Genomic DNA, 967,090 nt, shown 5'->3' with positions numbered 1-967,090 from the left:
GAATTGACTATTAACTGGTCAATAATGCAGATTGTTAACCAGTTAATAATGTGGATTTTGTAATAAAAAAAAGCATGATAATTTCAAGATAAACATCAAAAGTGCTTTATTCAAAGTAATGTCCATCGACAGCTTCACATTTCCCCCATCTTTCAAGTAATTTGTGGATACCATTCCAAAAACTTTTCTTGTTTTGAGGCAGACCATTCAGAGACCCAATTTTCTATTTCTTCATACATTTTGAAGTGCTGCTCAGAAAGTGTGTGTGTCATTGATTGGAACAAGTGGTAATCTGAAGGAGCAAGGTCTGGTCAATAAGATATTTTAACATGTCTTTAACTGGTTTTGAAGTGTGTCACCATGAAGCAAAACTTCTTTGCCGTTTCTTCTGGCCCATTCTGGTCATTTTATGATCAAAGCGTGATTCAAATTGATTATTTGTTGTCGGTAGCAATCATTATTAACAGTTTCACCTGGTTTTAGAAGCTCATAATACACCACACCTTCCTTATCCCACCAAAGGCAGAGCATTGTCTTCTTTCTGAAACAATTTGGCCTTGCAGTCTATATTGATGGTTGACCTGGAATTTAACCATGATTTTCTGCATTTGGAATTCTCAAAATAAATCCACTTTTTATCACCAGTCACAATTCAATGTAAATGCCATTGAAGCATCATTTTACTTAGGGGTGTCGAACTCAATCAGAGAAGGGGCCAAAATCTAAAATCCAGCCTAAATCGCGGGCCGAATGGTTTACTGAACAGTCATAAACTGACAATGTCATAAACTGACAGCGGAGTGCAGTGATGACAGCGCGGTGCGGGCCACATTGCAAGGCCTGGCGGGCTGGATTTGGCCCGCGGGCCTTGTGTTTGACACATGTGATAAAATTTTTCAGTTTTCCATTTGTCTTTCATTAAGTTGATGTGGCACCCATTTTCCTTCCTTTAAAATCTTTCGCATTGCTTGTAAACATTCAGAAATTGTTTGCTGAGCAAGCTGTTTTTGAGTTTGACACTCATCTTCATCCAATAATGCTTGTAATTGTTGGTCTTCCAACTTTTTCGGTTGACCTGAATGTTCTTTGTCTTTCACATAGAAATAATCACTTTTAAAGTATTTAAACCAGTGTTCAAAAGTATCTTGAGACAGAGCATGTTCATAAGCTTCCTGAAATATATGATAACTTTCAGCAGCACTTTTCTTTAAACTAAAGTAATGAATTAAAACTTCCCGCAAATACTCTTTTTTTGGCACAAAATTTGAAATTTTAAAAAAAATATAATTTTATTGATTTTTACAGAGAGGAAGGTAGAGAGATAGAGAGTTAGAAACATTGATGAGAGAGAGACATTGATCAGCTGCCTCCTGCACACCCCCTACTGGGGATGTGCCCACAACCAGGGTACATGCCCTTGACCAGAATCAAACCTGGGACCTTTCAGTCCAAAGGCCAATGCTCTATCCACTGAGCCAAACCGGTTTTGGCAAAATTTGACATTTTTAAGCTTAAAAATATCTATGATGTTGACACCTTCAGAAAATTTGACATATAAAGTTTTGAAGCTAGTTGTCAATACAACAAAATAGCATACATATCAAATTGCATATATATGTCAACATATGTGTAACTCCATCTATTGAAATAAATATGCATTATTTTTAAAATATATATTTTATTGATTTTTTACAGAGAGAAAAAGAGAGGGATGGAGAATTAGAAACATCGATGAGAGAGAATCATCAATCAGCTGCCTCTTGCACACCCCCTACTGGGGATGTGCCTGCAACCAAGGTACATGCCCTGGACTGAAATCAAACCTGGGACCTATCAGTCCGCAGGCTGACACTCTATCCACTGAGCCAAACCAGCTTTGGCTAAATATGCATTATTAATCAGTACACTTAGTATACATAAAACCCTAATATGCAAATAGACTGAATGATGGAACAACCCAACCCAACAAACAGTCACTATAACATGTGCTGTCCACCAGGGGGGGGTGTGCAGGTGATGGAGCAGGTGAGTTGGGACACCATACAAAGGCAGGTCACCAGTTGCTGTCATTGTTGTGAGCCTCTGGTAGTTATTGAAAATTCTTTGCTTTGTCACAGTCCCACCAGGTGCGCACACCTCCTGCTGGTGCCAGCCCTGCTTGCACCTGCTGCCAGTGCTTGAGCTACCACTTGCACCTGCTGCTGGTGCCCAGCACCGACCACAATTGCTTGGCACCATCAGTGGATGCAAGCAAAGACTGCTGGCCCCAATCACCCCACAAGGCTTCTCCAGCTCTCCCTGCTCCTGAGGGGCAATTGGGGCTGGCAGCCATCTCTCACACCTGCTGATGGCGACAGCCTTGCTTGCACTTGCAGGCTGGTCTGGGGCCACTGCTCACACCCACTGACAGCACTGGCACCACTCGCACTTGCTGCTGGTGCAGGCCCTAATTACTCCGCGCCATCAGCTGGTGCAAGCGGGAGCAGCGCCTGGGAGCAGCAATGGCGGAAGGGGCACCAGGGGCCAAGGTGGGATGGGCCAGGTGGGGGTAAGGAAGATGGGCAAAGAACTGTCCCTGTGCCAATTGCTGCCTCATGGGACACAGTTCTTTCAAGGTGCATGAATTTGTGCACTGGGCCCCTAGTAATGATATAGTGATACCTGGATACAGTCACATCAAAAAGCAATTTAGAAAAATAAAATGTTCCACATGTCATACTGATGATTATATTTAAATATTAAGGAATTACAAACCTAGCATCAGTCACCAGGCTGCATCCAGTTGGATGGGCAGTTACAAATTTCAAAGCACAGTGGACCATGAGCCCAACCAGTAATGTACAAAGGATGTGTGTGTGTGTGTGTGTGTGTGTGTGTGTGTGTGTGTGTGTGTGAAAGGTGTGTGCATTGGACAGTAGAACTTCTGGATGACTCACTTTGAGGAAATAAGAATTTATTTTGTGCTCTGCCAGATATTCAATTCAGGACTCTGGAAAGCAAGCAAGCAGCAAGAGTAATCATGGATTGCTATAGGCACTTAGCCAGCTATATTTACCAACATATAAAAAGAATTTTAAACACAGGTAAGTTTGGAAAGCCCTGTAAGAACAAAACAGAGTGAGAGCACTCAGCATCTGCAGAATATACACCAAGTTCTTCCGGTCATTATTTATGTGAGATGATGATGAACAGGACCTGCAATTGCCTTCTGGTTACAGCATTTGCTACTAGGCTCTATCCAGTTGGAAGGGCAGGTACACTGGCTAGTTGAGGCCCCACAGACAACTGTTACTAATGATGGGGTACAGCAGGCAGCCTAGGCTATGGAGGTAGGCTGGACAAGCTGCATACATACAAAGAAAAAGCACCCTCCCTCTGTCTTAAGATTGAGCACAGGCTGCTCCAGCACTTGACATTTCAAAAATACCCTTGTCTGTATCAGTCACTGTTTTTGAAACCTACAAATATGAGGCTCCCTAGAGATAGAGAATTAGAAACATCGATGTTTCTAATAAAGAGACTGCCTTGAATCCAACTTTTTTTCATCCCCCCCCAATGGAATCTTAATTTTCTCACTTTTCTTTAAATGTTATACAGTTAGCTACAATATTTAATATTAACAATTATCATCTTTTTTATGAATATGTTGTGTTTTTATCAACTTTACTGATTATTTAGTCCTCAATTACTAATTATATATGTTACCTTGGATAAGTTACTCAATTCTTCCTAGATTCAGTTTCCTCATTTGTAAAATAGGAAAAACCCAACTTCATTATTCAATTGTTCTGAGGATTTGATGAGTGAATTGGTAGAAACCATATTGTATGGTGAACACAGAATAGGCACTCCATCATTTAGATCACATAAGTGTTGGATGATGTATTATCACTGCACAGCATATGCCTACATTTACAATTTGGTGTTATGTAGCACAGATTGCATTGTATATTATTATATAGATACTAGAAGCCAGTTGCAGGAAGAGATTTGTGCAATAGGCCTCCCTTCTCTTGGTTTCCAGCACCGGTTTTCCTCCAGCACCAAGAACCCAGGCCTTTGCTCCAACCAGAGCCTGCCATCTTAGTCTTCACTGCTTTGCTGCAGACTCTTGCTGGAGTCTGACATCTTAGTCTTTGCTACAGACTCTGGCTGGAGTCTGCCATCTTCATCTTTGCTGTAGCACTGAGCTCCTGTAGATCCCTTCGGCCCCCACCCTCCCTCTTATAGCAGGCACCCTGCCCTGCCTGGCCACTTCGCACCTGGAGCAGCTGGGAGGCCACCATCTTTGGCCTAATTTGCATACTCACTCTGATTGGCTGTAGGCATAGTGGAGGTAGAGTCAATTTACATGTTTGTCTATTATTAGGTAAGATTACATATTATATATTACCAGTTGAATCCCTTCCTTTTAGTTATAGAAACTAAGAGCTATAGATATTTATTCACTTTATTAAGGCAGTTCTGTTATCCTACATGATAAAAGTCTAATATACAAATAGATCAAATAGCGGAGCAACAGGAACAACTGGTCACTATGATGTGTGCTGACCACCAGGGGGTGAGTACAGAACATGGTGGGCTTTGGCTGTGGCCGGATGGTGGAGCAGGTGAGAGGGAGCTCTAGACCCTCTTATTCCAGTTATTCCAAAATAACTAGACCAAGGTGGGGTGCTGGTCACTGTCACTGGGGCAAGCCTCTGGTGGTTACTGAAAATTCTTTGCTCCTGTGTACCACGGTCCCACCAGGCACTCGCACCCGCTGCTGGTGCCTGGCACTGGTCCCAATCATTCAGCACCATCAGCAGGTGTGAGCAGCAGCTACCGGCCCTGATTGCCCCTGAGGGCTTCTCTACCTCTCCCTGCTCCTGAGGGGCAATTGGGACAGCAGCCGCCACTCATACCCGCTGATGGTGCTGGCACCACTTGCACCCGCTACTGGTCTTGGCTACAATCACTCTGTGCCGTCAGCGGGTGGGAGCAGCAGTAGTGGAGGGGCTGGGTGTGGTCCTGGAGGATGGTACTAGACCTGCCCCTGTGCCTAATGCAGCCTCTTGGCCCACAGTTCTTCTCAAGGTGCACAAATTTGTGCACTGGGCCCTTAGTATTACTGTATACATTGAGGTGAGTACAGAAATACATATATCTAAAGTCTTGAGATAAAGCTAAAGAATCATAAAACATCATTATTGTCTGATGTTGTCTTCTAATCTTCTGAAAAAACTTCTTTTGAAAAGTGCTTTCAGAAATGGGATAGATACCAAATAAGTTTGACACTGATCTCATCTTAAAGGACCTGACAATTCAACCCACCTAGGCTACTGAATATTTTTTGGCATCATAAGCTGCACTTTTTATTTCTTTTTTTAAAAAATTTAATGGATTATTTCTATGAAACTTTAATCCCAAATTTCTTTACTAAATTGTTAAGAATGTTCTTTAATTGACTCTAGTATATCTTTAATGAGCATCCTTTGTATATCAAGAGCCAGAGAATGAAAAAACACAGGACAGCTTTAATCATGTACAAACAGACACTTAAAATACACCATTATTGGAAAGAAGGGATTTAGATTTTCTTTTTTGTTGTTGTTGTTAGTTTCTGTACACTGAAAAAATAAAAATCCCTAAAGAACTTTAATAGGCAATAAAAATGGAAAGAGAAAAAAAAATGTATTCGTGGGAAGAGTAATAGACAATGGCACCACGTTTTAAAAGCACAGGGTGCTTGGAGGAATGACTAAAGCATGTGGGATATGTGTGAACGTAAGTCAAAATGATGTTGGGAACAGAGAGATGATGGCCTTTAGTACCCAAACTTTATGGAATTCTGACTTCATCATGGAGAGCATTAGTAGATTTATAAGATGATAACAGGATTAACTTCATTTTTAAATATTTAACTAAGACATTATAGAAGATGAAAGAATATAGGAAAGAGCACCTCTTGGGCTTTCTTCAATGGCTATTTATAAAACACACACACACACACACACACACACACACACACACAAAGAAAAAGATAGCTAATTTGCTTGAAAACAGGAAGACAAATGTCCTGAAGGCCAGGTCCACACAACTCCTCAACTTAAAGCCTCTATTTCACTGCAGCAAGACCCCCTTCTGTTTCCACAGGCGCTGGGGAAATGAATTTATTGGCAATGACCTCAACCATATCCCTATTTAAAAACTGAATTTGCACAATAGCTCTATGAGAGGCCTGTCACCACTTCCCTGTTGCCTCTCGATGGCACTGCTCTGTGGGAACTGACATTTGCTGATGCTTCATCAGGCGGGACTGCCTGCTGAGAACCAGATTGGTAAGGGGCAAGCATCTCACTGCTGGAAAGGATGGGAGATGTATTATTTAAATACATTTTATCTTACAGCAACTTTAAAAATCACATCTAGGGTTGCTTTAGAGAGGTTAGAAGCATATGCTTGCATCTCACCTTTTCATGTTGGGCAATGCTTAAGACCTTTAGTAGTAATTGTTCTTCTAATAGTTTTTTATTTGTTTGTTTTATTTTACTTTGTTTTATATGTACTCGTTTTTTTCTGCCTTAGATAATTGCCTTGTTTATTACAACAGTGTGCCTTAAAGAAAATGCCAGCCCTGGTTTGTGGTAGGTGTGCTACAGGTAGCTGAAGCACAGTTTATAGCTTTAAGGTAGTGGTCGGCAAACTGTGGCTCGCGAGCCACATGCGGCTCTTTGGCCCCTTGAGTGTGGCCTCCCACAAAATACCACATGCAGGCGCACACGTACAGGGCAATTGAACCTTTGTGGCCGATGCACAGAAGTCAGTTTTTGACCTATGCAAGTCTATTTTGAAAAAGTGGCTTTAGAACACTCAAGGGGCTCACGAGCAGCTGTTTGCCAACCACTGGTTTAAGGAAACACATGGTTCTCCTTGATTTGAGTCAATACTCCAACTATATGAACTCTAGAGAAAAAAAGTGAGAAGACTGTCTATAATAAAGCAATCTGACACTTAAAAAAAATCTTGAAGCAGTTGAGCTAAACAATTAATTTTTGTTTTAAAATATAATAGCTGAAACCGGTTTGGCTCAGTGGATAGAGAGTCGGCCTGCGGACTGAGGGGTCCTGGGTTTGATTCTGGTGAAGGGCATATACCTTGGTTGCGGGCACATCCCCATTGGATGTGTGCAAGAGGCAGTTGATCGATGTTTCTCTCTCATCGATGTTTCTAACTCTCTATCCCTCTCTCTTCCTCTCTGTAAAAAGTCAATAAAATATATTAAAAAAAATAAAATAAAAATACAATAGACTAAATTAATAGCAAAATTTTTGTTGGTTGGAACTATTTATTTCTTGGTTAACTTAAACTCAACCCATAAGGTCAAATTCATGATCTGTTTAGAAACAGCTAAGTAAAATGGACACCTAAAAAGTAATTATTTCTAAGTATCAAAAGAGAAAGTGAAATTAAGAAATCTGAATGCAACATTTGCCAGCCAGTGCAGTATTCGCGAGCTGTTAGTACCAACTCCAGAAAGCCAATTGTTAAAAGTCAGGAACTTTTGTGAACCAGTTGACATCACATGGGTTACTTGAAATCATTGTGGTGGGAGTATTGCATGGTGGTGATTGGTAAATGTTACTAAAGAGGGTTTTGCTATTTCAGAGACCCAGTTGTTTAACATTTACTAGCTTACCTCTACAGAAAGTTTACACCTGCGTTCAGTGTGATTTTGATATTTGATGACAGTTGATCATCATCATTTTATTGTTATTCATCATTTCATGATGTTTGATCACATGATGTTGACAGCTTGAACTGAATTTGAAATTAGTATCTCCCTTCTAGTGTCTTCTCTCCCATCTCTCTCACTTCCTTTCCTCAGTAGTGGAGGGGAGTATTTTGTAAATGCTCATAAAAATATGACAGAATTGAAAGGAGTGATAACAAAATGACGGAAGAATAGAAAATGGAACTTCTGAAGAGAGGGAAATGAGGTGTTCAGAGAAAGCATTACAGGCACACCTCATTTTATTGCTCTTCGCTTTATGTTGCTTTGCAGATAATGTCTTATTTTACAAACTCAAGGTTTGTGGCAATCCTACATCAAGTAAGTCAATGGGCACTATTTTCCAGCAGGCTCTGCTGATGCTTAGCATTCGTTAGCAATAAAATATGCACATTTTTAAAACATAATGCTATTGCACACTTAATAGACTAGTATGGTTTAAACATAACTTCTATATACACTGGGAAACCAAAAAATTGTGTCTTGCTTTATTAAGAAATTTGCTTTATTGTGGTGGTCTGCAACTGAACCTGCAATATCACTAAGTTATACCTGTACTATGTTCTATTTTTTAATTTTTTTATTTTAGTAGTGCTGCCAAGTTCAATATTCACCTCATGTAAACAGAAGAAAACCAACTTAAATGTGAAGAGCAACAAGTTCAATTAGACTGAAGGAAAACTTTTTCCCTAGTTGGGAACAGTTAAGCCTACCAGACAATCTTTTAAGAACAGACGATTATCTTAGTTGGATAGTTAGTCAATGATTGCTCCAAAGATGATTAATTTACCCATCCCCAGATGGTTAAAGGGGAAAATGTAAAGTAGTGAATATGGGGAAGACAAAAGTGTACAAAGAAGAAAAATATTCACCCATAGTCCAACCCTCTAGAGATGGCCAGTGTTAACAGTTGTCCTTTCTGCTACAATTTTCCATATATACTCATGGGTACATGTTTTACAAATATGGATCATTCTTTATATACATCGCTTAATGTCAATTCTCCTGACATTACACAATCTTCCAGAACATAAATCTCAATGGCCTCAGAATAATCTACTGATGTGTTATAGAATTTGTTTAACCATTCTCCTTCTGGTGGATATTCAGATTGCCATTATTTTTTATTTTATCATTAAAATTATTCTGGGATAAAGAAAAAGCTGGGACCATTTTCAAATTACTTGGTAAAATGCCCGATATATAGAGTGAAACTGCTCTTGTCTGAGATGGTACTTTCTTCTCCAGGGAATGAAAATGACTCTGAAGCCACAGCTGCCTCCTTCCTCAATACTGATCAGGGAGTGGGGAAAAAATACAACTTATCATAATACAGAATGTTTCCTGACAAAGTGAAATAAAACCTTTTTTTAAAAAGAATTATTTTCCCCAAGTAATTGTATTTATACATTTTAAAAATTAGAATTTATATAAAGCTAATATCTTTAGAAATAGCTTTTTGATCCTTCCTGCCTCTAAAACTTATTACCTTGTATAGTTTATAAGCAGTTTTGCACATCATTATGTTGAATAACTGGGTTTTAAAATTCTGTGAGCACCAAAACAGGATATTTAGAGAAATGTATGCTTTTTTTTAATAACACAATCCCCTTTTTAAATGCCATGCATTCTTTTGGGGAGTATGTACGAAGCATTTTTAATAAGTTCTATCCTTTGGTTCCTTTTCTATTTACTAAATATATTAGTATAATGATTATATAATTTGTCTTTTGTGTTTATGTATGTAAAATCAGATAACAGCACATAACACAAAAATGGAACTGGACTAGGAGGAGGGGAATATTTTTGTCTATTCAATTCAATACATTATCTCATATTAGGTTGCCAACAAAATTAAGACACTACTACTTGTTATAAAAAATCTCTCAGCATATCATGGTATATTCTGCTGGGGTTTAAAAATCCTAGAATGTAAGAGAATTGTAACATAATTATTACATTAATATTTTAAAGAATGAACAGTTTATCTCTTCACTAGTTTTTAAATAGTCTATTTATATCACCTTGACAATTGGAGCAGTATAAACTTTGTCACTATCTGCTTAATAATTATTCCATTAAAGTTGAGTTAGACAGAAAATGTCACTTCACTGTGGAAATAGCAGGTAACTACCTTTTGAATATGTAAATTCTTACCTTTAAGCTTTTTTTTTTTTTTTTTTTAAAGCAAACAAGTAGGTTAGGGCTAGCCAACTGCTGCAGTTGAACTGCTGCAGTTGGAAATGCTTGTCAACAGAGCCAGGATAACAGTCCTAAGTAAAAACCACCTAGTTACATCCAGAAAAGTCTTTGGGCCTGGACATTGTCCTTAGGGATAACAATGCATTCCCCAAATGGTCAGATGATGAACTAAGTGCTAAATACCATCCTGGTATTACCTTTTATATTGACATTTAGACTAGTACTGGTTTTACTTGCTTGCTGGTTTATAGAAAGTCCTAAGCACTGAAAGTTAATTGAAATCAATAGTTTCACCTCATAAAATCAAAGATCATCACAAAAAACAGACATATTCTAACCTTTATTAGACATATTTGAACAGCAATGTAAAAATAATATTGTAATAACTACATGTGGTGTCCGATGGGTACCAGACTTATAGGGGTGTTCACTTTGTAAGTTAAATTTGTACATCTGAAGCTAATGTAATATTGTATGTCAATTGTGACTGAAAAAAAATTGCAAAAGAAAATACCAATATTAGCATCCAGTCCACAGCTTTCCAGAAGCTCTCAGGAAAGAGAGCTTTGTCCTACCGTGGATGAAGTAGAGAAGGTAGGACAGGCAGGGTTATCAGAGGTAATGTAAGAATCATAAGCAGAATAGAAGCAGCAAAGTAGTAGTTCTACTGGCTCTTTGAAACAGATTCATTTTAACTAATTACTTTTTATCAGTCTATAATTTGTTTCCATTCTGACAATAATTATAAATACAGACAAACAGATTCTTTTATATATATATTAGAGGCCCAGTGTACAAATTCATGCATGGATAGAGTCTGGCCAGCTCTGCTCCTGAATGGGATGGGGGGGACCTATCAGGGGCCAATGGCCTGGGGGAGGGGCCATAGGTGGTTGGCTGTCCGGCCCTGCCCCTGATCAGGGGTGAGGCTGACTGGGGGGAGGGGCTACAGAGTTGGCCGGTTGGCCCCACCCACAGATATGGCTATAGTGGGCATCATAGCAACTGGTCATTCAGTCATTCAAGTGTTCCAGTTGCTGGCTTTATATAGATATAAATATAGATATAGATATAGATATAGATATAGATATAGATATAGATATAGATATAGATATAGATATATAGATATAGATATAGATATAGATATAGATATATAGATATATAGGTATATAGGTATAGGTATAGATATAGATATAGATATAGATATAAATATAAGTATATGTATAGATATAGGTATAGGTATAGGTATAGGTATAGGTATAGATATAGATATAGATATAGATATAGATATAGATATAGATATAGATACTAGAGGCCTGGTGCACAAAATTCATGCACTCAGTGGGCAGGGGATATCTCATCCCAACCTGCACCCTCTCACAGTCAGGGAGCCCTGGGGGATATCTGACTGATGGCTTAGACCTGCTCTAGAGAGCAGGTCTAAGCCATCAGTTAGGCATCCTTAGAGTTGCCACAGAGGCAGGAGAGTCTCCTGCCACCACCACTGTGCTCACCAGCCATTGTGGGAGTACACCTGTATTCAGCACCTGCCCCCTGGTGTCATAGCAACCAGTCATTCCACCATTCGGTCAATTTGCATATTAGCCTTTTATTGTATAAGGTGATAGATAGATAGATAGATAGATAGATAGATAGATAGATAGATAGATACAATAGATAGATAGATTTCAGAGAGAAAGGGATAGGGAATTAGAGAGAATCATTTATTAGCTGCCTTCTGCATGTCCCTTACAGAGAAATCGAGCCTGCAATTTGGGCATGTGCCCTTGAGTGGAATTGAACCTGGGACCCTTTAGTCTGAAGGCCAACACTCTATCCACTGAGCCAAACCAGGTAGGGCTAACCAATTCTTTAGAGTGACTCTCATCTCAGTACAACTTTAAATACCGTGATAAATTGGTTGCAAAGATGGCACAACCCTATCTCCCAACTAGCAGATCTTCAGCAATGTGATTTTATTACTCCTCTATTCAGAGGTAGAATCTGGCCTTATGATTTGTTTTAACCAAAAAAATGTGGTAGAAGTGATGATGTATGGCTTCTGAAGCTAAACTTCTGACACATTATGGTGCACGCTTTCACACTTTGGGGGCACTTCTTGAATTCTTGTTTTGAGATTCCCATGCTCTGAGGAAGCCTAAGCTAACCTTATGGAAATGCTATATATGGGAAAGGCTCGGTCCCCTCTCTGAGAAGGCCCCTCAATCCTATTTCCCAGACAATTAACCAAATAGAAGCAGCCACCAGCAACTCCAAGTAAGACTGGCAGGAGAAGCATCTCATTAACCCACAGGATCAAAAGAAATAAATCATCATTTTCAGCCACAAAATATTTGAATGGTTATACAATCATAGATAATTGCAAGATGTACCCTATCATAACACCTCATAGATCAGTTAGAAAAAAGAATTTATAAAGCTAACAACTTTATTGATTTGTTGGTTATCTTTTCTAGATTAACGACTTACGTGTGGTGCAATCTTTTCCTGTGTAACCAGGAGGACAGTCACAGGTTCCAGTTTTTTTGTTGCATTGACCTCCATTCTCACAGGGTCCACAGGAGACCTGGCACTCTGGTCCCCAGGGGCCATCAGGGCAAGCTTGTAAAGTAAAAAAGACAGAAAGAAAGGAGCTAAGCCTTGTAATAAATCAAGATGGTCCCAGGTAAGCGAGTTGGAAAAGTGTTGCGTGTGTGCGTGCGTGTGTATGTGTGTGAGTGAGTGCATGTGTGTATCCCTGGGCTGCAAACAAAGAAACATTTGAGTAACCTCCAAGGATTTATAGCACTTCTAAAAATATTCCCCGAAGAAAACCAACATGATGCTGTAGCTTGTCACGTTGGAAACACAGATACAGAGGTTGTGTTTTTGCTGAAAATGAGGCTTTTCAGACAGTAACAATGGAAGCGATTTTGATACATGTCTTTGGAGGCAGTTGCACACACAGAACAAAACCTGAAAATGAGATGTAATTTATAAAGGAAGTTTTGGAGGAGCGATGCCTAGGAAGCTTAGGAGGAGCGATGCTTAGGAAGCTGTCCTCAAATGGTCGCCTGAATCCTTCCTCCTAGTGTTTGCTTCTATTGTAAGCCAAAAGAATCAATCCGGAGGCTTCTAATTTGTGTATTTTATAGGAGCAAACAATGTAGAAAGAGGAGAAAGTGCAGCTTTGTTGAATGCCCTTGAGCTGGAATAGACTGCTGATGCTACTGGGACCTCTGAGGGCTAGGATAGAGGCTTCAGCATGTACCCTACCACCAAAACCACTGGAATTAGAAACCTGGTGGAAAGCATTCTTTTAATATGGAGATAATGGTGAAACTTTTCCAAACACCACAATTGTGGGAAGTTACACCAGATCAAGCTGGCCTGTGAAGTATCTTCTTTCCTGGGTAGTGTTTCACTGAATAACAGAATTATTAAATTTCCTGGGATGTGTATACCATTTCTGCCTATTATCTCTTGATCACTTACTCTGTGCTGTGCACTTTACATATAGTAGCTCCCATTTGCATAAAAATTACTGTATGACATAAGCAATGTTAGCTTCATTTTAAATAGGAAACTGAGGCTGGGAGAGGTTAAGTGACTTACTCTGGGCCAAACCAGCTCAGAAGGAGCAAAGTCAGAATCGAACCCAGATCTTCTGGCTCTCAGCAAACTTAGGCTGCAATACTAGTTACTCAGCACCTGTCAAGTCAATTAACCGAGAGATACCAGAGTTCAAATTTGAAGTTCATTCAATGTGGAGCAACTGTAACATAATTCCGTCCTTATTATAATGATATAAGGATGGAATGAGCCTCCTTAGATGGATTCCAGGGCTGGCTGGGCCAGAGCCCTCCACATTCAGAGGTCTGCCGGGGTCTCTTTGATTAGTATGTAGCTGGGGTCCAAATTGCCCGGGGCTACATACTAATCAAAACAAAAACATTGGCTGGATTTTATTTCCCCTCTCTCATTTTTGGTCTTTCACAGATTCCTGTAGATACTAGCTCTTCTGCTCTTAAAAGTCATGACTGATGGGCTGAGTAAGTCCTGGTGCTGATTGTGGAGAGCGCTGCTCATTAGTGCCATTGAAACAATTTGCAGCCTTTAATTAACTATTCATCTGCAATCGAGACACAGGAATGGAGTCAAGATTTTTTAAAGACATGTCTGGTTCTAGGAGCACTTGAAAAGGAGACAGAAAAACAGGCCTGATTTTCATCATGCCCATGACTTGGAGAGCTCTTTTTGCCTTGATTTCAGCTGCCAATCATGGCGATCCCATTCACCCACTCCAGTCTGATTCATAATTTCATTTTGTGGTTAGACACAAATATCAGAATTGGACAAAGTTATCTGATTGAAAAATAATATGTTTTTGAGAGATTATGGTGACCTCTCTATTTTGCTGATTTACATATACTTTCAACTCATTTTTCTTCACAGTGGGAATCTCAGAAGCAGGTCCCAATATAGTATACTCAACAGCTGCTTTAAAAGAATGCTGTCAGAATAAATTAAATTTACCCAGGTATGTGTGTATGGTATTGTCTCCTCATGCACTGCCTTCTAGGCCATGGCTTCTCTCTGTGGGGAAGTGAATAAGGGGCCGACTCTACCCTTAAAAGTCAGTTGAAGCAGAAGGAGGTTGAGAGGTTGGCATGGGACCCACACTTACACCATGGAAAACACATTTATGTATTATCAGGCTTCTGGCCCAAGTACTTTTCCCCATTGTTTAAAAAAGTCACAGTCCAGCTCCCTAAATAGCCCACGCTCCATGAAATCTAAATGGACATTGCTGCTTACACACTCCAGTTCCATAGCCACAGGGTGACCTGGGAGACCTAGAGCACCTTCTCCCTTTCAGTCACATCCACAGGCCCTGCAGCTCTCAGGAGATGATCAAGCAAAGAGCACTTGTGATACACAAGGGCCAAAGGCAACTCCACAACCAGGACTGCCTCTGAATGGACCATAAGGTGTGATGGAGGCAGAAATATTATAGAATATTGGGGATCAGCTATAATTGTAAGAAATATTAATCATGCTCTGTTAACTGTGATTGTGTTGTTCTGATTAAAGAAGGCACATTCTAACCCGGCTGGGGGTTGTGTGCAGGACCTGGGGGCTCACCTGGAAAGGCAGCCCATCCTCCTCCTCTGGGAGCTGTCTATTATTATGGAAAGATTAACCCTTGTTGTAGAAACCAGAGCAGCCAGCCCTTTGCATATATACATCAGCTGGCCTTTACAAATATCCAGCTCACATTACCTGTAAACTACCCATTTTCCATGCCCTTTTGCCTACTTCCCCATATAATCGTCACCTTTCTACCCAAATAGGTGGGGGACAGAGAAGATTTTTGTGGATGACCTGTTCCTCTCCCATACTGCCAGCATTATTGATTGAACCCTGTCTCTTGCTGAATTGGCTCAAGTAGTGACAGGCAGCTCAGACCCATTGATTGCTTGGTTATAAAACCACCAAATGTCCTCCTGATTTAAAAACAAAAAACAAAACATTGCTCTTTACCCAACCAGCGTGGCTCAGTAGCTGAGCATCAACTTATGAGCCAGGAGGTCACTGCTGCATTCCCAGTCTAGGGCATGCCCCTGGGTTGTGGGTCCGATCCCCAGTAGGGGGCATGCAGGAGGCAGTTGATGGATGATTTGCTCTCATTATTGATATTTCTATCTCTCTCTCCCCTCTTCTCTGAAATCAATAAAAACATATTAAAGGGGGAAGAAAAAAAGATTGTTCTTTGGATCATGTCAAAGGCAAAAAGTTCACCTTGCTGTTAGTTATGATCATTTCATTTGTTATATGTTCCATTTTGCTGTGATAATTTCTCCTGCATAAAGCAGTACCAATGCAAAATATATGATACCATGAGAAAAATCTATAAAAAACAAAATTAAAGATTCTTTTTATGTATTTAGTTCAGAGCTCACTTATTGAGCAAGTCCTAGAAGTCAGGATTGTTCTAGGAGTTTGGGGACACTTTTTAAAAAATATATAGTTTAATGATGTTTTTACAGAGAGGATGGGAGAGGGATAGAGAGTCAGAAACACTGATCAGCTGCTTCCTGCACACTCCCTACTGGGTATGTGCCTGCAACCAAGGTATATGCCGTTGATGGGAATCAAACCTGGGACCCTTGAGTCCACAGGCTGATGCTCTATCCACTGAGCCAAACTGGTTAGGGCTTGGGGACACTTTGTTGAACAAAAGTAACAGCTACCCATCTCCTTTAGGGATTAGCTTCTAGCAGGTAAGACAGGCAATACATATTAGACATAATTATACTTACAGGATATGTTATGGCTAAAGATGAAGAGCACTTGGGAAAAATAATAAGAATTTAAAGAGACATACAAGTTGCAATTTTAAGGAGGGTGGTACTGATGATGTTCAGTGAAAAGGTGGCCTAAGACTTGGTGATAAAGTGGAAGAACCTGCAGATACCCAGAGAGAAGATGTCCATGAGAACACAGTAGAGACAGCCACTTCTAAAACATGGAATAACCTTTTCCAAATTTTCTATGCACCCACACACTTATATCAACATATGTTACTTATAATTGGAATTAGGATGTACATAAACTTTTATATTTCTAGATTTATATATATAAAAAAACAAAAACCCATGTAATGCCCTGGTTGGTTTCGCTCGGTGGATAGAGCATCGGCCTGCAGACTGAAGAATCCCAGGTTCAATTCTGGTCAAGGGCACGTACCTTGGTTGTGGGAACATCCCCAGTGAGGAGTGTGCAGGAGGCAGCTGGTTGATGTTTCTCTCTCATCGATGTTTATCCCTCTCCCTTCCTCTCTGTAAAACTATCCTCTCCCTTCCTCTCTGTAAAAAAAACAAAACAAAAAAAACAACAACTATGTAATTCTTAGAAATATGCAAAAGGCCCACATTGATAACTAGATTTAAATTTTCCAAATGTTTCTATGGTTAAAATTTTTTGAGTTGTATTTGTTTGAATGATCTGTCTTTAGGTATAAAGAAAATTGTGTTTTTAACTCCAAAAGCTAGCAGTGCCCTTGGTTGATTTGTTCACCTCAAACAAGTGACGGACCAGCTTCTTACGACAAGGTTCTCTGCAATGTGATCTTTCTTCCCTTCCTTGCCCAAGCTCCTAAGGGGACAGCTAAAGCAGAGGCTGAGAAGACAAGGTTAAATAACTTTATTGCCCCGTGTCTCAGTTTCCTCACCTGCAAATAGGGGATTAATAAAGCTTACCCATCTCCTGAGAGCACTGGTGGATTAAATAATCAATGATCAGATGGTGCTGAACAAAGGCTGAGCATTGTTATTAGAGAAGAAAGAAAATTTAGCATCAGATTGTACCTTTCTGGCATCTGTTGCCGTGGTAACCAGATTTGCAGGTGCAACTGCCATTTTTGGCGCTGCATTCCAGGGTGTTCTCCTCCACACACTGACATTCTGAAGAGCAGCCAGCCCCATAGGCCCCCTTGGGACAGTCTGAAAGCAAATGGAGGCAAACTATCACTTGAAAAGCCACACCTTGGTGTTTTTCCCACATTGTTCCTGCACAGGCATGTAGCTCTGCAAGGCCTAATTATGGGGGAAACAAGGAGATCATCCCAACTGCCAAAAAAACAAAAACCAGGGGAACAAATGTCTTTCAAATCAGGCAATTCATTTGCTTTTTGGCAAGTGGAGGTGAACAGGGAAGCCTGCACTACTTCAAAGGCTTAGGGGCTTCTGGTAGAAATCGCTTCTCAATGTGCTCCATTGGGGCCCGTAGTTAAAATTCTCCAAGGACTGCAAAGGCCTGCCAGGCCCCATATTCATCCCACCACAGCATGGAGATGATGGACAAGCACTGATGTGAAGCTCACCATTGTTCCCCTTCCCTTTCATTATATGGTAATCAGAAACACTTACGTTCTGTAAATAACGCAAAACTTTCATCCTGACAGTAGCATTATCTTGGCTACATCTTTGACAAATGGTGCTTGCCTTTCCTTCACTATTTTCCCCAAGCAATCAGGTTTTATAAGTGGAATGATAGCATAGGACTTATCAATTGAAAGTCCTACTTTTGCATTCAGGAAAGCCTACCCTTAAGTCTCTCTTTGAGGAGTTACTTATAGCAATTCAATCCTCTTTCCAAAATACACCTCTGACCATTTTTTCTTTCCCTTACAGATGTCCAAGGGACTTATCAAATAAATGGTCCTTCACGTGCCCTCCAGGCTCAAGTAATTATATTGTATGCCTATATAGGCTTTTAAAGAAGAAAATAAGCCAATTGATTTTTTGGTGAATGGAAATGAATATCTTCTCTGATTAGCAGAGATAATTGAGAGGGGTGGTAACAGTGCCATCATGTAGGGTGAATCTTGTCCCTGCCAGGGATGGACAGGGTTACCTCTGAAGCAGAACAGAATTATTAACAGGGTTCCTTTTTCAGTGTTCACATTATCTCATTTGGGTGATAAATTATACTAATTCTTGTTCATCTTTCCTGTGGCTTCCAAGTATTGAGTTCTTCCCCCACCCCAAGGTCTCTCAGTGAGATTGTCTTCCTTGGTGCAGGCCTCTCCTTGTTCATCACAGAACTCTTTTCCGCACTGATTTCCATGCCCTTCCTCTTTCTGGTTCAGCATCCAGAACAGTGGTTCGGTGGACAGCTCAACTGACAGGTGGGTATAACAAGGGCATGTAACTAGACATGTGACTAGAAAAAAAAAAAAAAAGGATGGGTGGAAGAAGTAACTTCTTTAGTCAATCCAGTGTCTACTCAGTGTTATACGTTGAAATATGTCCTCCAAAAATTCATATGTTGAAGTCCTTAGCCCCAGTACTTCAGTAACCTTATTTGTAATGCACATCATCAGAGATGTAATCAATTAAAATGCGGTCATACTGAAGGATGGGCCTCTAATCTGATAAGGCTGGTGTGCTTATACTTAGAGGACATTTGGACACAGAGATACTCTGTGGGGAGGATGCCCATGTGAAGACTGGAGTTATGCTTTCACAAGCAAAGGAAGCTAGGATAGAGGTCTGGAACTAATCCTGGTGCCTTCAGAGGAAGCACGGCCTGCTAACACCCTCATCCCGGATTTCTAACCTCCAGAACTATGAGGCAACAGATCCCTGTTAGTTAAGGCACTCAGTTTGTGGCACTTTAGAAAACTAATATAGGCTTTCCAACTGAAGCTTCTCAGGTCCAGGAAAGTGGCATTAATAAATAAAGCCTCACGTCTAAGCAAACAGTATTGAAAAATTGAAATGTGCATATTTTTTCGAAAGATAGTCACATTCAAAATGCTAACTACTATTACCACCACCATTTTCTCTTCAAATATTTGACCAGATGAGTTATGATTTTAATGTGTTTTTTGTCAAAATACCTAGTATTGCCTTATAAAATATTTAAAAAGTTTTAGTCTCTTCTCTTTTCTAGTTATTGCTACAAAATGGGATGTACCCTGTTATCCCAGAGTAGTGATTTTGAACTGGGGTGCTGCCAGAATTTTTAAGACTTGTAATACCTGACTATTTAGTCAGGGAACTGACCTCTTTTCCCTTAGATTGTCAAATAAAAAAATGACAACAGCCAACACAACAACAGCTGTCTGGTATGAATGCCCAGTCTTGAACTTTAAATGTACAGGTACTAGAATAGAGTTGCATCTTATTGGTCATGTCACAAATAAGGTTGCATCTGATTGGTTAATTCTTGGTACCATAAATCCTTGTATATAAGTATAGACACCTAATTTTTTAAAAACTCACTTTGGAGCAAAAGAATAGATAATTACCATTATTATTTTCTTGTAAATCAATAAAAATTATACCTATTTTTGTTACATCAGCAAAAAATATATATTTGTTGGTGTCCTGCAGAATTTTAGTAATTAGTTTATGTATGCCATTAGATACAAAGGTTGATAATTGCTGCCCTGGATGAACAATGATAGAAATGATGTTATCTTTGTTTCTAGGTTTGTTTTCTTCTCTTGGCATGTTTTAGGAGGTACAATGTTCTGGAATATGCCCTCTGCACATGCATTTCCAACATTTACCCCTGCCATCTCCCCTTCTCTTCTACATTGCTAACCTAAGCCAGACAGTTCATTACCCAGGTTCAGCTTTCCATGATGCCTTCCTGGCTCTCTATCTGGAGTTACAATTTACTCTCTGTTTTCTCGGGAAATACCTTTATAAAATAGACAAAATCTGTGGACAGTCAACTAAAAATGCATTATACAACTCTAAAAGGTCTCCGTTATTAAGAAATGGGTGATGGTATTTCTGAGGTCCACTTGGCAGGACTTTCAGAGGAGGGCGCACAGAACAGGTAGAGGAACAGGTAGAGGGCACACAGAACAGGGTGGAGAATGTCTCAGGCTCATTGGTGCCTGCACACGGCTACAAGATGGGATGGTGGGCACCCAGAGATGTCCCATTAGGAGAAATCCTATAAGCTGCTGACGAGACTGAATTACCTACTGGTGATTGTGTGTTCTCACATCTATTGCCAAATGTGAGTGATGGCCAAAATGCAAAATATATAACCTGTTGCAGAAATTTCAGAGAATGATAATGTTATGCACTAGAACCCAGAAATAATGGAGACTTTTTCTGTTCATTTTAGTAGGCAACTCCCACACAGTGCCAAGCCTCCTTCTGAGTGAGCTAGTAACCATCCTTTCTCAATAATTAAGGTAAACACTAAAGAGAAAAGCAAGTAAAGAATTCAGAAATGGTTTTCTTTCATTCATCAAAATCTAGAGTCTCTACTAAACAGAGACTAGAACATAAATTGTCACATATACATACATATCTGTGTGTGTGTGTGTGTGTGTGTGTGTATGTGTGTGTGTGTGTAAATTATGGTTTTAGTCTCTTCCTTTTTCTAGTTTTTGGTACTTTTCCGAGCCTCCTGGAGAGCAAATGCAGTGCCTGTGACTTACTCAGGTGACAAAACCTCCCGTAGCGCCCTGGCTCACACACACAGGCACCGTGCACCCTGTGGCAATGGCCATTGTTGGCGCAGTTACACTTCCTTTTGCAGTTCTTCCCGAAGAGTCCTTTAGGGCATCCTAGAAGTGGGAGGACAGACAAAGCAAATATTAACCCCTACGCAAAACTTGCCAGAGCTGTTGTTACATGAAATAAGGAGCTTGCAAAAGGTTTCCAATCTGGATGGACTGAGGCTAATGAGATCTTTTAAAAATCACAAATATGGTGTTATACCCTCTGCCTAAATTCCATAACAATTGGACACACCTGTCAAGTTAAAACTCCAAATTTTATGACTACGAGCCCCTACTTAGACTGCCTCATGCAGCACGAATACTTTCTAACAGACTTTTGCTCCACCAGCTGACCTCGTTCCTCTAAGGCAACTCTCTCCTACCCATTTCAGAATCTGGAAATGCTCTTTCCTCACACTTTCCCTGTCTCATGCCCCTCATTTTGCAGGCTTCTGTTGCAGTGCACCTTCTCTAGAAGTTGCTGTGGCTCACGCTGATTGCATTCTCCTCATGTTCTGATCCCAAGGCACACATTACCATATCATAGTGTGTGGCACAGTGCCTTGCAAAGACTTTATATAATTTGAATGAATGAATGCATATTATCCAGGGGGATGAATATTTGGGATACCCGTAGGAGCCTTCCCGTAACTCTCAAAGAGTGAAGTTAACGTGGTTTCCATCTCCCCAGTTTCATGATTTGTGGGACCCTGATAAACTCCTCATTATTTCTGGCAATCCCTAAAGACATAGCTTCACTGACTCTCTGTCTTCAGCTCTTGGGCCTGGAAAAGCATTTTTTTTTTCTTTATCAGCCTATTTAGAAAATGTGGCCTTTTCCCTGGTCTCCATGAGAAATCCACACACAGCCTCCATGACATTTTGTAAGTTTTCATTCATAATTTCTTCTCTTTCCTTCTTCTCCTTTCCCCCTCTGATTTCCTCCTTTTAATTATGAAGAGCAGATCAATAAGTCTCAAGATTTTAGAGTTATCTTATGTGACCAGCACATGACAGTCCTACCATGTTCACAGGTTTTCCCATGCACCCCTTGGGGGCACTGGCACTGCCCAGTTAGAGGATCGCAGGTGCCTCCATTCTGACAATCACATGCGCTTCCACATTCTTCCCCACTGGTCTCGGGGGAACAAGCTATGAAGGAAATGGAGAAGTTGAGCAATCACAGTATAACATACTCATTGTGATACAAATGAAAAAACACACACAGCAATCTTGTCTTCCTATTAGAACTGGATACCAAGTAATCAAAACCTCAGTAATTTGCTGGCCTGAGAAGTATCTCTGGTGTGCCTCCAGGTTAAGTGGCATAGTGATTCCTGGTGATTCCTGATGCAGCTACTTAAAATGACGACTGAGGGTCTGCTAAGAAAGTGTACATACAAAATGTACCTTGTTCCTTAAACTCTAACCATCACATTTTCAGTTTAGATACCCTTGCTGTATAATTCCAAAAACTTTAATGAGAAACACATTGCACCTTTTATTTTAGAAAATGGGGGAAAAAATGTAGAAAAAGAATGGTATGTCTTTTTCACCGGGAATGAATGCAACTAAGACTGTCTTGAGGGTCCCAAGGTAATTTGCATTCTTCGTCAAAGAATGATGAAGTCAAGCAAACAACAGTTTTGTTGTTTTGGGGGAAAGTGTTCAGTAGCCCAATAAAAATAATAAATTGGAAAAATGTCTGTAGCTTTATTTTAATTTTAACTTGGATAAATACAGCTGTTTAGAAAATGTCAGTAACCATTTTAATTGACATTTTGTCATAATAGGCTACATATTACAAAACTACATTTATATCACCTCCTCTATTCACCCACCCACACCTACCCATCCCAGATGCTTATATGGAAACTTGGCTTCTTATGCACTTTTTTTTTCTTTGCTTTCAAGCCCTAGGTTACTATGAAAAGGAAAGAAGAAAACAAAAGGAGTAAGAGAGAAAATCTGTCAACAAACATTGGTTTAGGTGTACATTGTTAATTTACATGTAGTAAGTCTGAATTCTTACAGTGAAAATAGATGGGATGAGCAGAAAAATCCACCTGAAAAAGAAAGCTAAAGAAGTTTACATGACTTGCACAGTATCTAGATTACAGCAAGTCATCAATTCAACATCTGCAAACCATGTTATTATCTGTCACTACTCCACACAGTAAAATATGATACCACATAGTGTACAGATATGCTAAGTAATTAATTAGCATCAGACAGAGCAATTGGCCTGGAGGAACAAATTTTAAAACAAACACACTCCAGACCACAGCTGGAAGATTTAGGAGTCATGAATCCTCCCCTCCATATATAACCCATTCATTTGTCATATGAAAATAACCTTCCCAGTCAATTGGATAGAGTATCATAATAACAAATAAAATATTCAATATGAAATCTCTTCAAAAGAAATGGAGTCCTGAAAGGTGCTATTAAAATTAATGTGATAATGTTTAAATTGTTTCTTTCTAATGACATGGAAAATTCCCAACACTTCAAAGCAGATATCTTCATCATAGACCAATAAATGGATTAGACTAGAAGATCTACTCAATGGGAAAACTAACTCTCCAGATATCTTTAGTATGCTCTTTCTGAAAATTTCCCTTGCAGCATTTGAACAGCTGGGACTTTTAAAAATATGGATGATGAATGATTGGTCACATCCATTTATTGCAGTTTATTGGGATTTTTAAAAAAAGTTCTCAGTTCCCATTTTTGTTAAAGAATCAGTGTGAACATTTCCCCCCCTCCAAGTTAGAATATTTCATTTTTATCTTTGTAAAGAATTTTTAAGAAATGCAGAGAAAAATGGAAAAAAATATATAATCTTCTGCTTTCAGGGACAGACTTCTATACAGGAAGAACCATGTGAAAACTTAAAAGATCCTCAAAGTTTTCTAAAGTCAAAGAAGGGGGCATCTTCATTTTATCAGCAAGTTCATTTTAAATATCTCTATATTAGTTTTATATTAGACATGCTATATTCTGATGTATTTGAGATAGATTTTTAGTTTTATTTCTCATGCTGCCATGCGTCAACCTGCGGACTGAGAGGTCCCAGGTTTGATTTCAGTCAAGAGCATGTACCTTCATTGTGGGTACATCCCCAATGGAGGGTGTGCAAGAGGCAACTGATCATTGTTTATCTCTCATTGATGTTTCTATCTCTCTCTCTTACTCTCTGTAAAAAAAATCAATAAAATATATTTTGAAAAAAGGCTTCATACAATAAGTGGGAATGGAGAAAAATGGTGGTTTAGCAAAAGGCACAAAAGTGTAAAGTGTAAAGCAATAAGTACAGAGTGGTTTAGTTTGTTGGAAATTATAAGCTGGTCAAAGGGTTGTGATTAGGATCAAAAGCAAAAAAATTGAGAAGGGCCTGATTTTAGAGTGTCTCAATGAGTATATCAGAAACATATGCTTTATGTATCAGGAAATGAGTCACTCTTATTAAAGTTTATATATATATATATATATATATATATATAAACTTTAATAAGATATAAACTTTAATATATATCAGAAGAGATACATAAGCAGAGGGATGCTTAAGGAAGGTCCTCAAGACCCTAGCTCGTAATCTTGGTTAAGCCACTTCATAGGTTGTGACTCAAGATCCTATCTATCTCCTAATAGAAATAATATTTGTGCTCTTTCTTCCTGTATGCTGGGGATTCACATAAAAAACCTGCTCATATCATCTTCTAACCCAGTGGTTGGCAAACTGTGGCTTGCGAGCCACTTGCGGCTCTTGAGCTGCTGTTTGCTGCTCTGTTGACAAATGAGTTTACCAACCACTGACCTAGACTCTCCATTCCAATAATTATGTTGGAATTAAGTTGATGTTCCTTGTGATTAAGCCCCTATCCCAGTGGTCAGCAAACAGCAGCTCAGCAGTTTGCCAACCAGTTTTCTAAGCTAATCACAAAGCCTAAGAAAACCTTTCTCTTAAAAATGTTGTAAGGTAAATTTAAAAAGAGAAAGAAGAAACAAAGATAGTTAATAAATTTCTAAGCAGGCTGCTCAGGCATTTGTTGAGATATTCTCTAAAATCTTTTTTTTTAAATTTTATTGATTTTTACAGAGAGGAAGAGAGAGGGATAGAGATTTAGAAACATTGATCAGCTATCTCTTACACACCCCCTACTGGGGATGTGCCTGCAACCAAGGTACATGCCCTTGACTGGAATGGAACCTGGGACCTTTCAGTCTGCAGGCTGATGCTCTATCCACTGAGCCAAATCAGTTTTGGCCACATGTTCACTTTAAAACCTCAGTGCTCCACAGGCATTCTCTTTGCACAACAAATAAATTGGTTTCTCACCCATATCAACTGCTTACCTTGCTAAAACATTTTAGGGAGAACACAGGTCTAGGATAACTCATCACCAGTGGTCTAGCAACAGGAAAGGAGAAGAGAGCACCCTCTTACCAATCCTTCAGGGCATCACTCACTTTCATTACAAAGAATGCCACCCCAGCCAGCTGGACAGGAGCACCCAGGCTTTCCCTCCTGGCACCGGCCTCCATTCATGCAGTCCTCACAGCTCAAACTGCAATCATGTCCAAAGGTGTGATCTACACAGACTGGAATATGGTATGTTTTCAGTTATTTCAAACTGTCTCAATCACTGTCACTGAAAATGGAGATGAAACACTTAATTTCACACACACACACACACACACACACACACACGCACGCGCACACACATCCTTCAATTCTTGAAGATATTTCTTAAAGTACCAGAAAAAGATAACGGTAAAGAAATACCTTTTAAAGTAGATATTATTTCGTATTTTCCAGTGACACTATTGAAATATAGTCCCAAAAGAATATTTAGAATATTTAAGAATGTTTAAAAAGTATGAAGAGAAATTATCATTGACTCCAGAACACCCAAATAATCAATATTCCTGCCACTTGGTGCTTTTTCTCTTCTTGGACTTTAGATAAACTGAATTGTAAAGTATGTGCTGGTGGTGTCACTCTTCATTCATTCAATGTAATGTTTGTGAGACTCACCCATAATGCACTTACACTAGTGTTTTTTTTTTTTTTTTTAAGTCTGTATTATATTTTAGTGTATAAGTGTACCACGAAGTGTTTTTCCATTCTCTTTTTGAGGGAAATTACCTTAATATGAATAAGGATGGAGAGATTTGATTTCCATTGTTTTAAGGATTGTTTCATTTCAAGTTTTGCCGCTGTTTCTAGTGGGGTCTCTCAGGCTTCCCAATTGAATGGCTGTTATGTTGAGCAAGCCCTCTCTCCTTTGGCAGACCCTGGGCTGCTGATTCTACTTCCCAATCGCTATGATACTGCTGGTAACTGAGCTCAGCCTCTTGCCCTCTTAGCAGCTGCCTTTTCGATTCCCTGGCTTCTCTGCCTGCAGAGCCCACACATTAGCAAATGGCTCAAGAAGCAAAGCAGCAGAATTAGTCCATTCCACCTGTCTGGATCTTTCTCCTCTCCAGATCTTGGCCATTCAAGTTCTGGTTGCCTTAGTAGCCCTGAACTCATTCTGCTCAGTCTTTCAGTCATTGAAGTATCAGAAGATTAATGAAGAAACAGTAAAGCATTCCTATTTTTAAGCAGATGCATTTACGAATATTATTATTGTGAGTCACCAAAGCATGAAAATACTTCTGCCATTTTACTGAATGCATCCTGGAGCTATCATCAAGCTCTGTTAAACTACTGCAAATAGAGGGAAAACAAAAAGAGCAACTCTGTTTGACAAAGAAAAGAAAAGGAAGCAGCAGACTGGCTGCAAACTGTTACTTTTGAAAGAGGAAATGCTAATTTATTTTGATCAGGAGTGATTTGATGCTTGAGTTCTGTTGTGTGGATATATGCATCTAAGAAAAACTGTTCGCGATTTTAAGATACTGTCTTGGTCCACTTGAATATATTAAACAGTTAGCTCTCATTGTTTTAAAAACTGGGAAGGATCTAGATTTCAAGGCAATTTAAACTAAGTTTTTAACTATATAAAAGCGACTTCTAATGGAATCTTAATAGTCAGAGCTAAAAGGTCCCAGTCCTCCCCATTATGTTAATTTAAAGATACTTTTCAGCTCCATTTCACTGTAATGAACTTGAACATCTCCCAACACCATGCACCCACACCACTACACATACCAACATAGCAACCCTATTGTGAAAGGAAAGGTTTGCTAGGAAGCTCAGAGGCGATTTTGGCTCCCCTTTTTTTGCTAACACCCCGTTAAAATGTTAAAATATGTGGTGGCCTTACGTATGGATAATGAAATTGTTTATAAAATAATTTACATGAATTCTCTAATAATAAAGTAAAGAGGTGACTGCAATGAGATAAATTCTTTTTACTCACCAACTTTGGGCAATAGAGCTAGTTCTCCTCGAATATCTTTTCCCACTTTGTCCTCACCTTCTTCATCTTGGTAGGTGGGAGGCAGAGAGGGAGCAATATAATGAAGCAGTCTAGGCGGGCTCTTGAACAGAAGGCCTGCGAACCTCACGACTTCTAATTCCTCTTCTCCTTCCTCTAGCTCATCATCATCTAAAGCTAAGACCACACAGAAAATGGCTGGATTCAACATGCTGGTTAAAAGAAGGAAAAAACGAGCAAGGGCGGATGAGAGAAACAAGAGAGTTTGAACTAGACAGCCAAGGCAGGGGGCCACTGAAAGGGAGAACTCTTTGAGGCCATTTCAAAAAGTCTCTTGTAAATGAGGGTGGGAAGCAGCTATCACAAAGCTGACACTGCAGCAGAGAGAACAAAAGGAAAAGATCTCAGTCTGTGAGGAAAGGGGAGGACAGGTTGAGTGAAGGAAGAATTTGTGGCCTCCATTGTTCCTGAAGAAGAAAATGGGGGTGGAAGTAGATTAGAAGAGACACATGAGATTCTTCACAGTGACTTACAGATGCAAGTTTTTCCATCACTTCCAATTCTGTAGCCTTCCTCACATGCACAGTGGTATGTTCCCACAGAGTTAATACATATTTGATCACAGACTATGCTGGTATCCAGACACTCGTCCACATCTAGAAACATTTAAACAATGTCTGCTTTTAGTCACTGAGAGATAAAATAGACATGGTGATGTCCTGGGCATATTTGTATTCCTGTTATCACCTTGATTAATTCCTGACAATGTACTCTCTTTTAGAAAACTTAGCCTTGGACACTTTCTTGAGTATAGCCCATTTTTTTTTTCTTTCACTCAAGTTTACTGTAGTTCATCTACAGAGACAAGGTCTTTTTGAGACCTTGGTGTGAGGTTTTGATGAGGAATTTTTTTTTAATTAAAATAAATTTTATTGATTTTACACAGAGAGGAATTGAGAGGGATAGAGAGTTAGAAACGTCGATGAGAGAGAAACATTGACCAGCTGCCTCCTGCACACCCTCCACTGGGGATGTGCCCGCAACCAAGGCACATGCCCCTGACAGGAATCGAACCCGGGACCCTTCAGTCCGCAGGCCGATGCTCTATCCACTGAGCCAAACCGGTTTCAGCATTGATGAGGAATTTAAAACAAAATAAATTCAATGGTCTCAGGCTGTACACCATTTTGTATAATTTTCATTCTTTCTTGAAATATCCAGTATCTGCAATGAAGCATTTCTTCCATGCATAATTCTGTATAAGGATTATGGAGAATTTTAGAGATGGAAGAATGCTAAGCTTTAATTTCATGTGACTGTCCATATCTGAGCCTAGACTTTGGTCAATGTGTTCACAATAGTAAAAGTTTACTGATGAAGCTGGGTTTCTAGGCTTTGCCTCAGATTATGATACCTTTTCAATTTGGATGCATGTACCCAAGTATGTATATTCACACCATACAATCATCTTTTGGCTGACTTTGCTTAAGAGCAGATGGTTGATGAAATTCAAATTTCTTGGCTCCTGTTAATTGGATTAAATGTGGTAAATGGTAATATATTGTACTGTGTTTTCAGATATAGATATCATATCTGTGTTTTCTTTGCTGTTACCTACATTTGCAAGACTGAAGAGCTTGGCATCTATATGAAAAAAAACAAAACACACCTATCATTCTCAACATAGTTCAGGAATTTGTTTAAGCAAAGAAACACTATTTTTTTCTGAGGCATAATATTCTTATATACGTTGACTTATTAAAAAAGATCATCTTATGTTTGCTTTGACTTAAAGAAAAATGTGGTTCGAAATAATGGTAATGATCATAAAATGAAAATGTAAAGATTCCATGTTTTAAAAATAAACTTAAAAAAATAAATGGTAGCAATGGCTCAAATGAGCTGTTCTAAATGTAATGGTGTAAAAAAAGTGAATTGACTCTACTCACTAAATTCATACTCTCCTGTGAAAATAACTACATAATCTAGAAATTATTTGAAAGGTAAGTGAACCAATTTTAACAAGAAACTTAGAAAATTGTAAAATTGCATCTTAAAACTTGCATTAGTTAAATTAATGTCATATATAAAAGATTCTGATACAGATTTGGACCACGGCAATGAATTGGCAATCCTCGTTACTATTCTCTAATTAAAATGATTTTCAACACCAACTTTCTAATTCTGGGCAAGATTGTCATGAGTGATTCATATGGCAGTGTGCTATGACTTGCCAGAACCTTTCACTTGCCTATATAGATTAGGTAGATTAGGTTAGGTAAAGGAATTATGGACCAATACATTATTATAAAATAGTTGCCTTTAGATGAGTGACTTCTCTCTCTCAATCACTGTATTAGGCACTTCCCATTTATTATTTTCTTTAATGTACAAGCTAATGCAATTATTGTCTACACTTTATTGGTGCGGATCTGCAGCTCAGAGCAGTTCATTGCCCAAGCTCATAGGATAGTAAATGGTAGAGCCAGGGAGACATCAAAGTCTCTATAGGCAAGGTCTTCCCTTTCCCCCCTTAACCCCCCTCCTTACAGGTTCCTCCTTCACTGACTGCCTCATCGCACCAGTGATTTCATGTTAGATCTCAGGAACTTACCATCACACCCACAACCATCTGAACTGATCTGAAAGCCTTCCTCACAGCTGCATTCATAGCCTCCCAAATAGTTGATGCAGAGCTGGGCACAGCAGGCTTCTCCATTCTCACATTCATCGAGGTCTGAAGGGGAATAGGACATTTCTGTTGTTTCAAATACAGGAATTGCACTGGCCTATAGAATTAAATTCAAGCCTCACTTATAAATTAAGATTGTTTGACTACTCAATTTCTATTTCTCAGGCTACATTGTACAGACATCAAAGCAACTCTAACACGAAAAGAATGAGGCTCACATTCGCATTCATGTTTCTTGCATGTTTTTCCTATGCCTGTCAGTTATTTTTAAAAGTATGTAAATAATCTCCAAATGCATTTATAAGCTCAGGAAAAGAGATTTCTGCTATTTTTCCAGTGTGAACAGCAATTTGACTGAATAAACAGAGAACTTGAAGAACAACAACAGCATCAAAACAGCTTGAGAAGAAGAGTCAAGAATTCCACTCAGTGAACATTTGAGCAACGAGGAGGCAGTCTTGCACTTGTTCTAGAGCTTCAGATGACAGAACCTTGCAAGCAAATGGAATTCACAAAACTGGGAAGAGAAGTGGCAGCTGCAATTTGGAGAGAGGGCAGACAATCTTTTTAAATATCGTGTTTTGAATGATAGAATATTTCAGAGGATTTGCTTGAACTTTGCCATGATGCTTTGGTTCGGATGAGCGGGGTCAGGGCTTTTCATTTTACTGTTGGTGACATTACCCTGGCATGTCCTACCAGATAAACAGCTTTCTAAGTGATGCTCTTTAAGTGTTCTTCAGCATTGTTATCCCAGAATTCTATAATCCTGAATATCGTGTGCACATACATCACTGCTCTGGGGAAAAGAAAAACATACCACAATTAAATCAAATTGAAACCCTTTAGCCAAAGAATAATCCATTTGGCTTGAGTTTTGAGGTAACCATTCCTCACATAATTGTCCAAGGAGTAGCAACAGACTCTTCACCCACTGTTTACCTTGGGAGAGATGCCTGGGAATTGGGTGGTCTGGGCTTTTGGCTATAGGCTTTTGGGTCAATTCAACCTTGTGTTTGTTGAGCTGGTATGTTGGGTGGCCTGTCAGTGCTGAGTTTACAGTCTCATTGCTCCCTAGCTACATGAGCAGCCACAGATATAAAAGGTCAATATCTCAATTAACCTTGGAAAGGGTACCAGTGTAAGGAAATGTAGACAAGAGGAAAGGGAGGAAAGAAAATGCAGTCAATTATCTAAGGTGAGGGATCACCATAAAACTTCCAAAGGAAGGTCATTTGGACACAAAACATTCTATCTCCTGCAAAATGTCAGAAGCAGTGCAACTCACAAAATTCTACGTGGTATTTTTTTCCCCTCTTTCATTAAACCATCCTTTGTTCTTTGGATTAAATAGCAGGAATACAGAGGGTAAAATTGCTTTTAATAATTCAGTTTTATTTAATTTAAAACATTATCCTTAATGTGTTTTTTTTTTTTAATATTTTAAAGTCTTCTCAAATACAATACTAACAGAGCCTCCAAACACATATTTCTCAGGGTTCCTTGTTCTCAGGTACTAGGAGCACAACTGTATCACAATTGGAAAATGAGCTCCACATTCTATCATTTTATAATCCATTTAGATTCTTCTTCCATCATCATTCCTCTGGGGTGATTTCTAGCTTGTCTCATATAAACCATCCTAGTCTGAAACTCAGCTGAAACCCTGCTCTTCTTACATCACAAGCCTTTCTTAAAATGCTGTGTCCCTTCAACACTTACATCACCTGTTTCCTAAATTCCTTGACTTATTTTCAGATCTTACTTGGTAAGATCTTTGCTTGCTAATTTTCCCCTTTTTATTACCCTCCTCTCTGATAATCATGTTTTTCTTACATTGGTCAGTATTGCCAATTGCAAAGAAATGCACTTATTCATAAAAATTTAGCTCTCATCAAAAATAGAGCTTCAGTTGAAGCCAGGCAAAGCAATAAAAAATTTCAGTTTCAACTTTAGAAAAGAGGGAAAATTAAAGCTTGGAAAAAATGACCTTTTGTATGTGACCCCCATATATAGCTGTTGAACAAACTCAAAGGGTTAGAAAAAAAAACAATTGTTACTAATATCTAATGATTGCTAAATGCAGAGATATTACTGCTGATCAGACACTTGGATTTTCTATAGCTGTCTTTCAAATTGTGTTAACACATCTCTAGGTTTTAGCCCTAATACATTTTTGGAGTTGGGAAAGACAGGTTGACAATTTGCAGACTGGACAACTTATTTTCTCATTTATTTGTACATTCTCAAATATAAAAAATGTTGATCTTAAAATAAGCTAAAAAGAATTTTTTAAAAAAATTCCTCGAGATATGAATATTTTTATAAATCATCCATGGCCTTAATCTGTTCTCAGGTAAATAAGCAAAACTTGTATGTGCCCTCTAAACAATTCAATGCCTTACTATAATGAATATTTGGTCTTTAGGAATGAGCATTACTTATTTTTGGGAAATGACATAAACTTAAGCCATAAACAATATAATGTCATGCTGAAATCTCATAAATATGCAATTTTCTATATTTTGACCCTGGCAGATGCTACTTTTTTTCTAGTTATAAATAAGAATTTTACTGAATTGTGCTTTTCAAAGAATAAGGAAAGACATGAAATTGTAAGTCACAAATAAAAGGTTTAGTGAAAAGACAAGTAGAGAGCAAGGAAGGGAAGGAGGAAGAAAAAAAGGAACCCCTTATTTTTTCCAGAGATATAGGTATTAGCAAGGTAGAAAAATATAGTAATCAAGTTTTTCAGTACATAAGAAAAAGAAATGAAAGCAATGGGTTTCATTAAGATAGCAACTGTAGCCTCAAAAAAAGAATGCAGGAGGCAATGTTGGATCAAGATATACAAGTGATGACATTGTTTTGGTTAAATAATTTATGAAACCAGAAAACTTCAAAATCCCTTGAAATGCATACTGTCACATAAGAAAAGAAATCCCAAATACTTACACCTTTGAAATTCAACTCTTTTATGATACTCTAGTTTGTCTCTAACCATACTGAATAGTATAAAATGTTGTTTTAGTACTCATAATTTTTAAGAAAGGTTATATAAAGCAACACCCCAAAATCAAGCAAATATGATACTTAATTCCAGAATAATGGCAAATTGCTTTAGAGGGGCTTGTAGGTGCTCTCAGATACAGAGCATATTAATGATACAGTTTGATGCTCACTCTCCCTGTTTTTTAGTAGATATTCCTTTTTCTCAGAAGCTCTAGATCCCACATTCATTATGAAGCAAGGTTGAAATAAAATTTATTTTTCTCATCGTCTCTAATGATATGAGTTCTAGTCATAAAAGTTATTTATTAAAAATGCATCTGAGCTGGGATTTTCAAAGAATTTAAAATTTTTCTTTTGGAACGCAGGTGCCTATCATACCACAGTTGAACATACATCCAAGCCATCACCAAGTTGAAAGGAAATGCAGTCTGGCTGGCGTCACTCAGGAGTTAAGCATCCACCTATGAACCAGGAGGTCATGGTTCAATTCTAATTCCTGACCAGGACACATGTCCAGATTGTGGGCTCAATCCCCAATGTGGGACTTGCAGGAGGCAGCCAATCAAAGATCCTCTCTCATCATTGATGTTTCTATCTCTCTTCTCCCCATCTCTGAAATCAATAAAAATATATTTTTTAAAAATAAAAGGAAATACATATGATAGAGCTTCTGCATGGGGTAGAAAGAAGTAGGTTATGTGATAGCAAGAATTTCATTCAGTGGTTAGATAGGTCTTGGAGTATTTTTCTGAAGTAAAACTAAGTCCATATGTTTTGTTAAATGTTTTAAAGTTCCTTTCACTTTAGAGTAAATATCCAAAGATAATGATGTCTCCTGCCAAGTAATATTTCTTTTACATTTATCTAGTAGCCAGAGACTGTTTGATTTATTTCTCCATGCAGTTTGAGAGATGTAGCTCAGATTACAGCAGTAAGTATTAGAGAGGAAAGGACTAAATGAATCCAGGACAGGTCTAAGGGAAGATGACATTTACCATACATTACCTATGCATGTTTTCTCATCTGAATCAAGCTGGTGTCCATGGTTACAGGAACAATGGGGCCCTCCAAGTTCATGTTCACAGTGATGTGAACAACCACCATTGTTCTTTTCACAGCTATTGACAATTTCCAATTCAATCCCTTTCCAAACAAGCAGAAGAGGGTTATTAGCATAACAGCAGAGAAACCTGAATATATGTCAACAAGAGGAATAGTCTGTTGGGAGGACAATGCACTTTATTGGAAATGTATTGATCCTCTACACATATAAAAATAAAAGTCTGAGGGGCTATTCAGGATTGCAAATATCTATACAATATTAAGACACTAATAAATCTATAAGTAATATCAAATTAACAAAGTGGTGTAGAAAGGGAAATAGTTCACCACTGGCTATTAAACACTTATCTTAAATGGCATTTACCTTTGGGGATTCTCAGTACTTTCAGAACATAAAAAAAAAAATGTATTGAATTAGTAATCAGAAAGCACAGAGGTTGTCTGCCAGCTGACATTTCTTCTGTTCTCAAGCTAATAGTATGTTATTATCTGTCCTTTCTAGAGGCTATGAGTACTTGAAAATACTGTTAAAAATAGCCTTGAAACAGAAGTATGAACACAAAACCAATGAATTAGCTGATCATATTTAAATAATAATGCGTTAATGTGCTAATTAGCATTGAGGTATATTGAAGTCACTTATTATACAAACATACTATTACTCTGAAAACCAATTTGCTGATCCCAGTACATGTTAATTTGGGATCATTTTGGGTGACATCAACTTCATCATATGGATGCTATTGTACTGAGCACACAGGCATTATAATCAATCATTTTCTAAGTGAGGAAATGAGAAATTTAAAAATGCTTTGAATCACTGTTAAAAGTATGGGATGTAGGTACTCTGCTATGTTTATCATTGTTCTCTATTGTTGTTCATTTGTATTATTTAGGCATAAATTCTTATTATCGTATTTTCCAGCGTATAAGATGACCCCCTAATTTTACAGTTAAAACATAGGTTTAGGCTTATATTCGCTGTATAAGACTACCCCCCCACTTCCAAGGCAACACCAGTTCTTTTTTTAATAGACCGCCTCTCTGACTCTGGCCAATCTGAGCAGGCTTTTTACTAGAACACAGTGTCGTCTTATACGCCAGAAAATATGGTACTTGTTATATAAAGGACACATAATTCATTGTTAAAGATTAGCATGCTCTCAAAACATTTACTCCACCTACAGATTTTGAAAAAACTCAAAATACTAGTCTTTATCAAGAAAGTTCTATATGTAAGTTAGTAAATATTGAGGTTTGGTGAGAGCTGCACAAAGAATTTGGCTAGCTAAATATTCACTTAAGAACAATAAATGTAAAACCACACTTCAACCAAATGTATTCAACTGTAGAGTAAATTTGCTTTCCCAAGTAAATTCTATAGAAAGCCTTTAACTCATAATTTATTAATACTGGCCCCTCTTTCATGATAACTGAGAATGCACAAGTCATATTATGAGAGATTTTATTTCAGACTAGAGGCCCAGTACACAAATTTGTGCACAGGTGGGGTCCATCTGGCTCGGCCCCAATAGCCAGATTGGTGCCAGTCCTGTCAGGAGGAGAAGAGGGCAGGAGGTTGGCCAGAGACAAGGTAAGAATAAAGGCAAAAGGAGGGGTGATATAAAGATTTAGGAGAGAAAAAAAATATTCAACATTGGTTTTGATGGTGAGGAGAGTGGACATGTTCCATAGCATAGTTTTGTCCAGCCATGTTCCTGACTCATTTAAGATTTATGAATTTCAAATAAAGCCAATTAACATGGTGTGTTTTAAACCTAGCAAAACTCTTTTGCTAAGGTATAGGTGTGAAGTGGAGAAGGAAGGGAAGAAGTCGCTGAGGAAAAGGTAGAGGCTGAAGATGAGGAAGAATAAGAAATTGTTGATATACCATGATCATATGAGAGGCAGAGATAAGGAAAGCATACAAAGAAACAAAAAAGCATATTATTCTGTAATTTTAAGAAGAAGGGGGGAAGAAAAGAGTGGGTGAGGGTGGGAAATATTGAGACAGAAAAGATGAAATATGAAGAAATCTGTATCAGATGGTTTTAAAGGTAGTTAAGTAGAAAGTGTGTTCCTCTATAGATTAATCAGCAGACCAGTGGGGAAGACATGTGAGAAGGAAATAGCTGCAAGAGCTATTAAGAGCAGCTAATAATTCACCTCATTAACATTTTAATGTATTTGTAGTAAGGGATTCATTACATTATATGACTGAGCCTAGGTGAGAAAGAAGTAAAGGTTAGATGACATGGATCATAGGAGCAAGGGATGAGTCAGTGAAAGAGGATGCAAAAGTGGAAGGAGATGCTTAAAGAGATATGAGAGAAAGAATAAAAAATGGGGAATAAGAAGGCAAGGCACTACAGCATCCCATGTGTCTGATATTTTGCTACAAACTAGGGCTGCTCCTTGTACTGCTGGTTCCTTCCCTCATACTAGTTCCTTTTCCTTGACCTTTACATTGGTATTACTAGAGTCCGATAAATACTGCATGGCAGAAGGGATGAAAGAAGGCAGACTCTTCATAGGGAGAGCCATGGGTCTAAGGGAGCTCCATGTCAGAGGACTTGAGACTTAGACCTTGCTGGCTACACTGGGTGTAGTATGTTGACCATTTTCTTTTCTTTTTAAAAATTTATCTTTATTATTGAAAGTATTATAGATACCTCCTTTTTCCCCCACATTGACCCCTTTTAGCCCACACCTGCCCCTGCCTCAGGCCTTCACCACACTATTGACTGTATCCAAGGGTTATACATATCCTATATAATAAAAGGGTAATATGCAAATTGACCCTAATGGCAGAACGACTGGTTGTTATGATACATACTGACCACCAGGGGGAAGACACTTAACGCAGGAGCTGCTCCCCGATGGTCAGTGCACTAGCACAGAGTGAGCTCTGTTCAGCCACAAGCTGGACTGATGCCTGCAAGCGCAGTGACAATGGTGGGAGCCTCTCCCACCTCTTGGCAGTGCTAAAGATGTCTATCTGTGGCTAAGCCATCAATTGGACATCCCCCAAAGGCTCCCAGGCTGCCAGAGAGATTTCTGACTGCCAGCTTAGGCCCAATCCCCCTGTGAGGGGGCCTAAGCCAGCAGGCGAACATCCTCTGAGGGGTCCCGGACTGAGAGAGGGTATAGGCCGGGTTGAGGGACACCCCCCACCAAGTGCATGAATTTTCATGAACTGGGCCTCTCGTGTGTATATCAGTTCATAGATTGGCCACTTCCCACCCACCCCATGCCTTCCCTTTGCCATTCAACAGTCTGTTCCATATTGCTATGTCTTTGGATCTATTTTCTTCATCCATTTATTTTGTTTTTTAGATTCCACATATTTTCTATTGATTCCAGGCCTGTTTCTTTAAAATAAATAAAGGGTTTGAACTTTTAAGCTCTCATCCCTACTGCATCCCAGTGGCAAACATTCTCAGGAGCTTTGCATTGGCAAGATATTCAGTGTTGTTCTTTCATTACTCTTGTTTAATACTTGTCAAATGTCACACATTCCCAGGGCTGTGATTGCTGCCACTTACTGTAACACCGTTTTCCATCAGCTCCCAGCTCAGAGCCAGGGTGACAGGCACAAGTGAAAGATCCCACTGAGTTCACACAGCGATGGCCACAGTGAGCAAGCCCTTCTGCACACTCATTTATGTCTGCAGAGAGAGAGAGACACACACACACAGTGGCTGTCTTTGGAGGTTGGATACTGATTTATGTGTAAACTACAAAAATGAACTAAATCATTCCTTCCCCTTCTGCCCCCATGTCCAGTGTAACAGTGAAATATATCAACGGCTCCATATTTACAAATAAACTAACTGCTAATAACATTAATTCTAGTGTAGGCTTATGCTCTCAAACACTTACTTCTATTATAACCCACTAGTATTTATTAATTGATAAAAGAGAAAAGAACACAAGTAAAAAATATATAGACATTATCTATCCCCTAATAATATAGGTAGCAGTCATTACAATTTGTCTTTGGAATATATACCATATTCATAACCAAATATGGTATTTCCCTGATTTAAGGTAGTCAATACATGTGGCCATAGATAAGGCAGGTTTTAGGCCTTCATATGTAGCAATCTACAATCTAGGTTATACTCATGACTGTCCCTAGGCCTTGCTATTTAAACAGTGGTGCCGCCGAAGCCGGTTTGGCTCAGTGATAGAGCGTCGGTCTGTGGACTGAAAGGTCACAGGTTCGATTCTGGTCAAGGGCATGTACCTTGGTTGTGGGTACATTCCCCAATAGGGGGTATGCAAGAGGCAGCTGGTCGATGTTTCTCTCTCATCGATGTTTCTAGCTCTCTATCTCTCTACCTTTCTCTCTGTAAAAAATCAATGAAATATAAAAAATAAAATAAAATAAAATAAATAAATAGTGGTGCCCTCTCTCCTGACACCAAAAGCCAAGTGTATCAGTGTTACTTAATTTTGTGGCCCAGGTAGTCCTTGCTCCTTCCCTTTAGATGAATAGACCTCCCCATCATTTTTCCCCACTAGAAGGTCCTCCATGTCATCTGGATCAGGGCGCTTAAGAGAAATGCCCATTAAAACCCTAAGTACGCAGTAATTATGGGGATAGACTTTCTAAGAAGAATGGTTTTAAATAAAAACTTCCAAAGAGATTATATATATATATATATATATATAGATATAGATATATGCACATATCTATATATGTATATATTTGTCAGTTTCCCATAAATATTTAACAGATCCTATTTTGTACCAGGTGCTAAGTGAAGCAGGTGCTATGTAAGCAGAGGACCAAAGTAGAAACATTTTCTGTCGGAAAAGTGTGTTTACACAGTCCACAGAAAATTCTCTTAGTTTTGGCTTAAAGAAAAAAAACACACACACACACACCTACCACCACACTTTAATACTTTTTCATTTTATCAAAGTATTTATCAGTCCCATAAGTCAGGAAACGTTTTGATATTTTTATAATTAATCCAAATATACCATTTCTTATGTCATGAAAATGTTATGATAAAATGAAGGATTCTGCGATTTCTCAGAAGTTATTAAAACAAAAGCTCTCCCATAGGAATAACGTCATCTATAAGTTCTGGTCATCAAATATTTATCACTTCATCTTTTTATTGAATTATGGCTGTTTTATTATTTCTAGGAAACAGAAATATGTAACCTTGGATTTATAGTCTTCCTTCCTTCCTTCCTTCCTTCCTTCCTTCCTTCCTTCCTTCCTTCCTTCCTTCCTTCCTTCCTTCCTTCCTTCTTTCCTTCCTTCCTTCCTTTTCTTCCTTCCCTTTTTTCCTTTTTTGTTTTAATTATCCCTACTTCTAAGAACTCTCTTTTGGACATACTTGGTTTTCAAAGGTTATCCATACCTTCTGTAGCCTAAAATAAAATGAAAAACTTCCCGGTGTGCTTATGGAAGGTTTTGAGATATTAATTCTTGAACTCACTTCAGAATGAGAAACAGAAACCAAAACACATTAATTCTAAAGCTACCCCAGACCTTTTCTTTGCAATTAAAAATGTCTCTGAGTTTTTATAGTATCATAAAATACTTTTCAGAATGATCAAATAAGAGTATAAAGGTTCCCTTTTAAGCATAAATGAAAATACCTTTCTCCTAGCTGCTCTAACTATTCAAACTGCATTACCACAAAATTTCAAACAATTACATAATTAAGCTATCAGATTCATTTTCCTACCTCTGCAGGCCTTTTTGTCTTCAGACAGCTGGTAGCCTGGGTGACAGGCACACCTGGCCACTCCATTCTCACTCTGACAGATGTGGGCACATCCATTCGCACCTGTGCAGGGGTCCATCTCTAAAAGCAATTAAGCGGTGATAGTTTGCAATTAATTAACTTGAGAAAGTTATATAGGGTGCAAGGGTGGAGAAAGGCAAAGAGGGACCTGGGGCCATTGGGTTTCTCACATAAAGATGGTGAGGACACTTGAAAATTCTTTCCCACTTCAGATGCAACTAACTCATCAAAACGTTTCCCACTGTGTGATCTGAACTCCAAAGTCTGAACAAATCGAAACATGGATCAAGGCCAAAGAAGAAGCGCTTAATTTCACTCTTTCTGAAAGTATGCCTGCTGCCCAAAGTTAAATACAATCAGCAGAAATCCTCCAGATACCTTTGCTCTTCCCCTACCTTCTCTCCACATCATTTCTACAACTTTGAGCAGCAGAATCCTTCTTAAACAAACCTTTAATATATATATATATATATTATTGATTTTCCACAGAAGAGGAAGGGAGAGGGCTAGAGAGTTAGAAATGTTGATGAGAGAGAAACATCAACCAGCTGCCTCCTGCACACCCACTACTGGGGATGTGCCCGCAACCAATGTACATGCCCTTGACTGGAATCAAACCTGGGACCTTTCAGTTCTCAGACCGACAGTCTATCCACTAAGCCAAACCGGTTTCAGCTAAACAAACATTTTTACCACCTCCAGACATTCTCTGCTTCACTGTGTGAAACAAGGCCAACTGGAGAGACAGGGACAAGTCTCAGCTACAGCTGCCATGGAAATGAAAGAAAGAAGTTCAGATCCTTCTGGAATTAGTCAGCTGGCCTCCTTCTCTGCCTCACTTGCTCCTTAGTATTAGTTTTAGTCTCTGAAAACTAATGTGAGGCCATACATCCTATCAGGAACATCTCCACACAGAGCTTACCGAATTTATGGGTAAAGTGATTCTGGTCTGAATTTGGGAATCCAGCCTTGTCTACATTAAAGGCTGTCGGGTGGAACTGCAGAATTCCTACTCCTGCCCTCTACCATATGTAAAAAATATGATGCACAATACAAAAAGCAAAACAATGTATAAAGTTACCTTATCTCCACGTTCTCCCCTTTTAATCAATCACTACCATAGATAAATGCTTTCATGCATTTCTTGTAAATCCTTCCAGACTCTGAAAATATAAGTAATGCAAAATATCTATCTATCTATCTATTATCTATCTATCTATCTATCTATCTATCTATCTATCTATCATCTCAGATGCAGTAGACATTGTTTTTCTCATTGCTTTTACTTAAGGAGAGGTTGAGTCGAATATGCAGACTAATTAGGAGGAGTATTTCTATTTATTTTAGGTCTCTAAGTTCAACAATGTTTTACAGTTTTCAGTATATAATTTTTGCATGGTTTTGTTAAATTTGTTCTTACTAATTTTATTCTTTTTGATGCTATTATAAATAGAACTGTTTTTTAATTTTACTTTCAGATTGTTCGTTGCTAAAGCATAGAAATCTACTTGATTTTTATATGTTGACCCTATTTCCTGCAACTTTGATTACTTTTTTATTAGTTTTAATATTGTATAAGTGGATTCCTTAATATTTTCTACATGCTAGATGATTTCATGCCCAAATAGAGTTATTTTAACTCCTCCTTTTTAATTGGGGTGATTTTTATTTTATTTTCTTGTCCTTTTTGCTCTGGCTAGAACTTCCAGGACAGTGTTGAAAGAAGTGGCATGAATGGGTTCTTGTCTTCCTTTATCTTGGGTAGAAAATTTCCCTAATCTACACTAATAAGAGAGTAAGATGCAAATTGACTGTAATTTCATGACACCTACCAGCCAATCAGGAGTGGGTATGCAAATTAACCCACCAAGAGTGGCCACAGGTGGGATAGGATGCTTATGTCGTTGCCATGGTGATGATGCAGGCGTTCTGCAAACCCCTGTCCACTCAGGGCCTCTGAGCAGTGTGGGAAGGTGGAATGGTGGCTCCAGCCCAGAGCTAAAAGCTGGCTCTGACCAGAGCAAAGGCAGCCTGCAGCTCAGGGAAGGAAGGCCCATTCTTGCATGAATCTTCCTGCAATCGGGTCTCTAGTTAAGTATAATGTTCACTGTGTGTTTTTATAGGTTTCATCTATCAGGTTAAAGAAGTTCTCTTATATTTCCAATTCATTAAGTTATCTTTACCACAAAAGGGTATTTGATTTTGTAGTGTGTTCCCCCTCCCCCACATCTATTGAGATGATAATGTGTGTTTGTCCTTTATTCTATTGATATGGTATATGATATCAGTTGATTTTCAGATGTTGAACTGACCTTGTTTTCCTGAGATACATCCTGTGTTTACCAGCCTTGATCCTGGCTTCCGATTGAGCAGCACTCCCCCTGGGGTATGCACTGACCACCAGGGGCAGCTCCTGTGTTGAGCATCTGCCCCCTGGTAGTCAGTGAGCTTCAAAGCAATCAGTTATTTTGCTGTTCAGTCAATTTGCATATTAGCTTTTTATTATATAGGATTTATGTTCATATTCATATTTATATTGGTCTGCAGTGTCCTTTTTTGTTAAATCCTTGTCTGGTTTTTATATCAAGGTAATAATACTGATCCTATAGAATGAGCTGGGAAGTGTCTCTCCTTTTATATGTTTTGAAATAATTTGTGAAGAGCTTACATTAATTCTTCTTTAAATGCTTGGATAATTCACCATTGAAACTATCTGGGTTTTAGCTTTTCTTAATGGGAAGTTTTAAAAATTACCAATTCTATCTCTCTACTTATATGTCTAACCAGATTTTCTATTTTTTGGAAGTCTCTTTCAGTAGTTCTTGTCATTCTAAGAACTTGCTCATTTCATCTAAGTCATCCAATTTGTTGTGATACAGCTCAGTGTTACCCTATTCTCTGTTTTATTTTCTGAGGGTCAGTAGTGATGTTCCCTCTTTCATTCATGTTTTAAATAATTTCAGTCATCTCTTTTTTTTCCTTTGTTACTTTAGCTAAAGGTTTGTCAGTTTTATTTATTTTTTTCAAAGAACCAATTTTGGGTTATATTAATTTTCTTTCTTATTTTTCTATTCTCTATTCCATGAATTTCTATACTAATATTTATATTTGCTTTCCTTTATTCTTACCTTTCTCTGTCTTTTTCCAACTTGTGTTGCTTCTGCTAATATCAGCTCTTTATGAAACTTAAATTTAAGTCTACAGATTCAATCTGCCCCCCCACTTTGACCCTCTCCTATATCTTTGCAGGACCTTTTTGGTTTTGTTTGTTTCCTTCATTGCATCCGTATGTTTTGTCACAGGGTGAGAAGAAGATGGTGACCTATACAGCTATATTTATATTAGAAACTTGATATTTTTAATCTATATCTTCTATCACCAGCTCTCAAGAAGGTAATGTCACCGGGACGGGTTTGGCTCAATGGATAGAGCGTCGGTTTGGAGACTGAAAGGTCCCGGGTTCGATTCCGGTCAAGGGCATGTACCTTGGTTGCGGGCATATCCCCAGTAGGGGGTGTGCAAGAGGCAGCTGATTGATGACTCTCTCTCATCAATGTTTCTAACTCTCTCTCTCTCTCCCTTCTTCTCTGTACAAAATCAATAAAATATATTAAAAAAAAAAGAAGGTAATGTCTCCTCTTACCCTTGAAAAATGAGGGATTGATTCTACCAGAAGCAAGATTTATAAAGTAGATTTTAATTATTATTTTTAAATATATTTTATTTATTTTTTACAGAGAGGAAGAGAGAGAGATAGAGAGCTAGAAACGTCGATGAGAGAGAAACATCTACCAGCTGCCTCTTGCACATCACCTACTGGGGATGTGCCCGCAACCAAGGTACATGCCCTTGACCAGAATCAAACCCGGGACCCTTCAGTCTGCAGACCGACGCTCTGCCACTGAGCCAAACCGGTTTCGACAGATTTTAATTATCTTTGATATGCTTTTCTCATCAACCACTACAGCTGGGAACCTTTTCTCTAAACTTACTTTAATTTCCTATTGTCATTAATGCCTAAGGTCTTTAACTATAAGGTGTTGTTACCCTTCCAGAAAAGGGCTAAATATAACTTCCCTACAGCAAATCTCAGTACTGTCAAAAGCAATTTAATGAAGAAAGATAACCTTTTTAACAAATGTATAGGCAACCAAATAAATCTTGACCTACATTTCATATCTTACAAAAACTTAACAAAAATAGATTAAAAACATAAATGTAAAAAATTTACTAAAAACAAACTTTTAGAAAAAAATCAGCCTTATTAATACCACTAAAACTGATATCAATCCAGATTAAAATGTATAAATAAACTGGCATATCCATACCATGCAATACTATAAAGTACTGCTATAAGCAATAACTTGGATGAATCTCCAGAGAATTATGCTGAGTGGAAAAAAGCTAATCCATAAGAGTTACATACTGTGTAATTCTATTTATGTAACGTTCTTTAAATGACAAATTATAGAAATGGATAACATAGTATTTGTCAGGGCTTAGGGAGGGAACAGGCATGAAAGGAAAGTGATAATGGCTGTTAAATGGCAACATGAGGGATCCTTGTGGTAGTAAAAAAAGGTCTAAAAATCTTGACAGTGTCAATATCAATATCCTGGTGGTGATACTGTATTATAATTTTGCAAGATGTCACCATTGGGAGAAACTGGAAAATGTACATGAGCTCTCTCTATGATATCTGATAATACTGCAGATGAACCTAAAATTATCTCCAAAAAAAGTTTAATGAAAAAAGCAAAGCAATATGAAAACAAAATACACAGAATTTCAGTGACCAGTGGGGAAAAGCATATAATATAATTAGACTCTCAGAAGGAGAGAACTAGAAAAAGAAAAGAAAAAGAAAAAACCTTTGAAAGAAAATAACCAATTTTCCAAATTTGAAGAAAATTAAACCCACATACTCTAGAGTTTCAATAAACCCAAGCAGAATAAAAACAGAGAAAACTGAACCATGATACTTCATGAACAAATGGATGGAAATGAGTAATAAAAAGAAAATCTTAATAGAATCCAAAGGACAAAGAAAAGCTCATACATAAAGGAGAAGAAAAGATAAAAATGACTGCCTGTGTCTTTTTGAAATTTATTTTACTAGTAAGTTCCATAGTAAAGCAATGAAGATTTTAAGTGGATAAGTGATAGGGTCAAAAGTAAAAATTCCAGATCTCCTAAATTTTGATGTAATAATCTCTTTATTGAAGATTATAAAAATATGTGTATTTTATTAAGAAAGTGCTTCATTTCAAAACAGTCACCCTGAATGCACGAGGGATAAAATCTTTCACTGACTTTGCAATCTTAAATCCCTCAGTATCTTACATGCTTATACACACTTAAGATGTTTTAAATTAAAAAGAAATTGCTGTTTCTTTTTCACTTCCTCTGGAACTTGGAGAACATAAATTACCTTGTATGGAAAAACTAACATATTTAGTTTAACAGAAGTTTAAAATAATATATAGCAATTTATCATGAACAGCTCAAATTCTGGAAATTATTTAAAAAAAACGATTATTAGTCACAATTTTGGAGAATGTTTGAGCAAAAAATATATTTTACGTATTCTCAATATGACTTCAAACCTTATTTGGGTTTTTAAAAACTATGAGATAAAAATAAGATTTAACAATTCAAAAATTGGCTCTAATTATAATATTTATCTCAAATGTATCTTTTCCATATAATTCTACTATTCAATGTATAGAAAGTACAGTTAGAGAGATAGTTTTGAGTTATTTATAAAATTAAACATGTATCTATCTTGCAAACTGTATGTCCAATTTACACTTCTCAATTTCAAAGGAAGTAAACTTTTAGAATTTGTGCAAATGTACATTAAAGCAGCTAAACATTATTTTATTATAATCAGTTTCACAAATTTCAAACAGCCCAGAATTTTTCCAGGAGCCAGAATTCTGGCAGTTAAGAACAGGATTAAGATGTCATGAGGAGGAATCACTTTCTAAGAAATATATATTGGTAACCTCTATGCACATTCCTATAGGCCTAAGAGCATTTGTTAAAGGCACTTACTAGTTAGAGTCCCTGATTTCATCTCTCTTTCAAACATGATTCAGAGTCAATGATTCTACTCCTAGGGTTTGTTTAACAAAGTACCTGGCTAAACAATGCACGTCTTTATACATGAAAATAAAATGGCATTTTATCAGGAAACTTGTTCTGGCCCAATAAATATTTTGCTGAGAGAAATTACTTAAGCACACGGTAATAAAAATTTGCACTCTAAAATTCTGATAGGTTCTGTAATTGTTGATATTGAAATATAATGGGCTCTCCACTTGTGCAGTGATTATACGATGTAGAGTATAATGGGACCTTAGCACTTCTCTTCTTTGAATCAATTCCTACTCTTCTTTCAAAAGTTAGGTGTTATTGCCTTGTAAAAGCCCTCTCCACACCTTTGGGATGGCTTAGGTGCTATTCAAGTGGGTTCCCCTAACATTTTACACACCCCTTTACTACTGTGCTGCTATGCGTGCACACTTATCTCCCTTGCCAGACCAGGAAGAAGCTTCTTCTTTTTTTTAATATATTTATATATTTTATTGTGTTGTGTGTTTTGTTTTGTTTTTTACAGAGAGGAAGGGAGAGGGATAGAGAGCTAGAAACATCAATGAGAGAGAAACATCGACCAGCTGCCTCCTGCACACCCCTACCGGGGATATGCCCGCAACCAATGTACATGCCCCTTGACCAGAATCGAACCTGGGGCCTTTCAGTCTGCAGACCGACGCTCTATCCACTGAGCCAAACCGGTTTTGGCAGGAAGGAGCTTCTTAAGGGCAGGGACCTCTGACTTTCCTATCCAAGAACTCATTTCCAATCCCACGGCTTGCCACATATTAGGAATGTGAAAATGTCCTTTGCATGAAGGAAATAGATGACAACTCAATAAATGAAAAGGATGGTGAGAAAGGTAAGTAAATTTTCTCTCTGGTAAAATACCAAATTGGTATTTCGAGCCTGAAATAAATAAATCCTCAAAGCAAAAATGAGATGAAACAATATTTGGTACATGCTCCTTAGAAAGAGACAGAAAATCTCCCAAACCTTTAGATTGCCCTTTTAAGTTTTGCTCTAACTAATATTCATTTCATACATTCACTGTATCTGTTCAAATCCCTCAGCGAGTCAAATCTTATTTCTAGCTCAGCATTATGGATCCCTTTCATCTGGTCCTAGATAAAATGCAAGAAATCTATTTAGTGCATGGAGAGAAGCGTGGCTGCCTTTGGCACTTCTATATGCTTAATGAACTACATTTTCCCTTTTAAGACTAATCCAAACCAACCAGAGTTAGGGTCATTTTGAGGCTTACAAGGGCGATCAGACAGGAAATGCTCACTAAGAATCTGAGATTCCTCATCAACAGCATCTCAGTTTATGGGACAGTACGATTGTATTCATCAAAGTACAATGTAAGACTTTGTATTGACTGCACGGGAGAAACCAGCCACATCTTCCTATGCTGCTATAGTTTAGTCTAGCTGTCAATTTGGCAGTTCCTGGGTTGCAAATTGTGGATACTATTGCTTAACATTCATGTCTGGTTCACATCCCAGCAGTGGCAGTTCACCATCTACAATCATGTTTCCTAACTGCAGCCCAGCCCAGCTGGAGAGCCAATTTCTAACACAATTGCAGTTAGCTCTGACAAGAGGTCTGGTAGTCAAATGCCACATTCTCAGAGGTACTTGGAGAGGCTTTGTGAAGCATTAATAGATGCAATGGGGAAATCAATGGACAGGAGCTAAACATTCTTTTGAAAGTTAAATATATAATTTGAAACTTTCTATTCCTCAGAATTGCCATAATAATTATTGCCTAGAATATTCATGTTGACATTTAACATGCTAAACTTTCAAAATGGCATAGAGAAAAGATCAAAGGGACATCAACGCATAGCCTGACTCTGCCCAAGCCACTAGCTCTGTGACCTTGAGATAGTCACTTGACTTATGGAAGACTTAAGTCCCTTATCTGTAAAACAAGCATAATACTAATTATGGGATTGTTATGAATGTTAAGTGAAACAACCTATGCAAAGAAACTAATACTGTAACAGAATATTATAGGGACTCAAGTGTCAGGCATTCTTAGTATAAATATAAATAAAGAGAGAAATTTAAATAGACAAAAAATAACAAGCTAGTATCAGAAAGAGAGATTTTAGAATTTAAGATATTTGAAGTAAAACCACTATGAGTGATATGAAAATCTAGAGTTTATACCTAAACCTGACTGGAGTTAGGGAAATAAAGAATTCTTATGTAGAGAGTTAAGAGACTCAAGACAAATACTAAAGTCAGAAAAGATTGACTAAATTCTTTTTTTTTAAATATATTTTATTGATTTTTTACAGAGAGGAAGGAAGAGGGATAGAGAGCTAGAAACGTCGATCAGCTGCTTCCTACACACCCCCTACTGGGGATGTGCCTGCAACCAAGGTACATGCCCTTGACCGGAATCGAACCTGGAACCCTTCAGTCCACAGGCTGATGCTCTATCCACTGAGCCAAACCAGTTTCGGCAAGATTTACTAAATTCTTACCATGTGTAAGGTACTAAGAGAAAAAGATAAACGAAGTTTCCCATTGCCCTCCAGGAGTTTATAGTGTATGCTGAAATGAACAAGTAAGTACAAAAGGGAAAAGTGTAGGACAAGATCAAGTACTAAGGAAAAGAACTGGGATCAGGAAAGATTAAGTCCTCAAAATCTGAAGGAAGAAACTTTCAAGAAGAAAGTCAAGAGCAAACAACTGAGGGGTGGAGAGTCAACAAAAAAGGGCTAGAATTTATGAGAGTTTCCCTTGTGCTGAGTATAGTTATAGGCACTTCTTACATATTTGTTCAATACATCACTCAAGTAAGATGAGGACAGATATTTACTGGGTGGTAGCAGGGAGCAAGATGAATTTGGAAGAGATAATAGCTCTGAGCTACATTTGGAAATCTTAAATAGTAGTGATTATTATAATAATTATAGGTACTTACTAAAATTATGGATAATGTTTATATAGGGCTTAATATGTTCTATGTACTGTTTTAAGGAAGGGCTTTACATATATTCATTAATTTAATCTTCATAACAAGTCAGTGTAGTAGGTACAATTTAATCTCCACTTTATAGATAAAGAAATTGAAGCAGAAACCATATTCAAAGTCTCAAAGTTAAAAAGTGACAGACTTGGGATTTGTGAATAAAAAAAAAAAAAAAAAAAAGAGGGCTGCCCAAACCGGTTTGGCTCAGTGGATAGAGACTCAGCCTGTGGACTGAAGGGTCCTGGTTCGATTCCGGTCAAGGGCATGTACCTTAGTTGCAGGCACATCCCCAATGGGGGGTGTGCAGGAGGCAGCTGGTCGATGTTTCTCTCTCATCGATGTTTCTAACTTTCTATCCATCTCCCTTCTTCTCTGTGAAAAATCAATAAAATATATTTAAAAAAAAAAAGAGGGCTTTAAAACCATGTAGCTGAATTCAGAACCTATTTCTAACTCTTACATTATATTGGAGGGAGAGACCTTGGGTGCTCTCTCTCATGATAGCTTTATAGGTGGGCTGCTAGCAAATATCCTATATAATAAGAGAGGAATATATTAATTATCAGTTACGCCATGTGGTGTAATGACCAACCACTTAATGACCAGATCACTGGTCTGCTGGAGGGTGGGGCAGTGAACTACAAGCGGGCAGTGGAGAGCTACAGGAGGGGACAGAGCAGCAAACTATGAGGGCAGGGGTAGCTACAAGAGGGCAGGACAATGGGCAGAGACTACATGAGGGCAGCAGAGAGCTACTGGCACACAGATTTGTGTGCACGGCTACTAGTATCTTTTAAAGGGCAATGTACCCAGCTGATGAGGGCTTCAGAAAATAATTGGGAAAGAGATAGGATTAAATTTAGCCAACAACTACCAATAAAAGGGACAGAAAAGCTAAAAAGAAAGTGGGGCTTTTCTTCTTGGGGAAAATGGGATGAAGGAAAAGTTTGAGCATGTATAGGAACTGATTGATAAATATCAGTAAGCAAGCAATGAGAGCCTGCAAGGCGAGGCCTTTGGAAGGATGACCAGGCAGAGGATTTGGCATAGGATTTGGTGTCATCAGTAAGACTAAATTCCAGTCCTGACTCTGTCAAGAAACAGTTCTGTGACCCTGCAGCTGACATGTACTCTTTTTTTAAATATAATATATTTTATTGATTTTTACAGAGAGGAAGAGAGAGGGATAGAGAGTTAGAAACATCGATGAGAGTGAATCATCAATCAGCTGCCTCTTGCACACCCCCTACTGGGGATGTGCCTGCAACCAAGGTACATGCCCTTGACTGGAATAAAACCCGGGACTTTTCAGTACATAGGCCGATGCTCTATCCACTGAGCCAAACTGGTTTCGGCTGACATGTACTCTTTCTGCTTTAGCTTTCTAGCCATTTCTTGTGAGTCTGGCAACTTACTAAGCTATTTATATGCGTTCTCCTATTTAATCTTCATCCACAAGCTTATGATATATTGGAGGCCTGATGCACTAAGATTTGTGCAAGAATGGGCCTTCCTTCCCCTGGTTGCCAGCACCACCTTCACTCAGGACCAGAGCTGCCTTTCCACCTTCCCCTGCTGCCCTTAGGCCCAGAGCAACTGGGACAGTGCAGAATGTTGCTTCCTGCCCCACCCCCAGCCACTTGGCACCTGTGTATGCAAATTAACCCACCATATTTATTGGGTTAATTTGCATACTCACTCCTGATTGGCTGGTGGGTATTGCAAAAGAACGGTCAATTTGCATCTTCATCTTTTATTAGTGTAGATGTTTGAGTATTATGCCCAAACCAGAGATGAGGAATTGCTAAAGATTTAGATAAATGCTTATCATCCCAGTGAGTGAGGGAGCTGGGATTCCAATCCAGACCTATCTGACCCTACAGTCGTGTAGACCAAGCATGTCAAACTCACACACATGATGCAGGTGGCCCACCAGCTGCAAGTTTGAAATGCTTGCTGTAGACCATTATCTTGTATAGCTTGTCTCATAACACAAGGTGGTCAATGGAAAAAACTACACTTGAGAATTTTGAACCCAACCCATAATTATGATGCATAAACATAGGAAGGCAGGAGGTTGAGAACAATGGCAACAGTGGGATACTAGACTCCTCAGGAACATATATATATTTGCTATGTCCTTTAATTTTTGGCTTGAAAAATGTTAAAGTATAAAAAAGTTGAAATATTTCCAAAGTGTTACTGCAGTTTACTCTCTGCTATCAATTATTTCCATTTAAAAAGGCATTTTAAGACATACCAATATTGAAAACAGGCACAGCTGGAAATCCTACTGACGCAATGGTAGATATAATGTCCTGATGTATTTGCAAAAAGCACAATAGGTCAGTGAAAACCATTTGACCTTAATCCTGAAATATGTCATTTACTCAGCTTCAGATGATCCCTGTAATTATCAAAGGATTCAGAGGAACATCTCCTTAGGTCAAATATCATAAAAAATAGGAAACAAGGGACATTTTTCAGATCTGGACTAATCAGTCCTCACAGCCTTACTAAGAAAGCTCATTATACAGGCCTGGCACCTGCACCTTAAAGATTTTATCAAATTTGAATTCATACAAATGACCTTTTAGTCTTCTAAATTATTTTATAGCTCTAAGGGCAGACCAGGATTATTAGCTTGTTTCCCACAAGATACGTAGTGGTGATGTGATTTTTGAGAAATATAGAAAGGATTTGAATTTAGTGTTCTATTGCTTCCACCTTTCAGTCTGTCTATTAGGCTGGGCTGCCTGAAGATTTATGTTACCATAAAAATTAGGATGTCATAAATTGTGCAAATAACCCTTGGATCCTAACAGATTTAAACAGAGTTTATTGTGAATAAATTATCATGCATGGGAGGCAAAGATTGATCTATAAAAATATTTTTGTAATTTTTAAAAATAAATTAAAATTTGCAAATTTAAATATCCACCATCAGGAAATTGGAATAGTGTAATTATGAAAACAATAGTATATGTATTATGCATTATAGAGTCAGCATGAAAAATGTTGTGTTTCAGAGTTTTAGTACCTGAGTTTAACTCCTGGCTCTGCCACTTCCATGCTATGAAATCTTGGGCCAATTACCCAACCTCTACAGTGTCTCATCTTCTCTTTTCTAAGATGGCCATGGTAATAGTGCCTGCTTCATACAATGTCTGTGAATTTAAATTAGATAATGCATATAAATTTAATTTTCAGTGGTGACTGACACAAAGGTAATTCTAGGTAAATATGAGCTATTATTATAGTGTAGTCATTAAAATATAGCAGAAAATTAGATTATGGTATTGAATAATTATAAAATATTTTAATAAATAAATTATAAAATAGAAGATAGAGTATATTGTATTTCATAGAAGAATGTTTATTTCTGTAAATAGAAGTCTTAGGATACACCAATATATTAAAAATGTTACTTACAAATAATAGTTTTAGAGATAGTTTAAATGGTGATTATGGTAGTTTCTATTATTTTTCTTTTGTGTTATTTTGTTGTCTCTTTATGCTAAATCTCCTTCAATAGAAAGTGTAAAGCCATAAAAATAAAATATGTTGCATGCACACATTGATGCAGGATAAAGTTAAAAGGACCTCAGTAGATATTGCTGCTATCAGAATGTCAATAGTTCCTGAGGCAAGAGATGCTATGACACCAAAAAGACCACGAGGAGAGGAGAGCTGTGGGGAGAGACTCGGTATATTCAATACAAATTTGAAGTTGATGATAGTAGAACCAAAAGTCAATGTCTGCTGAAAACAGGAAAGGTACAATTTCAAAATTAAGATCACTACCACTGAAGAAGGAAATAATTATTTTTAATAATCTGGAAATAGTCATTTTCTTTGAGTTAAATATGTAAGGCCCTGATTAAATTCTTAAACTTTGTAATGCTTTCTTTGAGGTTATTTTTATTTCTTACTCAGGTTTAGATGTCATTTCATGGTCTGAGCAAGTCTATTCCCATGGTGAGAGGCAGTGGGACACAATACTGGAAGGATGTCTAAGCTAAGATCCAAGGCTGACATCTTATTTTGTATTTATAAACCCATCTGCATGGCGGGTTTGATCTTCCCTTTGACTGTTTACTCTTATTTGCTCCCTACTTCTAATCCCTATCTCAGTCTGTGGCCCAAAGCAGGCACACAGTAAAAAGTCACTGTATAAATGAACAAATAGATGAATTTTTAAAAGTCATTTAGTCTCTTCAAGACTCAATTTTACCTATTTGTAATTTACTAGTTTTCAAATCTTCTAAGACCACTATAAACCTTTTTAAATAAAATCTTACAGAAAAGCTTATTATACTACGTGGTTAAAAGTAGAGTTTCTCTGGGCATCCTATATAATAAAAGGGCAATATGCAAATTGACCCTAACAGGGGAACTACAGGGAACGACTGGTCTCTATTACACCCACTGACCACCAGGGGGCACATGCTCAATGCAAGAACTGTCCCCTGGTGGTCAGTGTGCTCCCACAGGGGGAGCTCCACTTAGCCACAAGCCTGACTGATGGCTGTAAATGCAGTGGCTGTGGAGGAAACCTCTCCCGCCTCCTCGGCAGCTCTAAGGCTGTCCCACCGTGGCTTAAGCTTTTAGTTGGACATCTCCGAAAGGCTCCAGGGCTGTCAGAGGGATGTCTGACTGCCAGATTAAACCCGATACCCCAGGGAGTGGGACTAAGCTGGAAGGGGGACATCCCCCAAGGGGTCCTGGTCTGTGAGAAGGCACAGGCCGGGCATAGGGACTCCCCGAGTGCATGAATTTTTGTGCACCGAGCCTCTAGTATAGTAAATAAAAAACCTGGAGCAGTTCTACACCCATATTCCCCTCTTCTTTCACACATACTCATACATACAAATGCACACTCACACATGCAAGTGCACACACATACACTGTCTTTGTATGACCTTCTTCAAAATCTTAAATCTCCTATAAGTATTTAATTTGGAAACTATTAAACAAGAAAAATCTCTAAGATTCTTTATTTGATTCTGGGCCTCAACAAAGGTTGCTCAGCTGTTCTTTTCTATTCTCCAACCACTCAGTTAAATAGCAAATTACAATGCATTTTTTGAAAAATTCAGCCCATTATACCTTGGTTTGCAATTCCAAAAGTACAAGCATGATATTTATTGATGTTCTCTCAGGCACATCATGGAGATAATTCTGCACCCTCTCTTCTGCCCTGCTTGCCTCTTCCCTATTTAACTTGCAATAGGCCCTTCAAGTGAATATTCCCTCTATCTCCCTATTCCTTCATCATCTTAAATTCAGGAGTCTAATCGCCTTCTCCTTTTCACTTCCCTGTCATTATAGTGATATTACTATCATTCCCAACTCCCAAGTAGGAAACACTGAAATATTCTTCTCTTTATGTCTTTTATCTCTCATCACATCTTCAATGCAGTTATAACTCTTCTTTGCTGAACTTTATTTAATCATACCTGCATCATTGTAACAGATTAGTCATTAATCAAAGTGGTTTTACTAAAACAACACTTTATTATATCACTTCTAAGTTAAGAATAGATACAGATTTCCCTATCTTTTTCTAAATCAAGTCTAAACTCAACCTGACTTCCAAAGCTTACAAAAATTCAATTCCTCTACTCACCTTATAAAACCTTTTACATTTACAAATTACAATTTAATAAAATTATTTTTGTCTATACACATGCAAGATAAACAACAATGACAATATCCTGTGTTGGTAGATATGAAAAAATTATTCCTCTTATACACTGCTGGAAATATAAACTGGTTCCCTTGCTTTAAAACAGATTAGTTAAATGCTTCAAAAAAAATTTTACATTCAATTATTCTACATTTAGAAATTTATTCTAAGGAAATAATATATGATATTTTAAAATGTCCCAATATTATACAACAGTTAACTGAAGTTTCTATCTATCAGGGTCTGGTCAAATAAACTATGGCAATTGTGATATAATAAAAATATATATTTGGTCTTCATTCTCTGGCTCCTACTCTCAAGAAATCCTAAAATCCTTAGAATTTCCTGAGTGACAGGAATGAGAGAAGCATCTTTTGTTATTTATAACAAGCTCCTACTAATGATATGATCCTTGGTAGGTTCCTAGCTAGCTTCAGGATAGAATTGGTTGCCAGGGGAACCAAACACATGATTAGAGGGTTACAAATTTCAGTCCCCTCCCAACCCCCTCAAACACTATACTCCAGGAACAGGTAGAAGCTGAGGGGCTGGAGATTAAGTTACTCACCAATGGCCAAGGATTTAATCAATCATGCCTACGTAATGGAGCCTCCATAAAAACACACAAACAATGGGGTTTGAAGATATTTGGCTGGTAAACACATTAGGGTGCCTGGGAGGGTGGCACAGATAGGAAAGGCATGGAAACTCTATGCTCCCTATTTGTAATGCCTTTCTCTATGCATCGCTTTCTTTTGGTTGTTCCTGAGTTGTACTTTTTAGTAGTAAAATAAACTACTAATAATAAGCAAAGTGCCTTTCTCAATTGTGTGAGCAATTCTAGCAAAATTATTGAAACGGAAGAGAAGGGTTATAGGAACCCTCAGTTTATAGCCAGTCAGAGTATAGGAGACTTAGACTTTTGATTGGAATCTGAATTAGGGCAGTCTTGTGAGACTGCATTCCTAAATCTGTGGGATCTGTGCTAACTCCAGGTAGTTAATGTCAGAACTGAATGGATTTGTGGCACACCCAGTTGCTGTCTGCAGAGAATTAGAGAATTCCTTGGTGTAGAAAATCCATGGATTTGGTGTCAGAAGTGCTGTGAGTAAAAACAGTTCATAGGAACCCATACAACGGAATGCTAAATATTAAGAGAAAACTATACTTTTATTATTCAGTAGTAGGTTTCACATATTTGAAATTTACTATTAATGCTTTCACAATTTCAACTTCATATTTTGGTCAATATGAAATATTTCAGCATAATATTCCTAATATCAGGAGGAAAAACATGAAGGCAAAATGTGTGACACAAAAGAAAATACTAGGAAATGGCAATAAAAACTTTCATAAACTATGTAAAATAATTAAATAACAAACAAGGAGTCTGTGGGTTTGCATGTTTGTGTCTGGGGGAAGCTAAAGTATGAACTGGGTCCTAAAAGATCATGTAGCAGACACCAGTAATTGCTATCTTCCTTTCTATTGTGTTCTGGAACCCACGTCTCAGCCCTAGGAGAATGCAAATCAATCATGCTAATCCTATTTTCTTCTCTGTGTCATCCTTCTGATCCCCTTCCCTATCTCTTCTAGCCCATCTTTCTTTCTGCCTGGCAATCTGAGTTTCTTGTTTTCAGTTAAGGGAGAGAATTTTAGGACAAGTGGACAAGGAGAAACTGAGGCACAACAAAGGATTACATCAGGAATAATACAGAAAACATCTGAGATCTAGACAACAGAAAAACCCTCTTCTGCTTTCCTTCTGGCCCTTTATACCAAACCTCCAAGAATGAGCAGATAAAAGGCCTACTTCACAAAAAGTTGAATTATTTTGCTAGTAGGGCAGTTAATCCTTATATACAGTCCTGTGAAGCCAGTGTATCTGTGTGTGGATTGGAGGCCTGTTGGTGTGCCTGTTACTCCCAAGTTTTAACTCTGAAACTAGATGGTGGCTGCACACCTTTTGTATTAGCTTTCCTTGTATATCTTTAACCTTCATTTTTTTTATTTTTTATTTTTGCAACCATTTCATGATGCCAAAATGTTTGGTAAAATCACCACTGGTCTCTAAGACATCATAGTTTTTAAAATCACAGCATTCTTGCTTTCTCTCCATTGCCTTGAACAGTGATACATTATCAGCAAACTCACAGCTCTGTTGTTGAGCACTGCAAATGTTGTTTCAGCTGACCCATGACTTTTGTGGTGGGTTTTGGATAAAATTTAGGTGAACCATGAATCATCCCACAGGAAGATTAATATTTTCTAAAGTCAACTCCTTTAACACAATTGTATGATTTTGGACTTCTGTTGAAAACTAGTGGCCCAGTGCACAGAATCATGCACATTGAAAGAAAATTAATTAGAAGAAAGCATCTAAACTTTCTAAATCTTCATTTTCTGGCTAATGAAAAGAAAATAGGATTCTACCCAGTCTCTCTCTACCAGGTCCAGAACTTCTCTGAAGATCAAATGAGATAAAGCATGGGAAAACACTTCACAAACATTTAGTTAAATTGTAAAATGTTTGCAACTGGCTTTAAAGCAAGTTGGTTTCCTGAGCAGAAAGAACTCCAAGGAAGCTAGTAGCTAGGGAGAAGAAGCTGGGCATGCTATGTGACGTCATTACCTGGCACCCACAGCAACCGTTTCTGGGCTGGGCTGTGGGCCGCATTTTGTGCCCCGGGGTCTTGGCAGCATTGGCTACAATTTGGTGGGGTGTTGCTCTGGGGGGTGGCAAGGCCTGTGTCTCATTTGGGGGAAGCTCAGTGTTGGTTTGCTGGTGCCAGGTCTCTGGTGCCATTTATTTTTAAATGGCCAGTGCGCTTCATGGCAGCTCCTGCATTGAGTGCCTGTCCCCTGGTGGTCAGTGTGTATCATGACTACTGCTCACAGCGTCTGCCCCCTAGAGGTCATTGTGCATCATAGGTACTGGTTGGAGGGAAGGACCAACACTTAGCCTTGTACTATATATAGAGAAGATAGTGTTATTGGTAGGGTGTCCTCCATGTCTCCAGATAGCCACTGGAATTGGACTTTCTTGAGTGCTGCTGGAAAAAGAGTTTCTGAGGCCCCATAGGAAGATGAGGTGTCATAAAAAGTTTTAATTCTTTAGAATTAAACTCCTGAGTTCTCAAGGTCACATATCTCTCTGTCCTATCATGGAAAAAGTCCCTAGCAGAGCTAGGAATCAAGCCACTGCCCAGAGCTTCTGTTTCACATTGGAACAGTCCAGTCCAGCATCTGGCTAGGTTAACTTGTTTTTCCAGCTGCAGTCCATTGTCTGTAAGGTCCATGTGGCCATGGGCCATGTGGCTTTTAGGGCTACATGGCTATGCAGGGAACATGGGCGAGTACAAGGAAGCAGGAGCAAAGCCAGAGGAACAAGTGAGAACTCTTTTGTCTCAGGATTATGTATTCCCAAATTTCTTCAGGCATGCAGTGGCTCCACTCCTCTGTCCAATTATCTTTGTTCTCAGGTTAGACTGACAGGCAAGTACCTTCTTTATGTCACCGACTCACTGGGCATGTGTCCATCTTCTCCTTTATCCAGTCTGTGCCCCAAGTGATCTTCAAGGATGGACTGGTAGTATCCAGGGGAGTGTGAAACTGCAGCTTCCTAGTGAAGCTGCCCAGATGACCATGCTTATGTCTGGCCTTGTCCTCGCCTTTTCCTATTAATAACTAGCTGATTTCAATGATAACCATAGGACAGATCAATGTGATTAAGTCAATAAAATCTCAACCATCTGACCTCATAACTGGAAACATAGGTGAATATAATCTAAATAATCCAAATATCTTTTGATATGTGCAACAGCAAAGTCCCAAATATTAACTTGAAATAAATGAAACCATGCTAAGAGTCTAAGTCAGGGGTTGTAAAATGGCCCCACTTTCCAGATCCCACTTCCCTTATTCAGTATTCTGGGATCCACTTCTAGGAAAAGAGGTGCTGCCACTAACATTCAGTTTACAGCTGGACTAGATTGTCAAGTAATTTTTTAAAATATATTTTATTGATTTTTTATAAAGAGAAAGGGAGAGGATAGAGAGTCAATCGATGAGAGAGAAACATCATCGTTCAGCCACCTCCTGCACACCCCCACTGAGGATGTGCCCGCAATCAAGATACATGCCCTTGACTGGAATCAAACCTGGGACCCTTCAGTCCACAGGATGACACTCTATCCACTGAGCCAAATCAGTCAGGGGTGTTAAGTAAATTTATAATGAATACCTTCATAGGGGCAAAAAATCACCATCATGCCTACTGCCAAACAAAAAGAGGAGATCCATAAATGTTTGCTGAACAAATGAAGAAAAGTCCATCCTTTGCTGCATTAGGATTAGATGACTGTACACAGAGAATCTGTTTATGTCAACACTAAACTTAATCGAGCAGAGTAATTGCTAATATCAATAGTTGCTGGAAAGTAGCTTTTCTTTGGGACTATCTTCCTACTAAGTGTACTAGGATACCAGAGGAAAACAACTCTATGTTCCCAGTTTCATCCCAAGTGTAGCAAATTGATAGTTTTGGAAGTTCATGTTCACTGTATAATACATCAAGTCTTAGTTCACCCACATACTTCTACAAGCAAGAAACCTTCATAGGTTAATATTTTCCCACTTGTTTCCAAAATTGCTAGTTGTTATTTATTCGTTGCTGGCAAACTGTGAACGTTAAAGGCGATAAACTAGCCATCACAAGACCATGAACTTGCACTAGTAAATTCACACTCACCTCCCCTGATGCTAATCAAAATGGCCTCTGTCCCTTTCTACTGGCTCTCCCGAATGACTGCCACAGAATAATCCACAACTCAAAACATGCAGTGTGTTCAGATAAAACTTGCATAATTTTAGTTGCAAAGGATCTGTTCTTTGTTAACTGTGTTAAAAGAACTGGAGTGTGTGTATTTTCAGGATATAACAGGGTCTTAGCCTTGCTCTATCACCTCTCAGTGTTATACTTAATCCCAATTGCTCTCTCTAATATTTTGCTCAGGGACATAAATCTAGGCCGCATGAAAAGCTTTCATTCTTTTGCATAACTTTAAGTGGCCTAAGAAAGATTCCTAACCAAGGAAGTGTGAAGGGAGTTCATATCTTTGATACCAAGACGCTTGAAGACAGGGACACAGAAGCAGCAGTATAGTACTAAAATCCCAGGGGAGAGTAGCTAGTAAGGATAGCTTTGCTGCCAGGATGAAGATATGTTGACTAGGAAACTAGAGGAGGAGAAAATAAGGGGTAGTTAAGAAACACACACACACACACACACACACACACACATACCCAAATGACCTAATTTGGAGGGGAAAGCTGTAACCATCTTGAGAATGAGCAGTGGTGTTTCCAGAATTCCTCCACCCCAGGATCTCAGGAAAAGCATTCTGTTTGGAAGAGAATGCAGTCTTGGAGCTACATTTCAGAGAAGCAAGCACACTTGTAATATTTAGATTGTATGCTGAAGACTAATAAGAATATTAAATTTTTAAGGATTGCTGTATTTACATTTTACTTAGGACTGAGAAAAATGTATTGTCCATATTAAAGTAGCCACCTACATTTGGGGGGTACACTTGGGGAACTGATGAAAATTATAGGAGGAAGGCTCACTCCTCTCTTGATAGCCCTACTGAATGATTTGAGGTGAGCATGGCAAGGGTTTTCAGAGAATTTTAATTCAATAAATAAAAACAGAAAGAGATGTCATTTTTCTCAAAAACACTCTCATGAATATATACAATTCTTTTCTATTGACTAGGCAGACCATTTCCTCCTGATGCAAAGTAACAAAAAGCACAGTGGAGAATAAAAGTCCTCACCTATCCTGCTAAGTTTGAGCATATAAGCGCTTGTTTGGGATTTCTTAGGAACTCAATGGGATACTTAACATCACTTTAAATTCCTGATGCTGTCACAGCTCATCGCCCTGAATCATATTGCTATAGCTGGCTGCCCTTTCCTAAACACGAGTGAATATGAACCTAGAGCCGAAAATGGTTTCAGAGACAAAAAAAGCTAACAGCTGTTTATGGAAAGCAATGTGTGAAGTGATTGTAGGGGGGGAAATGATTGTTATAAACACACAATCTTGCAAAATGGTACATGATGCTTGAAAAAGTTTTATTGCTCTCAACATGCTGTTCCTTTGTGGCAGGTAATATGTGCTCACTGCGACTTCCTCTCACAGGGTTGCCTTCTCATTTTAGCTAGTGGTGTGGAAGGCATCGGGGCCTGCAGTGTTCATCAGTGATCTGAATGCACTCCAGCTCAGAGCCCCCAATGTTAACAGGGCAAGAGCTGACAGCTTGAATGCTGGAAGAGGCAAGAAACAAAATAAAGCAGATGTCAAAAAAATCCTTTGTTTTTTGGGGGGCACAACTAGGATGCTAAAGAATCAATTGATAAAGGAAGTCTATTTCTGTCTACTTCCTACCTACTTTTGAGAGTCTTTGGCTAATATATTTTGACATGTTCCCTCTCCCGCAAAGGAGAAGATCATGTATATATTAGTCCCAAATTTAAGACCAACCACACTATTATACTCTACACCATTCTCTAATAAAATGCTTCTCACAAGTGGAGGACAATGTCCTTTCAGGGAGTCAGAGTAATGAGAAGAAAATTTCCAGCTGCTGCTACAATTCATAACACATACATGCCCACTATAGAAATGGAGAGAAAAATGTCTATAAAAGTTCTTTATACTACTTTATTGGGAATGATTTTTTTAAATGATAAAACAAGCTTCTAATTTTATTTTTTTCCACCTAGCTCACAGTAGGGGTCTTGCACACAGTGATCATTCAACAAATGCTGATAAATCACCACTTGAGTACATGAAGTTGAAAAAGTATGTTGGGGACTGGGAATGAATGTGAAATAATCAAATTTCTAAAACCACTTCTGAATAGAGATGACAGTAGGGAACTGCTCAAGGAGATAAATTGGCACTTTTCTGCTTCCGTCTACATTGAAACTGTGAGTCCCACAAAGGCAGTAACCATCTCCGTTTCCTCCTCATTGTAACACCACCACCCAGCACAAAATATGGACTGTGTTCATTCAAAAGCCAGCTTTGTGGGTGCTCAACTCTTACAGTTACAAAAGGGCCCCACATTTGACTAAATGCTCGGCCATCACCATGTTGAAATTCTTGCTACTTTTTGAACAAAGTGCCCCACCTTCCCATTTTTGTATCTGTTCCTGAAAATTAGGTAGCCAGGACTTCACTCAATACATGTGTAAATGAATAAACACAAGTAAACAAAATCAATGACTATTAGCTTTTTAATTCTAAGAGTTCCAAAATTTTCAACTGTGTTTAACACTTCTTCATATTTTCCTATCACATTGTGAAGTATTCCAGACATGACTTGTAATGTAAAAAAACCAAAAGCCAAGGAGTTGACACAGAAAGGAAATACTGCTCTTTTCTTTCAATACTCAATAAATATTTATTTGTGCTGTATAAGGTGCTCAGGCCTAAAATATAAAATATAGAAAAATTTAAGACAGGTACCATATGATTTCACTCATTTGTGGAATTTAATGAACAAACTGAACTACCAAGCAAAAACAGACTTATAGATAGAGGGCAGGCAGGCAGCTCTGGTGTGTGTGTGTGTGTGTGTGTGTGTGTGTGTGTGTGTGTGATGGGGTCCTTGGGGAGAAGGGGATTGAGGGGGGGGAAAGATAACTCAAGGACATGGACAACAGTATGGTGATTGCATGGAGGGAATTGAGAGGGGGGTGGAGATATAAGAGGGCATAGAGTGGATGAATAGTGACGAAAAAATAATAATGAAAGAGAAAAAAGTATAAAGCTAAAGTATTGTTTATAAAAACTGACTGTAAAAAACAAAAAGGCTAAGGAGAAGAAGACAGTATGAGACTTTCAAATTGCATTTAAAATTTGCCAAATGAAAAAATGCATAAACTGATGATCAAAAGTGAAGAAATACAGATTTATCCATATGAACAAAACAGCTGTAAAATTTTAGGTATCTGAAATAACCATAATCATCTCCTCCTGTATCAATAACCTGTTCACTCTGGTGGGTTAGCTCAACTGAGTAGTAAGACATACAAGTAAAACTATAATAACTTAGGCAATGTTTGACATAAATAATGTTGATTGATGAAAAGAATATTGTAGAGATAGAAACTGGCATGTAAAGAATTAAATATATTTAATATACTATAAAGAACTCATAAAATCATTGAAGGTGAGAAGGATCACTTAATAAGGTGCCAGGAGATCACTGTTTGATTCCTGGCAAGGGCACAATCTGGGTTTGATCCCCAGTAGGGGGCATGCAGGAGGCAGCAATCAATGATTCTCTCTCATCATTGATGCTTCTATCTCTCCCTCTCCCTTACTCTCTGAAATCAATAAAATATATTTTAAAAATTTTAAAGAAAAGATCTGGAAAGCTATTCTAACTTTGAAGTTTCCACAGAATTAGCTGAGGCCAGTTGTAACTGCATCTCAGTTCAAGTTATCCATCTACCCAGGTCTGCTTCCCTCACTTCTCACATGCATTGTTCCCAGTAGCAGTCTTCAACAAACATCCTATGCACATCTCAGAGTCTGTTTCTCAAAGAGCCCCACTTAGAACAGTTGGTAATGGAAGTAGTGTGACAGAATCTAGAGCTGCAATGAGATTAAAGATGTTGAGTATTGGTTTTGGTCTCAAGACCAGCTGCAGTAGTAATGACTATAGGTCATTTCATTAACATTACTCTTGCAAATTTTCCTGGACAAGAAAACAAGCAGAATCTCAGAAGAGCTGTTTTCACTAATTATTATGTAAAAAGGTATATCTGAGTGGTACAAGGCAAAAACACTCAATTTTTTTTTTCTTCCTTCAGAACCACACTCATCCCTCACTGCTGGCCATGTTGGCAGTACATGGCCCATGGCCAAAGCCTGCTGCTCCAGGAGTTACCCTCAGCTGAAGGGAACTTCCGCATCTTAGGTCATGCCCCTACCAGGGTGCACGAAGTTTGTAATAAGGAGATCCTGTTTCAGTTCCACATCTCAAGACTGGGCTGTTTTGAAGGCATATCCCAGCTCTCCAGTTCTCTGTAAAGAACTGTAGAGCACTTGTTGGAATCTCACTGCACTTCAATATAGAAGGTCAGAGTGTTGCTCTGTTTGAACAGTTGGTTGGCCCTTCTACAAAGAATTGTTTCTGCACTAGCTCTGGGTCCCTGAGGAGAATCCCACTGCCAGGCACCAGACCCGGTGAAGTGTGACATTGTTAGAATAAGAGAATATAGAGCACTGGACCCTTTGGTTGCTCATTCCCCTTGAGTCCCCTACTTTCCACCTGTTACAATGAAAAGAATGGAGGAATAGCCATACCTGCTGAGAAAGGATGGCAAAAGCTCTTAAAACCAATTATTGATAGATGATTGATTGATAATGGATAGATAGGTAGACAGATAGCAAAAGTAATAAAAGTACATTGATCACTGTTAGATTTGTATTTAATTCTTGCCCAAAGATTTGTCCAGTCATCATTACCTAAATATCCACCTAGTACAATCAAAATACCAACACTGCTTAACTCTGGTGTTGTTGATTTTTTGTTTTTTTCATTTTTATCTTCTAAATTGTTATAAACACATATTGCTTTTATACTCAGAAAAAATTACAAAAACATATTTGCAACAAGGATGATGAAATGTTATGCTTGATATATATATATATATATATATATATATATATATAATATATATTATATATATTACATATATATATTATATATATATATATATATATATATATATATATATATATATATATAATGAAATACATGGTTTCACTTGTCAAATTAGTAAAGACTGAAGAGGATAATAAAATTTTATGCCAGTGAAATAAAGCAGAAATTTTCATATACTAATACTGGATCAAGAAATTGCATTAAAATTTGTAAAATATTTTGACAATAGATATGTTTTTATAACTTTTTTTTACTTTAATCATCCTGCTTGAAATTTTGCCTAGAACACAATTAACATTTATGCAAATAAATATTAATATCAGCATTATATAGAAGAGAAAAAGGATCATGGTATATGTGTTTATATAAACACATATCAAAAGGTATTTGCCACCACTTAAAGTAAGTTTTGCAAATAATTTTAGCTTAATATATATTGAGATATGAGAGAGAGAAAGAGAGGTGTTGTTACCTAAATATAACAAAAGTAGTATGGCTTCAATTAAGAAGTGGAAAAAATGTAAACAGAAGACTGGAAGAAAATAAGCTCAAACGTTAACAACAGTTGTTTCTGAGTGGTGGGGCTATGGTTACTTTATTTTCTCCTTATTTATACTTAACTTGCACATTTTTTTGACCCTAAGGATGTAATTGTTAGGAAATAAAAATAAATTAGTGAAAGAACAAACAACAATAAAAAAAATCTAAGCTTTCCACAGAACCTTTCATTAAGTGTGTATTATTAAACTAAAGAAGATATTATATGGTAATTAGCTCCATAAAATATAATTCAACATATCTGTATTTCAATCTCACTCTGACAGTTTCTAGCAGCATGGTTTAGTCTTGCCTATTTGCTATTGTTTGATAACAGCAGATTTATTTAATTCTTCTGAGCTCCAATTTTTACATCTTTCAAAAGATTATAATGAGTGTTTCACAGGATTGTTGGAGGGATTAAATAACTTTAACAGGGAAAGCACCAAGCCATGCGCCTGACACCCTGTAGGTGTCCTATCAATGTTTGTTGAAGGTAAATCAGCTGGGTGGTTCCACCATTGAAAGTCACATTTTTTTAAAGTGCAGAAACAGTCTTATTTCACAGTTCTGAGTCACAATCTCCGACTCAGACAAAAGAATATCCTAAAAATAGCTTAGCCTCTGGATGGTAAGGAACTCAACACAGCAATTGCAGTGGTGACATTAGTCCTAGCTTCAAATTACTTTTCTCCTTTTTATTTATTCTTCTTTACTTCCTTGTAACCTTTTTTTTTTTTTATTGTTGTTGGCTTGCTTGATTTGGGGGATTATTCAACCTGAAGGATCTCCCCAGGATTGATCTTATTCTTTATGTGTGAATTAATGGTGAGCTTTCATTAATTCACATTGGAAGCATCATCATTCTAGCATTTTATTCCTATAAGAAATATGTTTTCTTCAAAAAGAAGGAACAAGGAAATAAAAAAGGAGGGATATCTGTATTCACTTCTGGACATTTTAGACATGGTAGTTCCAAAGGACTGCAGAGCAGAAATTAATCCCACTGCCTGTGGAGTTCTGAGGCTGAGCGGGCAGCAGATCACATTTAGAATCCTCCTTTGCCATCTATTAAAGGAGTGAGCATGGCTGAGCTGGCCATGGGGGAGGCTTTTTGATTCTCAATTCCTCTGAACATTGTCAGTGTTTAATCAATAGCTAGTCCAGGCATCATTAAACATGTGCTCTCGGTTCAAGGTCCTCTAATGGGGATGGTTGATGGAAATGCTCAGTTTTTGCTGTAAAAGTACAAAAAAAGGGTGCCTACATTCAGGTTAGCCTACTTAAAAGAGATATGATTTTGAACTGTATTGCATAAAATGAGACCTGTTTTAATGGATCACATGGAATATCAATTATTCTTGATCTCATAATTTCTGCTTCTAATGCAGTATGTATCCCACTGAATCTGAGATTCTGCACTTTCTGCAAGTAGAAGGGTAAGCAAACATGTAAGTCACTGGAATGAAGAAAGCCCATTCTTCCACATCTTAAATGTTATAGTTCAATAATTCCACACAAGTTTAATTTGTAGCGTGGACTTAATCAACTGCTTAAAAGCAGAACAGTTTGCTTCAACTTTCAGAGAGGGGCAATAGAGGTCTAATACACAATTTTTTTTCTGGTTTTAATCCATTGTTCTAATATGGGTGTGATATGATACTTAGCAAAACTGTCTCTTGTCTTCTGGAAAGACTAAGAGATGAAGTAGCGTAGTGCTTACACCACAGGGCCTTGTAAAATTTATAATGAGAAATAAGAAAGATTATTAAATCATTTTCTTTTGGACCTAAAGCCAGGGTGACATTAGACTGTTTTCAAACGTAAAGAATTTGTTTAAAATGTGAGTTGTAAGAATCAGGGCATTCTCCCCAGACAAAAGAGAACTAATTAATTGGCATGGTAGAAATATAAAATTGCAGTCTTTTCACTAGAATCGGGAGAAATGTTGACATCTTGAATATTTTTACCAACATACAATATAGAAAATGTTAGAGGCAGAAAATCAATAAAGCCATTCCATTGCAATTACTAAAAGTTTGAGTCACATACTTTATTCATTCTAAAGTAAAGTAAATGAATGTGGGAACAGAGATTATAGCAAAGTAGAATGGGCAAAGGCTCTCTTCTTGCTATTGGTTTATAATATATGAATCTCATTTGGTAAAAACCTGCATGACAAAGGCTTCTAGCAAATGCAAAACCACACAATATAAAACCTTCAAATCAAATTTTAAACAATGTCAAACAACAATAAATCTTGGAACCCCTTTCTTTTTATTTTATTACAAATCCTTGAGTTGTTATTAAATAATACAACACAACTTTAGAATATGATGCAAATTCCCAGCACTTAGAATACATATTCAAATGATTATATTGACTTTGATAAAACTAATTTTAAAACTGTGAAAAATCCAACTATGATATTTTATGTTCTACTAGAGGCCTGGTGCAGAAAATATGTGCACTTGGGGGGGGAGGGGGTGTCCCTCAGCCCAGCCTGCACTCTTTTGAAATCTGGGACCCTTCAGGGGATATTGATGGAGGGAAACTGGCAGTCAGACATCCCTTTTGCAATTTGGGACCACTGGCCTCTAATTGCTTGCCTGGCTACCTGATAGCCCCTAACCACTCTGCTGGATTCCCTGATGGCCCCTAATCACTCTGCCTGCCTCCCTGATTGCCCTTAACTGCTCGTCTATCTGCCTAATCATCCCTAACTGCTCTCTGGGGAGCAGCTGGATAGGGTGAGGGGCCATGGCCATTCTGGTCTCTGGTGGATATACCATTTTGGTCACTGGGCTTTTATTATACTACTAGAGGTCCAATGCATAAAGATTCATGGAAGAATGGGTCTTCCTTCCCCTGGTTGCCAGCAACTCCTTCTCTGTAGGCCAGAGCTGCCTTTCCACCTTTCCACTTTCCCACACTGCCATGGAGAAAACTGAAGTGTCTGACCCCACCCCTGGCAACTCAGTGCCTGCATATGCAAATTAAACACCATCTTTGCTGGGTTAATTTGCATGCCCACTCCTGATTGGTTGGCGGGCGTTGCATATTATTCTTTTATTAGTGTAGATAGCATTATAATATGAGTTTTTATAAAATAAGATTGATAGGGCTGAATATACATAGGAAAGACTACAGGGAAAAACCAAGATGGTGGCATAGGTAAACACTTATACTGTTGCCTCAAACAACAATTTCAAAACTGCAACTGGAAGACAGAGCAGACATCATCCAGAACCACCGGAAAACTAGCTGGGTGGAAATTCTACAACTAGCAGAAACGAGAAAAGGACACTGAGACTTAGGGGAGCTGTGGAGGACAGAGGAGTAAAGACCTGCACAAGCAGAAAGGGCGGGCAGCTGAATCCCAGGCTGGCTTACTTGTAGTGTGCAGAGAAGGCGGGCAGCAAGCATGTGGCTAGCTTTCTTGTTTGTGAGGGAAACAATCACCTCCCAACTGCAATGAAATCCAGTTTCAGGTAGTGACACTTTGGGTACCTAGACTCATTCAGGGAGAAACTGGACTGTCTGGCAGCGGTAGAAACTCGAGAGCAGCCTTTTCTCAGAGGTGCGTGCAGCCATTTCGATGGGACATGGAGACACAGGGGCCTCTTAAGGCAAGCTGACAGGAAACCAAGGCTGTCTGCTTCATCCTGAGACTCCGCCCCAACCAATATAAGCACAGAAGCTCTCCCAGCTGAGACACAGCTGATCCTAACAGCCAATTAGCCTGGAGGTCAACTCCCTCCAGTGATACTAACAACAGTCTAGGCTTAACTAAAACAAGACTGCACACATAGCCCACAAAGAAGCACACCAAGAGTGTCCACCTCAGGTAACTGGGGAGGCTGAGCCACTGGGCCCTGCTAAGACACTTAGCACACAAAGCCAATCCATCAACTCAGGGAAGCAACTAAAATGCAGAGACAAAGAGACAGGTCACAAATGAAGGAAGTGGAGGAAAGCAAAAGACTGAATATAGAGTTTAAAACCACGATTATGAGGTTTTTTTCAACAATTTCCTAGAAAAGGCTGATAAATTTAATGAGACCCTCAAGGATATGAAAAAGGACCAACTAGAAATTAAGCATATTCTGATTGAAATAAAAAATATTATACAGACACCTAAAAGCAGACTAGAGGATCTTAATAATCAAGTCAAAGATTTGGAATACAGAGAAGCAAAAAACACTCCTTTGGAGAAGCAAAAATAATCCAAAAATATGAAAATAATGTAAGGAGCCTCTGGGTCAACTTCAAGCATACCAACATCAGAATTATGGGGGTGCCAGAAGAAGAGAGAGAGCAAGATACTGACAACCTATTTGAAGAAATAGTGACAGAAAACTTCTCCCACCTGATGAAAAAAATAAACTTATAAGTCCAGGAATGGCACAGAACCCCAAACAAAAGGAATCCAAAGAGGACCACACCAAGACATCATAATTAAAATGCCAAGAGTGAAAAACAAAGAGAGAATATTAAAAGCAGCAAGAGAAAAACAGTTTTCTACAAGGGAACACCCATACAATTGTCAGCTGATTTCTCAACAGAAACTATGCAGGCCAGATGGCAATGGCAAGAAATATTTAAAGTGATGAATAGCAAGAAATTACAACCAAGATTACCCAGCAAAGCTTTTATTCAGAATTGAAGGTCAGATAAAGAGCTTCACAGATAAGAAAAAGCTAAAGGAGTTCATCACCACCAAACCAGAATTATATAAAATGCTGAAATGTATTCTTTAAGAAGAGGAAGAAGAAGAAAAAGGTAAAGATAAAAATTATGAACAACAAATACCTATCTATCAACAAGTGAATCTAAAAACCAAGAGAATAAAAAATCTGATGATCAGAATAAACTGGTGAATATAGTATAATCAGGAGTATAGAAAGGGAAAGGACTGACAATTCTCAGAGGAAAAGGGGAGTGGGGTGTACGGGAAGAGACTGGACAAAAAGCGTACACCTATGAATAAGGACAGTGGGAAGGAGGTAACAGCAGATGGTGGGGTAGGCACTTGGTGGAGGGGAACTATGGGAGGATAAAAGAGGAACAATTGTAATAATCTAAACAATAAAGATTTATGAAATAAAAAAAAAATAAAAAAGGAAAAACTACAGCTTCCTGGTATTTAGTCTCTTGACTGCTACCATAGTCTAAGTGTCAGAATCTCTCACAGGTCCAGCCTTAAAGCAATCATATCTTCCCTAGTTCTCTCTGATTCCATAAATACCAAACCCACTTTCCACACAACACTGTAATGGGAGATCTTTTAATTTTAAATAGCGTATTTTCTTCTTTAAAAACAAAGATCTAACTTTTGTGTAGACATTTTTGTTTGTTTGTTGTTTGAATAGAGTTGAATTCAATGGATCAGCTATACCCAAAAGGCATATATCTTGGATCTTCTACTTACATGCTGAGTGACATTCCTCAAGTTGCTGAAACTTTCTGTCTCATTTTTACACATTGCTAACACAGTGATATCAGTAGGACCCAACTGACAAGGTTTTATGAGGTTTAAATGAAACACTGAATATAAAGTGCTCAACACTGTGCCCTATAGATAACAAGAACTCCATAAATATTAGCTATTGTTATCATTTAACAACATGACCATGTTCACACAGCCAGTAGGTGCAAAGCTGAGTTGCTAACTTCAAGCTTTTTGGTGCCAAAGCTTATGATCTCTCTGCTATGCACTCTGCATTTCAGATGCCTTAAGGGAGATTTGGATGAATCTTGGCTCCCATTCAGGTCACAGTCAAACCCTCTAACAAAAGCCTGTAGTGCTGAATTTCTAGATTGTCAATTAAAGTGAGAGCCATTAGATTTAGACATAAGACACTAGGGACACAAGGTTGACAATTCTGTTGTGAATGCTTAAGACTTTGACTTGTATTTCTGCCCAGACAGAAGGCCAACTCACCACTGTCCAGACCAATCAGTTGGGTGTCTACATAATGAGCCAAATTTTTATTTCCTGAGAGGGAACATAGCAAATTTTCCCAAGCTCTCAAATTTGGGATGAAATATGGCTATAAATTATCAGATAGTCTTGAAAGTGTAGCAAAGGTGACATGGCAGTTCTACTCAACTCTCTACCTGTCTCCTTCTTCTCCTTCAAAAACTGTAAAGTATACCCCATGATGCTTACTAATGTCAGAGCATTAATCTACAGAACTGTAAATCTGAATCTGTGATTCCAGAGGTGTAATATTGACTGCTGCAAACCCAAGTTTCAGTACCTTTAAAATGAGAATCTACACTAATAAAAGAGAAATATGCAATTTGACCATACCTCTGTGATGCCCACCAATCAGGAGTGTGTATGAAAATTAACCCAACAAAGATGGCAGGGTAATTTGCATACACAGGCAAGGAGTGAAGACTGAAGGCTCTGGCCCAAGCAAAGACTGAAAACAACTGAAGACTAAAGAGTCTTGGCTTCTCCACTGCGCCAGAGGAGATGTTCTCTACAAAATTTTAAATGTCAGAGCTCAAGTTCTTTTTCCACCCCTCTCCTTATCTTTGACTCAAATGTTAATCTTAACTTGGGCCCATACTTACAGATGCCACCTACCCTTCGAATTCAGAACTTCAACTCTCATAATAGTATGTATTGCCTTATGATTTGGAATTCAGCCTGAACTTCTGAACAGTGACTGCAGCCCTTTTTCAGGATTTCTGTCTTACTCCACGTGCTATTCTCTGATTGAAAATGACACCTTGGGTTCTCACCACAGCTTTGCCCTTGACCCCCATTCATCACCTATGAATATCCTGCCTTTATGAAGTGGCTGCTTGGCATCAGGCTCCTGGCTCTGAGGAGCTCTAGGCAGTCTACCCCCTCCTGTGGTGTTGAGGCCACTCTTTGTTCTCCTGTCAGGCTATGCTTCCCTCCTGCCTTGGCACTGGCAGTGAGACCTGGGATTTCAAAGAACCAATATGTAAACCATCCAACTGCCACATATTGCTGCCACATATGGGATTTGAGATATTGTCTATGATGTTTTTGGAAGGAGCCAGGTGATAAATATAGGTTTGAATATAGTTAGTTTTATTATGCTTATATTTCATCTACTTCCAAAAATAATTTTAGGCAGTGGACACTCTAAAACATATCTATAATAACACACACCACTGAACCTAAGTTATAAAAAAAAAGATGAAAAGTAACCATTGAAGGAAAATGAGAACCATGTTATAAAGTGGGGTAGAAATAGCTAACAGAAATTTAGGTTAACCCTGCAATTAAGACTTCAATTTAGAGCTGGGTTTCTAAGGAGCCAATGTCATGAATTATATAATTCATATTTAATAAAAAGAAGCAGATCACAATAGAGATAATAATGTTCCTTTTTCTAAACAAAGCATAATTTATTGCAAGGATCTTTACATTTTAAACACTGGATAAAGTAATTTCATAAAATTAAACACTTTATTTCAGTCACATGCTAGGTACTAAGGACACACAAAAGATTAAAGTCTAATGGGAGATGCAGACAAGAAGAGAAATCTTTACAATCCACTGTGAGAGGTTCTATGTTACAGATGTGCCCTTGGCTCTGTGTGTGGTTGTATTATATAATATTTCACAGGGCTGTCTTGACCCAGTTTTGAAGTCTTGGCTCAAAACTCTGTTTCCCTTCATAGACAGTTTGCTAAGGTCCCATCCAAACTTACATCCCTTATCAGGCTCTTACATTTCTGAGATACAATATCCATATCCATATTCTTTGAGCGTGCAGAACTATTAAAAATACCCAATCCCTTGCTGAAACCAGTTTGGCTCAGTGGATAGAGCGTCAGCCTGAGGACTGAAAGGTCCCAGATTTAATACCAGTCAAGGGCATGTGCCTTGGTTGCGGGCACATCTCCAGTGGAGGTTGTGCAGGAGGCAGCTAATCGATATTTCTCTCATCGATGTTTCTAACTTTATCTCTCTCCCTCTCTGTAAAAACTCAATAAAATATATTTTTAAAAAAATAGCATTGTGGAAAAAATAAAACCTAATCCCAAGGTGACAGTGAACTAAGCCTAGTTCCACCCTGCTTGCCATATATAAGCTGCACACTATTGTAGCTTGCTGTTACACTGTCATGGGTAACTCTGAGTGGCATCTTTCTTTGGTTTGGAACTATAAGCAATAGGAAGTCTTGTCCTACTCTGAATCTCTTTATATTATGTCCATATTTACATCTTACAAAATAGGTGGCAAATTTGGTGGATAAATATGGGAGTAGATCTGGGACATTTTCTCAAAGGAGGTAATTCCAAAGCGAGTCCTGAAAGACAAGCAGACATTAGGTAAAGAGAGGTGGGAAAGGGGAAACTAGAGGAGGAAAGGGAATGTGTTGGCTTTCAAACCAAAGGGCAAGCAGGTGCAAAAGCAGGCGTGTTTGACAGATGAAAGGTATAGGGATACTTAACTTTGTTGTTCATTTAGGGAACTGCACATTTTTAGGTGAGAATATCCAAAAGTCAGACTCTGAAGCATTTTTTAAGCCACAATAAGGGTTTGAGGTTTACTCTGAAAGCTGTGTAGAGACAATAAAGAGTTTTAAGCTTTCTAAAGTAGTTTTCAAAAGATGTTCCTGGAAGTATTGTACTATAGATAATGGGTTGAAGGGGGCAAATATGGAAGATGGTCCAATTTAAGAGGTAATTGCAATGAACCTTTCTGTAAGAGACTATGAGGGCCTGAATGAAGCAGTCCTAGTGGGGGCAGCTCTTTAGAGAATACTGTGGAGGTAGAGCCCATCAGTCCTACTGGGAAATTAGATGTACGGAGTTAGAGAAAGGAGGAGTAATGAGGAACTTTAGCTGTACTAGATTAGCTTGGTGAACGGGTGGTCTGAGCTGTCACCACTCACTAAAATCCTATATAATAATAGGCTAATATGCAAATTGACTGAACAGCAGAATGACTGGTCACTATGATGTGCACTGACCACCAGGAGGCAGATGCTCAACACAGGAGCTGTCCCCTGGTGGTCAGTGTGCTCCCACAAAGGGAGTGCCACTCAGCCAGAAGCCAGGCTCACAGCTGGTGAACGCAGTGGTGGTGGCGGGAGCCTCTCCCGCCTCTGTGGCAGCGCTAATGATGTCTGGCTGATGGCTTAGGCCCACTCCCTGGGGGGACAGGGCTTAAGCTTTCAGTCCAACATCCTCCAAGGGCTCCCACACTGTGAGAGGGAACAGTCCAGGCTGAGGGACACCCCACCTCCTGAGTGCACAAATTTCATGCAATGGGCCTCTAGTGGAGGAATAAAAGAGGAGGAAAGTTGAGGATGAAGAGGGAAGAAAGATATAGTTAGTTTTAAGACCACTAAGTTTCCAGTGCTGGAGGATATTCTCCATATGGGTGGGGGGGCTCAAGCTGGATCTATTGGTCAATAGAATAAGAAAAGTGATCTAATTTAGTGATACTGATATGGGCATAATTCACTTTTAACTAATTGTAGTAGGTAAACCTTTAAAAACTGGAAATATTAACCATGAGAGAGTAGAGAATAGGCCAATATCATAACTCTACAGATCATAAAAATTTGGAGGTGGGCAGAGGACAAATACTAGCATGAAAGAGGTTAAGGACTTGTCATAGAGATGGAAGAAAGCCAAGAAAAAGTTGTGTTCTACAACATAAGGAGGAGAGAATGTCAAGTGGAAATAGAGGTAATTACTTTCAAGATATTAAGTAATATGACCAAAAATTGCTCTGTGTAATTAACAGACATTAGTTTATGGATAACCCTGGAAAAACTAATTTTATGGAGGAGTTTTGTTTTAAGATAGAGAGAGGTTGATGATAGAGGGCAAAGGAAGATATAAAATTAGGAGCAAGGTTCTAAGGGGAGGGCAGAATGGAATTAACCTGATATGACACCAAAGCACTTTTTCTTCGAGTGAGAAGTAAAGCAAACAGAGCTGAGCATGAACACTGAAGTTTCTGGCTAGAGTAAAAGTGGGGAGGCCTTTTAGCTGAGGATTTCTGTTTTCTCTAAAACATGACACATATATTCAGTAAGAGGTTACAAAATCACTCAATTCTGAATTAAATTTTTCTCTATGATTATTGTTAGAAACTGCAAACTTTGAAACCATGTGACTCTTTTCTGATGAGTATCCAGAAATCTACACTGGGATTTAAGTTGTGTGCTCACATTAAGTGTAAGCACTTAATCTTTCTGCTTCCTTTAGATACAGGCGATGCCAGTTTATGTTTACTATCTATTTGCACTTTGTACCCTGTGAAAATACATAAGCTACCTGACTTCTGCTGTGTCCAGTACTTTTGGAAAGAGGAAGATACATTTTCAACCTAGTGATAAATGAGAATGGGAATATTTTACCATACGGTGAAAATGTAGTTGTGAATATTGCTATAAAATCTAAAAAGCACTAAAAAAAAAAAAAAAAAAAAAAAAGCAAAGCAGGGAGCTGTTAAAAGAACCAATGAATGTATGTTCGTTAAAAACCTTGCCACAAAAAGCCATATCTGGTCACTAAAGCAAGTTGATACCTATAGCGTCAACTTTACTTAGATCCATGACTACAGCTAACTGCAGGTATATAATTAATATCAATAATATTAGCTAACACTTATTGAGTGCTTTCTCTGTTTCAGGCACTGCACTAAGGCTTTCATCTGTTCTGTAAATTTTCCTCACTACCCCCTCTATATGGAAAACTAGTTATCACAGATAAGTGACTAACTTAAAATCACACAGCTTATTTATGGAACAGGTATGGTAAAGTTAATATTATTAATATTGTTTTCCAAACATCCTATTCTCAGATTTGCATTACTTTCCTCACAATCTTAAACCCCATGCCATATTAAAAAAAAATCAGTAACTTAAAGCTAAACTCTTGTAGTTCTGGCTGCACACAATTCAGAATCTCCCATTCTCTGTATCTCTGAGTATTGACTGGGTGCTCTAATCATGGGGAAATAATATAAGGAGATATATATATATATATATATATATATATATATATATATATATATATATAACATAAATTATTGATTTAAGCCACCATTTATTGAGCATCCACTATGTGTCAGATACCATTTTAATCTCTTCATATTTAAGTTTATCTTACACAATGGGTATTCTATATTACACTGTGAAATTAGTTAGAAACATTGAACTTATTTATTAATTATTATTAGGGTTTTATTGATACAATATATAATGTAAAAATCTTACTTTTAAAAATATTTTATAAATGATATTAGAAAATATATCCTAAATATTATTCTTAAGAAACACCTGTCAAGATATTTCATATAGAGATAAAGAAGAAAAGAAAAGGTAATGGCCACTGTACCAATGCTTCATCATTTTGGTTTAACTTCAGATACAAAAGGAAGAGCTCATTACACTGTTCAGTTCAACCAAACTTCCTATCACTCCCCAGTCCTTGGAAAGACCACTCTTGTTTTCATTTTAGCTCCAGAATTTACTCTCAATCACCAGTTCTCCATAGGCAACCATTCTAGCTCATATTCCTCTTTATAAGGCATGTTCCATCATATGATGTGGATATATTAGGTATATATGCAGATGGAAAGACAGGGGAAGAGATGATAGGGACTCTGAAGATCAGAGAGACTAAGAAACTGGGCCAAGGCCACACACCCTTCTTTGTTGCAATAGAATTCAATACCCTGTTTCCCCGAAAATAAGACAGTGTCTTATACTAATTTTTTCTCCCAAAGTTGCGCTAGGTCTTATTTTCAGGGGCTGTCTTATCTTTCCATGTGCTAGGTCTTATTTTCAGAGGATGTCTTATTTTCGGGGATACAAGGTATCAGTCCCATCTTCCCAACTCTGAAAACTGTAGAAAAAAGGAAGCGTTCTAAATTCATTCCTGATAACCAGGTAGTTGAAAAAGTTTTTGAAGGGGGCTAATAATATTCTAGATAAAAACTTGATAAATTTATTTTTGAAAGACCCCAGATTGGTAATGAGGAGGGCAGAGGGGAAAGTGTTCCTTAAGTTTAACTTTGGGGAATGAAATGTACTATCTAATAGTGCAAGGGTGATAAATGTGATAATGACTGAGAGATGCCATCAGACTGACAAACTAAACAATTTTTTAACCTGACATAGCCCTATTCAAGACATCAGCTGTCATCTGTAGTGAATTCTCTTTCTAATTTGTCTTCATAAATAATGCAACTAATTGAAAGGTAGTTACAGTGAAAGTCTTTAACCTCTTTCATCTCTAGTTTGAGGGCAATCTCTTTGCATTCCCTGGAAAGAATCTTCTGTTCCTTTTATCAAATAGAATGTAGACATCACTAATCAGAACACTGAGATCAAAGACAAAAGAATCCATTGTGAGAAGACCATCACATCTAATGGTTTTTCTCAAATTTTTCTTTAAGTTTGGCACTATCTTAAAATGTGAAACTCATAAAAATCTGATGTAAGAAAGGTATTCAAGCTCAAAGTTTTACTAAGAATATCTTCATTTAACAAAGCTTCCAGACTGTAGTTCTGCCTTCATCTCACGACCTAATTTCTGCTTATTTGGAATTAAAATATGACCTCTGACTCTACTATGTTGAACATTTAATCACACAGAAAAATCTTTGGTTGTCAGTTCCAGATAGCCATTCTTTCCCCTCCCCTCCTCATTTGTGAGAATAAAAAAGGAGCCATTGAATAAAAAACAGACCCTGACCATTCTCAGAAACTATAAATGAAGAATTCTTATATCACAGACTAAAATAATTAAAATGTTGTTTATCTGAGGCTTCTCTGGACAGACACCAGTGATTTCATTTGTTTACCAGTATTTGTGAGTGCATATGTTAATAAAATTATGTGCTGAAGGCATGAAAGAGAAATAAGAGAACTATGCAAGCATTACAACTTTCAATCATTTAATTAATTCACCCCTCTGGGAAGGCCGATTTCAAAAAATACATCAGAAGAAGGACATGATTGTTAATGGAGATTTGAGCTGAGCATGTTGCATGAGGTTGTTATTAAAACTGGAAATTCGAGAAAGGTTTTGTGAAGTATATCAAATTATATCTAACATCATACAAGGTATTTAAAATGCAAATTACATAGCTAAATTGAAAAAAAAAAGGAGGTTAATATAAATTATTTTGGTATATAGTTCCAGGCTGTTAAAATATCCACTGGTTAAAGGAATACAATCTACATTATCATTATTTATATTAAAGTCTGCCTCTCACAAATGACAAAATCACCAATTAAAAACTATAAAAAGATAGTATATTCTGTAATAGAAAATACTGGCAAAGGTCCAAAAGCTAGAAATACTGCAACAAGTTCAATTATTTCCCCAACAAGCAAAGTAAAGTTCTTAGATCTTTTTATATATTCTACTGGTGGCCCAGTGCACAAAATTCATGCGTGGGGGTAGGGGTTCTTTCAACCCAGCCTGCACCGTCTCCAATCAGGGAGCCTTTGGGAGATGTTTGTTTAGGCCCGATCCCTGTGACTGCTGGCTCTTAACCACTCACCTGCCTGCCTGCCTGATTCCCCTTAACCCCTCTGCCTGCCTGCCTGATTGCCCCTAATTCCTCTCCCCTGCCCTGATTGTCCCTAACTGCCTCTGCCAGCCTGATCTCACCCCCCCCCCCTACCTGCCCTCTCCTGCCAGCCTGGTCACCACTAACTACCTCTTCCTGCCTGATTGCCCCTAACTGCCCTCACCTGCCAGCCTGGTCACCTTCAACTGCCTTTCCCTGCTGGCCGATTTCACCCTCAATACCCCGCCCCTGCTGGCCTGATCTTACCCCTAATTGTCCTCTCCTGCAGGCCTGATTACCCCTAACTGCCTCTGCCTCAGCCCCCAACACCATGAAAAAATCGAACCGCTTTCTTACACTTACATGAAATAGCTGTTGCCCTTAAAACCCCTCTTCGCCCCCACCTTAGGTTCTGCCTTCACAGTTCACCCAGATTTGGTTCTGATTTGTTGCTTTCTATGCCAGTCAGTGACTCCAGGCCTATCTCTGGGCCTGATCAGAGATGCAGGGCTGATCAGCAGCCTCCTCAGGCTACTGGTGAGCAGGCTGAACTACTGACCTTTTGGAGAGAGAGAGAGAGAGAGAGAGAGAGAGAGAGAGAGAGAGAGAGAGAGAGAGAGCTGCACAGCTGCTGGTTAGGCCAGGAGAGAGAGAGAGGCAAGGGTTGATTAGCAGCTGCCACAGTGGCTGAAATGACCCTGTTTCTCTCTCCAGACCTTGCCAGCAGCTGTGCCTCTCTCTCTAGCCTCACCAGCAGCCTGGGGCTGCTCCTGATCATCTTTCTTTCATTAGCACACTCGACAGCCCCCTACCACCCAAGGCAACCTAGTATTCAGGCATCCCTTTGGTCATTTGAGACATTACAGACACTGGTTCTTTATATACAGAGATTATAATACTTATAATTTTTAAGTTAACAATTAATACTTAGCAGATACTGATATTTTATATGTATTGACCTATATAGAAGGATAAAAGTAAAATGGAGACAGGCTACGGAAAAGGTGAATAAAGGAAGTAGATGAGTATATTAGCCTTTCCAGGCTGCCACAACAAAATACCATGGATTGGGTGGCTTAGGCAATAGGAATTTATTTTTTCTCATTTCTGGAGGCTGGAAATTCTAAGACTAAGATTTCAGCAGAGTTGGTTTCTGGTGAGAGCTCTTTTCCCGGCTTCAGCCAGCACCTTCCTCACATGGTAGAGAAGAGGGAACAAACTCTCTAGTATCTCTCCCATTTGACAGTAATCCCATGAGAGGGTCCCACCCTCAAGAGCACCCTCAAGAGTTTATGTAAACCTAATTATCTACTAATGGCCCCATCTACAAATACTCTTAGGATTTCAACATGTGAATTTGGGCTGGGGACACAATTCAGTCCACAGCAAGGAAACAGATGAGCAAAAGTCAGAATCCTGGTACAGAGAGGCAGCAGCCAGTTAAAGGTGGAAATTGTGCTGTCAGAAGATAAGATGAAGATGTATATGAATGAGTGATTAGCAGTGTCAGAAGCCATCATTTGGTCCTAATTCCAATTACACACATCTATATGCTATAATGTATTATTAAGACAACACAAGATTATAAGAGAGAAAGAGAGAGAGAGAGAGAGAGAGAGAGAGAGAGAGAGAGAGAGAGAGAGAGAGAGAATGAATGAGAGAGAATGAGAGAGAATGAGAGAGAATGAGAATGCCTAGGGTAACCAGAGAAGGTTTAACAGGCCAATTGACATTCAACATGGAACACAGTAAATAGAGTTCTGACAGGCAAATATGGGAGTGAGAGATCATCTATGTTAAGGGTAAAAGTAAAGTATTAAAGTGGAAAGGGCATGGCTTACTTGGAAAATTGAGAGTAGCCAGGATTGTTGGAGCATATCATAGAAATCATAGAAATGTAGGAGAGAAATGGTAAATTTGTGCTTACAGGCTAGTAATACAAGGTGGGTTTCTTTCATCAGTAGTTATTAAAATGCATTCATTTAACCCTCAGCACTATGTCAAAAATAGAATGTAAGAATGTCATTTCACATGATACAGTGTACCAATGATGGGTCGTGGAATTGTGCACCTAAAAACTATATAATTTTGTTAACTGGTGTCACCCCAAAAATTGAATAGAAAGGAAGAAAATACACACTATTAAAAATAAATGTAAAAAGCAATATCATTTCACAGTAACTTTATGATTTTTCTTAGTCTTAAAATACCTATCAGACATTATTTTAAAGCCTTTGGTCAGGATTGAAATTAGTCAGATTTTCCTGAAAATTGCTTTTTTCTTTTTTAAAGTAAAAGTTACTTAATCTCTTTAGCTTTCAGACTTCTTAACTCTGAGGTAGGAGATTTCACAAGATTATTCCTTGAATTTCTCCCAGATATATCTTTTAGCATAGAAACCGGTATTTTTACAAAAGCATCAGAGCATCAATAAAAACATTTAAGTTACACACTCATTTTTATTAAACTCGATGTAAGATTCTTGCACTATTTTTATGAGTGGATTTTCTAAATTCTAAGATCTTTAAACATTTTTAAAAATAATTATTACACATAATCCAATGGGACTTAAAAATACAGGTTAGCAGATAACTTATTAAAAAGTAGTAATTATGGAAACTCAATAAAATCATTACACTGCAGAGACACAATAACTTCACAGTCACTTTGCCCAAATTCTACAATTTACACAAGGGGCATCTGGAATGTGGACAGATTAAGTGATTTAGGAGCTTAAGCTGAAGGCCACATGCCAATTTGGATTTCATGGTGCTATTGTCCCTAGTCCACAAGGACAAGATTTAATGGTGAACTAACAACATAAACATCTGTCTTTTGTGATTGCTAAAATCTAGTTTCCATTTCTTAAGTTGTTGGTTACCAAAGACAGGACAATTTAAACGTATATGAATTGGTTGGTAAAATCTTTGTTCATGGAGACCAAATCAGAAAATCAAATCTGGCAAGTGTTCCATAATTTGCTGTGCTGGTTTGGTGCCTTGCCACCAGCCAGGTCAGGGCTTTCACTTGCTGTGATCCTCCTCACCCATGGGATATACTCAGACTGGCTTTCCTGATGCCACCTCTCCGTGGGCCAGATACTGTCATGCTTCCGGCCACAACAGCCAACTACTCTGGACCCTTTCTCTGACACCTCTTTGTGGGACTTTATCATTCTGGCACAGGCTGATTGGTAACTGCTGGCCATGTATCACCACAAGTGCACAGCCCTTAGAGAGGGGACTTGTTTTTGAAGAGAAATCATCTGGAACTCTGAGGTTGGGGGCAAAGAGAGTTCACTTTCCTGTAGTCATGATTAAAAAGACAGTGGGAAAAGCGCTGGGGGCTCTAATTCAAAAAGTCACACTAGTGTAGGCCTATGACTGATGGGCAGAATGGAGCAAAGGAAATAAAAGAAGGGAGCAGGAAGAAAGCAACGGAGGCAATTAATTTCAAGAACTCCAAAGTAGTAGAATCATAAAATTCCATAACTCCATCTTCTCCTTTGTGACTCTGCCACGGGCCAGGATGAATTTCTGTCTACTACAATTCTCAGTTTCCTGCCAGGTAAACATTCCCACAAGGAAAGTGAACTAACTTAATTTCTTGTTTTAAAAACATATATATCTGGCACTTCTACACTATCACTCAAACTCTAGACTAATGTGAAACCCAGTTCTCCAAGTAAACCCTTTCAAAACAAATAAGCAAACAAGCAAATCTTGTCCTCACACTTATTATTAATCCTTAAATAGAAGGGCTAAAATTCTTCTAATTGCATTAAATGAGATTTAAAAAGAATATGTATTTTATTGATTTTTTACAGAGAGGAAGAGAGAGGAATAGAGAGTTAGAAACATTGAGGAGAGAGAATCATTGATCAGCTGCCTCTTGCACACCCCCCACTGGGGATGTGCCCGCAACCAAGGTACATGCCCTTGACTTGAATATAACCTGGGACCTTTCAGTCTGCAGGCTGATGCTCAATCCACTGAGCCAAACCGGTTTCGGCTAAATGAGATTCTTATGACCATTCTTGGAAACCAAAACTTCAGTCTATGCTTATGAGAAAGGCATCAAAACTTCCATGAAGGGCAAGTGCTGGGTTCTCAGTCCAATACTTTCTGCAGAATGTCATTTGATGGGTTAAATGCTTTAAAATGATGGGATTTTTTTCATAAGCTTAATTTTACACTATGTTGAAATTCTGCATAAGGAAAAGATCACCCACCATATGGAACTGCAAATAAGCCATTATCATATTGTCAATGTTTTTGTACAATAGGAATTGTGATTTAAGGATAGAAATAGAAAAGATAAACCATAATATCTTTACCTAACTCCACTTTTGACCTGATGTCATTAAAAAGAAAATTGGAAAATTCAAGGGTTGTGGTGGTGAGAAATAAGGAAAGAGCGTAATGATTTTACTAAGAAATAGCTAATAACTACTAGGGTTTATCTAATTAATTTTATCGGTAAATATAATTTTGTTGGCTACTATTTATTTTGCCTTATCACAAAGACCAGACATTATAGATTTATACACACAATTACTTTGTAAATACTTTTATATCTGACACAATAATTCACCAGCTCAACCTTTACTGTAAGTAATGCAATGGCATGTCTTCATAATTCTGCTGCTTCTCTACATAACTGAGGAAAGTGATGGTGGCAGTTTAAGGATGTTACCAGCCGGACACATTACAGGTTGGGATGGGGATGGGAAAGAGGTTCCTATTGCTAAGACTAGCAATCCTGCATGTAACTATGCATGTCCCACCAACACTTGTGCCTGCTGCAGATACAATCATTCCAAATATTGAGTTCCCTGGATTTTAGGGCATGACATATATTCGTATCTTTACTCAACCTTGGAAAAGTCATTTTCTGCCACTGGGAACCTCTATTTGCTCTTATAAAAAGTCAGACTTGCCAAAACCGGTTTGGCTCAGTGGTAGAGCTTCGGTCTGTGGACTGAAAGGTCCCAGGTTCGATTCCGGTCAAGGGCATGTACATTGGTTGCGGGCACATCCCCGGTAGGGGGTGTGCAAGAGGTAGCTTGTCAATGTTTCTCTCTCATTGGCCTTTCTAACTCTCTATCTCTCTCCCTTCCTTTCTGTAAAAAATCAATAAAATATGTTAAGAAAAAAAAAAAAAAGTCAGACTTATGACTAGGACATCTTTGGTTATTTCCCTTGGCCTTCTCATTTTTCCTGCAAGATGTTCACAAAAAGAAAGGGGTGTGTGTTATGAAACTAGGTTAAATTAGCTTGTTTCTACTCTAAGTTTCATAATTGTAGAATACTTATAAAATATTAGTAATTTTGAGTAAATGGACTAGTTAACAAGCCATAAATAAATCAAACCAGCAATTAAATTGTGCTGTTCAAGGCATTACTCTTTTACTATAATAAATATTTTTTAAAAGGACCTGCTGATAAAATTAGAATGTGTCCTGATGTCATTTGAGGGTATCATTCAATGAAAATAAAAAACACTTAACAACTTTTATGTAAACTACTCCAGTGAAAACAAAATCAGAGTAGTAATAAATAATACAGGAAGCACAGTATTTTAAAAATGTATTCTAGTGGGCAGTTTTCTGTGTATTAAAGCACATATTTTTAAAAAACTTATAAAATTGAAAAAACATCCAAATAAGACTTAAAATAATAATCCCCCTCAAAAATATCTAAGTACATTTTGATGTACAAGAAATACATAGTGACTTGTTTAGTGTGTATAGTTTTAACTCTTCTTGAGCAACTCTAAAATTGGCATATAGTCTGTTTATAACTTTTGCTTTTATACTCATGAGTACAGTTCTGAGTCTGGGTCTGAGATGAGTGAACTTGTAGGTAGTGACTGTACAGTCTGATAACCCCCTTTCGTTGGGGCTCCTTGTGTATATACAACAAGTAACAAATTTTTACTTTACTGCATATGGCAGAATGATTTGCTATGGAAATATTCACCCACATGGGGATTCAAATTTGGCTTGTGAATATTAATTTCTATATTCCCTTCCCCATCTTTTTTTTTTGTCTTTTAGCTTATTAGTAGTAAAAAAAAACAACCAATCACAAACAAACAAACAAAAACAAAAAAAACCCACCTCTTTTTTATTATTCTAACAGATAGAATTGTGCTTGAAAACTGTCAACTTCTACAGATATTTTTTCCACTAGAAAAACCTTTCTCTCCTATCCCTAAATAGGCAGGTTGATTTTTCACTGAAAATGGCTTCAAGCTGCTCCTAATATTTACTCACTTATGCAGGTGCGTTCATCAGCATGGAGTCTGTATCCCGTATCACATTCACAGTGGAAGGTGCCCAGAGTGTTAATACAGCGCTGCTGGCAGCCTCCATTCACCACCGTACATTCATCGATATCTAGAGGAGGAAGACAGATGGCCAGGATTACAATGTCATTCCAATGTCAGCTTTGGAGAAGTGGCCCAATATTTCTTTGATTCACAGTATGTGTTATATTGTACAAAGGCAGCGACTCTGTGACCACAAATCTTTGCTTGTTTGATCCATTTTGCTCCACAGTATAAACAAGAAAATGTAGATAGAAACTTTATTGAGCTTTTCAAAGCCCAGCAACAATGAGCATAGGATTGCCTCACAATTTTCTATTCTTCACTTACTGGTTAATTAGACAGATCTGAGATACAGGTATTTTCCTTGGGGCAGGGGAACTGGAGGCGAGAATTACAATGAGCTACTCTATCTGGAGCAACACACATTTGTAGATAAACACCTATTATTGGTCTGATACTGCTGAATGAAGCCAGTAATAAAGAACTTGGATCTCCTTCTCATGTGGTATGGTGGACATCAGGGAATACACAGACACATTCAAATAAAACCATGGTTTGGAGTTCTTAAAAAATACACCAGTCCACTTGCTTCATTGATTCAGTCTGTTCCTTGTCAGTCAGGGTTCCATTTTCTAAAATACTTAATGTGAGAGGTTACTTTCAATTTAGGAAAAAAGAACACATTTGAAAAGAGGTTGAGACTCATAGTCACCTGCACCTTATGATCAGTCAAGGTCATAATAAATGAACATAATATTCATTTTCCTTTAGAAAAGGAAAGTCAGTGTATCTCTTATAACCACTAGAGGCCCAGTGCATGAATTCATACACAGGTGGGGTCCCCAGGCCTGGCAGGTTATCAGGGCTGAGCCAATCAAGGCTGGGCTGATCAAGGCCTGCCGGGTGGGAGAAGGGACAAGGAGGTGGGCCAAGTGCGGGAGGTTGGCTGTGAGAGCACAATGACTAGCAGGGGGCAGCTCCTGCATCGAGCATCTGCCCTCTGGTGGTCAGTAAGCATCACGGCGACTGGTCTAGAGGAGTTCTGGTCATTCTGCTTGTTCAGACATAAAGGTGGCTTAAGCTTTTATAGATAGATTAGATAGATAGATAGATAGATAGATAGATAGATAGATAGATAGAGAGAGAGAGAGAGAGATAGATGATAGAGAGATACTTCTTTGTACCCTATATAACCAGTACTTAATGTATCTGAAATCACACACACACACAAAATGATATTCACTAATGTTGGAAAAGCTTTTCAGGTAATCAGTATATTAAGGGCTTCTAAATTTTCTTCCTAGAATTTTTTCCCCCTCGAAACCTGTCTTTTCACACAAGTCAAGGTATGGGAAGGCAAGTGTCTCATGAAGAGAATGTCCCCAACTTCCTATGCCCCAATCCCTGATAGTCAGGCAAAGAATGCTAGGTGTGAGCAATTTTCACTAAGATATGTTATAATAATAGAAAAGTAGCTTTACAATCAGTGAGATTAACGCCACAGGGCAAAATGCTTACTTGAGAAGACAGCCACATTGGGAAGGAATGCTATTGTAATGCCTTATCACAGGAATTTTTCATGCTAAAATGATCTGGTCTGTAACAGATATTTTGTACCATAATAATAACTAGAGTAATTGATGTGAGGAAGGCAAAATGATTTTCTTTTACTTGGCATTGCTTTAATATGAAAAAGAAAAACATATATAAAGAACATACTAACTCACAAAATAAGTCCCACATTTTACAATTACTAGTCCACTATATTATACACAGTTTACTCAAACTAGGATTTTCTTTTTAAAATTGTATATGCTGGGATAATTTCAGATATACTTAATAGAGTCCTATTTTAGAGATAATAAATACTGACTTTTCAAAACATCAGAAGTTTTATTAAATTTTGGACCAGTGATAAACAAACCTCTAAGTCTTTTTCATATAAACTAATGTCAAACCAGAATTCTCCATTTCTTACTTGCACTTTGATATTTATGCTACCGAAAGTTTTATCTTTCTAGCTTTAGTGTATTACTCCACAGGGTTGAGATATAACTTTGAATCCTAATTCTGACAACTCCCGAATTAGATATCCTCCTCAAGTATTTCACATTAGACATACAAATAAAACTACCAAGAGTACTTTGTTTCGGATGACAATACACCAAAAATTGACATCATAAAAAAATTATCATGATATACTGTACATTTGTATTTAAATACATTTAAAATGTCTTAAAGGATGCATACAGATACAAATGATTATTTCTTAAGAGGAATAAAGATACAGAGAATGAGTAAATTGCAGGATGTGGGCATGCGGTGTTGGACAAGAGCTTTAAGCCATATTTGTAATGTTTTACTTTTTTTATAAGAAAACTTTATCAGGTATTATTTATGTAATAAAAAAGTAATTTTATAAAAATAAACATACTATGATGACTTTCCCTTGCTTCAATACTTTTCTTTCAAAAGAAACCAAATTAGTGCAAACAAACAAAAAAAATCTTACCTAATACTACGCAAACATGAAAATTGATGATATCTCTGCTATGCCACCAGCCAATCAGGAGTGATTTGTAAATTAACCCAACAAAGATGGCATTAGTTTGCATACACAGGCGCCCAGTGACTGGGACTGGATGCATGAATCATTGCCATAGTGACAGCACAGGCATTCTGCTCCACCCCCAGTCTCTCAGACCTCTGGGCAGTGTGGGAAGGTGGGGCTGGAGCAGAAAGAGGTGGCTCTGGAGCCTGAGCGGAAAGGGGCTGGGCCTGAGTGGAAAGGTGGTTTCAACAGCCAGGGAAAGGAAAGCCCATTCTAGCTCGAGTCTTTGTGTATTGGGTTCCTAGTTAACTCATAAGAGTGGACACTGATTTTAAGAAGAATCTTCTTTCAATATGTGTTAGTGTGTTCATATTCTTAATCTGCCCTAGAATTATAATTAAAGTAGTATATTAGAGTCCTAGCCATTTGGCTCAGTGGATAGTGTGAACCTGTGAACATAAAAGTCCCCTAAGGATATCTCGGTTGCAGGCTCCTGCCAGGCCAGGGCCCTATTCTGGACTCATGCAGGAGGCAATCAATCGATGTGTTTTCTCTCACATCAATATTTCTCTCTGTCTTGGCCTCTCTCTTTCACTCTCTCTAAAAATCAATGGAAAAATATCCTAGGGTGAGGATTAAAAAAATAAAATAAAGTACTACATTGGAAACACACACAGAATGAAAGCAAACTAAACTTTCTCCATACTTTGAATCAAACAGTCTTGAGAAAAACATCTTAGTGTTGAAAAGTATTAGCCTATCATCTTGCCTTTCTGAAACTCAGCCTTCTCATCTATAAAATTGAATTATAATGACAAACATAAGTACTATGTTATAAGTTTTTTTTCCCCTTTTCTAGTCCTACATGACAATTTGGAATAGATTGATGATGCTTGAGATTACATGTATTAATAGAAATTAAAAAAACAACAACAGGTAATTTCACTTCACTAAGTGGAGCTAACAAAATAAGACCATAGAGTGAGAGTGTATGATAAAAACAGCTGCAATATCTGAATTCAGAGAAGAGAAAATCAAGTGGGCTGGAGTGATAAGGGAATGTTTGGGGTAAAATGTGAGAATGAGAAAAGGGAGGGCAACTCAAAGGTGTAGTGGTTTGAATGCTCAGTGTCTGAGATTCAGCAGTTAGACCTGTCAGGTTGGAAAATAAGGTTGGCAAATGGAAATAAAGTTGAAAAACAAATCTAAAATCTACTTTTAATTAAATTGGAAAGCAAAGTGTTCCTGGTCTTCATTTAAAATACAATACACTATTAGGCAGGTCAAGACATAATAAGCTGTGTTCACACAGTAGCTAAGCAAACATATTAATAGTTAAGAAAATCAATCATTTATAGAGTGGTACCAAATATCAAGTAATTGGTTTGACTTATTTTTTCCCTTTTCTCCCCTTTCAGAACATGCTGAATTTACTGATGGTTTGGGTATTGTGTAACCCATAGTTCTCATACTTGGAAGCATATTAAAATCATGATGAGCATGAAAAATACTCATTTCTTGGTCCAAAGTTAAAAACCTAAAAGAGTTTAATTTTATTGGTTTTGGGAAAGGCCTGAGAATCTCTTTAAACACATCCTAAGTGATGCTAAGGTGTAGTCAGGGTTGTTATCCATCCCCTGACTGAGTTAATGTTTTAATAAGCTAAGAATCTTGGTAAAATGCATATACTGATTCAGCAGACCTGGAGCTGGGGAACAAGACTCTGCATTCCTAATAGATCCAATGCCATTCTAATGTTACTGGCCTGGGATCATACTCTTAGTAGCAAGAGTGTACATAGTCCTTTGTTCAACTATCAATGTCACAAGCATCACAAAGGTCATGATTTGGTTAAACTTCTCAGTCATTTGCCCAAATAGCTCATTTAAGTCCAGATGGATAACCAATACTTTGAGCAAAATACTATGTATATGTAATAAATACATATATTAATTATTTACTAAAAACTTGTAAAAATTAAAACACCAATAATTTCTACAAAATTCAATCCATAATGGTTACTAATTTCAAGACAATTTTAGCATCATTTGTTATTAGAAATGACTTGCTTCTGTAAAAAATGAAGGGCACATTAGTTCTTTTCTGATGGAATATCTCTGATATGGGATAAAACCAGGTTAAATTGCCCAGATATTAGACACTCATGCTGAAGCTGTCACAAGTGATTTTCTTTTCCATCAAGATGCTGCCCAACAAAGTTAAAAACCAGAAATGTCAATATTACATTAAAATGTTATTATCAAGTATACTTCATGTGAAGAAACGATTTCTCCAAAAATCCTCGGAGTTTCATCTTTATGTTAACTGTTTACAGAAAGCCCTGCCCTAAGAATTGGAGCTTCAGAACACTGCTGGGGATAATGATAAAGTGATTAGATTGATTTTTTTTTGTTTGTTTAGCATTGTCACTGTGATAAGGACAAAGGATTTAATCATCTATAATAATTAAAGTAAAATATGCTAATTAGACTGGACAGCTGAATGGGGATGTTAGACTGTCAGATTAGGGGTCGGCCTAAACCATCAGTCAGACATCCCCTGGGGAGTCCCAGATTGTGATATGGTTCAGACCAGGCTGAGAGACATGCACAAATTTCATCCACCGGGCCTCTAGTTTTTATACTATAAAAGAATAAGGAAGAAAATCAACTATGTCTGCTAGTTTTCCTTTTTAATGTCCTTTCTCTAAATATTTCTACTATATTTATCTTCCAAAATATCTCTCCAGATGGTCACAGAAATAGCTAAAATACTTCACTTTATTATCAAATGTATTTTGCACATAAGAGCTCCCTTTTGTCTGTAAACAAGAATATTTTCGTATTATTTTTCTCAGACTGTGCAACCACAGTAAGAGAAGTTATTCTTACATTTGCCTTTTATCATTGTTTTCAGAAACTTGCTGATTGAAAATAAGTGTTCCAGGGTTGCTGTATGTTGGAGATGGCATGGTAGAAGTGTTAGTTTTGAAAGAAATATTGAAAAGTGTGATGGTGATTGCACTAGATCATCTGTGTAGTTTTATTTTCACTCTTCTATGATACTACTTTCACTCTGCTCTACTACAGTATATCAAAACTGCTGACTTTTTTGCTTGTAATTCTGTAGCCCCTGATTGAATGAACTCCTTAAGGTCAAAGATCCTGTTGTATTAAGCATTTTCTGGCATGAAGTCGATAGTCCATAAATGTCCGATGAGCGAATAAATGAATGTGTGGTTTGAAAGTCATCCATGGCATTCAGTCTTCTTATCCACCCATATTTATCAATGGGATTTCTAGGAACTGGGGCTCTGGCAACACTTGCCTTCTCTTTACCTTTGCAGTAAATTATTGATGTTAGTTTTTTGACATTTACAAGTAGCTTTAAAAGTCTGTAATGCAAAATAATTTATAAGTTTGACAATGAACACACTTGGACCGCATCTGTAGTGACTATGTATGTCTATTTGGGACTCACACATGTTTTTCACACATACTTAATAACTCCAAGGGTTTCCTTAGAGGAATTTTCTCTCCTTTATTTTAATGAAGTTTCTATGAAATTGATGAATACCATTCTTCTCCCAAATCAGAGGTAGATGGTACTTGGTATAAACTTAGTTCCACAGTGATTAGGCCAGATCATCTCATCATTAGCAAAATTTCTCAGGAATGATTGGATTAGTTCAGATGTGAGTTAGTGAGTATGATGCTCCACAGTAGGGTTAGGGATCCTGGGACATAGATGCCCTCTTCTCTGAAAGCTGTAATTGTGGATGTGGGACATTTTGTAGTAGCCATTTTGCTCCATGAGTGAAAGCTACACTAAAGATAAAGCCACAAACAGAACAAAACTGAGGTATTCTAGAGAACAGGAGCTGGAACCCTGATTGAACTGTGCCTGAAGTCCTCCTACCTCTGGGCTTCTCAGTTAAGTGATCCAATAACATCCTGCTATTGTTTAGGCATTCTGAGTTGCATGATTCTATTACTTGTAAGGGACATCATCCTAGCCGATACATGTGTGCTGTATAGCCAGTGTGCAGGAGGAAGCCACCAAATGCAGTTCATACTCAACATACACTGTTCAAAAATATGTATTGCCCTCTAATCAGTAAAATGGTTTAATCTATAATTCATTAAGGGCCAGGAAAAGTAATTTAGTTCTCTTCGTAGCATTCATTGGAGCAATTGTAGTCCATCAAAATTCTAACAGAATTGGCCGAGACCAGTTTGGCTCAATGGATAGAGCGTCGGCTTGGGGACTGAAGGGTCCCGGGTTCGATTCCGGTCAAGGGCATGTACCTTGGTTGCGGGCATATCCCCAGTAGGGGGTGTGCAAGAGGCAGCTGATTGATGACTCTCTCTCATCGATGTTTCTAACTCTCTGTCTCTCTCCCTTCCTCTCTGTACAAAATCAATAAAATATATTTTAAAAAAAAAATTCTAACAGAATTGGAAATATGTCACTATTTTTGTTCTTTTTTTTCATACAAACATTAAGGGTTTATCAAACGGCCTGTGAAAATTTGTGGTACAGTGCCAGAGAGGTTAAAGTGCTTTCTTGAATGCTTGCTTCGTAACCCTCCTGTGAGGGATCCATCTCTAGCTTTCCCCTCAAACCTTGGCCTCCTATTTCTCCTTTCATTCCTTTCTTGGTAGCTAAAATCTGAGGTAGTTTGGTACTCAGTACAAAATAAATGCGTGCTCCTAACTCTGAAGATTCTATTGTTTTTATATATTTGGCCCTTGTAAAAAAATGTTTTAAATGTTACCAGTTTTCTAACTCAGTAATAAAAGTGGCATTTTTTCAGCATAATGCATCTAGCTCATAAAAAGGAAAATAGGACAATGAGGTGTATTTTGAAATAATTAACATTACTAGGAAGAAATAGAGCTCAAAAGTCTTGTTCTGAGGATAAGAGAGTATATTATTTCATTCAAAATAGAAAGCTTTTGGAAAATGCTAGATATGTAGCTATATCTGATCATGGAGAATATTTTCTGTCATACTGTCTTCTAAGAAAACATGGCTTTACTTTATAGCCAGTGGGCATCAGCAGGGCAAAGAACAGATTAGAGAAGTGGAAGACTGATGGCAGAGAATCCAAGTAATAACCATGGCTGAACTCCAGGTGAAAGATGATGAGGAAGCTAGCGGCAGTGTAAATAGAGAGATGTGGGCATATATAAAAGGTGTTAAAATATAAAATCAATATAACTTGGTTATTAACTGGATGTGATGGAAAAGAGGTAAGGTTGACCACCTTGAGCAATTTTATTGATGGTGTGGCATTCACCAAAATGGCACAGGAGGATGAACATTTGAAACTGGAAAAATAGTTCAGTTTTGGACATAAATAATTTGATGAACAAGTGAGAAGGAACTTGGGGATGTCCAGTAGGAAATTGAGTATGCGGATTAAAATCAGGGGAAAAAAATATTTGTCTACCTGCACAAGCACAAAAATTAGGAGTCATCCTTACATTTTCCTCTCCTTCACCCATATTGGATCAAATGCCAAATGTTACTGTATATAACTTATCTCCTAAAACATAAAAATCTGTACACTTCTCACCTACACTGGTACCACTCAAATCCAACTGCGTGAATGGTTACTGTAGCCACTAAAGCTTCTTCTACATCAGTGGTTCTCAACCTTTCTAATGCCGTGACCCTTCAATATAGTTCCTCATGTTGTGGTGACCCCCAACCATAAAATTATTTTCCTTGCTACTTCATAACTGTAATTGTGCTATTGCTATGAATCATAATGTAAATATTTGTGTTTTCTGATGGAACCTTAGGTGACCCTGCTATTAGTTCTCAACCTGTGGATTCCATCAGAAAAAAAACAGATATTTACATTTTGATTCATTAACAGTAGCAAAATTACAGTTATAAAGTAGCAAGGAAAATAATTTTATGGTTGGGAGTCACCACAACATGAGAAACCGCATTAAAGAATTGCAGCATTAGAAAGGTTGAGACAACTGCACATCCTTCAATAGGTCCTTCATTATTTTCCAACTGCACCACAGTGATGTTTTCAAAACAAAAATTCATTCATTTCACCCATTCCCTGATTCCTGTCACTGTTTTAGGGTCCTCAATCACTTCCCTTTACTTGCAGGATTAGACTGAACACCAACATGATCTTCAGATCTCTCTGGGGTCTGGTTTTTGCTTCCTTTTCTAATGCTAATTTGCTATTCTTTCACCCATGCTATGTTTTAGCAACAGTAATCTTCTTCAAGTTCCTTGAAGGCTCTTTACTCCCTATTATTTCCACTTTCCTTCCTTTACCTAGTGAATATCTATGCTTCTTGCAGATGTCCACTCAGGCACCACTACCTCAGGGAGGCCTGTATATCTCCTTCAATCTATGTAAAATTTGTGTGTCATACTTTTCTAGGGCTATCTTATTTTTCTTTGGAGTAATTGGGTCATCTATATGTTGTAGATTTGTATGTATAATTATTTGTTTGATATCTGTGTTCCCCATTGTTAACTAAATATCATGAGAGCACAACCCATTTAGTTTTTGCTCAGAACAGCAATCCCAGTGTCTGGCACATAGAAGATTCATCATAAATACCTGCTTTAAAAAAAAAAAAAGTAAATGAATGAGGTACAGAGAGTATTGGGCCTCATCATAAACTAGTAGATTGTAATTCAAGTCACAAGAGTGGGTGATTTCCCTAAGCAAAGATCTGTAGAAAAAGCATGAGTCTAATAAAGAACCCTGATAAATAGTCACACTTAAGCCAGACTGAGATAGGATGCACAAAGCTTACCAAAAAGGCAATACCGAGAAGTCGGGGGAAACCAAAGGGTCTGGTATTATGGAAACTGAAGGAGGTAGGGTATGAAGAAGGAAAACATGGTTAACACAGGGATGTCAGGAAGAACTGGAATTTAGCAACAAGATTTAGCATTAGATTTAGCATCAACAATCTCAGTGAGGACACTGATGATGATACGGAATGTTAATGATAATCATGCACCTACTGATTATTGAACACTTACTATGTACTATGCTCTGCTCTACACTCTTTACATACTTATTCAATACTCAAGAAAGCCTTGCAAAATAGGTACTAATATTATTCCTACCCACAGAGGAGGAAGCAGATATATAGAAAGCTGATTCAATGGAGCGGCAAACGTTGACCCCAGATTGCAGTGGATTGGGAGACATGGGAGAAAGAGAGTTAAGATATGTATTGCATTACGTTTGACTATTAAATTTTAAATTCTAATGAGAAGTACCAAAAAGAGATGGTTGATATAAAAATTTAATAGAAAAATAAAAGTCTCAAGTTATTGAGAATTTAAGACCACACCACAGTATTCTAAGAAGGTACATGTTGGGAGAAATAATCCACCATCGGCCCTGAGCATCCCCACACATCTTTGTCGGGTACACCAAGAGTTCAGAGAGTTCTAATCACTCTTTATCCAAGCCATTTTCAGGTCTGTTGGCCCAGAGGGATCAGTTAACATCTTCCTTGAGGGAAGAGCAGGCTTCTTTCCATTAATTTCAAAAGTGGTGGATTCCCCAGTTCAGGGTTTCTCTTGTATAATGGAACCAGTTGCATGTGCAGGCATCCAGAATGAGCCCTTTGTGTCATTGGTGTGGAATTTGGGGAACATGGGGAATGGACAAAAACAAATGAAACTCTGGCTACTGCTTTTACCATGAATAACAATGCTCTTTGTTCTGACCTGGGAGTCTCATGTTTTCTGTCAGCATCCATGAAACAGTAACAGATTAACATGTTAGCATAAAAGTAGGGTAAAATCCCAGATTCTGCCCCGTTTTTGATAGTACATATGCAGAACAGAAATCACACACATAACTGTCTGTTACTCTAGGTTAGAGAGAGAGAATGCCCCATTGCAGAGTGGAAGGATCTTAGAAGCCAGAGGATAGTCCTGTCTCCTCCCTGTTATACTTATTAATTGCTTGTAGCCTTAGAATTATTAGCACAGTGATACTGAGTAGATGTTTCATCTGCCTGACTCTGATTTGACAATCTGATCCTGAGTGTTCTCATAAGGTAGGAAGGAAAAGATGTCATGCTAGTGTGTGTTCCTATGATTTGAATGAACAGTGAGAACACAAATACCCAATCCAAGGAACCAATAATTTTGCTCTACTGCTAGCTTCTTGAGGACAGAGATGGTATGTGTTTTGCTTATCACCATGTTTGCAATACCTAAGAGACTGTCTGTCCCATGGTATGTGCATAATAACATTTGTTGGAAATTTGAAAAGAAAGAACAAATAAATAATGGACAGCTGAATTTGAAGGGAAAGAGAATCCAGCAAAAGAGACTGAGAATGGGGAGTGGGAGAAAGTAGAAAGCGGTGGAAAGGAGCAGGTGAGTGTAGAAACCTGGCACACAAGGAGAAGAGTCTTTTTTAAAGGGAGTGAATATATTATCAATGCTGAAGAAAATAAAATAAAATGGGGTCGAGAAAAATCTGATAGATATGGAAATGTTAAGGTCTTTCTGCTGAAGTGCAGAATGAGGATAGCAAGTTAGTCTTTAGGGATGCTTATTTCTTTAAAAATTTTCTAAAGCCTGAATACTCTATTGTTTTTTCGTTATTGAAAACAGTACTGCCAAGGTCATGCTTTCATGAGTCTATTATATGGCCGTCTCATCTATAACATGACAACAATCTGGTATATTATGATACAACATTGTCATATAGCCTCTCTGTGTGAAAGAGCAGTGACCAATGAAAATAAAGCAGTGCTTAGTAATAATCAGAGAGCTAGTACATAATCTTAAATACACAAAGCTTCTACAAACATTAATTTGACATATACTTAATGACATGCAAAATTATTTTTGTACTTCATAGGATTAGGCACCACTGGCAAAGGGAGGTAGGTAATTCAGTAAAACTACGCTTGAGCAGAAATTCCTATGGTTGTTTTGCTTAGCTATTTTTTTCTACATCTATTTCAGCACATAGTCTAAATACATTGATTCTCTTCCAGCTTTTAAGGAAGGACCAAACCCTCTGTGGGCTGGCAGCTAACGATGTCATTTCTAGTGATAAACATTGAGTTACAGAAACAGAAACCTTGAACCAAACTCCCAGTTCACTCCCTAGGAGAATGAATGATACGATCTTCTGAGAGATTTTAATCTTTGGGACAGTGGTTGTTTCTGATTCTTTTCTTTCCCTCCGCGTCAAACATAACTCTAGCATTTATATTTATCATAACTCTAGCATTTAGGTTGTGCTTAGTGTTTCCTAAATAAATAGTGAATGGAGACACATCTGAAGGAGAAGAGGAGCTGGAGGAGAGGGGAGAACCAGCACAGGGCTTGGAAATTGGAGGCAGGTAGTGAATAATGATTGTCTGGCTGACTGCCCATTTGACTGAGATATCTAAGTTTATTTAAAAATTATTCAAGGAGACTCCTGAAGAATTTAGAATGCCTAACTCTAAGGATCTCAAATGAAGGGTGGGAGGATACCTGTAGCTCTGAATACTCTAGACAACACCATTTGGCAGGTACATATTTTCTCAGGTCTTAGAATACAGAAAAAAATACTCATTGGAGTTCTATTAGATAGATATATGATGGATATATATATATATATATATATATATATATATATATATATTTATATATGATAGATGATAGATAGATAGATAGATAGATAGATATTGATAGATAGATAGCCGCCAGACCCAAACTTCTTTCTCATTGATTATATGAGCCAATAGAAAAATCTTGAGGAGTGAATATGAGGCTAGCATTTTCATTTCATCTAATTTTGATTAGACTTATCCACACATATCAGACTCATGAAGAGAATATCTCCTATGGATATGAGAGAGGGTGACAAACGGGCAGCAGCTGGCAGAGAAACTATGTATGCATGGCTGATATGCAGCCTTGGACAGCTTTAGGTCACTGGGCAGCTGAGGGAGCAGAATGAAAACCCAAAAACTGGGAATTAAGACAGAAAGACCAGCCCTAACCGGTTTGGCTCTGTGGATAGAATATTGGCCTGTGGACTCAAGGGTCCCAGGTTTGATTTCGGTCAAGGGCCTGGACCCAGTGTGGGGTGTGAAGGAAGCAGCTGATGGATGTTTCTCTCTCATCGATGTTTCTAACTCTCCCTCTTCCTTCCTCTCTGTAAAAAATCAATAAAATATATTTTTTAAAAAGACAGAAAGACCATAAAAACCAGCCTCCCTTTTTTTTTCCAAACATCTGATTAACCTACCTCCTCTTAGTTCACTTCTGCTCCACATCCCAAACTGAACATGCTCAAAATGGCTAAAACAAACTGGCTCTCTAAAAACATCCAAAACCTCAATAACTATGTATAAGAATATGATAGAAACTGTGATAATGATGAATTGATATTATGACTTTGGAAGGCTGTAGTAATGATTTTATCTGCATAGAACTTTCTTCCTTTTATTTTTCTTGGTTATAGAGTTCCTCTCCTGTAGGTTGGGATAGAGTGAGGACTATTCCTACCCCCCTGCCACCATCGAACTACAGGTAGACACAAGACCCTGGCTGAGACAACCTGAGAATCCCAACTCCCTGTCATGGTGATTGGGAAGGGCATTTGGCCCAAGTCAAAAGAAACAATCTTACCAAGGACATGTGCTCAAGCTATTAGGAGAGAATGAGGCACCTTCTTTTCTGTAGGCTGCTTCAAAGTTGCTTTTTATTTCTATTACAAAAGCTTGAGTTTCCTTTATATTTTTGTGAAGATGGTTAAATTATATGTCACTTCTAATGCCACTTTTATTTCTTTTCTAATAAACATTTTTATTGATATGCTCCAGAGAACTGATTTATACAATTGTAGAACTTGAAAGGACCATAAAAGACAAACTAGTCTAAACTCCTACACACTGTAGGAGTGAGTTTCTTCTTCAAGAATCTTGACAAACAGCTATTCAGATTCTTACTAAACACCTCCAACTGTAGAAAGCTCACTACTTCTTACTTTCTATGCCTTCTGCTGCCTACCATTCTTTGTCTCCTCTCCCTTGTCTTATATTTATGTAACATAATCATATTACAAAACATTGAAAGGAAAAAAAATGATGTATTTTTTCATTCACTGAAAGCTGTTTTAAAATAAGAAAAATATCAAACAAAATAGCACAGATATAGAACATTTTGCTAGTGCACTTATTTGGTAAAATTAGTACCTTTCTTTAATTTGTACTTTATTACTTTCAAGAATAACATTTTATGTTTCAATTATACTTCTCTTTTGGCAAAATAACTATTTATGTTTTCTTGCCCATTATTAAATTATATCCTCATGTTCTTTCTCTGTACTTTTCCTTGTCTGCTGTTTATCCAAACAGGTACCACTTATCATAAAATATCAGACAACGGCTCTTTGCCAACAGCTTTTAACCAAACTTCCAAAAAGATCAATTTAATTTAAAGTGCACCTCTACATTATCCAGGATTTAAACATTTAATTCAAAATCCATTAAAATAATTGTGTTCCATTTTAATGCAGTCACTTAACCTGTAGTTAAATGTGACTTCTATTATTAAAAAATAGCACATGTGTAATCTGATGTTATATTGCTTAAAATTATTTCAGAAACATTAGCATTTATAATATAATTTAAGTATAAGTGTGCTGAATTCAAACCTTGAAGTTACTATTTACAAAAATTGGTGCACTGTTTATATTTAAAAGCCCCAACTGGAACAAAACTATATGCTCTGTCTCATTTCTTTTGGAAAGCGCAGTTAAAATGAAACTGGGAGAATCTAATTTACGTATTATTCCTTCATAAAATTTAAAAATCATCTAAAAGCTTTTCCTCCTCAAAATATGGAATTACTTATTCATGGCTTCATATAGTGTATATCTAAAAAAGCAAATAAATAAAATTAAACATAAAAAAAAAAATTTGACCCAGTACTGGCCTTTACCTATAAACCATAGCATTGAACCTATTTTTCTTTTTTTAATGTTTCAACAAAATAAGACTTAGACTATTTTTTAATATCACTCCAAATTTTGTTAGTTACCCCATTCCTCTTGAGTACCATCATATCAACAATTCCTCATTCCTTCAACACTTCCCTACCTCTCTCAACCCAGCCAGGACCTCAGGCTGTTCTCATTGGTCCCCAGAATCCTTCCCCTGATGCTACCCCATATCCACTGTGCTGGTTTTGAATGACACCTCCTATCCACCAGGGACAAGTTATCCATTAGGCAGAGTGCCTGAGGCCCACAGTACTTTCTGAGGCCTACATAAATATTTTGATTCTTAACCTTTTAGATTGAAGAACATATTTTAATATGTAATCATTTATATATTCATCATTGTATCATTGCAATCATAAAATATGCATTTTTTTTTTGGAGTAAGGCAAAAATTCCCAGGGCCCATCAAAACCATAATGTGGCCGGGCCATCTACTTACACAAAGACAACAACCAAGATGAGCTTCACTGAAGAAAGTCTCACAACCCTCTCAGCTCATGTCTATTCCCCATTGAATCCTATAGTGACTATTCTAAGCTTTTTATGACACAAACACATACATACCACACACACACACACACACACACACACACACACACACACACACACACACACTGAGGGGCATGAGAGCAGTACAATAGCAAAGGGCCCTAGGCTCAGAAGGGCCCTGTGCTTAGGGTTCACCATTTTGAAATAGCTAATACTTTTATGGAAGCACTTGTGTTTTGTAAGTGGAGTAGGTGGGAAAATGGAGCATGAACCAGGGACTTTAAGATTCAGCTCATACATGTTTCCATCTCCTGCCACCTTTGCTTTTCCTTTGGGATGATTCTTCCAGGCTTCCCAGTATCCCCCACCCCATCTGTACCCAGTGAGCACTGCTGCTTTCTGCTGCCCATGCCCATCTCTGGGGGCCTGAGCACAGCTTGGGAGAGGGTCAGTGTTGGAAAAACAGTATCTCTAGCATCTTGGCAGGTTATAGCAGTAGCTGCCCCTCCGGTCTGGCAGCACATCAACAGGGCATCTGGAGAATGACCTTGTAAGGGTGAGCCAGCTCTGATCTAGTGCCAAGTGAATCTGAGCATGAAGAACCCTTGGGGTTTATATATCCATTGTGGGTAGGGGTGTGAGCTGGTAGGAAGGAGGGGTTGATATTCCCACCTCTGCAGCCAGGGCACTGTGTCCATGCTCAGGCACACATATTTTGAGTTGCAAGATGGGACTAACCAGCACCTCTAAGCATCTGTTCTTCCCCAAGCGTCCCCATGGCATAAAAATGTAATAAAAAACAACATGACCTGATGAAAGAGAGATGCCATGAAAGAAAATGAAGAGTTTTACATGTTATCACTAGTCACAATACTTCCCACTGCTGCTTGAACAGAGGCCACACATTTTCATATTGCACTGGGTGTCAGGAATTATGTATCCACCTATAAATACAAGCCAGTCCCCTTCCATCTCATTGTGAACCTTACATTAGCTGATGAGGACTTCCCTCTTTCTATCATAAAATGTCTCCTATTTCCCAATCCCTCGCCTCCTCTTCCTATGGGTTCTAAGTCCTCTACATCATGTCCTTGATTTACTTCCATTTCCAACCTTCATATTTTATAACATTATTTATTCCCTTCAGCTTAACTCATCCACTTTCACTTGATATTGGCTTTTCCCCTGTGTCTTCCATTTTCCACCTCCTCTCCAACCACTGTGGTACCCAACCAACTTCAAAAATCAGTGGTACAACAGTTAGCATCTCTGCTTCATTCTCCTGCCTTCCTCTCACAGATTAGCTGCCTCACTCATCATTCGGCTAAAACTGCCTGGTCAGAGGTTTCCTGAGACAGCCTACTAGCCAAAGAAAAGAGCATGTCACAGTCCTAGTACTTTGGACATTTCTGTAGATGTCGATAATATTGACAGCATTCCCTCTTTTAGTTCTCTCTTCTACATTTGATTCATTGTCTTGGCACTTGAACGATTCTCCCTCACTTCCTGTCTGCTTTTTTGCAGTGTAGGCATTTTCTATTTTCCATCCTAGCAGTCACCAAACAGAAGTTTAACAGATATCCAACAAAGATTTTAATATATCTAAAGTTGGAACATTACATTTTCTGGGCCCACAATTAGTACGTGCATTTAAGAATAGTGACTGGAATTTTCCATTCAGATAAATGTGCCCTTTTTTCCCTAAAAGAGGTACACTCTTATTTAAGAAGTCCAGGAATCTTAAAATCAGTGAGATAATTCAAATGAAGATGCATTATTTTCTTATTTATACACTAGAGGTCCAATGCATGAAATGTGTGCAAGAGTGGATCTTCCTTTCCCTGGCTGCAGGCACTGGCTTCCCTCTGGCCCCCTGGGATCTGCGCTTCCCTCTCAGCCCCTGCTTCATCTGGAAGGTCATTTGGAATGATGACCAGACTAATTAGCATATTGTGATTTTATTATTTTAGATATATTTATGGAATGTATTGGGGTGACATCTACACCAATAAAAGAGAAATATGCAAATTGGCCATACTGTTGTGATACTCACCAGCCAATTAGGAGTGAGTATGTAAATTGACCCAACAAAGCTGGTGGGTTAATTTGCATATCTAGAGCAGCCAGGATGGGGCGAGATGCAGGCATACTGCACCGCCCCAGCTGCTCATGGCCTCTGGGCAACATGGGAAGGTGGCGCCAGAGCAGAAAGAGGCGGCTCTGGGCCGGATCAGAAAGGTGGTGCTGGTAGCCAGGGAAAGGAAGGCCAATTCTTGCACAAATCTTCGTGCATCGGGCTTCTAGTTGGTTAATAAAATTATATAGCTTTCAGGAGTTTTATATTTACTATTCTAAAACACATAAACTGTATATTGTACTGTGTTTACCAAGTCAAGTCTCCTTCCATCACCATTCATGCTCTCTTCTACTCCCTTTACCCCTTCCTTCCTCCCCCATTTCCCCTTTCCCTCTGGCAATCACCATGCTCTTGTCTGTGTGTATGAGATTGTGTTCTTGTATGTGGGGTTTTGTTTTGGTGTGTGTGTGTGTGTGTGTGTGTGTGTGCACATTTTCCTCAATCCCTTCATCTTTTTTCATTTTAGATTGAGACGTAAAATGTTGAGTTTAGGATGTAAATGAGATGTATTGGCAGAATTGTATTTCCATCAAAACAAGTATTTATGTCAGAGAGTTTTATAAATTGATGCTAAAAGTTATTGAATATTTACTGAAAATTATTAGTTTTTCCAAATTTTTCAGTATGTCCCTGACGCCTATAGGATAGAGTGTGAACTCCCCACATCTGACTCAAAGTCTGCTCTCCTCCAGCTATCACCCTGCTTTCTAAAGGACATTCATCTCCCTTATGTACACAAGGTCCTAACCAGACTTTCATTCAGTATTGCAGAGGCTTGTTGCTAACTTCACGTTCTGGCTCATTTCAATCCTCGTGGCAGGAGTGATCGCTTCAAATTCGACAGGCTTTCACCTTTCAGGTCCCAGCTGCGATTCCTCACCTTCCATAAAGACTTCCTTTGTTCTCCTACTAGACATGATTTCCTTCCCAGGGAAATTCCTGTAGTGTTTTTCTAATTTATTTTCTGTCCTTCTCCCTCACGAATATTGAGCCTTTCCTTATAGTTATTTGTAAAAATGTTTTATATTTTCTGACATTAAAATGTAAGTTCATTAAGGGTAGAAAACACAGGCAATAATTTTTATAGTTATAATTTTTATTAATCAATTATAAATCAATTTAGTATCATCTAATTCCTGTGAAGTCAATGAAAAGTCTATTATCAGCCTTACTTGAGATCTGTATAAAAACTGAAGCTGAACAAAGTAATTTGGCCAAGATCTGACAGCATCTAAATGGAAAAGCCAGAATTTAAACCTATATTTATTGTTACTAAATCTAGTGTTCTTTCTCTTTCATACTATGCTGCCTACAACCATTATTATGTGGTCTAACAGTCCCTGGCACTTAACATAATATGTTGGGCATAGTAGGTAGCCAAGAGATTTAGTAATGAAATAGATAATGATACACAAATGATAAACAAATGTACACTGAAACAAGATAATTTGTTTGCCATAAAAAAAGATCTAATAAAACAATTCAATTATCAAGAGATATATCTTTGATCTAAGAGTCAGTGGTGCTAGGAATACAGTTGATCAATGTTAGAAATAGCCCAACAAATGTCACAGAATGTACTTAGACTTAAGTCATTCATTCATTTTAGAGAAAGGATCAGATTTAAAACGACAACACTGTCTTGGCTCCTGATATGATAGAGTAAGGAAAACACATCTCCAGGTTTGTCATTTAAGAGTTTCTGACTGCAGGCAAATATGACATAGATAAAGTTCTCAGTGTGAAGTGAACAAGGAAGAGGAATTTTTAGAGGCTGAAGTGCTTTCATAAAGGAAACAAGCGTTCGGGCTCCTATGCTCTTTCTTCCACTGGCGTTCTGAACATGATTTTGTGGATTCACAAAGGCAGCACAAATGAAAGAGATGGAAAAGTACAGGCTAGTCACAGTCAAAGGGAAGCAAAAGCTGTCTGGATTCAGGCTGATAACGCTGAATTTGTCCAGGGACAGATTCCCTTGAAATTCGCACTTGATGCTCAAGAGGCTGTACCAAGAATTATCAGCTTTAAGGAGGCACTCTAATTTAGCTTATGAAGCAGTTAGTGCTCTGGTTGAATGGACAATGATTAGAAATTGGAAGAATGTGCTGTATTAGGTCGGGTTCTTATAATGCATGTCTCAAAAATGGGAAGTTTAAGTGAAAATACAAACTTTATTCAGAGGTAGATTTTCATTTATAGGATTGCACTTATTTATGAAGAACCTGGCATTTGCAATTTACTTATTACATAATGTTATAGAGGAATTTAAATTCTCAGAAAAGAGAAAGGGTTGGAAGAGGCGGCTTCAGAGAAAAGGAACATATAGAAGGAAAGGATTTAAAGGTTTTTAAATATATATATAAAAGCTTTATTTTACAATTAATATCCTACATTTAAGAAATATCTAAATAAAATGTGATCTTTAAAGTTTTACAAATTGTAAGCATCAAAAATAAAATATATATATATATATATATATATATATATATATATATATTTGATCTTAGAAATGAATGGCTAACATTAATACAAATTTATGCACCTACTTAATAGAACTGCAACAAATCAACTAAAGATATCTTCAAAGAACACGTTTACTTGCTTTGAACTGTTTTAGTAAAAATGGCAAATCCACCATATAAAAGTTGATAGCTTGGTTTTAAAATAATAACTTCTATATAAAGATGCTGGTACGAATATATGTTTATATCATAACTGAGAAAGAGAGAGTTATTCAATAATATATATCACATATCTATGTAATAAAAGCCAAGCAATCAGAACGACAGTCGCTATGACCTACTGTGGCGGCCAACCACCCGTAGCCCTTCACCCAGCCAGGAAGCCCCAGATTATCTCCCCCAAAGATTGGGGATGGAGCTGGCCAGCCATCTGCTGGCAGTCCCTTCCCCAGCCATCCCTGCCCCCAATTGGCCTCCCCACCCCAATCACCTCCCCAACCCTGATCAGGGACAGGGCCAGCTGGCCAACCTCTTGTGGCTCCTCCCCATGGCCGGCCGGCACCAATAGAGTCCCAATTGGAGGTGGGGCTGGCCAGCCAATCTCCCATGGCCCCTCCCCTCCACTGGCCTGGCCCAATTGGCCCCCATCCAGGCAGACTGGCCAGAACCCACCCGTGCACAAATTCGTGCACCAGGCCTCTATTATGAGATAATATGGGTGTGGGTGTTATATGCATATGCAGGAGAGGGCAGTTGGGGTGGGGGGGGGGCAGGCCTGCAGGAGAGGACAGTTAGAGGTGATCAGACTGGAAGGGGAGGCAGTTAGGAATGACCAGGCTGGCAAGAGAGGGCAGATAGGGGCAATTGGGCCAGCAGGGGACCAATTAGTTGTCAAACAGGCTGGCAGTAGAGTGGTTAGGTGGTGATAAGGCTGGCAGGCAGAAGCATTTAGAGGCAATCAGGCAGAGGCAGGTGAGCGGTTGGGTGCCAGCAGTCCTGGATTATGAGAGGGATATCCGACTGTCTGTTTAGGCCTGATTCCACCAGGATCGGGCCTAAATTGACAGTCGAACATCCCTCAAAGGGTCTCATATTGGAGAGGGTGCAGGCTGGGCTGAGGGACACCCCTCCCCATGCATGAATTTCATTTACTGGGTCTCTAGTGAATATATACATTTTCACTGAAATATATATATATATTTTGTAAATGCTTAGAAGACCACTAAGGATGCATACACAACTGACATTAGTGGTTTAGTCTAAGGTAAAGGAAAGGATAAATTCAGTAAATAGAAAAATTTTGCTTTCACTTCCATATACATATTTAAATTATAATTAGTGACTTCTATATTTTTAAAATTACATATATTATGTCTCCAAAACAGATAACTGAAATTGTTAATGGCATCTGGCTGCTAATCTCTATCATACAGTTAAATATCTACACTAATAAAAGAGAAATATGCAAATTGACCATACCTCTGCAACTCCCACAAGCCAATCAGAAGTGATTATGCAAATTAACCCAGCAAAATGGAGGGTTAATTCCCATATGTAGGCATGGAGCGAAGATTGAAGTCTTCGCCCAATCAAAAACTGAAAACTGAAGACTGAAGGCTCTGCTGTGAGTGGAGCCAAACCTGAAAGCTGAAGGCTTGGCTCCACTATGGTGCAGGTTCTGGGTGCCAGAGGAAAACTGGTGCTGGCAGCCAAGGGAAGGAAGGCCTATTGCACATACCTTCGTGCAACAGGCATCTATCTAGTCTATATATATAAAAGGCTAAGTGACTAACCACATAACTATATGGTCTTTTTGACCATCCAGCCAGCTGGTACATATGATGCACACTGGCAATTTAAAAATAAACATTGACTTGTGTGTGCACAATACATGTCAAGGTCTCGCTGGCACCAATCGCACACATGCATTTTGATCTGTCATTGTCCATTGTGAATTTGGTTGTTTGTATTGACATTCCAAAACTGAAAGAAAGTGGAGATTTCCACACCTATCTGACTGATGATTCCATCGATTCAATGGATAATGTGGAAAAGGAAAATTTTCTCATCAAATTTCGTAATATTATTACTCCTTTGGGAATGCCGTGTCATAAATTAAAATTTAAAGTAGTTGCAATCACCATGCTACTGAGAAATGTTAATAGTAAATGGGGTCTTTGTAATGGTACTAGATTTATTATCACAAGATTGCAACCTAATGTAATCAAAGCTGAAATATTAAGATCTACAGAAGGAGAGGTTGTTCTGCTTCCAAGAATTGATTTGTCCCCCTCTGACACTGGGCTCCCATTTAAATTAATTTGAAGACAGTTTCTCGTGATGCCAGAATTTGCAATGACTACTAATAAACCAAAAGGACAAACTCTAGATAGAGTAGGGATATTAATACCTGAACCCGTTTTCGGACATGGTCCGTTACATGTTGCTTTCTCTCGAGTTGGAAGAGTGTGTGACGTTCAAGTTAAAGTTGTAAATACTCCATCACAGGGAAATTAGTCAAGCACTCTGAAAGTGTCTTTACTCTTAATGTGGTATACAGGGATATTAGAGTAAGTTTAATCAATTTATCAGTTTTTAATTTTATCAAAATTAAAACTAATTAAATTAAAATTAATATATATTTAATTTTTTAAATATATATTTTATTGATTTTTTTACAGAGAGGAAGAGAGAGGGATGGAGAGTTAAAACCATCGATGAGAGAGAAACATCGATCAGCTACCTCCTACACACCCCGCACTGGGGATGTGCCCGCAACCAAGGCATCTTGACCAGATTCGAATCTGGGACCTTTCAGTCTACAGGCTGACACTCTATTCACTGAGCCAAACTGGTTTCAGCTCAATGTTGTTTTTATATCATGTTTTTGTAGTTTTTATATCATGTCTTTGTTGTTATATCAGGTTATTATTTATTTATTAATCAATTTATATATTATTTTCCTATATATTTTACTAATTTTTTCATCTCTGATACTTCTATTATAGAAAAAGGTCAAATAGTGATATTAAAATATTTCTTCTAATTAATTTACTCTCAGTGTGCATGAATCCATGCACCAGGCCACTAGTATTCTATATATTATTTCATAGCTATAATCATGTCTTTACTAGGGTTTCCTATAACTTCCTCAGTAATTTAAGATGGACTACAGGCAAAGTCTATTCCCACATTTCAAAATCTGAATTTAAGGGAGAGTGTCAATGTTTACCATACATAAGATTTCTCAAAATTTTTATATAATCAGAGAACAAATGCTATTTTTTTAAGGTTTGATGTATTTGTATTTCCAAATAATTGCTACAAATATGTGATAAAATAAGTTACATCTGACCACTATAAAATATGTGAGCTTTGGGGGGAGTGACTCTTTGCTACTTTTTTATTAAAGCTTTACCCACAAATTCTATAGAGATTAAAAGAGCCAGAAAAGAATCATTATGTGTAATTCAAAGCTGATTACAGTTCCTTCAGTTTGTCTTTTCCATCTGAATCTCAATGGATAGTTGGCTAGCTTAACATTCTTTTAGCTATTCCACAGACAATAATTATCCTTCCTTCTATTCTAAACCTTTTATGCAAACCATATGGCACATTTAGAAATTTTGCAGGCTCTAATTAAAAGTGTCCATTTAAATTAATCAAGGTCAAAGGAGAAACTATATTAAGATCTACCAAATATTTTTAGGGGAACAACACATCGAGAACAGTGTAACAAAAGCATTGTCAGTTCAATCTACCCACAATCTTCCTGTTGGTTTGTAATACACAAAAGCTCAGAAAACAAAGCACATCACTGGTTGGTCTACTAAATATGCAAAGAAAGCTAAAATGTCAGGGAAGCAAAGAGGTAGAAAAAGAAAGCAGCATCTGCTCAATTATGTTGTGTGCCAGGGCTGGGAATGTTCTTCAGCTCAAAACAACTTGATATAGAATCCCCGAACACATCCAATTCTGCTGGTGGGAGTCTGGTGTTGCGGATGCTAAGATGTGCCACCCAGTCCCCCTTTAGGGATAAAGGATTCTACCCCAGCTGCCAGGATGCTGCTCTTCTACAGCCTTTAGCTGCCCTCTCTCTTTGGATACTGCCTCTGCTGAACATAGTCTCCTTATCCAAGGCTGTGTCACTTCTTAGGGTAACCCAAATTCAAAGACTGGTGTCTGCACTGGTATAGTAGCCCAACCTCTGACCCCATGTCAGCAGCACTCTAAAGTGTCATCTCAGCTCCGAACTTCCCCCTGAGACCCACTGAAGTTTCTGTGGCACTGTCAGGCCTCCCTTTTCTCCTTCTTCCCGTATTTCTGTACCTTTCCCCTCCCTTCCTTTTTAATTTTATTATTATTTTTTTTAAATATATTTTATTGATTTTTCTTACAGAGAGGAAGGGAGAGAGATAGAGAGCTAGAAACGTTGATGAGAGAGAAACATCGACCAGCTGCCTCCTGCACACCCCCTACCGGGGATGTGCCCTCAACCAATGCACATGCCCTTGACCAGAATCGAACCTGGGACCCTTCAGTCCACAGACGGACACTCTACCGCTGAGCCAAACCGGTTTCAGCTCCCTTCCTTTTTATAGCGGTCGATCCTAACGCACCTCTGAATAAAATTCTTGCACATTAAACTTCATCTTAGAGTCTGCTCCCTGGGAAAGCATTAGGAGAAACTATTAAATTTCCTCTTTGGGTAAGGCTCTCATGAGATGTAAATAAAAACTGTTCATACTAGAGATAATAAAAGGGTGATAAACAAAATAGCTAGATTTTTTTCAGGTGCAAATAAAATTCACTACATTTGAAAATAAGTACTAGTTCGTTCAGGAACCTGGACAAAGCCCCAAAAGCACTGTAACTAGAAAAGACAAAACACAGGGAAGAAATATCTAAGTAAGAGAAGGGGAGCAGAGGAGGCCACCCCAAATTGTGCCGCTTTTGCATGTGGCGTATTTTGAGCTGAGATCCAACAAATGAAGGAAAAACTTTCACCTTTCCCTTAACTACCTAAAAGAATGTAGATAAGGGGCCTGCCTCAGAGAGAGAGAGAGAGAGAGAGAGAGAGAGAGAGAGAGAGAGAGAGAGAGAGGAGTAATTACCAGAGGTAAGTTTTATCTAAATGACCTATCTGTATGGCAGAGCAAATATCTAATAAGCAAACATCTGCTCTTCTTATTATCCTGTGAATTACTCTCCTCCCCTTGGAATCCCAGGCCCATCTCCTGTCCCTTAGCTCAGGAGAGCATATAAAGCTTAACCTTCTGATTTGCCTATGGTTTCATCCTACCCTGTTTCCCTGAAAATAAGACAGTGTCTTATATTAATTTTTGCTCCCAAAGATGCACTAGGTCTTATTTTCAGGGGATGTCTTATTTTTCCATGAAGAAGAATACGGTACCCATTTATTGTTAAATGAAAATAAAGGAAATTTATTAGCTGTATATGGTACGGTAATACAGTAGTTGTCAATACAAACCAGACAAACTGTGAATCCTACAGTATCAAAAATTTACTCATTTATTCAATGACAATCATGTCATCATCTTCTGGAACATTATCATAACAATCCAATTCCTGAATTTCCTGGTGAATTTCTTGTGACTCCATTTCTTTCAGAATCAGTGGACCAAATCTCTCATGTTTAGCAATAGCATTCTGAGACCAAGCCTAGGGGGGGCCTTATTTTTGGGGGATGCCTTATATTTCACTCAGAAGGAAACCTGTAAGTAGGTCTTATTTAATAAAAGAGTAAAATGCAAATTAACCATCATCTGCTAAACCCATAAGCCAATCAAATGAGAGTATGCAAATTAACCCAACCAAGATGCCTGTGGCTATGGAGCCAGAAGGAGGCTTGGGTTTCCCCAGAAATGGAGGAAGTTAAGCTTTCTGCACACCCTGGCAGGCCCAAGCCTCCAATCAAGGCTACAAAGTTTCAATTATAAAGGATAAATAAATCCCAAGAAAAATGGCTGTGGCCACAGAGAAAGCAGGAGGCTTGGCTTTAATCAAGGCTATAAAGTTTCAATTATAGAAGATAAATAAATCCTAGATATCATGGCCTCCGCTTGGGTCACAAGGGTGTGTGATTGGCCTGCAAACACCATAGGCCCCTCGCCCAGGCAGCCCCATACCTCAAGAGAAACCCCACCCTGATCCTGGGCACCTTTCAGGGAAAACCAGCTGGCCCTCACCCGTGCACCAGGCCTCTATCCTATCTAATAAAAGAGCAATATGCAAATTGACCATCACTCCAACACACAGATGGCTGTCCCCATGTGGTCAAAGATCCTGCCCCCATGTGGATACAAGATAGCCATCACAAGATTGCCAGCAGGGGAGGGAAGTTGGGGGCGGGAGAACCAGGCCTGCAGAGAAGGGAAGTTGGGGATGACTGGGGCTGCAGGGGAGGGCAGTTGGGTGGACCAGGTATGATGGGGAGGACAGTCAGGGGTGAACAGGACTTCAGGGAGGGCAGTTAAGGGCAAGGAGACTGGCAGGGGAGCAGTTAGGCATCAATCAGGCTGGCAGGGAAGTGGTTAGGTGGTGATTAGGCTGGCAGGCAGAAGTGGTCAGGGGCAATGAGGAAGGCAGGCAGGCGAGCAGTTGGGAGCCAGCAGTCCTCAATTGTGAGAGGGATGTCCGACTGCCCATTTAGGTTGATCCAGGTAGGGTCGGGCCTAAGTGGGCAGTTGGACATCCCTCAAGGGATCCCATGTTGGAGAGGGTGCAGGCTGGGCTGAGGGACACACCCCTGTGCACGAATTTCATGCCCCAGGCCTGTAGTATTTTTATAATACTCCCATACATACAAAATTAAAATTTTATTTTTGTCCTGTTAATCTGTCTTATGTCAATTTATTTATTAAGCCAAAGAACCTGAATGGAGAGAAGGAATCTTTTTTTAATCTCCCCAACAAAAGCAAACTAACAAAATTTTAATCAAGAGATACATAAAATAATATATAAAATTATTTTTAATAACCATAGTTAAGACACTTTCCAAATAATCTGCAGATTACTTCGTATCTTTAATAAAAATAATGATGATGGCAGATAAACTTCTGGTTAACTGAATCAATACTATTTCAATTATAATTGTAATAAACTCTGAACACAATAGATCCAAAAAATGAGTTGAAATAAGAGTAATAAAATTTGGTATAAGTACAATAATTATAGAATAAGAATACTAAAGATTTGTTTTAAAATATATTATTTAAAAGTAAATGTCAACATCCAGAGCCATTTTCATTTTTTTATTAAAAATCTAGTGAAAGGACTTAACTAATTTAATTGTTCATATATATATTTTGATCCTATGGGAATACTTTAGATCTTTAAAAATGTATACACACTTTGAATAATTAGAAAGTTAGTATTTGTACTTCAACTGCATTTTCAAACTTTCTATGTAGCATGTTAGTATAAATTACCTTTGTTCAAAGCTTAGTCTGGCTGAAAAAACAGAAATATCAATTGAGTTGTCAGCTGTTAAAATGTGTATGCATGTTTTGGGGACAACCTGATATGCCTAACATTCTCATGAATATTTTCTCAGAAATTAATACACATCTTTCCAACCCAAATCACACATTATCAAAATGACATCTCAAAAGCAATATGCTGATTCTATTATAAAATTTTGAAAACTTTCCTTTTGTTTAGGAGCAACTGGGATATTAAAAAGTTATTGCTCATTTCCTCGTACCAAAATCACAAAGTTCAAGACCTTAAACTTAATTTTATTTCAATTGTTATGGGGGAAAAGGAAATAATGTAGTAACTAGTCTTAAAAACATTTGCAAACATAGAAAGGGGGGGAAAATCCATTTGCGATACAGTGAATACAGTTTAGGTTGAGCATGTTCATTAACATCTTCATAAACCTTTTAGAATATCTTATTAAAAACCCAGTCAACTTCCCAAAGAGATGGAGATAACAAGTCTTATGTAATCATTTCCTGAAATGTTTAGAACAGCAGAAAGGGTTACTTCACTTTCCCCTCCTCTTCTATTCCCGCCTCCCCTACAAAATAAAAGACATAGGGTACTCCAGCTCCTACATTTTTTGGGTGATTTTTTAAAATATATATTGTTGATAATACTCATTCCAAAATTCACTTATTTTTTTTCCCAAATGTGTTAGTCAATAGGCTCAATGAGTGAACAGAGAAGTTAGGAAGACCAGGATTAGAGGTTGAATTCCAGGATAAAATAAAAAAGGAATTACTCTTGCAAAATGATTGTTTTGAGGCCATTTACTCTACTGTATCCTTAAGCAGCCCCTAATAAACATGAGTTTTTGAAAAAAAAATTCACACACACACACACACACACACACACACATGAATAACCTGGTGCTGCCCATAAATAAAAAGCCAAATATCTATTTAAAATTTATTTTAGCATATGCCTTTATGTGTCAGCCAGCACTAATCCTATATAATAAAATGGCTAATATGCAAATAGACCAAACAGCAGAACAATCAAACAACCGATAGCTATAATATGCACTGAACAATAGGTGGCAGAGCACAGAACACTGCGTGTGGCGGCAGTGGCAGGATGGTGGAGCAGGTGAGTGGGGGAGCCAGACAAAGGTGGGGTGATGGTCGCTGTCATCCGGGTGAGTTTCTGGCGATTAAATTCCGTGCACCATGGGTCCTGCCTGATGCTTGCACCCACTGCCTACACCCACTGCTAGCCTGGATCACTCAGAGCTGTCAGTGGGTGCAAGTGGAGGCTGCTGTCCCAGATCACCCCTGAGGGCTTCTCCATCTCACCCTGCTCCTGAGGGGCATGTGGGCAGCAGCCGCCACTTGCACCCACTAAGAGTGCTGGCCCCACTCATACCTGCTGCTGTAATGGCCCCAATTGCTCCACACCATCAGCGGATACAATGGGGTCTGCACCATCAGCACGTGGGAGTGGCGGTGGCAAGAGCAGGAATGGGGCTGCTAGCAGATAGGAAACCAGGGACTGTGGCAGAATGGACAGGGCAGGGGCACAGAGGATGGGCCAAGACCCGCTCCTGTGCCCACCTCAGCCAAGTGGCCGCAGTTTCCTGAAGGTGCACAAACTGGTGCACTGAGCCTCTAGCACCCCTATAAAAGGCAACATAACACCTTCCCTTCAAAAGAAATATTGAACCCTGGCCAGTTTTTACTCAGTGGTTAGAGCATCAGCACACACACACCCACACACACACACACACACAACAAAGGGTCTTGGGTTTGATTTCTGGTCAAGGGAATGTACCTGATTGCAGGCTCCATCCCCAGCCTGTAGGGTTGCCAAATCAATGTGTCTCTCTTACACATTTGATGCATCTATTTCCCTCCTCCACACCCCTCCCCTAAATCTATCTTAAAGGAATGGGAAAATATCCTTCAGAGAGGATTTAAAAAAGAAACAATGAAATCAAAATGTTAAAAATAAATCTTACACAGTCATGAAGCATGGGACAGACTGATGTATTTCAGAAAGAAGGTGTGGAAACGGGAGTGGGAAGAAATGAACCAATGAATTTATATGCATATTTATGTCCATAGCCCATGGACAGATAATAGTGCAAGAAAGCCTAGGGAGGGGACAGGAGTGGGATAAAGGAGGGTTACTGGAGGGGAGGGGGACATCTATAATACTTTTAATGATAAAAATAAATTTTAGAAAGAAAATAAAACAATAATCCTACCTAATAAAAGAATAATATGCAAATTAACCATCACTCAGCGCCCATAAGCCACATCCACCAGCCATACCCACCAGCCAATCAGAGTGAGTATGCAAATAAACCCAACCAACATTGCTATAGCCACAGTGAGCAGCAGGTAGGTTTGGGTTTCCCGGGCAACAGAAAAAGCCAAGCTTTGCGCCTGCCTTAGCCAGCCTAAGCCTCCATTCAAGGCTACAAAGTTTCAATTATAGAAGGTAAACAAATCCAAACAGAAATGGCTGCTGGCTACGGAGCAAGCAGGAGGCTTGGCTCCATTCCAGGCTACAAAGATTCAATTGTAGAAGGAAAATAAATTCCAGATACCAGGGCCTCCACTTAGGTTGCTAGGGGGAGTGGTTGGACTACAAATCACCACAGGCCCCTCATTCAGGCCACCCCACACTCCAAAGGAACCCCCACTCTGATCGGGGTCACCCTTCAGGACAAACTAGTTTGCCCCCACCCATGCACCAGGCCTCTATCCTTTCTAATAAAAGAGTAATATACAGATTGACCATCATTCTAACACACAATAGCTGCCCCCATGTGGTCAAAGATGGCTGCTCCCATGTGGACACAAGATGGCCACCACAAGATGGCCAGCAGGGGAGAGCAGTTGAGAGGGACCAGGCCTGCAGGAAAGGGCAGTTGGGGGCAATCAACCCTGCAGGGGAGGGCAGTTAGGAGTGACCAGGTTGGCAAAGGAGGGAAGTTGGGGGCAAACAGGCTGGCAGGGAAGCAGTTAGACATCAATGAGGCTGGCATGGGAGTGGTTAGGGGATGATCAGGCTGGTAAGCAGAAGTGGTTACAGGCAATCCAGAAGGCAGACAGGTGAACAGTTGGGAGCCAACAGTCCTGGATTGTGAGAGGGACATCCCTTGAGGGGTCCCAGATTGGAGAGGGTGCAGGCTGGGCTGAAGGACATCCCCATTCCCCATGCATGAATTTCATGCACCCACCAAGCCTTTAGTTAATAAATAAGAATACAAGAATATAAAAAGTAGGACATTACTCTGTGCTAACTCAAGTTTATCTCATACAAAAACATTTAAGAATATTCTTATGATTATAAAAGTAATAAATAACCATTGTTTACAAGGTGGATACCACAGGGGAAAATTAAGAGGAAATTAAGTATCCTATAAAACCACTATTGGGAAAGAATCTATGCTAACATTTTGATGTATTTATTTCTAGTCTCAAATATCTGATATGCATTTGTATTTCTAATTAAGGGTTCAGAACAGGTCTCCTCAAGATGTGCCACACTGGCATGAAGATAAATTTGAGCTAAAGCCACATGAGACCCTGTGCGCTTTTACCTGTCCCCTAAGGAATTTAAATTGGGGGCTTTGCCAATAAGAAGAATAATCACCAGAAACCAGTTTTTATTACCTATCTGACTATCTGCTTTTTTTATCATCTGAGAATTACCCTCCTGCCCTCTGAATCTCCAAGCCCCTATCACATTACTTGGCTCAGGATGGCATATACACCTTATTTTACCATTTTGTTCTCAAATTTCTCATATATGTGGGGTCCCCATACTATGAAATTCAATTTGTTTTTCTCCTGTTAATCGGTCTCATGTCAATTTGATTATCAGACCAGCCAAAACAATTGGTGGTGGTGTGAGGACACTATCCCCTGCCTCAAACACACACTGAATGTGGGCGCTCACAATTCGTTAGGGTGCCTACCTGCAGGTGAGGGAGAGCAAGTGAGAAGGAATGGGTGGAGAAGCCCTTTCCTGACTACTGAGTTCATGGCAACAAGGAATGCATTACTGTCATTACTGGTGCAATATAATATTTTTACTTCACATAATTTTTAAAAGTTCCAAAGTAAAAATATTTTGTAAATAAACACTAAATAAAAAATATCTCTAGAAGACCTGATTATTCTAAATGACTAATTCCTGAAAATATCAAGATTATCTTGTGTCATTGTAAAATTTTTATAAACTGGGGTAGATTAATTGCTTTATACAAATATACATTCCAATCACTCAGAATAGAATTCAAAGACCATAAATAGTTCACTTGACCAATAATTTTCCTTAAGTCACTCAGCATTTTACCATTTACAAGATGTCAAATACTTACTGAAAAATTAATAGAAGACTAAATTACACTGATTATTTTGGTGATGTTGGGCTTTTCTTTATAAACTAGACAAAATCATGCTGATAAAACTAGCCTATTTTTGTACCATGGTTCACAATATTTTCAAATACAACCTGTTTTATTTAATAGTGTTTCTGGAATGAGAATTATAGGACAAGACACTGGTAAATAAGAGAAATAGGTCAATTTAATACATTGGTTCAGATTTGAATTTTTTTCTAACATATTAGTGTTTTGTTCTACCAGCTAAAATATACTGCACAACTGAAATATAAAAAGTCTCAAGGATTATGGTACTATTGGAGGCTTGATGTATAAAATTTGTGCAAGGGGCGTGGCCCTTGCAGCCCCAGCTTTGTCCAGGTTATTCGGCTGTCCAGACTAATTAGTATATTACACTATCTAATAAAGAAGAAACATACAAGTTGACTGTCACACTGTCACAAAGATGGCGGCACCCACAGCGGAGGCAGGGTATCTGTAACACAAAATGATGGTGCCCACAATGGAGGCTGAGTTCCCATGATGAGCCTTAACAAGCAATTAGAAGGGACCTGAGGCTACATGGTGCTGGACCAGAGCAGGGACCTGAGGCTGCACATCCTGTTCAGTGGGGCTTGACAAGAAACCTGAAGCCATACCCCTGCCCAGCACCAGGCTGGGAGGCCACAGATAGTGACCCCTGCCCTGACACCAGACCAGGGGACTTCAGGCCACACCCCCTGCCCAGCAGGGCTTGACAGGAGACCTGAGGCCGTGCCCCTCACCCTGGCGCCAGACCGGGGAACCTGAGAGTGTGACCCTACCCTGGCGCCAGGCCAGGGGACCTCAGACCATAGACCCTGCCCAATGGGACTTGACAGGGGACCTCAGGCCACAATGACTGCCCCACAGGGCTTGGTAGGGGACCTCAGGCTGTGCCCCCAGCCCAGGTGCAGAACCAGGGGACCCTAGCCATGCTTCTGCCTGGTGGGGCCTGATGGGGGCCTCAAGGCACACCCCCCACCCTGGTGCTATGCTGAGGAACCAGGCCACTCTGCCCACCTCAGGGCAAGGGACCTGAGGGTGCACTGGGAGACCTGAGGCTGTGCTCCCTGCCTGGCATGCACCAGGGGACCTGAGACTGTACCCCCTGTTCTGAGGGCCTTGACAGAGGACCGGAGGTTGTGCCCCCAACCCGTGGGGCTTGATGGGGGCCCTAAGGCTATGCCCTCCACTCAGAGGGGCTTGAGGTTGCACCCCCCACCCAGTGCTTGGCCAGGGGACTTGAGGTTGCACCCCCCATCTGGTGGGGCTTGACAAGGGTAGGGCCGGCAGGGTCTGGATCTCGTGCAATTTTGAGGTGCTGCAGGTGGGCAGGGACTTGACTCTAAGTCCCATGGCATATCCCAGACTCTGACAGGAGGAAGATTTTCATCTCTTTGACACTTCTGTTATAGAGAAAGGGCAAACAACAATATTAAAATATTTCCTTTAATTAATTCGCTTTTGATGTGCATGAGTTTCGTGCACCAGGCCACAAGTTATAGATAAGCTATACCCACTCAAGCCATATTCTTCCTCTAAACTAGGGGTGTCGAACTCAATCAGAGAAGGGGCCAAAATCTAAAATCCAGCCTAAATCGCGGGCCGAATGGTTTACTGAACAGTCATAAACTGACAATGTCATAAACTGACAGCGGATTGCAGTGATGACAGCGCGGTGCGGGCCACATTGCAAGGCCTGGCGGGCTGGATTTGGCCCGCGGGCCTTGTGTTTGACACATGTGCTCTAAACTAAGATGGCCATATGCTTGCTCTTGAAAGCACATATCTATGCTTTGGCCTTGATGTTCTTTGGCCTATCCACATAATTAAGAAGCTTTGAGCATTCCTTATTCTCCTTTTAGCAAGCTGCTTTCTCTCTGTGTGTCTTTTTCTATTTTTAAAGTAAAGTCCTATATTAACTATATAATTAATTTTTTAAAAAATAAATTTAATTTGTCTTTTGAACTGCAGCAGTATTTTAACTGGTATGCTTGTTTCAGATAGAGCTAAGTTTATAAAGTTGCATTTATTTTTAGTGTTGTGCCCTTCTTATTTTTAAAGCTATATTATTTTTAAGGCTGTGATTTGAATTTTTAAGAAAAACATGTTATAGTAAAAACACCTGAACATTTTAAAAAATTTTCTTAATAAACTGAGGTAGGGAGCTCTTTTTACAGAGGAAGAAGCAGAGGCTCAGGGAACTTAAATGATTCACTGACCCTCAGGTGGCACATAGATGGCAGATGGATGACTGGACTCCTGTTCTAGTGCTCTGGATACAATGCCACACATCTTTACTAACTGTCTGCATAACTTACTTTATTAATTATGACCTACTTTATAATGTGGCTTCTCTTGTTGCTTTAAATTAATACTTCACACTTGGATGCTTATGTTTTACTTGTTCATGAACTGTCTGCAGGGCAACTTATTTGCAACTCCCTAACTACCTAGAAGAGAGCAGAAGCCTTCTGTTCTCCAAACCCTAGCCCTACTCTGCCCAAATACAAGCCCAATGCATCAGTGTACTGCTCAGGCCTAGAAGTCCTAAGGAGAATGCTCCAATTCCCAAGGGAAACCCTGCAACAGTGCACACAGGTCCTGGTGTCTCAGTAGCCTGATATTTGCTGGAAAGAAATTATAGATCTCCCTACCCAAATACACACTTCATTACAGTAAATTATTGGATCATCTCATCACCTTCAGTAGGTGAATCCCTACATATCCATCCACAACTATGCAGTGTGCATTTAGTGAACACCTCCTGGGACTCAGACACATTTTGAAGCATTGGAACACAGAAACACACATGACACCACCCTCTAAGTTCCCCTTCCCCCCAAGGGCCTCTCACACAAAGCAAAATCAACCCTTTGGAAAGTTCCACTGCAGAGGCATAGTTTAGGGCCCTGGTCGGCAAACTGTGGCTCCATGAGCCACATGCGGCTCTTTGGCCCCTTGAGTGTGGCTCTTTCACAAAATACCACGGCTTGGGTGAGTCTATTTTGAAAAAGTGGTGTTAAAAGAAGTTGAAATTTAAAATATATTTTTATTGATTTTGTACAGAGAGAAAGGGAGAGAGATAGAGAGTTAGAAACATCGATGAGAGAGAGTCATCGATCAGCTGCCTCTTGCACACCCCCTACTGGGGATATGCCTGCAACCAAGGTACATGCCCTTGACTGGAATCGAACCCGGGACCCTTCAGTCCCCAAGCTGACACTCTATCCATTGAGCCAAACCGGTCTCGGCAAAGAAGTTGAAATTTAAAAAAATTTGGCTCTCAAAAGAAATTTCAGTCATTGTACTGTTGATAGTTGGCTCTGTTGACTAATGAGTTTGCTGACCATTAGTTTAAGGTCATGGTTCTCAAAGGTTGTGACCTCCAGTTTATCTGGAGGATTCATTAAAACACATTGCTGGGCCCCATCTTCAGCGTTTCTTGCTCTGCATGTCTGGGGTGGGGCCTGAGAATTTGCATTTCTGACATCCTAGGTGGCCCTGAGGCTGCTGGTTACCTAAGCTGACTAAACACTTATAATCTGTAAAAACAAAGCCTCATAATAGTGCCTAACTCATAAGAGTATCTGGAGAATTAAAATAATTGAAGCATAGAGCCTGATACAGTGAGAAGTGACTAAATGTGAGCTTCGATTATTAGTTTTATTATTGTCATTATTATGAAGGGGTTTTATGGGGATTCTTCCAAAGTCTTTCACTCTCCTACTTCAGAATTTCTGAAATCCTTTAAAGCAAAGATACAGCTGTAAAAAAAATTAAATATAAAGCTCTCTGGGACAGTTTACTGCTAGTAATGCAAATAATTGAACCAGCAATATCACATCATTCCGTGACTCTGCTTTTGATAAAGTGGAGACCACTGGGAATCTAACAGGTGTTGATAAAGGTGAGAAAACATTATCCTGAGAGGAACATGGAAGCAACAACAACTAAAAAGCTTGAAGTAACAAAAAGATCTTAAAAATTCTCCTGCGGTCTGCCTTATCCACACTTAACACACAAAATTTCCATCCGGCAAATAGAGTTTTATCTCCTCTCCACTTGTCTCTGTAAAGCCCATTATTATTATAATAGCAAAATCATTAAAAAAGAAAATGTTAGACTCCTGTTTTTTTTCAGTTGAAGGTCTGTTCTTTCGAAACTCAAGCTGTGTCCAGTCCTTTTATGTGGCAGACCCCCCTGAACATTCTCTCAGCAGGACATGACACTTGTTGAAAATAAGATTACTGAATAAAAAATACAGAAAATAATGACTGATCTCCCATGGAAAACAGCTGCTTCTAGTTAACAGTTAAACAAGAGTCCTTACTCTAGTTTTCCCAGAAGGCTTAGTTCTGTATGAAAGTAGAAAAATGACAGCAAAAGCATATACAATTCAAAAGGAACACAGCAGCCCAACATGGTTTGGCTCAATGAGTAGAGTGTCAGTATGTGGACTGAAGGGTCCCAGGTTCAATTCTGGTCAAGGACACTTGCCCAGGTTGCCTGCTCAATTCCCAGTAGGGGGCATGCAGGAGGCAGCCAATCAATCATTTTCTCTCATCATTGATGTTTTTATTTCTCTCTCCCTCTCCCTTCCTCTCTGAAATTAATAAAAACATAACTTTTTAAATAAAGGAACATGGAAAATGCTTTTTATTAAGATAATTTCTTTTAAACCTGAAGTACATAAAAATCTCTAAACAAGTAATACCCAAGAAAGGTGATGTCTGCCCTAGTTCAGTGGGAAAATGAGATGCTTCATACAGAGAAGCTTTTCATTACACATAGGACAATGTGGGAGCGGGGGGGGGGGGGGGGTCTAATTCTAAAAGTATTTAAACACTAGAGGCCTGATGCACAAAATTCATGCAAGGGGCTTGGGCCTAGAAGCCACAGCTTTGTCCAGAGGTTGTTCAGCTGTCCAGTCTAATTAGCACATTACACTTTGATTATTATAGACTAGTGGGGGGTTCCCTCACCCCAGCCTGCACCCTCTCCAATTGGGGACCCCTTGAGGGATGTCTGACTGTTGGCAGCCGGACATCCCTCTTGCAATCTGGGACTGCTGGCTCCTAACCACTCACCTGCCTGCCTGCCTGATTGGCTCCTCAAAGTTCACCAAGATTTGGCTCTGATTGGTCAGTTTCTATGCCACTCAGTGTCTCCGGGCCTATTTCAGGGCCTAATCAGAGAGGTGGGACTAATAAGCAGCCCCCAGGGAGGCCCAGAGGGTAAAAGAGGTACAGCTGCTGGTGAAGCTTGAGAGAGAGAGGCAAGGGCTGATAAACAGCAGCCAAGGAGGAGGCTGAAGATCAGACCCTGCCTCTCTATCTCCGCCTCTCTCTAGGACTGATCTGCAGTGCCTTTGGCAGTCAGTGCTGGGTTGCCATGCTGCAGGAGTAGAAGTTCAGGACTGATTTCCAGTGCTCAGTCAAGCCTTTGGTTGTTATGGATTATATATTTTTTATATATTAGAATTAGGTTATAGATTAGAATTTATATATTAGAATTAGGTTAATACAAACAGGCTAATATAGTGTTTATGTGATAAGTTATTTATTTATTTGTTTGTTTATTTGGTTTCTTACTGAAAATGTGATTTCCTAATGAATATAAGAAGAATATAGTTTCTTTGGATTTTAATTCTTAGATGAGGTTTAATTTAGCTAAGAAGGAAAATAGAGTTAGGTTTCTGTGAGTCTGGTCATAACATTTCATCAACCAATCAATCCATGATGTTATTTTATGTGAGTTTCTGTTTAAAGATGCCATACTTCATATATTTTGGGACCCTTTTAAACAGCAAAATCACTGCCAAAAAGAACACATATATTTAAAAAGTGGCACTAAAGAGACTGCAAAAAGAACAGCATGAAAGCTAAAACAAGAAGGCTGAAGGTTGCCTTGCAGGCATTAGGTGGGAACAGGTGCATGGGGTCACTCAAATTATACGCAGCTCTGTCCACATCCAACAGATGACTATGAAAGCACCATGGGTATTGATTTGGGAGTTACAAAGGAATTGTAGTGAGTAGGTGAACTGACAAATATGTAATTCACAAATAATGAGGATGGACTGTATATTCCTTACCATTTGGAAGATTTGCCTCCTATTTTTTCCCTTAGGTTCTATGATGACAAAGCATCTGTCATTTTAGATAATCTGCCTTTTCCATCCTATTGTTTTTAGAATTATCTCTTCATTCTTGATGTTCTGAAATTTCACTATAATGTATGAAAGTCTAAATTTAATATAATTATCTCTGCAACAGTTAGTGTTCATATCCAATCTGAAAATATGTCTTTCTCTAATTCAGAAAATATATTTTTCAGCCATTATTTCTTCAAATGTTACATCTCTTCAATTTATCTCCTATTTGGGGGACTACTAATATATACACATACTTCAACTTCTCAATATAACATTTATATGTCAACTCTTTTTTTTCTCAAATTTTAACTTCTTCATATCATTTGACTATGTATATGCTAAATGAAATCTTCAACATTATCTTTCAATTCTTAGCTATATGGATACTGATATCCACAATTTCTAAAATTTTACTTTATGACCCTCTTTTTTGGATTCAAATCTGTCAATTTGTGTTTCACTATTTTTTGTTAGTATTTCTTCTTTTTCTATTTGAGGATCTTGAAAATTTATTTAAAAGCCACTTATGACTGGTATAATATATTATGGATATATTATATCCATTGGTGGGACAATAGTCGTCTTCTAACTACTTAAGCTTTATAGTCCTTTCATTGAGATTGATTTTTTCCATGTGCTTCAGAATTTTAGTTGAAACTTAAATTTGCATGAAAGCATTCCACTTTCCTTGTTATTTCTCTGAGCTCATTTCTCTGCATGCATCAGTTTTGTTGTCACCTGCATCTAGACTGTTCAGGACAGGTATTACATAAGATTAGGGAAGATGCACTCCTACAATTGGGCCAACATAGACACAGTCTCTGAAAAAAGCAGGTTGCTTGACCTATTTCTGACTCCTGGCCACCATCTGAGGCATGCAAATTAGAACAATTTCTGACTCCTTGTCACCATCTGAGGCATGCCAATTAGAACAAAGAGTTTGAGTCAAGTTCTTTTCAAAGGCGGGGAAATTGTGTCCTTGAGTCTGGCCTTGATACCCTGTTGTTATGGGTTGAATTGTGTCCTCCCAGAATGTGATCTTATTGGAAATAGGGTCACTGCAGATATAATTAGTCAAGATGAGGTCAGACTAGAATAGAGCGAGCCTGGAAGTCAATATGGCTAGCATCTTCACAAAAAGAATGCCAGGCGAAGAGGACACTCACATAGGGAGATATGATGATAAAGGCAGAAAAGTGGCACAATGCTTCTACAAGCCAACGAACACTGTTGATTACCAGTAAGTACAATTAATTAGCTAGGAGAGAAGCCTGGACCAGATCCTTCCCTAAGCACCTGCAGAGGGGCATGGCCCTCCTGCTGACCCTTTAATCTCAGACTGCTGGCCATCAGAACTGTGACAATCAATGACTCTTGTTTAATCCACCCAATATGCAGTACTTTATTATGGCAGCCCAACAAACTAATAAATTTGACAATAAATATATCTTGTTTAAACCACCCGGTTTGTGGTACTTTGCTATGGCACACTAATAAACTCGCCATTGGATTATGTCAATCTGTTACAAATCCATGTTCTATTTCCAGACTTGGAGCTCAAAAAGTAGCAGCTCCATTCCGATTCACTTACAACTCATACCCTCTTTTCTTTTCTTTTGTTTCTTTCTTGTTTTAAGTGCATATTTATCCCTTTTTATCAGTATTTTCTTTTCTTTTTAGCTTGGCTATTTTTACCTGATTTTAAAAATATTGTTTTTAATTACCACAGTCATATCTCTCAAGAAGACAGAGTTTAATATGGGAACTCACCCTACCATATGTTCTTCTGGACAACTCTAATTTATAATAGTTCTATAATAAATACATATTCCTTTTTAATAAGAAAGAGAATTTTTTTTAAAAAAGAAATGAGATATAACAAAGTGTATTTTAATCTATGGTCTTAAGAATATGTTACAAAGGAAAACGAAAAACTTTGAAGGAAACAAAGTGGAAAAGTAAAAAACAAACAAACAAACAAAAAACCATAAAAACAAAACATAAAAGAAAGAAGGTTTTATAGGTATTATTCCTTCCCAGAGCATGAGTTAAGATTCCTCTATAAACAGATTCAAAGGAGCAGTTAAAAGGGAAATAAAACAAAACAAACAAAAAATAATGATCAAAATCTATCAATATTTCTGTTGGTCTTATATTAATATTCTTCTGATCCGCTGCTCTAGATCCAATGTTTCCCATAATTCTCCCAGGGCTAGCTTTCACCCCTATGTCTCATTGGAGAAAAAATATACAACTTTCAATCAGGTCTCTATGGAACGGGTGTGGGCAGTGCCAAACCTCAAGGACTTCTGGGAAGCTGGGCATGATGACACACTTTGCTACAGACACTGTCATCCATATGCATTTGTGCTATTTTGACTGATGAACAGCTTGAGGAAGATTAATAAAACCTTTCAATGACTCCCAATTCAGAGTGTCTGCAAACATCAGCCATGACCCAGAAACAAACCAAAGCAGCCTGGAAATTTTTAAACAGACTAACTCAGTGCTTTCATATATATCCAGTAAACCTTGGATCTAGGTCATACCATAAAAATCAGACAATAAATATATAAAGTATATGCAATGGGGAGGCTCCTCACCCAACTCTTATCACAATTATTTATTAAAGAAAGCATTTCTTAGATATTAGCTAACACGTTGTCAATTCAAATCCTTCATTTGAGTGATTATAAATATCTTTATACAATACATATATGAAGACAGGTAGTGTTGTGGAAAGAGTGTCAGATTTGGAGTAAAAAAAAAAAATAAAAATGCTGGTTTCACCCTTTACTCATCAGGAGCAAATCCTTTAATCTTTCTAAGCCCCATTTTCCTCACAACTGGAAATAGGAATAATAATACCTTCGACATACATAGTAGATTAGGCAAGTTATAAAGAATATTAAACAGTACACGTTTATTGACAGTGTAGAATTTTAGGTGGAAAACAACTGAAAACAAAAATCATTTGGGGGCAGAGACTAATGATCTCTTTGCAGAGTAAAAACACATTAGGACGTTGTTATTTCTACTCGGGAAAAGCTTCCAGCGTGCCTGGTCAGCATGTGCGGGAGACACAGGTGAGTAGACTGGGTTCAGAGAGCCTGGCCCTGATCTTTGTTTCATGTTCTGACTCTCAGCATGGCGGACTCAGAGGTTTGCATGGAGGGCCTGAGAGATCAAGGTCGCCTCGGTTCAAACGAATTCCTATTTATGGATATGTTAGTCACTTAAAAACCTGGACTATTCTCCACAGAGCACCACGTGCCTGGGGAGTAGATCTCCTCGGGACACCAAATTACAGATGAGATGCTGGCCTTGTCAGTCCGAACAAAGGAAGTCACATGCCTTGAACAGTTAGTTAGTGCCCTCAAGCTCAACAAACCCAGTGAACTGCCGTCCTCCACTGCACATTATTCCTCCTCTTTAAAGCATGCTCCTCCTCGGGCAGTGTCAGAAACATTCAATTAGCCAACATTTGCTTTCTGTGATCCAGCAGCGTGTTGGGACCTGGGTAGATATAAAGATGTATGAAAAGGGGCTGTGCTCAAAATTGAGTCTAATAAGACAAATGTGTGAACTACTAACTATCATAAAGATAAAGTGAAGTGATTCTTCTGCAAATTTTGTGGGAGTGTGAGGTGGCTGGTTAAAAAAAAAAAGGTGAAGAAAGCTAATGTTCTTTGGGTACTTAGATCGGCAGGATGGTAGGCATTTCCTGCATATTATCCCATATTCAATGTAGTGCTCCCCACAATTCCATGTCATCGAGATGTTACACACACATCAGCTACGGTCACCTGTTTTCTAAAATTCTAGAGAAGGTTGGCTGCAATAGTCCTTTTGGGGTAGCATCAGTGGACAGGGTGGGTGGATAAAGAACCTAGAAAATTATAGGCTTTTCATGGGAGGCAGGGAAGTCTTGTTGTAGGACTTAGAATACTTTGAACATCCTTGCTACTCTGGCGCTTTATTTATTTTTATTCATTTGTTCCAAATCACAAATATTTACTTTATTGCATGGAATGCTTTTTAGGTTTGAATACTTTTAACTATAAAATGTCAGTTATTTAAATAGTTCCTCCACCCTTGATTCTCCAAACAGTCCTAATTTGGGCAATACATATATATAATGATTATCTTACTCTGACCCCAATTTTCACCAAGCCCAGTGTTAGTGGGCTGCCGGCTGCTGTCTACAGGGGCACTGTACTTGAAGTCTCACCCTACCATGGGGCCCAGAATGTTCTCTGTTGATAGTTAAGGGGAATACACAATTGCCAACTAGTAGTACAACGAAGTCAGCCAGGACCAGAACAGATCTGGATGCTCCACCCAGCCAAGAAACTTCCAGTGGCTACTTGGGAAGGCTTACCCCATCATCTCATTAACCTCACTGTAGAAAGATAGGATTTTATGTCATTAAATTTCCAAAATTATTTTATTATAATTACATTTTATATTGCATACATGTCAAAGAGAAAGAAAATATTGGATTACAGTATCTTCACCAAATTTTGGTACATTTTATGAAAAGATGTTCTACATTTAAATTTATTTATATAATCTTATTAAAAACATATTTGCTAATGTCCTTAATAATTATAACTTCATTAATGTTAATTTTCTTTGAAAATTTGAGAAAATCCTTAATTTATGTAAAAAAAAATTAATGTGTGAAAAAATTAATGCCTGGAGGAAGTGGTTTCAAATTATAAATCATTTGATGGATCCACCTAAAGGATCCTAAATTTGTCTTCTCTAGCATTAGAAGAATAACAACCTTGATATAAAAATAAATCCCCAAATCATCTTGAAAATGTGTCATTCACCTGAAAGGGAGTGTTTCTGAATCCATTAATACTGAAAAATAGAAAACTAAAATTAGTATTAACTGAGCAACAAAATTAAACTAAAATATATTACAGATTTGGTCACAGCAAATGCCATGAACATAACAGGTGGGAATGAATCATGTACAAAGTATAACTTCAAAAGTCCAAGTGCCGCTTGGCATATAGAGATATCCTATGGTTGGTGTTTGAAATATAACAGTTATAAGAATAACTCAGAAGCAAGAAGCAAAAAATACAGGTCGTGTAATTATTACCTTTCATAGTGAGCAGGGAGCACAACTCTTTTTATGGGTAAAATAAGTAATTCTTCCAAAGAAACTAAATTGTTTCTGCAGGGCAGGGAAAACTGTCATTTACTGAATTGTGCCCAGGAGCCCAGGATGTTAATTGATCTCATTTTATCCTCTTTGTCTCCTTATGGATGAAGCAATGAGAACAGCCAATGAAAGCCAGAGGAGAAATTATTTCAAAAATACGACGTGTTTGTGACTTTGCCCTACATCTGGCCTAATGGTCTGTGAGAACTTAAAATAATTTTGGCTAAAAGGTCAGATGAAATAAATAGAATCAAGATTTAGGCATAAGTGATTTGGAAACTAACAGAAAATGAACAAGAATACACTATTAATGCCATTCTAATTCCGTAATTCTAAATCTTCCTTTTAGACTGCCCTCACTTATCCTCCCAGACTCTGAAGCCAAACTCTTAAAAATTTACTGTAAAGTCATCCAAATATTGTCAAATACCAGTTCCAATTCACACACTTGTGCACATACATGCAAGAATTTATACAGTGCAGATGATTTTTCATTGCAACAAAGGTAACTGCCTCCTTCTTTCTGATGATTATCTCATGTTTCAATTTGATATTATCTTTTATTAAGGCAAAAAAAAAAAAAGGTGAGGTAAGTAAATACTTTAGTAAACAGTTTTGAGGCCCAGAGAATACCTTCCCAGATGGGGGGGGGGCATTAAAAAAGACAATGATATTTAAGAGACATCCTATATAATAAACCCTAATATGCAAAACGACAAAATGGGGGAACAACTGGTTGCTATGATGCTCAATGACTACCAGGGGCAGATGCTCAACATAGGAGCTGCCCCCTGGTGGTCAGTGCTGCTCAGCCAGAAGCCTGGCTCATTCATGTCTGAGGAACAGCAGTGATGACAGGAGCCTATCCCGCCCCCAAGGCAGCACTGAGGACCCCTGGGGGCAGCGCTAAGGACCTCTGAGGGCAGTGGTCTACAAACTCATTAGTCAACAGAGCCAAATATCAACAGGACAATGACTGAAATTTATTTTGAGAGTCAAATTTTTTAAACTTAAAATTCTTCAAAATAGACTTGCCCAGGCCATGGTATTTTGTGGAAGAGCCACACTCAAGGGGTCAAAGAGCCGCATGTGGCTTGCCAGCCACAGTTTGCTGACCGCTGTCAGCAACCCCCTAAGCCAGCAGTTGGACATCCCCCGAGGGGTCCCAGACTGTGAGAGGGCACAGGCTGGGCTTAGGGATATCACCCCTTTCCCCCAGTGCACAAATGTCATGCAGACCAGGCCTCTAGTGTTTGTATAACAAAGAATTTGCTCATTGTCCTTTCTGTGAACATTAGGTGGGGCAGAGACTCTGGCTCTTTTGTTTTATAAAGCATAATATACAATACTAAACAAACTTTGCATGAGCATGGTATTATTCCTAATACATTTGTGTTTTACCATGCTTAGGGTTTTTAATTGTTTTTCTTTTTTTGATAGAGTTTTTTTTTTAATTTTAATCAACTAGTGCTTCTCATTTAGAAATGTTGGCATTTCCAGTAAACTACATATTTGTGGAAATGAATACAAGTCTGTATTTTGAAAATAGGGACATAATGCAAATTTGTTTGTCAGATTACTCTCCATAGCAATCTAACTGGATTTTTGAATAAGTGAGCATCTTGTCCCTTCAGTTAGTCTTTTAATATTAAACAACTTCACTAACATGTTACAGATAATCACGCCTAAAGTAATGCTTCAAATTGGGCTATTATTGAGAGCAATGGCAGATCTGAGCTTCTTGAAAAATCTATTGTAAGTTGTTTTAAAACTTTATTAAGGGTATATCAGATGGGTCCATAAAGTACAGGGATGTTTCAATACAGAATGTGACTTTTATTGGTCCTCTCATGAAAAACGACATCAGTTTGAATCGAGATGGGAATAAAAAATATATAGCCTGTTCTAGGAAACTCTATTTTCCAGATCTTGAGATTTGTGATTAGTAGGCAAAGAATTTATATCACATAGCAGGCAAGGTAATGGACAAAGTAAGATTTACCTTACCAAACATTTTCATTGAAAGTCAGATCTGTACAGGCTGGCAAATACTGTATTCCTCCTAATATTTCTTGTGAGCACATTCAAGGATTATATATACTCTTTTTGCATGCTTAAAATTAAAAATAGGGTGACCCATTTACAGGTAGTTTATATTTAAGTTTTCACAAAAATACCAGAAAATGTTTGAGAGTTCAAAACCATCTTTAAGACATCGGGGGGAAAAAGTTAATGCTAGGTTATAATTTAGAATATTTTCAACCTAAAGAGGCTTATTGATGAAATCAGAAGAGTAATTATATTTTTACCTACCTTTATCTTTAATGCCTATCCCAGTATCTGTGTTTCTTTCTGTTGTAGGATATAATTTAAAGATCACTTTTCTGATTAAGATGTCAACATACAACCAATCATTTCATAGTATCAAAATTTTCACATAGCAAACACCTTTACTATTTATGTATCTTTTTCACATTTCACTTGAGCCTCAAAACAAAAAAATCCATATGAGTTTGATAGGGAAGGTGTTATTATCCTCATTTCAGAGATGAGAAAACTGAGAATTTGCAAGTACAGTGGCAGCAATTAGACTAGACCTTGTAGCTTTTTTCTATTGCCTCATAATGCTTTTATTCACCTGCCCAAATTAAATTAGGTTTACAACTATCATCATCACAGAAGCAGGGTTAGAAAACCCTAGCCAGTATTTTTAAATATATATATAGGAATGTAATACTCAAGGGAACGTATTAGAAGTATTTAATGTTTCTTAGTTATGCACATGTTTCACATGCATGCTAATGTTTGACCAATGCTTTAAAGCACATGTGTCAAACACAAGGCCCGCGGGCCAAATCCAGCCCGCCAGGCCTTGCAATGTGGCCCGCACCGCACTGTCATCACTGCACTCCGCTGTCAGTTTATGACATTGTCAGTTTATGACTGTTCAGTAAACCATTTGGCCCGCGATTTAGGCTGGATTTTAGATTTTGGCCCCTTCTCTGATTGAGTTCGACACCCCTACTTCAGTCACACCATCAGAGCATGTAAATTCTTATTTCTAATTTTCTAACATTTTTATTGACTAACAGCATGCTTTTTTAGCTGAATAAAGGCTGAAAATCTAGTCTCAGATGGTTATTATGGATATGAATATGTGTGTGCATGTGTGTGTGTGTGTGTGTGTGTGTGTGTGTGTGTGTTGAGGGGTGCTTTCATATTACCAAATACAATAATGATTATAATAGCAAAGTACTAGAAGATGAATGACTAGTATAGCCGTGAGTTCGAAAGTGATTCTCTCCTAATAAATCAATAAGGGAAGAGAAAATCTACTTGAGTAGCAAGTTGTCAGAGTACAGTGACAGCTCAAAAAGAATAGATTCTACAGTGTTTATATTAAAAAAAAAAAACACACAGAAAGTTGTATAGAAGTTTAACAAGAACAGAGAGTTATCCAAATATAAATCACAACCCAGGATCCTAACTGATTTGGGGACAGTTGATTAAAACAAGGTAAAATGAAGTAAATGATAATCTTGACAGCTAATTATGAAAACTGGCCAAGAGAAGTGTGATAGCATTGTAGAGGGGGTGTTCTGATTAAAGAAACAGATGACCACAACATTTCCATCTCCAACCTTCTACTGGGGTCAAGGCAAACACCAGCTAGCTGCCTCTTGAGACTTCTCTTGGGATTAAATTGCTGGAATAAATTTTCTTCAAGCCAAGGACAGGACTTGTCTTTCCATTCTATCTAAGTGCAGGTAAGTATGTAAACTCATTAAATAACATAATGGTTTACACAACCATTGGTTTATGCAGCGAGATCATAATTAGCGAAGTAAAAGCCAGTTATTTGTCAAGCATGGAAACAGCATTAGTCAGCTTTTGTTATAAAAGGCAAGCAAAAACCTTAGGGATGTGTAACTATCAATACCTTTTCTTCTAGCGGTTTATAGTTTGGCTGTGATTCTATGTAGCTCTGTACCTCATTCTGGGACCCAGCTGAGAGTCTGGGACTTGCTTTCTTCATGGAAGAGGGCAAAGATATGGAAGGCGATGCTGAACTGCACACTCACATTTATTTTATTTACTTATTTATTTTTAAAATTTCTTTATTGATTAAGGTGTTACATATATCCTTATTCCCCCATTACTCCTCCACCACTGCCCCTTACTCATGCCCTCACCCCCCTGTGGTCTGTGTTCATTGGTTAGGCTTATATGCATGCATACAAGTCTTTTGGTTGATCTCTCCCCCTTAACCTCACTCCCCCCTACCTTCCCTCTGAGGTTTGATGGTCTGATAGAGGTTTCTCTATTTCTGGATAGGTTCCTGCTCAGAATTGATGCTGTCTCACTTCCACTTAAATGCTATTGTCTCAAGCATGTCACATGAGCAAGTTGGCAATGGCTTGGGAGAAATCACTTTGGTTTCCTTGAGTACCCAGGTCTGCATGACATAGGGCATGGGTTGAGGATCATCTTGTGGGGTGGGGTGAGATAGCTGGTAATTGTTGACTTATCAGCTCCAAATTGACTTTTTGCCCTCTCTGTGAAAATGGATCTGGGTCCTTTAAATAATTTTCCTGCCAAAACCGGTTTGGCTCAGTGGATAGAGTGTCGGCCTGCAGACTGAAAGGTCCCAGGTTTGATTCAGGTCAAGGGCATGTACGTTGGTTGCGGGCTCATCCCCAGTAGGGGGTGTGCAAGAGGCAGCTGATCGATGTCTCTCTCTCATCGATGTTTCTAACTCTCTATCCCTCTACTTTCCTCTCTGTAAAAAAATCAATAATAATATATTAATAAATAAATAAAAAAAATAATTTTCCTTTCTCTGTGGGCATGATGCTAAGCCATGCCAGTAGAGGGCACTGGAGAGACACTGCAGACTAACAGGTTTTCCTTCCTGGCTCCAGCATGCTCTCTAAGCAGGATCCTGAGGCAGCCTCTCCAGCACCTGGTTCCCTTAACACAAAAGTCTTCACCAGCATCTGGCTCTCACAGTGCATGTGTTTCCTCCTCCCCGTCATGGGTAATGTGGGCTGTTTGCCCAGCATTCCACCTCAGCAGCCCGGGCAACTCCTCCAGCATTAGGTTGTTGCAGTTGTGCACAGCTGCTCCAATGCCGGCTCCTACAGAGCAGGCTGTCCTTCTTCAGTTCATAGCTTCTGGCTCCTGGCTCCTGCAAGGACTGGCAGCTTCCCCTGACACACCCTTCAGGCAATGTTGTAGTGGAGAGACACCTCTCCATGAACTATTTTCTACAACACCCTAGACTAGATTTCTGGCAAGTTTCAGAGGTCATATTTCCAGCACATTCTGCTGGAGTGGTAGCACACTGGCCTCTGCCATTCGGTGAACTATGACCCCCCTCTCTCCAACAAAGTCTGGAGCCTCTTAATGCTCCCGTTCAGCCTGGGGGTAGTAGCCGTAATCCTATCTTCTTTAGAGCTTCCTGTATTTCTTACTTGCCAATTCCCTTTTACTTCAACCTCCCATTACAGTTAACAATTCTTGGTATTAAATTTCTCATGTTCAAATTACTGTGTGGTTTCTGTCTCTCCTAATTGGACCCAGGCGGGTACAGTTCATACTACAATCTAATATAGAGATCTAACAAATGGAATTAGATAAAACATATTGTTCAATAGGATAAATTAAACCATTTATTGGCACGTAGGACTGGGATTCTTGAAGTTTGAGGGCTTAAGGCTTCCTTTCTCCTGGGCATGCTTGGCTGGGCTCTCTTCTTGCTACATCTCTTTGTCTAACTGACCTTGCTTGCCAAAACCATTCTCAGACTTTGGGAATAACTTAAGGTTGTGGTGTACTCCTCTACTTTCTCTGAGAACAGAGTTAACTCTGTTTATTTTCACTTTAATTGATTTTGTGTTGACTTTTATCAGACATCTAATTTTCTTTACCTCTTCAAATTGTTGATATTGGTCTCACTGGAACCCTCAATTATGCCAATATCATCTACACATTAGAGATGACTCATGAAGAGTGATTTATTTTTAAAAAGGAATCTTGTCCCTTTAAAACTATAATTGCTGCCTTTCACTTCTGATACATTCTTTAATCTCTAACTATTAACTGAATTATGTGAATTTCTATAAAGTACAATATATCTAGAAAACAGAGGATACATTTTTTATCAATACTTGTGTTAAAATGGGAATTATATATCCCTTTATAATTTAAACTAAAGGCCCGGTGCACGAAATTTGTGCATGTGGGGGAGAGGGTTGCCTCAGCCTGGACTGTACCCTCTCTAATTCGGGACCCCTCAGTGTACATCCCTCTTGCAATCCAGGAACTCTGGCTCCTAATTGATCACTTGCCTGCCTGCCTGGTTGTCCCAACCCTTCTGCCTGCCTGCCTGCCCGATCTCCCTAACCCCTCTGTCTGCATGCATGACTGCCCCTAACTGCCTTTGTCTGCCTGACTGCCTGCCTGATCACCCCTAACCATGCTCCCCTGCTGGCCTAATTGCTCCTAGCTGCTCTGCCTGCCTGCCTGATCACCCATAACAGCCTCTGCCTTGGCCCTGCCACTTGGCTTTGTCTGGAAGGGCATCTGGAAGACATCAGGCCTATCTGGTCTAATTAGCATATTACTCTTTTATTAGTATACATTTTCTTTCTTGAGAATCAGCACAAAAAAAGTAAACCACTTTTTGGGGGGTGAAGGAAACTTAACTTATTATTTTTTATTAATACATAGCTTTTATAGCAATGTTTATTGGGACTGTAGTTATTCCTCTCAATTTAAGACTGAGTAATTCAAAGACTTATTTGAGGGAATATAAAGTTTGATTTCTCTCTCAAATTTTCTCCAGATTGACTATTGATGTGAATAATTGATGACAGTAAGTTTAGCATAAATATGCTGAGTATAAGATAGGTGTGCTGGAGCTGTGGCCTACAAGTTGAGAGAGAGAGAGAGAGAGAGAGAGAGAGAGAGAGAGAGAGAGAGAGAGAGAGAGAGAGAGAGAGAGAGAAACTAACTTATATGGAGGAAAAGTTATCTTAAAGCTTTGCCTAAAAGACAGGTGGGATCCATCAATGGCTTCTTTAATACCTGATGAAGTTTATTGTTGCTTACATTTGTGTGTGTGTGTGTGTGTGTGTGTGTGTGTGTGTGAGTGTTTCATCCTTTAATTTGATATGCTCTTATATTTTACTAGATATCTTAGGCTCTGAAGCTGTAGGGATCAGGGAAGAAGTTACATTTAAAGTTGTATGTGTGTGCTTTGTGAATTATGGAATTTACAAGCTGGAAGAAACTTTGAGATTTCTCATTCCCAAACTCTCATTTTACAGATGAAAAAATTGAGGCCAAAGGAAGAGAAGTGGTATATTCTGAGATCCCAGTGAGTGGATCTGACATGGTTATTAGAGTGGTCTCTTGAAGTCTATGGTAGTGAACTTCATACTGTTGGAGCTCATATGAACAACAGGGAAAATCTTTACTGATATTAGAGAGCATCGCTTGTGAAAATGAATGCAGACTAATGATAGTTGAAGAAAGAATGCTGGCAAGCAGGCTGTCTGCATGTTCCGTGTGTTAACAGAGGCAATGTGTGTCTCATAGAGACCAATGGTTCTCCTTTACTTAAGAACTATCACCTATATTTGTCATAATCCTCCTGATATAAACAAGAGCACATAATTAATCTGAGATTTTGAGTGTGTCTGTGTGTTGTTGTTTTTTAAAAAATATATTTTATTGATTTTTTACAGAGAGGAAGAGAGAAGAATAGAGAGTTAGAAACATCAATGAGAGAGAATTATCGATCAGCTGCTGCCTCTTGCACACCCCTGCTAGGGATGTTCCCGCAACCAAGGTACATGCCCTTGACCAGAATCAAACCCAGGACCTTTCAGTCCACAGACTGACGCTCTATCACTGAGCCAAACCAGTTTCCACGTGTCTGTGTGTTTTAAGTAAAGGTTTTCATTTTTTTTAAGTGAACATTCTTTTCTTGTTAGTTAGCTTGTTTGTATATAACAATGTCACTTCTCACTTCTATTTGCAAACCATCTGGCAATTCCATTGCCAATGGCATCCAACAAAACAACAGCAGTAAATATAGTAACAGGAAGAAAAGTAAAGACAGGTCATCTCATCAAAGACAGTCCTTATTTACAATCAGGTTTGAGGTGTGCCCCAACAACATAATTAATAATAACATTCAAAGAAAGTTTTCATATTTAATGATATTTCTCATTAACTTGAAATTGACTTAGGATTTGATGGAGAGAAATAGGAATTAGCAAGAGCCCAGGTCCACAATGAAGGTAATAGGGCTTTGCTAGATGACAATATCAAAACCTATGACAGGGACACACACAGACATCAAACACTAATTTTCAAATGAGAAATGATTTTAAAAATAAAGAAGATGGGATTTTTTTATAAATGATATACATTTTTATATATTCTAATAAATTTGGTTGGAATGTGACATCTCTATTCACTAACTTTTCTATCATATTTCACTACTAGCAATAATTTTTCCATGTTATTTATCATCTTATTTACAAAGACTTTGACGTTATTGGTTCTTATACATCTCATGGATGTCACTAGCTGGATGATTTCAATGGTCTCCCGGCCATTTCCACATCTTCTTGTTTTTCCATATCACCCTATAGATCATGATCAGAACAGCATGCAGAAATCACATTTCCATCCTACTCTTGCTCTACTCGAATATCTCCCACTGAAAACCACCCCTGCTTATGGACACAGAATTTATTCAGAGCTTCAGTCATCTCTGTCTACTCAAACAAGTCATACATAAGTTCCCTGAATATACTTTCTACCTCATCCAGTAGGCCGTCTATCTTCAAAACATGCAGTTAAATCATTTCTCAAAATGCATTTACAAAATATTAAATCTTTGAGTTAGTCTCACTTTCAAATATTTCCAAATATGTTAGGGAAACCGGTGTTAAAATTAAATGCTTCCTCTCTCGCCTGGCTTTAGAGAATTTTGGTATGCAGTTTTCCTCACAACCCTCTGACCATGGAGCCCTTCCATGAAGACGGTTGTGTGATGCCTATCTATCCATATACATACCCATATAGACATCAATATTTCTTTAAATTAAAAGCTCCAGAAAGATTAAGCATAGAGTATCTATACTAATAAAAGGGTAATATGCTAATTAGACTGGATGTCTTTCAGACATCCTTCCTGACAAAGTCAGGGACATGGCTGGCCTACAAACTACTGAGGCCTCTCACCCAGGCGAGCCCCACTCCCAATGGGGACCCCCCCACCCCGATCTGGGGCCACTTCAGGGTAGGTCAGCCAGTCCCCACCTGTGCAATGACCAGAATGACCACTGGCACACTTTGAGGTGCCACCTCTTGGTTCCTTTCCCCAGCAGGCAGGCTCAGATTGATCACCTGATGGCCAACTGTGGTGGGGTGGGGCCAGTAAGTGGGTGGGAACAGCTGGAACAGCCGACCTCTCGGTTCCTTGCCCCACCATCAGGCACTGATCACCCTATGGCCCAGGGGTGGGTGGCGGGTGTGGGGGCAGCTACAGGCAGCTAGGGAAGATGGCCCTGATTGAAGGTCAGGCTTGGGGACTATACCCGCGGGATTCTAGTGTTAAACATAACCCAGCAATCCCACTCCTAGGTATATACCCAAGAGAAATAAAAACGTTTATACAAAACTAGCACAGAATATTTATAGCAGCACCATTCATAATAACTGAAAGGTGAAGACAACCCAAGTTTCCCGCACCTGAAAAATTGATAAACAAAATGGGGTTTACCCATGAAATGAAATATTATTCAACCTTAAAAATGAAGAAAAGGCTGACACATGCTATAATACAAATGAACCTTAATAATATTATGGTAAGTGAAAATTGCCAATTACAAAGAAACACATGTGGTATGTTTCCATTTCATACAAAATCCAGGATAGAGATATTTTTAGAGACAAAGAGAATTGTGGTTCTCTTTGAAATGGGATGCGGTGATACTCATCGGTATAGCTTTTCTTTTTGAGGTGATAAAAATGTTCTAAAATCAAGTGTGGCATGCTGATTTGTGAATATATTAAAACCCTGTGAATATATTAAAAACATTGAATTTTTTATTTAAAAAGAATTATATGGTAAGTAAAACTTTTTTAAACGGTTTTATAAAACTCTACAATAGAAAATCATATTATACCATTTTGTAATCCCTCATTATGCCTGTATTTTAATTAGTAAGCGTTTAATGATTATATGAAGAAGAGGCTAGCATAAGCCTTTGTATTCACTGTGGTCTCAGGACAATCGCATCGTATCCTGAGAGCCTGTTAGAAATGCAGGTTCTCAGATGGACTCCACACCTGCTGAGACAGAACCTGCATTGTAACAAGATCCTATGCACATTCAAGTCTGAAAAACACTGGACTGTAATATCTTCTAATTGTTGAGAACACTCAGCTTTTACAAAGCTATTTTGCTTTCTTGTGCCTTAGGGCTTTTAATATAAAGAGATTAAATCAATTCACTTTTAATAAGGACAGCATCTAATGAATTACAATTAACCTAATTTTCTCACCTGCACTTTAAATGTTTCCAAGTCCTCAGTCAAGTCTCCAAACTGATGATTTTTTAAAATATAAGAAATTATATAAAAATAAATAACTCTTTCAGGTCTTTTAGTTCCTTGAATTGTACAGACACGCTACCTTTTCTAATCATTGATTCAAATGCAAAAGCTTACAGTACATTTGTCAAAGATACATAACAAATTATTTTAAACCAACTTAGTTTCTCATGAATAAAAAGAAGTTTATAACCACTGTTGTTTCCCTTAGTATTATAAAAAAATTGATGAATTAGCAGAGGTCATTTTAGTCATGCTTAAAGAATATTAAATATACTACATGAATCAGAGTACTTTTTTTTTCTCAGAACTCCACTGGTTTGTGCTACTGCTGGAAATGCTGTAATATTTGAAGCCCAGTACTTCTATAATTTTGTCAGAATAAGAGAAATTTATAATTGAGAAACATTTATTTAATTACAGCACAAAATATCCTATCTAATAAAAGAGAAACATGCAAATTGACGCACTTTCGCTACACCCACAAGCCCCGCCCACCAGCCAATCAGGGCAAGTATGCAAATTTACCCAACCAAGATGGTGGTTAATTTGTATATCCAGGCCAAAGAGAAGACTGAAGACAGCATAGAAAGAAGCCAAGCGCTGCAGAAGGGAGCGAAGCTGTGGAAAAGTAAGCAAGCGGGCAGCAAAGAAGGGAAGAAAGCAGGTGGGCTGGGGGAGAAGGAAGGGAAGCAGGCTGGGGCAGAGACTGCAGCAGGAAGCCCTATTGCAGGAATCTTCCTGCAACAGGCCTCTAGTACACATATAAAATGCATTCCTTTCAAGGGTTATTCTTGCTCTCTCATGCCCACACAGAGAAACCTAAGGCAGGGGTCTTCAAACTACGGCCCGCGGGCCACATGCAGCCCCCAGGGGAGTCTGATCCTGCCCGCCAGGTTTTTTGGGCAGTGAGCGCAGCCAAGGTGTTACAGTAGGGATTAGTAGTTCATATAGTCCTGCCCTCCAGCTCTCTGAGGGACCGTGATCTGGCCCCCACTTTAAAAAGTTTGAGGACCCCTGACCTAAGGTATCTTGGTTCTGATCTTCTCTATCCCAACCCTGAAATAGGGGTCAATAGGGAAACTCAGACAGGCTTGGCCTACCTCCTCTCCCCATCATAAGTGTGCTCTGGGGAAGTGAAGGCCTCTTGCAATGAGAAGGGCCACTCAGGATTGTCAGATGATCTATTTATTATTAAAGGGCTAACAAGGGTGTTAGAAAAACCCAACAGTTTTTCTCCGTCTGCAAGACAGACTATAAACAACATATGATCAATTACCCTGAATATTTTGATAAACAATCGCAGAATCCCATGATTTTATACAATTCCAGAGGCCTACCAACCCCTTGACAAAGAGAGAATACTGTTTAGAAATATTCTCCAGATATGATTCTCTAAATATGTCTTTCCTATTTATGAGGATTGTTGCAATATATGAACATTTTTGTTGTAATAGCACCAAGCACTTTACCTCTTTCCAGGATATATTCTTAGGGAGATACTATTTCCAATTAGACACTTGTATAGAAGATATAAAGTAAAAATACAAAAATAGGCATATTCTGTGTGTTTGGTTTTACTGGCAACTCATGTTAAATGTACCCATCAAATGTATCTGAACCAAATACAATGAGCGATATTCCTTTTATGTTGATATCAGTCATATTCAAGGAAGTGCAGAATTGGCTTGTTAGGAAAAACTGGAATGAATAATAAAAATTGAAATTTAATCTGAACTTATGAAGTGAGGTATACAATTATTTCAGAAATGAGTAGCTTTCATTCTTTATTTGAGATCCTATAGTGAGGAGTTACTGGTTTCAGGTCATTAAAAATAAAGGCACACAAAAGCCAATAGTACAATAACAAGTCAATTTTAACTAGCTTATTTTCTGATTAAAAATTATACATATATTCAAAGTCCCTTTTAATGAGTACTTATTGAGAGAAAAATGTTTACATTATTTAGAAATTAATGAAGGAATTTCTTATAGCAAAAAATATTAAACAATCAGTTACCCATTACTATTTTTTGGATAGTAATAGAAAATAATATGGGTCTTGCAAGGGCAGGAACCAAGCCTCCACATATTAGATCTTGGAAAAACACAAATCTGAGGTACTCGGCAGGGTACAACAGTTGGAGAATTTTCCTTGGGAAAAAAAACTTTAAACATATAGCAATATAATTTTTTCAGAAAATTCAACTCATTTTTAAGAGGACTGAATAGAGAAAACTGAAAGTAATTGTAAATGCTAGTAAAACTAAAATGGTTTGTTCTTAATTATATTAAACTGATGTTCTGCTTCCTGACATATGGAAAAATTCAAGAACCATGTTCCAAATTTTTATTTTTATTTTTTAATATACTTTATTTATTTATTTATTTATTTATTTATTTATTTATTTATTTATTTTTTACAGAGAGAAAGGGAAAGGGATAGAGAGCTAGAAACATCAATCAGCTGCCTCCTGCACACACCCTACTGGGGATGTCCCTGCAACCAAGATAGATGCCCTTGACCGGAATCCAACCTGTGATCCCTCAGTCTGCAGGCTAATGCTCTATCCACTGAGCCAAATTGGTTAGGGCCATGTTCTAAATTTTTAAAGAAGATTCCTTGCTGCTGGCCATTCACAGACACACCCACACAGCCATTAGTCCAGATTGACTCTTTCTGTGTCATTGTTTTACAAGTGGCCAGGCCTACTGAGGCAGTAGGTTTGCCTGTGGCAAATTTTGTCCTGGATTATTCCCAACAAGGGGCCTCCCCATGAGAAATGTCTTGCAGCCACGGTCTTCCGGGACTTCTTTTTTCTAGTCTCCTTCTCTTGCCATAAATCTGTATGTCCCTAATAAAATCTGGAAAGTGAGCCGGCTCATCTTGGAGAATTTATATCAGTAAGAGTCTCTTCCAGCTCCCCTGGCTTCCAAATACACTTCTGACTATAATAAGTGTTAGCTGAAAGCTGAGGTGTTGAAATGATTACTCTGAATTATTGGGAGAAAATGATGGGCTTTATTTAAAAGATTAACTTAAAAAGAGATAAAGTGGATTTCCACTTTGGTAGCAGAGTTTCCGGTTTGAATTGTATGTTTTCTCTCTAGTGGAAAAGGCACAACAGATACTTGAGAAAAACAGAGCTTCTACACAGTGTGAGAGTGGGCATGACAGGTGCCTTCCATGCCAAAGAGAAGGGGAAGCAGGGCAAGTGCTAGGAGGCAGCGTTCCAATAGGGAATTTGGGGGAAAATTAAGGAAATGGAGGGAAGATGGTCAGGTCCCAGGACTGAACAATTAGTATCTGTCTCTGTTCCCTGCAGTCCATTTTCATTCAACAGTGTGTTCCTTTTCTCTGGTTAATTCCCATAGCACTGGGCTGCGTTTGTCTCCTATTTACTTATGCCTGCCATCTTATACTAAAGCTATTTTGAGACCATCTTATCTTCTTTATTATCTTTATTATTGAACAAGAACCTCTCTGGAGACAGAAAGATTATCTTACACGCGCACGCACACACACACACGCGCGCACACACACACACATATATATATATATTTATTATTATTATTATTTTTTAAATATATTTTATTGATTTTTTTTTTTACAGAAAGGAAGAGAGAAGGATAGAGAGTTAGAAACATCGATGAGAGAGAAACATCGATCAGCTGCCTCCTGCACACCGCCTACTAGGGATGTACCCACAACCAAGGTACATGCCCTTGACCTGAATTGAACCCTGGACCTTTCAGTCCACAGGCTGATACTCTATCTACTGAGCCAAACTGGTTTCGGCACCTTACACATATTTTTATCTTCAACAACATATCATATTGAAGAAAAATTTTTAAAAAATGGAAGAAAAGAAGAAGGAACACTTCCTGAATGCATATTATGCATTAGTTAGTAGATGGGATGTTACAATAACAAATGCGTGCTCCCTGCCTGATTTTTGAATTAGTTCAGAGTTAATCCAAAATAGGCAGATATAGGGAAAATATTGGCTTTATTTTTGTTAGAACTAAAGGAAGGGACTTGGCGCTATAGTAATAAGAAGCTTCCTCAAATTGTATGCAGACTTAGGCAAACCTGGCCACAGGGGTGGCTGTGGGGGACCTCAGTCTCCTCCATGTGGAGTCCTGCCCTGGTTGAACATATATGACAGCGGAGCAGAGCAGACTAGGATGAACACTTTCTGCAGCATTTATGGTCCCAACCAGGAGATGGGAAGGTGAGCTGAACTCCATATTTCCTTCCCCAAATTTGCCCGTGATGTAATTTACTCCAACTTCCCTGGGAAGGAGTGAATGAGTGAGGGGGCAGAGAGAGGTCAGGATCCTTACACTAATGAATATCTCTCTTCCTGTGACTATGAAGTCACATAGATATTAAGGAACTTGCCCTAAGCTCCACAAGTAGTAAATGCCAAAGATCACATTAAAATCCAAAGTGTGTATGACCTTTGTTCAACCTGGTCCATGGTGTCTGAGGTCTGAAACATGTCTGGTGAATGGATGGGTGGGTGGGTGAGAAGAATCCTTTGTATACATTTGTGTGTCAACTGGGATAAGTCCCAAGAATTTTAAGTGGTTCAAGCTCTTCAGACAAAATGAATTTCATATTATAAATATCTTCATAAATGTAAAAAGGACATCCTTTTCTTTAGTATACAAAGATAACAATATGGAATTTTTTTCAAATTATTTCCCATATGTATACCACCCAATGCACTATTAGATTCTGGAGGCCAGGAAATTTACTACTATCTTTCCATGCCCCCAACACCACTGGAGGTTCAGGAGGCCATTTATAAATGAATACCAAGAGAAGTAGAAAAACCCTTAAAAACTACTTCTTTAAATGAATTTCATGAACTCAAACCTGAATGTATGCAGATAGATGAATACCTAACTATATAGATAGATTTTTTTTTTATTTTTTTTTTGCCAACGACTCCAGTATTTGGCACAATGTTTTTCTTAAGCTAAGGAGGGACATAGTAGTGTGTTGTAAGTGTGGGAAGAATTACTGTAAAGGAGGATTCTTATTCAGTAAGTATTTCTGAACTGAGAAGAAAATAAAATAAAATAAAATAAAATAAAATAAAATAAAATAAAATAAAATAAAATAAAATAAAATAATAAAATAAAATAAAATAAAATAAGGCTTAAACTTCAGCAAGAGCAATATAGACACCACGTAAGGAAGGCTTTTCTGCTAGCTCGGGTTATTAAACAGACTGTAGGAAGGAATCATAGAATCCTCCCTTGGAGATCTGTAATACCAGGATAAATAACCCGCTGGTTTAGAACCACTGCTGTTTGGAGGCAAGAAGCTGGCCTGGGTGAGTTCTCAAAGCATCAAATATAATCACTTGTACTTGCATTTAAAATAACACACCATAATTTCATATCCAGGATGCTTAATGCCCGTGAAATCTAATGGCGAAAGAAGCCATGACTTGTACCAGAGTTGAGGATCTATTGGCCCCTGTAGCTCTGTGACTGCATCATTCTGATTAACCTGCATTATATCCAGTTCATGCTGCCTATCAATCTCACGGAGGGGAAATAAGAAAGCCTGGCTTCTATTGTCACTTTGCTCATCAATCAGCATTTTCAACTTGTTTAATTTCCCTTGGATTCCATCTATAGAAGCTTTTTTTAGCCAAAAATTCCATAATTCCATGATAATGAAATACAGAGTTATATTCTCTCTTATTCACATTATAATTTCTAATGTGTTTCAGAAAAATATTTGGCAGAAAATATTAACAATATTACTGTTAAATATTTTAAAGGTTAACTCACTAAGCAATATGCCTTTTTGTTAATTTATCTCTCCCAACTGGAAGACTTGATGTGAAATGCTCAATCAATGTTTATGATCTTTGTTCACTTAATAAAATACAATATTATTAGTTGCCACTTGATTTAGAAAAATCCCTTGACTCCATAGGACTACCATTCTCCAAAAGTCACACTAGTTATGCTGTTGAACCAATAATTTAGACAAGTCACAAGCAGACATTTTAAAAGTATAAACTAAGATTTTAAAAAAAAAATACCCCCTATGATATGACCTTTTGAAGGAAAAAGTGTGATTTATCTTTTCAAATAAAACAGACTTGCTACCAGAAAATATTAACACAAAGACCTACTGATAACCACTGTCTTCGCTGGTCAGATTTGAAATAATAAATGCAATACTGTTAGAATCTGTAAATAAGGAAATGAATAAAAGGTGTATGAAATGGTATGCTAATATGCTTTGTATTTGAACTGATGGGTATTTTTCCATCTGTTCATTCATTTATTTGGTATTTATAGAATTCTGGTAGGTATTAGACACCTATGTGTTGGGGATAACAAAGTGATGACATAAACATTTCCCAGGAGATATTCCCAACCTAATAGACAGTACAAATGTGTAAATAAGCACAGTGCTCTGTGAGATGTTATATACTGGAGGTATACACAACAGGAAAGGAAGGAAACTATAGTATCTAATGGTCTAGAAATAAGAAATACCAGATTTAGACTTCCCCACGAGGACCACAGATTCTGGAATCAGATGAGGACTATAGAATAACTATGTATAAAATAAAATGATACAATTATCAAAATGAGCATACAACAGAAAAAAACTACATACAGATCTGGAAAAAAAATGAGATTTCTAAAAATCTAAAGTTAAATCATTACTATTTGAAACTCAATAGACTGGTTGAGCATACGTAGTAAAGAAAACAAAAAGCAAAATTGACTATATAAAAGCCCCATGTGATATAGATAATGTATAAAAAGCTCCATGTGATGTAGGTGATGTAGAATGAGATGTTGGAGATGATGATGCAGAAGAGGATGTTTAGCATCCCCTACCCACTAAGTACCCCTTTCTCTCAGTTGTGGAAATCAGGGTCTTCAGACACTGCCAAACGTTCCTGGAGGACAAAATCACCCCAGCTGAGAACAGTTGCCATAAAAATCATGTAAGAGGTAAATTACTGGCTCATTTCACTCATGTTTACAGATGTAAAAATCCTAAACAAAATAACAGGAAATTGAATTAAATAGCAAATGAAATGATAAAATCTAGTTGATTTTTTTCTGAAATGCAAAGATGATTGCATATTTTAAATATTATAACGCACAGTAATAAACTAAAGAATAACCTAATGCACCTAGTACATATATACACATAAATACATATACTATATACAATATAGGATGCATCTACCCACACTGTCCAGTGGTAGGCAGTTCTATTCCCTCTTTATTTTCCCCTTTAATCTATACCCTATAATCATCTATCAGCAATGAATTGAACCTGTTGATTTTGGTTCAGTGTTATGCCTGACAGAAGAGGATGCTCATGTAAATTTAGCTAATCAAGAACTCTTCTCCTTACCCTAACCAGCTTGGCTCAGTGGATAGAACGTCAGCCTGCAGACTGAAGGATCCCAGGTTTGATTAGGGCCAAGGGCACATGCCTGGGTTGCGGGCTTGATCCCCAGTGGGGGCTGTGCAGGAGGCAGCCGATCAATGATTCTCTCTCATCATTGATATTTCTATTTCTCCTTCTCTCTTCCTCTCTGAAATCAATAAAGAAACACATATTTTTTTTTTTTAAAAAAGAAGCCTTCTTCTCTTTTATAGCTCTTTAGAGAAAAGGTTAAAAAAATAAGATTAGCTAACAATACCATTTACAAATGTTTCAGTTTCATTGAAAGGTAGTCTAGATTTATTTTAATGGTACAACAAATATCTCCTAAAATGTTGGTCTGTATTTTAAAAACCAATTCAAGCAGGTTAAATTCTATATATACTAAAGCAAAGCAAAGTCTGTTCAAATGACTGTTTAATTCTATATCTGTAGCATTCAACACAATGGTCTTTGAAACTAACTGACCTTTACCATGAACATCCAATAAATAAATATGAATGGCTCATTAGTGCACCCACATGAACTGAAATGCTCATTTTCAGTCGCTTTAGAACGCACTCAAATTCAAAACGACTTCTATTATTTTTTTATTTAATTACCTATTTAAACAAATCTGAGAACATTGCATATTCAACAGTTGTGCACTCTATATCTCTAGCATCGTCCTGTGTGCCAAATAGTAATTTAAAGATATGAAAAGAAAAGGATGCTAAGCATAAGACTGATAGATGTGGTTCTGTACTGGTAGTTGCTCCACTCCATAGTGCCATCCTCAGTCCTGCGTCTTGGTCACTAGAATGTCAATGTTAACTCAGCATTGAACTCTTTTTAAAAAAAAAAAAAAAAAATATATATATATATATATATATATATATATATATATATATATATATATTATTGGTTTTTTACAGAGAGGAAGGGAGAGGGATAAAAAGCCAGAAACATCAATGAGAGAGAAAAATCGGTCACCTGCCTCCTGTACACCTCCTACTGGGAATGTGCCTGCAACCAAGGTACATGTCCTTGACCTGAATCAAACCTTGGACCTTTCAGTCCACAGGCTGACACTCTATCCACTGAGCCAAACCGGTTATGGTAGCATAAAACTCTTAATTCTTACAAATACTGACCTTACCCCTATTCATTTTGTATAAATAAACATCAGTTAAATAAAGCTATGGAAATCACTTGTCTAAAAGTTTTACATTTATATGAAGAGTTACTGACTTCAATCAAATGATATAATTGCATGTAAATGAATTAGTAGGTATAAAGTTTGCCATTTCTTATCAACATAATAGCTATTTAAAAAAGTAATAGCAACTGTCATGCCTAACAGTGGCTAATTGCTGTGCCGGGCTCTTCAAATAATATAATGATAATGATACTCAGTCAAAAAGAAATGAAGGGAATGTCAGGGAAGGGAGGGGTCATGATGACAAAGAATATTCTCAGTATGTAGACCATGCTTCAGTGATCATTGTCCCACCTTTCATTTGAACACCTTGGGGGCCTTAACTACTCTCCTTCTCTTATACTGAATCAGTACTGGGAACACCATTGTTAAACAATCTCATCATAAATAAAAATTATCTTAGAAAAGAAATGGGGAAAAATAGCTATAGAGATAAAGAATCATTGGACAAACTGTCAAACGATGGCAGGAAGGCAGGGAAGGTTGTGCATGTGTATGTGGGGGGAGGGGGTTGTAAGAGATCAACTGAAGGACTTGTATGCATGCATATGGACATAAACAATGGATACAAGACACTGGGTTGGGGGAGGTGGGGCAGGTGAAGGCATATGCTGGGGGATAGGGGAGGCTGTGTGGAGGTCAAGGGGGGGAAAAGGAGACATAATGTACTACTATTTGCAATGCTTCAAACAATAAAAAAATTAAATTAAATTAGAAAAAAGATCATCTTACTTTCAAGGAAAAGAGCCCGGGTGAATTTAGAGCCTGCCTTTATACATGTACTAGGGGCCCAGTACATGAATTCATGCACCTTGAAAGGACCTGTGGACTGCGAGGCTGTGGTGGGCACAGTGGTGGGTCTCAGTCCATCCTCTGCATCCCCTCCCAACCCCTCCTGCTGAGGCCCAAATAGTCCCCTGTCTGCCTTCATCACCGCTCCCACTCCCACATGCTGACAGCACCAGCCCCATTTGCACCCACTGACAGTGTGGAATAATTGGGGCTGGCACCAGCAGTGGATGCAAGTGGCAGCTCTGGTGCCAGCAGGGCATGGAAGCAGGGCTGGCATCTGGGAGCAAAGAATTTTTAGTAACCACCAGAGGCTCAGCCCAATGACAGAGACTGGTGCCCTGCCTTGGACTGGTGCCCCCGCTCACCTGCTCCACCATCCCGCTGCTGCCAATGCCTGCCAAGTTCCCTGCACACTCCCTGGTGGTTAGCACACGTCATAGAGACAGGTTATTCAGTTGTTTGGTTGTTCTGCTGTTCAGTCTATTTGCATATTAGGGTTTTATATATATAGATACTGTTCTTGGCAGAGGGCCTTGCTTTGGGTGAAACCTGTTTCAGAAAGGCCCAGATACAGCTGCACTTGAACATCTGGCTGCCTTCCTAGAACCCTCTTGTGGATGTCTGCCAGGAGGACTGAAGCACATACCTTCCTGAGATTCTGAAAAAATCCTCCAGCCCAGTGGTTGCCAATTAGTGGTCTAGCCTACTAATATCTACAGCTTGTCTGGTCCAGCAGTCCCAATCCAGCCAACAGCCAGTCCCAACCACTTTCAGCTGAATACCTTCTGTTGTTTTCTCCTATGAGCTTAGTCATTTATGATTCATCAGGAATATATGTTATCAGGAAAAAAAATGAATATAAGTGTGTAAGATCAATAGGAAACCACAGTTAGAATAAATAAATTTCTAAGGGACCAAACAAAATATTCAGGCATTTTGATAGTATGGATAGGAGGGAAAAAAAAAGTTGGAAAAGTCCAGGAATCCTTTTCAGTGTCCACATCTCCCCTTTTTGAGAACAAGAAAGGAAGCAGTCTTTTGCTCCTATTAGATTCCCAACATGGGCAACAATGGAGCTCAAAATGAGAGTACGATTCATAGTTATCACCTGAATGCTTCCATATGCCACTACTATGCTAAGTGCTTTAAATGCATTATCTTATTTAATTCCCACGGCAACTTTTGGGGTTTTAGGAACTACCATTATCCTAAATTTTACAAATAAGAAAAGAGCAAGATTAAACAATGTGCCCAAGGTTACATAAATTGTAAGTGGCAGAGCTGAGACTCAAACCCAGGCCCCCTTGAATCCAGTGGATTTATCCCCATGCGATAATGCCTTAAAACAGCCTTCTGTAAGGCTTTGGCTTATGTAGCAATCTTTGCTGCTGCTAATCAGTGAACTCCTTCAGGGCAGAATTTATTTCTCATTAATTTTTATATCCCAAAGCATGGAATAATGCCTGATACAGAGCAGAAACTGAATGACTGTCAAATGAACAAAATGATGAATTAATAAATAAAGGAAGGAATGACTTCATTTCAAAAGGAGACAGAAAATTGAAGTCTTGTGTGGAAAAAAAAAAAAAAAAAAAGCTAAGACGACCCCAAGAATACAATTTCTGTGGTTAGCTTTGTCCCCCACCATTTCTATTGTAGCAACATATGAGTATTTTATGATAAGCACCATTTTGAGTATAGAATTAAATGAAATATTTTCAGAAATATGTACTTTTCAGGGATTTAAATGAATGATTGAAATTTCATATTCAGAACATGACACAACCAAACCAGCGTATAATCATATGTTTCCTATAATAAGCTACTTGAAGTGTTCTTAGGGTTACAATTTTGTAATCTAGACATGAGAGGAAGATCCCTGCTCTTGACAACATTCAACACAGGCCCTTCAGCTGCCTCTGGATAAAAGACAAACCCTCTCCTTTGCATTCCATAGATTTTCTCTCTTCCCTTATCAGTAAGCAGACAGTCCTAACCATTACCTTCACATCCTCTGCCATCTTCCTCCAGCTTCTGGCCAGCCAGACACTTGCAGTAATAACTGCCAATTGTATTGCAGCATTGGTTCTGACAGCCACCATTGTCAATGGCACATTCATTTATATCTGCAATTAAATATTTAAACAGAATTAGCCTCCTATAAATAGACACAAGAAGATTTTAGGGGTTCTCCTAAAATGTACCAGTCCAGAATGATATCAAATTTGACCTCAGATGAAATGAAGTACAACTACATCTTATTCTAATGAGAGATAATGTACTCTAATTAAAGGATATAACTGACTTTGAATCCTGGCTGTACAGCTGTGGAGATTGCTTTGGTTTATTTTTAGTTAACTTTTCACTGAAGTGTGTCACATACACTGAAGAATATACAAATATTAAGTACACAGTTCAAAGAGTTTTCAGATTTAGCAATACAACCATAATAAAATACAATACAACCACATAAAACCACAATAAAATACAATAAAGCCACATTATTAGAACCCAAGGAGTACCCTGACTGGCTGATGGTAACCACTATCTTGATTGCTAACCTCTTCAAGTTAGTTTTATTTTTCAATTATATATATATATATATATATATATATATATATATATATTACCTTAATTGGTGTTTGTTTGTGTGTGACTTTTTCATTTGGCATTCTATTATGAGCTACACCAGTGTTGTTGCATATACTTGTAGTTTTTTCATTCTTATTCCTATACACATGGTGGGGTAAAAGTAGATCTACAGATGTATGTATGTGAAACAGAATTTATTCTTGTATTACTATAATATTTATTAATAATTGTATTATATTCCATATGTACAAGTATAAACCTACTTTTGTCCATCCTATATTATTCAAGTCTATATATATGCCACCATTTTAATGCATATATTTCACAAATTTATGGGAATTTGAATATTAGTTAATTTTTGGTTATTATAAAAAGTATTGCTATGAACATTCTCATATATGACTTCAATAAACTCACATATGCATTTCTACAGGGTAATATCAAGGACTGAAATTGCTGGGACAAGATATGATATGCCCTACTTTATTATTTATAGATAATTAATCTTAGAAAGTGACTATTCTTTTCTTTTTATATATTTTTTATTGATTTCAGAGAGGAAGGGAGAGGGAGATAGAAACATCAATGATGAGAGATAATCATTGATCAGCTACTTCCTGTATGCCCCCCACTGAGTATTGACCCCCCCACAACTCTTGCATGTGCCCTTGACCAAAATCAAACTGAGACCATTCAGTCTACAGAGGGATGACACTCTATCCACTGAGCCAAACCAGCTAGGGCAGAGGTTATTCTAATTTACACAACCACCAGTGTGTATTAGAGATCAGAGGCTACTCGTCTTTGCCAACATTTGGGATATTCTGTTTTATATTGTTTCATTTTAATTCTTCTGAAGAGTGTATAATAGTATTATATTGTCATTTCAATTTTCATTTTCCTGATGATAAATTAGGTTAAACACATTGTCATGTTATTGGTTGTTGGGATAACATCTTATTGAAGTGCTTGCTCAAATACTTTGTCCATTTGTCCAATTCTTAAAATACTGGCTCTTTAACTTAGTGGGTCAAGTAGAATGGCCCATAGAAGTGGTGGCAATGATCATCCTTGTCTTGCTTCTGAACTCAGAAGGACCGTTTTCAACATTTCATTGTAGGTATGATGTGTACCGTAGGGTTGTTGTTTTTTTAAAACTAGTTTCACCAGAATAAGAAAGTTCCTTTCTACTCCAAGTTTCTTAGTATTTTATCATGAATAGTTGTGACACTTTACTTACTGATTTTTCTGAATCTATAAAAATAATTATATAGCTTTTCTTGTTAATTCTGTTAATGTGATGACTTACATTGTTTTTGTTTTTTCATCCCTGAAAGAAACCTGGTCATGACACACTATCCTTTTTATATATTCCTGGATTTTGGTAGCTAATATTTTTTTTTTAGGATTTTTGTGACTATATTCAGAAGAGAGGTTTGTCTGAACTTTTTCTTTCTTATAATATTCATGATAATTTTTGGTATCCAGATTATACTGTATACATAAAACAAGTGGGGAAGTTTTTGCTCCTATGTTTTCTGAAAGAATCTGTGAGTTTATTATAATTTCTTAAATGTTTGGAAGAGTTCATTTGTGGTGCCATCTGGGTCTGAGATCTTGTATGTGCCTGCATAGAAACTCCATAAATAGTAGCTATTTTTGTTATTATTAGCTAAACATTAGCTACTATACTTGAGAATTCAAACCTGGTACATAGTAGATATTCAATTGCTTTCTTGTTTTGTTTGTATTGAACATAAATTCAGTTTTCTGGGTGGAATTATACATTTACTAGAGGCCCAGTGCACAAATTTGTGTACCAGAGAGGTCCCTAGGCCTGGCCTGCAGGATTGGGCCAAAACTTGCTCTTCAACATCCCCTGAGGGGTCCTGGATTGCAAGAATGTGCAGGTAATGCCAAGGGACCCCACCAGTGCATGATCAGGGCTGTGGAGGGACGCGGAGGTTGACCAGCTAGGGAGGGACTGTGGGAAGACTCCAGGGCATATCAGGCCCATCTCACTCAGTCCAATCAGCCAGACCCTAACAGCAAGCTAACCTACCAGTTGGAGTGTCTTCCTCATGATGGTCATTAAATGTTATAGCAAGTACAATAGTTAACCGGTCAACTCTCTGCCCCCTGGTGATCATTGCACATCATAGCGAGTGGTTGAGCAGCCTTAGCATATCATTGGCATATTAAATTTTGATTAGTTGAACAGTTGACTGGACAACCGAACACTTAGCATATTAAGCTTTTATTATATAGAATAGTAACATATACCGCATTTCTTGTTCTGTAACAGAAAATTCAGAAACAATTTTGCTTCTCATTTGATAGGACTACATTTATTCAACTGTACTGATCTGAAATTAAAAAAAAAAATTATCTGAACAAGCCAAGCAAAGAATAGATTCATTACTAGTTCTTGTCAGTTACATATTGATACGAATACATAAAAATATATGCATGTATTTCCACTACTGTTGGTTTCTACTTTTTTTATACAAGAAAGCATGGCAGATGTTTGGTGACCTGATGTACTCAATAAATAAATAAATAAATAAATAAATAAATAAATAAATAAATAAAGTTCTTGTTATCCATTGAAAATCAGTGTTCATAAATAAAAAATTTGAAAGTCATTGGCTTTGAAGGTAGTTCTGAAAACCAAGTCAATACTTAGGATTTTAAATTGCAGTTTTATAAGATACTGCATGATAGATGTTTCATGTGTCCAATGTCATTCAAGGTTGCAAATAAATTTGGCCTTTCAAAAGCAAGATGAATGACAAAAATTCTCTGACACATAGCAAGTCTTCCAGGTTTGGTATGACAAAAGTTCAATGATATCATCCAGGCTATCAATCCATCTGTAATGACAGACTGCAGTCTCTTCAAGAATTACACATGATATTTTCAAAAACAGTGTTGCATTTCTGGTTGTAGGACAAATGCAGCAGAACTGCAAACACATTAAAGGCCTGTTCAATTCACTGACAAATAAGCTATAAACTTCTATCTTTAAAAAAAAAGTGTGAATTTGAGCTCTTATAGTTGTTTGCTTTCATAAGCATGCTTCCATTCTAAAATCATGTAATACATTTAGTCTGTGTTTATACAGTTTTAGTAATAGCTTATACTGCTTTTTAATAACATAGCAAATGCTGAACAGAGCGGCCACAATGCAGAGTAAAAATGCAAAATGAAAAGTGCTTTAATTTTACATTTTTCTCTAAACCAAATGTATTTGGTCCAATTTAGCATGTATATTTTTGTTTTAAAAGGTTTGGGTGTTTACTTTGTGAAAATTACCCCCAAAGTGCACACACCTTTTATGTGTTATAGTTATGTTCAAATCAATAGGCTTCATAAAGTGATGACCTAAGATTGTTACTGCAATTAGCTTTTGTAACAAATCAGTCGATTTTTCTTTAGGTACCAGGTTTAATGTAATTCTCTATAGGTTAAAGTAAGATATGGCATTAATCAACATGCCCAAAATACAACTAGAAAATGTACTTAAATGAAGTTCTGAGTCTTTATGACATCATTTTGGGATTATAGACTTATACATGAAGTATACCAGCAATAGACATATTCTGAAGGATTAGATAATGCAAACAGAATAACTTCTATAGATGGTTTTAAATTCTAGAATTTTCCTTAAATGCTGTACACATGGTTTCATTCTAAGACTAGAGCAAGTCGGTCTATTCCTGGTCACTAGGAAACAAACTGAGAACCTCAAAACAAAAATCTTGATTTTCATGAATTTCCTGAGATACAATCAAGTTCCTACTTATACTATTATTGGTGGTGGAGAAAAAGGAAGAAGAAATGTATTAAAATACCTACTGAAGAAAGAATCCAGTGACTTCTTTACTTACATGGCCACTGTACAAAAAGGAAGAAACAATCACAGCTATAAGGCAATGGATTATTGAACTTCAGGCTCTGAGGATCTAGGTTTGAATCTTAGTTCCACCACTTATGTGAGATACCATGTCATTCCCTTCACATTTGCAAGCCTCTTCTAATTCATTCAAAAGAGGGTATGATGATACATGATACATGACAGAAATGTTGATAAGTATAGCAATGATAATACCTGTGAAATGCCTTGTAAATTTTGAAACCCAATTATAAATGCGTTCTCAAGGACTAGATATAAATGCTTTATTTTTTCTTTTGTATTTCCACTAAGTGACTTTTATAAAAGATTCAGCAGAAATTCATCTAACAAAGGGAATTGTGGGGGAAAGCTACATTTTGATAGGAAATACTTACATTACACAATAACTATTTTAAATAAGTAAAACCAGAGACATTGAAAAATGAGCTATTATATTATAGCACATTCTTTTAATGCAGCCTATATTTCTAGAGATATATTTATTTTTAAGAATTTTTCAAAAGGGAACAAAAATATTAAAACTAAAGTTATGCTGACTTTAAGCATATGTGAGCATAAGCTCACTAAATTTGCAATAAATCATTGAAATTAAATAACAATTTAAAAATTATCTCTCTCTTGCAATTGTGCTATCTGTTAATAGGGATATTCAAAAAAAATATAAAGCTTCTTTTAACTAAAATTTTTAATTTAAACTAATACTTATAATACTTATTTGTTTAAATTGAACATAATTATATAGTCAAAACTATGGTGTTTGTATTCTATGTGAACACTGGATATTCTTCCTTGTTGGGTAATTCACTTATCCTCTCTATTCTTTAGTTTAGCATCTATAAAATGAGGGTAGTATCCATAGTACCTTGTCCTTCAATTTGTTGTGAAAATTAAATTATTGCATATAGAATGAATAGAACCATTTAGTCATATAATAAGAGTGATCAATTATTTCTATTATCATTATTTCTTAAATGTTAGTTGACAGGCAGCAGAGGACATTTGGCTCAGGTGGACTAGAAAGTCCTGAACAAGAAAGTGGCCCCAGCCTCATTTCATGGAAAAGCCAACCGTCACCCTATCCAGCACAACAGGAGACAGCTGCATGGAGAGCTAGACAGCAGGCTAACAATAGCAGTGGCCACTTACAGCCCACAGCCTCAACAGCCAGCACTAATGGGTTTGAAGGACAATGAACTCCATCTAATCAGACTAGAACACTTACATCCTCCAGTCTCCTCCCCTCCTGGTCTTTGCGCATAAACTCTAACCCCAGGGACAGTAGAAACTGAGTCCTAACTGCCCCCCCCCCCTTGTGACTCCATCCCCATTCCTTCTAATATACCCCCCTCTTGGTTGCTGTATCCGCCTATATCCTTGAACAACTTCAACCTTACATTAGTTATAAATTAAATTGTTCTCTTTCAATTTCCCCCCTTTTTGTCCAATTCATAGCAAGATAACCGTCCAAGCACAATTTCTATAATATTGCTACGGAGTACCTACAAAAAAATAGGTCTACTGTGTGATACGGTGGAAGGTTTCAAGTTCCTAGAAGACACAGTCATACTGCATTATCAGCTCTTGTCCATGAAGGTATCAGGTCACAGACAAGTTTACAACATAACTAGCAAAAAATGATTCGTTCTTTTGCTCTTTATTTCCTTTGATTTGTCAATAAGACAAATTAGTCATGATTAATAATTATAATTAGTAATTACATATTGATTTACATAATTAACATTTGCATCATGTTCTTACATTCAGAGTTACATTGGAACATCACAAAGCAGGTTGGCATAGCAGATATTATTATTAATAATGGTAGAACTGAACTTTCTGAATTGAGGTAGACAGGGTTGAGGAAAGTCTATCTCAGAAGAGTATTAAGAAATCACAAGAGCCTTTGTAGCCTGAAGTAAAACGACAATCCTACACCTTTAATCTGGATTCTCAAATCCTCTTTTTTAATGAATTATTACAGGACTTTTGTAGGAACATGTCAGTGCTAACAGTACTTCTTTTATACATAACATTGATATAGCCTACAACCTATCAAGAATATACATTTTAAAAGCAGCTATTCATTTTTTTTAATGAAGTGCAGGTCCTTTCATGACCTAGGAAATGCCCTGGTCTAAGTAAGACAAGTGCTGATAATTTACCAAATGCAAATTTAACTGTTGGTCTATATCCTATATAATAAAAGCCCAGTGACCGAATGGTGGAATGACCAGAACGACCAGTCGACCAGTCAGTATGACATGCCCTGACCACTCAGCTGATTGGGATGAGAAGCTCTCCCACAGTGGAAGCAGCCGCTCAGTGGGTGGGTTCACAGCCACTTGGCTGACCGGATGAGCTTTGCTACCACAGCAGGCTGATACCCACAGGCCACACACCCCACCAGTGCACAAACCCCGTGCACTGGGCCTCTGTCTTCAAAATAAGAAAACTGAGATTCTAAGAGTTTTATTTATTCCTTTATAAAATAACTTTACTGATATATTTTTGACACATAAAATTGTGCATATTTAAATCATACAACTTGATGTCATACATGTATACATTGTATAAAGATCACCACAATAAAGGTAGATATGTTATCCAGTACCTCATAGTTACCACTGTGTGTGTGTGCTTGTGTGTGTATTGAGAGATTTAATATATAAGGCACAGTTACAAGTCAACCAGCAAAAACCAAAATAACAATTTAAAAATGGGCAAAGGATCTAAATAGACATTTCCCATAAGAAGACACACAAATACTCATCAGCTATATGAAAAGTTGCTCAGCATCACAAATCAGATAGGAAATGCAAATCAAAACCACAATGAGATATCACTTCAAATATTTTAGAATGGCAATTATCAAAAAGACAATATAATAGGTATTAGTAAGGATGTGGAGAGAACTGAACCCTTTTAGGAGGAATGTAAATTGGTACAGTCATTAGAGAAAATAATATGAGGGTCCTAGAAAAATTAAAAGTAGAACAAACATATGATCCATAAATCCCACTTTTGGGTATATTTCCAAAGGGAATTCAATCTGGATCTCAAAGACATAACTGTACTCCCACGTTCATTACAGTTTATTTACAATATGCAAAACTCAGAAGCAGCCCAAATGTTCATTCATGGACAGATGGTTTCAAAAATGTGATTTATATAATATACACACTAGAATACTATTCAACCTTAAAAAGGAAGGAAATTCTGCCATTTGCAACAACATGGGTGAACATGTAGGACATTATTCGAAGTGAAATAAGCCAGACTTACTTCATAATCTTATTTTTATGTGGAATCTTAATAAAACCCATAGAAGTAGAATGGTGTTTGGTTGCCAGAACAAAGGAGATATTGGTCAAAGAGTACAATGTTTTGATTAAGTTGAATGGATTCTGAAAATCATTTGTACAACATGGTGATGATAGCAATACCTGTATTGTACTGTACTAAAGGAATATCCATTCCTTTACTTAGTACATATTTATTGAATGCCTTTTTTACAGTGCCCAGAGAATGCAGGGATCATACCCATTCTTTATTATTTTTTTTAAAAGACAAGCCCTTGTTCTCATGGTAAGTAAGCTTACTAGCCAATGTGGGAGACACAATTCAACAAGTTGCTATAAATTAATTAAAAGCAAGATTAAAGTTCAAGCTCACTGAAATCCAAGCTTTCTGGGTTCCAACGTAGTTTCAGTCTTCCACATTCAAGCTGGGAATTCAGAAGTTATTGCCTTTTAAATATTTCACTCTTTCTCCCGATCTAAATGGACAAGTCATTTTAATAGGGTTGGGAGTCATTACTCAGATGGTGCAACATATATCTACTCAATCATTGGGCAGTCAGTTTTTACAATTATGACAATGTGTATGATCCCATTAAACATTCTCTTATTCTTCCTTCATTTAATTTCCAACCACAAAAGAAACAGCACACTATGCAAAAACATCTCCTGCCCCTAAGAATATTGATTTGAAGGAGAGGAGAGATTTTTGCAACACAATCAGGTGACATGAAGGTTTTACTTAAACCCAAAGGAATGTCTACGAATCTTCTCAAGCTTTGTTTTCAGGTATAGGAGTAAGAGTGGCCCTATTACAGCCCAGCTGTGTGACTGGGTTGCTTTGTAACGAATCATTCCCGAAATCTTGTCTGGTAGCTTAAAAACAATCATTTTGTCATCTCACAGTTACAGAGGAACAGAAATTTGAGACAAGCTTTGCTAGGCAGGCTCCATATGTCATGCAGTTGCAATGAGATAGTATGGCTGGACTAGAAGGGCAGAAGGGGACTGGAGCTGCTGGGGGCTGGCCAGGTACACCTTTATTCCTCCCTTTCTTTCTCTACTGGTAATCTGTAACCCCTCTCTCTTTCTCTACTGGTAACCTGTAACCTCAAGCTTCACGAGGTGGCCTCTCATTCCCACTTACCACGGGCTTCCTCAAAGCCTAATGTCCTCAGGCCAGTGGGACTGGCAGCTGGCCACTCAGGTTTCCAACCCAAGTGATCAATGTGACTGTTGTAGCTTTTTTTTTTTTTTTTTTTTTTTACCTAGCCTTGGAAGTCACTCAGTGTTACTTCTGACACATTCTGTTGCTTTTCATGCCTGTTCCAACCCCATCCACATCCAAACAGATGAGATAGACTTCCCCTCTTAACATGGGAAGGGCAAAATTTGAGAAGAGCGTGTGGAAAGGGAGATATTGCTATGGCCTTCTTTGGAATATCAAGTCAGCCAAGTTTTCTGTGCTTCAGTTTCCTTACCTATAACATGGGTATAATACCTGGCACTTCTTAGGGTTCTTGAGGTTTAAATGACTTAAAACCATTTAAGTTCTTACAAAAGTTCTTGGCACAGAAAACATCATTCCATAAATTTTATTTTTTAATTGAACTGAAATTTTATTAATATCTTCACGTTTTAGCACAAATATCTCTTCTTTGGAGCCTTTCCTATTATTCTCACTGGTTTTTATTCTCTCTTCAGTTAGCCTGGCTTTGCTCTTGCCTCTTCTAACTCACCCTTTCAGATTTTATTGTAATTACTAGAGGCCCAATGCACGAAATTCATGCAAGGGGCTCAGTCCCTGAGGCCTCTGCCTCAGCCCCTGCTTGCCATGAAGGTCACCTCGGCCCTTGCAGCCCCAACTTCATTCAGAAGGTCGTCAGGAAGAATGTTCAGTCTAATTAGCATATTATGTTTTTATTATTATAGATATGTTCATGGGCCTAGATCCTCCATGTACTATGAACTTCTCAGGAGCAGGAGACAAAATGGTTGCTCATTAACACAGGTTTGTTTATTACAGAGTAGCTTAGTCCAACCTACAAGCACAAAAGCAGCAGTGAAAATGTAGATGAAGGAAGATATTGTAAACAAGGTAGGAACAACATAGTTTACCCTTCTTTCAAAGCTTGAAAGGTTATAATTGCCTTAATAAGGGGTTGCAGCATATGGTGGGATATCCAGGTGAGAAAACAGAGCCTTGAGTTGAAAGCTTTGGCCTCAAATTAACTTCTAGAAAGTAGATTAAATGTGTTGTAACAGACTACCTGAAATTTGACTAGCTTTTCTACTATTGTAATTAAAATTTACAGTGTCCATAATTAAAAGCAGTTGCGGGGGGGGGGGGGGGGGGAAACTGCATTTGAGAAAAAACTTAAGCCTTGAAACTGCAAATGATATAAATCTGCAACATTCTATTCCTTTTAGAAATTAACATTAATCTCAGTCCAATGAAGCAAAAATATCTGTCCTCAGGTATCATATTGAAATCCACACCATCTTTAGGAAAAAGAATGACTGTCAGTTCCTTGTACCAACAGCAATGTACCTGTACATTCATAGGAAAATCCTACAAAATCATAAACAGGACTTTGTCTCCTGAACCAAGAAGATATCTAAATTCATAAAAGGAAATCATAGTATGTCAAAATTTCAAAAGCCATTTGAAAATGAGACAGCCCTTGAATTTTCTCATTTGTTCCCCCTCCAGAGCCCAGAGATGTTTAAAAATGAATTTTGCAGTTGAACTCTAGGAATGCCAGATCTCAGAAACAACAGACGAAGAAGCTCTAATTAGCTATGAGGAACGTTGATTATAGAGCATGGATAACAATGATTACAAAAGAAAAAAAATGAGGTGATGCGTCAGTCCCACATATCGAGTGTGGTTGTGTAATTAGAGAAATTTAATCACAGCAGGCAAATGTGATGCATTTGTACTTGGACTATTTTGTGGATTTGCAGGCAGAACTGTCTTCAGAAAATACAAAAGGAATAAAAACATTCCTATTGTATATGCTTTATCTCTAAACCATTTAATTCATGAAGGTCTTTCTTTTTTGTTCTATTTCTACCCACTTTCTACATCCCACAGATCATCCATTTCTTTTTCAGCAAAATACTCAGTACCATTACCTTATTAGAGTAATATTTTCAGGACATCCCTAGCTCAGTAGGATTAATAGAAGATACACAATATGCGAAGAAGGGAAAACAGGCCCAGTTTTATTGGAAATATTTTAAGATATGGTTCCTCATTAAGCCTTGGAAGGGAACAGAATATAACAGTTTAACCCAAGATGAAGTCATGAGAGATACTCTCAGCTTCTCTGATATCAGATAGAGCTTTGTGGGTTTATGAATAAATCCCAAAATATAAGAAGCAACTTGGTCGGCTGAACTCCTACGTAGATTCTAAGAAGTCATATAATTTATCTCAAACAAGCCTGTCTTGCAGCTTGCTGTCTTTTGATTTTATGATGAAGTGATGGATAAAAAGAAGAGGTCACCTAGGCAGTACAGAAAAAAATAAATAAATAAAAGAAAGAAAAGAAAAGAAAAAAAAAAGAAAAAGAAGAAGAAAGAAAAGAAAAACCATACTCACAGAAAACGTGGCTAGCCTACATTATTCCCAGCAAGAGACCTGTGCTTTGCACTGATTACTCATAAAGCCTTTTCCTCAAGCAAATCTTTTCTTTTTCTTTTTTTGCTAATGTTGTTCTATAATTAGGCATTTCTACTGGAATTAGGAGCAAACATGAAAAAGCTGCCCTTGCAATACATTTGTAAAAGGTATCGGAGTTGAGTTATCATGGGCGAAGTTGAATTAAACTACATAATTTATCATTATGACAGTGTATCTGTATTTTCCCTGGTAACTCTACTTAAGTATAATAAAATAAAGAAATAGTACCAATCATTAGATTACACATAGAAACACAAACACATACATCTTATACATTCATACTTATATCATTTCTTTAACATTTATATATAACTAGAGGCCCTAGTACACAGATTAGTACACATTAAAAGGAAATTAATTAGAAGATGGCCAATGGGTCAGGACTGGGTGAGATGGGCCAGACATGTCCTGGAGCCAACCTCACATGCTGCCTCACCTGGGGCAGTGCTGGGGCTTCAAAGGACATCTGTGAAGTGAGCAGGGTCCCTCAGGTAGGTGGGATTCCTAGGCCTGGCCTATGCAGATTGGGCTGAAACTGGCAATCCATCACCCCCCAAGGGGTCCTGGAGTTTGAGAGGGCATTCTGCAAAGTTGCTGTCCCTCTGCAGCTCCTGCATTGAGCGTCTGCCCCCTGGTGGTCAGTGTGCATCATACCTACCAGCTTATCCTTTTATATATAGATAACTTTTCTAGACTCAAGCTGGATGCAATACAAATATATTCACCCATATGATAATCTTGCTTAAAATATTCAGGAATCCATCATCCTATGATTTAAACTGTAGGAAAATTTCTCTTTGATGGAGAATAAATTTTAGTGCAAACATTTTGTAAAAAATGGGGAGAATACATCTACTAAAGATATCTCTATCAAAATGGATTTCCAAATTCCTTTTTGTGAGATATTCATCAAAGAAATTAGATGTCATACTTCCTTCCCTAAACACACACAAAAAAATGCATCCAGGTGTTCAAATGGCAATTGGGACAAGGGAATTGTCCTAATATGTGAGTGAGAAACAGCAGTGGCTGCAAATGACCTAATTACACTGAGTAAGTGGAGGCAGAGCTAAGATTCTTGACAAAAAGAAAGCAAGCTTGAGTGTCAGATCTTCTGCTATGTTAAAAAAAAGCTATACATTTCTCTTTATAAATGTTTTTATTGATTTTAGACAGAGAGGGAGAGAAAGAGAAACATCGATGTGAGAAACATTGATCTGTTGCCACCTGTTTGCACCCCCACCAGGGCCAAACCTGCACCTTGGACCTCTGTCTTGACCAGTAATTGAACCACTGACCCTTGGTACCTGGGATGACATTCAACCAACAGCCCTACCCTGGCTGGGATGAGAAGCTATAAATTTCATATGAAACATCTGTCTTTGACCATTGGCACAATGTATGTGTACCAAGCACAGCATTCTTTCAGCAGATTTGACCCTCCAGCTGCCAGTTTACAACTCTGTGCTGTGGCTGCTGGAAGCACTATGGAGTGGAGGCTGAACCCCAGTGACAGGCTGTGGCGAGAGGATGACGAAGCTGAAACAGACATATCAGAGCCCTACCCTCAGTGGCATCCAGGAAAACCTGCCTGGGATGTGGGGCACTTAAGCCAAATCAATACCTTGAAGATCACTGGATGGCCAAACAGTAGAGAGATTGCAGTGAAAAGGGAATTATGGAGAAGGAGGCAGCCATAAAAGCTGGTGGTTATAGGAGACATTGGTCAGCTGAGGGGCCCAGAGAAAATTGGTTTACTAAAGATAATCAGATATTGAGTATTTTTTTACAGAGGGAGAAACAACCATATCCCAGGGATAGTACTAAGAATGAATATACTCTGACAATGCTCATGCCAGAGTAAAAACCTTTAAACCATCTGTGTTGGCTTCTTAAAATTAAAGGTTCCAGGATGGGCCCCAGGAATGATCTGTTGGAACCTAAAGCTTGGCGGGAAAAAATGTAACTGTTGTAGCCCATGTCTATTTTGTTTAGCTGATAAATCAACATGGGGGAAATAAGGTTTGTAATTTGAGAGTTGACATAAATTATTGTGCGGTAACATGGCAATTGAAATGTGTAGGAGTCTTCTCTAGTGTTCCGCAACTACCCACTTTACTGGTATCCCCTGAATGTTTAAATATGAGAACAAAAATTAAAATCCTCATCTTCATCTCCATGTCTTTCATCACTCTCACCTTTCGCTATAAGAATATGGCATACAGGAATGAGAAATGGCACAAAACCTTCCACGCCACCTGTTGAGCCAATCCGCTAAACGTGAAGAACATCCTAACTTGAGAGCTTGTCATGATCCAAAGTGTCACTGCCTCAACAATCAGAGAAAACTGATGAGGACTGCTTGACGGGAAGGAATGCCCCAAAGCAGGTTGAATGTGAGGTCACCAAGAGGATGGATCGGCAGTCACTGCATTTGATTTAGAAGACAAGCTTCAGCAAAAATAGCACTGTAGCTATCTCCAAGGTGAGAGAAAATGAGACTCTATGTTTGGAAGGAAAAAAAAAATCCAGCTATTTAGAGAGTAAAGAAGTAAGTACTTGGATTAGGAAGCAAGGTCAAGCTAATAAAAGCAGTAAGTAGAATTTGTCACTCTGCCTAAAAAATAGATTTCAAACTAAATAAAGGCTAAATTCTAGTGCTGCCTTATAAAGCCTGAACTGTAAAGGAAGAAAGAAAAAATAAGCAGATTCCCCATGGCTCTTGTCTAGCTAGCTTTCATTTTCTCCCACAGTTCCAAATAATGTGGTTTTAAAAATAAATGGTATTCAAAGCACTGTTTGCATAAGGATTCACATTTTATTTTTTTTTTACCATAATTCTGGCAGGCTGGGATGATCTAGAATATTCCAAAGGGGAAGCTGATGCTCATGACATTGAGTTACACACCCACGGTCACCTACCTGGGCAAGTAGAAAAGCTAAAATGAAACTCCATTGGGAGGTGTCCTTTGCAAGTATCTTCTCCTATTCAGTTGCTTGCCTTTGTGTTTTGTTAATGTTTTCTTTGGTTGTGCAGCTTTATTTTAATAAATATATTTCATTGATTTTTTACAGAGAGGAAGAGAGAATGATAGAGAGTTAGAAATATCCATGAGAGAGAATCATTGATCAGGTGCCTCTTTCACAGCCCCCAATGGGGATGTGCCCGCAAACAAGGTACATGCCCCTGACCGGAATCCAGCCCGGGACCCTTTAGTCCACAGGCTGAAGCTCTATCCACTGAGCCAAACCAGTTTCGGCTGTTGTGCAGCTTTTTAGTTGGCAGGTGGGAGGTGGTAAAGGATAAAGAGGTTCAAGCCGAAACCGGTTTGGCTCAGTGGATGGAGAGTCGGCCTGTGGACTGAAAGGTCCCAGGTTCGATTCCGGTCAAGGGTATGTACCTTGGTTGCAGGCACATCCCCAGTAGGGAGTGTGCAAGAGGCAACTGATCGATGTCTCTCTCTCTTCGGTGTTTCTGACTCTCTATCCCTCTCTCTCTTCCTCTCTGTGAAAAATCAATAAAATATATTTTTTAAAAAAAAGAATGATAGAGATTTAAAAAAAGGGAGGGTCAAATATAAGGAAATTTGACTTTGGGTTATAAACACAATACAATATACAGATGATATATTATAGAATTGTATGCTTAAAACCTATATAATTTTGTTAACCAATGTCATCCCAATAAATCTAATTTAAAATAATGCAATATCCTTAATCATCAAATGAAATCCAATAGGTCTTCAGTCACAGTATATAACACATAACACATAACACACACACACACACACACACACACACACACACACACACATTCTTTCAATGTTATCCCAACTGCTTATTATGTGATTTAGACTGTTAAACTTCAGCAGGAAGGCAGGGGAGAGTTGGGGTGTTGGTAGTAAGAGATCAACCAAAGGACTTATATGCATGCATCCTATCTAATAAAAGAGTGATATGCAGATTGACTATCACTGCAACACACAAGATGGCTGCCCCCATGTGGACACAAGATGGCCACCACAAGATGGCCTGTAGGGGAGGGCAGTTGGAAGGGTCCCAGGCCTGCAGGTAAGAGCAGTTGGGAGCAAACAGGCTGGCAGGGGAGCAGTTAGGGGATAATCAGGCTGGAAGGTGGAAGCAGTTAGGCACAATCAGGAAGGCAGGCAGGTGAGCAGTTGGGAGCTAGCAGTCCTGGATTATGAGAGGGATTCCAACTGCCCATTTAGGCCCGATCCTGGTCAGACAACCTTTGAGGGGTCCCAGATTGGAGAAGGTGCAGGTTGGGCTGAGGGACACCTCCCATGCACGAATTTCGTGAACCGGGTCTCTAGTAAAAGAATAACCAATGGACATAGACACTAGGGGGTGAGGGCATGAACTGAGGTGGGGAGTAGGGAGGGGAAGATGAGGGGAGGTCAATGGGGAAAACGGAGACATATGTACTACTCTTTTTAATACTTTAAACATTAAAAAAAGATTTTTTATTGGTTTTTGTTTATTTATTTTAAAACATATATGTGTAAATATGTAATTTTAGAGAGGAATGAAGAAGGAGAAAGACATAGAAACGTCAATGAGAGAGGAGAGAATCATTGATTGGCTGCCTCCTGAGCCCACAACCCCAGCATATGCCCTGACCAGGAATCCAACCATGACCTCCTGATTCATAGGTCAACACTCAACCATAGTGCCACACCTGCCTGGACTTTTATTGGTTTTTAGAGAGAAAGGAAGGGAGAGGGAGAGAGAAACATCTATCGACTGCCTCCTGCACACTCCATACTGAGGACTGAGCCCAAAACCCATGCATGTACCCTGACAGGAATTGAACTGGCAACCTTTCAGTTCATGGGACAATGTCCAACCAACTGAGCCACACCAGCCAGTGTGCTTCTCTAATATCCATCCAATCCTGTCTGAGTCCTCTGGTTGTGTTGTATTGAGTAATTGTCCCTGACTCAGTCTAAGGCACTTAATGTATCACTATTCACTGGTGCTGTTGTTGAGGGCATGGCTATAATAGACTTAAGAAATTTGGTGTCTAGTTCATACAAAAGTATAAGGCAGAGGCAAAAATTATAGCAAAACAACAAGGAAAACAATTCTCAAAAATGAGGAAAGCCAAAACCAGTTTGGCTCAGTGGATAGAGGGTCAGCCTGAGGACTGAAGGGTCCCAGGTTCGATTCCAGTCAAGGGCATATAACTTAGTTGTGGGCACATCCCCAGTTGGGGGTGTGCAAGAGACAGCTGATCAATGTTTCTCTCTCACCGATGTTTCTAACTCTCTATCCCTTTCTCTTCCTCTCTGTAAAACATCAATAAAATATATTTAAAAAATGAGGAAAAGAAAATGTCGTACTGCAACAGCAATAGGTATAGAGAAAAGTTTAGGTAGAGATGAGAGTTTAAGACCAGAGCTGAAGCCTAGAGCTGAAGACCAGAAAAAAATCAAAGCTGGAATGTTCAAATTTAAAAGAAACCAGTGAATTTCAGAGAAAGGGAGAAAAACTTACATATAATAAGAATTAATTTCCATTTACTGTACTCATATATCTCTGAAGGAGCAATTTGACAAATGTGTCATTTGTTTAAATTTCAGTTATGATTTGTGATAGATACTTGTTCGTGAAATATTATATTTTCCATAGCTAGAAAAGATTGAAAAAATAACTCTCTAAACTGCTTATGAACTACTTTCTATTTTGACTTGTAAAACAGAGAATTTAAATAAAAGTAAAGGCCTGCAATAAAAGGGAAAATAGGCACTGTGCTTAATTTGTTTTCTTTAAAGACCAGACTCTCAAAAACATAATCAACTAGGATTTTTTTTTATCTTACAATAGTTCCAAATATAAAGGATCTTTAATTAAAGGAACAAAATCTGGAATAAACAACACACACACACACACACACACACACACACACACACACACACACACACCACTAGTGTAGCCAGCTAAAGACTGGAGAATAGACTTGTGTTTCTGAAGTTTGGGAAGTAAGAAGTGCCTCTCACCTTTCACCTGCAGCCTCATCTCCCATATGACAGAGCTGCTATTATTCATGATCCACTGTCTGACTCCTGAATACTAAAATCCAAGTGGTTTCTGCTGGTCATTGAAAAGTTATTTGGGGGGAAGGGAGGGAGCTAGATTGAGATTATATGTACAGTTCCTTATCACAGCTGATCATCCTGTATGTCTTTGAAACTAGTGTTTAAAGCATTTACATTTCAAAGAAACTCTTGATATAAAAACCATCTACTGGTCTATAGGCGAATTAGTTCACTTTTGTATACACACTTCAAGTATCTTTACCTTCAGTTTCCTTCCACTCCCTCTCCCCAATGTCCAACAGTTGCTCATGCTATAAATTTCCTATTTGTTGGGGAAAGCTTTGGCCATACAACTTAATTCAAGAAACTATTAATGAATGTTCTATTTTCCCTTCATGCTTTTCTTTCAGTTTCTTTGTGCAACAAAGAACTGGTTCCCACCTGCTTTTAGAAAGGGAAAACAAAGGATTTCTCAGTTTACCTCCGTTATCTCCCTTGTAAAACATGTAATTTGGAAAAAGTGGACTCATTCACAAACTTTATCATCAGGAAATAGAAATATTCGCTGAATCCAAAAATATAAAATATACCTACACATTTAATAGTAAGCTCCCCAGGTTTGTATATTTCTATTTAATATACATCAAAAGCAAAAATTCAAAAAGTTGATCATTTAGCTTATAAACATTGGGGGCTACTTGGTTGAGGAATTGACTTTTTAGACTCTTTATTCTCAGTAATTTTTACTCCTCCTCAAAGCCACCAATTTCCTTGATGACACACGGGCTCATTGTCTGTTACTCTTTCTATTGTAGTGAACTGCTCGTGGCCTTTAAAACGTTTGAAATAACTGTGACTCATGTGACTCAGTTGGGTGTCATCCCATGCACCTAAAGGTTGCTGGTTCAATTCCCAGTCAGGACATATGCTGCCTCCTACACATGTGGCTGATTCCCCAGTAGGGGGTGTGTAGGAGGGAGGAAATGAATGTTCCACTTTCACATCAATGATTTTTTTTTTTCTCTCTCTCTCCCTCTCTCCCTTCATCTCTCTCTAAAAACAAAAGCAAAACATAAATAATATTGCTTCTTTCTCTGGCTACTTGTTTCTTTTTTTCATTTTCTGTCTTAGCTCTCTCATTCCTTCTACCCATTACATTCGTTATATCCTCAGAAATTTCCTCTTCAAATTCTCTTTATACTGGCAGCTGTGCCCATAATTTTCTGAAAAATAGGTTCTTAAAGGCACCAAGAGTCTCCTTACTGTGAGCCCAACAGCCTTTTCTCCCCTGTAATTTGCCTTGAGCCATATACACCAAGTAAAGAAAAGGACGTTTCTGAGGTGATGCCAGGTTCTCCATATGATACAAACGCTGTCTCTTTGTCTCCATCCTTTCAATCTGTCATGCCCATTTTACTCTTGGATTCCAGACCAATTGTCCTTAAAATATATTTGCATATTACCATTCTCTTGCTCCAATACTGTCAATAGCTCCACCTCTAATACTGCACCAGACCTACTAATCTCCTCTGCTTGCCTCACATAACCCTCCAGCAGTTTGTGCACAGAAGTTATTTGCTGAGAACCAAATTCAATCAAGATTGACCTGGCAGCTTTTATGCTGCAGCCATTCCCTGTGAGGGATGAGAATAGGTAGAATATAAGAAAGAAAGTAAAATTCCTTATTTGCTTTCAGTTGTAATCACATTTAATCTCAAATTTCAGGTTATAACACATTAGGACATTAGTTCTTATAAAAGAAATAAATTGCTTGGAGGGGAAAAAAAAAGACGTGATAGCAGAGGGATTCATAATCTCATACTGATGAAGTGATTTGCTATAGTTTTCCCTAATCGCCTTATTTTTAGGAATGCGTTGATGGCTAGGAGTGATCAGATGCAAAGCTCCAAAGCACTTATACATAAGTCTATGGTTATCACATATAACACAGGGAAATGGTTACTGTTATGAATTCAATTTATTTGTTAATATTTCATTAGTTTCATGTTAATGCTTCTTTCTTGAAGCCTAACCCACAGAGAATTTCATTACCACTATCATTCAGGTGTCAAATCTCTTTCTAAAACAAAACAAAAGAAAATATTTCATAAAAGTGGAACTTTAGTTTTGTAGACAAAAGAAACTGGGGAGGGGGGAGATTAAATCTTTATCAGTTTAACACAAAGCAAATGCATAGGGAGATAACATTATTCACCATTTAAATTGCCTAATTAGTCTTGGGAGTTTTGTGTGTTTTTTTTAATTTGTCCAAGGTAAAAAAAAAATTTTATATCCAGTCATAATAATGATAAATTTATAAATAGTAGAGTTAAGTAAACCCTCCATTGAAAGAAATAAATCTTTCTGTGCCGAGGAAGATCTATTAAGGTACTATCTGAACAATCTATCGATTTAAAAAATGATAAACATCAGGGAAAATATCTGTCATGTTTTATGGTGAATATATCCATCCAAATGTTCAAGAGCTGTCTGATTTATTCTCAAATAACAACCTTGACTTTTTAAACATTGCTTATGATGGTCATGAGAACATTCACAGAGCTTCAATACAAGCTCTCTGCTAGTAGGTTTCCTTTTGAAAGTAAGACATTCTTAAAGCATCATTTACTTTCACAAACAGCATATGCTCACCATGTGGCACCATTCTTGTTAACACCAAAATAGCAATTTGAGCTTAACAGCTTGGGAGCTCTGTTTATAATAAAAATAGTATGTGATATCAAGTCCTCTGAGTCTCGGATGTCAAAGGTGATCATGAACATAAATGCAAATTCTCCACATCTGCTCTTCTGGGAAAATGATTCTTGCCAAGGCCAAAGAATCCAGTAGAAATATAAATGTTTGATTTCCAGCTTCTAATAAGCCCAGGAATTGTCCTTCCAATTTCACTGCATCACCTTCATCTGATTCTAATATATATGCATGCCTAGTGAATCAGTTCCCCTTGGGGGAAAATTTTGTTGTCTCAAGAGCTTGAGGTTTTTCAATGAAGTGCCAATGATCTGATACAAATTGTTGAAAGTTTTAAATTACACTGTTCTCTTCCTTTTATATGAACCGAACTGTTTACTTTTTGAGCACCTTCAAACCTTCTAGCATTGCAGAATAATGTTTAAAACATGGCATTATTAAGAAAGTTTAAGATTACAGCTGTAAAAACAGAACTATGTCATTATAATCAGTAAGAAAGTCCCTTGACTGGGATTTCAGAATAAAAAAGGAGCCCATGCAGAGAACTGGCAGGGTAAGAACCAAAGAGAGAAAGAAAGAGGGGAGAGGGGGAGGACCTATCAAGCAAAGAGAGAGGGTGTTTCCATTCTTGACAGCCCATTTGAAAAATTAAAAGTAGTTCAGTATTTGAATACAAGACTTCTTTTATGGGAGAGGGAGGTGTAGCTCCTTACTGCATTGGCTTGCATAATCACTTTATATATTACATCTATTAAAGCACTTATTCTTTTCTATTTTAAGTGATTATTTAGCTACCTGTTTTTCCTACAGACTGAGTTCTTCAAGTGGCAGACCCATGTTGTATGTTTCCTTACAAACTAGAACCTAATGCATTGCAGATATTCAATATTTATGGCTACATAGATAAAAGAGACTAAAATCAATATAGTTAACAACCTTTTGGGTCAGACTTAGATTCTGAGGTAGAACAGTATCTGGGGGAAAATTATTATTATTCCCTATTAGCATTGTATTAATGAAAAGAAATGTCCAATAGACATTAACATGTAATGGTAAGATGACCACAAATAAGCAAATTATGCAAGATTCATTTGGGGAAAACTCATCTCTCAGGATAGACTGTAGTCCAACAGTGTGTGTGTGTGTTTTTTTTTTCTTTCCAGCATTGCAGGAATAAAGAAGGGAGAGAGAGAGAGAGTAGTATATTATTCATGTGATTTGATTTTGGAGAATTGTGTCCTGATAAGTGTGAATAATGTGACATTCTAAAGTCTTTCTGAAAGAGTAGTTCATAAAAATCCAAATTGGGTAAGAGAGGAGATTCCAAAAAAAAAGGGGCTTTAAGGACTGATGGACTGGAGAAAGTATAATAGTATCCTATTTCAGCTAGGCCCCAGGCACTCCCTGCCTCTAAAGACAGGCATTTCCTGTCATGTCTTGTCAGACTGCTTAGCCCTCTTAGTAACAATAAGGAACCATCTTCTCTCTGATCAAGGTCCATAAGCAAGATCTTCTTCCTTCTCTTCATCCTGAGAAATAACCCCCTTTAGTCCATTCCCACAAAAAATTATTTATCTCCACTTCCACACCAACCTTTCACTTCTCTACTCATTCCAGCTCAATCACTCTGCAGATACCACTCTCACTACAGTCATGGATGGCCTTCTAATTGTCTAATCTATGGACACTTTTGCCCTGATTGTACTTAACATTGCATTTGATATTGTTGATCTCTCCTTCAAGCATTGTACAAAAGAACTGGCAGTAATAGGCTAGCTATGAGGATATATTGAAGTTAAGTACGTAGCACAGCTTTTTGCACGTAGCATGGACTCTAACAATGTTTGCAGGTGTCCCTCACGCCGTGTTCCCATCACACACTCTTGTTGGGTAATTTTATCAGTCTTTTAATTTCAATAACTATTGTGTTATGACTCTCACATTTATATTTCTAGTCCAATGCCCTACTGAATCTTTAGATGTATATATCTAATTTCCTGAGGAAGATCCCCATCTCGATTGGCAATATGCCCTGATGTATTTTCTGGGGTGATTGTAAAAGTCCCAAACGTGGGCACAATATCTTATTTCTTCTTATGTCCCTCAGACATGGCACAGAGCCTCTCACACACTGATGTTACAAATGCAACTCCACAATTATCAATTTAGAAGGTTTCACGTTAAAGGGAGATCATATTTATACCCTTACACCACATAGCCCCTGTACAGACTGGTGCATTTAATTCTGATTTCTTTTAAAAGAAAGCATCTGGAACAATTCAATACTGAGAAAAGTACATGTTAAGTGGATGGTGACTGAAATTTTCAGATAACAGCATATTTTTAAATTTAGAAATCCAATGAAATTTTACTTCAGAAAAGATTTGAATAATACACTCTATTAAAAGAATGATTTGCTGATTATTTTTAAGATAACAAAAGAAAACAGGAACTTTTAAACATTTCATAGCAGCCTAAGTCTAAGACTTGAAGAAAATAATAAAGTACTGGGCTGCTGTATCTAAAGCCATTACTTCTATGGCTCCATGTCAATATATAATGGTAAATGTGCCACAGAAACAAATTTGTCATGAAGTTTTCACAGCAATAAATATCACAGTCTGGTGGCAGTAGATGGTGTTATGGATCACACCCTCACAAGTCTTAGGCCTAGATTCAGGATGTGACATGTGTAAAGCACATTAGCTGAGACCTTCAAATCTTTTCATGCTTCACAAACCAGACCAGATTGGTTGAATTGCATAATATAATTGCTAAAGCACAATAAGTTGTCCCCTTACACCAAACCCCGCTGATTATGAAAGACAGATTAGCTGAAAATGATCTTCAAACCAATGCGATACAATGGGGATGAAAATTAATCGTTTTTTTTTTTAATGAATTTTCTTTTTTAATATATTTTTATTTATTTCAGCAAGAAAGGGGTAGGGAGAGAGAGATAAAAACATCAATGATGAGAGAGAATCATTGATTGGCTACCTCTTGTATTCCCCCTAATGAGGATCTAGCCCACAACCCAGGCATGTGCCCTGACTGGGAATTGAACTGTGATCACCTGGTTCACAGGTGAATACTCAACCATTGAAAAACACCAGCTGGGCAGGATCAACCTTAAAATCATTTTGATCTAAAAATTATAATTTTCTCCATTGCTTGAAGGCATGAAACTATTTAAATGGAATATAATTTACTAAGAATATCAGAAATTATCAGCTAAAGTATTAGAACCTTTAGGATGCAAAAGTGGGATATCTTTGGCCTCTAACTTAAAAGTTTTATAATTGTGGTTCTTATTTTCATCTCTCTTGTGCTTCCTTCTCTTGCCTCATTCTTCCTCAAAGCACCATCCCCTCCTCCAAAAAAATAAGCAGAAACCCTCATAGTCTTGCCTTCTTCCTCTTATAAACTTTCTTTTTCTTTTGACTTCTTCACAAATGTATATATTTGAGACTATAGGTTAGGGGTGTCGAACTCAATCAGAGAAGGGGCCAAAATCTAAAATCCAGCCTAAATAGCGGGCCGAATGGTTTACTGAACAGTCATAAACTGACAATGTCATAAACTGACAGCGGAGTGCAGTGATGACAGCGCGGTGCGGGCCACATTGCAAGGCCTGGCAGGCTGGATTTGGCCTTCGGGCCTTGTGTTTGACATATGTGCTATAGGTCATATGCCTCAGGGGAATCCTAAAAGTGTAAATAATAGCTTTGCCTTAATGGAATCAATAATCTATTATTAGAAAATACAAGTGCTCAATGATCATAAAACCAAGTAGAATATGAAATCACCATAAAAGGGGAAAATTAAGTGTCATTAAGGTTTTCAGAGTAAAGTGATATCATATCTGATAGGAAGACCAGGATTTTTAAATAGAGAGGTATCATGAATGGGTGAAATATTACAAGTAGAAACTGAGTTGGAGATATGTTCAGGAAGAATAATACCAAGTCAACCATATTTTTTAAAACTTTTATGAAAATATAAAACACAGTGTTTGACTCAGGATAGGCATTCAACAAACATAATTTTCTCTGCCCCATAGAAATATTATTGGCTAAACTGTGTGTCTCAAACTTATACTTTCAAGTCTTAATAGCCAATACCTCAGGATGTGACTATATTGGAGATAGGGCCTTTACAGAGGTAAAATGAGGTCATATGAATGGGGTCCTAATGCATAGAAGAGGAGATCAGGACACACAAAAACAAAGAAGTGTGTGAAGGCACAGGGATAACATGATCATCTACTAGCCTAGGAGAGAGGCCCTTGGAGGAAACTGACCCTCCCACTGGCTTGTCTTGAACTACTGGCCTTCAGAGCTGTGAGGAATTAAATTTCTGTTGTTTAAACCATCCTGTCTGTTACTTTGCTACAGTAACCATAACAACTCATAGAAGAGGCCAGTCACTGTAGGACTAAGAAGGTACCTTGGATCTGAATTGTGAAGGAGGTCAAGTTCAGGGTCTTGATTTGTTAGTCAGTAGGAAGTCAAACAAGGTTTGTAAACTGAAAATGTCCTGAGGAACTGAGTTTATATGAAAAGGTTTAGGTTTTATGTTTGGATTGTAAAGGTGGGGAGAGAAAATTAGAAAATCAGATTGAAGAGTACTGGGCCATTGGATTGGCCCAAGTGGAAAATAATCAAGGCCTGAACTGGCTCATTAATAGTAAGAATGTGGCCTCATAGGCATGGCTCAGTGGTTGAATGTCAACCTATGAATCAGGAGATCATGGTTTGATTCATCAAGGCCCATGACTGGGTTTTGGGCTGGACCCTAAGTAGGGGGTGTGCAAGGGACAGCTGATCAATGATTCTCTCTCATCATTAATGTCTCTCTCTCTCTCTCTCTCTCCTTCCCTCTTCCCCCTCTTCCTCTCTGAAATCAATAAAATATATTTAAAAAATTAGTGGGAATGTGAATGGAAGTAAATGTATCTAACTTAGCAATAGATTATATAACAGAGATTCAGAAATTGAGAAAGCTCAATGGTACCAAGTGATTAGCATGATGAAGATATTAATAAGAATTTTAGTATAACTTTTAAAAAGTTAAAAACATGACTAAATATAGAATGAATATGAACAGTAATACACACACACACACACACACACACACACACACCATACATGGGCAATCAGTAATGATGAAATAAATTTGCTAATAAATGCTGCTAAAAAGTGTTACAGAGAAAACCAGAGGTCCAAAAAGCCAGTCAGAGAAAGACAAGTATCACACGATCTCACTCATTTGTGAAATATAATGAACAACATAAACTGATGAACAAAAATAGATCCAGAGACATAGATGCACTGAATAGACCATCCAGCCTCAGAGGGAAGGCAGGTGGTAGGGGGTGGGTGGGGATGGTTTTGAAGAGATCAATCAAAGGACATGTACACATGCATACAAGCATAACCCAAGGACAGAGACAGTAGGGGCGGGGGTGAAGGAATGTGCTGGGGGGTGGGAACGGCCAGAGAGAGGTCAATGGGGGAAAAGGAGACATATGTAATATTTTAAACAATAAAGAATTTTTTTAAAGGTTAATCTGAAAACAAAACAAACAAAATGGTGTCATTGGTGCAAAAGCCCATGATACCAAACATAGATTTAATACCTGACCTAATTGCAATTACAATTTCTCCCAGAAATGTAATCTTAATGAATCAGTCTGAAATTATCTGGTCAAGCACAAGTAAGGGTATCTGTCACATGGGTCTTCTCTCTTCCCTATATAAAAAGGAGGAAATTTGCCTGATAAAAACCCACCCATTTTGTTTCCCCAATAAAAAGATGCCCCTGAAAATGTCCCAATCATGATTTGCTTAATAAAGCCAATTAGATCTTCCCATTTACTAGGTTGAATTTTATTTTTTGACAATGCCAAAGAGGTTAATGTTATAAAGGACAACATAATTAGTTGGGTCATCTTTCCAGTAAAAACAGTGATCAAATATCTATCACCCAGACAAAACACTTTTGTATTGCCCTGGCGAAGAATCGCTATCAGTTTTCTACAACTCAACTTCTATGATGCCTTCTGAGTTATAAAATAGCCTGGTCCATAAAAGACAATTAAAGGTCCACACTTCTATAGAATTAGATAATCCCAGAGACCCCTGGGCAATGCCCAGCACTCGACTGAAAGGACAGATACAGTATTTTCCTGCGTATAAGACAACCCCCTAATTTTACAGTTAAAACATAGGTTTAGGCCTATATTCGCTGTATAAGACTACCCTCCACTTTCGAGGCAACACCAGTTCTTTTTTTAATAGACTGCTGGCCAGAGTCAGAGAGGCGGTCTATTAAAAAAAGAACTGGTGTTGCCTCGGAAGTGGGGGGTAGTCTTATACAGCGAATATAGGCCTAAACCTATGTTTTAACTAAAATTAGGGGGTTGTCTTATACGCTGGAAAATATGGTACCTTGTAATCTACTTTGTGCATTTCCAATTCTTGCACTATTTTTATCGACAATAAAAACAGGAGAAGCTATTTTTCATTTTTGATATGTTAAATATTCAGTGCCAAGAAAATGCTCAGGAGAGAAAGTCCAGCATGCAATCAGAAGCAGGAGACTGCACATCAGCTGAGGAACAGGTTTGAATAAATTTGTCAGCTCTGCTTGATCTTCCCACATACCTCATCAGCGAACTTATTGAATTGAGATGCAATCATAGGCTGGAACTGGAGACAACTGCTCAGCTTTTCTTCCCTCCCTTCCCCTTTTTGCTAATAACCTACTTTACTGTGATCCCTGTGTCTAACAGGCTTAAACATCTTGGTTCTGTGTTCTTTACCTGGCTACTCTTTTTTGGCCTTTTGATCCCTATTGTGTATGTTTCCTTCAGGTATCTGGACCTTAGCTTTTCTCTTCTGCTGGCTGGTCCCTCAGAGCCAGATTTCAGCTGATACTTCTGGTAGGAAATGCTTTTTACAGTCTAGACTAGGGGTGTCGAACTCAATCAGAGAAGGGGCCAAAATCTAAAATCCAGCCTAAATCGCGGGCCGAATGGTTTACTGAACAGTCATAAACTGACAATGTCATAAACTGACAGCGGAGTGCAGTGATGACAGCGCAGTGCGGGCCACATTGCAAGGCCTGGCGGGCTGGATTTGGCCCGCGGGCCTTGTGTTTGACACATGTGGTATAGACCTATCAAAAGGACCCAATTCTCATCATATTTGCTTCCTTGGTACTTGAGTTAGCACTGTTTCAAAAAAGAGGGGGCAGAGAAGTAGAGATGAGTCACCTGAACAGGCATTACTTTTTTCATATAAATGTCAATATTTCCAGTTTTCTCTCTGGCCTTTAACAACTTCGGCAGCTCACTGACAGTGTCTCCTTTGCCTTTCCATGTGTTGGGTATTTGCTAAATAGTTTGTAAATAGCTCTTGTAATCTCTAAGTAAAACAAAGTGTTCATTCATTCACTCATCCATTCTTTCACTCATTCGACAAAAATTACTAATTGCCTCCTATGTGCTAAGCACTATATTAGGTGCCTGATGCGACATAGATAAATAAATTATATCCATGCCCTCTGAAAATTAACCATGAAGGGCTGCAAAGCAATGAATTTTTGACCCTTTCAAGTTTCTTCCAGGTCTGCACAAACTCACACAGAGGCCCTGCATATAAAGGAGCCATGTGTCAAAACAGACCAGGCAGCAAACCCTGAATGGGAATCAGCTGATCATCAAGGAGTTCTCCTCAAGTCAAATCCAACTGTCACCCTAAGGATTTTCACAAAGTCACAATGGAACTTCTTTCTAGTCATAAATAGTATCCTCCTAACTTTCCTCAAAGATCTCAATTTCGACAAACAAATAAAGGTGTTGGATTAACTGATTAATTTTTTTAAGTTAGTTAAATGTTATTTTCAAAGACACATGTTAATAGCTTTAGTTCTCAGAAATTTGAATTACTTATCATCTAAAATGCCCATATAAATCTCTTATTTATCTATTAATTTCAAAGACTTTATAAGAATACATTTATCCTAATTTTATAGAAGTTTGGTCAAAGAAGTTAAACAATATCACTAAACTAACCAGGATCTTCGTACAAGATCACAAGAAGCACAGACAATTCCTCATATTTGATAGGTATAAATATAAATGTCTTTTCAATGGAAATAATCGATGTTGCTTCAATTAATATGAAGAAGTGAAAGCCAGAATCCCTTCATGGAAAAATGGGATTCTGTGGCCAGCAAAGCTGCTTATAATTTAAATTCTGTATTCAATAGATATTAATATCTAATATATAATAATAGGTAACAATACTTTTCTAAGCCCTCAAGGAGACTGGAGATACCCAAAAAGCTCCTTCCTGGTAGACATTTATTTCTCCCAGAATTTCTTCTAGTTCAAATATCCTGACCAAATGGGCCTCCAGACAATGCTTCATTAGAGGCTGCTACAGTAATGGCAGGATACGGGGCCTGGTATGTTCCCCTTCCAGCCCACTACCTCTCACCCCCAAAGAATCCTACAAATAAGGTAAATAAATAGATATATATAGATAGATATCTCCCATGTATGTGTGTATATATATCTCCAAGTAATGTTGGTACATGTATGTCATTCTAGCCTTTAGTCTGCACAAATAACTAGCAGGTAACTTTGAAAAGGGTATAATCATATAAAAGGGGATCCATTTTCAAAATTTACCAAGGTCATTAGTGCACCACGTGTAAAGTCTCCCATTTATTAAATGCCCTGAGGAAATCAGGAGGTAATTGAAATGATAGATGAAGAGATGAAACTCTAGGGCTAATGGGCTCTATATTAATGAATCAATGTCACATTTATGAAAAGTTTGGAAAAAGATTTCTATTCTTTGCTTATTTCTAAAGTTTTAAACCTTAGGAAGGTAAGTTGTGGGAGGATGATAATCTGAATTAAAAGGAGACCCCATTGATCAATCAAAAACATTTCACTGTGCTTTTTCTCATGATAATTTGCATTCCTCTCTACTGATTTCAGTAGAATTTATCATCATCTCCACTTCTGTATTTGCATGGCCTCTCTTTTTCTTTTTGTGAAATCATCAGTTCATAAATTATCTCACCTAGACATCAATTATCCTACTTCTACCTGACAAAGTTAGAGACTTTATATAAAGTGGGGGGAAAAGATTATCATTCTGACAAAAAGATTGAAAAAGAAAAGATTCTTTCAGTTTTATTAAAAATAAAGAATACTTTATTGACAAAAAGAAAAGTCATGATAATGAATTTAGGGTGTGTGGCTTAAACCTCCCAAAGAGAAAGTTTGTATTCTAGAGCAAGTTACCTAAGGTTAAATCAGATGTAGATCTGTGGAAAACAAATAGTGCCCAGAAACAACCTTCCTCTGCTCCCAAAATCAAGAGAATTGAGATGGTAATCCAAACACTGGATAGGGGGAGTCACCTATAATATAAAAGCATAATATGCTAATTAACCAGACCTTCTGGAATAAGCTGAGGCAGAGGCAGCGGCCATGGAAGTAGGGAGTCGAGCCCCTTGCTAGGATTTTGTGCATCAGGCCTTTACTGGTAAAATAGAAATGCAAAATCAAATCAGTAATGACTTTAAATAATGACCAAGGAAGGGGTCTTCCCAGAGCAAGTGGGTTTCTGTCAATAGAACAAATGTGTTTTTGACACTTCTCATTGATAATTTGAAAGGTGCCTGTGATGAGTCATGTTTCCTCAAAGTCAGACCCGGATGTTGGGGCTCAAGTGGCTATCAGAGCTGATGGGTGAGTTAAAGAGAAGCAGGGACAGGTGGCTGTGGACACAGGGGATCAGCCTCAGGGGGCAGCTTCAGGGGAGGAGATCTCCTCCAGTTCTAGGCATTGCCAGTACCTTGACAGATGTTTCCATCAGAAGCCACACAGCAAATGATCCTGCTGATGGATTCATCAAGCCAATGATAATTACCCCTCTTAGGGTTTGAGCTTGGAGACATGGCCCATCAAGGTCAGCCAAGAGGAGAGGGTCTTGGGACTCATAGGGAAGGGATGACAGAAAATGCCTAGAAGAAATTTTTGAAAATTGAAAATGTTTGAATTCTAAGCTCTGAATAATACTTCAGAATCTGAAATCCTGGACACAAACTCCCCAAATAAATACCATGAAAGAATGTTAGTTGCTGATATGCACACTGGTTGTGAAAATACTGTTGTATTTCCACTCTGGTTAGAAAGCAGTCTTGGTCCTGAGGTCTACCAGTGATTTCCCAGCCACTAGGCTGCCCTGCCCCTGATCCCAAGACAGGATAAATAGAAATTATTAAAGCCTAGAAGCAGGGGACTTCAAGGACCCTGGCAGCTCTGGCATCTGCTCTTAATTTGTGGATTTTCTGTGCCGTACAGTAAGTACCTTTTAGTATTACCTTTGCATCCAGCACTTAAAAGCACCATGAATTTTATTGGTTTTCTCATTCCATCTTCCCCACAACTGCCCTTCCTTTCATACCAGTCTTCCATATACTTCACAGAAACTATGGAGGGGCTCTTTCCCCACCATCACTGTTATCTATAATGTTAACAAAAGTAATATTAATGTCACTAATTGGTACTGAATTTAAAGCTTCAATTATCGTTTACAATTTCAGTGGCCCTTTCTGAGTTCAACACAGGATGAAATAAAGGAAATATGAGATGTGACTATAAAGTCATGAAACTGATGTTCCCATGTGGCTTGTGGGATTTCCTTGATTAAGTTTTAGTCAGGTCTTATTTAGCTGGTAGGTAAAAATAGATTTCTTAGCATAAAGATTTCCTACATGGCCCAAATAAAATACATATGCATTCTCCTCCTCAAGTTCATGAGTGTTCTTTACATAGAAAAATACAGTATTTATAGAGAATCACAGATCCCTTTTAGTCTTTTGTTTACTGTTAATCAGCTTTTTTTGAAATATTTTCTCTAAGAGGAGGACACAAAATTTTATCAATGTCCCTCATGGTGAGCCAAGCAATTAATGAGCAAACTAGCAAAACCATACTCATTGCACAGCTTTTATGAGGAAAAAATTTTCAAAGGAGGCCAAATAAATTAAACCTAGTGGCTTGATCTTGTCACCACCAAGTGCTCGCATAAGCCCTCAGACAGTGGCCAAGAAGTATGTGAGAATGAGGCAAAAGTGGCACAGAAAGAATTTTGGAAGGATACTTCAAGATAGCAATTTGCCTTGAGGTTTTATTTTTGAGATAAGGCTTTTCTTTTTCTTCTGCAGAGTTTAGAAATTAGTGGCCTGATGTTTGTGGGTTTATTTGACAGGATGCTGAGTGCTTTTCGAAATGTTATCACTAAACTTCACTAATGGCATAGCCAAAGAAAGACAAAGACCATAACTCTTGGTATAAGACTTTCACTTTCCTTTCTGAACAAAACCCAGCATCCTATGAAAGTGAAATCCACCATGTCTATACTGTTATGTAAAAAACTCCTCGAAGTAATTTTACCTATTACCAATTGTCTATTTATAGTAAAACAAAACAAAACAAACAAAAAATAAGAGAATCAAGGAAAGAACCAGTGTAGATAGCTGCTTAATCCCAGTATATGTATGTAAACTTGGAATATATCTAAATGGTGACAAGGTAATCATCATACTAGTAAATGTCATTTTTTATATATTTCAAATATTTTTACTTCTACTTTATAGAGCAAAGAATATATGAGTATATATTATATGCTTGTTGTTTTAGCACTAGGGGATCACACTGTACATTCTTTAATAAACTTTCATTTTATTAATTTAATAATGTCCTATAAATATTTCCAGGTTATGATTGTTCTGTAATATTTTAATAATTGTGAGGAAGTGCCATGATTTATATAAAGAACTTCCTATTAATGGAGTTTAGTTTATTTCTATTTTTTTACTATTATGACTAATACTCCTATTGACAATTTATAGCTATGTATTTGTGCATATTAACATCCTTAGTGTTGCTGAAAACAATCAGACACAACTGAGGCTAACCTGTCATTTATATGCTGATCTAAACATTCAGTTTGCAAGGAAAATATTGCCAGCATCTGCATCTGATACTATAATAATGATTTCAGTGTTCTCTCCTCAGAGAATTTTAAAGTGTCAGCTATGTGTACCAGGCATTAGAAATAAATATCACAAGTTTTGCATTTTTAGAAAAGTGTTTTGCTTTTAAAATTTAAACTTAAAGTACTTCTTTAGACCAAAGTAATTATATTCTCTGTAAAGTGTGAATTGGACATAGATAATCACACATCAAAAGAGAAAGCAAAATTATTCAATAATGTGTGTTTAAATAAATGATAAGCAATCGTGGGGGAAATCCAATTAGAGCTTCATCTCACACAATTTACCAAGACAGATTTGTAAAATATTTTACAAAATAGGATTAAACTAAAATATTTTTGAAAACCTAGTTACTCATCAAATCCCTGAAGAGGGAAATAGTTTTATAATCAGAAGTTAGAAAAATCACAAAGAAATTATCAATAAATTAGTCTACAAAATGTTAAAAAAAAAAAAAAAAACTTTTGCACACTATAAAAAACATAAAGATCAAATGAAGAACAAAATGCAATGTTTGAAAATACACACAACAGAATAACATATCACATCCTCACTAAAGAGAACACATTTATTAACAAGAAAATCACTAAATAGATTAATACAGAAATCCTATAGAGGCAATTCACAAAAATTGGCAAATCCCAACTTTTAATGGACATTTTAAGAATACTATCCTCGTTAGAAACTAAACAAGACAAATTAATTATATAATGATATAGCATATTTTAATCTGTAAAATATGACATTTTAAGATATAAGATAAAGTGCAATTAAGGTGCATTTGCTTTTTTTATATTTCTGGTTAAAGTACATATGGTTATCTATACTTTTGGAAATAAATATGTCAATATGAATAAAATTATATAAGAAATACATATAGCCAAAACCTGTTTGGTTAAGTGGATAGAGCGTTGGCCTGGGGACTGAAGGGTCTCAGGTTCAATTCTGGTCAAGGGCATTTACATTGGTTGCGGGCACATCCCCGGCAGGGGGTGTGCAGGAGGCAGCTGGTCGATGTTTCTCTCTCATTGACATTTCTAGCTTTCAATCCCTCTTCCTTCCTCTCTGTGAAAAATCAATAAAATATATTTTAAAAAATACATATACCTTTATTTACTAAAAAACTAATAATAACTACATAAATAGCTAAAAAATATTGTGTACATTTGCATACAGTTATGTTGAATGAAGTTTCAAAAACTATGAAGCCACATAAATGCAAGTATATATATTAAATCACATTAAGTAAAAATAATTATTATTCCCATAATTGGCTTTGGACAGTGTTTAACTATCATGTAAATTAATGCAATAAATATTTGTTAATGGGTGAAATACAAATCTATTTTAGCAAATAATAGAAAATAAGAATCTAGAAAATAATGAGAAAATGTGCCAAAATGTATATTAGTATGATAGAATTTGCAGATGATTCATGTTTCTAATGTCCTTTTATTACCTTTTATTTTTACTTATTTTTTTTAAAAAAACTATTATTCAATAAACATATATGTTAGATTCTGTCCTGCTATTTAGACATCTGCAAGGTTTGCTATTTAACCCTGTGGTTTGTTCTTATCCTGAGAACGCGCCTTATAGAAGCAGCCTAGGAAAGTTTGTTTTACAGCTTATTTCTTCTACTTCAGTAAGTGAATCCCGTACCTTACTTTGGAGGTTCAGGGATAAAAGGATCTGTGGAAAGAGCTATGGAAAAGGAAATGCTTGAAAGACAGTTAACATTTCTAAGTATCCACACTATTCTGTGTTAGTTTTACTATATGCAATTACACTTAAGAACAGCCACATCCAAGCCCAGAGATGCAACTAGATCAATGTTCTGAAATCAATGACAGGTTTGCCAGAGTTTATCGTTTGTGCAGAGTACTTGGTGGAAATCCAGATTGAATTTGACAGCACATGCAAAGCCACTGGAAGTGTGTGAGCAGGGGAACTGGAGGAGCTCAAACAGACACATTTGATAGTGCCCTCACCTCCTTTCCCAGATTGCCTTCATGTTGCTTCTTAGAAGTCTTTCTTCCATCCTCAGCCCTTCCCTCCCAATGCCTTTAAAATATAATTGATTTCTACTTGTGTTTCCTTGGTATTATTCTCTTTGCCATATCACAACTGGTTACTCTGAACTAATGTATCAATAAGTCTCCCCTTTCAGGTAACAATCACATTTTCACAAAGACGTTCTGGGCATAATATCTCAAGATGAACAAAGGAATCGTTATGTGTCAGCTCCAATAGATTGAATGTGGCTTCCTAAACATAGTGTTAAGACAGAATGTGATACCATTTCTTATGTCAGCAGTAAAAATGACCTTGGGTTGTAAGTTTATCATTGGCTTAAGACAGTGTAATAATAGTATGTATGTTTTTTTTAGTATGTATGTATGTATAATTTTTTAGTATGTATGTATAGTAGTATGCATGTATAATTATTTCAAAAAATGGAAGGAAAAGCATGTGCTATATACAACTCACTGCATGCATGTGACAGACAGTGGGCTAGTAACACAGAGCAGTCATTAAATCACAAAAAAATATGAGCTGCAAATACTCTTGTAGAAGATGAAAAACACAAGCAAATCCCAGATATTCAAAATCCTTCAAAGTGGGTCCCTAAACATTCATCCTTTGACTGGTGCTGATACATGATCAAGTTTTGAGCTCATTTGCACCAAAGTGGAAAAAAAAAAGAGAGAGAGAAAAGTATGTGTGTATTTTTCATAAAGTTTAACTCTTTCTCACTGTATCTAGTTTTTTCAGTTCTAAGATGTGTTGTTCCTTTTTTAGATGCTAAAGTGATCTAAATGAAATGATGGCAATCACAGGTAGGACACAGCCCCCCTCTAATGTTCTCACTATGGTAAGTTCTCACTAAAAAAAAGTAGATGCTTACAAAATCTAAAAGTCTTGGGTACTTTCCTAGTTCATAACATATTTTAGATTGTCTATCAGGTTTTCTTCTTAATGCTACATTTTCAACTATAAACACATAAAAGATAAATCTTCTATCTCCTCATGAGAAAAAAAAACACAACTCAACAATTTCTCTTTTCTTGAGAAGTCAAAAGCTGTTGTCACAAAAAGGAACAACTTATGTCTATTTTAAATCAACTCAGGCTACTCCATGCCTTGAATACTCCTATAGGATTTTTCTTCTAATATTTCTTTATCCTATAGGGTTGGCTTACCAACTCTGAGTGTTTCCTATCTGAGCTCACAGTAATTCATTTGGTCTGATTGCCTCCTCTTCCAGCAACAATTCTGGTAAGAACCAGGGTACACAGTTGACAGATAAGAGCAAAGTTAATGACTTTTAGTGTTTGACCTTTGAAACATCTAATTTGGCTTGGGGAAAAAATGTTTGCAATGATTTTATGGATCTAAATTGTATGCTAAAGAGATATGTAGCAGTTACTAGAAACAAGGTCACTCAATACCTACTCCTAACCTCTTGTCTTTTTTATTTTTTCCCATATGAAGAGGACTGAGAACATTCCTACACTGCTGGCCACGTGACATAGTCACAGCCTAAGGAATGTAAACAGAAATCTGCACAAGATACCTGAGAACTTTTCCTAACACAGGCGATAATCCATCCTACTTCTTGAGCCATATTTTGGATTAGAATATAGATGAGACACCTGCAGGTGCAAAAGCCATCTTAATTCCATGGATTAAAAGGGTGAAATGAAAGTGAATATTCTACAGATGTTGAAGTGATAAAGTAAAAGGAGCCTGGGTACTTGGAGCCATTCTTGGGCTACTTTACCAGTCCTGCATCCCTTGTAATGGGAGATAAACTACTAATTGTTTAAGCTTCTCCTAGCTATTTTCAGTTGAAAATATTCTACACCATACCTCAGTATCACATACCTGATCTCTCTAGAGGTATAAAACATTTGTTTGTTTTATCCATAAATATTCACCAAGGAGATTTCAGAATTACAAAATATAGTTAAAACCCCTAAAAGTTTTCTGAAGAGAGTTTAATAATGAGCATATTGAAAAATGTATGCTCAAAATACAGTTACTAATTTATACTTCAATTTTCCTTTGAAGAGTGAAAAGGATCTATATAAGCAAATATTCTCAAACCCAAGAGAATCAAGAATTATATATATAAAAATTCTATCCTGTAATTTTATTGTTTCAGAATTCAAATTAATAAAGACAATTTTCTGATATTAAATTAAATGTAGACATATTTTGAAAAGTTTTCTGGCGCATCTTTAAATGACAAATCATATACTATGAAAAAAAAAGTTATCAAAAAAAATATCAGAAAACTCAGTCAGAGACTTGTATGCAGCAGTTAAAAGTAGGAGGAATTTGCCTTAATTGGTTTGGCTCAGTGGATAGAGCATCCGCCTGTGGACTGAAGGGTCCCAGGTTCGATTCCTGTCAAGGGCATGTACCTTGGTTGTGGGCAGATGGCAGCTGATCAATGTTCCTCTCTCATTGATGTTTCTAACTCTCTATTCCTCACCTTTCTCTCCATAAAAAATCAAATATATATATATATATATATATATATATATATATATATATATATATATTAAAGTGTGAGGAATTTAAGCAAGTTGCAGAGAGCTCCAAAATGTATTGTATAACTAATCATTTGGTGCAAATTGAAATCAAGTGTGTTCCATCTTTATCATTGACTTTACCCCCTTTCAAAAACTATGCTATCGAAACTTCTGAGTGAAAGACCTTTAGACACTGAAGGCTCATTTAGGAAATTAATAAAAAGCTCTTTTGAGGAAACACCATACTGTTCTCCACAGTGGATGCACCACTCTGCATTCCCACCAGCAGTGAAGGAAGGTTCCTTTTTCTCCGCGTCCTCACCACCACTTGTACTTTGTTGATTTGTTGTTGATAGCCATTCTGACAGGTGTGAGATGGTACCACACTGTTATTTTGATTTGCATCTCTGATAGTTAGTGACTTTTAGCATGTTTCCATATGTGTCTTGGCCTTCCTTATGCCCTCTTTTGAAAAGTGTTTATTTAGGTCTGTTGCCCATTTTTTGATTGGATTGTTTATCTTCCTTTTATTAAATTGTATGAATTTCCTGTAAATGTGGGAAATTAAACCCTTGTTGGTGATAACATTGGCAAATATGTTCTCTCATGCAGTGGGCTTTCTTATTGTTTTGTTGATGGTTTCTTTTGCTGTTCAAAAGCTTTTTATTTTGATGTAGTCCCATTTATTTGTTCTTTAGTTTCCATTTCCCTATGAGCTGGATTGGTGAAGATATTGCTTTGGTATATGTCTGAGATTTGGCTGCCTGTGGATTCCTCCAATATTTTTATGGTTTTATGACTTATTGTAAGTTATTTATCCATTGTGAGTTTATTTTTGTATCTCAAAAAACTAAATATAGAACTTTCATTTTACCCAGTGATCCCACTTCTAGGAATATAGCCCAAGGAACTAGAAACACCAATCAGAAAAGATATCTGTACCCCTATGTTCATAGCAGCACAATTTATAGTAGCTAAGATTTGGAAACAGCCTAAGTGCCATCAGCAGATGAGTGGATTATAAATCTGTAGTATATCTACACTATGGAATACTACATTGTGGTAAAAAAAAAAAAAAAAAAAAGAAGGAATTCTTACCAATTACAAGAGCATGGATGGAACTGGAGAGCATTATGCTAAGTGAAATAAGCCAGTCAGAGAAAGATAAACATCACATGATCTCACTGATTTGTGGAATATAATAAACAACATAAACTGATGAACAAAAACAGACCCAGAGACAGAGAAGCATCGATCAGACGGTCAAACCTCAGAGGGAATGTTAGGGAAGAAGAGAGTAAGGGGGAGAGATCAACCAAAGGACCTGCATGCATGCATATAAACCTAAGCAAAGGACACAGACAACCGGGGGGTGAGGGCATGAGGGGGAAAGGGGGAGAGTGCAATGGGGAGATGACACATATGTAATATCTTAATCAATAAAGAAAAAAATAGCTCATATAATGAAATGACACAGAAATGTTGGCATCAGCTTCTCTTCCCTTTGCATACTATTACCTGATCACTTCTGAAGAGCACAGAAAGCAGAATACTGAGGGCCATGCATGTAGACTGAACAACTATTTACATTTTTATGCTAAAACCTCCCCATTGAATTAGTTAAGGCATGAGCAGCTGAAGGAATCCCCCTCACTCCTCAGTGGTAGGCTGCCTGCATTGGGTAAAAAGGACAGGCCTAATCAGTGAAATTAGCAAATCTCACTCCTTCAGAAGTCAAAGTTGAAAGCAAAAAGAAGTTAACTGCCTCAACTTACTTTTTATTTAGCAAAATTCTCTTAAAGTACTATCATAAATACAAAATGCCAACATTGTTATTTTATTTCATTGTTAATTAACTGAACTTATTGGGCTGACATCGGTCAATAAGATCTTATGGGATTCAGTGCACAATTCCATGACATATGATCTGTACCCATATTGTTTCAAAGATTAAGCAATAAAAGAAAATAAGTATAAACCTACCAGCTTCAAAAATAATAACTATTAGCATTTTTCTACTTTCTTTGAGTAAAATTTCCTTTGCTTCATTTGTCATTTATAAAATCATTCTGTATATATAATTTCCTATCTTATTTTTATTGCTATCTCCTAAGGGTTTTCATATTGATGCAGTCTTTATAATCATTTTAATAACTGTATTATAATTTATATTAAATATAGTATTATTTTCTTATCTTTGGTCATTTATTTAAAGTACCTTAATGTTTTGTTTAAAAATGCCAAATATCATATATCATATTATCTATTTTAGATTCTTTCTTTAGGATATATTTTCCAAAGTGGAAAGACAGGGTCAAAAGTTATGAACACTATAATGGCTCTTATACACACTGCCAACTTGTTTTCTAAAATGCTTGTAACAAATACACTGCATCAGAAATATGTGGAAAATATTTATTAAGGATTGATGCTAGCAGAGGGAATATGCCATTTTGTACCCAAGTAGGTTGGGATTAACCAAATGTTTATTTCTACAGTAGAATTCTTTCCTATTAACCCTAGAAATGCTCATCTCCACTGTTGCTTTCTGAAACAGGTTTTGGTGGAAAAATATTAGGAAAGTACATTCTCACTAACTTGTCTCTTAGAGATTCCTTTTACACAGTAGTATACTCAAGTCCTGTGATATCCTGTCAGAAAGACCAACTGTTTAACTTTGTTTAACCACCTCTTACTAAGGATTTCTACCTTTAGTAATAGCACCTGTTCATATTTCAACTTATAAACAAGCTCAAACAAATATGCCTTAAGAAAAGATGAAGCACAGCCGAAACCGGTTTGGCTCAGTAGATAGAGCGTCCACCTGTGGACTGAAGGGTCCTGGGTTCGATTCCCGGAGAAGGACATGTACCTTGGTTGCGAGCACATCCCCAATAGGGGGTGTGCAAGAGGCAGCGGATCGATGTTTTTCTCTCATTGATGTTTCTAACTCTCTATCCCTCTCTGTAAAAAAATCAATAAAATATACAGAATCCATCCCCTTCCCCACCCTAAAATTTGAATCTATTCTGGAAAATTCCTCCTGCAAAATGATGACAAGAATAGTCTAAGGCAGCTTTAAAAATGCCTAGACATTAGCAGAACTGCATTAGCCCAAAACTTGTCTGTGTAACTCCAAGAGTTCAGGTTCATTTGGGAATTTGGGGAGGGTTAGAAAATGTATTTGTTTGTGGTCAGCTCACACACAAAATCATTTCCCCCTCTTTCTCCCTTTTATCTTTGGTTAAAGCACTCCCTATTTATCTGATTCTTCTTTTCAGTGAAGTTGCTGCTGTGTCACAAATAAGAACATTTCTTGGAGAAAGAAAAGCCCTAGGTTAACAGCAACTTGGACAGAATATTCCACATGAACCACCTGGGACATGTTGGGACCACATAACAGTGAATGGTAACACTTGTTATTAACAGTAATATCTACAATTGTTCCAGGTTAATTAAGGTTCAAAATTTTTCTCTAAAAGGTACACTGGGGGTTTCTTTAAATTTTCTTTCCATTCGATATTGCCCCATTAATAACAAATAAGTAGTAATTTTAAATCACTAACAACATGAAATGACACAGATTATTAAGTTTGGCAACTGAATGAACTACAAGAAACAGATCAAGCCCTAGGCCATTAAGAGCAAAATACAGAAAATATCAAGAGGGGCAGAACTAAAGCAACAAAACAGAGCAAAAGCAGAAGAATAAAATAGAGTGCAAATTGAATACATTAAACAAATAACAACATGAGGTTGATAGCCTGTATGTGAGAATCTGGATCTCTGATGTGTGAAACAGCATTCAAATTTGAAAATATTATTTGGACTATCAGAGAGACACCCTCAAAAATATTTTTCAATGCAGACTGAAAAACACGTCATTTACATTTTTAAACTTATCATGTCTAATAAATAAAATGATTGACAAAGGAATAATAAACACAATCCCAATAGTTTAATATCAATATTAGTAGTCTGTTTAAAAATGTACTCTCTGCTCTGGCCGATGGTGCTTTGTGGTTAGAATGTTGGCCTGCACAGGAAAGGGTCGCTGGTTAGATTCCCAGTCAGTCAAGGGCACAGCAGGTACCTGGGGTGGAATTAGAACCCCAGCTGGTCAGGGTGCATGCAAGAGGTAACCAATGTGTCTCTCTCATACAGATATTTCTCTCCCCTTCCCTTCCTTCCTTCTGCTCTCTGAAATAATCAATGAAAAAAATATCCTTGGGTGAGGATTTTAAAAAAAAAGTGCTTTCTAAAGCTAAAAAGGCCTGGATTCCCACCATTTCTAAACTTTCAGACTTCAAGGAAGATGCTTGTTTTCTCAAGAAATCAGTTTCTTCGTATATAAAATATTACTTCCCTAAAAGGACTGTAGGATAAAATGAGATCATGCCTAGCACATAGTATTAGTAAATACTAATAAAAATTAATTATTTTTGAAAAATTATGTGTTTTATTTGTGGGCACAAACGACAAAATACAGGACTAATTTTGGGTTGAGCCCCAGGTTAAAGAAATAGCTATGGGAAAGAACTGCTGAGCTCCATTTGGGGCTGAGGCCCAGAGAGACAGCATGGCTTTCTGAAGTGGTAGAAACCAAGAATTTAAATTCCTAACCTGGAGTCTCTTGACATGACTCAGCACTCCTATTCCTCTAGGAGTGACAACTGTGTCAGACCTGACTTCTAATGACAGGAACAATTTCATCAATGTCATCGCTGAGCCACACTTAAGACAGCAAGGCAGGATCGCCAATATATAATACGATCTTTAATTAAATCAGTCCTTCAGGATTAAAGTGTTATTTCCCAATTTTCTCTCCAGACTTACATTGAAAAGGGACTACCACACATCAAAGGAAAGTTGGTATAATGAGCTAACAGGGGAAGTATCCAAAGAAATGGCTTACTGAAAAGACTTCTTAAAGTTTCCTTTTGTATTACCAAGACTTGGCAGATAGAATACCAAAGCTAAAGCAGATTTCAGTTTGAATTAGATATTCTTCCTCATGGGTATTTCCACTCTTGTTTATAAAAAAAAATAAAGGAAGGTTGGAACCAAAGCTATGTGTGTGTGTTTTTCCTTTTGTTTTTTAAGTTCTGAATCATTTAACATAGTTTTGCACAGATGATACAGTACCTGGTCTCCTTCCTGCACATGAGTCTTGGGATAATGAAAGTAAATCAGGGATACAACCACCTATTCCAAGTGTAAAAGTTCCAGGAAGAGAAACCAGAGAAAAGCTGGCTTGGCCTCAAACCAACACAGTTTTGGACTGAGCATTATAAAAAGTCAGTGTCCAGTTCTGAGATGCTCTTGCTGATGTTACATTTCTACCATTAATATGATGATCTGTGGCTCCGGCCTACTGTCTGTCCCATCTCTCCTAGATGCAAATGATCAATGGAAAGAGCTGAGCAGTAACATAGGAGGAGCCATTTACATCAGAGCGAACCCCATCCATCCCATCCATCCATGGTACTCACATACGTGAGAGGAGACCAGGAATACAGAAATGGGGAGCCAATGATTGGAACCTCCCTAATCTTATTCTATTGGCACATAAATGCAATAAATAGATATACAATAATTTAAAAACACCTTCTATTCAAGCATGTCTAATGGAGTTAAAACATATGTGTGGGCATGGAAAATGTAATAGACTGTAATCTTTGAAATTACCTACATAAATCATTCTGCATCACTTGTTCTTAATGGGAATTCCCAAGATGTCATTAAAAATGAGTCTCACAGATGAGGCTCGAAGGTGGAGAGCGATAAATCAGACATGTGGTACCTAAACAAGGGATGTTATTATTGAGCAAGAGCCGCAGGGAATGGAACACTGAGAGGCTCTCTAAAGTTAAAAGACTAGAGTCTGTAGCCTTGTCTTCATATTAATGGCTCTGTGTATCTGTGACAAGTTGCCATAAGGCTTCTCCTGTTCCCTGGAATTGGTGGCTAGTGCCTAAACTAAGATCAAGTAGACATTGAATGCCCTGTGTTCTAAAAAGAACTGCCAACACTTGGGGTTTCCTAAGAGGTTGTCACATTAACTTTGCTACGAGTTTTCCCCAATCTTGATAAGCAAAAGGTTGAGGGTGGGTGGAGTAGCTGGCATTTCCTCCACTTTGCACAGAAATGACATGACTGTTGAGAGACCTCTTAAAAAAATAGCATCAGGCAATCTGGCCTGTGCCTTCCCAGGAATGTGGCCTGCCTGTTGAGGAGACCCCAGCTATGAGGTTCAGCAGTTAACAAGAAGCAGGAAAGCAGGAAATTGTCAAATATGTCAAACAGGAGCCAGGATCTACATCAAGTGACTATGCTTTGGGAATTCCCATAGCAACATCCCCTAGACCACATGTATTTGCCCAGGAGAAAGCCAGGTGAGGGCTCCGGCCATAACAGTTCCTGCTTTTCTTCTTACTACCTACCATGCCGTTCCCCTCTATGTGGCAGGAGCCCAAGTCTGACTTTGCCACGGGAAGGGAATTATTGACTATTTCCCCTGAATCTAAATGTTTGTCTCAATACTAAAGATTTAGAACCTAAAAGAAGACTAAAATATATTGCCTTCTTTCAAAGAGTTCCCTGAAATCTAGGGTTAACCCTAAATATAGGGAAGAAAGAATATAAGATTAGACATTTTAAAAATATTGGATTGATATTTCAATCGATGGACGTGACTAGGAGAATATGGAATTTGACCAACATAATCCTGTAATCACATGCATTGAGTGCTCATTGTGAACTAGACACTTAGATTTAAATAAAGTAATTCAATGTATCCTCACAACAGTCCCATGAAGTACTACGATCACTCCCATTTTATAGATGTGGAAACAGATGCACTAAAAGTTAAGTAACTTTCCTTAAGTCACACATGTAGTACATGCTGGAACCCAGGCAATTCTGGTCCTCACTATTTTTTTTAAATATATTTTATTTATTTTTCACAGAGAGGAAAGGAGAGGGATAGAGAGCTAGAAACATCAATGAGAGAGAAACATTGACCAGCTGCCTCCTGGACACCCCGCACTGGGAATGTGCCTGTAACCAATGTGCATGCCCTTGACCCAATCGAATCTGGGACCTTTCAGTCCACAGATCGATGCTCTATCCACTGAGCCAAACCGGTTTCAGTGGATTCTCACTGTTAATTACCAAATTCTTCTACCTCTCCTAATGAAGAAAGCTATAAAGGGAGACACAAAAGTGTGCTTGAAGGATACAATTGGAAAAACAAAATCACTTGATATTACTATTCTAATAAGTTTAGCTGTTCAATAAACTGGTTAAATATCCACCTGAGAGGATTAATAAATACTTGATGAAATTTTTTTAATTCTGAAGGAACTAGGGGCAATTTATCCATTATACTATGTTTTAGATATTCCTGAATTTCTAAATATGAAACATTATCATTAGGCTTATCCTCTGCATTATATTAATGGGAAAATAATATAAAGAAAATATAAACACATACATTTCTTATGCAGTCTAAAGCTCAGTAATTTTGTAGAAAAAATTGTTAGTTCACCTAATTTTCTAATGATAAGCCCACATTAATTACTAATTAAGACATGAATGTTTGATGAGGGACCAAATGGTCAAGTTCCTTCCTTGGAGTGAAAAGAAATTTGATTAAAGGTACATATTCCCAGCACCTCCTACATTTAAAATCAGGTGCAATAATTTCATTTCCACCTATTTGATAATATTGAATGAGCTCTCTCAAAAGGCTTCCAAAACTCTGAATTGTGGAATTTCGCCCACGTCCTAATGACTCAGTAAAAACAACAACAGGAACAGTCTTCAGAAAGAATATTCTTGTCAATCTCACCAATTACTACAGGTAATCTATTGCCTTTATATAAAATGAATAAACTTTTAATTGTTTGGTATTTCCTTTAATGACTACTGCTGAGCCTCCATTTGTGGGTTGTTTTCTGAGTCTCGTATTGCAGCTGCTTTCTTTCTTGGTCCTTGTCTAAACATCAATAGCTATAAAACCTAAGCCTTCCCTGTGCTGGGTTATTTGTTTCCCCACCTTATTAACTGGGGAGCCTGTACTTCTCTTCGCCTCGCGCTTGTTTCAAATGTGTTATGAAAGGCTTGTTCCTTCTCCTTGGTGACCTGCTCTAATTGGAACTCATTTTGTGTCCTGGCCTCTCTGACTGCCTACAGGCTTCAGATGTTCCCCGACTCTCGTCCTTGCTGATCTGCCCTTGTTCTATTCAGCAGATAATTACTTTTTGCATTTCTGATCTTAAAAACAGACTATGCTTCATAGATGGCAGCCACCTATGGCTTTCTTATTCTTCTTTTCATCATCACGGATATCTCTATGCTTTGCCTTTAACACTGTTGTAGATTTTACTTTTAACGAAATTCCCACCACTTTTCCTCTGAGAGTCACACTATGCACAAGGAGAGTCCCCTCAAATATGCGAAGCTCAGGCATAGGTTTTTTTCCTCCCTCTCTCAATTCTGTTCCTTCCCATTCCTTAGTGTTCTGCCATTTTTTTTATCACAAGTAACTGAAAAGGCAATTCGGAATGATAATGACTCTCCTTGCCATGAATTGAATTACGGGTGTGCTTCTAGCCCTGTAAAGGCAAATCATTGTTGAAGTTTAAGCAAATATTATTCCCATTGTGATGGGTCTAAGAAAAGAAAACTAGATCTGTAAACTCCAGAATATTCTTTCCCAATGGTTGCACCTTCTAAAATCTGGTTATTTCTTCTCCCTTTTATAAGGAGACTCTTTTCTGTATTTTAGTTCAGCTAATCATTTCATTTTTACTTACATATTTATAAGGAGCTTTAGGCACACACAGCACTTTCAAAGCAGTCAAGACAACCAAAATTAAAACATAGTATTTGCCCCAAGAGCTTGCAATCTATTTTCACATTTCCAGTATTTCCTTTAGAGCTGCCCTACATTAGTATTTTATGAGAAAGCTTCAGTATACAATAGTAATTGCAGTATCTGCAGAACCCAGACAACTTAGAAATAAATTTATTTTATCCTATCAGGGCTGTGAATATGAAAATAGGTTCCAGCCTTTCACACCTGAGTGGAAGGATTATATCCTGCAGAAACCTGCTTGGTTTTGGGAGATTTAATTAAGACAGAAATGCAAAGGTTTTTCTTGGGACAAACAGGTTTACAGCATTTCATAGACAATATTGAAAAAAAAATTTATGAACATGTCACAGTTACCAAACTTAACATGAGTTGGTTGGCTTTTCTTGTACTTCTGGGTGACTTTTGAATACAGTACTGAGCGGGGAAAAAATCAATCAAGACAGTGATGAAATACTTTGGCAGAGGAGATGGTACTGCACAAGTTAGGAATCTTAGAACAAGCAGGCAGTTGGAGACCTAGGACACATACCCTGTGTTTGCTACCAGAAACTTCACTGAAGCCGCTCAGAGCTAAAACTATCATCAAAGCCGATTGCCTATAAGACATGCATTCAAACTAAGGAAAATAAGAATGGCTAGCTGCCTGAGGGCAGAGAGCATTTCCAGTTTCAATGTGGACTGTGTTTTCCTCACTGTTTGGCACCTTAGCCTCTCACCCTGCATGTGGTTCTCATGTAATTTGTGACTTACAGGCTGCCCCGCTTGCCTATGCTATGTGCTTCCGCTTCCAGATCCCGATTCCCCAGCGTAACATGCCTGCTGCCCTTGGCTGCTGCAATCACAGCTCTGTCTTTATCACAAGACTATGGATTCTTTGATGGCGTCTTTGATCCCCGTTTCCCCAGGGCTTGGCACAGAGCTTGACACAAAATAGGTTTTTCAATAAATGATGGTTGATTGAATAAGTGAATTAAGGGATGGATAGATAGATGGAATTAATTGAACTGAACTAATCATAAATGGTAATTTTATGTTCTAAGCTTAATCACTGTTCACACTAACTCTCTCAGGAAATCTGTTCATGCTCCTCATTTCTTTTCTCCTAAATATACAAGCATCAATGGAATGACTTTAAAGCTTGCTCTGCTGATTAGAAATCCTACTTTTGCTCCCAAAATAGCAATTTTCAAAGTCTTTCTGTCTGCATCACCAAATATTTTACTGCAAAGTGTGAGTCGCTGCTGTGTCACTCAAGATTAAAAGTAAAAACAAAAAAAATGGGCAAGTTTGCTGTTTGGTTTTACAGTAATTATCCAGTAGCTTTAATATCTTTTTTTAAAAATTTGAACATATCTTCCATAAAGAGAATCATCTTTCAAAACACTCTGGAATCACAAAGTATTCTAGAGATTAAACCGAATCATTTAATTCTACTTTGCATTTAGAGAATGGTACTTCTGTTTGTATTAATGGTAAGTTTATTAATATCATTTTTCCAGCCCCATAGCAGGTATTGTGCCAGGTGAATGAGTTATTAGAGAACAAGAACAAAGAAAGGGCTCATCTCTAACTTTATAGATCTCACAATCTAGTTGAACCTGAATGGCCAGGTGAGGTTTTCCAGTCATGGGCACAACTTGTATCCATCCCTTTCTTCCTTGTGCCTCCCTGATCACTAGTGTCTGGTGCACTGGTTTGACACCCCTAATTGTCTGTGGTAGCCACCATCTCCAATTCACCGCCTTCTGCCACACATCAGGTCTATACATCAGGGAAAATTAAGATCTTATTTAACAAATAATGATCAAGTAACTGTTAAGGTAAAATGCAGAGTGCTAGAGGCATGAGGTAATTTTTTTAACAGCCTTTTCATTCTTCCTGTCAAGATACAGGATGAAAAATGGGGCTAGAAAACAGGAAATAAAGACTTGTCAGGAAGAACACAAAGTCAGGAAACAGAATCAACTATTAAAAATAATTAGGTCAGAATTGTTTCTATTACAAGGGAAATCATTCATGCTTTTGCCTTCCTTTAGAATAATCACAATGAAAAGAAACTTATGATAGAGATAGATGATTTAAAAAATACATGCTTTCCATTTTTTCACTTGGAGGGATACATGAGAATTTAGCTGTACATCACTGGTGTCAAGAAAGAAGCAAGCAGTCACCAGTTCAATTCCTGGTTAGGGAACATGTCTGGGTTATAGGATTAATCCCAAGTAGGGGGCATGCAGGAAACAGCCAATCAATAATGTTCCTCCCCCACCGATATTTTTATCTCTCTATCACTCTCCTTCCTTTCTCTCTAGAAATCAATAAAAGCATATTTAAAGTCCTAACCGGTTTGGCACAGTGGACAGAACATCAACCTGTGGACTGAAGGGTCCCAGGTTCAATTCTGGTCAAGGGGATGTACCTTGCTTGGCACATCCCCATTAGGGGGTGTGCAGGAGGCAGCTGATTGAAGTTTCTCTCTCATCAATGTTTCTAATTCTCTATCCCTTTCCCTTCATCTCTGAAAAAAATAAAATATATGTTAAAAAATCATATTTAAAAATAAAGGAAAGGAATAGTGAGTTTTATTTATAAGATTACAGTTTGCAAATGGAATCCATTATAGTTAACACAAATGCAATGTTCAGCTAATCTTCTAGATAACTGGGTCATAGTTTAATTTCAAAAACATATGTCTATTTTGTCACCAGCCATAACTCTCTTCTCCTTAAACATAGGATGCTCTGTTTTTTTGGTCATTAAAGAAGTAAAATGTACGGATGTGCTCTTGGTATTTTGCAAAATGCTATTCACCAAAAGACTTGAAGAAATAAAGCAGTGATCTGTGGTAAAGTGTCACATTTTAACACAAGACCCAGTTGCCATAAGAGGGTAAAATTATCTAGCCTTAAACCATAGATTATCATGAATTCATTCTCATCAAATGACAGCCACAACTCTCCTCAGCCCTCCTATGGGAAATTCAGCTGAAATGAAATCAGTCACTGACTTCCCTTTATTCAATTGCTAAAACTTCAAGAAAAGGTCAAATTCTGAGGGTCTGCTTTCAAAGTGTATGTGAAGTTGTAAAAGAAAGAGCTTTATTTGAAACTTCCAAACTGGAGGATAAGGAACTTCACAAAGTTAGTAATAGTATAGCAGCTTCCCCTAAGGTTGCTAATTTGAATTCTGCCTATGTCAGAAGTTATCAGAATTGCTACCAAGCAGTGAATCCATGCAAACATCTAAGGAAAATAATCACTTCTCACGTTGCTAAATTATTGACACAAGGGGAAACCTAACTGGCAAATAGAGAATCGACATGGGCCCAAAGGATGATTAATCTCTCAAAACTTGTTTTTCCTGTACAACATGTAGTGTTGGTGGAATAGTAATAGTACCAGGATGCTGCCCATCCATAATGATTAGTTAAGTGTAATACTTCTGTCTCTAGACCTGAATTGAAGACTTAAGTTCAATCAACCTCTCAGTAGGATTGCCCACCTGAAGGGTAAGTTAACTTAAGAGGAAAAACATGGAGAGAAGAGGAAGTCAAATTCAGAGAAGACTTTTGCACAGAGGCTTGAAAAGGGAGCAGAGCCTTATGAAAGCAGTGGGTAAGAGGTATCTATTCCCACAGTTACATGATGTCTTACTTTTTTTTTTACAGAGAATAATGCTGAGGCTCCTAGAATGAGCAACCTTGTTAAGATTTAAAGGGAATTAGCCAAAATCATTTTGGCTCAGTGGATAGAGCGTCACCCTGCGGACTGAAGGGTCCCATGTTAGATTCTGGTCAAGGGCATGTACCTTGGTTGTGGGCACATCCCCAGAAGGGGGTGTGCAGGAGGCAGCTGATCAATGTTTCTAACTCTCTATCCTTCTCCCTTCCTCTCTATAAAACATCAATAACATATATTTTTTTTTAAAAAAGATTTAAAGGGGATCAGAATACACCACCCTAAAATATACCACTTTGGCAGAGGGTTAGTTTGAACTGAAGGAATATGAGAAGCAGCAGACTCACAAAAAGCTGTTTGCTTTGCTCTCCCCCTCTGTGCCTACACTGGAGAGGACTATAGACTCTTATCAACTGAGCAATGGCATGAAGGAGTATCTTCATAACAGAGCTTATCAGACATCTCTTACCTCCTGTTAGTTTCCCCAGATATTTACCTCCCCACAGTCTGCCTCCCCTAACTTTGTTAAAATGGCATATAAACCACAGGTTCTAGCTACTTCTTTGGGTCTTCACTATTTTTTCTAGGAAGGCCTCCAAATGCATATGTCATAAACCATCTATCCTTCTAATATTCCCTTTGTCAGTTTAATGTACAGTGCCCCAGATACTGAACTTAAGGAGGTAGAAGGAAGTTTTCCCCCTGCCCTACAAGGTCATACAGTGGGTAAGCGCCAGCATACAAGCACTTAAATTAAACTGATTTCAAACCCAAGATCATTTCTATAGCAAAAGTCTTCCATTTGAACAGGCAAGAAAGTATGTGGTGTGTGTTGTATGCTGTGGCTGGAGCATGGGTTAAAAAGGAGAGTAGGAATATGATTAAGAAGGGGTCAATAGCAGAGGGTAAGTATACCTCGGTAGAAATAAAAGAAGTATAAATGATAAGTGAACTAACTAATCTTCAACCAACATCCTTGGAAAGAAAGAGAATTAGGTCCCAAAATCAGCAATAGGAAAAGGTGTACAAAATGGTGATTTAAGTCACTTAATGGAGATTATAGTGACATATGAGCCTTTTGGGTTCCTGTTTCAACGATGTGACTAACTATTCTCTGGCATGCCATCCTAGGCTCTGCTTTTGCTGGTAGTCAGATGACACAAACTGCCTCCACAGCTCTGGCACCCTTCAGTGATCCCACAATGACCTATCTTAGACCTGATTTTCTGGTATAAAACAGGAGGATCACACCTGCCCAATGTTGAAACAGTAAGTACAATAGATGAAATAATGCCTAAATGAAGCTTTTCTTCTCTCTGAAGTAACCGGAAGTAAACAGGTGGGGGTGGATGAATGACCTGAACAAGAGAAAACTCAAGTGATGCATTACTGCAACTCTCTGAAGCACTTTGTAAAAGACAAAAAAAAACAAACATGCCTGTAATGTCTTTCTCTAATATTTATAGGGAATTATAAAAGTTGTATCTTAGGAATCAGAATAGCTTTTTCAGTAATGCAAACGCATTTCCATCTCAGCAAGTGTCATCCAAGAATGAGAAAAGAGGAATGCATTTAAACATGTTTTAATTTTATTTTTTCTGTTTTTACATGGCATCTTCAAGCTCAGCTCTTATAAGTTACTAACTTAACTTTGCTATGGCAAAGGTTCAATGTGCCTTTTATTCAAGCTGAAAATTCAGAGCTTAAAAAGAGACCTAAGCAAAACATTTTATAGACTATTCCTGAGAGAGCTTGGAATTAGATTGTTAAATGTTCTACTTTAATGAAATTTTGTATAATCAGCAGGGAAGTAGCTGTTGGCCATTTATCAATTTTTCTAGTTGCATTTTGAATGCATGGAAAGCATAATTAGAAGCCTCTACAGGTGGAAAATCTTATGTAATAATAGCACATTTTATCAGAATGGTGCTCTTTAATTTGCAAATTTTAGACCTTTTCACAGTAATGATCTGTTAACAATAATAACTGTCACATCTTTAAATATTTTAATACAAAGCCATACTTAGAAGAGAAAGCACTTACAAAAATTCACTAGGCTGAGGTAGGGAACTTTGATCCCAATTACTTCTAAATATGTGCAAATAGGTCAACAGGTAGATCCAAGGATGGAAAAATGTACACAATAAAGTGACTGGAATAAGTGAAGCTACTTTAAATTTTCAAAGTGATTTTTAGTTTTACAAAAACATTTACATGCTTTCCACCATTTAATTATCTTTATTGCTCTCTATCTGTGTCAGAAACAAAGCAAATCAGGCCAGAGCAAAACAGTTTTGCTTGAGGTCTTCTATCTGGTGTCTGTCACTCATAATAAGGTTCACACTCTTTTGAGTCTAGGGACTGCCCTCTTCATGCCATGGCTACCCGAAGGAATCACTGGGTAAAAGAGCACATCGTCTTTGGTTTCCAAATCAGTTTCCTAATCTGCCAAAGGAGGCAGTGATTTCTGATAGCTAATTCACCTTCTTCCATAGCTGTGAAAACTCTACAGAGTTTAAATTTGACCCTAATCAGGAGGAAAAGAGCCTACATTGCAATGTAAGCAAAATGTGTGCTTTGTCAGAGAAAAGAATTATGACTTCTATAAAAAGTCACATCACTTTATAGAATGCTGAAGGCCCTGAAGACAGATGGCTGATGATCTTCCTTCTCCTCTTCCTCCTCCCACCCTTCCCCTCTCTTTCTCCCTGGTTAGCATTTTATTCCCCAAACAGAGAAACTTGTCTTTGTCTGGTTGTGCTTAGGGGTGTTCGCTTTTTACATTGGGGTGGTATTATTTAAACTGAAACATGACCTCCTTATGGAATAAGAAAATAATTTAGGGAGATCTACCAGGTTTTAAAAAATGAAATGGAACATAACAAGAAAAAAAAAATCAGAGCGCATCCTATTAGGAAAATTTAACCAAATTTGGAAGAAATTAGTAAAAACCATTGGACACCACCCTGGCTGGTTTGGCTCAGTGCCACCATGCACCTGTGTACTGAAGGGTACGGGTTCAATTCTGGACAAGGGCACATGCCCAAGTTTCAGGTTTGATCCCTAGTAGGGGGCGTGCAGGATGTGACCGACCAATGATTCTTTCTCATTTTTGATGTTTCTATCTGTCTCTCCCTCTCTCTTCCTCTCTGAAATCAATGAAAACACACACACACACACACACACACACACACACACACACACACACAATTGGACACCAAGTCTTTCCACATCATATACAGATATTATTTAAGAGGCCCAAACAAGAATTGTCTAGAAAAGAAAACTTTGACTCTAGTATTGATAAAGGGTTCCAAATATGGTGAAAGTACATGTTAACTTGCATATTTTTATATATCAATAGTAGATACAAAAATAATTTCTGTACAATATAAAAGACAACTCTAAAGGTTATGACTGATTTTACTGTAGCAGATTAACCAGTTTGTCTAACCTACCAATCTTAACACCTCTTTATTAAATTTCATATAAATAACCAGCTCCTCAGATGATCTTGTAACCAATCATAATATCGTATTGTTCCACTCATTAATTAAAAGTTGAATAAAATTTTTGACGTTTATATTATTTCTTATGAAAAGCATATTTTTAACTTTAAAAATTTATACTTTGACAATCCTATGTCATAAAGATAAGAAATGTTTTACAAAACTTTGGTTTCAATTATGGCATATAGATTTTAATTACATTGTAAATGGTGTTCCTCATTGTGGATGCTGTTCAAAAGAGTTCAGAAGTGTCTAAATTAGGACATTTATCCCAGGACCTCCAATTCAAATGATCCTGCTTTATTGCTTCAACTTATTTTTAAACTTAAGCTTCAAACAACCAATATTTTTTTTTCATGTTCCTCCAAGAATTACCTGCAAGGAGTCTAAATCCTAGGAGTAATTTTTAAAATAAGCAAAGTGTCAGCCAGCTGATAGCAAATCTCTTCCCAGGGCAGACAGTCCCCCTGGGTGTGAATCTGTGGTTAGGCCTGTAGTAGCAGACTGTCAATTACTGAAAGGAAGCTCTCTGCTCCACGGCCAGCTGATTTGCAGGGAGAGACTTTGAAAATGTCAGGAAAAGGGTAAAGCACAGAGATTACAGACCCAAAGTAAATACAGATATTGAGGCATTTATTGACTTAGTGCAAAATATCATGTGGCATTTTACAATAACAGCAAGATAACTACATGGGAATTCAGTTCATAAATAACTGGAACCTGGGCAATAAAGACAGCGAAATCAGGGCACAATGTGGCTACATTAAAGCATTCAAGCCACAGCAAGAGGCCTGGCTCAGAATTTTCTCATTCAGACTTGGGTTCCATCTGCCTGTTGGCAGCATTTTAACTTGGGCCTCCACATAAAGCCTTCCTTGTAGCCTCTCCACTGGGAACACAATTTCTCTTCTCTGATTTGCAACCAAAACATGGGGGATGCAAAAGGTTGGTGCAATTTTGATTGGAAACTGTGTGGCTTTTTCAACTGTTATTTATTTTGAGAATCTGCAGTGGTGGAAATTACATTGTTCTCCTACGGGAGAAAAAAAAAATCAGTGTAAGGGAATTTCAATTGGCAATATGGTAGATGCTTTAGAATTTGCTCTGGAGAATAGCATGTTAATCATTTAATATTTATTTTTTAAATATATTTTTATTGATTTCAGAGGGACAGAAAATGGGAGAGACAGATAGAAACATCAATGATGAGAGAGAATCATTGAATCATTAATCAATTGTCTCCTGTACACCCCCCCATTGGGGATTAAGCCTGCAACCTGGGCATGTGCCCTGACCGGGAATAGAATCAGGACTTTCTGGTTCATAGGTCAACGCTCAACCACTGAGTCATGCCAGCCAGGCAGTCATCTAATATTTCAATTGAAATGTATTGTTGTTGCTCTTGTGCAAGAAGTCCTCATTCACATTTTTTCTTATAGTCACACAGAATGCCTGTACCTACAACAGGGCAGATCCCACACCTGAAAACCTGGTGGAGGCTTCCTAAGAAACGTTATTTGCAAAACTTTTCAGTGACATGATTCAGTCATGTTATCAGAAAGCAATAAATAGCTGCAATTGTTAAGAAAGGAAGATTGATGCATTCCACACAATACCACTCTGATAGTAGAAACTATATAGTACTTCCCATGTATTATAATGAAAACACTGAACTATATCAGTGCTCTTAGCCTTTGTTTTGCCCCTTAACTAGCTATAAGACTTTTCCTTGGTCAAGTCCACCTCCTCATTTCAATCTTCTCAATTTGCACATGAGACAAATAGTACAATTTGCAAAATGAGACAAAAATAATGAAAAATAAGTGAAATAATAATGAGTTATACAGTTATAATATACTGAAAAGCATGAAGCATATTAACATTGCATATTCAAAATCTATGTGCATATTCAATGTTTGAATTAATCTATTCATGATTTATAACATTAAACTTTAAGATGATAAGTGATATCCATCAAAAAGTCATTAACATGACTGAATAAAATTTAAGCTAAAGCCCTGATCTCTAATAATTCATTAAAAATTAGGCTTCTATCTAGGAGTTAAAGGTCTCAAGGGCAGATAATAAAATGCACATCTAAGCAAGTACCCTATATACTATTCCCCGAAGTCCAACATTCTTAAGAGAAGAAAACTAATAAACTTACTAGCAAAATGGAGTCTCTCTCCTGAAACCAGGAGTTTTTTCAGTTTTCACAGGGCAGAAATCATGAGATTACACAGAATAGGACAAAAGTAAGTTTATAATTGTTCACATGGAAAGTAATACAATACTTAATAGATAATAATACAAGAATAAACTGTTTTGTTTACACACAACTGTAAACCTACTTTTGCCACATACCTGTATGATATCACTGAAAAACATTTGAGAGTGTGGAATTTAACACACCCTTCATTATCATAAAAACCATGAGAAATTACACATTACATCCAATTTATTATCTAATGACTTGGAGGGGTGACACGGACAGTTAGCAGTCTGACAGGCCATTCCTTAACTATGAAAACAACCCATATAATGGGATTAATGCATTCAGGTGGCAAGCAATGGCTCGGAACTTTATAACCTACAGAAACAACCAATTTTCTACTTTTCTGAGGACAGAGCTTTCATGAGGTCAACAGTGCATGACTTCTACAGATGCCCGGTAAGCACTCTGATCAGATGGTGTGTGCCACATACTGATTTAGGTACTGCAGAATGCTGTAATAGAAACAAGGAATTCCATAGTGCTTAGAAAACACGGAGTTTGGCAGAGTAGCTCAGTTCCTGATCCTAGGTTTGCCCTAGATTTGTGGCAGTGTTTAGAATAGTAACCTTACTCTACCAAGCTTTAAAATGAGCAACACTGACCTGGGACTGTATTTCAAAAGCAAATAAAACATATATATATTAATATCTCTGCAGATAATAATTTGGTTAATTATCTGCAGATATATTAATATATATGGGTTGAAGTGCTAAGAAAAAAAAGATTTATATCAAATACTTTAAGAAATTAATCTTACAAATCATTTTCAAACATTTAAAAATCTTTATTGTTGAAACTATTATATATGTTCCCCCTTTTCCATGCCACTCCTCTGCCTCAAGCATGTGTCCATGGGTTATGCAAATATGCATACAAGTTCTTTGGTTAATCTCTTCCCATCCATCTACCCACCCCTGCCTTCCCTCTGAGATTTGTCAGCCTGTTCCATGCTTCTGTGTCTCTGGATCTGTTTTGTTCATCATTTTATCTTTTATTAAATATATTTTTATTTATTTCAGAGAGGAATGAAGAGGGAGAGAGAGATAGAAACATCAATTATTTTTCAGCTTATCAATGAGAGAGAATTATTGATAAGCTGCCTCCTGCATGCCCCCTACTGGGGATTGAGCCCACAACCCGGGCATGTGCCCTGACCAGAAATCAAACCCAGGACCATTCACTCTACAGGCCAACGGTCAATCTACTGAGCCAAACTAGCTAGGGCCATCAGTTTATCTTGTTCATTAGATTCCACATATGAGTGAGGTCATGGAATACTATATATATATTTCTTGTTTGTTGTATTAAGACGTGTCCAAAGTACATTTCTTTAAATATATCTCATAATCTATATATATATGAAGCTAAGTGACCAGTCAACTGGCCAACTGCCTACTGGCCAGTAGGTACAACAGGCATTGACCATCAGGGTGCAGATGCTCAATGCAGGAGTTGCTGAGTGACAGCAACTTTGCAGAGTGTATTCTTGCACTCCAGGGCCCCCTCAGGGATGTCGGATAGCCAGTTTCAGCCCAATCCCGTAGGCCAGGCCAAGGAACCCCGCTTGCTGGAGGAACCCTGTTCATTCTGCAGACACCCTTTGAGCCCCAGTGTGGCTAGCTGGGGAGGAATTACAGGAGGTTGGCTCCAGGGTTGTCTGAACTGTCTCCCCAGTCCAGCCCTGCCGGCTACCTTCCAATTAATTTCCTTTCAATGTGCATGAATACATGCACCAGGTCTCTAGTAATTAATAATATTGACATGACTCCAGATAAACCTCACAAGAAACACCTCTGAAGTAGGTACTACAGTCATATCTATTTAATATACATCAAAAGTAAAAATTCAAGAAGTTGAGACAGACTTCTTTATGATCATTTAGCTTATAAACATTGGAAGGGGCATTCCAGTTCAAATTCCATTCAAAAGCAAATCAGCTTTCATTTAAGGAGGATTTTTGTGTATATTAATCTAAATGACTGTTGCTGAACCATATTTAATTGGGATAACATATTAGATAAAGGAATGTATACACTTCCTTATTTTCAAATGTTTTCGCTCTACCTCAAAGGCATATGTTTATTTCCCTGGCAGAAATATTTGAAAACAATTAACCACCTGATGGTTAATCTCTATGAGGCAAAGGGTTTGTACAATTATATAAGAATGTGTCAGTGGCCAGGTGTGTCCTAAAGAAAACCTTAACTTAATGAAAATCCATTTTCTTCCAGCTTCTGAAGGTATGAGAAAGGTCCTTCTTGTTTCATTGTTCCCCTTCTACAATAAGTGGAAAGGATATCAATTATTTTTGCTGGACAGGCTGTCACTGCCCCTGGTAAGTAAATATGTTTTAGAAGGTTTCATCTAAAAGGAAGTAAAATATATGTCACTCTCCTAATCAGCTGTCAGGCATCTTTTATTCCAACATGATTTCAGAGAGGAAGATAGAATTGCTATTTTAGAAAAGTGGTGGAAACTTTGGGTATTTTCTGAGAAAATTATTCAAGAAAAGATGGTCTTCAAACATACGGTTAATGAGACAAAGAATTATTTTCTCTCCCCAAAATAAGAATAAAGAAAATTAAAGGACTGAAAGGGAATGTCTAATTTTACTCTAAGATTTAACAGAAATAGTAAATGGTGAATCATGAAGCATCTGTGATTTGGTGAAATAAGAAAGGATCAAGAAATCTTAATAAAAGACTCCCACATAATAAAAAAAATTGCATAGGCAATCACTATAAATGTATGGTTCTGGATCTGAGTAAAGTTTCATTCAGAAAAAAGGTGGGCTTGAGCCAGACATTTAAGGCTATTTTATGCTCTGCTAACTTGACGAATAAACAGACAGATACAAACAAGCAGTTCACTTCATGTCTTTGACCAGTCTCTAAATTTTGTGCTATATTTAGATTTTTAAGAATGAAGCATAAACGCGTTCCTAAGAGAATATAGAAACCCAGAGACCACCCAAGGAAGCAAAATAAACACAGAAACTCAATGAATTGTTCCTTTTGATCAATCTTACTGAGAGAAAATGAGAGCTGTCAAGAAAAAATATTGTTAATAGTGTTTTGTGTACCTACCACATTTGGTGGTTCATATATTCAACAACAGCAACACACACACAAAAAAAAACCCCACACAGAATATTTGGCTCATTCTTGTCAATTTAACACACCAAACAAAAAGCAAAAATAAAGAACAAAGACAAGGAGGAGAATGGTATGAAATTATAAGCAATTTCACCATTATGGTTCCCATTCATACATTAAAAAACAAAACTCAGCCTGGCTAGCATGGCCCAGTGGTTGAGTATCGACCAATGAATCAGAAGGTTCAGGTTTGATTCCTGGTGACCACACATGCCCGATTTTCGGGCTCAAGCCTCAAGGTGGTGTGTGCAGGAGGCAGCCAATCAATGATTCTCTCTCATCATTGATGTTTCTATCTGTCTCTCCCTCTCCTTTCCTCTCTAAAATCAATAAAAATATATTTAAAAAACAAAACTCAAAGTTTGTTATGATTCTCAGTTCTAATTTTGCTGTAACTCCATCTATAATAATAAACTCATAAAATGCAAATCAACCTTCCAAATGAAGCCTGGGCTGAGAGGGCTGATCCCCTTGCATGAATTTAGTGCATAGGGCCTCTAGTTTTAAATAGAAGAGTGGATTTTTATACTAATCAATGACATGATTATGCTTGTAAAACTGCCGAGTGTTTTTTCTCTGATCTGACTCCTTCCATGACACTGTAGTGCTGAGAAGCTCTCAGGAAAGTGGGCTAAGGACAAATGCAATTATTTTAGTTTGACATTTATTTCTAAAACTAGAAATATGATTTCTTCTTTGTGCTGTCAGGTTGGTTTTCCTGGATTTACCCAGTTTTAATCATTGATTTCGTTCTATTCTGGACTGTCACTGATGTCAAAAATACTCTTAAAATTGTCAATCTTTAGTCAAGATGAAAATCTTCAGACTAATGAAAAAAGCTCAACTATATTTTTTTAAATGGAAGGAGGAAATCGTGACTATTCTGGGGTCACATTGTCAATATATTTAAAGGACATTATAATTTTAGTGGAATCCAATGAAAGGATAATACCAAAATACCTAATAACTAGGTTAAAGCCTTTTTTTTTTTTTTTTTAAGAAAAACTTAACTTCTTCAAAGAGCTAATACTATACAGACAGGCTCATTAACATGTATCCCCTAGCGCATTAACTTAACATATTAAAAGAAAAACTAGAGTAAAATACTTTGATGAATAAAACTTCTAGTAACATTAATGAGAATTTTTTAAAAACTAAAGACTTTGTCTTTATTGACAATTTACCCAGTTTGCCTTGGTAACTGACTACAGAAATCAAATTGGGTTTAGAGAAAAGGGACTGACAATTCTCTTGCAGATTTTAAAATGATATTGCTATTTTTAGGAAGCCAGTGACAATGGTTAATTGTCCAGCTTAGCATACTGGTCCATGGCGCAGCTTGCAACTGCCACATAAGTCATCAGTGGTGCTATGATTTTATGTTTCCAATTATGTTAAGATGCTGACAGTTCTGGGGACTTCCAATTGCATGGTTCTTCTGAACACAACACATAATAAGCAGAGAGAGTGAAAATAACACCACAATAGATTCTGCCACTAGCCCCACACATTCAAAGTGAACAAACACCTTTTCATTTTTGTCAGCATGATGGTTGGGAAAGCTACTTTGGAGTCTCATTTCAGTTTCCCAAGCCTACAGCAAGTGACACTAACGGCAAATTGATGATTCTGTGTAATGAAGACTGCCTCTGATTATTTTGTAATCAGTAAATAACATTTAACAGCATTTTCTAACCCGATAAAAGATCTTTGGTTGGTGGAGGAAGTCTTCTCCGACAAGCTCGCTGAAAGAGAGCACTTAGCAACAGCAAATCAAATGCAGCCCTTCAATGAAGTTGTTAGACACACACCATCAGCCACTGCTGCCATATGAGGGCTTGTTAAAAATCGATTCATTCTCGTCATCAAAGCTGAAAAATCGTTCCGCAGCCTGCTTCGTATCAATAGACAATTCTGTGCAGTACATCGCACACACAAAAATAAAGTCTAGTAGCAGTGGAGAGCCTCAGAAATCTGAATTCCAAACAATATTTAAAATGGATTTCTGTCAGATGATGAAGGATGAGCTTAAATAGAACACAATGTCAAATGGAAAGGTTGAGTCTTTTAACATAAAAACAATCAATGACATTTCTTTGGTAGTTTCAATATGCAAAATAAAGGGGTAGGGTCCTGATTTTTTCATTAAGGGCTGTGGCATAGACCTTGATAAGGCTTTTTAAAGATTTTCTCACCACAGGATACTTTGCTTCTGCTCTCTGGGCATGTTTATGTATGTGACTGTGTATATGTATATGTGGATATGAACACACGCACATGGATAAAATGATAAAATGAAGTGCTGACATTAAGAAACAACTTATGGTTGACATGTTTCTTGCTTTTTAAAAAATGGAGCAAAGTTCAATTTGTTGGAGCTGCCTAGACATAGTCACAGAATAAACAAATTATTTCCCACAATGCAGTAAGAAGACATACATCAGGTATTCAAGTCTGCTATCTTGATGCAATAAGTCAGAAATAGGTATCGTATATTTTTATGTGGAAAAGATTCCCTAGTTATTACTGTAAAAGCTTCAGCTAAAATTAAATCACTCCATGGCTAGTCCAAGAAGAATTGAGCAATCAGTCATAATTACAGCCCAAATAAATGAATTGGAAAATAGCTGATTTAAAGAGGTCATACATAGTCTGAGTTTTAATTTTAAATTAATAACAGCATGACTTGTGCTTGGTAACAATCCCTTATGAAAAATGCATGAAGGCAGTGCCTGGAAGTAAGTGGTTCCTACTTCATGGCTTCATTCTCCTGATCATTGTCAGGGGTTCGAGGAGGATGGGAGGCATGGTTGGGGCCCCTCCCATTATTGGACAAGGGGATTTGGAGGAGTAGATCATGGAGTGGTAAGAGATAGAGAAATCCCAAGGTCAGTAAGTTTGGTATGCTTTATTCAGCTATCTGTAACTCCCAGGAGATCTTATCTACTGATAGGCACATTCATAGTCTTCATTATCTCAAAGCCTGGATATACATAGTTATAATATCTTTGGGAATATTCCAGGGGTGTCTAACTCTGGAAAACATGATTCACCCCTAAACCAAGGAGCCCCTGAGCCCCCTGGCCCCTGCAAGGCATTATCTCCTCATAAAGACCTATTTATGCCTTGAACTATTACAATTGGCACAAAGTAACGTGTCACTGCCTTTTCTCTATTGTATTTTCCAAAATAGGATAGAATCCCAATCGTAAGTCAACTCTCCCTTCTAAAGCTCCACATCTTATTCATTTTGTGATTAGTTACTCAAAACAGGATGTGCCACAGAAAACACTCTTTAGTAAGTATTTTTCTAACACCTGATTTGTTTAATAATGATTATCATCCACTCTGTAAAAACATTAACCAGAATATGTGTTCTAGGATTTTCCCTTTCAGTTTGGGCAATTGGTTACTTCTAAAGCAGGATACCTTTTCTTTAACACTTACTCACTGTGTGGTATTTCCATTCGGTTTCTTTGTTTAAGCCTCTGACTCTGCCTCAATATCAGGAGCAAATGGAAGATAGAAGTAGTAGGTATTGGTCTTCATATCATCGGCACAGAAGGTAGTGACAGCCTACACATATGGGCGTCTAGGGGCATCTCCTGAGACATATTTCTTTTGGAAAATTCCAGTGCTATTATTTGCCTTTCAGCCCAATTCATATTGATATTCTCCACTCCCCACTTACTTTCCCAAGGCTGCCCCTATGCGCATTTACTCCTTTATGTCCAGAAACAACACCGAAATCATCAGAAATATATAATAGTGATGATATAATGTACCACCACCACCACCACCCAGCCACCCTCCTCTCACACACAGATGGGGAAGAGGCCATCTCTGAATGAAAGCTCTCATCACAATTCTGGATGCGCTTCTGATGAGATGGGGAAAATGTAAAGGAGTGGACATCATAACTTAGATGGTCACTGAAGGGGAAAAAAGGCCAGAAAGGAGCCAAGTGGCCAAAAACCTGAAAAGATTTGGAACTTGTAGAATCAGATTAGAGTGCTGATTGAGGTGAGGTATGAGGTTAATAAACAGGATTAATTGAAAGGTTGCCAACAGAACTGGAGACACACCCATCCCCCATTTCCATCCCACAAGCAGAGAAGCAAAGATTAAAAAAAAAAATGCCGAAACCGGTTTGGCTCAGTGGTAGAGCGTTGGTCTGTGGACTGAAGGGTCCCGGGTTCGATTCCGGTCAAGGGCATGTACTTGGTTGCGGGTACATCCCCGGTGGGGGGTGCGCAAGAGGCAGCTGGTCAATGTTTCTCTCTCATCGACGTTTCTAGCTCTCTGTCTCTCTCCCTTACTCCTCTCTGTAAAATATCAATAAAAAATAAATAAAAAAAAATAGAGCCGAAACCGGTTTGGCTCATTGGATAGAGTGTTGGCCTGCAGACTGAAAGACCCCAGGTTTGATTCCAGTCAAGGGCATGTACCTTGGTTGCGAGCACATCCCCAGTAGGGGGTGTGCAGGAGGCAGCTGATTGATGTTTCTCTATGTTTCTCTCTCATCTATGTTTTTAACTATTTCTCTCCCTTCCTCTCTGTAAAAAAATCAGTAAAAATGTATTTTTTTTTTAATTAGAGGGAGAGGTTAAAAACAAAGTGTGAGATTTTGGGGATCATCTGGCACCTCTCTGCACTGGTCTCACTGGCCTTCTGGAAGTTAGCTCACTCACACAGCAAGTTAGCACTTGCTGGGACCAGAGCGTGGAACTCCAACCTCCACTCCGCTGTGCTTCCCACTGCACCACGGGGCTTCTGGTTCAAGAGGCCACCCAGTCCTCAAACCCTGACATTTTTCTGAAGAATGATGAAAAGAAGATTTTGACAGTCTCCTTGCTATAGGAACAATTCATGTGAGATGAAAAACTTATTTTCTACTTTCCTGCAGAGCTTTTTAAATAGCCACGATCCACAAAGCCTTTCTCAAAAGGTCCTTCTAGAAATTTAGAGAAGGAAAAATACGGCTACTTTCAGGTTTAAGTACCATTTTTAAATAAATACATCAGTTTTACAGGCATTGGCATAATATACTGGAAAGTATACTAGCTGGGTTATGCGGGGTGATGTAGTAGGTTCCCTGAGTTGCAATTCCTCAAATAAACTGAGAAAGCTTCTACCTACCCAAGAGCATAATTGAGGATTAATAGTGAAAACCCACATAAAATATTTAAAGATGTCCTTAATACATAGCGTGCTCTTAAAATGTTAGTTTTTCTGCTTCCAAATAAATGTGTATTATTTTATAGTGCTCTGAGGTTCCTTATAGAGGGAGCTGGTTTTGATAGATTAAGAGTCACTTTAGTATTATATTTCTTTTTCTTAAAGAGACCTCGGATCTTTATCTCAATTTTGTTAGCTTGAGATCTTGGACAAAAGCAAAACATGTTATCTTAAAGAAACATTTTGCATTATCCAGTACAACTCTCTTCCCTGATATACAGAAATCTTCCCCAAGTGGTAAAGTAACTTATCTAATGTCATTCGATCTTTAAGGGGCAAAAATAGGGTTTGAATCTAATCCAAGTTCAAGGGCAGATCTTGACATTGCCTCAGTTATATTGACTAAGACTCAGTTTCTTTATTAAAACAGACAAACACACAAATAACTTGGGTTACACCCAAGCTCCTTCCACTATAAAAATCCTAGGATTCGGACAGAAGAAAAGGAACAAACATTTTCTGAGCATCTATCAAACAGCAGATACTTAGCTAGATAAGTTGAAAGATAATTTTACTTTTGTATGTGAATGCTAGCCCTCTTGCTAAGACTTATATAATTATGTAAGCATAAGTTATACCATATTTTCTATAGGAAACGTTGGCTGTTTTGAAATCCATCTACATCACACCATTAAAGAGATAATCAGGAAGAGAATATGGCAACATAACAGTGATGATAACTTAATATTAAGGGAAAGACTAGTACATAAAAGTGCATATTTTCTATAATTACAACTTTTGGGTACTGATCTAAAGAGTTCCTTTAGTGCAGAAGCAAGTCTTTATCCTCACCTGTGTGTGCGTATGCCCAGTCCAGAGGCATTTGTTGAATTAAATTAACTCTAGATTAAAAAGAAAAAAAAATAACTATGGGTTTGAACCTAGTAAAAGCTTGAACTGATACACAAAAATGATAGTTTGTGCTGCTGGGTTATCATGGTACATTATGAATAAATTTTCCTTCTGTTTTTAGCTTTTCACTAAATGACTGGTCTAAGAGAAGACTGCCCTTGATTTCTGATCTCAGTTCAACCACATAGTGTTTAAAAGATTAAAGTGTGTTGCTATCAAATCCATATTTCCTTAGGGAAAATATGCCAGTTTTTCATATTGTAGTGGCAATCTAATTGGAACAAGCTTGGAAAATCTATGCTTTGCTAATATGTTCTCTCCTATCCTGCCTACTGTGCATCAGCCTCAATTTCATTTTCAAGAATCATGTCAATCAGGAAAAGACACAGTTAGCTGAGAAAAATAGTATCCTTTGCAAAAGGAATGAGACATTCATTAAAACAGTCATAGTCACAGGTTATGCATGTTTTAACATGTTTTCACCATGTAGTTACATATTAAAAAAACAAAAACTCCATTGTAAGAAAGCAACCGCAGAATTAAAGAATGGGACAAGGAAAGTGAAAGCAAAGCAGAGCACTAGGCTAGTTGGCAGCCTCACAATGTCTACTTCTTCTAAGTATATTCAGAAAACGTATCAAGAGCATATAATCATAAAACACACACACACACACACACACACACACACACACACACACACCCTCATATTGCATGGAAACTCTCCTTGCATTATTCAGAAAAATTATCCAAACTCTGAAATAAGGCAAAAGAATGACTATGGAGATTTTCAATGTTATATTAGAGCACTACCAGGCCCTGCAAAGGTTATTTCATTTTCTGGATCAGTTTCCCCACTGGAACACCATTGAGATTGGAGCTGGGTGACCCTTCCTTGAAGGTGAGAGGAGGCAGGGAGGACTGTCCTGTGCATTGTAGGATGCTTAGTGTCTTCTCTGGACTTTACCCACAAGATGCCAGTAGCACCCTAGAGATAATCAAGACCAAGAACATCTACAGACTTTGCCAAATATCTGCCAAGAAACAAAATACCCTAATTTCCAAGAAATACTGCTTTTGGGAACTGTATCGTTGTTTGATTTACTATTGATAAGTACCCAGAATCAGCTAATTAAACTTGTAATTATTTGTTAGGTGAGATACAAATGATTTACCTCTGTTAGAACAGATACACTCAAAGGCTATTTTTTAATTTTATTTTATTATTATTTATTTTAATATATTTTAATTGATTTCAGAGAGGAAGGAAGAGGGAGAGGTAGAAATATCCATGATAAGAGAGAATCATGGATAGGCTGCCTGCTGCAAGTTCCCCACTGGGGATCGAGCCCACAACCTGGGCAAGTGCCCTCAACTGGAATCAAACCTAGAACCTTTCAGTTCTCAGGCCTATGCTCTATCCACTGAACCAAACTGGCTAGGGCTCAAAGGCTATTTATTGCCCTGTTGAACATTTTGTTCCATTACACTTTTCCCAACTAACTATATAATCTCTCTTCCTCAAATGCTCTACTTTTTTTTTTAAAGCAAACCTTTCTGTTTTGTTTTGTTTTGAAACAGGTTTTAATAAATTTCCAATTGATATGAGAGCGATACATCAATCAGTTGCCTCCTAGAAAACCACAACCTTGGTATGTGCCCTGACCGGGAACCGAGCCTTTGAACTTCTGGTGCAGGGGAGTCCACACCATACAACTGAGCCACAGAGGATCTTTACATCAGCTTTACCGTCTTGAGAGTTTTCTCATTTATGAGTTAAGTAAACATGATGTACTCTTACTTAATATTTGTGAGGGAGCCATGTTTCTAATAATTTTTAGACTATACCTTGATAGCCCTTTCTACCTTTAAAGAAATAGGCATGTCATTTTCCTCCTAATAAACTATTTCCATAAGCCACAGAATTACTTATGGACTCTTCACTGCTCCATCATCAACCATAAAAGATTTTTCACTTAATTAATGTTAAGATTGTGTGTTTGTACATGGAAAATATCATCTATCTATATTCCATTTAATTAACATTAAATAAATACTATTATTTAATTATTCAGTTACTTTCCCTATAAAGGATAACAATAGCAAAACAACAACCTATAAATCCTAAGATCTTTGTATCAAATAGGAAAATAAATCAGAAAAATTACACAATTATGATGTACTAAATAACCACCTAGAACCTCAGAAATGACAAACACAGACACACAAGACACACAAATCCATGCAGACACAACTTGGTGCAGAACTAATGGTCTTTGGCTGATTCCTTCCTGAGGTAGTCATAATACAGCCATAGTGGGGCCAGTGAGAAGTATTACATTCAGGAGTGAGGTCGCATAAATCCCAGTTATAAAAACTGGAAGTGAAAGAAATGCTTTCTCTTTATAGTAATGTGTGTCGATTGCATCTAACACTTTACAACACTCACTAATCTCCTCTATAAGAAAGTGAACAGGCCTCTGGCTTAAGCCAAGTGTCTGGCTGGGAATTTAGAGCATAGTATAGCTTTTAACTTTAGGTATTTACTTCCCAGTTACTTCTGCTTCTGATAAATGATATTGGACTTTTCATTTTCCTTATAATAAATTTAAATTTAAAAGAAGATAAATTTATAAATAATAGTACAAGTAGTAGAAGGATATGGTAAAAATTAGGAATGCTCTAAGTAAACAACTAAAGTTTGGGGATGCTCTGCTAGAAAAAAAGTGATATTTAGGATAAAACTGATCTATAATTGCTGGATCTCAATTATATTGTTTTTTTAATTGTTTGAAAATCAATTGTTTGGTTTTTTTAATCAGTTGTTAAGAAAAATCTCTGTCAGGAGGCAGCCTTAAAGACATACTAGTGAGGAAAGGCCAATAGATTGATGGTCAGGAGAACCTTCATTCATGCTGGTGAAATCTCGAATGGGTAAGTGCACTGAATTATAATTTCATAACATTAAAATTCAAAAAAATTATTCCTAAAGATCCTTTAGACTTTAAAGTGTGGAGATTGGCTCCTATAGTCATACTGATCTCACCATCTTCTATACTCCTATTTTGCATGATAGAGTTTAGTTAACACTGATTGATTTTTAATTATTTCATACCTAATAGTTTATTCTTTTTTTAAAATATATTTTATTGATTTTACACAGAGAGGAATTGAGAGGGACAGAGAGTTAGAAACGTCGATGAAAGAGAAACATCGACCAGCTGCCTCTTGCACACCCCCTACTGGGGATGTGCCCGCAATCAAGGTACATGCCTTTGACCGGAATCGAACCCGGGACCTTTCAGTCCGCAGGTCGACGCTCTATCCACTGAGCCAAACCGGTCCCAGCCTAATAATTTATTCTTTCCAGCAAGACTATAAGATTGTTGAGGAGAGGAATCACAGTGATTACTTATGAAGGAGTATTTTGTGCAGTGCTGGCCATACTAACACTCAATCACCATGTGGTCATTGCTTGATAATTGGTCAGCTTTTAGCTTCCAGCAGAAATCAGAATATAGGAGAAATACAGAATACGTCTTTGCTGGATATTTTTATTTCCAAGTAAGTCTACCAAAACCCACCAGCAGGAAGTATGTAATATGTACTTGGCAGAACTTGCCTTTCTGGCTTAATTTTTTAAAAATTTCCCAAGAATCCAGCATTACAGTTGAGAAAATAAAAATTTTAAATGGTTTCTCTGGCCTAAGAGATGATAACACATATCATGACCACCATGTCCCTTTCACCAAAATTAAAAAGCATAGGACAAATAAAAATTAATAAATACCAGCTCAACCAGCAAATTCTAGAAATAAAATATCAGAAAACATACAGCATATGCAACTAAGTAGTTAATTATATATATCTTATTTAACTCAGTTTCTTTACTTCTCTTCATCCTACCAGATGGGTTATTTGAAATAACTCCAATCTCCTGTAAAGGAAAGGGAGATTCTGGCAGAATGCTAACTAAAGATTTTTGGCCCTATAGGCAAGCAGCTATGAATGGAGATTGGTGTGTGGGGGGGAAAATGTGGTTAGTAAGGATGGGTAGATGCCAAAGCATAAATGAGGGCCCAACAAAATCCATAATGTTGTCCTTGCATCTCTGTCCATCTGTGTTAACTACAGAGGAGCTAGCCCAGGACCATGGGGTGGTAAGGGAAACAGATATACCCTTGAGGAAGAAAAGGCATCATTTCTGTACAATGTTTTCACAATCAATAACAGATGGGTGGAATCATTATCTGCCAACCTGGTTCCTATCATTTAGTAAGTTCTAAAAAAAATTTCATTGGGCCAGATATATAAATTGGTCATAAATTTTAAGTTTGTTTCCATCCCTAACAAAACAAAGCTTCCTGAAGTTTTCATTCCCTGGAAGGCCCATATGAACATAAATGGTCTTCTCTCAAAATCGTGGGTATTCTCGCAGCCTCTGAAACCAAGTATGGGTCGCCTTCCTGTTCTGCACCAGGTCTCACCCATGCTTGATTTCATGGGCCAGGAGAGCATGTCTGGAAGATCTTACAGAAGTCTGAAGCCAGGAGAATCAGCAGACGAAGGTAAGTGAATAAAGCAAGAGAACACAGTAAGATCATCAGAAAAATAACATTTTACAAAAGAGCCCGTAAAAGTGGCTCAGGGAAACACATTTCTAGTACAATTTTCCATTCAGATTATCTGTACTATATCCAAGATAATTTGTAGTGACAGGTAAATATCCAACAACTCTTGAAGTGCATTTTGTATATATCTCTTTACCGCCTATTTTCTGTCATTTGGGAAATTCAACTACACAGTCTTATCCAATGTACTTTATACCAATCATTTCAGATCTAAGTGTTTAACTTTCTCCATCATCAAATTGTATTTACAAAGCATCCACTTCTGTATAGTCCTCTTAATGTTGGCTTACACTTGAATGAGCTACCAGAAGAAAAACACAATATACTGTCAATACACAAACCCACTGCATTTCTGCATAATGCCTAAAGCTTCATCTGACAAATTTGACTTTAGAAAATGTAAATCTTTTTTTTTAAAAAAAAGCATGCTATATTATTTTAAGAAATGCTATGGACTTTACCAATTTCTCCTAATTTAGAGTATTATAAATGTACTTGACAATCTTTCAAAGTTAAAAGGAAAACAGAAACTAAGCAACAGAAAAAAATAACATGCCAATATGACATTTCTAAATTAGCAAAATGCTATTATGGTCCACATAAAATTATCAGATTAAAATTTAGGTATCGTAGCATAGAATTCAAAAACGCCTTAGAAACAAGCCCCTCGTCCAATCCAAATCATGTAGAGGTGGCCAAACAGGCATTATTGGCCTTCATTTTAATCTGAGTTTGGAAATGAGACACTAGAGTTTGCTGAAATCAGGGACCTGTGCCAATCCAGCCTACCAGGCTCCCTGCTTCCATGTGTGCTCCAAAAAGAATAATAAATAAGCAAAGGGCTTTCTAAACTGTTCAACAGTGGCCCAGAAACCTCCCTGCTACATTCCTCCCCTGCTCCTGTTCAGTGCCCCGTCTACCTGGCTCCCCTCTGCACAGCTTCATCTTATTGTCATAAACCCTTGCACTGACTGTTAAATCTAGTGTTTGCATTTTATTTCTTAGCTTTGATCCTCAGTGCTCAATGATTCTAACTTGTATCAGCTTCTTTGACTTTTTCCTTTCTTGCTTCCCAAGACAGAAAGAACCATCTCTTCTGGGTCCATTTCCCCTATAACCACCATGACCACCATCTCTCAACACCACACATACATCACACATGAGTTCCAGCCCTGGTATAGATAGTATGTATCTCAAGTGTTCAAGCCTGGAGAGAAGGCATCTAGTCCTTCATATGATCATTAGACTTAACTTCTCCAAGTACTATTTTTTATTCCTAAGTCACATTTTAGCAACATTAACTTATTTGTAGAAAATTTCATGTCAAGGTAGCATTTATTTAAAGGACACAGACACATAATAGGGATATTCTACGGGATCAAGACTAACACATGATGTGGGTGAAACTAGTGATACAAAAGATGAAAAGGGACTTATCAAGTGGACAATTAAAATAGAAAAGGCCTTCTAAAAACAAGGAGAAGGGTAGACAGAGACAAGGGGTATGAAAGAGTCAGGAGCTCCTAGAAAGTTATTATCACTCCAGAAAGAGTAAGAGAGAGAGTTTGGACACAAATGCAGAAAACTTATAAAAGATAAGCTTGCAAGGACCACACTATGAAAGGCCATTAATTCAATAACAGAGAATTTTTATATTTTACCAGGAAGTGGTGAGATATTAGGGACTAGAGTTAAAAAAGTTGTTGCAATATTCTGATGAAAAATGAGGAGGGCCTAAATTTGGATTTGTGGGAGAAAAAGTAAAACAACAATAATAACGTTGAACATCAATAGAGCTTAAAGACTGGATGTTGTGATATAGGGAGAATGTATGATGATGATTATCTGAACCAGGGGCTGATGATGCCATTTATTGAGAGCAAAATATTAAGTTAAAAATAACAGATTTAAGGATCTTGTCTTTGAAAAGTAAAAGAATAATCAAGACAACATTAGACCAGCATACAGAGACAGAATAATGACTGGGAGACAGAAAAACAGGTACCTCAAATTTAAGGAGAAAGTAATGAGAAACAAAATCAAGAGAAAAAAACATACCAACTTTTGCATAGGCCATAGGAAGTAATATTATCTTATTAGAAATATTTTAACACTGACCAAAGTTTTTGTATATTCTTTTATTAAGTCTCAGTTTTTACTATATTTGATATTAACAAAAAAGATATTTACCATTTTATTTTGAAAGCAAACTTCAGCTTAGTTATACTAAGAGTTCAATAATTTTTCACCATTTCATAAGTGAAATGAATACTGCAGTATGGTAAAACATTGATTTCTATGTATTATAATTAATTTGAGGACCTCTAGTAATCATTTATTTTACTTTACACTAAGGCTTAGTGTAAAATTGCTTTTCCCACTCAATAAGATTCCTCTGTGAAATCAATTAGGCAAATAAAATAAATTTGTAAAGCTCATTCATGCATACACATCACAGAAATAGAAGCGTCTTCCATGATATCATTTATTCATCATCTTTACTTCAGGATACAACACTGTCCAAAATCAGAATTGGGTTCCAGTATAATTCTCCATAAATATAACAACTGAGCAAATAGCTTACCTTGCCTGGGGCTCCATTCTCCTCACTTCATTGCTATTCACTATACTGCATCGTATACATGCAGGCCAGTCTCATCAGTTTCTGAACTACACTTTGGACCCCTAATGTTACCTCCAAGAAAGTTTGATACAACCTTTTTAGAGAACAGGTGGCTACCATACAGAAAAAGAGCTTTAATATAAACCACCTCTCTCTCCCAAACACACATGAAAGACACCACAGGGAGCTGTCAGGATGTGAAAAGTAATCAGTCTCATAATCTTTATTAAACACAGCACACACCTCACCTCAAAGGACTGGGAATCCTTAAACAAAAAAGGCCCTTTGCTACAGATTACTTTAGATTTATCTTCAAGATCAAAGGGGTAATTTTATTTTATTTTAAATCCTCAGTTCTGACATAAGACTGTTTTCCTTAGATGGAATTCTTCAGCTCAGTGCTGATTTTTCTATCCCAGAGACTTAAGTTGAAGCAAACAGTCTCAACAGCCTGAGATGTGGAGATGGCTTCATTGAGCTGTTTTTCTGTATCTACTGGGATAAATCGACTTTTATAACTCTAACTCCAAAGATACCACATCATCTTAAATCTCTGAATGCCTGAATGTATTCTTTCTTCCACATATAATTACTTTTTAAGGGAAAAATATTTCCTACTTGATGGTTTCACCCAGTCGGAGATATTAATCTCTTACTTTGGGTGCAGTATTAGATTACTCACCCCAATATATATATATATATATATATATATATATATATATATATATATACACACACACACACACACACACACATATATATATATATATATATATATATATATATATATATATATATAAACTTTTTTTCAGAGAGAAAGAGAGAGGCAGAGAGAGATAGAAACATCAATGGTGAGAGAATATTGGATTGGCTGCCTCCTGCACACCCCACCCTGAGGATCAGGCACACAACCCAGGCATGTGCCCTGACCAGGAATTGAACTGTGACCTCCTGGTTCATAGGTCGATGCTCAACCACTGGGCCAAATTGACCAGGCCAAGTCTTGATTTGGCAAGAAAGTATTGTGCCATCAAGGCACTTATTTAAATCAGCCACTTCTAAAGGTCAACAAATAAATAATCCAATTATTTCAGTCCTTGGTGAGAAGCTCAGGTACACACACTCATTCTGTTCATGTGGAAAATATTAGTGAGAAACAAGTTTTGCTCTTAACAAGCAAAATTGCAGTGGCATCAATATACAATCTACATTTTTATCCATTCCATATTACTCCAGAGTCTTGTAAATTCCCCAACTACAATGGGTAACTGTTCTCTCCTACACAAAACAACAAATGGACAAATGTTTTCATAGCATTTACAGGTGTTTTTTTTCCATTTCCTGGCAGTAATATATTTAAGAATGATTTTTTTTAAGTAGCATAGTCCCTTGCTCCTATGAAAAGCCTCACTAATTTTTAAACAGTATACTTTCAATTCTAGCTATATATGAGTTAAAAATAATCAAATTGGGGAATTATAAATTATAAATCAAATTATAAATTTCTAGCTATAAATTTTATTCTTTCAAACTGAGAACATAAAAATGCATTGCTTATATGAAAATCCTATTATCATTATTTTATCTCATTCCACCATCACAGTTTTGATTACATAGGTTAGTTCAAAATAATATATTGTCGCTGATTTTTATTTTGCCCTCTGCAAATATATTCAAAAATTAGGAGTCCCATAAAAAAATTCAGGCACTTGCTCTCATATTCAATCAAAAAAGAAGGTTAATAATTTTTCTACCTTAAGGCACAGCCAATTTATCAGCTCTGGCTGGAGGCCTCTGCCCAAACACAACCTCTCTAAACTATATCCCCAAACCTCATTATTCCAACCCATTTCTCCAAAACTCTCACCCGTAAAGCAGTGAGTGATCAGCAATGCTGGCTGTACATTAGGCACTCTTGGGAAGCTTTTACAAAATATGGATATCTAGAAATACTGATGTAATTGGGCTGGGATAGGACTTGAGCATCAACATTTTTATAAGTTCCCAGGTGGTCTACAGTGTAGGTAGGCTGAGAATCACTGCCTAAAGCAATCTACCAGTAGTCTTATCATCCATTTCTACTCCTATTTCCCCAAACTGTACATCTAACACTTTTCTCTTCACAAACACATAGAACTAGAGATCAAAGCACTGTGGCTTTCAATACATTTCTACCAAGTTATTGAACCATCTCACTGCATGTTCTATATATGTATATAATAGTACTTCTATATTTTCTATATTCGAACACATAGGTCAAATAAAGTGGTGAGAGAACAAAAACAATAGCAAGAAGAAAGAAATGTTCTTTATATATGCCCTTAAATATTGAAGTAATTTGCTTTTCCCAACCAAATTTCCACAATCCTTCTTCTCAGGCCTATTGCTTCTCACTATTAGTCATCATTAAAATAAAAATAAAAAGACCTACTTTGTCTGGGTAAAGATAAGAAAGTGGAGATCATCTGCTTTAGAGACATGTAGTAGATGATTATAGATTCCCTATATCCACCTCCTTTATATGTGACTTTACACTCTCGCCATTGAGAGGTGTACTCTCTTTCTCCAACCCATGTAGATTTGCTTTTACCAAGAGAATGTGATGGGAGTATCATGGTGTGACTTCTCAAGCTAAGCCTTAAGAAAATGGTGGCTTCTGTTTTTGCCCTCTTAGACCATTTCCATCATCATTTGAAGAAACCTAATCTAGCCTATTAAAAAATGAGAGGCAAGCCATCACCAGTTTGTCTTAGTGGATAGAGTGTCGGGCTGCAGAATGTAGTGTCCAGGTTTGATTCTGGTCAAGGGCATGTACCTTGGTTGCAGGATCATCCCCAGTGGTGGGAGTGGGAGTGGATGGGGGAGGGGTATAGGATGGGTGGGGAAGGGCAGGCGTGCAAGAGGCAGCTGAACAATGTGTCTCTCTCACTGATGTTTCTCACTCTCTATCCCTCTCCATTCTCTCTGTAAAATCAGTAAAATATATTATTTTTTAAAAAGAAGATGAGAGACAGTGTAGAGGAGAACCAGGGTGCCACAGCCAATAGCCAGCATCAACTGTTAGGCATGCAAGTGAGATCCTTTCGGACAACTTGGCCTCAGCTGAGTTGGCAAATTCCTACAGCTGCATGAGTGAGCCCAGGCAGGATCCTTGGCAGGACTGGGACAACACCCACCAGCTGAGCCTGGCCCAAATTGCAGAATCATGAGCAAATAAATCGTTGCAATTTAGGATGACAAGTTTTGGGAGGGTTGATATGTAGCAAGAGACAATAATATAGATGTTTAGGTAATATTGAAAAGAATTAATGATTACTATGCTTGACTTCATATACGCAGATTGTGAGTAATTTATAAGTAACAATTTTCTACGTTTTTTTTTTAAAGTTGATTTTGAGAGAGAGAGAGAGAGAGAGAGAGAGAGAGAGAGAGAGAGAGAGAGAGAGATCTATGTGAGAACCAAACATTCATTGGCTGCCTCCTGCATGCCCCCTACTGGGGATTGAGCTTGCAACTCAGGCATGTGCCCTGACCCATATTAAACCAGCAACATTTAAAAATATATATCTTTTATTGATTTCTTACAGAGAGAAAGGGAAAGAGAGAGTTAGAAACATTGATGAGAGAGAAACATTGATCAGCTGCCTTCTGCACACCCCTTACTGGGGATGTGCCCGCAACCAAGGTACCTGCCCTTGACCTGAATCAAACCCGGGACATTTCAGTCCACAGGCTGAGGCTCTATCCACTGAGCCAAACCAGTTTCGGCATCCAGCAACATTTTTTTGAGCAGGGTGACACATAACCAACTGAGTGACACCGACTAGGGGATAAGTAACAAGTTTTTAAAGTCACATCTTCATAAATTATTTTACAGTACAACCTCTCCCCATTAAATTTCATTAAAATCATAAATTTGCTTCTCATTTTCTTCCATCAGGGGAAGAAAAAAAAAAAAACCTGCATAGCCATCTCTAAAAAGACAGGAAACAAATTAGCCTGAAGTTCTTCTATAATTACTAAGTTATATAAGTCACTTCATTCCCCCAGAGAACAAGGACTAAAAAGGAAAATTCTAGGAGAGATTAAAACAAAATTGTTCTGTTGTGGGACCTAATAATACTTCCAAGTTTGGCTATCTCTGAGAACTTTTACAAACCATTTCACTGAATATCCCACCTAATGTTTAACCACTGCAAGAAATCTTTCTACAAAAATAGTGGTAGCCGGAACATTTTGCAAATATTTCATCAGAATCTTTCTTCTGCATGAGTCTAGGTTTCGGGTGAAGGGAAATGTGGCTTTGTGGCTTTCTTTCCTATTTTGGGTTTTGTATTGTAAGTGGATTGGGGGATAACTAGAAGTCTCAGTTTCCTATTGCTGCTATAACAAATTAGACTTAACACAAATTTAGTCTCTTGTAGTTCTGGAAACCAGAAGTCTGAAATCAGATTTAGTGAGCTAAATTCAAGGTATTATAAGGGTCATGTTCCCTCTGGAACTTATATGGTAATTCTTCTCCTCACCCTTTCCAGTTTCTAGATCTACACTCCTTACATTCCTCAGTTAATGTCTTCAAAGCCAGGAGCACAGTATCTTCAACCTCTCTATGCTTTTATCATCACATTATTATCTCCTCTTCTGCAGTCTCATCTCCTTCAGCTTCCCTCTCCTAAGAACACTTCTGATTATGTGATTGGGCTTATGAGGGGATAATATTCCCATCCTTAGAGCATTAATTTAATTATATCTGCAAAGTCCCTTTTGCCAGAAAAAGTAACATGTTCACAGAGTTGATTAGGATGTCGACTTAGAGACATTCTAGCTTACCACCTGCCTGAGGTTCTATACTGTTTGCTACGACTCATCCTACACAGAATAAACTAAACTTCCTGCTTAAACCAAGTGACAATTATGTAATCAATTAAGCTCAGGTAAAGCCAAAATTGGACCAGTTAAAAGTAGCAAAATTGGTGATTGAGGTAGAGCTATTCATCTTTCCAGCAATTTCTTTTACTTAAGAACATGGTTGTCATTTGTTTGCCAAGTTCAATAAAAACTTCATCTGGCATGGTTGCTTCAGGAAATGTTGGGTAAATATTGCTTTTTGTTTCAATTTTAACACAAAACACAATTCAGTGGCTTCCTATGCAACTTTCATGATCATTTTTTAATGTATTCTTACCTAATACCGTTTCATTTTATTAGCACTATAAAAACAAACTTACATCATAATTTTTCCACTGACAACGTAGCCTATTCGAAGGCATCATAAACTTATAAGCACAGATTTATAATTCATACATTATTTAAAAAGAAGAAACCCTTAATATATTTTATCTGCACGAGAAAGTAATACATTTCAATTGAAAATTATGATAGTAGAGAAAACAATTCAAGCATGTATGCAAAAGTGTTCTGACCATATAACTGGATTATAATATTTACATGTATAAAATCTCATTGACTCAGAAAATAAATAATAAACCACATCTAATCTCTGCTAAAGGGAATTTTCATATGGTAAATCAGATTAAAAAAACAAAGCATTAAATGCAAATACTTGTGAGAGTGACAAGGAATCAGATGTGCTTTGAACCTCTTATTATAGAATAGATAAGATACACTTAAGAACATAATATAAATTTCATTCAAATGCAATGGTGTGCAAATTAACTGTTTTCATTTTATTACAGCTCTTCAATTCCTTAATCTTCAGGTTATAAAAATAAATGATAAATTGTTCTTGTGATCTTAAGTGTGTGAGATTTAGGAAAATTTGTATTTATTAGTAAACTCAAAATAGCCCAGCTGGAATAGCTCAGTGGTTGAGCATTGGTCTATTAACCAAGAAGTCACAGTTCAATTCCTGGTCAAGGCACATGTCAGGGTTGAGAGCTCAATCAGTAGTGTGGGGCTTGCAGGAGGCAGCTGATCAATGACTCACTCTCATCATTGATGTTTCTATCTCTCTCCCTTTCCATTTCTCTCTGAAATCAATAAAGAAATATATTTTAAAAGAAGAAGCAGTGGAGACAGATAGGAAGTAAGAAGGCTCAAAATTCTCATTTTCTGTAATAGGAAGACAGACCACAACTAGAACAGAAATATCAAAAAACAACAATATGATCATGCTATTTAGAAACACATATGAGAAGAAACAGCTATAAAAGAGGTGAAAATAGGTCCTGTGTAGGGAACAGAGATTGAGGAATAGAATTATTGGGTCAGAAGAAAGTTTTTTTTGTGTGTGTGTGATTTTAAATAATAAGCCTTGTATAATTCTTTGACTTTTAAAGCTGTGAACAGGCACAACTTCCATAAAATACGAATGCATTTTTATTGAAAGCAAATATCTAGTAAAAATCCTATAATCCTCTAATGGCAGCTCTTTTCCGTGGTCGTGTTCAAAAGAGTAATCCAAACATGTTTTGGCACTGCACACCAAATGTCACTCCACTTGCTTGATTTCTAGCATTTGTATGACTGCAATGAAAATTTGCAGTGGCTTCAGGATGGCTCTAAGGTAATTCCAAAGCTTTCAAAGTAAATTGGTCCTCTTAAATTCTGTGCATAAAATTTCCCAGGCTCAAGCTGACCAAGTGGCAATCAAAATGAAACACAAATAGATGTTAATGCTGCCTTATTGCTCTGAGAGCATATGAGAAAACAAAGGAAAGTACAACCACCACTTATAACTTTAGAGGGGAAGAGTTTCCTATTGGGATGATTATGTGTTGTCAAAATGTATGCATTCAGATGAAGAAACAAATACTTATATCTATTATATGCCAGGCACTATGCTAGGTAAACAGCAAATGTAAAAATATATAAGACATAGTAACTTCATTTAAGGAGTTTATAATCAAGGAAATTAAACACTAGAAGCTCTCTTAACTGACCTCCTTTTTATATGACTTGTTAGACTAAGCCTCACTAGCCATTTCCTCCTTTAAACACAATGACTAATACCAGTCCACAGCACGTAGCACTCTCAAGTTCATGTGACTATTCTTTCATCATTAGCTTCTTCACCCACCAGCTGAGTTGTATTCCTAGGTAGGGCAGTAAAAAAATAAAAATAAAAATAAAAATTCCTCTACCCTCACAGGTTTAGTATCTCAGCTTGTGAAATAAGCTGGGGGGGGGGTGTGTGGAGACAATTTAAAAAGAGAAAAAACAAAGGGTGTATTAATACATTGTGTGTATACATGGGAGAACTAAGCGATAAGTGACTCAAAGGGGTGGTTACAACTCGATACTCATATAGCATCTTAACATATTTCTTCACTTTATGCAACCAACTGTGCAAAAAAATGGCTCTATTTTTGGGATTTCACATAAGATTTTATCATTTTGATGATTATCTTTTAAAGCACTGAGTTAACTATTAACATAGCAAAAAGTAATTTCTATTCAGAAAAAAAAAAATGTTGCAGACCTTAAGAAAAAGGAACAAGAAATAGAATAGAATATGAGACTGTGAGAGAAGGATCTCAGATAACATATAGCCTATCCAATTAAGTAAGAATAGAAATAATACCATAAAGCAAAGTGGAAAGTATAAACATAGTTCTAATTGCCCATGGTAATAGTGATTAATTTTTTATAGCAATTGAATATAAAGTCACCTCAAAACCTTACCTACCAGGTCAAAGGTTTTAGTTTAAGCCATCATAGGATAGTTTTTCAATCAATAGTATGTTCCATGTGACAACTTGGTTTTCTTTGAAATTATTTTAAAAATGAAAATTAAAACATATACTATGGCAGATAACTTATACTTTACTTTTAGTCTTATTTAATCACTAGAGGCCCAGTACACGAAATGCATGCATGGAAGGCAGGGGGTGAGGGTCCTTCAGCCCGACCTGCACCCTCTCCAATCTGGGACCTCTCTGGGAATGTCTGACTGACTGCCTGTTTAGGACATTCCTCTCGCAATCCGGGACCGCTGGCTCCTAACCACCTGCTTGCATGCCTGGCTGCCTAATCGCCCCTAATCATCTCTGCCTGCTGGCCTGATTGCACCAAACCGCCTCTGCCTGCAGACCTGATCACCCCTAACTGTCTTCCAGTCTGATTGCCCCCTAACTGCTCCCCTGCAGGCCTGATTGCTCCCTAACTGTTCTCCCCTGCTGACCTGATCACACCCTAACTGTTCTTCCATGCCAGCCTGATTGTCCCCTAACTGCTCTCCTCTGTGGACCTGATCACCCCTAACCACCTCTGTCTCAGTCCCTCAGTCCCCCATGGCTTTGTCCAGAAGGACATCCAGAAGATGTGCAGTCTAATTAGCATATTACCCTTTTATTAGTATAGATGTTTAATTAAATTAGGATATTACTAAGTATATTTAAGAAATGTTACAATCCAGTCCTTTGACATATTACAAGGATCCTTCAAACTTATACAATGGGGTGGGGGGAAACTGAGTTTACAGTTATGAGTATGTGAAACAGAATTCATTCTTATTACTTAACAACAATTATCCATAGAAACAACTATGAACCTATTTTTGCCCCATCAGGTATATCTCAGAAAACTTGCTAATTCTCATTCTCTATTAATATTAATTATAAAGTCAAAGACATAGTCCCATTATTATAATGGTCAATATGTATAATTAATTGGTGTCATGAGAGTGAGGAAACTAACCTAACAATTTACCTCACTTTATAAATATCGTTTTACAAGCATCTGGAAATTCATCTCTCTTATCAGTCATTCTTCTGGGAAATCCAATCTTCTCCCAACACCCATTCTACAATTCTGGATTTTGTTCAATACATTTTCCCCCTAAGAGATGTCTAATAGAACAAACCCACAATACCCCCTTTTGGGGTCACATTAAATAATGTCTAAAAACTTTTTAATTTGAGATGATGAGTTATGTACAATGTTCAATTCTATACATTTTTAATTCTGCATATTAAATTAGAATGAAGGTGACACAACTTTATTCTTTTCAAATAGATAAATTTATATTTATATTTATATCCTGTAGCCTAGGTTAGCTTGTCTAGTGTTTTATAAATTTACACTCTTATAATAAAAATGGAAAGTATAGAAATAAAGAAACAAAATAATACAATCTCAGGTTGTAAGAAAATTTAAAAATCATATAGTCCTATCTCTTATGTTTAAACACCCTTTACAGTTTTCTCATCAAGAAATTATTCATTGATATCAAAACTGCCCCCAAATAAGGAATTCAACCTTCTGATACAGCCCCATTCTGTGTTCAGAAAAAACTGTGACAGAGTAATCTGTCTCCCATTCTTTTTATTGCTATCCAGAGACCACATGTGTTTTAAACCAAGGCTCAGAAATACAAAGCCAGCCATTTCTTTCCCATCCCATCTTCTCTTTCATTGCCCAGCCATATTTTGAAAGAGGCAATGAGACCTGAAGCCACGAAGCCATGAACCCAAAAACTTCAATTTTCTGCCTATATCTTTTAAAATGCCAAATATGTTTTCTTAGAATTTTCATATGTTATTAGTGATATTAGTCCCGCTATACAAATTTGTATTTAAGCAAATTCTGCCTTGTAATGTTACCTATTTTCTTGTGCATGTATTATCATGAGCCATTTTTATCCCATGTAAAGCTGAATCTATGATTTTCACTCAAAAGAGTATCTCCAATTACAACAAGCTGGTACTAGTTTTGAGAAGGAACAAGATATCATTTTGAGTCCTAAACCAAACCACTAATAATTTAGATGATTTTTTTTCATTACAAGATGTAAAGGCAAACAAATAAGCAAATCTGATGTTCTTTACATTGCAACTAATATAGATGGTTACCAGGGTAAGTGGTTACTAATAAAGTTAGGTCTACTAATAGAACACAGTCTAACAAACTGAAATAGATGATAGTAAGGAGCAACAATTAATTTGTTTTGAATAGATAGAATTTCTCATCTTCATCAACATAATTTTCTCATTAAACATTGTCAAAGTTTCCATGTCAATAATTAAGCCCAAAATATTATGATCGTATAAAAAATAAGCATTGCATATTAGCGGAATCATCTTCATTTACAAAAGAAACAACAAATTTTTTCCAGGAAAGATAAAATTCTTCACTTTTTGAAATTAAAATAATACTAGAGGCCCAGTGCATGAAATTCAAGCACTTGGAGGGGAGGGGAAATCCTTTAGCCTTGCCTGTACCCTCTCACAGTCCCCTCAGGGATCCCTCAGGGGATGTCTGACAGGGGGCCCTAAACTGGCAGTTGGACATCCTTAGCACTGCTGTGAAGGCGGGAGAGGCTTCCACCACCATCACTGAGCTGACCAGCTGTGAGCCCAGCTTCTGGCTGAGCGGTGCTCCCCCTGTGGGAGAGTATTGACCACCAGGGGGCGGTTCCTGAATTGAGTGTCTGCCTCAGGTGGGTCAGTGCTTGCATTGAGGCCTATCTTTCCACTGTTTGGTCCATTTGCATATTAGCCTTTTATTATATAGAACTTAAGTAAATGTTCTCTTTGAATTATAACATATATATGACAATCTATTCAATCATCACTATTAATTTCTCTCAAAATCAATCTCTCCTTACGTTTGACTTTCTTTTACATGTAGCCATCAGTTTGCATTTGAATCTTCCATCCCAGTAAAATTCAAAATGAATTGGTTTATTGAAAGTTCAAGGTGCAGCAATCTGTTCTTCAGGTTTTATATAGGTTTTGTCATGAGCAATTTGCTTCAGGCTTTTTGTTTTGCTGATTTGGATTCAGTTTCTAACTCCTGCTTCTTGAGAATGCACTCTGTTCTGTCCTTTGTGGATCGATCTACAGAAGCAGGCAGCACAGCCACTACTCAGATTTTCCACCTGCCATCACACAAGGTGCTGAAGCAAAACATGTACATGTTGGAAATTTGATGGAAAAAAATCTTATATTTTTCCTTCTCTCATTCATAAAATAAGAGAAGTATTCAGATACAAGCATGCCAATTATATCAATTAGAGGCACAAAAATATCCCTTCGTATAAAGAAAGTTATGCAGTCTTTTTGATGGAGTTAAGCATCAACTGTGTGCTGAAATGTCAGTGGGCTAGCTGGAGAGGCAATATGGAGAATCATAGTCATGAAGAGAGCCTAGAACTCATTCCAAATACAAACTCGGAATAATTTATCAATAAAGTTGGCTATTCCTTAGAATATATTCCCTATAGTCTTCTACTTGGACTTTTCATCCAGTGATATGGAATATTATACCATAATGGCATTTGCTAATTGGAGTTGACCATAAAAGCCAAACATAAGAAACTTCACGTTTTTGAGAGTTGTTACTGCCTAAAATTGTTTCCATCTCTTTGAATTATTTATGAAAAGTATGTCTTTACCTGAGTGGATATGACATTTTCAGCTTTACTGTTAAGAGCACATAATACAATTCAACAGTCCCTTTTATGAGGCTTTCAGAAAAATCAATATGCAGAAGTGGTTCTGCTCTTATGTAAGATGTAGGGAGTATAACCTACTTCAAATATGCTTATACTGGTAGAACACAGAGAAAAGTAATACAGTAACCAATCAGCATGTGGACCAAGCACCTGGAAATAAGTTATGGATTTGTACTACAGAAGCAGACAGTATGGCTTAGTGTCCAAAGATGGGCTCTGGGATCATATAGACCTGAGTTAGAATCCCATTTCTGCCTCATGCTATATGGTGAATATAGACCATATATATTGTGAACAACAATGCACACTTCATCAAGTTATTAGAAGACTAAATGACATCACATTTTTCATTATACTTTCATTCAACTAATGCATATTATGACTCACGTCAGGCAGTATTCGATCCAGTAGGGGCAAGCATGTCAAACTTGTGGCCTTCGGTCCACATGCGGCCTTCAATAAGTATTTTTGCAGTCCAGCCAATATAATGATATCTAAGAAATGTCTTAATAAAAATTCTATAACTTATTTTTTTACAATATCCTGATATCCTGTTAACATAAGCTATATATATATATATATATATATATATAGAGAGAGAGAGAGAGAGAGAGAGAGAGAGAGAGAGAGAGAGAGAAAGAGAGAGGCAACTGGATCACAGGACAACCAGCCAGTTGCCATGACACACACTGACCACCAGGGGCAGTGTTCCATGCAGAAGCTGCCCCCAGGTGGTCAGTGCGCTGCCACACAGGAGTGCCACTTAGCTGATAGAGGGGCACCGCACACTGGGCTCAAGGCTGGCAAGGACAGCTGCCGCGGAACAAGCCTCTCCTATGGACACTCCCCTTACACACTCAAAGGGTGTGTCAGCAGGCTCAGTGGGGTCGGAATGAGCATTAGTGAGAGTGGGGCAGCAACCAACCTGGGCTGGGGCTCCTCCCCAGCCGCCTCCTGCTTTGCGCACTGCTTCATGCCCTGTGAGATTGAAGCGGTCAGCAGGCTGGAGACCGAGGAGCTGGGAAGTAAGGCAGAGCCGCGGCGGCACAGAGGTCCAACGATCCCCTCAAGCCAGGCCGAGGGACCCTACTGGTTATTAATAATGAACTACAATGTTCACTAATGACTCATTACTATAATTGTGTTGCATTTGTTTCCCTTACTCGCCTTACATGCAGGTGCAGCATTCTTCTCCACTAATACTAGCAGTGAATATTTTAGCAGCCGATTGCCACTGACTTGTTTAGTGTGTGCAGCAGGAAATATTTTGCTTTCGGAGAACAAAAAAAAAAAAAAAGTTTATTTGCTTAAGCTTATTAACTTTACAGTTATTCAGTGTCTAGTAGGTTAATGTTTAAGAAAGAATATTAAATTTTTATTAAAATGTCTTATTTTATGTTAACGATTACTCATTTATTTCAGCACTTTGTATTCAGCATGTCTCTATCAAAATAAATGTATGTTTCTATGAAAATTGAAGCTTTTGGTTTTTTTTGCGCCTCAGATAAATTTAAACCTTGTTTATTTGGCCCATGTTAGCCTTTCAGTTTGACATGCTGGCATTTGGGATACAGCCATGAATAAAGAACATAGAACACTGGGGACTTTACAATGAAGGATAAAAAGGAACCATCCAAGCAAAGAGCTTTCTAGAGTAGGAAACCAGCAGGTGCAAAGGCCTAGTTTTAGAGGAAATTTAGCAAGATGGAGTAGAAAGGAGACCATTGTGACTTACAGACAATGGGGAGTGAGAAAGACACAGGGTGAATCCTATAGGACCTTGTTGCTCACTCGGTCATTGTTTATTAGGACCTGTGAGTTTTCTGAGACACTAAGTCTAATAATATTCAGGCATGAAAGCTAATAATATTTATAAAATCAGAGCTATCTATTTTATTCAGCTTCCTCATCTTTTCTCTCCCCGGATCAGGGCTAAGGCTCCTGGACCCGTAGCATCAATTCAACCCAAATCTGTAGGATCAATCTTAAAATTGAATAAGGAGTAAGAAAAAGCGACTGAACACAGAAAATCGAGAAGGGTGACACTTTGCTGGACTATTGATTGCAATTGTAAGTATGAGCATTCCTCCCAAATGTCCAGATGCGACCAGTCTACCTCACAGTTGCCAGTGCTGGGAGTAGACCAGACCGGCCACACTCGTGCTAATATGCTATGTCCCCACCACAAGAGAAAAAGTCACACATGCCCAGCTGGAGAGGAGCAGGGTCGGGATGGAGAATATCTAAAAGATGGAACGTTTTCCTAAAAGGTACCAAGTCATCCAAAAGTGGTCAATGAAACTAAAAGCATCAGTGATGCTCCAAACTGAGTAATCCAGAGTCTGTTCCCAGCTCAAGCCGGGGTTCAGAGTATGCCACCTCCAAATTTACTACTCTGGCATAAGGATTATTTTGAGTTGAAGGCAAGTTAGAAAAAGCAAACACAACAGGAGGTCTCTTCCAGCCACCACTACACCTTCCCCTCCTTCCACTTGTGTCTGAGAGCAGGGCATCTATATATATAAAAGTCCAGCAACTGTTAGGGCAGAATGACCAGAAAAACCATTTCAATCTGTGGCTATTACATGCACTGCAGCATTCAACCAGCCTGATCTGGGCCCCTATCGCCTACCCTCCCACCCCTACCGCCCCCCCCCCCACCTCACCCCTTGGCTGGTTAAGCCCCATGATCACCCTCTCCCCCAGCAAGCCTGTGCCCCAATCGGCCTCCAACACCAGATCAGGGGCAGGGCTGACCACCAAACGCCCATGGCCCAACCCCTCCCCATATACCCCACCCTCGATTGGTCCCTAACACCCTTAAATCACTGCCTGGCTCCCTGGTGCATGTATGCTTAGTGAAAGCACAAGAAAATAATTATCAGTCCCTATGGTCCTCGACCAGAGTCTCCAGAGGGCTCTGCTAATACTGCAGCCAAGGTGTGGAATTCTCCCTCCAAGACCCACAGCCCCAGGATGCCTTCCAAGTTAGCCAAAAAGGTGACCTGAGCATTAACAGGATGGCAGCCCTTTGCTGAGGAATGTAGAGAGGCTGGGTGGGGATTTTGTGAAATTGTGATGCCTTGCAGATTAGGTGAGCTTTCAATCTTCCTTTAAAAGGGGCAGCAAAGAGGACCTGCAGGCTGCCAGGAGCAACAGGGAAGGGTAGGCATATTCAAAAACAGAAAAACTTTTAAACACACAGACATGAAGATCACAATGGGAAACTGAGGGCAGAGCCCCAGGGAGAATGCAAAAATCATTAAAGGGCCATCAAGAATGGAAGCTCATGAATTCTTGAAAGTAAAATCAGAAAGATAATTCTATTTATAAGTTTGTTAATAATTTCTCTCTAATACAGACATAAGTTTTCATGTCATTTGAAATTATGTATATTATATCATATAGTAAAATGTGTGCCTAGGCAGAATTCTAAGTTGGGAATCCAAAAACAGAAAAGGCAGAGCATATTAACAAGGTACTGCAAGCAGATGATTTGCATAAAGGATTTTCAATCGAATTTCATGTCAGCTGCTTATTTGCATTGAGAACACCTCAAAAGTCACTTAGGTTTAAAAATAAAAAGAACTGATGCTTTCATTGTAACTGTTTCAGACATGTAAATTTATGTAAAAATGGAGTAAAATATTTCTTAAAGAATAAAATATTTATTTCAGTTGATTTCTCTCACCAATCCAATACATCATTTCCTCTCTCGTTTATAACATGGATATTAAAATTGTTTCATTTTCATTTACTTTTCTTAACTTATTTCCTATGAAGCAATTTTTTTCTGGGAGAGAAAAGATAACCTAATAGATTTTTCTATCTTTAATTTCCTGCATTTTGTGAATTTTTAATGCTAATGCTTTAAAGAATTCCCCTTATTTAAATAAGATATTTGATAAAAAGTATTCCAGATAATCTTTCCACTAAATCTTTAACAGCAAAGCTTTAAAAAAAAGTTATTACCATATGCTTTTTAAAGCCTAAAGCAAAGATCTAGTATAGAATTGAGAATCATAATGAGGTCAATCTCAATTCCATCAATGTTATGTTCCATTAAAATCAAATCCAATCACATTCCTCATTTCAACCCAGCATGGCTTGGCTCTGAGGTATGTTCAGAAATGCACTTAAATTAGAAGAGAAACATTAACATTTTATCATATGAATACCACTAATGACTCAGAAGATTAGCAATAACACATTTCAGGAGACTTCCTCTACTGAAAATGTACTTTTAATAATATTCCCACAGACTGAACTGTAACTGTGGGAGGTGTGGTTTCAACTAACAAAGTTCAGGAGCTCTTGTTAAAAAAAAAAAGAAAAGAAAGAAAAGAAGTCACTATCAGGAAAAACCCCTTAATGAAAAATCCATTTGATATTTCGCCAGAAAATAATTCTTCATTTAGATCATCCCCAATTAAGTAAAATAAAGTAGTGCAATGCTTAAGGGAGTAATCAGTCACCCTAGACAGATTATTTATGAGTTATAACTAAATTTGTTATTTTTGAGGGGTGGAGGGGTAGGTCGGAGGGGGGGGGGGGCTTAGGTTTAACTACTGCTTAGTAAGAAATGGTAACAAATCATCATGATGCCATTACTCTTCTCTATCTTTTTTCTGTATAGACGTATAGCACACAAGGCTCCGAACATCCAGTTATGACGATCTTTCAGTACGAAGTGTGCAGCAGTCTGGACTCACCACAAACAGCTTTAGAGTTAACCCCATGCTGCACACCATTAGCACATCCATGCAAACAAGGAATAAGAGATCATCCTTAACTGATGGCAGGGATGTACTCCTTAATACTTTATTTCCTTTCACTAAATTCAATGTCTTGAGTGCCTAAAGTATAACCAGCGCCATGCTAGATATGTCAGAGACTGAAGCCATGGCCTTGTGGAGATTGTAACATATACCTAATGATCAGAAATGCATGGAATTAAATACCCTTAAGCTATAAATTCCCTCCAAGGTCATGAAGGAGTCATTTTACATGTGTAAGAACTAAATAAATCCCAGAGTTTAAGTGCCTTTGCACAAGCCACAAAGCTAGTTAGTAGTTTGCTGGGACTAGGATCTGGAAGTCTGACTCTCAGCCATGGCTCCTCCTGAATATGAACAAAGAGAGCAGAGCAGCAGGGAGATGCTACTGTGTGTGTAGGCACCGATGCTACCAACACTCGGAGTATGGAAAATACTCAAGGAAGGGCCATCTTTTCGCTCCAAATTTTAATTATTGCTGCATTCACCTGTTCCTAGGTACTCTAGGAACAGGTGAATGCAGCAGTTATAAAACCCTAAGAGACCATTATGGCAGAATGACCGGTCGCTATGATGTGCACTGACCACCAGGGTGCAGACATTCAATACAGGAGCTTCTTCTGGTGGTCAGTATGATCCTTCAGGAGGAGCGACGCTCAGCCAGAAATTGGGCTTACAGTTGGCAAGCACAGCTGCAATGGTGGGAGTCTCTCCTGCTTCTGTAGCAGTGCTAAGCAGCAGAAAGCTGAGGGGTGAGGAGTGAGGGCTCCTGGACTACAAGAGGGTGCAGGCTGGGCTGAGGGAAACCCCACCCCATCCCCACCCACTGCCAGTGCACAAATTTAGTGCTCCAGGCCTCTAGTTAATCCATTAAAATCTAATAAAGAGCAGATGTCCATCAATCCAAAATAGGTTGAAATATGGGTTTCCACTCATGTACTCAAAATATGTTATTCCAAAATATGCATCTTTGACATAGAAATTATTTTGAACTGAAGGCCATGAAGTAGCAAACTCAGGACAAGCTCTCTCCACCCTCCCCCTGTTCTGCCTGAAGGCAGGATATAACTTCTCCTTTTACTAGAAGACAAACTTTTCAGCCCCAAGATGGCACCAGAGGAATCTATAAACAAACCTCACTCCATAGTTCCCTCACATATAGTTACCTTCCCACAGTGTGCCATCCTTGGAAGCCTACACCCACTTTCCTTTGTCTTGTCATTTCTCCCCAAATGGATTATTCTTTGTTGAAGAGGCTATATCAATCAGAGTTCCAAGTCACCATTTTGAGTTACTCTTAAAAGTTTCTCCTGCATGAAGGGTACTGCATACACTAATTATTTTTCTCTTGTTAATTTTTTTGCTTAAGAGTCCCAGCTGAATATCTAAGAAGAAAAGAGGTAAAATTTGCCTCCCCTACACACATAAATTCCTTCACAAGCTTGAGAAGGCTCTTAAGGATGGTTTCTTAGAACTGTAAGCTAAAACGTGAGGCACCACACTGGGAACGTGTTATGCCACAGATTCAGCTGAAGCTGGGGCTCTGTGAGCGTCAATTCAGAGTTAAGAATGTCTCCTCAGAGAAGTCATGCAACTGGTGGTCACCTTCGCCATGAGGCTTCTCTATGTTTAAGTTTTGTTCTCTGACTTCCCACACACCTATTATAAAAGCTTGGAAATATATATACTTCCCAGAGAAACAGAGACAGCGACAGAGGATTAGAGAGAGGGAAGGAGGAAAGGAAGGAGGGAGGGAGGAGAGAGAGAGAGAGAGAGAGAGAGAGAGAGAGAGAGAGAGAGAGAGAGAGAGAGAGAATATAGCCTTTGCCAGGGACAAAGGCTCAGTAACTGAGTAGTTCAATCAGAACCCATTAAATGTTGGGAAGGTGACTAGCAAAGCCATAACTGCATTACCAAAACAAAGCACACCACATTTGAAAGTATTTTCTTAAGACAGTGGATGAAGACATTAAAACATTTAATGTGAGAAAAGGATAGATGGAAATTCTTAAACATAGTAAACCTTTTTACTAATTTTAATGCCTATAAATTGCATTATGATGTATATTTTAATGCACTGCCTTAATTACTTTATTTTAAAGTTCATAAAATATTTATAAAAGAGCATTTAGTGGATGCTATTCCACAATTTTATGTTTTTCTCATTAGATAGCAAATAACTTCAACTCTAATTTGGCTACTTGAGATTTTTTTCAGAAATCCTTTTCATTATGACAAATGTATCTCACATGATTTCTGCTTTGTAATTTATCATTATTGCCTTTGTTAATTTTTTTTCTGAAATGCAACATTTCTATTAAATTTTTTTTGATATATTAAAAATTATTACTTTCCCACCTCAATTAAGAAACTTCCATGACTCACTCTTTATTTGCCACTATCTGAACAATACTCACTTGTTTTATTCTTACATTTTATAAATTGTGTTACCATTTCCACAATTTCATAGATATTTTTGAAAGACCTTCATATTGTTTGTCTAGTTGAAGGTAGGTATGTTTGTTAACCTAATCATATTGAGAATGTCCAGGTTAATGACATACAGCCTATGGTGTACTTAATAGCACATAGATTATGCCAATTAATAGTTTTCTATCCATTAATGTGACAAGGGTATAAATTCAGTGCTCTGTATTATTTTCCTCCTATTCTGTTTTTGTTTTGTTTTATTTAACACCATCTCTATATACATATAACCTTAATATGCAAAACAACCAGTCGCTATGACATGGGCTGATCACCAGGGGTGTGTGTGGAACATGGCAGGCGTTGTCCACAGTGAGATGGTGGAGCAGGTGAGCAGGGTGCCAGACCAAGGTGGGGTGCTGGTCGTTGTCATCTGGGTGAGCCTCTGGTGGTTACTGAAAATTCTTTGCTCCCATGTGCCATAGTCCCACCTGGTGCTCGCATCTGCTGCAGGCACTTGCCCCGCTCGTACCCATTGCCAGTGCCCAGTGCTGGCCCCAGGCATTCAGCACCGTCAGTGGGTGCCAGCAGAACCTGATGGCCCAGATCAGCCCTCAGGGCTTCTCCACCTTCCCCTGCTCTAGAGGGGTGATTGGGCTGTCAGCTGCCTTTGCATTGGCTGGCTGCCGGTACTAGAGTCACCTCTCCACACAAAGGCTGACACCAGTCTCACTCGCACCCGCTTCTGGTGCCAGCCCCAATTCCTCCATGCTGTCAGCAGGTGCAAGCAAGGCCGGGGCCATCAGGGCATGGAAGCAGCTGCAGCAGGAGTGGGACTGCCAGCAGACAGGAAACCAGGGGCCACGGCAGGATGGGCCAGGTGGGGTTGCAGAGGATGGGCCAAGACTCTCCCCTGTATGCACTGCAGCCTCGTAGCCCAAAGTTCCTTTCAAAGTGCACAAATTAGTGCCCTAGGCCCCTAGTCTATTATAATAACATCCTACAAAATCCTGTAGAACCAAGAGTGAAATAACTTGTTAAAGGTTTCAATGCTTCTGAAGGTCATGCCTTGCCATTACCCATATTCTCTAGACTAGACTTCCACAACCTAAGGTGTTTACAGGACAAAATCAAGGAAACATATAACCTTTAATAGTAAATTTTTAACAAAGTATACATAAAATGGATCATTTAATATTGATTTTAAAAAAATATGCTCAATTGCCAAAAGCTAAAGGTTTACTCGAGAACAAGTGAGAAACTGATAGACATCCTATATAATAAAAGCCTAATAAGCAAATTGACTGAATGGTAGAATGACCACTGAAACAACCAGTTGCTATGATGTGCACTGACCACCAGGGGGCAGACACTCAATGCAGGAGCTGCCCCAGCCCACAGGGCCAAGGCCTGGGGCCCCCAATTGCCTCACCAGTCACCTCCCTCTGTGGGAGGCAACCAGTGGCAGCAGCAGAGGGAAGGGAGGAAGGCTGGTGAGTGGGCAGTACCAGACTGGCCAGGGCAGGTGCCAGCAGGGCCCCCCAATTGCCCTGTGGGTCACCCCACAGATTGGCCCTGATCGCCAGTCAGGCCTAGGGACCCTACCTGTGCATGAATTTCATGCACCAAGCTTCTAGTCAAAATATAATTGAAAGAAAAGGAACGTAAAAGAAAAGATAATCCCCACATGTTTTCTAAATCATAAATAACTGCATGCTCTACACACACACAAAAAAAACAACAAACAAACAAACAAAAAAACCACTTATGTACTCACCCAACATTACACACCTCTATGTCCTTTCCATATTACTTAAATGCCCCTTGAATTAATGTTATGATATAGTATGGTTGGGATGGAAGATGGAATGGAACCCTTCAATACAGCAAGCCACTCTTTGCTGGGATATAAGTAACACCTAAGTCTTCAGAGAGCCACAAAGCTTTGCAAATTTCATTGATCTCTTTGATTGATGCAAATCACAAGTGACTCTGGATTGTGGCAGGCAACTTTCAAAAGGTTCCAGCTGACTCTGCACTGAGCTACCACACGGTCAAAAGCACTGTAAGGAACATATCTCATCTTCACCGTCAAGCAATAGAGCTCAGTTTGCCTTGTTTTAAATTAAACACCCCCTAAGTAATTGTACTCAAGATTTGAAAAGTTTTGGCTTCCTTAAGCAGCACGAGCATGCACTAATAGCTTTCCCTTTTATAACTTCGAGAATAATAACCATTTGGCGGACCTGAGAAGAAAGGTAGCCTTCAAGGTGTAGACCTCAAAGCAAGGAATGAAAACATAAAAGCTGTTATGGGATGCTTTAGACATCTTAGAATAGAGAATAATGGTCTCAGCTCCTGTCCTCATTCCTCCTGTGATCAGAGCTACATTTGCTGTTAATGGCAACTCCTTCTATAGGAGGCCTTTTAGAGGATGTGTGGATTCTGAACAGAATCACAGAACTGAAAAGTGTCATTGAATGTAGCCTCTGGACGGTTCACCACTTGCAGTTCACAGACAAAGGAGAAAAGAGAAGTGATACAATCAGCAGGCATTCCAAGAAGCGAGCGGGCCTAAAATGGTAGCTAAGTGGCACAACACAACTCACAGAGATGCAATCCACATGCCATAAGGCTCAAATCAAAGCAACCTTGCTTACTAGCTATAGAAATTGAGTTTTATAGTCTCTCTGAAGCTGACTTTTTTTTCATACCAGAAAGAAGATAATATAATTCCCACACTGCATCTCTATTGTGGTAATTATGTGAGATCAGGTCTGTGAGCCACGTAGGGCAGTGCTAGGGACCTAGAAAGTGCTCAATAAGTGGTTACTATAAGATGACAATGGCAGTGATGATGATGAAGAGGATGCTGCTGTGTGATGATCACTATTGTTAAGACCACAGTCCGGAGTGTAATGTTCTTTCTTGTCTTGGAATTTTTCTACAACCCATTCATTCCTCTCTTGTCTGATTGTCTTTTCTTTTCACCAACATGCCATCATTCTGAAAAAGTTATCCAAAGAATTAATGCCTCCAGGGAGACTGCCCCGAATCTATATGATTTGGATGTCCCCTTTCTACTCTTCATGTCAACCAGAACAAAGTGTAGATGGCTCATTGAGAGCAACCTGAAGAATCTGAGTTCTAAAACAGGATTTAAAGATGCTTGGGCCAAAACCGGTTTGGCTCAGTGGATAGAGAGTCAGCCTGCAGACTGAAAGGTCCCAGGTTCAAGGGCATGTACCTTGGTTGCAGGCACATCACCAGTAGGGGATGTGCAAGAGACAGCTGATTGAAGATTCTCTCTCATCGATATTTCTAACTCTCTGTCCTTCTCTCTTCCTCTCTGTAAAAAATCAATAAAATATATTATAAAAAAGATGCTCGGGTTTCTACATATTCCAGACACTGTGCTGAAGGATGAGAATAGATGAACAAATGAGACATGGTTATAGGCCATAGAAATTCTCCCTGTCTAGACTTTGAGCTACACCAACATTGTGACAAGAGCCATAGCAGAAGTATGTGTAAACTTCTGTGAGAACACAGGAGGGAGAAATTAATTAAATCAAAGCAAGACAGAAGGAGAAGTCTCATGGAACATTTCAGTTATAAAATAACATCTGAGCTGGACCTTAAAGGGTGAATACAGAAAAGTTTCCTAAAACGATCTTACCACAACAACTTGTCCTCAGATGTATACAGGCACACCATCTCTGAGGAGTACTAGAGGCACAGCTCCCACTGAAGCAGCAATAGATTATTCCATTTATGAGCAAATAAAAGACAAAGGAGTAGAATGGAGTAGCTTATATTTAGCCTTTCAATTGTTCCAGGGGTGATTTTTAATCAAAGCAAAGCTCTACGATGTGAGCACAGAGGTAATTTGGGAGCCAGTACCAGCTCAGGTGGTGGTCAGGTTACATTTGCTTCTCAGTGATGGCATCGCTGGGTGCTTAAATGAATTGATTATTGCAAATTGCTTTGAAAATACACAGTGCTGGAGAAACGCCACGAATTACTGTTGTTCAGTGTACTCAGGAGGCAAACTCGTCTCCAAACAGAAGGTCTCAGAAAGATGGACGATGTTTAAAGACATTTAAGAGCTTTCTTTTCCACAACAAAGACAACATTTTTGGCTAGATTTGTTCTAATGCCATCGTAATGTCTAAAGATCATCTTTTACAAATGACATTATAACTGAATAAATCTGAAATTGCGCATTACTTTGAACAGATGTCAACGGGATACAAAAGTGTTATAAATTCACATTTTTAAATCATGCATAAAAGTATTTTTCCTGTGTTAATAGCATTGTATCAGAACTAGTAACTTGGTATTGTTATTCATTCCCATTACCTGCATCGAAATCCGGCGATGCCGCCGAGATATAAATGCTTACAGTAAACCTGTAACTGAAGAAAAGCCATGGGATGATCTATACATAAATGAGTGGTGGAGTAGTAGTGATGACATGCCAGTGTGCTTGGGTGAGAAATGTAAAAAACAACACCAGTGGGATGAAATAAAGGACACTCCGCGGCTGGCAGTGCTCTTGCTGCGCCTTTAGGTACACGGAGTCTGAAGTAGCACACAGAGAGACGGCTTTAGAAGCAGGGCTTTAACAACTCTTTTATCCACTCATGATTTGAGCAGCACGGGTCCAAAGCACACCCTTCCTTGTTCAAAAGCTGCCCCGTAACCAGAGCTCAGTTCAGAAACGGAATCTTGAGCCAAACAACACAAAGACCACAGAATCTGCCCATCAGTAACGGGACGTGGAACTCCAGGGCTACCCTGGGTCCTGATGTTTCTAATGCAAAGGCTTTCCATTGGTCCTTCAGTTTTGGGGGACAACCCCGCATAACCTTTCAACAAGTCCCAGCAGCATTCTCCCTTCCCCTTAAGTACGTTAGAAGTGGTTTCTGATGGTTGAGATCTATGAACCCTGGCTAACGCAGGTTTTGTATAAAAAAAAAAAAAAAAAAAAAAAAAAAAGGAGACGGTCACAGTACTGACATGTTTGGTTAAGGGCCAATGCAATTTTTCAAGTACTTGACAAGAACCTCAGTTGTGTAAAATATCCAAAACGTGTATGAAAACCTCTCCATCCCCGCCAGAAAGCTCTGAATAAAGCCAGGGAAACAGAAATCACATATGGAAAACAATTACAGAACTAAGAATAACTGAGCTACTAAAAAGAAATCTATTTTCTTCTGTGAAATTGCAGTCAGGAAAGGGAGAGAATGAAATAGAACTAAATCTCCAATACTTTCTGAAAGAAAGATCAACCCTGAATACAAACTAGAATCTAAATAAATGGCCCCAGTGATTGGGATTATAAATAAATGAATGTTGATGGAAATAAAGTACCTAGTGCATACACTTAAATGAGACTAATAAAATCCCTACTGTCGGTGGGGGGAAAAAATAAGAGGGTGGAGAAACATCTGTAATACTTTCAACAACAAAGACAATAAAAAAGAAAAATTAAAAAAAAAATCTTTGGAGGAGAACACTGAAAAAGTCAGGGTCTCTACTGAAAAAAAAATGCACATTAGAAATGCAGTTGGAAATGTTCTGGTTTGCTAAAAAATGCACACATAAACAATCCTACCTCCCTTCATCGCCAGACACATCTTGTCCACACGTCTCCACCCAGTCTCCAGAAAGTGGATGAGCCAGAGGCCAGCTTAGAAAGGAAACAGGACTGATCCACAGTGGGGAGAAGGTGGAAAAGAAGACCTACAAGAGAAGAGTGCGAGTAATGTCAGGAAGGAGTTAAATATCAGAAGGAAAAGTTACAGGAGATAAAACAACAGCTTAGCTAGTGATTATTTCAAAGATTTCAGAAGTGATTGATTTGCCATTGATGCAGAATACAAAGTAAGAAATGACAAATGAAAACAACGTGTATGCACACCATTAGATCCTGGTTTTGGAAAGTAAGGCAAACCCTTTAATTTGCAAAGATGCTTTTTGTTTATTTGTTGTAGGGGTCCCACCAGACCTAAATCTCTATGACTCAGAGATGTTATGAATGGCTTGATGGAGGGATGGGCCACTCCCAGGGGATCTGTCTACAAAGGTTAAGATCAGCTCGGAAAATCTAGGGAGACTGAGAAAACTTTATTTACCGGATTTCATTTCCTATGTGAGCAGAAGATTTTTAAAATTTAATTAAATATTTTCCAACACCATTTATTCTCCCTATTTTCCAACACCATTCATTTTCCCTATATCTTTGGGGGGGGGGGGGTAGGTGACGGGAGAAGAAGACTCTTCTACCATCACCTACCCCCTTCTCCCCCAAAGATATACACTGATAATGAGTGTGACTATATCATGTGTTATCCAACCTGGGGCCTTTTTAAGAGTTATATGGGGGTTATTAATAAGTGGGTAAGGTCAAGGCAGAGACCACATAGATACACAGTCACCTTATTGATAAGTCTCCTGGAGGGAAGGGGAGTAAAGCTCCCAGAAAGCATTTTCCCAAGAGTAACAGCAGTTTGGGCAGGTATTTTTTTTTATCTGAGGATTTCAGAGGTCTGGGGACTGAGTGACTGCTCTGACAACTGCCAAAGAGGAAAAGCCCTTCTCTTGTAGCCCCCAAACCCTGCCTCAGTTCAACCTGTCAAATGTGCTGAACACATATTCAAGAGTGCTGACTGGAAAGGGCACTAAAAATTATTAGTCTGAATTTGCAACATTAAAAACTATAGCGAACAGTAAGAAGGGATTCTGGAAATGCAAGACTCTGTTTTCTCTAATTGACCATCTTTCTCAGCCTTCTTCCTAATCACAAAGATTTCTCTTTGAAACTTAAAATATATATATATATATATATATATATATATATATATATATATATATATAGAGAGAGAGAGAGAGAGAGAGAGAGAGAGAGAGAGAGAGAGAGAGGGGAAGGGATAAGGATAGAGAGCTAATAACATCAATGAGAGAGAACCATAGATCAGCTGCCTCTTGCACACCCCCTACTGGGGATGTGTCCACAACCAATGTACATGCCCTTGACCGGAATCGAACCTGGGACCTTTCAGTCCGCAGGCTGACACTATCCACTGAGCCAAACTGGTTTCAGCCTCTTTGAGACTCTTGCCCAATTCTGTTCTCCTTGAGACTTTGTCACACTTGCCGTGTCTTCATTTTGTCATGGCTCCTAAATCCTAAATTCCTGACAAAAAAAAACCCTTATACGTTCAGAGCTGCCCCAAGCAACACAGAGCCCCCTGAATCCTGTCTTATATTAAACAAAGAAAACATCTGATGTGTGTCTGATTCAGGCATCCGGTGAGCTGGAGTAGATATGGAGTGGGTTACAGTTAGCCAATGATGCCGGGTCATTTCCAAGCCATGATTGGAGTTGATCTTTCTATAATGATTCAGAGACAAAGAGATTGAGCATGGAGACATATAATTCGCCCCGTACACAGAGGCCTGAATGGTCAAAATGACAGCAAAGAAATCTCTGAGGGGAAGACTTAAAACTCTGCTTGGCTCTAAAGCAAGGAAGCCATCCCCTTGCATTAAAAAATCAAGATGTGGTGAGACTTCCTCTCATCTCTCCCCTGTGAACAGAAGGGCAAATGAGTAATAATCGGTGTGGGGGAGGCTGATGATGGGGCTGGTATCGCCTGAGCATAAGCAAATCGGGACTTGCTCCTGAGCCAGGAGAAAGCGCCTGGCAGGGAGACCTCAGGTACCGGAGGGCCTTCGATTTCACTAACAGTTCTGCAGAAAATCCAAGTCAGGAAAGGCAGAGGTCGGATTGCTGGCTGGTGCCCTCCCTCGGCGACAACTCCAGGCAATTTCACCATCCAGCTGTTCTGTTTTTCAAAACTAAAGTAATTGGAATTGAACTGCAGAGCTTTGCTAAGACCCTAGCAATTAGCAGTGCGATTTCCAAAACCACACTGTGATGGGAAAGTGTCCATCAATCAACCCAGTGAAATAACACATTTTCTCACCAGATGTGAGATCTAATATCTTCATAACTCTCTGGATTTACCACTGATGAATTGTCAGCCCTCCCTCGGGCTCTAAGAATTAATGGACCTCCTCCCTGCTAGGCAAGGATGGTTTCTAGTTGTAAAATATCCCCACCTTCATTGTAGATATATTTACCAGAAATGTTCTTTAAGATGTAAGGAGACAACATGCTAGGTGGGAAATTTTTATTTCTATTTATATACTGTATGTTATCATTGCCTAGATAACCTTGCATTAAAAGATCAAGATGTGATGAGATTTCCCGTGTCTGAGACTCAGTTCCCAGAGTTTCAGCACTGCACACTCTTGTATCAAGAATAACCAGTTTTTCACTGGAGGTAAACAATAAATCACAGTGAGAAGGCACCAGGGCTTTAAGTTTCAAACTTCAGGATATCCTTTATGGTTTTCTGGATAAAGTCTGAAATGTGGTAAGTTTCTCATTATACTTGTATGCGCAGATCCTGCTGCTCATCCTGGACTAAGAGAGAATTTAAAAACTCCACATATGCTCCTCTTGTCATCACAGTTAGCAGGTACTTCAGTTCTCAGCTCAGCTTTCACTCTAATCTCAAACCATTTGAGCTGTGGCCAGGATAAATTTGTCTCTTGAAAGCAACTCAAGTAGATTCCTGTGAGGCCTGAACCTCAAACTTAACAGGTGTGGATACTTACTCTTTTTTTAAAAAAATATCTATCTATCTATCTATCTATCTATCTATCTATCTATCTGTTATCTATCTACCTATCTACCTACCTACCTACCTACCTACCTATCTATCTCTATTTCAGAGAGGAAGGGAGAGGAAGAGAAACATCAGTGATAAGAGAGAATGAGCCATTGGCTGCCTCCTGCATGCCCCCTACTGGGGATCGAGCCCACAACCTGGGCATGTGCCCTGACTGGGAATGGAAAAGTGACCTGCTTCTTCACAGGCCAACACTCAACCACTGAGCCATTCCAGCATGGAGGAAACTTATTCTTACCTCCAACACATAGGTGTTATACTGTCACAATGAAGATCATTCCACAGGCTTTGCTGGAACTGAATTCACTTAATAAATTACTCTTCTTCTACTGTGTCATTCCAGGGCCTGTGCAGTGATACGAACAGGGTGTCAGGCAGAGAGGAGGAGCCAGGAGAGCCTGCAAGGGATCTGGCTGTGGGGTCTTGTGGTGGCATTTGGGGAAGGTCCCCCAGACAAGATAGTATCTGAGATTGCCTTCGCATCTCAGAGGAATTATGTTGTTAGACATTGGGGCCATCTAATCATAGTTTTTTCAGGAAAATAAAGAAACAGTTACAGAACTTCAGCATTTTTTTTTTCCTTTACTGATTAAGGTATTACAAATGTGTCCTTATTCCCCCATTGTCCCCCTGACCACCAGTCCTGCCCTCACCCTCACCCCTGGTGTCTGTCCATCGCTTATGCTTATATGCATGCATACAAGGCCTTTAGTTAATCTCTGCCCCTTACCCCTCCCCTCCCCTACTTTCCCCCTGAGGTTTGAGCATCTGATCCACGCTTCTCTGCCTCTATTAGAACTTCAGCATTTTAAGGAAAGTTGGAGACCATCTACTTCATTTCCTAATTTCAGAGACTCGAAAAATGATTCAATGAAAACTGTCAATCACACCGTTACATCAGCTGACACAACTCACAGGCATAATGTGTTATCCTAAATAATGTGTCATTTATTCCCAACTGATAACATTTCATTCTTTTTGAACATATTAGTTGGTTTTAGAAGTTAATGCACTTTTTTTTTTCCTGGCAAAAGGAAACATTAGAGGACATGAAAAAAAAATCACCTTGTCTAAGAAATAAAGAAATTTGATATATCTGTATAATTTATTCTATCAGAGATTAAAATCACAAAGCAATAATTACATATTAAAGAACCATCCAAAACCCATAAAGACAGAGTGATAAAATACATTGAGAATGACAAAAGAAATTCAAATGATTATAAGAATCACCAACAATAGAGAAATAAATTACTATTTAATAAATAGTATTGAGGCAGTGTGTTATCAGTATAGAGTTATTAATCACAGCACACACTATATTAATCCAAGATGAGTCAGAATTAAACTTTTACTTAAATCTAGAGGATATACAACAGTTCCTCTTCAGCTACAGAGAAGAGATAAATTCCTGGTGCTGTATGGTTAAAGGCATAGACTTTGAAACAAGACACGAATGGCTTTAAATTCTACCTCCACATCCAAACCACTCAACCTTTCTGGTTCTCAGCCATCTTCTCTGTTAACAAGGAGGATAATGATTTTGATCATTCAGAATATTGACAGTCGCAAATGAGCTAGTAAATATAAAGTGCTTAGTTTATTGTCAGGCCCATAACAAGTTATTATAGCAGTAGCTATTGTTTTTATTAAAATCATTCAAGCTTTAGTTTTGTTTTTCTTATGAGCATTCTGATATCAACCTTACTTTTCTCTTCTTAGAACCCTTCTGGATTGTCCTGCCTTCTTCTTTCAAAGTGTGACTTGTGCTAGATGGTGACAAACCTCTACAATATTAGCTTCCAACAGAGTGTCGGTATCCTAAAGAGTGAGGCGAGGACTCCACAATAATAGCTGTTATGATCAAGGCATGGCAGATTTTACCATAATCTTCAGGAATCTCCCCTATAGAAACAGTAAACTACTCTGGAGTGTACCAGAGGAAAGCCTAGACACTGGAAACTATAGTAAGAGTTTCTCAGTAGAGGAACATTATCACCCCATTTATAAATCAAATAAGCTTTAATTTTGCCCACATATACTCCTTACCTTCTAAGGCTTTTGAAAGAAAATTGTAACTATGAAAAATAATCTGATATAAGTGCTAAAGATATAAGCATTGAATGGTCAATTAAATTCCCTTTATTTACTTACCACTCAAAGCCTATTTTTAGTGGGACTGATAAATTAACATGTTTTTCTCTAATCTATACTAATAAAAGGGTAATACGCAAATTAGACTGCATCAACCAGCTATCTTCCAGACATCTGACTTCCTTCCAGACAAAGCCATGGTGGTGGGGGTCAAGGCAGAGGCAGTTAGGGGTGAGATCAAACTGGCAATGGGTTGGGGGCAATCAGGCCCACAGGGGAGGGCAGTTGGGGGCGAGATAAGACCAGCAGGGGAGGGCAGTTTGGGGCAAACTGGACTGAAGGGGAAGGTTGTTGGGGGCGAGGCAGGCAGGCAGGTGAGTGGTTAGAAACCAGTGGTCCTGGATTGTGAGAGGGATGTCTGCCCAGGGATCAGACCTAAACTGGCAGCTGGACATCCCCTGAGGAGTCCCAGATTGGAGAGAGTGCAGGCTGGCCTGAGGGACACCACGGTATAATGCAAGAATTTCATACACTGGGCCTCTAGTGTTTTAATAAGTAGCATATTTCTTTGCATCTGATCTTAAAACTTATTTAACTACCTAGCTTTTTTCTATTTTAAGAACAATTAAATGATTTACAGACTCCAATTGATGTTAGCTTAAGGTGACAAGAATGTCGTTGTGATATTTCACATCACTGGAAAGTTAAAAAAAAAAACAAAAAACAAGGCTCTTTAGAGGTAAATAAGCTTCTGGCTCATGTCCAAATGGAAATACCAGAGAGGTTTGTTTGTGTTTTGTAAATGGAAAAATAAATCTATTTAAAGTTTAAAATAATAAAGATTAAAAAAAGGGGGGGGGGCATTCTGATTCCTTTTACTCTTCAGTTGTGTTTTTAATAGTTTATACTCCATTGACACTTCAGTAGAAAATTTTTAAAGATTAATATAAACCCATCACACTTGGGAGAAGTGGGGGAAGTATCCTCCTGACTTAACAGTGTTTACACATCCAAGCAGAGTCTTAGATGTAAAGTCACACTCCTTACTACCAAGAATAAGAAAGACAATGGAATCTTTAAAAAAAAAAAAACTTGAAACAAGCTACATTTGATACATAAACCAAAAATATGTTTGCTCTATGACCTTGAGGAGAAAAAAGTGATACATTTATTTTTTGTTAATTGAAAAAAAAAAAAAAAAAAAAGCAAGAAAAGAAGGGAGAATGAGTGCCATCTTGTGGCAAGACCTACACCTACCACAACCAAGTCATCTGTGCCCCAAGCTTCTCTTTCTTTGATCTTTTGCATGTAAAGCCTCTGAAAGACTTCCTTTTGCCTTCATCCATCTTGCTCTATGCTCAGATAAATGGAAAGGGCATTGTGGGATGGAATATTCTTGGAAATATCAGTACTGTTGTCTAGACAACAACATTAAGAAAAAAAGTCCTGGCTGGAATGCAGGAATGTTCATTTTACAGTCTTGTAAACAATTGCTAAAAAAAAAAAAGCAATATTCATTCAAAAGAAGCAGATCCCAAAGGTGTGAAGAAAACTCATGGCAGTGACAATCTATATTCCTCTAGAATCTCATCTGTTCTCTCATACTTGAGAAATTAAGTCAGCTTACTATATTCGGCATTTCCAAATTTTACTATCATGGTTTATTATATCAATGCATTGGAAGCCCCATTCATTTCTTTTATATTGGATATATTTAACCTGATAACATCATTAGAAAGAAGTTAGTTTTCAATATATATTTAAAGAATTGACTGCTGCCGAAACCGGTTTGGCTCAATGGATAGAGCATCGGTCTGCGGACTGAAAGATCCTGGGTTCGATTCCGGTCAAGGGCATGTACATTGGTTGCGGGCACATCCCCAGTGGGAGATGTGCAGGAGGCAGCTGGTCGATGTTTCTGTCTCATCAATGTTTCTGACTCTCTATCCCTTTCTCTTACTCTCTGTAAAAAAAACCAATAAAATATATTTGAAAAAAAATAAAGGATTGACTGCTGAATAATATATAAATAACAATAATCTCTATTTGCATTGTACTGGTAACAATCCTAGTGATAATAATAATAGCAGCTATGATTAATTGAAGATAGCATGACAGATACTTTATATATGCTATATAGAACCTTCTTACCACCCTACAAGGTAAGAGAGTACACATGCTTTTAGAATTAAGGAAGTTGTATCTCAGGTAAGTTAAGTGAACTGTTCAAGATTTCAAAGCTAGTAGTAACAGAGTTGGGATTTGAATCAAAGCTCACAACTGTCCTTGATACCAAATTTATTTTCATACCTGAAATTTTTAAGACTTCAGAAGTAACTGCAGTCACAAACAAAACAATCTGAAAAAATAAAAACCTTCTAAAATATATCCTTAAATCTCATTTTAATTATTCTGGCTATGTTCCATTTTCCCAACATCCCAGCCAGGATTAGATTTATGAAAATCATGGTATGCTCCACTGAAAAAGAGTTTCATCCACACAGAATGCAATCTAGCTGTTCACAGTGGGGGACAAAAATTACCCTCAGTTATAACAGCGTGTTAAATAGAGATCGCTTTTTCTTGACTATCTCTCTTCAACTATAGGTAAATGCTAATTCTATCTAATAAAATAATAGTATGCAAATTGGCCATCACCCCAATACACAAGATGGCTGCCCCCATGTGTACACAAGATGGCCACCACAAAATGACCAGCAGGGGAGGGCAGTTGGGAGGGACAGGCCTGCAAGGGAGGGCAATTGGGGGCAATCAAGCCTGCAGGGAGGGCAATTAGGGGAGATCGAGCTAGTAGAGGAAGGTGGTTAGGGGTGACCAGGCCAGCAGAGGAGGGAAGTTGGGAGCAATAGGGCCTGCAGGGAAGGGCAGTTGGGGAGAACCAAGGCCTGCAGGGGAGGCAGTTGGGAGGGACTAGGCCTACAAGGGAGGGCACTTAGAGGTGACCAGGCCTGCAGGGGAGGGTAGGTAGGGGCAATCAGGCTGGAAGAAGAGCACTTAGGCATCAATCAGGCTGGAATGGGAGTGGTTAGAGGGTGATCACTGGCAGGCAGAATCAGTTAGGGCCAATCAGGAAGGCAGGTCTGCGAGTTGTTGGGAGCTAGCAATCCTGGATTGTGAGAGGGATGTCCAACTGCTTATTTAGGCATGATCCCGGAATCGGGCCTAAACAAGCAGTCGGACATCCATCAAGGGGTCCCAGATTGGAGAGGGTGCAGGCTGGGCTGAGGGATATACAACCCCATCCACGAATTTCATGCACTGGGCTTCTAGTTAACTATAAACCATGAAATGATTCAATGTTAACCTCTACCCCAAAGCAGAATTTTCCAGGTTGAAAGGTCTGTATCTGAACTTGAAACATTTTATTTTTTTCAATATGGAAACATTTCCTCCTTAAATTAAAAAAAAAAAAAAAAAAAAACCTAAAATTTTAATAACTTAAATCAAAAATGTACTTTATAATTCTAATTATTTACCTTTTGCTGGAGATACACGTAAAAACTTGTTTCTATTGTTATTGTCATTCTGTCTTTTCTTGGTTCCAATTATCTAGTAATTGTTTTCAATCCTTACCTGAGGATATGCTTTTATTGATTTTTAAAAGGAGAGGAGAGAAGAGGGAGGGAGAGAAGGAAGGAGAGAAAAAGAGAGAGAAAGAGAGGGGCTCTCTCTAAGCAACTGAGCCACCTGGCCAGGGCTCTCATTATTTTTAATAATAGATTATGTATTTCAGTAATTAGCACAGGACATTATTAAAATGATAAATATTATTTACAGATATAGGATATTTTCTGATCTAATGAGAAAAATAAAATCTGTAGAATCTAGGAAAATGTTCATCTAAGACAAAAGTATAAATACCCTTCCTTTCGAGCTTTTTCACTTATCTCAAGGTATAACTATCTATATAAAGGCAAAATAGATAATACATTTTTCTTTATTCACACTCCTACAGTTTTTATTGTTAAGTTTCTAACTATTCAAAAGATTAATTCAAGGATCCCTTTGGCTTTATTTTTTTCATCTGATTGAAATAGTAATCTTTAAAAAATTTGAGCAGCCAAAACCAGTTTGGCTCGTGGATAGAGTGTCAGCCTGTAATCTGAAAGTTCCCAGGTTTGATTCTGGTCAAGGGCATGTATCCTGGTTGTGGGCACATCCTCAGTCAGGGGTGTGCAGGAGGCAGCTGATTGATGTTTCTCTCTCATTGATGTTTCTAACTATCTTTCTCCCTTCCTCTTTGTAAAAAAATCAATAAAATATATATATTTTTAAATTTCAGCAATGTTTTTTATTCTATGAATTACAGAGTGCTATAGATAATAGAATGATTGCAAAGCATCTGAATTCTTATGTGTAAATATGTTTTTCAGATTGGATATATGAGAGATCATATACTCTCATACCGATATGTAGATAAATACATTAAGAATATATTGCTTTTGATTAACAGGATAGAAATTCATTTTATAGTTTATTGGCCTCTTCATTATCAACATTCTGTATATTGTGAGTTAACCAAGGGTAAACCTACAACTCTCATAGCTGGGGTCAGGTTGGAAAACATTGTCCAGAGATGACAGGGTTTCTTTTTCCCTGATGGCCATTTTCTCAATCATCACTCAGAACAAAGAAATGCATGGAGCTGTCCATGGCACTCCAGAGAATGAACATGTTTCAACAGGAGGTAGTGGCTCTTGCCTGCTACACGACTGCCCTTCTTTTCTACTTCTTCTTCTAAGATGACTGAAGACCCATCAAGTGTCCCAATTCTAGTAACGGAATGTGTCAGTCCTATGGGTCAGAATGCGCAAGTACTGAGCAGCCCAATGTTGTTCCTGCTGTTTTCACACAAACTAACCTTTGGAAAAAATCTCCTAAAGAAGAAAAGAATAACTTGTCTATTACCCTCAGCCTCCTCCTCTCTCACCTTCTTCAGCACAGAGGGGCAGGCACCATTGAGCTTCCTGCCACCATGCGCGAGTTCACAAAGAATAATTTCAACATAAGAGTTCAGTTGGTGGCTCTACAGTGAAATAAATTATTTCAGCTGCTACGTTTTTGAAGTTACTCTATCAGAATTTTAAATCCTTTTCCATACTTCCCCTAAGGGCATGTGAGCTGAACCAAGCCTCCTTTTTGTTTTATGATTTCTAGGCTGACGGGAGTTCACAGCAAAAAGAACTTCCGAACATCAATCAAGCCCTGCCCGTCTGCTCTTTTATTTGACACGCTTCCTTTTCATTGTGATAACTCTATTTTTTAAAGTGTGGCATTCAATATAAATCACTTGTTAAGAACTTCATATGAAATGCAAACCTTATCAAATGTAGAAAAATTAATAGAAGGCATGGAGGGGAAAAAAATGAAAGGTTATAATACAGATTCAGTGGAATTATCTTTTATAGTATTTAAAAGGAACATAATACAATTCCAGGATGTATTTGAGTGGGTTTTTTTTTTTGTGTGCTCTTATTTTGAACAAAAGTATGTGGAGTGCCTTATGCCAGTGCTGAGGGATGAGGGATATATACTGAGTGGCCAGATTATTATGACCTCTGAACACATAATAATCTGGCCTCTCAGTGCATGAATTCGTGCATGGGTGGAGTCCGGCCAGCCTGGCCAGGGGGAGGGAACATGGGCAGTTGGTCAGCCTGCCTGCTGGTCGAACTCCTGGTCGAGGGGATAATTTGCATATTAGCCTTTTATTATATAGGATATACACTGAGGGGCCAGATTATTATGCGTTCAGAGATCAAAAAAATCTGGCCACTCAGTGTATTGCCAGATAATGACCTGGCATAAGAAGAGAAAATACTAAAAAAGTTAATAAATCTTAAGATTTTTCTAGGTGTTTCAAACAATATCATGGTCTTACTCTGGAAGGAAATCAGAAGTGAAGTGTTTACGTTTGAAATGAAGTGCTTATCTAACTGCATATTGCAACATTTTAGTGGGTTGTGAAACTAATTTAGTAACTTTGGTAACATGGGTTTATGAAACAGAATAGAACAGATAAGAAAACTTCAGAGGACACTGCATGTGGCTAGGGTAGAGCTTTTGTGTTTTTCTTGTCAAGAATGTTTATATGCCAGCTAGAAATACAAAATGGATTACTTACCAGAGCTAAACTTTTGAAAATCACACTAGTACATTTTACATCACTTTAACAGTAGTTAGCAAAGCAGATTCTAGTGACAAAATAATATCTACAGCATCTTTCCCCAAGCTCAAAAGGTCATGGTTCTTCTATAGAAACATAATTACAAATCCTGTATAATGTATACTACTTAAATAAAAGTGCACAACCCAGCAGGGTATTTTGGGAAACATGTTAGTCAAGAATCATGACTCTTCAGTTTTATTTTAGGTAATATCTCTGGTTATTAAAACTAAAAATCAATAATGCCAACAGATTTAATTAAGATGTTTGATATGAAAAGAACAAAATGGAATCATTTGAGAGCCACAAGCTCTCTTCCAATCTCTATAAATTCTGAATGTTGGTTAGGGGTTTATGTTCTATCTAAGAGTCTTTTTAATATCCTATATAATAAGCCAAAACCGGTTTGGCTCAATGGTAGAGCGTCGGTCTGGGGACTGAAAGGTCCCAGATTCGATTCCGGTCAAGGGCATGTACCTGGGTTGCAGGCACATCCCCAGTAGGGGGTGTGCAAGAGGCAGCTGGTCGATGTTTCTCTCTCATCGACATTTCTAACTCTCTATCTCTCTCCCTTCCTCTCTGTAAAAAATCAATAAAGTATGTTTAAAAAAAAAAATATCCTATATAATAAGAGGCTAACATGCAAATCGACTGAATTGCAGAATGACCAGTCGCTATGATGTGCACTGACCACCAGGGACAGATGTTTAATGCAGGAGCTGCCCCCTGGTGGTCAGTGCGCTCCCATAGGGGCAGCACCACTCAGCCAGAAGCTGGGCTCACTGCTGGCTAGCACAGCGGTTGTGGCAGGAGCCTCTCCCACCTCTGCAGCAGCTCCAAGGAGGTCCAACTGCAAGCTTAGGCCTGCTCCCCTCAGCCATCAGTGGGACATTCTCTGAGGGCTCCCAGACTGTGAGAGGGCACAGGCCTGGCTGAGGGAACTCCCTCTAACCCCAGGTGAGTGCATGCATTTCATGTACCAGACCTCTAGAGTGTGTGTGTATGTGTTTTGTGTGTGTGTGTGTGTGTGTGTGTGTGTGTGTGTGTGTGTGTGTGTTTCTTATTTCAGAGAGAAAGGGAGAGGGAGAGAGATAGAAACATCAGTGATGAGAAAGAATCATTAATTGGCTGCTTCCTGCTAATATGGATCAAGCCTGGAACCCCAGCATGTGCCCTGACAAGGAATCAAACTGTGAGCTCCTGGTTCATAGGTTGATGCTCAACCATTGACACACACCAGCCAGGCAAAACGTCTTAAACTATCTGTAGAGCGGGCCAGTTAACAATCAACAGGAGACCCAATGTTTTTCATCATGTATGGATTTTTTAGCACTTAAATTTTTGCCAAGAATTTGGTTTAATGATATTGATGATGATAAAGTTATATATGATACAACAAAATTAATAATGGCTTCCATTTGTTGGATGGCCCACTACATGACTAAGCCCTATAAAAATATGTCATTTAATTTTTAGAATAATCCCATGAAGTTGATTTTATGGCTTCCGTTTTATGAGAAAAACAAAGCTGAGGAAGATTAAATAATTAGTAAAATGTCTCAGGATTTACACTCAAAAGACAATGTTCTTCTCAATGCATCTCAAGATAATGAGATATCAGAAAAGCTATTACTCTTTTATATATTAATATTTCAGATTTCTTAATACGTCAGGAAGAAGGGAAGGAGGGTGGGAAAGAGGGAAGAAGGGAAGGAAGGAAGAGCATGGCAGGGCAGGAGAGGATACACAGATATATTTTTAGTCCTGCTCCCTCTACAGAATAAAGCATAAATGTTGCTTCATTTATTCAATTACCTGAAAGCAATGAAAGAGTACATTTTCAGTACAGAAAGAACAAATTGGATACCACAGATAAATAAGAACTGACGGAACACGTTACACTGTTCCACTAACAGCCAAGGAGAATCTGAGATATTTCTAATGATTTCTTTTGATTTATGTATTAGAGTTGAATGTGGACCCCCAATCGGAAGGCAAGGATGACAAAATTTAGGAATAGTTGGAATATCTAAATCTACACCTCATCCCTCAAAAAAAACTGTGCACTGTTTGTTTGGGGTTTTTTTGACAGTTTATTGGAATCACACAAGAGAAGAGTCACCAGGGTACTACATTTTTTAAAAGGGCAGAGAGCCTCAAATGCTTAGCTGGCTTCTGAATCGAATCTGCCATTCAAACGAGGCATGAACTGCGCTATTTATGGGTCCGCTCTAAATATTTGAAGAGTTGACCATTACCTTGAATTCACTGAGTCATCTTAAATGCACTCTTCTAAGCTCTTTATTTTTAGCTTCTCCAAACAGCTGGCACAGCTGGCCAAATTAAATCAACCGCCCAGAAGCAAACCTGGCCACTCCATATATATACACCTCAGTGATGAGTGGCAGCCTGGGAAGTTTGGAAGGACGTTTGTAGCAAACTAACTACCACTTTTAGGTCTTTTCTCAGACCTTCTGATAAAAATTAATATTTCCTGAAAGTCATGCTACTCAGTGACCTTCAATCTGGTCTCATTTTCTTATCTCCCTAGTAAAAATAACCATAATACTTTATCCAGAATCAGAAAAGTCCTATTTCACACCATCTTCTGCTCTCCAGAAAGCTGGATTATTGTGGTAGTGTTCATTCATGTTTCTGAGAGAAATTTCCATCTCAAATGTATTATAGAAACTATTCTCTTTATTCATAAATGCTCTTTTGAAAGATTCACTGTTCTTTTCTTCCAGAATTTGGGGTTTATCTCTCTATTAAAGGAGCATGTTTTTCAGTATGATCCTCCTCAAAGAAGAAAAAAAGAAAACCTCATCACCTAAATTATTCTGTTATTTCAAAGGCTGACAGTTCAATTCTCTGCAGAGAGATGTAGGGTCAAGCTGCACAAGCAGAAGTAGCGGAATTCGACCCAGCGTCATTTGGTGAGGACAGAGGGGCAGGGAGCAGCACATCATTCCAGCAGCCTCCGTGGGGCAGGCCTGTCTGCTGATGCTCTGAACTGTGCTTTTTTTCAAGGAGATACATGTCCCATGGATGAGGGCATCATTTTACATTCAAAGCAAAAATTGGTAAGCAGAAATTAGGGAATCTAAGAGAAGGGAGCCCCAAATTAGGAAGATTTCATGGTGACCAAAGTTAGGAAAGGTATGGAAGAAATATATAGAATCATATATTTTAAACCCTAGTGAAGGCAGCATTGGGAAAACAAAAGGACAGAGCATACTGGATGGTGGGTTGTCAGGGTAGGACTATAAATATTTTAATCATTTTTACTCTTTGGAACAGAAATATATTCTCAGGATTTTTTTCAGGCAGGATTGTCAAAAGTACAAAACTTTATAGATATATTTTTAAGATGATTTCCAAATGTTACTTACAGCAGATGAATGGGTATTTGTTTTTTACTAAATCATCACCCTCTGTTTAAATGACTGATTAATCCAGACAACAAATATTAATCCAGACAACAAATATTCCTGTCATTTCAGTCAGAAGCTTTGTCATTGAGCAACAAGGAAATCAGAGCTAGCCCTTGAAATATGAAGTGATTTGCCAACTGCAATTAACTGATTTCTATCAACTTTTCTTCTCATATGTAATTAAAATTACTCCGTGTTTTTAATTCTTTTGTGTAGTTTGTTATCTTCTTTAACCTTCCCTTAACCTTCTCTTTGATTTAAATGGTTTTCAATATCTGGGGAGCCACTAAATGTCGCAGACAGGATCTGATGGTCTATGCCTATGGAGAATGTGGCTGAGTTTTCAGGAAATGGCTTTCTGAGTTTTGCTGAGTCCTTCTGAAATGTGCTGAGTTATTTCATTTGTGAACAAATGTTTTCATCTACCTTGAAAGTCCTAATTGACAGAGTTGCAGCATTAGCTCAGTTAAAAAAAAAAAATAGGACTATTTTTGCAAAATGTCCCTTTGTAGGTTTTTCTGTTTATCACCAGGTGACAAAATTAGGCACTTACTAGGGAAGTAGATTAAATATGGTGCCAGCTGAGGCATATGACTGCCTTGGGCAGTTAGAAATGTTTCTACTGATGCCTCAGAGAGAGAGAGAAAATCATCACTCAATCTACCCATAAAAGCTACATAGAGACAAAAATCAATCACTCTAAAAGAGGAAGGAAAAATATCATGTATCATAAATACACAATGGCAGCTGTACATTAATAAGAGGTATGTATTTATATCTTTGATTTATAAAGCATTATGTTTCCAAAGAATATGCATATATAAGTGCTAACCAATCACAAATAATTACTAAGCGAAATATATAGAATCATATATTTTAAACCCTTTTGTAAATGAGAATAACAAACTTGGAAGCAAACAAAGTTGGTGCTTAAATGCTTAAAATCACAGCACACTGTGTGTGAGTCTGCATTTTAATAAGATCACCAAAGACTCAAATGGTTTGCACATCGGCTCCAGCTCACAAATCTTTAAAATGCATGGCAATGTTCACTTTACTCTATGTATCCAGGTCCCGTTTCATCTTCTTAGGTGTTTGCCTCTGCTTTTCTTCAGAGGACAAAGACTTCAGATTTCTGCAGAGTTAGACTGGCATAAGGCTAGACTTCCACTACTATCACCTTATAAATCATAACTAAGCACTCAAAAGTATTTTAAAACTTAAATAAAAGGTACTGTTAGTCTACATCTGTGCTTCCTTAGCATCTAATTTCAATGACACCCCTCCCCTACTTTCTTTTTGGCATTGGATAAAGTGGTTTGTTAAATCCTCAGGTTACTTTCTGTAATTTGAGAATGTTAAAAATGCAAATAAACAAAATCACTAAATGCTCATAACCTTGACAAAGGCGATCACAATGCATAGCAAAAAGTCAACCTGGGAAGACTGGCATCAATGAGGAAGGGAAATACACCCGTGCATACATACAGGTATGCATACATATACATACTTGTTCATGTTAGGGGTTTTTAGCAGGTAATTCCCCCCCCCCTCTGTCACAAAACCTAGGCTTACTTTTCTGTCTGTGAGTTATTAAATCAGCAACAAGAATAAAAACAGAACAGATCATTATTTTTCAGCCAAAGCTGACCTTCCTTCTTACTTCTCAGAATTATCCAGAAAGGTGCCCAAGAACCTCTAATTTAAGAATCTTTTCTTATTATTATAATTTATTTGTCATTCTGTTTAAAAAAATAAAAGACAGAAAACTGCTCTCAAAAGCATCCCTATGGCAGGTTGTGTCCTGCTTGTGATTTTTACACAAACCTGAAGAGGAAAATGAGTTAAGGATGCAGAGGTAAAAGACCATTCTAGATGAGTTTTATTACTCTAAAAATAGATTCTTCATAAGCCATTCTACATGGGCTCTGAAATGGGGTGATAACCTTTTATTATTCTTATTATTTATAAGGTAAATTAAGAACCCTCCTCCTTAAAGAAGAAATATTTTTTGTTTGTTTATTTCAATCAGGTCACTGTAAATCTAATAGCAAAAATATCCCCACTAAATGTAGACACCATTCTTAAAAGAAAGTCATACTAAACTGAAGTGAATGTGTCCATACTTTTTAACCATTAGAAATAGTTACTTCTGAGGAGCAATGGAAATGCATAGAGTCAGACTTGAGGAAACTACACTATGATGGTTAGTTAGCACTGTTTAGTCTTTCTGACCAGCATTGGACACTCTTATAGGTTGCTATCTTTGCATATTTCCTTTTCTATTAAACATGGATACTTGGTGATAACCTGCTGCTCTCAGTGCCTTATAGTTCATGGGGTGGGAGTGGGGTGGCATGAATGCAACAGAGTAGAAACATTTCACCTTTTCATCACTAAACATGCGCGTTTCTCTCCCTCTCTCCCCACATCCTTTGCCGCCCTTTTCTGGAAGACACACCCTGTCCCTGCTCAGATGGAAATCCATGTCCTTCACTGGGGCCCCAGTTCTTCCCCCAAATCACTTCCCGGGGACACTACTCCATCAGTTATCCCTAGCTCCATCCTGCATTTTCACTTTTTCTCTTTCAGCTGGAATAGTTCCACTAGCATACTAACTGCTGCAAGGTCTCTTCTTTAGAAAACCTACTTTTAGTCTTTCCTAATGACCACTGCCCTCTTCTGTTCCATTTTCTCAGTAAAACCTGTCAAAACAGTGGTCTCCTGGCATTTGCATTACCTCCTGTAGCCTCTCCAATCACGTTCAGTTCCCTCTGAATCAGTGACTTTCATTATTATCAGTCCTCACAGCCTTTGACCTTCTTCTCTTTATTAAAACATATTCTTGGTCTCTATTACAATGCACTCTGGCTTTCCACCTGGCTCACTGCCTAATAAAAAGTCATATTTAGACACACTTATATCATGGGAGTAGAAAATGCATACCAGTATGATCTTTGGTAGACCCCCCTCTTCTACCAGACCTCTAGAAGGTAGGCTGCCCCTGGTCTTTCTCCTTTTACTTATTGTAATGCCATCTGGTCCCATATTATTAATCAATATATGTCCACTGAAGACTCCTAGATTTATAACTTCAACTCAAACTTCTTTCCTTCACCTCCAGACAAAGCCTAGTAACACTGTTGACACCTCAACAAAAGAACATTTGATTTCCTTTTGCAAAACCATTCTTTCCATGCTTTGATTTCTTATTGCACTTCCATTTCTTATTCAACAACATCCCCTCCATTGTTCAAGCTGAAAACTGGGGAGTTACATTTTCCATCACTTCCAGATCCAAGCCATGAACAACACTCGGTGGTTTTACCTCCAACATATACTTCACACGGTTCTAATCTCCATCTCTACTACCACCACTTTAGTCCAAGTCACAATCATGTTGTTTTTGCAGTAACAATTCGAACCCAAGTAGAATTGTTACAAAGTCAGGATCCACTATACAAAGTAATCAGCTTACAAACAATGGTATGACGATTACCAGAGGGAAAAAAGGGGTGGAGAGAGGTAGAAGAGGGTAAGGGGTTGGGGCAGGCAAATGGTTGATGGAGACTCAACTTGGGGCAGTACACAAACAATACAATATACAGATGATGTATTATACAATTGTACACCTGAAACCATATATAATTTTATTTACCAATGTCACCCCTATATATTTAATTAAAAATAAATGTGAATAAAATTAAATGATAGTGATTTTAAAAATGTATTTGCTTCCTATTTTCATAAATCAAGCAAATGTCTTAGTTAGTGCAAGACTTAATGTTACATACGATATTGTCCCCCAAATTAGGAACATATTTAATTTTTTTATAAAACTAATTTCTTCAAAATTTCAGCTGCCAATACACAGGTGATTTTTTTCCCCTTAAACTTCATAAAATAGACCATATGGACCTAAATAGAAAGAAAATAGTTCCATTTATGTGTCTTAAAAAGATAGAAGGAAATGAAAACAAAGAATCTAGCACTCACTAAAAATTCAAGCAAAGATGCTCAGTATATGCTCTTTAAGATTTCGGGCACAAAGGTACTATTCTTGCTGAGCAAGGTGATTTTACTCCTGACCTTCATCCAAGCTTTAAATCAAGCCTAAAGCTACTGATGAATCACATTTCAAAAGTTTTTCAAGGTAATTATTATGAAGAGTCCTTTTTAGGAGTCATCTTAGAGACCAATATCATACTGGGATAACAACTTGATTTTTCCCTTCTCCAGAGAATTGCACAGAGAAAGGTCATTGGGTCCACTTTTTATAATTATTATACCATCAATAGAACTGTGAATAGCCTCTTCTTTCTATTTAAGCATCTCAAATGCCTTATCCTCATTAAGTTTAATTAATCAAAATTTTAGTCTTTGACTCTGAACTTGAAATATGCTCCCTATATGTGAAAGTGAATACATGCTTGAATGTTTGTGTGTTCGTGTGTAACAGAGTTGAGTAGATTGTAAGTTACACATATCTTGAAAAATAAAATGGAGATTGAGAATTTTAAGTTGTAGTAAATTCTACATAATGATGACAATTTAAGCAACCAGAATACAAAATCTTAAAAAATTAGAAAAGACCACCACTTTATATAGAACTATTCCAAATAAAAATAAATAAATAAATAAAACTAAAAATATTAGAATAAAAAAGGACCAACATAATTTATCGCTTAACAAAACCCACTATATAAAGCAATAATTAGCTTCCATTTTTTTAATTTAAAAACAGTACAATTCAAAGACTCTTGGGCAAATTAGCACTTTCAATTTGGAAGTATTCCCAAATGGGTGACAAAAACAACTATTTAAAACTCAGTTTTCACAAAATCTTGCTAATCACTTGTTCATGAAAAAATAATTATTAGAACTTCCTAACATTAAAAAAAGATGTAAAAAAAAAAGTTAAATAAATTTCTGAATCATTTCATTTAACACAGTATTCATGTCTAATATTTTACTGCTGAAAGTGTATATTAATAAAATATTTATAATGTTTATATTCATGGAAAACACAAAGAGGGAAACATGTACCACCTCTGCCCATATGTACCTTAAACCAATGGATCCAAAATGCTTCATGAGTGTGGCCCAGAGACACATAAGTTCCTTCAGTATATTTTAGATCTATTGTGGTTCATGATTTTTAAGGATCATAATATTTCTATCCTAACTACAGAGAAATAAATCTGGAAGAATATATGATAAAATGTTAACAGTGATTGTTTCCAGAGATTTGAACTTGCTACTAAATCTCTGAGTATTTCTATTTTTTACCTTAGACAAGCATTACTTTTGCAAGCAGGAACATTAATAAAGGAAAAGTTTTATTTCTGGAAATGGATAACTGAAACTATTCAGATAATCTCTGGGCAAGCAATCTGAGGAAATTTATCTGTTAGTATCTGTTGTAAAGTAAAAATTCCTCTTCTTTTTTTTTTTTTTTAATAGCATATGTGTGTGATGTTGCAGTGTCTGAGTGAAGGTTTTATTAAGATCTCATCTAAAAAAAAAAACAAAAAACCTGCCAACCAAAGGAAAATCCTTAAATCACAAGATAACACTGCCAAAGCCAAGGAGCATGTGTGAAGTCTATCTTCTGTAGCCAAGCTGAAACTGATCCAGCCTGGGCTCCTTCATGGTCCTGTCACAGCAGACAAACTTGAGATGTAAAGATGTTCTCCCTCTTCCTGTTTCTTCTGGAATGAAATCAGAGCTGCCTTGCCAAACCTTTTCATATCAGTACAGGTAGCAACAAAACAAAATTTTTACATTTTAAAGGTGACTATTACCATCTTTAAAAGAATCAGCATTTTATAAATATTGTAGGGCTCTAATCTCAGAAGCATGAGCATTTCCCTTAAAGGCATAATTTGGTTAGTTGAGACCATAAATATTTACAACTTTTGGGGACATATATTTTGCATGATGCAATGTATATACTTATATATCACCTTTACTTACATTAAAAATTAAAAAAAAAAACATATTTCTATTCAGTTTTCCTTTCATCTTATCTGTTAGGAAGTTATAATAAAAGTCTCCATCACCAGCAGTAGATTTGTGGTCCTGGATACAATAGTTAGAAAACATGTCCAATATTTATGTATGTATTCACTCACTCATTTCACAAATGTTAACTGGATATTCTGCATATCCTTGGCATTAACATGGGCAATAGTTAGATTAAAAAAAAGAAAAACTCCCATCATTTCAGATGTACAGATACAAACTTTATAGAAAGATTCTCTTCAAGATTCAATGACAATTTATCAAGGGGGGAAACATGGTACTATAGCAGTTCACCATGTCCAAAGGCGAGGAATCATGAAACAACAGCCCTTATACAAGGAAAAGCAAGTATTTTGGTTGAACCACAGAAAATTGCTCAAGTTTATGTAGCTCAAAAGTATTAGAATACCTGCAACTGTAAAAGGCTCACCTTCCCTGTTGGAAAAGACTCCATGGAGTGTGCACATGACTAGAAAGGGCAGAAGGAGGAGGTAGAAACACTGGTCATAACTAAAAGGTTGAGTGCGTTTGACATGCTGTGAAGTATTTGGATTTAACACTCTCTATCTGTACTTCTCGGACTGTAAGTGCAGACCGATTACTGGGGCATGTTGCTAAAATGCAGTCAAGGCTTCAGTAGGTGTGGGATGGGGCCTGAGATTCTGTTACCTAACAAGCCCCCCAGGGCTGCTGGTCCTAGGACTACGCTTAAAGGAGCAAGGGTATAGGGCAGCGAGTCTGAAAATTGCTTGTGTATAAGAATCACCACCGGGGAAACTTCTTGCAATGCAGATTTGTGGGCATTCACTCATTCCAGAGATCTGGAGTGAATACAGGAACTTACATGTTGTGTGAGTACTCCCAGTGGTACTGAAGGAGGTGTACTCCATTCAGGGACACACTGAAAAGTAAAGAGTAGGGAGGCATTCATTCTTTTATTTTAAAAAAGAAAGGATAGCCAAAACCGGTTTGGCTCAGTGGATAGAGCATCACCCTGCGGACTAAAAGGTCCCAGGTTGGATTCCAGTCAAGGGCAGGTACCTTGGTTGAGGGCACATCCCCAGTAGGGGGTATGCAAGAGGCAGCTGGTCGATGATTCTCTCTCATCAATGTTTCTAACTCTCTATCCCTCTCTCTTACTCTCTGTAAAAAATCAATAAAATATATTTTTTTTAAAAAGAAAGAAAGAAAGAAGGACATCCAGATGAAGGAAGAGTGAAAAGTATTGATTGTTTCCTTTTTAAAAAAATCTTTATTGTTGAAAGTATTACATATGTCCCCTTGTTCCACCCCCCACCCCCTGCCATTGACCTCTTCTAGCCCACCCCCATCCCTTACCCCAGGTCTTCATCACCCTATTGTCTGTGTCCATGGGTTATGCATTTATTTTTAAAAAGGACCATGTGGAAGTGCACTGGGGGCCCTCAATGAGAAAAATAATAAGTGCTCAATATGATGAGACTGGACCTTTGAACTGTAACAGCAAGAATGCTTGTAGTGCCAATAGTTTCATGATTCTCTCCTAGGGCTGAATCTCAACTCATGAAATGAATGTAGCATCTTATACTTTAAGACTGGCCTAGTGATCTATTTCAAGGATTCTGCCACTGATTATAGCTCATAGTTCTTAGGAGGAAAAGATGACATAAATGTAGATTTACCTAGGATAAAACGAATGCACAGATGTTTCTGTAGCCTGCATTTATCACTGTTTAGTGTGCTCTTACCAAAGATGAGTGCTCCTTAGAGTCGCATAAAATATCGATATATTATGTGCGCTGCACCCTTGGTACAGGTTGCCTAAACAGGTTTAGATTGCACAATATATATTATAAATATGCTGAATGAGAAAACTTTATGTTACTGTTGTATAATTTTGGTGAAGTGTTCATAACTCAAAACAATACATTGTACTTCGACAAACTGCACCTAAATGTCTTTTTTCCATAAAGTTCCAGATATTACCATACCCAGGAAAGACCTGATGCCAGGCAGGTGTGGATGAACACCTGTTACCATATGCACTGGTGGCTTGGTTGAATCAATTTGGACAAAAGATTAATGAGTATCTTAATTCGCATGGTAGATACAAAGGTAGATGAGTATTTTAATTCACATGGTAGATACAAAGAGGAAGTGCCACTGTAATGTTTGATACTGTTTAGGAAGCTCAGTAGACTGTTTTGGTTTTTTTTTTTTCTCTTCTGTTTAATATACAGGTATAAAATTAGAGCATTGAATTGATTAACCTTCCAAGTTTTATATTTTATACATTTATTGAAATAGGGCTCAAAAGGAAATACAAGAGCATAAATGGATTTTGTCACTTAATTTATCATTGATTTCATTTTTAAAACAATACAACAGTGTGCTTTTATCATCACGAATATTTTTTAAATGAATAGAATGTCTACACAATCAAAGTTATGAGCCACAGATTGGTAACTCTTAAAAGCTTAGTTTATGGGTTGGAAAACAAACCACACCTTCAGCTATTTTCTCGATTTTTTAAATGGTGCAGTTCTGCTTAAAATTACTTTTAAGATTCCACAACCTCTGCGGCAGATTGTATTTCCAGAGATAATGGCAACAGTATTTTACATCCTACCTGCTTTTTGCAAATGTGATCTGACATTCCACCAGCAACAGGTGGAGTCTAATTCCTCTTCCCTTGCATCTGGAGTGGTCTTGGTGACTCGCTTGACAAATAGAATGTGACAGAAGTGATGCTGTGAGGTTTCTGAGGCGAGGTCACAGGAAGTCTTGCAACTTCCACCTGGGCCTCCTCGCATTTGCTCTGAAAGACCCCCTCTCTCATCTCAGCTGGCAGGCTCCGAGAAGGCCAGGCCCACTGGAGAGGATATGAGAAGGGGATGTGGCTGACAGCCCCAGCCCACAACTAGCACTCACTCCTTCCCACACTCCTTTTTCACTCTCCAAGCTTTTGAAAAGCAATAGTAACCAAGCTCTCACCTCCCAGTCAACTCAATCAGAATCTCTGAGTGAAGGACATAAGCAACAGTGTTTGTAAAATGATTTCCAGGTGATTACAATCTGCAGCCAGGATTGAAAACCACTGACTGACTAACAACACAGTACAACCCTCAGATAAAAAGGACCAAATTTCTTATTCTCTTTTCTGGTCCTTTAAACCTGAAAACTGATATAATACTCGAGCAGATATTTTATTTTTATTTTTTAATATATATTTATTGATTCCTTACAGAGAGGAAAAGAGAGGGATAGAAAGCTAGAAACATCAATGAGAAAGAAACATCAACCAGCTGCCTCCTGCACACTCCCTACTGGGGATGTTCCCGAAACCAATGTACATGCCTTTGACCAGGATTGAACCTGGGACCCTTCAGTCCGCAGACCAACGCTCTATCCACTGAGCCAAACCGGTTTCGGCTCAAGCAGATATTTTAAAGGTGATATACATAAACATCCCATTCTTCAATTAAATAAACTAGAAGATAGGTCTTAAGTAATAGTCCTTGAATCTTGTTTTTTTGTTTGTTTGTTTTATGATTAATAAACTTTTATGTGCAGTATTGTAGCTCTAAATATAATAGAATTCCAAGGAGAATACCACTTTTCCCACAAGGCTGCTCATTATTGCATGACCTAGTGGGGACAAATGTTTGGGAATAAATATTTGAAACATTAAGCAAAAAAGGAAAAAATATAATGACTGAACTAAGTAGTTCACAACAGGCGTGGTTATCTTTCAGGGAAGATTTCAAGGGCATTATCTACTGCAGTTGCAAATAGCAGCTCCGCGGCTGCCATATTGAAATTCTTAAACATTTGATCTTTGAGCTTGTGTTTTGTAGGTGAAGTCTAATGAGCCAATGGAGCATGAACCAGAAGCTTAGAGCCATAGCTCACAGTGTTCTCTGGACAGGTTCTCACCTCTTCCTCCCACCCCTGCCCAACACCCCTCCCCCCAAAAAAACCAGGATGTTGCTGCTCTCTGCCTGGGGAAGGGACTACTGGATTGGTCCCTTCCAACTAGTAAAGAGCCTGGGTGTGGGCACAGGGAAGCAAGTCAGGCATGTGCCAGTGCTCACGTGGGCTGCCAACCCCATGGTGCACTCACTGTCCACCTGCAAGAAACCTTTTGCTACCCCCTCAATGTGCCAGGTATCTAGTGCCAGAGGATGCAATCCCTTGTGAGTCACCTGTTCATCCACTCAGCTGACTATGGGAAAAGGATATTTACTTCCTCATCTCAAATGGAAGGGCTTTCTTTCTTCCTATCTTCTTTCTTTCCTTCCTTCCTTCCTTCCTTCCTTCCTTCCTTCCTTCCTTCCTTCCTTCCTTTCTTCCTTCCTTCCTTTTTTTTCCTTCTTAGTTTGATAAATTATGTAGCTGGCCCTAGTTATTTTTGTTTCAGAAGAAGTAATGCTTACATGAAATCTTTGTGAGAAATTACAGAAGCATGAACCCAGGAAGGTCGACTGCAACATTTTGTTTCAATTACGTACCTGTAATGTGTTAGATAATAGCATAAAATTAGACTAATCACTCATTCACATTTCTCCAAAGAGGTGACAAAACAGAACTGATGTGCATTAATTGGATGGTAGGCAAGTGATGAGAAAATACAAGTCAGGCAGTAAGAAGATAAATCAAGAAATAATTTCTCCTGTTTGGAAACTCCTAAACTTTATTCAAGTGGGAATCTGACCTTTCTCTTTCTACAGGATTGATAAAAAAAATAATCCCCAAGCAAGAAACAGGTGGTAAGATTCGGGTAATGGTTTAAAGGGTCTAAAATAAACTGCAAGTCATAAAATTAAAATAAATAAATAAAATAAAATCTTGTGACTATAAAAGCCATTATTAGAGTATTGAAATTCAGCATCTAATTTCTGGTTTTAAGAATATCCATCTTTCTCTGGCTGGTGTTGCTCAGTGATTAGAGAGTCAATATGTACACCAAAAGGTCTCAGGCTCAATTCCCAGTCAAGGGCACATACCTGGGTTGCATGTTCTCTCCCAGATTCTGGTTGGAGTAAGTTCCGGAGGCAACCAATCAATGTGTGTCTCTCACATCGATGTTTCTCTCTCTCCCTCTCTCTTTCTCTCCTTCCCTCCCCACCTCCCTCCTTCCTACTCTGAAAAAGCAATAAAAAATATGCCCAGTTGAGGACTAAAAAAATAAAAATAAAAAAGTATATCCATCTTGTGACAAATGATCTAGTTAGAAGAAGATTCCCTAGAATAGCATTTCCCTTTATCAAAGGTCAATAAGAAGATTGACGTGACAACTAAAGTAAGATTGAACTTTGATAAGAAATGGTGTTAAATATTTGCAATTCTTTATATGATTTAAACCAAGATAAAATTTAGTATTACAGAACTCTGATTAACTTTGAAAACATATCAACAGTTTTTGTGACTTGAAGACACTCAGTGCAAGACAGTTTCACTTACCAGGCCAGTGTGAAATTGAGGTGTCAGCATATCAAAATATTTCATTAACATCATATCACAGAAGCCTGAATTGGATAATTTTTTTTCCAGTTCTCTTGACAAGTTCCCACTTTTTACATGGTTGCCATTTGTGGGATTAATTTGGAAAGGAAAATAGAGCGGAAAAAGAAGTTGAGAAACATAAGTTGCATGTTTCTCAGTATCACAGCCAATAAACTGTCTCTAAAACAGACTGTCAGGCATGCTGAAGTGCGACTAAAACAGGAGGCAGGGGACATGAGAAGCCACACAAGGAATGCTGAAACACTTAGAAGAGGAGAAACCGTTTATTGCTTTTCTCACTCTCTCACTCTTCCATGTGAACAGCAAGTAAAGAAAGAGAAATGCCTTCTGGGACACATTTCCTAATGTGCAACAGAGAACTACCAGTCCCTGGGCAAAGAGATGGCTGCCCTTGTCTTTGATTAATTAGGTTATGAATCCTGGGAGGATAACCCGTATACTCAAGGACTGCTCAGGGCTGCGGAAGAGAAGGGGGGGAAAGTACAGAGAAGAGAAGATTCTAAAAACAGAGGCTCAAAGGTCCTCTCTTTATCCTGATGTCAACTGTCAAAATCAGAAAGGGAAACCGAAAGGAGTTTCCAAGGTGTCACAGAGATGGCCTCCTCTCACCTGCATAATAGCTCTCCCTGCACACTGGGGCCAGGAGAATAAAGGTCTTTAGAACTCCCTTCTCAATGTCAACTCTTGCAGTGGAAAGAATGCTACAACTTCAAAGAGAACAGACCACATCTAATCGGTCAGGGTGCCTCTCGCTCCTTCCCAGCCTACTCTCTGTGGATGGGAAGGATGGAGAACACAGCATGTGCCTTCCAGTCCCAGCTGCCTCTTATTATCTGGATGTCTTTGGGCAAGGGTGCCATCTTTTGTAAAATTTAATTACCATTGAATGGAAGATATGCTAGTATATATTTTATGTATCACTCAGAAAAAGAAAACACAACTGACAGTTGTCTTCCTAAAATACATCAGTAGGAAAACAGCACAATGTTGGAGATGCTAACATGTGAAAAATGACTGCTATGGTCTGAATGCTTGTGTTCCTCCAAAATTCATATGTTGAACACCTAGAGCCCAAGGTGATGATGTTGGAAAGTGATTAGATCTGAGGGCAGAGTCCTCGGGAATGGGATTAGTGCCTTTGTAAAAGAGCCCTAATCTCTATGGTGGGAGGGGGGAGGGGGGAAATCTCTGGAGCCCCTCCCCACTATGTGAGGACCCAACTAGAGGGCAGCAGCACGGAACCTGGAAGAGGGCCTAGGCCAGAACCTGACTGCTGGCACTCTATTTGGATTTCCAAGAACTGTTAGCAGTATCTGCTGTTTATAAGCCACCTAGTCTGTGGCATATTTTAGCAATCTGAGTGGACCAAGACAATGTGCATATCAAAACTGATGCAATCCGATCCTTAATGTTTCTAAGCCACAGCTTCCTCACCGACAGTATGTGGCCAGAAGCTACTTTATGTTATTGAGAATTTAATGCAATGAAGCAGATTTCACAGCAGCTGGCATTTCATAACATTTCAATCAGATTTAACTATTATTGGTTGTTTTTTGTATGTATTTTTTTTTTTTGTGTGTGTGTGTGTGTGTTTGTGTGTTTTAATTGAATCTACTTTGACCGAATGTCTAAAGAATCTGTGCAATAGATGAGGTGGGGTCAATATGCACTGACCATAGTAGGCTAGTCACAATCTTGTGAGAGTTTCTGTTAGAAACCCCGTGAGCATTCATAACTTTCTTGAGAAAGGCAGAGATGCAGAATTGTCACAATACAGTGCCAGGAGCAGTCACCAGAAGTGCTTCTGACCGCCACCTGACTCTCCCACAGGGACATCTATGTAAAAAAATGCAGCCAGCTGGGCCCCGCGCAGATAGCATATCTGAGATGATCACTCCTTTAGGTATGACTTCAGGTCGTGATTAATATTGATCCTTTCTTTTGTGTGTGATACTGTGAATGTTATATAAAACTCCTCTTTTCACTTGTATACTATGGGGTGAAAAGGGAATGTGGGGACAGGCTAAAAAAAATGCATGTACTTTTATAAAAGTTCTTAAAATTTCTGACTAGCAGTAAAATTAAGTCAGCTAAAAGAATCTATACTACAGGTACAAAGGAGAGATTCAGTGTTATTTTCCTGAGAGCAAAACACTAGAGGCTGAATGCCTTTGAAATGCACTTGTAAGAAGCGTGATTGGCATCAGCTGTGAGGACAGAGTGACCAATACAGAAATAATGAGAATGAGGGCCTGCAGGCAGAAACACCATGAAGAGTATGATGAGTATGTGCATGACTGAAGATCAATATGTTCAGAAGCAATGGAATGGGTTTCAATGAAGGGGAAACATTGATTCAGATAGCCTGCGTGTGTGAGGAAGACCCAGGGCTGAAACTCTGACGCCTGCCCACACTGACATGAATGACCTGGTGGGAGAGAAGAGGGCTTCTCCCCTTTGCATTGGTTGCCTTTCAGTACAAGGTGTGGGCATGAATGCACACATGTGGTCTTATTGTTAGAATCAAGGACTTTGCATCTTCAAAACTGTTTTCAAACACGTAAGTTCGTTCTAATAGGATGGCTCATTCTGTATCATGAATCCAAAATAATCTATCCTAGGGCATAACGGTTAAGCTTACCATCTATTTTCACTGTTTAAAAATCCAAAATAATCTGTGCTGGACATGAACCATGTTCATGGTAACATCACTATATCTCTTGCTTCTTTATAATTAGAGGTCTCTGGACTTAGTCTGAAGATCCCTTTACTTTAAGATTGTCAGAGGGGTGAGCATCACTTACTGCAGTAATGGGCTTTCAACCTGCTTGGAAAGGTTTCTTGATCCAAAGTTTGAAAGATCTGGAAATGACTAGTGTAGACTAGCTGAGTGCCCAACTCATTTTATGAGTCAGCTCTATTTTCTCCTTTGATTTTATTAACATATTTCCACTAACTGCACATTGTAATCCTTAACAAAATTTCTGCTAAAACAAAACACAAATAATCTGGAACCTTCTGTCTCTTCCCTTCCCTTTTTCTCCATATTTGGATTTATAAGATCTAGGACCACGTCCCCCACCCTTCCCCCACAATTGTCACATAACATTTTCTGACTGCTTTTTGAAGTAATTGTTATTAATAGTTAATGAAATCAACAATTTTCCAAAGTAAATCTCTGAATGAGTTATTTTAAACACTTCATATTTGTTATAACAAATAAAACAAAACACAATCTTTAGTACTCATAATGCTGCATGGATCAATTCTAAAATGTCTACTTTTTGTTTTGTTTTTTAATTGTCTAAAGTTTTACATATGTCTTATTTTTCCCCAATTGACTCACCAGCCCCCAGCCATTCCCACCCAGGGGAAGCCCCCCCTGGCCCAGTGTCTGTGTCCATTGGTTATGCTAATATGCATGCATACAAGTCCTTTGGTTGCTCTCTAATACCCACCCACTACCATTTGTCTCTGGATCTATTCTTGTTCATCAAATTATGCTGATCATTATTATGATAGAACAATGCTATCAAGCGGGGGATAGGAAGAACAGGGTGTACCTTGAGACACTAAGAAGCTGGTCTCAATGAGTGAGATCACGTGATATTTATATTTCTCCAACTGGTTTATTTCACTTAGCATAATGCTCTCCAGTTCCATCCATGCTGTTGTGAATGGTAAAAGTTCCTTCTTTTTTGTACCAGCATAATACTAGTATTCCATTGTGTAGATGTACCACAGTTTTTTAATCCACTCATCTGCTGATGGGCCCTTAGGCTGTTTCCAAGTCATGGCTATTGTAAATTGTGCTGCTATGAACATAGGGGTGCATATATCCTTTCTGATTGTTGTTTCTGGTTTCTTGGGATATAAAATTCTATTCGCAAGAGTTTCTGGGAAGAGCTGTTTCAATTGTGTGAAGCTTTAAAACACTGTGCAAAATGGACAAGTATTAGCCGCCACTGGGATCATATGAACTCGTCTTTCAACAAATACAGATGGTCCCTGGCTCCATAGAGCTTCAAGTCTACTAGTAAAGGCTGCTAAAGACAAGTATACCCACAATTTAAATATTGTATAATAAATGCTATACTGAGGGCCATTCTTTCAGGAGGAAATACTAAATGAGCAATGTACAGTAGTTGTTTAAGGAAGAATTCTTAGAAGTATCTTCTAAATCAAGCATGTCAAACTCACGGCCCATAGGCCACATGCCTCATTTATTTGGCCCATGTTAGCCTTTGAGTTTGACATGCTTGCTGAAGTTAGAACTAATCAGAAGGTAAAAACTATGAGGTTTACAAAGTATCTCTATTGTTTTTCTAGTTTTCCACATCTCTCATTATTCTAATGCTTTCCACTTCCCTGTCACTGGAGAAAGAAGTAATAGTGTTCTAGATTTAACTTTCCTGATGTTTTATTCATGGCTCTTACAATTAAAAGCAACAGAATTGAAATTTTAAAAAAAGCAACATAATCACTTCAACCTAGTTTAAGCAAAACAAACAAACAAACAAACTCAACAACAAAAAACACAGGAATGTCTGGGGAAAAATAATGGGATAATCAAAAACTAGGGGAAGAGAGAAAACTTCACAAAGAGCTCCAACCAGGATCAGGAAAGCCAGTAGACATGGCCTCAGTGTCTGCCTCTGACTTACTCCTCCTTACTAGATCTCTCTTACTTTCTCTCTTTTCCTTATCTTGACTGACTCTCACTGCTGCAATGAACATGCACATAATTTAAATAGCACATTCAGAACCTGAATTTGCCTGTTCTTATTTCATGTCATCCACAGAAATAAATGACACATTTCTCAAGCTCAATGGCAAATTTCTAGAAAAGAGATTCTGATTGGCCTCACTTGAGTCAAATGCCCAAATAACCTGATAAACCAGTATTCTATTCACCTATTTCTCTGGCCCAAGAAGCCAAACAGCAAATATTGCATCTCAAAACAAAGCAACACTCTAAAAAAAAAAAAAATCCCTGAAGCTGTGTATTAACTGAGTGTGGTACTTCCTACTCCAGCAAGACCAGCTTCTTGGTGTCTCAATGTACACCTTGTTCTTCCTACCCCCAATTCTGATAGCATTGTTCTACCTAATCACACTATCTTTAAAATTCCCTTTTGCCAATCCAGATCCATCATATGTTTTTCAAGACCTATCTTGCTTCCCCCTACAAAGGTAATTCCTTATGCCTCTACATAGTGTTCCTTTTACCGTGTTGTTCACATAATGCTTTACACTGTTTTGTTTTGTTTTTTTAAATATTTGCCTCATCAATTGAAAAGCCCTGAGTAAAAGATACATGATGTTTTGCATACCAACAGGCATGCAAGAGACCACTGCTTGTAAATAGGCAACCTGTAGGCCAAATGGACTTATGAAGATGCTACGTAATTCATAAAGCTAAAAAAATTATATTTACTTTCAAACATTTAAATATCTAGATAGTTCATCTAAAATACAGGTTTCCAGCTATTTTAAAAATGGAAACACATTGTGGAATAATTGCCCCTCCATGCCCTAATCCCTAGGACTTATTAATATTATATATTACTAGAGGCCCAGTGCACAAAATTCATGCATGGGGGAGGTTACCTTCAGCCTGGCCTGTACCCAGTCCAATAAACCGGCAGTCAGATATCCCTCTTGCAATCTGGGACTGCTGGCTCCTAACCACTTGCCTGCCTGCTGGCCTGATCACTGCCTAACCTATCCCCTGCCGACCTGCTGGCCCCCAACTCTCCTACCCAGCCAGCCAGATAACCTCTAATTGTCCTCCCCTGCTGACCTGATCACCCACAATTGCCCTGCCCAGCTGGCATAATTGCCCCTAACCACCTCTGCCTTGGCCCCATCACCATGGCTTTATCCAGAAGGAAGTCAGACATCCAGAAGATGTACAGCCACCTGGTCTAATTAGCATATTACCCTTTTATTAGTATAGACTAGAGGCCAAGTGCACAAAATTCATGCACAGGGGGAGAGGGGTCACCTCAGCCCAGCCTGCACCCTCTCCAATCTGGGACCCCTCCAGGGATGTCCGACTGATGGTTTTGGCCTGAACCGTCAGTCAGACATCCCTCTCACAATCCGGTACTGCTGGTTCCTAACTGCTTACCTGCCTGCCTGCATGATCACCCTAACTGCCACCCTTGCCAGCCTGATCACCCCTAACTGCCTCTCACCTGCCAGCCTGATCACCCCTAACTGCCCCAACCCCCCACCACCAGCCTGGTCACTCCCAACTGCCCCCCTCTGCCAACCTGGTTGCCCCCAACTTCTCCCTCCTGCTGGCTGGTTGCCCCTCACTGCTGCCCTCTGTCAGCCTGGTAGATCCCAACTTCCCCCCCCTCCCCCCGCCAGCATGGTCACCCTTCACTGCCCCCCTCTGCCAGCTTGGTTGCTACAAGCAGTCTGCTAGTCAATCGTTTGGTCATCCCTTGCTAACCCCCTGCCAGCCTGGTCACCCGACACAGCCTGCTGTTTGGTTGTTATTGTGAGGGTGTCGTGACCAATTTGCATATTATCCTTTTATTAGTATAGATATGGCAAGCAGGAATTAAGATTGTAGGTAGCATTAAGATTGCTAATAAAGTGATGTGAAAATATATTATCCTGGATTACCCAGGAAGGCCCAAGATAATCACAAGAAGCCACACTTTCCAGTTCACCACAATATCACCTCTTCCTACGGTAGACATTATAAGCATTTCACTTCATGACACCTAAAATAGCCATTCAATGATTACCTGACCAAAAGAGTTATTAATATTATTAGACCTAACATTAAAGACTACATTGAGTGTGTGTGTATGTGTGTGTGTGTGTGTGTTTTACATAAAAGATAATGAGGAAACGTGTTGATAGTAGAATAAGAATTGTATAATATTATGTCTTCAAAATATAGCCCATAAAATGGTAGTTTAAGGTATAGCTGTGGTGCTATGTGATAATATTATTGCTGAGTAGAAACATTTTGATGGAGTATAGCAGGATTTCAGTAGAGCTGGATAATTTTATTAAAGCACAATGTGTAAGCATTATATACTCTAGTGAATTTCAGAGAGAATTTTCTAGGCATCATAAACTTGAAATTGAAAGAAAAGTTGAGCATCACCACAGTTATCCACAGACAATTGAGCTAATTAAGCATGTGTTCATCCTGTTATTTAAGAACATCTGACAGCAAGTGTTCTGCAAAATGAACAACTCCATATGTCCAATACTATCCATTTCTATGTGCTTTACAAGTCTGAAAAAATATTACACAGGGCTCTTTTCCCAGACCAAATTCAGATCTTTAAAGCTTTTCATCACAGAATTACTTTGTTTCGTCCAGTAGCCTGAAAACCTTAGAGCACAAATTTGCTGTGCTTGGTGAAATGATTATTTCAGAATTATTGAGACTTGAAAACAGGTAAAAGAAAATTTAGGCTGCAATGATTTCAAAGCCAAATGAACTCAAAAAAGTAAAATTAAAAGCCATGCCCAGGCAGTGTGGCTCAGTGGTTGAGTATCAACCAATGAACCAGCAGGCCATGGTTCGATTCCTGGCCAGGGTACATGCCCGAGGTTGTGGACTCCCTCCCCAGTGTGGGGCATGCAGGAGGCAGATGATCAATAATTCTCTCATTACTGATGTTTTGTTTTGTTTTTTTCCCTCTCTATCCCTCTATCTTCTTTTCTGAAATCCATTAAAATGTGTGTTTTTTTTAAAAAGTCAGTAAGTTTCTGCTTTAATAAGCTGAATTAAACTGTTGGGTCACTGTGGCTCCAGAAGTCCTCACTTCCGTGTCTTGGCTGAGCAGATACACAACCAGAGAGAGATAGGGCCCTATCACTGAACTTTTTGGTTAAAGACACAGATAACCATCACTATTCAGACTCTTCTGAACTGTTTATGTAATTTCATAAAACTGTTTTAGCATTTCCTTTCCCTTACAACAAGTATTCTTTTGAAAAGAGAGGTACAGTTTCCCTCCTCCCCCAAGTAAAATTATGGAAGTAAAATAGATGTCATGATGATAAAATTCTAACCTAATTTCCTTATTCATTAGTTCGGTCTTTAATTGCCACAGACTTGTTAATCTATGTCTGAATCTCTTTCGTAGAATGGCTGTGAATCAAGTTAACCTACTAAATATGAATTTTCTAGCATGAAAATTCAACTTGTTCTGCAGCTGAAAGAACCTCGGCACCCATGAACTTATCAACGTCAAATTTGAATCCAAACAAATGATAGAAATTTGAAAACTCACTGCTCCACGTCTGTTTGGTACTAAATTGAATAAATTAGCCCAAAGACCTGTTCACGGGATTCTGTGAAAGAATAACTGCTTGAGTTTTCCTCCCTGCTGTGAAGCCACTCTCTAAAATGGCTACTTTAGAAGCCATTAGCCTTTTCAATAATTAAATTTGAATCACCAAGGGAGACTTCAAATTCAAGTACAGAGCTAATATTCATAGAATCATTGCCAGCTGGCAAGCATTTTCCTAGTCACTTTAAAGATACTTTTTATTAAAAAAAAAAAAAAAACTTTTATGGATATTTATTATTAGTTTCTCAAATTTTCAGATTAGAAAAGCAAGGTCCAAAGAGGTCACACAACCCAATGAAGTGAATAGAAAGCCATTGGGACTCCCTCTTCTTTCCATTACCCACCCACTGCCACCACCTACTATAAAATAGACAGTGTCATGAAAACCCCCAGCTTGTTCATCCACAAACTAAGGATATCTTTGTTTGCACAATTTTCTGTAAATTCATGAAATATTTTATATTATAAACATGTTGTATTACAAATATTTTAAAACATGGTTTTACACACACACAGTACACTCTCATTTATTACCTCTAGATCATTACTATCTGGTTTCATTTTCAGGATAAGAAGCAATGTGGATTCAAGCAATCATTTTTTAAGGCTATATACAGTGATAAGGTTTCTGCATTGTTTTCAGAGCTACATGTTCTTGGTCTTTCTATGTTTCTCCCTTAAGATGGTTTTCTTTGCAAGGAAGCTTCTGGAAGGCTTAATTCTTGAGAACAATGTAGTATAGCTGGGTAATTAATCAGAAGTGTACTGGTATAAGCGTCTCCTGCTTTCTCATTTCTTGTGTTTAAAAGTATGTCTACTTCTACACAAACATATTATTTTAAAGGTTATTTATGTATCATTTTCCTAACACTATGATTGCTTATAGTTTATATTTATTAAAGATAATGAAGAGAGTGAATAGAAAGAAGTGTTTATATTACATCATAAAAAATGTATCCTTAATATAATATGCATATTCTAGTAGTTTCTTTGCATTCACATAGAAACATATTCCCAGGAATAGATGGTTCACAAGTGGCAAGATAGCACCCAACACTGTCTCCTTGATTCTGCTATAAAAATCTGGTTATTATTGATCAGGAAAGGAGTAAAAGGAGAAAAGCAGATTAATACAAGGAATGCCATTTATACACCTTTGCCAAAAAGCTGCATTTAACACTCCAAGTCTATTTCCAGCTGATTGGTGGGGAAGGGGCTAGACAAAAACAATGTAGGTGCTTATCCAGTAAAGTCTAAGTGACATGAAAAATAATTGACTGTTGTGGACCACAGGGGCCACATGCTAACCTGACAAGCTCAGGGGAGGCCTGCATGGTGGTCTTGCAAACTCAGAAACCTAAATTAACCACAGAGGATGATCTGAAATTAAACTTTAACTAAAAGCATTTATGGGGGTAGTTACATCCTAGACCGGTATTTTCACTGACAAGGTCAACCTTTACCTTAACTAAGCCTATCTGTCTTTTGTCATCTATAATAGCATACCCTTGAAATGTCTGGGTAACTTGTAATTTCCCTTTTTCTGGACCATTTGGGGCACAGCCTAATCATGCAGGGGTCCTCAAACTTTTTAAAGTGGGGGCCAGATCACGGTCCCTCAGAGAGCTGGAGGGCCGGACTATATGAACTACTAATTCCTACTGTAACACCTTGGCTGCGCTCACTGCCCAAAAAACCTGGCGGGCAGGATCAGACTCCCCTGGGGGCTGCATGTGGCCCGTGGGCCGTAGTTTGAAGACCCCTGGATGTGTCTGGGACCAGGACAGATACCACAAATTCCTTCATTGTTATCATGTTAATTGTTCCTGCACCCACCTCAGTATGTATCTATCATTTTACCTTTTATCCAATCCCAGGGGTCCCCTCCCTGCCCCTCACCCCCAACCCATACCCCCTACCTTTGTTTCCTCCTGACTCTCTAGTCTATCACCAATTAATTTCATGTAACCCACCTATGTCCCTTCCTTTGATTACAATGTATAAATATAGATATAACCCGCCATTCTCTAGAGTAGGGGTGTTGAACTCAATCAGAGAAGGGGCCAAAATCTAAAATCCAGCCTAAATCGCGGGCCGAATGGTTTACTGAACAGTCATAAACTGACAATGTCATAAACTGACAGCGGAGTGCAGTGATGACAGCGCGGTGCGGGCCACATTGCAAGGCCTGGCGGGCTGGATTTGGCCCTCGGGCCTTGTGTTTGACACATGTGCTCTAGAGCATTATCTCAATTTATTGAGGTTCTGCTTCCGAGCATATATCGACAGTTGGCTCCAATAAACTCACAAAAAATATTTACAGGTTTATAAGTTTTTATGTTAACACTGTCAATCATACCTGCAAACAGGTAATTGGCTAGGGTAGGAGTGGCCACTGAAAGTATATGACTAAATTAAAAAAAAAAAAAAAAGGAGTTCCCCCCCCCTCTCTCTCTGTTTCTCACACACACACACCAGCCACACACACACACACACACACACACACACACACACACACACACACCATCCCTCTTAGGACTCCTGCTCCCTTGTGCCCGCATGGTGTGTGGCCATGTTGGACTCCACACATGGACTGATGGAATTTAATCTGTCCTAAATGCTGAACCACAGTGGGCTGCAACATAGAATAAAAACTAGGGACACTGGTCATGTTTCTGACTTTGCTGAACTCCCAGTGGCACCTTATCAAGATTGGCATAAGGGACACAGAACTTTGGAACACAAGAAATATAACCTTATGCAAATAAAGCCTTCTTCTACAGTTCATCCTCCACAGGTACTTCTGAAAATGCTTCTTTCAGCTGCACCGCAAAAATTTCACTCCCCCAAATGACAGCGGAGTTTCATCCACCAGCAACATCTTGACTCAAAAATCAAGTATCAAATCCATTAGAAATAAAAATCCAATCCAAAAGAGTAGTATATTTTTTTAGTTTCAAAACACTTAAACCCACCTTAAAGGTAATTGCTTTTCTAAAATCTTTTCATTTTCTATATTCTTTCTTAGCAGCCAACTAAAATATTTATTTTAACATTACCTCAAGATGCAAGAAGAATCTTACCTATATTGGGTGATATTTTAAAAAATTGTATTGACTGCAGAGAGAAAGGGAGAGGGAGAGATAGAAATATCAATTTCTAGGGAGAGAGTGAATCATCAATTTACTGCCTCCTGTATGCCTCTCATTGGAGATCGAGTCCACAACCTGGGCCTGTGCCCTTGACCAGAATCGAACCTGGGACCCATCAGTTCACAGTCCTACGTTCTATCCGCTGAGCCAAACCAGCTAGGCTTGGTGATATTTCAGATACTACTGAGAAGGTAAGTCCATCAGCAACATATATGCAACTTCACCCTTTAGGTGGCAATATATCTGCAGATGCAAATCTAATACATTTTGAATGGATTCTTACTAACTTTATTTTTATCAGGTGACAATTTTTAACCCATTCTATAAATTCTTTGGTCCTATCTACAGTGCTCAAACATCCTGAAATTTCCAAGGAAGCTCTGATTGCAAAATTTCTCCTCTTCAGTCTTTTACCCTATTTTATATTGGGAAACACAATATTTAAAATAATACTAACAAAAAGCAAAATGCTTATATAGGATTTTTTGTTTCCTTCCTGTTCATGAAGTTGCAAAAATCAGAAAATGACAGTGTGGGAAATAAAAATCCACTCTCTACACTAGACCAAAATACCTCTATGGCACTCAGTCAACAATGAATGGACTGCAGAACTGTACAAATAGCAATAGTATAAATTAATCAGTACACACAATTCACTCTTTCAAAGTTTGTCACAAATTTAATAGAAGCTAAAATGAGTTTCTGGGCTAGTTCTATTTTATTCAGTTTGATAATTCATTGATTGCCAGACAAGACAAAGATTCCAAGCAATTTTATTTAGGACATTTTACCAGCATACATTAGATTTCTTGGATTCTGGTGAATAGGACATATTAGAAGCTCTTCATCTTTTAAAATGAAAGATTTCCTTTCAGAAGAACATCTTGATAAAGCATAGAATTTTGGTTATAATTATTATTACTAAGAACATCTCTTAGTGGTCTGGGGAAACATCTCCCCTATGAAACTATAGGACAGGATTCATCTATTATATCTCACCATCTGAGTCTCTGAACTCAGTAAAAGGAACATAGGAAACTTTCAAATCATATTACAAAAAAAATGGTTATGGGTAAGGTTTGCAATAATAAATTTTGATATTAAAGTCCAAAGCAAAAACTCTGCAAAATAAGAAAATATATGCATATTTTCTAAAGAACTCAATGTCTACAATAGCGTCTTAAAAACTAATTCAAATATCTCTTAAATTTTACTTAAGTCTTTCAGGATGCATTCAAGGTGTCCACCTTTGTAAGTATATACAAAACTTATAGTCTCGAAATACATAATTTTTATACTTTGATATCCATCATGTTTACTGGCAACCTCAGCAACTGCTTTTCAAACAGGACTCCAGGTTGAGGCACAGCATTCTTCAAATTGGGTTTCCCATCTCCCACTTCTGACTTTTAAAAAGTTGCTCAGTCATGATTTCTTCCCTAACGGTTCAGAGGATATCATCTGGGGTCTAGAAATTCTCCACTTAGGGTCCTTTAATTTTGAGTTAAAAGTTTGTATATAAATATAGGGTATCCCCAAAACTATAGATACACTTTAACAACTGATAGTTCAATTTTGAAAATGAAGTGTCCTATCTGATAAAATAGTAATATGCAAATTGACCATCATTCCAAGACACAAGTTGACTGCCCCGTGTGGTCAAAGATGGCTGGCCCCATGTAGACACAAGATGGCTGCCACAAGATGTCTGGCAGGGGAGGGCAGTTGTGGGAAGTTAGGGTTGACAATGCAGCAGAGGAGGACAGTTGGGGGTGACTAGGCCAGCAGGGGAGGGCAGTTGGAAGACCAGGTCTGTAGGAGAGGGCAGTTGGGGGGCGGGGGGGAACCAGGCCAGCAGGGAAGGGCAGTTGTGGGCAATCAGGCCAGCAGCAAAGGCAGTTAGGGGTGACCAGGCCAGCAAAGAAGGGAAGTTGGAGGCCAGTAGGGGAGCAGTTAGGTTTTAATCAGCTTGGCAGGGGAGTGGTTAGGGGGTGACCAGGCTGGCAGGCAGAAGCAGTTAGAGGCAATCAGACAGGCAGGCAGGCAAGCAGTTGGGAGCCAGCAGTCCTGGATTATGAGAGGGATGTCCGACTGCCCATTTAGATCCAATCCCAGTGGCATCAGGTCTAAATGGGCAGTAGGACATTCCTCTAAGGGTCCCACATGGAGAGGGTGCAGGCTGAGCCAAGGGACACACCACCCCCCACCATGCATGAATTTTATGTACTGGGCCTCCAGCCTCTAGTGTGTGTGTGTGTGTGTGTGTGTGTGTGTGTGTGTGTGTGTATTTTTCTCTTGAATTAGTTCAAACATCTTACTGGTTTCCTCTTTAAATAATGAGTCAAATAAAATCTCTGATATGTTAATTTTATATCTGTATGAGAGCTCTGATTTTACCTTTTTATACAAAATTATTTTTTAACAATACACTTCTAATTTTTTTTCTAGCCAGATCAAGTGTTGCCATAAACTAAATAGGTCATCTTAGAAACTTTATTTACTTTTTCAGGAAATAGTGAACATATTTTCTGTCCTGAGCTTTTTAAATTATATCAGAGTTTAATAGTTTTATATAGGGTGTCCCAAAAAAATTATACACACACTTTGAATAATTATAAAGACAGTGTTTATTAAAACACATTTCATTTTCAAAACTTAGTTATTAACTGCTAAAGTGTGTATACATTTTTGGGAGCACTAAGAAAGCAAATTTATAAAATAATGAAATAAAGTATATTTAAAAATTTATCTTTGAAGGTAAAAATGAGAGCCTAGGTAGCAGTGTGATTAAATCAGAACACCAAAAACAGAGAAAATGATTCTACTCCTATCCGTGCTTATTGGAGGGACTTTTCCCAGATTCATCTCTCCTAATCTACCCAGACACTAACCAATTGAGGCAATTGTTTACTTCTTAATTGCCTCCTCTAAATTAAGAATAGATTTTTAAATTGTTTTATAAATTGATCTTAGTGAATAAAACCAGGATTCTTAATGTCCACAATTGATGATTTATCTGCAAAAATCTGTATATTGTCTATATTGAGAAAGAACCTGCATAAGGGACAAATCTATTTTTTAGAGATCTCCTCTATGAAAAAACGTTAATTCTAAGACTCCCAAACCATTTTCCATACAATTATATTGATCATTTTACTCCAACAAATTTCCAGAAGAAATTAATACTCTTCTCTCTGTTGTTTGAAGGATACTCTCTTTGGAACAGTTAACATGGTCTATTGGAAGTGGTAGAGCTGATATATGTGTAAGATACTCATGTACTTATCCTCTCAGGCCCAGTTTTGCCATACTGGAAATAAATTCATCATTGGAAATTGTTTAAAATTGAAACATACTTGCAACTTATTAAAGCAACCAAAGCACAGAAGAGGTGCAGCTCAAACTTTTTCCAACCTGATTTATTAAGCCAATAAACCAGAATGGTTCTTCAGGAGATATCAAACTATATTGGATATAGCCAATAAAATGGAAGAAAACAGGTGTTTACAAGTGTGCATAAAGCACCAGAATATTTCCACTCTGAAAATTCCTATAAAAGTTCAAATTTACATAAAGATTCTAACACAGACACATAAATATTGAACCAGAGAATTGGCTGTCTCTATATTTTTTATTGCTTATTTCATCCAAAGAAATTTTTGAAGGTCTTTTTATCTAATCCCTAGACAATTAAATTACCACAATCAGTCTTTACACTAATAACCTATTTTAATGTATATTGTGAATGGCCTACGGAACCATAATTAAAAGAATAAATTTGATGAATTATTAATACTTTTCAGAAGCTAGTCATTAGAGTCAATGGTAGTGTTACCTGCTTCATTGTTTAACAAGACATATTAGATAAAACCATGAAAAACTGTAATCTTGTAGGAGAAATGATGAGTCATAACATATAATGTATAATTTCTTTTCCACATAACGCTTCTAAGAAAAAAAAATAGGATGCTCTCTTTCTAGGATGTGGGAAAGGATTCTCATGTGATCTGTTTTAGATGGACAACCTCTCTGAGTAGCTAAGAGACATGAGGCATTTCAAAGAGGCAGATGACTTCATTATCCAAAATTTTGAGGAGGTGATAATGACTCAAAAGATGAATGTACGGGGCTTCATTTTCTAGAATTATCAACTTTAATTAACTGAAATTTTCCAACAAAATAGATAGCTATCTAATGTATCTAGGGGGGAAAAATTGAAGACAATGAATTCACTTCTCTTGCTATCTACCTATGAATAGATAATTATAAAATGAAGACAGGGATTATAGTTTTTGGACAAATACATTTATTCTGGAAGGAATGAACTTGTCCTCTGCTAACTAAAATAGGCAAATTCAATGTTGTATTACAAACTTTATGTGAACTTCAATGGAAACAATTTCAATTTGATCCATTTGCTAATTTCTTGAAAGAAAAAAAATACACATATGTAGTTAAATTAACTGTTCAAGATTAAAAGGAAAAGTCTGTTCTTAGTTTAAAAGATGGTCTTTCCCTGAGTTCAGAAGCTATGTTTACTTCCCTGTACCCCCACTTGAGGTAGGCTTTCTTTCTGGTCAATAAGGAGTGGCATCAAAGAGAATGGAGGATGTAGAGACATAAAAAGAGACAGATTTAACTATTCCTTCCTTGATCTCATAGTTTCCTGATAATTAACAAGTAAGAGAGCTCTTTTACTTTATTCTTATAACAAAGAAAATTATTTATAAAGATCAGTAATAAAATGGATAAGTTCCATATTGAAAAAGAAAGAACAAGAACGGAAACCGGTTTGGCTCAGTGGCTAGAGCATTGGTCTGCGAACTGAAAGGTCCCAGGTTCGATTCCAGTCAAGGGCATGTACCTTGGTTTCGGGCACATCCCCAGTAGGGGGTGTGCAGGAGGCAGCTGATCAATGAATCTCTCTCATTGATGTTTCTAACATTCTATCCCTCTCTCTTCCTCTCTGTAAAAAAATCAATAAAATAATTTTAAAAAAGAAAAACATGAAATAAAGAAATGATTTAAAAGTAGTAAGGGAGGTAGTAAGAGTCCAAGGAAAACAGTGTTATGTGAGTTGCTGTAAAATACATCAAATGAATCAGAAGATCAAGCTGTTTCAGGTGTTACATTACCATTGTTTTTAGGGCACTGATAAAATAGTATTTCCTTGTAGACAGAGGAAACACATTTGAATTGAAGCTTAGTATTCAAAACTACATGGTTTATATATATTTCACAACATGAACCAAAGAACATTGCATTGGTAAAACTACAGGATGGTGGAAACAAATATAAACTCTCCAGAGTATTATTTTGGTTAAGAATGGTAATCGCTTCCCAATCAATTCTATATTGCTAAATAGTGGTTTAAAAATATAGAGTGGTGTCTGATAAATCTCAGCAGATTATCTACTCCATAGTAATTTAAAAGAATGGTAACTAAATCAACAAATATTTTTTAAGTCCTACAGTGAATATTTATTGCATTACTTGGAGATGTTTTAATTTACAGAAATCCTATAACACTAGTTAACTGATCTGGCATTTCAAAGCAGAAGATTGCATTCAAAAGTTCAATTCATTTGCCAAAACCGGTTTAGCTCATTGGTAGAGCATCGGTCTGCAGACTGAAAGGTCCCAGGTTCGATTCCAGTCAGGGGCATGTACGTTGGTTGCGGACACATCCCCGGTAGAGGGTGTGCAAGAGGCAGCTGGTCGATGTTTCTCTCATCAACATTTCTGGCTCTCTATCTCTCTCCCTTCCTATCTGTAAAAAATCAGTCGATAAAATATATATTTTTAAAAAAGTTCAATTCATTTAATTATTTTTCACTTAAAAATGAATTAAAGTTTCTTGCCTATTTATTTTTTTAATTTCATTAATTAAGGTATTACATGTGTCCTTATTCCCCCATAACTCCCTCAACCTTATCCCCATTCGTGCCTTACCCCCCTGTTTTCTGTGTCCATTTTTTAGGCTTATATGCATGCAAACAAGTCCTTTGGCTGATCTTTCCCTCTTATCCCTCCTGCCCCTACCTTCCCTGAAGTTTGACATTCTGATCGATGTTTCTCTGTCTCTGGATCTGTTTTTGTTCATCAATTTATGCTGTTCATTATTTTCCATAAATGAGTGAGATCATGTGATATTTATCTTTCTCTGCCTGGCTTATTTCACATAGCCTGTTTCTACTACAATCAAGGGAATTGAGTGTGTAATAAACCTAACTTAAATCTATTTGCATATATGATCAATTGGCTCAGAAGTTAGAGATGAAATGGCTACTTAAATTAAAGATATAATTAGCACAAATAATAACATCCACTCTAATAAAGACAGAATATGCAAATTGACTGTAACTCCACAACAAAGGTGGTGGCGCCCACACCAATAAGGAGGGGATATGCAAATTGACGTGACAAGGCAAGAGGCAGAAGGCTGCTCCAGGCTGGAGTGAAGGCGGTGTCAGCAGCTGGGGAAAGGGAGGCCCATTCTTGCACAGTGAGTCTGTCTGGAAATTCCTGTTTCTGGAAGTTGAGCTAGAACATGGAGAACTTCTGATAAGACTAAATATGCACTTACATTTTGGTTATAAGCGTTATGAGCCACCACCGACTCGATCAAATCTGTGTTCTATTTTTATTACTCTTGTGCCTTAAGTAAAGTCTAGAATAATTGTGCTGCGGGGCATTAGGGAGAGAAGAATCCCCAGGTGAAGACTGGACCAGCAGTGCTGGCCACAAGCATCATCAGTTGGTAGCTGGTGTCTGAGAAGGATCTTTCACAAGGTCCACCAGCAACAAGGTCAAGACATGAAGGCCAGAACAAAGCGAGAGAAGCACCTGTTACAAAGCTTGGATGACCCGCTTGTGAGAAACTCTCAGAGATTACTGAGAGGACCTTAAGGGAAGGTTGACTGATATATAGAAATAACATATCACATATTAGAGATCCAGGCTGGTGAGCCTGATGGCATATGGGAATACATATGTAAATGTGTATCACATCTACTTCCAGTTTTGCATTCTAATTTTGCTTTGAGTTTAGTCCTATAACCTGAGCATCTGTATATGTAACTGAATTGTCATTTAATATACACTTTTATTGGTTGTATACTATTCCTCTATCTGAATAGAATTTAAATATCCCCCTTTATTGAGGATTTAGTTTATTTTTCCTGTTCAATAATTTGGCTGTGCATGTTTCTATACATACTTTCCACCTCTGTAACAATTTTTAACTGAATCAGAAATTATGACCCTGTCTAAGAAAATAGTCCAAGTCCACAGCTAAGACAGCAAATACTGATATCCAAAGAGAAGAAATAAAAATGTGGCAGTCCATACAAAGTCTGAATGGGAAACTCGGGCATCAAGGCAACTTTGAAATCTCTCATAGCTTAGTGTGTTATCTTAATTCTGTTCCTCATTTCCAGTCAGTTTCATTGTCCTGAATTTCTCTGCACAGCCACTTTATTGGCTAACTGGTGATTCTTGCTCCCTACAAACTCAGTTTTTCCCCAATTCCATCCTCCTTACACTAATTCAACTTTCCTATTAGGACCAATTTTCTTATCCCTAAACATAACTAGAATAATTTTTATATTTTTTATTCAAAGCACACACTTAAATATTCAATTGGTACAATAAGCACATTACAGGTTTTATATGAGTTCATCACCAGTCCAATCATTGCTGGACAGAGAAGGGTGTGGTCTTGTACTTAATAAGACCTCAGTATGGTTCTGCAAAAAGGCAAAATTGGGTATTACTGAAATTAGATATAATGTTTATAATATTCTGGTTTTGGATATAAAGACATGGTATTTCTCCAGTTTGGGGGTCTATGAAAAAAATCTACAAATATTTGATGGAAGATATATACTCATATTGCATTCATATTGCTATTCCTAGATTTATTTTCTTGTAATTTAGAATAGCTTTAAATCTTCTATAGTTGATTATTAATTAATATTAGTATATAGGATAATACTATGATTGTTTTTCATTCTATCATTTCTTTAAAACTTTTTATTCTAATTATAAGATTTTTTGTTGATTATATTAGACTTTCTGGGTGAAGAATCGTATTATCTCCATGTAATGATAATCTCTTTTCCAATAGCTTTGTTTCCATTCTTACTTCTGACCTGAGCTTCAGAATTGGATAAATAACTGGCCACATGAATTTCAACTTAATGTTTATTAAGCATACTGATCTTCAATTGCTGTTCCACATCCCTGCTCCCCAAAAGCATTTATTTATCATTTAATGATAAAGAATCAATCTCATTGCTTAGGAAAACAAACAAACAAACAAACAAACAAAAAACAAGTGTTACCTTTGGCTCTTCCATAATTATGCATACCTTACTACAAATCTGTTAGTTAGCCTCCCAAATATATATCCCAATTGAACCATTCTCACCTCCTCTACCCTGATCATCCTATCCCAACCCACTGTTTATTGCTCACCTGAACTACTGTAATAATCTTCTAATTGACTTCCCTCTCTTTCCAACCTCCTTTCCCTACATCAAACAGAGCAGCCATGGCATTCCTTCTAAAATGTATGCCAGATCAAGACACACTCCTTCTTAATGTGATCAAAAATCAACTCACTAAAATCAGAACTTCCCACAAAAAAAAAAAAAAGCTTAAGAAAGAAATCCAATACCCACTGAATGGCAAAGCTATGAGTTGTCCCACTCGAGCTGTTCTGTGTAGGAAACTTTCTTTAAGAGAAGAGATCTCTCAGTCAAGAGAGGAAAGAGGGTATCACAAGAGAATTACGGTATAACTTCAGTGTCCTCATCTTCAATGTTCCTGATGCCAAATGGGCCTCTTCCTTTACATCATTTGATTATGTAAGCGAATACAATCTTCATTTCTGCACAAGCTATGCTGAGTTAGGTTTCTCTTGCTTGCATGGAATCTCAACTGCTCCAATCAATGTGTACTGTTCTGGGATGAATTCTAAAAACAAACAAACAGAACCACCAACTTATCTCTTCTTGGGCAAAATCTAACAACTATTGGTTTCTCACTAAGGCATAATGAAACCTATTTGGGATAATAGGTGTAGGTAAAGTATCTAGAGAGTGTCTTTATTTCTAGTTCTGGTTCTTTTCCTAGGATCAGCCCTGGCACTGTTCATGCTCCTGGCACATACCAAAGGGGTAGAATAAGTGTAGTAGCAGCAATAAAAATAGCTGAGGCATGAGAGAGCATTGGTTATAGGTTCTCTAGGTCTAGCAGCAGGTCAGCTAACAGTGTGATCACAATAATGACAGAAGTTGGTGGTAGTATCTAAAACTGAGCATAAGAAGAGCAAAACCAGGCAAACAACAATAAATAAAACCCAAACCAGAGAGCTCAGGAATTAATCAGTAAAAACAGGTCTAGATTGGACACTCAATTTTAACCACAGTACACAGAAAGGGTAACAATCTGTCCATTATTAAGAAATATCCTTAATATGGTTTTAGAGAAGTTAACAGTTATACAGAGGCACATCCAGTAGATTCTATCTTTACAAATATTAAGTAGAGTATTAAATCCTAAAAATGTAATTATTATTAATAAGAATCCTAGTTCTAGACTTTAAAATTAGGATGGCTTGACTAATGCAAAACAGCCTGGATTGTAATTATTGTGTCCTTTGATGTTGCCTTCATAGATTAATGCTGCGAGGCTGTTCATCTGATTCTTGGGCTTCGATGACAACAAAAAGAATTTAGGCTAATGATGAAAAAACTCTTTTGACAGTTCAAGTTATTAAATACTGACATAATATATAAAAGTGATAACTGAATCATTTTCTCTCAAAGCCTAAAAGAAAGCATAGATTCCCATCTTAGTGGGATGGCTTAATAATAGTAGCATATATTGGAAGCAAATGGAGGACTGAATAACTGCCAAATTCCTTCAAATTTGATGATTCGAATTGTGTGACAAAGTTCCTCTTACGCACCAGAAGTCTACATCTGAAAGCTACTCCAGTGTGCTGGTGTGCATCATTGTGTATTTTCATTTCTAATTCAAAACTGTATTTGTGGTGGGAAGAAAAAAGAAAGGAGAAGCAAGGAAGGAAGAAGAAGTACGGTAACATTTGTTACCTTTTCTTTATTTACTTCCTTGGAACTATATAGAACCAGAATCAGAAGTAGTATTTATGAATACAAATTACAAATAGAATATAGGCTTCTAGAATCCTGGCAATGGTTGTTTATCACTTTATTCTTCTACATAAAACACTTTCATTGTAGTATAATTTTATTTTGAATTAAATAATAAGCAATAATTTTGTCATTTGGGGAGGCAGAGAAGAACTCCCTAAGTAATGCTAAAAATAATCAAATACTGTATCTCAATCTGATACCAAAACACAGATATTTCATGGTTTTAGGTTCCAATGCTAGAAACCTGATGAGTAAAATCACCTAAGACTATACAAAAGCATTTTTAAGGTATTTTAATAAATGGCTGCTGTAAATATTTACTTAAAACATTTGTAAGAAAACTATGTGTTCCTCTAAAATGGAAGTTGAATTATTTTATGTTCGTGGAAAATATTAGATTCTTCTAGCAACCATTATTTTTTTTCTCTCAGACATTTTTTTTAAATAAACTAAGTGCTTATAAAATGTATTCTTAAAGAAATCTCACATCTATAACTGAGCTTTCAATCTCATAACTTTAGTGATTGGATGTGGGAAAAGATAAAATCTAAGTTTAATAATACCAATGAAGAGAAAGCTTGAAACCTGGGAATTGCTTTGAGACACATATTAAGTTGGGCCGGGAGACAATATAAATGCAAAGACAAAAACTGGAAGAAAAGGCATTTCTGAGAAAAATGAGTTCAGGTTTTCAGGGAAGTTACACAAAGAATTACAAAAGATATATTGCTTCTAGAAGAAAAATAAAAGGAGGGAAGAGAGGAAAGAAAGGAGGAAAGACAGAAGAGACTAAGCTAACAAAGAAGGTCCTGATGCATCTTAAATCACTGAAGTTTTAGGCAAACCAATAAAATGTGTTTAGCATCATTAATATACATGTCGTCACAGATGATTTCTCGGAAGCAAACAAATGACTTGTAAATCTTAAGTACACCAAACGGCCTATGATCATGCAATTGTAGTGAGAATATATGAAGCGCCACAGAGTAAATGGTGTATCACTCTGATTCAGTGCTTGCTGTCATTTTCACAAAGATGCATACACAACCAAAGGCAATGTATGAGTGACTCTGGAGGGATATTGAAGAGACATTGAGCATATATACACAGCTATATAAATCGACTCTCGTCCGTAGATAATTTAGAGACAGAAATAAACCATGTTATTATAACACAATGTAGCTTCTCTTGGTACCATCAAGACAATAAACATAAAAAAAGACACTTTGAATGGTTCTATAAAGTCATAATGAAAATGACTTTCATATGGAAAATGCTCATGCACTGTTTTCAAAGATTAATTCACTTGAAATTGATTTGTTTAAAATCATTTCCAACTCCTGCATCCTGACATGCTTGATTCTTGGTCATTAAGCAATGAACCCTTTTGATGTTAGACCACATAATCACATTAGTGAAGCTGAAATGTACAGCAAAGAATTGTATTTAAAAAGTATAACTGCCAAAAGAAAAAGAAAATTAAAAGCATTTCTACCCAATCACTGAAAATTGTATTCTCAGTAATTTTTTGGATTAAAGTGACTGCAACTATAATGTGTCTGTAACAGTGTTTAAAATGAAGCAAACAGCATTCTATTACTACTAGCTGCTAATACACACAGGAGTTTATCAAGTAATAGAAATCAGTTTTTATAAAGTTGGTTCAGCTCTGTGGAATATTATCTCAAAATTATAGGAGTGGCCAAGAATGGAACTCCAAGTCAGGCCAATGTAGGTGTCTTTGTTTCCTTCACAGTGTGACTTTTTTGGGAAAGTTACATAAAGCTTTGTAAGCCTCAGTTTCCTCATCATAAAAATGGGAGATAACATGCTGTTTTAAGGATACAAATTTGGAACTATACTTAAGTAAGTTCTAGGGATCTGATGTATAGAATAGTGACCATAGACAACAATACTGGATTGTAAACTTCTAAATGGTAAGAAAATAGATCTGAGTTGTGGCTACCACCAACAGGAAATCATCATTATGGGACACAACAAAGGAGTTAGCTAACACCATGGTGGTGAACATACGGCAATTGGTACCAAATCAACAGGTTGGGCATCTTAAGTTCACACAGTGTTATATGTCAATTATATTTAAATTGAAATATAGTAAAAGAAAAAATGTAGGATATCATCATGCCTCCAATATAGGTTTGTTATGGGAATTAAATACAATAATGTTGTATAGAATGCTGATGGCAGAAAGCCCCCAAGAAAATTTTTTAATGCTACTATTATTATGAATTAATTTTTTTCTATCAAATAGGAACAGTAACTGGGTTTCATTGGTCTCATTGGTCTTTTCATATATTAAATAGATAAGAACTAAAATGTAAAATTCCATAGAGAACTTTATAGTTTCTTTCTTCACAAGTTTTGCAATAACCTAGGGGCAAAATTACCTTAGAGAAAGTGGGGAGAGGTGAGGAGGGAAAAAAGACAAGACCTAGGTTAGTCCTATATTAGTCAAGTCCAGAATAATTGTGCTGTGGGATATTAGGGAGAAAAGAAATATTTACCAAGAATCTCGCAGCCCCCTTGTCAGGCCCTCCTACATTGCCTCCTTTGATTCTTGGACCAATCTGGTGGGATATTCATGTCATCCATAAGGAGTCTCAAAGAAGGTCCAATATATTTAACCCAATTCCCTTTTTCTATCCCCTTTTCTCTGCTTTCAGGAAAGAAACTATAAATTTGTAATACTAAAAGAAACAATAAGGACTATATCAAAGACATTTCTGAAGTTTACAAGTTTTACATTTACTATCAGGAATCAATCCATCCCCTAAAATATCCATAATTCTAATCAACATTAGGGGCATCCTCTAAATAATTAACTTTTGGATAAGATTGTAAAGAGAAATCCAATGTGCAGAAACATTGCATTCCAGCAAAAGAGGAAGTTTAACAACAATAACAAAAGGAGGGCTTATAGTAGGACAATATTGTTTACACAAAGTGTGGTCCACAGATCACATGATAAAGACTTGGGGTGCCTGCTGGGGTAGATTGCTAAAGGTTAGTCAAATTTAAGCTTCTGGGATACCTGCTGTGACATCTTACCTAATTTTATACTTGTAAGATTTTGTTATTTTCCTTCAAAGGAACCCTCCCAAAATTATATCCGGTCCTATAAGACTTGAATTTCCTCCCTCTTTCTGCCTATCCAACTGCAAAGTCCTAGGTTCCATGCCAGACTTAATAAATCTCTGAGAGTAGAGCATAAAATGTTTAATTTTTTAAATACATTTTTATTGATTTCAGAGAGGAAGTGAGAAATAGAACCATCAATGATGAGTGTGAATCATTGACCAGCCATCTCCTGCACACCTCCTACTGGGGATCGAACCTGCAACCCAGGCATGTGCCCTTGACCAGAATCAAACCCAGGAACCTTCAGTCCACAGTCTGATGCTCTATCTACTGATCTTAACCAGCTAGGTCAAGCATAAAATGTTTTATTTTTTAATAGGATACCCCTGGTGATTTTATGTAACAATTGCATTTGGAGAATCAATGTCCCAGAGACATAATATAAATTATAAAACACTATACATTATGTTTGCTCATCTCAATACAAATTCTCTATTATTGGCATTACAGCAATGGAAATAAGCCCTCAAACTTACTTTATTTATGTCACTGAAAATATGTGTTGGTACATATATTTGAATATGAACTTGTCTATTACATGGGTTTATTTTCGCCTCCCCAGAAATTAACCCATTTTTTTCTAATCCATGATGCTTTCAGAAAAGAAACTGTTGTACCAGTTATAGAACCTGTGATTGTGACCTTATTTGGGAAAAGAATCTTTACAGATGCAATTAAGTTAAGGATTTTGAAATGACATCACCCTAGAGGGCCCTAAATACAATGACAAGTGTCCTTATAAGAGACAAGAGAGAAGACATGAGTGGAGAAGAGGAAAATCCACATGAAGATGACACAGTAAGAGATTGGAATGAGGCAGCTACAAGGAATGCTGAGAGCCACCAGAAGCTGGAAGATTCTCCCCTAAGACTCCAGAGGAAGTGTGGACCTACTAACACCTTCAAATTATACTTCAGACCCTAGAACTATGATACATTTTCTGCAGCAAAACCTTAGAGAAGTTGGGGAAAGGGGAGAGGGTGGAACCTGAATAAAGATATGTTTACCAAGAATCTGTGCAGCCCCTGTGTCAGGCACTCATATATAATTACCTCATTTAATCCTATGAATAATCTGCTCACATATTGATTTCTGCATAAGGAATCTCAAAGAAGGATAGCCAAGGTTTTTAACCCATATCCCTTTTTCTGTCCCAGAAGAGGATAAATTTGTTTTCTCAGCTCACAGAATTTATGGTAATTTGTTATGACAGGCATCTGTGCATTCAATATTTTGCATAGCACAGTCACATATGAAAAGCTTTCTTTTTGAATCATTTTCTGTTTAGTTTGGTTGACACTCTTTTCCCCCAAAGAGTGTCTGCCTCCTACAAAACAGATCTTCCCCATTAGTAAGGGCAGTCTGGAAACAGTCTGCTCTTTGATGTACCTCTAGAAAGAACTTAACTCCTGGGCTAACCACATGAGCACCAAATCCTTGACTATACCTCTGGTGTTACCCTCCCAGATTACTGGTCCTTCTAACTGCCTTTTCTTTTAGGATCTTGGTACTTGTTAACTCAGTCATACTCTTGATGGACGAAAAAACAGCCAATGGAAGTCATTGCCAGAGGTCATGTGAGAAATAAAGAGATCCTGAACATAGGTAGTAGAAGATGGAGAAGTGTAGAATAAAAAGGGCTTGGTTACTAAGTCTGTTTTTAAAGAAACCAAGAAAACAAGAATTACCCTGAGCAGATCGCTTAATTAATTCCTGCCTCAATTTCTCATATATAAAATGGAAATAATAATAGTAGTTATCTCATAGTGTTATGGGAGGATTAAATTAATAATGACTACCAATTATTAAGTTATCAACATGTGCTAGAATAGAGCTGGTATACAAATTATCTTGTTGATATTAATGCCCAAGATAAAAACTATATTAGAGAAGAGCCCTAACTGGTTTGGCTCAGTGGATAGAGCATCGGCCTACAGACTGAAAGGTCCTGGATTCGATTCCAGTCAAGGGCAGGTACCTTGGTTGTGGGCACATTGTTGGTGGGGAGTGAGCAAGAGGCAGCTGATTGATGTTTCTCTCTCACCGATGTTTCTAACTCTCTATCCCTCTTCCTTCTTCTCTGTAAAAAATCAATAAAATATGTATGTAAAATAAAAATTTAAAAAAAAGCTATTAGAGAAGTAAATTTATAGGGTAAAAAAAAGAAGACAAGTACACTTTCAGACATAGTGAAACTGAGGAGACTGGAAACCCTACATATGGAATAATACACAGACCAGAAACTCAGCAGTAATATCTGGCTTCAGATACAGATCTATGAGATTAAGACATAAAATGTACAGAATAAGAAGAAAAGATGGCTAAGGCTAAACACTATAGACAGCTATCCTAAAAGGCTAGCAAGAAATGGTGAGCCCTAATCAGTTTGGCTCAGTGGACAGAGTGTCAGCCTGAGGACTGAAGGGTCCCAGATTCGATTCCGGTCTAGGGCATGTACCTTGGTTGTGGGCACATCCCCAGTAGTGTGCGTGCAGGAGGCAGCTGATGGATGTTTCTAACTATCCTTCTCCCTTCCTCTCTATAAAAAAAATCAATAAAATATATTATAAAAAAAGAAATGGTGAGAAAAGTAGGAGGAATGCCAAGAGAGAAGCAATTGGGAGTTTCAAATAGAAGAGCGTGTCCACAGTGTAAATCCCAGAGACAGATCAAGTCCAGTGAGATCTGGTGATTAGGAGTGAAGGCATATGTAGATGTTGAGAGCAAATAGCAGGTGGGAAAATAAAGACAGAAGTTGTCAATGAATCTTATAAAAACAATATCTTGGAGGGAAAGAGTGGGATATTTTAGATCATATCTAAAGTAAGTCATAGGGTTGAGGAACAGTTTTGTAAAATTGAAAAGACTTGAGCTTGTTACAAATAGTAAGGAATAAGCCAGCAGGGCAATGTAGTCCTTTCCACTTGTTTGTTCTGAATCCTTAAATAGGTTATAGGAGGCTTATTTTCTTCAGCTATAAAATAAAGATAACAATATCGACCTTACACCTTGTTGTGCCAGTTACTATCAATACAAGGAGAGTATCTAGACTAATACATGGTGGTCATACAATAAATAAATGTTGCTAAATATTACTATTATTACAACAAACATATAAGCTAAGAATACATGGGGAACTGAGGCAGCAAGAGCTGAAATGAACTTCCCAGGGTCATTCAGCTGTTAAGCGGGACCCAGAAATCACATCCAGCAGGCCAGTGCCAGGGTTCACTCTGTTGATCATGACAAGAGCTCCTTCCTTGAGCAAACTTTAGTCGGGCTCATCTGAGCCCTTTTTCCAAGTAGGTCTCAACCTGGCCCTTGTCCTGTTGAATCCAATTTCCTTTGTTTTGTTTTGTTGTGTGTGTTTTTATTGATTTTTAGAGATGGGGGAAGGATGTGAGAGGGAAACATCAACTGGCTGCCTCCTGTATGCTCCCTACCAGGGATAGAGCCAGCAACCCTGCCAGGTGCCCTGACTAGGAATCGAACTCCAACCCTTCAGTGCATGGGACAACGCCCAACCAAATAGTCATTCCAGCCAGCCAGTTTATAAAGAATTCTCCTACCCTTAACATTTAAGTTCTTGGCTTATCTTTTGCAAGATTCTCTTAAGCTAGTTTAACAAGAATCCCCTACCCTTGATATCTAATCAAAATCCTCTTAGTAATTTTTCATCCATTGACTTCCTGACTCTGCTCATTGGCTGTAAAACCCCAGCTGTCTTTGCTGTATTCAGAGTTCAATCTCTCTAACCTATTGCAATCGTTTTGAATACAATCTTCCTTGCTATTTTTAGCAAGTGTCTGGAACAATTCTTTTCTTTTACAATCACTGTGCTGTATTACCTATAAAACAGGATGAAACAGCAATTTAGTTGTAATGCCATTAAAACTCAGTCAGAAATGCAGAATAACAATCGTTAAGGGCAAGGCCAGACTTTCTCTGTGGGGTTGGATGAGGCTCTGCTACCTCCTGCATCCGTGATTTTAGGAAAGTTGCCTATATTCTCTACTTTGCTAGTCTCATCTATAAAAAAGGATATAACAACAAGAGAATTTACTTTAAAAAAAATTTTTTTGGTGTTTTTTGTTTCTTGTTTTTTGTTTGGTTTTGTGTGTGTGTGTGTGTGTGTGTGTGTGTGTGTGTGAAAGTTCCATGTAAGCAGAACATAGTAATGTATTTAATATGGCTATCTACTTTAAAGCTTTTATTGAGTAAGAAATTCATTGTTATATATAAAGTAGAGTAAACCCTAATTACCCTATTTATTCTGCAAAATACCCTCTACTCTCAGTACCTCCAAGTCCCCATTATTCTGCTATGTATTTTTTTTCTGTAGCATTTATCACCTAGCATACTATATAATTTACTCATGCATTAGGTTTATTGGTTTGTTTGTTTGCCTCTTTTACTAATTTCCAAGAGGAAGAATTTATTGCCCCTGGCCCATGGGAAGTACTCAAACAATATTTATTGATTGGATTAATAAAATATTAGCTCTGAAGAAAAAGCTGGTAAGGAAAAAGACAGAGGAAGTTAGTGGAGTGCCAGAAAAATATTTGGTGGTTTCAGGGTCAAAGCAGGTTCCTTCATATGCCTAATTTTCTTTCAAATTATTTCTTTCTACTCCCCAGACTGAGAAATGTCAGATATAGGGCTATTTTCTTACTGGAAAGTAGAATGAAGAGTGGACCAAAGAAGGAAGAGAAAGAAGGAGGTAGGGAGGTTTATCTCAGAAAGAATAAGAGAAATTCTGAACCAGAATCTGCATTGTAACAAGATGCTAGGAGCTTTGGATTGACGCTTGAGAATCCTGGTTAAAAATGCATTTCTCCAAGGCTGGATTGCCTTCAGCAGAATCACCCTACCGGGACACTTAATAAACATTCAGATGTGTGGTACCACTTTGACCTGACCTAATAAGAATCTCTGAATATGAAGCCAGGAATCACCATTAACCAATAGCCCAGGTGATGTTCATACACAATAAAATAACATTTGAGAACCACCATTCAATATAATTAAGCATCTGAGACTTAGGTCTTGGTGAGTTAGATGGAGCAAAAGAGAAAAAAGACTGCAGGTTTGTTTGTTTTCATCCTTACTCAAGGATATGCCCATTGATTTTATTGATGTTAGAGAGAAGGGAAGAGTTGGGAAGGAAGGAGGAAGGGAGGGAGGGAGGGAAAGAGAGAGAGAAAGAGAGAGAGGGAGAGAGAGAGAGAGGAGAGAGAGAGAGAGAGAGAGAGAGAGAGAGAGAGAGAGAGAGAGAGAGCAAGCAAATCTATTGGCTGCCTTCCACGCAGGAACTCAAAACCCAGGTATGTGTCCTGAGCAGAACCCCAACCCACAACTTTTCAGTATATGGGATGAAGCTCCAACCAACTGAGCCACACTGGCCAGGGCTGGCTATGAATTTTAAAACACAACACTGAATATTGGAATATTGCTTTCAAAGTTCTAGAGAGCTGGGCCAAATTAGAGCTAATTATCAAAAGCAGGCAATTAAGCAGAAGGTAGCTTTAGGGAAAGATGGTTCACTGGATCCCTCAGAATCAGTTTTCCCCAGTAGTTGACAAAAAGGACTCCCAGGGGAGCTATACAAGACAGTTTTTTAAACAGACGACCAGGGAGATAGGGCCACTGAAGGAAAGCTTCCTGTGACCAGAGTTATATTTATCTTCCTGCCTTAGGCACTCGCCAATTATAAGCACTTTAGATGGGAGTTGGCCTCCCTGTTGGAAAAAAAAGGCACAAGAGTAGGGGAATGCCTCCCTATGTCTTGGTTTATTATAAAGGAACAGACCTTAGAAAAATCTGTGAGCAACAACCCACAAACAACATAAAAAAGAAAAAGATTCTAAGCCGGTGGCATGACATTTAAACTGGCATCAACGTTTTAAAAGTGGAAGAATATAACAATGAGAAAAAATAAAGAAAAAATTATTCCCTGGCTGGTGTGGCTCAGGTGATTGGGTGTCGTCCCATGCACCTATAGATTGTTGGTTTGATTCCAGGTCAGGGCACATGTCCCCAGGATCAGGCTCGATCCCTAGTAAGAGGAGGGGCATGCAGGAGGAAGCCAATCAGTGTTTCGCTCTCACATTGATGAATCTCTCTCTCTTCCCCTCTCTTTAAAAATCAATTAAATATTTTAAATAACATAAAAGAAAGAAAAATAAAGAGAAATTCTACACGCTGTTACTCACAGCGTGGTCCATGAGCTAGCAGCATCAGCTTCCTCTGGGAGCTTGTTAGGAATGAAAACTCTTAGGTTCCGACTTAAATACCCCTCAGAAGGAATCTACATCCTAATAAGATCCCCAGGTGATCTGTGGTCACACTAATATTCCAAAGCACTGAGCCACATCAGTAGTTCTCAAAGTTGGCCCATACATTAAAATCACATGAGAAGCTTTTAAACTTGGGATGTCCAAAATGTTATCTCCAGACCCTCTTTAACAAGAATTCCCAGGCATTCGAATTTTTAAAGCTCTCTATGTATAGTCAAGGTTGAGGACCACTGCTGTATATCCTTATAGTTCTAAAGTTATAGAACAGGTATAAGACTTTGGCCTTTTTGAAAGAAGTGGTCACTGACTTTTTTTTTTTTAAATAAGCTATTGCATTCTATATACCACAAAACTTAAGGTACCAGCAGATGAACATAAATCTGGATGATGATTTGGTGAATCATTGCTAAATACAGGGAAAGCACCATATATAGATACGTAGTTAATGGCTAATAGAGAGGTGTACTCTCCTCTTGCCCAAAGCATGGAACCCATCAGATGCTCATCAATTCAGGTAATCCTCTGAGAATAAATGGAAAAGCCTGAAGAAATCTAAAATGTTACTCTAATGGCTTTAAGTATTTGTGAAGACAAGTGGATTTTTGCATCTCTTCTTCCAGGTAAAGGTCATGACATTATAAGAGAACTGAGGATTTGAGATATGAATGTGTTTTAATAATCAGATAACCTGGGTCTAAGGTAAAAGGTCTTTGTTCAGATCCACAATACATGTTTTAACTACTTGTGCAATTACATACACTGGCACTTTTACATGCTGGAAAGCATGACTTAAATATGTGAATTCTTCATAAACTGTACACTAGGCTGTATATCTGAGACCAATAGAAAATAATATTGCATGTGAACTGTAATTGAAAAACAAAAATAGAAAAATATATTTATTTGAATTCTTATGGTAATTCTAGTGTGTTCTTATTGTAAAAGCGATTTAAAATTCAAAGAAATGAGGTCACAAAGTAGATATAGTAGGATCTTTTAAACTGAAAGGTAGAAGGCTGATACAATGCTGAAGTAAAACTATACAATTAGATGTTATGAAAGGCAGTACACATACCAGTAACAAAACAAAAAACAAAAAAAACAAAAAAAGAAAAGAAAAGAAAAGAAAGAAAGAAAGAAAAAGAAGAAGAAAAAAGAGCAACTTGGGGGAGGAACTCCATTTTGGAACTCCATTTTAAAATCTTTAAAACTAAAAAAAAAAAAACTAAAAAAAAAGACAATGAAAATTTACAGAATTAACAGTGAAATTAAGTTAAAACTCAATACCATTAGTAAACAAACTGACACTGGTTTCCCTCACACTTCAGAGAGGACTCGCTATTCAATACAGTAATAAGAAAAGGCACTTTTTATAAAATGCTATGACATGCATAACACAGACAGTGAAATCTGCAAACCTGAGAGGATGGCATGGAGGAAGCACATGAATAAGAATAAGCAGAGGAAAAAAAAGAGATCTGGTACATAAAAGTTTTGGATATAATCCATCATTTATTGAGTTATTCAACAAAAATGTACAGAGCAGCTATGTCTCAGACACTGTACTACACAAGGCTACAGGCAGTTGAAGGATGGTGAACCAGGAGTTCGTGTCAATGTTGTTTTCCCAACAGGGAAGAGAAAAATGAACTCAGACATGATGCCAACTAGAGAGAGACCTCAAATAGCTAAATGTTTTCATCCAGTTAAGAGTAGAGAAGCTGATAAAGGCTTTACTTGCCTAGCTGACAAATCCAGAATTTAAACACACACACACACACACACACACACACACACACACACACACACACACTAAATAAATAAATAAATAAATAAATAAATATAAAATAAAATAAAAAATAAGATATAAACCTCTCACAACATCATTGTGACCCAATGGTTGATAAAGGAAATGAATGAGAGAAAAATGATAATGAGGCAGGATAGTAAAAAGCTAGAAAAATTTCTTCCCAAGTGAAATGGAAACTGAGACTGATAGCCAGATAGATAGCCAAGCAATTTACAGCCAGATCAAAAACATCAAGGTTTTATCTTCCCTAACCAAGGACACTTATGAGCAAATGGTTTACACATCCCAGACCTTGCAGGGACAAACCTGCCTCGGGTCCCTATGCCTTTTTGGTAGCATTCTTTGAAGGTGAAACTGACCAGAAAATGAGCCTGATTCCTCTATATGTTCATTTTGATAAATTGGCATATTAAAAGGCACACCTGGGAAGCTGATGGATATTCTATTAAGATCCTCCCTTTAGACTTCCCTTATAATTCCCACCTTCAGAAAACATAAGAAAATGACTCAGTGTACTCTCTCAGGAGCATGCCCATGCCCTCGGGTGTATCTTTGCTTTATTTCTCTAAAGCTCTAAAGGTTCCTAGCAGAGTTGCAAGCAGGGGAACATCATGTAGTGGCAGACTGTCCCAGGCTAACCCCCAACCTGTCTCCACTGGCCCTCTTTTGCCTCTGCAACTTGTTTCCTGGGTCCATGCAGCCCAGCTGGCTGACCTCTGCCTCTGTGATTTTCTTTCTAAAGGGCAAAGGCAGCTCTGATCTTGCCTCTTTTATCTTAAGATAAAAACACTTCCTTGTTTCACTGTCCTCAACATTAATAAACACGCACTCAAAATTACCTGGACTTGCCCATACAACCATACCTGAGTTTATCCTAATAAGGTGACTATTGGTGGATAGAGACTGGTTGCCAGAGAAACCAAGCATTGATTAGAGAATTGGAACTTAATTCTTTTATTATTTTTAAGTATGTTTTATTGATTTTAGAAAGAGAGAAATGGAGAGGGATAGAGAGATAGAGACATCGACTAGAGAGAATCATCTATAGGCTGCCTCCTGCATGCCCCTACTTGGAATGGGGCCCACATAATGGGCATATGCCCTGAATAGGAATGGAACCGATGACCTCTTGACTCATAGGTTGACACTCAACCACTGAGCCATATTGGCTGGGCAGAAGGTTGTGACTTTTAGCCCCACCACCCAATATCAGAGATGAAGAGAAGAATTAGAAATTAAGTTCAATCACCAATAGCCAATGAGTTAATCAAGCATGCCTACATAATAAGACCTCCATTAAAAAAAATAACAAAAGGGTTCAGAGAGCTTCCAAGTTGGTAAACACATGGATGTACTGGGAGTTTGGCACAGCCTAAATGGTCATGAAAGCTCTACACTGCTTCCCACCTAGCTTGCCCTGTATTTCTCTTCCATGTGGCTGCTCCGGAACTGTGTCCTTTACAACAAATGGATAATAGTAAGTAAAGCATTTTCCTGAATCTGTGAGCTGTTCAATTAAGTTATCCATCTCAAGGTAGGGTAAGGGCATCCCCAATTTATAACTGGTTGGTCAGAAATACAGGTAACAGCCTCTGACTTGAGGTTTAAAGGGAGGAACAGCCTTGTGAGAGTAGTCCTTAAACTGGAGATTTTGCACTATCTCTGAGTAGAATTAAATTGTAGGATGTCCAGTTGGTGTTCAAAAAGTCAGTTAATTGTCTGGTCTGTGGAAAACCTCCACGTATTTGGTATCAGCAGAGTTGTGAGTATAAAAAGAGGTGTGTTTTGTTTTGTTTCAGTAATGTACATAATAAAAATTCCTAATTACTCACTATCGTGTTTCCCCGAAAATAAGACATCCTCTGAAAATAAGACCTACTTACATGTTTCCTTCTGAGTGAAATATAAGGCATCCCCCTGAAAATAAGCCCCCCCCCCTAGGCTAAACATGAGAGATTTGGTCCACTGATTCTGAAAGAAATGGAGTCACAAGAAATTCACCAGGAAATTTAGGAATTGGATTGTTATAATGATGTTCCAGAAGATGATGACATGATTGTTACTGAATAAATGAGTAAATTCTTGATACTGTAGGATTCACAGTTTGTCTGGTTTGTGTTGACAACTACCGTACTACCGTACCATATACAGGTAATAAATTTCCTTTATTTTCATTTAACAATAAATGTGTACCGTATTCTTCTTCATGGAAAAATAAGACATCCCCTGAAAATAAGACCTAGTGCATCTTTGGGAGCAAAAATTAATATAAGTCACTGTCTTATTTTCAGGGAAACAGGGTATCTCCAAACCTCTCCTTCTCCAGAAAGACACATATTTCTCTGAATTTGCTGATTTCTGCTCTACTCTTAGAAAAAGATAAATAAGAGCCTAATACACTTATTTATAAGATGTACCTTTATCCAAAATGTTAATAAAATTAAGAAAATTATTTTTAATTATCTGTATTTTGATTAACCTGACAAGACCCAAGCTACCATAAGTTGTTATTGCTGCTACTATTGTTTTAGTGTGTTTTTTCTCCCGATAGACTTTATCTACATTAGAAAATATTTGGGGAAATGGTTAAAATGAAGTTACTATAAAAGATGGATATAACTTGGCATTTTAAATTTAGGTTAAACTAAAATACAAAATATGGATTGAATTTATATTAACTTCTAAAGGGAGACTAGGCAGAGTAAGTTTCTCTAGCTTTCATTTAAAAGGAATCATACATTGTCATTCATCAAAATTATTTTCTCAGCTAGCCATTCAATTGATTTGTCAATACACATTGAGCCATCTCAATTTTAATATGCTTTAAAATGTGACATTTTATATTCAGAGTAAAATGCTAATAATAGTAAAATATTTTGAAAAATTTTCTCTGAAATATGTAAATATATTTTACATAAGCAATAAGTAAAATATCAATTTTCAGATTATTTGAACCAGTTCCAGAAATGCAGATCATTTGGAATTGATCACTTTCTGATATGAAGTGATAAATAATATCCTATTATGGTTTGACTTCAGAAATGTCTATTGCCATTTGGAATATTGTTCAATCTTACTTTGAACCATCTATTCAAAAATTCCCAAAATGATTAATCTAAACTTCAAGTTGACCAATTTTTTTTGAATAAAATTCACATTGAGTTTATTTGAATTAATAATTGTGTTATCTGCTAAGTAAATATCAACCAATTTAAACTATTTCCATGTTACTGTCAAGATGAAAGTGTATTAAATGTAAATAAATTTTTCTGAAGAAAATAATATCCTCAAAAACATCTAAAATGGGGAGAGGGGCATGACATCACACATGTAAACTTTATTTTAGAATCCACAATGGCTGTTGTTCTGAACTGTTGTAACCTCATATTTACAGCAAATCATGAATATTGAAAAATAAATTTTGCAAACCCAACCACCAATTTAAACTTTTTTTTCTTTATTAAGGTATAAGGTGACCTTATCCCCACATTGCCCTCTCATCCCCACCCCCCTCTTGTGCCCTCACATCCTCTCCCTTCCCCCCCCCCCCCAGTGTCTGTGTCCATTGGTTAGGCTTATATGCATTCATACAAGTCCTCTTTCCCCCAACCCTCCCTTGCCTTCCCTCTGAGGTTTGATGGTCTGATTGACACTTCTCTGTCTCTGGATCTGTTTTTGTTCATCAGTTTATGTTGTTCATTATATTCCACAAATGAGTGAGATCATGTGATATTTATATTTCTCTGACTGACTGACTTATTATGCATAGCGTAATGCTCTCCAGGTCCATCCATGTTGTTGCAAATGATAGGGGTTCCTTCCTTTTTACAGCAGTGCAATATTCCATTGTGTAGATGTACCAGTTTTCTAATCCACTCACCTGCTGATGGGCACTTAGGCTGTTTCCAAATCTTAGCTATAGTAAGTAAATTGTGTGGCTATGAACATAGGAGTTCATATATCCTTTCTGATTGATGTTTCTAGTTTCTTAGGATATAATTGTAGAAGTGGAATTACTGGGTCAAATGGGAGTTCTACTTTTAGTTTTTTTGAGGAAATTCCATACTGTTTCCCACAGTGGCTGCCCCAGTCTGCATTCCCACCAGCAGTGCACAGGGGTTCTTTTTTCTCCGCATCCTTGCCAGCACTTGTCATTTGTTGATGATAGGCCATTCTGACAGGTGTGAGATGGTACCGCATTGTTGTTTTGATTTGCACCTCTTGGATGATTAGTGACTTTGAGCAAGTTTTCATGTCTCTTGGCCTTCATATGTTTTAAGAAAATATAATAATGAATCCTCATGTATCCCATCCTTAGGTTTATTCAGACTGATGATGGATAATTCAACTGTCTTCAAGTGACAAATCAAATACACTTTGACAACAAACTTTGTCTTCCTGATTAAACAACATTAATATTTAACAACAGCTCACAACCACTATTCCTTTCTTTATCCTTCCTCCTTAAACACTTTATAAGAAAAAGAGCATTGCAAGAACAATAGGCATGGTATAGGCACTGGTTTCAGGAGATTAGGGGACTTGGTTAGTGAGACACCTGCTATTCAGCTCTTCCCAAGTTTCCTAGCAGCACTTTGGGAACAAAATTGTCAAATCCTCTGATTAAAAAAAAAAAAAAAAATCCCAGTTTCTATGTGGATTCTTCTGAAATGTAAATGTTTGCAAATGTAGGTCCTGGGCTCCCTGCCTTCTGGTCACATAGTGAGCACTGCACTGCCTGGTCCTCCTGTGGCCAGCTGGGGCCATGGGACTAGTTCTGTTCCATGACTTGTAAGCCAGATTTTCACTGTGCAGATATGACCTTCCAAAGCTCTTCCCTCTCTGCTCTTTCCTCTGCAACTATTAATATTCCAGATAGTGTTGCTTTATGGAGGCAGGTCCGGAGCAAAGACACTTCAATGCTATTCTCCTCCCATGGTGCGTGTGCTACATGAGTGAGAGTTAAAATGTTGTTATTGTAAACTCGTGAGGTATGTGAGCACTATTAAAAGCTTTTCCTGGCTGAGAGATTCATTAACACAAATCCATACACCAATGTGGGCCAGAATTTACCCATGGACCATCACTTTGTTGTACAAATCACATAGTTTGCTTAGTATGAGAGTGTACGTGCTTTCACTTCAGTCAACAAAAGAATCTTAGATTGCTACATAGAATGTGAGATCCTGGCATTAATTACCAGTGAAGAATGATGTGAAAAGAGGAGAAAAAAAGAGGTAAGGAAGAGAGACCAGAGAAACAGGCAAACACAGAATAAAATGAAATGATCACAGTAAAAAAACAACTAATAGGGTACCCAGACCTGATTAATATTCTAAGCACTTGTTGGTACCCATCTTACTTTCCATGATTCCCTTTCCTGTATATACTTACAGCTTTTCTGAAGACTTCTCATTGCACCCAGCTGCCTGGGTTCAAATCTTTATGACCCACCTTCCCTTTACTAAATGTCGGGGTCTTCTGGCCTCTGAGAAACTCATTTACACTGGAGTTTAGGACTTACGTGTGTATGACTAATAATACATTCTTCTTCTTTACACTACAGCGTTTTTACCTTTAAAATATGGTCTATAAGCATAAATAGGTAGCTTGAAGAATTAGAAGTTTTAGCTTAGTTGCAGAAGGTATAGATTCTGAGTGCACAGGCTTATAGTGTGTGGCCTTGAGAAAGTAACATTTTGCTACTTTGCCTCCATTTTCTCATCTACAAATTAGGAATAACAAGAGTATCTCTTCCATCAGGTTCTCCTATGAACTTAGTGCCTGGCATTTGGTAAGTGCCACGTGAAGGTTTGTTAAATAAATGTGCAAACACATAAGTAAATGGATACGTGTTAGGAATATTGAGCTTCAAACTGCTGTGAAATATTGGCCCAGAAAAGAGGGACTAGAATGACTTTTAACATCCTTCAAGTTCCACTTTCATGCCTGGTATTCAACTTACTATTTTTAACAATAAAAGTCAGAATTTCATCAATGTGAATACTGCATCAAGCTTACACCTTTGGTGGCAGGAACCGAATGACAGAGAGCCTTTTCCATTTACAACAGATGGAAAGATTATTTAACAGGAACGCATGAGAAGAGAGAGAAAACCTACTCAGAAGCTAAACAAAAATCTGTCCCTTGCAATCATCAGGCAGTATACTTAAAACGCTTTAACCCAACTCTACAAAAGCCTTGTTTTGATGCTTATACTCCAAAGGGAAAAAAATGTGTCATGTCAATAAGTCTTTGCTCTTAACTTGGAAAGTGAGTTGGTCTTTCAGTTTATCTCTTTTTATATAGTCACGCATAAAGTTTAAGGGATGCCTTCCATCAAAGATGCTTCCTCATAAAACATATTTCCCACTGTGTTCTGTATGCACATGTTATGCCATAAAAGTGAAGTACATGTTCACTCTTTCTACACCCTCAGTTGCATTTACAGTCTTCCATCGAAAATCACCAACAAAATACCAGAAGCTTCTTTGCCCCTCCCCCTCCTCAACCCCCTTGGATTTTTGCTGTGCTTGTTATTTTTCTTCTATGACTGTGGTAACCGATAAAGCTTGCTTCACACGCCTAAGCAATAAATCTGTGCTTCTTAACCATAATGTCTCCTGTATCCAGCAGGGAATAGAGATGTATACACACAAAACTTAGAGAAATGTTTGACATTCCCAACAGATATATAAAACAGATTCTATAATATTTGACTTTTCTAAATTTCAATCTATGGGGAGTGGGGACCGGGGGGGGGGGGGGGGGGAAGGGGGTGTTAAATTCAAGAAACATATTTACAGGTAACGCAGGCAACAATTTTGAGACAACCTGTAGAAATTTCAGAATTGAGAATTACTTCAGATTTTCAAAAAGGAAACCCCCAAAGCAAACTGCTAACGAATACTCGAATCCTTGGCATATTACATTCAATGCAGATGTCTTCTGTATCAGTCTGTCTGTGGTTCTCACTTATCTCCTGCAATCAGCAGTTTCATTATGTAAGTTACTGCTTTATATTTTTGCCTTTATTTCCTCCAGACTTGACCTTATTTGGTAAGGTCTGAGAGAATTGGTAGGCCTGAAAGCCTATTCATTTTTCATCAAAACACTGTATTTATAACTGAAAGCAATTCTGCGGGGTAACTACTTCCAGTCCTTATGATGCCACGGTTCCTTCTCTTTGCTTTATGAAACACATTTCCATTTGTTGTCTGAAATCTTTACAAATGTCTTTCATATACAAACTCTCCAGGGATAAAAAGCATGGGAAATGCAGCTTTTTGTTGATAAAAACCAAACAACATAATCACCAATGTAGTTGTTTATTATGTCCATTCAAAACACCGTAGGAAATACAAAAAAGCTAAACATTTTAAGTTATTTTCTATACTCACGCTAATCAATATCAAAATATAGGGAACTTTAAAGCTACCAAACAAAACTGAAATGACCTCCCACGGAAAGAAAAACACATTAAAATATTTTTGTTAGATTGATTAGCAGAGTAGTGATAATTGGAACTAGATGTCTCTCAGATATATAGGATAGACAATATTTCACATTTTGCATGTACACAAATAAAAGCCTCTTCTGCCTTAAACATACTCACTTATCCATTCCACATTTTCATGGGATGGCCTGACCCTACTAATTCTTCCTCCTGACTGTAAATACATTCATTTTAATGGGAGGAATTGGAAACTCCATGGGAGATACTGAAATAATAGCAATTTTCCTTATAACAGAAGATGTTGAAAGAAGTGATTTTAGAGATATGCAGTGTTTGATTTCCTATATCACTATGCTCCCTTTCCTTTTTAAAAGTCTAACTAGTAAATGTGACTGTTTAAAAGGAGAGTCAGAAAAAAAAAACTAATAGAATGCTTATAAAACAGTTTGGACTTTTCTTTGGCCATTAAGCAACAGCTATTACAGAGGCAAATGTTTCACATCCCATTATATCTGTTTGCAAAGCAAAGCACCTGCAGGGCTCCATAGCATAATAAAGTGGCAGCTTGACTCTGAGGCACACTCAGAGCCCTCATAAGCTACAGAGTGAGTTCAAGTCTCTTGGCCTTTGGAGATCAGTCCAAGCAGCCATCCTTGCCAATTCTGAGGCAAAACAGCAAGAATAACCCTAAGAAGCAGAAAGAAAATCAACTAGCAACTGTTAAGAAAGCAAATGTAAGGGGGAAAAGCCACCAGTATTGCACATCAAGTTCTTAATGCTGCCACAAATTCTAAGCACGGAATAAGCAGGGTCCAATGAAACACAGGCAGGGAATCTGAAACATAGAAGACCTGAGGGTTCTTGGAATATCTGTAGTAAGTAGAATTCATGCATTTGTTCAACATTTTATTCAGTACCTGCTATTGTACAGAGCACTGAGATGACAAGATAAAAGAGATGTGGCCTTAAATCTCAAAGAACTAACAGTGAACTGAGAAAGCCTAGTAAAGGGACACTTAAAATATAGCCCAATAACACCTATGATGAAAGAAAGTACAAAATGCTTTAGGAACCAAACCAATTCAAACTGTGATGACAGAAAACTCTTCCCAAGGGCTCAAGATGTCGTGAAGAAGAAAATATATTATTTTTATAATACATGTTTATTTGTTTGCCACACAGAGCTTGTAGAATTTAGTCAGACCCATACCATTGTGAGTAGCTAGTTATCCTTACTGATAAAAGCCTACGTAGGCATCACACCATGATGCCTTCACACTATCACAAGATGGCTGTGCGCACAGCGGGCGCGGGCAGGTGGGCAGGGCTGGGCTTGATGCTGCATGCAGGGCACAGAGCCTGCCTGGGAGTCCTGCCTCCTCTCAGCTCCACGAGGCGAGGCCTGCCTGGGGGTTCTGGGGTCCCACCTCCCGGCTTCGCACAGTGCAGAGGCAGGACCCCCAGCTCCGGCCTATATATTTGGGACAATCCATGGAGGATCCCCAGATGGGTGGGCAGGGCCTACCTCTTTGGTTTAATTGATCATGGGGCTCCTGCACTGTGACAGGACACAGGCCAGCCTGGGGGACCTAGTACATGAATTTTGTGCACTGATCCTCTAGTTAATACTAGAAAGGAGCAAAGGGGAGGCCAGACATCATAAGCATGGTCATTTGGGCAGCTTCACCAGGAAGCTGCAACTTTATACTCCCCAGAGAGCCACCGATCCATTCCCTGCAGATTACTGGGGGAAAGCAGTGAACAAAGGGGTGGATGGGCACATGTGCAGTCAAGTCAGGGTGACCTAAGGAAGATGCCTGTCAGTCAAATCTGAAAACAGAAATCACTATCAGCCAAAAAATAATTTGGGGATACACAAGATGAAGAGTGGAAAACCTTTCTTCTGACGAGGGCCATTTAGATATTTATAACTTCATTTGCAGGCCAAACAAAATGTTCAACTTAAAAATTAGCCTGCTATATTTGGTCAAATGTTTAATTAACTCACCCCTAATGCCTTGGCAGGGCTAGACCAAATGATTTTGGGGGCCTTATACGGACCACTCCTACTCCACACAAAGGAGTTAGCTCTCTTGATTCTTGGCTCCCTTAGCTCTTGGTGTCTTGTTTTGTTCCTGCCCGTGTTTCCTCTATAGCCATGGCCCTATGAACCCCACTTCCAATGGGCTGATGAACTGCAGCAGAGACAAAGTAAGCTAGCCTGATGCTAGACTGGACTCAGCTGCAACATGGAAAGGAAACTCTGGACACTGACTTGCATCTTTGTCTTGCTGAAAATGAAACGGGACTTTTTTTTTTTCTTCTTGGGAGGAAACTCAGGATTTAATGCTACAGAAATAAAGCTTTCTACAATACCTCAACCTCCCATGGGGGCCTGCAGAAATTCTTATTCCAACAGCACCCCAACTATCCTACTCCTAATAGCAAAGGATGGGGACAAGGACCTTTCCCCACCTATAACAAGACCACATGGGGCTGAGAGACAAGGCAGTCCAGGTAAAGGAACCTGAGACATGAAGGTGAAAATTCCCACAATTCATCGGGAACCTCTACAGATTTTGGTGTGTCTGGACACAGGATGGAAATAATCAAAAAAGAAGCTTGAGAGATTATGAGGGCTAGGTTACACAAAGTTTGATACACTAAACCTGGTAGTTTGCATTTTATTCTACAGACTATGGGGAAACATTGACAGAGTTTAGGCAGTGGTGTGATATGATTAGATTTGTGTTTAAGAGCAACTCTCCTGGCAGCCTGAGGAAGAGCAGATGGAGGGAGGAGGGGATGATGTACAGAGTGATAAGTTAACAGGCTACTGCATGGAGAAGACTTGACAGTTCAGACCAAAGCATTGACAGCAATAGTAGAATGAGGGGACAGATTCATGACGTTTAGAAGACTGCATCAATAGAGTTTAGTGATGGATGATATAGGGGAAAGAATGAGCCTTGTATGGCTATTGGATTTCCTATTAGGATGTGTCATTCACCCACTTAGAATATCCAGGAGGAGGAGCATGTGGGAAGGAGGAGAACAAATGATTGATTTAGAAGTCCCTGTGGAGTATTCAAAAAATCTACTATTGACCATTTAGATAGAGAGATTAGAGCCCAGAGAAGCAGTGTGGGTTATATGTCCCTAAACACTGGATTTGTGTAAAGACAGAAAAAATAATAGGAAAACCAGAAAAGCACAGGGCCTTCAATGAAGCCTAGGAAAACAAGAGCATTTTCTGGCAGATACTTGCACCTAGCTTGACTGGATATAGCTCCATTATCAAACCAGTTCCAGATTCAACATCACTGAAGGGGTTAGACATAGAATTACCATATGATCCGACAATTCCTAAAATATTCTTTAAAAAAAGAAAAAGAAAAATAAAGAAAAACATGCTCACACAAAAATTGCATATGAATATTCACAGCATCAATATTCATAAAAGCCAAAAAAGTTAAAATAATCCAATGTCCATGAACTGACCAAAGGTGAAGAAAATATACTGTTTCATATAATAAAATACAAAATAGATAAACTTGAAAACATTATGCTAAGTGAAAACAGCCACTTATTATGTGAATCCATTTATAGTAAATGTTCAGAATAGGCAAATCTATGGAAATAAAGTATTTATCTATTTTCAAAGGCTGGGGAGATGGAGAGTAAGGGGTGGTGATAAAGGGTTTAGGGTTTCTTTATAGGGTGATAAAGTGTTCTAAAGTCGATTGTGGTGACTGCAGGATTCTATGAGTGCACTAAATGCCATTGAATTGTACAGTTTAAATGAGTGAATTGGAGGGTATGTGAATTGTATTTCAATAAAGCTGTTAAAAAATGGTATGAAAGCACACTTGAAAGCATAGATAAGATAAACGCAAGCACAAAGGCTTGAAAGTTATTACAATCTCTCTGAAAGTTTATCTAAAGAAAAGTAATCTTCTATGCATTGCAACAGACACTGGAAGATAGGTGATAGGTAAATATTGGGGAAGAGAACAAAGGAGTCTATTCAGTATAATATAGATCTTCCATCTGCTCGGTGAAAGCAAAATTCAAAGGGTTGGCAGGAGGCTACTTGGAAATGCATATAAGGAGTCCAGCAACATTTTCAAACAATTTAGGTAATTTCACATGTAGAGATTAAATATTTCAGAGGAAGGCCTTTGTTTTTTTGTACATGCTAATTTATGTGGAAAAATCCCACACTGAGCTACTATTAATTGTTAAAGCTCCACACTTCCTTCGCTACTATGAAGGCTTCTCTAAGAAATGGAGAAAACAGGCATTAAATTCCAAATAGGCCTAATTTACAAATTCACTTCTTAGGATTTCAGTAAGAAAAATAATAAAATACTTAACAGAGTAGCCACTAAAAAAAAAAAAAAAAAAAAAAAAAAAAAGTGATGTGGGTTGTTTTTGTTTGTTTTTGTTTTTTGTTTGTTTATTTGTTTCCTTTTTTATTCCAGTAAGGCAGTATCATGGACTTTGTCTGATTGTTTCTCCCAAAAGGGCCTTGCTCTTCATATCTCCTAACTTGGTTCAAGATCATCACCTGTCCACCTGCCCTCTCTCCCTCTCTGCACTCTACACTTCTTAAGGAGTCAATGACAGCATCAATACCATCTCATTTTGGGGCCCGCAACATCTCCTCTACCAGACACCTACCACACACCCAGGTGGAACTTCACAACTTGGTGATCTCTAACATGTGTGTGTTTTATGTTGGTAGCCAGTACCTAACTGGCTCCATGACAGTCAAGGTGCTTCTTACTGTCCATGATGCCCAGCATATTGATGCAGAAGTCACAGATTCTTATAAATACCAAAGCATGGCATAAGACCAAGTAATTTCAAATAAGTATTAATGTCCCAAAATTATTTCCTGTATAAGTTTAAAAATAATTTACATATGTATCAAAATGTAGTCTTGCTCTTGTCTTAATTAAAAAGTTGTTGACCACTTACTGTTTCCAGAGGTTTTATTAAGTTCTGTGACTACATTATCTAATTTTAGCTTCTGAATAGCTGGCTATTCTTACTGTCTTCATTTTGCAGATTAAAATAAAACAACACAGAAGTGTGGTGTGTTTAAGTGATTTTTCCAAGTTCACAAGTATTTCCTCTCATTAAATACAGTACATTTGCTTGAACATTTGTTCTTTTACCTTCTAATATTGGCCAAAATATTTTTTTAATAAAATACTGCAAGATACTGCTCAGAGTCTGGAAGACCTGTGTTTAAAGCTTTTGCTCTCAGAATCTCAATTTACTCGAACATACAATGAGACCAATAATACCTGATTCACAGAGGAATGAGAAATTAATACAATCAAAGGCTCCCCAGACAGAGTAAGAAAATGATACTATTTCATTCTCAATATACTTGAATTGTTAATATTTCCAGAAGCTTACCATTATTTTTAGAAGGAAACATATCAGCAATTCCAGAGGGATAAATCATTTTAAGGATATTTGTGCAAATATATATTTGCTACAGTCTTAACATGTTAAGCTTCTCTTTAAAGAGACAGTAAGGGCATTCTGATCATGCCATCCTGTTCTTATTAAAGGCCAAGTTGAGGATTCTATCAGTCATATTACATATCACTCTGGATTTTGAGTGATATGAAGAGTGCTTCTCAATTTCTTCAGCAGTAACTGCAAAATGGAAACTTGAAAAATGACAAGGGAAGGTACAGTATGCAAAATTTTGTGTGAGTGTTGCCCCTGGCCAGGCAGTTGAGTTGTTTAGAGTGTGGTCCTGATATATGAAGATTACAGGTATGATTTCCAGTCAGAGCACATGCGAGAATCAAGAGATAAATGCATGAATGAATAGAACAACAGGTTTTTTTTTCCTCTCTCTCTCTTTCTTCCTTCCATTCTCTCTCTAAATTCAACCAATTAAAAAATATTAATACAAATATGTTGTGAGAGTGTAAGTGCCTGCACATGGGTGCGTGCTCAGTAGTGATAAAAGAGGCTTAGTATCCTGACGGCTATTAAAATGTAAGTAAGCTACCTGAAAAGTCATCATCTGGAAATGCATTAATGTACAGTATTGAAAGGATTCATTTAGCAGCTGACCACAAGCTTGTATGAGGGTGTTGAGAATGTGTGATGTGTACACAGGCACATGCCCAGAGCATTGTGGGAGAAAGTGATATTAAAAAAGAAAAAGAAACAAGGTCTGGGATGAGAAATACTATCTGAGAGGATTGTTTTTAGGAACAGGTTAAAAATACCAAAAACCTGGAAAGAGGGGGTACTAATAGTATCTTAAGAGACATCTGAAGTATCAAATCCAATTTCTGATCCCTTCATAACTTTACTCCCTATGGCTATCACATTAAGTGATACAACCCTGCATGGGAGAAGTAAAAGAAAATTCCTGAGATTAAGCAGATTCTGTGACTGCACATCTGGGCTCATATTACCTGATAGGCATGATTAGCTCAGAGTGTGGCTGGCTTCTTCCAGAAGCCTCGGGATTCCCCATGCACCATCAATGGAGTTGACTGCTATCTGAACAAAGCCCATTGTCTACCATCAAGTCCTTGGCCCTGCTAAGGGCCTTAGACACTCAGACGCTTAAATCTTGAGACCAAGTACTCCTGCCATACATCACTCCCAGCTCTTTACTACCTATTGCTGTAATACCATCTAGCCTCTCTTAAATACTTAGAATGTATCTGCTATACCCCTATATGCCAGGGGCATGGATATTCTTTATAATACAGATTCCTGAGCCACCTTATTTCTTCTATTTTTGAAACAGTAAAACTGGGTAGAACCAAGTATCATAGTCAGCTCAGGCTGCTATATCAAAATACAATACAGACTGGATGATTTAAACAACCAAAATTTTATTTTCTAAAGTTTTAGAGGCTGGGAAATCCACAATCAAGGTGCCAAATGATTTGGGTCCTGGTGAGCACTCACCTTCTGGTTTCCAGAAGGACCCCTTCTCACTGCTATCACATTAAGAACTCACAGTTACAACCTTACTTAATCACCTCCTAAAATTTGTCATCAAATAAAGTCACATTGAGAATTAGGGCTTCAATATATGAAATAGGGAAACAGGTGGGGGGATTTTATATATATATATATATATATATATATATATATATATATATATATATATATATATATATATATAATGTAATATGCTAAGTGTCCCTCCCACTGTCTGACCGGTTGCTATAATGCACACTGACCATCAGGGGGCAGACGCTCAATGGAGGAGCTGACTTTACAGAGAAATGGCAGTGTGGACCTGGTGCCAACAAAGCAACACTCAGCTTCCCCCAAGTGGGACACAGGGCCACCACCACCACAGAGTAACAGCCCACCAGTTTGCTGCTGAGACCCCATGGCACAAAATCCCCTTGGCACAAAATGTGGTTCACAGCCCAGCCCAGCCCAGGAACAGTCACTGTAGACTCCAGGTAATGATGTCACATAACACCCAGCTTCCTCTCCCTAGCAACTAAACTCCTTGCAGTTTCTTCAGCCCAAGAACACAGGTGGGAACATTTTACACTTTAACCAAATGTCTGAAGTGTTTTCCCATGCCTCATCTCATTTGATCCTCACAGAAGTCCTGGAGTAGGTAGATAGGAGACTTGGTGGAATCCTGTTCACTTTCCATTAGCAGGAAAATAAATATTTAGAAAGCTTAGAAACTTGACCCAACTGAAAAGAAGTAAGAAATGGTGGACCTTGAAAATGACTTCAGGATTTCTCACTGCACGGAATGTAGTCAAACACTACTGCAGTTAAACATTTTACCCTTTGTTCTCCCTGTGTGATCTACAATAATGATCTGTTTCATGTTGATATTTACTGCTATGTTGCTGACAATTACCTGAAAGAGAAGTTGGGGTGCTTCACTGGCCTGGAAAAGTTTAGTTAAATCAGAAAATAGGTCTAATTAAGCAAGTTTAATATATATATATATATATATATATATATATATATATATATATATATATGGCTAAGTTGATTCATGCATGTGTAATACATATAAACATATAAAGCTCTTGCTGGAGCCAATTGCACACATGTGTTTCCATCTGTCATTGTCGATTGTGAACTTGGTTGACACTTCTATTATAAAGAAGGGGCAAATGGCAGTATTAAAATATATCTTCTAATTAATATCCTTTCAATGTGGATAAATTTGTGCACTGGGCCATTAGTTTAGTTCATAACACCAAAGAAATCTGCATTTTTAGCCAGAATCCTAGGTGAATCCAAGAACCTTACTTTGAGAGGCCCTGCTTTCAATATTCCCAACATTTGTGTTCCTTCCTAAAAGGAACATGAAGCAAATTATAATTGTCATTCTAAAATATAAAAGCAAACACCAAGTATGTAACTGAAATATGTACCAGTACTGATAAGAATATGGCACATCACCTACTGCAAGCCCCCAGATAGATGAGAAAACTGAAGCCTTAGGACACTGAGTGATTGAAAAATGTTTTCTTTGAGGAGTATATTTAGACAACCTTTGAGAGGCATTCAGGTGTGGCAACATCATTAAGAAGTTACTTTAAAAAGACAAACACACTTCCAAACATTTACTTTAAAAAAACACATTACAGTAGCAGAAACCATTGCTAATTAAATGCAAATAGTTAATGTGCAGTGCAATTATCTCTTACTCAAAGAATTGCATATGGAATATTGCATGCATCATTTCCTTCTTGAAGGAAAACAAGTTCTCTAAAATCCACCATCAAATTATCCAACACAAATGTTGCAAACCATTTGCCAATGGGCTGAAAGCCAGCTGACATACTTCCACCCACACCACACAACCATCTACCTTAGTTATTCTGCACAATGTGCTTGAGCATGCTCACAAATGTCTGTGCCATCCAATTAACAATATCATCATATGTTTTCTTTTTCGCTCAGAATGTATTATCAATCAAACAATTTAACACATGAATTTTTGTTCTGTTTTTTTTTTGTGGGATTTTCTTTTTCAGAAAAGACTGAATGATGTGTGTCTTGGTAGCCTTCAAAACTATAAAGCATTGCAGGTTGGAATACTGTGCAATTGAACAGCTCAGCAGTGATTGAGCACAATGAGTAATGTCCATTTCTAGACATGCTCCATAATGTGCAATCCAAAAACTTTTAGGAAGAAGTACCTTTCTATGTAAAGAAAATGTGTATTAATATCTATTTTTTTAAATGTTCCTCTAGGACCTGGCCAGATAGCTTGGTTGGTTAGAACAGTGGTCAGCAAACCGCAGCTCATGAGCCACATGTGGCTCTTTGGCCCTTTGAGTGTGGTTCTTCCACAAAATACCACGGCATGGGCAAGTCTATTTTGCAGAAGTGGTACTAGAAGTTTAAGTTTAAAAAATTGGGCTCTCAAAAGAAATTTCAGTCGCTGTACTGTTGATATTTGGCTCTGTTGACTTATGAGTTTGCTGACCACTGGGTTAGAGAGTCATCCCTATATACCAAGGTTTGAGTGTTGATCCTCAGTCAAGGCACATATAAAAATCAACCAATGAATATATCAGTAAGTGGAACAGCAAATCTCTCTTTCTCTCTATCTCTCTTCTTCCTTCTCCCACCCCTGCCTCCTTATTTCCCGCGCTCCTCTTTTCTCTAAAAAGTGTCCAGCTAGTTTAAACTGGGCCACTTGTCACTAAAGAGACAGACTTTCCATAAGGATGAAATCTTTCTGATTCTGAGAACTCTTGAATATGAAGAGAAATGTTTACCCAAAGAGCACTAAGAATGGAAATAAGATCATCTAAATAAAACAACAATCATGAGAACAATTTTCTCTAAATGTAATACTTGTGCCATCTTTATTAGAAATGCTTTTTTAAAAATACAGATTCCAGGCCCACACCTCTTTACTGAACTCCAAAATCTCTGGGATCAGAGATCAGACACAAATGCCTGGACTAAGCATTTTCTAACCAGCCCTGCACAATTGATTCTTATGCAGAGGAGGAAAATGAAAAAAAAAAAAAAAAAAAAAAAAAAAAAAAAAAAAAGACATATTATCAAATTCCTCCATTAGGTCATCCATGATTCCCACAGCCCAGGAGAACTTGAGACAAAACAATGAATTTCAACAAACGTAAAAATAATACTAAACTTAGATCCTTCATCCACCATACCATTTAGATTCTATGTCTTTTTTCTCACTAGCCCCAGATGGCTCTAAGGCACCATGGTGATCTTTTAAACCACCAAATAATTCTCTAAGTCAGATCCTTGTCTACTGTTAAACTCTCCAAATAGGTTGAAAGTCAACCCAGGAAGCTTGTCCTCAAAGGAGAAGACAGTCTATTTCTCTGGTCTCTTTTTCTTTCTCCTCTCTTATTTATAGAGAGAATGGAGCACCGTTCTATGGATTTTCATTTTTCTATGTGACCTAGTTCCATTCAACATTCAATACCTGGTGACATTATAAAGCTCTTACTTATTGCACTACAAACACACATCATATTTCCTCTATTTTAAAATGCACACTTTTTTTCACATTTCAATATCTCTGAAATCAGAATGCATCTTACAAATGTTTAGCCTTTCAAGCAATTGTAAATTGCTCTATCACTACTTACCCAGTCCTCCTGCCCACTGTGACATTTGAGCAGTTCCTTTTTTCCACCCTTCTTTTTCCAAACCAATCCTGAGAGCCCCTAAATTGCCAACTTGGGAGTTTCATGACAAGCAAACATGCTGCAGATCCAGGTAAATTTCTTTGCACCGTTGCTTGGCTCTGATATCTGCCAACTGAGTTAGTACAGTCATTATAGACTCTTCTTTGTTTGAAAATGGTAAGACAGAGTCAGGAAACTCACCTAGCACTAGCTCTTTAAAGAGCTCTGTTATTACATGCTATATAATAAAAGGCTAATATGCAAATTTTCTCCTCAACCAGTTTTACCAGCAGGCAGGATGGCCAACCACCCATGTTCTCTTCCCCTGGCTAGGCTGGCCAGACTCCACTGGTACACGAATCCATGCACCAGGCCTCTCATACACAAGCACACACACATACACACTGAGTGACCAGATTATTATGTGTTCAAAGATCATAAAAATATGGTCACTCAATGTATATATAAAAGGTTAAGCAACCATCACATCCAAAACAACCAAATGATGACCAAACAGGCTGTGTGAGATGACCAGGCTGGCAGGGGAGTTAGTGAAGGACAACCAAACGACTGAGCAGCAGACTTCATGGAGCTACCAGGTCCATGAGGGGGGTGGGCAATTTGGAGCGACCAGACTGGGGGCGGGGGGCGGCAGTGAGGGGTGACCAGGTTGGTGGGGGAGCAATTGGGGACAACCAGGCCAGCAGGAGATACAGTAAAGAGTGACCAGGCTGGTGAAGAGGACACTAAGGGGCAACCAGGCCAGTGGCAGGGGGACAGTTGGGGGTGACTATGCCTACAGGAGGGGGGGCAATTGGGGGTGACCAGGCAGCAGTGGGGGGGGAGAATTAAGGTGGGATTAGGCAGGGCAGGAAGGTGAGCAGTTAGGAGACAGTGGTCCCAGATTGTGAGTCGGACATCCTCCAAAGGGTCCCGGATTAGAGAGGGTGCAGGCTGGACTGAGGGGACCCCATCCTGTGCACAAATTTCATGCACCAGCCTCTAGTATAAAGAGATAACAAAGCCTTGGTTACTCAGTATATTTTTCTGTCTTAGTGATACCTAAAATGATGGCATGCCCCACATTTTAGTGGCATGTTAATTCTGATAAAACATAGGAGGTCGTGACAAACTTTTTAAAAATGTTTAATTACAGTTTATACTATTATTCTGTATTAGTTTCAGATGTACGACATAGAGGTTCCACAATTATGTACTTTACAGAGTGGTCCTCTCAATATTTCAAGTACCCACCTAGACCCATACATAGTTATTCCAATATTATTGACTATCCTTTCACTAAGCTGTAATTTACGTCTCTGTGACTATTTTGTAACTACCAATTTTTACTTCTTAATCCCTTGGAAAACTATATTAATGGAAAGTTGAATAAGAGATTTGGGATAAGAAAAAAAATCTTTCAGCCCTCTTCAATGGGCTATCATGCAAAAAACATTTTTGAGATCATTACACATATATTTTGCCTTTTATTTCTGCTGGCATCATACCAGAGGGCTCTCACAGAAGCTATTTCCACTTCTTGCCTAAAGGCTGGGTGGGCTTGATCTCATTTCTGGGTGTTGTGTCTATAGCCACCAATCCAATCCTGCCACTTCCATTTTCATCAAGGCAGCTCCTGCTGCAAAGAGAACCTTCTCTTTCTCCCCAGGAAGCAGTTCTTTCCTTAGGTTTCCAAAGGCTGCCATCACCAATGCTGTCTTTCTTTCAGTCATCTCTCCTAATAGAACTGGACACTCTGCTTCAGAGTTCGGTGTAGAGTACATTTTAAGGGGCATCATCCAGAGTCACATCAAAACACTGTCGACTATGAAAACTGACATGCTTTTTATTTTTTAATTGAGGTAACAGCGGTTTATAACATCCTATAAGTTTCAGGTGTGTAATACTAGAATTAAACGTATGAATATACTACATAATGCTCAAGAGTACGGTTTCAATCTGTCATCATGCAATCAACCCCTTTACTTGTTTCAGCCTCCCCACACACCCTCTTCCCCTCTGGTAAGCACCAATTCGTTGTCTGCCTCTATGAGTTTGTTTTTTGTTTGTTTTTATTGTTTGTTCATTCATTTTGATTTTTTTTTATATTTCACATGAGTGAAATCATACTGTTTTATCTTTTTCTGTCTGACATGTTTTTGAAGATAAAGGTCAGGCATCTATTTTATCCCAGGAGGAGTTCCTTGCCAATTTTGAAAACTCCCATAAAAAAGAATCCCACAGCCAGAGAGTCAGACACTAAATCTTTTTCATTTGTCTTTCTATAAGACCCCTGAGGTCCTCAGCCTGAGATACCTCCTTAAACAAGTGCCCTAGAGGTAGACAAGCAGATGGGTTTTACCCGGTATTTGCCACACTGTATTACACTTAGTTATTTACCTGTCTGTCTTCTCCTCTAGGCTGTAAGCTCTTAAAAATAGAGTTTGTTGCTACTCGTTTATAATCTTCTTAATTGATACCAGGACAGTAGGTGGAAACATTAAAGTCCTAGCACTCAGGTGACTAGAAATTTTGTCAACAAAATATATTAATGAATGATTACAGTTAATGCCCATAAAAACATAGAATATTAGAACTGAACATGATATTAGAGATTATTTAGAACAAAAATCTTATGGAATAGATCAGGGGATATATTCTAGAAGTTGGACAACTCCGATGTTCAAATAGATAAGTGACAGGACCATGAAGACTATGATTAGGCCTACCGATGACAGTTATTCAGATCTTTCCACTATAAAACACTGTGACCTGCTACACTGTCATTCCCCATTTCAATACAACACGCCTATAAATGAGGGCATTAAATCAATACATCTATTAATCATCCTGCAGTAATGATTGACAAGGAGCTAAAAGACCCTATATTTTTTTCTCCCTCAAACGATTAGAAGCAAATAATAAGGTTAACATTTTATTTTTATATCTTTACTATAACAAAGAAGATATATCCTTTTTTGAAAAATGTATCTGCTCTTTCTCATGTCTCTTAATTAGAGGTTGATAGTTCCTAAGGCCAACATGTCTACCAGAGTAAAGCTGACAAAGAATGTGATAACAATACCCAGGTACCATCATCCTTACAGATCCACGTCAGCTTTTCAGAGGGAGGTGGTGGCAGCAATTCTGGAATGCTGAGGCTAAGTACCAACTCTTGCAATAAATGTTTAGAGATCATCAATACCAACTTCTAAATAGCATTGCCATCGCCTTATTATCGTTGCAAATAGTAAAACTGCAAGTAGTGATAGTCGCAATGTTCAATCATTGTACAATTTAGAGAGAGAACTCTTCCATACATGCAAGAACATTTCCTCCCTGAGGTTCCACAGGGCACAGAATTAAAATAAAACTGCTGACGGTTACCTGTTCTATAACTGGCTGCTGTTCACATAGTGGGAAGCCTTCAAAATGTAACTCGGCTGTCTCTGCCCTACATTCACAGGATTCCTCCTCAAGGCACTTATCTGACAGTGAGTCTTGATTTGGGGAGGGAAGGGTTGTAAAGCAGAAAATTATGGAGCTATCACGAGGTCCTAGCCTCGCCAACGGCAGAGGACACTGACTTCTTTGCAAAATGAAATGTGCAAAGGCATAGCAGGATCATTCATCCCAGCTGCATTCCTGGTCATCGATTACACTGCCCTGAGGAAATCCGTCCATTTTGCTTGTCAAAGCCAGACTGGACAGAGGTCACTGTTCAGATCTCTCTCCCATAATGAAATAATCATCCAAAGAATTGGCACTTAATGAAAAGCATGATCAAGGAAGCCTGTTTATCCTCTTTCTTTTGAACTTTCCAACGGTACAGAGATCCGAGCTTCAGATCATTTTCTCTGCTAATCCTGGCGAAACAAAACTTGGTTTTCACCTTCATCCTGAATTTTCCTCCAAAGATTGATCATAAAACTGTCGATCTCACTCTCTTCAATACAACAGATGCCGCACCAAACATTACAAGTGTCCACCCCCTCAGAACTGTTCTAAGAGAACCTCACTCTAATTGGCCTGCATGCCTTGCAAAGAAAACACGAGCTCCCATACAAACAGACTGACAGTTTGTCTAGTTCCACTGTGACTCTTACAAGTCCCTGTGTTGGGTAAGTTTCCTGAATGTCCTCAGGCAATGCTCATTAGCAAAACACAGCTGATGCCTCTCAGAAGGTAATTGGTTGGGGGTAGGGTGAGCTGAAAAGGGTACCAGTATGTCTTTTCTCTCCCTGGGCCCAAAAGTTCAAGGACTATAAAAATGCTATATATACCTCAAGAGCAAGATACCCAGAATCACTTAAAAAAGAAAGAAACTTGGCTCTAAGAGAGGTTTGCCAATTCAGTTCGTCCCCCTTCAGCTAAAGTTTCAGATCCCATTCCCTGCCTTGATCCATGTGAAAGATAAGAGCTAACACATATTGGCACTATCCCAGGCACTGACTACCAATATTAACCCTTCATCAGGGATGACCTCTTCTGTCAGATTTTAATATACTGACTTCTTACAGACTCCATATACTATTACCCTATCCCTGAAGAGGTTGTGATTCATTTAGTTACAACCAATTTAGCATGAATCCAGTATATACTGCGATATATTCCAAAGTGACTTATGGCACCAGGGAGTGTATAATTATTCCCTCCCAGCCATTCAGTTTTGCTGACAACAGATCATACTTGGGTAGGCCTACACCCTTCATGACCCTAGGGAGTCTTTCAAAGCAACATCTTTTGAAAAGAAAAATTTAATGAAAAGTTTTGTGAAAATGACAGCAGCCACAGTCAAGAGCAGAAGACTTAAACAGCAATTTGGGTTTTGTCAGATGGGATGTGGGAACGGAATAGAAAAAAAAAAAAGAGGAATATATATATTTTCATATAATGTTGCCTATCATAATTCTCTGAATTTTTATGTTAATTTCTAAAATTTTTACTTCCTTTAGTAGGAATACATTAAAGATTAAAAAAAAAATTCATCTAGAAGGAGAGAGAGATGTTATTATTAGACTGTATTTATCCACCTCACGTCTTTCCCCTTCTCTCTCCCACACTGTGACTTCCAAGGTTACAAACAAGTCCACAGAAATGGCAGGAAACATGCTGGTAACTGGTACCACAAGTCCCTAGAGAGAGGCGGCGGACTCATCACTCACTGCTGTGATGTCTTACTCCGACTTTCCTTGCTGGAAAGCTTTGCTAAACACTTAACTCTCGTGTGACCCAGTTTCATATTTTGGAAATAAGTTTCCCCCCTTTCACTTTATCAAAAATCATAATTGATTTCAAAAATAACCTCAGCTGTGACATACACATCAGTAGGATGAGCCATCTAAGCACACTGTCAGCAGAGGGGGTTCCCCGGCCATCTAGAACAGCGATTGCCAACCTTTCAGGCCTCACTGACCACCAGGGGTCCACGGACCACAGGTTGGCAACCGCTGCTCTGGAAGATGTGGTATGAGGAAAAGAGAAGGGAGAGATAGGTTTCTTCTACAAATGAAAAGCAATCCGAAAGGACTAATAAAGAGGCATAAAATCTGGCACCGATAAGATGAATTGGGCCTATAAATTTCCTGTGCAATCAGACATTTAATGTGGACAAGATTCAAATTCCTCTATGATCAGTCACATACATCTTTATACACAGTGGTGCCGCAAGCACTCTCCACTCGGTTTGTGCCTTGGAAAGTACTGCTTTAGCACCACCTCTTCCTTCTCTGATACCAGCTGAGAACACTGTAAGCCATTGGGGGAGAAGGGCATCTTGTGGAATATTTTTTACGTGTTAGATAAAAGTCAAGTTGGCATCATCCTGACAATCTCTGGCCCAGATAAAAGTTACCACAAATTTCCATTATTTTCTCTGGACTCAGCAGTGTCTCTATAACTAGTTTCTCTTTTTATTACATGGCTATTGTTATGTTACCATTATTTTTATATTTCTGTGCTTAGGTATCTGTTGGAATTAGGCAAAGCATAAAATAAAATGGAGTAATTTAAGTCATCAGCTTGAGTTAAGGAATCTCATAAACATAACATAAATAGGTGAGTATCTAACCAACTCACCCTAGGTTTACTTCCAGCAAAATGAGTACAACATACTGCTTATGCCTCTTAATGGGCAATGCTAAGCATAAAATATGACAGACTAGTCACCATGCAATGTGTCATAATCTATGACTACCATTTCATTAGGGAAAACAAACTTTATCCAGCATATTTTAAGACAAATGTATCATGTGGATCTTCATATAAGGATGACCAAAAAATGGGCAAGGTCTTCTCCTAGGCCAGTGGTCCAACTGCAGCTCGCGAGCCACATGCAGCTCTTTGGCCCCTTGAGTGTGGCTCTTCCACAAAATACCACAGCCTGGGCAAGTCTATTTTGAAGAAGTGGCATTAGAAGAAGTTTAAGTTTAAAAAATTTGGCTCTCAAAAGAAATTTCAATCCTTCTACTGCTGATATTTGGCTCTGTTGACTAATGAGTTTGCTGACCACTGTCCTAGGCTATTAATAAATGCTGCAGAAACTTTTTTCATAAAAACATTTAACCTAGCCTAAACCGGTTTGGCTCAGTGGATAGAGTGTCAGCGTGTGGATTGAAAGGTCCCAGGTTCGATTCCGGTCAAGGGCATGTACCTTGGTTGCGGGAACATCCCCAGTAGGAGATGTGCAAGAGGCAGCTGATCAATGATTCCCTCTTATGGATGTTTCTAACTCTCTATCCCTCTCTCTTCCTCTCTGTTAAAAATCAATAAAATATATTAAAAAAACAAACAAAAAAACATTTAACCTAATTCTCAGTGAGCTCAAAAGCATAATGTTAAAACCATTTCTGTGAGGACCAAACACATGGTGACTTGGGGGCCTGACTCTATCTAGGATTTAGAGTCTAGAAGAATGATATTGGGCATTCATATCTAGGAACAATCCAGATATGGCACAGACTGCCCACAAGGAAGTCGGTATGGGAGAAATGTTTTCTTCAAAGAAAAATTTATATAAGAGAAAGCCACCAGGCCTTCTACATGTAAGGATAAGGTTGCCAGTACTTCTCACCAGGGAGGCCAGAAGGATAGACAGAACTGACAAGGTTAAGAAACAACCAACTGGGAAGGATCCAGGCAAGCAAGAGTTGAAAACGAAGCAAATGCATCAGCGTAAAAATAAGAAAACAAAGATTCCAGAGAGAGCACACAAATGATGCTCAAATCCCTGAGGAAGTTCATTTTATTTGGGCTTTGTAGCATTTCCCTGGAATGACAAACATAGCAAAATGACATCTAGACTTTTTTTAAAATCTGGATTGCAGACAATTTGATTCTAAAGTCATCAGAAGTGAATGCTTGGAACATGAAGTTTTTCTGAACGGAAATAACACACCACTTTTTATAGAGACCAGATAGGCAAGTGGTGAAGATGATGTTTTCTTTAGAAAGTTAAAAAGTGCAATTTGCATTCTTACCCAGAATGTGAGAGACTAACCAGAAGGCATTCAGAACATTGTGGTTGTGTTCAACATTAGAGTCACACAACCTGTGCACCAAATTCCTAATATGGCCGCTTGGTGGTTGTTCGAGAGCCAAGAACTGCGGTCCCCACAATGGCCTGGTAGAGGGGAAGAATGGGACCCACTCATGGGTCTCTGTTTCAGGACCACATGTGGCCTGAAGATGAAACACCTTTTTCTAATTCTTACAAATGCTCTGTATGGGCCAGCAGAGTTCTGGGGGCTAGAAAGAAGGAACTGATCCAAGAGTCCAAGCACAGACAGGTATTTGGCAGGAAGAGAGCAAATGTCCATTAGGATGGATAAGATGTAGGAGATAAATTCCCAGAAGAGACAGCAGTGGCTACAGAGATGCAATATTCGTGGTTTGGGAAGAAGCTGTATTGGTGGGTACCATAATTTGCCATGTTCTTATATGAAACCAAAACTATAAGCAAGGAGGAGCTATATTGCAAGCCACTCGAGACTAAACTGTCAGAATGAGTGCTGTATAGGAATACTGAAATTTCAATTGTGATTGTTAATATTGCATGAGATCATGATTAGTAGCAAATTATACAAGCTGCTTAACAATACCTTTTTTACTTGTAGCCTACAATAGCAATTGTTAACAGCAATTTTGATAACAATATGCTAAGAATTGAGAATACTGAAATCTGGAAGAGACAAAGAAATGAAAAATAGTTTGTAGAGTGTCTGAAAGCCTGAATAGGCACAGGTGTGATAACTGCAAGCCAACTCTGAGGAAAAAATGGTTGATAAATTCTGGGGATGTCAAGAATATTTTTGAAATGTATACAACATCCCTAAAAAGCTCTACTCATAAATATATTCCATCATTACTCAGAACCTGCTGGATGCCAGACTGATGAAAGTAGCAATCAGGAAAGAAATTATTTAGAATGAGATATTGACATAAAATATGAAAAAAAGCCCATTAGCCTTCGAAGCCTGCATGTAGAAACATTTAGAAGAAGGGCATTTGAGTAATCAGATCTTAGCACAAATCCTGCCTTTGCTCTTTAGTAGTATGTTGCTTTGGGCAAGTCATTTAACAGTTGATAATGATAATAGTAAGTTAAAAGAAGCTGTGGTGCCTGTCTGGAATGGCTCATCGACCTATGAATCATGAGGTCATGGTTCATTTCCGGGTCAGGACACATGCCCAGATTGAAGGCTCGGTCCCCAGTGTGGGGTGTGCAAGAGGCAGCAGATCAATGATTCTCTCTCATTATTGGTGTTTCTCTCTCTCTCTCTCTCTCTCTCTCTCCCTCTCTCTCTCTCTCTCTTTCTCTGAAATCAATAAAAACATATTTAAAAAATAAGTTATGAAAATACTGATTACTCCGTTATGCATTTAATGATTATTAAAGAACTCAGAGTTTCTTTCTGTTAGTTATATCTATCAGTATTCACCATATTAGAAAAACTGAGTCTTTAAAAAGTACTTACTATTATTTAAATGTAACAATAATAAACCCATTGCATACTGTAACATGTTTTTAATTAAAAGTAACTACATCATCCAAAAATAGTGACAATAATGTCATGTTTTATATTTTTGTAAATATCTTGAGCATTCTGACTTAGAAGATAATAGGATTATTTTATCTGCTTCTTTATTCAATAGGCTGTTTTGGTTGAAGTTTACAATGAACTCCATCTGCCTATAGATATGTTAAGAAAGGGAGGGTTAGCCAAAACCAGTTTGGCTCAGTGGTAGAGCCTCTGTCTGTGGACTGAGAGGTCCCGGGTTCAATTCCAGTCAAAGGCATGTACGTTGGTTGCGGGCACATCCCTGGTGGGGGGTGTGCAGGAGGCGGCTGGTCGGTTTTTAATTCCAGTCAAGGGCATGTACTTTGGTTGCGGGCACATCCCCGGTGGGGGGTGTGCAGAAGGTGGCTGGTCGGTTTTTCTCTCTCATTGACATTCCTGGCTCTCTATCTCTCTCCCTTCCTCTCTGTAAAAATCAATAAAATATATTTAAAAAATAATAATAATTAAGTAAATTTTAAAAAGAAGAAAGGGAGGAATATTTTAATGGCCTTTTTCATATAACTATGGATGCTGTTCTTTGGTATTATATCAAAAGTTAACAAGTGGTAGTTTCTTAAATTTTAGCAGCAATGTGCAATCTACTTTGTACTGTCTGTTACATTAAAGTCCTTTGGTATACCTTGCACTTGAAATGGATCTTTTACCAATGCTGCATTAATGCTTTTTGCAAACATCCCATTTTATCACATAGAATATTAAGAAGTCATGTATTCAAGAGTTATTGTTTCATATTGTTATTAAGTTTTACACTATTATTAAAGACACTATTAGGTGAAACCGGCAATCTTTGTTTAATCATGAATGTGTGATGGCAATGAAGAACACAATGACTATGGATAGCAATCGATGCTACTCTTGTCCTTTGTGTTAAAGCCCCATTTTTTCCCATTGCTTTGTACAATCAGTGCCATGGTCACCACAGTGAAAAAAAACACCTTACTATCATTATAAAAATAATTTGTTTTTGCAGAATTCCAGAAACTGCTTTGGGACACCCATGGGTCCACAGACCATACTCTGAGAACTGTTGCCTCTTACTTCAGAAAAAACAAATTTGTAACAGATGTAGGGACAAACACAATAAAAACAGCTCAGGTTCCTTTGAAAAGACAGACAAGATAGTTTTGAATTAAAGAAAAAGAAATTTTTGGAACTGGAAGAAAGGGTGCCATCATACTCCATAGAAGTGAGGAATTCCTGAAACATAAAAATCAGATGTAATCTGATTACAGAAAGAATACACAGCAGAGAAACCACAGTGTGGAACACCAGTGCTTAGCATGATTCTTCACAAGGGAGCTGTGTAGAAGCTACAAGTTCAAAGTCAGTGAGAACAATGATAGAAAGAAGCCAGGACACATATGAGCGTATTAATTAAAGCACTGTTTAGAATGTCTGGACCATATCTTTCTTTGCAGAGAGAGGTTTCGTGGCTTTTCTCTCAAGAGTAAGCCCAGAGACTGTTCCTACTAAGAAAATGGATCTTCTCCCAGAAGAGAGTTCCGTATGTGGTGTGGAAGCCTGAGAGAAAGAAGAACCTGGTTTACAGAAATATAATATTGGGTCGGCAGCTAAGTAATTGCGGATTTTTTAAAGAAAATCAAAGACAATTTTTTCATGGAACTAAATAACTTTATTCTGTAATGTATTGCCCATTTTGATCAATGACCTTTTGCCATCTTTCAGGCAGCATCATAATCCCACGTTCAAAAAACTTCTGGTTTTTATTAGCAAAAAACTGAATCAAGTACGATTTGACATCATCATCATTATTGAAATTTTTACCATTCAAGGAGTTTTGTAAAGATCGAAACAAAAAGTAATCAGATGGTGCAAGGTCAGGACTATATGGTGGATGTGGCAAAACATCCCAACCAAGCTCCATTAATTTTTGCCAAGTGACCAAAGATGTGTGTGGCCTTGCATTGTCATGATGGAATACAACACCTTTTCGATTTGTCAATTCGGGCCGCTTTTCTTCAACTGCATTGTTTAATTTCGTTAGTTGTTCAATGTAGACATCAGAATTGATCGTTCGGTTGGGTGGTAAGAGTTCAAAGTAGACAATTCCTTTGTAATCCCACCAAACTGATAACAAAACCTTCTTTTGATGAATATCAGCTTTTGATGTTGTTTGAGTTGGTTCACCTGGCCTGCTCCACGATCTTTTCCGCTTGATATTGTTGTAAACAACCCATTTTTCATCGCCAGTTATCAGTCATTTTAAAAATGGATCATTTTCATTACGTTTCTTTAGCAAATCGCAGCTGCTAATGTGTTGCGTTAACTGTGATTCTTTAATTTCGTGAGGAACCCATGTATTGAGTTTTAAAACATAGCCAAGTTGTTTTAAGTGATTTTCAATGCATGTATGTGATACATGAAGCTTCTCTGCAATCTCACGTGTTGTACTGTGACAGTCTGAATTGATTATTGCTTTGATTAGGGCGTCATCAACTTCAACTGGACGACCAGAGCGTTTTTCATCTTTGAGTGAAAAATCACCAGAACGAAATTTGGCAAACCAATTTTGACACTGCCGTTCTTTTAAGGCTTCGTCACCATAAACAGCACATAACTTTTTATGAGCTTGCGATGCGTTTTTCCCTTTGAGGAAATAAAAAAGCAAAATATGACGAAAATGTTCCTTTTGATTTTCCATTTTTTAACGAACGCCAAACGAAAACTAGAAAACAGATCAAAAAACTTTTTTTACTGATTAACAGCTGAATAGCCAACTATCAAATAACAAAATGTGTTTTACATTTGTACTACGTCTGCAAACCTAAAAATTCAACTGAAGCCATATATGTGTGAAACCCGCAATTACTTAGTTGCCGACCCAATATATGGCAAGAAAGAAAAACTTACTTAAAAATGAAATTCACTGGAGTTTCCCACCCCAAAGACAAGTCCTTACTTGGCATGGAGAACTTCGTAGGGCAGTATGCTTTGCACAGGAAGGCCACTTGAAGTGCCTCCTGTCAACAAACTGTGCCTTTTAGAATTTGATTGTCAAAGTTTTGTGATGAAGGTATAATTTTCTCTAACCTCATTTCAAAAGTTAACTCAAACACTTGGTTAGTAGTTGAAACTCAATGTCCTCTTGTCTGATAGAGCCTGAGCTTGCTGGTTTCCAGAGACTATTTAATATATTGGGTCGGCAGCTAAGTAATTGCGGATTTTTTAAAGACAATCAAAGACAATTTTTTCATGGAACTAAATAACTTTATTCTGTAATGTATTGCCCATTTTGATCAATGACCTTTTGCCATCTTTCAGGCAGCATCATAATCCCACGTTCAAAAAACTTCTGGTTTTTATTAGCAAAAAACTGAATCAGGTACGATTTGACATCATCATCATTATTGAAATTTTTACCATTCAAGGAGTTTCGTAAAGATCGAAACAAAAAGTAATCAGATGGTGCAAGGTCAGGACTATATGGTGGATGTGGCAAAACATCCCAACCAAGCTCCATTAATTTTTGCCGAGTGACCAAAGTTGTGTGTGGCCTTGCATTGTCATGATAGAATGCAACACCTTTTCGATTTGTCAATTCGGGCCACTTTTCTTCAACTGCATTGTTTAATTTCGTTAGTTGTTCAATGTAGACATCAGAATTGATCGTTCGGTTGGGTGGTAAGAGTTCAAAGTAGACAATTCCTTTGTAATCCCACCAAACTGATAACAAAACCTTCTTTTGATGAATATCAGCTTTTGATGTTGTTTGAGTTGGTTCACCTGGCCTGCTCCACGATCTTTTCCGCTTGATATTGTTGTAAACAACCCATTTTTCATCGCCAGTTATCAGTCGTTTTAAAAATGGATCATTTTCATTACATTTCTTTAGCAAATCGCAGCTGCTAATGCGTTGCGTTAACTGTGATTCTTTCAGTTCGTGAGGAACCCATGTATCGAGTTTTTAAACATAGCCAAGTTGTTTTAAGTGATTTTCAATGCATGTATGTGATACATGAAGCTTCTCTGCAATCTCACGTGTTGTACTGTGACAGTCCGAATTGATTATTGCTTTGATTAGGGCGTCATCAACTTCAACTGGACTACCAGAGCGTTTTTCATCTTTGAGTGAAAAATCACCAGAACGAAATTTGGCAAACCAATTTTGACACTGCCGTTCTTTTAAGGCTTCGTCACCATAAACAGCACATAACTTTTTATGAGCTTGCGATGCGTTTTTCCCTTTGAGGAAATAAAAAAGCAAAATATGACGAAAATGTTCCTTTTGATTTTCCATTTTTTAACGAACGCCAAACGAAAACTAGAAAACAGATCAAAAAACTTTTTTTACTGATTAACAGCTGAATAGCCAACTATCAAATAACAAAATGTGTTTTACATTTGTACTACGTCTGCAAACCTAAAAATTCAACTGAAGCCATATATGTGTGAAACCCGCAATTACTTAGCTGCCGACCCAATATTTTCCTAAGCAGTGTGGATAATGAGATAAGATATTCAGGGGAATTAAAATGTTAATTATGTGTACAGCTTGGTAAATAGGCTCAGTGATTTGAATTGATTCATTACATGAGCTAAAATTATTATTGCAACAGTGAATGTCAACCATTTATGATACATACCTTCATCACAAAATTTTGACAATCAAATTCAACCATGTATTCTCAAAAAATTAACAATTAGAAAATTATTATTAATGATCTTAAATAATTTCAAAAGATTTCTTCTTCCATTGTAAACATTGCCTAAAATATGTGTATCCAGTTTTTCTTTTATCAAAAGAAATCAAAGAAAAATTTAAGTAATATAACATTTGAACTTAGTGACTAAGTATTTTCCCATGGTCATACAGCTAGTAAGTGGCAAAGATAAAACTTCCAAACCAATGTACGTACCTGATACCAAAGCCTATTTTCTTTCTGTTACTATTTTAACTACCTCCTATATAACAATAAATAACAATAGCTACCAAGTACTGAATATATATTTTATACCTCCTATAAAACAATAAATAGCAATAGCTACAAGTAGTAAATATACACTCTACATTATCCAATACAATTCTATGTACTTCTCACAGCAACCCTCCAAAATACATTTATTTTTCCTACTTTGCAGAGAGGAAATGGAGACTCAGAAAATTCTAAATGTCTTTTATATTAGCAACTCTTGAGAGAACAAAAAAAATGTATATCACTTCAAATCACTACTTGCCCATACAGTAAGCATGAAATCTCTCTTAAAATACCTTTAAAGTATAGCTCTATTGTTTGGAGAATTTGGGACATAAAACACTAAGTCAGAATTCTTATTTCAGAAAGAAAAAAAAGGAAAAAGAACTCTGCTGGTCAAGGACCCAGACAGGATGGAATGAACACGGTGGGTGCTTCTGTGGATTATTCCCGTGTGGCTCTGTCCTTTGGCAAGAATGGGAGCCAGCACCATGTCAGCACTTCCCACTTATAGACACTGCAAATCACTCTTTTCTGGATGGCTATCTTCTCAGCTACACTCAGCATTTCGGGAAGCAGAGGGTCCCCAAGAGCCAGTTACTGTTTTGCTCAGGGCCAAAGACATGCTCTTTATAGCCCTGTCTGCTTGTCCAAAGCCTGTGATATGCACCAACCTGTTCATGTGAAACACAAATAACTCCCATGATTCAATTAAAGAGCAGCCCCTAAAATAGAGGACACAATTAAATTCCTACCATCATGGGGAAATGGCACAGTGAGAAATGATTATAACTTTACTGGCTAATAGGGATAATAATAATGATAACCCTAAAAGATAGTTCCAAGTTATGGCTTTGTAGTTTCCTTTGAAATGCAAATGTGGAATAACAATTGTTTAACTTGTACATATATCAACTTTTGAATCACATAATTCCTATGTTTCTGATTAATTATATATGAAGTAAGCCTTGCCCACACATCTATCTGTTCACATCTTGATTGACAAATTTTATTTCAGTTGACCTAATTGGATTGAAGAGAATCCTCTTCCATTTTCACTAGTTGCACTAGGATATCGTTATTCTGTCAAAGATTCTACTCTACACAGTTATTAATTTTATGTTATATTCAGTCTCAGTCTTTAATAGGTCACGATCTCCAACACTGAGACCTCACTTAAACACTACCACATAATTGATGACATTGCCATCTACTCTACGCTGACAGAGCTGTACATAGTGCAATGAGCATCACCTCTATCTTAAAGCCTTCTAATGATGCTGGTACTTTAAGAGAACAAGCAATTAATTGCATATCAAACATATGGATTTATTAACTGTCATCTAAACTTCCTAGTTTTGCATTGGGTCAGCATATTGACCTTTCAATTTCTAGATAGCAATGGGGAAAAAAAAGAAATAAACCCGTTCTTGCCTACCCCACAGAGTTATGCTGATCCAAAAAGGCCGTGTGAAGCACACCTAAAGATGTGAGCAGAACATTATTTATAGCTTAAAACTTTAAACCAACAATAAAATATTCAGTATAAGGTTAATGGTTTATTAAATATTAATACATTTATATGATGGAATGTTTATTGAGACCTTCATTGACTTGAATAAATGTTATACAATATTTTTAAAGAATATAATGTTACTTAAGTGAAAAAAATATATATTTTTAAAATTTTGAAATACACCACAATGTTAACAATAACTGTCAGTGAATAATAAGGTAATAGTTGGGTTAAAAAAATAATAATTTTCGAATAAAATTTGAAAAATAAAATAAAAAATCACATGCAATAGAAAAAAACAAGAATTTTCTTTATTTTACTCTAAAATAAATACAGTAGATCCTCAAGATCCATCAGAGATCCATTCCTATGGCATGACATAATGCAATTTTCATGGTAAGTCGGAACCCACCTACAAAAGCACCTACATCGCTCACATGGAGCACATACGCAGTAATAATGAAGTGAACCAGTAAAAAAAATTTAAAAGAAAGATAACAATTCATGTCTTTTTACTTGTGGTAAATAAGTAATAAAAAATAAAGCACATATGTACATACATCAAAATTACAGAACCTTTATTTTTATATAAATACTGTAAATGGGAGATGGCGACGTAAACACAAGACAACATACATCGAGTCTGACATAACCCAAGAACTGTCTGTACATATTTTATAATTATAAAGGTATCTAAAATATGTGCAAATACTTTGTACACCATAATATGCTACCTAAATATATGCTCATTAATACTGTCCTATATAATAGAAGTAATATGCAAATTGGCCATCACTCCAACACACAAGATAGCCACCCTCCTCATATTAAAGATGGCTGCCCCCATGTGGACATAATATGGCCACCACAAGATTGCCAGCAGAAGAGGGCAGCTGTGGGCAATCAGGCCTGCAGGGGAGGGCAGTTGGGAGGGACCCAGGCCTGTAGGGAAGGGCAGTTGAGGGCGACCAGGCCAGTAGGGGAGGGCAATCGGGCCAGCAGGGGTGCAGTTAGGCATCAATCAGGCTGGCTGGGGAGTGGTTAGGGGGTGATCAGACTGCTGGGCAGAGGCAATTAAAGACAATCAGGCAGGCAGGAAGGCAAAAAGTTGGGAGCCAGCAGTCTTGGATTATGAGAGGGATGTCCAACTGCCTGTTTAGGGATCTGGCCTAAACTGGTAGTCAGATATCTCCCAAGGGGTCCCAGATTGGAGAGGGTGCAGGCTGGGCTGAGGGACACACCCTCCCCATGCATGAATTTCATATTCAGGGCCTCTACTTATTTGAATACAGATAAATAAGAAAGTATATTTTCTACATTTGTTACAATTCCAAATATAAGTTCAAATTTCTTAACAATCTATGATGAATCAATATTATTCTAATATTGTAATTTCAGATATTAAAGCATTAATACATATCAAGCATAAAGCAAGTATAATACTGATCTAGTTCATTTAATTATCTTAAATGTTAGTATGCAATTCTGCTCATAAAAGACCAGAGTTCAAAATAAAAGCTTTTTAAATATGAATTTGTTTATGTAAGTGTAATGATCATAATTATTCAGTTGGTACTATTAGAGTTTTATTTTTCTTTATGAAAATATTAAACACTACAAAGAAATCTTTATTAGTTATTAATTCATATTAAAAATTTTAAGTAAGACTATCAAAATTAGTAAAAAATTAGTAGAAAATTATGATTATGTAACTATTCAAATAATTTAAAATATTGAGTAACAAGACATTATATCGGTAGAAGATGTGTATCAAATATCATGGTTTAACAAATGAATAATTTAAAAATTAATTAAAGTTAAAAGAACATTCTGACAATTTATTTCCAAAATTTTTCAATGATCTATTACTTGGGAATCAGAAGAATCAAAGTTGTAAGAGGTAATAATTTACCTCATTAAAAATTTTGATTGTACTACTCATATAATTATAGTCTAATTTTTCTAGAATAAATATTTAAAATGTCACAGTTACATTTTGAAACTCTTAATTTATATTCAAGTAAGGCACCAAAATATTTTTGTATATGTGTGCATGCATATATTTGATTTATTTTTTATTATAAATTTAAAAAAAAACATGTTTCAAAATCCTATTCCAATTCAGGATTGAAAATTTAGGATTAAGAGGCAGTTTGAATTACCCTGCATACATTTCTCATTCTTCTTCACCAGTGAGGAATGTGAGCCTTGTCCAAGTTCATCAACACCATAATTGCCAGTCTGTCTGCAAAGTTAACTCTCTTACTATTACTTCACACAACTGTTTAAAATACTGCAAAAAATATAAAATAATCACTTTCAGCATTTCCCCCAAAAAGGACATTCCCTGAGGAGTGGGGGAATGAATGAATTAGTAATGGAAAACTACCATATCAGCAATTCTAATAGATTCTTTGTATTTTACATAACTAAGGTTGAGATGTATATTAAAATTGATGAAGTGTTTAGCAATCAAAGTCATCTTATGACTACTTCTCAAATCAGCTGTGGTGAATCACTGTTCATTTGTTTATCCCTGATTCTTTTACAGTTCTACCCTATTCATTGAGTCCACTATTCATGCATGTGAATATCTGATAAAAGCAAGTAAGTATTGCAAATGTTAGGTTTCATTCTTCTTTACGATCAAATAGTATTCCATTGTGTATATGTATCACAGCTTCTTTATCTACTTGTCTATTGATAGGTGCTTGGGTCTTTGCTATGTAAAATAAAAGCATATTATACTAATTAGACTGGACATCCTTCCAGAGGAAGTTTGGGGCTGTGGGGGGCTAGCCTCTTGCACAAATTTCATTCATTGGGCCTCTAGCTATAAATAATGCTGCAATGAACATGGGGGTACATATATTCTTTTGAATTAGTGCTGAGCATGGATGGTTCTAGAAGGTATTATGCTAAGTGAAATAAGTCAGTCAAATAAAGACAAATACCATATGATTTTAATTATATGTGGAATCTAGAGAACAAAATAGAAACATAGACTCATAAATATAGAAAACACTTAAGGGTTGACAGAGGGGTGAAAATTCCAGAGGTGTGTGAAAAGGGTGAATGGATTGGTACATATGGGTAGTTAGAGAACAGTCTCAGAGATGTAAATTACAATGTAAGGAATATAATCAATAATACGGGGCCAGGTAGGTACTTGAAATATCTAGGGGAGCTCTCTGTAAAGTATATGACTGTCTAACCACTATGCTTTACACTGAAACTAATACAGAATAATAATCAATGTAAACTGTGAGAGATAAATACCACATGATTGCACTCATTTGTGGAATATATAGATCACCATAAACTGATGAACAAAAATAGGTACAGAGACAAAAACGCATTGACTAGACTGTGAAACTTCAACTGAAAGGCAGGGGAGGTTTGGAGGGGTGAAAGAGATCAACCAAAGTACTTGTACACATACATAAAGCATCACCAGTGGACACAGACACTGGGGGTGTGAGGACATGTGCCAGGGATTGGGAGAGGCTGGGGGAGAGATCAATGGGGGGGAAAGGAGACATATATACTATGTCTATAAATATTAAATATTTATAATGTTTTAAAGAATAAAAAAGAAAATCTTCTCTCTTGTTAAAGAAACTTCCTTCTGGGATTTTTATTAAATTACCTTCAATTCTGAAATAAAAAGAAAAAGAATAAAGCAAATTGCTATTAACACTTCTAAATGCTTCTCTTAAACTCTCAATGCATGTTGTAACCACAGTTTCAGTGAAATGTTTCAGTGAAATGTTACAATAACCTGTTTATTGCATGTAATTTGAAACCCTCATAATCAATATTTTATTATGTATAATTTTGAATCATGATTAATTGATAAATTTTCTTAAATTAGGACAAGTAGTAAAATTAACTATTTCACTTTCTTTGCCTGAAATAAATTAAATGGCTGAGGGCAGAGATCAAGAAGAAGGAGAATATTGGATAATCCACAAATTTGAAATAATCGAGAAATAGCTGTGTCAGTCAACTTACATATTTGTTGCTTTCAAGTATAGTAATTTAGCATCTCCTGCTCTTCTGGGTTCCTTTCTTTCTTGACTTATTTTGCCACTGTTGGAACTCTTGCTTTTCTTCTGGAGTAAAATTTGTGTGTAAAAAATTATTTGGTCACTCACTGATAATAAACTGTAATTGATGTTTCCTTCTTAATGGTAAAGTTGAATAACTTATGGCATAAAAAAACAAAAGATGCCCCATCTCCCTCTGTGCTCAACAACCCCCTAATAAAAGAGCCTGCAAGTAAAAAGTAAAATATGACAAATAAGGTGGGAAATGTATTTAAAATTGAGTGGGAAGTGGGTTAATGCTATAGGCATAGGTAAAAGCCAAACTTAGCTCATCTATCCTATATAATAAAAGCCTAATAGGCAAATTGGAAAGACCAGTCACTACAATGCTCACTGATCACTGGGGGCAGATGCTAAACACAGGAGCTTCCCCAGCCCGCAGGCCCCAGGCCAGCAAAGGTGGATGTTATCAGACCTCTCCCCCCCCCCCCCCAACCAGTTGTCAGCAAAGGGAGGCAACCAGAGGAAGTGGTGGGATGGTCAGGGGGCAGGGCCAACCAATGAGCTGCCAGTCCCACCCCCCCATCACCCTGCCAGTCGCCTCCAAGGTAGGTGCCAACGGGGGCCCCCTGATTGCCCGGCCTAGTCACCCCACACATCAGCCCTGATCACTGGTGCAGCCTAGGGACACTACCTGTGAACAAACTTTGTACACTGGGCCTCTAGTGTGTGTGTGTGTGTGTGTGTGTGTGTGTGTGTGTGTATATATATATATATATATATATATATATATATATATATATATATAGCTAATATGCCAAGTGTCCTAATATGCCAAGTGTCCCTCCAACCATCTAACCAGTCGCTATGATGTACATTGACTACCAGGGGACAGACACTCAATGCTCAATGCAGGAGCTGCTGTGAAATGCACCAGCCATTTAGAGAGAAATGGCACCACAAACCTGGCACCAACAAATCAACACTCAGCTTCCCTCAAGTGGAATACAGGCCCTGCCACCAACCCAGAGCAACACCCCACCAAATCTCAGCCAATGCCGCTGAGACCTCATGGCACAAAATACAACCCACAGACCAATCAAGCCCAGAAACAGTTGCTGTGGGCTCTGAGTAATGATGTCATGTAGTAACACCCAGCTTCCTCTCCCTAGCAACTAGTCTCCTTGGAGTTTCTTTCAGCCCAGGAACACGACTTGCTTCATAGCCAGGTGCAAACATTTTACATTTTAACCAAATGTCGGTGAAGCTTTTCCCATGCCTCATCTCATTTGATCCTCACAGAAGTCCTGGAGTAGGAAGATAGGAGATTCAGGAGAATCCTATCTTCTTCTCATTGGCCAGAAAATGGAGATTTAGAAACTTTCCCCAACTGAAAAGAAGTAAGAAATGGTGGACCTTGAAGATGACTTCAGATTTTCTCACTGTGCAGAGTATAGTCAAACACTGCTGCAGTTAAATATTTTACCTTTTGTTCTCCCTGCGTGATCTACAATAATAATCTGCTTCATGTTGATATTTAATACAGTGTTGCTAACAATTACCTGAAAGAGAAGTTGGGATGCTTCACTGGGCTGGAAAAAGTTCAGCTATATCAGAAAGCAAGTCTAATTAATCAAGTTTATCTATCTATATCTATATCTATATCTATATCTATTTCTATATCTATATCTATATGGTGTGTGTTTCGATCTATCATTGTCGATCGTGAATTTGGTTGACATTTCTATTATAGAGAAAGGGCAGATAGCCATACTAAAATATTTCTTCCAATTACTTGCCTTTCAATTGTGCACCAGGCCTCTAATCAATTATAAGATCTTTTAGTTTAAATTATTATTCCTCTATTGTGCGTTTTTTGAATTTCTCACTGTTTTTAAAATTCTTTTGTATGAGTTGACTGAAAATATTGTACAGGAGTCTTTATTGAAATAGTTCAAGAATGAGATACTGATATAAATAAAGATTTAACTGTTGTCTCATAGCAACAGTCTTGTTTTCTGTTGCATGCTTCCCCACTCAATTCTGTAGTGTGTAGATGCTCAACCCACATTCTCCTTGACTTCTGAATGAATGACAAAGAGATACCTTCAAGAAAAGAAAAAAATATTCTAAATGCCCCAACTGCCCCATTTCTATACAAGTTCAGCTTGCACCAATCAAAATAAAAGAAGAATACATCCCTTCCAATCTAAGAGTGCTCAACAGAAAACAGCAAATGAAAACTCAATCCTAGCAACTTGGTCAAAACAAGGCAGAAGAATAAACTTCTATTTTTTAGAAAAGACATACATCGATTGGTCTGACTGGCTAATGGGAATCCCAGTTATGTCTACAACACAGTATAACTCACAGCTAGAGATGTGCTCTGGAGGCTCATTATTTAATTAAGAGCAGGAATTACAAGAGTACTAAATGCAATGAAGCAGCACAATTTGCAAAAGCTCCAAATTTATGGTTTTCATTAATTAACATAAAGTAGTGTGGGCAAGTGAAATCAAGTGATCTGCTCAGCTATTAGAGTTTTGAGAGTTAATTAATATAATAGTACAGATCATTGAGCTTAGAAATTATGAGAAACATATAGAATTTTAAAGAGTATCATCATGATGTATAATTACATGACTAGAAGCCCAGTGTGTGAATTCATGCACTGGTGGGGTCCGTCAGCCTGGCCTGCACACTCTCGAAATCCGGGATCCCTTGGGGATGGTGGAGGTCTGGTGCATGGATTCAGCCAGATCCCCAAAGGCCAAGCCAAGGGCTCACATCAACCAGGCCTCTAGTATACATATAAGATTTATAGTTAATCTCTTCCCACCCTCCCCTTTCCTCCCTTTTCTCAGATATTCATCAGTATGTTCCATGTTTCAATGTCTGTGTGTTGAGTGTCTGGCCCCTGGTGGTCAGTGAGTGCCGTAACCACTAGTCAAATGGTTGCTTAAGCTTTTCTAGCTATACATACTCTGCCCCTTTAAACTGTGTTCTTTTGACTTGGATCCTTAACTCAATTCAAGACCAGCTATAGCTAACTCATATGAAAGGAAAACAATTAAAGAATGTGTGAATTCATTCTACAATGCTTCCAATACAAGATTTGCTTATTTACTTAATCAGCTGAGATAATTACAGACCACTAGTGGCCATTTAATAAATAAATAAAACTATTTACATTTCACAAATGTATTTGAATTTCAGACTTCTCAAATTTCTCACCAGGGAAAGAAACAAAACAACTGTTCCTATGACCACAGCTTAAAATGCAGTGGAGCAAGTTCTCATTTCTCCTCTAGAATTGAGTACACATGAGGAGTATTAGAGCTGTACAATTCCCACCATTGTCACTGTATACATTCCACATATCCTTGTTCCTTCTTATTTGGCTTCTTAATTTAAGAGCTCTAGAGCACTGAGAGCTATTGTTCCTCTTCATCTGAGTGAAGAGTTTATCAAAGTCAGGCCTTGCCATTTCCATCAAATTTAACTTGTGAAAAATAGGCACACATTGTAAACTGAATTGCATTTTTATGATGTTTTCATATCTTAGTCAATTTTAAATCACAGGGGCAAAAATTGTTTACTTAGAGTCAGGACAACAATGATTCTCTATATAAGCACAGATTTATGGATCTATTTCACAGATACAATAATTATCATCTACTGAGTACCTAAAATGTGCCAGATGACACATTATATTTATTTTATAAATAAATCTGCCATGAGTTAATATAAAAAATCTTTGTATGGACATATGCTTTCATTTCTCTTGGGTAAATGTCCAGGAGAATGGCTGGGTGACATAACAGGTGTGTTCTTAGATTTTTAAGAAACTGCCAAACTGCTTGCAAAGGGATTGTATCTTTTAACATTCCATCAGCAGAATATGAAAGCCCCAGGTCCTCCACATTCTTGTCACCACTGTGTCTTTTTATTTGTAGATACATTGATTGGAGAGTAGTGATACTTCCTTATAGATTTAATTTGCATTTCTCAAATAACTTATACTGTTGATAATCTTTCCATGTGCTTATTTGCCATCTGTGGGTCTTCATTCATGGTGTGTCTGTTTAAATCTTTTGCCAATTTTTAGAATTGGTTTTCTTATTGTTAATTTTTGAGAACCCCTTAAGTATCAAGGACACATATTCTTTATCAAATGTATGCTTTGTAAAGATATCCTCGCAATTTGTGACTTATCTTTTACAGGAGACCCAGTGTACAACATCTGTCCACTTGGAGAAGAGGGTCCTTCAGCCCAGTCTGCACCCTCTAGCAGTCTGGGAGCCCTCTGAGAATGTCCTACTGAAGGCTTAGCCCTGCAGCCCCTTCAGTTGGACCTCCTTTAGTGGCAGGAGAGGCTCCTGCCACCGCTGCTGTACTCGGCAGCTTTGAGCCCAAAACAGGGATTCTCCCTGAGTGGCACTCCCGCTGTGGGATAGCACTGACCACCAGAGGGCAGCTCCTGCATTAAGCATCTGCCCCTGGTGGTCAGTGCATGTCAGAGCAACCAATCGTTCAGATGTTCAGTCAATTTGCATATTACCCTTTTATTATATAGTATTCTCTTAACAGTGTCTGACAGCCAGTTTTTATCAAATATAATGTATCCCCCCCCCCGCTTTTTTTTAAGCATTGTGCACTGGTTAGTGTCATCTCTAAGAAATCTTTGCCTAACTGAATATCACAAAAAATTTTTCTTCTGTGAATTTTATTTCTAATTTCTCTATATTATTGAAAGTATTATAGATGTCTCATTTTTACCTTCCATTGACCCCTACTCCCCAATCCTGCCCACTTCCCAGGACTTCACTACACTATTTTCTGTGTCCATGTGTTATGCATATATCCCTATCAATTCTTTGGTTAATGTATTTCCGTGCAACCCTTTCCTCTGATCTTCATCAGTCTGTTGCATGCTTCCATGTCTCTGGATCTATTTTGTTTATCAGTTTATTTTGTTCATTATATTCCACATATTATGATAGCATGTAGTATTTATCTTTCGCTGACTGGTTTATTTCACTTAGCACAATACTTTCCAATTCCCTGGAAATGCTGTCTCAAAGATTAAGATATTCCTGCAGGCCTGGTCCCACGCAAAGTGTTCTCCCCTGAATGCTTGATTGCCCCCAACTGCCCTCCCTTGCAGCCCTGGTCCCTTCCAACTGCCCTCCCTAGCTGACCTGATCATCCACAACTGCCCTCCCTTGCAACCTGGTCCCTCCCAACTGCCCTCCCCTGCTGGCCGTCTTGTGATGGCCATTTTGTGTCCACATGGGGGCAGGATCTTTGACCATATGGCAGCAGCCATCTTGTGTGCTGGTCAATTTCCATATTACTCTTTTATTAGATAGGATAGAGGCCTGATGCACGGGTGGGGCCAGCTGGTTTGCCCTGAAGTGTGTCCTGGATCACAGTGGAGGTTCCTGGGTGAGGGGCCTGTGCTGGTTTGCAAGCCAGCCATGAACCCTGGTAATGCAAGCAGAGGCCCTGGGATCTGGAATTATTTATCTTATATAATTAAAACTTTGTAGCCTTAATCAGAGGCCAAGGCAGGCCAGGGCTGTGGAAACTTGCTTCCTCCATTGCTGGGGGCAATTCAATCCTCCTGCCACCATTTTTGTTGGGATTTATTTATCTTCTATAATTGAAACTTTGTAGTTTGAATGGAGGGCTGGGCTGGCCAGGATGTGGGGAAAGCTTGACTTCTTCCATTGCCAGGCAAACCCAAGCCTCCTGCTCTCTCCATGCCACAGTCATCTTGGTTGGGTTATTTTGGATACTTGCTCCTGATTGGCTGATGGTTGTGGATTGTGGGTGTAGCAGAGTGGTTAATTTGCATATTACTTTTATTAGATAGGATTGAGATGTGTTTTCTTCTTTAGTTTGTCAGTATATGGTGAACCATTTTACATTATGTCTTGGGATAAACCACACTTGGTAATTATGTATACTGTTGGATTACATTTTTTTGAAACTTTTACTTAGAATGTTTGTATCAATGTTCATAAAGATTATTACTGCTTCATGCTTGGGATATCTTTTCGGGTTTTGATATCAGGGCAATGTATTCCAAAGAATGACTTGAAATGTATGGCAAGTCATATGTTTGAAGAGTTAGTGCAAAACTAACATCATTTCCTCCTTAAATGTTTGGCAGCATTCACCAGTAGAGGCCTAAAATGTTCTTTATTGGAGGTTTTTTACCACAAATGCAATTTCTTTGTATATAAAGGGCCTCTTCAGGTTATTTTTTTGTCTTGAGTGAGCTTTGGTAATTTATGTCTTTAGTAATTTATGCCCATTACATCTAAGTTGTTTAATTTAATGGTATAAAGTTGTTCATAATATTCCCTCACTCTACATTTAATGGGTGTGGAATTTGCAGCGATGTTGTCTCTCTCATTTCTGATATTAGTCATTACATATGTTCTCTTTCTCCTTCCCATTCTGGCTATGAGTTTATCAATTTCATTAATTTTATTCAAGGACCAGTTTTTGGTTTCAATGACTTTTCTCTATTGTTTTTCTGTTTTCTCCTTCACTAATTTCCTCTCTGGTTTTGTTGTTTCCTTTTTTCTGCTTACTTTGGATTTACTAACTTGTACTTCTTTTCTAGTTTCTTAAGTTGGAAGGTAAGGTCATTGATTAGATACTTTTTTTATTTCCAATATTGGCACTTAGTGCTAAAACTTTCTCCCTAAGTATCTCTTTCACTGCATTCCATAAATTCTGATTATGTGGTGTACTCAGTTGTAGTCAATTCAAACTACTTATTTCCAATTTTTATTTCTACTTTGATCTATGTATTATTTTAGAAGTGCATTCTAATTGATTTTCTAAATATTTTGGTGCATTTTCGAAATACATTGCTATTACAGATTTTACATTAAATTCCATTGTTGCCAGAGTACATATTTGTATGAATTGAATCATCCTCTCATATTTACTGAGATTTGTTTAATAGCCTGAATATGGGCTCTCTTGTGTATTGTTCTAAGTCACTTGAAACAATCAGTTACTTGGTGAGAGTCTGATTTGTTCAGCTCTTAGATGGATTCAAGGCACTGTTTCTTCTAGAGTTAATTATCTCCCACTGTTATTTTACACAATGATCTATTAATTATGATTTCTTTTTGTCAGCCTGGTTGGTAGACAGAGGCATTTTACTCTTTCAGCACCAGGCACTGTTCCTTTATATCATTTCAGATTATTCTTTTCCCAGTGACTCTGATGGTCAGTATCCTGACTTGAGTGGCAGGTGTGGTCTTCAGAAGGTCTCTGGCACTCTCAAACTGTGCAATTGTCTCCCCTTTCTTGCCCTCTGTCCTGAGAACTGGATTGCTGAGTTTCCATGTATTTCCAAAGTCTCATTTCTGTCTTTTCAATCCAGGGTATCTGATGGATGCTAACGAGGTTCCTTCTCCAAGTGCAGTGGCCTGGAAACTGCCTTCAGGGCTGAAAACTGGAACAGTCAGAAGCAACACTTCATTTGTGTTGTCTCTCAGATTACTGACCCGATGTCCTGTGCCTTGGAACCCATTGTTTCCTATATTTCATCTATTTTTGTGGGGTTGTTTCAGATAGGACCCTAAATCCAGTTTCAACTATTATATCTTGACCAAGAGTAGAAGTAACTCAAATTAAAATTTTTAAATGATTTAAAATACATTTACCCCAGAGGGGAGTTATTCATAATATAGTGTTACTGATTGTACGGACAGCCTTTTCATTTAGAACGGACAATATCAACTAAGATGGTTTTGAGCATGAGGCATTGCCCTGTTAGAGGAAGCACTAATTTGAGATGAAATCAGTGCTAGCTTTTACTACTATGTAAAACCTTAATAACAATTTAAGGTCAGTCTGCCAGTGGAAAACTTAAGGTTACCTTTAATCTGTTTATCATTAAATTAAAGAACATTACATATCTGGGAAGATCAGGAATGGGATAATGGGCTAAACAATGATGGGCATGATACAAATAAGGACTATAGAAATCTGAAAGATGGAAGAGGAGGTACAAAGTGGGGAAGAGAAGAAAATGAAGGGCACTGAGGATACATAATTATACCTGCTGCCTCTGGACATTATTAATCTCCATGCTGCTTTTGCCACAGTTACAGGCTGTCAGAATTATTACAGGGCATCAGTAATAGTCTGTTTGAAAACATCACCACCTTCCAGAGCTGTCCACTTTCCCTGGCACCTCTAATCTACGCTTCATTACTGAACCCCTTCCTCTTCAGTTCTCCATGATGTTATATCTTTAGTCACAGAGAAAAAAAAAATGAAAGGATTCTTTTAAAGAAAGGTATAAGCCTATAAGTTTATATAGAAAAAAGAGGGCTTTGCTGGGACCGATTTGGCTCAGTGGATAGAGCGTCAGCCTGCGGACTGAAAGGTCCCGGGTTTGATTCTGGTCAAGGGCATGTACCTTGGTTGCGGACACATCCCCGGTGGGGGGTGTGCAGGAGGCAGCTGATCGATGATTCTCTCTCATCAATGTTTCTGACTCTCTATCCCTCTCTCTTCCTCTCTGTGAAAAATCAATAAAATAAAAAAAGAAAAGAAAAGAAATTAAAAAAAAAGAAAAAAGAGGGCTTAACAGGTTGATCATTTGTCATACATTTATTTTATCCTTTTTACTATTTGTAAGTACAATACAATGCAATATTTGTAGAAATTCTCTCTAAAAACAACCTTTATTTCTTTTTTCTGACATGTTTGTGGGTTATCAAAAGTTGATATGTACAGATGAGTAAAAGTAGATTTACAGTTGTACCTATAAAAGCAATATAGTAATTCACAAATAATAATAGAAGAATAAACCATTTCATGCATTCACAAATGTAAACCTACTTTTGCCAACCCCTGTATTTTTAAAAAATGTGTAACATTTGTACACCTATTGAAAAAAAAAATCATTGTTTAGGATACCATCCATACTTTGTAATATCCCTTCCATCTAAAAAAAAAAAAAAATCACTTTGTAATATAAAACAAGGGAAAAAAATCAGTCTTTCTTACAAATGTGTGTATGTCTTTTTTATTAGATAATGCACATAATCTACTAAATTGAATGCTTTCCCTTTCCTGCTGGGAGCTCAGAGCCAGTACAGGACTGCATAGAGGACAGCAAAAGGTACCCCAGCTGCTCCTTGTCCAGTTACTGCTAATCAAGCATGGCAGGCTTTCCCAGCTGAACCCACTTGAACTCAAAGCTCTCCCAATATTATATTCTGGGCAGCCATGAGCAACTGAGGAGAACTGATACCAGATATGAAAAGGCTTCAACCACCCTCGATGATATCTATATTTGCTATTCCTCCTGCATATGATTTTTTAAAGTATTCCTGTGGCACATGTCTTTTAGCATAAGGACAATCAAATTCTTTCAGGAAATTGAGGGCACCCTAAGCTCTCATACTGATAATGGGGTTTTAGTACACCTGTAAAGGTACATGGAGAAATCCCTGAGGACAATTAGTACTTTAAAAAAAAATAATAATTGGCAGTAAATTCAAATAAAAAGAGGTTCAAAATGTTCATACTTTTTTATACTAAAAATTGTGAAAATATATGTACATCTGTACACCTATGTACATACATATATACAAGGTGTCCCCAAAATGCATAAACCATGTTTCCCCCAAAATAAAACATCCTCCAAAAATAAGACCTACTCACAGGTTTCCTTCTGAGTGAAATATAAGGCATCCCCCCGAAAATAAGGCCCCACAAGGCTCTGTCTCAGAATGAAAATTAATTTACTGTAAACTGATTGCTAGGGCCGCCCCGACTGGCATCTAGCAACCAGTGATGTTACGTGGAGTCCGGAGTCCTGATGTCACTGATGTGTGGAGGTGGAGTGGAGTCAGAGAGAGAGGTGAGCGCGGGGCTGGAGAGAGGAGAAAACTTTCACAGATGCATGTAGAACAGGAGAATTAGAGCTGACAGGACACGGCGAAGGTGGTGAGTGCTGGTCTGTCTCTGGTGACGGCCGCCCTCATGATGACTGAAGGTTCTCAGTCAGTGGCAGACCCTGCTCCAGCCCAGATCCAGGCCCCAGCAAGCCCAGTGACAGTCCCCAGGCAGGCCCCAGGGGGTAAATGTCTGATAAAGGGGTTGGGGGGATGTCTGGTGAAGGTGTTCAGTGGCAAAGGGGTGAGGGGAGGGGAATCACTTAAAATGACACAGGAGGATCAAAAGGGGTTACTAAAATGCTAATCCCCCCTCTGATTCTCCTGTGCCATTTTGATTCCTCCCTCTGATTCCCCCTGTGTCATTTTAAGTGATCCCACTCCCCCCACCTTGATACCCCAATTCCTTTTTTTTACCACTAGAAATGAGTGCAAAAAGAAAAAGCTACTCCTTGGAGTACAAGAAAGGAATAATGGAAGACTCTTGGGGCCAAAATCTTACTGCTTGCTGCAAAGAGAAGATGTTGAGTATCCCATTGGTCTGAAAATGGCAAGCAGAGTATGGTAACCTCATTGAACAAGTGGACAAGGGAAATGCTAAAAAGTGCAAGTGTGGATCAGGTCGGCAACCATTATTTTCTGAGCTGGAAGACCTGATCTGTGAATGGGTTGTTGACAGGAGAGCAGAGGCTTTGGTTGTGAATAGGGCTCAGATTTAAGAATTTGCCCTTGCAATGGAACCACAGTTTGACATAGCCCCCAAAGACTTCAAAGCATCACAACACTGGCTGGATAATTTCCTTCAGCAAAGTGAACTTTTTTTAATATCTACAACATTGTTTAGGTTAGAAGATACTCAAGTTATTAAGAGAGCACTTGCATTCAAGTCCTTTATTGATGATGCTGACTTCTCTAAATACAATCTTTACAACATGATTGTTATGGATGAAACTGCTGTGTTTATGGGCCAATCATCTCAAACAACAATTGAACATCTGGGTGCCTCCTTACTGTATATTCCTCCACTACTTAAGAAAGTGCACATGTTTCCTGTATTTCGGCAATTTGCACTAAAATTCCACCTTTAATCATTTCTAAGGGCAAGAAGGAAAAGATTGAACGTGTTTGGGGCATTTTTATTATTGAAACTGAAAAAGCCTGGGCCACACAAGCAGTTATAAGGAAGTGGGTCAATTTAATGCTGCCGCTTGTTATGCGAGGGAGCCAAAGAGGTCTGCTAGTCTGGAATGCAGCCAGCACTCACCGCGCTAAAGACATGAAGACATTTCTTCACGAAAGAAAAATAGATCAGATAATGATTCCCACAGGAATGACGGCCTATCTCCACACTCTTGATATTGCAATAAACAAGCCATTCAAAGACAATTTGCGCATGGAAATTAATGACTACATTGAAAATAGAATGGAGAGAAATCAGCGTGGAAACTTTGTGAAACCTAAACGCAAGAAGTTGTGACTTGGATGAAGAATTCATGGGAGAAAATCACTGACAGTTGCATTGCAAATGCACTGTGAGCAGGTTACCTTGACAAGAAGTACTCATTTAAAGACAGTGCTATTGCTAAACATGAGAGATTTGATCCACTGATTCTGAAAGAAATGGAGTCACAAGAAATTCACCAGGAAATTCAGGAATTGGATTGTTATCATGATGTTCCAGAAGATGATGGCATGATTGTCATTGAATAAATGAGTAAATTCTTGATACTGTAGGATTCACAGTTTGTCTGGTTTGTGTTGACAACTACTGTATTGCCGTACCCTATGCAGGTAATAAATTTCCTTTATTTTCATTTAACAATAAATGTGTACCGTATTCTTCTTCATGGAAAAATAAGACATCCCCTGAAAATAAGACCTAGCGCATCTTTGGGAGCAAAAATTAATATAAGACCCTGTCTTATTTTCGGGGAAACAGGGTACTTTAATAGGTTATAGCTCAATTTTGAAAATGAAATGTAATTTAATAATCACTGCTTTTACAATTATTCAAAGTGCATTTGTTGGGGATATCTTATAGTTGTACATGCAACTGTGCACTAGTTCTAAAAGCAAAGGACAACTAGATCAAGCATGTTATTTTTGCCAATAAAATTGATTGTTAAAACTATACAAGCTAATCCAGGGTATCAGTCCACAGACTATTTATTTCCTGGCCTACAACAGGATATGTACAGTATTCAGAGTAGGTATTAGGAAATTTTCCAGAAATTGTCATGATGTTTTTATTGCATTTCACAAAAGCACTAGTCTATATTATTTGAGAGAGGAAAAAAGAAAGACTACCCTGGCCAGTTTATTTAGAAATAATTTGTACTTTAGTGCTCAATATAGCCACCTGTCACACTATGGGATACACTGATGAGAAGAGATATGAACAGGATGGGAAGACATCAGAACAGACATCTGCAAGAAGGAATGCCTGAGTGGGGGTGAGTTTTTACATGCTGGTTCATTAAGGGATGGTTCACATTATGATCCCTGTTCTTCTCTGTTATGTAGTAGAGTTCTATAAAAAGCACACTCTTCTTATCAGCTACATGATTATCCTGAGGTATAGTTTGCCTAAGAACAAAATGACAAAATCTTGATTCTACTCTTTTAGTGGCTAGTTTTCCAAATTCTACTTAACAATGACATTTTCAAACATGCGGGAGGTAGAGCGGCTTATATCTTGGGTTTCTGACTTCATCTAGTGTCCTGTCACATAAAACGTTTTATGAAGAGAACTATTTCATTGCGGTGGCAATTAAAGGCCAGAACACAAATAATAAATTTAAAATTGATAGTAACACTAATCAGCCTCAGCAGGTCCTTCTCACTAGAGTTCTAAGGAAAAGAACACAGACATACTCTCAGCTCACATTTTATAAAAGCCACAGTGACTCTTTTGCTGACATCAGATCATTTTTCTCTAAACAGGAAGTGAAGGGGTCTAATTTATCCTATGGTTCCTATGACATATGCCTCCAAAAAAAGGAATTTCCCTTTAAGAGAAACTACTGTTGGTCTATTTCAAAATACTTTTATGAGAGCTGGTATATGAGCCTGAGAGGCAACAACTTAACAGTCAACATTATCTTAAAAGCATGATGTAAAAATATGTTAGATCAAGTCATTTTTCGGCACACGTCTCTCCAGTAACTTCCCATCCACTCAGCGTAAAAGCTAAAATACTTACAAAGACCAGGCCTTATGCCATGTACACCACCATGTCTCTGAGCTGACTCCTCCTGTCCCCTCTGCTCTGTGCACAACAGCCTGTGCTGGTGCTGACATCAGACACCCCCTGCCTCTGGGCCGCGCATTGGTTTGTTCCTTTTTCTAGAATGTTCTCTCCCACATAGCCCCATGCTTGCTCTCTTGTTTTCTTTAGATTTTTTTTTTAATCAAATGTGACCTTCTCAGTGATACTATCTCTGACCACTATCTTCCAAATGGCAAACTTTCACCTACCCTCACCTGTATTCCTATACCCCTGACCTCGTTTGTCTTTCTCCATAACATGTATTACCAATTAACATGCTAGAAACATTAACAACTTCTTGTTTATGTTTGGTCTCCCACACAAGGATGTATGCTCCTGTAGGATCCTGTATCACCAGCACCTAGAACACCGCCTGGCACAGCGAAGATCTTCAATCACACTGCATACATGAATTGTTTCAAACCCTCACAAAGGTGGCTACAACACTACTTTGGAAGCCTGTTAGGTTTCCGAGTAAAAATAACTAAATGTAAGTCATGAAAATGGTCAAGGGGACATAAATGTTGAAGGAAGGATATTTGGATTGGGATGGTAAAGATACAATGCAATAGATGATGATGGCCAGAAGAATTATACCCCTGAAACCTATATAACTTATTAACCAATATTACCCAAATTTACTTTAAGAATAATTATAGAATAAAAAAGACATGATTCCACAAAATTAAGAATTGGCACTACTCAAAGGAGTCTCAAAAGAAAGGCATCATGAAAAATGAGATGTAGTAAATATACAGAGATTTTAAAAAATAGTTCAACTGTAATACTCATTGTCTGTCTTTGATTTTATACATCCTTATTTGCAAACAGAGATTTGTTTAATTTATCTTAGTCCCTGGATTTGGGCAGAAAAATAAATGTGAAAAATAAAAACAAATAACAAGCAAACACCTAAGTAAAGGGTATTTTACATGTTTTTTTTTTAATTATTATTATTATCTAAAGTTTTACATACATCTCCTTTTTCCCTGATTGACTCCCCATCCCTGCCACCAGCCATTTCCACCCAGGGCAAGCCCCCAATGCCCCAGTGTCTGAGTCCATTGGTTATGCTAACATGCATGCATCAAGTTCTTTGGTGGCTCTCTAACCCCACACTCCACCTCCCATGACATTTATCTCTGGATCTATTTTTGTTCATCAAATTATGTTGATCATTACATCCAACATATGAGTGAGATTATGTGATATTTATTTCTCCAACTGGCTTATTTAGCTTAGCATAATGATCTCCAGTTCCATTCATGCCATTGAGAATGGTAAAAGCTCCTTCTTTTGTATAGCAGCATAGTACTAGTACTTCATTGTGTAGATGTACCACAGTTTTTTAATCCCCTCATCTGCTGATGGGCACTTAGGCTGTTTCCAAACTTAGCTATTATAAATTGTGCTGCTAAGGACATAGGGGTGCTCATATCCTTTCTGATTGGTGCTTCTGGTTTCTTCAGATATATTTCTAGAAGTGGGATCACTGAATCAAAAGGGAGTTCCATGCTGAGACCCGTTTGGCTCAGTGGATAGAGCGTTGGCCTGCGGACTGAAAGGTCCCGGGTTTGATTCCGGTCAAGGGCATGTACCTTGGTTGTGGGCACATCCCCGGTAGGGGGTGTGCAAGAGGCAGCTGGTCGATGATTCTATCTCATCGATGTTTCTAACTCTCTATCCCTCTCTCTTCCTCTCTGTAAAATATCAATAAAATATATTTTTTTTAAAAGGGGGAGTTCCATTTTTAACTTTTTGAGAAAACCCCATAATGTTTTCCACAATTGCTGCAGCAGTCTGCATCCCCACCAGCAGTGCACCAGGGTTCCTTTCACTCCACATCCTGGCCAGCACTTGTATGTTGATTTGTTGATGATAGCCATTCTGACAGGTGTGAGTTGGTATCTCACTGCTGATTTGCATCTCTTGGATAATTAGTGACTTTGAGCATGTTTTCAAATGTCTCTCAGCCTTCTGTATGGCCACTTTCAAAAAGTATCTATTTAGGTCATTTGCCCATTTCTTTATTGGGTTATCTTCCTTTTGTTAAGTTGTATAGAGATCTCTGTAAATTTTAGAAATTAAACCCTTATAAGAAATAGCATTGGCAAATATGTTCTCCCATGCAGTGGGCTTTCTTATTGTTTTGTTGGTGGTTTCTTTTGCTATGCAGAAGCTTTTTATTTTGATGTAGTCCCAATATGTTTATTTTCTCCTTAGTCTCCATTGCCCTAGGAGCTGTGTCAGTAAAGATATTGCTACGACATATGTCTGCTATTTTGCTGCCGGAATCTTGTAGGATTTTTATGGTTTCCCATCTTACATTTAAATCCTTTACCCATTTTGAATTTGTTTTTGTAGTAAAACGTAATTTAGGAAGACTAATCAATGTTAAGAACAAATTAGAACAGCTACTCATATCCCTGACAACCCCCAAGTTCTGGTCAGTTGTCATACTCAAGACAAAGGCACATAGCTTAAGGCCCACAAAGAATGCCTTGGCTCTGAGCTTAGTTAGGAAACAGGTGTTTCTCTAAGACAGTTTTCTTTAAGTGATTTCGGTAGACTCATGAGTGATAGAAGACATGAAAAACAGTCTTCCAGTCTCAAGTACTAGAAGAGTTTTTTTTACTTTTGTACTTCTTGGAGTCTTTAATATATACGTTACTATAATATATATAGTAATAATATAATATATATAGTAAGAGAATAGAATTTGCCAAAGCAGGTACATAGTAGGCAGCATTCCCAAACCACTATTTTTGTTATCCTCACCTGAGGAAATTTTTCCATTGGTTTTAGATAAAATGGGGGTGGGGGTTGAGAAGGAAGAAGAGAGAAACATCAAGGCTAGAAAGACATATCCATTGGTTGCCTCTCACACGTGCCCCTACCAAGCCAGGGAGCCAGCCTGCAGCAAAGGTACATGCTCCTGACTGGGATTCAAACCAACAACCACTCAGTGCATGGACTGATGCTGTAACTACTGAGAAATAAAATGGCCAGGGCTCAAACCACTTTTGACCATAGATATTATAATCACCGCCACCATCATCATCACCCACCATTTTTTTCCAGAGCATCTATAGCTAAATACTCTTTAAGAAATGGAGGATTCTTAGACCTGAGCCCATAGATTCAGAATTGTGTGTAAAAATTAAGAACTGATTTAACAAACAGGTCACTTTTCTTTTCTCCTGGAAACCTCTGATTCTTCAAAGGTTTGATGGCCATTTACACACAGAGAGGAAGAAAATGGAAACGGTGCATAGAAATATAAGAACTTGTGGAACAAAGATAAAATGGACAACAAGGGCATCAAAGTTGCTTCATTTGCTTTTTTCAGGAGCAAAGTAATTCCTGAAAACTTCAATGGCCCCTTGGAACTTTATGGTGTTAAAACAAAGCTCAAATTATTTATATCATAGATCAGGGGTGGGGACCTGGCCCAGGAACCACTAAGGCCTGGTGGCCATATAAGGCCAAAGGCATCAAGGGTGACTTTATTAAATGTTTGACCAAGTGTAGAAGGCCACTTTTTCCATTGATAGTTTTATATATCCTACAAATGATGTTATAAATATCCAAATGGTTCTTGGCAGAAAAAGGGTCCCCCACCCCTACCACAGATATAGGTTGCATTATGGTCATAGTCTCTGTCTCTCTCTCTCTGTGTCTGTCTGTCTCTCTCTCTCTCTGTCTCTCTGACTCTCTGTCTCTGTCTCTCTGTCTCTCTCTCTGTCTCTCTCTCTGTCTCTCTCTCTCTCTCTGTCTCTCTGTCTCTCTGTCTCTCTCTCTCTCTCTCTGTCTCTCTCTCTCTCTCTCTCTCTCTCTCTGTCTCTCTCTCTCTCTCTCTCTCTCTCTCTCTCTCTCTCTCTCTCTCTCTATATATATATATATATATATATATATATATATATATATATATGAAACATGGCAGTTAACCAGGACACCATAATGGGTCTACTGGATAGGAGGACGTTGCACGCACACTGTGGCAGGTTTAGACCAGCAACTCAAGGGTAGGCGTTGCCGCGCAATATCAGTTTTATGGCAAAACTGCCAAAAACTGGGTTGCATGGAACAGAAATTAGTCCTCCTACAGTACTAAAGCTAGAAGTTCAAAACCAATGTCTTAGCAGAGCAGATTCCAACTGCTGGTTCCATAACTCTATCCTGGCTTCTAGTGATTGCTGGCAACTCTTGGCATTCCTTGCCTTGTCGATGCCTCACTACAACCTCTGTCTTCATCTTCACATGGCATTCTCCTTTCTCCATATCCATGTCCAAATTTCCCTCTTCTTTTTTTTTTTTTTTTTAATATATTTTATTGATTTTTTACAGAGAGGAAGAGAGAGGGATAGAGAGTTAGAAACATCGATGAGAGAAAATCATCGATCAGCTGCCTCTTGCACACCCCCTACTGGGGATGTGCCTGCATCCAACGTACATGCCTTTGACCAGAATCAAACCTGGGACCCTTCAGTCCGCAGACTGAAGCTCTATCCACTGAGCCAAACCGGTTTCGGCAAAATTTCTCTCTTCTTAAAAGGACATCTATATTACCTCACGATAGTAGCCCATGATACTGTCTAGTAGGACCTCAGATTAATTACATCTGCAAAGATCCCATTCCCAAGTAGTCACTTTCACAGGCTCTAGGTGGACATGAATTTTGGAAGGTCCCTATTCAATGCAGTATGGAAGGTAACACATATGCCACGCATTTTATTTTATTTTATTTTATTTTTAATATATTTTATTGATTTTACACAGAGAGGAATTGAGAGTGACAGAGAGTTAGAAACATCGATGAGAGAGAGGACAGAGAGTTAGAAACATCGACCAGCTGCCTCTTGCACACCCCCCACTGGGGATGTGCCCTCAACCAAGGTACCTGCCCTTGACCGGAATCGAACCCAGGACCCTTCAGTCCGCAGGCTGACGCTCTATCCACTGAGCCAAACCGGTCCCGGCATATGCCATGCATTTTAGAACTACTTCCACTAAAATGATTATCTTTTGTAAAGTAAAATATTTTGGTTAGAGATGGAGTGAACTTCAAAGCAAGTAAATGCACTGGGGAAGCTTATTTTTAAGTATTTTAATAAAGGAAAGGCTTCTATAATAATGTGGAAATTATCCCTGAAATCATCTTAAATGTTTTGATTCCCTATAATAATATGCTCAAAGGAGACGTGTGATAGCAAACACTTAACAAAAGAAGATTGAAAGAAAACCTAATCTTGAAAGTAACACATTGTTCCATCTCTATGGGTGTTCCTTTGGAAAATGCTGCATTTTATATCCCGTGCAATCTCAGAGATCTGTCACGTAAAGGCTCAGCAACACAGAACAGAAGCCTGATTTTTCTTCTCACTCAGAATCCCACAGAAAATGAATGCAGCATCACCTCTTCACTAAGCTGCCACCGACATTTTAGTAAGTGATTTTACTCTGGATGTTCACACATCTCTTTAATTTTTCCCTTCCGTTATTATAATTAATACTGAATGAAGGGTAAAAAGAAACACGAATATGGGAAGACTGAAAAGCTGAGGTAATCCACACTGGTCTGCTTCAACAAAAGAAAACTGAGTGGCAAGTGCACGTGAGGATTCTGATTAGGCTGCTCTGATGGCCTTTATGATTCAATAAATTGTCCCAACCCTCACCAAAACACCCTTTTATTTCTCAGAAAATCTTTTGAAAAATCACATGAAACCACCGAGGAGGAACTAAATCAAAATGAAATATCTATAGTTTGTCATAAGAAAAGGATCACCATGTGATGAGTCGTAGGTTTAATCTCACTTAAACAATTTGACTTCTTATTAGGATGGAATTGTGACTCCAGGTGTACATACATACTCTCTCTGCTTCAAGCCCTTAGGAATGAGAGAGACATACACATGTCCATGTATAATTTTTGGTTACATACTATACAAATTATTTTAAAAGATAGAACTGGACTGGGAAAAGATAACATCTTGGAACAGAAACACAAACAGTAATAGGAACTTACTAGTTCCCTGGTGGAAACAAGGAATTTCATGGTGGAGAGAGAAATAACAGGAGCCCAATGTGCTCATCTGCCAGGGGACCAGAGCTAGGCAAGCTATGGAACCACACATTCGGTTTAGTTACCTGATATTTGAGCCTTGACCAAATAGTGACCACTGCTCAGGCCTGAGTCGCTATCAAACTGCAGTCCGGGCAGTGAGTGGGAGCCAAACTCCCTTTCACCTCTGACCCTGGGTCCAGCTGTTCTCTGATTCAGAAACCAGGTTTGCAACACACCCATACCTCTGCGACTGGACCACCAACACACCGAAATGTGGCCTGGTTCTGAAGAGAGCTCCAGGGAGCTAGACACAGGCCATAGCAAAAAGTGGAAGGCAAGGTGTACGAGCTCAGAGAAAAGGAATAAAAGGATCATAACAGCAACAATAACAACACTTTTACTCAAAATGAGTCAGCAAAAATAAATGTCATATCATATCACCAAAAATGTCATATTATATCACCACAAATGACAGCTGGCATTCTAAACAACTGAGAAATGCAAAACATAAAACTACTATGTGAACGTTATTTACAAAGAGGTCCTTTCAAAACACTCATATGTGTAACAAAAATAATATATATAATTCAAGTACAAGAGATTATAATTAATTGTGATAAACCAAGAGCAGATGGCTATGCTGAAAAAAGAGTGGTGAATGCTGGGGGCGGGGAAAAGCACAGTCACTAAAATAAAAACTAAAAACGGACAAATCCTGAACGGAACACAGTTCAAGAAAAAATTATTCAACTGAAAGATTACATTGAAGAAAGAAAGAAAACTATGAGATTTTAGAATGCATGCAGAATAGATTGAGGGGCTCACTATTTTATTTATGCAGAATAGATTATGGGGTTAGGGCAGGCTACACTGCAGTAACAAATATCCCCAAAATCTCAGTGGCTTAATAAAAGTATATTTTCACACATTCAATGTCCTCTTCCATAACTTCTAAAGCAGAAGAAAAGAGACTGGAGAGTTGCACTTGGCTTGGAAATAACACTCATCACGTCTGCTTAGCACATTCTGTGTTACTCTGCTTGGCCAAGATAAGTTTCATGGTAATTTGCCTAAGTGTACGATGCCAGTGGTACAGTCACCCATATGCCCTTAAGGAATAGATGTTTGGATACTGGAGAGCACTAGTAATCATACTCTGTTCCCACATATTGCTAATAGGAGTTCCAGACATCAGAAGTAGTAAGTCAAAGGGAATGATGAAGAAGCAATATTAAAAAAAAAAAAAAAGCAGAATAATGCTCAATAATGTTCAAAAATTGAAGAAAACTGGGAGAAAGCAGGATAACCAAAAAAATAATTGCATATTCAAATTCATCATAATAAAACTAGAACAGATTTAAGATAAAAAAAGAAAGCTTTAAGGGCCTCCTAAAACAATAGATGAATTATCTATAGAAAACTGACAATTAGACTTACCTGCATGTCTCAACAGTTACAATAATAACAGACAGATTTTTTTTTTCCTCAAAATACTGAAAGTAAGTAACTATCAGGCTAAAATTACACATGTAGCAAAACTAACAAAGAATCTTCCAGACCAATAAGGACTGGGAAATTTTATCACCAACAGATACTCCCTGTGAGAATTAATAAAGGCCAGACCTCAGGAAGAAAGGCATAGAAAGAAGGAACCGAATGTATAAAACAGTGATAACATAATTATAAGACACAGTGGTATTCTAATTAAACACTGAGTATAAAAAATTGATTTAGACAAATTTAAAAATATAAGTGAAATTAAAATTCAGAAATTAGAAGAAGAGTAGGAAAAGATGGGTAGAACTATATCAGGGACAGAGTTTCTTCTCTCTAGAGGAAGACAAATACACAAAATTAATTTAGATTCTGCCATAAAAGGATATGAAGTATGTATACGGAATTAAAAAGCTTCTCTGTATTAATACCCCCTCCAAATCTTATTTTTGAGTTTTTATAACCAGGAAACAAAAGTTGCCTTTGTGTTTAACCAATTAGATGTATCTAAGGAGTGGTTTTACTAAGTGAAAAAAAAATGTGTTCAATTCTAAGTCCTGAAAATATAAAGAAGTAAGTAGGACTCTACTGTGGATAACAATATTTTTAAAATTAATGTTACAAAATGGTCCACAGAGAAACAATATAGTACATGGTGTTCAAAGGAAGGAAACATAGCATTTAGTCATGGGCATCAAATAATACAGATTGTCTCCAATTGAGACTGGAAGGGCAGTGGAGGGCAGTAGGGAGAGAGGAAGGGGAGTCAGCTCAGAGGGAAAAAGGCATGAAGCAGTGGCATTCATGGGTGAGGCAGAAACAGCCCACTCTGAGCACAGGTAGTTAGGTAGAAGATTACCTATAGATACTCTAACCTGACTAAATGTTGGTCAAGTTTTTATGATCACCATGCAACTACAATTTAAAAACTATTAGCGACAAAAAAATACACTGAAAAATATATTCTTGGTCTAATTTCTAAATAATTGCAGTTATTGTTGAGCTTCAATAATCTACACTAATAAAAGAGTACGATGCAAATTGACTGTACCTTTGCAATGCCCACCAGCCAATCAGGAGAGGGTATGCAAATTAACCCAAAGATGGTGAGTTAATTTGTATATGCAGGCACCAAGCAGCCAAGGGCAAGGCGGGACACTTGCATCATTGCCATGGTGATGACGCAGGTATTCCGCACCACCCCAGCCACTCCCGGCCTTTGGGTAGCATGGGCAGGCAGAAAGGTGGCTTGGGTCAGAGCAAAGGTGGTGCCAGCAGTGAAGGGAAGGAAGGCCTATTCTTGCACAAATGCATTTGAATTTAGATATGCAAATTGACCATCACTCCAACACACAAGATGGCTGCCCCCATGTGGTCAAAGATAACTACCCCCATGTGGACACAAGGTGGCCAGCAGGGGAGGGCAGTTGGGAGGGACTAGGCCTGCATAGAAGGGCAGTTGTGGGCAATCTAGCCTACAGGGGAGGGCAGTTGCAGGAGGTGGGAGGGGGGGATACCCAGGCCTGTACGGGAGAGCAGTTGGAGACCAGGCTTTCAGGGGAGGGCAGTTAAGAGCAAACAGGCTGGCAGGGGAGCAGTTAGGCATCAATCAGGCTGGCAGGGGAGTGGTTAGGGGGTGATCAGGCTGGCAGACAAAAGCGGTTATGGGCAATCAGGAAGGCAGGCAGGCAAGCGGTTGGAAGCTAGCAGTACTGGATTGTGAGGGGATATCCAACTGGGATCGGGCCTAAATGGCAGTCAGACATCTCTCAAGGAATCACAGATTGGAAAGGGTGCAGGCTGGGCCGAGGGACACCTCCCTGCCCCCGTGCACGAAAAATATATATATATTCAAAATCACATACTTGTATTATTTATCCTTTCATTAACATTGTATTCCACATAGAAGTTTGGAAATCTTATATTACACAACTAACTTCCCCTTATACAACTAATCTCTAATACATATGGACTAAACTATGCACACTCATTTAAATTGTAATTTTATAATAGTTCAGAATAGTTGGAGCTTCCTTCAGGTGCAGGTTATGTCTCCAACATATGAGATAATATATGGTTCCACATTTCAGCAGTAGATTCAAAATAAGCAATACAAGAACTATAAGGTGTAATATTTTCAGTTGCTAATTGCAAATTTTATTCCACATGTGGACTACTTTACAATATTTGCATTAAAATGTAAAGTTAAAAAGTATTTCCATTTAAGTTTTTAAATGAAAGAGCAAATCAAGAAAATTACATTACTGATTATTACTAAAACAATCTAGTCATCAAGAGGAGGTGTTAAAAATACCAACTGCTGTGCAGAATACGCTGGGTTTGCAAGCTATGAAGGCAGGAAGCCATCATGGTGTATAGTACTGCCAGTTATACTTTCCTAAAATAGTTTTAAAGCCAGGGCTTTATAAATCAAAATTCTGTTTCATGATTTATCTATGGAAAATAAAAACAAAATACCTGTAATCTAAATAAATGGAAAGTGCCACATTTACTCCTGCTGGAATCTTAATAAATGTATAAAGAACCATAGTTTCTCAAAACATGGAGCATACAGAGTTACAATGAAAATTCTCTAATGAGGTCCCTCAGGATGTCTCTGCAATGGTCATCAAATATGATTTTTTGAAGTTATGTCAAGTCAGTAGCACCTGGTCCTCCCTGGGAAACAGTCACAGTTGGAATCCTCTCCAATCTTCCCCTTTTCTCACTTCACCTCTTCATCTTAGATCAAGCCTGTATTGCACTTTTGAAATAACTTACTATCTGGTCTCTTTTCTTCCATCTCTGCCCCTCCCCAACCCATCCAGAATGTATGTTTTCTTTTGTTTTTCCCTCTCTTTTCTTTTAAAATATATTTTTTGATATTTTACAGAGAAGAAGGGAGAGGGATAGAGGTAGAAACATTGATGAGAGAGATCGATCAGCTGCCTTCTGCACACCCCCCACTTGGGGATGTGCCCGCAAACAAGATACATGCCTTTGACTGGTATTGAACCTGGGACCCTTGAGTCTGCAGGCCGATGCTGTATCCACTGAGCCAAAACCAGTTAGGGCCAGAATGTGTGTTTTATAACACACACTTATTATGTAACACCAAGAAAAGGCACTCCTTCCTACAATTTACAGAACCAGGATCTCATGATGTGATCACAGAGAATTTTATGAGAAGCAAAAACTACAATGGCCTGGGACCTAGTCTCCACCCACAGTGGGTGGCTGGCCATGGACCTTGAGAGCCTTGCTTTCTCCCACATGTGAGTTTTTGGCTCCCACTGCTTGTCCAACCAACAGGGCCTTTCACCTTCCTTTCTTGTGCTTAAATCTCACTTGCTCCTCAAGTCCTAATTCATAAATTTATTTAATAAAGTCTTCCCAATGTATCTAGTCATGATTCAGTGCTCCTCTTCCTCATTCCCAAGGTCTGTTGCTTGCTAGTTAAATGTGTTTGTGACAATTAGGCTCTTTGAGCCTCAGATTTGTAGCCTGTAAAATAGACATAATAATGATACCATCTTGCCGGGACCAGTTTGGCTCAGTGGATAGAGCGTCGGCCTGCGGACTGAAAGGTCCCGGGTTTGATTCTGGGCAAGGGCATGTACCTTGGTTGCGGGCACATCCCCAGTGGGGGGGGGGGGGTGCAAGAGGCAGCTGAGCGATGATTCTCTCTCATTGATGTTTCTAACTCTCTATCCCTCTCTTCCTCTCTGTGAAAAATCAATAAAAAAAATTTAAAAAATAAAAATAATACCATCTCATAGAGTCACAAGGGTAAAATGGAATGTGGCAGTGCTTTTAAAACTTTACAAACTTAATATTCCACTTCTACCTTGTGGTGGCACCTTGATCTTAGACTCCCCAGCCTCTGAAACTGTGAGGAATAAATATTTGTTGTCTAAGTTGTCTAAGTCGCCTAGTTGATGGGTTTGTTTTCTTTTTGTTTGTTTTTTGGGGTTTTTTTTGTTTGTTTGTTTGTTTGTTGTCTGTTTTATAGCAGTCCAAAGGACTAAGGCATCCTCTTAATTCTGACTTGCAGAAAAGTCAATGTCTGTGTCCTCAAAGCATGGGTATACCCCCGTTTAGTCCCCCCTTCCTCCCCCAGCCCTTTCCTCAGCCCCAGTACTATCTGTGACCCTGGGGAGAAAATCGACTTTCTAATGATAACTAAAATGTGATTCCTTTGACTACCAGGTTTCTCCCAATCAAATTACCAATATTGCCCTGACACATTTAAAACAACTATTCTCAAATTCAAAGCTTTTTATCTCAACAACTCTCTCTTTTTCTCTCTACTATAAGCTTTAGAAGCACAAAGGCCAAAACTAGTAAGTACCTCCCTAATAAAAAAATAAGATGAGGCTGCCAATCAAAATATTCCCCAATTTACCCGTTTGACTTGTCTGTGAAATACTACTAACACTTTGGCTTTTCTGAACTTTAAGGGTAAAACCAATATTGCTGCGTTATAGTGGACTCCGTCTGAGTCCTGTAAATTCTGAGTACAGATTGAGAGCAAAATATGTTAGCAATAACAACCATTCGTTATGTGAGAACAGAAAGTTAAGCCCCGAAAGAGAACTGCCTGTCCCCAAAATGAAAATGAAGCCCAGAGTCTGAAATGAACAACTTGTCTTCCTGTGCAACTGGGATGGTACATGGAAGCAGGAGGCAGTTGCTCCTCCTTTAAGCAGACAAACATTCAAATTCACGCATCACCAACTTGCTAGTTGACCTTGAACAAGCTGCTTAATGTCTTCAAGTCCCAATTCCTTCTTAGCAAACTTGAGATAATAAGCCCCTCGAAAATTGGTGCAATCATTAAATCAGTAATGTAATTCCAACCCTTGAAGCTATGTCTAACACAAGAGACGTGCTCAATAAATGATTATCGTTATTGGTAATAATTCTGAACCATCATGAAAAATAATTCTCTTGCTTTATGGTCTCATAAGGCTTTTAAAAGAATAACTGTGATTTTACCTTAGAAGATCATTCTTTTTTTAACTTTTTTCAGTTGAGTAATGATGTTCAAACAGAAAAGTACACAAAATAATATCAATATATAGCTTGATAAATGTTAGCACATCATGTAACCATTAACAAGATGAAGAGGACATTACTAACCCCTCAGAATCCCCTACTTTGCCTCACTTCCAGCTACCACCCCTACGGTAACCACTAACCTAATTTATTAGATCATATTCTAGTTTTGCCTGTATTTGAATTTTATATAAATGGAATCACACTGGACCTACTTATGCATATGGTTCTTTGATTCAACATTGTTCCTGACAGTCATCAGATTGTTCTTGTATAAATGGACAAGTTTTATAATGTGGCATTCTCAATTATGGAGTTATGAAACTTAAATGCTTCAAACCATAGTTCTCTGGAAACACCATTATAACTCTATATTACATACTCTTATCTATTTGGTCAATAAGCAATAAATATGGTCCAATCACATATTAGATATATACTGGCATTCTTTGGCTTCCATATAAAGTAATTAAAAAAAAACCTCATTTGTGATACCATCTCCTGTGGATTACAATATTTACCGAGTACACTGTGACACACCTAGGGGATGGTGGAAACTCGTGAAACAGGAGACTACCACCAGGAAGCCCATCTGAGCAGTGACTGCTGTTCAAGTACATCCGATCTGTCAGGAACAATAAAGCCTTTGGGTTTGGTTTTGCCAACCATAACAAGTACCTCCAATGTTGCCAGCTCCAAATTTGACTCTGACATGGGACAGAGGAGACTGGTGACAGATGGGCAGAAGTTAGCATTCAGCTTGGACGGTCTTTGCAATGGAAGTCTTGTTATCTCGAACTCGCTGCCAAGTCCTGCATGTTGCTTTGTAACAGACACCACTGAGACACTCTTTAGCCTCAGCCAAAAACACAGGCTTGAAAGAACCAGATTCCTCAATGTCAGTATTTGTTACATCTCACCCACACCAGGCTCTGCTGCAATGATGACACAGTCACCAGTATGAATGGAAATGGGGGGGGAGGGGGAAGCATTTTGACACACCAGATTAAATTATTTTTTTTTAAACTTAGGACAGTGGTCATTAGACCTGAAATTTGACATTCCTAAACTAATTCTTCTATAGTCTACTGAAGTATGTCCAATTCATTAGTCTTTTTATCAAACATTGTCCCAAATATCTTATTAGAATTGGCTTTAAAGAACAGCATAGACACAAGGTTGAATACAGTCCTCCCTGCGTATCTGCATGGGACCCCTACGGATACCAAAATCTGCTCAAATCCCTTATTTTCATATGACCTGTGCACATCCTCCTATATGCTTTAAATTACCTCTAAATTACTTATAACACCTAATACAATGTAAATGCTATATAAATAGATGTCATATTATATTGTTTATGGAATAATGACAAGAGAAAATCAATCTGTACATGTTCAGTACAGACACAACCATTATAGGCCTAACTACATTGTATATGTCAGCAACAACTTAATGTCCTATTTTTCTAATATTTTTGATCCTCAGTTGGTTGAATCTGTGGGTGCAGACCCACAATGCTGAGGGCCACTTGTAATTAAAACATTTTCTCTATTTGTTTTTTGCTGACCCACATGTCTCTGTCCATTACAGTAATTATGACACTACCTTTGGCAGAGAAGTGCCACCACTTGGCCCCCGCCACCTCAGGATCCAGTTACTCCCATTGCATTTAGGTCTACCCTTCAAAGAACAGGGGATCTCGGAGTTCTTTAAAGATGCTAGGGCTCTCCTCACAAATTTATTTCTCTAAGTTTGGGTGAAAGGCATGTCTTCTGGACCCTTCCAGGCTGGGTGAGCAGGTCTTAAATAACAAATTAACTCTAACATTCCAGTCTCCCTTAGACTCTGAATCCCTACCTCTACATTAAACCAAGGGAGGTTGGGTATTTCCAACTTGTTCAGAGTGGGCCATGTTTTCTGGTCCATGTGTCAGTCAACCAATCAACCAAAGAAACTCCTAGAGCCTTTTAAAACCCCGCTGAGTGCAACAGTAAATGCAGAATTTCTTGCTTAGTAAGTTCTTATCAATAAATTCAGCCTGATTCAACTTTATGCCCTTTCTACCATTAGCCTATATTCCTAGTAGCCATTCCCACGCAGGTTCCCTGGATTTCTGTTTGCGAATTATTAGAAAACACAAGTAGATAGTTGTTGTGGAGCACACCTCCTCACAGGTCATTTTTTTCATCACACTTTTAGGTGCCTGATGGGATGTGAATCTAGGTATAAACTGAGAAGCAAAGACAGGCAGAGGTGTTGGTCCTGAAAAGAATCAGCATTGTCTTGCATGGCAACTGCCTCAGGGTAGACCATTATAGTTTCCTCATACAAGGCAGTGTTAATCCTTTCAGTCAGATGTAGGAGGTCTTTACCCCTGAGAGTGGGTAAGCAGCTTCCACTAGGGTTTTGGTGATCACTTCCACTGGCAAAGAAAGCTCATTAGAATTCTAGGGCTCAATGTCCCCAGCTTAATCTGGGTCTTCCCACACTTCCTCAACCCAATTTACAGGATCCCATTCCTTCCAATCAATGTCTTAAATTTAATAGTAGACTCCATAACACAGGATGAGGTTCTAAGGTGGATTTTCATCAAATTCAGCCCTACAGTTATAGGATGCATAGTTCTCCTCTCTCAAGGCACACACAGAAGCTCTTAACCAGCATTTGAGCTGAGAATTTGAATTGCTGAATTCATCCTTTTCTTTCAACACTTTGTTCAGAGACATTAAGAGCAACCAACCAATGTCATAATAGTTCTTAGTTTAAAAAAAATATTCAAAAGTATCATACAGAATCACTTGACTCTCTGCTTCATGTAAGTGGTATGTTAGGAATATCCAATTGGTGTTTTACATAGCCCTATAAATAGTTCACACCATGAAGTATCCCGTTCTCTTCACTACTTGAGATAGAATCATTAGTGTATTTAAATGTAATCAGATTAGAGAGCCAGTTCCAGAAGCAAGAGAATCAATTCAGTAAACTCAGCCTTAACTTTCTGCTTCTCTGGAACATCTCAGTACCTGAGTATGCTTTAGTCAAGGTTCTCCAGAGAAACAAAACCAGTAATGGGCAGGGGGGCTGGGAGGCAGGGAAAAGGGGGAGGGAGGTAGTTGAGTGAGAGACAGTGTGTAACAGAGAGAGATTATAGAAATTGACTCATGCAATTATGGAGGCCCAAAAGTCCCACTCATCTGCCATCTACAAGCTGGAGAACCAGCAACCAGTGGTATAATTCAGCCCAAGTCCAAAGGCCCAAGAACCAGAAGAAATGCTTAAGAATAGGAATTGGGGAAGGAGAGTCTCATTCCAAACTCAAAAGCCCAAGAATAGGGAATGAGGAAGGGGAGAGGTACCCATAGTTAAATTAAGTCCCAGTGCAAGCATGAAGGCCCAAGAACCAGGTCTGCCAGTGTACTCTAAAGGTTGTCCCAGCTTAATCATAAAAAAAAAGACAAAATTCACCCTTCCTTTGCCTTTTTTTTTTTTAAATTTAGGTCCTCAATACATCACATATTGCCCACCTGCACGGGTAAAGGAAATTATTTTTAGTTTAATGATGTAAATATTGATCTCTTCTGGAAACATTCTGACAGACACACCTAGAAATGGTGTTTTGCCAAGTATCCCTTAGCCCAGTAAAATTGACACATAAAATTAACCACCATACATAATATCAACCATGTTTCAACACTGACATTTTATGTATAGTTCTCTATGTCAGACCAGTCTTTTATGAATCTTTTTATGAATATATACTAATACTGTATAAAGAGCTCCCTATATGTCACATCCGTATTTTATCAACAGTTCAGGTTTCAGATGACCCTACAATCACCTCCACCATCCCAGGTTCTCACTGAATCCCTAGAGTCCACTCTGACAGATAATGAATTTTTAAAATGTTTCTTGAGTCTGCTGAACTCCTGCTCCACACCCTGAAGTTAACTCAGAGTTCAGTGGCAACCAGCCAGTGAAAGCTGTCATGTGATACTGGTAGCTCCTTGAATCCTCTGGAGATGACTGGATTGACGTTAATCCATTACCTGCTAGAATAATCTAATTATGCCTGAAGGTTTCCACTGAAAAGGCCCTGCTCCAGGTCCCTGTCACTTTTCCTGTGGGTGAAAGTCAGCTATCCAGTGACTTTCCCTCTCTGCAGGTGGCTTTGTAACACATGAAGAAGTTCCTAAAATGTCAGTCCTAAGGGACGAGTGTTCATGTCAGCAAAGCAATACATCATAACCTCTGCCCTTTCTGGATCTTTCAGACAAAAGCCAAGAGTTATGAATGCCACGGTGAAATTATTCTTGCTACCCAAGAGCTGATATTTCCAAAGAGAAATATATGTATGTCAGGAGAGTTATGGGGATGAATTTGCACTACAGTAGCTTTTGCAAAGCCTGTCCTAGGAATAAAAAGCCTTCAGTTTCTAAAGCCTGGAAATCTGGTAACATTCAGAGCATATGGATATTCATTTAAATAGAAAAAAAATGTTAAAATGTGACATTTCCTTTAACCCACCATTTTACAGCTGGAAGAAATCTTTCCCACTCTTAGATGGCATAATGTGACAATCCAAGCAACCAAGCTTAAGGTCTGTAAATTCACCACTTTTCTTTTACTACTGAATTCCAAGATGTATTAAACATCTTCCCTCACACTATTCTAGACTTTATGAGCAAACCAGATTTGACCTTTAAAATGGTAGAAGCATCTGGATTATTTCAACTGATTTTTCCTACTGGCAGTTTCTTTAGTTCCTTATTATATTTTTAGTTTCGACCGAACTCCTCACACAAAACTGGGGGTGTTCTCAAAGATGTGTGCATTTCTTATCTTTAATATTTAATAAATGTTTAATTAAAAACATCTGGCCCACAAATATTGGTGAAGCAGCGTATTGCCATAATAATCTATTGCCACGGATTTCAAAATGCTACTTTACACACAGCTGCTGAATTGCTTTCTCTAATCCTGATTTCATTTCATATTTCTCAATCTCTATCTCTCTCACACACACATACACAAAAAAAAAATGCTTTCATATCCTAGCAGCTGTTCTAAGACATAACTCCATTTGGGCCCAAAGTTAGATTATTAAGATCAAAGATATAGAAAAGAAAGCATGACTTTATTAACCCAGTGTTACAACTATTAATGATGTGTATTCAGGAGCTTTTATCTCACGCTCTCAAAGAGAATCTTCTTAATGGGGTTCCATAATTACAACAGGTCTCGGAATGCAAAAGAGAGTCAGGGTACTGTGGGAAGAACCAGCTCTGAGTTATAGGCCCTCGTTGACTGAATCAATGGGATACCATGATAACTTTGGGGGAGAAGCACCTCTCTCTGGAACAGTCACATCTACTGGATACTAAAAATTGGTCTCAAATCCAAGGTCATCTATTTTCTCCCAATCCCACACTTTCTGAAAATAAAATAGGAAAAGGAATGCTTACTGTTCCACTTAGTACTTGGTATTCTTGCGTTGGGTAAGTAAAAAAAAAAAAAAATGTGATTATATCACGTTTTCTGAAATCACTATAATGTAACATGCCCATGCACGTGTGTCATTTTAAAACAAAAACAGATTATAAAATTATGGAAAATACCAATGTAGGCAAATCTGGAATCTGGCCCCTACTCAACCATTTACTAGTGTTGCTTGGAATAAGACATTTTGTTCCTAGTATATAAAGGACACATGATTTGGTGGAATTTTTTTCATTCACTCATTCAGCCAGTCATTTGTTCATCCACTCAGCAAACATGTGGTAGGACTTTTGTGTTTAGTGTGGTGCCGATCATTGAGGGTGCCACATATAAGATAGTTCTGTATCATAATCCTCTGCCACCAAAGAATCTCCAAATGCTGTTCTTGACAAAAGTATGATCAGAAAAGACAGAAAATACATTTGATTTAGTCCTCATCACCAAGTTCACTAGCTTCTTTCATAAAATGAGGACAAACATTTTCTCTAACTTGAAAATATCCTATATAACAAAAGGCTAATATTCAAATCAACCAAACAATGGAATGACCAGTTGCTATGACTTGCACTGACCCCCAGGGGGCAGACACTCAATGTAGTAGCTGCCCTCTGGTAGACAGTGGGATCCCACAGGGATTGTGCCACTCAGCCAGAAGCTGGGCTCCAGCAGCGGTGGCAGAAGCCGCAGGCGGACATTCCCCACCCCCACTCCCCAGAGGTCTGAACTGCCAGAGGGTGCAAGCCAGGCTGAGGGATGCCGCCCCCCTCATGCACTAGGCCTCTAGTTTAGGAGTAATATTCCAGATAAGTAAATTACCTAGTTTTATACTGCCTGAATTATAATGACTAATACTTATTTTAAGCTTATTATATTCAAAACACATCTGTTTAAGCACCTCATGTAAGTTAATCTTTTTTGTTTGTTTTTGATTGTTTGTTTAAATATTATTTTTTATAGTTTTTTAATTTTTTCAAGAAAAATTATTTTAAATATAATTATATTACATGCAATAGACATTAATATTTCAAAAAGATTTAAAAATAATAATATTACCATACTGTACTAACATAGTATAATACCACGAAAGTTGTAGGAAGTATTAAAAATCTGCAAATAACAAGATTATTACTATTATATTCTAAAATATTTTGTTTTCTCTATTTTGGTTCATCGGTTTATGTTGTTCATTATATTCCACAAATGAGTGAGATAATATAAGATATATTTATCTTTCTCCAACTGGCTTATTTTGCTTAGCATAATGTTCTCCAGGTCTATCCATGCTGTTGCATATGTTAAAAGTTCCTTCTTTTTTAAAGCAGCATAGTATTCCATTGTATAGATGTTACACAGTGTTTTAATCCACTTATTTGCTGATGGGAACTTAGGCTGTTTCCATATTTGGTATGGTACATTGTGCTGCTGTGAACACATGGGTGCATATATCCTTTCTGATTGGTGTTTCTAGTTTCTTGGGATATATTCTTAGAAGTGGATTACTAGATCAAACAGGAGTTCCATTTTTAATTTTTTGAGGAAACTCCATACTGTTCTCCATACTGGCTGCACCAGTCTGCATTCCCACCAGCTTGATAACACTTTTAAGAGTAAAGAGTTTTTATATCCCCATTTTATGGATTGCTCCACAGAGATAAACTCTGACTTGGTAGCTTACCCAAGTGGTAAAGGTCTGTACCTAGGCCTGCCTGCCTCTAAAGCCTAGTTTATTCAATTTGGACACAACATAATATCAAACTTTCTGTATTTCTCAGCAAAGCCTCCTTCAGTGTCTGTACATATCCATTTAAAGCATAGATTTAGAAGGCATAGAATTGCAGAAATGGAAAAGATTTCAGAAACCATCCAGTCCACCTATTTTTTTTTAATCAAGAAATGCCAGGTTTTGAAGTGAGGCATAAAAATACTTCCCGAATAAAAAACTGAAGAAGGAACAGCTGAATAGGGGAAAGGAGGTGAGGAATCATGAATTATCCATCTCTGTATTCCTAGCACTTAACACAGTCCTTTAGTAATTTAGTGAAAACTCAATGTATACTTGGCCAAATGGGCTACATTTTATAGATTTTCTAAACTAGAGTCTTCCAAAAGTCAAGAAAAGCATGGGATATTTTTATTCATTTAAGGCAAACAATATATTTAAAATAAAAATATACATAGTGAATATTTTAGATGTTCAGTCCTATCAGGTGATCTCTGTAATTATTCCTCTAACTTCATTTGGATATCAGGCCTAAAGTATGGGTTATGTAAGCCTTACAACAACCCTAATGTCTTGATAAATCATTACTCCAATTAGAAAGCAACAAGAAGTTTAAACAACTCTTACCATGTTTACACTTTTGAAGATGTTGTAATAATTTTACATCCTATCCTTTCATAAGCACAAAAGATTATTATTTAAGTTTTTTTTTAATTAGGAAACACTAAAACATACTGGTTTCAGAGGCATTAAATTGCCATTATGGTAAACCAATGAACTTTGAAGTAAAAGTTTTAAAAAAAAAAATGTTCTTTGCCTTGTGGAGTTCTGAGTGTAAAAACATTGTAAGGATTATCCTTCTAAAATATACTTAATAGAAACAGTACTCAACTCTATGGATGCTTACAGAGTTCTCATGAGTTGATTATCCAGATGCATGTTAGATTTTGCAGGAATTAGATTTGATTTTATCTCCTTATTATGCAAAACCATGAAAAACATTTAATTAAAAGTTAATTAAAATCTCCATGATGCTTCAACCCCATGGAGTCCATTTTTCAACAGCAAACAACAAAAAAAGCCTTCAGATTGTTTGAAAAATGGTGTAGATAAACTCACTTTTCTCAGTACCTATAACTTTCTACCAGAACTTTTATCTTCACAAATTTTTTTTCCATTTGCATCAGTCTATAGAGTGACAGACAGATTTATACTAAAGTGGGTGATCATTAATTATAAGTAAATATATAGTTTTTAGATCAGTTACTGATGCTTCATTTCTTCTAGAGTTCTGCATATAATTTCAAAACATATGAGAAACTACATATAGTATCATGTCTGCCATATGGTGACATAATACTTAGTATTAATTCATGAAATGAATAAATATTATATATGTGTCAATTAAAAACTCTAAGACTCTTATACAATTTATTTTCTAAAATATCTGTGGCAAAATATGTGAAGTCTTAGTTGTCACTATGATTGAATAATTTTGTTTATATGGAAATCTTTCTGTAAAAGAATATGCTATAGAAAGAACCAATCTACATGGAGGAGAAAATATTAAAATGTGGCCTTATTCTATAACCTCTAAGAAGACAGTCCATTCTTCCCACATCGATTTAGCTTATATCATAAATACTAAAAACCTATAAAAGAGCAAATAACAATAGCAATCATACCTGGCATTACAAAACTGAAGTGTCAATATATGCAACATCATGGATGAACCTCAGAAAACACTATGCTGAGAGAAGGAAATTAGGCACAGAGAAAGTGTACAGTATGATGCCATTTATATGATGTTCTGGAACAAGCGTAACTAAGCTATAGTGAAAGAAATTGGAACAGTGGTTGCCTGGGTTGTGGTGGGAACTCAATTCAGGGAGGATGGAAAGGAACAGGAAGAACCCTATGGTGATTGGGGCTGTTCTATATTTTGAAAAGGGCATGGGTTATATAGGTGAACGCAATTTTTGAAACTCATTGGCCTATATACTTATAACATGTGCCTCTTACTATGTGTACATTACAATTAAAGTTTTAAAAAGTAAATTAGTATATGTAGTAGACATAATTGATGTAATGGAGATGAGTTCTCCCAATATGATGTTGCTGTAGCTCAGAGATCTTAGAATTCCTCTTTTGGAATTGCACCCAGAAACTACAGCACATTGCTTTCATATCAATGGCAGCGGATCTCCTAAGGGTGAAATTAACTTTCGGAAACGTCCGGCATCACTTGGGATCAGGTCTGTTCATATGAGGCGATTAAACTGGAAAAGAACATTTTTGCGTGTCATGCTGGAGTAGTGACTAATTTAATGAGCCTGGTGTTTCTTACAAACGAATTATTCATGCATAAGCACAAACAGACAGTTACTCACAACTGACTGATATGGCAAATTCAATTTAAGTATTCCAAATACCGTTCAGTTAAATGTGGAGTCCCTGAATAAGGACCCAAAGCCCCCCTAAGTCTCTACATTAAAGGAAGCACCTGTAATCACATTCCAAAGGGGTGGCGGAGTATAATTGCTCCAATAAGTTCATTGTCCCTATTATGTAATGCACTACATTAGAAAAAAATACCTCATTCAGTATATAATGTCTGAAAGACATAGATATTTTCAGATGAGATTTAAATTTGCTGCTACATTTAAATTCAATTCCTACTAAGAAGAGGTCTTCTCTCTTTATTAAATTTTATTTACTGTCTAATAGGCATAACACAGTAATCACATTTCCCCTCTCTTACTCCTTCCCACCAAGACTGTAACAGAATAGAATGCATCTTTAACTCACCACATGAGGTAGTAGTATCTTCTATCACTCAATTATTTTATTCCGTTATGTAGATGGATAGCATAGGTGTTCATGATATACAATGTTGAGAAATTAAAGAAGCAACTGCCAAAATGACAACAGCCCAGCCCCGGAAAAGAACCAGGTTTAAACTTAAGCAGGTTATATACAATGACACACTCTTTGGCTAAGTAGAACTGTGAAACCTGAGTTTATTCTCGTATTATCACTATCTTTTCAGTCAAAGAGGCATCCCAAATTGAAAAAGATAATTTTGGAGACCAAGCAATATATTTGAAATTCTATTTCTTTATTGGGTCCAGGGAAAGTATCATAAAATCAAAGGTTTAAACAAGAGGTCCTTCACAGTCCTTGCCATTGCTGTATTCGTCTCTGAATCTATTTGATACAAGTGAGATAATAACCAGAAACCAATTAAAGTTACTGGAGTTATGGTCTTAAGTTGGTGACACACCACGTGACCAAGTAAGTAAATGAAACTTAGATGCATAATCTTGATTTCCCCTTTCAGAAAAATCAGTTTTCTACACAGGTAATTTCACAGAATGGGTAAATGTATCCTGGGGATTTCAAAAGAACTTAAGGATAATTCTGTTAAGTGAGGTATTATATCTGTTATTTTAAATTTATGTAGCATTTCACAATCATTAAATATATACCAATAGTTTTATTAGATGTTAATCAACTGTGTTTCTTGGAACACTGGGCATTTCAGAGTTAGTAAAATGGTTTTTGAAAATGTTTGCCTAAGAATACCAAAGCACCGAGTACTGATACAATCAGTCCTGAGTTGTTGGCCTGTGTCTTGTCTGTTCATCCCCATAGCAGTTTTGATCCAAAGAGATGTCTACATTCCAAGTTGTTCATCTCCCAGTACCTACAGATTATCCTGTTCATATTTCTACAGAAAGCCATCTCAGAAAGATGAAAATTTATACTATTTTTACAACCTTTCAGGGAGAGTCTGCAAACTGCTTTAATAATTCATTCTAAAATGTAACCACTGTCATTGTCAGGAAATTATCTTTTATGTCAAATGTAAATTATGTCACCCAACAGCCTCCTGCAGTTAAACAATCCCAGACCGCTTTTCCTCTGAGTCTTCTTCTCTAATACCTCCTGCATTCGCATTCTATTTTCATCTTTCTGACTACTCTTCAAGATTTTTAAGTCCCACTTAAGACCAGATTCCATATTATAATGAGTACCTAGCCCAGGGGTTGGCATACTGCAACCCACACACCAAATCTGCCTGTTTTTGTAAAGTGTAATTGAAACATAGCCTTGATCATTCATGTACTTATGTGTTACTTAAGGTGGCTTATGTGTTTGCAACAGAAACTGTATGACGTGCAAAAAAAAAAAAAAAGTATTAAGTCCCTGGCCCTTTGCAGAAAAATTTGCAGACCTCTGATCTAGTCAATGAAGTTATTTAAAATGGATAATTACTCAGGTGTCATCTTACTTTTAAACCAACATGGTCTGAGCAGTTTTATCATGTTTTCCAACTTTTTCAGACTCCCTCTCTACTCTAATTGGGGATTTATAAAGCCTGATGAAATGTAACATCCTAAAGTACTGGTGGGTGCCAAATGCTTAAGCATGTCATAGGAGATGTGCAGTACAATTTGGAGATCAGTTTCCAGCCTTTACTCCAGCTGGGGAAGGCTTTTTAGAGTAAAGTGTTTAACCTTCCTTCATAGTCAACATAGAGAACTTCAGTATTCTCTCAGTATAAGTACACATTCCTAACATGGTGTCACCTCCCTGTTTGTGCCTGTCCCAAAAAGAGTATATGGTTATTGTCTGAGGACAATATATCAAATTCTTTCAAGTGCAGGAAAACCATATAAATGAGTGAAACAGACTGGGGTGAGACTCTAGAACATAGAAGAGACCATGGAGCACAGATCTGTCCCAGTGTGTTAGCACTGATTTGCTCCAAATGATTGTGTGCCATAATGTGAGTCCAGAGCAGACAGATGTTTGGATTTTTCAAGAGAAACTAAAAGTCAAGATTCAAATTTCTAAATACACTGTGAGGGCCAATGCTGTAATGGTCAAACACCTTCATCTCTGTCCACCATGGTTGTAAAAAAAAAAAATCTTTAAAATCTACAGTACTTGTCAATTGAGATATGCTTAAGGAGGAAACTTGATTATAGTTAAAACCATAATGTTAGAAAAGAAAAAAACTGAGGCTTAGGAAGTTTAATTTATTGATCTAAGATTTCAATGAGAATAGCTAGTTTAGGGCTCTAATAATAGGCTAGAGCTAGTTTTAACTGACCACTTCTTTATTTAGAGGGATTCAGAGGACCCCTTGAGAATCGGATAAAAGCTATGAGCTCTAGGAGAGAAAAATACACATCAGCATAAACTCACAAAAAATTGGCTTATAATTTAAAGGAATTTTATACACTCATAAAGCTTATCTTTGCACATTCCCTCCTCAGGGAGCCATGGATACCAGGTTTATAATATTTTTAATTCAATACAAATAATCCATAATCCTCCAATTATCTGCACTAATAAAAGGAAAAGATGCAAATTGACTGTACCTTCGCAACATCCACAAGCCAATCAGGAGCAAATGTGCAAATTAACCCAACAAAGATGGCGGGTTTATTTGCATGCACAGCCTCTGAGCAATGTTGTCATCGCCATGATGACAATGCAGGTGTTCTGCATCACTCTAGCCACTCCAGACCTCTGGGCAGCATGGGAAGGCATAAAGGCGGTTCCGGCCAGAGCGAAGGAGGTGCCGGCAGCCAGGGGAAGGAAGGCCTATTATTGTAGGAATCTTTGTGCATTGGGCCTCTAGTTCAATATAGGCTAATAAAAGGCTAATATGTAATTTTTCCCCTTAACTTGGAGCTCGACCAGGGGACAGGTCCAATAGACCAACTGCCGACGGTCCCTCGCCCCAGCCACCTCCACCCCTGATCACCCCCCACCCCAATCGAGGTGAGGCCAACAGGCCAACATCCTACATCTCCTCCCCGCTAACTCAGCAGCCCAGCCCAATTGGCACCGACTGGGGCATGCCAGCTGGACCCCACCTATGCATGAATTTGTGCACAGGGCCTCTAGTTTTCTATAAAACAATCAAAAGCCCTTATAACATTCCATATAGGTTTAATGAATTATTTCCATCTATTTACCTGATAATTACATCACCTCAATATACAAGAGTATATTTTGCAGACAGAATAAGTTCACAAACTCATATCATTCCTTATGATGACTTAGAATGATAAGAACTTTTGTTCAAATAAATTATAGTCTCTTTTAGAATTAAAATTATCACCAGACATCAACCATTCTAAGGGACATGAAGAAAAATATCTCCCTTCTTGGGTAAGTGGAGTTGCATTTATTTTCAAAAGCATCTCTCTAGCCAGCTCCCTCTGGGTAAAATGAGCACCTCTCTCTTCCTCTCAGAACAGCCTCACCACTTCCCTTATTGCCTGTATTGAGATGTCTTCACTTATGTGTCTATACCATGAGCCTTTGAAGATGGACTGTAACTTATTAAGGCCGGGCACAATGTCTGCCATATAATAAGAACCTTTTAAAAATGAATGGGTTTACAATGCCTTCCCATGAGATTTTACCAGGTTTGAATTAAGTTGAGATTTTCTTTGAAAATATCACATCAATATACAGTCAAGATAAGAGCATTATTTGGGCACTTACTATTTTGTCTTTTATGACTTTTTACTTTTTATAAAGGCAGTAAAAGGTGAATGATGAAAATATTTGCTATGGAAGGGGAACAGGGAGAAGGTTATAAACCATTAGGGGTGTCAGTCAGGACAAAAATTAATCCTGGAAGAATATGTGTATTGTCATTAATCTGGCCCAGAGTTTCCCAACTTCCCTTAGAATGGCAAATAGCCAGGAAACACACAAATCACTTAGTCTGAAAGTTATTTCAGAAGAGGGACCCACTCGTGTATTTACTCCAAATATTATAAATTGTCTTACACTAAGTAAAATAAATTATACATATAATTATTAAAAGGGAGAAAATCAAAATAAAGTTAGGAAAATACAAATGTTATTCAATCCATGGTATCCTCAGTATGAGAAAAAAAAATTTTTTGTATGTTTTTCTGACTTGACTTCTTAGAAAAGTTTATGTTATGGGCAATTTTACAAAAGGTTAAGGCTGAGATTTTAGAGGAAACTATGCATGAAAATTGGCTAATTGAATATAGACATTAAGCATCTGTTATACAAAGTTCTGTGCTGTGAGAAATATAAACATAGCGGCTTTCTTCCTAGGAGAGGCAGAGAAGTACCAAAACTTATGGGAACCACCTTAAAAGGGTCAAAACTGAACAAATCTTAGATAATTTGAGCATCAAAATAATTTACAAATGAGGGTAAAGAATTATAACATATTCAGCCGAAACCGGTTTGGCTCAGTGGTAGAGCGTCAGTCTGCGGACTGAAAGGTCCCAGGTTCGATTCCGGTCAGGGGCATGTACATTGGTTGTGAGCACATCACCGGTACCGGGTGTGCAAGAGGCAGCTGGTCGATGTTTCTCTCTCATCGACATTTCTAGCTCTCTATCTCTCTCCCTTCCTCTCTGTAAAAAATCAATAAAATATATTTTAAAAAAAAAGAAATATAGCATATTCAATAAGAATCCAGTAGTCCATCTGATACAAATAAATGAACAAGCAAACAAACCAACAACAACAAAAAAAAGTTCTTCCATACCATGCAAATCCAAATAATGAAAGCAGAAAGAATAAATAAATAGGAAAAATCAGTATTTGGCAAGAATTATCAATAGATGCTAAAATCAGCGGCGACACATACCAGACACCACCTTAAGCATGATCAAAGTTAACATCACCGGGAATAAGAATTGAGTTCATGTGCCTCCTGAGGTGATGCATTGAGAATACATCATTTTTGTTATCCTCCTGCCAACAGCATATAACCTAAATCTATCCGTAAGGAAAATCTATCAGCCAAACCCAAAATATGGGATGTTCTACAGAGTGATGGCCTATATTATTCAAAAATATCAGTACCTTAAAATATAATAAAATTTTTTTCTTTTCAATAAAAGAATATTTCATGTTCTAAAGACCAAACAGACATGACAACAGAATGTGACACAGGATCTGAATTTTTTTTTTTTTCTGTAAAGGAAACTTGGCCAATTGGTGAAATTGGAGTGAGGTCTAAAGATTATAGTATTGTGTCCATGCTAATTTTCTGATTTTGATAATTATCCTGTGGTTATATAAAGATTTTATTTATTCTTAAGAAATACCCACTGAATGATTTAGGGACAATAGGCCTGCAACATACATATATGTGTACTAGAGGCCCGATGCACGAAATTCATGTAAGAGTAGCCCTTCTTTCCCCTGGCTGCTGGCACCGGCTTCCCTCTGGAACCCGGGACCCGGGCTCCCCTTGCAGTCCCAGGTTCGTCCAGAAGGTCATCCAGGAGGACATCCTGTTTAATTAGCATATTATGCTTTTATTATTATTATAGATTATTATAAATATGCTTAACCTGCCTAAATTTTAATCACTGGTTCCCTTTGATCCTAGCCTGATTCAAAGTAAGAAAAACATACACCAGCTTATTTGTCTACCTTGCCTCCTATTTGTTAGTCATTTCGGAACACTGGTCGAGGACAAAGCAGAGCATTTTAAGTAAAACGCAAACCAATGGTTTCACAGTACTAGAGACAATCCTCCCTTACTGTAAGAAGAAAGTAAAACAGTCCATATTAGATCTTCTTTATTTTTTTAAATATATTTTATTGATTTTCTTTTTTCATGGAGGAAGGGAAGAGGGATAGAGAGTTAGAAACATCAATGAGAGAGAAACATTGATCAGCTGCCTCCTGCACACATCCTATTGGGGGTGTGCCCACAACCAAGGCACATGCCCTTGACCAGAATTGAACCTGGGACCTTTCAGTCTGCAGGCCGACACTCTATCCACTGAGCCAAACCGGTTAGGGCTATACCTTCTTTATTTTTCATTATAACCCACAAATTCTGTTCCACAGGGATAAAAAATGACCATATGGATGGATATAAATCTATGGATATTTGAAACCAATTTTTAACAAAGGGAAGAATCCTTAGCCCTTCATTGTACCTTCTACTCAGTTCAAAGAAAGCAGAGAAACGAACAATGTAATACCCAAAGTAGCATACATCAATGATTGGCTATCATCCAACCTCCTTTTCCTTGACCCAGTTCCTATGAACACTTTGGTCCCTCTTTGAGCGATAGTCTCCATTTGGCACATTCCCTTATCCTGTGGACTCCCACTGAGGAACAGGAGAGGACAGGTTTTCATCACCCTCTACCTGGCAGCCTACCAGCAGCTTGCTTCGGACAGCTCAGAGTCACAAAATGCCTTCTGGAGGCCAGCTATCTTGCCAGGCACAAACCAGACTTCTCCTGCCCTGTGACCTTCTTCTCCTGTCCTAGCTTTCCAGGGAGGTCCTTTGGGGCTTAAAATAACCAGCCAGTTTCTGTTGATTGGAATGAAGAATCCTAACTGACAAAAAGTTATTCGAATTTCTAAAATCTCAACTTTTAAAAAAGTGACTGTTACCTCTCCTAATAGGAATCCATAGGGGTCTGTTTGCATGGGAGCAAATCTCTCAGGGGTAATGGCAAGTGTTGCAAGAAGACTGGCATCCCATCTGGGCATGGCCTCTCTGGCTACTTAGAGATAGGCTTCCATACAGATTAATTCCTAGAAGAGGCAATTAAAGCTCAAATTATTTTTGATGTGCTGGAAGTCGAGATAAAGATGAAAACCTACAAGACTCTCACTAAATTTTCCAAAATAGTTTAATTGAACATGTGGCTGTTTCCAGAGATTGTCCACCTGGTAGATAGAGGCTCTCTTTACCTGGAAAAGTGCAATCACTGTGGGCAATCCACGTAGTGCTCTCTCTAAAATACCCCCCTCCAACACTTCTGCCAAAAAATAAAATCTTTCCCCTGGGGGCTATTTTCTGCCACTAAGAAAAGTCTGTTTTCACAAAGCAAGTGGAATAGTCACACTTAAAACATTTAGTCAGTTTTTCTTTATAAATGTAGCATAAAAAGTAACTGAAAATGCCCCTCATCAAAAAGGAAGCTTTCATTTGCCCTTTTGCTGCAAATAATATCAAAGCACGTTCAATAACAAAGTGCAGTAATAACTAGCCTGTCGTGATGATGAAGCAGGAACGTCACATCAGTGGGACAATATTCCTAACACTGTGCTCTGGTCCAAAGGCCTTCATTTCACATAGATCACACAAGCTCTCATTTGTGCTCAGATGTGCAAATGTGGCCGTATCTGTAACTTTGATCCACATTTATTCATGTTGCAAACCTTTCATGATAATTATGTTGTGAGAAAAATCATACTCCATACCCATGTATATACATTTGAGGAGTTCACAATTTTTAGAAGAATTTATACTGCAGGGATTTTTATTTTTTTTTTTACAAAATGCTAATCTGAGCAAGTCAATCTCTGGTTAATCTTTTAATGATTGACCACTGCCCACAGAACACATTTGAGCACTTTGGTATGATATTCAAATATTTAGATAACTTGTTTGCTGTTAACTTTTGAATGTTCTCCCACTATATCCTTTCCTATATTCTCATAGCCCTTCACCTCCAAATCTTCCCACTCCACTCTGCTCTCCCACTTCTCGGTGCTTTTGCAAACTCTCTGACTGCTCCCTGAATGCCTGTTGTTTCTCTCTGTCAAGATCTACTTATGAGTGAAGACCTAACTCTTGCATCAAATAGTCCCTCCTGGGAGCACAGAAGAGAATCAAGTTAAATGATGGAAGAAAACATGTATTGCAGTAGGCAGGACATAAATGAGCAGTTATTATTTAACAAGTGCTATGTGCCAAGCACTGCTCTAGGTTGGAAATGTGACTTTGAACAAAACCAACAAAAATCCCTGACTCTGGTCCTAACTGGTTTGGCTCAGTGGATAGAGCATCGGCCTGTGGACTGAAAGGTCCTAGGTTTGATTCCGGTCAAGGGAATGTACCTTGGTTGTGGGCACATCCCTAGTAGGAAGTGTACAGGAGGCAGCTGATCGATGTTTCTCTCTCTTCAATGTTTCTAACTCTCTATCCTTTTCCCTTCCTTTCTGTAAAAAATCAATAATATATGTATATTAATATAATATACAATATATATAATAATATACATATATTATACATATAATATATATACAAAAATTAATATAATATAAAATAAATTTATATATATATATATATATATATATATATATATATATATATATATATAAAATCCCTGACTCCATAGAATTTGCATTCTAGTAATTATGACAAAAAATATAAAGTAAGTAAATGGTGTAGTCTGATAGTCAGTGGTAAGTACCAGAGAGGGCACAATTTTTAAAGCAGGGTAAGGAGGATGGAGTATGCCAAGGAAACAGTTGTGATTTTAAAGACAGTCAAGACACCATCATGGGGAGGAGTCATAGATGGAAAAGCCCTTCACATAGAAATTTAGGATAAGAGTAGAGAAGTGTCAGGGCAAGAGCCAGTGCTCAGCCTAAGGCAGGAATATGCCAGGCATATGTCAGGAACAGCATGGATGCCAGTGTGGTTGGAAAGGGAACAGGAAAGACCAGAAGTCAGAAGAGATGGGTTCAGAGGTCACAGGGTGATGGAGTAGATCACATAGATTCTTACCCACAATGTGGCAGTGTGGAGCTATTGCAGCCTTTATCAAGGAAGTAGCATGTCATGGCTGTGCTACTGCCAGGATCAACCTGATTACTTTGTAGAAAGAGAAAGGACAGCAAATGCGGAAGCAATCAGCCAGGCAGGAGGCCACTACACTACAATAATCCAAGCAAAAGATGTTGGTGGTTAGAATGAAGGCAGCAGTGGAGGTGGTGAAACTGATACGTGCTGGGCATAACTGAACATGAAATAAAAAAGATCTCTTTGAAAGATTGGGCGTGGAATGTAAAGGAAATAGAGATGTCAAGGATGACATCCAGATGTTTGGCCAGAGCAACTGGAAGCTGTACCATCAAGGAGAAAGGGAAGTCTTTGGGAATAGTCAATTCAGGAGGAAGATGCGTAGCTTAGTTTGGGTCAGTCCTCTTTTAAAATAATCAGGGATAGGCCTGTCCATTATGGCTCAGTGGTTGAGCACTGACCCATGAACTAGAATCAGAAGGTCACCATTCACTTCTTGGTCAGAGCACATGCCTGGGTTGCTGACTTGATCTCCAGTAAGCCAGTAAGGGGCATGCAGAAAGCAGCTGATCAATGAAACTCTTCCATTACTTCCATTACTGATCTCTCTCTCTCTCTCTCTCTCTCTCTCTCTCTCTCTCTCTCTCTCTCTTTCTCTTTCTCTTCCTTACTATCTCTGAAATCAGTAAAAGCATAGAAGAAAATTTTAAAAATCAGGGGTATAAGAAATGGTCATTGAAAACTATTTCAATTTCTGGGGCTTACAAAAATGCTAAAACCACATATATTCCCTATCTTCAAAGAGCTTGTTACATGTGTATCATCTTCTCACACTAATAACAGGAGACAGACTTTAGTAGAATGATTCAAGAATAAAAATTAAGGGGTAGCCGAAACCGGTTTGGCTCAGTGGTAGAGCGTCAGTCTGCGGACTGAAAGGTCCCAGGTTTGATTCCGGTCAAGGGCATGTACCTAGGTTGCGGGCACATCCCCAGTAGGGGGTGTGCAAGAGGCAGCTGGTCGATGCTTCTCTCTCATCGATGTTTCTAGCTCTCTATCTCTCTCCCTTCCTCTCTGTAAAAAATCAATAAAATATATTTTAAAAAATTAAGGGGCAGTACTAAATAAAGCACTAGTTAATATCAAAAATATATCAAAACAATTTTAAGAGATATCTGGGAAGTAAAGATATCACTAACTTTTGTCTCATGATACAAACCTTTTTGGTTAGCTTTCCTACTAATACACATGAAAAGTGGAATCTCATACTTAAAAAAAATGACAACAACAAGCTTTCACTAGAAAATGTGATCCAAATCTTCTCACAAAACCCTTTTTGGACAACTCTAATATAAGACCATAGAGTAATAGATGCTCGTGGGTCAAATGGAGGAGCTCAGACACAGAACCCTTTTCTAGAATACACTGTAATGTAGGTGAGGAATGTGTGTGGGAGCTGAGGTACAAATACCTCTCCTACACATTCTATACTTACTTTCTGCCCCTCATCCCCCCAGGTGATTTACACCTGAATTCAAGATGGACTTCTTGGGAGACCTCAGCTTACTTGGCTGTGGATTAATGAGTAGTCCTTGCCTGTAAAGACAGACCTTACAATTACTTATTTGAAAAGCCCTCTGTCACATCTCAAAATGGCAACTGATCATAAATATGATAGTTTCTGCTTTTTTTTTCAGACCTCTAAGTTTTCAGGTGTTTTTTTTCCCCAAAGTATATTTTATTCTTAAACATTTAAATTTGAAAATACAGGAATATTTTAGGGCGTATAAATTAAAACTGCATGTCCTCCCCTGCACAATGCCCTGGCTTTTAAATTCTGTCAGTGCAGACAATCTTAGAAAAGGTGGAAACTAGTTTATATCAGGCACCACCATTTGTTACTAAAGTTTGATCTTATCAAGTCTCAAATTTCAATGGGTTTTATTATACTGATCAAATCCTAGACATATTGTCTCTTCCTTTATTACTCACCTCTTCCTAAACCATTGACCCTCAAATTTCAGAGTTGAGATCTATCAGGAAGAAGAAAGAAAAAAAAAACATGGCTAAGTGAATAAAAATATTCAGATTTGTATACACTTTAAATAGGGACTCCAATGTGCTTCTTCATTTGAAATAAACTGTTGCAACATCTCACTTATCAACCATCCCCTTTCACTCCCTTACACAAAGAAGCATAACACCTCTCAGCAGGTTGAATGGATCAGAAGCATATGGGAAGGGCTTCCTATGCATCTGCTAAAACTCTACAACCTATAAAAAATTAAAATATGTATCCCCAGGACTGATAAACAGGATTAAGGGTAGGGAAAAACATCATTATTAATGCAAGGAGTAAAGCAAAAAGCCAGTATGAATTGGGTCCTTTTTTAATACAATGTGACATTTCCTATAACCTCTGGACTATGATTCCATGGGCTCCTCCCAGTCCCAAGCCATGGTCTGGGCTCGTGCAGGGAGCAGCCAATTGATGTGTTTCTCTCACATCGATATTTATCTCTCTCTGTCTTTCCCTCTCTCTTCCAATCTCTCTAAAAATCAGTGGACCGTGATCCTGTATGTCTGACATAGGTGACATAGATAATTTCTTCAGAAATTTAGGACACCAACTTCTTGAGGAATAGCAGTAAATTGCAGTCAAAATGTTTTTCTCTAAATCAGTTCTGCAATTTCTGATGATATTTTCATGCACTGCCCCATAGTTGGGTATTAATAGGATTTTTGGACAATTACGTATAAAGGATGCAAAAGCAGCACCCATAGTCTAACTAATGAATATTATCTTTCTTTTTAAACTCTATCAGCTTTCTAAGTTTGGAAACAGCACAAGATTACTGTGAAGGAAAACAGATTCAGGTCGGCAACCCTGAATATAAAAGCTCCACTTGTAATATATTTGTAATAGTGAGAAAAGCAACTGTCCATGAATTCTTGGTGAGCCAATAGCAATTAGATATATATAAAAAAAAAGGAAACTGTTAGATATGAGTTTTCAATTAAAAATAAAAAACAGACAAACACTATTCCCATTACTGAAATACATCAAGACTGATAGTGTTGCATCAGAATATTCCAAACTTGTTAAAAAGAAATGGCATAATTTATATTCAGGGTGACTGAGAAATAAAGTTGGTGTTTTCAGACTTGAGGCTTGTGGGAACGCATTTAGGAGATGAATTCAAAGTTTCTCAGACAAGATAGGGTTTAAATCTCTCAACAAAATGGAATCAAATACTGTTCCTTTAATGCAAGCTGGGAAATATAGTGTGAGTAACAGTTTAATCAACCCCCAACAGCTAATGGTTAAATGAGAGCAGACAGGAGAAGCAGAGTTGCCTGGCACAGAGAAGAGCAGGGAGGAAAAAACCTGAGTAACATCTTATGATAGCTAGAGTGTTTTTCTTTAAGGTTTGCAAAAATACTTCAAATCACTTCTCTAATTAATTCCCAGAACATTCTATGGAGGGTTAGCTGGGGCAAGGTGAGAGAGGTTATTTCTTATCTATACTAATAAAAGGGTAATATGCTAATTAGACCTGACATCTTCTGGACGACCTTCTGGACTCCTTCCAGACAAAGCCATGGTGGCTGGGCCAAGGCAGAAGTGGTTAGGTGTGATCAGGCCAGCAGGGGAGAGCAGTTAGCAGTAATCAGGCAGGTGAGTGGTTAGGAACCAACAGTCCTGGATTGTGAGAGGGATATCCCAGATTGGAGAGGATGCAGGCCAGGCTGAGGGAGCACTCCACCTCTGTGCATGAATTTCATGCACTGGACCTCTAGTCTATAATAATAAAAGTGTAATATGCAAATCAACTGAATAGCTGAACAGCAGATCAACTGTCTGGAAGACCACACTATGACACACACTGGCACTAGGCCAGCCAAGGCCGGTGCAATGTGATAAATCAGGGGGTGGAGCACTATTGCCCTATGATTGCAGAGGGAGGCCCAGGCCATTGACTGGTGGGCTGCAGTGGGTGGGTGGTGCTTCCCTTTGTGGGGCAATCAATCACAGAGCCCCACGATCTACCCTGTTTCCCCAAAAATAAGACAGTGTCTTATATTAATTTTTTCTCCCAAAGTTGTGCTAGGTCTTATTTTCAGGGGATGTCTTATCTTTCTATGCAGTAGGTCTTATTTTCGGAGGAAGTCTTATTTTCAGGGAAACACGGTATCACTCCAAAGAGGGAGATGCAGGCTACCAAGACTCCTCCCCACCCCAAAGTGCATGAGTTTCAAGCACCGGGCCTCTAGTTGTATATAAGAAAACAGGAAGAGTCAATCCCAGTCTGTTCAAGGTCTCATGGATGAGAAACCCAGAAGAGAACTCAGATTTTTGGGTTCTTTCTCCCACCTCCTGCATTCAAACTCTGTGAGTTCCCATGTTCCTTAGGTAGGAGCTGTATGATGAGGATGAATATATATAACCAAAAACAAATTCATCCACATGGGCTTAAGGGGGCTTTTTTCCCTTTAGAATACTTTTCAAAACAAGTGAGTCTTTCTATTTTCATTATTCTCTTGATGTATTAGTCAACACAATGCAAGGCAAATTCTCTCAAGATATTTAAACTTCAAGCTGGTAACTAAGCCACATGCAAAGGGAGCAGTGATTCTGTCAGCTAATGTTATTACACTTTAAAAAATATATTTATTGAATCACACCAAGAAATTAAGAAAATGATTACCAATTATCTTGGCAAGGATCCCTTAATTAATTGCCAGCACTAATACCATGTTATCTTCCCCATTATTAAAACAATGTGACTCCTATTAAAAACTGTTCATTAAAGATTCATTTGTTCCTTATTGCATCCTGCTGTTTCATATCTTATGTAGCTAAAGGGCTGCTTCCTAGAGTAGGAGGCACTGCTGTGTGGAGAAGCAGCACCAACTACAGGATCTATGTGGAGAGATGTTGTGCTTCTGAGTGCTTTGTCTGGAGCACCATGAGGATAATGCTTATGAAAGTAAACAGGCTAATGCTTATGAAAGTAAACAGGCAAGGCTCAGCAGTTCCAGGGGCTGAGCCTTGCCCTATGAACTGGAAGATCACGGTTCGAGCCCGGGTTGTAGGCTCGAGCCCCAGGGGGAGCATGCAGGAGGCAGCCTCTCATCTTTGATGTTTCTATCCCTCCCTCTCCCTCTCCCTTTCTCTCTGAAATCAATTCTTTAAAAAAATATTTTTTTTTTAAACTCTAAGAAGTTAGTGTTTCCTATAAGTACCCCATTCTCTTGGGAAATACTAAACACAAAAAAACACCCTTCTTATGCAAGAGTAAGCTGACAACACCAAGTGCTTGAAAGAATGAAAACATTCTTATACCTTCCCAACTTGCCTGTATTCCTCTCACAGATTTATAGCAGTGGTTCTCCAGGAGGGTTGATTTTTGCTCCCTAGAGCACTTTTGATAATATTTGAAGACTTTTTTTTTTTTTTGTGATCACCATGGGGGAGAGAACGACTGGCATTCAATGCATAGGAACCAGAGATGCTGTTAAGAATCCTAGCCCAAACCGGTTTGGCTCAGTAGATAAAGAGTCAGCCTGCGGACTGAAAGGTCCCAGGTTCAATTCTGGTCAAGAGCATGTACCTTGGTTGCGAGCACATCTCCAGTAGGGGGTGTGCAAGAGACAGCTGATCAATGATTTTCTCTCATTGATGTTTCTAACTCTCTATCCCTCTCTTCCTCTCTGAAATCAATAAAAATATATTGTATTTAAAAAAAAAGAGTACTATAAAGCACAGGACAGCCCCCCCAAAAATTACCTGGCCCCAAAATGTTAATAAAACTGCCATTGAGAAACCCTGACTTGGAGGGAAAATATTGGGTTTCTGTTTACCAGTAGCCACTACTGCTCTTAGCCAGCTCGGTCATAGCTATGACAGAATTTAGGTTGGTACTTAGATAATGCCACGAAGATAATTAGAATCCAACGATTGTTTTCTACAGTTCTCCCCATGAATAAGCCAAATAAAGAATGGAATAATTGGCTAACTAAGGATTTTCATAATTGCCACTTAATGCCCCCTCCCTCATCCTCTCCCCCAACATACCCTTAATGCTAAGAATGACTTACATTTTAATAAGTTAGAAAAAAATAAAATCCTGTGTCTCTGACATACTTGAATTGAAGCCAAGGAGATGGAACCAAGCCTCAGTGTGCAACCTCCCTTGGGAAATCTTTGTTCATTTTAATACTTGTTCAGTCAGCTGTCTGCCTGAATGACAAGGTTTTTATCTCTAATGTGACTGGCTTTGAAGGCTACTTGCATTATCCATTCCTCAGCAATTGCTGCTGAAACCACAACGTTGCAAACTGATAATTAAATTTAGCCGCCTCTACTATAAATTCAATCATATCAACATTAGCAGCAATCTTAGTGGTTGTTGGCAAGTTTCTCTTTCCATTTCAGGACAATATAATTAACTTCATTAGCCTTCTTGGATCAAACAAAACTCAGAGCTGAAGGATACTATGAATTAAACTGTTATACATATTATTCATGTAAAGGAATGCATTTAGGTCATTATGATACCAGTGTATTGCTTACTTATCTACCCATTTGACCTAAAACACATTAGCATTCTGTTCAACCTATACGTATAGTTTTGTATTTCACTTGCAAGTTAACTGACAAGTTAGCTCATGAAAAATTAACTCCGGGACATGTAAACCTGATTTAGTCACAATGCAAAAAAAAGCCAACTTGACAAACACTGAAATGTTTGACAAAACACTCAAATGTTTGACTAAATGCTTTCATATCATTTGAACTAACAATGCAAAAGAAATATGTTCTAATTGACTATGGAATAATCGGTCTCAGTTCAAATATTTCAAAACTGTGTGATATTTAAATTGTGATGGCACCATAGGAGTACTTAGCCCAAAATGCACATTACTGTAAGCCAATTAGTTAGTATTTGACATTATTAGCATGAAAGGAAATTTTCTGTACTAAGCAACATATTTACTTGCACAGGTGCAACATTCTTTTATTTTTACAGACTAAAAGCTCTAAACTAAATAAAAAGGCACGTATCACTACAACCTGTTAATTTCAATAGTGACAGCATTAATTTCCTATTACTGTTGAAACAAACTATTACAAACTTAGTGGTTTAATACAACTCAAATTTATCTTAGAGTTCTGCAGGTCAGAGATCATCCTCCGGTCCCACTGGGCTAAGTGACATTGTGAGCAGGGCAGGATTCCTTCTGGAGGTTCTAAGAGGAGAATTGGCTCCTTTGCTTTTTCCCAACTATTCATCAAAACAGGCTGAGAAAGGTTAAGTCATTTTCCTGAGGTTACACATGATAAGCATAAAGAGAGGAGCTCTGGCAAACTCTGAGACCCCCTCCCCAGCAGGCTATATCTGAGTTTGATGGTTGCCTTGATCTCCCATCCTCCACCCCTGACTTGCCACTACCAACAGAATTATCCCAGTACTTACTTGGTCAAATAGCTTTAGGATAAATTATGCCCTCCTATTCTCCAGGTTATTTTTTTTCTAACTGATAATCTACACTACTTTACATTTTGGATGTTAAAATGGTAGTATATAAAGATAAAAAGTAAAATGGGTATTATTTGGAAGTCTTTGAGAATTAAACATTTTAAATTAAAGAAAAAGATTTCTAAATAGCTAAACACTAAGCTTTCATACTCTGAATGAAATTTTTAAATAGGAATACTTCTAAGCATACCATAAAGTTTGCCCCTTATGTATAAGACCCTGAGAGGACATAAGTAATATCATCTTCATGGGGTCATTATTATTTGTTATGCTCAGTATGTTCTTATAAATATAGATACACATATAGTTTGTCCTATGAAGTGTACCAGGTCTAGAAAAAATCCACTCAGGTTGACTCTATAGTTAGCAAATGAAGAATGTACCTGGCTGTCAGATATTTCAGTATAGCTAATTATTGATGATGGCAATTAAGATGACAATGATAGCAATGATAATGACCATAACAATGATGATGACTATGATTATGATAATGATGATGATGATGACATTTATTGGGTGTTTGCTACATGTCAGGAAGAGAATCAAGTAATTTAAATATATTTTTATCATTTAATCATTGCAATGATCCTATCAGGTAAGAACTGTTTCTCTTTTTCCATGTTACAGAAGAAAATAAGGTACAGAAAGAGTCAATAACTCTTCCCAAGTCACCAACTGGAAATCTACAGAATTCACTCAAAACTCAGCTGTTTCCAGGATACTGCTTTAACCACTGCACTCTACAGGCTCAAATTAAAGGAGGAGGGAGGAGGCAGTCTTTATAGGGGATGCTCACTTTTCAGAAAGTATAGCTTCTGTTCACCACCATTCAGAGCAGCAAAGAACATTAGCTACTGTTGATTAGCTAATGAAGCTAATCTAACACAAACCTCTGGGGCTTGTACTCCCCTGAAAGAGAGAGAGTGTGGTGGTGAAGAGCTTCCACCTTGGAGCCAAGTTGCATTTGAACCCAGGCTTTTCTCCTTACTGGCTGTGTGATCCTGGGAAAGTACACAACTACTCTGTGCTTCAGTTTTAGGAAGTGATACTGAGTGTTTATTTCATAGACACATCGCAAGAATTAAATATGCAGTTTACATGCAAAGTGCTTTCAACAGAGCCTGGCAAATATTAAAGCTCAATAAATGAGTTAATAGTTTCATCTGTACAAATAAGGAAGAAAAGACTGTCATCTAAAAAGCTCATGCAATAAATATTGTGGGGATATGTTTTCTTTTTTTAAATATATATATTTTTTTTATTGATTTCAGAGAGGAAGAGTGATGGGGAGATAGAAACATCAATGATAAGAATCATGGATCAGTTGCCTCCCACACACCCCTTACTGGGGATCTAGCCCAAACCCAAGCAGGTGCCCTGACCAGGAATCGAACCTGGGACCCTTCAGTCTGCAGGCCAACGCTCTATCCACTGAGCCAAACCAGCTAGGGCATGAGATAGGTTTTCCATCAAACTCAGGAACTGGAAAATTCTGGCAGAACAGAGGGAAATCACAGCACACCTTCCCTGGCATTTTAGGGAAGTTCAGGCGTGGAGTTAAACAACCTGAGATTGCATCTCAGCTCTGTTACTATCCCGAATCATACAGGAACTTGCATTAAGTTGGTTTTCTCTGGATTTGCCCTTTGCCTTAGGGCATGTGTGCATATCCGGAAACTAGTAAATGACCTGCAGCATTCCACAAATCAGCACTTGTCTCTATTGATCAATCTATTCTCAGCATTCTGCAATACTATGACACTTGTTCAGAATAGTTAATGAAATATATATTCTAGATCATTTCATTTTGTTGCTAAAAATTTTATTTGATCTGTTTATAAAACTTTTACCAAAATTGGTCACATCATTTTGTTACACAAAATACAAAGATACAGTCCCAAATAAACCATGAACTCTTCGTGTCAAGTATATACTGTGATGAAAGCAAGGAAATGTAAGACATGATCTCAGGCTTAAAGAGTTTATGTCTAGTTGGAAGGACAAGACACAGACCACAAATAAGCTGCTGACCACAGAAGGGAGGAAGTGCCAAGTAACGGACAGCCATTGAAATGCTATAGAATTTGAGAGGACAGAAAAATAATTGTGGGTGGGTGAAATCAGAAAAAAAAAACACAACAAAACAAACAAAACAAACAAACAAACAAAAAAAAACCCTGGCACTAAAACCTTAAAAGCTCACAACTTGTAAACTTGAACTCATTCTCTAATTCTCAACTGCAATTTCCTTTCAATGTGCTGATTCCTGTTGGCTTATAGAATTCTGTGTTCAGAAGGATCCTGAAGCCAACTATGGACTCAGTGAGAAAGAATTCTATAATTGATATTAACATCTGCTGAAGGGGGTGGGGGGAGCAGAAATGAAAGAGAGTCCAATTATAACCCTTTTTGACCAACTCTGCTTCCTTCCGATACTTTTGAACCCAACTCCTATTCGTCCTCTGGGCCACTATCAACTGACTTTTTTTCTTTCCTCTATTCTTCCTCTTTTCTCAGCTTCTCTTATTCTTCTGAGTTTAACAAGTCAGCAAAGCTATCATGTTTTCTCTTATTTTTTTGTTTTGTTGTTATTTTTTTGGTTATTGAACCAACTAAACACTATGTCCCATTGAACTCTGAAGCTTCAGATATTCTTTGCTATCCTTGTTTTTAATCTTCACCTGAGGATGTGTTTATTAATTTTAAAGAGAGAAGGGGAAAAAGAGATAGAGAGAGAGAAACATTGATGTGAGAGAGAAACATCAATTGGTTGCTTCCCATATGTATCCTAACCAGGTATCAAGCCTGCAACCTACGTATATTAGACAAGAAATCAAAACCATAACCTTTTGGTGTTCAGAATGACGCTCCAACCAACTGAGCCATGTAGCCAGAGCTTCTTGGTTGTCTTTAACAACCAGTTTGTCCTCACCCCTGGTTATATAATTTGAGAGCCCAAATGTTTGTCATCCTGATCACCAGCAAGTCAACTAGTTTGGTTTACTTAGGATGGGTTCTTAGCAAAATATGAGGAGTGTGACAGTTGCTACTTTTGGCACAGTGAACTGCCTGCACTAATGCCTGCCTCTCAAATCCTTAGAATCCATAGAATGTGAAATCACGAAGTGACCTTAGATATCAAGTTTAATTTCTTCCTTGTTGGAAGGATGATATTGCCCAGGAAATCAAGTCATTTCCCAAGGGAAATGCAAATATGTTATAACAAACAGGGCTTGAGCTTAGATATTTAAAAACCCATAGTCTTTTGAATGCATTGATCTAATTGACTACCCACCCACCCACCAAAAATTGTCTGCAAAAAGATATGTCTCTTTCCTGGCCTACACAGTCTGCATTTTTTTGGTGTCCCTTTCACTCACTCTGCTAAACAACTTCTACCCTGTTTCCCCAAAAATAAGACAATGTCTTATATTAATTTTTGCTCCCAAAGATGCGCTAGGTCTTATTTTCAGGGGATGTCTTATTTTTCCATGAAGAAGAATACGGTACACATTTATTGTTAAATGAAAATAAAGGAAATTTATTACCTGTATACAGTACGGTAGTACTGTAGTTGTCAACACAAACCAGACAAACTGCGAATCCTACAGTATCAAGAATTACTTATTTATTCAATGACAATCATGCCATCATCTTCTGGAACATCATCATAACAATCCAATCCCTGAATTTCCTGGTGAATTTCTTGTGACTCCATTTCCTTCAGAATCAGTGGACCAAATCTCTTATGTTTAGCCTAGGGTGTGGGGGGGCTTATTTTCGGAGGGATGCCTTATATTTCACTCAGAAGGAAACCTGTAAGTAGGTCTTATTTTCGGAGGATGTCTTATTTTCGGGGAAACACTAGTAGTTACTGAAATACATTTGCATATTCATTGGAGGTCATCTCCAAATGCTTCCTACATTTCTAACACATTTTTATCCAATCATTACTTGTTATTGAATGTGTCTATTGCTCAGCACTTTAACACCTAATATGAACCAGGTTATACTAATGGTGAAGGTATTCTTCCCAGAAGCCTGTACTATCTGCTACCACGCAGTTAGGGCATGTCAAATGTCTGAGGTCCACAAAACCAAGGTATTAATGTTCCATATATAATAGTGGTTAGTGTTTTTATTAATTCATATCGCTATTTCAAAGTCATGTTCATTGCACCTACTTAATACTGATACCTGTTGCAGATTCCTGAAAATTATAATAACAGGCATCTTTATTGGGTACTAACTGCCTGCCAGGCCTGGGTGCTGCACATACATTACCTTATTTTATCAACAACCTGAACAGTAGGCCTCGCAGCCTCATTTCCACAGACAGGAAAAAGGCAGAAGCAATTCAAGAAGGGTGCAGTCCCTTGGAGTAAATGTGTGAGTGAAATAACCGATTTCCTAAACTCATTCAAAGGAAATCACATGATAAGGATATTCTGCCTTGTTTAATTCATGTGCTCAGTTGCACAAGTTAAAAAAAAAAATAGCAGCTCTCTCCCTTCCAAAGTGTGTATGTTATTAAGTTTTACCCATTGAGTTACAAAGGACTTACCTGCCATCCAGTGCAGGTGGATTTCCTGGGAGAGGGGTTTGAATTTTATGTACTCCATCCTCATGTGAACAAAGAAGTCAAACAGATCACGGGCAGCCTAGGAGAAGCTCCTGGGCCACGCTAGAGGCTGCTCTTTGGCTGAAATTCACTGGATCAGGCCATGTTTGAACCTGTGACCTATTGCTCCATTGGTCCTGGCTTCTAACTGTCCCTGACAAATTTACATAATTACATGGCTGCTGAATATATACTTGAAAAGCCTTCAAAGGAAACCATTTACTCTCTATAAACATCAGTGTTTACACCTCAAAACCATTTCCTAGACCCTTTATTCCAAATAAAACTTGCTTGAAAATGTGTCTGGGACCCTTAAGTGGTTCTTGTTGAGGCTTGCAATGGGGTGTTTATGTCTATTTATAAACTTCTGCCATCGGAAATCGCGGTGCTACTCTGCTATCTCAGTCTGTTCCTTCAATTTTGATTAGGAGAAAAATGCAAACTACTCTCTTCTCTGTTCCACTTTTACAAGGTTAGCTAGCACTTTGAGTCAGTCAAAATTGAAAGCTAGCAGCTAGAAAATAATGTGCTTCCAGTTTTACTCTTCCGAGCCAATACAATCTGAACACATTTTTGCACCACAGACATTAAAGGAGAATTCCTGCTCAAGTGGTTACTCTTGAATTCATTTACTTTTGACGCACACAATGAAATCCCAATTGTCCTGCAGGCTGCAGTGCCTTTGTTTGCTATTTCTTGCACTATCTCACCGCATCTTCGAATGAATAGCCGAAAAAGTTTCTGAAACTTGTGAATGCTTCTTCGAGATGGACTACTTATCACCACTGGAACTTAGCCAGCTGGCAATTTTTCCACCATTTTGCTGCTTCCTTTTTGGAAACAGTGAAAAGTAACAGTAGATCCTTACTTTTAAATAGGCATCAGAATCTGAGGCAAGTACATTTTCAAGTAATAAAACAGCTTCTGATAAAGGACACTAGGATTAATTTATAATGTGATAAAAACCTGAAGCAACTCTTCAAATCCATAGAAGATATTCCTGTTGGAAAGAAATCACTTGAACAGCCAGAGGCAAGAGAAATGCTTCCTTCGATAAAGGACTGGATAAAGAAGATGTGGTACATATTTACCATGGAATACTATTCAGCCATTAGAAAAGATGAAATACTGCCATTTGCCACAACATAGATAGACTTTGAGAATATTATGCTAAGCGAAATAAATCAGGAAAAGCTAAGAACCATAAGATTTCACTCAAATGTGGGATATAAACTGAAACTTACAGATACAGACAACAGTGTGGTGGTTAGCAGAAGAAAGGGGGAGTAAAAAAGGGCAAAGGGGGCTAAACATATGGTGACAGAAGATGATTTGACATTGAATGGTGAGCACACAGTGCACTATACAGGTCATATATCATAGAAACCTACACTTGAAACCTATATAATCTTATTAACCAACTAGAGGCCCGATGCATGAAGATTCGTGCAAGAATGGGCCTTCCTTCCACTGCCTATGCTCTGGCCCGGAGCCGCCTTTTCACCGAATTTCTGCCTTCCCATGCTGCCCAGAGGCCCAGATCTGCTGGGGCAGTGCAGAACTCCTGCGTCATCACCACAGTGATGACACAAGCATCCAGCCCCACTCCCTGCTGATGGGTGCCTGTGTACGCAAATTAACCCAGCATCTTTGTTGGGTTAATTTGCATACCCACTCCTGATTGGCTGGTGAGCATTGCAAAAGTATGGTCAATTTGCATCTTACTTTTATTAGTGCAGATGTCATCCCATTTTTTATATGTAGTTTAAAATAAATAAATAAATAAATAAGTAAGTAAGTAAAATGCTTCTTTCATAGAGCCACTATGAAGGTACATGTGTTAATATCTCACTTGGTCTGGCTTTTCCATTTTGATTAGAAGAAAAATAGAAACTAATTTCTTCTAAAACTCTTATACTATTGCATGGCACATAATGGATGCTAAATATATGTTAACATTAATATGGGTATGAAATTGGAAGGCACCTAGAGGTTTAAATTAAAATGAATGATAGTCATGGACTGATCCTATTTTGTAGAATCCTTTACTATGGCCAGTATCCATCCATTTCAGTACAGAAAATATAAAGCCACTCAGCGTGATTAACCAAACCTCTTGCACCTGCTACCAGCCAGAAGAAATTCCCCTGAAGAATGACAAATACAACTGGCAGACATTTTCCCCCTCATAACTTAAACTTTTCTAAGTTAATATTTCTCAGTTTCTCCTTTCCATTCAAAGTGTTTAACCTTCAAAATATATGTGTCCTTATTATTCTCCAATATAAAATGATGTTCCCAGCATTGGCAAACTCATGTTTAATGATCAAGCATAGTGCAAGGCTAGAAAATTTCTGCCACTTAAACTGGTATCATAATGCCTTAGAGAATTAGAATAATTATAACCTCAGATTTTCAGCATTCACATTTTAAGCTGAAAAATGGCAGCAAATACAACAATAATGTCATTATGTCACAGTAATTGAAAAAAATGTTTTAATTACAGAAATTTGGTGTGCATTTAAATTGCTGACAGAAACTAGCAAATGCTTTGTAGTTATGCCTCTTTGATGAGAGGCCTCCTAAAGGGACAGAACTGAAGATAAAGAATGCCACTAGGGCTGCCTCGGCAGAGATGCTTTCCAAAGGTTTATGCCCGCAGATACAGACATGCACATCCAATATATGCAGGCGTTTGTGAGCCACTATCAAACAGGGGCATCTGGTAGACCAATCCCTCTCCCTGCCCCACCCCCCTGCCCTCAACCCCTAGTCAAGCCAGCACAGCAAATGAAAATGTCTCCCCAAACACCGATGTGCCAGAGCATAATGAGAAAGATGCACATTTAGACTATGAAACCACAACATCAAAGGCAAATTTCTACTAAGAAGATTAGATAGGCAGATTTGCATCCACTCGTTTCCGTCTGAAATAAGCCAATGTGGAAAAAAAGATTTCATTTTCAAATGTCCATTACAATTTCATCTAAGCACCAAGATCACCTCTAGAGAAATGCAAAGGAAGCATAAGCCATAAATGTTTGAACAACAGTTTCACTCTAAAATAAGTAAAGAAAAAGAAGGTACCAGAGGTTCTTATTCTCATTTACTTAAAAGATATATATTGCGCTCCTACAATGGAAGGGGAATCATTTAGAATTATTATTTAGTGATCCATAAAGTCCATACTTTAAACTTAATTATATTCTGCTTAAATATTTATAGGCACAAGGGAGATCAGATATAATCTTTTAAAAAAAAAATCTGGCTTAAAACTGCCCATTACAACTGCTGTAAATCTGCAAGAGTTGGAAAAACGGATCCTTAATTCGATGGATAGTGACTTCACAACTGGCTAGAAAGGGTTAGGAATTAAGCAAGAGAAACGGGCCAAGGGGAGTGAAAATGCTAACATAGGGAACTCCCAGGAAAGACAACCCGCGGGCTGCTCCTGTAATCCTCCTCCAAGTTACTAAAGCCAAGCACATGGTGTCAAAAAAGGCTGCTGCTCCTTTTGAGGGGGAAAAAAAAAAGTTGCAGAGTAGACAAAGAAATGAGAACGAAACTGGAAGCCCTCCAATGGCAAATTATTAATGCCTTCTCTTTGAGAAACTGCAAGCAGGCAGAAAAAAAGGTCTAACCTGAAGAGAAGGATCAAAGGACGAAATAAAAGCTTTGATGCCCAAGTTGCTCTGTAGCCCCAAAGCACGGCGGAGCCACGACCGCAGCTGGGAAGATTGTTAACTCCAAAAAAATTGGGGGATGAATTGCTTCCTTAATCCCTGGGAGGACACGGGAGTGGGATTAGGCAGAGATTAGCTGCTCCTGGAATTTAGTGATGGCATTTCATTCGAAGCTAGATATTTATATTTCTTTTTTAGAATGTGCTCTAAAGGTTGAACATCTTTAAAAACGTGTCTATGTTTAGTGATTGACGGATATAGATGTTTTATTTGAGTAAAAAGTTTATTTCTCAAAAGATAACATTATTGATCAGGTCATGTGGTATATAAAGGGGGACTAAACTACCACTTCTGGAAGAATCCCAGCTGGGCTGACTGGACAGCCACCACCTTGCCATGCTGTTTGTTCATCCTGAGACAAGGACCTGAAATGGTGACATCATAACTTAAAAAAATAAATAAATAAATAAAATAAACTGCCTTTGAAGTCTAACTTTGCAGCCTCAAACTTAAAGCTACACAATAAATAAAATTCTGACCAACCCATTAGCTCACTCATTCAACAAGCTCATTTCAATTTGTGTCAGGCCCCTTGCTGGGGGCCAGATACAAAGATGACAGTGTTTAGTTTTGGCCTCAAAATCACCATCTAGAGATCATAAAATCTTAGACACTGAAATAGTGTTCAAGGTCATTTCTTTTCTCTCCTACTTCGTCTAACTTGGTGATGTCCTTTGTGCCAATCCAATCATGTGGTCATTCATGCATAAACTAGGTGTACCTCTTCCATAAGAGGAAATTTCCCCGGGAAGAAAGTTTACTTATGTTAAAAAAAAAAAAAAAAAGTGGGTTTAATGTCCTGTTCAAAAGTAAACTGAAGAAGTAGTCACTTTAATTAAACCTCTGAAATTGGATTTCAAGCATTTTCTTTTTGCTTAGCAAAACTGTTTGTGCAACTTGGTAAAATGACTCACACACATTCTCATTGATAAGGATCAGGTGTCAAAGACTGTCTTTAAGGTAAAAAACTGATTAGAATCACAAAATGGAGTCTCACTTATCAATCCCCAGCTGGTTCCCACAGGCAACATTTCACAACTGAGATTAAGGTGGATCCAGAAGGACCCTGTTGTAGTTCAAAGCCACAAAGAAATTTCCTGGAAGCCTGTTCTTAGTCCAGCCAGATTACTTTGCCCAGGACTCAACAGCTCCAGCACAGTATATACTGTATTTCTATACAAGGAAGGGAATTCAGACAATATATTTTCTTTTCTTTTTTTAAATATATTTTGTTGATTTTTTACAGAGAGGAAGGGAGAGAGATAGACAGCTAGAAATGTCGATGAGAGAGAAACATCGACCAGCTGCCTCTTGCACACCCCTTACAGGGAATGTGCCTGCAACCAAGGTAAATGCCCTTGACCGGAATCGAACCTGGGAGCTTTCAGTCCGCAGACCAACGCTCTACCACTGAGCCAAACCGATTTCGGCCAGACAATATATTTTCAAACAGAGGGAGTAGATTTGGAGTATAGTAGACCTTTGGTATGAGAGAGACCCCTTTCTTGACTTTTGAAAAGTAGTTTGAATATTGTTATTATTTTTATTTTTATGGAACTCCCTCTTTACTCTTCCATTATATAAAAGACAACTGACCCATATATTCTCAGAAATATATGACTAACTTAAGGTCACATACTGGTACATTTTTGAAGTATTTCAAATTATTTAAAAGTCAATGAAATACTTATTATTAACTTATACTTGAAGGCACTTAACCATTTTTCCTAACCAACAAGAAAATTTCTTCACCATAAAGAGGATTTTACTTCTGTGGTCAAAAGATCAAGTTAAGTGTCTGGCACAATGATTTGTTGAATGAATAAATGAATGAATGAATGACATCACTAATAAAGTAGCAGAGCTACCATTTAAGTATCATGTCAGTGACTTCATTAAAGACGTCTTCATTCTTTTTCAGTACATATGAATCACATAAAATTCATCTATTATTTTCTGTTTATTAAATACTAGTGACTCGGTGCACAAAATTGGTGCATGGGGAGGGGGGGTGTCCTTCAGCCTGGCCTGCACCCTTTCCAACTTGGGAAACCTTGAAGGATGTCCTACTGCCAGTTTACAGGAATGAGGCCTACACCAGCAGTAGGACATCCCTCTCACAATCCAGGACTGCTGGCTCCGAACCGCTTATCTGCCTGCCTGCCTGATTTCCCCAAACTACTCTGCCTGCTGGCCTGCTTGCCCCCAACTGGCCCCCATCGCCAGCCTGCTCTCCACCAAATTCCCACCCCCTGCCAACCTCATTACCCCCAACTGCTGACTGTGCCAACGTGCTCGCCCCCAACTGCCACCCTACTGTCCTGCTCACTTCTAACTGCCCCCCCTGCTGTCCTGATAACCCCCAACTGACCCCTACTGTCAGCCTGCTGGCCCCAAACTGGCCTTCCTGCTGGTCTGATAACTACCCCCCTCCTCGCCACCAGCCTGATCAATCCCAATGGCCCCACCCCACCAGCCTGATCACTCACAACTGCCATTCCATCCTGGCCTAATCAACCACAACTGCTGCCCCTCTTGGCCTCTAATCGCCTCTACCTCAACCCTACCACCATGGCTCTGTCCAGAAGAACTTTGGGAAGGTCTCCTGGAAGGTATTCCAGTCTAATTAACATGTTATCCTTTTATTAGTATAGGTGGTGGCCTGGTGCATGGGTAGGGACCACGCCTCTCAGCTGGGATTCTTACTCCATGGGGGCATGGCCAACCTCGTTAAGGGGCTAAGGGCCATTTTCAGGCTGGCCAAGCCCCCAGCAGGGACTAGTACTTCATGGGGGCATGGTCAGCCTGGGTTTCCCCCAATGTCCCAGGCCCTCAGTCACTCTTTGAGCAGTGGCCAGAGCAGGTAGGAAGCTTGGCTTCCTCCATTGCCAGGGGAAAACGAAACCTCCTGCTCCCTTCAACTCCGTGGCCGCTGCTATCTTTTTTGGGTTAATTTGCATACCTGCTTCTGATTGGCTGCTATGTAGCAGACGGCTGGTCAATTTGCATGTTTCTCTTTTATTAGTGTAGATTGGTTTCGTCCAACTCTACTTTTCTTACTATCTAACTTTTCTTATTTATCAATCCCATCTAATAAGAATAATATGCAAATTAACCATCACTCCACGCCAAAATGCAGCACCCACAGCCACAAGATGGCAGCACCCAGTCCTCTCAGACCCATTGGAGTCCCCCAGTCCCAGGGAGGGCTGCCGCCGACAACCTGCAGTGTAAGTGACCTGGCATAATGCTGCCTAGAGACCCTCCTGACCCTTTATAAAAAAAAAAAAAAAAAAAAAAAAATCACTCCCCACAGAGTAATCCCACACACACACACCTGCAGTCTCGGGTCTTAGCCTGGGAGGTGCCTGAACCCCCATGGAGTGATCCCCTCCCAGTGACAGCCTGGGTGTCAATCTTGAAAGTGCCTATGCTCCCATGGAGTGATCACACACACATGGGTCTCAGCCTCAGAAGCGCCTGCGACCTGGCAAGTGATCCTGCCCCACTGGCAATGTAGGGGAGCCCGCCTTGGAATTTCCTTTGTCCCCAGCCAAGTGATTGGAGATGGGGGATTGGTATCTGGGTGATGTTGCCTAGCAAACCTCTCCCATTTGATAGAAACTTCTGATCAGGTTAGGGAGGTAAATGGGTTTTGTTTAAAATCCTTACAAACTGCAAAGGAAATGTCTGTGGTAGGGTTTCACATCAGAAGTAACTTATAACTAATCTGTGAAGGCAAACAGCGACATTGCAGTTACATTACTGGAGAATACCCCGTGGTCCGGAGGTTGGCTCTGCAACGGCGGTGGCAGGTGCTCCCCACCCTGGTTCCTCAGCAGCTTGGGCAGGGCTTGAGCCCACCCAGGAAGCCCTTTCCCCCTGCAGTTTTCACCAAGGCAGGAAGGTTTCATAGACATGAATAAGAAGTGCCCACACACAAGTCCTAAAGATGCAGGGACAGAGTTCAGGATGTCCAATATGTTAAAGAAAAAACCCTATCTAATAAAGAGAGAATATGCAGGGAAGGGCATTTGAGGGTGACTTGGCTATCAAGGGCGGGGGGGGGGGGGGCGGCAGTCGGGGACGATCGGGCCGGCAGAGGAGCAGTTAGGAGTCGATCAGGCTGGCAGGAGAATGGTCAGGGGGTGATCAGGCTGGCAGGCAGAAACAGTTGTGGGCAATCAGGCAGGCAGGCGAGCAATTGGGAGCCAGCAGTCCAGGATTATGAAAGGGATGTCAGACTGAGGGGTCCCAGATTGGAGAGGGTGCAGGTTGGGCTGAGGGACACCCCCCAGTGCATGAATTTTGTGCACTGGGCCTCTAGTTATCTATGAAAAGCCTTCTTAACCCTAATGTATAGGTTTTACCCTAAATTATTTATAAAATTTTAATAACTGCTTGTCATAAAATAATTGTTTCAAGGGACACTTATAGCAAAAGCATTTTTCCTCCTCAATTAAGCCAGTCATAAAGTCTAAATAAAAAATTAAAAAGTAAACAGACTTTGAATCACATTTTAAGATATGTCCACTATGTTAACTTCTATTTCTTACATTTAGCACATTAGTTTTAATTTCCATCATCTTCAGTGAAATTCCTCTGTTTGACTTGCTTTCTTCCTTTTTATTTTTTTAATATTTTTTATTGATTTTTTAGAGAGAGGAAAGGAGTAAGATAGAGAGCTAAAAACATTTATGAGAGAGAAACATTGACCAGTTGCCTCCTGCATACACCCTACTAGGGATGTGCCCGCAATCAAGGTACATGCCCTTGACTGGAATCAAACCTGGGACCTTTCAGTCTGCAGGCTGACGCTCTATCCACTGAGCCAAACTGATTTTGGCTTGACTTGCTTCATTTCAATTTTAATTTTCATCTTGCTCGCTGTTCTTCATGAATCTTATTGCAATATGGCTCCATCTCTAGCTGCCATCAGAATTATTCAAAATTCTCTAAGTCAACAATGACGTTACCATTGAGGTCACCTGACATCAGATCTTCTCTAGCCCATTGCCAACCATACATTTAAAAGTTAAGGCATTAAAAATTTTCATTATGTGTTTTTGTTTCTGGATAAACGGAGATTATCACAGTTTATCTGAGTATTTCCTCCTTCATATAGATGGGCCATTAACCAGGTGCTTTCTTTATCCTATTCGAATGCTATGTCCATAGTTGATATTTACTCACATTAAGACTAACATTAAATACAGTATTTCTCTACTTATCTCAAATAAGATTTAAAAAAAAAAAAAAAAAGGAGCCACATCCAGGTATACCCGGGCTGTACGGAGAACTAGCTTTTATTTTCTCTTTGGGTCTTCCTGACAAGCTCTTCAGCCATCTGTAATATATTCATGCTTAATTCACAGATTTATTTTGGCCCTTCTCCAAAGGTTAGGTGTAATATAAGCATCTCAACATTGCAGCAACTGTAGTATCCTGGAGAAGATAATTTGTGATAAATGAAAGCTAGGCAGGTGTCACTAGAGCTCACAATAGGACAAAACCTATCATCTCTTCTGTCAAAATGGGAAAATAGCCTTTATCTAAATTATATAACCAAATCTCCAGTTTTTAAACATTCTTTAGCATATAGTATTTAAAACTCTTTTTAAACTATTACAATGATTTTCAACAAATGCGTATTCAAAATACAGGCAGGCTCTTAAAACTTCAGGTTTATCTACTTTACTCTCCTAACTCCCCCACATCCCCATCTCCAGCATTGTTCAGAACTAAGAGATTATAAAACTGTTATTTTTGCACTTTCCTTCTGTGGTTTGCCATCTGATTCACTAAATGAGTGGGTTAAGCCATTACTTTCAAACCACTTAGGCAGTCTAGACACTATTGCTCTTCATCAATGGCAAGGAAAGCCATTCTGGTACCATCCTACACAACTGAGCAGCCACAGAGTGCTACTTAGGTTTCCTGTGCCCCACACTCACTAGGAAGCAGAACAGAGACCAAAGCACTGCATTCATGAAGGAGAACAAGAGGAGAGACCTCCCTTGTGAGAGAGTTTTGGCCAGTGGAGACATTAGAGGAAAAATTCTGCACGAAAGACCACCCTAACTTCTGATATCAAACTGCAAGCTTGGGAGGTTCCCCAAACCACCCTCATATTTGATAATTTGTTAGAAAGACTCACAGATGCCAAAACTGGTTTGGCTCAGTGGATAGAGCATCGGCCTGCGGACTGGAAGGTCCCAGGTTCAATTCCGGTCAAGGGCATGTACATTGGTTGCGGGCACATCCCAGTAGGGGGTGTGCAAGAGGCAACTGATCGATGATTCTATCTCATCGATGTTTCTAACTCTCTAACCCTCTCTCTTCCTCTCTTAAAAAATAAATAAAATATATATTTTTTTTAAAAAGACTCACAGAAATCACTACAAGTTATTGTATTAAAATCAGCAAGGAAGTTAGTCCATGGGACAGGGGAGGGAAGTGCTGGAAGACGACCTTCCATTGCCCTGCTCCTTGTGGAACCAGAACATGTTACTTTCCTGGCGTCAGTGTGTGTGGTGATACACATGGACTGCTGCCAGCAGGGGGAGGTCAGGCGAGCCTTTCGCTCAGTTTTTATGGAGACGACACTATACAAGCATGACTGATTCAGTGATTAATTGCCCACTTGGTTGATTTCAGTCTTTGGCCTCCAGCACCCACCCTAAATCATATTGTTAGACTATCCAGTGACCCAAGGTCCCTGGCAAATGAGGATTTCCTATCAAATATGCTATTGCAAAGGCTTAGAGATTACCTCCCTGAAGCAGAGGCTAAAGGGTAGAACACTTTTTGCATAAGGTTAAATTCTTTCTCACACACCTTCATTTTCTAATAAGCCTTTGATTTGGGGCACTGACCTCATACTTATTATGGATGTAACTATGCCCTTAGGCATGTTGAAGGTCAATGAAATAGAGATTAATAAAACTAGTGTCGTAGAACATGCATGGAGACAAGGTAAGGGAGGGTGGCTGGTACCATAAAACTTGTGTACTGGTAGTAAAATGCTTGGTCAGAAACCCAGACCTTGGCATTATGGGCTTGAAACAAATACAGCAGGAGTACTTCTGCTCAATGGAGCAGACTGCCACCAACATTTATACTTCCCTGAGAGGAGAAGAGAATAAACAGTATTCTGCTCGGGACATAGAGAGGGATGTCTCAAAGCTCCCCTACTCAACAAGATCGCCCTACTGCTGACTGCCAGTACTCAATCACCATTTAGATACGCTTTGTGTTTCCACTGTTAAATACAAATATGTAAACCAGTAGAATCCATGGATACTTTAGTTTGATGTTGTTTACTGGGATAGCAATGGGAGTAAATTCTGAAGGATGAAAGGGAAGAAAAAAAATTATGAATTATGAAAACTCCTTGAGGGCCTGAATGGAGAAAGATAAGGAAAAAAAATTCCCTACTCCCACTTTGTTCCATCCATATCATAGCCCAGAAACTGCCCAGGGCAAGCCCTGCTTATCCCCAGGTAGCTGTGGGACAATACCATCAAACACTAGAGTGAAAGATCTGCGTTGAAGTCTTCTTGGCTCAGCTACTAACCAGCTGTGACTTGGGAAAATCAATTAAGCTTTCTAACTCTCTGTCACCTCAATTCTAATTTGGGAATAATATGAACTCCCTCGCAGAGTGGGTGTGAGGCTTAAATGAGATAACATATGGGAAAGCACCTTGTTAAATGTGTTTGTTTAACTACTACATAAATATGTTGTTATTAGTTGAGCAGATTGGATAAAGCTATATTATATCTAATTTTGAGAATATATATATATAATATATATATATATATATATATATTCTCACACACATATATATATTTAAATTTGAGAGTTCAAATGTAATCTATACTAATAAAAAGGTAATATGCTAATTAGGGCAGACATCTTCCAGACATCCTTCCAATTGAAGCAGCAGCAGCTGCAAAGGTCTGAGGCACGCTACGAAGGCCCACACTCAGACAACTGAGGGCAGCTGCAAAGGGCTGAGGCATAGCTGAAAGGGCCCAAGCTCAGGCTGGCAGTGGCAGCAGCAGCAGCAGCGGAATGGGAGTGGTGCCTTCCCCTGATCCCTGATCTCCCTCCCACAGAGGGAGGCCAGATTGCAGCTCAGGTCAGCAGGGGAGAAAGTTAGAGGTGATCAGGCCAGCAGGGGGGCAATTTAGGGTCAATTAGGCTGGCAGGGGGGCAAGGTAGGGGTGATCAGGCCAACAGGGGGGCAAGGTAGGGGCAATCAGGCTGGCAAGCAGAGGCAGTTAGGTGCAATCAGGCAGGTAGGCAGAGGGGTTAGGGCTGATCAGGCAGGCAGGCAGGGGAATGATTAGGAGCCTGTGGTCCCAGATTGTGAGAGGGATATCCGACTGCTGATTTAGGCCCAGTACCTGTGGGGTCCCAGAGGGGTCCCAGATTGGAGAGGGTGCAGGCCAGGCTGAGGGAACCCACCCAATGCATGCATTTCATGCACCAGGCCTCTAATATATATATTTTTTTTCTTTCCCCAGAGTAACTGGGTTCTGCAAAATAAGAATACTTCAAGAATATCATAACAAATACATAATACTTTGGGAAGATATCCTATTACAGGGGATAGGATATGGTTGGCAATGGGATGTGAGAGAGCTTTGGCCAGCTGAGAAATTAGAGGAAACAGTCTACACAAAAGATCACCCTTACTTCTCTTTGATCTATGTATATATGAAGAGCCAGGGTACGTAATGTCCAAAATGCCGAAGGCTCGACCGAACACTGAAAGTCAGTCCTGCAGTCAGTGCTGGGTTACCATGGTGACCCAGCACTGACTGCTGAGGGGACTGTGATCAGGCCTGGTCAGAGGCCCAGAGAGAAAAACAGGGTCTGATCACAATCCCTGTGGCAGTCAGTGCTCAGTAGGCATGGTGGAAGTCAGTCCTGCAGTCAGTGAACATAGGGTCAATAAATATTAAATGAACATAGGGTCAATTAATATCTCTTTGAGAGGAGGTGAGAATATAAAGTACAGTGTAGAGCAATTACTCATATTATTTCACATAAAACTCTTTCAGCTAAGATATTTCCTTTATTTAAAATGTATCTTTATTGTTGAAACTATTACATTTGTTTTATTTTATTTTTTCCCCCTGCATTGATCTCCTCCACCCTGCACTCTCATGGGCTATCCCTATCTAATACATAAAAATCTAGAAAGATGTAGAGAAAATAAAATAAAAGATATGCCAGATAAATATTGAACAGAAGAACTAAAGTTGCTGCATGAATACTGGATACAGGCTTGCAGCCAAAACACAACTCATGAGATAAAGTTAGTCATTGTAACATAACAAAAAGTTCCTTTCACTAAAGAGATAGGATGGTTCCCAATACATATACACATAATAGAACAGTGTGGGGGTTCAGAATGAGCCTCACCAAGAGCCTCACCAAGATGTGTCTCAGTGGTGTGCAGATTTTTGAGCTAAGGGCAATTTAGCTTCGGGTTCAAGTGAAAATTCTGCCCCTCCTTTTAACTACCTAAAAAAAAAAAAAAAAATTAAACTGAAACCGGTTTGGCTCAGTGGATAGACCATCGGTCTGCAGACTGAAGGGTCCCAGGTTCAATTCTGGTCAAGGGCATGTACATTGGTTGCGGGCACATCCCCAGTAGGGGGTGTGCAGGAGGCAGCTGGTAGATGTTGCTCTCTCATCAATGTTTCTAACTCTCTGTCCCTCTCCCTTCCTCTCTGTAAAAAATAATAAAATATATATATTTTTAAAAATTGAATTAGAGGCCTTGCCCACAATAAGACATTATCCTATATAATAAAAGGTTAATATGCAAATTGACCAAACAGCAGAATGACCGGTCACTATGATACACACTGACCACCAGAGGACAGATGCTCAATGCAGGAGCTGTTCCCTGGTGGTCAGTGTGCTCCCACAGGGGGAGCACCGCTCAGCCAGAAGCCAGGCTCATAGCTGGCTAGCACAGCAATGGTAGTGGGAGCCTCTCCTGCCACTGCAGCAGTGCTAAGGATGTCTGACTGATGGCTTAGGTCTACCTGCACATCCCCTGAGGGCTCCCGGACTGCGAGAGGGTGCAGTCCAGGCTGAGGGGACACCCCCCCCCCCAACAATGAGTGCACGGATTTTGTGCACTGGGCCTCTAGTATTTAATAATGGATTAAGATTATGGTCACATGGGTTTGGAATACATAGGAATCTAGGTACTCTTGTGAGGGAATTGCCTTTACATTAGCCCAGTGAAGGCTCTGGAAAGCCCTATAAGAATAAATACAATGCAAAGCTACTTGACATAGAATTTCCCAAATTTATTTGAACACAGAGACTTCATTTTCTTTAACACTACTTAAAATCCAATGGGAACAGCAATCCAGAGAATACATCTTAAGAAATACAGTAAAGCAAATTATTCACGTTTTAAAAATATAAGGCTAAGGAATCATCCAGCTTCTTACGGTACATGACCAGTGCAGAGGGCACCATGCACCAATGCTCCTGCTGAGAAAAGAGTCCAAATCTGTGCAGGTAAGTCTATGCTTTCAACATCACCTCCTATCTCAATTTTCTTGACTCTCACCAGTCTCCTTCCTTGTGTCTTACCTAAATTTGACTTTTGGCTTTGTCTTTCAGTAAATGCACTCTTAAATTATCTTCTGAAAGCCCATGACTCTCCTGTGACAGGTCCACCAGGTGTTTCCCCCTCTTACCCCCACCAATGAAGTCTTGTTCTATCTGCTGAGGGAGCAGAGAAAACTGGAGAGAAGATTCATTTGTCTTTACCCAACATAAAACACACTAATCACTTAGGGAATTTCAGTGATTGATTTTACCAGCCTAAACTCTAATAGACAAGAATGGAATGCTCCATTCCATCTATAACCATTTATGGTAGGTTTTTACAGCAGGATAAGAAAATTATAGCTTCAAAAATAACTAAGAAATGAAGATGCCCAAACCGAGAGATACATCCCAATGGCCTCCGTTGGCAGAAATGTTAGTGTAGTTCATGATACTCAGATATAAATAAGCTTGAGTAAGATCCCACCGCACACAGCATACTTCACATACTTCAAATTTATATGGCAAGCAGAAAGTCAGCTAAACCATTCCAAAAAAAAAAACTTGGAGAGTATTGATATCTGCAGTAGACGATACCTTTTTCAATCCAGGATTTCTTCTTTCAAAGTATATTTATCAAGTTCCTTAACAGAAAACAGACTTAAACTTGTAATCAAAGGCAAACAAACAAACAAAAAGGCATTTTTTAAGTATTACTTTGTACCTGACAGAATGAGAGGTCTGATATTAAAAAAAGAACTTTTGTCAGCTAGCAATAAAAAAAGAAAAAATGACTACATGCAAAATTTGCCCTTTTTGAGGACATGACATTTTCTATTCCTTTGGTTTTTCAACCTCCTTACATTTGATTGTAACTATCTTTAAAACACTTTTACAAATAAAACGCCCATTTGTCATCCTCAGTGGAAAATCATAGCCAACGAGTTGAGATCAAACTATTTATATTGGCAGTACTGAGTGGCATGGTATTAATATGCAGTCTTATTTGCCACAACTCCCCAAGTCTAGCTCCCCACCATAACCCGGTTCCTGTGCCCCCTTTAATGTACTTATGAGAACACTGTTCATCACATTATAATGATTTGTTTTCCTGTCTCTGTAACCAGAATGTAGACTTTTCAATAGCAGAGCTCTGTATTTTTTACACAGGTCCTAAACAGCCACTCAATATGTGTATGTATAATGAGCAAAACTTTAAATGAAGAGAATCATTTAGCTCATATGTTTTGTAGGAAGACTGTTTTTTTAGCATAGTGACCAGGTTTAAGCACTAAAAATAAAGCATAAATACCTTATGTCCCTTTCAGGGAAATACTATCAACTATATTTTCATAAACAGAAACGTTCTTATGATTTAAAGAAACAGAAATCACATAGTGGTTAAAGGATGAACTCAGAAGCCTGAGTCTACACCCTGGCTCTATCATTTACTACATGAATGATCTCAAGTAAGTTACTTAACCTTGCCTTATGTCAAGTGTGCCATCTGCAAAAGGGGACTATAAATGACTTATCTTATAGGATTACTAGAGGCCCAGTGCATAAAATTCATAGGGATTGGGCATAAATGGCCAGTCAGACATTTCTCTCACAATCTGGGACCACTGGCTCCTAACTGCTCACCTGCCTGCCTGCCTGCCTGATTGCCCAAAACTGTTTGTGCCTTCCAGCCTGATTGCCTTCTAACTGCTCCACTGCCAGCCTGATCGCCTCCACTTCCCTCCTCTGCCTTGACCTGCCTCGTCTTCATCACCAATTATACTCTGTAGAATAAAAGAATTCTAGATGGTTCTGGGTCATTCTACTTTAAGTTCTCAAATTTGCAGCATCAGGCAATTCTTATGCAGTCTTTCTATGGTTGCTAACACTATAGCCATGCAAACCATCCATGAAGGGTATGCTAGGAAAAGCACATCTAAAGCTTATGTTTTAAAACCAGTTTCAGGTCATTTATCTTCTGAATGGATTCCAAATAATATGCCCCTTTATAGGCACATAGGGAGTGAGTGTTGCTGGAATGCTTTCTGGTGACATGGATAACCTTCAGCATAGTTATTGATTAATTTCCTCATAAACAGTCTATCTGTGCCTTTATCATATTTGGCCCAATCTTTGCCAATATTGTCACATCCTTCTGTCAACTTATGCAAAGCAGAATGCAGTTGCCATAACACAAACTTGTTGGAAACCCGCTGAGGGTTTTAGGTTCTAAAGCAATGAATCTTCACATGATGAACAAAATAACACTAAATTTCACACTGATTTTCAAGCTAAGAACGTATAACCATTTATCTCCATAATATAACTTGAATTTCATTTATACTATCTTCTAGAAATGCTCATTTAGGATTGCAGATTGATAAGCATGCTCAATTAATGATTTTGCAGTTTTTTTCCCAAATTAAATCTTTTTCCCACACTAATTTTATAATTCAATTAAAATAATCCATCAAGTTTTCTTTGCATGATTTGCTCTTTATAAACCCCTGCTGACTTTTTCCCATTTTCATTGTCTGAGTAGACCTACTGCTGAAATGAAGCTGTGGGTAAGCATCAATTCATTGCCTCTGGATTCTACAAGCTAGAAATTTGAGATCAAAGTGTCAGCAGGGTGGCTTCCATTTAAATACTGCAAGGAAAATCTGTTTGGTATTCTTCCTCCAGTTTCTGGTGGTTTACTGGCAATCCTTGGCATTGCTTGGCTTGTAGATACAGCCCTGATCTCTGCCTTAATGCTCCCATTCTCCCTGTGTGCATGCCTCAGTGTCCAAATTTCCCCTTTTTATATGGACACCAGTCATATTGGATTAGGGGGTCCACCCTATGTCAGTATGACCTCATCTTAACTAGTTATACCTTCAACAACCACATTTCCAAATAAAGTCAATACTGAGCTACTGAGGGTTAGGATTTCAATGTATGAATTGGAAAATGGGGGCGGGCACACAACTCAACCTATACCACTTCCTAAATTCAAAATTCTCTTGGGAACATAACATGTTCTATAGGGTCCAACCTCCTATCCACATAGAACAGGTATATCATGCAGAGTGTTTAATGAACTTCTTTTTTAATATTTTATTAATTTATTACAGAGAAGGGAGAGGGATAGAGAGTTAGAAACATCGATGAGAAAGATCAGATGCCTCCTGCAAACCTCCTACTGGGGATGTGCCCACAACCAAGATACATGCCCTTGACCAGAATCATATCTGAGACCTTCCAGTCCAAAAGCCAATGCTCTATCCACTGAGCCAAACTGGTTAGGGCATGAACTTCTTGATTGTAACCTATTGATTGGCTCAAAATCATACCTGTGACCCAACACTTCAGGTTTGCTTATATTTCCCACAGGATGAGGAGCAAAACAACAACAGAAGCCTTTCCCCCTTCACTTTGTGCATTCCCCTAAAGATTCACAGAGAATTTACAGTCAACATAAAGAGTAATGCTTGGTTAATGCTTTCTAACTTACAGATCACATGCATTATCCATATGTCTCTCACAAATAACAATCTTGCAAACAGATAATTATGCCAAAATCTAAAGGGCTTGAAGGTTAAACTTACAGACCCTGGATCCAGAACACACTGACATGGACCCCAGATACCTGTTTCCTACTTATTTGAACTTGGATAAGTTTGTATGCTTCAATCGGGTTCAAAAACAGGGCAAATAAGAGTATTCACTTCATAGACTGATTATAGGAATTAAAAATCTAATCCATATAAGTTGTTTAGAATAATTTGAGGTAGACAAAAGATGCTGAGAAACATTCAAACTATTATTTTACAAAAGATGGCATTGAGGCTCAAATAATGACAATGACAACATCGACTTCTGCAAGATAATACAAGTGGTCATTGGCGACACTCAACCAGAGCCCTAAAATTGCTTAAGATTATCCATGTCACCAGAAAGCATTCCAGCAAACTCAATCTTTAATGTGCATAAGCATCACACTTTGAAGTAATGGAGATGTTTGAGAAGTCTTGCTCACGAAACTCCAACTGCTGGACTGTCTGCTCAGGGACAGCATAATCCTTGCTGAATCAGTTAACTACCTCTACATAAGGTCTGGAGTTGCTGGTTTGGCCAGACCATGAAAAGTTAAGGAACTACTGCCCTGGGCATAAACAAAGCTACATTTTTTTTTTTTTGCCTTGTCCTATGTGCTTCTCTTACTGTAACCAAGAGAACTACTTGTGTTATTATTATTCCTTGAACTTGCTATGCTTCTTTCTCATCTCTCTGTAAAATATTTTATTTCATACGATCCATTTTATATTATTGTTCTGTTTGCCTTTAAGAATAAGTGGTAATTAGTATTTTCAAATCTCCTGAGATAACTTTTCCTTATCTCCTAACATGACACAGGTAACCATTTTCTTTTCAGATGGAAACTCCCTCCATCAAAGCACGTATGAACTACATTATAATCACAGGATCCCCGGTCTCTATTTACCATTGCACTAAGGATACCATATTTGCTTTTTAGTTTGGGTATGTGCGTACTTACCATACAGCCTGGTGTGCAAATATTTACTGACTAACTTGAAGACTGACTAGAAGAAAGGGAAAGGAGAGGAAAATAAGATGTTAATAATAATAATAAAGAACCCTGACTGGTTTGGCTCAGTGGGTAGAGAGTCAGCCTGCAGACTCTGGGGTCTTGGGTTTGATTCTGGTCAAGGGCATGTACCTTGATTGCAGGCACATCCCCAGTAGGAGGCAGCTGTTTGATGTTTCTCTCTCATCAATGTTTCTAACTCTCTCTCCCTCCCCCTTCTCTGTAAAAAAAAAATCAATAAAATATATATTTTTAAAATAATAATAATAATAATAATAATAATAAGAAAGAAAGAAAACCTCAGTCTTAGCACCCAATTATTAGGCACATTATTTAACTTGACTTATAATTTAACTGCCCAGAGAAAGGAAAGATGGAATAAGTGATGAACAACAAAGGTATGATTTGTGTGTGATATTAATCAGTTAATAAAGCTCCAAGTTGTTCTGCCTGGATCCATAAAATTAAAAAGGAGAGAAAATTTCACCACCAGCTGTCTTGCCTGATTTGCATGTGTTCACATCTTCAAAGTATTCCTTTTGATTCCTTTAATCAATAGCTATTTCGAAAAGTTCTTCATTACTTCCTAATTGTCAAAATTCATTTCATTCATTTTTCCTTATTAGAAGGAGATTTTTCAAATGAGTTAAGTAGATCAGCAATTTTAGAATCATTATTAACTTCAAGCTTTTCTCTCAGTTATTAGCATGTCCCTTCTCTTTCTAGGACAAGATTCTTTTTCTTCATTTTTCAAAGGCCATCTGTTTCATTTTACAGACTTCTTTTTTCCCCATGTCTCAAATAAAGTCAACTTTACCTTATACTAAGAGTAATCCATATTTACAATGACTAATCCTCAGCACTTTAATTTCTCAGATCTCTGGTTTTGGATGAAGATGCAAGTGATTCTCTATTATGCTAGCATGCCAAAAAAAAAATAATAATAATAATTAGCATCCATCCAGATTTTTATCTGACCCCACCGAATAAACTGGTAAAGCCATTACCATGGCCCACAAAACATTTTACAAATAATTTAAATGAAAATTGAACATATATTCACTGATAACCCCAACAATCTCACTGCTAGGACTCTGCATCACAGACATAGAAGCACCGCATTATTGTACCAGGATTGTTGTACCATTGAATTGGAAACAAAATGCCCACCAATAAATGGGTGGTTAAAAATGTATGGTGCAACAAATGCCATGGAATATGATGCAGCTGTACGTAGGATTCCATGAGCCCTGTAAAATGCAAGAGTATTTGTCAGGTTGTTAAAAGGTAGGGGAGGGAAGAGAGGAAGAGGACAGAAGAAAAATGAGGGTAAGTAATGAAGTGAGGTATTCATGCCAAAACAGTGTCTAGAAGGTAATCTTATGTAAGATTGCATATGTGTGTATGAATATAAATATACATATACAAATGCAAGCCACATGGTTGTAAGAGGGCAGGGCGGGGCGAGGATGGGCTCCTGACTCCACTGTGGGGCAGGGCGGAGTTATCCTCCATTCTGTAAGTGAACCCTAGCCCTCACCCAACCAATCAGGGTTAGTCGAGGCAGTGACATCACCACTGACCGGAGTAAAACCCCTGGACTGGGCGAAATTATCTCTCTCTTCCGCCATGCTGCTGGAGTGAGTGGGACGGAGCCCATGCTAGCATGGAAAAGGCTCTTTTGTTTATTGCATCGGACTCGGCTCCCTGGTGGTCCTTGGGGATCACGAAGTCTGGGAGTAACAGTTACTGAGAAATAAGACTGTGCATTTTTATTTCTTATACTCATTACTATTAATTTTTTATATTTGAATTTTTATTTGAATTATTTTCTATTACTTGAATTATTTATACAATGTGAAAAGACAACATTGGATAACAGACATTATAGGTAGCATCTCCAGACTACAATCAATCTGCTTGATAGAGTATGTGTCCTATCAATTATATTCTTTTTAAAAACAACCTCTGCTGATTTCCATTTTTAGTGCACATTCATGACTCAACTAATGTTATTCCTTCTTAATTGGGTTTTCCAATTGCTTCCTCACATATTTGATTTTCTAGGAAGTCTCCAAAATGCTTCCATTACAGACTTAGTGATATCTCATTTTGCTGGATGAAATGTGATACCTTGTAGGAGATGCCTGAATTCCTCCTTCAGGAAGTATATCCAGTAGGACTCATCCATTTTTCTTTTTAAATTCAACAGGAGATCCATCGTGACAATAAAAAACCAGCAAAGTCTACAGACAAACATACTTGGACAACAATACTAAAAATTCCCTGCCTACTCCTGAGAGGTATTTTGTATAGCTGGTCTCTCATGACTCCTAGGACTTTGGAGAGTACAAACAAACTTGTGGAAAAGACATGCTGATTCTGCCTATGTTTGAAATAATCCAGTATTTTTAAAACAGGAATTTTAAGAGTAAAATAGGACAAGTTTAGGAAATTTTGGAAATTAAGGGGACCATGGAGGAAGCACAGGGCTGCAGAACAGCAGAAGGTATATTTCTATAGAATAGGGGAGCTGAAAAGCTGCAATAGGTCCTTTTTCATAGAATGAGGGAGCTGAGAACAGCAAAAGGTCTGTATTAACAAAATAAAGAGAAGGAAGCCCTTCATCCAGAAGAAGAAAGCCCAAAGGGAATAGGAAAACAATAAGGAAGGAGGGGAGAGAACCTAACATGTCCCATGTGAGGTTCAACCTCTGAGCCCAGGAGTTACTATAGTAACCAGTCTAAGGGAACAGTGACCAATCAGAGGGGATATCAAGGCACCAGGCTCTTTAGCCTTTATAAGACACAGGGAAAAGAAACTCAGTGGGACCCTTTCTCTCTCCCCACGTGGGAGTCTGTACTTGTTCTTCAATAAATCTCCACCTTTGCTATAACACTCTCTGTCTGCAGATTCATTCTTGGATTCTGGCAAAGAATCCAGGTTCCAGTCCAAAAATTCCATCTCATTTTCACCAACCCAAAATTGAAGCATATGAAGTTTAGCTACCTCAATTTCAGAAAGTACTTTAATGACTCTGATAGATAAAAGTTCTGAAGAAATTTGAATAATCAACATAGTCAAATACTGATACAGAAAAAATAAAGAATAAATTAGTCTAGGTATAATTTCTAGGCTATTATCATTACCATGTGTTACTTTAATTAGCTTTCCCCTTGGGAACTTGATGTTTTGAAAGATGTGCTCTACCAAAACCAATGAATTACTAAAGTAATAATTAATTTTTTTTAAAAGTCTAATGAATCAATGGCATGTGTAATTGCTCATCACAGCTACTGATCAAGATGAGGAAACCAGTGCTGCACGTGTAGTTGACACAATTTATTTAAAAGCAAATACCAGTCATTTGTTGTCCTGGACCACTGTATTATTTCTGTCAGCTTCTTAAAAATAATGGTAACAGTTGAAGACACACCCTAGAGCTCAATGTGTCTACTGACCTTTGTTTCAGGATTGGAATTTCACAATCACAGAATAAATTGGGGTTAAAAATCAGCTATATCTTAATTCACAAATGTGTGGAATGTTGTTGTTTTTTGTTGTTGTTTTAAGCAAAGGATTAATTTACAAAAAGAATATCTGTGAGATGACCCATCAAAATGTTGAGCCTTAACCTAATGCTACAGACAGAGAAGATAGATGGAGAGGGGTGATGAGCTTTCAGCAACCTTTCAATTTCACTTACAAAGGCTCAGGTAATGAAGGCAAACCTCTCAACAAAGGATAATGAATACAATATTTCCTTAGGTCTTTAGACCTATTTCTTTAACTTCTCTGTATGATCAGTTTTGTTTTGTTTGTCCTTTCCTAAAAATATAAATGCAGATACATTCAGATTCTCTGGAGACTAGAATGAGACAACGAAGGCAAAACAAATCCTTTTGGAAGCACTGGCTTTCATGGCAGATGCAGGAAAGGATAAAGTCATTGACCATCACGAACCCTTCCTGAACAAGAAAAATGCACATGTCCAACATTGACAGTTGACGAAGTTCCAACCTTGTAGATTTGGTTATCAAGTTTTGAAAGAGTCATGCAAGTGCCGTTCTTTTTTAAAATAAAGGGAACAAAAGTAGTAAATATCACATCACACGGAATTTGCATTAACCCCACACTGTTCATTCACAAACCACAGAGATCTTACAGAAAAGTACTGTCCCAGCACTTTCAAACCATGGCTCCATTAAAGATTTAACATCTGAGGTTACAATGAGGTTTTCTTATTAAGCTGCCATTTCCTTCATAAAATAGACTATTTTGTACTTTCTGCAACCTTTTGTACTCTTACAGTGAATAATTAAACCTAGACTGCAAAGCAAAATTTATGATGCTGAATATCCTGTAGGTTGTAGGTTTTTGCTTAGTGACTCATTTTAAATGCTCCCCAATCAATGCCCAGAGGGACAATCCGGCCATTCGTCTGAATCGACAAAATTGGCTGGTGGACCCTGCAAGCAAAGCAGACAACTTCCTGAACATAATACAGAATGTCTTCAACTTAGGGATGGCTGGACTGCAAAATGTTTCTACTTCACAAAGGTGCAAAAAGCAATACCCGTTCAGCAGAAACCGAACTTAGAATTTTGAATTTTTGTCTTTTCTTGGGCGACATGTGGCATGCATGATACTCTCACACAATGTTGGGCAGCAGCAGGAAGCCATGTGCACTCACCAGGGTAGACAACCCATACTTACAGTGTAGTCCTGAGTGCATTTTCCAGGTAGGAGGGTTTGTTGGGACATATCTCCATCATAAACCAAGGAGCATCTGTAAAATGGTCTTTTTGGTGACTCACCATATTGGCAACGGGGTCCCTGAAAACCCTGGGAACACTGGCAGGGCTGGCCCTCGCTGTCTGAGCATCTCCTTCCATGGAAACATGTTGCCACTGCAGAGACAGCTAAAAGAAAGGTAAATGGAGACAGATGAAGAATGGGGTTTCCAGAAAGAAAGGAAATCCTCAATGTGAGCATCAAGTTGCTAATATAAATATAATAGAGGGCAGGGGTGAAGGGTGGGTGGGAATGATTAACTGGGAACTTACATGCATATATGCATAGTCCTCTGACAAAAACAATAGAGTGGCAAAGGCCTGGGAGGGGCAGGTGCTGGGCAGAGGGAGACAATGGGGGGGGGGGGGAGGAGGACATCTGTAATACTTTCAACAATAAAGATAGATTTAAAATAAATAAATACAATTTAGAAATTTCCATGGGCACCAGCACAGCAAGGTAAACCAGTGTTTATTGCAAGTTAAGGCCTGCTCCCTACAGCCTGAAGCACTCTGTATGCAGCCTCACCTCGAAGCTTATAGAAATGCAGAATCTCAGGCTTCACCCCAGACCTACTGAACCAGAATCCACATTTTAAAAAGTTACAAGGTGATGTCTGCCCTAGCTGGTATGGCTCAGTGGATTAAGCATCAGCCTGTGAACTGAGGGGTCCCAGGTTCAATTCTGATCATGGGCGTGCAGGAGGCAGCTGATCAGTGGTTCTCTCTCATCACTGATGTTTCTATCTTTCTCTCTCCCTTTCTCTTCCTCTCTGAAATCAATTTTTAAAAAATTAAATAAATAAAAATAAAAAGATACAAGGTCATGTGAATTCAAGTTTGAGTATTACTAATGTAAAGAAACTATGAATAAGATTAAAAAAGCAGTCTAAGGAAGGGTATTTCTTAGATCACATGATCTCACACATCTAGAGGAAATGATGAACAACATGGACTGTTGAACAAAAACAGACTCAGAGAAAGAGAAGCACCGAAAAGACTTTCAAACCTCAGAGGGAAAGTAGGGGAGGGTGGGGATAAAGGGGAAGAGATCAACCAAAGGACTTGTGTGCATGCATATGGGCCTGGCCAGTGGCCATGGACAAGGGGGGGGGGGGGGGGGGGGAGGAGTTTGAGGGCATATGTAGGGAGGGGTTTGGGATGGGATTGGCGGGATGAGGACAATTATGTGATACCATAATCAATAAAAAAATGGAAAAAATAAATTAAAAGATTAATATTAAAATTAAAAAAAAAAACAGTCTAAAAATAAAGCAAAGAATACCAATACTTCCTGAGGCAAAGGACTGTGATAGGTGTCATAGAACAGTTTAAAAAGTTCATCTCACAGTCATTAATTTCCAGGAGTTTATAAAAGAGTTGGAGTGACATCTTGGGCAGATGCTAGCTGCAGTGGCCTAACACTGCATGCAAATACAGGGACCGCTCACACAGAGCCTGCTTAGCATGGGAACCCTGAGGCCCCTCGCTAAGATATTTTGAGAGCAGAAAGCACAATGAGGAAGGAAGCAGGATGCTGACAACCTCCCTCAGGTACAGGGTAGCAGGAGAGATCAATTATTGTGCTGTGGTGCTGTATTGATTGCAACATGCTGAAGCATTTTAAGTGACTTGCAATAACCATAAACAGATAGGTAAATGGAGCCATTTCTCCTGGCAAGATTGGAAGACATAATGCCACTAGTTCTGCTGCCTGCGTGCTGTCAAACACACTGGAAGGTTCTGGGATACTTTCCCCACACGTTCGTGCAAGGACTGCATAGCTCATCTTAAAAAGTAAACTGCCTGCAGAGTTCTGCAATTAATCATGACATGTACAGGTTGAGAAATCCCATTTAGATTTAGTACGGTGATTTCCCTCCGGACTTCTGAATCCACTGTGGATTACAAATTTGATGATATGGGAAAGGGGCAAATGGAAAAGGGTGATGGAAGTCAAGGTGTAACTGGCTGGCTTTAAATAAACTGTCTTTTAAATAAAGAGACAGAATGTAAAGCGGCAGTTCTGCGGGATTTGAGTTCTGACCTATCATTAGAAACGCTTAACAGAAAAGCTTTTTGTGCATTTTTGCGTGTGTCACGTGTGCATTTTCAGTCCAAAGAGATGCTCCAAATCTGTGGTGATTCTAAAAATGCCTAACCCTTGACAGGCATGATATGATTGAAGCCCCAAGCAGAGTGAAAACATTACTTCAGGTGACAGAGAGTGAGACAGGAGGAATTATAACTTACAGCGTAGGCAGCCAGGTTCATTGTCCTGGCGGTGCCAACCAGGGCAGCACCTGTAGACGGTCTGCTGCTCCACGCTGTATGCCTGTCTGTACACGGTGTAGTACCGGGTCCTATGGAACACAGGGATCTAGGTTATACGTCCTCTTACAGCAAAGCTGTCATCTTAAGCCTACTAAAAACTCTCCCTCCAACCCAAATTCTGTCATCTATACACACAAAATACATGTATATTATTTGCACATGTGTGTGTGTGCACAAGAGAATGCCCCAGGGTGTAAACTCTTCTAAGGGTCATTCAAGCTATCAAGAAGGAAACACAAAATTATGAAATGCATAATGAAACTGTGATGGATAAAAGGTACCTACTTTTTCAACTTGACAATGAAGGCCCCTCATAGACTAGTACCCCTAGAGCATACATTCTTAACACTAGTGATATCAGGAAGGAGACAATTGATTCTTGGGTGGGAAGGGTGGGGAAAAAAACTTAGCTAATACACAAGTCCTACAAAGGACCATAGTAAACAAACAAAGTACACCTGTGCCATTAAAACTTCACGGGAAAGGGGGATGGTTATGAATTTTTTTTTAAATTACAAAGGCTCCTTAGGGGAACAATAATGTACAAATGTTGAAAACACTAAACTATTGTACAATATAACTATTCATGCTGACCTCTTTTTTTATTATTAAATTTATTGGGGTGACATTGGTCAATATGAACATAAATTTTCAGGTGTGGGTTTCCATGTTCTAAGATCTGGGGTCCTAATACATGGTGGCAGGTGAGCACAACCTGCTGACCTCTTAATACACTATAATACCAAATCCTTCAAAGCTGGCTAATTTCTTTTCTATCAAATCCATATCATATTTATTCCTTATGTCAAAAAGTATTAACATATTATCTCCCCTTTATTAACCTACTAGAGGCCTGATGCACTAAGATTGGTGCAAGAATAGGCCTTCCTTCCCCTGGCTGCTGGCACCACCTCCACTCTGTGGCTGTGTATGCAAATTAACCTGCCATCTTTGTTGGGTGAATTTGCATACTCACTCCTGATTGGCTGGTGGGCATTGCAATGGTATGGTCACTTTGCATCTTTCTCTTTTATTAGTGTAGATCTCTAAGTCCCCTTCATTATTTAAAGCCAATTTCAAGGTACACTTCCTTTAACTTCTCTTTCCCCACCTTTCTAAGTGCATATTGCTCTCTCAAAAATAGGACGAATTGGCTATAACTACTTTTTGTGACAATTACTTACCATCTTAAAGTATAACCTAATATTTTGTATGTGAATCTCTCTAATAGGGATATAAGTATAGTTTTGCATACTTGTATACAAAAAAAAGGGAGAAATTAATTGGCAGAGACACCAAAACATCATTGAACACTGCCTCAACTCCAAAGCCAATGTCATAAATATTTACCGAATAGAGAAATGTATAAAATAGGTATCAAGCATCATGACACATGTGTTAAATATACCATACCATGCCTGGTATTATTTTTTTCTAACTTTACACACTGATGCACACAGAAATATAGGAACTTTGCCTAGGCCCATACAGCTGATAAGAGCCAGGGGAAGTTTTCCAATTTAAATTTCATTTAAAGTTCCTAAGCATAGAGCTAAAAAAGACAACACATATGAAAGTTAAACACCCACACACAGAGACATGAGTGTGTACATATAATGTATATATAAATATCCATAATAATAAAATATTTAGCCTTTAATATTTTATTTAGTCTTATATTATCAGTATCTGATATTTCTACACAACATAAAATCCAGTTATGTATAAATGTCAACTTTCCTTTGACATAGTAATAATATTAATAAATTTATTAATCTAAAGCCATACTTTTTTAAAACCTTGAATTCTGACTCAGTTGTTTCATTTCCCAAAACACCCCATTAACAACTATTTGTATTAAGAGGTACCTAGATGTTTTGTAAAACTATCTTTTTTTTAACATATATTTTATTAATATTTTACAGAGAGGAAGGGAGTGGGAGAGAGTTAGAGACATCGATGAGAGAGAAACATTGACCAGCTGCCTCCTGCACAACTCCCACCAGAGATGTGCCCGCAACCCAAGTACATGCCCTTGACCAGAATCGATCCTAAGACCCCTCAGTCCACAGGCTGACGCTCTATCCACTGAGCCAAACCAGTTAGGGCTGTAAAACTATCTTAAAAATTTTTTTTCAAGAGTCTATAGGAAGCCTTGATGCATAGAAAATACCAGGTATTTGCTTTTTCTCTCCTCTCCCAACCTGCCTAGTTAATCCTAATTCAAAGGCCATACTCAAGTCAAAGGAGCTCTAGGTTTCAAAGTGTGAGAAGAGAACCCAGGGCAGATCAGTCTTTCACAACTGTGGCACCCAGATCCAAGCCTTGCTAAATGTAGCAAACCCACACAATATTCCTTGTTTCCGTCTGTCTTCTGATGTTCAGCTTTCAATAGTCTGTCATGTCATGTGGTAAAATTCGTAGCATTGAATCCAAAGGACCTCCTACGTAAATGAGGCCAAAAGTAGAATAATAATAGATCCTATCTTTGAAGGAAAATATAGAACTCTGCAAGTTCGGGCTCCTATCTTGTGTTTGCTTACTTCAGTTTATAGTATAATGATTTTCTAAAATGTATTGGGGGAAATCTTCAGATGTAGTTGAGGCTTTTGGTTTTGATTTTTAGTGTCCAAAGGAATAGCAGAAGCACCCTTACCTTCTTTCATAACCCACACACCATCTCGGGCCGGCACAGCCCTGCTTCCAGAGCTTGACAGTGTGTGTGAATGCTCGCACACAGGGGCGTGGAAGTCCCACCACGGTCAGCTGCTGCTCTTCACACACATTAGGCCTTGAAAAAAACAGTGGTAATGAGATAAAAGTAGATTGTTTCTCAATGTTTTATACATGAATCATTCATTCCTCCAAAGTGTGTGGTGACTTACATCAGTACATAAAGTAAGAGAGAAAAATACAGGCGATATATTAAAAAAAAAAAAAAAAAAGCAGGCTGAGGAAAAAGAAAAATCAGAATAGATTTTTAAAATAAAGAGAAACTCATAAGATAAATATATAAGCCATAAGTTTCCATGTGCTTAAAAAAAAAAAAACTGAGCTGCAAATTAATTCTGAGCTGTTCAGTAGACAAAAGTAAAAAACAACCAGAATTACATGCTACCCATGATTGCATCTACAATGTCCATGAAAAAAAGACAGGCCAATTCATCAAGAGAGGTTAAATTTTTCCTTCTGAACAGTAATTGCCACCGTATTTAGTTAGTTCAGCTTCACACACAATGCCTGTTTCAACACAAATATTCTGCAAAAAGCACCATTATATTTGTATTTCCTTACAGGAAGTGTATGCAAATTTACAGGCTTAGACACATGATCTTTAACTTTTAAATGTATAGGGCTAGATACGCTGATCACCTGAAGTATTATAAAAGCAAGGTGGCCTGGCCACTCATATTCTCCATGATTCACAGCTACCTGTATGCCAGGCACTGACCTCACTGGAGCCAGACTTTGATGGTTTATCTTGCTATCAAGAAACACACTTAGGTCAGTCTCCATACTCATGATCTGCTTAAAATTAAAATTCTTATTAAAGAGTTCAAGTTGGTTCCCAAATAACTCTGTGAACTTATCCAATAACAGAATAATCATAATGATGAAACTTTTAATAGCAATCTTCTCACTGAAATCAGTTATTCTATGTCACCTAGATCTTAGATCAACTTTCTGTGATCTCTTCTTTCTGTGGCTCTGACTAAATCTCACTAGCTGATTTTCTTTAGCCCAATTCTCACTTTCATATATATAAAAGGTGACTGTTAATGTCACCTAAATGGGGGGAAAAAAAGAATGCATGTTGAACTTTAAGAGTTTGCACAGTGCACTTTATTTAAGTAAATACTGTAATTCTATATAATAAAAGGCTAATATGCAAATCAACCAAACTGCAGAACAACTGATCACTATAACATGCACTGACCACCAGGGGGCAGATGCTCAACACATGACCTTCCCCCTGCCACCACCACTTAGCAAAGCTGTGTTCATAGCTGGTGAGTGCAGCAATGGTGGTGGCGGGAGCTTAGCTGTCAGTCAGACATTCTCTAAGGGCTTCTGGACTGTGAGAGGGTGCAGGCCAGGCTGAAGGACCCTCTCTCCCCACTCTACCCCACCCCCTAGTCCATGAGTTTCATGCACTAGGCCTCTAGTAAAATAATAAATGTAAAAACTGCACATCAGTCATGCATCCATAAAATCTTCAAGAATTGGGACTAAAGAAAATATTAGCTATTAAAAATTCTATATTAGATCATCTGCCTATACCTATACCTTTAGTGGGCTTAAATACTTTTTTGTGAGCCAACTAGCTCCAGTTAGAATGAGTTTACAGCACCTTTGCTTTTTCAGTCAATAGTTCCAAAACTTACACTGATCCAGCCTTGAGCTCCATTTTGTAATCTATTCTTCACTTATTATTCCATCCACCCATCCACCCACCCATCTATCCATGAACTCATAAATTTTCAACTACACAAGACAGAAGCAGCACAACTCCCTCTCCCCGCAAGGATTTGAATGTAAGCCATTTATTTGGAAGTGATGAAATCAGACTGGGAAGTAAAATTACCCAACAATAAAAGATGTATTATTGAGCCAAAACCGGTTTGGCTCAGTGGTAGAGCATTGGTCTGCGGACTGAAAGGTCCCAGGTTCGATTCTGGTCAAGGGCATGTACATGGGTTGCGGGCACATCCCCGGTAGGGGGTGTGCAAGAGGCAGCTGGTCGATGTTTCTCTCTCATCGACATTTCTAGCTCTCTATCCCTCTCTCCTCTCTCCTCTGTAAAAAAATCAATAAAAAATATGTATTTTTTAAAAAGATGTATTATTGAGCTACCAACCTTTTAGCTGACTAGGACAGAATGCATGAGGGAGCCTGGGCATTTACATGCTAACTCCAGTCATTAATTTTTTGAGGGCTACCTTTTTTTTTTTTTTTTTTTTTTTTTTTCTAGCATTTGAGGCTGAAGCACGGGTAGGCAGTGCTAGCCTCCAGAAGACAAAGTCTTCAGGCTAAGAAAGGCAAATGTGGGCAGCTCTAAGCCTGGAAGGCATGCAGACGGAAAGGACAGGGACATGGGTGTTGCTGGACAGTTCCCATAAGAAAATCCGTATTCGCTTAGCATTGGCAACCTAAAGACAAGAGAGAGAGAACGTGAAGGCACCTGAATGCATACAAAATGCTAAGAAGAAGCCATCAGGAGGCCCGAATGGAGAAAGGGGAGGCTTACTAAGATTCAGTGATTAGGAAAGGCCTCACTGAAGAGGTGACACTGTGACCTGAAAGGGTCAAGAGAAGCCACCCACAGAAAAGCCAGGCGATGCCATTCAGGTGGAAGAAAGAGAATGAGGCTCTGAAGCGGGGGAAAGGCTTGGCCTCCAGAGAGTCTGAAAGGCCACACTGGCTCAAATGATGAGATGCTTGGTAGGGCAGGAAGGGCTTCTCAGGCGAGGAGTGTTGATTTTATTCTCAGGGCATGGGAAACCACAGAGGTTTTTTAGAACTCTGATTTTTGGCCTCATTTCCTACAGCCAGGACCTAGAGATGGCCTTGTGAAACTCTCTCTCTCTCTGACACCAACTTGAAATGACGTAGGTTAAATCTGCTCCTGGAATAACCCAGCCTAGTCCAGCCTGGCTTCCAAGTCCCCAAAGTCATCCATATTCCCCTTGGGTTTTCCTGATTCCTACAAAGAAAGAAGTCTTCAAGGGAAATCTGTACCTTCAGAGAAACCTGAAGCCAATAACACCAATGGACATGGAAAGGCACAGCACCAATTTTAGGCATTACTAGAGGATTGTACTAGACTATCTCTTTTAGAAAAGAATCTATAATCCAGATCATCATCATGTAATTTCTCTGATAATATCATAAGAAATGTTAATGTGACTTCAGAACGACACATATTATCTTTACTCTTCATAGTTAATGAGCAACATAGTTTAGATTGAAGTTAAGTTTTCATTTTAGGTTAACTCATCCTAGGGAATGTTTAAGCACATTTGGATAAATAAAGGCAGTCACTTGATTATTCTGAAGGTGTCCTAATATATTTTATAAGAAATCAATCTTTTTTCTTAATTATGAAAACTATAAATGCCAGTAGGAAAAAAAAAAAGCCTGAAAAAAGGATAAATACAGAAAATCAAGGATGGCCCAAAATGCTCTGAGATATAACCACTGCTAATAATAGCTTAATGTATTCAGATCCAATATTTGGGGGGCACAGGAATATATTTTTGCATAAATAAAATCTTACTCTACTTACTATAGTTTAAATTATGAGACAAGTCTTTTCTTAAATTTAGGTAAAATTGGAATATAGCATTCCATAGGTATACAACATTATTTTTGTATTGTTTGTTTGTTCACTTATTTTGTTGTTGTTTTTTAGATTCCACATAAGAGTGAAATCATACAGTATTTGTTTCCTCCATTTGACTTATTTCACTTAGCATGATACCTTCAAGGTCCATCCATGTTGTGACAGGTGACAAAATACCCTTCTTCTCTATGGTTGAACTAGTGGCCTGGTGCATGAAATTTGTGCCTGGGGAGGGGGAGTTCCCTCAGCCCAGCCTGCACCCTCTCCAAATGGGGACCCCTTGGGATCAGGTCTATACCAGCAGTCAGACATCCCTCTCACAATCTGGGACCACTGACTCCTAACCACTCACCTGCCTGCCAGCCTGATCTTGCCCCCAACAGCCCTCCTCTGCCAGCCTGATCTTGCCCCCAACTGCCCTCCTCTCCCAGGCTGTTGTCCCCAACTACCCTCCCCTGTGGGCCTAATCTTGTCCCCAACTGCTCTCTCCTGCTGGCCTGATCTCACCCCTAACTGCTCTTCCCTGCCAACCTAATTGCCCCTAACTGCCTCTGCCTGCCTGATTGCCCCTAACTGCCTTCCCCTGCTTACCTGATCTCACCCCCAATGGCTCTCCCCTGCCAGCCTGATCTTGCCCCTAACTGCCCTCACTGCCTAGGCTCCCACCATCATAGCTTTGTCCGGAAGGAAATCAGACGTCCAGAAGATGGCCAGTAGACCCAGTCTAATTAGCATATTACCCTTTTATTAGTATAGATAGATTATATAGGATAGGATTGCTTAAATGGGGAGGTGGGGATAAAGCCTTTTTGTCTGCCAAGAGGAGATGCTCTTGGCAAACAAAAATACATAATCCCTATATCTGGTCTGATAGCCAGCCATATGCACTGTATTGCCAAACTATTCATTAAAAAATTGAACTGCTTTTTTACACTTTACACCAAACAGCTGTTGCCCTTAAAACCCCTCCTCAGTCTCCACCTTAGGTTCTGCTTTTGCAGTTCACCCAGATTTGATTCTGATTGGTCAGTTTCTATGCCAGTCAGCATCAAAACTCCACCTCCTAGGCAGCCATTGGCTCCTCACAGTTCACCCAGATTTGGTTCTGATTGGTCAGTTTCTATGCCAGTCAGTGTCTCTGGGCCTATCTCCAAGCCTAATCAGAAAGGTGGGGCTGATCAGCAGCCTCCACAGAGGCCTGGAGAGAAAGAGAGGCATGGCTGCCTGGAGAGAAAGAGAAAGGCAAGGGCTGATCAACTGCTGTCACAGAGGCTACGGATCAGACCCTGCTTTTCTATCCAGGCCTGGTCCACAACCCCCTGGACAGTCAGTTCTGGGTCACCCCACCTGCAGCAACAGCAGTGGTGTCAGTGCTGGGTTGCCATGGCAACCAGCACTGGCTGCAGGACTGACTTCCAGTCTGCCAAGCCTTTGGTTGTTATGGACCCTGGGTTTTTATATATTAGGATAGTTTTCAATTGCATATGTGCATATCCCACATCTTCTTTATTCATTTATCCATTTATAGACAGACACTTAGGCTGTTTTTATATCTTGACTATCACAAATAATATTGCAAGGAACATAGGGATGGACATATCTTTCTTAATTAGTGTTTTGGCATTCTTCAGATAAATACCAAGAAGTCAATGTCTGGATCATACAGTAGTTCTGTTCTTAATCTGTTTAGTAAGCTCCATACTGTTTTCCATAGTGGCTGCACCATTTATACAACCACCAACAGTAGATGAAGGTTCCTTTCTGTCCATATCCTTGCTGACATTGTAACAAGTATTTGTTTGTTTTTTACAATATACAAAATATATAAATCTAGTGTGTTTTTAACTTAGAAAACAACATGGTATGAATATTTTCCATTTTGAAAATACTTAGAATTACATTAACTCTTTTGTTTTCTTTTCGTATTATGGAGTTATCAAAATATTTTAACAAATTAATATTTTAACAAATTAGTCAAGTTCCTACTGATAGGCGTTTCATTTTTTCTAATAATTTGTGACTATAGACTCTGATGTCAGCCCTCCTATATAAATAACAGAATTACAGAATATTTTCATCTAAGATTTTCTTATGACTTATTTATTTCCTCTGACTCTTTTTAGCTCAGGGTATTTGTTTGTTTGCTTGCTTGTTTGTTTGTTTTTAGCCTCTCTCATATATGTTTTAGGCTTTCTCAAGAATCAGGTTATCATTGTCTGTTTATACTTAAGCAGGAGGCACTAGAAGCTGATTGAAAACTATGTGTGATAGAAAGAGTTTATAATTGGTGGGCTCGCTGTCAGGTGATTGAGAGGTTTTGTTTTGTTTTTTCTTTATTGAGAAGCTCCTCCATGTCAGTGTACAGAAATCTGATTTCTAGGGCCATTCAGGTGTCTGGGGAAGCAGACACCTTATGGCTAGTGCTTGGAGACCAGGTGCAGGAAAGGGAGCCCTGCTGTTTTCAGCCCATATGCTCCCCACCTCCCGCCCCCAGGCAGTGCCAGTCTGCACCCTTTCTGAAGCTGCTCTGCTTCTTGTTCTCCAGAAGAAAAAAACAGTTATCTCTCTATGCCCCCCCCCCTCCCTCCCTGCATGCTTCTCAGAGTGCAGCAGGGCTATTTCTTTGTCCAGCTCTGCAGTTTGGAGGAAGAGATTCAGAGATTGCAACAACTTCACGTGCTTTCTTTCAAACAACTCTGTCTCCTCTCCCACCCCCCTCATACATTCCTCGCCTCCACTCTAAATGATAAATGTTGCACCTCCTCAGTGTTCCCTGTGCCGGGACCAGCAACCTGCCAGAATAGTATACAGATTACATCAAAGTGAAAGCCTCTGAGCTCAGGATGCAGAAAGAAATCTTATCGGAACTTCCCCTATCTGACTAAAGCAGAGGTTTGCTAAAGTCACCTGCCACAACCACCCCCTCCCATCACCCCACCACCACCACTCCAGGAAAGTCTCCTCAGGGAGGCAACTGACCTTGGGTACATTTCAAAGCAAATTTATATAAACCAGTCTCATCACAACCTCCATCCTTTAAAGTCCTAGCCACCACCCTTATTAAATAGGATTATGAACACTTCCCCTAGATGTCCAGCAAGGTAATCTCTATGTACTCATGTGTGTGTGTGTGTGTGTGTGTGTGTGTGTGTGTGTGTGTGAGAGATACATTTTTATCCTATTAATTTGTCTGTTGTCAATTAACTTGCAGCCCTGCAAACATTCAAATCTAAGTTGGTACAGAAAAAGACTTTCTCCCTCCCCCCAGTGTCAGCAACAAGGATAGGATGGTCAGAAATCCTCACTCATTCTGGAGACTGCAGCTGAGCTCTTGGATCTCTGACCAAGCTGGCTTAAGCTTTCTTGCTGGTCAGACTCCCAAATCTCTGCTAGGGATCAAGTTCAGCAAAGACGGTAAGAGCTTCTCACATTTTCGAAAAGAAAATTCCAAAATTTAGATGTACGGAAGAACAATTTTTGTTAGAACTAGTCTTTTTGGAATTGTGATTCTGGTTTGGATCTCCCAGGGACAGCCATGGTGTTTTCTCTGTCACTGTGTTTTGTACTGCTGTTTTGTGTTTCACTGTCTATAAGTGTTGTGGGGTTGGGGGAATTGGGGAAAGAGATTAACCTGAGAACTTATATGCATATAGGCATAGCCCATGGACATAGAATATAGTGTGGTAATGGCCTGGGAAGGGCAGGTGGGAGGTAGAGGGGGTCAATGGGGGGGGGGGGGAAACAAGGGACATCTGTAATACTTTAAAAAATAAAGGTAAATTAAAAAATAAAAATAAAAAAGTGGTACTTGCCCTAACCAGTTTGGCTCAGTTGATAGAGCATAGGCCTGCGGACTGAAAGGTCCAAGGTTCAATGCCAGTCAAGGGCACACGCCTGGGTTTATGGGCTCAGTCCCCAGTTGGGAGCATGCAGGAGACAGCCAATCAATGATTCTCTCTCATCACTGATATTCCTGTCTCTCTAACCCTCTCCTCTCTAAAATCAATAAAAATATTTTTTAAACAAGCGTTGCTCGTCATAAGAAGGAGAATCACAGGATGGAACATAAGCTTGGTTCCCACAAGCCTAATGTTTGAGCCAGCCTCACAGACTGGGAGTTTTTGGTTTCATGGCACTTGTGCCTGCTTGGACAAATTTGCTATGAATCGCCAATAAAACCAGATGAGTTTCTCCTTCTGTCTCATGTTGTGTCCTGAGAGATGGACTTTGAACCCAAGAGAGCACTCTCTTTCTCTGGTCTTCTGCTTGCCAGGAGGCACGGATCATCGGGTTTGTGCTCATAGATGGCCACCATTAGGTGAGAGGCCTGAGACAGAAGGGGCATGAGCAAAACTTTCTGTCAACGGTTGTCAAATCTCAAGGAGGTCCTCTAAGTCTGTATCCTAAAGGGTCTCAACCTACATGACTCTTTTCATCTCTTTTCTGAGACTTCCCATGCCAGTATCACCCACATGGTACCACAGATTAGCAGTTCTGGGCTGGGAGGGCCATCACTTTGTGGGAGTACTGCAACTAAGCATTCTCACTGCCTATGGAAAACTTGGTTTTCATCTTTCCAGCTATAGGTTGGAATGATCTTTGGATTATGAGAGATGCACCCTCTTAATAAGTGCCTACTGAGTTCATGATAAGTCGTAAGAAGTTTATTGGTTTGAGTCCCACTGGGAATAGGTATGTGGATCCTAATTGTCAATGGCATGATGATGGATTCTTTGATTTTGAAATTAAAGGATTTTGTAAAAAAAAAATGTCCTATTGGTACCTATAGGAAGAACAAACTGAAAGAACATAAAAAGTATGGTGGGTAGCCTAAAACACTGCCGTAACAAAATTACAAAGCAAACAGAGGTCACTCAAACTTCAGTCCCCTTGCCCCCACCAAGGGCTCTCCAGGGACTCAGGAACCACCGAAAGCAACCATCTGAGGCTGAAAAGGGACTACTGGAGCAGACTGGGTATTTTATCCACTCACAATAATTTGAAGACACTCAGATGGCTACTTGATGTCTCTTCAACCTCTGACACAAATTTTAGTCTACAGCCTCCATAAGACTGCATATCAGGGCAAAAGAAAACCTTAACAATATTCTCTGTAAATATTGGTAAAAAGCTTTTGCTCTCCTATTGAGGAGATAACAACTTGTTCTACCAGCCAGAAACATCCATTGGAATAAAAATATAAAGCAGGGCAAAGACAAGAACCAACTCTTACATAAACCACTGAATTTTGCATTACTATGCTATGCCTAACACAGGGCTGAAATTTTAGAATGAAAGCCATAAGTTTTCTATTTGCATCTCTCTGTATGTTTATATTTGTTCTAGGTTATGATATCTGGCATTTTCCTATCTCTGCATTGTATTACCAAATTAATATATAGCATTCCTTAAAGGAACTCTATTCTAATTGGCTTAGAGTAAAAAAACTCATATGAAAATTAAATATTCTTAAACTTCCTAGAACCATAGAAATCAATCCAAATGTTTTTCAAATCTATATGATTTGGATAAATCTTTGGCAAATAAGACTGACGTAATATTATTTTTGTTCTGATAAAAATAGGTATATCTTCATTAAAAGTAATACAAGCATACGTTTTATTTTACCTGGGTTTACTAGTCAAATTAGCAAGTATGTAGTAGATATTTAAAAGTATTGGGTCGGCAACTACGTAATTGCGGGTTTTACACATATATGGCTTCAGTTGAATTTTTAGGTTTGCAGACGTAGTACAAATGTAAAACACATTTTGTATTTGATAGTTGGCTATTCAGCTGTTAATCAGTAAAAAAAGTTTTTTGATCTGTTTTGTAGTTTTTGTTTGGCGTTCGTTGAAAAATGGAAAATCAAAAGGAACATTTTCGTCATATTTTGCTTTTTTATTTCCGCAAGGGAAAAACGCATCACAAGCTCATAAAAAGTTATGTGCTGTTTATGGTGACGAAGCCTTAAAAGAACGGCAGTGTCAAAATTGGTTTGCCAAATTTCGTTCTGGTGATTTTTCACTCAAAGATGAAAGACACTCTGGTCGTCCAGTTGAAGTTGATGACGCCCTAATCAAAGCAATAATCAATTCGGACTGTCACAGTACAACACGTGAGATTGCAGAGAAGCTTCATGTATCACATACATGCATTGAAAATCACTTAAAACAACTTGGCTATGTTCAAAAACTCGATACATGGGTTCCTCACGAACTGAAAGAATCACAGTTAACGCAACGCATTAGCAGCTGCGATTTGCTAAAGAAACGTAATGAAAATGATCCATTTTTAAAATGACTGATAACTGGCGATGAAAAATGGGTTGTTTACAACAATATCAAGCGGAAAAGATCGTGGAGCAGGCCAGGTGAACCAACTCAAACAACATCAAAAGCTGATATTCATCAAAAGAAGGTTTTGTTATCAGTTTAGTGGGATTACAAAGGAATTGTCTACTTTGAACTCTTACCACCCAACCGAACGATCAATTCTGATGTCTACATTGAACAACTAACGAAATTAAACAATGCAGTTGAAGAAAAGTGGCCCGAATTGACAAATCGAAAAGGTGTTGTATTCCATCATGACAATGCAAGGCCACACACATCTTTGGTCACTCGGCAAAAATTAATGGAGCTTGGTTGGGATGTTTTGCCACATCCACCATATAGTCCTGACCTTGCACCATCTGATTACTTTTTGTTTCGATCTTTACAATACTCCTCGAATGGTAAAAATTTCAATAATGATGATGATGTCAAATCGTACCTGATTCAGTTTTTTGCTAATAAAAAACAGAAGTTTTTTGAACGTGGGAGTATGATGCTGCCTGAAAGATGGCAAAAGGTCATTGATCAAAATGGGCAATACATTAAAGAATAAAGTTATTTAGTTCCATGAAAAAATTGTCTTTGATTTTCTTTAAAAAATCCGCAATTACTTAGCTGCCGACCCAAGATAAAAGTAATGGATTTTATTTGAATCAAATTGTCATTATTTTGAAAACTTCATTTTAATAATAATATTTGGTAATGTATCTACCTAAAAAAAATTGTTTCTAAGATCTTTTTTAGAACCTGTGGCCCTAAAGTGAGGTTAAATTAAATAATAGCAATTCATTAAATAGCTAAATCATTTATAAATAAGAGCAAGTGTTGATATTTACATTATTAAGTATAAGTTAGAGTATATATATTTTTGGCTCCTTATTTTTATATGGTACAGAGAGGCTAAAACTATGAGCCTGTAAAGAAACATAGTCTTTTTACCACAATAAGAAACTTTACTATAATGAAGCATATATCTTTAAAATTCATCAGTTTTGCTAATCTGATACAAAATGCTGGCATATGACAGATAATTTACAACTGTCCACTTCCTAGTTTTCTCTGTGAAAGTCTTCTGTATTAATCAGCTCAAGCTGTCATAACAGGATACCACAGACATTTATTTTCTCACAGTTCTAGAGACAATCCAAGATCAAGGTGACATCTGCTTGATTGAGGCCTCTCTTCTGCCTTTTAGACAGCTGCCTTCTCACAGTGTCCTCACATAACCTTTCCTCTGTGAGCACGTGCACACACACACACAAACACACACACACACAAATAAGTCTCTTGTATCCCTTCCTCTTCCTATAAGGACACAGTTTTGTCAGATTTGGGCCTCACCCTTCAAACCTCATTTAACCTAAGTAACCTCCTTAAAGACTCTACCTCCAAATATACACACATTGGAAGTGAGGACTTCAACATAATAATGGGAGGGGGGAGGGCAGAAAGCATAATAGTTACATTCATTCCTTAACAGTTACTAATGATGAAAAAAAAACTATAATAATAAAAATGTAATATGCAAAGCAACCAAAGGACCACACAGCAGAACAACTGTCTGAACGACCATGCTATGACACACACTGGCACCAGGCCAGCCAAGGCAGGTGTGATGCCATTGATCAGGGGGCCCCACCATCGCCCCAGGATAGCCCCACTGAGGGAAGCCCAGGCCACCAGCTGGCATGGTGATCAATCAGGGGGCTCCATGATCAATTGTCCCAAAGATGGAGGCCCGGGCTACCTGGCTGGTGGCACTGAGGCCAGGCCTTCCTCTGTGGGGCAATTGATGGCGGAGCTCCCAGACTGCAAGAGGGTGCAGGCCAGGCTGAGGGACAACGCCACCTCCTGAGTGCATGAATTTTCATGCACCAGGCCTCTAGTAAATTCAATAAAAAAAAATAATAAAATTAAAATCAAAACTTAAATTCAAAAAAAGAAAAAGAAAGTTGTAGAGGTTTGCAGAAAAGGAATGTTACTAGTATACTGAATGGTCAAAGCTAAGGTTGGATGGATTTATTTATAGGTTTTATTTTTTATAATATTTTTAATTATTTCAGAGTGAAAGAGAGAGGGAGAAAGAGATAGAAACCTCAATGATGACAGAGAATCATTCATTGACAGCCTCCTGCATGCCTCATACCAGGGAACAAGCTGGAAACCTGGGCATACGCCCTGACCAGGAATAGAACCATGGTAACCTGGTTCATAAGTTGACACTCAGTCAATGAGCCATGCCACAGGCTGGTTTATGGGTTCTATTTTTTTTTAGTGAGCTTTAGTATTAACAGTTCCTTAATGCAAAACTAGAGTTTGGTTTTCTCTATTAAAATGACAAAGATTTCATGGGCTATTGGTTTGCTCTTAATAAGGGATTGTAATCTGCCTAATAAAGAAAGATTCTGTGTCTCATGAGAGTAATTTTCTTTGTTGCCTTCAAGTTCTGGACTACTTAGGAGAACACAGTGAGAGATTTGAAAGTAGTGGCATAAGTAAACACCTGTACTCACCAGCTCCCCCAACCACATCAAAATTACAACTAAAATACAGAACAACCATCATCCAGAACAACTGGAAAGCTGGCTGAATGGAAGGCCTACAACTAGAAATATAAAGAAGAAAGCACACCGAGACTGGTAGGAGGTGCGGAGGCACTGAATGGGCTGGTCCAGCACCAATGTGGGCCACTTTTTTCATTGGGAGGGAGATCATTTCATCATGAGTAGCAAGGGATCCCAGCCCCATACCAGACCCCCAGCCCAGGATGCCAAACAAGAGGAACCCAAAGAGGACCACACCAAGACACATCATAATTAAAATGCAAAGGGTTAAAGACAAAGAGGGAATCTTAAAAGTAGCAAGAGAAAAGCAATTAGTTGTCTACAAGGAAATGCCCATATGACTGTTAGCTGATTTCTCAACAGAAACTAGGCAGGCCAGAATGGAGTGGCAAGAAATATTCAAAATGATAAATAGCAAGGACCTACAACCAAAATTACTCTACAGAGAAAAGCTATCATTTAGAATTGAAGGTCAGATAAAGAACTTCACAGACAAGAAAACACAAAACAAGTTCATCACCACCAAACCAGTATTATATGAAATGTTGAAGGGTATTCTTTAAGAGGAGAAAGAAAAAAAGAAAAAGATAAAAAAGATGAACAACAAAATGGCAACAAATACATTCCTATCAACATATTAAATCTAAAAATAAAAATAAATGAATAAGAAATCTAATGAACAGAATAAACTGATGAATAAAATAGATTCAGGAGCATGGAAATAGAATAGACTGACAATTCTCAGAGGGAAGCGAGTGTGGGGGAGGAAGAGATTAAGGAAGAGATTAAACAAAGATCTTATATGTATAAATGCATTACCTACGGACACAGATAATAGGGGGTAAAGGCCTGGGACAGGGCAGGAACCAGGTGCAAGGAAATTATGGGGGAAGGGGGGAAAAGAGGGACATGTAATAATCTTAACAATAAATATTTAGGAGAGAGAGAAAGAGAACTCAGTCTTCTCTATATTGAAAAAGCTAAGTTTTCTTTAAATACATGTTAATTTCTATTATTATTTTTACAACCATTTATTGTCACTTTGTTGAATAGATAACTAAGTATTGTTTCATAATTACATGGGACCCTATTTAATCAAGTATGCAAACATTTTGACATTCTGTTATCTTCGATATTTTGCCTTCTAAAAATCAAACCCTAAATAAAATCTTGATCTTGAACTGACTTTGAAATTTCCTTTACAAAGGAAATTACTCTCATGTAAAATATTAAAGGACCTGTCCTTTACCTTATAAAAAGAGAATGTTAAAAATTAACCAGGTATGTTGAATCGCATGAAAAGCATTATCAAAAAAGGAGAGAGGCTTATGTGAGTGTGGGTAAATATTGTTCACATACGTATTCAGAAATGGTTTGAAGTTCCTAGAGATCTGTGAATGCCCTCGCTGTCTATGATATGACCTCATACTATTTTGCCTGATATTAGGAAACAATAATAAGTGCTACTGTATTTTCCGGTGTATAAGACGACCCCCTAATTTTACAGTTAAAACATAGGTTTAGGCCTATACTTGCTGTATAAAACTACCCCCCACTTTAAAGAAAAGACTTACTTGCTGTCAAGATCTGCAGGTAATTTTTGTGCAATTTTCGTCTTTTGCCCCCGATTTTCGGTTGACCTTTTTTCATTTCAAAAGTCGTCTTATACGCCGGAAAATACGGTACTAGTTTTATCTCCAGTTTTCCTTTCAAAATATTGTCACAGAAGCAACCAAATGATTTTTCAATTGCATTGCTTTTATGATGAACCACAGCTGCTTGAAGTCTTTTGTCAGCCACAGATCCTGTTTTACTGATGCTTTCCCAAAAACTTTTTCAATCAGCTATAGGCCACAAAGTTTTATGTTCAACAAAAAGGAACTTTCTCAACGTCCCATGAGAAAGGACTATGCCAGGCACTCTAGGCAACAGGTTTGTAATTGCATTGCTCGAATAACTTTAGATCATACCTCTGAAATAAGTTAGGATTTCCAGAATTCAAGTGGGGAAGCTGATAGGTTCATGAAACAACCAACCTGAGATCAAGCAGAACGAGAATTACATGGGACTGAATGAACTGAGAAAAAATGATAATGGCTTTGGTTTGGAATATTTCTGCTGAACTTAAAAACACCCTTTTTCTTTTCTCTCAAGCTATCTATAAAGTACATAAATTAACTATAATTTATGGTGTTAAACAGAAAGGAAACACTTAAGCATGTATATTTTTCTCCCTGTCTAATCCCTTCGGAATTCAGAAACTCTCATTAGGCATTCTTATTTCCCATGACAATCTAGTTATTTGCATAAATATGATAAGAATCTGACCTCCTTGTAACAGGACATAATTGGAAACATTGGTTGTATAACCGAGGCTTTGACTGGAATGTCATATTTTAAAATGACATTTAAATGACATATCAGACAGTTCCAAGGAACTACAGCTGAGTTCATGGAGCCAATGCTTACAAAGCCCTCTTGGGAAAACTGGGCTGGTAACTGGCATATAGGGTTCCAGCCTTACAGGTGCGCTTCCGGCAGGCTAGGAATGGGGATATTTTAAAAACCTTGAGAACAAAGAAATTCACTAAATTCTAGACTACAGGTGAAGCCTAGTGACAAGTTTTTGGTGAGGCTTCTTAGCCTTGGGAGGTTTTTGTCCAATCTGAGATTCTTTATAGAAGTTCCAGCAGCAAGTATTAAAAACACCTATATGGTCACCCTAGCTGGTTGGCCCAGTGGATAGAGCTTCAGCCTGTGGACTGAAGGGTCCCAGGTTCAATTCCAGTCCAGGGAACATGCCCAGGTTGCAGGCTCAATCCCCAGTAGGGGGCGTGCAGAAGGCAAAGGATCAATGATTCTCTCTCATCATTGATGGTTTCTATATCTCTCTCCTCCCTTCATCTCTAAAATCAATAAAAATATATTTTTTTTAAAAACCACAACTATATGGTCAATTATCAGTCTTGTAGCACTTATGTAAATAATCAGGCCAAATAGAATGAACCAGGTCTGTTTTGTAAACAAGCCTAGCCTTTTTTTCTTTTCTTTTTTTTTTTTTTTTTGTAAGAAAGATTAATCTTACTTTACTTCTTTTAATTAAAATAGGAAGGATTGCACAGAAAAATTTGAAGTTTTATGTGAAAATTATAACCCACCCTTGTGGGTTATCAGGTCCTAGTCTTGATAGGATATTTGAGGTTTTTGTTTTTTTGTTTAAAGTATTACAAAGAGTAGTACATATGTCTCCTTTTTCCCTCCATTGACCTTTCCCTGGCCTCCCAGACCCCCCAGCACATGCCCTCATTCCCACCCCCCAGTGTTTTGTGTCCATTAGTTATGCTTTTCTGCATATATATATAAGTCCTTTAGTTGATCTCTTACTTCCCTCTACCCCAACCCTCCCAGCCTTCCTGCTGTAATTTGACAGTCTGTTCAATGCTTATTTGCCTCTATATATTTTTGTTCATCAGTTTATTATGTTCTTTATATTTTACAAATGAGTGAGATGATGTGGTATTCTTATTTCACTGACTGACTTATTTCACTTAGCATAATGCTCTCTATTTCCATCCATGTTGTTAGAAATGGTAAGAATACCTTCTTTTTTAAAGCAGCATAGTATTCCATTGTGTAGATGTACCACAGTTTTCTAATCCACTTCTATACTGATGGGCATTTAGGCTGTTTCCAAATCTTAGCTATTGTAAATTGTGCTGCTATTAACATAGGGGTGTATGCGTTGTTTCTGATTGGTATTTCTGTTTTCTTGGGATATATTCCTACAAATTACTGGGTCAAATGGCAGTTCCATTTTTAATTTTTTTTAATTTTATTTATTCATTAAATAAATCTTTATTGTTCATAGTATTACAAATGTTCCTCATTTTTTTCCCTCCGTTGCTCCCCTACATCAGGTTCCCACCCCATCCTCTGCCCTTTCCCAATCCCCCATTGTCCTCACCCACAGGTGCACAGTTTATGTTCAGTCTCTTCCTGCACCCCCCATTCCCCTTTTCACTGAGAATTGTCAGTTCACTCCATACTGTCTTCTACAGTGGTTGCACCAGTCTGCATTCCCACCAGCAGTGCATCAGGGTTCCTTTTTCTCTGCATCATCTCCAGCACTTGTCATTTGTTGATTTGTTGATGATAGCCATTCTGACAGGTGTGAGATGGTATCTCTCATTGTTGTTTTGATTTGCATATTTCAGATGATTAGTGACTTTGAGCACGTTTTCATATGTCTCGGCTTTCTGAATGTTCTTTATCAAAAAGTGACTAGTTAGGTCCTTTGCACATTTTTTGATTGGATTGTTTATATTCCTCTTGTTAAGTTGCATGAGTTCACTGTAAAGGTTGGAGATTAAACCCTTATTGGAGTTAACATTGGCAAATATGTTCTCCTATGCATTGGGTTTTCTTGTTGTTTTGTTGATGGTTTCTTTTGTTGTGCAGCTTTTTATTTTAATCCCATTTATTTATTTCCTCTTTAGTTTCCATTGCCCTAGGAGCAGTATCAATGAAGAAATTGCTTTGGCATATGTCTGAAGTTTCACTGCCAGTGGATTCCTCTAGTATTTTTATGGTTTCCCGTCTTATGTTTAAGTCCTTTATCCATTTTGAGATTATTATTGTGTATGGTATAAGTCAGTGGTCTAGTTTCATTTTTTTGCATGTATCTGTCTAATTTTCCCAACACCATTTATTGAAGAGACTGTCTTGACTCCATTGTATGCTCTTGCCTTCTTTGTTAAATATTAATTGAGCATAATGGATTGTGTTGATTTCTGACTTCTCTGTTCTGTTCCACTGGTCTATATGTCTATACTTGTGCCAGTACCAGACAGTTTGAGACAGTGGCTTTGAAGTATAGCTTAATATCTGGTATTGTGATCCGCCAACATTTTTTCTTTCTCAAGATTGCTGCATCTATTCCGGGTCTTTTTTATTCTAGGTGAATTTTTGGAGAGTTTGTTCTAGGTCTTTGAAGTATGCTGTTGGTATTTTAATGGGGATTGCATTACATTTATAGATTGTTTGGGGAAGTATGGACATTTTAATGATGTAGATTCTACCAATCCATGAACATAGTATATTCTTCCATTTGTTCATGTCTTCTTATATCTCTTTTTTCAGCAATCTGAAATTTTTTAGTTTCTCCTTCTGTATAGTTCATTATTGGTATACAGAAAAGCCATAGACTTCTGAGTGTTAATTTTGTATCCTGCTACTTTGCTGAATTCATTTGTTAAGTCTAGTAGTTTTGTGTGTTTTTTAATAGTCTTTGGGGTTTTCAATGTACAATATCATGTCATTTGTGAATAAAGACAGTTTTACTTATTTTCCAATTTGGATGCCTTTTATTTCTTTTTCTTGTCTTATTGCAATGGCGACTACATCCAGTACTATGTAGAACAGGAGTGGTGAGAGTGGGCTCTGTCTTGTTCCTGTTCTTAGGGGAAATGGTTTTAGTTTTTGCCCATTGAGTATGATGTTGACTGTAGGTTTATCATATATGTCTTTTATTATATTGAGTTCTGATCATTATATTTCCACCTTGCTGAGAGTTTTTATCAAGAAAGGGTGTTTAATTTTGTTAAATGCTTTTTCTGCATCAATGGATATGATTATATGGTTTTTATCTCTCAATTTGTTTATGTGGTATATCACTTTTATTGATTTTCAGATATTGTACCATCCTTGCATCCCCAGAATAAATCCCATTTGGCCATGGTGTATGATCTTTCTAATGTAATGCTGGATTCAAATTGCTAGAATTTTGTTGAGGATTTTGGCATCTATATTCATGAGGGAAATTGGCCAATAATTATTTCTTTGTATTGTATTTATCCGATTTTGAGATTAGGGTAAGACTGACTTCATAAAAAGACCTTGGAAGTGTTCCTTTCTCTTAATTTTTTTTAAATAGCCTTAGAAAGATAGGTTTTATTTCTTGTTTGAATGTTTGATAAAACTCCACTGTGAAACCATTTGGTCCAGAAATTTTATTTGTTGAAAGTTTTTTTGATTACTGCTTCAAATTCCTCCTTAGATATTGGCCTATTCAGATTTTTTTATTCTTCCTGGTTGAGTTTTGGAAGATAGTATTTTTTTTTTTTTTTAGAAATATGTCCATTTCTTCTAGGTTGACCAGTTTGTTGGAATATATTATAGTTGTTCAAAGTATTTTTATTTTATTTTATTGATTTTGTACAGAGAGGAAGGGAGAGAGATAGAGAGTTAGAAACATCGATGAGAGAGAGTCATCAATCAGCTGCCTCTTTGCACACCCCCTACTGAGGATATGCCCGCAACCAAGGTACATGCCCTTGACCAGAATCGAACCCGGGACCCTTCAGTCCCCAAGCCGCTGCTCTATCCATTGAGCCAAACCGGTTTCGGCCAAAATATTTTTTTTTTACAATTCTTCATATTTCTGTGGGGTCTATTGTTATTTCACCTCTTTCATTTCTGATTTTGTTTGTTTGGTCTTCTCTCTTTGCTTCTTGGTGAGCCTGGCTAGAGGTTCAACCATCTTGTTTATCCTTTTAAAGAGCCAGTTCTTGGTTTCATTGATATTTTTGTTTGTTTTTGTGTGTGTTTTTTGGTATCCATGTCATTTATTTCCACTCTGATCTTTATCATTTTCTTCCTTCTGCTCACTCTGGGATTTTCTTGTTACTCTCTTTCTAATTCTTAAAGCTGCAAATTTAGATTATTTATTACCAGTTTTTCTTATTTTTTAAAGTAGGCCTGTAATGCTATGAACTTCCCTCTCAGGACTGCTTTCATTGTATTCCAAAGACTTTGGATTGTTGTGTTTTTAAGATTTTTTTATTTATTCTTTGATCTCTTTGGTAACCCATTCATTGTTTAATAGTATGCTATTCAGCCTCCACGTGTTTGAATTTTTGTGATTGTTTTTATTGTATTTGATTTGTAATTTTATGCTGTCTTCCAGGTTTTGCTATCTATCTATCTATATATTGAAGTAGATCTTGCCACCTCACACATTTTGTCAGTCCTTACCAAATTCTCCATTATTCTAATTTATTATCTGGCTACATCCCTCAAATGACCATTTCCAACTTATCTCCCATCCTCCTGAGTGGAGCACTAAAACCTGACTAGCCTGGGGACAAATCTAGGTTGTCTTGTAGCTGCCCTTTTCACCCAGGAAGAAGTCCTGGGATTGAAACTCAATGACTTGATATAAACTTCAAAGGGCTCATCACTCTGTGCCTGGAGTTGATGCTCCAAGGAATACTCAGAAAGTTCACCAGAATTCGTTTTACTCTAGAAAATAACCACAACTATGGCATTGATATCTGTGCCATCACCAAGAACATTCAAAATTAAAATTAGAAAATCTAACAGATGCCACTAGCATCCACACTCCACCATGGAAAAAGACTTCAACAACAATGTTGAAAATATTGACTGGCTTCACTGTAGACTCAGAAATTGGGTTTATAGTCCATTCCAACAATCAATATTCCCCTCCTCTTTCTAATCTGTGCTCTGCTCTCCTTTTTCAGATATCTTACCTTACATTTTCTAACCTGAGTCTTCTCTCCAGAGCAAGCAACTCAGCTTCTTCCCAAGAAGTTCCACATGGGGGAAATTAAGCCACCAACAGCCCACGAGAATGGTTTAAAGATTACTTTAAAGTAAAAACATAGGTGTTACAGATGAAAAAAAAATCTTATATAAACTTTCCCTGACTGAGGAAAAAATTTATAGGAGTCATTCACCACAAACCCACCCCTTCTACTCCAAAGAGGTTTCCAGTCAAGAATGCAACTGACCTTGGATACCAAGACATTCAAAAATATTGTGTAAACAAACATTATCAGAACCTCTCATCCTTTGAAGCTTTCAGTAATCCCACTCCCTTATTAAGCTGGTATATAAGCCTTAACCCCCAGGCTTCATAGTGGTGCTCCCTATGGAGCAATCCTGCATGCAGGAATAATGAACTTTTCTCCTGTTAATCTGTCCTTAATTAATCTGCAGGCTCTCAACAACCAAACTACTAGTAAGTTGGTAGAGGTCAAATTTTTTGCCCCAACATGTGTAAGAATGGAGAATTATTGATTTCTAATTATACAGTTGTCAACGATGATTATAATTCTTTAAAATTTATGGCTTTAAAATATTTATCATTTAGTATATGGAAAATTTTTGTATATTTTTGTTTAAAAGTTTTTTGTATTGTGTGCATTCAGTAATATGTGTTTTTCATTAATAGGAACATGGATATGTGCCCATGTATGCACATATTTAAGCTTGTTTTTTGTTTGTTTCTTTGTTTTTTGGGTGTTTTTTTTTTTTTTTTTTTTTTGCTGATCAAGTGTTTATACTTACTAAATGTTTTGCTTGGTTTTGGATAATAAAATATGTATACTGAAATCCTCCATTAGTTAGACATTACTCTTTGCAAATTTGATAGTTTGGTTCTTTATGTATTTTGAGGCTGTGTTATAAGTTGATGATTTTGATGATTATTGTATCTATCAGAAGTATTTATTGCTCTTTTATCATTATGTATTGAATCGACTATCCTGTGATAATGTGTTTTGTATTGTTTTGCTTTAAAATCTACTTGTTCATAAAAATCAAATTTTCTGATGTTAACATTTTTATACCAATTTTCATTTGCTTAGCATTTTCTTATTAGTCATATCTTATTCTGATATTTTAACTTTTGCTGTATGTACATTACTTTATGTCTATGGCTGCATTTTTAAAAATCTAATTTATTAGTTTACTTTTTTTAATTGGTAAGGTATATATAGCACATACATTTTCATTACCAGTCTAACCATACTTATTCTAACCATTTTATTTTGTAACATCTGTGTACCAACAGTTTGTATTACTCTTTTCCTCTCTCTTCCTTGTAGCTATTGGACAAAATATATATATATATATATTTTCTATATTGTCTGCTCTCTACAAACTGTTTGCTAGTCCTAAATTATATTTCTAATATTTTACATTAGTAGGTGCATTCTTGGAAGCACTTAGCATGAGCTCCCTAAGGATGTTTTGGAGTTTTATCTAAATGAGTGCCTACTCTGGTCCTTGAATGTGTGAACCAAAGTTAGGAGACCCTAGGGGAAGAGCTCATAAAGGAAGGCTTGCAGAGACTGAGGTGCAGTAAGCCCACCTCATCTCAGTGCTCCCCCAGACTCAGCCAAGTTACTTGGCTTTATGCAAAGCAGCACAGAGATGAGAAGAAGGGGCTCCATGTGGCTACTGGATCAAGTAATCACACATCCAACCAAAGAAGCAGTTGGGAATATGGACCATTAACAGGAGCAAAGAGAAGGCGTGCATCTTTGGTCTGCAAGGATCCTCAGAGACAGAATGAGTTAAAGGTATTTCCCCCTATGTAGGGCACACCACCTAAAATAGAGGGCACCAATTCCAGACAGAACTAAGCCAAATTCAAGTAACAGAAGGGTTTATGAATAGCAGGAAGTCAGCCCCACTTTCCCCTTTTCCTTACCCTTCCCAATCTAAGAAGACCTACTGTTGTTAGCGGAAAGGAGAGAAAAAGATACCTCTGAGCCATACCACAGCCAGCTCCTGCCCTTGCCTTTAAGCTACCAGAGCTACAGCTGTAACCTATGGTGGCAGAAAGGAATCTTTGAAGATTACAGTTGTAATCTGAGCTAGATTAAATTAGTAAAAGAAAGTGACTATAAATCACATAGTGGTTTGCATAGGAATGAAAAAGAAATTAGGAAGCACCCTAATATAAATTGAAAGTAATGATTTAAAAAAATAATAATAATAAAAATAAAAACAGCCCCATGTTATACCAACACACTGAGATTTCTTCCGAATCCGTAGCACTGGCTAAAATATAGTTCCTGCCACCTGTCTTCTGAACACTCTTTCCAGATCCAGATGTCTTACCTTCTTAGCTCAGTTACTGCCCTATGACATGATTGGGGCTCCTACAGACCCATAAACCCATGCAGCTGGTGCCTGGCTCAGGGCCTGGACATGGGCTGATTCCATGCTCCTGGTGCTAAATGCACAGCTTCGGGGAATCAATGCCCCGGGCAGCAGTCGTGGGGAAGTGGGGAGGGAGAGAAAGGGACAGTGCCCTGTCTGGCTTTAGGGAGATTTATTCCCTGTTAGCCCCTCATGCTTCTAAGATACCTCTGTCTGTTTCCAGGCCCAGAGCCCAGCAAGTCCACCCTGTACTTCAGCTCACAACTGCTTGGCATTTCTGTATTCTCTCTGGTCCATCTAAAAGGTCTAATTTTAAATTTGCACATAATGATGTGTGTTTTTTTATGTTTTAAAACTATTTTATCTAGCTTTGATAGATTTCTGAGCAGATGGGGCCTCAAAATATGAACTTACACTACCACACTGACCAGAAATCTTATTTTTTTTAACTTATTTTTTGTAAACTCTTAACTGTGATCTTTTACCTCCACTTTACTGTAAAACAGTGGTTTTTTCCAACCTAGGTGAGTGGCTGGCACAGAGACGGTGCTCAGCAGGAAGCTTCTGGATGAGTGAACACATAATTTTGAGGGGAAATGGCTCCAGTAATCAAGATAACACAATTGAGTTAGCAAATATACAGCATTTACAATATGTCTGAGGCATGGTATATGCTTAGAAAATATTAGCTATATATTTTTTTATAAAGCCAGAGCGTTTATTGCTCAAAGAAAACTTATGTTTTCGCTGCCAATGTATAGTGCAGTGGAACAAACGGAAGTAGGTAACGTTTTGTGTTTTTAAATCAGAACCTAATCTGACACTTCCTAATGAAACCAGTAATGAAAATTAATCAAAGGCATCATACTGCTACTGCTGTTGTCTGACCCCTTAGCTGCCTAGGCATGGATAAGCCTGCCTTCTCGTACGTTATGACATGATGTCAGAACAGGCATCAACTTTCCTGTTTCTTAAGCTATGAGTAAAATGTTCTGGAGTCCACAAACGGAAGTGTGGTGACCAGAAAGGTACCGTCAGGTGTCAGGAAAGTACAGAGAAATCAAAACGAGGGCTTAAAAATGAACCTATCCTTATGTTCCAAGTGTTTATTTCTATATGCCACTTCCCTCTTTGTTTTAATGTGCCAGATCCCACCACAGCTGCAAATTAATTTTCTCTGCTCCCTAAATGAATTACACATAACTGTTTCTATAAATGACTACAGACATGGAAGTCATTTTCACTTAATAACTAACTATTAATCTCATATTTCTTGGTGTCACTTTAGGATGAAATGCAAACGAAAATTATGCTAAATATTGCAAATTTATGGCAAATACCAGCCCTTGATTTATATGATTATAGATGGTTTATCACCAGAAGCAATCTAAACAAAACTCCATCAGATAGATGTTACAATTTGTATTTATTTCTCCCTGCACTAAATGGTTCTTCAATTTCAGAACTATCATTAATTTCTTATAAATGCAAATCTTTATTTCTTGTTTTAATCTACAATAATTTCTCTACATCTTCAGAAGATTAGCTTTTATATGAAACATTCAAATAGCCATTATAAATGATACTTTGTTTTCCCTGGGCAATCTCTTAGCTATTATGCATAAACTATTTAAAAGGAAGGGGTGGTCTATATTGATCAGGGATATAATGAGCTAATAACGTGGTCCTCCTTTTTCTTTCTTTCTTTCTTCCTTTCTTTCTTCCTTTCTTTCTTTAAGTAATGTCCTCATGACAACAAATCAAATAAAAACTTTTTTCATGTTTATGACTGCCTTTAAATTTTTTGGCCTACTTCCTTAATCCTCTATTTTTATATTTTTTTTCCATAATTTCTAGTAGGACCTAAGTCACCACATTGACCTTAAGCAAGAGGAAGCTAAAACTACTTCTCCTTCACTTATTTTTTGCTGCCATCCCAAAGCAGAAACACTGGTGCATCTTCACCTGACCAAACACACTCACAGCTCTGACTACACTCCAGGGTCAGCACATGCTCTCTGTTGTTCAAACCTGACCTCCCACAGCCTGTGTCCTGCCGTAGCCAAAGCTCAGCTAAAATTGTCCTGATCTGAGTGCAAATTCTCCATCATTCAAAAGCTCCCAGTCTCATCTACTCTAAAAATCAGAATATAGAACAGTTAGGATCTTCTGAAATACCACCTCACCAGCCTTGCATTCTATTTGTCAGATCTATCTAGCTAATGTCCTCCTTGGCCTAAGCCATTCATGACTGTTTTGTCATCACTGGCCATCTAGTTACCTGATGATAGGAGTCCCCTTATGAATATGTTATTGATTCTACATTAAAAAAAAACAACAACAGTGGTTGATTTAGATCCTATGTTTTATTTCTAAAAATAAATTCTTAGTACTAATATATGTTCAACATCAAGTCATGGATAGTGACAGCAATGACTCAAAAATAATGGAATCCATATTGCTTCGAAGATACTGTGATAAAGAATTCATAAATTCACTCTACAAAATCTCCTTGAGTATCTACAATGTATCAGAAATTGTGTCAGGGGCCTGTAATAGAGTCAGAAGTGAATGGCCTTGGAAACTAATGAAACCTAAACTTCAGGGCTCCTAACATGGGCCACTTTCAACCCTGAAAATAGTCAAACCATATTTGCACATCTACACTAATGAAAGAGAAAAGATGCAAATTGACAGTACCTTTGTAACACCATCAGCCAATCAGGAGTGGGTATGCAAATTAACCCAACAAAGATGGCAGGTTAATTTGCATACACAGGCGTCCAATGGCTAGGGACAGGATGCTTGTGTCATTACCAAGGCAACGACACAGGCAACCACCCCAGCCACTCAGGGCCTCTGGGCAGCATGGGAAGGCAGAAAGACGGCTCTGGGCCAGAGCAAAGGCTGTGCCAGCAGCCAGGGTAAGGAAGGCCCATTCTGCACGAATCTTCATGCATTGGGCATCTAGTTATTATACATTTCTGTAAAATTTTTAAATATCAGATATACTTGTACTCTTTAAGAGAGCTTCCTAGATCTTATAAGTGTCGGGCTCCATAAAAACTGGAATTTACCCTTGATGTCCAAGGAAAAGTTGCACAAATATTCCATAGGAAAAGTATTACATGGGGCATTCATTTACTAATAGGAAAATACAAATGGCACCACAATGTACCCAATAAATATCTGACATAAAGACTTACTCGCTGAAACCGGTTTGGCTCAGTGGATAGAGTGTTGGCCTGCGGACTGAAAGGTCCCAGGTTCGATTCTGGTCAAGGGCATGTACCTTGGTTGCAGGCACATCCCCAGTAGGGGTGTGCAAGAGGCAGCTGATCGGTGTTTCTCTCTCATCGATGTTTCTAGCTCTCTATCCCTCTCTCTTCCTCTCTGTAAAAAGTCAATAAAATATATTTTTTTTAAAAAAAAAAAGACTTACTCAACAGAGGCATGCTAAATTAATATCACTTCTGCTTATTATGTCTGGGTCAGATAAACTTCCTCCCATAATTTGGGAGTCGGGAGTCTTTTGTGAAATATTTCTTGTATAGGTTAAAAGAGTTCAGCCTTCTCTCATCAAAGATAATTGAACTTACTATTCAACATGCTTTTGTTTATCAAAATTAAATTAAGGTCAGTACTAAGACATAGAAATAATCTATTACTTAGAGTGGCGATACGGGGTGGAAGGAAATAGAGAATACTGATAACGTCTTCAATTTCCACACAATGCCACCTTTCCAAAGTCAGAAAGTCTAAGACAAAGATAAACTAAGTTGCAGGTGCAGGCTTTACAATAGATTCGTATTCCATTGAACATCTATTTGAATAAGTTATAAGAAAAGTTATTGTCTTCCTCCATGAAAACACTTAAACACAGAGATTTCCTAGACTTCCCCAGAATCGCTATTCCAATGATAATCCAATTTCTAGTAGTTTTTTTTTAAAATATATTTTATTGATTTTGTACAGAGAGGAAGGAAGAGAGATAGAGAGCTAGAAACATTGATGAGAGAGAGTCATCGATCAGCTGCCTCTTGCACACCCCCTACTGGGGATGTACCCACAACCAAGGTACATGCCCTTGACCGGAATCGAACCCGGGACCTTTCAGTCCCCAAGACGACGCTCTATCCATTGAGCCAAACCGGTTTCGGCTCTAGTAGTTTTTTTGTTTGTTCTTTTCAAATCTAGATTTTTAAAAACTAATACTAGTTTTACAGAGTAAGGGAATCTGCTAGATCAATGGATCTCAAAGTGTGGTCTTTGGACCAGCAGCATCAGCATTATCTGGGAACATGCTAGAAATGCAAATTCTGAAACCCACTAAGACAAGCTGAATCAGAAACTCCGGAGGTGCAGTCCAGCCATCGGTGTTTTAACCAGCCCTGCAGGTGATTCTTAAGCATGCTACAATTTAAGAATTGCCACCCTAGATAGAGATCTACTGAAGATCCATCTGGCCAGTAATACACACACTGTCTCCCAGTAGCCATAGGAGAACTAGCTGACTTCTATCCAGTTAAAATGTTTATTTTACTCTAAAATTGCCAAAAGCCAGAACCAGTTTTGCCTACAGTGGTAAATCACATTGTTGTGCAATTTGCAATCATGACATAGACATTTTATTGACACATGTCCAGAAACAACCTGCAGTTATAGCTTAAAGTCCCCATTGATTCTCCAACAGTGACAAGAATCTCATTATTTTGGGAGCCTGACAAATACCCATGGTGGAGAAGCATTGCTCACTTAGTCTATCCATGTCAGAGCCCCAGGAACCTGGCTCTAAAGATCATTAGAGGAATAATGAAACTTGTAACTTCTCACATCAAGTTCCTGGTTTACAGGACTATAAAGGAGATTAAATGTTGGGTTAAGGAGAAAGCAGTGTGTCAAAAAGACTTTTCCAAAGAAACCACGTTGTAAAAAACAATACAAGCAAACAAACAAGACAGTGATGTATTCACTCAGGTTTCAAAACACAAGTAATAGCAGGAGAAGCTCTGCACAACTGAAGTTATATGCAAAATTCAGTTTTTGATAAAAGGCTGTATTAAGTAGAGAAACATAATATGTAAGCATCCAACAATCATTCATGAGGCCGCATTCAGTTCTTATACTAGACAATCAGCATGACCCCACCACTGCCTTCAATACTTATATTAATCTCTGTATAAATCTACTTCTGCATATTTTGTTACCTGGAGACAAGGACCATTTCAATTAGTCTTTATATCCACGGAATTCAGCAGAGTCTATGACTCATTGTTAGTGCTTAATAAACTTACTGAATCAAAGAGCATTTGCTATCAGTCAGCCAACATAGGATGACATAGAATTCATGGACCACCATGAACTCAGGCACATAGCATGGCATCCGTAGTAAGTTCAGGTGATAAAAGACCTTTCCTCAAACAGGGCCCCACTGGTTTTCCTGAACTTGTGGTGGTTCCTTGACTTCAAAGAAATAAACAGTAAGGATACCAAAAGGTGGCTGCGAGAGGGAGGCATTATCAGCCCCCACTCCCATAATTTCCACCAGATGCCCCCAAACTATGCAAATAAATACATATAATCAAACCAAAGCAGTCAGTTCTAAGATAAACACATTGTCTCGCTTCACAGATATGCTACCATCCTAAACCTTCGGGCCAACACAGTCTGATAGTGGAAGCATTCTGTCTGTCTTAAGATGCTCCTGAGATGTTTTCTCTCCTGCTTCTGTTTCTGGCCACTTTCAGGTCACATCAAGTACCAACCAGACCTTCTATTATACTATGGCACAGATCTCAGGACATGTGCCAATACACTCAACTGTTTTCTGTTTCTGCTCCTGTCTGGTCAGCCCTCCAAGAACCTCTGAACCAGCCAGCTGCCAGGGTGGATTTCCTGATACCCAATGGCCCCTACAGTCTGCCTTGCTAGGCTCAGAGCAGAGGTTCCTGCCCGGCCTTCCACGCTTTGGGGGATAAGAGCGGAGGAGAGAGAAGCCTTGGCACAGAGTTCAAGCAGGTTCAAACACAGGCCTCTTCTCTATGGCCACCTCAGGACTGCCATGAAAGGGAGTACAGATCATAAACTAGGTCACACTAAACATCTGTCCAACCAAATTCAAAACCAAATATAAGTAACAACTATGTTGTAAATAAGCATTTATAGACTAGAAACAGTTAAAACCAAATGCTAGCAATAGTTTTCTCTGTCTTGTAGAATGACAACTCTTTTTGTTTGTTTGCTTATTCTTTATTTTACAGATTTTCTATGGTAAGAGTGTATACTTACATAATTTGAAAACTTATTATGTTTTTAAAAAGTGCATGAAATGAGCCAAGTCTTGAGTTCAATCTTTAATTAAATAAGTATGAGTTAAACTGACTTTGGAAGAATTGTATCTGTTCTAAAAGGATTAAACAAAACAAAAAATGAAATAAGTTGATATAACAGAAATATCTTTTTTCGAAAATCTCCATATTACTTAACAGTAAATGTTGTTTGCCCTACATGCACATGCATTTTTTAATCTACTTACACTGTTATCTTCACTCTAAGAGGTTCAGAGTTGCTCAATAATAATTGACCCAGTGGCTGTAATATTGAGACACTGGCCTGGATCAGTAAAGGCTTATTGTGGAAAAGATAGGAGAAAAGAGAAGAGGAGAGAATTGATGCTTACTGAGCATCTAGTATGTGCTAGCACTGTGCTAGGTGCTGAAGATACCTGATCACAGAACTGCTAGAAGGATCCAGAACACAGGTTTAATGTCTCTTAATGGGAAAATCTCTACACAGCTATTGCCTTTATACTTCCATTCTCCTGTTCTTTAGAGTATAAAAACATTTTTAATCAAGTATGCCTGATTCTATGCCCAATGTCTTAGAAATACTAGCAAAAAGGAAGGAAGGGAAGGAGAGCAAGGGAGTGAGGGAAGGAGGAAAGAGAAAGGTGACGTATGTGATGCTTGATTTATATGTGTATACCAATTAAGTACACACACACACATTTATATGTGTATATATATATATATATATATATATATATATATATATATATATATATGTGTGTGTGTGTGTGTGTGTATCAGTTAAATGAATCAGCTATAGATGGACTTGTTATTCTGTTCATTTTTAAAATAAGGGTCAGAGAATCAAGAGCAAGTCCACTTAAAGACCAATTTCAAAATAGGATTCCTGGCCACCTCTCTCTCATAGAGCAACTGCTATGCAAAAAATATATAGTGGTATTATCATTTACTTCCTTCTGAAACCTTCCTGTACAATTCTTACCTGCAGTGATCACTTCCTGTTCTGACTTCCTATTTCTTTTAGGGCCTCACTTTCATTACCTAGCAGTCAATTATGAACTACTTCTATTTTTTCTTGGACTGTATTATTTTCCATATTTTAATGTTCTCTCTTCTACAACAATGCATAGTCTCTGAGGACAACGGCCACATCTTAGTATCTTCCTTCATGCTCAACTCTTAGACATCTGCCTAGGTACCCAGTCAATTGTTTCATGAGCCCTCCTTGCCTTATAACTGCCCTCTCCTAATGCCCCATGGTGCACTGCTTCTCCCACTGTCACCACATGTGTAGCACTGGGCTTGGTGTGCCAGCAATGGGCATTAGTTTGTCTGTTCACGACATTGTAAACACCTCAAGGGCAGAGAAAGTGCTTTTTCCATCTCTGCAGCCTCCCCTGGGTTTCACAGTGTAACCGGTGCATTATAGGTACTCGATATATATTGATTGGCTTAAATAGATTTAGGATGGACTTTTGATGTGTCCCAAGTCAGCTATGAATCAGCAGAGTTTACCAAGGACCAAAGGGAGTCAGAAGAGTCACCATCCTCTTTCATGGGATTTTTTAAACATTAATCACACATTTTAAAAGGCCACCCAGTTTAGTAGAAAAAGCACAAACGTTGAAGTCAGTTCTAGTTGAAATCGGAGCTGCCACCACTTTCTTCTCTGATGTTTCTATTTTCAAATGTTCATTTTAGCAGTGAAAGTCCTTTCTTGATCTTGAAGTTTGTAATTATCCAAGCAACACATGAATTACAGATTTAAACAACATAAGAGATTACTGAAAACAAACTTGAAAATATTGTCCTACTTGTCTTTTCCCTGCTCAGCTACATCAAATAACCCCTGTCAGCCATGTAGTGTGCTCAGCCCTGGTTCTCTTTATCTGTGTGTGTGTGTGTGTGCATGAGTGTGTGTGTGTGTGTGTGTGTGTGCGCTCACATACATGGGAGGCACACCTTTTTTTTCATATTTATTACATAAATAGGCCCATATTCTATACTTATTGTCTTGTGATATTTTTTCACTTCATTTTTATTTCATTCAATATTCAACATCATTTTGTAGGGTTTATCTGGCATTTTGTAGGGTTTGTAGTTTAGCAGCACTGACATTATGTAGTTATGTGCCTTTAAGAATGACAGCAAATGCTCTGGGCCTCTATTTCCGCATCAGTAAACTAGAAATAGTATCTACTCCAAAGAGGTAGACCTAATGTTGGAACAACCGAACCGGTTGCTATGACATGTGCTGACCACCAATGGGTGCACTCATAACATGGCAGGCATTGGTAGCAAGCAGCAGGGCATGGAACATCATGGAAAGTGTCAGCTGTGGTGGGATGGTGGAGCAGGTGAGTAGGGTGCCAGACCAAGGTGGGGCTCTGGTCACTGTCATCGGGGCTAGCCTCTGGTGGTTACTGAAACTTCTTTGCTTCCACATGCCATGGTCCCACCGGGTGCTCGCACCTTCTGCCAGCACCAGCCCCACTTGCACCCACTGCCAATGTCAGAGTAGCTACTTGCACCTGCTGCCACCTCCCAGCACTGGACCCAATCACTAGGTGTAATCAGCAAGTGTGAGTGGCAGCTGCCAACCCCTATCATTTCTCAGTGATTCTCCACCTCCTCCTGCTCCTAAGGGGCAATCAGGGCCGGCAGCCACCTCTCCGACCCACTGCCAGTGATGGCCCCACTCACACCTGCAGCCAGAGCCAGAGCCAGCAGTCATACCCACAGCCAGCACCCTGCACTAGTCCCAATCATGCCATCAATGGGTATGAACAGTGGTTGTTGGCCCTGATCGTCCCTGAGAGCTTCTCCACCTCCCCTTGCTCCTGAGGGACAATCAGGGCAGCATTAGCTGCTCACACCCACTGCTGACACCAGCCCCAATTGCTCCGCGCCATCAGTGGGTGCAAGTGGAGCTGGTGCTCTCAGCACGTGGGAGTGGGAGTGGCAGATAACAGAAAAAACATCCCGGGGCGGTGCTTCCTATGGCTGACCTCCGGAGTAAGGGCCTACGGCCCAGAGCTGGGCGGGTGAGGGAGATTGCAGGCACCTCGGCTCCATCCTGCTGTCAGCCTGGCAACTGGGGCCCTCTGCTTCCAGCACCTCCCGAGCTTCAGTGCTTTCTAACAAGGTCCTGAGGTTGCGCTCCCAATCCCATTGCCCTCTCCTAGCCGGGTGCTGGAGCCTGGAGCAGTGGTGTGGGGCTCAGGCATCCCATTTGCATTGAAATGTTCAACCCCTGCCCGTGTCTGCAGGCAGCCCGGGGGCAGACAGTGATCCCAGAGGTGCCTCCCACCCCCGCCAGAGCTCAGACACATGGTCTAGGGTGAGACAGCCCCACCAGGCCCCATGGCTGCAACTTGGACCCACTTCCTTAACCAAGGACCTGGCACTGAGTGGGCTATAGCAGCACTTCCTCCCCAGCCCGTGCTGGAGTGGGACCCTGCAGTTTCAGAAGGGAACTCCAAGGACCTCTCCAGTTGGCAGCAGCCCTGAGCCCGCTGTCTCTCCCTTGGTCCCACCAAGGCTTATTTCTCACACTTGCTGAAAACCTTCTCAGTCCACTTGCCACAGGAATCAGTTTGGGCTAAAAGGGCTGGGGGTCTCCGGCGGGGGTTAGGGGACTGGGTCCCGCCATCTTGTGGCTATGGGCGCCGCCATATTTGTGATGGTGTGACAGTCAATTTGCATATCCCATCTTTATTAGATAGGACTGATGTTGAGGCATAGAAATTAGACTGGGAAATTTCTAGCTTCCTCTCAGGGCTGACCCTTCCTGGGACTTTAAGAAAGCAACAACAGTAAGCCAGGGGCTCCAGTACCCTCCATGTTGCAGTCACTGTTTTTAGGAGGACTTCCTTCCTTCACTAAGGAAATACAGTCACTGGAGTCCCTGGGAACTTGGACTTGTCAGGGTACCTCTGTTCCCTTAGGGTTACAGGTGTGAAAGGGTGAGGAATACTATCTCCCACCTCATTATTTTCCAGGGAATCAGCTGTATGAGTTAACCGGAGCTAAATCTACAAAGACATGCTCACAGCAGTAGCTGCCTGACATTAAATTGTGACAAAAACAATAGCCACCAGCAGTTCCAATCCACAGCTGTTCTTCCTGCCACATCTGCTTTCCTGCTCCAAGAAGTTGTGCACTGCATGCCTATCAACTGTGTATTTAAGACGGCATCTCAATGCATACACTTTAAATCAGGCTCGAACTGCAGATCAAAACTGTTTGAAGTTTTCCAGGCGCAAGGACATTTATCTGCAGCACTTCTAAAAATAAGGGGGAGAGAAGCCCAGACCCTGTCAAAGTTAATTAGAGTCATACAGAAAGCCTAACAGTCCAAGGCAATGTTTTTACTCTATTAGATATAAATGTACAATAATTCTGTGAACACTGGGTTTAATTGCTCATAATATTTTAATTAAGGTTATGCTTTGTATAAATATCAACTCATCATTTACCGTGACTACAGTCCCATTTAAACGATGAAGTCAATTTGACAGCACATTCATGAAAACGAGAGCCTTTGAAGAGTGTTGCTCTTATGCGGTCCGGAATACTAATGGAGGTTAATTGTCAAAACAAGCCCAGTGCAGACTTCAAAACGATCTTCACACTTTAGTGATCGAACAATGTAACCACATTTTTATGTGACCTGCTGACCTAATGCCATGAATAACATGATGGCTCTTCTAAGTCGCCCGTGTCTGCTTCCTGAAAACCAGGGCTCCTTTTTAATATTTATATTATGCCGCTGCCCTTTAAACAGACACCCTTTAACTACTGTATTTGCGATTCAGATGATCAGATAATTAGATGTAAGATTAGATGCGCCAGAAGACATGGCTGCCTCAATTAATCTTACAGTCTGCGCCTCTGCAGATCACTACTCGGTGTGCAACAGAAAATATCAAATTAAGTTTTCAGCGGCAGGGAAATTTCAAGTCGGCAGTCATTTTAAATCCATCTGAGGCAAGGATATAATTTATGACTGTATTCGGAATTCATGTCCTCTTTTTCCAAAACACCAGTTTTAATTAGAGTACAGAAACCCAAAAGAGTAGGAATAGGAAGAAGAAGAAAAGGCTTTCTAGTGTTCCACAGGGAACACTGTCTGCTCCTTCTACAGACAATACCTGCTGTAAAGTCCGTGGCCACCGAGTAAATATTAAAAGATTAGGTACAACCAGCCTTTCCCTGTGAAGTTGCCCTCATCAGCCTTGGAAGGAACAGTGACTTCTCCTATAGGGCAAATACCCAGGGTGCTTTTCTTCCCTTTGCTATTGGGTTTCATAGTCAAATTTCGCAAATCACTTTGTCTTCCAAAGTGATCGTCGCTTGTCTCATCAAACAGAAGATTCAAAGAATCTCCTACTGCCAACTCTATGTACTTTTTACAACTAGAATAGAATTTTGAACAGAATAGAGACAAGACATAAAAATAGACCTCAACACTAGAAGACAGATGGCAACAAAAGATATCAGTGTTTATCCATGTTATTAAGAGGGAAGTGCAAGATAATCAGCCCAGTAGATTCTTTTTAAGAGTTTTTGAATAAATGCTTCGAGCTTCTCCTGAAGTGACAGGGCCTTTCAGGCGAGGGGATGTGTGGGTGGTGTAGTTCACAGCTCCCAGATGCGAAACCGACGCTTGAATCCTATGTTAAGACTTCACCGAGACAAGTCCAAACCTAAAATCATTTGAAGGCTTCACCTCACCTGGGAAGGCTGTATTTGAAAACCGGAGTTAATTAATTTAAAAAACTACTCCATTCACTCAACAAATATTTATAAAATACAGGAACGCTTTCAAAGAGAAGCAGCTGCAAAATAATTCACAGGGGAAAGAAATCTCCATAAATAACAAGAGGGCAGGAACCGCTTGTCATAAACGTATTTAATATTCCTCTGATCTTTGAATCTGGGGGTGACAACACGTGGAGATGTGCTAATGTCTTTAAGGATGCCTGAGAGAGAAACCTGTTAATAGCAACCTGGAACCAGCACTGATGAGTTTGACCCTGCTTATTGCTTGATGCACAACTGAAATAGAGTGCATGTTGCAAATCTGCTTCAAGGTTTAGCTTCTGAGGGACAGAGACCACAGCCCACCGTTTTTCTCTTTTGCATGCACACAGTAGGTACATTATCTTTAAGCAGGTGCTAATTATTTCACACACGGAAGGATTCTGTTCCCCAAATAAGATGGTGAGCATTTAAAGGGCAAAGAGGTGTCTTTTGCACGTTTCCATTTCCTTTCATTACTTTGGTTTGTGCAGAGGCTGCTCCCAATGGATGGGGGGGAAGGCTGGAAGTAAGGAAAGCAGCCAAGAGCAAGCTTAGCTTCCCAGGACTTGCTTATCAGTAGCTTTTCCTTCTCTCTGGTATTTGCCAATGGCCTCAAGATTCTACCAATCATCCTGCTGTCTTTGGTTCTCTCTGAACGCTCCCTCTTCTTCACAATTTTTTCCTTGTAACCCCATCACTTTCATTTCCTCAGTCTCTTGGCTAGGATAAGCAGTGTTGTAGCTGCTAACCTGGCCTCCTCTGTCTTATCTCTCTCTCCTCCCCCCCCCCCCCCCCCCGTTTCCCCGCCTCTGCCCCCAGGTCATCTCCTAAAGCTTTATTGGTACGCTTTCCTCTTCAAAAGTCTTTCTCGGCTTTCAGAAAACACCACACATTGCACATAAGCTTCTCTGTACCACCACTTAGTGTTCTCTGTGCCTGGGGTGGCCCCCTACCTCTGATTACACATCGCCATCAGTCAAAAACTCCATCGCCCCTTCAAGGCCCAGCCCAGATGCCATTCCTCCAGGAAAGCTTTGTGTGTTCTCATGTAGCCCAAAACTCAGGTCTACCAGCTCTCTGCTTTGGTAAAAACGTCTGTGTATCACCCAGCCGGCCCTCGCCATTTCTGTTGCCATCAAATTTCCCTGAGGATATTGTAATCTCCTTTTTAAAAACACATCATACTGTGTTAAACAACATAACCCATGCCTTTTTCCTGCAGTAGTTGCTCAGTAAGGACCTGTTTAATGATACCATATGCACTCAGAACCCCATCACACACACTCCACAACAACAATCTCAACAATGAACATGGAGTCATAATTTAAGAATTAATTCTAGGAGTTCACCGATTTTATTCTTCTTCCTGAAAGCACATAAATATCTCAGTCAATTAAAAGTTTATCATTATTTAATATCCTTCTAACATGGTCATTCAAAACGTTTTAAATTAAAAATGCATACATTTATATTTTAAACATATTTCTCAGTCACCAATCAAAAATATTTCTACAAGCACATCACTTTTTCTTTGGCTTCTAGATACTTCCTTCTGTTCCTTTTTTATATTTTGATGTGCATTGGCACCTCCTCTCCTCCACTGTCTTTGAGATGACTTTCTTTTTTTGGCCAGGAATGATTCTCTGCTGTTCCAACAAGGCCCTCAAATTCTCTGTAGCCATGGTGGTGGCTTATCACATAGCCTTTGCTGGCAGCTCTCTAAAGACTTTTATGGTAATGCATTCAAAGGCCAGATGAGCCTACACCACCTCCTGCACTGTTTCAGGCCTGCACTGTCTTTCATGTTACCCATTCCAATGCTTAACGATCCTACCTGAATAATATTCCTTATACCCACCCTAAGTTTCTAGCACTGCAGTTAGGGACCTTTCCTCTCCTTTCTAACTTTGGTGGATGTGGAACATAGTAATTTTCCTAATTAATTAGGGAAAAAAGCCTTCAAGGTATAACCCCAAAAACCCGTTGGATATTATTTTGTTTTTATCTTGGACAATATAGCTTTTTATACTTTTTTTACCTACTAGAAAGAGAATGTCAAATTTTATCTCTGTCAATGGCATCCTATTTCTTTGATCCTGTCTGCACAATTATCTTATTTGAGCTAATGGTTCCTGTTTTAAAGATTGAAAGGATTGAAAGGTTCAGCTTTAAGCTTGGTGAACTGTGGTTGCTAATCCAACCTCCACACAATGTGCTAGTGTAGCCAATTCCCCTCAAGATATGCAGGATCTTAATGAAGGAATGGAGAAACCCAAGAGTTGATTAGCTTACAGGATTTACATATATCAGCAGCACACTTGAAGTGTAAGATTCATATTGTGTTCTCATATAAGAAGCCCTAATAAAATATTCCATTACCTGAGTCTAGAGGTTCTGCCCAAGACAACCCTAGAGATGGTAGTTCATGAAATATACACAGAAGAGGGGGGAAATGTTAGAGAGGACTCACTCAAAGAAAGTATGGGGAAGGGTCTGTAGGTAGGTCTGGAGTCCTTCTTACCTTTTGTGCCACAAACGTGGCATGGTTACACAAGGACCAATTTAGGACAGTGGACTGCTCAAATCACTCCCCTCTATTTGAGAAGCAAGAAAAAGTTAGCTAGAACTGGAATTTTTCTCTTTTTTTTAATATATTTTATTAATTTTTTACAGAGAGGAATAGAGAGTTAGAAACATCAATGAGAAAGAATCATCCATCAGCTGCCTCCTGCACACCCCCTACTGGGAATGTGCCCACAAACAAGGTACATGCCCTTGACCGGAATCAAACCTGAGACCCTTCAGTCTGCAGGCCGACACTTTATCCACTGAGCCAAACTGGTTTTGGCTGGAATTTTTCTTAATACATTATTTAAAATAGAGTGATAAGAAACTTTGCGGATAGTAATATAAATTAAATATCAAACAGCCCTAGCTCTAGCCAGTGTTTCTCAGTAATTAGAGTGTCAGCCCAAGTACTGAATGGTCCAAGTTCCTTTTCTGGTCAAGGGCATGTACCCGAGTTCACCTTCAGCCCTGTCCAGTTCAGGACACATGTGGAAAGCAACCTATCAATGCATCCCTCTCAGATTGATTTTTCTCTTTCTCTCTCTCTCCTCTTTCCTTCCTTCCACTTTCTCTAGAAATCAATGGAAAAAATATCCTCCAGTGAAGATTAATAACAACAAAAATAAAACAAATAAACAAATCAAAAGTTTATCATTATTTACTGGACAGCTTAAGATCTGCTTAGGTCATTAGAATTGAGTACATGCCTTATGTACTTGTGTCTTGATCGCAGTAGCCCTTAAAAGTGAGATCCTATAATCCTTCATCCATCTTCTCAATAAAGAACAATGCCAGTTTGATAGACTTAAGCTCATGAAAAATAACCTGACTTATCTGATTTATCTTCTGTAACTAAGCAAAGAGATCACTCCCCATCTTAACATTGCCCTCCCATATTAAAATGCCCCCTCACTCCAACTGAAATGTCCATTCAAGTTAGAAACCCTGATGTTCACATAAGAACCTCATATATTTCACCTGATTGGCACTTAAATCAAATGTACTAACTGGACACTTACTTAGAAACCCAATTCCCTTTCATTTTAAATCTGCTCAGACATGTAAGAAACTGCTGTACATTTTTGCATCTTCATAACAAACCCAAGACAAACTGCTTGTCATTTAGTAAAAACACAGAGATTAGAAGATTCAAAGATATCTCTGAAGTTAATAAAGAAAAGGGTATCTCAATGAGTGGATTATTTTTTACTTACTTCTACATGGCACTTTAAGAATTAGGGCTTCTCATATGAGATATGTCTGGGGAAACTACACACACATACACACACATTTTATTTTCATTTAGGTACTGGTGTTACAGATATCTATATATATAAAGAGCCAGGGTCCATAATATCCAAGTGACTGAAGGCTCAACTGAACACCAGGCTCCGCATGCAGCAGGCTCGGGTGGGTGGGGACTGGAGAGCAGGCTGAACTGCTGACCTCTTGGTCCCCTCCCCCCAGGCTCCCATGGATCAGTGATGGTGAACAGGGGGAATCGGGGTGGGTGATAGGGAAAAATTAATAAATTACAGTAACGATACACATATAAAATATTTTGCAGCCCTAAAAGCACATATTTAAATAATATTTGATATGGAGGAAGGCTTAGAATTAAAATTAAGTAAAAGCATGGTTTTTACTTAGGCTCTACAGCAGCAGTTCTCAACCTGTGGGTCGCAACAGACCATCGGAATACACAAATATTTACATTATGATTCATAACGGTAGCAAAATTACAGTTATAAAGTAGCAACAAAAATAGTTTTATAGTTGGGGGTCACCACAACATCAGGAACTGTATTAAAGGGTTGTGGCATCAAAAAGGTTGAGAACCACTGCTCTAAGGACAGGAACCAGCTGTGACATAAACTGAATTATATAATATGAACATCCAGTTATTGATACTTATACTAGTACAAAACTTGATTTTCTACATGTTGGAAGAATAAGACTTATCAAAGCAAAATAAAAAATCTCTATTGGTGTGGAACATGGCTGTATTCTAGTATCATAAGTCTGTTCATAAATAATTGGGTGAATTCAAGATGCATTATCCATTTCCACAGAAATTAGAAAATTAATTATCCTATTGTATGCTGGTATATGGTTTTATTTTCATTATCCTAGGTTGGTCTAGAAATATATAGTTTCCAGCCAAAGTAAATAATAATAGATTATAGGTTAACATTTATTACTCTAAAATTAAAATAAGTATCTTAGGAAGCTAAGTTTTTATTCAAAAGGCAATTGCAATTTACTTGTTTGTTTGGCAATTTTCACACCCCTTTCAAGAAGTACACTGTGCAACAAATTCATTGACTAGATCTTCAGAAAAAGGTCTTTTTAAAAATAAGGCAGTCCATAAGAATTTAATGTGATCTTTTTTTATTTTCATGATGAGTAGCAAGCCGAAATTTCTATGGCCATGCAATATGATAGTAGTTTTCTAATATTTTTAAGCAGAATAATTTATTTTACTGTTTGTGACACAGTCTTGTGCATAATCCAAAAATATAAAAATAAGTGAAGCTTAATCTTACCCCTCAAGCCTTTTTCTTCTCCTAACTCTTTATCCCACAAAGGCACTCTAATGAACTCAAAGAGTTTCAAGAAAAATAGTGTAAGAAAGCATTATGATTTCCCTGCACAGAAAGGCTGACTTTACTGGCTTTCCAGCTGATTTCCCACGCTGTGTCCTGCTAAAACTCCCAACCAAAATATTTCTGATCCTGTCCTTTTTTTAAAAAACTAGAACATGTTATCCAGCTTCTCTCAAATTCTGGCTGAGAGAAATGACTTTAAAAAACACTGTTGAAGGACATGGAGTCAATCTGTAAATGACTTTGGATCAAGGTAGACCACATAAAGTTTACATACACAGACCACATCAGCTTAACCCTTCACAAGCATGCCTGTGATGAATACACACAATGATACCCGTTAGACTTTTCTCCTAAGTTTGCTTTTAAAGGGGGCATTTGTTCTCTAATCCCCCCTTCCCCTGACATTTGTCTCTGGATCTATTCTTGTTCATCAAATTATGTTGATCATTATATCCCACATATGAATGAGATCATGTGATATTTATCTTCCTCTGACTGGCTTATTTTGCTTAGCATAATGCTCTCCAGTTCCATCAATGCTGTTGCAAATGGTTAAAGTTCCTTCTTTTTTTTACTGTGGCATAGAGAGCAACCAAAGGACTTCTATTCATGCATATTAGCATAACCAATGGATACAGACACTGGGGCAGTAGGGGCTTGCCGGAGGTGGAGGTAGGACTAGCTGGAGGGTGGGAGAGAATCAGGGGTGGGGGAAGGAGACATATGTAAAACTTTTAGACAAAAATAAATAAATAAATAAATAAATAAATAAATAAAGCTTTGTCCTGAGATTAAAAAAAAAAAAAAAAAAAAAAAAAAAAAAGAGCATTTGTTTTAAAACATATTGATGAAGAAATTGCCTGTTAAATCAGTGGTCACTATTTACGGTCTCATGTGATAAATATCTTCTAAAAATCAGTAGTAGAACCCAGCCAGCATGGTTCAGTGATTGAGCATCAACCTATGAATCAGGAGGTCAATATATGATTCCCAATCAGGGCACAAGCCTGGGTTGCAGGATCCATCCTCAGTGTGGGGCATGCAGGAGGCAGCCGATCAATGATTCCCTCTCATCACTGATGTTTCTATCTCTCTCTCCCTCTCCCTCTCCCTTCCTCTCTGAAATCAATAAAAATCTGTATTTAAAAATCAGTAGTAGGGAAACTTCATGCCTGCGGAGCCTATTTACTTTAATCTTTTGGGTAATAACAATAATACATCTCCTTTGTCTTTTTGGCTGCAAGAAACTCTGAGCTAAATTTGAAGGTCAGTGATACCATGTATATCAGACCTTAGGTCTCATACTTCAGTTCTGCTGCATAATGGAGCCAATTTTCACTTTTATTTACATTTCATTCCTTTTACTGCGGGTATTCTAATTGTAAACTCCTTTGAATTCCTGATGAAACAAAAATTTTAAATCATTCATGCCCCATTAGTTAACACTGTAATTGTATTAGTACAAATCTGTAGTAAATCCAGCTAACAATATTATAACCAAGTCAATGCTTCTCTATCCTGTCCACTACATTATCATTAGGTTTTGTTAGATGCCTTTTGAAAATATCATTTATTTCTTGGTTGACTTCAGAAACATCTCCAAGCTTCCAGGAAGATTACCAAAAATGTTGTCATAACATGCACACATCATCTCACTAATCTAAAATATAAATAGTCTAGGATTAAAAAAACTCAATTTGAAGCTTTCTTATCAGCTTCTGGCATTTTTAGACTCAATGCTTCTCAAGGATTCTTTTACTCTTTCCAGTCTGAATATCACTTTCCCCTTTTGAAGGTAAACCTAATCTCATAGCAATCCCCATAACACTATTCTATCTTATAGGTGATACATCACTAAATTCTCACAACTAGGATAACCCAATTTTAGAGTTTAGAAGTTAAGATACTTAACTTCACAGCCAAGTGAAGTTAAGTATCTTACCCAGAGTCACACAGCAGTAAGTGGCCAAAAAAGTCATTATTTGCACTCCTGTGGCCTAGTGCCATAGTTCATGCTCATAACAACTATTTTACATTGCTTCTCTTGAATAGGATATAAAATAACAAGCTTGAATTATATTAATAAGAAAGTTCTAACAGCATGTTTTATTTTATATTTTGGAAGGAGGATACAAGAAAAAATTTGAAAACTATTCTAATGGCTTCCAAAATGAGGCAGCATTTCATTTTCTTGAGCTGTCTTTTGTGTGAGGACTGCCTGAAGATAAGAGTGGGGAAGACATTCTAAAGGTTCCTTCTTGCTCTGTCATTCCAATTTTTACACTTTGGGATGAAAGGAGTTTTATGCAAATAATGGGCAATTCATAAGCCTCTGCCTTTTCAACTCTTGTTCTCTATAATTTTTGTAAATAAGTTGGTTACTATAGCAGATTATGAAGTATTATTATTATTCAGATGCCATTTTTGTGCAGGGGTGGGGGCAACAATAAAAGGCAATAAAATGGAGGAAGGATATTCTCAAGAGATAAAATTCTTTTGATCACATTTTCTGCAACTAGGGAAAGTGTACTGACACCCAAAGGAATATGGGAAACTTTACACTGTATTTAAGCGCAAGCACATTTTCTTCTTCATTAAAAAAAAAAAAAAAAAAAAAAAAAAAAGGAACGGGTGGCATTAAAATGCACATACAAATAAACAGGCCATTTATTTACTTCTACTAATTAACATCTCTTGAGATCTCCAAGGTCTCTTAACATCTCTAGGGCCCCTCTCAAAGGATGTTCTCATGGCAGGCGAACCAGCGATTCAAAAACTTGCTGAGTCCAGAGGGAGAAATGTCAGAAGAAAAGTCACCCTAAAAACAAATATGTTAATTAAAAACATGAGATAAACACCAACATCTTCTACCTCTACCCACTCCCCCTGGGAGGCCAGGGAAAATAGTCTTTCTAGTTAACACTTTTAAAAGGCCAAATTATGAATGCTCCAGAAAACAGTTAACATTTGCTCCGCACAGTCATTACTTCCAAGAAAGGCAACGCATAAAACAAGAGCTGAGAAGCAGTAATTGAAATCTCTAATTGCCCAGATTTAAAATATATGAGCCTCAGTGAGTTTAACCTCAAACAGGGTCTCAAAATTCCCTTGGCTGTTTCCACTGGCACCAACAGGAATGAACTATTACAGGTGGAAGCATCCAAGAGGTTGGGAGAAGACAAGCCAGGAATAAGAGGAGAGACTAGGTGTGGCAATATTTGATTGTTTGCCAAAACACAGGTTTAGTGAAAACATGATTCTTGCTGATTGAAAATTAAAAATGACGCTGCCAAAACCAGTTTGGCTCAGTGGATAGAGTGTTGGCCTGCGGACTGAAAGGTCTCAGACTCGATTCCGGTCAAGGGCATGTATCTTGATTGCCGGCACATCCCAGGTGGGGGATGTGCAGGAGGCAGCTGTTCGATGTTTCTCTCTCATCGATGTTTCTAACTCTATGCCTTTCTCTTCCTCTCTGTAAAAAATCAATAAAATATATATATATATTTTAAATGTGATGGCCTGGTTCAGTATACATTACCCCAAAATATGGCACCTCAATATTTTCACATACTGACAGACTTTGAGAAAACAGCAGAAGCAGGAAGATCATGCTAACCTTACCCTCATCTCTTCTTCCCTGAAGCAAATCATAAGACCTCAAGTGAGAGCTGCCCTTCCCACTTAGTGAAAAGGGATATATTTATCTCCAAGACTGAAGGATATGTTCAAAAGAACATGAAATAACAGGCCTTGTTCAGTATCCCCCAGTTTACTTATCTTGGACTCTCTGTCCTATCGTATCTTTTCACTATTCAGCAAAGCTAGCATAAAAGCACTCAGGTTTAACCATTTTGGGGGATCTTCATTTCCTTAAGAAGGCTCCCACGTCATATAAAACTGATGTTAAATAAATTTACATGATTTTCTCTTGTTAATCTTTGTCAGTCTAATTTTTAGACCCAAGCAAGGACCCTAAGAGAGTCTAGTCAAACTTTTTCCTCTCCTGTCAAAGAGTATGGAGAAAGAGAAAAGAAGAAAAGAAAGGAAAAAGAAAGGGTAAGGGAAGGACTAATGATCAAGTATAGGAGGAAAATGGAGGTGGAAAAGAAAATTAAAGTTGAGTAAATGAAGTCAAAGAAAAAAAATTTTATGGTCCCATTCTGGATTTCTTCTTACTTTTTCATATGTAAGTATGAATCACGATTATAACTTTAATATAATGTGAAGGCATGATCTTAGGAGGCAGACAACCCTGGGATAAGATCCAGCCTCTGTCACTGAGTAGCTGTGTGAACTTGACAAGTTTCTTAGCTACACTGATCTGTAACATGTTGATGATAAGAGTAATCAAATGATTACCATTTTGCCATAAATCTATTTTCATATACATTTTTATAATAGAAATAAAATACTAAGTCATCTACCATTTTACCTGCACAAAATAATTTTTCACCTTGAATTATATAAAAGCAATTTCCATGTTGCTAAGACTTCATAAATATTCCTTTCAATGCTTCCAGTGAATTAATAACATCCTACAGGGCTGCCTTCATTTCCCCCATTTTATAAACAAAGTAGTTATGAACACCTTCATGCTGATGGTGTTTCTCCATAGTTTGGAATACTTACTCCTTCAGATGAGAAGAGCTTCCCAGGAAAGGAGTCCTGACTCAACAAAGGGCATGAACAAGAAAAGGAATTCGAATTTTTTTTTTATGGTTTTGCCCTTACTAATCAAGAGAGTCTGATTATACTGATATTACTAATTACCATGATCTCAAACCAGTGTTTCAGTTCATGTTCATGCCATTTTGTCATCTTTTCACTGACTCCAAAGCTCTTCAAATTTGATTTTGAGTGAATTCCAGATTCCAGGTCAATAGCTAACTCATGAACCTTCCCAACACTTTCACCCTTGCTTCACAGATAAACATGCTTGCACATGCACAGTACAGATGGAGTTTCTCGAGAGAGCTAATTTCCACCACTTTCTCCACTCAATATGAAGTGAAAAACTGCAGCCCAATGTATTCAGCCAAAATTTAACTATTAGATGTTTGTTCCAGACAACCTGTATATTATTTAATTGAGATCTTAAAGACAACTTTTTTCCATTGTGGTTTGTGATAAATGCAATCAATCAGCAAATGTACACAGATCAATCGTTTAACAACTTTGAATTGTCTGGAACTTGGTGAAAATGCAAAGAAAAATACGAGCTACAATCAATCTCATAGGTAATGCTGGAGAGAAATCGGACTTGGGATGTTTAAAGCATGTAGGTGTGAGACATGATTCCCTATCTATTATTTACTGTCTCTGCAGTCTTGGAATATTAACTTTAAGTAAAAAGTTCACTTGATATTTTTAAGGAAGTTGTGTTTCATACTAATATCTGCTACTTCATCTTACTAGTATTTATCTGCAAAGATTAAATCTACTTCCTGTCATATATAGATTTCATAATAATAGCTACCTGGGCAAATAACATTGGGAGTGCATTACTCTTCATTTTACCACAAACCTTTGAAAGGTCATGATTTGCAAGACAGAACTCACACACACAAGAAAGAACATAAAACCATTTCTAAACTATAAAATAGTTGTACCCCATCTAGATTTTACAAGGTATTATCTATTCTAAAGCAGTTGAAGTTACTTAGAGGTATAATCCCATTTAATAGATTAAATAAGAATAAAATATAAAGTGTGATTTAATTTGCACTTGAGTCTTATTAAATGATAAACCAAAGCATTTTGGAATGGAAAAAATAATTTGAAACAGAAAATATAAAACTCCTTTTTGCAGAAACCATTAATGAAGAATATGAATCAGAGTCCTACATATTTTTAATGACACAAAACTCCAGCCTTCTGGAAAAAACATGGTATAGTGTGAAATGTCCAGGATTGAGAATAAAAAAATTATGGGTGGCCCTGGCCAGTTTTGTTCAGTGGATAGAACATCAGCCTGCAGAATAAAGGGTCCCAGGTTCAATTCTGGTCAAAGGCACGTATCTTGGTTGCAGGCTCCTCCCCAGCCTGGGCCTTGGTCAGGGCTCATGCAATAAGCATCATATTGATGTGTTTCTCTCACATCAATGTTCCTTTCTGTAATTCTATCTCTCTTCTACTCTCCATGAAAATCGAAAGAAAAATATCCTCTGATAAGGATTAAGAAAAACCAACAAAAATGTGTCTGTGAACTCCCTTATTTAACTCTGTGGCTTGGTCAAGGTAACAGTTACCCTGTCTCTCTGAAGATTCTTTATCTGTAAAATGGAATTACAAGTATAGCTCCATCTCACTGAATTTTGTGATAATTAATAATATTATGAAAGCACTTCATCAATTATAAAATAATCCATAGATTCTAATTATGAATCATGTTTCTTTGACTTTCTCCAAATGTCATTGGCATTTCCACTTTAGAAACCAATTTTTTTTACATCTTGTCACTGTCCAACTCTACATGGATGGTCAAATATCACACGATTTCCCTTTGCTCCCAACTCCTGTGATATGACATGGAGATAATCAGAGACCAATTTTGGTTTTTTTATTAAATGTTTTAGATGGCATTGGTTAATAAAATTAGATAGATTTTAAGTGTACAATGCTATGATACATCATCTGTATGTTGCATTGTGTGCTCATCACCCCAAGTCAAATCATCTTCCCATGGATTTATGGGTTGAATATTGTATTCCTTCCATGGATTTGTTTCCTCAAACATTTTCAGAGGTACTGGGCATCCTATCTAATAAAAAGAGAATATGCTAATTGACCAATACTCCATCACAAAGATGGCTGCACCCACAGCTGTGGCCAGGTTTCTATAAGGAGCCTTAACAAGAAATCAGCAGGGACATGAGGCTATGCCCTCCGCTGCCCCTGTGGGGCTTGACAGGGGACCTCAAGCCATGGGGGACCTGGTGGGACTTGATGGGGTCCTCAATATGTGCTTCCCATCCTGGTGCTGGGCTAGGGGACCTCAGGCTGCTCCCCCACCCCAGTGCCAGGCCAGGGGACCTCAGGCCATGCCCTCCACCCAACAGGGCTTGACAAGGGTGGGACTGGCTGGGTCTGGATCTAGCCCAATGGGGAGGGGTCAGACAGGACTGGGCCTCACACGATTTTGAGGTGCAGGTGGATAGGTGGGGACTTGACTCTGGGTCTCATGGTGAGCACCAAATTCTGATAGGAGGAAGGTTTTCATATACATTTTACTAATTTTCTTTCATCTCTGACACTTCTATTATAGAGAAAGGGCAAATAGCAATATTAAATTATTTCCTCTAATTAAGCCCAATTAGAATTTCTGTGCACCAGGTCAATAGCAGAGAGATAAAACAAAAACTCTATCTTCAAGGTAATTCCCCCATCTTATGAAGAAGATATCTAAATAAACACACATTTATCCAAATCTCTCATCATCTTTAAATATGCAAATAAGTACTATGAGTTCACAGAATACAAAGCATTTAAACTGTGCTTAGAGGTCACAGAGGCTTCACAAACAAGAGGGTCCTTGAAGAATGAGTCCCTAATGTCCCATGCATCCTGTTACACTATTTCAGAATGTTTAACAATTTACACACTCTCTTTCCTCTTAAAGGCCTTTATGTTTAAGTCCCCTAAAAGCACACATTGTCACCTGCATCTAGGACTACCAGGAAAGAAGCAAATAGGCATCTGTACAATAAGGCAAAGTGACGTCTGCTATGAAGCTTTGGCTTTAAATAGTCTTACTATTCTAACCTGCAGGTTGTACCTCGCTGGTCAGTTTGTTTCAGTTACCTCGATGGAGCTGAGTTTCCTCATCAGTAAGACCAGAGAGTGATGAGGGTCTAGCAAGGTAGCAGGTATGCCATAAATTCTGGATAAACATGGGCACCTGTCCCAGAAAGCTACCTGAGCTCACCTCTAGCAAAGCACTTACCACCATGTCCTATACCTGCCTGACTCCTTCTTGGCTGTGAGCAACCTGTGGACCACCGCCTGCCTCTTATTCATCTTTGTGCCTGGTGTTAGGAGGGATGCTTCACTATTTAGCGATTAATACAAGTATCTCATCAATATTTGAATAGAAATGAGACAGCTATTTCCAAAAGTAATTGATATTATTGTGGAAAACATGCAAAGCAAGATAGCAATATAATTGGTGTTACTATGAAAACATTCAATTTATTTCTTTATTCAACAAGTATTTATTAGCAGCTACTATATGCTAGGTATTTTTCCAAATGCTGGGGAAACAGCAGTAAAAATGGACAAAAAGTCCTGCCCTCACGGAGTTTACATTAAATGCACAATGAATACATAATATAAGCAAAGATATAGTATATGAGATCAATTGCTATTAAAAAAAACAAAAACAAACAAACATGGGATAAGGAAGGGGGAAAGGAAGGGTCAAGATCTTGGGGAGTTGGAAGTGTTACTGAGAAAGTGACATCTGAGCAAGAACCTACACAAGGTCAGACAGTAATATATGTATATATCTGTTTGTTCATTTGTTTGTTTATCTAGGGGAAATGCATTCTAAGAGGAAAAAACAGCAAGTTCCAAAGCCCTGAGGCAGAATTCCCTGCATGGAGCCCAGAATGACTAGAGTAAGTGAACACGGAAGAAATGAGCTCAGAGAGATAAGCTGCAAGGAGCCAGTGGGTGCCTAATCACATGTGCTCTTCTGAACTACAGTGAAGACACTGGCTTTTACTCTCAGTGAGGTGGGAACCAAATGCAGAACGGACATGAACTGACAGAATCACTCCACTGAGAGTGGAGAAAAGGTGCAAGGACATAAACAAGGACGCCAGTTGACGGGTTGTAACAGCAACCCAGCTGGGCTATGATGATGGCTTGGCCCAGGGTGAGTACAGCGAAGGTACAGTGGTCCAAGTAGGAATACACTTTGAAGGTAAAGCTTTCATGTTTGGATAAGGGGTACATAATAGACAGGAGTTAAGCACTAATGGGTAAGATTTTGAGTGACAACTAGTTTAATGAAACTAGTTATTGTATTTCAGGTTCTGAAAATTAAAAGGGAAGTGCCAACTTTGGAAGAATAAAGGTTGACTAATGGCTAGGATCTAAATGAGCAAAACACAGCAATCACTGCAAAGAAATAACCCTTTGACCACAACCTATAAAGCACAAAAGATGTAAAGTGGAGCACGCACAGTATTCAATGAAGTTGATGCCACACCTCCCTGAGAGAGGATGTAAGAAGATGTTCATGCTCTGATGAGGACTAGTATCAAGAGTGGTAGGAGGGGCAATAAGAAGAGTTGGGGTGTGAAGGGGACAACTGGGAGAAATACTCCTAACAACCAATGAAATGGAAGGCCAGCCCCTGGGGTTGCTGGACACATTGTCACTTGGTATTCAGGGCAGACAGAACCAAGAAGGAATTCAAAATGTCCTCATCCCTGGCAAAGTGACCAGAGACTCTGAGCTTTGGAAGCACAAAGGTTTTGCACTGTTTTTAGGAAAATCTCAGGGAACCTGGTATCCAAACCAACTCCGAACTCCATATAACAGCATACAAGGTTCCAGAGGGGGAAAGTATAATTGAATATAACTAAACATCGGGAATCCCCAGAAAGTGGGAGATTGAGAGAAAAAAAGACAGAGAAGCCCTAAAATACAGGGTAACCATGGGAAAAACGTAATTTTTCATTAAAATAAGGGAGAAAGGAAACTGAAAAGAGCTGTAATCACATCAGAGTATCCTGCCCCCTTCTCTGATTTTTAGTTACTTTTTGCCTATGGGAATGAAATAGTGCAGACACACAATAGGTGTGCATGAATACGTGACTCAAACGTTACATCGCACATGCCACAAGATCACTCAGCAAAGGTGTGTATTTCACTTTAATATCAATAGATAAAAAAGATTATATTTCTTCTTTTCCCAAATGAAAAACACATGTGTGTGCGCTCGCGCTCTCTCTTTCTCTCTCTCTCTCTCTCTTTCTCTCTCTCTCTCTCTCTCTCTCTCTCTCACACACACACACACACACACACACACGGACCTAAAATATATATACTAATTTTCAAATTTTTATAATACAGTTCCCATGGCAACCATAACTCAGTCTTTTGAAGGACACACAGGAAGGATATTCTGGCTGGAAATAACATTCTTTGGCCACAGAGTAAAAATAAAAGCAAAGACAAATCACAGTAACCCAAGAAGGCATTGTTTTAAAGGCCCCAAGTTTCTTCTCATTGACAATATCAATGCAAAAGTAGGCAGGGCATCTGCATGCTAAGCAAATCCAAGTGAATTCCAAGGAGAGCTCCAGCACAGAGGGGGCTGCCTAGCCAGCCACAGGGAGCCTCCTGCTGTGCCTGTGATTGCCTATTGATCCCTTGCAGAGCAGGCCCCCTGTCCACACCAGATAGGTCAGCAGTGAATTTGTATCAAGCATTGGCTATGCTCTTTTGGGCAATCCTATTTCCTAACAGACGCAGCGCAGTGCATTTTCACAGCATCTTTCATCTCTTTCAGAATTCAAACACACTTCAATAGAGCTAAATCTTCACACACTCCACTTCAAATTAGTGCTAGAAAACCTTCACATAAGAATTGAATCTGCCCTGATTTCTCAGGAATGACTCAGCTAAGGAATGTGACGGTCTCCCTCTATGATGTCCCAGGCTGAATATTAGTAACTCTATACATTTTTTAGCATTCACAAACTGGCTATAAAAATGACATAGACTACCTCAGCTCTAAAGTTGCTAGAAGAACAGCATCTATCACTTAGCAGACAGATCTGCTTTGGCCAGTCTCAGATATCACTTTGGACTTGTTTATGAAGCCAAGAATTTACCCAATTAACTGGACTGAAAAAGAGCATTTATTGAAGGAAAGTTAGAATTCAATGAAACTGGTTGAAAACACTCCCTTCTAGAATTCCTTGACCCAAATTCATTGAGCTCTCTCTCTGGTGCTGTGTTTTTTGTGTCTCTTCATTGGCTTTCCAACTCCTGTCCCTTGCTCTGTCCTCTACAATCTCTTCCCTTGGAAATTCAATTTGTTTTTTAACATTTCATGGCGATCCTTCTCAAATGATCCACCTTCCAGGAATTTTAAAGTCATTGTTCAGCCCAGCATCTCCTTCTCTTGAGTAAACTAGTTTCTTCTTCCAGCCCACTGCTTCCTCCATTCACGTTATCAGTGCAGTGGTCTCATCCACAGGCAACTGCCTTATAGACTTCCCAGATTCTAGTTTTGTTCTTTACTTCCCTGCATCCTACTCCATCCTACTTCTGATCCTCCATCAGTGTTTTCATTTTTGCATTATTTGAACAGGAACCTACAGGAGCATCCTTTGGCCCACTGCTGGCCTTAAAGGGGATATGGAAGCTCAGGGCCAATGTTAACTACTCAGAGGAGCAGCACTTCTATATGCCAGTCTAACCAAACTTCCTTCAGGTCCTGGAAAGTACCAGACTCTTTCATAACTCCAAGGCTTCCACATAAGCTATCTTCTACTTAGGAAACTCCTCCTCTATTCTCTTCACCTGGCTAATCCCAACCTTTCTTCCAGCTCAGTCTTACCATCACTTCACTCTTTTTGGCAGACACTAGATGTCTCATGTCTACATTGTATTTCCAGCCCATAGCATATTGCCTGGTATTTAGTAGGTGCTCAGAGGATACTTCTGAAAGAAGGAAGGAAGGGAGGGAAGAAGAGAGGAAAGGAGAAAGGCAGGAAGGCAGGCAGGAAGGAAGGAAAGAAGGAAGGAAGTTAGTTTTTTTTTGCTATCTAGCTTCATGTTCTTTCCAATATACTCTTCTGCCTTGGAAAAAGAAAGTATTTAAATCAAAGTTGATCAATGGTCTCATAGAGAATAGCTTGGTCAGCATGACTGCAGAGTAACCAAACTTGCAGGGGGTTTTCCTCACTCAGGAGGGTCCCTAACTGTGATCTGACCTGCTGAAGAAGCTGCTGAGCTGACTTCATATACTTCAGGTCAACACCATGCTTTTGCCACCAACCCAGGGGGTCCTACCATCCCAAATCCAGATCAATATTCTCCTGAGTCTGTCTCAGCCACAAGAAGGCAGGGTCCCTCCTCCCATGCTGTACTTCCTGATCATCCAGAACACAAGAATGAAAGAGTTATGGCCATCCCCTTCAGCCACAGCCTTGAACTGTAGTTCCCAGCATTTACTCAACTCATGGCCAAGTACCAGATATAGGATATACTGAGAGAAATGTGATCAATAAATTCTGGGCTCTTTTAACTCAATGCCTAGTTCTCTCCCTGTGTTGGCTCTTTCTTTACTAATATAAAATGCTTCTGATTCACCTATACCTTACAGTGACCACAAACATTCACCCAACCCATGTCTCTCTCCTACCACTGTCCCAACTTTTTGACTTAACTCATGACTCTTGACAAGGTGGCCTTCACTTGCATGCTCCAGTCTCTCTTCTATTCATTCCTCCAACCACTGATCAAGGCCTAGTCCCCCTCCCACCAATGCTACCAGCAAACTCTAATAACAATCTATAAAAGACACTTTCTAGCTCTTACATGGCTTATCCTGCCTGAAGCACTTTCTACAATTCACTTCCCCTCCTGAAATTCTGGCCCACCTTAATCTTTATGACTCCCTTCATAGATGTTTGCCTCCATCCTTTTGCCAATACCTATTCAGTACAGGCAGTCCTCCAGTTACGTTGGACTTGACATTCATCCTTTCATGGTTATGTTTCCATCTCCCATGTATTTATTAAAAAAAAAAAAAAAAAAAAAAAAAAAAAAGTTCCAAAGTTCCGTCATTTTGATGTATGTACATATGTGCTTTATGGTTTGTTTGTTTTTTTTTTAATTTATTTACCACAAGTAAATGTCAGAAATTATTATCTTTCTTTTAAATGTTTTTACTGTTTCACTTCATTACTGTTGTGATATATTTTTGGCGTGATGCAGAATTTTAGTAATGAATATGTGCCATGAGATGAAAAAAGGTTGAAAAATCATGGAAGTACTTCAGCAGAGAGTTTTAAATAATTGCAAGTACCCAATAAATGTTAGCTGTTGTCATTTATGTTATTATTATGTTTTACTTCTTGATTTTTGATTATTTGCAAAGAATATAGGCTGCCAGATAGCTGAATTCTAGGTAAGCAAAATATTTCTATATGTAATCAACTATTGACAGAACCAAGAGTCATCATAAAAGCTATGTCTGGTTGATCCTACCCTTAAGAGTAGAAAAAAAGGTGATAAGTTTGTGGAAGTATTTAGCAAGTTACAGCACATCTAACATCCAATAAATTAAAACACAACACTGTAGCTCAGAATCACTAATTATAAGTCCAAAGAAACCATGTCTATGGCCTACTTATTCCTGAATGTGCTTATTCCAGTTCACCTGGAGCCAGGTTATAAGCCTGGACTTCCTGTGGTATAGTTCGCGCTTCCCCCCGCTGCTCTGGGTGCCGCAGGAACCCTTAAACAGAGGAAACTGCCTTATCTTTTTGTTGTTGCTGTTGGATATCACTGGAATAAATAATGGCAATGCAGACAGAGAGTACATTATGACACATTTTACTGAAAACAAATGAACTGTAAAGAACATTATCAGAAATAAGGTTTGAAGACACCGGTGGCCTCAAGAGTGGTCATACAAAGTCTTCTTCAAACATTCTGGTCAGTAACATATTACAAACCCAAAAACTGTTTCACAAGCAAATAGAAATTTTAGGAGTTTTTGTTTGTTTGTTTGTTTTTGTTTTTAAGAAAAAGTAATAGATGTTTATTATAGAAAGGTTGGCAAAAACTGAGAACTATAGACTGGAGTATAAAAATTACCCATAATTCACCACCAAGAGATAAAAACTATTAAAACATTATGATGCATTTCCCTCCTTTTGTGCTTAATGCCTTTATATTTATGCATTTATATATAAAATCATGCTGTTATAGGCATTTGTATCCTGCTTATTTCTTTACTTATTATAATGTAAGCATTATATGGAGCATTAAAATTCTCTGTAAACATATTTTTAATAGCTGCATAAATGTTCCATTGTAAGAATATACCATAATTTACCTAACTGCTTATTCATTGTTGGATATTTAGACTGTTTCCAATTTTTTTTTTCTAACACGCAGAAATTTTAAAGATGGTTTTCAAGAGAAAACAAGTTTTATTTCTTAGGCAAATGAAGTACACAATGAAACAGACAGTGATAATATGTTAGTGTAATAGATTCACTGCTAGCCTCAGGTTCAATCAGAATAGGCATTTATCTTTCCTTCAAGCAATAATTCATTTTAATTCAGACCTGCCTTTCCTTGCTGCTTCCTCGCAAATATGTTTTCCGTCTCACACAATTGCAAAGACTCAGCCACAAAGCTCACTTTTTTGACAGGTGGCATTTAATTTGTCTGTGGGTCAAAAGCCCTACTATCTCTAGTTGCCACACTGAACAGAGAGGCAGAAAGCCTCCCTTGCAATTCTGCCCATGTGCAGCCCTCCCCCTTGGGAGAATGTTTACCTCTTCTCCAAGTTCAATTCCTGCCCAGACTGTCAAATGCCAAAGTACCTTCTGTGGGCTCCCGGTTTCCTTTAGAATTAACGTTTGTTCTCAGGTCCTTGGGATCTCTTAACATGACGATTTTCATGGGGACCAGACTCCACACCAAGGGACTCTTCCCCCATCTGAATAGGACTCCCATTTCCTTCAGAATAGACCTCTTTCCTGCTACATGCCAGAAACATAAAGGCCCCACCCATGCCATTAGATGCAGAGCTTAAATTCTGAGATAATTACAGTAGTCACAGCAAGAAGCAAAGCCTTGGGGAGGCCATTAATAATGCAACATGTGGCCATGTAGATTCCACATACGAGAGAGAATATGAAAGCATATTTAATATGAAATGCGCTAAATACAGCAAAATGAGTTAGGAATTTCAGTTGACTTCTCCTTGGAAACTAATCGCTTACCCGTTGCAACAGCTCTAGGTCCATAACAAATGCAATCTGGAAAATATAACAGCTTGTGGGATCCAAATAGGGGCTTCCCCAAACAAAATGAAACTTGGGGGGGGGGCAATCACATAGGAGAGTTTGTGAGACAGAGGAGAGCAAATGTACTTCAAAGTCTACTTCTATTCATATTTAATCTGGTACCAGGGGATCCAGCAGATGATCCTAATCAGACCACCTTAGCCTGCAAACCACAAGCACACTCTCTGGAATTGGACATCATAAAAAGTAACCATGAGTAGGATCATTACAAGTTTTATCGTACTTCACAAAGAATAAAATTGTAATGAATAAAATGCCTTCATTGCAGAAATGGATTTTTCCTCTGATCACTGTTCCTATGTAATGGCTTTTCAACATTTGAGGCATAGTATCATTGGACGGTGCTTGCTGTTCAGGTGGAATAAATAACAGAAAGCTCTTGCCATGTTGCCGAGCATGGAGAGCCTGTTCAATGAATATCAAATATCAACTGATTTTGTTTCTTCTGTACAGAAGCATAACTCGTTTCCATGCATTACCCTTAGTGGATCATCTAAGCTCTATTCTCTGATTATGATGAAAACTTTTAAAATAATAAAACCTGATTTTTTAAAAATTTTTTTACTTTTGACAAGATAGGTTGTAAAGTGTTGGGATTTCAAATTTTTAAAATCCAGTAATATTATGGTAAAGCTCTTGTGTTATTTTTTGAAAGTACAGAAAGCTGAACTTTTCTTGCTTTAAACTAACCAACATCCAAAATTTAAACAAACAAAAATAACGTGGTACTTTTCCTTAAAGGCGATTCTTCATCTTATAAAAGAATTCTGCTTAAACTACCACTTGGCAATTAGTATATTTTTCTACTATAATATTTATAAAAACAGTTTAGAAGAATCTAAATTCCCTGGGGCCAGAATGTTTGGAAATTTGAAACGTTTCAGATTTAAGAAAGGCAATGTGGCACATACATCCCCAGAAGTGTCTAAAAAGTTACATACTAATCAAACACATTAATATTCTTCAGGAAAACTTAAGCCTTTTCATACTGAATCAAATAAATAAAGTCTATATTTAGACTCCTGTCAGCTGGGTGTAGATTTTGCCACTAAATTAGTTTGTGACAAATAACAACAAGGAAAGGTACCTGCCAGTGTTTAGAACTTTTCTAATTTCAGACTGATGGATAAAGGATTATTACTTTTTTTTTTCATTTGTACACACACTGTCAAGTAAACTAGTCTGCTGTGTAAATTTAAGAAGTGAAAATAATTCAAGAAATAAAAAAGATAGCTTATATGCTGATATCATATAGACAAGACACTACTGAAAATGAAAAAATAACTTTAATGAAAATCACAAAACAAATAAGAGTTGGTAAAATTAATGTATGTATCTCTTAAAACTGAAGGATTTCAAGTCTCTTATATCGATTTGGTCTGTAAAAGTGCCATCTTGGCATAAGACACCTTAACATCTACACTAAATGGCTATTTACTACCACTAACCAAAATCCTCTGGCTGTAAGTCCAAAACCACATTTTTTAAAGGCAGAATTCTTGAAAACTGAATGCACAGCATGAACAAAGCCCATAGGAGGCACTTACAGAAACTCACAACCACATAAACATAGGTTACCTCCTTCTTCGGGTTTACAAATGCACAGAAATTACATGCTAAAAAGGATAAGTGAACACATGTTCCCAGTTATTACTGTTTTTGTGAAATCTGGGTCCTATTATCATGCCAAATCCCAGCATTAAGAACAGATCCCTAACACCCCAAATAACAATTTATACTAAGACTAGAGGCCTGGTGCACGGGATTCATGCACTGGAGGGTGGTGTAGCCTGCGGGGATCAGCCAGCTGTGTAATTGCTCCTCATTCTAGTCAGCCAGTCCAGCAGTGCTCTCACTGTAGGAGCACACTGACCACCAGGGGGCAGCTCCTGCATTGAGCATCTGGCCCCTGGTGGTCAGTGTGCATCATAGTGACTGATCTACCGGTTGTTCTGGTGGCTCCACTGTTCCGTTACTGGGCTTTTATTTTATAGGATGATCTTGGGTCTTCCTGGTTTATAATCCACATTAATGGTGAAATGCCTTTGATCATTTTGATGTTAGTCTACCTCTCTCAAGCTATTTTCCAATTGAAAACCAAATCTCCTCCCTATAAGCAAATGAAAGGGTTTCATTATTATCTACCAGTTATTTAGAGATAAAAGATCCTTAACTAAATCTTATCAGGGCAGACTTAACCTCGGCTTGAACCAACCAGAAAATCAGTTGGCAGATTTCCCCCTACATTTAAGTACTCAATGTTAAATAATTGTATATAACAAGTCACATTAGGAATATATTTTAAGTCTGGTTAATTCTTCAAGCACTTGTACTTCCTGAATCATACCAAGGTTTGTACAGACAAATGAGGAACTAGAGACCAGAGAGGTTACAGTGTCACACGGCACATTGGTGGCACAGCTTGAATAGGAGTTTCTATTCAAGTTTGAAGCACATTATTTTATCTAAGGGAGAAAATACAGAGAGTGCAGAGATATGGGTTAAAGTGCAATTATCAGTGACTAGTTTTTTGTTTTTTTTTTAAATATATTTTATTGATTTTGTACAGAGAGGAAGAGAGAGGGATAGAGAGTTAGAAACATCGATGAGAGAGTCGTCGATCAGCTGCCTCTTGCACACCCCCTACTGAGGATATGCCCGCAACCAAGGTACATGCCCTTGACCGGAATCGAACCCAGGACCCTTCAGTCCCCAAGTTGACGCTCTATCCATTGAGCCAAACCGGTTTTGGCTAGTTTTAATTCAACGATTATTTGGCTCACACTTTAACCTCAATGAAATTAAAACTTAGCTGTAAAAGTAATGTGGGTAACTAAAAAGTTGGTAGAAAATGCTCCTCAGGACTTTAGAAGACTCTAGAATTAGATGAGGAAGCAGAGGGAGCTCTCTGGTGGGACTGAAATGGGTGATGCAACAACTTACCTGGGAGCATATTTTGCCACTATAAAGAATCCTTCAGTTGTTCAGTGAGCCAAAAATATATTTAGAACCTTTACAACCTTCACTAGGTCATTAGAGTAGACCGTGAACTCCCTGGTCCCTTAAATTTTAATGAACCTGAGCCCTTTAACAGTGGCACAGAGAGCAACTTTAGCAGTGAAACAATTAAAATGTTAATGGGGTTTCTACTGTAAATAGATTTATGAAAAAAGGAGAATGCTGACTGAGTTGTTTCTTGGCCCCAACTTGTTACTGTCAGTTGAATTCAAGCAAAATGCACCTTACAAAAGATGTAAGGCATTCCTTTCCATGGCTGCTGCCTATGTGATTGCTATTTCAAAATTCATTTCAATATTGCATACAACATGCCGAAAGCCCAATACAAATACAATTATGTTATGACAGAATTAGCCAGTGTGTATTGCTGTGTCTTGAGTTTTTCCTTGTTTTATTTTACATGTGGTATGCTAGTATACATTAAAAGGAAAGCCATGTTCATTTTTGTTCATCCTGATACAGGGAGAGTTCAAAAGATAAGAAGTGGTTCTCAGTGTGAGTAGAGCATGCAGCGCATTGGAAAATAAATTTTTGATGTCAAGATGCATCCTCAGAGTATTCATGCTGAGGACAGTTTCTTATCTTTTGACATTTGTAAGCTGGGATAGCCAAATTTTGTGTAAACTCCACAATAAATAAAGAAACAATACAATTTGACTATTATTTTATTAGCATATGCCTTTGTCTATGAACCAGACTCTCTCTTCATACTCAAAGCACTGTAACTGAATATTAGTGCTTTGGGCTCCAGAAAAAAAAAGAAAGAAAGAAAGAAAGAAAGAAAGAAAGAAAGAAAGAAAGAAAGAAAGAAAGAAAGAAAGAAAGAAAGAAACAAAGAAAGAAAGAAAGAAAGAAAGAAAAGAAAAAAAAACAACATTCATAATTAGGTTGTCTTTCTCCAAGTCAGAATCCACCACACTAATCATGAAGAGAGTTTTCTTAATAATTCAGAAAAACCAAACTTGCATCTTCTGGGATCACCTCTTTCCTCAAGAGCAAAATCCACTAAAGCTCCAAATCACTGTCAATTCTTAATCAACCATGTCAGTGAGGAGGAACATTAAACACCACTGAAGACTCTCACCTGAAGAGTGACAGAAAACATTTTCTAGATCATAAGTTGACAAGCTACATAATTTACAGCCAAGGAGCTGATGTCTCAGAGTCAGCAGGAAATGCTTTTACTGATTCCAAACATGCCCTCATCACTATCACATAGTTATGAAGCAGATTTCTCTAAAGAAACTAGAGATCTCCAAATATCATCTCGTATAAAAATGCCATTTGATTGCGTACACAGACAGACATGCAATCAATCCTATAGGAGGGACATGGAAGTATTCATGAAACAGGTGACTTTTGTGTTGTGTCTCAGAGATTGGCCTAGAAGAGATGGATAAAGGAGGAAGTTCACCAAGGGCAAAGGCCCCTCAGCAGGTAAGTGTTGACTCCCTTTGGGAACTCTCGTGTATTCTGGTAAGAGCGGAGCTTTAAGTGCATGGAGACAATAATGGCAATAACGTTAGTATATCATTCCCAGAAGATACTGTGCTGCCAAAGCCTTGCCATGCTCTTGCCCTCTTCCTGTAATGAATGCTCTTCTGCTCCCAACCCTCCCTCACCTTCAAATGCCACCGCTCCCATGAAGCTTTTCATGATTTCCTCTCATGAACTTGGTTTGTCATAGCTTTTAAGTTACAGTAATACTTTGGTCTAATAGGGACTTAACTGCCCTACAACAAAAAGCACAGTATTTAATTAAAAGTTCCTGGGGAATGAAGACTTCATCTGAACCATCTTTACAATCTCCACAGAACCAAGAAAAATGTCTTGATTATTATGAGTTGATTGTAAGTTCTGCCCCATTTATAGTTAATCCTGCTGTACTAGTACAGCAGGCAGCCCTTTCTCCTGTCATTTCTGGTGATAGGAATAATGAGGCTGAAAATGATGGCAGATACATAGTAAATGTTTAGTCACGCAAGAATGCAGACCACCAGCACAAGCAGCCTCTATACAGGAGTTTCCACTTCCTGTCAACATGACCAAAAGTGAGGGCTTCTAGAGTTGAGTTCTCAACTAGAACAAGGTTCTTCCAGTGGGTTTTTTTTAGAGAACTCAAAGTCAATTATTTTTACAGTAGCGATATTGTCCACTTTCTACATTCCTCTTGCATATTATAGTCCTGAGGTTTCCACAGCAATTGCCACTCCATTCTTCCTTCTTCCCAGCTAGTTTCCTAATATCTTTAAGTCCTTTTTCATCTGCCCTCCTCTCATATATTAAAATTTCCCAGGTCTTCTTCTTAAATAATTTTTCCTCCTCACTTTTATATACATTTGTCTTCTGCCACTTCAACATCCAAATGTAGCTCTAGTCTAGACCAATCTCCAGGCCTCAGACCCTTATGTGGAGTTTCTCTAGAAGGATTCCACCAAGTCCCGCAGCTGCCTTAGTGCCCTGTGGTCACTGACGAGCTCACCTTCTCCTTTCTCAAAGCTCCTCCTTCTCCATTACCCAGGAGACACATCAAATATTTTCTCTCCCTGGCTTTCACACAGTTATCAACTCCTCTTAATATCAAAATTCCAAATCTGTTCCTTCCTTTAATTTCAGCACGCTTTCTTTATTTTTTACATTCAAACCACTTCTCCCTCGCTTACTAAAAGAACCTTCTAATTGAATTCTTTACTCTGGTTTCTTCACTCTCCAGCCCATTCTTCATTCAAAACAAAAATCTGATTTAGTCATTCCCATTTTCAGTCATTCACTTCCTCCTGTCTCCTCATTAGTCCCCTGCAAAATCCAAAGTTCTAGGACCCTTCCTGAGACATTCCCTCTCAGCTGCCCTACTATGGCCCCTTTCATATACTTCCTTCCAAACATACCATTAAGAAAATGCTTAGATAAAAGATGACAGGGGCAGGACAGCAGTGAGAAAGAGAACGTGAGTGAGGAAGTGAAAGGGAGTGTGTGGAAATGTGGGTGTGTGTGTGTGTGTGTGTGTGTGTGTGTGTGACAGTTTATATTCCACAAGATTTTGGGGGCTGGTGGACCAGGCTCTCTTAGATGGGGAGCCCCTGATACTGCTGCAAGTACTCCTTGGCAGCTGGTGTTGGTACAGAAACCATACCATCTTGAAAGGCAGAGCTACTGTGACTAGGAGCCCAGGCTCATCACTACCCAGACTGGCCTCAGAAACCACCTAGTACCCTACAGCCACTCCAGCCAAAGACCTGCTACCTCAGCTACAGACACATGGACACTGGGACTCCAGCCTCCACCCCACTTGCCACAGGCTCCTATGAGTCTCAGAGTGTGTGACACTCACCCACCCCCGCAGACCTGCCACTGCAGCTACAGGCATCATGTGCTTGGTGCCTAGGCTCCCCAATGATAGCAAAAATGGGAAGTCAAAGAAACAACCCCCAAAGAAAAGAAAAGGAGGAATCACAAGAAAAGAATCTAAATGAAACAGAGGCATGAAATATGTCAGAAAAAGAATTCAGAGTAAGGGTCACATAGTTCATAAACTGAGGGGATGAGAAAATCAACTTAAATGTGAATCAAGAGGAAATAAAAAAATGATAGAGGTATATTAAAAAATTTGATGTAAGGTTTCAACAGTAGACTAGAAGAAGTGGAGAACCAAATTAGTGTGATAAAAGACAGGGCAGGAAAATACACCCAACCTCAACAGGAATTGGGGGGAAAAATTAGAAAGCATGAGGAAAGCCTAAGGGAGCTTTGGAATAACATTAAAGGAAGAACCATATGTATAATAAGGGTACCAGAAGGGCAAGAAGAGGATCAAGGATTAGAAAATTTATTTGAAGAAATAATGACAGGAAACTTTCTTGATTTAGGGAAGAAAAACTCACACAAGCACCGAGTCCCAAACAAGATAGAACCCAAAGACCTACACCAAGGCACATCATAATTACAATGGCATACATTCATGACAAAGAGAATAAGGTTGCAAGAGAGAAACTACAAAGGATTTCAAATTAAATTATCAAATGATTTCTCAACAGAAGCACATAATGCCAGAAGGGAATGGAATGAAGTATAGAAAAGTGATGTAAAAAAAGGGACTGAGTACCAAGAATACTCTAACAAGCAAAGTTATCATTCAAAATTGAAGGGGATATGTGGATCTTCACAGACAAATAAAGTATAAGGAAGTTTATCACTACTAAGCCAGCAATGTAAGAAATGCTAAAGGGACTGTTATAAAAAGAAGAAATAGAAATGGAAAAAGAAACATAGTCATAAAGGACAAAAATGCCTACAAACAAGTACCTATCCTATATAATAAAGGCTAATATGCAAATCAACCAAACAGCAGAATAACCAGTCACTATGACACGCACTGACCACCAGGGGACAGATGATCAATGAAGGAGCTGACCCCTGGTGGTCAGTGCACTCCCACAAGGGGAGCACTGCTCAGCCAGAAGCTGGGCTCATGGCTGGTGAGCATAGCGGCGGTAGCGGGATCCTCTCCCACCTCTGCAGCAGTGCCAAGGATGTCTTACTGACAGCTTAAGCCCTCAGTCAGCAGTCAGACATCCCCAAGAGTTCCCAGACTACACGAGGGCACAGGCTGGGCTGAGTGACCCTCACCCAAGTGCACAAATTTCATGCACTGAGCCTTTAGTCAATAATAACCTTAAACTTAAATGGACTAAATGCTCCAATCAATACATAGAGTGGCTGAATGGAAAAAAAAAACATTATATATATATATATATATATATATATATATATATATATATATATATATATATATATATTCTGTCTATAAGAGACCCTCCCTAGAACAAGGGACTCGCATAGACTAAAAATGAAGGGATGAAAATATATTTTTCAGGCAAATGGAAATGAAAAAAAAAAAAAAAAAGAGCTGGAGTAGCAATACTTTTATCTAACACAATAGACCTCAAAGTGAAGGCCATAATAAGATAAGGAAGGCCACTTCATAATACTAGAGGGATCCATACAACAAGAGAATATAACTGATAAATATATATGCACACAATGCAGGAGCACCCAAATACATAAAACATTTCTGGAAGATATCAAGGGAGAGATCAATAGCAATACAATCATAGTAGGGGTCTTTAATACCCCTGACAACACTGGATAAATCCTCTAGTTAAAATTCAGCAAAAAAAAAAATAGCAATCCTAAATGACTCACTAAATCAGATGGACTTAATTGATATATTCAGAACATTTCACCCCAAAGCTACAGAATATACATTCTTCTCAAATGCACATGAGACATTTTCAAAAATAGACCACATATTGGGTCACAGACAAAGTCTCTTCAAATTCAAGAAGACTGAAATCATATCAAGCACTTTTTTAGATCACAATGGCATAATAATAGAAATGAACTACAAAAATTATCACAAAAATCCAAACACTTGGAGGCTAAATAGCATGTTAATAAACAACTAGCAACCCGATGCATGAAAATCTGTTCAAGAATAGTGCATTCTTCCCCGGCTGCCAGCACTGACTTCCTTCTGGCACCCGGGACCTGGGCTGTCCTCTAGCCCCTCCAACAGGCACCCGGAATCTGTGCAATGTTTTTCTGGCCCCACTGGCAGGCACCCAGAACCCAGGACCCAGGCAGCTTTACTCTGGCCCTAGAATGACTCTTGGAAGGACGTCCAGTCTAATTAACAAATTATCTTTTTATTATTATAGATTATTATGTTACCAAAGACATCAATAAATAAATAAGTAAATAAATAACCATCCTGGAAACAAATGACAGTTAAAGCACAACAATCCAAAATCTATAGGATACAGTAAAAGCAATCCTGAGAGGGAACTGTATAGCATTACCGCCTACCTCAAAAAAAAACAAGAAAAGATGGTAATAAATTATCTAACTCTACATCTTAAAGAATTAGAAAGAGAGCAACAAGAAAAGCCCAAACTTCACAGAAGGAAGGAAATAATAAAGATAAAAAGGAAATAAATGATATAGAGACCCCCCAAAATATATAAATAAACACATACAAAAGTTCAATAAAACCAAGCTAGTTCTTTGAAAGGATAAACAAGATTGATGAACCTCTAGCTAGGCTCACCAAGAAGCAAAAAAAGAGGACCTGAATTTAAAAAATGAGAAATGAAAGAGCCAAAATAACAACAGACCTCACAAAAATACAAAGGATTGTAAAAATTACTACGAACAACTCTATTCCAACAAACTGGTCAACCTAGAATAAATGGACATGTTCCTAAAAAAATACAACCTTTCAATAAGGAAGAATAAAAAAATCTGAATAGGATGATAACTATGGAGGAAATTGAAGCAGTAATCAAAAAACTTCCAGCAAACAAAAGCCTTGGGCCAGATGGCTTCACAGGGAAGTTTTATCAAACATTCAACGAAGAACTAAAACCTATCCCCCTCAAACTATTCCAAAAAGTCCAAGAGGAAGGAATACTTACAAGCTCTTTCTATGAAGCCAGGATTACCCTAATCAAAGAAACATGAAGATACTTCAAAGGAAGAGAATTGTAGGGCAATATGTCTGTTGAACATAGATGTTAAAATCCTTTACAAAATTTTAGCAAATTCTATCCAGCATTATATTAGAAAGATCATACTCCATGACCAAGTGGGATTATTCCTAAGATACAAGGATGATACATCTGCAAATCAATAAATGTGACACATCACATAAATAAATTGATAGATTAAAAAAATCACATAATCATATCAATTAATGCAAAAAAAGCATTTGACAAAATTCAAAAACACATTCTTGATAAAGACTCTCATCAAAGTAGGAATAAAGGGATCAGAACTCAACATAATAAAAGCCTTAATATGATAAACCTACAGCCAATGGGCAAATGCACACTCAATGGGCAAAAACTAAAACATTTTTCCCTAAAAACATGAACAAGACAGCGATGCCAACCCTCACCACTCCTGTTTGACATAGTACTTGAAATACTAGCCATAGTGATTAGACAAGAAGAAATAAAAGGCATCCAAATTGGAAAATAATAAGTAAAATTGTCATTGTTTGCAGATGACATGTTATAGTACATAGAAAACTCTAAAGACACCATCAAAAAACTACTAGATTTAATAAATGAACTCAACAATGTAGCAGAATACAAAATTAACACCCAGAAATCTATGGCTTTTTATACACCAATAATGAACTCAAAGAAAGAGAAACAAACAAACAAACAAAAATCCCATTTACCATTCCAATGAAAAAATTAAGTTACCTAGAAATAAACTTAACTAAGGATATAAAAGACCTGTTCTCAGAAAACTACAGGACATTGAAAAAAAGAGATAAGGAAAACATCAACAAATGGAAGAATATACTGTGTTCATGGATTGGTAGAATCAACACCATTAAAATGTCCATACTACCCAAAGCAATCTACAGATTTAATATTATTCCCCATTAAAATACAAAAGGCATATTTCATAAACCTAGGACAAACTCTCCAGAAATTCATATAGAATAACAAAAGACCCCGAATAGCCACAGCAATCTTAAGAAGAACAAAGTTGGAAGGATCACAATACCAGATATAAAACTATATTCTAAAGCCACTGTTCTCAGAACTAACTAGGACTAGCACAAGAACGTACATATAGACCAATGGAACAGAACAGAGAACCCAGAAGTCATCACAAGCCATTATGCTCAATTAATATTTGAGAAAGGAGGCAAGAGCATACAATGTAGCTAAACAGTCTCTTTAATAAATAGCGTTGGGAAAATTGGACAGATACAGGCAAAAAGAAAAGAAAAGAAAAGGAAAGAAAGGAACTAGATCATCACCTTACACTATACACAAAAATAAACTCTAAATGGATAAAGGACTTAAAAGTTAGATGGGAAACCATAAAAATCTTAGAAGAATCCATAGGCAGCAAAATATCAAACATATTTCCTTAACAATATCTTTACCAATACAGCTCCTAGGACAATGGAAACTAAGGAGAAAATAAATGAGACTACATCAAAATAAAAAGCTTCTCCACAGCAAAAGTAACCATCAATATAACAACAAGAGAGTCTTCTGCATGGGAGAACATAATTGCAAATGTTATATCCAATAAGAGCCTAATCTCCAAAATTTATATTAAAGGAATATAAATAATCCAATCAAAAATTATCAAAGGACTTTAATAGACATTTTGGAAAGTGGACATACAGAAGGCTAAGAGACATGAAACCATGACCAAAGTCACTAATCATCCGAGAGATTTAAATCAAAATGACAATGAGATACCATCTCACACCTGTCAGAATGACTAACAGCAGCAAATCAACAAATGACAAGTGCTGACAAGGATGTGGAAAAAAAGGAACCCTCATGCACTGCTTGTTGGTGGGAATGCAAACTGGTGCAGTCAGTGTTGAAAACAATATGGAGCTTCCTCAAAAAAATTAAAAATGGGACTCCCATTTGACTCAGTAATTCCACTTCTAGGAATATATCCCAAGAAATCAGAAACAGTAATCAGAAAGAATATATGCACTACTATGTTTATAGCAGCACAATCTTCAATAGCTAAGATTTATAAACAGCCTAAATGCTCATCAGCAGATGAATGGATTAAAAAACTGTGGTACATCTATACAATGGAATACTATGCTGCCCTAAAGAAAAAAGAACTCTTACCATTCATGATAGCATGGATGGACATGGATAGTATTATGCTAAGCAAAATAAACCAGTCAGAGTAAGATAAATACCACATGATCTCACTCATTTGTGTAATATAATGAACAATATAAACTTATTAACTAAAATAGATCCAGAGACTGAAAAGAATCAAATAGACCGTCAAACCTCAGAGAAAAGGCAGGGAAAGGTGGCAATGGGGGAAGTGAGAGATCAACCAAAGCCCACATATGCATGCATATAAGCATAACCAATGGACACAGACACTAGGGCATTGAGGGCATGTGCTGGGGAGTAGGGTTGGCCAGGGAGAGGTCAACTGGGGAAAAAGGAGACATATGTAATACTATATGTAATTCTTTAAACAATATTTTTTTTAAGTAAAGAAAATGATTTATGGGCCCAGCCAGCAGGGATCAGTGGTTAAATGTCAACCTATAAACCAAGAGGTCACGGTTCGATTCCCATCCAGGGCATATGCCCAGGTTGCGGGCTCAAACTCCAGGATGGGGTGTGCAGGAGGCAGCCAATCAATGATTCTCTTTCATCACTGATGTTTCTCTCTCTCTCCCCTCCTCTCTGAAATCAATAAAAATGTATTTTAAAAAATATTTATGGTATTACTAAAGGGCAGATCTTGCCTTTTCTGTTTGCACATGCTCTTCTCACCCACTGGAAACACAACCACAACCATCATCATTTTTACCACCCATCTAATCTCTACTGAAAAAATTAATTTAAAAACAAAGTCTTGAGAACTTATACTGAGGCCCTGAATTCATTCTCCCCCCCTGCTAGGTTACACATTCTATCTTGACCAACTCTTTTTGACAGGCTCTGGTCTGTTAATTGGTCTTCCTTCTCCTCCATCCCCCAGATCTATGAGTTAGCTAAAAGATAGAGGATTACCTTATCCTCTCTGTATCCTTGAAGACTAACAAAGTACTTGTCACTGAATAAATATTTGTTTAATGGAAGTTACAAGACAAAAATCAGGCACATCTTACCTAATAAGAGAGAAACATGTAAATTGACCATACCTCTGCTACACCCACAAAAAGAGTGAGTATGCAAATTAACCTAACAAAGATGGTGGTTAATTTGCATACATACCTGGGTCTCAGAAACCTCCTTGGCATCCTGGTCACTCCCAGCTGGCCATCAGTTGAAGGTTTTAGGCATGGGAAGGGGCCAAGCCTGGGATCAAAGGGAAGGGGGAAAATCAATGGAAACATATCCTCAAGTGAGGATAAAAGAAAAATAAAGAAATGTCATATCCTATGAAAAACAGATTTTGAAAATGCTTAAAGAAAGTTGTCATTTTTTCATGGTGAAGGGACTAGAGTCCGTGGTGATAAAAAATACCTTGACAGCTGTGGTGACTAACAGTGGCTGCATCAGTGGGGTGATGGGGCTGGTGCCTTCCCCTGATCAGCCTGGTCATCTTCTGTAAAGGTAGGTCATCAGTAGGATATCCCCTGAGGGCTCCCAGTATGTGACAGGGGGTAGGCTGGGCTGAAGGACCCCTCCCCAGTGCATGAATTTTGTACATCAGGCCCCTAGTATTAAATAACTAACCTGTTACTTAATAGGTAGTCAAAAATCTTTGACACTGTATAGTTCTTGATAAGGAGAAGGGAACTAAAGGAAACATTTTAAAAAGTGCTTGCCCTGGCTTGGTGGCTCAGTAGTTTGGAGCATCATCCCATATACCTGAAAGGCTGAGTGTTCGATTTCAGGTCAGGGCACATGTCTAGATTGTGGCTCCAATTCCCGGTTGGGGTGTGTAAGGAAGGCAACCAAGAGATGATCGATGATTATGTCTCTCTCTGCCCCCCCCCCCCATCTTTTTTCACTCCCTTTCAAATAAATTTTAAAAAATTCTCAGTGAGGACTAAAAAGAAGAAAGATAAAACAAAGTGCTCAATAAATATTTACAAAATTGAATAACGCAGAGAGATAAAATCTTGAATACAGTATAGCATTTAAGAGCATAGATTCTGGAGCCAAACAGCCTGGGTTCATGTTCCAGCTTTTACAATTATTAACTATGGAAACTCTCCTGAGTTTCATACTCTTATATCAATTATTCCAGAAAACGTTAACATCCCTGAATCTCAATTTCCACATCATGAAATATAGACACTAATATTAAACTGTCTAATGGGTTGTTGTTAGGATTCAATCATTTAAAATATAAAAAGGACTTAAATTGTTCCTGGTACATAATAAGTTCTAATTAAGAATAAAATTCTGATGTTTTAAATTATTCCATAGATAATCAATGTTTTTAAGAAAATTATGTTAGTAGGTCTTCGCTTTGATGAAAACTAAATTACATATATATATTCTGTATATATGTATATATTCTGTATATAAATAGAAGACTGAGAGAACATGAAAGAGAAATCCAGCCAGGAGATGAATGTAATAGTCTAGGAGTAAAAATAGCATGGCTGGCCTTAAGTGTTGGCAACAAGAAAGAGAAATAATTTAGGAGGCATTTCATTGCTGATGATTTGGCAAGTGAAAGGAATATAAATCATAATGTATAGTTATTCAATTGTCATATACAAACAGTTTTTCACAATCATCTTACCTAATGACAAAGTAAACTGGGAGAAAAGTAACAGCTATATAAGATTTCAAAAAGGAAGAAAGGGAAAGATGAGCAAAGTACCTAAGAAGGAAAAAAATATAGAGACATAATGATAACAATAGATGGTCTATAGCAGTGGTCGGCAAACTACGGTTTGCCGCTACGTTGACTAATGAGTTTGCCAACCACTGAATTAGACTCTCGATTCCAATAATTACAGACTGTTGTTGTTGTTTGTGATTAAGCCCCTATCCCAGTGGTTGGCAAACCGTTGCTCATGAGCTGCATGTGGCTCGAAAGCCACAGTTTGCCGACCACTGGTATGGGCATTTTGAGTCTGAAACCCCTACAGATGATAAACCTATAATTGAAAATACAAGTCTGTAACTCTGAAGAGATTGGCTTAAGTGTACAGATCTGGGTCTCATTAGAATAGAGCATGTGATGGGAGCCAAAGAAAAGACAGAAAAACCAAGTGAAGTGTAAAGGATGGGAAGAGGAATAGAGGCCACTAGAGAATGAGAACTTTAGATGATGCTGAGTGTACAAAGAAAAAGCACAGTGAGAAAAGTAAAAAATAGAAATGGGCACTGATATTGCATGCTACAGGAAAATGAGAGTAAGGTAGGTTCTAGAAAAAAAACAGCCTCTGAGAAGGAATTGTAGCAGAGGTGGTATACTGCAAAAGATTAAATGATTGGTGATAAGAAAGAAAACAACATCAATGAGCTGTTCTTGAAAAACAGGGTGAAGGAAAAAAGAAGTTAGGTCAAGCCAGATTTGAATATAGACACAGACATACTAAAACATGGAAGAGTGAGAGATGTAAAAAGAGAGATGTGAATACACTAGGGATCTATACTAATAAAAGGGTAATATGCTAATTAGACTGGACATCCTTACAGACAAAGCCAAAATGGTAGGGGCTGCAGCAGAGGTGGTTCGGGATGATCAGGCCAGCAAGGGAGAGCAGTTAAGGGGTGATCAGCCCGACATGCAGGTGAGCAGTTAGGAGTCAGTGGTCCTGGATTGCAAGAGGGTGCAGGACAGGCTGAGGGACCCTCCCATGCATGAATTTTGTACACTGGGCCTCTAGTAAAAGAAATAAAACAGTAGAAAGAAATGGTTGGTAATAAAAATTTTAAAAAAGACTGATAGAGAAAAATTTTAAAGATAGAATCCAGAAAAAAACAAACAAACAAACAAAAAACCAAGATGGTGGATTAGGTAAGCACCTAAACTGCCACCTCACACAACAATCTCAAAACAACAACTCAAACACAGAACGGACATCATCCAAAACCACAGGAAAGCTGTCTGAGTGGTAAATCTACAACCAGAAAGAAGGAGAGAAGCTCACGGATCAGGGGAGCCCCAAAGCGCTGAAGTAGGGAGACGCGCGTGCAGAGAGAAAGGGCTGCCAAGTGCCCGGCTGGTGGGAGGGGAAAGGAAGCCTCCAATTGCACTGAACCCCAGCACTGGCCGAAACCCCATGGACCCAGGCTCATATGAGTGGAGTCTGGACTGTAAAGAAAGGCACCTGGAAACTCAGAGATTGAGAGACTCCAGGTGCAAGCTGAGGTGGGCAAGGTCTAGAGTTGCACGAGTAAGTGTGCACAGAGAGGTCTGACCTTGGAGGTCACCACAGCCTCTCCATAATGGAAGGAGTTGGAAGCTTCTAACTGCACTGAATCCCAGTTCTGACTGCACTAAGCACTGAAACCCAGTTCTGGGCGAGCCCCTGGGGCACCCATACTCTTACAAGGGGAATCTGGACTGTCAGGCAGAAACTCAGGGGATCCGTAAAAGGCAGAGGTCTGAGGCTCGTGCACAAGGGCAGGACTGACAGGAAGCCAAAACTGTTGACTCAGCCCTGAGACTCCGCACCATCCAAGCTGAGCTCAGAGGCTTTTGCAATTTTACAAGTCTGATACTATAAGACTGTTTCCAATACAGAAGGTATCCTGGCGTAGACACAGCTGATACTCACATCCAATTGACCTGGAGGTCAATTCCTGCCAGTGATACTAACAACAATCAAGACTTAACTACAACAAGGCTGTACACGCAATCCACAAAAGGGAGCACCAAGAGTGCCTACCTCAGGTAACTGGGAGGCTGACCCATTGAACCATATAGGACATCCAGCACACAAAGCTACCCTGCCAACTCAGGGAAGCAGCGAAAATTCTGAGACAAGGAAACAGATCTCAAATGAAAGAAATGGAGGAGAACAAAAGACTGGATATAGAGTTCAAAACCACAGTTATAAGGTTTTTCAAAAATTTCCTAGAAAAGGCTGATAAATTTAATGAGACTCTCGAGAATATGAAAAAAGACTAACTAGAAATTAAAAATACACTGACTGAAATAAAAAATATTATGCAAAGACCCAACAGCAGACTAGAGGAACGCAAGAATCAAATCAAAGATTTGGAATATAAAGAGGCAAAGAACACTCCTTTGGAGAAGCAAGAAGAGAAGAGAATCCAGAAAGTTGAAGATAATGTAAGGAGCCTCTGGGACAACTTCAAATGTACCAACATCAGAATTATGAGGGTGCCAGAAAAGAGAGAGAGCAAGACATTGAAAGCCTATTTGAAGAAATAATGTCAGAAAACTTCCCCCACCTGGTGAAAGAAATAGACTTACAAGTCCAGGAAGCACACAGAACCCCAAACAAAAGGAATCCAAAGAGGACCACACCAAGACACATCATAATTAAAATGCCAAGGGCAAAAAACAAAGAAAGAATCTTACAAGCAGCAAGAGAAAAGCAGTTGGTTACCTATAAGGGAGCACCCATATGATTATCAGCTGATTTTTCAACAGAAACTATGCAGGCCAGATGGGAGTGGCAAGAAATATTCAAAGCGATGAATAGCAAGAACCTACAGCCAAGATTACTCTACCCAGCAAAGTTATCATTCAGAATTGAAGGGCAGATAAAGAGCTTCACAGAGAAGAAAAAGCTAAAGGAGTTCATCACCACCAAACCAGTATTATATGAAATGCTGAAAGGTATTCTTTAAGAAGAGGAAGAAGAAGAAAAAAGTAAAGATAAAAATTATGATCAACAAATACATTTATATCAACAAGTGAATCTAAAAATCTAATTAATTAAAAATCTGAGGAACAGAATAAACTGGTGAATATAATAGAATCAGGGGCAAAGAAAGGGAGTGGATTGATAATTATCAGGGGGAAAGGGATGTGGGGGGTGCAGGAAGAGATTGGACTAAAATCGTACGCTTACGGATGAGGACAATGGAGGGTGGGGGTAAGAACAGAGGGTAAGGTGGGAACCAGGTGGAAGGGAGCTATGGGGAGGGGAGGAGAAACAATTGTAATAATTTGAGCAATAAAGATTTATTAAATTTAAAAAAAGATTGAATCTAGAACATACAAGGAAGGGATTACCTTAAAAAAATAGTGGCACATTTATTTCAATGAGATACAGAAGGAAGAAGTAAAGACACAGAAAAAATACTGAAGCCAAGGACATGGAGCCTGAAAAGTTCATATAATACAATGTCAAGTTCATCAATAAAGTATGGATTAATGTTGACTGCAGAGGTGAGGATTAGGGCAACAGGAGAGTGTCAACTATTGCTGAATATAAGTAAAAAGACTCAGACTGAGAGAAAAACCAGGATTCTGGTAATTTCAACATCTAGGAAGAAGAAGTAAAGGACAGAGAGACACCACAGATAATAGTGATTAGAAACAGGGCTCTGGAATTGGATCAGTGGTTCCCAACATGGGGCATACAACCCACAGGGAGGCAATTTAATAATAAATTATTAACAGTTAATTTTTTGCATTTCTTATTGTTTTAGGGGCCTCATATATTATATATTATGTATTATGTATTATGTATTATGTATCATGTATCATGTATCATGTATCATGTATCATGTATCATTATCATGTATCATGTACCATGAATCATGTATTATATATTATATATATATACTGAGTGGCTAGATTATTATGATCTCTGTACAGATACTAATCTGGCCACTCAGTGTATATCCTATCTAATCCTATATAATAAAAGGCTAATATGCAAACTGTCCCCTCGACCAGGAGTTCAACCAGCAGGCAGGCCAGCCAACCGCCCATGTCGCCTCCCCCTGGCCAGGCTGGCCTGACCCCAACCATGCACAAATTTATGCACTGGGTCTCTAATATATATACACACTGAGTGGCCGGATTAGTGTGTGTGTGTGTGTGTGTGTGTGTGTGTGTGTGTGTGTGTGTGTACATATATATAATCATGACATAGTTATGCATTTCTGTTCTCTAATATTATGTTTTAAAACTTCATTTGCTATTTTTTTCATATCACGTCATATTATTATTATTTTTTAAACAATTTCTTAGTGATTTCTTCCTCAGTACTTCAATTGTCCTTTTGTGTGTATTTTTTTTCCCCTCTTTCTTCATGGATGCCATGACCTTTGGAAGCTCGTTTAGACCAAGTTAATAGCCTTTTAGGCTTCCTCCACACAAATAGGAGTTCACTTTTTTACTAATAAAAATTATATGTCACGGTGGGGAGACGGGGTGGAGGAGGGCATCAGGATTTTAGAGATGCTTAGGTGGGGCATGTCCACAAAAAGGTTAGGAACCACTGAGTTAGATAGAATGGGTCCCAAGCCCACTCCATCAGTTCTCAGCTATGAAGCTTCTTCAAGGCAAGTTACTTAGCCTCTCTCTGTCCCAGTGTCCTCTTCTGAAAACTAGAGACTATAATTATGACTGTTGTTATGATTAAAGGTATTAATAAACACAAACTGCTGCAAATAATGCCTTGCCCATAGAGAATGTACACCGCCTTCTCTAATTCACTTTAAGCTCATTTAATGTGGCTGATCTCACAGGAAAGAAAAATACTTTTGAACTAATTAACACCCATGAGTAAGTGACAGATCACAGGCCATGCTTAAATTATTTGTAATTTTAAAGTGTACTAATATTAGCCAGACATCTCTACCTGGCTTAATTCCAGGCTTTATGATAAGCAAAGTTTAAAAAATTTTAAATCCCAACATGGTGTGTGGTGCAAGAAACAACTTTCTCAATTCCCTTTTATAATTTTGGTTTATTATAGCTTCTTGCCTTTCTCTGCTTCTCAGTTTATCAATTCTTCAAAAACAAAATGCCCACCATCTTGACCATAAGTTTCTGTATCAGCTACAGAAGGCTAAGGATGAACAGTCTCCTTAGAGCTATCTTATATGTCAAACTTCCTGTATTAGGGAATGGATATGAGATGTCCTAATCAGCATAGGAAACTGCTGAGTCACAAAGTGGCTACATCTTTTTAAAATTTCCCCAATGATCAGAGAAATCCAAATGTCTCAAGTCATAGAAACTTAAGCTACTGCCTCTGCATTTATGCACGTCAGCCTGTGCAACACTTCCATGTTGACTACTTTCTATCACGTGTATGCAATAATTATGCAAGTGTTTGCAAGAGAGTATTATAAAGGATACATTTTTAATGGAGTGTGTTGCAGCCAGTCATTTTCCCTTTCCATTTTCAAAGATATGGAGGAGAGTTTATTTCCTTCTATTTAATCCTTTAGAAAACATTTGCAGAGTACCATTAACATAAGTAAACTCTTTCAATATCCCTTTATCAAAATGCCATTACCAGTTACAACACTCCGATGCATAATGCCAATGTTATCTTTCCCCAGTCCACAATTCTCAGTTTAAGCCTAGCTCATCCTTTTTATACTTAAACACCTATAGCTAGGAGAGAGCTGAGTAATTTCTTAGGAAGAGTCTCTCTGAGGAAGAGATAAAGCAGATAATTCTTAGGAGGAACCATCTTCCCACTGCAGGGCAACTGGCATCCCAACTCCTTCCATACCCAGCACCAAATGCCAACAGAATCCTGTAGTTTTTACAACATTAAAAAAAAATCCATAGATTTCTTCATACGTAGCAGGTACCAGCCCTTGAAAACCTCTGTCAGTAATTTTTTAAAACCCCAGGTGTTCTGAAATGGACCATATTTGTTAAGAACTCCTGCACTGAAATTCAAACTACCTGGACCCAAGTCACAAGACTTCCTGGAGTGTGAGCTTAACCTTACTATGTCTCTTTAGTCATCGTACATGGAGATGATAATAGAGTCTACATCTACTTCGCAGGGCTTTTTACAAGATAAAATTAAATAATACATGTAAAGGGACTAGACATTTGCCTTGCATCTAAGTATGAATTCAAACGGATTAAGAATTAACTATGATTTCCAATGCCAACTTACATACCCTGTTTCCCTGAAAATAAGACAGTGTCATATTAATTTTTGCTCCCAAAGATGTGCTAGGTCTTATTTTCAGGGGATGTCTTATTTTTCCATTGTTAAATGAAAATAAAGGAAATTTATTACCTGTATATGGTACGGTAGTACAGTAGTTGTCAACACAAACCAGACAAACTGTGAATCCTACAGTCTCAAGAATTTACTCATTTATTCAATGACAATCATGTCATCATCTTCTGGAACATCATCATAACAATCCAATTCCTGAATTTCCTGGTGAATTTCTTGTGACTCCATTTCTTTCAGAATCAGTGGACCAAATCTCTCATGTTTAGCCAGGGGGGGTGGGGGAGGGGGCTTATTTTTGGGGGATGCCTTATATTTCACTCAGAAGGAAACATGTAAGTAGGTCTTATTTTTGGGAAAACAAGGTAGTAGGTCCTTAGGCACTCTTTGAGGAATGGTGATTTTATAAGTCTGCCTAACCTTAGTTCCACAAGGTTTCCTCTATGTAATAAGACAAGGTCATCAGACAGATCAATTATCATTCGAGCTGGAGCATCCATTAATAAAAGTTCCTTTAAAAATGAGCTTGCTCTGGAGGAATGTACCATAAATACAACGCATTCCATTTAGGCTGACCTTGATTTAGCTACACAGTCATCTCTTCTTTTCATTTGTCACCCTGGCATCAAAAATCTGTTCAAGTATAAGATTGGCTACAGAGAACTTTTATCTGTGTTAATGACTTGTAAGTGCCAGTCTATACCGTAAGCTGATGCATTCCTATTCATGGTCCTCATCTTATTAGAAGCCTGCTCTCACTGATAATGGACCTCAGAGGTACATAAAAATCTCAGGAAAAATTCTAATTTAATAGACAGGCAGTGTGTAGAAGCCAAGTGCTATCCATGGTTGTATTCCACATGCCTGAAATAATTGCAAAGGCATCTGCAGAAACCCAACATGGTCCCTGCTGAGGAAACTATTAATTCTAATGCCAGGGAGGACTAACTACAAATTTGATTGGATTCCTTCCCATCCAGATTTCAAAAAGCACTAAGAGTCATCAGAGTCATCTCAATAACTCCCGCATTAAGAGCATCTCTATTAAACACCCAAGAATTTATATTGGTTTTAATATCCAATCTCATCTCACCTGATAAATAAATGAGCTGTCAGTAGCTGTGTCCTTTAAAAAAAAAAAGCAATGTCATCCTCCCAGCCTTTTCAACGGAAGTATCAATATTGAAACCTGAGATAAAACAGGTCAGCAGTGCAAAAAAGTGATGTGATATTTCTGTGATTTTCCAGGGCCTTCCGAAGGGATAATTTGGTCCCATGTGCAGGGGTGAATCTGTGGCTCATAAGCCAACCCAGAGTCCACTTTAATAGCGATACTTGTAAAGGTAAGAGCGAGGCTAGCCAACAAGCTTGTTAAGAAGCAGTTTCTAAGAAATGAAGGCTTATGCAAGCACAAGCTATCCAACATAAATGTGTTTTCTGAGATAAACTGGAGAGGAAAAGTCTAAATCAACCTTCTCGTCAAAAATAAACAAGACACATCTTATCAATGCAAGAGAAATCACCTACCCAGGAATTCTTTGCATTTCTGCCAAACATGTATTTACAAACTATGTAGGCAAGAAGTTCTGTGATGCCACCAACACCCTGGCCGTGTCTCCACATTTATAGTTAGTGCCATTTGAAGTCACCAGGCAGCAAATTGAAGGTGAAGGATGAAATATGAAAATTTACTATTTTTCTTACAAGAAAAAAAAAAAGTTCTGGGAACATCGCAGATGGCTTTGTGTACTTATCTAAACCATTTTTCTGTTATAAAAATGTTAGCATTTCAGAAAATGAAAGATGAAGCAACAAAATAGCAAGGTAACAAAGATGTTAAATGTTCCAAATCCTCTGGTGTCTATCCATGACTGCTCAGAGGAGAAAGGAAAAGCAGAACCAGCTCTGGCTTCTCTCGGACAACTGAAGAATGATCCCCCGGATACTACAGAACTCAGTGCAAACTTCAGCCAGCCAAGGCGACCAGGCAATCGGGAAAGACTTAGACTTCCCCTGAGCTTCAGACTACGCTTGCTACTGTGACCAAGAATTAGTATGTCCTTGCCTTCGCTTGTAATCTGGAAATGAAAGTATGCCCCATCATCAGAGAATACCTTTCTGCCATCTTCCCACTCCTCCCTTCTCTCCTAAGGAGGCCAGGCACTCATCCTTGACATACTCCTCCCCCAGCTCCTCACTTCAGCAGATGAGCCTGGCTCACTTCTCATCAAACCTGTGGAACAATCCACTCCTTCGGACTCAAAGATACTTGTCTAAATAAATAAAGATAGAAACCCTTTAGACTCAAAGATACTTCTCTAAACAAACAAACAAATAAAATTAAGAGAAAGAAGGAAGGAAGGAAGGAAGGAAGGAAGGAAGGAAGGAAGGAAGGAAGGAAGGAAGGAAGGGAAGGAAGGAGGGGAAGGAAGGAAGAAAGAAAGGAAAGGAAGGAAGGAAGGAAGGAAGGAAGGAAGGAAGGAAGGAAGGAAGGAAGGAAGGAAGGAAGGAAGGAAGGAAGGAAGGAAGGAAGGAAAGAGAGAAAAAGAAAGAAAGAAAGAAAGAAAGAAAGAAAGAAAGAAAGAAAGAAAGAAAGAAAGAAAGAAAGAAAGAAAGAGGAAGAGAGAGCGAAAGAAAGAGAGAGAAAGGAAAGACACATGTACTCCAAAGTCCTGGACTCTAGAAAGAACATGTTAAGAAACCTCACTGTTCGACATGATTTCATGCAAAACCCTTTCAGAAAGTGGGACTTGTTAGTCAATTACTCTTCCAAATAGCAAATTCACTGAAAAGCACACACACACCCATCCTCGCAGGCACTGGCACAATGTGCACACACCCACACTCCCAAACCTGGGGGGCTGGAGATGGGAATCATTCAGGCGCTGAGAAAGTATTATATTAATCAGATGGAAAGCACCCAGCCTCCCCCGCCTCCAAACCCCACTATCCAAGCGCTGGGGACCCCGCTTCTGCGCGCTCTGCCCAGGGTCGCCCACAGCCCCCCAAGGGATGCCTTCTGCCATTTCCCACCCCTCCGGGAGGGAAAGGATCCGGCCCTACTGTCCACAGGGGTCCGGGGTGGGGCAGAGGCACCTCGGGGGACCCCCGCTCTCCCCAAGAGTCCCGGAGCGATCGCGCAGGATCCGCTTACTTACATGTCTGGCCGGAGCTGCAGAGCGCTGCCCGGAGGCCAGCCAGCAGCCACCCAGGTGCACCAGCAGCACCAGAGCCACAGCCGCGGGGTCAGCATCCCCGCGGGGCGGAGCTGCTCCCGGCACCCAGCGGAGCGCGGGGAGCCACTCCGGCTCCGCCGGTCCGAGCCCGCAGCAGAAGTTGGGCTCGCGGGACAGAAGTTGGTGCGCGGGGCTCCGGAGCCAGGCTGGCGAGGCGGGTCTCCTGGCGGAGGGCTGGGCAGCAGCGGGGCCCCTCCAGGCATCCCGGGCTCCGGGGAGCGCGGGAGGAGTGGTGGCCAGGGTGCCGCCGAGGCGCTGCTTAGGCCAGTGGGATGCACGCCCCTGCTCCTCCGCGAGTGACTGGAACCCTGCGGACCCCGGCGACCCCGCAGCCCCTGCGGCCTCGGTGCCATGGAAACGCGTTCGCAGCCCTCTGGCCCCGGCTCCTCGGAGCGTTTAAAGAGACAGCCCCGCTGCCAGCCGGGGCCGGGCTGCACGAGCTGCTGCTGGGCGTCCCCACCCGCTCCTCCTCTCCGCCCGCCCCCCCGGGAGCTGGAGGGGGATGGATGCTGGGAGCTGGAGATGCTGCGGAGACGCAACATGAGGAGCTTTGCTCACTGGTCCCGCCTCCCCCTGCTCCCCCTCATCCTCCCCACCCACCACCCCACGCACTCGCCCAGACCCGCCAAAGAGGTGCTGGAGCAATGGCTTTCCACCCTCCTACACCACCAACCTGCTCCCAACCAAAGCAGCTGTGCGGCAGCCACCTCGGAGACCCAAAGGAGGCGGACTTTTCATTCTCTCTGGTTCTGTGCGCCCCCCAGTCCCGAGAGAGAGTCCATCAGAACACAGGCTGGGGTTGGGGAGGCGGGTGTCTGAAGTGGGAACCAAAAGGCAGTTGATTGAGTCAAGTCTCCGGCCAAAAACAAAAACAAAAACAAAAACAAAAAAAAACAAACAAACAAAAAAAAAAAACCTACAGTTGCAGGACACATCCCGGGCTCATTCAAAAACCCTCCTTACTCAAAATGGGATGGATAATCTTCCTTCATTTTAGTTGGCCACCACCTCATCCCCTTCAGGCACCAGAGATTTAAGGGAGATCTAAGGGTTCACAAACCTACTCCCTCCTTTCCTTCCCTTCAAACCAGCTTCTCTTCCCCCAGGGAGCCAGGGAGCAGCCAGTTGGGAGACCCGGTAGCCTTTCCAGAAGGGAGCAGCATCTGCTCTGGGTGGGAAGCTCTGGCTGCGGTGCTGGCCCCGACTGGCTGCCTGGGACGCACAGCCAACACCAGCCTCCTGGCCAGCAGCTTGGGCCCAAGGCTGTGCCTCTACCCAGAGCCAGCTGCTGTCTGGAAGGCGACACACCTCTGGAGTCTGCCCGTGAAAATAAAAATCTATGGTTCCTCGTGTCCTCCAACAAGGACAGCACAGGCTCCGAAGCCATAACCTTCCGTTTAGCCCTGCGGAAAATGGATAGATCTGCGGTGGGAAAACTTTTTGCTTTGGTTCCCAAACTTACCAAAAGTGGCTCTCCAATGACTCCTTCACAGTGAGATAGCACTTAAAGGGATACCACCTGATTTTCTCAGTCCTGGGAGCCCTGAAATAATCTCCCCCAAATGGTCTTCTGGGCTCCCTTTCGCCCTTCACAGTTGAATTAACCATCTGGCTCTTAGTTTCATTCTTCTGAGCTTTTGTCCTCCCTTATTTTCTTTCTGCTTTCCCTGCTACTAAAGAAGCAACGGGGCACTTACAGGAGAGAATGAGGAGCAAAGAAAAAGATGAGGGTGGGATAGAACACTCCAGAATTCTTAAGCGTCTGTGACTTTGCCCTCCTTGATTTGTGGAGTTGGAATTCATGCCACACTGTAGCGTCTTCTCTTTTCTTTGGCATACCATGTCTTTTACCTCTTTATTGAAGTGTAACTTTAGGGTGAAAATCATAAATATACAACTCGATGATATCTCTGTCTCTTGAGAAATGTCTTTAAGAAAAGAATTTTAGAGCAGGTTGCACAATTCCAATTATTCTTTGAACCTCCTTATTTCATAAAAGAGGGGTTCATTGTCCCTTATTTTCCTAAACCCCAGTTATTCAAGACCCGGACCTCCGATTTCAGAGAGAATGGACTTAGGGGCAGTGCTGACACTGTCACAGAGATGCAGTCGCTTGGCTATCGCTTAATTACTTATGATGAGGGGCCCAGCATGGGTCAAACACATTGATCGTTTTAAAATTTATTTTTAACTCTTAGTTTTAACGTCTCCTAAACCTCTTTACTATGTTTGTTCTTATTCGTCCTCCTCTTTCTCTTCTGCTAAGATGCTAATGACCAAAAAGGCAGGCAGGGCACTGTAGGTAAGGAAAGAAAGAAAGGGGAACTGGATAATTCACAATAATGGTGGCTCCTGAATGGAGGCAGGGCTGTTTTTTCCCCCTTCTGGGTATAAGCAAATGTAGGTGAAAAGATTAATCCTCTGTATTGATTCAATTTCTAGTTTATCTCTTGGATGAAACCTAAAGACTCCAGGTTATTTCAATACAGTTGCATCTTAATTGTTTAATGAAAATTTATAGCAGACCCAAAGATGACAGTATAGATTAACTGTACCCTGAAATTCCCTGTGATTCACTAAGCCTTCCTTTGCTTCTGGACTAGTTTTAACTCCGCAGGGCTCTATCTTCACCTAATCTCATTCCCTCCTGGAGTGTAAAAAGTTTCTAATCATTTCCTTTCTTTATAGTACAGAAAGCCTTGCATAAATTATAGACCCCCTTCATGACAAGGCTAAATTTTGTGTAAGCTATAGCTGTAAGACAGAACGGTCTTGAGAGCTAAAGAATAATGACAAAATGAAGGAATGCATGCAAATTACCCGACTGCATGATTGTTGAGTAAAGGACACCTTGTTTAGGTACAGGGGAAGTGAACCAGTAAATTAAAAGCACAAATTAGAAACATTTCCTTCTATATATGTACATTGATTTTAAAGCGATGTTCATTCTCAATGAACATTTAAAGTATTTTGGATGTGACGGGTTAAATATGATAAGTGAGAACTTCATAAATGGAGGCTGATTTCAAATTATTCTAGCATGGATAATAATATGAACACAATGCCATGTAAGCAATTATCATGAAATAAAACATACTTTTCTAATGTAAGGATTTAAAAATTTGCAATGTACTGGGAAACCTGAATTTGAATTCAGTTCTCCTTTTGCTGTCTATTCAGATAATTTTAAAATAATTGGAGGTTTGGTTTGACTGTTTGGTTATGCTATACTCTAGAACAGGGGAGCATTCTGAAACCTGTTACTCACAGTCTTACATATTAAAAGAGCAATGCAGTTTGGTCATTTGGGGATGCTACGAACACACAAGATGAAGCTAGATACAGACAAAACATTTCATTCAGCATGGATTGCCTAAAGTGAACAACATTTTAAAATGAACAGTTCAAGAGAATGAGCCTCATACACAAAGAACCAATTTTAAAAATTAAGAGAGAGGGAAGTTCTGTGTTGATGGCATCTCTTGCTCAGACACACATTTCATGAGGGAAAATTAAACATCATGAATTGATTATTTACTTATTTGTTTTTGAATGATCTTTCACACTGCCAACCTGGACAGGCTCTTAAAAATGGATTTGATATAGCGGACAAATGTTCCCTCTGAGAGGAGTCCCCAAAGGATTTGGTGGGGCCTCTGGTGGGAATGCCACATGCCACCCCACTCTCTCCAGACCTGCATCAAAGGAGCCATAAATCTAACCAGCTTCCCCCTTGTTAGGAGGAGGCTGGGTAAGCCAATTTCACGCTTTCTGTATGCTGGCTGTAAAAAGGAATACTTACCTACAAAGAAATAGATCAACCAGATGTTCTCAAAATCTCCCTCAGCTGCAGCTTGAAGCTTTGCACTCCCCACATACTTTATCTTCCTGTCTATCTTCCTCTAATTGAGAATGTGTTGATCATGCAGTTGGACAGGCAGTCTGCAGAACCCTTCCTGCCAGAGCTCTTCAGCCCTGCTCGCCTTCTGTACACAAAAACTTCCAGCATCTGTGTGGGAACTGGCCACTTCACTCGGCAGGTGTTGTGGGTTGAAAGAGGAGGAGGTCAGGAAGCAATTCTTCAAAGGACAGCTTCTGTCACTTGAACATGTAATAAATTGCCATTATAGAAATGTCTACAAGCACTAATGAGCCATGTACATTGAAATCTAGATGTCAGGCAAACACAGAATGAAATTTGCCCAGACCCCAACTGGAATTGTCACACCAAGATGTGAATAATCATTCTCACTTTGGTTTCACCTGCCATTAAGTTTTGCCCCCTACAATCCAATAGCTCTCTCTGTGTAAAGGAAAATAATGAATTCAGTATAAACTCCTAAGATAAGTCTCATGATTTATACATCCATCTATACATTTATCCATATTTGTACATTTATCTGTATAATTAATTGCTCAGTAATACACTACTCATTGTCCATAAAGACTTGATCAATCAAATGTGAGTTACAACAGAACTACAATTCCAGAATTACATATGTTTATTAGAGCATAATTAGAAGACTAGCCTAGTTACATATTCTTTATTTGAAACTATATTTTGCACAGCTAATTTGTGTGTGTGTAAAAGAAAAACATAATCTTAAATTTAATATCTTAAGAAATTGTAAGCATAGAGTTCAGTAGTGTTGAGTATATTCATGGTGCTGTGCAATAGATCTTTAGAACTTTCTCATCTTGAAAAACTGAAGCATTATTCTCAATAAACACTAGCCTTGGCAAATACTTCTCCTAATTTCTTTTTAAAAAAAATATATTTTATTGATTTTTTACAGAGAGGCTGGGAGAGGGATAGAGAGCTAGAAACATCGATGACAGAGAAATATCGACCAGCTGCCTCCTGCACATTCCCCACCGGGGATGTGCCCGCAACCAATGTACATGCCCCTGACTGAAATCGAACCTGGGACCTTTCAGTCCACAGACCAATGCTCTATCCACTGATAGAGAGGTTTCAGCTACTTCTCCTAATTTCTGATTCTATGATTTCGACTAGTTCAGTGAGTAGAGTAATACATTATTTGTTCTTTTGTGACTGACTTACTTCACTTATGATAATGTCCTAAGGGTTCATTCATGTGTGTAGCATGTGACAAGATTTTCTTCTTTTTAAAGGCTGCATTATATGCCATTGCAAGTATGCATTGAATTTTGTTTATCCATTCATCTGTCAATAGACATTTGGTTTGCTGCCATCTCTTGGTTATTGTGCATATTGCTGCAATTAATATGAGTGTGCAAATATCTCTTCAAGATCCTGCTTTTGAAAAAAAATATATATATATATATATATATATATATATATATATATATATATATATTCAGAAATAGTACCCTGGCCAGGTAGTTCAGTTGGTTGGAGAATCAACCTGATAAGCCAAGGTTGTAGGTTCAATCCCTGGTCAGGGCACATAAAATTATATGCATAGCCCATGAATATGGGTGATAGGGAGGTGAAGACATAGAGGGGTGAGTAGAGGCTGGGAATAGGTAGGGAAAGGGGGGATTGGAAATATCTGTAATACGATAAACAATAAAAAATTTTTAAAAATCACCTATGAGTGCATAAATAAGTGGAACAATAAATTGATGTCTCTCTCTCTCTCTCTCTCTCTCTCTCTCTCTCTCTCTCTCTCTCCTGAATCAATAAATTATCACTTGCTATTACTTTTGCTTAAATATTGGTTCCCCCAAATTTGGCATGGTCTTTTTAAGGTTGACATCTTAATGAGTGTGTGATGATATCTCATTGTGATTTTAATTATATTTCTCTTATGATTAGTGATGTTGAACATATTTTCCTATATATTTGGTGTCTATTTGTATATCTTCTTAAATAATTCTCTATTGAATCCTATGCCTATGTTTTTTATTATCATTTGTTTTTTATTGTTGAAATTTCTTATATATTTCTGGGCATTAACCCCTTATCAGATATATGATTTGCAAATATTTTCTCTTATTCCATAGATTCCCTTTCACTCTGTTGATTGTTTTCTTTGATACACAAAAGTTCTTAAGTTTGATTTAGTTCCACTTGTCTATTTTTTGTTGTTGTTACCTGTGCTTTTGGCCAAAAATAAACTTTTAGCCAAAAATAAACTTAGTGTGCTCTAGAAAGTCAGGAAGACCAGTAGTCATGGAGCAAAGTCAGCAACAGGGGGACATTAGAAGTGACAAAACCAAATAGGAAAAAAAAAAACAATTGAGTGTAAGAACTGTGCTACATATAAGATATACCATGATACAAAGAAAAATAAAGCAATACTATATGTATTTATTTTATTTCATGGATTTGTTCTGTCTTGCATTCTTCTGTCTTACCTTCTCCACCACTTCTCTACCATCAAGCATTAACACAGCCCTGTATTGTAGTAAACACATAGAAGAAAGCTTTTTTGGCTAATATATCTGCATCGTTTTCATGTCTTGGAATTAGTCTATTACCACATAAATCATTCCCCTCCATTTTCTATCTACTCCACTCCATTTTTCATTTTTTGATGTAATATTTATTATCCCAGTGTCCTAGTTAGTCACATTTAAAATAGCAGTAACCTATAAGATTTCACACTTTCTGAAAATGCAAGACTTTTGTATAGAAATTATAATTAAGCTGGCTGGGCAATGTTCTATTATTAGTAAAAATTGTGATTTTTAGAGTTGTGGGTTAATTGCTAATAACTGTATGCAGTGTTTTCCCTAAAGATGTTTTCTATTATAGTAATTAACTGAGCAGCTGGGAGAGCTGACATTAACCATTTGTCTTCACAGTAGCCCTCACTGGGGACTTTCCCAAAACCTTTGCACATGTCTTTATTTGCTAGTTGATGGGTAATGTAAGAGGGAAGCATAAAAGACATAGGATGTTCACAAATTGAATATTCAATTTACAATGATTTTTTCTTCTTGTTAAAAGGATTCTTTCTTAAACATATGATAATAAATTATGAGAAACATAGAATGTCTTTTGATATATGGAGTTATTTGGCTTGTTTTTATGTTCATGTTTTCCTTAGTGTCCTCACAGAATGAAATTTTGTCACAGTGATTGTGTCAGAAGCCTGAGCTACCCTGAAGACACCACTGGTTTATCTGTTTATAAATTAGATTGGACCACTAAAAGCTGGCTAATACCGAAGAAACCTGTTCGGTAAAGCTTTAGGGGCCATCTTGCCAGATAGCCGTATTATTTTTCATGATGCATGAATTCCCATATGATTATTAACTCAGCTCTACCCCTTGATTTTGTCTCCCAGATCTCCCTCTGGGACTCTTGGTGCTTCCTAGTGTGAACTCCTACCTACTGTCTGATGTGGTCCCAATCTCAAGACTATATACGAAATCCAATGTTTGACCTAGGTTCTCCCGACCAAGTCAGCTGTTGCCTGGTCTCCATCTCTGTCAAGTTGTATTCTACAGCATATTTTTGTTTTAAACATTTAACATATATTTTTTAATTTTGAAAATATATTTTTATTGATTTCAGAGGGGAAGGGAGAGGAAGAGAGAGATAGAAACATAAATAATGAGAGAAAATCATTGATTGGTTGCCTCCTGCATGCCCCCTACTGGGGATTAGGCTGCAACCAGAGCATGTGCCCTGACTGGGAATCAAACTGTGACCTCCTGGTTAATAGGTCGATGTTCAACCACTGAGCCATGCCAACTGGGCATCATTTAACATATATTTAAATGAGATGTCCCAAACCAAAGTAGAAACTAAAAAATATCAAAATAATTAAAAAATAAAACTAAACTTTTAGGTACATAAGAATTCTTTATCTTTCCTCTGGTTGCATAAAATAATAAATTCACTACTGTTCAGATCCCATTGCTTTTTTTTTACCCTATTTTTCCACCAGAGGCAAGAATTTTCTTTCTTCTTAAGATTACTCCTTTTTCTTTAAATCCAGAAAAGCTCTGGGTTTATACTGTCTGGAGGTGTTGTTTGTAGGAGCCTCCATAGAATGAATGCTGTCTAATTTACACTAATTTCACAGAATCCACACAGATAAGAGCATGCTAGGCCTCTGGCAAATAGTTAGGCCCCAGCTTTCCTTTCCCTCTGAAAAGATACAGGACCCTGACCTTCTATGCATGACTCCTTGGAGCCACTAGCTTAGAGGCTTCATCCATTCAAGACTATGCTCTGAGTCTAAATTTTGCAAGTCTCAATGTTTTACCTCATACTTTAGAAACTGATATGTATCAGGTTTTGAAAGCAAATGAAGCTGTGGTATAATATGAAGGAAACTTTCCACACAAAAATATTTCTACTGGAAATCCCAAAGAGAGCCTGGGCCATTAGCTGGAACACCCATAGATATAGGTTGACAAGACAGACTCAGGTAGGATCTAGAATCTGGTGTAGATACCTTTAGGAGAGCAAGTTTCAGTGCAGTTATAAGTAAGAGATCAGGCTTATAAGTGAAAAACTGTGGTTCTCAGGAAGAGCTTCAAACAAAGGCAAAGCAATGACCTGGTTGCCCTTATGAGAGAGATGTTGCTCTGACCATTTGGATGTGGACAAGGGAGCTCTGAGGTAGCCTGCCTCTTCCTCAACTTTGACTCCATGGGCTCACTTTCCCTTTACAGCATCCAGACCTAAGTGATGCTATCTGCTTAATTTTTTATATACAGTGCCTTGCAGGGAAATGTTTTAATGAAACCTTTTTGATTTACTGGTCGGTTGAACCAATTTTGGGAAAGCCCTGAAAAACATGAATTAAAATATAAATTGAATTTTTTAAAAATGTCAGTTTGCATATTCCAAAGAAAGATAAGCTCTTCTTAACTTGCCCTGACAATTTTTCCTCATGGCAGACCTCTTCCCAATATACTCCTAGCAACAACTAATATTGGAAAGCTAAACAAACCAAAAATCTGCAACATTTTCTGTCCACCTAAAATTATTTCAAATGATAAAATCTGAGTGGATTGTTTCAAATTCATATCCATGTGTTTTAATTTTATTGTCCACTTCCTCCATCCAATTTTATTTTGAGTTTCTTAATATGGGAAACATGTCTTATACTCATTTATACCATTAAATGTGGCAGGCTTGGTAAGCTCATGTTGAATGATAAAATCAGTTTAATTAAAACTCAAGTTTTCTTAAGACCAACCTAGAAAACTATGTAACAAAAGAGCTGACTTGTACTGTCATCATTACCTTGGTTAACAGGGGGAAGGGGGGGGGGGGGAGGGCACACAGATAATAGCTATGTCTCTTTTGGCTAAAACACAAACACCTCCCCCACTTAGGAAATGAGAACCAAGGACAACAGTCTTGGCATTTGGTGAGTCTTTCATAAGCAAGGAAACACAGGAGGTTTTGCTATAATTCAAGAGCCATTCTTGTCACTGCATTAAAGAGGGTAGAAATTAAGCTATATTAAAGCCTGTCTTGGCCCAATTATAGAATGAAAGTGAGGCATCTATGGAGGGGTTCCAGAATAGGTTTCAAATCAGTTTGAATCCAGCTATTTGTTCCTCATTAGGACTTCAGGGGACAGTCAAGAATTACATCTAATTCATTATCTTGTTCTGAAAGCACTACAGTGGCGGCTACACAAATTGAAAGCAGCATTTACACAGGCTAATACCTATGGTATCTTTCTAATTTATCTTCTGGGCATTATCACCTCCCAGTGTACCTCCTTGAAAGTTTGACATGTGGCATGAATTCTTATTTTTCAGGATGTTAGCTATTCGCCCCGAAGAGAACATTGAAGAAAATGGCCCCACATTAAAGTGCTAAGCATGCTACTTGAAATACATTTTAAAAGATTTGAAAATAGCGAGTCTTGTGGCAGAAATCCGGTTATATATAAACTTGCCTTCTGGGCAGTCCATTCTTTCTGGATTGAAGCTGCAGCATTATTTGCTGAATTCACTGCTGTTTGACTCAGTCACAATGAAACCATTGCCCCCCTTTGTGAAACATTCAAGACCACTGATTTTTTTATTTTTCCTTTCCTAAAAAGATAGAGAATTTAAGCAATATGTTTGTCTTTGAGATGAGGAAGTAAATATAACCTGTTGAAATTCAAGATAGGAAAATGTTCCTTTAGGAAACTAGGGAGGATAATACAGAGAGAAATGCTGCCCACATACAGAGTGATTTCTAATAGTTCATTGGTCTCATTGTCTACTGTTCCCTGTTAGATTCTGCATTCACAAAAACCCTGTCTGGGCAGTAAATTGACAGTATAATTTCAGAATATTTTATGTGACTAGACATTAGAAATAGAGTATACTTTATTGACTTCCCAGATCTCGGGCAATGGCACTCCAAGCAACTTGTTTTAATGCTTTTTATTGATATAAAATATTTCTTCCAAAAAGTACAAAGCACTAGCTTAAAATTATTTTATTGGGTTTTATTACCGCTTTAGCAACACAATATACCTGAGACCTTCATGTCGAGCTGAGATAATACCTTAAGTTTCCTGATTTCTAATCTAGTATTTCAAACATTTCATGGTTAGCTATCCTTTCAGTTTTCAAAAATGCCCCAAATTATCCACTCTATACAAGACTTGAAAAAGGTTATATTTCAGAGAAGATTCTTTTAGAGTATAAGCCATTAAATAAAAATTGAAAAAATCAACTGTATGGGAACTCAAGTGATTTTTTTTATATAGATAATGATTTGTCTGTATATTATTCCATCCCAAAGAAGAATAACATGAGGTTAAGAAAAGGTCAGCAAAATAGATGTTTTCCAGTAATTACACAGAATTCCAAAGTTAAGCACACTCTTTACTAATTCAAAATGCTTGACTAATCTTTTAATAACATACAAATTTTACCAGATATTTAAATAGCTAAGGATTAGTCACACTAGGAAATATTTGGGATTATTTTGATACAGATATCAAATGGAAGCAAAGTTCTTTCTTTTGAAAGGCAATTATGCCTTTCTTTCTTATAATATTACTTCTAGTCTCTAACTTAACAACATACATGCTTAAATTTAAAAATCTGCCATCAAACTGACTGGTGTGGGCTCAGTGGTTGAGTGTCAATGTATGAACAAGAAAGTCATGGTTTGATGCACATGTCCAGGTTGTAGTCTCCATCCCCAGTTGGGAGTGTTTAGGAAACAGCTAACCAATGATTCTCTTTCATCATAGATGTCTCTCTTTCCCTCTCCCTTCTGCTCTGAAATTAATTTTAAAAAAATATTAAAAAAAAAACTACCACCAGATACAATGAAAGTGTCTCAAAGTGAACTGAAAGATCAGACTTTATTCAGGTGCAAGGCAAAGGGAGTCTTGGTGGTCCAAAATCAAAGTATGCAAGTTAAGCCTCAACCACTAACTTGCTCCATAGGTTGTTGAGTTTAATATGATGAGCTATCCCTTAAACCAATGTATTCCCCTTCTATGTTTATTTTATTTTATTGTTAATCCTTACTGGAGGACATTTTTTCCATTGATTTTTTTTTTTAAGAGAAAGAGTGGAAAGGATGGAGGGAGGAGGGAGGGAGGGAGGGAGGGAGGGAGGGAGAGAGAGAGAGAGAGAGAGAGAGAGAGAGAGAGAGAGAGAGAGAGAGAGAGAAACATCAATGTCTCTTTGTACACACAGGAATCAAACCTGCAACCCAGGTACATGCCCTTGACTGGGAATCAAACCCACCACCCTTTAGTGTGCAGGCTGACATTCTAACCAATGAGCCCACTGGCCTGGGCTCTGTTCTTTTTAAAGACATATCTTCCCTTATCTCTTCTTAATCACTAGGTATTTTGAATATATTTATAACAATGGAGAGGAAAAATCCTTTCCTAAAGGTAGCAGCTGACAGTCAGCAGCTCATTGAAATTTCACAAGGAGCATCTAGCGTGTTCTTTTCTTTTGGTTTTGGTAAGATACATGATACCTTTACCAACACCTGCTGCTGCAATATTGTTTGCTGTTGGAAACAATTAAAAGCTAGAAAAGGAGAACAACATCTCCATTCCATTTAGGTTTAAAGTGCCTCACACCAGCAAAATCATGTGCCATCTCTGCCTTTTCTATGTTCCATACACTCTCTCATGCATTTGGAGCAGCAGTGTGTTTGTTAATAACCTTACTGTTTTCTTCTGTGAAGGGAACCGAAGTGCCATTAACACATATTAAAGTACCATTGGTTCCATTAGTGCCAACAAGCACTAAATTCCAATTTCTTTTTAAATAAGCATTAAAACAAATGCAGATGTCCTTTATTAACAAGCAACATGCTGAGCCACCCTTATTGCAATAGTTTAATATATGAGAGGTGTCTTAAAAACCAGTTAGAGTCTTAAGGAGCTGAAACACTGGAACTTGGAGGACAAGTGGAGGAACAAATATGAATTTTCTACATGCACAAGAAGCTTATCCGAAGTGTCATTGTTAGCTCTCAGATTAAAATCATGATCACATTTCACCTCCATCTATTACTGTATTAATGTATTAAAACACATATAGTACCACAGTAGTGAAGAGACACAAGCTATAGAGTTAAAATAAACCAATTTATGAATGGGGAGCTAAGCCCAGGAAATGGGTGTGGCTTAAATGGGCTCTTCCTCTGTGGCTTCTGCATGTGGTGTACAGGATTAGATAGATATTCCTGCAGGATAGAAAAGCATTTGCAATTGTGAAGCAGACTCACAGGGAAGATAATTATGTACCAGGGCACTGACCATCCTAGGGAGCTTTTTCATACCAGGAAAACTTGGAAGACTTTAGCAAAAACCTTAGAGCCAAATTTGTGCAAAAAACAAATATGTTTTATCTTTTTGTATTAGTCACATTCCTAAGCACTATTTTTATTTCTTTACCCATTTCTTTCTTGTTTTTTATCTTTTTAAAAAAAACAAAACTTATTTCTGGTATAAATTTTGCCATTTATATGTATTCCTTGAAACCTATTTTTAAATTTTTTAAACAAAGATGAAGACAAAAATATGTATGGGAGATATTAGCTTATTTTGTTTGCTGCTGCATTTGCAGGACCTATAACAGTGTCTGATATATAGGAGGCACTCAATACATATCTGTTGAATAAATTTTTTTTAAAAAAAGGTAGATAACAGATAGGTAGATGTAGATGGGTAGATGATAGGTAGGTAGATAGATAGATAGGTAGGTAGGTAGATAGATAGATAGATAGATAGATAGATAGATAGATAGATAGATAGATGATAGATAGGTGATAGATAGATAGATAGATAGATAGATAGATAGATAGATGATAGATAGATAAGTAGATGCTGGAAGAAAGAAGGAAGGAAAGATGGAAGGGAGGGAGGAGGCCTGTACATTTAGGCAGATGTGCAGGCCCACAACTGGAGATTTTTCCCTACTTTAAGTTTGATGGAACAGAGAACTAGAAGCAGTAGAACACTAGCTGAAATAACTATACAAGCTAATAAGTAGCCTTCTACAGTCCCATGGATTCTAACATAAGACACAAGATTGTCTGAGACAAAGAACTTTATTCCTCACAGCAAAAGCAGTAACAGAAGTAGCAACATATTTGTGCTGGATCCTTAAGCTTCACATACCACAGAGCTACACAGAGAGCCAGACAGAACCTGAACACAGAGTGGAGTGTGCCACAGGAGAGGAGCCACAAGCTTAGGGAATCTGCTGCTTTTATACCCAGCACTATCATATGGTCTAGAAGAAGAACAGAGGTGTTGTAGGATCTGTGATTCATTACCTATATTTCTATGATTACCACTTTAAGGATTTCCCTTCCAGGAAGATGACTAAAAAGGGCAAAAATCATAATGAAGGATACATCTGCTTTAGCAGGTAGTTTCAGAGATGAAACTGTATTGAACTATGATTAAGCGATAAACTGTGATTGGGAGCTAAAAGGTAAATGGAGAGGTGATTGGCCAAATGAAAATATAATATGAAGTTAGTGGCACATTCATCACACAGAATAGCTTCAGACGACTTGGAATATACAGCAATGCCCCCTCCCCCAAAAGTGTCTATTACAGATGGAATAGAATGTTATATAAGCATTCTGACAAGAGGTATCATTGGCCTGAAAGGCACAGAGGGTGGAAGACTGGGAATAGAACTGATAGGTTGCTAGCACTTCATTGGAAAACACTGGAGCTAAAATTGTGTTCACTTTGTGGTTTTTCAAAGGAACGTTTCCATTACAAAAGGATGGGGGAGCAGGAGTAAAGGCTTGGCATCTGCGTCCACCATGAAATGTGCTTTAAGCAAACCTCTCCGGTAGATCAAATGGGCTTCCTGCAGGGGGTTCCCTGTTAAATCCATCTCTGGGCTCTCACTCTGAGAATGTCAAGGTTCACACCACAGCTTTCCCCTTAAAGGAACTTTGAAAACACTGAGTATATTCTATTTAGGGGGGGGGGGGGGAGGGAAGAATTGATCATTATATTTGATATTTATTTATTTATTTTATTGATTTCAGAGAGGAAGGGAGAAGGAGAGAGAGATAGAAACATCCATGCTGAGAGAGAATCATTGATTGGCCGCCTCCTGGCACCCCTCACTGGGGATTGAACCCACAACCTGAGCATGTGCCCTGACTGGGAATCGAACCTTGACCTCCTTGTTTATAGGTTAATGCTCAACCACTGGGCCACACCAGCTGGGCCTATTTGGTTTTTACAGGGAGCTACTTTTTGAAGGATTTTGTTTTTGGATAGCAGGGACATTGGAAACAGAGGGGCACTAAAGAAATTTTAAAAGATCTCTTTAGCAGCTTTGGTTACTTGTGTACCTCCTAAAATTGTAACCTCTTTTGTTTGATATAAAAATCTTAATTTCAATTCACTGCAATATGAGATCATGAAAGCAAAACAGAAATCATACTCTTTCTTCAGCTGAGCAACAAGCAATAGAAAAAATGAGCTCCTCTATATACTTCCTTGATGTTGTAGTAGCCTATAATTAATTTTTAATTTTTTTTTAATTTTTATTTTATTTCATTTTTTATTTCATTTTTTTTCTTTTTAAAAAGCCAGAAAGTATAGCTTCATACAGAAATTTAAGTGGAATAACAAACAAACAAATAATTGCTAAAATATCTCAGATTTGGTTTTTGCACAGTCACTTCCAAGATATTTCTGTCAGTGCATTTCTCACTTCCATGAAGCTACATGTGTCATCCATCACTATAGGTATGGGAGACATTCTAAATGAGTTATAAGGGTTTCCTCTGAACTGTGCTTTCTCCCATTCATTGCTGCCACAAGCTTATTAGAATTGCATAAACTAAGCTGTTATTTTGGTTTGAATTTTAAGATTAAAATGACAAATAATGGTATCCAAGACATTCCACAGACACAATTTCATAAACATGTCCATATTTGTTTATAACTTGCTAGATGACTTTGCTCATTTAGCTATAAATAAATAAATCTAATAGTAGAAATTCATAAAAAAGAAGCCAGCACAAGGACAAACATCAGAAATATGAAATTAGGTTTTTTACTTCACGCATAAGGATGCTTTTCTTTTGAATTGCACTGAAAAAAAAAGCCTTGAATGTGTAGACATGGGCCCCAATTCTAATGATAATTCTATCTTGCATGTTTTACTACTTAGCTAAGAGCTACAGGTCTTGAATTATCTTCTTAGTCAACTTCTTTCAAGCTGTCCTCCAACTAACACATCCAAAGTAGAATGTTCTGTACAATTGGCAAGCACCTTCCAAAAAAAATCCATAACATAGCAAAAGGCTGAGCATAGCAAACATTTCTCAGTTATATGCTTTCCTCATTAATTGTTGCTAAATAACAAGTTCAGATGATAACTATAATAAACGATCTAAAAGTTTGCTCCATACTTACTTAAGACCAAAATAATATTTTATAATGAGGAAAAAAGGAAAAGAGAACACATCTAATTCTCATAGTAGTCAGAATGGCAAAAAATTGAAGAGGAAAATTTTTCATTTCTTTGCATAAGACAAGGAGTAGACAAGCTTGCCTAGATGTGACATAGAAAAGTTGATCTCTAGTGACTTAGAGGGCCATTTTTCCTTGCAAGATTATGGAAATAATGCTTATGTATTAGAAAAAGTGGCTGTGATGTAACTCATTTTATTAATTTCACATGTTTGAGGAGATTGTTGACATTTATGATTAAGTTTCATCTACAGGATTTATCACTTCTGTTTGCTAGAAACATATTTGCAATGACAGTGACTTCTAATGACATGCCTGGGATAGTTTTCTACCTCCTTAGTTTAAGATAATTTCAACTAGCTGGCATGGCTCTGTGGTTGAATGTTGACCTATGAATCAGGAGGTCATAGTTCCATTCCTGGTCAGGGTACATGCCTGGGTTGTGGGCTCCATCCCCAGTGTGAGGTATGCAGGGGGCAGTAGATCAATGATTCACTCTCATCATTGATGTTTCCAACTTTCTCTTCCTCTCCCTTCCTCTCTGATATCAATAAAAAAATTGTTTTTTTAAAAAAAGATAATTTCAAGGTTTCCCCTATTTTACAAATTGTCAATATTATTAGAAGAGATCCAAGTATTTGATAAGAGTAATATTTGGAAAGAGGAGAGATTCTTACTTTGGACTCATAATATTGGCTTAAAAGATCTCATCCAATGGGAATCAGCATTGCATTTAGCACATATGAGTTTCTATAAAGTATCTCATATGTACCTGATAAAATAAAATTATAAGTTTTGTCAAAATAAATTAGAATGAGGGCTTTCTTATTCTCACTTGACTTCAGACAGAGTTGAGACAGCATGGAGGGAACTGGAGAGCATTATGCTAAACAAAATAAGCCAACTAGAGAAAAATAAGCATCACATGATCTCACTCATATGTGGAATCTAATGAACAATAATGAACATTGAACAAAATAGATCCAGAGACACAGAAGCATGGGACAGACTATGGAATCTCAGAGGGAAGACGGGGGTGGGTGGGTAAGTAGGAAGAGATATGCATACATGCACAACCCATGGACACAGACAATAATGCAGTGGAGGCCTGGGGCAGGGGGCAGGAGCAGACTATTGTCACCACACATAGTTATTACATTATTGACTATATTCCCTAGGCTACACTTTACATCTCCATGACTGCTTTGTAACTATCAATCTGTGCTTCTCAATCCCTTCACTTTTTTACCTAACCTCCCAAATCCCCAACCCTTTGGCAGCCATCAGTTCTACGTATCTACAAGTCTATCTCTGTTTTGTTTGTCCATTTACATTGTTCTTCAGATTCCACATATAAGTGAAAGCATATGGTATTTGTCTTTCTCTGACTAACTTAGTATGATACCCTCTAGGTCTATCCGTGCTGTCACAAAAGTTAAGATTTTGTTATTTTTATGGCTGAGTAATATTCCACTGTATAGATCACATATGTCAAACACAAGGCCCGCGGGCCAAATCCAGCCCGCCAGGCCTTGCAATGTGGCCCGCACCGCGCTGTCATCACTGCACTCCGCTGTCAGTTTATGACTGTTCAGTAAACCATTCGGCCCACGATTTAGGCTGGATTTTAGATTTTGGCCCCTTCTCTGATTGAGTTCGACACCACTAGTAGATGTACCACAGCTTTTTTATCCACTTATCTATGGGTGGGCACTTGAGTCTTAACTATGTTCCCCACTTGATAGCCTCAGAGCAAACCCAATGACTCTCAATTTTCTGCTTCCCTGTGGGGGACAAGAGAATGTCTGCATGTTTTCCATGTCACAAGGAACTTTGCATAATTATGTTCTGCTTCTACTTTTGCTCTACCCCAGTTTCAGTGGGTGGCCAGGGTACAGCTCTGCTTTCAGATTCCCTCAGAAAATGATTGCCAATCTCCCAGATGTCCTCTTGGGTTTTCAACCCAGAAAAAGGAGGGCATACAACCATGTCCGACCAATTGCTTCCTCTAATTTCTTAGTTTTTCCTCCTTCCCACGCTCACACAGGGACAGGCTTTACACTTTCTCAGGTTTGTCAAGGGTGTTCCCTCTTATCACATCCCTGACTCTGACCTGTTGTTGGGACTATAGGGTGGATTGGGTGGAAAGATAAAAGCTACTTTTTGATAATATTGTTCATCGAGCATTCTAGAACTCTTCCTCCCATTTCATTACAAATGCCATCACACTGACCATGTGAAATTGTTTTGAGAATAAAATGAGATTGCATAAAAGGTGTTGATAAAATGCAAAGGACCATAAAAAATGTAAGATAAAATAGTATTATGGTAACTCACAAAAGGAACAATCCATTCAACCCCATTGTCCAATTCCAACATATTTCAATTGAAAACAAATTAATGTATTAAAAGATGTCATACAGTTACAATATATAGAGAGAGAAAAAAACAACCAAAAGATTATATCCGTCAGTTCTCATCAAATAACATTTGAGAATGAAAGTCTTACAGATTCTCAATCAGTAGTTCTCAGCCCTGGCTGTACAATAGGATCACTTGGGGAGAATTGAAGTAATACAGATGGCCAGTCCCTATCTTCAAATAAATTAAATTAGAAGGAAATGTTCCTTCTTGAGAAAATGACATTATATAAAAGAAATGAAAGGAGCTACGAGATATTAATTTAAAAAATTAAAATTTTAAAGTTACAGCATCTTTGGAAAATCAGGACTTCCACACAGGTCAGTAAACTAAAGTAAAAAACAAACAAACAAACAAAAAATCTTAGATCACTTAGGCAGTCTACAATCTTAGCTTCAGGGCTGGAGTAATAAGTGATTTTATCTAGATACTGTATCATTTTTAGAGAGAGACACATGAAGACTTTGCCAGACTTGTCCAACAATTTCCTCCGTAGCCCACATTCCACCAAGCCTCTCCAAGACAGGGATGACATTTCCCCAGAATTCGCAGCCTTCTGACGCTTACGTGTCTGCCTCAGTACACACTTCTCTGCCCCTCGCCCAAAGGAAAGCATGACTTCAGAGACATGTGAAGTAGTCCCACTTCTCCCTCACACTTAGATTGGCCTAAAACATTGGCTGATCAGAAACACAGATGCCTGAGATAGAAATAGTCCTGTCTCCCAGGGCTGGGAGATAAGTGGGGTGGAGGCCAGAGCAGCGAAGGAGGTGCTGTTGAAGCCAGTGACCCAGCAGCAAAGTGAATCGTCGCTGCCATTGAAAATGCGTCCAAAAGAGACGTGAGCTCAGGGGGGAGAAGAAGTTGCGTTTCATCCTGTGACTGTGTGGAGCTGGTGGTGACGGCAGCTGTGCTTCCTCCCCTCAGAAAGTCATTTTAGCGTTAGATTTTTCCCCAGGGAGGGAGCAGATGGAGAGATGCTTGACTTGCACATATGGGGCTGCTGCTGGCATTCTTGCTGCTGCTCCTGACCCTGGATTATATGGAGAAATATAGCTTTGGAGCAGACGAGGAATGATTATTCAAGAAACTCTTTTCAGGCCTACTGACCGATAGCCCCAAAGGTGCCTTAACATTTGGGGTTAACTGTATACTCTTTAAAATTCTTCTGAAGATGGTGTCAATGGATTATTGTTTTGTGTAAAATTATGGTACCTTCTTATCCCTTGGTAAATATGAAAAGCATGACAGGTGTAACAGGCAAGGTAGCTACAAAGATGAATGATGCACAGAGTTTCTGGCCATTGAGGGGTTTGGTCACGTCTTCTGGTATCACAATAAATTGAATTTTAGGCTATGTTTTGTCATAATAACCAATCTTTTTTTTTTTCAGACAGAGCACTCCTCACCTTCTCATCATCCTACAGAGAAGATCCTGCTCTGTGTTGGGCATACTACTCAGGATAGCAACATAATTGGGTGAAACAGCAAAGAAGAAAAAAGGAGTCTTCCTTCTTCACAACTTTGCTTCCAGTGATCTAAGCCTTGAGGACATAGTGCACTCCTATAAAGAATGAAACATTGCTTGAAAGATAACGATTCTCTTTTTATGAGCAGGGAGGAGAGATAAAAGGGGTGAAGATGAGGAGAGCAGAGAGGTAAATGAGAAACAGAAGAAAAAGCCAACTCTATTAAAGCCATGCAAACTGAAAAATATTTTCAGCAAAGGGCAACCATGACAAGGAGAAGGCATCCTGGAGATGAAGGGAAGTAGAATTTTCATCCTCAGACCACCAGGCCTACAAAACATCGCATGCTCCCAAGATAACGGTAGCAGTTCCCGCCACTGACAACTGGGTCTATTGAGAATTTCCCTTCCTGAGCAGCCAGCACTTTGTCAAGTGGACACCCAACAGTTGACCTCTGTCCCAACCCCGAGAATTTGCTTTCTCTCTATGTGTACCTCACATAGACTTGCCTTTGCTATGTTCCAAAGAATGAGACTGGGCACTAGTACCTAGCAGTGCAATAATGGATCATAGGAAGCCTTCACCCATATTGTTTGGAAATCATTGGGAGAATAAAACAAAAACTGGTCACAATTCTCCCTGAGCAAGGAGACTGGTAAACATATCCCAGTACAGGTGATACACAGGAATAGATACCACATAGGTAGTGTAGAATGGTAAAGAGTAAGCAGGGACCATCCATGTTTCTGCAACAAGAAAAACAATCATTTCCTTGGGAAGTGACATTGGTCCCCAGTCTAGAAAGGTTAAGTAGGTAGAGGTTTTCCAGGTAGAGAGTCCAGCAAGAACAGCATAGCACTTAGGGAAACATAAGAACCATGAAGTTGTGAAACATAAAACCCAAAGGGGAGAGAATATAGAAGTAGTGGTCCATCACTTCAAAAGCATCAGAAAATCCTAAGAATCTAAAGGACATTAAAAAAGTGTCTGTTTTTTTAGCCATTGAATTTAGCTATCAGCCATTAGATTTAGCCAGAGGAGAGCACTGGTGACCGTGGTCAGAGCAATGACAGCGGATGGTGAGGTTGGAAGATAGATCGTGCTGTCCTGAAGAATGAGCTGTAGGAAAGGAAGAGAGTGGGCACATGAAGAGCAGGAGTTCTCAAAGTATGACTTCTAGTCCAGCAGTACCAGTATCACCTAGAAACTTGTTAGAAATACAAATTCTCATACACACACACACACACACACACACACACACGTCATCAAACCCTCCAAATGACTGATGTTTGCTGGAGTTTGAGAACTACTTGAGATGATGAACTTGAGGTATTTACTTAATAATAATGAGGAGAAATTTTACTTAAGCAAATTAGGGAGAAATTTATATTAAAGAGTATCTTGGTAACTAGTGAGATATTTCTTAATGATTTCTATTAGTGATTAAAGAATTTCACCTATTAAATGAGATAAACCCAGGAAATTCTTAAGAACGGGTGACTAAGGAGTTAAGAAACCCACTGCAAATCAAGACAAGGTGATTCAGGGAATTTCAATATTGCAGAGTAAAATCTGTTTGATTAAATGCAATCAATTTTTATTTTTTCTGGAAACAAAAATTTGACAGTGTATATCAAGTCTTTTAGGCAAAGTGGAGGAGCAAGGAAAGTGTGGGAGGGTGAGAATTGCTGGCAGAGAAGTAGAAGAGAGGCAGTGGTCAAAATGGGGGAGTGGCCATAAGTGGTGATAAAGCCAAACTAGAAGAAACTAAATGAAGCAAGAACAGATCAGTTAGAGGGCCCTAAACTGTGTCAGGAGGGGGTCCCTTATTCTGATCTATATCAAGGTCACAACCTTAAGGCACTGGAGCCAACTGAAGTCTACTCTGGACAGCTGGGCTGGCTGTAACTTCATATTGTGAATTCTCTGGCCTCTAGAGTTTCCTGTTCAAATGTCTCTAAGTTTGCTTTAAGAATCTATATTGGCTCTTTCCTGGGTCCCACAGATGTGTGGCCGATGGGTGGCTGTTTGCTGGTGGAATGGATTGAACTTGTGGAGGCTGAAGTGTTCACAACATGGATGTGAGACCCTTGGTAGGGCAGGGAAGAACGAGGATGAAAAGAGAAGAAGCAGGAGCTGGCAAAACCGGTTTGGCTCAGTGGTAGAGCGTCGGTCTGCGGACTGAAAGGTCCCAGGTTCGATTCTGGTCAGGGCCATGTACGTTGGTTGCGGGCACATCCCCGGTAGGCGGTGTGCAGGAGGCAGCTGGTCGATGTTTCTCTCTCATCGACGTTTCTAGCTCTCTCTCTCCCTTCCTCTCTGTAAAAAAATCAATAAAATACACTAATAATAAAAAAAAAAAGAAGCAGGAGCTGAAGAGCAGAGGTATGGAGGTTGGGAAGCTCAGAAGGAAAGAGGAGAATTCTAATTCTAACCTGGCATCTAGGTTATGGCAAAAGCATGGTTGTCAAGGTAGGGTGTTAGAATATATTTTAATCAACAATATGTTAATTTCTTGTTTATAAAGACTTAGATGATATGCAAGCCTAGAGTTGTAGTCTTGTCCCAGATCCCACACAAGTTAGGGGTGGGCCTGCTAATATTAGGGACATTTAGTGATACATCTTTTGGTTATATCTTTATTACAAAATAGCATGTTGGCCTTATTATTTAAAAATTAACCTCTGGTTGGTTTCCTGGTTTTAAATCACTTCCTCAACATCTAATGAATGGAGTTTTCTTGAGAACTTGAGAACTTGCTCCATACCATAGGACCATATGAAGACAATGGCATCCCTAAGCTTTGCCTAAGTGCTGGCATCTTGGATGACTTTGTCTATAAGAAGGATAAGAAAGACCAGAAAAGAGAGACAACCTAAAGGATAAATGAAGCCAGATATAAAGAACTCTTCTTTCTAATTCCTAAAAAAGAAAAATGCCAGCCATTACTCAGTCTCCAAAAAACCCTCAAAAGTTTTGATGCATCAATTTTGAAAAGGCTTTTATCAAGTACTTCATCCCTTACATAAAATTATGGAAAACTAGAACAGAAAGTCAATATATTGCACAATAGAAAATTATATAGGAAGCATACAAGGAATGCAATGGAATCTACTGAAGGCCTAAAACTTAGGAATATCATACTGAGCCCATTTATTTACTGTTTAACAAAGGTTACTTAAAGTGACCAAAGCTGACAATGCATGTGGGAACTGTGGCACTGTTAAGGCCATCTGCATGTGTAATCCCCACCCCCACCCCACCTCCTGCCTGTGGCAGGTGGTGAAGATCCATGAAGAACCCACTGTCAGAGGCACATTCTCTGAACTCTTTGCCTCTGGGGACTCTCTGAGGCTGTTTTCCATGGGAATTGTTTATTACAAAGGTAGACAATTTTAATACTTTTCAAAGCCAAAAGGAAGTGCTTAGAATGTGTAGCATGTCAGAATAGTATGTTGATCTCTGGCACATACAGTTTGAAAACACAAATTTTCCATTTAAGCCAAGAATCACAAGGAATTTTTAGGCCATGGCTCAGTTTCTTCTAGATAAATATTTGAGCCCTAGTGGCTGCAGATTGAAGAAATATCATCCATAATTGTTGACTGTGATTTTTAGAAACATCCCAAATATTGTCTACTCCACCCTGTGTCAGTTTCACCTGAGGGAGAAAAGAGAAAGTAGGAAAGAAAAGAAGCAACAAATAGGAAAGGGGAGAAAGTACTGGCAGTATAGAAACACTAATAATATCTGTCACATGGATATAACACTTCCTTCCTTAAAGGATTTTTACATTATGTGCTTGTTACTATTATCCTGGGAAGTTGATTTCGCTACATTCATTTTATTGAAGAAAAAAAATCTGGGCACTTGGTTACATGACTTGTCCAAGATCACACAGAGCAGGTGTTTGAGGTTTGGGCCAGGATCAATGAAATAATTCCCAGTTTTTCATCATAAGGTCAATGATTATGATTCCCAGTTTTTCATCATAAGGTCGATTATATTGATGCTGCTACTGGTGATATTTAACATATTTTCATGGTTTGTTATGCTTGGGGATTATAAACATTTAATCTCGTAAATAAATAACATAGGAATAGTCATTTTCTCAATTTCACAGGCATGGGAAGAGAGGCTAAGTAACTTGATTGAAACCTCAGGCAACAAAGAGTCAAGAAGCCAGAACTGACCAGTTCTTCGCCTTTTGCTCTTGCTTATTACAACCCCTTATAAAATTCACCTGCTAGACTCAAACTGGTTTGGTTCAGTGGATAGAGCATCAGTCTGCAGACTGAAGGGTTTCAGGTTCGATTCTGGTCAAGGGCACATGCTCTGGCTGAGGGCTTGATCCCCAGTAGGGGGCATGCAGGAGGCAGCTGATCAATGATTCTCATCATTAATTTTTCAATCTCTCTCTACCTTTCTCACTGAAATCAATAAAAATATATTTTAAAAAAGAATAAAGTACTTCTAAACTAAGTTACTTAAAACAACTATTTCATTTTTAAAAATTTACCTGCCTGTCTTTAGTTTTCAAATATTATGAGAGAAAAAAAAAAGTTATGGCTAACTTTTTCTATTATTTCACTTCAGTTTTCTTTTCTGGTCCTTTTTATTCCACACAAATCAACCTCAAATCCTCTTAAAATAAAAATAAAAAATAGTTTTTGGGGGTGGATTTGTTCCAAACATCAACCTCTTTACATTCCTTACTTAAATGTCAACCATCCTTCAATCGGTCTACATTAATCCTCCAAAATATTTTCTTTAAGCATTTAAATATTTCATTTTTTTAATATATTTTATTTTTTATTTCATTCTATGTACATACACTCTGAGATATTCATGGAAGTTTGAGTCTGCCAAAATCTATTTAATCTCCTTCCATACACACAGAACCCTGGTTTTGTGGTCAGCTAAAATCTGCATTTTTTTTTTTTTTTTTTTTTTTTTTTTTTTTTTTTTTTTTTTTTAGCATTCTCAGGCTGGCATGGCCATCAGGCACAGTTCTGGCTAACAGGAAGTAAGCATAAGGTGATTGGGAATATCTAGGAGAGTGTTGTTTTCCTGATAAGGATACCACTCTTTCTCCCTGTGGCTTTCTTTTTCTTCTACTTGTGAAGACTAGAGAGCAAACATCTGGGATCTATGGGGAGACCATCTGGGGAAAAGGCTCATGCCGAAAACAGAGGAGCAGGAAGAGAAAAAGTCTAGACTCTGATGTCACCATGAGCCACTGTCACAGTCTTGGATGGCTGATCCCTAGTCTATTTTCTGAGAGCAAAATAAACTCTTATTTGGATAATTGACTATGATCTGTTCTATGCAGTTGAAAACAATCTTATCTGACACAGTGTGTTAATGCTGAGATAATAGTGTAAGCATCCTGATACCACCACAACAAGAACAAATCCAATAGCAACAAGATCAACAGCAATTATATCGGAAGAGTACACAGTGAGGTTTCAGGGGTGTGAGTTTATACTCCAAAAAATGAGAAATCAATGTTCATTCCTATGGGCTTATAGAAAAAAATGAGAGATTTATTAACAAGAGATATAACAAATAGAAAAAAAAACAGTCATTAAATAAAAACACAAGTGCAAAGCACAATGCAAAATGCACAAAATGTCTATTTTACTCATGTGCAATTTTTCTATGTATATTTAACTCTACATAGTACTAAAGCAAATAGCAATGTGTTAAATTCTCTGGGCAGAACTCTACTTAAAGGCAAAACTGTGAACTTCAGAAATGCCTTCAATGGTGCCCCTAATTTCTTTTTTTTTTTTAATATATTTTATTGATTTTTACACAGAGAGGAATTGAGAGAGATAGAGAGTTAGAAACGTCGATGAGAGAGATACATCGACCAGCTGCCTCTTGCACACTCCCCACTGGGGATGTGCCCACAACCAAGGTACATGCCCTTGACCGGAATCGAACCCAGGAGCTTTAAGTCCGCAGGCCGACGCTTTATCCACTGAGCCAAACCGGTTTCGGCTGGTGCCCCTAATTTCTTGCTAACCTCCTCTGATATCAAGTTATCCTTAGCACCCCTCAAACCCTCATGACTACTGATGCACTGCATCATATGTGTGTTTTCTGGTTCAACCAAGGACAACTCTGAAAACCCATTTGCCCTGTTTTGCAAACCTTCAGAACCCTGCACTTGGCTGGGAAGGACGTGGGTGTGCTAAAGCACCCTACTAAGTTCATTGGAAAATATGCCTTCTGCTCATAAAACATATCCATGGACACTTAAGATATGTTAGAAGCCAATGACTCTGCAGTGCCAACCTTGTCACCAGGGGACGAAGTCATCACACAGGTGACAATGTGATAAAGCAGTAGTCCACACTGAGCCTGTCCTGTAGAGGGACTTCTTCCGGACACAGTTTCCCTCTTCTGGACTTTTCCTCTTGGGCTCTTCCTGGTTTTCTGGAGCCCACTGTTAATGCCCAAACTCTCTTACTTCGGTTTCTGGCATCGGATCCCACGCTTAGAATCCCAGCAATCTGTAAAGTGCAATGCACCATTTTCCACCACCTTCCTCCTGTTATTGCACTTGTTTCTGGAGTCCCTTAGGATACATGGATTTAAAGGCTATTAGAGGACCTTTCATTTCTATTTAATTGAGAGTTACTGGTCAGAGAAGTGTTCTCTGTAATTTTTCACCTGGGAGATTAAAAGAAAATCCATACTGTATTTTGCCAGACCTAAGCAGATCTCTGTAATTTCCTTTAACTTTGAGATGTACTTTTTTTTCAAACAAACCCCAAACTAAAGGACATCACTGGTCTGGTTTAAATCTCTAACTGGGAAAAGAGTATTTGTTCTTTTGTGACTCCAGCCTTTATTTTTTCCCCCAATTGATGAGTTGAAGAGAAATTTGAAATTAAAGTCTCTATGATGGATGGTTTAAAAAAAATCAAATAATTCTAATTTCACATGGTTGTGTTTAATGGCTTTTTATAACTGCAGCTATTTTATCCATTGTTCCCACTTGCTCCTCACGTTAGAGAATGAAATCCAGCATTTGCTAAAATGAGTACCCAATGAACAATTACACTTAATGTGTATTTTCTCTTTCTCTGTGTCATAGTGTATTGGAGTTATGGATTCAGACAGAATCTCTTTGCAAATGTGGACAGCAGAACCGCACTCTGTCTTTTCATGCTGTCATATTCCTTTGTTGATATCTCTGTTTTAAGATGAGCTTGCCCCATGCATCTCCAATTGCCTTTTGTTTTCACGCTGCAGGGAAGACCGGGCTAATCCATATGCCACTATGAAACTTCAGGCCTCTCTGTTTGACAGGTAGCAAGCCTGACAGCAATCTATTGAAAATGCATTTTCGACAGCAATCTATTGAAAATGCATTTTGGACTATCATTTTTCCAGTCTAATTTACTCTTAATAAAATGACTTTGAAGACAAGGGGTCCCCTCTGTGTTGGTTTGCTTCTTTCAGATAATTGCATTTTGAGAAAGACACATTGACAGTTTTCACAAATACGGAACAATGACATTCCCTTGGGAATGGAATAAGATAGCTTCACAATAAATAGCATCTTTTAGCCTAAGTGATCCTGAAGTGCTTTTGGAATTGTGGACCTTCAGATGGCTCCCAGGCTGAGGAAGCAGCCAGACATGCATCCATCAAGACGGTCTATTCACACCCCCCCCACACACACCTTTGTAAAACAACAAGATTGATGTACTTTGAGTATATGTATGTTACAATTGCAGGCAAAAGTTTTAAAAAGTACATACACACACAATATTACAAAGGTATGTACATGAAATTAAGATTTACCATCAAATTATTTCTTAACATGACTTAAAATATTTTTATTTTTTAATATTATTATTGATTTCAGAGAAAGGAGGGGAGATAGAGAGATAGAAACATCAATGATGAGAGAGAATCATCAATCGGCTAACTCCTGCATACCCCCAACTGAAGATGGAGCCTGCAACCCAAGCATGTGCCCTGACCGGGAATCAGACTGTGACCTCCGGGTTCATAGGTCAATGCTCAACCATTGAGCCACACTAGTTGGGCAATGACTTAATATTTTTAAATTCACTATATGCTGTGCATTTACCCATAGAATATCTCTTCCCTATCCAAAGAGAAATAATAATAGTTAATGTCTACTGTTCATTTATCCATTTTCTTTCATCCTAGAAAATTCATCAATCACGTACACCTAGATCCTCAAATTTGAAAAAACAACCTCTTACAGATTTTTCCTCACTTGATATGTTGACTAAATTTTGCCCAGTATGGACTTGATCATCCAGTAAAAACTGTTAATTTATAAGGTGTGTGGTATTTTTTGAGCCATTAAAATATTACTAAATGAAACCTCAAAGTTTCTTAAATTGTAATGGCTAATTATGTTAATTTAAGAAAAACTGTCTATTCTGAAATTAGAACATAATAGCAAAAAGATATATTTCATTTCATTAACTGTTTTAAATATTTAAATGGTCACCCATAGTGTTTTTGCTATAGCAATGATAATTAAATTTTGAAACTGAAGAAAAATAATGACATTGTAAAATTAAAGAATAGTTCATTTTACTCTTCTATTTAGCTAGAATGCTGGATGCATAGATTTGTTTTCAGTTCTCTTTATTATTTTGATAGAATGAAGCTTTCACATTTCTATTCTTTTTTAAAATATATTTTATTAATTTTAGAGAGGAAGGCAGAGGGAGAGAGAGATAAAAACATCAATGATGAGAGAGAATCATTGATTGCCTGCCTCTTACAGGCCTCCTACTAGGGATAGAGCCTGGAACTCAGGTATGTGCCCGTGGCCCAAATGGAACCTGGGACCCTTTAGTCCGCAGACTGACGCTCTATCCACTGAACCAAACCAGCTAGGGCTGCATTTTTATTCTTGATGACATGAGGCTCTGTAGCAAGCAGAGCTTCAGAGCCGAGAAAAAGAGAGTTAAGCAAACACTGAGTGAAAATGACAGGATCCCTGGGAATATTCATATTCTTCATTTTGTAATGTCCATCACAGCCTCTTGTCTAAAATCTAAAGAGGAAAAAATAAAAAATGAAGATCTTATTCTGAGGAAGTGCTCTCTCTCTCTCTCTCTCTCTCTCTCTCTCTCTCTCTCTCTCTCTCAATATAATCCTATACCAATTATTCTGGAGACTTGGATGAGAATTTTATTTTCTGTCTGAGTTGCACCTGGGACTGTACATTATCATCATCATCATCATCATCATCATCTCAAAGTAGGGTAAAGTTAGGGTTCTCTTCCCTGAAGGTGTAGTGAGGGCTTGGAATATAATGTTTTGGTGCCATCTGGTGGATCATTAGCAAGTTAGCAATTTCACTTAAGGACCTAAACTTGTCTGAAAAGGACAGAGAAGCAAGGGCCAGAAGAAGGAAGAGAGAAATTATTAATCTCCACAAGTCATAAATAACGTGGAGTCTGCCATAAGACATATTGGGAGTTACTGATAAGGAGGTGGGGGGAGGCAGCTGTCAAAATAGGGGTCAGGTGCTGATGGTGGAAGAAGCCATTGGTGATGAAATGCTGAAGCAAGGACAGAGCAGCCGGACAGTCCTGATCTCTTCAGGAAGGGTCCCACACTGTGGTCTGAATCACAAGCCAAAAGCATCTGAGCCCACTGAAGCTGCTCTGGCCATCTGGGCTGGTTCTGCGATTCATGGGAGGGAGAGATAAAATCTGAGGGGCTGAAGGGCATGCCCAGGGAATGAAACTAGGAAGCAGCACTTAATTGTCAGTCTGTGAAGAGCAAGATTTCCCACAGGATAAGAACTAAACCATGAACGGGGAAGTTAGAGCTAGAGTGTGGCAGGAAGTAGGTTGTAAAGTCAAAGCTAAAACTCCATCACCAACAAGGTTTGAGGTCTCAAAGTTTCCTAACTCAAAATGCATGGTCTGCCGAAACCGGTTTGGCTCAGTGGATAGAGAACGTCAGCCTGTGGACTGAAAGGTCCCAGGTTTGATTCCGGTCAAGGGCATGTACCTTGGTTGCGGGCACATCCCCAGTAGAGGGTGTGCAGGAGGCAGCTGGTCGATAATTCTCTCTCATCAATGTTTCTAGCTCTCTATCCCTCTCTCTTCCTATCTGTAAAAAAATCAATAAAATATATATTTTTAAAAGTGGATGGTCTTCCCTACCACTCTCAACTCAATTCCTAAAACAAATAAATAAATCCAAAATTACCACACACCCCCCCCCCAAATCTATTCCTACCTTTCCTTTTTAATGATGGCATACCATCCAATTTCCAAGTTAGAAACATAGAGTCACCTTTTTTTTTTCTCACACACACACCCCTTTTAAAGTCAATCTTTAACTCCTATTTAATCCATCCCCTAAATATCTCATGATTTTTCACATTTCTTGTTATTACTCCACGTTACTTCCTAACTCTTCCCTTTCCTTCTACTTCTCTCATTTCCAGCTCTGTATAGTGCAGCTGTGGCTGTATATTCAAAACAGTTTGATCAGGCACCACTGTGCTTAAAATGCTTCTATCAGGAACCCTTTCATTTAGGATAAAGATAAAACTCACCTGTGATGCCAGGCTCCTGTCTTTCCAGTCTTCCTCTGCGTCCTGCCCACAGCTGGTGTGCTCAGCTCTAACCACTCAGGCTTTCTCTACAGCCCATGCTTCTTCTGACCACAGGGCTTTTGCATCTGCTGCTCCTGCTGCCTGGAAACTCCTTCCTTCCTTCTTCATCTTGTTAAATTGTATTCATCTTTCAGAACTTAGTGCTTGGTTATTGATCCCCCTGGCCTTTTAAATGCAAGCCCCTCATCTTAAACTGTAATGGCTTCAGATTCCTTTCATTTGGGTAAAAGTCACACTTGCAAAATTTACTGAAGTTACTTGAATATCCGTCTACCTATTCGACTAAAATGTAAGTCCCATGAGGACAGCGACCACAGGCATTCTGGTTCACCATTGTATATCCAGGGACTAATACAGTCCTTCCATTAATAAGTATTTGATAAAGGAAGAAAAAAACATTTGGGTTGGAGGAATCAAGGAAAGCAGAAATGTAAAAAAAAAAAAAAAAAAGGTATAAAAGTAATAATAGTAAAAACTAAAAGTGTTTCCAAGATATAAATATACAATTAAAATTTTTCTTGAGCCCATCCTGAATTTTCTTTATGATCCAAAGATACCGTGAATGCCAATCCTAGAATCCTTAGCAGCTAAGGGCCGTGTGGGACATAGCAGGGACCCTCCAGGTCTAACCCCAACTCCTATGCTGACGATCTCAATTTCCTTAAGCACTTAAGCACAAGAAGGGATAATAACACCGGCCTCACAGAGTTGAGAAGAATAAATCAAGTAGCCCAAATGAAGCACTCTGTAAACCCTCAATTACTACTAGCTTTCAGGATCTCCCATAATTGAACTCTGCATTGGTCACCCCTGAATGTCTGCTCCAGATGCATTTCGTTTGCCCCTGCATCCCACTTCTTCCCCCTCCCTGCTGTCTGGGCCAACCATCCAAAACCCTCCTCACCTGCCCAGGTCTGATTCAGATGCTGCCTGCTACAGCTAGTGTTCCATGCCCCTTTCATAAAGATCTATGTATATTTAGTTAACATATCCTATGTTGGCTCATGCACTCCTTGTGAACCCTATTGTAGGGCACTTACAATAGGTACATGGAACACTCATGGAATTGTCATTTTTTTATTTTAAAAAACACACCTTTAAATGTATCTATAGTACCAGGTGTTTAATTTGGAACTAGATAAACACACCTATTTTGTATAATCTCCTCTCAAATGTGTTATTTCCAATTATAGTAATAATAATGGCATATATACAACATTTGCTAGGTGCCAGCATGAAGTGTTTTAAAACCTACGCTTTGCCTCACTGGCATGGCTCAGTGGTTAGATTCCTGGTCAGGTCGCATGCTCAGGTTTTAGGCTCCATCCTCAGTGTGGGGTGTGCAGGAGGCAACCGATCAATGATTCTCTCTTATCATTGATGTTTCCATCTCTCTCTACCTCTCCTTTACTCTCTGAAATCAATAAAAAATATCTTAAATATGGGAGTGGGGTAGGGAAGGGCAATGGTAAGATGTGTACACATATAATACCTTAATAAAAAATAAATTAAAAAAAGAAGAAAAACAAAATACAATGGGAGTCAAAGCTCAACTAGAGACAAGTGCAAGAGAGGCTGCCAAGTAGGATGGGATACCCGTCATTCACTCTCACTTCTAGTGCTGCTTACTCTCTGAAATCAATAAAAATATAGTTTAAAAAAAAAATAATAACCTACCCCAGAGGACTGTCTGGGAAGCCATAGAGGTGGCCACAGGAGGACAGGGCACCACTTGCCTGATTGCAGAGCCCCAGTGGGGGCCCTGGAAGCAAATACAAAAGTGGCCAAGGAAGAGAGGTCTAACCACTGCCAGGCCCAGTGGGCACAGCGCCTCTTACAGCGGAATCAGACCTTGAGTGCTTTCTTCCTCCCTCCTCCCCCTGTCTTCCTGATGGGAGAGAGGTCTAACTTTAAGTCAAATTGGGAGTTTTTACTGTTACATGTTGTGATCACACCATTTTCAGAATTGAGGTAGTGTTTGCAACCTTGAATACTGGAAAAACGTCTTCATACCCAAATGAAGCAGAAAATGAATCCATCTGCCTGCGTTTTCAACCAGGAGCAGAGGAAGGGCTTGTTTAAAAAGACAGCGAGAGATTAATGTAAAGATGTTTTTGTTGGTATCTTATGAGTCCTGCTGATTGGACATACCAGGACACCCTGATAACTTTTTTTTTCTTTTCATAATTCTGTGAGATAATTGGCTTAGCACTACTCAGCACTATTCCTATTTTGAGGAAAACTGATGCATTGGGAGTTTAAATAAGTTTCTTCAAGATGCACAGCAAGTACATTTGAGATTCGGGATTTGAAATCAGGTTTTGTTCTACCACTCTGCTATAGGTGCCTCAATATAATATTATTTTACACGAGGAGATTAAATATTTTAAATGTATGTTCTATATCCTTAGTTTCTTCTCTTCCTTTGAAATGAGATTCTACACCAAAGCTTATTTTATTGGCTCCCTGAAGATTGCAGTGCCTGGATCCCTGCGCCTCAGCGCGGCACGAAGCCACGCCTCCCCTCTCTGCCTACAGAGGGGCTGCCAAAGACTGTATGTGAAGATCCCACCTTCTCTTTGCTGCCCACGAAACTATCTTACTTTCTGGACCCAGGAAAATGCCTCTTTTTAGTGGAGAGAAACTTATTTTATTCTCTTCTCCTAAATAGGCTGGGTCCAGGAGTGCTTTGTATTAAAACGTTGGATTTCCAGATGCCCTTTTAAAAAAATAAGTGTGGGGGGGGTGGGGAGCGGGGGCGGGGAAGGCTGGTGCCTCTGAGCTCACATCCCAAAGAACAAAAACTGAGGCCTGTAGCAGCCGCCTTCTTTACCCAAACCACATGCTCACCAGCTCATCCAGCACACTCCTCCTAGAGTTTGGATTTGTTAACCTTGGCTTAAGCTTTTGAAACAACATCCAGGAAAGTTTGCTGTGATTTATTCATAATCCTCCCTGGAAGGGATGAAGCTGAACAAGCTACATGAGTTTCTGGGTGACAGGGGAGGGAAAATTCAGAGGGAGAGGAGGGAAAAAAACAACACAACCTCAAATGTAATTCGTTACTCCTTTCTAGGAAAGTTTTCTTCCCTTCTCATACACCTGAATTGGTTGTTTTAAATAAGGGGGGGGGAGGGGGGGAGGGTAAAGGAGAGAGAGAGAGATAGAGAGAGAGAGAGGAGAGAGGGGTGGAGAGGGAGGGAAAGAAAAGAAAGAAAGAAAGAAAGAAAGAAAGAAAGAAAGAAAGAAAGAAAGAAAGAAAGGAAGGAAGGAAGGAAGGAAGGAAGGAAGGAAGGAAGGAAGGAAGGAAGGAAGGAAGGAAGGAAGGAAGGAAGGAAGGAAGGAAGGAAGAAAAAGAAAGAAAGAGGAAGGGAAGGGAAGGGAAGGGAAGGAAAGAAAAGAAAGGAGAGTGAAAGAAAGGAGAGAGAAAGAGAGGAAGGAAGGAGGGAGGGAGGGAGGGAAGGAAGGGAGGGAGGGAGGGAGGGAGGAAGGAAGGAAGGAAGGAAGGAAGGAAGGAAGGAAGGAAGGAAGCCCACTGAAATGTAGTGGCTGGCTATATTGAACGTTCTGCAGTGCTCCATGTGGGCATCCTATATAATCCTGTCTAATAAGAGAGTAATATGCAAATTGACCATCACTCAGGGGAAGGAAGGCCAATCTTGCACAAATTTCATGCATTGGGCCTCTATCAGGCCACTAGTTCAGAAATATTTACCTAACCAAGTTATTCTACTGTTTTCAAGTAGGTTAGTACAGAAGTATTCATGATCAGCATCCATGCTAAACACAGTTTGTTCTAGCAATTTTAATTTTACCCAGACTCAATCTCACTAACAAGTTTGCCAGCTCCCATACTTTGGAACTGCTAAGTACACAAGTGTGAAAGACACCTCTGATTGATGGCTAAAAAATTAGAGCTCTGGACCCAGAACATTATTAAAAAGGGAGTCTTTAGAAAACTGTCACTTTACCCCAGGGTGCACCTATACACATCAAATTCACACAAAGTAACAAAAGATTTTGAAGAGAAAATTACCTAAAATGCCGAAGGGACTTACTTGTCAGCCCCTATATTTAGCATTCTGAAATAGGCCTTTGACCAACATTCTCTCTCCAAAAGAGATCCTAGTACCTGCAGTGTATTCTATGGTGAGTATTTTTAAATAATTGGAAGTTTGCTTAGCTTTTTATATCAGAGGGAAACAGTTCTAAGTGGTATTTTACTGACATCAATTTGTAATTTTATTTACTTAATTATGCTTCTCATATATTAGTGCAACCTGGAAAACGGAGCATTTCTAGAGAAGAATAAATTTTTACCCTACTTTCTTACCCAAAAAAAACATTTTTCTAAGCCTCTTTTCAAAAAGACTGTTTTGGGTTTGTGTGTAAAACCCGAGTGGTTTCCCTGAGTAGGTCTTGGATAGGACACACTTTGCCAGGCTGACAAGGCTATTATAGCCTATACTTAAGACTTGAATGTTTACGTATCACAGTTTATTTATTGAAGTAGATGAAATATTTTTAAACTCTCCGTCTCTCTTTATAGAGGAAACAGTTTCCCTTGGAGAGATAAGAGTATTATTAGCCTGAAAATTAAAAGGTGTGATGACCAAAATAGCATAGTGGTGGAAAGAGAGAGTTCAGGGTCATACTGCCTGGGTCTGAATCAGGCTCTGCATGTGCTAGCTGTGTGACTTTAGGAACGTTTCTTTTCTTTTTCTTTTTTTTAATTTAAATTTTTTTACTACCCATGTTTCCCCGAAAATAAGACATCCTCCGAAAATAAGACCTAGCGCATAGAAAGATAAGACATCCCCTGAAAATAAGACCTAGCACAACTTTGGGAGAAAAAATTAATATAAGACACTGTCTTATTTTGGGGAAAACAGGATATTTAAAGTATTACATAAGTCTCCTTTTCCCCCCATTGACTTCTCCCTGCCATTCCCACCTCCTAGCACATTCCTTCAACCCTCTACCGTCTGTGTCCATGGGTTACGCTCATATGCATGCATACAAGTCCTTTGGTTTATTTCTTATCCCCCTTCCCTTCCCTCTGAAGTTTGACAGTCTATTCAATGCGTCTATGACTCTGGCTCTATTTTTGTTCATCAGTTTATGTTGTTCATTATATTCCACAAATGAGTGAGATTATGTGGTATTTATCTTTCTCTGCTGGTTTATTTCACTTAGCATAATGCTCTCCATGTCTATTCATGCTGTTGTAAATGGTATAAATGGTAAGAGTTCCTTCTTTTTATAGCAGTGTAATATCCCATTGTGTAGATATATCACCGTTTTTTAATCCACTCATCTACTGATGGCACTTAGGCCGTTTCCAAATCTTAACTATTGTAAATTGTGTTGCTATGAACATAGAGGTGCATATAGCCTTTCTGATTGGTATTTCTGATTTCTTGGGATATATTCCTAGAAGTGGGATTAATGGGTCAAATGGAAGTTCTATTTTTAATTTTTTGAGGAAACTTCATACTGTTTTCCACAGTGGCTGCACCAGTCTTCATTACCACCAGCACTGCACGAGGGTTCCTTTTTCTCCACATTCTCGCCAGCACTTGTCACTTGTTGATTTGTTGATTTGTCATTTTAATTTACATCTCTCGGATGATTAGTGACTTTGAGCATGTTTTCACATGTCTCTTGACCTTCTGTATGTCTTCTTTCAAAAAGTGTCCCAGAAAGAGAAACCAAGACAAAACAAAACAAAAAAGCCATTTATCATTGCAACAAAAAAATTAAGATACCTAGGAATAAACTTAACTACAGAGGTAAAATACCTGTACTAGGAAAACTACACGCCATTCAAAAGATAGAGGAAGCTAAAAACAAGTGGAAGAATATACCATGTTCATGGATTGGTAGAATCAATATCATTAAAATGTCCATACTACTCAGAGCAAATTATAAATTCAATGCAATCCCCATTACAATACCAATGGCATATTTCACAGACATAAAAAAAAAAAAACTCTCCAAAAATTCATATGGAATTAAAAAAAAAGAAGACTCCAAATAGCTACACCAATCCTGAGAAAGAAGAACAAAGTTGGAGGAATCACAATACCACATATCAAGTTATACTACAAAGTCACTGTTCTCAAAACTGCATGAAACTGGCATAAGAAGAAACATATAGACCAATGGAACAGAACAGAGAACCCAGAAGTAGACCCAAGTCATTATGTTCAATTAATATTTGACAAAGCAGACAAGAGCATACAATGGGGTCTCTTCAATAAATGGTGTTGGGAAAATTGGACAGACACATTAAAAAAAGAAAGAGCTGGACCAGTTTGGCTCAGTGGATAGAGCATCGGCTTGGGGACTGAAAGGTCCTGGGTAGATTCCGGTCAAGGGCATGTACCTTGGTTGTGGGCACATCCCCAGTAGGGGGTGTGCAAGAGGCAGCTGGTCTATGTTTCTCTCTCATCGACGTTTCTAACTCTCTGTCCCTCTCAATTCCTCTCTGTGTAAAATCAATAAAAAATATATTAAAAAAATAAAGAAAGAAAGAAAGAAAGAAAGAAAGAAAGAAAGAAAGAAAGAAAGAAAGAAGAAAGAAAGAAAGAAAGAAAGAAAGAAAGAAAGAAAGAAAGAAAGAAAGAAAGAAAGAAGGAAAATTGACCACCAACTTACACCATACCCAAGAATAAACTCAAAATGGATAAAGGACTTAAACATAAGATGGGAAACCATAAACATCTTAGAAGAATCCATAGGTAGCAAAATATCAGATATAGGTTGTAGCAATATTTTTACCACTATTGCTCTTAGGACAATGGGAACTAAGGAGAAAATAAATAAAAGGAAAATTTCTTAAGTATTATTGGCCTCAGATCTCTCATCTTCTCCCCACCACACACACACACATCGACCACTTTTCCCCTGTATCTGCCCCTCCCAAACCTTTGCCACATTCTCATCTCTCTTTTTTTTTTTTTTATGTATTTTTAGATAGAAAGGAAGGGAAAAGGAGAGAAACACTGGTTGCAGATCAGCCTGGCAACCAAATAGGAATCAAACAGACAACCTTTTGGTATTCAAAAGGATGCCCAATCAATTAAGCCACACCAGCCAGGACTCAAGTGTATCACCTTGTTTCCTACACATACAAACTCTTGCAGATTTTATCCCTAAACTGAATGACTTAAGATAAAGTATACTATGCCGGGACCGGTTTGGCTCAATGGATAGAGCGTCGGCTTGGGGACTGAAAGGTCCCGGGTTCGGTTCCGGTCAAGGGCATGTACCTTGGTTGCGGGCATATCCCCAGTGGGGGATGTGCAGGAGGCGGCTGATCGATGACTCTCTCTCATCGATGTTTCTGACTCTCTATCTCTCTCCCTTCCTCTCTGTACAAAATCAATAAAATATATTTAAAAAAAAAAAAAGATAAAGTATACCAAGGGTAATCATGAGATCCAGTAGAATTTATATATGTGCATGAACTCTTTGTACAATCAATTTGACATAACATTTTCCTTCTTTAGTAAGAAGGAAGTAGCTTATTCACCTTCATTCAATGTAGGTTTTTAAGTTAGTGTCTAATGCTATTCTTAGAATAATTTCTTTGAGGAGTGAAGCCAAAGTTATTACCTTGAAGTAGCATGTTTTAATGTGCCTGTGTGTTTAAATAGATACTAGTTATTATTACAAGTGAGTTGACAAGGTTCTTTTTTTCCTGTTGGTTTTAAGAAGATCCATACTCAATGAATTGTGAGTATCTGTACACTGTGTACTGTGTACTCTGTATTATCTGGGATTTATGTTTTACATTTCACAGGTGATCTTTCCTTCAAGATGATAGCAGTTTAGTCCAGAGGTAAGTAAATTCCTGCACAGGGACAAAAGGAAGCTCACTGCCTGTTTTTATATAGCTTATAATCTAAAAATGTTTCTTTTTCTCAATGCCTATGTTTTGCTTATTAGCACTTTATTTATATAGTTTATTTGTTTGTTTATATATATTTTTTCTTTTACCCATATCTTCCTGCCTTTTAGCAATCACCAACTTATTCTCTGTATCTATGGATCTGTTTCTATTTTGTTTTATTTTTTCCTTCGTTTTATTTTTTTTAGATTCCACATATAAGTGGAATCATGTGGTATTTGTGCTTCTCTATCTGATTTATTTTTCTTAGCATACCCTCGAGGTGACCCACAGGTTGAGAGCCGCTGCTGTAGAGCTTAATACAGTCGGAAAACACAGATATTTACATTACGATTTATTAACAGTATCAAAATTATAGTTATAAAATAGCAATAAAAATAATTTATGGTTGGGGGGTCACCACAACATGAGGAACTGTATTAAAGGGTCACGGCATTAGAAAGGTTGGGAACCACTGCTCTAGGCCCATCCAAAAAATGACAAGGTTTTACTCTTTTTTATTGCTGAGTAATATTTCTTTGTATATATACTAGCTCTATTCACCTATCAATAGACACCTAGGTTGCTTCCATATCTTGTCTCAGAGCCATGGGGGCTCCCTGGGAGCTGAATGAATTTTTCAGGATCAAAATACCATTGAATGCCACTGTTTACATTGACCTCTGCCTTGATAGTGCAGGTAGGAGCACTAACCAGTTGCTCTGATCTACCTGCAAGGCCATGGCAGCTCGTTTCCGGCCATATTGCCTGGAACCTATTTCATCTTCAAAGAAGGGAGTGAGCAGGATCAGCAAGGCACTGCTACACATGATTGGCCTCCACATTCAGAGGCTCTCAGTCCTGCAGGCTGGTGCCTTAGACTCCAAAGGCACCTGCTTGACTCCAACCCACCTGCCAAAACCATATGACACACATAGTCTACACAGAGGATGTTATTACATAAGACCACTTTTACAAGACTTGAAAAAATATCTATTTTGTCTAATTTATGGCAAACATAGGAAGTCAAATAAAATGAAGGAACACAAAAAATCCCCAGGAGAAAAGCTCTAATGAAATGAAGATAAGTAATTTTCCTGATAAATAATGCAAAATAACTATGCATAAGAATGCTCATCAAACTTGAGAATAGAATAGAAGAAACTGGGAGAACTTCACCAAGGAGTTAGAAAGTATAGAATCGAGTATAGCTGAAGGTACAATAAAAAAATGAAAAATACCCTAGAACAGGGGCAGGGAATCTCTAGCCCAGCAGTCGCCAACCTTTCACGGACCACCAGGGGCCTGCGGACCCCGGGTTGGCAACCGCTACTCCAAAGGTTTCTTTACACCAGCAGTCGCCAACCATCAGGATCACCAGTTGGCGACTGTTCTTCCAGCCCATAGGCTGTATAAAACCTGAAAAGTTCATTTGGTCTGGCCCTGCCAAGGCATTAGCAGTGAGTTAGTTAAATATTTTACCAAATATAGAAGGCTAATTTTTAGGTTGATAATTTTGTATGTCCCGCCAATGATATTATAAATATCTAAATGGCCCTTCCCAGAAAAAAGGTTCCTCACCCCTGCTCAACATCAAATTAACTAATACATAAGTATAGATAAGCTACCCCGGGAAGATAGATGAGTGAAAAAACACCAGTTAGAATAGCAAGGAAGCAAAAAGAATTTTAAAAATGAAGATAGTTTAAGGGACTTCTGGGGTAGCATCAAACACGTAAACATTTTTTGTTGTTTTTGCTGTTAATCCTCACCTGAGGTTATTTTTGCTGTTAATCCTCACCTGAGGTTATTTTTTAGAGAGAGTAGAAGGGCGGGGGAGACTTAGAGAAAAACATCAATGTTTGCCTTCTCTTGTTGGAGGCAACCAAACACATCAGTTGGTTGCCTCTCACATGCACCCCAGCCCCTTGACCTGAATAGACTTTTCAGTCTGTGGCTGATGCTCTAATCACTGAGAAAAATGGGCTAGAGCAATGTAGCCAACAGAACCAAATATCAATAGCATAACAATTAAAATTTCTTTTGAGAGCCAAATTTTTTAAACTTAAACTTCTTCTAACGCCACTTCTTCGAAATAGACTCGCCCAGGCGTGGTATTTTGTGGAAGAGCCATACTCAAGGGGCCAAAGAGCCACAGTTTGCTGACCATCGGGCAAGGGCAAACACACAAGCATTTTTACTATAGAGATAGAATAAGGAGACAGAGAAAGAGGAGGAGAAGGAGAAGGAGGAGGAGAAGGAGGAAGAGGAGGAGAAGTATGAGGAGGAGGAGGAGGAGGAGGAGGAGGAGGAGGAGGAGGAGGAGGAGGAGGGGGAGGAGAAAGGTCAAAATATTTATTTGAAGAAACAATGGCTTGAAACTTTTCTGACCTTGAAAAGGAGACAGAAGCACAGAGAGTTTCAAGTAAGATGAACCCAAAGAGACCCACACCAAGACATATTGTAATTAAAATGGCTAAATTAAAATTAAAGAGACAATCTTCAAGGCAGCACAAAGAAAAAAAAGTTACATATAAGGTAAATCCCAAAAGGTTAACAGCTAATTTTTTTTTTTTTAACAACAGCTTTAAAGGCTAGCAGGGACTGGTAGGATGTCTTTAAAGTGCTAAAAGAAAGGAATCCATAAACTAAAATAACTTACCTGGTAAGATTATCATTCAGAATTGAAGGAGAAAGAGTTTTTCATACAAGCAAAACCTAAAAAGAGATCATCACCATTATACTAATCTTTACAGGAAATGTTAAAGGGTCTTCTTTAAGCAGAATAAAGGCCATGACCAGAAATAAAATATAACATAGATATGGAAAAATCTCACAGATAAAAGCAAATCTATAATAAGAATAGCATAATATGCTAATTAGACTGGATGTCATTCCGGGCATGGTTCTGGACATCCTTTTGGACGAAGTCGGGACTGAAGGGAAGTCTGGGTCCCAGGTGCCAGATGGAAGCTGGTGCCGGCAGCCAGGGGAAGGAAGGCCTCTTGCATGAATTTCATGCATCGGACCTCTAGTATTTAATAAACAGCAAATCAGACAATTAAAAAGCTACTATGAAGGTAAAAGAGAAAAGTACCAAGCTTAACTCAAAATACAATAAGTAGTTAGGAGATCCACAAAACAAAGATATCTTAAATATGACATCAAAAATATAAAGCATTGCCAAAACTGGTTTGGCTCAGTGGATAGAGTGTCAGCCTGTGGACTGAAGGGTCCCAAGTTTGATTCCAGCCAAGGGCATGTACCTTGGTTTCGGGCACATCCCCAGTGCGGGTGTGCACGAGGCAGCTGATGGATGTTTCTCTCTCATTGATGTTTATAACTCTCTATCTCTCTCCCTTCCTCTCTGTAAAAAAAAAATCAATAAAATATAATAATTATATATATAGTAGAGTGGGGAATAAAAATGTAATTCTTTTAGAATATATTTGAACTTAAATGACTATCAGCTTAAAACACATTATTATAGATACAGAATGATATACATAAGCCTCACAGTAACCACAAACCCAAAACCTACAAAAGATACAAAGGCATAAAGAGGAATGGAAACCAAACAAAATACTAAAGCAAACCACAAGAAAAGAGATTAAAAAAAAAAAGAGGAAAGGAACAGAGAAGAATGGTTTTGATTAAATGTGTAGAAAAAAAACATAAAGAATAATATTTTTATTATTTAATAACACATAAAAATTGTATTAAATTGAAATTTAAGTATCCATTTTTTTAATATATATTTTATTGATTTTTATACAGAGAGGAAGGGAGAGAGATAGAGAGTTAGAAACATTGATGAGAGAGAGTCATTGACCAGCTGCCTCTTGCACACCTCCTACCGGGGATATGCCCGCAACCAAGGTACATGCCCTTGACCGGAATCGAACCCGGGACCCTTCAGTCCCCAAGCCAAACTGGTCCCGGCAAGTATCCATTTTTAAAAAGTGTTATTAGAATACAGCCATGCTCATTCCTTTTCATATTGTCTGTTGTCGTGGCTGCTTTTGTGCTACAACAGCAGAGTTGAGTAGTTGGGCAAAAAATTATACAGCCTACAATATTTTGTATCTGGCCCTTTAAAAAAATCTGGCTCATCCCCTTCTCCCCCAGCCCTGTCTAGCCTTAAGCTATCCCAGAAAGAAAGGAACACTGGCATGCTAACAGGATCATAGCCAAGATTCAACTAAGCAGAGGATAAGCTGGGATTTATCTGATGTCAGTAGAATAATCTCCTACTTCAAGACAAGAGAGAAGAAAAAAGACCAGTTAGTTCTTTACCAACTAAGAAACTGCACTCAAGGAATTCTCATCATAAGATTTTTCCCCCCCAACTGTCTTATAGTTTGATCCTAATTATACTAAGTGGAGACTTATTTTAATTATTCCATTATAGTATTATAAAGGCCACAGGTCAGAAATTCAGGCCTTTGAGACCAAACCCAAGCCCACCCCATATCCCAGGCAGTTGATGACTTGTTAGTTTGCCAGGTTCCCACCTCTTCTGAGAAACTGGTGTGGAGAACTCCTCCCTCAGGAGGAACTGCCATGTAGGGTGTCATTTGGTAACATTCATCAACTCACCTCCCACTCTCTTCCAGACATTGCTCTCAGTTCTGAGGAGACAGGGATCAGCAGGGAGCCAATGTCCTTGGTTTTGTGAAAATTAAAAGGCAATGGAGGAGAAAAGCAATCGACAAATGAATAGGTAAGGAAATGCTGAAAAGTGCTACAAAAACATAAGAAATCAAATACTGTATGATGCCACTTAAACAGGGTATATAGAGTAGTCAAATTCATAGAGAGAAAAAAAAAGCCGAAACCGGTTTGGCTCAGTGGATAGAGCATCGGCCTGCAGACTGAAGGGTCCCAGGTTTGATTCCGGTCAAGGGCATGTACCTTGGTTGTGGGCACATCCCCAGTAGGGGGTGTGCAAGAGGCAGCTGATCGATGATTCTCTCTCATCGATGTTTCTAACTCTCTATCCCTCTCTCTTCCTCTCTGTAAAAAGTCAGTAAAATACATTTTTTTTAAAAAAGAAAAGAAAAAAAAGAATGGTGGACCAAGAGGGGCAGAGAAGGGACAGTGGACACATAGAGTTTTAGTTTTGCAAAATTAAAAGAATTCTGGAGGTGGGTGGTGGTAATGGTTGCACAACAATATGAATGTATATAATATGATAATAAATCATATGCCATTTGTATTTTACCAGAATTTTTAAAATTGGAGATGGGGGAGACCAGTAGAGATAAAGAGATGATCCTATAAATTTCCATAGATGGATGGAAGAAAAAAAAAAAAAAAAAAGACAGGTCATCTACAATTAACAACAAAGGAGCATTCAATTTCTTATCAGGAACACTAAATTTTATGAGAAAAAAAAAAATGTATTCAAAATTCTGTGCTGACATTATTTTCAACTTAAATTCCTATGCTCAAATACATTTTTATCTAACCATGAAGGTGAAGAAAAGTCATTTTCAGACCAATATACATATACACACTCACACACAAAGCATAGTGAGGTGATTGGCTAAGTGACTGCTATTAATGTATTTTCTTTTTCATATTTTATTGATTTTTTACAGAGAGGAAGGGAGAGAGATAGAAGAGTTAGAAACATGGATGAGAGAGAAACATTGATCAGCTGCCTCCTGCACAGTCCCTACTGGGGATGTGCCCACAACCAAGGTACATGCCCCTGACAGGAATCAAACCTGGGACCTTTCAGTCCGCAGGCTGATGCTCTATCCACTGAGCCTAACCTGTTTCAGCAATGTATTTTCATTTTTAAAATATATATTTTGAGGAGGTAATTAATTCACGTGGTTTAAAATCAGACTAAATAAAAACATAAATGGTAAAGCTTCCTCTCCAATGCTCATGTCCATATTCTCAGATTGGTCTCACTGTTCCTTATCAGAAGTAACTGTTACTGGATTCTCACATAACTTCCAGAGTATAACTAGGCATATATAAGTGAATTTGAACATAGATTCTATTTTTCTCTTCCCTTCCTTTAAATGGTTGGTTTAAATGGGCTGGTTAGGTAAGGTCTGAGCAGCAGGAAGATTGAGCCATGTGAAGATTTAGGAGAACAGTCCATGGAGAAGAAAGAGATACCAGAGAATCCATGGCAGAAACTGATGCCATGCATTTAAGGATCAGAAGGAAGGTCAAAGTGATGGATAAAGAGTGAATGAAGAAGCGTATGACAGGAGAAAAAGCAGAAAGGGAGAAAGAGGCCAGTGACTCCACCTAGAATAAGAGCTGTCCAACCTTGTCTTCATTGATAAACTGCCTAGTATGATAGCCACCCCTGCCCACCCCCCATACAGACCATTATCTTAATTTAACCTTAAAGAAAGGGTCCCTTGGACACTAGCTTGTTCCAGGAAATGTAAGCTTCCTCCACCACTAACACCCATACTTATTCCTCTTTGAAATGTCCTCAAACAGCTCACTTGCCCCCACCTCCCACCCCCACCCCCGAAGCCAACCAAGGAATGTGGCTGAAATCCAAACAGAAAGGCTCTTCCGCCCTGACTGGTTTGGCTCAGTGGATAGAGCATCGGCCTGCGGACTGAGAGGTCCCAGGTTCGATTCCGGTCAATGGCATGTACCTCGGTTGTGGGCACATCCCCAGTAGTTGGTGTGCAGGAGGCAGCTAATCGATATTTTTAACTCTCTACCCCTCTCCCATCCTCTCTGTAAAAAATTAATAAAATATATTTTAAAGAAGAAAAAGAAAGAAAGGCTCTTCCACTTCCAAGACTCCACCTTACTAGAATACTTGCCAGTCAGAAACTTTTACTCTCTAAACTTATTCTCCTTCTCACCACCTTGGAATTCCTGCTGAAGTTAAGGTGATGGCCAATGGGTGCTCTTGCTCAGTATCTGAATAAATAGCCTTTGCTCATTTTGTCTCTAACACAGTTTTGCCTTTGACATTGTAACACTGCTACACCTTTGGCCTAAGTGCAGGGCCCTACCTTACCCCATCTCCTAAGATGGAGAGGGAATAGGGGAGAGAAAAATCAGAGATGCTTATTTTATTTTATTTTAGTATTATTCATACTTCTCAGATTCTATCTGCTAATACTGCTTCCAAATACTTATTTTAGCTCCAAGTTTGGCATTTAGAGGAGTGAGTTCTTATTGTTGTTCCATACTGAAGACCTCTATTTAGTGCAATATATGCATAAACATAAACTCACGAAACTCTCCAAGCTTTGTATAAATAGTTCTCTAATGTGGTTTCCATAAAGCAATATTATGACTCAGTGTGCATAGTTAGAGAAATTATGATTTCTTTTTAAATTTTAATTATAGTTTAAATGACCTAATTGCCATTCAAAATCAGGCACAATATACACTCAGTTCAGTATATTTCTTTCAATGATTGCCAAGGATTAAAATAAATTCTAATGTATAGTGCATAATTTCACCTTAATTAAGTATTTCTGTGATTTGTTTCCAGATTTACTATTTCTCTTTATAAATTATCTTCCTTCTTCCCAGTATTTTTGGCTTGATGGAGGGATAATGCTGAAAAGAAGAGTCTTTAATTTTTTTACATGCTTTTATTATACTAGAGGCCATAGCTAGAAGTATGCTTAAGAGGAAGGGTCTGGCATAGATGTTCTCTAGGAAGGCAAGGCATTGTGCCAGGTCACCATTGATTCATAAATCCAGTCAAGGATACAGAATCCTGTAGGGAGAGCTTTTTAGAATCATGGTTTAGATCAGCAAGCCACATCGAATGTGTTAGAAGGTCCTAGGAAGTAGATAATAGAGAAAAGTTCTCTAAAATTGACAATCAAGTAGACTCCAGACTTTAAAAACATGGAGGATTCAAAGGGCATGGAGGATTCTAAACTAGATCATAGGGATGATGTTTGGAATTCGACTTGGAGCACAGCTTTGCTTGGATGCTTCATGTTTTAGCTTCAGTTTTTCCACCAATACAATGAGAATAATTACCCATTCTGTCAGATTGTTGTTAGAATTATAAATACTGCATATAAAATATCTGGCACAAAATAAAAGTCAAGTATGAAGTATCGTAATAATGAGACTGGTATCGACAAACAGAGTTTAAACCACAAATCTTGGGATAGATGTTTGCTCTCTGGACTGCTGGCTGCAGATGGAAGATCAGACACAAGTAAGGTAGACCCTCTAACGGTTTAGTAGGTCCTCATTATAAGATAGAGATGTATCTTACAAAAGTTTATGAAGCAGCTTCTCCACTAGGTTAGGGAAACAGTCCTGGGCTTTTAAAATAAATCTAAAATGATTTTATTCATTGGAAAGGATGACAGATGGACAGTGTGACACCTTGTAATTCCTTTTAGTTGTGGAAATAACAGTCTGTGGAAAGCCTGTTGATGTTACACTGCCAACTGGATAGATTTCAAATGTACAAGGACAACGTGTGTGTCTGACGAAGTAGTTCAAATTTTTATGCTTTTTTCCCCTAAAGTCCTCTCTGCCAAATGGAGGGTAAAGAATCAAGGGCACATTTTGGTTTGAAAAAGACTTAGATTTAACTTTAAAAAATGTTTTAGTAATTATCTCACCTTTTAAGAGCAAAAGAGAATTAAATAAATACCTCCATAATTTAAAAAATTGGTTGATTTAAAACTAATTTTATATAATAAAGAAAGAAATTTAAAATACAACATGAAATATTAACCATTAATCTTACAGAATGCCAATATTTTGAAATCAATTGTGCTCCATATAATGTGAAAATGAAGGATAGGACCATCTTTTACTCCTTAAAATCCTATTTTTATTAGATTTGTGTTTATTAAATGATAAAAGTCTAACATTCTTTCCAGAAATTGTGTCTTTCTATTTAAGTAACTCACTTGTGTTAGTGAAAAGGGAAAAAGTCTGATTTTTAGAACTCAATGTACCAAAAAAAGGAAAATAAAGTCTGAACCTATCATTTTCCTCTTGTAAAATGAAATGCACAATCTTGGCATATAAAATCCTTTCTTTCGGTGTTTACTGGCTCTCGATTTGGGTGGAAGTAGGTATGAGTTAACAAGATGGATATGACATCTACAAGACAGATTGGGACTTAGTAATTTTATCTATAAGATTTCTTGAGGCCAGGATCTAACCTTAAGTTCTATTTTGAGACACAAGCAACAAAATAGAATTTCTAAAAGGTGATTGAGGGCATTGACATAAAGGAAAGATATGATGAATACAGTGATGTGCAACCTACAGGCTGTGTGTTCCATGCTGGAGATGGACTGCAAAGTTGAATATGAGCTTCCTAAAAGCCAACACAGATATAAAGTAACTAGAGGCCCAGTGCACAACTGGAATTGAGAGAGGAGGCACCCTGAGGGCTACAGCAGGTGCCTGGGACCGGAGCCTGACTTCTGCCCTAGGCCCTCCCTGCCCCCCTGCTTGTCCTCTCTTGGACAGACCCCCCTGTCTCTGTCTCCATCTCCACTCTGGGCCTCACCTGTGCATGCAACCTCCTCCTGTCCAGTCATCCCATTATAGCGTCCCAACCTAATTTGCATATTACCTCTTTATATATTAAGATTAGTCACCGCGGTGGCAAACTATGGCCCTTGGGCCAAATTTAATATGCCACCTGGTTTGTAAATAAAGTTTCACTGGAATATAGCCATGTTCATTTGTTTCTATATCGTCTGTGGCTTTCTTTTTTTTTTAAATGTTCTTTATAGACATCCCCTTTTCTCCCTTATTGATTCCTTCTAGCCTGCATCTGCCTCCTGCCCCAGGCCTTCATCACACTCTTGTCTGTGTACATAGGTTATGCATATATGTATACAAGTTCTTTGGTTAAACTCTTCCTACTGCCTCCCCACCCCCCGTAAGATTCATCAGTCTGTTCCATGCTTCTATGTCTCTGGATCTATTTTGTTCTGTTCATCAATTTATTTTGTTCTTTAGATTCCGCACATGAGTGAGATCATGTGATAGTTGTCTTTCACTTACTAGTTTATTTCACGAGCATAACACTCTCCAGGTCTCTCCATGCTATCTCACAGGGTAAGAGACCCTTCCTTTTTACTGATGCTTAGTATTCCATGGTGTAAATATACCACAGCTATTTCATCCACTCATCTACTGATGGGCACTTGGTTTCTTCAATACAACGGGAGAACTGAGTAGTTACAACAGGGACCCTGTGGCCTGCAAAGATGAAAATATTTGCTCTCTGTCCCTTTACAGAAAGAGTTTGCCAAACCCTTGTGTTACGATATTACAGGATCCAAAAGACTTTTAAAAATCCACTAACTCAGTGAATTTTAAAGAACACAACTTTTTAAAGCAGATAACTTTTTTTTTAGTTTAAAAGTTATGATTTAAAAAAAAAATCCTCATCTAAGTATATGTTTATTGATTTGAGAGAGAAAAGAAAAGCTAAATAGAGAGAAACATTGTTGTGAGAAATATTGATCAGTTGCCTCCTATAGACACTCTAACCTGGGATCGAACCTGCAACATTTTGGTGTATAGGAGGATGTTCCAATCAGCTGTGCCATCAGCCAGGGCTAAAACTTATTGATTTTGATTTAAATGTTTATCAATATTGATAGGATATTTTTGCTTTCAAGTTTATGTTTATAATTCTATACTCACCGATTAGCAGAGTAAATTACATTGTAAAGTTCAGTTAGTCAAAGCTGATCTCTTGTACAAATAAAATAGTATATATTCAATACCTACTTAAAATATAAATCTAAAAAGAGACTGCCTCTGTAAATCCAGATCTAAAACAGGTCCATTATGGGACAGCTATTCTTTATACAGGATTTTTAGATATAGTCTTCTGCCTTTTAAGGTGCATCACATTATCATTGATTTCAGAGGAAAAACAATCTCTTAATAAAAGACATTTCCTTCTGCTCAGTCTTAAGTACAGGTCAACAGCAACTGTCATATAATGGATTTAGAGCAATTCACTGAAAGAAAAAGGTTAGAATGACATGAAACTTCTTTAAAAATCTCTCTAGCCCTAACCGGTTTGGTTCAGTGGATAGTGTCAGCCTGCGGACTGAAATTCCCAGGTTCAATTCTGGTCAAGGGCATGTATCTTGGTCGTGGGCACATCCCCAGTAGAGGGTGTGCAGGAGACAGCTGATTGATGTTTCTCTCATTAATGTTTCTCACTGTCTATCCCTCTCCCTTCTTCTCTGTAAAAAATCAATAAAATATATATATTTTTAAAATCTCTCTATTGCTTGGCCTTCAGAGAAGGGAGGGAAAGAAAGGAAATGAAGGGAGGCAGACCTAACCATGAATAAGTGAAGTGTCTCTTCCTAGTGTTCACTTCTAGCAGCTTAAATTTGAAACCCACTTTACTACCTGGCCATACCTGTTTGACCCACGAGTGGATCTGATACAAGTTGGAAAATTAGATTCTCTCTCCAGAGAAATAGGAAAGAGCTGGGTGTGGGCACTGAGGCCCATGAACGGTGGCATCCGGAGAAAGAAGCCTCGAACTGCCTCGATTTCTGCCTCACTAAGGCCTGATTGTCCAGATCTCCCTAAGATCCTGTGACATTCTCCATCTTTTCTTAATTTCTATTACTTGTATCCAAAAAACCTTTAATTTATCCAGATGGAATTTTTTCAGATACTTAATGATAGTTGAAATATCTCTCCAAACTTCCCTCTGCACATGAAACGTATTTTATTAATTCTTTCCTCAAAATAATTTTATTGTGGGAGAAAATCCCAATAATCTAAACAAACAACATTTTAAAAACAGACTTTAATCCTAAACCCAGAGGCTGGCTTCCTTAAAATCCTATGCTGAGAATTGAATACAATGATTCAGATAGTATGATCAGTATAGCATAAGATAAGACTATCACCTCCCTCATTCTGAACACTCTACAAGAAGGATGGCCCAGATTGTAGAGGGTGCAGGCTGGGCTGAGGGACACACACCCCTATGCACAAGTTTCATGCACCAGGCCACTAGTATAGTATATAATAACTATACTTTCCTATGTTTTATTAATCTATAAAGCTAATTACTATTTGTTACACATAAATATATATGTAATACAGTATATATGTACATATATATTTCTGAATTCAAGTAATTCGAGTATATTCCATATAACATATTCAAGTTCTTATCTATATTCAAGAAATTTCAAGTATTTCTGAAATATATATTCTTTTGTATTATCCAGTCCCCTCAAAGTTGTTCCTAAGTATTTCTGAAAGTATTCTGGCAGTGCCCATGACTACGTTATTTTAGACACCACTATGTAGTCCCTTGCCATGTTTTCTTTGCCTCTGACCTTCTGAATATTACAATCTTCAGCCAGGAAGTGCCACCATTATCTTTCATCTGATACTATTCTCAAGTGAATAAATAATGCTAAAAAAAGAGAGAGCCTTTATAACTTCTGACTTCCCTAAAATGTTCTAGATGCCTGTTTTTATGTATTATTTTCATGACGGTTTGTTGATTGTTTGGAACCTATAGTTCAAACTCTTGAAAGGCTTAGCAAGTCACTATATCCCAAAAATGTTTTGAACTCTCACACACTTGATATAGGCCATGCCAGCCAGATTAGGACCTATATTTTCTCAGGATTTGTACTTACCGCCTGTTTGGACATCGAGCATTTCACATATTTTACGGCACAGTCAAGGAACAATGTTAAGGTTATGTCACCAAGACATTTACTCACATGCCTGCAAGTTATTGCTAATAGAATTATATCCTCTATTTAAACTTCTTTTTCCCAGTAATTCACACAACACTAATCATCTTATCTATGAACCAGTGGAAAGTAACAGAAGCCATTAAGCTTTTTTAAGGAATCTTTTACATTTTGGTAGAGTCCCTGAGGCATGATGAATGCCATCTTGTCCTTTTCTTTCTTTGCTGTAGAGATAGGAAATACTATTCCACTGGCTACCTTGTAAGTCAAGTGTAAGTTGTACACTTCTTGACAGAAGAGAGCAATATTCAGAAGGAGTGCCATTTACATCCTATTCACTATAGATTTTTTTAAAAAATAAAATGTTTAATAATAAATGAATAAATAAATAAATGATAGAAGTTATTATACATTGTTTTAGGAAGTAGAACATCTCATGTAAGGGAGTGCCTTAGCCTAATTTTCAAAATGGCATTGTGTTGAGTTTCAGCAGTCTTAGGACTGATCATGGTCGGTTTTAAGTCCAACTTTGAATGGCCCTAGCCATTACTTAGGTAACTAACAGAGACTGGGTTGATGTTGAATGATGCCACTAACCGAGACAGAAAAGGAAGGAAAGGCTAAATTGCACTTGAGAGTTGGAACTCAATAGAAAAGTAAGGGTTGAAATTCTAGAGCATTGAATTCATAAAAGTGAAGGAGACTGCCCAAATATATGGTGTACATGTGAGGCAAGAATATACTCAGGGATAAGAAAATTTATAACCTAGGCCTGGAGAGGCAGAAAGGGAAAGAGGGTAGTCAGAAACACAAATAGAAAATGGTCAAAGTATTAAAAGAACTAGAAGAAATATCATAAATTTAAAATGAAACTCTTAAAGAGAAATAGGCAATCCATACTGTTAAGAATAAAAACAAGTCAAGAAGAATAAAGATTGAAAAGAGGTCATTGATAAATAGAAACCTTGGTACCTTCAGCAAGAAGTAGATTCTGAAGAGGGACTGGTGTGGAAATTAGATTGCAATGAATTGAGGAGAGAATGGAAAGTAAGTAGTGGTAATAAATATAGACTAGATTCAAATAAATCTGGTTTTCAATGAAGAGACTATTATTTGATATGCAATTTTTCTTAGAAAAAACAATGCTACATTAGAGGTTAATATCCTAGGTCAGTATAAAACACTTAATCTAATGAATTACAGAAAGTGAAGATTTATGATTAAAAATAAAGGAGAAAAATGTTGTTGCAACACTTGTAATAAAACAAAGCCAGAATAATTACATTTTAATAATAAATTGTTTTTATGTCTAAATTGCTGATAGTTGGGGGAGATAGGTTTTATTAAAGTATTCTGAGTTGGCAGATAGTGTTTATATAAAGATTTTGGTGTAAACATCCAGAAATTTTTAAGGTTTTCATTTTATTTCTTTGTGCATAATTTCACTTTTAAACAAATACTGTATTATATTTGAGTCATCTCTGTCACTGGCACTATTTTCATAGTTTCTAGCTGTATGTAGAGTTGTTTGGATATTTAAAACATAGGAGAGGAAGATTTAAAAAATGAAAAATGTATGAAGAAGCCACACTCAAGATTAGTGTGGAGAAAGGAAGTCTTAGTGATTTAAAGGCATTCATTTTTTTAAAGTACATTCATATCCAAGGTGATCAAATTTTAAAACAGAACTATGTCCGTTTATTTTTGGCTTAAAATGAAAAAGGCAGAATAAACAAAATAGTGAGGGAAAAAAATGTAAAAGTTACAACAGGTCAACAGTGGAGGAAAGAAGTAAGAAGGAAATTTGGCAGCATTTAGCTGACCAAGAAAGTAAATTAATTTTCCAGAATAGATGAGTCTCATAAGTTCTTACTATGCTGCTGCAATAAAATACTGGACTACCTGTATTCTCTTCTCAATTTTTCTGTGAATCTAAGACTTCTACAAAATAAACCTTAAAAAATTAATTCCAATGTTTCCATGTTCATCATTAGATATGTAACTGACTTGTTCATCTTGTATCCTATGATTTTGCTCATCTCACTTACCAGTTCTAGGCAATCAGATTATCTGCAAATAGAAATAGTTTAATTTCTTCCTTTCCAATCTGTTTGCCTTTTATTTCTTCTTTTTGTCTTCTTTCAGTGACTAGAACTTTAGTAATATGTTGAATAAGAGTGACAAAATAATTAATATAGATATTAATTACATTATAGAAAAATAGTTAGAATTGTTGTGTTGTAGGCAGTTAGACATGAGAACAAGGACTATGGGCCAGGTACAGAGGGTCACCAGGTGCCTAGCAACTGGACAATCAATTATAGGGTAGGTCGGACTTTGCCCCCAGCGTGATTTTTCCTCCACAGCACATTGATAGTCACTAGGTTTGGACTCCCTGATCTTTCCTCCCTAGAGATAACATCTATGGCTCAGTAGCATTTCAGCTCCAGGCCCAGATAAGCAACAAAGGGTTGATAAGCAACTCAGGCTCTGCTAGTTGTGTTGAAAAATGAACCACTGCCCTGGCACAGACCAGTCAATCAGGGGAAACCACCACCCTGAAAGGACACACCTGGAAAACCGCTAAATATTCCATTGAGATCTTCCCTTGGGACCTCCCCTAAAACTCCACCCTTAAAAGCCTTAGGACAGAGGAGAACAGTGTCCTCTGGCTCTCAGGAGCATACAGTGCCTTTCCCTTCTCCCTTCCCCTCCCTGCCCCAGGCACATTACCATTAGCTTCCTCACTCCCAAGCTCCCAGCGCCCTTCCTTTGCCTCCATAACTTGTTTCCTACGCCCATTTCTTCTAGGAATTACTTTTTTACCTCTGCAATTTAACAAATAAGTGTTCTCTTATAGTTTGGGTCTTGGCTCTGAATTCTTTCTTAGCCAGAACCCAAGTACCAAGGTTGCTGAACCCAGGTTTGGTCTGACCCCACATCTCCCGCCTTCTCACCACACTCCACCCCAAAACCCTCTCCCACTCCTACCTACAACACTTGGAGATCTGGGTTTATGGATTCAATTATAAATTATTAATAAATAATGCTTAGAATGTATTAATGTGCCAGGCACATAGCAGGTTCTCAGTTAAAGTTTATGGAAAGAATGACTAAAACGGGTGATATTTTTAACCATCTCTAAATTCTGAAATCCTGTCGTCATCCATTCAAAAATCCTCCAGCTTCCCACTAGATGGCGACCATTATCTGGAGTTCTTTACTTCTGGCTTGCTGCAGGATTTGTCTCCCCAGTGACCCAGGGTTTCTTGTTTGCATTTGGCAGAGGTCTTTTCAGACTATTTCACCAGACTGCTACATGCTTTCTTCTTATGCAAAACTACTGGGACTTGCCCCGCTAATCTTTCCCAGGCTATCTCTGCAACAGCTGAGAAAAAAGACTGAAGAATCTACTTCAGTTTACTTAAATTCCAGAGCAGCCACAGCAGTAAACACATTCATTTTACTTAATAAAAAGGTTCTTTGGACATGGACTTTGTCGTACTTTTCTTCTTCATTGATTTCTCAGGCCTGTCTCACTTTATGCTCCCCAATCCTATTTTTCCATAAGGAGTAATGTTCTATTTTAACTGAAATATTTTCTAAAGTTTTCTGTTTAGAATTGTTTGAATTTTGTACTAGAGTATAAAAAAAACAGCTATGAAAAATTCCAAAGTAACTAGGAAAAAACCTAAAAAAAACAAGCTTCTCAAAATGCAATTTTAAAAATTTGAACATGATCCTACTTTTACTCTCTGTAAAAACAAAACTGAAAAAAAGTCTCAGTTGCTTGGAGGTGAATAAGTGAGAGGCTAAACAGATTAGTGAAAAATCCTGGAAAGAAGAGAATGAAAAATAAATGCTTAAATATGTTTAATTTTTCTGGCCTGAACCCTGGGATAACATGCAGATGAAAGCACAGAATGGTTGCCAATGAGCTTTCTGGAATCGTGTTGTTTCTGTGGGGTGTTGTCCTCATTGCAACCCGCACAGTCTACTGAGTCATTGTCCCAGGCGGTTGTTGTTACCCACAGATTCCAGTACCTGAAGGCTGTTTCCTATTGACTCCCCAGCCATATCTATAGCCCAGAACATACTCACCAGATACAGACATACAGACAACCTATTGTACCTACATCTATCTCTACCTGGATGTCTCCCAAGGAATTAAAATTCAATAGGTCCAAAGTTTGACTCTACCACCACTGCCATCACCCCCCTTTAGTCTTTATTTGAACATTGACATCACCATCCACCCAAGACAGAAACCTGAGAATTTCCTTCAAATCTTCCTCTCCCTTACCTCACACCCATCTAATCACCCAGTCTTACCCACTTTACATCTCTCTGTGTGTTTTTTTCTGTTCCTAATATCTTTCCCTTGGTTTAAGCCCTCATCAACTCTCACTAGAACTAATATTGTAAGCTCTGTCCATTCTCCAACACATCATCTACTGCTCCAGATTGTTCTTTCCAAACCACAAGTGTGATCATGCAACCAACTCTTCTGTTTAAAATCCTGTTCTGTCTCTGGAATAAAAGTCCAAACTCAGGAAGGCCCTGAGTCAGTCCCTGCATCCTGTGATGTCATCCACCACAGTTCCTGGCCCCAGCTTTGCATCCAGTCTTCAAAACTACTTACATGTCCCAAGCTCTTGTTAGTAATCATATTACATCCTTTCTCTGGAATGTCCTCTTTTTCCCCTCTCCCATATTCATCTGGGAAATTCTTGATCATTCTTCAAGACTCAAATCACCCTCCAAATGGGTCATTTCATCCTCTGTTCTGTCCTCGTATCTTGTATATAAATCTTCCAGAGTGTCATCATATTTTAATGCCACAAGACTTTGAGTTTCCTGATAGTAGGGACTGCCTTCTGTTTTTGTGTTCTTGAGCAACAAGCACTATCTATGCCTGCCTGGTCATACCAGTTCTTAGAATAGCTCAGTGAATGAATGAAGAGGCGGGATATGAATTATCTAAATTTACTGACTGCTTAATGAGACAAATACTGTGCTAAAACTTTATAAACATTTATCTCATCTAACTCAACAGCCCAATGAGGTAAGTTCTATAATTATTCTATTTTTAAGATGTTAAGTTTCAGGAAGTTGAGGAATAAATGCAGTGTCAATATATGCAAACAAGGGGCTCATTTTGCAATATATGCAAATAAGGGGCTCAGATTCTTAGCTTATTTTGCCTGACCAGAGCTCAATCTCAACCTAAAATCTATGCTACTTCCCCAAAGACTAGATACAAAGTAATACTATTCTAACTTACAAAAAAAAAAAAAAAATTTTTTTTTTTAAGGAACCCCATGGATTCTGCAAACTAACCCCCTGAGAATTTGATGCTGATTCCAGGAAGAAAATAAGAGTGACTCTCAAGCATGACTCTTGTGAGCACTTAGTGAGGGGCATCTTACTAATATCCTTAGACATTCCCAGGAGGCAAGATGATTTATCTAAGATCAAGCAATTTTAAACCCACTTTCTTCCCTTCTGGGAAACAGTATTACTTGACAGAAAAAAAAAGAAAAAAAAAAAAAGAAAAGAAAATCCAGGAAACTAGGGTAGGTGTTTGTGGGTGTGTGACTCCCCCACATCCTCAGTGACCCTGCCCCACTGGGTGGCATCCATGCCATTTTGGGTGTCAATGCCCTCAGGGGTGACTGCTATTAGGTCTCAACCAGTGTTTCTCCAAGCACAGGTATGTTGGATTACCACCTGCAATGCTTGATAAAAATTAATTTCTCCTTTCCATTCCCAGCCCAGGAATCTGAGATGGTTGGCCAGAGCCATACTTCAGAAACATTTGTCCAAGCCCATCATGAGTGCCTATCCCTTCGCCAGAACCTAGTAACAGTTACTGGTCTAGATGTAACCACAAAGGAAGCTGACTGAGAGCCCCACGTGGCAGAAGGAGAGCATGTTGCAAACAGCAGAACAGAGTCACAACCCCTGATCGTGCCCTGCTGGGATTCCTTCCTACTTCTGAGCAGTAAAAAAAAATGTCCTTATTGTATATTCCAGGATGATATAGAGTTCTACCTCGTCTGCAAAAAACATGCTAACAAATGCAGTTTGGCAAATCAGGATGTTAGGAAGAAATATGACAAAGTCCCTTTCAGACAAAATAAAGATGTGAACTGGAAAACAGGACATTTGGCTGAACCTGTCATGTTTGAGTGTGCATAAGGAATTCCTCTGGGTCTTATTGCAAGTCATGGGGGAAAGGGTGTGAAAATCTGAATCAATATGTAAAATATTCTTCGAAAGCTGGCATAATGGCCTAACTCTAGCAAGATGAAATTTAATAGCCCATAAATGCAAAGCTCTACTCTCAGGCCCCAAACAGCAATTAATTTCACAAGTACAAGATGGGAGAAAACATGGCTTAAGAGCAGTGCGTGTGAAAGATTTAGGGATTTTGGTTGACTGTAAGCTCAATATACCAGTAAGCCAAAGGTGTGATGTGGTTGCCAAAAATGCTAATGCAATTGTAGGCTGCCTTACTAGGAATGTAACAAAGATTTCCCTCAGGCCACACCAGTCACAATAACCTTTTACAAAAACAGAGTTTCTCTGCCTCTACAACCACCTGTGTTCTGTTCAGCCCGTGAGAATTTCAGATACCCTCCCCCCATCAACTCTTTCTGGAAATCCTTTGGAATCTTACTATGAGCTTCTTCCTCTCTTCTTTCTTTTTGGAAATCCTCTCAACCATGGATTAAGCAAGCTAGCTGTCTGCTTTTCTCATTCTTATATTCAAACTACTAAAAACAGAAGGAAATCAAATAAATAATAGCACTACAAACTCATATCACTATTCCAGTGAGGTCATCCACACAATTCAGCAATCTTTCATTATCCCACGACAGGGCTCTATCCTCTTTCCCTTTGATTTTCACATTTTTCCTTAAGACCCACGCCTCATTTCTCCCTGTGGATGACCTTACCTCTTTCTTCAGGAAAATGTAATCTAAATTAGCTTTTGCCTCTATATATATATATATATATATATATATATATATATATATATATATTTTTTTTTTTTTTTTTTTTTTTTACAGAGAGGAAGAGAGAGGGATAGAGAGTTAGAAACATCAATGAGAGAATCATCGGCCTCTGGCACACCTCTTACTGGGGATGTGCCCGCAACCAAGGTACATGCCCTTGACCAGAATCGAACCTGGGACCTTTCAATCCACAAGCTGACGCTCTATTCACTGAGCCAAACCGGTTTTGGCAGCCCTTGCCTTTATCTGCTCTCTCAAGAGCTCAGACCCATGATTTTCTAAACACCACCAAAAAGGTCCACCCCAAATTGATATCTCAGACCTGTGGAGGCCAACAGGCATCTCCAGCTGGACATCCTCTGAGGACTTTCATGTTCTTCATGTGTCCCTTTGGTCCCAAGGCCTCTGCCATTGCAGTGCAAGCAACCAAATCAGGTGGAGCTGTGTTTCAATAATGCTGTTACCTAGTGCCTACTGGTGCCTCCATATCTTAAGAAAAACAGCTCCTTCAGCCTTTGCTGATGGCTTCCTTTTAGAGAGGTTGGAAGCTTGGTTGTCCTGAGCAACCAAAACATTCTTTATCATTTCACCAAATAATAAAGCTGTCTGGGAAACCAAATCATATAACTGCTCCACAGGGTCTGTTTCTCCAATTTTCCCATCATGCCTCAGCCTAGCCATGAACACAACCCAGGCCCAAGATGAGTTTTCTCCACCTTGGAAACTAGAGGCCAATGGAATTTCCGACTTAGCACATCTGAACCCCACTTCCAGCTCTTCCAACTACTCAGATGGCTCTCTCCCTCCACTTCATCACTGCTCTGTATCTGATTCCTCTCACCCCTTCACAGCTTGTTTCTGTCCATAAACTCTCTTTGGGGGCTTTTTCTTTTCTTTTCTTTTTTTACATACATACATAATCAAGTCTTGCCAGATCCTCTAAGAAATAAAACTTAAAAAACAAAACAAAACAAAAAAACTCTTGACCCTGTGGCATAAACTAATAAAAACATGCCTCAGAGGAGAAATGAATGCAAAGCCTTCTCCATAAATGAGCTCAAGTCTTTCTTTTTCTTTTGAGTATTATAAGTGGAATTGGCTAAGTAGCAAGTCTTTGTGGGGAATTGGGGGAGGGGAATGTCGATCTGAGGAGAATAGTGAAGTGTATAGAGTTAGATGTCAAGTGTTTAGTTTCCTCCATCTCCACCTCCTTCTAATAAAGAAGTATTGTGGTTGAATTACTAAAGAAGAGAAAGTAGGGCCCAGTTTTTGAGCACAGGGTGGGCTCTAAGCCACCAAGGATGGATAGCCCCTTCTGTCTATTCTTGTGGTGGTTCAGTATTGACACATCTTTGTTCTCTTTAGTTCTAGATCCTGGGCCTCATCACAGCAAGCCCCCTGATTCCCAGCCTCTTTGCCATCAGCTTAGTTTTACCATTGTCACCACATTGTATTCCTCATTAGCTTTTTTCCAGCTTCCCAATGACCCCATCCCTTCTCTCCTCAACCAATTTTATATTCCACCCTTTATCCTGATCTCACTGAGGTCCCCAGTGTTCCACCCTATTGCTAATTCAATTAGCATTTTTCAAGCTCTTTATTACTGGAATTCCCCACAATATTCTTTGTTGGTTTTTACCTATCTTTTCTTGAAAGTTTTCTTCCTTGGCTCACAGGAAATCATTTGCTTTGAACCTTCTACTTTCCAGAGCATTTAATCTTAGTCTCCTTAGTTGCCATATCTTATTTACTTAAAAATAGTGTTTTCTAAGATTCTGGTCTTTCTTCCTCTGGTCACTTTGCTCCTCCCTTGAATGGTTGTACCCACTCCCACAGTCTCAACTATCACTTACAGACTGCCAACTCCCAAAACTACATTAACACCTATCTTTCTTCTGAGTACCTAACCCATTTCCCCTCTAAATATATATTAAATATCCAACAAAAGACTTTAAGGTCAACATGCTCAAAATTTACCCCCAGTCCTGCCTGCATGGCTTCATGGTTGAGCATTGACCTATGATGCAGGAGGTCCTGGTTCAATTCTGGTCAGGGCACATGCCTGGATTGTAGGCTTGGATTTTTTGTGTGGGGAATGCAGGAGGCAGATTACTATCGGTGATTTTCTCTCATCACTGATATTTATATCTTCCTCTCCATCTCGTTCCTCTCTCTGAAATCAATAAAAATATACTTTTAAAACTTTAACCCCAAATCACATTCCTCTACCCCAAATTTAGGCCTTCTCCTCAATGTTACTATGTTCACAGACCTGGGCACTGTCTGGAATTTCTCCCTTCTCACTACTCTTCCATGTCTTTGTAGCTTAAAACCTCATATATTCTCTAGAGGCCCAACTTGCACTGACTTACTTTAGGCCTTCATCATTGTCTATATGATGGCCCTCCTCAAAGGTCTCCTTACCTCTGTCTAATGCCCTATTCACTTCCTACTATGTGTCTATTCTCAAAGACTTCAAAATAAATGCCCAGTCCCTTACCATGAACAGTAGACTATTATTAGCAGCTCTTTATCAGCACTCTCAAGCTTAGGCTTCACACTACAGCGACAGAGATGATCAATCTCAGAATATTCTAGTACCACAAAATAATACATTAAATTATTATTATTTGAAATAAAAGGAGATAGCAAAGTGTTCCTTTCCTTAAAAAAATAAGTTTCACTCCAAACCTCATGGTGTTTCTCCCAAGAGGGGTACCTATATGTATCTCCCAGCATGAGGTTGTGTGATTCCTGAAGGCAGTAGTGAATCTTATTTTTTATATTTTATCTCTAATGCTTAGAGTATAGTGCTTGGACTGCTATATTGTTCAATAAATAAATGTAAGCAAAAAACTTGAAAGAAATGAAAAATGAATGAGAAATAGAAAAGAACAAGAGAAAGAAAGAAAAGAAAAAAGATAATAAAGAGAGTCAGAAAGAAAAAGGAAAGAGGGAGGAAAGGCTGTTCTTAATGACCCTGTTTTATAGTCTCTTTCAAGTCATATTCTATTGGCCAGTCTCTGTCTTACAAACACAGGCAGCCCCTAAAGCTTACCATATAATTTTTTAATCAAGCAACCTAATAAAAATAATTTTATTTTAGATACAGAGAGAATATTTACCCTAAAGCATCTAAGAATCCTGCTGGAGAGCGGGGATCTAAGCATCTGCAGACAGCTGGGGGGTTTTTTGAAGAAAAGGCGAAAAGTTAGGAATTGAGAAGAATTATTAACTTTGTGTCTCATTAATATTTAACCCTAGGTATATCTTTAGCAAACAAGAGAGAGAATATTAAAGTTTCCCTGTCTTATTGAATATTCTAAATATTCTAGACTCCCAAGTTAGACAAAATCAGAAGCCTGGAGTAACACAGCTGCAAGATTAAACATTAGATTTCTTTCTTCTTGTTTCCTTACCTACATTTCACACCATCTTTGTCTCAATTGCTTCCCCTTTCTCCCAGCTGTTACAGAATGTTCTGGGAAATGGCCCCATTAGGTGAAACTGGACATCAGGGTGGGATTTGAGTGCTCAGATGTCCAGGAAAATTCCCCAGGGCTAAAAAAAAACAGTCATAAGATGACATCAGTTCATACAAAGATCAGAGGGAATTCTTAAGACAAATTTCATGGGCTAAGGTAAAAAGCTGTGAAATCAAGACAATGTGTACTCTCTCCCAAACAGCAGTCATATAATTTTGGAGTTTATGAGCTGATGTTGAAGGAGAAAATATTACATATTTAACCTTAAAGGCTTTGTCCAGAAATGTATACTTTCAGGATGTTTGATTCACTGCCTTGTTTATCTCTGGTCTGTGAAGAATAAGTAGAAATGAAAGTTCATGAATGGCTCAATAAATTCCAATCAATGTAGTGGAACATGGCTGACACTGCATGTAAGTCAAGGAGAGGAAATGTTGACAGGAACCAGAGTATCTTCACTGGGATAGTGAGAATTTTGGACCTGACTCCATAGGCAGTGAGAACCCTTTAATGGAAAAATTTTAATCTCAAATCAGATCTGGTTTTGGAAGGGGGTTTCTGGCAGCAGGTAGAAGAGAGATAATGGATATGAGGAGATATTTTAGGAGGTTTGGGCAAGAATCCAGACTATATATGACAGAGTCCAAATTTAGGCAGCAGAAATAAAGAGTGGTGGTGAAAAGATCAATGAGTGGAAGGGAGAAACTAAGCAAGAGAAAAGGGAATGGTTTAGGAGCCCTTATCCCCTTGCTCACCTGACTTCAGTCAGGTCATCTGATTTTAATATTTTTTAAAAATATTTTTTATTGATTTTTCACAGAGAGGAAGAGAGAGGGATAGAGAGATAGAAACATCAATGAGAGAGAATCATCGATCAGCTGCCTCTTGCACACTCCCCACTGGGGATGTGCCCGCAACCAAGGTACATGCCCCTGCCCAGAATCGAACCCAGGACCCTTTAGTCCACAGGCCCACGCTCTATCCACTGAGCCAAACCGGTCCCGGCAGGTCATCTGATTTTAGTAGCCGCTCCCTAACCTGACGATCATACAGGGTAGGACATCATTGTTGTTATCTTCTCTACAAATCCGAGCATTTAAAGCAGAACCCCTCAGCAGAATTGCCCATTGCAGCACTTAGTCTTTTAACATTAATGTTTTCTAGACATGGCGCCACACCCGACTTGCTGTAAATTCTGTTGGGTACCCTTGGTCAACAAAATCATTGCTGTAAAGTCTCATCAATATGTACATGCTAGACGTTTAAAACACAAACATTCCTTAACTCTTCAGAGGCCTCACCACACTATGCATTTTTAACTTGTTCCAACACAAAAGTAAGCAACATAATTGTCTATTTGAATATTTGAAATGTAGTGCTTGTTTTATGCTTATTTACAGTGTTCTATCAGTTGCTTGTGACACTTTCTTTTGGATATAATTGAAATAAGAATCAGTGAAAAATAATGAAAATCATAAAATTGAAGATTGATAAAGTAATTTGTGATAAATAATATATATTTTTAGTCATTTTTTCACTTGATGGCATAAGAGTTATATCTGGGCCAAAACCGGTTTTGCTCAGTGGATAGATCCTCAGCCTGCAGACTGAAGGGTCCCAGGTTCGATTCTGGTCAAGGGCATGTACCTTGGTTGTAGGCACATCCCCAGTACGGGGTGTGCAGGAGGCAACTGATTGATGTTTCTCTCTCATCGATGTTTCTAACTCTCTATCTCGCTCCCTTCCTCTCTGTAAAAAATCAATAATATATATATATTAAAAATTATATCTGGTGAGTGTTAAACATTCATCTTCTAGGATCTGTCTCTTGGAATTCTCATGCAGTACATTTAGAGGAGCCAGAAACAGGACTGTGTTTAGCTCCAGGTAACTGTAATATGATGTGGGTGGCCCATGGCCTATGCTTTGGGAAACATGCACTCTCTCTTTTGTACTAGGTTCATAGCATATCAGTAAAACCTGTTCAACATTTTCCTCATCCACAAAGACTCCTTCACTGAATCCAGGTGCCACAACTAGTTTGGGAATTCAGATAATCAACTTGTAAAGAAAAATCATTAGACATTTTACTTACTTTGGGTGAGAAAATTCCTCTTTTACTGTGGGTAGGGCATAGACCAGTTACAGTATAGATCAGGGGAGCCTGCTCTCAGGCTGCTTGAAAGCTAATCTCTCCCTGTAGGCTGGCTCTGGCCTCAGCTTGCAGGGATTTAAAGGAAAAGCTCTCTATGTTCTAACCGGGTTACAAGAGTTCAGCATTTATTGTTGGATTTAGTTCAGGACACAAGAGGTAACAAGTTGTGATTCTTGACCAGAGTGGCTCTCAGGTCTATGAAAGAAAGTTGGGTCAGGAACCAGATGAAATGATCAGATAATACAATCATCTAAAACAGTGTTTCCCAAACTTCTCTCATGATGAGAATCACCTGGTGGAGTTGTTAAACCACAGATTCCTGAATCCCAACTAAGAAGTGCTAAACTAGAATTTTTGGGAACATATAGGTAAAATTGCATACCTAACTTAGTGCTCTGTATATAACATCTGTCTTAGAGCACTAGTTAAGTATACAATTTTACCTATATGTTCCCAAAAATTCTAGTTTAGCACTTCTTAGTTGGGATTCAGGAATCTGTGGTTTAACAACTCCACCAGGTGATTCTCATCATGAGAGAAGTTTGGGAAACACTGATCTAAAAGAAGAACCAAGCACAAGAGAGATATAAGAGCCATGAGAGGACATGAGGATCACCTGCAGAGTGTAAACAAGAACAACAAAACCCAATTTCTTGCTCTCATCCCAGATGAACTAAATCAGTAACTCTGGCGGTGGACCCAAGCATAGGTATTCTAAAATCTCTTCAGGTGATTCTATGTGAAGCCAAAGTTGAGATCCACTCCTCTAAATGCCACCTTTCTCTGAGGAGTCATGACTGATGTTCACTGGCACATTTGCAAGTGAAAAAGCTCAAATTCTAGTATCTTTGGTCAATGACTATTGCTCTTTTATGTCCAACTTTATGACTGGAAGGATGTCTTTCCTGATCCATATCCCAATCTCTTTCTTTCTGGTGCTCTATTGCAGTGTTTTTCAACCTTTTTTGGGCAAAGGCACACTTGTTTCATGAAAAAAATCACGAGGCATACCACCATTAGAAAATGTTAAAAAATTTAACTCTGTGCCTATATTGACTATATATAAAGTAATTCTCTTGAATAGGAATCAAATAAACACAAAGAAAGTATTTTATAATTACTTTATTATGAAATATTAAGTAAACAAAATAGTGAAAAATTATAAAATTCTTGTCTTGTCTGCACCTACGGCACACCAGGCAACATCTCACGGCAGACTAGTGTGCTGCGGAACAGCGGTTGAAAAACGCTGCTCTATTGCACACTATGTATATAAGGTTTTGTCATAGCACATGTAAATTTCATGCGCTTATTTGTCTTTTCCACTGGGCTTCAGAGAGCATGATTTATGTCTTAAAGCCCCATCCCTCTTGACATATAGTCTGGCAAGTGACAGATACTCAAGAAATGTCTATTGAATCTTTAAGAATTTCATAAATATTTGCCTTTTCTTAAATACATATTTAACTACCATATAACTTGTTTTTAACATTTATTCAAGGAAGCAATTGAACTATATTGTCTCTAAATCTTAATCTCTTTGAGAGCTACAACTCTGTGATTTTTTTCTCCTTGTATAACCCCCCATAAAGTATATTTATGTCCTGGAAACCATGCTTTAGGCCTGTGCTTCCCAAACTTTTATATGCAAGCTGCTTACCTGGGGAATCTTATTCAAAGGCAAATTGTACTTTGGTAGGTCTGAGGTGAGGCCTGAAATTCTATGTTTTTAATAAGCTCCCAGGTTATGTTGGTGTATTTGGTCAAGGACAACCAACTATGCTTGGAGAAGTACAATTTTAGGAGGTGGAGACTGATCCTAGCCCTCACTGAGTTCACATCAAACATTAAAACAAGGAACTCCTTAACACCACACTGCCGGCGTTTAGGCTCTGGCCTTTGACACACCTGAGACACAAGAAGTGATCTTCACATATTTGTTAGGCAAGCCACTTAACACACACACACACACACACACACACACACACACACACACACGTTCCTCAACTTCCCCATCTGTAACAGAGGCATAACAACAAGGTTTTTGTAAAATAAACAAGTTAATTCATGTGTAATTCTTCTGTGAATTGTGGTTTGCATATAACAAGGACAGTAATTGTAAACTCTCCTGTTTCACTCCTTTTTAGTCAGCTTGCTTCAGCAGTGATCAGTTTTATATATTTAAGAGCCCTGATTTTTTTTAATCTTGAAATTAGCATGGGGAAGATATTTTTCCTGTCTTATATTAAGAAAGCAAATACTGGGTACCTAGACCAAGAAAGGATCAGAAGAGAGAAAAAAAATTCACTTGTCTTTCTCCAGTATTATCATTCCTCTGACATTGCATCTCACCACTGTCCCCATTGCAATGTTGAAAATACCTTTCCAGAAAAGGTAAAATGAAGGGATTGAAATCCGTAATAAAAGGAAACTCTGACCAGAGTATACAAATTGACACTCAGTATAGCATACATATCAGTACAAAAAACACAATTTCCCTTTCATAATAAAATGCAAGGTTCAGCTCCTGACACAAAGATACCAGTTCTTTAGCAAGCCAATTGCTCTGTTGTTGTTGTTCTATCTATTTATGCATTTGTTGCTTTATTCTTGCATGTGCCCTTGTTACCATTGTAATTACTTGTAGCTAGTTAATTAATATTAATGATAGAAAGAGAGTAAAAGGGAGGTCAGGCATTGTAAGCATGGTCACCTGGGAAGCTTCCTCAGGAAGCTACAGCTTCACAAGGCATCTGTCCTCCAAGGGGGTTAACACCCCTGCTTCCCCCACCTGGTACTGGATTGTTGGGGGGAAAGGAGGGTCTTTGCATGTATGCCCAGTGAAGTCGGGAAGGTGCTTGCCTTTCAGTCTATCCTTGGAAACAATGAATTCGCTAGGGGGTGGACCCCATCAGAAGCGCATGACATCTTGGAGAGTTAATTGGTTAGTGTGAAAACACTCCTGGTTAAAATCCCCAAAGAGTACCCTTGCTCTCATTTGCTCTCATTCTCTGTTGCTCTGTGAACTACATTTGCCCCATGCACTCACCTGTTCTCTCTCCATAGCCATGTGGCCTTAAGCAGCCGCATGGCCCATGACTGTGAGGACTCCACATGGAGGATGCTGGACTGGACTGGACTGGAATTTAATATGGAGCAGAAATTCTGGGCAGTGGTCTTAATTCTGACCCTGCTGAAGACAAGATGAACAGAAATAGTACCTTGAAGGGCAATCTCCTTAATTTTCATCAACATAAAGCTTCCCACAAAACCCCATTCTCCTGTGCAGGTCTCAGGAAATTATTTTCTTCATGGGCCCCCCAAAATTCCACTACCACCGATAACACCCTGACTAGGGATCAAATCTATGACTCTGATGTATGGGACTATGCTCTAACCCAGTGGTCGGCAAACTCATTAGTCAACAGAGCCAAATATCAACAGTACAACGATTGAAATTTCTTTTGAGAGCCAATTTTTTTAAACTTAAACTTCTTCTAATGCCACGTCTTCAAAATAGACTCGCCCAGGCCGTGGTATTTTGTGGAAGAGCCACACTCAAGGGGCCAAAGAGCTGCATGTGGCTTGTGAGCCGCAGTTTGCTTACCACTGCTCTAACCAATCGAGCAACCTAGGCAGGGCAAGCCAATTGCTTTTTAATGAGAAATATCTAACTCTCAGGAAGTTGTCAAAATGCAAGAAGGATGCAAAATGCTCCAACCTAAAATACGTAAACAGCAAGCATAGGACTCAGTTGCAGACAAGGAGGAAAAGATTGGAATCCTATCTAATAGAAGAGTGATATGCAAATTGACCACGCACCTCCACTATGTCCATAAGCCACATCCACCAGCCAATCAGGAGAAAGTATGCAAATTAATCCAACCAAGATGGCTGCGGCCATGAAATGAGTAGGAGGCTTGTGTTTCCTGGTAATGGAGGAAGTCAAGCTTTCTGCCTGCCCTGGCCTGCACTCAAGGCTAGAAAGTTTCAATTATAGAAGATAAATAAATCCCAACAAAAGTGGCTGTAGTCACAGAATGAGCAGGAGGCTTGGGTTTTCCCAGCAATGGAGGAAGCCAAACTTCCTGACCTGCCCTGGCCTGCGCTAAAGGCTACAAAGTTTCAATTATAGAAGATAAATAAATCCCAGATACCAGGACCTACTCTTGGGTTGCCGGGGGCCGTGGCCGGACTGCAAACCACCACAGGCCCCTCACTAGGCTGCCCCCACCCCAAGGGAACTCCCACCTTGATCTGGGACACACATCAGTACAAACCAGATGGTCCCTACTTATGCATCAGGCCTCTATCTTATCTAATTCTATCTAATAAAAGAATAATATGCAAATTGACTGTCACTCCAATATACAAGATGGCTTCCCCCATGTGGTCAAAGATGGCTGCCCCCATGTGGACACAAGATGGCTACCACAAGATGGCCTGCAGGGGAGGAGAGTTGGGAGGAACCAGGCCTGCAAGGGAGAGCAGGTGTGGGCAATGAGGCCAGTAGGAAGGGTAGTTGGGGGTGACCAGGCCTGCAAGGGAGGGCAGTTAGGGGTAACCAGGCCAGCAGGTAAGGCAGTTAGGGGTAACCAGGCCAGCAGAGAAGGGCAGTTAGGGGCAAAAAGCTGGCAAAGGAGAAGTTAGGCATCAATCAGGCTGGCAGGCAAAAGCAGTTAGGGGCAATCAGGGAGGCAGGCAGGTGAACATTTGGGAGCCAGCAATCATGGATTGTGAGAGGATGTTCGACTGCCCATTCAGGAGTGATTCTACTGGGATTGGGACTAAATGGGGAGTTGGACATCCATCAAGGGGTCCCAGATTGGAGAGGGTGCAGGCTGGGCTGAGGGACACACACCCCTGTGCACAAAATTTGCCTCTAGTCAAATAATAAAAAATAAACAACAACAGAAAAATCTAAAATTATTAGGAACCTTGTATTACCTTAAGAAGGAAAAGAAGGGGGGAAAAAAGGCTCAGAACAATTATTGAGTCCTTACTATGTGCCAAGTGCTTCAAATATATTCGAGTTTTAATCATCCAATAACACTCTCTGGGGACAGCATTATGAACCTCATTTTATAGGTGAGGAACCTGAGAGTAGGAGGGTTGGTCTAGTTGCAAGACCTAGATTAGACAGAGTTGGGATTGGAATCTACAATTAGAGACTTGATGACTCTATTCAATACCATCCTATCTAATAAAAGCATAATATGCAAATCAACCAAACAGCAGAATGATCAGTCAGCGGGGACTGGAGCTGGTGCTGGTGAGCAGGTGGCACCATGCCAGACAAGGCATGTGCCAGCGGGCAGAGGAAGGGGACAGCAATGGGGTGGGGTGGTGGCAACCAGTGGCAGTGAAGGAGCAATGGGGGGGATGGGGCTGGAAGCTCCCAGCTGGTGCCATCCCTGATCAGCCTACTGGTCACCTCACACAAAGAGAGACCACATTGCAGCTTAGTCCCACTCCTCAGTGGGAGCAGGCTTAAGCCATCAGTCAGACATCCCCTGAGGGATCCTGGACTGTGAGAGGGTGCAGGCTGGGCTGAGGGACCCCCCCAAACACCCCCCACCAGTGCACAAACTTTCATGCACCAGGCCTCTAGTCTCCTATAACAAACTTTGAAAGAACTTCCAGATCTGAGCTTTCTCAAATTTAAATCAGCTTTAGGGTCATATAACAAATAACAAGCCAGGAAAAAATAAAATAGAAATTAATACATAAAACAGCTGAAACTGTGCCAAAGTCACATTCCAACTTTTAATAGTTTTCATTGAATGAGTAAATTCTGGGACTCAAACAAGTTAGTCGAGCTTGTTACCAGTCCCTATGTGGTTTACATTTCCCCTGGATTCCTGCCAGGTGCAACATGGTGTGTACTGGCTGGCCCAGAGTTTTTGCTGTAAGGTATATTGGAAGAAGAAGGTCTGGCCTGCTGGGTGGTGCAAAGTGCAAAACACTCACCAGTAGCTTGAATGCTGCCTCTGGCTTCTTGTGTTGAAAGAAGGCTGCTTGTGTTGCCAGCCCTGCTTTGATTAGTGTAAATCCCATTGGGCCTCTGAGCCCTTATTAAGGGGAGGAGACTAACCCCACGGGAAAAATGAATCAAGAGGCTTGAAAGATGGTTGGTTTAATACCCAGAATGTAGTTTATCCAAAGGTTGACCTATTTACTTACTCATTTCTAAGCAAGACACATAGCCAACCTGACCTATTGATTTAATATATATCTCATAATGCTGCAAGATTCTTTCCAAGAGGAGACCCTGGGCAGTGCTGCCAATGCCCCAGTGAAGAGGCTGAGGTCATCACTGGATTTGAAATATTTAAAGCGGATATAAAACTGTTTCAGCTAGGCAGGCAAGTAAGTGCGTCGTTGTGGGCAACAGTGCTGCTGGTAAAACGTGTTATCCTACACAACAAACAAATTTCTGATATCCTACACAACAAACACATTTCCATTTGAATACGTACTGACTGTGACAACTATGCAGTCACAGTTATGATTGGGGAGAGCCATATGCTCTTGGATTTTTTGATACTGCAGGGTAAGAGGATTATGACAGATTACGACCATTGAGTTATCCACAAACAGATGTATTTCTAAACGGTTTTTCTTTAAAAATATATTTTATTGATTTTTTACAGAAAGGAAGAGAGAGGGATAGAGAGTCAGAAACATCAATGAGAGAGAAACATCGATCAGCTGCCTCTTGCACACCCCCTACTGGGGATGTGCCCACAACCAAGGTACATGCCCTTGACTGGAATTGAACCTGGGACCTTTCAGTCTGCAGGGCAACGCTCTATCCACTAAGCCAAACCAGTTTCGACTAGTCTTTTTTTCAATGATCTCTCCATCCTCATTTGAAAATGTGAAAGAAAAGTGGTTGTCTGAGATAACTCACCACTGTCCAAAGACTGCTTTCTTGCTTGTTGGGAGCCAAATAGATCTCATAGATGACCCCTCTCCAACTGAGAAACTTGCCAAGAACAAACTAAAACATATCACTCCAGAGACTAGTGAAAAGCTGGCCATGGCCTGCTTAAAAGCTGTCAAGTATGTGGAGTGTTCTGCACTCACACAGAAAGGCCTAAAGAATGTATTATATTTGACGAAGCAATATTGGCTGCCCTGGAGCCTCCAGAACCGAAGAAGAGCTGCAGGTGTGTGCTGCTATGACCATCTCTCCAGAGCCCTTTCTGCACAGCTGGTTTCGTCATCATAATAAAAGCAATGTTTAAATCAAACTAAAGATTAAAATTTAAAATCCGTTTTCGCAGTAATGGCAAATGCTCTGCACCTACCCATATGCACTGTGTGAAACAAGGCCCATAGATATGGTCCCTTTCCCCCTCTCAATACTAGTTAATTTTGAGTAATTGTATGTTGTCAGAAAAGTGATCAGTACAAGTTGTTTTTGTTTTTTGTTTTGTTTAAAATCAAGGAATGCTTGTGCTGACTCTGAAACAGACTAACCGGGTTGTTGAGTTGCTCCTGAGTTCCACTCTGGAGAGTGATCTGAGACATCTAGTATTTTTTTTATGTGTGTGTGGAGTTTGTTTTTATTTAGTCATTTTTAAAAAATTCCTTAACCAATGGACAGCCCTTTAGGTGAGGAAGATGGAGTGATTCCACATTCCACTTCCTAGGTCTAGTTTAGAAAACATGTTTCCCACCGTTGCTCTTAGAAAGTTTTTCACAATAACAAATAATATTTTGGAAAATATATCCTCTTTGTATTTTCATTTAAAGCATATTATTAAAAATAACCATGTTAGTGCTCATGAACCTCGCACCCTATAGCTAATCAAAATGCAGTTGCATGTGACTTCTTGCTCCCTGCATGCTGTCATCACAAAAGTGGGATTTGGCATGACAACCATACTCCACAGTGAAATCCTCTGTGACCTTAAGTGCAAAACAAGTTAAAAGCCACATTTCAAATACACAAAAGCAAATCTAAGAGTTTCAATGTTTTCTCATAATTTTCAATGTTTTTAAGCAGAGGAAACCCCCCATTCAACTTTGAATGTTTAAGGAATTAACCAACGTTTCTATATAAAGTGGAAACTAAAATACAGAGCTAGTTTTAAGACTATTTGAAGTCATTATGAGTCTTGAGAGAAATGTGCTTTTGCAATAATAAAAAGGAACCTTGACTTTCTAATGTGAGAGAATTTGGAGGATTTATCTGGTAAGTAATATTGATATATTGACTACACAGCACAGGTATTTTGTAATGGATAGCACTCATGCAATCGGTAGCCATCATTGGATGCATTAAACACTCACCAAACCTTAAAATAGAAATATTGACTAGACCGTGTGCATCCATTATGTTTACAAAAAAGCAGAGATATTTTTAACATTTGAGTCATAGAGAGATTTCTGAAATGTTAAATTCCTTTGTAATAAACAGTAACTTGATGGGAAGCTGACTTGGAGAATAATATGGACATTCTGCATATCACATGGGTCAAAGGAAAAATTCTGAGAAGCTAGAGCTTCTTAATAATAGAACAATGATGACAAAAATCAGAACTGGCATAGAATCATGGAAGAACTTCCTGAAACCAGTTATCTGAGAAGTAGTTCTATAACTGAGCTGTCAGCAAGGTCTTATATGTACGCTAATTATGATTCATCACTCCATTGCCATATAAGCACATTATTTTTATCTTGGTTTCCTGAAGCCCACCTTTAAAATACATCATTTATAAAGCATGTTTATAATTTCAAAAATAATCTTCTAAGAGTATAATGATGTTTATCAATTTGAAAAGATGCATTAGTTAATCAAAAGTTAAAAATAAAATATATTAATATGACCATTTTCCTTATTTCCTGCTTATAGTTTTATTTTTGAACTAGAGGCCTGGTGCATGGATCCATGCACTGGAGGGGTCCCTCGGCCTGGCCTGCAGGGATTGGGCTGAAACAGCTCTCTGACATCCCCCAAGGGGCCCTGGATTATTAGAGCATGCAGGCCAGGCAGAGGGACCTCACCAGTGCATGATCGGGGACAGGGAGGGACCGCAAGAGGGCTCCAGGGCAGGTCTGGCCTGTCTCACCCAGTCCTGATCAGCTAGACCCCAGCAGCAAGCTAACCTATAGGTTGGAGCATCTGCCCCCCTGGTGGTCAGTGCACGTCATAGCGACTGGTCCAATGGTCGAACTAAGAGTTGGGCATTTAGCATATTAGGCTTTTATTATATATGATAGGTAATTCATTCACTTAGTACAAAATTTGGAAGCTAATAATAATTTTTAAAAACTTCTATATATGTTATTGAGAGATATGATTATGCCCCCAAGAAAGTCCTAAAAAGAGAAAACTATTAATATCATGTCTAGCTTCTCTTCCATGTCCTGTTACAAGATTTTAGTCCTTTCATTTTAACTCTGTATATGCATCTTCATTACTATGAGGCATTGCTTTACAACATACAGAATTTCACTATGACATGCTTTATAAACTGTGTAGCACTTACATTTATACTTATTGTCTCATGCCATCTCTGCATTCTAATGTGTTACCCTTCTAGGCACCAAAATGACTATTACTGTAAAATAAGTTACTTCTGCAACTCATATAAGGAATGTGAATAAGGAATGCAATAAAAAATACTGCAGTAGGTTCATTTTAAAAAATGTGATAATATTAAGAAACATGTCCAGATATAAAATTCTTATAACAAAAGAGTTTGCCTTTAAAATTTTATAAACAACAACAACAACAAAAAATCATACCCTGAAGAAACAAATTAAAAACAAATTTACAAAACACTAAATCCAGCATGTAGTCCAAACCCACCTTGTGATAAATGAGAGGATTTAGGCCCAGAGAAATTAAGCAGGTTGCTTAAGTTAATGTAGCTAATTAATTACAAATCTGAGATTAAAACCAAATCTCTGGACCCCCAATCCTGCTCTCATTTTTCTGTCAAACTTATTCTCTTTAATGCACATTGCCTTTGAATGTCCTTCAAAGGTGGTATATATTCAAGTTATGAATAAGGGGTTCTTTCAGATCTTTGTGAGGAAAGGTAAGCAAATAAGATTATGAAAGAATTAGATAAATTCATGGGTGATATACTTACAGTAACTGAAGGGAAGGCAATTAGGTATCTTTGCAGATTATCTTCAAAATTTCCCCCTAGATATGTCTGCTCCATGTTGTTGAAAATGAACTCTTGAGTGATGGCCACATCTTAGTGTTCGCCTCAGGGTTGACTGTTATTCAAAGCTCCAGGCCTTAACTTCTTCGACATTACCTTGGCTTGACCGTCTTTGTGATTTTCTTTCTAGCCTCACTCCCTCTCTGTTTCTGTCATTATTGCCCTTCCTTAAGGCCTGCTACTCGCTTAAACTTCTCTTTCACTGTTATCCATTAATTTTACTATATTTTTCTCTGTAGATGCTTTCCAGATCTCTATCTCCAGTTCTGTTGACCTTCATCCTGGGACACATTTCCAACTGCCCATGGAAATATCTCCATTTGAATATCCTGCTTGCACCTCAAATTCAAGGGAAAAGCCAGTGCCAGAGGGTTTGAGTACAACAATAGATACTCAGTTCTGGGGCACAAACAATCTGATGGAAAACAAGCTGCCTGCTCAGAGGTTATGATAATACATTGTGTAAGGGTTAAAGGAGAAATGAAAGCACAGTACAGGGGTGGCTCCAGTTCTCAAACCCTCTCCTCAAACTTGCCCTCGGGTTTATATATCTCTCAACCCTGCCCCATTAAGTCGAGCCCAAGGAAGAAAATGAGGTACTAGCCAAATAACTTAAACATTATTAAAAATGATAAATAGGATAAGCAAAAGAGAAGAGTATTAGGGTGCTCATAATTATTATATTATAGAAAGAGAAAAAAAAAAAGCTCATCTAGAGTGCCAATTACATTTGAAGTGAGACCTGAAGGGAATGTAGGACAAAAGGAAACAGGGAAGAGAAGAAAGATCTAGATACATAATGAAGAGCCTGTGCGAGGCCCTCAGGCAGGAAGACATCAAGAAAAGGTCCTGCCGAAACCGGTTTGGCTCAGTGGATAGAGCTTCTGTCTGTGGACTGAAAGGTCCCAGGTTCGATTCTGGTCAAGGGAATGTACATTGTTTGCCGGCACATCCCTGGTAGGGGGTGTGCAGGAGACAGCTGGTCGATGTATCTCTCACATCGATGTTTCTAGCTCTCTATGAAAAATAAATAAAATATATTAAAGAAAAGAAAAGGTCCTGACCTCTCAGGAGCCTGAGGCTGAGGGAGTCCCCAGCCCAATGTGATGGGGAGGGGGGGAAACGGGGAGGGGGGACTCCAGTTAGAACCCCAAGGAAGTAAAAGTGAACCTGTGCCCATGGGGAATTCCTATCAGGCCACAGAGGCAGGGACTGAGGTTTGACAAAACTTCTGTTCCGTCTTAATGTGTTTTCAGGAGTTTTTATCTTCTTTCCAATATCATAATCTTCAGGAGATATGACAGAGCTAAAAGCTTCTCTTTCTCTCCCTAAAAATAGGGTTTTATGAGCTGACATCTGAGGGAAAGTGAGATCAGTCCACTTGATTCATGCTTGAGAAGTCCGAGGTGCTAGGGAATTGTGTTTAATCATGAGCAGTTTCTTGATTAATTGCCTTGATATTAAGATTAAACACACACACACACACACCAACAATAACAACACACAACTGAAGGAGAGTTAGTCCTCTCTCTCAGATCCACCAGGAAACCTACGGATAGAGTGAAAGACAAATCAATAAATGGTCCCAACTTGTAATTAATTAAATGTGACAGAAAAAGTCGTGGCAATGATGCTGCAGTTACTATTTACTTTTTAATTTGTGTCTCCTGCACTCACAGAATCAATGGGAAAGTCTATCACGGCTGCACTGCTGTGATCACAGCAAAAGGCGGTTCCTATTTTTGAGTTCCTGCTTCCCAGCGTTCAGACACACTTTGGGATTTTCTTTCCTCCACAATTGAAATGTTGGCGCTGCCCTGTTACTTAGTCAACACTGCCCGATTTTAATTGAGTGTGGCTATCTCTAGGAGGGAAAGGGCACCGACTTTGTAAGGCAAACATCCGACGAGTCTGGCTCAAGCCTCGCTGTTTGTTTTTCTGGCTGAATTAAGATTTCTACAGATGTTGGAAACGGAATCATTATGGAATCAGAGTCTCCATTAAAATGCTCTATTTGTCATGCTGAATCAATAGAATGCACTCAGTTAATACCGGTTTCTCAACGCAACTAGTCAATGGAATATTTTAAAGTTATATATTTAATTCCCTGCTCAGTTGTATTGTGGGTTTGTCCAACGATTGCATAACCCCTCAATTAATCTACTATTCTGGGTCCAGAGCTCCTGGGACGCTCTCCAACACTGTTTTCTTCCCCATCAAGATAGTTTATTACTAAGAGATTATATAACCTAGTAGCTTGAGTAATAATGGAAACAAATTTCTTCTCTATGGAATTTAAAATCTAGCAGTATTTAAATTTTAAATTACTAATTTTTCTCTAAAGACTGTAAAGCGACGCTAGGCATAACTCCAATATAGTGAACAGTAAAATAGTAACAAACAAACAGATAGGTGTCCCGAGAAAAATGTATACACACACTTTGAATAATTATAAATGCAATGCTGATTAAAATACATTGCATGCTCAAAATTGAGCTATCAGCTGTTAAAGCATGAATACATTTTTAGTACACGCTGTATACTGTGCACAATTCCAGACCCTGCTATTTAAAAGCCTTTCTTTCTCTTATTCTTCTTTGCCAAAAGCAACCTTGTGTGGGCGGGGCTTGACAATGAGCCTAAAAGTACACACCTTGTCAGACTCCCTTGCATTTGGGGAAACTGTGTGACCCAATTCTAGGCAGTTAAATATAGGCTGACATTCTTGGGGTGGTTTCTAGGAAAGCTAATATTTTCCTGAGGGGTGGGGGAGAGAGAGAGAAGATAGGAAGAGGGGGGGGGGGGGGAGAGAGGAGAGAGAGAGAGAGAGCAGGAGAAGCGAGGGAGGAAAAAGGAAAAAGTTTCCCTTCTTGCCTGGAGCTCAGAAGTGGTGCTGGCTTGGCTGTGAAGCAGCCATTCTGCAATGGCAAGATGAAAACCTCCTATTACAGAGGTAGAGCAGAAAACAAGATGATCTGTATTCTTTTTTAAAAATATATTTTTTATTGATCTTTACAGAGAGGAAGAGAGAGGGTCAGAGAGTCAGAAACAAGAGAAACATTGATAAGCAGCCTCCTGCACTCCCCCCTTCTCCCCCCCGGGGATGTATCTGCAACCAAGGTACTTGCCCTTGACCAGAATCGAATCGAACCCGGGACCTTTCTTTCAGTATACAGGCCTACGCTCTATCCAGTGAGCCAAACCAGTTAGGGCACCATCTGTATTCTTGATGATTCTTTTTGAGCAGCTGTGCATCCGTTCTGGACTGTTTACTCTCAGATTTCTTATAATATGAGAAACAAGAAACCCCTTTGTGTTCAAAAAAGAGTGCTCAGGATTATGGCACAGAGTGCTCAGGAGGGAGACATGTGACTGCAAGAGATCCTAACTGATCAAAAACCCCCTCCATGCCTCCAGTGCATTTGCGTTACACACATAGAGGGAGCATCCGTTACCTGTGTCCTGCACAACCATGAGACCTGGAGCTTTGCGATGCTAATGGAGTTCCAGGAGCTCAAAAATGAGTGAAATGCCCAGCTGGTGTAGTTCAATGGTTGAGCGTTGATCCATGAACTAAGAAGTCACTGTTAGATTCCCAGGCAGGGCACATGCCCAGGTTGCAGGCTCAATCCCGGGTAGGGGCGTGCAGGAGGCAGCTGGCCAGTGATTCTGATCATTGCTGTTTCAATCTCTCCACTCCTCTTTCTTCATCTCTCTAAAATCAATAAAAACATTTTTAAAAGTTTTTTTTTAATGAGTAAACTATGGATTCTGCCTTTTAAGAACTTACAACCTAATGAGAAATTAGTAAACAAATAGTTACAATGTAATTTACACCTATGAAGTTCAGGGTTTCACAGTGTGTGTTCTCTGGGATAGCACTCTGCCACCATACATTTGGGAAGCTTACTTATTACAACCTCACGATGCACTTTGGCACATTCAAGCCTTGTAGGGATCCTGTAACAACAAAAAAAGGCTATTTAACTTTGAAACAATTATTTGTCTTTAAAAATGTTATTAATTTAATACTTTATTTTGTATCCTAGCACTTCTGTACAGTTCACAATGCACAATGCTGATGTTTGAATTCAAATAACAGTTAAAATCTGAACCCTTATCCTCTGTCCCTAAGTTGGACATAGCAACTGGTATAAGATGTTATTGGGAAAAGGTACTTTTGTGGTAATTTTAAATTCTTAATGAATTTTTAAAAACATGACTGACTTAACAGTTGCCTGTTCAATGTTTAAAATCATTGGGCATTGGAGTAACAGGAGCCAGGCTACCCCTCAATTCAACAGAGATAACTTAGAATTTATTCTGTAGAAGCTGTCTTGTCCAGCTTTCTTTCTTTCCCTTAAGAGACAACTTGACATTAGAAATCATAAAAGATAAGTTTTTAAAACCAGGAAATATAATATATATATATATATATATATATATATATATATATATATATATATATATATATATATTATGTCTAATTTTCTTTAACCTACTATTTCATAAAACTATACTAATAAAAGGGTAATATGCTAATTAATGTAGACCTCAAAATAAGGTATTATTATCATCAGGATCAGATGGATTCATAGGAGCCAATGTCTCTGTTACCTCTGGCTAACCTGGTAATTATTAGGTTAAAAACAATTGTTGGTGGGGTTTCAGAAGACGGATAGGGTGACCTGTTGAAGGATCATTAGAGGGAATAGAAAGCTATGAGCTGTTTGTAAATGTATTCACAAATGTTCAGCAAAGTAAACTTGGTCATGCTCCCCACAAAGGCCATGCAGCATGTATTCAGCAGGGGTCTTCAAACTACGGCCCGCGGGCCACATGCAGCCCCCAGGGGAGTCTGATCCTGCCCGCCAGGTTTTTTGGGCCGTGAGCGCAGCCAAGGTGTTACAGTAGGAATTAGTAGTTCATATAGTCCGGCCCTCCAGCTCTCTGAGGGACCATGATCTGGCCCCCACTTTAAAAAGTTTGAGGACCCCTGATGTATTGTGATTGGCTAAACTATGTTTATCATTGTTCTTTTTTCTCTCCAAACGGAGATAAAATGGATGTTTCTGTTGACTCATTAAATGATACATAAAGGGCTGAAACTGGTTTAGCTCAGTGGATAAAGCGTCAGCTTGTGGACTGAAGGGTCCCGGGTTCGATTCTGGTCAAGGTCAAGGGCATGTACCTTGGTTGCAGGCGTGTCCCCAGTGGGGGGTATGCAGGAGGCAGCTGGTCAATGTTTCTAACTCTCTATCCCTCTTCTTTCCTGTCAATAAAGAATCAATTCAATATATTTTTAAAAAATGATACATAAAGAAAATGTCAGAATATCAATAACAGGAAGACAAAGTAGCTATTGGTGTTATATTGACAAAATATGTACTAAAACAGAAGAGAATGCATTATTTTACATTAAATATCTCTGAAGTCATGCAGATGTCATAGCTTGAAAGTTTAAGACACTGGTACCTGCATGATGAAGGAGCAAAAAAATCCTCAATAAATTTGCCAGGGGGGGTCATTGTAGAGGGCCACGTGGGAAGGCACATGGGCAATTTTCCTTAATTATCATCAGCTGAACTCAAGGCGTAGGCAGAGCCATGCCCTGGGAACATGTTTCCCCAAGATGGTAGACATGTTGTCAGCTTGGCCTTCATATCAGCCCAGGTGTTGGCAGGGGCGGGACTAGATATGTAAATCCAGGCATGCTAGGGCCTACTTAGGAATGCAAATAAGTTGGTGTTACTTCCTGGTATTGGGGGTATAAAATAAATGCACTAGGAGAGGTTGTCCTCTTCTTCCTGCCTCTCCAGCAGACAGGATGGCGGCCCACCCAGCTCCCAGCTTAAAATCTATCTGTGTGTCTTCTCTCTTTATTTCTAATATTTCTCAATCCCTGGCCACCTCCACTTAGAACTGGTTCGTTCATCTCTCTTTCTGTGTGGGACACGGAAAAGGGAGATCCCCGCCATGTCTGGCCCTCGCCGCATCAGGCCCCCACAGGTCATCATCTGATTTCGATGGAAACCACGTAGCCTTTGGAAAGACCCTCCTTTCCTCAGCATTCAGAAGACAACTTTTTCTCTCCCATAAAGTAAGCAGCCGCAAATTTTTCTTGCAAGGAACAGTACTGTCCTATTAAAATTTTATGAAGTGACATAGAGTCCTCTTCTTTCAGAGACCAATCATGCAGCCACATTAAAATCCCAACACAGAGGTTCATCCTCTACATGAAGACTACTGGATTTCAGAAAGAGTCAGAGAGAGGGAGATCTGGAGTCAAGGAGCAGTCGATCTTCAGCCCAACTCTTCTACTTTCTGGTTTCATGGGTTCATAACTTTCCTCCTCACTTTTTCCTCCCAAAGTAAAAGCAATTGGCATGAAAATAAATACTGAAGTAATGATAATGTGTGTTTGTGTAAATAAATACACAAAAGCATATATGTCTGCCTATTACAAAAATGTCTGGGGGCTACTTTAAAAAATATTGTTTATAATCAAAAACAGACATTCTGCTATTACAGGGTTTATATCAAGTCCTATAATATATTGCATGTTTTATTAAGTATATTACATTTTTAATATCATACATTAAGGTTTTAATGTCACAACTAATGTTTATTCATGGTAGGAATTTATTTTTATAAAACCAACCCAGACTGGATTTCTTTCATCTATTCAAGATTCAAAGAATTATTGCCCCAGTCTTTGCCAGCAGTAGTTTCCAAATAAACTACCTAATCAGCAAGAGGAGATTTGCTTCATGAGCTCCAAGGTAATTCTGGCCAATAAACCTCACATTTAATGAGCATAAAAAATTGTAAGGAAAATATAGTGGCATAAATAGTAGTTGAGTTATAATTATACCTACCTAGAACCATCTCAATTATATTCATTAATTATAAAATCACCCACATTTTTAAAGCTTTCCTGCTATCATATCCTGATCTTTAAATTCCTTTGTGGCTCCATGGCAGTTCTCACAGGGTTGATTTGTCCAGCTAAAACTGGAGTGGGTCCATGTGATTTGAATATGATTGCGCAATAAGACACAATTTGAGGGCAATAGTTTACTCAGAGACAAATATATATGGACATTGAGAGAAACCATAAAGAATCACAACAAGATCTAGGAGAAACCAGACACATATGCAAATTCACATGCACACACATATGTCCATGCACGTAAGAAGAGATGTAAATATCACATCAAATTATTTGTTCCAAACACCTAAGTTCAATTATAAAATGTTAGTGTTGAAAAGGCATCCATCTCATTTTTCTTATTCTATAGTCATTTTAGTAATTTCTGGCTGACTTGATAAAATGACCATAACATTGGGTAGTTGTCTAAAAAACCCACTTTTCTTACAGTCATGGCAGCTGGAAGTCCAAGATCAAGGTGCTGGCAGATTTAGTTCTGGTGAAAGTGTGTTCATTTGGTTTGCAGTCTGCATCCTCACTGTGTCCTCACGTGGCAGAGTGGGAAGGCTCTCGGGTCTCTATCTGTCCTTATAAGGGCACTAACATGATTTGATTAGGGCCTCACCCTTCTGAAATGATTTAATCTCCACAAAGCACTATCTCCAGATATAGTTTCAAGGGGGGCTAGGACCTCACTATATGGACTTATGGGGACACAAACATTCGCTCCATAATAACAGGTGTAAAACCAAAGGCAGGAAAGGCAAATTTGCTTATTCAAGGTCATAAGGTATGCATAGTCGGTTGGAGATGGGCAAGCCAGCACCTGAAGAAAACATGGAAAGAATCCTGGATGGGGGTGAGCTTGCAGAGGAGGAGCCTGGCCTGGGAAGATTATGCTCCTGGAGAAAACCCTCCCCCTTTTCTCTTCTTTCTGGGCTCCAGGTCCTCATCAGCCTGTACATCGCCCATCACCCAGAGGCACCTCACAGTGCTCTCACTGACTGTCAAAGGGTTCACATTTGCTTCTTTTTATTGGAAACCAGTAAATCAACAAACAGGAATTCCCAGCAATTCTTCACTCATTGGTGTACCTCCCACAGTTGTGAAGACATGCTTATTTTACTTGTTTGATTGTATGATGAGAATGTAGAGGTGTTTTTTTTTCATTATTTTGATTACTTTTTTCTCTTATGCCTTAAAATGCTGCATTCTTCAAGGGGAAATGTAATTGAAAATGTATATAAAAAAACTAAAGTTTGCCGAAACCAGTTTGGCTCAGTGGTAGAGCTTCAGTCTGTGGACTGAAAGGTCCCAGGTTCGATTCCGGTCAGGGGTATGTATGTTGGTTGCGGGCACATCGCTGGTGGGGGGTGTGCAAGAGGCAGCTGGTCGATGTTTCTTTCTCATCGACGTTTCTAGCTCTCTATCTCTTTCCCTTCATCTCTGTAAAAAATCAATAAAATATATTTGAAAATAAAATAAAATAAAATAAAAAGTTTTACTTTAAGTGCCACCAGGAAGGATTTTTTTCTATCCTCTACCCAGCATCATTTTCTGTGTTGTTGTTGTTTTTAACTCAGTATCAATATAATAAAATAAAGGCAGAGGGCTGGTGAGTTTGGGGGCCCTTTGGCCTGAAAGGTGTCTTGTCTCACTACTTTTCCTCCTGAAGCCTGGGCTTTGCAGAGAACAAAGTAGATCTGGAGTTTCTTTCCTTCCCCAGAGTCATTATTATCCAAAGAGCAAAGAAAATCAAGCAGAGTATTGCTTCGCCACAGCACTTCTCAATCTTTCATGCTTGTTTCATCTTGTGGCAGAGGTGGCATCTTTCCAGGCTGTGGGGAAAATAGGCTCTTACCTGGAGCGCATAAGTAAAGAATAACTTATGGATACCAACACAGATGAGTGCATAGGAACCAAAAATAAATAACTAAATACCTGAAACTAAATAAATCCTATATAATAAAAGGCTAATATGCAAATCAACTGATCGGCAGAATGACCAGTCACTACGACATGCACTAACCATCAGGGGGCAGACACTCAATTCAGGAGGTGGTGGTCAGTGTGCTTCCATAGGGGCGGGGTATTGCTCAGCCAAAAGCTGGATTCACGGATGACAAGAGCAGTGGCAGTGGCAGGATCGGGCCTAAGCTATCTTTCGGACATCCCCTGAGGGCTCCTGGACTGACAGCAGGTACAGGCTGGGCTGAGGGACCCTTCCCTGCCCCAAGTGCATGAATTATGTGCACTGAGCCTCTAGTAAATAAATAAACAAACTAACTAAAGGGAAAAGTCCTTTAGGTGTGCTTCCAACAATAGAGTTATTATTCCTTTCAAGGCCACCCTAAGAAACATCTCTCTCAAGTGCTTGTCTCTCAAATCCCACGTCTTCTACTGCTACTTCCCCCAGCCCCAGGTTACTCCTCCACAAAGCAGCCTGTCTCTCTGGTCAGCCACCACAGAAGATTAGAATCAGAAGCCTAGAAAATGTGTTATTTCATGAACTCACATCAGACATAATTGCTCTCTGAAGATGATCAAATTTGAGGCTGGTTTAGCTTCAGGCTGGCCATACAAAGTCAATATAAAAATGCCTGTCTGGTGACTTGTTTCCGGTCAGTCATAAGGGAAAAGAATGAGCCCAGCTATTTTATTTTTTCTCAGATGCCAGACAGTTACCGTTTTCATGTTTTTGTTTTTTGTTTTGTTTTTTTAATTTTTGAATACATTTTAAGTGGAAATCTTTCTAGAGTGCCTAACAAGGTTTCATGACTCTACCGACAGGGCACACAAAGCATAATTTAATTTATTACTGATGTCAGGATATCAAAGTAGGGCCTGGTCTTTCTGAAGAAGACTTTTTAAATTTTTTTTTGTCAAAGAGCAACATGGCTTCCCCTCAGTAAACTGTGGCAACCCAGGCAGTTCCTAGGTGGAAAGGGCTCCTCTCAATCTGGGCCAGTAGTCATCAGAGACACCTGGCACCAGAATCTTCAGCTCAGGTCCTGACATGACTGTTCTCAGAAGTTCTGGGAAAGAGTTCTGTGTAACTGCTGCAGAGTGAAGACTTGGCATGCACCGCCGCTCCACCCAGCATTACAGATGGGGCTGTCTGGTGATTGCGGAGGAAGTCTGCTTCTTTCCTGGGCTTGTGCTGCGCAGTGTGTCATTTTCTGCTCACAACTCGATGAAAGAGAACCCCTTGGAGCTCCTCTCTGAGCAGGTGCGTGCCATCTAAAGGCCAGGCTTCTCGGTGCCAAGTATAACTGGATGAAAGGACAGAGAATAAGGTGATCCTTTTTTCTAAGTATATTTTGAGTAAGACAATCCAAAGACTGCATTCTGCCTCCAGGCCTATAGCTATTTCAAGTAGATGTAATCATCACTATCCTTGAATAAAATGGATAATTATAGGTTATAAACGTATTTTAATATACTAAAGACTAATTCCAACTCAGTCATAGTACTGACTGTTCTATGATTGGTGCAAAGGGTTAACATTTGAAGAATACAGATGCCATAAACTATGAAAAAACTAAGAAAATTAGCAATTAAAACCCCTTCACATACCCCTTCATATAATTGGCTAGAAATACATTTTGCTGACAGATGCTGATAATGATATTGGAGGAAACATTATGAACAAGAGATTTGCCAAGGTATCTGCACTATATACTAGCTTCAATTTTCTTTTCTAAATACTAGGAGTATTTTACAATACTTTGATCCTCTTCAAAATCCTGTTATGGCTCCCTTTCCCTAATGAACACTGTATGCATTATATTAGTATTTTTAAATTTATCCACTCTTCAGCCTTAATTTGTCTTTTGAATTTTGTTTCTAATCCTCAATATACAAAAATCAATACTCTCATATTATTAGACAGAAATACTCTCATATTATTAGACAGCTCATCATTCCTTGAGAAAGCCTTGCACTGTCCTTGAGCCATTTCTAATGTCCCTTCTCCATGAAACCTCTGAAAGCCCTCCAAACAAAAGAGATGGGCCCTTAATCTGAACGTCTGCAATCCTTTGGGCTTCCCGTGTGGCATTCATCATATACAGTATTGTCAATTGCATACATCTTACCTCTCTTACTAGACTTTCATGTAAGTCAGGGGAAGACTGTGTCATCTGCCCATATGGGCATCACCTACAAAACCTAACACAGTGACTTGCTTACTAATATACAAAATATAAGATAACTAAATGATATTACATATATATGATTCATGTCTCTTTCAGGAGCAAAATAACAGAAACCCAGTTCAAACTAGCTTAGCCACTAAAAGGGAAATGTATGGACTCATATAACTGGTCTAATCAGGGATGCAGCTTACCTCACGTGTAAAAGGATTGAGGAACTCAAAGAATGTTATTAGAGTTCTCTCTCTTCATCTCTCTGCTCTTTCTACACCGTTTTGCCTTCATTTCTCAGGAAGATATTTCTCCCATAGTGGTCAAGAAAGGCACCAGCAGCCTCAGGCCATATGTTCAGGGGAAGATAACCATTGGTTCTGCTTAGAGTTCATAAAATCACACCAGATACAGAATGAAAACATAGTTTCCTAATGAAACTCAAAAGCAAACTAGAAGAGTGCTTTAAACACAACTACAAAATTATATTATGAATTATAAATTAACTTAAGAATCTTACATATTAATATAAGGGTTAGCTTTATCATTTTCAAATTTTAGTGAAAATACCAAATCAAAAAACATTTATTATACTAGTGGCCTGGTGCACGAAATTTGTGCATTGGGGGGTATCCCTCAGCCCAGTCTGCATCCTCTCCAATCTGGGACACCTTGGGGAATATCAGACTGCCAGTTTTGGCCTGATCCCTGTGACAGTGGGACATCTCTCTCACAATCTGGGACCACTGGCTCCTAACCGCTCACCTACCTGCCTGCCTGATCACCCCTAACCACTCTGCCTGCCAGCCTACTCATCCCCAAATACCCCTGCCCACCGGCCTTCTTGCCCTCAACTGCCTCCCATTGCTTGCCTGCTCACCCCAACTTACCCCCCCTCCCCCCACCGGCCTGATCACCCCCGACCCCCCCCCCTCCCCGCACTGGCCTGATTACCCCCAACTGCCCTCCTCTCCTGGCCTGATTGCCCCTAACTGCCCCTGATTGCCTCGGCCCTGCCACCATGGCTTTGTCCAGAAGGACATCCAGAAGGTCACCTCGAAGTTCTCCCAGTCTAATTAGCATATTACCTTTTTATTAGTATAGATGACTGTGTATTGCTCAAGTAATACAAATGATATAAATAGAGCCAAAGTATCAATCACTGAGGAATCATAGTCTAATTGGTGGTTGATTAAAATTTGAAACATGGCAAATGAATGAATATAAGACATGATATTAACCAAGAGTTAAATGTTGCTGCATAGATTATAACCTTAGTAATAACTCAGGACAGAATGGATAATTGTGAAGTAAAAGAATCATTGAAGATTTTTTGGAGTTGCTGACACTGTTTTGTTTCATGACTGATGAATAGGTTTTGAATTGCTGGAAGATAGTACAAAGGAATGAAGGTGAAAGAAAAAAAGAACAAAATGGTGCAGAGGTCAACATTTTATTTATAGAGACATAATTGTAGACAGTAGCTCACAAGCAGCAATCAGAGCGGTCTGACTCACACAGACCTATGGCATGGGCTGCTTGAAAAAGATAAGAAGTCTACTCAAATCTTACACACTTTGTACCAGCAGGAAATGTGTGGGTCAAGTGGTCAAAATCCTAACCTGAAACATATAAACAGAGTCATGGCCTTTCAACCAATTCCCAAACTTGAATCAGTTTTCGGGTATATAGAAAACTGATGGGAAGCACAAAGGATTGCACAAGTTCAGAGTAAGGGCCCATTTCTTTTGTTTGAGCATAGAGCCCTGAATACTGCCAAGAACTATACTGTTAACATTTGTTCAAGCCTTTGCCAAAAGATCAAAAACATTTTTCCAGCATAAGGAGACTCAAACTGTCACTTTGGTCCACCAGTCAGGGAAGGGGCTTATGCAAGACAGGGAGTCTGGAAATTTTAGCTCAGGTCCCTCTCACAGTGAGGCCAGAGGTTCCTTGAATACATCTGTGATTACTAGTATTTTTTCCAGTTCTTGGAACGCGTTATTGCAGTTGATGTAATCAACAGGAAGCAGAATATACACATTGGCTCCTTATCCTTTGGAATGAGCACTATTACAGGAAAGGCCAGGTGGAAGGCACAATAGCTGCCTTAACTAGGAAAGCAGTAAACCAAAAGCAATACCATATTCCTGGAGGGATTGCAGACATTAGCACTGCCATCAAGGACTTGGAAGATGCAGGAGTGGTGAGTCCCTACCACATGCCCATCCAATTCACCTATTTGTTCAGGAGACAGATAGATCTTGGAGAATAGAAGGATTTTTTTTTTTTTTTTTTTTTTTTTTTTTTTTTTAGCTTAAGTAGGTGGTGACCCTAGCTGTGACTTTTGTACCAGATGTGGTTGAGCACATTAACACATGCCCTGGTATCTGGTATGCAGCTATTTACCTGGCAAATGAGTTTTCTTGATACTCACTTAATGAAGACCACTGGAACCGGTTTTCTCTGCTGGAAAGGCCAGCAATACACCTTCACTGTCCTTCATCAGGGATGTATCAACTCTCCAGCCCTATGTCCTGACTTAGTTTGTAGGAACTTGACATCTTCCCCTTCCCCAATATATCTTACTGGTCCCTTACATTGATAACAATATGCTGATTGGACCTAGGAACCAAAGGTAGCAAGTACTCCAGACTTATTGGTGAAACATTTGTCTATCAGGGGATTGAAAACAAATCTGAGAAAAAGTCAGAAGCTTCTATCTCAGTGAAATGTCTGAAAGTCCAGGGGCACCAAAAGGTGAGCATTCTACGATGAAGACTAAGTTGCTGTGTCTGGCCTCTCTTACAAACAAAAAAGAGGCACAGTGTCTAGTGGGTCACTGGATTTTGAGGCCACATAGTCCTCATTTGGGTGTGTTATTCTGGCTCATTAGCTGAGCAACCCTCAAAGCTTCTAGCTTTAAGTGGAGCCCAGAACAAGAGAAGGCTCTGCAACAGGTCCAGGCCACTGCACAAGCTGATCTGCCCCTGGGGCCATATGACCCAGCAGACCCAATGGTGCTTGAAGTGTTACCAGCAGAGAGGGATGCTGTTCGGAGCTTTCAAAACATCCCTATAGGAGAATCCTGGTGTAGACCCTTAGGATTTTGGAGTAAAGCTCTGCCGTCCTCTGCCAGTAACTACTCTCCTTTTGAGAAAAGCTCTTAGCCTGCTACTGGGCCTTAGTAAGAAATGAATGGTTAACCGCGGACCACCGTTTCCATGCAACCTGAGCTGTTCATCCTGAACTGGATGTTATCTGACCTATCAAGCCATAAACTTGCCATGCACAGCAGCACTGCCTCATCAAATAGACATAATAATATATGTAGTATGACTTACATTTATTGACTCATTTATATCTCAGAATACGGTCCGTCTTGGTAAATGGTTTATGTGTAATTTTAAAAAAAAGTGATTCTATTGTTAGGTGGAACCTAACGTTCTAAAAATATCAATTATGTAATGCTGTTTGATAGTGCTGCTCATGTCTTTCATATCCTTACAGATTTTCTGGCTACTTGTCTTATCAGATTCTGAGAGGAGAGTATTGAAGGCTCCCGCTGTAATTGTGGATTTGTCTACTTCTCCTTGTTCAATTGGTTTTTGCTTCATGCATTTAGAAGAGCTGCTGTTAGGTGCGTGAACACTTAGGATTATTATGTTTCTGATAAATTGACCCTTTAATCATTATGAAATGTCCCTCTCTATTCCAGATAGTGTTCTTTTTCTAAAATATACTTTGATGCTAATATAGCCATTCCATCCTTCTTTTGATTAGTGCTCTCATGATTTTTTTTTTTTTTTTTTTTTTTTTTGTGTGTGTGTGTGTGTGTGTGTTGGCTATTTTAACCTATTTATTTGGAGGTAATTTTAGACTTACAGAAAAGTTGCAAAAATAGTTCTTGTATACCCTTCATTCTGTTTCCCCTAATGCAACTGTCTGTCCAGCCTGGCAGTGTTGTCCCCTCCATTACAGTGATGCTCACTCCACCTGAAGTCCTCCCCTGTACTGCAGCCTTCTCTCCGCAGTAGCTAGAGCAATCATTAACTTTACCTCTTTGGTTTCCTCCCTTTCTAGGATTACTTTTGCCTGATGTATTAAGTCTGAACCATTGCTTCAAATATTCTGTAGAGGTTTTTTAGATATTCCAGGCTATCCTGTAAATCTGGTCCTCATACATTATTTTGAACCTTGTTTTCGGTATTTTTCTCACTTAGCATTCATCATATCATGAAGTACTCTTTGAGAACACCAGTTTGGCAGATATGACAGTGGTCCACCCATATTTGCTTGGATCCCTTTACCATTTCCTCCCCACAGGCTTGCACTGGGCCTGCATTCTCACAGCAGGTGGACCTACTGAGGCCACAAAGGGCAGGGGAATTTCTGGGAATTTACTGGCCTCACCCTAGCCCTTAATTAATGACTTCATGAAGCAGAAATAGAAATATCCAGCTCCCTCACTCCTGATGGGAACTCTGAGGTATGCCCTACCAGCTCTTAGAGAGACTGCGCAGAAGTTACTATTTATGGGACTGATTGTTTGCCCTTCTTTTGCTGCTATTCTGATTTTCCACAAGAATGCTTCCTAAATATCTCTTTAACACAAATCCTTTTTTTTTTTTTTTTAAGGATCCCTTTCTGAGGATCACAAGCTAGAACAACCAGTTGTAATGACCTTTAAAATATTCTACTTTAGCCACTTATCTCAGCTTATTTAAAGGTTCCCAGTAGTTCAGCTTTACATTTTTAGTTGTTTGTATATATTTTTACAATAGCAAGCTTTGTAATGATTATCTTTGGATGCAGAATGTTTTCTTGAGTTCTAGATTACTTTCTATGTATAGGTTCCTAGAAGAGAAATTACTAAATCAAAAGGGATGGATATTTATGGTGCTCATTCTGTAACGCCAATTTGCTTTTTAGAAATATGCATCAATCCCTAGTTCCCTTTGTAGCGAATTAAACAAAAATTTGTATCACATAAGCCAATTTTAATGAAAACTGCAAAAACCCTGCTAATGTTATTAGTTATGAGATTATTAGTATTGTTTTCATTTATTTAATTACTGAGCTTGAATGCTTTCTCACATATATGCTGGTTGTTTATCTTTTGAGAATTATGTTTATGAAATTTGCAACTTTTATAAATTATGTTTTTCTAAAAATTTACATAAACTATAAAACTTAAAGTTGTTCAATCTATGTAATTTATGCAATGTAATCTATACAAATATTCTCTGTGTATGCTTGCTTTTAAATTTTCTAGTAGTTTTAAAAATGATTTTAAAGGAATTCAGTCTAATTATTTGTTTTCTTTTGTGATTTCTTCTAATGCTTCCCTACTTAGAAAGTTGTACTACATTTAAAATCAGATAAATTTTATCTTAGATTTTATCTTACATTTTCCTCTAGAATTTTTTCTTACTTTTCTCTCTCTTTAACATTTATCTTGTAAATCCCCTTGTTATTTACTTTGATATGGCATAGATCAAAATCAGATTTCATCTGTGTGCCAAGTTTATTCTCTCACTCAATAAAAATGTATTTGGTGTTTACTATGTACCAGGCACAGTACTAGACAGGATTGGAGAAGCAAATGTTGAAAGGATTCAGGAGTCACATATGACTTCAGAATGCACTCAATTGATTTCCAACGAGATGGTGGAGGAAGAGGGGAGGAGGAGATGTGTGGAATGGCAGCCCAATGTTGGGGATGTTGCCCTCCTTTGTTATAATGTGATATCAACTCACTTCTTATAGAAAAACAGGTCTTATGGTAAGAGATATATTCAACAATATTAAAAACTGCAAATGTACATAAAGCACCATTATTATAAAGAAAAAAAAACAGATTTGCGTGAGTTATTTAAAATATCTTTTTTCCTTTTCATCTAATTAAAGTAATAAGCTATATTTTTTTCTATAAGTATTTAACATGATTGTAATCATATTGTCTTATGATTTTACATTCTACTTTTTCCACTTAACATTCTAAAACCCTTGCATGTCATAAACCCGTAAACATCTTACTAATAATTACATAGACAAGGTTTTAAATGCACCAATTACTCTTTTCAAAGCACAGTTAGTTTTTATTCTTAAATAGATATTGTTTTTTGACTCATTATAATACAATCATGCCCATTTTTCTAGTGTACACATTTAATCAAAGTGAATTATTACAATACCTTAGGCCCTCAAACAAATGTATTTATCAATTAGCCTGGCATACTTTCCAATTTTTTCCTCTTTAGTAACTCTTAAGATCATTCACTCAATAATTTATTGATTCTCAGAAAATAAACTGTAACAGGGCACTGTCTTAAAATATAATGTTCCATACATTCTAATGACTGAGGCAGACTGTCAAAGCACAGCCAGAGCACTGCTTCTCTGTGTCCGCATTTTCTTCTGAATTCTGCTTGAATTCAGGGCAGGTTCCTTCTTGAACCCTGCTTGCTATACTAACTGTTGGGTCTGAGCCCCTCTGCCAGGGTCTGGACCTTCTTAGACGCAAGGTCTTAGACGAAGAAGCCATGAGAATTTGTGGGTGTATAAGAATGAATCTTTAGCTGAAACTGGTTTGGTTCAGTGGATAGAGTGTCGGTCTGCGGACTGAAAGGTCCCGGGTTCGATTCCGGTCAAGGGCACGTACCTTGGCTGCAGGGACATCCCCCATAGGGGGTGTGCAAGAGGCAGCTGGTCGATGTATCTCTCTCATCGATGTTTCTAACTCTCTATCCCTCTCCCTTCCTCTATGTGTAAAATCAATAAAATATATTACAAAATTAAAAAAAAAGAATAAATCTTTATTGTAGATAAAACGGCCATATAGTCATCAGATAAAACAGTTCTTCACAGCAAAGTCCTCTATTGGCAGCTGCAACTGGCTAGTTAACAACTACACCTAACAACCACAAAGCAGCAGTAGCCTCTGTACCTACAGCTATTACTGAGCAGCTGCACACTGCCTCTGAACTCACAGCCTCACATAGCAGCACATGAGCTCTCTGCTCTCGCCTCTGGCCTCTCCCCTTTCTCCAGCCTTTTCCTGCACACACAGCAGCTACATCCTCTGAGCCTGCCTTTTCTCCCCAGCTTCTCTAGCTGGTCAGTACCACGTATTATACATTTAGACAAAATATATTCTACATTTTGGCTACAGAAAAGCATGCATGTGCAGTATAGCATGAGATTGTTATCCTTGCACCTCCTGTGGTATCTTAGCCTTGAACATTCTAATTAAGTTCTAGATTACTTTCTATGTTCAGAGTGGCCTTGGCTGTCCAGTGTACTATCAACAAGGCCTTTCACACTCTGAGTTACCTTGGTTCTCTGGTGACTCTGATATGGTTACCACACAGACCCTACTTTGTTCCTTAGAATCTCTATTTAAATAGAGCACTTTATTTTTTTTATTTTTTATTTTAAAATATATTTTATTGATTTTTGTACAGAGAGGAAGGGAGAGAGATAGAGAGTTAGAAACGTCGATGAGAGAGAGTCATTGATCCGCTGCCTCCTGCACACCCCCTACTGGGGATATGCCCGCAACCAAGATACATGCCCTTGAAGGGAATCGAACCCGGGACCCTTCAGTCCCCAAGCCAACACTCTATCCATTGAGCCAAACCGGTTTTGGCTAAATAGAGCACTTTTTATCTATAACTTATCCCTCTCAACTAGCTCCTTTCCAAAAATTCTTAAGTCGATGCTAGCTAACCTAAAGACAGAAACTAAAACAAAATCCTAAAACCAAACTTTTTCTCAATCTAGAGTCTTCCTCAAGCTACACTCAATCTATTGTATTTATCAGCCAAATATATTAAAAGCAGAGTCCATCTTTCTCCTCCTCTTCCCTTATTTGCCTGTTATTTATTTATTCCCCAGTCTACTGCATGCTTCCACCTTACTCCTTCCTAATCAGTTAATTCTTCAGTCTTGTTTTAGGCTTTATTTTTGCTTGCCATCTCTGTAGTTCTATCAATAATACTCGCCTCTCTATTCAAAGCACTCTCTTTCCCTTACCTTTGATTTCCCTGTTACTTCTTTCACACACATTTTATTGATCACATACTTTTCCTTTACCTCTCTATTAGTTTGAATGTATGGTAGAAAACCTTAACTCCAGTTAACCAACTTAGTTGAGTTAGTTAGGGCAGCTGTTCCTCTCTCTGTAAATCTGTCTCTCCCACCACACTCAGTGTGAAAACTCTTGGCACATAAATGAACCTCTAATTGACCTGGGCATGCCTATTGACCTCTATGCTTTCGTAGAGATGGGCGATTTGTTCTAAAAATTATTTTTGCAATTGCACTTGATTTTTTAATTATGTAATTTTAAAATCAAATAGTGTATAAATTGATGAACTCTGAAGGTGAAAAAAAAAAGTTGTTTCCATAAAAATTCAGATAAGTACTATGAAAAGGCTCCATATTGCCTGGGAGTCTTAAAAAATAATAGCAGTCAAGTTAGGTGAACAACAAGGCCAGGAAAAAAATGTTCCTCAAATCTAGGCCTAGTTTTACATTGAATTATCTTGCTATGCAAGTGTCTTTAAGTTCTTGCACCATTCAACCAAGCTGAAATGGGAATCTGATTGATGCTCCTGGTGCAAAAAATAAATAAATAAAAAGCTGAGCTCCAACGAGGAACAGATCCACACACAAAGCAAAGACCTTGTCCTGACATCAAAAGAAAATTCAAGAAAAGCACGTTTGTATGTTTTTTAAAAAGTATATTTCTTTATTGATTTCAGAGAGGAAGGAAGAAAGAAGAGAGAAATATAAACATCAATGATGAGAGAGAATCATTAGTTGGCTGCCTCCTGCATGCCCTCTACTTGGGATCAAACCTGCAACCCAGGCATGTGCCCTTGGCTGGAATCGAACCTGGTACCCTTCAGTCAGCAGGCTAATGGTCTATCCACTGAGCCAAGACAACTAGGGTATATTTATATGTTTTAAGGTGTCTATGCATTGTAGCCTTAACTGATGCCACAAATGATCCAGTCCCAATTGCCTTGTCTATAAAGCCTCCTTCTCTATAAATATTTTGATGATATCATAGAGCTTCTTTCCTTGCTCTGCTCTCTCTTTGAGAAACTTTATTTCCAACCAGAGCTTTACTTTAGTAAGCAAATAAGGATCAATCTTCAAGCTCTTTGCAGAGAGGGTCATGGTTCATTCATTACCACCTCCCCCACTTCCACTTTCCTCCTTGCATTGTGTCTTGCACACAAATAACTACTTAAAAAAAAAAAACCTGTTGAAATTTAAAGCATAATAAAAACTTTAGTCCATAAATTACAACTCAAGACTCAGGAATCTGGCTTGAGCAAGTACATTACAAGAAAATTCCTTTGTTTTGAAGTCGTAATTTACCCCTTCCCAACAACTAAAGGAAAAACGCTCCATTAAAATTTATGGTTGGAAAGTTACCGTTTTAAATTGGGTAGCTGAAGCAAGTTTAAAAACCACAACTGTAGTTTTCCAGAAGCGTACAGACAGGTTTAGGTGGACAACAAGAAGCACGTTTGGTTTTGTCTACATGAAGTCTGAAGTTTTGCTTCTCTCTCAGATCCTGAGGGCTTGTTTTCTTTGGCTAGGCAGGACAGATGTGATTCTCTCTTCCATATACAGGTGAGAGAACCAATGGTGCTAATAGTTGCGGACTTACTTTGGAATTTAGAGTTTATGATGTCAGTGGGTACTAGGTATCTTGTGTCACCTTTTAAATGTTCCTAAGCCCCTTTACTATCATGCAAGAGTAGAAGGTCAGATGCCCCTGCCCACAATTATCACTCACCTGTTCACTAGGTTGTCTAGGATTATGCTATCAGAGTTCAGTTTGATTTAACACATTTTGCCACAACATTCTTAGGAAGAGTAATGTTGATAACGCATTCTTTAATATCTTCCTATTAATTAATATATCTACAGAATTTGCTTTTCTTTGATTAAGTGGTTACTTGAAGAGAAGGGCAGAAATTGGTGTTTTGAGGTAGGATTACTTATATTATCTTACTTTGTCGTCAAGAAGAAAAGCCCAATGTGTATGCTTGCAGGTGGCTGATGGACAGTGGGGGGCAGGATCATAGACGAGGATTCTGGAAAACTAATGAGAATTACTAGGATATTGGATGCCAGGAGTTGAAGAGTTGGACAATACAAATACAATGAGAAGGAGCAGAGTAACCCCAAACAAATGTTTCTACGTAACAATTTTAATTTGAGATGAATGTAATGGTGAGGTAACTTGATTCTTCTTATTTTTTTATTTGAAAGTTTCCTCCAGTTTATTTCTAAGTAGAAATATTGATAGTCCCTTTGTTTTACCTCGAAACATTCCTAAAACCAGAGTATAAAGAATGTTTATGAAGCAGATTATGAGATCCCCTAGGAATAGTTCTGAAATTGAATACTGAATTTCTGACCCAGGAGTTAACATTTGTTACATCATAAATATGACCAGTCATGCCTCATGACAATTAAGTCATTATTATAAGTACCTATCATATAACCTATTAAAGTTATAATACCAATCCTATAAAATGGTTATGGATAAACCAAGCACATCTTTTATATAAAGGAATGCAATAAACTCTACATTTGGCGGGGGAGGAGGGGAGGCAGGGGCGGGAACCATTAAAAATGTCATGTCTCATTGGCTGCTGATCTTTTCCATGGTCTCCCTGAAGGAGCAAGGAGCAAGTAAAAAACTGCCTGAATGGGCCAACAGAAGATGTGGGAAGCTTGTTTCACTTCTGAGTTTCACATACGGTCCTTTTCCATTCATTCTAAAATTCTAGGAAACTATTTTCTAAAACTAATATGCTAGCTATTTTCTTTCTTTTTAAAAAATATATTTTATTGATTTTTTTACAGAGAGGAAGAGAGAGGGATAGAGAGTTAGAAACACTGATGAGAGAGAATCATCGATCAGTTGCCTCTTGCACCACCCCTACTGGGGATGTGCCCACAACCAAGGTACATGCCCTTGAACGGAATTGAACCTGGGACCTTTCAGTTCTCAGGCTGACGCTCTATCCACTGAGCCAAACTGGTCTTGGCTATGCTAGCTATTTCATTACATGCTAGCATAATAAAGTTTAAGCAACAAATTCAAAATAATTTCTTGTGCCACCTTACAATTTAGAAGCGTTTCAGAATGTGCTAGATGGGCCTGTTTTAGAAGGTTGTTAAAGAAGTTTAACAAATGATAGATCCCATGTCTTTTGTCTAGCTGGACATCTTATAAGTGTGGCCTTCTAAATTTCCCCATTACCAAAGTAATTAGCATTCAAAAGGTATTTATTAATGATGTCGAAGGTAAGGTTTTTCTTTTTTCTTTAAAAAAAAATACTTTTATTGATTTCCTACAGAGATGAAGGGAGAGAGAGAGTTAGAAACATCAAATGAGAGAGAAACACTAATCAGCTGTCTCCTGCACACCCCCCACCGGGGATGTCCCCACAACCAAGATACATGCCCTTGACCGGGATCGAACCTGGTACCCTTCAGTCCGCAGGCCGATGCTCTATCCACTGAGCTAAACCGGCTTTGGCAAAGGTTTTTCTTATTGAAAAGCATTTTACAAATAAGGGCTAAACATCATCTTTCCCTTTTATTCTCTAACTCCTTAATAGTTCAGTTACACAGATGACAGTTCACAGACGGACCAAAGTAAGATACCAAGACACATAGAAAGGGGTTCAATTACTTGTTCATTTAGCCAAAGGCCTACTTTTTACTTTGTCAATCTGCTAACAATTACCACCAGAGCATTAGCAAAATCTGTGAAAAAGGAGTTTCAAAGCACCTTACCCGGAATCCTCAAAAAGAGACTACTTTAATGTAGCTTCCTTTTGTGAGGGAAATGCTCACCTGTCCGAATTCAAATTCCGGACTTGGAGACAGAAGCATGGCCAAAATGAGACTTTTAATACGTTCTCAAAATTGGTGTCTGTCGGGTTGTACAGGCACATCTGGAGCAGCAAAGGAACACAGCCTATGCAGCCAGTCTCTCCCTCTGTTCCTCATTGGCTGAGTACAATGGGGTCGCTTGTTTCCTCATATGTGGATTAGGTCTTGCTGTCTCCAATTGGATCATTTAAAAAATTGGACTGAGCCCTTTTTCTTTTTAAAAAAAATATATATATATATATTTTTTTGATTTTTTACAGAGAGGAAGGGAGAGGGATTGAGAGAAACATCAATGAGAGAGAAACATCGATCAGCTGCCTCTTGCACACCCCCTACTGGGGATGTTCCAGCAACCAAGGTACATGCCCTTGACCAGAATCGAACCTGGGACCTTTCAGTCCGCAGGCTGACGCTCTATCCACTGAGCCAAACCGGTTTTGGCATGAGGCCCTTTCTAATTGCCTCCACATCCCACGTCTAGCTGAGGCAGGTGCCTCTGGGTTTTCACCATGATGCTGGCCCACTTGCACAGTTCCTTGCTCTTCCCTCCTCTTCTCTCCTCCCTACATTCTGTTTGCTCTGGGGAAATCAGCAACCGTTTCCATCAGAAGCCAACCTAGCTGGAGATGGATCACAGAGGCCCACTTCCCACACTTTACCAATCAACACCGGTCAGGCAAACGTGGCAAGGAGAAGCTTGTGTGTTCACAAATGATAGTCAAGGGAAAAGTGGCAAAAAGGCAGAGATACGAGTGAAGTTTCCTGAAGAGAAAAGGGAAGTTGGTTTTGGCACTTTTCACATGAAAAGGTTAAAACTGCTTTATTAATACTGAAACACTATTTAAAATTTTATTGACTTATTTTTAATTGAGATATAATCAACATGTAAGGTTATATTAGTTTCAGGTGTACAACATAATGATGTGATATATATAATCATTTATTGCAAAATGATCACCAGAATAAATCTACTTAACATTCATGACCAGATATAATTACAAATTTTATAAAAAAATTTAATATTCATCACCTTTCTCTTACAAATTAAAAAAAAATTGAATTTAATTTGTAGTAAAGTGTTAATTGAGAAATTTCAGAAAATGCCAACCAGCTCTGAAATAGCATGGCTGACATATACACATAAGGAACTTGGGACTCAAAAGAACTGTTGCCCAGAAAGGAACTCACTACAGACTGATTCATTTGCTTCTCAGCATAACCATTATGGCTTGTCTCAGTTTCAGTTCTTACAAGGGTATTTCTTGGATCACATGATCTCACATATCTAGAGGAAATAATGAACAACATAAACTGATGAACAAAAACAGACCCAGAGAAAGAGAAGCAGCGATCAGACTCTCAAACCTCAGAGGGAAAGTAGGGGAGGGTGGGGGTAAGAGGGAGAGATCAACCAAAGGACTTGTGTGCATGCATATGGGCCTAGCCAGTGGCCATGGACAACAGGGGGGTGGGGGCATAAATGGGGAGGGGTTTGGGATGGGAATAGGGGGATGAGGACAATTATGTGATACCATAATCAATAAAATTAAAAAATATATATCATTTTTGAAAAAAAAAATATTTACTCCAGGATCCTGAATATTATTAATTTAAAATCACTCATTTTTACAAATTAGGTACTGGCTATATCCCTTAGTCATATTTTTCTTGCTTTCCCCTCTTTTGAAAATAAACAAATTTTACCAGAATGACAAATTTACTGAAACTGAAGAGAATGCTGAGGTTCCCTAATTTACCTTTGCCTTTCTCAAATGTAAGACCTTGAATCTCTTTCATTCCTGCCTACCTTAGAAAAAAAACATCAAATTGGTGATATTTTTCAGGACTTACAAATTTTAGATTATATATATATATATATATATATAATTTAAACATATGGCAAATAGAAATAGAATTACATGATACTATTATTAAAATAATAAAGAAACAAAAATAAAATAAAACTAACAATGGATGTGGCAATACTAGTATAACTAGCCCATTTATTACAAACTCTACCCAAAAGCAATCTTATGTAAATTCAATTTATAGGCCCTGCATACCTTCTCCCATGTTGGTTTCCCAAAAGCTCTCTATTGGTATTTTCAAGAAACTAGCAGCATATTTCACCTTGGAAAAGTAATATAAAGACACTGCCATTAGTGATTTTATGTATTTCTACATATCCTTCTTGAATTTGAAATAATGGATAAGTTCAGGTAATAATTTTTGTTCTCTTTCAAATTTCATGACTAAATATTGAGTTATGTTTTATGGCCCACATTTATTATTTTCTGTACAGCCAGCCAGCCAGCAGCTTTAGGCAAAGAATACCTATGGAGTCTGGAATAAGATGCGAAGAAATCAGAGGTTTAAAATGAGTTATCACGTATTCTGGAAGCATAAGGATTGTCCAAAAGTTCTGAAGTACAACTGAATACTGCAAACTGTATAATATATAAAAATTAATTTCTCAACCCTCTGTACAATTTCTTATTCTTTTATGACTAGGGTAATTTTCTATTTAAGTATGGCCTAGGATTGTAACTATAAAACTTTATTTTCTCCAGAGTAGTTTTGGGAGTTTTTTTTTTTTTTTTTTTCCAAGGGAAGAGTTTAGCAAATTATACTCTGGCAATGGTGAGGAAATTTCAGTTATGAGGAATTTAACAAGATCACAGGAAGGATCCAGACTTGGTTTCTAAGAGTCAAACTAAAAAAAAGAAATTTAAAGCAGTAAATTCAATAACAAGTAAGGCTGGTACTGTAGTCATTAAATACTAATATTAATAGCTAGAGGCCCAGTGCATGAAAATTCTTGCACTGGACGGTGGATCCCTCAGCCCAGCCTGCCCCCTCTCACAGTCTGGGAGCCCTCAGGGCCAGGAGGTGACCCTGTCCCCATCACACCTCTGCTGCTGTCACTGCCAGTAGCACAAGCCTCAAGCCGGCCCTGGTTACCAGAGCCTCAGGCGGCCCTGGGCGCTGGGCAGCCACCCTCCATCATGAGGCAAGCCAACATTCGAGGCTTACCTGTGCCTCAGGCTGGCCCTAGGCGGCTGGGAGGCTGAGGGGACTGGGGGGACTCTGGAGGCAGTGCCCAGTCTCCTGGTGGGCCTGAGGAGACTGGGCACTGCTATCTTGTGGCTGTGGATGCCACCATCTTGGAAAGTCTGACAGTCAATTAGCATATTCCCTTCTCATTGGCTGTGGGTGCTCCCATGTTTGTGAGGGCGTGATGGTCAATTAGCACATTCCCTTTTTATTAGATAGAATAGGTAGGAAACAAAGGGAAGGCCAGACATTAGAAGCATGGTTATCTGGGCAGCTTCACCTGGAAACAGCCTTTTCACACTCCCCAGAGAACCACTTGTCCATTCCAATCACTGTGTGTGTGTGTGTGTGTGTGTGTGTGTGTGAGTGTGTGTGTGTGTGTGTCAGGGGGTGGGTGGGCAGGTGTGAGGGAAGTCAACAAGGAGGAAAATGAGCACATGGGCAGTGAAGTCAGGGTGATGCAGGGAGGAGGCTTGCTTGTCAGTGTAACCTGGGGACAAAGATCATTGGCTAGGAGGGTGGACCCAATAGAAGCTTGAGAAAACTTAGGAATACACATTCCAAAGACAAGGGCATGCTCTCTCTCTTGTTCCTTTTGCTCTGCTCTTGCTTCCTTGCACTCCCCTGTTCCATGGTCCATGCTAGCCTGCCATGAGGCCCTAGGAGCCACATGGCCCAGGACCATGCTGACCCCACACACAATGGACTGCAGCTGGGGACATAAGCTCACCTAGATGCTAGGCTGGACTGGACTGTGCATGCCCAGAACAGAAGCTTGGGGCAATGGCTTTGACCTAAGCCCTGCTGAAGACAGAAGGGGACATTTTCCATGGTGGAACAGAGGGAGATGGGACTTTGGAAACCCAGGGGCTTAATTCCAAAGAATACAGCTTTCCATGAGACCTCATCCTTCCATGGGGGTCTCGGGAAAAATCTTATTTCTGTGGCAGCCCAAGAAGTTACTTCCACCAGCAATAGGGGGAACACAGAGAACACCCCATTAATAACAAGGCTATATTTTAGTTATGTGACAGAACAAAACTCTTCTAAGAACTTTTTCTTTTTAATTTTGGTTCTCCTTTTAAGGGTCCAGATACAAGTTGTTAATACAACTTGCTTAAAACAAATGATAACCTGGCTTCTATAGGAGAAAGAAAGGGGAAAGGCAGGATTCTGACCTGGGTTCGAATCCTATGAGTTCCTAATTCTCTGCATGACCTAGAAGGTGCTAGAACTATCACAGTCACTTTGATAAACTTTGGCTTCTTTACTTACCAGAACATGAACCTTAATACATATGGTCCTTGACTTACAATAGCCTTTGACTTACAAAGTTTTTCAACTTAAAATTGTTTGACTTAGACGTATGGGTTTTTGACTTGATGATGCTGTGAAAACCATATGCATAAATTACATGAGATATTTATACTATTACAAAATAGATGTGGTGTTAGATAATTCTGCCCAATTTATCTGAGCTCTTTGGGCTAATGTAAGTGCTGTAAGCACATTTAAGTTAGTCTAAGCTATGCTAGTCTGTAGGGGAGGTGCATTAAATGCATTTTCAACTTAAGATCATTTCAATTTATGATAGGTTTATCAGGACATAATCCCAACGTAAGATGAGGAACATCTGCACTTAATGTGTTTGTGACAAGTGAGATAATGTATGTGTACATGAAAGCATTGCGAACAATATACTGTACGTTATTTATTAGGGAAGAGCACATGCCACGTACACTTAGTTTTCATGGTAGTTTAAATTTATGTCACAGTCTAGTTAGGTTGTAAATTCAGTTTCTCTTTATGGTTTTTAGCATCCTCTAACTTTAGAGTCAACCTAAAAATTCTGCACCAGGGACTGCCTTTATGTTGTATTTGGCTAAACAGATCTACTTTTTTTTTTTTTTTTTTAGCACTCACTGGCCATTACTAAATTACTAATGACTAAAATCTGGTTAGAATATCATTACAATTATGCAGTAGGTAATACATTCTACGACACCACTGAGGCGTTTGAGAAATAATTTGCTTTCTTAGAATTCAGGTCAAGAGCTGAAACAAAATTATTTATGCATAACCTCAATTTCCCCCCTCTCCAGTACACAGAAAGAACAAATGCACTATGGATTTTCTTTGGAGACGTTTGTGTTTATTATGTTTGCTTTACTTGTTTTTTACATAGGGAACCTTTGTTGGCCTTTAAAATGTAATTTAGCAGTGTAACTGATGGGGTCGGTTTCTTTCTTTCTCTCTCTCTTTTTTTTTTTTTTGCCACCAATAAAACAAATACATATGACAAAATGAATCTGTGCTCATTTCAGCCTGTAAGATTTGTTTTTAAATTATTCTAGTTGCAGTCATGGAGGGGGGGGGGGGGGGGAATGAGATCATTTCTTTCCCGTCCGCCAAAGACAAGCTGTTTTCCCCAGCCCACGTGGACAGCGGAGCCGTCAGTCTAGCGCGCTAGAATGCCAGTCTACCCACTAGCCATCTGCGGGCACCAGTGCATTCACACTCGTGACACTGGATGGGGCGAGAGAGACTCAGAGTGGCATCGCCTGCCCCACCAAGAAGACTGTGCTGACCAAGCAGCTACTACCCCTTGTGTCTGTCCCATCTGCTCACTGGGGAAAAGAAAGATGGGGAAAGAAAGAAAGGGCACTCCAGGGAGGGTAGCTGCTCTCATCCACTTTCTCCATTTGTATACTTTGGGCACCGGATCACACACGCACTCGCATGCACACTCACACACGTGCGCACCCAGCCTCACCCAGTTTCAGGCCGGGACACGTCCACGGCGCACCCCACCCATCCAGCCCCGGGCCCCGCCGCCTCCCCGCACCCTCCGCACTCCACGTGGGCGCAACCGGGCGCCAGGCGGCCCCGCTGCCCGCGCTGCCCCGTGGCGGGAGGGGAGGGGAGGCGCGGCCCGGGGTCGGACGGACAACGCGGGCGTCCAATCCCGCCCGGCACTGCCCTCCCGGAGGGAGGGAGGCGCGGCTCGGACGGGCCCAATGAGCGGGGAGCCCGAGTGGGACTTCCTCCGGGAATCCCGGTGGCGGGGCTGTGGGTGACACGTAAGTTGGGTGGGAGGAGGCAGCGGCTGCCAAGGCTCCGCAGCCCCGTCGAGTGACAGCGGCCCGCCATCCTCCACACCCGGGCGAGCCCCGGGCCCCCCCTGGTCCGCCCGATCCCGGGGGCCGCCTCCTGGAGCCCGGGAGCTTTTGTGGGGCGCGCACCCCCTCTGGGTGGCCGCCGAGCCGCGCGCAGCGGGACCCGCCGCGAGGGGGCGGGGAGCGGCCGGGGCGGGACTGCGAGTGCCGCCGGGGGGCAGTCGGGCCAAAAAAGTGGGGAGCAGGAAACCGATCGGCCGGGACCCCCCGCTCCGAAGTATGCGGAGGGCGCCCCCGCGGGCCCCGGCACCCGCGGAGAGGGAGAGCCAGCCTCCTCGCCAAAGTTTGGCGGCGCCCGCGTCCATGGCTGCGCGCCCCTCGGCGCGCGGGGGCTGAGCGGGCGCCACTTCCCCGTCGGCCCCGCTTTTGCTTTTGTGTCTCGGTCTCCTCCCCGCCCCATGCGGCGCCCCGGCCCCTCCTGCAGCGGCCGCTGCTGAGCGCTCGCTGCCCGGGCGGCGGGAGGAAGGGCCGGCGGCGGCGGGCACGGCCCCGGCGCGCGGTCCGGTCCGGCGGGGACGATGGGCAACGGGATGTGCTCCCGCAAGCAGAAGCGGATCTTCCAGACGCTGCTGCTGCTCACCGTGGTCTTCGGCTTCCTCTACGGCGCGATGCTCTACTACGAGCTGCAGGCGCAGCTGCGGAAAGCCGAGGCGGTGGCGCAGAAGTACCAGCAGCACCAGGAGTCCCTCTCCGCCCAGCTGCAAGGTACGGTGAGCGGGGCGCGCCGGCCGGCGGGCAACTCTGCCCCGAGCCTCCCCCCTGGCTGGGAAAGTGGCTTTGGTGAGCAATTTGGCATTGCGGGGGCCACCTCTGACCTTCCGGGACACCGGAGGCGAGCCCTGCAGGGTCGCTGAGCCCCGAGTGTCACGGGGAGAGGACATCCCCGACGTCCGGGTTCCAAAGGCGGTTCCCTTTGGAATGGGGAGCACCAGCCCCTGGACCCGCTGGGCATCGGATGGGCACACGGACTCCTGTCTTCCAGCTCTTCCCGAAGGCCCGGTACAGTCCAGGCAGGCTAGCCAGCAGCCCTCGCGCCCCTTCTGCCAGCCCATCCCAGCGGGGCATGGTTCCCTGCTTCTAGCCACTGGCTTTTCATTTGAAGTTGTCAGTAACCCCAGGAAATGGGGAGTTTGGCAGAGATTTCTCAAACTGTGCTATTTTTTTTCTCTCTCTCTCCAAGGGAAACTAAGCCCTATCCCAGCAGCCCAAAACGAATGGCCCAGTGCTACCTTTTACCTCTTTGCACACAATGTGCCACAATTGCCTAATCCGCACAGCTTCCAGCTACACGGTAACATTTAGTCTGTCCCGTGAAGGCTGGTTTCTGTTAACTTAGTAGGGTGGACTCTAGAGGTACTGGAAAAGTCCATACTACCACTGTTTGCCATCCTGCAGGTGTGTTTTTGTGGTGGGGAAAAGTGTTTGTTTTCCCGAGTAACATTTAGTTTATCACAGGGGTAGGTATGTGTGTGTGTGTGTGTGTGTGTGGAGATATATATATATATCTATATATCTATATATATATCTCCACACATATATATATACACACACACATATATATATGTATATATATATGTATTTTTTTAATTGATTTTTTTGCAGAGAGGAAGGGAGAGGGACAGAGAGCTAGAAACATTGATGAGAGAGAAACATCGACCAGCTGCTTCATGCACACCCCCTACCAGGGATCTGCCTGCAACCAATGCACATGCCCTTGACCAGAATGGAACCTGGGACCCTTTAGTCTGCAGAACGACGCTCTATCCACTGAGCCAAACCGGTTTCAGCTGTTTGTGTGTGTTTTAAGTTAGCTTTAAGAAGTCCAAGAAGAGAAATACAGTGTTTTCACTTTATCAGACATAGCGAACACAACTTGAGCAAAACCTGCAGAAAGACTGAAAGTTCCATCCTTCTCTTTTGAAATCTCACTTAATGTAAATGTCAGAAACATAAGTAATGCATGACTGTGCAGTAACCACCAAGTTGTCTTCGTAAGAGCATAATCATCCTGTACGTGTATTTTGAAAGCTTTTACTTGTATTTGGGTTAGTTTTCAACACTAACGTAGCCTTCTCTTCAACCAAAATAATAACGAAAAGCTGTGCATAGTGAAATGTTGACAGTCTTTGCTGATAAGGCACCTATAGCTTATTTCATAGTTCTGTGAGGATGCAGGCCGGATGGATGTATCTGTCAGTGTGTCTGTATACAAATATAAAGCAGATGCCTTTCCATTGCTTCAGCTATTTTGAGTGTTTTCTAGTAAAAAAAAAAAATTAAGATGAGTGGAAATGATACACGGCCCATTGCTTGGTCTTTTTTGCTCTTCCCAACTTAGCAGAAAGGAAAGTATTTTTAGCTTCCTGAAGCGACACAGTCACAGACAGTGAAAATATGTGAGCTGGGCTTACTTCAAAAGGAAAAACCTATTTTGGTACAGTCTTAACTTAAAAATTTTTTTAGCTTGTGGACATTTATCCACCAATAATATAGTTGGTATTCAGAGTATGGATATGTATTTATTTACTTGTTCATTTAGATGACACCAGCGGCTTCCCTGTGAAGTTCAGTGCAGTTAGACCGAGGGAACATTTTTCTGTCTGATAGTACAAAGGCAGGGCTGGGTTTTTACACTCGTGGCTGGAAGGGGCTTGTGTGGTGAACTCTGGGAAATTGTCGCCTTGGCCTCTTGCTTTAGGAGACCCGTGAGAGCAGGTGCTGTCATGTTCCTCAGTACGTGCTCAGCACTGCACAGTGCCTGACACTCAGGAGCGGATCAGTATATATTCATTCAGTCAGCCAGTAAAATTATCCAAAGCCGTGGTGAGAACCTTAACCCCAAGCACGTTAGTCTGCTTTCTCGGGCTTCCCTTCCCAGTCTCTGCTTCCGAAAAAAAAACCCCAAAAAACACCAAACACGTAACGGCAACAAAATACTTTGTGCAGGTAGTGCATTTGCCTCAACTGCCAATGTTGAAACTCATTGACCAAGCCCCTGCTTTCTGAGACGTGGCCTTTATTTGTAGCATTCCATTTTGAAAATCAATTTCAATGTCTTTTCTTCTTTTATATGCCTTCTTTCGGTGGTAGTGGGGGTGGGGGTAACACAAGACAGTTAAACTGCCAGCATTGGCTTTGCTGCAGAAGAAAAGATATAGCTGTAGTTAGTTTGCATGGCTTGCCTGATAGTCCATTTCTTAATTTTACTCTTTTGCCATTTCCTCCTAAGCTGTGGTGCTGCAACTATTGTAACATGATTAAGCATGAGGAATTGTTTCCCAAGCAAGCTGCAGTGTATTCTTTTTTATTTTTTTATTTTATTTTATTTTTATTTTTTTAAATATATTTTTTATTGATTTTTTACAGAGAGGAAGCGAGAGAGATAGAGAGCCAGAAATGTCGATGAGAGAGAGAGACATCGACCAGTTGCCTCCTGCACACCCCCTACCGGGGATGTGCCCATAACCAAGATACATGCCCTTGACCGGAATCGAACCCAGGACCTTTCAGTCCGCAGACTGACGCTCTATCCACTGAGCCAAACCGGTTTTGGCTCTTTTTTAAAAATGGATTCCCAGTTGACTTCTGTAGCATTTATTTTGGATTTCACATCTGCAGGCCCCAGAATGAAGCTTTTCTGACGGTATGCAGGTTTGCGTCCCTTTTCCAGTGACAAATGACACTTGACTCAGCGGTGTTGTGTACCACCTGCATTTGTTCTTAGGGCGTTAACCTCTCTATTCTTAAGACTTGTTTAGTTCCCTGAGATCTCTTAATCTGTCTTGGATTAAGATCAGCGTTAATTATGAGTGGCCTTTCGATATAAAAAGCATGACTCTTGAGTCCACCTGGAATGGCTCAGTGGTTGAGTGTCGACCTATGAATCAAGCACATGTCTGGATTTCGGGCTCGATCCCCTGGTTGGGGCGTGCAGGATGTAGCCAATCAATTCTCTCTCTGCAATATAGCAGGTGCTCAATAAATGGATATTTCTATCTCTCTCTACCGTCCTCTCTGAAATGAATGAAAACACATTAAAAAATATATGACTCTTGAAATGTTTCTGTAGTTTGGCCCTATAATCTGAAGGTACACGTTTGTTAAGTGAGCATATTTAGGATATCTTCCCTTTAAGAATGGGCTGTTCTCCAGAGTTTACTTTGAAAGGCGGTTGGTTACCTCTAACACCGAGTGTGTTTTATAATAGAACAGTTCCATCAGGAGGAGATGGTAGGGCGACACGGAGGAAGTGCCAAGCCTAGGCAACCCTATCCCCTCTAAATAGAAATATATCTACGTACTGATCTGCCTGCCGTCCATACTGCGCCTTAATGGTGCCAAGGAGTGGGGCAGAGGTTGCATATTGTTGGCAGAGGCCGTGCTAACAACTTGTGACCAGCCAGCCAGTGTTTCCTTAATCTTTCAAACATGTTTAAGCTCCTTTCAAGTGGGCCGTGCACCCTTTTCTCTGTCCACACACAGTGGTTCTCTCGGCTTTGACTGGCCCTTGGCATTACTTGGGCAGCTCGCAGACCAATCAGATCGCCATCACTGGGGCTGGGGCCCCCTGGCAGTCTCCCCAGATTATTACAACGGCCTGCCAAGTGGAGAGCCACAGCTCCATAATCTTAACACTGAGCCACCTCACACAGGTACTGTACCTGCTTGGCCGCAGACACTTAAGGCTTTTTTTTCTTTTCTTGAGCATGCAATTCGAATTCTAGTCCAGCCACTTTTTATGCGGACGTGGGCCTCATTTTTCTTATCTACTGGAGATTAGAATGACATATTTCATAGGGGTATTGTGAGGGTTAAAATACTTAATCCCTATTAAACTGGTAGCACACCCAGCACATAGTAGGTACTGCTCATTGAAGACAGGTTGTTACTATAGTCACTGTCCCTGTTAGACGTAAGGTATTTTATCTCTTTCTCTTCCCAGGTTTGTCATGGGTAAAATTTTTTTTTTTTTTTTGAAATTCACAAAATTTGTGTTCATAGTGAGCCACCTCCTTTTATTGTATGTAAATGAATGAACATCGAAGGAAACGGGAACTGCCATAAATCTGAGTATTTGACTCTGGAAAAGGGGAGATTTTAAACTTGGAATATGGTTACTGATTAACTCTCCTCTGTGTCATTTCAGATTGGGAGAGGGCGTAACGGCTAGAGGTAGGCAATAACCTTGTGCAATAAGATCTGGGAGTGAGATTTAAGTTCACATGTTTTAAAAGTAGGAGCAGCCCTGGTCTATGTGGCTCCGTTGGTTGGAGTGTTGTCCCATACACCCCAAAGTGGCAGGCTCCATTCCTAATCAGGGCGCATACCCAGTTTTCAGATTCTATCCCTGGTTGGGGTGTGTATGGAAGGCAACTGATTGATGTTTCTCACTCTCACATGATGCTTCTCTCTCCCCCTCTCTGTCTCCCTCCCTTCCTCTCTCTCAAAATCAACAACGAAAAAGTAGGAGCAAGGTGTCCTTCATTCCTAAAATGCTGAATGACATTATTGTAGTGCTTGGTCTTCCCAGTGATGACCTGAAACCAACAAGGAAAGGTTTAGATAGTTTTTTTTTTTTAAAAAATATATATTTTATTGATTTTTATAGAGAGGAAGGGAGAGGGACCGAGAGCTAGAAACGTCAATGAGAGAGAAACATCGACCAGCTGCCTCCTGCACACCCCCCACCGGGGACGTGCCCGCAACCAATGCACATGCCCCTGACCGGATTCGAACCCGGGACCCTTCAGTCTACAGACCGACGCTCTACCACTGAGCCAAACCGGTTTTGGCTAGATAGTTTTCTATGCTCCTGTTCCAGAGAAGTCCAGGGAAGTGTATGGCAACAGTTTAAAATAAAAAAAAACCTTTAGAGTTTCTATGGTTATATTGTTTCTTTTTTTCAGTTAGTTGTCCTTTGCATTGTGTTCTCCTAACAGGCAGGATGGTTTGCTAGCCAGAGCCTGAACACATTTTATTGTAACTGGTTACTTGGTTTTCACCCTACCCTGAATCTGTTTAAAAAAGGAAAAGAGAGCCGAAACTGGTTTGGCTCAAGTGGATAAAGCGCCTGCTTGCGGACTGGAAGTTCCCAGGTTCGATTCCGGTCAAGGGCATGTACTTTGGTTGCGGGCACATCCCTAGTTGGGGGTGTGCAGGAGGCAGATAATCGATGATTCTCTCTCATTGATGTTTCTAACTCTCTATCCCTCTCTCTTCCTCTCTGTGAAAAATCAATAAAATATTTTTTTAAAAATTAAAAAAAAAAAAAAGAAAAGAGAAAAAAAATTAAAAGGAAAGAAAAAGTCTCCTTCAGCTCAGAGCCAGGCTATTTTTTTTTTTTATCCTTCCATCTCCAGTGCCTGGTGCTTGACAATATAGCAGGTGCTCAATAAATAGTAGGTCTGTGACCTTGTGGTATTTTCTCTCTACCAATGAATGGGCTTTATATATGGTGGGCAATTCAGCGTAGTGGATAAGAGCTGAGGAGTCAGCGACTGAATGTGATTTCTTGCTCCCACCCCCAATAGCTGTGTGATCGATCATCTGCAAGTTACTTAACTTCTCTATGACTCGTTTTCATTGGATGTAGTGATCAGGGTAATAGTGCTTATAATAGGTTATCGCAAGGATCAGTAGTGTTAATCAGTATAAAATTCTTAGAAGGCTGTAGTCTGTACTTCGGACTATTGGGGAACCTCATGTACCTTAGAATAGTTCACAGACCTCAGTAATGTAAATCCACAGGGGTGGGCAGAGTGTTGAAGGTTTTACTCATTTTCAAGTGCAAAGTTAGATAGTATCTAGTAAGAAAACATTTTCACTGAAGTACATCTTGCAGTTACAAGGAGTTGCTTATCAAGCTGTTTTTGTTTAATTCTGTTGTGTTTTAAAAAATAGAACAGATACTCTCTCTCTCTTCCATTTTATGGGAGGAGGCAAACTAATTTTTGAAGGCCTTGCTTTTCGGCAAGGCTGAAAAAAAAAAAAAAAAAAAAAAGAACAGAAATACTTTCTGGGCTCAGTAGTTTTTATTTGTATGCAAAACTCTGCCTTAAAATCCATTTCCTGAATAAAAGAGAAAAAACTTCTAGACACTTTTTGAAAAATGTCCTCAAATATGCATTCTGTTGAATATATGTATGTAACTTGCAGAAATATTTGATTCCACACATTGCATCTGCCTTAAGTCATCCCCGTAAATGGGAACAGGGCACTATTGGTTGACATGTAAGATAATGTAAGAAAATCGCTCATTATCCGTGAGCCTTTAGCTTAAGTACCAGGAGGGCTGAAAACCTTACCTTGAAATTATATTTTAAAAAAAATTCTCCTGCTTTTCCAAATGCAGTTTCTTATAGAACTGAGGCACAAAGGCATGGGTTTCAGTGACTTTAGGAATGAGTGAACTGGAATTGAGGAAGTGACGACGGAAGCTTCCGGGGACCAAAATACCAAGGATTTGAGAGAAATCTGAAGTGGGGAGAGAGAAAAGGGGACTAACACCAGTGCATGATTTACCAGCATTGAGACATTCTTGCTCACATCACTCTGCCCTGAAAGGAAACGGGGATCAATGGAAGGAGAGTGGGTTTGGCATCAGACACAGTGTGAATGCACTTCTGGTGTTTGCCGGTAGAATGACCTTGACCTCTCTGAACTTCAGTTTCTTCATATTTAATTGGGGATGACAATGACTGTCTTGCACACTTGTATGGGTTAGAAATAATACACTTAAAAGTGCACAACATGAATGCTGGAGCGAATAACAGCAGCAATTATTGGGTGACCAGGTCTGCTGTTGCTGGATTACTATCTGTGGTTAATTGGCTATCGTTTGCTATAACTAGTACAGCTATTTTCAACCTTTTTCATCTCATGGCACATGCAACTGATCGCTGAAATTCTGCCCCAAACCAAAAAATAATTATGTTTTTTGTCATTCTGCCAAAAAATAGGTATAATTTTGATTTTCACACTGGGAGGCTATTATTGTGTTGGCTGCTGTCAGGTGTTTTTTTTTTTTTTTTTCTTTCTTTTTTCTTTCTTTCTTTCTTTTTTTTTTTTTATGACAATCTAAGGGAAAAGAGGTCTGTGCCCCTGACTAAACCATAGTGAGGTATTGTATGTTTATTTGTAAATCTTAGTATTACTTTTCAGAGAGGGAGGAAGGGAAAGAGAAACTTTGGTTGGTTGCCTCCTGCAAGGTCCCTACCAGGGACTGAGCTCACATCTGGGGCATGTGCCCTCCCCTGGGATCGAACTGGCAACCTTTTGGTGCAAGGGACATGCCCAACCAACTAAGCCACAAGTATTGGGTGTTTTAAAAATCCCTGCGGCACACGGGTTGAAAATCATTCTGTCCTTTCCATTGTTTTGACCCTTTGGGGGAGAAAGAAAAAGATCTGAAAGCGCTTTACATAGTTGCAAGTAAGAGTTGCTGTTTTCATTTTGACCACTGAATGTTGTTATTTTACCATTCAGAACAAAGTGTTTTTACTCCTTTTGCCAGTCAGCAGTTTGTGGGTTTTTGGCTTTGTTAGGAGTGAAAGTTTTATATGTAATGTAACTTTATTTTTATTTTTTTTAAAAAACATATTTTATTGATTTTTACAGAGAGAAGGGGAGAAGGATAGAGAGTTAGAAACATCAATCAGCTGCTTCCTGCACACACCCCACTGGGGATGTGCCTGCAACCAAGGTACATGTCCTTGACCGGAATCGACCCCGGGACCCTTCAGTCCGCAGGCTGATGCTCTATCCACTGAGCCAAACCAGTTAGGGCTGTAATGTAACTTTATTATAAAATGGCAAACTATATTGTCCTCCTAAGCTGCTGTTACTTGAAGTGGCTCTATTAAGATAAAATTTTAAAATTTATTTGAAGGAATTAAATGATTTTAAGTACATAGCGTTTATTGATTGTCTACTGTGGTCAGGTACAGGCTTTTTCTCATTTAATAGTGACACAGGCACTTTAATGAGAATGAGCAATCCGAGGCTCAGAGAGGTTAACCTGCCAGTATCAAGGTCAAATCCAACGAAACAGTTTAGAACCATAATGTGACTTCCTAGCTCATGTTCTTTCCTCAGTACTTACTCCATTGACCTAAAAAATTAACTTAGTGTCTCATGACAGTATTGCTGGTTTTGAGAAAGTAGGTTAGGTGAGTCATATGAGGATTCAAGATAAAATTTAGATCAGAAGTAACAGGTGGGATTATTTGATTTCCAGAGTGTAGGACTTTTGCTTCTGTTATGAAAGATGATTTTGGATGATACTGAGTCGGTTTCAGGCGGCATACGGATCATACAATTAAAAACCGACCTTTTGAATTCCCTTTTTGAGTGTTCTTGACAAATTAAGTAGAAACTCTCAATTTGATTCTAGAACCCCTCCCCTAGATAGAGCTGCTCATTTTTGTTGTTGTTGTTGTTTTTTTTTTTTTTTTTTTCAAAGAGAACAGATTTCAGGGAGCCAACACCTGATGACTAGAATTTAATAATTGTTTTATTGCACGTAGCTTTTACAGTTACCATCCACGAATGCCATGTAAGTCAAATTTTTCATTTATAATATACTAGCGTAAAGTTTCCTTTTTTAGAAGTTTATTGTAGGGGGAGGTGGGAAATGCAGGTTTTGTGGGCCTGAAGTAAGAACTCATGTTGGGAGTACCTGCGTGAACAGCATTAGCTGTTCAGGTCTGATATGAACACGGCATCTTACAGTTAAGAAAACAGTCCTAAAGCTGAAGAGTCACTTACCATGTGTCTCAGGCACCCTGACTTCCAGTACAACATGGCACTCCGCTTGGTGCTCTGCTCTCTCTGGACAGACAGGCAGCACCCAGGCATCCAGGACAGAAGTGGGAGGTGCTATTTTTAACAATGCTGTGTCTCTCTGAATGGCATATTTGTGCTCTTTGCTTTTATTGGCCTGGGAGTGCTTATCCAGAGGACATGTCAGTCATTGCCCTTCACTAATAAGCCTCGCTAAATAGGCTCATAGCCTGGAGGGACGTGGGCAGGAAATAAATTGCTTTTTATAACAGTGTGACATTTAAAAATATATATCTATATTGCTTTAACAACTTTTCGTATATAAAATGTCACAATATGATAGTGAATAAAAAAGGAACAGATACACTGTCATTCTGCAGAGTAAGGCATAATGGAACATTTGAATGGCACCATTTCTTTTCCTTTGAGAGCAAGCGAATTTAAGAAAAATCTATAATTATTTTAAGAGAGATAAACATTGCTTTTTCCCATTTTGCATCCCACTTAAGCCCCTTTATGAAGAGTTTTTGTTACAAACAAACAAAAATCTACAAATTAAAGTATTTCAGAGAGCTTTGGCATTGCTTGGATGCTCTGGACAACAGCTTGAGACTATAATATCAATATTCTAAACACATTAAAATTGAGTAGCTGATAATTACTTGATTATCTAGTTTGGTTAGTATAAGACAGTTTATCAAGTTTTACATTATTAGGATTTAATAATATGAATCTATAATTTCTATTATATCAATCTCCAGTGGTCAGCAAACTGTGGCTTGAGAGCCACATGCGGCTCTTTGGCTCCTTGAGTGTGATTCTTCCACAAAATCCCATATGCAGACTTGTAGGTACAGTGTGATTGAAACTTGCCCAGAAGTCAATTTTAGGCTTTCAAAAGAAATTTCAATCGTTGTACTGTTGGTATTTGGCTCTGTTGACATTAATGAGTTTGCCGACCACTGTCTTAACCTATGAACAAACATTTCAAGGGGATTTTTAAAAGGACTTTATATCCATTTTAAAGGTTTGAAGCTATTAAAACATGTTAAATTGTACTGATGTCACACATCACTTTTATTAGAAGATGAAAAATAAATTCTCTTTGCTATATAGGTGAGCATCAGCTCAAAATCCAGAACTCATCTAAGTTTGATCTGGGTGTGGTTGAAGCTCCTTGGGCTTAATTTCTCCAGCATAGTTCCTCTTCATCTGCAGGCCTGTGAAACTAAGGTGTCCAGTATTCTGACCTTGAAACAACCAACATACAACGGGGTGGGGGGAGAGGAGTGGGGGACAGGCGTAAGATGCCGCCATATTCTTGTTCATCAAAGCAGAAAGTCCAAGATATGTAGGACTCACTGGTTCATCGCACTTCCAAAATCCAGCTGGGCAAATACATGGTCCTTGCGTAGATTTTCAGGCCTGGGACTACTTTTCCATGAATTTTTATTCCTCTGTTTGGCTATCGGTTCCACTCTCTGAATCATCCTTCCTTTTTTCATTGGAAGGTGTCATGTGCCTGTTTCTGAGTTTTCTCAGCCTGCTTCCTGCCAGCAGAACTTTCGGGATCTATAGCCCTTTTGCACCCAGTGCTATCTCTGTCCCTCTCAGGCCAAATTGGCAGTTTCTGCTGATAAAATGCTCTCAAAACTTTTGTGGGTCTTCTGTGAAACTCGGTGCTTACTGTGCTAGACAAAAACCACACCCACATATTTGTTGAAGGTAAATTCTTCTCTACCTTAGGCTTCTGCTGAGACTAAGGAGAGACCTCATCCTTTATCTTTCCAAAGGCCTATTGAAGGGACCTGCTAGTCACAGCCTTAAACTTTTCCTGTGGTCTGGCTGAATCATTCTGAGACATCGCATTTCCAAGCTCTTCACAAGGATTTCAAAAGCCACACTCACCATCTCCATCATGTTCTTTTTTTTTTCTTTTTCTTTTCTGACAGTTCCCTGGATTTGATCTTTGCTTGGAAGCTATTTCTTAATTTTAGCCTTGTTTGTAGTCCAGGGAGGTTGAGAAAGCTCAAAACCATCACGTCCTGCCTCCTTTCTGTTTAGTAACCCTTCCTTCTCACAGTTTACTGTAAGGAACAAGAAGAAACTAGGTTGCATCTTCAACATTTTGCTGGGAAATCTTAGGTAAACCACCCCGTTCATTTTTTACTTCTCATAGGTACTGCTGGTCATGCCCCTATATGGAAGTGTGGGTATTGGGAAGCCTTCTGCCACTACATAATTTCCAGCTTCCAGTAAAATTTTCTTCACTTTCATTTGCGCCTTTACTAGCAATCCTTTCAGAGCCAGAATTCTGTGGACACTGTGCTCAGGGCACCTTATCCTCTACTTGCAGCCCTCGTAAGGCCCGCTACACAGTCTCAGTGCTGCTCCCATCTCTGAGATATTGGTTACGGCAGCACTTCACTTCCAAAATCTGTATTGGCTACCCTGTTGCACAGCAACAGAAAAAAAGGAAGCTCTTTTCTGTCGAAACTGTCCAAGGAGACAGCAAATCATCTCCAAACTAAATTTTCTTAAAACAACAAACGTTATCTTACAATCTCTCTGGGAAAGGAAATTGGGCTTTGCTGGGTGATTCTCCCAAGATCTGTCATGAATGTCACATGAGGAAGCTGCTGATTAGCTTTGAAATCTTCTCAAAACTCAACTGGTATTGAAGAATCTTTCAGAATTCACAACGTGATTGGCAGGCCTCAGAAGGTCTGCTTTCAATCCTGCCCATCTGGGCCTTTTTTTAGGACTTTCTGTGTCACCAACATGGAATTTATAACGTGAGAACCCAAGATGAAAGGGAAAGTATTTTAATAACCTGATCATCTTGAAAGTGATAAAGCATCACCGTTTTATCATTACCAAAGTCCTCACAAGCTCACATTTATTGGACACTTTCTATGTACCAGGCAACTGTTCTAAGTCGTCTTGGATTATGTAACCTAATGCTTTTGAAAAAAATGTTTTGCTACATATTAAAATGGGATTTACCATTTAATTTGAAGTAGGAAGTGGCATTTGAAATCATGGCCTCCAGAAGGAAATTGTCTGGTGTCTAAAGCATCTTATCTGGAGGAATTAAGATTCAAAGAGAGGTCTAGGTAACTCTCTGAAGTACAACCCCAACTTGTAGGCTATCAAGAGAAATCCCAAAGTGGAAGGTGTCATGTCCTTGGGGAGTTTCAAAATCTATTTACAAAATATGAAAATGTCCCACTGCTACAAAGGCCTGTATTTCATTGGCAAGTAGGAATGCAGTGCAGTGTGTTAGTTCATACAGTATTTTCACATGCTTCTGGATGTTCTTTCTGACTTTATAGACTGCGGTCCTTGATGAAGACCTTGCTATCGAATAGTCAGAAGATAATTTTTTATAGAGTTTTACTGGTCTTGGATAACAAAATCTTTTATTTAAAGAAAATGTAAGTGGAATGACAACTTCAACTTGTTCATTCATCTACTTTGAATGTCAAGTTTAAAATGACTACCTTGAAAGTCAAGTTTAAAATATTGCATTATATGAGAATTCTTTTGTGATATTGATAAAATAAAAATAGACATAAAAGCATATTATAAAAAAGTCATTACATGTTTTCTGAACAATTGTAATTTCAAATTCATGGTATGATCTCATTCTTCTAAACATATTTTAGTAATTAGAAATACATGAAATAAATATTTCTATTTCCTTTTTAACTGGACTGAACATAGTTACAATGTGAGAAGACTGATGCAAGAATGGGCCTTCCTTCCCCTGGCTGTTGGCTGCCTTTGCTCTGGCCTGAGCTGCCTTTTTGCTCCAGCCCAGCTGCCTTTCCACCTGCCCAAGCTGCCCAGAGACTGAACCCACCCCCGGCCACTTGGGCCTGCATATGCAAATTAACCTGCCATCTTTGTTGGGTTAATTTGCATACTCACTCCTGATTGGCTGGTGGATCTCACAAAGTATGGTCAGTTAGCATGTTACTCTTTTATTAGTGTAAATAAGAAATTGGGAATTGGATAGAGAATATTTTTTCAAAATGTTTGAGGCCATATTCCATTCAACAATTAAGGAAAGTTCTGTTCTTGTCAGTGAGAAGTGACTGTTGAATTTCTCTTGAATCAGTGATTGTCTCTCTACCCCATGCCTATTTATATGGGTGCCAGGTAACTGCCATGATATTCATGGTAACTTTATGTTACTGTGGACTTCTCTTGGTGATGATCATGTGTATATCATAAATCTCCTGTGACGTATGGTCTCTGCTCTCCATCCCCAAAACCAATTCCCTCCATGTTCCACGCTGTAGTACTAATGTGCATTGTGATTCTTAGGGAGATTTACAGGTTAAAATTTTGTTTTTGAATATGTCTTTTATTCCCTGGATTGATTAGGGTCCAAATGGACTGAGCTAAAGGAAGCTCTTTTCTGTTGAAACTGTCCAAGGAAGCAGAAACTAGGAGTTAGCTAGAATGATGGTGTTTGTGAGTCCAACCTAAGAAATCCTCATCTGTGGTCCCACAGTAGCTACACTTTGAGTATAGGTTGCACCTTTAAAGAAAGGCTGCTTTGTTGTATTTCTGGCCTCCAGCTGTTCTTACAACTCATTCCTAAGACCACATTGTGGATCTTGTCTCTGACCTTCTCTTCCTTCAGGGTGGCATTTCTATGTGGCATCCATGGGGGTCCATGAACTTCCTGAAACTATGTCACTTTTGTATATGTGCCATCTTCTAAGACAGAAGCCATAGCTTTTATCAGATTCTCAAAGCCTCAGTGACCTGAAAAAGGTTAAGAACCACTGCTTTAGGGCAAGTTTCTCTGAGGTATTTTTAAGTCCACCTTGGAATTTGACCTCCTCTGGTCCTATCCCATGAACCTTTTAGAAAGTAGTTGGGTTTGTAATGCGGTAGCAATAGTCACTACTATTCCCTTAAAGCTCTAACCCACACCATCCCCTCAAATTTAAGAAGAATCCTAATTAGGGACCTAAATGGCATTTAATAGTTGCATTTCTTAGAATCCATTTGTAATTGCTTCATAAGTACTAAAAAGGAGTCTTGCAATTACATGAGAAATTTATACTTTTCAAATTGCTTTATATTCATGATATCATCCCCCCCCCCCTCAAAAAAAAGAAGAAAAGAAAAGAACCAACAACACTGTGTTATAGAATAAAACAAAAAATGCCATATTGTGACCAGTTTAAATTTGGGGAAACGGAAGTCCCACAGCCAGCCAGTGCCATAGTTGGTATTGATGCTCACATTGCTTGAATCCTAACTTTGGGCCCTGACTAATCCTCAGTTTCCATGGCTCCCTTGCCTGGAACTCACTATAGTGAGGTTTTAACAGTAATCACAAAACAATTTCTTTCTGACTTTGTCTCTTGGAGAGAACTCAGTCCTTTAAGGATCTGTCAAACAGTCAATATTCCCAGATGGTGCCTCACCTGGATTAGAGAACTGGTCTCCTGGGAGTCTACCTGCCAGCCCTCACCCCTTCCCATCTCTATGACTAAGGAAGGTGCTAGTGGCTGCTCAAGCTACTCCTTCCTGCTTCACTTCTACAGCTTTTTACATCAGTATCATGTTTTCCTTGTTCCATATTGGATTGCACAGGCCCTGGAGGATCCTGGGAGGCTCCATGGAGATTGGTTCCAATGAATTAAGACCAGTAGTCACTGTGGTGAGCTTGGCTTTCCTACCCTTTCTCTCTGGCCCATTGTTCTTGATGCAAAAATAGGGGCTTGGGTGGTTCTTTACCTTGGGGTGATTTTTTTTTTTTTTTTTTTTTTGGACTCCTATGCATGCTGGGATGTAGACAGGGCTTAAGCTCCTGCTACTTTCACCACAGGATGTCACCTCCTGATAGCAACTGTGGCTTCATCCTGACTCCAGAGTGGACTTTGAAGCTTACCACTCAACTGATTGTCCAGCTGTGATTTTCAGTTTCCAGATGTAGAAGTCACATCACTCCTAAATAAATCATAGATCGGTGAAGTGGGAGAGAATGTTTGTAGAACCCAGGTTGCAAAGAGCAGCATATGGTTATGTTTTGGTTTGGCCTACACAGCACTCTGAAAAATTTCACAGTAGTTGTCTACAAGGAAAACGATATTTTATGTAAACATCCGATTCCAGACTTTGAAGTCCTCAGATCCCTGGACACTGAGCTGCATTCCTGCATCGTGAATGGCTCGCATTTTGAACGGAACATGTGGGCTTCAGTTGGCAAAGATTCTAATGGGATTCTTTATCTGGATTAGCTTCTTTGGTTTATCAATGAAGAGAGCGAGCCTCAGAAAGACAGAGTGACTTGACATCTGTGCTTCCCAGTGTAGCCGTGGCCATGTGTGGCAAAAGCACTTACAATGCAGCTAGTGTGCCTGAGGAACTGAATGTTACATTTTAATTCATTAAATTTAGAAATTAAAGCGGAAGTATTGTAAAATATTTTTCTGTCCAACACAACTTTATTGTTTTGGTGACACTACATTTCCGTTAACGGTTGTCTTGCAATAGATATAATTGGTGGATTACACTGTACAGATACTTCCTACTTTTTAAAAAGTTGCGACTGCTAGACATTTAAAATTACACATGTGATTCGCGGTGTGCTTCTGTTGTATAGTGCTGACCTGGCAGAGCCCACCGGTGGCTGGTGGCCGGTGTGATGTGTGTCGGCAGATACCCACAGTTATAACCATATTTTTTCTCCGTGACTAAAGTGTTACCCAGCTATCCTTCTAATCCTCAACACATTTTCATTATAATATACAATCTCACAAACTCCTGTAGCAATTTAGTTTTCCTCATTTTTATGTGGCATCTGATACAGAAGTGATTTGATGTAAAAGAAAATTCAGCTTTGTGTATTATCAAGTACTATATAATACAGGTGATTTTAAAAAAATATATATTCTATTGATTTTGTACAGAGAGGAAGGGAGAGAGATAGAGAGTTAGGAACATTGATGAGAGAGAGTCATCGATCAGCTGCCTCTTTCACACCCCCTCTGGGGATATGCCCGCAACCAAGGTACATGCCCTTGACCGGAATCGAACCTGGGACCTTTCAGTCCCCAAGCCAACGCTCTATCCATTGAGCCAAACCGGTTTCGGCAATACAGGTGATTTTAAAAATAATATTAATATTCATGACACATATGACTACTTTTAATTTTTAATACCATTAAAATAACATTGTACTTGATTTTGGCACAGATGTATAAGATACGTAGTCTAAAATTAATTACACATTGTAGCTTTAAAACTAGACAAAATTACTTTTACACCTAATATATTGTGTTCTTATATTTGACAAGATAAGAAGGAAGCAAAAACTTCACAAATAAAACACTGGGTATGAGAATAGCCCAGTCAACTCTAACATTTCCTATTTTGACATTTTAGTTATTGAACTATGAATTGTAACATATATACATAAAAGTGCACAAATTGTAACCATGGAGCCTGATGATTTTTTAGAACATTTGTGCACCAGCAACCTGATCAAAACGCATAACAATACCAGCACTTGAAGTTCCCTTGAACCACTTCAGTCACTGCCCCCACCTCCTAAAAACAATCACCATTGACTAATTTTGCCTGTTTTTTCACCTTACATAAAGGAACTCAAATAATGTACACTCTTATGTCTGGGTTCTTTTGCTTAACATTGTTTGTTAGATCCACCCGAGGTGTTATATGCATAGATTGTTTGCTTCTATTAGTATGCCATTGTGTAAGTCAATCACAATTCATCCATTCTACTATTGACGGACATTTGGGTAAGGTCAATGCCTGTTGTTTTGTTCTGGTGTGTGTGTGTGTGTGTGTGTGTTTCAAGGATTAGCAGTTTCTTAATGAACTTGATGACTATTTTGAGTAAGATTGTACAATTGAAGGACTGTTTTGAGAGCATTTGCAAAATTGTTATCTTATTATTACTCCTCTCCTAGGACTAATTTAATATCCTTATCCTGTCTGTATGTGTATTATTAGTATAAATTTAGAAATGTGATCCAAAATAAAAATAACTCAAACTTTGTGTTCAAAACACGGGCACTGGTATTGTTCAGCCAATGATAAGCTGCCCTACAGCCTGCCCGGATACGAGCTGACTTTTCTCTCCGCCATCATTTGTGCTGGTTTGATACATTCTTTTTCCATTCGTATTGTTTACAGCGGTAATTTTTAAAGTAATCAACTTATCTATTTTAAAAGAAATTAGAACAGGTTCAGTTACTGCCTTTTGTTAAATTTATTTCCTGAAACATGTTCGCAATCTCCCTCGTTTGGGCACACAGCCTGTCCCTGGAAAGGTCTGGAGTATAACTGAGTACTCGGCAGGAAGATTATGGAGTGAATGCAGCACCTGGTGGTGCTTAAGCTAGCCTTGAGAGCTCTTCTAAGTTACAATTTGGAGAGTTTAAATTCTGAGCTGCTAGCTTACATGAACAATAATGAAAATAAGAATTACCTGTAGTGACTCATGCTCAGCAGTTTGTTGATACACAGTAAATTTTACAGCATCGTTTTTGCTTTATTGTATATAAGCAGCAAAAAGGGCAAAGTGTTCTTAGGATTGATCCATAAACAGCTCCTAAGTATCGCCTTCATAACCTGTGAGAACTGAACTTGTGTTAGGCTATGGTTTGTCTTCATACAAATTATGCTAGAAAACACCAACTAATAAAATACTTGTGTAAGTGAAAACCTATCCCTTTTTAAATGAACAGATTTCTAAATATTTGGGAACATAAGAAGGAAAGATAGCCTCCTAGCCAAAGAATTAATGGATGATTCTTATCTGTAGATTCAGGCAGGCCCTAAAAGCATTAGTGCTCAAAAGCAACACAGAAAACAGACTGACAGCTGTCAGAGGGAAAGGGGGCTGTGGGAATGGGTAAAAAGGTGAAAGAATGAAGCCGGAAAAAGAAAGGAAGAAAGAAAGGAAGAAAGGAAGAAAGGAAGAAAGGAAGAAAGGAAGGAAGGAAAGGAAGGAAGGAAGGAAGGAAGGAAGGAAGGAAGGAAGGAAGGAAGGAAAGAAAGAAAGAAAGAAAGAAAGAAAGAAAGAAAGAAAGAAAGAAAGACAGACAATCTCACAGAATAGATAATACCATGGTGATTACCAAAGGGAAAGCAGGGCTTGGCAGCAAGGGTTGGTGGAGGTAGAAAAGTGCCTAAGGGGATAAATAGTGATGGAAGGAAACTTGACTTGGAGAGGTGAACACTCTATCATCTATCTATCTATCTATCTATCTATCTATCTATCTATCTATCTATCATCTATCTATCTATCATCTTTCTAGAGAGGTATCATAATATGCAAATTAGGCCGAACTCCATAACAGCTCATGACCAGACAGGAGGAGGTTGCGTGTGCAGGTGAGGCCTGGAGCAGACACGGAGACAGAGGCACGGGGGCCTGTCCGAGCCAGTGGGGCAGCTCGGGCGGCCAGGAGCAGACACAGGCAGGGGGTCAGGTCCTCTAGTATAATATACAGAGGATGTATTACAGAATTGTATGCCTGAAACCCATGTCATTTTATTACTAGTGTCACTCCAATAAATCAATTAAAATTATACTTACTGAACTCTTCCTTAATTCAAGAAGTTTACTAATTCATACTGGCTCCCCCTCCCAGCATTAATTAGTTCATACCTGTGAAGTTTTGAAGGGAAGCTATTTAGAAACTGCTCAAAAAACCAGACAGGTGGCTTTGCATTTATATCAGATATTTAAGGAGATTCTTTACTTTTAGTTCACTTAGAGGACAGGTAGGTAAATTGTAGAAACATCTGAGGTTACAAAATTATAACTGGGGTTTCTTTAAATATGGCTTATTCAATATTATAGTTTATTTCTGGAGATTAGACTTTAGTTATAGTTGTTGTTGTTTTTTCTGTGACTTTTCTTAAAAAAACACCTTTATTGAAAAGATTTCTGATTCAGTTTTCTAAAATAGAAGGTAGCTAAGAAAATTACTATTAGTTTAGGATAGGTAAATCCTATCCTAAAAAGAAGATGTAGTTTGATGCAGTTAATGTTACATGAGTTGCCTTATAAAGGTATGAAGCATCAACATATTAGTTATTGCTTTGTAACAATTTTCAAAATTTCAGTGGCTTACAGTCATAAACATAGTCATGTTCACAGTCTGCAGTTGGCTGTGTCTTGGCCATGATGGACTGGGCTAGTCTGGGCTTAACTTGTCTGGACCGAGGTATAGACAACAGGTTTGCAGTCTCAGGCAGACTTCAAATGACTCCTTTCTATGACCAGTGCCAAAAGGATTTCGTCTCTCTGATGGTGCCCTTCTCAGAGTCCTTTTAAGAGGTATCCTGTGCTACCTCGTAAAGCTTTGCCTTGGAACTGGCTCACTGTCATTTTTGTCTACATCCTGATGACCTAGCAGTCTTGCGGTTAATCCCAACATTAATGGATTGGGATGCAGAAGGATACTCTGCCCACAACAGGAAATGCAATAGCAAGAGTGACAGGGTGTGGGTATGTGAGGCGTGAAGAATTTGAAAGTTTAAATCCCATCTATCTTAGTTACTTTCAAAATTAGTACAGTATGAGATAAAAAAAGAAAGCTAATTTTACTTGAAGAATCATTTTGCAGTGATTTGATATAGATTTTAAAGAAGATTGATATGTTAGCTATATTTGTATTTTCTTGGCAAAGAGTATGAGTTTATAATAAACAAGCACTTAGCATAAATGGTAAACAAAGGGCAATAAGTAAACATGTCCTTGTATTCAACAGACTTTTCCTGAGCACCTACTGTGCAGAGACTTTGTAGGGCTATAAACTTTATTGTATAGGTGCTGGAATCAAGAGAGAGAATTATGACTCTGCTCTCTCAGTAACAGAATAAGTAGAACTTCACTATCAAAGTATTTCAACGTTCATGGTGCTGATGTTAGCAGCAAAAGTAGATGTGACAAAATATAGGATTTATTTTTATATAATAACTTAAGTGGGTAAAATTAAAAAACAAAACCAAAACTAAAACAACTTAGAACATGGACCCATGGATGGATTTAGGCATTTAAAATTTTGGGTAGACTTCTTGTGGATATATGTAATACTTTGCTTTAAAAAAAAACAAAAAACTGTTGTGCCGAAACCAGTTTGGCTCAGTGGATAGAGCATCGGCCTGCGGACTAAAGGTCCAGGTTCAATTCCGGTCAAAGGCATGTACCTTGGTTGCGGGCACATCCCCAGTAGGGGATGTGCAGGAGGCAGCTGATCGATGTAAAAAATCAAATAATATATATATATATTTAAAAATATATATATATATTTTATTGATTTTTTTGCAGAGAGGAAAGAAGAGAGATAGAGAGTTAGTAACATTGATGAGAGTCATCTATCAGCTGCCTCTTGCACGCCCCCTGTTGGGGATGTGCCCGCAACCAAGGTACATGCCCTTGACCAGAATCAAACCTGGGACCTTTGAGTCTGCAGACCGATGCTCTATCCACTGAGCCAAACCGGTTTCGGCAAATAAAATATAATTTAAAAAAATAAAAATAAAAAACAAAAAAAACCTGTTGTATAGTCACTGAGATTATTTTGTAAAAAATTAAAGGAACAAAATTTTGCCATTAGTATTTATTTGAAAGCTATAGTACCTACTATGGCAACTATATATGTTTATACACAAAGCCAGGGGGAGGGGAGGAGGGGCTGGAAAATTGGTAGAGGCAGATATCCTGCCTATCTTTTTACCAGTCTGTTGTGTTTTTTTAAAACTTAACTGATTTTAGGCATTTCTTTAAAACTCCCTTACTTTTCAAGTTGTACATTTATTAATTCCTTCCTTTTAATGTGAGATTGTGTGTTTGTGTGTGTGTGTGTGTGTATTTGTGTGTGTGTGTGTGTGGCTTCTTTAGTAAGATAGTAAGTTATTATGAACCTTCTCTAGTAAGAGAATCCTAATAGTAATTTGCTTATGTTTTCACCTTTTAAAGTATCGATATGATGCTTCATGGCTTAACTTGAGAATATCAGACATTTCTACTAAACATGGGAAACTGAAGGTGGGTCCCTTAGGTATACAGTCTGGCTTTGATTCAGAACCGGATCTTTCCTGTGAGTTGTCCCGGCCTGCTTTTGGTGCATAGAATTAGAAGAAGCAGTAGGAAGAGGTAGTTTCGTTTTTTGCTTTTCTCTGCCAAGTTCATTTCTGTACTTTTTGTGAACAATGCCTGCTCAGAAAATTTTCGGAGTGGGAACATGTAGATTCTTGTTAAGGCCTCATAGGTGAAACCAGTGAAGTCAGCCAGCTACCGGTGTACTTGTTTGCTCTCTGACTTAAGTAAATAGTTCTTCTCATTAGCTTGTTCCTTTGGAAATATGTTGATGTGGGAAGAAAATCTGGCTTTGGTTTCCTTGTCTCTGTTTTATTTCTTATTTGCTGAATTTATTTATTTTACTTTGCTAGTTCATTACTTAAACACTTCAAAAAAAAAAACACAACAGTATGGTTGGCACCAATCAGAACAGACACCAAGTAGAGTATTTCAAGAAAAGAGCCTTTTTTTCCTAGCGCACCTCCCCCCCCCAGCACTTAACTATAAGAGGTTATGATTTGTAGCTACCACACCTAAAATTATTTTTTGAATTCTGAGTTATGTCTCAGTAGATCATATCTAATTTCCCCTCTTTCTTGGCCTATTCTGATGTTATTCTGGTCACTCAAAAACCGGAACCTACTGGCATGCTGTAGGCTACACAGCTCTTTTTTCATATACTAATAGTTGTGTTGGCTCTGCTTTCAAGATGTATATCCTGAATCTTAACCAATCAACACATATTTCTATTTCTAGCATCCTAGCCTGATGTACCAAAATATCTTGACCAATGGCAGTAGGTTTCCATCTGGTTTTCCTGCTTCCCCCCTTACTTCCCAAGCACTTTACAAAGATGATTCTTTGTAGAGTATTAATTGGGTAATGTGATTTCCCATCCTCTTTGGAGGAAATTTTAACTCACTTGTTTTAATTCACCAAGAAGATTCCAGCTGTGTGGGCCTGTTAGCTGTCTCCATGCCCACCCCAAGCTCACTCCTGTCTCAGAGTCTTTATACCTGCTGTGCTCTCTCTCTTCTCTGTCAGGAAAGTTCTTCCCTGAGATTTCATCACTGCCTCCCTTTTATTCCTGCCTCAGCTCAGATTTCAACTCCTAGAAAGGCAGCTGCATAACAAATGACCCCAAAACTTAGCACTTTCAAGCAGCTAGCCTATAAACATTAACTCCTAGAGGCCCAGTGCACACATTTGTGCTCCGGTGGGGTCCATCTGACCTGGCCAGATCAGGACCGATCAGGCTGGGCCAGCTGGGAGGAGGGGCCGCAGGTAGCCCTGCCTGCCTAGTCCCCTTTTCAAACTCCCGGTTGAACTCCCAGTCCAGGGGACAATTTGCATATTATTGTTTTTAATGACTCTTCTATTATATAGGATTTTTCACAGTTTTCTGAGGGTGATGAATCCAGGAGCAGCGTAGCTGGATAGTTCTGGCTCAGGGTCTCTCATGAGGCTGTAACCAAGTAACCAAGTGATAGGTTGGGCTGCTGTGTGGAAGAATGGAGTGTCTGGGGGAGATGCTTTGGGGGAAGGAATCACTTCTGAGCTCAACTCATTCTCCGTGGTTGTTGGCTGGCTCTGGCTTCAGTTCCTGACTGTTGGCCCAGTACCTCAGTTTCTCACTATAGAACTCCCCTCCACAGATTGCCCGAGTGTCCTTATGACATGGCGCCCAGCTCCCCACAGGAAGAGCCCAACACAGAAGACACAATCTTTTATAATCTAACCTTGGGAGTGGATCGGATCAGTTGTGCTGGATGCTATTAGTCTCAAAGACCAGCCCTGGTGCACTGTAGGAGTATGAATACCCCAAGGTGGGGATTATAGGGAACAGTCTGGAAAGCTGTCCTCTGGATGTCTTAGGATCAGTGCAGTTATTTTGTGCTGTAATATCCTTGTAGCATGTTCAGAATGTAAGAAGGTAAGACACCATATTTTGAACAACAACAACAAAAATCAGAAAACCATGTCTCTGTAAGCAGAAATGGCAAATTACTTAGTTATCTATTTTTAAAGATCATGTTGCTAAAATATATATGAAATTGTGTTTCATTATATGTGGTCGGTGTATTTAGAGGAGTTTGCCCGCACACTAACTAGCCCTCAATCAGTGAATCTTTGAAATTAGTTCTCTGAATAGTGATTATTTTTTTCAAAGCATTCTTCACTGTTATCAGCTTCTTGCTAAAGCCATTCTGTCTCCCTCTTATTAAAGCTGTCTCATCTAGTTTTTCTGTGGACTTGAAAGCCCAGTAACCAAGCTTTATAGAACTACGTGCAATAAAAATAAACGTTATTCTGTACAAAGTTTTCTTTTTAGAGTAATTAAGTTTTAAGAGGGGCTTTCTTTTTAGTTTAGCTCTTAGTGGCCCATTTGTGCCTCTTTCTGGTACTCACCTATGTCTTAACCACTCTTAATAGACAGGATGTTAGGTTTTTCTATTGAACTTTTGTCTCTGTTGAGTATGTCATGGTTGGCTTTGAAGTCAGTCTGACTCACACGTCTGCCAGATTTTCAGTTTATGTCTTGAAACAAGTTGTTGAGTCTTTCTGAGCCTGATTTTTTTTTTTTTTTAAACCTTCCTTACAGAGTTGGTGTAAAGAATAAATTAATATGTTAAGGGCCTAGAATGTTACCTAGCATTTTCTTTCCTACTTTCCTCCATCTCTAGTTGTTTCCAGCAGGTGAAATGGACTTCACACTCTATCATTTAGTGCCTAGTGACAAATGCCATGGACGCTTATCTCCAGTGACGTAGGGTGAGCTGGGATGACCAGGCCTACCTACCAAGCTTGGGTTTCACTGCAGACTGGTACCAGTATCTTAGCCTTCTGGAAAACCCAGAGTCCAAAACTACCCATAAAAATACACCTACTTTCTAGGTATCCTTCAGAGATTTGACGCCCACAAGCAGGTTTAACTGCTGTGTGGTATCTCACTCCCTGCCTGGGGTTGGCAACAGTGGGACTCAGTCAGAGGCACCTTGGAAAAGAGAATTAGGTTGTGGGGGTTTGGTGGGGTGGGGGTGGGGGAGGATATTTCAGTCACTGTAGATACTCTAACAAAACAGTCAGAGCAAGGAATTTTTTAATTAGAGTAAGGTCTACAACATCCATGTCATTACATTTTTCCACGCCCTCACATTCTTTTTTTTTTCTCAGCCTACCCACCCCTGTGACTCATTCAGTAGCAAAACCAGCGAAATCGGCATTCTCTTGTCACCAAGTAAAAATGGGTCATCCCCTGCTCTCCTGGCTTCTCTGGTATGCTACCCCTGCAAAACTCATTTCAGTTCGTACACTTCCTGCTGCCCTGTGCCCTTGTTTTCCCCGTGGTCTGGTTTCTCCTGACCATTGGGAACCTCTCACCGTGGCCAGTTCCTTTCACAGACTCAGGCTGCTTTCTTTGGAATGTTGCGTTTCTTGTATTCAGTCATCATCCATGCCTCGAGAGTAATAAGATTCTGTCTGTTTCTTGCTTTAAGTTCAAGTGAAATTCACCCATAATCTATTATGTGCCCTACATTGAAGTAGGCCCTGATACTTACATTATGGGTTAGAAGAATGCAGCTCAAAAAAATTGTGTCCAGAATGACAAACATATGTCCAGAAGGACAAACATATTAAACTAGAGACCTGGTGCATGAAATTCGTGCAATAGTAGGCCTTCCTTCCCCCGGCAATGGCTTCCTTCCCGCACCCGGGACCTGGCCTTCCCTCACAGCCCCAGCGTCGTCCAGAAGGTTGTCCCGAAGGACATCCGGTCTAATTAGCATATTGTGCTTTTATTATTACAGATGATAGAAGGAATTTAATCCAAATCTGCCAACTCCAAATTTAGCTGTTTTTCCAATTTATCACAACTCCCCTTTCCTCCAGGTATGCCAAGACATTGAGAAATATTAGTGACGTCAGCTGGAAGGCTTCATTGGTTCATGCTTGAGTCTGTGCCTCTGGCCATCACCCCTATTCCAGCTAGGGGGGCTGCTGAAAGCAATGTGTGAGAATGTGCTCCAGGTACCAGTTTCTGGCTCCACTTTGAGTCTATAATGCCCCTGGCTTGTAGGATGGAGAGAAAGCTGTCATCTTCAACACTGATAAAAAAGATTAGAAAAAAGGATTGGTCTTAAAAGTTGATTTAGCAAGTTAGAGTAGGAAACCTACACTCACTAAGAAGACTGAACTTATTATTAAATATAACAAAGTGTGGGGAACTGCCCGACTTCATTAATTTAGAATATGGATTTAATACTAAATCAGAAATGTGTTACATTAGAGGAGCTTTCCCTTTGACATGATAAAGCCTTATGCTTCTGTCTAGAAAGGTCACATGTTTTCTTTTTTTGAAAACTTTTTCAATAACCTTCATGAAAATGAAGGAAGTTTCCATTAGTTGAAAAACTGGCATTTATTGATTGATTACATTACTGGAAAAGAATATTAAAAATAATTCATCTTGGGTTTCATAATGTGTTTTGAGAGTTTACCTTTGAAATTATATTTCTTGAGGCTGAAGATTACTTTGGAGACTTTAACGAAGCCATAGTGTGACTACCCAAGGCAGGAAGATGAAGAAACGATGCACTTCCCTAAAATATGAAATGACTGCAGACCTGGGTTTAAATATGGTCTCCAGACCCATGCTGGTAGCTCAGTTGGTTAGAGCATTGTCTTATACTTGGTTTCTGGATTTATGAGTTTAATGAGAATATCTATACTTGTGTCTAGTACCTGGTAGACATTTTTAAAAAGCCAACCATACTTACCTACCACTTTCATTAGTTAATAAGTTTTAACTTCTAGAAAAAGAAAGTATTTATCATACTCATGGTGAGTTAGTAACTTCATCTTTCTGTACAAAAGCGTTGTAGTTGTGAACTAGCTACATTACATAATTGTCTTACATAACCCTAACTTGGAAAATAAAAATAGAGATGACATAATAATGATACCCTTTTAAGATCTCCATTAAGGGAAGTTTAGCATATTATAAGACATGTTTTTAATAGGCACTTTTTTATTCCTCTCATGAAGTATATTTTAGAATGATCTTTGAGAGGCTGCTGTTTGAACTGTTAATTCATTTTGCTTTTAAAGACTGAACATCAAAGCAGCAAACTCAATTAAGTGAAATAGTCAGGAAATGGAATATTCTCATGAATTTAGTTGTTAGTATTAAATAGAAGACTTATTACCTTCTCCAACCATATGGTTTCTGGTCTCTACTTAAGTCATTCCATTGAGTTTGAGTTTGTATGGAAAGTTCTTTGCCAAGTGTTTTTCTAGAAAATGGGAGGGAAATAAAAACATACTTAAAATTCTTTTTGCTTCAAGTTATATTACTGAAAAGCACTCCAAACTGTATTAATTGCTTTAGCTCATTGGTTATATATCATTGAGAACGTCAATTTTTCTTCCAGTTCTGAAAATGGAGATTAGATCTGAAGAAGATTCAAGGAGAAGTGTATATAGGGTGGGGCAAGAGTGGGGTTTATAGCTGTGAGTATATGAGTTTATTTTTGTATTATTGTTTATTAATTATTGTATTATTTTCCATACAAACAACTGGAAATCTACTTTTGCCACACCCTGTATACAATTCTATTTTTAACCTCTTTAAAATTTTCTAAACCTGTTTAAGTTGGTATTTTGCATTGTATGCTTATTCCATGTTGAGTTTTGGACAAATTCTATAAAAAAGTGGATTAAAAAAAAACAGAAAGGAAGTTTTCTTTTTGGGTTTTAAAAATCTGTTCCTTATTTAATCAGCATTGCAGTATCTTATTGTATATACAGAAAACCTAACAGAACTTTTTAAAACTTTTTCACTCTACAAAGATTTCATATGTAAATAGTAAATTACATACCTGTTTTCAAAATTCAGGAAAAAATGCTCTGAAAAAATAGAACCATTCAAAAGCCAATTTTTAAGTTTTCTTTCCTGTTTATTTTCTTACTCAGTGTTGAACAGTTTGAATCACAGTAATTTTTTTGTTGGTTTGCTTTCAGTTTTTTTTCATCACAGTCAGGAATGCAAGCTTAAAAGGAAAATGCTTTCATGGATAACCAATATTTGTTTTATCTTACGCAAATTCCTGATCACTGACTTTGTAAGGAACATCTTGTGAAAGTTATTGAACTCTATACAGAAATATCAGATATATATTTTCATCACATATAGATCATATATACAACTGCATTTTAAAATACTGTGCGATAAGCAAATGGCTAAAGAAAGGTTGCTAGACTTTCTAAAATTACATTTCACAACCTGCACCTTCACAAATGTAGTGCCCAGTACCTCAAAGCAGAGGGTATTCCTGCTTAGAGTTACATGGGTTCTTCTGAACAGACCATCAGGAAAGTATTCATTTTCTATAGGAAATAAGAGGAAAGGAAAGAACACTATACTCTTGCAGCAAAGAAGAGCTACAAGAGCATAGTGTCCAAAAAAGTACAAAGAGGATGTAGGATATCGCTAAGAATGCCGATTAAACTGGTGAAGGAGGTTTTAGACATCAGAGTTGACTTTGTCCCCGCAGTCTGTCATCTTTTTCACATCGCTCAGTGGTAACTGTAAGGAGGTAAGCTGTTTGGGGGCTGAAAGACCGAAAATGTCAGGGGAGTAAGCAGTGGTGGTGGAGGCTCGGCTGGGATTTAGGTCTTAGACCCGTAAATGATGGTGAAATAGACCTTCCCAGCAGTAACCTTCCAGCCGCCAGCCACTTGGGTATTGCTTAGATTACTCTCTACTCTTCTCTGCTATGCATACATCTCTATCACACTTTAAACATGCCCCACACGAGAGGCATAACGGGCTCCTCACCCCATCCTCCTTGGTCCTGTGTCTACCTTTCACACAGCAGCCTACGCCAGAAAAATCTGCACCATCCTTGGACCCACTTTCATAGTGCGCATGGGACCAGTCACTCAGGCCTTTTAAATTTATTTCCTTAAATATATTTGCTTCTGCCAAAACTGGTTTGGCTCAGTGGAGAGAGCGTTGGCCTGTGGACGGAAAGGTCCCAGGTTCGATTCCAGTCAAGGGCATGTAGATACCTTGGTTGCGGGCACATCCCCAGTAGGGGATGTGCAAGAGGCAGCTGATTGATGATTCTCTCTCATCGATGTTTTTAACTCTCTATCCCTTTCTCTTCCTCTATAAAAACTCAATAATATATATATATATATATATATATATATATATATATATATATATATTTGCTTTTGTGCATTTCTCTCCCTCTGTCAATGATGACTGCATGTGCTTAAATATTATAGGGCAAGGTTCTCTTCATGCTGCACAGCCCACCCCCCCCAGAACAGAGGAGGCCTCGTTGTGTTGGAGTCGGTACAAAGCCTGTGCTATTACTGGGTGCTTTCCCAACCGCTTCATTTTAAACAGCAGAGCCCTGTGTGAGGAGGACACACGAGCCCAACATGACCTCACTTCATGTGCTTAGATATTTATGGAGGCCTCCTGACAAAATCCTTTTATTTTTAAACGGTGCAGTCCCATTTAAAATGGCATGGGCATTTTGTCCCTGGAATGTGTCCTCACAATTGCAAATGCAAAATGACTATTAAAAAATATTTTTACAAAAAAACAAACAAAACCCCACAAAACAAAAACACATCAGCCATTAGGGCTATCGGAAGCATCAATGTGCACCTACAAGTGAAAAGTAAGCCATCGTAACTTTTAGCAAATATTTGTAGTTCAGGACGTTTGCAGGGATGGTAGCAGTGAAGATGAGCATGCCACGGGCATCTGTCAGAGGAGGGACTGAACACGCCACCTGAGGTGACCTGCACAAGGAGGTCGGATACACAGGGGAAGCATTTGAATCAAATTGTTTGGGGAGGTGTGGATGGAGAAAACATGCATCTAAATATGTTTTATGTTCTATTTTACTTATGCAACTGGAAATCACAAATATCATGACCACGTGACACAGTTGTACATTCAGAAAAGTGCATGCATCATCCGTATATGGCTCAGTGAACTTGCACAAGCAGACTGTGTAGACCGAGAATCAGAACATCACCAGCACCCAAACTGCTCCCTCGTGCTCTCTTCCAGTCCTCGCCCGCCTGCCTGCCACTGCCACGTGCTCTGGGAACCATGCCCTGTCTCCTAGCACTGCCCTGTAGTTCTACTTGTGTTGAACTTTTGCAAGTGGAACCATTCAGTAATTACCATGTGGCTGCCTGGCTCCTCTCCTCATCATTATGTTGGTGAAACTCACCGATGTTGTTACATCTAGTTTGTTCACATTGCTGAGTGGTGCTTTATTTTTTGAACAGCCACTACTTACCCATTCTGCTATGGTAGATGCCCGTCTTTCCAACTGGGGACTGTTATGGATAATGCTGTTCTTAAGATTCTCCTGTGTGACTGTAGGTGACTAAGTGTTAGGCGTTTGGTTGGTACATACCTAGGCCACAAGGCATTTCTTCCTCAGCTCTGGCGGATACTGTCAGACAGTTTTTTAATGTGATTTTACTAATTTACACGCCCATCAGCAAAGAGGAGAGTTCTCCCCTACATTCTCGTCGACTCTTGGTATTTTCTGTCTTTTTAAATTTTAGCTATTTTGATGGACGCTTAGGTACTAAATTGTGTTTTAATTTGATTTTCTGATGACTAATTTTGATGACCACTTTTTCATATATTTAATTTCCATTAGGATATCTTTAAGTGCCTACTTATACTTTTATACACATATATATATATATTTTTTTTTTTAACTTTTATTGATTTTTTTTAACAGAGAAGAAGGTAGAGGGATAAAGAGCTAGAAACATAGATGAGAGAAACATTGATCAGCTGCCTCCTGAACATCCCCCACTGGGAATGTGCCCACAACAGAGGTACATGCCCTTGACCGGAATCAAACCTGGGACCCTTCAGTCCACAGGCCGATGCTCTGTCTACTGAGCCAAACCGGTTAGGACACTACTCATACTTTTTTTCACCTCCTACTCTTTTTCACTTTCCTAAATTTTGTATATTCTAATCAGAAAAAAATAACTTTTTTTTTATTGGATTGTCTTATTGGCAAATTAATATTTTCTTATATGCTAGTCAATATTGAAATTTAACTTTCATGTTATTTTATTTTAGGTTATTCCAGTGACCTCCTGGCTAATTCATCAACTTCTACTCACTCTCAGACTCTCTACACTGTCTTCTATTTGACCCATAAGTTATTTTTTTATAGCCATGTAGATCTGATCAAGTCAATTGCAGTCCTGTCATTCTCTCCTGACCCTCATTTCTCACATTCCTATCAATCCAGGCTAAACGTAGTGTTTCCAAAACTTTCACGGGAGTGAGTACGGCACACTTGCTAAATATTCAGATGATCAAGTCTCTTCCCTGGAAATTCTGGCTGAGTAGATTCAGGTTGGACCACAGGATTCTGACCTTCCATGGTGCAGTGGAGCACTTTTTTGAGTCCAAGTGTTCTTGCCACCTGGGACCCGTGTTCTGGGGCTCACAGCTGCTGCGGCTGTAGATATTCAGGCCTCTGGCAAGATCCACTTTTCCTTTAAAGATGGTGAGATTTCCCCGTCCAAGCCCGTAGGTAGCTCCGGGAGGGGACCTAGCTGCCGTGGCTTAGCTCCAGGAGGGGACCCAGCCCCGCTGTGGGTGCTTCCCTGTCAGGGGAACCCCAACCAGCAGTCCTCCGCCTTCTCCTGGAGTTCGCCTGTCCCTTAGCTTTCTAACAAACACTCCCAGTGCGACCCTCAGCTGCTCTTTCTTTCTGCTTCGGGACAAGGCTCAGAACCTGTCCGTCTATTCTTCCGCCATTTTCCTCCTCCTGCATCCTGCCTTGACCACACTATTTAAAAATGAATTCTGACCCATCCTTCCCACACCTTCAATTTCTTATACCATGCTCTTCCCCCTCCCACCATGACCCTCACTGGTTTCTAACATACTATTAAGTGTATTATCAATTATATCTGTCTGCCAGAATATGAGCTCTTCAGAGAAGATATATTTCTTACTGTTGTGCTCATGATGTGTAAAGTGAGTGATGAATATTTATTTTATTCATTGAATAAAATATTCAGGATGTGATAGGTAAGAGAGCTTACATAGTATCTTTTTACAAGCCAGATTTCTGTAGAACCTTTTATAAGATACTAGAGGTCTGGTGCATGAAAATTCATGCACTGGAGGAGGCATCCCCCAGCCCAGCCTGCCCCCTCTCACAGTCTGGGAACCCTCAGGGGCAGAAGGCGACCTCAGGGGAAGGTGACGCCCCATCACACCTCTGCTGCTGCCACTGCCGGCAGCACAAGCCTCAGTGGCCCTGGTTACCTGAGTCTTGGGAGACCCTGAGCGGCTGGGCAGCCGCTATCCAAGGCTTGCCTGCATCTCGGGCTGGCCCTGGGCGACTGGGAGGTCTGAGGGGACTGGGGGACTCTGGAGGCAGGCGTGTGGAGTGGCCAGGCCTGCTGGGAGGTGGACCTGGCCTTGCCATGCACCTGCCACCATGGCGGGGCTTAGGAGACTGGGTGCCACCATCTTGTGGCTGGGAGGTGCCACCATCTTTGAGGTCGGAGCAGTCAATTAGCATATTCCCTCCTTATTGGCTGTGGGTGCCTCCATCTTTGTGACAGCATGAGGGTCAATAGCATAGTCCCTCTTTATTAGATAGGATGTTGCCTGTTTTCATATTTTGAAAAAAAAAAAAAAGTTGTCTTTGGGAGTTTGGATGAAGCAGGGATTGCTGAGTGGTTTTGAAGGAGTAGCCAGTGGTAGTTCAGCTCCCTCTGTCCCGGTCATGGGTGTTCTCTGGGTTCAGGTTTATTAAATCTAAAAACCTCTTTGGGATTGCTACTGAAGTACTAGATTTTAGGTTGTTTCGTCTTTGCCGGCATTCCTAGATAACTTAGGAAAATTAAATATCTTTTATGTTTGCTTCAAGCACATACATTATGAAAAGTATGTGCGTAAATTCATAGTCCCGTTATAAAACTGTGTGCTTTTGCATAGTTTAGCCCTTCTCAAGGGCATTCTTGTACATCCTTGCATTAATTCTGGGTGACCAGAAACCTAACCCTCTTTCTCTCTCATGAAATACTGTGATGCTGTCCAGCTGAAATTTGACTACTAGATAAGAAGAATACTGTACGGGGTCTATTTATATACATCCGATTTTAGAATAATTTTTTACTATTACTGTGAGTCCTTAAGTTTCTAATATATACATACATATAATTTTATATGTATTTTTTGCTTTATGGAGTGCAGCATTTTTATGGGACCAGAGGGTATTTTTCTTCTCAGCTTACAAAGAGATTATGTTTAAAAATCTGTTGACTCAGCAGCATGTCATTATGCCACCTCAAGTTCCCTTAACCTTTGGTGATCTCTAATTGTCTTCTTACTGTTTTACCTGTTTTAGCCTCTTCTACAACCTGAATTTATTGATTATAAGCTTTTGCTAAGAGTAAACCCTACACTCCAGTGTCTCCCAAGGTGCCTGGAACACTACTGGGTGGCAATCTGGGCTGTAATATAATAGCTCTGAGCAGCTAAGAGAAGAATCCTTTCATGAGGAGTGAATAGATTTCATCTCCTAATAATGATTATTAGTGGCTCACCACTTGAAAGCATGCCAGAAAGGAGCTATATGAAGCTACCTGGAGAAATATAGCTTAAGTCATTTAATATAATACTTGTTTCAAAAAGCCAAATCTCAATTAGATTGTGTCACGAGGGAAAGCCTGGGTATAGTTTTATCCAAAATAGAAAAGACAGTTAAGCACCAATTTAAGTCATAGTTAAAATTTACATTTAAATGACTTTGTCAACTGTATGCCCAGCAAACTTAAAAATAACACTGGCGTGAACTATTATAGGAACTTTATTGTACAATAAAAAAATACTTCAATTGCCACCTCATGGAAAAATACCTATCAGATCGTTCTTTGGCGTCTCGGCATTCTGAGAGCTATATTTCAGGACTACTCTTTAACTACGGCTAATCTTATGAGCCTATACATCAACAGATCAACTTATGTTTAATCTCTATTCTTTATCTGTTTATTCTCTGGGATATGTGATACTAATTAGTTAGCAAGTGTGCAAATTCAGTTGAAAAATGATGGGACATAAAGGATGGCAGGCAAATGAGGAAAAGTATGAAGTATTTTCTTTCTTTAAAAGAAAAATCTTTATTGTTGAAAGCATTACATAAGTCTCCCTTTCCCCCCATTTACTCCTTCTAGCCCACTCTTACCCCCTGCCCCAGACCTTCACCACCCTATTGTCTGTGTCCATGGGTTATGCATATATGCACACAAGTCCTTTGGTTGATCTCTTCCCACCCAGCCCCCCTCACCCTGCCTTCTCTGAGATTCCACAGTCTGTTCCATGCTTCTATGTCTCTGGATCTATTTTGTTCATCAGTTTGTTTTGTTTATTAGATTCCACATATAAGTGAGATCATGCGATGCTTGTTTTTCTCTGACTGGCTTACTTTGCTTAGCATAATACTCTCCAGGTCCCTCCATGCTGTCTCAAAAGGCAAGAGATCCTTCTTTTTTATTGCTGCGTAGTATTCCGGGGGGGTGTATATATCCCACAGCTTTTTTTATCCACTCACCTACTGATGGGCACTTGGGTTATTTCCAATCTTAGCTATTATAAATTGTGCTTCTATGAACACAGGGGTATTTCTGGTTTCTTAGGCCATAGTCCTAGAAGTGGGATCAGTGGGTCAAATGGCAGTTCCGTATTTAATTTTTTGAGGAAACACCTTACTGTTTTCCACAATGGCTGCTCCACGCTGAAATATTTTCTAAATGCCCTCATTCATTTAACACGATTTTTGAATACTACTGGGGAATTAGGAACTGGGGGATTGGGACTGAAGTGGTAGTGAGGTTTTGGGATATAGAAGAAAAGGAAAAAAGTGATAACCAATCCCATCCTTCAAGGCATATATAATGTTCGTTCATTCATACATTCATTCATTCATCCATCCATCCATCCATCCATTATCTATTGAATGTTTACAATTTGCTGGGGATACAGGGGTGAAATAAAACAAACCAGAAGTTCTTGCCCTCACTGAGCTTATAGTGGGATAGAAGGACAATAAGTAAGACAGACCAGCAAAGAAATATTATAGTGTTAAGTGCTAAGGAGATAATAAACCAGGAAGGGAGATTGGACGTGTCGAGGGTGGGAAGCAGGTTGCAGTTTTAGGTAGGCTTTCCAGGAGGGACTTGGTGAGAAGGACAAGACCTGAAGGAGGCGAGGAGGCCAGTCTCACAGGCATCTGGAGCAGGAGCAGAGGCAGTCCGAGGTGGGGAGGCGAGAGCGGGCCTGCTTCTGGGAGGACTAGGGAGGCTGCTGGGGCTGGAGCAGGAGGGACACTTGGGTGAGGCCCTGAGAGGGCTAGGTCACTGGTAATGAGAGCCATTGGAAGGTTCTGCCCCCGGGCTTGGAACATGCCCATGTAATTTAGCAAAGGGAGTGAACCGTAAAAAGCCTTAATTAATAATTAAATTCAGCTATAAATTGTCCAGCAGACTGGAAAGGTTGCATTGTTCTGAAAGATGTAGAGCTGGGACTGAGTGAGAAGTAAAAGCTGAATGTAAGGGTCTGGGAGTTGAGTGTGAGGGGTTACGGAGACGGCTGCAGTTTATGTGAGATGATAGGAAGAGGGACGCAGAAGAGTCCGGTGGGAGACGCTGAAGACAGCCTCAGGGGAGCCCTGGCCAATCACAGGGCTGGAGGCAGGACCCAGGGAGGTCCTCAAAATGGTATTAGTTGTCTCCCTTCTTTTGTCCTTTACTTATTTTATGTCGGTTGTTTTCTAAGGAGATCTGTATTCCTTCTTAGATGTCTTATGAGGCAAATATGAAAGAAAGAAGAAAGGATAATTGGAAAACTCTGTGATGTTTTCTTCATGCTAATGACCAACTCATTCTAGAGGGAAGGGGGGGTGGATAGGTGGCCGGCCTTCCCCTCACTTCCGGAAGTTAGAACACAGCCGAAAGCTGGTTTAGGACTATAATGAATAGCTACGATTTTAGGCCTACAGAACAAGACCTCAAAGTACTATAATATATTGATTTCAGTTTAGTTTCCTTTTTTTCATCTCTTTTGCTGTCCTCCTTAAAAGTCTCACCCACAGTGATCAAAAGCACAAACTTGTTCATTATGATTTTTATTATATGTCAAATGATAATGTTACTTGCAACTTTTAATATTTTCACAAGTTGAATTGTGTGACTTTTTTAAAAAAAATATATTTTATTGATTTTTTACAGAGAGGAAGGGAGAGAGATAGAGAGCTAGAAACGTTGATGAGAGAGAAACATCAACCAGCTGCCTCTTGCACACCCCCTACCGGGGTTGTACCCGCAACCAATGTATATGCCCTTGACTGGAATCAAACCTGGGACCTTTCAGTCCACAGACCGATGCTCTACCACTGAGCCAAACTGGTTTCGGCGAATTGTGTGACTTCCATATCAAGCCTAAGTTGTCGTTTTTTAAAATAAAGGTAAAACCTTATGTTATTATCAGGACTGAAAGCAAAATTCCATGGGCTGTTGCTTCTACCAAAGAAACATTGCTCTTTCTCTGGCTTAAGTTGTTAAAACATTTTAGCAGTGTTTTCTGTCTAATTTTAGTGTTGCTTTCTAATTCCGATTGGGAGCAGTTTACCCCAAATGTCATGGATGTGTATTTTACCCATAAATGGATGTATACAGCTCATTTCTCTGTGACTTTCAGAGGGAAGTCAAAGTTAAAATGGGAAATTGCTGTAGGAAGCTGATATGTTTTCACCCTCTTGAAGGCTTTACAATGGAATAAAACCTCTTTCCATTCTCAGCTGCATGGAAAATATTAACCTCCTTTTCAGTAAGCAGCTGATGAGTAGTATGGACTTTTCTCTTTTTCCCTCGAGTTCTCGTGATTCAAATCCTGTCCCTGTTACAGTGTTATTCGGCCTAAGGTCTTCAGTGCCCAGATTGAACTCTGGTGTTTTTATACTTAGTTTTCCTTAAACTTGTTTGGTGCTGTGAGAATATTCACCATGTACCATTTTTGTTACAAAGGTGCTAGCAGTATTAGTTCATCTTGACTGATGCCCTTGACTTCAGAGTATAAATAGAAAAATAGAGATAGGTGACAAGGATTGATTAGCGATCCTCCTTCTAAGCGAAACTATAAACTTGTCTGGATAAATCACTAGCTCGAAAGCCTGGAGAATGCATTTTAAAAGAAATAAGGGTAGTGTGTGTGTGTGTGTGTGTGTGTGTGTGCGCGCGCGCGTGTTTAATTGATAGGGAGATTTTCTAGAAGAGCTGCAAGGCACAAGAATTCTGTCTGGTTTTACTGTCCTTTAATTTTTATTTAAAATATTGGTTTGTGCCCTAACCAGTTTGGCTCAGTGGATAGAGCATTGGCTTGCAGATTCAAGAGTCCCAGGTTCGATTCCCGTCAAGGGCATGTACCTTGGTTGCAGGCACATCCCCAGTAGGAGGTGTGCAGGAGGCAACTGATAGATGTTTCCCTCTCATCAATATTTCTAGCTCTCTATCTCTCTCCCTTCCTCTCTCTCTCTACAAAATTAATAAAATATATTTTAATGAAAATAAATAAATAAATAAATAATTGGTTTGTGAGCTTTCCTAAGCTATTAGAATGATTACTTACTTTATATATATTTTTTTAAGTGGAATTAAAAAATTGTTTAAGAAAACTAAAATCAAGATCTTTTCAAATGTGTGTGGGGTGTGTGTGTGTAATTTTACTTTGTTTTTATTAGACTAATTTTAGGGTTGAGAGGACCCATTTGATTTCCTCTCAGGCACTTTTAAGCCATCACAGCAGATAAAGTGAAAAAATATTTTAGTGTTTTTTGGTATTTACCCGATGCTGGGCAGTGTTCTAAGCACTTGACATATATTAACTCATTTAACCCTGCCATTCATCCAAAGAGACAGATACTGTTATTACCACCACACACCATATAAAGAGACTGAAGTTCAAAGCTCAGTAACTTGCCCCTTAAGGAATGGATCTGGGATCTCAAATCAGACACTAGAGTCTGTGCTCTCAACCATTATATTACCGCCTGCCTCTTTCCCTCTCCCCTTCTTTCTAGGATTTCCAATTTCAAGGATTGGTTTTCACTCTCACTATCTTTTACCTCATGTGCATTCCTCGGCTCCCAATTTGGAGTTCCTTTTAGGCCTGTTTTTTTCTTTCTCTGGCCTGATGAAGAACTGCGCTTCCACTTCCCACCAGCCACTTCTGCTTTCTCACCTTCTTCCTTGGGGATTGTCTCCAACTCTCAAACCATTTTTGCACTCTTAAGTCGTATTACATCAGGGCTAGAAGCTGGTGCTGCAATAATGGCTTTACCAGTTCTGAGTAAGATAATATTAATTAATAGTGAATTACTGCATGGCTTCTACATGTATCCTCTGTTCCTTTTTTTCTACTACATTTACAAAAACACATTCTCTTGCTTTAGTTCTTGTTGTGATGCCACTTATTATTATTTTTGTGTATTTATAAATATGTCTTAGATGTCCCAAGACCTTTGTCTTTGGACTGAAATCCACAAACATGGTCTCCTCTTTGTGGACACCCTACAGCATCTCTTCAGGTGATTTATGAAAGTTGATAACTGTGTATCCTAGGATCTTCTGGCTCTTGAGACACATGGCTGTTCATATGTTGAGTGTATAAATTCCCATTGAGCGTAAAGCTGTCAGAGACAGTTGTGTGATTCAGGATGACAAATGGGTACTGTGGATCAGCTCTTGGCACGTTATCTTCCTGGCTGCATTGCAGGGAAGAGGATAAAGAAAAGAATGGAGCACCATCTCCCTCCGCCCCACACCCAGTGCCCTCACCCCACCCCCCACACTCCCTCTCTGTTTAATGTAATCTACTCCTCACTTATTGAAGATGAAATCACACCCATGAGTTTTCTGCTTCCCAAGGCAAAGATAATGATTACTGAGTCCCACACAACATTGAGTTTGCAATAGTGAGTTTATCGTAATCGCTGCTGTATATTAAACAAAGAAAAATTTCACAGGATTGAAATTTATGAATGCGGCTTCCCCCCTCTGTCCTTTCTCTTCCATGATATTTACTATATAGAGTCTGAAGTGGCTGGGGATGGGTGGTTAGCAATCCCCTTATATATGTGTTCTTGACAATACTGCAGACTTGTGTGTTTTTTTAAAATACATTTTATTGATTTTTTACAGAGAGGAAGGGAGAGGGATAGAGAGTTAGAAACAGCGATGAGAGAGAAACATCTATCAGCTGCCTCTTGCACACCCCCCACTGGGGATGTGCCCGCAACCAAGGTACATGCCCTGACCGGAATCGAACCTGGGACCTTTCAGTCCACAGGCCAACGCTCTATCCACTGAGCCAAACCAGTTTCGGCTTGTTTTGTTTTTTAATTATGGGTGTTTCTAAGCTGAAATTGTTAGCCCCTAATGGACCTAACATCCTCAGGAGCCCCTGGGCCCAGGATCCCCTGCTGCCCCTTCAGTTCCATTGGAGCAAGATATTGACTACTTTGCCTGTTTCTTTCTTTGAATGGAGTGCACATGCTCGCTGAAATCATCTGTAATATGTCCAATTAGTGCACCAGAATTCCCTTTTCACCGGCCCCTTTATGTTCTTGTGACTGTCTACCCAGAGGGAACTTCGGCCAGTGGACTGGAGTGGAGGGTGTGTTTTCCTCCTAGCTGGGGAGCTGAGGTATTCCTGTGGCATCTCATCCTTGCCTCTGTCATGTTATATCATGACAACACTGTAATCCGTCTGTTTCCCCGACCTGACTGAAATAGTCTCCAAGACTATGAGCCTGCAGTTCAGGCTCGGCTTTAGTTGTTGTTATAAAATAGCAGTGGTCTTTGTTCTCCCTGCTTCATCCCAAACGTCATGCAAGATGGTACTGATGGTAACAAGGAAACTCTTGTTAATAGGATCCTAGCAATCGATGAGAGATTTAAATACAGATATGTCTGAACAAACGTGGTTTCTCAACAATGGACTTGCAGCCAAGCCTTTTGGACTGCAACTACCTTTAGTCTAATTTCATACTTCTGTGCCTTTCTCTCTGTGGTGTCTTCGGAAGTGCCTTTGACCTGGGCTGCTTCATCTCTCTCTTCACTCTCAAAGCAGCCAAGAGTTCACATCACCCTTCACCCCTTTCCCATCCAGAGCTCACCCCTGTCTTTCTCTGGGTTTAAATTTACTTTTATTATGCCACATGTATTTAGCTCTAATTATTTACAAATTACCGAACCCATTTCCCAAGTTAGACTGCACATCTTGGGGCCAAGGCCCATGTCTATTCATTTTGCATTTCTACTGATATGTGGTTCCAGGTACATAGTAGGGGCTAAAGTAAATGCAGAGTTGTGTTAGATTCCTTTATAATAGCACAGGGGTGGGGTGGTGAATCAAATAGGAACTCAGATGGAGAAAGGATTGGTGTAGCGGTTATTGTAATGACCAGTGGAGGGCTGAGGGTGAGGAGAAAGACGAGATTGGGGCAGGCATGCTATCAGAGATGACACCATACAAGTTTGGGTGGCGTGGACAGAGGTGCTAGCAGAGTAGAAGTAGGGGCTATGTAGTTGGACCCCTGGGAATTGGAGGTTAATATGAGATGACAAGATGGGATGTGCAGTAAGGGGAGAAGGTGGAGGACCCAGGAGTTGATGGCCATGTTGGAGGTTGGACAGCAGTAGCCGGTAACGGGCAGCTGTGACAATGGGGAAAGGGTGGGAAGAGAGACAGGAAATTCCTTCAGCGGCAAGAGATTGTAGCAGGTGTGTGTGTGGGCGTGCTGTGACCCTGACGACTTAGGACGGCCAGTTGTGTTGGACAGGTGTATAAGCTGTTCATGGTCGGTCAGGGTTAATGCTTAAACTGTATCTTAGGTATTTGTGGGGAGCTGGGGACTGGTAAAAGAACCAACGGACAGGCTTGGCTTAGCTTGCCAGCGGATGAGATCATATGTGACCAAAATGCTGAACAAACAGGAATCAAATGGTACATCCGAAATTTCATTTATCCTCTCCTTCCTGTCATTGCCTGTTCAAACCACTGCGTGGGGTTGCATTTCAGTCCCCAGAGGAAATCTCTGCCTGACTTAGCTTCTTCTTAGCTTCTCTCAGATTAATATATATTTCTTGTGTTATAATTATGTAGTGTAATAAGTATTGCTACATCAGGAATCACATTACAATCTTTAAATGTATCACTGCTGTCTACCTAGAACTTAACCAGTGTGAGACAGCACATTTATTCATTAAAAATAAGCTTTCAGTAACTTTTATCCACAGACACAGTCTCGGCTCAGTGAGTATCTGGTCTAGTCCCGGTGGACACCGTATGTCCTTCATGAGTAAACCCTCTCCCTCTCCGGCAGCTCCTTTTTGCTGAGTGTGAAGCCCGTGTCCGGGAAGAGAGTTCTGATAGACGTCTTCTCCCCGTTGTCCTCTAACACCTCTGCTCTTCCTCTCTTACTCACCAGCAAACCCTGGTGTAGGCAGGGATGAGAGAGGGTGGGAAGGTCACAGCATGGCATCCCTCTGCCATTCATTTCTTCCGACCAAAGCAGCTGTGAGCCTGACTTGTTCTTCTGTGGGCAGTTCTGTAGGTTCTTTGGACTGTCCTTCCCTCTTCCATTTCTGTGGCTCTTTCACCTGTTTTCCTGGATGTACAGGGGGCATACACCTTCTTTCTCATCCCACGGGTGTACTGCTGAGATTTTATCACCTGCATGGCAACCTTAATTCGAATTCAGATCACGGTGGCTTGGCAGTGCTAATGGGATATCTAGGGGAAACGCCCTATTAGGAAATACTCAAGTGCTTAAGAGAGAGGCAGGAGTTAGAAGTGCACGTGTGCGGTGAATGCTATGCCGATGGTGGTTGAAGACATGAGAGTGGACAATGGTTGCCCAGGAAGAGGCATGGAACTTCACAGAGATGCTCATTTTTAGAAGCAGGACAAGGAAAAGGAGCTGGCAGAGATGGCCACAGCCCCTTCCGGAGTACTGGTTCTATAACGGGCACACTATACAGGGGTCAGCCCAGAATTATGTTGACGATTGCATCTATTTTTACCCAAAATGTGGAAATTATACATCCATACATTTTTATTTTCATGTTTACAGCTATCTTAAAAAATGATAATTAATTTCACTTTAGAATTCTTTTTCTTTGAAAATAAAATTTAACTCTTTTCCCCCCCCAGTTGTGTATGAACACAGATCAAGATTAGAAAAATCCTTGCAAAAGGAAAGACTTGAACATAAGAAAGCAAAGGAAGGTAAGTAATGAAACAACATGTATTTGCTTTACTATTTTTTTTTTTTTTTTTTGCTAAGAAATTGATATTAACTCAAAGTCAGTTTTATAGGTAGACAGAGATGTCAAGCAATTTGCTGTGTCTTGTGTATTAAAATAATTTCTGCTCAAGGCTGGATTTAGGATCTTTCAGCTTGTGCCACCTTGAGGTTATATATACCATTTCAGAAATAAACAGCTTTCCATTTGAATATTATACACATACGTTACTAATGCCTGGAACTTTTATCTACAGACATCCAGAAAATACAATAACAGTATGCATTGTCCAGAATATGAAAAATTTTATATACACATAGGCATGTGCATTATACATATATATACAAATTTATAACATAATAAATTGATCACATTGTACATCTTTTCAGTTATGGACCTGTTTTTATCTTGTGAGGGCTTTTATTGGACAGCTGATGGGTTCATTTAGAAAAAAATAACATTTAGCACCGATATTAGTCAAATGCTATGATTTTTATCAGAATTTTGGTATAAAGCATAGGCTTTACACAGCTTGTGATTTAAAGTTACCTGCTTTTTTACATTTGTGCGCATTTTGTGATAAATCTTGAGGTTGACATTAGGTGTTGTGTATAATTAACTCGGTGGGTCGAAGGAGGGAGAACATAGGAGGGCAGTATTGATTAGGATGTTTTGGTCATCCTCGGATTAAGCCTGTGTGAAGAACAGGAGTGTAACAGCATCAGATGCTTTGATCGGATTTGGATTTTTCTTGTCTTCAAATGCAGCGTGATTTTACAGGGCCATCTAGTGGAGAACATGCTTTAGGAGCATGACAGATGGTATTCTCTTCAGGGCCTGAGTGATTTCAGTGCCATCTAGTGGGCAGCAGTAAATCACCTCTGTCTTTAGGTGTGCAGCTTATTTTTTCCCACTTTAATTTAAAGGCTGGTTAATTGCAGAGTGTGCATTCTAAATGCACTTTTAATCACTTGGTTATAATGCAGATGTTGTTGGTGCTAGATTTACAGCTTTAAGGTGAAGAGGAAAAATATGTAATAGTTTTTGAACTTTTTTCTAAAGTACAGAGAGGCAAAATAAAGTATATATAACTCACCAAGTAGATTGTTTTAAACCTAGAACATTTTTTTGGAAGTCTGAATAAAGTTTGCCTTTATTCTTTTAGATGTTTGAAAATTTCACAAAGAATGGACTTACTCTCTATTTCTCCCATTTTGTATTTTCTAGACTTTCTTGTTTATAAGTTAGAAGCACAAGAAACACTAAATAAAGGAAGGGTAAGTTGTCTTTTCAGTTTTTATTTCCTGAAATTTAGGAGAGGAGATTGTTGCAAAAGCTTTTTCTCTGTTGATCTTTAGTATTGTAGGGCTGAAATACTTTTTTTTTTTTTTTGCCACCAAACATATTTAAGAGGGAGACTTTAATAATTGTTTTTTAAAGCCCATATTTGCTTAACCCAATACTTATTATAGCAATGCATTGGGAATAGCTTAATCTTCAATAATAAAAAAAAATATTTTTATGCATTTATTTGTTCATTTGTTTCGAATCTTTCCCATAGAATGTAATATTGATTTTGGTTTGTGTTTGCACAGACATTACTGAGTAATGTCTAACACAGTACTGTGGTGTGCCTGTGTACCCATGTGCTCCTCACTCTCAAAGCTAACCCGGAGATCACCACCTCCGAGAAGTCTTCCCTCGCCTCTCTCCCAGCCAGAGCTCATCCAAACACATTTGTCGAATTCATAAATGAATAAAAATGATATTGGCCTTAAAAACTTCCCAAGTCCAAATTAACTAGAGGAAAAACTAGTCTTTCTCTTACTCTAAAAAAAAAAAAAAGTAAGCTTTAGTTGAGTAAAACATTCGTGTTTTGAGGTCTTGAAACTGAGAAGAGTCAGTTCGTTGGGTAGCTGGGAGGCTATTTCTTGCTTTAAAAACTCAGACCCAAACTCTGTGCCTTCTGTTGTGCCTTTTATACTGTAATTTCACTGTCACCTAAAGTGGTAAAGCAGTGAAATAAAATGAGAAAGCAAAAATGCAGTTTATTTTAGAAGCTGTACAAACTACGACCTGGGAAAAGATTGAGAGCATGTCCTTGTGCTGGCCATGCCGTAAGCCAGGAGTGTGGTGTGTGAGGTACGACACAGCATGGGAGAGAAAACCCTCAGATGTCTTGCGTCCTGGCTGGTCGTGGCTCCCAGGACGGTGGACGTGTGTGAGACCCGCCTGTGAAGGTGGGATCCAGTGATCTGCTCCTGGAACATGGAACCGCCGTAGGCTCAGGCTCAAGTTTCAGTCCTTGCTCTGCTCCTGAAGGAAAACTTGGTCCTTGGTCTGCTCCTCATCCTTTCTAATTCTCACCCTGTGCAATGGAGTCTCGCTGGGATAAAGCAGTGGCTGGAGAACTTCTTGCCCACTGAAGCTCAGGGAAGGAAAGCAGCTTGTCTCTCCCCTCCCGTGAGCCAAGCTGAGCTTGTGAGACCTGGTCCCTGTGGGTTCAGCCCCACCTGCCCTTGGAGGCCTGTCACAGCGTATGATTATCTGTCTTGCGACAAGCTCCTCTGTACACCTGGGCCCGAGCGCTCCTGGATGAGAGAGTGGAAGTCTTCTCCAAACTGCTATTTTATGATTCCATGCCCTCTTTGTCATTACTAAAACCTAGCAAACTTGTGGAATGTTAAAACGTTATTTCTGCTGTTATATAAGGAGATGGTCTCAGAGACAGCCTGGTTCAAGGGTAAATCCATTTTAGCATACGCAAGCGAAATAAATGAAATTCTTCCATGAAGACTTTTAAGCTGTGTTTAGGAAAAGAGCCAGATTTTTAAAATCTTTGTGTTAACTATCTTCTTTTCAATTTACAGCAAGATTCCAATAGTAGATACAGTGCGCTGAATGTGCAGCATCAGATGTTGAAAGTGAGTAATTTAATGTTGTTCTTTGGGAATGAGTTGAAAGGATTAATTAAGTAGCTTAAGTGATTAAGGACAGTTACAGAAAGTTAATTTTTATATAATATGGTATATTAAAGTTATATTTGGCTCAAAGATGATATGTAAGTATAATGCCCCATCATATTTTTACCTTTTTACAAAGAACATATTTAATTTATTATACATTTTCTTATAAATCAGACCCTCTGGTCATCTACTATTTTTGTTTTTCTCTTTATTCTTCAAGGCTTTTTGTTTGCTTAATTTTTCATGGTGGTTTCTCTTAGATACTTTCTTTATTTAGACACACTGCAAGCAGTAAACTATTCAAATGCCTCATTTGTGCCACTAATATTTAAGTCTTTTTACCAACCTCTTTGAGAGAGAGAGAAACATTAATAGATTGCCACCCATATGCACTCAGACCACGGATAGAGCTGCAAACTAGGTATGTCCTAACCGGGAGTTGAACCCACAGCCTTTTTGGTGTATGGGACTTTGTTCCAACCTACTGAGCCACCCAGTCAGGGCAGTAGGGCAAGTACTTTTTATTGAAACCAGAATCATTTCTATTATCAAGAAAGCAGTTCCTGAATTACAGCAGATAACCTTTCACATGAAGCATTTGGAGACCGTAGAATTTATGTAGATTGTCATCATAGCTTAGTATTATAATGAGGGGTAAGATAAATAAGAATAACTCAGTGTACAATCAATTAATCTTCCCCAAAAGGGAAAAATCTTTTTTTCTCCCCTCTTTACACTGGCTAACCAGGAAGGCTGGAAATCCAAGAAGGGAAATAAAAAATGGTTTTAGGAAAACAACCGATTGAAAGAGGAAGTCTCGAATATCCACAGAGGGTTAGTTTTTCCATTAGCTTTACCTTGTTTCCTGAGTAATTTGAGTGCCTGGGAATTTTCCCATATCCCTCCCTTCTCCATCTCTCAGGCTAACATCTACATTCTTATTGTTTCCATTGATGTTAAAAATTAGGAAGAATATTGTTTCTGGCCATGATCCCAAACTCATTATTTGAAACGTAAGGGAAATCGGAGGTGAGCTGCCCCAATGAAAAGCAGCCTGAGGAACACGAAACCTCCTCCTCCATTTGTTCTTACTTTCTTGCAAGAGAAAGACTAGGCTTCTGGGAAATAGACTCTTTTTATACTTTAGGTAATCCGCATTTTTATTCAGAGTCTCACTTTTGCAGAGTCAGCACGAGGAGCTGAAGAAACAGCACACTGACTTGGAGGAGGAGCACCGCAAGCAGGGAGAAGACTTCAGCAGGACGTTCAATGACCATAAGCAGAGGTACCTGCAGCTGCAGCAGGAGAAAGAGCAGGAACTTTCTAAGCTGAAAGGTATTTGGAAATCTGCCTCACCAGTTCGTATGGAGATAAGTGCTCATAGTGATGTTTCAGTAGAACAACAGACTTTTTTTTTAATTTAATCTATTTTACTGATTTTTTACAGAGAGGAATTGAGAGGGACAGAGAGTTAGAAACATGGATGAGAGAGAAACACAGATCAGATGCCTCCTGCACACCCCCCACTGGGAATGTGCCCGCAACCAAGGCATGTACCATTGACCGGAATCGAACCCGGGGCCCTTGAGTCCGCAGGCCGACGCTCTGTCCACTGAGCCAAATCGGTTTCGGCAACAACAGACTTTTGATTTATTTCTTGTTGGCATGGTGGTTGGTTTATCTGTATTAAATGGTCCTTTCCTAGCCACTTAGTTCTTTACAACATTCCACATTTGTCCTTATCTCTTCAGTTTGTTGAGGGAAGCCGAGAATAGTTAGTGTTTTCCATTGGGCCCATTGGCCAAATTGCGTAAGACAGTTCTTGGGTGTATGTGTTGCAAGACATTTGGCATCTCTGACCTCAGCCCACAAACTGCCATCCATCCGTGCTCCCCAGTCCTTGCGATGATCAAAAGTTGTGATGGTGAAGCATTTCTTAAAATCTCCCAGGGGAGGAAAAACTTCTGAGTGGTGGCTCATAGTAGCCTGCCATAACTCAGGCTCTCAGAGTCGGCCTGCCCCGGTGATCCTTGGCCTCTGCAGTCACTGGCTGTGTGACCACGGGCCAGCTGTGAAATCACCACCAGCGTCATTGTCTTCATCTGTAAAACCGGGATGTTCATACACAGTACCAGCCTCCTAGGGTTGATGTGAGGATTAAATAATTTATGAAAAGCTTCTAGAACAGCTATTGGTCTGTGGTAAACCTTTAGTACAAATAATTGCCATCAACATAAGCATCAGGTATTTTCGTAGTAATGTGGACAAAATGTGTCACTTCTCCGAGTACTTGTGAGTTTTGGAAATGAGAAGTAGCACATTAGTGATTAATAAAAATTAAATAATATTCAATTTAAGTAAACTATTTAAGTTCAAAGTGCGAACAATGGTTTAAAAAATACATGGTATCTCCAAAAACAGTGGTGAAATCTGAGTAAGGTGTATAGTCTAGTTCAGTGGTCAGCAAACTCTTTAGTCAACAGACCCAAATATCTACAGTACAATGATTGAAATTTCTTTTGAGAGCCAAATTTTTAAAACGTAAACTTCTTCTACCACCACTTCTTCAAAATAGACTCGTCCAAGCCATGGTATTTTGTCAAAGAGCCACACTCAAGGGGCCAAAGAGCCTCATGTGGCTCGCGAGCCGCAGTTTGCCTATCACTGGTTTAGTTAATTGTACTTGTGCCAAACAATTTCCTGGTTTGGAGTAGTACATTACGTTTATATACAGTGTGATCATTGAGAGAGGTGGGTGATCGATACCTTGGAACTCTGTGTTTTTTTTCTTTTAATATTTTTTATTGATTTCAGAGAGGAAGGGAGATGGCAAGAGAGAGATAGAAACATCAATGGTCAGAGAGAATCATTGATTGATTGATTGATTGACTGACTGCCTTTTGCACGCCCCACACTGGGGATCAAACCTACAACCCAAGCATGTGCCCTGACTAGGAATCGAACCATGACCTCCTGGTTCATAGGTCAATGCTCAACCATTGAGCCATGCCAACTGAGCAAACCTCCCTGTGTTGTTATATATATATTGTTGATTTCTTACAGAGAGGAAGGGAAAGAGATAGAGAGCCAGAAACGTCGATGAGAGAACATCAATCAGTTGCCTCCTGCACACCTCTCATTGGGGCTGTGCCCGCAACCAAGATACATGCCTTTGACCGGAATCGAACCCAGGACCCTTCAGTCCACAAGCGAATGCTCTGTCCACTGAGCCAAACCGGCCTCAGCCTCCCTGTGTATTTTTATGCAACCTTTTGTTTATAAATATTTCAAAATAATGTTTCAAAAAAAGGCTCATAGGAGGAATTAAGTAGCCACTGAGGCAAATTACAAAGGGTGAAGGTGGTCTTATAGTTGGGCTGGGTGTCAGCAGATGATTCCCTCGAGGTGTAGACATGTAGGAGCTTTGGCTTGATGGGGATGCAGCTGGTGGTGAGGGGTCATTAAGATAACAAAACAGCAATGCATCTATTTGACAGACCTGGAGCAGTTACAATCTGTTGCTACGGTTACAGTGTTGATGCAAGAAAAAAAGGTCCTCGCGCTTTCTGTCTGTCTCATTGTGGTAGCCAAGATTGAATGGGTGAATACAAAATAATAATGATGATAATAATAATCCTATATAATAAAAGCCTAACATGCAAATCGACTGAACGGTGGAATGACCGGCAGAACAACCAGTCACTATGATGCACATTGACCACCAAGGGCAGATGCTCAATGCAAGAGCTGCCCCCTGGTGGTCATTGTTCTCCCACAGGGGGAGCACCACTCAGCCAGAAGCCGGGCTCACTGCTGGTGAGCACAGCAGCAGTGGCAGAAGCCTCTCCCGCTTCCATGGCAGTGCTAAAGAGCAGCGAGCCAGGCAGTAAGGAGCTTCAAGCAGGCAGGTAGTAAAGAGCGAGTGGTCCTGATCTGAAAGAAAGTGCATGCAAAGTGTCCCCACTGGAGTTCGACCGGGAGTCTGGGAGTTCTATCAGTTGCTAAGATGTGTGCTCACCACCAGAGTGTGGTGCAGAATGAAGGAAGGCTCTGGCCGGCAATTGGCATCCCAGGAAGGGAGGCCCCGGCCAGCAGCCAGCAGCAGGGGAGGGGAAGCCCCAACCAGAGAGCAGGAATGCCCCAATCAGGCCTGGGGACCCTACCGGTGCACCAGGCCTCTAGTAATCTTATATAATAAAGAGGTAATGTGCAAATTAACCTTCACACCCTCACAAGATGGCTGCCTTCGACCAGGCTATCAGGGGGGTTAGTGAGGGATGACCAAACTACTGAACAAGCAGGCTGTGTGGGGCAGCCAGGCCATCAGGGGGGGCATGTGGGGCAACCAGGATGGCAGAGGGGAGCAGTTGGGGGTGACCTGGCCAGCAACGGGGGCAGTTAAGGGCCACCAGGCCAGCTTGGGGGGGATAGTTATGGGAGATCGGCCGGCACACAGAGGCAGTGAGGGGCAATCAGGCCAGCTTGGGGACATTTAGGGGTGACGATGCAGGCAGGCAGGCGAGTGGTTAGGAGCCAGCAGTCCAGGATTGTGAGAGGGATGTCTGACTGCCGGTTTAGGCCTAATCCCCGGGATCGGGCCTAAACCCGCAGTCGGACATCCCCTGAGGGTGCAGGAGAGGGTACAGGCTGGGCTGAGGGGACTCCCTTCCTGTGCACAAATTTCATGCCTGGGCCTCTAGTAATAATAATCACCAACCAAATGAAGGAAGAAAGATTGAGTACAAAAGCCCTCATAGAAATAGTGTAAAGCAAGCATGTCAAACTCAAAGGCTAACAGGGCCAGATAAACAAGGTTTAAGTTTATGTGGGCCACAAAAAACAAAAGCTTCAATTTTCATAGAAACATAGGTTTATTTCAATAGAGACATGCTGAATACAAAGGGCTGAAATCAATGAATGATCATTAAATTAAAATAATAGAGCATTTTAATGAAAATTGATAATTTTTCTTGAACATTAACTTATCAGACACTGAATAACTGCACAAATTAATAAATGTAACACAAATAAACCTATTTTTCTTGTTTTCCAAAAGTGAAATGTTTTCTGTTGCGTGTACCAAACAAGTCAGTCCAAGACTAATGACGTGGCAATCGGCTGCTAAAATATTGGCTGCAGGTATTAGTGAAGAGATATGGTGCGCTTACACGTAAGGCACATAAAGGAAATGAATGCAACATGATTATAGTAATCAGTCATTACCAAACATTGTAGTTCGTTATTAATAATTATGAATAACAGGATATTGTAAAAATTAAGTTACAGAATTTTTATTAAAACGTTTCTTACATACCATTACATTGGCTGGACACAAAAATATTTGTTGTGGGCCACATGTGGCCTGTGGGTCTCGGGTTTGACATCCTCGTCCAGTAAAGGAAGAGAGAACCAGAGGACTCTCAGTCAGAAAGCACTTGCCCCGCCCTGGGAAGCCACACCTTTCAGTGTTGAGGGAAGAGACTTTGGCATAGTGGATACACTGAATGAAGCTGAGTAAAAAATTAAATTATGCTGATAATAAATAAATAGATTCTTTAAGGAAAAAGAAATACATTTCATAGGTGCCTGACCTGTGTGTGGCACACTTTACATAACTAGATCATATATATTTTAGCAGTATCCCTAAGGGCAGGTTTTTTTTTTTTTTTATGTGTACCCTGTAGTCACCCCTTTCTTTGAAACAAAATCCATGTGTAGTACAGTTTTAACAAATTACATGTAGAAGTAAGAAATAAGAACCATGGAAAATAGGTGGACATGTATGTGAGTTCTGCATACTAAGATAATTGAAGCCTGAATTTCCTGGCACCCAGGACAATAGGGGAGATACGGAAAGTTATAGAGGCTCCTGTTATTAGAAAGAGAGAATATCCTGATACCTTATGGGGGTTGGGAGCAACAGAGACAAAGTGAGAGCAGGAGAGAGAGAGAGAGAGAGAGAGAGAGATACATACAGAGAGAGAGATACATACAGAGAGAGAGATACATAGAGATATACAAAGATACAAAGAGAGAGAACACTCTGCTACCAATTAATTTTTGGGGAAAATTTCTCAGAGACCTTAACCAACAGAGTGTGACCACATCCTGATGACACTGTTGTAACTAATTGTCACACCAGCAGTTTTATTTGATTATGTTCTTTGATAAAGCTTGGGATAATAAGTTAAAGGGATAGACGCAGCTCAGTAGTGGCAAACTAAGGTTTGCAGTCCAAGTGGTCTTTGTCATCTACAGGAGAGAATTTGGAATTCCTGGGGAGATGAGCTGATAGCATTTAAGCTTAGATAATTATTCTTTTCATTTGCATCATCATAATAGCTGTCACTCAACAGATGTTTACCATGTGCCGGAACTAGGTGAGACTCTTCATGCAATGAACTTATTTAATTCTCATAACAGCCTGTGAGGCAGGTGTCCTGTTCAGCCTCATTTAACAAATGAAGAAGTTGAGGCTGGCTAATACGGCAGAAGCATGGGAGTCCCTGCCATTGAGTTTGTCTTCTGTAAGTGCTTTAAAAGCTAGCACAGTGTGGTACTTCAAGTGTGTGTGTGTTCCTGTGTGTGTAGACTGAGGTCCCATCCAGCCTTGGATATGTTTATAGTCCCCTTGGATCACCAGTAGGTCCTGTTTTAACCTTGAGAAAATCCATTATCCCATGTAGACGGATAAACAAATCATTGGCCACATTTCCCACTTTGTTGATCTCTCCCCCAAACCCAGTCACAAATCCAATGCCCAGGAGACGGCAGGGATGCCTAAGGAGTGAAGATGGACAGAAAAGATGTTGAATGCTGGCGACTGGCACTTTCCTTCAGTGCCAAGTGCCACATGGGAGAGTCAGGGCTTGTCTGCAGGGGGGTGGCTGCCACTGAGGGGCAGTTTGCTCAGCATAGTCCAGTTGGCATCTGCTAACCCAGTAGCTCTTCTTGGAACATGGATTGCACTGAGTGGCCAGATTATTATGATCTCTGAATGCATAATAATCTGGCCACTCAGTGTATATCCTATAAAATAAAAGGCTAATAGGCAAATTGTCCCCTCAACTAGGAGTTCGATCAGCAGGCAGGCCGGCAAACTGCCCATGTCCACTCCCCCTCGTCAGGCTGGCTGGACCCCACCCATGCATGAATTCATGCACTGGGCCTCTAATATATATATTATACACACACACACACACACACACACACATTGAGTGGCCAGATTATTATGTGTTCAGAGATTAGTGTATATGATCAGCCTGCCACTGCCCAGCTTTTACTGAGCATTTGCACATGAGAATCGGCCTAGTGTTGCCAGAGTCTTGATTTTGTAAATAGTGATGACTATTCAAATGTGGGAGATATATAAGCCAACATTGCAGCGGCAAAAAAAATAATAGTCATTGTGGCTGCCAATTTATAACATCTAATGTCCAGATAGAGACATTAGATTGTGTGAGAATTGCCGAGGAGGTAAGAGCAGTAGGTCCTGACTCTGCAAGTTGCTAAGGCTGTATCCTGACTAGTATGGCATAAGATTGGGAATGGTTTAGGACTTCACCATGATTGCTATTGTCTCATCCTGGAAAAACTCCCCTAGAACAGAGAATTTGGATCAGTCAAGTACTCAATGGTAGGAGAACAAAAGTGTATTTAGAATTTTCAACAGGTAAGTGAGATTTCTCTCTGTCTCTTATTTCTTGAGTTGCCTTTATGTTGAAATACCTTCTGGGGAGGTAGAAAAGATTCATGCTCTGAGAAATAGGGTTTGTGCTTTTTGATAACTGTGGCCTATATTTCTAAAGAGACTCACGTCTTAGACCACCCCTGCCCATCACAGTTTATTCCCAAGGGCTTGCTTATTAACAGAAATATTTCATTTTTAACTCAGAGTAATTAAACATTCTTTACTTCTACAGTGTATAACCTGTTTACATGTATTTAAACTACTGAACCAGATTGTATTGGGATATCCAACTGAATCCATGCCCTAACAGTATAATTTCTGTTGAGTCTGAATATTATATTGTTAAAGTTCAAAATAAATCTTAAAACAAGTTGTGTGAAGCTTCAGATATGAAAATATTAGAATCAAAAGACTAAAAATTCTCAGGCTTTATGCATGATTTTTCTTTTTTTACAATAGAGACCGTGTACAATTTGAGAGAAGAGAATAGACAACTAAGGAAAGCACACCAAGACATACATACACAGCTTCAAGATGTCAAGGTAAAAATCTAACCATGCATTTGACAGTGTAATGTCTGCCTGATTTACTTGTGGAATGATTTAAAAGTCATTCCACGATTGACCTGCTCTACAAACCCACACTGTTTAATTAGGACTTTGCATGAACTGGAGTGCTCCCAATACGTTCACCACTACCGCATCGTAAGCTGAAAAAAAAATGGTCTGAAAATCCAAACCTTTTCATCAGTACTGAAATTATTCTTTTGCGAGATGGTTGCATTTTCATACGCTTTTTTTTTAATCAACAAAGGTTTTTTAATATTAAAAGATTTGTTCCTTCGGTTTTGATTTCCTTGTAAGTGGTTATGATATTTGGGTAGCACATTCTAGATTTTTGGAATACTGCTTTAATCATAGTCGTCTCTCCACAGCGATTTTGAAACTTAACAAATACTACGACAACAAACAGAGAAATAAACAAATAGGCAAGCAAGCAGTGTTTGGGTGGTCATACCACTGTCAGCCAAAAAAGAATTTGCCTTAGAATGTTAAAACTCAACGTGTAAAATTCTTTTTTGTGTAGCAACAGCATAAGAATTTACTCACCGAGCATGAACATCTTGTAGTGACTTTGGAAGACCACAAGAGTGCACTAGCAGCTGCACAGGTTAGAAGAGTAGCAGCCTCTTTCGGTTCTTTTTTCCAAGTCTGCTTCACATTTCCGAATTCCTCTGTGCATGTAGCCTCCTAAAAGCCAATCTTCAGCGAGTTCCTGAGGGCCAAGCTATCCTAACCCTGAAGATCATGCATGCTTTGAAAATTCTATCAAGAGCGTATTAAATAAACGTTTGACTATTTTTTTGCAATGATTGTGTAGCTCACATGACTGTGTCTACCCTGCGCCAGCCCTTTCACACAGCATTCTCGTTGTTTAAATCATAGAAGTTATTCTCTACAATGGTCTCTTGCCACTGCCTAACCTGTGTTGACTCCTGCTTTAGAATTTATAGGATTTTTAGAATGTGATCTACCTAAATGAATGATGATCAGGCTATTTCATTCCTTCCTTCCTTGCTGCCAGCATATCAGCTTACACACACACACTCATTTGGGACTAGGCTGACGTGTTGTTGGTGAAATGACAGAAATAAGAGATCTCATGTCAATACAGAAGGAAAAACAAGAGTTGTAAGTGGCATTTATTCAGAGCCAAGAGCAGACCCCGGCACACGGCAGCCCCTCACAGATGTTGCTCAGTGAACAGACAGACAAGCACTGGTGTTGGACAGCTTATTAAGGCAATGCCATACAGAGCGGTTCATATAGCAGAAGTGAAGAATGGGGTTGGTTGGCTCAGTCAATATGGCTTTTCAGTCATTGGGTCTTCCCTTTTCTTCTCCTGGAAGAATTAAGAGGAAAGGGCAAAGGAAAACCAACCCTGTCCCACTTATTAGGAGACCGTATATCATCTTTTCTCTTTATAAAATGATTACAAGTGTAGTATGGTGTGTCCTGGAGCCTGCACTTTTAACCTGACCCTCCCATGAGCCCTAATGCATGTTAATGTTTGAGAACCACAGCATTCGTGCCATCAAAAATTACATATTTAGGAGGAAGAGAAAGAAGAAAGGCTAGAAGGAAGGTTTGTGTATTCCTCTATATTTACCTTAAAATATTAAATGTATCTCTACAAGGAGGCCACTTGTTTTTCTCTTTGACCTCCAAAGTTGGTTGGCGAGTGTTGTGATAGATTTCTGGCCTAAGGGCCACTGTTAGCCGAATGGCACATCTTTGTACAAATTATAAAGACACACTCTGGTGAGAGGCTTAGGAGGCATACTTCTTCACCTTTTTTATTTTATTTTATTTTATTTTATTTTATTTTATTTTATTTTATTATTTTAAATTAAATTAAATTATATAATTTTATTTTATTTTATTATTTATTTATTTTATTTTATTTTATTTTTTTAAATTAAATTAAATTAAATTTATTTATTTTATTTTATTTTATTATTTTATTTTATTTTTTAAAATTAAATTAAATTTATTTTATTTCATTTTATTTTATTTATTTTATTTTTTATTTTTTTAATTTAATTTAATTTATTTTATTTTTTTATTTCATTTTATTTTATTTATTTTATTTTATTTTATTTATATTCCCCCATCACCATTTGCCCCTCTGTGCCCCCGGCCCCCCTCTTTGTGTGAATTAGAGAGAGGCAGAGAGGCCCTCCTCCCTGGGTGGGAAGCGCCATGAAAATGCTTTGCCAACAGGAGGACCAGCAGGTTCTGGTCTCCAGCGCCCGCTCTGCTGTGCACCCCGAGCGAGGCGGCCCGCCCAGGAGGCTTGTTCAGAAAAAGATGTTTGTGTTTGTGTGTCTGTAAGTGTTTGTACACACAGCCTTTCTGTTTTAGGGTAACAGTGTGTTGGTGCATGGGATGAGCTGAGTGTAAATAGTGTGTATTTGTTTTCTTAGTTAAGTTGTGGGTTTTTTCTACCTTTTTAACTCCTTATATTGAAAATAATTGTGCACACATACCCAACCACATACATACACAAATAGATACTCTTTTTTTCTACCTACATTAGTGCATATACCACTTTATTTAAAAGAAAAGTACATTCAGAATTGAGGAATAAAAATTCAGCCTCACTTTGTGTTTGTGCTGTTTCTTTCCAAAAACCACAGAGCACAATACACAATACTGAAAGTGTTTTGGGGAGTAAGGAACCCTATTTGAGCAAAAAGAGGGTAGCTTAAGTGATTATATATCTCTATCTCTATCTCTATCTATATCTATATCTATATCTATATCCATATCTATCTATCTATCTATCTATCTATCTATATATATATATATATATTCAGTTACTTATCTTAAACTTACTCCTTTCCACTGAAAAATGTTACTTGGAAAATATATCTGCACCTGTATTTATAATTATGTGAATTTTTAATAGATTTTCAGATGCTATAAAACCGATTGCAGTCTTCTAATAATGATATTTATACTAGGAAATTATTTATAAAAATTCTGACTTTGCTTAATGTAGCATGGGAAACTAACATCTATCTTTGATATTTTTTCCTCTGTTCCCTGTAACTCTAATTCTAATTTGCATGTGCTTTAAAAAGGTTAAGCATGTCCAAGTAAGAATAGCTAATGCATGGAAACAACCTTCATATTTTCTCCAACTTGTATTTAGGTGTACTGTTTTTGGCGAGTCTTCCAGTGAACCCTAATGCCCATCCACGAGTGATATCTTTTTTCTCTCTTCCAATTGTGCAATTGCTATGCAGACTCAAGTTGCAGAATATAAACAGCTGAAGGATACTCTGAATAGGATTCCCAGCTTTCGAAGAGCAGAACCGGCAGAGCAGCCAACTGTTACTCAGGTGGCACATTCCCCGCAAGGCGACACCATAGCAGGGGAGAATGCAGCCCGGGAGCAGCAGGAGGTAAGGCTGATTACCTGAGGTCAGGCCCCTGTCCCCGTGAGGCTGTCACCAGGTGAACTGAGCTTCCTGCACAGCAGTGGTTTCCAGATCGCAGTATATGTCAGAGCCCCCAGCAGGGCTGTTAATACAGGTGGCAGGGCGCAGCCCAGGGTTCAGATTCAGATAATTGAGTGAGGCCTGAGGATTTGCGTTTCTTCTTCTCCTCCTTCCTCTCCTCCTCCTCCTTTTTTTTTCTTCTTTCCTTTTTTGGATTGATTTCAGAGAGGAAGGGAGAGGGAGAAATAGATAGAAACATCAATGATGAGAGAGAATCATTGATTGGCTGCCCACTGCATGCCCCACACTGGGGATCTAGCCCGCAACCTGGGCATGTGCCCTGACCAGGAATGAGTCGTGACCTCCTGGTTCATAGCTGGATGCTCAACCACTGAGCCACGCTGAGGATTTGCGTTTCTGATTCAGCTGGGCTGGGAGCAAACTTTGAGAATGACTGCAGTGCTTTCTGGGAAAGACACAGTGGCCCTGCCACTGTGTTTATTTTCAAACAAATAAACCCCCTTCACGTGGGTTTATTTGTTTGAAAAGAGTTGCCATGGCCTGAGATTTGAAGGTTTCTTATTTTGGGGAATGACCATGGGTATGAGTCCTAGTGTTAGGATTGACTTCTTTGTCTTCTGGTTCCTCATGAAAACAGCCTTGCTTAAAACGATCTTCCAGGCAGGACTTCACAAGTAGTGGCACCCTGATCATTAAATCTTACAGGTTGACTTTGCAGTCACAGGTGTGACAAGAAGGGACAGGGTGGTGACCTTTTCCCCCGACCAAGCTGCTAACAGTGAGTGTTTGAGAAGGCTCGCCCGCGTTCCCATCGTAGAGGGGTAATGAGTGATGGGTCTGCAGTCCCTGTGTCCTCCTGGACCCTTGTTCTCTGTCTGCGTCTCAGGCTACTACTAATTTATGAGAACATGACCCGATCCCTGGCCTGGGAATCAGTTTTATTCTCGACCCTTGTTTGGCTCACAGTCTGTTAGATGAATCTTTTAACGACTCAGAGTTTTCATGTTCCCACCTGTTGACTGAAGATAGCTGTTTTCTGCTCAAACCTTCCTCACAGGGGTCGTGCGGAGGTAGATGACTAAGTGTTTGAGGGCACTTAGTGTTCTTTAGAGAAATAAAACTGGGGCAGTAGTACATCACCATTGTCAGATGTGTTGGTAAAATGTACATCTCCAAATGTTGTCCTCAGGTGTCCAAGAAAGGACTTTTCTCTCAAATTTGTTTTTATTTATTTATTTATACAACCCAGTTTTCCACTTACATTCCTGCTACTTTATGAAGAGGCCTTCACATTTATTTCAATCATGGGAGAGCAATCTCACGAGAGAAGTTATTTTTTCTGGTAAAGGAGGAGGTGGGAGAGGAGTGACAGATACTCCTATGGATGTGACATCATCTCTGTTTTGCCCTCTGCTCTAAGTAATGAAGATCGTATAGGAATTTCTGAAACTTGCAGGGAAAACAGATTTAAGTAAATTCCTTTCAGAAGAGGGGTACTATTTAAACTTATTGTTGTTGTTATGCAGGGTGTTCTGTTTTAACAGTGCAAACTACAAAAGCCTTCCTCTGGTTTACAAGGAAACACCACTTAATACATGAAGAAGGGTTATGTTGTTTCTGGTGTCATGGGCACTGATTTTAGCCGGCATGGATGCCCATGAGTAAAGGCATTCTCTGTTTTTATCAGCTAATCCCAAATAAACCCAGCTCATCCTCTGCTTGATCTTATCCTTTCTCTTGAAATCCTTACTTAAGACAAAATTTACATGGAAAAGAAGTACATCAACATTTCATCCCTTGAAGGTATTATTTTTAAATATATGTTTTTATTTTTATTTTTTTTACAGGGAGGAAAGGAGAGGGATAGTTAGAAACATTGATGATAGAGAAACATCTATCAGTTGCCTCCTGCACACACACACACACACACACACACACACACACACACACACCCCACTGGGGATGTGCTTGCAATCAAGGTACATGCTCTTGACCTGAATCGAACCTGGGACCCTTTCTCATTGTGGAAAAGACAAAGGGACCCTTCAGTCCGCAGGCCAACACTCTATTCACTGAGCCAAACCTGTTAGGGCTGAAGGTGTTTTTTGTTTGTTTTTTTTTCTTTCTCCGCCCCCCCCCCCCCCCCCCCATTATTTTAAGGGAAAGCGGAAGCTAGATTGCCACTGAGATGCGGTCACTGACAGATTGTGCTTTCAGGTTATCTGCTCTGTTCTTCCCCAGAGGAAGTTTGCTTTTGCTCTATTTTATAGGGGAGCTTACACAGTGAGAAGAGTTCACTGCACCCATACTTTTGAGTCAGGATTCTATACGTCTGGACTTCAGGATTGTGCCCATGCTGTAACCCCATAGACATGTTTTTATTTATTTATTTATTTGTTTATTTATTTATAATAAATCTTTATTGTTCAGATTATTACCCCCCCCCCCATAGCTCCCCTCCACCTGGAAATAGATGACTCCACCCTCTGCCCTTACCTTCCCCCTCTCCTCGCTGTCCTCATCCACAGGTATATGATTTTTGTCCAATCTAGACATGGTTTTGAAGACAGGGTTGTCCTTGGCCTAGGTGTCACGAAACAGTGAAGTGTGGCAGAATCACGGAGCTGCGGCTGGAAGAACAGAGGAAACAAAACACGACCCTCCCGCTCAGAAGGAGGCCGAACTTCAGGCGGCAGAGCTCAACCCACCGCAGGCGGAATCCAGAGAGCCCGAGGGGCACCAGGTGGAAGAGGAGCAAAGGAAGGCCCTGGAGGAGGAGGCGATGGAGCAGGTGGGGCAGGCGGAACGTCTGGAGGAGGAACACGACCCATCGCCAGAGGAGCAGGACCGGGAGTGGAAGGAGCAGCGGGAACGGAGAGAGGATGGCGGGGAAGGGCACGCTCATGCTCACGCTGAGGTAGGAGCTTCTCCACTGCAGGGGGGCTCTTTCCCTGCCTGGGATGGGGGCGTGGCTCTGATTTTAAAGAAAAAAAATCTTCCATATTTGGCAGTCTCTAAAATAAAAATGTGACTGTACCCAGTGTCACATGCACATACTTCACTTTTCCTTTGTAATGTTAGAGCAAAGCTACTTACACACCCAAGGAAACTCTTTGGAGAGAAGAGATAGAGCGGCTGGTCTGTGTCTGTGCTGTGTGTCCACAGTACAGGAGACGTGTGCTCACGTCCCTTTTCCAGAGGGGACCTTCTGGAAAAAAGGTGTCCCTTTTCCTGCCTGGGCACCTTCCCAGGATGTGCTCAGGCCCTGTGGTCACCTTGGTTTTCTATGATCAAAGGTCTCTTCTCCCTGCTCACCTACTCCCAGGGGTATGCTGGCTTTAGCCCATTCACCTTAAGCTAGCAAATTGCTGGTCACTGAAGGATACTCCACCAGGTAGCATCTTTCAGCTCAGACTCGCACTCCCCTCTCCCATAAGTGAGATTTAGACACATCATTTATTATTTGTATCAATAGTACTTTAAAAGAACTTTAAAGCAACACTGAATGCAGCTAGGTACCTTTTTTCCGCTGGCTCAGCCGATCCTCAGCAATAGGCTGCCTGGTGTTCTCATAGACACCGGCCACCTTTTATTTCTAACTGAAGTGGGCTTGGCCTTGAACTTTCCAACAGTTCAGGCTGCTGGAGGCGTTGGGCTGGGCACTGGTGATGCTGCCAACTTAGCTACAAGAACCCTCCCAGTTTTGTGTCCTCCGTGGCTTGCTTCCAAAGCAGTTCTGCTCTGTGCATCGTATCCTTGGGGACAGAGGAGAGAGGTGGAGCCTTCAGTGGGAGTAGAGTTTAAGGATCCCTGCCTCCCTTGTTCCTTTGATCAGAAGGATCTGTCTTCTCACCCATTCTTTGTTTCTTGGAATAAAATTGGTTCTCTGCTCTTGCAACCCTAATCTGAAATTTCACTTTTGTGGCGGCTGCAAAGCCTGCGATTGGTGTAGACATTGCTCCAGTTAATTAGCATCCCTAGGTCTTTAGCCTCAAGCTCACAAATTGCCCCAATTAGCGTGCGGTCGCCAAGTTTCCGCTTATAACAGAGCCTTTGAACATAAGTTTAATTAAGGTTCAACGCTGATTTTTCCTGGTTGTCCTCTCCCGTTTGAGAGGGAGCACGCTGAAATTGGCCTTCCTGTCAGTAAGTCGGGCGGAGCCGTGGCCGAGAAGCCAAGGGTGACTCACAGGGAGCTGGGAAATGGGAGTCCTAGCGCTGGGTGACCTTGGGTGTCACGTGGAGTCACTGCTCACCTGACAGAGAGGTTTGAATGCACCCACCCTGCCTCCTGAGTTTGTCCTGAGAAACAAAGGAAGGGAGAATTCAGAGGACCCGACGGCTTTTGCTCAACTCCAACTCGTCTTCCCCAGGTGCATCCTTCAGCAGAGCCCGTGACCAAGTTCCGATCTCCGTACGAGGAGCAGCTGGAACAGCAGAGGCTGGCGGTGAGGCGTGCAGAGGAGGCCCAGCAGCTCAGGCAGCACCAGGAGGCCCTGCACCAGCAGAGGCTACAAGGACACTTGCTGAGGCAGCAGCAGCAGCAGCACCAGCAGCACCAGCAGCTTCTGGCCCAAGAGATGGCCCGGCAGAGGCAGGCCCGGGAGGAGGAGGGGCGGCCGCAGCGCCCAGAGCAGCTAAGGTAGCTTCTGATGGCTGTGGATAAGCCCTCTTCTAGTTTTCAGAAGCTGATTATAAACAGCTTCCTGCATTTGTTATCCATGCACTCAAGAGGCTCATTGCTCCTGTAGCTGAGGCAGAATTAAATTCCAAATATTTAGTTTTAAAAGTAACTAACATTTTGTTTTTCTGCTTAAAGATGACAGTTTGGGTCTCAGAATAATCTGGCAGGTTTTGTGCCAGATTTATTTTATCATTTGAAAAGTAGTTTCTCTTTTTTAAGTTATCCTTTGAAAGTATATCTGGCATCTTTATGAAACCCAATGGCATCAGCTTTTTAAAGAAATGTGTATGGCTTCTTTAAAAAGGTTGAAAAATTAGTTTATCGCGGTGCTTAAAGACAAATGGCTTAAGTCAAACTGTGCTACTTAATTTGTGTTGCTGAGTTCATAATGTTTGTGCCCTTGCAGGCAGCAAGCTCATTATGATGCTATGGATAACGATATTGTTCAGGGAGCAGAGGACCAGGGCATCCAAGGAGAAGAAGGAGGTGGTAAGACTTCTTAGATGATGAATGTTTTAATAAAAGCGCTTGGTAGTACATAACCAACTCAGAGTTATATGCATCTCTGAGTACATGCAAAGGAGACTTGTGTTCCATGTATCTTTTAAAAAAAATTTTTTCTGTATTTTTCCTAATCCTTCCTGAGGTTTTCTTAATCCTTCCAAACAGTGCACATTAGTAGCCAAAATTGCCCAAGATAACGCTTCCTCTGCAACATGTTAGAGTGGGAAATAAATAGTAGTTTGAGCTTTTGTATACCAAATAGTTATTTCTGACACTTTATCATAAGACCATTATGCTCTGGGAAACGACTTCATTTTCTCCTTACCTTGGAGGCTTTTGGATCATGGCTTGAAAAGTTTTGAAACATTAAGTCAATAGTAGCTTTCCTTTATAGTGTGCCCCTAGTATGTAATTTATCCAATATTGCTCTCCCCGACAATAGAACTGGGAAGTAACTCTCTCTGACAACACTAACACTTAGATATGTATTCTTTCTAAAGTCTAAAGGAAGGTGATTACCCAAACTCCCTCTATAGCCTGTTCTCGTGGTTTATAGCCCTTATAGTCAGGAAATTGTTTTCCTTATGTCAGCACTTTAAGCTTTTTTTGTTCCATTATCAGTAAGACAAAAGAATGGTTTGTTCGCTTCTTTATTTAATGAGTCCTTGGGTGCACTTGACACCTGATGGTAAGTTATCCTGCATTTTTATTTTCTATAGGTCAAATATTCTTCATATTTTTAACCTTTCCTCTAATAGCTTACTTAACAAGTTACTTCTGCCCTAGCTGGTTTGGCTCAGTGGACAGAGCATCAGCCTGCGGACTGAAGGGTCCTGGATTCTATTCCAGTCAAGGGAACATGCTTGGATTGCAGGCTCAATCCCTAGTAGGGGGTGTGAGGAGGCAGCCAGTCAGTGATTCTCTCTCATCATTGATGTTTCTATCTTTCTCCCTCTCCTTCCTCTCTGAAATCAATTTTAAAAAATACTATCTAATAAAGAGGGAGTATGCTAATTGACCTTCACACCTTTAAAGATGGCAGTGCCCACGGCCAATAAGAAGGTAATATGCCAATTGACTGTCACTCCCTCAAAGATGGTGGCGCACACAGCCACACTATGGCGGCACTTCCTCCCCTCAGCCCAGCCTGGCTCTGGAGTCCCCCCAATTCCCCCAGTCCCCCAGCCACTCAGGGCCACCCAAGGCTCAGGTAACGAGGGCTGGCTGAGGCTAGCACTGCCAGCAATTGCAGCAGCAGAGGTGTAATGGGGCATCACCTTCCCCGGATTGCCAGGTTGCCTCCCATCCCTGAGGGCTCCCGGACTGTAAAGAGGGAGCAGGCTAGACTGAGGGGACTCCCCCTCCCCCCATCCAGTGCATGAATTTTCATTAACTGGACCTCAAATAAATAAATAAATAACTTATTTGTTCTCTTTGTGCCCTTATCTCAATTCTCTTTATGAAAACATTTTCTTCCAAAAGCAGCAACAAGTACATGTCTGTGAGAGGATAATACGGAAGTCTGTGTCATAGCGTGGTGTCAGAAAGTACAGTATAGGGAGTGTTCATTTTTTCGTTCCACGCATGGGTTGTGTTTTCCTTTACTTCAAGAAACTGTCAGTTTCTCCTTTTGGGACCTTGACATTTCCCCTGATATTAACCAAAAATTAGTTGGTAATTTTAGCAAAGTCCGGTTGACCGGGCTTTCTTTGAGAGAGTTTTGATTCTTGACTTGTTCTACAAAATGGAGTGGGAATGAGGATGAGAAATTGCAGTTTCCGTTATAAACATTTGTTTCAGAGACTTAGCATGGTGATCTGCTTAGACACACGGTTTGGGAAAAGGACATGGCATTATTCAGAAAATCTGGGAAGTAAGTTTTACTTTGTATTTTTTTAAAATATATTTTTATTGATTTCAGAGAGGAAGGGAGAGAGAGAAAGAGATAGAAACATCAGTGATGAGAGAGAATCATTGATCTCCGGCATGCCCCACACTGGGGATTGAACCCATAACCTGGGCATGTGCCCTGATTGAGAATCGAAGCATCATAGGTTCATGGGTCAATGTTCAACTACTGAGCCAGACCAGCGAGAAGTACCCCTTACTTGGAATTAAACTCACAGGAGGAAGAGGTTGGGTGAAATGGTCTCTGGAAAAGCCTCCTGGTGGCTTTTGTTTAGTGAAAGGTAAGCATCCTGTCTGATTCGTCTTGGCTCATCTCAGTTCCTTTGATTTGCTAGCCTATGAGAGAGACAACCAGCACCAAGATGAGGCAGAGGAAGACCCAGAGAACGGCCAGGAGCCTCGAGGACAGGGGCTCCGGGAAGCGGACCCAGACTCTGAGGCAGACGTAAGTGTCCTCTCTTCTGGGCGTGACCCTGGAAACTCCCAGGCAGAAAGGGAGCTGGCAGGTTTGCCGCACCCACGGCCTCAGGCTCCAGATACACCTGTCATGCCATCAGCACGGGAGGAGGGCAGCTTGCACCATACCATAGAGCAGTGTTTCCCAAACTTTTGACATATGTGTACCCCTTCTATAATTTTTGTAACGCTGAGTACCCCTCGTACTCATGAGAACATAGAATTAGGCGCAGCTAAGCACGGTGCAGTGCATATCCCCACCAAACTCCGATGCAACACGTAACCCCACCAAACTCTTCCCGTACCCCTGGGGGTACGCGTACCACACTTTGGGAAACACTGCCACAGAGCAAAGTTGCTAACTGTACACCATGGAGAGGCTGTGTGATGAGAATGGGTTAAAGTTTGCTCTGGGAAAACACCAAAGAATTCTTTCCCTGATGAATAAATGAAAATTTTATATATATATATATATATATATATATATATATATATATATATATATATGTGTGTGTGTGTGTGTGTGTGTGTGTATCACAAAAGCAAAATTGAAAGGCATTGAAAGATGTAGTAATCTGGAAAGATGGGAGAAAAAGTCACATGTGGGAGTTGGAGAGGGACCAGAGAAAGGGAATGAGCTATCATTGGGCCTGGGGAGCATCTGCTAGGGTGGTATGTATGTCAGTGAGCATTTTCATAAATACATGGATAAGCAGGTGTGATTCGAGAAGTGAAAAACGTTGTGCAAGTACCATGGTGCTACACTGCGTTTACCAAAAGAAGACCGAGACTCCCAGCTCAGCTGGGCTGTTGTCAGGGTCCTTGGCCTTCCTGTGAGTACAGAGAACAAATGCTGGAGGCACGTGTTCTTGTGCTGATGTGTCCGTGCTATAGGCAACTTACCGTAGCTCTCCTGTCCTCTTTGGCTAGGAAACCAACCACCATGTTTATAAAATATAGTCTGTGCTGTCCCGTGGGCCTTGTTTACATTGAGCCTGTGGACTGAAAAAAGGCTCCCCCTGCTTCCTTGATTATCGTCAAAAAAAAGTCCTCCTCCTGATGGCTGCCTACAGCCACCGTGATGGATATGGCTTTCACACTCGACTTACACGGGGAGGTGGTGAAACACATTTGCCTACCAGCCCTGGAATTAGCATTTTGAAAGAATGCCCCAGGAAACCCTAGCCCTGAAATATTTTCAGGAAAGAGCAAGAGCTGGAGAGAGCAGAGAGTCTGAGAGAGCTGGAGTGTGAAAGAGCAAGGGAGGGAAGTGTGCAAAAGCCGAGAGTGTGCCTGAGAGGGATGAGGGGGAAGGGAGCAGGGGAGTATCCAGTCAGTGGAGGATGTTGAGTGCTTTGGTGACTTAGAGTCTTTTGCTCTGTTGTCATCAGTTTGTTGGATCTGGAGAACACACAGGACACATTGGCCTCTCTTCTCCACCATGCCTTCTTTGAATTAGAAATTGTTAGCTTGTTTGTATCTCTCTTTGTCTTATCTCTTTCCTTTACTTTTTTCTTTAATGCTTTTTAAAAATTACATTTGACACACAATATTATATTAGTTTCAGGTGTACAACATAGTGATTGGACATTTACATAACTCATGAAGTGGTCACCCTGATAAATCCAATATCCATCTGACACCATGCATAGTTATTGCAATATTAGTGACTATATTCTTTACTTTACATCCCCACTACTGTTCTGTAATTACCAATTTGTACTTCTTAATTCCTTCGCCTTTTTCCATCTTCAGGGAGGTGTAATTGACCGACTAGTTATTTTATTAGGATCCTAAAGGCCCAATTCATGAAATTCATGCAAGAATAGGCCTCCCTTCCCCCGGCTGCTGGCACCTGCTTCCCTCTGGCACCCGGGACCCAGGCTTCCCTCTCAGCCCGGCTTTGTCTGGAAGGTCATCCAGAAGGACATCTGGTCTAATTAGCATATTAGACTTTTACTATTATAGATAACAACCAGGCCTGATGAACCTTACTCATTACTTGAGCAGAGTTGGAGCTAGTGTGTATATTTTTTTTTATTAACTTTTGCAAAAGGTTTGCTATTTTTTTCTGAAGAGAATGTGTGACTTTTTTTCTTCTTTTTTCTGTTTCCACATGAATTATTGATCATGTACAACAAGAAACCCATATGACAAGAGACAGTGGAGTACCTGGGGTTTTGTGTGCAGGCGGTGGGTGACCTCTCGGTCTCTCTCTTCCCAAGAAGAGTCATTTGCACTTGAACGGAGTGTGTAGCTGGGATGTACCGATGACAGTGCAGCGGGGACTGCCGTGAGCTCTCCAGCCTGCCCAGGGCTCTGGAGTGGGTTGAAGTAGAGTCTGTCTGGAGAAGCCACTAGAGAGGAAATCCCACTGCGAGGCTCCTCCATCTCCAGAGCATTTGCTGCTTCAGTCAAGTGTCCTGTTGATGACACTGAAGGCCATGCGCCGCCTTTCTGCCCAGCTCAGGCTCTGAAATCAGAACCTTTATGAGGCTGTGTTTTGTTTTGAGAGGCGCCTTGGGAACTTAAGTGGAAAACCGAGATCATGTTAAAGTTGGTAATAGGAAGGGAATTTGTTGAACACAGGAACTAAGAATCACTTGGGAGGTACGATGGGCTGGGAGATATTTTTCAAAACATGTTGCCAATGGTGGGTTAACTCGGTTCTCCTTATCCTGTCCCTGGCCAGTGCAACGTCTCTCAGGGTTCCTTGTAAAGAAATGTCATCTGTACTGGATTCTGATCATTGACTTTGTGTGTGTGTGTGTGTGTGTATATATATATATATATATATATATATATACACACACACACACACACACACACATATATATAAAGATATATATATATATATATATATATATATATATATATATATATATATCTTTATTGTTGAAAGTATCACAGATCTGCCCCTTTTTTTCCTCATTGACCTCTTCCAGCCTACCCCTACCCCAACCCCAGGCCTTTACCACCCTATTTTCTGTGTCCATGGGTTATGCATGTATGCATACACGTTCATTGATTGATCTCTTTGATTATAAGAGGCGTGATCATTTACTTTTGAACTAGCCCCCTTCCTGCCTTCTATGTAGCCTCTTCTTGGGTCCTTTCTGGTGTGGGCCTTCTTTCTCTTCAACTGCTTTTACACCCACTTACTTGGAAAAAGTTGCTTTGAAGGAAAGCCTGTCTGTATAAAAATCAGCTCGCCAGTGAATGGAATTACCATTTGCCCATCTAAACCTTACCTGTTAATTATTTCTCCTACTTGGTCTTTGGTTTTTATAGACTGTTTTTCCAGTGTCTATTTTGTGATGCTCCCATTGCTTGTGACAGCAAAGTGTGGAGGACCCATTTGGAATCCCTTAGAGAAGAGAAGCGCCCAACCTATTTCATTCTGATTCCTCAGCCTCTGACAGACAACACAGGAGTTTTATCTTCTGACGGCGGGGTGTGTGCTCGTGTATCTTGGCAGGGTTAGATCTGAGCAGTCCTCTGAAGGACCATTTCATTTTCTGCCCGCGTGTGGCCTCTCAGATGAAATTAAACTTGATCCCGGGTTTTGAAGTGGTGGTTGCTTTTCATTAAAATTTTACAGAGGGCAGCTGTGGAGGACATCAACCCCGCGGATGACCCTAACAATCAAGGCGAAGACGAATTTGAGGAGGCCGAGCAAGCGAGAGAAGAAAACCTACCAGATGAAAACGAGGAGCAAAAGCAAAGGCGGCAAAAGCAAGGGAACGCGGAAATGGAGGAGCATTTGGTGGTAAGCAGAGGCCATTCTGGGGGGTGGAGGTGGCTCCTGGGCATTTGAATAAATGCCTCGTTTATGCAGCCGATGAGTCATGACCTGTGTTGACAGAAGGTTCGCCTCTTTGGCTGGTTTTCAGGCCGCTGTATGGAATGATGTGTCTGCACTCCGGGAGAGGGAGTGACGGATGGCCTGGGCTTTGTGTTGGGAACGGTTACTCATTATTTCCTGGCCACTGATGCAGGGAACAAGCAGTGGGCTTGTTCTTTGTCCCAGAGTATAGTAGAGCACCTCCCTGACTTTCAGTGACCGAGCCTCCCCTTTGTGTCACAGATGGCGGGAAACCCAGACCAGCAGGAGGATAATGTGGACGAGCAGTACCAGGAGGAGGGCGAGGAGGAGGTAGGAAGGCGGGAGGGATGCAGGGGACTGACTGCACGCACCCTCACCAAACCTCCGCAGCATCGGTTTGAAAGTGTCTTTTTTCCAGAAATGTTTATGGAAAGACTTGGGCAGGATAAGAAAGGGGGTTTCAAGAGGAAATGGCCCATGGCAGTGGACACACTGGTGAGAAGGTAACCATAGCAGGAGAATAGAATTCCTTCTCCCTGGCTCTCAAGAAGACATCTGGCCGTCCAGGAATAGTGGACTGGGGTACAGATGGTCTCTGTTAGGATTTTTCCTGCTGTATCTGTCCCTCATGAAAGAGAGAAGAGCAGCGTCCTGCACGCTGAGGGAGCCTGCACGAACCTCACAGCTTTCTGTGTAGACACGGCCCAGTGCCTGCCCCCCCGGTGTCCCACAGGGCCTATCAGAACAGGCTCCACACCCTGCAGGTATTTCAGTAAATATGTGGGCTCTGGCTCTCCTTTTAGCTTTTTCCCTCCCAAGAATCCGGTATCTTCATTACATTTAACAGGAAAGAAAAGGAAAATTATGTAAGGAACTCAGTTGAGTAAAATGCATTTGGGTAGAAATTTTTCACCTTTCATTCCCATTTGCTTTCTTTATTGTACATTTCCGGCATATTCGTGTCAGGTTTAGAGCATCGTGGGGCCACATTTGTGTACCTGACTGCTGAGTGCTGCTGGTGGTGGCCGCTTTGCCGCAGCACGTCACTGCCTGGACACCTGACGCTCTGTACTTGGGGACGTGGCATGGAGGAGGCCAATGCCCTGTGTCCAGTCTCTCTCTGGACCAGTGAAGGTGTCTCTCAGTTAGGCACCCAGCTACTGTGTGGCTTTGGCCAAAAGGGGATAAGAGGATGGACAAGTAGCAACCTGAACAACCCATCCCCCCCCAACCCCGCCCATGGACCGGCTGAGAACATTTGTGCTGCTGCCCTCACTGCACAGATACCCCCAGACCCTGCTCAGAACATCTGTCCTGCTGCCCTCACTGCACAGTTATTACCCCTGACCCTGCTCAGAACATCTGTCCTGCTGCCCTCACTGCACAGTTATTACCCCTGACCCTGCTCAGAACATCTGTCCTTCTGCCCTCACTGCACAGTTATTACCCCTGAGACCCTGCTCAGAACATCTGTGCTGCTGCCCTCACTGCACAGTTATTACCCCTGAAACCCTTCTCAGAACACCTGTGCTGCTGCCCTCACTGCACAGTTATTACCCCCGAGACCCTGCTCAGAACATCTGTCCTGCTGCCCTCACTGCACAGTTATTACCCCCGAGACACTGCTCAGAACATCTGTCCTGCTGCCCTCACTGCACAGTTATTACCCCCAAGACCCTGCTCAGAACATCTGTCCTTCTGCCCTCAGTCACAGTTATTACCCCCAACACCCTGCTCAGAACATCTGTCCTTCTGCCCTCAGTGCAGTTATTACCCCTGAGACCCTGCTCAGAACATCTGTCCTTCTGCCCTCACTGCACAGTTATTACCCCAGAGACCCTGCTCAGAACATCTGTCCTTCTGCCCTCACTGCACAGTTATTACCCCAGACCCTGCTCAGAACATCTGTCCTGCTGCCCTCACTGCACAGTTATTACCCCCGAGACCCTGCTAAGAACATCTGTCCTGCTGCCCTCAGTGCACAGTTATTACCCCTGACCCTGCTCAGAACATCTGTCCTGCTGCCCTCACTGCACAGTTATTACCCCCGACACCCTGCTCAGAACATCTGTCCTTCTGCCCTCAGTGCACAGTTATTACCCCTGAGACCCTGCTCAGAACATCTGTCCTTCTGCCCTCACTGCACACTTACCACTTAAACCGGCTCAGAACATCTGTCCTGCTGCCCTCAGTGCACAGTTATTACCCCTGACCCTGCTCAGAACATCTGTCCTGCTGCCCTCACTGCACAGTTATTACCCCTGAGACCCTGCTCAGAACACCTGTGCTGCTGCCCTCACACACGCAGTTCCGTGACTAAGTCTGCTTTCTCGTGTTTGTTCCGTGTTTGTTCCGTTTGTCAGCTTTTAGAGCTAATGCTAAAACTTGGGCTTGTGCCAGGCACACAAAAGGATGTCACTCTTTAAAGCTGTCAGCAACCTATGTCTCTAGTCACATGCACTCGAACTGGCTTGATCTTTTCATTTTCTCTTTTCTCACCCTGCTGTTCCCCCTGATGTGCCTTATCAGAAAAGAGCATTAAAGAAACTCGTCGCCTTGAATATTAAGGCATTTGGCAAGCTAGATCCTGTCTGGGCTTCTCTTGTAACAGGATGTCTAGACTAATATTACTTCATTTCATTATGGCAGATTCCAGGAATCTTTGAGGGATTAAAAGAGGAACGATTCACCTTGGTTTCTTTTTAAAAATTCAGAGGGGAAACATAAAATTTTAATCAGTATTTTTACTTCTGTTTTATGTCAGTTAAGGTGGAGAGAGAATCCTGTGATCCACGAAGGATCAAGGTTAGAAAGAGAAGACTGACAGATACAAGGAAGTGTTGGGGGAGAGGGGGAGGGAAGGGAAGGATGGGGACCAGGCGGAGGTCAGTGCCTCACCCTCGGCAGCCCCTCCCTCAGGCCCAGACCCTTTCCTCTGTGTGCAGAGCTGCCAGCGCCCTTTTCCCCGCTGCACCGAGCCAGGTCCTGCTTCTCATTGGCCAGTTCCTTGCCCAGAGCTCCTATGTTTGGCATCTGCACCCCCACTTTCTAACCCCCTCTTGCATAGGCTCCAGGTTGCCATACCCTCTCCTTTAGAGTGTTGCCTCATGAACTCTGAGGAAGCCCAGTGTGCCTTTCTTCTTCTCTGGCTAACTTTCCTCCTTGCCCCTGAACGTCCCTTGTCCAGGCTGTGTGGTCTTTTTCTTGTGGTTCCTAGCTGATGATTATTAGATCTTCCACCTCCTTGCATGGTTCCCAGTTCTTCCCTTGAGGGGGGCCAGAGAACAGTGGTTCCCAAATACCTTTCAAGGACGAGTAACAGTCAGCGACAAAGATCTCAGCAGGCTGGAGCAAAGTGAGAAAAGTAAAGAAGATTGTAGAGTGAGAGAATGCATATTGTGTTGCTTATAGGGACTGTGTATGTGACACTGCTTGTGGGGCACAAAGGAAACCAGAGGATGCTGGGAAGTGTACTTTACTGTTGTCACCATCTAGCCTCAGGGTCTCCTAGCTGCCCCACCGGCCCCTGGGATGTGTGGCTCACTGTTCTGGTGGGATTCCTCCTTCCGGAGGAAGTGTATCTTGCTAGGGCAATACCTGTTCAGAGGTGCAGTCTATCAGATTTGTGCCTTGACCTCTGAAAGTAGAGAACCCCAAACCAGTGTGATTTTAGGAAATGTGCACAGTCCCTGCCTTCTTTTGTCTGAATGCAGCGGTGTCAGTCACCCTTCAGAGACAGAAAAATGATGGTTATTGACAGAATTCATTGTTTATTGTTTGGGATTTTTTTAAGTGAAAGACATTTATATGGTGATCCCATGCTCTTGTTGCTTACTTCCCAGATTTTTTTAATCTATTTATGAGAAACGACAAATTATGGCATTACCCAAAAACATACTCTGGGTGCTTTAAAATTACTTAAGGACTCAAAAAGAAAAAGAAAAAAAAGTAGATAGAATGACGGCTTGACTACTCTGAGTGCTCAGTTTCCTCGGTGTAACTGGGGATGGATTGATCTGAACACTCACAAGAGGGTAAGCACAAGGTTATGTGGCTCCGTTAGCGGTGGGCTGTGAGCCATCACACCAAGAAGCTGCCCGTCCGGCAGAAATGCTTCTGCTGAGTATACTCAGCAAGCAGTGGTGCCCATCACTATGGCTGCCATTGCTGAAGGCCTCTCCTCAGTCACATCCCCTCCACCTATTTGGGTCCTAGCATTCCTGACTACTTACAGTTCAGCCTTCTGATTCCTTGCTCATTCCACAACATCTTTGATGTGTCAAAGAAAGGTGTTAATACAACCAGGGACAGGGTCAGCGTAGCTAACCAAAACCCAGTTCAGACTCTGTAGACTTGCTTTTTTAAAAAGTTAATTTTTTTTTAAAGTTTTATAAAATGGATTTTTAGAGAGGGAGAGAGAGAGAAACATTGATCAGCTGACTCTTGCATGCCCCCTATCAGGGATCAAGGCCTCCACCCGGGAATGGAACCAGCAACCTTTTGGTGCATAGAACAATATCCAACCAGCTGAGCCCCACCGGCCAGTTGTTTGTTTCTGCTATTGATTAAACTTGGCCACATCACTTAGGGACCATTTCTAAAATGCTTAAAACACCAGAGTCCCGTGAACAAAAATGAGGAATGAGGAGCAACGTTGGGAAATCTCTAACAAAATGTTTGCATCAGCTTTAACAGGATGCTAAAGAGGGCTGAATGTGGCAGACATAATTGGTGTGTCTGCATGTAAAAAGGTACTAACATTTGGCTTCTGAACTAGATTCATTGATTTAGACTAATGGTTATTAGTCTAAGCATATTTTGTAATTAGAAACTCTATATCATTTTGTTTCTTTTTCAGTAATGCCTCTAAGATGAATTAGAATTACTTATGCCCCAAACATGAAGAATATATTACTAGGATAATAGGATATATCTATAAATCTGGAAAATTAGAAAATTTTTATTTGTGGGCTCCCTAAATTAAAGACTAATTTCATTTTGTACTTCCCTCCTCGTATTATATTGACATATAGTAAACAGCCTACATTTCTACAACATCTCAAGAGAAGAGCAGAAAGAACTCATTTAAAGGGTGTTTATCATTCTAGCCAGAGACATGCTAGGCAGTATTCATGTCACTTGAGCGAGTGGCTCTTAGTCTTTGCTGTGGCTGAGAATCACTTTGGAGAGTGTGTGAAAAATACAATTACTGGTCAGACCTTACCCTTGGAGATTTTGATCTTATCTATGGTACACCCTAGAAGGCAGAGTTGTACACAAACTCCCGGCTGATGTTGATTCACCCTATTTATAATCACAGTCCTAGGACAGATGGTTGCAGGTAGACTGTGGGAAGTCAGAACGACCTGAAACTCCAGTGCAATATGATGTGTATCTATGCCCATTTGCTAACGAATTTCTTTAAAAAAAAATAATATATATTTTATTGATTTTTTTTTTTTTTTTTTTTTTTTTTTTTTTTTTTTTTACAGTGAGGAAGGGAGAGCGATAGAGAGTTAGAAATATAGATCAGCTTCCTCCTGCACACTCCCTACTGGGGATGTGTCTGCAACCAAGGTACACACCCTTGACCAGAGTCGAACTTAGGACCCTTGAGTCTGCAGGTCGAATCTCTATCCACTGAGCCAAACCAGTTAGGTCATGCTAACGACTTTCTTACCAAAGTCTTAAAAGGATCCATGATTTACCTCCTCCCCCCCCCCCAAAAAAAAAAAATGACAAAGATTTTATCCAACCTTTTTATTTTACAGATAAGAAATTTGAGGTGCAGAGAGGGTAGCTAATATATTGAAGGTCACACAATTTGTTATTGTTAGAACCATGATTAGAACACACTGAGGTCTGCTTTTAAAGGCTTCCATAATTAGGTATATACAGCATGCAATTATGCAGGTAACTAAAATTGATATAGTCAAGTTCTTCTTTATAGAATTCAGTGAACACAGAATGAATGATAGAATTATAAAAAAACCATTTCTGTAAGCCCTAATTAAAACAATTGATTTAATACCAATCATCAATGGTTGACATCACTAGATGAATGAAAGTCCTGGAATTTTACCATGAAGGGATCAGGCTGTCACCATCAGGCTCACTGAACAATCTCAGCCTAACTGAGAATGGGACAAACATCATGTACCTCCTGATATGATGCAAATAGGAATTCTGAAAAACCCTTGCTTTGCAAATTGAATCTGAATTCATCCAAGCCTTAAGCTAACTTGCTTTCATAAGAAATGTCAGGGCTAAAGGAATTAACTATTGCCTTAAAGAAGCAAATAAGTCCAGAACATGGGTCTTTCTATAGAACAACGAACCAGTAACATTGATTCATTGATTGAGGAAAAAAGAGAGGAATAGCATCTAAGTGACCTGTGGCCTTTGTTTGGATGATGACTAGAACAAACCAACTATTAATAGACATTTTTGTAAGACAATCAGGAAGATGTAGTAAGGACTAGACACTAGATGATACCATACAATAATTTATGGGGGGGATTGGTTGTTTATCACGTGAGGATATTTTTCCATTCATTTTTAGAGTGGAAAAGAGGGGGAGAAATACAGAGATAGATTGATGTAAGAGAGATACATCTTGACTGGAATCAAACCCGGGACTCTTGAGTCCGCAAGCCGTCACTCTATCCACTGAGCCAAAGGGGCTAGCAGGTGCTTTAAAGGCATTATGGTTATAAAAGAAAAGCCCATAGTTTTTAGAGATATATACTGAAATGTGTAGGGGTGAAATTATATGATATCTAAAAATGTTGAAGAATAAGTCATCACACAAAAAAAGAGAAGCAATAGGTGATGCAGGTGGCAATATTGTGATGCCTTTTGAACCTTGCTTATGACTGTTAAGAATTCATGACATTTTCTTTGCGTGTGCTTGAAAAAATTTATAATAAAAACAAATGGCCTCATTGTTTATACAGCCAGGAGAGTTTTGGAAACAAGGTTTTTGTCCAGGTTTGTCTGACTCCACAGTCTGTGTTAGTGGTTGGCAAACTACTGGCTCCAGCCTGTTTTGTAAATGAGGTCTTAGGGGAACACAGTCATGATGTTTTATTTGCTTCTTGTCAGAAGCAACCTCTGCACTACAGCGGCAGAGCTGGGTAGTTGCTACACGTTGTGGCCGAGAAAGCTGAATATTTACTATCTGGACCTTTACAGAAAAAGTGTGCCAACCCTGATTTACATATTCTGTCCACCACAGTGTAGTTTCCTCTCGATCCCAACCAAGCCATGTTATTTTTCACAAGTATATTTTCATTATTATGGCGATAGCAGACGTATATCTAATCACTGAAATTGACCAGGGCATTTTAGCAATTTAACGATGTTTCAATTAGTGAGACCTTAATGTAATCTGAAATGAGTGCTTCATCGTTTTCATGCCATTGTCCCGGGGACTGTTGTTAATGAGGTTCTGTGGCTGAGGGCAAAGCAAAGTCAGGGACCACAGCTAGAGCCTGCTGGTGCAACGTGCATGTAGCTCACCCCACTGAGCCATGTGCCTATGGAAGAGGGTCAATGCCTCTGTCCCCATAATGAATTTATTTCATGCCAGTGTGAATCCAGATGGTGTTAGGCTGGTAAGCAAGGTCCATGACGGCTGACCACTGTCTAGGGCATCCTTGAAGGGTCATCTCTGTAGGCTCTGAACAGACCAGGTTCACTCCAAACCTTGTCTGGTAGGTTGGGGTTTATTACAGTTGTACCTGGGCCTAAGCACCATGGGACAGCCCTCCCTTTCTTTCTTTCTTTCTTCTTTTTTTTTTTAATATATATTTTATTCATTTTTTTTTTTTACAGAGAAAAGAGAGAGGGATAGAGAGTTAGAAACATCGATGAGAAACATCGATCAGCTGCCTCTTGCACACCCCCTACTGGGGATGTGCCCACAACCAAGGTACATGCCCTTGACTGGAATCGAGCCTGGGACCTTTCAGTCCGAAGGCCGAAGCTCTATCCATTGAGCCAAACTGGTTTCAGCAGCCCTTACTTTCTTGCTCCTTAATTAGAACACCTGCCTACTTCCTTCCCTTGCCCATTTCTGGGATTTTTAACACATCCCCCCTCTGCACCAAAAGAAATATTTTTTAAAAATCAGGTCATTTCATGTGTTATTCTGGAAGACTCACTCTATAACACTGTCATTGGAGAGAATGGGTTTTCTTTTTGTACCAGGACAGAACATGATGTTTAATGGATGGTCAGCAGTTTTTTGAAATGTATTCAAATGGTTCAAACCTTTTGGCATACATATGGTTTTCCAAACAGTTAAGTAAGAAAATATTTTCTAAGATATTTCCAATTCCTATATAATGTGATCACTAAATAAATATTACTTAGCAAAAATATTTGGATGATTTCTTTGATGTGCATTTTGAAAAAAAAATAATTGGGATCAATGACATGACATAGTGGTGATAGAATAGATAATAGAAAACTATTTAAAACATGTCATGTTAGGACACTGAATAGATATAGGGATTTGAGACAGTTGAATTGATATTTTATGAAGAAATTGAAATTATTGTGTTCTGAGTTCTAGATATTTTAGACAGAAAGGTTTGTTCTTAATTATAGAAATTTTTCTCCTATTTCATATATATACGTCATAAGGTCTGTTTTCTTTGCCTTTGCAGAGCAGATATTTTTGCATTGAATCATTTATTCATTCATTCAATAGCATTTATTAAGCAGTAAATGTGCCAGGTATGCACATAGGTACAGAAGACAGTTGAGTAAGATATTTTTATAGTAGCTGCATTATCCACTTCTTCATAGGTAATAGACAAATCAAATATTGGACTTACCTTTTTTCAAATTTAGTTTTAGTTTAATTTTGTTGCTGCTCTTTAAATGAACTCTTTAGAAATTATAATGTGTTGTTTCAAGTGCTTAAATGATAAAAAGCATCACCCAGTATCTTTGATTTGTTTTAGGTTCAGGAAGATTTGACTGAAGAGAAAAAAAGGGAATTGGAACATAATGCTGAAGAGACCTATGGCGAAAACGATGAAAACGTACGTTTAGTATGTGTATTTCTATTGCGCATGTTTGTGCATGTGTAGGAGATACATGTATATGTAGTTGGATAGATACCAGTCAGTACATCTAAGGTGCCACAGAATTTAACAGGATAACCTGGACCCTTGTGACAATATGAAAATTAAGAAAGACTGTAGCACTGTTGCTTCTTGGAACATTTTTCTTCACTTTTCTTTCTTCCAAAAAATGAGTAACTACTCATAATTTTAAAATTTATTTATTAATTCTCATCTAAGGATTAAATTTATTTATTAATCCTCATCTAAGGATATTTTTCTCATTGATTTTCAGACAGAGTGGAAGGGAGAGGGAGAAACACAGAGAGAGAAACATTGATGTGAGAGAGACACATGGATTGTTTGCTTCCTGTTACACGCCCTGACCAGGGTGGGGATCGAGCCTACAAACAAGGTACATGCCCTTGACCAGAATTGAACCCAGACTCTACAGTCTGCAGGTTGATGCTCTATCCACTGAGCCAAACCGGGTAGGGCATCACCTTTTTTTTTTTTTTAAAGAGGGATTTATCTCAGCGTTTTTCAACCGTTGTTCCGCGGCACACTAGTGTGCCGCGAGATGTTGCCTGGTGTGCCGTAGGTGCAGACAAGACAAGAATTTTATAATTTTTCACTATTTTGTTTACTTAATATTTCATAATAAAGTAATTATAAAATACTTTCTTTGTGTTTATTTGATTCCTATTCAAGAGAATTACTTTATATATAGTCAATATAGGCACAGAGTTAAATTTTTTAACATTTTCTAATGGTGTGTGCCTCGTGATTTTTTTCATGAAACAAGTGTGCCTTTGCCCAAAAAAGGTTGAAAAACACTGATTTATCTCACTAACTCTATACCCTATCTCTTAGATGTTTTTTTTTTTTTTCTTTTAATTTTAAGGCCGATGAGAAAAACAATGATCGAGAGGAACAAGAAGTTCGAGATGACAACCACCTCAAAGGCCGAGAGGAACACTATGAGGAGGAGGAGGAGGAAGAGGAGGACGGAGCAGCTGGTGCTGAGAAATCACAGCAAAGAGCTGAAATGTAGCTGCCTCCCTCCCCGCACCCCTCCTGATTTCTCAGACAGCGCTCAGTGGACAGATTCCTTACAAGCTGCTCAGAAATAAACCTGCCTACTGAACTCTAGAATATTTAATTACAAAAATTAAGAATTTAGACTTTTTTTTAAAACTTTTGTATTAGAAATACACATACATTTATATAAATATATTTTAATAACCTAGGTTAGAGCTTCTTTTATATTCAAGCTAAACCCAAGCAAAAAAGAGAAATTTAGGCTCTGAGTCTCCTTTTTTCCCCCCAATGATTATGTGATGTTGGAAAGGACATCGATTTTTGTATATGCTTCATCTTGTTACTTTTCTATCTTCTAGTTTCCAGGTGTTGTTTGCCTTTGATAAAATACAGGATTTCAAAATAAGAAATACTGCGCAAAAAAAAAATGCTGTTCGGAATTTACAGAGAATGGCCTATTTACTAACTGCTCCCTTTACGAGGTTCTAGTGTGTATATATAATCTGATAGACTTTCCACGCGTCTGTGTTGCTGGGATAAGATTCATGTACAGAGTGATATTGTTTCCCAGAGTTGTCACATCAGTTAGAAAAAAAAAATGGCTTTACTTAAAATCACAGCCCTTCTTGAAATGAATGAAATTTAAAAGTGAGATAGTACTAAATTCATATGACAGTGTTCTGGACTTAGATATTTCAGTCTTCAAACAAGGTGTGGCACCTTAGAGGAGTAACCTTTTTGAAGGACTGACATGTTGCTTAATAACTAATCGACTGTGGATGGGTAGTGTTTTCTACATGAGCACCCATTCTATTAAGTTTCCATAGCGACCTAGCAAAATTCTTGTTTCATTATCTAGTTCCCTACAGTAATAGATACTTCCCCTGTAAACTCTATGCCTCAGTAAGTAATCTCTGATGACACGTATTTATAAAGGCATACCAAAATGTATAATTGAATAGGGTTATTTTTTAAAAAACTATATGGTGAGGTACACATGGTAGTAGGATAGACCCTGATGTTGGGTCTCCATGATGCCCACAGAGAGGCATTTTAATGATGATAAATGATAAACATTTCTTAAAGAAGTTAAAAATAAAAATTCCCTTGGGATAGAAACATTTCAATCTTAAGCCTAAAGATTTTTAGATGTATAAAATCAGGTGATATAATTCATGTGTGTGGTTTTGTAATAATAATAATAAATAAAACATTTCAATTTCTACTGTTGTATGAATGTACATTTATTTTAGCAACCACACTCATGTATGGTTCGGATTGTCCCAGTTGAGTGATTGCGGATATATGCATAGGAATGTTTGTTCAGCTGTATTTTGGATTTTCAGTAATCATAAATCAAATTTTACCCTTATGTATAAAAACCCTTTATGTAATGTAAAATGTATAATATTGTACATAATATTCAAAATACAATTATTTTGGTAAATTAGTTTGTATTTTTAATGCCCCAGTTGCAGTATTTAATTATTTGAAACATTGAAACTTGGGTAATAGTCAATAAAACTATAAAAAAGGAAATGATCAATCTTTTAAAGTATGTGAGTTTTTAGTAGTTTTTTATTTTAAACATTCTTTTTCCTAAAAGCAAAAATTTAAATGGAACCAATATACATTAATGAATTATACAATGTCTTTCCTAACCTGTTATTTTCCATATCTCTTCCTCTACTTAACTGGTGTGTGATTTTTTTCCCCTCCCTTTCTCCTAACGAAAAAGTTAAGAATTTTTATTTTATTTGAACTAGTTCTGGGGAAGAAAAAAAGAAATAGAGAAACATATGAGTGTCATGTGTGCATACACACACGTAATAAACAATAACAAAACCCTGTCATATATATCCCCATTAAGAAGTAATAATCACAAACCATTCTACTCCCAGGATGGCACAAGTTATAGGGCCACTTTAGCTAATGTTTGAAAGAGAACTAATCAGCCAGAGTTAATCTACATTAATGAGATGAGCAGTAATAAATTTTCACTTGTATTTATCTTGCCAATTAATCTGTGACTTCTGGTGCAACCAATAAGTCAAAGGACTTGGTACCAGTAACTTAATCAGAAGTGGGGGAGGCATGCTTACTAGGGGCAAGTACAGTGTAGCACCAAAAAAAACTATATTAGTACGAATATAATGACTGGATGGCTGTAAGAGTGATCGAAAAAGATCTAGGAGTAAGAGTATGACTTGGCCACATGCAAGTCACAATGACTCGATTCATAAAAATTATACTTACTAAATGTCATAGAACCAGGAGTGTGTTAGTAAGACCACTGTATCCCACAGTGCTCCTTTAAGGTTGATGGAGTTCCTCCCTCCCCACTCAACTGGAGAAGTTTGTTCTGTAGGATTTGGCATCATTTAACTGATTTGGGTTTTTTGTTTTGTTTTTAGTTCTTGCATTAGCCTGTGTTACATTCATACCATGGCATGTTGCACAACCATTTAAAAAAAAAAAAAAAAGTGACATAAATTTCTTTTCCCGAATCATCTTCTGGCTTCCCTCAAGGTATCTGTTTCTACTTCTTACCATTCAGGCTACTCTTTCTTGTTTTTTTGTTTTTGTTTTTGTTTTTTGCATGTTTCTCTTAATGCTCTCCTTAAAATATCTGTATTCTTCAGATTTTCCCTAAAGGTATTCTCTCTATTTAGCCCTCTTCCCATCCATATATTAGAGATATCTCCTAACTCACATCCTTGGCCTAGTTTTCTATGACCTGCCCTACCTCAAATTCATAATTTTCAAAGCTGAATTTGTTTTTCCTAACTAAACCCCACTTACTTTTCTAGGTTCTGCATCTCAATTCACTAAGTTTTCCAGAACAAAAGAAAGTTTGTCCTTGAGTCTGCCTTCTCTCCCTATAGATCTCTCCAAATTATTTTTATGTTTGCCCTCCTACTAACCTCTACAATCTGTCATAGTGTGATCTTTCTAAAGTTACCACTAATACTACCCCATTATTGAATGACATAATAAAATTGCTGTTGCATATAGAAAAAATCCAAATTTCTTAATATAACCTACATAATTCTTCATGATCTGGCCCTATCTTACCTCTTCAGCCTTACAATTTACCATCCAAACTGAATCATAATAAGTGTATCTCATCTTTGCCAACCACATTTCTCTCTTAAAATCTTACTTAGTAAGTAACCTTGACCCCTGTTTCTGGGTGGGAAGTCAACTTGAGCAGAGCCAATAATACTAACCATCTCCTTGGACAAAGTACTGTACTTGGTCCAAGATGGACGCATGACTTAATTTCTTCCCTGGGATTTTTTTTGTTGGAGGGGAATTCTCCATGGAGTTTCTATACATCTGTGAGAGATTTTCTGTATCCAGAAGTTAAAGTTACTATCTCCTCTGGGTTGGAAGACATATTTGTTCCCTGACTAGAATAATAAATATAGTATCTTCCTTGGGGACAGGTTTGCTAGCAGTCCTTTTATTAGAGGATTTCCTAAGGTTAGTGATCCTAGTTGGAACACAAGCTCAATGTGTGTGCAGCATCCATCTTGAGTGCCTCCCGTTGTTCCCATAACACTTGGGGGCCCAGGGAAACTGTAATGAACATGAAACTCACATTGCCTGCTGTGCCATGAGAAATATTTGTTTCAGAGCCAGCAGTTGAGAGTCTTCTAATCAGCACCTATGATACTGTGGCAGGCTAACTTGTTAGTTTGTTAATTGGGTAAAATCTCAGACTCTGCACAATTATTTCCAATTTTTTTTCAGGCTGGAGTACATGGAAAATAGCAGGCATCTCTCTTCTCTCTCCAATGGCAAAGCCATAGCATGCCAAGCACAAACACTTTGAATAAATATGTACTAAATGAATATCTTACAATCCTCATTTGTAAAATGAGAATGCTGTTTATTTATAGATCATACAATTTTGAATAAGTGGCAGAGCTACAATTTCTTCCCAAGTGAATCTGATTACAATGTTAATTCTAAATATAGCCAGAATTGTATGGATCATTATTCAGTGCTATATTCTGAGTTTCATACATTAAAAAGGTGTGCTTTAAGTGTTACAACAAAACACACAAATGCAATGGAGGTGTAAAAAAAGAAAAAAAAAATAAGTGAAGTCTAAGTCATAGGGTTTTGAGGAGAAACTAAGAAATTGGAATTATTAGACCCAAGAAATATACGGTCAGAGCAAAATGTAACAGTGTATGTCAATTGTAACATCAAGAATAAAAAAGTTCTTGAGAAAAAAGGTGAAAGGAGCTGTGAAATCTAGAACATGAAACGGGATCTCTCTGTATATAAAAGCCTAAGTGACTGGAACGACTAGTCGCTATGATGCACACTGACCACCAGGAAGCAGACGCTGAATGCAAGAGCTAACCTCTGATGGTCAGTGCGGGAGCACTGCTCAGTTGACCTACCCAGCTCAGCTGACCTGCCTGGAGGCCCACCAGCCCAGTGGCAGCCACTTGCTCCCTCAGTAGTCCTGCAGGTCCAATCTCCAGAGAACGGGCCAGGCACTGATGGACTAGTGCTGTTGGCATGATCCTGACAGTGCTGCTGGCCTCCTGAAAGCCAGCCTGAGGCACCGCAGACACTTCCCCTCCCTAGAAGCTCCACAAGGAAGAAACAATATAAAAGCAGCTACCAGGTGGCTCCCAATAACCAGTGCGAATGTCAGCAGGACAGATCAGGATCCTGGGCCTGCGAGGGCATCCCACCCCCTGCCGGAGGGCTGATGTCATCCTGCTTCTCCCTACAGCGCCTTCTCCCTCACCCCCCCACTTTGGGACCTCATCCATGTATGAATTCACACACTGGGCTTCTAGTATTACATAATCCATTCCCATTTACAAGAGGCCTGCCTAAACAGAGGAATAGATGCAATATTCTCTTCCAATTTCCTTGGACAGTGTGACCATGTGGGAGGGCCAGTTGTTATGGTGGATGAACATGGTTAGGCTATGTGCTTATACACTGATTATCCTCTTGTCCTAGAATCACTTCCTCTTTAGTTCTTCATGTGTAGAAAGGCCTAACCTTATAAACATAAGGGTGACCTCCAAACCAATCATTAAACTCTGTCTTCTGGGATTTCTATGCTGAGACTGGACAAGAAATACATTTTCTGGTTACTCTAGGGAGAACAGGAAATGCACACCTGGAGCTGCCGGGGTCACGGTCCCCATGACATGGAGAAAACCCAGTTGCTGCAGGAAGAAATGAAGCGGCAAAAAAGGACTGCATTGCAGTCTCCTTAGAGAGGAAAAGGAAGGGAGACAAAGAGGACCATAAAGAAAGAGAATGCTGTTTAAATGCCCAAGTTCTGCTTTCCTTTTATTTTATTTGCAAAAAAGCCCTCCTTTTTTATTTTTATTTTTTTTAAAGCAAGTTTGAGGTTCTTTGCTATCACATACAACCTAAAGTATACTGACTGACTTTATTATATGTTTCTTGATGTGGCAGAACAGCAGAGTGGGAGGAAATACTTTTCATTAACTATTAGTCATTTCAACCTAAATGTAGCAATTTTTTAAGATCCTCACCTGAGGATATTATTCCATTGATTTTCAGAGAAAGGGTGAAAGAAAAAAGGAAAGACAGAAAGAAATATCCACGTGAGAGAAACACATCGATGGGTTGCCTCCTGCACATGCCCTGCCCAGGGCCCAGGCTGGGGAGGAGTCTGCAACAGAGGTAAGTGCCCTTGACCTGTATCAAACCTAGGACCCTTTGGTCCACAGGTCGACAGTCTATCCATAAGCCAAACTGGCTAGGACTGTAGCAACTTTTAATAAATAATGATATGCTGTTTGCCAGTCTCTTGATTGCTATTCTCTCTTGGATCTGGCTTTAAGACCCCAATAATCTGTGATAAGAGTTTAGGGATTATTGGAATAAATTTAAAAATACTTGTATATCTCCATTTTTTAGTCTACACCAAAGATTGACAAACTTTTTTTTTCTGTCCAGATAGCAAATCTTTTAGTCCTTGTGGGCCATAGAGACACTTGTGGAACTATTCACTCTGCTGTTGACTGTGAAAGTAGCCAGAGACACTATATAAAGGAATGAGCATAGCTGTGTTTCAATAAAACTTGATTTACACAGACAGAAAGCATGCTGGGTTTGGCCTGAAGACTGTAGACACCTGTTCTGTAGGATGCAAATGCTTGCTATAAAAGCAATGATTCCAACAGAAAATAGAGCATTTTGAGATCTTTAGGTATCAATGCTATCTGGTTCTCTCCCATAAACCTTTCCATTTTGAGTTGGCAAGTGCTCAACATTATCTTAGCGGCTGCATTAATACACTATTTTAAGTAATTGGAAATGAAATACTTTTGTCCTTTACCATCTTGGCTGACCTTGTTCTCACCATTCCCTCTGTGGTACTAATGGAGCTTGAAATTAAATGTCATTTCTGTTTATCTGTTAGCACATAACACAGCATTCCCCATAAAGTGAGTATCTTTTAAAGAATTGATGCATTGGAACACATGGATTTGAGCAAGATGAGATGACTTCTTTTGGTCTGGTATGTTTTTCCTCTTTTTAAGACTTAAGGTATGGGAACCCATAATCATGCCTGCTGGTTAATATGTGAACAACAATCAAATTTGTTATCTCAACTCAGAGTTCTTGGGGTTCCGTAAGTATCTGATTCCTGTTAAGTTTATGCATCTCTGTGGCATTAGACTATTTTTTGTTTCCATAAAGGCAATGAAAGCACTTTTTATGTTCTCTTAACCTTGGCCAATTATCTTCTGTGGTGGTTTTAAGATTTGGTCACGAAATCTTTGAGAGTCTTCTTTCCAAGAGGTGAAGTCAACTTGCGTTGGTGGTATAGTGGTGAGCATAGCTGCCTTCCAAGAGGTGAAGTCTAGTGTCCCTTCTCTTGAGCATGAACTAGACTTAGCTACAGGCTTCTGACAAATAAAATTAAAGGGAAGCAAGGGATTAGGTCATAAAAGACAATGCAGCTTCCTCCATGCTCTTCTGGAAGCCAGCTACAGTGTCTTCAGGCTATTCAATCAGCCTTATGTCAAAACCCACATCTACGTGGCACCAAATCAAGGCTTCTGGCCAACAGCCTGTGAGGAACTGAGGACTCCTGCCAAGAGCCACATGAGCAAGATTGGAGGGGACCCTCCAGCCCCAATCAAGCCATCAGCTACAACTTGATCGCAACCTCATCAGAAACCTTGAACCAGAACCACCCAGATAAGTCATCCTCAGATTCCTGGCTCTCCCAAACTGTAGATAATAAATGTTCATTCTCTCAGGGTTTGAAGTAATTGGTTCCACAGCAATAGATGTTAATGCATCTTCTAAAGAGTGTTTATGGCTCAAAGTGGAGAGGCCAGTGGTGAGGATGATGTGCAGCTGCACGGTGTACCGGGGCATCCAGCCAGCTGCTCAGCTGGGAGCCAGGCCCAGATGTGTTGGTGAGGGGAGGTAGGGTTCAACTTCATGATCTGAATACATTTAAGCCAACGTATTTGTTCAAAAGCATTAGATTCTTTGGGACAAATATTAGTGGCCTCTAATATAGTAGTTCACAACTGGGGAATTTCTAAAGTAGTGATACCTGGGTCCCATTCCCCCGGACACAGAATAAATTGCAGCTGGGTGTCTGCTGGGCATCAGGATTTTAAAATTTCACCAGGTGCTTCTTATGTGCGGCTAAGATTGAACTACTGTTTTTGAAATTAGAAACTGAGAAAAGTACTGTTCCCTCCCCGACATCTCTCCACCAAATGGTAAATCACAATGAAAGCAAGTCTCAGACCAAATTTTCAAAACAAATATTCACAGGCAAACCCGATATTAAACTTCTCTGAGTCTCCACGAGACCCCTCTGCATTTAGAGATTCTTACAGGCATGGGCATGATGGATTTGCTCAGGACTTCACTCATAATAATGCAGGATCAGAATTCAGCGAAACTTCCTGTCAGGTCCTGCAGTCTTCCCTCAGGAGGCCCAAGTCCTTCTGCAGTGGGTGCTGGGCTCACCAGGTGCTTAGTCCTCTTTGTGGGAGGGTGGAGGTACCTGTACAGGACTGTCCTTCAGCTCATCCAGATAATTTAAACACCATTCATTTATAGGATGAAAAAAAATGTTTATAATAGCCATCATCCTACCTGTCAAAACAGTGCTGAATTTGTGCTTCTCAACAAAACCCCTCTTATCTTTCTAGGTTCTGTATCTCAAATCACTAAGTTTGTCCTTGAGTCTGTCTTCTCTCCCTATCAATGCCACCAAAATATTCTTAAGTTTGCCCATTTCTCTCCAACCCTGCTAACCTGATTCAAGCCCCTGTTAAGTTGTACCTACACTATTGTAACAGTTCCTAACTTCTCTCCTACCAACCCCTACAATCTGTCCTAGTGTGATCTTTCTAAAGTTACCATTAGCACTATCCCATCATAGAATGATTTAATAAAAATTGCTATTGCACATAGGATAAGTCCAAACTCCTTGATATGCTTTTCTGGGCTGCAGAAAGAAGAAGAACTTGTGATAGCAGCCTCCGAAGTGCAGGCCCTGCTGAGCGCACCCATTTCACAGCCCTGGGTGCACAAAGAAAGCCCCACCCCCAGTCTAATTAAGTTAGAAACTGAGGCCAGAGCCTGGGCATTGGCATCTTTTACAAGCCCTTCAACAAATCATGAATGACAGGGGCTAGGGTGGTGAGGAGGGGTGTCCCTAAAGGAACAGTACACATGAACATGAAGGCGTCTTTTAGGTCGTTGGGAGAGTGTCATGCAAATGTATACATGTATTCACACTCATAACTCTGTACAACCAAAGGGAAAAAAGGTCAGTGTTATTGTATGATAATTTAAAAAAATAAAATATTGTAACTATTACATTCTTTTTAAACACTTCAGATAATTCTAATATACTGCCAGGGCTGTGAGTCACTGAGTTAGGTTGTTACAAGGGCTGATTCACCATCTGTGGGATGCGCATTCATAGTTAGGGCACCACCAGTGTTAACCTCCTAAGTTAGCAAACCTCCTCTAACCACACATATGCACACACCCACGTATATAAGCACACATTTTACAGTAATTTATAAATACCGTAATAGTGAGATATGGCTGTCTTACCAGATTCACACTGGAGAATTTCAGAACATGGCAGTGGTGCATTGCAAGAGTCAATGGTTCTATTAATCTCTATTCTTGGAGGAATAAAAACTCATAATGCAAAGGCTTTGCTTCAAAATGATGTTTCTCAAACTCATAAACTGTGGTTTTTATAGAATAACAGAGAATTCCAAAAGGAGGAGAGTTTGGCAGTTTAATTAGTTTCATTTCTGAGTAGGTTTACGGAAGAAATAAATGCATTTTATATCATAAATGCGTGTACATTATATAAATGAGGTAAAAACCTCAAAAAACAATTCATATCTTTTCCTATTTTATTCTTGGCAGTGTTAGTCATGACTCAGGATCTTGATATCACAGTGTGCTAATGTTGAGAAAAATCACAGGTTAAACACTTTGGGAGCACACAACCAGGTGTGTCTATGCGTATTCCTACCGAGAGGCAAGGAAATGGATAGGACGTAAATGCCTGGAGGTACCCTTCTTTAGTTTTCTGAAGTTAGACACGTTTCTTGATCTTTGTGTGCCTGCATTTGAAAAAAAAAAATGGCAGCAGCCTTCAGGTTGGGATCACAGTACTCTCATCTGACACGCCTAGCTCCCACCTTTCCTGCCTCTACATTTAAACAAAGACTCACTGAGAAAGAGCCAGACATGAAGACCTAATCTATTTCTTAACTTGGAGGCCAGTAGACTGGACTTGCATTTATTGTCTTTTTCCTTTGAATGATGTTATGTGGAAGATAGGTTTTATCAGAGCTTTTATAGGAAATAGTCAAAGAGCTTAGAAACAGTATAAATTCTTGTCCTAGCTACAGGATAGAGTGTCAGCTTGTGGACTGAAGGGTTCTGGGTTAGATTCTGGTCAAGGGCATGTACCTTGGTTGCAGACTCCTTTCCAGTACAGGCTCTGGTCATGGCATGTGCAGGAGGCAACTAATCAATGTGTTTCTCTCACGTTGATATTTCTCTCTGTTTTTCCTCCTCTCTTCAACTCTCTCTAAAAATCAATGGAAAAATATCCTTGGATAAAGATTAAAAAACCCCACAGCAGTATAAATTCTTTACTCCCCCAATGATTTGGGAAACTCTGGTTAAAGGCATAAGAAGAAATGAAGCAGTTCTGGCCAAAGAGGACTGAGATCCACACTTATCTGTCCCATGCACATCCCTACTTTAAAATAACCAAGAAAGTTTCACTTACAGATTTATCTTACAGAAAATCAGCAGTAGTACATGAGGGGGAAATGAGATGATTATTCTGGTTAAGAAACAAGGTTGTACAAGAATAGGGATGATCACAGGAGCAAGCGTATGTTGTTTTCCTTGCCACTGGTTGGATTCCTCACCATTCACTCACCTTCAAGTCATCCCAGGGCATCTGAGGACCTGGCAAGCTAGGCAGTTTATTCAAATACTCACAAGGCCACTTTCTAAAACTTTGGAGACATGGAAAAATATGCTACGTGTACTGGAAGGTAAATTGTGCAAATGCAAGTGAATACCAAGAAGTAAAATCAGAAGCCCAAGAAGCTACTTCGTTCAGCCTCTGGTTTCTGTTCTTTGGGGGTAGGAACAGGGATGGGTGTTGTCTCATGGCAGCCAGTCCTGCTACTTGGTCAAATCATGTTCACGAACATGTGCTGTTTACCTAGTGTTTATTCAAACCAAGACCAGGGACTTTTCCAAGACATGGAGGATAGTGACTCTACAAATTCTACAGTTAAATTGGGGCAGTACAATGTATCTAAATCTCCAAGCTGTCTTTTAGATGACAACAGCTATCGAAAAGGCTAATCCTGAAAGAAAATCTGGTGTTGGTTTGCAAACTCAGGATTTCCTGTATGAGATATGAAAAGGAGAGGCAGATGAAAGAGACAGGTTTAATAAGCAAGGGAACTTACATAGGAGGCTTGTCTTGGGTGGCCCAAAGACTAGTAGATGTCTGTACTGGCCCTCCAGAATCTTAAAAGTTTACTGAGAAGCCTTGACTGCATTCAGTCAAGTATGTCATCCAGATGGTCTCAACTACACATTGCTCCCTCAAGGCTGCGTCTTGAAAATTCTCCAACTCTGGGAAATGGCAGGAGGAACATCCATTCCAAGGACAGGGAAGGTGGTGGCAGGAGCCTGCAATTGCCCGGTCCATCTCATGGGTCAACCAGTAGTCATATCCTCTCTACGACCTCCTCCAGCAATAGGAGAATGTGTCATTTGACATGCGACAAAATTACTAATATGGCTAAAGAGCACATTTATGTTTAATAAGAGAGAGATTTGTATTGGGAGGAGAATCAGCTATAACACACATTTAGAAAGGGAGAAAATGTTAATGTTGAACCTGAACATGATAGGTTTAATCTGCCTGGGGCAATGCAGGAGGGACTGCAAAATGAAATCTTGGCTTCTCACTTTGAAATGCACTTGAATGTAATGTGCACACTCACTTTGCAGTTTTGACTTTGCATACTACCATTGGTTATACCACGGGACAGCCTGGTTCAGGAACATCTCCGTCTGAATGCCCTGGGAAACTTCTCCCAGCCTCGGAGCCTTCCAGGGGCAATGCATCCCAGAGTTGCCCTTCTTCCTTCTTGTTGTGCCCCCTCACAACTTCCCCCACCCCTGCACGCGCGCACACACACACACACACACACACACACACACACACACACACACACTTTTTTTTTTCTGATCAGCTTACTAATTTTTGAAATGTCTTTAACTGAACACTAAAGACTTGAAGTCCTCAATCAAGAATGAACGATTTAGCAGAGGATTCTTTCTGTCTGGATGAGGTAGGTGACCCACCTCCTCAGAATCTGAGGGTTACTAAAATGTGGCTCACTGAACCCTGGTGATTTTGGGTTGGGATGCTGCTGGATAAACAGCCAGAGGATGCTGGCTTCCTTGAAGATGGAGGATAAAGGAGGAGGGCTGCAGACCGATTGACTGGAAGCCTGCCCATCTTCACTTTTAATTGTGAGTAAAGTAATAAACTATTTTGCATTAAAGTTCAAAGACTATGACCTCTTGCAAACTCTAGGAGGGGTCATAATCTTTTATTCTAATAGATTGCAGACCCTGTTATCTTAAGTGGGTTAGTAACTTTATTCTGCACCCAGACTTGAGAGCAGGTTTTAACAGCCCCTGGGTGCCTCTTCTGTCCTCCCTCTTCATGGCATCATGGCTCCCATTGCCACAAAGCTGTGGGAAGGCACATGTACACCACCAAGGCTCACAGGATGGAGACTATGATCCTAATTCCTCTCCTCTGCTTTTCCCACCTTCAGCTTCATATCTATAAATGCTCTTGTTTTTTGAGGACAGAAGAACTGAATTAATAAATATCTGGGCACAAGGTGTAACAGGGGCATACGTGACTTTCACTCTTTTGGCATTTCCCTGTGGTCGGTTCTCAGCCCTTGAATTATAGTGTGTTCCCTGTTTATAGGCAAATTTGGCCCTGGCCCCTTACTTTCCACCCCACCCCACATTCTTCTTACACTAATAGCCTGGTAAAGTCAATAGCTGGGAGTCAAAACTCCGTGTGAAGGACCAGCTGGCCCCTGGCCAACACTGATGGTTTCCTGACCTTTCTGAAACAAAATTCATATCATAAGAGCAAGAAATAAGACAAAGTTTATACTAAGCTAGGAACTGGCTTCTGGGAGGAATGTCAGTATTATGTCTTTTGTTTTCAAATAGTTTAGAAAAGCAAACATTCCATGGCTGGATATCAGTGCTAATTTTTATGTAACATTTCATATAGAACTTCCAGTAGCCACTTAACAGGACCATAAATATTAGTGAATATATTCCATAAAAATTTCATGGTATGGTGTTAATTTTATGTGTATCTTAGAGACTGATATAAGCATATCACCTATTTTAATGAAGAGGTAACTCAGCAGCCTCATCATATATAGAATTGATGAATTAAGAGGTAATACAACATTTACTTGTCTATATATCAGCCCACAATTTGAGGGGAAATTATTCAATTATTATACTGCCTCTGCTTAGAAACTATAATCATGAATTTACCTTATATGAGAAGAATTAATTACCTGTAATTTGTATTTTGTTGGCTAGAATAAAGATGTAGTCAGCACCTTTATCTCACATTCATATCTTCCTCTATTTCCCCAGGTATACAGTAACAGTATAGTTTTAAATCTAAAGATGATGCCAACAGCAAGTAAAATTTTCTAGTGATTCTTACACTCTTAAATCTCAATTTGAAAAAATTAATTCCAACTGTAATTATTACTTTTGTACCAATTAAAAATCATGTATTTCTCCTTGTGGCTCAGAAATGCACTTAACTTCTTCAGGGATAATTTTTAGAAAGCCAGGGAATTGTTAAAATAAAAGAATTAATTAGTCATTCTAGGTTCCATTTAACATGGTGATTATTTTCAAGTTTATTTGAGCCGTATTTTCAAATTTTAATGCAGTTGCCAAATGATAATCAGAAGCAAACATCTCAATACAAATAATTTTTCTTTGTCCTTATTTCAAACTGAAAATATTACTGGGATAAAAGGGGAGGAACTTGTCAGAGCAAAGAAAACAAATGGTGAGTGCTTTTGTATAATTACAAAATGGCTTCATAGAGTCAGACTTTATCAATTCTTTTTCTTTTGTCACCTAGTAAAATAATTGCCAGATTCATTATTCAATAACTTAACATTTCATTAATGAATGGGTTATATGGACCATTTGGAATTATGTCCAAAGCTATCATCTTATCTTTATGAACAACCGAGAAGGAAAGGTCATCTCTTGAAAAGACTGTAGGAGTCGATCTGTCTTGCCTTTCACTGAAAGTTCTATCAAGCTAATTGTGTAATATGAGAAGCCTAAAGCGCCATCTGTCAAGCAGAAATGAAATGATTTATTATTGTTAATGTTAATGGAGAAAATATAAGATTAGTTTCATATCACTGTATAGCAACAAATAATTAACCAGCAGAGCTTGAACTTATTCAAAAGCTTAAGATATTTAATATTGGTTTGAAAAGTAATAATTTCAGATAAATTAAGGCCATGTATATTTATAATAGAAATAAAAATACTGATATTTATAAAATAGGTTTTTTTTACTAATGTCTAAACAATTGAGACATCTGTGAACTTCTAACAATAAACAAATATTAAAATTTGACATTCATGTCTATATTACTTTCCTAAGGCTGCCATAACAAATCACCTCAAGCTAGATGGCTTAAAATAATATATATTTATTCTGGAGCTTCTGAGGGAGCACCAGTTCCCTTCCTCTCTCCGGCTTCTGGTGGTTGCTGGCAATTCTTGGTGATCATTGACTATAGATGCATCACTTCAGTCTCTACATGTCATCACATGGTGTTTGCCCTGACTGCCTGTCTTTCTCTGTGTCTCTGTGTCAGTCCATTACATTCTTCTAAGGATGCCAGTTATTACATTTAGGATCCAATTAACCCAATATAACTTCTTCTTAATTAACGTTATATTCAGAGATCTCTTTTCAAAATAAATTTACATTCTGAGGTTCTGGGAAGGCATAAATTTGGAAAATAGAATATACAATCCTTTCTAATATTCTTAATATTAGAAATAAAAAATTAATAGCTAAAAAATGTCTCATAATATATTTTTGGTATTCATGTGCTTGAACCAGCAGTTAAACAATTTTATTTTGGAAGTATGCTGTTTCATTTTCATTAAATTTTATCTGACTAAAGAATTAGAGAATAACTTAATACTTACTATTTTTAGAAAATGTTGGTATAGTCTTTATTTACTTAAGCAGAAACTATCAACAAATATTTATTGAACCTTTTCTATGCCCAAGGCACATCTTTGGTGACTATTGGTTTTTCATTTATCTGAAACATGATTACTATTGATTAAAATATTTATTACATTCACTCTTGGTTGTTTGCAATACATATAAAGGGCAGGGGATATTGGAAATAGGAAAGAAATATATACATAGTACTTTCCTCAAAAGGTTTCAAATAAAGATATGCTATGTTATAAAGAGGGAGGGCAGTTTGGTAGGTGAGGGCATGCCAGGCTGCTACTCGTTAGCCAGGTTATCATGGGCAGGTTAGCAGACCTCATCTGTAAATGGAGGATGTAGTATTTGTATCTATCTCAGGAGACTGTTAGGAAGATTAAGTGAATAGAAGCATGAAGAGTATTTAGAGCCATTCCTAAACACAGGAAGCTTTGTGTAAGTGTGAACTATTGTTACAAGGAAAATTAGCACATATACATATTTAAGATTGATGTGGGATAATATTGTAAAGGCCAAAGTATTTCCCAGAAAATGGATTCCAGTGAGTATTGGGTAACTTGGTAGCTATAAACAAATTATTTGCAATGGTAATTGATTTTCTTAAATCTGTAGGAATTGTCTATTTCAAAGTAATGAGTGGTTTCTGCTTGGATAATGGAATGATTTATTCTGGAGTTGAGTTTGCTCTTAAAAGTAACTGAGATTGAAAAACTTAAAATATTTGAATAATTTGATTTTACTGTGTGTTTTTTTTTTATTGTTTTGCAGCCACACCAAATTGTTTATCATTCTTCATTACCCAACATTCTTGTTTCCTAATGAATTTGAAGCTGAATTGTACCAACTATTTAGTAGTCTAAACCCAATAGTTACCTAAATAAATAAATAAATAAATAAATAAATAAAAACAGTCTCCTTTGGAAATCCTCATCAGCCTTTTGATGGGAAAAAAATAAACTCTTCTTTCTCTAATGCTCTAACTTAGGGGAATACAGGGCAACAAAGGAGAAGGGAAGTACACTGGCCAGTATGCTGAAACTGACTGGTAGGACATCTGTGGCCCAGAGAGGATTCCTCCAAAGACTGATGTGATTCATTACCAACTAAAACTAATAATGACAGCATTACAATCACATAGAGCCTCCTTTCAAGAAGTTCATGATTCACCTACACACCCTGAATTCTCATGCCATCTCCCATCAAGGCAGAGAATGGGGGCAACAAGGTGTTTTGGTATTTTTTTTTTTTAATATCATGTGAGTTTGATTGCCTCGTCCTCTGAGGTACTGTGACAACTGTCGTAATAGAAGTTTGGACTTCCCCCCTTTTACTCCATAAAAAAGGCACTGGCTGGAGCAAAGTTAGACTTGAGCATGGTGGTCATGGGTTTCTGTCTCCAAAGAGAATCAGCTACTGGGTCCACTTCTCAGACCTACTGGGTTTCCTGGGACATCTACTGCCACAGACAGAAACGGACTGCCCTGAAGCAGCTGAATTGCCCTGATTTTAATGTTTTCTTTTCCCAGCCCAGCCAACTATTGTATGTCATATGAAAAGCTTTTGGGTGATGATGACCTTTTCCTTAGGAAGTAAATAGGATATGGTATTTTCAAAAAACATGTTTGGAATAAGTTGAGGGTCTGGGTAAAAACAGGATTTGTAAAAGGATGTGTTGGAAAAGACCAAGAAGAAGACCAAGGATGCTTCTGAGAAAGTAGGAGGGACACTATTTAATAGCATCAGCAGACTCAGGGAATAGCCTTCCAAATCTGAGTGAAGGAACATGCATGGGGCTCTCCCTTTATCCCCCTCCCTGTGATCTTTGTCTCACAAACATGGATCATGCTTCCAGTTATTTTCATGGGCCTTGCAAGAAGGCCCCCAGGTGTTGGGGATCTCCAGGCCATACCTGATGGTCTGGCCTGGCATCAGAGTTAGTAGCCCTCTTTTTGGGCAGTGCACTGTCCACAGTCCAATGGACTCTAACCATTTCTGCAAGTCCAGTATCTGGAAAAGAGAGAGGGACTTAATTATAGGCTATCAGGAATGTACACTGAGTTTACTGGCTTGGATTCAGATCACTAGCCTCCAAATATGAGGGTTACATTGGAATTACCCCTTTTAGCCTCCTCACTTGGACCTAAATGTATACTTAAAAATAATAGATTCTGCATCCCCATATTCAGTTTCAAATTTAAAAGTAAGTAAAAACCAAAGGAGGACATTATTTCTATGTAAATTTAAGTGCCTATAGATGATATTAAATTCTTTAATGAGGAACTTAATTCTATAATATAAATCCTTGGGATTAAAGGTTTATAAGCATGGCTGATAGCCCATTAACTTTTTAATAATGTTATAATACCCCAGGAGGGAATTAGCACTGTCCTTAAAGATCGTTAGCACAGTCTGCCTGTTTTCCTGACATTTTTGTCATGGTGACTTTTGATTCTAAGAGTCTTTTACGGTTGTTTCAGGAAAATGCTTTATTGTAATTCCCACTCATTTCTGAGCATAAGATCACTTAAGTACAGATTCCTCTGTTGCTGGAACTATCCCTCTTATAATTACAGCAAATGTTTCCAACTTTATAAAATGATAATGAGGATTTAATGGCTCTCTTCACTTTTAAGAATTTTTTTTTTTTTTTAGAATATTAGAATATAGGGACTTTGCTTTCTCTGGAAATGCAAAAACAAAATTGACCTCAGTCCTCAAGCTTTAATCTTTCAATGGTTAATTGGATATTATTCTTACTTGTTTCTATCTGTTTGCAAGGGTCCTCAAATTTACTGATTATAAATTAGCAAAAAGAAAGAAGGAACAGAGTCATGACTTTGAAGCATGAAGAAATTAGGACATCATAGCTTAAGAGAAAGTTTGAGTTATGAATAACAAGTGTGTGCTATACCTAGAGCACCAGCTTGAACCAGCTTGAAAAGGTCAAGAGGGTGGTGAGAGGCAAGAATATGCAAGAGTATGGGAAAACAAAGGTTGGGCAGAGTTAAAGTTACAAAGAAAACTCAGCTTGCTTAGAATAGCAGTTGGAACGTTATAGGCACTCAACAAATTGGTTAATATTTGTTGACTGAATGAATGTCTCACACTAATTAGCTCTTCTCTCAGTGTTTTGGTAATCATAACACCTTAATTAGGACATGTTATTTGAATATAGAGATAATATAATAATGCAAAATAGTTTTTCTGATATTTTTTTTGAGATAATACAATAGAGAAGAAAAAAACATGCACATCCTTCCTTGTTCCTTGAGTAAATAAGATTCAGATTCTTTTCCAACTTTAGAAATGATAATATTTGCTTTACTTCCTCACCTGAGTATGTAAGAATCAAATGAGATGGTTCATAAGAATGTATCATAAAAGCATTTTGCGTTATTACTCTTTGAGCAAATGTCAACAATTTCCTTTAGAGCACTTTTTCTCATCCAGCAAGTGATCAAATCTCTGCATATGGATAAGGAGTTGCAAAGCAGAGGTGCATGTGTATATTTTATTAGTGGAGTAACATGGATCATGATCCTGAACTTATCAGTGTGCATTAGATTTACCTGGACAGATTTCACAATGTATCTGAGTCTGCATCTTGCTCTAAGAAATTCTTATTTAATTAGACTAGATAAGGCCCAGGTATTGATATGTTTTTAAAGCTACTGAGATGATTCTGTATGTAGCTAGAGTTGAAAATTACTATTGTAGACTAAAGTTAGGGGTGGGGTGGGGAGAGATAGAAGGTGAAGGAAGATAGAGCTTACAACCTTTTTCTATATAAATTCAGTAAGTATTTACTGAATATCTATTATGTGCCAGATACTGTTCAAGGCATTGGGCACATACTGATAACTAACATAGACAAAATCCTTACCTCCTCATGAGTTTACATTCTTATTGGGAAAGAAAGACAATAAATGAATACAAATTTCATTGATTTTAAGACACATACATTTTCCACAATTCAATATCTCTAAAATCATTAAGCAATTTACAGCAGATGTAATAAGAAAGTGTTGCAAATTAGACAATTTTTTATTAGTGATAAATAGATAATGATACATCTTATAATCTTTGAGGTCTTAAATTCAATGGAATATAATATAATTTTAGATAGAGTCAAAGAAACAATTTCTCCCTAATCAATAAAATGTCAAGTCACATAATCCAAAAGTTAAATATCTCAATTAACAAAAAGTTAAATATCTCATTAATAAATTGCTTACCTAGATCAACACCATGATTCTATCATGAGGGTTTGCTTCCCTGGATTGACACTGTAACTTCTATATATTTTGCTGAACAAATATTATGAAATTTAAAAATGTATGGTGCCAGATTTGGGACACAATTTTCAATGAGTGTCTTATGTTTCTCCACATCTTGAAAAGAGAGTTCTAAATGTGCTTTGTTTCAACTATTTTTTCAAGGTTATTTATCTAGTAAGTCGCCTTGTGAGACAGAGATAGTGTTCCCCTCCAGAGCCAAGGGCTGGCATGCTTGCTGTCTGAATAATAAAAGGTAATGTCTCCCCCTGAAACAAAGGACATGCATCTTATTGGCCGTTATAAAAGTTTCAGGTTCTCTAAGCTCAGAGTTCTCATACAGCACATCTTGCTGCATGTTCAATTATCATCTGACCCCCTTTTGCAATGGCCTTTGGGAATTGGTGTTTAGGGAACCAACACAAAAGATGCAATACTCTGGCTACCACAGGCATACCTCAGAGTTATTGTGAATTTGGTTCCAGACCACCATATTGTGAATATAAATATTCATTATATATATATGAATATTATATATATATAGAATACAGCAATAAAACAAGTCACACAATTTTTTTTGGTTTTCTAGGGTATATAAAAGTCATGTTTATATTTTACTGTCATCTATTAAGTGTTTAAAAACATTATGTCTAAAAAACAACAAATGTATTTAATTAGCAATACTTTATTTTTTAAATTTTTAAAAAAATATATTTTATTGATTTTTTACAGAGAGGAAGGGAGAGGGACAGAGAGCTAGAAACAATGAGAGAGAAACATCGATCAGCTGCCTCCTGCACACCCCCTACCAGGGATGTGCCCACAACCAAGATACATGCCCTTGACAGAAATCGAACCTGGGACCCTTCAGTCTGCAGGCCGACGCTCTATCCACTGAGCCAAACCGGTTTCGGCAGCAATATTTTATTGCTAAAAAAAAAAAAAAAGCTAACCATCATCTGAGGCTTGATTGTTAATTAGAGTGGTGGCTGCTGAAAATTGACTGTGACAATTTCTTAAAATAAAACAATGAAGTTTGCCATGTCAGTTGACTCTTCTTTTCATGAACAATTTCTTTTAGTATGTGATGCTGTTTAATAGCTTTTTACCCACAGTAGAACTTCTTTCAAAATTGAAGTCAATCCCCTCAAACTCTGCCCCTGCTCTATCAACTAAGTTTATGTTAATGATCCATATCCTTTGCTGTCATTTCAACAATCTTCACCAGGAGATTTCATCTCAAGAAACCAGTTTCTTTGCTCATCCAGGTAAAGCAATTCTTCATTCCTTAAAGTCTCAGCATGAGATTGCAGTAATCAGTCACACCTTCAGGCTAATTCTCATTCTCTGGCTATTTCCACCTTATCCGTAGTTACTTCATTCTCTGAGGTCTTGAACCTTTCAAAGTCATCCATGAAAGTTGGAATCAACTTCTTCCAAACTCACCCAAGAAGAGTCTAGCATCTTTGCCTGGGAGGGAAACTCCCAAGAAGACTAGTGTGAGGTTACTTAAAGAGACAGCAAACTGGTATTCCTGACCACCACAGAATGTGTATGCTTGACAGAAATCAGTTTGAGCCTTTCCCTCAGGGCTACAGATTCCCTGGCCTCCAGGTAGACGGAGAGGCATCCTGATTAATGGAGATCACCATATTGGACAAATAGGACTGATACATATTCGCTCAAGGTCAGCTCACAATAGACAAACATCACTATTATCCTCAATCATAAATGAAAGAAATAGGTGATTTCTCAAGGTGACAAAAACAAATCAGAGGCAGAGCTGGGGTAGAAATTTGAATACCTTTCTGCCATTGTTTTCCTTGCACTTAAAGCTGGTGAAAAAAAGATATGCCAAATTGTATTATTCTAACTATGGAGAAAATAACACCAAACCAAAAATTATGCATTAAAACCCCCCAAGAGAAATTATACTAAAAATATTACTAATAATTGATGGGATCATGGGCAATTGTTTTGTTTTCCACTTTTTGTGGTTATTATAATTCTTACAGCTAGCATTTTTACACACATAAAGATATTTTTTTCAAAACTTTGATTTTTAAAAAAAATATTTTTGGCTGAAGCGAACTGTTTTATCAGTGTTCTTCAAAATAGCATATGTAGAGATAAAAATACACTCATGAGTAAAATAAAAATTCTGCTTGTGTCATAGTTCTGAAACTTATTATGTTGTTGACAGAATTTTTGAAATACTCAAAATCTCAGCCAATGTATTATTTATTCTATTATTAGAGTATTTTTATTTTTTATACAGTAATTCATTTTTAAAGAACAGAATATTGGTTTTATTGACTAAAATATAGCGTTGCTTACTGTTTTAAAGCCACATCAGAAGAAATGTTTAAAAGCAATAGCAATAAATCTAACCTCTGTGTTCTACTTTAAATTTCCTTTTGCATAGTTTATGTGCATTGCAAATCTTGCTAAGGATACCTTGGATGAAAGAGGGGGTTATATTTATGTTTCCAGTTGTTGTTAATAATGGGAGAACTCTTCAGTTATATGCTCTCTGGGTTGTTTTAAGCTGATGAAGTAGAACATTGTAAATATGTATATGACTGACACAATGGATGAATAATGCCAGTATAGTGACAATCATTATCCAAAATTGTTTTAACTAGAGTGGCTGCTTGCTGAGTTTTGTATTGTTAATTTACCATTTGCAAGATATTTTAAAATGTAGCTTTTATAGCGATGCTAAGAAAAAAATAAGTTAGGCAATATAACGGTAGAATTTTGTTTGTGAAGGGAGGAGAGGATGAAATGACAACCTCTCTATTTCTCTGATTCTTGTTTTTCTACTTATACATGTGCATAATTATTTATGTTTATATGTGTGTGTTCAAACTATGGTTTTATATATCACTAGAGGCCCGGTGAATGCAATTCACGCACGGGGGTGGAAAGATCCCTCAGCCTGGCCTGCACCCTCTCCAATCCAAAACTCCTCAAGGGGCAGGCAAACATCCCTCTCGCAATCCGGGTCCACTGGCTCCTAACTGCTTGCCTGTCTGCCTGACGGCCCATAACCACCTCTGCCTGTTGGCCTGACTGCCCCTTAACTGCTCTCCCCTGCTGGCCTGATCACCCCTAGCCACCTCTGCGTTGGCCCCCACCACCGTGGCTTTGTCTGGAAGGATGTCTGGAAGATGTCCAGTCTAATTAGCATATTACCCTTTTATTAGCATAGATGATACATTTCAGTAAGTTTGAAGACATATTCTGATCTTGATAAAAAAACAAAAACAAAAAACAAAAACAAAAACAGTATTACAATACCAATTGCTAGAATTGTGTTCTGTTGCCTACACAGTGTCATCTGGACTATTTCTAGTTCTTCAGTACAAAAGTCAATTAATACATTGATTATGTTTTTAACCTGTTACAGGTGTATGAAGATCTTTCTTTGGTGGTGACAGTTAGAAAATAAAACATGAGGCAGCTCATTTGAGACTAACAGAGAAATGGATAAAATTGCCTTTCAGTGGGGGCCAGCTGACTGATGAGGGGTGTAGCTCTAGCCAAGAGGGAGCACTGAGTCCCTGCCAGAGCTCAGACTGCAGAGGTTTTGCTGCCACCTGTTACAGGCTGAGGGATCTAAGCCAGGGAAATATGCAAAAAAAACATGACTGTGCAAGTAGTCTTTGGCTTGTTAGAACCAAATATGTCCACTAGACTGCCAGGGATGCTAAATAATAGCTTCTCACTGTTTCACTATAGATGTCCTCATTTGAAGTTGGTCCATAGAAAGCTAATTTTATTGTATCAATATTATCATAGAGCACTCAGGGTCTGCTGAACTTCTGCTTAATACCTACCCAACCTAAAACTCAAGCCAAAAGTTAAATACATTTTACACCAAAATGAAAGTGAGGCTAATGTTTGCTTAAATAACTATATAAGAAAAAAACAAAAACCCCTAAACTTTATTTGATTTTAAAAAATATATTTTGGCTGAAGAAAACTGTTTTATCAATATTCTTTTATTTTTTAGATATACATTTATCTGATTAGTTTTTGAACTAACCACAGCCATGAACTTTGTTTTCAGTTTCACTGAAGTTTGAAGAACTTTCAAATTGTAACTAATTTATATTTTGGGTTCTCTTTCAGTAAAATGAACACAATTTAAAAAGTGTTATTCGTCTCTTTAGTGTGCACTTAAAATAGCTTTTGTGGGTGTGTGCTGCGTTGTTAGTGTTAAATGAAGATTAATCTTCAGTTTCCCAAGCATTTTTGGAGTTGTACTGTGTTATAATTAGTTTTTGAGTATTTCATTGTGAGTACATTGAAAATTCATCCAGGGGATAGATTACTATGTCTGAATTTTTAAAATCTCAACGATGCCAATGCTGCAGTCCTATATGTAGCTGGACTTCAATAATACTCTCTACATTGAGTTAAATTTGCACATTTAAAAAAGAAAGAAAAGAAAGATAAGAAAGAAAGAAAGAAAGAAAGAAAGAAAGAAAGAAAGAAAGAAAGAAAGAAGAGGAAGAAGGAGGAAAGAACAAGAAGAGAGAGAGGGAGAGAGAAAAGTTGGAGAGAGGCAGAAAAAAAGCAACCAAGATATTAATAGGGGGAAATTTTTCTTTTAGAAAAGGTCAAAGTTTCTTTTGCTTTTTAGAGAAAGAACCTTCTTGTAGGCTTCACATGTAAAAAATTAAGATGGGCTTCCTGTGCTGAAGGCAAAATTGACCTGAGATGATTAAAAATTTCTTGAGCAGAAAAATTGTTAGAATGATTGCACAAAGTAAATCCAGCAAAAGGGCAGTGATCTCTGTGCTTTTGACAATCATTATAGATTAGGGAGCAAGAGAGAAATTACGTTCCAATGTTAGTAAAAGAGAGAACAAGGCAGGATTCTCAGAGGAGGAGGCTATTACAGTGGGTCTTGAAGATTATTATAGATCTGGGCCTCAAAGAAGAGCAGGCATGGAGGCAGAAGTTTCCGCATGAGTGAAGACCCGGGACTCTGGTGGTGATGGTGGTGGGTGGGGGTGAATAGAGAATAGCTGATAGACAAGACAGTCAGAATCTGAACGCAGGCCTGGATTTGAACTCAGGTCTGTTAGACCAATGTTAGTTCTCTTCCGGAGCTTCAAACCTGGCCCTTTAGTGCTCAGAACTCCTTTTCAGCTGTGAAACCCCACCCCCCAGTCTTATCGCATCAGAATAGGTATGAAGAAAATAAAATGTCAACCACGTTGCCTTTTTTTTTTAATTTAAATTCTTCATTATTTAAAGTATTACATGAGTCTCCTTTCCCCCCATTGACTTCTAACTGTCCGCCTCCACCTTTCAGCACATGCCCTACTGTCTGTGTCTATTGGTTTTGCTCATAGGCATGCATACAAGTTCTTTGATTGATCTCTTACCTCCTCACCCCTGCCTTCCCTCATTGGTTGGACAGTCTGTTCAGTGCTTCAGTGTCTCTGATTCTATTTTTATTCATCAGTTTATGTGGTTTATAGTCCACAAATGAGTGAGAGCATGTGATGTTTATTTTTCTCTGACTGGCTTATTTTGATTAACATGATGCTCTCCAGTTCCATCCATGCTGTTGCAAATGGTAAGAATTCCTTCTTTTTTACAGCAGCATAGTATTCCATTGTGTAGATGTACCACATTTTTCCAATCCACTCATCTTCTAATGGGCAGTTAGGCTGTTTCCAAATCTGAGCTATTGTAAGTTGTGCTGTTGTGAACATAGGGGTTCATATATCCTTTCTGATTTATGTTTTCTTGGGATATATTATTAGAAGTGGGATTACTGGGTCAAACAGAAACCACGTTGTCATTTTAATTAACAGAGATTTTCTTGTGTAAATTTTGAAACTGAGAGAAGGGACAGAGTGGGAATGTTGGGTGACAGAACCACCGGGGGGTTCTGGTTCTCCTCTCCCCTATAAAAGTGCTCTCACTGAAACTCAGAGGTTAGAGGATCGGACAAAACAAACAGCAAATTAGCTCCAGACCCAGTGGTCTGCCATGTGCTCCAGAGAGCGTTCTTTAGGGAGGGGCACGGTGGTGCCATAGGAAGAGCCCAGACTGTGGAAGTCAGACAAAGCTGGATGAAAGCCCTGCCTCCATTCCCCATTACTCTGTGAACTAGGGCACTCACAGGCTGCTATCAGCTCTTTCATGTGCACCTTGATCTTGAACTCAACAGCTTCTAGAGCTCTGAAAAATAAATGCAACCCAGTTCATGCTATTCTTTTATATCAGAACTGACTAGACAATATTCTCATATTTAATGCAAAAAACAAATAATAAAAAAAGTACCTATTCTATAGTTTATATTGGTTAAATCCTCAAAAAATTGTTAATTCATGGAAGAGTTTAGGACACTGCCTGACTCATAATTACTGCCTATTAGATACTGGTTATTATAGCCATCATTATTAGAGTAAGATCTAGGGTTTAATTCATGGTTTCCTCACTTCTTATCTATACGACCTTGGTGAATTTCCCTGCACCACAGTTTCCTCATCTATAAAGTGATAATTAAAGTATCAGCTTAATAGGGTTACAGTGGAGATGAAAGAAAGAAAGAAAAAGAGAAAGAAAGAAAGAAAGAAAGAAAGAAAGAAAGGAAGAAAGAAAGAAAGAAAGAAAGAAAGAAAGAAAGAAAGAAAGAAAGAAAGAAAGAAAGAAAGAGTTCAGAGCATGCCTGGTATAGACTGAGCACTCTAAAACTGCTAACAGCTTTTGTTTGTGAACCACTGACAGAATATTTGGTAGCTGTCATTTTATATCCAAGTAATATAATTTTATGGAATCTACAAAACTATATAATGACAGATTCCATAAAAAATTGTTATTTCATGGAAGAGTTTAGAATGAGTTTTAATGTAAACATGGAACTAAGTTTTATGAACTAGTTTAATGAACTAAGGAGAAAAGCTTAACACACCAAGGTCTGAGTAAAGAATGATGCATATCTTAACTATTGACAATATGCAGAGAGATGGCATTTTTGAAAACATTAAACTGATGTAGTTAAATTCCAGTTACCAGTAATTGTTTATTCTGAGGAACTAATAATTGCTCCTCTTTACCCTGAGGCTCTTTTCTCATTAAGAGTGAAACAATCTTAGCTTCAGGGAAGGTAAATACTTCAAAAAACAAAGAAATAATTGCTCAGCTTGAAGCAAGTTTTAAACTATAATTATATATATATATATATATATATATATATATGTTTTAAAGTATAATTATATATATAATTTGTTAAGATATAAAAATATATCTTAACAAATTAAACAAATGTATTTTTAAGATAAAAATATATTTATTGGCATTTATATGCTTTATAGTCACATGGTTGAAAATTCAAGAAGTATAAATGTCTATATGGTGAATATTCTCCTTCTCTCTTCTGCACCTTATTCTGCACAATCAATATTATTGGTTTCAGTGTAACCCTCCAGTTATATCTTAGAAATCTTACAAATCAGGACATAAAATTCACTTCCTAATTTTTCATGCCCTTATAATATCCCATTGTATGAATATGCCCCATTTTATCTAGTCAGTCCCATATTGATGGGCATTTGATTATAGCTGTTGTATAAATTTCTAAAGGTAACATTGCTATTCAAGACCATGTGTGTTTAACATTTGTTAAATATAGGGGATGGGCAAAAACAGGCTTACAGTTGTTCATATGGAGAAAGACATGCAGGTTATGATTATTACAATAGATTTATTAACTCTGTGCTTTGTGTTCTCACAACTATAAACCTACTTTTGCCCATCCCTTGTATTGCCAAATTATTCTTTTTAGAGGTGGGTGGTATCCATTTACATGCTGACTGGAAATGTATGAGAACTGTTCAAACTAGTCTTCTTAAAGTCTACATCAAAATCATTTTTTTTTTCTTCTCCAACATGAGTTAAAATTCTGGGAAAGGGAGGGATGAGGACAATGGAATCATTTGAACAGAAGATTCAGTCTGGTGCTCACTTGCCCCGGCCGTTTCCTGCAGATGCGATGAGGCTCTGAGTTTCCAGGATGACACGCTTTGCATTCCAGATTGCACGGTGGCAGTGGCTGAGGAGGGGCAGGGAGAGGATCCAAGGCGGTGGGTCTGAGAGAAGCTCCAGTGAGGCACAGAAGAAGCTCCTGTGAATCCCCTGGGCCCACAAAGGTTTGGAATTGCTGAGAGAAGTGTAGATTATCTCCTCCTGGGTCAAATGAGGGGGGCAGAAGACAAAGCAGAATGAGACACTGGCCAGAGACCAAGTCAGATGGGCCACCTATTCTCTCCCTAATGAAAGGGATGTAGATAAACTTGAACCCCACATCAGGATAGAGCAAAGATGCCTCATAGATATCTCTTTCCTGATTTGCCCAATGCCTATGCCTTGGATCTCTGGTTTCACTGTTTCCTTAGGTCCGTGGTTGGCTAACCGCGGCTCGCGAGCCACATGCGGCTCTTTGGCCCCTTGAGTGTGGCTCTTCCATAAAATACCATGGCCTGGGCAAGTCTATTTTGAAGAAGTGGCGTTAGAAGAAGTTTAAGTTTAAAAAATGTGGTTCTCAAAAGAAATTTCAATTGTTGCACTGTTCATATCGATATTTGGCTCTGTTGACTAATGAGTTTGCCAACCACTGCCTTAGGTAATTTACAACTGTAGTTGCAGACCATAAAATCTATCCCAACTAAATTAAGCATCAAGAGACTCAGAAAACATTTTTTGGGAAACTCACAGGAACTCCAGGGTTCCTGGAAACGAGGCTGAGATATAAAACCAGCAGCCCTGCAGCCTGCAGAGAAGCCCAGTACAGCCAGTCACCTCTGCTCATCACTCACACTGCAGGATGCTGGGAGGAAATGTGAGAAACTCTGCCACTGTTATCCCACAGGACCCAGGCACCTGCGCCACTGTGCTGGTCTCACTGAAAACTACTTCTTTCTGTGACTGGCAGCTGTTCTCTGTCACATCAAAAATGCACACAGACTTGTAGGAACCAGGCCGCACGTGGAGCTCTACTGGAAGGATGCCCGGGAATGACTTTCTTAGGGTTCCTGGTGAAGAAGACAAGCAAGATATGTGTCAGAGCGGGTGTTGCAAAAAGCAAACCAGAGCATCTGCCTCTCTCCACATTTCAACTGTGACCTTTACGTTGAAGAGTTCCACATAGATATATACGGATCTGAGCCTCAGATCTGCATTTTCAACTTCCTGCTAGACAGGAAAAAAAAAAAAAAAAAAAATGACTTGTTCACACCTCTTTTAAAACAACACCATTCATTCTTTTTTTTTTTTTTTTTTTCTTGGTGATTTTTTTCTCCTAAAGTTAATCTTATCCTCTTATATTTAGCATTTTTGGATGAGATTTCTGGAGACATGTTGTCATCATTGTTTCTGAGATTTTATTTGGAACAGGTTGCCCTGAGGTTCAACCTTTCTGCCTCATCCTATGACAGGGTCACCATGGTTCAGCTGCAAATGAGTGGAAGAATGAACAATTGCTTTTCAAAGTCAAGACGTTTGGATTCTGAACCAACACACTAAATGTAAGACGATTAACTATTTAATGCTCCCCTTAGACAGTAAACAGATGTATTTATTTCTGGTGGTTTTTCTGTGTGGGAGGATCTAGAGCAGTGGTTGGCAAACCACAGCTCTTAAGCCACATGTGGCTTTTGGCCCCTTGAGTGTGGCTCTTCCACAAAATACCACGGCCTGGGTGAGTCTATTTTGAAGAAGTGACATTAGAAGTAGTTTAAAAAATTTGGCCCTCAAAAGAAATTTCAGTCGTTGTACTGTTGATATTTGGCTCTGTTGACTAATGAGTTTGCCGACTACTGATCTAGAGCATTGAGATCCCTTGATAACACACACAACAGCAGTTCCCACTAAGTCTGGAATATCCTGTTCACAATCCCTTTCTGCCAGTTATTTGCTGGTTTACCATGTAGCTTTGCTTCTTTTCCTGTTTCCTGCTCAGTACTTTCTCTTTATTCACATGTGTGTCAACATAGCTTCTATCCATTTTTTACTGATCTGTTGTTTTATCAAGGGAGACAATAGTATTTCTTTTTCTTTTAAAATCTTTATTGTTGAAAGTATTAAGTATGTCCCTTTTTATTCCCCCATTGACCTCTTCTAGCCCCTCCCCCCTCCTCCAACCAAGCCTTCACCACCCTATTGTCTGTGTCCATGGGTTATTCATATATACATACAAGTTCATTGGTTGATCTCTTCCCGCCCATCCACCCTCCCCCACCTTATTTTAATCAACAAAGGCTTATTTCTCGTTCATGATACATGTCCCATATGGGTTGGTGGAGTTCTCTGCTCCACTTAGTCACTGATGGACACATGTTTCAGAATTTGCTGTGGTAGGGAGACAACTGGAGGGTTTAGTCATGGGTTCTTCTGTGCTTCAGTCTAGAAATGACGCAGAGCTATCTTCAGCCCATTGGCCAGATCTAGCCACATAGCTCCCACTTAGTGTAAAAAGGTTGGGACATGTGGAAGAATACTGGGGAACAGCATTATTTATGTCTCAGGTCATATCAGAGAGAAGGAGGGAAATTAGCATTCCTACTAATGCCTTTTAGCCTTATCATCCTTCCTTTCAAGATTTTGCACAGAATCAGAAACCCATAGGGTACCAGATCTAGAGAGCCCCTCAGTTTACAGGTGAGGAAGGTGAGGCTGAGAGAGAGTCTGTGACTGGCTGAGGTCACATAGCCTTCCTGCTGCTGCCCTGCCTCTGCCAGCTGCTTTCCAACTCAGCAGGGACTCTCAAGCTCTATTTTTCTTGGTCTCTCCTGATTTGCTCAGTTGTTCACTGGCTCCTTCTTCTTTGTGACTTTTGTTTCATCACTCTCCTCCCCTCTTTCTACCTCACCATATATTTCAACTGTGACCTTTATGTTGAAGAGTTCCAAATATAGACATGTATCTGAACCTCAGATCTGCATTTTCAACTCCTTGCTTCTGGTGTTTCAGTTACTCCAAATTAATTTTTATACATAAAAGGTAGGAAGGGATCATGTACCGCAGTTAAAGGAATCTTGTAAGATACATGGGTGAGGGAGGCTTTGCTTTGACGGCTGGACCATGGATTTCCAGAGTCAAAGTCCAAATAGCATGGTTATGGGAACCCAGAAAGAAAGCTGGGATTGAATGTGGAATTTCCTTCAGATGCAAAAAATCCAGTAGCTTGTATTAGCTGATACAATGACTATCTTGCCTCCTTTTTCATTTTAATAGATATTACAGACTTTCTAAGCACTGAATATGGTTGAACTAGATAGAGGCTTAGGGGACACAAAGTAAAGGCCACTGGTGGTTGTGGAATGTTGACTTTCCCCTCTTTGCATTTTACCTTATTCCACTGAAAGAAAATAGTGTGTATCTTTTATTTGGTTTCCTGCCTGTAGCTTTTGGAAAATGTATTCTAACAATTCCATTGGCATTTTGCCTACTTGAGGCCTTCAAGTTAAATAACACTTTATGGAATGCACACTGTCTTGTTTGATTTTCTTGGCTCACCATTTGCTGCATCTTCGCAATTTAGTAAACTTTGTAAAAAGTTACATAAGGCTTTTGGGCATTAGGAATAGTGCATTAATTATTTCATTTTAAACAAACAAGTCTTGTAAAAGAATGGAACATGAGTGATTTCCATTTCTCATTTTTTAAAGCTTCTCTAGAAAATGCCCTTTTCTCCTTAGGCATAGAAGCTCATTGTTTAAAGCTACAAGGGTGAGCGATTTTATTTTCACCCCAGGACTCCTCCTGCAAAAGACAGATATTGATTCTTTTGTTAGATGTACAGTAGTCATTAAAAAAAGTGTTCTTTCTTTTTCTTTAAAGATGGGCATTTTAAATGCATGCTCCTGTTCTCTTTCTGATAAATCACCTCCCAACTTAAATTCTTTACATCATGTTATACTGTGTGTGTGTGTGTGTGTGTGTGTGTGTGTGTGTGTGTGTGAATAAAGAGAAAAGAATTTGAGGAAGTGAATACAAAAAAGGTTTTTCTTGAGTCAAATCTCATGAATATTTTTCCTAAGGGTTTTGAGAGAAACCATTTTGCACAGAGCACTGCTAGAGAGATTAAAGAAGTTGCAGGAGAGATTTTCAGCCAAGGAAGGCTTTCACTTAATGAAACAATCCTGACTTTATTGAGGAGTAATAGAAAACAATGTTTCTCTCTCCCAGAGAACAATTTTATAATGGCTATAAAAATGAGATGGTGTGCATTTAATTATAAATATTTTCTTCATACACCACTGATAGTGCAAACTGGAGCATTTGTGAATGACAATTTGGCATTTCTCCATCAAAATTTAAAATAAGCATGCCTTAAATGCAAAAACTCCACTTCTAGCAATTTACTCTGAAGACAGACATACACTTGGTGTTAAATGACCAATGTACAGTTTGATCACTCGGCACAGCCCACTCCCAAGTTAAAAAAACAAACAATCTAGATGCTCATCAGTTGGGCACATCCCTAGAATGAATTTCCTTGCAAACATACAAAAATGAATGAGAAATTGTGGTATGCATCACTACAAAATTATTTCCAAGATGTTTTAAGTAAAAAAAATCAAGGGGCAGAACGTTATGGATGGAATGCTACTATTTTGTCACAAAGGAAGAACAGTGTGAGAGGGATGTTGGTGAGCACTTGGGCCACATGATGCTTGTGGAGACTGGCATATCTAGGCAACCTGAGATGTGCAGCTGTGATGCGGAGGAGAGGATGAAGGGGAAGATGGACATTTGAGAGCCATCTACATAGATATTATCCAGTGATAGCAATGAGATGGGAGGCATACTCCAATACAGAGAAATGGATATAGAGAAAAAAGAAAAAAAGGCTTTAAACATATTCTCAAGAATCTTGAAGTGTAATTATAAATTGATGCTTCTATGCCTTATTTCTAATTTGAGTAACCGAGCAAGCCTGAATATTTATTTTCCAGCTTTACAAGTTAAGCAGAAAGGAGAAATAATTATTTTGGGATGTTTGAAGCTTGCAAACATGATTAGAAATTAAATAGTATATTTATGAGATATGGATGTTTTGTTTTGTGAAATGCAGAAAGCAGGTCAGACAGAATAAATAACGCTATGAATAAACACATGCAATAGGCAACCCCAAAGCATTTTGATTTTAAAAATCAAGTCATTAACCATCTAATATTTTGTCAAGAAGAGAAGACGTGAAGGCCAAATGAGATTTGCAAAGAACAGATGGATGTCCTCAGGTGACAAATTTTTAACATGAGCCATAGCAGGAATTTCTCAGTCTGTTGAAAAGATCTTAATGACCTAAAATTTATTTGGACTTTCTTTGCTTCAATGAAAGAACATCCATTACCTCCCCAACCCCCTCAGGCAATTTATTGTGATAAATAAACATTTAAAGATACAATATTAACCTAAACTATATTGATAAGGTGGAAGAGAGCTTCCAAATTTTCTGTGTTCATGGGGCTCCTTGGCGTCTCAGCATTTTTCCCTCCACACCATCCTTAGTCCAAAAGAAACACCAGTGTATTAGGTGGTTAGATTCAAACAATTTCATAAGTATTCATGTTCTAGTAGCTCTGTAGCCATTTGAAAAAAATAATATATATAAATGGAAAGAAAAAATACTCATATCATTCTTGAATAACCACAATTACTTCCTAATGAGAAGTACAGCTGTTGAGCACTGCACAATTTCTCAAACCTTGGAATCAAAGTGGATGCCCCTACCTTCATTTCCTGTCCCACATAAATTTTTGTGAAGTATTTGCTTTTTATCATAACAACTGCAGAAAACTGAGCTTCTGAAAGACATTATGTCATCCAAAGAAATGTTATGCGGTCTGGAAATTACCTCAACCTTGTAATTTATGGGCCATCTGAGAGACACTAAGTATCTATGTGTTTCCCTTAAAAATATAAAATATCCACAGCTTCCCTATGAATTTTATGCATTACTGTGTGATGACTTGGCATAAAGTTGGGAGATGCAGCTTCAGGGAACTTGGAGGTAATCAGAATCAAAATGGAATAGGGGCACTGAAAAGCATATAAGAGGTCAACTCCTTGGATGATCAAGTGGTTTCTTCACTGTACGAAACTAAGATTCATTAGTTTATAAGAGAACTCATAATTTGGTACTTGTTATGGATCAACATGAGTTTGCATAACTTTCTTTCTAGAAATATAATTAGTTTTCAAAATAAAGCAATGACCTCTTATCTTAAGACATCAAATTTTTTTGAATCACCTAAGGTAGGACTATGTCACCACTTTGGTGGGCAGGATCCAGGAACCATGCAGATCTGGCAAGAAGTGACTTGTTTCTCTATTGGAATATACTGAGCTGTTCCTCTGGCACTTTGATAAGGACACAGTGTCAGAACTATTATCTTTTAGAAGAGCCAGGAAATCACTCCATCTAATCACTACCTAGCCTGGAGCTACTTTATTATATGAATGAGATATTAGGCTCCTACATCACCTTAATTGTGTTCCAAATTGGATCCCAGCATTAAATCCTTGTGTCTTTTCTCTAACTGCCAAATTTTCTGTTCACCTGCTATGACAACATATTCATTATGAGTTATCATTTATCAGCTCCCTAATGTATTCATTAGACAGGCCATCGAGATTACCTCTAGCTCCTGGGACAATTATGAAAAAACTCATTTACCTTCCCTCATTTTCCCCAGAATAAACCTGATCCTAGAATGTGTCATCTGTAGAAGGAAGAAGAAAAGGAAACAATTACCTACTGTTTTCTAGCGATTCTTCTGTGCCATGCTCTTTCGCTAGCTACCTTAATGAATTTAGAACTCACAAAACCTCAGGTACATAGAACAGTCTCCTTTTTACTGGTGAGGAAAACCCCCCTCGGAAGTAGTGAGTGCTAGACTGGGAATTCAAATATCAATATCCATGTTGTTTTTCTTTCTAGCACTCCTGGCAATGCAACCAGATAATATAAAGCCTGTGTTTCATTTGTGTTCTTCCATTCTTCCATTCTAATATTGCAAGTCCAGGATCAAAGGAAGTTAGGGGTAGGGTTAAGGCCAGGGTTGGGAATGTCCCAATGGCCACTATAAAGAAATGAGCTCTCTGAAGCTCCGAAAATGGATTGGTATTTGATCGTGCCTACATGAGGAAACCTCCATTACATCCCAATGGTATGGGGTTCAGGGAATATCATACCCCAACTCCATGGGGACAGAAGCTCCTGCACTCAGGACCCTCCCAGATCTTGCCCTATGTATTTTAAATATGGCTGTTTATCTGTATCCTTTATAATATTCTTTTTTTTATTCCTAACCTGAGGATATTTTTTCCATTGATTTTTAGAGAGAGCAGAAGAGAGAGGTAAAGACAGAGAGAAATATTGATGTAAAGAAACACATTGATTGGTTGCTTCTTTAACAAGCCCCAACTAGGGCCTGGGCCAAGGAGGAACCTGCAACCAAGATACATGCCCTTGACCAGAATCAAACCCAGGACTGAGCCAACCAGCTAGGGCCTTTATAATATTCTTAAATAAACTGGTAGACATAAATAAGTATTTTCCAAAATTCTGTGAGCTGATGGAGCAAGTTATTCAGACCTGAGGAGGGGTCATTGTAACCTCAGATCTACAGCTGCATATGGGTCAGAAGCATATGTGACGACTTAAGTTTAGGATTGGTGTCTGAAGTGGGGATGGGGAGGGGCAAGCCAATGAGCCAGCAGCCTATAAAATCTGATGCACTCTCCAAGTAAATAATGTCAGAATTGAGTTCAACTGAAGGACACCCAGTTGATGTTGGAACTTGCTTGTTGCTGTGCGTGTGAGGGGGGAAACCCACATTTGTTGACTGGAAGTGTCAGAAGTAGAAATGTACCCTCACAGGAAAGAGACTCATTGTAGGGAAGAACTGGGGTTTCCTTTCCATGTCCCAAACTGTTAATCTAACAACTCCAGTGTGAGAGATGGGAGGAGAGAGTACACTGCAGCATGTATACACATATACACATTCTCATAGATTTTCAGTTAATTTCTTTATCTTTTTCTGTTTTTTTTTAGTTTTTTTTTTTAGTACTTTTCAAATTAAGTAGAAATAATAAAATTATTCTTATCACTAACATAGAATCATGTTAGCCCTTTGATGGGCTTCTTTTCAATATCTATTCAAATCTCTAAAACAACAAAATAATCTCATGGCTCTTATAATCTTAGGAACTAATAACAATTGAGTATTAAAGTAAAGCTATGAACCCTCTTGCCAGAAGCCAACGTTCACCAAGAGGGGTTTGCAGGGATTAATTACCTGAAGCATATCTGGTTTTAAAATGCTGCTACAAAGTAAAGAAACTAATTTGCTTTTTTAAAGTGGATAAACAAACCCCCAAATATTCCCATTTATGCTATAGTAAAGCCACTTAAAATAATAATAGTTAATAATAAAAAATATGCAGGTTAAACTTATATTTATTTTTTCTATATTTGGAGATTATATTAGCAAACATCTATCCCTGCTTCATAAGTTCACTGAGCCTTGATTGAACATATTAAAGTAGTTTTAAGATCATTCTAATATTTTAAAGTGGAAAATCACCCCTTCCTTGCTTTATATTATAATTATTCAGATATCAGGATATGGCCTGGATTTGATTTATTGGCATGCCACTCTGTTCAGTTAGTAATGCATTTTGAACGTGACATGCATATAAAAATATTCAAGATGCAAATTATGTATATAAACAAAATAACCTTGTAAATCAGCATTCCTGTTGATAATAAGCTAAGATGGTTTGTAAAAAAAAATGAATAGACTTGCCTTCCAAAAATTAGCAGTGTCTAGAATGATTAAAGTAAGAATGCTATTAGGATTCAAAATACAGAAGACAATATGAAAAGACTTCAATTTGGCAGAATGAATTTATGTTTAAGGTGAGGGAAGTTGAATTAGACTTTAAATACATTTTAACATTCATTTTCTTGGAAATGTCAGTTATCAAAAGTCATTTATCATAGGAAGGTATTTAATGCCTCTTAATGATTTTCTCAAAATGATGTCTTAATCTCAAAAACAGTTCTATAGCTTATGACAGTTTCACTTTGCTGAGAAGGTGTGTTTCCGTTTCATTTCTCTAGTGGTTTTTTATGTAGTTTATTGCAGATTTATGGACCTACTTGTATGCTATGCCATTCTCTATTGCCCTGATGGTTCGTTTCTGTTATTTCTTGAAATCTTAAAATACCGGAAGTTTTAAGTTTAATAGGAAATGAGGACTAAAGAGTGTATACAGCCCTTTCTCAGTAACGATGAGGATTAATCCATGGCAATCGCAATAATATCATGAAACATAAATGGAAATTATGGAGTGTTTGAGATAAAGCTAGCTATCCTAACATTACAGGTGTATGGGTTAGCTGTGGATCTGTTTCATTGCTAAAGATGAATACCACCTGGGAAGAAGCACTGTTTCGCTTCCCATATGCCCAAGTGCACATTTGCCATCAATTTTAGAATATGGCTGTCAGCCATACTGAGCATTAGCTCACAGCTGGGATTAGGTGACCCATAACTATTCAGTTGATTTTACAAATGTGACTTTATTCAGGTGGCTTGGTTTGTTTGTTGCATGAATACAGCCTTAGCTCTGTTCTTTGGTTTTTCAGTTAGCATATAAAATTTTAAATGCCATATTCAGGGGACATTTATAGGAATGTTTCCTGCTGTCACCATCATTTTCCACCCATCATCAAAACTTGACAGGTAGCCCTGTGATGAATGCTTTAAAGGACTGACAAAGCTCTCTTTCACTAAGAAATGCCACCACTAGGATAAACAAGATTTTTTGGGGAAAAAGTCAAAGCTTTAATAATGGATGAAATTAAGAATACTATTTATATCCAGGATATGCCAAAATATCTTGCTTGGCATATAAATGAATAAATTAAGTATATAATGGGTTTCATGGAGAAAATTCTTATTTCTTTTTGAACTATTGCTTTATGTGATATCAATAGCAGTAGAAATGATGAAGAGAGGTAACCTAAGTTAAGCATGTATTATTTGAAAGCCTGCTAAATGCTTTATAGTATTATTTTATTTGATAAGATGCATCTTATCAAATACTATCTACCTTCTAAGATGTATTTGATAAGATGCATCTTATCAAATACATCTTAGAAGGTAGATAGTGTTATTACTCTTATTTCATGTTAAGTAAATAGAGTCTCTGTGTGTTAGTTTTCTATTGCTTCATAACATATCGCCACAAATGTAGTAGCTTAAACAACACCAGTTATTAATTCACTCACCATTCTGTGGGGCAGGGGTCCAAGTACGCAATGACTTGGTTCTTTGCTCAGTATCCCCCACAATGCAAAGATCAGGGTGCCAGCTGGGCTGCTTTCTCATCCAGAGCCTCCAGTAAGATTTCACTGCCAAGTGAATTCAGATTTTTGGCAGAATCTAGTTCCTTAAGACCATGAACTGAAGTCCCAGTATCCCTGCAGGCTCAGTTGGGAGTCATTCCCAGCAAGGAGAGACTGGCCACATTCCTTGTCATGTAGAGCCTTTCCTTCGTTTTAAAAAAATATATCTTATTGATTTCAGAGAAAAAGGGAGAGGGGAGAGAGATAGAAACATCAATGATGAGAGAGAATCATGGATTGGCTGCTTCCTGCATGCCCACAATGGGGATTAAGCCCGCAACCTGGGCATGTGCCCTGCCCAGGAATCGAACCGTGACCTCCTGGTTCATAAGTCCATGCTAAGCACTGAGCCACACTGGCCCATCTCCCTTCCATCTTTAAAGCAGATAATGGGGATGTCCTGTATTATATCTCTGACTCTGTCTCTGATTTAGAAGGCTCGTGTGGTTAGGTCAGGTCCATTCTTTCTTAAAGTCAACTCTGCCATATGACGTAATGTAATCATGAGAGTGACTATCCTGTCACATTCACAGTTCACATACATAGTTAATGAGAAGGGCATTCTACAAGGGTTGAGTCACTGCAGGTGATCTCAGAATTCTGTCTACTACCCTGATTGCATAAATAACTTTACTAAGTAACATAGCTGAACACTGGTGTCACTAAGATTTGAACCATGGCTGTCTGACTCTAGAGCTTTGCCCATTTTGCCATATAGTCCTTGTATATTGAAATTAAAGCTAAATATAAGTGAGGAATGTCTGACCATTATTATTATTATTATTATTATTATTATTATTATTATTATTATTATTATTGAGTGATCTTGACTAAACCGTGTTCTCTCTTGCCCCATTCTAAATCTATACTTGTTTTATAATCTTAAAAATTTATCACCATGATACATACATTCATTTTTAAATGTCAGAAGGTACCATAAAGCTTATTTTTGCTTTTTATTTTAAAATAAATTTAACTTGCTAAAGAGCTGCAAAATTTAGAAATACCTAAGTTTGTTAATTGTTAACATTTTATCACATTTATCTAATTGTTTAGCTTGGCATAGACTTTTAAGTTGAATATATGTTTCCTCTTGAAAGTTTGAAGAGATATTAGCAATGTTGGGTTGATTTCTGTTTGTTTGTTTTTTATTTTTTAATGAAATAATTTAGTAATTTTTTTCTGTGGGACTTTTATGCTTACCCTTTTACTCCTAGTGCTCTGGAATTTCATGAGTCTGCACTTTGTGGGAATCATTTTTCCTTCACTATGTTGGGTACTCAGGGGACTTATTCCATCTGGAAATTTTGTATTAAGCTTTCTATTTCTGAATATTGTTATTTTGGATGTTACATCTCTTATGCCATTATTCTATTTTCATTTTCCTTTGTAATTTCATTCTTTTTTTTAAAGCTTTACTATCTATCCTGTGACATTTCCTCAACTTTATCTTCTAGAACTTGCATTAAAATTTTCACTTCATATATATTTGATTAATTTTATGTGTTAACTTAACTGGACCACAGGGTCCACATATATTTGATTAAACCTTATTTCTGGATGTGTCTATGAGGGTTTTTTTTTTTTTTTTATGAGATTAACATGTGTATCCATAGCTTGCATAGAGCAGATTGCCTTCCCCAATGTTGGTGGGTCTCATTCAGTCCATTGAAGGCCTGAGTGGAATTAATGGCTAAGTAAGAAAGAATTCTCCTTTGCCTGATTGCCTTTGAGCTGGGACATTGATCTCCTGACTTTGGCTTTAGACTAGAACTTACACCACCAGTTCTCCTGGTTCTTAGGCCTTCAGAATCAGACCAAAACTACACTGTCAGCAATCCTGGGTCTCCAGTTTGTGAATCCCAGATCTTGGGATGTTTCACCTATCTTAATCACATTGGTCTCTCCTAGAGTTTGATTGTTTTAGCCTCTTTATATTCATCAGAGGCTCAAGTGCCTGATAATGTTTCACTGTCTATATAGAAGGACAAGTCAGTAGAACACTGTAGAATACTGATTAGAAGTTTTCATGCATGGGTGGCTTAAACAACGGGTAAGTTTAATATAAAGTAATGTGAGTATCCCTAGGTGTTTTTTTCTTGGACTTCTCAGTTTTCCCAGAAAGAAACCCACCTTGCATTCCTCTGGAGATAAGGCCTCCTGCCAGACTTTTGAGAGCAAAGCTATGAAAGAGGTTAGAAGGAATTGTGGCCTAAATTTGTGTCCCTCCTAAATTCATATGCTGAAGTACCAATCTCTAATGTGACTTTATTTGGAAATAAGGCCTTTATGAATATAACTAAAGTTAAATGAAGTCATAAGTGTGGGGCTCTGATACAATGGGATTAGTGTCCTTCCAAGAATAGACGATAGAGAGCGCTCTCTCTCTCTCTCTCTCTCTCTCTCTCTCTCTCTCTCTCTCTCTCATCATATGAGGATGTAGAAAGGTGGCTGTCTGCAAGCTAGGAAGAGAGCTCCCACCAGAAACCAGCCCTGAGAGACTTTGCTCTTGGACTTCTGGTTTCAAGGACTGTGAGAACCTAAGTTTCTGTTGTTTAAGTTGCCTCATCTATAGTAATTTGTTATGACAGACAAAGCAGACTAATATCAAGTCTCTGTCTCTTCATAGCTGTGTTCAATATGATACTTTCATGTCTCACATGTTACCTTCGTTATATCTGATGTCTTTGAACTTACTGTTTTGTTTCTGAAAGATTAAATCTCGAGTTTTCAGCTGAGGAAAGGAAGGTATATGTGCCTGTTTGTGCAGAATGTGGGGATGGACATGGATAATTAAGTGCTATATCTAAATACTTTCAACAAATCCTCCTGTTTTCAGCCCACTCTGTGCCTTCCCATCAGAGTGGCAACACCAGTTTGTGCTTTTTTCTTCCCCCAGCTTGAATTATCTTATTTCTAGAAATTTTGTTGTAGTCTTTCTCTACTGTTGTTTCTTGTCCAGCTTCTTTTTTAGTGTGGGGGGATATATGACTTTTTAAATGTTCTGATTGTTTCTTAACTGTTGTTTTTCTAACAGTCATCTTAATGGGGTCTGTTGTAGGGACTGAACCCACGCCTTTATGGACTTGTCAATACTATCAGTTTAACACCCTAGAGAGCCATTTATGAGACCCCAGCAGCAAGAGGTTATAGGATAGACAGATTGCAAGGACCAACAAAGAGGTCAAACTCTGATCAGAATTCCTATGCCAAGGGAAGGTAAGAGGAAACCTGCACCACATGTAAAGCCAATATTTAGACATGGGCCTCTTATGAGAAGCAGTTGACCAGACAATGTTAAGAAACAGTGATTAAAAAAAAGTTATCTACCATCTGAATCTGAGCCATCATAGATGTCCTTGCCTAGCTCTCCTCCTCCCCAATACCAGAGAAAACCCTTAGAGATGGTAGAGGTAGAAATGTGAGAAGAGCAGATTATACCTATTTTCTAAGCCACAGGAGAAACAGATAGCAATGGGGAAGAGGAAAAGAGTGTTAAATTAGATAATGAGGCAGAACTTTAAGAATAATTAATACTCTTTAAATGCCAAAACAAGACTATTTAAATAATAAAAAGGAACCAAAGGATTATAGACTCTGGACAAGAAAGTCACTCTTTACCCAAAGGGAAGGAATGTGCCATGTGACAACATTGGAGACAATTCTGTTTATACACAAATCAGTAAAGACTAAAAAACAGGTGGCATGATGAAATATAGCTCCTCTGAAGTTTAGATGCATTCAGATCAAGAGAATAGACATATATATATATATATATATATATATATATATATATTTTTTTTTTTTTTTACTTTATTGATTAAGGTATTACATAAGTGTCCTTATTGCCACCCCCACCCATTGCCTTACCCCATCACTTATGCCCTCACACCCCTGGTGTCTGTGTCCATTTGTCAGGCTTATATGCATACAAGTCCTTTGGTTGATCTTCCCCCCTTCCCACACCCTCCCTACCTTCCCTCTGAGGTTTGATGTTCTAATCAATGCTCCTTTGTCTTTGTCTCTGGATCTGTTTTTGTTCATCAGTTTATGTTGTTCATTATTCCACAAATGAATGAGATTATGTGATACTTATCTTTCTCCAACTGGCTTATTTAGCTTAGCATAATACTCTCCAGTTCCATCCATGCTGTTGCAAATGGTAAGAATTTCTTCTTTTTTACAATAGCATAGTATTCTATTGTGTATATGTACCACAATTTTTAATCCACTCATCTGCTGATGGGCACTTAGGCTCTTTCCAAATCTTAGCTATGGTAAATTGTGTTGCTATAAACATAGGGATACATATTAGATTTTTTTTAGGCACTCTAAATTCCAGCCTCAAGAACTTGGGGCAAAATAATTGGACCAGGAGAAGGCTGGCTGAATCCAGGTACCTACCCATAATCCAATTAGATGGATTGGGAGGATGAGGTGGGAGAGCATTGGGAGAGGGACAGTATAAATATTATTCTGGGACCATTCTTATAGTTGGTTCTCAGAGCAGGTGGAACATAGGCCGAAAAAGTATTCTTCAAAGTAGTGATACAACTAAAGGACCATTAGCTTGCTGACAATGATGGCATCAGAGCTAAAGGATCAAGTCCACTAGAATCCAATATACTTTTTCCTCCTGTGCAAAGTATTTGTATGATCAAGCAAAAATAAGTTAGCCAGTTGCTCTAGGAAAAACTACTTCCAACTAAGATGGTGAACCAGCTAAAATAATTAATTTAGCAAGAGTAATAGTTTATTCACCAATACTTTAAGTCCTCACCTCTCCCTGACCTCTAAACCAAAGTTACCATGTTATAAACTTTGTCCAATAGCAATCAGTTATCCTCCTTGCAGGATTTACCTAAAAATCTCTCAACTTTAGTCATAAAACCCTTCAAATACTCCCCACTGGCTTTCTTCCTCTCCAATCACTACTATGTTTCTGTCAAGGTGGTATTCAGTCTCCTTGCAATAAATCTGATAATCTAAGCTTTGCTCAAGCAATAGCTTCATTTGGGGTTCTTCTTGCATGTCGACAGCTGACATGGAGAGTTATGATTTCTGCTATATCTCCTGTTTCAAATTAATTTCCACATTTTATTACCATGTGCTTCCCAGAAGAGCTATACGAAGTCAACATTTTCAAAGCAAACAATATACTTTTTGCAGAAAAACTTATTGAAAAAACTCAATGTGACAAATTATATCCTGAAGAGGGTTATGACACTCTCAGATAAGTTTGAAACTAAACATTAGACAATAATCAAAATAACTCAAAATGTTAGTCATTCTTTTAGTTCAAATGTAAGTTGAATATTCAGAGAAATAATAATCAGACAGAGTGGTGATTAAAGAACGACCTGACCCGTAAGAAATTCTATAGCATTAATATCAATAAAGAATTGTAGTAATCAAAAGCATTGCATTTTAAAGTCTAATTTCTCATTTAAAGAACTATTTGAGTACATTTCCCCTGGTGTATTTTTTTTAATTTCCCCTAATCATGGACTCACCATCTGGTAAATAGCAATAAAGGGTAGACTGCAACGTAAAAATTTGGAACATAGCACTTTTTATTATTTTTTTTGCATATTCCAATACTCCTACAGCAATACTATATACAAAGTTAGGTATTGTGACTCTGTCTTCATTGCAATATCATCTTTATTTTTACTAAAATGTAGTTCATGATCATATTTAAAATCTGATGCCATATGTAAGAGCACACAGGGTTGGCTTCAATTAGAATAAGTATGAGGCAAAATTCCATATGAAAGTTGTCCTATGCATATCCAAGGACAAAAGCTAATAGTACTGCTTCCTGTTCAGATAGGTCATTATCAGCAAGAAGAACCTAGGAAACTGTAGAGGTCTATTCTCATGTCTGTCCAAAGCATTCACTAAACCACAGCATTTTACTCTTTCTAACTATAGCTGTGATGTAACCATATCATACTCATTATTACATTAAGTATTACTGACACACAGGGTTCATAAAAAATTGAGCAAAAATTCTTTTTTTAAAACTCAATTTACATTCTCTGGTTGGGTGACCTTGAACAAGTGATTAAAGTCATTTTGTAGCCACAGTTACCTCAGCTGCTATATGTAAAGAATAATATCTGCCTTTCAGGTTATCATGAAGACTAGATGCCCTTTGCAGGAAGATTCCTGCAATAGGGTTTCCTGCTGTAGTCACTGCTCTGCCTGCTTCCCTTCCTTCTCCTCTGCCCTGCTTGCTTGCTTCTCTGTGTCTTCAGTCTTGGCTCTGGCCTGGATATGCAAATTAACTGCCATCTTGGTTGGGTTAATTTGCATACTTGCCCTGATTGGCTGGTGGGCAAGGTTTGTGGGCGTAGGGAAGGTGTGGTCAATTTGCATGTTTCTCTTTTATTAGGTAGGATTAGAGAAAATGTCTTATAACTATGATCTCCTCTCAATAAATGTTAGTTTTTGATAATCTATGCAATGAAAAAACAAAGTAAAAAAAGAATTCATTATACAGGCACTCAAAAACTAGTAGAGGTAAATTCATTTGCCAGTGAAAACTTTGGGAAATGCACCGTAAGCCTGGGAGAAGCGGGTTAACTTACCACAAAGGAAGCACCTATAGCAGAAAGCCAAAGGTGAGGATTCCAGCAGCTTTCTCAAACCAGAGAGGAGGCTGGCATGTCACACCTCATTCAAAGCCATTATTCATCAGGATATTCTGTGCTGGATACGTGGCAAGTCAGATTTTGTATAGTGTTCAGAAAAGGGGATATGGAGTTTGAAACTTTCCTTTTTGTTTTTGACATCAAGTATTATCAGAAACCATTAGTATTACCATACAAATATTTAGATGGCTGGTTGGAAGAAGAAAAAGTAAGCCCTGACTGGTTTGGCTCCGTGAATAGAGCATAGGCCTGTGGACTTACAGGTCCCAGGTTCGATTCCAGTCAAGGGCATGTCCCTTGGTTGTGGGCACATCCCCAATAGCGGGTGTGCAGTAGGCAGCTGATAGATGTTTCTCTCGCATTGATGTTTCTAACTCTCTATCCCTCTCTCTTCCTTTCTGTAAAAAACCAATAAAATATATTTTTTTAAAAAAGAAAAGAAAAGAAGAAGCAAATTCTAGACATCTAATCTTTAAATTTAAGTCACATAGGACAGATAGGAGAAACTTTTTGCAGATAAACTTTTTCAAATCAAGAATTCTGGGAATTAAATGCCTCTATGGAACCAACTTGTCAGATCTTTCATGACTCACAAGACTAAATTTTCTACTGAGATGCAACCCACGGACCACACTTGACCAAAACAAGGGAGGACAAACAAGTCTGTTATTGATTTGTTCAAGGCCAAGGTAGTTCAGATTCAAACTGATTATGTGTGTAGTTGGGGTGCCAGACTGATCTGCAGCTGTGTGCCCTGCTGGAGCCCAAACATGACTGGGCATGTCTGGAGGACATGCGCTGCTTCCCCAGAAATCCATTTATATTAGGAATGAAGCGCATCTTTGGAGATAAATCATCCAAAGGCGAAGAGCAGTCAGATGCATGGAGCTGGTCCAACAGCAAAGACCCGGGCACCCGACAGGCATCTTTGAGAACCGAGTGGTTTATGTTATTATTTAGACTCTCAGCTTTCCTCTCACACTTTCCCCCATTTCCCAGAATTCATATAGGTTCATAGGAGTTTATCACAGCAAACTGTTAGTAGGTATGACTTGGGGGAGTCAAAACTTATCCATGGATTTTTGACTGCATGGGATTTAAGTACTCCTAACCCCAGCATTGTTCAAGGGTCAGCTGTTGAATTCTGTGGAATGGGATAACTTTGCAAGAGCTTGGAGATCCTTCAATAGAGAGTGGGAAGCCAGTGCTTGTGAAATATGGAATATATTTTATAATGTCAATTTCATAAGGGTGCGAGTTTTGTCCTTTTTAATCACTATTGTTTCCTCAGATCCTACATTGAAAACAGATACATAATAGAAGCTAATAACTATTTGTTGAACTGTTGAATGACCATGATCTCATTTACTATCCTGGGCAGGTTGTCTGATAAGACATGGTTAGTTTTATGTGCCAATTTGACTGATCCACAGGGTGCCCAGCAATTTGATCAAACATTTTTTTCTTGGAGTGTTTGTGCTTCTGAGTTTTGACACTTGATTCAGTAGACAGAGTAAAGTAGATCACCCTCCTGGGTGTGGGTGGGCCTCATCCAATCGGCTGGGGGACAGAAGAGAACAGCAGCAACAAAAAACAGAGCAGATGGGAATTTACTCTCTTTGCCTCACGGTCTTCAGGCTGTGACACTGGTTTTCTTTTGCCTTTGGACCCAGGCTGGAACTGGAACTATCCCATTAGCTCTGCTGGGATTCCAGCTTGACAATTTCGGATCATGGGATACTCAGCTTCCATAATCACATGAGCCAATTGCTTATAACAAATCTCTTTATATATAAAGAGATTGGTTTTGTTTCTCTGGAGAAACCAGACTAATACACATGGATTATATATACATTATGCAAATGGGTATTGTAGAGGAACCTCATTTCCTATTGCAAATTTCTAAAGTCACAGGAAACAGAATCTGAAAATTAGAGAGCAATTTTATGGAAAGAAATGATTTCAGGAAGATTCACAGATTTTGATGACTCCGAGCTATGTTTTGACATATGGTGGTTGCATTAGTCAAGTACAAGCTTCAAACTATATTAATGTCACCCAAGTGATACATTAGTATCTCTGAAACTTGGGAGCCATTTTTCTATGGGAACCTGCATTTTCTTTCAGGACACTGGTGAGATCAAAAGGAAGAGGCATTTATGTCTTAAATAGTGATATAGTCCCTAGGTCAAAATTGAGATGCATCCTGACTGGTTCCTCCTCTATTTTCAGAAAAAGTTTTAGTGATTGGCATTATTTCTTCTCTAAATACATGATAAAAATCACTGGTAAAGCCACCTGGGGCTGATATATTTTTATTTTTTTTTGTGAGAAAAATTTTAAAGTATTACTTCAATTTCTTACTTGTTAAAGAGTTATCCCGATTTCTTCTTGCATATGTTTTTTGTGTTTTTTTTTTAAACGAATTTACTCATTTCATTTAATTGTCTATTTTAGTGTATAAAGTAGTTTATAATCTATCTATATAAAAGCCCAAGTGATCATAGCAACCAAACAGACGACTGAACAGGCTGAGCGGGGCGACCAGGCTGGCAGGGGTGCTAGTGAGGGATGAACAAATGACTGAGCAGCAGGCTGCGTGGGGCAACCAGCCTGGCAAGGGTGGCATTTGGGGGCAACCAGGCCGGCAGGGGGGAGGGGGGAAAGTTGGAGGTGATCAGGCCAGCAGGGGGGCAGTTAGGGGTGGCCAGGTTGGCAGGTGGGGCAATGAGGTGTGATCAGGCAGGCAGGCAGGCAGGTAGGTGAGCGGTTAGGAGCCAGTGGACCAGGATTGTGAAAGAGATGTCCAACTGCCAGTATAGGCCTGATTAGGGGTCCCATATTGAAGAAGGTGCAGACTGGGTTGAGGGAAACCTCCCCCGCGCCCCCCCAGCACCCTGTGCACAAATTTCATGTAGCAGGCCTCTAATATTTCTTTTAAAACGTTTTTTTTTTATTTTTTATAGGTTGGCAGTTTTTTCTTTTTTGTCTTTTTTCATTTCTTTCATTCCTGATTTGGTCATTTATGTTTTCTCTGTTTTATTCTTGTTAAATTTAACAAAGATTTATTAATTTTATTGACCATTTCAAAGAACCAAAGTTTTAATTCCTGTGACTTTCTTTGTTATTTTTCTGGTTTCTCTTTTATAGATTTTTGCTGTGATCTTTATTATTCCTTTGTTATATCTTCCTTATTAAATTTTTTCTAGCTTCTGGAGAAAATTAGATTATTGATTTTAGATCTTTCTTCCTTTTTAATATAAACATTAGAGCAACAAATTTCCCTCTAGTATTGCTTTAGTTGCCTCCCACATACAATTGAGAAATAACATTAATTAAATTAAATGGCTGCATTTGTAACTCTAGTTATAAAAAGAGAGCAAAGATGGGAAGAAAAATACCATAATTATTTGAATAATTTTGGGTTAATAACATATGTTTAAGTAAAGGAAAGAAATACGCAAGCAGTGTTCTCATACAGCATTTGGTACTAATACCCTTTTTCCCTGAAAATAAGACAGTGTCCTATATTAATTTTTTCTCCCAAAGTTGCGCTAGCTCTTATTTTCAGGGGATGTCTTATCTTTCGATGCGCTAGGTCTTATTTTCTGAGGATGTCTTATTTTCGGGGAAACAGGGTAGCACTGCAGCCTAGAGCATATATATTCTTCCAGGGCATTGCTGGAATTATCATTATCCCACACAGCAGTTCCGTCAGAGCCAAGTTCCTAACACAAACAAACAAAAACAAACAAACCAACAATTAAAGGTTGTAGATATAGTTGCCTTTGAGGAAGCCTTCCATTGTTCACTCCTGACAATGATTCAGATTATAGCATTTGTATCTGGTAATACTGGCAGTATTGGTGGAGCAGATAGGAAGAAGAATTTAATACGTACAATACAAAGAATAAATAAGAGTTACACAGTGAAACTTCCTCTTATCGTGTGACTTCCTCACCTTATATACTAATCTACGTAGCTGGACTTTGCTGGATAAGAATGCTTTTTAAAAATATATTTTTATTGATTTCAGAGAGGATGGGAGGGGGAGAGAAAGAAACATTGATGATGAGAGAGAATCATAGATCAGCTGTCTCCTGTATGTCCCTAGTGGGGATTGAGCCTGCAACCTGAGCATGTGTCTTGATTGGCCTGGAAGGGAATCTAACTGTGACCTCCTGATTCATAGGTTGATGTTCAACCACTGAGCCACGCCAGCAGGGCAAGAAAAAAACTTTTTTTTTTTTTTGCAGTCACCAGAATGACCTTCAAAAACAGGTCAAATCACGTGACTTTGTCACACAAATCCCTTTCACCACTACCACCTCACTCAGAGTGAGAGCCAGAACACGCTGGCTTCCCGGGCCCTGCATAACCTGGCCTTCCACTACTTCTTGGGTTTCCTCTTTGGTTCCTCTTGCCTTACTCACTCTGCTCTGGTCACAGTGGTGCCTTTGCATTTCCTGCAACATGGTGGGCATCCCCCACCATGTTCCTTGTGCCTGAATGACATTTCCTCTGCAGATCCATTCTGTTTGCCTTCTTACCTCCTTTGGGGCTTTGTTCCAAGTTCTGCTTCTAAGATATTTTCTCCCTGATTAGCCCATTTCAAACTGAGACTAGATTCCATCATCCAGGTTTCCCTTTAGCCCTTCATTTTTCTTCTTAAGAGTTACCACTCTCCAGCATACTATAGGTTATGCTTCCTTAGTTTATTGTGCAAATGGGTTAAACAGAAGTTCCATGAGGTGCAGCAGCTGTTGTCTCTTTTGCTTCCATGCTTCCATGCTCCCTTGGAAGGAATCTACTTTATTGCATCTCCGCCAAGGTTTTGCAGCAGAGACTTGCCTTGGTTTAAAGTTTTTGCTTCGGATTTAGACTACTTGGGTTCACCACGGCATCATGATTCCTGTGGTTTTGCCACCTTTCATGGTTGCTGCAAGGGAGCGAGGCTTCTAATTCTCATGAAATTAAATACCTTCCCCTTCAAAATACAGGGGACTCATTGCTCTCAAGGGCTCCTACTACCTGTTCCTCTTCCCTCTGGAAGAGTTTGATTAAAAACCTTAGAAAGATAATGTTAGTCTCTCTCATGCCTGGTGGAAAAAGAGCTGCTGAAACAACAGATTTTCCATCAAAAGAAAACTTTTAGTAATAAATAATTTTCTTATTTTTACTAAAGGGAATTTCTGAGGTGAGGTGAAGGGCTTTGCTAAGGAATAACTAAAAATATAACAGGACACATTTTTGGAAAAAGAAGAGAATAGTAAAGTTTAAATAATGACAATGGCTAAGTAAATCAGATTCATGCAAAGTTTCTTGAGAAAATATAATAAGGGAATAATATAGATTATACACTGAGTGGCCAGATTATTATGATCTTTGAAAGCGTAATAATCTGGCCACACAGTATAAATATTTGAATCCCTGTGCATGAATTCATGCATGGGTGAGGTCTGGTCAGCCTGGCCAGGGGGAGGGGACATGTTGGCCCACCTGCCAAACTCCTGGTCGAGGGAAAATTGTCTTATTAGCCTTTTATTATATAGGATATACACTGAGTGGTCAGGTTATTATGCGTCCAGAGATCATAATAATCTGGCCACTCAGTGTATATTTAAAATCAATATTCTTCTGTATTATTAATGATATATAGATAAAGTTAAGTGTCAAAATGTGTTCCACACTTGGTGCAAACTGTTGGTTACTGGTTTGTAACAATATAATACAAAGAAAGTATAGAAAATGAAAGTTTTTAGAAACCATTAAAGCAATTGACATACCATGGTATCCAAGTTCATGATTAGAGAACTCAATTGTTTAATAGTTTATAGATAGGTACACATACTGTTGAACTTGGTGATGATTTGCTTGTGGTTCAGCTGCATATTAGTCATGTGTGATATTTTAAAGTTAGTCAGCTATAATCTGAAAGTGTATAAAAATCTGAGAACACATAAACACTAAATTATAATTTGGTGTATTAGGTATTTTACTTACTAAGTCAGAATTTTAAATTTACAATGTAACATTCTTTGCTATGTTTCATAAGTAAAATTTATATTTAACCCTAATTTACAGATGGTCTTTTTTCTAAGCCTAGTTTCCTAGAGTCTTTTGGTAATGAGAGAAAAAACTTTTTTCCCTAAATGTGAATACAGAACACAAGTGATTACAAGAAGGGAAGAGCAAAATAATCAGTACAAGTTTCAATGAGAAAAAAATGGCACCTCATGCATGAAGTTGAGTTTTGTGGCTACTGTTGATGGAGAAGTGCTAAAACCTCACTGTGTTACTTATGGAAAAAGTAAAGGCAAACGGAGTAATAGAAATAATAACAATTTATGCAGGTTTTGCATTCACATCCTAAATATATATGTTTAAATCTAAAAGAATTCTACAAAGAAAAATGATCTCGATAAAGAGCTGATAGATGTACATGTGGACTAGTTCAAACATAAACAATACCTTTCACACAAACGTGAGTGCTTTATGGGTTACCTAAAATGTAGCAATACACACAATTCCTGAGCCTTGTACAAAATATGATATGGAAGGTTTCTGCTTGAAAGTCTTCTACCAAAAAGAAGGTCGGTGAAGTACTTCCCAGTGACACCCTTTTCGCTTGACATATCAAGGAAATGGGTGAGAACCAAGTTAAAGCAAACAAAGCTAACAAAATATTTTTTTCACTCCACTTTAACAACAATTCAAAGCAATTCTTTTAAGTACATGCGATTTGAACATGATGGTAATTCTTCTGTCAGCAAATGTGGTTCAGATTTTTAGTTTAATTTGGGAATAAATTCTGATGACAGTGGTAACGGCAGGAAACTAATCTGGAGTAGTTGCCCAGATTAAAATTTGTGCCAGAGTGTAAATCAACTCACTGCTTCCAACATTAATAAAGTCTTGCCTCAGAGGAAAAAACACACACAACAAAAGTCAGCTGAACTATACAGCAAGCTAAGTAGTAAAAATTGTGAATTACATAAAAGAAAATATGTTAAATTCAGAATTATTCCCTTTACTACATCATAATAAGGAAGCTGGTCATAAAAAACAACTATAGATGCTGACATAAATGCTTATCTAAGGGGACTTGCCAAGGATGCTTGAGCTATGGAACAAGCTCTTAATGTTTCTGCAGGGTAAGAAACCAGTTTGGTATCAACTTTTAAAAGAACTTTAACAAGATCCCAGCCTTGTTTTTCTTGTCTAACATCTGATATGTTTTTAATGAGATTTAATTTTTCCATGCAGGGAAAGAATGTGGCATTTTTTTCCCAAAGAAAGATGAGATCAAAGGCCAAAATGGATATTAGAAGCCTGGAAGTATGGAGTTTTTATACATTGTTTTGACATATCTCTTAGTTGAACAATGTTCTGTGAGCTAGGTGATGATCTTGATGTGGCACATCAGCTGGTGTTTCCACAGGTTATTTCTAGAGGTGGAAAATGAGGCCTGGGGCATGTTGGTTTTAGGATATGGATATACATCTATCACATAAAAATTACTACCATTTGAATCACCTTGGCTTTTTGTCCTATTTAACTTGACTCCCCTCTGCTTAATTTTTAGAAAGATTAAAGATGGTATAAATAATGTGTCATTTAGTACTGATTGCTTTTCTTTGCTAAGAGCATTCTCATTTGACATTCTTCTTTTTTTTGGTCAATAAAATTTTCTTCCACTTTACCTAGATAATCCTTGATGATGATGATGATGATGTACATGACTATAATTAAAAACCTAAAATACATGTCTCTTCTGTTCTCTTTCTGGAATAGCTAACTTTTACATTTAAGTGCACCCACCATTTGACTCTGTCACCGAAAGTGATATTTATTCTCTTGAGATATTTTGGTATAGGGGCACAAAAGCTTTTAAAATGGCATTTTGGTGGAGAAAGATAGTGTATGAAGTACTGCAGTTATGTACAAAGTATTGCCCCAAATTACTCTATTTTTCTTGTTCTCCATCCTGGGACCTGCAGTTAAAGTCTGATTCATTCATGCATTTAACACATGATTATAAGCCTTGAAGTTTTATTCTGCCAACAGATGTGTTCTTACTCTCTTGAAATAAAGAAGAAATAGTCACCTTGTTCTGATGATCACTGCAGGGATATGGTGCGAGATCTTAGCTTAACAATCAATTTTAGAGCAGACACACTGAGACTTAGGGATTTTTGAAGCAATTTATAGTTCTAAATTTTTGTTAAATTCTGTAGATCACAAAATAATAAGCACTATGTCTCACATTTCATCTTGAGTCAACACCACACACTTGCACCATTTTCTCCTACATTCCTCTAGTCACCCTAATGTGCAATGCATCTTCCCAGATATTTTTCATTTCTACAGAATTTAAAGTCTTCTGCTTTTGGGATGATGCTCCAGTAGCGAGCAGGGTCTAGGCTTACCCTGTATGTGGATGAGGAACATGAATTTTATTTTATTATTTTATTATTTTAATTTTTTTTAAATTAAATTATTATCTGTGTACATATTTTAACATTCCCCTCTTCCCATACATACCCTCCCTCCCCAGAGTTTTGTGTCCATTGGTTGTACTTATATGCATGTATACAAGTCCTTCAGTTGATCTATTATCTCCCCCAGATCTCCCTACCCTCCCGGTTGTAATTTGACAGTCTGCTTGTTGCTTTACTGTCTTTATATCTGACTTTTGGTTCATTAGTTTATAATGTTCTTAAATATCCATAAATGAGTGAGGTCATGTGGTATTTCTCTTTCATTGACTGGCTTATTTTACTCAGCATGATGTTCTCTAGTTCTATCCAGGTTGCTGCAAATGATGAGAATTCCTTCTTTTTTATGGCAGCATAGTATTCCATTGTGTAGATGTACCATAGTTTTTTGATCCAATCATCTGCTGACGGGCACCTAGTCTGTTTCCAGATTGTAGATTGTGCTGCTATGAACATAGGGGTGCATATATCCTTTCTGATTGGTGTTTCTAGTTCTTTGGGATATATTCCTAGGAGTGGGATTACTGGGTCAAATGGGAGAGGAACATGAATTTTAGGTCTAGGCCCTAAGTGAAAGTAATCATATCTTCTAGCATATGACCTGCTTCCTACTAGTCCTGTTATAAAGTCCACTGTGATTGATGAAAACACTCTCTCAGCTCTTATAAATGGGGTCATGGTAGAGTCATATATCAGCTGTGAAGCCTGGAGGTGTGGTAGCAAGCCTTAGCCAACAACAGCATTTACTAATTGGATAATCCCAAGTGAGTCACTCTTACCCATCTGGGTCTATTTCTTGAACATATCATGGAAATATTATTACCTCATAAAGAAGTTATGAAGATCACATATAATTACATAAGAAAGAGTTTACATTGTATACACAAATGCATTGCCTCATAGCAATAAGCACTCCAAATTCCACTCAGGTGTTTTATTTTGCAGTTTACTATCTAGGCCGCTGCATCTATCAGTAGCTCTCAGTGGGAAATGGCCTCTCCAGAAACATTCAGAATGTTTGACCTAATATCTGAGTACCATGGCTCAGTCAAGGTGACACATACATTTAGCAATCAGAGACCATATATGCCAATTGTTTTTATATCATATCTACCTCCTTCTCTCTCTTTCCATTCTGCCCCAGTCAAAACTCAAGGATGGCCCTAGCCAGTTTGGTTCAGTGGATAGAGTGTAAGCTGGAGGACCAAAGGGTCCCAGGATTCATTTTGGTCAAGGGCATGTACCTCAGTTTCAGGATCCTCCCTGGCCCAGGCCCTAGTCAGGGCACATGGAGGAGGCAACCAATCAATGTATTTCTCTTACATCAATATTTATCTCTGTCTTTCCCTCTCTCTTCTACTCTCTCTAAGAATCAATGGAAAAATATCCTTTGGTGAGGATTAAAAAAACAACAACAAAACAATACAACTCAAAGGAAAAAAAAATATCTACTCCCACATGGAGTTGAGGGATCAAATAAAATTAAAAAAATCCTACTAGATAATTTTGTAGACTGGAGGGCCACGATGAAGTTCCTCCTATCCCAAAGCCTGATTACTGCTAAATTAACACATTTTAAAAACAGAATAGCAAAGTTACATATGTGTTAGCACAGGGTCTAAAAATGGTTGTCCAGGGTCTTGAATATTGTGGCTGCTAAAGGAATGTTAGGCTACTGTAGAAATATTATAAAGTATCTGATTCCTATCCAGTGACTCACCTGCTGTTACCTATCTTAAATCAGAGCTAAAGTGCATTGGCTTTTTTGTGTAGATGAAAGAGCTGTGGAGAGTTAAGTATGAGAGAAAAAAAGGTAGAGATGTGCAAACCTTCCCCAAAAGTTTAGTGTTAAAACCACGATGTTTGATAACATTCATTTGCTTCTTATAAATTTGTTTTCCCTCACCAGTGGGCCATTTTCTGTGTTTACCCATGGCAATTTACCCAGAGAAAAAGACACAAAGCTTTTTTAAAATGTGTTTTAGACAGATAATGATTTTAAAAGCAGAGAAAATATATCTAGTCGTTGAACAGGTGTGTGCTTGCAAAAGGGAAATAAATGAACCTTTTAAAGCACAATTTTTCATCAAAATGAGTTTTACTTCTAAAAAATGATGGCAATATACCCGTGGATACTTAATATATATTCATTTGAAAGGCATCCTAGATTTTTTTCCTAGTGATCAATTACTTTGTCTTTATTTTTATTTTAGAAAGCCAAAGAGAGAGGAGGTCATAATTCTTCTGAGTAATACAGACCAATATTTAACTACTTGCTCGAATTTCACAGCTCTGGGTGAGAATAAATATACATTCAGATTAGTTCCTTATTTGATTTTTAATTTGCACAACAAAGGTTTGCTATGTTAGCTTTCTGCATTATGCATAGGAAACATATTTTACATGACTCTTACCTTATTGGCAATACATTTTGAATCTTAACATGTGAGGCCTACAGATTTAATAGAGATATTAATTGTTTATAGTAGATTTTAACAAAAGTCAAATTTAATTTAATGTTTAATATGAAATCTATTGTAGGCAGCAGTTATAGAGTTAAGCCTCGAACTGACCTGTTGGCAAAGCCACAAACAAGTCCCAGTTTAGATGGTACAGCCCTCTTAGCATAATTAAGTTTGACCTTATGACACTCCCTAGATCCTTCCTGGGTAGCTAATGGACTGTGGGAGGTGCAGCAAGTGCTGCCACAACAAGTGAAACTCACAAGAACATTATAACTATGGTGACCACTACCTTGTTTACCTCTGGCTATAAAATAAAGGCCCAGCTTGCCCTCTGGATCTTTCTCTGTGGCCTTAGCCAGGCACAGGAGATCCACCTAAGCCCAGCTTATTCTCTTTGTCTGTCTTTTCTACATCATTCGCCACCCTCCCTTAGGCTCGCTGATCTCTTGGCTGAGCTGGCCTGGCACAATCTATCAGCATAATTTTTTTTTTGCTGAATTGTCTGAATGCAAACACAGACTCTATTGAGAGTAAGGTGAGATTAGCATACTATGAAAACAGTATTTTAGCCATAGCATTTAGGAATACCAGAATTCTTCCCAGGAAAAATACATCCCACAACTTTCTGGAAGGAGGTAAGTGAAGAAAACAATGACTAGTTAAACAAAAGAACATTTTTTTTACAAATTGGATCTCTGACCCAAAAGTTATTTGTGCTAATGAATTGTGTGGGGATTTAGTAGAGTTTATCCCTAAGGTAGATACACTAGTGGGTGCCATCCTGTTGAGCCCAGAAATGACATTTAGAAGTGACAAAAAGCAACACCTCTTAACTGAGGGAAATATGAAGATAAGCAAATAGAAAAGAGCTCTGGTGCATTTGCCCAGCATTGAGTGGGCCCAGATAATCTGACAGGTTTATCTCCAGGATTAGGACACCGTCTTCTGATGCAAGGGAGAGGGAGGGAGAGGTGCAAAGAGAGAGAGAGAGAGAGAGAGAGAGAGAGAGAGAGAGAGAGAGAGAGAGAGAGAGAGAGAGAGAGAGAGAGAGAGAGAGAGAGAGAGAGAGAGAGAGAGAGAGGGAGAGAGAGAGATTGGGGGGAGAGGAGCCTGGAAGGAAGGGAAGAAAAAAGATAGGAAATAGAAGGGAGAGAAGAGAGGAGAAGAGGGGAAAAAGCTGTGTCCTTACCATTTTAGAAACGTGGAAAAGAAGAGAATTAGGAAAATAAAAATTAAAGCCTGCTTGAATGCTCCACCCATAGAAAACTCAGAGGAGTCAGTTAGCTAGGTTGAAATAGTCAACCCTGAAAATGGTCAACCCTGTCTCCTTGGGTGAAGGGAGGAACTGGGGCAGAACTGCTGGTCTGAGGTCTGTTTTGAGGGAGGGGCAGGAGGGAAAAGAAACCCAATACTAACATCCATCTTAATAGAGAAGTTCATTTGGTTTCCATAAAATATATGTTTTTGCCCATCATTTCTTTAGATTCATAAGATATAATTTTAAAAATATTTTTCCCACTAGATATCTAACCTCACAGAGGATGTACTGAAATTTTGCTCATTCACTCAACACTCATGGAGGATGACATTTATTTTTTGAGATGTTTAAAGAGGAAATAATTTGAATTCTGCCCTTGAAGGAAATTGTATTTTATACATTGTCCAAAAGTAACTATAATAGAATATAAACTATGAAGTGAAAACTATCTTTAAATATGTCTTGTTCAGGGACACTGAGAATTTGGAGAAACTAAAAAAAAAAAAAAAAAAAAAAAAAAAATACCAACAGTAGCTTTCACTGTGATTTTCATAAAGTAGTATCTAAAGTTTTAGAGTGCCCTTTTTTAAATTGTATGAGCTCAAAGCTCATACAATACTTTTTGAAGAGAAAAAAAGCAAAGAAGTAAATATGCACCTGCATGATTCAAATATTATGCATCAGCTCCAAAGCTCTAAAACTAATTAGAAATTTTGTTTCATGACTGCAATTAGCCTTTAAAAAGATGGGCATCCATTAACACAATTTGGTAGTATAATGACAAGCAATTAGTTATAATTGTTCTATTCTGGAAAGAAATAGTAATTGGAAGTAGATGACTTGTACAGGCATTGAAAAATAAGCTTGCTAACTTAATTTAAAAAAAAAAACTCATTTTAGAATCTTCCTCTTTGGATATATATGTAGAACTTGAAGAAAATAAAAAAAATTTTTCTGCTTTACTTCTTTCTAATTTACTTTATCTACTCTTCCCCTATCGTCTTCATCCTATGAATCCTAGTTTAATCACTTACATTCCCACTGTAAGATAAGAGAAAAATAAAATATCAGGGTGCTTTCAAGAACCTAGAACCTCAGAAAAAGTCCCTAGAAGATGGAATTAATTATACTTGAGACCATGTGAGCAATTAGTTGGAAGTTACAGGAGGCAGATTTCACTTCAATATAAGGCAGAACTTCTTAAAGATTAGAATGAATCAAAAATATTTTTAAATGTTTATAATTTCTCAGCTTGTTCAAATGTAAACTAAAATCCTTTATTGGATGTTGTAGAGTTGATATGAGCTGATCCACTGAGGGCTTTTAAAGAGTTGAACTAGTTGATATGTGAGGTTTATATTTTTTATGCATTGAATGAGCTTCTCTCACTGAAATTCTTTTCTAACAAAGGAGTTAATTTGCATTGTGTCCCCTGTTGGAAAGTTGTAGTATTTATACAGTTTACTCCCTGCCACCGTTCTGAATTGAGCCATTTAGATCATCATGAACCTGCACACAGGTGTCATTCAGAGGAAAAAATGAAACAGTCACAGAATTAAATGTGAGATGCCAGGTGGCTTTAGGACATTCTTTTTATGATATCACTCCCAGTTTATTGAAGAAAAACAACATGTTTCAGAAGGATGAATGTGCCTAGAAGTTTTAGAATGGGAGTTTAGTATGATTCAGTTGTATTAAATAGAATATAGCTAGAAGTTAGCCCTTTTTGGTGCCTATGCACAAAATCCCCACAAATAAATCTCCATTGTTCACAAGAATTTTTTTATTTCCAAACACAGTATGTCTGCCAGTATACTAAAATACAATATAGCTAAGAGATGCAAGGAAGTGAGCAGATTTATTGGAAGTGATAGCTTATGATTATTGTATATGTCACCCCTGATGGCTACTAGAGCTACTGCCACTGCAATGATTAGATCAATTTAATATTTGGTTTAATAGTATTCAGTTCATTGGCCTCCCTGCAATCAGTGTCTGGCTTAGGTAGGCATCACCAACTTAAGTCTATGCCCTCTGGCCACACTACCTTTAGAACTGTGTCTCTTAGGATCAGAACAGCCCTAGCTGGTTTTGCTCAGTGGATAGAGCATTGGCCTTCAGACTAAAAAGTCCTGGGTTTGATTCCAGCCAAGAGCACATACCTGGGTTGTGGGCTCAATCCCCAATAGGGGGTGTGTGGGAGGCAACTGATCAATGATTCTCTCTCATCATTGAGATTTCTATCTCTCCCTTCCTCTTGAAATCAATAAAAATATATTTAAATAAAAGAAATGTGATAAACATCTAGAGACCCTTATTTATCATTGAGACTAGTCACCTTTCCTCATAGCTAATCAGCACCTCCTACCTTCCACATATGAAACCCATGATTTTCACTGCCAATGAGAATGTCTTTGCCTGTATGTAAGAGAGAACTCATTTCAAGCTAGCTTGAACAATAAAAAATTTGTTGGCTGTCAAAATGCCTCAATTTTTCATGCCCTCATAACTGGTTTCTATTTCCAACACTGTTGCTCTAAAGTTTTTAATATATCTCACCTAAACTATTGAAATTTATCCTGGTAAGTTTATCACTCAAGTTATAATTTTCTATAATAAACATTTATTCCTTTATTCAACATTTGGAGTGCCTAATGTGCTATTTTTTTGGGAAAACACATCAATGAATAGGTTAAATTGTAGTCCCTAAATTTAAGGAACTGTATTAGTTGAGCAAGATCAGTCTACACTATAGCATCAAATGAAATCACAGAGTTTGATGACATAGGCCTATTCTCTCTTGATATAATCTCAGTAGGCTGAGTGTGGCTCCACTCACATTCACTGCAGAACCTAGACTAATTGAACAGCATGGAACAGACTCTATTTAGAAATTTGCCTGCTACTGTGGCACAAGGGAAAAAAAAACGTGTGACAAATCACAATCTAATTCTCAAAATTTCTGCACACACATATATCACACTAACTTATATTGCACTGGTCAAATCAAGTTCCTTGACACAGCTGACATTACGGAGTAGGGGAAGTATTTACTGCTTCCAGAAAGGGCAATAGGTGAGGAGTAAAGCAATCAACCATATGGCCTTAAAATTTAGAGCAGGCATCAGCAAACAACAGTCAACAGTCTGTCACATGATTTTGTAAATAACCATTTATTGGGACAGAACTGTAACCATTCATTTACATAAGGTTTATGGCAGCTTCTGTGCATTACAAGGCAGAGTTATATAATAATGACAGAGACTATATGGCCCAAAAACCTAAAATATTTAGTCTTTAATCCTTTCCATAAAATATTTTTCTACCCTGATCTAGAGAGGCAGAAAGATACTTGCATGAACATTTAAAATGAAGTGTGTCCCACTTTCTTATTTATCTCACGATTGAGACCTTTTTGGGGGGAGAAGCAGGTATGATATAACTTTTTTAAAAATTAAGTGGAGGAATTATTAAGAAAATGTTTAAAAAATATAGAACTGCAAAATAAGCATGAATTAAAAAGTGAGGAAAGATTTTCGAAAAAGATAATATTTGAAGTGAGCATTGAAAGGAGTAAAGTTTTCTCAGGGGAAAGTACTGCAGAACTAAGAACAAACTTGAAAAAACAAAGTTTAGGGTATGCTAAAAAAAATGGTGAGTACTTGTGATGAATTATGGGATATAAAACTGCCCATGGAAACAGTACAACCTGCTGCTACCTGCAATATCCAGCTCAAATAGTATTCTTTCTAGAAAGCCCTCACAGTGGCTTCCCATAATTTAAAGTTAAATTATGTGTACTGCCTTCTTTAGTCATTCAAAAGATTTTTGAGGGAAGGGATTGTAACTTGGTCTTATTAGAATCTTAGTTGTAAAATTTTACAAACAGCATTCACTCATGACAGAAATATCCAGACAGATATTCTTATTTCTTGCTAGGCTCCATGGTTAATCAATAAACCATCTTGAGAAAACCTTAGTTCTGAAATGAAGTTGATCTTTATAAAAAAAAAAAATACAAGGTCATAAGTTGATCTAGCTGTTAACCTTTCCCTACATTTTGCAAGCATTTAAATGAAATTGTGTGTTTTTCTCATTAGCATCTAGAGAAGGCAGGTTTAGAATAACATTTATTAAATTCTTTAAAGAAAAAGAAGTTTTACCATTATAATTTATTTGCTAAGTATTTAATGAATATGGCCTAGGACCTAACAAATTTCTATTGTGTGCAAGTCGCTAATGAACGAAATAACATTTAAAATGAATGCAATGTGCACAGCTTAAAATGACACAAGGCATTTCTGATGGTTTCTTTCTCTTTTGATGGATTCAGATATTTAATGCAGTACTTACAGAACAAGGGGCTTATAGTCCTAAGGGTAGACCAGGTGAGGTGCTGGTGCTTGGAAGAGACCTTAGATTCCTTATACATGTTCAATTTTTATCCCATCATCTACAGATCTCTACTAATCAATGTTTCAATATAGTATTTGATGTATACAATTTCTAAATAAAGATTAATTATATGTGTATACTCAAAATTTATTTATTGCTAGGTTATAGAATTTTTAAAAACTGGAAATCACTGATTTAAAGGAAAACAATATATATCATAAATAGCAATTGTTAGTCATGCATTGCCTGTGTTTATTAGCTTTTCAAAGCAATGGTGACTGCTTCCTTTCTTTACAGATTGCATCTACACTAATAAAAGAGAAAAAAATGCAAAGTGACCATCATTCCGCTACACCCACCAGCCAATCAGGAGCAGGTATGCAAATTAACCCAACAAATATGGCAGCAACCACAGAGTTGAAGCAAGCAGGAGGCTTGGGTTGCCCCTGGTGATGGAGGAAGCCAAGCTTCCTGCCCAGCCTGGCCAGGCCTGGCCTCTTCTCAAGGCTATAAAGTTTAAATTATAAAAGATAAATAAATCCCAGATACCTGCTTCCAGCAGGCCCTGGCCTCTGCTCATGGAGGCACTGAAAAAGAAAGAAAGAAAGAAAGAAAGAAAGAAAGAAAGAAAGAAAGAAAGAAAGAAAGAAAGAAAGAGAGAGAGAGAGAGAGAGAGAAAGAAAGAAAGAAAGAAAGAAAGAAAGAAAGAAAGAAAGAAAGAAAGAAAGAAAGAAAGAAAGAAAGAGAAAGAAAGAAAGAGAAAGGAGGGAGAAAGGGAGGGAAGGAGGGAGGGAGGGAGGGGCTGGGAGCTTGAGTTGTTGGGGAAGGGGGGTGGTGGCCATCCTTCAAACAGCCATCAGCCCCTTACCCAGGCTGGCTAGGCACCCCAGTGAGGACCCCCACCCTGAAGGGACTGTGGCCAGCTTACAAACAACCATCCAGCCATCAGCCCCTCACCCAGGCTGGCCATACTCCCTTCAGGCTGGCCTGATCCCTGTAAACGGGGTAGTCAAACAGCCCTTGAGGGGTCCCAGATTGGAGAGGGTACAGGCTGGGCTGAGGGACACCCTCCACCACTCATGCACTAATTTCATGCACTGGGTTTCTATTTAAGAAATTAAGCCTGTGAGTGACAGAGCAAAGATTCAACTCTAAGTCCTGTGGCTCCAATGTTTAGACTTAGCTGGCAGGATCTTCTATCATTACTTCTTTTTAAAAAGTCAAACTATGATGAATTAATATCATGTTGACTTCTGAAAAAAGACAGAAGAGTTTGCTTGTGAATATTCCAGGAAGTGGGGCTGCCCTCTACCTACTGGGACTTACACTCTTAGCTCTATCATTAAGTCCTTTCAATTTTGAACTGTGCTGTCTTCTTGTTGGAGGATCTGAAACAAAGGAGGAAGGGAAAGACAGCCATCATGTTAGGTGACAATGATCAAGAAAAGCTCATACTTCGCTGAAACCGGTTTGGTTCAGTGGATAGAGCGTAGGTCTGCAGACTAAAAGGCCCCAGGTTCGATTCCAGTCAAGGGCATGTACATTGGTTACTGGCACATCCCCCCCGGTAGGGGGTGTGCAAGAGGCAGCTGGTCGATGTTTCTCTCTCATCGACGTTTCTAGCTCTCTCTATCTCTCTCCCTTCCTCTCTATAAAAAAATCAATAAAATATATTTAAAAAAAGAAAAGAAAAGCTCATACTTCTGACTGTAATGTAAAGGGTCATTGAAGCAAGGATCTGGCTCAAATCCTTGACAAAGAGCTACCCAGTGATAAAATGAATGCTGTTATAATCCCCAAAGTGTGAGTAGTTGGCTAGGCAACTAAAACTCAATTTGGAAGAACTTGGGACTTCAGCTTAGTTCAGCTTAGCAGACATGGATACTTAAATCCTTTCCTCAGACTTTAAAATAACCACATCTTTCTGTTTAAAGTAACCCTGTGCTACCAAAGTCAATTACACCCTGGCTCTTTATAGCTTGAATGTCATTATATATATCTACCTTGGACTCAATCCAATAGGCTTAATACTAGAAAATAGAAGAACCTCACTTTTTACTTCATTCTCACATAACTCTAGACCACATCATGAATTTTGAAGACAGATTTATAGTGAAACCTCAGGGTATATCAGATTTCAGACAGTTAATCTTAATACTATTATTGTAAGGCATTCTTTGAAGGGAGGCAAGGACTGAGGTGGGGCTAAAGTGTTTTATAAAACCTCACATATAAATTAACAAAAAATGACATATAATATTAATTATCTTTATGACTGGAAATGTGATTTTTTATGAATATTGTTAAAATGTCCCGTTAAACCTCCTCTGACGGTAGAAAATATAATTTTAAACTTCAAAACATTATTATAGTTAAATATAAAAGCAAGTGTGTTGCCTGTTTTCATTTAGGCAAAAGCCATATGAGAATTCATTATCACAGAACATGATATTTTGCTCTCAGAGTACAGTCATAAGGGAGACAATTGCTGTCATGAAATTTATGTAGTAACAACAGAAATGAGAATTTTTAAAATATATATATTTTATTGATTTTTTACAGAGAAAAAGAGAGAGGGATAGAGAGTTAGAAATATAGATGAGAGAGAATCATCGATTGGCTGCCTCTTAAACACCCCCTACTGGGGATGTGCCGCAACCAAGGTACATGCCCTTGACCGGAATTGAACCTGGGACCTTTCAGTCTGCAGACCGACGCTCTACCACTGAGCCAAACCTGTTTTGGCAGAAATGAGAATTTTTATTTTGACAGCTTTTCACTGTATATCAGGGGTTGAAGAGTCAAATAGTGTACAGACCTCTCTCTGGACCATAGTTGCTGTCATGGGAAAGGCAGTGTGAGAAAGGAAGGTAGTGAGAGCTCTGCCTTCTGTTGAAATGGGATGTAGATGAAGGACTATAATCAGAGGACAGGAATAGAACCTACAGGTGATTTAAACCTTTATGCCAGAGATTCACACTGAGAGGTGAGATGACCTGAGGTCACTGGGGACAAATACAGGTTTGAAAGCTCAGGTGCTTGTTTATATGCCTTTAATGCCCATAAGTACACCAATAGTGGTGCTGGGGATTAGCTGGCAATAAATAGGTCATCATTTTACTTGGTGCAAACTCTGAGGTTGTTTAGATTCCATTATCATCATTAAGAATGTTCACAATAGTGACAAAGGAATAAAAATGGTTTATTCTTGGCGGGTTTTCAAGCTCTTTCAACCACTAGAGTAGATTGAATCAATTGCTTCTTTGTATTCATTTAATGGTGCCATGTGGCCCAAAGGAGTGAAAATAAAACCAGAGAATAAACAGCTTATGAAATTGTCACATGGTCCTTGATGGGATTGTATATTTAGGAATTTTTAAAAGACATAATATCTTTTAAGCATTCTGGAAGGAAATGCGTAGGATGTAAACATCTAAAATGAAACATCTTTGTATAAGTAAAGTCACATTATAAGAGGAGCCTAAAATTTGTACAGCAATTGTAAATTAACAAAGAAAAGAGTGTATTAAAGATTTTTTTAAAGGCCAAAATACAACAAACCAGTTCAAAGTTCTTTATGTGAGGTTAGAACCACGAAATATCCAATGAATAGTAAATGTGATAAATATTTTGAGTGAAGTTAAGAAGAGAACAACTGTTAAACGTATATGAACAAACTAGGTATAGAGGCATGGATGCATGATACAGAATAAAAAAAAAATCTCAGATGGGAGAGGGGTGGAGGGAATGGGAAAAGAATAACTGAAGATGTGTGCATATTTGCATAACCATGGACACAGACAATAGTGTAAGGAAGGCCTGGGGTGGAACAAGGGTTGGGTAGAGGGGACAAAGAGGGAGGACATATAATACAGTCAACAATAAAACAAAATAGTGTGATATTAAATGCAGTATGAAAGGTGACTTAAGGCACTGGAAGTCTTACCATTTCTGGTAATTTTGGTAAAATTCACAAGGGTTCCTCTTGAGCACAAGGGATTGTAGTGGAGTGCACCATAGACTGGAGAGACCAGTCAGAGTCTCAGTTTAGTTCTCAGCCAAGGATAAAGGCTGTATCTGAGGTATCGTTGCCAATTCTTTGAAAGACATGAGATGGTTTTTGTTCATATCTAAAACTGCAGCTGAATACAAAATACAAACATCTTGTCATTTGTCTCCTAATGAGGATGGATAACTTCCAAATCTGGCATAGGACTGGTGTGTATTCCTCACCTAGAGCACAACTCCTCAAAGGAGTGACAGTGATGTTTTCTACAAATGTCATTTGTAAGAAAAGAGAAATATTAAGAGAAAATAAGCAGAATCTAGGAGACTGCGGCTTGCTGAGCGAGCAGAGAACTCTCTGTTCTTTTCTGGCCCATGGTGGACCCTCCGTGTGTCCTGAATGAAAGAGTGAATGACGGCACATAGCCTCAGCTATGAAGAGTTCCCACAGAGAAACAGAACTTGGGAAGAGTTCTGCTCTAGCTCTTTTTAACCACAAAAGTAGATTGAATCAACCGCTTCTTTGTGTGATTATAGCTATGTTTTCCTTTCTACATTTCTCTACTTAAATTCTAATTTGAAAAATTAACGATTTTAGACAAAAGAAAAAACCTTTTTTATATGAAAGGAAACTCAAAGGTCTTCTTAGTAGAAGAAATATGTGGCTGCTTAATTTTCTTTACCTCCTAGTTCTTTCCTGAGGACCTCTGTCTGCTGCTGCCAAAGCTCACTCCACCAACCGTTCTGCCTGGTGAAGCAGACAGCAGCTGTCTACAGAAAGGGTCCCATGCAATCCAGACAAGGAGGGAGATTGTCCTGGGTTCTTTGGAAGACCATGGAGTCCATATAATTTAAATTTTTGTTCTTTCTTTTTTTGGTCACTGTTCTGATCGACAATCCCACCCCTATATTAGAATGTGACCTTGAAGCCAAGACATTTGTCAACTACTTGTGGAGTCTTTCCTCACAGGCACTCAATAAATATGATGAAGTAAAAATTATTGTCTTACAACAACAATGTACATACAATATAGTTGTATTTCCCGTTCACAATGTAGAAAATAGGGCAAACTTTTCTGCCAATATGATTCTTATGTTTATAAAAACTGGTGATAATATTAATTTGGAAGATAATAGATTTTCTTTTCTCTCTAATGTATAACATTTTGGTATGTAAATTTCCCTTTTTGCCTTGCCCAGGCACCATCTAACACTAATCCCTCTAAGACCTGACCAGATGAGGCGAACCACAACATGTACATATAATGGTCCTATGACCCCAAAATAACAAAGATTTGGTTTTAGCTTAGTAACTGGATGTTCCAGGAAGCAGGTACATTGGCAACCTTATGGCATTTAAATCTGTCAGTGAATTGTCTACTAACCAGAGGGTTTCAATTCAAATTAGTCTTCTAAGAATCCTGTTCAAATTTGCAAGTTGGTAAGGGTCCCCCAAATCCTGAAAGGAAATGTTCAAATCCTGAAGGGAAAAAAAAAACAAAAAGAAAAGCAAGTTGTTTATCAATTTTTAAAAATAGTTACAAATGAATAATATGTTGTATATGTTATTTAAAGGAGTAGTTGTCACCTTTTTTTGTCCTCTAAAATACACATTCAAACACTCACAATTATGATGAAGCAATTCTCAAGGTAGTGAGGATCAATATCCTGACTGAATACTGGTTCAAATGCATTCAAGGTCGGGGGTGCAGAGCGAGGGGTGAGGGGTTGTTACAGAAAACAAAACGGAAGAACAAAGCAGTACCAGAGAGATGGAGTTACATTTATTACGTGTGGGTCCAGAGGAAAATGTCTCTCAAATTTTGAGCCCCAACATGCGGGAATTTTCCCTATTTATATATTTTTTACTTCTTTGTCTCCCAAATATGGGGTGTTTCCAGCCCCTTTTGCAAGTTCTTCAAGAGCCCCTGTGTGCTGGGCCTTGAGACCTCAACTAGAGGCATGGCCTGGCAGCAGTACTGATAACCTTGTCTGGGGAAGGTTTAATGGCCTCTCTGAAGTGGGAGTAGTCTTAGCAAGCAAGAATTTACAGAAGCCAAATAGCAGGGTTAAAAATTTCAAACAGCAGTTTTTATATAAGATGGATGCTTCAGGGTGAGGACAGGATTCTCAAACAGATTCTGAAATTCTCTAAGGATGGAGAGTGAAGGGATAAAACTCTGTTTGGAGATTACTAATTTAAATGATTCCTTACCTTTAGCCTCCTTGGAAATGCTAAAAAATCACATTTATAAAAATTCCAGAGTCAGATATCATCATCCAAAAGATAAATCTATAATTTTGTTTCAAAGCAATGAGAGATACATACAATACCTAAAGTTCAGCAATGTCAGGATAAAATATAAGTTAGAAAATAAGCAACATGTTATAATGAAGAAAGGTTAAAAATTAAGAACTGGAGAAACCCAAACATCATGAGTTTTAGAGAAAGCTCCGAAGAGAAGCTTAAATATTTATTCTGGTAATTTACCTTAAAAAATGTTATAATTTAACCAATGAAGAAAATAGGCTTTTTCTTTCTGCTGGTTTCCAGTTCTCACCTTGCAGTCTTCCCAGTTTTCTTGTAGCCACGTTTCCCATTTGTGGTTTTCAAGGAGTGTTTTCTATGGAGGCAAGGCAGACTCCGGAGTGAAGAGCAGATTTTCCACAGAGGGTCCTAGGCAAAAGTCATTGGCAAGATCAAAGAAGTAGGTTTAGGGCAAGAGCACTGACATCTTCATTTCGTATTTGACCAGTTGTTTTAAACTTCCACTTGGATTGAGGAAATCATGAGTTGAATCATATTATGGCCGAGTAGTGTGAGCAGTAACAAAAAGTTAACGTTTAACCCTACGTTAATTATTTCTAGCCCAGGCAAATGAGAAAAAGCACCAGAAAGGTGACTTTAATCTTTGTATAATTATATCTTTGGGGAATGTGAAGTTTCCAGACTTTTCCTCTCTTGTACTCAATTTAATTAGCCAACTGGTCCTATCAGTTTTCCCCTGGAGAATTTCCCTTCCTTGTCCATGTCCAGACCCTCATATTTTCCTACCTGAACTGGAACGTTCCCTTAGATCTCCTTGTTGGCAGTGTTCTCTCCTTCAAAATAAATGATGTAAATTATCACCCAGCCTTCTGTAAAATACAGCTTTTACCATAGGACTCACATGTTCAAAATATTTCAGAGATCAGTCAGTCAGAAAAAGCTAAGAACCATGTGATTCCACTCATGTGGGATATTAAACTGAAACTCATCAAGACTGACAACGGTATGGTGGTTATCAGATGGAAGGGGATGGGGAGGGTAGAAAAGGGTAAAGGGAGCCAAATGTATGGTGAGGGAAGGCTATTTGACTTTGGGAGGTAGGCACACAATGCAATATACAGATCATGTATCATCAAAATGTACACTTGAGGTCTATATAATCCTATTAACCAATGTCACTTCAATAAATTTGATTTTAAAAATTTCAGAAATTCCTAATTGCCTGTCAAATAAAGATGAAAAAGCTTATCAAGCAAGGTTTCTGCATTCTTACCCATCTCCATTTCCAAACTCATTTCCCACCGTTTTCCAACATGATCGTCCTCCACATTAGGTTGGCCCCAAACTCCCAGGGTTAGAGAGAGGATACCTTGCTTCCAGTCTAGAGTTGGATACTATGTAATTGTTTGACTCCAGGTGCCCAATTTTAATTTTCTGAGTTTTAGTTTTCCATATCTGATAAAATACAAGGAAGACTAGAATCAAGGGCCCAGCATGAGCTTAATTGGGTGAAAAATATGTTTGTTTCAAGATAATAATGTTATACAAAAATACTGATTTCTAATACTTTTCTAATACCAAAATACTATTCTGGAAAACCAACATATGCTTTCTTATTGCCATAAACCCCTACACTCTTGTGCTACCCCAGACAAACTTCACTCTGTTATCAAGCCTACCAGGCCCTGAAAGTAATCCTAACCAAAATAGTTTCAATTTTCTGACCATTCTAGCATATTTGTATTTCTGGGAGTCATATCTAGGAGCCTTGCACACACTTCTAACATCCCATTTATCTGGAATGCATGATTTCCCTCATTTCAAAGGTAAAAAATAAAATACACACACACACACACACACCCCTGAAAGAGAATGGTGAAGACATCAGGGACAAGCTTCGTTTTGTGGCAGATTTGTCTGTGCTGTCATGGGAGATAAGAGTTCATTCATGGGGGATTTATGGGAGGCAATGAAAGAAAGACTCCAGTATTTCATTATTTTGACACAAACATCACTTTTTTTTTCATTAGGCACTGGTGGAAGCCAAGGTGTAACCTGCCTTTTCAGACATTTCTTTCACAATGAACTGTACTATTGCCATCCAGGAAATTACCTAACTACGTACAACAATGGCAGAATCTCCAGCAATTTACAGATGAAATATTCTTGTGTTAGTAAATTGTCTTCTTCATTGGTTAGGATGATTGGAGTTAAAAGTCATAGAACCAGAAAACCTGGAACAGTCACCTAATTGGCTGGGGACATCTTGAGCTCTATTGTCTTCAATACCCTTCACCAATGGCAACCCTCTTTGTGCAATAGATGTCCCAGAGTTTATTAAACTCTGCCCTGTATTGGTTGTTTGACTTCTATTGATCTTCTATGCTTTCACTTATTTTTTTAAAAAGCTTTTGGAAGTTTCTTTGAATTTGGAGATCATAGGCCATCTCCTCTGTAAAGCGTTGCATTAAATTGGATTTTTCCTTTTTTCACTCAGACTTGTTTGTAATTGAGGGTATGTCTTAGCAGCTCAGAACTGCAATCTGGAATGTCTGACAGCCCAAAGATGTTGGCTTTCCCCTGCTATCTCTGAGATCATTCTTGGTCCCCTCACTGGATTTGTAACCCATAACAGCAGTGACTGAATTAACTTGCTGAGGGATTTTCAAGCAGAAAGCACTTATCCTTTTTAAAATAATTCTGTCAGCAGTTTGCTCTTTTGCTTCCTTTAATTGAGAGGAGTTAAGGCAGTCTTGCACTGGCCACCGCAGTCTTGGGAAATCGTTGATTATCACACACCACATAATAGTTCTTTTCTTAGAAACACTTCCTGGGTGTACAGCCAGGGTAGGTGAGCCCAATTGAAATAGTTTTGATGGGTCTTTCAGGATCTACCTAAGAGTAAGGTAATTCTTGTCAGGATGCTTTTAAATATCACTTGTTCTTCAGCACACACTCTTAAAATTAAGGGCAATGAATGGGGGACATCTTTTCCTCCATAGTTTGAAGTGATGGGATTTTCCATCCCTTGCTCATTCCTTTTACAGCTAGTCACTTGGGGGAGAGATTGGGTGTCGTGAATGTTCTCTGATGGGAAAAATGTGCTTTATTTCTGCACAACAATGATATCCTCTGCATGAGTGGCCCCTGTGGTCATTATGTGGGATTGGTTTTGCTGAAAGATAACCTCAGCACATGGCCTGGCTGCTTGGAAGAAGGGAGGCTACCAGATGCTCTTTACACATGCTCGTTTTCATTTTACTCCTGCATTTTATCCTTTGGTCATCCCATCCAATTTCTTCAATTCTGCAATTCTCTCTAAACCTCATTCTCGAACTGTGATCTGAATGCAATTTCTTTTCTCCTCATTTTGCCTGCCACAGTCATCAACCACCTCCCTCACACACAGACACATATAGGCCAGTGTCCTTACTCTACCAATCTTTTGACTTTGGATTCAAATTTCTTCTTCCCTTCTTCCAAACCTCTTAAACAAGTGTTTCTCACTTTAAGGCCCTCAGACAATCTGCAGCAGAATTTCCCCTGTGATAATTTTTACAAATGCAGCTACTTGGGCCCCCTCCATATTAACAACATCATATTGGGGGGTATAAGGCCCAGTAATCTGCATTTTCATACACTGCCCAGTAATTTGCTCGTACACTCAAGTTATGGACCAACTGAACTCAGCTCTCCTCAGCCCCTCCCATGGTAGCTCTGTCTTTCTTTTGCTGATGAATTCCTTACATGTGACACACTGCCTCCACTTCCTCTCATCTCCTTTCTTTCTAATTCCCCATGATTTCTTGCACTTTGAAAAATATTCTCCCTAAGGTCTCCAAAGGACAAATATAAAGTAACTCTAGTTGTATTATCTACCAATATTTTTTTTAAATAGTCATTGTTTAGCTGCAAATAAAGCTGATAGAGTTAAAACATAAGAATATATTGTACTCAAAGTTTCAGAAAATAATACTATTTCAGTCTCCTTTTGTTAACTGAGTTTGATTGAAAGAAGAAAGGCATTGTGTGTGTAAAGTAATGCAATGGTGAGGGTCAACTAGGCAGATGAATAAATATATAGCAACTCTTTCAAAATCAGTATAATAACGGTGTAACTGGCAGTCTGAAAATACAGATGGAAGAAAGCCAAGATGTTTTATAAAGACTGAAGCAGGAATTATATCTAATATTATTTCATCAGCTTATGGATGATGCAAAAGAGAGATGAGAAATCATGGTCTATTATTACATAATTTATAATATGTTGAAAAATATTTATAGAAAACAAGCTATAATATACCTTTACTAATCAAATTATGCATATCAGGGGCTGCAGATCATGGTTCTTCACACTGTCACACTAATTCACTTGAAAAATATGAGGGTGAAACAGAAATATTAAAATCTTAGTTATTTTACCAAATATTGTTTAGTGTAAAAAAATGAGATGACCTGGCTTATTTACTTTCTTTTGATGCTTTAAAAAAAAAAAGTGTAGAATTAAATCAGGTTAGAGTCATCCACTGAAGGTACAGTGTTGTCCCTGATCATGAAATATGATGAATAAACTAAATTTTCAAAAAGATCATTGGTTAAGTAAGTTTTATCTCCATGTGATAGAAATATATGCAACCTTTAATAAAGATGTTTTGGATAATGTTGAATAACATGGAAGACATGCTCACAATATTAAGAAACTGAAAATACTCATGTATTCAAAATTGTTCATACAATTTGTGAAGAAGTATATATGTATATGCTTTTTCAAAGAAAGCATTATTGGAAATAAAAATTACAGTGACTATTTCTGAATAATTAAATGACAGGCTCTTCTTTATTTATTTTCCAATATTTATTATTGAACACTTATTTTTATGATCAGATATTACAATATGCTTTTAAATGTGGCTTCATTAAACTAACAATTCTATGATCTTGAAAAAGGAAATTTTTCTACCTATAAGGAATATATTTTTTCAAGTAATGTCTTTTAATGTACACACACACACACACACACACACACACACACACACACACATATATATATATATATATATATATATATATATATATATTCAGAGCATGTACACCGAGAATACACACATTTGTTATTTTGCCTTCTCTTACTCTTGGGCAACACAGCTGACTTCTTCGAATGTCATGTTATTCTATCTCATGCCAAATGAGGTACTTAAAAGAAGCTGATGGTAGCTTTAAAATAAGAGAGAAGAGAAATCCATCTGGCAGCATACATTCCATTTACTTTTATCTGTAAAAGTGATAAGATATGTGCCAAACATTCAGCTAAATGGAACTCCAAGTGCCTCATGGTGTGTTCGTATGAGTCATCTTAGTCTAATCTAAGTTATGTATTCTTATTCAACTTTGCATCTTCAACACCTGCAACTAATTTATGTTGATGGTAAATGTAGCAGAAATAAATATATGTACCCATTTATGAATCCACTTCATACCACCTCTGATAAATTGTCCTTTAATATTTACCGAATATCTCATGATGAGTCTCATTCCATTTTCCAACAGTTCTAATGGTTAGGTGATCTTCTATTTAAGTGTTTGATAACAGTTGTCATCTTCCTCCTAAGTCATTCAATTACCACTCACAGATCATGGTTTGCAAATTATTAAATATCTAGAAAAGCATGTGGTTCTTGGAAAGAATTCCAATTTATTGAGATTGCTCTTAAAATGTTTAGCCTGTGTTGAATGATATATTTCATGCCTGGTCATCTTCCTTGTTCTAGATAGTATATTACTACCAAAATATGTGCCAAGATCATATTTGGGGGCAATTTTGTATTGTTTAGCACTACTGGGTTGCAGTCGATCTTAATTCCCATTATCTCATGCAGCTTAAGGTAGTTTCAAGGTAACACAAGCAAAAAGACATATTACTAGGAAAAGATAATTATGTTAAATACACATACCATGGATTCATTCTTCTGTTAGCCAGTGCTGTGCACAAATACCAACAAACCCAGAATGTTTTATTTAAAGAATTATCATTAAAACTAGAGGCCAGGTGCACAAAACTCATGCATGAGGGCGGGTGGAGTGGGTGTGTGTGTCTCTCAGCTCAGGCAGAACCTCTCAATCTGGGCCCCCCTCACAATCCAGACTTGCTGGCTCCCAGCCACTCACCTTCCTGCCAGTCTGATCACCCCCTAACCACTCCCCTGTGAGTCTGATTGATGCCTAACTGCTCCCCTGCCAGCCCAATTGCCCCTAACTGCCCTCCCCTGAAGATCTGGTCACCACCCCTAACTGCCTCCCTTGCCGGCCTGCTTGTCCCCAACTGCCCTCTCCTGCAGACCTAGTCACCCCAACTGCACTCCCCTGCAGGCCTGGTCCCTCCCAACTGCTCTCCCCTGCTGGCCATCTTGTGGCAGCCATCTTGTGTCCACATGGAGGAAGTCATCATTTGTGTTGAAATGATGGTCAATTTGCATATTACCTCTTTATTATATAGGATATTTGAAACAATTACATTCGTCTCACAGAGCAGCATTTCACAGAGCTTATGCTTTGCTTGAGCTCTAAATTTGTGTGACTAATACTCACATAAAAAGCATTTCCACTATTAAATAAGTTTATGAGGCTCTGGATTAAACCAAGTTAAGCATTTCTCTTGATTACACAACTTCTCAGAGCCTTTAGTATTCTAATATATATTGTGAGTCTATACTACACAGTGTTCCCCTGAACTTTTAAACATATTTTATTCATTTTTTACAGAGAGAAACAGAGAGTCAGAAACATCGATGAGAGAGAAACATCGATCAACTGCTTCCTGCACACCTCCTACTGGGGATGTGACCGCAACCAAGGTACATGCCCTTGATTGGAATCGAACCTGGGACCTTTTAGTGTGCAGGCCAATGCTCTGTCCATTGAGCCAAAAACAGTTAGGGCTCTCCTGAACTTTTAAAACATAGAACTTTTTATTCTTGGACCAGCATGTGGGACTCTGCATCTTGTAAAGCAGAATTTGGAAAAAAGCTTCCTCAAAAAGAAATTGGAAAGAGTTGACTTTTTAATAATCATTTAGCTTTGATCTTTTATCCTAATTACATATCTAATGAATGACCTTGATTGTCCCAGTAAATAAATAAATATATTCATTTAGGAAATAGAACTAATAATAAAATCTCTCTATATTTTTAATAGCAACACTAAAATATTAATGCTTGAACAATTCTTTGAGATATCCTGAGGATTTGCTAACATGCTTTCAATGAATACACTTATGTTTTAGAGCTATTTAAACAAAACAAAATACTAAGAAGCACAAATTCATTTTAGATTATTGAGGAATACAGTTTCTGGCCTATTCTTAGTTGTTAAGTTTACAGGTTTATGGAAACTTCTTTCCCAACCTGTTATATGCTTTTTGGAATTTGTTTTTTTGCTTCTATCACAGATTCAAGATATCTTAGAAATTATATTCTCACACTACATTGTCTCTTTCTGCTATTTCTTTTTTTATGAGGTATATTGTTGTTTTTTTAATATTGATTTTTTTACAGAAAGGAAGGGAGAGATATAGAGAGTTAGAAACATCATGAGAGAGAAACATTGATCATCCATCTTCTGCACACCCCCCACTGAGGATGTGCCCACAACCAAGGTACATGCCCTTGACCGGAATCTAACCTCGGACCCTTCAGTCCACAGGCCGATGCTCTATCCATCCACCGAGCCAAACCAGTTTGGCTCTTTCTGCTATTTCTTGAGGCTCTTGCTGGGAAAAGAAATTAAGCTAAAGCTGTGTTTGAAAAGAAAGTTTCAATTTTTCAATTGGCATCTAACTGTGCAAAAAAAAAAAAAATACTGTTTATTTTTTTTTAAAGGAGTTATGTGGGTGATTTGGGGAATTCTGACATTGTAGGAACATGAGCCATCACCTATTCTTTACTTATATCCATGTTGGACTATCAATATGCTGAAGTACTGTGCATATTGTTACTTCTTAAGGGAATAGTAAACATTTGTGCCTTAGCCGTTTCTCTTACCCTTCTTAATTCTGACAGACCAATTGATTGATTCATTGGCACAATAAATATTTTTTAAGTAAATGTGCTTTTTCATTTCATTCATTTATTAAAATATATATTGCTCGTTGCTAAGTGTCAGGCACTGGAGATACAGTTAAGAAAAACACGCAATTGTGCTTAAAAAACTCATTTTATATAATTTGGGAGGCAGACATAAATAACTCACCTTGACCCAGTGGAATAAGTGAAACAATTATGAACAAAGAAAAGGAGAAAAAGCACGTATAATTCCACTAAGAAGGGTTAGAGAAAAGTCTTGGAAATGGTCAGTGTAGGAGAAGGAAAAAAAAAATATATATTTTTTTTAACAAAGGAAATTCCAGAAAGAAAGGACATCAATCTTAGACTAGTTGAACTGTGGGAAAAAGGAAGGAATGCCATTTTTGTTTTTGTGGTCATTATCTCTTCTACTCATCCCCTCTGCTGTTCCTCTATTCCAGCTTTTTTCCTTAGTCTCCTTAAATTGGGACTGAGAATATCAATCTTTAATTTCCCCCCTAATTACAAGGGTGGATTTAAGAAGTTTATATACTTATTAAAAAGTGTGGCATATAAGGTAAAGTTCATTTCATAAACTTATCATTAGGTAAAGGGCTTATTGAAAATATTTACGTGGGATGATATTCCAGAACCCAAACATGAGTGAACTGTTCTGACCCTCAGAGAAACATCGACCAGTTGCCTCTTGCACACCCCCCACCGGGGATGTGCCCGCAACCAAGGTACATGTGTGTGACTCACGCAGATCGTAGTGAGATGAGTCAGAAGGACTAATCTGACTGCTTGTGTTTTGACCTGAAGAGCTGTGTGAAAAAAAAAAATGTTTAAAATATTTTATAACTCTTTAAAAGGCTTTAAACATAAATGCTTTTGCATAAGATAATAATAGCAATCTATAATAATAAAAGCATAATATGGAAAGCCAGATGTCCTTCTGGATGTCATTCCAGACAACCTTCAGGATGAAGCCGGGCTGTGAGGGAAGCCTGAGTCTCGGGTGCCAGTGGCTGGAAGGAAGCCCAGGGCCTGGGTGCCAGGGGGAAGCCAGTGCCAGCAGCTGAGGGAAGGAAAGCCTACTCTTGCATGAATTTTGTGCATCGGGCCTTGAGTAAACCATAAGCACCAGTGTTCCCATTTGGAGGAGAAATACATGATACCTTAGGAATTTATCTGGATCTCAAGAACTTTTACATCTTATCATAGTCCCAAGCACATTGTTATGGTTAACAGTTAAGATAAATTCTTCTCAAAAGTAAGGGTATCTATGTAGACTGCATGTCTTAGGAATGTATATATATTGGTACACACAAATACTCACACTCCTTTATGAGATATGAAGACGGAGGTCAATGCTCATACTGGAGTGTTATTCTGGAGGGGCTACGGCGACGTGAGGCACTAACAAGCACATATAAACTCCTTATTGGTTTCTCATTAATTTGGGCCTTAAATTCTCCTGGAAAATTTCCCCCAAATCTCTTATATTTCCTCAAATTAGTGGTAAATAAATGGAAAAATCAGGTTCTTTAATCAATATTACTTTCATTGAAATACTACTGAACCATTTTAACAATCCAGTGCCCTCTGTATTTCCATTTTTGTTTCCTTGAGATATAAAATGTCTTTTCTGGCCGAGACCGGTTTGGCTCAGTGGTAGAGCGTTGGTCTGCGGACTGAAAGGTCCCAGGTTCGATTCTGGTTAAGGGCATGTACATTGGTTGCGGGCACATCCCCAGTAGGGGGTGTGCAAGAGGCAGCTGGTCGATGTTTCTCTCTCATTGACATTTCTAGCTCTCTATCTCTCTCCCTTCCTCTCTGTAAAAAGTCAATAAAATATATTAAAAAAATAAATAAAATAAAATGTCTTTTCTGCTCTCCTGTATGAATTATCCCGATAAATATTCATGATTATTTTTACATGTTTCCATTTCTCTTCAGAAATGATAATAAGTTTTCTGTGATTGGTTCTTTATATTATTTAAGCCAATTTAAAGATAATACCTAAAAATACCTTTTTTTTTTTATTTTGCTAAGTAAAACTAGAAATCACATCTTTACTTCTAGTCTCCCTTTTACTCTTTTTTTAAAAAAATATATTTTATTGATTTTTTACAGAGAGGAAGGGAGAGAGATAGAGAGCTAGAAACGGGAATGAGAGAGAAACATCGACCAGTTGCCTCTTGCACACCCCCCACCAGGGATGTGCCCGCAACCAAGGTACATGCCCTTGACTGGAATCGAACCTGAGACCTTTCAGTCCGCAGACTGACGCTCTACCACTGAGCCAAACCGGTTTTGGCTCCCTTTTACTCTTAATAGATCACTTTTTAGGCTCTAAGAATCTTAAGAGATAGCATTTTATATTTTATGGTATAGTTATTATATCCTTGTAGCAATTTTGCTTTACAAGAAACTACACACCTATTATATATTGAGGTTGCCTTCATGAACTACAACATATTAATTGAGCTGGTAGAGTAGAAGAGTATAGCCATTACATCATATTATACATCTCTTATATATCAAGGTTGACTTCATGAACTACAATTTATTGATTAATCTGGTAGAGTAGAAGAGTATAGACATTACATCATATTCTAAAAATAACATTACTGTGCATTAAAAAGCAAACAACTACGCCCTCATATCAAGGAGAAAACTATTCTTCCATCTATCATTAAATAAAAAATAAAGAATGTGGTCTTATGTGAAAAAAGTAATAAAATATATGCCTTTCATATCTTTCCTATTTGAGCAATTCTTTAAATAATTTCTGGAAATCTCCAAAGAGTGTCTTGCCACAGGAACAAATTAACAAACATTAGGAGAACAATATTAAGTTGTGCAAAATGTATAATTCTTGAAGTAGGTAAATCCTGCTATCCATAACTAGAGTTTTGGCCAACAATCAGGGAGAGAAAAAATGGGGGGAAATAAAATAATATATCAGGAGGTGAACACAGGATGAAAGTTTAACTGGCTTCTTTTAGTTCACTTGTCTTTATTAAAATAAGCTAGCCATTTTATACCAAAACAAAATCAGAAAGATAAGGAGAAACAACACACTGAATTTTTCTTCAATGACTGGTATCTGATGATCTTAAATTCCAGTGATGGTCACACAGTGAGAGGTTGAGTTAATAGAAAAACTTGGAAGTCTCCCCCTCTTGTTTTTTAATCTAAAGTGTGAGAAATGGTCTTATTTTGCTTATATAATCTCCTCTAAGCAGGGCACAGGGAAAACAGTAAGTTCACATAATTAAAATATTTGATGAAAAGATCTAGTTGGTTGGGTTTTTACTGTGTTTTTTCTTGTGTAACATTATAAGACTAAACATACAGCTTCAATGTGAAATTAAATTAAAAGTAACTGAAAATTATCTTATCATCTTAGTTTACATTCAATAACTTTTTAATCTATGCTAGAACACTTTATGCTAGTATCCTGAAGGTAATTAAAGATTTGGTAACACAATAAACAGCTATAATCTCTGCCACCTCCCTCTGCCTGTCTGTCTTTCCCTCCCCTTATCCACCCTCCCCCCCTCAATGATGACTGAAGATTAGTTAAGAGTTTCAGCTAAAGATATTACCTGAGATTTTAATCAATATATGACTAGTCAGATTGTCTTCCAATGTGAAATCCCTTTGTAGGCCCCAGAGTCTAGATTTCTCCCCTCACTTTTTTATATTCCTCCTGAGCACTACATGAGTGTGCAAAGGAGAAAGGTAGTGTGCTGGGATTTTGTGACAAAAACTTCCAAAATCATTCTTCTGTTACTTTTATCACAAATCCCATGTAAAATTTTTCATCGGCTAGCCTTTTTTGGGAGAGAAATTTCAGCAAGGTAAGATAATTTCTGATTTCTTGTGAGAGGGCAGGGCGGGGCAAGGTTAACTCCTGACTTCATTTTGTATTGTGGGTTCGTCCGGGATCCCCAAGACCCTGAGGGACTCCGATCCAGAGAGTCTGACTGGCCCCGCGGTAAGTGTGTGTGTGTCTGTGTGCTTGTGTTAGCGCTCTGGAGGGATGAGGAAACCCCTCGTGTCGGTAGTGCCCAAAGAGGTCTAGATGGACGCATTGCTGGAAGACTACGGGCCGAAGGATTCGGAAGACATTCCGACCTCCTGGGAGGGCCCTTCACAGGCAGGAGAGATGTGGAATCCTCTCCTAGAGGGTCCCTCACATGCGTGAGAGGGATGGAAACCTCTCCCAGGACGAGGCGAGGGGTATGAGCTGATGTCTCACAGGTGAGAGAGATGTGGAATCCTCTCCCAGGTCTGGTTTTAAGTTGAAATGTTGATGTTGGGTACCCTCTTGTTGGTTGTGATTTTCTGTGTTGTGGAGGTTCGGAAGGGCCAATGGCAGACTTGTTGTTCTAGTGAGTGGACAGCTTTCAATGTCGGAGGGCCACCGGTTGGCATGAGGCAGTCGTTTGGTTTTGCTTCCACGGAGTTGGAACACTCAGGGTTAGGGAGAAGGAGAAAATTGGAATTGATAACCATTCCCTTGCTCAAGTCCTTACAGGCTTTGCAGTTTGCTTGTTCCAGATGCACTGCCAGTGCCCATTGCAGACCCTGTAGCCTGGGAACTCAGTGTGGGTAAAGAAATTCACTGCCCAAGGACTCAAAGGGACGCTACACTGTTGTCCTGAGCACGCCCATGGCTGTTGAAGTAGACAGCACCCAGACCTAACTACATGACTCCCAGCTACTGCATGGCCTGAATCCTGGCAACTAGCGGCCTCACCTATGAGATCCCCAGCCTGGGCTCCACACAGGCCAGGAGGAGAATTGATGCCTGCAGGAGGGGAATTGGACTTCAGTGAGGACAATACTGATGGGAACTGTGATACTAAGGGTCTTGGGAACTGTATTTGTTGTTTATGCTGATTCTTACTCATGTTGTCAAGAACATTTTTACTAGCCAGGGCTAAGTAAGGCTAGATAACAGAACAGTGAATGCCCTAAAAGGAAGTATGCTGAGTCAATAATTTGACTCATGCACATAAGACAAGGGGGGAATGAGAGGGCAGTGTGGGGCAAGGCTAACTCCTGACTCCATTTTGTATTGTGGGGCAGGGCGGAGCTATCCTCTATTTTGTGTAACTGGACCCTAGCCCTAATCCAACTAATCAGGGTCAGCCAAAGCAATGACATCACCACCCTTATAAAACCCCTTGACCCGTCGAAGTTCGCTATCTCTTCTGCCATGCTGTCGGCATGAGTGGGACAGAGCCCATGCTAGCATGGAAGAGGCTCTTTTGTTTATTACATCGGACTCGGCTCCCTGGTGGTCCTTGGGGACCATGAAGTCTGGGCATAACACTTGTTATAAAAAAGAAAGAAAAGAAAAAAAAAGATAGGGCACCCTCCAGGTTATATAAGTAACCCAAAATCCTACTCCATCTCCAATGGCCTTAAATGTACACATCAATGAAATAATAATGGCAGGATCTGTGAGTCATTGGATCTAAGGGACAGCTATTGCTGTGACCGTGGGCAGGCACTTCACAGTTTCTTGTCTTTACTATTCAGATGATGATATGGACTCTGCCTGAGTGATAGGAATTTTGGCTTTTGTTTTTTTGTTTTGTAACATTGCAGTGATGACAGCTACTACCACTAAAATCATTTTGTTAACATTTATTGAGCACTTGCTCTGTGCTAGGCAATGTACTAAGAGCTTTACATAATTTAATCATTAAAATCACCTAATGAAGTAAGTAAAATCATTGCTTTTATTTTATAGATGAAGAAACTGAGACACAAGAAAGGTGACATATCTTGCCCATGTCACAGGAGTAAATGGTAGCTGTTGGGTTTTTTTGTTTGTTTGTTTTTGTTTTTTACCATTAGTATTCAAATAAAATTCAGATAAGCTACTGTGATTCTTTAAATAACTGTAAAGCTGTATCAGGGTGCAGTTATTATGGAAAATCATTACTATTGATTTTTCTAATTCTAATTGTTCTACTTAAGTACATATAAATAATTGCACTAGTTAATAGAACGATCAATCTGAGCAGTTATTATTTTGAGAAAACAAAAGATAAGCCTTCAGTAGAATGTATTGAGAACACCAGATAACAAGCTGTTTTTAAAACCCTCTCTTACTTTCCCTCCCCCCAAAGAAAAAGAAAACAGACCTGAACAGTTTACTTGGTATATTGGTTTACTCATTTTTAATCTTTCTGCCTGCAGTGAAGAGTTCCCATAAATGACACTTCTAAACCCTTATGAGAGAGGAATTAATATTATTAATGCTCTCATATAAAACTGCCACAGAGAAGATGCCCCAGCTACAATACTACAGCATTCGTCAGCGGTGATTTATAGTGTCTTTAAAATAGGTAACTTTATCAGAGTTGGCCATCTATCCTTGGTTTTAAAACATGTGGACTGGCCAACAAGAAGGAATCAGGTGAGCTGAGACTGCAGGATGAGGGCGGCAATAACAGACCATCAATTCATGAGCCCCTCTTGTCAGCGTCCTTTCCAATCACAAATTTATAAGCCTCATAAATTGCCGGCTGCAAGGGGTGCTATCTGTTTAATTAAAGTGTCAATTTGGTGGTTATGTAACTTTGTGAGGGGAGTGGAGGAGGTGGCGGATGGCCTAGTTTCTGAGGGGAAGCCGAGCTCTTGAACTGAAGGAGGCAATGCTGGGCACACAGGGGGACAAGGAAGCCTTTTTAGAGAGTGACGGTTGTCCACACTGGATTGCATGTGCCTTGATCGCTAAACGGTCCATTTGTATGTAGTGTTGCATCATGAGAGCATTGTTTTGAGGAAGGAAGGAGGAGTTCAATCTTATTTTTCAGTTAGCAAACTTTCCCCATATCTTTAAACCCCTCTCCCTCCTTCTAAAATATTAAGCTTGGCTCTCAAATCTTGTGGGATCTTGCTAAAAACAAGTACTTTTGATATGAAGGCTAGAAGAACATTACCAAGGAGTCTAGTACATGAAATGTGGGTGAAAGGAGATATCAAAACAGCCTCTTTGATTTCCCTGACCAGCTTCTTTATTTCTGATATCCAGAATCTTTGTTCTTTCTATGCCTATGTTTTATTCATTTGTAAAATGAGTAATGATTATGCCATCTACATGATAAAGATGACAATGAGATAATAGAAAGTCCTCTGAATGGAGTTTTTATAAAATCAGGAAGAAATTTGGTATTATAATTTGATAGTTTCTGAAATGGCAAATTAGGTATAATAGGTTTTTAAATTTGAAGACTATTATGTTTAAATTTCTGATGATTCTAAACTGAGTTCCTGGAACTAAACCTATAAATTGAGAAAATACAATAGTACTATGAGAATGAGCTTGTCTGAAAAACGATGTCTAAAAGTATTTTAGTGCCCAAAGCCTAGACTTTTAACAGATGTATCTTAAATTATTTAGATTTCTGACTCTAAACCCATAAAATAATACATTATAATTTTGAAAAACACACTAGAATTATTTTTCTACTCCATCCTAATAAGTCAGATTTTAATTTTATGTTAAATTGGGTCATTATAAATTTTGCATGTCTGTGTTGCACCAGACCCATGCACATTCCTATAAACACAAATAGATGTCCAAGTTAAGGTACAACAAAAGTAAAAGAACAAACATCTATTAAACCTCAGTAATTTTTAGTGGATTTGCTGGCATTTATAAAGCAAAAGATATTTTCAAATACCAAAAACAATAAAGATGGAGAGAATGAACTACTGCTATGCTCCCTCTACAAGATTATATTTAGAAGTTTGTAAAAATTTGTTAACCATAAGTTTTCAGTACTTGAGGACTGTTTCATCATTTCAAATGTTGTTACAGCTTTGAAAATTCAGCCACCTACAACACTACAAGAGAAGAAAAAATATAGATACTAAAGGATAATATATGATTAAGGTAGAGCTTGTGAACAGAGGTAAAATCATGAAATCCCAAAGGAAATTGACTGCATATTATAAAGATGGTATGTATAAAACTCTTGCTTGTTTGTTTGTTTTTTTGATGTGCAGAAATGTGATTGAACAAAAATATTGGCACTAAGAAAACTTTCCTTTTCCTTCCTTCCCTCCCCCTTCAAAGTATGAAGATTAAAGTTTAAGTTGTAGTCTGGGCATCATTTTTTTTATATACTCTCTAAAGTATTTGTATATTTACAAGTTTAATAGTTAACAGTAATAGTGATACTAAAGCCGAAGCTGGTTTGGCTCAGCGGTAGAGCGTTGGTCTGTGGACTGAAAGGTCTCAGGTTCGATTCCGGGCAAGGGCATGTACATTGGTTGCGAGCACATCCCAGGTAGGGGGTGTGCAAGAGGTAGCTGGTCGATGTTTCTCTCTCATCGATGTTTCTAGCTCTCTCTCTCTCTCTCTCTCTCCCTTCCTCTCTGTAAAAAAATCGATAAAATATATTTAAAAAAAATAATGATACTAAAGATCATTTTATTTAGAGTTCTCAACTAAACTTGCTCTTGGTACAGGAACTGGAGAGCATTATGCTGAGTGAAATAAGCCAGTCAGTGAAAGAAAAATACCAAATGATCTCACTGATTTGTGGAATATAAAAAACATTATAAACTGATGAACAAAAATAGATACAGAGGCAGAGAAGCATTGAACAGACTGTCAAACTACAGCAGAAGGCGGGGAGAGTTGGTGGGGTAAGAGATCAACTGAAGGTCTGGTATACATGCATATAAGCATAACCAATGGACACAAAACACTGGTGGGGTGTAGGGTCAGGGAGGGAGTGAAGGCATGTGCAGGAGGTGGTAGCGGAGGCCGGAGGTAGGTCAATGGGGTAAAAAAGGAAACATATGTACTACTATTTGTAGTACTTTAAACAATAAAAAAGGGTGTTAGGAAGTGGAGGAAATCAAGTTTATAATTCTTCACAGAAATTCTACCCATTTAGAAATAATTATTTCATATATCCGTTTCTCCAAGTTATGGCACAATTTTAGAATTAAAATCAACATGATATCTAGACACTGCTTGAGATCTACACACTTTGCTAGCAAAAAATAGAATTTCTGTATTAGAAGTGCTTTGTCCTTCAAACCCTTGCCTATGCATGTGTCCTCTCTAAACTGTAGGCATTAAATGAAAACTATAAATATGAAACCACAACGTACTTAGTCCTGAAAACTAAAAGTACAAGTCTCATTTTGTTTTTAAATTGAGAGCAAAGTTACTCATCAATATAAAGATAAAAACAGTCAAAAAATGCACAACCCCCTTAGTTGTATATCGTCTAACTATCAGCATGCTTGAAGAAACATGTATGAAACAGCTATGAAATTTAGGAATGAGGAAACAGGATTGGGTTTTGGCCTCTTCCTTTAATCTGCTTTGTGGCCTTAATGAGCTAGTCCAAGCCCTATTTTTGTGGTAGTAATTTCATTTAAGCTTAACTAATAGATATTAACTAATATTATATAATAACAAATAAATATTAACTAATCAGCTTTTCTTTGGGCTGTTTTGCTTATTTTTCTCCTGAAATTCACACAAGCTCCTTTAAAGGCCCCTGTGTATCTATAGACACAGCATTACTGAAACAGTCCACATCCCTCTGTTGATAACAACGGTCACAGAAATCGCAGTGCATTTGTAGCCAGTTGCATGGTTACTGGGGAGAGGGTGGCAGAAGGGTTTGCTGCTTTCTCAAAACAACCGTAGTCAGTAACACAGGCTGCGCGACTTGACATTTTAAAATGAAATTTAACCTGGTAATGCTATCTTAGCTGGTTGGTTTGCTTCCTCTCCAGTAATGTGAGAGAAAGGCAGGTGACTTTTAAATTTTCATTTTCTTACCTTTCTGGCATGTCTTGCTGGTGCAAAAAGTTCCTCTGGCCTTCATAAAGCTTTTTTTTTCTGAAGACATTTTTCATCCAGTTTCCAGGAGGGCATGTGAGAGCTATCCCATCAAGGATCTGCAGTCCCTTTTGGGGGTCTTTCATGTAGTCACCGTGACCAAGGAAACAGGGTGTAACCTAGCAACCTGGCTCTTCAGGAGGTATTGTTACCAGTCTCATCAGAGGAATCCCTGTGCTTTTGGAACAGAGTGACAGTGAACATTGCTTCCAGGAGTTGTCTACACTATGGTTTCATGGAACTTTGACTGTGAAAACATAAATGACAGCAGCGGGAATAGACATCGATAACATCCCTTAAAAAGTTTGCTGTCCTCGGTTCCATTATTTTCGAATGGCTTGCATATACCTTGGGTTTAGATGAAGTTTTATTGGTGCAACATATCCCTCAGTATTTGGTTTCTTGTTTCTCTTCTGTAGTTTCAGAACCAGCAGAAGGAGCAAAGGGGAAATTATCTAATTCGTTCTTGAACCTTGCTCCAATAAAACGTCTTAGAATTGCAGATACGGAATGCTGCCTTGTTCAGTACAGGTAAGAAATAATAAGTTTTTTAAATGCAAATTTTTATGACTTTTCACAGAAAACGGAGAGAATAAAACATACTAGAGGCCTGTTCCATGAAGATTTGTGCAAGAATAGGCCTTCCTTCCCATGGCTTTGCTCCCGGCTGCTGGGAGCCTGCAAGTCCTTGCTCCCAGCCAGAGCATCAGTCCTATAGCTCCCTATCCTCCCCCCACCCCCAATAGCAGGTGTCTGGCCCTGCCTGGCCACTCTGCTCCTGCATATTAACCAGCCATCTTTGTTGGGTTAGTTTGCATACTCACTCCTGATTGGCTGTGGGTTTAGCAAAGGTACAGTAAATTTACATGTTTGTCTATTATTAGGTAAAATACTCAGTTACTGGTTCAAGTCTACTCAGAGTGCCTGCTACGGGTATAGTCAGCCTGGTGGATTTTTAATATCATGAGCTGATAAAATTAAAGTCCCCCAAACCTGGGACTTGCATATCTCCTTTCCCTGGAAGAGAGAAATGTTAGCTGCATTTTGGAGGACTGGGAAATTTTTGTTTGCCAAAATCGTCTCCTCCTGAAACACTCACTTCATCAGTGTTTAAATACCTTCCATAGTCTTCACTGCTTCCGGAAACAGCACATGTGGGAAACCTTTGTATTCAAAACCCAGTCTCAAAATAAGATATTTGGCATCTAGTTCCAAGCTATCTTGGGGAAACCATCATGTTTGCCTTTGTTTTTATTCTTTTTTTTTTTTTTTTCCATTCCACCTTCACTTGGCTTCTCTGTGAGAAGTCCTGTGAGGATACACAGATGAGGAATTTATAATCTCTTGCCTTCAAATACCTTGCATGCTATCAGCTATAAACATATAGAAGCTGGTGTACAAACATCTAACTTTTTTCTCTTATTTCTCAATTTATCCAAGTTTTTAGCCACCATATCTGACTAGGAAAAAAAAAACAATTCTCATTCTTCCCAAAGTAACTGGATTTAAATGTGGTCAATCAGGATTTAAACTTCGTCTGTGAATGTTCTCTATTCAAGACAAGCTATGTAAGTTTTGGGCCCCCTTGCAAAATGACAGTGCAAAGCCTCTTGTTCCAAATTATTAATAATTCTAAGATAGCAAAAGCAGAGCATACAATCAAGCATAAAGCCCTTCTGAGCTTGGAACCCTATACAGATCCCAGGACATGCATATGATAAGACCATTTGAATGTTTTTACTTTCCCTCTATCGAAGTGTACAAGGACCTTTGAACACTTTTACCTGTAGGTTATTTTCCAGGGAGAAGACCTCATACATATCAGAATCTTCATTTAGTATTTATGTTTTGTATTCCTATTCATTCCATCAATGTCCATTACTTATCACTCTAGGGTTTGTCTGTTTAGAGTTCCTTCTCAGTTATTTTATTCACATGGTGCATAATGGTACTTTCTCTGACTTTATTGCAAATCCATAAGTTTCATTTTTTTATTCTGGCAAGTGAATAATATTTTGGTTGTTCACAAAATTCTTCATGCACAGACCTTTCTCTTGGAAGTATATATTGACATTAATCCACTGCCTTCTAGCGTGCTGTGTTGCAAAATACGGTTCAAATGACAGTCTGATTCATTTTTCTTCCTACTTTTTTTTTTTTTAATCTTGAAGTTTATAGGATTTATCTCTTTGTACCTTAAGGTCAGGCATTGTAGCAGAATATGCTGAGTTATGCAACTTTTCTCTTTAACACTGCCTAATACTCAGAATAAAAATTCTGAGGAAAATGGGTTTCTTTAGACTCTCATCAGCTCAGATACATTTTTTTTGTTATCCTATATAATAAAAGGCTAGAAACCATAAGCACAACTGGAACAACCGCTCCACCAGTCACCCACCATGAGGTGCATTGACCAGGGCACTGGCTAGCAGCGGCAAGCAGGGAGTGGCGGCATTGAGCATCCATCATTGTATGATGGCATCGAGCATTCAGCATTGTGGGGTGGCTTCGAGCATTCAGCATTGTGGGGCAGCTGCGGCAGCGGCAAGCATGGAGTGTTATGGGGCAGCGTCCAGTGAGCGTCATGGGCAGTGGACATGGTCCTGATCGTAGGCTAGTCCTATGGACCCTCCCGCTCACGATTTTGTGCACTGGGCCTCTAGTTTGTTTATAAAATAAGCTCTCCATCTGTTCTTTGCTCCTGATGGAACTGATATTGCCCATATATTAGGTCTCATGGATCTGTACACATATTTGCTTGCTGTTTTCTCCATGATTTCCTTCTCTGCAAATTTCTCTACCTGCTCTTGATCTTCCAATTCAGATTTTAATAACCACTCTTCCATTCTTCTACAAAACTTTTAGATTAAGAGATTGTGATTTTTATTTTATTATTTTCTCAGTTCTGTAGGAAAATCTTCTTTGATGTTCTTATTACCTCTTCACTTGAGTTCTTCGATAGGTTTTCTAGTATCTTCATTTCTCTGAGAAGCCACCTAGACTAGTGCTCTCCTTGTTCTCTTTCTTGCTCTGGATTCTCCCTCTCCTTCATCTGGGCTCAGACCACCAGTGGTATTCCAAGAGCAGGGCAGTGGGAATAGTCTGCCTCTCATACTAGCTGTTAAGAGGCTGGAAGTCTGACGTGCCAGTGTGGCTGCTTCTAGCAGAGCCTTCTTCTGGGTTGCAGACTGCAAGCTCCTTGTTGTGTTGACTTTTGAGAGAGAGAGAGAGGGGGGGGAGAGAGAGAGAGAGAGAGAGAGAGAGAGAGAGAGAGAGAGAGAGAGAGAGATCGCTTTGTTATTTCACTTATTTAGGCCTTCGTTGGTTGATTCTTGTATGTGCACTAACCAGGGATTGAACCTGAAGCTTTGACATGTTGGTAAGAAGCTCTAACCCAACTGAGTTACCTAGCCAAGGTTTACCAATTTTTTTAAAATTAATTTTTTAAAATTTTTAAAATAAGTTAACTGAAAGCAAAAACAAGAAAAGTTCTATGTGCTATCATTATCATTTCTAAAATTAAAAAATAAATATATATTAGATAATCTAAATAGAAAAAAATACTATCTTAAAATAGACTATTTCTCTAAATTAACAAAATGTCTCTTTGTAAAACTCTACAACTTATTGTTTATTTTTTCTTGTTGACCCTTGGCTTTGCTGACACTAACTTGTAGACTAGGCTAAGTCCATTCTGGAGAAGAAATCTGGCTGCCAGGGTATGAATAAAGGAGTAGGAACAGCCTATTTATTCAGGAGATTTATAATCTTGAATCTCAAAGTAGGCCATAGGGCATGTCATACTAATATAACTCATGTGCTTTGGTATGATAACATCATTTGCACACAAGGGATTTATGTGAAATATGAGGGAAGACTTTCTTATTTTCAGATAAATAATGGGATGAGTTAGCAGCTCAGCTCAGGGGCCTAAACTATGAGGACAAGATGGTTCTGATAAAAGGTACAAGAGAATAAACTAAGCGATATTTGGGGTTGCCATAAGTCTCATGTAATAGTACTGCTGATTCTGCGAAGAGTAACATTTTTCTCATACATGTATCACCTTGTTTATACTAACTGATAAGTTCTAAAGATTTTTCTTTCTACAGTAGAAAAGGCAGCTAACCAAATGCCAATGCAATTTACTTTTAAAAATTGTATTCACCAAAAAATAATATAGTATTGCAAGGGCTCTATTTCATTTTGCAAATACTGTTAAAATTATTGATATTTCCCAGGCATTATGAGCTGCTTCTTTAGGGAAAAGGAGATTAATAAATGTTCAACATTTAATAAAGCCACTGTGTATTCTATACTTATTTTATTTCACTCTAGTTTTAATCTCCAAATTTTTGTTACTGATGTTAGCATATATCATATCAACTTTTAAAAACCAGCTTATTCTTGGGAACTTACGTTTTTATTACTTTCCCATGTGAAGTCAATTAACCTGCCATTACCAGTAAAATCACTGTCAAATGGATATTGATAATTTCTAACAATAAGACTCCATTTCTGACTTTATTGCATTGGATATCCTAGATAACTACCTTGCTTTATGTTTTAATGTGAGATATCTAGTCTTATAGAAATAAGACTAAAAACATCTAGCAATTTTATTGAATCCAAAATCATTTTAATTAACTGAAATTGCTATATAGCTTAGCAGCTCTGAGAGAAGTGATTAAAACGAATCTATACTAATAAAAGACTAATATGCTAATTAGACCAGGTCGACCAGCCATCTTCCAGAAGTCTGACTCCTTCCAGACAAAGCCATGGTGGTGGGGGCCAAGGAAGAGGCAGTTAGGGGCAATCAGGTCAGCAGGGGAGAGCAGTTAGGGGCTAGATCAGGCTGGCAAGGGGTTAGGGGCAAGATTAGGCTGGCAGGGGAAGGCCATTGGAAGTGACCAGGCTGTCAGGGGAGGGCAATTGAGGGCGACCAGGCCTGCAGGGGAGGGCAGTTGGGGGCATTAGGCAGGAAGGCAGGTGAGTAGTTAGGAGCCAGTGGTCCTGGATTGGAGAGGGTGCATGCCAGGCTGAGGGACACCACCCCCCCTCCCATGCATGAATTTTGTATACCAGGCCTCTTGTTATTATGATAAAGACCAAACAAAAATCAAGTTATATTTATATTTAAAATAATTTATTTTTGTTTTCTTCAAAGACTATGCTATTGTTCACTCTATTTTCTAATGGCAACATTTGACAGTATTAATATGTTGAATAATGCCCAGGCTGGTGTGGCTCAGTTGGTTGGGTATTGTCCTGTGCACCAAGAGGTTGCCAGCTCAGTTACCAGTCAGCGTTTTGGGTTTGATCCCCAGTAGAAAGCATGCAGGAGGCAGATGATCAATGTCTAGCTCTCACATTAATGTTTCTCTCTCTCCCCCTCTTCTTTCTTCTCTCTAATTAGGGCAAAGAATAAAGGTCCCATGGTGAAATCAATAGATTTGTAAAAAGCACTGGACAATATCCTAGGAGCATTTTTCGATGTACTGCCTATGGTAGCTTTTGTGCTTCACCGGCAGAACTGAGTAGAAGTTGTGAGACAATAAATTTTTATTGATCCTCAATAAAAATAAAATAAAAAAGTTTGTCTATATTTCTTCAGATAACACATATTTCTCCAATGAAACACAAATTTATTCCTCTGTGAAGATGTATATTTTCCTCTTTATTTTTTTTTTAGTTCTTTTTCTTGACTTATCCCATGTTTTCTTTCTTGTCACCCAAGATTCTTTCCTGTGTCCCCTCTTTAACTCTTTCTCCTTTAAATAGCCATAACATGAAACTAAAATATAATATTAAAAAATAATTTGTTGGTTGAATTTTTATGTTTCTTCTTAAATCAAAAGTAAAAATATTTATTCTCAGCACATACAATGCCCTAAGAGTTAATTGGCAGTCGCTTTTCACTATGTTGTAAACAGGCATAGGTTAATGACTGACCCTTAAAAGGACAGGACTCCTGACCTGAGAAAAGGGATTGGGAATGGAGCAGTTAGATGCCATCCCCACTGAGAGTTAAAAAAAAAAAAAGTAACATTTGATTGCATTTCAGTAAGAATTGCAAAAGTGACTTAATGTAATCCTTTTCTGTGGATAGTTCTTTACTTCCACTGCTGTGTAGAGAAAGCAGCGTGAAGTTTGGATCGACAGCTCAAAGTGTCACATCAGCATTTTAAAATATAAACGTACAGATATAATATGATATATAGTATATTATATCATAGATACAAAGTGTCAGCATTTTTAAAATCACAATATTCCCATGCAAGGAAATTTTCTCTGCCAGCCTCCCCTGCTAATTCTCTTTTGCCTCCCTAATTTTTCCTATTCTATTTTATCTTTTAATCTCTGTACATGTCTTAATTGTCATTTTTATCAAGATGTATTGTCCTTGGTCTCTTCTCTTTATACATTCTCTGTCTGAGCACTCTCATCTATTACTTTCATTTTAACTACCAACTAATGATTCTCAGCCTAGATCATTAACTGTGAAATCTAACGAAAGCTGAAGACATTACATGCATATATGCATAACTCATGTATTACATTGATATCTCTAACTTAGTTTTATTGGGTCAAACTTAATATAATATCTCAAGTTCATCCCCTAAATTTATTTCTACATTCTTCCTCATCAAGCAACCCACACTCCTGTACACACATTTTCAATCAATCTTAAATTGGTTTCATTGCAGGAAAGGGTACTGATATCTGCAACTTTCATTGAAATGCATAAAAAAGATGGATAGCCAAAACCGGTTTGGCTCAGTGGATAGAGCGTCGGCCTGTGGACTGAAGGGTCCCAGGTTCAATTCCAATCAAAGGCATGTACCTTGGTTGCGGGCACATCCCCAGTAGGGGGTGTGCAAGAGACAGCTGATTGATGTTTCTCTCTCATTGATGTTTCTAACTCTCTGTCCCTCTCTCTTCCTCTCTTTAAAAAATTAATAAAATATATATTTTTAAAAAGATGGATAGATGAATAAATTGAGAGATAAATAAATGGGTAGGTGTGTAATAAAACAAAAATAACAAGTTAACTATAAAATTATGTGGTGGTTATGGATGCTCACTGTAAAAAGCTTTAAACATTTTTGTGTGTTTCAAATTTGTTTTCATTAAAAGTGTTAACAAAATTTATTTCAGTTTGCTCTCAAATTATCTTTAGTGACCACCACTTTGCCCTATACCCTCATCATCTCTCACTTAAATTGTTACAATAGTGTCCTTCGTGTTCCTGCCATTATATTTGTCCCTATTAGATACTCACTCCCAAATGAAAGTTCTCTAAAATGTTGTTACTCAAAGTGTGATCCACAGACCAGTCAACGTGTCGCTTGGAAACGTGCCAGCATCCAGCCAGCAGGACACCTGAGAGCTGGCTGGACATCCAGGACCCATAGGCGTCCTGAATCAGGATTTACGGTTAAAAAGATCCCCAAGTAATTGTACGAACTGTTAAGTATGAGAAACACAGCTCTATGTGACATCTGGATTCTATGCTATTCCCTTGCCTCAAACACCTCCGTGGCTCCTCATTGCTCACAGGGTGATGTCTAAGATCTTTAGCAAGGCTCACAAAGCTATCTGTGTCTTGGGTGATGTCTACCTTAAAAACCTCACCCCTTACCACCCTCCCTACTCCTCCTCCACCCCCAGGGATCTGCCTAACGCGTATGCTTACCTGTTTTGAACATTTTTATTATTTCCAAGGCATATGTGTCTTGTCTCATTCTGATTTCCTTTCTGTAACATTCTCCCTATGCCTTAACCCTTGGCCTAACTCTGTCCTAATGGTCCTTCAAAAGAATTTAGTCTGCATTGCTCCCTTATTATTTTATGCCTATACTTACTGTATCCCCATGTTGTAATATTTTTCCAGTAGGAATCAATTTGTTACTTTTCCTATTAGGCCGTGAACTTCAGAAAGCAAAATATGTTTTATTCATGATTACATTCTTGAGTCTTAGAGTAGTTCTTGTCACACTGTGAGATATTTAATAAATGCTTCTTAAACTGAACCCAAAAGGAGGTGACCATTGTGGAGGATGTAACTCAGTATGGAGTGGTGGTGCCGAAAGCAACTGCTATAGGATAAACAAACAAGTAAAAACAACTTTATTATAGCTATAGTCATTTAGCTATATCTAGCAAATTACTAATCTGTTGTGAGTGCTTATCTACTTTCCAGCTCTCTGAATTTATACAGAATAAAACAGCTATTTGATTAAGTATATGTATCCTAAATTAAAAATAAAAGACATGAAGATTCACTGAGCATAAATATTTACTGAGTATCTTTAAGATGAAGTTAGTCTTATTGCGATGTAACTATGCTTTTATTAAAGGGACTTTCTAAGAGAGTGATAGCAATTCTATTTTATCAATTTTCATATACATGGCCATGTTTATCAACAAAAATAATTAAATGTCACTTAGATATTCATCAGGCAATCAGCCATCTGTAAACAAAGCATATTTCATATCTAATTTTGACCTTTGCCTGTGATATTATTACAACTAAATAGAGAATTAAATACTCTTGTCTATGTACCTTGTTAGTAAGGTAAATCAGAGTTGAAAGTAAAACAAATAAAAACTTTAAAAAGTCTTTCAATGTTTTTTGCTTTTTATTGGAGGACAATCTTATTTGTCCTCCAATAAAAAGCAGTTTTGAACTTTACTAGTAAAACTTGTTTTTTTTTAATTTTGCATGTAAGTATGTTAGTGGAATTCATCTCTCTTTAAAATAATTTTAGATGTCAACCACATAGAACTAAATTATTATTATTTGTTAAGTCTCACCTGAGGATATTTTTCCATTTATTTTTAGAGAAAGCGGGAGAGAGAAAGACAAAGAGATCAAAACATTGATGCGAGGGAGACACATTGATTGGTTACTTTTGTACACGCCATGACCAGCATCTGGGATTGAGCCTGCAACTGAGGCACATGCCTTTGAGAAGAATCGAACCTGGGACCTTTCAATCCATAGGCCAATGCTCTATCCACAGAGCCAAACTAGATAAGGCTAGAACTAAATTACTTTATATAAAACTAATAAACTGAGAAATTTAGAGACTTTTTTCCAATCTCCTTCCTTCCTTTCTTTTTTCTTCCACACTATTGAGCAATTAAGTTGTGTAAAACGTGCTATGCTAGCTTTCAGGGATATGAAGATAAAGCATCCTCTCATTCACTCCACAAATATTTAGCCACTTCTGTGTGCCAGGCACTGTTTTAGGCCTTGGAGGTTCAGCAGTGAAGGGACAAGCTCCTGTGCTTTTGGAGTTTATATTCTAGAGGGTGACAGACAACAACAAGTAATGGAATGGATAAGGAGTACGATTACTGACAGGTGCTCTGGAAAACATAAAGCAGGATATTGGTGTGGAGCATATAAGGTGAGGGAGCAAGGTAAGGATGCTGTCTGAGATGGAAGAGCAGGAAAGTTCTCTTTGAGAAGACAATACCTGGCTAGAGAACCAAAACACCTGAAGAGCTGACCAATTTGAAAATTGGGAGTGGGGAGAGAGATTCTCAGCAGAGGGAACAGCAAGTATAGACTCTACCTCTGAGACCAAGTCTGGGATATTTTGAGCAACAAAAAGGCAAAGCTCTTTGGAACACGGGGCCAAGAAGAGCGTGGTAGGATAGAAGGCCAGGAGGGCAGGCATGATCAGATCACATGATAAGTTTGGATTTTATTCAAAATGTGCTGGGAAACCATGAAAGAGAAGTAAGCAGAGAATTTGTGAAATAATTACTATCTTACAAAGGTCGTTCTGACTTCCGGGTGGGGAAAGAACCATAGAGAAACAAACGGCCAGGCAAGGAGTTTGGTTGGGAGGTCATGACAGCATTTCAGGAAATAAGTAGTCGTATCTTAGATTTGTCCCCACATCGGGAGAAAGAAGTGGTTGAATTCAAGATATATTGCTAAGCTGTGTTTTGCTTAGAGTTAGGGGAACTGACAAAAAAAATAATCAGAGAAGACTCCTGTGTTCAGTGATGGAGTGGATAGTAACTTAAGATGGCTAGAGGGGGCAGAAGCATGGGGGGCGGGATTGGGAGTTAGATATAAAATACCTTTATACATCCACGTGGAAGGGCCAGGCAGAGAGTTTGATTATGTACAACCTGAGCTCAGAGGACAGGTCAGGGCTGGAAGTATAAATTTGGATATAATCCCAAAAAAGATGACATTTAAAGCCCAGGGACCGAATGACATCACTTAAGGAAGAAATAAATAAGAGAAGCCTTCAGGGTGACCCAAATCACACTATGAGTAAAGCCAATGAGGGAGACGGGGAAGGCATAGCCAGTAATGGCAGGGCCAGTGATGTAGAAAGAGCCCCAGGGAGCAGTAAGGCTCCATGGGCATGGGCAGCCACTCAGCGCCTCAAACTCAGAAAGGCCCCACACTTGCTTGCTCCACTGCCATCAATTCTTAACTATTTTTATCTTTGAGTTTGTGTTTTGTGAGTGAAGTTTGATGGAACAGTGAAGCATGCAAGCAAGGAGAGTGAGGAGAGTAGATAAGTGCAAAAGCGTATCCTTCATTGTTGGAGACAGGGTGTAAGCTGACAAAGTCCTTGCATTTGAGGGGGCTAGCAGGGCTGGCCCCCTACCCACACAGTTTTCCCAGACTTGTTTGGATGGCTACTATTAATAGAATGAGAGCAACCTTTCATGGCTTGCCAAGAAGTCTGTAACTATTTACTGAGATTTGCTGTACTGAGAATTTGTCCTTCTGCTCTGTCTCTCCCTTAGAGATTAAGAGAAATGAAGAATACTCTTGACAGACCTCATATTTAGTGTTTTGTGTATAAAAGGCATTACACAGTTAATAAAGTCGCTACAGTTGGTCAATGGCTACATGTAGTCCTCCCAACTTCGCTTTCCTGTCTTTCTTTCTTTTCTCAATTCCCACCTCCCTACCTCAGCCCGGTTCAACCATCAGGCTGGCCCTGGCACTCCATTCCTTGCTACCTATTCACCTTTGTGATGCCCCCTGAGCACAGAATCCCAGTGCAGCCACAGGGCTAGGGTTCGCAGTGAGAGGCTCAAAGCAAGGCCAGGTCAGCATGTCACACCCACAGCAGAGCAACTGGTGGTGTTGGAGCTGACGACCTCAGGAGGCTGTGCTTTCTGTGCAAACCAGAATTGGCTTTTGGAGCAGGAAGAAGGCAATGGTGGTCTACGAAACATGGACAATCAGAACCTGATCATTTCCTTTCTTACTTACGTGACTTCCCTGTATTAACCAACTACTTGCACTGAGGATGATAACATACAGGGAAAGGGAAAGATAGAGCAACCCATAGATCCCTTTTCCTCCCATAAGCCAACAAGAGTAGTGATATCATGCATGCATGTCAAGAAGTGAGCCCTGCTAGTATGGCTCAGTGGTTGAACATGGACCTATGAACCCAGAGATTATAGTTCATGCCCAGGATGTGGTTTGATCCCTAGTGGGGGACCTGTAAGAGTAAGCCAATCAATGATTCTCTCTCATCATTGATGTTGCTCTCTCTCTCTGCCTCTCCTTTCCTCTCTGAAATCAATAAAAATATGTGGAGTTTTGTGGGGGTTTTTTGTTTGTTTTTTGAAAAAGGAGAAATAAATAGGAATTGTGTCATTTATGAGTTAGATGTGTTTATATTACTATTGAAATCCAACATTACACAATGTAAAAGTAAACAGTAAAACTTATGCTTATAATTTTAATTTAAATGTTTTTCTTTACTTATGAACAACACTGAAGACAAGAAAACATCATAACAAGTTGAGGTACAGTCAGTGGAAGGAAGAAAAAAGCGCTATGCATAGTACCTTAACTTTTTTTTCTTACTTTCTGAGTAAGGAAGTCCACATTTTCATCTTGCCTTGGATCCACCCATTAGATAGCTGGTCCTGCCTAGAGAATTTGGTGTCCTGGAAGTCAGGTGGCGAAAATGACTCCAGAAGAATGGAAGGGTCTGCATCAAATGCTGCTGAGAATTATGTTAGATGAAGACAGAAAATTGATCATTGCTGTTGGCATGGAGATTATTTAAAGTTACTTCTGTCAGTTTATTTTATTAATATATAATATATATATTACAGAGAGGAAGGGAGAGAGATGGAGAGTTAGAAACATCAATGAGAGAGAAAAATTGATCAACTGCTTCCTGCACACCTCCTAATGGGGATGTGCCTGCAACCAAGGTACATGCCCTTGACCGGAATCGAACCTGGGACCTTTCAGTCCACAGGCCAGTGCTCTATCCACTGAGCAAAACCGGTTAGAGCTAATTTTATCAGTTTATAGGTGAAGTATACTTATATAATAGAGTAAGAATAGAAAAAATGAGGGAGTGTGTATACACTCATTTTTATCTATCATGTTTTCTTTTAAATGGTTGGGTTTTTTTTCTTTTTTATTATTGTTATTGTCTGAAGTTTTACATATATCTTCTTTTCCCCCAATTCCCTTCTTCCCCAGCCATTTCCACCCCGGGCAAGCCCCCACTGCCCCAGTGTCTAAATCTATTGGTTATGCTAATATGCATGCATATAAGTCCTTTGGTTGCTCTGTAATCCCCCCCCCCCTATTTGTCACTGGATCTATTCTTGTTCATCAAATTATGTTGATCATTATATCACACATATGAGTGAGAGCATGTGATATTTATCTTTTTCCATCTGGCTTTTTTCACTTAGCTTGATGCTCTCCAGTTCCATCCATGCTGTTGCATTTTATTTATTCTAACTCTACTTCAAGAATAAATCAGCATTTGTTCAATGTAAAATGAAATCACCTTGAAACTGAAATAAGTTAAGAAATATTATGTACTGTTTATATATTCTGTTGTGTCAGGTAATAAAAATGTTATTTTTTCTCTTCTTTTCCTTTGCTTTCTCTTTATTTTCCCCCTATTACTTTGAAGATGTCTATACTAAAGGCAGTGAATTATTATTAGATCAAATTTTGCACTTAAAAATAGCTTGTTAAGTAAAAAAATTGTATGTTTCCTACTTTGTTGGCAATATTAAAAATGCAAATAAACTACAATATCCAAAACTTTGCCTACCTCCGTATTATTAACATAAAAAGTAAAACTTGTAGTTCTTTATGTAGTAGCTTAAGTCAGGCACTAGATGGCAGATGTTACCATAGTCAACAAATCCTTTCATGAAAGGAAACTGGATATAAGCTCACTTAGAATTATGAGTTGCAGAAACATAAACTTCTACTGATTGATCATCTCTGTTCTTCCTTCTTTTGAGGACTTCATTTGGTGGGTGGCTGATTTCTATGATAGTTTTCCTTGCATAGAGGTGGAAGGATTAAAGCTTTCACCTATATATAAGATGGATAGTTTGAAAGCAATTCTGGAATTTTATCAACTCCATAAAATATAAAGTGGAATCACAAAACTGGCTAACAAATGGCATTTAAATGATTATGAAGATGAATGGCAATGTTGCACTGAAGTGTTTTCAACCAAGACCAAAGGAATAGCCTCATAGATCTTATATCTTACAAAGAAGAAAATTGCATAAAGATTGCAAACCAAAGCTAATATATAAACTGGTACGTTAAACCAGTTAAAATGCATTAAAAATACTTTCGATATATTGTTTGTTCATTTGATCAATATGTTGGTTATTTATTCCTTACATGGCAGTTTCAAGTGCTGAGTACAAGGAGGAAAAAAGAAAAACAGCCGAAACCGGTTTGGCTCAGTGGATAGAGCATCAGCCTGTGGACTAAAAGGTCCCAGGTTTGATTCCAGTCAAGGGTATGCACCTTGGTTGTGGGCACATCCCCAGTAGGGGGTGTGCAAGAGGCAGTTGATTGATGATTCTCTCTCATTGATGTTTCTAGCTCTCTATCCCTCTCTCTTCCTCTCTGTAAAAAATCAATAAAATATATTTTTTTAAAAAAAGAAAAAAGAAAAACAATCCTGAGCTGGTAGAATACAGCTATACCACACTGTTTAATGCTGTCCCTCCATTATACAAATTGAATTTCAGAATCTGCTAGAGATTATGTTTTAATTAACCAAATTGCTTTTGTGGAGTTACATATTGTTTCTATTTTGGCTGATGGCTTTAAATATACTTAAGAATCTAAGGCTTATAAAATGTGAACTTTTATAAGTTTTTAATTTTCCTAAGTTTACATACTGATTTTTTTTCTTATGATAAAGAGGATTTCTTTTCTCTTTGATAATTTTGTTAACATTTAATTTTATTAAGATAGCTGTGGATATCCTGTAGTACTATACACCAAAGATCTTTTAATTTTGGGTAAATATTAAAACAATAGGGATTGATTGACATAAGAAACTTTAGAACTTAAAAAATAAAGAATGTGGTTTGGAAAACAAATTGAATTTCCTACTGGAACTCTCCATCACACTCTCTTCCTTGGTTTCATCCTGGACTTTCTCCTTAAATTTTCCCCCCTCTCTCTGCCTGCCCCTTCTCAGTCTCTTCCTGGGTTTCTCTTATGCCTGCTTCTTTGATGTTCTTGCTTTCAGGTTTCTTTCTTTCTTTCTTTCTTTCTTTCTTTCTTTCTTTCTTTCTTTCTTTCTTTCTTTCTTTCTTTCTTCTTTATTCCTTCCTTCCTTCCTTCCTTCCTTCCTTCCTTCCTTCCTTCCTTCCTTCCTTCCTTCCTTCCTTCCTTCCTTCCTTTCTTCCTCTCTCTCTCTCTCTCTCTCTCTCTCTCTCTCTCTCTCTCTCTCTCTCTCTCTCTTTCTCTCTTCCTTTCTTTCTCTCTTCCTTTCTTTCTCTCTTTCTTTCTTTCTTTCTTTCCCACTCTCTACTGTTGCTCTGTATAGTCTTGAACATTTAATTTACTCCCAATATTTCAACTGCAATGACTACAGTGGTTGCTCTCCAAATACTTGATGCCAGTAACACATGGAAATTATACTTAGCCTCCGGCATTACACTGTTTTTGAACGCTTAATGGTTAGGCGATCTTGATAAATAACCTCATTGTCTTAATTTTCTATCTTGTAATTTAGGAATAATAAGAGTCCTAGTATCTGTTGTTAAGTAAGAATGAAGCAATTTATGTAATGCACTTAGCACAGAATCTGGCAAAGTGTAAGGACCCAATAAATATTCCACCTAGGACTTCTTCTTAAAAAATAGAGCTATAGCAATTGAATGGCTCTATTCAGATGTCTTATGGAAACTTTAAAATGATATATCCAAATCTAACAAATCAATATCCTAACCTCCCAAAATAATTTTCTTTCTTACATCCCTTACCTAAATTAACAGCATCATCAAATTGAATCTCTCTAATCTCTCACTTTTATTTCATACCTACATCCTATTGACTCTACCTGGTATATATTACCTGAGTTTATTCTTTCCAGTTATTCCTTATTTTATTTATTTAAATTTTTTTATTCTTTCTTTCATTAAGGAGCCTATTGCCAAATGTAATGGGATCTTGAGAAATGGCAATGAGGAAGGCAGTATAGACTACTGGGGAAGGTTGACATGAAACAGAAATTACAAGCAGCTCCTCTCTCAGCAATTTCTCATCTAGATGATCACGGTTATCCTCCAGTCTCTCCTCCTTTCAAAACATGTGTTAAAAATGAGAAGTTTCTCTTTAAAACACAAATCTAAATCTTAAAAATATCATCAAAAATAATTCAATAGCACATTAAAAACAAATGAATATGACCAAGTCAGTTTTATTTGAAGATCATAGGGGTGGTCCAATATTAGAAAATACATTGTTATAATTCATTATATTAATTAACTAAAAAAAAAAACAACTATCACATGATTATCTCCATAGATGTAGTAGATACATTAGAAAAATTTAACACACATTCACATTAAAAAAAAAAAAAACCTCAATAAACTTACTTGACATATTACAATATGTTTATGACATCCCAAACATCTGGGGAAAATATAATGTTTAATATTTAGTATTCTGTTATTTTCTTCTAAAATCAGAAACAAAGATATTTGCTATATTCATCATATTTAGTATATGTTGCAAATACTAACCAATGGAATTTGAAAATCAAAGGCAATTATGGAATATGACTAGGAAAGAAAGAGGTTAAAACTTATTTTTTTAAGAGAAGATGTGATTATATATCTGAAAAATTCAAAACAACAATAATTAATAAGACAATTTGATAAAGACACAGGTTGAAAATTAAAATGTAAAAATTAATAACAGGTATATGCATACATATACATGCTTATGTGCTACATTCATATATATATATACACCCAAACATATGTAAAAAAACCCAAAACAGTTAGAATATATAATTTGAAAATAAGAGTCCACTTGTTTTAGAAAAAAGAATATCTTGACATAAACTTAACAAGAAATGTATAAAACATTTTTTATATGAGCAAAACTGTAAGTTGCTTTTGAAAGATCTATATCTTAGTGATTGGAAAGACATATCAATTTTAGAAAAGAGAGAGGCCAACAGCATAAAAATATGTCAGTTTTTCCTAAATTAAGGGCTGGGAGGAAAAGCCCTATCAGATTTTCTAAGTACTATAAAGACTCTATAATTTAAATAGCTTAATATTAGTACATTAGACAAAGCAATGGAAAAAATAGAAAATCCAAAAATAGCTGTGATCCCATGTGGAAAGTCAGTATGCAATGTAGCTGGCATCTCAAATTACTGGGGGAAGGTGGGCTTTTAAATCAATGTTGTTGTGATGACTGGATAGCCATATGCTGAAAAATAATATTGGATTCATTTTTTGCAATATAAGCAAGGATAAAGTTCCATCAGGTCAGATATTTAAATCAAGGGGGGAGGGTCCCCCATACAAAAACCATGCATGTATTCATAAAAATACTTGTGAATTACTCTATAATCTTGGGATAGGAAAACTTTCCTAAATATGACTCAAAATCTAGAAGCAATGAGAGAAAATTAAATACATTTAATTATGTAAAAGTTTAAGTTTCTTTCATGGTAAAAATATACCACGAGCAAAGTAAAAACACAAATGACTCATACAATTTAACAAAAGAAAGATAAACAATCCAATCAAAAAATGGGCAAAGGACCTAAATAGAGACTTTTTGAAAATGGATATACAGAAGGCCAAGAGACATATGAAAACATGCTCGAAGTCACTAATCTGAGAGTTGAAAATTAAAATAACAATAAGGTACCATCTCACACCTGTCAGAATGGCTATCATCAACAAACCAACAGATGACAAGTGCTGGTGAGAATGTGGAGAAAAAGGAACCCCGTGCATTGCTGGTAGGAATGCAGACTGGTGCAGCCACTGTGGAAGACAGTATGGAGTTTCCTCAAAAAGTTAAAAATGGAACTCCCATTTGACCAAGTGATCCCACTTCTAGGAATATATCCTAAGAAAACAGAAACACCAATCAGAAAGGATATATGCACCCCTATATTCATAGCAGAACAATTTACAATAGCTAAGATTTGGAGACAGCCTAAGTGCCCATCAGCAGATGAGTAGATTAGAAAACTGTGGTACATCTACACAATGGCATACCATACTATAGTAAAAAGGAAAAAACTCTTACCATTTGCAACAGCATGGATGGACTTGGAGAGCATTATGCTAAGCAAAATAAACAAGTTGGAGAAAGATAAATATCACATGATCTCACTCATTTGTAGAATATAATGAACATAAACTGATGAACTAAAATAGATCCAGAGACACAGAAGCATCAAACAGACTGTCAAACCTCAGAGGGAAGGCAGGGGAGGGTGGGAGAAGGGAAGGTAAGAGATCAACCAAAGGACTCGTATGTATGCTTATGAGCATAACCCATGGACACAGACAGTAGGGGGGTGAGGGCATGTGCTGGGGGACAGGGATGGCCAGGGACAGGCCAATGGGGGGAAAAGAAGACATATGTAATACTTTAAACAATAATGAATTTAAGTAAAGAAAACACAAATGACAAACTGAGAAAAATTGCAAGGTATAGCATGAAAGGTCTACTAAAATATAATACAAAGTTACCCCTTATACACAAAGAGCTTCCTGTAACATTGTGATGAAAAAAGCCAAGAACTCTGTGGTAAAATGGACTGATCTTCAGAAAATTCATAGAAAAAGAAATGAAAATGACTCATACAATTTAACAAAAGAAAGATAAACAATCCAATCAAAAAATGGGCAAAGGACCTAAATAGAGACTTTTTGAAAATGAACATACAGAAGGCCAAGAGAAATATGAAAACATGCTCGAAGTCACTAATGTATGAAAAGAAGATGTATGTTAACTGTATGAAAAATTGTCCAACCTCACTGGTCATTTTTGACTGGGTGATTGGTACATGAGTGTTCCTTGCATCCTTCCCTATACAAATCTGATCATGTCACTCATCTGGTTGAGAACTTCAGATGGCTTCTTCTGGCCTATAGGATAAAGCCCTAACTTCTTAGCATAACATTTGAGACTGCTTAGAATCAGAGTTCTAATTGTTTAATCTAATCCCTTCCCATGACCCAACTCCTCAACATGATGCTGTGATCACATCAAAGGTTTTGCTATTCTCCAGTCATGGCATGTATTTTTGTATATTTCATTGTTCTTGAGTCATGATATTTATACTCACAGTGTCCCTTTTCCTGTTCTCTGCTTGGTGGAATCCTGCCAACCTTCAGATATTCTCAAGGTTCATGACTTGAACTTGCACTTGGCTTGTTCCTTTGAGTCCCCACAACACTTACAGGTATCTACTGAAGCCCTTCTTACACACTTCTGCAGTAACTGGCTTTTATGTATGCCTCTGCCATGGGGAAAGGACAATCCATTGCCCCCATCTCCTTAGTATTTTTAGTGCGTAGCCATATACCTGTCCCCAAAGAGGTATGCGATACATTTGTTGAGTAATGTAATTTGTATGCACTTGCCAAAGAGACTTCAGTGTTTCTTGTATAAATCTTCTTTCAGTAAAGATGTCAGAGAAATAGAAGCTGGGAAATAGATGTTGAACAGATTCTGTTTACTTAGCACTCTGAGTTTTGGCTATTAGTCAGGATTCTTTCAATTAAATGAAAAAAGATTCAACTTTAACTGCAAATGGGCAGTTTATTTGGTCCTAAAAATCAAACCTTGAAGAGTAGATTTGGCCTCAGAGTCAGTGGATTTCTATCTATCTCTCTGTCTGTCATCATCTGTCTGAATTGCACGCGCGCGCACACACGCGCACACACACACACACACACACACACACACACACACATCATCTTGAGCCTGAGATCTCCGTGAGGCAGGAACTGGTGGTGGATAGCTCTGGGCTTATGTTCTCATAGCTTTGTAACTAGCAAGGAACAGAGCTATTTCATGCCAGTTAGAAAAACTCCATAAAAGTACTCTGATTCACCTGCATCCCACATCCATTCTTAAGTTAATTTCCATGACTAGGAAGGAGGAGCATGACCCCAGTTCAGCACCATGCCCCATCCTTGCGGTGGGACAACATGATTGGCTGTCTGCATCAGGGACATATTTTGGAATGAGACGAGAAGCTCCCCAAGACAGCAAAGATATTATCTGGGCATACAAAGGAATAACTCTTCATCGCACATGTGAAGAGCAACATCAGATCAAAGGTTGGAAGGTTGGAAGGAATGTTATGTAATTTTTATGACTAAATCTTTCTTATTCCTGATGCATAAATACTGTAGCTCAAAGGCATGCTAAAAACATGTCAGTCAGAATAAACAACTAATCAGGAGTTTTATTTAGATGCTTTCATCTTTTCTTCTACTTCCTAATTATTTTTTAAATATTAACGATCCACCTAAAGCGTAAAACTCTCTAACCTCAACTTTCTAAGCTTGATCAATTTTATTCTTTGTCAACTGTATTCTCTTTGTTCTTTCTTTCATCAAGCTTATTTCCCTCCAAACCAAATAACAGTATTGAAAAGGAACACAAAGAGAGAGAGAAGAGAAAATGTTTTCTTATCTGTGAATAAGGTACTGCTCAGAGATGTTTTGAGAGCAGAAAAGAAAGGGAACAAATGTTTTCATGATATTCACTCTTACCCGGATGTTTTGCCAGCACTTGGATCACAGTGTTCTATGTTCAGGAACCTGGGTGCCTGGACAATAAATTAAGAATTCTGGGAATGGCAATTAGGAAAAGTGACTATGAGGTGTCATCCTGCTGGCTCAGCAGCCCCAACCAAAAGTTTCCTGTTGGATTAATGTGCTCCACATACATTTAGGTGTCCATTATGTGCAAAGAACTGTCTTAGGGACAGTGATAGAAAAGAGGAGATGCTAGAGGTTAGCCTCCCTGACAAGAGACATGACGCTGAGTAGGATTTTGAAATAAATAACTTTCCCTCAGCAAACTAAACTCTCTAAGGTAAAGATATATTTATTTTGCTTATCTGTACTTTCTGCTTTGCTTCTCACAATAAAACAAAATGAAGTCAAAACATATTGGGGAATATGATAGGTACATCTTGCCCAGCATGAGAGGGACAAATGCCATTTCTGTCAATGAGCAACTGTGTGCATTTTGGACAAGTTATTTAATCTCTCTAAGCTTCGCTTTCTTGGTCTGTGACATGGGGTTCATAATGAGACCTATCTCCAAAGTCATGAGTATTAAATAAGATAAAATGTAACAAAGTGATTAGCACTGTGGCTGGAAGAAGTGCAAGACAGATTATGTTCATTGTTCTTGTTATTCATATGAAAGAACATGTCAATTGAGGGCTAAACACACATAAAATCTGGTAACAAGTGGTATATGACCCAGTTTTTTTTCTTTTCCAATATTTGCTCAAGTATGAATTCTTCAAACTCTTCCCACTTTATACTGAACCCTCTCATAAGCCACCTAGAGTTCCCTGGTATAGGGTCTCCGGTCCTTGAGTTGCTGTTACCTCATGTTTTATTTCTAGTAAAAGGAGCTAATAGAATTTCAGGCCAGTTTCTAATTAGAACCTGCAAACCAAGTGACATTTGTCACCATACAACCCTGGATAATTGAAGCCTATATGGTTCCCTGTAGTTGAATCTCAAGGGCACCAATAAAATGGTGACTTTTCTCTTTCATCAGTATTTCTCTTTCATCTCTTTTCCTACAACTTTATTTTTCAAGAGTACTCAGGTAAGAAGTGGTGAATGATGACAACTTTTTGTTGGCTTCTTCTGTTCTTCCCTTCACCTCCTCTCTCACGCTCAGTTCTGAATGGGCTCTCAGTCTTCCTTGTACACAATGAGGAAGTTAAAACCTGTTTGCATTAAATGAAAAAAACAACAGCAGTTTAACAACAAATTAAAGTCTGTTGTCTTTAAGCATAATCTATGTTATCTACTGTTCCAAGTTTGTGGGCTTCTCAGGCCACTATAGCATTTTAGCACTGAAAAAGAATTTCATGTTTTTCCAATAATGTTCGGAGGCTGTCCAGTCCAACAGGGACTGTCTAGAAAGGAGTGGGGTTATCTGGTACAACAAGTAATTTGTCTGGCTGCATCATCATTTGATTCTTTGTGTAATAATGACCCATTATTGGATGTTTTAAAATGGTTGAAAGCACCCAAACAACATTGTCTAACTGTTAGATTTTCAACCAGTCTTGGTGGTAGTGTGACTTTGACTTTATGACTTGACAAGAAAGGAAAATATGTCATCTTCATGACATTTATGTCCAGGATGTACAAACACAGTGGATTTTCTCAGGGATTCCCAACTTCAAACGTTCAGGTGCTTTTTTCCCCACCATCCATTGAAATGTCCCCCAAATTTTAGTTTATAGAAAATAATAACTGACTGAATTAAGTCAGTCAACATTACAAAATAAACTGATCACAAACTGTGAAATAACAAATCTTAGCTGCATAAAAAATTATAATTACTCATGAAAATACCCACATGTCTAGCCTTTTGAGTTACATGTCTTTATGACTACAGTACTTCTGTAGTCATAAAGTTTTATAAAACCCTGATAATAAAAAAGAAGTATAAATGAGGTTGCAAAGAAAACATGCAGCACAAGGTGTGTGATGGAATAATCATTGTATCCATCACAGGCTATTACTTTGTCTATGATCAGAAGTTTCAATTATATTCAAAAAGATTTCATTATAACTTAAAGTGTTATGCACCCAGGCAGAAATAGATTTTTATTTATTTATGCAGCAGACATGTATACATATGAATACATATATAACTACTAGAGGTGGTAGTTGGAGCATGAATGCCAGGGACTGCCTTGGGTTCAAATCCTGGACTGTGCCACTTAACGAGCACATCAGCTTGGGCAAGTTACTTCACTTCTCTGTGCCTCAGTTTCCTCATCTGTAAAGTGAGGATAACAATGGAACAGAAGTCATTCAGTTGATGTGAAGACTGAAGAACTTAATGCAGTGCCTGGCATATAGTGCAGAACAAATGCTTACTGAGTGCCTGCTATGTGCCAGGGACTCTTCTTCATTCTGGGGATGCTGAGAGGAACAGTACAGGGAAAGCCCCCTCTCCTCATCTGTGATTACATTCTCCAGCAGAAGAGAGACAACCCAGAGTATAGACTATAACTACATCAAATAATTGAAGGTTATGATTAAGTACCAAGAGAACAAGAAATTGAACTCACAATATAACTCGAGATGGATACTTTTCATTTTAATACAAGTCAAACAAGCATGCACACATGCACGTATATAGATTTGGCAGTTAGCTTTGGGTGCCCCCTCACTAAAGAACTAGTGAAAATACCTGGAGAGGCATATTCAAATCATGAATTGACCTTTATGAAACACAAGCTAGTCTCCTCTCCTGTGTTCTCTCCAGGTTCGGTTGTGCCTTCTCTTCTAGAGGCAGCCCATTTATTCGCAGAGCTGTGACTTCCCTACCCCTTTGCCCTCACTGTGGGTTGCCGCACACTGACTGCTGAGAAGGCTGTGGAGTCCTGCCAAGGGAGCATTGCTTCACTCCCAGGCTGTTCTGTAATATTAGTAAATCTCTGGGGTTAAAAGCTTTTATCAACAGGGCCTGTCTTCCTCTGTGTTTGCATGATGCTCCTACTCTTCCAGTCTCTCTGCTGGTAGCACTGCCTTTGCCTCGCTGGCTTCCTCTAGGTCTTTGTCCATTGTTTTCTGTGCTATCACGATAGGCTATTTAGCCTAGTTCATCTGCAAGAGTAGCTTTCTCATTGGAGTTTGGATTGAAAGCAGATTTCCCTCATTGAACAGAAATGAGAATGCCGTGGCACTTCATATATAACATCATAGCTTTTCCTTGGCTGACATGGCTCAAGAGGTTTTCTGTTTAACACATTCATGCCCACTACAATGTTGGCAATAATAATATAGTGTAGTTGCTGAGGAAAAACGAAGACAATAGATCAGACATAATGTCTATTGTTGGAAAAATAATTCTTTGTTAGTTCATTTATACTGAGTTTTTGTATAAAAATATTTGCTCATGTGGTAGAAGTCTCTGATAATAAAATATCGTCATGCATGCAATACTTAAAATAAGAATTGTACACTGAAATGACTTATAAGTATTTTTATAGAATCCATGGTGAATTATAAAGACTGGATCAGCAAAAATGGAAGTAAAAATTCTGGCCCTATTTTGATGTCAATGGTATTGAAGCATCAGGCAAGCAGTGGGAATATTTAGGAATTCGCTCTTTCTAGGCCACCCTTCTCAAAGTACACAGCTTATCACAGCTTCTTCTGCAATGTAAGGTAGATCTGCAAGAGGAGAATTTATTAAAGTTCATTTGTTTTGCTTTGTGTGTGTTTTTTTCAACTTTAACACATTTTCATTAAATTAAGTAAAGGAACTCTACCTCAAAAGGCAGTACGCTAAATACAGAGTTACTGTGCAAAAACCTTTGCATACTAAAGATTAGTTTCACAGCAAATAAAATATTTTCCAATTATCCTATATAATAAAAGCCTAATATGCTAAGTGTCCAGTCATCCAATCAAAGCATAATATGCTAATGATATGCTTAGGATGCTTAACCGCTCACTATGACATGCATTGACCACCAGGGGTCAGATGCTCAATGCAGGAGCTGTCCCTTGGTGGTCAGTGCCCTCCCAAAAGGGGAGCACCGCTCAGTCAGAAGCCAGGCTCATAGCTGGTGGGCTCAGTGGTGGTGGAATACTCTCCCATCTCCATAACAACACTAAGGATGCCCGACTGCTGGCCTAAACCAGGAGGGCTCCCAAACTGAGAGAGAGTGCAGGCCGAACTGAGGGACCCTCCCACCCCAGTGCATGATTTTTGTACACAGGGTCTCTAGTTTATAATAAAGTAACACAAAGTACCTTCAAATTATGATTTAAAAATCTAGCTAACATTTGTTTTATCATGCTCTGTTATTAGCACATCAGCTATATTATCTATTTTCACAATCCCAATGAAGTAGGTATTGTTATATCAATATTTGAGATTGTTAAACTGAGGCATGAAAAGGCTCTCTAACAAAATTATTTACCAATAAGTCCATCATTACCTCCCATGAAGTTCTGAAGTTGTCAAATTCAGGGGGGGAGGGGAAAGTGCAAATTTAATTAATAATTGTGTAAATCAGAGGCTTTATTGTAATCAGAATTATCTTCAATGTCAAGTAATTCAAAGCTTCAAATGGAACTTCTTAACTTGCAAAGTTAAGTGGGAAAGGTATTTATTTGTCTTTCAGATGAGAGAATGCTGCAGCTGCTCATTGTGCTTTGAATGAGTGGTTGCTATGAAAACATCTTTGTTGATGACCACAATGGTCTGCTGTAATATATTTATGTTCCTTTGGATCAGTTGTATCAGTAAAAAGTGTTTGTTCCACTTCAAAAGCAGATGCTGACCTAGTTCCCTGCCTGCGCTGGAGGGAAGGGCTTCGGCTCTGATGGGCAGTGAGAAGTCACTGGCTAACAGACCCACAAGAGACAGACAGAAAACGCAGTTGGAACTTTTAAACATTTTTGTTTTGAACCAGGTGCCAACAATGTCTTTTTTTACATTATGGATTCAATGTTTAAGTTAGAGTTGTTGCTCTTTTCCCCACATGGCACGTTGTATCTTTCATCCTTGCAGCAATATGGCAATGGGGTGCTGGGATGCATTTCAGAAAGGAGGGGAAAAGAAGCTTGATGAATTACAGATTGAGGTGTTTTTCCAAAGGAAATAAGAACAAAGTGTGGGCTTAGGAAAAAAAGGTACTTGAAAAGTTTAGATAAAAGAGTAATTAATTAAGAAGTATCCTTAAATGCCTTTATTAGCATCTTTGTTTCTATTAATTCAAATTGTCCTAAATCCAAATTTGTAAAACATCTCCATTCTTGAGTATCATATGCTTTACATAGACTGTATTCAATAATAACTTAAGAGCCCTAACTGATTTGGCTCAGTGGATAAAGCGACGGCCTGAGGACTGAAAGGTCCCAGGTTTGATTCTGGTCAAAGGCATGTACCTTGGTTGTGGGCACATCCCCAGTAGGAGGTGTGCAGGAGGCAGCTGATTGCTGTTTCTAACTCTCTATCCTCCCTTCCTCTCTGTAAAAAAAATCAATAAAATATATTTTTTAAAAAGAATAATTTAAGAAAGCATTTTCAGAAGAGTTGTTAAAGTTAATATAGATAGATAGATTCGATATCTAGTTCCTAAGGAAAACAGAAATATGTCTTCCTTCTAGTGACAAGGAATCCTTTATTAAATCAACTCATTTCAATGGGTAAAATAATATGTTTGAGTAATCCTCTGTTATCCAATCACCACAAAGTACAACTCAAAACAGTTTTGTTATTTAACTACCTGTTTTAAGGGACAGAATGAGAAGTGGGCATCACACCACTAAAGGTTGGCTACCAGCGCACTTCAGTTCCTTCCAGCATCAAAGGACCAACAACTGGCTCAGGAGCTCAGGGAAGGGAGGGTGTTGCAAGGCTCCTGCAGGAGTTGTGACAGACAGGAAGGGGAGGAGACTTTCTTCTTTGAAGCTGGAAGTGGGAGGCAAATATTAATTCAGTGTTTTTCAACCTTTTTTGGGCAAAGGCACACTTGTTTCATGAAAAAAATCACGAGGCACACCACCATTAGAAAATGTTAAAAAATTTAACTCTGTGCCTATATTGACTATATATAAAGTAATTCTCTTGAATAGGAATCAAATAAACACAAAGAAAGTATTTTATAATTACTTTATTATGAAATATTAAGTAAACAAAATAGTGAAAAATTATAAAATTCTTGTCTTGTCTGCACCTATGGCACACCAGGCAACATCTCGCTGCACACTAGTGTGCCGCGGAACAGCGGTTGAAAAACGCTGTATTAATTCATGCAATAGCAAGCTCCATAAATACTATTTGAAATGTATGCTGAGAGCATGCATTTGAAAGTGGTTCCATCTTTGGTTTGTGTCTAGTGAAATATTAGGGATCTATAATTCTATTACTTCCACTCTAATAGTTTTACTCTAGCCAGCAGGTTAACTGAAGCCTTTCTCCATTTAATGTTTGGTGTCTTCCAAAGCTTAAGAGTTTGTGTTTGCTCAATAAAGCAGAAAAAATGGAGCTCATGTTTGTCGCTAACATTTTAATGTATTAATGATGTCAATAATGAAACTTGAATTTACATTCTGGATGCTAGTTTAGTAAAGGAAGATATTTGTAAAATAATTTACATATGAATGGATAAGTACAAATCAGGACATAGAGTTGGGAAGATACCAGACTTTTATCTGGAGTACTACACCTTGCTATTAGCGTGTGCCTGAATCATATGCAGCTAGACAAATGAAGAAAGAGAGATTACAATTAAAATGTAAAAAAATAAAAAAATAGAAATTTACAATGTTCATGACAAACATGAGCTCAATTATGTTGCTTTCTGTTTCTGTGAGCATTACTGGAAAGAGTTAATGTCCTTATTAAATATTGGGGCATATTTTATAATTTGCCATTTATACCATTTTACTCTTTCAGGGTTTAGAAATAAAATGTATTTAAAACTTTGACCACATTAATAAAAATCTAGTTTTTATTATAATATGTTGGCTTCAAAAAACAGTCTAATTTTTTCCCCTTTTTATTGAATTGGGTTGACTCTGGTTAACAAAATGATAAAGGTTTCAGATGCATAATTCTACAATACATCATACGTACATTGTATTGTGTGTTCACCACTCCAAGTCCAGATTCCAGCCAATATATTTTATTTTTAATTACAAAAGCAGCATACGATCTCACCAGAAGTATTGCATAATAGTAGTAATAGCAGACATCCTTGTCTTGTTGCTACTGCAAATGAGAAATGAACTTAAAACTTTAGCATTCAATAGTTAGTGACTTTTTTATTTTTACTCTCCTTTTTGTTTTAGAAAAATAGTTGCTTTTATATACATTTTAATAAACCATAAGATGCCTACTCTATCTTTTTTCATGTTTAATTTCTCCTGTCTCTCTCTCTCTCTTTCTCTCTCTCCCCCCCACCCTCTCATCAGAATGTTAAATAAACAAACAAAAATAACCTCCATGGCTGAAGTCTTGTCTGTTTATTTATTTTTTTCATAAGGTTTCTATTTTATTCCATTTTCATAAGGTTTTTCTTTTCTTTTATTCTATTTTTTAATCCTTGCCTGAGGATATTTTTCCATTGATTTTCAGGGAGAGTGGAAAAGAGAGGGAAAGACAGAAGGAAACATCTATGTGAGAGAAATACATTAATTGGTTGCCTCCTGCATGAGCCCTGCTATTGCAAGCAGGGCCCAGGGCCCAGGCTGGGAAGGAGCCTTCAAGTGAAATGAATTTGATAGGGACCCTTTGGTCCACAGGTCAACACTCTATCCGCTGAGCAAAACTGGCTAAGGATGAAGTCTTTCAAAGTAAGGTTTTGTTGAGGAAAATGCTACCCAAAAAGACCAGTCTTGGGGTATGCAGTCTAAGCCATCAGCTTCATGACTAGGTAGAAAAGACATATCCGGTGTCCCTAAGTTTGAAGCATTTTTAAACATCAAGTAGGAAGGGTAGTCTGAAAGAAATTACATTAGTTATAGGCAAAGGGGTAGGAAAAGGTCCCAGGCCAATTCTGGGATAGGCACAGAGTCCAAAAAAGAAAGGTCCAACCCTGTGTATTGGCTATGGACCATTGTCCAGAAAGTCCACACGTAAATAAGAAGCTAAAGCTTCTGTAATTAGACAGTGCCTGGCTAAAATCATCTGCAGAAACAGCCACCTGGAAATTAATCCAAAGTTCCAATAGGCAATGAAAAAAATGTGAGAGAGAGCCTTTTATCTGGCCAGCAGCCATTAACAGACTAATTAGTTCTGTCTCCTTTTCTCACTCTCTGGACACTGTAATTTAATTTAGAACATTTCAGAATTTTCTCCTTGTCAGGAACATGAATATCTTATTCACTTGAAATGAGTCAATAGATCAACCTCACTACAGGGGACAAAGGAAAAGGAGAAACTAATAAAGAAAAGAAAAAAGCAGATGAAGGAGGGGAAAATGCTGGAGGCCTTTTGTAAATAAATACCCTCAACATAATGCATATGGTCAACATATTTTCCACTACTACAAATAAACACAACCAATTAGGTTTGAGATATTTTTATATTTATTTATAAGTAGATGAGAAGATATTCTCTATTTGGACTTTGGCATATTTCTCTATGTTCATGTCTTTCAATTAATGTATTATGAACATTATTCAATGTCAGTACATAGAAATCTGAGACACCATTTTTAAATGCCTAATATATAGGTGTACAATAAGTTATTTAACCAGCCCTCTTTAATAGGCTCTCGCTGGTTTGGCTCAGTGGATAGAGTGTCAGCCTGCAGACTGAGGGGTCGCAGGTTCAATTCCAGTCAAGGGCACATACCTGGGTTGTGGACTCCATTTTGAGTAGGAGGAGTAGAGGAGGCAGCCAATCAATAATTCTCTCTCATGATTGATGTTTCTATAGCTCTCTCCCTCGCCCTTCCTCTTTAAAAATAAATAAAGTATATTTTTAAAAAATAGATGTTTATGGATTTTTTCAGTTTGTTTTCTACTTAGTACTGCGGGAAGCCACAGCTGGCCAATATTGTCATAAGAGTGCACCAAGGAGCTTTGAAGGCCAATGGACCTTGGGCATTAGCAGGGCTGCCGATAAGCACCAAATGTTGAAATAGTAGTAGCTCAAGGCAATTCCCTAACCTGATAATCCTTTTACTGTTTACCAAACTTTACCTGTGATTTGCCTGCATGCATTGGTAAAGGGAAAATGTGTATTCAAGTAAATAAAAAGCAGACTGGCCAGAGGTCAGTGTGCTCTTCATGAAAGAGACACCCTTTGGCTGAGACCAGTTTGGCTCAGTGGATAGAGCCTCGGCCTGAGGACTGAAGGGTTCCGGGTTCGATTCCAGTCAAGGGCATGTACCTTGGTTGCGGGCACATCCCCAGTAGGGGGTGTGCAAGAGGCAGCTGATCAATGATTCTCTCTCATCGATGTTTCTAACTCTCTGTCCCTCTCTCTCTCTTCCTTTTTAAAAATCAATAAAATATATTTTTAAAAAGAAAAAAAAGAAAGATAGAGACACCCTTTGGCCCTCAATGCCTTCTAAATTCATATTTCTTGTATAGCATTTTCATTTGTGCGTCAGCTCCTCCTTCAGATCCTGAACCCCGCCGTGCAGGACATGGCAAGTACAATTGATTAATCTATTTTACATACATCTATGCACAACTGCATAAATATTTTCTTAATATAAGTTTTAAATAAATTGGTTCATAAAAAGTGTATGCAGTTTTAAAAAGAAGTATACACATTCAAACTATCTTCCTGCAAGTATATACCAATTTACACCCTTACTGTTAGCGAAGAGAATTTGTTGACACATATCTTCAGCATCACTAAAATCTACTTTTTATGCCTCCTAGCAAATCTCAAGTCTGGGAAAGTAGGAAACCAAGAAAACAAAAAAAAATATCCCCCAAAGTGTGAAATCCTTCAGTCTATGCAGCACTGAATTTCATGACTTACATCCATTTTCAGTTTATACCTTTAATATATCCTGGGGCAGTTATTTGACCTCTTCTGAGAAATTCAATTTTAATTTATATTTGTCCATATCCCTTCATATGTGATTTGGACAGATGCAGTCTATTGAGTATAATAAAAGCAAATTTCTCAGTGCTTCTCTTGAAAAAAAAAAATAGTCCCTACTTTAACAGGCAGGAGAGAGTCAAGAAATAATGATTCCACCATTTCTTAAAGATTTCACAATTCTACATTCAATAAGAACAGGTGAATCCCTGGAAGGTATGGTATTTCTGGAGTGTTTAATGTCAGCTCCCAGGAAGAGCTGGGACATAAGCCGCCCTCCAGATCTCCTAGTATCACGTGTTGCAGAATTTGCTAGTTTGCTAACTTCTCAAATGGGATTTGAGCATCACTGTGTGAGTTGCAGGTTACTTGGGCAGAAAGGGTATCAACATATTTGATAGTAATGTTTTACCCTTGGCTGAAATGGCAACAATGTTTTAATAGTTGGAAAGAGCAATAAAGGGAAGCCTTGGGGGATAAAATATTGCTTATCTCACAACCTGGATAATGAATGTGAAAGGATATTACTAAAACCTATAGTATAAAAGGCAACATGAGGTTCCACCTTCAATTTGTTTGCTTAACGAATCATAGTAATGGATTTTTTTCTAACGTTGATCCATGAGATATGGATTTTTAAAATATAGAGATAAAATAAAATGAGTCAGATGATATGATGAGGCTATATTTCAACTTAAATATGTATTCCCAACCAGAAGAAAAAGCTGTATCAGAAAAGTTAGCCAGGATAGGAAACATAAAAATATATAAACCTATGGTTATAAAACTCACATGTTGGCTGTTGGCAGGGGTGGGAGGTGGGGGCAGGTCGAAATGTCTCCTCTTGAGGGGTTTGTAGGGGACCAGAGGAGGCAGGGGGCAATGGATAAATAAAACATTTTGGTGGCTACAGTAACGGATTAATTTTTATATGTTAATAGAGACACATAGATTTTAATATTATTCTTAGAATACTAAGGTAATATTTAGGAATATGGGGAATTATAAAATAATATTAATTTAAAAATAAGAATGAGAATGAGAAAACAAAAGAGAAACAAAACTAGAAAAAAGCTTAATATGATGAGAGAGAATACAGAGAGGTTAAAAAGAGAAGAAATACATGAGCAAATATTAAATACAATGATAATAAAAACAAAATATCATCTTTAAGAAACAAAAGAAACAAAAGAAACAAATTTTCCTATTATGAAATAAAGAACATAAAATTCTATTTAAAAATATATACAAATATGGGTTGTTTATAAGAAACACACTTGGAATTAAATAAAGACAAAGATTGAAAAGAAAAGAATGTGTAGAATTATAAAGGCAAATGCAAATAAAAAAAGTAAGAAGGACTGACAAGCCCAGCTGGTGTGGCTCAGTGGCTGAGCGTCAACCTATGAACCAGGAGGTCATACGTTGATTCGCATATGCCAGGGTTGCAGGCTCAAGCCCCAGTGTGGGTCATACAGGATTCTCTCCCATCATTGATGTTTCAATCTCTCTCTCCCTCTCTCTTCCTCTCTCTAAAATCAAGAAAAAAAATATTTTTAAAAAGAGGCTGGCAATATCAGTATATTATTAGATAAAGCAAAATCTATAACAGCTGCATTAAATGAGACATAGGAGTTATATCACGGTAAAATCTGTAGACCAAAATATAGTTCATATCTTTATTCACTAGGCACATAACATGAAAAATATATAAAACAAAATCTTCCAGAAATACAAAGATAATTTAATCAAGTAAAGATTCACTGCTTTAAAAATAAGATCAGCAGACTCCTTTTCAAATATTTACAAACACATACACTTAAAATCTTTTTCTTCTACTAACAGAGATTCTGCATTATTTTCTTACATTATTAGAACCTGTAGGATTGTGAATCATGGGACTTTATCTCACAGAGAGCCACAGTAGCTGAACTCTCCAGTCAATTCAATCAAGCTAAACATCAACAACAAAATCATGAATAAATAACCAAAAGTACTCCTCTGAACAACTACCAGATTAGAGTAGAAATCGAATGGCTTAATAACGCCAGATTAATTCATTTTATGAGCACTTCACTTCAAAATCTATGCTATGGCCTTGAACATTCTATCAACAGAGAGAGACTGACATTGAACAATTAAGGATTCCATTTACGGAGGAGAAGACCAAGTTCTGTTATTCTAAGAGCTGAACTATTTTAGGCTTCTGGCTTATCTAATGTATTTAAGGTCATAGTACACAAAATTCATGGGAAGGCTTGGCAAGGATTCAGGCCTATTTTTGACAATTTTCCTGTCACAGGCTGCTATGGCCCTGAGGGGGCCCAGGGGCAGATTTCCAGCAAGGAAGAGACATCTCACTCAATCAAGTGTAGAAACTTTGGAGGAGCTGCAAGCACGTGTGCCCCTACCCCCAACGCCCGCCCCCTCTATTCCAGGAATGTCTACTCATTGGCAGCTGGATGCATGCTTGGGAGTCTGGGTGGTTCTTAGCAGGATGACCATGCCAGAGCCAGGAGTAGCACCGGGAAAGGTGTTAACACTGTGGTGCAGCTTGTGCCTTGCCCACATGCCCACTGAGGGCTAGCGGAACCTCCAACCCAGCCCTGCTCCACTGGCTAAGTCTTGCCTTTGTTGCCCACATATCTATCCCCACATGAAGGGGTAGCTTCTTCTGTCTTGGGGCCATGAGTGGCAGGGGTGGGAATAACAGTCATGAACTACAGTACAAGCCAGAGGCAGCCTTCTATCTGGGACCAGGGAAGAGTTAGGGAAGCCAAGCAGAGGATGCAATAGTAACTGACAAAGGTCTGGCTCACCTTCTGCAAGAGGTGGAAACAGAAGGTAGGGACACTGCGTCTTCTGAAAAGTTGGAGGCTAGGAAGGATAAGAGCAAGGGATTAGCATGCCCTCCTGCACCCCCTCCCTGAATGAGGAGGTGTGGGTATGTGTAAAGTTGGCATTCCCTGTCTGAACTGTGCTCCTGAGAGCCCCCGGCCTCTGGCCATGGAAAGCACGGGGCTGCCCCATGTTTGAGGATCACATGCACCAAATGTGGCCTGAGCATGGCCAGGCACCTGCTGACAGGGCAGAGCCTTCAGTCAAGTCTGGAGAGTTCTGTACCACTGAGGTTGCACACATGGGATCCAGTGTCACTGGTTTAAACTGCCAGCTTTGAAGAAGCGTGGAGCAGTCCCAGACCTTGGCCCCAACAGACTCAGTGTGCCATGCAGGGCTCCATGGTATTCCAAGAGCTTGCTACTCAGTCTGAAGTCTGGGACTCCCAGGGGACTGGTGAGCACACTCAAATTTGAGGAACAGTGTTGTACCCTCCCCTTTCTGGCTAAGTGAGAATTAGTGCGAGAAATGGTATGACATTGTTTTAAAGCTGATACCTCTGAGTGGTGTGTGCTTAGTAGGTCTCTACCCTTTTCTCTGGTTTAGCTTCCCGAGAGATCTTTAACACCAGGTCTGTAAGTATGACTAAGAATTGCTGTTGACCTATGAGATTTATTTCACCCCTGACTGGAGCTCTGAATTTGATTCTAACGTCTGTAGTTAAGGTTCTCCGAGGCTCTGCTTTATGAAGAATGCAATGTATTGCTTAGTTGGGCAGTGAAGGACTTGCTCCTGATGAGTTTATCCTTTTCAAAACCAGTGTGAGTTCTCATCTTAGAAGATGTCATGGCATCGCGTTTACATTCATTAGAACACATCACCTTACACTCAGTAGTTCCGTTTCCTACCCAACAGTGACCTGTCAGACATGCAATGTGTTCACCTCCCTTCTACCAAAGGAAACCATCCTTTGTGAGCAAGCTAAGACTTACCAAAAATGCTGAAACTAACTGCTCAGGAAGGAGCAGTTTTATTTATTTCCTTATGTACCTACATTTGATTTAGATGCAGTCTGTTTTATTTCCAAGGCATGATTTCCACAATAACAGCATACATGTTAATCATCCTTTTGTTTATAACAAAGTATAGCCCATTTATCATGAGCAAGATTTCCAAATACCGATTTTATATATATATGCTTTGTGAGGCTATTGACAAAAAAGCACCTTTTAAAATGTGGTCTTTTAGAATTCCCTAGGGCACCGGGCTTTCTTTCTCACCATGACACTAAGGAAGAAAATAGGGCAGTCTGCGTAACGGACTGAAGTCTAATTTCTGTGGGGGTCCACAAAGGAAAAACATGGCCTCTCTCAAGAGTTTATAGTCCAGAGTAGCATCCACAGCACAGAGAAAATGGAGAATTATGTTATGGTTGCACTGTCTAGCTTGAAGTTCACAGAGAGAAGACATCTATTGGTGCGGGAATCTGGGAAGCCTGCTTACAAAATATGGGACTTAAATATCCCACTTAAATAAAGTTAGGCTTTTCAGTGTATGTGGGTTTAGAAATAAAAATGAGATGTTAGCCAGCAACTGTGTACGGGTAAACTATGAAATTTCTTTTCCCACCATTTCTAATTTCAAACATCCTCCTTTCCTCCTAGCTTAAAATTGATGCAAGGATGTCCTACTCATGACAAATACACTGGTTAAAGACCAGGTCCAAGTCATGGGTCTGGAGGTGGAGAGAAACTTACAGGCCATACATCACATGCACACAGCATGAGAAAAGCTGAGGCTAGAATTATAATAGCATAATCGATCTTCTGATTATCAATGTCATGCATAGCCACCGCAAAGAAAAATAGAAAATCCAGAACATTAATGAAGAAGCCATTTGAACTAATATATTAATCAGAGATGATTGCTATAAACATCTAGAACTATATTTTATTAATTTTGGTGTGTGCATTTAATATAAATGCATGTGTTGATATCCTGCTGTGAGTTCTTGGGACTGACTGTGGAGAGGAGAAGAGAGGGAAAAGGGAAACTACAATTCATGTCTTTTTCAGTTGAAATTGCTTTGTCTTGCATCGATTTCCAATGCTATCGGTTTGATGTATGGTATGACAAGCTACCCTCTTTAGCACCATTCAGCATTCGCTCATGTTGTCTACACTGTTCTCTGTGAGGTTTGACAAATACGCAGGCTGAACAAAATGGAAATGATTCCCTTAGAGTTTTGTCACGGGCTTTGATTTAGTAAGCACAAGAAAATGGAGAGTTATTCAGTTGTTCCTTAAAAGGTATCCAATGTCCATATCTGCCTCAATGTGAGGAAAATGTTAAGTCTTATAAGCTGTGTTTCTGATATAATTAATAGAAACATTTTTTGCTGGGTGTATATGCCTCTTAAGCCCCAATCACCTGTGTTTTGTAGAATGGAACTGCTTGACTGAGAGTTTTATGCCTTAAAGACATAGACTCTTTGCAAGAGAGAGATGTGCACCAAATATGGCCATCACTTACAGAACTCACTATCTAGAATAAGAGCTATGAAGCATATGGAATATCCTAATGGTGGGCTTAATAATGAGTTTAAATTACAAAAAAAAAAAAAAAAGCAGAGGTGATTTGCCTTCAAGCCTTCCTGAGGAATCCCAGTCACTATCTCAGATTCTCATAGGCATCTTGTTCAGCAGGAAACCTTTGAGTTCTCAGTCAACAGTTTCTTTCATCGTGCTTTAATTAGACTATGAATGCTTCTGTCATTACACTGAACTTCATTTCTCTTGTTTTTTTTCTTTTTTTTTCTAGACCACGAGTACTTTGAAAGCAGTAGATGACATTTGTTTTTGTGTCCCTGACAAATGCATCTGGCACATAACAATTTTTAATAAAAGCTATTGGAATTTATGACATCCAAAGGAGTTCAAGAGAGGAACTGGAAACCAAAATTATTTTTTATTTTGAGGTACCAGCACCTTCTTTAAGAAGCCAGCATCTCAGAGAGGGGTCAGCTAAGAAGGTGATCCAGGTCATAAGGTTGTGTTGCAGGCATCCCTCCATTTTCCACGAGTGGCTGCCTTGACTTGCCTCAGTAGACAGTGAAAACTGATTGGCGGTTTAAGAGCTAATAGGTTTGTTTGACATTTTTAAGGTTGTGCTACAAAACTCAAAGACAAATCAATTTTAGAAACTAGCCTTTATTTAAATAAGGCAGGTGGCTGAAACAATAACATTTCTTTCAGAATTTTTAAAAGAAGGGATTTCCTAAATAATTGAATGGTCTCCAATTATTTAAGAGATAATGCTTCCCAACTTCTTCTTTGTCACCTGCATTACTTACACATCTTACTACTTCTTAAGCCAAAATTTTAAACACAAATATATTTGAAATAGGCATTTTATGTGAAACTATTTGGCTGTGAGAGGCTTTCAGAAGAGGGAGAAGTATATCATTTGAGGAGGTTGACATGAATTCATAATATGCATGAATAAGATGTCTAGGGAAATAATCAAATCTTAATTAGTCCAAGAAACACATTTCAGAACAATTCTGGAAGAGTAAAGGTTAATATACAGTATTTGAATATAAAATGTAATGGTTTCAGTTTACCAAATCATTTCTGTCACCTTAATAAAATCTATAAGGATATGATTATGCTGCATTATTATGCTAAAGTTTTTCGTAAGCCCTTCTGATAAAAACCATTTAGAAATGAATTGCTCTCTCAGTGTTATCTTTAGCTTGATTAAGTTTATGTTTAAGTTGTAACCCACATCTCTTGAGATTGCATTTGGATTAGAATATTTTATTATGAAACTAGAAAAAAAAAGTATTGAAGCTAGAAGCATTCTTGTAACTTTCCTATCCTTACCCTGAACTAGGTGAATAGAAAAGCAAGCACATATATTTTGTAATCAAGTGATATTGGCTGTTTCCCTAGTTCTATCACCTACTTGTGGATTTTTTATTAAGTAAAAATAAACTAAACCATTAAACACTTAAATAAAATAGTTAATTAGGTTAAATACTTTAAATATTTTGATTGAGTGCCTACTGAATTAAATATCCCAATAGAGTGTAAACTCCATCCAAGGAGGAATTTTTATGTGTTTTTCAGAGCCTGGAAATAATGTCTGAAACAAATAGGTGCTCTTTAAATCTTTTCAGTTTAGTGAATTTAATAAATCAATAACTTTGAAAAAATAAACCACTTAACATGAAACCTGTACTAACTACAATTCAACTTTTAATAATTCAGAGTCACTATTGAAACTACCACATATCCTCACATCATTAAAGTGTTTTAATTTTGCGCTGCTAGCTTATTTTGCGGGTTATCATTTTATGGGTTTATTGGGATATAATCTCTGCTTTAAAAATTTTAAAGACTGGGAGCTTACTATGTATTTGTTTAAACTTAGACTTTTTATTAATGCTGAGACCATTCCTCTGTGATTCATGGGAGAAGACCAAGAAATATGACTTAATTATTACAGGTAGCAACATTTTGGCAGCAAACTGTCAAATAAATTAACTCATTAATCTACCCAAGCACCGTCTCTCCATAAAGGAAGCTGGCAAGTTGGGATGAACTAGGAAGCGGAGGTGTAGAGCGGTTCGATAAAGTCCTCCTATTTAATATTTATTGGGCATTCTCAGTGTGCCTGCCAAATATCCCATTAGATCACAGTTCTCACCTTCAAAAAGTAAGACGCAAACATCTTGCAAAGGCTCCGTGGAATGAGGCAACTTGCCAAACCAAAAAATAAATAAAATTTAAAAGTGATGACTGCGATTTTACTCTTGAATCTTGATTCTTTCTTGCTCAGTCTGAAGGAATAAATCTAAAATAGAGCAAATGGGGCATACCCAGCCCATGCTCAGTAACCAGGCCATTGAAAGTAGACCCATCCATCTGCAAAAGGCTCTATGAGCTGCCTTTATGGGAGAAAACTTTATTTGTGTTTTAAGAGAGAATGAACATCTATTTTTTTTTAAGCTGTGATACAAAGTTCAAGGAAAAGTTTTCCTAGAAATTTGCCTCTATGTAATTTAAGTTAGGAAAATATTTCTTCCAGATATTGTTTAATTAATTAATTAATTAATTAATTAATATTTTTTAAAAAATTTCATTTCCCCACCCCATCCCCTTTGACAACCACCAGCTGTTCTCTGTATCTATGGGTCTGTTTCTGTTTTTGTTGTTTATGAATTTATTTATTATTTTTAGAGTCCACATATAAGTGAGATCATATGGTATTTGTCTTTCTCCATATGACTTTTTTTTTATTCAAGATTTCATTATTTTTTTATAGCACATCTTTATCTATTCATTTATTGGTGAACATCAAGGTCACTTCCATATTTTGGCTATTGTAAATAATGTTCCAATGAATATAGAGACTCACATGTCTTTTCTAATAAGTGATTTTTTTTTCTTCAGATAAATACCCGGTATTTTTAAACAGCTGACATTCTAAATTGAATTATTCCTCCTAGAAGCCCAACTTCAACCAAACAACACACTCCTAAGAGTAACAATGTGGAGAAAAGCTTACCCCTTTCCTCCATGTATTCACAGTCCATCCACTTTCAAGCCAATTGATGAAGCTTGGAGGTTAGTGGTTGGGAATAAGATCTTGAGGTTTCCTATGAGAGGTGAAGCTATGCATTTTGCTGGATGCCAGTTCAGTTGCAGGACCTGAGGACGATGCTGGTGGGGCATCAGCCTGCAGTGGAAAGTATGGTGAAAGAATCACTGGGAGGCTTGATGGGGCTACCCTGAAGGTGTCGCTTGAACAGGCAACCTCCTTCTAGTCTAGAAATGCATGAAGGCAAGAATCTTGCTTTAATAGTTTGCTTATTGAAAGGGTCTATTTTGCAATTTGCCTATAAAGAAAAGTCACAGGGAGGAAAGAGGATCATCATCTCAAGTCCTGTGGCCCTAGGAGAGAAGAGAAGAGAAGAGGACTGCTTTTGATTTCCCATGGGTCCCTGTAAAGGGGCATGGAGATTAGAGGAAAGAACATAGGCTATAGGGTTGTCCACGCATCTTGGCCAAGTGAGATGACCTTTCACCTAACCAATAATGCTACACATGCTTTTTTGCTACTTTTGGTGGAAGGGAGGGTTGGGCAGGAGAGAGGAAGAAAGGGTAAAGCCAGTTGCTTGAATAACTGATTATTCTTTTCATAATACCAGGTCATTAGTATTGTCCTCACTTATGAGCCCTACACCCAAAATCCTACTACATATTCACCTGTCGCACTGCCTTTTAAAAAATATATATATTTTATTGATTATTTACAGAGAGGAAGAGAGAGGGATAGAGAGTTAGAAACATCTGTGAGAGAGAGGCATCGATCAGCTGCCTCTTGCACACCCCCTACCGGGAATGTGCCCGCAACCAAGGTACATGCCCTTGACTGGAATCAAACCCGGGACCTTTCAGTCCTCAGGCTGATGCTCTATCCACTGAGCCAAACCGGTTTCGGCTCACTGCCCTGATGCTATTAATGGCTTCCTGGTATCTGCAAGGCAAAATCTTAATTCCTGAGATCATAGTTATGGCATTTGGTCTTTACCTACTTTCTAGCCTCATATGTTATCCCTAATTTTTCTGAATTTAACCAGCTAGAACAACCTGGTACTATTTATCTTCTCCTGAAATAATGCTTTCACTCATTCAACAACATAACTCAATTGCCTTTCATGAATCAGGTATTCTTCTAAGCATTAAAGATATAGTAGGTAAGTCAGACATTCTTCCCCCTAACAGGAAGCTTATACCCTAATGAATAAGATATTTTGGTCTCAGTAAATTCTGTCCATGCTTCTTAAATTTGCTTCATTCCCTTATCTACCACAGATTAAATGTTACTTCCACTGTGAAGCCCTTATTCAGGTAAGATAAATGATAATTGTTTACTTTGAATTTGTGGTTTGATGGAGCTGTGTCTCTATTACTTGATTACCTCCCCACCTAGTCTGAGATCTCATTAACCGGAGCTGTGTCATACCTCTCTGTATATCTACAACATTTGGCTCATTGTGATTACTTTTAAACTGCCTTATGAATACCTCAATCTTATTGTCTTGCATTTAAATGCATTTATTTATTTTAATGCTATTCTTGATCTTCACAAGAGAGGAAGGAAGAGAGAGAAGCATCAATCTGAGAGAGACACATTCATTGGTTGTCTGCCACATATGCACTAAATATGATTGAATCTGCAACCTAGGCATGTGCTCTGACCTGGAATGGAACCCATGACCTTCCTGTACAGGGGAAGATGATGCTCCAACCAACTGAACCACACCAGCCAGGACAAATATCTTTATTTCTTACTTTTGTAGTTTCTCAGGGATTATGTAATATCCAGAGACTTGGCAATCCAAGTTTAGCTCAGAACAGTTACACAACCAAAAGATGCTATAAAGAAGTCTATTCCAAGCAGCATTGGTTGAATGATCTAACATATTTCTTTCTGTATCTAAACAGTGAAGCCATTCCTATCTTTTGGGCCAAAAAAATAAAGTACATAGCACCCCAAATTACTCTCAAAATTAAGAATAAACAGCTGCCATCATTTTGAAAATTAAACCCATTTTGACCATCGGAAGCTTATTTCAATGTATATAAAAATAGAGCTATATATAGTTCACACAGACTTGCATGTTGCTAAGTTATAATCACTGAGTCACTGATTAAGGAGTGGCTTATAGTTAGGACTTGTCTTGAAAACAAGATTTTTCACCATCAAAATGGTTGTTTTCTTCATTATTTAATAAAAATGAAAGGAACACAAGGGGCAATTTATGACACTTTCAAAATCATCAGTTAAACTTAATGATCAACTTCATTAGGAGAATGAAAATAAGTAGGTATGTAGTTGATTGGAGTCCTAGACAGCCTCAGAATTGACAGGACACAGAACCAGCAGCATAGTTTCAAGCAACTAAAACTGGCATCAAAATAGTGACGGTCTCAGTCTGCCATTTTCCTGGCAGCCTAGCATGGCATGACAGTGGTAGAAGCAGCCAGTGGAATGGGACCCACAAGGAAAAAACCAATAAGGTAGCAACGATCTGTATATAAAATCTACAAAGCACCAGCAGAATAATGGCCAAGCCAGGAGATGACAACATGGAGGCATGACACAAGGGCAACTACATACTCACACACCCAACACCTCTGCTCCATGCATGCCTCCTGGTTCTCACACACAACACCGGAAACATGTCAGCAAATTAATCCTGAAATGAAAGAGATTTATTTTTACCGGTTGGTGCAATGTGTTTGATGTATAAATCAAGTTGACTTATAGGGAAAAAATTACATTTCTTGCATACCTGAGTTTAGAAGCTGCTATGCAAATAAGTTGCACAATACTCCTGTGCATTTGTGTGTGTTTGTGAAGGATGTATTTCTAGAATTGAAATGCCAGGTAAAAATATGGTAGGTATCTTTCACAATTTGATAGATGCTACCAAATTGCCCTCTAAAGTTATATATAGTTTATTTTTCTACTAATGATGTATGATTGCCCTTTGTCTAATGCATATACCAATATTTATCAATAGCTTCTAAAGATTAATTTATCTAAAATATCTCCTTTAGTTTATTTCCACAGAAATATCTTTTTTTGCTTTGCTCCATAAATGCCCTGCCCAAAGATAATCAATCACATTTAGCTCAGTTCCATTCAAACCCAATGTCATTAATTCATTTTTATCATCTATTTCCTTTGTTTTGAGGACATGTGGACTAGAGGTGAAGGATGATGGACTAAGATTCATTAGGCGAATACATCAAGTCAGGCAATTTACAAATAGTATTTCTCATCTTAATAGCATTATGTCAGTGGTTCTCAATGAGTGGTGTCTAAACAAGCAGCTTCGGCCGGACCTGGAACCTGCGTTAGAAATGCAGATCCTCAGGCCCTGCTTCAGGAAATCTGGGGAGGGCCCAGCGCCCTGTTTCCTCTTTTTATAAGCCCTCCAGGCAATTGTAACTTGGAAGCCACTGTATTATGTCCATTTCATAGATGAGGAACTTAACTAAAGAAGTAAGCACCTTGCTCAAGGTCATCAGCTGCGTGAGGTTGGACTTCAAACTCAGCACAATTCTTTCTTCTAATATGGAGGTAAAACTTAATAAAATGCAGTAATGAGGGAGGTCAACATGGTAAAGTATGACATTGCAGGACTCTGAGAAGACAAAGAAACAGCAAAAGTCTGTGGATAACAGTGATTATGGTCAGGTGGTTGCTAAGAGAAAACACCAGGGCCCTAAAACTGGGAGAGAGACACAGACTTTGCCGACACATCGATTGAGCCTGAAATTGACCCCGAGACTATGATTTCTGTTCTTATCACAAATATGCCAGAAATATGAAGCATAGGCAACATTCAGGGCAAAGGCCTATGATATGGGTTAGAATTATTGTAATGCTAATTTTTAATGAGATTGTCTGGGTATTTTTTTGTTATGGAGGTGTATGAGTTCTTTATATATTTTGAATATTAATTATTTATTAGATATATGATTTCTAAATATTTCCTCTCATTTAGTATGCTGCCTTTTAATTTTTTAAATGGCTTCCTTTGTTGTGTAGAAGCTTTTTAGTTTGATGTAGTCTCACTTGTTGATTTTTTTGCTTTTCTAGTGATTGCTTGGGGTGTCAGATTTAAAAAGTCATCATCAAGACCTATGTCAGAGAGCTCACCACCTGTGTTTTCTAGAAGTTTTATGATTTCAGGTCTAACACTCAAGACTTTATTTCATTTTGAGTTAAATTTTTTGTATGGTATTAGATTTCTTTTTCATGTGGCTGTCCAATTTTCCCCATATCACTTTTTAAAAATATTTTACCATTATATATTTTTGGCTTAGATAAATGTAATTAATTAAATATGAGAGACCTACAAAAAACAGCATGCATGTTAAATACACACACACACACACACACACACACACACTCACTAGCAAACTTTTAAAAAGCCTGTTCACATTGTTCATGTAGCTCTTTAGTATCTAATGAAAACAGATTGATTACTTAAGGACTGAAATTTATTGTATTATATAAAATGAGTTTATAGAGCTCTAACGGCCTATTGTTATGGACCTTAAATATAGGATATTTTCAGGAAATATAATAATTTAAGGGAAAAATATTTATCAATTATAATATAGAAAATTTTACTATCAAAGAGCCAGATGTCTCATTTCTGCTTATAATGTGCAGCACAGTCCTGTCACATAAGGAAACTTCGAGTTCATTTTGACTCACACTTTTCTTATAGTATTGTACATACTCTTGATAGATCATTGACCAGGTTTGTTGTTATTGCCATAATATTAACAAATAAATTATTAAACTATAAGCTATACCCTATTTTAGCTTGGAAAGAAAATAATACTTTTGATGTTGTACCTATTTGTATTTCATTAATAAACAAAATTCCTTAGGGGACTGTTATGCGTGTGGCCTGTTTACTTTATAGAGTATTTGCTCTGCACCACAGATATAAATTGTGATTCATCCACTTTCCTGTGCATTGGTATGAAGGATTCGCTTGAAGACTAAATCTAGTTTAAGTATTACAGGACTCCCTTAGTAACACTTACTAAATCACCATCAGAATGTTGTGTGCTGGGAATTCTTCTCTAGTAGGAGGAAAGGAGTTTTTATTAGCTCTGGCTTCCTTGTGATCAAGAATATTCATTGGTAAGATCGAGATTTCAATGCCTGGTTAAGGCTTTTGTATATGGCCAGTGAGCAGAAAAAAAATTCTTGCAGTGCTGATAATATAGCAAAAAAAAAGTGGCAAAGTTGAAAGAAGACGAATTTATTCTGTACTGAAATCAGGTCATCTTTGTCAGAGATGATTATTAGTCACTGCAATGTATTGCTTTTTTTTTTAATACTACAGGTTTTGTTTTGGTTACAGAAGTATATGGGAAATAGAATGTAAAGGGCTTTTATTTGGGTAGAGAAGAGAGTTCAGTGTGACTCATTGTTAAGTAAGAGAAAATTGGTTCTATCAGATGTAGACTTTCCCTAGCTTGCTTTGCTTGCTCACATAGAAATATAACTCAGACTGTATACGGCCACTAACTTACTTGATTCAAAAATGCAATCTTGGGAATAGGACCCAATGGGTGGATGATCCCTAATTCAAGAACCCTTTAAATCTGAAAGTAGGGTAAACACAACTTTGACTTCTTATGATGTATTGGGGTAGCCATTAAGGGTATCCTGGGTTGACTTCTAAGGAAAGACAATTTTTTTTGTCTGCCAAACCATAAGCAACCAGAAAAATGTGGAAAGTACTGTGCATACTAGATTGGAGTCCAGTGCTTCTCAACGTTAATGTGCATCAGAAGAGACTAAAGGGCTTGTTAACCAGAGGTTTCTAGGACAGACTCCCAGAGTTTCTGGTTCATTTGGTCTGGAGTGGGTCCCAATAATTTGCTTTCCTATCAAGTTCCCAGATATGGCTGATAATCTGAAAACTACTGGTGTAAGGAAAACAGTTTGGGTTTGGAACTCAGATTACTACTTCCAAATCCTAACAATCAACTGCCGAGTACTCTTGGATAAATCACTTAACCTTTCTGAGTTATAGTTTCTTCTTTGTAAGTTATGCATGATGGTAATAACACCAACTTAGTGAGGTTGTCCAGAATTGCTGGGAGGACCAAATGTGGAAATGCAGGTAAATGTCTGTGAATGTTGGTTAATAATGTGCGTGTGTGATGGTTACCTTGATGTGTCAACTTGACTGAACTAAAGGATGCCCATATAACTTGGTAAAACATAATTTGTTGATACATCTGTGAAGGTGTTTGCAAAAGAGATTGGCATTTGAAACAACAGGCTGATTAAAGATATTTTCCCTCACCAATGTGAATGGACATGATCTAATCCATCGAGGACTTGAATAGAACAAAAGAATGGAAGAATGGCAAAGTCTCTTTCTCTTCTTGACCTGTGATGTCCATCTTCTCCTAGCCTCAGAATTTGGAGCTCCTGATCCTGGCCTTCAGACTGGAATTGCATTACATCATCAGCCTTCCTGGTTCTCCACCTTGCAGACAGCAGATTGTGTGACTTCTTGGCTTCCATAACTGCAATTCCTAGAATAAATATCTCTCTCTCCTTTCCATCTATTGGTTTTGTTTCTTTGGAGAATTCTGACTAATATAGAATGCTTATCCACCCCTCTATTTTCACAGTTAAAAACAAAACAAAACTCCTCCATCCACAAATTTATCTCCAGATGGCTCCTGCTTTGCTTTTCTAGGGACTGATGTAATCCCAAGTATATGAGCAGTCTAGCACAATAATAAATTGTAAATTCTGGTTTTGGTGACCTACCCAATAGCCATTTCTTCCCTTTTCTTCCTGTTAACAGAAAATTAATTTTGTTTAAATATGAAGTATCTTTGTGCTCAAGTAAGAAGAGTTCCTCCTCTAGCCCAAGGATATGAATAATGATTGGTCTAAGCCCATCTTTGTAACCTTGGCTTTCTCTCACATGAATAATGCTGAGAGGGTCAAATTTAAACATTCAACGTTTATTTACTTATTCTTGGTATAGGGATGTAAATATGAATAACAGTAACTAATAGTTCTAAATCAGAGGCCTATAGCTAATAACACAAATAATTTCTTCCATGAAGTAAGAATAATGTGTGCAATAACATTATGAAATTGGAACCCTAACCCATTGTGAGGGGAGAGATAGACAAGAGGTACCTAGGAAGATTTCTGTGAGGAAGGCATATAAGCTTAGAGTTAGGGCTGGATGGGATTCATAAAGACTATGAATTAACATTTGTACAGTCCCTAAACTAGAAATATCAAATGGGGTCATAGCATAGAAGTGCTATAATGGTTATGTTGGGAGTTTCAGACTTTAGCCAACGAGAAAAATGGGAAATCACTGAAGGATTTCAGCATCAGTCAGAACAGCAGATTTGTATTAAAAATATTATTCTGGCCACCCATGAAGAATGAACTGATCTGGAGCCAACTGGACATATATGAAGTCCATAAACAGGCATTGCAACAAGAGAAGGTCACAGCTTGGACTAGAGCTTCTCTGTACAATATAATAGACACTAGCTACATGTGGCTACTAAGCACTTGAGATATGGCTTGTCCAAATTACAGTGTGCTGTAAGTATAAAATACACACCAGATTTCAAATACTTGGCCAGAAAAAAAAAAGATTGTAAGTATCTCAATACTATTTATATTGATTGATTCCATATTAAAATGAGAATATTTTGTATATATTGAGTTAAATAGTATATCTTATAAATTAAACTTCACCGGTTACTTATTGCTTTTATAATGTGGCTGCTAGAAAATTTAAAATTGTATATGTGACTTGCACATGTGCATTGAATTATATTTGATCAGATGGAGCTGATCATTGTTTTGACAATGCAGATGGGAAGATGTAGACAGTGAAAAGTGTTTAGGGGACTAAACTGACTAATTTGATGATTTCTTGTGGAAAAGATGATTATGAAGAGTTGTATCTATTTCTGGTATTAATAATTGAATAGATACACCATTTTAGAAACTGAAGAAGGTTCAGGAGGGTATGAAAGATAATGTGTTTGCATTCAGTTACATTGAGTCTGATGTTCCTTAGAGAAGATATCAGAACAGGACATAGGAATTTGGAAGCTGGTCAAAGATGGTAAAGGAAACCTTGAAAGTTGTTAAGTTCAATGAAAAACTGATAGTTTAAAGAAAAGAAAAAAAGAGGAGACTGAGAAAAACCAGTCAAAGGACTAAAATTCAGTGATAAGACACATGGCGGTTTAATACTATTCTCTCTCTGTGTATATTAAAATTTCTATAACACAAAATTGTTATTGGGTTTTCTAGAGACCTAGAAAGATAAGGGCTGAAAAATGTTCTTTGGACAGGATACAGCCAAATCAACTTTAAATTTCTATCATAGTTAAATTGTACACATTTATTGCACAATTAGTTTAAAAAAAAGATATAAATCTTAAGGCTCAGAGATGCTTGTTCAATGATTACTACTACATTGCATTTCCTCTTCAATGGCAATAATAGTAAAATTTCATGTAATTAGAAGGGAGAATCTAGAAAATGCAAGTACTTATTGTCCATAAATGAGAAAGAGCATAAGAATTAAAAAGTTTGAATCATAAACTATAAATTTGTATCCCTTCCACTGACTGAAAGAAGGAACAAGACCAGAGCTGTAAAACTGAGATTTCAATTGCTTGTTTGTAAATAAGCAGTAGCTTAAATCAAGAATGATATATTTCAACTTTATGGTTTTCTGTTATTAACATTCTAGCCACTAATGAGTTGCCCAAGTCTTTGTGCTCGCTATATTATAATCATTTAGATTATAAATGTAAATTCCTGGAACTATGAGTAAAATTATTCTAAATATCAGAAATCAATAGATAATCAGTTGTTTCTTCTCTAGTTATAAATAAACGAATTCTAAGAGCAGTAAAAAATTTTAAAAAGCAATATTTTATCATGTAGGTTACATAAAAATTTTAACATAATATGAACTTTAGGAAATATTAAAATTCTTTCAAAATGTACAAAAATATATTTTTGTAGAAAAAGAATTTATTATTTTCAAATATGGAAAGATAAAAGTTAAAAGATAAAAGATAAAAGATAAAAGATAAAAGTTCATAACAGTATATATTATAAGTATTGAAAAAAATTCAAGTTAGCAGGCTGTCTGGATTATTCAACAGGTGATTTTGAAACAGCTGATTAACTATTGGTAATAATTTATAACAAAATATAATTAGATTTCTCATTCCATATGCCAAAATATACTAAAATAAATTCCACATGGATTGAATATACAAAGGCAAAATGAAACAGAAATGCTAAAGAATACATAAGTGATTATACATTTAACATAAAACACTAAGGAAAATATTAATAGATTTAACTTCATAAAATTCAAGACGTTAAAAACACCCTAAACTAAAATGAAAGGCAAAACAGAACTTGAAGGAAATGTTCACAACATATGAGAAAGGTTAATATGTTTAATATAAATGTCTTATGAAACTATAAGAAAAAGATAAATATCTAGTTAAGATATCGCAGGAGACATAGAAAAAATTTGTAAGAGCAAAAATACCAAAATTGTATTTCATGTAAATGAAATAAAAAAAATCTACTAAAGATTTTTTTAAAAGTAAAAAGTGCTCTTTTGAGAGCATTGGATCTCTTGTAGTCTGTTGATATGACTTAATATAATATTTTTGGAGAGCAATTTCAAAACATCCATTAAACATAAAAAACTGTATATAGTTTTGAATCATTAAAACATTATTTTAAATTACAAATATAAGACAGCCTACATTTCCAAGAAGGGAGGATTGATTAAATAAAGTATGTTACAGACATAAAATGAAATGTCATTTGGGAAAGACATACATTTAAATATTTAATATTCTGAAAATCTTTAATATTATGTTTACAATACAATTTTTAAGTGATAATAAAATGTATGATATTATTTTCCTACACATATCACTGTAAAATACACACCAAAATGTAAAAATAGTTACTTCTGGATGGTAAAATTATGGTGGTAGAATAATGAAAAATACTTTTCTCCTTCTGACTTGAGATAATTTTTTAAATGTTCTTATTTCTATTTTCAATAACTTTCTTTTAAAAATTATGACATGGTTCAGACATTCAAAGAAGTATAAAATATAAAAAACAAACATTCCAGAACTGAAAATTAAAACTGCCAAGTCTTTAACAGTTTGTTTCCTTTTCCTTTTAGGTTTTATTTTATTGCATTTTTTGCTATTTTTCAGATTTAATAAAATTTGCACTTTAAACCATAAAGAAATAAGAGGGTCAGGTCTTCCTTTTCTACCTTAAATAACTTAAAAACAGTAAATCATAGGAGACAACTGCTTTCTAACATTGACCTAAAGGTATTCAGCACTGAAATCCTTTAGGACACACAAATGAGCCCTTGAGTCACCTATGCCTGGAGGTAATTGTTGACAGTAGTAGGTACATTTGACATCTTTCTCCTTTTGATACCTTTTCCTGGTCTCATTTCTACTATTTTTATCCCTTCTCCATTATTATAAAAATTAGAAGCCCAGTGCACAAATTTGGGCTGGCCTGAGGGATAGGGCCAAAACTGGCCCTCTGACATCCCCCAACGTGTCCTGGATTACAAGAGGGCACAGGCCAGGCCTACAGATCCCACTGGTGCACGTTCAGGGCCAGAGAGGGGCACAGGAGGTTGGCCAGTCGGGGAGGGATTACAGGAGGGCTCAGGGTATGTCCAGCCCATCTCACTCAGTCCAGATCGGCTGGACCCCAGCAGCAACCTAACCTACAGGTCAGAGGATCTGCCTCCTGGTGGTCAGTGCACATCATAGTGAGCAGTTGAACAGTCTTAGCATATCATTAGCATATTACACTTTGATTGATTGAATGGACAACCGGATGAACGGAGACATAGCATATTAGGCTCTTATTATATAGGATAAAACAAACAAATAAACAAACAAAAATGGTTCTGAAGAAGCGCAACCCTTCCCAAATTAAATTTTAGCTGTGTGACCCTGAGCACTATATACAATTGATTCAAGCACCAGTTTCCTCATTAATACATGGGGATGAAAATAGCTCCTAAGATTAAGAGGAGAATATGGTGCAATGGGTATAAAGCACAGTGACCAGCACACAGACTGCACATTAAGTGCTCACACGTAATGAAGTTGATAATGATGCTTACATGGGGACAGCTACACCTCTTTGGGTCTCTGTCTCCTCACCTGGAAAATCCAGGGTTGAACTCCATTCTCTTTAAGGGCAAATTAATGATTTGGTATCTTAGAGGAACTTCTAGCAGAAAACATGTGTACCTCCATTGCCTTGGTATAAATGAGTCATCCTGAAGGGTCTTTAAGGGCTAGTCGGATGTTCAAATACACAGGGATAACAATTCCGTTCCTGAGACTTGCACTGGTTAAGTTTCCATAGTTTTTACTTGGCCGTATCTGAAACTCATGCCAAATCCTAGCATTGGTCATTCCGTATTTAAACACTGTGAACTAAAAAGTGATCTTGCTTAGACTCACCACTTCCACAAATTTTAAGGTCTGCCTTGTAAATCATACATAGTCACAAGACCAGATATGCTACTCAATATATTACTCATAGTATTTACTGAATATGTCAGGATTTGAACAGTTAAAAAGTAAAACTATTTGTTTTTTAAAAGCATTTTTGAAATACGTGTTTCAAAAATCATATTTGACGACCTGTCATTTTCCTATATTTTTATTAAAAAGTGTTCTGTTTTTGTTGTTGCTATTATAGTATTTGGAGCAGGTAATTTGTGTTAGACTGTTGGTTTTATTTGTTTTTGCTTGAGTTTTGAGGTTTCATTTGTTCTGCTTTGGTTTTGAAACGTATGCTCAGAGCTGAGTTCTTATGTTGATAGCTTGAACTCAGTCTCTGGTGGGTGGCGGTGGGAGGAGGGATGCACACATAGCTGCTAAATTGCCTGCACAGCCTCCCTCATCTGCTCTGTTATCATTTAGGGCTTCCATGCATGCTATCTTTTCAAAGTACTTTAGCACTGCTTTAATTTTGTGTTATACCTGTGAAATGATAATGCCATAAAAACCTCCAAAGTAGGCTGGTTTCTCTTGGTTTTAAGGGAAATCAAAAGCCCAAATTAAAAATGTATTATACAGCTGCAATAAAGTGCACAAATGTTAAGTTGGCACAGCTCAGTTAATTTTGACAAATCCTCACCCTGAGTTTCCCCTCTATTACATGCCTTGCACAGGCTCCCGCCTGCCTACAAAAAGCTCTCTGAGGGTAAACATTCATTAATAGGATATCTATAATAATAAAAGTGAAATATGCTAATTAGACCGGGCATCCTTCCAGGAGACCTTCCGGATGAAGCCAGGGCTGCGAGGGGGTCTTGGGTGCCAGCGGGAAGCCGGTGAGGGCAGCTGGGGTAAGGAAGACCTACTCTTGCATGAATTTCGTGCATTAGCCTCTAGTCTTATTATCTTGCCTGGCTGCTTTTGTTAGTAGCTCGGACCTGGGGAGAGATAATGAGGTTAAAAGTTGTCAGCACCTGTAGCAACCATAAATTAGTCAGGTGTCTTCTTAAGCACAGTTCAGAGCTGAAAGAGAGAAAAAGGGAAAGAGAGAGCAAGAGCGAGCAGTGTCCTGGGGCAGGCTGGGAATCCTTCCTGAACAGAGTATCCTTCATTATTTAACAGTTTTTAGTGAGAGTGACTTCACAAAGATGAAGTGTTCATTTAAAATATGTCTTGCTAATTGGACATCACATTGTGACCTGGGGTAAATATATTACGTAGTGTATTATTTTGGTAAAATGTCAAGGAAAAACAAAATGGCAAAAAGAACGTATTAAGACATGTAGCATGCTTATGAGAATATATCAGTTTTCTGTATGCTTGGATCACAGCAGGCTGACGGTTATAATAAACAAACAGACACCAATTTAGCGACTTCAGTACACAGGTTTCAGCTGTTACTCATGCACAGGTCAAATGCGTGTTGCTGGTCCCATGGCACTTCAGGACATCTCTTCTCCACGTGGCAGCTTCTTCCCTCTGGGGGTTCTTCCAGCTCAGAAGGCCTGAGCCTCTCTCTTGACATTCTGCACCCGGCCGGCAGGTGAATGGAGAGAAAGCTGGATGATAATGAACTGACATACATATGTCGGCTTACAGACCTTTGGCCAGAATTTAGTTACTTGGCTGCGCACAGCTACAAGGCAAGCTGGGCTGTGCTGTGTGCCAAGGGGAAAAATGAGCCAGTGATAAAAAGCTGTGTTTTGTTTGTTTGTTTGCTTTTGCCACAAAGCTAGCACTATCTTTTTCCTTCCTGTGAACGGTTATGCTCATTTTTTGGTATGTTTTAATCACCTTACCCATTTCCCTGATCCCATATCTCCAGCCATTAACAACTACTAATCTCTGTTCTTATGAGTTAGGTTTTTTTGTTTTTGTTTTTGTTTTGTGTGTGTGCGTGTGGGTGCGTGTGTGTGTGTGATAGATTCCTCATATAAGGGAGATCATACATATGAGTGTTTTTCTGACTTGCCTCATTTATTATAATGCCCACAAGGGTCATCCATGCTGTCACAAACAGCAGAATTCCCTCTTATTTTTTTCCAGCTGAATAATATTCCATTTAATTTTACATTTAATTATACGTTTTCTTTTATTTATTCATCCATACATGGACATTTAGCTCGCTTCGCTTCCATGTCTTGACTATTGTAAATAATGCTGCAGAAATCTCTTTGAGATAGTGATCTCATTCTCTTTGGATATATACCCAGAAGTGGAATTCCTGGACACATGGTATATCTCCTTTTACTTTTTTGAGGAACCTCCATAATGTTTACCATAGTGGCTGCACCAATTTCCATTCTATCATCTATTCATGAGATTTCCCTTTCTTCCACATCCTCACCAACTCTTGTTATCTTTGACTTTTTGATGATGGCCATTCTCATCATACTTTTGACTTGAATTTCCCTGATGATTAACTGATGTTGATCCTATACCCGGTGGCCATCTGTATGTCTCCTTTGAGTAAATGTTTATTCAGTTCCTCATCCATTTTGTAATTAGATTGCTTGTTTTTTGGTTATTGAGGCTTATTTTTATAATTGTTTTTAAAATTTAAAAATGCAGTTCTCCAAAGAAAATCTCTTCTGTTTGACAGTCACTAAAAGTTTTACTTGAAGAGGAAGCCATAACAGGTACTAAGCTAGACCAGAGAAGCTGGTTGGGGTTGCAGGATAGGGCTGGGTATGACTTGGATTTAGTTTAGGTTGCCAACACTTGAGTTTATTCCCCAAATAGCAAAAAAGCAGTACAAAATATATAAACACCACCAGACGTGGGTGAGTGGACACAGTATTTCATGCTGCCCTTGTAGACACTGACCAAGAGTTGGTGAGATTCACGGAGGAAGAGCTCTTCAAGGTTGGAGGAGCAGGAGACAGTGAACTCGTTTCCATCTACTCCCAGCCACGTCATTGCCCAGAAACAGCTTCTATGTCTGTCCATGGCTATAAACCCACTACTTAAGAACTCCGTCGCCTTGTAGTAACATCCAACTTCTGATCATAATGATCATTTCTGTGTCAGCACCGGAATGATCTCCCTTCCTGGGACTGAACCTCAGGACCAAGGAGTTTGACATTCATGCTAAGCTGGGGCTTCCCACAGGTAAGTCTAGCTGTGGCCTGCCACAGGTGAGAAGCTTTTCCTAATTCTAGACACTAGGTTTTGAAATTTAAAAAAAAATGCTTTATCAACAGGAAGAGGATGTCTAGCTGACAAGATAAAGTGATAGGCTTTGTGGTATCTTTATTTTCCATTCGAGTGATTTTTTTAAAATCTTTTTCTTTTTTACAGACTTGTGGATCAATAAATAAGCACATTTTTTTCAATGTTATGTGCAGAAGCAAACAAGTGTAGAATTCAATATGATTATGCAATCTCATGAGCATTGCTTTAGAGAACATCTCTTTAGAAATGTTTTCTGTCTTCAAGTAAACAATCTCTTACATTTCTTTCCCATTAACAATGTCAGGCAAGTTAAAAAAGTGGTTGGTTTCATTAGTTAAGGAAATTTATCAAACCAAAAATAAAGCAGAAATCAAGCATGTTGGCAGGTTTTCTTTCAGTACAGAGGAAAATAAATAAGCATGTCGAGTGAGAATCGCCTGAAGATCTGTTTTGCCTCTTGTTTGGGATTGATACAGAATTGAATCACTTCTTGAAGAACTCAATGTTTTGCCCATGCCCTCGCTGCACCCAATGTGAGCCTCTATCCTGACTTCACCTGCCTAAACAGTCGCCTTCTTCCACTTGATTTCAAAATCCTTAACGACCAGCTGGTTCTGTGTCTAATGCATATGTGTATGTCTGGTACATGATAAATTGGTTATGTGAATGAATATGGAAAAAACTTCAGTAAAAGGAAAACTGATTCTACCATTTATAAGGATTTTTTCTTTTGGAAATATTTTCAGAGACATTTTTCTTTTTCTTTTTTTTAAAAAATATCTTTTAATTCATTTCAGAGAGGAGGGAGGAGGGAGAGAGAGATAGAAACATCAATGATGAGAGAGAATCATCTCTTGGATGCCTCTTGCACATCCCCTACTGGAGATCGAGCCCACCAGGAATCGAACCATGACCTCCAACAGTTCTCAACCACAAGCCACAATGAGCAAGTAAGATATTCTTTCTCAAAAAGGGAGGGGACAATAAAAAATAAATAAATAAATAAAAAGCTTGCCTCCAATTCCATATGGGCAGTCACTTTTATCTAAAATCTAATAATTCTAAATATAACATTGTTTTACAAAATCAAAGACAATAGGACATTTCTTTCTTTGTCAAGGGTAAAAATAATCTTGAAAAAAACAACTAAATTCACTTTTCTCCATGAGTTTGTCAACAGAGTTTAAACAGGTTTATGTATCTGCCTTTTATCTGTGTGCTTTGACAATAGGATGTAAGACTTTCAACAGGGAAATTAACAAGAATGGGTAATTCATTTATGTTTTGCGTCTAGTGTACATTACCAAAAGACAAGTTTTTAATTTTTTTAAATGGCCCGCACTGTGTTTTTCTCCAAATTTCCTCTCCATTTTTACCGGCAATGGAACTTATCATAGACATCACAGAATTGGTATAAAGAGCTTTTACTGGACCTTTAACCTGGAGTTTTTACTTCCAATGAGTCAAAAATATTATCCCATTCAAATCTGAGTCAGAAACAAGGCAGATGGAGTTGTATCATGAAAACGAAAATTATTTCATTTCAAAAGAATGAAGATTTTTTTCTACTTTATGAAAGTTGCCATTGAATGCCTGCGGCTCATTCTAGGGTGCCATTTCATAGTTATGTGTAGGTCTGGAAAGGTACACTGTAATAATACCAACTATTTGTGCCTATTGGGAAGATGTTTTTCACCTAACTTCTTTAAATGTTGAAATGAAAGTGGTTACTACCCTTATCAGTTTATTAGGATTACAGTGACATCTTGTGGCATTTCATTTTCCCATTTAAAACTTGCCCAGGTGAAAATCTAACAATTAGTTCTTGCTAAAGAATTTTAGCTTTATTAATGTAATATATGTCCTTTTTTTTTTTTTTTTTGAAAAAATGCCAGAAACTATTATTTGAAGTGGAACCCAACTGAACAAATTCCATCTACTTTATTTGGTTCAGCAGACATTTCTTTTTTTTTTTTTTTTTAATATATTTTATTGATTTTTCACAGAGAGGAAGAGAGAGGGATAGAGAGTTAGAAACATCGATGAGAGAGAATCATCGATCAGCTGCCTCTTGCACACCCCCTACTGGGGATGCGCCCACAACCAAGGTACATGCCCTTGACCGGAATCGAACCCGGGACCTTTCAGTTCCCAGGCCGACGCTCTATCCACTTGAACCAAACCGGTCCCGGCTGGTTCAGCAGACATTTCTGAATAATTCCAATATAAAAAATATACTAGTATTTTCTTTCAAAAATATCAAGATGCAGCATTTATTTTAAATTTTCTTCCATTGGTGCCATTATGATATAGGAACTGCCCTAGAAATTGGTTTTAAAGATAATGAAAGTCAAAATTAAAAATCTGCTGCTACTGAAGTATTGTGTGATTGTAGCTTATATGAATTATTTAGACAAGCTAATTGAAACAATATTAGTGGAGGAAGTATTTTTATTGAAAGAAAGTTAGGGCAAAATTAAACCTCTGCCATTTAAATCTAATAATTATCAGCCTCTTTATGGACTGCCTTCAATTAAGATGTACTATAAGCTACTTTAAGAGATGTAAATTAAAAAAATGATATACTGAATTCAGGATGCCTAACCTTCCACTTTGTCCTACACACACACACACTCCAGGCAGTAACATTCACTTCATGTGATGGATGTCAGATTCTTTCAGGTGTTTTTTAATGATCAAGTCTAGTTAACTTCAGGTACTGGAGAGCTATTTTGCTGATAATAATTACCATTTGCAAGTAGTTTGTCAATATTTGCTTTTCTATTTCCTTCTTTTCCTCCATCACCTATTCCCTCCCTCCCCTCCTTTTAAATTTGAACTTCTAAATAACTCTTCTGATAGCCAATGAAAGCAATTGCTTCTGGAAATTATATGTGACATTTCCAATTGCTATCTACTTTAACAAATATGATTCCTTCACAAGTCTTGCTATGAATAATATGCAATTTCCAAGTCAAGGCATCAATTTTGTAAAACACTCCTTTGTTTTAGTACTGTTATTTAAGAACAAATCATTGTCAGTTAAACTTTGACATAATGAATAGAAAGATTACTGTAAACTCACTCAAAACATTTTAGACTTATTTAAACAAATTTTATTCCATATCATACTTATGTTTATCTTGCAATGAAAATATAAGAAAAAAACAACAACAATGTTTTTAAAACGCAGCTCCCAAGTCATTCTGTGATGTCTCTGCTTGCTCATACCATTGGCCTCTATGCCACTGAGAGTATTGGTGACACAGCCATGCCCAGAATGCAACGTCTGTCTCTAGGATTTTCTCCTAAGCTATTGACACCGATTCCACAAGTTTTGAAACTGGTATTTTAATATTTTACAAAAAAAATTTCAATGAAAGATTTTCAGACAATAAGTAGGATTTACAATGCTTCCTAACATAGTGATTATGATTGTTTTTCAAATGGTTTGTTGACTGAGAAGCCAAGGGAATTACAGTTTGACAACCATCATTCAACAAGATGACTGTATGCACAAAGCAGTGTCATCTAGTCACCTCTTCTGACTTTACCAGCAACTGTAAAACACCACTGTTCGCTCTGTTTTCATAAATGTTAAAATGTGAAAATGATGCGCATAGTAGAGCTAAAAGATAGTGATGTTAATGCTAACAGCTGACCTTTCATGAGTCACTACTATGTGTCAGGTATTACTTAAATTATTAACATAATCCTATGATGTAGGTGTTATTTAAATACAGCTAAGCATTAAATAATTTGTTTGAAGGCAGACATCTAGCAAGTGGTAGAGAGGGTGTTTAAAATTGGTTCTGTCACTTCACAGTGCATTTTTTCCCATAGGTATCTGGTTATAAATATTTAAACAGCAAATACCAAAAGAGGGGGTACCTAAATCACATGAAAAAAGATAATCTGTTCATCAGCAATTTTCCTTGAATAATAGACAGAGCAAAGAGCAATTGTGCGAACAAATGTCAGGCTTCTATAGTTGTGAATTATCACAAAACTTTCAGAAAAGGAGATAAAATATTGTCTATTTGAGGAAGAGAGAAAACTGCTAGATCAGCTAGAAGCTGCAATGACTGCAGAAGAAACATTTTCTGGAAAATGCCATATGTCACAAATAACCACTTAATTTCCCCCCAAATAGACAAAACCTCTGCAATTTTCAAAGAGAGGGAAAGTTTATCTATACTTAATGCATAGAAAATATCAAATGGGGACAAAGAAAGGTACACATTTTGTTTTGCACTGGTTTTATTTCCATTAATTTCACATTCTTTTGACATCAATGGATCTCTGTCTCATCAAAATCAGAAATTAATATGAACATAATGCACCTTTAGCTTAAGCTTATCTTAAGTTAAACTATCTTCTATATTTTGAACCAAACTAATTAATAAAAAACATGAAACTGATTCTTTTGTGAAACATCTCTTTCCCTACCTTCATAAAGACAGAATTTTTCCCATAGCTATATTTATGTGCATGTAGAGACTTCAACATTCCCTGAAGAATAACTTCATTGATCTTGATCAGATAGCTCAGTTAGTATTGACCTTATATGCCAAGGTTATGGATTCAATCCCTGTTCAGGGTACATATAAGAATCAACTAATGAATGCATAAATATATGGAACAACATCTCTCTCTCTCTCTCTCTCTCTCTCTCTCTCTTTCTCAAATAAATAAAAATAACTTTGTTAGCAGACATTAAACAAAGCAATGGGCTAAGTATCATACCCTCTGTGTTTGCACCTTAGGAGAAAACATAGGGGAAAAAGCTTATTGACATTGATTATGGAAATAATTTTTTTGATACCATACCAAAAAACACAGACAACAAAAGAAACAATAACAATTTGGGATTACATCAAACTAAAAAGCTTCTGCACAGCAAAGAACAATCAACATGGTGAAAAGGCAAATTACAGAATAGAAGAAAAATATTAGCAGACTATATCTATGACAGGGGATTAGTATCTAAAACATATAAGAAGCAAAATCAGTATCTCAAAGAGGTATCTGTACTCCCATGTTTATCGCAGGATTATTCGTAATAACTCAGCTATGGAAATAACCTAAGTGTTCAACAATGTGTGAATGGATAAAGAAAAGGTAATATATGTATATATAAATGTATATGTACTAGTAGATATAAACACAAATGCAAAAGGAGGTTATTCAGCCATAAGAAAGAAGAAAAATCTATCATTTATGACAACATGGATGAATATGGAAGACATTATGTTAAGTGAAATAAGCCAGACAGAGAAAGAAAAATACTGCACAATCTCATTCATAATGTGGAATCTAAAATAAAAAAGAAGTGGAGCTCATGGAAACAGAGTAGAATGGTGATTGACAGGAACTAGGGATGGGGAAAATCAAGTGACATTGGTCAAAAGGTACATACTTTCAGTTATAAGATGTATAAGTTCTGGGGACATAAGGTATAGCTTGATGATTGTAGTTAAGAATACTATATTGTATGCTTGAAATTTGCTAAGAGAGTAAATGTCAAGCATTTTCACAACACAACAATAAAAAGTAATTATGTGTTAATTTGATTGTGATAAGCATTGTACAATGGGTAGATATATCAAATCATCAGACTGACACTTCAAATAAATACAACTTTATTTGTCAATTAGACTTTAATAAAGCTGGAAAAAAGATTTAGTTTAAAAATAAGAGATGCATAATTTTTGTTGATGTCTTCTCAAAAAACATGTTCAAAGAGAAAGCTTTCATAAGCTATGCACACGGTGTGTTTGTGTGTGTGTGTGTGTGTGTGTGTGTGTGTGTAGTAATATATTCATTTTAAAATAAACTGAACCATAAGATGTTACTTTTTCAATAGAAAAAGTATATACAAATAACATCAAATGGCAGGGAAAACTTGGTACTGTAAGTATTTTATTTTTAGTCACTCCATTGACATGCTAATAACGGTTTTATTTAAGGGGCATCTGAATTGTATTGAAATATTTTAAGGTAAACATTCTGAATGCTAGAGCTTAATCTTATATTAACTTAAAAAATTGCATTTTGGGCTTTATGCTTGTCTAATGATGTTGACTCTTCCTTATAGGTAATTCATTTAGTTGACTAATAGACATAAGGATATAGCTAATATGTAATGTTTAACAAGTAGAGACCCAGTAATGAGGAATATCACCAGCCCAGAATAACAATCCTGAATCAACATCAGTTAGCCTGATCTGTGTACATTATAGATGAAAACAAGAGCACTGTTCTACAATAACCCCAGCTTTATGAATAAACTATAAGTTTTCTGAGAATATAAGCTGGAAATGATTCAGTGCTAAGCACTGTGTCCTTGGGTATTCATAAATTCTTTTGTGGGCTTTGCCTATAAATGTCTCTATATTTTTAAAGAGTATATTTCAAGTGTTCTAATATGCAGAGGAAGTCTGCACTTTGCCATATGAAGTAACAGGGGAAAAGCTTTAGAGTAAAACCATTTTTCTCATTTTGTATAAGTTCACTGCATTTTTAATGTAGACTACTGCTCCATCCCCCGATTATCTCCAAGTTGTATGAAAACGATACCTTTTCCTGTTTCCATGCATAAACATATCCAACATGTAAACCTTTTATTACCAGCTCGAGTCCATGGACCAACAGCAATGGTATCACCCCACAGGTTGTTAGAAATGCAGGTTCTCAGGTTCCTCCCCCACTCCCGGATCTATTACATGAGAATCTGCTTTATGATCCCCAGGTAATTCTAATATGCAGAAAGTCTGAGAGGCACTAATTTATGGCACTTCATTAATTGACCTAATTTTCTGTAAGTTAACTCTATCTAAACAACCAGTATACAAGTATTCCACATCAGTTCTTCACTTAGCAATAGTCAAGATTTAATGTGTAAGAAAATCACCAATAGAACTTGTTAAAAATACAAGTTTTTCCTCAGAGTTTAAAATTCAATAGGTCTACAGTCAGACCTGGTTTCCCCAAACCACGACTCTCCTGAACTGATTTAAAGTTAATGATAATGTCAATTCTACTTAACAGCTCCAAATCATAGCAAAATACCTAACAGAAGAAAATCACATGCAAGCGGTTTCTGTTAAATTTTTTAACGTTTTGAACTCCTTTTGAAACGATGAATCACAGAATAAAAAATTTGGTATTAAGTGTGCTTAGTTCCATTCCTAGAACATGATGAGATCATTTTTCCCCCTTTTTTTCTCCCCAAACCCCCAAAAGAATACCATTATTTCAGCCAATGGATAACAAAACAATTACTAAAGACCTGCCCCCATTGGAATCAACTACTTCTTGTCCTAGAAATAAGATCAATATATTCTGCAAGTACTTATAACTCTTCAGAGGCCTCGAACAAATGCACCAGGAGCCATCAGGTAACCAGTGGAAAAACAAAAATGTGATACCCCTATTATAGACATTGAAGTTAAAAAGACCTCTTAGAACAAACAAGAACACACCTTGGGTTGGGGGGTTTCAGGGGGGTTCAGCCCAAACCCTATTGATATCTGGTATCTGTACCAGCACACTTTTTTCTAGTTAATTCTCTGGTTACATACACACCATAGAGCATATATTTTTTATTTCATTTATTTAATTAATTAATTTATTTTATAATATTTTATTTATTTTTTTACAGAGAGGGAGAGGGATAGAGTTGGAAACATCGATGAGAGAAACATCGATCAGCTGCCTCCTGCACACCTCCCATTGGGGATGTGCCCGCAACCAAGGTACATGCCCTTGACTGGAATCGAACCTGGGACCTTTCAGTCCGCAGGCAGACACTCTATCCACTGAGCCAAACCAGTTTCGGCATAGAGCATATTTTTTTTTATTATTAATCTGCCTGCATGGTTTACTTTGCGACTTTTGAGAACGTAGTTGTAGTTAGGATTTCACTTACAGCAGCAAAACACGGTGATATACCAGGCTCATCATCTATGCCTGGCTACGGAAGCCACGTGGGTTTTGAAAGACACAGCCAATAAACCATCGCTGTAAGTTCCGGGTTTGCATAGCCCTATTTTTTTTTTCCCCTCTAACAAGCTTTGTCGTGGAACCACACAGAAGATGTTCAGTTTGCATTCTTCTAGATTACCCTATATACCCTCTTCAGAGAAAAAGAAAAACACCATCAGAATTTTTGTGAAGCAATTGTCCCCATGTCACTTGTTACTGCTTGTTATATATAAGTGTACAGTGCTCATTGACTTTGGTGCCTTGAGTCTGCCTGATGATAAAAGATGTAAGATGTCCTTGTCTTAAATTTGGAAAACTCACTGTTCCCAAATTTCATCCAGAGGTATTTTTATTCAACTTCTAAAATAAAAAGCGGACCTGTTCACATGTTCACTATATACTTTTATTTTAAACACCAGCACAACAACAAACACAATGACATGACAAGACTGCTACCTCAATAATACTGATAACATTCCTGGACAAGTTGGCTTATAATTTACATACATTGTTTTTCTGGAGTTATTCTAAATATTATCTTAAGCTATACTGTAAAACACAAATCTTAAACATATGCCAGTTGCAAACATAATGTGCTTAGCTACTATTTTTCTCGTTATTTAAGCAAATATTATTTAAAGCTCCTCGAAATCATGTCCATTTGTGTTCATTGTTTCGGGATGCATGACTCGTCCCATGAACAGGATTGTTCCTGCATTGGGTTGGAAGTGAACAGAAGAGGGGATAAACAAACAAACAAAAAAAAGATAATTGTGTTTAAAAGGGGGATATTTATTTATCTTCTTTCTTTCAACAAGCAATATTCTAAAAATGAAAATATGTTATTTTCATTTTTTTTTCAATTATCACTTAGACATTAGAAATTATCAAATAAACAATGTGGGGAAATGTTCTCAATTTTAAGAAATTATTTTGCTTTAGCCTATTAAAAAAGTACTGTTCTCATAACAGACTTACCTGTTTTCCTATTCCTGATAAGAAAGAAAAATGGATGGTCGACAATCACTTGAGGATACAGCACAGCCATCCTACTAATGGCAATCATTCCTAAGTGCAGAGAGAAGGTAATTACATGTCTGCCATGTGCAGAGACTAATGAGTAATTCCTCCAAACCATCTATATTTAATGCAAAGGCAATGGTTTACGGGAAACACGAATTTAAAGACTTAAAGAGAGAAAAATTATAAAGGTGCTAACATTTTGACTTAACTTTGAACACACACACCCTCCACACACCGCAGTTTCCTATCTCTACCCCACCAAAAAATAATAGGATAGTTTATTCTGCCTCTTATAAAACTTTTAGTCTCAGTCTCAGATAAATACTTAAGTCTTTACTAAAATGATCTTTCAGTTAAAGGAAGAGAGAAGAAAAAAAAAACTAATTATTTTATTCTCAAATCACTATTTCTTTAGTCTGAAATGGGTCTTTTTACATAGCACATTCCCAGACTTCTAGTAAGTGGCCAGGATGGCAGTGATAAAAGGGGAAACACAGCAGTGAGAGACTCAATGTGCTTCCTATAGCTGAAAAACTATTTCCCTGAGATCCTTATTATAAATGATAGTTTTATACTTGTTGCTGCGTGTTTCAATTGTCAGAAAAGGTCACTATTAAATTATGTAAATGTTAAGCTTTCTTGATGCCTCAGACTACTGTGCTTCTATTTCCTCCTGAAAATACTGTTCCGACTCGTGCTATCCTTCAAATGGACAAATGTATGCAGAGGCAGAAATAATGTATGCACACGTAATATTACATTTGGAAACAAATCCAACCAAATAAGATGAGGAAAAAAAAAAAGGCAATGCTCATTTAACTAGGGAAGTCAGAATCATCAAAATGACCAAGGATCTTTTCCATTTTGCTTTGGACACATGGTTTATGTCAAATTCCTTGATTATTGATTTACAATTATTATTTCATTGGTATTACTATTTAGTTAAAATTGGTTATTAAATTCTATCAGATACTCTTGTTTATGTATGTGCTTTTAAAATAAAAACTTTAAGTATATATATTATATATATAATATATATCTTTATATATATATATCTTTATATATATCTATATATCTATATCTATATCTATATCTATATCTATATCTATATCTATCTATCTATCTATCTATCTATCTATCTATATATATATATATATATATATATATATTATGGATTTCAGAGAGAGGAAGAGAGAAAGGAACATCAAGGAGAGAGAAACATTCATCACCTGCCTCCTGCATGCCCCCTAGTAGGGATCGAGCTAATAATCAACGCATGTGCCCTGACTGGGAGTTGAACCCTGACCTCAAAGTGAACTATGACCTCCTGGTTCATAGGTCGATACTCAACCACTGAGCCACACTGGCTGAGCAAAAATCAAAATGTTTCACCAACAAAATAATAAACTAACTTCCATAAGTAATTAGGTAGGAAGAAAAATGTTTAAATGGGCAGCAGGAAAAAAAACCTTAAGAGAGTGAAACAGGCAGCACAGCAGGAAAATCTATCCTACAGAGCTGACAATGCCCTGAGCTCATTTATTATTAGTGAGAAAACAGGACATGGACACTACTGTGCATGGGGCCCTGGAGTGAGTGCACACTTCGTAGCCTACTTAGAAAATCCCAGCTGGTTCAGCATTAGCTAGACTTCTAAGTGAGAGGCGAGCCAGTCTAAAAATGACCCCGCCCCCCCCTCCCATGACTGCTTCAAAAATACAAATCTAAAAATGGTGAGGAGATTGTAGAGAATAGCTTGGCACCTGAGGTCGCAGCAGCCTCGGAGCCCTCTTCATTCACCTCGATGAAGGACTTGTGAATTGCCTTGGAGAGGAAAATCTCCTTATTATCTGCAGGAAATAGAGGACAGGAGCATTTCTTCAGTATCAGAGATAAGAAAGCCCTTAACTCTTTGGTTAACACGATTTGAAAATTATAAGAGACATACTATACTGAACTGATATAGTACATAAACATAATTCTATCAAACATAGATAACATTATAAAGATTACATTTATGATTTGAGAGAACCATCAAAGATGTGTATTCTGATTAGTCCTCACTTTATAGTCTCTTTTCCCCTTCGTTTTTGGTGGTAATTTTCCCATTGTTTATGTTCTGTATGGCCAGAGAAAGTGGAAAGCGGCGCTACTTGAATAGCAACTTCAAATTAGTTCATAGCTCAGTATAAAAATATCTTATGTGTTGCATTCTAACTTAAACGTTAAAAACACAAATGAAAACAGGTAGAAATCCAGATATAACAAAATATGAGGTTTAAAAAAAAAATCTAATCTCTAATGGAAATCTGCCAGACTACTGCCTCTGGACCAGAACTGAACTTTCCTCTGGGTCTCCAGTCTGCCAGCTTATCCTTTATATTGTGATTCCCCAAAGTCTTCACACTGCGAGCCAGTTCCTTAAAATAACTCTTTCCCTTTCTCCTCTTTCCCTTTTTTTTCTCTTTTTCTCCTTTCCCTTCTTTTTCTTTATCTTTCTTTCGATAGGTAGGAGAGAGATACATACATACATCATACACACACACACATATGAGAGAGAGAGATTTTTCCTATTGGTTCTGTTTCTCTGGAAAACCTTGACAACATGTGAAGCCATAGGGAGAAGGCAGCCATCTACATGCCAAGGAAGGAAGGATGCAGAAGAAATCCACCCTCAAGACACCCTGATCCCAGACTTCCAGTCTCCAGAACTGTGAGAAAATAAATGTCCATTGTTCCAGCCACTCAGTCTGTGGTACTTCATTATGGCAGCCCTAGCAAACTATACTAGACAATAGCTTCCAACCTTGGGCTTTCAATTGTCCCCAAGATTAAACAAAACAACACGGTGCCTGAAATACAAAAATAAAACGTAGCTCAAGGAAGCAAGATAAAGAATTACTCAAGATAAAGAATTACTCAAGTGCCCCGCCCTCTGTTTTCCCAATCACTGGAGGTCTGGTTCTAAGGTAAGATAAATAACTTCACTGCTGATGCCCAGCACCATTCAGTAAAAGTACAATTGATTTCTCATTAGGTTGTTTAGTAAGGTTTTATAAGTAACCAAGTCCCATTTACATTTTCTTTTCAAGTTTTCAAAAACACAAATGTCTTAAATGGATAGGGAATGATGTTGAGCAACATTTTGGGTACATCTGTTACATAGCACCTGCTTATTTTGAATAAGTCCCAAGACAACTGAGTGACATCTCTGCACATACTTTTAATAGGGATATTATTTTTTTCAGCTCATATTTAGGATTCAGATTTAAGCACTGAATTATGACTTAGTCCATCTCAAATACTATGCTATCTTCTTCTAGAATGCATTTGATGACTGGAAGACAAATAAAAAGCAATGAAGTTTTTACGTTAAACAAGTATAATTAGCTCTCTCAAATCTAAAAGACTCATTTAAAAAAATATGTATTTTATTGATTTTTTACAGAGAGGAAGGGAGAAGAGAGAGATAGAGAGCTAGAAACATCGATGAGAGAGAGACATCGACCAGCTGCCTCCTGTATACCCCACACCAGGGATGTACATGCCCCTGACCGGAATCGAACTCGGGACCCCCTAGTCCGCAGGCCGACACTCTATCCACTGAGCCAAACCATATGGTATGTCAGCCACATCAATTCACCCAGAGAAAACTGCCTCCAATAGCTCCTGAGCCTGATCTGCCAGCTGTACAAGGCATCTTTAAAGAAGGAATATTGCTCCTTCAACTCTGACCTATGTCCTAAGTATACCTACCTTTTCTAGTCACCGAATCTCTCATATGCTCTCAGTTACCCACACAAAGTGCTGGCGAGAGGAGGGGGATTGCTAGGTACTGTGACAGAAAGATAAAGAAAACAAGGATGCTGAGGGTTTCTTGCAAGAGAGTGTTATGTAAAAAGATAATGAAATGCCTCTCTCTATATAAAAGCCTAAGCAACCGTTATGACAAAATGACTGGAATGATCAGAATAGCCAAAATGACTGGTTGCTATGACGCTGATACCCACTGACCACGAGGGGACAGATGCTCAACACAGGAGCTGACTTCAGCCTGAAGGTCCTGATTGCCAATGGGGCCTGTCGGCCAACATCCCAGTCCCTCCTGATTGGGGCCATGCCCCCCAGAGGCTGGGATGGGGAACCAGGGGTGGGAGGTGGCGTGGATGGCAGCAGACACAGTCCCTTTCCCAGGGGGGCCAAGGTCTGACTTCCTCCTCGGGGCCAGTGGCCAACCTCCCAGGTCTCTCCCCCCAGAAGGCAGGCTCCTATCGGCCTGCCGCCCACTCACTGTGGTGGCAATTGACCTCTACCCCCGACCCTCCTGATATACACCTGTCAGCCAACTTCCCAGCCCCTTGCCCCCCTGCCAGCAGGTCCCAATCACCTGATCAGGGCAGGGCCTAGGGCTGTGATGGGGAATCGGGGGTGGGTGGCAATGGACACTGGCGGCGAGGGAAAGAGGAGGGGGGGAAGCAGGGAGATGGGTCCTGATCAGTCCTGATCGCTGGCCAGGCCTAGGGACCCCACCCATGCACGAATTTCATGCACTGGGCCTCTAGTCTTTAATAAGATGCATGAAAAAGAGAGCATTAACACAAAAAAGAGAACATATCTAAAGATACAGATGAGAATTTTAAAGAATCACAAAAATACTATGTATAATTTTTTACAGATAAATGCTAACAAACTTTATGAGGTGTACTTTACTTACTATAAACTGTATCAGTTTACAATACACAGTTTGGCAAGTTTTGAGAGAGGTTTACATCTGTGAACGAACCTTCAAAAATAAGACATAATATTTCCATTTCCCCCCCAAATTTTTGTGCTTTTATATGCAGATAATTTTGAACAGGTTTACCATTAGCTGGACACTTTTATAGTTATGTATAAATTGTAAGATGAACCAAAGAAAAAAAAAACAGAAGGTCTGAATAATCCAGTAGCCATTAAAGTACTAGTTGAATCAGTAATTAAAAACTTCCCTCATCCTCCAAATCAAAGACTCCAAGCCTTAATGGTTATCTGGGTGATTTTAATCAAGCCTTCAAGGAAAAGATAAAAGTTTCTATTAAAAACAACATTTTAGATGCTAGAAAAAGAATAAAAGTAATCTAAGTCATCTATAGATAGTCTTACCTTGCTATTCGAATTGAGCAAGGGGCAGTCTAAGGAAAAATAAATAACCAAACTCGCCTTAACATGGAGGTATGTGTTTGTTTTGCTTTTTAAATATATTTTTATTGATTTCAGAGAGCAAGGGAGAGGGAGAGAGAGATAGAAACATCAATGATGAGAGAGAATCATTGGGTATCTGCTTCTGGCACACAAAACACTGGGAATCGAGCCTGCAAACTGGGCATGTGCCCTGACCTGGACCATGACCTCCTGGTTCATGGGTCCATGCTCAAACACTGAGCCACGCAGTCTAGGCTGTGTGTGCGTGTGCGTGTGCGTGTGCGTGTGCGTGTGTGTGTGTTTTAATCAGAAAATTAAACCCAGCAAGGTATAGAAATACTTTTTTAAATGAGTTTCAAGGGATGTCATAATGAATCATAAACAACTCTTTCTCGAGTTCACATTGGAGCTTCCTCTGGTATGACCTTATCTAATGCAACCAATTTATGCCAATCCCTGCTAACCCCTCTCCTGCTTATGACTTAGTCCATCTCAAATACTATGCTATATTTTTCTCCCATCTCGCCTTCAGTGTATCACCTACCAGCTCAGTATGCAATAGGAGTTTTTCCATGAGGTTACCGCTGCTTCATTCCTTTCGTATTCTTTATTTCATACACTGTGCTCCAGTTTATGTAAACTTCCATAGCCTGAGGCGCCACACTTACTGCTTTTGTGTCTTTGCTCCCCCAAAAGCAACTTGAACCTTTGTTGTCCGGTAAGACACCTAATTCAAAGTAGATGCTCTAGGAAAATTGACGGAGAACAGCAGCAGAGAGGGGAAGAATACAAAGACCACACACACACACACACACACACACACACACACACTCACACTAAAGAACTCAAAAATCTAATCAAGTAGAAGAGCAAGGAGCAGTGTCATCCAATAGACCAGTGTTATCACATACATTTCAAAGACAGCAAATAAAAGATCCAGGCCCCTGTTTTGACTCCCAGGGGTGACTAACTGCTGCGTGATGGACAATCAAAGGTCTGCCGATGTACACGGGGCCTCAGGACACTTAACCTTCAGAGAAACATTACCAGATTGGAAGCACGAGTAGAAGAAAATGTAACAAATAAGAAATCACATCACAGACACGGAGGAAAAAAAGAGAAAATGAATTTGTTTCTCTTGGGACAAACTTCAAGCAGTCGTATCAAAATAAAATGAGGGCTGAAAATGGTTTAAGCAAGAATGTGTCTGCTGTTACCAAATTTTGGGAGGAGATCAGGTCACTCAGGGATACTGACGTTAGCAGCTTCCTATGCTTGCCCTCCAGTTTTGCTCCTGGTCCGGTAATTGTGTCCATCAGGCCCTCTTTCCCTAGAAGCCATCCAGTTACGCCTCCAGGGCCTGGACCCTGTCTATTCTATGCATCTTCTATCTAGAGTTTCTTTCACACTCCCAGGCACCAAGTAAGCACTCAGATATCTGATGAATCAGAACATGAGGGGAACTAAAGAGATCTATTTTACACTGATGAGCTCATTCTATTGGTTTGAGAAAAGATGAACTCTTCTCTAAGAAAGAAAATAAATAAATCCAAAATGAACAGACACCAAAAAAAATGAAAATCCATACGCTGGCCCCAAGCAGTCTTCTCCTTCTGGCCACAATAGCATTGCTGCCAAATGGCTGGTCCTACTTTCCCCCGGGCAGTGGGGAGCCAGGCTTTTCACACGGATACCATGGGATCTGGGCCAGCAAAGCCTAGCGTCCCCAGAGAAGAGCTGGGCGATAATTCAAGCTCTTCCAAAGACAGCGAGGCAAAATACTCAGGCATTCATTCAGTCACCAAGCAAATATTTACCAGGTGCCCTATTTGTAAAGAGGTATTGTGCGGGGCCCATATAGGCTCTGAGTATCTGTGATTAACATAATGCTGGCAGGATGGTCACCATGCGTGTGGATGCCGCTACTTCCTTTGTGGCAGGGTTCCCAAACACAGCCAGTTTAAATAGATTTCTGCGTCATCAGGACATGCTTAAAATAACAAAACCAAGAGCATTCCATAACAGGCCCCAAAGCTAAATATTTTAGTTACTAAGATAATTTTAGCTTTAGTCCCACCCGTGAACTTTAGGAAGGTTCCTAGAATTTGAGCTCCTTTAGGGTAGGAATAGTGTTTGTTTTACCTGATGGATTTCATTACAGACAAGCAAATATTCATTCATTCATTCATTCATTCATTCATTCATTCATGTACTAAGCACTTCTTATGTTTCAGCCATTGTTGATGCACTGGTTATACCAAGGTGAACTAAACAGTTCCTTCCTCATGGTCGAAAGCAGACATCAAATGACAAGGGCAATTAAAAAGCAAATCAATAAATGACCACACTTTCAGGGAGTGGGAAGTGTAATTAAGAAATAAGATTAGGTGATGTGTTGGCCAGTGACAAGGGTAGGGCAGAGGAGCTGCCTGAGACAGGGCATTAGGAAAGGCATGTCCAAGAAGGTCAATTTGAGCTGAGATCTAAAATTACAAAGGAGTCAGCCATGGGAAGCCCTGAAGATAGAGTTTTCAGTGCAGAGACACATACAAGCCAGGGGTGTTCAAGGACTCAGAAGAGGGCCTGTGTGACTGGAATGTGGGGAATGAGCAGGGCTGGAGGTTTGAGAGAAGCCCCCACCCCAGGGCCAGCCAGTCTAGCACCATCCCCTCACCACACCCATCCTGCATCTATGCTGGGCCCAACTCAGTGCTGAGTTCTGAAGATAGAAAGAGTCTATGACACATGATCTCTGAATGCATAATAATCTGGCCACTCAGTGTATATCCTATATAATAAAAGGCTAATATGCAAATTGTCCCCTCAACCAGGAGTTTGACCAGCAGGCAGATTGGCCAACCACCCATGTCCTCTCCCTCTGGCCAGGCTGGCTGGACCCCACCCATGCACCAATTCATGCACTGGGCCTCTAAACACACACACACACACACACACACACACACACACACACACACAAGCACACACACACACACACACTGAGTGGCCAGATTATTATGCATTCAGAGATCATAATAATCTGGCCACTCACTGTAGTCCCTGCTACTGAGGAGCTCCAAGGCTAGAGACAGAGACAGGCATGTAACAAACAATCTAAGAAAAACTTTGCATTATGAGAGTCCAGATGAGGGAACATCAATCATCTAGGAAGGGATCGAGATATCTGTGGATGCTTCTGCGAGGCCTTGACATTTGGGCTGGTACTTGAAGAACAGCAGATGAGTGAAAGTCAGAGAAGGGGACAAGGGCATTCCAAGCAGAGGATTATACTTGCAAAATGAGGTAAGCAGTGGGGATGATGTAAGGCCCAGTGGGAGCCTGGCTTATAGGAGCTGGGGAGTGGTGGGGATACACCTGATCTTAAGAGTTTGTACCATGATGCTAGAGAGAGGGGCTTTGTCCAGAAGTAATGGAACATGTCTGCTTTGGTCTTAGAACATACCTGCAGCAACAGCAGCTGTGAAAGGTGAATCAGATGAGCAAAAAAGGCAGGGGCAGAAGTTCAAGTGTGATGACTGCTGCAAGAGTCTGGGGAAAATAGCAGGAGCAGACATGGAATGATGGCACCAGAGGAGAAATACAGCCCTCTGGCTTATAGGTGTAAGGAGAAAGAGAACAAACCAGGGCAGGAGGGAAGAGTCAGTCCAGCATAAATCTAAGCCCTGGAGTCTGACCTGAATACGGCTTTTTTCTGTGTATTCTTAACACTTGTATTTTATTGGCTCCTTTATTAACACTTGTGCTTTATGCTGAAAGATTTAGTAGTCACTTTTTCCTTCCTTACTCCTTCCAAGAGGATTATCTATTACCCCAAATACTGACAGTTACTCATTTCCATTACAAAATAGCCCTGCTTTATAATAGGATCCTCACTGCAATGAGATGAGTATTTGAAATTGAGCCTGAGAAGGAAATGATTCTTGGCAACCCTCTAGAGTCTATGTTTATTGTGGGAGTCTTTACTATGCTATATATTAATGAAATTAGCGTCAAAAACAATGGACATCAAATTGAGATAAAAAAAAACAAACAAACACAATAAACACAGAGCATCTCATCTTACTCATGCCTTCACTCAGTAAGTCCCTTTAAGCAGCAAGCACAGTGCTGGGCGCTTCCCAAGCGTCTATGAGGATCAATCTTTGGGAGTTTCAAATTCTAGTCAGGGGATATCCGACGCATAAATAATGATGAGATCAGATGTGATATGTGGCATACATACAAGGACAGAACATTTTAAAATTGAAGGAGCGATTACTTCTGGTTGTTGTAATCACAGTGGCTTGATAAAGTTGGAGATGTTTTATTTTATTATTATTATTATTATTATTATTATTATTATTATTTTAGAGAATTACAATGATAGCAATGGTGTTTCTTTTCATATATTTTATTGATTTTTTTTTTACAGAGAGGAAGGGAGAGAGAGAGTTAAAAACATCGATGAGAGAGAAACATCGATCAGCTGCCTCCTGCACACCCCCTTCTGGGGATGTGCCCACAACCAAGGTACATGCCCTTGACTGGAATCGAACCTGGGGCCTTTCAGTCTGCAGGCTGATGCTCTATCCACTGAGCCAAACGGGTTTCAGCGAAGTTGGGGATTTTTATATCGGTATTTCATCAAGTGGGGGGCCAAGGGGATATGAGGGGCAGAGCGAGCGTTCAGTTTGGCTGAAGCACAAGCCACACAGAAGGAATCAGACAGCTTTGGCTGGAGGAGCCCAGGTCTGAATGGCCCCCTGAGCAGAGGACGATGCACTGCAGGCTGAAGGGAGGCTGTGAACAGGAACTGGAATGGCTGAGAGTGAGTTTTAAGGGGATTAATCTTGGCAGTAGTAGATAAGAGGCAGATAAGACCGATTAAGTGGAAGAGAGATTGGAAACCATTTAGGAGGCTATTGAAATAGTCTAGGACAGCAGTAATGGGAGTCTGAAATGAAGGCAGATGCCTTGAAATAGAAAATAAAGGAGTGGATTCAAGAGGTCCTAGCAAAGGCTTCTCAAGACACTCTTTCCCAAGAAACAGGAGGACGTGAAGTAGAGTTGCTGCTACTGCTGTTTGGGTCCACAGCTAACTCACATTTGCTATTTTTGAAGATAAATATTTTATCACATGATCTAAGAATGCAGCAGCTTCACAATAGTACCTAGTTGTTTTCTGGGTGGTTCAGAATTTACAAAACCTATTAATCATGCTATTTTTAGAGCATTTCTTAGTTTTTAAGTAAGAATCTTAATTGAAGAAATAATACATATCTGGGGTAAAATTCCAAATGAACAGTACACAGTATGTGAGACAGAACCTCCACACTTAAAATATCTAACAATCTCTGTCCAATATTTGAGAGGCAACTACTGCTATTACTTTCTAAGACATTGTTCAGAAATGTTCTATGCATCTATTTTATTTTATTTTATTTTTAAAGTATTACAAATAGTAGTACATATAAAAGCTTAAATACATACCTATATTCTCTTCTTCCCTCTTTGGATCCAATGCTACCACTCTGCTTTTAAATGATTCCCTCCTCTCTGCTTCCACAACTCTCTCTCTAGTATAGGGTTTCTCAACTCATCACAATTGACATTTGGATAACATCTTGTTGTGGGGCTGTCCTGTGCCATGTACATCACAGGTTTATAGAGAGCATCCCTGGCCTCTGCACCCAAGATAGTGTAACACTCCCCAGTTTTGACAACCAAAAAGGCCTCCAGCAGCTGGCAAATATGCCCTGGAGGGCCAATTATCCTGACTGAGGACCAATGCCCCAATAAAACATTTCTATCACCCTGTGTTTCATTAAATCCAACTGTTTATGTTCTCTTCCAAAGTCTGTATGCTTCTTTAGTGAAGGTATGATATCTTGATCATTTCTTGATTTTTATGACATAGTACTTTGCTCACACTGTCCACTTCACAGAGTTGTTAAATGAAAGAAATAGACATGGTGTTGAATATAATTAATGTTGTATATCTTAAGCACCATGAAATTCTCATTAAAGTAGAAAGTACTAATATGCTAATAAGTTTCCAGGGTACTTGTGGGGGTTACTACTCAAATGTCATAGACATTTTCATCATTATTGGGAGGCAAAAAACTCAACAGGTGACAAGAATACCAGCCATGTAAGGTAGAGCATATGATGCCAAATAAATGATGCAGGGATCAAATGGTATTGAATTTAGAGGAAGCTGAGAGGCAATTCATATATTAACGTGTGTGTGTGTGTGTGTGTGTGTGTGTGTGTGTGTGTGTGTGTGACGAGAGAGAGAGAGAGAGAGAGAGAGAGAGAGAGAGAGAGAGAGAGAGAGAGAGAGAGAGAGAGAGAAGGATGTATTAGTTGACATGCTGTGGCTACTAAGACTCTGGCAAAACTTGAATTTAAGAATTAAAGAGTTCCCACTGAAAGCTTGAGATACAGGCTTTAGATCATTCATCAAGCTATCCTGAGGACATGAACAAGGTAGGTATGGGGCTGCCCAATTCTGGATTTCTTACTGAAGTTTTAGGAATATATGTCCCAAGAAGTGAAATGTGTAAGGAAAGCTCTTCTCTCCTTCCCTTCCTCGTTTGTTCCTTTAGTGAACATCTACTGTGCCCAGGATGTGTCGGCCCCGTGCCAGGAAGGGGAGATGCAGCAGTGAGCAAGGTGCAGAGAATTCAGTTCTGATGGAGGTTTGATCAAATAGCAGGGACTTCACAGATATCCGATACAATATGAACTCTGAAAGATCCTACCGCTTTTTCTAATCCCCCAACCAGCTGCATTCATAATGTATATCTATGCTCTCGTGTCTCTGTACACAGCAAAGGCAATTAAACATTACCTTATAGACCTTCCAGATATGCCAAAAATTTTAAGCTACACTGACCACAATAATTGACTTGCCATTGCAGTGCTACTCCCTCAGGACTGAAAAGCAGCAGACAGTCTATGTGTGTGAAATAATGGCCTAGATATTTGGGTGGGACAGTGAGAGTGAATCTCTAATCAAACTGAAAATACAGCCATGGTCACTAAGCAGAATGCAATTATCCAGTTGAAATCTGGCCAGAATGGTAGATAGATTCTCTCAGTTCTTAAGAAAGGGAGCACAGACCTTTAGATTATACTCCACTTGAGCCATGAAAGTATTTCTGACTCAAGTTCAAAGGCCCCCTTTACCTTTTGCATCTCCACCAGTACCACCTTCTTGACAATCTCACGGAAGAGTTCAGAACGTGTCACTGGATATGAGTCATGAAAACCTTTACTCAAGGGAAATTTAGTTCCTTCGTGTGCATAGCAGACATTTAGAGAAACTTATTAGCGTTTCGCAACATAAGCTCTCTAAATAAGGGGTAGAAGATGTGGCATCGGACACATCAATATCATCTCACTCCTGGAAGTTCAGTGCGGCTTAGAAAACAGTCTGCTAAGTCCTACGTCTAGGAAGGCAAGGCTTTCTTGATTTGTAGACTCCTTGAGAATTTATTGAAAGCAATGAATGTGCTATCCCGGTGTTCTCTCTCTCTCTTCCTCCCTCTCTCTCTCCCAGTCTTCAATGGGAAGGCTTACTATATGTAATTTCAGGGATGAAGACCTTTGAATTCAGTCCATGGTTCCTTACACTCCAGGTTTAGAAGCTATTATTTGGCCAGCTTGATTGTCTGTAGGTTGCTACTTCAGGAGAAGAAAACTAAATTCTCTCCTGCAACTCATGTACTGCTAAGAAAATATTCTACCACCTCAGCTCTTGCTAGATGGAGAATTTGGTTCAAAACATAGCATATAAAGAGGTCTTACATGTTGAGTTTCTTTTATCTTGCGATATATTTGACTTTATCTCATAAAAAACAGATTGTTTTTATTTTCTGCTTTATAGAAATGATAGAAGACAATCATTGTATAAGTTAAGTCTCAAACTCACAGGTAGCTTAATTCTATGATAAATATCTTGGGGTTGGCTACTTAAAGGCATTTCCAAAAAGATTTTGCATATTCTAAGTACTTTAATGTTAGTAATATAGTATGATATTTTACAATTAACAAATTAGGGCAACTTAATCAAATTATTTCAAGTGAATTTTATTTTCTTGGAATATTTAAAATAAATTACTTAATATCTAACATGCTGGGTATGTTTTGAAGCTACTTCTTCAAAACCAATGTTTTTTATTGAAGACTTAGAATAATATTTACATCATCTCACTAAGTACTATTTTAAAAAGTATTTAGTTCTCACAGTAGAAACTCATTTATCATCTCTTCCTCCTTTCTTTTCTCTATGATTTATTATTTCCGGACATATTGAGATTTCGATCAACACATTTATTGATTATGTACTCTGCAAGGCATTGGATCTGATGATATGAGAAGTTCAAAGATAAGACAGGTCTTCTGGAGACTATAATCTATTTTTAAAGATAAAACATGAACCAGGATAATATAAACTTAATGTTTTGACTATATTTATAATTTTGCTTATAGAAATTAAACATAGTTATTATATTTATCTGGAAAATATACTTTATCTCAGAAATCCACAATAAACAAATAATTCAACATCCCTTTAAAAAGCTTTTATGAAATAACATAATAGAAAAAGAGATGAGAGAGAAACATCGATCGGTTACTTCCCATACACACCCAGACTGGGAACTGAACTTATAACCTGGGTATGTGCCCAGGCCAGGAATTGAATCTACCCATTTCCAGGGTATGGAATAATGCCCCAACCAACCAAGCATTAAGGGCCAGGGCAAAATAACATTTTTTTTTAATTGGTGTTTGTTTCCTACCAGTCAAGGCTGTCAAATTTGCATTTTTGGTGAAAACTTCAGTTATTCCAAGAGCCTTCAAAACATCTTTTAAATCAATTTCCTGTTCCACTGCGAACCTGGAGAACACAAGAGGGAAAATTGGTCACTGCATATTTAAAGTATTCCTTTATAGTATCTTGTTCCCTGGGTCGAGAATAAAATGTTAGATATGTAGATGTTTAAAGCCTGTTTTATGAGGGAAAATTTATAGTAAAACTGGCTTTTGACTGCAAATAGTATTTGATTGTGGGAGGTCTCAAATGGAATAATATAACAGGAGAGTATTAAATTAAGTAGGAAAATACATAATAAGGACACAATACCATTATATATGGTGGAATAAATGAGTTTTGAGATAAAAAAATAATTACCATAGTATTATGTAAAATTTGTACATAAACAGTTTTCTTCTTTTTTTAAAATATTTTTTATTGATTTTTCACAGAGAGGAAGAGAGAGGAATAGAGAGTTAGAAACATTGATGAGAGAGAATCATCGATCGGCTGCCTCTTGCACACTCCCTACTGGGGATGTGCCTGTAACCAAGGTACAAGCCCTTGACTGGAATCGAACCTGGGACCTTTCAGTCCCTAGACCGATGCTTTATCCACTGATCCAAACTGGTTTCGGCTGTACATAAACAGTTTTTAAGTCCTTTGACCTATACTAAATATATATATATATATATATATATATATATATATATATATATATATATACTGGTAATGATTAATCACATATTTCCCCAAGATGCTTCATTCCATTTTTAGTATCCTGGTCAACTTTCTACCCAATGAGCCAAGTTCTGCTATAAAATAAATACATCCAGCATTTCAACTCCATGTAACTCACAGAAAGAAAACATAATAACTATCATGTTTAAAAATATGTATGTTTTCACTTATATTAACCTCTAGGACATAAGTCTGTTTTCATGGTAGCATCCCACAAAAATTGTTAATCAATGAAAGTGAGTTAAAAATTATATCTTAAAAACTATGCATTTTTATAATTATACAGAGATTTTAAAATCAAGAATAATAGATCTTTTTGTTCCAATGAATTAGTATACATAATTAATATATTATATGATTTGTGACACATAATTGTGCCTCATTTTTCTAAAAATAAATACATTATTTAAAAACATAAAAATATGAACAGTGGTCATAAACAGAACATTAATTTAAAAAATGGTTTTCACAGAAAGCCAGATTGTTACTAAACGAAATCTCTCCCAAACCAATGAATTGTATGAATTGTACCACTCATCTTACTAATAAAAGATATGGACCAAACATGGGTGAATTAACAAACAAATGCATTTGTTAAAAGCAAAGGGTTTTAATACTTTAAAATATATATATATATTAAGAAAGTATTAAATATATTATTGATTTTTAAGAAAGTATTAAATATATTATTGATTTTTACAGAGAGGAAGGGAAAGGGATAGAGAGTAAGAAACATCGATGAGAAAGAAACATCAATCAGCTGCCTCCTGTGCATTCACTACTGGGAATGTACCCACAACCAAGGTACATGCCCTTGATTGGAATCGAACCTGGGACCCTTCAATCCACAGGCTGACACTCTGTCCACTGAGCCAAAGCAGTTAGGGCTTAATACTTTCTATAAAAAGTGAAAACAACTGGTTAGAACTAAATGTGCCTCCTGATCAATGTGGATGAAAACATAAATTTTAGGCAATGACTGTGTACCTAACAGAGCTAAGTGCGATAGTCACTAACCGTCTCAGCATCACTTCTGACCTCCGGTTTTAAGAAGAGTGACAAGGGAATGATTGCTATAAATGAGACAGACACCAAGAGGAGTGATTAGTTTTAGCAGGTCTATGTTTATGAAAAAATCAGAGCAAAAGACAAGGAAATGTACAGCAAACGTACTAAACTAAGTACTAAATTTTATCTATATACCACATTTTAACTTGGACTTAATGCTTTTATTTTTTACAAAAAGTAGATATCTATTATAAAACTACAAAAGGGGATGAATGGGAAATTATGGAATATCTTAGAGAATACATTTGATGACTTGATAAAGGTTTTTGTGTGTGTGCTTTATTATTATTATTAATTTATTTTTGATCACTTATATGGAGCTTACTATATAAGAGTAGAAAAAACAGTAATATAAAAAACAGTAGAAAAAACTGCAGCCCTTTGAAGTAGGTATTGTTGTTATTATTATTATTATTATTATTATTATCATTATTATCCCTAGTTAAAAGAAGAAGAAACTGAGGGCAGAAAGATGAAATAACCTGACTAGGCCATGCAGCTAAATAAAAGGCAAGACTGGTCAGGGGTCCAGGTGGCACGGTATTTTCCTGATTCTCCTAAAATAGAAAGGAAAGGGAGATGTCAGGACAGAATTCTCTTTACCTCTTAAAATTAACTTGTTTGTTTCGCAATTCTGAGGCCAGCTGTTTTGGTGAGGACAGCAATTTAGCCAGACTTTCGTGGGCAAGGTCCTTGATTTCCATATGCCTCAGTTTTGGCATATGGAAAATGGCAATAATAATAATACCCACTTCATAGCATTGTTGAGGGGATTAAGTGAGATTTCTCAGTCTTATGATGGTGTTGGCATGTAGCAGGCATGTGATAAATGGCAATACGGTTAATGGTTCTTATTATATTGAAATTATGTATAATAGTCACATTATTATACTATTAAGATGTGTGAATTTGCATTTTAGTGGTGATGAAGTAACTTGATTAAGTAGCTGTATTAATCCCTGCTATTTTCACTGCAAATTAGTCAAATCTAGTATCTTTTTTTTCATTTTAATATTTGTAGTATCTGCATAGGACAAAACACATAGGTGGAAGTGAAATCAAATTATGAGAATGTTGTTCTTAATATGAAGACAGGATGTAAACTATTTCCATTTATTCATTCATCCTCTTCCTCATCAAGCTATTCAAGAATAACTATTATTCATTTAAAATATATTCCCCCCTTAATACAGACTAATATTAATATAAATATTCATTATCTTTTTTTATACTGAGTGCTTACTATGTCACAGGCATTATGTGGATCCTTTTATGCACAGTATTTCCTTTAATCATCCCCATGACAATCTCATACAACCCTATGATACAGGGATTATCTCTAGTCAACAAAAGAGCCCCCAAAAGCTAAGCAACTTGCCCTAGTCACACAGCCAACAGGTCATCAAATGAAGGTATGAATTAAGGTCTTTCTGACTGCAAAGCCCCCCAAGACTAATCACTATAATTACAACAATGGTTTATTTAAAAACAACTGCAGGCAGATTTTATATTTCACCCACTAAATTTAAAAATAAAAGGACAAACTCTACTTTAAAAAAATACCAAATGCTTTAATAAAGGCATACAATGAAATGGCATATCTGCACCTTTTTATCTGAAGAAGTTGAAGAAGTATATGGAGGGCAGAAGCATCAGAGACTGAGTAGATATGTGGAGCAAATGTTACAAAAAACAAATATATATTACCTTTAATAAAATTTATAAGTAATTAAGAAACCAATCAAAGCCTTTGTCGAAGAACCTAATTAAAAACCATTCGGTTAAAGAACAAAATCAAACGGCTTATGAATTAATTTTCTTTTATAAACATGAAACTGAAGTGCTTTATTAGTAGGCAATCATTTCAAAATAACAGCATGGGTCCCAGCTACATAATAGTAACAGAGAATCACTTATCCTTTGATTTCTCTCTGGTCACAACTGATAAATCTGAGCCTACAAAATGACAGAGTCAAAGACATTACAGCCAGGGACCTCTGCCTTAATATCTTTCCACTGTGTCATTTTGTAGGCTCAGATTTATCAGTTTGTAGGCTCAGATTTAAGGTACTGGATTTTGATTTTAGAAAACTCTTCTTATACCTCAGCTACATCAGTAAATACTGAAGAGCCAGAGCATGTAATGAAGAGAGGGATGTTCATGAGAACCAGTTTTTAAAACTTGTACCTAGAGAAAAGTATATATAAGACTACCCATACGGTAACAGAAGATAAATACTAGTATTTAAATTGTACATTGAGCCCAGCCGATGCGGTTCAGTGGTTAAGCATGGACCTATGAAGTAGGATGTCACAGTTCAATTACGGGTCAGGGCACATATATCTATACTAATAAAATCTTAAGTGGTCCTTGTGTCCTTGTGCGATATCCTCAAGTCATCATAAAATGGACACCACAAGATGGCCGGCAGGGGAGGGCAGTTGGGGGTGACCAGGTCTGCAGGGTAAGGCAGTTGTGGGCGATCAGGCCAGTAGGGTAACAGTTAGGCATCAATCAGGCTAGCAGGGGAGTTGTTAGGGGGCAATCTGTCAGGTAGGCAGAAGTGGTTAGGGGCAATCAGTCAGGCAGGTAGGTAAGCAGTTAGGAGTCAGCAATCAGCAGTCCCGGATTATGAGAGAGATATCCAACTGCTGGTCCAACTGCAGGATTGGGCCTAAACTGGCAGTCAGACATCTCCCAAGGGGTCCCAGATTGAAGAGAGTGCAGGCTGGGCTGAGGGATACCTCCATAGTCCTGCACAAATTTCGTGCATTGGGCCTCTAGTATATCTATATTAGCCAAACTATTTTTGTTACCATGGGTAAATTGGAAGACTATCTGACAATTTCATTTGAATCTTAGAGATGTATGCTTGTGCACAAACCTTATGGAATTCCACTGGATTTGGCAATATCACATAATTATAGCAATCTTACTGTCTTCTAAGCAGACTTCTTGAATTTTGGATAAAAATACACTTTAAATTTACTATCTGATTCCTGTAAGATTTATTGTTTGGGAGGGGTGGTTAACACAAATACAAAAGTTATTGTCCCATCTTTCTTCTCCAATGCCCTGAAATACCCTATACCTCTTAAGGAAAGCATTTTACAGTTTTATGTATAAAATGTAGTATAACAGAAAGTAAAGTACCTGTCAAGCAGAACAAGAATTGGTCAAATTACAGAAATGCAAAGCTCCTTTTTTTTTTTTTTTTGGTAATAATTTCCATATGAATAAAATTACACAAACCATTTAGACAGACACTTGAGTGAACCTAGAACACAGCTATCAGAACAATGTTACCTTTGCTAAAATTGGGTCACATAAGTCATTACCTTTATCGAACATTTTGTGGTCCTAATGCTGTAAAATGGAGGGGGTGGACAGTTTCCCATTGATTATTACTGACACATTAGTATTTGAAAATAGCCAATCTCTTGAAAAGGGAAACTAAATTTATCTTTCCTCTCATTTAGCCTCCCTCTGTATGCATTAGCCATGCAGAGGGAGAGTTCACAAAATTCCTACAGAAATGGATACATGGTAATCAGCTGTGCCTACTTTAGTAACAGGCATTAATATGAGCAAGCAAGCTAAACTATTTCATAATTGAAGAGTATCTCTTAGAATATGAAAAATTAATTTTCTTCTGCAGCCACGTTCAGTTTCTCAGTGGTTAGAACCTGGAGGCCACATTTTCTAGTGAATACGGTTGAATTAGAACATGTGATATGTCAGCATTCATTTACAATTCTGTTACAGTTCTCCTAAGTAACTTTGCATCCTCACAGAATTAAGCATTTGGAGATGCTGCACTTAATGCATGAAATTCAGTAAGGAGAGCATTAGCACTGTACTGATGTTCTCATATTATCAAAAAGAATTCATGTCCAGCTGATGTGACTCAGTGGTTGAGCGTCAACCCATGAACCAAAAGGTCACGGGTTTGATTCCTAGTCAGAGCACATGCCTGGGTTGAGGGCTCAATCGATCCCCAGACAGCTGATTGGTGATGTTTCTATCTAATGATGTTTCTATGCCTCTCCTTCCTATCTCCCTAAAAACCAATAAAAATAATTGAAATAAAGAGAAATTCATTCTAAAATTCAAGGAAAAACATAAGAGTAATAATCAAGGTCTCTGGATGAGAGTTTAGATCTGATTTAGGTATTTAAATTTAGTAAATGTTCAAAAGTAAATTCTTTTAGGGTTAAGATATATTGTTTATATATTCAGTGTGTATCCATCAATTATATAAATACTAGAGGCTTGGTGCACAAAATTCGTGCACTGGAGGGAGGTATCCCTCAGCCCAGTCTGCACCCTCTCCAGTCTGGGACTCCTGGGATTGTCGTCGGACATCCTTCTTACAATCTGGGATTGCTGGCTTCTTACTGCTCACCTGCCTGGTTGCCTGATTGCCCCTAACCACACTGCTTTCCAGGCTGATAGCACCCTAACTACTTCCATGCTCACTTAATTGACACCTAACTGCTCCCCTGCCAGCGCAATTGCTCCCAAATGCCCTCCCCCGCCAGCCATATTGTGACAACGTGGGGTGTAATGAAATTACCCTTTTGTAAGTCTTATTTTTAAATCTTGTGATGTAATGGCATGAGTGTCCATTTGCATATTACCTCTTTATTGTATAGGATATATACATATATATACACACATATATGTATATTATATGGCCTTAGCTTTATTTGTCAATTATTCACTGGCTACCTCTTTCTCCGTGAGCATAGTCATAGTGGAAACTTGCTACATAAATGTGTTATCATGGAAAGTTATGCAAAATTAATATTTTATCAAAAAATAAAAATAAATATTTGGAGTATGAATACTTTAATTTTATATGTGGACTAAGAAATGTATGGCTATTTATTATGTATGGGTGTACATATCTTTCTAGCCAAACCTGTCTATAGTTCTAAATAATCTCCATCAACATAAAATAAACACCAGCTAAGTTTTTTGAGAAAAAAAAGCATGTATATAAGATATAACTTTTAAATAATTCCTAAAATTAGAATATGAATGAATGTTTAGTAATTCAATTTTAATACTAATATCTTACTTCTCATTTTTCAATGTTCATATTAATTAATCATATTTGTATAATTTTCTTAACATGGAATGAAAGTTAGAAGTGTACTTCCACATACACACATATACATATGTTTATCTGTTGTTTATTTGCATGTCTTGTTTTCTAGTCCAGAATTTACACGCTATGGTTGCTTATAAACTTGTTTTTTTTATAAGTTGCTTATAAACTGGTCTCACTCCCCTACTAGGTTTTAAGCTATTCAAGGACAGAATAAATATCTTCAGTGGGGTTTAATTTTGCAAACACATTTTTACCATGGGGGAGAGATCTGATTGCAGAAGAACTTACAGAAGTAAAGTAAGACTTACAAAAGGGTAATTTCATTGTGGGGTGGTAGCGTAAATGTCTTGTCACAATAGGGAGATGCATAAGTGAAGACAAAGTGAGGGTCAACTGCTCATCAGGGGGACTCATGGAAGGCTTCCTAAAACTGGTACCAGAGCTGTACCCTAAAGTTTAAGTATATAAATCTGGCAAAGCAATGCAAAGAGGGCATTTTAGGTCAATGCAAACAATATTCATAGAGACCCAGAGGCATGAAAAGAGCATGATGCCTGTGGCATAAATACAAGCACACAGATTATACATGCTACCAGATGTTTGCTGTGCCAGTGGCCAGAGGTAGGGTTGAGGAAGAGAATGATAGTAAATACATCAAGGCCCTGATTGGACCTTACTCTTTTGGCCACAGGGAGAATTTTATGCTTCTTCCTGTTTCCTAATGGTTGTATCTTGGCACCTAGCACAGGGACTTGCTTGTTCTTTTGCCAACCAATGTAAGAGATTATTTTTCTAGCTATAATCAACTTTAAATATTAATGAAATACAGAAGACTGTCACTGCAAATTATATTCAGAGACAATCTATTGGAAAATCTATTAAAATGAATTAAGAATATTGACTCATATCTGAAACTAGGTGTTGGTAAATTGTACTGACTAAATCAATAAGTGAGCCTGTGTCTCTGGGCAGGACCACATGAGAATTAAAGAATACTTTGAAAAAAGGAGGAGAAGAAAAGAAGATTTAGAGGAAGAAGGGGAAAAGGAGGAGGGGGAAGGAAGAGGAAGAACAGAGGAGGAGGAGTAACAGGAGGATGAGAGAGGACAGAATAGGACTAGTAACAGGAGGAGGTGAGTAACACAAGACTTAAAATTCAAAAGTAATGGCAAGCGTTTCCCTAGGTCAGAATCTTCATTGTATCCCTCCCTCCATGCTCTCAGAGGGAGTCACACAGGAACCGCTCACCTGGGCAGGTACACTTCCACTTTCTGCTTCTTCACAGAGTTCGCCCATTCTTCAATCAGCTGTGCTTTGAGCAGTGGCTCCAGAGTGGCCAGTGGAACCTCCTGTCTGGACAACACCAGCATCATACTTATCTCATCTCCCTCATATGGTATTTCCAGGACCTGGTAGATACCACCAGCTTCATTGGAGCCGTCACTAAATTCTCCTAAAAAGAAAAGACATGTGATAAAAGGGCCCATGTCAGAGCCGAAATAAAAGGTTTAAATTTGTTACAACTTTTAAAAAAATAAGTATATACAATATAAGAAATGTTGGCATCCAAGAAAAAGGTTTGTTTAAAAACAGACCTTGAAATTCAAGTGAATCCCAAGTCCTCCAAAATTTATTTATTTTAGAAATCGCAGAATTAGTTCATATTGGCCCTAACATGTTTTCTAGACTTAGTTTATATTTTAAGGTGATATTTCAAATAAATATAGATATTAAGGCTATTATTAGAAACAATGAAATGTTCTGGGTAGAAAAAGAAAGTCCTAAATCCTATACCACATTTACCAATAGCCACCTGATTACTAAGAAGGGAAAAATTGACCATGTAATACCTGGTACTCTATTAATACCACAACTAAAAGTTTTGAGGCAAAGGTAGCATAGCTAAAATAAAACCCATTGCTTTCTACAATAGCTACGGTAGATAGTGTGTTTGTGGTGATTATCACCTTCAAATTAGGTAATTAGGTAAATTAGATAATTGGCTTTGTGTTCTATAAACTTAACTAAATTGACAAGGCTTTCATACAAAGCTGAGGCAGTCTTTAAAATAAATGGTCCTGCCACAACTTTATAATTGTCCTCATTTTTCAAAAAAAAAAAAAAGTAATGCTTTTGTTGTGAATATTTTCCTATAATTGATCTAGGGCTCTTAAACTTCACATTAATCATTCCAATTCTCAAATAAATAGGTATTTTCCTTTTTAGTTTTTACAGTTTAACTTGATTACCTGTGATTATAATGCTTTACTTTTACAATGTATTGGTAAATAAAATACGCTAGTAGTTATAACATATACTTAGCTTATAGTTATATTTCTGCATAACAACAAACTCTTACAGCTTAATGCAAGGTGTAGGAAGGATTCACACCTAAGACTTCTATAAAGTTTAATGAAACATCTTTGAAAATAACACAAAAATACTGAATTGTATCATAAATTATAGTCACTAAATAAATAAAACTATGAATAATTTTGTCTGCCATACATACATAGGTGTGAAAGCAAAATTTCAAAAAAATGATTGTAATTCAAAAAGTTATAAAGTGTCAAATCAAGAGCTGGGTGAAACATTTGGACCAGTGGAAATCACACCAGAGCCTATGGCTTTTTTTAGTAAATAAATAATCTTACCCAAGAATTTTTATGTGAACAGTCACTTTGTAGGTGTGATAAAATGTATAAATGAATGAAATGTATTGAAGAGCTGCACATAATATTCATAATATTCACTCAGGATCTAATTAGAGGCTTGGAAAATGGAGCTAAGAAAATTTAGTTTAAACTAAATTGACAAGAACTTTAAGTACTGAATATTTCATGTTCTTTCTTAAAAAATTGTCAAGCCGTAGCCAGTGTGGCTCAGTTGGTTGAGCATCATCCTATGCACCAAAAGGACACTGGTTCGATTCCTTTTTAGGGTACATGCCCAGGTTTTAGGTTTGATCCCTGGTCCGGGTACTTATGGAAGGAAACTGATTGATGTCTCTCTCTCTCTCTCTCTCTCTCTCTCTCTCTCTCTCTCTCTCTCTCCCTGCCTCTCTCTCTAAAATAAAGAAAAACATATTTTAAAAAAGAAATGTGTTGATATACCTCAAAAAGAGAGAAATAAAAGCCAAAATGTCATACCATAATAAAATTCTCCTTGTTGGTACATCATTGGAATTTGGACTTCACTTTCATCATCTTTAGTGAAAGAAAAAGTTCTAGTATTTTCGGGTCTAAATTGTGACTTCCAGTTACCCTTGAAATAGACAGCATTGATGAGGGCCAGATGAGTGACAGCGGCAAAATCTCTTGGGGATACCAAATCTTTCAACAGACCTATTCAGGAAAAATAAATGGATGAAAATTATTATATATTAAATTAGAAATGAAAGCAGACCAAATATTATCAAATTGCCATCCGACAGAGTGATTCAGAAAAACTCTATACCGTTACTAAATTTGTAATAAACCTTAAAAATACCTTACTTTCAAAAGACAAATGTTAGACACAGACATACACACATATACACACACAATTATAGCTTAAGGGCATCTAAAATAGCCACACCACCTAAAATAACGTGTTGATACATGCCCCAACTGCAGAACTACCTGCAGCAGAACTACCTTCAACCCTTCCTAGTTGCAACTGATGCATGTAACACTCAGCACAGAGTAAGCACTCAAAAAATGGTGCTATGTTTATTCTTGAACATTGTACATTGTACCAAATTTTGCTCTGTATTCTCTCGTTTTATTAACTACTGCACTTCTGAGTTTATGGAGGTGCTTCAGTTTTTGGGGATTGATAGGAATATGGCATGTCATCAGGGTTTTTTGTTGCTGTTTCAACATAAAATTTAATAGATTAACATTAATTGGGGAGTTTGACAATATAGATTAATTTAATGAACAGCTGTGGTAAAACTATGTTAAATTTTGTCTCATTTTTTAATTCTATTTTCATTTTTTATCCTAAAATTAGAAAATAGAATTATAAAATATGAAACATTTGGAAACGGAAATATGCTTAGAATACATGAATTAAAAATAAAATTTTAAATTAATACATCTCTTTCTAATTTCTTTCCACTTGTTTGTGCTTAAAGTGGGCTGCTCTTTTTTAAAGGAATCTTATACAATTTTTTGATTACCAATCAAGTCTTGTTGTTTAAAAGCCAACAAAAAAAAAATCTTTAAACTCCAACTTTTAACTTTCTTATTTAATTTTAATCATAAGATAGCCACCACCAACTGTCATTCCAATCAGTATCTAATTTATTAAAGAGCTCAAGAAAGTTCCATACTAAAATTACTACACAGGAAAAACCCATCAACTGGGAAATGTTAATCAATCAGCATCAAAATTCTAGGCATGGCAAAAGACTAAACTTACAAGTATTTCTCAAATGTTTATTCATCAGCAATGCTTCTAAAAAGACTTTAATCTATGTAGAATGATTATTAGACACTTAACTAAATTCTATATATTGATAATATACAAAATAGAAAAGGAATGAGGAGACAAATAATTACAGGGATAAGAGAGAGTCAAAACAAAGCTATTTGAGAAAGAAAAGAAGCAAATGACATACTATTTGTGTTATTCTCCACCCACTTATTGATGTGGCTGGCCACTGCAATATTTTGACTGAAGTCCACACGATTTACTTCAGCATTAAAATATTTTTTCATCATTTGCAAAAATTCATCATTGACATGAAATTCATTTTGCACAAAGAGGGAACTGGCAATTTTCAGCACATACTGGCTCTTTTCAGCAGTGGCCATGTTAGAAAAATCCTTCAAGAAAGGAAATTCTTCACCTGAAAAATGACATAGGGTAAGTTTAATAGTGGAACAAACAGAGAATGTACAGGCAGTACAAAACAGCCAACAGGCCCATGGGAAAAGCACTTGTATATTCCCCACATTGACATGGAAAGAAAGTTCAATATTTCTGTGACTTCTAGATGTTCAACAGTTTTGAACTTTATTGTTACCAACTGATATTATTTTTCATTTTAATTGATATCTTGGAAGACTCTATCAAGGAAAGCTTTTTTTGGTTGTTTACTTTCAAAGTATTTAGGTTACTTTCATTAAATTAGTCTTCTGTTTATCAGAAATAAGAATTAAGTTTAATTTTCTAGCTTAAAAACGATTCCTTTAAATTTACTTTTACTAGATTTTTTTAAAACCTTATAACTAGAAAATCCTTTATAAATTGTTTTAGTTCTTACTTTTTAATGAGTTAACTCACGTGTATATAAGAAACATTAAGCCGAAACCGGTTTGGCTCAGTGGATAGAGCGTCGGACTGGGGACCGAAAGGTCCCAGGTTCGATTCCGGTCAAGGGCATGTACATTGATTGCGGGCACATCCCCAGCAGAGGGTGTGCAGGAGGCAGCTGGTTGAAGTTTCTCTCTCATCAATGTTTCTAGCTCTCTATTCCTCTTCCTTCCTCTCTGTGGAAAATCAATAAAACATATTAAAAAAAAAAAAGAAACATTAAAATGTAAATCTTATACCATGTCAAACTGATTACAAAATACCTTTTGGCTACAATTTTTTTTTTTTTTTTTTACTGTATATAATTCTCATAATAATGAAAACATGATTTTAAGCAAAAATTTCTGATATTCTTAGAGAATCATGTTTCTTTTCTTTATAGCACTCATCACAGTTGTAACGTTTCATTTACTTATATGATCATTGATTACATACTAGTATGTCTCTCCATCTAGACTTAAAATTCTATAAGAGCAAGAACCATGCTTGCTTTTGTTTATCACAATAAGGTTTATTTAAGTATTATTATTATCAATATATAATTTCTTTCAATTAACTCAGCTAGGGATGGAACCCAGAATTAACTCCTTTCTTGGGTTTCCTGAAATTTCTCCTAGCCATACCATACTGATGAGAATACTTTCTCACTGTGTGAAATACTGCTGTCTCTGGCATAGGCAACATAACTGAGCTGAAAGTTAAAGTTAAACCATCCTGAGAAATCAAGCCTACGCACACTTACCATTTTTCAGCTTGTCATATCCCATTGAATGACGGATTTCTTTCAGGGTAGTCCCTTGGGATCCCAGTTCCATCATTCCCATAGCAAGGGTGACGCTCAATGGAGAGAAAAGGATATTTCCATCTTCCCCAGTGGCTCGAAGGTTATTATACATATTCACCGAGAACTCCGCAATGGTTTCATCAGAGAAAGTGGTCCCTAAGGCCAAACGTTGCAGAAGCAGCAAAGAGAAGAGCCCAAGGACAGCCATGTTGGAAGGGTTTCAATCCTGGAGAACAGTAATTTACATATTAATTATCTCAGGAAAATAAAGAAGACTGTATATAGGAATTCGTTTTTAGTAAAGTTGTAAAGCAAACCAAAAGTTTTAAAACATATATGGTATTAATGTCTCTATAACAAAAGCCCGATTAAACGTTATGTTGGAAAGACCACCCCCTTTTGTTTTGCTTAATCCCTTCACCTTTTATATCCAGCCCCGCAACCTCCCCTTTACTCTGACAGCTGTCAGTCTGTTCTCTATAAGGAAGGTCCTGATTTCAAAAAGTCAATTAATAGTCAATTGAATAAATAACATTGCTAAGTTCTGCGGATATTCTCAGAAACAAGATGGCCCTGGCCTCTACCTTCATGGGTTAAGGTTAGGTATAGATACATACCAGGTATACAAGTAATGACAGGATGTGTTTGTTGGAGGTAATCAATTCATTTTTCACAGCCTCAACATATATATTTTGGCCATAATTTTGAAACAGTTTACTCTAACTTACACCACACAACATAGATCCAGGACAACTATAATGAAAACCAGAAGATATTCACAGGGTTTAAGATGAGCTTGTGAAGTTAGGCATTTGGAAATGCCACTTGACTCATTCACTACAATTTTTAAAGGTAACACGCCATACAGCTGGGTTACCAAGGAGTGGGACGAGATCAGAGATCAGACAAACACCTGCCACTGGCCCGTTTATTCAGCCCAGCTGCAGAACCCACAGGAAGTGGTGAAGTGGTAACCCAGAGAAAAAGCAGATTTAGCACATCCTTGTTTGCTTTTTCTCTTATACGTTAGTTCCCTATGAGGCTGCTGCTCCCAGTGACAACCTCAGAGTGGGAAGAACCTTCTAAACACTGTCCTTTCTATACTCAGGACAATGCTATCATGTCAGCTTCTATCAACAAGCCAGTGGTTCTACTTAAATGAATGTGTCTAAATATCAAGCTCATCTGGTTCTTTTTGCTGTTTGTTTGTTTTTGTTTTGTTTTGTTATTCCTCACCTGAGGATATTTTCCCATTTTTATTTATTTATTTATTCATACATTCATTCATTAGAGAGGGTATAAGGGAGGGGGAGAGACAGAAAGAAACATGGATGTGAAAAAGACACATCATATGGTTGCCTCCTGCACATACCACCACCAGGGCTGTGGAACCTACAACCAAGGTATTTGCCCTTGACTGGAATTGAACCTGGGACCCTTCAGTTCACAGGCTGATGCTCTATCTACTGAACCAAACAGGCTAAGGTGCTCATCTGGTTCTTGAACCAATTTCTCTTGGGAAGAGAAAGAAGTGTCAGTGCCCAATATCTGAATAATATTTTTGGCTCTCAGCACATAAGTGTCCCCCACAAACAGCCAGACTGGCACACACAGGGGACATGATTCCCTGGTATCCTCCCGTTGTTCCCCTTGGTATCTGAAAGCTAAGCTGCTTATTTAAACAACTAAGCAGCTTACTTGTTATGCTATATAAATAAAATACAATATTTGCTATATAATATGCAAATTGACTGAATGGCAGAACAATTGGTCACTAAGATGTGCACTGACCACCAGGGGGCAGATGCTCAATGAAGGAGCTGCTTAATCACTTGATCAGAGCCTGCTGGGACAGAGCCAATGAGCAAACAGCCAACCTCTCAGTCTCTCTCCCCAGTCAACAGGCTCCGATTGCCTGATTGTGAATGTAGAACAGGGGGGTGGATGGTGGCAGGGGGTGGGACTGGCTGGGGAAGATGGCCCTGATTGTAGGACAGGCCTAGGAACCAAACCCATGCATAGATTTCATGCACTGGGCCTCAAGTCTACTATATATATATATATATATATATATATATATATATATATATGTGTGTGTGTGTGTGTGTGTGTGTGTGTGTGTGTGTGTGTGTATATATATGTATATATATATATATATATATATATATATATATATATATATAAAAGTCTAAGTGACTGAATGACCAAACTACCAATAACCAAATGACCAGTCGCTATGACATGCACTAACCACCAGGGGGCAGATGCTCAACAAAGAAGCTGCCCACTGGTGGTCAGTGCACTCCTATAGCCAACCTCCTGTACACTTCTCCCGGGCGGCTAGCCTCATCAGCCCCAATCACCAGCGAGGCCAGGGACCCCACCCATGCACAAATTCGCCTCTAGTGTGCATATACGTGTGTGTATATATGTATATATATTTTTTAAACCAACATAAAAATAACATCTAAAGTTATGTTGAATAAACACATTTGGAAAATTGTTTTTCAATTAGTATGAAACTTTAATTGTCCCATTACTCAGTTAAGAGAGTGCACATACAGTTAATTAAGAGCAGTGTGTTTCCAACAGATTTTTGAGTCAGAGCTTTCTAATCAGTCCTGTAATATTTTAAATTCCAATATTAGAGAACTGCCTGGTTAATTTGTAAGTACTTCACATTTTAGGGCTTAGTTTTAGATGTCAGTTCTCTTTGACTGAGAGGTTCCAAGTTCCTGTTCTCCCAACTCCATTTTAAAAAATACATATTTTTATTGATTTCAGAGAGGAAAGAAGAGGGAGAGAGAGATAGAAACATCAATGGTGAGAAAGAATCATTTATTGGCTACCTCTTGCACACCTCATACCAGGGACTGAGCCTGAAACCCAGGCATGTGCCCTGATTGGAAATTGAACCTTGACCTATGAACTCCTGGGTCATAGGTCAACGTTCATTCGCTGAACTATGCTGGCTGGGTTTGCAAGTGTTCTCTTACTGCCAGAAAGATACCCAAATCACTAATGCATCTTTGGGCTGCTAGAAGACATCTGGAAAGAGCATCCATGCGTTGGTTAGAGGGCTCTTCCCTGGGCAGTGAGCAGCAGGCCACAGATTTACATGGCTGTGAATGGTGGGAGTTTGTCATGTCAGGAAACTCCTTAATAAAGACCTAAAACACTCTGCTCTGATTATCCATAATTAGATTATCTCCTCTTCTCTTTGAAGGTAAGATTCCCAGTGTGAAAGCAAAAAGATCTCTGCTAACCTGGTCCAACCTCTCTGATACCGCCTATCCCATCCCTAATCGCTAGCCCCCCTCTGATTTCTCTGCTGTCTCTGATTACTACTCTGTCTGAGTCCTTTCTTTTCTCCCAGGAGAGCGGGAAAGATTTCCTTTCCTCCTCATACCTTCTAAGTGAGGTTGTTCTCCACGTATCTATTCCTGGCCTTTTCTCTGTAACGTTCTTCTCACTCCCACTGGTGAACTCTCAAAACAAAGATACTTATGCTATTATCCAATCACGTTATTCCCAAGTATGCAACATTCTAGCTCTGGCTTTATTTTTATCTTAATTTCTGATGTGCATTGCAAATTGCCCTCGATATATTTAGTCTCTGACTCTTGCCAGCACTTCAAATTCAAGGTGGCACAAACAGGACTCTGTCATCAATCAAACCCATTCTCTTTTTCTCTCTCTTAGAACATCAAAATCCTTGTCTCCTCTCCATCTCATTTCCCCTTATGTTCAATAAACTGTCAACACGTATTCCATACTGCAACCTTGTCACCTCTCCTGTCCATCATCCTGTGGCCATTCCCATAGCCATAGTGGCAGTTCTTCCCTTTAATGCACTTTCAAGGACTCCACCAATAGCTCTCAGCCACTCTCTGAATCTCAGGTTACCTCCCTCTTCCATACAACACATGCACAGCCTCCAGGTGAATTGTCTGTTATGGACATGGATTCCTAAATTAATAAAATAGGATCTCTCTCATGCCTGTAGACTAAAGCCCACAATCTTTAGTCTTGAATATAGCCTACTGCTCCGTGACCCTGCATGACTTTCTCCCTACAACTCTCCTTTAGGAACCGTGCAATTCTACCCAGATACCCTTTTGCAGTACATATCCCAGAATTTCCCTCTCCTGTTGCTGAATCACATAGTTTGTTTTCTGGAACTACTTCAACCTGGTTTCATATGTTCAAATCCTAACCACTCCTCAAGGTTCTGCTCCACTTCTATTTCCTATATGAATACCCTTCTGGTTCTTCTTAAAACAATTCCCCCTCTCTAAAATCTTGGCACACTGTCTCTCTACCATAGCACATGATGCTGCTTTCTCTTATTACAGATAATTCTGTACATGCATCATTTCTTTTCCTAGACGTTAAGAAGGCACAAATGGAAATACATTCATTTTGTATATGTTAAGATAATCAGATAATCAGAATAAGCACCTAATGCATTAAACATAGTAGGCGCCAAATAAATATTTGTTGAATTAATTGAGTATGAGATATAAAGATCCACAATGCTGCATTAGAAGGAACAAACGGCAAGAGTAGCTATTGCTTCTAAATTCCTGAGGCTAATTTAATCGGAGCCCAAAGGTAGTACCTCATTTCCATTTTTTATTCCTTTTGATAAAGTGTTTCCTTATTGAGTCTGAGACCATCTTTCCAGCCTGACAAAGTGGCACTGTCAGTAATGCTGGCATAATTCAATGGCTGGACATGGAGTGCATTAACAAACAAGTACACCACCTTGAAAAATCAGAAAAGGTGCTACCCAAATGTTGCTGTATTAACATTCGTCTACAAAATGCCAGAGCTCCGCCATTTATCATAATAACACATTCTAAAATGAGTTACTTTCACTTAGAGCATTATTTTGTAGATTCATTATTTTCAAGCTTCTGTATAAAATGCCTTTGCATAAAAACAAGGATCTGCAGAACCTAGAATAGTAGATAGTGCTGTTGTGCTAGAAAAGGCAGAAATAGCTAAGTTGTAAATAAAATGCCATTAATTCTCACATTTCTCTTCTTTGTGGTAGGGTAGATTGTGTGCATTGTGTGCATGCATACTGCTTTAGAAAACACTTCATTGAAACAGGTCAGGAAGTAAATCTTGTAAATGAGGTCTGAGGAGTCATAAAACTAAAAGATAGCACCATAAAAAAGATGGTCCTTTTAAAACTTCCTTAGTAACCTTATTTATAGAGATGGATTATTCATAGATGCAACCTGCTTTGTTTGGGGGAATCCAATTATTTGATATAAAATTTGTTTCAAATGGTGAGTTGAGAAAAAAGGTTTTCTTTTGCAGGTGAGAAATATGATTGGAGAAAGTCCCTTTTCTAGCAAAACAAACAAATAAACTATAAGCCACAGCCATAAGAAATAATTAAGGAGAGATGCCTAATGCCGAGAACACTATCTTGAAGCCCTTTGGCCTATTAATCCTCAGAGTTTTGCATATAAAGGACTACTAATTTTTTTTAAATTGAAGGAACCAATATAGGGTTGCTAAATTTTTATTTTACCAAGTAAATACATTGGGATGGAGGCAAATATGTGTGTGTGTGTGTGTGTGTGTGTGTGTGTGTGTGTGTGTGTATATATATATATATATATATATATATATATATATATAAAACCACATAAAAGAACAAGCTCATCAGACACAGAAAAGAATGAACATTTCACCATAAACATAAGACAGTCCTTTAAGGTGGATATATTTGAATTCATGAAGTTTCACTCCCTTCCCACCGCCACCCCCATGGTTTAGCACTCGGTGCTTGGAAACCACTGTTGTCACTTTGGTTAACAATAGCTCACTTGGTAAAATTTGGAACAGGTTGAAGTCTCCAGGACTTTGTTTCCTGATTTACTAAGAGAAAGGGTTAACCTAGATCAGCCAAGAAGATGGGAAATTTGTCAAAGAATTTGTCACATATGGACAAAAAAAGAGTCATTACCTTCTAAAACAATCTGTATTTCAGCAATCTGTAATTTAGCACATTTCCTCAATTCTATCATGCATGGTGTTCCTTCTCACCACTAATTTTAACTTCTGTGAAATTGGAATAAATCTTACAATCAATGTCCAAAGAAATCAGCTATTCCTTGGAGAGACAAGCTGTGACACTGTTGTCATTTCCTGTGTAAGTGTCATAGCCTGGACAAATATGTACTTTCAGCTACTTGCTTATCGTTGATTCCTCATTCAACTTATTTCCATTGGCACTGCCTCTCACTGTGGAGTTTTTGCTAAACTTGGATCTAGAATTGCTAAACTGTACTGTAATGGCAGCATTGAAAAGAAAAAGGACCACATATGCAGAAGAGAACAGAAAGGTAGGTGTAAATTTATTGTAAGTTATGCAAGTATTCATCACCTGAAGAATGAACCAACTGATTTTCTTGTAAAACAACAACCAAATGTTTTACAAAGGTTCCAAGAATAGAAGTCACAGGCAAGTAGATAAATGTGTGCCAGAGATAAATCTCTTGTCCTTGGGATATATACAAAATAACTTTCGGTTGAACATCAAGCAGTACGATTTTAAAGGCAGAAGATTTTGCCAAATCTCTCAAAATAAATCAGTGTTTTGAAAGAGAGAAAAGGTGAATGACCCAGGCATGCTTTGTGAAAGACTATTGCTCATTTATGAAGCTGTCAAAAGCTTCCTGATAACTTTCTAAATTAGCTGTATAAATGTATGGTGGGCAGAGGTGTGGGTAGATAAGTAAATTATGAAATGAAAATGTAGAGAATACACCAAAGACACACTTTGAAATACTTAAGATTATGTTTTTAATCACAAAGGTGCTAAAAATTTTTTATCAGGAAATCCATTAAGAAAAGTAGCATGTCATATGATAAATGATAGCAAAAAGTGAATCAGAAAAATGTTGAGAAGGCTCAAAGTTTGGTTATTAAGGGCATAATATGTTAGGGTATGAATAAATATACTCAATTGTGCTATTTTCAAAAAGAACTGTAAATTTTTCCCTTCAAAATTTTTCTTCCAAAGAGGTGTAACTAAGTTGAGATGTGTCTTAGAATCAAGGGATTGGAACCAAAAAAATAAAAGATACAAGGAGGTTTAATTCTATAATCTCAACATCTATAAAATTATTATATACATGATTTAATCCTTTCATCTTTTTCTCTATCTTTGGCTTCTCCTTTCAGCTATCTAGACCATTGTGACTCTACCCATACACTTTTACACTTTTCAATGAAATACCTCTTTATAATCTTTTTTCCTGTTTTATTGAATCAAGCAAAAAGCTCACCAGGTATCTCTCAAACAAGAAGGAAATGGTCAGATAAATCAAAGGTACAGAATTATAAGAGAAGGTAAACTATAAATATTTAATTTACCAGAAAAAAAATAATTATGAAAGACATGGTAATGGACCAAGATGACTGACAACCAGGTGTCTTTGATGAAAAACTATGTATTATCTCAAACATACCATTCCAGGCTATCAGACACTATGGGTTTGTGACCTTTCATTATCTTTGAACAATATTACAAATCTCTAAGTCTCAGATAATTGATAGTGATTGTTGTACATAAAAATTAAATTGTATATGAATGGTTAAATGTAATTGATTATTGTCCTGTGGATACTGAACAGTTTTGCAACTGTTAAGCAAGTATATTCAGTATTCCTGATGGATTTATATTTCAACTGTTTGGTTTTTTTCCTCATGAATTGGTTATAACATCTTATTGGTTGTCTAAGTAATGAACTAAATAAAATCTTTTTATTGGTATAATTTTATTTTATATGAGAATCAAGATTATAAACCTTTTAAAATAATTATTATTTAAATTTTTAAAGTTAAAATTTTTCTTTCAAGAAATACTTATTTTCATAGGAAATTCAAATAATTAGAGTAGGAAAGAACTAGAATATTAGCCTTTTCTAAATCACTGAATATTCCTTAACTAGAGGCCCCGTGCAAGAAATTTGTGCATGAGTAGGTTCCCAGCCCTGGCCAGCAATCAGGGCTGATTGGGGCCTTCCAGCTGTCAGCTGGGGCCTTCCTTCCTTCTGTGCCACCCCCTGGTGGTCAGCACACATCATAGCGAGGGGTGGAACTCCTGGTCTCCCGGTCAAACTCCCGAGGGGACACTTTGCATATCAGCCTTTTATATAAAGAGATTATTGGTTCAATTGGTAATATGCCAGTGGTACTCCAAAATGATTTGGAGTAGACTCTGTGGCTTGGAATTACTGATCACAGAGTAGTTAGCACTGAGTTAGCTACATGTCTATAGTTCTTGGGTATTTTGCAAGTCTCCAAGAGGAAGTTCAGGATTGGAAGAGTCTATGGTGGCCTGCTCATTTAGAAACTAACCAGTCCTGGAAATGTTGAAAAACAACAGAGGGGAAATATGATGCTAAAATTCCCCAGATTTTCTAAAGTGCTTTGGCATATATGAATATATTGTCTGAACTCCTCAGCCTTAAGAGGAGGTTCTTTGGAATGAAGATAAATTGTGACTAAGAAGATTCTGTTTTGGGTGGTACCCATGGCTTCCGAGTAGCTTCTGAGTTTTTACAGTAGCTCCCGTGGGACACATCTAGTAGGAAGTCAGGGTCATAGACCTTCAAGAACATTTCACAGCAAAGATAACCTCTTGGAAAATTGTTTTGACTCAATAATTAGATGCTGAAAAGATAAATCTCTGGCTACTTCTTTTCCCACTATTAGGCCATAAGAAAATTCTAAAATTAAAAGCCAAAATTCTTGATTACCCTGTGTCCTTCAAAAATATTAGAAGAATGTGGCCCAACAGAACTTTCTGTGATGATATAAATATTACATATGTATACTTGCCACTGGTGGCTGTGGAGTATTTGTAATGTGGCTTTGTGCAAGTGAAAAACAAGAATTTTAATTTTACTTAATGTAAATAGCCACCTATGGCTAGTGGTTGTCACATTTGACAGGTCAGGGTTGGAAGAAGGCTAAACAGATCTACTCTTCATAATACTTATTCTTGACCAAATAGCCCATAATGCAAGTGTTTAAAGCAGAGAGTGAAAAATTAGTAGCATGAACTCCACAAAAGATTTCTCCACAAAATATGTCTTGTTCAGGAACATATTCCCTTTCTTCAGGAGATCTCAACTGATAAAGAGGCTCTATTTGGAATTTGGAGGGCTTTTGGTTAAAGCTGGTGACTACTGGGGAAAATAAAAATGCCAACCAGAAGCAGTGAGCTGGGAGGTCTCCATCCCTCCTGCAAATGTGATTTGAATTTCCCATAAAATGGTAATGAATAATTCTGTTTGGCACAATCCTGGAGCTTTTGTGCTTGCCAATGAATGATTTCCTTTGGAATACTGTCAGGAGAGCTAAACAAGTGACACACAAGCCCCACGGCAAAATTCAATGAGTAGTTTCAGAGAGACCTGTTAAAAAGTCATCATCAATCAAGGTCATGTGTGGCCCACGGCCATTTTGGAACTAAGCCAGGCATTAATGGTTTTAGCTTACCCATTAATGTTGTAAGAAATCTATACTAATAGTTCTCTTCCCCAGCCTGTGTGCTTAGCTGTTTACAAGATTGTAGCATGTTCCTACCCAGACCCTCATTTTAGAGGTGAGGAAACAGTCATTTGTATTGAACAACTTCTTGCTACACAAAAGATGTTTAATGAGCTACTACCATGTTTCCCCGAAAATAAGACATCCTCCGAAAATAAGACCTAGCGCATGGAAAGATAAGACATCCCCTGAAAGTAAGACCTAGCGCAACTTTGGGAGAAAAAATTAATATAAGACACTGTCTTATTTTCGGGGAAACAGGGTATATATGCTAAAAGTGATAAAACTCAAAGATGAATGCAATGCCTAGAATTTCATTCATTCATTCATTCAATAAAGACTTGTCCTTGTCAACTACATATCAGCCCTGTGCTAGGTGCTCGGGTCCAGAGAGAACAGGATGGCACAAGATATATGGCTTTCTGGTATTTCCCTTTATGAGTTAGGTGTATATATTTTAAAGAGATATCTTACCTTTTATTCAGAGATTTTAAAAAGCACCGGGTTTTCTAATCTTGTAATATTGAAATGGCACCTGTATAATAAAGTTTTAAAAAGTTGGGTGGGTCCCAGAAAATCTAAAAATACCCAGATGTAAAGGCAGTTTCTCCATTATTTTGCTAATGGGAGGAGCAGCAGCCTGACTCACCCTCCCACCATTCACTAAAGCTTGAGTATATCCTGAAGGGCTGGAAAATGAGGTAAAATATGCAGAGAGGTTATTCAGCATACAAACCTAAAGAAAAAAAAAATTCTCACAGATAGATGTTCAGAGTATCCAACACCAGCTTTGCACACTGAGAACTGTACAGTGAGAACACTTTACATAGTGAGAACACTGTTGTAATGTGATGGTATCTAACAGAGGGGAATGGTAGTCAGGGCTGTTGGCCAAAGTGTATGTGTCCCAGCTACTCAGTGTTTATTTGTATTTATATCAACCATTATATTATATTTATTCATATATTTTCTGTGTTTTTGCCTTGTCTTCCTTTAATTTTTTATTTCTATATATCTGCACTATAATGAAGCCCTCATAGCTGTAGCTATTCTTCTACTTTAGTTTTATTCTCTCCCTTGATTTTGAATGATCACGTGTAGAGTTTGAGGACATCCTAAAACTCTCCTGAGATGAATTGTTTAGGTTCACTTTGCATCAGTACCTATGGAGACCACACAAAACTATTCTCTTATCTTAGGTAACAACTATAATATTTCTGAGTGCTCTTTCAGTAAAATGGCTTAGGATCAAGGGATTCTGGGCCCAGGTAAATAAGGAAGGAAATTAATAGTAGGTCTAATCTTGTGAATTACCATTTTTGTAAGTCACAGTGGCCAATTATGGGCAAATTCCTATGCTTCAACCTACTGCTTACTGAGCATCCACTGTGTTCCAGGCTGAAGAATAGAACTCTCATATGCTGATTTTGCTCATTTATATTTTATACAGTTGTTCCAATGCATTCAGAAGTCACATTATCTCATATTTTAAAAACACATACTAATTTAGAAATTTGGAAGACATGATGTTATTATGATTCCCTCAGAATTCTTCTCACCTTGTTTAGAAATGTTAGAAACTGACAGAAGAAACTCTCTAAGTGATAAAAAAACAACTACCTAAATCAGGTGGCTCTTTCTTTAAAAGAAAAGAAGAGAAAAAAAAGAAAGAAAAGAAAAAAAAAGAAAAGAAAAGAAAAGAAAAGAAAAGAAAAGAAAAGAAAAAAGAAAACAAACCACCCAAACAAAATACTCGTGACTCACCCTAAGTGTCTTCTGGGGAAAGGAAGTTACAGACACTACTTTTTTAAATGGTTCTTTGCAGGATTGTAGACTACAGGGAAAGTGAAAGTGAGAACGTGCCAAAAAATAATTTTACTACTTTGTTTTTTAATGTTCTTATAAACTTAAAACACAATTATTTCCTGATAGAGATGAATGCATTAATGCAACCCTAAAAATACCCACCTGTTAACTCTATTTATAAACCTGCCATACCTACTGTCACCAGAGACTTCTAAAAGAAGCTCTGGTTTCCTCTTCCTGTTCATCCCTGTGAATGACTGAAAAAGGTCACCTGCGATTTTTATTGCAGTGTGTGGGCAATCAGGAAAAACATAAATAGATAAAAAGGCTCTGTGAAAACATTCTGGTTACATTTCTCTGTAATGTTCAGAACCACACGTACGATAGAGCAACACCTTTAGAAAGTGTGTAGAAAGATAAATCAAGGAAATAAAACAATTTTAATGTCAGTTAGGAAAAAATGGGGAGGGGAGAGTATACCTCTCTCCGAAAGGCAAAGCTAAACCACTTCAAATAGTAATCAATGGCTCTTAGTTTCATAAGTCTGGAGAGAAATGGATTTAATTATTATCTTCTGAGTCTCTTCCAAGTTTAACAGTCCTCATTGACAGGAAATTGTCCCTTGTTAATCTCCTTATAGCAGCTTAAGGCTTTTCCATCACTGGACAGGTAAAGCAGGAGGGATAGTTTATGGATCTCATATTGTGAGCACCAGCGCTCACGGCCCAGCACAGCATTATGGGGCAATGCTCTCCCTAGTTCACTGAGGGATTTCAGAAGAGTCATGGTGAAGTGCAGGCAAGGATGTTGGCTTTTCATTTTGCTTCTTGTGGGCTGCTGCTTACCTGTCTTAAACATTATCAAACGTTAAAGCTTTTGTGTCAGAGAAATTTCAGAGAATATATTTACAATTCATGTGTACTAGATCTGCAGATCTGTTTTTTAAATACACAGTTTTATAGACTCCATAAGAAAAGCAGCCCAGCCAGTGTGGCTCAGTGGCTGAGTGTAGACTTATAAACCAGGAGGCCATGGCTCGATTCCCCGGTCAGGACATATGCCCAGGTGTGCAGGCTCAATCCCCAGTGTGGGGCATGCAGGAGGCAGCTGACTAATGATTCTCTCATCATTCATGTTTCTATCTCGCTCTACCTCTCCTTTACTCTCTGAAATCAATAAAATATATTTTAAGTATGGAAGAGGGGTGGGGAGGGGCCATGGTAAGATGTGTACACATATAATACCTTAATAAAAAAAATAAATTAAAAAAGAAGACAAAATACAATGAGAGTCAAAGCTCAACTAGAGACAAGTGCAAGAGAGGCTGCCAAGAAAAATGGGATACCCGTCATTCATTCTCACTTCCAGTGCTGCTTACGAGTCTACATGTGAGTGGCTGGAGCTTAAAGCAGGGAATTGTTAAATCAATTCAAGAATTTGATAGGAACATTTACCTTTCCAAATTAAAAAAAATTAAAAAAAGAAAATTTTTCCTATAAAATATATTTATTTTGACTTCAATTTTTACCCCAGAGACCAGTTCTGGGCAGAAATAATATATTGGACCAGGAATCTAGACATAATACAAATTAGCTGATCTCCATAAGAAAACAGAAGGTAAGTGATGGTAAAGGTAACCCCACTTTAAACAGGCAGCATAAGTTTACTAAGGAATAAAAGGGAGATCTGAACTTTCGTGTTAAGGATTCAAATCCCTTGTATATTTACTCTAATATGCTGTCCCTGTTGGGCAGGAATTTTCTCTACAAGATGGTGTGTGTGTGTGTGTGTGTGTGTATGAGAGAGAGAGAGAGAGAGAGAGAGACAGAGAGAGAGAGAGTGCTTACTATCTCAGTTTTAGATGGCATCCTCACTGTTTAATGTTTCAATGACATCTAGCTCCCTTTAATGTATTGACTCCATTTAAGACAAACAATGCTACAATAATCTTTAAATATAAATATCTTAAATGGGATCTTAACCTGCTATATAATTCATAACAATACAAACTTCTTTAGTTAAAAATGTTAAATAGGTAAAACATTCACAGAGTATAACATTCAAAAGGTATGAAAAGGCATGTAGGTTATCTTTCCCACACTCTCTCATCCCCTAGTCAACCAATTTCTCTTTGGTATCTTCCAGAGATGTGTATGTATATGCCATATATGTATTTCCTCTTTTCTACAGAAATAATAACATCATAAACATTCTATATAGATTCATTTGCAACATCATTTCTTCATTTAGCAACATATCTTAGAAACTATTTCCTATCGTTACATAAGGAGCTTCCTCATTTTTTAAAAAATTAGCTTTACAGAATTTCACTGTATGGGAATGCCATAATTTACCTAGTTAGTCTCCTACCATGGGGAATTTAGATTTTTGCAATTTTTACAAATAATGGTGCCATGAGTAACTTCAGAAATGCACCATTTCAGTTATCTCTGCAGGATAAATTCCTAGAAATTAAATTGCTAGGCCAAAAGATACAAGTACTTGCAATTTTGAGAAACATTGCCAAACTGTCCTCCATAGAGGTTGTATCATTAAAGCCCCTAGGGATTTGAAAGATCTACACAAGGAAAATTGAAATGCTGCCGAGGGATATATACACAAAGAGAATAGAACAGTTCTTCTCCTATGTAGCATTTTTCCTGAAATAAGGGCAGATAAACATGTTAAACAACACCATGGGAGCACAATCAGCACAGTCCAGATGGTGGGAAACTCCACAAGACAACGGATTCCATTTCAACAAATAAAATGGAGAAATAAAAGGCAATGAGAGTCAGAAAGGCAGGGAGACAGATGGCTTCAAAGAGACAAGAGACATATCAACAAATTGAAATGCCTGTATATTTATTTGGACACTGGTTGCAACAAACAAACTGTATAAACCACTTACGTTATTATAAGAAAATTGCAGGAGAAGAGTAGAATAAGTAGAAACTGGTACCTTATTCTTAGATAGGAATATTCAATATGATAAAGACACTAGTTCTTCCTATGTTATTCTATACATTTAATGCAATTTCAATAAAAAAATAGCAACTTTAAAAATATATACAAGCTCTTTTAAAATTTATGTAGAAAACATAAGAAGCAGGAATAACAAGGAGAATTCTGGGGGTTGGCTAGTGATGAGATACTACAGTACATTAAAAACCGCCGAAGCCGGTTTGGCTCAGTGGATAGAGTGTCGGCCTGTGGACTGAAAGGTCCCGGGTTCAATTCCTGTCAAGGGCATGTACCTTGATTGTGGGCACATCCCCAGTGGGGGGTGTGCAAGAGGCAGCTGGTCGATGTATCTCTCTCATCGACGTTTCTAACTCTCTATCCCTCTCAATTCCTCTCTGTGTAAAATCAATAAAAATATATTTTAAAAAAATAATAAAGTACATTAAAAACCTATAATAATTAGAATAGGAAGGTGAAAAATATAATTTGGTATATAATAAAATTTGGCATGTAAAATCAATAGGGTAAGAGACATTCAGTGCCTATAATGAGGATAATTACTTTGTGCTTTAAAACAAAATGAATTCCAGATGGATCAAACTTTAAACCTAAAAATGAAATTTTAAAATTCCAGAGAGAAAACATGAGAATTTAAAAACATATATTCCTAGGTGTATGTGTGTGTGTTTCCTATATACAAATTATGTGTGTGTATATATATATATATGCAATATATGTAATATACATATATTTATATAATTTTATGTGTATATTATATAGATACATATATAGTGTTGAAACAGAGGAGGCTTAAGTGTGACAAAGACAAAGAAACCATTAAAGAAAAGATTAATAAATATGCAAAATTAAAAAAATCTTCATAGCAATAGTTACATGAGCAAAGTCAAAAGGAAGTGAAAAACTGAAAAATCTTCAATTATAGACTAAAGGATAATTTTCCTTACTCTATATGGAATCTCTATAAATAAATAAAACCAACAGAAACATTATAGAAAATTAGCAAAGGTTATGAATAGATAATTGAGTACAAAGACTTTAAAGAGCTATTAAACACATAAAACTGGTAATTATAAATTACAGTAAAATTATACCAATGTCTGATTAGTCACTCATCAGATTGATAAACATAATATTAAGTCCTAAACTGAATCAGTATTAGAGAATGACCTCCAGGCCATCTGACTTGTAGGAAAAAAATGGATGGGGGCAAACAAGCTGTAACCTCTTAGAAATTATAGAATACTAGAGGCACAGTGCATGAAATTTGTGCACCTTGGTAGGGTCCCTAAAGCTGCTGGCTGCGGCCTCCCTCCCTTCCCCTGGCCGGCCCCTTGGTTGAACTCCCAGATGAACTCCCAGTTGAGGGGACAATTTCCATATTAGGCTTTTATTATATAGGATGCCCGTAATCACTAGGATTGGTGCCATGTTCTATCTCACTTATGGAAAGGCCACAATATTAGATGACTTCTTTTATGCAGAATGCAACTGAAAAACTAGGATAAGCAAAATCTTTAAGGCTTTTTAAATCAAAATTAAAAATCCATAAAGGTACATGTTTTGTATTGAAACTTGTATACTTAACTCAGAGAAGAATGCCATGGTCCCTACACCAGACTGTTCTTTTTATTCCATATACAATCCTAACAGACATGCTTGTTTTGTGTGTTTCTCCCCCCCCCCCCTGCCCCCTCATTTTTAGCAATTAAAGGGGAAAAATTGAGAAAGGGGTTCATGGAGACAGGCAGACTGACTTAAGGAAAAAGCCACAAAAGTTGTTGGTCTTATAGCAGATGAAAACTATGCACATCTGACATAAGGCCTTAAAGTCTAATTTTCTGTGAGGATCAGCATCTGGTGTTGGATATTAAGGATGATGTACTTGAAATATCCCAAAAAATATTAACTTGCTCTTGTAGATTCTGGAGTGATGTGTTTGAAACTACCATAAGCCATCTGAAACAAAATACTAAAATATTTACCAGGCTACATTGCAGATGTCTAGGAAACGCTAACGCAGAAAAACAAATTCCTCCTCGGAGGCAGCTAAATTAATGTAGTTTTAATTGAATTTATTGGGGTGACATTGGTTAATAAAATTATATAAGTTTCAGGTGTATAATTCTATAATACACCATCTGTATATATATATATTGTGTGTTTACCACCCCATGTCAAGTCTCCTTCCATCACCATTTATCCCCCCTTTATCCTCTACTCCTCTGCCTACCCTCCCTTCACCTCTAGTAATCACCATACTGTTGTCTGTGTATATGAACTTACTTTAAAATGTTTAAAATTTTCTACTTAATCCCATCACCTTTGTCATACAAGCCCACAACCTCCCTCCCCTCTGATAGCTTCTGCTCACTGTAACGATGAGTCTGTTTCTACTTTGTTTGATTTTTATTTTGTTCACTAGATTCAACACATGAGTGTAATCATACGGTACTTATCTCTGACTGGCTTATTTCACTCAGCATAATAGTCCTCTGGGTTCATCCATATTGTCACAAATGGTAAGATGATTGTAGTTAAAAGACAAATAATAAATTGTCTTTGGTGTGCTTTCGTTTTGAACATGCAAGCCAGATTTCCCAGCCTTCAGTAAGTCTGAATTGGGTAATATATAACTTACCTTATGACTACTGATTAAAAAATAGTTTTGTGGGTTTATGACCTTATCGCAAAACATGGCCACATATCATATTTCAACATCGCTTGCCTTGGCATAATGATGTTAACGGAGTGAAATTATGTCCATGCTTGGATCCGCATGGCTTCGTGATGGCAGCGGTCAGCCCCATCTGCTGATGGCCCTTCTCAGTGTCTGTGGCAGGAAGGCTCTCTGTGGTCAACTTTCTTTTTGGTTGTAGTTCTCTCTACTATTCCTCAGTTTTTAGCTATGAAAATGGATGGCGTTTTAAAAGGCATCAAGTGCGTTTTTTATTTTTTTTCTTCAAGCTGCTAGGCAACAAAAAAAATCCTCAGTGGGGTGAGTTATTTTAAGATGGAGAATCCTGGATGATTAGCTAGCGTGTGTATAGCCTCTAAGGATCAGTAATATCATTAACGTGAGGCAAAAGTCCTAGACTAAATGGCTTCTGGGAGGGCATAATTTGTTTCAGAATGACACGGCTTTAACATGTTTTTATAATCTATTATTAAAAAGGAAGACAATGGGCCTGGGGACTTCTGCATCAGAAGTTCCTGGGAGACGGGGAAAATGCAGGTTGGAGGTCACATTACCAACCTCTTGAATCAGAAACTATACACATGGGCCCCAGTTGCCCATCTTAAGAGATATTTCAGGTGATTGTTAGATGCAATCAAGTGTGAACACCAAGTGGACAGGCTACTAATTAGGATACGCCTGTCAGTAAAACTGAGGTGGAAACAGGCAGTTCTAGTTTGAGGCGAAGGGAGACGTAGAACTAATTACAAAACAAGGCACTTGTCAAAAATCAGCTCATTTATTCCTTTATAACCAAGTGGCTGTGATGTTTACATTCGTTTCTAGGGTTATTGTCTATTATCTACTTCCTTCCTAGACTGCCAGCCCCATGAGGGCAGGAGCCACATCTGTCCTGCCCTGGGCTCTGGGCCTCTCCTGTTGCTTGGTCGAAAACTGCTCTCAATGTCTGAGAATGGAATGATTTAGGTATGTTATCTGTACTTACAGATGAGCGAACTGACACTCGGAGAGGGTAGAGAGCCTCAGACCACTCAGCTTATAATGAGTGAGCAGAGAGTCAGACAGGGCTGGATCCAAAGCCCAGACCCTGACCCCCCAACACCCTTTCCTTGTGATGGGCCATTTCACTTGTTTGCAGAGGCAACCTATTTCGTATTGCCTGTTAAACACTCAAATCCTCAAAACCCTGTAGTGGAATTTATTTAGAAAATGAAACAAGTAATACGATATTTTCGAATGTGATAAAGCCCTAGCTGGTTTTGCTTAGTGGATAGAGCATCAGTCTGCAGACCAAAGGGTCTTAGGTTCCATTCTGGTTGGGGCACATACTTTGGTTGCAGATTCCCTGGCATCGGTCAGCGTGCATGTAGGACGCAACCAATTGATGTGTCTCTCTCACATCGATGTTTCTCTTGGTCTCTCCCGCTCTTTTCCACTCTCTCTAAAAATAAATGAAAAAATATCCTTAGGTAAGGATTTTTAAAAAAAGAATGTAATACATATCCTATAAAAAAACACACTCAATTCATCAAAAGGGGATAAGAGAATGAGGGGATGAGATGAGTATTACAACTTGAAATAAAAAGATTATGAAGGCTGCAGTACATAGATAATTTATGAACCAAGGTTTCAAGGAAGAAGCAAGCCACTGAAAACTGGGGTCAGAGGCCAGGGGTTAGCAAGAACAAGTGTCTAAGGAAGGAGTGTTTCTGTTTAGTGCAAAGTTGAGCAAGAATCCAACACAGATATAAAGGAGAGGGTGAGAAGGACAGTGGGTGAAAGCTTAATCAGATTGAGATGAGGAAGAAGAGAGGATGTAGAAACTGAGCAAGATAATTCTTGAAGAACAGATACATCAGGAGTAGCCGAGAGAAGGGAATAACAAAGAGAGGGTTTTCTTTGTTTGCTTATTTGTCTCAGGCAAAAGAAAAAACAGGTGCTTGCTTCCTAGGAATTTCATTCTAAGTAGTGATGGTGGTAACCCAGCCTCTAAAAATGGTAGCAAGAGTACAACAGAATTGGCCTTGAATCCCAGAATCCTTGAGGTCCCTTTTACTACTTCCCTGTAAGCATTTAGTGCCCATACACCAGTGAAAGTCCGCCAACAGGCTGCTGTTTAAGAGTACATGTTCATTTATTCACATTAGCTTTGCTTTGGGGATTGTTTTAGAATTTACTTAAACTTCCCTAGCAAGCTTAAATTAAGTCTTGCTGCCTGTACACCTCTGTGCTTCCGCTGGCCGTCCTCATCATTTCCTTGGTGTGGTGCCATCAGTTGGATCTTACCAAAGTTCTAGTGATTCTGGTAGGAGAGAGCCAACCTCTGGCTGGATGACTAATGTCAAGAGAAGATATGCCCCCTGGCATTGGAACTCAGCATCACATGCTGTTCTGGCACAAAGACAACAGAAGGCAACTGAGCAGAGAATATGTGTGGCCTCCAGCACTCACACTGTGCCCTGGATTGAACATAATGCTTCAGTTTAAATTCGTTAGCTGTCAACAGGAGATTCCTTAGTTCTGGTAGTGTGGTCCCAAATTGTGTGTGTGTGTGTGTGTGTGTGTGTGTGTGTGTGCGCGTGTGCGTGTGTGCGCAGGCTTGTGTGAGCTCTTGACTACTTTACAACACTGTGTCCTGGATTGAACATAATGCTTCAGCTTAAATTCGTTAGCTGTCAACAGGAGATTCCTTATTCTGGTAGTGTGGTCCCAAATTGTGTGTGTGTGTGTGTGTGTGTGTGTGTGTGTGTCTGTGTGCGCGCGCGGGCTTGCGCGAGCTCTTGACTACTTTACAACTCTTAACCTACTGAAACCCTATGGATTATTTAAGTAGAATTTATCTAACCTGGCCAAAGATTACATAGTTCAAAATATCTGTTTGCGTTTCCTTCATTGGTTTCACACATGTGTTCAGATTAGCCCTTGAGGGGGATCAGTTCAATATTATCAGGATTTAAGGCATTAACATGTAATATTCATTCTTCACAATTCTGCAAATTTTTGCAGCCAAGCTCAAGATGATTATTCTCTATGGGGTGAGTAGTCTTGGATCTTTAGTTTTGGAGTGCCACTGTTTGGTCGCATCTAGAATATATACATCTGTAGTTGAACAAGATTTAATACCAACAAAACAGCTACTCCTGATGCACAATTTTGCTTATATTGTACATGAATCCTTTGCAACCCAACCTCGATGGGAAGAAAACAGTGCTTCTTATGTTTTTTCCAGGTGTGATCTTTTGTTCTGAGCCTGCCTTTAGACACTCGAATAATAACTTTGGGGATCACTGGTTTTGTTATAACATTTATCCACTGCAAGACTAGCCTCTGAGGTTCAACAGCTCTGAGATGTGAAGTTTCCAAATAATAAGCCAGAAGTTCAGTGATGGCAATTTCAGGGTGTTAACCATTCACTGGCCCCAGGTTAAAAACTTTATGGGCCTCTACTTTATGGATGTGCAATCTGCCCACGTTCTCTGTTAATAAAATAAAATTCCCAATTGTATCAGTTTTCAAATGTATCATCAACTGTATTGTTATTAAAACTAGAAGCCATGTTAGCCTTACAGATTTGATTGATGCAATAGGGTGGAGGAGTGGTGAGTAATACCTTTATTATCTGACATATATGTTTTTAAATAGTATGTTATCATTTAACCAAAATTACTCGTTCTAAATTAACCCTCTAACGGGTGTATATTCTACTGATGTTCTAATTTCATAAAACATTAGGGTGATTTCTGTTGCATAAATGGTAGCTTTCAGTAGTTATAAAATGTGCTTTGACACACTCAATAATGTCTTCTTCAAACTTATATTGCATTGATTACATCTGACAGCCGCATATGGTGAAACTTAGTTATGACCCTTTCAATTAAATTATGGTTGGAAACTCACTTCTGGGGTGCACAGCTGCGATCCACTAAATTTCTCAGTGACATTCAGAGCATGAAATAATTTTGAGAGAATAAATTTGCAATACAAATGGGAGCAGAGGAGAAGGCTTTCAATCTGCATTCATTTATATTTCAAAATTCATTACTTGTACAGTTTACTTTCCAAGCTAATTCTAACCAAAGTTGAGTAACACTGCTTTGGCAAGAGTATGTGCGTAAGATATTTCTATATGTTTAAGCAGAAATCCCAAGCACAGTGGGATGCAGAGAAAAAAATATTTCTAAGGTAGGTCCTCCAGTGCCTGCTCCCAGCCTTGCTCTCAGTTAATGACCTTGCATCCTATTATATTTCATGGAGAAAAGGGAATCCACCAAAAAATGTCCACAGCCTGAACCACCATGAGTTCCCATTTAAAAGCATCTGTACCCATACACTTTTCCTTTCTCCTTTTCTTATAGATGAACTGTCTGCTTCTATCTGAGGCCAGCCCCTATCTGTGCTCAGGTCCTCATCCTCTCCTTACAACATGGCTCCTCAATGCCCTTCTCCCTGAACCATCAATCCCCCTTTTTCCTGGACATCACTTCTAGTAAGTCACATTGATACTTCTGCTTCTCTTTCAAAACTTACCTCATTGAAAACAGCACCCCAAAGGTCATTTCTACTTTTGTATGAATGGTGCTCATGGCAATGTCTTGCCTAGAAGATTCTAAACAGACATTTGTCACATAAAAACAACACACAGAGAAATAGCTACATTTATGGGATATAAATGGAAACTGGATTAAGAATAAGAAGACTTGAATTTGAGTGCCAACTCCACTACTCACTGAACAGCAAATCTCTTACTCTTGCTGGAATTTCTTTTTCCCAAGTCTATAGAATGGGAATAAGAATGCCTTCTCCAAGTTCCTTGTAAAGTATAATAGTTAAGAGAATGCGGGAGCCACAGTGAGGACAAGGGAATCTAACAGAACACCTGCCTCTGTAAGGGGCAGCCTTGGACAAATCACTGGCTGGCATCTGTTTCCTGTGTCAAGTGTGGGACATAAAACATCCCTATCTCTTTTGAGTCTTCTTTTATTGAGGGCCACTCAATTATCAGAAAGTGTTATGGCCATTTTATTTATTTAAAAATATTTAAAATTTTAATTCTAAAATAATTTTAGACTTACAAAGAGGTTGAAAAAAGTACAAAACGTTGCTATATACCCTTCACCTTGTTTCCCCAAATGTTAACACCTTAATTATAACTGATGTAGAATGCTCAAAACCAAGAAATTAGCATTAATATAATACTATTAATTGATCTATAGACCTTATTAAAATTTTCCCAGTTATTTTATTAACCCCCCTTTCTGGGTTAATTTTATTAACCCAGGGTCCCACATTGCATTTAATTGTCGTGTATCCTTAGTCTCCTGCAATTAAAAAAAGTATCGGTGCATACATTGAGACTATGCAGGTATCCTATTTCTCATACTTTTGTGGCCACTAATTTTAACATCCTTTGATTATTCTTATCTGCAACAATAAATGTGGTCTTTGCTAAATCGTGATTTTTCTACTTGTATTATTCTTTCTACAGTCATCAATTGGAATTCTACTTTAAGGAAGAGCTACCCCTTCTCTCTCATTTATTTATGTATTAAAATTATTTGTTTGTATGGGTATGAACTCATAAGTATTTATTTTATCCTATGAGTTATAGTCCATTGCTCTTATTACTTTATTTCTCAAATTGTCCTGGATTTGCTACGAACTTTTTAGATGGTTCAGCTCACATAGGTCAATGTCTTGTTAAAAATCAATTCACCCCAAGAAATGCCTGTTTGGATATGTAGCATATGAGAAAAAAATTAAAATGTATCGCTGGAGAGGAAAAGTGTCTGGGGTATCAAGCACACAGGATACTGCATCCAGACACCAGCAGCTCCAAATGAAGATGAAAGACCTATAAGGAGATAGAAGCTCAGAGTATGAATACCCCAGGCACTTATACTCTGGCTGGAGGACTGGCCATCTGGCAATTGGAAAGAAAGGTGATTAGGGATATTTATATTCCTGGTTAATTTGAATATACAGAGGCCAGCAAGAAGTACAATTATGAATTTAATAACTATATCTCCTGGGGTGTGTGTGTGTGTGTGTGTGTGTGTGTGTGTGTGTGAGAGAGAGAGAGAGAGAGAGAGAGAGAGAGAGAGAGAGAGAGAGAAAGAGAGAGAGAGTGAGAGAGAGAGAGAGAAAGCGAGAGAGAGAGAAAGCGAGAGAGAGAGAGAGAGAGCGAGTGAGAGAGAGAGAGAAAGAGAGAGAGCGAGAAAGAGAGTGAGAGAGAGAGAGAAAGAGAGAGAGAGAGAGAGAGAGAGAGAGAGAGAGAGAGAGCGAGAAAGAGAGAGAGAGTGAGAGAGAGAGAGAGAGAGAGAGAGAAAGCGAGAGAGAGAGAGAGAGAGAGAGAGAGAGAGAGAGAGAGAGAAGCGAGAGAAAGGAATCCTTAGTTTTTTAGGCTACTTTAATAAGAGAGAACTTTTGAAAACACATAGAATCAATTTTGAGTGTGACATGTATAACACAAATCCCTGTGCAATAGACAGATAATCATGTTTGTTCACAAAATCACTTGTGAATTCATCACACAGATTCATACTTTGAATGTTTGATATTCCCTAGCACTGCGCAAATACCACGGATGTGAGCAACAATCAAACCCTGCCCTCGGTGATCTTGCAGCACGTAGAACTCAGTGTCTTTGCACAAAGCTGCGCTGTTGCAGGCGGTCTTAGAAAAAAGCTCTGGGCTTCATCAGTAACGTGGAAGGGAGGTCTTTGATCTTTCCAGCACTAAAGTCATTGAATACTGTGATTCGCTAACTTGATTATTTACAAGATTGTTGTTTAATGTGTCTTTCTCTCAAAATATCCTCATCAGTAATAGATGCACTTTTCTCTTTAACAAATCCTTTGTAGCTGCTTAAATGCTGAATCTCACAGAACTGATTCCCTATGGGTCGAAAACCTCATTTACAGTCACCAACTCTATTTTTCACACAGTGGCTTAGACTTGTGACATAATGAAGAGTGAGCTGAGACTCAGAATACATTATTATTGTTATTTTTATCTTACATCTCCTCAGGGAAACATAGCACTACTGAGTGTCTATTACATCCCATGGAGAACTTCAATCTTAGGTCCTGGTTTTGGTCCCATAAGCTCTCTTTGAAATGATCTATAGTAATGCATTATTATTTAAATCAGAGGTAGACATTTGGCTGCATATTGCACTTACTTAGTTTTTTTTTTTTCCTTTGGGGCGGGCGGGTACCTTTGATTAATCAAAATCAAATAGCTAATCTAAATAATTATAGTGGTGGACTAGAAATTGCTTTTGATATTTAGGGATATTAATGACAAGGGGAATATCTCCAGCTTCTAAAATAAGAAAGATGCCTAATTGATGGACAGACTTATTTGAAAGTTTAATTGAGAAAATAATGTTAGAAAATCAGCAATACCTACTTTATTTTAACAGTTTATAGTATAAGCTTTAGGTTTATTTTATTAGTACTTGAATCTGAGATTACAGAACAAAAGTGAAAAACGGATGAAAAAACCAAGATATTAAAAAAGATGCTTTATGCCATAATATCAAATTCACATTTTATATACTGCAATTTCAAGTGTGAACAATCAGGTTCTAGCACTAACCAAAGACTGCTTATAGCTAGCTCCCTTTCCTAAGCCCTTAACATGAAATAACAGATCTTTTTACAAAACATAGCTCTACCACAATGGGCTTGTTTGAAGGAGTCTAAGACTATCATGTCATTGTTAATTAAAACAAGAACTGATTTTCATTTGTACATTGATTTTAAAATATAGATTCTCAATTAGAAATTGCTTCCAAAGTAGCATGATGAAATATGTCATGATTAAAATGTACACCTTTTCCCTACAGATAAACCTATGCAGACGTGGAGTTACATGTGTAATGCCTATAGTGAGAGATAGGACCCATTGACCTACTGGAAGAGTTGAAAGACTAAAGTAAAAGTGAGGAAAGAATTGGATTTTGTTAAATGAGTATGTTTTGGAAATACCAGTTCAGACAACAGAATGGCTCACTGAGGTGCCTGGGGCTGCAGGGAAGAGTCAGCAAAGATGTTTGTGAAAACAATTCAGGGTGACCAACTAGGTGGTCAGTCCTGATGGGAATCCAGGCAGCAGGCAGCTGCTGGGGCTGTTGAGGAGAGGGACAAGGCCAGTGTAAGCCTGCACTCAATGGTGGGGCTGCAGACCAGCAATAAGAGACTGAGTAATCCTGCAGTGGAAGAACACCAAGGAATTTAGTTGATCGAATCTGGGAGTTTGTTGTAACTAAACAATAATGCGGGTGTGTGCAATTAACTTCCCTTCTTGAATATAGCTCTATCACAAGTAGTTTTGCTTCTAACACATTACTCTGGTGAGTGCCATTCCCAGTGTGTCCCAAATTTGTGTAAATTCAGATTTTACACTGTGGATTTCCTTAAGGCCAGGTGATAAACCTAATGTTATTCTATGTTGACGTTTAAAATATTCAAATTTGAATAGCCTCCAAATGCAGAAGGTAGAGCTTCATGCTAGAAACTTATGAAAACATATGCCCCATAGGAACAGGGCACTCAAAATTGCTTTAAATATTTCAACTGCATAAATGATCCAAATGCTTGCAAACATTTTACAATTATAGACCAGTAGAGGGCTTTAAGAGGCACTTTCATCTATTCCAATTGCCGAATTTGTGTCTCTATAGCCCAAGGTCTGGCTGTAATGTGTGGTTCTATTGGTTGATGGATTCTCACTTCACATATTTCTGGGATTTGTGGACATCCTGTGATGATTCTAACCCTCATCCCTTACTCCCTTCTGGATTTCATGCCTAATTAACTGAGATAAAAATGATTGCAGAGCTCACAAATTCTTAAACTGGGATAAAACGAAGGTAAATGTGGCATAACTGAGTCTTTTCCAACCTTAGTCATTAGGAGTATAAATATTTCCCTTGCAAAAGGAGCTTGAAGTAAGGTTAATACATGATTTTGGAGAGTAAGAAATCTATTCCCTCCTCCTTTCTTTTTTAAAAAAATATGCAATAGTAACTGCATTTAGAATTAAATCCAAAGTAATATACCTAGAGGTACATTCTACAAGCACATTATAATATTTCTTACCAACAGAAAGACAGTAGCATCACTATATAATTATTGCAGTTTCATACATATACTTTTACCTAACAACACTGACAGTCCCCTGATAGACAGCCAACAGCATTCCTCGGTTATTATATCAAGTGACAAAGGTTCTAGGCAAGATTTAGACAACTCTGCACACATGAGGAATATATTTATAAAGAGCCACTCTGGAGATCCATACTGCTGGAGAAAGAGAAAAAAGTGTCCTGGCTCCTTTCAGGACTCGGTCTTTTGGGAGCAGCACAAATCAAGTGAAAGAAGAGGGAGAAAAATCCCCCAAATCCCTGCAGGATTCATTTATTCAAAAAGGAAATAAGAGAAAAGTAGTCAACATGCAAAAGTCTTGTGAAGAAAATGAAGGAAAACCACATTACATGCCTAAGGCTAGGGAAGACAACCCTTCCGAATCTGAACCACAGGAGGCAGAAGGAAGTCCTCAACCTTCTGAAGGTGTGAACCCACAGCAGAAGGAAACTGCAGAAGCAGGCTGACTCAACCTGACCAGGGATTTAATGAGGATGCTCCCTGTAGGAAGTTGGACCCTGAAGAAATGCTAAGAGGAATAGATGTGTCGGAAAGGCTTCGAGAAGAAATAAGAAGAGTCAGAAACAAGTTTGTGATGATGCATTCAAAGCAAAGACATTCACACAGCCATTCTTACTTGCTTTAGGCTCTGAATTTTATTTTTTATTTTTTGTCTGATGGTAAAATCTGGCCCTGCTTTCTTTCAGTTAGCATTTTCTGATGTATCTTTTACATCTGATGGGCTTTTGTTTTGGGTAGTTTCTCTGTTACCAGCTTCTTGCTGATTTTTTGTATTTTGACCGATTCTCTGGGTTTATTTTTCAATTGGGAAGTTTCCCACATATGCATGAAAATATGTTCATTCCGTAGTGTAAAGTAAAACATCACAAAGTTACTAAGCAGCATATTTAGTATCAGCTCACATATGTAGAAAAAATCCCAAATTGAGTATATACATGTGTGTGTGTATGCATTCATTCATACATAAAAACCTCAGTTTCGCTGATTTCTGTGTGATGTGAATTTTCTTTTCTGCTTGTATGTATTTTTTAATGAACACATGCAACAGACAAAATTACGTATTTTTAATAAGTAAGAATCAATTTGCAACCAGCTTATAAGGGCAATGGAGCACCTAAACTCTTGGTACAGTAACTTTTAAAATGTAAACCTCAAATCACCTCTGCTTCTCAGCCAGGGAAATAAAACTGACAATTATTACTTTTTTTTTAAATAGCCACTCTTGCCCTAATTGGTTTGGCTCAGTGGATAGAGGGTCGGCCTGCAGACTGAAGGGTCCCAGTTTCAATTCTGGTCAAGGGCATGTACCTTGATTGTAGGCACATCCCCAGTAGGAGGTGTGCAGGAGGCAGCTGATCAATGTTTCTCTCTCATCGATGTTTCTAACGCTCTATCCCTCTCCCTTCCTCTCTGGAAAAAAAAATCAATAAAATATATTTTTAAAAAATAGCCACTCTAATTGGCAGTGGAGGTTAGGAACAAGCTTAGGTAGTTTGCAAATAGCTGCGAGGTTATTCTAATGCAGCCACCTCAGTGGATATCCCCTCCTCTTCTGCACCTCCTCCTCCCATTATCCATCTTCTTGGGGGCCCAAAGGCTTTTTGAGAATCACTGGTGCAAAAAAAAATCAGTAGGGTTTCTGCCATTTATTGAGTACCTGCTATGTACTAAGCACTTTTTATGATTTATTTCATTAAACCCATCAGGGCCATGAGAAAGGAACTTCACAAAAGAGGAAACAGAAGTTCTTTCACTCAACAAATACTGATTAAGCATCTACTATTTTCCAGCACTTTTCTAGGCTTGGTGATGCAGCTCTGAACAAAATAGGCAAAGTATCTGCTTTCAAAAGCCTATAATCTAAGGGCTCAGAAAAGTGAACTCATTCAAAATGAAGACAGCATTTGAGACCAGCCTGTGTTCCATGTTCTATATACCTACTTCCAGAGACTCCTCATCATCGCACCCTTTTCTGAACAATATGGTTTTCTTCAAACCCCAACATCCAAGATAGACTGCTGCTCACTTAAGCAAATGGCATCCAGTAGGTACTGGGCCCTGGATACAGTGAGGAGCACAGCAGACAGGTGCCCTGCCTATGGAGCTTAATCAATCCAATAAGCACACAGGAGTATTCAATTGCAAACTGGGCTAATGCAATGAAGAAAACATAACGATGCATTATGTGAGGGAATAATGAGAAAGAATCACAGGGGCCTACTTTAGACTGGGGGTAAGGGGTGCAGAGCAGGCCTCTCTGAGCATGGCATTTATGCTAAGAAGCTGAAGGGTAAGTGACTTAGGAGGGAATCAGTATTCCAGACACAGGGAAAAACAAAGGCTTGAGGGCAGGGAAGAGTTAAGAAGAAGGTGCTGCCAAGACCGGTTTGGCTGAATGCATAGAGCATTGGCTTGGGGACTGAAGGGTCCCGGTTCGATTCGATTCTGGTCAAGGGCATGTGCCTTGGTTGCGGGTACATCCTCAGTAGGGGGTGTGCAAGAGGCAGCTGATCAATGACTCTCTCATCTATGTTTCTAAATCTCTATCTCTCTCCCTTCCTCTCCGTACAAAATCAATAAAATATATTTAAAAAAAAAAGGTGCTGAAAGAAATCAGTGAACAAAAGGGAAAGAGGAAGCTGGGTTAAGTAGTTGGGGGCAGATCTTGTAGGGCTCTGAGGGCAGCAAGGGTGTTGCTTTTTCTCCTAAAGGCAGAACTTAAAAACAAAACAGAACAATAAAACAAAACAAAACAAAAACAAAAGAAAGGGAGACAGGGAAAGAGAGTGAGAGAGAGAGAGAGAGAGAGAGAGAGAGAGAGAGAGAGAGAGAACATAGACGGGAGAGACACCGATTGGTTGTCTCCTGCACACACCTCTAATGGGGTGGGGAATCTGGAACCAAACCTACAGCCCCTTGGTCCCGGGGCTGATGCTCTAACCATTGAGTCATGCCAGGCAGGGCTAAATGCATAACATTTGACAAGCTATTTACAGAAAGGGTATAGGGAATCTATAGTAGAAGCCTGAGGACGAATTGAGTGGTGATTGCAATGATTTCGGTGAAAGGAAATAGTGGCTGGATTAAGACTACAGCGATTGAGACAGAAAAAGAGTAAATAGATTGTGAATATTCTTATTAAGAGATAGACTGAACAGCACATAGGTAATAGAAAGGAAGGGTGAGTCAGGATGACACCCAGGTTTCTTCTGGACCAACTGGGTGGGTGGGGTTACCCTTCACTGAGAAAGAGAAGAATGGACCAAGAACAGAGCAGAAATGGGTGAGAGATGGGGATCAGGGATTTTGTTTTGGATTGGTAAATCTGAGATGTTTACGAGACATCTACTTGGGAATTTAAGGATATACAAGGCTCTAGTTCAGAGTATATATCTGGGATAGAGATACGTACTGTTGGGAGTGCTCAGCACATTTAAGGAGGATGAGATTTCCTGGGGAGTGTGGAGAAGAAACAGCCTATGGCCAAGCTCTGGGAATTCCAATACTTGAAAGACTTCAGACGATGAAGAGAGAAAATGATCATCTCTGTGAGCACAGAGCCTGGCTGAAAGAAGGCCCACAATGCATGTTTATTACTAACCTAGAAACCAAACTGTATTTTAGTTGCTGTTGAAAAACAAGTCCCCAGCTTGGAACAACACACTCTAGGTTGAAATAACTGAAGTATAAAGTTGAAGCATGTGAACTGTTTTTTTTTTTTTGTTTATTTGTTTGTTTTTTGATAGGTTAAAAATAGCCAGATATTGGCAATTTCATAAAGTACAACCTTATAAATATAATTTGAAACAAAATCCATTCATATCATGGGACAGTAAACAGTTCTAAAATGTTGCCCTTTCATACTTGAGGAATAATCTTTTGCTAACATTAGAGGCTTCTTTTGCAAAAGATATTAAAACAAATTGGGCTGCATACCACTTACTGACTAGTTTTACCCTGGCAATTAAGCTAACAGCCTGGAAATACCATTGACAATTTATCACCATATTCTGACTACCAATAGCCCCAACTTTTTGTTTGTTTTTTAGCCTTCCTTCTTTTTATTTTATTTTTAAGACTATAAAGTATACTGTATATTTGGTTCTAAATGATCAATTGTACAAAACAAACAAAAATCCATTTTTTAAAAAAACCTTGTTTTTAAAACTTTTTCTCTCAAGAAAACCAATTTTAAATATAATGATGTAACATGCAATAAAATATTAATGTTTATTGCATGTAGCATTATTATACTAATGTTTATTGCCGATAGCCCCATGTTATTCCCTGGGAAACCCTCCCATTCAGCAGGTTAAGCATGTGGTTTCATCTCAACTTTCTGGCTTTTTTATAATCTCTGATTCCCTACTCCTCTCTGCAGGGAGCAAACATTTAAAGGAAATTAACAGACATGGTTAAATGGTCTACAATTTAATCTTAGCATGTAGAGACTAGTTTTGAAAATCTATTCTGAAACAGTTTGAGTTACTTTGTATAATCACAGGAGTAGTTCATTTTAGCAAAGAGATATTCCAAAAATCTGTTAATAATCCAGTAGCATATTTTAAGTTTACCAAGAGCTCATGATTTAAAGCTGGGGTTGCAAATTCAGATGTCAAATGTGTGAACTGGACCAATGTAACAGAAAGGAGTGGGGTCTGTGGCAACTGGACAGGGCATTCCTCGCCTAAAGAAAACATTTTTTTCTTCTAAAACATAAACTGCAAACAATTCTGTTGGAATGAGATGTGGGAGAATTTCAGCTTGCCAATTTCCATAGAGTGGACCATACATTGGTCACTTCTGAAATAACGAATGAGCTATGTTTAGGCTGGAAACAAATGCAAACCTGGTACTAAGTTGGGGGACCCATGTAACTTCCTATGTCTCACTTTTCTCTTCTGTAAAATGGGGATCAAAGTAGTACTTATCTCATCTATATAATAAAAGTCTAAGCGACCGTTATGGTGGAATGACCTGTAGGTGTGATGCACCCTGACCAACAAGGGCAGACACTCAATGCAGGAGCTGCCCCCTGGTGGTCAGTGTGCAACCACAGGGGGAGCAGCCCCTGAGCCAGAAGCCAGGTGCACAGCTGGTGAGTGCAGCAGCGGAGGTGGGAGCATCTCCTGCCTCCAAAGCAGCCCTAAGGAGCAGCAAGCCAAGTGGTTAGGAATGAGCAGGTGGGCAGTAAGGAGCAAGGGATCCTGAACTTCAAGGGGGATGTCCCCTGAAGGGTCCCGGACTACGAGAGGGCACAGGCTGGGCTGAGGGACACTTCCCAGCCCAGTGCATGAATTTCATGCACCGGGCCTCTAGTAGAATTATTATGAAAACTCAGGGGAGAGTAATGTATGTGTGTAAAGGTGCTAGCACAGTGCTTAGGTAACAGCAAAAGTCCAGTCTCAAAAACCAGTAGAGTATTCTGGATTTCCCTCTGACAACATTCACTATTTCCTTAGAACCTTTCACTTTCTCTTTACCTACTGTTTCCGCAAATAGGTACACAGGTATCAGACATGTGATTGTAAAGCCATTGCTCAACATTACTTTCTATTTCATTAATTTCTAGGAGCACTAATCCTGTTCTTATTTTCCCATGCTAAACTGTGCTGCTGAAATAATACTTCTTGTAGAGCTTCCTAAATGCAACCTGAAAAAGGAAAAGCCAACAACATAACATATACTAGCCATTTCACAAGTGTATCCTTAAAATAAGCACGTCATCATTAACAACCATTATTTTAGATATCTGGATAAATATATATGTATGTGTGTGTGTAATTATACATAGAAACACTTTGGTTTTCTTCATTTCTCAGAAAATAAGTCACGCTGGCTGGGTATTTTACCAATAGCTGTGAATTTACTACCTAAGCACCTAAATTTCTTTCGCCATTTGCACAAAACTTAAAGAAAATATGTAATCCACTTTCCTTTTCTTCAGAAAACTGGAAATGTCATTATTTATCCTCTTCCTCACATCTGAATGTCATCATTCTGAGCTTGCTGTTCTTCACTCATCTAACTCATGCCTACCTAGGGCACGTGTGCACTGGACTTGACTGAGGTATCGAGACATGTATACTTCAGACAGCCATGCTTTCTGAATTTCATCTCCCCATTAATATGGAGAGGTTTATATCATCAAATAATTGTTAATTTCTTAGGTAATTGTTGTTAAACAGGAAAATAAATAGTTTATTAAAAGTAAACAGGCTCTAAATGAGGGCTTGTGGGGATAATGGACCAATAACGTGAATTTTATAGCATAAAATTTGGCTAGACTGGGAAGCTTATTTCCTGGATTCTAAGGTATATTTTGTTGGGAATTCTGGATCCATTTGATGGGTGATAGCTTCCTGTTAAAGGTTTTCATTTTCAAGTTATCCTAAAGGGAAGAAAGAAAACATAACTTAAAATACGAGCTGGTGCACTATTATATTTAAAGTAAAAGTTGGTTAATGCGTTTGTCAGCCTTGTAATCAAATGGTTGTCGTTACTTGTATAAAGATAGCAATTAATTCTAGTTTGTCACAGATGGTTAATAATTCCCAGTGATGGTTTATTCATGCTAGATAGCTATCAGAACATGATGTTTTTATAAGGGTAGTAAGAATAATTAATATGTTTTGCGGCAGTTAAGAAGCAGGTGTCTAACCAAAAACTAAAATTTTCCAATTAGGGTGACATAAAAAGGTGATATGAGAGTAATAACAAAATAAAAAGGGAGGAAATGAGACAGTATTTCAACTAAAGTTGACTTCCTTAATCTAGATGCAAGGTGAGAATTTTTACCAGTGATGTATCATTGTCTCAATAAGCCATTACTTTTATAATCTGAAGCAGATGAATGAATATAATGTGTTTAGGACAAACACTTAAATGTTTCAACTTATTTGTAATTATCACTTTTTTTAGGGTTTTTAAAGTAATTTTTTATTATAGTAAGAAAACAAAAACTTTTCCATCTTAACCATTTTTAAATATACACAATCATATCTTTTTGCACTATAATTATTCATTCTACTTTTATTGCTCAGACTCAGAACTTTATAAAAAAAATTTTTTTATTGATTTTTTACAGAAAGGAAGGGAGAGGGACAGAGAGAAACATCGATGAGAGAGAAACATTGATCAGCTGCCTCCTGCACACCCCCTACTGGGGATGTGCCTGCAACCAAGGTACAAGCCTATGACCAGAATCGAACCTGGGACCTTTCAATCTGCAAGCCGATGCTCTATCCACTGAGCCAAACCAGTTAGGGCACAACTTTCTTATTTATTCTTCCTTAGCCACAACTAGCTCAATATAAGACAACAGAGAATGTTGGTGATAATGTTGGTGAGCATTCAAATACAGTAAACACACACACACTTACCTGTGGGCTGACTTCTGACTTGTTTTGCAATTCCTGTGCTGAAACTAATAAGGAAGCAAAAACTGCTGATTCTGTGTTTCTAATCTACAAAGTTGCTACCTTTGGTCACTGTCATCACCTCTGGTTCTTCTGATACCAAGGGACATGTTTTGTTTTCCAGATTGTTTTATGTATTTTAATTCTAAATGACCAGTGCAAAAAGGCTTATAGCTATTACATTTTTTACCAATAAATATTACCTTTCTTGATCAGATTAATGGTTGTTTTTTTTTTTTACTTCAAGATTCTTGTCTTACAAAATACAGCCATCCTATGCTTTTGAAATGATTTTGTCTAATTATTGCTTTGCCACCCTTTTACTTTTTTTTTCCATTTTTTTATTAGTCTCTTTAATAAGCTAAAGAGTTTGCTTTTGTTTTCCATCCAGCATGACTGTTTCAATAAGGACTAAATTTATTGGGAATTGTAACAAACTAGAGGCCCGATGCACAAAATTTGTGAAGGGATTTCGCCTCCACCTCCACTGCAGCTGCCTCAGCCCCCATCACTGTGGCTTCTTCCGGAAGGCCATCAGGAAGGGATGACTGGTCTAATTAGCATATTATGCTTTTATCAACATAGATTTGTGTAGCATTTTGTTGTGGTTCCTGTTTACTCTTTTTCTTTTTTCTTTGATTTTAAATATATATTTTCTATTGTTCTTAATTATATATTTTCTATGAATGTAAAGAATAAAACAACATCTAATGACTCCACAAATTGTAAAATAAGGCATTTAAATATGCTCTCTTAGACATCATGTTTTAAAGTGACCTTGGAGAATTTGATCCACAACATAATTTTTTCTGCCTATGAATAAGAATTATTTTTAAAGTATTTTTTATATAACAAAATAGCAGAGACTATTTAAATGTCATATATTTCATTATTTTATAGTCCCAATCTTGAATTCTAAGTATGCGTTTATTGTTGCTGTTGGTGATGGTGGTGGTGGTGTGTCTTCCTTGTATGACAGAGGAAATTGTTCTTTTATTCTCATACAGATTGAATTATAGCTGAGCTGAATAAGCAGTTTTGAATCATAAACTTATTCCATGGCAAATCTATACCCATTGTTCCATTACCTTTGATCACTAAGTGCTACAGAAGAGAAGACTGATGACAAATTGATATTTCCTCTCTAATTTTTTTTTTAATCTGTTTGGAGTTGTTTAGGCTTTTGATTTCCCCCCATTCCTTTTAAAAGTTAAATAAAACCACAACATTAAAGAAGTGTAGATAGATCTCTTCCTAGACTGGAATTGCTGGGTCATATGCTGACAATGAAGTTAACATTTGAGGACTAGCCAAGTTGTTTTTCAATGTGGCAGCACTGCTTTACAATCCCACTGAGAATTTATGAGGGCTCAATTTCCTCTCTAATAGTTGTTATCTTTTTTAAATTTTATTTTAGCCATCTAAAGAATGTAAAGAAGTATCTCATTGTGATTTTGATTTGCATTTCCTAGTGACTAATGTTGTGTACCTTTCCATGTGCTCATTGGGCATTTGTATATCTTGTTTGGAGGAAGAAATGTACTCATATCCCTTGCTATTTTAATTGGCTTATCCTTTTATTTTTGAATTAAGAATTCTTTATGTCCTTTGGATACAAGCCTCTTCCCAAATATTTCACTTGCAAATATAATACTTTCTCCCATTCTGTAACTTGTCTTTTCACTTTTCCTGATTGTGTCCTTAAAACACAAAACTTTTCAATTTGCCAAGTCCAATTTACTTATACTTGCTTTTGTCTCTTGGGCTTTGGGTGTTATAGCTAAGAAACTATAGACTAATGTAATGTGACAATTTATCCATGTTTTCTCCTAAGAGTTTCATAGTTTTAGCTCTTATGGTTAGAGCTGTGATCCATTTTGAGTTACATTTTATATATGGTGCTAGGTAGGGTCCAATTTCATTCTTTTGCGTGTGAATATGCATTTGACTTAGTATCATTTACTGAAGACTATCTTTTCTCTTGTCAAAAATCAACTGACCATAAATGTTAAGGGTATGTTTCTGAACTCTCAATTCTATTCCACTGATACATACATATAAGTCTAGGTACCTTGCATTTTCACATAAGTTTTAAGATCAGCTTGCCAATTTTTGCAAAAGAGATAGCTGATACTTTGATGCTTTGAATCTGTAAGTTAATTTGTGGAATACTGCCTTCTTAACAATATTGTCTTTCAATCCATAAACATGAGCTATCTTTCAATTTATTTAGGTCCTCTTTAATCTCTTTTAGTGATATTTTGTGCACCATTTTGTGTTTTGGGCATATAACTCTTATATTTTCTTTTCTTAAATCTACTTTTAAGTACTTCTTTTTAATGCTGTTGTAAATGAATTATTTTTAATTTCATTGATTTATCTTGATCCTATATCTTGCAATCTTGAACTTATTTATTAGTTCTAATATTTTGTGTGTGTATATGTGTAATATTTAGGATTTTTGAATATACAAGATACTTCATCTGTGAGCAGAGATAGATTTATTTCTTTATTTCTAAACTGGATGGTTTTTATTTCTTTTTCTTACCAAACTACCTTTGCTAGAACCTGTGGTTCAATTCTGAATAGAAGATATTCTTCTCTTATTCCTGATCTTAAGAGAAACTATTCAGTCTCTCACTGTTAAAAATGATGTTAGCACCTGGCTGGCATGGTTCAGTGGTTGAGCATCGACTAATGAACCAGGAGGTCACAGTTTGAATCCTGGTCAAGACAGGTTGTAGGCTTGATTCCCAGTATGGGGTGTTCAAAAGGCAGCCAATTGATGATTGATGATTCTCTCTCGTTGTTGATGCTTCTCTCTCTCTCTCTCTCTCTCTCTCTCTCTCTCTCTCTCTCTCTCTCCCTCCCTCCCTCCCTCCCTTCCTCTTTGAAATCATTAACAATATATTTGAAAAAATAAAATAAAAAATTATATTGGCTGTGGGATTTTTGTAGATGTCCTTTGTTAGGCTGAGGAGGATCCTTTGCATTCCTATTTTGTTGAGTGTTTTCGTCGTGAAAATGTGTTGGATTCTGTCAAATGTTTTTCTGCATCTATTAAGATGATCATGTGTCTTTTATTCTGTTGATATGGTAGATTACACTGATATATTTAATGTTAAACTAACCTTGAATTCCTGGATTAAACCCTACATGATCATGCGGTATGATTTTTAATTGTTGCCAGATTTGATCTGCTAGTATTCTGTTGAAAATTAATTTAAATCTGTATTTAGACTTTCTATTTCTTCTTAAGTTGTTTGGTAGTTTGTGTTTTTGTAGCAATTTGTCCATTTTACTTAGGTTATCTATTTGTTACCATATAACTGTTTACAGTATTCCCTAATAATCTTTTATTTCTGTAGGATTAGTGATGTTTCTTTTCAGTATATTCACTTTTAAATATCATTTTCTTCTAGGTAAAATAAAGTATCCTAATTTCTTTTTTAATTGACTGGCATGGGTTCCTACAATATTAAATATACTGTTGGGTCTTAATTCAATATACTGTTCTATAGCTTTATTGTGCTTTGCAGATAGTACATTTTTTACAAATTGAAAGTTTGTGAAACTCCTGTGTAGAGCATCTATTGGTCCCATTTTTCCAACAGGCTTAGACAGCGGTTAGCATTTACTAGCAATAGATATTTACAACTATTTAATTGAGGTGTGTAAATTATTTCTTAAGACATAATGCTATTGCAGTTAATATTCTACAGTATAGTGGAAACATAACTTTTATATGCATTGGGAAACCTAAATATTTGTGTAACTTGCTTATTTGCAGTATTTGGTTTATTGTAGTAGTCTGGAATCAAACCCACAATATTTACAAAGTATGCCTGTAACTGTATTTTGAAGTCTGGGCCTTATGTTTCCATATTTTTAGGTCATTTGGCTCTTACATCAATTTAATTGCCTCTACATAACATTTTGTGAAACACTTGAAAATTTCCTGTGATTTAATGATACCCTTCCCAGTTTCCTAAACATTTATTTTAGGGGTAGGGAATACCTGAATGTAGAGCTTCAAATTTCCATTTGAATTAAAAGTTGTAGTTCATATAAAATAAGTCATAATAATATAAAATCTATTAAATTTAGTACAATACTATTTAATGAACATCTACCACATGATAGGTGTTGTGCAAAGCACTTTATGTGAAATCACAGTAGTCTACCAACATAAAGAGCCTTTGAGTCAACTCATGGATTACAACACCAACTTTGAACCAAGTTTTGTCTGACTGCAGAGCCCACATTCTTAACTGGTGGTTGACACACTTATTTTTAAAAGGGCCAGATAGGCTTGTGGGCTATGTGGTCTTTCTCACAATGACTCAATTCCGCTGTTGTAGCAAGAAAGCAATTTTAACAATATGTAAATGATGGGCATAGCTGTGTTCCATTACAATTAGATTTACAAAAAAAGGTAATGAAGCTGAAAGCTGCAGCTTGCCCTCCCCTGCTCTTAACCAAGGCACCATGCTGCTCTACTGCTTCTCGAAGTCTTCCCTGATGACAATACACAGCAATTTCTTCTGCTTCTGGACTTCTACCAGAGTAACTGTTGCAATACCAAAGTAGTAAAGTACATACCCTGGTTTTTATATACAGCTGTCTTGCAATGTCTTCTTTTGTTAACTATAATGACAAAAGATTATGCCAAGGAGTAAGTGATTTCATATACTGGGTGGAGCAAAAGTAGGTTTACAGTTATGATTCCGTGAAACACACAGTTTATTCTTGTATTATTATTTTTTAATCATTGTATTATTTTCCAAGTGAACAACTATAAACCTTCCTTTTCCAGCTGCCAGCAGGGGCTTTCCTTCTTTCTGCGCCACCTCCTGGTGGTCAGCACACATCATAGCAAGTGATCAACTCCCAGTCTCCCAGTTTCCCAGTCGAACTCCTAAGGGGACACTATGCATATTAGCCTTTTATATATATAGATAAGTCCAAGATGTGTCATTGTAAGAATGAGTCATAATTTAGGTAATAATCACTATACAGATGTTAATAATATTTTTTACATTTTAGAAATGAGTTATAACACCATTTGGTAGGATTAAAAATTTTTAGAGTGAATTCCTCTCTGTGAAATAATGGCTTATTTTGTGATTTTTTTAGGGGGAGAAGATAAATTTCTTAAAAAGAATTCTAATATTCAATTGCTCTTTCATTTGCCTTATTTCCATAATCTCAAATGCAGTCCACGTGGAGGTTTAAAGCAAATTTATGATAAAATCATCCTTTCAAGAGTTACTGAATAATGTGGTATGGGCCAGATGACCTTTTAACCAGAGATACCAAGTCTCTGAGGAATGCTTTGCCTAGAAACTTGAAACTTGGTAGTCACAGAAGTGAAAACTTGGTGTAAGAAGACTGGGATTTCCTAACCTGGGAATAAAACAAACAAACAGGAGGCTCTGAGTCAGAAAGACAGAATGAGAAGGAATATAATGTAAAGTTAACATGGTTTTAATGATAAAAAATAGCGCTGAAACTGTTGACTGGTTTCTCAAAAAACATTCTCGAACTACTACTGCTCCCCTGTTTTGCCCACCACAAAGGCCAAAAATCCTTAATATCTCAACATCCCTTGAAGCACACGCCACACACCATGGGCAGCTGGTCAACAGTGGCCATTTGCTGGAGGTCATTTGGAAAGCTTTTTATTTCCTGATTAAAATAGAAAGGCTTAATTAATTGGTACACCCATTATCCTGCTTTGAACTGGAATGTTAATTACTTTTGAGCCACATAATTTGTATAAAAATTTGCTTTAACATAATCTTGGATAAAAAGATCTTTCTCCCTAAAAGTGTTTAATTTTATATTACTAATTATTAGCTAAATCTGCTGTTATATTAAAATCATGAATAGTGTCCAGCTGGTGTGGCTCAGTGGTTGAGTGTTGTCCCATGCATCAAGGCAGAATGTTACTAAAACAAGGGTATGTATTTTAGGACTTTGTTATTGCAATTGATAAGAAATTGCTATATATTGTCATCAGGGAAAGATTTGAGAAGTAGAAGTAGAGGTTGCTGGTTCGATTCCCAATCAGTGCACATGTCTAGGTTGTGGGTTCGATTCCCAATCAGTGCACATGTCTCAGTAGGGGACATGCAGAGGGCAGCCAATCAATGTTTCTCTCTTTCCTATGTTTCTATCTCTCTCTCCCTCTCGCTTCCTCTCTGAATTAAAAAAAAAATGTGAATAGTTATTATTAGGCCTTTATAATTTTAAATAATTAGCATTCTATTTTTAAAAGAACATATTCAGAAAATTTAAAATACAGAAAAAAATGCCTGTCTTAGATATAGTTAATGTACATTGTGCTCAAACCGACATAATACATAGTTAAGGTTTCTTGATTGAGCAAAAACAATTAATTATACTATTATTACATAGCTGTGAGAATGCTGGCATTGTGCAAATTTCATCCAGTATTATATGTCAAATGAAATGATATAAAATACAATTTAACCTGCCTTGAACATAGAGAAAGTGATTTAATATCTGTAAGCAATTAGGATACTTTGTAGAGGCTTTTAACTGGAAGGCTGAATGTATTTAAAAACATTAATTGCTTCAATGATTTTAAATTGCTCTGTGAAGTACACAACAATTAAATGCTCCAATAACTGATTTAATTCAAGCGAATGCCCCAAATTATTCATCATAATACAGCATCTATAGCATACAGTAGGTAAACAATAAAATTAACTCCTTAAGTTACACAGAGAGTTAAAAGATCTCATATAAAATTAGTTTTTCAAAACAAAATTTAAGTTATCAAATAACAGCAGAAGCAATCCAGTGTGGGGCAAAATATCAAAAGTATGCCAGTGAGCTCTTCCGAGTCTATTCAAAAGAAGCCAAAATGCTGGGGAAGCAGGGAGCTGGGAGGGGAAGGGGGCTGTAAAGTTAATTGGTAATCACTGAATTGTGCTATAGAGATCACTCTGTGACACCTGAGTTACTGTTACTGAGAACTACCAGCATGGTCTGAGCCATATCTGGGAAAAACAATACACTTAGGAAAATGAGGTTATTAAATCAAAGTAAATTCCATTTGCCTTCCTTCCCACACTCAATTATGAGCTGTATGCAGCTCAGAAGATTCCTTTCCTAGGCTGAACCAGAAGGGGGCCTTGGAGCAGTGGCTGGAATCGGAGGCACCCAGCACACACTCCAGCAGCTATGCTGCACAGACCGCCAGCAGGGAGCTCTGTTAGTGCCAAATCTCAGAGCTCATCCCTTCCCATGCTGGATCAAACATGACCGAAACCCGTATAATTTAGGTTAAATAGCCTGGATAAGGCCTCCCAATGCAACCATTTCATTAAAAATAGAACATTTAAGACCAGTAGAATTTTAGTTAAGCTAAAGCCTCATATTACTGGTGCAATTGCCTATTTTTCTCAATTTCTGTGTCAAGAAAAAAAAAAAAAGTCCTAAGAAGTGTGTGTACCTATGTTAGTGAGTGTCACAAGAATATTTTTGAGTCAGCACAGTTCTAGAGGCAAGGATTAACCACATAAATTACAAATGACATCCAATTAATAAGTTTATATCTAAAATACAACACACTCACACACACACACACACACACACACACACACACATGCAAGGTTGCAGTTAATAGCAATGTTTGCTCCATTTAGTTCCATATAAACAACTATTGTGGGCAGAGGGCAGAATTTGGTGCTAAAACTGATGTCTAAGAAAAATCACTTTTCAGGTCGTACTTGACTGTGAAAAATGTAAAATGATGCTTCATTACAGGTTGTCAAGTATTTAAACAAATTGTTACCAAGTACAAACTATGCCTAAGGCTCTCAAAGTAAGTGCAACGGTAAAGGAAACTGTCTTAGTTCTGAAGATCCTCTGCATCTGGTAGAGACAATTATGAACTCAGCTAACTGTGCACAAGGTACAATGCTAAGCATTAAGAGTAATCCTGAAGGAACATGATGAAGGAAGATTAATCAATTATTAGTTCTAAGCCAGTTTGTATATATCACTATGCTAGTAATCGTTAAAACACAAAGGACAGTTAAATATCTGCAGTATTAAATTTATTACTAAAGAACTATTTACAATTACCTAGACTTCTCCAGGTCTTATAATAATGAAAAGAAAAAAGTACATTGGAATTCTTAATTCTAACACTAATCAGATTACTTTGTTTCTGCAAGGTCAAACGCACAGAACAATAAGTGCTCAACTCCACATGCATATCAACACAATCAGTCTGATTCTTTCTTCTTCTTCTTCTTCTTCTTCTTCTTCTTCTTCTTCTTCTTCTTCTTCTTCTTCTTCTTCTTCTTCTCCTTCTCCTTCTCCTTCTCCTTCTCCTTCTCCTTCTCCTTCTCCTTCTCCTTCTCCTTCTCCTTCTCCTTCTCCTTCTCCTTCTCCTTCTCCTTCTCCTTCTCCTTCTCCTTCTCCTTCTCCTTCTCCTTCTCCTTCTCCTTCTTTTTTAAGGAACAATTAGAAAAATGGATGGACCAATTGAGGTTTTATAGAATGAAATATGCTCTTTATTACATAAGCTTCAATGAAGGTACTTTATGGGAGGTAAGGTAGTAGTGAGCCATACAGAGGCTTTCCTGGTTGTAAAAAGACCTCTGGTGCCTCCAGTGGGAGAGCCTCTTCCACTCACGCACATTCCCTATCCTTGGGACAGATTTAGAAACACTGGCACATAAAGCTGTAGATAAGTCCTTTTGCAGCCCACACAGTCTGAATCAAATTGGGCTTAACTGACACTTTTGCAAAGGCTAACCAGCACAAAGACATCCTCAGTAGGCTCAATTAATAGTAATTATTCTGTAAGGTAGAATAATAGAACAATAGTAATTTTTCTTTGACAGACAACTGACTCTTGTTCATCAAAGTGCAAGACTTCTCAGTGAGTACAATCCAATTAAAAAAAGAAAAAGGGCAAAGGACCTGAATAGACACTTCTCCAAAGAGGACACATAGATAGCCAATAGACATATGAAAAGATGCTCAAGATTACTAATCATCAGAGAAATGCAAATGAAAACCACAATGAGATATCACCTCACACCTGTCAGAATGGCTGTCAATAAATCAACCAACAAGTGCTGGCGGGGATGTGGAAGAAAGGGAGCCCCGTGCACTGCTGGTGGGAATGCAGACTGGTGCAGTCACTATGCAAAACAGTATGGTGCTTCTTCAAAAACTAAAAAAATGGAACTACCTTATGAGCCAGGGAATATATCTGAAGAAATCTGAAACACTATGCAGCTCTATGTTCATTGCAGCACTATTTACAATAGCCAGTATTTGGAAGCAGCCCAAGTGCCCATCAGTAGATGAGTTATAAAAAAGCTGTGGTACATTTATACAATGGAATACTACTCAGCTGTAAAAAAGAAGGAAATCTTACATTTTGCAACAGCATAGATAGACCTGGAGAGCATTATGCTAAGTGAAATAAGCCAACGAGAGCAAGGCATGTACCATTTGATTTCATTGATATGTGGAATCTAATGGGAAAAAAGAACTAACAAGCATAATAGAGACAGAATGGCAGCTGTGAGAGGGGAGGAAATTTTGGGGGAAAAGGTGAAAGATTAAGCAAACAAACAAACTCACAGACACAGACAACAGTATGGGATTACCAGAAGGGAGGCGGGTGGAAGAAGGGAAGAGGGTAAAGGAGGAAAAATGGTGATGGAAGGAGACTTGACTTTGGGTGTTGAACACAATACAATATACAGATGATATATTCATAGAATTATATCCCAGAAGCCTATATAATTTTATTAACCAATAAATTCAATATCTTTTTTTTTTAAAAAGTATTGGTCAATGGTTCTAATTTATTAGGTGGTTATAGGGCTTTTTTTTTTATTTTAGAAAGAGAGAGAGAAAGAGAGAGAACATGAGAATGAGAGAAAGAGACAGAAACATTGATCTATTGCCTCCTATAAAAGCCCTGACAGGGGACTGAATCTGCAACCTGTTTATGTATCCTGACCTGGAATAGAACCCATAACCCTCCAGTGCGTTGGACATTGGACGATGCTCCAACCAAGTGAGCTACACAAGCCAAGGGTAGGGCTATTTCTTTATGCTGAGCATAATATATAACACTCAGAAGCAGCAGAAGATAGGAAAAAAGTGTGTAGTCCAGCCTTAGCCGGTTTGGCTCAGTGGATAGAGCATTGGCCTGGGGACTGAAGGGCCCTGGGTTTGATTCTAGTCAAGGGCACATGCCCAGGTTGCAGGCTCGATTCCCAGGAGGGGGCTTGCAGGAGGCAGCCAATCAATGACTCTTTCTTATCACTGGTGTTTCCATCTCTCTCTCCCTTTCCCTTCCTCTCTGAAATCAATAAAAATCTATTTTTTCCCCCCAAAAGTATGTATTCTACAGGACTTAATAATCTGATTACTTAAAACACACTCACCAAACTTTAAAAACTAAATTCTGAAAACAAGAGGTAAGATTAAAAACAGAATGACATTTCTTTATCAATGTATAATAATTAATCCTGATGCCAAAGCAGTTCTTAACCTTAGGAGTTTGGTTTAAAAGGGAACTGGTGTGGGTGTGACTCTTGCTCATCTATAGTGACTGGTTTAAGTACCTCTGTTATTAAGGGGCAAAATATCACTTTAGGTTTTTGCTTCTTTTTAATATTACATCCAGATAATAATAAGTTTCACTTAGAGGTGACTATAAATGCATGATCTTTCTGCTTTCCTTTAATGACCCATTATTATTAAAAATCTAATGAATTAATGTCAGTCTGACTCCAATTACCATGGCAATGTAGCAAAGTACTGTATCGCTATGGATATAGGCCTCTAAAGATTAATGACTGGGTGGGAGGCCATGGAATCACTTATAGGCATTTAATAAAAATTAAAAAAATCAAATCTCTTTGTTCTTGCTAAGGGTATGTTTCTCCAACAGTTTTCTTCATATCTATTCCCACTTGGTAAAGCCCCTAACCCTACCTACCCCACTGCACCAAAATCATTTGATCTTGAACCTTTAAGTCATCAGTGAATCCTCCTGTTAGAAAGAGAAATACATGCTACTCACTAAGCTTAGTTATAATTTTAAATTAAAAAATAGTCCAAAATGTATTTTGTAAACCAGGTCTCTGGCTAAAGAGCATTAATCCCCGGAACATCTTCCCTTCAAGAGAGACAGTCTGTGCTCCGTTGTTTTTCTTTCTCATCCTATCATGTATTCACTGATAGCCATACACAAATAATAAAAATCAAGAGCAGAATAAATAATATGCTTTTAACCTAGGTAGTGCTTTACATAAATTCTGAACTGCCTTGTACTATACCTTCTCAACACCAGTAACATACAATGAATGTCTTCAGATTATCTGAGATTTAATATGAACATCAATTTAAAATATGTCAAGAGTTCAAGTTATAATACCCAAGTACCATATATTGCTAACGACATCCTGCCTTATAAAAACATGATCTTCTGTCTCCCAAATGGTATAGGAACCCAATCTCATTCTTTGACATAATAAAAAGAATTCATCTTGGAAACAGGTGAAAAATCCAGTGTTTTAATATCACAAACTCATTCCTTCCTAATGATATGCTATCCTTCATTATAGCTCAGAGTAGAAGACATATGCATAGTTGGGATTCAAAGTACATCTGAATTTCAACAGTTCAATATTTATTTTCTTTCCCATTTGCTTGGTTATTAACTGATCTCCAACCAAACTCTACCAAAAAGATCTTTAATAAAGGCTCTGAAAGAACCTCATTGCAGGTATTGTTATTAATTATTATTATTACACGAGGAAAACAAACCATTGACAGCAAGTGTTCAATTTCACAAAATGAATCACCAGCAGAGTCTGAGAATCGAGGACTGATTCAGGACAATCCACATGATCACAAATAACAAGGGCAAACAATATTTTCCAAGCCCCACTATACCCTTGCATCCATTCCCCTCTCGCCCCACCTCCCAGGCACCTAAAATCATTTTCACAGGGTCATATCAGCTATGTGGGCTAATGGACTCTCCCATGATGTAGCAAAGATTAAGTCGGACCCTTAGCATGGCTGTTAAGTTTAGTGGCTACTGTTGCTTTTTCCTTTAAGCCCTCGTCTGCTTCTAAGACTTACCTGATCTGCCTGGGGACAATCTAAAAGCAGCTGTTTTTCCAAGACCTGTCAGCCTATCTATTTCCCTGGTGTGTGAGAGTGCGGAAGGTGGTACTGGAGGGGAGGAGTAAATACAGCGATAAGTCACTTAGGTTTTCCATGGTAGCACATCGGTGGGAATGAACTTTAAGCTATGAATAGAATTCCTTCCAGCCATTTCTTTTCAAAAAGGAATTTTGTGTGCCTGACAGAAAAATACAATCCCAAAACTTGGAAATAAATCAAGAAAGCATAAAAACAAGAAAAGAGAAGGTAATCAAGAGTTCAAAAAAAAAAAAAATCATCCAGATTAAAATATTCAGGAAAACTCTGAAATAGACAACTGTCACAATGAAAACATTTCAGAGCAAAATGTGCTGCAATATGCTACTATGATTAAAAGCTATGTGATCTGAGGGACCTCTAACAAAAAGAAAAACAGCTAGGCAAATAGCTTTTTACACACTTTTCTAAAAAAGGATAGGCTGCAATATTGTCATAGTTACACAAAGGTAGATACAATCTCTCATCTTCACCTACGATTAAAACATATCTTCATCCATAGGTATTTAATGACATTACATCATAGGTGGTTTAACACTAAGAATAAACTTATTTTATACTATTACAAGTGTTTTAATTGTGATCTCATCATAACACATACGAAGGGTGAGATCAATTAGCACATGCTGTTTAAGCAGAAAAGAGCCTCTTGTATTTTGTAATTAATTAATTTTTTTAATGCACAAATATTACAGGATATGTACAAGTGACAGAATTAGGAGCAGCAATGAAGTGCATCGTATGCTCCTCTTTGTAGGCTGAGTCCTGGTCTTTGTTCCAATAGTCTAAAGCCACTGGAAGGAAAGCTAAGTATCCATCCACTAAAACGTATTTTTACATTATTGCTGGCAAAAGTTCTCCTGATAGGTTTAGTCATCTTGAGTATTGCTGCCTGCATTTGCTTCTTTAATACAAATCTCTTTCAACCCCAGGAACCTGCTGTACCACCACCGGGGGGGAAAACAGGTCCGTGGCATGATAATCTGATAAGACAATGTAAAGGGTAGAATATTGAAGAATGCAAAGTTATTTTCGCAATGAGAGAGTTCTGAAGTAATTCTGCATCGGTGACAATTTTTCTTTTTTTTTTTCTTTTTACCAGCTACGCACCTCTATCTAGACAACTAACGTTCACCTTGTTCTCAATGAACAGTATATCCTTCCCCTCAATCTTGCAATCTCCCTGAACAGTTTTCATGGCACAACTCAAACAAAAAAATATTAGCCACGCCCTTTGTACCCAGAGTCGAGCCACCTTTTGCTTCCCATCCCCTGGCCAAAGTCGGGAAAAAAAATGTACATTTCACCTACAAGGGTCTGCACCCAGGTCTCTAATCCGAGTCAGACAGACTCTTTTTTGAGCCGTGCCTTGACATATGTATAGAATTCCTATTGGAAGAAGCTTTCTCCCGAGCAAGAAGAAACCCTCAGGCTTACCTCCCACACACCTGCAACCCCGGGCGGGATGGATGCGGGAGCTGATGCTCAGAGGACTGCGCTCCGCTCCTCTCCTCCCTCTCCTCTCCTCTCTGGTTCCAGCTCTCCTCTCTCCGGGAAAACTAAGTCCAGGCTGCGCCTCGGGCTGCTCCAGGCACACAAGCTCCGCCTTCCCCTCCTCTCGTTGGCGGATTCGGCAGCGCTGGCTCCTCCCCCTGCTGTTTCCGCAGCTGCCCGGGCTGGCTGAGGCGGCGGGAAGATGCTGTCCGGTCCCTCCCGGATCCCTTGCACTTCGGCAGCTATTCCGATGCATCCCTTTCCCCGGGGACCTCTCTCCTGCCTCTCCGCAGCTTCACACCCGCCGGGGCTATTCGCCGTCCCCCCCGCACCCCTGCTCTGCCCGGGCATCTCCGCGAGGAGTCCAGGCTCAACCTCTCTCTCCCCCACGACTCGCACGCAGGTCTGGCCGCCCGAAGTGTCTCGGGGCTCTGCCGCTTTCGTGGAAGCTGCCCCTGGGGCCAGGGATCATCCCGCCCTGCATCCCGGCGACTCCCCCGAATGTGTCCATGCCGCCCGTGTCCACAGTTCAGTAGTAGCTCCACGTCCCCTACTTTGAACTCTGCCCACCACCCCACTTCCCTTCCTTCCTTCCTTCCTGGGGCTCCGCCGGTCCAACCCCCACAATGGGCGACTAGCCGCGGGCCTCCCCGGCACCCTGATTGGCGCGCAGGTGAGATCTGACCCCTCCCTCCCTCCCTCTTTCCGTGCACCCTCTCGGTTCAATTCACCAACTCCCGCAAAGGCAAGGGAACTCTCCTGCGATTGGCTAGGAGTGTCCCCGCCCATCGTCTTAGGCTCCGCCGCACTGCCCGCCGGGAGGTGTAGTCTCTCCTGCCGCACGCATCGCCAACGCCGCCGGCGAGAGGAACTACGAGCCCCCATCGGCCCCTGCGCGACTCCGGCTGGGCAGGATTCCGGACAACGCCTGGTTCCTCTCGCGGGTCCTTCCGGCGTCGCCGGAGTGAATCGATCCGGGAGTTGAAGAGGGCTCGGAAAGGTGGGACGCGAAGTCAGTTGCCTCAGTTGCCGGTAAGGGGCGGCCGTTCCGTCCCTGTTCCCGTGGGGGCCCCGCGCGGAACGGGAGAGGTTTGGGATCCCCCCTGGAGGGGGCCGTGGCCGGGGCACTCGGGCTCGGCTCTGGCGAGGCGGAGCGGACGGGGCTGGGAGCGGGGCCCTATGGGCGTCAGCGAGGTTACCCTACGCGAGTGGCGTAAAGCGGTTTGTACATGCCGCTCGCTCGCCCCGCTCGGGCCCGGGCGCCTCCAGGAAGTCTCCTCTCGGTGGGGGCGGGAGGGGAAGGGCGAGGTTGGCCCGGGGCGCCCCCGGAGAAGGGAGAAGAGGGCGGATGTCCCTGGGGTGGGGTCCTCTTCAGGTGTGGCCTGGGGAGGGGCGATGAGGCTGCTGTTTTTCCCCCTGCTTTTAGGAGGAGGGGAAGGAGGAGAGGGGTGCGGGGGGGAGGGACAGATGCGTAGGAAGGACTCTGTTCCTTGGGGTGACTCAGGTTATGCCCTTTGAGGAAAGAGAGCTGTAAAAGCAAGAGTGAGATGTTGACAGGGACCTACGGATGCAGTTCTCGTTTCATGATGTGGCTGGCCCCTCCAAGGTGGTTAGTTTTTCCCTAAGCAGAAAACCTTAACCCTCTTCTTGGGTGTATAACTCCTCTGAGAGGTGTGTTTCCCCTTTGCTGTTTCCCAAAGAGCATTCGCGTTGGGATGCTGATGAGGAAACCGAGGTGGGGGGAAATGAGGTGCCCAAGGTCACACCCGGAGGGAGGGACAGGCCCTCTGAATTTGTCGTCCAGATTCCGACTCAGCGAGAGAATTGGTTGTGTTTTCTGAAAAGGGTGAAGAAAGTTGCCAAGTAATGCATTATAGGTTTTTTTTTGTTTTTTTTTAAGAAGCCATTTGTGAGGTGAAGCCCTTTTAAACTGGGGAGGAATTCTTCCATTAAAAAACAAACAAACAAAAAAAACCGGATACATTCTAACCCTTTGGGGGGGGGAAAAATCGGTTTCAATTTACATATTTTTTTCTTTTCCTAGCGTATATTAAGGGTGGAACTGTACTACTACTTTAAACAGTAGACAATGATATGGGAGAAAGTTAAAGTAATACATCCCATCCCTTAGTTAAAAGATAATTATTTTCCTTTCCTACCTTAGGACTGTTTTTTGTTTTTGTTTTTCTCATTTCATAAAACTGACCACAATGAGATTGAAATTCTTTCATAAAACTAACTTACTTTACACTTTCAAAAAATAATACAGCATCAAGAGAGTTTAGTGTGATCATTATTAGAAAAGAAGATACATTGCATTTCCTGGAGGTATTAACACATTTTTTGTTGATTTTTATGAAAAAAAAGTTATTTTCCCCTTGTTTTCTTGGTTCTGGGATGTTTGCATAAATAATACCAGGCTCATACGTATTTCATTTTTCTTGGCATCATCTATGATTTTTATCTCATTCTTAACTTAAAGAATGGAAAAATGGGACATTAATGTTTTATATTAAATAGAAAGTACTGTACTTGTTCTAGTCTTGTCCTGTACAATTGTTATTATGACCAGTTATAGCTCATGAATATTATTGGATAGGTCTCTAATAGAATTTGGAGTGTATTCATTGACTTCAGGATTTCTTCTTGGTAAGTTTATATACAAGAATCAGGTGATAACAGGTGATCAGTCCTGGTTTACTGTTATATACATGGAAATATGCTGCATTTTTTAATGTACTTTGCAATTATTAATAGTATCACCTTTCGAACACAAAAACATTTTCTAGAATCAGTGGTATTAGGTTCCCCTATTATTGATGGTCTGGAAATTAGTCTGACATTTAAAATAGGAAAGGTATAATACTGTAGAATGAAATAAAATAAGGAAAAACACAGCACCACAAGTAAAGCAGTACAGGAAGAAGGAAGACCAGCTAAACAAATGGAGAATTATGTGGGGGTTAACTGGCTCTGTGCTGAATTGGAAGGATCTGGTAGTTTAAGTAGACCATACGCTGAACATGAGTGAGTGATTGATAGCAAAGCAAGAATGTTATTTTATAGAAGGCAATGTAGACATTTACTTTTTGTTGGGGAAGTGTGAAATGAGTTTTTCTGCCTTTTGGCATGCAGCTATGAGGTTGTGGAATGAGCTTTTGAAGTAAAAGGCAAATTTGGAAGTAAACAATATAAGGCACTTGCAAAGCATCTGTTATTCTCCCCCCCCCCCCCCTTCATTTAGTTTTACCACTAACTTCTCTTCATTTCTGAGATCCAGTTTTTATACTTCACCTATGTTGTCATGATGGAGTAATGTTTCTGTATCTTTCAGTCACATACTGGAATACTGTGGTCATTTTGGATATCCACACATGGAATAGTTTAAGGTTCACAGGTTTATGTGTGCACTTGTATTTTTATAGTGATTTTGCAGGAGCCTTGTGTCAGCCTTTGGACATCATCTCTTACAGGACTTAGGGTGTCTCCCGTATATATTTATCTCTTTCTTTTTAAGGATACAAGGTCATAAGAATATGTGTATTGTCACTGCATTCCCAGTAGTAAAAATATTGAGTACCTGTTTACAAAGAGAAAGAAGAGTTTTAGATTGGTTAAGTGCAAAGACATGTAACTGGCCATTGGTGGAACCAAGGCCTTATGCAGGTGTTCTTTCTGCAACTCAGTTTCCTTAGATTATTTATTTTGCATGAGAAAAAGACTTTAAGTGGCTTAAATATTCAGATACTGTTACCCTCTTACTCTGTTTTATACTGACAACTTATATTTTGTCTCCTATCTAGCTCTCTGCCTTTATCCCCAGCCTTTCTCGTTTACTGTGCCTTTCAATCACTATGCACATAAACTCTTTCCTGACTTGGGGGACTTTTTATATATTCTGTCCCCACTACCTGGAGTGCTTCTCCTCCCCTTCCCAAAGCTGGCCACCTTCTAGTAATTTTCACGTCTCAGTTTAAATGTCAGGGGAACTTTTCCTGACCTCTTTGACCATTCCTTCCTAAAATTAGAATAAGTTCCCATGATGTCTTCACCGCACTCTGCACTTCTCCTTTGTAGCAGCATCACAGTAGGAACTTAACTGTTTCTGTATTTATTTGATAAATGTCTGAATCCCTCACTAGGCTATACGCAGGGCCCTATCATTTGTCATGCACCTTAATTCTCTGCTTACACAGTATCTGGCATAAAGTAAATGCCCAATAATGTTTGCTGGATAAACGAATAAATGACTGAATGAGTGCATTCATGCACAGTGCCTCCAGCACTCTGACAGGGACAGAAATACAGAAATGAGTGATACAGAAATACAGAAATGAGTGATACAGAAATACAGAAATGAGTGAAGCAGAAAAAACCCTTAGATAAAAAAAGAGTTATTGACAGAAGTTTAATATAAACTGTAGAAAGATATTTCTTGGAGGGCTCTAAAAGCAGGGTAGTTGCCCAGCCAGCATGGCTCAGTGGTTGAGCCTGGAACTAGGAACCAGTGCCAGAGTTCACAGTTCAGTTCCCAGTCAGGGCGATGCTCAGGTTGTGGGCTTGGTCCCCAATGTGCGGTCTGAAGGAGGCAGAGGCTCAGTGAATCTCTATCATTGGTTTTTCTATCTCCTCACTTCCTCTCTGTAATCAATAAAAACATATTTTAAAAGATAAATAAAATCAGGATAGTTTTCTATGGGCAAATGACACAGGAGTCATTTTCTATTACAGAAAACTCTCTCCGTTTGTAACAGCATTTTAAGAGGCCTTATCCCTGTCCTGTATTTTGCAAGCAACATTTATTATAACAAAATAGAAGAAACCAACTTTTAATGAATTCTCTTCTCCTCTTATTTTATCCTCATCAAAATATTTCCTTTTTACTTTGTTATTGCATTTTGATTTTAAAAAAATAATTTTATTGATTTTTTACAGAGAGGAAGAGAGAGGGATAGAGAATTAGAAACATCGATGATAGAGAATCATCGATCAGCTGCTTCTTGTACACCCCCCACTGGGGATGTGCCCTCAACCAAGGTACAAGCCCTTGACCGCCTGGGCCTTTCAGTCCACAGGCTGACGCTCTATCCACTGAGCCAAACCGGTTTCGGCATGCATTTTAATTTTTAACCATGGTATTTTCCTTTGACTTTTACATTTAATATTACTTGCTTTAGACTGGTAACTTTGAAAAGCAGAGTAGTGCTTGTTTCAAATGAGCTTATATTTTAGGCTTCTTGAAAAAAAATCATATTTCATTAGGTTTTTATGGTAATATTTTATTTGCTGCCAACCTAGATACTTATGAGAGTAAAAACATTATTTTATTAATATGTAAACTAAGTTTCAGGAATAAATTTGTATTAGGTTTTGGTCTTGAAAAATCCTTTAATCCTTTGCAGTACAACAGTAATGGCATAGAATAAATTCAACAGCTCTGAGTTGCTGTGGTCTTATATGCTTTCCTGAGTTTACCAATTCACTCTCCAAGATATTATAAAAAAAATAAAGGATGTTGATATTTGGCTTTAAAATTTGATAATTCTCCCAGCCTTTTTTTTTTTTTTTTTTTAAATATATTTTATTGGTTTTTTACAGAGAAGAAGAAAGAGGGACAGAGAGCTAGAACCATCGATGAGAGAGAAACATCAACTAGCTGCCTCCTGCACAACCCCCACTGGGGATGTGCCTACAACTAATGTGCATGCCCTTGACCAGAATCGAACATGGGACCTCTAAGTTTGCAGGCCAACGCTCTATCCACTGAGCCAAACCGGTTTCGGCTCTCACAGCTTTTATTAAATATAAGTTTTTGATAAATTCTAAACTCACTTTCTTAAAAGTCAGTCCTGTTATTAGAATCTTGGATAAAATTTTATCTTTACTTATCATAACAAATATGTGGAAGATAAAACTGAAGTAGTACTTCTTTCATGTTGTTGGTTTCTTCGGGTCAAAATGATAGATAATGTTACTAAGAATTTGAAGTTAATGCCATGATAAATTAATTTTCTCCATAATATAAACTGTAAAAGTGATTTAGAAATTAGTGTCATTGATTGTATATATATTGCATTTGAAATGTCATGGAAGGCTGCAGTTTTAGAGACTTCGGTTGTAAGAATATACACAGTATAAAAAATGAAAGCATTACAGCAATTAGGAGTAATTTATTTGCAGAAAGGTAAACAATGTAACTTGGTGATCTATTTTTGTCTCTATGAAGACAAAAATTTAGTTTTCTCATTTTAGCTAGATTGATTGAATCTTGGATGCATTATAATATCACAATCCTATTTTTTTGAGGTCACCCTTACATTTTTGTAATGGGTAATTCTTTTTTTTAACCACCCAAAATTGGATCTATTTAGTTCCTCTCTCACCTTTCTACAGTTGCCTAGAATCAAGTGTTGTTATAAAAAAGAAAGAGAAAATAAGAATGGGATTTTAGCAGCAGGCTTATGAATTATTGGGTAGCAGGAATGGAACGTATTAAGTGGTAGTCACTACTGTTTACTCAGTCCAGCACCTTGGAAATAAATTTACCAGAATTAAGTGTAGATTTCATAGTAGTGACAATTTGGTTTATTTCATTTATCAAATGTTTATTGAGTATATCTTATGTGTAAAACTGTCTTAAATTTTCTTTGGAATGAGTTGGGCTATAATATGATGGCCAATTGAGTGGTAACTAAGTTCCAGGCATCATACTACTAGTAAACATTTTACCTGATCTCATGATCCTCTCATTTCTCTGAGGTAAGGTACTATTATCCCCAGTTTAAATGAGGAGACTAAAGCATAGAGAGCTTAAGCAACTTGCCCAACGTCACACAACCAGCATTTGCTTAGAATGAGGATTTGAATCCAGGTAGACTCAGGAGACCTTATTTTTAATCATTGTGGTATAAATCATGTTACTGATTGAGCATTATTAGAGGGTAGATTTAGATTTGCAGTTAACAAAGAAGTTGTATCCTAGATGCTATAGTCAGTGTGTCAGGTAAAAAATACTTGTATTCAAACAATTGAAAAAAAATCTCTTCGGAGACTAACATAATTTCAACATAGCCACTTTTTCCTCCAGCATTGGAATAGAATTACTTTTCTTGTAAATACTAGGTGAAGTGTTTGATTTGTTATTCAGAGGCCATGTTGGAAAAGAAATACATAAAATTATAGGAATAGTACAGGAATCACGGTATGGAGAGTTGCTCATTGTGAGAGCCACTTGAGTTTAAACCTGGTTGGGGTGGAGGTGGCATGGGATAGCAAGTCCATGTCTCATCTCTTTTATTTTGGAGTTTGTGTGAGTGGAATGGAATTATGATCATTATGTATTTTAATAGTTATTTTTCTGTGCTTTAAAAATATTTTTATTGACTTCAAAGAGAAAGAGAGAGAGAACACCATGGATAGGCTGCCTCCTGCACACCCCCTACTGGGGGGGGGGGGGTGGAGGTGGCTATTGAGCCTGCAACCGGGGCATGGGCCCTTGTCCAAATTTGACCTGGGACCCTTTAGTCCGCAGGCGGACGCTCTATCCTTTGAGCCAAACCAGCTAAGGCTGTGTTCTTAAAAAAAATTTAAGCATGTCTGTTGAACTTATATACTATATATATAGTGCATGTGTGTGAGTGTGTAGATAGGTAGAGTTCCTATATGATAAAATGGCAGAACAACCGATTTCCATGATCACCAGATGGGCATCCTGGTGGAGCAGGTGAACAGGGGCGCCAGATCAAGGCAGGGTAACTGGTTGCTATCATCTGGGCAAGCCTCTGGTGGTTACTGAAAATTCTTTACTCCTGCGTCGTGGTCCTGCCCAGAGCTTGCACCTGCTGCTGGTGCTGGTCCCACTCACACCTGTTGCCGATGCCGAAGCTCCTGCTTGCACCCAATGCCAGTGCCTGGCACCAGCACTAGTCGCTCAGTGCAGTCAGTGGGTGTGAGTGGCAGCTGTGGGCCTCATTGCCCCTCGAGGCTTCTCCACCTCCCCCTGCTCCTGAGGGGAGATTGGGGCCAGTAGCCACCTCTTGCACCCACAGCTGTTGCCGGAGCCGCTGCTCACACCTGCTACTGGTGCCCAGAGCCAATTCCAATTGCTCGGCACCATCAGTGGGTGCGAGCAGTGGCTGCTGGCCCTGATTGCTCCTGAGGGCTTCTCCATTTCCCCCTGCTCCTGAGGGGTGATCAGGGCAGTAGCTGCCGCTGACGGTGCTGGTTCCAATTACTTTGTGCCTTCAACGGGTGCAAGCAGGGCTGGTGCCATTAGCACATGGGAGCAGCAGCAGCAGTGGCGGGAGTGGGGCTGCTGGCAGACAAGTGACCAGGGGCTGTGGCAGGAGGGGCCGGGTGGGGACACGGAGGATCGCCAAGACCTGCCCCTGTGCCTACTGCAGCCTCCTCGCGGCCCACAGTTCCTTTCAAGGTTCATGAATTTGTGCACTGGGCCCCTAGTACAGATATAAAACATAATGCAGGTTTGTTCCTTGAGTTATGCAAACTGGCAGCTTGACATGTCTTATTTTTGTTAATTTCTCTTTTTCCTGCAAGACTGCACACCCTCAAGGGTATGGACTGTGGCTGACTTTTCATCACCACATCTCCAACTAACACTGTTGCTGACTTTGTGCAGAGTAAAATTTTGCTTTAGGACATTTATAATATAGTGGGTAGACAGGGAAGGGGATGTAAAGACCATTATGTGGATATTTAGCCTTTCTGATTTATATATTTTTTTCAGATTTCTTTTTGTTTTGTTTTTTTACCTCTTGATTCCCTTCACATCCTTTCTGACATATTAAGTACTTTCACATTCATTTCATTTGATCATTTTGGGTTAGAGCTGTTAAGAAAGGGGAACAATGATAATTTTTTTAACTTACCATTTGGTTTCTGGCACTGAAACAGCCTTCTCTGCTTTATCCTGTCTTCAGGATGAACTGGAGATCCCGTGGAATTAAGGAATGGCCGAACCTTAGAATGTCACACCCTGCTGCTTTCATAGACTTACATAAGATTGCTATAAAAAAGACAGTTGGGAATGGTAAATGAGTCAGACCTGGGCTCTATAGACTATCCTGCTCCTTATACCAGTTCAGATTTTTGAAAGGCTTTCTCAATTCCAAAGGATTTTGAATAATGCTGTGGGCTTTTATGCAGAAATCACATACTTTTGGGATGCCTTTATCTAAAACAAAATTAGCATTTTGACAATATTGTAAAAACTTGAGAGATTTCCGAGTTCCCACTTTAATATTGGTGTGCTTCATTAACAATGAATTACAGTTTTGCAAGTGAAGGTTATGTGAGGAATTGTGTATAAAACATAAATAGATACAATTCTCATCCTTATTTCTTCTTGTGACTAATAGCATTTGTATTTGAGATCATTTAGAAGCTAAAGGTAATGTTAAATGTCATTATCAAGATAGAACCTGCAGCTACGAAATTTGTCAACATTTGAGGGTCTCATGGCAATATTTTGGTGCAAATAAATTTTGTAAGATAAAGAAAATGTACATTGCATAAAGAACCTTAGGCAATTAGGAGTCATTAAGTTAACTAGTAGAGATCAAGGGTTGTAAGTGATGCAGAACAGAATAGTCTCCTTAGATTGTACTTTCCAGCAGAGAACATAGGACAGGTATGAGTGCTTAAATTGAGTCAAATTTCTAAGGGATTTTAAAGGACAGTTTGGGGATTGTATTGGAGAAATTTAAAAAGGAGATCACACATACTAATGAAAAGGAAATAGGAAGATGTATCTCAATTAAATACTTAATAACTATTCAGTTAGGCATTTGATTCATGAGTCACTAACTAGATTAAGAACTTCGTGGGCAAAAGATAGATCTATTCGAGGGGACACATTTGTTTCCCATCCTCCAACAAGTATTTCTGTTTAAATTTTGTTCAAACCTGGTTTTTAACAAAACTTTAGGCACTGAATAGGAAATATAATTGAGGCTTGTCATAATTAAAGAGATGAGTGTTCTTTCCTCTGAACTAGTTGTACAGAAATACTTTAGAAGCCAATGATTTTTTTTTGTTGTTCACATTTCCTATTAGCTAATTCAGAGGTAAGGAATTATTTGATTCTATTGTTGTCAACTTTTTATTATCCTGTATAGATTATCTTTTATGAATTATTTCAAGGTCCTTGATCACATCTAGATTTTCACTCAGTCTGTTTCTGGGCCCCAACTTTATTAAGTTGATGTATGCACATTAAAAGAATAAAAAGTAATTTCAATATGGGCTTAGCAAATTGTGTTAAAATGCAGTAGATTACTAAATTATTTTGAGTATTCCAGAACTATATAAATTGTTTTGGATGATATGTAACTTTTTGGTTGCCCAATAATTTATTTATACCCCTGTCTTGGCAAATGGGGGTCAGGGGGAGGTTTTAAAGGTGTGTATTATAATCATGTGGCCTTTGTGATACTGTGAGTGATATCAGTATTTGGCTATTATTGTGTGTGCTATGTAGGGGCAGGGCTAGGATGAGGCACATTGGGGCCTAGGGTCCAAAATTTAAGGAGGCATTATGTCATGCAAGTCAGTGCTCTAGGCATCTGCTTTGCCTCTTCCTATTTCCAATCCTGATGCCATGACAGGTTCTTAGAATTTTGGATAAAATATCAGTAATTGAATGCTTATTGTTTATTAGCCAATGTGTTAAGTGCTTTATGTGCATTTAGTACTCCCAGTAACCCTGTGAGGTGAGAACTTCAATCAGTATTTCTAATTTCTAATTGAATTTAGAAAGATTAAATAACATTGCGGAAACCGGTTTGGCTCAATGGATAGAGCGTTGGCTTGGGGACTGAAGGGTCCCGGGTTGGATTCCGGTCAAGGGCATATACCTTGGTTGCGGGCACATCCCCAATGGGGGGTGTGCAAGAGGCAGCTGGTCGATGACTCTCTCTCATCGATGTTTCTGATTATCTCCTTTCCTCTCTGTACAAAATCAATAAAATATATTTTTTTTTTTAAAAGAAAAAAAAGAAAGATTAAATAACAAATTATTTGACCCAGCTAAGCAAAAATTCAAACTCAGGTCTTTGTTTCAAACATCTACTTCTCTATATTGTCCATCTGAATAGAAAAACTTAATTCTTGTTTATTTCTGTATTAAGAACTAGTACTCCTCAATATGTAAGGCCACATATTGTAAGGCCACACTGGCATGACACATTTAACTTTTAAGGTGAGTGAATCAGAGGTCTCTGTAGTACTAAATTGAAAATCCACAAACTTGTATGGCTGAGTATCCTAAACTGACTTTGAATCAGAGCACATTCCCACTGGCTTTGTTCTCCAGACATTCTACATGGACTCTGGGTTTCTTAACTGTAATTGATTGACCCATGGATGACACAGAGCAGGACAGATTAGTCTAGAAATAGTTCAGTTTAGCAGACTAACATGTCCTTTGTACAACAAGCTATATATTGTATAAAATATCTGTCACCATTATATTTTGTTTCTTAATGTGAATATTTGTGGACTTCTATTTCTAAATTGTGAAATTTGAAGATTGGACTAGATAATATATAATGGCTGACTTTGCTTTAAGATTTTTAAGGTTTTAACAAGTAAGTTTCTTCAATGTATAAACATGTGACAAGAGTAAGGGTAAATTTGGAGATCTGGAGCTGAGTTATGGGAAACTCTGGGTTCAAATATCTTTTGCCAGCCCTTATCCTTACTACTGGGTCCATTCACCTTTGTTTTTAAAAATGATTTCTTTGTTATGCTTCTGGACTGATTATCCTAGAGTAGTGTTTTTCAAATTGTGGAGAAAGGATGTTTAAGAGAGCCTAAGAGAAGAGGGGCTGGTAAACTATAGTTTACCTAATACATTGGGTGAACGAACAGCTTTAGTGTTTTATATATAGAGTTTGATAAACTATTTGGTTTGTAAAACAAAGGAACAAACAAACCTTCTGCTGTTTTAAAGAGATTTAAAATCATTTATCCTATTTATGTGGCTTTTATGAGTCCTTGATCTCTTGGCTAGATGATTGTGGGGGAGATCGGACTTTCAGAAAGAGATCTGGTCTTGTCATTCTAGATTACAATGCACTTAATGGTAACAGCTAATATTGAATAATTACTATGTGCCATTCACTTTTCCATTTAATCTTAACATCAACCTTAAGAGAGAAATACTATTATTATTCCCATTTTGTAGTAGATGAGGAAACTGTAGCACAGAGAAGTTTGAAAACTTACTCCAACTCATACAACTAGTATCTAAGTGGTAGGCTTGGGATTGAATCTAGACAGGTCTGGTTTTAGAATCCCTGTGCTTATTACTCACTTCTCTAATGACAGTACTCTTAATGTTGGCTAAGTATAACAGAAACAGTCACATTCCTGTTTTCCTTTAGGTAACATTGTGGATTTTGAAGTTTTCCTTAGAATTTTAGCTCTTACTTAATCCTTGATAGAAAAATCAATTGTAAGTTTAAAATGAGCATTTATAAAGCATACGTTTAGGACCATGTCTGCGTATGATTAGTTAAGGAACATCTATCTGTGACAAATATACCGAGAGTAACAAAAAATGATCATGTTTTGGAGTTAAGTTGAGAGCATTTTTACATTTTTTCCTTCATGGTTCATTTTGCCAAAGTTTTCTGTTTTCAAAGATATCTTAGCTCAATTGTCAGGTGATATTTTTAGTTAAACTTTTGTTAATTAATCGTTCAGCAAATGCTTATTTGGTCAGATGTGTTTACAGAGATGTTGAAGATCATATATATATATATATATATATATATATATATATGTATGTATGTATATATATATGTATATATATATTTATCTTGTTTTAAAAAGCAGTACAGTTGGAATCCTTCAACAAGTTAATGGTATCTGATACTCAAAAATTGTGGCATAATAGTGAGAGTACCTTTAAAATTTTGACTGAGTAGCATATTTCTTCCAATGAGGTGGTAATTTTGTACTTACTTTGAATGGCTATTTAAAAATACAAAAATAGCCGAAACCGGTTTGGTTTGGCTCAGTGGTAGAGTATCGGTCTGCAGACTGAAAGGTCCCAGGTTTGATTCCGGTCAAGGGCATGTACGTTGGTTGCGGGCACATCCCCAGTAGGAGGTGTGCAGGAGGCAGCTGGTCGATGTTTCTCTCTCATCGATGTTTCTAGTTCTCTATCTCTCTCCCTTCCTCTCTGTAAAAAATCAATAAAATAAAAAAATATATTAAAAATGCAAAAATAGCCCTAGCCCTTTGGCTCATTGGATAGAGTGTGGGCCTGTTGACCAAAGGGACCCAGGTTCCCTTCCAGGCAAGGGCACATGCCTTGGCTGCAGGGTCCACTCTAGCCTGGGCCCTCGTCAGAGCTCGTGCAGGAGGCAACCAATTGATGTATTTATCTCACATTGATATTTCAGTCTTTCCCTCTCTCTTCCACTCTCTCTAAAAATCAGTGGTAAAATATATTCTGGTAAAGATTAACAACAACAAAAAAGCAAAAATACAGTACTTAGTAACTTAGTAAAATAAAATATTTAATATAGAGGCTTTATGGTTTGATTTAAAAATGACTTCATTTTTTATTCTAACCGCATCCCTTTCAAGTATACAGCTCAATTTTCATTCATATTGTAGAGGAAACTAAACCATAAAGAGATTAAGTGACTTGATCAGAGAGACATGATGGTTTATGATTGACAGTACCAGTATGTGAACTCTTGCTTTCAGATATTAATTCTTATGCTCTTTTCCCATATCTCTCTGCACAAATTATTGCTTTGATATTTCAAAGTAGCCTAAAAAAAAGTTTGGTATATATAAACAAACACAGTGGCAAAGTGTCACATATTACATTTACCATTAATAAGAGATTGTTTCCATATGTCTCTAAATGCAAAATTCAATAAATGTTAAATTGACATTATTACATGTTCAGGAAGGCTGAGTTTCCCATTACCTATTTAAAAAGAAAACTGTAGAATAGAAGACCTTAAATTATAAAATATATAATTTGCAAAGTAAGAAGAGAGACGTAGAGATATATATATATATTGAAATCTATCAGCTCATTTTGGTCTGAATAGGATTTTCTACCTACTTTATTCCTCTGCCTCCCTATTTCTAGCTTCCTCCTCTGGCCCTTTAGTTACTTGTTTGGAAGTGACTATAACATTTTGACATGAGAAGGCCCTAAAAGGTAGATTATGATATCATAAGCTCACCTTTCCAGCCATGTGAAATGGCCAGACTGAGCTACACAGCCTTGGAATAAATTCAGTTTATCTAGGAGCCTGGTGGGTATGATTCTTGATGCCAGGTGCTTAAGAAGAAAGTAAGGGGTTGTCAGCTAATTGAAACCTATTAGCTGATAGTCAACTATTGAGAAGGCTTTCCTTACTAGAATTTATATAATAGTTTTTATGATCTGATGAGATCTTTTTCATTAAAAATTTTTTCCCATGAGATTACTTTTGAACCTAGAGTAGATATCAGTACATAATAAAATATTTTTATCACTGAATTTTAGAGTTCAAGCCCTTGAGATGATATAATTTTACCCCATTTCTGTTTCTGATGAAACAAGGTCAGTGATCAAGTGAAATTTGACAAAGTTGGAACCAAAAAACCCTGTCTCAGGTGGTTTGTTAAACTTAATTTTACATGTGTCTCTAAGATTGACTTTAGCAGCTAGGTTCTCTTGACTCCAGCCATAGTTCTTTCTATTCTATTAGTTTCCAGCCTATTCTGTTCACAAGAGTCATCTGGACTGTCTGCTAAATATACAGCTTCCTGGACCTTGTGTTGGACATTCTGGTTGAGAAGTGTTGGTTTTTAGTAGGCACTGACATGATAGTGATAGCTTAGGTCACCCAACATTTAGGAACTGTATCACTTGCATCCTTTCCCATAGAGAAAGTTTTGCTTTGTGCTAAAATTGAGATAACTTTTCGGATTTTGCTTATGTGTAAATTAAGGTTAATCTAATGTTGGAAATGCTTGCATTTTGAGAATTTTGTGAACTATTAAATTATACAATAGTTGTTTCCCCAGGATCTAAAAAATATTCTAGCAGCCCTAATAAAAATGAGACATGAGAATTTATAATCTCTGTCTTTTATTTCTCTTTAGTTTTATTTGATGTTCATGCAAATTTCTATTAGAATTCTGACTTTATTTGCAGTTATTTGGTACTTAAATTCTCTTAGCTTAGTGTAGTAGGAAGAGGTTGGGATGATAGCTAGAAGTACAAACTGGTAAATATGACTGGGTCCAGACTTTATTAATAGAATTAATTAGATTTCTGTGTTTTTGCTTTGCTAGGCTTAATAATTTGAGAAGTACTAACAAGGCTGATTCAGGTTATAAATTGCCCATCTCTTATCTCATTAATTTATTCATTCAATAAACATTTATTAATGGCCTACTATATACTTGCTATGCTGATTCTAATGTCTTTAATGGGAAAAAGAAAAACTTATAAATGGGTAACAAACACATGGATTCTATTTACTGCTAGAATGAGTAAACATCTTTTAGCTACATGTTCATGGGCAGGTTGAAGATTCAACCAAAATAAATAACACTTCTCTTTTTAGGGAGGGAAATTAAAGGAATTATAAGAATTTAGGAACAGTAAGAGGACTGAGAACTGGCTTTGACTATAGAGAAAAACAAGACAAATGGACCTGCCTAGAAACATTTTAAGTGTCAAATTTACTTAAGAAGCTTCTTTTCACCCCCCAAACTGCATACATCAGTACCAAAGATTTCCCTTTGTCTACTCTTTTTATTTGTAAGTAAATATATCTTTGGCTCTAGAGTTATCTCATGCCCACAGATGAAGTGAAGAGAGGTTGTTTCAGGAAATGCTGATTCTAAGACTTGAGATATACCCAACTATAGCTCTTGAAGTGAACAAGCTCCTGTTGGTTGCATAGGGCAGAAACTTCTAGCACTAGAGTTTACTATTTGAATGGCCCAAGAACCTATTTTTGGCCATTCTAAACAAATAGTTGTTTCAAGCCCAGCGAGGTGTTTAAAACTGATTCACCTTATGTTAGAAATTTGCAGTGCTATTTTGAATATTCAAGGAAATGAAGGGAAAATTTAAATAGGTTGCCAAATTCTAATTGTTTTGATATTTCCATGTCACAAAAGCTGTTTTTGAAGAAAAGTTTGTTGAAAAGTATACCTTGATTCCTAAATAATTAGTATCGCCGAAACCGGTTTGGCTCAGTGGATAGAGCGTCGGTCTGCGGACTGAAAGGTCCTGGGTTTGATTCCGGTCAAGGGCATGTACATTGGTTGCGGGCACATCCCTGGTGGGAGGTGTGCACGAGGCAGCTGGTCGATGTATCTCTCTCATCGATGTTTCTAGTTCTCTATCTTCCTTCCTCTCTGTGAAAAATCAATTAAAAAATATTTTAAAAAATTAGTATCTATAGTTATGTTTCTTTTTTCTTTTTCTTTTTTAAATGTTGTGGATGCTAACTGCTCAGGAAACAAATCTTACTTTGAAACGAAAACTTATACCCCAAAGCAGCACATTTGAAATGGGAAATAAATAGCTCTTGCTGTATTGTCGTCATACCCACATTAATATTTATTTATTACTAGAGGTCCAGTGCACGAATTTGTGCACTGGTGGGGGACATGGCCTGAGGGGATTGACCCATTAGGAGTGCCGCTCATCCTGGTCAGCCCAGCTGCTGTTGCTGCTGCGGGAGCAGCCACACATCCCGGTGAGCCAAGTGGCACTCCCACTGTGGGAGCGTACTGACCACTGGGGACAGCTCCTATGTTGAGCCCCTTCCCCCTGGTGGTCAGTGCACAGCAGGTTGACAAGTCTTTCTGTTTGTTCTGCCTTTCAGTCATATATATATATTAGAAATTTTAAGCATGGGTAAGTCATTTTTTTGAACTTTGGTTTCTGCTGTACTAAAGAGGGGAAGAGGCGACTTTTTAAGGTCTTTACAGATTTGTGATTTAGGGTCAGTAATCTTTAGTTAGTGGACTATATACATGCATAATCAGTACTCACTCTAGAACCAGTATCCCTTAAAGGGCTGATAATGTGCTGCCTGATTGGCCACACCCATGCTGAAAGGAAGGAACCTTCTCAAAGGGACAGGGCCTCAGCTCTTCCTCAGTTCAGCTGACCCTTGCTCTTTAGGTAGAAAGATCTTTTTCTGCTGGGAGTGATTGCAGGTTCTCCATTTTAAATGAAGAAGCCTATAAAAGGTATGACAACATATTATATCTTAATCTAAAATTAGCAGAACAGTTTAATAAGCCTTGATGGAATTTGGTGGTTTGTTTTTATTTGTTTTGAATTTGGGGGGACATTTTTTAAAGCTGTGGACAGTGAAACAGGAAAGGATCAAGATAGCAGAAGAGGGACTGGGTGAAAATGAGCCTGGGCTGAGCTGCTTTGGCTCACTAAGCAGTCAAAGAGAAGGGGCGCTTGAGACAGGTTCAGGAGGTTTGCCTGGGACAAACTGCTGCTCTCCATTGCTCCCCTGTTCTAAAGCCTCATGGATTCCCTGAAGTGTAGGAGATTCATGCATGTTGGGGAAGAAGAGGAAGAGGGGAAAGGCTAAGGCATGCTCCCAGGAGGGAGAGTGCACTGGAATTGGTGGTTTCTAATCTCAGGTTAACACTAATGAAGCCATGAGTGGTCCTAATTTGTAAATGTGTGTTCTGAAAAGTTGTAAATTAATCCACAGGAACAATATTAAAAGGTGATTAAGTGTGTTGTGGGCCAGCCAGCTATTTAGCCCAGAATGGTGTTGCAATGTTACTGTCTTTTTTTATGACAAATAGTAGTAGGCAGTACTGTAAAATTAGTTTAAAGAAAATATATAATTCATTTGAATCATAAAAGAGAACAGTTTCTGCATCTCCTTATGTCTGTACCAGTTAATAATGTGGATTTTTTTCGATAGATGGAGTTACCTATGTTGATATATATGCGATTTGATATGTATGCTATTTTGTCGTATTGACAGCAAGCTTCAAAACTTCATATGTCAAATTTTTGGAAGGTGTTAACATAGATATTTTTACGCTTAAAAGTGTTGAATTTTGTGCCAAAAAAAAAGAGCATTTGCTGAAAGTTTTAATTCATTATTTTGAAGAAAAAGTTGTATACTTCGGGAAGCTTGTGGTGAATATGCTGCATCTCAACATATGTGAGAACGCTGGTTTAAATGCTTTAAAATTGATTATTTTAATGTGAAAGACAATGTGAATGTCTCAGTCAACTGAAAAAGTTTGAAGACCAGTAATCACAAGCATTATTGGATGAAGATGCGTTTCAAACTCAAAAACAACTTGCAGAAAGATTAAACTTTGTTCAGCAAACAATTTCTGATTGTTTACAAGCAATGGGAAAGATTTTAAAGAAAGGAAAATGGATGCCACATTAACTGAACAAAAGCAAATGGAAAACCAAAATATCATCAGTAAAATGTTGCTTCAATGGCACGAAATAAAGTCTTTTTTTGCATCAAATTGTGACTGGCGATGAAAAGTGGATTTATTTTGAGAATTGCAAACGCACAAAATCATGGATTGATCCAGATCAACCATCAACATCGACTGCAAGACCCAATCGCTTGTGAAAAAAGACAATGTTCTGCATTTGGTGGGATCGGGAAGGTGTGGTGTATTATGAGCTTCTATAACTAGGTGAAACGGTTAATACTGATTGCTACCGACAAAATAATGAACAAATAATTAATTTGAACCACACTTTGGTCGTGAAACAACCAGAATGTGCCAGAAGACACGGCAAAGTAATTTTGCTTCATGATGATGCACCACCACACACTTCAAAACCAGTTAAAGACACGTTAAAAGATCTTGCTTGGAAAGTATTAACCCACCTGCTGTATTCACCAGACCTTGCTCCTTCAGATTACCACTTGTTCCAATCGATGGCACACATACTTTCTGAGCACCACTTCAAAACGTATGAAGAAGTGGAAAATTGGGCCTCCGAATGGTTTGCCTCAAAACAAGAAAAGTTCTATTGGGACGGTATGCACAAATTACCTGAAAGATGGGGGAAAGATGTAGCTAGTGATGGACATTACTTTGAATAAGCACTTTTGATGTTTCTCTTGAAATTATCATGTTTTCTTTGATTACAAAATCCACCATTATTAACTGGTACACCTAGTATATGCAGGGACAGGCACATGTGTTTGAAAGAGTAAAAGACAAAAGTGATTCTGTTGAACCTCCTTTAGTGTTTCACCTCCTTTTTACTGAGATTCTTGTAGACTTCTCTCACTATATCAGCCCTTGCAGGACGATACTACTCTTTGATTGTTATTCGTGACTTCGCCAAGAAACCAAATAAGTTTTTTTAAAACTTGTTGTCCATGCTTGGGAATATTTGAAACACCTGGTTTTTGTGGTGCTGGTTCTCTCATCCCTTTTTCCCACAGCAGTATAGCATTCTGACTTCTCCCCTATGTCCTACTCACAACTGTTCATTTTCTCTTCCCTCCCTTAGTATAAGCTGCATGAAGCCAGAGAATGTCTAGCCTTGTTTACTGGTTTCTGTCTAGTACCCGGCCTAATGCTGTGTAGGTAATGAATAAATATTTATTAAGTAAGGGAATGATTTTCTTTTTCTGTCACCCAGTGAGATGGCTTCCCTGCTATTTCTTGCTTTTTTCATTGATACAGTATATGTGCCTTCTTTTACTGTTAAACTGTGCATACTGTACCTATCATTTTCATTTTAACCAGTTTCTCTGTATTTTAGCCCCTATGCTTTATTCCAAGTTTATTATAAAAAAGTATTCACAATTTATAAGTGGAAAAGTATGTTACCAAGGGGCCTATTAGGTAGTTAAATAGAAACAGTAGGGCCACAACTAATATTTACCTACTTCCTCTTATTATTCAGGTTGTTGATCTCTTGTAAAGATACATGTTTTCCCTGCCTTCAGTTTCTGTTCCTCTATTCTATTTTTAATGCTACGATCAAGCAATCTACTTAAATCAGTGATCTGATCAGGTAATGATTTTCTCTTACCCTAGAATAAAATTTAGGAATTGGCCTTGTTTTGTTGTTCTGTGAAGTCAGGGACCATATGTCAGCTCAGAAGTTGGACAAATTGTCTATGTTTAGAACTACTAGAAATGGAATCAGACTGTTCAAGTAGGTGTTGAGTTCCCCTTCACTGGTTAGGATATGGAAGGATAGTAAACAGTTCTCAAATGGGATGGATTATTGGAGAATTTTGAAGCTATAAGTACTCCAGGCCTTTGATAATACCCTTCAAACTGCTTAGTCCTTTCAAAGTCTTGCCCAGGTAAATTCTTAATGATTAGGATATCTTATTCATCTCCCACTGCATCTTGCAAGTGGTAGGTGCTAAACATATATTTATTCAGTAAATAAATAACTTCTACTTCTGGGTATTTTCTTGGGTGGATGAGCTCAGGTTCTTTGTTTCCACTTCAGACTTGATTTTATGATGTGGGAGTATCAGATCTGGATTCTAAGTACTGGGATTCAGTGTTGGGCCTCCACATGTGTGATCTTGGGCAAATTATTATCCCCGAGCCTTCTTTTTCATTAGAATGAAAATTAGAATGACAATTACTGTAAATAAGTTATAAGGATTAAGTGCATGTGGAAATGTTTTATAATCTGAGAATGCTTTGAAAATGGTAGAAATTATTCACATTGATTGTTTTGTCTCTATATATATAGTTAAGTTACTACTGTTACACTTCCACCTTATAATTAGGGTTATTTTTTATCCTTGCAAGGGGAATAAATGTAGTTGCTTCCTCTTAAAAAGCAACACATTTCCTTAACTCCTCAAGGTAAAATTTCTCTTATGTTATTGAATTGTGCTATTTTAATTTCAGACTACCAGTGTCTGTGGATTTCTTGTTTTAGGTTCAAAAAGTACCACTGGCAGAATTAAGTAACATTTTTTCCTCAAATGGACATTTGGTAGCAGTTTTCCAGATTTAAGATTTGCCTTAAGTTATTTGGTACTTATGATTTTATTGTTATTTTTAAATGACAAAATCAGTGAACAATTAGCAAAAGGCATTTAATGAAAATGTTATACACTTTAATTCTTTATTCTTTACTTGTATTCCATACACACTTAATATTTCATAGTTATAAATGTACTAGAGGCCTGGTGCATGAAGTTCGTGCACTTGGGGTGGAGGTGGGAACCTCAGTCTGGCCTGTGTCCTCTCACAGTCCAGGAACCCTTAGGTGATGTCCAAGTTCCTTGAGCCCAGCTTCTGGCTGAGCATTGCTCCCCATCTGGGAGCGCACTGACTACCAGGGGGCAGCTCCTGGATTGAGCGTCTGCCTCTGTTGGTTGGTTTGCATCATAGCGACCAGTTGTCCCGCTAGTTGGTCGATTTGCATGTTAGCCTTTTATTATATAGGACTAGAGGCCCAGTACATGAAAAGTCGTGCACTGGGAAGGAGGGCGTTTCCTCAGCCCAGCCTGCCCCCTCTCACAGTCTGTGAGCCCTTAGTGGATGTCCTATTGATGGCTTAGGCCTGCTCCCCAGGCTTGCATGAGGCAACTGGCCTATCAGGGAAAGGCAATATCCCCATCACGTTTCTGCTTCAGCCACTGCTGGCTGCTGTGGCTGCCTGAGCTTCTGCCCTCGCAGCCACCACAGCTTGCCTAAGCCTCTGGCCAGCCCTGGCAGCTGCAGCTGCCATCCACACCACTGCCTGAGCCTTGGGCAGCCAGTGCAGCTTTGTCCAGAAGGACATCCACCCTAATTAGCATATCACCCCTTTATTGGTATAGATATTCCATGTAAATGCTATAAATTATGCATTTTGATACTTTTTCCTAGATTGCATATGCTGGAGTTAGATAAATCATTAATCCATGGTGCTTCATAACGAGTTCTTTCTGAGTTCAAGATGAGTGTGATCATGCAACACTGCTTTGTGGAGTATTAACTGTTAAGAAAGGGCAATTCTTGAATCTGAGAAGGGAAACAGATGTGATACTGACTAGGGCTGCCTTTACAAGTAAGATATATTAACAATTTTGATTTTCATAAGATAAGGACTTAACTTTGGAAAAGAAAATTGCTAGTATTTGTTGTCTCCTCTTAATGTAGTAACTTACTGTTCTTTCTTTCCTTTAACCAGGTCAATATATGTTTTGTGACCTATTATTTTATCACAAAAAGAGAAGAAATACTGCAGTGAATGAAGATTCCTCTGCATTTTAGCACTGCTTTTTCTACTGTAGTTGGCTTTTGAATGAGGATGACAATGGAAGAGATGAAGAATGAAGCTGAGACCACTTCCATGGTTTCTATGCCTCTCTATGCAGTCATGTATCCTGTGTTTAATGAGGTAAATTGGGAATATTTTCTCATAGGATCTCTGCAATTCCTTAATGCCTATTTCATTTACCCATTTATTTGTTCCTTCATATAACAAATACCTATATAAATGAATTCCATCTATGTGTTAGGTATCATGCCAGGACTGGACAATAAAATAGTGGGGTGAGATTCCCAGATACATTGTTCCCCCTCTAGAGGTTTCACTTAGTTGGAGAGAGAGAGACATTAACTAAAAGAATTCAAATAATTAGATAAATGAAAAATGGTGGTAATTGCTATGAAGTTAAGAAAATTAGGTAGGGCCTGCTTTGGAAGTCAGGGTAAGCCTCACTGAAGAAGAGACATGCTAAGATCTGAAAGGGGTATGGAAGGGTTAGGAGCTGAAGAGTTGGGGACAAGCACGTGTTAAAGGAGTACGCACAAGCTATCCTAATGAGTTACAGTCAGTAGCCACAAACATTTTTACCAATAAATGAAACATAACAGTGCTTTGTATTTAGAGAAGATGTAGTTTTTTTTTATTTTAGAAATATTCTAGGACTTAATACATTTTGGCTTTTCTTTTAAATTAATATTTACTATGTTAAAGTGTGTAGAGAATTCTAGAACTGTGCAAGTTTCTTAAGTATAATCTAATCACTCTCTGCCTTTTAATGGTGACCTAAGGTCCTGATATATGAAATTATTTTCTTGAAATTACCTATGACTAAAATCTAGGACTCCGAATTCTGTGGCTTTAGGCTTTTTATCTATTTAATTAGTTGTGGGTTGGTGGTGCTTTTCCCCCCCTCTGTTTTATTAATCTAATTAATTATAAAGCTATTGATAACATTAACCTTATTGTTGCTACTACAACCTGGAAGCCCTTACCATTTCCAATAATTGTTCATCTCTTTTTGTAAAATAATTATATTAGAGTAAGATCGTGAGGTTTAAAACCATTTCTCCTACATTATTAGGTTTATTTATAATGAATGTATTTGATCTATTTTATGATCTAATGTCTTGGGGTCAATAGAGAGTGGTTCATCCTCTTCAACTTGAAATCTAGACTTAGCTTAGTTTCTATTTCAGACAAATATTTTGAACTTCAAACACTGTCTCCTAAATAGTGTTAGACTCAGTGGCCAAAGGAGAAAATGCAAAACAATTGCTTGGGTAAAATTTATTTCTCTTACATAAAAAATTCTAGAGGTAAGTGGACTAGGGTGAGTATTATGGCACAGTATCACCTGAAACTCAGGTTCCTATCTTCTGTCCCATTGTCTTAGTGTTGGCCTTCCATCCATTATCAGGTCACTTCAGCATGTGGGATGCTGCTGAAACTTCCTGGAAAGGGCAAAAAAAAAAAAAAAAAAAGAGCCGGAGGGTGAGTGTATGGTGTGTGTGTGTGTGTGTGTGTGTGTGTGTGTGACTCCCAACTGATTCTGCTTTCTTAAGAACCTTTTGAATGTCCTATACAAGACTTTCATTTACATCTATTGGCAAAAATGTAATCTTATGACCACGCCTAGCTGCAAAAGAGGTTGGGAAATTAAAAAGTTTGTTATTAAGGAGGAAGCAAGTAGGAGGCATCTTTTGAAAAACCTGTCTCTATTATACTGCTACCATGCTAGCTTCTGAGGCCCTCTTTTAGTGCTGGTTACACCTATCTCTGGCAGCTATAGCAGACACTCTAGTAATTAATTTCACCATTTGTTTTAATACTTTACCCGTTCATTGCAAGGCTAGATTATTGTTAGAAGCAAGTATTTCCCTTCTGTTTAGTAAATATTCACTAAATGCCAACCGTTTATTTGTTAAGTGTTCTGATAGAGTCTGGAAATGTAGAGGGAAAAATAAGGTTTCCTTATAAGAATCTTAGGGAATACAGATGCTTAAGCAAATAAATTATTTAATGATCCTTGTACTAGGTGAGAAGTATGGAGACAGTCCCTGAAAGCTGGTGAGTAATCTATCTTGATGATTAGTGTTTGGACTTCTCAGGTACTTTAAGAACCATCATGATAGTTTCTGCAGAGGTGCTCCCTCTTTTTCATGTCTGTAGTCTAACTCTGTAGCTAACTCAGTGGCTATTGGGTCAAGTTGTTCTGGGAGAATATTCTATATTTATCTGGTTACTTTGAGTCTTTTCTTGACAGGAGGCCATTACATTTCTGAGCTTCCGTTTGATCCTTGAGTTAATGAAGAGGAATGAGGAAAGCTTTTTTTCCTAACAATTTGTGTGATATTTTTTACATAAGGAAAGTGGATTTTGTTTGTCTTGACTTTGGAAAATAGTTGTATAGGATGTAGCATTCTGGTGAAATGCTCTGTTGGGATTAATACAACTTTCCTAATTTATTTGGTATAAGGAAAATTAACTTGAAAGAAAAATAAGTGGCTGTGAATGGACTAGTAAATCTCTTTTAGAAATAAAGGCAGTGATTCTCTCCAGATGAGATCTAAAAACAAATGTAGGTTAATGGGCCCAGAATTAGAACATGTTGCCAAATGATTCATAGTTGGTTCAAGAACTAATTGTTAGAAGTAAAATTTTAAAATGAAATGGCTAGAAGTGGAAGACTTAGAGATAACTACATCAAATTCTCAGGGTCTAATTCTCAAATTGAATTTATTGATCAAACATGGTATCAAACTTTTTTAAACAATTATTTCTGTCATGTATTTTAAAAAGAGAATACAGAATGAATAAGCTTTTAGGAATATTAGTATTAATAGGTTTCCTCTTTGACAGATGAAATCGTGGGCTTGATATAGGGATGGAATCAAATGATTAGTGCACCTTCAAATGTGAAGTTTTTGTTTAAAAAGACTAAAAAACTAGCATTATTCTCTGACATTCCAGTATATTAATATAATATCTTAAATAAGATGCCTAATCAGTTCATTGATATTTATAGTTCAAAGGAGGATTTTTCTATAAATCTACTAATTGGGGAAAATAGTTTGGCATTGTCTGTATTATGCAGATTTAAAGATAAAGTAGTTTTCAAGTTAATCATGTAGAAAGTAGTACCACCGAACCACTTTGAAGGTAAATGAATCACTAACTTTGTCTGCAATCTATATATTTATAAAAACCTAATATGTAAATTATCCCCACGGGAGTTCTATCAGGAGACCCATGACTTGCTATGATGTGCACGGACCACCAGGGGCGTTGCAGAATAAAGGTCAGACCCAGCCAGCAGCTGGAAAGCCCGGATCAGCCCTGATTGCCAGCCAGGCCTAGGGACTCTACCCGTGCACACCAGGCCTCTAGTGTAATATAAGAGTGAAAAAGCTTATGCATTCTCACCATAACATTACATCCATAATAATAACCATTATGGGTCTCCCAGTCATGTAGAACAGATTTTTAGACAGTAGTACATCCTTGCGCCTGAGGAAATTTTGGTGCTCTAGCTCACAAGGCAAAATTATTTATGGCATTCTGGGAGCTTGATGCTTGCTAAACTTAATGAAGTTATGCTAGGACAGCTGAAAGAGTGGGCTTGTTTAATCAGCAGCTGCAGAGTTCAGAGTCCAAGTGAATTGCATGTGTTGTAAATGTACTGTGAAATAGGTCTCCTGTTTGCATTATAGAATGAGTTTATAAAAGCCCAATGCCAAGTGTAAGAACAGGTTTTCAGGTACTTTTTATTTTTCACTAATTTTTTATATAGAGAGAAAGAGAATTGTATTCTTCATTTATTCATTCGAGGAAAGGATATACCACGTGTCTTATTTTCCCATGACTTTTGGAGGAATTGTTTCAAGGTGCAATATACTGTATGAAGTATGTATTTTGAGACAGAAATAATAACTTTGCAACCAAAGGTGAATTTTAGACCATCAAAGTTTTATACTTTTGTTTATTAAAAAAACAAACAAAAACAAAACACACACACACACACACACACACACACACTCTTAAAACGGCACTCATGATAATTAATTAGTATTATTCTATTCAGAAGAATCCAAATCAACTATTTCTGCTAACTCTCAGCAGCATATATGGTACAACTCTTAATTTATCAATAAGGAAAAAATAAATAAATTGAGAATACTTCTGAGAATACTTCTCCAGCTTTATCTGTCCTTTTTATTTTTTCCTAGTGAAAAAAAAAAATCCCAAATTTTGAGCATAATAAACATACTTTTTCACAGTGAAGGCATGAGTTTCCCCTACAATACCACCATCCAGAGGTAATCATAGTTAATATTTCCATTTGAATTACTTCTCTGTCACTTATTAGGTTATATAATTTTGTCTTAGTTTTTTTACATATAAAATGAGACTAAAAAATATTTCTTACCCTGGCCAGGGTTGCTCGGTGGTTAGAGTGTCAGCCCCCAAATTGAAGGGTCTCAAGTTTAATTTCTGGTCAAGAGTATGTACCTCGGTTGCAGGTTCCATCCCTGGACCCAGATGGAGCTTGTGTGGGAGGCAACCAATTGATGTGACTCTCTCACACTGTCTCCCTTACACATGGTAGAAACTCAGGAATTTGTGGGTTTATTACAAGATATGTGGGTATATAATATATCCCAGAATGACTCCTCTTAGAGTTCTGGTGAGGTGCTTCATAGCTCACAGATTTGATTTAGTCTGTTACCTCTGATCTCCCCTTTTCTAAATTATACATATGTAAACTTAATCTAGAAATCTAGAGATGCAGATAGTAAGGGAAGTTGGCTAATTCTATGAGTTCTTCACAGACTATTCTTGACCTCTTTTCCTGGCCTTGAGCCTTTTGCATCTTAGGGCATTAGAGAATGAGTTATATTGCTGATAATTGAAGGCACACATGTGACTCAGACCTTTGACTTGTTGAAAGAGGTCAGAATGTGGTGTTAACCCAAATAAGGAAATAGGTTTCTATCAGGGTGGAAACATTCATCCTGTCTCCTTCTGCCTATCCTGCATAACAAGAACTTAAGATCAGAAGAGCTGTGTTATTTTAATCTTCAGTTCTATTCATTATAACTAAGTGAATTCTGTGGGGAAAAATTCAGTTTTGAAGATATACCTCTTTGTTAATATTTTATAAATTCCTCATGGAGTTGCTTTTTTGCTAACTTGTCCTCTTGTGTTTCCCCTTTTACCTACTAAAGACAATGTTACATTTTGCAAGATATGTAAGAAGCTTAGTTAAATACTGCACTTTTTATTTTTGGAGATAAAGTGATGTTGGAGATTTCCCACATGTGCGCGCGCATGTAGGGTAGGTCAAAAGTAAGTTTACAGTCATTTGTATGGAAAAGTACAATAAATAATAATACAAGAATAAACTATAATATATCTAGTACTCAACTGTAAACCTAGTTTTGCCCCATCCTGTATGCCATGCCTTGAGATTGAAAGGAATATTTATTGCTTAATAGGTTAATAAATTTTCTGTAGAAATTTTCTATTTGCATAGAAATTTATAAAGGTTAGAATGCTTTTGCACATTTAATACTGCCCCAAATAAAAAATAAATACTTTGAGTTTTATTTAGTTAACTGGCCTAATTCTTATGTACTAAAGAAATCTGAGTTTAACTGAAGATAGTTATTTTAAGCCTGGCAGTTAACTCTTCAACAAAGAAGTATTTTTGTTTTTTTATGAAATTGTATTAGAGGCCCAGTGCGTGAAATTCATGCATGGGGGGGGGGGGGGAGTCCTCTCAGCCCAGCCTGCACCCTCTCTAATCTGGGACTCCTTGGGGGATGTCCCTCTCACAATGCTGGACTGTTGGCTCCTAATCACTCAACTGCCTGGTCACCTCTTACTGCTCCCCCTCCCGGCCTGGTAGACCCCTCTACTGGGCTGGTTGCCTCCAACTGTCCCCCTGCCGGCCTAATCGCCCCTCACTGACCCCGGTGCCAGCCTAATTGCCCCCAATTACCTCCCACCTGCCAGCCTGCTTGACCCCGACCGCACCCCCTTGCCAGCCTGGTTGCCCCCCATGCTTGTCCCCCCCTCCCCCCACCACCACCACCCTGGTCACCCCACGCAGCCTGCTGTTCAGTTGTTTGGTCGTACCTCACTAACCCCTCTGCCGGCCTGATTGCCCCACATAGCCATCTTATTCAGTCATTTGGTTGTCCCTCACTAACCTCCCTGCCTACCTGTCATAGGCAGTCATCTTGTGAGTGTTCCTCTTTATTATATAGGATGCCTTCTTCGGCTCACTGAAAGTGAATTGTATAAAGTTTCTAATATAGTCATTTTATCTTTCAAAATTATAAAGGTTACATCCTATATAATAAAAGGCTAATATGCAAATTGTCCCTTCCACTGGGAGTTCAACCAGCGGGACAGGGCCAGCTGGCCAACTGCCCACGGCCCCTCCCCACAGCCAGCCCTGCTCCAGTCAGCCTCGATTGGGGCATATGGGCCAGACCCCACCAGTGCACGAATTTGTGCACCAGGCCTTTAGTATTTGGCATAAAAATTAAAAGCATTTGGATTGTACTTTTGATTTAGTATTTTATGTAACTCTTTTTTAATCCTGATAAAATACAGTTCAGATATACGCATCTCTGAAATCCTGGATGATCCGCAGTCTTCAATTTGTGTGTCAAACAAACCTTTTATCTTCACTATTTGCTAATTAATAAAATAGACTAATCTCAGCTTAATCCTTGGCTGAGGGAATTGAAAAGCAATTAAAAGGAGTATGGTGGTAAATACAAAGAATCTTAAGTAGCAAATGTTTTCTTTGTATTGGTCATTTTATATTCAATAGGCACACACAAAAGTGTTTATTCTTTCTATAGGGATTTATATTATTTTGTATTCTGTGCTAATCTTAAAATAAATCTATCTTTAAAGTACAGTATTTCTGAGCAACCCACTTGGGCTCCTTTCCTCCAAAGGGAGTCTGTCTATTTCTCAGTAAACTGCTTTTGCTTAAAATAAAGTACAGTGTTTCTTGTTTTTTAAAAAAAGGAATAAAGAACTGATATACATAGCTTAATTTTTCATGGTTTCTAATGAAATTTTTTTAGATAATTCTCTTTAAAGAATTATGGTGAGTTAGAGTTAATTAGCCAATACTTTTGTTAGTTGAATGATGTGTATATCAATGTGCTTACTATAGAATGGAATATCAGAAATGTTGCTTTTTCTAAGAAAATTGATATTAATTTTGATTTAAAATTTTTATTGCAGCTAGAACGAGTAAATCTGTCTGCAGCTCAGACACTGAGAGCAGCTTTCATTAAGGTGAGGCACAAGTAACTTATTGTGATTGTTTGAATGTATGTTATACATAAATCTAAATACCACATTATTTTCTTAGTGACAATCCTTTTAGCTACCTTGTGCCTGTTTTGGTATACTCTGTAAAGATTGATACACTTCTAAAAAGTGATATGACACAAGTGCTCTTTCCTGAAAATTCATCCTTTCACTTGGTGCTTTTGAAACTGACTGGAGTATTCCCTCTTTAACTTTGGAGTTGATTTTTAAATAATTTTTATTTTTTTATTTGTTAAACCTTTTATAAAATTGTAACTCAAAAATGTTCATATTATTCAATTTTAGGACATAAGTATAAAACAATGTTGTAAGCATGAAATAAGACCTCTGTGTACATCACATTAAGTACACTTTGAGAATATACAGCTAAGTCACTCAGCATGAATTTTTCTGTTGTTTCTAGACCTGAGATTTTCAATTAATAGTCACTAGCCATCTGTTACTGTTGAGGACTTAAAATATGTCTAGTTCCAATTTAATTGTACTGTACTATGTAAAATGCATGCCAGATTTCAAAGACAGTACAAAATAAAGAATGTAAAATAACTCAGTACTAAGTAATTTATATTGTTTACATGTCAAAATGAATTTTTAGATGGACTCTTAAGACAATTACATTTTTTTATATATTTTTAAACATTTTTATTGGTTCCAGAGAGGAAGGGAGAAGGAGAGAGATAGAAACATTAATGATGAGTCATTGATCAGCTGCCTCTTGCACACCCCCTACTGAGGATTGAGCCTACAACCTGGGCATGTGCCCTTGACAGGAATTGAACCTGGGACCCTTCAGTCTGCAGGCTGAAGCTCTATCCACTGGGCCAAACCAGCCAGGGCTTAAGATAATTATATTTTTTTAAAAACTTTTTGAATATGGCTACTAGAAAATTTAAAATTACATGGGCTTATATTTGTTTCTTGAATTATATTTTTATTGGATGCCTCTACTTTACATGTTGGGTGCATTCTTGCATATAAATATATATCCCCCATCCCCCAAAATACATCCTCAGAGTGCCTCTAACTTTAATTATTATTTACTTTGTGTGTGTTTGTTCCTTTCAATAGCTAAAACAACTTGTTTTAGGTAAAGTATTTTAATTTTTAAATCAAGAATAAATTTATAGTTGAGATTCATTGGAGTTGAAATTATAAATTCATCTGATATTTTTTTTGGCAAAGATTAGCTTATAGATTCCAGTCTTAACTGATAGCATAGAAGATAATGTCACTTGGCATCTCTCTTTTCATATTAAATACTTTGGATTAGAATTATTGAGATGTATTTAATATCCTATAAAATGTAGTTCTGAGTACACATTCATACTAGCTTCTTTAAAACATTCTTGCCAAATGATTTGGGTTAATAAAGAGAATCATCAAATCAATGCCATTATCTTTTATTTTTTTCCTTCCTTTCCTTATTAGTGTGATTTGATATGCCATATTTGGTCAGTAGGGAGGCTTAATGGCAACTATTTTAAGCATGTTTGTAACCAAAGAAAAGAAGGAAAAGTGATAGGCTGCACAATGTAGTATTGGTTAGGCAAAAGTCCATTTCTCAGCTTTTCTGATACTAGAACAGAGAATATTTATCCTGTGTATTTTGGTAAAGAAGACCCTGTCTGAAGCAGTAGATGGTATACTAAATGACTTTCATAAAAGAGATAAAATAATGAATTTCATGAAGCTTTTTTTGGTAATGTCTTTATATATAAGCTCATGTTTTAACACTGAAATACAAGTAAAAAGCAATTTGTTTAAAGTATGTGCCTATGGTAGATCTGGCTTGATACATGGGTAAATTTTGCTCTCCATGGCATGGATTTTTAACTGTGGATAGTGAAAGTTATTTTGGAAGAAAACATTGATTTGTTCTTAATTATCACATTTAATATGTTAAATTTCAAATGAAATTAAAGGAAGGCATGCATTGGAAAGATAAAGATTTTTGTGTTTATATAGTATGTTTAAATGCATATTTCTAGTTCTGGTTCCATAACAACAGTTATATTTATTGAGCTTTAATACCTGTTTTTGTTATTGGGGAAAAAGGGTTGAAATAATTTATTTCAAAATAAAATAATTTTAGTAAATATATATTCAGCTTTGATTCCTTTCCCATCCAAAAGTTCTGATAGATTGTGCTGTTAAGTATCACTGATTTACAGATTGGATATTACTGCCCTTGGGGACAGTTTTTTCTTACAGTTGGATTCTTCATAAAAATTTTATTTGGGGGTGGGGGGGAGAAACCTGTAGGTATATAGTCTCTGATTTAATAGATCTGTTTATTTTGTCAGAGTCATTGGATAAATTTAAGGCTTTTTAAATAAAAAGTAGCCTAAGTAAGAGTTCAGACAGAAAATAATAAGGCAACTATTCTCAAACTATGTGTCAGAGCACCCTGGGACCCCATAGAAATATCTTGGGTGTCATGAGATATTTAAAAATTTTAAAGAAACACAGTGATATTCAACATCTGGTTGTCACTGAACTACTAGCTTGCAGTATGCTGTTGCAATGTATTTGATTGAATTGCATTCCTTTCAGTTATGTCATGTCTTCGTCATCTGGACTTTGGTCATTGCTGTGATAAAAAGCAAGTACCATAAGGAAATCAATATACAACAGGAAATGAGGGTAGTGTCCAATCTAATTCCAGCATTTGAGACATTGTGCAGTGCCTAGCAGGGTTTACAGATCTCATTAAAATAAGTAATTATAGTTATTAGAAGAATGAAATTAAATACTTTTCTATCAATTGGTGTATTTTTTTTTTTTTTTTTTTAAGGCTACTAGGTTTCTTAGGCCTTCAGTATTTATTAAGTTGTTTGAATCTGACTATGTAATACACAGTACTGTTAGGTATTCCTTTTGGCACTAGGAACATTGACTTTAGAACATTAGGGACCTCTGGAATGTTTCAGCTTTGGCATGTTAGGGCCCCAAACCAACTTGATATTGCAAACTTTGTTGTCAGGCTTTCAGCATTTGATTTTTTTTCAGCACCTTATTATAACTTAATCACAGAGATTGTTTTCTGCGGGCATTGTCTGGAAGCATATAGAGATTGCCCTCCTGCTTCCCAAAATAATGTGTTATAATTCATGTTATAATTCATGCTACTTAGGAAAGATAAACCAGTTATCAAATACTGGCTTATTTAAATAGTGTCGTACATGTAATTTTGTATCAGTTCACCAAATTCATAAAGTTTATACTGCATTCTATAGCTTTTCTTTTAAAGACAACTTATTTTCTTTTCATTAAGTAGATCCTACCTTAAATAAATCTGTGGAAGGAAAAATCAAAACAGATTATACAATGGTCCCCTTATCCACAGTTACACTTAGTTACCCGTTTTAACTGCGGTTCATAAACATTAAATGGAAAATTCCAGAAATAATGTTTTATAATTTTTAAATTATAAATTTATGGTATGACTTTAAATTTATAAGTTTTAAAATTTCAAAAATAATAAGTTCTTAGGTTTTAAACTTTGTTCCATTATGGATATTGGGATGAAATTTCACACCATCCTCCTCAGTCCCACCTAGGACTTGAATTATCCCTTAGTCCAGTTTCTCTATGCTGTATGTGCTCCTTGCCGTTAGACATTTAGTTGCTTTCTCAGTGACATATCAGCCGTTCGTGGTATTGTAGTTGTGTTTAAGTAGCCCTTATTTTACTTAATAATGGCCACAAAGCTCAAAAGCAGTTATACTGGCAATTGGGATAGGTCAAAAGAGAAGCCACAATGTGCTTCCTTTAGGTGAAAGTTTTTGACTTAAAAAGAAAAGAAGAAGAAAAATGTGTATGTCCAGGTTGCTAAGGTCAGTGGTAAGAACAAATCTTATATTCATGAAATTATAAAGAAATTTGTGCAGATTTTGCTGTCCCTTCTCAAACTGCAAAAGTTACTGCCACAGTGCATGGTAAATGTTTGTTTAGTTAAGTTAAAAAGTCACTAAATTTGTGGGTGGAAGACATGAACAGAAAATATTTCAATTGATAACAAAAATGTGTTGCACCAGGAAACATTGAGACTATGTGAGGATTTAAGCAAGGGATCCCTTAAAACAAGTGACACCAAGCCATATTTACTACAAGTAAGGGCTGGTTACAATAAGATATTTTGATAGAGACTATATTTACATAATTTTTATTACAGTGCATTGATAGAACTGTTCTTTTTTTTATTGTTATTGTTGGTCTCATTGTGCCTAATTGATTTATAAGTTAAACTTTATCATAGATATGTATGAATAGGAAAAACAGTTCAGATAGTCCCCAACTTATCATGGTTTGACTTAAGGATTTTTTGTTTGTATAGTGTTTTGAAAGCTATCCACATTTGTTAGAAACTATACTTGGAATTTTGAACTCTGATCTTTTCCTGGGTTAGCAATATGTGGTACAATAGTCTCATGATGCTGGGCAGTGGCATTGAGCTGCAGCTCCCAGAAAGGCACTCCATCATGAGAGTAAACAACCAATACTCTACAGCAGCGTTTTTCAACCGCTGTTCCGCGGCACACTAGTGTGCCGCGAGATGTTGCCTGGTGTGCCATAGGTGCAAACAAGACAAGAATTTTATAATTTTTCACTATTTTGTTTACTTAATATTTCATAATAAAGTAATTATAAAATACTTTCTTTGTGTTTATTTGATTCCTATTCAAGAGAATTACTTTATATATAGTCAATAGAGGCACAGAGTTAAATTTTTTAACATTTTCTAATGGTGGTGTGCCTCGTGATTTTTTTCACGAAACAAGTGTGCCTTTGCCCAAAAAAGGTTGAAAAACACTGCTCTACAGTGTACTGTGTTATCAGCATTTTTTAAATACTGAGTTCTGAGTATTGGTAGACTTGGCTAAGCTGTGATGTTCAGTTGGTTAGGTGTATAAAATGCACTTTCAAGTTAGGATATTTTTCATTTGTGATGGGCTTATAGGGTCATAACTTTGTCATAAGTTGAAGAGCATCTGTCTTTATAGGATTTGGTACTATCCATGGTTTCAGGCCTCTGCTGGGTGTCTTGGAATATATATCCCCCATGAGAAATAGGGACTACAGTTAAAAGAAATAGAATTCAGCTCTAGCCAGTTTGGTTCAGTGAATAGAGCATAGGCCTTCGGATCAAAGGATCCAGATTTGATTCCAGTCAAGGGCACGTACCTTGGTTACAGGCCGTTCCCCTGCACCTGCTCTGGACAGGGCTCAGGCAAGAGGCAACCAGCCGATGTGTTTCTCTCACATCAGTGTTTCTGTCTGTCTTTCCCTCTCTCTTCCATTCTTCCTAAAAATCAATGAAAAATATCCTCAAGTGAGGATTAGCAACAACAAAAATGGAATTTAGTAAGACCCACTTTATTGTTATTAATTATGTATCAAAATGACTTTCCTGGGGATCATTTGACAATAGTTAAAAGTGAGATAAATGTTTATATTTTCTTTTCCTATTTAATTCCGTAGCATTTTAGGTTTTTTGTATTAAAATAATGAGAAACAAGATGTCATAATGGAGAGAGCAATAGGAGCAGAAGAAAGCTGTATCTGCAGTGATACCAGAGTAGAATTGAATAGGCAGATTAAATGTGCTAGACACATAAGAAAACAAATAGGTCACCATATGGTTAAGATCATAAATTGTTTCTATTTTCTATTTAATATCAGGGCAAGAAAGATGAGGAATCATCAGCATAATGATTAAAATTGGCAGTCATCCTAAAAGAAACAAATGTATAGTGTGATTATAAAATTTTGAACAATTATAAAATTGGGTAAAATTAGTGGGGAAAACCCAAATCTCGAAAATTAACTTTGGTAAACTCAGAACTCTTTATGCTCAGTACTGAAATGACTAGACGATTTTAGTGCTCTAGGGAGTAACAGAACCATTGCAAACTCATCAGCGAAACAAACTCAGGGTAGTAAAAGGATTAATAATGTTCTGGAAACTAGGGAAGGTAATAGCCTTGCTACAAAAATAAAACAGAAAGTGAAAATGATTGTATGGGAAAGTATTTAAGGGATTATATATCTTCAAGAAAACTTGCAAAAGTAATCCTGTTTTATTTTTTGTATTCCTGACATTCTGTTAATTTAAATGCAGAGAATCTGTAAAATACTGGTAAGATGAGTAGTTAATTGCTAGATCCTCAAGTTGAAAGATTACCTAATGAAAAAAATTAAAAATCCTTAGTCTATTTTAGCTTTTAAAAATATAAATGTTTATTAGTATTTCTGTCTTTGTTATTAGTTTGATTTCAGGAGAAGGTAAAGGAGAAGTAGGAAATGTTAAGTACTTTGAGTTCAAATGGAAAATAAACATTGTAATAAAAAGTTACTGATGTTTAAGTTTTATCAAACAGAAGTGATACCATCACCACACCTGCTTTACAAAGATTTCTGCCTTTCTAGGTTCATCAGTCTAAGTTCTCAAACCTTCTAAACATTTAAGTTTTGGTTTTAAAATTCTGGTTTCATTTCTACATTTCAAAACTAGCTTTCTCTTTCTTATAGGCTGAAAAAGAAAATCCAGGACTCACACAAGACATCATAATGAAAATTTTAGAGAAAAAAAGTGTAGAAGTTAACTTCACAGAATCGCTTCTTCGAATGGCAGCTGATGATGTAGAAGGTAATCAGAAAAGAGCCTTGTTTAGTTTTCTTATAGTTGTAGAAAAGCACTTCTTCCAAATCTTTATTGCTTGACAAAAGGTTCTAGCTCCTCTTTCCCCTCTCCTCCTGCTCTTCTTTTTTTTTTTTTGTTATTATTATTATGATAATATTGGGGTGGGAAGGGGGGTCTATAAAATAGAAAAGTAGTTCTTGCTTTCTGTTTTATATTTGTCAGGTTCAGGTTTAATTACTTGAAGTAAAGTGTTTGTTTATGTTATACACTTAAATTTTCTCCCCTTGTTGAATATGTTTGATGAGTTCTGGTTTTGTCAAAAGATAAACTCTGTGGAATGTTTTTTGTTTTTGTTTTTAATTTTGTGTTAACTTGATGCAAAAAGCAGTTTGAATTAATGAGGGTTTTTCTAATTTAGTATTTTATTCAACCACAGATTTGAGAAAACAATATAATAACCATTCTTTCTCATTTTTTGCTTTTTTAAATAATTAGAAATGGGTTTCACTTAAATTTAGTACCCATTTTCCCACTAATTAAGAAAAAAATAGAAGTAGAATTTCCCATCTTTATTGGGGGAGAAAAACAGGAAATATTTTAACTGATTCCATAATTTGTAAGAAAGTCCTCATCATTATTCTAAACTTACGCATTTCCAGTCTGTGAGGCCAGGTTGCATTGACTGGTAGGGTTGTAATGTTTCCAAAGTCTACAATGAATCTACTACTAATGTTTCTGTCTCTACCAGGTCTGATTAAACTTCCTTTCTAAGGTTGCTCTTCTGTGATCCAACCCTTGTGTTGCATTTTTGGTAGTGTTTTTTGGTGTGTGTTTTTTGAGGTTTTTAAGTGAAGACTTTAGTAGGTTGTTTAGGTTTTGGTATAATGAGCCATTGTATATTCAATGTAGAGATTTTTGTTAAGCTCATCTTCCCCATTGGCAGGTACATGTTGCCATCGTATTTGTCATGAACGTCATTAAGGTTTTCTCGAGAAATGTAGCTTCAGAGGTTTGGTCAATTTGATTAAGACTCCCTTTTAATTTTATTTATTTATTTTTATTTGGGCTTTCTATTTATCACAAGTTGAAAATGTTTCGTCTTTCATCTTCTGTTATCTTACTTTGTAGGAGTCCTGTTATTACCAAACTAAGTTGAACTCTTAACAAATTCTGCTTTTGCAACCTTGTCTTTCCTGGTTATCTAGCCTTTCTACTCCCCTCCCTCACCCTCATGACCAACATTGGGAATTGGTAGACTTGCATTTGACAAGGAGTTGCCTGATGCTTTTTATTATGTATTTATTTTATCAGAGTATATGATTGAACGACCAGAGCCAGAATTTCAGGACCTAAACGAAAAGGCACGAGCACTTAAACAGATTCTCAGTAAGATCCCAGATGAGATCAATGACAGGGTGAGATTTCTCCAGACAATCAAGTAAGCAACTTCTTGTTTTTGTTCTTTTCTTAAGCACTTCACAGGAACCTCTCATTCTAGATACTTCATTTTTGTATGACATAAATGTTAAATTAAAATATTGATTTGAAACAAATTTGGAGTTTTTAAATGCTTTGTTAACTTCTAAGCTGTAGCGTTTCACCTCAGAATACAGTAACATTTTTTTAGTATTTAATTTTAAAACAATGAAATGCACATAAATTGAAATATAGTTTAAACTATATAAAACATGGAAAAATTAAATGTCATGTTAAAGTGAATAAAAAAGTTTTGGATAAATTATATGGCTGGATAACATTGTTTTTATTTCAGAAATAGCACAAGTCATTAGGACAAGTCATGTACTCTTTGTGGATAAAAAACAGAGAAATATTGGAATAATTGCAGTCATGCTGTTAACATGTTGGTGAAATTACAGCTTAGAGATTGCTTAGAAAGGAAAGATTTAGCAATTGCATGAAATTTCATATTGTTAACTTAGGAAGTCTTACTTGGAATAAATATTAACATTCATTTCTCAGAAATCGTATTCTTTGTAATTTACGTTGCAAAATGCTATTTTAACTAGTTTGGGTACCTATTTTGAGTGATAGAGAGGGAGAAGTATGTTCCATTTAGAAAATGTACATGATGGGTGCCCAACCCAGCTATCAAGGAATGTCCCTCACTTTGGTCTTCTAATCAAGGACTGGAATGTATGATAAAGGCTTCATTGACTAGCCAAAATCTGTGCAATGGGATACAAACCCTAAGGTAAATATTTTGCCATTATTGAGAAGCCCCAACTTCCTTAAACTATTTTTAATATGTGAAGAAGGAAGACAGTCAAATGTTTGTGGATTTTTATTTTTTTATTTATTTTTTTTATTTATTTATTTATTTTTTTTTTAAATATATTTTATTGATTTTATACAGAGAGGAAGGGAGAGAGATAGAGAGTTAGAAACATCGATGAGAGAGAGTCATCGATAAGCTGCCTCTTGCACACCCCCTACTGGGGATATGCCCGCAACCGAGGTACATGCCCTTGACCGGAATCGAACCCGGGACCCTTCAGTCCCCAAGCCGACGCTCTATCCATTGAGCCAAACCGGTCCAGGCTGTTTGTGGATTTTTAATTTGGTATAAAGTAAACATGTTTGGTCCATAAAAGGATAAATTGTCAGTGATCTCAAACACAGCTGTTTAAAATTTTTATTTCTATAATTTTCTAATAATTAGGTTTAAAATTGTTTTGGTGATGTGTACTACACTTCTTTGAAGATTTGATGTTCTTAATATTTTCAGCAAATTTTGCTTCAGGTCATTCAAGTAGAGCTTTACAGAATCAATATTATCTTAATAATATTAATTACTTATATAGAACTTACATGCTAAGCACTTTTAAAAGTACTTATAACATATTAACTTACTACAAATGTCTGTAATAGATGAGGAAATTGAGGCATCAGAAATTAAATAAACTTTCTCAAGTTCACAGAGCTGGTAAGATGGGAGAGCCGGGTTTGAAATCAAGTAGACTGTCTCTAGGGTCTTCTCTGCTGTTTCCCTATCATAGATTCATAGTGTTGATCTAATTTGGTAATTGAATGAAAAGTTTCTGTTGTTTGGAAGAAGTTTGATAAAGGACATCTTATATAGAATGCCAGTAGGTCAGAGGGAGAACAGTGTTGTCCTAGCCAGGGTAGAAGTGACTGACCTGGAGTCCTTATCCTGCTATTTTGATTCCTCTTCTCCCTCCCCCTGTCGAGTTCCTGAAGCATCTGTGTTAAATCCAGTCTGGCCCTAGAGAGAGAGTTTGAAAACCACTTTATTAGCAGCTGCATTTTAACCATAAGGATGTTGAGGTCAAGAGCCTAAGACCCTTGTCCATAGTCATTGACAGTAACTGAATTGGGGGTTTTGTCTCTCATTTACAGAACAATAGTAATATTTTAATTCTGGACAGTACTCTGCACAACTAAATTAATATTATTGGCAATTAAAATTTATACGTTTTAGGGATAATTTACAATGGAATGTTTGTTGATAATATGTTTTATTTCTGAGACTGATACTCAACGAAGTATGAATTAGTATACATAGCTAAAGCTGCAATTATTTGTGTTACTGATCTGATAGGTAGATAGAAAAAAAGATAGATTTTGATATGCTGTCACCACTGTTACATTGTTTAACAAATTAGTGGTTAAAGTTTTAGCAACATGAAAGCAATGGTTTATCCTTTAGGCCACACATATTGTGCAATTACTATCTTTCTTTCAAATATTTTACTTTCTCATATTTCAGGTAGTTTTGCTCTTTAGCAGTATTTTTCAGTGAGCATGTATCAAATACCTACTATACCAAGTACTGTACATGTTGTTATAGGTTATACCAGAGTAGAAAGAACATACTCTTAGCTAAAAAATATTCAGATAATTTTGTATGTGTTAGCAGGATTAGGTTTGAATCTCCACTTCAATATTTAGCTATGTAACTTGGGTAAGGTGCTTAAATTCTGTATTTCTTTTGTTTCTGCCTGTGAAAATGAGGGTTAATAGTTGTGAGAATTGGAAGAAATAGCATCTACTGACAACACATACTGGCATTGTAAAGTAAGGTTTATTTCAATTTCTCTCTATGGAGTTGATTAGGAAAAATGATCCCCGCAAACAAATATTTTAAAGTACTTTTGATTAATGAATGTTTCTGTTTGATTACATTTGAGTTTATGCAAATATTTTATAAAATTAATTCATGGGATTCTTTTAAAAATCTGACACATTCCAATTAATGGATGACTAGTAGAGACTTGTGATTTAATAGACCAGAACGCTATGCATTTATCTATTTACTCATTATAATCTACATTTGCATATTCATAGGCAAAAAATTCGCCAGGGTTTGGTTTCCTTGATAGCTTCACATTAGCTTTTCCAGAGCTGACCTGTCTAGAGCAAACATACGGCATAGGAATTTCCTTCCTTTAGAGTGTTTGCATAAACATACACAAATTAGGGTGATATGATTTAGAAACACTATTATTCTATGCAATTTTTTGATAGGATGTATGTTTATATTTCACCTAATGCCTGTTGTCCTCTCAGTGTTATGTTTCCCCAAAGTTGCCCCTCTTAGTAGTTCTGTGTCCCTTATCATAGAAACCATTAACTCAACTGTAGTTCTTTTTTTTTTTTTTTTAAATATATTTTATTGATTTTGTACAGAGAGGAAGGGAGAGAGATAGAGAGTTAGAAACATCGATGAGAGAGAGTCATCGATCAGTTGCCTCTTGCACACCCCCTACTGGGGATATGCCCGCAACCAAGGTACATGCCCTTGACCGGAATCGAACCCGGGTCCCTTCAGTCCCCAAGCCGACGCTCTATCCATTGAGCTAAACCGGTCCCGGCTCAACTGTAGTTCTTTTACCATCAAGTTTTCCCTAGTTCTTTATTTAACTATTGTATGTTTAGTGTGTGTGTGTGTGTGTGTGTGTGTGTGTGTTGAGAGAGAGAGTGAGAGAAAGAGAGAGATGCCTACGGGATTTTCTCTGGTTGGAACCAAATCTTCAGTACTCAGTAATATAATTTAGCTTCCTTGTTTCCATAAATGAAAATGTTCTATGAACATACAAATGACATAATATTTGATATAAACTGCTGTAGGTTGTTTTAGAGAATGCCAGGCTTAAGGATAAACAGCCTAGGTAAAGCTCTTGGCAAATAATAGATCAAACCTTAGCTCTAAGTTCTGAGTTCCTACACAGTGGCTTCCAAACCAGGTTTATTAGCAGAATCACCTGGTGCCCACCCCCCCTTTTTTCCCCCCATTTTCTTTTAAAGCACAGATTCCCAATATTTATTAGTAGGATGGAGCACTGTTCACTAAAACCTCCCTTCCCTCCCCTCCCCCTTTTTAGTTTTTGCTCTCAGGTGAGGGAGGGAGCTGCCAATTTCAGAACTGTTCTTTCGATTATGGAATGCAGCTATTCTCTTGTACATGGAACATATGTTCATGCTGGTTAGCACTGAATGTACATTCTTGTTCTTTTCGGTAGAATTTTAAAGTACGGCTCAGTGAAAACAGCTCTGTGATCACTATAATCTGCTGCATTATATTTTGTTTTAAATAGTTTCACTGTGAATTTAAAGAATCATCCATATGCAGCGATTTGGCATATTTTACTTGTTGAAATTGTAATTTTTCTCACATAATAGGATGGTCATGTGACTTTGTTTTATTAAATATAGGTGGACTTACAGCCATCACAGCAATACAGCAGGATTCAACTTCCTTAAAACTAAAATGAAATAACAGTTGTATAACTTAAAACTTTTTACTAAACTAGAGGGGAAAAACAGGTACACAAATGTCATTTTAATTAAAATTCTTTGTTTTATTTAAACATGTAATGTTTTAATGTTTCAGCCTGAGGCTGATGTTTGACATTAGGATGTAATAAGTATTTATTGAGATGTCATAAATGTCATTACTACTTTAGAATAGGCGAAAATACCTTTCTTCATTCTAAAATCCTATCTGCTTACAAGTTTTAGACTTTCCATATGCTGATTTACTGGAAATATTCTGTGAAACACACATGTCCAGAAAGCTGGACAATCTGCACACTGAACCTTTTTTTTTCCCCTTTAGTAGCAAAGCAGAAAGATTGTTATAGGTATGAAATAACTGAAATCTGATATTAATGATTAAAAAGTCAATCATAAAAAATTATATTTGAGATAGTCTGGATGTATATCTTACTAATTCATGTTTACACTTGGATTGTGTTTGAATGGCAAAGAGAATGAATGTGAAAAAGAGAAGGTTTGCCTTAGAGAATATGAGACTACTTATAAATGCAGAATTATGTTGAGTTCAGTTTGGCCAAGAAAGATTGCTTTAAGCTAGAACATGAAAATTAAAAAAGAGCATAGATATAAAATATAGGAAGTGTTCAGAAAAAACAACAACACTACATGAATAGGAAGTTTGTATGTGTTAGCAGAATTAGGTTTGAATCTCCACTTCAAAGAAATCTCCATTTCTTCTACTTTCTCATTTTTTAAGGAGAGGGAGATATTGATGCATAGATATGGTGTCCACTAAAAATGTGTACACACTTTGAATGATTATGAAGTCAGTGTTTAAAGAATTTATTTTTCTTTTTTTTTTTTTTTTTTTTTTTTGGTCAACACCGTTTTCTAACCGATGACCATTCTGGTCCAGGCACTGTTGATAACGAGAAGCAATAGATTCACAAACATCAAGAATCATTTTGTTCGTATTTGTGTGCCCTCAGTTTGTCAACTGTTGCCAGTTTTGTACAGTAAACTTCATCTTTTATGTATCCCCATAAAATCGTCTGGTGGATAAATTTTTTTCCCCCAAAGCTTCGTCTGGCTTCACCCATTATTTTAAATCAGTTAAACTTGAAAAGGAGTGATAATTAAGTGAGTTATCAGCACTTAAAGTGTGTATACAGCTTTTGAGGTACACCTGAAGGATGATTGCTGGAAAAGGTAAGGTAGAAAAATAATCAGATATTGTCACTCCCAGAAAATTATACACTTTATATACATAAATATAGGTTTTAAAGGGGGAGGATACATAGTTGTTAGAAGGAGATAAATGTTTCAAGAGAAGAGCTATGTCTGAGGAGGAAATATTTCAAAACAAATTACTGGGTATGTAACTAGGAGTGTTGGTAAATATAGAAATGAGTTATATGTAATAGCAAAATTTCATATAATTGTTTATGATCTAGCAAAAACAGAGTATATGGTAACTTAAAGTCAGCTATATTAGAGAAAGGAAAAATTATAACTGGAAAAGATGAGAGGCAGAGGCATATTCTTTTAAATTTAAGTCAGTAATATTGAAAGAAATATTAATAATTTAGGAAAATTTATGTGGAATTTGTGGTCAGTAGTGCAGAAGTCAAGATCACAGAAGGGTACATGCTAAAAACCCCCCTCAATCGCCAGTCAGATGTTTGTGCTTGACATAATGTTAGTATGGTAATTAACAGTATACTTAGTAATTCTTAAAAAGATATATACAGAAAAAAAAGGACATGTGTAATGCTTTCAATAATAAAGATTCTTTAAGAAGATATATACAAACTTCTTTCAAATATAACTGATTTTAAGAAAATTCTTTTTTTCTTAACTCACAGGGATATTGCTAGTGCAATAAAAGAACTTCTTGATACAGTGAATAATGTCTTCAAGAAATACCAATACCAGAACCGCAGGGTAAGTTTCCTAGAAGTCATCCTAGATGTTAGTTTACACCTTATTATTTTATTGAATTAAATACTAAAATGGTTTGATTACTAGGAATAACCTCCTATCTTTGACTTTGGCTTTTGTGTCATTTCCCTTTTCTTATTTAGCATTTTTTTTTTTAATTGCTTCTTATGTCTGCAGGCACTTGAACACCAAAAGAAAGAATTTGTAAAGTACTCCAAAAGTTTCAGTGATACTCTGAAAACCTATTTTAAAGATGGCAAGTACGTACTTTTACTTATTATCCTTCTCTTTTAAAATTAAATTATATGGTTTGTATTATAGTTAAAACCATATAACTTAAATTCTTTTTACTATAGTACCAAGGTCAGAAAAAGGTCTGCTAACTACTAACTTAAAAATAAAGAGTGCATGGTGATAATCCAGCCCTACCAGTCCAAGACAGAAGGAGTTGGCAGGCCTTTTTCTGAAAGGGTCCCGATAGCAATTATTTTGACTTGGTGAGCTCTTTGCAATTGCCCACCTCACCTATGCTGTTGTAGTGCAAAGACAGCCATGGATAATATGGAAATAAGTGGGCATTATAGCCATGATGTAATAAAACCTTATTTATAGACACTGAAATTTGCAGTCACTCGTCACATATTATTTTGATTTTTTCTTAATTTTACCATTTTTAAAAACATAAATGTAATTCTGCAGTCCATACAGAAACAAGATGATATTTGGCTTTTTGGCCCAACATTTTTAGTAGCATCAGAATCCCCTAGAGGGCTTGTTAAAGCACAAATTGCTTTTGGGTTCCACCCCCAGAGTTTCTTATTGTCTAGGATGGATCCAAGAATTTGCATTTATTTCTAAATTGTTCCCAGTGATAGTGATATGGTAGGTCTGTTGGGAGATGCTGCACTAAAGTTAAAACAATGCTTAATTCTGCTTGCACATTAGATTCCCCTGAGCTCAGTTTTTAAAAGTCCTAGTGTTTGGCTTTACCCACCTTCAGAGATTCTGATTCAGTTGGCTTAGAGTGGGAGCAGGATTTAGGAGTTTTATACAAGTGTGTAAGGTGACTTCACAGTGCTACAAAGGCTGTGATTCATTGTCCTGGCAGGAGAGACACTTTACAGGAAATATACTAAAAAGGTAAATTGCTTATCATTTTTCAGTTTACATACAATTGGTTCTTAAACACCCCAGAAAACCAAAAATTTTATGTGTAAAATGTATAGGTGATGCAAAGGCCATGTGTTCTGTGGCACTGAACCTGATAGTGAATTTTTATATCAAGTAGAATTCAGAAGATTTTGTTGACGAAACCATTTTCTAACAGTGTTTAAAGTTAGAAAAATAGTGATTATTTCAGCTATAATTGGCATGACCTCTACCATGCTATCGTATAGAAGTTTTAAAATCCCTATATCTGTGCCAAGTTATTCAATATTATTGTAATAAAATTTAAAGATAATAAGTTAGTCTATTAGAGTGGTCTTGGTTTTTAAAGCTATCTTTTATAGTTCAGATAGGTAAAATATTTACATTTAGATATATTATGAATTTAAAATACTGAGCTAAAGTATTAGTGGTTTTGTTGTTGTTCCATACTACTATTCAGGTTGTCTCGGAGAAATGCTCCTTCATGATTTAGTTTAATAAGCTGGCAGGTGTGTTCTGAAAATAAACTTGCATCTGTTTTTCCTTCATCTCTGCTAAGCCCAAATAACCAGAAAACACATTAAAAGGATAATTTACATGTTGTGATCATTATTTCTGCTTCTAACTAATTAAGAACTGTCACGGAAAAAGCATGTTGAAAGATAGAAATTCATTTATAGCCTCATTTTCATTAATCTGAAATGATTTACTTTTCAATTTTTTAACAGTTCAAATAGGCATATAGATTATTTAGGCTTCCTGCTACTATTTTTTCTCCATTCAGCAGCTTCTTTAAATTACAATTAGTTGTGTATGAATAATGTGCCATGAGTTTTGTACCTGTTTCCTCAAACTGAAAGTTATTACAATAGCCTGCTGATCTTTGAGCCATCTTTCAATAGAGGGATGATTTGCATTGATTCAACTTAATTCTTTGGGTTCCTCTTTTTTGATAAATGTCTAAGATGAAGATTAAATCTTTAGCTATGCAATTAACCTGGTAAGGCCACACAGTGGGACAAGGGCATCAGCTCTGTCCTCTAGTTGTTTGAGGATGGGCTGATAGGAAATGTGGTACAGCACAACATAATTTTTTAGAACATATATGTTGTCAGCTCCAAAATATTGAAATTGCATGATTATTTTGTTTCAAAAGTAGATTAATTCTCCAAGCAGTTGAGAATTTTCAGATTTGTTTTTGAAAGAAGGTATGAGAGATTGGGATGAATCATATTTGAAAGTAATTAGGGTTTTCTTAAGCATTTATAATGCCCATTGCCATATAGATTTTGAGACTGAGTGTAATACTTAATGCAGATTTTAATTTGGTAACTTTTATGAGCCATAGCGGGAAACTACATTTGAATTCGTTATTTGTTTGACCTATAGATCAGCGTTTTTCAACCGCTGTTCCGCGGCACACTAGATGTTGCCTGGTGTGCCGTAGGTGCAGACAAGACAAGAATTTTATAATTTTTCACTATTTTGTTTACTTAATATTTCATAATAAAGTAATTATAAAATACTTTCTTTGTGTTTATTTGATTCCTATTCAAGAGAATTACTTTATATATAGTCAATAGAGGCACAGAGTTAAATTTTTTAACATTTTCTAATGGTGGTGTGCCTCGTGATTTTTTTCATGAAACAAGTGTGCCTTTGCCCAAAAAAGGTTGAAAAACACTGCTATAGATGAACCTTTGTGGTTCAGAAGCCATCATTAGCAGCCCACCAACATCTAATTACCAACCAGAACCACTAAGGGGCAGTAATTCCTAGATAGTTTCAAATGATTGAGTACCATTCAATTCCAATCTGAAATAAAATTTATGATACTCAGTGCTTCTAGTTTTTTTGTTTTTTTTTTCCTAAGTTATTTCATTGCTACTGTTATTGGGTGGGATTAGTATAAATATTTTTAAAGAATGAATTTTTTTGGATAAAATTAATGATTTTTTTTTTTCTTTGTACAGGGCAATAAATGTGTTCATAAGTGCCAACCGACTAATTCATCAAACCAACTTGATACTTCAGACCTTCAAAACTGTGGCCTGAAAGTTGTATATGTTAAGAGATGTACTTCTCAGTGGCAGTATTGAACTGCCTTTATCTGTAAATTTTAAAGTTTGACTGTATAAATTATCAGTCCCTCCAGAAGGGATCTAATCCAGGATGTTGAATGGGATTATTGCCATCTTACACCATATTTTTGTAAAATGTAGCTTAATCATAATCTCACACTGAAGATTTTGCATCACTTTTGCTATTATCATTCTTTTAAGAATTATAAGCCAAAAGAATTTACGCCTTAATGTGTCATTATATAACATTCCTTAAAAGAATTGTAAATATTGGTGTTTGTTTCTGACATTTTAACTTGAAAGCGATATGCTGCAAGATAATGTATTTAACAATATTTGGTGGCAAATATTCAATAAATAGTTTACATCTGTTAAACATTTCTTTACTTGAAAAAATTGATATATATATATATATATATAAATATATAACCATAAGTAAGACCAAGATTACTTGGGTTAATATCTAAAGAACTTTTAATGGGAGCTTATTAGCAGTTTATCAAATAATTAAGCAGCAAGAATTTTTATTTTTTTGTCCTTAATCGCTCCAGGCAAAAAGTAGTCAATGGAAATATTTTTTTATTTATATAAAGGGTACTATTTTTCCAGCCTGTTTTAAGAGACATATGAGAGAGATGTCAATTTATAGTGTTTTCACGTTATGCTGCCACTTTTTGAACGCTGACAGTGTGAAATTAAATACTTCTTGTGTGCTAGGCCCTTATAAGCTTTGCGCCTTTGCCTCCAGAATAGCCACAACTAATAGTAATTTGAAGCTATACCAATGCTCATTGGTTTGAAATTGTCATGAGTGTTAACATTATATACTCTCTTTAATATATATATAGTTATATTTCACCATAGAGAAGTATTAAGGAAATTATGTATCAAATATTCATGTAAATAAGCATTTTCATTTTTCAGTTATTAAATAAAGGAAAAATTAGAATTTGTTTATTTTTTATAAAGATTTTAAATGTTAAACTACATTTCTGTTGGCAATACAATTTTTTTGCTATAATGAATTTAGTTACTTTTTAATTTTTCTTTTTCAAAAATATTTTAAAAGAACTATTGTCATTGGCAATAGAAAAAGAATAAATTGTCCTGTTAGATGCAAACAAAATATGTGGAAAGAAGCAAAACAATAGACTACTGGACGAAATCTCATAATTTATGGACATTTTATTGAATTGATGTGTTTTTTTTTTCTTCCAAGCCAGTAAAATGAATATAATTGGTTATCTTAATACTATTTATTTTTTACATAAAACTATTATTTACTCTTAGAAGTAGATGGGTGGTTATTTGCAAAATATGTGTATATGAAAACAACGTGTAATTTTTTTTTTTTGATCAGCAGACTTTTTTAACATAAACCAGTACTTCTCCTGTGGTCTCTACCTCCTTAACAGAACAAATTAGCTACTTTGCTACAACTCATCTGTTTTCAGAAGCCGCCTTGTATCTTTTTATTCCACTGTCCAATATCTCCGGCTTTGGTTTTCATGAAACTTACCTCTAGAAAGGATTCTTATTCTTGGGATAGTTCAATTTCTTATGTAATCTTGGTGGGGAGAGGCCAATGTGGCCCTAGTCAGATACTTTTCCAGAGAACAGAAAGCTGGCTCCCAAGGAAAGGAAGATAAGGAGACAAGGAGCACCTTATCTTTCTGAAGCACTGTTCTAAGAACAGTAATTCCCTTAATAGTCCTGTGATTTAGCTGCCTGCCTTATAGTTGAGGAAACTAAAGAGAGCTTAGGTTACAGGGGCTGGTACCAGCTGGAGCCAGGGTTTGAATTCAGTGTATATCTCCAGACTCCATGCTCTTTTCACCAAACTGTATTTCATCCATTGGCAAAAATGGACCTTGTTTAGAACATTGAATCTGTAACACAAAGCTGATAGGCCCTCCTTGATCCACATGGAAGGGAAAAAAACTAGGATAAGTCTTTATAAATCTAAATTTTGTTTTAAAGGGTCATCCTTTGGTGATAATGGCTATTTTTTAGATGTTCAAAATGTTTCCTCCTCACACTTTCTTGAAAGAAAATGATACAATTATAGATGGTAGGGTTTTTTTTTTTATTGCATTTTAATAATCTTATCAGGCAACACGAGATTGGCAACCCAATATCAACCCCTCCTATTTTTTTTCTTTTTAAGGAAATTATTTTTTAAATATATATAGGTAGATGGGTAGATAGATATAGTTAGATACAGATATACACACACACATATAATTTTATTTTTTAAATCACCATTTTCCCCTCTAAGCCCTCTTCTCCCTCCACCTAGAAATGATTTTAAGTTTGCAGAAAATTGGCAAAAATAAGCATAGTACAGAGAACATCTATTCATTTTTTATCCAGATTCAACTATTACTGAGATTTTACCATTTTTGTTTTTAACATTTGCTTATTTACCCTCCCTGAAATCTCAGTGACTCCAGATAATTTCCATGGTCCCCTTTGTCCTTTACAGCTTTAACATAACATATTTACGAAAAGTACAGCCTTTGTTTCCTCTACTCCCATTTTTAATGGTATGTTCTTCACTTTGGGTTTCCTCATTACATTCAGATTTTGCCTTCCTAAGATACCACATTGGTGATGCTGTGTCATGTATCACAATCCATGGGAGACTTTAAATCCATGCTAACATTTCCCCCCGGATTTAGCATCTATTGATGATTTTTGCTTATTCCATCAGTTGCAAAATGGTGATTTCCTAATTATAGCATTTCTTCATTTTGCTATAAGAGGGAACACTCCTTTCTTCTTTATCTCTTTCCACCTGAATGTTTATATTAACTATTGTTTTGGACTCGCGGTTTTCTGTTTTTTCCAGGGCTTGCATTTCATTTCTTACTTTGTCTTGTCTTAAGTTTGGCTAGTAGGAGCTTCTGGGTCCTAATCTCTTGTGGCATCTTCTATCTTTTTTTTTTTTCCCCCCCATACCATCATAAATAAAAGATGTTCCAGGATCTAGAATTGGCAGTTTTTCCATGGAACCTTGGCTGCTGGGTGTGTCGCCTTTACTAGGTGTTTTCCTGCTGCTAGGCCTATTCAACAGAATAGGAAATGTGCATGTACACATCTTACATGTGCTCGTATCCACATTTGATTTAGAAATCATGCGTTCACTGATACCTCCAATCCCATCCCTCCTCACAGGGTTCTTTCTTGCTTCCTCCTCCATTTTTCTATGTCCCCTTTTCCTCGGAATCCTGGCTTTTTAAACAGTACATCAGTTTATTCACTTGTTCAATCCTATAATACATCTAAAATAGTTTTCCTTGCTTTTGCCCACAGAATGTATAAAAACACACTTAAAAGCCTGCAATTTTGTTTGTATCCTCTCCCTATGTGTACCCTGCTCCAGACTGAAGATATATAATTACATTCTGTGTTCATAAATTACTTCGATTCATTTTTTTTAATTTTACTGTTACTTATTTGAAATAAATTGGGTTCCATTGTTTCAGTTTTCTTCCAAGTATAAGATCTATCCCGTTCCCCGTCCCCCCCCCCCCCCCAATCCTTGGTATAATTTATCTTTTAAATATAGAACATTACATGCCTCCAAAAATCACAACTATCAAAAGGTATACTGAGAGAAGTATCATTCATATCCCTTAAGCCCCATCTCCTCCACCCCCACCCCTACCCCTGTAAGTATCCAACTTCACTGTTTTTCCCGGCGTTTCGTTTTATTAAGAAAAGTAGTAAGTGTGTTTTCTTATTCCCCCTCTTTCTTACACAAAAGGTAGCGTATATACAGGGAGACCAATCTTGGTTTGCTTAGGACAGAACTTTTTCTTGAATACAGAACTTCCATTAAAGTTAAAACTGAGCAAGTTAAATTGGGAGGGTTGGTCATTTTATATACATGCTTTTATTGATGTGTAATTTACATTCTGTGAACTTCACATATATGTCTTTATAAAATATCGAGGCAAAATTCAATGCTGCAAAATACACCCATTTTAAGAATTGTGCACCGACGACGACAGTCCAGCTTTAGACACATTTTCGAAATCCCCACAGAATTCCTCATGCCTGGTTACAGTTAAACCTTGTTCCCTCCTCACCTTGGTCCTCCCCAGTTCCAGGCAACCAATAGCTAGTTTCTGTTAACATGTTTTTCTTCTCTGGGCATTTCATAGAAATATAGTGATATCGCCGGGACCGGTTTGGCTCAGTGGATAGAGCGTCGGCCTACGGATTGAAAGGTCCCGGGTTCGATTCCGGTCAAGGGCATGTACCTTGGTTGCGGGCACATCCCCAGTAGGGGGTTGTGCAAGAGGCAGCTGATCGATGATTCTCTCTCATCGATGTTCCTAACTCTATCCCTCTCTCTTCCTCTCTGTGAAAAATCAATAAAATATATTTAAAAAAAAGAAATATAGTGATTTCTTTCTAATCTGGCTTCTTTTAAGTTTAATGTATTCAGAGTCCATCCATGTCATTGCATATATCAGCATTTCAGTATTATTGCTGAATAATATTCCATTTGAATTTTGCATGTTTTGTTTTCTATGTAAAAGCTGGTGGACATTTGGGTTGTTTCCTTTTGGACTATGATGCATCATGCTGCAACAGACATTCGCCTGCAAGTCTTTATGTGGACATGGTTTTCATTTATTTGAGAGGAATTGTTGGATTGTATGATAAAGTCATTTAACTTTTTAAAAATTTTATATTTTTGTTTGAAGTATTACAAATAGTAGTACATATGTCTCTTTTTTCCCCCCCTATTGACCTCCCCCCAGCTTCCCCTACTCCCCCCCCCCCACTCCCCACCCCCGGAACATGCCCTCACCTTCCTCCCCCAGTGTCTTGCGTCCATTGGTTAGTTATGCTTATATGCATGCACACAAGTCCTTTGGCTGATCTCTTACCACCCCTCCCCCAACCCTCTCCAGCCTTCCCACTGTAGTTTGACAGTCTGTTGCCTCTATCTAAAGAAAATCATATTTAACTTTTTAAGACACTGTCAAATTGATTTCTAAGACACTGTCAAATTGATTTCTACCAATTTATATTCCCACCAGCAATGTATGCGGATTCTTATTTCTCAACACCCTCACCAATATTTTTATACACATTCTTGTAAATACAAAGTGGTATTGTTTAAATTTTCATTTCCCTAATGGTAAAGGAAGTTGAGCACCTTTTCATGTGCCTATTAGCTACTTCACATACATGCTCTGATGGACTTTGTATTTTTCACTAAACATCTCAAGTAGTCAATCACTCCATGTAAGTTCATAGAGATTCATATTCTCTCTCTCTCTCTCTCTCTCTCTCTCTCTCTCTCTCTCTCTCTCTCTCTCTCTCTCTTCTTTATTTTTTAAAATTATTTTGTAGTTGCTCAACATTTCAGGACATGTAGGTACCATATTTTATCCTATCAATCTGCTATGCTCAATCATTTAGGTGGTGGTCAATATTTTTCAAAATTGCAAATACTATTACAATGCATGATCTTACATATTCATTTCTATTTTAAGGTATACCTGCAGAGTAGATTTCCTAGAAGTGGGATTACTGCGTCAAAGGATGTTTGCTTGTGTAGTTTTGTTAGATAGTAGAGGCCCAGTGCACAAATTCATGCACAGATGGGGTCCCTTGGCCTGGCCAGTGATAAGGACTGTCTATTGGGGCTGGCCAGCTAGGGGGTTGGAGGGAGACCAGCTGGGCCCGCGCTGGGGAAGGAACCACGGGAGGTTGGAGGTAGGAGCACACTGACCACCAAGGGGCAGCTCCTGTGTTGAGCGGTCTGCCCCCTGGTAGTCAGTGTGTGTTATAGTGACTGGTTGACCGGTCACTCAGTCATAATGGTCGCTTAGGCTTTTATATAGATAGATATTTATCAAGTAGTTTGTAATAACTTTATAGTGCCTGATGATATTTTCTGTGTGCCCTAATATATGGTCAGATTTTTGCATATCTGTGCAAATGTTTCAGGCCTACATTGGAAGATTATATATTCTCTATTATTAGATGAAGTATTCAATATACAAAAAATCTAAAACATGTTTTTATTATATTTTATTTTATTATATTTTATTTTCTGTTTACTGGCCATATGCTGCATTGTTTGTGAAAGTGTCTATTAGTAGTGTGTTTTCTGTTTCTCCTTTCCTCTCGTAGTATTTATTTTTTATAGGTGGTTGCTATGTTATTTGTTGTCATACCTGTTATATCTTCAATGTGAAATGAAATGTGGATTTTAACATTATAAAGTGTTCTTTATTATATAGTTAACACTTTATGAAGTTTGTCTTTTGACCTTGAGTTAAATCCATTCACATTTACTGAGATGTTTATTATTTTTGGGCTTAAATCTGTTATATTATTTGTATAATTTCTCTGTATTTTTTTTTTTTTCCTTTTTTGGTGTGTGCACTTTATGTTGTTTTTTTTTTTACTTTTAATTTCTTTTGTTATTTAAGAAAGTCTGTATTTTTAAACTTGTGGTTTTGGATTAACATTTTATAGGATTTATAATCTTCCCTCCCCCCCCCCCCCCCCCGCCCCTTTAAACTTGTGCTATCTGGTATGCTAGATTAAATCACATCCTTGAACTCTCACCTACTTAAATGAAAGTCAGTGTTGTTGTTTTTCTACATTTTTTTCTCTCTCCCATCTGTCATTTTATTTGCATTTTTCTACTTTATCAAAGCATAGAATACTCACACATACTCCTATCTCTGGTCTCACCATTGTTTCTATCTAAACTTGACAATTACATGTATGAATTGTTCATGATTAGTACTTTTGCCTAAGTTCTCTCAATCATCTAGGTTGGACAAAACTCGTCCTCTAGTAGCTTTTATACCACACCTTTATATAATATTCTGAATTCTTGTATGTTCAAAATAATTTTCCTGTAGCCTTGATAGTTAAAGCATATATTGATTGCATATATCATGCTTGGTTCACATTTCCTTTCCTTAAGTTTCATGAAAATAGCTTTACTGTTGCCTTGCTTTATACATTACTAGTATGTTGTTTTGAGCAGTCCAATGTCATCTAATTTTTTTGCCTTTACATTATTTTATCTTTTTGTCTGGAAACCTTGAAGATTTTTTTTTTTTTTTTTAATTTTCAGAGTCCAAAGTTTTATTATGATCCTAGAGGCCCAGTGCATGAAATTGGTGCTCTCGGGGGGTGGGGTTAGGGGGTCCCCTCAGCCCAGCCTGTTCCCTCTTGTAGTCCAGGAGCCCTTGGGGGATGTCCGACTGACGGCTTAGGTCCGCTCCCAGGGAGCAGGCCTAAGCCGTCAGTCGGACATCCTTAGCGTTGCCACGGAGGCAGGAGAGGCTCCCACCACCACTGCTGCACGCACCAGCCGTGAGCCTGGCTTCTGGCAGAGCGATACTCCCCCTTTGGGAGCACACTGATCACCAGGAGGCAGTTCCTGTGTTGAACATCTGCCCTCTGGTGGTCAGTGCATCTCATAGCAACCGGTAGTTTTGCTGTTTGGTTGATTTGCATGTATCAGAATTGAACATCCCAGCTTAATTTTCTTGGCACTTGATGGGCCCTTTCTGTTTGTAGATTAAGGTCTTCCTTTATGTCTGAAAAGTTTTCATGGATTACAGTTTTAAGTATTACTTCTGTTCCGTTGTTGAGCCCTCTTTGCCTGTCTTCTGTTTTAACCACTTTCTCTGAAAACGTCTTGCCTTATTTCATTTTCACTTCTCTTGGTTGTTTTTTCCTACTTTTCTTTAAGACTTAATTTTTTATCCAAATCTACTTTCTCAAGCACCTTCGAATTTAATCTTGGTTTTTGGTATAATTTTTCCCCCTTCATTCAACCAACTCTCATTTCTTCCTATGTTTGAGTTTTTCTGTTATTAGTACCTCTGATTTAGGCTACTTTTTTTCATATGCCATATGTTTACTTGTGGATATTTTATTTAGTCAGGGTATGCTGGTATGGTTTTATTTAGCTCCTTAGGGTATTTGATTTTCAGCTGCAGAAATGAATTCTGTTGATGTTGGAGAAAGCTCAGTGTGCCTTTATTACCATCAAATGCTTAATTTCTTATTTTCTGTCCTCCTACTGTCTCATTCTTTTCTGAGTACAATGCTTCTTCAAAGTAACCACTTCCAGTCTTGCCTCTTGCATGTAACTAGTTCTATGAAATAACCACCCATTTTCAGAATCTTGGCTTTTGCTGTTGCACTTTCTCTTTCCTAGGGGTGATTTAAGTTTGCTTTTTCTAAGTCCTCTGTTCCTTTTCTGTTCCTTAGCACAGAATCTCTTAAACTTGTCCCCACTTGCTCTCCTCACTCCCAGGTTCGCCAGCAGTTGGAGAGAAGTGTGAGCTCTGTTAGGATTTTTCTTCTCCTCTTCCAGGTGGCACGAAGGTTGTCTCCTAATCCCGAAGGCACAAGTCATCTCAGGTTGAATTTACTCTCTTTGTTGCAATTAATAATTTTCTTTAGGAGGACATGGTGGATATTAAGAATCAGACACCCACCATTATTCTCCTAACCTGAAGTTTCCTTTTTCAGTTTCTAAAATAATTTTGCTTGCTTGTGAAGTCCAAAATTCCTAAAACCTATGGAATAAAAGACTGGGCCTGAGGGATAAATCATCGCCTGGTGTTTTCTGTGGGAGGACAGGTTCAGAGGAAACTATTGGCTCCCCTCAGTTCTGTCTGTCCCCTCCCAGAGGCAGCCCTAGTAGAAGTGAGCTCCACTGCTCTTTCCCGGTGTTGGCACTCTTGCTGCTCACCTGCTGGTTAAATTGGGATAAACTTTTCTGTTTTAACAAAGTTCTAAATGACATATTCATGTTGGCTAAAATGGAATGCTCAAGGGCTTCAAATGGAGAAATAATGTGTCTATTGAGTCCAGTGATTATTTTAAATTGTCCAGTGAACTATGCAAATTAACTGTGAGAAGTGAGAGACTAAGTATAAATTTTGAGTAAAATCTATTGTTATTAGTTCACATGTATTAGTCTAACTTTGACTGCTATAAGGAAATGCCATAAACTGCATGCCTTAAACAGTAACTATTTTCCCACAGGTCTGGAGGCTGGAAGTCTGAGTGCGTGTCAACGTAGGTTCTGGTGAGGACTCTGTTCCTGGCTTGTAGATGGCTACCTTCTCACTGTGTCCTCACATGGCAGAGAGGGAGGGAGGGAGGGAAGCAAGAGGGAGGCAAATTGATTGATCTTAATATAAGGAATTGACTAATGGGATTATGGAGGCTGATAGGTTCCCACATCTGCAAGGTAGTTGGCAAGCTGGACACCCAGGAGGACAATACGTTAGTTCCAGTCTGAGTGAAAGCCTGAGAGCCAGGAAAGCCAATGGTGCAGTTCCCGTCTGAAGGCAGGAGAGAAGCCAACATCCCAATCCAAAGTCCAGCAAGCAATAAAGAGTT

The 967,090-nt window shown here is 38.3% G+C and overlaps 4 protein-coding genes and 1 pseudogene across 9 annotated transcripts; 3 read left to right on the top strand and 2 right to left on the bottom strand.

The window, feature by feature from the left end:
* Positions 1–12,335: 12,335 nt before the first annotated feature.
* On the bottom strand, positions 12,336–507,403 carry LOC311617506 (EGF-like and EMI domain-containing protein 1; the record flags this gene model as incomplete). Its single annotated transcript, XM_084873845.1, has 17 exons — positions 507,029–507,403; positions 428,305–428,439; positions 425,568–425,677; positions 423,339–423,443; positions 149,822–149,944; positions 84,808–84,930; positions 39,875–39,994; positions 37,709–37,831; positions 34,107–34,244; positions 30,012–30,134; positions 27,380–27,574; positions 25,482–25,613; positions 22,032–22,160; positions 20,946–21,074; positions 17,344–17,478; positions 12,464–12,595; positions 12,336–12,367 (listed from the first exon to the last, which is right to left on the bottom strand). Exons 1-17 carry the CDS (start codon positions 507,307–507,309, stop codon positions 12,336–12,338), a joined length of 2,265 nt encoding a protein of 754 aa, XP_084729971.1. The 5' UTR covers positions 507,310–507,403.
* Positions 507,404–577,227: 69,824 nt separating this feature from the next.
* Positions 577,228–578,072, top strand: LOC311617505 (cell division control protein 42 homolog; annotated as a pseudogene). The gene is made up of 2 exons: positions 577,228–577,390; positions 577,621–578,072. The product of its transcript is annotated as a cell division control protein 42 homolog (transcript).
* A 32,076-nt stretch (positions 578,073–610,148) lies between these two features.
* Positions 610,149–690,296, top strand: GOLIM4 (golgi integral membrane protein 4). 4 transcript variants are annotated; one of them, XM_084874123.1, is made up of 16 exons: positions 610,153–610,920; positions 652,380–652,454; positions 653,699–653,748; positions 655,342–655,395; positions 656,622–656,772; positions 663,587–663,669; positions 664,214–664,297; positions 666,939–667,097; positions 669,742–670,071; positions 671,528–671,796; positions 672,245–672,324; positions 674,586–674,695; positions 678,308–678,475; positions 678,794–678,862; positions 687,505–687,585; positions 688,511–690,296. In XM_084874123.1, exons 1-16 carry the CDS (start codon positions 610,734–610,736, stop codon positions 688,658–688,660), a joined length of 2,100 nt encoding a protein of 699 aa, XP_084730249.1. In that variant the 5' UTR covers positions 610,153–610,733; the 3' UTR covers positions 688,661–690,296. The 4 variants fall into 4 exon arrangements, with proteins under 4 accessions (XP_084730251.1, XP_084730250.1, XP_084730249.1 ...); XM_084874122.1 differs by having other exon boundaries at positions 610,156–610,920; positions 672,245–672,327; XM_084874125.1 differs by lacking the exon at positions 678,794–678,862 and having other exon boundaries at positions 610,149–610,920.
* A 145,150-nt stretch (positions 690,297–835,446) lies between these two features.
* SERPINI1 (serpin family I member 1) lies at positions 835,447–911,102 on the bottom strand. Its single transcript, XM_084874140.1, has 9 exons — positions 910,432–911,102; positions 863,057–863,324; positions 861,617–861,847; positions 860,163–860,357; positions 858,262–858,466; positions 850,074–850,171; positions 837,852–837,938; positions 836,044–836,133; positions 835,447–835,777 (listed from the first exon to the last, which is right to left on the bottom strand). The coding sequence occupies exons 2-9, from the start codon at positions 863,304–863,306 to the stop codon at positions 835,701–835,703; spliced, it is 1,233 nt and encodes a 410-aa protein (XP_084730266.1). The 5' UTR covers positions 863,307–863,324; positions 910,432–911,102; the 3' UTR covers positions 835,447–835,700.
* Positions 911,103–911,328: 226 nt separating this feature from the next.
* On the top strand, positions 911,329–958,668 carry PDCD10 (programmed cell death 10). 2 transcript variants are annotated; one of them, XM_084874148.1, is made up of 8 exons: positions 911,329–911,520; positions 932,669–932,878; positions 940,019–940,072; positions 946,640–946,757; positions 948,063–948,189; positions 954,374–954,452; positions 954,627–954,709; positions 957,572–958,668. In XM_084874148.1, the coding sequence occupies exons 2-8, from the start codon at positions 932,783–932,785 to the stop codon at positions 957,651–957,653; spliced, it is 639 nt and encodes a 212-aa protein (XP_084730274.1). In that variant the 5' UTR covers positions 911,329–911,520; positions 932,669–932,782; the 3' UTR covers positions 957,654–958,668. The 2 variants fall into 2 exon arrangements, with proteins under 2 accessions (XP_084730274.1, XP_084730273.1); XM_084874147.1 differs by lacking the exon at positions 911,329–911,520 and adding an exon at positions 932,365–932,545.
* Positions 958,669–967,090: the final 8,422 nt, after the last annotated feature.

This window comes from Pipistrellus hanaki (genome assembly GCF_964339955.1).
Source record: "Pipistrellus hanaki genome assembly, chromosome: 2".
NCBI lineage: Eukaryota > Metazoa > Chordata > Mammalia > Chiroptera > Vespertilionidae > Pipistrellus > Pipistrellus hanaki.
Note: the sequence above shows the minus strand (reverse complement) of the source record. Positions and strands in the feature narration are given on the sequence as shown.

Coding starts and splice junctions, on each gene's coding strand:
- PDCD10 (XM_084874148.1), top strand. CDS start 932,783: ATGAGGATGACAATGGAAGAGATGAAGAATGAAGCTGAGACCACTTCC. Junction 946,758..948,062: donor GGCAGCTGATGATGTAGAAG/GTAATCAGAAAA, acceptor TTATTTTATCAG/AGTATATGATTGAACGACCA. Junction 948,190..954,373: donor AGATTTCTCCAGACAATCAA/GTAAGCAACTTC, acceptor CTTAACTCACAG/GGATATTGCTAGTGCAATAA.
- SERPINI1 (XM_084874140.1), bottom strand. CDS start 863,306: ATGGCTGTCCTTGGGCTCTTCTCTTTGCTGCTTCTGCAACGTTTGGCC. Junction 858,467..860,162: donor ACAAGGAGAATTTTATTATG/GTATGACATTTT, acceptor TTTTCTTTTTAG/GAGAATTTAGTGACGGCTCC. Junction 850,172..858,261: donor GTGGAAGTGTACCTGCCCAG/GTGAGCGGTTCC, acceptor TGTGTTCTCCAG/GTTCGCAGTGGAACAGGAAA.
- GOLIM4 (XM_084874122.1), top strand. CDS start 610,734: ATGGGCAACGGGATGTGCTCCCGCAAGCAGAAGCGGATCTTCCAGACG. Junction 671,797..672,244: donor CAGCGCCCAGAGCAGCTAAG/GTAGCTTCTGAT, acceptor GTGCCCTTGCAG/GCAGCAAGCTCATTATGATG. Junction 687,586..688,510: donor ATGGCGAAAACGATGAAAAC/GTACGTTTAGTA, acceptor TTTAATTTTAAG/GCCGATGAGAAAAACAATGA.